Source organism: Esox lucius, chromosome 11 (assembly GCF_011004845.1).
Source record: "Esox lucius isolate fEsoLuc1 chromosome 11, fEsoLuc1.pri, whole genome shotgun sequence".
Taxonomy (NCBI): Eukaryota; Metazoa; Chordata; class Actinopteri; order Esociformes; family Esocidae; genus Esox; species Esox lucius.
This window is the reverse complement of record NC_047579.1, coordinates 28,631,661-29,658,134: the sequence shown is the minus strand read 5'-3', so window position 1 is coordinate 29,658,134 and position 1,026,474 is coordinate 28,631,661. Positions and strand designations below refer to the sequence as shown.

At 41.5% G+C, this 1,026,474-nt stretch overlaps 30 protein-coding genes, 2 long non-coding RNA genes and 1 pseudogene across 64 annotated transcripts; 10 read left to right on the top strand and 23 right to left on the bottom strand.

Moving 5' to 3' along the window:
- Positions 1 to 23,314: 23,314 nt before the first annotated feature.
- Positions 23,315 to 37,711, bottom strand: LOC105013078. Of its 2 annotated transcripts, XM_013135870.4 has the most exons (9): positions 37,617 to 37,711; positions 37,228 to 37,340; positions 36,945 to 37,076; positions 34,924 to 34,993; positions 29,019 to 29,072; positions 27,905 to 27,961; positions 27,750 to 27,807; positions 24,292 to 24,378; positions 23,315 to 24,172 (listed from the first exon to the last, which is right to left on the bottom strand). In XM_013135870.4, the coding sequence occupies exons 1-9, from the start codon at positions 37,675 to 37,677 to the stop codon at positions 24,103 to 24,105; spliced, it is 702 nt and encodes a 233-aa protein (XP_012991324.3). In that variant the 5' UTR covers positions 37,678 to 37,711; the 3' UTR covers positions 23,315 to 24,102. The 2 variants fall into 2 exon arrangements, with proteins under 2 accessions (XP_012991324.3, XP_010872658.3); XM_010874356.4 differs by lacking the exon at positions 29,019 to 29,072.
- A 2,527-nt stretch (positions 37,712 to 40,238) lies between these two features.
- On the bottom strand, positions 40,239 to 48,999 carry LOC105013095. Of its 2 annotated transcripts, none has more exons than XM_020050682.3 (11): positions 48,803 to 48,999; positions 48,391 to 48,506; positions 48,089 to 48,217; positions 47,525 to 47,564; positions 46,644 to 46,703; positions 45,695 to 45,779; positions 43,069 to 43,158; positions 42,865 to 42,939; positions 41,262 to 41,390; positions 40,879 to 41,029; positions 40,239 to 40,765 (listed from the first exon to the last, which is right to left on the bottom strand). In XM_020050682.3, the coding sequence occupies exons 1-11, from the start codon at positions 48,849 to 48,851 to the stop codon at positions 40,721 to 40,723; spliced, it is 969 nt and encodes a 322-aa protein (XP_019906241.2). In that variant the 5' UTR covers positions 48,852 to 48,999; the 3' UTR covers positions 40,239 to 40,720. The 2 variants fall into 2 exon arrangements, with proteins under 2 accessions (XP_019906241.2, XP_010872689.2); XM_010874387.5 differs by having other exon boundaries at positions 47,525 to 47,561.
- Positions 49,000 to 78,455: 29,456 nt separating this feature from the next.
- ppap2d (phosphatidic acid phosphatase type 2D) lies at positions 78,456 to 104,985 on the bottom strand. The gene is made up of 6 exons (XM_010874357.3): positions 104,157 to 104,985; positions 84,675 to 84,832; positions 83,647 to 83,933; positions 82,822 to 82,879; positions 80,459 to 80,635; positions 78,456 to 80,212 (listed from the first exon to the last, which is right to left on the bottom strand). The coding sequence occupies exons 1-6, from the start codon at positions 104,359 to 104,361 to the stop codon at positions 80,111 to 80,113; spliced, it is 987 nt and encodes a 328-aa protein (XP_010872659.1). The 5' UTR covers positions 104,362 to 104,985; the 3' UTR covers positions 78,456 to 80,110.
- Positions 104,986 to 114,065: 9,080 nt separating this feature from the next.
- Positions 114,066 to 117,666, top strand: tnfsf18 (TNF superfamily member 18). The gene is made up of 3 exons (XM_034295433.1): positions 114,066 to 114,580; positions 116,682 to 116,727; positions 116,836 to 117,666. Exons 1-3 carry the CDS (start codon positions 114,425 to 114,427, stop codon positions 117,204 to 117,206), a joined length of 573 nt encoding a protein of 190 aa, XP_034151324.1. The 5' UTR covers positions 114,066 to 114,424; the 3' UTR covers positions 117,207 to 117,666.
- An 11,098-nt stretch (positions 117,667 to 128,764) lies between these two features.
- tnfsf14 (TNF superfamily member 14) lies at positions 128,765 to 133,494 on the bottom strand. Its single transcript, XM_010874359.3, has 4 exons — positions 132,786 to 133,494; positions 131,290 to 131,323; positions 130,816 to 130,902; positions 128,765 to 129,695 (listed from the first exon to the last, which is right to left on the bottom strand). The coding sequence occupies exons 1-4, from the start codon at positions 132,987 to 132,989 to the stop codon at positions 129,298 to 129,300; spliced, it is 723 nt and encodes a 240-aa protein (XP_010872661.1). The 5' UTR covers positions 132,990 to 133,494; the 3' UTR covers positions 128,765 to 129,297.
- Positions 133,495 to 136,525: 3,031 nt separating this feature from the next.
- Positions 136,526 to 141,971, top strand: tmed1a (transmembrane p24 trafficking protein 1a). 4 transcript variants are annotated; one of them, XM_020050951.3, is made up of 5 exons: positions 136,526 to 136,563; positions 137,018 to 137,075; positions 139,350 to 139,447; positions 139,552 to 139,726; positions 139,879 to 141,971. In XM_020050951.3, exons 1-5 carry the CDS (start codon positions 136,541 to 136,543, stop codon positions 140,098 to 140,100), a joined length of 576 nt encoding a protein of 191 aa, XP_019906510.2. In that variant the 5' UTR covers positions 136,526 to 136,540; the 3' UTR covers positions 140,101 to 141,971. The 4 variants fall into 4 exon arrangements, with proteins under 4 accessions (XP_019906510.2, XP_010872663.2, XP_010872664.2 ...); XM_010874361.5 differs by lacking the exon at positions 136,526 to 136,563 and adding an exon at positions 136,643 to 136,930; XM_010874362.5 differs by lacking the exon at positions 136,526 to 136,563 and adding an exon at positions 136,644 to 136,910.
- A 653-nt stretch (positions 141,972 to 142,624) lies between these two features.
- Positions 142,625 to 181,758, bottom strand: dnm2a (dynamin 2a). Of its 7 annotated transcripts, none has more exons than XM_029123312.2 (21): positions 181,285 to 181,758; positions 167,773 to 167,846; positions 166,959 to 167,108; positions 166,513 to 166,716; positions 165,850 to 165,948; positions 165,598 to 165,758; positions 165,275 to 165,417; positions 164,936 to 165,071; positions 164,183 to 164,250; positions 163,476 to 163,614; positions 161,156 to 161,242; positions 160,749 to 160,819; positions 158,409 to 158,457; positions 156,325 to 156,351; positions 153,977 to 154,087; positions 151,802 to 151,911; positions 151,527 to 151,641; positions 150,973 to 151,137; positions 148,536 to 148,759; positions 148,036 to 148,278; positions 142,625 to 143,172 (listed from the first exon to the last, which is right to left on the bottom strand). In XM_029123312.2, the coding sequence occupies exons 1-21, from the start codon at positions 181,443 to 181,445 to the stop codon at positions 143,142 to 143,144; spliced, it is 2,568 nt and encodes an 855-aa protein (XP_028979145.1). In that variant the 5' UTR covers positions 181,446 to 181,758; the 3' UTR covers positions 142,625 to 143,141. The 7 variants fall into 7 exon arrangements, with proteins under 7 accessions (XP_028979145.1, XP_028979139.1, XP_028979141.1 ...); XM_029123306.2 differs by lacking the exon at positions 142,625 to 143,172 and adding an exon at positions 143,973 to 146,737; XM_029123308.2 differs by lacking the exons at positions 142,625 to 143,172; positions 156,325 to 156,351 and adding exons at positions 143,973 to 146,737; positions 156,574 to 156,585 and having other exon boundaries at positions 181,285 to 181,757.
- A 147-nt stretch (positions 181,759 to 181,905) lies between these two features.
- Positions 181,906 to 188,954, top strand: qtrt1 (queuine tRNA-ribosyltransferase 1). The gene is made up of 9 exons (XM_010874368.4): positions 181,906 to 182,379; positions 182,502 to 182,570; positions 182,668 to 182,806; positions 182,906 to 183,100; positions 183,327 to 183,465; positions 183,592 to 183,667; positions 187,962 to 188,071; positions 188,265 to 188,349; positions 188,428 to 188,954. Exons 1-9 carry the CDS (start codon positions 182,101 to 182,103, stop codon positions 188,578 to 188,580), a joined length of 1,245 nt encoding a protein of 414 aa, XP_010872670.2. The 5' UTR covers positions 181,906 to 182,100; the 3' UTR covers positions 188,581 to 188,954.
- A 1,339-nt stretch (positions 188,955 to 190,293) lies between these two features.
- LOC105013096 (potassium channel subfamily T member 2) lies at positions 190,294 to 264,159 on the top strand. Of its 3 annotated transcripts, none has more exons than XM_020050606.2 (30): positions 190,294 to 190,750; positions 214,845 to 214,924; positions 219,838 to 219,940; positions 220,759 to 220,815; positions 222,279 to 222,327; positions 222,635 to 222,694; positions 226,824 to 226,898; positions 227,256 to 227,339; positions 227,769 to 227,863; positions 229,127 to 229,307; positions 230,615 to 230,779; positions 231,083 to 231,219; positions 235,367 to 235,430; positions 235,900 to 236,008; positions 245,626 to 245,734; positions 247,824 to 247,880; positions 250,613 to 250,765; positions 250,856 to 251,112; positions 251,840 to 252,137; positions 252,287 to 252,392; positions 252,865 to 253,037; positions 255,105 to 255,176; positions 255,637 to 255,771; positions 256,183 to 256,294; positions 256,940 to 257,038; positions 259,699 to 259,782; positions 259,985 to 260,113; positions 260,252 to 260,597; positions 261,706 to 261,790; positions 261,955 to 264,159. In XM_020050606.2, exons 1-30 carry the CDS (start codon positions 190,662 to 190,664, stop codon positions 262,070 to 262,072), a joined length of 3,681 nt encoding a protein of 1,226 aa, XP_019906165.1. In that variant the 5' UTR covers positions 190,294 to 190,661; the 3' UTR covers positions 262,073 to 264,159. The 3 variants fall into 3 exon arrangements, with proteins under 3 accessions (XP_019906165.1, XP_019906166.1, XP_019906164.1); XM_020050605.2 differs by having other exon boundaries at positions 190,295 to 190,750; positions 256,937 to 257,038; XM_020050607.2 differs by lacking the exon at positions 255,105 to 255,176 and having other exon boundaries at positions 256,937 to 257,038.
- A 1,709-nt stretch (positions 264,160 to 265,868) lies between these two features.
- On the bottom strand, positions 265,869 to 270,594 carry trim35-12 (tripartite motif containing 35-12). Its single transcript, XM_010874369.5, has 6 exons — positions 269,510 to 270,594; positions 269,022 to 269,117; positions 268,453 to 268,683; positions 268,342 to 268,364; positions 268,141 to 268,259; positions 265,869 to 266,679 (listed from the first exon to the last, which is right to left on the bottom strand). The coding sequence occupies exons 1-6, from the start codon at positions 270,041 to 270,043 to the stop codon at positions 266,120 to 266,122; spliced, it is 1,563 nt and encodes a 520-aa protein (XP_010872671.4). The 5' UTR covers positions 270,044 to 270,594; the 3' UTR covers positions 265,869 to 266,119.
- Positions 270,595 to 273,161: 2,567 nt separating this feature from the next.
- Positions 273,162 to 278,058, bottom strand: gipc1 (GIPC PDZ domain containing family, member 1). Of its 2 annotated transcripts, none has more exons than XM_010874370.3 (8): positions 277,809 to 278,058; positions 277,301 to 277,425; positions 276,889 to 277,206; positions 276,603 to 276,788; positions 275,795 to 275,975; positions 275,504 to 275,616; positions 274,691 to 274,772; positions 273,162 to 274,580 (listed from the first exon to the last, which is right to left on the bottom strand). In XM_010874370.3, exons 3-8 carry the CDS (start codon positions 277,186 to 277,188, stop codon positions 274,429 to 274,431), a joined length of 1,014 nt encoding a protein of 337 aa, XP_010872672.1. In that variant the 5' UTR covers positions 277,189 to 277,206; positions 277,301 to 277,425; positions 277,809 to 278,058; the 3' UTR covers positions 273,162 to 274,428. The 2 variants fall into 2 exon arrangements, with proteins under 2 accessions (XP_010872672.1, XP_010872673.1); XM_010874371.3 differs by having other exon boundaries at positions 277,308 to 277,425.
- A 3,983-nt stretch (positions 278,059 to 282,041) lies between these two features.
- Positions 282,042 to 286,278, bottom strand: dnajb1a (DnaJ heat shock protein family (Hsp40) member B1a). The gene is made up of 3 exons (XM_010874373.4): positions 285,616 to 286,278; positions 284,460 to 285,064; positions 282,042 to 284,285 (listed from the first exon to the last, which is right to left on the bottom strand). The coding sequence occupies exons 1-3, from the start codon at positions 285,824 to 285,826 to the stop codon at positions 284,055 to 284,057; spliced, it is 1,047 nt and encodes a 348-aa protein (XP_010872675.1). The 5' UTR covers positions 285,827 to 286,278; the 3' UTR covers positions 282,042 to 284,054.
- A 2,477-nt stretch (positions 286,279 to 288,755) lies between these two features.
- tecra (trans-2,3-enoyl-CoA reductase a) lies at positions 288,756 to 294,410 on the top strand. Its single transcript, XM_010874374.5, has 11 exons — positions 288,756 to 289,431; positions 290,088 to 290,139; positions 290,478 to 290,522; positions 290,664 to 290,767; positions 291,980 to 292,095; positions 292,372 to 292,477; positions 292,598 to 292,670; positions 293,077 to 293,120; positions 293,424 to 293,481; positions 293,607 to 293,695; positions 293,917 to 294,410. The coding sequence occupies exons 1-11, from the start codon at positions 289,270 to 289,272 to the stop codon at positions 294,088 to 294,090; spliced, it is 1,023 nt and encodes a 340-aa protein (XP_010872676.1). The 5' UTR covers positions 288,756 to 289,269; the 3' UTR covers positions 294,091 to 294,410.
- Positions 294,411 to 294,615: 205 nt separating this feature from the next.
- On the bottom strand, positions 294,616 to 303,017 carry samd1a (sterile alpha motif domain containing 1a). Of its 4 annotated transcripts, none has more exons than XM_010874376.3 (6): positions 302,952 to 303,017; positions 299,852 to 300,176; positions 298,326 to 298,520; positions 298,113 to 298,194; positions 297,781 to 297,895; positions 294,616 to 296,068 (listed from the first exon to the last, which is right to left on the bottom strand). In XM_010874376.3, exons 1-6 carry the CDS (start codon positions 302,979 to 302,981, stop codon positions 295,919 to 295,921), a joined length of 897 nt encoding a protein of 298 aa, XP_010872678.2. In that variant the 5' UTR covers positions 302,982 to 303,017; the 3' UTR covers positions 294,616 to 295,918. The 4 variants fall into 4 exon arrangements, with proteins under 4 accessions (XP_010872678.2, XP_010872677.2, XP_010872680.2 ...); XM_010874375.3 differs by lacking the exon at positions 302,952 to 303,017 and adding an exon at positions 302,252 to 302,708; XM_010874378.3 differs by lacking the exon at positions 302,952 to 303,017 and adding an exon at positions 302,014 to 302,245.
- A 778-nt stretch (positions 303,018 to 303,795) lies between these two features.
- On the bottom strand, positions 303,796 to 332,258 carry prkacaa (protein kinase, cAMP-dependent, catalytic, alpha, genome duplicate a). Of its 2 annotated transcripts, none has more exons than XM_010874380.3 (10): positions 331,575 to 332,258; positions 325,474 to 325,535; positions 324,735 to 324,863; positions 323,337 to 323,435; positions 322,968 to 323,050; positions 319,774 to 319,900; positions 319,544 to 319,639; positions 319,194 to 319,316; positions 312,119 to 312,283; positions 303,796 to 306,707 (listed from the first exon to the last, which is right to left on the bottom strand). In XM_010874380.3, exons 1-10 carry the CDS (start codon positions 331,618 to 331,620, stop codon positions 306,582 to 306,584), a joined length of 1,056 nt encoding a protein of 351 aa, XP_010872682.1. In that variant the 5' UTR covers positions 331,621 to 332,258; the 3' UTR covers positions 303,796 to 306,581. The 2 variants fall into 2 exon arrangements, with proteins under 2 accessions (XP_010872682.1, XP_010872681.1); XM_010874379.5 differs by lacking the exon at positions 331,575 to 332,258 and adding an exon at positions 326,897 to 327,302.
- A 989-nt stretch (positions 332,259 to 333,247) lies between these two features.
- On the bottom strand, positions 333,248 to 346,103 carry LOC105013091 (histone chaperone asf1b-A). The gene is made up of 4 exons (XM_010874383.4): positions 345,602 to 346,103; positions 344,871 to 344,986; positions 336,921 to 337,097; positions 333,248 to 334,098 (listed from the first exon to the last, which is right to left on the bottom strand). Exons 1-4 carry the CDS (start codon positions 345,708 to 345,710, stop codon positions 333,910 to 333,912), a joined length of 591 nt encoding a protein of 196 aa, XP_010872685.1. The 5' UTR covers positions 345,711 to 346,103; the 3' UTR covers positions 333,248 to 333,909.
- Positions 346,104 to 361,951: 15,848 nt separating this feature from the next.
- Positions 361,952 to 364,733, bottom strand: LOC106024525 (tubulin beta-4B chain). The gene is made up of 4 exons (XM_013135887.4): positions 364,586 to 364,733; positions 363,856 to 363,964; positions 363,348 to 363,458; positions 361,952 to 363,243 (listed from the first exon to the last, which is right to left on the bottom strand). Exons 1-4 carry the CDS (start codon positions 364,640 to 364,642, stop codon positions 362,186 to 362,188), a joined length of 1,335 nt encoding a protein of 444 aa, XP_012991341.3. The 5' UTR covers positions 364,643 to 364,733; the 3' UTR covers positions 361,952 to 362,185.
- A 1,285-nt stretch (positions 364,734 to 366,018) lies between these two features.
- Positions 366,019 to 369,633, bottom strand: LOC105013098 (tubulin beta-4B chain). Its single transcript, XM_029123277.2, has 4 exons — positions 369,462 to 369,633; positions 368,689 to 368,797; positions 367,737 to 367,847; positions 366,019 to 367,631 (listed from the first exon to the last, which is right to left on the bottom strand). Exons 1-4 carry the CDS (start codon positions 369,516 to 369,518, stop codon positions 366,574 to 366,576), a joined length of 1,335 nt encoding a protein of 444 aa, XP_028979110.1. The 5' UTR covers positions 369,519 to 369,633; the 3' UTR covers positions 366,019 to 366,573.
- A 99-nt stretch (positions 369,634 to 369,732) lies between these two features.
- On the top strand, positions 369,733 to 376,206 carry LOC105013093. 2 transcript variants are annotated; one of them, XR_004576416.1, is made up of 4 exons: positions 369,733 to 369,978; positions 373,487 to 373,867; positions 375,120 to 375,215; positions 375,293 to 375,905. It is a non-coding gene; the product is annotated as an uncharacterized LOC105013093 (long non-coding RNA). The 2 variants fall into 2 exon arrangements; XR_828218.5 differs by lacking the exon at positions 369,733 to 369,978 and adding an exon at positions 376,122 to 376,206 and having other exon boundaries at positions 373,231 to 373,867; positions 375,293 to 375,521.
- Positions 376,207 to 377,196: 990 nt separating this feature from the next.
- On the bottom strand, positions 377,197 to 387,636 carry rrn3 (RRN3 homolog, RNA polymerase I transcription factor). Its single transcript, XM_010874386.4, has 18 exons — positions 387,536 to 387,636; positions 387,169 to 387,280; positions 387,009 to 387,065; positions 386,827 to 386,916; positions 385,008 to 385,137; positions 384,869 to 384,928; positions 383,569 to 383,632; positions 381,976 to 382,045; positions 381,796 to 381,894; positions 381,617 to 381,709; positions 381,394 to 381,523; positions 381,166 to 381,296; positions 379,313 to 379,443; positions 378,990 to 379,174; positions 378,777 to 378,885; positions 378,518 to 378,670; positions 378,307 to 378,397; positions 377,197 to 378,205 (listed from the first exon to the last, which is right to left on the bottom strand). The coding sequence occupies exons 2-18, from the start codon at positions 387,262 to 387,264 to the stop codon at positions 378,053 to 378,055; spliced, it is 1,842 nt and encodes a 613-aa protein (XP_010872688.2). The 5' UTR covers positions 387,265 to 387,280; positions 387,536 to 387,636; the 3' UTR covers positions 377,197 to 378,052.
- LOC117595240 lies at positions 383,639 to 384,817 on the bottom strand. Its single transcript, XM_034295187.1, has 2 exons — positions 384,783 to 384,817; positions 383,639 to 384,743 (listed from the first exon to the last, which is right to left on the bottom strand). Exons 1-2 carry the CDS (start codon positions 384,805 to 384,807, stop codon positions 383,773 to 383,775), a joined length of 996 nt encoding a protein of 331 aa, XP_034151078.1. The 5' UTR covers positions 384,808 to 384,817; the 3' UTR covers positions 383,639 to 383,772.
- A 7,730-nt stretch (positions 387,637 to 395,366) lies between the features above and the next one.
- Positions 395,367 to 874,987, bottom strand: asic2 (acid-sensing (proton-gated) ion channel 2). Of its 2 annotated transcripts, XM_013135891.4 has the most exons (11): positions 874,759 to 874,987; positions 873,424 to 874,060; positions 444,275 to 444,425; positions 421,610 to 421,737; positions 415,455 to 415,605; positions 414,813 to 414,869; positions 405,796 to 405,949; positions 401,755 to 401,846; positions 401,595 to 401,674; positions 398,810 to 398,878; positions 395,367 to 398,538 (listed from the first exon to the last, which is right to left on the bottom strand). In XM_013135891.4, exons 2-11 carry the CDS (start codon positions 873,997 to 873,999, stop codon positions 398,437 to 398,439), a joined length of 1,560 nt encoding a protein of 519 aa, XP_012991345.2. In that variant the 5' UTR covers positions 874,000 to 874,060; positions 874,759 to 874,987; the 3' UTR covers positions 395,367 to 398,436. The 2 variants fall into 2 exon arrangements, with proteins under 2 accessions (XP_012991345.2, XP_012991344.1); XM_013135890.3 differs by lacking the exons at positions 873,424 to 874,060; positions 874,759 to 874,987 and adding an exon at positions 575,370 to 577,703.
- An 8,101-nt stretch (positions 874,988 to 883,088) lies between these two features.
- On the bottom strand, positions 883,089 to 891,613 carry hrob (homologous recombination factor with OB-fold). 2 transcript variants are annotated; one of them, XM_029123091.2, is made up of 11 exons: positions 891,381 to 891,613; positions 891,112 to 891,162; positions 890,299 to 890,918; positions 889,881 to 890,184; positions 889,549 to 889,632; positions 889,273 to 889,407; positions 888,650 to 888,758; positions 885,965 to 886,050; positions 885,717 to 885,824; positions 885,412 to 885,604; positions 883,089 to 885,334 (listed from the first exon to the last, which is right to left on the bottom strand). In XM_029123091.2, the coding sequence occupies exons 1-11, from the start codon at positions 891,390 to 891,392 to the stop codon at positions 885,282 to 885,284; spliced, it is 1,755 nt and encodes a 584-aa protein (XP_028978924.2). In that variant the 5' UTR covers positions 891,393 to 891,613; the 3' UTR covers positions 883,089 to 885,281. The 2 variants fall into 2 exon arrangements, with proteins under 2 accessions (XP_028978924.2, XP_028978923.2); XM_029123090.2 differs by having other exon boundaries at positions 889,881 to 890,918; positions 891,381 to 891,612.
- A 42-nt stretch (positions 891,614 to 891,655) lies between these two features.
- asb16 (ankyrin repeat and SOCS box containing 16) lies at positions 891,656 to 896,272 on the top strand. 2 transcript variants are annotated; one of them, XM_010874209.4, is made up of 7 exons: positions 891,656 to 891,914; positions 892,249 to 892,556; positions 894,527 to 894,794; positions 894,937 to 895,345; positions 895,494 to 895,577; positions 895,758 to 895,871; positions 895,971 to 896,272. In XM_010874209.4, the coding sequence occupies exons 2-7, from the start codon at positions 892,325 to 892,327 to the stop codon at positions 896,154 to 896,156; spliced, it is 1,293 nt and encodes a 430-aa protein (XP_010872511.1). In that variant the 5' UTR covers positions 891,656 to 891,914; positions 892,249 to 892,324; the 3' UTR covers positions 896,157 to 896,272. The 2 variants fall into 2 exon arrangements, with proteins under 2 accessions (XP_010872511.1, XP_010872510.1); XM_010874208.4 differs by having other exon boundaries at positions 892,190 to 892,556.
- A 99-nt stretch (positions 896,273 to 896,371) lies between these two features.
- tmub2 (transmembrane and ubiquitin-like domain containing 2) lies at positions 896,372 to 899,207 on the top strand. Its single transcript, XM_010874207.3, has 3 exons — positions 896,372 to 896,688; positions 897,196 to 897,773; positions 897,881 to 899,207. The coding sequence occupies exons 2-3, from the start codon at positions 897,211 to 897,213 to the stop codon at positions 898,242 to 898,244; spliced, it is 927 nt and encodes a 308-aa protein (XP_010872509.1). The 5' UTR covers positions 896,372 to 896,688; positions 897,196 to 897,210; the 3' UTR covers positions 898,245 to 899,207.
- Positions 899,208 to 899,263: 56 nt separating this feature from the next.
- Positions 899,264 to 912,336, bottom strand: atxn7l3 (ataxin 7-like 3). Of its 5 annotated transcripts, none has more exons than XM_010874203.5 (14): positions 911,912 to 912,335; positions 911,506 to 911,597; positions 911,283 to 911,395; positions 910,912 to 911,044; positions 910,610 to 910,781; positions 910,399 to 910,499; positions 910,290 to 910,312; positions 909,969 to 910,014; positions 906,655 to 906,692; positions 906,496 to 906,564; positions 903,316 to 903,359; positions 901,843 to 901,914; positions 901,363 to 901,499; positions 899,264 to 901,275 (listed from the first exon to the last, which is right to left on the bottom strand). In XM_010874203.5, exons 3-14 carry the CDS (start codon positions 911,331 to 911,333, stop codon positions 901,082 to 901,084), a joined length of 1,080 nt encoding a protein of 359 aa, XP_010872505.1. In that variant the 5' UTR covers positions 911,334 to 911,395; positions 911,506 to 911,597; positions 911,912 to 912,335; the 3' UTR covers positions 899,264 to 901,081. The 5 variants fall into 5 exon arrangements, with proteins under 5 accessions (XP_010872505.1, XP_019906588.1, XP_010872506.1 ...); XM_020051029.3 differs by having other exon boundaries at positions 911,519 to 911,597; XM_010874204.5 differs by having other exon boundaries at positions 912,146 to 912,335.
- Positions 912,337 to 918,657: 6,321 nt separating this feature from the next.
- On the bottom strand, positions 918,658 to 929,762 carry ubtf (upstream binding transcription factor). Of its 5 annotated transcripts, none has more exons than XM_010874199.5 (23): positions 929,165 to 929,761; positions 928,778 to 928,838; positions 928,218 to 928,327; positions 926,295 to 926,389; positions 925,958 to 926,130; positions 925,743 to 925,826; positions 925,397 to 925,552; positions 925,191 to 925,255; positions 924,956 to 925,082; positions 923,987 to 924,097; positions 923,757 to 923,881; positions 923,518 to 923,659; positions 923,387 to 923,428; positions 923,186 to 923,284; positions 922,840 to 922,995; positions 922,581 to 922,727; positions 922,298 to 922,408; positions 922,124 to 922,212; positions 921,834 to 922,023; positions 921,611 to 921,658; positions 921,380 to 921,448; positions 921,163 to 921,291; positions 918,658 to 921,070 (listed from the first exon to the last, which is right to left on the bottom strand). In XM_010874199.5, exons 4-23 carry the CDS (start codon positions 926,374 to 926,376, stop codon positions 920,960 to 920,962), a joined length of 2,256 nt encoding a protein of 751 aa, XP_010872501.1. In that variant the 5' UTR covers positions 926,377 to 926,389; positions 928,218 to 928,327; positions 928,778 to 928,838; positions 929,165 to 929,761; the 3' UTR covers positions 918,658 to 920,959. The 5 variants fall into 5 exon arrangements, with proteins under 5 accessions (XP_010872501.1, XP_034150990.1, XP_034150989.1 ...); XM_010874201.4 differs by having other exon boundaries at positions 920,960 to 921,070; positions 926,337 to 926,389; positions 929,165 to 929,762; XM_034295099.1 differs by lacking the exon at positions 928,778 to 928,838.
- Positions 929,763 to 930,456: 694 nt separating this feature from the next.
- slc4a1a (solute carrier family 4 member 1a (Diego blood group)) lies at positions 930,457 to 938,434 on the bottom strand. The gene is given in 21 exon segments (XM_034295101.1): positions 930,457 to 931,211; positions 931,450 to 931,623; positions 931,841 to 932,027; positions 932,170 to 932,204; positions 932,206 to 932,398; positions 932,489 to 932,655; positions 932,799 to 932,888; positions 933,202 to 933,447; positions 933,633 to 933,827; positions 933,979 to 934,127; positions 934,227 to 934,430; positions 934,631 to 934,838; positions 934,995 to 935,179; positions 935,307 to 935,349; positions 935,450 to 935,658; positions 935,812 to 935,977; positions 936,090 to 936,136; positions 936,248 to 936,351; positions 936,898 to 936,947; positions 937,069 to 937,155; positions 938,325 to 938,434. Coding segments are annotated over 20 exon segments (2,757 nt in total). The 5' UTR covers positions 937,096 to 937,155; positions 938,325 to 938,434; the 3' UTR covers positions 930,457 to 931,133.
- A 4,954-nt stretch (positions 938,435 to 943,388) lies between these two features.
- On the bottom strand, positions 943,389 to 945,847 carry LOC105012989 (annotated as a pseudogene). The gene is made up of 4 exons (XR_828212.4): positions 945,708 to 945,847; positions 945,427 to 945,524; positions 945,199 to 945,275; positions 943,389 to 945,090 (listed from the first exon to the last, which is right to left on the bottom strand). The product of XR_828212.4 is annotated as a migration and invasion enhancer 1-like (transcript).
- A 1,026-nt stretch (positions 945,848 to 946,873) lies between these two features.
- selenow2a (selenoprotein W, 2a) lies at positions 946,874 to 950,342 on the bottom strand. The gene is made up of 4 exons (XM_010874196.4): positions 950,063 to 950,342; positions 949,730 to 949,827; positions 948,043 to 948,119; positions 946,874 to 947,958 (listed from the first exon to the last, which is right to left on the bottom strand). Exons 1-4 carry the CDS (start codon positions 950,089 to 950,091, stop codon positions 947,875 to 947,877), a joined length of 288 nt encoding a protein of 95 aa, XP_010872498.3. The 5' UTR covers positions 950,092 to 950,342; the 3' UTR covers positions 946,874 to 947,874.
- A 7,969-nt stretch (positions 950,343 to 958,311) lies between these two features.
- si:ch211-214j24.15 (GTPase IMAP family member 8) lies at positions 958,312 to 963,380 on the top strand. 2 transcript variants are annotated; one of them, XM_010874195.3, is made up of 5 exons: positions 958,312 to 958,436; positions 959,000 to 959,674; positions 959,795 to 960,499; positions 960,787 to 961,467; positions 961,612 to 963,380. In XM_010874195.3, the coding sequence occupies exons 1-5, from the start codon at positions 958,409 to 958,411 to the stop codon at positions 962,460 to 962,462; spliced, it is 2,940 nt and encodes a 979-aa protein (XP_010872497.2). In that variant the 5' UTR covers positions 958,312 to 958,408; the 3' UTR covers positions 962,463 to 963,380. The 2 variants fall into 2 exon arrangements, with proteins under 2 accessions (XP_010872497.2, XP_010872496.2); XM_010874194.3 differs by having other exon boundaries at positions 961,594 to 963,380.
- Positions 963,381 to 974,525: 11,145 nt separating this feature from the next.
- Positions 974,526 to 979,118, bottom strand: LOC109616316. Its single transcript, XR_002197425.1, has 3 exons — positions 979,036 to 979,118; positions 974,917 to 975,026; positions 974,526 to 974,766 (listed from the first exon to the last, which is right to left on the bottom strand). It is a non-coding gene; the product is annotated as an uncharacterized LOC109616316 (long non-coding RNA).
- A 4,823-nt stretch (positions 979,119 to 983,941) lies between these two features.
- ngfra (nerve growth factor receptor a (TNFR superfamily, member 16)) lies at positions 983,942 to 1,025,700 on the top strand. Its single transcript, XM_010874191.3, has 6 exons — positions 983,942 to 984,319; positions 987,100 to 987,256; positions 998,788 to 999,150; positions 1,012,241 to 1,012,481; positions 1,014,464 to 1,014,678; positions 1,021,253 to 1,025,700. Exons 1-6 carry the CDS (start codon positions 984,284 to 984,286, stop codon positions 1,021,297 to 1,021,299), a joined length of 1,059 nt encoding a protein of 352 aa, XP_010872493.1. The 5' UTR covers positions 983,942 to 984,283; the 3' UTR covers positions 1,021,300 to 1,025,700.
- The last annotated feature ends 774 nt before the right edge of the window (positions 1,025,701 to 1,026,474 follow it).

Sequence of the window (1,026,474 nt, the reverse complement as noted above, 5' to 3'; positions counted from 1 at the left end):
GAGGATTGAACTGCATCACTTCTCGGATGCGAGTAGCTATGGGTACGGTCAGTGTTCATATATACGAGTGGTGGCAGAAGACAAATTGCTCCTTAGTCATAGGTAAAGTTAGGGTTGCACCCACCAAAGTTGTAACCATACATAGACTGGAGTTAACACCCGCAGTGGCCTTCTCAGCAGTTAGCAGAATGTTAAAGGAGAAACCGGAGCTCAAGATCGACCAAGAATACTTTAGGACAGACTCACAGGTAGTCTTAGGCTACATTAACAACGAGGCACGCAGGTTTCATGTTTTCGTTGCTAATCGAGTCCAACGAATCAGAGAAACAACAGACCCAGCCCAGTGGTGCTACATTGACCCTGACCAAAACCCGCTAGACCACGCTTCCAGAGGGCTCAAGGTGGCAGAGTTGATGAATTCACTGTGGCTCACTGGACCAAAATTCCTGTGGGAAAGAGAGATTGTCACCCAAAAGTAATCTCCACAGCTTATGGTTGGAGATCCAGAAGTTAAAGTGACACAAGCACTACAGACAAAAGTAGTCGAAGAGGACAATTTTCTGGAAAGGCGTTTCTCAAAATGGCATACAACATTGAATGTTGTTGCTCGAATCCAGAAACAAAGAGAGCGAAAAAAGCAGAACCCATAAGTGTAGAGGTCAGAAGAAAAGCCAATCTTGTACTTGTGAAGTTAGCTCAAAAGAATGCCTTCAAAGAGGAAATACACATGTTGAATCATGGTAAACTACCATAAAACCATAAGTTGTTCCAGGTTGATCCAGTAATGCAAGAAAATGTTCTCAGAGTGGGAGGGCGATTAAAGAAAGCCTCCTAACCTCATGACTTGAAGCATCCGGTAATCTTATCAAGAGATAGGGTGATTAATTCTCTGATCATAGGTTACTGCCATGAAAAAAGTCAGCATCAAGGCAGAGGACAGACTCTCAATAGGCTCAGAGCACATGGTTACTGGGTAGTGGGTGGCAGCAAATTGTGGCAAGTTACATCAAACAACGTGTTGCATGCAGGAGAGCTTGCAGACCAACAGAAACAGACAAGATGGCAGATTTACCTGCTAACCGTGTTGATCCCTCACCACCCTTCTCCTTCTGTGGGATGGATTGTTTTTGGCCCTTTCTTACACAGCACATTGATATATTGGAAGATCTAACAACTGATGCGTTCATAAACGCACTGCAGTGTTTTAAAGCTATTCGTGGAGCTGTAAGACAAATCAGGTCGAGGTACACATTTAGTTGGCATTTAGTCACACATTGTGACTTTATCATGAATGTACCTGATGCCAGTCACATGGGAGGGGTTTGGGAACGGCAGATAAGGACAGTTAGGAGCGTCCTCAGCTGTGTCCTTTCCAAGAGTGCTGGAAGATTAGATGATGCTTCTTTAAGAAAAATGTTCTATGAATCGATGTCAATAGTTAACAGTCGCCCCCTCATTACTGACAGCATCAATGATCCCAAAAGTCTAGAACCACTTACTCCAAAACATTTGCTGACCATGAAAAGCTCTGTCCCGCTTCCTCCTCCAGGAAAATTTGTGGCAGAAGATGTGTCTGCAAAGAAAAGGTGACGCAGGGTACAGTACCTGACAGAACAATTCTGGAGTAGATAGAGGAAAGAGTATCTAGCAAAAATTATCCACAGACAGCGCTGGCACTCTGCAAGGCGTAATGTGAAGGTTGGATATATAGTAATTGTCAAAGAAGATGAGGTGCCCCGTAATGAGTGGAGAATTGGCTGGGTACTAGATGTTTGTAAAGATGAAGATGGGTTGGTGTGGAAAGTTACAGTACAAATGGGAAACAGAAAGCTCAGGAAAGAGGGTCAAAGACTTACTAGTTCATCCATTCTTGAACGACCTATTCATAAGTTAGTTGTACTTGTAGAAAACAACTAAAATGTGTTGTAATGGAACTAATCTCTAAGAACCTACAAGAAAGGAGAGTTTAAAGTGGCAGTTGTTTATTTCTGGAAATTACTAGATTTATTCAAATGTTCCCATAAATGTGTCATAAATCATAGTAATCTGATGGGAGTGTAACTGTCTGAGGGACAGTGCTACTGAGATGTTTGAAAAAGGGATGTTTGATCTAAAATTGTACTAAAATATTTAACCTTAAAAATATTTTTGTTTAAATGTTCTCGTTCTTTATTACAAATGCCACTTTTCAAATGACCAGAGTTTAGCGAAGGCCACACCTGTTGCATTGCGGGTAACAGGAATACAGAGAGAGCCAATGTGGCTGCAGAGGAAAAATGTACAGCCTCAAACAAAGATGTTGCACAGTCCAAGAGGCACACACGGTAATTGTGCTTTTGTATTTCAGCCTTATCATATGTGTTTAATATTTGTTGTAATTTCTTTGCATTTAATGCACTTTCTGTACTGTTGTGACGCTAACATTGTGGGGAATGTCTAGTTAAGGAATGTGCTTAAGAAACTGTAAAATGACTGAAAGAATAATATTTGACTCATTGTATTTCATGTATTGTATTTTATGTATTGTATTTTACGACGAAAATTTGGAAATAAATGATCAAAGGACATCTGTATGATGTGTGGCCTTATTTAATTTGACCAGTGTAATTACACTCATTTACATGCTTCTAGGCCATTACCTGCGTATTACTAGGTAATGCTCGTATTACTCCAAGGTCACACATTTTCATTACACAGAACTAAAACATAGTACAGCAAAACCTTTTATGTTAAAAACACTGGTTAAAGGAAATAATCTCAAATGACACACATATACTGACAGTATGGGATATGTAGCATCGACACGTGGGTGTGTAAACACCTATCACTGAATACATCCTTCAATTTGTTGCCGGTACAAAGTCCTCTCATGCCAATTGCTCGATTCACTGAAAAGTCCTCTCGTGGTTCCAATAAGACGTCCTTCCAAAGTCATTGCAAATGTTCTGCTCCTCCACACGTCAGACAGTCTGTTATGAACCATTTCTTGGCAGACCCATGTAAAAGTCAGATGTATATTCCAAGGTGTTGTCCTTCATAGTTCAAATGCAGGTTACCATGACACAGCTCTAGTTGTCTCCATTCTAGCTGCTTTATCAGCCAGGTCAGGAGAATCTGTGTGCTCTCCTTTGTGCTATCAGGCCGGGTCGAAGCCCTCCTGTAGCGTGTGTCGTTGACCCCAGGTTCCTCTCTCAGCTACCTGGACAGCAGATGAGATGTACCTGGTATGGACCCAGTCAGCGTGGCATTATGTTGTGCGGTTGGTCTTCCGCGCCCCAGTAAACATTGTCCAAAACCTGAACCTTCCATAGCTCCCCCCATTGGTTGGAGGTTGCCTTTTTCATCTCGAGGTAGAATCATCAGCACTAGAATTAGTCCAACTGTCAGGAACCAGGCATTATTGGACATTCGCTGCATCCCAGGGAGTAGAATCCGCTTGTAGCTGTGGGACAGTCCGTGTGTGGGAGAGATCCATCTTATCTCAGCCCACCTCACAATGTCCTTTAAGACAAACTCAGTCTCTCTGGGTCCAGCCAGTCTTATTGCTGAATCGCTTGGAACTACAATCAAATTCACTTTTATTTAACACAAATTATTACAAACTTTATTGCCAATCAAAACATTTAATTCCATCTTGAAGCTCAAATAACTTTATTTGAGCATTATTTAACCAAATTTCTTTACAAGATGAAACTCAGTGTGAATTTCTCCAAGTCTCTTTTTATTTATCCTAGCATATCAAAGACACTCCCTTTATGCCCTATCTCCCCAGAGCTCACCATGGAGTAGTGGGGGATGGTTTACTGACCTAAGGATGACAGACCCTAGTCTTGAAGAATAGATCCATTATCAATTAGGGACATATTCCAATGATTGCCTACTAGGACAGAAATGTTGGTATAAATGTCAATATAAAAAGTGAAGAGTCATTAAATATGTAAATACATATGGAATTTACATTTCCGGTTCCTTCAAGTTAAAACCAGAATAATGAACACAAAGTATGCAATCTAGCCGAATTAGAATACCAATTTTGATAATGTCAAAGTAGCCTAGTACTAAGGGTTAAATTTGAGTGTTCTGGCTGGTCTCACCTGTGGTAATTTCCCCAACATGAGTATGTTCAGTTTTGGGTTAATCAAACATTAAGTGAAAGCTAACTATGTTTTCTCCTCATCCATCCATCCATCATCTTCCGCTTATCCGGGGCCGGGTCGCGGGGGCAGCAGTCTAAGCAGGAATGCCCAGACTTCCCTTTCCCTAGACACTTCCTCTAGCTCTTCCGGGGGGACACCGAGGCGTTCCCAGGCCAGGTGGGAGACATAGTCCCTCCAGCGTGTCCTAGGTCTTCCCTGGGGTCTCCTCCCGGTGGGACGGGACCGGAACACCTTCCCAGGAAGGCGTTCCGGAGGCATCCGAAACAGATGCCCAAGCCACCTCAGCTGACCCCTCTCGATGTGGAGGAGCAGCGGCTCTACTCTGAGCTCCTCCCGGGTGACCGAGCTTCTCACCCTATCTCTAAGGGATCGCCCGGCCACCCTGCGGAGAAAGCTCATTTCGGCCGCCTGTATCCGGGATCTTGTCCTTTCAGTCATGACCCAAAGCTCATGAGAGTAGGAACGTAGATTGACTGGTAAATCGAGAGCTTCACCTTGCGGCTCAGCTCTTTCTTCACCACGACAGACCGATACATCGACTGTATTACTGCAGAAGCTGCACTGATCCGTCTGTCAATCTCCCGTTCCATCCTTCCCTCACTTGTGAACAAGACCCCTAGATACTTAAACTCCTCCACTTGAGGCAGGCACTCTCCACCAACCTGAAGTGGGCAAGCCACCCTTTTCCGACTGAGGACCATGGCCTCGGATTTGGAGGTACTGATTTTCAGCCCCACCGCTTCACACTCGGCTGCAAACCGTCCCAGTGCATGCTGAAGGTCCTGGTTTGAAGGGGCCAACACGACAACATCATCCGCAAAGAGCAGAGACAAAATCGTGTGGTCCCCAAACCTGACACCCTCCGGCCCATGGCTGTGCCTAGAAATTCTGTCCATAGAAATTACGAACAGAACCGGCGACAAAGGGCAGCCCTGCCGGAGTCCAACATGCACTGGGAACATGTCTGACTTACTGCCGGCCAAGCTCCTGCTTCGATCGTACAGGGACCTGACAGCCCTTAGCAAAGGACCCAGGACCCCATATTCCCAAAGCACTCTCCACAGGATGCCGCAAGGGACACAGACGAATGTCTTCTCCAAATCCACAAAACACATGTGGATTGGTTGGGCAAACTCCCATGAATCCTCCAACACCCCATAGAGGGTATAGAGCGGGTCCAGTGTTCCACGGCCCGGACGAAAATCACACTGTTCCTCCTGAATCCGAGGTTCTACTATCGGCCGTATTCTCCTCTCCAGAACCCTGGCATAGACTTTCCCGGGGAGGCTGAGAAGTGTGATCCCCCTATAGTTGGAACACACCCTCCGGTCCCCCTTCTTAAAAGGGACCACCACCCCGGTCTGCCATCCCAGAGGCACTGTCCCCGACCGCCACGCCGTTCCTCCCAATCACGCCCCTCCAGGTGTCACTGTGGTTGCCCACATGTGCGTTGAAGTCCCCCAGTAGAACAATAGAGTCCCCAGTCGGAGCACTTTCCAGCACCCCTCCCAGAGACTCCAAGAAGGTCGGGTACTCTGCACTGCCGTTCGGCCCGTAGGCACAATCAACAGTGAGAGACCTATCCCCGACCCGTAGGCGCAGGGAAACGACCCTCTCGTTCACCGGGGTAAACTCCAACACATGGCGGCAGAGCTGGGGAGCTATAAGCAAACCCACACCAGCCCGCCGCCTCTCACCATGGGCAACTCCAGAGTGGTGAAGAGTCCATCCTCTCTCAAGGAGTGTGGTTCCAGAGCCCAAGCCGTGCGTAGAGGTGATCCCGACTACCTCTAATCGGAACCTCTCAACCTCACGCACTAACTCAGGCTCCTTCCCCGCCAGCGAGGTGACATTCCACGTCCCTAGAGCCAGTTTCCGTGTCCAGAGATCGGGTTGTCTAGGCCCCTGCCTTCGACTGCTGCCCGATCCTCTTCGCACCGGCCCCTTATGGTCCCTCCTGTGGGTGGTGAGCCCACGGGAAGGCGGCCCCACGTCGCCCGTTCGGGCTGAGCCACCAGGCGCTCGCATACGAGCCCCAACCCCGGGCCTGGCTCCAGGGTGGGGCCCCGGCTGCGCCATACCGGGCGACGTCACGGTACTCAAAATCCTATACATCATTAAGGGGGTTTTGAACCGCTCTTAGTCTGACCCATCGCCTAAGACCTGTTTGCCTTGGGAGACCCTACCAGGGGCATATAGCCCCAGACAACATAGCTCCTAGGGTCACTCGGGTACTCAAACCCCTCCACCACGTTAAGGTGGCAGTTCTTGGAGGGGTTTTCTCCTCAATAGTTTTCATTTCTTTTCTAAAGAGTTCCAACTAGTCAACCCCCCCCCCCCTACTTTCTCAGTTTCAATTAAAACATATCAAAACTTAGTACCCATGTAAGGAACAACAAAATGTGCTCCCTGCACGTTTTTACCCACTTATTCCATAATGCATGAGATTAATATGATTACTTAAAATCATATATCAAACAAACAAACTGAACAGTAACATTCTCATAGTCACTATTCATACCAACAAATCTGTTCTTTCTTAGGAAAACCAAATCAAAATGGTAAGATGTATTCTACTCAACCATAACCATGTTAGATTTTACATGAAACAAACTATTTCCAAAAACCCAAATTAGACAAACACAGTGAATGGACACTAAGGAATGCACATTTTAACATATAGTGGGGAGATTTTTAGGCCAAGTTAACAGAAAACAGATGCACGATGTCACTAAAATCAAGGTACAAACGATCTCAAGGACACTCAATCTAGAGTTCTAAACACAGTCACATCAGTCTACCCTATTTGTCAGTTTACCAGGTTAGAATTTAAACTCCAGTAATGAGTATCAGGCGTTGGTCTTAAAACACAAGTATTATCCAAGTTATCATTGTAAATACAAACAAAGTGAAACTACATTATTTAACCAAACCCAATTCAACATTTAAAATAGGACGTCTAATTTTACGGGCTTTGGCTATTTGGGGAATAAACGGGCCATGGCTATTTTACGCTCTGTTACAGGCCATGACTATATAGGATGCAAATCCAGTCTACACGGAAAACAGCGTGTGTTCTTAACGTAAAAGACTATGGCCATTTGGTTCTTCATTGTACTCCATACAAGGAGAGAGAAACACAATATTTGAACCTTTCGAATGCAACCACAAGACCATATTTTACCAAATTAGGAAAGCATCATTGTACAATTTTCCAATTTATCACTTGGATGAAATTTAGGAAATTAGTCTTGCATTGAATCCTAAGTTATCAGGACAACACTAGAAGGCCAGTTTCAAGGACAGTTTGAATCTTGAGGTGGCAACATTTTCTATTGCGGGCCGACTGAACTAGGCTTGCCTGGTTTCTTGTTTTTATTTGTGTTTGTATGTTTTCCTGTGTTTCTCCCCACCACACTTCATCTTAAATCCCCTCCCTCGCTTTTTTCCAGTTGATTTCGAGGTAAACGCTGATTGGCTGATTTAGTTGTCCGTATTTACCATCCTTTATAGGAGTCAATCCGTACTACCCTGAAAAAATTTACCTTCAGTTTATTTTTGTGGTAGTGTCCGTATTTGACCACTTTAGTGACAAAAGTAATGTTCTGTCAGCCAGATATACATTTTAAATTGCTTCATAATAAAGACAGGTATATCCTGCCATTGATCAGCTCAAGACGCCTCACATCTGTATTTAGTCTAGTGATGGGACGCTTCAAAATGTTAACCTAGTTTGCTCCAAGCTACGCAAGGCTTGCATCGGAGCAACAATACCACGTGACTGATGACGTTTGAAGATCCAGCCATCAGGCAACCATCTGATAGGGTTTTGAAAGACATGGTGCATTCCAAAAGCGCTTTTATACATTTGAAATTAGATTAGTCTCAGGGGTGTAGAATTAGGGGGGGATGGGTCAATGTGACACCACTGGAAAATAATGAAAATCCTGGGATCCATTGACCCTGACCCGCCCAATAAACTATACTAAACTATACCGTTCTACAGCCTAAAAATCAAGTCTTGAACTAATAAACAACTAAACAGATGAATGTCAGTAAATTTTTGCTGTGCATCATGCATTATCAATAACAAGCGGTTATCAAAATACTGTAGACTATTGTTAGAATTGTTACAAGTTTGTCAAAGACACCAATAGCTCAACGTTTAGGTCTAGTACTGTGGACAGTGTTAAGGAATTTCTTGAACTAATGTCATCATCATCTTCCGCTTATCCAGGGCAGGGTCACAGGGGCAGCAGTCTAAGCAGAGATGCCCAGACTTCGCTCTCCCTAGACACTTCCTCCAGCTCTTCCGGGGGGACACAGAGGCGTTCCCAGGCCACCCGGGAGACATAGTCCCTCCAGCGTGTCCTAGGTCTTCCCCGAGGTCTCCTCCCGAAACAGATGCCCAAGCCACCTCAGCTGACCCCTCTCGATGTGGAGGAGCAGCGGCTTTACTCTGAGCTCCTCCCGGGTGACCGAGCTTCTCACCCTATCTCTAAGGGATCGCCCAGCCACCCTGCGGAGAAAGCTCATTTCGGCCGCCTGTATCCGGGATCTTGTCCTTTCTTGTCCTTTTCCATAGGTGAGAGTAGGAACGTAGATTGACCAGTAAATCAAAAGCTTCGCCTTGCGGCTCAGCTCTTTCTTCACCACGACAGGCCGATACATCGACCGCATTACTGCAGAAGCTGCACCGATCCGTCTGTCAATCTCCCGTTCCATCCTTCCCTCACTTGTGAACAAGACCGCTAGATACTTAAACTCCTCCACTTGAGGCAGGCACTCTCCACCAACCTGAAGTGGGCAAGCCACCCTTTTCCGATTGAGGACCATGGCCTCGGATTTGGAGGTACTGATTTTCAGCCCCACTGCTTCACACTCGGCTGCAAACCGTCCCAGTGCATGCTGAAGGTCCTGGTTTGAAGGGGCCAACACGACAACATCATCCGCAAAGAGCAGAGACAAAATCGTGTGGTCCCCAAACCTGACACCCTCCGGCCCATGGCTGTGCCTAGAAATTCTGTCCATAGAAATTACGAACAGAACCGGTGACAAAGGTCAGCCCTGCCGGAGTCCAACATGCACTGGGAACAAGTCTGACTTACTGCCGGCAATGCGGACCAAGCTCCTGCTTCGGTCGTACAGGGACCTAACATCCCTTAGCAAAGGACCCAGGACCCCATATTCCCGAAGCACTCTCCACAGGATGCCGCGAGGGACACAGTCGAATGCCTTCTCCAAATCCACAAAACACATGTGGATTGGTTGGGCAAACTCCCATGAACCCTCCAACACCCCGTAGAGGGTATAGAGCTGGTCCAGTGTTCCACGGCCCGGACGAAAACCACACTGTTCCTCCTGAATCCGAGGTTCTACTATTGGCCGTATTCTCCTCTCCAGAACCCTGGCATTCCCGGGGAGGCTGAGAAGTGTGATCCCCCTGTAGTTGGAACACACCCTCCGGTCCCCCTTCCTAAAAAGAGGGACCACCACCCCGGTCTGCCATCCCAAAGGCACTGTCCCCGACCGCCAGGCGATGTTGCACAGGCATGTCAACCAAGACAGCCCCACAACATCCAGAGACTTGAGGTACTCAGGGCGGATCGTATCCACCCCCGGTGCCTTGCCACCGAGGAGTTTCTTGACCACCTCAGTGACTTCAGCCCGGGTGATGGACGAGTCCACCTCTGAGCCCTCATCCTCTGCTTCCTCAATGGAAGACGTGACGGCGGGATTGAGGAGATCCTCGAAGTACTCCTTCCACCGCCGGACGACATCCCCAGTTGAGGTCAACAGTTGCCCACCTCTACTGTAAACAGCGTTGGTAGGGCATTGTTCTCCTGAAGCGCCGGACGGTTTGCCAGAATCTCTTCGAGGCCAGCCGATAGTCCTTCTCCATGGCCTCACCGAACTCCTCACAGGCCCGAGTTTTTGCCTCCACAACCACCCGGGCTGCAGTCCGCTTGGCCTGCCAGTACCCATCACCTGCCTCAGGAGTCCCACAATGCTTGCCGGCATCCCTTACTTCCGGTGTGCACCACAGGGTTCGGGTATTGCCGCCTCAACAGGCACCGGAGACCTTACGGCCACAGCTCCGAGCGGCCGCTTCGACAATGGCGGTGGAGAACATGGTCCACTCGGACACAATATCTCCAGCCTCCCTCGGGATCCAGTCAAAGCTTTGCCGGAGGTGGGAGTTAAAGATCTCTCTGACAGGAGACTTGGCTAGACGTTGTAGATGTAGTGATTGTATAAGTTAGTGAACTGTTATAAGCTGTTGTAACCAATGTAGATGTATTGATTATATAAGTTAGTGAACTGTTATAAGCTGTTGTAACCAATGAAACAAAATATTAAATGTCTGTGATATGAACCGAAACTGAAGGAGCAAGTAGGAGAATAGGAAACCCTGGTTAAGCAGTTGCCAGGGAGAGAAAGATTTAGTATGTCTGTTTTGTGAGAAACAGGACACAGGTTAGAGACACACACACACATAGTCTGACAGGCCAGACAGATACCAGGAGGAGACAAGAAGATACTTGCAGTTATCCTATAAGGAATAAAACTGGGATTGGGCCAATGGCACACACTTTGTAAGTTAACGCCTCTATCTTTTTGGGCGTAGTAGAAGTATAAAAATGATGTTTTGAATGTTGATCCTTAGACATTGTGCGGCGACACGTGTCTCCAGAAGCTTCTGTAATAAATGGACGTATAACTACGGTAATTGCCCTGACTCCCTGTGTTTTATTCTCCTTTCCAACAAACCAACTCGGGGAAGTGTTAGACTTCAACAATTTGGGGACTCGTCCGGGATTGGAAAAAGGGAGAAGGAATTGGACACGGTCCAGTTGAACTACACGGGACTCACAGGTTCCAGCACCGGTGCATCATAAAAAAGGTAAGCAGAGCCTGTTATATCTAAATCTGCATATTGGCTATGAACTAAATTTTGAACCTGTGGAAAACGTATTGGGAGACTGGTTTAAATTCAGGGGGTCAGGGGAACGGTCTGTGAGTTAGAGTCTCACTATAAGTCGGGTTAGAGGCCCGTTACCGGTGTGTGAGTTAGAGTCTCACTGTAAGTCGGGTTAGAGGCCCGCTACCGGTGTGTGAGTTAGAGTCTCACTGTAAGTCGGGTTAGAGGCCCGTTAATCGTTCTAGGGTTGACTACCCTACGCCACTTCCCGACGGGGACGGTGGAGAGTTGCGAGTTAGAGTCTCGGCAACCAGTCGGGTTAGAGGCCCGAGGACTTAGGGGCACCTCGAAGTACTTATTGTGTGTAAAGGTTCATCTGGGTTAGAGTCCCGGGGAGTTTTGGAACTCCCCAAATTCTGTATCTGGGTTAGAGTCCCGGGGAGTTTTGGAACTCCCCAAATTCTGTATCTGGGTTAGAGTCCCGGGGAGTTTTAGAACTCCCCAAATTCTGTATCTGGGTTAGAGTCCCGGGGAGTTTTGGAACTCCCCAAAGTCTGTATCTGGGTTAGAGTCCCGGGGAGTTTTGGAACTCCCCAAATTCTGTATCTGGGTTAGAGTCCCGGGGAGTTTTGGAACTCCCCAAATTCTGTATCTGGGTTAGAGTCCCGGGGAGTTTTAGAACTCCCCAAATTCTGTATCTGGGTTAGAGTCCCGGGGAGTTTTAGAACTCCCCAAATTCTGTATCTGGGTTAGAGTCCCGGGGAGTTTTGGAACTCCCCAAATTCTGTATCTGGGTTAGAGTCCCGGGGAGTTTTGGAACTCCCCAAATTCTGTATCTGGGTTAGAGTCCTGGGGAGTTTTAGAACTCCCCAAATTCTGTATCTGGGTTAGAGTCCCGGGGAGTTTTAGAACTCCCCAAATTCTGTATCTGGGTTGGAGTCCCGGGGAGTTTTGGAACTCCCCAAATTCTGTATCGGGGTTGGAGTCCCGGGGAGTTTTGGAACTCCCCAAATTCTGTATCTGGGTTGGAGGCCCGGGGAGTTTTGGAACTCCCCAAATTCTGTATAAGAGAACTGGGTTCAAGTCCCAAAAAGTGTTGGGTCAGGGACCCGTTCAGCTGGGTTAGAGGCCCGGGGAGTTTTGGAACTCCCCAAATTCTTTATAAGAAAACTGGGTTTGAGTCCCAAAAGTGTTGGGTCAGGTACCCGTTAATCATTTGTTAATTATTCTGAGTCTGGGACTCACAGTAACGTAAGTCAGGTTGAAATGGACGGGGAGTGTGAGAGAGAAGTTGATGACGATGGGCGGTGTCCAGGCACGGGAAAGTGGAAACAATTGGGGATACAGGTGGCAAATGTAATGACTGTTGTAGGCAGGATGGACCCAATTCAGAAAGAAAAAGAAGGGATAGAAGAGAAATTGCGACAAGTGGTGAGTGAGGCAGGATTAAGGATGGAGGAAAGGAGACCATTACATGTTATTTTGTGGAATAAGGAGAAGGAGTGTTCCAAAAATCGAGATAGAGTTAGAGACAAGAAGGAAACAGCCAATTTGGTCAAGAGAGGGAGATATAGAGAAAAGGAGAAGGAATGGGAAAAGCACAGAAAAGAATGGTATAAATTAGCAGTGTGGTGTCAGGGCGTAGACCATTTGAACAAAGAGAAAAAGGGACAGAAAATTAAGGAGAAAAAGGGAGGAGAGATAGAACCCCTAGCATATGAAGATGACCTGGTGGTGCATGGTACCGTGTACCATTATATCCAGCGTTATGTTTAGAGAGTGGGATATTGTCTTTAGACACACAGAACAGCAAGCCCATAACTCAATTCACAGGAAAGCAAGATAAGAGAAAATTAAGTAGGAAGGCGGAGTCAGAGAGCGAGACAGACACTGAGGGGGAGGTGAAACCGTTCAAGGCAAGGGCAGAGAAAGAGGAGCGAGAAGGGGAGACGACTAGGAAAGAATAAACAAGAGGAGATTACTGGGGCCATAAAGAAAAGATCAGGCCGTACTAAAGGCAGGTTAGGTGAGGACTCAAGGTCAGGGTCGGACGATAGTGACACAGTGAGAAGGACCAGAACTAGGCAGAAAAAAGGGAATTCACATAGAGGACGGGTGGTACTCACGGGCAATGCAGTAGGGAGATGGACTGACTCAGACAAAGACCCCGACACAGACAGTAGTGGAGACGGGAGTGAGGGAGACGTGGACGTATACCCTCTGCCGCGTACGCCCCCACCAGAACATAAACTACACCATGACACAGTAGAATCACTTCAAAAGACTCAAAATAAAATGTATACACGGTCATAAGCAGGGGAAGCTGGTTGTGCTGGGTTTCAGCTGCCTCTCTTTAGAGTGGGAGGCGGCGAACCGCGATATAAACCATTGGGGCTGGGAGACGTACAGGCACTGGTAGATAAATTACCCCCGATGGGAGAGGGAGGTGGACTATGGTTGTCACAATTTCACAGCTGGTCAAATGTTGGCACTGGGGGACTGGAGGGCAGTAGTCGCCCGAGCCATGTCCGCCCAGGCTATGACTGAGATAGAAAAAGGGGCCGCCACTAGGCGGAGCCCTGACGACACTCCTTTCAGTCAGGTGGTCGGGCGCATAGCCACGGCCCTGAGGGAACGATTTCCCTTGCCCGCTGGGGCCCCGATGCCCAAGTTACCTTGGGAAAAAGAGCAACACCCTAGACAGTATCTAGAAGCATGTAAGGACACATGGGCCAAACACACAGGGCACCACCCGGGGAAGGGGGGTCTGCAGCAGGAGTGGTTTAGAAGGGTGGTCTTAGAGGGACCTCCAGAGAAAATAAAAGAGGCAATGATGGCAAATCCTGACTTGCTGGGTAGTGAATCACACGTATGGGAAAGACACATAGTACATCATTTACAGAGGGCAAAAGATGAGGAGACAGAGAAAGACAAACAGATACAGGGACTGAAAGAGAACCTGTTGCGCTTACAGCTGGGTGAAGCCAAAGGGAGGCTCAATGAAGGGAAAAAGAAACACAGACAGATGGCAGCTCTAGGCTCAGGAGAACCTGACACACCCGATTTATACCCTGTTCCCACATGGGCACCCCAACCTCACGGTGGCCGGGGGGCATTCACCGCGCCCTACCAATCAGGGAGGGGAGGTTATGGTAGGGGGAGGGGGCGGGGTAGAGGTAGAGGGGCTCCAGGAGCCCAAGTCCAGTACGGAGTCTGCTTTACGTGTGGTGACCCGAACCACTGGTCCAGAAACTGCCCACAGAACACTGCAGGGGGCAGAGGATACCCAAACCAAGGGGCAGCTCCAGTTCCCAACCCACACGCCGTCCCACCACCTAGTGCACCTGGCCAATACCCACTCTCTTATGAGGGAGGGTGGGACCAGGAATGACGGTCTACAGGGAGGGGAGGGGACAGCGGGGGAAAGGCAGACCCTATGCTGTCCCTGAATGTCGACGGGAAGGACTTCTCCTTTCTGGTTGACACAGGGGCCACTTTTTCCACCATCACCGCCCCTCCCGTCACAGGACTACTATCCTCCAAGACAGTGGAAGTTGTGGGGTTTGAAGGAGTGGGACAGACTTTGCCAGTGACATTTCCTCTTAAAACGATACTGGGTAAACAGGCCCTCAGCCATCCGTATGTGGTGTCAGCAAACACACCAGTGAACTTATTGGGGAGAGACTTGTTGATAAAACTGGGGGCTAATATCTTGTGTTCTCCAGATGGACTAACTGTCACGTTACCAGACGGGACATCGACTTCAAGTGGAGGCCGTGGGTCTCCCTCCTCGAGCCGTACTTTCCTCCGCCAGACCCCCACATGTAACCCTATTTTATGATCGGCAGGGCGATGAGGTGTATAGAGAGGGGTTTGGGGATGTAGTGTGTGGGGACACGTGGCAGGTCGGGTCTAAATTCATATATGTAGGCCCTGAAGGGGTAGCGGCAGATGTACAGTTGACAGAGGAGCAGGATCAGTGGTACATGATGGCGGAGGAGTCCTTCCCACATGTGTCACTGGCACTGCATCCTAAACACCAAGCAAAAGACCTGGGGCCCATGGTTAAAAGGGCGGTCGAATGCACTGATTGGACACTCCCTCAGGCGCCAAACGTATGGTACTCACACAGCTGTAAGATGTAAAAATGGTTCACCTGCATTGACCTGGCTAATGTTTTTTCTGTCTCCCACTAGCAGAGGAACTTCGTGATATTTTTTCTTTCACACATAGGGGTCGGCAATGGAGGTACACGAGACTACCACAGGGGTTCGCGCTTTCCCCTGTCATATTCAACCAGGTACTGAGAGAAGCGCTGCAGTGATGCTGCCTGCCGACAGGGGTAACTTTGGTCCAGTACGTAAACGACCTGCTGCTGACGGCCCCGACGGTGGCCGCCTGCATCCAAGCTACAATGACGGTCCTCACCAGACTGGCTGAGAAAGGGTTCAAGGTGTCAAAAGAAAAGCTACAGCTGGTAAGGACGCAGGTCTCCTTTCTGGGCAGAGTAATCTCGCAGAAGGGAGCGGGGCTTTCCCCAGCTCACCGCACAACCATCCTCCACCATCCTAAACCCACTACGGTTCACGAAATGCTATCATTCCTGGGGCTCACGGGGTACAGCCGCAATTACATCCCAAACTATTCAGGGCTCACAGAGCCACTTAGAGCGCTAGTTAAGGAGCAGGGAATGCGTAAACCTAAAGCCACTCTCGATTGGACTTGCCCGGCCGACCAGGCCTTCATTTTGCTGAAACAACAACTAGCCACCGCAGCTGATCTGGCCATACCTGATTACGCAAAGCCCTTTTTTCTAGATGTTTCTGAAACAGGACAAGTCATGAACGGGGTCCTGTTTCAGAAAAAAGGGGGAGATAGGAACATCCTTATGTACATAAGCGTAGGATTCGACAAAACCGAAAAAAGGCACCCCACCTGCACACAGCATGCAGCGGGAGTAGCGAGACTCATTCAAAAATGCGCACACATAGTGACGGGCATCACCTTCAGATACTCACAACACACAGTGTAGTGGCGTATGTAAATTCACAGATGTTCACTATGACTTCCCTCAGGCAACAACACCTAAGCAAAATTCTCGGGGCTCCAAATTTGATTTTCACACATGAAGGGATAAATATTGCAGACCGAATGGGGACGGGGCTACCACATGAGTGCGCGCAAGAGGTAGTGAGGGAGAGTAAGACACGAACCGATCTGGAGGCAGAACCCCTCCCAGGGGCAGAGGACCTCTTCACTGATGGGTGCTGTTTCAGACACGAACAAGACGGCCTGAGGGCGGCTTTTGCGGTAGTGAAACTAACACCAGAGGGTTTAGTCACGCTGAAAGCAGAGAGGCTCCAGGGGATGCAGTCAGCCCAGAGAGCAGAAGTTAGAGCACTAATAGAGGCCCTCAGACTGGCCCAGGGAACAACAGTAAACATTTACACTGATTCGGCATACGCAGTAGGCGCAGCACACGTGGAGCTAGGACAGTGGTTAAAAGCTGGGTTTAGAACAGCAGGAGACAAACCGATTAAACACGAGGCAGAGATGAGAGAACTAGCTGAGGCCCTAGACCTGCCCGAAAAGGTAGCCATCATAAAATGCAAAGGACACGATAATTCAAATAGTGTAGTAGCTCAGGGAAACCAAGCGGCAGACACAGCAGCAAAACAGGCAGCAGGGTACACTCCCCGAGTGATGGTGGTAAGAGCAGAAGAGGAAGTGGTGTGGGGAGAAGGCCCTGAGAGATACGGGCTAGTGAGACATCAAAAGGGGGCTTCCCCACAAGAGAAAACAATTTGGCAACAGAGAGGAGCAACAGAGACGAGCGGGCTCTGGAGAGGGCCAGACGGTAAAGTAATACTTCCACCAGCCATGCGGGGAGATAAATTTGCAGAAGCCCACGGGTTGGGCCATGTAGGGCCAGCACAGATGTTGAGGAACTTGTGCCATTGGTGGCACCCGTTTATGGTAGACATGGTACGTAACTACACTAGGACATGCACCATCTGCACACACCACAATCCAAAACCGACGATCAAACCTGAGATGGGGGCGTTCCCCATGACGACGAGACCTGGACAAGAGATAGTGATAGACTTTACGGACATGGGGGAAACTGTACGGGGGTGCCGTTACATGTTAGTGTGTGTGGACATGTTCACAGGGTGGCCAGAAGCCTGGCCGGCAAGAAGGGAGGACAGTCAGACAGTGATCAAGTGTTTAGTGAACCAGTACATTCCCAGATACGGCTTCCCAGAGAAAATTAGGTCAGATAATGGGACTCACTTTAAGAACAGTGATTTACAGAAGGTAGAGAGATTATTGGGCCTAAAACATGTGTACCATCCACAGTCCCAGGGAAAGGTAGAAAGGATGAACCAAAACTTAAAAAACAAGTTGGCTAAGATATGTGCACAGACTAAATTGAACTGGGTGGATGCACTGCCACTGGCACTCATGACGATTCGATGCTCGTTAAATCAGACCACTGGGTTCACCCCATACGAGCTGCTGACGGGGAGACAGTTTCCAGGACCAGCCGCGGGGCCTGCGGTCCCGGAAGGGGAAAAGTGGCCCAAAGACCATAAAGTGTATTTTGATGAATTGCGAGCACTCGTTTCAGAATTCACCAACAGAGTCGGAGAACGGAGGGACCTGCAACCGCTGGACCAGAACCTGCCCCAGGCGGAGTGGGTGTTGCTGAAGGTCATCAAGCGGAAGTGGTCGGAGCCAAGGTGGACGGGTCCTCATCAGGTGGTGGAGAGAACGAGTCATGCGGTCCGCCTGAGGGACAAAGGAGAGACGTGGTACCATTGGAGTCAATGTACACCAGCGCAGGAGCCAGGAAGGTCGTTAACGGACCTCATCAAAACCGGGAAGGAGGAGCTTTCCCCAGTGTGGACTGAAGGAGGACCAGCACCAGCCGGACCGGTGCCAGGAGCGGACCCCAGGACACGGCAGGACTACGAGCGAGTGAAGGAGACAAAGGACGGCGTCAGGGGAATAGACTCTTAAGGGGAAAGAACTGAAGAATACTTTAACAAAAGGGGGTATAAGACACCGAGTGGCTACCACTCGTACCAAGATGATAGGGTTACAGAGAAAGGTCTGGGGAGATGATAGTAGAATGAAATGGTATATGGGAATTGGTGGAGTAATGATGTGTGTTGTTACAGGTTTCCCAGGTTGGCATTGGGTCTGCATTCCCCCAGCAAAGAGGTTCGCCACCCCACCTGAGGACACCTGTTTGAGGAAATTTGGGGGATTGAATTGGACTATGTCAAGGGGTCGCATACGAGTATTCTGGGATAGATAATCCGCTGGAGGAATGGATGATCTCGATGTTCGGCCAGTGGAAAGGTTTGATAATGTCTGTTCTTTTATCGCTTTCTACATTTGGTGCTATAATGGTTACTTGTGGGTGTTGTTGTATCCCATGCATAAGAGGGCTTGCCATGAGAGTGATTTCTACAGCCATTGAGAAGGCTCCAGGATCGACACCAGGGATGCTGATGCCTCTACTGGAGCAGCATGACCCGGGAGAACTGGAGCTTGGCGAATAGGGGTGATCTCTCTGGGGAGAGATCAAAAGGGGGAATTGTAGATGTAGTGATTGTATAAGTTAGTGAACTGTTATAAGCTGTTGTAACCAATGTAGATGTATTGATTATATAAGTTAGTGAACTGTTATAAGCTGTTGTAACCAATGAAACAAAATATTAAATGTCTGTGATATGAACCGAAACTGAAGGAGCAAGTAGGAGAATAGGAAACCCTGGTTAAGCAGTTGCCGGGGAGAGAAAGATTTAGTATGTCTGTTTTGTGAGAAACAGGACACAGGTTAGAGACACACACACACATAGTCTGACAGGCCAGACAGATACCAGGAGGAGACAAGAAGATACTTGCAGTTATCCTATAAGGAATAAAACTGGGATTGGGCCAATGGCACACACTTTGTAAGTTAACGCCTCTATCTTTTTGGGCGTAGTAGAAGTATAAAAATGATGTTTTGAATGTTGATCCTTAGACATTATGCGGCGACACGTGTCTCCAGAAGCTTCTGTAATAAATGGACGTATAACTACGGTAATTGCCCTGACTCCCTGTGTTTTATTCTCCTTTCCAACAAACCAACTCGGGGGAAGTGTTAGACTTCAACAACGTTCCCAGCAGAACGTTGGGTACTCTGCACTGCCGTTCGGCCCGTAGGCACAAACAACAGTGAGGGACCTATCCCCGACCTGTAGGCGCAAGGAAACGACCCTCTTGTTCACCGGGGTAAACTCCAACACATGGCGACAGAGCTGGGGAGCTATAAGCAAACCCACACCAGCCCGCCGCCTCTCACCATGGGCAACTCCAGAGAGTCCATCCTCTCTCAAGGAGTGTGGTTCCAGAGCGTAGAGGTGATCCCGACTACCTCTAGTTGGAACCTCTCAACCTCACGCACGATCTCAGGCTCCTTCCTCGCCAGCGAGGTGACGTTCCACGTCCCTAGAGCTAGTTTCCGTGTCCAGGGATCGGGTTGTCCAGGCCCCCGCCTTCGACTGCCGCCCGATCCTCTCCGCACCGGCCCCTTATGGTCCCTCCTGTGGGTGGTGAGCCTACAGGAAGGCGGCCCCACATCGCTCCTTCGGGCTGAGCCCGGCCGGGCCCCATGGGGAATGGCCCGGCCACCAGGCGCTCACGTACGAGCCCCAACCCCGGGCCTGGCTCCAGGGTGGGGCCCCGGCTGCGCCATACCAGGCGACGTCACGGACCTCAAAACTCTTTATTTAACTCTTTGCTTGGTATTTAACTCTTTGCTTGTTACATGTCTGAATGATATCAGTGGATCATTGGGTCCTCTGACCATCTGTTAAGCCTAACCCAATAAGGGCATCTGTCCTTTGTTCTTTAGGAATGTGGATGACTGTCTTTTACGATGATCCACTAGACCTCTTAAGGGGGAAGTAGAGGTAATTTGGGTAAACACCCAGGAAAGGCTAAGGGAACTGTTGTCTTTAGGGAATGAATGAGCACCCCACACCCCTTTTAACTGTTTAAATACTGTTACTGTTTTGGGGTTTCTTTAGAGATTCCTCACAGGTTTTTATTGTAGGCTTTTGACGCTTCTCTCTTTGCATGTAAATATAGAATTTTTGCTCGTCAGTTTTTTATATCACATTTAAATCAAGTACTGGATCCGCCATATGAATGTTGAACTCTAACATTTCTGTCGTAGAGATTTATCATTCAGATGTATGATCAACACGTGATGAATGTTCCTACACACTTTGCCCCAAATTCATGGAAGAGCTGGTGGAGCTGGGTCTCAAAGTTGGACTATCAGAATTAATGTCGAAATAATTGGAGCAACCAATCAACCACTACACCATTCTTTGCATATCTGCTGGTGTTCTGGGTCCCCATATGCTGCAGTATTTAGCTAGCTAGTTACATATCCCAAAGGACATACGAAGGATTTGTCTGTGAAAACTTTTCTCCATAAGAGACATGATACGCGCTGTGACTGCCAGCAGAGACGATGGTCAGGACATTAAGACAGCCAAAGGAGAATTCAGCATTGTGTTCGGGCTCACCGAGATGTTTGTTGGCAACAATCATACGAATACATTCATTGGTAAAACTAATGAAAGGTGGTGATTTGCCCATTCACATAGGTTGTCAAGTTCCTTCCAAAGTATTACTTCCTTTTGGAGCCACGCCCCACAGTGTTATTAGCCGTTAAAATTAAATGTTAACAAAAACAGTAGGTTTGCCCAACAAGGAAAAAGAGTGTTGTCCTAGTAGAGCACTAACACAACAACGAATGGAAACTGTACCAGACTCATCTGTGCTTTGAGCAACAGCTCTGGGCCAAGGTCAACACCTAGCTGACATTTCGACAACCGGCATGACTAAGTAGTGATGGGAAATCAACGTTTTCTGTAGCAAATTGGACCGAAACACAGTTAATTTTCCTGAGGCTTTTGAACTCACTGCACAGCGGTGTCACCAGTTAAATGTTTATATAGACCCCTTTTCCCATAATATTATTCAAGACTTCCATGGCAATGGCTAGGCATGCAAATGGTCATTGCGGATGTAAATAAAAAGAATTTCTGGATTTTTTGTTTTTTGTTATTCTGTCTCTGACTGTTCAAATATACCTACCATTAAAATTATAGACTGATAATTTCTTTGTCAGTGGGCAAACGTAAAAACTCAGCAGGGGATCAAATATATTTTTCCCTCACTGTATACGGGGATAATTTGCCAAACTAATTTGGCATGGACAAAAGCCACGATGCCAGTCATTGGAGTTTTACATCTGCAGTCTGCTTCAAAAGGGGCATGTGATCAAACAAAACTATAATCAACTTTTTTTAAGCATGTTGCTGGCATCAAATTCAAAATGTGCATTTATTTTTCCAAAATAATATGTCTCAGTTTCAACATTAGATACGTGGGAAAAGTAGCTAGAGTGTTGAAGTACTTGATGACGACTTATTAGATTAATGTGCATTGGTCGTCTTCATAAAACAAGTCTATAATGTACATATTATAGAGGGGAGCTGTATTATCCTGCACCTCTCATACCAGCTTTGCTCTGCCTCCATTGCCTCCATTCATATAACGCCATTGAAAATGTATGGGAGGTGACCAAATTTAGTCTGTGAAATGTCTAGTGAAGAGGGCCCATGAGATGCGGGACCATTTGATAGTAGCGAAACCGTTGGAGGCTGATTCGGAAATTGTGTACACTAGATTTTTATATAATATTTTTTTATTATAATTAAGTCAATAATGTAATATTTGATACAGCAAAAAGTATAAATAGAGAAGTGGTTTCTGACTTGGAGCATGATGTGTTTGGTGTTGTTTAGTAATAAAAAAGATTGGACTCCAACAGTTGGGCTGGTCTGATGTGGAAGTTTTTTTTTATACAGAGTTTAGCAAACATATAACTGTCAGCTCTCAAGCCACGTGGACCTTCTCTTCAGAAGCACAACTGAAAGAGCGCAATATTGTGGTTTACACTTACCATGTACCTAGAACACCTACACTCACCTAAAGGATTTTTAGGAACACCATACTAATACTGTGTTTGACCCCCTTCCGCCTTCAGAACTGCCTTAATTCTACGTGGCATTGATTCAACAAGGTGCTGAAAGCATTCTTTAGAAATGTTGGCCCATATTGATAGGATAGCATCTTGCAGTTGATGGAGATTTGTGGGATGCACATCCAGGGCACGAAGCTCTCGTTCCACCACATCCCAAAGATGCTCTATTGGGTTGAGATCTGGTGACTGTGGGGGCCATTTCACTACAGTGAACTCATTGTCATGTTCAAGAAACCAATTTGAAATGATTCGAGCTTTGTGACATGGTGCATTATCCTGCTGGAAGTAGCCATCAGAGGATGGGTACATGGTGGTCATAAAGGGATGGACATGGTCAGAAACAATGCTCAGGTAGGCCGTGGCATTTAAACGATGCCCAATTGGCACTTAGCGGCCAAAAGTGTGCCAATAAAACATCCCCCACACCATTACACCACCCCCACCAGCCTGCACAGTGGAAACAAGGCATGATGGATCCATGTTCTCATTCTGTTTATGCCAAATTCTGACTCTACCATCTGAATGTCTCAACAGAAATCAATACTCATCAGACCAGGCAACATTCTTCCAGTCTTCAACTGTCCAATTTTGGTGAGATCGTGCAAATTGTAGCCTCTTTTTCCTATTTGTAGTGGAGATGAGTGGTACTTCTGGGGTCTTCTGCTGTTGTAGCCCATCCGCCTCAAGGTTGTGCGTGTTGTGGCTTCACAAATGCTTTGCTGCATACCTCGGTTGTAACGAGTGGTTATTTCAGTCAAAGTTGCTCTTCTATCAGCTTGAATCAGTCGGTCCATTCTCCTCTGACCTCTAGCATCAACAAGGCATTTTTGCCCACAGGACTGCCGCATACTGGATGTTTTTCCCTTTTCACACCATTCTTTGTAAACCCTAGAAATGGTTGTGCGTGAAAATCCCAGTAACTGAGCAGATTGTGAAATACTCAGACCGGCCCGTCTGGCACCAACAAGCATGCCACGCTCAAAATTGCTTAAATCACCTTTCTTTCGCATTCTGACATTCAGTTTGGAGTTCAGGAGATTGACTTGACCAGGACCACACCTCTAAATGCATTGAAGCAACTGCCATGTGATTGGTTGATTAGATAATTGCATTAATGAGAAATTTAACAGGTGTTCCTAATAATCCTTTAGGTGAGTGTATATACACATAAAATTAAAAAATTATAACTTGACAATTATCTTTATCAAATAACATAACTGCAGTGTTCTGCAAACACACATATAACTGAGGATATATTGTTAAGAAGTTAAACTTGAAAGTCTGAATGATAGTTTGGTAATAATAATCAGTATTGGCATTGAAAAATCATGATCAGTTGATCTCAAAATGATACAATGCAAGCAAAACAATCAAAGTACAAATCAAAGTAAACTACAAAAACTAAATTAAAAAACATATTGAAATGATTAACAAAGGTTTGATAATCAAACAACATTCTAGAATTGAAATACAGAGTTATGAAACATTTGCCATGCTGTTACATTTTCCAAACCATTAGAAAACAACACTAAACTAACAATAAACTATGTATTCAAATCAAAGTATAGGTTATTTGTAGAACTTGGACCCTGAACAGTAGTAACCATAGCTGGAGGCGACCCCGCAACTACAGCTACTACTATTTTGACTATCCTTCTGCAGTACACAGTTTAGTATTGAATGGCTTATACATTAAGACCTTATACACTGAGTTACTGCATTCTTAAAATGTATAACACACCAAGAAGCGACTTCAAGGGAAGTGTTATGTTATTATATAATAGCCTACTATACTGTATTATTACAGTGTTTATCATATTATATTTAAATATGTTTACATTTGTTTCATGTTATGTGTTATAATCTATACGTGTGTATTATATATTTCGATCTGGCTTAACACATTAAATCGGTCCTGGTCCTGCTTGTTCTCCAGAGCAGTTTACTTCCTCAGCTGATGAACAGGGTCCATCCCTGGAGACAGAACACAAGACACTGACTGGATCAGAGAACATGGCCTCCAACATGGTTGCTATGCCATGCAGTGGAGCAATAGCTTAGACCTTTTGCTTTAGAAATAGTTACAACATCACCTGTGAGACAGCAGTGCTCCTGCTTCATTCATTGTGGGACGTTCTGAACTCTGTGCATCAGAAGTCAGTTCCTTGGTCACGTCAACCCTGTTGGAGAAAATAGACATCATCAGGATTTGTCCTGACAACCCCCTATGGTGCTCTTTCCTCTGTTGATGCTTCGTTTATAGCCATAGTATTTATACCCATGCTCTCTGTTTTTATGCATATTAACAACTATTTTAAGATGGTTACAAAGGCCATCAATGTTCTGATTTACTGATCAGCGCATGCGAAGTCTTCAGATTCCACAGTTATGTCACATGGAGACCTGTTTGCCTGCCTCAGATCACTAGGGAGTATAAAACAGAACTTTGAGATTTAGTCATTAAATAGAGAACACCTCTCAGATCATCTTAATGAGAGAAGGTTTACTTGGCATCACAAAGCCTATTCGGCAGCATAGGAGAATTTCCTCATTTCCTTGGTTGTGTTTTACAATTTGTGCTCGTTTACTAATAAAATAGATAAACAAATGTTTTAGGGTGTTTTATGGAGATACATGACAAAATGGCTGACAAGTAAAAATTCTACAATTGACTTGCGAAATGACCTAAAATGTCAGGGTTTTTCTCATGCTGTTTTTCACCTAGAGTTATGGAGCTCAGTTAATCAGACTGACAGCTAGAACTAGTTTAACAATTGTCATGAATGGTCGGCCATCATGGTATTCCTAACAGAAGCAGTTCTCCACTGAAATTATTGGAATTAGACAGCATTTCAAATAAATATTTTAAGGGCAGAAACCTCACATATGTCTTAATTGAAAATGTTTATGTAAAATATAGTATATGTTAGCAACCATGCACAAGGTGGCATGGTATATTACCAATATACCACGGCTAAGAGCAGTTCTATGGGACAAACCATCATGGAGTGCCTGGACACAGCGCTAAGCTTGCAATGTTGAGAGAAATTATATTTGTTTGTCTGATCATAAACCTGTTGTTTTAAATGTCACCCTTCCATGCCTACTCCCTAAATGCAAACTGCCAGGCAATTTCTCACACTCTTTTAATCCTTCCACTGCCAAACTCTTCTCAGATGCTTACAAGGCCTCTCCCCTCATCAGCAGTATTGAGGCACCCTCGAGCCTGAGCACAGAGGGCTTAGTCACTATGTTTAATTCCACTTGCTCTAACATCCTGGATTCTGTTGCTCCTTTAAAAAAGAGGGGAGCGAAAGCTAGAACTCAGCCCTGGCTAAATAATGTTACCCATACTCTCAGACAAGAGTGCAGAAAAGCAGAGAGGAAATGGAAAAAGGACAAGTTGCAAGTGTCATATGAAATTCTGAGAGATTGTTTAATTCAGTATCAACTCTCTGTTAAAACAGTAAAAGCCAAATATTTCTCAGATACTATCTCTAACAACTCTAATAATCAAAATCTTGTTTATTGTGATAAACAAGGCTTTACAACCGGTTGCTACTGCTTTTCCAGAAGCGACTTCTGGGACTTGTGAAGACTTCCTGTCTTTCTTCACTGGCAAGATAGATGCCATAAGATCTTGCATCTTACCTCCAGATCACGACACCTCTGATTTAGTCATATGTTCTACTCTTTTTAACCAGTTTGAACCTGTATCTCTTTCACATGTGATGGACATAGTCTCACACATGAAGCCTACTACCTGCCCCCGGGACCCAGTTCCCTCACGCCTTTTTAAAGAAGTGCTGGACACTATTGGTCCCAGTATATTGTCCATAATAAATAGCTTGCCTCATCAATGGCACTGTCCCGTCATGTTTTAAACATGCAGTGGTCCAACCCCTTATTAAAAAACCTGATCTTGATTTAACTGTCATTAATAATTTCTGTCCAATTTCTAAATTGCCATTCCTATCAAAGGTTCTAGAGAAAGTAATTTTTTCCCAGCTTTTCTTCTTTTTAAATGAAAATCATATTCTGGATAAATTCCAGTCAGGTTTTAGGGCACGCCATAGCACTGAACCAGCTCTTCTTAAGGTGTTAAATGATTTATTGTTGTTTAGGGACAATGGAAACTGTGCTACTTTAATTATTCTTGATCTTAGTGCTGCTTTTGACACGATTGATCATGCCATCCTTCTAGACCATCTTAAACAAGAAGTTGGCATTCGGGGTACTGCTCTAAAGCTATTTACTTCAAATTTGAGAGACAGGACATTTTCTGTAAATATTGGGAAATTATTCTCCTCTTCTGCATCAATCATCTGTGGGGCACTTCAAGGCTCTGTCCTAGGCCCTATCTTATTCTCGTTATATACGCTTCCCTTGGGCGCCATCTTTCAGAAATATAACATATCTTACCATTGCTATGCTGATGACACTCAGTTGTACCTTCCCCTGAAAATTTATGAAAAGAAATCCCTGAAATCACTCTCTAATTGTCTTAGAGATGTTAAATACTGGGTAGCTAAAAACTTTATTCAATTAAATAATACAAAACAGCAGTTATTGTATTTGGCCCCACAGATTCCACAAAGGTTATTGTTAATCACTTCAGGGCCCCTATCCAACAATGTACATAGCTATGCAAAAAATCTCTGGATAATTTTTGATTCAGATCTCAATTTTGATAAACAAGTAAATGCTGTTGTCAGAGGCAGCTTTTTCAACTCTGGCCAATTGCCAAATTGAAACCCATTCTTTCCTTTAAGGATTTAGAGACAGTTATTCATGTGTTCATTTCCTCCCGTCTGGACTATTGTAAATCTTTGTATATGGGAATCTGTCAGTCTACCTTGTCCCGCCTTCAGCTTGTTCAAAATGCAGCTGCTAGGTTTTTAACTAGTACAAAAAAGAGAGAAAGCATCACTCCTGTACTGGCCTCTCTCCACTGGCTACCTGTTAAATATAGGATCGATTTTAGGGTTCTTTTATTTGTTTTAATGCCCTACATGGATCAGCACCCTCCTATATTTCAAAGGAGATCGTGCCTTTTCTGTTGCTGCTCCAAAGTTGTGGAACAGCCTACCTTTATATATTAGGTCCTCTACTAGTAGCAACATTTTTAAATCCTACCTTAAGATCTTTTTTCTTTAGCAAATGGGTAGGGAGTTCTGTTTATGTTTGTCAGGTCCTATAAATATGTTTAGTTGGCTATATGTTTTGACTGTACAGCACTGGTCGACAAAAGTTGTTTTTAAATGCTCTTTAAATAAATGTGACTTTGACTAAGCCCGGGTATATTGGTAATATATCACAAACCCCAGAGATGCCTTACTGCCCTTATGAACCGGTTACCAATGTAATTAGAGCAGTAAAAATGGAGGTTTCCAAGTAATCTGTTTATGTTTAGATCTTCCATTACCATACTTATTCTGGGCAGCTGAGTGTTAATATTCTATAGTGAGTAGCTTATTTTATGTCAGCAAGTAATGCATTTTATAGGGGATCTAAGTATAAGAAGTTTCAGGATAAGATATATAAGACTTACCGCTCTTTGTCTCTCCGACATAAGTACACTAAAAAGAAAACCAATAAAACCACCAACACTGAAAAACAAAATAAAGTAATGTTGTTGAATAGTATATTCACAAGGTTTAAACAATAAATAAGAAATCATAATAATAGCTTTGTGTTAACACTCACCAGGGACTATCCATTTTAAATTGGTGTAACCAGTGTTTGTATCAGGATTGTCTCTGTCTGTAATTCATAATTGGAGAAAGAAATACAGGGGGAAAGTATTGACCATGTATTTGTTAAAAGTTATACAATGTTGGGCTAGTTCCATCTTTCTCTCTCACTGCCTTGACTAGTTCCATCTTGCTGTCTCATCTTGCTCTCTCACTTCCTCTATTAATTGGAAGTGAAAGCAATGGTTAGTCATTCAGATTTATACATCCAATGGGTCATCAGGTTTATAGTTCAATGTGTGGTATGGGTGTTGGCAACTTGCCTTGTGCCTTCCACTAATTGGAAAACCTTTGCAAAAATAATAGTTCTCTGAGTAAAGAATATGCAGTAGATTTAGAGGACTCAATGTATTTTGAGAGGTGAGACTTTGAGGATCATGAATACTTTTTGCTGTCATGAACGCATTTCAAACACCCATGATTAAAGTCATAACCCAATGTCTAAAATGAATGAATTTGCACCATATTTCATGAAAATCATGCCAAATACTGTAGTCAACTTTTATGATGTGTTTGATGTGCGGTTACAAGATATCATGGTGTGGTACCCTGGTTGTTTTGAACAGATTGAGTCAACTGTATACTGTATGTGAAGAAAATGTGTTGACAAATACGTCCCTCAGTATACTATGCCCACCAACATTTGGATTTGCTTCTCCAATGTTCTTGTTATGCAATGTCCAAAGTCTAAGTCAGGTGTTCCCAAAGTTTTTTTGGTCAATGGCCCCATATCGATATCCATGGTTTTGTCAACCCCACCAAGCCAAACATTAAAATACTGTTAAAATACTGTTAGGTGTAGGGGAGGTAAACATCCTCCAATACGCCTAATCCAAATGTTAAATTTATGTTACTGAATGTATCCAGAGTATTGTCAAATTGTGTTATGTTGCAACTAAAATGACTGTAAATGGTGAATACACATGAACAAAACTGTGTAATGTTTGGATTCAGTCTTATCAGATGAGCTGTTGTGTTCTCATCTTTAATGTTTTTTTCCACAACGCTGGATCCTTTTAATAGCTACTATAAGGGCACTTTTGGATATTAGCCATCTCATCACTCACCTTGGATCTCAGTGAAATTAAAAGGTGCTGATGTTCCAACCTCTTTCCTAATATCTACAAAGTACAGACAGAGTGTTAAGGTTTGTATTTGATAGGGTTGATGTCTTCATACCCTACATGTCATCATAAAAGTGCTGCCTCTGATCGGTGCCTACTCAGTAATTTACCCAGACTTGCTGAGATCAGAAAATGTATCCATACCCAAAGAAGAAGGTCAAGTGGAGAACTGTGTAGGTTGCCAGCTTTCCTTTGGTTTTTAGCATGATTTGCTAAAATGTTTAACAGTTCATGTTACGTTTTAGTGTTCGTTTTAGTAGCCTAGGCTAAATCCTTTACCAATTTTATGTAATGTTCTAGCTAAAAATAGCTTGCTACTTTCAGCCTATGTTAAGTTTTCATCAGTTTTGCATGAAAGAATTATAAAGCGTTTCAGTGTACAAAATTACATTATAATGCCACGATATGGTGTAACTTGTGCCTTATTGTCATTAACAAAGTTGTGCTGCAATGCCATTAAAGGGCAGGTTGTCAACCCATCCACCACTTGTGTTTGTTGTAGCACACATCATCTCGTTATGTCTAAGTGTGGAATGGGGGAGGTTTTGTGTTTTGAGAGAATTGTTCCCGAAAATGTCTAGTATTGAATAAGACTGTGAGGGCACTATACATGAAAATGCCTGTCTTAAATTCGTTCTCCCTCTTTTGCTTGTCAGAATGAGCACCGTGGTCTCAGGACACTACGCAGACTATTTTACGAAAATCCATGGCCCCCGATTTCATATGATATGTGATATTACGTTAAGTTACATTACAATGCGCCAACAAAACGTATGATACATTACGAAATGCCTAAAACTTAACATATCTTACGAATGAATAAAATGTTACGAGCACTATTAAAATGTAAAATAACATACGAATGCCAGACAAACGTGTGGTGTGCCTTGCCACCGAGGAGTTTCTTGACTACCTCTGTGACTTCAGCCCGGTTGATGGACGAGTCCACCTCTGAGCCCTCATCCTCTGCTTCCTCAATGGAAGACGTGATGACGGGATTGAGGAGATCCTCGAAGTACTCCTTCCACCGCCCGACGACATCCCCAGTTGAGGTCAACAGCTGCCCACCTCTACTGTAAACAGCGTTGGTAGGGCATTGTTTCCCTCTCCTGAGGCGCCGGACGGTTTGCCAGAATCTCTTCGAGGCCAGCCGATAGTCCTTCTCCATGGCCTCACCGAACTCCTCCCAGGCCCGAGTTTTTGCCTCCACAACCACCCGGGCTGCAGCCCGCTTGGCCTGCCGGTACCCGTCACTTGCCTCAGGAGTCCCACAAGCCAACCAGGTCTGATAGGACTCCTTCTTCAGCTTGACGGCATCCCTTACTTCCGGTGTCCACCACCGGGTTCGGGGATTGCCGCCTCGACAGGCACCGGAGACCGTACGGCCACAGCTCCGAGTGGCCGCTTCGACAATGGCAGTGGAGAACATGGTCCACTCGGACTCAATATCTCCAGCCTCCCTCGGGATCCAGTCGAAGCTTTGCCGGAGGTGGGAGTTAAAGATCTCTCTGACAGGAGACTCAGCCAGACGTTCCCAGCAGACCCTTACCATACGCTTGGGCCTGCCGAGTCTGTCCAGCTTCCTCCCCCGCCATCGGATCCAACTCACCACCAGGTGGTGATCAGTTGACAGCTCCGCCCCTCTCTTCACCCGAGTGTCCAAGACATACGGCCGCAGGTCAGATGAAACGACAACAAAGTCGATCATCGACCTACAGCCTAGGGTGTCCTGGTGCCATATGCACTGATGGACACCCTTATGCTTGAACATGGTGTTCGTTATGGACAAACTCTGACTAGCACAGAAGTCCAATAACTGAACACCGCTCGGGTTCAGATCAGGGGGGCCGTTCCTCCCAATCACGCCCCTCCAGGTGTCACTGCCGTTGCCCACATGGGCGTTGAAGTCCTCCAGTTGAACGATGGAGTCCCCAGTCGGAGCACTTTCCAGCACCCCTCCCAGAGACTCCAAGAAGGTCGGGTACTCTGCACTGCCGTTCGGCCCGTAGGCACAAACAACAGTGAGAGACCTATCCCCGACCCGTAGGCGCAGGGAAACGACCCTCTCGTTCACCGGGGTAAACTCCAACACATGGCGGCAGAGCTGTGGAGCTATAAGCAAACCCATACCAGCCCGCCGCCTCTCACCATGGGCAACTCCAGAGTGGTGAAGAGTCCATCCTCTCTCAAGGAGTGTGGTTCCAGAGCCCAAGCCGTGCGTAGAGGTGATCCGGAATACCTCTAGTCGGAACCTCTCAACCTCACGCACAATCTCAGGTTCCTTCCCCGCCAGCCTAGAGCTAGTTTCCGTGTCCAGGGATCGGGTTGTCTAGGCCCCCGCCTTCGACTGCCACCCGATTCTCTCCGCACCGGCCCCTTAGGGTCCCTCCTGTGGGTGGTGAGACCACCCACAGGAGTGTTATTAAACATGAATATAGGAGTGTTATTAAACATGAATATATCTAGCTAACTGTTGAATGGGCCAATAACAAACATATTTTAAATAATTTCATGATGACATAATGCAACTACAGATTCATTATTTGGTGTCTTTCATCATAGCAAAAACAATTAAATGTTTATGTTTTTTAACATGTGCATTATTAGTTACCTTTTCATATTACATGTTTATTGACACAACCACACACAGTTAATTATTTGTAGATGCATTAATTAACTAATTGTTTACAATATGTTTCAATATATTAGTTAATGTTTTCTGATATGTGTTCCAAGAGTTAACTAATAATTCGTTAATATGTTTATTAACACATGCACACATAATCAAGGCTTTAAAGATGCATTAATAAGTCATGAATCCATGTCAAGTAATGCATTTAATAATGATTATTACTGTATCCTTATTGTAAAGTGTTACCGGAAACAAAATGGTTAGGTTAAGGTTGGGTTAGGGTTAGGTATCACAGCACTGGGGTAAAGGTTAGGGTTTAGATCTGGAGCAGTCAGTTGCTCACCCGTCCAGGAAGCTGAAGGTCTCCGGCTCGGAACATGGTTTACAGTTTTTTTTTCTCGCTTCAGACTAATGTTATTTTACTTTTAATGTAAGACATCTTACAAAATCGCCTGGCTAAAGGTACATTGTCATTGAGTCAGTTTTGCTAATGCAAAGTAGGCCCTTGATTACCAAACACCAAGTTACCAAATTAGGATACAATTATGAGTCATTAGCAAACTGTTAGATAAACATCAAACTGTTAGATTAACATCATCTGGGTGATCACAGGGATATGTGAATATTTGATCTGTTAACTGTTTGCATATGTCAGATTTATCGCTTGACTTGTTAGGCAAAGAAAAGCTATTGCTATCAAACATTGTCTAGTTAATCAACTGAGTCAGTGTACTGGTGAAGGGACAGATCAAATAGGCCACTAGATGGAATCAACTGAGTCAGTGTACTGGTGAAGGGACAGATCAAATAGGCCGTTAGATGGAATCAACTGAGTCAGTGTCCTGGTGAAGGGATGGATCAGATAGACTGATAGATAGAATCAACTGAGTTAGTGTCCTGGTGAAGGAATCGATCAGATAGAATCAGCTGAAGTAAGTTCATGCTCCCTTGTAAAAGTATTTTTAGTATTTTAAAAATACAAAAATACAGTAGTTTAGTTATGGTGTGCTGCTGTATTTTGTTGTTGATTTTGATACGAAATACACTAAAATTAAGGTATCTTATTTTTTTTTTCCAAAAAATTGTGTCTTTGCCCATCTCTGGCAAATATGAAACATATTTTATTCTTCAAAACATTTATTTTGTTAGCGCCCTATGACAGATGTTTAATATTAATGTACAATGTATGCATAGGCATCAATTGAGTATGGCAAGGTATGGCAGCTGCCATACTTCGGAATCAGTTTTTTTTTTAATATATATATATATATATATATATATATATATAAAGTGGGGAGAACAAGTATTTGATACACTGCCGATTTTGCAGGTTTTCCCACTTACAAAGCATGTAGAAGTCTGTCATTTTTATCATAGGTACTTTTCAACTGTGAGTGATGGAATCCCAAAAATCCAGAAAATCACATTGTATGATTTTTAAGTAATTAATTTGCATTTTATTGCATGACATAAGTATTTCATACTTCAGAAAAGCAGAACTTAATATTTGGTACAGAAACCTTTGTTTGCAATTACAGAGATCATACGTTTCCTGTAGTTCTTGACCAGGTTTGCACACACTGCAGCAAGGATTTTGGCCCACTCCTCCATACAGACCTTCTCCAGATCCTTCAGGTTTTGGGGCTGTCGCTGGGCAATACGGACTTTCAGCTCCCTCCAAAGATTTTCTATTGGGTTCAGGTCTGGAGACTGGCTAGGCCACTCCAGGACCTTGAGATGCTTCTTACGGAGCCACTCCTTAGTTGCCCTTGGCAGTGTGTTTTGGGTCGTTGTCATGCTGGAAGACCCAGCCACGACCCATCTTCAATGCTCTTATTGCGGGAAGGAGGTTGTTGGCCAAGATCTCAGGATACATGGCCCCATCCATCCTCCCTTCAATACGCTGCAGTCGTCCTGTCCCCTTTGCAGAAAAGCATCCCCAAAGAATTATGTTTCCACCTCCATGCTTCACGGTTGGGATGGTGTTCTTGGGGTTGTACTCATCCTTTTTCTTCCTCCAAACACTGCGAATGGAGTTTAGACCAAAAAGCTATATTTTTGTCTCATCAGACCACATGACCTTCTCCCATTCCTCCTCTGGCAAACTTCAGACGGGCTTGGACATGCGCTGGCTTGAGCAGGGGGACCTTGCGTGCACTGCAGGATTTTAATCCATGACGGCGTAGTGTGTTATTAATGGTTTTCTTTGAGACTGTGGTCCCAACTCTCTTCAGGTCACGCATGATCTCAGTGGACCAGGTCCTGCCGTGTAGTTCTGGGGATCCCTCACCTTCCTCGTGATCATTGATGCCCCACGAGGTGAGATCTTGCATGGAGCCCCAGACCGAGGGAGATTGACCGTCATCTTGAACTTCTTCCATTTTCTAATAATTGCACCAACAGTTGTTGCCTTCTCACCAAGCTGCTTGCCTATTGTCCTGTAGCCCATCCCAGCCTTGTGCAGGTCTACAATATTATCCCTGATGTCCTCACACAGCTCTCTATGTAGTTCATTAATACTGCACGTTTGGAGTGTTTGCATGGGTGTTTTTCTGACCCCGTCAATGTAGCTAAACTGATCAACATAATTTGCGTTGGGAAGAAAAATGAAAGATTGCCCGTTAATTGCAAACAAGCATCGATCAAGAGATGAAATGAATGCTTTGGACCGGTGAACTCTGTGACCACGGGTGCGGTGCCCCATAGAAAAGATAGACCTTTTTGAAAGGTATCTTTGACTTTAGGGAGCACTTATTGAAATTGAAAGTGTTGCACTGTATGCTCATTTTATGCCTATATTATTACATTCTACTGTATGCACAACATCCACTCATTCAGGCCTATTTATCTATAAGAATAAAATAGACCGCTGATTCATAACAAACCCGTCAGTGAAAATGATTGTCAGTTAGTGAACTTGTTCTTTCCTCCATGATTTTCGACGGTGTGTAATTGGTTATGGAAGCATTTTGCCCAGCTGCTACTCGGGTATGTATACATACAAAGTTATACAATTTATGGTGCGGTTTATACATGGTGCGGGAATTACGGTACTATCATCATTGTAAATGTACATTCTGATGCCATATTCAAACATGCTAAACAATTTTCACTGTCTAGAGGCATTATGATTTTGTATTATAGTTATGATGGTGGTAAGCAATGGTTTTATTCTTTGCTTTAAGTGAAGTTTTGCCATCATGTTAAATTCTTTACCTGTGACAACATAATGAAAACAGATCTCCTTAATTTTGGTGGGTCTTGTAATTGCAACAATTCCAGGCTTCTGTTAAGAGAGAATACATTCAAAGAGATTTGAGCTGAGCAGTGGTTTCTGCCAAGAGGTAAATTGGGACAAACATTCAACCCACTGTCTGTTGATAAGCATCTACTTGGTACGGCTAGGGTTGAAGTAAGTTAAGAAGAAGGTATATGGTTAGGGTTAGAAAAAGGTTACAGTACAGTTGGAGTAAGGGTAGATGGTTAGTTAAACTGTTACATTCAGTATATAATGTGTAGAGCATCTACCTCTCAAAATAAAGTGTTAGCCTGTATTGATATTGATTAATCAACTGAGTAAAAATGCTAAACCAAACCTAAAGTTGTGCTCATAGGTTTGCATACCCTGGCAGAAATTGTGAAATTTTGGCATTGATTTAAAAAATATGACTGATCATGCATCCTTTTATTTAAGGATAGTGATCATATGAAGCCATTTATTATCATTTAGTTGTTTGGCTCCATTTTAAATCATAATGATAACAGAAATCACCCAAATGGCCCTGATCAAAGGTTTACATACCCTTGAATGTTTGTCCACACAAGGTGACACACACAGGTGAACATTTTAATTAAAGGTGAATTTTCCACACCTGTGGCTTTTTAAATTGCAATTAGTGTCTGTGTATAAAAGCGTCAACACGTTTGTTAGCTCTCATGTGGATGTACTGAGAAGGCTAGATACTGAGGCATGGGGAGCAGAAAATAACTGTCAAAAGACCTGCGTAACAAGGGAATGGAATGTTATAAAGATGGAAAAGGATATAAAAATAATTTCAAAGGCTTGCAAATGCCAGGCAGTACTGTTCAATCACTTATTAAGAAGTAGACAATTCTGGGATTTCTTGATACAGTACCAAGCCAAGGTCAGGTATAACAAAAAATATTTTAGCCAAAACTGCCAGAAGAATTGTTTGGGATACAAAGAAAAACCCACAGGTAACCTCAGGAGAAATACAGGCTGCTCTGGAAAAAGACGGTGTGGTTGTTTCTAGGAGAACAATATGACGATACTTGAACAGAAATGAGCTGCATGGTCGAGTTGCCAGAAAGAAGCCTTTACTGCGCCAATGCCACAGAAATCTTGGTTACAATATGCCGACAACACCTTGACACGCTTCACAGCTTCTGGCACACTGTAATTTGGAGTGATGAGACCAAAATAGAGCTTTATGGGCACAACCATAAAGCTGTTGAGGGGTCAACAAGGCCTATAGTGAACAGAATACCATCCCCACTGTGAAGCATGGTGGTGGCTCACTGATTTGGGGGGGTGTGAGCACAGGGAATCTTGTGAAAATTGATGTCAAGATGAATGCTGCATGTTATCAGAAAATACTTGCAGACAATTTGCATTCTTCTGCACAAAAGCTGCGCATGGGACGCTCATTGTGACAATGAGCCTAGGCACAAGGCCAAGTTGACCCTACAGTGGTTACAGCAAAAAAAGGTGAAGGTTCTGGAGTGGTCATCCAAGGGTCCTGTCCTTAATATCATCGTGCCACTCTGGGGAGATCTCAAACGTGCGGTTCATGCAAGACAACTAAAGACTTTGCATGACCTGGAGGTAGTTTGCCAAGACGAATGGGCAGCTTAACCACCTGCATGAATTTGGTGCCTTATAGACAGCTATTACAAAACACTACACGCTGTCATTGATGCTAAAGGGTATGCAGACTTTTGAACAGGGGTCAGTTAATTTTTTTCTTTGTTGCCAATTTTTTGTTTTATGATTGTGTCATTCTGTTATGACCTACAGATTATTTTTAATTCCATAAGAAATGAAAGACATGTTTTGCCTGCTCACTCATGTTTTTTTTACAAATGGTATTTATTACCAATTCTCCAAGGGTATGCAAACTTTTGAGCACAACTGTATTTCATATTTTTCTCTGCTAAAGTTACAATATAGTATTCAACCATCTATACCTCTTAAATTGAGAAATGACAATGCACACCTTTGTAGCAGAAATTATGAATTTGATGATCAGAGATTGGCAGTTGCTCAGCAAAATTGAAGATGTATTCATTCCAATCACTTCCCTGCTGTACTCAATCAGCTTGTCTCTTTCCACAATGGCAATTAGAGCCTGTTGAAAAAAAAAAAACATTAACAGGTTTTTTAATGTGTAAATAAGGCAAAATATTATTTTTTATTATTCAAGCAATTCTGTGTATCGATCACAAACATCTCTTTCTTGCATTAACTACTTTCTGTTTAACAAAAACAGAGATTCTTGCCTGGGTATTGTTGTACACTTCAATTTCAAGTGCGCGCGACATGTTGAATTGATACATGTATTCGCCATCCTTGTTCTTCAATGTGTTACAGGAAATGTTGACCACAGTACATGCTAAAAATATAAAAAAACAGCATTGTATGCATCATTACTTTAGTTACAAATTCCTTTTGACAGAAACAAAACGAAATGTGAAGATTGACTAGGATTAAGCTCTTGATATACTAAGAACAAAAGATACAAGTAAAAAGTGTTTTGGCATGCTAGGCTCTGATGCCTTTTAGTTGGTAGAAGTATCTCTTAAGAGATAAATTGTGAAACTAAAAAATGACTATACTACTATAATTTACTAACGACTATACTACTATAATACTATAATTTGGTCTTTACCTTGATATGTTTGATATAGTTGCAAAACAGAAGTTAATAAAGCCACTTGAAACAAAAACATGTTCGTTACTTAGAGCACACACCATACCACGGAAGTGAACTCATTTCCTGGTTGATTCTGTAGAAAAACATTCCCTGCTGGTGAAAGTATGCAATGACAAAGAACATCATACACACACTCATATTGTCCTGGTCATATAGATTAGGCCTAGTCCAAGACAAAAAAAAAATATTCCCATGGATCTGTGACCAGGAAAATATGTGTACATGATTTTAATTATAAAAGTTGTGGCAGAAATCACATGGCTCCTTCACTGTGCGTTGCCACTTTAAGAGAGCTCTAATAGGGGTGACAATAAAAGAAGTGAGACACCATTTTGTGAAGAGGGATGTTTAAAGATAAGGATGGTTGATGTTTTCTGGGTGGTAGTCAGTGGGTTTTGGATGTTTCTAGATATTTTCTCCAAGGAAAGACTGGAGGGTGGAGTTTTACAGCACGCTTATTTTTAATCATTCTAAGATTGTGGCTGTTTCCACCAGTCTGGTTAGGAGTAGAAGCTGAAGCAGAGTAAAGGATGGGTTAAGCGGACATTTGTCTACCAAGGAAAGTCATCTTCAAGGCCGGGAGTAGGCCTCCCAGCCAGATAAGACTTCATCTGGCCAACAGGGTACACTCTAGGCAGTCCCATCTACTGACATGTGTTTTCCTGGCAGAGGTAGTCTTTTACTCTTTGGCCATTTTACGAATGGCCTGGCGCCCGAACAAAAGCAGTCTTGCCCCTTTCAAATAAACAACACCGCTACAAAGTAAAATTCTTTAAATCAGAAACTATATCTATCACATTGAGTAAATGTTTTCTGATCCAGTCTGTGGGTTTTCTGATCCAGGCCAGTATTAGTCCACACAAAAACAAGCCAACATTGTGAAATAATGTTTTACAAATAATAGGAATGAAACACCTTTTATAAACACTTTTATTTAGTAGTTGAAATTTGAACAGGTATATAATGAAAAGTTATTTTCTATCGGTTAATTATAAGCATTGCATCAGCAGTAAATATGCATGGTAATATAATTAGTGATGAAATAAAATGAAATGTACGATAACCTTATCAACCATAAATGCATCAGGTGAAAGCATACAGTATGTCAAATAGATAACTGAAGCAAAAAATTATCATAAGATGACAAAATATAACCTTCTCTGGTGGGTACACTAACTTGGGTTGTAAGGCCTTAAAATCTATAAGTCATTTGACATCAGTCACTGATTAGAGCAAACGTAGCTGCAGGTGAACAATGACTGTACTTGAGTATATTTTCACTAGTGGGTGAGGATCTGGGTTATAGTTCTTTCCACAAGAACGGGAGGTGACACCTCCTTTAGAGTGCACCATAAGTATGTAACATTATAAGAGCATAACTCTTAAAATATACACAATAGTATGTATGAGACTGGCACTAATGCTAATAAATGGTGAAATGTTATAAGCCATTAAAGGCAACATTTCTATGGTTGTTGTAACTGCTTTCTCTGTAGACCGTTTATCTTGGTCAAATACAAATGTGGTTATAATGTTCCATGTGGTTCTAGATGGTCTCATAGAAGTAGTTCTTATCCTATGTTGAGCATAATAATTAATTATGTACACAATAGTTATTCTAAAACACTTTTAATTGTCTCAGCAAAACCCCTGAAGGTGTCCTGTGGTATCTGGTACCAAGACATTAGCAGCAGAACATTAAAGTTGCGAGGTAGAGCCGCTGTGGATCGGACTTGTTAGTCCAGCACATCCCACAGATGCTGAATCAGATTGTGATCTGGGGAATTTGGAGGGCAGGGCAACACCTTGAACTCTTCATCATGTTCCTCAAGCAATTCCTGAATGTGTGCAGTGTGGCAGGTGCATTATCCTGGTGAAAGAGGCCACTGCCATGATGGAATACCATTGCCATGAAAGGGTTGTTCCTGGTCTGCAACAATGTTTAGGTAGGTGTAACGTCAAACTTGACGTCCACATGAATTACCGGACCCATGGTTTCCCAGCAGAACATTGCCTAGAGCATCACACTTATTATTTGCTTCACCTGTGATTGGTCATAATATTTTGGCTCCCCAGTGTATGTTTTAATCTTTTCATACATTTGTTTATTTGACCTTGTGTGAGGTATACAATACGAAGGTAAGTATAGTCTTACCAATATTTTATATAAATATAAATTAATAAATACATATGTGCTGCTCAAAAACATTAAGGGAACTCGTAATCATCACACTGTAACTCCAAGTCAATGAAACTTCAGGGATATCAATCTGTCCAGTTAGGAAGCATAAGTGATTGTGAATCAATGTCACCGGTTTTGGTGCAAATTAAAGTGACAACAGGTGCACTGGAGAGCAAGACAACCCCCAAAACGACAATGGTTTTGTAGGTGGTGGCAACAGACAATTGCACTCTCCTTACCATAACACTGGGTTCCTCCTGGTGCAGGACAATGCCCGACCCCATGTGGCCAGAGTGTGTAGACAGTTCCTGGACGACGAAGGAATTTATGCCATTGACTGGCCCTCACGTTCCCCAGACCTGAATCCAGTTGAGGACCTCTGGGACATTATGTATCAGTGCATCTGACACTGCTAAGTAGCACCACAGAACTGTCCAGGAGCTCACTGATGCCTTGATCCAGGTCTGGGAGTTGATCCCCCAGGACACTGTCTGCCCTCTCATCAAGAACATTCTCCAGACATTGTCGGGAGTGCATACAGGCACGTGGGGGACATACACACTACTGAGTCACATTATGAGTTGCCGGGATGAAATTCACGCAAGTTGGAACAGCCTGTGATTTCAATTGTTTACTTTCATTTTTGGTGTAAATGTGAAATCAGCCCTCAATCGGTTGGTGATTTTGGTTTCCGTTGCATCATTTTGTTCTCTAAGCAAATTGCAATCCATAGTAAAGATTTTTATCTTTAATATATTTTTTTCATTGACACCTGGTGTGTGATTTTTGTTTTCCCTTAATTATTTTGAGCAGTGTGTTATATTTATCCGAACCAGTTCATCTATTTTTGTGGATGTATTCAAGCGTCCACCACTTGTTACAGTCCTCCTCCTCTTGACTTAATGTAATTAGGTCCTTTGTCCTTTGGGAAAACACAAAAGGTACAAATTGTCATGTACATAATGACAAGGGCTAGTTCAAGTTCACTGGTCAGCGGGGACCAGCAGAATGATCTGATTGAGGACATGAACCTACTCTTAACATCAGATGGCTGGTGACTTGGTCCTGGTCCAGTAGATTGGTGGTCTCCTCTGGTGTCCCATTAGACATGTGAGGACCTCCATGAGTCATAGGATGTCCTCGACTCTGTGCATCAGGCGTTGGTTCCTTGGTCTGGTTGTTAATGCTGTTAGAGTGTTGGACATCATTAAGAATCAAATGTACAATCCTCCTCAAACACTGTCCCCAAATGCAACAAAAGTTTGAAGAGAAGAAACCATGTGACCTCGCTTACTATTGCCACATTTGCATTTTTTCCAGAAACAATTTTATATTGAAGGATTGAATTAGTTTGATGACCAACATAATTCTGATGATAATAACAATCAATCAAGTAATTCCCTATGTGGAGAGCTTACCTGAAAATCTTGGGTACAGTGGGTATAGGGGAATCCTCATGTGTCTTCTCAAAGGATTCTCTCTCTGTTCCATTATTATCTGCTGGCTTTTCATCTTCATCTCCTAGCAAGTCTTTCACTCCTTTGCCGCTAGGGGTGACAACACAGCATTGATATGCATGTTTTTATTTTTAATGTATCATATACTTATAGTATCTGGTGATGGTCTTGCTTAGGTAAATCAGTGTCAGCCATGGCCTGAGAGGGAATTCCTGCTTGTTTTATCTGTCTGTTAGATGTTGGATACTCCCATGGGAGATCTGGGTTCAGATTTGCCTGCGACATTCACACAAAACACTGTGAAAACCAGGAACTTGGGGTCAGATCGATATTCAATTGTCTTATGGTCGCCCTCCCTGTTGTAACATTTTCTTTTCATTTACGGAGGGCTTTAGAGGGCACAGGGGAGGGAACTGAGGTTTTCTTTTAGTAAGCCACTATTCCCCTCTGTCCCAGCCTGGAATGAGCATTATTAGCTTCATGAATTTAAATTGTTCATTAATTTCCAGTTGCAATGCAACACAGGCTGAATTGCAAGTGTAAACTAACAAAAAAAAACTGCATACTGATGAAACAGCTAGTGGAATTTGGTGACTTCAAACTGGGACTATGCAAACTATTTTCTGTAGCCACTACACACAGCCTCTGTTATTCGGCAATGATGTCATCGGTAGCTAGCAAATGCTAAGTGGTTGTTCCAGGTTGTTAACTGTTATGTCGAAACTTGGAAAAAACCCAGATTGATACCATTGTGCGCAAAACTGACACGACTGGAAAACAACTCCATGGACCTTCAAGAACAACTTAAGGTAAGTCTTTTTTCACCCTAAAATGAATCTAGGATGAACAATCGCTTTAAAGCAGGCTTTTTATCTTATTGAATGCGATGAGGCTTTCCCAAATAATTCACACAGAAATGTGTGTCGTTGAACTTCCTACTGAGAAGTCTTGTGTGGTCTCTATGACCAGTATTGTTTGTTTTGGATTGGCATGCCTGTGAATGGGAGGTAGAGGACAACCTGCCCAGATAATTCATTTGCTTATGAGAGCCAAAATGCATAATATTTGTTGACCAAGGTTCTAACAAAATGTTCTTTTAGGAGCTTTGTCACTGGAATTGAATGAACCTTAACTGGGCCTCTGCATATAGACAGTTCTACAAGTTCACAGTTCATAAAGTGAGAATTTCCATTCTACCAAAAATGAAGACTATTCACAGAAATGTACTGAACTCTGCACCTGATATTAGCTTGTTCTGTCTTACATCTAAATGGACTGTAAGAGAATCAAAGCAGGCCTAGGCAAGTTAGTCATATGAAAAACATTTGAACACCACACATGCAACCACAATCATGCATTTATAGGCTAATAACAAAGCACTGATGAATGCAAATATTTTCATTTCTTATGTGGCCACAAGTTTTGTTTAGGGGGGTAGGACATTTGAAGGGGAAGGTCAAATGATAATACCTTTTTACGTTAGTGAGGCTGGTGCACTTTTCTTTACTGGCACCGAGAATTTTACTTTCCCTACCTCCCCAATCAATTGCAATCTTCCCCTTACCTGTCACACAGCGCATTTCCGTTTCTCAGATGTTGATCCAGAACAACAACCAGGTCTTCATTACATTCATAAGTGCTAAAGGAAAAAGACATACGGTAATCAGAAATGTCTGCAATAGTGTATAAAAGGACTCATGGGATAAGTTCTTACAGTTCCAAAGTCCAGAAATGGAGAGTGTTTTTTGAATATAATAAAAAGGATTACCTGGAATTAACTGTTTGCCCATTCAGCCTGGTGGCTGTTCCCCTATCGTTCATCTCAATATTATCCTGATCTGCATCCCCATTGGTCTGCCTTTGAATATTCCCAGGGCATATTAGGAAGATTTAGTGCACACATCTCAAATTTAGGATATGTAGCTAGAAAACATGAAAATCACTTATAAACAGTAAATAAAGAAATAATATTTGTATAAATAATATACTTGGATTTTTCATATATTCTTCATTCCCTGAGTTTGCCTCAATATGGAACACACATGCATCAATCATATCCATGAAAACAAATAAAAGCAGGGCCATAAACAAATTATTTGGTCGATCAGCCACTTCATTCTCTACGACTCTGCTGTATGGTTCTACTGAAAACTACTGTAAAACGTATCTTTAATCATAAAAGTTTATATAAAGATAACATTTAATTTTTATTCATATAATTTTTATTAATATTAGTGTGGAGAATGACCCTGAAGCACAAGGGGGATAAATCAGCTAGAGAACCCAAGTTGGTATTGGCACAGCGATGCATCAGCTGACGTTGGGATGCCTTATACCACAGTCTCAAGATGTCCTAATCTAATATGGTGGCCTATATAAATTGGTCAGGGTACTCAATCTGTCAGCTGCTGTGCAGGTCATCTTAACATGCAGTTGCTAAATCCACCCACTAACCCAGCCTCTACACACCCCTGTTAAAATGCCAGGTTCTTCTGATGTAAAAGAATGAGACAAAGATTAATCATGTCAGAACTTTTTCCACCTTTAATGACGTGAATTGAAAAACAATTGAAAAACAAACCGAAATCTTTAAGGGGGAAAAATTTGAAACTCACAATATCCCAGTTGCATAAGTGTGCACACCCTTAAACTAATACTTTGTTGAAGCACCTTTTGATTTTGTTAGTCTTTTTGGGTAGGAGTCTATTAGCATGGCACATCTTGACGTGAAAATATTTGCCCACTCTTCTTTGCAAAAGCGCTCCTAATCTGTCAGATTGCTAGGACATCTCCTGTGCACAGCCCTCTTCAGATCATCCCACAGATGTTCAATTGGATTCAGGTCTGGGCTCTGGCTGGGCCATTCCAAAATGTTAATCCTTCCTCTGGTGAAGCTATGATTTTGTGGATTTGGATGTGTGCTTTGGGTCGTTGTCGTGCTGAAAGGTGAACTTTATCTTCAGCTTTCTAACAGACACCTGAAGGTTTTGTGCCAAAATTGCCTGGTGTTTGGAACTGTTCATAATTCCCTCCACCCTGACTAAGGCCCCGGTTCCAGCTGAAGAAAAACAGCTCCAAAGCATGATGCTGCCACCACCATGCTTCACTGTGGGTATGTTGTTCTTTGGGTGATGTGCAGTGTTGGTTTTGCCAAACATACGTTTTTGAATGATGGCCAAAAAGTTCAACCTTGGTTTCATCAGACCATAACACATTTTCCCATGTGCTTTTGGGGGACCTGATGTTTTTTTTTTTTTACTTTAGCTGGGCTTGGATGTTTTTCATTGTAAGAAATGGCTTTCATCTTGCCACCCTACACCACAGCCCATTCATATAAAGAATACGGAATATTGTTGTCACATGTATCACACAGACACTACTTGCCAGAAATTCCTGCAGTTTCCTTTAATGTTGCTGTAGACCTCTTGGAAGCCTCCCAGACCTGTTTTCTTCTCGCCTTTCATACATTTTGGAGGGATGTCCAGTTCTTGGTAATGTCTCTTTTGTGCCATATTTTCTCCATTTGATGATGACTGTCTTCACTGTGTTCCATGATATATATAATGCTTTGGAAATTATTTTGTACCCTTCTTCTGACTGATATCTTTCAACAATGAGATCCCTCTGATGCTTTGGAAGCTCCTTGCGGACCATGGCTTTTGCTCTGAGATGCAACTAAGAAAATGTCAGAAAAATCCTACTAGATCAGCTGATTATTCTGAGTCACTTTAAATGTTGGCAGGTGTGTAATAACTATTTAACATAAGTTTGAATGGGATTGGTTAATTCTGAACACAGCCACATCCCCAGTTATAGGAGGGTGTGCACACTTTCATTTTCCCCCTCGATGATTTCAGTTTGTTTTTCAGTTGAATTGTTCACATTATAGGTCACATTAAAAGTGGAAAAAGGTCTGACATGATTTATCTTTGTCTCATTCTTTTACATCACAAAAACCTGCCATTTTAACAGGGGTGTGTGGACTTTTTATATCCACTGTATCTTGCTTATTATCATAGGTATTGCTATTATAATATTGCATTGTTAAAGTTTTTATTAATAATATTGTGAAGTAGTATAATACCCCAAAGGAAGTCAAATAAAAGTGAGAAAAACTAGAACAACACTTGCACAAGCAAATGTGAGATTTGCAGAATACTGATCTATACATAAAGAGTGGTATCTCAGTGAATGCAGATGTGTGTTAGGTATTTATAGCATGGGAGGTGGGTCTACTGCCTGCTACACACCTGCAGGGCCTTAAAAACCATGACAGTATGTCGATATGCTTGGAGCATGTGAGTTCCCCATAGTGGCACCAAAGTGACCAACCAAGCAACATTGTGTAACATAGAGGCAAAAATACTGTTGAGGGAACCTGAACTGACGCTTACCTCTTCTGCTTTCTGACTATGACTATGACTCCGACCCCAACCCCGACCACAACCCCAACCCCGATGACAATGGAAACAATAACATCTGTAAAAGACAAAGGGGTTTACATTAAAAGCAATTATCCATTATTTGTTTTCTCATTCACAAAGGCTATTACATTGTTCCCACTTTTCCATTTAGGGGAGATTGGGGTAAGTTGAGCACATTTTTACTTCAGTATTTAAATTATTTAGAAGAAAAAGGAAACCAATCCTATCAGCTATTTTGGCCAAGATCCAAATGTTAGAAAATCATCAAGGGTAACCACTCTTTGGGTAAAATGTGTTATACATTAGAAATAATCGAATTAATGTCTCACAACATCTAAGATTTTACATTATGCAATGACAGATACACCACACAAACAGTTATGGCATGAAAGCTTTTCTACAATAATAAAAATAATAAAGATATTGTCAGGTATGCAGTTTTATATTGATATAATATTTGATACACCAGAAACATAACATATTTTATGGTGTGACAAAGTGAACCATTGGTTCAACTTATCCCAGAATTAGTGGCTCATTTTGCCACACAGCCGCCATTTTAGGGGGAAAAAGTGCCTAGCTCAGCAATTGAGGGCTAATATTTTGCATACATTTGCTTTGATTTAATAGTCATTATACCTGATGTTAAAAATTTCTTAGACAATCAAAAAAAACATACCACTATTCACTTGCACCTTTCTTCATCACTGCTAGTTAGAAATGATGGGTTCATCCTGAATAGTGTACTGTATATAGTCACATGGTAAGATTTGTGTACAGTTGTCAAGCTAGTAACATGGGGTGGTTCAACTTACCTACTGTCTTTTACCCCTGTATATTGGCTCATTTTACTCCTGTCTCCCCTACTTTAATAAGATTGAGTTACTGTACTTGATTGAGGTAACAGGAAACTACTCACCAATTCTTACAGCTCTTTTGCTAGTGTCTTCATGATTGTGTTTTTTCTCACCATCTCTAGCTGCATAACAAAATAAGAGACATAGTTCAAATTCTGTACAAAGAGGTGTACAAACCAACAATTTATTACACTTAAACAGAATGAGATCTCTCAAAATCAGAATGATTATGATAAGGCTTTACCAGGTATGTTGACAGAATATCTCCGCATTTACAACAATGACTTTGGAGCAATTAGGTAGATCATGCTACTGTACCACAGTAAGATTACAGGTAACCACTCACCAGTGATAAAATAACTTTTGCTAGTGCCAAGACAAACCTTTGAATTCAATAACAGAGCAGTATTTTGTTGACTACTGTACCCAACAGACTGTACCCAGCTTGTAGAAACCAAAAATGTACTGAACTAAAACTTTTACAGAAAATATTAAATTTTACAACAATGACCTGTGAGCAAATAGATTGTACTACCTTGCTCTTGCTCAGGGAAAGACATATGGGACAGAAATACTGAATTTTCTTGACTGGTCTGATTTGATCTAGCAACCTATTTGATCTAGCAAGTGATGTGCTAACTGCTGGGCAACCTGTCACCCCACATTTATTCGTCATGGGTGAACGTAGCTGAATACGTTTTACTGAGGAATATAAAGCACAAACGGCGGCAATGGTAAACACACAAAATGACCAACAAGAAACACTGGGAGAGGAGGAACTTAAATAGTAGGGGCAAATAAGGCACAAATGTAAACAATAAGAATAAAAGAAAAAAAAGGAACATTGGCTACGCTCAAAACCAAAATCTTGAACAAGACAAGAAGAATATATAAAAATAAAAGGAACAACGAAGATGTTAGACTTGAAAAGCAGTATATCTACCTGACGCACCAGATACAATGATATGGGTCCACGTCTCCTGCTTTAGAAATGAGACAACATCAGTACTCTATATACTGTTTGTACTTTCTAGAATAAAATTGTGTAGTTTTAATATTGTTTGTTCCCTAATGTTTTTCTTTACTACATGCTTCTAAAAAGTTACTACATGCTACAATTTGTTCTGGTATTGAAGTGTACACTACAAGGTAACTAGGTAAGGCCAAGCCAAACTGATTTGCATTTTCTAAAGTTAGGCAAGCAAACTTAAACAAAAGGAAATGTGAGTTCAAAAGTTCAAAGGCTACTTCAAGTACTATAGTTATCTTAGTAATACTTCTGGGAACCTTGTCGAGACCCAATTGTGTCAAATTTGAGATAGTGTCATTAAGCGTTTGTACAATAATTCCAGTCTAATTAACAGTTTTTAGTTCAGTATTTTCAAGAAGAAACTACTTATCACATTATCTGTGGCTTGAGGACATTATTTTTGCTATTCTTTAATGATTTTCATGTAGACTTTGAATGACCTAACCCTAAATTTCAGTGACAAAAAGTTATACTCACAGTAGTACTTTGGCCAATGTGGGTGACATTCAAACACACCAAGATTATAATGCAGGAGAAATTGGCATAATTTACACTGGATGCTAGTTTACTGCTTTTGTTTATGCAAAGTTCAGCAAGCCACAAAGACTGAAAAAAAAAAACACATCTGCCATTAATAAAGTCTACAAGTTTTAAAACAATTTCGAATAATGCACATACTTCTCGCTACAGTATTGAAGTGTGAATGACATTAGTCATGAAAATAGATACTTGCTCAATCTAGTTTGCACATTTCTGTATTATCTAAAGTTATATCTTACCTCTGATTCCCAGAACACACATGTATATTGCTCCTTTACATCTATGCAGTATTTGTAGGCGTTTTGTATTTTCAGTGTCTCACAGTCAACATGTCTTGTTACTTCTCCCCAACAGCCTAAAGAGAAAACACTTGCTACTAATTAGTAAGGACATTTACAGTGCAAGTACATTTTCATATATTTCTCCTGAAGAGAAAACACAGGTCTGAATGTTTGCTGTATGAATTTATAGTAAGTAATTAATTAAGGAGATGCTGTTATCAAAATGAACTTAAAGTAGTTTTTCATTCTTCTTTAAAAGAAGATAAAGAAACACATAAGACCAGTTCCTGTTTAAAGCATGGCTCTGCGCATCACCATAAGAATGTGAACAGTATAAAGAATTACTCAAAAGACTAAATAATCGTCTTACCCTGGGAGAACAGGAGGACTGTAAACCAAAGCACATGATGAACAGACATAGCTGCATCATAAACCAGCTGCTCTGAAATCAAGAAATTACCAATTCTTTCTTCTTAAAGGATTTCAATACCAAGGCGGGAATGAGTCATAAGGAAGTTACGTCACTTAATGTGGCAACATTTGTTTATGACCGGAATAAACTTGTTGAAACCTGTTCTGGACTGTACATTGAGCTATTAAAAAAGTATGAAATTGTCACAGTCATTTTAATGTTCCTTTAACCATGTTAATATTATAGGAAGAAGGCAAATTGATCTGATTCCAAAAAGTGACAAATTCAGATAACTTGTGTTCAGTTGTTACAGGTGTTACATCAGTCCACTAGATGGGGCTGTTGTCAAATAGATGAATCAAGTTTTATTTGACAAATGAACAGGATACACAAGGTGACCCTTCAGCTAAATATTTACTTGCTGATTCCTTTACTACAGTGCAGCAGCAATGTAAATAATAGAGTAAGAAAGTGCTAAATATATTTAAAAAAATACACAATACTAGTAGAGATAGTAGTATGAATAAAAGATGCAAACCGGACAAAGGAACGAGTTTGTATTTCCAGTATTTTTATGTGTATCAGGTAGGAGAGTGTGGATGTACACATCATGCAATAGTAAATAGTAACAGTGTCTGAGCATTAACAAACTGTTAAAAGGCATTTGTTAGAAGCATTTATGAAGTATGTGGTAAGTACGTAGGTGTATGTGTGGGTGACTGTGTGCGTTCAGTCAGTCCATTTCGAATGTTGAGCAATGTAATAGCTTGTAAATAGAAGCTGTCTCTGTCAATGCTGGCATGGGATCATATGCTTTTATACAGACCCTGTCTGACTGTTGGTAAGCAGATGAACAGCGAGTTGCTAAGCTGTTTTTGTTCATTGATAATACTGCAGCCCCTCATCAAGCACCAGTTCAGAAAGCTGGTCTGGTGATGTACTGGACAGTCTTGGTACGGTGATGTACTGGGTAATCTTGGTCTGGTGACATACTGGGCAATCTTGGTCCGGTGATGTACTGGGCAGGGTTGGTACGGTGATGTACTGGGCAGTCTTGGTCCGGTGATGTAGTGGGCAGTCTTGGTACGGTGATGTACTGGGCAGTCTTGGTATGGTGATGTACTGGGCAGTCTTGGTACGGTGATGTACTGGGCAGTCTTGGTACGGTGATGTACTGGGCAGTCTTGGTCCGGTGATATGCTGGGCAGTCTTGAGTACACTTTTCAGTGCTGTGTTGTCATGTGGTGTCGTCTAACGTGACAATGGTGCTAGTGTTGTGAAGTGCCATGCAGTTATAGGTGAATGGGGAGTCAAGAAGAGGGCTGTGGACACGCCCCAGGGAGGGGCAGTAGGGAAAGTCAGTGAGGAGTAGTTGTTGTTGCAATCCTCACAGCCTGAGGTCCACATGTCAGAAAGTCCAATATTCAGTTTCACAGGATGGCTTCCAGACATAATGCTATTGAGCTTGGTGACGTGTTTTGAGGGAAAAACAGACTATTGAACAAGATGGTGAACAGTGTTATCACATGTTCCTCTACAAGTGATCAAAATGGCATCCTCCGTAGATCTTTTGTGGAAAAAGACTAAATGGAATTGGTTTAGTGATCCTGGCAATAGTACTTAACATCCTGGCAATAGTACTTAAATTTCCTGACTCTGATGAATGTCTTTGTGACTCTGATAAAGATCTTCCTGACTCTGACGGTAAACCAAGGCTTTCCTGACTCTGACGAATGTCTTTGTGACTCTGATAGAGATCTTCCTGACTCTGACGGTTAACCAAGCCTTTCCTGACTCTGACGAATGTCTTCGTGACTCTGATAGAGATCTTCCTGACTCTGACGGTTAACCAAGCCTTTCCTGACTCTGACGAATGTCTTTGTGACTCTGATAGAGATCTTCCTGACTCTGACGGTTAACCAAGCCTTTCGTGACTCTGACGAATGTCTTTGTGACTCTGATAGAGATCTTCCTGACTCTGGCGGTTAACCAAGACTTTCGTGACTCTGACAAATGTCTTTGTGACTCTGATAGAGATCTTCCTGAATCTGACGGTTAACCAAGGCTTTCCTGACGGATGACAAAGAATTTTCTGACTATGACAGATGTCCTTTTGACTCCTAGAGATTTTCCTGACTCTGGTATACATCCTAAAATGGACACCGCAGGGGTGATAGTCATTACGACATGTTGCTTTGGTCTTTTGGGCACTGGGATGATGTTGTTTTTCTTGAAGCAAACCCCTGCCAGCTGTTTGGCACATACTCTGAAGACTGGGGTTGCCATTTGGGGCCTCCAAGAATGAAACCACCTGACACTCTAGAGCCTGGCTGTAGAATTTTCCCTCAAGCCAGTGTGTGAATGATTCTACAGGTTCTTGTAACAATCAGTAACAAGCTATAGCCTGCATCACATGTTTGAAGACACCTCTGCAGACTATATCTGTGACATCTGACCCTCCGTGGCTATTGAAAATTATATTCTTATTGTGGTCTGGTTTGGTAAAATTCCTTTTCTGCTGTATTAACCAACATCACAGTCTACATTAGCAATAATGTGGCACATTTGGTCACTGTGTGAATGTGTGTTGTTGTTTTACCATAGTTGAGAGGCCAAAAATTCCCACAAAAATTATAAAATAAGACAATACGCTTCTGCATGAGGAAAATAGCTATTTATTGGTTAATAACATTACAAATGGCACGTTTTGTTTTAGGTATAGGTGTATGAGTGGTGGGAAAATAGGGTTTTGTATGTGAATATTTTTAGGGTCCCCACAAGGACAGTAAAACATGCATGCGTGTGTTTCTGTGACATGACAGGACATTCTCCTGTTGTCTTTGGGAGCTGGTCCGTGGAGGGAGCATGGCAAACCTCCAATCAGATTCTGTCCCCTGCCTCTAGGCTCTGAAAGAGCCCTCTGTCATCTGCTTCTTCACATACATACACACACACACACACACACAGATGCACACAGAGATAAATCAATGGCCGCCAGGAGCAGCATGCTTCATTTGCAGATTCACTGCATCTTCTATGGTCCAACAAGAAAACACAGACAGGAGCATGTGTCAGTCAGCCTGGGCCCCTCTCTCTCATTCGGTCTTCCCTTCCACTTCTTTTACCCCTCAACTTTTCATAATCTATTCCTATTCATTCATCCTCTAACAAACTCCCTCTTTTCTCTGTCTCTCACTGTGTATCAGGCATGTTCAATACAAATTCCCATCCATAGATGCTGGAGAATTACATTCTGAGTGTATAATGTTGAGTTACATTCTGACTGTGTAATGCTGAATTACATCTGAGTGTGTAATGTTGAATTACATTCTGACTGTGTAATGCTGAATTACATTCTGAGTGTGTAATGTTGAATTACATTCTGACTGTGTAATGCTGAATTACATTCTGAGTGTGTAATGCTGAATTACATTCTGAGTGTGTAATGTTGAATTACATTCTGAGTGTGTAATGTTGAATTACATTCTGACTGTGTAATGCTGAATTACATTCTGAGTGTGTAATGTTGAATTACATTCTGACTGTGTAATGCTGAATTACATTCTGAGTGTGTAATGTTGAATTACATTCTGACTGTGTAATGTTGAATTACATTCTGACTGTGTAATGTTGAATTACATTCTGACTGTGTAATGCTGAATTACATTTTGACTGTGTAGTGTTGAATTATGTTCTGACTGTGTAATGGTGAATTATGTTCTGAGTGTGTCATTTTAAATTACATTCTAAATATGACATGGTTTAAAAGGCACAATTCTTTTATCTAGTTATTTGCTGTTGATGTGCCCTAGATAGTTGCAAGTTATTTGTTTTGACCTGTGCTGGTTCTTTAACCTCCTTTGCGGTCCCTTTCTCATAATAGGGTGGGCATTCATTTATTTTACCTTTTAGTGGGGAAAATTAAGTGGGTATTCAGAATATTACAGACTATTTATTAGTTGCAAGTCAACATTAAAGACAGGCACGACTCTTAGTGAAAATCACTGCATGGGCTCAGGAACACTCCTGAAATCCATTGTCTGTAAACAAACTGTCACTGCATTCACAAATGCAAGTTAAAACTCTACCATGCAAAGAAGAAACCAGATATAAACAAATTCCAGAACCTACGTCACCTTCTCTGGCCCAAGCTCATTTAAGATGGACTAAGGCGAAGTGCAAAACTGTCCTGTGGTCTGACAAATCAAAATATGAATTTTTTTTGGGATCATGGATAACGCGTCCTCTGGGCTAAAGAGGAGAGGGACCATCTGGCTTGTTATTGGCACAAAGTAAAAAAGCCAGCATCCATGATGTTATAGGGGTGCATTAGTGGACATTTCATGGGTGAATTGCACATCCGTTGAAGGCACCATTAATGCTGAACAATAAATACCGTACAGGTTTTGGAGCAACAACCATCTAGACAATGTCTTTTTCAGGGAAGGCCTTGCTTATTTCAGCAAGACAATACCAAACCACATTCTGCACGTATTACAACAGCATGACTCTGTAGTAAAAGAGTCCGGGTGCTAAAGTGACCTACCTGCAGTCCAGACACCGAACAGTTGAGCAGCTGAAATCCTATATCAAGCAAGAATGGGAATACATTTCACTTTCAATACTAAAACAATTGGTCTTCTCGCTTCCCAAACGCTTACAGAGTGTTGTTTAAAGAAGAGATGATGCAACACAGTGGTAAACACGCCCCTGTCCCACTTTTTTTGAAGTTTGTTTCTGGCATCGAATTCAAAATGGGTATGTCTTTTTCCAAAAACAATAAAATGTCTCAGTTTCAACATTTAATATGTTGTCTTTGTACTATTATCAATAAAATACAAGCAGAATTGATTTGCACCTCATTGCATCCTATTTTCATTAGCGTTTTACGCAGTGTCCTTTTTTGGAAACAGGGTTGTATAATATGACTAATACTTGATAATGAATAATCATTCATAATGCACATTTGGAACAGGACAACTCAATGTAGCTGAATTAAATAAAAGCACTGGGATTTTGCTCAATTGAATCTAACGTCATTTCCAAAAGGGAAGGGGAGGAGGAATTGGAAATGGGAAAGGGGCTTAATTCAATCATATACATTCTCCTTAGATATCAAATGTCAGTGGGAGATATTCACATCACTTTCATGGAGAGAGAAACACTTTGAGAAACCTGCTGTTGAGGCTCTGTCTACAAACATAAACCGATAGACCCCACAGAGCTCCAGGACAGGAACACCGTAAGACCCAACCAAATCATCAGAACAGAAGAAGAGAGACATTTCAGACACAGGAGACTTGGAATGCTACCTTTCTCAAAGAGACAGAAAATACCTAACCACTGTGACTGACTGAAAAATCTTGACCATGTACAGACTCTAAGATATCAAGGCAGGCTGCCATAGGTAGTACTTTCTCCCTGAAGAAATTGGCTATGTGCACATTGCTGCCCAAAATGAGGTTTAAACGATTCAGAACTTTCTAAACTCCTGCCAAATGTATTAAAGCCACACACTTTCTACAGATCACATCAACCCAAAAACTATTTAAAATCAAAATAAAAGCATTGATAAATATCCCTTCTAGCCAATTTACCACAATGTGCAAAGGCAGCAGCATAACTTGTGATAAGTTGCCATGAGAAAAGGGCAAAAGCGGTGTTTAGGAAAAGGCCATACAGTATTATTAACTCAAAAAGTATATGGGTAAACATTTTGTAATTTGGCCAACGCGTAACAGTAGGCAATTTTTTTATTGTCTTGAAAGAATGTTAATGATTGGTCCATAGGCTGTGCTGTAGCAAACTGTTGGTAAATAAATCCTTATCATCCAGTTTAAGCATGTTTGGTTAATTAATTGGACAGCACTGAAAGAGCTGCCAGAATATTGAACTACCGTTGAACTAAATCTGTTTTATAAAATGTTGATCTGCCTGAAAAATGGAGAAACTTACGGAGTGGGGCCAGGCTTGGCTGAACCTTTCTCTGGTCAGGTACGTGCTGTGTATATCTACCCGTATGTCCTTTTTCACTGACTGGTTCCACTGTTGTTCATAGGCTATTGGTGGAGGGGGCCATGTATGTAGGAAACAGGTTCATCACTGGACCGCAGCTAGTTATGTCCTGCTTTTATTTGTTGAGGAGAAAATGTGCATTCGGCTAGGAGACAGTAGACTTTAACATATTAAGTGCTAGCCTGTCATTATAGAAGCGACAACACTTCCCCTTTGTCACATACAAGAGCCCTGCACATTTCTTTTCTGATTTGTTGATCATTTCTTTGGTGTATACAATTTGCCGTCTTGTTCTCCTCAGTTAATATCGTTGCCTAAACATGTTCGCTTTGGCAACATTGGGAACCATCAGGTTGAGACAGGGGGACAGATAGCAGAAGGAGACAAATAGAGACAGAGGGAGACTGATAGATGCAGATAGATTGCTTTAAAGACCTTTGATCTGCGTGAAGAATGTGAAGAAAGGCCTAAAGGTGTTACAGGACTTCATTCAACAAAAACAGTGCTCAGCATTTCCCCAGCCTCACAGTGTGGGATCAAAGCCTGAACTCAGAAGGAAGGCCAGTCAGCTGCAGACCCACCACAGCCCTCTGAAGTGCTTTGCTCTCTGGCTGGACCAGGGGTGGACTCTGCAGGGGGCTGGAGGAGGTTATAGTGTATGTGTGTGTGTGTGTGTGGCCGTGACTCTGCCAGGACATCTGAAGGGCCACCTCCACACCATGGTGTTCCTGTGTTGTGGTGCTCCAACCAGGTCTGTACTGTGGCTGAAGCCAACCACAACACGCTACACTCACTGTAATCACAACCGTCTGGGCCTCTGCACGGAAACATGCCAACATGCTCTGCTCTCTTTCTCCCTCTTTTTCTGTCTCCATTTCTCTCTCTCTTTCTCTCTCTCTCTCTCTCTCACACACACACACACACACACACGTCATGTAGTTAGTATTTTGAATTCTTTACAGATGCACTGAGCAGAGGTGGCAAAGGAACATGCTAACCCACAAATCTCCATTCCTGGTCCTCCCTTCGCTTCCATATCTCAGCCTTTTCTAGACCCAGCCATCTGCCAAACCCGCTCCTTTTTCCAAACACCACATCTCCTTGTTTTCCGCAGTCATTATTAAGCAGAGCAACCTGAGCTTGCTGAGAAAGCTCTTATAAAAGTGAACAAATAAAAGCAATCACATCAAGCTCATTGCACATTTTTCCTTCACAGTGCAACACAGCCAAAGCCTTTTTTCTCACTCATTTCTCTCTTTACTTACCTTTCTCTCTCGCCTTCTTCTTTCTCTCCCTCAACCCTGTCTCACTCTCTTCTTGTCTGTTGATGATTTGTGTGTACCCCAAGGTAAAATGTGTCTTGTTGCACCAATGCTGGTCCTTCTGATAAAGCCTGGGATTGTTCAGGATAATCCTTACAGTCAGGATTACACACACATCAGCGTGCACTACTGTTATCCCTAAACACAAATGTACACCAAAGGCATTTACATGCATTCCGTCACTCAAGCAAACATATGTTCAGCATCAGTCACATCATTTACTGTATCATAAACAGCCTGTCAGGTGTTACTGTGAACTCATATGTCAGTTACCTTCGGGGCAAAACTCTAAAGGCCTATACACAGGGTTCCAGAAGCGTTCTTCAGGCGTAGGATAACCCTTCTCTGAGAAACCATTTTAGGTTATAGTAAACTTTTTGGCTTCATGTAAAGTCCTCTGTATAAAGGATCTATATTCTGCCAAATAAAGTTAAACCGAAATCGTTTTAATGGTTCTCCAAATAACCTTTTTTGGAACCCTTTTTATCGAAGATTGTTTGTATGCTCCAGTGTGGCTTGCTTGGTGAAGTATGATGCTTGGAAAGGGTTGTATATTACATTTCCGGTATGAAAACATAAGAAAATTGTATACACTCATTACTGTAAATTGATCTGGAAAACAGTGTCTGCTAAATTACCGAACTGTTTTCCTTTCCTTTTTCCTCTACAATACAGTGCTGAAGCCAGCTAGCAGCCTCACCACTGATGACTGATGGACACCAGGGTTTGGGGGAGGTGAGCAGTAACTGGTCACCTGCAATACTCTTGTTTACGTAAGGTACCCTGCTCGTTAGCTGCCCACACTTGTGTGAGCCATGTTGTTAAATAAACTTGGTCTTTGTCATGCTAAATCACAGTCTATCCCCTACTGTCCCGCAGCATGAGAGAGGTGCTCTTACTCACCTGAATGCGGTGAGGACAGGTGAGCACACGCCAGGGGAAGTTGCAACCCTAGGCCCTGAGAGAGGAGGAGGGCGGAGGGTTCTGTCCGGACAGGCAAACTCCTCCTGGGGCCAGGAATGCCTCCATACTGACATTCTGTCTCTATTCCTAATCACGGGTCTTCATTCCTGGTGGTTTTAGGATTCCTGAAGAAAGCTAAATCGTTGTCTGCCATCTGTCCCAGGTCACCTGAAGGAAGAGGAAGAATAATAACAGGAGACGCCATCATAACTCAGCGCTCCTGGTCACATTAATAACCACTGTGTGAAAAGGCTGATTGATCACTGTCACCCCTGGTTGTTCACAATAAGAAAATGTCCAGCCTGGTGGACTTTGGCCTGGTGTACCTGTACATCTGTTTTGATCTACTTTAAATAGGATCTGTTATAAGCAGCCTGGATAATTTCAAGTAGAGTGTAGAAACTGCTTGAGTTGAGGGACGTTTTTGCAGCTGATCTTATAAATACAGGGATAATAAAGTGGCTCACGCGTGTGGGTGTCACCCCATTTTAAAACAGATTATTGGGTTTGTCTGCAGCCAGAGTAGCTGCACACAAATTAAACTGCACCATGTGTATCTAGTTGCCAAGATAAACACACACGCCCGCACTCTCACTCTCACTCTCCCACATACGAATACACACACGCATGCACACATATACAGACCTGTACGGCATTTGAAAGAAGGACCGTTTTGGGCAGTAACATCTATTTTTATGAAATGTCTATTTTCCCTCACACCTAACCATGATCTTAACCTTAACCCTAAATTCTAACCTCAGCTCTAAGACGTCCTCCTAATCCAAAAGTAGTCACTCTAGAAGTGAAGACTAGACAAAAGTTATCGCTGCTATGTATATTCTTCGGTTCACTGTACGTATGAGGAATGCTATTCCTCATTGCTAATGCAATACAAGAACACACGCTCATTGGCACAGCAGTGTTTCATCTGTAATAAGTGTGCAGGATGCCCATTGCTCCTTGTTATTTCAGCTGTGAATACAGGACAGGACTGTAATTACTGCTACTAACACTGTGCTGTTGCCACCTTCCTCCCCCATCACACACAAGCGCGCACACACACACACACACACATGCTGTTCAAACACACATGCACACAACTAACACTGCGCTGATGTCACCTTCCTTCCCATCACACACAAACACACACATATTGTACAAACACATATGAAGACAGATACATGCACATTGTTATGTACATTCACTGTGCCTCTATATGACCCCAAATACATCGAAGTGTAGCACACAATAACCTGCACTGGTACGCCATTATGTCATGGTGAAATACATGACTGTTTACAGGCCCTGTGATTAAAGGACACTTACATTCTATTATATGGACTCTGGTGTAATCCCATCCCTGGGAGTCGTCATAAGAGTTAGCACCTCAGACTGTGGTAACTGGCCCCAGATGAATGGGCTAGCATATTTGTGTAAGGTCATACCGAGTTATGACGTTTGCAGAGCATAGCAATATGTAATTCTATGTACTGTAGCTTGTCTGCTTCTATAAATAAACTCTGCCTGGCTCCCAAAGCTTTTCCCTCAGGACCTGGGTCAAAGGTATTGTGTTAAAAATGAGGTGCCATTGGGATGCAGACCCTGAGTGTCATTAATAACTTAATAATTAATGATTATACCCCGCTTACAAAATAACTTATAGTAAAATGCTATACTATATTGAACGTTCCTTTTTGGGCTGATGTCCAACCGAGAATTCCTCAATGGGAGCTAATGAAGATTTGGTCTATGTGCATTACTACGGCTTAATAACATGAGAAACTACAGTATATAGTGTATTATAAAATAAGTGTAGTAGAATAATGTGGACACTATAGTATATAGTGTATTATAAAAGAGGTGCGGTAATATACTGTGGAAACTATAGTATATACTGTATTATAAAGGAGGTGCGCTAATATACTGTGGAAACTATAGATATAGAGTGTATTACAAAGGAGGTGTGGTAGTATACTGTGGAAACTATAGTATATTGTGTATTATAAAGGAGGTGCAGTAATATACTGTGGAAACTATAGTATATAGTGTATTATAAAGGAGGTGTGGTAATATACTATAGAAACTATAGTACAGTACATAGTGTATTACAAAGGTGGGACCATTGCAAAATTAAGAGACGACTGCAAAATTATCAGTTTCTCTTATTTTACTAGTCATAGGTATTTGTTTGAGTAAAATTAACAGTTTTGTTTTATTCTAAAAACTACTGACTACATTACTCCCAAATTCCAAATAAAAATATTATTTAGTTGTAGAAAATAACGGTTCAAAATAACCCAAAAAGATGCATTGTTTTCAGACCTTCAATAATGCAAAGAAAACAAATTCATATTCATTTTTCAACAACAAAATACTAATGTTTTAACTTAGGAAGATTTCAGAAATCAATATTTGGTGGAATAACCCTGATATTTAATTACAGCTTTCACCAGTCTGTCACATTGCTTTTGGGTGACTTTATACCACTTTATAGCACAGAATTCAAGTAGCACAGATTTGTTTGATGGCTTGTGACCATCCATCTTCCTATTTATCAAATTCCAGAGGTTTTACGATTCCTGCCTTGCTGAAGCATCCCCAGATCATCACCAATTCTCCACCAAATTTCAAGTGTGAGACACACTTGGTGTGTAGGCCTCTCCAGGTCTCCGTTTAACCAGTAGACAACCAGGTGATGGGCAAAGCTGAAAATTTTACTCGTCAGAGAAGATGACCTAACTCCATTCATCTACAGTCCAATCCTTATGGTCTTTTGCAAACTTCAGCCTGGCTCTTCTTTGCTTCTCATTGATGAAGGGCTTTTTTCCAGCTTTGCATGACTTCAGCCGTGCTCCTTGGAACCTGTTTCAAACCGTCCTCACCGTGCACTTCACCACAGCTGCTGTTTGCCATTCTTTTTGTAGGTCACTTGATGTCTTCCTACAGTTGTTGAGTGACATTTGAATGAGTTGACGGTCATCTCGGTCAATGGACAGTCGTTTTCAACCTCACTGTATCCCTCTGTCAGTAAAGCCAGAATTGAACCCTTCTTTTCCTCACTCAGAGCTTTTCTTTTAAACTTTTTTGTCATGCTGAATAGTAATTTTTGTATTCAAATTACTTTTGAGGTACTACTTGCACTGTTTTTGCCATCCAACTGGTCCTATTGCAAGAGGATAATGATGACCACAGCAGGGGTTTTTATACTTTCCCTTGTTAAATTAGATTTGGTTCAGGTAATCACCTAATCAGTACTTTAACCGGGGGCAGGGCCCTCATTTTACTCCTTAAGTATAATGAGGTATGCCTGTGTTGGAATTTAACAGACACTGGAATGGAATTGCTGCCCTACATGTAGAGATGCTGATTTAAGAAAAATTAGGAGTGGTCATTTCTTTCAGAGCTGTATACGCATTTGGTATTGCCATTTGTACTGCATTTGCCTTCATTTCACATCTACACATTCCACTTGTAATATACATATACTTAATACTTGTAGCTTTTCTGCCCTATTCAGTTTGCACTTCTGGTTAGATACTAACTGCCTTTCATTGTATTTGTACTTGTTCAGTGACAATAAAGTTGAATCTAATCTAATCCATACTGTATATCTCAGGAGTTAGAGGTTTACTGTGAGAATTCCAACGCTAACTCCAAAATGTGTTGTCTCTAAAAACAACTCTTGAGTTCTCTGGCTGTTATCAAGGCCGAGAACTCAGCTCACCTGCGAGGATCAAGCACCAGGCGGAATATACACTACATTGAGCATGCACAGCCAGGGTCGGGGCCAGAAATTAGATAGAGTTTGCAAGTCTGACACTGACGCTCAGTCATCAATGAACACCCTCCTTGGTCTTGCATTTGCTCGTTTACGGCTCCACTATTTGCAAAAATAAACTGAGGAATTGAAAATCCTAGAGGGTGCAGGAGCAAATTAGTCTAGCTAATTATAAATCTAGCTAATCAAAAAATAGCTAGATTTAATCATAAAATACCAAGTTATATTAATTTGTAATAAAAAAATAAAATAAAATCTGATTAATTGACATGCAATGTACATAGCACATTAAAACTAAGACTAAAATCACAGTTTTTCCCTACAAAGCCAGGCCGAAGTGAGCTTAAGAAAATTATTCCATTGTTTTTGGACAAGAAGCGATGGTGAGATAGTGAGAGACATACACACACAACCCTTTTACTTGCTTTAATTATTAGCAAGCGGTGTCAAAAATGAGCATATGTTTGCAGTAACTGTTTAATGGAAACTGTACCATAGATTACAGTTTGTCTAGGCCCATATTCTACCTTTAAGGAAAGTAACCATCTTACATGACATTTTAAATAAGTAATTTAATCCAAAAGTTATGAATTTGCCAGAGATGGGGACAAGTCACACATGGTCAAGTCCAAGCAAGTCTCAAGTCTTAACCATCAAGTCTCGTGTAAAGTCTCAAGTCACAGTTCAGATAAATCAAGCAAGTCAAGTCAAGTCAAGGGTTCACCCTAAGCAAGTCAAGTCGAGTCCTTATAAGTTTCAAGTCAAGTCAAGTTACAGTACTAAAGAGATGAACACACCCAAGCATGCCGCACAAGCCCTGAAAAGTGAAGCCAAAACGTCTCGATCACCCCCTGGTGAATGGTCCCAGTATAGGTCATAAACCCCGCCCTCCCCATGTTATTCAATGGGACGCAAGACCAACTAAACAATTAAATTACCCTTCAAATATATTTTTTCCGAAGCTGGTTTCTGTCATTTACTGTAGTTTGTATCACGCTAATGTAAATTCAAGAGTTTGTTTTTAAAATAAGTTTGTTTTTAGTTAGTTATTTAATGCTCTAAAAACGGTGGTGTGACGTCGTGATTCACAGCTGTGATTGACAGCTATCTGAGCCGAGGAGCCACTGAATCTTCGGAGGACTGAAGAGATTGGAATTTTACATTTAATCTCTAAATTTCTATAATTGATATAATTTCACACGGACATAATGGGTTGTTCTGCAGTACATTGTGCTAACCGATCTGGCATTTCCAATCGATCTTTGAATTTTTTTCGGTAAGTTAAATTTATAAGCTATTTAATTAGTAAATAAATGTAATGGGCTAGCTAACGTTAGCTAAAAGACAACAAGCCTCGTTAATAGCCATGTTAATAGCTAGCAGGTGATCGTTAGCTAGAAGTTACCAATTATTTTTGTATTAGGCCTATTCTAAATTAAGGTTAAACATGATGCAAGTTAGGCTATAACATATCGTCTAGGTTTAACAAGCAAAGGTTGTACTGTACTTGGACTTGCGATTGATTACGGTATGCGCATTCTGCGAGGGAGAGTGAGTGCGGGGCACAGGGGTGGGTCCGTTGATTTCGCGGCTTTAGGGCTTTACTTCCTTCTCGCTACTGCGCATAACTACTGCGCAGAACTGGTCCCAAGATCGCTATCTGCGCAGACGCAAGTCCAAGATGTCAGCTCTGTATCAGGACACTGGTGGCTTCATTTTTCACCAATGGAAAAGAGCGAAAGGGCGTCGTCCATTATTTATACAGTCTATGGAACACACACACACACACACACACACACACACACTGTCCTCTGTTTCTGACGTGCGCTCGATGCGAAGCTCGATTTCAAAATCAAATATTTTTCTCCTCCGCGGTACAATTTTTTGGGGGGACGAAGCGGAGGGATCTTGGATCAGCCTGAAGGGGTTGTATTCGCTATAACAACCGCCTCGCTATACCTTATCCCGCTTATTACATGGCTACCTACCAAATAAATCTATAATTTGACACAAAATATTGATTTCAAAAGGAATTTATTGATTTAAAAACGATTGTATTGCTTCCTCTAAAGAAAATAGTCCGTTCCGTCTCTGGTTAGAATCCTGCTGCGTCCATAGCAACGCGCTGTTTTTCATGGCAACGGTCTGTTATCAAGAAATAACACGCATTCTGCACTGGAATTCAGCCAATCCATGTAATAAGGGCTAATAATAACAACCTTATAAACTAATTATTGTGACTGAAAAACTGCCTAATATGTAATTACGCTGTAATTATTCATGTCTGTATGAGTAAAAAAAAAACTTCGAAATGTTTAGGTGCTAGTAATCACATCGGCGCCTCCATGTTAGCCTTTCATGCAGTAAAGTTAACTGTTATGGAGTAAGCACAATGCTTTTTAGTTTCCACACGCAGTCCACAAACACTTGAAAATGCCCACATTTAATACAGACATTATAGCCTACGTGTAATAAAATACATGCCCGCTCATTTTAAGATGCCCATCAACAATAAAATGCAGGCTATGCCACGTTTATAGTCAAATTCCCTTACATCTATTTACCAGACGTATTCAGTAATGATAATGGTCACATTTCTAACAAGAAAAATATATATATATAATATGCAACCAAGGCCAAATTATGACAAACAAAAGATTAATTATAGATCTTAGTGAAACTGAATATAAATAGATTACTTTCTTACCTTTCCTTGTGGTTCTTAAAATAACGAATGAAATTTGACGTTGCTGCATATTTTGCATCTGGCAAATCTTTTTTTATTCACACGGTCCAGTTCAAAGTCCTTGTATCCAAACGATACTATTTGTGGAGCTCGACTAACGTTACTGTCTGCCATGTTTGGCGCGGTTTGAATTGTGCAGCGTTAAAGGCACATAAGCTAATTAGTGGTGCTGATGTCACAATATATAAAATAATTTTATTGCTGTTTGTTTATTAAGTTCAAGTCATTGTCGAGTCTTCCACTTCAAGTCAAGCCAAGTCTCAAGTAACTTGTTCTCAAGTCAAAGTCAAGTCAAGTCATTTTCATACTTTAATCAAGCAAGTCACAAGTCCTGAAAATTGTGACTCGAGTCAGACTCGAGTCAAGTCATGTGACTGGAGTCCCCCACCTCTGGAATTTGCTGTAGGACACTGACACTGTAGGCATGTTTTTGGTTATACTTTGATATCTCCCTCATTTCACTACTTCAGGTCTTTCAAAAGTAGTGATAGTCTGATCATGATATGTTTTTTAGATCTTTAAACCAATGTTTAAAAATACATTTCATGATAATATCAGCCCCAGCCATTGTCTTTGACTAGGGGGTAGATCAAACTGAAGAGACATCCCTAGTTTTATATGCTGCTGACGTATACAGTATATGCTATATAGTCTAGACTTACAGCATACAGGGGATGAACTACAAATATCATTGGGTCTTGAACTACAAATATCATTGGGTCTTTTAAACATGATGTGGATCATACTACTTTCTCTCAATTATTTCTCCTTAGTGATTGTTATGTATGGCTGTCCTTAAATTACTAAATGTATCATATCAAACTCCTTAATGGAAATTGTAACCTGAAAAGCCTGTCAATCATTATTTAGTGCAACCCAGAGACACTTGAAAGAGACACTTGCTTCAACAACATGTCAAATTTTAACCCATATGAAACATACACATTTGAGCTACCTTGCTGTCAAAGACAGAGTGGGTCTTTTATTGCTCAATCTAATTTGTGCTGATAACATTTTTTTGTCTCACATGCCTTAACGACAGATCATGAATAGACTTGTACACTTTCAACAGTCAAACACGTGTTGATATGAAAGTGTTACCAACAAAAACATTGCAATATTGCAAATGCAGCATTTTATATTAATTTGTCATATCCAAATAGCCCTATTTAGTACTGCAAAACTTTTGTCATTCCATAAATGTTTTGTAGCAAAAAAAAATCTAAGTCAACTTCTTGAAGATTACAGCATATTTATGCTACTGGAATGACTGGAAATCAGACAATGTAAAGACATACTGTATAACACAAGTTGTTTTTGTAATCCATTACTCACCAACCCTTTGTATACCTGCCAAATTCTGTTGTGAAATATGATAAATATGATCAAATGTACCTTGGATGGGAAGATATTTGGGTTAACTGCTCAAGGGGAGATAAACAGATTTCATTTTTCACCTTGGCAGATTAGGGATTCAATTTAGCAATGTTTTGGTTACCAGCTCAATATTCCCACTGCAGAACTGTCGCTGTCAGTATAACCAATTCGTAATTTGCCTGAAGATAACATTACCTACCCTTTTACTTTCATATACATTTGACCTAAAACTGGATAGATTTGTGAAATATATATTTTGATCATGCCGTTCTTGAAATGTTACCCTATGCTCTCTGAAAATGCACTCAATCTGGCCTAAACCTACTGTTATCATGGTTACTCCATCAATTCTGAAACATGTGGCCTGAGAGTGCTTATTTTTCAAACATACCAGTTGTCCATCCTATTTGTCCTTTGGCTCATAGGAAAGCAGAGATTAAATGTCCCAAACAGAGTGGAAGCAGCCTGACCTTCTGGGGCGCCACTCTGCATATTGCTGTTTCTGCTTTTCTGTATTTCTGCTTTATATTTTCAAACTCTTGGCGTGATGCACAGTATCTAAGCAATTTTATTAAATACAGCCAACAAAGTAAGCTCTCTACCAAACAAATGGGAAGTATCTGAGATTTGACATTGTTTTGAAAAACCACAAACAGAAACAGCTGAACAATGATTTTTTCTTTTGTGGGTACAGTGTCATAAAAAGGTATTTCCCCCCATCCTGATTTCCTATTATTGCCCATTTGTCACATTGAATGGTATCATGTCTTCATACAAAATTTTATGATGAAAAGAACTTGAGTAAACACAAAATTCAGTGTTAAAATTATAATTTTATTTGTTTAAGGAAAAACATTACCCAACACCAACCGTGTTAAAAAGTGATTCACTGTGACAAATATGCAATAATAGAGGAAATCAGCAAGGGGGCAAATTTTTTTCACAGCACTGAATTTTGTCTCAGATTAAGTACAAAATTTACAGAAAACATGGAAGAGTATGCATGGTATGCCATCCATAGGGTTTGGAATGGCATTGGAAAATGGAATGATAGCTTTCTTTCTTAAAGATCCCTTTAATCCTGTACAAATCTCCTAATTTACCACCACCAAAGCACCCCCAGACCAACAAATTGCCTCCACCATGTTTGACAGATGGCCTCCAGCATCTATTTATTTGGTCGGCATCTCACGAATGTTCTTCTTTGAGAACCAAACACCCCCAACTTAGATTTGTCTGTCCATAACAATTTTTTCCAATCTTCCTCTGTCCAATGTCTGTGTTATTTCAGTGTCTGGCCCATTTTAATCTTTTATTGGCCAGTCTGAGATATGGCTTTATCTTTGTAACTCTGCCTAGAAGGCCAGCATCCCAGAGTCATCACTTCACTGTTGACATTGAGACTGGTGATTTGTGGGTAATATTTAATGAAACTGTCAGTTGAGGACCTGTGAGGCATCTGTTTCTCAAACAAGAAACTAACATATTTGTCCTCTTGCTCAGTTTTGCACCAGAGCCTCCCACTCCTCTTTCTATTCTGGTTCGAGACTGTTTGTGCTGTTCTGTGAAAGGAGTAGTACACAGCATTGTATTAGCTCTTAGACTAATGAGTTTCAGAAGAATTTTCTTTGTTTCTGGCCATTTTGAGCCTGTAGTCAAACCCACATTTGCTAATGCTCCAGATACTCAACTAGTCTAAAGATTGACAATTTTATTTTCTGCTGTGCTAACATAATTGTAAAAGGTTTTCATAGATTAGCATTTTAAAATGATAAACTTGGATTAGCAAACACAACGTGCCATTGAAACACAAGACTGATAATGTGCCAAACCATATAAACTTGAATAATTTTCAGGTGATATGTATTTGTGTAATGAAGGAGGGTGTGGCAACAGTGAATAACACCTTATATCAAAGTATGCATAATTATTAGGCAGCTTCATGACCTCAAGTAAAATGGGCCAAAAATGTATTTAACTGACACTGAAAAGTAATAAATTGTAAAATGCCTTTCAGACAGATGTAGCACACTTGAAATAGCTAAACTATTGGGGCGTGACAACCGGACACTCAAACACTTTGTTGGGAATGGTCAACTGGGGTGCAGAAAATGCATGTAAAAGATGCAAATTAACTGCAAAAGACTTGAGAAGAATTAAACGTTAAGCAACCAGGAACCCATTATCCTGCAGTGCCACCATATTCCAGAACTGCAACCTACCTGGAGTGTCCAGAAGTACAAGGTCTCAAGTGCTCAGAGACATGGCCAAGGTCAAGAAGGCTGAAAGAAGACCACCACTGAATAAGAGTCACATGTTAAAGCATATAGATTTGGCAAAGAAATACCTGAAGACAGCTTTTTCCAAGGTTTTATGGACAGATGAAATGGGAGTGACTCTTGATGGACCAGATGGATGTGCCTGTGGCTGGATCACTAATGGACCCAGGGCACCACTTCGAAACAGGCGCCAGCAAGGTGGAGGAGGGGTACTGGTATGGACTGCTATCATTAAGGATGCAGTAGTTGGACCTTTTCAGGTTGAAGATGGACTGAAACTCAACTCCCATACCTACTGCCAGTTTCTGAAAGATACTTTCTTCAAGCAGTGGTACAGGAACAAGTCCTCAGCATTCAAGAAGGCCATGTTCTTTACGCAGGACAATGCTGCATCCCATGCATCGAAGTACTCCGTTGCTTGGCTAGCAAGCAAAGGCCTCAAAGATGCTTGAATAATGACCTGGCTCCCTTCCTTACCTGAACTTGTGGACCCTCCTCAAATGTGAGATTTACAGTCAGGGAAGACAATACACCTCTTTGAACAGCATTTGGGAGGCTGTGGTTCCTGCTTCAGCGAAAGTTGATTGTGAACCAATCAAGAAACTGACAGACTGCATGAATGGAAGGCTCATGGCAGTTATTGAAAAGAAGGGTGGTTATATCGGTCACTGAATATTTTTGAAAGACCAGAAATGTTATTTAATTTTCATTTTGTATTACTTGTTTGTTGCACTTACTCAAAAAATGTAGTTGGAGAAATAATTTTAGTAATTTAGTTGCCTAATAATTGTGCACACTAATTGTTGCCTAATAATTGTGCACACTTATGTATTCCCCTGAGAAAGATCAAAACTCATTTTTCCTTTGTAAAACATTCATGTTTGAGGTTCAATGATATTTTGGATTGACAGAGAGCATTGCATTTGTTCAACAATAAAATAAATCTTGAGGAATACAATTTGCCTAATAATTGTGCACGCAGTGTATTTTTGACAAATGTTATTTTAATGGACAAAAATGTGCTTTCCTTTTGAAAACAAGGACATTTCTAAGTGCCCCCAACTTTTAACAGTAGTGTGTATTATTATTATGTAGCATTATAATACCCTACATAGGACACTCAGCTGAGGATGAAGTTTTGCCTAAAACATAAATCCAAGAAAAGTACAGGTAAGTACAGCATTCTTTTTGCAATGTTTTTCTTTTATTGCAACGTAACTGCAATAGTCTTCTTCTGGCTGTGCTGGGTCAAGATTATAAGAGTTCATAACCTTTATGGGTCAAGTCAATGTTTTTGCATAATCAGATGACTAATAGGTCAATAAATGCAAGTGTGCTGTAATAATATTAATAATATTAATACATTAAACTTATATAGCGCTTTTCTGCTCCAATCCCAAGCCCAGAGTTCCCAGTGCCGATCCCCAGCCTGGAACCTCCAGTGCCACCCGCAGAGGGGTGGGACGTCGAGCTGCTACCACTTCTGCCTCCAGAGTGGTTCGGAGAGGGGTCCCTGCTGCGCCACCTCCTCCCTCTGCTCCAGTGCCCCATCCAGCCTGGGAAACGAGCCTCCACCTGCTCCATCACCCCGTCCTGCCTCGGGGGCGGAGCCCCCACCTGTCCACCGGTGCCCCACTCTGCCCCCCTTGGCTGTTCCAGGTCTTGCATTCAGGAGCCTGCGCCTTGGGAGGTGGGTACTGTCAGGTCCTGGCTGGGGCCCTCTAGGCATCTCTATTCACTTCGGGGTCACAGCCAGGACCTGACCGCAGAGGTGCCTCTAGGTATCTCTGCGCTGCCATTTTTGTTCTCCCCAGTTAGAGGCAGCTGCACCTTGCTGTCTCCAATCTCTATTTAAATGTCCCTTTTGGTAATGTTTTGTGGTTCGTTGTTTAAGCCAGTTGAATTTCAGGTTTCGGTGTGCCTCTCCTTTTGTGGTATTTGAACGAATAAAAGGAATAACTTCCCACTCCTGTTCTGCACCTCATGTCCTGCTTACCCCTGACTGTGACAATAACTTTCATGACCAAAACATCAAAAGAAAGAAACCCAGTAATTTGGGAATTGATATTTGCTATCATAAATATTAGCAACACCTCACTCTTTGCGGAATACACAAGGGATATAATCACAGGTGTAGCCAGGAGGAGAAGCAGTAAATTAATCAGGCTGTAGCCAGGTTTCACACAGGCCTTTAATATCCTATTTATTATTAGTGATTATTTAATTAACTCATTTTTACTTGACCGGAATGGAAAAGGCTTTATTCTAATAAGATTGTTATGGTAAACACCACCTTATTTACCTTTAGCACAACCAAAGTCGAATCACAGTCTTAATAGAGAAAACTGTGCTAGCTACTCTAGCTATGCTATTGACAGACTCCACTATGCTAGTAGGCTAGCTAACAGTCTGTCTGCACTCATGGCGAGGCTACAGGAGTGAGACTCCTATCCATGTTCCTAGATAAGAGAAAAGCTTCACTCTGACTTGGATGGAGTCCATCGCTCTTAAGCAAGTCAGGCTTCTCCCTTGTTATGGTCAAGTCCCAAAAAGAGGGACAGTTTTCTATAAACTCTACTTCCTGGGATAGGCGGAATTCTGCTTTCAGCCAGCGATTGAGTTGTGCAAGTCTGCTGTAGATCTCATCACTACCCCTAACTGGGAGGGGGCCAGAGACAATTACTCGATGTCGACACATCTTTCTGGCTAATTTACACACTGAAGCTATGTTCTGCTTCATAACCGGTTTCATAACCTTATCCTGATGTCATTGGTGCCAACATAAATGGCAATATCTCTATACTCTTGTTTACCAGTTTAAGACTTGGACAGCACCAACCCCAGATTAGCTGCTACATCGGTGTCCCTACCCCGGTAAACAATGTGTGATTGCCGGTTGTATTATTGAAAAAAAAAGTTGTCTAATTTCTAAGTTTGCGGGTAAAAGAATTGCCATGACTAGGATTTTCAGTTTGTAAGTGCATCTTGTAGCAACTGCCTGCCGCTCAAACCTCTAAGGGTTGGGCCTTGATTCTGACTCTAACAGGGAAATGCGGTTGAACTTCTCTGTCGACTTAAAGAGTGGCACGTGTTTAGCAGGTCGGCAGCGTTCGTCATGTTTACAAACCTGAGAAACAGCCATCGGAGGTTTTACTTCATCCATTTCCAACTTAACATTCATTCAAAAAAAATTGCATTTTAAACAACCAAGTCCATAAACTCTGAGAAAAATGCAATATTAAAGAGGACATTGTACAAAATCAACAAAATGTCCACTGTAATTCATGCACAACCCACGTGCCAGCTTGCATACACTTGCATACTTAAACACACATGCATGCAATCCACTGGTACACAAACAACCCCACAAACATGGCAGACATACAGACCCTCAACCTTCAGACCGTACAGTGTAAACACCTTGGTTGATATCTCTGTCAACACTCTTGTCTCCGTCCTGCAGATAACACTGTTTTTTAGCTTCATGTTTAGTCGTAGGCTAACACTCATTCAGATCCTTTAGACGTACTACACAATAATCTAGCCGGGTGTGCCATGTTCATTTTCTTTGGCGGGGTTGAAGTAGTCCCTGACAACTTTTACGTAGACAGTGAAGGTCATAGTAACAGATCATCGTCAGGTTAATCTACCCTGAGACGTTCTGTTTCACCACGTCAGACATGGTAAAATACACAGACACACTGAGGCGCCTGTTCTTATCAGGACACTTGTTTTAGTGTTATAATCCCATTTCACCTCATTACACTTGCATATACAACAAACAATAGGACTTCCGGATGAGTAAATAGAGCCTACGGTGTTATTCACTTTCCTAACTTAGAATGGGTTTAGGAGTCATTATACGGTAGAAACCAAGAGCCACAACTGCTGCTATGCAACAAAATTAGAAACACAGGTTGTTTACATAAATGGCTCGGGGGACATACAGTGCCTTCTGTAAGCATTCAGACTCTACCACTTTCTCCACATTTTGATTTGTTTATGGACTTCATTTGTAAATGATTAAATATAAATATATACATAACTATTGAAACCCTTTGCTATGACACTCCAAACTGGGCTCAGATGCATTCTGTATCTTTTAATATTATGTCTCCAGAATTTGTGGACAATTCTATTGATTGCACATGATTTAGGTCCCACACCTGTCTGTGCAAGGTCCCATACTTCACATTGTTTGTCAGAGAAAAAAACAGCCATGATGTCCAAGGAACTCTCTGTAGACCTTTGAGAATTGTGTCAAGGCACATCATCTGGCTAATACAATACCCGTGGTGAAACATGGTGTTGGCAGCATCATGCTATGTTGATTCTTCTCAGCGGCAGGGACTAGGAGACTGGGCAGGATGAACAGAGCAAAATATTTCAAGATGACAACCACCTGCAGGACCCAGCCAACACAATGCTGGAGTGGTTCCGTACATGTCTATGAATATCCGTCAGTGGCCCAGACAGACTTGAATCCAGTAGAACATCTGTCTGGAGACCTGTCATCATGGCCAAAGGAAGGAATGGTCTTAATACTAATGTATATGATTTTCAGTCGTTTTATTTTCAAAAATATTTCTAAAACCGTGTATTCGTTTATAGGGTATTTTTGTTAAGATGGATTTTTTTTTAAATGTCCATAACAAAATGTGGAGATGGTGCCAAAGGCACTGGGTAAATTACTGATACTGCTAGATAAAGGTATGTTCAGTCTTTAATTCAAAGGCTTGGAAGATAACAGGAAAGGCAATACTAGAAGAGTTTCTGCTGCACCCTTTTGTAATGTTTTTTTGTTGAGGATTTTACTTTGAACAGCCTTTCACGTTAACAAATCACAAAACACTTTGATGTAAATATGAGGAAATACTTGAACATATTGATATGGAAAAACTAGAAAAGAACCTCTTCCACCCCGCAACACTCCCTTCCTGCTATCTTGAAGGTGTTAAGGCTGTGGCTAAAATGCCCACGCCGTAACGCTATCACTATCACACAGATCCCAGGTGTGGACTAGGAGGTATGTGCTTCTCCATTGGTTTGAGCTGGCAGGTGGGTTGTGTGTTGTTACGTGTCTGAGAGGACACACACACCATCAAGGGTTTCCACTGATTGCGATCCCAACGCATGAAGAGCATGATTGGAAGTGTACAGGTCGGGTCAAATTCCCTCTGGGAAGTTTCCGGAAGGCAAATGCACCTTCTGCTGTGTTGCTGGGGCATACAGAAATGGATATGTTTCACAGGCCTTTATCTTGATTCAGGAAAGAGGATGCCCACTCAGCTCTATGAGTCTCAGGTCTCAAAAGCCAATACTTTTACAAACAGTCATTACTGGGATAGTTGAACTGTATGGAGTAGTAAGCCGTCCAGATGAGCTGGGGGGGGGGGGGGGGGGGGGGGGTGTAGGGTATGTGTGTGTGTGTGTGGGGGGTGTGTGTGTGTGTGTGTTGGGGGGGGGGGGGGGTTGGTCAGAGCAGCAGCATGTCTCTACCCAAGCATACTAAAGAGCCCTTAATCCCTTCTAATTCTGTTAGGAATTGAGCTGCAGAGGAATAAGAACCCCACTAAGTTCCAATCCAGAGACTACGTCTGTAATGCCATGGAGACTGACCTGAACAAAAAAACTCAACAGAAGCAGCTTACTTTCCCAACAATAAAATAATATGCAAAGAAGACATATCTCCTTCTCCAAAGTTAATTTGATTTTAGTAATGTCTGCTTTGTAATGTTAATGAAAAAAAATATTATCATGATACCGCTGTCTCCTCCACCTCTGTTAGACAGGTATGATACAGCTGTCTCCTCCACCTCCATTAGACAGGTATGATCAGCTGTCTCCTCCACCTCTGTTAGACAGGTATGATACAGCTGTCTCCTCCACCTCTGTTAGACAGGTATGATACAGCTGTCTCCTCCACCTCCATTAGACAGGTATGATCAGCTGTCTCCTCCACCTCCATTAGCCAGGTATGATACAGCTGTCTCCTCCACCTCCATTAGACAGGTATGATACAGCTGTCTCCTCCACCTCCATTAGACAGGTATGATACAGCTGTCTCCTCCACCTCCATTAGACAGGTATGATACAGCTGTCTCCTCCACCTCCATTAGACAGGTATGATACAGCTGTCTCCTCCACCTCTGTTAGACAGGTATGATACAGCTGTCTCCTCCACCTCCATTAGCCAGGTATGATACAGCTGTCTCCTCCACCTCCGTTAGCCAGGTATGATACAGCTGTCTCCTCCACCTCCATTAGACAGGTATGATACAGCTGTCTCCTCCACCTCCATTAGACAGGTATGATACAGCTGTCTCCTCCACCTCCGTTAGACAGGTATGATACAGCTGTCTCCTCCACCTCCATTAGACAGGTATGATACAGCTGTCTCCTCCACCTCTGTTAGACAGGTATGATACAGCTGTCTCCTCCACCTCCGTTAGACAGGTATGATACAGCTGTCTCCTCCACCTTCGTTAGACAGGTATGATACAGCTGTCTCCTCCACCTCCATTAGACAGGTATGATACAGCTGTCTCCTCCACCTCTGTTAGACAGGTATGATACAGCTGTCTCCTCCACCTCCATTAGACAGGTATGATCAGCTGTCTCCTCCACCTCTGTTAGACAGGTATGATACAGCTGTCTCCTCCACCTCCATTAGCCAGGTATGATACAGCTGTCTCCTCCACCTCCATTAGACAGGTATGATACAGCTGTCTCCTCCACCTCCGTTAGACAGGTATGATACAGCTGTCTCCTCCACCTTCGTTAGACAGGTATGATCAGCTGTCTCCTCCACCTCTGTTAGACAGGTATGATACAGCTGTCTCCTCCACCTCCGTTAGCCAGGTATGCAGCTGGGTTACGTGTCTGTCTGTGTGTCTGCCAGCCAACCTGGGGAAGAGATACTTATCTCAGAGTTCCTACTTCCAGACGACTGATTTACATCTTCCGCCTTAACATGCGCCCATGAAACCGTTCTAATTTTACACAAATTCTTTATCATTTATCAGGGAAAAAAATACTTATCCCCGGATCTAAGTATGTAGTGGAAGGAGAAAGTGTGCTTTATTATCTTTAACAATGGAGCGTGGAGACTAATGTGTTTTACCGACTGAAATTCGGCTCAATCAGGCCCATCTAAATGACCAGAGGCCTACTGTTCTCATGTATACTGAATTATTGCCACCACTCCCTCACTGGAGGCCGGCAGCTGACCGACAGGACGCACGCCTCTGTTTGTCTGGGCCTCTCTGCGCTATGGACCGCCGAGTCAATCCGCCTCTGCTTGTCAATCCCATTCATTTGAACCAGGGCCAAAGGTTAATGAGGTAGAAGGCATCTGCAGAGCAAACAAGGTCATGTTTGACAAGTTGTGTCATAAGCTGAGTAAAACACCCACATTTCCTGCTCACTCACGTGCACAGAAAACATAAACAAAGATGAACTAGACAAAAAAAGGCGAGTGACAAAAACAAGTACACAAGCACAGGCATATACATTGTTCAGGAATTAAATGTGTCTCTTAGCAACCGTATTATGAAAGAAAACAGGCCTGAAAACCACTGTCACATTCCTTCCCAACCCGGAGCCCCGCACACATATGCCTCCCTCCTCCCTCCCCCTTCCCTGTGTGTCACCCCTTACCCACTGCCAACTGCTCCATTACTTCTTCCCTTCATTACTGAGCCCCAGCTTCTCCCTTCATCACCATTTTCCTGCTGCACGCCAGCCCCACCCATCCCCTTTCCTCACCTCCATACGCACCCATGACTGCAGCCTTCCTCGTCTGATCTTGGCTGCCTTTTATTCTTCTCACTCAGCCTGGAAGTGAATCGGAAAGAAAGAAAAGAAGTAAAAGTCCTCCACCTCCCCAGCCCTCTATCTAGCCAGGCATCGCCATGGCAGCGTGACCCCCGAAACAGTCCAGCACGCTCTGTTGCACTCCAAAAGGCTGGTGGGGGGGGGGGGGGGGGGGGGGGATGGGAGGCCGATGGTGGAGAAACCAGGCCTGTTCTAACAGAAGTTTTCTAGTCCGAAATTCCGTCTGGGGGAATTTGATCTTTTTTCATCTGATCTAACCTCAACCTCCTCACAGACCAAGATGTGTGAGTGCTCAACAATGAACTCTTTACTCTGTTGAGCATATAAACAGATACAAAAAATGTTGTTTAGGTTTGTACAGGTCCATTTAAATGCACATCTTACCAGGGCTGTAGCCTGGTAAGTTGTCTGGGGGCCCCAGTAATATTGCCCTCCAGAAATATTGGCACCCCACACATACAGCTCTGGAAAAAATTAAGAGACCACTCCTAATTTTTCTTAAATCAGCATCTGTACATGTATGGCCGTGTCTGTTGGCAGTGTCTGTTGAGTTCCAAGACAGGCACACCTCATTTTACTTAATGTGGTAATGATTACGTGATTACCTGAACCAAATCTATTTTAATGAGGAAAAGTATAAAAAACACTGGTCATCACTATCCTCTTGCCATAGGACCAGGTGGATTGCCATCACAAAGTAGTACCTCAAAGGTAATTTGAAAAAAAAAAATACTATTCTGCATGACAAAAAAGTTAAAAGGAAAAGCTTTGAGTGAGGAAAAGAAGGGTTCAATTCTGGCTTTATTGGCAGTGAGCGTCAGGTTGCTTCCATCCTGAAAATGTTAAAGATGGCGGTTCATAAGAACAAGGTCAAGCAACAGACATTGAGGACAACAAAGCTACAGACGGGCAGAGGGTGAAAACGACTGTCAACTCATTCGAAAGTCACTCAAAATCCGTAGGATGACATCAAGTGACCTACAAAAAGAATGGCAAACAGCAGCTGGGATGAAGTACACGACAAGGACGGTTCAAAACAGGCTCTTAGGAGCACGGCTGAAGTCATGCAAAGCTGGAAAAAAGCCCTTCATCAATGAGAAGCAAAGAAGAGCCAGGCTGAAGTTTGCAAAAGACCATAAGGATTGGACTGTAGGTCATTTATTCTGACTAGACACATTTTCAGCTTTGCCCAACATTGTCTAATAGTTAGATGGAGACCTGGAGAGACCTACAAGCCACAGCATTTCGCGCCCACTGTGAAATTTGCTGGAGGATCAGTGATGATCTGGGGATGCTTCAGCTAGGCTGGAATCAGGCAGATATATATACAGTATCTCACAAAAGTGAGTACAGCCCTCATATTTCTGTAAATATTTGATTATATCTTTTCATGTGACAACACTGAAGAAATGACACTATGCCACAATGTAAAGTAGTGAGTAGTGAGCTTGTATAACAGTGTAAATTGCTGTCTCCTCAAAATTACACAACACACAGCCATTAATGTTTAAACCGCTGGCAACAAAAGTGAGTACACCCCTAAGTGAACATTTCCAAATTGGGCCCAAAGTGTCAACATTTTGTGTGTCCACCATTATTTTCCAACACTGCCTTTCCAACACTCTAGGGCATGGAGTTCACTTAGGGGTGTACTCACTTTTGTTGCCTGCGGTTTAGACATTAATGGCTGTCTATTGAGGTATTTTGAGGGGACAGCAAATTTACAGTTATAAAAGCTTTACACTCACTACTTTACATTGTAGCAAAGTGTCATTTCTTCAGTGTTGTCACATGAAAAGATATAATCAAATATTTGCAAGAATGTGAGGGTTGTACTCACTTTTGTGAAACAAAATGTAGAATGAAACAAAATGGTTAATAGAATGAAACAAAATGGTTCATTTTACTGAAACATACCTATGAATAGTAAAACCAGAGAAACTAATAATTTTGCAGTGGTCTCTTAGTTTTTTCCAGAGCTGTATTAGCTCCAGATATATTGGCAAAAGGCTGTGAATTTTTTTTTGTGGTTCATTAGTTAAATCATATAAAAAAAATCATAAGAATGTAACCATTAATTGTTCAAGCAAACACAAATTCTTAAAAACGTATTTTGTATAAAATAAAATCTGTAACACAATTATTGGCACCCCTGTATTTTGTAATTTGTGCACCAACCCTTTCCCAAGACTCCATCAGGTACCAGAAGATTTTACTCCAAAACCTGTCTGCCTTTGCCAGGAGGCTAACATTGGGTTATCAGTGGATCTTGTAGCAGGCCTACAATCCTAAACACTCAATTACAGGATTAATATTTTCAATGGCCACCTGACAGTCCCCTGACATAAATCCCATGGAAAACCTGTGGGGATGAGTTGACAAGGTTAGTCCAAAAGTGAGGACCAAGGATTATGTAGGACCCAAGAGCATTTATGTATGGAAGAACAGTCACATATTCCTTCCTGTGTTCTACCGCCTCATCCAACAAGTCACATTCACTTAGCCTATTAGCCTATATACCCGTCTGAAATAATATAAGACAGCGGGGTCCAAAACGAAAAACACAAAGGCTAACAGAGTTTTTAGACCCAAGATGTTTAAAAGAAAAAAGCTTAAGCTAGAGGCATATTTCCGTAAACCGTAATCTCCCAGTGAAAATCAGCATCTGACTGTGGGTAAAACATCTAAAACCACTGGCGATGGTGAACTAGCAGCAGCTGGGCAAGCTGCTTGGATCATGTGGACCAACTTGTCGTCATGACGCCAGCAGCTGACGTTGCACAACAGAACTAGGATGAGCCAGCTGGTCAGGCAACTCTTTCAATGAACATGACTGTTGCCGCACCTGTGGAGGAGGTTCGGGTCCTGGAAAACCACACCATGCCGTTAGCAGCACACTCCACTGATGGCTTGAATATAGAGTCAGTATTGGAATTTAGAGTTGAAAAAGTTGGTCACTATTAAGCTTCTCTCCGAGCATGGATTGCCTTTCAAGAATCAAAAGTGAAACATTTGAGCTTCCTGACAATTTAAAATACTAGATTTTCTTAAAATCACACAAAGGGAAATGGAAATGCCGGTGAAACGAATCCCTGTATATCTCTCTGCAGGGATATGCGAGGAATGTATTCAACTGATAGGATAGAAGGTGCTTACAGAAATCAGCCAATGATTTGCCAGTTAAAGGCCTGTAGACCAGGGGTCCCTGGGTGTGTCAAGGTGAATTCATGTGTGAACTCTTCAAATATAACTAACTTTAAAATGTGACATCTTCAGGAACATCAGTGACAGGAAGAAAGGTTCAACATTCATTTTATTGGTTTGGTTTTTTGAGTACAGTGGTTATTTTCAGCCATATTGGCATTCACAGAGAACAAAACAAAAAACACAAAACAAGTAAAAGTGGATACAAGAAATCTAGCTTTATGATAATATATCTGGCTCAGTCTAGTCGTTATAACAATAACAACAACAACAACAACTATGCGTACCTGATCAACAACAGACATATGATGCACAAACACGTAAAAACAGTTATGAAATGGCACTAATAATACTTTTGAAATTCTGTGTGTTTTATAAAAGGACATAGCTATTTACATTCAATTTGAATAATTACCATTTGGAGAAAAAAAAAACAACAACACAAAAATACTATGAGACTGACAACGAGAAATAAAACACTGATTATTCAAAATCTGGAGATAAAATATATATATATATATATAATATCAATTATACTATACGAGTAGGTTCCATTATGTAGTTCAAGTGCTAATTAATAGAAATATGCAGGGGATATCTTCCATGGGCCACACTAGGCTCCCCTGTGAGTGGCATAACTCAAGGTGCAGCTCAGAGGTCAGAGGTTAGGGAAATGGGTCAAAGGTTAGAGGGTTCAGTCATGGCTCTGCCTCTGAGACACAGTAATAAGTGGTTAGTACAGACATAGAGAACAAAGGACGTGAAGGGGAGGGGACATAACCTGGGCTAAGCAGATTTCCACCCCATCACATTTGAAATACCTGTTTTTAACGACATGTTCTCTTTCATATATCTCTCCATGACATGCTCTACTAATTGTTCTGTGAGAGCAGTGTGAAGAATTGATGAAGTGGTTGATGAAGGATGGACTGGCTACTGGTAGGAGGGTCTATGAGGCCAGTACTTGTTCCTTATTGGTGGCCACGGTTGTCACATGGTGCAGGGCGGTTTCCGTGTAAAGGTCTGCAATCCCAGTTCAGACGGATCACTTGGATGATGTCTCAGAAAGTCCACAGGGTCCAACCGATGACGAGCAATGACTGGTTGGCTAACAAAGCTCTTTTAGTGACTTTGGTCATGTTGCCTACACAGATCTTGCTAATGGGTGCTAGATCTTACCACGGCCTGGATAGAGTTTCATAACGCATAAGCTACCCACATCATTCAGTATCTTATATCAAATCAACCTAGTGCCCAAGTCGATGAAGTAGCACACAAACATTGATATAAACATGACTCACTGTCCACTAGCCACCATCACATTCACAACGTATTTACTTAGAAAAGGGAAATGTGACCATCATCATTAGCAGCTCTATTCACGACTCCCATTTAAAAATAGAAATACAAAAAAAAACATCTGTAATATTGCTAGGTATGTGGCCTATATGGACGGGTTGTATTCTACAGTCAGGTTTGCTGAGTTTGTCTGGGTGTGTGTTAGATGGTAGTGTGTGTGTTATTGGGTGAGAGAGAGGCGTCACTACGTGTCTGTGTGAAAGCATTAGTGCTCTTGCTATAACGCTCTACCAACCCCCCCCATCACCGATTCCCCCTAGCGCTTCCTCTCTTTTCATAAACATCTCTCCATTTCTGTCGGACTGTCTCTCTCTCTCTCTCTCTCTGTCTGTCTGTCTTTTGCCCAGTCCCGTCGGTCTGGGTCCTGGTGTGTTGGTGTAGGCGGTGCTAGCAGACAGTCTGCTGGCTGGACAGGGGGCTCTCCAGGCACACGCTGGCAGGAGAAATCTCTGGACGGTTGTTCTTAAACATGGAGGAAATATAGAAGGCCTGGAGAGACACGGATAAACAGAGACACAACACTTGTCATTTAGACGCCACCACGAGGATCCCTCGACAATCCCAGACAGGTATCACAACTGCCGGAGAGACTGGTTATACAGCCCGGTGAGGTCACGCCAGACAGGGACTGGATAAGACACCTGACGTACAGATAGTTTAGGCAGATGGAATGTGTTGGGGCAGTCCTGGTTTGGTCCTGTGTGCCTGACCCAGAGCCGTGGCACCAACACTTACCACCCAGTAGGCGGTGAGGCCTCCCTGGACGAAACCGGTGATCACGTCGGTGGGGTGGTGGCGGTAGTCCGAGATCCGGCTCAGCCCAGTGTACACGGCTATCATCACCAGGAGGAACTGCAGCAGCGGGCGCAACAGGCGAGCCCCTCGCCACGACAACCGCGCCTGCAGGTAGAACTGAGAGAGGAGGCGCGGGGGGGTCACGTGACCAGTCCTGAAACAGTATGTGCCTGCCTGGAAGTGTGTTCACTGTGCACGTATTAACAATGATACAGTGATCACACACACACACACACGTCCCAAGGGAAGGGAAAAGACCCTGGCATTAATCCATCCCCACTGCCCTGGCGGAGGGAAGCAGGTGTCATTCTTCCCCTGTACTCCGAGGCCAGCCGCTTGGCCCACGGCCCTGGTAGCGTGTTGCGGCAGTTCCGACACATTCTTGAGGACACAGTCAGTCTGCAGTAGTAACACTATCTACACGCCAGGAAGCCACAGATGGAATGGAGGGAGGAAAGAGGGAGGGGAGAGCGCTGAAAAATGGGAGGAGATTGGAAAGAGGGAGGAGCGAGGGAGGAGGGAGGAAAGTATTGGGAACAAAGATTGAGGCTCCCTGTTTTTCTCAGGCCACTCAACTGCTCTCCCACTCTGTCTCTTTGTTTCTCTCCGTCTTTCTCCCTCCCTCTTTCCCTTTCTGATCGGTGGTAGATGTGGGGTTTCTTTCTTCCGGAAATCAATAGTTTGGGAGTGAGAACAACCAGAGAAATCTGTTAATGTGTTTTTACATGGTGATTTCTTTCAGTTTCTTCTACTGAAATGTCATCCTCCTCATATCTTTTCCCATAATTAGTTTGCTGATTATTCCAGTCATATTCCAGGCCATTGGAGACTTAATGAAGAGGAGGAATTCAATTTGGAATGTGAATGAATACATTATGGGAACGCAAGCTCGAGCCATGATGGGCTTTTGTCTTCCAACGGTCATTTATTCCCTCACATTGTGCCCCCAACCAATGGTCCAGTACAGAGAGCCAGACAGATGAAGAGATGGAAAGAGGAGGAGGAGGGAGGAAGGTCTCTTGTTGAAAGAAGCCTGTCGATCTCTCAGCAGGCTCGGCCACCCCTCCGTCCAGACTCAAAACAAGGACTCCTCTGTCTGCACTCTCTCATTCCCTTCATCTATTCATGTTCCCTGTGGAAAACTCTCTCAGACTCTCTCTTTTGCCCTATCTCTCTCCCTCTCTCTTTCTCTCCTTCCATTTGAGGCAGGATGCCTTTACAAAAGTTGCTTTTCTTTTAGTTTACATGTATATTGTGTGTGTGTGTGTTTGTGTGTGCAAGGGCAATGTGTGTGTATACATTCTTTTTATTATCATAATGGGGACTAAAAATCCCAGCAAGGATTGCAAAAACAAGAAACCAAACTTTCCCATGAGTTAAAATGCTAAGGGTTAGGATTTTAAGTATAAGTTACAATTTGAGTTAGAATTAGCGTTACAATTAGCATTAGGTTTAGACTTAGGGTTAGACTTAGGTTTACAGTTTCCCACAAGTATAGTAAAACATAAATTCAGTGTGTGTGTGTGTTCGTGTGATCTAGGCCTGTGTGTTATGATTTGGTTTACTTTAGGTTGTGGCATTACTGGATTAGAGTTAGGGTTTGGGAAAGGGAACATGGATTCTGGGTCACGGTTAGTTCTCGACAAGAACCTAAGGCAAAACATGTGTTTGTCTGCTCTGTAATAAAGCTTCCCAGTGTTATTGTTTTGCTTGAAGTGAAAACAGTAATAAGTAAACATTTAACTACATATTTTCCAGTAATTACAGCTCAAGCGTGTAACTTCAGGTGTGTACATGTTACTTTGGGGGTGTGCTGATCTTTCTATTGCCACAGGTTTGTGTCTGTGTGTGTGCCTGTATGTGTGTGATCCAGGGCAAATATCACATGAAGGGATCAGACATCCACATAAAGATAGCAATAATTGGTCACCAAAATGTTTTTTAACTATAATGACAACCGAAAATGACATTTCTGGCTTCTGGGTTCAGTTTAGGGCAAAAATGTACAGTTGGGGGTAGTTTTGGAATTATTGTTACTTTTAGGTTCAGGCATTATGGGTTAGATGTTAGCAATAGGTTAGGTTTAAATATAAAGGTTTGGTTATTGAATGATTGTTACTTTTAGGTTCAGGCATTATGTGTTAGGTGTTAGCAATAGGTTATGTTTAAATATAAAGGTTTGGTTATTGAGATTAGTTTATGTTATTGTCAGGTTTAGTGTAAGGGTCAGGAAACATTGTTCTCTGGTCCCCACAAAGATAGAAAAACAAAATGGTGTGTATTGGATTGCCAGTGACACTTACCGCTAGGTAGAGCATGGTGTACATAGCAAAAGAGGAATGGCCAGAGAAAAAGGACTTTCTGAAAGAAAGACATGGCATGAATGTTAATCATTAACAAACTTATCTAGTGTAATGTTTCTGTTCACAATCATTGTTAAAAAGAGAATATTCTGAGTTATGGTTGTTAATCACTACAAAACACATTTTAAGTTAAATTGAACTGATCTTAACTTCAGCTGCTAACCATCAAGAAAAATACAAAGTTGGAAGCTACTGCTATATACATATACATATACACATACACATACACATATATATATATATCTATCCAACCACTCATCCATCTACTTAGTGATCCAACCATATTTATATATATATGTGCCATCAGATTTTTATTTCTAATATATTTGCACACATTTCTAAAACCCTGTTTCTGTTCATGGGGTATTGTGTTAAAAATTAGAAAGTGAGAAATTACGTATATAACACAACAAAATCTGAAGAAAATGAAAGGGTCTGCATACTTCTGTAGATACATTCATTTTTTACATCATCACTACAGGATAGCAAAGTTTATGACATCAATACTACAGGATAGCAAAGTCTACAGTATGACATCAACACTACAAAATAGCAAGGTCTATGACATCATCACTACAGGATAGCAGAGTTTGGATCAATGACATCAACATTTCAGTCAGTCCAGCACTGGTTTGCACTCAAACCGACTGGAACTGAGCTGGAATTGAGCGCAACTCTGATATTAAACAGATTCACACCCGCACTTGGTTAGGTCAGTACGGTTTGACCCTCTAGTCTGGGGCATAATTATGTCTCTGTACTGACCTGGCCTCCTCCACCATCTTGTGGTTCTGCTGCCTGCAGTTGACCTGGGCCATATAGGAGCCAGGGGAGCAGTTTAGAGAGGCATAGGTCACATTGCACACCGACAGGAAGTTTGGTCGCAGGCGCCCCACACTCAGCTTGGCCATATTGGTGAGTGATTGACCCACGCAGCAGCCGAACAAGAAGCTACCCAGCTCCTTGTAGAGACAGGACACGTAGAGGTTCCGTACAAATGCCCGCGAGTGCACGCCACGGAATCGCACTCTGTAACACTCTCCAAGTGCAATCTGAATAGGAAGAGAATCCATCTTGTTAGAGATACACCCACTCATCCATCCATCTATGTAGTGATCTACTCACTCATCCATCCATTTACTTAGTGATCCAACCAAATCTCCATCCATCTACTTAGTGATCCAACCACTCACCCATCCATTAGTTATCCAAACGCTCATCCATCCATCTACTTAGTGATCCAACCACTCATCCATCCATCTACTTCGTGATCCGACAACTCATCCATCCATCTACTTAGTGATCCAACCACTCACCCATCCATTAGTTATCCAACCACTCATCCATCCATCTACTTAGTGATCCAACCACTCATCCATCCATTTACTTAGTGATCCAACTACTCATCCATCCATTTTCTTAGTGATCCAACCACTCATCCATCCATCTACTTAGTGATCCAACCACTCATCCATCCATCTACTTAGTGATCCAACCACTCATTCATCCATCTACCTAGTGATCCAACCACACATCCATCTACTTAGTGATCCAACCACACATCCATCTACTTAGTGATCCAACCACTCATCCATCCATCTGCTTAGTGATTCAACCCCTCATTTATCCCTCTACTTAGTAATCTGCTCACTGCATAAATCCCTTAAATGATTCAAGGCCTCATCTACCCGTCCACCATGTGAATGATCCACTCATCTACTTGACTTGCTGAATGGCTGTGTCTCCTCCCAGTGAGTGGCGTGTGTCACGACGTCAGTGTGTGTCAGTCTTACCGTGAGCCCTGTGATGACGATGCCCCCGGCGATGAGAACCCCGTCAGGTATGGCCTCACTTTCCAGGTAGGGGTACGTGATGCTGGTGTCGCCGCAGAAGAAACCCCTCCGGTACGGAGTCACCGCCTTCAGTTCACACGCAAAGAACGGGATGGAGGCTGAAGAGACAGAGCAGGACAAGGAGGGCTTATATACAAGTTGTGTGTCTGCATGTGTGTGTGTTTGTCTCAAGGAAAAGAGAGTAAGTTAACAACAATGTTGTATCACATGATAAACCCATACACATAGGCCTGGATGCAATCTGGTGAGGGGGCAGGTCTCAGGCCTGTCACTCATCAACTGACAGGATCCAAGATCTCCCAAAGGATCTGGCATTCCTCACATACTGGAAAGCTCCAGCAGAGGGGCTGGGAAAGGGGGGAAAGACACAAACGGGAGAGAGAGAGATGAAGAGAGACAGAGGGAAAGCGTTGAAGGGAGAAATGGACAGATTCAGGGATGACAGTGCAGAATGAATAACAATTCAGGAGAGGACAACAGAGGAGAGCCATTGCACAGAAAATCGCAAAGTGGTGAAAGCCAAAGGGTTTTCCAGGAAACTAATATCCAGGCGACTGTTTAGGCTACAAATACACCTCCAACACAATGGGAATAAAGCTGTATAATGTCCATGTGTTTTATTGGTTGGATTCATTTCATTTATAAATTAATTGTGATGATTTACAGCATATATAACACATCTACTTTTAAAACAGAAAAAAATAAGTTTTACCTATTTACAACCATTTCATGTATTTTTCAACAATTAACTAAAAATGTTAATGTTCTAACTGGAGCTTTGCTGTAGAAATGAAGGGGATGACTGGCAACAGTCATGTTGTTTAGACTGTCCATCTATGTTAAAAAAAATCATGCTAAATTGGATGCAGTTATAAACATATCACAGTCTACTCCAGAAACTCTAAAAGCCTTAACAATGTAAGTGACCTAGCGTGTCAACAATATTTTCGAAACACTAACCTTGGGATGACTCCACAGGATTAATCATTAATACTACATTTTTATATTGTGAGTTTCAATAGGACTGTATTAAGGACATTTCCTGGTTGGTTAACCAATTAAAGGTATGTGTGCAGTCAGAGCGGGTGTCATGGATTAGGGTCAAAGTCTGTCTTTCTTATGCAAACAAACCTTGCTGCTGCAGGCTGCCTGCGCGCTCGGCTGGTGAAAGTTCACTGGGTCAGGATTTGGTAACCTCGTTAAGACAGAGGCGGCACGGTATGGATGGATGAAATTCAAAGCCATAGCTGACATAAAATCTAGTCCACTGTACTCCACTGAGAACTTCTAGCCGGTGTTAATTTCTGGCCCTCTTCAGCTCTCCCTTTGCCCCTGAACCAGGGAAAGCAAACTAATGATTAATCTTGCTCTCATACCACAGAGCCTGGAAATGAAACAGTCCCCAGGCAAACAATGCTGCTGCCAGGGAATATCAGAGACTACGTGACAGACGAGGACAACACGCGCGCCATTAGAGGCAGTAGATCAATACAAGCAAACAGTGAGTTGGACCTGACAGACTTCCCGTCCACCAGAGTTCAACAGCTTTAAGCCCACCTATGCAAGATATAACCGTCAATACTCTGTGCAAATTTCAAAAACAAGAAAACAGATCCATACACCTGCCCTTTCACCACAAGAAAATCGGTTATAGCTATTAGTGCAAACTAAATATATGTCAATTCACATAGACTGCGTAGCGTAGGCCAACTTAGTCATGAAAATTCTTATTAACCCGCCCTGTTGCTATGTAGGCATAATTCAGAGGTTGTAGTCTTTCAGTATTGCAATACCTCAGATGTTGTAGTGCTTGGGTATTTTGGTACTTTCCTCATCCCTTGTCATCCAGTCCTATGGGAGCTAAACCTGGGCTAAACAATTAAAGGGGCAATCCAACACAAAACCTCTGTCACATCTGCGTAAAAAAACTGTTTCAGTGAGTAAAATAACACATTTTTAGTGGCTATTTAAATGTGAATTGTCGATCTGGAAAAGAGCAAATAACATAACATTTAATTTATTAACAAAAAGCAAAACAAACATATATGTTGGGTTCTGATGGGGTACGGTAGTTCGTATAGTTGCTACGTTATTCTTCAAGAATCAATGGGCCTCATTCACCAATACTTGAAATTTGTTCTTGAGAAAGGTCCTAAGAAAAGTCTATGTCAGATTCATGACATGTTCTTAAACCGCAGAATTGTTCACACCTATGTTCTTATAATGATGATCCCCATTGTCCTTCTAAATTGAAAGTGACGGCCAGTTGTTCCTAGTTAGCATAGGTGAATGCCATGCCAATGCCACACAGAAATTCAAAATAAAAATTGAGAGGTCAAGAATACCCAAACCAAAATCTAAAAATGGTGGAGCTCCAAATGTAAAAGAAACTTAAAACCTCAGTACCTCCACCTCAGTAGTTCAGAAGTGAAGGTACTGCTACAGGAAGGGAACAGAAAATGAGCTGTCACATTCAGTAGCGTCAGTAATGGATATGAAATAACAAAAAAAGATGCATGGGATGCTATTACTTGTTCAGTGAGCGCTGTATCTGGAGAATAATGCACAACTGAGGAAGTAATGAAACAAATTGTACCATCTCAAATTTGATGCCCAAAAAATATTGCCAAACAGAGAGGAATCATGTAAATTATTATTAACAAAAACAAAAATGTTATTAAATATTATAAATGATGAAATATTATTTCAATCCTATATATTATAAAACTGTGGAATTGAAGAAAACACAATAACTAATTATTTGGCACAAACATGTCTGCACTCAGATATGCATAAGCATGCTCTTGAGTGTATGTGGATTCTGTTCTTACTTAAGAACAAATCCCAAACAGAAAACAATCAATCAATCAATAAAATGTATTTATAAAGCCCTTTTTACAACAGCGGTTGTCACAAAGTGCTTTACAGAGACACCCGGCCTTAAACCCCAAGGAGCAAACAACAGTAGTGTTGAATTTCATTGGTGAATGTCAGAATGTTTGTGGAAACTGCATAAGTGGGTTTTAAATAGGGTTGGTGAAAGAGGCCCAATGTGCACATTTAACTAATTCAGAAGTTGTAAGTGACAGACTTAAAATGGAACTGTAGAATAACATTGTATTATGCAACTTGAATCAAAATAGGTACACCCTAATCCAAGGACTTTCATTTTCATTTTTATTGGGCTCCAGAATATAATTTATTTTCTACTGTAATATTTGTTTTCAAGGACTTTCATTTTCATTTTTATTGGGCTCCAGAATATTATTTCTTTTCTACTGTAATATTCGTTTTCAAGGACTTTCATTTTCATTTTTATTGGGCTCCAGAATATTATTTATTTTCTACTGTAATATTTGTTTTCATGGTCGAAGTGCTGCAAACAAACAACTAATAAAGGAGAGCAATAAGAAGAGACATGTTTAAGCCAAGACACATGAGAAATGGATATTAGACAGGTGGACATCTGTCCTTTGTTTTGACAAATCCAAATTTGAGATTTCTGATTCCAACAGCTGTGTCTTTGTGAGATGCAGAGAGGGTGAACGGATGATCTCCGCATATGTGGCTCCCACTGTCAAATATGGAGGTGTGATGGTGTGGGGGTGCTTTGCTGGTGACACCGTGATTTATTTAGAGTTCTAGACAAACTTATGACTGATACTGTACATATAAATAAAGTGACTCTCTGCTCATGACATCTGCCTTTACTAGAATCAGAGAGAAAGACCCAACACAGATAAAGATATGTGCTCTGGTTTACAAGAAAGCACTGGAGAGGAATGGAAAACAAGAGAGGGAGGGAAGGAAAGCAGAGAGGGAAACATGTTGCAGGCAGATTGCGAATGCTCTGATGAAAATGAAGAGACAGATCCAGAGAGAACGACAAAGACAGAGCGACAGAGAGATATTTTTCATCTGACCCTGATCTCTTCCTTGTCTAGGCTACTCCTCCTGCTTCTTTTGCCAAAATCACATGCTCTGCTTTTTAGCCAAAACAACAAACACACACACAAACACGCATGACATATACATAAACACACAGTGCAAATCAGGGCCTGTAACTCTAAACTGCAGCACTCTACACACCAAATCTAGCCTTTAACATCACACAAGGGCCTTACACCACTATAAATAAGCTGCATTTTCTACATAATAAAATGGTGACTGTACTTGGGAAGGACCAGAGTTTGAGGTAAATAGTTTGATCTTCAATCCGAGGGTCTCACAGTTACTTTGAAGATCTCCCAGCTTTCTTTGTTGAACTGTTGCCCTCACTGCTCGGACCCACAGCACTGGAGTAGCCCATAGAAATCATCACAATGCATCACTTATTGTATTCGATTACAAAAAGAAAAGCATAGGAGAACACAGAATTCCTGGTCCCAAACCTGTTTCAGACAAAATCCCTCTCTAACCTTAATCCAGTTATCTGTGTAGGTGTATCACACGCGGGCTGAAAGGGGAAGCTGGCTCAACACACAGATATACTAAAGCCCTGGGTTCAAACCCTGTCACAGACCTGGACAATGAACCAATCACTGTTCCACAAACAGGTTGGTGTGATCACATGGTCCATAGGCCCAAACTGTGACAGGAAGTCACCTACGACCCAGACGTTAATACCACTTGGTGTGACAGACAATGTGGCAGGGCCAACCAACCCGGGCCACATGCACATCAGGTCAAAGACTAGTTACTTATCCTAACTAATACATTTCAATACAGTCTACCTAAATAGAGACATATTTGTGGTTTTCACTTCATTGGCTTGACACAGACGTCTCCTAGAAGGGAGATGTAGTTCTCTTGACCCAACCACACACTCAGGTCAAGAGTGTTGAAACACAATATGGGACTTACAGCTCCACTCTGAAAACACATGTCAACATCATGTCTATGCTCCATCCATCTAATGCAATGAATTCTCACTTGGTCTCTCTCTCTGTATCTTGCAGTAGAGTTATGGTTATAGTTGGTCTTCTGAGAATAATCAATTTTATTCTGGGTTGTCAGGCTGCTAATGGACAGTGTCTCCATTACCGTCATAATGTAAGTGTAGAGCTGGCCGCGAGCATCAGATTCGGTCCAGGGTCATTTTCAATAGTTTCTCACAGTAATGGGAGCCATCAACCACTCAGTAACCAAATGTAATGGTTTATGACTGCGACCCTGTCAATTATGTATTGGCTGCTCTGGAAATATATGTGTTGTTTCCACATTTGTAGCCATGAAGAACATAAACAGTAAAGGTAATCACAAAGCTCTTGAAAATGCTCCCATTATGCAACAGTCTACAAAATAGTGTCTGTCAGGTTGCCAGATACAAACCTCAATCCACAAATTGTATACACTCCAGTCCCTCCAACACGATTAGAATAGGAGGGCAAGTCTCAAATAAAGCATTTCAGTCAATCATATTTCCTGGCTTTTTAGAAAGGAATCAGAGTGCTTTTTTCCATAATCACAGGTGAGATGTTAAGGAAGCAATGCAGACTAAAAGTAAGGCGCTCTTGAGTTTTGTTTGCGTCTCATGTACTGTAGTGTATTGAAATGCTTGGGGGCATGTCAGACAGGTGCCTAACTAAGAATAATCTTCAAAATGCATAGTTAAAGCCAAATGTACTCAAGGTTTCACATTATCTATACTATTCTCATTTTCATGGTCAGTGAGATATCTGTAACATGTGTAATGGTTGCAGATGTCATGAATAACAATGTGTCATAGTGGGTCATCACGATGTTTCACATCCTACTGTTCCATTGGCTTGTAAATGTACCACATTTAGTGTGCTTGTTTTTGGATGGTGTATTTACTAAAGTGAATGTTGATATCTTGAAAGGTCTGCGTTCTTATTAAGATTCCATTGGAAAACATGGGCTATCAGACTTTTTCTAACATGTTTAGTCTCTCCACAAAGCACCCATAACGCTTTCAATTTAGTTAATTTGCTTTCAACAAGCAAATATTTTGTGGTCCACTTGTTTGGGTATACACTCCCCAGAGAGATACTACACAAACGGAAATGAAAAGTTTCACTGGTATTTTGTTTGTCTATTCTGTGAGACATCACACTTGTGATTGCGTGCAAACGTCACATCAGTAATGCTGGAATCGTCCATATGTTACTGCAGCCGAGCACACACAGTAAACCGAGCCAGCACCTTGCCTGGCTACCCAACCTCATAGATGTCAAAGAGGCCTGAGCCAGTCACAGTAAAGTTCCAGTCTTTACACTGGAGTTTACACCCGCTCGAAACACTTTCACAACAAGACGCAAAGACACGCCGGAGCCCCTGAACTCATTTGTCAGGCAGCTGTGAGCAAACCTCTGCACCTGGCCAAGAGCAGATTGGGGGAACACAGCGGCCAAGCAGAGCGGAGACAAGAGGGAGGGAGACAGAACTATGTCGAAAGTGCTGTTGGACGACAATCTCAAAATGGGAATCATTTTAAACAGTCAAAGGGGAGAGAGCAAGAGGACAAGGCAAGAGAGAGAGACGGAACGAAAGGGGTAGGAGGGGGAATGAGAGCAAAGGGGATAAGAGGACAGGGAATAAAAGGAGGACTGAAAAGAGAGGAATAAGAGGACAGGGAATAAAAGGAGGACTGAGAAGAGAGGAATAAGAGGACAGGGAATAAAAGCAGTACTAAGAAGAGAGGAATAAGAGGACAGATAAGAGCAGAGGGAATGAGAGCAGAGAGAACGAGGGAATGGAGGAGAGGATATATGTGCCTCACACAAGAAACTGCTCTGGTTCTAATTTACACTTCTATGACCACAGCCCAGAATGAGCTCACTGTGAGAAGAGAACAACACAGAAAAAAACCAAACAGGGCAGCCATGAAGAAAGTGAATGACAGCAGAAAAACAGAGTCAAGAAGAGGAGGGGCTGATGTTATATGTTTGTTATTATGTTCATCACTAATGGGGATGCTTTGTGGCCATATTGCTCATAATGTGTACCAGTCCATAAAAAAGAGAGAAAAACATGGCTGGATGCAGTACATAAATTGACAAACACAGGCAGTGATAGAGGGGGATAAACAAGGATGAACAGAGAGGGGGAGAGAGGGGTTGGATAAGGGGTGGAGGGTCCACTAAAGAGAGCGGGAGAGAAAGATTGAGAAAGAAGAGATGTGGTGAAGTGTTTCACAGACGGAGACGATTAGCGGTGGTTCTGGAATGTGAGGGTCAGAGATCTGGGCTCTGCTGGGACCCACTCTGTAAACAGAACCCCGCCTCGCCCAGCAGAATTCCCTCAGAACACACACGCACACACATACACAACCATACAAACCACACTAACACACACAAACAAACCCCAAAACACCACACAAACCAACACGCAACCAAACAAACCAACAACACCAAACCAAAAGCAACCCACAAAGGCTTTCATAAATCCTAGCTAACACAAAGAACCCCCATGAAAGCAGCAAAACCACAGTAAATCAGACAACCTATAGACAGGCACTAAACCAACACACAGACCCAAACTAACCTTGGTTACATCATTAAAGTCTATCACATTTTGACAGCTAAAGTCTATCATCCTTTTCATTCAAACAAAACATTTCATGCATGTTTGTCCATGGTTAATATTGTTCAGCGACTTTTTGAACCTGAATGCTAAAACGTAGAGGAGATAAAGTTGACCACTGAACACAATTACAAATCCAGGTCTTCATCACTTGAAACTGTGGAATGGTTGAGTTGACAATTCTTTTAAGTGTTTTACAGAATGTTGGTGAATGTAGGATGGTGAATAATTGTACTTGTTTTGACAGTGTACGCCAGAGGTTTTGACATAAAATCAAGCAATGATAATGAACTTAAAGTATAGATTGTCTAATCTTATTTGAGGGTATTAACGTACAAAGGGATGGACAGTATTTATGATACATGTATTTGAAATACATATTTGAAATACAAAATAGTATTTTGTCATTTGTATTTGATAAGGTTGATGAAAATGGCATTGTATTCTTTATCAAAATACTTTAGTGTTTTGTAATTTGTAGTTTAAAAATACTGTAAAATACTTTGTGAGAAGTGTACATGATGACATAATAAAATTGCTGCCTCTGATACTTAGTAATTTGCCCAGACTTGTTGAGATCTGAAAAGAAAATGTATCCATACCCGAAGAAGGTCGAGATGAGAAACGTGTAGGTTGCCAGCTTTTCATAGGTTTTTAGCATAAATTGCTAGTTTTAGTAGCCTAGGCTAAATTCGTTTACCAATTTACATATTGTTCTAGCTAACTATTTGACCCAGGTAGCAGCCCTCACAGTTAACATTAGCTTGTTACTTACAGACTATGTTAAGTTTTTGTCGGTTGTGCACGAAAACAATTATAATAAAGCATTTCAGTGTTGCACAACTTCTGAACTGTTTTGGAATATCTGGTCAGTAGTTTTCTCTATTGTAGTATTCTCTATTTGAGTTTAAGTAAATCTTATTATTACACAATTAATGTGTTTGTGTCCTCTATACCTATATCCCGAGGCTCTCAATAGATTCATTGGTTGGATTTGGGTTAATATTCCTTGACAAGTTGCTACCTTCTGATTATGTTTCTGGCTATATTTAAAATAAAATTAAATCATAATGGTTGAAAAAGTGCTAAAATGTTTGTTTTCAACATCCAAATAGGTGTCCAATGATTCATAAATAAATAATTGATTGCTAAATTATTGTATCCTAATTGCAGGCCCGGTTCCACAGGGGGGCAAAAGTTGGCATTGCCATCTCAGGTGGAAAGTCGTGGCCCCTCCGTTTTGTTTCCCCATTTACACAGCCGATCTTATATGATTTCAACCCCTTCCAATCGTCATAGGCAACACCATACGATCATCACAGATCAACACTTATCGATCGGCTTTACATGCGCATATATACGTTTCTACATTTTTCGTCTTGGGGAGGGGGGGTTGCGCAGTGATTAGACAGGTACACTGGAGAGGCAACAGCGAAACAACCCCCAAAAAGGGAATAGTTTTGCAGGTGGTGGCCACAGACAATTGCTCTATCCTTATCCTTCCTGACTGATTCTTCTCTAGTTCTGCATTTTTCTAGTGTCCTTACTGTGTCACTACTGGTAGCATGAGGCGGTACCTGCAGCCCAATCAGGTTGCACAGGTTGTCCAGCTCCTCCAGATTGGCACATCCATACGTACCATCACAAGAAGGTTTGCTGTGTCTACCAGTAAAGTCTCAAGAGGATAGTGGAGACACCAGGAAAAAAGTCATCAATCCAGCAGCAGGACCGTTATCTGCTCCTTTGTGCGAGGAGGAAAAGGAGGAGCACTGCCAGAGCCCTACAAAATGACCTCCAGCAGGCTACTGGTGTGTGTTTTTCTGACCAAATTGTCAGAAACAGACTCCATGAGGGTGGCATGAGGGCCTGACATCCTCTAGTGGGACCTGTGCTAACAGCCCAGCACTGTGCAGTTTGACTGGCATTCGCCAAAGAACCCCAGAATTAGCAGGTCCACCATTGGCACCACGTTTTCTTCACAGATGAGAGCAGGTTCACACTAAGCACATATGAAAGACGTGAAAGAGTCTGGAGACTCCATGGTGAACGTTATGCTGCCTGCAACATGATCTAGCATGACCGGTTTGGCGATGGGTCAGTCTGGAGAAGCATATCCTTGGAGGGTTGAACAGACCTCCATGTGCTAGCCAACGGTTAGCTAGTCAACTGCTGTTAGGTACCGGGATGAAATCCTCAGACACATCGTCAGACCTTACGCTGGTGTAGTGGGCCCAGGGTTCCTCCTCTTGCAGGATAATGCCCGGCCTCATGTGGCCAGAGTAGTTCCTGGATGACGAAGGCATTGATACCAATGACTGGCCCTCACGTTCCCCAGACCTGAATCCAATTGAGAACCTCTGGGTCATTATGTATCGGTGCATCCATCTCCGCCAAGCAGCGCCACAGACTATCCAGGAGCTCACTGACGCCATGATCCGGGTCTGGGAGGAGATCCCCCAGGCCACCATCAACCGTCTCATCAGGGGCATACCTAGATGTTGTCGGGAGTGCATACAGGCACGTGGGGGCCATACACACTACTGAGTCACAATGTGATGAAATTCATGCAAGTTGGATCAGCCTGTGATTTCAATTGTTTAATTTGATCTTTGGTTCGAAACCAGCCCTCAATTGGTTGGACATTTTGGTTTACACTGACCGTCGTTACGTTCAAGTCAAGTTCAAGTTCAGTTCACTTTGTTCTCAACGAATTACACAATGTACAGTAAAGATTTTGATCTTTAATAGATTTCATTTATCGAGACTTGATGTGTGATTTCCTTAATTTTTTTGAGCAGTGTATTTATGATTAACAATCAAATTATTAATTCCTTATAAACTAGTTGCAATTAATAAAGGTGCCATCAGTTCTTATTCTTATTAATGACTAGTTTGTCACTGAGTCAGTGTTGCTGATGCAAAGTAGGCCCTTCATTACCAAACACCAAGTAACTACATTAGGACACAATTATTTGTCTTTAGCAAACTGTAAGTTAAACATTAAAGTGTTGGTTACTTTAAAATTAACCTTCATCTGGGTGATCACAGGGAAATGTGAATATTTGATCTGTTAACTCATTGTTAGAATTATCGCATGACTCGTTAGGCAGAGAAAAGCTGTTGCTATCAAACATTGTCTAGTTAATCAATTGAGTCAGTGTACTGGTGAAGGGACAGATCAAATAGGCTGATATATGGAAGCTTTGCGAAGTAATTTCATGCTCCCTTGTAAATTTATTTTAGTATTTTAAAATACAAAATTACAGTAGTTTATTTTGATACATTTAAAATTAAGGTATTTGGTATTTGAATTTAAAATAAATTTTGATGTGTCTTTGCCAATATCTGAGTATACATATTGCTTCTGCACTAAAAGTATTTTTGTAAATGAAGCAATTATGTTCAGTATTTGGTTGCATACCTTTTGCATGCTATAAATGCCTGAAGTCTGTAAACCATTGAGAACCATTGACCTGCCCAGACACAGGTTATCTTCTATGATAAGGCTTGGTCAGGCCACATTTGTTTGTTTTGAGCGTTTTTGCATTCATTTGAATTTTTCTACAAAGAAATCCATATTCAACAGGATTTCCTTATCTCAAGATTGTCTTGACCAGGAAAGAAACTTCCCAGATTTGTCTATTATTATTTTCCTGCTACTGTCAGGAGTTACATCATCAATGAAGCCATTTCCAGGGAGTAAATACTTATCTAATCTAGGTATATTAGTGTTTACAGTACCAGTGAAAAGTTTGGGCACATTATGAATACTGTGCACGTAACTATTATATAATAAATAGTTATATAATACACATAAAATACACATAAAATATAATGTATACACTATATATATGATTATCAGGAACCATTAGTCCTGTGTTCCAATGGCATGTTGTGTTTGCTAATCCAAGTTAATAATTTTTAAATTACAGGCTCAAAATGGCCAGAAACTAAGTTACGTTCTTCTAAAACTCGTCAGTCTTTTCTTGCTCTGAGAAATGAAGGCAATTCCATGCAAGAAACTACCAAGAAATCTCATACAATGTTGAGTACTACTACCTTCACAGAACAGCGCAAACTGGCACTAACTAGAATAGAATAGGACAGATTTTGACATTTGAGTGTCTAGTTTGAGAAAAGGTTTGCGCTGTTCTGTTCTGAGTCTAATTGTACCCGCAAAACACCAGTCTCAACGTCAACAGTGAAGAGACGACTCTGGGATGCTGTCCTTGTCGGCAGAGTTCTTTCCCTGTCCAGTGTCTGTGTTCTTTTCCCCATCTTTATCTGCCTCTTCACTGTTGACGTTGAGAGTTAAATATCAACAGAATTACCCTAATACCTTTACTATACAATATGCCTACTTGTATTCTAACACATTTGTATCAGTGTTAGACATCTGTGTAACATTCTGCAGCACTATGCATTTAACATCCTTTTAGGTAACACAGTCACTATATAGGCTGGTCCAAATCTCTCCATGGATGCTGAATGACCTCTCAAGGGGAGACTTTGGCCAACCACCCACCTGGCTGTCCGGTTGTCCTGGTTAGGGCCAGGGCATGGGAAAGCCCTTATGGACAGAAGAAGAACATTAACCCCTATCCTCCAGAGGTGGTCCGTCTCTCTCTAGGTCCAGAACTAGTGTCTGGTTCCCAACCTCAGATCTAAGCTGCATGTTAATTCATAAAGTCAATCTTGCAGAAAAAATTCTATTGTGGTCTGTTGTAGGGAATCATTACAAGAATAGGTGCTGCTATTCTAATCTTCATAACACCCTGCTGTAATCCCTAATTATAGTAATGCGCCTATGACAGGGTCTTTCTCTGGACTGGAATTGTAAAATACTCCTCCTATACAGAGCTGGACTTGTATACCCTGAAGACTGTCTGTTATCTACCTCTGTTGAGTCAGTGAAAGTCATAGGGTAGGCTCAGGTATTGTGTTGCACCTGACATTTAAAGACAAGGCGTCTTTGTATAAAGTAGTAGCTGGGTGTGCAAGCCTCACGCCCAATGCTCACCTCTTCCCTTCCTCCAGAGGTGAGCCAGATAAGCCTGAAACCGGAGATAAAGTTGTTGGCACTAGGGGCTGTGATTATGATTAATACCTCCTTCCTAATTAAAGGTACTGTGCGTGAAATGCTTACGGGAGAGCTCTACTGTTTTCTCTCCCAAGGTCGGTTGATCCAGGTGGTACAGGATAAGGAGTGCGCGGTGGTGGGGACTTTTGTGGGACCCTGTTTTGTCTGCCCCGGCGGATGCACAAAGACTCATCAAAGAGGAACAAAGAGAGAGTGAGACAGAGGAACAAAAACCTCCCTGCAGCTTTTCACTGACAGCACCATCTCCTGCAGCTGGACTCCACACACAAACACACACCGACCAGTACACAGGGAATAAAGTCAAAACAAGTGATGGGGGGGGATAAAAGAGGTGCCATAGGTGCCACCCCCCCAAACAACCCCCCCCCCCCCCACCACCACCACCACACCGCAGCCAGTGCTGTCTGTAGTCTCCAGGCTGTGTTGCTGTTACCGTAACCAGGTCCAGACACGCTTCCCTCCAGCTTCTCTATTCTCTCCACACTCCACTGACCTTTTTTGTACTCTTGGGCTAAATGGGTGTGTGGGGTTCTGGCTGACGGGAGAGTTGGGAAAGGCCTGCCAACCCGCCCGCCGTGTCTGTGGCATGTACGTACTGTATGAAGGGTGTTAAATTGGTTTATATGGTCTTTGGCGTGAACGTAAAGGGTGTATTTGGTTCAGGCCGAGCAACTGGGGAAGGGGGGGTGCGTCATCCGCATGTGACAGAGTATGGGGTTCTGAGGAATTTATGACTCGGGTGTGTGTAAGTTGGGGGAGTGAAGGTGAGATATATGTGGTGAGGAATGAGCTGTCAGACTGTTTGGTTTGTGGTTTGTCTATGACTGGAAGAGCTTAAGACAGCCAGACAGACGAGAGTTGGGGCTGAGGCAGATCAGGGGGGATCCGCCAGGTGAGATGTGTCAGGAGGCCAGGATGATGGAGAAGATAGGGGACATGCTGGAAGCAGGGTGGCGCCAGGAGCTGGACTGCCTGAGAACTAACTTGGAGGAGTGAGGGGGAGGGATTAGACAAAGGCTTTGTCTACAGACACATTTGGCCAGAGATTGCAAAACTGAAACCCAACATCCCTAGGCCTTACAATTACAAAAACTTTGCTAAAAGAATACCTAAAGTTTTGAGCAATTTACCAAGTAATCGGTCAGTGCCACTTCCGCTCTACCAAATCAAAGACAGACCCCTGTGGGAGCAGTGATATGTGGTGAGGTCAATGGCTGGGTAATCACTGGCTATTATGAAAGCCAGATCACAAAAAAACTGTAATGAAGCCCAAGACCTCAATACAACATACAGCTCCAACAAACACAGTAAGGAAGCCTATTACCTAGGCCAAATTTAGGAACTATTTTCACCCCCTAAAAACACCCTGAGAGAAACCGAAGGCTACATTGGCCTTATCATCCAATGAAATCACATAACACATGGCTCAACTCTAAAAGCCGTAGCAACCTATCAGCCATTAGTGGTGGTACTAAAGAACAACCTAGACAATCTAAGAAGCTATTAAGTTGCTAGCACACACACCTTAACAAAACTGTCAAATGAGTTGCTAACAAGGGACCTACCAGCTGTCTGTCCTAAACTACACCGACACAGGCAATGTAATTTCCTTCCAACATGTTTATGGCAATGCGAAAGTTCCAACTACAGTATGAATCCAGTAAAAAAAAAAAAAAATTAAGATATGCAAAACAAAGGAGCCTTATGTTTATCCTTTCCAACAATGCCGACAATGGTCTTTGAAGCTAGCTTCAACTGCAACCAAAGTAGCTACATATTAGATCATCTCTGGTGCTAAATGTTACATAGGTTTAAAGCAGTGTTTCCCAATCCTGATCCCGGGGACCCAAAGGGGTGCACATTCTTTTTTGCCTTAGCACTCGCACACCTGATTCAAATTAAAGGCATGATGATAGGTTGATTACGTCAATCAAGTGTGTGAGTGGTAGGGCAACGTCTGAATGAAACAAAAACATGCACCCCTTTGGGTCCCGAGGACCAGGATTAACAAACACTGTTTTAAAGAAAGGCTAATCGCAAAATTGTTAGGGCTTTTCACCTTGCCCGCTCGCAGAATCGATCTAACAACTTTCTTAAGTATAATGTACATGGGAAAGGAGTCAGCATGCTTGAAGCTGGACCACCAGTTATGCCCCCCCCCCTGCCTCTGGAAGTAAGGGGCATAACCGGTGGTCCAGCTTCAAGCATGCCGACTCTTTTCCCACACCCATCACACACTAGCCTGTCTCAGGCGCTGGGTTAATGGATGTGGTATGACAGAGTGAGAGAGAGCGTGGCATTTGAGGGGCATCGAGGTACAGTATCTGGGCTAATGCCATCTACCCGGGAGGGAGCTGGATTTAATGGAACCCTGAACTAACACTTACTGTCATAAATAAAGGCTTGGTACAGAAAATGGCTGGCAGCATCACTTTTCACTTTAACTAATCATTGATTGAGTTTCTTTTATTGAGTGCTGCATCTGTCAGTGCCAGTTACTGGCAATTCCACGCAAACGTCAACCTGAGCATGCAGAAATTAAATCTATAATTTATGATTTTTTTGTGGACAACATAGAGTAACTGGCCAAGTTTTAAAGCATTTCAACCAGTCATCCTCCAACTTTTTTTTCTTGTCATTCCATAAACAGCTGTCTCCCAGTTAGTTATGAGATGTTGAGAAAGCAATACAGCCCAAAGTGTTTGGAGTTGTTTGTGTTCTACAGTCTTGTAAATATTTTAAGAATATGCAACTTTCATTGGATCGTCTGGGAAACTTCTCCAAGTGTTCCAGTTCCTGTGATTGGTCTACCCTTTCGTTGTCATGACGTCTGTAACTTCCTGAATGGTAGTGGATGTGATGGATAATAACGTTCTGGTTGAGCCAACAGGGAGGACATTTGCTGATATTTGACTGTCCCATGCCTGGTGGAAACCTCCATGAATAACATGTTGCTCCACTTTTTTTGTTCATGTGATGGTGTTGTTCCTGGCTGTATGATATTAAGGATGTCTTCATTCAATCCTAAGGTACTATGCCTTCTGCTGAATTATTTGCAGAAGGCATAGTACCTTACCTCTTCTGTAAGACATCAAATGTGTCATTTAAATGTAATGTAAAATGTAATGTACATCAACACACAATGTAATCACCCCTTATATCCATGTAATAACATCATAATGTAGGCCTTAGATTAGGGCTAAAGACATTGAATGAAAAGTGAACCGGTTCATTTGTAAACAGAGGCACTAGCATGCAACTCTGCATAACACTGCCCACACAAACACAGTATAGAAAGACAGCCAGACATGGTGACAGACAGACACCCACACAGACACAGACAGACACACATACACATACACACACACATACAATCCCACAGAAAGACCAAGAGGGAGCAGACTGCTCCAGTGACATGCTGGAACATGCCGCCTCTCTCACCATCTTTTCCTGAAACACAAACCCACTAACACCAACGCACTGCATCAGTAAGACAACACACACATCAACACACACTCGCACACGCTTCAACCCTCCCCTAATTCGGAACGCCTTCCGTCCCGAAATGGTTGGGTTTAAGTAAGGAAAGAAGAAGAGGGAAAGAGGACAGGGATTAGCAGGAAAGAGGTGACCCTTTGAGCTTTCTGATTACTACAAGAGATACAGACACACCTCTCTTCCTCTCTGGTGAACTGCCTCATTTCTTCTTACCCCCCCCCCCCCCCCCACACACACACACACACACACACACCAACTTTCCTAAGTAACACACTCACACAAAGAGAGTAATCTGCATTGTGGTGTCTACCTGTCACTCTTTGTGGTGTCTAGAAACTGTCTACTACAGACTCAAGTCACTTCCAATTTACAATATAACCTGGAATTAGGCTGTCTTTCAGGGAGATCTAAAGTGCCAGTCCTATACATTTGACTGAGCCTAGTCCAGACAATTCAACTCAAATCCATACACTTAATTATGCTATTCATTTGGGTCAGACTGTTATGTAGACATTTCTGTCACTAGCAAAGATTAATGGACTGTGAGGTCACTGATGACAGTTTTCACCAACCACTAAAGGCTATTAAGGGCCCACATTTCCAAGCTTTATTGGGTTTATGACTGAGTGAGGACCACCTGTGCTGCTGGAAAGAGAGAGGGGGAGGAAGGAGGCAGGCAGGTAGACATGTCTCCGCCTGCCCACAGGTATGTCCGCGACTGACCTCTCAGCTCTGACCCTGCCCATGCTACTTGAGGCCGTGTCTCCACCACAGAATGGCCACGGGGTGTGGATTCTCTTCAGACCTGATTCAACCTGAACCCTTTTAATAGTGCAACAATTGTAGTAGAAATGCCCACAAAACAAACACATACAAGCACGCAGACACACACATACACACAAAAGATTGCGACATCCGCATGCTTGAGAAATACAAACACAGAGTTGAAGCAGCAAATCAAATCTATGTGAAATTGTCATGAAGTGTCAGAGTGCCCCCCCCCCCACACACACACACACACACAAACACAAACACCCAAAGCCCCAGTGAAAGCCTTCGTTACGATGTTATCCTTGCTTTAGGCTGTGATTAACAGTAATTCATAATGCCATACCACATGTTTACTTCATTTTACCACAGTGAAGACTTAAAAGAAAAGTACAGTCGGAGACAGAGGGGATCGCAGACAGCAGAGAGGTGGATTCACTCTGATAAGGATTAGAATGCCATGCCTTAGGGAAAGTCCCAAATTGCTGTAATGAATTAGTCCCTCGACTGGGTGGATAACGATGGGTCAACAGCCTGAGGAATCTACTGCTGACATTTAGGGAAAATTTGCTTTGAACTCCCTCATACAAGGCACACTGTTGGAGACTGAAAGCTTCTGTTGATAATGGCATTTACATCTACCAAGAAAGAACCGTCTGTAAATGTCCCCTGATGCTAGGAAACATGGCGGCGAACAGAAAGGAATGATGACATAGTTAACCAGGCTGTTGTCAGAGGTGAGGGAGGTGAATACGAGATGATGATGATGATGATACAGTTAACCAGTTTGTTGTCAGAGGTGAGGGAGGTGAATACGAGATGATGATGATGATGATACCGTTAACCAGTTTGTTGTCTGAGGTGAGGGAGGTGAATACGAGATGATGATGATGATGATACAGTTAACCAGTTTGTTGTCAGAGGTGAGGGAGGTGAATACGAGATGATGATGATGATGATACCGTTAACCAGTTTGTTGTCTGAGGTGAGGGAGGTGAATACGAGATGATGATACAGTTAACCAGGCTGATGTCAGAGATGAGGGAGGTGAATACGAGATGATGTTATGGTTAATCAGGCTGATATCAGATGTGATGGAGGTCTACAGGATATGACAATGATCATCATCATCCGGATTGTCACAACCAGAGGAAGTGCTGGTTTGACTGAATGTGGTAGCTATGGAACAGGAACTCATTGTCACACAGCCCCGGCCTGAGGAAGCATGCTAAGCAGGCAATGTCTCGTTGTCAATAGACTTTCTAAAGTCACTTTCAAAGTCTTCTCACGCATGTTCTGTCCAATACGCAACATGGTGAGCGGGGTCTATCAAAGTTTTGCAATGCAACAAGCAGGCTGGGACAAAGGGGGTCCACCAAGACCACAGTCTACCAAAGGAGGTAATAGAAGACCTGCAGGCATGCATGAGAACAACAGGCAGCATGAGAGTTAACCTGTCTGCCAGTGTATCTGTCAATGCACCAACAAGCACCTCATAACCGCCAACGGTGTGCTAGCAGACCTGTCAGTCTGCCTGGACGGGTTCCGCCTTATACTTTCTACTGTTGGTGTAATGACCCGTCAGGACTATTGACGTCTCAAAAACAAATCCTTTTTTCTGTTTTTACCAGGCTGTGTCAGATCTAGGGGTATCATTAAGCCTGCAACGTGTTTCACTCATATTAGTTGAGGAGTAATTAACTGATAACAATGAATTTCCTAATTTCTGCCAGATTGTCAGATTGCCTCCACATTATGACTTTAAAGCTGCCAACCCTATCTGAAATTATCCTGTAGGCCCATTAGCTGATTCTTTATTGAATTATGCTGGCTAATCTGGCAGTAATTTTGCTGTGCGCATAAGGGATAATGCTGCAGGGAATGTAATTTGACATTGGAACACTGGTAGAGTAGCAACTGGTTTGTTCTATTCCCATGCTCTTTTCTTGAGAACCTACTGTAGGTTGGGAACCCAATGGAGGTTGTCATGGGAACTCAAGAATTCCCAGGATGACTACCCTGAAAGCTGGTCGTCGGTGCTTAGAATACCGACTCACCACGTGCAGGGGCCATGAAATTACTTTTGCCCTTTTGCAAATTGCTGAATTAACCTTTGAAGGAATGTATTATTGTATTGTGACCTGTTGAACTTGTAGACCTGTTTAACCTTTCCGTTCGTTCTTAACGTCTGGTGTTGCGACAATGTTTCGCACGAATGTGTTTGATGGACGTCTACTATCTGTGAAAAGTAAGTATTGATTTGTGTGCAGTAATTGCCCATCCTGTGCTATGCATACTAAAAGCGATAGTCAAGTGAATTATATTAAATGACCTTTTCCTAAAATGTGTAAATACTGAGATAAGGTCCTAAGGAAATGTATGCAAAGCTAGCAATAACGCCATGCTGCTGTTTTGCATAAATGCTTTTAATTAATAAAAAAAGTAGAAGTGGGTACATGCGCGAAGAGAGGGTTATTCCGACAAACAGAAGTATATAACATTATTCTTACCTACGAACAGACACAAAATATCCAAGCCAACCAGCATCTTTCTCTTGGTGCAAAACGAACTGTCAGCAGGTTCTGCGAGGATGTGATTCTTCCCAGCGCCGTTTTCCTTCATCGTTTCCCCGGCTCCCCCGTTGTCGGCTAACTGCTGCTGAAGTTCAGCGTCCCGTGGGAGAGTAATGGTGTGTGTCGAGTTGAACTTTTGCATAGTTTCTTGTTTTGAAAACAAAAATGTTAACGTTGTCTCGTTGCTGATTAATGACAATATCTCGAAAAGTTGGACATTCAATTCCGTCCGAAATGTTTAAAATAAGAATGACTGATTATTGAAAACCAAGAAAAACAACCACGCACAAGTAAAGACAGGTATCAAACCTTAAGCATCCTCTAAGCGAAATGAAGACAACTTCACAGACATATAAATGAAATGAACTGAAAGAGAAAAGTCTAGCAAAGTTTGCATTTCACTGGACCCAGTGACTGGTTCTGCACTGATGCTGCTCGAACTTAAGCGCTAGCTAAGTGAGCTAACTTTCTGAAGGAAACTGTAGTGTTTCCTCTGCTCAGTTCAAAGTCACTTCAGCCAGCTTGCTGGTTTGCCTCGACAAATCATCAGGCACGTTAACCTGAAAGCAACAACAAAATGTAAAGGGTACCCAAAAGACGTGTTGCTAAATCCGTGTGTCAAACTTGCCCTTACAATATTTCCATTCAACTATTCCAAATGCCCTCTCCAGGGCCACTCTCCATGTGTAGGGTGTGTTTTCCATTCGGCCCTCATGTTCCTCACAATTGTCCCACCCCAACTAGGAAGAGTGGTGTTTGTTGGTTAAATTGTAAAACCATGCACCGACAACCCCACCCACTTGTCTGTTTCTGATGTGGTTCGTTTTGAAAATATCTTCCTTTTTAATATTAAGTAAATATATAAATAAAATATTATACAAATATTATATCGTTGTATTTACTTGTGTTTTTATCAACGGTGGCATGCTTATTATATTAGGTAACGTAAGGAGCGATTCCATTACAATTCTAATGTAATCAATTTGCCCTAACCTTCGAATTACCAAATTAATCTGAATCAGCTTTTGACTATAGGCTAATGGAAGTTCATGCATTTAGACCCTGTGTCCGTCTACTTTAAACTTCTTTCATTTAAAAAATCTCTGCCATTTTTAGTCATGCCACCCCCTCCGTCCTTTACCTAACTACATGTAATTTAAGACAGGGGTTATTGTCGTTTCTGGCCTGGAACTGCACGGCAGATACTAAGATGATCGAGAAGCAAGACCGAGCTCTCGAAGTCACACGGTATTTGCGCATGGGCACGGTAAAAACAGAGAAGTTGCTCAACGCGTTTTAAATCTCGTAGTTGCTGAGGAATTTCTTTCAGTGGAATCCCGTAGATGCTATCCACAAATTCAGATTCCACAGCCACAGTGAAATTTGAAATGAAAAAGTGGAATTTTTTTTGTTTTAATTTAGGATTATGGATAGACATGATGTTATAGTGTGGTTAATAGGTTGGGTTATGTTTAGGCTTTCGGCTTAAAATCTGATTTAAAAATACAAGTCAGTCAACAAATAGTCATGTTTATCTCTGCGTGTCTACAGGTGTTTATAGGTGTTCGTCATTTCGTACAATTTACAGGTATGTTGTGTTATAAGCTGGTTGTCACAATGTCATAATGTTCCTGAACATTTACCATCACCAAACAACTCAAAACATGTAAATGAACATGGCAATAATAGCAATTATATTTTAAAGATATAGTAATTTGAAACCAGTGTAAACAACATTTACTGTGTGTGTGTGTGTGTGTGTTATGCATACAGTACCAGTCAGGTTTAGCACACGTATGCATTCCAGGGTATTTCTTGATTCTTACTATTTTCCACATTGTAAAGTAATATTTCAAACATCAAAATTATTAAATAACAGAAGGAATCATGTAGTAACCAAAAAAGTATTGTTACAGTCGGCGACGGCCTGTGTCATGCCGGTCATTCCATTTCTATGTTCTGTGTGTTGTAGTTCTAGTTTTCCTGTTTCTATGTTCTCGGTAACCCCTTGTTTAGTCCTTGATGACAGCTTTGCACACTCCTGGCATTCTCTCAGCAAGCTCATTGAGGTCACCTAGAATGCTTTTCCAACAGGAGTTCCCACATTTTGAGCTCTTGTTTCCTTCACTCTTCCCAAATCATCTCAACTAGGTTGAGTTTGGGTGATTGTGGTCAGGGTCATCTGATGCAGCACCAACACTCTCCTTGGTCAAAAAGACTGGAAGTGTGTTTTGGGTCATTGTCGCGTTGAAAAACATATGATAGTTACACTAAGCGTAAACCACATGCTGCAGAATGCGCACGTAGCCATGCTGATTCAGTGTGCCATGAATTCTAATTAAATCTCAGAGTCTCCAGCAAAGGAGCCCAACATCATCACACCTTCTCCTCCATGCTTCCCAGTGGGAACCACACATGCAGAGATCAGGTCCTTTTCTCTTGTGTCTTGGCCCAAGCAAATCTCTTCTTATTATTGGTGTCTTTCAGTAGTGGTTTCTTCACGCAGCTTCCTGTGAACAGTTGTTAAGATGTGTTACTTGACTGACTGTGAAGCACATACAGTTCCAGAAAAAATTAAGAGACCACTGCACCTTTTTCTTTCCTTTCCAAAAGGAGTTGAAAAGGAAAGTTTTGAGTAAGGAACTGAAGCGTTCAATTTGCAGTGGTCTCTTAATTTTAACCCTTCTGTCCCTCACTCAAAACCACCCTTTTGGACCTTTTTGGAAAGAAAAAGTTGCAGTGGTCGCTTAATTTTTTCCAGAGCTGTATTTGGGCGGCAATTTGAGGAGCAGTTTGTTGCCCAATTCTCAGGCTGGCAACTTTAACTTATCCTCTTCAGCAAAGGTAAATCTGGGTCCTCCATTTCTATGGCGGACCTCGTGAGATCCAGTCTCATCATAAACTTTGATGATTTGGGCGACTGCACTTGAAGAAACTTTCAAAGTTCCTCAAATGTTCCATATGGTCTAATTTTCAAGTCTTTAAGTAATGAGGGACTTCCATTTTTCTTTGCACATTTGAGCTCTTGTTGACATAATATGGACTACTACGTTACAGAAACAACGATGATCTTCTGTATGCCAACCTGACCTTGTCACAACACAACTGATTGCCTCAAATGCATTAAGAAATTCCAAAAATTAACTTTTAACACACCTGTTAATTGAAATGCATTACAGGTGACTACCAAATGAAGCTGGTTGAGCGAATGCAAAGTGTGCAAAGCTGTATTCAAAGCAAAGGGTTTGTAACTTTGAAGAATATGCAATATGACAATTTATTTGGATCTGTTCAACACTTTTTTGATTACAGAATTCCACGTGTTATTTCATGGTTTTGATGTCTTCACTATTATTCTACAATGTGAAACAATCCAAATAAAAAAAGTTTGAATGAGTTAGTGTGTCCAATCAGTATATATGGTAATTATATTATGAACATTCCTTATAATACTTGCTGATCAGAGAGTGAATAGACAGATTTTTCCTTACATAGGATAGTGGAATGGTGGGTACAATAGAGGGGAGACAGTGCCCCCTCTTGGTGAAAACACCATAATATTCTGACCCGTTTTCCGTTAGGACTCAGGAACAAATGTCTTGGGTTTCCCATTTTTTTGTTGTTTATTTAAGTTATTTACACAGGTAAGTCAGTGAGGAACCAACTGTCATTTACAATGATGACCACACCAAAAGTTTTCAGTTGCAAGATGACATGTCCAACATCCACACATGCATCCCTCAACGCTGATTCATTTTGCGCTTCACCACGCTGACTTCACTTATGAGCCAACAAGCTAAATTCTTTGTCTCATCTGACTATACAACTCATTTGCAATTTTCTCATAGCATCTATTGCACACCATTGCTAAGGCTTCCAAAAAAACTGGAATAGCACTGAATATGTATCACATCGTATGTGATCAATTATTGGGACAATTTGGTTGTCCCCAATTAGGGGCAGCTGTCTCTAATTGGGGACAACCAAAACGGAAGTGCAGAGATGTCAAGAAGCAGCCCATAGTCAGGACCTGACACAGTGTCACAACAGGTGGTGTAGTGCAGTGTTGCAAGAGCAAGGAACCAGGTGCAGGCAGGTGTAGTCGGTGTAGTCTTTAATTTATATGAAATAAACACCGAGCACAAAACACACAAAAGCAAAGGGCTGACTAAAGCAGCAAAACGACTATAAGAAATGATACAAGTACTTACACTAAACGGCAACACACAACATCCAAACATGACAAGCACAATGAGCCACAATGTGGGGAGCAGAGGGGAAACATATATACACATACAAACGATTCAAATTGGGACCTGGTGTGAAGGATTGAAAACATGTGACAGTCCGGGATGTGTTCGTGAGAATATGGAAACTTGTGAAAATATGGCACGGTGGCGCTGCTGCTCACCGCACCATGACACACAGATTATTTCGCTAACAACAGATAGCACATCGCAACTACCTGAATGATCAGCAGCGTACGCCACACCATAAACAGGAAGCAAATAGATGGAGAAAACTGTAGTTGATAAACAATTCAGTTATGACCACAACCCACCAAATTAATAGTTATTTATTTCATGCTGCATTTAATGATAGTAAAGCTTTCAAACAGCAACCAAAATATCACAATTATTCATCAATGATCAAACTGTTAACAAACTGATCTAAAAAAAAACATTTTGGTTACTCTGCACTAATTTTTGTAGAGAGCAATATGTTGTTGTCTAGGATCACACCAAGCTGCTTTGCACACAACTGGTAGTTTATTCCAGTTGTGTGCAGCAAAATTGCTAAATGCAGTTTGACCATGTTTAGTTTGGAATCTGGGCTGTATTACCTGACCTGTGTTCATGGATCTAAGAGCCCTGTTCGGTTTATATTCTTCAAACCCATCAGAAATGTTGGTATCAATCTAATAAAATGTATCCTAAAACAACTAGACTACAACAGTCAAACTACTTTTTATGTAGCACAGCATTAACACACATCAGTTTGTCCTAGAATGTAATTAAGTTGCAACATATATTTTACACCAGTTCCCACTTTTTCATGGCCACCAAAGCTGTCAGTGCAGTTCATTCAATTCCTTATACGCTCATTCTTCTGTCTACTTTAGTTGGTTCCCTCGTGCCCTTCTTTGTTCAGGATGTGATTTTGCTGTCTAATGAGCATAGGCAGAATTGTAGCAAGGTCTTTTGTGGCTCCAGCAACAGCTGGCAGGGAAACAAAGAAAGGGCTATATGTCATGACAATAGGGCAAAACTCACTCAAGAGGCAGAGAAATAAAATGTCCCCTCCTGAGGTGTTATGGTGCCAGGTACAAGTGCCTGGCAAGGTTGTCTGGTCCACGGGTTGACCTTCAGAGGCTTGTTCTTTGATATACTCCATGTCAGGCATGCCATGACCTGAGCCTAGGGTGGTATCCGTTGGTCCCCCTTTGTCTATGATCATAAAATACAGGAAATAAGCGTGATTCTTTTCAGAATCAGAATCAATTGTAGTTCCACCAACTTCAAGGAAAGTATTGAGGGCTTGTAAAAGGTATTTTCCTTCAGGAACTGGTGGGAATTTCCCTGTATGCCTGGTTCAGTCTGGTGTCTTGATATTCAGTTGGCAACTCTCACTTTGTGTTCCTTCCCTCCTGTTTTCAACTGTTTGGGGTGTGTGAGTACAGGTGGTGGATGGAAATTGTCATCATATTCCATCCCAATTAATAGATTACATCATCACATGCAAAAAAAATCACCACAACATACTTCAGGTTATATCACAAATCACTTAAAAAAAATTAAAAGGCACACCATATATAAAATAAATGTAAAAAATGCAATTGTATTATATTAAAACATGCTGATCATAGAATATAAAATACTTTGTTGGGCTTGAGCAAAACATAAGTCATGTCATTTGTGGCACATGTACCTAATGAAATAAAGTAGTACAAAGTATTTTTGCTTAGTTAATTCACAGTGCTGATATTTATGGCCACTAGATGGCAGCAGATACTACTTAATTGCATAATAGACGTACCAGAAGACAGAGTTAAACATTGAAGTTTAAACTAACTCGAAAGTTTGCCATGTTTTCATCCAGTGACACAGCCCCTCCCATATAATGAATACCACTATATTCCTACGCCTACCAAAGGTCACGTTTGATCTCAAGATCAATAAAAAAAAAATTACCTTTCCTTGAATCTGCTCACCATGTTCCTGAAGCTCATTCAGTGGATTACTAATAAGAGACAAGGATGCAAAATTAATACCACAAAGCATAGTGTGAATGTCAGATAAAAACCTCTTATAAGATGCGTATCAGGAAATGGAAAAAAAAACGGCCATATTGTAACATTAATGTGCATTCAGCTTAGGAACTTTGAAAGCTGATTAGATTATATTATGTTCCGAGTCCTAAAGTCATTTATTTTTCATATATTGAGGGGAGATAACGAGAATTTACAGTCATCAACTGACTCCAGAATAGCTTTTATTTTTTTAGGTTACAACATGAGCAAATGTCTTTGCGTTGCATATCGACAATAATTACAGAACTTTAGTATGATTAATCAGTGAAACTGCTCTTAAGCCTATCCCTACATTTAGATAGATCCATATACTATATATTATGACTCTCAAAAGTATTGACCCTACTTAGACTTTTTCACATTTCATTATTTATTTTATTAAACTCAAATTTGATTTAATTAGGGTGTTTTTGCCACTCATCAACACAAAAAAAGGTGAATAATATAGTAAAGTGAAATGTAAGATCTAAAATTGTTCTAAAAAATTATAGATTGCAAAGGTATTCCCCCATTTAGTAAATATTTGGTAGAGGCACTCACAGCATTGCACTTTTGGACACAGCACTTTTTGCACATTCTTCTTTGAAAAATTGCTCAAGCTCCATCAAGTTGGATGGGGACCTTTGGTGAACAGCCATTTTCAACTCTTTCTATATATTCTCAATTGGAGTTAGTTCCAGGGTTTGACTGGGCCATAACAGGACATTTTTGGTTTTTAGCCACTCCATCAAATCTTCATAAGCTTTTCAGGCCCTGACGCAGAGAAACATCCCCATAACATGATGCTGCCACCACCATGCTTCACAGTAGGGATGGCGTTCTCAGGATGATGTGCAGTGTTAGGCTTGTGGCAAACATAACACTTAGCTTGAACACGAAAAATGCTGGCTCATATTCTTAATATTCTCTTTTCAATTACAGTTGAACCATTTGGATATTTGGATATTCATTGCCTAGGAAATCATCTAGAATCCTACCCCTGATTTGTGCTTTTGAAGGAACTTATTCCGGAATTGAATTTGTATGTTCCTTTAAGATATAGTTTTTTTTGTGGAATTGTACTAACCGTCTGTATTACCTTCCAGAAACAAGTGTATTTGACCTGAAATCATGTAAAAACACCTTAATTCCACAAGTAAAATCAATTCAACTACCTACCTGACTTCTACAAGACATTTGGTTGAACCACAAAGTCATTCAGGTGTGTCATGGCAAAGGGGTGGATACTTAAGCAGTTATTTATTTTGTATCTTACAATTGTAGTTAATCTAGAACAATTTAAAGATTTTATTTTCCACATTCCACTGATTGTTCTCTTAGAGTTATTTGTGTTGATCAGTGGCAAAACAAATGAAATGTATTTCAGTAAGTTAATGTTGTAACACAATAAAATGTGGAAAAGTCCTATGGGGGGAAATACCATTGAGAGCCACTTTACATTCAATATTAAAGGGATAGTTCGAAGATGGGAAAAAATGCAAATAATCAGCTAGTCTTGTTTAACAGACTTGTTTAGCAGATAACTTGGTGGTAGAAGCTGTGCAGGGTACACTCAGTAAAGACTTGAAGTCCATGCCTTGAATGTGGTAGTATAAAGAATTATCTGTGGATTGGGGATCTAGGGTTTTTGAATATGTTCAGGGCCTTCTTAGGTCTTGGATGACAAGGAGTCCTCTGTGATGAATTTGGTCATTCCCACCACCCTCTGAAGGCAATTGATTGCAGGGCGTTCTCAGTGGCATAGCTGTCAACCTTTACAATATCTGAGGGCCAACAACGCATTCCTCTATTCATATGACTGTGTTTACAGATTGAAGTTGACTGAGAATTCAGTGTGTGTTTTGGACTAGGTTAAGCCATTATCGGGAAATATGTATGTTTCTGACTAGGTTAAGCCTTAAGGGGAAAGATATATGATTTGGACTAGGTTAAGCCAGTAAGGGGAAATATGTATATTTTGGACTAGGTTAAGCCAGTAAGGGGAAATATGTATATTTTGGACTAGGTTAAGCCAGTAAGGGGAAATATGTATATTTTGGACTAGGTTAAGCCAGTAAGGGGAAATATGTATATTTTGGACTAGGTTAGGCCACTAAGGGGAAATATGTATAGTTTGACAAGGTTAGGCCATTCAGGAAAGATATGTATTTTTTTTTTGTCATCACCCATCCACTGTAGGTCTCTGACCTTTTATAGGCAGTGTCATGTTATTATTGTAGTGTCGTCTAAAACTTAATTATGGTGTTGCGGTACAGAAGGGTCTAAGCATGCATCCCTGAGTTCCCCTCATGTTGCGGGACCCTCGTGTTCTCTCAAGTTCCTGGGGCCAATGTGCACTCAATTCCCTGGGCCCCATTGTTCTCTCAGGTTCATGGGGTCTATGTTCCTGACACTTAGAGATAAGGGAACATAAAAACTCTCTCAGCTGAAGCCTTGCACCACCCAAGCCATTCCAGGCAAGTGTCTTTATGGCAATAAAAAAATATATAATAAATATATATAAAATGTTTAATTTAATTAAATAATTTAATTTACAATAAAAATAAATACACACATATCTCTGCTTACTAGGTCTATTTTGACCCAGGACCCCAGGCCAGTAGTTGGTGGTGGCAGTAAATATAAATAGATTTAAGAAAAGATAGATGTACAGTATGCACTGTTAATATTATTGTGTTAAACATTTTCTAATATTTATATACTTATAAGCCTAAAACAAGGGGCTTATGATTTCTTAACACTTTTTGAACAGAAAGAGTTGAAAGTCAGAGGGGAGACTCAAACCTAAACTGCAGTGTATACTGTATATGTGTGTGGGAGGCAGCTGCTGGACTGCTGGCCAACCTAACATACTACCTCTCCTATTTGATGTCTAAACAAAGGTCAGTTATTTCCATTACAAATGAAACAGGGGTTTTAGAAACTGGTAACAGTGTCCTACTCCCACTTAATGTACTTGTTCCCTAATCATCTTCTATTATTTATCTATGTAGGTGTTGCTTTGGCCTTTCAATCTATATTTGGCCTTTCAGTCCATCAAAGACCAAGAATGGAACCTTAAACATTTGTTTTTGTTTGGAAAGTTCCCCCCGACTTCGACCACAAATAACCATAGATAAACCATAAAAGATGAGCAGCAAGGCCTGGCGGGGAGATTTCAGAGATAATAATAAAAATGGGCTTACATAACACCATATGACACACTGGAGTGTGTGGAGATGTCTATAAAATATCTTTACTCAACCTGTAACGTTTTACAATAAGAAAGACAAACAGGAAGAGAACATAAAAAGGAAAAAAGGAAACGCATACTGACACAATCAGAAGAGTGAATGGACAGAACACTTGTTTACCGAACCGTTCAACATCAAGAAGCTGGTTTGACTTATAGCGGTAGGTGGCAAACATTGACATTGTAAAATCCGTGCAGGGAAAGTATGTGAATGACTCATTTTTCACGCATTTGATATCGTTTGAGAACATTTATCACCACCTCCCTTTGTCCCTGGAGCAGGATTCGTATTTGTTCATGAGAGCAGTGACAACAGTAGGAGGATCGTTCCCCTTCACGAAGAGTGTCTTATCAAGTCTAAGTATTTTCCTCCAGTCTCTCAGGGGAAGTACCAGCCGACCTGTCCTGGACATCTGCACAGGAACTTAGAGCAGAGTACAGACAAACAAGTCTCACTGACTTCTCGAGTAAACATACACACCGCAGTGTTCTGAGGTTTCACAGAAGAGAAACAGAGGACGTCAGGAGGACAAACCAACACATTAGCTCAAGCTATCACCTGTCACTCTTCCTGTACGCCCTCTACTGCATCTCAGGGGGTGCTGAACCTGCTCTGTCCTGGGTGTATAGCTCATCTCCGTGGACAGGCGTCCCAGACTGAGGATGAAGCAGTGTGAGGTTTCGGACAGCTGTCACGGCACTAGGCCTCAGAGGAATCAGACGAAGCTGGTCTGTGGACTTCTGTTCTGGGTCTGTCTCCTCACCGTCAGTCAAGTGATGTCCATCACCCTCCTCTTCATCGGTAAATCAGACAAACTGGTAAGACTGTTCACTTGCATGGACTAGTGAATGCTCTGGTGAAGTATTCACCTGCGCCTTTGTTGAAAGTCGTTAATTACCTGAGCGTAGGATGAGAGACGTTTGTCATGGGAAGTTAGTTGAAGATTTTCTATACCCCGTTTTGATTGAAAGAGAGTCCTGGAATATTGTGGGGCATTAGTGGAATAAATTCTGTCTCTGAAATGTATTGTGAGTCTCTGGAAAATCTAAGCTTTGGATGTGATCTGGCTGTTGCGTCAATATTTGTACAGCTGTGTACTGTAGTTGCGGTAACATCTGCCTGTCGCAGCTGTCATGAGAACGATCTTAGTGGTTTCAGTAGCATCAGAGACCTCTGAGCTCCTCCGTTCTTCAACATAAAATGCTGAATTATATTGTGTGTGTCACAGGCAGAGTTTACTCAGATTGAGATTTTTGTCTTCATCCATTTTTACAAACCAAATTAATTGTTTTGACATTAGATTGTTTTCACTCCTGGGCTGATTGGTCAATATTAGTGAAGAAATGTGGGCTGCCAGTGTAACAATCCATATTCATACTGTTTGAAATAGCTTACATTAGAGCTAAATATTAATTCACCGCTGAGGTGTAATCTGTTGCTACTTACAGAATAGTTACTGACTGGAAATATCAATGTAAAATATCAACATGATGTTTCTCCCTCCCGCTACCAGGAAAATCTAAGAGCTCCAAAATTGGACCTTTCCCTGATAAGATAACCACAAGATATTTTGATCTCAAAACAAGTTTTAAAGGAACTGTACAAAGTTTCCTGATTTCAATATAATATTACTCATAAATAATTAAATTAGGAGTGAGAAAAGAATCATCTTAAGAACTGTCAGGGCACACCTTGGAAAGAGCAAACTTGTTTACAAGCTTGAGGTGGGGTGGTTTTGAAAAAAGTTATTTGGGGATGATAGTAAAATAGATTGAAACAAGTCCTACACAAATGTTTAGTACATTTTTTCCTCCTTCAATTTCAGATACCAGTAGTGTTTTCATGTTGCCGTTTTGATTCAGTACTTCACAATAATAATAGCAGATACATAGATTATTTTAAGTAGAATCCAGACATTTGAATGCAGCTCAGTAGGGACCAGTCCCTTGCAACTCTGTCATCAGTCCCACTTCCTCTCTATCTGACTCATCAACCCCCCAGCTTTCAGGCAGTAGAGGACCCAACCACCAACCTAACCTCATCACAGGGAAAAGTGACATGCTATGACATCATACCCAGATGTAGGGAAATGCCATTGTGCCTTTTGTAACTCTCGTCTTTCTCCTTTTCATTATATTCTTTCTCAGAAACAAAGATTTTAATCTCAGATTTTCTTACTTAAAGTCATGGTATATTCCAACAGCAATAGATGATACTAATAAATAATAATAAAACATTTAATTTGTAAAGCATTTTCTAACACTCAAGGCACTGACATTCCAAAATAAAATAGTAAAAAAAATAAACACAAATACAATACCAACAAAGAACATTGTAGGTAGATGACAATCAAAGCTACTGTATATGCAGGTGACCAGATCAGGTACACATGAGAAAAATTTTAACACAGGTTGTTGAAACATTTTCTTAACAACTCAGTAACAGTTAGATTTGCCTGAAACAATGCTGGAGACCTAGACCATGATGGCAGGCATGTTGAACAGCCAAAAAGCCTCACAACAGATTTTTTGTCTGCTGTGGGCCTGCTCAAGAGACCTATTGATATGTGCAGCAAGTTAATATTTATTCCCAAATGTACCAATGTAAAACAGGTAAGATTGAAGATCATTTGGACATTCCAACAAATGACTGCCTTTCGGGAAGTATTACTAACTAACAAAGAAAAAAAAAAGTTTCCTTACCGAAAGAGGTGAATCTAATGTAAGCACTTAAGGTTGAGGCTGACAATTTCATCCTGAGCCATACATCCTTGTGATAGAGGGAATTTTTGGCAAGCTTCACAAAATGTTGAAACTGTTGAACTATTTCTAGCCGTTCTGTCAGTACTGGTGTGTATTGAACCATAACCTGACACAGACAGACCCTGTGACTAATAAGTAATGTTGTCCCTCTTCACAGAGAGCAAGCCCAACCGTCGGTCCAATAGTCACATTTGAACCCAAAGGTATGTCTGGAAGAATGGCCCCACTGAGTTTTTCTGCGTGGTCTCAATTGATTCATGTTCATATCCAATCCACATTGCTAATGCCAGTTTTCGACCTATCATCCGCAGAGGTGAATGAGTCCGGGGTAATCCACTGGAAGACACAGCCCATCAAGATCCCACTCCTCGATCTGAACAATAACGGAAGTCTAACTATACTATATGATGGTACTTACTTTTTGTACCTCCAGGTGACTCAAACCAGTGCACTGTTTTCATCATGTGATGTCAAATTGAAAACGACTAATAAGGGAGTCCTGCTGGAGGGAAGGATGACAAACACCTCCCTCAGCACAGGATTCCTGGGCAGGGCTGTGAAGCTAACAACGCCAGACATACTGGAAGTCACCATCTCCCCTGTTTCCAAAATCAACACAGGAAACACTGCCACATACCTGGGCGTTCTCATGCTAAAAAACGATACAGACAATGAAGGCTAGATCTAGGAGTACTTTTCTTGGTGATGATTAAATGCATCCCTCTAACCCTCCCCTGGGATTCAGAGGTCAATTGGGAGTCAATGGATCATCCCACCACAAGAAAATGCTTTAATGGTGAAAGACACAATTGCAAGATACAGATAAATTCCATTCTCCAGATTATCCAGGTCATTCGTTAAGCCCAAACAGTTTTAAACTATGACAATTAATTCATAATTCTACTAATGTGTTTGGTGACTTTGGATTGTTTCCATTTTCTGTCAGAGAATGAATGAATGTGTTTAAAGTAGTCGTTCATATGAGTCCTGGGCTACAGTGTTACTTTATCGTCTTGTCTGGCTTGTAGCTGATAGGGTTTTATTATTTACAGTGAACAAAAATCCTACAAGTGACAGAAGATACTTGCATGTATTCATGTACACAGGTTTGAAAAGCAAATGCACTGACTTAACATATTTGTGTTGGATTTTCTCTATACTGTATTGCTTTATGTTATATATTTCAACTTATTTATGCCTTTTATAATATAATATTATTATTATGTTATTTATTTTGTATATCTATACTGAAGGACATTTTGAGTATGTATATAACCAATGAATGTACATTATGCCAATGTGTGACTGACTTTATAGTGCCAATAAATTAGGAAGAAATCAACGTTCTTTTAGGAATACGACAACCGAATGTTCTTCTGTTAAGAAAACACTGGAACTTATTCTTTTTTTTTTTATTAATAAATGAAGTACCATATCTGATTTCCTTGTTTGGCATTTACTTAATCTCCAAATTAGATGTTTAGCAACCTAATTACAGAGGACTAATTCATGTTGTGAAACTAAACCACATCAAGAAATATAACGTTGTCATCCAAAGCTGTGGGGGGCGAGACAAACCACCAGTTTAAATCATTACCAAGCAAAGTGAAATAAGGCTTGTGACAAGGTGTAATGAAAAGCTGTGACTCACTGAACCATGAGACCCCAGAGAGTTAGCGAAAGTGAGCTGTCATGACAAATGTCCCACTGTGCTTCTTGGTTGAAAAATACACCGCAGCCCCTAACCCCCCCCACCCCCCACCTTAACTATACTGTCGAGGAACAGACCCTCCAGAATATGAGAGAACGCAACACCACCCCTGATGGTGGAGACTGTCAAACCGTTATAAAACAGCCTATCATATCGGTGATATTGTTTGTCATGTCTATGTGTGAGATATGTGGGAGCACTGCATCAGTCATCATCATAAGCCAGCCACAACACAGTTTCCAGTCGTCAGATCATTCACTTTTCCCCACTACAGTGATAAATTGACATCTTTCCAACCGTTCTGCATTAGCTGTTACAACCACAGGTTCCGATTTTGCTGATGAGTTTTGTCCCGGATGCTGTCCCACGTACACAGCGATCAGGGAAATGTCTGTGTTTCTGCACGGACGCTGTCCGCTTCATCTCTAATTTCCCTGCACTGAGACGTCATCCTGACAGTTTCATCTGATTATTTCTCTCTCTTTCACTCTCTCTCTCACTCTCTGTTTCTCTCTTTTAAATCACGTTTAATCGTATTTTGGTTTGCGTAGGTGTTTACTGTGATGGGGAGGTCTCTGACCCAATAAACTCTGACTCTCTCTTCCTTTTTTTACTCATCTATCTTTCTCTTTTTCTGTATCTCCCTCACTTTTCTCTCTTTCGGTTTATCTCTGTTTCTTTTTCCCTTTATTCTCCTTTTCTCTCTCTCTCTCTCTCTCTCTCTCTCTCTCTCTCTCTCTCTCTCTCTCTCTCTCTATATATATATATATATATATATATATATATATATATATATATATATATATATATATATATACATAAAAATATACACTACTGTTGAAAAGTTAGGGGTCACTTACTGTAGACATATCTTGTTTTCCATGAAAATATAGATGAAATTATTTAGAATTGGAAATCTCACAAAATGTATAGGAAAAATAGTAACTGACAAGGTTAGAAAATAATGATATTTAAATCATTTAAATTGTGACCTTCATTCCTTGCTTTCATTCCTTGCTTTTCATCATAGTTCTTGCATATTTTGGAGCTGTGCTTTGAGTCATTGTCCTGTTGTAGGAGGATATTGGCTCCAATCAAACGCCATCCACAGGGAATGATAGCCTCCCTTGTTCAAGATCCCTTTTAATGTATCCTGTACAAATCTCCCACTTTACCAGCACCAAAACATCCCCAGAACATCAGATTGCCTCCACCATGCTTGACACATGGCGTTATGCACTCCTGTGGTATCTTTTCATTTGGTCTGCATCTTCTTTGTGATCCGAACAATTCAAACTTAGGTTTGTCTGTCCATATCACTTTTTTTCCGATCTTTCTCTGTCCAGTGTCTTTGTCCTTTTATCCATCTTAATCTGACATTTTAATGGCCTGCCAGAGATTCCTTTTTTTTGCAACTCTGCCTAGAAGATCAGCATCCTGGCGTCACCTCTTCACTGTTGATGCTGATAGTAGTGTTTTTCAGGTACTGTTTAATGAAGCTGCCAGTTGAAGAACTGTGATGCGTCTGTGTCTCAAACTAGACACTAATGTATTTATCCTCTTTCTATTCTAGTTAGGGACAGGTTGCGCTGTTCATTGTAGGGAGTAGAACATAGTGTTGTACGAGATCTTCAGTTTCTTGACAATTTCACATTTGGAATAGCCTTCATTTCTCAGAATAGACTACAGAGTTTCAGAATAAGGTTCTTTATTTCTGGTCATTTTGAGCCTGTATTCGAACCCATAGTTGTTGATTCTCCAGATACTCAAATGTATATAAAAATTATATAAAAAATAGTCATTTACAAAATATGGTTACACTTTATTTTGAAAGTTCCAAAAATTTGCCTTTAGAGACTCTACTGATTGTCTACACACAATCTGTAAAATGTTAACTATCTATTAACCCTAACATCTATCTATAACCTAATTCTAACCTTAACACACCTTAAATCCTATTCTAAACCTAAACCTAACCTTAACTTTAGGAAGCAGTTGTTTATCAACTGATAGTTTGTCGAATGTTTTTTGATAATATTATTACCTATAGAACAACTACAGATGGAATTTGGGACTCTCAAAAGAAAGTGTAACCCAAATTATTTCTGATCAATATATGTTATTTTAATGCACAAAAAATTAGCTTTTCTTAAAACAAGGACATATATAAGTGTTTTTAACGGTAGTGTATATCTATATATATATCTGTATATCTACATAAATATATAACTATCGTCATTAATTTGCAGTCTCTTTCTCTTTATTTCCATCTCTCGATTTTTCAATAACGCAATAACTCCGTCTCCCACTCAAAGACAAATTACATTGAAACACACAAATGAGATCAACCTGATTTCAGGACAATGTTTGCCATGACAATGTTTATGGAGAGAGCATATAAAATCATATAACCAACATACTGAATGTTACACAAGACATCTCACATTGCGGAACACATTCATAACAGCATGTCCTTTTAAGTCACATTTTCATAGTCACAGAGCATACACCTTTTTCACATTCTAAAAAATGTTCTGTTTTACTGTAAACAGTAGCTCAAATGGAATATGTACAGACAAGAAATAGGATACAATGACGTGTGCTCTGTTTTGTTCCATGAAATGCTGTTTTATTAGGAGACACCGGGGGGCAGTATTTAGCTTAAATTGGGACAGAAATGTCATTGCTTCCTTACATTTGTTTTACAACAAGCTACAAGACTGATATCTGGAGTTGGTGTTCCCAAACATTTTTAGTGTTTGGGACTGCTTTTGTGATAGCAAAAACACCAGGGACCTCACAGAATCAGGCCTTAATAAAATCTGACTGACTGATTGAAAAAGAACAGTATCAACATTAACATGTTTAAATGTGTATATTTAAATGGGTTTGTTTGTAGGGGTGAGTGCATATGCGCCCAGTTGAGTGAAATTAGTGTAGATTGTCAGACAACTCGTGTCTAGCAATCTGATGGCTTGCATATAGAAGTGAACCTGGCAATCTGTCTTTGATCTGGGCCATGACAAGCATCTCTAAGCACTCAACGATGGGTAAATGTCATGTGGCGACATAACCAGAGGAAGCTTGTCATGCCCTAACCCCAACCATTTGCCCTAAGCTTAACCATACCCTAACCATTTGGTGTCACTTTGGTCAGCCTCAGAGTCGGACAGCAAGAGCATCTGGCCTTCTGGAGCAGCAACAGTTTTCTGCCTTGATGTCAGCGTAGAATGGGTTTAGGTTGTCTGGGTGGAGACATCGGTTAGCGCCATGAAACTCTGAACATGTTCTAGTTTGTATTCTTGAAGCAGATTTGCAGTGTCCTCCTACATTACATTCCTAAAGAAGATGGCTCCCACTGAGGTACTTGCCTGAAGGGCAGGGAGGAGGAACAAGGATATGGAGCCTACATTGACAAATGGGGGACAGTGGGCGACTTTGTTCTGCAGCTGAGAATTGTCTTCCTGCATTTCTGGCACAATTTTCCTGGTGTTAGGAAATGAACTAATTATTTCAAATCATACTAATCTGAAGCATTGGTAAAGCTTAAATGTTGTGAAAGTTATATAATTGGCTTTTAATTTAATATGTTAAATAAAAAACATTTAGCAAATGAGTGAGGCTGAGAACAAACATAACTACTACAACTACAACACCTACAAAATAACTACAAAGAAATTAACGGAACACTAAAATCACACATTGGGTCTCATTGAACGAAATATATTAAAGATCAAAATCTTGACCGTACATTGTGTAATTCATGGAGAACAAAGTTAACAACGGTCTATGAAAATCTAAATCACCAACCGATTGAGGGCTGGATTCAAACTTCCTGGTATCTCCTCCATGCTTTTGAGACTGTACAGCGAGACACAGCAAACCTTCTAGTGACGGCATGTATGGGTGTGCCATCCTGGAGGAGCTGGACTGCCTGTGCAACTTGAATGGGCTGTAGGTACCGCCTCATGTTACCAGTAAAGACAAGGACACTATCAAAATGCCAAACTAGAGAAGAATCAGTCAGGAAGGATAAGGAGAGAGTAATTGTCTGTGGCTCCCACCTGCAAAACCATTTCCTTTTTGGGGGTTGTCTTGCTCCTGCCTGTTGTCCCTTTCATTGGCACTAAATTAATTGACATTGATTCACAATTGTTTATTCTTCCTATCTGGACAGATTGATATCCCTGAAGTTTTATTGACTTGTTGTTATACTGTGATGATTACATGTTCCCTTAATTTTTTGGAGCAGTGTATTTAGACCAATAATAATAATCAATATGCACATTCTTGGAAATACAGTATCTCATACAATTATACTGTATACAATAAACAATATAAAATACATGATATTAAATATATCAAATATGTGAATATCTAATCAATATCTAATATCACGCTGGTGGTTGGCAACCCTGCTGTTGGATGAGGCAGGACCCTGGTATGGCTTGTACAGGAGGGGCCTTAATATGTTTTGAGGGGGAGCCGGGGGGCCTTATAGTCTGAGATGTCTAATGGTCAGAGGTCCCTGGGCCCAGGCCCCTTTTTCCTGGGCAATAATCTTCTCTTTGAGTGAGCCCGATCAGCATCTCGACCAGATTAAGGCTTAATTTTTGCACCTTTTTAATGCTTTTTAAATTGTTTTCTAGATGCATAATATCCTCGGAACCAACATATGGATTCTGATTAAATATAATAAAGATTTAATGGTGAACACTAAGGGCTGGTTTCGCAGACACGGATTAAGCCTAGTCTAGGACAAAAAAATCAAGTTCAATAGAAAACTCCATAGATCTTGTTTCTTAGTCCGAGACTACGCTTAATCTGTGTCTGTGAAACTGATTTGAAGGGGTTCAAATACTTTCAAGCAGCACTGTATATGCAAATATATACACACACATCAATTTACAAATAGTACCCCATAATGACAAAGCAAAAACCAGAGTTTAGAAATATGTGTAAATCCTTCGAAAATATATGTCATGTAGATAAGGAGCATCACAATGATAGAGCCCACTGTGCTCCTGTGACCTTATGAAGCTTAAGCAATGTATTTATAACCATCCCAAATCTATGCCTTGACATGATTCTATCATAAAGCTCAATGGACAGTTCCTTCAACTGGGTCTTTGCTCTGAAATGCATTGTGCAAAGTACGAGTGAGGCACCTTATATAGACAGATGTGTGCCTTTCTAAATAATGTCCAGTCAGTTCCATTTGCCACAGATGGAAACGAGTCAAGTTACAGAAACATCAGAAAGACCATCTAAGGACACAGGATGCATCTTGTTAAAAACTGTTGCAGCAGGAATTAATTACTGTAATCTGTTGTTTTTTTTTTAAACATGGTTACTTGCTGGCAACAAACTGTAGTGTCCTTCTTAGAATCACTAGATTAAGTGAAAAGTTGAGTCAGCGTGAATTTTTATTTATACTGGTAAACGTGTGTTCAGATTTTCGCCAAGTAACCCATGAATTTATACAGCAGAAAACTGTCAAAAGAAAATAATGAACAGAAACAATCAGTTGTACTGGCAAATGTCGTGTGTTGATGTTATTGTTTGTTGGTATGGAAATCAAGTGAGGTATACACAAAGGTGCTGTTTACCAGTGAGATGTTGCGGTTACATGAAAGAGCGCTTTTCTTCGTTTGCTTGTAATTAGTACAGCCAGGCACAGAACATCAGGTGGGCATGATCAACTTTGGTCTTCCAAAAATAACAATGGTTTTAAAGATGTCATTTTTTTCTATCACTGTTGCAGCTACTAGCACTGATTAGTACATTCAGTTGATGGTGTTCTCTGGACCCTGTTAGCAGGCTGTGCAAAGGTAACCTACATCATACAGAGTTGCAACCGGTGAAATTGTTTCCATAAGCTACATTTATGTAAAAAGGCCAGGCCACAGACCACCTGTGCTCCCTTAGGGGTCTGCAGACACCAGTTTGACACTTGGTCTAAAAGAGTCAAACCTGTCATCTCGTACAGTCATCTAATTAGAACCCCACCATCCTGGTTTTTTATGTCAACTTATCTCCAGTTCATTGGTTGGAAACTTCCAAAAGGCTGTGAGTCAGCGAAACAGACATAGTGAGACACCTGCCTAATTTCCTGCCGTTTGCATATCCCCCAGCCACCAAGCAAACCCCCCCCCACCCCCCCCACCCCCCACCCCACATTCACTTCCTCTTCAGTTTACTAATACATCACACACAATGCGCTGGCACCGTGGGTGGCCTCAAAGAGCTGCTTCTTAGAAGAAGATGCAGCTGAGAGGAAAGAGCACGACAGTGACAGAAAGATGTACTTGGGAGGCCAAAATAACTTGCATTACAGTTGGTGTCTGCAGGCATGTTTTTTTTTTTTTTTTATGAATATACAGTTTTGTATGTTCTGGGTGTCAATGCACATGATTGCATGAATATGCATTCACATCAGGCCAGGAAACAGATTAGAAATGCACTTTATCATGTTTTAAATCCCGAGGTCATGCTTTTGGTGAGGAAGGGAGTTGCCATTGTATACAATTCTTTTAAATAGTCAATTGCAGAGGCAGTAGCAAACTGAAGTGAATACTGAACAACAGGTTACAGAAGACCACAGGTGACAGAGGGACATATCTACTGAACCACAGGTTACAGAGGACCACAGGTTACAGAGGGACATATCTACTGGACCACAGGTTACAGAGGACCACAGCTGACAGAGGACCACAGCTGAGAGAGGGACATATCTACTGGACCACAGGTTAGAGAGGGACATCTACTGAACCACAGGCTACAGAGGACCACATGTTACAGAGGGACATATCTACTGGACCACAGGCTACAGAGGAACACAGGTTAGAGAGGACCACATGTTAGAGAGGGACATATCTACTGAACCACAGGTTACAGAAGACCACATGTTACAGAGGGACATATCTACTGGACCACAGGCTACAGAGGAACACAGGTTAGAGAGGACCACATGTTAGAGAGGGACATATCTACTGAACCACAGGTTACAGAGGACCACATGTTACAGAGGGACATATCTACTGGACCACAGGCTGCAGAGGACCACAGGTTAGTGAGGGACATATCTACTGGACCACAGGTTATAGAGTGAGATATCTACTGGACCGAAGTTTACAGAGTGAGATATCTACTGGACCACAGGTTATTGAGTAAGATCTCTAGTGGACCACAGGTTATAGATTGAAATATCTACTGGACTACAGGTTATAGAGTGTGATATCTACTGGACCACAGATAACAAAGGGACATATCAACTGGACCACAGGTTACAGAGTGAGATATCTACTGGACCACAGGTTATAGAGTGAGATATCTACTGGATCACAGGTTATAGAGTGTGATATCTACTGGACCACAAGTTATAGATTGAGAAATCTACTGGACTACAGGTTATAGAGTGTGATATCTACTGGACCACAGATTACAGAGGGACATATCAACTGGACCACAGGTTACAGAGTGAGATATCTACTGGACCACAGGTTATAGAGTGAGATATCTACTGGATCACAGACTACAGTGTGAGATATATACTGGACCACAGGTTATAGAGTGAGATATCTACTGGACCACAGGTTATATACTGAGATATCTACTGGACCACAAGTTATAGATTGAGATATCTACTGGACTACAGATTATGGAGTGTGATATCAACTGGACCACAGGTTACAGAGGGACATATCTACTGGACCACAGGTTATAGAGTGAGATATCTACTGGACCACAGGTTATAGAGTGAGATATCTACTGGACCACAGGTTATAGAGTGAGATATCTACTGGACCACAGGTTATATAGTGAGATATCTACTGGACCACAAGTTATAGATTGAGATATCTACTGGACTACAGATTATAGAGTGTGATATTTACTGGACCACAGGTTACAGAGGGACATATCTACGGGACCACAGGTTATATAGTGAGATATTTACTGGACCACAGACTACAGAGTGAGATATCTACTGGACCACAGGTTATAGAGTGAGATATCTACTGGACCACAGGTTATATAGTGAGATATCTACTGGACCACAGGTTACAGAATGAGATATTTACTGGACCACAGGTTATAGAGTGAGATATCTACTGGATCGCAGGTTTTAGAGTGAGATATCTACTGGACCACAGGTTACAGAGTGCGATATCTACTGGACCACAGGTTACAGAATGAGACATCTATAGTGACCAGAGGTTATTGTTAGAGTTTCAGGAGTGGGTATTTACCTAAAATATTTTTAAGTTGGTACAACTCTTTTATTTAGAGTTTGTGGCGAGTGCAAGTAAATCAGATTATGATCTTCACAGCATTGAGTGTTGAAGGCCGCACTGGTGACAAAATGGATGGCTTTGTGGTAATATATTGAGGATGTTTGTAGAAGCACTTACTCAACTTTTGTTAAACCCAATAAATCAGTTGAAACCAACAATCATTGATGACCTTGCAAAATGCCTTCAAATGACATTTTGACAAGACAATACACGGAACAACTTAATTTCTGTAAAAAAGGTTAAGCAAATGAATAAATGAACCACTATAGGAATATAAAATAAACGTTAATTTACATTAAATAGAGTAAGACACATACAGATTCAGCGCCACTCGATCAGATAGTAGCTTTTTTTGTTTTGTTTGAAGTGCAATGAACAAGTGAGGTTTCAAGGTCATCCCTCATCAGTAAATCTGTTCTATATGTTCAAACAGGTTACATATAATCATACTTATGCAACAAAGGTCACATAGCCTTGCATTGAGGTTGCGTACTAAACCAAAATCTGTCACTGTCAATTGGAGTCCACTGACGTATTCCCATTCGCATACTAAATGTGAGTAATTTAGCATGCTGTCATATCTGCATGTGTCCTGCGTGTCAATCAAGCGGAACAGAAATGCAAAAACTCTCCACAGAGAGGGGAATAATGTCGGGGGGGGGGGGTGTTGGTGATGGGACGGAGGACGTGAAGAGAAACACATTTTTCACCTCATTGTGGTTGCCGGCTGAATGTCTAACAGTCAAATGAGTGGGTGCAGCATTCGTTGCTATTGAAGCCACATTCAGTCTTCAGTCAAGAGCCAAAGGTGTATCACAGAAGCCCCACACTTCCCAAATGACTATGGTTGTGTTTATGTCTGTCTGTCTGTGTATTACTATACTCTACTTGTGAGAAGCAGACATTATCCCATAGCAAATCAAGTGAAGATCCTCTGCCGGTTTCAATGGTAAAAAGTATAGGCCTTAGGCTTTGGGTTAAGGCTTGAGATGGGCTTAGGGTTTTTCCAAATGTTAGGGGATAGGGAAAATATTTTGTTTGCCCCCCCCCCCCCCCACACACACACACACAGTGGCCAACATGCTTTTTTTAAATGTATGAACTAACTGTATATTGCTATGGAAAAGAGCATCTGCCTAAAGGCGAAAATCTAAATGTTTCTGTTGGTGTGTGATTATTTGCATATGTTCTTTTCTCTCATGTGGGTTAATAAAGTTACCAAACATTTCAAAGTACCAATTAGGATTATACAAAATCAGTTGTGACAAAGGTAACGATATTTGTATTTACTTCAAATAAACACAATACACATTATATGTTACGGCAACATAATTCACGTACGGCACAGAACAGGAAAGATAATTCTAAATGACATAGTGACATAGTTCATTGTTTTATGGAGTGGGTGCAGTACAAAAAGGGAACATGTTATTCCAACAACGACCTTGATAGCATGTTCACGATGCTGTGTTTACCAGAATGTCAAGGGTGACAAAACTAATTTTATAATGTCTAATATATTTCTAGAACTATATATCTATGTAAAATGCATTCTTTACTCACTGTATTAAATCAGCAGAATATCACAACAGAGATAATATAAAAGCCTCAAACATTAGTGAATATACAACATTACAGGAAATACTGCATTGCTCCCCCCAACAATAACTGTATCCATCAGAGCAAAAGAAAATGTTAATATAAATATTTTTTTCTCATTATCAAACATTGTATTTTTGCCGGACCGCGTAAAATGGAGCCGGCCTAGAAGAGTGAATGTCTCTTACTGAGTGAGTGACTGACTGACTGACGAAAAGTCAGTTATTATCACCTATATTGATAGATCTTGTATCAATCTCATTCACGAATGGCTAATTAGCTGTTAAAACGCCCAGTGGCAAAAGAGGATTTGTTCTGGATAGACAAAAACTTTGCTGCCTTCTACCTTCAGTAGCTACGTTATCAGAAGCCTACAAATAAAATGGTTTACTGTTATATTGCGATTATTTCTGGTGGATTTTCAAATTACATATTAGGATTTGTTCAGCATAGACAAAAACTTCACTGGCTACACGATTCTCTTGTCTTTTCACTTGACAAAAAGTAAGTTGTTGTCACCTATATTGATAGTTACTGTATCAATGTCATTCACGAATGGCTAATAAGCTGTTAAAACGCCCAGTGGCAAAAGCCATACAGTTCATAGATGTCATTTGTGGTGGAGGTAAACTTAATAAGAAACGTTACTCAGTTTAACACAATGCTTAATGGTGTCTTGCAAAATATTGACACCCTGCGTGATGTTAATGATCTTATGTTGAAACACAATAAATGTATTGCTCTGTGGCGCAGTGGTAAAAGACAGTCTCGTACATGGGAGACCAGGGTTTGAACCCAGGGAGGGCATCAACGATCACCACTCCTTATTGCGGGCCGGTACAACTAGGCTGGCCTGGTTTCTTGTTCTTAAAAGACTCTCATGAATTTATAGATATTAAATATATATCTTAAGCATTTTTATGCTTTATTAGACAGGCAGGTGCGAAAATATGGAGGAGTGAGTTCTGGCAGCGGGTAAAATTCTCACCCCTGCTGCAGCAGAACATCCAAGACACTAGTTTTGACCACTACACAACCACAGGAATTAGAGATTTTTTAAAATCTGAATTCATGATTTACTATATTACAGTTACAGACGCCTACAGTATTTGTTTAGCTTTAATCCAGTGATAAATCATAACAATAATTTGGGGTAATCTGTCCAAGGCTTATATCATGAAAACACCAAAGAAATTCTCTGTGGACTCTGATATGCGAACTTGAGTTATATTTATCACCTTGACAAAGATGGAGTCATCCTGAAAGAAGTGGAACACCCCTCCTAGGTAACTATTTGAGGTGGGATTATAATGCCCAGACTTGGGATGATATCTTCTAGACTGAAGCAGGTTAATGTCTTTATCTTCAGAGTATCGTGGCGTCCTTTTACAGACAAAATGTGTGAAAACATTGGTGACCTCACTGAAGAAGACCTTGGAGTAAACATAGTAGTACCCTTCCTTCTCGATGATGAGCTTCCCATCCCTGTACGTCATTCCATGGAGGAGTGGCGGTTCCTCAATGTTCCAAACAATGACACCATCTCCACTGCCTTTTTGCGGTCCAGCTTGAAAGGAAAAACAGTACAATATGTGGCAATATTGTTGCTTTCTGTTATGAGAAGTGCTTAACTTGGACTGAAATACAGTAGGTTCAGGGACTCATCTGGGTTGCTGATATTATTTAGGTGCAGGAGATCCAAAAGACTTTTAAGCTAACACTCTTAAAGAGGGTCCAGAGCTGAAGCACAAGAGTTTGTTTTTATTCATTTTGAAATTAAAGGGTCAATATGTAAGATTTTTATTGTACTTACTAGCATATACAGCTCTGGAAAAAATTAAGAGACCACTGCACTTTTACTTTCCTTTCCAAAAAGGTTGAAAAGGAAAGTTTTGAGCGAGGATTCAATTTGCTGCGGTCTCTTAATTTTAAACCCTTCTGTTTGTCACTCAAAACCTTCCTTTTCAACTTTTTTGGATAGGAAAGAAAAAGGTGAAATAGTTTCTTATTTTTTTCCGGAGTATATAACAAGCAAGCATGTACCTGCAGTTAATGCTTTAAGTTAATGTTTCAAATAAAAAAATTCTACAAAATTATTCAGAGTGACTGACATATTTCCCGTTTAAACTTTCTCGCCGGTCCGTCAATCTATACAGTACTATTCATACCACCCTAAACTACCCTGGAGTAGCTACAGAAGTACTATGTCAGTTTCATTTGGTAAGGGAACAAGTTAAAGTTACTTTATGGTGTTTAATGTTACTTTATGGTGCATCATGAAATTGTTTTAAATGAATGGTTTCTAACAGAAAAATTGTTTAGATTAGCTATAGCAGGCTATCATTTTATTTTAACCTATGGTTGTATTTCATAAATGTTTATGTTGTAATGGAGACAAATCAATGATGTACAGTAGTAGGAAATTTGATTCTGTCAGTTCCTTTAACGTTTGATCAAGGGAGAGTACACAGTGGGTTTTCAGTCAATTTATATATAAATTCTACAGGGCTTATTTGCAGGACAGGAACAATTCTCTGCTACAATAGAGCTCAAATTAAGATACTACAATTTTCTACAAAATACCATTTCATATACATAGTTGTAATTCACTCTATTTTGGTCAGTGATTTGTAAATATTAATGTGAAAGTGGTTGTAGTTGAAATGGCCTGGTGGTCAGGACCTTACCTGTCAGATGTGCAACAGGTTTTGATGGCAGCACAACCGGGTTTGGTCTTTGAGTTGAAGGAATATCATTTGAAATGTCTTGCTGATCTGTTTTTTGGAGGAAGTTCATGTGATTTGTATTTTAGAAGGTTTATGAGTGGGAAAGTCTATTAAATGAATTACACAGTGTTGGGATACAATATACAAAATACAGTTACAGAAAAAAAATTGACCACTCTACCTTTTTCTTTCCTTTCCAAAAAAGTTGAAAAGGAACGTTTTGAGTGAGGAACAGAAGCGTTCAATTTGCAGTGGTCTCTTAATTTTAACCCCTCTGTTCCTCACTCAAAACCTTCCTTTTCGACTTTTTTGAACAGGACAGAAAAAGGTGCAGTGGTCTCTTAGTTTTTTCCAGAGCTGTATTCTGCCAGAAGAATGTCTTATGTCATTTTGTCATTGTGTTTGAACAAGAGATGAAGATGGTTAGGGACATACCTTGAACGCGCTGAGCAAATGACCCTGACTCCTCCTTCATTAGAGACAATAGACAGACATCATTATGGTAGTGAAAACTAAGGTGTCTGGTAATACAGGGCAGATGTGAGACTTTACACATACACACTTAAGCAATTATTTAGGCCACATGTACTGTGAACATTACATTGCCGGAAAGAGAAAAACACAACAGCATGTGGTTTCTGGCAATCGGACAAAGTAGATCAGTGCCCGACCACTCGATGCACCCCTGTCCCCACCCCCTGAAAACGTGTAGCGTGAGACCAGGCTAGCACTGTCTTCATCCAATAGACACTTGATGCACTACACCCCTGTCCCAGTGAACACATGAACGTGTAGCGTGAGACCAGGCTAGCTCTGTCTTCATCCAATAGACACTTGATGCACTTCACCCCTGTCCCAGTGAACACATGAACGTGTAGCGTGAGACCAGGCTAGCTCTGTCTTCATCCAATAGACACTTGATGCACTTCACCCCTGTCCCAGTGAACACATGAACGTGTAGCGTGAGACCAGGCTAGCTCTGTCTTCATCTTATAGACAACTGCACAGTGACATCTGGACTGGGTTAGGGGAATTGGTGTCATGTGAGGTCGACGTCACCCTACCAACCTCACCAACCGACCAGCTGCTCCGGCCAGGCACGTCATAGAACATTCATGTTCCCCAAAATGAAGCCAAATTCTGAGAAACTTCTCCATCTGAACTTTTGTTACGTTTGAATGAAACTGTGTGATACATTTTTCCTGGGGAATGCCAAAAGCGTTTCTGGGACAGAAACTGGTGACCACGTAAGAACTTGAAGTGGCGTGAACATCATGAGGACGGTTTGTATGTAAAGGGCGACTGACTATAGAAAACACTATTGGTTGGAAGAATCCACAGGGAAATCTGGAGTTAATATTTGTTTCTGTTCCTTGTACAGATGATTATTTCACAATCAATCTAACAAAACTGTCATAGTACCACAAGTTAAATTTTAAACTGAGATACCAAATCAGTTGTTACCTCACTAAACCTTTTTATAATAAATGATATAATGTATGTTGAACCAGGATAATGCCATGAAAATGAAAATTGACAAAGGACTTAAACATCTACATAATAGAAAATACAGTGGGATTTGGATATCCATTTCCCAATTTAGAATGAAATGTAAAAAATATTTTGCAACAGTTTTGGACTATATTAAACATCTGAGAACAATGTATAAATGAAGATTGTGGGGGAAAAGAGTGAGGCCGATGACTTAAAAGATCTCAGAGATTTGAATCAAATGGTGGTATGTTACCGACAACATGATATGAAAGAAAGCAGAAACCGGTGAGGAGAGTGACACAGAAAGAGAGAGACAGCTGAGACTTGTTACATGAAGAGCAGGACACAGAAATATGGGCAAAAGCAGCCAGAGAGCACTGAGAGAGATGAGAGTAGACAGACAGAAAGACAGACAGTAAACAGTAAACAGTACTCACATATCCCTTTTCGGAGTAGAGGTGATAGATGAAACAGGCCTCTATGGCCAAGCCACAGAGAGCCAGACCAACCAGCAGGAACAGAAGGTTCTGGGCAACACTTCCACGGCGATTGGGTGGCCTCAGTTTGGGAGGAAGCGGAGGGTAGGGTGCATGGGTGTCCACCATGAATACAGAGGGGTATGGGATACCACCCTCAGCCATAATGTTCACAAAGGTATCTTCCTCTCAGGAACAGTAAGAACTGACTATGGACCCTTAAGATGAGGGTTAAGTAGTACCTGAGCAAGGTCTGTGCAGCAGGGGTCCCAGGTCAGCACACAGCAAGGGAGAGAGTGAGGCAGTACCAGAGGGAGGCCTAACACCAACCTGGGCTGAATAGTACGACCCCTCAAATAATTCAGTCCCAGAGATTGGCCTAGATCTAGTGTGGGTGGTATTGTATCTATGAGTCCTCAGTTCGTTTTGTAAGCAGACAAGACACACTGCGGTTGAAAAACAAAACAACCAACCACCTGAAATTTTTTATCCCAAAAAACTGTCAGAGAACAATCACCTCCACAGAGACCAGTCAGACACTTCAATCCAGTATCAGCAAAAAGTCTAAAACCTTTTATCATATCCAAAATCTGAGAAATAGGTTTCAGGCAGCCAGATAGAACAGAGCAAATGCAAATGAGCATCTTATAGAAAGTGACCATGAAAGACACCTCCCCACGACGCTAACCTACCCTACACACTCCACTCACAAACCACTCACACTTGCCTCACACCACATGCATGGAGTGTTGCAATCATCTATCTCTCCGATTACACTTCCTCTCTCTGTCTCAAACTCAGAAATCATCAGATATAGACCAGTAGACTACTTCGTCACCTAAAATCAAAAGAAAAACAAGATTAAATGATAAGACCAAAATATTCATTTTCCTGAGCAGTTGTATTGCAAAGCTAGTATGCACACCGAATTGTTGCCCTGTTGTTTTTTTACTCTGTTCATGTCTATTCTTATCACATTCTTGGCCATAAGTACATTGCAGGGCGGGGGTCCATATTTAACCTCAGCATGTAGTGCTTCTGTATCTACAGTATCACACGCTCAAAAGTAAAAGCGACACTCTGAGGTGTGTTCAGTGTGTTCTAAAACTCAACAGTCTTTTCAATCTGCCTTAGCTATCAGGCTGGGGTAGTAAAAATCTGATTACAGTTTCTCAAAATCGCTGACGCTCTAAAACCATTTCTATGGACAATACACACAAAACCATTTTGTGAAGTTCTAGAAGGAGAACCATTCACACGTCTACTCACTTTGTAAAGATCACATTACACCATGTTGTCATATAGAAAACATTCCCATTCAATATACTAAATATACTCAAATAAGGGCAATTCTGTCACTCTCAGTGCATGGTTGTCAAAGTCTAAACACTGGCAAGCATACTGTAAGAAAGCAATCAATCAGGACGTTGACATGAATAAAAAGGGCCACATGTAAGCTCATCTGTGGTTTAGAAACAATGGATGACAACGTCAGTGGCAGATATAGTGGAATGAGAGGGGGGGGGGGCGGAAGAAGAACATATACCTCAAATGACATTTGTGACACTGTACCCTGGCTTAGAGTATATGCAAATCTAAGCCACTTCACTGTTGCATAGGAAATCAAAATCTATATCTTGCTGATAAATAATCTGACTACTGTTCTAACTACACTTTTTTCTGTACTCTGAATCTGTGTTTTGTAGCACAAGCAGGACAGTAAAATCCATTGCATGAACTTGAGACCTGTATGTTTTATCAGATATTGCATAAATTATATTGACAGTGCCCACCACTAAAATTCGGCAACCCTCCCAAACAACGTGTGGTTATGTAGGTGGATTTTGATCATAGTTTTAGTGTCACGTTCAGTAGTAGGACACGGGCACAGAGGTTCAGGAACAAACTTACTTTAATAGTGTGATTCAGGAACATAACACAAAACATAGAACATATGACATCCAAAAAATAACAGACAAGAAATGCTAGGGCAGGAGGAACTTAAATAGGGACTTAACAAAGAGTTACAGGGAAACTAGAACATTACTTCTTAGGACATTTAATGAAGACCTAACTAATGGCTGTAATTCTTCCGTTGTGATCCCTTGGAGATTCTTTGGCACTCAAACCATCTTCCTCACTGTGTGTATGGTCAATACAGACATACGTCATCTTCCAGTTCATTAGTTTGTGCAGTTCAACAACCTATTGTATATCATTACGTTTCACCTCATTTTCTTAACCCCTGTGAAAGAGGAAGTCATTGCTAACTACTACTTCTGAGGACCAAGTACAAGGTTGTCAGAAACAACCTTATATGTTTTGAGAAATCCATTCAAGAATTCCAGACAATAGCATTTTGTAAGTTATTCATACAGTCAAAAAGTATAGCCTGTGAAAATGTCGGGCCCAGGTCAGAGAACGCTGACGCTGATTCAAAATAAACTTGATTGACATAATTGTGACCCGATACCTTAGTGAAAACAGTTTTTCATATTTGGTTTAACCCCCTCCCCCCATTCGCCCGAGTATTACTTTAATAAAGGTAACCAATGCAGAATATCACTGAAGAGCATGAATATCCAGAAACAAAAACCTTTACAGTATTTTTCCTCTTTCCATTTTGTCATTTACTAATGTTGTATATTATACAACAAAAGCCAAAACTTCAACACAAAACAAAGCAATTTCAGAATATATTTTACCTGTATATTTTACTCTTTACAATGTGGAACAGCACTGTAACTCACCTGTTGTTATTCTTGAATGTTCTTACTATAGAAGCAACAGCTGCTCCGCTGAAATTGATCTGGACCTGCTGCATTGCCTTTCTCATGAAAAGGCCATGATGACAACATGGTCAATAATTGTGGTATGAATGTTGAGCTGAGCTGTGTTAAGTTAAAATGGAGTTCACTTTGACCCCAGTTTCAATATAAGTATCTAAGCAAATTAGAAAAACTGTAATTGAGGGCAGCATATCAAACAAACGTTTAAAAGGAATAAGCCAATCTCGAAGTCATTCAAAAATAATCAATTATTTGCAAACTGTGAGTTGTTGTTTTAGTGAACAAGCACTGGAATCTTCGTGGATTTCTGTTATATCCTGAAATTAGTTTGGAGTTGATAAATGTGCAAACTGCAAGGGACTGTTTTTGAGATGAAGTGTTAGCACTAGCCTATCCAAGATGACATTATTTTCTCCTATGGTTTGTATTTGATATGAGGAGAAATAACAAAATAATATTTCTGAAATGTACAGCAAGTAGGCTACACACTGGCAGAATCTCCTATAGTCTACATGCAGACTGTATGAGTATGAAATGCAATACATAACAGAAATCATCTTATTAGAACAACTCTGAATAAACATTTACATTTCCTTTCCTGTCAGTTTTTCTTTCAAGGTCTTCAGCATTGCTGTAAATTAGAATGTGTTCTCTGCCAACTGACAAACAAAGGCAAGATCTATTTGGTAGATATGTGTTAAAGCAAAGTAGAACACATCACTCATACCAGACCACCTCCCCCTGTTCCTTGGTGAACATAACCATAACACTGGGTTCGTAGGTGTTTCGTTTCCGTTAAGAGCTAGGAACTTATTTTCCTGCAGAGTACAATGTCTATTGGAATTCCAAGGGGCTTTCCTCCTGTGTGATTATGCCTTCACAAAAATATTTTGGTATCTCTAATAGTTTTCCTTATTTTTTTGCAGCATGGTACCACAACTGTTTGTGAGGTATGCAGGATTTCATTATGTTGGCATCTCATCGGATTCCGGACTTTTATTTTGAAGCCGAAGCGCAAATGTCTGCTGCTTCTAATCATTATTTTAGCTATACAAATTATTTCCTCAGACGTAGCAACAATCGAATCCGCCCAATGACTTACTTTTTACTTAGAGAAAGTTTGATCACAAACATCAATCTCGCGTGGTCGCTGATCGCTGAGTCTACGGTAGGAGTAAAACAAAATAGACAAGCCTAGGTATGATGAGGCAACCCAACAGCCCATGGCAACCGAGCAGTCAACCGGAATAGGCTATTGAAGTCCAAAGTCGCTTCTACGATGGGTTATGTGTTTGAAGTGAGCGCTGCTGTAAGACTGTATGTACTCGCTATATCTGTGGATTTCACTTTAGGTTTAGGACAAAGCCAAGATACTGAATTCACTTTTCTACTCCTTGCCGGCAGAACAGAATGTTTCTACCAAACAGTTGCGAAGAATGGAAGCCTTGAGGTAGAATACCAGGTACAGTAGCAGATCTGAACAGTTTAGTACTATTTTGTTCTGAGGAAGACCTATTGAAAATACAGCTCACATTATCAGTGCCATTATGTGTGTGCGTGTTGTGCAATAAATGATAAATGTCTCTATGTTTGGCCTCTTTGCTAATAGTCTGCAGCCAGAATGTAACTGCAAGTGACATCCTAAACTAAATATCCATGCGACACATACGCTATTAGAACATAATACATTCAGTGAGAGTAATAACCTTCAGATATGAATTGCGCGATTGTTGAGGGATTCTTTCTGACAATTATTCGGTAATATTTATATTTTCACCTTTTTAAAATATTCATATTTCCTCCTATGTTTGACCACCCAGGCCCGCCCGTATATGCTCCACCCCTGGTGTTACCTTTGGACCGTCATTGGCTTAGTTTTATTACTTTCTACTGCCAGGGTCAGAAGCAATGACTGAAATGAGAAGGTACTAATTGAAATTGCACATGGGCAGCCTGTTCCCGATTTGTTCTTCCTTTATGGTGACTACAGTAATACCAACATGAAGGGTCAGGGAGTTTTTTTCTCCAAAGGGTCCATTCCGTATAGGCCTTCAGTTAAGCCCAGATCAGGTTTGGGGTCAATAAAAAAAGAAAATGTGGAGTTGAATTGACTGGAATTCAAACAGAATATACCCAGTCATGGGCCAGATACTAACTGCTGTGATAGAGGCTTCCAGCTATAGCATGGCACAGGTTTTACTAACCTGTTTTAATGAGCACGCATATGGCGATTTTATGATTCAACTTATTATCGTTTCTGAACTACAGACATATCTGTATTGTACAGTGTAGTCTTTGAACACTTGGGCAATTGTGAATACTTCTTTAGATGATCTGATCTTAATATTATCAGTCAGTATTTAACATACCTTTTGGTCTCTGTAGATTGCCCTTACCATTATATATTTATTTATATTGGTCACGACACATGAAAGATGGAGAATGCTTTAGCTGGAGTTATTCTCTTGATACTCGCATGTATAGTACACAGCTGAGAAAGAAAGAAAACATAGTCAAATGGCTCAGGCTATAGTTTCCGTAAAAGTGCCCAAAGTACAAGAAATTAGTATTTTAGATAAACTCCTTTGTTCATCGGAAAGTGCAGAAATTAAGGGCCTTATTCACAAAAGTAGCTCCTAACTTGACGATTTAGTAAAACATTTGTCAGTACTAACTTTAGGACTCCTACGTTTTTGGCCTAAGAGTATTTCACAAAGCATTTTAGCACCAAAATCAGCTCCTAAATCTAGGGGAAGTTAGGATTAGTCAAGAGGACTCCTAAGTCACTAAGACCAAGTCACAAACAATCCTAAAAGACCCCAAATCATTCGGTTTCCTCATTCGCCAACTGCAAAGAAACAAAGCCAACTTCATGGCCATAGCTGGACCACCCGTGTAGTTGGTGCTATATATGGGACATGTAATTGAACAAATTGTTGCACCATCAAAAGATGAATGCGCATTTCTTTATAAGCTGCCAGACATGTAAGAGGCTGACAATTAGCTGAACATATCTGGACTATTCAGTATATCATTATTTGTTTCATGTTAAATCAGTGACACTTGGCCTAAATTTTTTATTTGAATATCTTTATTTCAATATGGCAACGACACATCGTTCTACTGTATTGCTATGATGAGTTCACGGACAGAGACCATCCCCTATCAGCCAGTCACTGTGGGCATAGTTAAGTAAGCTTGTTCGTGGAACACAACATCATCCATAGCAACGGGGTCAATACCGCCCTTTCTCTAAGCTTAAGACTTCTCCCAAATCCTTAGTAAAAGTTGGTATTTGCAGCATTGTGAATAGGCTTTAAGATAAATGTTTTGTGAATACGTCCCCAAGTGTGCTAAAGTAATTTTAAAAAATCCAATATGGCCATGAATGGGTTAAGGCCTTCATGGATGTAGGGGGTCTTGATGGCATATCAGGGTACAATACCAATGGCTTTTTTCATACCTGAGGAATGGCGAGGTGTGTAATGGCTAGCCTGCCCTTGCTGTGTTTTGCTCCCTGCGTACTGGTTTTAACATAGAGTTTGAATATGGAAATCATGGCGGCTGATAAACACAGAATTAAGGGTGTTATTGTATTCTGTATCATTTTCATAAGTGGAGGTGTGTCTGTGTGTGGATATGATGGCTTTGTATTAGCATCTGTCTTTATAATCCAATTTAGAGTCAGGTTTTGAATGTCATGGCCTTTCATATGAACAATTCTCCACTATCCCAGGTGATTGCAGGTGCTGGCCTAGATGTGGGCTTCACCCTGATCTCCCCCAGTGGATACAGGCTGGTCTCTGAGTTCAGGACATCAGATGGCATCCACACGTCAGTGGATTAACTTTATCCATTAACCCTTGCAATCCTTTCTGTAATAGTCTGTATAGCTGCTGGCTGAGCACTCTGATATCATGTTCTCCTGCTACTCTCAGGGTGGAGCCCACAGAGGATGGAGACTACCGGCTGTGTTTTGACAACAGCTTCAGTAAGCTTTCTGAAAAGATGGTGTTCTTCGAGGTGATCGTGGAAGGCCAAGCTGGGGATGAAGAGTGGGCAGACATGGCCGAGCAGGAGAGTATGATGGAATACAAACTGGAAGACATCAGGGTGAGATGGAAAAGAGCCAACTATCAGCTGTTGTGATCCGTTCCTATCCGTACTATTTTCACATGTCACTTTCAATAACACCAGGAATAACCTCCTCCATTTACACTGTGTTTTGAGTCTGATCCCAGTCTCACTCTTACCGATCCCCGTAGGAGGCCATGGACTCAGTGCACAAGCATCTGGAGCGGAGCCGGCAGTTTCAGACCCTGCTGAGGGGATTCGAGGCCCGAGACCGCTACCTGCTGGAGGACAACTTGTGGAGGGTTTCCTTCTGGTCCTCAGTGAGCCTCCTGATTATCATGACCGTGGCTGCCACACAGGTCTACACCCTACGATGCTTCTTTGACGACAAGAAAGGGTCCTTCAAACCCTAGTGTCCATTGGTACCTTCCAACAGAACCACAGCCAAACCGTTTAATGTTGTGGAACGTTAAATTCAACGAAAATGGTGCTGTACTGAACATCCAGTTAGAAAATGAGAGGAGTTGGGTTGTGGAATGCTGTCAGCCTGAACACAGCCTGTCTAATACCTCACTCATTATCTCAAGCCACACCTTCCCACACTTTGCAAAATAGAGCGAACTAACCAAAAGTCTGTTGAACCTGGGCCTAAAGAAACGAAATAAGCCTAAAGAAACTGCCCTTACAAGGACACAGTTAACTTACCATTGATCTGTACCTGTGAACCATTAAAGTTTCTGTCATATTTTATAGATAAAAGGTCCACGGTTAAAGGATCATTGACTAGGCTGTGAATCTGAAGTAAAGTAATACAAATATATAGATTATAAGAAAGTGTATAAAATATCTCAGTGAGCAGAGTTCAATAATCAGGAAGTGGAAGCTGGATCACATCACCCAGGATCTACCAAGCAAAAACGCTGTCCTGTAAACTCAGCACTCAAACGAAAAGGACTTGTGAGAAAAGCCAACAATCACTGTTAAGGAAATACAAAGTTCAGTAAATGGGATTGGAGTAATGGTGGTCAATCATATCAAAACTACATTTCCGAAAGAATGAGAGTGGGAAATGTTTTTGTGGTCAGATGAGATGCATTCAGTTTTTTAGATAAAATCATCTTGGTAACTTTAATAGCGTATGGTTTCTTGCACCACCCCCACCCAGTGGTATCTTCCACTATCTCCACCCACTCCACCCCCCCCCCTTCCCCCCACTGCTCAGTGGTATCTTCCATTGGGACCACCCACACCAACCCCCCACTCCCTTTCCCCCCACTGCTCAGTGGTATCTTCCCCTAGCCCCGGGGTGTCTTCTAACATCCCCACCCGGGCCCAGAGGTGTCTTCTAACATCCCCACCCTGACCCAGAGGTGTCTTCTAACATCCCCACCCTGACCCAGAGGTGTCTTCTAACATCCCCACCCTGACCCAGAGGTGTCTTCTAACATCCCCACCCTGACCCAGAGGTGTCTTCTAACATCCCCACCCGGGCCCAGAGGTGTCTTCTAACATCCCCGCCCGGGCCCAGAGGTGTCTTCTAACATCCCCACCCTGACCCAGAGGTGTCTTCTAACATCCCCACCCGGGCCCAGAGGTGTCTTCTAACATCCCCGCCCGGGCCCAGAGGTGTCTTCTAACATCCCCACCCGGGCCCAGAGGTGTCTTCTAACATCCCCACCCGGGCCCAGAGGTGTCTTCTAACATCCCTACCCGGGCCCAGAGGTGTCTTCTAACATCCCCACCCTGACCCAGAGGTGTCTTCTAACATCCCCACCTGGGGCCAGAGGTGTATTCTAACATCCCCACCTGGGGCCAGAGGTGTCTTCTAACATCCCCACCTGGGGCCAGAGGTGTCTTCCAACATCCCCATCCAGGCACAGAGGTGTCTTCTAACATCCCCACCTGGGGCCAGAGGTATCTTCATAGAAGCCCTGATCATGCCTAGAGGCACCTTCCACCTCAATTACTTTTTTTGTTTTGTTTAGTATAATCTTCCACGACTGTAATGTAATCGTCTCAGATTGAAGACTGAGGGAAAACAGTGATGTGTGGCAAAGATTGTGTTATGTTTGTATGTTGGTTTTTGGCAGTTTTTCAGGTCGAATGGTTGGTGTACGAGTAATCAACAGTCTTTAATTATGTTTTGACAGTTTTGTGTGAACTTACCAAACAACAAGCCTCCAATGGAACGGGATGTGGATGTATGTGTTTCAAAAGTGACATTTGAATTAATAGTTAATTACTTTGTTATAACACTAAACTAAAATAAACAGTAAAAAAGTTATACTGTGAGATATTTTCATTCTAGAGATATTAAACATTGGGCTGGTGGGATGGTTTTATTATATTTTTTATTTAGATTTAAAGTATATGACAGAAATCCAGTGAAAAGAAGCAAGAGTTACAATCCTGTCAGGAGGATTTCTGCACATTATCATGTTGGTCTATTATCATGTAAACTTCTGCCTCAGTACCTGAATGTAGACCTTTATTTAATTATATACTATGATAAATATATACTATAGGCAGCAACTAAGACTACTGGTACACCCTAAGCCATTAAGGATTTTTATAAAGGGTTCACAATCTAATGCTCTGGTTTACTAATTAAAGTTCTCATTAGCTAGTTCCTCAAATGTTATGTCAAAATAGATTTGCTCTAGTCATTACTGCTTTTTCCATGGTATGTGCTTGGGAAAAAAAGCTACCAATTAACAAGCCCCGTCAGCTACACTTCAAGTTGACAGTAATGCTGTACGAAAGTCCATTATTTAGGGACTTAAGCTAATTGGAACTTTAATTGGAGAACCAGCAACAAAAATCCTCTTCTCTGACATTGAGAATTGCCCATATTTTGAAACAACTATGTACTGTAAAACCAAGGAGACATACCCCAGATGACAGTGAATGCAGCATATTTCACTAATATGACACATGAGCAGTCAACCATTTTATCAGTACAAATATAACTACATTTTCACAATGTCTTTTCACTTACAAAATGGTAAAAATAAGTTCAACCTATCCTGGGAGGTGACAGAATAGTTGTTGTAAATTGCGTAGAATATAACCCATACTTGTCTGGGTGTTTAGAGGTTAATGAAAACTGTCCTTTTTATGACCAACTGTTTTCCCATATATTTTAACGGCTTACGCATTAGCTTAAAATTTACTTGAGTAAAACATTTATTTTATTAAAAAGCAGATATTTCTGAAATGCTTAATTATAAAGTGTATGTTTGACACTTGCCATAGTGGAAAACAATCTTGTATTCCATGCGGTCTACTGCTGCATATTGTTTGGCTTTTTAATGTTACATTTGCTCTGAATTCTATTCTTTGGAGCAGATTGATATACAATTTAAGATATATTTCAGTTTGAGATCCTTTGCAGGTCCACTTCTCATTCCGGTATGTGGACAGGGCATCTCCATCTTGTGTTGGGGCAAGGTCATCAGGGATTGTGACGAGCAGGAGCAGGCCGCCTGTTTATGGACAGTTGTAATGAAAGACCAACATTAATGACACTCTACTTACGTCCTTTTTGCCTAATGTTGGCCCATAGATAATTGCAGTGTTTGCAAAGGACTGTACCAAGGCCAAATAACCAGCAAATATCATGATTTCATCGGGTGATCTCTTATACCCCTCATTTCACTACTAGTCTAAGCCTTACATGGGGCCTATAAGATAATTTACTATGAGAGACGCATTGTATATATTGGAAGTTGAACTTCTTCCTGCTTTTTGTCTCCAAACCGCCTGTTTTCAGACACTATAGTGAATAATGCGTGGCATGTTCAAACTGGAAAATACCTCTACGTCTTCCTAGATATAGATAAATTATCCTAGCAGGACTGATCTTCTTTCACAATTGTCATCCCACCTATAACTAGTCAAAAGGCTGGCTGCCTGAGGGCACAGGGCGACTCTCAATGGCATACGGATAATGTCCTTCTCCATGCTTATTCAAAAACCATAGGAGGACAGACGAGAGGAACTTCAGGCTCTCTCATTCAATGGACTGAGAAGTAAGCAAGGTGAGAACATGTTCTGTATTGGAGTACTGTGGGATTCAAACCACCAATCCTGGCTTGGCCATGAACATGCTCTAGTAATTGAGCCAGATAGGTAAGAAAAGACAAGCAGTTAAGAGTTCCCACAGTAACATCAAAAGACTAATGTATTTGCAGAAAAGCAGAGAGGGGCATGCTAGAAGAGATTCACCCAGGACTGAGAAGGAAGGAGAGCCAGACATGACACAAGGAGACACCAACCACCAAAGTCCCTTTATTGTACACACCACCTCTTTATTTAGCACTCATGTTCCACATCGCTTCATTTGTTTATTCAAATCCATTAAATTGCTACAGAGGCACTTGACAAGGCTTTGCAAAAACAAAAGAAATATGGATGCATGTCAGCCCCCCCCCCGAACCCACAAGAAAAGAGCCACTAGGTCAGGGAGGAGTGGGGCACATTCACTGAGGAGGAAGACAGTCATCTATATCTTACAACTTACAGGAAAGGTGGGGTAAAAGGCCAGGCTACAGTGACAGTTTCAGAAGAATGGGATATAGTTTACTCCCCTAACACTTCCCATAATATCTAGTGAAAGCATAAACGTAAGGCCAATCTCTTCTTAGCTGGAGTTTGAAACATTTGAGTGTGGGTAGACTCCATTTCCCAGAGGCTACCAGGAGTCAGCTAGTAAGTCAGACCCCTGCTAGCAGTCACGTCACTGTAGCCAGACCTGATGGGAAATATGGGGGAGGACCAATACATTCTGCCCAGAGAGCCTGTAGAGTTACAGTTCCTATCAGTTCAACTCTCTGCCAGATCCATTATCCATTACATTATAATGGACTGTAATTAGTCAAACTTACTGGGTTTAAGTCCACTACTCACATTGGAAAGGTTCTCCAGGCAGGATGTGCCAGTACATCCAAAAGAGCAACATAGTTTCAGTCCCCACCACCCTCAATAATTATAATCATAAAAATAAAACATCAAAGTTGTTTATTAGTTATCACTCTCCAGACTCCTCCCATTTTACCCCCAATTCTCACACCGTCAAACCAATGATTACATTTCCCTCACAGGTCATTCAAATGATATTCATCAATACAAATCACAGCTGCGGAAACAGAACATCTTCATTCCTACAACTATTAAACCCTCTGAGTTACAGTTATTCCAACTAAAAACCCTGTAGTCTAACTCACTACTAGAGAGAGCTCATGTCTCCCTTTCCAGCAGGCTGAAGGTTCTGTATACAGCAGACATCAAACCAAACATGACAAATGCCCAGGGTTATAAATAATGAATGAATGCGATCAGGAGATTACAAATCTCAATGTTTCCCTACACCCCAAGCAAAGTCAATGTAACGGCTGTGTGTTAGTGCTTCAATTAGTATAAGGGTTCCTACACAGTCACATGTTTGGTATTCAATAATAATCCCCATTAAACATCATTCTCCATCCCTATGCTGGAGTCTGTCTTTCCAGCCTCCGGCTACCGACAACGCTGTTCCCAACACACCGGGAGGGTCTCTCAACCATAAAGATCAGAGCCTTGAGGTATGACGGGGAATGAAGGCCCCTAAACTGCCCCGCTCAGCTCTACCTACATAGCTCCCCCTACCCTGCCCTGGTAGAACATCCTGTACTCTACACCTGTCCTTGTCCCCAATGGGACTTCGAATGGATGCCCATGCCAGGACTTTCTAAGGTTTTGGGATAGCTCTAACCAACTAGCTGGGATGAATAACCAACTCATTAAGACGAATGCATTAACACATTTGGACGCAGGCACCAACTCATTTGGACGCAGGCACCAACTCATTTGGATGCAGGCACCAACTAATAAGGACGAGTGCATTAACTGTAGGCAACACTGAATCTGCTAAATGACTAAAATGTCAACTGTAAAATTTGGAGGTATTAGTTCTCAAAGTGCAGACAACTCTCCTGTTTACTGTGCAGTCTTAAATGAATGCCAACCATGACACTGCCAGTGGATGATAAGGATGTACACAGAAGTGCTCCATGATAACATTCTCAATTGTGGCGGGGTACTCCAATAGCGACGCACATTTTAAGAGACTACTTTCGATCTCAAGTGTAGGCCTGCTCTGCTAAATTATATTTGTCTGTGATAGGAGACTCATTTTAAAGCTCCCTGCCGGGGACATTAACAGACATTCAAATAAAATAACAAGTGATAATCAACATCAACACCACCATAGTCCTAATAATTATTATTATTATAATAATAAAGTCTTTCAGGATGAAATCAAGTTAGAAAACCCCAGAACAAATTAACAGGATGGGTGTATATTCCACAGAGGTCTGGAGTCTAGCAGGGTGCGGTCAGGGCACTTCGAAAGAGGGAGGGAGGGATGCTTTTTAGGCTTTTTGTTTGTTGTTGAACTAAGCAATTGTCCGCCTTTTCAGATGGGAAGTCAACAATTCCCACAGAAAATTGGTTGCATAGATGGAGACATACCAATTCCATGTAACCATCCACATCAGGTGCAGTGAGCGCACCCTGCTGGTCATAACCAGAGCTAACACTCTTTTCAGCCAGTTGGGTCTTTTACTCATATGGTATAATATCCAGAACAGTGCAATTATTCCAATATTTCAAAAATCCTAATAATATTCAAATGTTTAGGGGATTCTTTGCTTCTTTAGAATGTGACGACCAGAGAGCGACCACATGTTGGAGACTGAGGAGGAAGTTAGCAGCTTATATCAGAACAGTTTGAGTGGACTACATTATATAACGGCTGGATGATATAGTATATCAATGTGCACTGAGACTGTATAGAAACCCGCCTTCCACTCCTCTCTAACCCTTCCCCTCTGGCCCCGGCACACACACACACACACACACACACACACACAGACACACACACACATACACAGACACACAATCATACAAAGAGTCAGGCCTGGCTGAGTCTACTGGGTAGTCTAGTCTAGCAGGGAGGGCTCGGCAGGGCGGATTATGGTGGGCCGGTGAGGAGCGCCAGGGGGTCTTCGGCTGCAGGAGGAGAGTAAGAACAAGGTGTGAGATATGCTGATTAGGAGACAGTAGACAGAAGGACTAATGACAGAAGCCAGTGAGTTGAGAGTTAGAGAGGTTAAACGGACCAGGAGGAACTAAACCACGGTTTCGCTTTCTTCTAACAGCCATTCAAAACTACAGCTAACTTCAAATAATCTTCAAGTAACATCAAACCAAATAAGGGCATGATTACAGGTAATCAAGATATCTTTTTTTAACATGCGCATATGCCCCATCACTCCTGTAAATGTTTAACTAGCGGTAGCTGATCAGCTTTAATGTAGCTCTAAAAAAAGTATTTTAATGAATCATAGGTTACGGTCTCTCCTGTTCCATGGACTACCTTCAGGGGGAAAAGCTGTCTAACAACAAGTTGAAAAAAAATGTGATGAAAGTGATAATAAACACCAAGTCCTGGAGAAGCAAGAGAGATGAAACCGTGGTGGTGAAAGGTGAAATGACAGTGCTAAAGTGAAAGGATGAAACAGCAGTGAAAAGAGAAAGGTTAAACAGCAATGTAAAGTGAAAGGTGAAAAGAAAATGTTAAAATGAAATGGTGGAACAGCAAAATATTTAAGTTTAACTGCGTTGCTACGGTGAAACGGCGTTGTTACGGTGAAACAGCGGTGTTATGGTGAAATGCAAAACAGTGGCATTAAGGTGAAATAGTGGTATTAAAGTGAAATGGTGGTGTTAAAGTGAAACGGCGGTGTTAAAATCAACAGCGGTGTTAAAACAAAACAGCTGTGTTAAAATGAAACCGTGATGTTAAACAGAAACGGCATTGTTAAGGTGAAACGCAAAACGGCGGTGTTAAAGTTAAACGGCGGTGTTAAAGTGATACGTGAAACTGCGGTGTTAAAGAGAAACTGCAGTGTTAAAGAGAAACTGCAGTGTTAAAGAGAAACTGCAGTGTTAAAGAGAAACTGCAGTGTTAAAGAGAAACTGCAGTGTTAAAGAGAAACTGCAGTGTTAAAGAGAAACTGCAGTGTTAAAGAGAAACTTGAAACTACGGAGTTAAAGTGAAACGGTGGCGTTAAGTGAAACGGTGGCGTTAAGTGAAACGGTGGCGTTAAGTGAAACGGTGGCATCAAAATAAAAGATAACTAGGAGGAAACTTAAATCCTTCTATTGACAGGTAGGTATTCATTGATAACCTGGTATTTTAACAATGAATAAAGGACTTCACCAGGTTAGAACAGTGTTCATGATTAGACTCTCCCTCTGTACGTATGAGAAGATTCTGCTGCCTCCGGAGGAGCACGTCTTCTTACCTGGGCACGCCAGGGGGGATGCGGGCTGGCCGAGAGGGGATCAGTGGGGGGGCACTGAAGGGATCCTGCTGACTGTTGCTACCAAAGGCATTCATAGGTGGCGGGCCTGGGCGGGAGGGGATAGGGGGCACCCCGAACGCTGGGGAGGGGTTGAGGGGCGGTCCCGGCGTCGGGCCCCTCACTGCGGGTGGTCGGCTGGGGGCTGTGGCAGCTGCAGCCGCGGGTCGGCGCTGGGGGGTGGGACTGGAGGGGGACGAGAGGAGAACACACAGATAGTTCATCATACGAACGTGCAACTACCCCCAGCGTGGTCCATAATGTGCAGCCTCTTACCCTACAGGGAATGAATGAACACCAACCCGTACATGAATTCAGTAAGGTTTCAAGCATGTCCCCTTCACTCCAATGAAATGTCCTAGTGAACACATTTCCTACTGTGTATTCCAATGCCAATCTATTGCCCAGCACCCTGTGGCCAAAGACACCCCGCCGCTCCTCACCTGGCCTCCTGCATCCAGCTGTCGTTGACGGGCGGGGGCACGGGAACCGACACGGTGGTGGTGGTGATGTCACCGATGATGTGCAGCGCCTCCTTCAGAGCGTGGTACATGCGGAGCAGCTCGTCGCGCCGCTGCGCCTGGTCAGCAGACTCCTCCATCAGGCTGTTTTGGTCCCCGGATGAATACAGGTAAGCCAGCAGCTCAGAGTGGATGAAGTCCTTAGCCTGCGAAGCACAGAGGGGGAGGGAAGCTGAAGAGAGTACCCACATCTGGTCACTGACAGACGCCGATGGCTGATTGGTGGCGGAGGCGGTCGGAAGCATAGGGTTGCCCGGGCAATCAATTGTATTAAATACACTCATGGCCAAAAGTGTTGGCACCCCTGAAATTTGTCCAGAAAATCTAGTATTTCTCACAGAAAAGTATTGCATTAACACATGTTTTGCTATACACGTGTTTATTCCCTTTGTGTGTATTGGAACAAAACAAAAAAAAAGCAAAAAAGCAAATTGGACATAATTGCACACAAAACCCTAAAAATGGGCTGGATGAAATTCTTGGCACCCTTTCAAAATTGTGGATAAATAAGATTGTTTCAAGCATGTGATGTTCCTTTAAACACACCTGGGGCAAGTAAGAAGTGTGGGCAATATAAAAATCACACCTGAAAGCAGATAAAAAGGAGAGAAGTTGACTTAGTCTGTGCATTGTGTGTACCACACTAAGCAAGAGAACTGTCTGAGGACTTGAGAACCAAAATTGTGGAAAAACATCAACAATCTCAAGTTTACAAGTCCATCTCCAGAGATCTAGCTGTTCCTTTGTCCACAGTGCGCAGCATAATCAAGACGTTTGCAACCCATGGCACTGTAGCTACTCTCCCTGGACGTGGACGGAAGAGAAAAATGGAGGAAAGGTTGCAACGCAGGATAGTCTGGATGGTGGATAAGCAGCCCCAAACAAGTTCCAAAGAAAATCAAGCTGTCCTGCAGGCTCAGGGTGCATCAGTGTCAGCACGAACTATCCGTCGACATTTGAATGAAATGAAACGCTATGGCAGGAGAACCAGGAGGACAACACTGCTGACAGAGAAAAAGCAAGACTACGGTTTGCCAAAATGTACTTGAGTAAGCCAAAATCCTTCTGGGAAAACGTCTTGCGGACAGATGAGACTAAGATAGAGCTTTTTGGTAAAGCACATCATTCTACTGTTTACCGAAAACGGAATGAGGCCTACAAAGAAAAGAACAGTACCTACAATCAAATATGGTGGAGGTTCAAATATGTTTTGGGGTTGTTTTGCTGCCTCTGGCCATAGGTGCCTTGACTGTGTGCAAGGCATCATGAAATCTGAGGATTACCCAAGGATTTTGGGTCGCAATGTAGGGCCCAGTGCCAAAAAGCTGGGTTTGCGTCCGAGATCATGGGTCTTCCAGCAGGACAATGACCCCAAACATACTTCAAAAAGCACACAGAAATGGATGGCAACAAAGCGCTGGAGAGTTCTGAAGTGGCCATCAATGAGTCCAGATCTAAATCCCATTGAACACCTGTGGAGAGATCTTAAAATTGCTGTTGGGAAAAGGCGCCCTTCCAATATGAGAGACCTGGAGGAGTTTGCAAAGGAAGAGTGGTCCAAAATTCTGGGTGAGAGGTGTAAGAAGATTATTGATGGTTATAGGAAGCGACTGATTTCAGTTATTTCTTTCAAAGGGTGTGCAATCAAATATTAAGTTAAGGGTGCCAAGAATTTCGTCCAGGCCATTTTTGGGGTTTTATGTGCAATTATGTCCCAATATTTGTTTTGTTCCAATACACACAAAGGGAATAAACATGTGTATAGCAAAACGTGATAATGCAATACTTTTCTGTGAGAAATACTTGATTTTCTGGAAAAATGTCAGGGGTGCCAACACTTTTGGCCATGACTAAGTCTTTAAACTTAAACTAATGAGTACAATACATAGTCAGCAGTAAAAATACAATTTTCATTCACTTAAAAACTGAACCAAGGACTGTTACAATGTCAGCGTCATCACTAGAAAATTCCAGAACCCCAAACAATAACTTTATCATAAAACGAGTAGTTTTGTAGGGAGTTATTGACCACAGTCCCCACCTTCCCAAGGTAATGTGTGCTACGTTCCACTGGATTTACGTTCTCCCCAAGCTACTAGCCCAGTATGTGGTTTAGGAACAGTTGGAGTAAAGACTGTGCAGTGGGCCTCTCGGACATGTACCTCACCCACACTGTCAAACATAAATACATACAACGGAGCTGGAATGGACAATCTGGCTCTGTGGATTATCTAATCTTGAAAACTATTATTTGACTACCCTAGACTTTATAGTTTTCTTGGTGGCAACAATTAATTACGCAGCATCCTGTTTGCTACTGAAGAAAAAAGAAAAAGCTGATCCACTTGTTCTCACTCACGCTGTTGATCATGAGGTGCATGATGGTCTTGGGCATGAGGTCTCTGATGGACTTGTTGACGATGCCTATGTAGGAGTCCACCAGGTTACGGATGGTCTCCACCTGCCTCTCCAGCTGAGGGTCCATGGAGAAGGTTTCTGAGGGGGCTGTATCCTCCGTGTCCACCTGGAAAACACCCATGTTAAGGAGACATGGCCGCTCCTGTGAAGCCACACCCAGTATAACCAATATGACTGTCTGCTGTTGGGAACCATGCATTGAATCCCCTTTAAGAGACCATGTACCTCATCTCCCTTGGATCAACAGTTGGCGTGCATGGGGGGGGAGAAGCAGTATGACAATCACCAGTGATGCCGTCAAAAAACATGTCTTTCTTCCACCCTTGACGTGTCTGGTTTTTAACCTCTGCTCTTGCTAAATTGAACTTTGGGGCCAGTTACGCAGACACGGATTCAGACTAGTCCGGGACTACAGCTTTATGGAGAATCCGCGTCCTAGGCAAAATCTGTGTCCTTGAGAGACACTCGAAGGCTAACCGAGTTTGCATTCAATACCTGGTCCTTCTCAGGGTAGACTCCAGCCCTCAGGAAGGAAGCCTTCCAACTGTCCACGTCCTCTTGGGTGTCACATGCCAGCTCAATCTGACGCAGGTCCTTATACACATTCCTGCTTGATGGACGGCAACACATACAGAGGACCAGGGAGGGGTTTCAATCACACGTTCATCACTGTCCCTCAATGCTTTTCCATCAACATGTTCATTCGCTGACTGAAACGTAGGGATCACTGTGGATTGGGTCCAAACCCGACACCCATACATTTCCCTGACCTGGATTCTGTGTTGAAGATCCCAAAAATGTGCTTGGTTGACATGAAGCCTTTCTCCACATCTCGCAGCTTCAGGTTATCTAGGGGCAGCATGTACTTCTTCTCCTTCTCCTGAACACCAAATGAGATGGAGAGAAACAAAAACAGAAGGAGGGAAAGAGAATAAGACAAAGAGAGGATAGGATGCATTAGTACACATTATGACGGAGTGTATATAAAGACAACCTTTAAATAGATACTTCAAGATTATGGCAACGAGGACCTTGGTCTGCTGCCCCACAATCCGAAAACTTATTGGATACCATTTTGTCTCTGTGTACTGTTGGAAGTTGAAAACAAGCTCTCGTGCAATATCTAAGTTGGCGCAATGAACAGAAGTAGAAGACTTCGGCTCACATACGCTATTGGACCTAAAGACATTAAAATTGCATCCATTCGTTTATCTGATTCTGGGAAAGGTTGATATAACACCTGATTGCCGATAAGTATTCCAAGAAACCACTCGTTCAGACAACACTTAATACCAACACAATACAGCACTGGACCTTCTGCAGCAATGAGCAGACAGACTGGAATGCATTTCCTCTGTTTGAGACCACCAGGCTGGTGAAAGGAGACAGAGACAGGGAGGATGAGGGAGAAGCTTGAGGAGGAGCATGGGGAAGGGGAGGAGACAGAAAGGGGGAGGAGAGACTGACAGGGAGGATGAGGGAAGAGAGGAGTAACACGGGGAAGGGGAGGAGAGAGACACAGATAGGGGGAGGAGCGGGAGAAAGGGAGGATGAGAGGAGGAGCATGAAGGAGGGGGTGCCAGCTTTGCACTGTTGAGGAGAAGCATCTGGAAGCGTTTGTCTGTACTAATACAGAGAACCGCTCAGTTCCAAAAGTTACATCACTCAGACGCCCTACCCCCGTTTTAAACACACACACACGAATGTGGTGAACAACCACACACACATACATGCTGCCCCCCCCAACCCACACACACACACACACACACACACACAATGCCCCCCCCCCCCACACACACACACACACACACACTCATACACTGGCCACACCACCCCACCCCCCAGTAACTCAGTACGATTTCCTGCAAATTCCGTAGTTAGGTCCCGGCTGGAACATTTGAGCCCGCCTGCCACGTCAGTTTGCTTCCACCATCATCCCTCCCTCCCTCGCGGTCTCTCCTACAACATCTTCTTCTGCTCCTTTTTCGCCATAGAGAACTGGTAGAAACTGAACGGCACCAGTAGTTGTTTTTCGCTGGTCAAAGTTACAGGTTAATGTTTTGTCTTTAGCTCTGGTCAGTTGGCGGTATTCTTTGAATCTCTTCATTTTTCAGGGAGAGAGGGGACATCTTTGCAAAGGTCAGGACTGCTCTAAGCAAACTAATGGTAAGTATATAAAGCAAGACTACATTTTTTTTATGCAACTGATTGTGATTTCGGTTTATTCCTATGTTGAGTACATTTTGTTCAAAGACTTTCCATTCACTTTACCACATGAAAGATGTATCAGCGATTTCCATTTGCATGAACGTTAAGGTCTTTGAAATGGCCAAAAATGTATTTGAAATCTGACTTGCACTGTGCAGAGCAGGGCAGTGACAAAGTGTGGAAACGCTTTGCTGTTTAACTGCAAAAAGTATTCAAAGTGAATGCGGTAATGGAGGTCTGAACTTAACGCAAAGAAATTAAAAAGTTCTAAACGGAATACTTCTCCACTACGTCATCCCACTACGCATGTCAATACAGCTATATTTGGAATGGTGGCTTTCTTTATCAGAGGAATGTTTACTCTCCCCCCCCCCCACCCCCATGTCCTGTCTCTAGGGCACTGACCTGTAGCCAGAGATACCCAATGGGCCTTCGCCCCGCCTTCCTTCGCTCCTCACCCCCCCGCCTGCCCAGTGTTCAGACTACCTGTTCATCAGGCTGCAGCTGAACAGTAGTCTGCACATTGGTTAGGCTGGGCTGGGACACACACACACACACACGGGGGACCCGTCCAGCAGCCGCCCGGCCCGGCCCGGCCCTCTCACCCCCACACCCACCCGCCGTGACAACCGCGCCGAGGGAGCTGTCGCGGAGCTGTGGCTCGGACTGGCTTTTTAATTCCATGTGGTTGTAGTGGTATTCTGTCCGCCCCAGGGCTGCCCTACACCCAGTCTCACCTCCTCGTCCTTGTACCAGGACAGGGACTCCGCGGTCAGGACGAACCAGTACTCCTTGGAGCCGCCCTTCATGATGCTGATGTTCAGGGTGAGCCAACCTTTGCGGATCACCTGTTAGGGGAGGGGTGGAGGGAGAAGGGAGGAGACGGGGGTGGAGGGAGAAGGGAGGAGACGGGGGTGGAGGGAGAAGGGAGGAGACGGGGGTGGAGGGAGAAGGTGCACCAGGAGGATAGAGGGAAAAACAGGTTTATCATGAAGGCCTCTTGAAAGGGTTATAATAAATTGGTCTCCTGGAGCACTTGTGACATGACTAACTTCACTGAGTAATAAAAACCTTACCTGGTACTCACTGTCAATTTTGCCTTCTTTATGTCCATGCAATATAAACACCAAGGTGCTGTATTTACTGTAAATGTATTGACCACTGATAACCATGAGCCTGCAGGCCATTGCTGATAGAGCGATACACATAGTGCGCATCCAAAGACAAGCGTCAACTGAAGGGGCCGGCGTTCCCCTCATTTGAAAACACGAGACCTTGAACAACCTCTAACACACCAACATCTGGCATGCAGATGGCTTCGGGGACCAAACGGGCCCCACGCGGGTCGGGAACAGACGGCGGCCGTGGTTTGTTAGGGGCAGCGGGTCAGTAAAAGCCTGCCAATACTGGGTTAGCCAAAACAGACTGGGGTTAGTGGGGTTAAACGAGCAGCGGACACACCGGTGGTACAAGCTAACAGCTATTTAACAATCTGACAACAACGGAGGGGAGGGGCCGGCTGGGGGTGGCGGCTGGGAGGGAGACCGGGAAGCCTCAGATCACAGCACGGACAGATACAGAGAGAGAGACAGATGAAAGAGTGAATTAAGGAAAGGCAAATGAGGTTTGGTTAAGAGGTCCTCTGGGTAGATGAGGGCTGCGTGAGGGAGTAACGCGGTCTTTTCAGCAGCATATCGGGAAAGCGTCGGGAGGCTCAGATACCAGGCTTTGATGAGAATGGTGGTAAGTTATGCCAATAAAACTGAACATGTCAACCTCCCTCGCTCTGGAATGAGTTTAGGAGGGTCAAAAGAAAACAAGGAGACAGCTATAACATGGAAGGTAGCTAAATGCTCAGTTTGCCTTGGCGAGGAATGGCCTTAAAGCCCTCTGAAATGAGGAAAAGCCTAGAGCTCTTAGTCAGGGGGAAGTGTTGTTAATGTCCCAGATGAGAGACAGAAACAATAGGATAAAAACGTGCTTCTAACGTCATGACACTAGCTGCCATACCATCTAAAAACAAGCCCTGACACGCAGGATCAGACCGTAATGACTATTTCCCAGAGTAAAGTGTCTTTACAATTTGCCTGTTCAATATCTCTGCTTTCAAGGTTATTGTGGGGTGCAACATTCCTGTCACAAACTTCCTTATATTATAATCAGTAATTATCCAGAAAGCTTTTCTAAAGCTCAAAAATCCTTGGAGGTAGGCTCAAACAGCTTTTTGATTTACCAGTTGTTCAATCACACATGGATTCATAAGAGATGTATATATTCATACACATTTCCAAATAATCATCAAACCCGATATTCTAAATCATGTGGACCCACTACAGACACACATTTGACACTGATTCCGGTTGTTAATAATGTCAATATGAGACTTAAATAAAGTTTGGTTAAATCATGTAATTTCCCCTATGCCCTTTGCCCTCTTCTACCACCTGTTGGTCCCTGATTGGAATTACAACATCCACCGAGCATTTGCTAGTGGGCCCCGCACCATAAACAGTCCAGACAAAACAAATGTCACGATTAGAATGTTGATTAGGGACAATATTGACTGGAAAGTGTACATGCAACGCTAAGTAAGAGAGAGAGAAAACGTCGAGAGATTTCATTGACAATCAGTTGGTGGGAGTCTATTTCCTCCCCGCCCCATGTTCATGTGATGTTCAGGATTCTCCACATCAAGGCAAACTGTGGCCCGGGCCAGGGCAGCATGGGGAAGGACCAAAAGGCAGGAGAACTGACGCCTGCCACTTCCACCTCCTCACAACTCCTCCAAAGTCTTTCATGAAGACCACAAACATCACACTTCATAGTGACACTATAACGTGATTTTAACACATTATAACAGGTTTTTATATATATATATGTATAAAATGTTAGTCATGTTCTTCTTATCCAATTACAGACAATTACTGTCTAAATAAAACCAATAATTATTAAGCATAACCCGGATGTTATTGAGAAAGCAGTTACCGATTACTGGTAACAAACAGACGATTACATTTAGATTTCTCCAAATGGATTCAAATGCATCTCAGGTTTGCCATTCAGTTTGGGACTTCATGACTACTACCTTCTCCTGTTCGCCCTCTCTGAGTCCCTGTGGAGTAGAGAAGATACGGCGAGAGAAAACGCTCGTCATTTTCAACAGGAGTTGGGTAAAAAGGAATAGCCTGGAATAAGCTGTGAAAACTCCCATTCCCATAACCCACGATCCTTCCTTAAGTGTCTGTTGTCTGACCTGTGATGGCCTCAGTTCTCCTGCTCTGGTGACCCCTGCTGACCTCTAACAGGGCGTGGCTTGAATCTGTGGGGTACTTACCAGAATCTCACCCTGGAGGTGCGGGAGGGGTGGGTGGAGGGTTAGGGATTGCAGGATAAATCATAGCCAGGAGAAAAAAAAAGGGAGAAACAAGCAAGCATGGGAGGGAGGGTGGGGGTGGGGGGGGGGGGTTCAGGTGGGGGAGAGAAATGGAGGAATGTGCCAGGAACCATTTGAATTGGTAGAACGGAAAGGTTTGAAGATGACAGAAGAGGAAGGAACAATGACAGGAGAGATGAACGTGGTTGGAGAGGGAGACAGAGGAAAGGAGAAAAAGCAGAGGAGAGGAGAGACCACGAGAGATGGAGAGAAGGGGAGCAAGAGAACAAGAGTTACATGCAATTAGATTTCTTTCAAGTCGCACAAATTGGTTCCTACATATTGATTGGTTCCATTAACTGAGGCCTGAGCGCCATGCACGTTCCGAATGACAATACTGCCTGGGTTAATTGAAAACGTACACAACCATCGTGATAAATTGCTGCTTTGCAGAGTGGTGTCATGCCTTTGTTGGTTGTGTTACAGGGCCATGCAAACAGTGATAATGCAGTAATAGTAGAAACATAGCTGCTCATTTCCCATGCAGGGAAGTGGAGTGGGGGTGGGGTGGGGTAGGGTTCAAGTTGGGGCAACTCTAGTCTAGGGCAACCCTACCAGCTAAACACAGGGCTATAAGGTATTCAACAGGATATCATGTACATTATACACCCCTGAATGCTGACTGGCTGAAAGCTGTGGTATAAACAGAGTGTAATCCGCAGGTATGACAAAACTTAAGTTGTTACTGTTGTAATTGTGCTGATAACCGGTTTATAATAGAAACATGGCACCTTTGGGATGTCTGGTAAATGGCCAATATGACGACTAAGAGCTGAACCCAGGCACCCCACATTGTGTTGGGCATTACAACAGTTCTAACCCGTAGTATAATGGCCATATACCACACCCCGTCTGACCTCAATGCCCATGTATGCCGCAGCTGATTAAATATGCCCCCTCACAGGGTTACTGTAGGGAACCTGAGCACTGGACTCCAAATGTTGATCACGTCACATTATCACACGACTTTAGGATTCAGAGGCAGACCGGAGGGGAGGTGCAAGGTTCACAGAATGCAGAACGAGTAGGCGTGTCCACACTTTCGACCCGTGCTTTATGCGTGTGTGACTGTTTGATCCGTGTCTATATGCACATGAGGTGAACTGATATCCCCACGAACAAAGAAAACCAAAAGTGATTTTGAATGTAGGAATAAAAGCTGTTACTGAGGTTAATATTAATGTCAGGGAATAGGGATCATGGACGTCAGGTTTAGCTCTCAGATACACGCAGGCATATAAAGAATAAAAGGTGAGTGTGTGTGTGTGTGTGTGTGAGTGAGGGTGTGTGTGTGGGTGCGTGCACGCATGCACTCCTCTAGATGAGGAATTGACTCCTGCCACCCATAAATTCCCCCCCGGTGAATTATGATAAAGAAATAATGTATCTTTAGGGTGCAATAAAACAACAGAGTAATAAATATTTAACGTCATTCATTTACAGGGTTCCTATAACATGCGGCTCACTGCAAGTGAATGAACACTGTTCGGTGTAATAAAGGCATGGGGCCAGAAGGTGAGTCTAACTGGTGGCAATGGGGTCAGGTGTGTTACAACTAGAACAACATGGTAAAGGCATAAGGGTCAGCCAATGGATGTCAGGTGTGTTACAACTAGAACAACATGGTAAAGGCATAAGGGTCAGCCAATGGATGTCAGGTGTGCTACAACTAGAACAACATGGTAAAGGCATAAGGGTCAGCCCATGGAAGCTGAATCTGGGACAGCGAGGTGTACCTGGTTAGGAATGGCCCTCTTCTTGTTCTGTGGATTTCTCTGCTGGGCGCTGTTAGAACAGGAGCGACGACAGAAATGAGAGCAAAACCAACACTTTCAAAATCAGCATTTAATAATGAATGAGTAGTACACCCGCTCTCCAACGGGTGTCCTATAATTAAAGTTATAAGGGGTTTACACAAACAGATAGAGAATGGGGGGAGGGGGGGTGACACCCCCATGTGATTGGTGACCGCCCACCTGTTGTTGCTGTAGCCTGGCGGGCTACCATCATCGTGCCTTCTGAAGTCAAGACTGAAAGTGATGTCACGAGAGACGTTACACGGGCTTCCTGACCTCACAACACTAAGTATCAATCCATTCGCCATGCGGACCACACCGGAAACCAACACAGCACACAGGAACACAAGGGGCCGTGCTGTTACGTAACCAGACGTCAGCCGGGGGGGGGGGGGGGCACAGCCAGCATAGAAATACACAGGATTTTGTTTCTATGAAAGAGACCTCCACCAGCTACATGCTGGTATTCAGCAGTAACCAATACGCATGACACAGCGTAAAGGGCAGAGGTCAACATGTCTCCCAGGACATCCACATGAGTGGTAAAGGACGGCCAAACAGCACGATGCAGGAACTCAGGATTCCACAACACTGTTATTGTTAAAGTCAACAACCAAAAACAGCAGTCAAACGCGATCCCTAATCACACAACGAGGAAGGGCTGTTAAAACAAACCAAGTTCAGTGAGTGAAGGTCAGAGAGGGGGGACCACCCAGGTCCAAACACGCAGCAGGACAGATTCAGCACTTGACTGACCTTGTCCGAGCCCTAGCCGTGCTCGGTGGGAGATACTATGTCATCATTTGTACACAATAAACTGACTACAACTAAGACCCAATAACAACAGACAATGCAATAACTTGCAACACAATAGCATATGCAAGGAGAAACCCGAGACAATTTGGAACAGCGCATCCTAATCTAAGCCTACAGGAATGTCAGATTCCCAGACTAACCAATGGCTGTACCAGAACACTCACTTTCCCACCAGGTCCCGTGCCTTAATGCGGCTTCGACCAACCCTTTTCTGACGCCATCTGTGAATTTGGCCGGTCGATAGGCTAGGCGAACGGTTTCGTAGTGAAGCCCGTGGCGTAGGCATCACAAAGTACAGACCTCCGGAAAGCTTCGGCTCAAATCAAACAGTTCCCAGTCCAGCGCTGAAGTGCACTACAGTTCCAACTTCCTGTTTGTGGAGCCATCTGTTGTGTACTGATTGGTTGGTTGGCAACCTGCCAGTCATTCTGTGCACCACTAATTAATGAAGGAAACACTGGTGACATGTGGATGATGGAGGGAAGCTGCAGCGTTTCCATTGGGCAGCAGTTGTCCAAGATCAGTCTGTGTTCACACACACACACACACACACACACACACACACACACACGTATAACCAGGCAACAGTTCATTTGGTGCCATTGGTCTTAGTAAAAGCTGATTGGAACCTTGGTGAAGTGTAGCTCACATCAACGCCATGCGTCACTTTTCAGGTCTGTCAGAGAAATCATGCCTCTTACTAATCAGTCCGTTTATTGTTGCCCTTATTTCTATTGTGTCCGTAGTTCTGACTTAAACATTTCAGCAACATCTTTACTCTCAGGTTTACACACTCCAAAAAGACAAGACACAGTGGCTTGTGTCCAGCATGTTTAAGGACCTACGCGTTGCCTATAGCATATCGTGGATCTACTTTCATCCAGTAGAATAGATATCAAGGCTAAAAAAAAAAAATCCTCCAGGATGTTTTCAGATACAAGTATTGTCTTGGACCTCAACCAAGGACTTTCATAAGAATTGCAACAACCCAATCCTCTTCCCGACTCCCTCCACCTACTCAGGATGTCTGAGTAGAAAACATTAATAATTACAGCCACCAAACCGAGGGCCTGAACTTAACCATGCTTGAATAATACCCGGAGGCAATCACACCACTAAAAACCACACAAACGTGTGACATCAAACTAGCCACCAGGTATACAGAAAATACTGCACAAATACTGCAGCAGACCTACAGAAACCATCATCCTCAAGCTTTACCTCTTTACTGAAGACTGATCTCTTCAGTAGGTTATATGGGGGGTTAAAAGAACCTGCACATGGGCTAGACAGAAGATGACTGGCCACCCGTCTTTACCATGGTGGCTAACTTTGTCTTATCTTATTGCATGCTCCTCCGGGTTTTAGGCTGGGCATCTAGCAGTGGATGAGATGAAAGGGGGGTTTGGATGAAGGGCAGGGTACATTAGGTGAGCAGTACTAGAGGGTAGCGGGGATTCATACTTGGCAAAGCCTATGAAGTCCTCATGGTTTGTGTTGATGTAGGACAGCTCAATGTCAATCAGCAGCATCACCTAGAATTAAGACACAGAATCACCACCACAACGTTCCTTTACATCTCATTTAGCCACAAACACTCTGATCAAGGGAAATTCACAGTCAGTTTGCGGTTTATTAAAGACAACCTGGCATTTTGGACTGTATAATCTATAAATCTAATCATTATAACACCAGTCAGCCACGAAATCCCAAATTCAAAAGCGAGTGGTTGTGATAACCTGGGCCACTGATCGCCACATGCATGACATAACATTACAGCCTCGACAGCACCACTTCACAACCTGCGGTCAGGAATAGCAGATGGCATCTTTAACAGTGCCCCTGAACACACGGCCCCTGAACACACTGACCTGATCCTTGGTCTTGCCCTCCCTCTCTCGGACGTAGGTGGTGACGATCCTCTCCGTCTCCTCCCTCAGACGGGGGTAGGAACCCAGCTGCAAGGCACCAACACACAACACTACTGCACTGCTGGCTGGGTACTGTACAGACAGACACGCAGCAGCGCACACTGGCTGCATACTGTACATACAGACACAGAGCAACACACACTGCTATGACATCAGAGGTCCACTTACCTCCAACGCCCACACAGAAAAGGCAGGAGAGAGAAAGCCAATAGAAGAGATAGAGGAGGGAGGCGGGAGTTCAGCAGTGACTACAGTTAGCATGTTGGCTAGCACTTATCGTTCAACAGGCACGTACAGTGGTTGAATGTCTTCGGGCCATGCTTCGGCATAAGGGCATTCAACCGCGGTTAGAAATGATCATGCTGAACAAGGAGTAATGATATTATCATTAGCTCAAGTTTGGTAAAGTCAAACTTCAAACAAGATAGCGAAAATAAAAACGTCCTGGGTCCGTTTGTAAGAGCATGGCCTTTACAATGCTAGGGTCGCGGGTTTGATTCCCGCATGGGGCCAGAAGGAGAAATGTATGCAGTCACTACAAAGAGTTGCACTTGAAAATAATATCTGCAAAATTACGAGAATGTAAATGTCAAAATTGGAAAGGATATAAGGTTTATCTTTTCACCAAGATGATTTAAACAGATAAGCTCATGCTCACGCACAAATACAGTGACACTACGATTAAAACAGTAAGCAATGATTCATTGCCGATGGTGGGTTCTTGATAGTACTCCACAGTCCGAGAAGAACAGCCGGGCAGAACCGAGACGACAGGAGTGGGAATGACAGACGGATCGTTTCACGGCGAGGTGGAGCAGGACACCGCGGCGGGGAACGGGATGTACGGTCAGGCTTAGAGGTGCAACCCCCCCCCACATCCACAAGATGGCAGACTTGTTGACGGCTGTTGCTATGGCAACATTCCAAGGCACGGAGCATTGTAGAGAACCCCTCCGGCACGTTGCAACATCTCCCCCACGCTGTCGTTTAACATGGCGGACGACAGAACCGTGTCAGTAGAGCAATGATGGGTCCGTGAGGGAGCACAGCCCATGGGGCTCAACACTGATCTGGGACGGTTTTAACAGACATAGGCCTGGGTCTTGGGGGGGGGGGGGGGGGGGGGGGGGGGGGCGGAGACTGAGTGGTGGGGAGGTGGTGTTAATGCACTAATCACACGGTGGCTGGGGTGAGGGGGGGGTTCTTAAAGGGTCATATTCAGAGGACATACCAGGAGTGCAAGGTGGAGGACATACCAGGAGTGCAAGGTGGAGGACATACCAGGAGTGCAAGGTGGAGGACATACCAGGAGTGCAAGGTGGAGGACATACCAGGAGTGCAAGCATGAGCTTTCAATCACACATGGATGCTCTATTTTACAGAATACACTAATGTCCCTTTTCTCATTCTATGAGGGGTGAGTTTGTGTGTGTGTGTGTGTGTGTGTGTGTGTCAGGGGTCCACACATTTCAGACTGGGCTCTTCAGTTTGAGGATGTGTCTGTGTGTCTGTGCGCGCGCATGTTCTGGGCTCTTAAAGCCAGGTCAGAGGTGAATAAGCCGTCTCTGAGGGGGCGGTGTGGGTGGCGTTGAGAGAGAGAAAGCAAGGGAAAGAGATAGAGGGACAGACAGAGAAATAACAAAAGAGAGGAAGGAAGACAGGAAAGAGAAAGATAAAAACAAAAAGGTTCTTAGTTAAGTTAGCCATCTCGCTAACGAGAAATCTCGTCTTTAGAAACACGAGCAACTGGAAAAGGTCAAGCTGTAGGCTTCCATCCTCTTCTACGCATTGGTTCCTGTCAATCTAGATCTAGAACAAGCCTGTGTAGGCAGACACAAGACCACAGATGACTACAAAGTGTTAATCACACTTGATGATGAAACCTGCAGCTTGTCCTTGTGAGACATGATGCTCTGGGAATAGCCATCCCCAACCATCCAGTCTCCAGAGAAGACCACACCACCACCACAACCCAAAGACACGACGGAGGCCGGTTGCGTCGGGCTGAGAGGGGGGCAAACTGAACCCTGATCTAAATACCGTCCAACCATGTGCCCTCATGCCCAACCGCCCGGATGGTCACTAGAAGTTACGTGTGTACGGTGTAGGTGTTCCAATTAGAGCCTGGAGGTTTTTCCTGAATACCTGAACAGGAAAAACTCTGGGCCCTAGTTGGCAAACTGTACTAAAGGTCAGTGTGCCCTTCTCAGCGTCGCAAGCCCCCCCCCCCCCCCCCCCCCCCCCCCTCCCCGGTCAGTACCTTGCAGGTGCACTGTCTGACTGTGTTGATGAGCTCCTGAATGACAAGGTCGATACATTTGATACAGGGCTCTTTCAGCTTAATGATCTGCTTCTTCACGATGGCTTCAAACGCCAGGTCAGGAGTAAAAAGACCCGTTCTGAGGACGCACAGAAAAATCCAGTCGGTGAGACAGTTTAAGACTAGTAGACAGACAGAAGCAGACAGACAGGTTAAAAACGAGACAGAAAAAACAGATTAAGATAAGTAGAAAAGGTTTCGGAAAGGGAACTAAAACAGACAACCAAAGAAAGAAACAAAACAAAAGATTATAACACGAGAGCGACAGCAAAACCACACGACGACCAGGCTAAGATGTTATCAGCAAACTAACACATAATAATAATAATGTCTGTAAAGGAAAGAAGCAGGGAAGACGTTACAGAGGAGGTGCTGGGAAAAACAAAGCGGTTTTACAACAGCCGTGTGTAGGACAGCTGTGTGGGAGAGGACTCTGTAGTCAATGCAGACATCTTAGTGGTCTATGGCTGATGGCTAAGCACACTGTGTGGGTTTTAAATTAAAGGAGGAAACAGACGGCAGACAATGAAGCAGTAAGTGATTGCATGATTAACATATTGCTGAGGGGGTAGGAGAACGGTACAACACAGTGGTGTGTGTGTGTGTGTGTGGGCGCCTGCGTGCGTGAGTTGACGGCCTCCACTTGCCTGACACCATGGACGTTCTTGATGGCGTGACTTATTTCCCTCCGTAACTCCTTCTCATCAAACACAATCTGGGGGCGACGGACGAGTGAGAGAAGGTGAGAGGGGGAGTGTTCATTTCACAGCTTGACCTTTACCCTGTTCTACACATTTTCATGACATTCTGATTTGGGATGAAGGCTCGGCCTCGTGCAGCCACACCCGGGAACCTCGGGACAGTTAATGTCGAGGTAGCTCCACCCAAGGACATCCGATGCAGTTCTGGCTGTTACCTCCGCAGCCTACCCCCCCCCCCCCCCCCCGCATGCACTGGCACACGTGCGCTAGCCAAACACACCGGCAACATCTGTCCACGCACCCCACAGCACATAGAAAACCTAGACTTAACGTTTTGAATACCTACATTACATAAACATCATTTCCTTGACATTTGCTGCTAAATAGAGCCATTATAATTCGGAACAGGTTTCCTAAGTTCGGAACATTCTCCCCACGTCGGTCTTCGGTGAGCTGTTCCACATAGCAACCAGCTGTTTAAGATCTGCACTCTCCCTCTCCGGCTGATGGTTTATAGCTACAGGCTATGAGTGCAGATTGCATCGATAAATAATCTATGCAACAAACAGCTTTAGGAATTCAATGATTTAAAACAAAAAATTGCAAAAGCCTTAAAAGGTGCCTTATTCCAGTATTTTATTATCAGCCCGGGCCGTCAAGCCCAGTTAGTTCCACACATGTTGGATCAGTGAGGCTCACCTTCACCAGCTCGAAGGGGAAGCGCTCGTGGAAGATGCGGTTGATCTTGGCACCACCCGACAGCTCTGCTGTGTCCACCTGGTCTCCAGAGCCCTCGATGCGCTTCTCAAAGTCCACCCCAAACTGCTGCACCATTCTGGGGAGAAAGACGGAGGCAAGGGGACACAACCTTCAGGTGAATACTGGCCAATAGCTTTGACTATGGAAGCACTCATTGAAGAAGGGTGTGTGTGTCAGACTGTGCGTGTGTGTGTGTGCCTATGAATGTCTGTGTCTATGTGTGTGTGTGTGTGTGTGTCTAGGGCCAGGTGAGTGACTGTGCAGTTGTCCTCCACTCACTGCAGCAGGGCCTTGGTCTTGCGAGTGGGGTCATCGGGACGGAAGTTCTTGTACTCCTCCACCTCTTTCTCCAGGGAAAGGAGCTGGCTCTGCAGCTTACTGCGCAACCCAGGCAGCGTGTCCCGGATGTGGTTGGTCAGTTGCTGCGGACAGGAAGAAGAGGGCAGAGGGACAGTGTGAGGACAGTGATGAGAGAGAATAAAGTGGGAGAGAAGGCGAGGTTTGATGTGGAATTCTAGCATATGGAGATGTCAGCCGGTCAACTGTCGGCCTTCGGTCTAAAACATGAAGAACAGAAAGGCCAACAGAAAGCCAAGCGTCACCTGGTTGAGTTGTTTCTGCAGGTGGGGCGTGCCCATACGCTCAGCCATGTGTCTGTAGGCCGGGTGAGACAGGAAGAACTTCCTCTCAGCAGCCAGGGCAGCACGGATGTCCTTCTTACCATCAATGTCTTTCTGACTGCGGTTTACTACACCAATGTAGCCTGCAGAGACAAAAGTGAGTTTATTACTGACAGACAAGAGCGACAGACAGACAAGAGCGACAGACAGACAAGAGCGACTAAGCATCCTCACCTCTTCTCAGTGGCAGTAGTTTGTTCTCCAGGATGTCTTTAGCGTCTGTGCCTTCATCCATCAGGTCCAACTTTGTGATCACTCCAATGGTACGCAGACCTGAACGGCATCAGAACACATTTAACTCACGGTTGCTTTTAAAACAGTCTACATCAGAACAGGACCCAGAGGGGCCACCTCCGATCGCCCGGGATAATGAGGATCATTGAGATTCCTTGGTGATAAACGGATGTGGTTTGAAAAGCCTTCGGTGTGTACCGGAGTAAGACGGAAAACCAGTCCTGGGAAGACCTCTAGTAGTCCATGGGTAAAAACAAACAAATCCACATCGCTGTAGGAATGTGCAGTAAATCAGTGACATCTCGCAACATGAACCCAACACGGTGCCATGCTCGGGCAAAGCTCCATCGACTAGATCATTCTAACAGTGCAAGAAGAAAGAACCAATCAACACCTAATCAATATGTTGAAGTATGCCGAGGCGAAGGCAGAACACAATGTGTTTTCCTTCAGGTTGTTATATTTTCCGCAGCACTTCTCAGATTCACGTGTCCTAACCGCCCGCAACACGACGACGATGACAAGGAGGATTCTTTACTCCCAAGGACAACCAACCAGCACTACTCTTCAGGTTTAATACAGCGTGACTAACTAGTCCCTCACCCTGGGGGTCCACCTCCTTGGCGATTTTCAGGGCATCTGAGTTGGCCAGGTCCTGGTTGGCCGGGGTGACGGCCAGGATCAGGCAGCTCTCCTTAGTGATGAACTGCAGCAGCATATCCCTGATCTGGTGCTCAATGTCCAGGGGCTGGTCCCCCACCGCCACCTTGGTCATCCCCGGTAGGTCGATCAGAGTCAGGTTTAAAACTAAGAGACAAGAGACAGGCAGGAAGAGAGACAGGCAGGAAGAGACAAAGACAGGAAGAGGCAAAGACAGGAAGAGGCAAAGACAGGAAGAGACAAAGACAGGAAGAGACAAAGACAGGAAGAGGCATAGAGGGTAAGGCATAGAGAGACACAGGAAGAGAGTCCTTATCAGATGAAATGTGTTTTTGTGTGTGTGTGTGTGTGTGTGTGTGTGTGTGTGTGTGTGTGTGTGCGCACATTACCATGAGGGGAGTAGACCCGGAGGTTGATGGGGATGGGGGAGATCCCCTTGTTTGAACCTGTTATCCTATCTGTCTCCGCCTCAATCTCTGCCCGGACCTCTTCAAAGTCCACAAACTTCTTCCCTTTACAGTGCAGGAACTCAGCATACTCTACAGGCCACAGAGGAACACAGATGGAGGGAGACAGAAAGCAAAATAAATATTGACACATAGCGAGCAAGACAGACCAACAGTAACAATGAGAAGTGAGAGAGGGATCAGAGATGAGAGTCAGGGCAGAGAGAGAGAGAGAGAGAGAGGGATCAGAGATGAGTCGGAGCAGAGAGAGAGGGATCAGAGATGAGAGTCTGGGCAGAGAGAGAGAGAGAGAGGGATCAGAGATGAGAGTCTGGGCAGAGAGAGAGAGGGATCAGAGATGAGAGTCTGGGCAGAGAGAGAGAGAGGGATCAGAGATGAGAGTCTGGGCAGAGAGAGAGAGAGGGATCAGAGATGAGAGTCTGGGCAGAGAGAGAGAGAGGGATCAGAGATGAGAGTCTGGGCAGAGAGAGAGAGAGAGGGATCAGAGATGAGAGTCTGGGCAGAGAGAGAGAGAGAGGGATCAGAGATGAGAGTCTGGGCAGAGAGAGAGAGAGAGAGGGATCAGAGATGAGAGTCTGGGCAGAGAGAGAGAGAGAGAGAGAGAGAGGGATCAGAGATGAGTGTCTGGGCAGAGAGAGAGAGAGAGAGGGATCAGAGATGAGTCGGAGCAGAGAGAGAGGGATCAGAGATCAGAGTCTGAGAAGCGAGAGGCCAAGGCCAGGGTTGAATGACTCACCTGCTTTATTAAAACACAGCTGCAGAATGAGAGGTCTACGGGTCACAATGCCTGATCCCCGAGGAAGAAAATCTCTGAGAGACAGGAGATAAAAATCACAAAATAAAAGATAAAAATACATTCAAGTACCAAGGGAGAAACAGAAGAAAATAAAAGTAATCGGTGAAGTAATCAATCCCAGACATTAAAAAAAGTGAAATGATTAGTAATTCCACTCAAGGTCTCTCTTCACGCCGTAGCCTCCGGAATCAATGAGCACGGGGGACTTTCACACATCTCACAACAAATCAATGGTGACAAAGTCATTTGGTCTCATCATGATGTCCAGGCAGATCAATTCATTTGCGCACCCCACTGATTGATTTCATTATGGTGATGTGGCTGTTTGCCACTCTGTCTTATGCAACAGTCCTCACAACAAAGCGAGGCAAGTATCATGAGCGATGGTGTGTATTGCAAGCCGACTGCGTCAATACGTGAGACTACATTTAGAAAGTAGTCAGACCACTTCGCGACGAAGCGCTGCGTTCGAGCACATTCGCTTACACTTCAAGTCATTCGAATCCCCAGTGTTATGCACACTGAACACAGGCCTACAGTACAGAGGCTTCTCTACCACTGTATGATGCCAATTTTCCGGGTGACTGACCACCAAGCACCCGTCAGGACCATTCCAAACCCCGGAGACCGGCTGAGTCAGCTCTCTCCGTGGGAGCCCCGAGACCTGCCTGCCTGCTGAAACCTCTAGCCTGGCTGACCAACAGAAAAGCAAACACATCTGGCAGTGATCAACTGCGGTCCCGGCGCAGCACGACCAGTCAAACGCAGCTCACAGTCACATCATGGTCATTAAACACAGGGAGAACCCTCACAGGGGAGAACCCGGAGGGGACGGATATGGAGTCGGCACGCTGTAGACTGGAATCAGGGTGTAACAGCCAGAAGAGGACAGTACGGTCGGAGGAGACCTGTTGTTCAACATTACAGAGGCACTCCCACTATAGAGTGGCCCTGCTGAACACTGGGAACATTCCGGACGGCCTGAGTTCAGCACTAGCGTTGTGTTCTGACATAATGTAGAGCCTGTGTCAGAGCCAGGGAGAGGGCTGCTTGTATAGTGGCAGTATAGAAAAGTTAGGGACAGAGGGGAGAGAGGTGTGGGAACGGCAGAGGGGGAAAGGGAAGAGTTACAGGTGGACGAGCCTGAAGAGGTGTCGAGGGAGGCAGGAAAGGACTGACCTCGCATTCAAATACCAAGGCCTTTCTGTTGTTACACATTTCCCTAATATCACAGACAGACAGCACCCCGTCGGACGGACAGACAGCATCCCCTCAGATAGCATCTCATCAGAAAGACAGACTATCCCATCAGACAGCATCTCATCAGACAGACAGGATTGCATCAGAGAGGGAAACATCATCCCATCAGACCCACACTATGAGTATGTGCCACATGCTCTTGGTAAATACATCACCAAAAAGCTCCACTTAAAGATAAAAAACACAAAGACAGCCATAAAAGCCCACACTGAAGGAAAGAGAGGACAGGTTGGTGCAGGTCCATTATTGATGTGCTGTAAATGATAGAGGAGGCTGAGCAGATTGTGTTCATTCCATGCATTATGGATCAGTCAAGCTAAGACCAGCAGTCTCTGAGCCTCCTTTTCCTTCAACGCCACAGAGAAACACAGAGCCAACATTGAACACTCCTCTGTCACACTCCCTGTCTCTCACTACCAGGGATTCTACCATTAACCGGGTTCAAGATCATTCACTGTTAAAGTAGGATTCCTATGGAAGAAACCAGTAGACATGAACCCAACTAGAACCCTGAGGTGGGGTTTAAGGTCGACTGTTAGTAAACTGGAGGACCGCAGTAAACTAACTGGGCTAGGTATTAGAGTGTATGGATGACTGCAGTAAACTAACTGGGCTAGGTATTAGAGTGTATGGATGACTGCAGTAAACTAACTGGGCTAGGTATCAGAGTGTATGGATGACTGCAGTAAACTAACTGGGCTAGGTATTAGAGTGTATGGATGACTGCAGTAAACTAACTGGGTAATGTATTAGACCTGGGGTATTCAAATCTTACCCTATGTGGCCCGGAGCCTGCTGGTTTTCTGTTCTACCTAACAATTAACTGCTCCCACCTGGTATCCAAGGTAAAAACAAGTGCCTGATTGGAAGGTTGAATGGAGTGGAACTGGCTTTGAGGTCCAGATTTTAATCCTACTGTATTAGACTGTATGATTAACAATAAACAAAACCAGAACCTGAAAATCATTACTGGTAATGCTCTGCCAGATATGTACTGCAGCCATCTTCAGTTCCTGTCAGTTTCAGGGCACTTTTGCACTCAGTCTTTCCTTCAGCAAGTGAAATGCAAGCTAAATTGGATTCAGGTCAGGTGATTCAGAAACATTCCGCTTGTTGGCCCTGAAAAACAACTTTGCTGCTTTAGCAGTATGTTTGGGGCCATTGTCCTGCTGCAAAGTGATGTCTTTCTAATGAGTTGAGGCATTTTGTTCCATCTGACAAGACAATGCTTCTGAACACTTCAGAATTCATCATCAACGAAGATAAGCAAGTCAGCTCTAGTGGCAGCCAAAACATAACACCACCATACTTCGCAGATAGGTTTGTTTGCCAGTTGTTTGTTTGCCCATATGGTTTTAAGGTTCTTTGTTTAAATGCCCTACATGGATCAGCACCCTCCTATATTGCAGACCTCCTTAGCCAGCACTCTTCCTCACGGACCCTTAGGTCATCCAACAAACTGCTTTTGTGCGTTCCACTGTCACGTTTGAAGTTTAAAGGAGCCTTTTCTGTTGCTGCTCCAAACAGCCTACCTTTATATATTAGGTCCTCTACTAGTAGCAACGGTTTTAAATCCCACCTTAAGACCCATCTTTTTTCTTTAGCATTTGAGTCTGCAAATGGGTAGAAAGTTCTGTTAATGTTTGCCACATCCTATGAATGTTTAGTTGGCTCTATGTTTTGACTGTACAGCACTTTGGTCGACATACGTTGTTTTTGAATGTGCTTTATGAATACATTTGTTCATCTGTTCACAATATTTTTTTTTACACAGCTCTGCAGGCCTTTTCAGGTATTTTTTAGCGATCATGTTTTAGGCCAACTAGTATTTTTGCACCTAGCAGTACAGACTTTGTAGTTTGGCTGGTTTTAAGCTTTCAGGAAATATTAGTGGTTGACATGCTAGAGTATGTTTCCGCACCTTTCGTCAGTTTGTGGATTATTTTCTTCATGGTGAGCATTCTTTGCTCATTCACTGTAGCAGCCTTCCTTGGTCTAGCAGACGTTTCTTAAGCAGTGGTTTAAAGTTAACCAGTGTTTTCTATCTTCTAAAATGTACCAAACAGTGGATTTTGGCACACCTAATGTTTTGGATGCCTCTTGATTTAAAAGGATTTATATTCATCCTGGGGGATAGCTTTTAGTCGTTAGACACCAGCAAGTATTAATTCAAAATGCTAAGCCTAGAATCAAGACGATACTGACAGCTCTTTTGTGCATGTACAATCAATGCAAGGAAACGAAACTGTATGATAAAGAGACAGCTTTTTTCCAAACAGAAGTACATCTTTCTAATAGTTTTGGTACCTTTAAATGGGAAATTGTGTATAAAGCATGCTGTTATTTCTAAATATATTTTCTACCCGATATGGATGGAAAGTGGTACTGTAATGCCTTTGTAATATTTCAAGTGAGTACACAGCTAAAACAACAAACCTTGTAACACAGTCATATTACTTAAGGACTTTACTGTATGCAATAGACCAGTGGTACTCAACTCTTACCTTACAAAATCTGCAGTACACTTGTTTTATGTCCTACCTCATCATTAATTGCCCCTAGCTGGTGCCAAGTCTAAATCAGGGTTGCAAATTTTTAGAAATCTAGTGGAACTGGCCTCAAGGCCCAGAGTTAAGCTGGAGGGAAATAGACTATGGATATGGATTACTTAAGTAGACTAATGTAGCAATGAATTAACCTCAGCTGTGCAGTAGACTGTCCCAAGACAGTGTGGTGGATTCTGTAAAAAGCTGGCGTCACTGTATGGTTTACCAGGACGTGTGAAACACAAATGAGTCTGAGGTTTGGTGAGAGCTGTAGGACATTGATCATAATGGTTCACATACAGTCTCAAGACTCGTTTCACTCCAGACATACAGAACCAGTCAAATGTTTGGACACATACATATTCAAGAGTATTTCTTTATTTTCTTTAAATATTTTTCACATGTAGCATAATAATGAAGACATCAAAACAATGAAATAATAAATATGAAATCATGCAGTAACAAAGTGTTAAACAAATCAAAATGCATTTGTATTTTAGATTCTTCAAAGTAGCAGCCCTTTGCCTTGACAACAGCTGTGCACACTTTTGACATTCTCTCAATCACCTACATAAGGAAGTCACCTGGAAAGCTTTTCCAGCAATCTTGAAGGAAATTCCGCATTTGCAGTGAACTTGCTGACTGCTTTTCTTTCACTTGGCAGTCCAACTCATTCCAAACCATCTCAATTGGGTTGAGGTAAGGTGATTGTGAAAGCCAGGTCATCTGACGTAGCACTCCATCTCTCTCCTTCTTGGTCATATAGCCCTTACACAACCTGGAGGTCTGTTTTGGGTCACTGTCCTGTTGAAAAACGAATTACAGCCCCACTAAGCACAAACGAGATGATGTATCACTGCAGAATGTTGTGGTAGCCATGCTGGTTGACTGTGCCATGAATTCTAAAGAAATCCCCAAAAGTGTCATCAGCAAAGCACCCCCACACCATCACACCTCCTCCTCCATGCTCCACGGAGGGAACCACACATGCAGAGACCATCACTTCCCCCACTCTGCGTCTTACAAAGACACAGCGTCTTTTCAGAACAAGGGACGGATTTCCACCGATCTAATGTGCAATTGGTCATGTCTTGCAAGTCACTTTTTATTGGAGTCCTTCAGTAATTTGAAGGATTTATTTGCAGTAATTCAACTATGAAACCCTGATTCACCTAGCCTCCTCTGAAGAGTTGAAGTTGAGATGTGTATGTGAAGCTTTTATTTGGGCAGCAAAAAGTTAATTGACAATTTCTAAGGACGCACTATTTGAGCTGTTCTTTCCATAACATGGACTACTACAGTACAGGCAAAAGGTTTGGTATACCAACCAGTGTCTCAACGCAACTACAAAAGCTGAATAGACAGTATGGGTGCGGCAATGATCTAAGCCTATTAGGCCTGATGTACAAAGACCGATATCAGAGGGTCAACATTCTTATTTTTTGCTTCAAGGGCTTTGCAGCATATCACAGCAATGTCACTATTTAGGCTATACTTAAAAATGTCAAAATGTTCTGAGTACTGAGGTCCTTCTTAAAGGTGATAAACTCTTCATGCTCTGAAATAGACCTTATACAACATTGTGTCGATCTGTTTGCCTGAATTGTGTACCGGTCTTCAGTCACTTCGGTTGACAGTTCACTACTCTACCCCACCTCCAGCACTGGCACAACAAATCAGATAAAAGCCCAGAGCCCCACCCCAACCAGCTTGCAGAGCTAGATAATGTGACCTCCATACTCCTGACCCCAGGGACAATGACATCACACAACACCAGCCACACAAAGAGCCAGAGTGGACACCTACATATTGTCAATGATTCATGGTATACACACCCATACACAACCCCTCTTTCCACCACATACACATACTGCCACCCACACACACATCCACACCCAGTAACCAAAACAGCCACAACCAAGTGCACACAGAACAATACACCATGCTAAGAGTGAAATTCAGCACAGACGAAACCATTCTATAGAAAGCCATAGCAGAATATCGCAGTAATGTCGATGTGGTCATCGCCGGGACGTTCATATTAGCCTTCTAAGAAGAGTAACAATTCTAGTGCTCCTATATTACCTATTCAAAGAGAGTTCTGGATTAAAACATCCAGATGGGTTTAGTAAGGTCGGACTTAAGTTTTCAACCTGTTACCTCAAATTGTCAATTCAAAAATGTAGTGCACAAATTCTTTGCTTAGTGCTATTATTTAGTTAGATAGTCCACTGAAGAGTTTTATTTTTCAGCATAGTTTCTCAATAAAAACTGGTATTGACATCTCTAAAATGAAATTATAGTCAACATTACCATCTACAGATGCTCTACAGATATTCCTACTATTAACAAACTACCAAAAAAATAAGGAAACGCTTGCTAAGGATAAGGTTAGGTTTAGAATAAATGTTAGGGTCAGGTTTAGGGAAAAGGTTAAGGCTAGAGATAGGATGAGGTTTAGAGTTAGGCTAAGTAGAATTGAAACTTTATTTATATTCTGTTGATATTCTGTAAAGCATCTACAGATTGCACATCCAAAGTGTTACCTGAAATCCGAACGATCTATCAACAAAATATAAAAATGGCTTACGTTTAACAAAATAATATATTTTTAAAACACACACCTCAAATATGACATAGGCTAACTTACTATAAAAAATGTATCAATCATTATTGATTCTGTCAGACATAAATTATTCTTCAGGTTCTACCTGTGAGCATCAATACTGCATCTGGGTAGGTGGATCCAATGGTCTATACGTTTCAGTTTTACATTTTTAGTAATGTCATGAAAGAACTGAGACATTGCAGGCCATTAACTTCAAGCAATTGTATACAGATCCTTAAACATGGGGCTAAATTCTCTAAAACAAGATTGCAATGTAGTTGGTAGGCAGGCCTATCAAAATTGCAATAAAAAATAGCAGGAGCTATCGCCATTGACTCAATGTCAAGAGATGTCAAAGGAGGCAGTAGAGGACTTCTCTCGCATTCAAATATGAACGCTTTTCTATTGTTGCCCAAATATCCCAGACAGACAGGATCCTATTGACTTCAAGTATAACGTAATACATGAACTTCTTGATTTTATGATCATCAATACATTATTAAAACAAATTAAAGGTGATTTGCCCATTCACATTGTCTGTCAACTCCCTGACAAAGTACTGCCTCCTTTTGGAGCCACAGCCTGCACTGTAATTATTCACTAAAATTAAATGATGCCAAAAACAATAGGTTGTCCCAATGTGGCCACCATTGAAGGAAGCTGTACCAGGTCAATCAGCACTGCCCCCAATAGCCTGGGGTAGAGGTTGCCCGTGTTCTGTAACAAAACTGTATTATAGATTGGCCTTTTATTTACTCCAGCAAAGTGCACCTGTAATGATAATGCTGTTTAACCAGCTTCTTGATAAGCCACACCTGTCCAAAGTAGGAAATATATATTAATAAATGTACACAGAACAATAGATCATAGATTTTCGCTGAGTTAGTATGTCATTAGATCAGATTTAGAAGCCCAACTTCTCCCCTAAAAACCAAACTTCTCGGTTTAGTTCTCCAGGGCACAACAAGCAAACTGGATCAGGTCACACAAGCAAACTTAATCCCACCTGACTAGCAGGCAGTTTTATCAAAAAAGTAGTGACAAGGCACCTGGACATGGTCCACATTGAATTAGACAGCTTTATGAAACGCCTACTTTCATTCCTGCAACTTTTCACCGCTCACTGCAAAATATTGCCGCCGTACATTTCTAAATCCAACAACAGAGTACAACTTGTGAAAGACCCTTCATAACATACACTTCCAAGACTGATCCAACCGGAATATCCAGTTGGTCACATGCTGGTCAATCCTGATTACCCAGTCCAACCAGATCATCATGAGAGATTCGCCAACTCATTAAACTACAATGTGCTATTGACACAGATATGGCCTCAATGATTGTGCCGAACAGGAACAGACTATAACGGCACGGACACACAGATCTTTCAGTCTCTGTGAGCTGGCACAATTTCCGGTGTGTATTCCCACCCCCACTGCTAGACTTTTTGCTGCTGTTAGACAGAGTAGATCATTTGATGGCCTAAGGCTCCAGTCCCTAAACAAACCAGCAAAGACACACCCATCTTAAATTGAGAGAAGCCACTGGTCTCGTTGTCATCATATTTCTCTCAGATCACTTGTGTCTGTTATGGTATGACACATCATTTCAGATGGAAACTACTACTTCAAGGGATAAGAATGAGTCAAACACTCTCAGCAGGTTTCTCTGCCACCCACATGCCACATTGGTTTGCCATTTCCATCATGCAACATTCTTTTACAGTAAACCCAAAACAAGAACTAGAACATTTCAAATAAGAACCTCCTAACGCATCAACACATTTGTGTCAAAAGGTATGCTAACCGCACAAACATCAAAACAGCAGAAAACATATCTAACAGCAGTCCAATAGATCTCCGGCTAAAACCCATGGTGTACATGAATCACACCCGGGCGCTTGCAAGCACAACGGTCACCTCCCAAATCCTTCCGTGTTATGACTGGACTTGACCTTGGAGCAAGCAGTGAGTGTGCTGGCCAACAGTTCCTGCTCACTGACCCCAGAGGCTACTTCCATTCGAAATGTGGCCCTTACAATATCGTGCCACTGGCACAATGAGTCACAGATTGTTGTTTTGTGTAGAAAGCTTAAGGATTTGCGTATGCAAATACAACACTATTATTCTCCCTAGTACCGACACATCCATATGAGTGTAATAAGGCCCATATGGGTGTGCCTGTGTGTGAGTACGGGAATATGGATGTGTGTTTAGCCTACTTCTTTAAGGGCTGTCTGAGGAATGTGGGAGGTCTGTTCTGTCAGAAAATTGAGGTCAGTAGAAAATGGCTCAAGTTAATTGCAGCAGAGATGTTTCAAGTGCTTTTTGAGTGTTCCCCATCTCATCTGAAACTACATGTGTCAAGTGGCAAACTATTATACTTCCATTTGACAATGGAAAGGTTCCCTGTGTGTGCGTGCGTGCGTGTGGATGTGTGTGGGTGTGATATCTGAGTGAGACTTTGAATTGGCAAACCTGCTTAGCAAGTTGCTTTCAAGCATGCTTGTTTTGTGTCTTTATCTGAAGGGTGATCTCACACACTGTTGATGTGGGAGACAGAAACAGGACCAGCCTGTTAAAGAGGGCCGACTAACCATTTCACACAGACTGACTGGCAAGTAGCATTGTGAATTTCTTCTGCTTAAACTTGAAAATTGAATGGGTGGAAAAAGGGAAGCACTAAAGGGGAACTTCTTATTTCTGCAATAAGCTGTCTGCCCGTGAGTCAACAATGCTGCGGTAGTTAAATTGTATTTCTTACTGATTACATGGACTATTTTGTGTGAATGTGAATTAGAGCACTGCCCTCACCAATTACAGTATAATGATTTATTTTCAGGATTATTTGTCAAAGCGTATCGCAAAGGGCAGTTTATAAATATTATTTGTACACTGGACATTTTAGGCCAAAAATTGATTTTCTTTAAAAAGACAATAGAATTCCATACCTTCATTACATTACAACAAAGTCACAATGCATCTTAGTTTATTCATGCGAATACTTGGGAAGTGATTTCCTAAAGACTATTTTGGGTGATTAACAACTTATTTTAAAAGGAGTTGTACAATAAAAACTGCATTAATTTCTGCATTGCACTCACATTTAAAAAAAGTCAGATCACACCTATTATTATTGTTCTTCATTGACCTTAAGCCAATCATGTGACAAGCCTTAATCACTCAGATTCATTTTTACTAAGCAAGGATGATGTCAGCTTAGCTACTTATTAATGGCACAAATAATATGCTTTGTTTATACTTCCTCATTTGCCTTCTTTTGAATGTGTACCATACATTTCCCATCATGTGTTCATAACAGTGTATACGTCAATAAAATTGTCAAAAACAGAGTTTGATGTCTGTACCTTCCAAAGTAAAAAGCCAAATCTACGGTAGGTACCGCAGTAACACAGCATGGCAACACGGTGGTAGAAGGATGTTTTGAGAAGGCCTTGTTATTTCAGGATCTGGAAGACTTCCCATCATTGAAGAACCATGAATGAACACTGCTCGGTATCAGAGAATTCTACAGGAGAACGCCTGGATGGCCGTCAGAGAGCTGATTTGCACCTGGTTCATACAGAAAGACCACGATGTAAAACAAAGAAAATGTAGCGGAGTTAAGTCAGCTTGCATGGAAGAGTGGTCCAAAATTCTCACACAGCAATGTGAGAGAATGATCAAATAGCTAAAGATAGAACTGCTGATTATTAGGCGCAAGTGGACAATCAAGTGTGCACAAATGACTCCAACATGATGGCTGCCAATGCCATTATGGATCCCCCACTATGTTCAACAGTTGGCAGCCTACACTGCGGGCTGAGGGCCTCTTTGGTTTTCTCCAAACATAAAACCATGCGATGTAGGAAATAAAGCATAACATCACACGTCCAACCGTATGACGTTGTTCCATTGCTCCTTACACCAAGTTATCCGTCTTCGTGCGTTGGCCTTGGATTCATGCGGTTTCCCTTTTTGTTGAGACAGGGTCACAGAGATGTCGAAACAATTCTGTGGTCGTTTTCAAGACTGTGCTTTTGGCCATCGAGCATGTATCCTTTTAAGTGTCTGTCAATCTCTATGTTGGTCAGCTTCTACTTGCTACCACTGTTCCTCTTTGCTGATGTAATTTGTCCATGTTTGGCATATACAGGCATGATTCATGACACTGTTCCCCCTTGAAACAAGTCATTTAGAGGTTTTTGTGACCGACTATCCGGCCTCTTTGGAACTCAGTTGCCTTATGACGCTTTGAAAATGCAAATATCAAAGTGCTACTGTAACTGTCAGACCTCTTTTAACGCGGACACATACTCGATTCAACTTTGTCAGTGGACAAGTACAAGTACAAAGAAATGCAGTTAGCATCTAACCAGAAGTGCAAATAGAAGATGACAGAAAATGTACAAGTATATGTACAGTATCTCACAAAAGTGAGTATACCACTCACATTTTTGTAAATATTTGAGTATATCTTTTCATGTAACACTGAAGAAACTTTGCTACAATGGAAATTAATGAGTGTACAGCTTGTATCACAGTGCAAATTAGTTTTTCCCTTAAAAATAACACAACACACAGCCATTAATGTCTAAACCGCTGGCAACAAAAGTGAGTACACCCCTAAGTGAAAATGTCCAAATTGGGCCCAATTAGACATTTTCCCTCTCCGGTGTCATGTGACTCGTTAGTGTTACAAGGTCTCAGGTGTGAATGGGGAGCAGTTGTGTTTTTAATCGCTCTCACACTTCCTCATACTGGTCACTGGATGTTCAACATGGCACCTCATGGCAAATAACTCTCTGGGCATCTGAAAATAATAACTTTTGCTCTACATAAAGATGGCCTAGGCTATAAGAAGATTGCCAATACCCTGAAACTGAGCTGCAGCACGGTGGCCAAGACCATACAGCGGTTTAACAGGACAGATTCCACTCAGAACAGGTATCGCCATGGTCAACCAAAGAAGTTGAGTGCTCGTGCTCAGCATCATATCCAGAGGTTGTCTAATTGGGCCCATTTTGGACATTTTCATGGGTGTACCCACTTTTGTTGCCAGCAGTTTAGACATTAATGGCTGTGTGTTGAGTTATTTTGGGGGGGACAGCAAATGTACACTGTTATATAAGCTGTACACTCACTACTTTACATTGTAGCAAAGTGTCATTTCCTTTGTGTTGTCACATGAAAATATATAATCAAATATTTGCATAAATGTGAGGGGTGAACTCACTTTTGTGAGATACTGTATATTACAAGTGGAATGTATAGATATGTAATGAAGGCAAATGCAGTACAAAAAGCAATACTAAATGTGCAATTAAGGCATATAGAGGAGGGCCGAACATTTTGTATACTGTAGGTTACAAGTGGGAAAAATTGTTGTGCAGGTACCAATGGCAATTATTAATGGCATTTTAGATGTGCAATCAGGGCGATTTGAAGGAGTAAGGTACCATGTGCAACCGGGATACAGAGATAGCAGCAATGAGGTCCCTGAGGTAGACATGTATGTGTAACAACTGTAAAAAGTACAATATGTACTGCTAATTGACAATCAACCGATTGTGATCTTTGTAGCTGTGTTTGTAATTGTGATTTAGTAACAGTTGTGTTGTTTCTGATATTTTGTCCACCACCTGTACTCCAGAATAATAGACTGCCATATAGTGTAGGTTGTGCAAGGTGTCCAGTCCCCTCACTATCTTTTTCCAGGTGTGGTACCAAAGTTATAAATAGACCAGAGGGAGACTAGCCTACACCTGCACTTCTATTTGCAATAACAACAGATCACCAGAATTCCATGCATTTCTGTCACCACCCCTGTCTCTTTGAAATAATACTTGCAACTCTATTTGCCCATTATAAAAATACTTTATATAGTAATAAAGTACTTTATGGCCATAATGGCAAAATATTCAAGAGATCAAAATGGTTAATGTTGACCTATTTTGCATACCCAGTAAGCCATTAGACATCCACGCTTTTAACACTGGAATAGAAATGGTTGAAATGTATACAATTTAAAAGTACAGTACTGTAAAAAGTACTGTAAATACAGGATTGTCAAACTGATAGAAAATGAATTAGAAACACTACATTAGATTCCCATTCTCCCTTGTCCCCTAAAAACCCATGTGATATTTACACAAGATACATTGTCTCTATAATTATCACACAATTATCAGCTAGTTTCATGCAAACCCCACTGGGAAACCAAGGTCTCACTACAGTTTAGTCATACTATAACATAGTTAAGTGGAACACCATCTAAACAAACAGCAGCAAGTGCATAAGAAATTGTGTTTAACAATGGGGTTATTTGTTTTTCACTTACCAAAATTATACTGACTAGCTACAACACTGCATATAGTTTACAGTATGTTCAAAAATAGACTGTCAGACTTAGACAAGTAGATAGCTAGTTGTGGAGTTGTATCTAATGCCTTCATGTTACCTAGCTATGAAGACAGTTACTCAAAGATACATAAGAATCCGTGTAACTGAAATAATGACTGATCAAGCCAATCTACAGAAGTGGACTGGTTCAATTTCCGTGTTTGCTATTACTGCATAGTACTGACTGCTTCAGTTTTTAAACTTGTGATTATACTAGCGAAACCACAATACCTACACTGACTACACTACGCTACTTGGCAAGTTATTTTTTTAAATACTCATTAGAACGGTTTGAAAAAAACTATTTCGAATGGACTGTTTCATGCCTTCCTTTGCTTTCGCTTTGTCTCATTTGTTATTCGTTCTATCATGCCACGCAAACATCGCATCTAACGTCAACATTCAGATCCTCTGCTCAGTCTCATTCTGTTATGCTTCCTTAACTACGCCAAATGCGTAAATGCTGTTTCCAAACACCGTCCAGAGTACGGATAATCTCAAAACTTATTTTTAACTGCCTTCCTTAAAGCGGGCTGAAGGAAGAATATTCAAAATGTATATATTGACTTAAACCAAAAACATGTAGCTAATGAAGAAAAGTAGATCATGTTAGCTTAGTGTGCACAACCAACCATACCTGCCAACGAAATTTTCCAATACCGAGCTTTTTCCAGCACTTTGTCCTCCGACCACAGCAATTTGCGGTAAATCCAAATTACAACTCTGCCCAATGGAACTGAAAGCGTCCTGAAGTTTGTTGATAAGGGGGATCAAATCTTCCATCCCCCGGTTCCCCATGGTTTCGTTGGATCGGCTTCCTTACAGAAGCATAAACTAACGTTAGCCTGCTGCTAGCTAGTAAGGTCCTCGGGTTACTATGAAGTGTTAAGTTCCACCCTTCAAGCCGCCCTGTCTTGACTCTTTGAAAGGAAAATGTACTGTCAACAATTATTTAGTTCTCACTTCTGAATAATTAAAATAGCGTGTTGTTGCAAACACGAAAAATTGCCAAAGTCAACCAAACGGGTAAGAAAACTCACAATACAAAACTTCCACCATCGGGTCAGGAGAGCCGACATCCGACCTAACCGGACCTAGCCCGGTGATTATGCTACCGCCTGCTGATAAGAAAATCATTGGTCAACCTCACCGCTTGTCTTCAAACGCTCTCCTGCCATTGGCTAGTCATTTGTGTAAGGAGGCGTGTTCAGACTTGGGCATCGTTTCAATGGGTAACTACAGGGTCAATCAAATATATATACGCCCAATAAGAATATATCATATTATCATAAACGTTAGATGACAATACTCGAAAGGATATCTTCTAAAAACGTTGCTGTCAACGTGAATATTGGAATGCGGACATATTTGATGCAAGTCATTGCAAATATTGGACTACTGTAGTTAATTTCGATACTGAGTCACGTGGTTATCGTCGTCTGCGTTCGACAACATGGCTGCGCCCATACTCAGAGAAGCCGAGCTTGACATAGGCATGTCTTTAAAAAAGGCTGTTTCAACCGTTTCACCTCTTGCTCTCCGAATCCTAGCAGAATGTCCAGTAACCAAAGCACGGGCTTGTGATCTCACACTTCCTCACTGTACGGTCAACACACCGGTGTTCATGCCTGTGGGTACACAAGGCACCATGAAGGGAATCACTGTAGATCAGCTTGATGAACTTGGGTGTCAGATTTGTCTTGGTAACACATACCATTTGGGAATGAGGCCGGTAAGTGATGCTCTGCTATTCATTTTGCGATATAAATTGTCAATAGACAGCTAGATAGCTTTCTGTTATCAATGTCAGTTGTACTTCAAACAATCAGGATGACCTGGTCTGTCTCATTACAGGGGCCAGAGCTGATTGAGAAAGCAAATGGCCTGCATGGCTTCATGAACTGGAAGAGAAACCTTTTGACTGTGAGTATCAGTTAATTGAATGTGGGGAGGAGCAAGACAAGACTGCAATATTCACCCGAATCTCACATACTGAATATTTATCCACTTTTCTTCACAGGATAGTGGGGGCTTTCAAATGGTTTCTCTTGTTGAACTTTCTGAAGTTACTGAAGAGGGGGTCAAGTTCAAGTCTCCATATGATGGCAAGGAAATCCTGCTGAGTCCTGAGCAGTCCATTGCCATACAAAACAGTCTGGGTAAGAAGGATCCAATCAGTCAAATTCATGTAGTATCTACTGCCCATTTATCTGTGAGGTAAAGTCACTACATTTCAGGTATTACTTTGTTTTGTACAGGATCTGACATCATGATGCAGTTGGATGACGTGGTCAGCAGTACAGTGTCAGGGCCACGGGTGGAGGAAGCTATGTGGCGATCGATTCGCTGGCTGGACCGCTGCATTGGAGCCAATAAGAATCCAGACAGACAGAACCTATTTGCCATCATCCAGGGTGGGCTGAGCGCAGAGCTACGCAAGACATGTTTAGACGGTAAGATGTTCATCCCTAATTTATCCGTTTTGTTCCATGACTGATCTGCCTCAGAGCAATTCGGCACAGCAAATTACTAGTTAATTTGTTTAACATCTTATTTTAGAAACACTGTGGAAAGAGAATTTAAAGAGATAATCTGAGCAGATGTTGCTTGATTTCCTCATATTGCCATAAATTTATTAGGGATAAAAACATTTTCTCGCTATGTTCTGGTCCTTTAAAGAAATGACAAAACGGGATGTTCCTGGCTTTGCTATTGGTGGGCTGAGCGGAGGTGAGGAAAAGGATGATTTCTGGAGGATGGTGACACTCAGCACAGACCATTTGCCTCGCCAGAAGCCTCGCTACCTCATGGGGGTTGGGTAAGGATGCTGCCTAACAAAATATTTACACACACAAGTTATAAGAAAAGCAAAAGTTTTGTTCTACTAACTATACAGTACTAATATGTATATGTATGGGATTCATGTGTTGTTGCTTTGTTATAGTTATGCAGTGGACTTGGTGGTGTGTGTTGCACTGGGTTGTGACATGTTTGACTGTGTCTTCCCCACTCGCACTGCAGTAAGTGTTAAGTTAATTACATATTATGATTCACATACTCTGTTAATTTACTACATGAATAATTATATTTTTACTTAAGCATTTGATTTTGATCATTTGTATACACAAACATAAAAAATTATAGCATTTTACACAATTATTTGACAGTACTTAAAAAAAATAATACATTGTATTTCTGTTTGTCTGACTGTTTTTCACTCAAATCTTTTGCAAATGAAGTTGACTACAGTGACTTAGCGAAGGATGTTATATACTACCATTCAAAAGTTTGGGGTCACAGAAAATGTCCTTGTTCTCCATGAACATACATTAAATTATTTAAATTGTTGTTTTATAAAATAGGAAATATAGCAAAATGAATAGGAAATATAGTCATTGATAAGGTTAGAAATAATTATTTTTAATTGAAATAATAATTGTGTCCTTCAAACTTTGCTATTATCAGAGAATCCTCCATTTGCAGAAATTACAGCTTTGTGCACACCTTTGGCATTTTGTCAGTTTAGGGAAATCTGAAGAGATTTCACCCCATGCTTCCTGAAGCACCTCCCACAAGATGGATTGGCATGATGGGCACTTGTTACATACCATACATTTAAGCTGCTTCCACAACAGTTCAATAGTGTTGAGATCCGGTGACTGCTGATCACTCCATTATAGACAGAATACCAGCTGACTGCTTCTTCCCTAAATAGTTGTTACATAGTTTAGAGCTGTGCTTTGGGTCATTGTCCTATTGTAGGAGGAAATTGGCTCCATTCAAGTTCCATCCACAGGCTATGGCATGGTGTTGCCAAATGGAGTCATAGCCTTCCTTCTTCAAGATTCCTTTTACCCTGTATTAATCACCCACTTTACCACCAGTAAAGCACCCCCAGGCCATCACATTGTCACCACCATGCGTGACAGATGGCGTCAAGCACTCCTGCAGCATCTTTTCATTTGGTCTGGGTCTGACAAATGTTGTTCTTCGTGATCCGAACACCTCAAACTTAGATTTGTCTGTCCATAACCCTTTTCATCAGTCTTCGTCTGTCCAGTGTCTGTGTTCTTTTGCCTGTCTGAGATATGGCTTTTTCTTCTTAACTCTGCAAAGAGAACCAGCAGAGTCCCTCATCTTCACTGTTAACATTGAGACAAGTGTTTTGGGGGTACTTTTTAGTGAAGCTGCCAGTCAAGGACCTGTGAAATATCTGTTTCCCAAACTAGACACTAATGTATTTGTCCTCTTGCTCAGTTGTGCACCAGGGCCTCCCCCTTCTCTTACTATTCTGGTTAGAGACAGTTTAAGGGAGTAGTACACAGCGCTTTACACAATCTTCACGTTTTTGGCAATGTCTCACATGGAATAGCCTTAATTTCTCAGAGCAGGAATGGACAAGTTTCAGAAAGTTCTTTGTTTTGAGCTTGCAGTCAAACACATTTGCTGATGCTCCAAATACTCAACTAGTCTAAAGAAGGCCAGTTTTATTTCTTCTTTAATCAGCTCAACAGTTTTGCTGTGCTAACATAATTGCAAAAGGGTTTTCTAATTATCAATTAGCCTATTAAAATTCTAAACTTGGATTAGCAAACAACGTGACATTGGAAAACAGGCATGATGGTTGCTGGTAATGGGCCTCTGTACCCCTATGTAGATATTCCATTAAAAATCTGCCGTTTCCAGCTACAGTTATTTACAGCATTAACAATGTTTAGACTTCATTTTTGATAAATGTAATTGTTATTTAAATGGAAAAAAAATGTCTTTCAGAAACAAGGACATTTCTGTGACCCCATACATTTTAACGGTAGTGAATATATTCACCAAAACATTTGCTCTACCTTAACATTTACAAGTTCTGAATAACGTTGAACAACACCAACTGCAATGTCCAACGCAGGACATTCTCCTCAACATTCAGGTTTGAACCTGTCCAACATTGCTTGGAATGGTGTATAAATCCTTGCTAATGTTAGGGTCCTATACAGCGAATGTCTTGGCTAATGATTTCCTAATAATTACAAAATAATAATAATAATAGTCCCTTATTTTCAATAGGGGCCAAAGTGGCATCATTAGCTGAGTTATTGGTGTTGAAAACTGCTGTAGATATAAACAAATCATGTGGCACTAAGCTCAGCCATTTTTTTTTTTAGTAAAAAGGCCCATTTAAAACTTTAATTTAACCTCCTAAGACCTGAGCTCTGGTGCAGGAAGCCTACAATGGCCTCATATGGACACCGGGTCTCAGGAGGTTAAGGTACCGCCTACAAATTAAACAACCAATCAGTCACAGGAGGTAAGGACCACCTGTCTTTATTAATGTGCTTTTTGTGATTATTGGGAAAACCGTCATGAAAGTATGTGTAAAATGGCTTTTGGAAATGTAGCCTATTGTTATGAAATAAAATTGCTTTTTATTAAAATAAACAATCAGAAATGTGCGAAATGGTCAAATGTTTTTGCACGATCAAATTATGGAAACGATTTTCAAAATAATGTTCCTATTCATACTTAATTTAAAAATGATATATATATATATATATATATATATATATATATATATATATATATATATATATATATATATATATATATATATATATATATACACTGAACAAAATTATAAATGCAACACTTTTGTTTTTGCCCCCGTTTATCATGAGCTAAACTCAAAGATATAAGACTTTCTCTATGTACACAAAAGGCCTATTTCTCTCATTGTTTACAAATCTGTCTAAATCTGTGTTAGTGAGCACTTCTCCTTTGCCGAGATAATCCATCCACCTCACAGGTGTCATATCAAGATGCTGATTAGACAGCATGATTATTGCACAGGTGTGCCTTAGGCTGGCCACAATAAAGGCCACTCTAAAATTTGCAGTTCCATCACACAGCACAATGCTACAGATGTCGCATGTTTTGAGGGAGCATGCAATTGGCATGCTGACTGCAGGAATGTCCACTAGAGCTGTTGCCTGTGAATTTAATGTTAATTTCTCTACCATTAGCCGTCTCCAAAGGCGTTTCAGAGAATTTGGCAGTACATCCAACCAGCCTCATAACTGCAGACCACATGTAACCACAACAGCCCAGGACCTCCACATCCAGCATCTTTACCTCCAAGATCGTCTGAGACCAGCTACCCAGACAGCTGCTGCAACAATCAGTTTGCATAACCCAATAATTTCTGCACTTACTGTCAGAAACCGTCTCAGGGAAGCTCATATGCATGCTCATCGTCCTCATCGGGATCTTGACCTGACTGCAGTTCATCATCGTAACCGACTTGAGTGGGCAAATGCTCACATTCGATGTTGTCTGGCACTTTGGAGATGTGTTCTCTTCACGGATGAATCCTGGTTTTCACTGTACAGGGCAGATGGCAGACAGCGTGTATGGCGTTGTGTGGGTGAGCGGTTTGCTGATGTCAATGTTGTGGATCAAGTGGCCCATGATGGCGATGGGGTTATGGTATAAGCAGGCGTGTGTTATGGACAACAAACACCGGTGCATTTTATTGATGGCATTTTGAATGCACAGAGATACCGTGACATTGTTGTGCCATTCATCCACGACCATCACCTCATGTTGCAGCATGATAATGCACGGCCCCATGTTGCAAGGATCTGTACACAATTCCTGGAAGCTGAAACATCCCAGTTCTTGCATGGCCAGCATACTCTCCAGACATGTCACCCATTGAGCATGTTTGGGATGCTTTGGATCGGCGTATATGACAGCGTGTTCCAGGTCCTGCCAATATCCAGTAACTTCGCACAGCCATTGAAGAGGAGTGGACCAACATTCCACAGGCCACAATCAACAACCTGATCAACTCTATGCGAAGGAGATGTGTTGAACTGCGTGAGGCAAATGGTGGTCACACCAGATATTGACAGGTTTTGGGACCCCCCCCAGAACCCCCCAATACAGTGAAACGGCACATTTTAGCCTGGCCTTTTATTCTCTACCTGTGAGGTGGATGGATTATCTCTGCAAAGGAGAAGTGCTCACTAACACAGATTTAGACAGATTTGTGAACAATATTTGAGAGAAATAGGCCTTTTGTGTATATAGAGAAAGTCTTAGATCTTTGAGTTCAGCTCATGATAAATGGGAGCGAAAACAAAAGTGTTGCGTTTATAATTTAGTTCTGTATATATATAGTTGTTTGGCCCTTTGTGTTAATAATCCAAGTAGCTTATTTTGTCTGTTAGTTTATAGCAGTGCTTGTTTCTGATTATGGTATTGATGATTCTAATAGTTGTGAGGAGGATGATTATGGTAGTGATGAGTCACTTATTCCAGAGGTTTGGCTCGGCCCTGGTCCCGTGGGGATCTCTGACGATTACCAAGAAGCAGTTTGCCAAGGACCCACAGCCAATTGACCCAGACTGCCAATGCCCCACCTGCTTGAGGTAAAGGTATTTGAACCCTGGTACACTGAGGGTCACAATACAGACAGCTTTGGGATGGAAAAATGCATTGGGTGGGTTAACCATATAAAGTGGGCTTCCCATCTTCAAAGGATGTTTTGGTGGTAGGAAGCATTATGCCGAGAACTGCTCTGTCACATACAGTATTGATTACATTTTTCCCCAATGTCTCCAGGCACAGTCGGGCCTATCTGCATGCTCTGTTCAAGAGTGACACTGCAGCCATGCATCACATCACCATCCACAACATATCCTACCAGGTCTGTATTTCTGTAATGTGTGATAGTTGCCCTTAGATGTATTCAGCATGGATTAAAACCTTATCTGATTGCATCCAGCTCACTCTGATGAGGTCGGTGAGACAGAGCATCATAGATGGCTGCTTCCCAGACTTTGTGAGGACATTCATGAAGAGAATGTTCCCTTCACCTGAGCAGTACCCCAGCTGGGCGGTGGATGCTCTGGCAACGGTCAGCATCACGCTGGAATAAACTGTTCAAATCCCTGCCTTACACAGACTTGGACTTCCTTTGCAATGAACAATGAGACCTTTTATATGAGAAAATTGACCATTTGTTAGAATTTATTATAGCTTTTTGACATTTATTCCTCAAATGGTCAATTGTCCCTTCCTATATATTCTGTCAGCCTACTTACTGAACAGTTTAATAATGTTTATGTGCTTGAATATTTCTTACTGTTTTAATATTTAGTTCAGTTGTTTTTTACATTAGTTATTTAAAAGAAAAGCATTTATAAAATGTAATGTTGTTAAGGTACAATGTAGGGTATGTACTCCGTATACTTTGTTGACATCCAGTGTTCACTGCTGACCATTTCGGTATACAAATATAGAAGTGTATGAGCAACTGTCTTTTCATATCCAACACGTTTTGTTGTTACCATGGCTACAGACCTGCAGTCCACCCTCTTTAATGCCATGCATGACTTCTAACACAGAATTATGGTCATAAACCCACAATTAGAGCTCATTTTGGAACATTTCCTAGGGCTTATTATCGACCTTTACCAGCAGGAGGAAACCAATACATTTCTATACTGTAGTGCTGTTTTCTTCTGGTGAGGAGAAACCGAAACTTGTGTGCGTGATATGGATTTTGAGCCACTAGAGGGCAAAGATTTACTAAACCTGACAATAAGCATGGGAGTTAAATTACACTCTCTACTCTACTAATTTTACATGCTGGAGAAGTATATGGGAAATAGCGACCCCATCTGGTTCAAAAGCAGAGAAGTAGAGCATGTAGGATTTAGTCAGATTTGCATGCAATGGGTAAGAGGAGTAGTGGCAAGCCAATCCCCTTGGAAGTACCTTCAGGGGGATCACAATTTCCTGTCTTCTAAGTGTTACCTCAAACACAAGATGAGACCAAACATGAGTTTCAGCTGGCAAGACAGTCCAAGGACCAAATAATATGTTGCCTATGAAACAAATCAGGACTTCTTGTTAGACATATTGGCATGGGTAATTTACTGATCCAATGTTTAGGTTTTTGTTCCAGAATTAGTGTTGTTTGATAGGTACCTGTATTCAGATCTATTTTTAGTAATTGATATTAAACATATATATTATGGTATCTGGTAAGATTTCTCTACATCTGGTGAAGGTATCTATAAATTTCGGGTTTAATAGCATCTGTTGCCATTGGCTGTGCCTGAGAGATAAGATAGGCTACTGAAAAAACACAATTTAAAGCTAGAAGTTTATTAATTGGTTAAATATTTACCTCATAATGATTAACATATAGGGCTTATAATAAACGTGTTAATAAACATTGTATTTAGTTAATCAATAATTGTGTGCATCACTTGAATTAGATTTTTTTTTTGGAATATGTTTTTTGGATAAATATGAAAGGGTGTAAAGACAATTGGAGCATAGACAAACCATGCAAAATCGTAAAACGTATGTAAAAAAAAAAAAATGTAACATTAAGGTTTATTGGAACGGCGCGAGTAAATAGGGGTTATTTCAACATCCCGGAAAAATTACATTTTTAAATGGATTAACATAATCTTACATGACCATGACTCATAAATAATTCCACAAGAATTAGTGCATGACCTGAATTATTGATGAGAAAATAACCAGGCATCTTCAATAAAGTGACAACGATTAATGTATATATGACGAGCTTGTTCAATATTTCAAATGTTCCATGCACGGATTTTGGCTTGTAGGCTAACCTCGAAGAGAATGTAATTGTTCGAGCAAATGGCTTTGCTGTCGCTGCGTCCGTAAGGAGCCTGCGGATGTTCAAAGAGACAACCAGTTGCTCGCAAACCTGTCACGCTCAAATCTGCCTACTCACGCGCCTGACATCGCGGAGCGTCCACTACCTGTTGCTTTGGAAGAAGAAAAGTAGCGTATTATATCGTGGGAGTAACCAAATAGTTTCATTTAACAATACTCATTCAGTAATGTGCTATTTGGAATTTAAATAACAAGGAATAGTTAGGCTATTTTTGGGAAGCCCCTCCAGGCGTCTTGTTCGTAGCATCTTCATCTCTGGCATTGTGCGCCTGTGTTTTCGGTGCTGAGGTGGGGACGATGGTAGAGCTGGAGAAGGAGGTGCTCCCGCTGCCTCCACGGTACCGGTTCCGAGACCTGTTGCTGGGTGACTGGCAGGCTGATGACAGGTAGGAAACATCTAAACTTGTGTTTTCAGGCGAAACTTGTGTTGGCAGTCAGGTATATCTCAAGTTGCTTAACAACTTAGGTTTACCTGGGTATCAGTCAATATAGTGTAGGTATTTTGCAGAGCCATCGCAACTAAAAAAAATCGAGCATATATTGTAATTATTTGTTTTATTCGTTATTTTGATGGTGCTGTCAGAGAGGATAGGGTATACGTACCACTGCCGCAGCAACAGGTTTTTATAACGGAAAGACTGAACTAAGTGTATTAAATGTAGCCTATGTATGTGTAGCTTTATGTACGTGCGTGCTTGCGAATATGTTTTATTGATTAATGCTTAAAGCACAGGCTTTCCAAATCCTTAAATGTCATAATTGCGACAGTACAGTAAGGAAAATGTCATTAAGTTATAATTTGAGCCCAGACATTTTACCGAGTACCTATTATCAAGCCAAAGATGAATGGACCCAGTGAGCACGGACAGGGAGGGCTGTTGTGATAGTTAAAAAGTAGATGTGTCTCTACCAAGAGCTTCTATTGACCTGTACTTTATTTCACATGTTCAGGAAAATATTTTGCTTATGGTTTACAAATGCATACACATTTATTGGTGTATGCATGCAACACTTGGTGTATATATTTATACGTCATAGAGACTAGTGGAATATTGCACCTAAATTTCAAGCCTGGACCCCCGTTGCTAGGTGAGAAATTAGGACCAAAGCTATTGCTTCTGGTCTTCCTCCTGAGTGGGTGTTTCAAATCAGATAATTGGAGAAGGCTCATTATGAAAAGGGTCGATGGGAGGCAAGTTCCATTTAAACGTTATTCAATACTACAGATGCAGTAATACTGCAATTGAATGGCCCTGATCTCAACAATAAACCGTAATGGAAGGACATATCTGAAACAACATCCACAATGCAGTACGTAATAAATAGGTGTACTAATTGTATTTGTTTCTTCGAGCTTGCTGAAATGTACTCCAGCATATCTTACGTCACCATTATTTCCCATTAACTCCCAAATGGCATATTTCTGTGTGAAGTAAAATCCTCGTAGTCTGTGCATGGTCATCCTCTCACCAGTGGCCTCCTCTAATGTGTTAGCTATTGCCCAGGGACTATTGTTATGAGGACAGAGTACAGTGGGGCCTTACTCAGATGGTGGGAAACCACGATTAAATCGTGGTTACAGTTCAGTGGTGAAAGCTAAAGGTTGTCTTCTGTACACTGAGTCACATTCCCTATCTTTTGAGCTAACCTCTAGAAAGCAGACTAAAACACACTGGCCAAATGTCTGAGCTGAGGATGGGAAAATGCATGTGAGAGAAACCAAGTGGGCGTTTAGTGGGGAACAAGGGGGCCATAAACATTGTGACTGTCCTCATTGTTTGCATGGCTGAGAGCTTCCAGAAACATTCAGTGCACATGCACATTGCTGTACTGCTCCTGTGCAGTATAACACGTTCATAATGCACCTGTCTCTCCTCAGTATCTACCAGGTCAAAAAGGAGGTCACATTTGGTGATAAACAAGTTCTTAGATGTATATGACCAGTAACCTTTAATAACGTGTAACCTTCCTTACTATAAACTGTTGGTATGTCATTAATAATACAGATCATGGTAGCACAGAGCCATGTTGTACTTAGTTGTATAACCTATAACTACACCTCAACGGTAAATTTAAGAAGGTCCTCACAAAAACACATTCTGATGGAGTGGTCAGCACAGTCCACAGCAAATAGTATTTCCTGTAGCCTGAAGCCAGTACCGTGTTGCTGTAGCTGATGAAGGGGATTGAAGAAGATTTACCAAAAGCCTCTATGACCCCACACACACACACACACGCTTGGTTTCTAAATTTGTTGAGACTGGCAATCCATGTCCCCTCTCCCCTTATGTTAACCTTAACATAAACTTACAGTTCCTATGGGGTTGCAACCCCACGTGGCATCACCTGATATGAAAATGGAGTCGGGGGAGAATGTTTTACAATTGACTTATAGCCACAAATAAGGAAAATAACCTGGTTAGATATTGAAATTGGGTCGTCGGCCAAAAAGCTTTGGGAACCCCTGCCTTAACCTCAGTGCAGAGGCAGAGCTTTAATGAGTGTGTGGCACCCATGGCAACCAATCACAGGGGCCCCCAAGAAGTTTATTACGGTTGAAAAAAAATGTAATTATATTATGATTCATTTGCTACATACTGTTTAGTTGACATTGAAGTGACAAACATATATATTTTTTATGATAAAATAATGCATTTGTATGATGACCAATCTGTGACCATGGGAGTGTAGCCAGCGTTGCCAGATGGGACAGTTTCCCCCATAATTGGGCTATTTTTAATGACAGTGTGTGGTTTTTGTGGAGTCCACAGGTGATTTGGTCTATATTGTCATTGAATCTGGAAAACCTGGGTATAACGTTGGATTTTGGCTCGTTTGCAAAGTATCTGAACAGTGGAAAATCAACAAAACATAAATGGAATGTACACTCACCTAAAGGATTATTAGGAACACCTTACTAATAGTACAGAACTGCCTTAATTCTACGTGGCATTGATTCAACAAGGTGCTGAAAGCATTCTTTAGAAATGTTGGCCCATATTGATAGGATAGCATCTTGCAGTTGATGGAGATTTGTGCGATGCACATCCATGGCACGAAGCTCCCGTTCCACCACATCCCAAAGATGCTCTATTGGGTTGAGATCTGGTGACTGTGGGGGCCATTTCAGTACAGTGAACTCATTGTCATGTTCAAGAAACCAATTTGAAATGATTCGAGCTTTGTGACATGGTGCATTATCCTGCTGGAAGTAGCCATCAGAGGATGGGTACATGGTGGTCATAAAGGGATGGACATGGTCAGAAACAATGCTCAGGTAGGCCGTGGCATTTAAACGATGCCCAATTGGCACTAAAGGGCCTAAAGTGTGCCAAGGAAACATCCCCCACACCATTACACCACCAGCCTGCACAGTGGTAACAAAGCATGATGGATCCATGTTCTCATTCTGTTTACGCCAAATTCTGACTCTACCATCTGAATGTCTCAACAGAAATCGATACTCATCAGACCAGGCAACATTCTTCCAGTCTTCAACTGTCCAATTTTGGTGAGCTCGTGCAAATTGTAGCCTCTTTTTCCTATTTGTAGTGGAGATGAGTGGTACCCGGTGGGGTGTTCTGCTATTGTTGCACATCCGCCTCAAGGTTGTGCGTGTTGTGGCTTCACAAAGGCTTTGCTGCATACCTCGGTTGTAACGAGTGGCTAAATCAGCAGTGTATCAAATACTTGTTCTCCCCGCTGTATGTCTACCACTCAGAGGGAAGAAAAGCAATACTTTATAAATATGTAATATAATCATATGTGCCCTTGAGGATCGACTTTAGTGAAGTTGTTGTGCAGCAGAAGCAAGAGAAATAGATTTGACGTTACAATGACAGGAGCAGCATCGGAGATTATATTTATGATCCAGGTCCAAAAGCAGCTAGGCAGCGAAGTTTTGTAACTGCAGGTAGGCCTACGTTTTGTTGTAGCCTGATTTGTTGTAGCCAGTTTATCTTTGGAAGAAAAAAAAAAAAGTCAAAAGGTAGACTAACAACTGATTTCCCGGATTTACATCAGCGTTAGGGGCAGAAGATTACCAGACGTTTCTAAAAAGAATAGTATTCTAAGAACCATAGTGCCTGTGTGGTTGCGATGACGCTAGCACGTGGTTCTGTTTTCCCCACATCTGCTGTTCTCAACTGCTGACTCTGTTTTCAAGGGTTGGCTACGCTGATTTGAATTACCTGCCAACAGCGATCCAAATTTGTTCAGAATGATAGGTGAATGTATTTTGCCTTCAAATTAAGTTTGCTAATTATTTTTCATCTATCTTCTGCAAAAGTTGGTTAATCTACTCCTTGATTGTGTAGGCTATCTGGATTCATACTTTTTGTTTAGGTTTTGTTTGGTCAATCAGACAAGCTACTATTTCGCGGGTTGTTATGTAAACGGCCACATGATGCATAGCATACCCATGGGAAGTAGGATCCTCTGACGAAATTCTGGAGAAAATGGGAGTTCAACCTGACTATTGAGAAGACAATGAGATTTCTGTGTATTTCTCGTTGCCTTCCCTGACTTAAGCCTCACAGCACGCCCCGGCCTTGCATGTACACCAACGTAGCCTAACCCTAATGCCTCACCACCGTGTGTTTCTGTGGTAGATTTTGAACATTTCGTTCAACTGTCACTCCACAATGACAAAACAAATACAAAATACGTTTTTTGAGGACAAGGTAGTTCTAGAAGATGAGGTGGCATGCAATGGTGCAGGTTTTGACCGTGTGACCTGCTAACATTTTACATGGTTTACTCATTTAATCTAAGACTGTTTACATTTATTAATTTTTTTGACAGCTGGCGAAGAAGATAATCCCATATGCTGTTTAAAGCACATTAAAGCTAGGCATGAGTTTCAGTGGAAGCAGTCCACATAATTATTTTGCAAAATAGCTTCTATTGCTTGGGAAACAGTAACTACAACGAGTTCTGTCACAAAAGTGCATTTAAAAAAACGTTTGTTTATCAGTTGGTAACACTTTAGTTTGTTTCTCTCTGAAAGTGCTAATTAAATAGGTATTAACTCTCTGTCAGTGAGCAGGGTTATACAGTGCACTCCAGAATTCTTGGCATCCTAGGAAAATATGAACAAAAAAAGGTTTCCAAAAATATAATTGTTTATCAGCTTGATCTTACATTAAAATATCATGTAAATCTGACCATTAATTGAGTGATAGTTGCTTTAAGATAAATTAAATCAAAAACATGTCTCAGTTATTGGCACACCTAAAAAATATTATGAAGCCAATCTAATTGATGCATATATCAATCATGATTTAACAAAATAACCTAATCCCCACTGTGGAGTATGGTGGTGGATTTGCGATGCTGTCGGGCTGTTTTACTTGTCAAGGCCCTGTGGGGTATACCAGAAAGATGGCTTAGCCAATGTAGGGTTCCATAAACATATCTGGCTTCCTCTAATCAGATGGGGAGTTCCAGAGTTTTTGGTACCAAAACATTTGATTTTCATGTACATGATTAGGCTAATTAAAGCATGGACTGGTTGATCCAACAACTTGCGCATGCATGCAATTTTAAAAAACGTCCTTATGACAGAAAACATGATGGACCTTATAATCAAAATATGGAGCACAATGTTTTAGTAGTTTATAGAACTTGTTGCCACTCTCTACAACCTTCATGTAAATGTTTTCTCCAAAATGATTTTCATAATATTCTTATATTTCATTTTTGCCAGGCTCTTTTTGCTCCAATGGGCCTGCAACTGCAAATAGAATGTGTTGTCATGAAAAGCACTTCATGCATTACATTAAACACACTTCCTATATTGGCTATGCAGTTAGCCTACCATTGCAATTGACATACTGTAGACTACAGAAATTCAACTAAGCTATTATTAGTATTTCAATAAAAGTCCATTATTAAAAATGCATAAGTCTGTAGGTCCGTTTGATAATGAAATCATGCCACTTCACTTATTCATTTACTTTGTCAGTTATTTACAGCCAGGCTTCCAATCAGGCTTTTGCAGCAGCTGTGTTAGGAAAAATAGCAAAAATAGTTTGTATAGGGTGACTGACGGATAAGGGTTGAGTTACAGTTTATTCATTTAGCAGATGCTGTTATCCACTGTGACTTACAGTTTATTAAGTTGGCCAGAGACATGGTTGACTATGTGGTAAAATTATAATGTTAAAAAATAAATTATTCTGAATGAGCTTAAGGTTCTAATGGAAGTTCAATACTTTTTTCCCTTTGTAATGCATGGCGCACAATGCTGGCTGCGAGATCAATTGGATTTTCTGCAAATGAACAGGCCATAGTGATGGAATAGAGTCTGGTTGGTTGATAAGCTATGTGTTTTATTCACTTGGATAGGATAAGATACATTTAACCTAGTAGGGTGCAGTTTTAATTCAGAGAATTTGTTGCTATGGTTTCTGATCTGGCTCTCTTTCGGGGTCTCTCTTTGTTGAAGTTCTGATTTGATAGACCTTGCTAAGTTACTAATCCAGCTTTCTGAAATACACTTGTGGAAACATTATGATATTTCATAACATGAACTCCATCTAGTTTGCCTCTGTCAGGAGGCTGAAACTGGGTTGTTGTTGGATCTTCCAGCAGGTATACTTCCAAATCCACACAGAAATGGTGCACAGACCATAGCTTCAAGCTTGCAATGCCATCACAGTTCCCTGACCTAAATCCCATTGTAAACCTGTGGAATGATCTGATGAGGAAATTCCACAAACGAGGATGAAGGACACCTGAAGGATCTGAAGAGTTTCTGTTTGTAGAATTGGTCTCAAATACCTTCCTTTGTGATCTCCCATTTCATTAAATATTAAAGGAGATGACTCAGAGCTGCTATCTTAGCAAAGCATGTCTGCACAAATTACTAAATGTAGGGCTTTCAATAATTGTTAGATGTTTTTCAAAATAAATAATTCATATGATATTTTGATCAAGCAGACGAACAACAATTATATTTTTTCATTACTTTACATCTAAGTGCCAATCATTTTGAAGCGCACTGTATGGTTTTTCATTTCAAATGTGTTAACATGCTACAGTGTATAAAAGGTGTCTTTGCCGTTGCAGTACCATAATCCTATAAAACAATTTTACATATGCAGACGCACATTAGGCATGCTACAAAATCTCGGTACATTTTTAAAAACACATTTGTGATGCCACAGTGTTTTCCAGCATTGTCAACATTGTCAAATAGCAGCATTTGGTGTGGATTTGGTTAAACATTTTATGTTTGAAATATCAAGTGTAAAAGGGAGAGAGACAAAGCAAAATAGGGAAAATGAAAGAGAGAAGGTGGAATGCAGGCCATTTCATTCTGTCCTTGTTCGTAGTGTGATCACCTCCGGTGTTGGCGCATTACCAGGTATAAAATGGACTTGGTGCAGATTGAGTGGACTCGGTCATGGTGACAAACACCTTAATACACAGGCTGACAGGCACAAGACAGTTTGATACATGTCACCATTTTCGCTTCATTAATCCACACTTTAGTCATTTACAATCCAGGCTTCAACACTCCCACACAATTCCGCACACGTACACATTCACACAAGCACGAACGCGTGTAGTCACACATGCCCGCACCGACATCACCACGAACACACACATACCTTCATTTCATACATAGCGTACATAGACGCAGACACAGCCCGAGGCTGTTCACACATCTGAGTACATAGTCCCACAGGTTCACACAACGAGACACACGCACATACACACTTCTTGCATGCGCGTGCATACATTATCTCCCTGGTGCATTCAAAGCATACTGTGAAAGCACACATTACTGAGCCCTTTAATCTCTATCTTCCCCCATGAACCCCACCCCCACACACTAGTTCCTCAACACATAGTAGCATGGCCCAATTACCCTATTTCTCCCCTGTCCATGTTTGTTCTGATATAACTGCTGCTTCACACACCATAAATACTCTGCCCAAACCTCTTCTAAAGGGCTCTCATCTGAAACACTGGGGAATATGCTGTGGAATTGTCTTTAAGACAGTTGATTTGCTTATTCCGTTCATCATTTCTGAACATGGTTTTCAATGTTGAACTCTCATACCTCTTCTCAGTAGATATGTATTTTAATAGTTCATCTACAAGTTTAAATGCAATGATTAGAACATGACTAAAGGGTTTTCCGGTTTGAATTACATCTGAAACATTTTTTTTTTTATGGTGCTCATTGCTTATTAGCTCAGAGTGAACTATTATTTTTGGTCTTTGACCTATCCTCATTGTAGAGCTCAGGTAAAAGAAACTCCGCTGGACATTTTAAAGACTGGTCTCAGGGGTTGTTCCACAAGAGCGTTTAAGCAGTTTACTCTTTATAGTTTAGCAGTGATTGTGTTGTGTCGCACACTGATGGACCACTTTTACAGAACCCCCGAACAAAGTACTTCATTAAGTGTTTGTTGGGTGTTGGTCTTTACACAAAACAGCAACAACACTCGGTTGTCACACTTGGTTGCGATGCCATAGCAATCTACTCAAGTGCCAATGTTTCACTCCACCACCCTCCTGTCAGTCTTCGGTTGGATGACCTTCGACTATAAAGAAGCCCATTTCATGGAACCGAAAAAAAGCTTTCTGGTACTATATCTCAGTGGCTCCTGTACTGAGTGGGGTATTTTTAAAATCTCAGCTGCAGACCAATATGAAGTAAGCACTATGCATCCCATGCCATTTCCACATGTTAGTAGCATTTGATTTATACCATACAGCAGGCTGTTATGAATCTTATTCTTTAGAACCAGTCATTGCTTTAAAATCCAGGAGTCCGTTTAGAGGGTGGCTGTGAATGCTGCTTGTGTAACAGCAACCGCTGGCACTGTTTCTGCTCTCTGGCAGGCCTGGAGATGCAAAATGAAAATGTGAAAGCCCGATCTGTTGCGGGTTAATAATACGCTTTTTTGCTCACTGAAAGGAGCGATCTTTGTCTCAAATGGGATTGTTATAAATCCCCTTGCTCACAGCTGGAAGGATTGATCTTGTTGATACCAAACTAGCAAACCTGATCCCTGATTTGCTCAGGAACTGGTTGACACTGACTACAGAGGGAAACAGCTCAATCATTTATATTTTGACACAATCTGAACTGCCTTATCTGAAAATACATCAACACTCTCTTTTGCTTTGAGTATATTACATAACTGTTCATACACACACTCACACTTTCTGACACACACAGGGAGAGGAGTCCCTACAGCATGCCATGTTTGTCTAAAACGTTTAGAGTGTAATTAGACAGTCTCATCCATCTGATCACCAAAGCCAGTCTCAGCAGGCTGGGATTATCATACAAATGAAAGCCTTTTATCTTTAAGACAAATTCTCTTATGCACTGTCACCACTGCAGCATACCTCATTCAACTTCACCCACTGCTCAGCTGTTTCTCTTCCAGTGTTGCATCTTCCCTTTGGCCCTATCTCAAAGGCTGAATTCAGAACCCAAGTATGATTAGTAATCATTATAACTGCTTATATTCACTGTTTGATTCCCTCAAAGTGATCTAATGCAATGTTCAAAATCAAGATCCATCAATTCTTGTCAGTGACCTCTTCTAATGGTTGTCAGCAATACAGGAATATAGATGGCGTCCTATAAAAAAGAGATCTGAGGCACGGAGTGAGGCGGTGGCGGTGTGAGGGCCATCGTGGGAGTTGTAGTCTAGTCCACAGATAATGAGCTTTCTGGATGATGCGAAATGTGTTACCCTCCAACATGTGCAGTTGGTAAATACAAATAAACAGAATTTTTTTTTTTCAGTTAAGGTTATTGTGATGAATTTATCTGTTTTTAAATTGGTAGGCAGAAGCATCCACAATGTAGCTCGTTGAAGCTCAGACAAGGTTGGCAGAAAGTGACAGCATCTTGGCTGTGCCCACTTATCGATGCCTAATTTACCTGACTTTTGAAGTATGCAGGCCAAATAATAAGAGTAAAGAGGTTTCAGGGAGACTGTTGCCTGGGATAAATGGAGGAAACATGCCTTCTTTTTAAAACAAAAATTGTCAGAAAGAGTGAAAGGAGACAGCTTGTCCCTGTGTCTGTTTCACGTTTTTCTTTTTAGAGTAGCTTGTTCTGTACCCCACCTATATTGGGTTCATTAAATGTGTGGCATGCCGAATCTTGAAACAGAGTCTCGTCCTCGTCAAGTGAGAGGGCCCTTCCAAAAGAGGTTCTGAACCATGGAGAGTCAGCACAGAGAAAATAGCAGATGTCAGGACATTCTAGGGGTAGCGGACTGCGTCAGCTCCTTCCCTGCTCTGTGGCCTATCACCAGCCTGGATTGGGACAGGAGCACAACCTGCCTGAAATCACCATATAGACTTCTCTATAGACTAATGACCTATCTGTCTGTCACCTTATAGCAGAGATGTGGAATCAAGTCACATGACTTGGACTCGAGTGACATATTTTGCGACTTGAGACTTGCTAAAAAGAGAAAACAATTGCAACTTGACTTGGACTTGATGCCTGAGACTTAACTTGGACATGAGCTGTATGACTCAAAGGACTTCCTCTGCACCCTGTTTCATCTCTGCTCACGCTGCCCAACGCTCAAAGACCTAGTGTTCAATGTTCTCTACACGCATCGATTGGATGAGCAGAATAACACAACCATATTTCAGTCTCGTTTAACCTTTCTCAATGTCATGCAAACTAGGTCTGAATCTCAAATTGCACACTTGCATACTATATAGTATGCCAGATTAATATGTGAGAAGATAAGTATGTCCCAAACCATAGTACGCTGAAAATAGCATAGGCAGCAGAGCGAAATGTCACAATGCGTAGCGAAATGTTATTGTCATTGCTTTGCGTTTGCGTTGTGAACAGCAATTGTTAACAACATTGATTTAGTGGTAGTTCCAAAGCAGAATTTAAAGAGGAGGCAAATTGCCAAACTTACTCCAACAATTTTTGAGGAGGCAAATTGCCAAACTTAATCCAGAAAGGTGGCGCTCAAAAGCACAAACACAACAAATCTGAAGAATCATCTCTGGATCCACCACGTGTATTTTTACAATATTATTAGGCTACACTATAATAGTGGCATAACATTTACAATATAAACAATAACATTGTTCATGGCAATTATTTGTGCAACAAATAATTGTCAACTAAATAATCGTGTCAGCCCTATTTATTCGAACACTGTGCACTTCACCTATGGAATTTGGAATGCATAATTCCTGCTTTTGTGTCCCACTTCAATCAATCAATCAAATGTAATTTATATAGCCCTTTTTACATCAGCAGTTGTCACAAAGTGCTTTTACAGAACACCCAGCCTGAAACCCCAAGGAGCAAGCAACAAGTGTTGAAAGCACAATGGCTAGGAAAAACTAGAAGGGTTGAACTTTAGGAAGAAACCTAGAGAGGAACCAGGCTTGGAGGTGTGACCAGTCCTCTTCTGGCTGTGCTTGGTGAACATTTTAAGAATACAAGTTGTAATAATTAATAAACCCTTTTGGACTGTGTCCAGAGTCAAGCATCAACCAAAGGGACACCAAGCAAACGCAACCACCCTGAAATGAGGGCCAAGTATTGCCAGCAGAGTTCACCCCAATTGCACAATAGGCACAACGGAGAGACAACAATAAGCCAGTGACTCTGCTCCAGAATGGCATTTGAGAGAGGGCATCCCAGTGCAATAGGGCAATGGTCAGTAATATTTCATTTAAATACATCAATCACTATATATTTATTGGGGAGATCTGTCATCAACATAGACTTTGTAGGCTCCTTTAGATAAGGCTGTGTTGGTGTAATGATTAGCTGTGTCAGATACAGCTCAGGATATGCTATCTGAATCCTGTTCCCAGCCCAACTTAAAATCTATATATTTATATGTGGTTAATGCCGTATGTTAGTTAGCTGGTTTAGCTTACATTTCTTAGCAGATGGTGGACAATATACATCTACAGTTCCAACATAGTTGTTTCTTCATTTAAAGCTTAATGCTTGCAGTTCAAAATGTCTTCTGAAGGGAGATATAATAGTATTTTTGGTAAAGTCTTTCTGTAAAAATAGTAACCATCACATTTAGCCACCTGATTTTCTTGATCATCAGGTTCCTCCAGGGCTTCATCTTCCCATCATGCAGCAGTTTTTGAAAGGCTTAGCACAAGAGAGCTGGAAGGAGGATTGACCAGAGAATATTGAGCAGACCCTGAATGGTCATCTCATTCTTAGACCCTGAGTGGTCATCTCATTCTTAGACCCTGAGTGGTCATCTCATTCTTAGACCCTGAGTGGTCATTACATTCTTAGACCCTGAGTGGTCATCTCATTCTTAGACCCTGAGTGGTCATCTCATTCTCAGACCCTGAGTGGTCATTTCATTCTCCGACCCTGAGTGGTCACTTCATTCTCAGGCAGGGAAACATACATCCACTGAGAGAAAGTCAGTATTAAATCCACTGTACTGATTTAACGAATGCTTGATTCCCAAAACAACAATATGTGTCAATGAGCCTACTGACTATTAGCTGGAAGTCACTTTCTAGAAGGATGAGAACTGTGAACACACAGTAGCTTGATTCTGGGGAAAGCACTCAGCTAAAGCATTGGCTAGCATCCACCCAAGTGTGCTTTCTTTGCTGCCTCTGAAGAACCTGTGTTGTGTGCGTCAGATAGGCAAGACCTTGTGACATCAGAGTGGGGGTTGGGAAGATGTGCGTGGGACTGTGTGTTTCTGTGTGTGTGTGTGTGTGGGGGGGGGGGGGGATCACATACACACAAGTCCATCTGATTGCTTTCCCCTAGGTCCCAAATCATGTTAGCATAATACGCTGCAGGAATTGTGTTCCTGCAGTCCACGAGACACAGAGAAGAGGGCTGAGAGATGATTTGCTGACGTTATATTATGTACCATATTTCATCAATTTTCATTTGATTGTATCCCTTCAATGGTATTATGAGATGGACTTCATAAAATATAATAAAATTAATTATCTTTGGATGAAATGTTAAATGCCTGTACAAATCTGAGGAGTTTGGTAGATGGAAGATTTATATTTTTACATTCTACGTTTTTAAATGCTATTGTCCAGTGTGGTTTACAGTTAGTGCTTTCATCTTAAGATAGCTATGTTAAACAGCTAGGCAACTCCATAGTAGTAAGTACACCAGTCACTGAATTAGCTATCAGCAGCAGTGTTTGGAAGGAGCGAGAGGGAGCTACCACCCCATATTGGAGGGGAACGCCTAAAGCAGTGGTTCCCAACCAGGGGTACAGGGACCCCAGGGGGCCCTTGGCCTCTCCACAGGGGGTACTTGAAAACACTCATGACACCACAGTCTTACTAGTCAAATTAACATGAGGGGGTACTCCAGGGGTGCTCCAAGCAGAGCAAAATTCTGTCTGTGGTACAGTAACTGAACAAGGTTGGGAACCACTAGACTCTAGAGCAGACCTGGACAAGATAAGGCCCCCGGGTCGGATCCGGCCCGTTGAGTCATTCTGTCCGGCCCGCGATATATATCCAAAACGTTAAAAATAATATAAAATAAAAATACTTGACAAGCTCTGCAGATTACTTAAATTCATTTACTGCTGCTATTTATTTTATTTCAAATTAAAAGTCCTGTGGCACTTCCAGTAATAAGTACAATAGTATCATACTGTCTATTTTAAATACTTTTAAGTTGAAACAAGCTATTTGCGTTGCTATGATACGTAGCTATGGACAAGCACCACAATCCACATGCGTAAGTTATTATTTGTTCATATACGCAATTGATAGCAATCTCTGAAAATGAGCCTGTCTAAGAAAAGTTGATAACGAAAGCAGGGTATTTAAAAAGAATGGACAGAAAAATATTTATTTGCAGATGTGGCAGTTAAAGCAACTTGCTTAATATGTAAAAGCTAACGTTGCAGTTTTTAAACAGTACAAACTGCGGAGGCACTTCCAGGGCAAGCATGCAGCCAAATCCAAAAAACTGTCACCTGATGCTAAAATTCAACAAGTCCAAGCACTGATCTAGCCTCCCTGACAAACATCTTGCAGCAGTACCGCACACATCTTCAACAGAAATGACACCTGACCTCACTTGTCAACAACCATACGAGGCTCTCCTGTTCATATTGAGTGAGTGGCCCAAAACATTTATTTCTGTTAACAGCTCTTAACAGAGTATAATACAAAAAACATTGTTAAAGTAAATTAAGTTAGATTATGAAAATGGTGTAGCATGGAAAAGAAATATATTGAATATGCAAGTTAACAGAGTTAGCTATGCTGTGTGTTTTTTAAGCATGTTGGTTAAAAAAGTAATCTGGCCTGCGATGCTCTCTGGCATTTTCAATGTGGCCCCCCAGTGAAAAATATTGCCCACCCCTGGTCTAGAGATTACCGATGGCAGAGCAGAGAGCTTGAGTAGGAATTTAGGGTTTCATCATTGCCTGAAGGTAGTGAGGGACGTTTCCTTTGCTGCTCTGTAGCCAAGCACCATGGTCTTGTAGTGGAAATGGGAGAACTTGGGAAGGTTGAACACCATGCAGGCCACCGCATTCTGGATGAGTTGCAGGGGGTGGAGAAGAGGACTGGTCACACCTCCCAGTCTGGTGGAGAATGACAGGTTGTCTGTGGTCACACAAAGGTTCCTTGCACTCTAGGAGAGGGATGCTGTGGAGTTGTCAAATGCTTTCAATAGCTTGGATGTTGGCCCACAACTTATTAATTGGAAAAAACAAGGCCATTATTAGCAGTGGCTTTTCTATTGATATTTGTAGTGTTGGAGTTATTTTTCACTTAATAGAAAAATAGTTTGTATCAGATCTTGGCTGTAGGACTCAATCACTCCAAATGAATCATAGCTAGTCCTTTTAACTCGTATTCACGTAAAGAGAGAAGAGCTGAGTCGGGGGAAGGGACTGATGGGAGGAACAAGTGATGAAGAGGGATCCAGAGAAGGAGGAATGGATTATAGTTGCGCTGATGACCTAGGGCATGTTTTAATTCATGTAGAGCAGGTCTGGACACGGGTTTGAGTAAATGGAACACTAACATGCCGTCATTGTGGCCTGTACCATGTACAGCCCTGTCAGGTGATTGCCTTCATTTGTGTGCCGTTGTGTGCAAGGATCGCGTGGGCAGGGAAAGGGCGAGCATCAAGGGGCTCAAAGGAGGATACGCATTCACATCAGACCCAGTGCAGGAGATGACTGATGCTATTTTTCTCCATGCCATCCTAGCCATACACAGAGGCATCCGTTAGAGACAAAAGACAGAAAAAGAGCAAGAAGAAGAGAGAGAATACTGAAGTGCTATAACAGAGCCTTCAGACTCTGATGAAGAAGGAAAAAAAAAACACTAACCGTATTATCAGCCTATAGCCTCTTGAGGAAGAGGAGGCGGTTTTTCCTGTTGCATGAAGCTTTTTTCTTTTGCTGTTCGTGAGCTTTCCTTTATCAGTACCCAGTGTGTATCTGGGTCAGGGTCGTGCTGCTCCTGCCTCACTCCTTCAATGGAGGAAGCAGAAGCAGAACACAACTAACACCGTGAGGCTTGGCGGCCATGGAGCTTCGCAATTTCTCTGCCTCCTGTCGTCCCATTGAATTCACCTCTCCTCGTTTGTAGACAGCAATAGGCATTGTTGCCAGGCTCTTTGTCTGCCTGTCCTGTGTCTCCCAAGTCATCTCTGACTGCTCTTCAACTTCCTCCTCATTACTCACTCCATCTCAGAACGTCACACATTAATCCTTCAACCATCACATTTTTTCTTCTAAATAAATGCATTGTGGGTCTTGAATAACCCAGGCACAATTCACCTCACAGACTGTTTGTTTAGACAGAGGAAAATTTGTCTTTCAATAGTTATATTACATTTTTCATATAAACATCAATGTTAAGGCACATAATCTGTGGGATTTTAGGATAATAAAGCCATTCTCTTTTTACTCAGACGTTTCTTTCAACCCCTTTTCTTTTGTATGTTCTTTTGAAACAGCACACCATGAAAGAAGGCCTTGAATATTTCAACATGAGGTACAAAATTAAAGGATGGACACAAGGTTAGGAAATTAAATATAACTTATTAATTTATTTCTACCCACAAATACTGCAAAACAATTGTAGTGGGACAGTAATGCAGTTATGCAGATGTTTAGGGTCAGATTGTCAGGGTCAAATGGTCAGAGACAGAAGGTCAGGGTCAGATGGTCAGGGTCAGATTGTCAGGGTCAGATGGTCAGTGTTAGATGGTCAGAGTTAGATGATCAGGGTCACATGGTCAGGGTCTGACAGTCAGGGTCTCATGGTCGGTAGGGTCAGATGGTCAGGGTCAGATGGTCAGGTTTAGATGATCAGGGTTACATGGTCAGAGTCACATGGTCATGTATATTATCATTCTGGTGCTTACTTGCTGCCAATAATGTGTCAGTGCTGTGACATTGAGTAGACACAGACTGGGAAATCAGCAGGAGCCTGAGGTCTCACAGATCTCCCTCTCGCTTGCTCTCTTACATTAACATATATTCTCCTATTCCCTCACATTTTCACTCATACTGTGATTAAGGGAAATTCTGAAATGCAAATGTCCCCCCTTAAGCCAAATTCTGCATGGCTCCCTATGAGATGTGGCCTGGCCTTTGCTCCCTGATGTCTATTTTCTATCCCGTTACAATTTTGAAATGACAGAAAAAGTGCAGTAATTGAAATCCACTGTGGTAACTTGTGCAGTAAAAAAACATTTATTAACATTTTTACCAGGGATGCAACGGTACAGTGGGTCCACGTTCTGTATGTACCGCAGTTTGTAGGTCATGGTAACGGTACGTTTTCGCTGAGTGACATCATCATGTTAGAAGTGTTTTCACTCATGTAGCCAACAGTGGCAAAGCAATGCTTGCAGACTGTACTTTGTTTACCTTATCTTCTTACCCTCATCATCATATTAAACGCTGACTCCAAAATGTTCCCAAAAAGCAGATTTGAAAGACGGCAGTGCCTCTCCAAATTGGCTTCTCTCTGTCTCGCTGGCACTTGCCATTGGCATGTTGGAGAATATTTAGCCGCATTTCCATCAAAAGTACCCAGAATTTTTTGTCTCAGGAACTAAAAGGTTCCTTCAGCTCATTGTTGTGTAAGTTTCCAGCGCACTCTAAAGACCTGCGAAGATTAGGTAAATTAGTCCGCTGATGTATGTTCTTACTCTGACGCCATCCAAGCGACACTGCAACAGCACAGTAACCATGGAGGAGATTCAAGTTGTGCTGCTGTTAATCGTGATTTAGTGGATTTTGCAAATTATTGCAGAGATTGACCGTGTGATGACTGAGACAGATTCACAGCATCACGCATAAAAAAGGTTTTGTCCCTTATCTGTTGTGATTTAATAAATATTTCAGCAGTAAGCAAGACAGTGTGAGAGTTCTACTGTTTTCAGGTTTAAACAAACAGCCACTTTACATTTGGTTCCACAACTATTTATTTATCTCCAAAACGTAAGCATAAATAACAACTAACAACTTGTTTAAATTTTTTAAGCTTCTCCCTGCATTGTTTCCTGGTGTGAATAGTGTCCAGCCCACTTAACTGGCAGGATATTTTCACGTATACCTATGGATTGCCTTTTCCAATTCTGAATGGATTTTGATCCTCAGCATAAACATGCAATAAGACCTGGGTTTTGTCTTTGGTGGTGTTAATGTGAATGGATAATGAATGCTGGTTCTCATCGCTTTGGAGTTTATCAAATGCACTTTAGGTTGCTGTCTGAATGGAAGTCGGTGTCCGTCTGCTACATACGAGAAACGAGGGCACAATAAGCTCCCAGGTAACTTAAATGATCCACCCAGCTTTTGTATCACATCTCTAAATACAACACAAACAATACGGTTTGGAGACCAATCACGTGCTGAAATTTGTATGGAGAGAAATTAAATTAGGAGCTTCAAGGAAATGCTGCTTTTAACTACCTGCACCAAATCTAGAAATTCTTCAGAAGGCTATATCTGGGTAATCACAGTTGGCTGAGTTAGTAGCTTTTTTAATTCCACGTTAGCGTAAAACTCATTTTACATGAATAATGAATTGTTGGAGACAGGAGTAGAGGCCACATATATTGTGTAAGTGCGTATGATTGATAATGGCTGTTTGAATAGTTTAAATGTATGCATGTTCAGCCTAAGGAAAAAAGCCTAAGAATTTACTATTAAAAACAGAAACACATTTGAAACAGGTTTTTCATGTGAATTTAATCTGTGGAATCCCATATGAAGTGTGAGAAACACAAAAGCAACAAAAACATAGCTAAAATGCCCAGGATTTCTCAGCTTCGTATCTTCAATGACATTCCCACGAAGTTCAGCTTGTGGAATTGATCTTAAATTGAATTCGTAGTGGTATTAAAAAAGTCTTAAAAAGTCTTAAATCCCACAGAGTTGTCATTGCAAATCGTCCATTGGTTGTTAAAAGGGGAAGGGGTTGCGGTCACCCTGACTGCCACATTTGGAGACATTGCTGTGGAGTGTTTGTCAGCCCTCAGGAGCCCCCTACCTGCACCTACCTGTCCAACCTTTACATGACATTCTACCCCAGGGAAGGGGAGACAGGACTGAATGTCCAGCGTTAACACAACAGGACAAACAGGATGAATACTTCCACCATAGCTAATGACATCAGGCTTTTTAACAACCAAATGTGACTTTTTAAACTGACATTTCTTTTGTTTTGTCTTTTTCAGTGAATGTCATTGATGTCTGCAAGTGTAAATGAAAATAAATCTGTTCAGGCTTATTCCAATTGATTGTATAGCCAGAGAACATATCAAACTCTGTCAATGCACTGTCTGCATATTCAAGCCCATTGTATTTGACACTTTCCTAATGGTCCTTGTGTAGCATTTTCAGTAGCCTCTTCAACCAGGCCTAGAATGTTGCTAGGCCTGGGGAATACCTATTTTTGTTGTTAATGGGTGGGATAAAGTTTTTGTCAGTAACATCTCAAAGCATCTTAACCCTATCAAATTCATTGCTTGGGCTAACGCCTCAAAACACTAACCCTGTCAAATGCATTTCTTGGAAGGGGCTTATACAGGTGCTCACAAGAATAATGCCTTCAGTGCAACAGTAGCTAGCTAAATGAAGATCTCTAAATCAGGGGTGTCCAAATAGTTCCTCGGAAGACCAAGTTTCTGCATGTTTCTGGTTTTTCCTATAAATTGATTCCCAGTTCACACCTAAACAACCAGGTGAGGGTAGAAACTAACTAATTAGTAACCTAATTAATCAATCAAGTACAAGGTGAGAGCGAAAACCTGCAGACACTCGTCCTCCGTGGACCTGTTTTGACACCCCTGATCTAAATGAATCCCCATAGAAATCTGTGGATGTATGTCGCGTTTGTGGGGAACCATATCAGTCTTTTAGAAACAACCAAAACCTTTTCCTAGGTAAATCATCGTTATTGCCACAAGACTACACACTTGTGTTAGCAGATATAATAGGACTGGTAACGTTGAATGGTGGGTTTTCTAAAGCATATGTATGTGGCTCCTGTTGCAATCTTCTGCTTTAATATAAGTGTGGATGAGGTAGAAAGAATCAGCGCTTTTGTGAGGGGAAAAGGCTAATTCGAAACTGAGCGAAAAGAGGTGGTGCAGCTGTCTCACCCCCCAGATGTACCAAAAGATTTTTCCCTATTACTTTTCTCATCCTCATTTAGACCTGCTTATGGTGCTGCGATTCCTTTTTCATTAAGAACACAAACCTGATCCTCGTTTATTGAAATCAGAGGAGTAACCACTAGTATCTTTGACTTGTTTGTTTTCAGTTTCAATAAATCGCAGACTGTCGGCAATGCTTGATAAATTAAACTTTTACCATAGCCTGAAGGAAGGCATGCCAAAAAGTCTCTTTTTTTCAGAAGCGCATTTAAGCAGAGAAGTTGTGATGGCTTTATTGCCTTCTTTCTTATGAATAGAGCACAATTCTTCCAAAACAGAATAAAGTTTCTACTCCATCTTTGTTTCTTTTCTGATATGTTGTAACCTAGGTAGGAACTAAAAACTTTCAAGAAAAGTGTTCTATCCATGTTGAAGAAATAGTGAAACCACGGTGAGCCCGCCTTCAACAAGCCTGTGAGTGGAGGTTTATTTGAAAGCCTACATCCAATACAAACCTTTTTTTAATAGGCAAGGTTCCAGACGTCCAAGGAGGCCAGACATGATTGGAGGTGTGGCCTCGCGAGACTACATTTCCAATAATATGGGATCAAGCTATGGAGACCTAAACAATCGAGCTGTTGACTATAGTTCTCCTCAATACATAAGCTGTAAATCCATCTAAATTGTAAGATATCTACCTAGCTAGTATGACCATAATATCTCCGTCCAACGCCAATAGCTTATGACATGTATACACAAAGTGCTTATATGTTTGTCTATAGCTATACCCCAGGCAGGTTAGGATAAACAAATCGTAATTCCGAACTGCATGTTGTTTAACTTTAGCTAGAATTCCAAGTTGGTGAGTTATCTTGGTAGCTGCTAAGGCTATCCAGTGTCATAAATACATTGTTTCTGCTTTTCTCCTTGTAGACGCTAGAGGGCTACACATACATGTTTGTCCGTTAACACAGTAGGTGGTCAGAATATTAGATGGAGCGAGAGTACATCCTATACATTAATTTACAGTATATGCATCAAGAGCTATACTATAGACTGAAGCAGTTGGGACACATTATGCACACCCTTTATACTGAACTAATAATGAAGTCTGACTTCATTCAGTGAAAGGTTTGTTGGTTGTAACTTTCTATGACATTCAGGGATGAGCTGTAGTTTATATCACCTTGCATTTATTTCATTCAGGACATATTTGTTAAATTGCGCCTGAACATATAGTACAGCATTTAACGGTTTGTCCTCGAATTAGCCTAGAAGACCCATGAAGGGTGATCCAATTTGTTTGGGGGGGTTAGTAATTGAATATGGTTGACTTGCTTCACTGTGCTCTACCTCTGAGCTCAATTAAATTAGAAGGCCAGAGTGTGCGTTCCTTCCGGCGTATTAGGATTCTGGTGTAGACATCCTGGTCGACCAAGCAATCTGATAAGAACCAGAACAGAGTGTGTTAAGAACCAGTGCTTCTGAGCACAAAATAGTTTGTCTTTAAAATAGAAAGTTTGGAAATAGTTTGTCTTTAAAATAGAAAGAAAATGTATCTGACACATTTCCTAGTTAGTGATACATAATTATTTCTACTATGCATATTATAAACCAATGTATCTGCTAACTAATGATCTACTGTTGCGTCATAAAGCATGAAGCTGTTTGTGAAAAGTGAAACCTTTCAGGGTCAATTTGCAGAGTTGGTAAGAGGGGGCTGCGTTACTGTGTGTTTGTGCTTCTTTGAAATAATGCTCTTTATGACTTTTTAATGTGCCTGCCTCGTTTCCATCCATTTTAGGTAACAAATCAGTACAATAATCTAACCCACAGCTCACTGCTCGTTTATGGGGCTATATTTCCACTTAAAGTATCCTATTTTGTGGCTTTTTGATGTTTAAAAGCTCTTTCTTAGAAGCATGTCATGTTCATAGATGTTTCTCAAATAAATTGCTTGTTGCTGTGGAAAGTTGCCATGGCTGCTCTCAGAGTTTGTGGGACATTGGAGACTCATAAATAGAGATAAAAATACATGCATGGATCATGGCTGAAATTTTGTAGAGGAAGGACATAACAATAGTGAGAAGAGGAAGGAAGTTGGAATGCAGGGCATATGGATAATCTGGTAAAAGATTGCCATGGTGCACTTGATAGGGTTTAGTCATGTGTGGAAAACAAAAGCAGATGCCAGAAAGAACAGTGCTCTGCAGTTTAATTCTAAAGCTGATGCTGTACAGAAAGTTAGGGTTACAGATTGTCAAGTACATATTGTGTTTTATAGTCATATCCATTAAAAGGTGGTTAATGGACTTATCACTCCTAACTTATCGATATGGGCCAGTTTAAAGTGAACTGCCACAGTGGCATACCATCTAAACCTGCAGCCTGCTTAATGTACTGTGACTACCATAGCTAGCTATTGCTAATGCTGGTAATAATGAGACTCAGTCAATCATTCTAAGTACAGCATGTGCTATTCCCCGATCAGCCGTATTCTTATGCTATTATGATCCCAGTACCATATGTATTTACATACACTATTATAGAAGGCAATTAGGTGCACTTTAAGACCAGCTGATAATAGTAGAGCGTATTGCTTTAGTTGTACATGGGTGCTTCCAGGTAATGACTGTTTCTAGATTGCGCGAGTAATCAATCTTGTTAGCCTTTCTTCCATTTAACCGGAAGAATGTTGCATTCACTTTGCATCTGGCTGCAAATTAGTGCTGCATGTCATGTATATAAAGGTTTGTTTGAAACTGTAGATACAACATGCTTTCTGTGAAAGGAGCCTTCAACTATGTTTGCAATGACAGAAATGTGTGTGTGTGTTTAAGTGTGTGTGTGTGAGTGAGAGTGCGAGAGAGAGATAGTGTGTGTGTGTGTTAGAGTGCACAAGAGAGAGAAAAAGAGAGATGCTGCATCATCACCATAGCAACCAAGAGCAACGTTTCCCAGGGTGCTGCTAGGAGTATTTGGTTGTTTTTGTGTCACTGTTTGTGTCTGTATATGTATGTGTGACTGTGTACATGTATCTGTGTGTGTGTGTGTGTGTGTGATTGTGTAAGTGTATCTTTGTGTGTGTGTGTGTGTTTGTGTCAGTGTTGAATTACATTGGGTTCTGTCAGTGCGGAGTTATATAGTGTTTTGTCAGTCTGTCAGTTTTGAATTACATTGTGTTTTGTCAGTCTGTCAGTGTTGAGTTACATTGTGTTTTGTCACTGTTGAATTACATTGTGTTTTGTCAGTGTTGAGTTACATTGTGTTCTGTCAGTGTTGAATTATATTGTGTTCTGTCAGTGTTGAGTTACATTGTGTTCTGTCAGTGTTGAATTACATTGTGGTCTGTCAGTGTTGAGTTACATTGTGTTCTGTCAGTGTTGAGTTACATTGTGTTCTGTCAGTGTTGAATTACATTGTGTTCTGTCAGTGTTGAGTTACATTGTGTTCTGTCAGTGTTGAGTTACATTGTGTTCTGTCAGTGTTGAATTACATTGGGTTCTGTCAGTGTTGAGTTACATTGGGTTCTGTCAGTGTTGAGTTACATTGTGTTCTGTCAGTGTTGAGTTACATTGTGTTCTGTCAGTGTTGAATTACTTTGTGTTCTGTCAGTGTTGAGTTACATTGTGTTTTGTCTGTGTTGAGTTACATTGTGTTCTGTCGGTGTTGAATTACATTGTGTTCTGTCGGTGTTGAATTACATTCTGTTCTGTCAGTGTTGAGTTACATTGTGTTTTGTCAGTGTTGAGTTACATTGTGTTCTGTCAGTGTTGAGTTACATTGTGTTCTGTCAGTGTTGAATTACATTGTGTTCTGTCAGTGTTGAATTACATTGTGTTCTGTCAGTGTTGAATTACATTGTGTTCTGTCAGTGTTGAGTTACATTGTGTTCTGTCAGTGTTGAATAACATTGTGTTCTGTCAGTGTTGAGTTACATTGTGTTCTGTCAGTGTTGAATTACATTGTGTTCTGTCAGTGTTGAGTTACATTGTGTTCTGTCAGTGTTGAGTTACATTGTGTTCTGTCAGTGTTGAGTTACATTGTGTTCTGTCAGTGTTGAGTTACATTGTGTTCTGTCAGTGTTATCTGGGTTCATGCGGCAGAGCAACCACCTGCATGTTTCTAGGGCCTCTGTTTCCCCGCCACGTCACTCCCTGTCGTATGATGGGACTAAAAAAGTGGTCAGACTCTCAGTAGGGGGTCGTGCAGGAAATGAGACCCCTGGAGGACATGGCGCGTGGAGTACACTCACACGAAAGTACCTGTGTTCATCAGTGGTGTGCACCTACTACTCTTATGATTGTTCTGTGTTTTTTTCTCACGTCTTTTGTCACCGAGGTGTGTGTTCTAGGCAATGGCCAGGAGTGTAATGTCTAGGTCTATGTGGAGGGGTGTCTGACGGAGGGCTGATGGGGTTAGGGAGGAGATGGCAATAATTACGCACTCTGGTGTTCAGCAGGACATCAGAGGGAAGTCATTTGTTGTTCTATATTCCAATTAGCTTGGATAATGAGGCTGACTGCCGCCGTGTGTCTGCTCCCACTATAGCATGCTGTCTGCGTTGGGGAAGACATGCAGCGACATCATTTCCTGCAAAAGCCATTAGTCTTTAGTATAACTGCACTGTTATGTATTTCCTAACTTATAACCATTCTCACCTCTTTATCTTTCTAAATCTCTCTCTTCATTTTCTGCTCTTATCTGCTTATATTTACTGTCTCTCAAACTCCACCACTTCCTCTCTCTACTTTTTAATTCTACCTTTACCATCTTCGTTTTCATTGTGCCCCTTTTCTCTCCCTCCCTTTCTTTCTCCATCCCCCATCCCCCACCCCTCCCTTTCTCAGGGTGCAGGTAGAATTCTATGTGAATGAAAATACTTTCAAGGAACGTCTCAAGCTGTTCTTCATCAAAAACCAAAGATCCAGTGAGTTGTCTCTGTTCGGAAAAGGAGTTTCTACTCGTTGTGTAATTGGTTGGCTGTCATTCCATTTTCATTTCTGTTTGGGTTTTCTTATTGCTTTAGTGCTCTGTCTAATCAGTGTTCTGGCTCTGTGATAGATTTTTGCTGTGTGTGACATATTCTTTCCTCGCTCTAGATTTTGTCCTTTATGTCTGTGGGCTGTATTTTTTTTTAACGCACGATAATTGGCATATTTGTCATATAAAAACAAAATGTGCTTTTTGTGCTGTGGATCTTGTCTTAAAAAAACAATTATCCCCCCCCCCACATTTTTGTTCATTATTGTTAAAATCCAAGCGTTGTCTCTTGTACCCTCCGTTTGATCAATGCTGGGTTAGCAGCTTGGCATAGGGGATTATTTCTATGATGGCCATGCATTAGTAGTCCAGAGAAATTGTTTAGGTTAATTTGGTTATTTAAAAAATATTACTAATTTACTGTTTCAGTGGTATTATTCTTTTTTACATAAAATGAATTATGAAAGATGTTTCTAAAAAGATGTAAAGGTTGTGCCCATAACTGCAGTGCCAATTAACCATAATTTATTCATAATACTTTTATAAATGTTTCAGAATTGTATTTTGTTTTCTAACTTCAACACAGTATTTCACCCAATTTAATCACCAACTTTGTTCACATCCAGACAGATCCAGACAAGCATGTAATGTTATCTCTCCTCTAAAATGTTAATGTCACCAATAATCACAAAACATTGACAACTTGATCAGTTGATAACACTGAAACATTTACTAGGCTGTATTTCAAAACCACTGTTGCAGATAATAGGGGGTTCCACACTAGTCAAGGGCATAATAATTAGTTGAGAGTTGAATCAGGTGTGCTAGCTCTGGAACACATGTAATGTATGGAACGACTGGGGGTCCCCATGTGAGATTTGAGAACCATTCCTCTGGGTGAAGATAAGCAACAAAAAAAAATGCCAGCTTCATCTTACCATCAACATTTCTGAGGAATCTAAGTTTTAATAAAAAATATTAACCAAAACAAATCTTCTAAGTCTAAGTCTAAAAGAGTGTTCCTCACTCAAAACCTTCCTTTTTGACTTTTTTGGAAAGGAAAGATAAAGGTGTAGTGGTCTAAAAAAAAAATTCAGAGCTGTATATAAATATATTATTTATTCATTTAGCAACATAATTACAGCATAAAGGAGTGATGTGTTGTCATAGCCGTGATATATGGTTTCACAGACCACAGCTATCTGCCAATCAGCATTCAGGATTAAATACTGTATATCCCTGAAGTATTTGCCGGCACATTAAAATAGATTTTCTCTCTAGAGCAACAGTGTGTCGAGTTCAAAGAGTCAAATAACTATAATGGAATTCAACTAATTCAACTGACATTGGTTCAATATAACAAATGGTTCAATTATTCATTTATCTATCTGGACATTTTTTCTTTATATAACTGTTCAGTAGTATGTGTTAATTTAACAGTGTGCCGAGATTTTTTTTTTTTTTAATGCTTTTTCCTGATTCAGAATTAAAATACACTCAGTTTCTAGTTTACTAACAATTGCACTGATGAGCCAAAACATTAGAACCACCTGCCTGTTGGTCCTCTGTGTGTCGCCAAACCAGCGCAGACCCTCCGAGGCATGGACTCTACAAGGCCCCTGAAGGTGTCCTGTGGTATCTGGCACCAAGACATTAGCAGTAGATCCTTCAAGTCCTGTACGTTGTGAGGTGGAGATGCCTTATGGACTTCTTGGTCCAGCACATCCCACAGATGCTGAATCAAATTGTGATCTGGGGAATTTGGAGGCCAGGACAACACCTTGAACTCTTCATCATTTTCCTCAAACCATTCCTGAATGTGTGCAGTGTGGCATGGCCACTGCCATCGGGGAATACCATTGGCATGAAGGCGGTGTACCTGGTCTGCAACAATGTTTACAGTGAGGGATTTGTTTTTGTTGATCCCCTGCTGATTATGTACGTTTGCCCACTGACAAAGAAATCATCAGTCTATATTTTTAATGGTAGTTTTATTTGAACAGTGAGAGACAACAAAAAAATCAAGAAAAACGCACATTTTGCATTTTAATGAGTGAAATAAGTATTTGATCCCCTCTTAGTCAGAAAGATTTCTGTCTCCCAGGTGTCTTTTATACAGGTAATGAGCTGAGATTAGGAGTACACTCTTAAAGGGAGTGCTCCTAATCTCAGCTTGTTACCTGTATAAAAGACACCTGTCCACAGAAGCAATAAATCAATCAGATTCCAAACTCTCCACCATGGCCAAGACCAAAGTGCTGTCCAAGGATGTCAGGGACAAGATTGTAGACCTACACAAGGCTGGTATGGGCTACAAGACCATCGCCAAGCAGCTTGGTGAGAAGTCGACAACAGTTGGTGCGATTATTCCCAAATGGAAGAAACACAAAAGAACTGTCAATCTCCCTTGTTCTGGGGCTCCACGCAAATTCTCACCTCATGGAGTTGCAATGATCAATCAATCAATCAAATGTATTTATAAAGCCCTTTTTACAACAGCAGTTGTCACAAAGTGCTTTACAGAGACACCCAGCCTTAAACCCCAAGGAGCAAACAACAGTAGTGTTGGATTTCAGTGGCTAGGAAAAACTCCCTAAGAAGGCCGAATTTTAGGAAGAAACCTAGAGAGTACCCAGGCTCAGAGGGGTGACCAGTCCTCTTCTGGCTGTGCCGGGTGAGATATTAAGAGTCCAATTGGAATAATGTATACATTTCTCTGGGCTAAATCCAGAGTCTATATGATTTTAGACTAGGTCAAAAGTATAACCAGGTGGACAAGGACAGGGAAAGCAACGGGCCCCCCAAACCAGGTAATCCGCAGGTGTGGACCAGGACCTCATCTCCTCCTAAAATGTAAAACTGGAGGAGACTGAGAAAAGTTAGTAGTGCATTCCTGATATCCCCCAGCACAATAATATAGCAGCGTAACACCTTGGAACTGAGACGGGGGGGTCCGGTGACACTGTGGCCCTACCCGGGGGAGGCCCCGGACAGGGCCCAACAGGCAGGAAATCAATCCACCCACAGTGCCAGGCATCAACCAAAGGGACACCCACCAACCACAGCCCCCCAAATCATAAGAACAGTGAGGAATCAGCCCAGAATTACATGGGAGGATCTTGTCAATGATCTGCATCAAGAACATACTGAACATACTGAATACTTTGGAGCAGCAATTCTGGATGTCGGTCTATGCTTTCGCGATTGGCGTTACGCAGTTTGAACTGTGACTCAAGTGTGATCTCATCCAACAGTCTGGGGACTGCGCAGGCTACTCAAGTTTCTGGAACCTTAAGCACCTGGTTACCAACAATTTACAAATGCATTTTGTTCAAGTGTTGATCAGTTGGTATCAAGTTACCTAATGTAGCAAAACGTTCCACGCACCGCTTTCAGCCTGTACCATTGACACCAGGCCGGATGGTGGACTGCCATCAGCGTGACGACAGGAATTGTGCAGTGTTGGTGATGGTGTCCCCAGTGGATCTGCTTCTTTAGTTTTTTGGCAGATAGGAGTGGAACACAGTGTGGGTTCCTGCCGTGATACCCAATTCATGACAAGAACAGAGGAGTTGTGCCGTTTGTGCCACTGTGCCGTTTATGCCTATTTGTGGCTCAGCTGTTAGCCTCTCCCTCTAATTAGCTCTTTTGGTACTCAGGAACTCCACTAAATGACAGTTTTTATTAGCCACACCATTTTCAAAAAAAACATAGACACTCTTGTGTGAAAAGCCCAGATCAATCCCTCATGGCCGTTCTTATGTTCATTCGTAACTAAAGGTAGCGATCAGCGATGGCTGTGTGTCAGATTTGTGCAGCAAGCCACACCCGGGATCCGTTTTTCTTAAACTCAGGTGGTGTACCTAATAAACTGACCCCTGAGTAAATGTAACTAAATACTGTTCTTAATTTTGCTTGTTTGAGTAAGCCATCCAACTACTTTTTTCAAATAACACCCTTGTAATATTACCAAAGACGTTTCAAGTCTGGTTTCAAATATATTTTAGACCAGTTCATATACAAGCTAATGTGTTTGTACACGGAACACAGATGGAAGACCGAGGTGACCAACTGTGCCAATTAACTATCTAGCGCCCTCCAAAAACGTGTGTAAACTAACTGGGGAGGAAGTGTAGTTCCTCAGCTGGAGGGACATAGCAAATGGATCTGTACAAATGTGCTGCAGTGAGTATTTTTTTTTATTTAAATTCTTAATTCCTTCTGTTATATTATATCATTATTTTTACCAAGACATTTTACCCCAAATATTGTTCTTCATATACACTATCTTCTCTATTGTTTCTCTAACATGTTAAAATATCAAAGAATTCACAAAAAAAGTCAGATTTTGTAACCTAGTAAATCTGATAATAAGCACTGAGTTCTGTTGACAGAGTTCTTATTATATATAAAAGGAAATCTGACATATGAACCCAAAGCCCTACCGCCATTCATTAGGTTTTTTCAAATAGAGCCCTGAATGTTCTGTATGTCTAAATGTTCAGTATGACCTATTTGTGTTCTCTATTGATTGATCTATTTAGTTTAAAGTAACTGCCCAGTAAAAATCTTACTTTGAAAACTGGCCAATCAGCACTCTATGAATGGATGAGCTGGCCTATCAGCAGCCTACTCACATTGATGTTTTAGGACCATTCTGTTGTTGGGAAACGGTCATACCATTCCTACACAGAGAATTGCTTTTTTACATATTACATTTCAGTTCTTTGGAAGGAAAACACATTTTCTCATTTTTATTCTGACTAATATTTCATTTTCAGTCTGGAAACCTTGGGCAGTTACTTTAACTGATGAATTGATTCTGCCGTTGACTTGCTGTTCTTGATTTCTGTGCTGCAGGTCTGAGGGTGAGGCTGTTCAACTTCTCTCTGAAGGTCCTCAGCTGTCTTCTCTACATTGTCAGAGTCCTACTGGATGACCCACAGGAGGACAGACGGGACTGGTGAGGAAGAAGGGGACTTTAGAAATGATGAGAGGAGGTCGAATAGTGGAGTAGAGAGTGTTGGTTAAGAAGGGCATCAACGCTTGCCATGGAGAAAGGGTGATAGGTAAAGGCAAGAGATGGATGGGTGGGGATGTAAAGGTCAGGGTCCAGTAACCTTCCTTGGCCAGTGGCTGGAACATTTCCAGGCACAGCTGTAGGGAAGGGCTGGGCAATACTGACAACCCTGGGGCCGTAGTGCTGGAGCTTACATGTGTAGAGGGGTGTGGAGGGTGGAGTTGAGGAGCACAGGACATGACTCTCTGACTGCCTAGACGTCCTGTAAATCCCAAAGGAATCCCTCTGTCCTCCACTCCGCCCGCTGCCCTCCGTTGGCAGGTACACGCTATCAAGTAGCTAGCCAAGTGACATCCCATCGGTCACTGGGTTCTTTTTGAGCTTGCACAATATCACCCCGAAAGAAGGGATGGGCGTGTCCGACGAAATGACGTGCGTTTGTTTACATTTGGAGACGCGACGCAAGCCAAAAGGTTTGTCCCAAATGAATTGTTCAGTTGTCGACGATGTTCATTTCTTCTTCAAAGATAGGAGGGATGTGTGATTTAGAATTTCATCCTTGTTTTACTAAGTAACAGTGGACCATTCATTTCATCATTCAAATCAAGAGTTTATCAAACCCCTAGCCACTGCCTGGATGTAACCCTCAGAGTTTCGTCATCGACGCGTGACCATGGATGGCGCTCCAAGTGTGTAATGGACAGGGTTTGGTTTGAGATTCGTGGATTAACTCTTCTGTCTGTGCATGTCTCCCTCTGCAGTCTGGACTGTCCTAAACAGAACGCATCGGTCCACCCTAGCAGAACCCAGTTTGACTGGTAAGTATACAGCTCTGTCTCTGTCTCATCCATCACTAATGGATTCAGGACTGGCCTAGTCTAGTGCAGAGGGTCACAAAGGACTAATGAAATGAGTCCTTGTAAAACAGTCAACCAATTATATTGAAAGAAATATATATGTTGTAGAGGTTGGAATAAAGCCAGAGAACACATGGTGTATTGCTAATAGACCATAGCTAAGGACTGGTCTACACACGAGGCATTTGCTGATTGGCAGACAGCTTGGGTATTTCAAATACTGCTGTAATTGCAAACAATGTTTCATCCTTATAAAAAACATTGTGACAGACTAACATGCTTCTGTAATGCTCCAATTACACAATAAAGCACCCTAGTGGTTTGTGGTGTATGTGATCATATACAACGGGTAACCGGTTTATATTAGCAATAAGGAATCTCATGGGTCTGTGCTATATTGCCAATATACCATGGCTGAGGACTGTATCCAGCACGTAGCTGCGATGCGTCGTACCTAAAACCAGCCCTTAGCTATAATATATAGGCCATAAACCACAACCTCCTATTGCCTTTTTGCTTCATTTATAGCATTTCAGAAGCATGTTAGTTTGGCTCAATGTTGTTTGTATGGATTGCATGCCAGCATAATATAGTGCAATATAACCAATTCAGCAACAGATGCATGTAAACCTATCAAAATACTTAAATTGGAAATGTCTTCTGGCTGTTGTGAGCGTAAGCACTAGACAAGAGCCTGGATGAGCACACCGAACATATTTGAGTCAGTAGTCTTGGGTAAAATAAATAGCTTGCACTTTTCTGAAGTGTACCTCGTAGTAAACTGTCCAGTAGTTTGGACTGAGAGTCAGAGGCACCAACTAGGAACCAAGGCAGGGAGGGTGAGCCCATGGGCAGACGGGCCAACTGGGCTGGCTGGGTCGGGCCCAGAAGTGACGGACGCTTCCGGCCCGCCTGCTGCTCAGGGACATTGATTTGATTGCCAGCTGGTGACACTGTGTAAGCTCTGGCTCCAAATGAATAAGGAGCATGACAGAGTGTGCTCAATAATGACATTGGGTGGCTGCTGCTTCAGGCAACACACTCAGAGGACACACACACACACACTAACACACTCTCCAGGCAGCCGACTCAGAAGGCAGTAAGCGCTCAGACTCAGATAATAAGCCCCGAGCGGCCTCTGGATAGAACCCTTTTCTGGCAACAAAGCTGTACATTTGCATTTATGTAATCTGCAAATATTTCGAGGGGGATCTACTTTCACAAAACATGTCTAATAGTGGCTGTAGTTCCGAACCAGTCGCTTGAAAACCAGAATTGCAGGAGTTGTTATGTCAATGAATGGATCATATTTGAATGCATCTGTGTTGTTGTCACAGTAAGGGGTCTTCAATATTCTGCCCCGTCATCTCCTTCATCTTTTCCTCTCACTCTTTCTCTCTTTTTTCCACTCCTTTGTCTTGCAGGTCCCTAATCATCTGGGTGAACAGACCTCTGCCCTTGTGGTCTCTGCAGGTCAGATATTTTTGAACCCTCATATTACCAATATTACACGCGCGCACACAAACACACACACACACACACACACACACACACACACACACACACACACACACTGGCTTATTGCTTCACTGTAACTTCTTACAGCTGGAGTTCAATCAAACAACCCACTGAATCCACCCACTCCACCGTCTCTCTCTTACACTCTCTGTCTTTCTCTCTCTCTATTTCTGTTAATACTCCAATCTTTCTCTCTCACTCTCTCTTTATTCTAGTTAATACTCCAATCTTTCTTTCTCGCTCTCCCTTCATCTCTCTCCAGGTGCTTGTGGCATTCATCAGCTTTTTCGAGACGATGTTGCTGGTGTACCTTAGCTACAAGGTGAGTAGTACAACCCCAGAGTCTAAATCAACACCTCTCTTTGTCATCTCACAGACACTGTTGGATGTTAACGGTTCATTTGGTGCCCCTTTTATTTAATTCACAATAGAATATATATAACATATCGAATGTTGAAAGTGAGACATTTTGCCAAATATTGGCTCATTTTGGATTTCATGAGAGCTACACATTCCAAAAAAGTTGGGACAGGTAGCAATAAGAGGTTGGAAAAGTTAAATGTACAGATAAGGAACACCTGGAGGACCAATTTGCAACTTATTATGTCAGTTGACCACATGATTGGGTATAAAAAGAGCCTCTAAGAGTGGCAGTGTCTCTCAGAAGTCAAGATGGGCAGAGGGTCACCAATTCCCCCAATGCTGCGGCGAAGAATAGTGGAGCAATATCAGAAAGGAGTTTCTCAGAGAAAAATTGCAAAGAGTTTGAAGTTATCATCATCTACAGTGCATAATATCATCCAAAGATTCAGAGAATCTGGAACAGTCTCTGTGCGTAAGGGTCAAAGCCGGAAAACCATACTGGATGCCCGTGATCTTCGGGCCCTCAGACGGCACTGCATCACATACAGGAATGAAACTGTAATGGAAATCACAACATGGGCTCAGGAATACTTCCAGAAAACATTGTCGGTGAACACAATCCACCGTGCCATTCGCCGTTGCCGGCTAAAACTCTATAGGTCAAAAAAGAAGCCGTATCTAAACAGGATCCAGAAGCGCAGGCGTTTTCTCTGGGCCAAGGATCATTTAAAATGGACTGTGGCAAAGTGGAAAAGTGTTCTGTGGTCAGACAAAAACAAATCTGAAGTTCATTTTGGAAAACTGGGACGCCATGTCATCCGGACTAAAGAGAACAAGGACAACCCAAGTTGTTATCAGCGCTCAGTTCAGAAGTCTGCATCTCTGATGGTATGGGGTTGCATGAGTGCGTGTGGCATGGGCAGCCTACACATCTGGAAAGGCACCATCAATGCTGACAGTTATATCCAAGTCCTAGAACAACATATGCTCCCATCCAGACATTGTCTCTTTCAGGGAAGACCTTGCATTTTCCAACATGACAATGCCAGACCACATACTGCATCAATTACAATGTCATGGCTGCATAGAAGAAGGATCCGGGTACTGAAATGGCCAGCCTGCAGTCCAGATCTTTCACCCATAGAAAACATTTGGCGCATCATAAAGAGGAAGGTGCGACAAAGGAGAGCTAAGACAGTTGAGCAACTAGAAGCCTGTATTAGACAAGAATGGGACAAAATTCCTATTCATAAACTTGAGCAGCTTGTCTCCTCAGTCCCCAGACGTTTGCAGTCTGTTATAAAAAGAAGAGGGGATCCCACACAGTGTTAAACATGGCCTTGTCCCAACTTTTTTGAGATGTGTTGATGCCATAAAATTTAAAATCAACTTTTTTCACTCAAAGTGATACATTTTCTCAGTTTAAACATTTGATATGTCATCTATGTTGTATTCTGAATGAAATATTGAAATTTGAAACTTCCACATGATTGCATTCTGTTTTTATTCACAATTGTACAGTGTCCCAACTTTTTTGGAATCGGGTTTGTAGTAGCATGTGATCAAAGGTTTAACAGATTAAAACGATTGTTGTTGGACGTGATCCAATACCTAAGAATATAATAATCAAAGCAAATAGATTACATTTGCTTTACTGACTTATCTTACAGCTCACTGTAGTGCACCAGGCTACCTATAAATTACAGGCTGTGGCCAGGATTAAATTCCTACATTAGTCCAGTGGTTCCCAACCAGGGGTACTAGGACCCCTGGGGGTATGTAGCCTCTCCACATAATAATAATAATAATTTATTGCGTGGGTAAAGTGCTTTTCATTATAGAGGAATAATCTGCATGAAATAATAAGTGAGAAAATAAGAAAATAAGAAATAAGAAAATAATAATACAAAATAAATAAAAGAACTATACCAGATAAAAATATATATATACAGAATATATACATTAAACTATAATGATAATAAATATTATTATATAATAATGTACAGTATCATTTGGTTAAAGGGAAGCGTAGGCCAACTGATAAAGGCCTGCTTTACTACCTCCACAGGGGGAACCTGAGAACACTCATGACACCATAGGCTTACTAGTCAAATTAACATTACGGGGTACTTCAGGGGTGCTCCAAACCGAGCAAATTTGTTTGTGGTATTTGATGAGAAGGTACAGTGAGGACGAACGGTAAGAAAATAATAGGATTAAAGGTGCTACAAATGAGTTTTGACACCTTTGTGGAAGTTGGGTTATTTACATTACGCTCCATTCAAGACAAGTCTTCCCTCTTCTTGTATATTTCTGCTGTACATTTTTCACCCATTTTAAGGAACAGTTAACTTGATTTTTCTGTCATGAAATATATTTTTTTAGTAATCATCAGTTTCACATTTTCTGAGGTAAAAACTGAGATTATATTGTGCACTAACTATGTAAAGGGAAAAAAATAGGAGATCCACAGCATTATGCATATACTATGTTAGCTGTAATATGTATTAATGTCAGTTATCTTTTGCAGGGTTGCCTACTTTGGGTACCTGGCTGTAGTGAGATTTTGATGCCATGGCCTTAATCACATGAATGAGCAATTGCGGACTTAATCACATGCACATATTTGGACTCAATTCGGGGTCCCCTCATTTCCTTCCCTTTGTTTCGCCTTCTTAAAATACCTCAAACAGGAATAATAGAGTTGATCAATCTTTCTTGAGAACATACATAGCATTAGTAGCTAGCGAACTAGTTGCATAGAAAAAACGAATGCCATTGTTTAGCGTCACTTTCATTCTTCCCTTGTGCCAATCACTTAATATAGCTGCTTAAAGCTCTGTAACTTAAATATATATTTAGTTTATAGCAAACACCCTGGGTTACCTAATTCATTCCTGATTGTTAGCTGACCTAGGGACATACCTTGTTTCATGCCATATCATTTCGACGTTGGTGTGTGGCTGGATTGCTTGATCCCGGCCGGCTGTGAACTTGAGCAGCGATCCAGTCAACACAGAGGCGCATCGCACACCAGTCATTTCAGATGCAGTTCCATGGAAACACCCCACCAGATGTTTTCAACTCCTGATTACATTGTTATATTGCGCCGATTGGTTTTTATTTGAAAATGTTTATAGATGTACATATTTTTTTATAATTACCTCGGTGAGCTCATAGCTGTCTACGGTCCTGGTTGCATAAAATGAACATTTTGTGAGCTACATTGTAAATATCTAATATTTAGAATATATTCTACTACCTTAACAATTGAATGGTATCAACCAATTTTTTTTAAATCTAAAACATTTCAACTTTTTGTAATGTTTGCAATTATGTACCATGTATTTCTATGAAGCTACAGGTGGTATATTCTAGTACGCCTAGATATGGCTACAAGTGGAATGGACTTGTCATCTTTAGAGCATATGAAAAACCTTAGCTATACAGTCTAGATGAAGCATAAATCCGAGAGGTATTAGGCATATATTGAGAATTGCTCAGCAGGCTCTCCCTACTGAATAATTCACAAGAGTGACTGGTGAAAGAAGTCCCCGCTCAGGGAGAGGCAGCCTGTGATCCCTTTCCCTCGAGGGTTACCCAGCATCACTGCTCTTTGATGTCTGCAACAACAAACTGTTGCTGTGACTATTGGTCTGTGGCCCCATCACATCCTGGCTCACACCTCCTAGTCTGCTACAATGTCAGCCAGGGGGCTGGAAGAGGAGGTGGAGGTATTTATGCTTAAACCTCCATTGATTTCTCTGTGGACATAGACAAGGCCCGGCTTTTGCTGTCCACCCACACTAACCAGTCTCCTGTCAGCATTAAGCAGGCTGTGGCTGCAATGTTAAAAAAAAATACAAAATAAAGGGACAAGATTTTCTATATCTTGTTGTGCACAAACAAGAAGAGCAGTTTCTCAGGTTTTTAAATGGGAGCGAGCAACGAGCAAAGAAGTGCCATATTTCTCCATTTCCATGTTTGTCAGGGAACGTGGCCAGTTCATTCACAAACTTAACAGTGGTCACCAGAGGTCACCATGAAAAGGGGATTTTCCTGACATCCGTGTGTGGTTGTGTTTCCAGGGCAACGTTTGGGAGCAAGTGTTGCGTGTTCCCTTCATCCTGGAGATGATCAGTGCAGTTCCCTTTGTGATCACTGTGAGTTTAATCAAACGCATGCCTTACAGAACACAGAGACCATCAAATTTTCTGCCGGGGAAATGCTTCTGTGGCCATGTTGTACTGGATTTCCCTAAATATCACACAGCTGTGTAGGATGTTGGAGGTCTCTTACTGAATAGACTGAAGATGTGGACATTTGATGAGTCATGATGGTGGATTTGTGCCATTAGCACTCGCCAAAACACTGACTAAGTCTTTCTAAATCACTTGCCAAAACACTGACTAAGTCTTTCTAAATCACTTGCCAAAACACTGACTAAGTCTTCCTAAATCACTGGCAAAAACATTGACGAAATCTGTTTCAATCACTGACTAAATCTTTCTCTCCCTCAGGTGATTTTGCCCTCCCTCAGAAATCTGTTCATCCCTGTATTTCTCAACTGCTGGCTGGCCAAACATGCCTTGGAGAACATGATAGTGAGGAAAGACATTTATCGCTCTCTTTATATCGCTCTGTTTCCTTATTTCACCATCATTCTCTCTTTATGTTCTCCAGGTGTCCTTTTGTGTCATAACGTTCATCCCTTTAGTTTGTTTTCATTACACTATGGGTGCCTATCTCTGCATTTCTTAGTAGCATTGTGTTGCTCTCTATCTTTGTTTTTTTCTCTTGCCAACTTTTACCAAATGGTTGGACTCCCACTCGTTGTTACAGACTTACATGTATTGTATTACTTTTTTCTTCATTCTCTCCATCAAATTGGTTTTGTCCTTTTTTTGTCCACTGTCAGCTTCTCTGTTTTTTGTGGCACTTCAGGGATGCAGTGGCGTTTATAGTTTCTCTGTCTTTCCTTTTGTCTTTCTTTTCTCCCAAATGTCCTCTCTTCATCGCTGTTTGTGTTTCAGAATGATCTGCACCGAGCCATCCAGCGTACCCACTCAGCCATGTTCAACCAGGTCCTTATCCTCATCTGCACACTGGTCTGCCTCATGTTCACCTGGTGGGTCTCTGCTATTACAGGTGGCAGTGAGGCAAGAGGGATGGAGGGGGAGGGTGGGAGGGATGGAGGGAGGGAGGGGGGAGGGAGGGAGTGGCTGTGGCAGAGCTTAGCCATGAGGAACAGCCCAGGCTGATGCTTTAACATTAGATCACGGAGGGCTGAAAAGCCTCCTTGAGGAGATTGCCTGACCTACTGACATTATAATGTTGACTCAACCCACCCTTCAGCTCTGGGTAAATACACTGGACATATACACACAGTGCACTTACACTGTACACACAACCCTTCCGCAGGCAAGCATACAGGTGTACACACACACACACACACAACTATCAGACCTGCAGATACATGCAACCTCTGTCATGTTACACTTGAATCTTTTCTCACTGAAAGCGTACTTGACACACTTGGGTAGTTTCCTCTGGTTTCCTATCATGTTGACTTGCTCCTCCCTGTCCATCTCTCTGTTCCTCTCCTCCCTCCTCCCTGTCCATCTCTCTGTTCCTCTCCTCCCTCCTCCCTGTCCATCTCTCTGTTCCTCTCCTCCCTCCTCCCTGTCCATCTCTCTGTTCCTCTCCTCCCTCCTCCCTGTCCATCTCTCTGTTCCTCTCCTCCCTCCTCCCTGTCCATCTCTCTGTTCCTCTCCTCCCTCCTCCCTGTCCATCTCTCTGTTCCTCTCCTCCCTCTTCCCTGTCCATCTCTCTGTTCCTCTCCTCCCTCTTCCCTGTCCATCTCTCTGTTCCTCTCCTCCCTCCTCCCTGTCCATCTCTCTGTTCCTCTCCTCCCTCTTCCCTGTCCATCTCTCTGTTCCTCTCCTCCCTCCTCCCTGTCCATCTCTCTGTTCCTCTCCTCCCTCTTCCCTGTCCATTTCTCTGTTCCTCTCCTCCCTCCTCCCTGTCCATTTCTCTGTTCCTCTCCTCCCCCCTCCCTGTCCATCTCTCTGTTCCTCTCCTCCCTCCTCCCTGTCCATCTCTCTGTTCCTCTCCTCCCTCCTCCCTGTCCATTTCTCTGTTCCTCTCCTCCCTCTTCCCTGTCCATCTCCCTGTTCCTCTCCTCCCCCCTCCCTGTCCATTTCTCTGTTCCTCTCCTCCCCCCTGCCTGTCCATCTCCCTGTTCCTCACCCACTCAACCCCTCACCTCTCAATCGCCACCATCATGTTCTCTCTTCCACCTCGCCATGACCTCTATCCTCTTATTCTCCTTTCATCATCAATCTTTTTCATCCTTTCCCAATGCCCTCTTCCTCCCCCTCCTCCTCCACAGCATCTGTGGGATCCAGCACCTGGAGCGAGCGGGGAACAACCTGACTCTGTTTGACTCACTCTACTTCTGCGTGGTGACCTTCTCCACGGTGGGCTTTGGCGATGTCACCCCCCAGATCTGGCCCTCTCAGCTGCTGGTGGTCATCATGATCTGTGTGGCGCTCATTGTGCTTCCCATACAGGTAGGAAGGAACCAGATCACGTTGTTGTTGATATAGTCTCTGATCGTGTTGTTGTTGATGTAGTCCCTGATCATGTTGTTGATATAGTCCCTGGTGTACAGTATCCCCTGAGGGGGATTCTATTCAACAATAATGTCCTGCATCCGAAGGCCTCAGCGTGTTGGTGAATATTATAACTATAGATCTGTCATATCCTGTCCATAGCAGTTTCACTGACATCTCACCAAATCCCTCTGCTGTCATTTTCCTGGTACCACAGAGGGGCAGCGGACCTATCACAGACAGAACACACCCTCTGTTATTCCGGGGTTATTTGTGGGTCCCCAATTCCCAGTGTTGGCATGGGGCCTCTGTTGCTCAGAGGAGATGTGAAGGGGTGATAATAGGAACCTGTGTGTGTGTTTGGGAGGTGGTTGGTCTGAGTCGCTGTACTCTGGGAGGCTTGCTTGAGCAGGGCAGGAAATGGCACCCACAGCCATGTGGTCCTCCCACTCTCTCTTGCTTTCATCCATAAATACCCCTTGACATTTACTGCCCCCACCACCACCCCTTTTCCCCATTTCCCCCTCAAACTGTCTAAGCGTGTCAGTCTCAGCCTTGTTTGCTGACAGTGAGAGGAGACCCTCCAGTCCTCCTGCTTGCCTCCCTCCCAGTCTGTCTACTGCACATGGCAGCCCCACAGAGCGCACTAACATGCAGCCAGCTTCCTGGTTGCATTTTAACCTCTATTTATCATTGTTATCGCTGCTGTATATCTAGCACCACCTCCACCGTACTGTTAATATATTTCCACTTCAACCTTTACATCACTACTTCAACTCCACTGTTGATCTGTCACTACCTCAACTCCACTTTTGATCTGTCACTACCTCAACTCCACTGTTGATCTGTCACTACCTCAACACTAAGAGAAGAGGTACCTAAATAGGGGCCATAATTGAATTGTGACAGTGCTGTGGTAAATCTGCCATACACTACGAAGCTTGAGATGCTTTTCTGTTATTATAAACCAGTTGTCAACACAGAGAAACATTATAAAGTGTGTGATTTACAGGCTGAATTGCGTTGGTAACCAGTTTATAAAAGCAATTAGGCATCTCAAGGGTTTCTGAAATTTTCCCAATATTCCACGGCTGAGCGCTGTGTCCAGGCACTCTGTGATGTGCAGTGCCTAAGAACAGTTCTTAGTCGTGGTGTATTAGCTATAAAGCCTTTATTTCCTCAACCCTACACTCTATCTATTACTGTTACCGTGCTGTTTACCCATCACCACCTCAATGCTACTGTCTGTCTTTACTTCTGTCTAGTTTGAACAGCTGGCGTTCCTGTGGATGGAGCGGCAGAAATCGGGGGGGAACTACAGTCGCTACCGAGCCCAGACAGAGAAGCACGTGGTGCTGTGTGTCAGCTGTCTCAAGATAGACCTCCTCATGGACTTCCTCAATGAGTTCTTTGCTCACCCCAGACTGCAGGTCTCACCAAAAAAAAAACATTATTAGAGAAACGCAGATATGCTATGAATGTACTGTACAGGTGAGGTGGTATATGTGAATGACAGTGTGTGTGTGTGTGTGTATTTTCTTCTTAAGCAGCTGAGGTTATGTGATTAAATCATCATCAGTATTGTTAAAACAACATAGCTCATACACAACATTTAAGACAGTGTGTGTGTGTGTGCGTGTGTGTGTGTGTCTTAAAATGTGACCATATCTCTGAGTGGTCTGTGTGTCCCTGCCTGCCCTTCCAGTAACCCCAGTGTGTGTTTGTCCCTGTAGGACTATTATGTGGTGATCCTGTGTCCAGCAGAGATGGATGTGCAGGTGCGGAGGGTGCTCCACGTACCTCTGTGGGCCCAGAGGGTCATCTACTTGCAGGGCTCCGCTCTCAAAGACCAGGACCTGATGAGGGCCAAGTGAGTCTCGGACCTGCCCACGGGCCTCAGTCCAAGGAAAAAAAACACCATCTCGTTGGACAGGATTTAGAGTAATCAGTAATAGATTTTCCACACTGCCCTTTCTGTGTTTGTTTTGAAATCCTACATTTGATTTAATTGACTACTGTAATTTAAATGTCATAGCACTGTATGAGTCATTCTCTGGGTTTCTCATATGGAGTTGTGGCATGTTGTGTAGCTCAGAATAATTTAACACTCCATGAAGTAGAGGAAAAACATCCGGTCCATGTATAGAACAAACACCCAGTCAATAAAGTAGAGCACAAACATCCAGTCAATAAAAAAAGAGTACAAACATCCTGTCCATAAAGTCCAACAGAAAATCCAGTCCATAAAGTCGAGCACAAGCATACAGTCAATAAAAAAAGAGTACAAACATCCTGTCCATAAAGTTCAGCTGAAAATCCCATCCATAAATTAGAGCACAAACATTCTGTCCAGAGGGCACAAACATCCAGTCCACAAAATAGAGCACATACAGTGGAGCAAAAAAGTATTTAGTCAGCCACCAATTGTGCAAGTTCTCCCACTTAAAAAGATGAGAGAGGCCTGTAATTTTCATCATAGGTACAATTCAACTATGAGAGACAAAATTATTTATTTGGTAAATAAATTCCTCTTATTTATTGGTAAATTCCTCTGTAAAATAAGGATTTGGTCACCTACAAACAAGCAAGATTTCTGGCTCTCACAGACCTGTAACTTCTTCTTTAAGAGGCTCCTCTGTCCTCCACTTGTTACCTGTATTAATGTCACCTGTTTGAACTTGTTATCAGTATAAAAGACACCTGTCCACAACCTCAAACGGTCAAACTCGAAACTCCACTATGGCCAAGACCAAAGAGCTGTCAAAGGACACCAGAAACAAAATTGTAGACCTGCACCAGGCTGGGAAGACTGAACCTATAATAGGTAAGCAGCTTGGTGTGAAGAAATCAACTGTGGGAGCAATTCTAAGAAAATAGAAGACATACAAGACCACTGATAATCTCCCTCGATCCGGGGCTCCACGCCGGATCTCACCCCATACCATACCATACCATACCATCTTCTTCCGCTTATCCGGGGCCGGGTCGCGGGGGCAGCAGTCTAAGCAGGGATGCCCAGACTTCCCTCTCCCCAGACACTTCCTCTAGCTCTTCCGGGGGGACACCGAGGCGTTCCCAGGCCAGCCGGGAGACATAGTCCCTCCAGCGTGTCCTAGGTCTTCCCCGGGGTCTCCTCCCGGTGGGACGGGACCGGAACACCTTCCCAGGAAGGCGTTCCGGAGGCATCCGAAAAAGATGCCCAAGCCACCTCAGCTGACCCCTCTCGATGTGGAGGAGCAGCGGCTCTACTCTGAGCTCCTCCCGGGTGACCGAGCTTCTCACCCTATCTCTAAGGGATCGCCCGGCCACCCTGCGGAGAAAGCTCATTTCGGCCGCCTGTATCCGGGATCTTGTCCTTTCGGTCATGACCCAAAGCTCATGACCATAGGTGAGAGTAGGAACGTAGATTGACTGGTAAATCGAGAGCTTCGCCTTGCGGCTCAGCTCTTTCTTCACCACGACAGACCGATACATCGACGGCATTACTGCAGAAGCTGCACCGATCCGTCTGTCAATCTCCCGTTCCATCCTTCCCTCACTCGTGAACAAGACCCCTAGATACTTAAACTCCTCCACTTGAGGCAGGCACTCTCCACCAACCTGAAGTGGGCAAGCCACCCTTTTCCGACTGAGGACCATGGCCTCGGATTTGGAGGTACTGGATCTCACCCCATGGTGTCAAAATGATCACAAGAACGGTGAATGATCCCAGAACCACACGGGGGGACCTAGTGAATGACCTGCAGAGAGCTGGGACCAAAGTAACAAAGGCTACCATCAGTAACACACTATGCCGTCAGGGACTCAAATCCTGCAGTGCCAGACGTGTCCCCCTGCTTAAGCCAGTACATGTCCAGGCCTGTCTGAGGTTTGCTAGAGAGCATTTGGATGGTCCACAAGAGGATTGGGAGAATGTCATAGTTTTTGGTAAAAACTCAACTCGTCATGTTTGGAGGAGAAAGAACACCATACCTACTGTGAAGCAGGGGGGTGGAAACATCATGCTTTGGGGTGGTTTTTCTGCAAAGGGACCAGGATGACTGGTCCGTGTAAAGGAAAGAATGAATGGGGCCATGTATCGTGAGATTTTGAGTGAAAACCTCCTTCCATCAGCAAGGGCATTGAAGATGAAACGTGGCTGGGTCTTTCAGCATGACAATGATCCCAAACACACCGCCCGGGCAACAAAGGAGTGGCTTCGTAAGAAGCATTTCAAGGTCCTGGAGTGGCCTAGCCAGTCACCAGATTTCATCCCCATAGAAAATCTTTGGAGGGAGTTGAAAATCTGTGTTGCCCAGTGACAGCCCCAAAACATCACTGTTCTAGAGGAGATCTGCATGGAGGAATGGGCCAAAATACCAGCAACAGTGTGTGAAAACCTTGTGAAGACTTACAGAACATTTTTGACCTCTGTCATTGCCAACAAAGGGTATATAACAAAGTATTGAGATGAACTTTTGTTATTGACCAAATACTTATTTTCCACCATTTTTTACCAATACATTCATTAAAAATCCTACTATGTGATTTTCTGGAACTTTTTCCCTCATTTTGTCTCTCATAGTTGAAGTGTACCTATGATGAAAATTATAGGCCTCTCTAATTTTTTTGAGTTGGAGAACTTGCACAATTGGTGGCTGACTTGAACCTTGAACCTTGACTAAATACTTTTTTTGCCCCACTGTAAATCAGGTCTATAAATTAAAGCACAAACGTCCAGTCCATAGTGTTGTGCTCAAACATCCAGTCTATAAAGTAAAGCACCATCTTCCAGTACATAAAGTAGAACAGAAACATCCTGTCCATAACGTAGAGCCTCAAACATCCTGTCCACTGAGCACAAACATCCAGTCTATACAGTAGAGTACTAACTCTATAATAAGAAATACGACCGGATCTGACCGTCCCCATCTTACCCTCATACCAACCCCATCCTGCCCTCATCTTGCACTTGCCCTCATCTGGCCCCATCTGTTCTCTGTACTGCCCCATCCTTGGAATGCCTGTTTCACATCTGGGCAGCAGAACTAGCCCATGTGCAGAAGGTATATTTGGTTAGCTATCCAGGAGAGAGAACCCAGTTACCCAGCCACACTCATTCACCATTCGCCACACTATTTAAATAAAAACGAGAGAAATATATGCAGTGCCCTCCAGAATTATTGGACATTTCGTTAAGGATAGAACAAATGCTATGGAAAGATTGCGTTGTTGTTTACCAAGTTGATCTTATACTCAAAACATGAGAGAAATCTAAACTTTGTTTCAGGGAATATTGTTCAATGAAAGACACATTCTTAATCAACCAAAAAACGCTTTTCTCAAAAATATTTCACAATTATTGAGCCCACTGCATTTAATAATTTATAATTTTTTTGCCAAAAAAGCACTTTTATTATAATGTTTGATGGGATGGGAGAACGCAAAGCAAGGTTTATGAGAGTTTTTGTCTATTTAGTATCCTTCCATATCCTTGAGAATCTTTAGTCCTCATTTGTGGACTCAAATCTTCAACAAAAAAAACCTCTTCAACTAAAAAGTATGCAGCCCCACAGCATCACATGTATCCAACACCATAGTGAGGAGTAGGTTTATTGGGCGGGAATCTTTCTTTTTAAGTAAAACACACTTTATTTGCGGCACAGAAGCTTTATTTTTGTCACATCTGATCATAGAACCGGTTCCAAAATAAGTTCCAATGACAAAAACATTTTTCATAGCCTTTTTGCTAATTTTACTAAGGGGTCCATATGTTCTAGAGGGAACTGTTCATTGATTGGCCGGATATTCACTGCCAGTGAGATAGTGTGGGGTAGAAGACTCATACTTCTATTATCCTGCTACTTCCTTGTTCTCCCTCAATAACGTGACAACAACATCCGCCCCCTTTCTCTCTGCTCCAATCCTTTCATCCCTGTTCCTTCCTCCCTCCTCCTTCCCCTCCTCCTCCTCCTCCTCCATCTGACCTGTGTCCTGGCTTGTCCTGGCCCTGTTGCTGCTCTACGTGCTGGCTGTAGGATGGACGATGCTGAGGCCTGTTTTATCCTCAGTAACCGATTTGAGGTGGACCGCTTCGCTGCTGTACGTTCCTCAGTCTCCTAATCCTTTAACGTCTACAATACCGCCATCCATTCGCCTGTCTTCCCCACTTCTTTCCCTACTTTCTAGCTTTTTATCCTCTACCTTCTTTGTACTGAAATGTCAATGATGTTCTAACAAACAAATTGACACATTTATTTGTATTTTTCTCTGGCTTGTCATTATTTGTATTTGCCATTCTCGGCACACTATTTCACACCTCCCAGGGCAATGTGACATAGTTGCTTACATATTGTGGGAACTTTTTCAGTCTGGCTACAGGCATGTCAGTTCTGTTGAAAGCTTTGTGTATTATTTGAAGAGGATTTTTAGGGAACTAGAGAGAGGGAATTAAGGATGTGACTGTGATGGAGCTAGCTATATGCTGCTAATGATGTCTTCTCTCCCTCTTTGACTCTCTCTCTCTCTCTTCCACCTCATTCTCTCTCAACTCTCTCTTGTTTTCAACCAGGATCACCAGACCATTCTCAGAGCCTGGGCAGTAAAGGATTTTGCCCCAAACTGCCCCCTGTATGTCCAGATCCTCAAACCCGAGAACAAGTTCCATGTCAAGTTTGCAGGTCTGAGGAAGGTTACCTGTGTATGTGTGTGTGTGTGTGTGTGTGTGTGGTGAATGAGTTATATGCTTTGCCTGAGTTGTGTTCATGCATGCATGAGCATTTGTACATGCATATATGTCTCGGTTTCAGCATACTGACAACTATTCCCCATGAGTTTGTGCTCTGCTTGATTAACGTTGGTCTGAGTTGCTGTCTAATTTTCCACCTGAACGCCTCGTGTGATTTGTGAGACTGTTCACAGATGTTTTAAATGCATTCCCTGTCAGATTAGATAGTACAAAGAAGCGTTGCTTTTTTCCTTCTCTCCGGCAATGCTACAATGAACAGATTGTGCTGGCAGTGTGTCTCGGAAGAGGGATGGACACTATGTCTCCTGAGAAACAAAATTGTCAGAATGTTGCAATCAACTGGTAAGGAAGAGGAGACGAAAAGATGAGCAGGCAAAAATCTCTCTTGCATCTCTGTGTTTTTCTGTCTCTGTCTCCTTTTTATCTATTTCTCTGATTGCTCAAACTTGCAAAACAGTCACATATGACTTAACTGTAGCCATGCAAAGATTGCAGAAGTAGCTCTCTGGCTCAAGAGACAAGCTCAAAGTCAGTACTAGCTATATGCCTTCATCCCAGCTCAAATCCAGTTTGGCTGATTCTGTTACTACTACAGAGTATCTGACTACTGAACATATTTCTTATAGGCAGGTAATTGTGTTTTCGTCCTGGTTTACCATTCCATCTTAATTATAAATGGTTTTGTTATCAGTTTCAGGCCCAGTGATCTGCAGGAAAATGGGCTAGCAATAAGCATGGCGTCTCTGTTGACCTACCTGTTTATTCTGCAGCTTGTTCTGTCCCATATCAATTGTCGCGGCTGAAAAGGCTTCGGTGCTGAGGGGATTGTTGGTCTGTGCTGTAAGGGACAGTGTTGAATGTTATGGTATCAGCTTCTGAACATTTCAGGATCTCAGGCCAATGCTGGTGTTTGAGGGACACTTGCAATTATTCATTTGCATGTCTGTGATGTGATACAGTATTAGTAGCTATGCCTATGCAGTACTGTAGGCACTACATCAGACGTCTCTCTGCAAGATGAATTCCTTTCATCGTGTTTGATCCTGTTCGGCTTTTCATAGAATTCACTGCACTTAAGTGGTCTATTCCTTGAAAACGAATGTTGACTGATATCCAGTTAAGTGGTGGAATAGGAACATCTACCGTTAGAATAGGGGATGAAAGCACTATGAATAGAGTTGTAATCTAAACTGTTGGCAGAAATCTAAATGAAGGTCAATGGTTTTGCAACTGTTATTCGTTATTAACATAATTCACTTCAAAGAGCCATACATCATTGTGTGGGAGAGTAGGTTCACCTGACACAGACAATCCATTTTTATTAGGCGACTCCGTAATACTGTGTCCTCCGTTCAGTGATCAAGTAACCAGTGCGAATCAAACTGGATAACCAATCCGGGGGCAGCCGTCACACGGAGCTTTCAGTCAGACATTTCGTGGAAGGCCACTGGATCCTCTGGTTAAGTGCCAGTGTGGGTGGCATTAATGAGATGCAGTATAGACTTGATTTGATCCCTGCAAATTGTGTAACAGCTGAATAATGTCAATTAGAATAGATGATATCGGTTCAGATGCCTCTATGCAGAGAGAGAAAGAGAGCAGACAGACACTTGTGCACTCTGTGGGAAAGATAAGAGGAGGTTTAAATGATTCCTAATGGGCTTGTGGATTAAATGGGTTGCATGGAGCTAATTGATTTTCCCAGACCAAACGTTGACTAACGGTGACTCGTGTTCCTCTAGCCTGGTCAATGACTGCTCACTCACACACCGTCACACACAATGCCTGCATGCTCATTTAATCAGAGTTGCTGTTTTGGCAGACCTGCAATAATCATCCATCGCCGGGGGGATTCAACTCACGCAGAGATTCACAGATTGAACACAGACATACTGTATCTGATTCACACAGAGACACACACATTGAACACACACAGACATACTGGATCTGATTCATGCAGAGACACACACATTGAACACAGACATACTGTATCTGATTCACACAGAGACACACACATTGAACACACAGACACACTGGATCTGATTCATGCAGAGACACACACATTGAACACAGACATACTGTATCTGATTCACACAGAGACACACACATTGAACACACAGACACACTGGATCTGATTCATGCAGAGACACACACATTGAACACAGACATACTGTATCTGATTCACACAGAGACACACACATTGAACACACACAGACATACTGTATCTGATTCACACAGAGACACACACATTGAACACAGACATACTGTATCTGATTCATGCAGAGACACACACATTGAACACAGACACACTGTATCTGATTCACACAGAGACACACACATTGAACACAGACATACTGTATCTGATTCACACAGAGACACACACATTGAACACAGACACACTGTATCTGATTCATGCAGAGACACACACATTGAACACAGACACACTGTATCTGATTCACACAGAGACACACACATTGAACACACACAGACATACTGTATCTGATTCACACAGAGATACACACATTGAACACAGACACACTGTATCTGATTCACACAGAGACACACACATTGAACACAGACACACTGTATCTGATTCACGCAGAGACACACACATTGAACACACAGACACACTGTATCTGATTCACACAGAGACACACACATTGAACACAGACACACTGTATCTGATTCACACAGAGACACACACATTGAACACAGACATACTGTATCTGATTCACACAGAGACACACACATTGAACACACACAGACATACTGTATCTGATTCACACAGAGACACACACATTGAACACACACAGACATGGAATAGTTCATCTTCTGTCTCGCTAGAAATTGCACAATTATTTTGATTATTCCTAGGAAGTTAGTAGATACTAGTAAGCCTATTTAACAAAATCCTCAATGGAGTCTGGCGACTGCTGAAACTTGTAATTCCGTGGCGTAGTGGTTTATGACAGTGTCTCTCACATGGAAGGCCTACATTCGAATCTATTGAGAGCAACAACATTAATTAATAATTTCTGGTAGATTCCACGATTCTCTCATCTTTTCACTTGATGAAAAAGTTAGTTATCGTCGCCTTTATTGATAGTTATTCTATAAATGTCATTCATGAATGCCCAAAATGTTTTGCCATGAAAGAAAATATGTTCCTATGCCATGAAATTAAATAGCTTTGGCAGACTCGCTAGCAATTGCTCAATTCTTATAACTATTCTAGTAAGTTAGTAGATACCGGTAAAACTTAATACTGCTAATACGCTGTTAAAACGGCCAGTGGTAAACGCAATACATAGCTGCTATTTGTGGTAGAGGTACTTAGTAAAAAACGTTAGTAAGTTTAACTATATCAATTTCATTCATGAATGGCCAAATAAATGTTAAAACGGCCAATGGCAAAAGAGGATTTGTTCAGGATACAGACAGAGGCTATGCTGACACCTCACAGAAATACAGCTCCGTGGTGTGGTGGTTGACGACACAGCCTTTCATGTGGGTGACCTGGGTTCAAATCTCGGGATGGCAAAACTTTCTATTGCGAGCCGGCTGAACTAGGCTTGCCTGGTTTCTTGTTACTTCAATATGATCGGGCTACATCTCTACATTACACGCTAAAGGTCTGTCAGATATTCAGTCATTCCAATAAACCTTGATCTTCCAGAATCTAACTTTTTATCTGAACATAACCCAAAATCTAATGACGCTTAAGCCTGTTCTGTTATGTGTTTTATTCATGTTTTTAATTGCTTCAAAACATTCTTGAAAAATAAATGGCAATTACTCGAAAAGGGTATTGACATTGTTGTATATAAAAATTAAGATATCCGTAGCTTTTCGTGCGTAAACTAAATCAGCAGTATTCTGATGATTTTCTCCACAACCAACATTTGCAAGCGTGAACACCTGCATGAAAATAAGATTTACCTGCGCGAATGTAATCTGCGATTATTATGGCCACCAGTGATGGATTTTCAAAACGCAAATGAAAGAAATAAACAGTGATTATAAACCTGCACTCTTAGCTTAAAGTAAATGACGTCAGCAGCCAATGATGACCAATTAACACATTTTTCAGAGACGCAAAGCAAGTAGAATAACATGGCCTACCTGTATGGACGGAGTTGATGTGGCCACGTCAAATGCAAATAGTCATCCTTTGTGCTTCCCAACACACCTTTTGTCCTCAAATGTCTTCAAGATAATGTTTTATCTTGAAGGCAGCGCCATGTTACAGCTACAGTGGATATAAAAACTCTACACACCCCTGTTAAAATGCCAGGTTTTTGTGATGTAAAAAAAATAGGTCACATCAAAGGTTGAAAAAGTTCTGACATGATTTATCTTTGTTTCATTCTTTTACATCACAAGAACCTGGCATTTTAACAGGGGTGTGTAGACTTTTTATATCCATTGTATCTAACAAATCCCTAATCTATTAAACAATTCCTGTAAAAGTTATTCGGTGCATTTGACAAATAAACCTTGAAACTTGAAAAATATATAACACCTGGTAGGCCTAGTACCTATCATTGTTCTGAGAATTATGCGTTGAGTAGATAACTAAATAAAATTGTATATGACTCGGCTAATATTATCAAAGATATATTTTGTTTTTACAAGCCATCCAACCAACCAAAAACAGATACATTTACAGTGGGTATAGGAAAGAATTTAAAATAATCAAATTTTGTTGCTTTGCAGCCTGAAATGAAGACAGACAGTTTTTATTTCATTCAACTGTATTTACTCAGTGCAACTTATAACATCCAAGTGAAAGATATAACACCAACATGTCAGAACAAAATAAACAAATAAAAAAACAAAATCACTGAGTTGGAAAAAGGATCACCCCCTTGTGTCAGTATTTTGTTGAACCACCTTTTGCTTTAATTACAGCCTTTAGTCTGTTGGGATATGTCTCTACTAACTTTGCACTTCTAGACATTGTAATATTTGACCACTCTACTTTGCAGAACTGCTCAAGTTCAGTTAAATTTGATGGTGACCGTGCAGTTGCACTGCCAAGGACTGAAATGCTTCAGGAAAAGCTTGTTTCATGCTGAGCTAATGACCACAGCTGATCACAGTTGAAAGTCAATTGGCTTTGTGTACTATTGAGAAGGTGATTAACTACACTTGGTTGGGTTTACAAGTAATTTTTAGGAGGGGGGTGATTCTTTTTCCAACTCAGTGATTCTGTTTTTTTATTTGTATTTTTTTTCTGACAAGTTGGTATTATATCTTTCACTTGTTATAAGTTGTAAATACGGCTGAATAAAACAAAAATAGTTTTTGTCCATTTTCATTTCAGGCTGCAAAGCAACAAAATGTGATTATTTTAAAGGGGGGTGATTCTTTTCTATACCCCCTGTAAACTTGCTGTCACTAATCTGGTTATGCGCATCCACATTTGCAATTAATATTTTGGTTAAAATAACAATGTTTTTATAACATTAAATAAAAAATCAAAACTCATAATTATTTCACGCACCTATTATTTTTCAATTGACGTAATCCAAAAGTAATTATACATTTTTTCTAAAGTATATGTAATTACAATATTTATGTTGGTAACGTAATGGATTACATTTACTCTTTTTTTTTGTAATCCGTTACACCCCAGCTCTGGATATACTTTATTTGATTCACGCAGAGACTTCACGCAGACACACACACACACAGACATACTGGGTCTGACTCACACAGAGACACACAAACAAATGCAGTACACACAATGGCCGAAATTTGTTTACTGGAGGACACAGAAATGGAATGCTGTGTTGAGGAGTAAAAATAAGCCTTCCCGCTCGGTCATTTAATTGTATGAATGGACTTGAGACCAGAATGACAGAGGGATGCATGAATGCTGATCCAAAGCTACTGGAACAAAGTGCTAGTTGATGATGTGTCTTTGTGTATGTCTGTGTAGACCCTTGTTTCTTAATAAGTATGGTCTTGGGGAAAATAATGTGTGGCCTCATGCTTCTTTCATAGATTGTCTTCACATAAAGAATGCTTTGTTTGTTTTTCTTTCTGATTTAATCCTGATTGCGCTTCTATTCACGTTGATGTGTACAAGCTGCTTCAGTGAAATTGTGTGATAATGTCTGCTGTTTATTTTGTGGAGACTTTTTATGCAAAGCAATTTACATTCATAGGTGTAAGCTTTCTTTTGGTTAGCCTGGGCATTGAGCCCACCATCCTGGCATTGCAAGCACCATGCTGTAATAATGTTTTCTACAAATGGAAAACAAGGCTAGCAGGATACTGATGAAGGCCATAAAGGCTGCTTGACGCAAACCGAAACATAAATCTGCATCCCTTTGCTTTTAAAGTTTAACAACTGCTAATCTCATTTGCAGACACTTCTGCCCAGATACACAGAAAGTGTGATGGAACACTTCGTTAGGCCTTCATTAGCCGATAAAAAAGCAGTGAAGAAATCCTGTGGCATTAGGCATTCTACCAACCAATCATCAACCGCAACAAGTTAGCCCACTTGAATTGTGCACTCAGGCACCAATGGCTAAGATCTATCACTTGCTGTGGAACAGCTGAACTCTCTCGCTAGCACTGACTGGCTGCATAACAAGACAGTTCTAGCTTCATTAAAAGTTGTTCATTATGATAAAAATGTGTTGTAGGCTAATAGCTGGTAGTATGCTGTGGCTGGCTCAGGCCAGATTGGATATAACAGAGTTGTTTATTTATATGATGAAAAGTCAGAAATGCCACTCCATTTCATTTGGTGCCACACTTTGAAGGATTTTTGTTTACTAAATTCAAAAGATTTGGAATACTTTATACAACAGTAGTATGATATGGTTCCACTCTAACGGCCAACATTGAATGAGTCCAACTACTAACGTTTCTGTCCACAATCCCAATACAAAGCACAGCTGACCAAAATCCTATTAGTACTGAACACTACCCACATAATGTAATCAACAATTACACAGCAGGGAAAATGGCATCTCCGTGAGCCTCATTCAGTAGGCCATAAAACACTAATAGCTCTGTTGGTTTTTCCTCATAAAAAGATGACAAAAGCAGAAGAACAAAGGAGAAAGGCTCAGCGTTGGTAGGAGTGATGTGTGCTATCTGTGTTTGTTCAGTTGGGTTCTATTTGCTTCCAGGCCTGTGTGTGAGTGTGACAGTGTGAAAGGTCCCTTAATAAGACATGGCACTACAGGAGTGTTGCAAGGTTTCCACAACCCCACCAAAATACAGCGCAAAAAACAACTCCAAAACAACCCAAAATAGACACCAAAGGTGTAAAAACTGACAGCGGCCTGAGGAGGTGAAGAGAATCTGACGGGGGATCGGTTGTCCATTTGATAAATTCATGTTTATTTATTTATGCTATAATTACTTTTCTGTTTTGTTGTAACATGATTTAGCAGGCGTAAAAGAAACACCTGAGCAGAGCTTCCAGTAGACAGAAGCATCTGGTTTTCAAGCTTCGCCTCTGGATCCTCTCTTATTTCTTGAAACCAGATGGTCTTGGTTTCTGCCAGCGTGTTGGAAAGTGCTCTTGAGTTATAATAATAAAAATAATAATAAGGTGCCAGATTGAATAATCATGTACAGTGTATTCACCCAAAGGAGACAACTTGATGGAGCCAGGGAGAGTCTGGGATGGTTTTGTTGAGATTAATTAACATTTATTAATTCCATCAGAGTTAATTAATGTTCATCTTAACTGTTGTGTTTACTGGCCTGACTTAATGAAGGAAGGGAGACCCTAAGATGGATTTGTTGAGATGAATAAAGATGTTTTAATTCAATTAGTGTTCATCTTAAAGATGCATTCTGGGTCCTTTTTTTAACTTACCCATTTCAGGCTGGATGTCAAACCTTTTTAAATCTCCCATTTCAGGCTGGATGTCAAACCTTTTTTAAACCTCCCATTTCAGGCTAGAAGTTGAAGCTCTATAGTACCTCAGTTAGGCACAAAATGATACGTTTGAAAGTGACTGGTTTTGATGACACTGAGCATAAATACATTATATCGTACACAAATTCTCTGGGTCTTTTTTTGGCTCAACAGCTCTTTCAACCATTGGACAAAATTACAGACTACATATTTAACCCCTAAACTAGGACTTGACTTTATATCCGCCTTTGATTGATTCCTAAAGCATTTAAGATTTACCTGTGCTCATTAAAAAAAGAGAACTAGAGGATGGTAGAAATATTTCCAAGACGGACGCGTGCTTGTTCACTTACACACTAACACTCAGAGGGACACACGCTAACACACTCAAACACTCAGAGAGACACACGCTAACACACTCAAACACTCAGAGAGACACATGCTAACACACACAAACACTCAGAGGGACACATGCTAACACACTCAAACACTCAGAGAGACACATGCTAACACACTCAAACACTCAGAGAGACACATGCTAACACACTCAAACACTCAGAGAGACACATGCTAACACACTCAAACACTCAGAGACACATGCTAACACACACAAACACTCAGAGAGACACATGCTAACACACTCAAACACTCAGAGACACATGCTAACACACTCAAACACTCAAAGGGACATACTCTTACACACTCAAACATACAGTACACAGGCCCAACATACAGTATACAGAAACACAGTATGCAATAGACACAGACACAACGTTCAGTACACGCTGACACAACGTTCAGTACATGCTGACACAACGTTCAGTACACGCACACAACATACTGTACACACAGACAAAACATACAGTACACACAACATACAGTACACACATCATACAATAGACAGAGACACAACCTACAATAGATAGAGACAAAAAATACAGTACACACAGGGCACAACATACAGTAGACAGAAACACAACATACAGTACACACAGACACAACATACAGTAGACAGAGACACAACATACAGTTCACACAGACACAACATACAGTACACACAGACACAACATACAGTAGACAGAGACACAACATACAGTACACACAGACACAACATACAGTTCACACAGACACAACATACAGTACACACAGACACAACATACAGTAGACAGAGACACAACATACAGTTCACACAGACACAACATACAGTACACACAGACACAACATACAGTACACACAGACACAACATACAGTACACACAGACACAACATACAGTAGACAGAGACACAACATACAGTAGACAGAGACACAACATACAGTACACACAGACACAACATACAGTACACACAGACACAACATACAGTACACACAGACACAACATACTGATCCTACAAAACATAGTGTATACTTCAGTCATCAAGGGCATGAGGGGCTTCCTGGATCATTTCATACTGATTGAGGCTAGGAGGCTAGGAGTCTGTCTGTCTGTCTGTGAATCATCTATAGACCAATATAATGACTTGTACTGCGGTGTCTCTGTCTGTCTGTGAAGACATCTACAGACCACTATAATGACTTATACTGTTGTGTCTCTGTCTGTCTGTGAAGCATCTACAGACCATTATAATGACCTGTACCACTCTATCTCTGCCTGTCTACAGACCATGTGGTGTGTGAAGAGGAGTTTAAGTTTGCCATGCTGGCCCTGAACTGTGTGTGTCCTGCAACCTCCACCCTTATCACCTTATTGATCCACTCTTCAAGAGGACAGTGAGTGCACACCCACTTGCATGGTTCTGCATGGTCGCTTCCCAAATGATTCAGCAGAAAAGTCCGAATAAAAAAAATATAATAGAAAATAAAAGAAAACAATACTGGTTGCTTTTCTTTAACAGTTTTTTTTTTCATTTCAAAATATTTTTTGGTCTCAAAAGGGTGGAACAAAAGATTATAAAATGCCTCTCCACAGCAGGTATGAGATGGTTGAAGATCTCAACATGCTTCCTCCAGACATATCTCGCCAAGCCATTCAGATTCCTGTCACACTGCTCACTGATCCCGCTTTCCCCAACTACACATCCACTCTTGAGTGTGCAGAGACCTGACCTTTACAGGAACACTCGCTAAATTACTATGTGACAAGGCAGTGTCATTGATAGCGTTGCCACGAGAAACCCCTAACAACATTCCAAAATTCACTTTTACTTTGCGTCCACCACGAGGCGTACGCGTAGTCTGTTGGTCGGTGAGACATGCGTCTTCATCAAGGCTGATGTGCTCCATTGCCACCACTCCATTTGATATCTGTTTAATACAACCACATGCTCAACCATCAAAATCTCTCATGGCCATGCTCTCTACGCACAGTAACCAAGCTCTCAAAGAATTAAAAAAGAATCCAATGGCCACAATTGGAGAGTTACTGAACTTGGTTGCATCTTCAAGTTTCCAAATGTACAATTTGACACTAGGCCCATAACCTATTTTGCCAGAAATAAGTCGTCACTGACAGCAACCAACAAATGTAAGCCTGAAGTTGAAATAGTATTGGCACTGGGTTGGCAGTGGGTTTAGCTTTGAAGAATGTATGTTCTGAAAATATACACTTAGGTCTCGAAATATTTGGACACTGTTTTGTTATTTTGGCTTGAAGGAAAATGACCCAGATGGACAATGACCCAAAACACTGCGAAAGCAACCCAGGAGTCATTTAAGGTTAAGAAGTGGAATATTCTGCAATGCCCGAATCAATCACCTGATCTCAACCCGATCTAGCATGCATTTCACTTGCTGAAGACCAAACTTTAGGCAGATGGATCCATGAACAAACAACAACTGAAGACAGCCGCAGTAAAGGCCTGGCAAACATCACAAAGGAGGAAACCCAGTGTCTGGTGATGTCCATGCGTTCCAGACTTCAAGCAGTCATTGCTTACAAAGGACTCTTGACAAAGTATTAAAAAATGAACATTTTATTTATGATTATGTTAATTTGTCCAATTTCATTTGAGCCCCTGAAATAAGGGGACCTCAACCCCATCCCTAGGACGACACAGATCCCTGGAATAGCTTTCTAACATTCTTTGATCCTGGCATGCCGTGTTTATGATTTAGCTTATCCTAGTCTGTATTATTGCTATATTTTCTGCTCTATTTTTACTTTATGTATGTCTTAATTCGTACTATGTAGATGTCGTGTGTGATGTCACAAGAATTTCATTGGGCAGGATGACGCTGTGTTATTCGATAAATACATTTTGAACTTCTGGATTTCCTTTGGATCAACTTCTACATTTTCACAACTTGACCACGCTGTTTGCCTGCTCCCAGGGTTTTTTCTCAGTCTCTAGACTTGAAACCCGTTTTTTATTGAAGATGTCAGTCCATTAGTGCAGACTGAAGGATCTAGAAAGATCTAAGATCCCTTCCAAGATCTCTTATCTGATAATACATTCTAGTTAAAGGCTTGTGGCGCACAAAGTACTGAAGGCACAGGTGCCAATCATTTTGACGTTTAATTTTCATGAATTGAGACGTGTCATTTTGGCTGATTCCCTTCAATTATTAATGAAGTACAATAATTTCCATATGTTAAAACATTACAGTGTAGCTCATAACTTATGTTTATATAATACCGCCTTGTTTATCAAGAGTGCAGTCGGTTAAGAGGTGTATGTAAACGCATGCATATAAACCAGCATGTACATGCAGGCACACACATACACACACATCCTTCCATGGCAATAGGTGCTAGATAACACTGTCAGTAAAGAATGGCCTTTGGCTTGACAATTGAATTGTGCACAGCAGGTTAATCATGGCCTAAAGGTAAATCTGACACAGCCCACTTTCCTTTCAGAACAGCATCTCCAGAGGCCTTCAGGCCACGTGCAGGAGGCTTCCAGACCCTCAACAGGTCAGTGTATGTCTGTCCTCCTAAACCCACGGCCAGTCCTCACCCCAACCTCCTGTACACACTGCAACTCCCCACCCTGACCTCCTAAACACACTAACAGTTCTGCATCCCAACCTCCTAAACCCACAGCTTTGTCCCTCCTGCTAAGGTAGTACACTTCCTCCCCAGTTACTTTACACACGGGTGTTTGGAGGGCACTAGATAGCTAGTGGTCACCTCAGTCATCTGAAAACAAGCACACTAACATGGGCATCCATTCTAGCCGTGTGGATACACAAACCCTAAAGCTATAGGGACATCATCAAACCCTAAAGCTATAAGGACATCATCAAACCCTAAAGCTATAGGGACATCTTCATGTCATCTTTTTTTTACTTGAATTTTAGCAGGCAGGTCAGTTAAGAACAACATCTCATTTCCATTGACGACTTGGCAGGAAGCACAAGGCCTCCTGATGGTCACACTGCCCTGTCCATCCTTCCATGTTTCACCTCCACCCACTCAAGGCCTCCTGATGGTCACACTGCCCTGTCCATCCTTCCATGTTTCACCTCCACCCACTCAAGGCCTCCTGATGGTCACACTGCCCTGTCCATCCTTCCATGTTTCACCTCCACCCACTCAAGGCCTCCTGATGGTCACACTGCCCTGTCCATCCTTCCATGTTTCACCTCCACCCACTCAAGGCCTCCTGATGGTCACACTGCCCTGTCCATCCTTCCATGTTTCACCTCCACCCACTCAAGGCCTCCTGATGGTCACACTGCCCTGTCCATCCTTCCATGTTTCACCTCCACCCACTCAAGGCCTCCTGATGGTCACACTGCCCTGTCCATCCTTCCATGTTTCACCTCCACCCACTCAAGGCCTCCTGATGGTCACACTGCCCTGTCCATCCTTCCATGTTTCACCTCCACCCACTCAAGGCCTCCTGATGGTCACACTGCCCTGTCCATCCTTCCATGTTTCACCTCCACCCACTTAAGGCCTCCTGATGGTCACACTGCCCTGTCCATCCTTCCATGTTTCACCTCCACCCACTTAAGGCCTCCTGATGGTCACACTGCCCTGTCCATCCTTCCATGTTTCACCTCCACCCACTTAAGGCCTCCTGATGGTCACACTGCCCAATCCATCCTTCCATGTTTCACCTCCACCCACTTAAGGCCTCCTGATGGTCACACTGCCCTGTCCATCCTTCCATGTTTCACCTCCACCCACTTAAGGCCTCCTGATGGTCACACTGCCCAATCCATCCTTCCATGTTTCACCTCCACCCACTCAAGGCCTCCTGATGGTCACACTGCCCTGTCCATCCTTCCATGTTTCACCTCCACCCACTCAAGGCCTCCTGATGGTCAAACTGCACAATCCATCCTTCCATTTTTCACCTCCACCCACTCAAGGCCTCCTGATGGTCACACTGCCCTGTCCATCCTTCCATGTTTCACCTCCACCCACTTAAGGCCTCCTGATGGTCACACTGCCCTGTCCATCCTTCCATGTTTCACCTCCACCCACTTAAGGCCTCCTGATGGTCACACTGCCCAATCCATCCTTCCATTTTTCACCTCCACCCACTCAAGGCCTCCTGATGGTCACACTGCCCAATCCATCCTTCTATTTTTCACCTCCACCCACTCAAGGCCTCCTGATGGTCAAACTGCACAATCCATCCTTCCATTTTTCACCTCCACCCACTCAAGGCCTTCTGATGGTCACACTGCCCTGTCCATCCTTCCATGTTTCACCTCCACCCACTTAAGGTCTCCTGATGGTCACACTGCCCAATCCATCCTTCCATTTTTCGCCTCCACCCACTCAAGGCCTCCTGATGGTCACACTGCCCAATCCATCCTTCCATTTTTCACCTCCACCCACTCAAGGCCTCCTGATGGTCACACTGCCCAATCCATCCTTCCATTTTTCACCTCCACCCACTCAAGGCCTCCTGATGGTCAAACTGCACAATCCATCCTTCCATTTTTCACCTCCACCCACTCAAGGCCTTCTGATGGTCACACTGCCCTGTCCATCCTTCCATGTTTCACCTCCACCCACTTAAGGCCTCCTGATGGTCACACTGCCCAATCCATCCTTCCATTTTTCGCCTCCACCCACTCAAGGCCTCCTGATGGTCACACTGCCCTGTCCATCCTTCCATGTTTCACCTCCACCCACTTAAGGCCTCCTGATGGTCACACTGCCCAATCCATCCTTCCATTTTTCACCTCCACCCACTCAAGGCCTCCTGATGGTCACACTGCCCAATCCATCCTTCCATTTTTCACCTCCACCCACTCAAGGCCTCCTGATGGTCACACTACCCAATCCATCCTTCCATGTTTCACCTCCACCCACTCAAGGCCTCCTGATGGTCACACTGCCCAATCCATCCTTCCATGTTTCACCTCCACCCACTCAAGGCCTCCTGATGGTCACACTGCCCAATCCATCCTTCCATTTTTCGCCTCCACCCACTCAAGGCCTCCTTTCTAAAGGCTGTCAGTGAACACTTACTCACTGTGGTTTCCTGCTGTATCCCTCCGATAGTAACTCTGTGTTTGTGTGTGTGCTGATTGAGTTATTGATTGGTTTCTGACAGCATAAAGCGTTAACACATATTTTGAGATGACGTGTCTTTGAAGTGATGACTGTGCTGACTGGTCAAATATCTAAAAGGTCAGCTCATGTCCCACCATGACTAATCAATCCCCTGAAATCTGTCTCAGGGAGGGCGGGGCCTGCTCAGCAGACCAGTGGCAGCGAACCTATCGCCGCTGCTCAGCCAATGAGGTGCATCACATTCGTCTGGAGGAGAGCAAGTTCTTTGGCGAGTACCAGGGGAAGAGCTTCACCTTTGCTTCCTTCCACGCACATAAGAAGTGAGTGGAAAGGCAAGATGCACACAAACATCAGCTGACACAAACAAGAGCACATACTTCCTTTATCTCCCCGTGTCCTTTGTTTTGAAGGTATGGCGTGTGCCTGATCGGAGTGCGGAGGCTGGACACCGCCAACATCCTGCTGAACCCAGGTCCCTGTCACATCATGGGTGGTTCTGACACCTGTTTCTACATCAACATCTCCAAGGAGGAGAACTCAGCGTTTGTCAGGGGCCACAGGGAGCCCACCCGCGGGGGGGCCAGGGGCGGCGACAGGGGAGTGGGGCCCCAGACCATCTACCATGGACTCACCAGACTTCCAGTCCACAGCATCATCGCCAGCATGGGTTTGTCCCTCGCTGACACAGCTACACTCAGATCAATGCACCTTGTCATCAGACCAGTCAGCTACACTCAGATCAATGCACCTTGTCATCAGACCAGTCAGCTACACTCAGATCAATGCACCTTGTCATCAGACCAGTCAGCTACACTCAGATCAATGCACTGACGTTTCTCGTCAGACCAGTCGGACTCACTATCTGGTATCATACCTGGAATCTTATCCATCCACGTCAAAGGTAGCCTGGCACAGCCAACTGATCCCTGAGCTTACGGTTAAACGCTTCCTGGATAAGCCTGCAGAAGGAATTGGCAGAGCCATGCTATGTAAACCGCACCGTTCATTACATTTTTACATTAAGAGGCCTTACAGTTGTAAGAGAAATCAAACCATCTGACAGTAAGTCTGTCGATAAAATCCTCTGACAACTGAGGGAAATGTCAAGTGTAAATGTATCTAGCGTGTAAATTCCCCTTTGTTTTAGGGACATTACTCAACTGAACCCCCTGGTGGAGAGCGCCAGGACTTCGGCTTCTCAAAGTTTTATCACAAAGCCAACTAGGACTGATTCCAGATCATTCATTGCCCTGTGAGGCTTAAACTGCATATGTGTAAATTTTTCTCTAGGGCACACATTTAACTCTGGACACATGTCTAGGTCACATACTGCTATGGCTGTGGCCTGGTCACTGACAGTCAGTGTGGTTGTGTATGTTCTCCGTCCCCTGTAGGCACCGTGGCCATTGACCTGCAGGACTCTGGCGACAGCAGCCCAAAAGGCCATGGTCATGGAGGTGGGGGCAGGAGCAGCCGGTCAGAGGGGGGGTCGGCAGGGGCCAACACCCTGGCGCTTCCAGCCACGACAGACTCGGCCGAGGAGAGACGCCACAGCATCGCCCCGGTGTTGGAGCTGGTGGACGGGGTGAACTCGCCAACGTTTGATCTGCTGGGGGACCAATCAGAGGACGAGGGCGGGGACGAGGGGAAGGAGGAGGACGAGAAGGGCCAATGGTGGGGCGGACACTGCGAGTCAGTATTTGGAAGTTGTCTGGGGTTCATTGTTGTTTTGAATGAGTATATTTCTGTCCTGCCGTGTTGTGCCCTAATACGTAAGTGTTAACGTGCATGTGTGTGTGTGCGTGCGTGCGTGTGTGTACGTGTGTGTGCATGTGTGGCAGGTGGGTAAAGGGGTACCCGCTGAACTCTCCATATATTGGCAGTTCTCCTGCCTTGTGTCACCTGCTGCAGGAAAAAATGCCCTTCTGCTGCCTGCGTCTGGACAAGGTGAGTGTCAGTCAACCTGCATCCCTGCCTGCCCCATCTTCAATTACAGCCCCATCTTCAATTACAGCCCCATCTTCAATTACAGCCCCATCTTCAATTACAGCCCCATCTTCAATTACAGTCCCATCTTCAATTACAGCCCCATCTTCAATTACTGCCCCATCTTCAATTACTGCCCCATCTTCAATTACAGCCCCATCTTCAATTACTGCCCCATCTTTAATTACTGCCCCATCTTCAATTACTGCCCCATCTTCAATTACTGCCCCATCTTCAATAACTGCCCTGTTTTCAATTACTGCCCCGTCTTTAATTACTGCCCCATATTCAACTACTGCCCCATCTTTATTACTGCCCATCTTTAATTACTGCCCCATCTTTAATTACCCCTTTGATATTATTGATGATGATAGTCTTGAACTATTTTTAATCCACTCCAAAGCATTTCCTGTTTTAATTCCGTCTCCTACAGGTCTGTGAACACGTTCCATTTGAAGACGCTCGGTCCTATGGTTTTAAGAATAAGCTGATCATCGTGTCAGCAGAGAGCGCAGGGAACGGCCTTTACAACTTCATCGCACCCCTGAGGGCCTACTATCGCCCCAGGAAGGAGCTCAACCCCATTGTGCTGCTACTGGAGACCATGTGAGTGGAAACAGATAGACCACAGGAAACCACAGAACATAGATTATTGTATCTTGACTGTGGAAACGCTGGAGGCGAGCACCCTTCAGACTGCAGGTGAAACAGAGAGATTATGTCACATTAGACTACCAATATAAAAGTAGTCATGTTATATTCAGAATTTGCAAAATGTATGTAAAAAAAAAAGGAAGTGTGTGCCTGATGTGGCTCTAATGCAATGCTTTTTTGATGACATCATAAATGAATCAAATAGGCCAGAGTATCTGAGTGTAGTGGAGCTGGGGAGGAGCGAGCAACTGAGTGCCTGTAATTGGTTAGACATGGAGCCGTTTAAAAAACGTTTGAGTGGCAGCCATCTGTCCCACTCTCCCACAGTTTGGTTCCAGGTACGGCTCAGCTATGAGCCCTGGTCACATTCTGACCGCATTTCTCATTTCCTTAATCTCCCTTTAGATTTAGGCATAGCTGTTCCACATGCTGTTGAAATGTTGATTGCTTCTTCTCACCTACTTCAAAAGCAAGGTTCTGTGGCAGGTCTAAACACTCAACTCAAATGCTCACTTACTGTGGCCTGTGCTTCGGGCGGACATTTTCAGAGAGTAGGCTACTGATCCAATAGCCTACTCTCTATGGCCGACAGCAACACCATCCAAATTCATCACTATTTGTTCCTATTGTAAACATATTTGATCAAGTTTAGTTCACTAGTGTTCCAAAGTTTAAATTCAATGCTGTCACCCAGTCGCATAAGGTCACTGAAATATACTGATGACTGGTGTAGCCTTATAAGGTCATGTACTCGACCTGGCCAAGCCAGAGTTGCCTCACCTCAGAGTCTGTCTCCTTTTTAGGTTTCTTCCTAGTTTGGAACTCTACTAGGTTGTTTTTCCTGGCCACTGTGCTTTCATTTCTCATTGTTGTTTGCTCTTTGTGTGTCCATTTAAGGACTTTGTGAAACATGCTAATGTTAAAAGGGCTTTGGAAAATACATTTGATGGCTTGATTGATTGACATATTCTTTTCATAGCCAGCTAATAGCAATCAAGCTGAAATACACAGTGTTGAGTGCTAGGTAACAATAACTTGCAAAAATAACCTAATTTTGAACAGTCAAATGTTAACAATTGTAAGTGGGCTCCAAAGTCAGTGGCCTCCAAAGTCAATGGCCTCCAAAGTCAGTGGCCTCCAAAGTCATTGGCCTCCAAAGTCAGGGGCCTCCAAAGTCAATGGCCACCAAAGTCATTGGCCTCCAAAGTCAGTGGCCTCCAAAGTCATTGGCCTCCAAAGTCAATGGCCTCCAAAGTCAGTGGCCTCCAAAGTCAGTGGCCTCCAAAGTCAGTGGCCTCCAAAGTCATTGGCCTCCAAAGTCAGTGGCCTCCAAAGTCATTGGCCTCCACAGTCAGTGAGCTCAAAAGTGTGTTCAAAAATAGGATACAGCTTGCAAGCACCACCCTGATTACCATCCCTTTTCCGTGTAAAAAAACGTGTTGGATACTACTCTCATTCCAAAATACTAGTCTAATGAAGTGGAATTCTCTTGTATACTAAATGTGTAGTTAATGAGTTCACCATTGCCTCTTGTAGTTAGTGTCCCATATATAAGTGTACCGTGCTTTTACTGGTCTAAAACACCAGGCTGACTTCACACAATCTAAAAATACACCCGTTGTTTACACCCCTTACACAAACCTAGTAGGCCAACATTATAGTGGAATCCAATAAAACGACAATAAAACGCTGAGTCATGGACTTGAAGTGCTTTGTTATCCCACTTTTCTGTGCACACAGCAGCAAGACACTATATGTTCTCAAGTAGCCCGAGTTCAAGATCTGTTTGTGCCGTCTTTCCAACTCCCACGGTGATTGGTCATGTAACCATAGTAATAATAGAATGAAAGGTGTAGTACAAGGAACATAGTCGGAGATATAGGAGTTGGCATTACATCACAACAGATGTGGGACTCAGGCGCTGCAGGGGGCCTAGCCTGTATGTTTCTTGTGTTGCACTAGTTATTTTCTGCCGCTGTTTTGGGGCTCCTTGTAATCCAAGTGTTGTGATTGATTCAGACCTGAGCCAGACTTCCTGGAGGCTATCTGCTGGTTCCCCATGGTGTTCTACACAGTGGGCTCCATCGACAAGTAAGATAGTCCTCCTCAATACCCATCGCTCTGCTCTGTGTTCTACTCCTACACTACATCTTTTCTTCGCCTAATTTATACTGACTCTGTAGATGGACTTTATTTTAGTCAGTGTATTGCATCAGTCTATCAGTCCCTCTGTTCACTGTATTCTTAGATGTTTCTCTGTATTTCAACAGCTGCGTATGTCAGTTCTTTTAATGTCAATACTTGATGAGCTGCATTAGTAGTTCTATGATTCCAATCGTCTTCATGTCTTTCTCTGTCTCTTTGTCTCCGTATCTGTCTCTATCTATATATCTGTTTCTATTGTTTTCTCTCTATCTCTCTCCGTATCTGTCTCTATCTATAAATCGGTTTCTATTGTTTTCTCTCTATCCCTTTCTCTCCGTATCTGTCTCTATCTATCTGTCTCTATTGTTTTCTCTGTGTATCTTCCTCTATCACCCTCACTCTCAAGCCTGGACAGTCTGCTGCGTTGCGGGGTCACGTTTGCTGACACCATGGTGGTGGTTGACAAGGAGAGCTCCATGATTGCGGAGGAGGATTACATGGCAGACGCTAAGACCATTGTGAATGTCCAGACCCTTTTTAGGTGTGCTGATCAACCATTACACAACCCTATCTGAACAAGGACAACCATGTCTAACTCCACATTACAAATACATAATCATCTCTAATTACGCACCACAACCATTACCCAACTTTGTCCAAGCACGGGCAACCATGTCTAACTCCACATGACAAATACATAATGGTCTCTAATTACGCACAACCATTACAAAACCATCAGTAAGGTCCGATGACCATTACACCAACATGTCTAAACGCGCACAACCATTACACAACCATATGTAAAGACAAACAACTATTATACAACTATACCTGCATTGCAACATAAAAAATTGCAGTTTGATTTTTGGCGTACATCCAATGATATTGAATTCTGCATTCTGTGTGCATTTTGAGTACATATCCAGTCTCTTTGTCTTTTTTATCTGCTCAGACTGTTTCCAGCTCTCAGCATCATCACTGAGCTCACCCACCCAGCCAACATGCGCTTCATGCAGTTTAAAGTCAAAGACCACTACTCCCTGACTCTCTCCAAGCTGGAGAAGGTAACATTGTGTTTTCCTACTCTATGGTGAGTCAGACCATCTCTGTCAGACAATTTAATGAGGGCTCTTTTAGAACAGTCAATACGAGGTGGCACTCCATTACTGTAATGCTTTTTCCTTTTCCCCTCTCTCTCTCTGTCTCTATCCCTGTTTATTACATTGTCTCTCTCTCTCACGCTGCCTGTCTCTCTCTCTCACTGTGTCTCTCTCTCAATGTGTCTCTCTCTCACTGTGTCTCTCTCTCTCACTGTGTCTCTCTCTCACGCTGCCTGTCTCTCTCTCACTGTTTCTCTCTCTCACACTGCCTGTCTCTCTCTCTCACTGTGTCTCTCTCTCACACTGCCTCTCTCTCTTTCTCTCTCTCACTGTGTCTCTCTCTCACACTGCCTCTCTCTCTTTCTCTCTCACTGTGTTTCTCTCTCACGCTGCCTCTCTCTCTTTCTCTCTCTCACTGTGTCTCTCTCTCACTGTTTCTCTCTCACGCTGCCTCTCTCTCTTTTTCTCTCTCACTGTGTCTCTCTTTCATGCTGCCTCTCTCTCTCTCACTGTGTCTCTCTTTCACGCTGCCTCTCTCTCTCTCACTGTGTCTCTCTCTCACGCTGTCTCTCTCTCCACGTCTTCCTGTGTGTGGTTATCTGGTAGAAGGAGAAAGAGAAGGGCTCCAACCTGGTGTTCATGTTCCGCCTGCCCTTCGCTGCTGGTAAGGTGTTCAGCGTCAGCATGCTGGACACTCTACTCTACCAGGTTTGTCTGAACAGTCAACTCACCGTATTTTCCCTATTTGAACAGATCTAATTTTCACTCTGATGCCAGAGGAAAAGGGTTAGAGCCACTGTTATCTTTTCCACATGTGCAGATTACTGCTGTACTTGCCGAGGTCAGGCCACTTAGGTAGTATCATTTGTAACAGCCTACACCTGACACCCATGCAGGTGCTGATGACAACAGTAATAGGAGTTTATTTCCAACAATGAGACTGCCTGCAGAGAGGACCCTCATGAACCTCTACAGATACATCACACAGTCTCCAGCTGCATTGCCGTCTGGCACTGCAACTTTTTATCCTGCAAATCATATGGCTCCTCAGATCCATGGTGGTGTCACCCAAGCACACCAAACACACCACCATCAGACTGTTGTCAGCTATCTGCCCTGCCCCAGATTAGAAGGAATCTGTACCTTAAAAGCCTTTTGCACACACACTCCAACAAAACATACTACATCATGGGAGTCAAACTCATTTTGCCTCAGGTTCCTCACTCGGTCAGAAATTAGGTCTGGGGGGAAGGCATGTTGGGCAGTTCTTATAGCCTGTCTAGTGTCTAGAAAACTGTTAATGGACTGGTTAATAAACTGGACATGGTAGGAACGTACACCGATCAGCCATGGTGACCCTTGTCCACTGCTAAAAGAGCCTACAATAGGCATGTGAGCATCAGAACTGGACCACAAGGCAATGGAAGAAGGTGACCTGGTCTAATGAATCATGTTTTCTTTTTCATCACGTAGATAGCCGGGTGCGTGTGTGTTGCTTACCTGGAGAACACATGGCACCAGGATGCACTATGGGAAGGAGGCAAGACGGTGGAGGCAGTGTGATGCTTTGGGCAATGTTCTGCTGGGAAACCTTGGGTCCTGCCATTCATGTGGATGTTATTTTGACACGTACCACCTACCTGAGCATTGTTGCAGACCATGTACACCCTTTCATGGCAATGGTATTCCCTGATGGCTTTGGCCTCTTTCAGCAGGATAATGTGCACTGCCACCAAGCAAAAATGGTTCTGGAATGGTTTGAGGAACACAACAACGAGTTTAAGGTGTTGACTTGGCCTCCAAATTCCCCAGATCTCAATCCTATCGAGCTTCTGTGGGATGTGTTGGACAAACAAGTCCGATTCATGGAGGCCTCATCTCGCAACTTACAGGACTTAAAGGATCTGCTGCTAACGTCTTGGTGCCAGATACCACAGCACACCTTCAGAGGTATAGTGGAGTCCATGCCTCGACGGGTCAGGTCTGTTTTGGCGGCAGAAGGGGGAACTACACAATATTAGGCAGGTGGTCATAATGTTATGGCTGATCAGTGTATGCCCATTACCATTCCTAAACAGATTTTATTTGTTTTGTCAATTTAAAGTATTCCTTTTTTTCTGCCTCACTGTGACTGTGGAAAGGTTCAGAATTAATAAAAAACATCAGAGCCAAGTTAAAAAATAAACGGGAGACCAAGAACGGTCTCTCTGTTGAGCTTAGATGTATATTATGCTACGAATAGTTTAGGGCTGAGATGAATGGTCAGTATGTTGGGATACATGTAGGACCTTGTATTATGTGGAACGATATTAGTGTGGTTGTATATACTGAATACCAGTGTTCCACATTTTCCATCAAGGCCACTTTGGTGGATGAGATAATAAATTCAAGGCCACACTAAAGGCCACCAGGGGTCACCAAAGGCCCACAGGCCTTGCAATGAAAAACAGCGCTGTACTGTATATACAATACTAATACAGTTTAGGAATATATGTTGAACAAAGTCATTTAAAACATTTTGAACAAAGATACATTCCAAAGTTTGGGATGGGCCAAAAATAAATACATAAATATTATAATAAATTTTATTAGGGATGACTTTTACATTCTGGAGCCAGTTTATGTTAGTGTCTGTCGTGTCCCAAATGCCTTCCTGTTATGTAGTGCTCTGCTTTTTGAAAGAGTATGCACTGCTTTTGACCATAGTTTATATTTGGAAGAAAATGTGAAAGGTCTGTATTTATTAGATAGACCATAACCATCAGGAAAATCAGTGAGACACATGGCCATGGCGGGCAGACAGGCATCGAGGCATTCAGTTACTGTGTGGTTGAACGTCGGAACGGGCCTGTGACCTAAGCAACATCAGCAAGTCAGTGGTGTGAAGAACAACACCTCGGAGTTCGCTGGCTCTTGGAACAGATGGGCCCACCGGGTTCTACTCCAGTCAGCTAAGAACAACAACAGTATCTCCACAGGGTTCTAGATCACCAATACCAGAAAAATTAGGGGAGGAAAAATGGTCTAATGCACTCCGCTTCCTGTTGTGTTCTGTTGATGGCAGAGTCAGGGTTTAGTGTCAGCAACATGAGCCTACTGACCCATCCTGTCTGAGGTCAACGGTACTGGCTGGACGGTGGTGGTGTCACGTTGTGGGGAATGATATCCTGGCACATATTAGCTCCCTTGATACTAATTGAGCAGCATTTGACCCCCACTGCATATCTGGACATTGTTGCTGACCAGGTGCATCCCTTCACAACTAAAGTCTATCCTTCATCAACTGTGGAACAATATATCATATCTTTACGGCCCCTTTGTACATACAATATTTAACCATGTTTTGTTGGTTTGTGTGTTATGCCCAGTCTTTTGTGAAGGACTACATGATATCCATCACCAGACTGTTGTTGGGTCTAGACTCCATGCCTGGCTCAGGATTCCTCTGTGCTGTGAGTACCTCATCATCCACTCGTGTCCTCAGTTGTTACTGTCGAAACGTTGTACAATGTAATGGCTGTTATATTACATGATATGTGTAGCATTCAGTCCAGCCTTGTACTGAGGTGGAAGGGACGTCAGTGTAGATGCCTGGCACTGAGGATGATGACGTTAATGAAGGATAATGAAGGTAGAGTCTTTGGGGTCTCGTAGATGAAGATAACTGAGGAGGACCTGTGGATCCGGACCTATGGTCGTCTTTACCAGAAACTATGCTCCTCTACTGGGGACATCCCCATCGGCATCTATCGCACTGAAGCCCACAAGCTACCGGTCTCTGAGGTAACTGTATGGACAGAAATGTCGTACTTCACAGTAGTTAATGAGTCCGCCATCGCGAAGAGAGAGTGCAGTCATAATAATATTCATTCCTAGTAACTAACTGCTGCTGGTTATTGGTCTAAGCTGAGTGTGTTCCAGTCCCAGGTGTCCATCACGGTGGAGGACTACGAGGACACCAGAGAACCCAGGGAGCCCCTGCTGTCCCGGACAGGCCCCCACCGCAACTCCACCTCCTCCGAGCCTCCGTCCTCATCCTCCCACTCCTCGGACCACCCCCTCCTCAGGCGGAAGAGCATGCAGTGGGCCAGGAGACTGAGCAGGAAGGGGTGTCGCGGGACGTCTGGGTCGAAGGGAGGGACGGGGAGCGCTGCGGAGAGAATCAGCCAGCAGAGACTGACCCTGTTCAGGCGCTCTGAAAGACAGGAGCTGAATGCCCTGGTCCGCATGCGCATGAAACACCTTGGCCTTTCACCCAGCGGGTTCAGTGAGTACCTTGATGTTTTAAAAGGGTTTTAAAAAGCCTGTTAGTATGGCTTAACTGTTTGACATACTGTTATGGAATGTTTTTGAATAACGGACAGTTCCTGGAAATGAATTCAGTACCAATACAAGGTTTAGACACATCTTCTATTCAAGGATATTTCTTTATTTTTCCTTTGCCTTGATGAAAGCTTTGACTACTTTTGACATTGTCTCAGCCGGCTTCATGAGATAGTCACCCAGAATGCTTTTCCAACAGTCTTGAAGACGTTCCCACGTATGCTGAGTACTTGTTGGCTGCTCTTCCTTCACTCTTCAGTCCAACTCGTCCAGAACCTCTATCTCAGTTGTTTTGAGGTCAGCTAATTGTGGAGGCCAGATCATCGGATACAGCACTCCATCACTTTCTTACTTGGTCAAATAGCCCTTACGCTGACTGGATGTTTGTTTTGGGTCATTGTCCCGTTGAAGTGAGTCCTCCAAAGAGCAAACAAGATGGGGGGGCATAACACTACTGGATGCTGGTTGGGTCTACCTTGAATTCTAAATAAATAAAAGACAGTGTTGCCAGCAAAGCACCCCCACACCACACCTTGTCCTTCATATGCTTCACGGTGGAAACCACACATGCAGAGATCATACGTTCACCCAGTCTGCATCTAACAAACACATGGTTGGAACCAAAATTCTCAAATTTGGACAAACCACACCAAAGGACCGATTTCCACCATTTTAATGTCCATTTGTTGTTTCTGCTTTGACCCAAGCACGTTTCTTATCCTTATGTTTGTCCTTCAGTCGTGGATTCTTTGCCGCTATTTGACCATGGCTGCTATTTGATGGCCTGATTCACACAGTCTCCTCTGTACAGTTGATGTTGAGATGTGTCAGTTACTTGAACTCTGTGAAGCATTAATTTTGTCCGAATCTGAGGTGCAGTTAATTGCCGATTTATGAAGCTGATAACTGTACTTAACTTATCCTAATAAACAGAAGTAACTCTGGGTCTTCTCAGTCGACCTACCCTATGAAATAACAGTTAAATATGTCCACAAAATAAACCCAAAACGTATTAAACATTTATTTCTTGTCTTGTGTACTTCCTGCCTCAGACGGAATGACAGACCAGGGCAACCGGTTGTCTTACATCCTCATCAATCCCTCTCCTGATACCAGGCTGGAACTGTATGATGTGGTGTGAGTACGCAACGTCCTGATGACTCAGTCATATCACTCACTCAGCAGTCAACATAAGCCTGTATATATGCTGGTTTAGAATGGTATGACTAGACAACAGCATTTATCAGCAGTACATGTATTCTTGATCTAAATGTGTCTTGGTGTGTATGACCCACCTCCAGGTACCTGATCAGGCCAGACCCCCTGTCTCTGGTGCCCAACCAGGGGGCTGGTAGGAAGGCCAGCAACTGCCGCTCCGAGGGTCACAGGTTCGACACACAGGACAGTACCCATTTGTGAGCGTAGCCGACAGAACTCACCAGCATAGCGGGAAAGGGGAGGAAAAAAATATATATGAATATTGGAGAGAGACTATTGGGGAAGGTCATGTGGTCCAGATCTTCAGCTATCCCTTCTTTTTTTATTCTCAAATGCATGGACCTTTTCTACAAGCTCATTTGATTTCTTTATGCACGGTTTCATTAGCGATGTGGATAACTGTGGACACAGAAGTGCATTAAAAAGAACTTGTATTTGTGTATGTGCCTGTATTATACGTATGTATGTTGAAAGACAGACACTGCAAATGTATGGACAGCCAAAGGAACATATCTCCAGATGGATTTGGTGGGATAACTGATATTCTTCTGTCTGTGTCGTTGCCGTGTGTTGAGTCACACTCGAGATCATTCAAGGTGATTTTAGCAGAGTCAACCATGATCTATGGTTTCATTAATATATTTTGTACCTTTTTATCTGATTATACCATTGCTTCAGCTCTGTCAGTTCCCATGATCATCTTTCAGCCCACCAGCATCAGAGGAAGCCAAAGAGACAATGTGGATTGCCTACCATTTAGCACATTTAGAGAGCTACCAGGCATGTGTCAATGCTTGGTAATCTGCAACACCGTTTACTGTCCTCAACCAGAAAGGGAGGCCTTGAAGAAGTGAACCTGTCCTTGTCTTCTTCCGTGAGAATCCCTCGAAAAAAGCTAATATTTGTTTTCCTATACTTGTTTCTTTATGGAAAGTTCTACGTAGCCAAGAACAGTCTGTCTCTGTTAAGTGTTTCCCTATTACCCACATCTCCTCAACAAGCTTGCTGTTCTTTTGTCATGCATGTTGGAGAATCATGCATGTGGAGACCAAGGACTTGCAAGCCTCATATATATTTGTTTAGCAGAGATGGCGGTGCCACAGTGTGGTCAGAATTCTGCTCAGCATCCCTGTACTTCAGTACTTCTTTCTGTGCCATTCCAAAAGATATGAAATGTGTATATATTAAAGTCAATATACATCTACTCTTTCAATGGCTCGATTTGATTTTCAAAGATTTTTTGTTTTCTATTTTGAGTATCTTCATATCCAATTTATTGTTAACCCTTCGGGCACAGCAGTCAAGAGATCTGGAAATGCTTGTCCCGTGACATGTTCCATCAAACAGCCATTCTTCTCATCACACTGCTTGCTTAATCAGGAAGTCCGGGGAACCAAGGTGTCAAACGGAGAAGCCTATCAACCTCAAACAGCTTAAAGGTGCCCAAGCCACCACAAAACACGACCATCAGCCATGTGTAGCACAGCCTTGGCTTGCGTCGCTTGGGAGGCCCCCCCTCCAATTAGTTTTCAAAGTTATTATTATACTCACACAGTAGCTGGGCTTTGCTGTTATGACAGTGTACCTGATTCCACCAGTTGTGGCTTGCAATGAACATATTCTGGGTTTGATACATGACTGTTCTGAAAATAATGCATATAAATAGAGGTACCAACCTACCCCGTGTTAGTCATCCCATTGTCTGACACCGCAGTGCTTTCAACTGGTTTCACCCATCTCATCTCACAGGGCAATCTATTGTCCAGACTCATCTTTCATTTTTCACTGTTAGAGTATGAGTCATACTCTAATATTGTCACCATCAAAAAAGCCCTTAATGGTGTCCTATGCCCTCATGTTAACCTCCCCCTCCCGTGTGTGTGTGAGTGCATGCATGCATGCGTTTCTGACTTCCCCAAACCGTGCTTGACAAGGTTTCCTAGAAAATGTTGGCTAATGGGGACATTTTCCAGTCCCCATTTTGAAAAATGGTGTTTAGGTTGAGGGTGAAAGTTGTAATTTGGGGTTAATGCTAGAATTAGTGTTAGGCATTACCAGTTAGTTTAAGGGTTATGGTTAGGCATTAAGGGTAAGTTAAGTTTAGTTATACGTTCATTTATTAAATTTAGGTAGAGGTTAGGGTTAGAATTACCATGGTTAAAATTAGTAAGACTTGTTTTAAGGGCAATCTGCTTTGGTGTCCCATTTAGATTGTGTGTGTGTGTGCGTATGTGTGCGTGCGTGCGTGTGTGGTTGTGTGATGTCTGTTCCCTAAAGCACTGTGTACTGATGATTGCTGTGACTCATTTTGCTATATATATTATATTCTGTAGGATAAAAACTCTTGAGATGCACCATTTGTTTTGAAGTGTCCATTATATAAATAATGATCGTCTTGACATCAGAGGCCAGATTGATTGGTATGTAGGGGGAAACAGTCTGAACCCGCCCCTTCTAGAATGTTCTAATACATGCACAAACTATTCATGTGACGAAAAACATCGTTGTCATTATGACTTATTAGAATGACTTACAGATGATCCCTTGTTGTATGTAAGGAAGCATACTACAAACACACCACCCTATCACACAACACAGCTATGTCCTTGTGGACAGCTGCAGGGTCAGTGAGAGGTCAATCAACCATATCACATGACATGCAGTGTCATGGTGAATCTATCACCCTTCTTTCAGGGTTCAGAAAAACCGAGCTGGAAAATTCCATCTCTGTCCTTACGTGTCAGTTGTATACTGATGGCATCCACACACCTATGAGCACTCACACTTTTTCTTTACCATCATTTTACTGGGTGAGTTGATTGACAACACAATCTCATTTACAGTAACAACTAGGGTGAAATTAGGGGTTAACTTCCCCGGACAGGCACATATTGGTAGACTATCCACCTTATCAATGATTTCATCTAACAACCTTTTGGTTAGTTGTCAGACAATCCCTTGATAGCCACATGAACAATTGTACTACCTTCTATACATAATAGAATGTGGACTTCGTATGGAGGCTATAGAAGAAACCGAGGATGTTCGACATCAGTGGCCCATGAACGTCACAGGTGAGAGCAACAGAATCTCACATGAACACGATTTGTGATTAAGGACCGGCTTCATGACAGCAATTCCTAGCGGACTCGGTGGAGTCGATGTTGAGATATGAGTCTTCTGAAGCATTCAGGTGTCGTTCTGATTATCACAAAGCTTGGTCAACCAGGAAGTTAATATCAGAATCCTTACAGGCCATTTATCGAGCTCACAGTCGCAAAAAGGAGCCACTAGAGCGCAGTTAGTCAACCATAATTGGCACTTCACTTTACACAGACACTGATGGCCAAATACTCTAGCTTCCTTGACAATCATCAAGAATATGCACACCTTCCCAGCCATGTTGATTCTTTATGTTATACACTTAGTTTAAATGCAGTTATGTTTTTACTCCACACTTGTATATTACTGTTTTGCTCTATTTTGTTTGGACTTCGTGTAGAGTAGATGTTGCGAAGAGTAGAAATCTCCAACCACTTCAGCAAAGTAAACTGTCCTCTGTTAACCTGCCTATTATTACAGATCCTCTCCCATCATCTAATTTTCCTTGAGGGTTAGCCCAGGCATGCCAGTGGAGGCTGGTGTCACATTAAATCAAAGGACAGGCTTATTGTAATAGCTTATGTGTACTTAAAGGGGAATAAAAGTCACACTTCCTTAATCGCTGTAGTGCTGTAAGGACTTTCAAATCAAACCATGACTAGCGACAGGATTACAACACATATTTTATAACAAAATTCTTCGCTGTTCAGACTTCTTATTTAACACTTTAATACGCCTTGAAATTTGCTTTATCACCTGCACCATAACAGAACTGCAGCTTGCCAGCTTCTTGCATATGTATCAAAGTGTATCTCTTTGCCACATATTCAGAACAGAGCACCATTCTAAAAACCTAAATATACTGTACATCCAATAAACATAAATAAAACCAAGCAGCATTCCATTTCATTTTATTCAATGGCAAACTGTGGAACATGTTTCGGATTGTATGGAATATCTTTATTCCTCTTGCACATGCTATGTGATGAACGCAGTATTATTTCTTCTGATTAGATCATAAATATGTTTTAAACACACTGTGCCAAGAGGTTAACTAGACTTATATGTATTGTGACTCGGATGCGTGTGTGTGTGTGTACTGAATGTTCAAGTAGCACAGTCTTTGAATGATGCTGTAAGAACGCATCACCAGGTGGCGCTGTTCCACACTGCCACTTTTACAGGACAAATCTTCAGAGGGCCGGGGTTGTTGCCGTTGATGTTGGCCCCAGGGCAGAAGAAGGGGAACATCCTCTCACTGAAGAAGTCGTTGAAGGTGTAGATGGACGTCATGTTAACAGGGTTGGAGAAATCTACCCGCCCACAGTCATAGTCCAGCTGCACCCGGACCCTCTCCATCTTCCCTGGCAGCTTTAGTGGGGTGTGTGGCCGGGTCATGGCCATGTACTTGCCCTCACTGTGGGAGATCATCCAGAAGCCGACCTCGGGGCAACCTGAGATCTGGCCCTTCCTGTTGACGGACTCCTTGACCACGCCCAGCATCCAGTCATCCTTATCCCCAACCTCCACCTCCCAGGCGTGGCGGCCAGACGTGAAGCCCTCAGAGCCCAGGAGAAACACAAAGTGGTCGAAACGCTCGGGGTTGTCTGGGAGCTCCTGCACATGACCGCTGTTGCTCACACTGGTCAGGTGCTTGTTCAGAGAGAGCCAGGAGTAGGCTGTGTTGGGGTCCAGAGTCACAGGAGCTAGGTAGGAAACAGAAATACTACTTATAAGTCGGTATGCAGAGTTTGTAACGGATACATGTAACAGATTACATAAAACATTAACAGTAATCCGTTAGGTTACCAGCTAAAATATTGTAATCGGATTACAGATACTTTTGAAAAAATGTATGACTACTTCTTGGATAACTTCAACTGAAAATGAATAAGTGCGCAAAAATAAGTTTGACACGTTGCATGTTTGATTTTTGAACAAAACAATTGAACACCTCAGGTGTGCGTGTGATCATCAGGAGAGTAAAGATATAGCATAACCATGTTAGTGACCGATGAAGCGCTAGTTTAATTTTCTCCGTTTTTGGCTGGTAAAAACAGTATGTCTACAATAATATTTTGTCTACAATAATATTAGCCGACCCATATTAAATGTGATTTAGTAATCTAATATCGACGCGTCTTTCCCAGAACAATGATAGGCGATCTCTGGTGTTTTTGCCGGACCGCGTAAACGGAGCCGGCCAGGAAGAGTGAATATCTCCGACCGACCGACCGAAAAAGCAAATTATGCATTAATGGAAATTAAGCATTTGGCTTTGTTTCAGATAGATAAAAACTTCGCTGGCTACAACATTCAGTAGCTGCGTTATAGTAAGCCTAAAAGAAACATGTTCACGGGTATGTTGCGACTATTTCTGGTGGATTTTTGTTGGCTTTCTGGTCCAGGATTAACAAAAACTTCGCTGGCTACAACCTTCAGTAGCTACTTTATAGTAAGCCTAAAATAAAACTTTATATTGCGACTATTTCTGGCGGATGTTCATTGTACGCATCCGTATATGATTTTGTGGGTAATATATGTTAAATATATATTGGACAGTAAAAGAGTAGGGGTTTCCATGAGTCGCTCATCTGATGAAAAAGTAAGTTATCGTCACCTATATTTATTGTTGTTGAATGTCATTCACGAATGAAAGGAAAACGAAAGTTTTTGCGCCATGAAATAGCTTTGGCTGTGTTAAGTTCAAGTAGTAAGTTAGACACTAGTAATATTACTGGCTAATAAGCTGTTAAAACGGTCGTGGTGTAGTGTGTGGTTAAAGACACCACCGCTCAGGTGGGAGACGCGGGTGTGAAAATAGTCTAATGTGCGACTTGTCCGTTCCTGCACTTATTTTATCCCAAGTCAAGCGCTGGTTCAGTTGGTTATATTCCTACTTGTCTTCAAAAGCCTTTTAATATATAAGTAATCCGATTACGTTACTGAGTTGAGTAATCGTTACTGATTACAAACGTGGACAGGTAACTTGTAACTGATTACATTTAAACTACCCAACCATGTGGGTATGTACTAATACATCAACAAGCAGGCCTACTTCTATCAAAGTTAGCAGATTACCAGTTAATTCACTAACAGCAAGCTACGTTGTGCATTTGATGTATCCAAACAAACCACGGGTAACATAGGTGTAACAGAGTACGTACTGTACTCCACCATCCCCATCATCTTCTCCCAGACCTTGTACTTGAGGGAGCCCAGATGCTTGGCCACATTTATCAGAGCACCTGAGATCTTCTCTGGACTCTTCTGAGGTATCTGAGCTCTGAAATAGCATAATGGTTAGTCACTTCTAGTTTCAGTTTGGTACATTTTATTAGTTTATTTCAGCTACTCTAAAAACTTACCTTTTCTTGGTGGTGCTGTAGTTCTGCAATGAGGGAAAGAACACTTTACTTTTTTTCCTGTTTCATACTTCATACAGGTTTATCTAATGCTTTTTAAAAGTTTCTTGTCACCTGAAGGAAAAGAGCATCACTTGATTCTATCTCATTGTCAATTGCGATGATGACGTGAGAGAGGGTGAGGATATCTCTGGTTATGGCCTCAGTATTCTTCTTCACTAGATGTCTTTTCTGCTCATCTTCCTCGTGTAGGACAGCTATCCTGGATTCCTCCTCCTTGTGCAGAAACTGCCTGAGCTCTTCAAACTCCTCTCTGATCCTTTTTTCTGTCTGCTGCGTCTGGTTCTGGGAAAACAGGAGAAATGGTAAATAGAGAGAGCAATGTTTTCACAACACTAGTACCCGGGGAACAGAATGGCAGACCCGTTTTGTCAGAGTGTTGTTTTGGTATGCAGTCACTGAGAGTCTCTTACAACCTACATACTGGAGGTCCCATTTCTGATTTGTGCAATAAATTCACTCCAAAATAACCTAATTGTCCCTCAAGGTGAAATTAATTTTTCAATGACCAGGCAGTACTGCTTGCTTTTATATACTTGAGCCCTAACAGTGTGTCAACTAAACATCAGTCGGTGTTGCTATCTGCTGACGTCCCAAGGGGTTTCAGACTCCTCTGTTGATACCTTGATGTGCACAGTTGTGTCATCACACTTTTGCTTGGCTTCATAGAGGCCACGGAGGCTCTTCTTTAGAGGGATCAATTCTTTCTTTATTTCTTCCTATGGGAAAGAGATGAACAGAGAGAAACAGAGAGATTGAGAACTATTGAGAGTCACTGCTGGGCAGGGTATAAGAGCTTAGCTTAAGAAAAGCCAAGAAGCAAAAATCAATGACTCCATCTGGCTTTATCTTTAACGGCTGTTGTAAAATGTGGCACATGAATCACGTTTCACAACTTATGAATGATCGTACTACTTTCAAGTTTCCTACTTTTCCTAATACAAGCTGGATTAAGAATAAATGTTAAACGTATGGCCAATAATAAAGTAGTATATCCAAATAGAAATATGTGAATTAAAAACACTTTATTAAAGAACAACACTTAGGACAATATTAAAGCTAAGTCACTCAACCACCCCCAACTGAACGTTAAGAGAAAAGCCGTAGTAACCTTGAGTTCCTGGGCCCCTTCCTCCAGTGGTATGACTCTGTGGCCCTGGTGCCTCCTGGACGTGTGACACACACAGCACAGCACCTCGGCATCGTCCTGGCAGAACAGCTTCAGGACCTCCGCGTGGCTGGGGCATTTGGCCACCACAGTCACCGGGACGGGCTCCCAGACCGCCGCCCCGCTCGACTCATCCTGGATCCTCTGCTTCCTCAAGAAGGTGTCGGACACATTCTTCAGAGCCAGGCTCACCGTGGGCTCCGCCAGGGAGCACTTCACACGACACACCGGGCACTCACGCCTCGCCTTCTTCTGGTTCCAGAACTGCTGCAGACAGGCCCGGCAGAAGCTGTGGCTACACTTGAGCACCACGGGGTACCGGAAGATCTCGCAGCAAACAGGGCAGGTTAGTTCATCCTCCAGAACGGAAGCAGAGTGTGAGGTCACGGCCCGGGGCCGCAGACCGTTCTCTGCCTTGGGGCTCTGGAGGAAGGAGGGTTTCCCAGGCTGGGAGGATGCCCGCGGGCGCAGCGCCATGGCCGGCACCTGGACTACAGTTAGAGGGCTGCTGTGGCGAATTCCAGAGGAGGAAATGTCTTTCAGGAGTGCTGCAGCATCTAGTCTTTCCTGAGCAAAGTTTTTCGTCAGCTTTCTCTAATCTAGGAAAACACTGGACTGACTGCTAAGGACACAACACGGACAGAGTAAATGAGGGCCATAAGATCCATAGGCGCCTTGAACCTGTAGAACCGGTACTGCTCCGCCCCCCTTTAATGGCTGTATCTGCCCATAACAGGGTTCTTAGAAACCAGTGATCAGCTAATTTCAGCCCAGCTGACCTCCATCAGTCAGACCGCTTGTTTCAGAGAAAGCTTGAGAGGTGGAAGTGTCATGGGTAGATAAAGTCTGGAGCACCAAGTGCTATACTGGGAGTAGGCGACCTGTTTGCAGTAAACAAACATGGCTGTTTTGGGGATGCAGGCAGTTTAAGGTTGACCATGTAATAAACTATGAGAATGTGGGATTGTCAGAAGATATCTCACATCACAAGTATATAGTTAGGTCTGGAAATATTTGGACAACGACAATTTTCATAATTTTTACTCTGTGGGCCACCATAATGGATTTGAAATGAAACAACCGAGATGCAATTGAAGTGCAGACTTTCAGCTTTATTTCAAGGGGTTGAACAAAATATTGTATGAAACGTTAAGGAATTGCAACCATATTTCAGGGACTCAAATGTAATTGGATTGTAATAAACACAGTCATAAATAAAATGTTTATTTTTAATACTTTGTCGAGAATCCTTTGCATGCAATGACTCGTTGAAGTCTGGAATGCATGGACATCACCAAAGGCTGGGTTTCCTCCTTTGTGATGCTTTGCCAGGCCTTTACTGCAGCTGTGTTCAGTTGCTGTTTGTTTGTGGGTCTTTCTCTACTTTAAGTTGTCTTCAGCAAGTGAAATGCATGCTTGATCGGGTTGAGATCAGGAAAATGACTTGGCCATTGCAAAATATTCTACTTCTTTGCCTTAAAAAACTCCTGGGTTGCTTTTGCAGTATGTTTTCAGTCATTGTCCATCTGTAAAGTGAAGTCCAATCAACTTCGCTGAATCTGAGCAGACTGTCCCTACACACTTCAGAATTCATCTGACTGCTTCTATCACATCATCTATAAACACTAATGACCCAGTGCCATTGGAAGCCATGCATGCCCATGCCATCACACTGCCTCCACTGTATTTTACAGATGATGTGGTATGCTTTGGATCATGAGCCGTTCCAAGCCTTCTCCATACTTTTTCTTCTCATCCTGGTACAGGTTGATCTTAGTTTCATCTGTCCAAAGCATGCTGTTCCAGAACTGGGCTGGCTTCTTTTTAAAATGTTTTTGGCAAAATCTAATCTGCCTTTCTATTCTTGAGGCTTATGAATAGTTTGCACCTTGTGCTGAACCCTCTGTATTTGCTGTATTTATGAAGTCTTCTCTATATGGTAGACTTGGATAATGATATGCCTTCTTACTGGAGAATGTTCTTCACTTGGCTGGATGTTGTGAAGGGGTTGTTCTTTAACATGGAAAGGATCCTACAATCATCGTCCAGGCCTTTTTGTGTTGCAGAGCTCACCAGTGAGTTCTTTTTTTCTCAGAATGTACCAAACGGTTGATTTGGCCACTCCTAATGTTCCTGCTATCTCTCTGATGGATTTGGTTTTTGTAGCCTAATGATGGCCTGTTTCACTTGCATTGACAACTCCTTTGACCACATGTTGTGGGTTCCCCTGCAACAGCCTCCAAATGCAAATGCCAAACCTGGAATCAACTCCAGACCTTTTACCTGCTTAATTGATGAGGAAATAATGAAGGAATAGCCCACCCCAGTCCATGAAACAGCTTTTGAGTCAATTGTCCAATTACTTTTGTTCCCATGAAAAGAGGGGGCTACATATTGAAGAGCTGTAATTCCTAAATCCTTCCTCCAATTTGGATGTGACCCATGGTATATTACCGAACTGTCCTGGCGTTGAGGTTTGTAATTGAGCGATTTGCTGCATGCATTTTTTAAGAGGTGTGAATGGGAAATGAGAGCTCACCTGCACCATAACAAATATACACATCAACCTAGTAACCAACACTCCCCCACAGCGCGCACACACACAAACCTCCTGGGTCCTCCTCACAAAACATCCTCAAGGATCTATACATATCTATTTAATACATATTGACATTATGAAAGTCCAAAAATCTATTTACATTTGTATTTTGTTTTTCAATGCAGGGGTTGTCAAACCTGTCCAGGGGACCTAATGTTGTCGCACACCTTTGTTTTCCCTTTAACTAGTTTACTCAAATCAATCAGATAAGTGCTTGACGATTAGCTGACAAGTTGATTCAGGTGGGCTACGTAAAAAGTATTTGACAAACACCCTCCTTTTCCACTAAAAACAACTCTAAAATATATCCACAGATTGTTTTACTTTCTGCGTGCTAAAAATAATTATCAATAGATACAGTTAGAAAAATGACATGCAGGGTAGTATTTTGTGGAAGAGTCAAAAGCAAGACTTAGCGGAAAGGGACAGACACGAACGACAGCTTATTTCATAATAGTTGTCATTATTATTGCCATTATAAAGTTACATTGAAACAGTGTAATAGAGAGCTATCCAAACAATGTGTTCTCAGTGTTATTGTGTAGTATCAGTCTCATGACAGTAACCAGCTAGATATACTCCAACAGCATTGAAGAATGACAGAAAACCAATCATTCACTACAAAAAGTTGATCATATACAAACCCTAATACTATGGAAATGATAACACCAAAACATGATGAAAAAAATACTGAGTAGTTATTTGTACATCTTAGAACGTTTTTATAAAGAGATGATAGTTCTGCCACTAGGATGCAGTCCAGATTCTTTCCTAAAGTAACAGTCTTGCTCCTTCATTTCATTGCACAGTTGCATAATGGTGCATTTTTCTTTCATTACTTCACAGGTCCATGATTTAAGCATGTAAATATTTGGTTCCTTCATGTTAAGACTGTCCGGTCCCTAAAGAATGCAGTCTACGCCAAGATGTCAGTTAAAATAATAAATTCCTCACAAACCTATTCTTATATTTAAAACAGCACATCCTTCACAACACTGCTTAAAAAAAAAAATCCTACAAAAAGGTATTCAAAAAAAGTCAAGACTTGCACAGTCCACCAATTAATAAACAGTAAATGTTGCCCTACCCTAAAATCTGGGGTAGGCTTCTATACTGGAACATAACACTGCTTTTATTTAACACTGGAGATTCCCTGACATCTGGTAAAGAAGGGGACCATTTAGGTGTTACAGTCAGACAATGTGACCTGACTGGGATGTATAGAAAGTGCAGCTTCTTTGTAAAGAACATTAACTGCACAAGTTTGTAGTTTGTGCACCACATTAAAAAAAGAAATCGGAGCAAATTCTGTAGTGATAGCCTACTATACATATGTAAACCTTCAGTAGCCAAAACACTGTCACTAGTGACACTCCCAACGGTACGTAAAAACAAAATAAGTCACAGATAATTTAAAAAAAAAGTACACCACATGCCAATAAGACTCAACAAGGGCCATGGGTTTTCCTGACCATGTGACCAGACCAAAGGCCTGGTCCTGAGTAAAGGCTGTGAGTGGTCAGGTCTGATGGTGGGGAATACCTCCTGGCTTTAAGGTAACAACACCGTACAGGGCCTGGAGTATTTTGTCTTAATACACCTCAATGCAAATACAGCACAGTACACACTGACTGCAGTCTAGTGCTTTGCACCAGTGTTACACAGAGAATAAGGGGCGGCCCAGAGAAGTAGTGCTCTTTTCCACATTGCAGTGCAAAGTAAAAATAACAAAGAATCACAGTTTGTTTTAAGTCAAACATCAAAAGGTAGATGAATGTACGCCCGGGTCCCTCGTTACTCCCTCTGGTTGTGCTCTGGTTGGGTCTTCAGAGGAACGAGGACATTTAACATGTCCAGTGGTCGCGGCCACGTGTCAGCGCAACCACAAGGCCCGGAAGACAAAGAATAGCACTTGCAGTCTGAACGCAACCACCTCCACGTTTTGCATTCAACAGTCTACGCCAAGGCCTGACGAGAGCCTTTTCAGCCAAATATTGTGAATACAGGTGGGGTCACAGAGCTACTGATCACAGGGTCCTCTTTCCTCATCTCCATGTAAAGGTCGGAAGTAGTGGAACAGTAAATCATATGACGGTGACTCCATGTAATACTAGTAGTGTTTCCTAGTAGTGCTGTTTGTTGTGGGTTGGTGCCACAGCGTTTGTAACTACACATGCACGCACACACACACACACACACAGGCAGACACACACACACACACACACACACAATTTGTTTCTCCCGGTGCCACTGGTTGCTGTGGTTACAGTCGGCCCACCTTGGCGTCGCCGATGGCGCCCCAGACATCAAACACAAACTCATCTGGGAAGGCAAAGTCTCCGAGGGTCTCATCCAAGGCCTCAGCAAACTCATCTGGGTTCTTCTTGTCCTTCCCCAGCTCCACCATTGTAGCGGCTGACGGTGAGAAGTCAGACAGGCTCGTCACAGCCCAGCAAGTGGTAACATTCAACACCAATAAAACATTCTCACGCATAGACACACACAAACACACACATACACCTTACCTAGCTCACTGTCTCTAATTCCCATGTAGCATTCCAGGAGGTCATCCACTTTCTCTATGGCCTTCTCCTCGAATGCAGAGGGCTATAAAGCAAAAAGCAATAACATCGTCAGGACCTATCAGCGTTATCACACAAGAGAAGCTTGATCTACTCAGAGGCGTCTACAGCTGCACAGCATCAGTGAGCTTCACATTCCTGGTTGGACTTACTACAGTGGATATCGCAAGTTCAAAAGCCAAACCCTTCATTGAGAACATGCAGCATCATCCATCCATGGCCAAGTCAGTGCAAATATACATTTCGGCCAAAATCAACATGAAAGAAAAGTAATTTCACATGTTCAGCAGGCCTTGTTATAGAAGGCCATTCGAAGCACCATCTTTCTTTTGTTGCATTGTTTTGAGGACGCTTGACGTGCTAATCAATGGACAAACACCTTGCGGTTTATTGCTACGGACAGCATAATTGTATGAAGTATTTCAAATTCTACTGTCCTGTTATTACTAAACGTGTAACGTGAAAGACACTTGAATATACAAAAGATTAACAAAAAAGGATTATCATGCAATATTTGCGAGAGAGATGGAGTTTGACTTCTTTTGTCCTCAATCAGGTAGTTAGTCATAGTTAACTGAAGTTAACGGCGAGATAACCCACCCCAAAGCGGGTCAGTTCTGAAGGATTAGCACCTGGCTAAAAGTTGAATGTCACAGTGAAAAAAATGCTAAATCCTCATACCCGCTTTATAGCATAGAGTTTTGTAAACACTTGAACTTTCTTAATGATAACAGAAGAATGAACACAAACACTCACCAGATCCTCCACAGTGGCGGGGCCTTTGGAACGGAGACGCAGGGTGCCCCTCCCTGTCCCCAGCTGGGTCCCTGAGCCAGCCCTGGCCCCTCCTGACCTCTGGCTGATCATGTCTACAGAGGAGGCCCAGCACAATATTAATGTATCAATATATTCTATATCTAGCCGTGGATACCAATTGGTAAAATGCAATTAGTAGAAAAGTTAGATAACCGCTTACTCATTTCTACATAACAAATCTTTCATCCCAGGAGTCGTAATTGTTTTCATTTTACCAACACACAAACCTACCGAAGGCTTTCAAGGGCTCCACCATCTTGAGAACAAAGTTCTTCCCTTTGGGCAGCTCCTTGAGCATCTTTGCCACCTCGTAGTGTCGACAACCAATGAGACTGTGACCATTGATAGACTCAATCATGTCTCCCACGTTGATGACCTGAATCTGATGGACAATGCTGCCATCTCTTATTCTCTGAAAAGAACAAGATGAGACAGTTACAGTACAATTAGGGCATAGTTTCCATGCCATAAGAAAGCTGTTATTTTGTCAACAGAAAAGTTGTGAAAGATTATGTTCTGTGGTCCTCCCACTAGGACTTGGGAAGTCATATAGTTCTCTCTCATATACATAATAATCTTATCATGTAGTCTCCAGCACTGCGCATCTGTCAACCAGAGCTCAGGTGTCAGGGACAGAGTTGAAAACATGATGGAAACACTGAACTTTAGATTTTTACTCAATACATAAAAACACAAGCCAAAAAAGTTGATTTTACGTCCACTACTTCACTACATCACACACTGCTTTCTATCCACAAAGTCAGTTGGGTGGACAAACACTATTGGTCCGAAAACCTGTGCATGCTTTCTTTATGCAGGTTATAGAACACTGTGGTGAAATATTGATAGTAACAAAAATTCACAAACAATTGGCCTATACGAAGTGAGCAAAATAAACAACTCTAAAAGGTGAAAAGGTAACACCACTAATGAGGTCTTTCAAATGCTACTATTTTTAGTTCTTTGTCTGTGTGCATGTGATGCCGCTTCCAGCCCTATTCAGCGGGGACAAATTAATCATGCCTGTAATCATTCCCACCTTGATGAAGGCATAGCCAGCTCCATTATCAGTGATGGTCAACCCAAGGGCATCCTCCCCCTTGAACACCTCCACCTCCTTCCTTTGTCCTTTAATATGGGCAAAAATGAAGTCCTCCAACCCAATCTGACCTCCCAGTAACTTGTCCATGTCCACCTTGTGAGTGTTCAATGTACAGAACATCACCTGCGGAGAGAGGAAGAAAACAGAACTCAGAAAGGGACAAACTCACGCACGAATTGTCATACACAATTGAAACACACAAATCTGTGTTCCTGTTGTTCACCTCTGGGGGTGGGATGCCAAAGGCCTCTCCGATCTTGGCATAGAGCTCTCGCACATTGCTGAAGCCCTCGATGCGTCCTGTCGGGCTACCGTGTGCCAGCTGGGTATGGAAGATCAGACGTGGTCTCAGGTTGGTGGGTGGGGGTGGCAGGCCCTCCTGTGTGGCACTATCTCTAAGACCTAGGCCGCCTCCATCCAGGTCGTCCATTCCTGGAACGTTAAGGCCCGCTCGAATCGGCTCAGCTTCCTCGTTCTCCACTAGTGGAGATGCCTTCTTTCTTCTACCCAACCCAAGAGGCATTTTTATCCTTCTTCCTGTCTGGGGAAGTGAACAGAGGCAGGTTTGGTAGATATCCAAAAGATCTTTCTAGCATAAAATTCTTATGTATTCTTCAACTTGCTAGAATACCAACCAATTACAGTGATTATTCACCACCCTGGCAGCTGAACCCAAGCCGTTTTTTGTTAGTTGTTGCGGTTGAGAGACACTAACTTGATTCCAACAGCTTCTCGTGTATGGCAATTACACAGAGTTAATCTGTGAACATTTTGTGAGAGATTAGTTAAACATTCATCACAATAATGCGATAAAATGCGAATGGAAGTTCTGGTTAACACTACAGCTTTTAAACGGGTGACAAAATGCCCAGGAGCTAACTATCAAGGAAGCTACTGTAGCTATCTGGTTCAGTTTACTTCACCATTCATCCTACTTGGCTTGCTATTAAGTAACAAGGAATTAGATAAAAAGATAAACAATTTGAAGTAGAGATTGCAATTTAATTTAACACGCCTATTTTAAAAAACTGTCAGCAACGTTAGTTAGCTAACTTATTAGCTAGTTGGCTAACAACAACATACTACTTCCTACTGTAGCTAGTTAGCTGAGAATGAAGGAACATGGCAGTCCAAGCATCTTACCAGGGCTTAGCTATCAGGCTAATAGCTAACTGGTTGCGCGAAGTGATTGATTCAAACCAGACGTGGTAAATTAGGGCCTTTCTTCATCCAAGGGTTTTGAAAACAAAGTTAAACCTCATTTACATTGCTAGTCATGTGAAATAACTCTAACAAGCTATTGAGGAATGAGAGGAAAGGATGATCTGATGGTATGTTCAGCAGGGGTGGGACTTCAGGGCTGTGTACCAATGTTCCTTCCTCTCTTCATCGCCAGCGCTTTGCTTCCCCCTACTGAAGATTTTCTGCACCCTACTCAAGATTCTTTTGTTAACCTTCCTGGCTTCCTTGTATAATTCCGTCGAACGAAACCATGCTCAATATCTATAGTCGAAAGCAATCACAACTAACAAAATTAAAACAAGCTATTAATGACAACCAAGAACCCGCTGGATTCTCTAATTACATTGAATGAGAAACAACACAAAACCAACACTCCATCACCAAAAAGTCCGGTGGTGTTGAGGACCTACCTGCCATAATTTGAATTAAAAAATAAAAATGCAAATAAATAAATGTACATTAAATTGCATAGGTTAATGCAAAGCTAAATTAATAAATAAGTCGCCATATACAGTAAATTATAAATACATAAATTAATTAATGTATTAAAGATGCATTCTGGCACTTTTGCAATCAACAAAATAGTTTTATAACCTCCTATTAGGGTTGGATGTGTACTATGTTTGTTTTTTTACCTGCTTAATATTTAATACAAGTATGGAGATCAACTTAAGTCATCTTGAACAGCATCCAGCTGCAGTCATCTATCTCTGGGAAGTCCTTTCTCAGACCACAATGTTGTCAACTACTGGATAAAACTCCAAGAAAGAAGCTGAACATTAATTTCAGAAACATTCAAGATAGAGGAACCAAACCAACGTTCACATAATTTGAATATCCAAACTTCAATTTCCATAAAATGTTATCAACTGTGACACATTTGCAACAATGTACATAAAATAGCTGAGAGTAAAGTTTTAACAGTTCAAGCCAGAGGAACCAAACCAACATTCACATGTTCAGTATATCCAAACTTCAAATTCCTTAAGATTTTTACAAATTTTTAAACTGCTGTGTTGAATCTGAAAATGGCAACAAGAGTACTGGAAATCTTCCATAAGTTTGCTTTACACCAGACAATGGGAAAGGAATTCACTTTAATCAGGACAAAAACCACTAACGCAATTGTTAAACTGTCATATAGTGTGTGCATTTGGACAGTAAAAACTGTTATTTTTGCTCTACACTCAAGGCATATGAAAATACCACCTTCAATAACTGGCTATTTTGACATGTATATGCTTTACCAACTGAAAATAACTGCAGTTTCAAGAAATAACTGCAGTGTCTACAACCCATTGACATGACTAAACCCAAGCCTTTACTGCAGCCATTTTCAGCTGTTGATTGTTTTGGGGAGTTGCAATACAGATTTAATCCGGAGATTGGCTTGGCCAGTCTAAAACCTTTCACTCTTGTTGATTTCATTTACACTCATTTAAGGATTGTTTTCACAGCTCTGGTCCTTTTTCTGTCATCAACTGTTGTTGTTTACCTTGGCCAACCTGGTTTTTGCCGATTGCATTCTGAACTGTTGATTTGTCTGTGCACAACTGTTGTGCTATGGTTTTAATTGAGTGCCACTTATCTTTTAGCATCCAAATCACTTGCTTTTTTTCATAGATAGCTACCCAGTTTTAATGTTGTATTAAGCCCACAGACAACTAAGGTAGACTCCAAAGGCAGAACCAAAGGGAGGGGGGGTATTTCTCTCTGAGCATATCCTTATTTTCAATTCCTTCAAACATTTATCAGCCATACATATAACAAGCTGTTCAGTGTGATTCTGCCCACGGTAGTATCAAGGGTGGACTTAGTGCGAATGTTGTAAACTAAATCTGGAGCCACTGTAAACGTTGGTTTGGTTCTTAACTAACTAACCAGATTATTCAGCATCACAACATTGTACAGTTCATTTCCAGTGGTAATTTCTGGCAAAATATTGCAACGTAATTTATTTTTTATAGCAGTCAGAAAAAAGGTGTTGGGTGGCACTGGCCATGTATGGATTGAGTAAGTTATGTGACTGAAGGCCAGATATGTGTTTGACTGCACCAAACAGAAAATAAAAGGATCTATGAGGTTTATTAACATTGCCTTTGTAATGCAAGGTGCACAATGCGTGGATGTAAACTGGTTTTCCACTATGGGATTTTTTTTAAAACACCTCCCATTTTAGGCTGGATGAGTAAAAACAAAATGTAAAAGTGGTTAACTACACTGCACAAAGGAATTAAGGGAACTTTTAATCATCATAGTATAACACCAAGTCAATTTAATTTCAGGGATAACAATCTGTGAAGTTAGGAAGCACAAGTGATTGTGAATCAATGTCACCTGTTTTGGTGCAAATGAAAATTACAACAGGTGCACTGGAGAGGCAACATTAAGACAACCCCCAAAAAGGGAGTGGTTTTGCAGGTGGTAGCCACAGACAATTTCTTTCTCCTTATACTTCCTGACTGATTTTTCTGCAGTTTTGCTTGTGTCCTTGTCACTACTGGGAGTACGAGGTGGTTCCTGCAGCCCATTCCGGTTGCATAGGTAGTCCAGCTCTTCCAGGATGGCACATCCATACATGCCATCACAAGGTTTGCTGTGTCTCCCAGTACAGTCTCAAGAGCATGGAGGAGTTACCAGGAGACGGGCCATTAAACGAGGAGAGCTGGACAGAGCCATAGAAGGGCATCAACCCAGCAGTAGGACTGGTATCTGCTCCTTTGTACAAGGAACAGGAGGAGCACTGCCAGAGCCTTACAAAATGACCTCAACCCTGATGACCTTTAGTGGGACCTGTGCTCACAGCCCAGCACTGTGCAGCTTGATTGGCATTCGCAAGAGAACACCAGAATTGACAGGTCCACCATTGTCTCCTCATTCTCACAGATCGAGAGCAGGTTCATACTGAGCATGTTACAGATGTGAGTTTGGAGATGCCATGGTGAATGTTATGCTGCCTGCAACATATCCAGCATGACCGGTTTGGTGGTGAGCCAGTGATGGTCTGGGGAGGCACATCCGTGGAGGGTCACTTACTGCTGTTATGTACTGTGATTGAATCCTCAGACACATCGTCAGACCTTACGCTGGTGCTGTGGGCCCTGGGTTCTTACTGGTGCAGGACAATGCCCGGCCTCATGTGTCGTGTGTGTAGGCAGTTCCTGGATGCCATTGACTGGCCCTCACATTCCCCAGACCTGAATACAATTGAGAACCTCTGGGACGTTATGTATCGGTGCATCTGAGACCGCCAAGTAGCGCCACAGACCAGAAGCTCACTGATGTCCTGATCCAGGTCTGAGAGATCTCCCAGGACACCATCCGCAATCTCATCAGGAGCATTTCCAGACGAGTGCATACAGGCACATGTGGGCCATACACACTACTGAGGCACATTGAGTTGCTATGATGAAATTCATGCAAGTTGGAACAGCCTGTGATTTCAACTGTTTACTTTGATTTTTGGTGCGAATTTGAATCCAGCCCTCAATTGGTTGGTGATTTTGGTTTCCATTGACCATTATTACATCATTTTGTTCTCAACAAATTACACAATGTACAGTAAAGATTTTGTGCTTTAATATATTTCATTAATCGAGACTGTGTGATTAAAGTGTTCCCTTAATTTTTTAGCAGTGTATTTATGAATTGCTATATTACATCAAATGGCAATAAAATTTGCTTTTGAATCTGTGGTTTTGATGACATTTGTTACATCCATAAAATAGTATGCAATCTTTCACTGCCACTTTCACAACCAGTGGCCAGAAATCTCAGAATATATCTTTAACAGTGTTGATTTTACCTGCTTTGGTTCTTATCAGGTCATACATTGAGCTATCTTTCTGGAACCAGGTTAATTCAGTTTGCATCAATTCTGGTTTGACAGACCATGCAGACTCACAAATCCAGCATTTGGTAATACCTGCCAGTGGCAGGGATATCACCTACTACAGATTGTTTTTTCTAAGTTGCATGTGTTGTTGAGCAGGTCACTGGTTCTGAAAATAATCTGGTAAAACATAGGTTTGACTTGTAGGTCAGTTGGAAAGGAACTCCCCATGATACATCACATGTTGATGCTCCCAAAAGCAGTCAATACATCCAAACATAGGACAAATAATTAATATAAAATTATGTTCACTTTCATATTTATTCAAAGCTGAGTACTTGCAACTATATGGACTGTCAAAAAGAAGTCTGGATGCCTAATAAATCAATGTCTGTGCAAATTGAATAAAAAAATATTCAATAGGTAAAAACAAACATTTAAGTTTCCATACAAAGAAAAAAATATCAAAATAGCCATTTTTATTTAACTGAGATTACACATCTCTACTTTCATGTTAAACTACATATTTATCCATCAAAATTAAATAGTTTTAGTCCAATTCCACCTAGAGTAGAATGATAAATGGGCAAGTGTTGACTGAAATACAAATGATAATCAGACCTGGTTAAAATAAGTAACTCAGACATATTTCAACCACATCTAATAGTAATCTACAGTTCATCAGCCACATGTACAACTGACTCACTGCTTGGCAATTTGGTTTGTAAACAGTCATTTTTGGAATGATTTACATATTATTTCCTACATCTGATTCTTAGGTTTGCTTTACCTCAGAAGACGACACTTGAAATATCAGTTCACCTGCTGTACATATTAGACCAGTCAGTGTTGGCTCACAGTAGTGTGTAAGCAGTATAGGAAGTCTAAGTAAAAAATGTTGATTATCTTCATGAAAATGGTTGCATAGAGCTTTCAGAATTAGTCGCGAGTAGTTTCACAGCTTAGACAGACCTAAAAAGATAATTAGAAAAGCTTAAATGAGCTGCCACCACTGAACAGCAGAGTAAACAACTTTCACTAGTGAATGGATGTACAACTTAATTGCAACAGTGATCCACAAGTTCAATGTAAATATTCCTAAAGACAGATCCAAACATATCACACCACAATAAAATTCTTTACACACACACAAATCTCACATGCTTGACATAACCCTATGCAGAGGTAATTTGGCACAAAATAGGCAGCACAACTTTTGATAACTAATTTACACAACTATCACATTTGTGGAATCAGCGGGACTAGCCTGGAGTGAATTCCTACATTATTTTTGCATTAGTTTGAACATTAGAATTTTCAGCATTGTTTTCCCATTTAAGCGGAAATAAAATTCTCAGATTTCAACATATTTGCCCTAAGGTCCATGACATCCATTTTAGAATCTCTCAAGAGTTTTCATTTAACTTAATATGCATACATTCAGTCATGTCACTGCTACTCGGAGTTATAGCCTGGTTTTGTAAGCCACGTGCACCAAATATTCTATACTCCAAACAGCTGGATACCCGATCAGTTCTATTCCACTGTCATCCCTACAGGATCAGACAAACCACTACTCCATGTTCAAACAAAGGGGTTTGCCAATGCTTTTTAATGTTAATAATACAATATTAAACATCTCAAAGAAAGACCCTCTGATAAAAAAAACATGTTTTGCAAGCTTGCAATTAGAGTCACAAGCAGCTTGTGAAATCTAAAATGACTACTAGCTGTAATTCTGCTACTCAACACATTCTGCCATGAGGATGAGGCAAAATCCCTAAGCTAATGACCTATTAAAAAACAAATGCCTTATGCAATGTTAATAGACTACCTGTGCAAAACCAGATCTAGCCTTTTTTGGGCCCCTTAACATGTTTTGGTTGGGGGCCTGCATCATATTATAAATGGGGGCCCCACCACGTGCCACCACTGGTGTGCACAGTTAAGCAGGCAAGCGCAAAAACAATTTGCAAATCGATGGGGGAAAATAAAAACTCATTATCACTGAGGATGAATAGAAAATGCACTAAGATTGATCAATACTTCGTCAAATCCATTTTGTGTAGGTATAAGAAATGAAATATTAAATTTTGTAATATCGTAGACTCGTTTGAAAAACACTGTTCTAGCATCTTATTAGCCAATGTCTATCCATGGTTCCCCCAGAAGTTTCTTTACCTTCCCTTTCAGTGGGAAATGTTATACTGTGAATAACACATGTAAGGAATAAAAGGGAATATGTTTTAATATTAATTGGGTAATGAGGAAGACGACTGGCTGCCTTAGTGTTGGTTAGGTGCCACTTAAGTTGCTCAAGGGGGAAGAATATTAGTCAGCGCATCGCGGGCACTCGGCCCCAATTTCTCTGGGAATTTCACTACAAACTCAAGCACCATGTCCCCCCTCTTCTCAGGGCACTTGGACAGGGGCAGTCCTTCACCAACAATACGCTTCTTCATCCCAGGTTTGACAATGTCTCGAGAGGTCACAGTCACAGTCCTGCCATCTAGAGTGGGAGCACTGACCGTACACCCACACAATGCCTGATGGGAGAAAGACAACAATTAGATGTGGTATTGCTATGTGAAGTTAAACAGTACAAGGCCTTGGAGGAGCAAAGGATACAGTATATGTACCACCATTACAGTAAAAGGGAAAGAAATGTGCTTGTTATGTTTGGGGTTGACACAATGTTTGAGAAATCATCAAGCCCTCACATCTCTGAGGGACACTCTTGCAGGGAAGACAATATCGGAGCCCTCCCGGCGAAACACTGGATGGGGTTTGTCTTTAACCACAAACACCACGTCAGCAGGAATGTTAGTGGGAGTTTCATCTCCCTCCCTAGGGAAGGTGATTTTGGTCCCTTCCTTCCAGCCTCGCTTGATGTCCACTGTCAAGATCTTGTCCTCGCTGCGCATGCTGCAGCCATCTGGGTTCAGCCGCTTACGGGAGATCTTCATCTTCTTGGTGCAGCCAGAGAACACCTCCTCCAGGCTCACCTTCAGCTCGTGCACCACCGGAGAATCTTTCTTCTTCTCTCGGGCCCCGTGCGGACCCCCTGGACGGGACTTGAAGGACCTCTGATGTTGCTGAAATCCTCCCATCCCAGGCATGCCCCCCATCCCTCCCATGCCGAATGCAGCAAATGGGTCATCAATGTCCATGTCATCATCCCCGTTGCGCGCAAAGAACTGGTCAAATGGGTTGCGGCCTCCGAAGAACTCAGTAAACATGGCATGGGGATCTCCATGGAAGGTGTAGTTAAAGTTGTTGTGGTCATTGGGACCACCACCGCCGCCGCCTGTGGGCCCTTTTAGTCCTGGTAAGAGTTAACACAAAAGCAAACAACACTCATTTTAAATCACTTTCAGCATTTTCTTTTTTACAACACATCTAACAAATGCCATAAATAATGGTTGAGGCCGAATTTCCACCAGTAACTTCAAGGGTAACGGTTACCTAACTGGGTTGCTCTAAAAAAAAAAGTTCTGCAATGTGTCACAGATCAACAGCGGACGTGACAGGATGATACGTCGTCGTTGTGATATGATCAAGTTAGCCCCACACCGACAAGCAGGAAAGTTCCAGCAAGTTCTCGACAGCACTGTGATGTCAGAGTGACCTCTATTTCTGGCGTTCAGTTGTTAACATAACTACAGAAGTTTCTACGGCCAGGATAAAACAAAGACAGACACTTAATTTAAAAGGAAATGACTGATCCTGCTGAGTTAGCGACCCATAACATCACTGTATAGCTAACACTCGGCAAATGGGACCGCGTTTATTGCGCAAGACAGGCTAGTTAAACGTTACGTACCGTACAAATATTTGAAATAATGCACGTGTGGAAACAAAAACTTTATACGGTACCTTCTTCTCCATATCGGTCATATATGTCCTTTTTCTTTGCGTCGCTGAGGACATCATAGGCCTCCGCGACCTCTTTGAATTTATCCTCAGCTCCAACGGACTTGTTTTTATCTGGGTGATATCGCAGGGCCTGTTTTCGATACGCCTTCTTTATTTCGTCCTCGGATGCGCCTTTCTGTATACCCAGCACTTTATAATAGTCTTTACCCATTGTAAGTATTACAATCAACGCTTCATATTCACCAAATCATCGTAAATTCACCAGAGTTTACCTTTTATCAAAGGCCCATCCACCAACCACACTGACAGTCGGTTTTTGAAGCTGTCTAGGTTTCTATATGTAAAAAATGTTGCGGTAGTTAGCTAGCTAGCAAACTGCAGTAACGTTACTAACTTTGTTAGCTAAATAAATAATCTAGCTAGCTACAGTAATACTAGCTACCAACGTAAAATGATGACCTTTTAAGATAGTTGTCCTATCAAACTACAAGTAAAAATACCTCATTGACTATAAGAAGTTCCGAGCCGAAATATCGTTGCAAAATTAGTATATATATATAATTTTTTTGAACCAAGTCTCTAGGTGCCAATGCGCAAGAAACTTCCAGAAGTCGACTAGTGGTGCAGCTGTGTTTGTACCGGACCCGTGTTTGTACGCCGTGAAACATCTACATTTCCGACCGAAATCTCCGCCCCTTCCTACGTCATGATAAAAAATGTTTTTTGTTTTTTACGAAATACCCCACTAGCCGGTGTAACACCAACCTTAAGTTCAGGGGTTCTTAAACTTTAGAGGACGGGAGACAGCTTTTGCGATGAAACGGAGACCCATTTTAATTACGGAACCTTGCTAAAGCAATTCTCAGCAATTCTCTTAATTTAATGAATTGCAAATTGTACATTGATATTTTATTATTTATAAAACATAAAGTTTTATTAATTTTACAATTATTGTAAATGACATTGCTTTTATGTTGGACAATATTTGTAAGATTTTTTTTGAATATGTTTCTTGCAGAAGTATTCAACACCCACACATTCATTTTTAGTAGAGCCACCGTTTCGCTGTATCAATAGTATGCAACCTCACACAACCGGTTGGAGTTATTTTGGCACATTCTTGGAAGATTTGCTTTAGGTTGGTCAGGTTGTTTGAATGAAATAGTGCAACAGATTTTTGAATGGGATTGAGACCAGCACTTTGACTGGGCCAGGACCTTTGGAAGATGAAGGACATTTGGAAGATAAAGAAAATAACTTGATCATTGTTCCCAGACACCTTTTACAAAATCCACAAAGCTGTATGCAATAGCCTGAGTGCCTGTTTGTGAATGTAGTGAAGAAAGAATGATGGTGACTACCACAGAGGGGCAGCATTGCATCTTGTGTGGTTTTACTGATACTAACATTATACCCTGGCATCACAGAAACGCCCCATAGTATGATAACCTCATCTGCTCCAGGATCAGTTAAGATTCCAGGCTAATAATATGAGCCCACTCTGCCATAAAATCTGTTGCTAGTCAAAACCTCCAACAAACCAAACTTGAATAGGTTGAATTGAGTTGAGAGAGACATCTGGTGAACTTAATTAGCAACATCTGAAAGGTCCAGGTTTCCCACCCAAGTCCACTACGACACAGATACTTCACTGTTACCATGAAAGCAGGTAACAGATTATTAAGGTCACAACATCTTCATTCATGTGGAGACAAACCTGACCTTGTTCTTGTGTGCTTGTCCGTATGCGCTACTGGCTTGTTTATCCTATTGTAAATACATACAGTCACCTCCAAGATTATCTACACCCTTGACAAGGATTAGCAATAAAAAAAAGTATTATAGAATGAATTAACACAGGTAACGCTGCAATATTGTCATTTTCCATTATGTGGAATTGTAATACATTTCTTATTCAAGAGAATTTTCCATTTTCACATTTCAAATGATTTATCCCAGAAAACAAAGTGTCTAAATAATTGTCAGCCTTGTTTTTGGTAATTTGTGCACCCTCCTCTTGTAGGTTTTAACAGCATGGAGCCTTTCTCTAAAACCTTTTTTAGATTGGGGTACACTCAGACTGAGATGACCTTTACAAATTGTTGATTCACACAATTTCTTTGTGGATTTCGATGTCTACTTGGGGTCATTGACTGGAAGTAAGTCTGGCAGAGGCAACAAGGTTTTTGGCCAAAATATCCTATTACTGGGTTAGGTTCGTAATGTTGTTGACCTTAATAAGGGCCCCAAGACCAGTGGAAGCCAAATAGACCCATGACACCAAAGACCCACCTCTGAGTATTTTAAAGTAGGTCTGGGGTTGTTTTCCGCTTATTCATTTTGATGTGAAAACAACTGCTGGCCAAAAAGCTCTGTTTTCAAGTAATCTGACCTTAGCAATTCAAGTGCCAAAGAGTTTAGATTTCTTGGATAAAATGAAAATCAAGCTCTTTGGCAATGCACACTATTGTTTATTTTGGAGTAGAACCAAAACTCATAGCTAACGTTATTTAATGTTATTTAATAAGTCAACAGCCTCAAAATAGTTAATTATCATTTTGCAATGGCCATCTCGGTGCCTAGACTTGAATCCCATTGATGCTCTTTAGAATCTTGAAAGATATTCTAAAATATAGGAAAAGGCTTAGCTACTTTCAAGGGGTGCCACAACATTTTTCAGATGACTTTGTCTGCTGTCGGTATGCGTTGACATGCTCTGCTTTGTCAGAAATGAAGGACTTAAGTCCCAACGTCTGAAGGATATCCAACTCCCCAACTCACTATCAGCACCTTGCAGCTCCAAGACCAGAACAGCTGAGAGCTCACCCACCATTGGAAAATAAAACAGCGGTTTTAGGACTTGATGTGTGTTCAGTGGAGATGTGGAGAATACACACACTAGAATAAACATGTGTTTGTCATTCAGTCTCTGCTGGCTCTCGAGGTCAGAGAGGCAGAAAAAACTCCAAATGGCACAGGTGGTCTGGGGGAGGGGTAAGCGTTGGCATGCATGCATGGGGCCTGGCAATGTTGGACAGTGTGACCGAGTGCTGTGCAGCACTCAGCAGAGATGTGCCTGGCTCTTCTGAGGGCAGAGAAGGATCTGTTTCAGGGTAGGGTTTTGTGTGGCCGATCAACTTCACTGAGCTACTGCACAGCAGAGCAAATCGGGCAACTTATATTTAGCCTTGCGAGTGGTGCGCTCCGGATTATGTCTGGGCCTCTCAGGTTTCGTCTTCAGTACGTTTACGGGTTCGGAGGGGGTCTGGTGACGGGTGGCAGGCCTCTCTTCAGGTGAGGGGATTGGTTTACTAACGTTTAACCCCCTCTCGTTCTACAAATATCTCACAGGCATGTTATTCCTCCTCTTTCTCTCTCTCAAGTCTCTCTCTCACAATCTCTTACTTTATCTCTTTCTCAAACCCCTCACACACGAAAATGCTTCTTATGGTGTAACAGTCATTTCTCATTCTGCTTTGACAAGTGAAAGGCTATTTGTAAACAAAAGAATTGTCACGGAAGACGTTGGACTACAAAAGGGGCATTGAGAATGTGTTCTAATTAAATGTGATTTGAGAACAATAACTAGGTTTCTGCAAACCACTGGGAGGACCTCATTTTAGTGCACATTGAGGTCATAGTTCAAAAGTTGTTATGGATGCACTGGCTTTAGAGGCAAAGTCAAATGGGGAAGAAAAGAAACCTTCAGCCCCAAGACCAAGACCAAAACCACCCAAAAAAGCTAAACGGATTGTTTACTTTGAGGTGGAAATCGTGGATGCAAAGACAAAGGAGAAGCTACTACTTTTGGACAAAGTAAGTGTTGTGTGTGTGTGTGTTTGCTTTACTGTCAGTCACGGCATGTTGAATACAATATTTGATTAATTGAGCAAAATTACATTTAAAAGTAAGAAGTCATCAGTTGTGGTCTAATTATAGTGAAAGCAATAACATTGGCTGAAGGAGTCAGAGGACACTTGTTTCCTTTAGCTCATGCAATTACTGACTCATCACTTTGACCGGTCGGGCTGGCTAATTTACAGTTCACACTGGGTTTTGCTAACCGTGGAAAATATCAACATGTTTCTACAAAGGTTGTGTTGCAGTAAGTGGGTGAAAATCGCCCCAGATAATTTTGTCATTTTCTGGGCAAGTTATGGTTGCCCAGCCGCAAACAGCAAGCACCATGAGTTTAGAGGCTTGTATAAATGTGAGAATTTGCATTTGTAATTATAAGGAACTTCTGTTGCAGAGTTCCACAATTTCTTCAAGATTTTCTATAAATGTAGGATAATTTGCTTTGTTTGTCTGGTTGTCTTAGCAGTGCTAATGAATTTGTTTTTATGTGATTATGGTACTTATTTCACAACATGAAAACAAATACCAAATGTTTGTAAAAATCTGGGATAGATTGATTTATTAGACAGAAATTGTATGTTTGGCAATGGGTGATTGACAGGCTTTCTGAACAGGTGGAGCCAACTTCTACTATTTTGGATATTAAGGCTTTGTTCCACAAATCAAGTGAGTATTAAAAAAGTGATTGTGTGCTCCACAAGCATTGCAGTCATTTAGCAGACACTCCTATTCAGAGCAATTTACTGTCAATTATGTAACTTTATGAAATTTAATTCAGACAAAAATAATTGTAACATGATCTACAGATATATATGTGTGTGCTGTGTTTGTATATATATATATATATACACATACACACGGAATGTATGATCCATAAAGAATATGTCTCGATAATTACGAGGTTTGCCTCGCAATGTCATCTTCTGAATTTTCGTTAATCACTTGGCTACAGGAAGAACCCTGAAAAGGGAGGTTATTATAATTAATTCCTGTCTTTTTGTCAGATCCCCAGTGGTACCCAGCCAGACAGTGCTTACGCCTGGATCCCAGTAAGCCCTGTCAAACCTCTTAAGCATGGTGCCTCAGCTGCGTACAAAGACTCAAATTAGTGCTAGAAATCACTATACCAAAACAATCTGGTCCATACTGTCATGGCTGACCATAGCACTGCGCTCTGTCGTTCTCCACAGAGGGTAAGGGTCTAAAGGATGAGGACGTCTTGCAGACACTCCCTGTCGGAACCACGGCCAGCTTCTATTTCTCAGACATGGGGGCCCAGATCGCCTGGGGCACTGTGAGGACATGCGAACACTCATGTGCATGAACGCGCTCGCAGAGAGACACACGTACACATGCCCAAACACACACACTCAATCCCACAAGCACACGCACCCAACACACCAACCCACACGCTTGCACTCACAAGTACATAGAAACATATGCACGTTTCAGTGTAAACAGCAACACTCCTTCAATGAATCAACGGACAGATAGATGCACTATGCTGTGGATTGGTTCTCTCTCACCTCCTAGGTCCCCTATCCTCTGTCCTAGGACACATAATCTCATGGCCCCTCAGGTGTTTATCCCCCATTCACCCTCCACGGCCATAGAAGCCCCACGGATTCTCCAGTTAGCCACATAAGCATGTGCTTCACCTTTAGCCCTTATCCACCCATCTCTGAACCCTTAGTGGAATGGGGTGATGCCACTGTGTGTGTGTGCATGTGTGTGTGTGTGTGTGTGTGTGTGTGTGTGTGGGGCGGGAGGGAGCAGAGTACAGTGTCCTCTATCCAGCCTAGCACTGTGCTGAGCCAGGGCCTGCCAAAAATGCTGATTCAGACATTGGTTTCATCACAAACTGACTGTGACCTAAGCTGTTTGGCTGTAACACTGCTCATGATCATGGTCACTGACTATGACTACAAGTCTACTTGAATAGTAGTGTTACAAGGCCGCTGGTTTAATACTGAATCATGAATCATCCCCAGTCCTCCCCCCAGAATGCGGAAGTAGCTTTTTGGTTCGAGTGATGTCTCCTCTCAAGCAACATCTGTAACTATTAAATGATAGGTTAGGTACAAGCAATTTGGTAATTTTGCCCGGCCTCAGAATGCAAGGTGAAACATGTACCACGTATACCAAAGCAATCACCACCTGTATCTTCATGTCTCAGCTAGCTATGTGTCTCACCTAGCAACTGTACATGTCTCACCTGGCTGCATGTCTCACCTAGCTACTGTACATGTCTAAGCTAGCTGCATGTCTCACCAAGCTACTGTACATGTCTTAGCTAGCTACCATACATGTCTCACCTAGCTACTGTACACGTCTCACCTAGCTGCATGTCTTACCTAGCTACAGTACATGTCTAAGCTAGCTACATGTCTCACCTAGCTACTCTACATGTCTCTCCTAGCTACTCTACATTTCTCACATGTCTCTTTTAGCTGCATATCTCACCTAGTTAATGTAGCTGTTTGTCACATTTGTCTTTTCCCCTCAGGTCTTCCTATCAGAGTGTTATGGACCACTCCTCATTTACTTAATGTTCTACTTCCGCCTGCCTTTCATCTACGCCCCAAAGTATGACTTTACCAGCAGCAAGCATTGGGTTGTACAGTGAGTGTCATATTTCAAGGCTCTGTTCTATCTCTGTCACTGTACCTCACACTTTCATTTATTTCAGGCTCTCCAAGTGATGATTACAGTGACATAATTAGGTCAGGATGACGATGATGGCGTTGACAGTAAATGTAATGTGTGTGTAGACACAGAGCAGCATGACAGTCATCTCAGAATGTTATAGAGACTAGTGAGTGAATGATGTACTAATCGAATCAAAATATGTGATGATAATAAGTACATACTATCATCACTTTCCCCCTTCGGCTGCAGTCTGGCCTGCATGTGTCACTCTTTCCACTATGTGAAGAGAATTCTTGAGACGCTGTTCATCCACCGAATCTCCCACGGTACAATGCCTCTGAGAAACATCTTCAAGGTGAAAGGAGATATTCAATCAATTGACCTGTGATTATGACTTTATTTCTGTTAAATTGATTGTCTCATTGCGTAATTATTCTGATGAGTTGGGAAAATGGGTCTCACTGGTCTTTTGCAGAACTGCAGTTATTACTGGTGTTTCGCAGCATGGATGGCTTACTACATTAACCACCCTCTCTATACACCACCCTGTAAGTCCTATACACCACCCTGTAAGTCCTATACACCACCCTGTAAGTTCTATACCCCACCCTGTAAGTCCTATACACCACCCTGGAAGTTCTATACACCACCCTGTAAGTTCTATACACCACCCTGTAAGTCCTATACACCACCCTGTAAGTTCTATACCCCACCCTGTAAGTCCTATACACCACCCTGTAAGTTCTATACCCCACCCTGTAAGTTCTATACACCACCCTGTAAGTCCTGGCTATTCAGAGGTTATATTGTACATTGCAACCTTGATGAACCCTCGCCTCAACTCTGGCTGGTGCTTGCCAAGATGGAACTGAATACAGATGGATCTTTTCATAATCCCTAATGACTTTCAATGTTCTTTCCCATGATACATTACATCTGTACGTGTGTCAACAGATTATGGGCAACAGCAAGTGAAGACAGCACTCATTATCTTCTTAGTAAGTATGCTATTGCCATTTGTAACACCCTTACGTTGTAAACCTGTAATTTACTCATTTCTTTTATCATGGAGCCGATGTCTGTATTCTACTTGTGTAATATCAAAAACGGATCAATTACATTTCAATGCAATTGTCAATGACATTATCGTAGCCTAGCTGTTATAATAGAGTTGTTACATTTTTAATACACTGATATAAGAGCTACATTATGTAAAGTGTCACTAGGAATTTTTCTTCATTGTGTTTGGTTGAAGCAACTGAGCTCTTATTCAAGTTATTGTGTTTTCCTCATCCTGACAGTTCTGCCAGGTCGGCAACTTCTCCATCAATGTTGCTCTACGCAACCTCAAATGTCCAGGTGAGCTTCTGTAATTTTGTTTTGTTGTTTTTTACAGTCCAGTCAGTTATCTGATATGTACTTTGAAAGTTAGCACACAGACACTGCTTTAGTGGATTCTTCCTGATTCTCTCATATTTTCCCAGGTTCTAAGGTCAAGAAGATCCCACACCCGACTAAAAATCCATTCACCTGGATTTTCATGTTGGTTTCTTGTCCAAACTATACATATGAGGTGAGTCTTTCCAGTAAAGAATGGTGGGTTCATGAAAATATCAGTTTTTGCATGTTTTCTGTGCTGGAAACAGAAAAACAACAATCAAGTTCAATTTCTCTTACCCAGCCAGAGTTTGGAGATGTAGTGCTGCTGCCACCTTCTGGCCAAAACTGCACTTGATATTGTACTGCTCTTATAATAGTGTGTAGGAGTTTAACAGTGTATCTGGTCTTCTTCAGCTGGGGTCATGGGTGGGCTTTACAGTGATGACCCAGTGCTTGCCAGTGGCTTTCTTCACCATCGTGGGCTTCATCCTGATGACCGTGTGGGCCAGGGGGAAGCACCGAAACTACCGCAAGGAGTTCCGGGACTACCCCACCCTGCGCTCTCCAATACTGCCCTTCATCCTGTAAACAGGAGGGGGGGGGGGGGGGGGGGGGGCTGGTCCCACACTTAACTTGACACCCCTTCAGCCTCACTGCAGCTGGATACTCGGGGGCCTGTTCCTGGTGTTTCTGACTGGGTAGGTTGGAAGGAGACGTTTCAAATAGCTCAACTAAACTGTGACTGGTTTTTGGAGTTTGAAAACCCTTTAGTGACTTAAAAGGCAGATGAGTCTTAACCTAATGCAATGTGTCCTAGTGATACCTGCTGTACACAACAATGGTGTGGATGCACAAATAAAGGGAAAAGACACTTGTTTTGCCACAGCAGTGACTTTAACTGTCAACTACACTGTTTTGCTTTCTTATTTGTTGCGTGTTAGTTTGTGTTGTTTGCGTTAAGATTTTTCGTGTCATTGTTTGAACCAAGTTTCATCTACCCACTGAGTGTTCTAATTGTATGATGGTTGGGTGTCAGGCAGTAACACCAACTCCTTGAAGAATTTCACTTGCCGCTAACTATAGACAAGTAATACATATCACACCACCAGAGAATGGAAAAGACAATAGCTTTATTTTTGACCCTGGAAACGGGGCCAAAACAACAATTAACAGAATAACATCAGACAATACAGACGGACATATGGAATGTCATGTTTCGAGTGGCTGTATATTCATCACTAAACAGCAGAGGCAAAAAGTTTGAGTTAATTGTATAACAACATTGTATTTTATGAAGATGTTCACCAAATTGTGAGGAATTTAATATAGACTGTAAAAGAAATGTTTTACAACGCTACAATAAAAATAATTAAGTTGGTTACTAATAACTCCTATATTGGTTTTATTCAGTCATTTCAACGCATCCTGTCGCAAGCAGGAACTTGGGCATTTGACCCACGTTTGTTTTGGTCTCCCATCCCATTTCAACTTGAATTCAGCTTAATAACTGGACACTTTTTATTTAGATAAAATCCAGACTAATTGAAAGTAACAAATAATAGAACAAATAAATGTAAATTAAGAAAATAATAAATTCAAAGGTATGGCATACTAATCTACATGCCAGATTATGGTGCCTTAGTTTAGCAGGTAAAACATTGCTTATTTCTAAATATGATTGAAACGGTTAATCTAGTAGAATCTAGATTGTCAGTAATGGGGGAAAAAGACATTAGAAAGTCTTGACAGCACACCTCATTTCCTTCTCTGTTATAAATGACACTGACAATCATTAACCTCCGATGCATCACTCAATGTATACATACATTCTCAAATTAAACCAGTTCACATCTCGTTTCTAGTTTAACTCTGAGTATACCAAATTACATCTGATTTGATTTTAAAAATAAAACATCTGAGTAACAATGAAGAAATGTCAGTAAACCTTTTTTTAAGAGATAATGTTATTTTTCTTATGTCAGACTGACTCGAAATGCACAGACTGTAGTCTTTTAAGAAAGGGAGTAGTGATAGCCAGGAACAGTCTCTCACACTGGCTGCACTCTACACCTGTACAGAACAGGCAGACCTTCATTTGAACTTCCACAGGCTCCTTACATTCATATGTGTGTTCAGATAGGGATCCTATAAAAGCCATACTTCCAGAAACGGTCAGGTGAGCACAGTCCTTATTTCCTGTGCCACGGAGTGGTGTTGTGGATGCCCGTATACACTGTTATATTGATAATTGCTGCATAGCCCCCAGTCACCACCACCCTGTCCTTTTTCCACACACCTCCTTGAACCGCTACACAAGGTTCCAGAGATGCTGTGAACAAGACACGTGTGAATACTGTGTGAAAGCAGGCCTCTGCGCCTTAGATGAGTGTGTTGTTCCGTTTCCCCTTTGCCACAGTCAGAGATCGTCCTCTTCATCCAGGAAGTGGGTCCTCTGCAGCACCTTCACATGACGCTCGTAGATCTTTAGGGCAGGCCCAAGTCTGATGGACAGGCCAGTCAAAACGTCGCTGCGCTGCATCAGAAGGAGGGACTTGCCATCAATTTCCTGTTAGGGGGAGAACATATAATGTGATGAAACTAAGTAAGAACATGCTAATTCATAAAAACAAGACCACCATTAGAAGGAATGAATGTTATTGCCCAGGCTGGATTCAATCCACGGTTTACTATGTGACAGACTTCGTCTTTAACCACTACAATATTTAAACAGCAGGTGTGGGTGCACATGATACGTGTGTAGAGATGTGCTGTCTGTTTATTTACGCATTGTCAAACTAATTAGTCGAAACTCTACATTTCTTCAAACTATTTATAACAGGTATAACAGGATCACAACACTACATTCAACATATTCAATTAGAATCTGATTACTGTAGATGGCTAGTTAAAAGCTATACAGTACCTATAATGAATACAATGACCCCAATCACGCCACTGCTGGTTCATTTCTTTAGTAAACAATGACAATTGAATACCTAACCACTAAGTAAATTGTGAACTACGCTAAGTAAATTCAAATTGAGAGGAATATTCTTGTCAGCGCAGTTTGTCCATCGCAATATAACCATCAATAGTTTTACTTTAGGCTTACTATAATGTAGCTACTGAAGCTTGTAGCCAGTAAAGTTCTAGTCTACCTTGAACAAATCCTAATGCCTAATTTAATTGGTCCGTGGCGAGAATTGAACCCTGGTTGCCTACGTCAAAGCCCGTGTATCTAACCACTATTTATCAATTGGTAGTCAGTCAATTAGTCAGCCTCTTATCTGGAGAGCAGAGGGGTTGCAGGCATTTTCAAGGTATTGTCCTTTGACGTTTAGGCAAAAATTTTGTTAAAATTAGATTAGAGAAATTCACAGACTAGTGGCAAGTAAACAGGAATCACGGTATGAATTTTTTTTTAAAGTAAAGTTGATGCTTTCTGGACAACTCCAGCAGAAGTCAAGCACCAATAAAGTAATCGGTACGCTGCTGCAAAAAACAATAATTGCCGGTACCACACTCCAGACAGCTACTGCTCAAGTCAAGCACTGAGTATGGATGGTTCTGAGGCTCAGAAAATAACTGTTAACAGCGTAAAAAAAAATTTTTAAGCTATGAAGCATTTTAAATTAATCACATGCGTTAATCCTTGACAGCCCTGTCTTTTACGAGTGGACACTATCCTTACAGTTATTGTTTTTTATAAGTTTTATTGAAAGTGTGAATAACAAGGAGACTGCTGAAGAGCAGGCACAGAGGTGAAGGTTGGAGACAGGTATTGAACCCCGGTCTCCAGCGGGGAGCTGCATGTTCATGGATCAGGGAGCGTTACTACTGGACCAATTAACATCTATATAAATAACACCTAAAGCCGGATCACCCCTCCCACAACCCGATAAAATAAACTGTCCCTAACCATTCCATAACCCAAGGGAACTTCAAAAAGGTGGTTCAACCAGGGGCTGTGGCCACACCGTTACTTCCTTCGGCGTTAGGTGACAGCAGTCTGGCCAAGCCATTGATCCAGGAAAAGAACCATCCACCAGCCCGGGGATATTCAAATGGCCGCCATTACAATGTCACTCCACTAGCCCTAAGGCACATGCATATCACTAAATAATGGATAGACACTGCAATGCATTAGGGGGAATATTGACCGATTAAAACACAACCAGTGTTTTAAGATCACTGAAAGTGGCTGAGCCAATGGGTTTTTCTGGACAGGGACGAGGTCTGACACTTAACAGCTACACGTGGCTGAACATTTTCACCAACCTGTGTTCTGAAAGCCACAGCCTGCTCCGGAAAGCCCGCGGCGGTGATGTAACTAGCCACGTCTGCTACGCTCCACAACAATAAGTTCTGCCTCCTAGTCTCCATCTTTGCAGAGCTGTGGGGTGAGAGACCGAGGAAGGAGTGAGAGACACTTCAGAAGGAAAGAAAAAAAGATCCTTGATGAAAGGGCATAGGTGTAGCCGATTATGTCGTGGCGGTAAGCTAACAGCGTTATGACTAACATATAATAGGTTAATGTAGCAATTCATCAATGGTGCATGGGGTTCTGTCCCCTGAGTAGAAACAAGAGTCAATAACATTAAAACACTTACACCTCTCCGTTTTTCAGGCCGTTCTTTACGTTGTCTTGGGCCATCACGTAAGAGGCAACGTCCATCTCCATGTATTTAGAACCTAAAACAGATACAACGACAGGCAAACTTAACGTGTCTCATATTGGAAACATTCACACTGGGAACACATAAGAAACAGACACACAAATATGACCAGGAGATAGAGATGGGTGTAGATAAAAACAAACTCACACTCAGAGGGAAGAGACAATGTCTGTGGCCTTCTCTCAGAACCCCTCCTGGACTCATCCACACAGTCAGGAACCAGCTGGTCAGAAGCGAGGCCACGGTGTTCCGTCCTCACCCCATCCTCTATTGCTTTCTTCACCACGCTCTTCTGGACCCACAGACAGGTCCCAGAGGGCTGTGCTATTGTCTTTATATTCCCTTGAGGAAAGAAAGAGAGAGATATACATGGATCGAAACACACATCAGTTTGAATGTGTTGCTGTAGGCAAACCTAGTGAAAAACATACACACTGGCTTGCATTATGACTCCACAGCAAGAATAATAACATTTGATTATTTCTCCAAAATGTGTAACAAAGGATTCTGTCCATCTCTCACAGGGCTTGAGACAGCAATCTTCTGTAGCCAATTACAACACTCCCAAAGCAGTGTTACCCATTTCTTCAGACACCATAGCCCATGTCCCGGAAGTCAAGAGAGGACAAAAAAAAAAAAAGAAGGTCCCACCCAATTATATCAAGATCACAACATATTTAGCTCAATGTCACAACGTAACAAAAGCAGGATTCTGTTGAGACCACAAGATTCCCTAAATAGAAAAGGCCTATTTTTACACAATCTGTTTGGTGAACAGGGCTAAAATGGCAACAGGTTATTACTAAACTCCAATACTGTTCTGAACTTGAACGGGACATTTTACTGCTAAACTACTTTATGGAGTGCTCCACTGTAGCTGCACATACACTACTTCCTGTGTGTGCGCAAATGTTCATTTAATTTTTTTGCATATTAATACCTTGTAAAAACTGGGGGAAAGTCTTGATCCATGTACAACATTTACTAAGGTCTCCACAACGAATGAGAGTTGTCTGATGAATGAGCACTGCAACCCAATTTACTAGCCGTAATATCCACTTCTACGTATATAGTATATTTTATAGGCATACGGGTACAGACATGGCAAATGTTAGAGGTCCCTTTGATGTCCACTGAATTAGGTAGAGTTGCCTTAAGTTTCCCACACCTTCCATGTGAAAAATCTCCAAAACACCATATGGCTTGTCAGAAATATATTTGGGGACCATAATACTGATGAACATATTGTTTTTCCATGGTGGCATTGGACAGGATTGTTTTGAGAGCGTGGCTGTGGGTGTTCAATGCATCTTTTTGTGAACATATGAACTGACGGCTTTAATTAACTTGTACACAGGGCTCATCAGCCAACCACAGCCTCAGAGTGGCTTCTCGTTTAAACGAATTACCATAAATATTGTGATCACAAGAAAACGACCATCTGTCAACAACTTTCAATAATCATCAGATAAGGGGTAGTCTCGACATAATGAGGGAATCACACGTCTATATTTTAAGTCTTGACTTCCAAACCGTAGAGCAGAGCAAAAGAACCAACAAATCCTGGGTCTCACCGCAGGTTTCACCAATAGACGGTACCAGTGCAAACACCGCTAACCGGCTGGCCATTTCACACCGACACAAGGACTGCTCTGTTGATACGACATACTAACCAGTTCCTGTGTTTCTGTGCATCCCTGGGTGTCCGTGCTCGGCAGGGCAGAAGGCAGTGTCAGATGGGGACTCATTCTGCCTAAGGGCCAGGGGACTAGAGGGGGGCAGAGAGCTGGACCTCCTGCTAGTCTTGAAGGCAGGGGGACAGTCAGAGGCTGAGCAGCTAGGGGAGCAGGGGGCAGACTGGTGGAGGGCGGCACCTGAAACCCCCTGCACAGCATCCACGCCCCCAGGAGAGGAGCCCTGGTGGCCATCTTCATCCGCCCCCTCGACTTCCTCCTCCTCAATGGGGCTGTCGGTCTCCATTGACACTGGAACCTCATCCTAAAATCAAAAGCATTGCAACACAATATTTGGGAATAGACTGCAACCATTCTATGCATTTAGCATTCTAAATTGCACATGTCGCAAAATGATCAACGCACTTTGTAATGAAAGTGGTTACTAGGTCAGTGATGTTAATCACGTTGCTCATACAAAATACCCAGCTTGGTAGTAACAGAAGGACAACGGATCCTCGAAATACTTGCAGGGAATATTAACTAGGACCATTTTTCAAATCACCAATAACAAAAATGTCTTTGTCTAATTAATAGCACAACAGACATTGCATAGGCTAGTCTACATTCACCCACGGCTGGATATTACCTGTACCGTTTCGATAAAAAGGACAACGGATGTAGGATCTGCTAGTGCAGATAAAGGTACAGTGGGGAAAGCCAGCAGGCCGGCAAAGAAGAAGGGACAATGTTAGTCTACTGGAGGGGGAGGAGACTATTGGGGAGAGTGGGCCCCTTTTCGCCCTGTACTGTAAGTTAATGATTGAATTGAAGTGTATGCTGGCATTCTTTGCTTAACTTAAACAATCAAAGAATCTAATTTAAACTACATTTCACGTGATTTTTTCCCCCCTGTTCACTGTGTTAAGAGAAATTAGACAAACACGAACCTGGTGAATTCTGCTCAAACCATTAACGTGTTAACCCATGTTTAAAGCGGAGACGTGTAAATAACCGAACGGTGATACAGATGTCGCAATAGCCAATCTTCCTTTGACCGCTGTCGATAATAATTGCCTTTAGAGGCCTTGTCCCCGTAATGCAATGCACATTGCTCACAGGATGTTCACTCCGTTCGGAACTACAGCTGCGCTATGTTGTGTTCCGTATTCAACAAGACAAAATTCAATATAGCTTAATATGGGACACAAGTTGTTCAGTGTTATGAACATATGTGCACGGTTCATAAACTAGGTTGGTTGTCTTTCAGTGACTGTATATTCGCAGAAATTAGGTTATTGAGCTTGTGTGCGTGTCCAAAGCCACAACTAGCGGAGGCGCGAGTGCGAGCGCTCAACTCTTCAGAGCCCGCCCCGCACATCGAGAGGCGCTTGAGACAGACATAAAACAACTTTCATTGCGAATGTAACTACAATAAAATCTTTCGACTGTTAACCATAAACTCAAGATGATTATGTAGATATGCAAAGTATATGATTTGTCTGTCAAGTATCGTTAACATATCTACATGCCCAAAAATAAGATTTTTGACGCATTCTGCTACTTTTCAGGAGGATATATGACAATATTAACAGAGCACACATTACGTCGTCACTGGTTTCTCCCATTTTAATGGAAAGTGTGCAATGGAGTCGCGCGAAATACTCCACAACAGTCTGACAGAACGCTTCAAAATCTACCGATGTGGCCGATTTTAGCAATACGAACCTCCCTATAGCAGCAATAGCTTGTGTAGCGTTAGTTTGACTTTGCTGTTGTTGGTCATTCTTTCCTGCGACAGACGCTCATGAAACCCATTAAACTACGGCTTCATATCTAGCTGCGTGTCACTTATGAATACCCTCGACCGTCAACCTCGTTCTTCGTCAAATACCCGAAGCACACGGTCCTCCATTCGGGCACGCACATCCGAGGTGCTTGTATGACTTTCTTTTTGGCCCCCCTTTCACTGCAAAACCGAGTTTGGGCTTGAAAAGAGCCTTCGGCTTGAATTGGGATGATTGTTGCTAACATCCTGACAATCGTTCAAGTTTTTTGTAGATTAAAGCTTTAGAGCAAACAATGTCTGAACAAACTCACACAACCTATTTTAAATTGCGAGCGCAGTTGAGCTTCCATTGTTGTTGGTAGCTATTTTTCACCTCGGTCGCGCGAGGTAGCTAGAAAGCCGCTCCCCGTCTGCGGCAGTTTGTTTCGGTGCACTTGCATTCACCACGGCACCCCTCCCTGAATAAAGAAAACCGCTTTTTAAAACACTATTCCCATAACTACACCGTGGTCATTAGCTATAACAGTAAAGACGTGTGATGTTATCTTCGCTGGGGGATATCCATGGTGTGTCAGCGCACGGAGTCACTGAAACAGGCTGCCTAGCGTTACCTCCAAATCATCCGTCTCATCCTGGTCAATGGGACCGAGTGCGCTGTCCCCGTTGCTCAAATCCGAATGGTTAGCTTCTTCGACCGTAGTTCTTTTGGTCGCGTGATCATCCCTTTTCCTGCTTCTTCTGTGTACTTTGGCTGCATTTCGATAAGAAATCGAGCCCTTGTAGTTAACTTTCAAGACAGTTTGCTCTTGGATCAGTTTCTCGAGTTCAGCGCAGGTTCGTTCTGGCTCCGAACCATGTCGTCTCCGGACCATTCGACAAATTCTTTCAAGGTCTGGTCTGGCTTTTCGCGACCGCAGTGAGTCTATAGTCTCCAGAATCCATTCACGGTACATTGGTTCGGACATTTTCTTCTAGTTGGGCTCATTCGGTTTTGCCTCAGTGCGTCAACCTTGTTGCGATCAGAGCCCGGCTTGAGAGAAACGGAAACCTCGCCGTACGCTTGCGTTGTGCGCTTTTAAGGAGGTCCACCGGAGATAGTTAAACTCTATACAGGACATTTTAAGGTGGCATTTCGAAATATATTACGTAGCGCATTGTGCGCATCTTAATCGTGATCTCCCAGCACCTCAAACATTCAACAGTTTATTTTTATTGGGAAAAGATGGTGATGTATTTTGTGCATTATAAAATTGAAGTAACCCAGTATGGTGAGATTAATTGTGATAGGGACTGGATGAGGGTGACTCTTACCATGGTGGTGGGTGGTTCAAGTCCCCACATAACCAGGAGCAATTATATCAGTGAAGTTATTCTCCATCATCCCATTCTCACACATCAGACCTTTCCTGGACTCATCGACAGGTGGCCTGAGGCTGCACATTCATCTGTAAAAACCCCTGTGAAATAGATGGACAGATTGATAGGCTTACATTTGTTTATGGATTTAGGCCCACACACACACACAGGTTGAAATCAGACCCTTATATTGGGCATTATGGCCACCTGTGAACACAAAACCAATACCCCAACCCCTCACCATCCAAGATGTTCTTAAAAACAACTAAATGTGTTGTAAAAACATGAATAAATCCTCTGCCAAAACACACGAGCGCACACACACACACACTTCCTGTTAACAAAATACAGCGGGGTGGATCTAGGAAATCCACTCATACAATTTTAATTTTAACAAGTAAAACTTTATTGGAATGATACATGTTGCAAAATATTACTTTCTGTATTGTTATTTTTTTTAAACATACTCATTGTGTCCTAAGGGTATCTGTCAAGTTTTCCAGAAGGTAAGATAATTAAGACTGTCAAAAGGCAGAGATATACAGTATTGTTTCCCAAGGGGTACTATATACTACACCATCACCTTACCCAGATTGGAAAGGAAAATAATCAACTTTTTGTTGAAAATACACTTAGAAAATATGAAAAGTAACGTTTTCTCCATGATGTAAAAAGTGGAAACGTTCAATATGAGAGTATGGAAAACCAGAATTGAAAAAAAGGCAATCAAACAGATTGAAAAGATGAGCACAGAAAAGCAGATGAATAGATAGGATTATTATAATAAGTGGTAGAGTTGGTTAGTAGAAACTAGAAAAAAAAAATATAGACAAGAGGGCAAGGGTCAGGAAAGGAAAATTAAATTAAAATGTCATGTCTTCGGTGTCATAAGTGGATCATGGAGCTCATCCCTCGACCCTAATCTCGGAGTTACACTTTTCCAGCACAAAACCTGAACTGTTTGCAGGACCTGAAGGGTAAAAACATAGCTCAGACTATTAACCAATTTCGTAGCCAGATCTTAGGCTTACATTCTCATCAAATTCGGTACATATCTTCTTTTTAGGTACACATGATTCGAGAAGTGAGGTATGCTTCAAAGAATGTTAGCAGGTCAGTGGTTACTGAATCCAGCTGTTGTAGCTGGCGCTGGCCCTATTTCTATGAAGCTTAAAAAGACTAGTGGATGCATAACAATGACACAAGCAAAATATCATTACATTGTGAAAAATTAATGGTAGCAAATCTTTGTCATTATAACATTTCAGAGGTCTGGGATATCTTCCATTTTAGTTGTTCTGACACATGCAAAAAAAGGAAACTATTCAGACAACTGATTTTGAAAGCACATTACATTTCTCCTTGAAAGAGCACAAGTTTGGAAGCATAGAATTAATAATTAGAATACTACTAATAGTAATTTAATAAAACCTCTATGTTTGGAAGTTTCTCTCTACTTGATAAACTGTAAAGTAGCCTTCTCACCAGACCTGCTCCAAACATTCAAATGCAAACTCACTTAAGACTGCCAAAAAATAAATGTCAGGTGTGACCATTTGGTAAAATAAGCCATTCTACAATAAACTTGATGACCAAATAGACTGATGCACAGATACTGCATATTATCAAATTGAAGCAATGATTATTAAGGAGATGCACAGAGTGTGCCTTTTGAAGACTGGTGCGGAGCCGAATCACCATAGGAAATTAATATTTTCTTATCACCAAAATAAAAACTTTGGGGGAAACCAAAGCTCTGCTGAAAATTTCAATGTGTTGCGTTATCACATCTGTCTACAAACCAGCCATTGGTCAGATTAGGGCTGCGATTGTCTTGCATCCAAAAGCATAACATTCAAATAAATACAAAAAGGAAACCATAGGATATCTTTTATCCATCAGTCAGATACATGGACACATATCTCAGATATTATCTATAGCTCAAATAGTTAAGCATTATATCTCAATGGGGGGTATTTTCACAATTTCACATACTGGAAGTCCTAACAGTCACACATTCAGATCGAGTATCCATTTGATTGTGTGATTATGAGTAAAAATGTCAGTTGCGGACTGAACAGAGCTGCTGAATTAACATGACTAAATCAGCATTAACCATTCACATCTCACTGAACACAATGAAATTACAACATGGATCCTGGCAGGTGAAAAGTGGGCCTTGATCAGCTGAGAGTCAATCTGAAGAATCACCACAGTACCCACAACCTTAGGTACTGCAGCACCCCTACAGCTTTACATCCTTTCACATCTTTCTTTTAAAAGTGATATTGTACAGAAATAACATGCACCATTTTGCTGAAACGTTTTGCTACTTTTTTCCTGCGCATTAAAAAACCACCACCACCATTTAACTGACAAACATGTTTGCGTAAAACAATGTGCCGACTTATGCAAGTTTGGCAGAATTCATACTTGTTTATTTCTGAAATCTTCATCTCAGTTTCACAGCTAAGAGACAATGTTGGGAAAATATGGATATTTACTTTTTTGTATCATATATCAACATACATGTATAAATGTGTTATGAACTAAATAAACCAGTCAGAGGAGTGTGATCATTCTGTTAGTCGCTGCCAAATCACTGCTTTATAACCCACCCTTAAACACTAAATAACACACAAGCACAGAGATTGACTTGAGAGGACACAATGATCATCAAAAGGGTTTTAAAATGCTCTAATAAATTCAGCTGAAGAGGAAGAGACAGACGTAATTAACATTAGAAATGCTGAGAGCTCATATACACAATTTTTCACAGGTCCCAAAAAAGTAGTAAGACCTAGATGAAATTTGTAGAGAAATCACTGATTCTCTGATCAAAAGTGGTAGCGCTGCCTGAACTGCAAGCGGTGAGAGAATCCTCTGTACCCAATAATCATGCCACAACGAGCGGACAAAAGGCGTGTGCAAAGAGTGTCAAGCTTCCAACTAGAAAGGGCACAAGGGCTGATGCCACCAATAGCCAAAGCTCTGCACCAATGCTTTCGACACGGTTTTGCAACCAGTTGGCATTATGATAGGCACGTCTGTTGGACTTGATATTGCTTGGACAGATTCAGGGACGGAGAGACAGAAGGGGGAAACTGGGGTAACAAGATAGGAGTGGGTGGACAATTACAAAACAAGGATGAGATGCCCCCGTTCATTGAGAAGATTGTAGAGGGCCCACTCAGCAGGAGCCTAGATTCAGTACCAGGGCAGACCATCAATGCCTCAACCTGCCCGCAAAAATGTGTCCCTACGCCTCTGCCAAGATACAAAACTGGAGAGAGGAGCATAGCACCAGCCCCTTCAACCCCTGTCACAAACACAAGAGGGAAACCAGAAAATGAATAAGTAAAAAGGTGAGAAACAATCAGAAAAGGCAACACTGCTGGCTCTTTCGGGGCTTTTCTCTCATTCTTTTCACACCATCTTCATTTGGGGGAAGGGGGATTACATTGTTGATGTCGTCATTACAAAATGCAAGTTAGCAGTCCAACTTATCACATCTCCCATTTCCTTTCCCTCTGTTCCCCCCGTTCTCTCTGCAGCCCTGTCTCTTTCCACTACTCCTGGTTGGGCCTAGAACTCTGCAAACTCCTTGCCACATTTCTCTGTGAAGGAGACTCGGATTTCCTCTTCTTCGTAGTCGTCAAAGTTGCTGGTGTCACCAGGGCCTTTGCACTTGGGAATAAATGGTGCCTCCACCTGAAACAAACAGAATATTCTCAGATACTTGCTTTTCAGGCCGCTGGTGAAATTAGGTGAACTTCCCCTTTATGGTGTGAATCAGCAGTTAAAACAAGAACAAGCAAAAAATGTAACCATGTTGAAATATTTTACATTGATGAATGCAAGATGATGAATACAGCAACCATGCATGTATGGTCCAAATATAGTTAAAGCAATGTCATTTTTAAAACAGAGAACCTCTTTAAAAGAACATGGGCAAGATGGGCAACAAAATAATTATAATTTCTTGGATTATTGCTAAGATAAATAGATTTTGGCCCAGACAAAATGTAAAACATTAGATGTCAACCTTAGTCATATGTCTTCATCTATTTTAAATGAATGGAGACTACTTACAGAAAAAGCTACTTTCTATGATGTTCCTACTGTGTCACAGAAGTGACAATCAGTATCACTGCAATTTATTTTGTATTGTTTTAGGAAATGTTTTTTAAGGTGATTATCCCAATTATATGTTTTATTACATAACTAATTTAACTGATGTTGGTTAATTAGGTTCAATTAGGGCTCTATGCTTGCATTTTTATTTTTACTAGGCGCAAATAAATAGATATAGGAGCAGAGGCAGAGTTTTAATGGGTTGTAGGCCAAGATCTTGCGATACATGGCCCCATCCACCCTCCCCTCAATACGGTGCAGTCGTCCTGTCCCCTTTGCAGTAAAGCATCCCCAAATAATGATGTTTCTCCATGCTTCACGGTTGGGATGGTGTTCTTGGGGTTGTACTCATCCTTCTTCCTCCAAACACGGCGAGTGGAGTTTAGACCAAAAAGTTATATTTTTGTTTCATCAGAACACATGACCTTCTCCCATTCCTCCTCTGGATCATCCAGATGGTCATTGGCAAACATCAGCTAGCTTGAGCAGGGGGACCTTGTGTGTGCTGCAGGATTTTAATCCATGAAGGCATAATGTGTTACTAATGGTTTTCTTTGAAACAGTGTTCCCAGCTCTCGTCAGGTCATTAACCAGGTCCTGCCGTGTAGCTCTGGGCTGATCCCTCACCTTCCTCATGATCATTGATGCCCCACGAGGTGAGACCTTGCATGGAGCCCCAGACCGAGGGAGATTGACCGTCATCTTGAACTTCTTCCATTTTCTAATAATTGCGCCAACAGTTGTTGCCTTCTCACCAAGCTGCTTGGCTATTGTCCTGTAGCCTACAATTTTATCCCTGATGTCCTTACACAGCTCTCTGGTCTTGGCCATTGTGGAGAGGTTGGAGTCTGAGTGTGTGGACAGGTGTCTTTTATACAGGTAACAAGTTCAAACAGGTGCAGTTAATACAGGTAATGAGTGGAGAATAGGAGGGCTTCTTAAAGAAAACCTAACATGTCCGTGAGAGACTAAATTTTTACTGGTTGGTAGGTGATCAAATACTTATGTCATGCAATAAAATGCAAATTAATTATTTAAAAATCATACAATGTGATTTTCTGGATTTTCATCTCTCACAGTTGAAGTGTACCTATGATAAAAATTTCAGACCTCTACATGCTTTGTAAGTAGGAAAACCTGCAACATTTTCAGTGTATCAAATACTTGTTCTCCCCACTGTATATATTTTCTATGATTACATAATGCATTTGTATGATCGACCAATCTGTGACAGTGGAAGTGTAGCCAGTGTTGCCAGATGGGAAAGTTTCCTGCATAATTAGGCTATTTTTAATGACAGTGTGCAGTTTTTACGTGGAGTCCACGGGTGATTGGGCCTATACTGTCAGTGAATCTGGCAACTCTGGGTATAACGTCAGATTTTGTCGGCTCGTTTGCTAGGATTTGAACAGTGGAAAATGTATTAACAAAACATAAAAATGGAACGTAGAAATGTCTGCCACTCAGAGGAAAGAAAAAACATTATAAAAGTGAAATATAATGTGCCCTTCAGAAACGTCTTTACTAAAAGTTGTTGAGTAGCAGAAGCAAGAGAAAATGGATAGATCTGACGTTACAATGACAGGTGCAACATCTCAGCTTATAGAGAAAGAGATTACAGTTATGATTCACATCCAAAAGCGGCTAGCAGCAAAGTTTTATATGTGCAGGTACACTTGGTTGTAACCCAATAACAAGCTTCTGTTCATCATGGTAAGAGACATTTTTGGGAGAATCGTTTTAAATTTATATTATCTGACTCTCTTAATTGGGAAGTCAATCAGGTAGCAAGACTTTTGCAATGGGGGAGTGGTGGGGTGGGGGCCTCTGCGGCTAAGGTTTGCACCCATGGCTAAGCTCCGCCACTGTGTAGGAACAAATTAACTTGTTGAGGAAGGGTTTAAATTGTCTCTATGGCAGAAAAATACCCACAAAAATGATGGACAATAACATACAATATTGCATGCTCCCTTGCACTAAACTTAACTCTAAACCAAACCTAACACTAACCTAAACCTCAGTAACATTTGTCTAAATGTTACCTAGATGTAACGCCTAACATTAACCCTGAAACTTAACCAACAACCCCTGGACCTTAAAGAAACCCCAATTCTAACTCTAAAATGAATTGGTAGTTTCACCCTAAACCTTAACCCTGAGCCAGAAATTGACTTTTGCCTCATGGGGACCGGCAAAAGGTCCCCATGAGTCAAAGCTTTTCTGGTTTTACTATACTCATGAGTATAGTTAGACCTAAAACACACACACAGTTGTGCTCATAAGTTTGCATACCCTGGAAATTGTCAAATTTTGGCATTGATTTTGAATATATGACTGATGCAAAAAAACTTTTATTTAAGGACAGTTATCATATGAAGCCATTTATTATCACATCGTTGTTTGGCTCCTTTTTAAATCATAATGATAACAGAAATCGCCCAAATGGCCCTGATCAATAGTTTACATACCCTTGAATGTTTGGCCTTGTTACAGACACACAAGGTGACACACACAGGTGAAAATGGCAATGAAATTATTAGTGTCAGTGTATAAATAGTCAAAGTGTTTGTTAGCTCTCACGTGGATGCACTGAACAGGCTAGATACTGAGCCATGGGGAGCAGAAAAGAACTGTCAAAAACACCTGTGTAACAAGGTAACGGAACTTTATAAAGATGAAAGAGGATACAAAAATTCATCCAAAGCCTTGCAAATGCCAGTCATTACTGTTCAATCACTTACTAAGAAGTGGAAAATTCAGGGATCTCTTTATACCAAGCAAAGGTCAGGTAGACAGAGAAAGATTTCAGCCAAAATTTACAGAAGAATTGTTCGGGATACAAGGAAAACCCCCCAGGTAACCTCAGGAGAAATACAGGCTGCTCTGGAAAAAGACAGTGTTTGTTTCAATGAGAACAATATATGACGATACTTGAACAAAGATTAGCTGCATGGTCGAGATGCCAGAAAGACGACAATACTGTGCTAATGCCACAAAGAAAGCCTGTTTACTACATGCCCGACAACACCTTGACACGTCTCACAGCTTCTGCCACACTGTAATTTGGAGTGAAGAGATCGAAATAGAGCTTTATGGTCACAACCATAAGCGCTATGTTTGGAGAAGGAACAAGGCCTGTAGTGAACAAAATACCACCCCCACTGTGAAGCATGGTGGTGGCTCACTGATGTTTAGGGGGGGTGTGAGCTCTAAAGGCATGGGGAATCTTGTAAAAATTGATGGCAAGATGAATGCAGCATGTTGTTATCAGAAAATACTGGCAGGCAATTTGCATTTTTCTGCATGAAAGCTGCGCATGGGATGCTCTTGGACTTTCCAGCACGACAATGACCCTAAGCACAAAGCCAAGTTCAACCTCCAGTGGTTACAGCACAAAAAGGTGAAGGTTCTTGAGTGGCCATCAGTCTCCTGACCTTAATATCATCGAGCCCCTTTATGGAGATCTCAAACGTGCGGTTCATTCAAGATGACCAAAGACTTTGCACGACCTGGAGGCATTTTACCAAGACGAATGGGCAGCTATACCACCTGCAAGAATTCAGGGCCTCATAGACAACTATTACAAAATACTGCATGCTGTCATTGATGTTAAAGGGGGCAATAAACAGTAAAAAAAACAAAGGGAATACAGACTTTTGAACAGGGGTCAGTTAATTTTTTTCTTTGTGGCAATTTTTTTAATGTGAATCCCTAAGGAAATAGGACACGTGTTTCGCCTATTCACTCATGTTTTCGTTACAAATGGTATATGCAATACCAATTCTCCAAGGGTATGCAAACTTGTGAGCAGAACTGTATTTTATATATCTATAGCAAGCTACTTCTTAATTGCCTTTATATTAGGCACATTCTTCTCTTCCCTGCATCTTTTCCCTAGATCCTTATTGTACCAGAGAAAGTATTGCACTACGTTTCTGTCAATAAGTGTCAAATAAGGGTTAACTAAAAGAGCAACAAAGATGTTAGAGTGGTCATTTTGTTATAAGCAGGGCAGATACTGCAAAGAGCCCTCAAACTCTGGACCTTGAAACCAGTTCCACCTTGTTTTTTCATTCCAACCTTTTAATCAGGGACTTATTTAGACCTGAGACACCAGGTGAGTTCATTTAATGATGAACTAGAATAGAAAACAAGACATCGTAGTGTAAGAGTTGAATTCCCCTGGCATCACAGCCTGAAGTAACCAAAAATGTCTGAACCTCTACAGTATTACTAGAGAATTAATTGTGGCATATGAATAATTGTAAGAGCAAAAACATTTGCGGTATGATTAAGGAAATTACCATATTCAAGAACATTTGGGAAAATCTACTTTTAAAAGTATTTTTTTTCTGTGACTGTATTATGCTTGGTGCACTGACGGATGAATACATTTCACTCTATGGCTCTTGCAACTTGAATGCGCCTTGACAGGAATATAGGCATAGACCGCACATGCTGAACAGGTTAATAAGAAAATATCACTACTATGTTTAATGGAAATTCACATCCTAAGAAGGAAGATATAGACTTTCAATGACTTGGCCAGCAGCTACTAAACAACCATTTGATGACACATTATGGACTTCAATACCTTTCATCTTACCACTGGACCGTTAGCAATAATTGTGCTTGTCAGTTCAGTGAAAACAAACACTATTGGATTACAGTTTTTGGGGAAAATATTTAATAGAGTAGACAAGCTGCTGTATTCAGCCATGCCGTCTGATCAGAGATTTTATTACAGACCTGTAATTATCTAAAAGAAGCAACCTGTCCAGAAGCCACCTGATGGATATCCCTCAGTGACAATGTCATTGGTCAACAAGACCACTGGTTACAGACACGTCATTGGTCAACAAGACCACATTCCAGTTTTGAGAAAGACTGAGTAATGCATGTGTCAATCTGGCAGCCTCATCAGGTTTTCAAACCAGAAGCCGCCGAATGGTGTCAACTCTTAACCGCACCCCCACCACCCTTCTCACCTTTCTCTGGTAAATGGCAATCCAGTCGGTGGTGGCAAACCACCTGTGGCCCTTGATGTCATTGACTCCATTCCGTAGGTTGCCAAAGCGCTTGGTCAGGTCCACCTGCAGCAAGTTCCTCAGCAGATCCTTTAGGTCGGAGCTGAAGTGGGAGGGGAAGCGCACCTGGAGACAGAGACACACAGTTGTGTTCAGCGATTACAAAACCGAGGAAACACTGCAGTTTGGTTTTTACTTTCCCCTAATAAACTTTCCATTTAGCAGAATCTTATTCGTAAAGAACACAGTAACTTGATCTTAGGTAGGTGCGTCAAAAACAGAAACCAGAAATTGTGAGTGCATTTTACTGAATGGATTAGCCATCAAAGTCATTACTAGAAGGAAAACCATTCTGTAGGCTATATACACACACTACTGTTCAAAAGTTGGGGGTCACTTAGAAATGTCCTTGTTTTCCCTGAAAACATACATGAAATGAGTTTGCAAAATAGCAAAATAAATAGGAAATAGTAATTGACAAGGTTAAAAATTATTTTTAATTTAGTGTCATTCAAATGTTTTTGTCAAACAATCCTCCATTTGCAGTAATTACAGCCTTGCATACCTTTGGCGTGCTAGTTGTCTATGTTGAGGTAATCTGAAGAGATTTCACCCCATGCTTCCTGAAGCACGTACCACAAGTTGGACTGGCTTGATGGGCACTTCTTACATACCAGAGTCAAGCTGCTCCCACAAAAGCTCAAAATGGTTGAGGCCCGGTGACTGTGTTGGCCACTCCATTATAGACAGAATACCAGCCGACTACTTCCTACCTAAATAGTTCTTGAATAGTGTGGAGCTGTGCTTTGGGTCATTGTCCTGCTGTAGGAGGAAATTGTCTCCAATAAATTGGCCATCTACAGGGTATGGCATTGGGGTTGCAAAATGGAGTAATAGCCTGCCTTTTACTCTGTACAAATCTCCCACTTCACAATCACCAAAGCACCCCGAGAGCATTATATTTCCTCCCCCATGCTTGACAGATGGCACCAAGCACTTCTCCAGCATCTTTTTATTTTGTCTGCATCTCACAAATGTTCTTCTTTGTGATCATAACACCTCAAACTTAGATTAGTCTGTCCACAACACATTTTACCCCTAATCGTCCTGTCCAGTGTCTGTGTTCTTCTGCCCATATTAACCTTTTCTTTATATTGGCCAGTCCGAGATATGGCTTTTTCATTGCAACTCTGCCTAGGAGGCCAGCATCCCAAAGTCACCCCTTCACTGTTGATTTTGAGACTGGTGTTTTGTATGTACAATTTAATGAAGCTGCCAGTTGAGGACCTGTGAGGCTGTTTTAGAATTAGACAATGTATTTGTCTTCTTGCTCAGTTGGCAACGGCCCCCCCGCCCCCCGCTTTTCTTTTAAAAACAGTGACCCCAAACTTTGGAATAGTTGTCTAAAATAAAAAGGGTAAAGGCCAGGAATTAGTACATTAGTCTTATTTCAGGTTGAGTTTGAGAAGACTTCTGAAAATGGCCAAAACTGCTTTAAGGGAAAGCTGGGGGCAATTTTCGGAGAACCTGGACAGAGCTGTCCTACAGTAGGGGTGGGACAGCGAATAAAACAGTGGTGGTAATACAACACATTAGGGTATGGATGTCAGCACTGCCTAAAGGTAGAGAGAGCAAGTTCCTCCACGGTCTGGTAGTGAATGTAAGCATTAACTATGTTCGAAATCTAAAAAAGGTTTAAAATATATTTAATCTACACAAATAGGACACCCAGGTGGGGCAGTGGTCTATGACAGTTGGTCAAAGCACCATTGTGTGTGTGTGTGTGTGTGTGTGTGTGTGTGTGTGTGTGTGTGTGTGATAGATATATATAAGTGATTTACATGGTTACATGATTCCCTAAACTTCGTTGTAGGTTGCTTTACATGAAAGATTTTGCAAACGGTGTAGATATTTTAAAACAAGGAAATTACAATTGAGACAAATGTTTGTTCCAGTCACAAAATCAAACCATTGACAATAATGCCAGGCCAGGGAGAAATCAATAGGCAAATATTACACAACCGGTCAAAAGTTTTAGAACACCTTGAAGTTCACACAGTTTATTGTATTAATGGAAATCAAATATCGTTTGAAAATATCGTTTGAGAAGTTTACACAAATGTGTTGCACTTGTAGGTTGATTTGCTTTCACCCTTCTGCCCAGTTAATCCCAAACCAGCTTGTCTGGAGACTGCTGGCCATTCCATGATTTGAAGCCATCCATCTTGCCCTTTTTTTTCCTCAGGTAGTTCTGACATAACCTGGAGGTATGTATTGAGCAATTATCTTGCTCTAGGATGAACCCCTGACCAAATTGGCGTACACCAGAGGTTATCGCATGGTGCGTGTGGTAGCTGTTTTGGTAGCTGTTTTGGTTCAGGGTACCATTCTGTTCAAGTAGCTGACTCAGAATCTAGCAGAAGAGCCCCAGACCATCATGCCTCTTTCTCAATGTTTGATAGCTGATGTCACACACTCCCTTTGCCTCTGAATAACCATCCTTTTGCCTCTGACAGTGTACAAAAAAAACTCTGTGAGAAACCAAAGATCTCAGTGGGTTCTTACTTCAAGCTACAGCTTGAAGTCTTCTCTTCCCAGTTGAAACTAAGACTTACTTCAACCAGTGCTAAGCGGTTGTTGTCCTGTAAGCCGCCCATCACGCAACCTGTCCAAATAATGCTTTAGAGGGTGTAGTAACAGTCTATTTTTATACAGACAGAATGTTAGTAATTAATCAACAAACATTGGGACACCTGTAGGAATAGTTAGCGTCAAGTTTCAAGACTTAATTTACTTCCATTGCAGCATAGCAGCTATAAGTTGTTAACCCATAACTTGTTCCCTGAAAAAGGACTTTATAACTCTGAAAGGTACATAATGTTTCCAGGTAACCAACCCTTATTAAAAAATCTGTCAGTTTACTGCTTACCTTTGCACCATTTCAGGTTATAACACTGGACATGAACTGCATATACTTCACAAAAAAACAACATTTGATCAGTACTGTAAAACAAACATTTTCTGCAATTACAATGTAAAGGAAAAAATAAATCCCAGCATCCTTGTATTGCTGGACCTCAGAGCAGCCTTTGAAACAATCAGCCATGAGATGCATGTCGAGCAACTACTTGGCCTGTCAGACAACGTTCTGGATTGGTTCAGCTTTTACTGATCTCGTCCAACGTAGACATTGGCCCCAGTTAGTCAAACCTCAGTGGTGTCTACATAAAGGCAAGGCCATAATTGTGAAGTGAAAAATCAGTAAGGACAATTTTTAAAAGATTGGGCCAAAAAGGGCCCCAAATATTTATAAATTTTTTTGTGACTTCTTACATGTGCCAATTTGTGCAATGTCAGAAAAACCTCTTGCTTTTAAACTTGGAATTTCATAGCTAACTGAGGTACGATAGTGATTCTGTTTATAGACAATGCACATAACATATTAAACTGTACATCCGGCCTGAAATGGGAGGTCTAGAACTTATTTTTTTTTATTGAAAAGCCCCAGACTGAACCTATAACATTCAAACTTAATTTAATTTTTAGAATGTTACTTGCCATAATCAATTCCTAAATATATATTTTTTTAAAAGCAACATGAACAAGGCAATTCAATTCTAATTATAGACTCAATTGTTAATGAAATGGAAAGAGGGCTGAGGCATTGCTCTGCTTTTGTGACATTTCAGTCAAACAAGTTCTATTCGAAAAAGTTGTTGCACCTGGACAACTGCCCAGTTATAGGGTCTGGTAGGAAAAGGAAAAGTGCACTTTTAGAACATAACAGCAGATTTTGCACTTGGGTTATTATAGAGGTAAAATGTCAATGGCATTCAAGTTAGTCTCTCTTCGCTCAAAGGTGTGGCCTTTGCGGATATTGGCCTTTGCGGATATGTTGAAGAAAACAGTATGACTAGATGAGGAATGTAAAGTGTATATGTTTTGAGTATTGTATTTCTATTGTGAACTTGTGTGATGTGATTATTACAACTATGATACATATGTGATGTTTGGTTGTCTTACCATGGTTGTGTTGTTAAGAATATAACCAAAAGGCATTTAAAAAAACAAACTATTTTGGATAGGTTGCTAGCAACTTCTGTAGGTTACAAATTGTGTTTTCTGGAATCTAAAATAACAGTCACAAAACTGTGCAGACAGTGAATCTTCACCACACTTAGAAAAACATTATTTAGTTTTTCTGGCATAACATGTGTTTGTCTTGAAGGGAAAAAAACTATTTCCTTGAATAAGAGGCAGTTTTTCACATCACTCTTGATCCTGACAAACTACCCAGACCATGCTAATTACAACTATATACAATAACATGATGCTGCCACCATAGTACTGGAAGACAGAGGGATTTACGCTGTGTTGTGTGATATTAGACTGAGTCACACACAGCAATATCTCCAAAATAACACCGTTGTCATGCCTCCCTTGGAGGAGTAGAGAATTGTGCATTTGCCAAAATGTTTTGAATGGAGCACTTTGCATCCACCGGGGCAAGGTTTTAATTGGATGTTACATTTGAAAAATCCTTCTCCACATGCCCGTTGATGCTACTTATGCTGCCAATGTTCAAACGAGATAAAAGACATGGTAAGCCTCATGACACTTCCTTTTCTTCACCGCTTCAGACCTACTGTCAGCACACAGGTTGGTGATTGACATTAAGATGTATCCAATACCAACAATAAAATATTGAGTTCAGTGGTAAATGATGAGGGACCCTAAAGTACCCTCCAGGAACATTTGCTTTATAAGAACGTAGTAATACTGAATACATTGGGGTGTTGGTGAAAAAATGAAGATGAGCTTTCCTTGGATCGTTTTTCCTGAAACTATTAAAAAGTCCTTGTTTTTCCAAATCCAGTTACATCAGCGGTCTGGGTGGCTCCAGCAAGACTATCCTTTTTCCACCAACAGCATCTTAAACGAGCACATTAGCTCTATTCACATTAGATCTTAAAGCTTTTTTCAATAAAACAATTCATATTTAAATTAAGGAAATAAGTAGACATGGAGGCTTTTATTCAAGAAAACTTTGCGCTAGAGACAGAGGTTTGTTCTTAAAGCAGTATGGATGAACAGTAATGCCAAATGTATGACAAAAAGAGGTACTACTTACATCGATAATAAATATTACAGTTCTACAAAGAGAATGGGACTATATGGGACGAGCAGAATCAGCAGGCTCCAAAAAAGTGGAGATCCATTTCATGCTTTTAATACAAATACACTTTAGCCAATACAACCAAAGACCTTTTCCTTGTTGTGTTGCTGAACGTTGACTGTCCACTTGTGATGACCTGGTCAATGAGTCTCTTGTTGTCATTGTCCAAAATGTAATGAAACTGGCGCTAGACTATCACAGGATCTCTGTGGCAAATTAGGAGGTATCGGGCAAACTGAATTAAATTGACCAAACTACAAAAATTACCAAACAACAACCAAACTAAGTTAAAACGAGAAAGATGGGCTAAAGCACCAAACAGGTAGGTTTGCTAGCTAGTAATCAAAACATATTTGGTAGGGGAAATGTGAAAAGTTGTGTATTCTCTATTAGCCTAGCATTGGATAGCTTCGCTTAGTTTGATGCAGTCAAACAGCTACATTGTAACCAGAAGAGATAACAAGTAATACGTTTGTTTACAAGGCTACCGTGAGTCGACGTGGTTGCTCTCTCCTGTGCCCATATCCTCTCACAAAGAATGATCCAATTTCCCTGCTGCTTTACTTCTCTGCATTACTTCTAGCTGCTAAAACATTGTTTTTCTCCCCTACTACTACTACTATTACAGCAGTGTTTGATGCCTGTTAGTGGTAGTTCTGTGATAAACATGCTGCAATTTCTCATTTGTCAAGTACCAAAAAAAACATTGGTTCTTGATTAGGAATTGTTTTCAAAACATTAAAGGGGAACCCTTCCCCCACCTTGTGGAAAGTAGCCAAATTACAAAATCAAGTTTTCACTCAAAGTTTCACATTTGGTTGACCAACTTACAAAAGCTGTAAAAACAATATTTAACAAACATGATATACATAAAAAGCTATTTAGACTATACAGACACTAATGGAGACGGAGCGGTCTTGATATACTTTAAGATGATTTATCATCGTTGTATTCAAAGCAGATTCTATATACAATATCACAGGATCACACATAAATATCTTTCTTGTAGAGGACCAGCAAAGGTAAGCTTCTAAGAACTTCTAAAAATCATATTTCAAAACATCAATGGTGACTAGATGTTGTTGCTAGCTAAAAAGGATGATTACTCAACTAGAGATGCAATTGAGAAACAAATAATTTGTCAGCTGGCTGGTTAACTACAACGGCTAACTGGGCTACAGTACATTTTAGGTAATGTTATAGCAAACAAAGCTAACTAAACTTGGATATCTCCACTTACAGTAAAGTTGCATTAATACAAGCAAGCCCTGTTACGACAATTTCATGACACTGTACTGTAACTACAACACTTCTGTAAAAAGACAGCTGATCTTGTTAGCTAGATAGCAAAACAACTTACTTGTTGAGTAATTTACCCTCCGGTCCTGGTCCATCTGGTCTAATCTAATGGGCTGCCACATGCAAGTGGATCTCATGTCTTGCAATTCTGTTTCTGTCTCAACTTCTCCAATTCCAGTTATTCCAATTCAAACAAATACGGCTGTATGAATGCATGTTATATAAAATGTTTTGCCGTCCAGCCCTTGCCCATTACCCATCTTTAGAACACTGCCCTTGATTTGAAAGGCATTTCTATGAGGGCAAAAATCTTTTGAAAGGAAAATAGGGCTCCCACGTGACCAGTTTTTTCAAAGCCAGAGAAAATTATTTTACCTAGATATCCATCGTTCAGACAAATGTAATGGCACTCCTGCACAAGGAAACCACATTTACTTTTTGGCTGAACTTCACCAGAGCAAAAACTACAAAATAATGCTCAATGGACATTTTAAACACCTTCTCAGTCAATGTTACTGAAAGCACTGCGCGAGTAATCTGGCAGACGTGCCACACACTCACCTTCCCTGATACAATCTTCTCATAGATCTGAATGGGCTGGTCTGCAAAGAAGGGAGGATAGCCAGCAGCCATCTCATAAATCAGCACACCCAGGGCCCACCAGTCCACTGCCTTATTGTAACCCTGACAGAAAGAGGAGGGGGGGGGGGTGTAAGAGATAAAGGAGCAGAGAAGAAGACAGGGACAGAATATTCTAATTCATCCAAAGGCATAACAAAACACAAAGAATGTGTCACAGTTGTATTCATGGTCTGAAGTCACGGTTTGCTCGAGAGACACGCCGCAGCCTTTGTTGTGCTAAAGATGGCGTTATGGTTAAGAGGTGTGATGAGAGGGATGTGACCACTCACTTTGCTAAGGATGATTTCAGGGGCCAGGTACTCCGGAGTGCCACACAGCGTCCAGGTCCGGCCCTTCACTCGCTTCGCAAAGCCAAAATCTGTTACCTGAGAGGAGCAGAGATACGATGACGTCTGACGAGCATTTAGCAAATCAAAGCATGCAGAATATGTTCAGGACGCCCAGGCAGTTTGCCCACTAGTCCAATAGTTACCTAGCCTCTAATAATGGCCTGTCTCACCTGTATGTATCCCTGGTTGTCGATGAGCAGGTTCTCAGGCTTCAGGTCTCGGTAAATGAGGTCAAGTGAGTGAAGGTATTCAAAGGTCAGTACAATCTGGGCGGCATAGAAACGGGCGTGGGGCTCACTGGGGAGAAAGAGGGGACAGGATGTCCATGACAGAAATCTGTTGCAGTGACAAAAACCTTAAACACCTGTGGACACCACAATATACATGTATTTACTATCAGTCCATTGTGGAGTGGTGGTGGAAACCTGGGCAGGTAGTTGTATGTATTGAAGGACACTGGCTGTGTTTTAGAGGTTATTATGTAGTGTAATAAGGTGATGTCTTTTGAGGAGGAGTGGAAGTGTTTTTGACAGAGGAGCGTCTGGCCCCACCAAGTCTCCAACAGACCCTTGGTGATGTTAATCAGTGTCCTGGGTAACATTTGCTTCTCTAAAGATCTGGACCACCAGGTGTGGGCCGTCAGCCCCACCTTCCTGAGCTCAACTGAAGCAAATTGAAATGTTACTAAATGGATGATAATGCGGAATTTTTTCTGTAGTGTTTGGATTTACCTTGTTCCCCATAAAAGGGCTGAATAGTCTGATATGCTTTATTGGATTATATAGGTAATGCATGAAACTTTACAAGAACATTGCAGAAAGGTTTGTCCTTGTTGTTTGTCTGACAACAACTGCCGGCAACTCCCCGTCCATTTGATCATTTTGCATTGATTAAGTGGGACAGTGCCTGTCCTTTGTGTTCATTGTGTTTGCCAAGGAAAAGTAAGGCTAATTACTATTTGGGGGAGTGTTTTAGATACAGTTATACTCATAAGCTGTTTCATGGACAGGTGTGGGCTATTCTTTCGTCATTTCTTTGTCAATTAAGCAGGTAAAAGGACTGGAGTTGATTTCTGGCATGGCATTAGCATTTGGAAACTGTTGCTGTAAACCCACAACACGCGGTCAAAGGAGCTCTCAATGCAAATGAAACAGGCAGCAGAAAATTTAAAAAAAGAATAATCAGAGATATAGCAGGAACATTAGGAGTGGCCAAATCAACAGTTTGGTACATTCTGAGAAAAAAAAAAGAAGGCACTGGAAAAAAAGGCGGCTCTGAAACACAAAGAGGCCTGGACGCCACGGAAGAGAACAGTGGTGGATGGTCTTAGGATCCTAAGAAAAACCCTTTCACAACATCCAGCCAAGTGAAGAACACACTCTAGGAGGTAGGCATATCATTATCCAAGCCTACCATAAAGACTTCACAAGGAATAAATACAGATGGTTCAGTACAAGGTGCGAACCATTCATAAGCCTGAAGAATAGAAAGATCAGACTTCGTCAAAAAACAGCCTAGTTCTGGAACAGCATTCTCTGGACAGATGAAACTAAGATCAACCTGTACCAGAATGATGAGAAGAAAAAGTATGGCGAAGGATTGAAATGGCTCATGATCCAAAGCATACCACATTATCCGTAAAACACGGTGGAGACAGTGTGATGGCATGGGCATGTATGGCTTCCAATCGCACTGGGTCACTAGTGTTTATTGATGATGTGACAGAAGACAGAAGCACTCAGATGAATTCTGAAGTGTATAGGGATATATAGTCTGCTCAGATTCAGCCAAATTCAGCAACGCTGATTGGACGGCACTTCACTTTACAGATGGACAATGACCCAAAACATTTTGCGAAAGCAACAGAGTTTTTTTAAGGCCAACAGTGGAATATTATGCAATCACCTGATCTCAACGCGATCAAGCACGCATTTCACTTGCTGAAGACAAAACTTAAAGCAGAATGACTCATGAACAAACAACTGAAGACAGCTGCAGTACAGGCCTGGAAAAGCATCACAAAGGAGGAAAACCAGCATTTGATGATGTCTAAAAGCGTTCCAGACTTAAAGCAGTCATTGCCAACAAATGATTCTTGAAAAAGTTTTAGAAATGAACATTTTATATAGGATTGTGTTAATTTGTCCAATTACATTTGAGCCCCTAAAATAAGGGGACAGTGTATGAAAATGGTTGCAATTCCTAAACATTTCATACAATATTTTTGTTCAACCTCTTGAATTAAAGCTGAAAGTCTGCACATCCATTGCATCTGTTGTTTCATTTCAAATCCATTGTGGTGGCCTACAGAGCCAAAATTATGAAAGTTGTCAGTGTCCAAATATTTCCAGACCTAACTGTATGTCTGATTTTAGGATAAATAGCCATGTCTCCAAAACTTTATTTGAGTTTGTCATCGTTAAAGACACCCCCAACACATTGTGTTGTCATATTTAGGAGTTTGTCATCGTTAAAGAGACCTCCCAACACGTTGTGTTGTCATATTTAGGAGTTTGTCATCGTTAAAGACACCTCCCAACACGTTGTGTTGTCATATTTAGGAGTTTGTCATCGTTAAAGAGACCTCCCAACACGTTGTGTTGTCATATTTAGGAGTTTGTCATCGTTAAAGAGACCTCCCAACACGTTGTGTTGTCATATTTAGGAGTTTGTCATCGTTGACGAGACGTTCCAACACGTTGTGTTGTAGCTTGCTCTTACCCAAAGACTTGTAACTATGTTCTGTATTATAAATGTATTACTGGATTGGAATAAACTGTATTACTTTAACATAGATTACGAGGGCATTATTCTTTCATCTTTACTCAGGTTTGTAGAGCTACTGATAATACACACAGATGTCTAAGCAACCACACTTGGTATCCCTGAGTCCTGGCTTTCAAAGCAGACTGGGAAGGCCCAGGAACATATACCATTTTAATTGCACGGTTTGTGTTAAACGACCTACATCTTATTGCCGTTCATGATAACTGATATAGGCACGCACACACACGTAAATCGAAATGACCAGACTTGACATCCCTGAGTTCTGGGTCCCTGGGTAGGCCCAGGAACACACCCAGAACTCTCGGATGCCCACAGTGGTATCTGACCGGTCTGGGTGGACCCAGAAACACGTCAATTTAATGTTATGCCCGTGACAAAAGGAGTAGCTAACCTTTACAAAGGACTTCCTACATATGGTCATTTAAGATAACTTTTATTTCCTAACAATATGGAGTCAGATAATATATTTATTTACCACTAAGGTTACGTTCCCCTGCACTCATTCCCTCGCTGTCCCCCAGTAACTTGGTAAACCATTTCAAACCACTCTCTCATCCCTCACTACAATTACACTCACCTGAACCTGCCAATTCTCCTTAAATGTGAGAACATCTCTCCACCAGGGACATATTCCATCACCATGTACAGGTTGGTGTTGTCCTACAGAAACAGTGCGGCAAAAGTGAGATTAACATTTTCTCTTCATTTATTTTCCCTTGCAAATTGTTACAACACCATACATAGCCAATAAAACAAATGCCTGCCATTTTTTGCAAACTTGTACATTTTCACTTTATCTTCCATTTTTGTTTGCAAATTAAACATTTTCCATGCCAACAAAGCCCTTTGAATGTAAAGTGAATTGACAGAATAAGTAGTGAGTTCCTCACCTTTTTGCCCCCTTCACACAGAGAAGTAGAAACTATGTGCAAGCACGTATAAGTACCTTGAAAGAGTGCTCCAACCTCACCAGGAAGGGAAAGCTGACGGCCTGCAAGATGCGTTTCTCATTCAGTGTGTGTTCTATCTGCTTCAGCTTCACCACCTGAAGGGACAAAAAAAATAAAAAATAAAAAGACCAAAATGTTAAGCTACAGACGACTGAATGTCTCATTAATGGGCCGAGAGACCACTGGACAAATGGATGATGATAAAAATATATACTAATACAGATTCATGCCCCATATAGTCAAATACAGTACCTTCGAAAAGTTCAGACGCTTCACTTTCTCCACATTATCCATTCCCTGTTTCTATGTCAACACAATTCTGTCTCACAGGTTTATAGCAAGTTCCTTGCTCTGACAATCACTGTAAAGTGTAGGACATTATATAGACGTGTGTGTGCGTTTTTCTAAATCATGTCTAATCAACTGATTCGACACAGGTAGACTCCAATCAAGACCTGCAGCCCTTTTCAGGAGTCTGAATACTTATGTACACAAGATACATCGGTTTTTCCCATTTGCAATGAATTGGTATACATTAATAAAAAAGTTTTTCCTTTGTCTTCAGGACATTGTGAGCCATTTGCTGGCACACTTATTTCTAGCAATTATAAATATGATATATCAAACAAAATGTGGAGAAAACAGAGGGTCTGAGTACGTACTGCAGCCCCTATATATTCAAACCTACTAAGAGAAAAATATGTTTAACAAAAAATAAAATAAAGATGTGATCTTAGACTATTTTCTTATACACAATTTTCAAGAGCTTTTATATCCAGTCTGCTCTTCTAGTTTTTATTAAGTCCACACACCCTTCCTGAAAATGCATCTTTTGTTTATGTAAAACTCTGAGATAAAAATCACCCAGCGGCAGCAACAGCAGAACATTTTTCAACTTTATGCAACTTCCCAGCGAGCGTGGTGTGATGGAGTTCAGCAACTTCCAATGGCAGGGTAGATATTCTCTGCAACTCTAGAAGTCCCTTCGCTTTTCTACTCGCTAGATTAAAATTTGCTGAGAAACGGATTATTGCGGTGTCCGGTTTCCCCATTATTTATGATGCCTCTCTAGCAGAGATAGGAACTGTGCACACCAGAGGGCTTAGCGGCAGCTCCCTAGAGCTCCCTACGTGTGCACGTAGGGTAAGTAGTTTGCGCTAATCTTAAATCTGCATCAGTGTATTTAGTTATTTTTGCATTCATGTACTTTACTAGTCAGCTAAGTTACTAAGAACTAGCAACTAGCAGCTAGAAAAATAAAATATCCCTTTTCTTTTGGCATAAAATATACAATAGGACAATACTTGGATTATTCATTTTTGAAGGGATGCGTCAAGCCACAAACTGAATTTGAATCAGATGCACAACTGACACCCCATGCCACATTACAGTACCTTCTGTTTGTCAAGAATCTTCATGGCAAAATGCTGGCCCGACTCTTTGTGCTTGACCAGCATGACTCGACCAAAAGAGCCTGTGCCCAGTGTCTTCAGACGGTCAAAGCCGTCCAGGGCTGCCGTGTTCTGGAGGGAAGGAGCGCAGGGTCAGTTAGAGTGACTATAGGTCTTAAGAGGGGGCTGTGCTATGGGCCACAAATTTGGTACAACTGGACTTAACAGTTAACCCGCTCCCTAAAAAAACAAAAAAGGAATATTCAAGACAGATGCTATGACATTCAAAAATGCAGACATCTGTTGTTAGTTCAGTCTTTACTGTGCCCCATGTAATAAGTAAGGACGCCATTCTATGTAAACCAAGGTAATTTCTTTGTGGATGCCTCAATGCATTACAGAAAGGGAAAGTTCCAACATGGGTGATTAAAACCAGCAGAGGGCACACATTCCCTCTCTCAGCTGGGTATGTCTCACTGACACTGGGCTGTCTGAGCATGTGCAGAGGGCCCATATTCCCTCTCTCAGCTGGGCATGTCTGACTGACACTGGGCTGTCTGAGCATGTGCAGAGGGCCCATATTCCCTCTCTCAGCTGGGTATGTCTGACTGACACTGGGCTGTCTGAGCATGTGCAGAGGGCCCACATTCCCTCTCTCAGCTGGGTATGTCTGACTGACACTGGGCTGTCTGAGCATGTGAGGCAGGCCTGCCATTCATTCTCACACACTTTCCCAACACACCTGTGCTGGATTCTCCCATTTCTTGAGGAAATCTTCTTTGGCTTTGGCGAGAAACTCCTTCACTGTAAGAGAACACAAGAGATGCTTTAGCAACTAGCATTTTAATTACACTGATTCGACGAAACACATGCGGGAGTCTGAGTTTTTAGCAGTCATCTTTATGACCAGCAATACAGTATAAATTGTTTTCTGTAAGACATTTTACAGAAGCGTGTGTCAGTTGGAATGGCTCAGGAGGCCAGAGGCCCCAAGGCAGTCCATCTTTCCATCTCCCTCACTTTGTCAATAAACAGACAGGGCTGTGCATTTCCACTGATGTTCAGGCCAAATTGACTGAGTTCACGTTATTTAATGCATCCTCCTCTAGCCATGTCAGAACGGGAGCAGAGAGCCAATCAATACGGGCGGTCGGTGCGAATGTATTGTGATTGAATGCATTAGTATGCGTGCCAGGGAATGTTCATGGGATTTTATCCACTCCAAAATGACTTCTAACCACCTTGATATAGTTGGACGTTCTCACTCTAAACGAACAACGACATCACATTCAGAGGTGCAGAGGATTTCACCATCCTATCTTAATTGGATTCACAAAAAAGTGATTTCCTGCGTGCATTCAGACACCACGTCCCTTCTCCCGCCCTGCACCCATCCATCAGTGCACTCAACACTGAGGGCTCACATCTGTCGTCTGGCAGAAGCTGAAAGATTCAGGGAAGTTTCAATGCATTTTCCGGCTTCCAGAAACCCTGATTCTCTTACCAGTACATCAGAAGATAAACAAGGAATATTTTAAGTTCCAGGCTTGTGGAACCCCACGGGGGATCCTGGTTGGCTACAGCCTGCAGGGGGGGTGAAGGACAATATGTACCCTACATAGGCAGGTGGAAAGCAGAAAAAACGCACTTCTATCACGCTGGCAATAAAACCCGTACGCAATGCACAGAATTGGAATTACCAGCCTGAACCCTAAAGCCACAGAGACTTGATGATGAACTAATAAATCCTCTCTCATATTTGTCTATGTCCATGCAAAAGGCTGCGCATACACAAACGCACAAAAAAGGGAAGTCCAGACAGCAGGACTGAACAAAGTTCATTACAGCCATGTTGTTCCCATGCCAGAGTCATTGAGAAGGAAACCAGCCTGGTCTCCTGGGAATGACATTTGTCAGTACATTCCCCTATTCCCAGCTAAGTCAACCAACACAGCCTCCCACAGAACACCCAGGCTCCAAACAACAGGTCTGCATCCAGAACTAAGAAGCCACGCAGCAGCTCAACCGTTAAATCAATGGACATGTAGCAGAGCTCATGTCTTACTTATTAAGGTTCTGGCTGCCTTGACTAGCGTGGAGGGTGGACAGGGAATCCTCTTCTTCCCAGCCCGCCTCGCCACTTCCACACCCCCCCCCCCCCTTACCGTCAGGGATGACCACGGACAGCTCCGGTGCTGCAGCCGGCGCGTCTGCAGTCCCGGAGCCGGACCCTGACTCCCGCTTCCTGCTACCATGCCTCCTGGAGCTCTTCCTGTGGCTGTCAGAGCTTGACATCAGCCCTGTTGGCTACTGTGTCTCCACCTGCCCCTTTGCCCTCGTCCTCACTGCGGTCGACTCATCGCTCCGACGCGTCTTCGCCGGTCGCCTCTTGACCAAGTCATCCACAGACGGCCTCGATCCCGTGCACTCCTTCTGCATTCACTCTCCAGTTACGCCGCCTGGTTGTCCCAGCCAGGCACAGAGCAGAGCACCCCAGAGCCCCTGCAGTCCAGAGCCAAAGGAACAGAGCTGTGCTCTCGTTACAACCACTCACACAGATCAATTGGGCCTGGGCTCTGTTTGTATCAATATTTATTCAGCAAAGAGTTCTCCCTCCCCCTGGCCTGTAAACCCACACAAACACACACGGGGGGGGGGGGGGTTGGGTGCTGGTCACAAAGGGGAGGGGCATCACCACTCACTATTGATGAAGCCCATAGAGGAAAGGTCATGACCTATGACAAGTCCTCTGCTCTCTCAAAGCAGGAGATCATCCAAATTTCCTGGTACCATCAATTTCACCCACATCACCACAGCAGAAGGGCAAGAGTTATCCCCTCATCAAATCATGCCCAAACTGAAAGATTCATTCTGAAACTACATGAAAATAAACTTGTTACCATGAGGAAACATCAGCCCAATGCAAGAACCCATGTGAGATGAAAGATCAGGGTCAAATGAAACCAGGAGGAACTGGCAGAGACTGTACAAAATATTAATGACATCACCCAAAATACCATTAAAGAATGTTGTCATCTTGCTAGAAGGAGCATTTAGAAATGCTACAATCGTAGTATGAACAACTCCAGGAAGTGACATTGCAGCCTAGCTCAGTGCTGCCCCAACTTTATCAAGTTCAAGATAATGGAAGTTTGCATGAACAAAAATGCCCTAACTTTGTGCAATTATAATGGAAATAAGTTTGAAGGCATTGATTTTGTAAAAGAGAAGCGATGGGTACTAGTAAAAAAAAAAAAAAAAAAAAAGATAAACAGATTTTGACCTGACAGAGATCACCATACTATCATTGACAATAACGGTCAACCTTGCACCTTAAAACAGACAATTCATTCCTCCCTGGAATAATGTGCTGTTATCCAGAGTGGAAATTTTAAACCCCAATTCAAACCCATTCCCTCTACTGCCCAATGACGCCCCCCCCGTTGTGTGGTACCACCGATGACCAGGGTCGATATGCCAATCAATCTCTTCTCTCCCCTGGGCTTGGATGAGACCCTGTGACGCAAGAACGGGGGGTTAGGTTGGGCCTCGCTGACCGAGATTTAATTTCAGAGCCCGCCAAACCACATCCAGTCCACATCAGACCTCATTTAGAGAGCACAGAGCTCATCCTGCAGTGGCCCCCAGGCAACGCATTACCACAGAGGACGAGGGAAGCTGCACATACACCCAGACAGGCGGGGGAGAGATGATCCAGACACCCACACTGTTGGGGGGGGGGGTTGTGGATCACTGAGAAGTCCACGTCCCAGCCACTTCAGGCAGGCAGACCTTCCAGTCCACACGCTTTGTCTTTAGGCTGGGCTCGTCAGCGTTCCGCCACACCATAGGTGAGTGTCCGGCCCTAGGACACGCTGGTGATCATCTGAGCATGCCAAGGAGAACAAAGCCCCTTTAAAAAGAGGAGTCAGGAAGTGCTGAGCGTTGCCAACATAAACCTGGCCCTGTTATGTAAGGCGCGGCGGACCACGCCGCCTGCCCCCAAATATTTATAGGCAGAGTGAAAAGTCAAACCTAGGCGGCGTCATATCACGGGGCTAAATGCAAGTCACGGCACATGTGGTCGGACGGCCTGAGCAGCACGCGTGCCGATAGCGGAATGGTATGTAATCGCCAACACAGACACACACTGGAGGACGCCGGGATTCAGAGTTCAGGTCTCCTGGGCAGAAACACACCTGGAGCAGGGTCCATACAGAGGGAGAGCTGCCGGACGGACAGACACGAGGAAAGGTTTCCCGGGAGACAGACAAACAGCCTCACCGGAACGTCGGACGTGACGCAGCCGACACTAGGCAACAGAGCAAACACGAGGTGGTCAATCAAAAGTGCTAGCCACACCACACCAGGCCAAACAACTCAAGCCAAAACCAAAGCTAATCAAAAGTTTTAGCAGAACCCAGATCAAAAGCGTAGCAGCCCTACAGAGCACGCACGCACACACCTAGAAAAACTTCCATTTCTTTTTAATTCAACATACTGGGACGACAACTCGACTCTGGCCCATCCAATAACTGCCCTCCCACCCCTTGTGACTGAGGACACAGACTCCGCCCCCAGCAGAGTATCTCAGTAAATCAGTAACTCACTCCAGCAGTAGGCCCCTGGCTCATCCTGTGGCTGGCAGTGTCTGCCCTCCCCGTTGCTGTCTCCCAGGCAGGGCCCTACTCGTTGGAGCAGCCTCTCTGTCAGCCTGTGCAGAACCGACATGGCAGCTGGGCAGAGGCGGGGACGGGCCGAGGAACAAGTCACCTCCGGAGGGGAGCCCTAAACTTCGGGCCGAGGGCGGACGCTGGATAAGAGGCAGGTATATCTACAGTCCCCGTAGTGCTGACGAGAGCCTGTGCTGTCCTGCCCCTGGCTTGTTATTCGGACAGAGATGAAGCCTGACACTGTGCAACAGTGATTGCAGAGGCTGGACCCCACTTCCTGCCTGGGCTCACACACTGTCCACCCTGCTCCTTCCTGTGGGCCCCGGTTCAGCTCTCCACGGCAACACCTCCGTTATATCTGTCCGAAGCAGCAAAGAGGAGGGCATGCTGGTCTGGGAGACCCGGGGTGCCTGCCCACCTGACCCGGACCTTAACCCTCCCTGTCCTCTGCAGTCTGGTCCCAGAGAGTCTGCTGCCTTGTCCTTCCCCCCTGGCTGTCTGCTGGATAATGGCTGTTCTGCTGTGGCAGGCGGGACCCTCAGGACACCAGCCCCCCCCCCCCCCCCCCCCCCCCCCCCCGGTCTGCACCTGTCTCTGGGGATCAGGGCGGGCCCACAGCCAGGCGATCAAGGCTGATAAGGATGTCAGTCGTGGCATGCGAATAAGCCTCACCACATCCCCAGGACCCACCCCCCCCCCACCCCGTCCCTGCCCAGGGGTAGTCTCTTAGCACTGTGCAGTTCTCGGCTGGTCCGTCCCCCACTCGCCTCCATTTATAGAGCATCGACACCATTCAAAAACAAAGCTATGCGCTTTGATGACAGAGAAGCTGCTGAGCTGGGATGACCGGGCAGCCTGGTTCCAGTGGGGCACAGTGACATGGGGCTTAAGGCTGCCCCACTCTTCACATGTAGATTCCAGAGTCAACAAGTACCTGAGGCTCATTTCACAGATACCCATTCAAACCGAGCACACTCCAGTGTCACTGCTCGTGCTATAGATACGACACCGTTTTCCCAGACCTGTTCCAGGACCGTCACCACTCTAACTTGTACCCAAAATAAGCGTCTAATGGAGTTGGGATAGGACGCTTCTTTGCTTTCACACTCCATTGAAAGGCTCTCCGGGAATACAAGGTTCATTTCCATGGCAGAAGTGCATATTTCAGTGGTGGAGCAGAGACGGCGGACCAGGTAAGAGCCCAGGGAGGAAAGAGGAAGTGGTGGGGAGAGTAGGAACAATAGATGGCATTGACTTAAAGACTCAGAGCGACCCAGAGACAGGCAGGACAGAGAAACACACACACACACACACACACACACACATCTTGCTTATCACATGATGTTCAAGAGACTCTCAGCATCACCGTTCAGCCTGGAGAGGATCACACTGCCAGCATCATATGACCCCGCCCCTGTGCCTTTGGGAGCCCACCCGGTCTAAAAAATAAAACACCCCACTACCCTACCCTCCTCTCGCTTAAAGTCAAGTACAGTGTGGGACTCAAGGCTGATGACCACTACTTTCTATTTACATTTGGGTTCCCACGAGTAACATCCATTATATAACAGTCAGACATCCAGCTAAATCTTTGGCTTCTAAAGTTGTATAGAGCATAATAACATGGACTATTCTGACCCAGGTTCCAGGAAAAGATACATCTATTTCCCACATCAGAAATTGACATGTTTTGCATAGAAAGGTTCTACATTAATATGCCATATTACCTAACAAGTCTGACTAATGTTCCTACAGACATCCAAAGGGCACCGACAGCATGTAAAAGTCCTATGCACAGCTATTTACAATTAGTAAAGATGACATCTCCTCTGCTATCCAACAGGTGTGCCTCTGGAGAGGTCCAATCACCAGAGTTGTGTTGATAGGCTTAGATAAAGACAATTACCAAACATAGGTGAAAGGGCATACAATTAACCATGCAAGTGTACTGTACACGGGTAGGAAATATTAAAGTATACAGAAATGCATAATTGACTCCACAACAGAATAGTCTGAAAATGTGTTACGGTATTTCCTTTACCGAGATCGTTCTATTCTTTCTATGTAATACTGGGATTTGTGTCTGCTCTGCAAGTGAAAAACCTTAGTTGTAACTGTTAACTAGCAGTCAGGCGTTAACGTTAATATCCAGTAAGCAAAGTAGACTCACCACTCTCCATCTCGTTGCCCTTCTTGGCGGTGGGCGCGTTGCCCATGATTGCAGGCAAATAACGATCCCTTGGATCTGGATTACGATAGTTTGTCTTTACAAGGCTTTGGACTTTTGGATTTGAAGGAGCTAACTACTAGGTGGCTGCTATCATAACTAGCCAACAATGAGGCTTCAACTGTATTCCTCCACTAAAGTACTTTTCCTTTATCCGGGGTTGGGGGAACTCCGAGGGTGAAACTAGCTAGCTGGCCAGCTTGCGAACAAGCGCTGGCTAGCCAACGACGTAGCTAGTTAGCTTAGCCGGTGTTCCTCTATTTCCGTAGCGAATCTTGCTCAGGTCTCCCTGGTCCAGTCCAGACCGTCGAACCGGTTCGGAGCGCCTGATTGGTTGGTTAGCGTTAGCTAGCAAGCTAGCTATCGTCGCCTTCCTACTACTAGCTAGCTATCTCTAGCAGATACCAGTAAAGGCCCTTGACTTTGTAATGTATTCCGACACAAAAACCTTAACTATCGACTTATGTAAGTGTTAATTATTGCAAATCGATGTCAGCCCCTCCCTTTACTTGAGCTCAGGTCCGATGATTCCCCAAGTTTCGGAACCGATCAGCTGTGGCTTAATAGCCAAAATCAACAGTCCCCTCCATTAATCCTCAGACTACAGCGAGAGGAACTCCTGCTTCAGAGATCCACCCCCTGAATATACCTCATTGGCTAATACATATATGACAGGAGGTACGAGACAACTGTTGATTGGATATGCTTTCGGACATCCAATCGCTGTGATGTTGTGATTTGTCTATTGGTATCCCTTAAATTGTCTTCAACCCGCCTTCTCGGACCAGCTGATAACGTCATTATATTTTCTTATAGTTTACACATTGCTTGGTTTTCCTTAACATATTTGGTTAAGCTCTATAGACGAGAAATATAGGCATGATTAACCCGTTACAAAAGTTTGTCTTGTAAGTGCATAATAGCGTTTTCGACATGCAAGGCCTCCAGCAAATTGGCGGTACCGACCCCTCCCACCCGACTAATCCGTGATTGGCTGTGTGACGTCAAGACTGGCTATTTTTAGAAAGTTGGTCAGAATTTAAGGCACATTGGAGACCCTACGTTTTTAGAATATAAAAATAAATCTTTGAGCAAACATCCATGTTTTCTGACATGATCCTAGTTACAAGTGTTAATGAAGATAATGTAATTCAGTAATTTAGGTCAGATTTAAAAATTGCACAAATGGTCTTTTACCTCTATTTTTACTACCAGACAACCCGAGAATCACCAAAACTAAGCCCTTTTGCAGTATCTCTACTCCACAAAATGCTATGAAGTGAAACTGTTGATAAATGCAACACTGCTTAGATTATGATATTCAGAGAACTCTAGTCAATTCACAAAATTAGATTTAATAAGGAGTATATTTACAATAACATTTCACCATTTTGTCTTGAATACAAGTTGCCTGGCAACAAGCAAGCCTGTCACTTTCTAAATGGGCACCATGAGGTGAGCATACTACACTACACTGCAGATATGAATGGAACAAAACTCAAAAAAGCCCCACCCATAATTTTAAATGCACAACCAAAACCCATTCAGAAATTGAGGTGATACTTCTTTCACTGAATAATCAGATGTACTCTCAAAGCAACCAACCACATCACAAAAATGTTTCATTTATTTTAATGTCAAAGGCCACAGAGCAAAAGTAACAGTATGTATATAGCAATTAGACCCCCAACCATTTCTCCACAGGTGGAAAACTGTGACCCAAAGGCAATAAGGACCCATTACAGAATAAAATGCTCAAAAAAGGCAGAACACCATTAGAAGTCATCAGGAGACTGATTATTTTCCTCTTTGCAACTTGTGAACATTTCCTCACATTCTGCTTCACAAGTGTCATGAAATAATTTGTTGGTATTCACCTCACATAACAAACACATGACTGGCTTGTTGGTTGGGCTGTGTGAATATGTATTTCTGCATATTAGCTACTAAATCATTTTCTGGACACTTATCTATTTGCTCTTCCTGTTGATGGTATTAAAAATGAAACAATGAATTAGGTAACAAATATTTTTGCCAGCATATTATGTACACATAAAAAAACCTCCAATACATTTTGAAGATTACTCAGGAAAGATTGTCTTGGTTGCAAGACACTGTAGTCCTCTGAAGTCCGAGCTGAAATTGTATTGCTGACAGTAAGTTTCAAAAAATAAGGGCAGCTATAAGGCAAAGCTGCTGTACATCCAAGTCAGAATGTCCATTCTTCTGCTTATAGTACCCAGGTTGATCAAAGATTATGGGTACTGTAAGCGCAAATCTAAATTAAGTCCATAGACTTTTCAAGGAACCAAGTTTCCATGGGTACGCTCTTGAGGCAGGATGGCGAAGGAATAAAGTTAGGATCCGGATCCAGATTCTCAGAGTCATCCATTCGATCTGCACATCCTTCCCAGTTGATATGGAATCTTGTCACACGTGGATTTGAAGCCAAAATATTTCTCTGGAGCTGGAAGTCAGACAAAAATGATTAAGGGAATTTTCTAGCAACCCTCCTAACACTCATATTTGACATGCTTTCTAATTAAACAGACAAATGCATGGTCTACTCAGTGCTCTAGAATGCAGGACAATAAGCCTATAGGGTGTCATAGGGTGGGTGCTACATGAATGGTTTATTTAATTAATTTAGAGCTACAACAACGAATCAAAAACTTCCATAATTACTTGGAATTTGAATCCACCAGTTGAACCTATGCAATGCAGTAAAAAGAGAGGCTGTGGCTACACCAGGGGAAAGACATGTTTTGCATAGATTCTCAAATCTTCTGCACTTTACATTGAAGATGTCATTAAAAAACAAAAAAATCACAGCGGAAAATGTACCAGCATGACAATGATGCTTCACGCTGGAGACAGAAAACACATTGGAGACAGAGGTTGAAGAGGGTTTAGAATGATATGTTAACCTGAAACAAGTGTGCCATTGTCTGCTTTTCAGTTTTAAGAAACATGCAATAAGAGCCAACAAGTGCCTTGTATGACATTCCAGCAGATCACCCAGGTGCTGAAAGATTTTTTCTCTTCCAAATCTGATTAATCGAAGTAGTATTAATCAACAGATTCATTGATTATCAAAATAGTTGTTAGTTGGAGACTTACATTACTTTAGATCACAGATTCCCAATCCTGATCCCGGGGACCCAAAGGGGTGCACATTCTTTTTTTGCCTTAGCACTCACACACCTGATTCAAATTAAAGACCTGATGATAGGTTGATTACGTCAATAAAGTGTGTGAGTGGTAGGGCAACATGTAAAACAGGTGTGTGAGTGGTAGGGCAACATGTAAAACAGGTGTGTGAGTGGTAGGACAACATGTAAAACAGGTGTGTGAGTGGTAGGACAACATGTAAAACAGGTGTGTGAGTGGTAGGACAACATGTAAAACAGGTGTGTGAGTGGTAGGACAACATGTAAAACAGGTGTGTGAGTGGTAGGGCAACATGTAAAACAGGTGTGTGAGTGGTAGGGCAACATGTAAAACAGATGTGTGAGTGGTAGGGCAACATGTAAAACAGGTGTGTGAGTGGTAGGGCAACATGTAAAACAGGTGTGTGAGTGGTAGGGCAACATGTAAAACAGATGTGTGAGTGGTAGGACAACATGTAAAACAGGTGTGTGAGTGGTAGGGCAACATGTAAAACAGGTGTGTGAGTGGTAGGGCAACATGTAAAACAGGTGTGTGAGTGGTAGGGCAACATGTAAAACAGGTGTGTGAGTGGTAGGGCAACATGTAAAACAGGTGTGTGAGTGGTAGGACAACATGTAAAACAGGTGTGTGAGTGGTAGGGCAACATGTAAAACAGGTGTGTGAGTGGTAGGGCAACATGTAAAACAGGTGTGTGAGTGGTAGGGCAACATGTAAAACAGGTGTGTGAGTGGTAGGGCAACATGTAAAACAGGTGTGTGAGTGGTAGGGCAACATGTAAAACAGGTGTGTGAGTGGTAGGGCAACATGTAAAACAGGTGTGTGAGTGGTAGGGCAACATGTAAAACAGGTGTGTGAGTGGTAGGGCAACATGTAAAACCGGTGTGTGAGTGGTAGGGCAACATGTAAAACAGGTGTGTGAGTGGTAGGGCAACATGTAAAACAGGTGTGTGAGTGGTAGGGCAACATGTAAAACAGGTGTGTGAGTGGTAGGGCAACATGTAAAACAGGTGTGTGAGTGGTAGGACAACATGTAAAACAGGTGTGTGAGTGGTAGGGCAACATGTAAAACAGGTGTGTGAGTGGTAGGGCAACATGTAAAACAGGTGTGTGAGTGGTAGGGCAACATGTAAAACAGGTGTGTGAGTGGTAGGGCAACATGTAAAACAGGTGTGTGAGTGGTAGGACAACATGTAAAACAGGTGTGTGAGTGCTAGAGCAAAAACAAAAACGTGCAACCCTTTGGGTCCCCAGGACCTGGTTTAGCTCCTCCATTGTAAGCACATTATCACATAATTGAACAGTGGTTGAAACTTGTGTAAAGAAACTAGTTCAAAAATTGCTTCCCACTATTCCCTGAATTTAGTGGGAACATTTGACCCAGGGAGGAGTGTGCAGTAGGGAGGAGTGTGCAGTAGTGAGGAGTGTGCAGTAGTGAGGAGTGTGCAGTAGGGACACGTCCTCAAGCTGTTAATCGTAGTAATGCTGCTGTACCAGCTGTGGGTCTGTTTCCATGCAGTTGATAATATCAAAATGTAATACCTCACCTGTACATGTTTGCTTCAATTACCAATATTTTTTAACAGCTGGGCAAACTACCAGTTGATACAGCATGTAGTTTGGAGGACATTTCAGATGATCACAGCAATTTGGAATACAACTAATTCTAAGCAATAATGCTGAGCCTAAGCCAGTGAGTCACTTTCAAACCAATGGAACAAAAAGGGATGTTAAGGGAAACAACAAGCCAGAGAAAGTAGGATATGTTGCAAGAGGCAGATGTTCATCCAAAAGTTGGAGAGGTTAAAGACATTTTGTGAGATTGAGCACATAATCTCTGCACTGTCTACAATCTAAAAATATATAGATTTACAGGCCCTTTCAGACCAATGTGATATTTCATATTCTGATGACAGTTTGCTCTGCCTCCACACAAATGTTTCAATTACAAAAAGTCTTCCTCTCTCTGCCCTAATCCACAGCCCTTTGTCTGCTAAAACATGGTAGTCATAAGCAATAGGATCACAATAATTCATTTAATATGGGGGAGATGGCACAGGACATCTTCCATAAAGGAAACAGTCAAGGTAAATCAAGCACATCCATTGAATAGTCCTTCACCTGTCCATAGTCTGGTTTGATTGGGGGGTTCTCCCGCAGCTCAGGGTCAGTATATTCATTGTTAACATAGTACCCAATGCGAATGAACTCCTGCCCGCGGTATGTACAGGTGATTAGTGCCACAGTCACACCGACGGCATCACTCTCTGGAATCAGGCCGGTGTTTGGGGCATCCGCCTGTTGAGAGACAACATCCTTTATGAGGCTGAGGAAGGCAGGAGGAGTGAAGGACAAGGGGGAAGGGGTGGAGTCTGTCGATCAGTTTGATTACATTACAGCATCAGTGTGTTGCCAGTGATTATGCTATTAACTCAGTGTTATTGTTGGGGGAAGTGGGTTTCAATAGCTGACACAGAGGACTTTAAGAGCAGAATGAACAACCACTGCACTAACAAGACAGCTGCTTTGTGAGTTGATAACCCTTGATCAGTTAGACATGATTGTTATACATATGCCATTTAAAAAGTACAACTGGCCTGGCCTTTGCTTAAGTCAGAACAGCTCTACCTTTTTAACCTTCAGTTTACTAGGCTGGTCAGTTAAGAACAAATTCTTATGGCTGCCTTGCCAGAAGTGGGGCAGAGATTAAAATAATGTGTAAAACACTTGGCAACAGCACAGATAAATCAGCATAAAGACAATGAAACAAAGCACTCCAGGACCCAAGCGATTCTACCTGGCTACATAAAGGGCAGAATCCTCCATCAGTTCAGTTTGCAGCAGGGTGAACCACAAATTAATCCCTCATTGGGTGGAATAAAAACATGATTTCAGCCCACGGGTCGGCTCGCATTGAGTCTGAAACGTTTGACATAAAGATAAAAATACATTTTAATCAGTGAGTGGAGACAGAATAAGCAGCTACACTCAAATGAAAGTGGAGCAGGAACTGTCCCTTCCCCCACACGGGGATAACATACGTTGCCAGGTAGGATAACAAGCAACACTATTTCTTTTTTATGCCTATGTTTCAACTCATGCAAAAAATTACTGGATAATGGAATAAAAATGGGGAAACATTTATTGAAGACTATAATGAGCTAATAAACCACTGGGCACATAGCAAAGCACTGGGGATTTGTATTTTTTGTGAAAACCATGACCTGGTAGATTATGTATACAAACAGGGGAAACCGTTAGGTCCGTGCCATTTGTTTACTAGTATGAAAACAATCACAATTTAATAATCACACTGTACATAGCATGGATGAAAGTGTCTTTTTTAATAACTTAACCTTGAGCCGTCTGTGATTGTAACATAAAATAGTTCCAAGAAACAGGAACTCCAATGGGATTAATGCAATTAAGTAAAGTAAAGAATATGATAGCTTGTGTCCAGAGTCATGAATAAATGTACATTTTCGCAGGTAACGTTTCAGGTCTCTGAACTAAGACTATGCAGGTGGGTTGGGTTGCAGGGGAAGAATCTGTCCTCCTGTCCAGTGTCAGGTGGTTCTCAGAACAGACTGGTCAGGGAACAGCTCTTAAAAACTGACTGGGGCAAGACAGGGAGACCCATGACAACACAAGGTACTTAAGCATTAATAAGGGAAAACCACAGCACATGAGACAAAGAACCTCACACAACAATAGGGTGGATGGATTTTAAAATACTTGTTTTTCCTATACAGACAAACACTGTTTTAATACAATCTAATATATACATGCACTGAATGAGGAATATCAAATATGAATCAAGGAGTAATATTAAATAGATACATTTCCAAAAAAGTTGGGACGCTGTTTAAAATGCAAATAAAAAAAGAATGCAATGAGGCGAAAAATTATTTACCCATATATTTATATTGAATATATATATATATATATATATATTAAAAATTGTACAAAGAAAACATATTATATGTTGAAACAGAAATAATAGTAAAAATACATGCCCATTTTGAATGAGGCCATTTCAAAAAAGTTGGGACAGGGCCATATTTACCACTGTGTTGCGTCACTTCTTTTACCAATACACTGAGTGTTTGGGAACTGAGGAGACCTACTGCTGTACTATTGAAAGTGAAATGTATTCCCAAATCTTGCTTGATATAGGATGTCAGCTGCTCAACAGCTCGGGGTCCCTTTCTTTGTTGTATTTTTCGTGTCATAATGTGCCAAATGTTTTCAATGGGTGACAGATCTGGACTGCAGGCAAGCCAGTTTAGCACATGGACTCTTTTACTACAAAGACATGCTGTTATAATACATGCAGAATGTGGTTTGGCATTGTCTTGCTGAAATAAGCAAGGCCTTCCCTGATCTGGATAGCAGCATATGTTGCTCCAAAACCTGTATATACTGTTCAGCATTAATGATGCCTTCACAGATGTGCAAGTCACCCGTGCCACGTGCACCAATGCACCCCCTACCAACACGGATGACGGCTTTTTAACTGTGTGCTGATAACTGGCCGGATGGTCCCTCTCTTCTTTAGCCCGGGGGATGCGGAGTCCATGATTCCCAAACATAATTTCAAATTTTGATTTGTAAAACCACTGGACAGTTTTCCACTTTGCCACAGTCCGTCTTAAATGAGCTCAGCCAAGAGAGGGCGCAATGTTTCTGGATCTTGTGTATTTATGGTGACATAGACCTAGAGTTTTAACTTGCATTTGTGGGTGCAGCAACATACTGTGTTCACAGACAATGGTTTTCGGAAGTATTCCTGAGCCCATGCAGTGATGTCCACTACAGAATCGTCTGTTTTTAATACAGTGCTGCCTGTGGGCCCGAAGATCACGGCCATACATTATTGGTTTTCGGCCTTGTCCCTTGCATGCAGAAATGTCTCCAGATACTCTGAATCAGTAAATGATATTACGGACCGCAGATGATGAGATTCCCAAACTCATTGAGAAACTTTATTCTTGAATTGTTGCACTATTTGCCTGTGCAGTCTTTCAGTGGTGAACCTCTCCCTATCTTTACTTCTGAAAGACTCATCCTTTCTAGAATGCTCTTTTTATATCCAAACATGTTACTGACCAGTTGCCAATGAACCTAATTAGTTGTGAGATGTTCCACCAGGTATTTTTTTTTTAGCATTACACAACTTTTCCAGACTTTTTTTGCCCCTCTCCCAACTTTTTTCAAAAGTGTTTCTGGCATCAGATTCAAGTGGGCATATATTTTTCAAGAAACAATAACACATCTCAGTTTCAACCTTTGAGGTGTTGTTTTCATACTATTTTCTATTAATTACACGGTTTAAATGATTTCAACATTAACGCATTCTGTTTTTATTTACATTTTACACAGCATCCCCAACTTTTTTGCAAACAATTTGCTTTCTGTCCACATAATTAGGGCTGTTGCAATTATTACATAATCGCCTGATTGCGATTATTTACCCAGATCGCAATTTATTTTATGGCAATGATTTTTGCATAATCTTTAGATTCCAAAATCATATAATGCGAAATGTCACAACGCACTGGGAAATGTAATTGACTTTGTTTTGTGGTTGCTTTTTGTGAAGAGCAGTCATTAAAAACATGGATTTATCCCTAGTTCCAAAACCGAACACAACGGCACCGCTCTGGTGCATTTTGTTTTTAAGCCAAATGAAAGAGGTTTGGAGAAGACAAATTGCCAGATTTGCTCCAGAAAGGTGGCAGTCAAATGTGGGAACACCGCAAAACCTGAAGAACCATCTACGGATCCACCATCCCATACAATTCTCCCAACTTGGACAGAGAACTGCAGCCGCAGCTCCTTCCCAGCAGTTGGTTATTGTGGAGGCTTTCGGGCGAGTGACTACATACAAATGTGACAGTGCCAGATGGCGCACGTTAACAGACTGTGTAACACGATATATAGCCGAAAGAATTATGCCGTTCAATACGTTTGAAAAAACAACACTTTTTGCGTGCAAAAGTTTGACGTTAAGTTATTATTTATGTAATACTTGCCCCTGTGCAATTTTGTTTACAAAGATGAAAAGGAACACAGAAATTATATTTATTCATAAATACAGTTCTAATGTTCATTGTCAATAAATTACTTCTTCATAAGGCTTATGTGTATTATTACAATATTATTAGGCTTAAGACACTAATAGTGTCATAAAATTAACAATATAGACAAATAAATCATTAATCGCAATCATTTGTGTGACAATTAATCATCAACTAAAATGTGGTAATTGTGACAGCCCTAAATATAACAGTATAACGGAAAATGAAAATATACAACATTGAGACCCAATTTGAGATCATTCCAGTAGCTAGCTGCAGCCAACCAAAAAGATAATTAACCTAAGGATGTGTTAGCATAGGGGAACTTAAGTAGAATATGACAGGCCAATAAGGATTGATGAGACTTGGAAAAAAGACATGGCCAGTTTAGAGAGGAATGCAAAGTTATTTATGTTTTGTAAGGAGCAATGGTGGCCAATCAGACATTTACTATACAATGGTCATCCCCCTCCAAGAACTGCCACCTTAACGTGGTGGAGGGGTTTGAGTACCCGAGTGACCCTAGGAGCTATGTTGTCTGGGGCTATATGCCCCTGGTAGGGTCTCCCAAGGCAAACAGGTCTTAGGCGACGGGTCAGACTAAGAGCGGTTCAAAACCCCTTAATGAAGAATAAAATTTTGAGTACCGTGACGTCGCCCGGTATGGCGCAGCCGGGGCCCCACCCCGGAGCCAGGCCCGGGGTTGGGGCTCAAATGCGAGCGCCTGGTGGCCGGGCCTTCCCCCATGGGGCCCGGCCGGGCTCAGCCCGAACGGGTGACGTGGGGCCGCCCTCCCGTGGGCTCACCACCCACAGGAGGGACCATAAGGGGCCGGTGCAAAGAGGATCGGGCGGCAGTCGAAGGCAGGGGCCTAGACAACCCGATCTCTGGACACAGAAACTGGCTCTAGGGACGTGGAATGTCACCTCGCTGGCGGGGAAGGAGCCTGAGTTAGTGCGTGAGGTTGAGAGGTTCCGATTAGAGGTAGTCGGGATCACCTCTACGCACGGCTTGGGCTCTGGAACCACACTCCTTGAGAGAGGATGGACTCTTCACCACTCTGGAGTTGCCCATGGTGAGAGGCGGCGGGCTGGTGTGGGTTTGCTCATAGCTCCCCAGCTCTGCCGCCATGTGTTGGAGTTTACCCCGGTGAACGAGAGGGTCGTTTCCCTGCGCCTACGGGTCGGGGATAGGTCTCTCACTGTTGTTTGTGCCTACGGGCCGAACCGCAGTGCAGAGTACCCGACCTTCTTGGAGTCTCTGGGAGGGGTGCTGGAAAGTGCTCCGACTGGGGACTCTATTGTTCTACTGGGGGACTTCAACGCCCACGTGGGCAACGACAGTGACACCTGGAGGGGCGTGATTGGGAGGAACGGCCCCCCTGATCTGAACCCGAGTGGTGTTCAGTTATTGGACTTCTGTGCTAGTCACAGTTTGTCCATAACGAACACCATGTTCAAGCATAAGGGTGTCCATCAGTGCACGTGGCACCAGGACACCCTAGGCCGCAGGTCGATGATCGACTTTGTTGTCGTCTCATCTGACCTGCGGCCGTATGTCTTGGACACTCGGGTGAAGAGAGGGGCGGAGCTGTCAACTGATCACCACCTGGTGGTGAGTTGGATCCGATGGTGGGGGAGGAAGCTGGACAGACTCGGCAGGCCCAAGCGTACTGTAAGGGTCTGCTGGGAACGTCTGGCCGAGTCTCCTGTCAGAGAGATCTTTAACTCCCACCTCCGGCAGAGCTTCGACTGGATCCCGAGGGAGGTTGGAGATATTGAGTCCGAGTGGACCATGTTCTCCACCGCCATTGTCGAAGCGGCCGCTCGGAGCTGTGGCCGTAAGGTCTCCGGTGCCTGTCGAGGCGGCAATCCCCGAACCCGGTGGTGGACACCGGAAGTAAGGGATGCCGTCAAGCTGAAGAAGGAGTCCTATCAGGCCTGGTTGGCTTGTGGGACTCCTGAGGCAGCTGACGGGTACCGACAGGCCAAGCGGGCTGCAGCCCGGGTGGTTGTGGAGGCAAAAACTCGGGCCTGGGAGGAGTTCGGTGAGGCCATGGAGAAGGACTATCGGCTGGCCTCGAAGAGATTCTGGCAAACCATCCGGCGCCTCAGGAGAGGGAAACAGTGCCCTACCAACGCTGTTTACAGTAGAGGTGGGCAGCTGTTGACCTCAACTGAGGATGTCGTCGGGCGGTGGAAGGAGTACTTCGAGGATCTCCTCAATCCCGCTGACATGTCTTCCATTGAGGAAGCAGAGGATGAGGGCTCAGTGGTGGACTCGTCCATCACCCGGGCTGAAGTCACAGAGGTGGTCAAGAAACTCCTCGGTGGCAAGGCACCGGGGGTGGATGAGATCCGCCCTGAGTACCTCAAGTCTCTGGATGTTGTGGGGCTGTCTTGGTTGACACGCCTGTGCAACATCGCGTGGCGGTCGGGGACAGTGCCTCTGGGATGGCAGACCGGGGTGGTGGTCCCTCTTTTTAAGAAGGGGGACCGGAGGGTGTGTTCCAACTATAGGGGGATCACACTTCTCAGCCTCCCCGGGAAAGTCTATGCCAGGGTTCTGGAGAGGAGAATACGGCCGATAGTAGAACCTCGGATTCAGGAGGAACAGTGTGGTTTTCGTCCGGGCCGTGGAACACTGGACCAGCTCTATACCCTCTACGGGGTGTTGGAGGGTTCATGGGAGTTTGCCCAACCAATCCACATGTGTTTTGTGGATTTGGAGAAGGCATTCGACTGTGTCCCTCGCGGCATCTTGTGGAGGGTGCTTGGGGAATATGGGGTCCTGGGTCCTTTGCTAAGGGCTGTCAGGTCCCTATACAACCGAAGCAGGAGCTTGGTCCGCATTGCCGGCAGTAAGTCAGACTTGTTCCCAGTGCATGTTGGACTCCGGCAGGGCTGCCCTTTGTCACCGGTTCTGTTTGTAATTTTTATGGACAGAATTTCTAGGCGCAGCCAGGGGCCGGAGGGTGTCAGGTTTGGGGACCACACGATTTCGTCTCTGCTCTTTGCAGATGATGTTGTCGTGTTGGCCCCTTCTAACCAGGACCTTCAGCATGCACTGGGACGGTTTGCAGCCGAGTGTGAAGCGGTGGGGATGAAAATCAGTACCTCCAAATCCGAGGCCATGGTCCTCAGTCGGAAAAGGGTGGCTTGCCCACTTCAGGTTGGTGGAGAGTGCCTGCCTCAAGTGGAGGAGTTTAAGTATCTAGGGGTCTTGTTCACGAGTGAGGGAAGGATGGAACGGGAGATTGACAGACGGATCGGTGCAGCTTCTGCAGTAATGCAGTCGATGTATCGGTCTGTCGTGGTGAAGAAAGAGCTGAGCCGCAAGGCGAAGCTCTCGATTTACCAGTCAATCTACGTTCCTACTCTCACCTATGGTCATGAGCTTTGGGTCATGACCGAAAGGACAAGATCCCGGATACAGGCGGCCGAAATGAGTTTTCTCCGCAGGGTGGCTGGGCGATCCCTTAGAGATAGGGTGAGAAGCTCGGTCACCCGGGAGGAGCTCAGAGTAGAGCCGTTGCTCCTCCACATCGAGAGGGGTCAGCTGAGGTGGCTTGGGCATCTTTTTCGGATGCCTCCGGAACGCCTTCCTGGGAAGGTGTTCCGGTCCCATCCCACCGGGAGGAGACCCCGGGGAAGACCTAGGACACGCTGGAGGGACTATGTCTCCCGGCTGGCCTGGGAACGCCTCGGTGTCCCCCCGGAAGAGCTAGAGGAAGTGTCTGGGGAGAGGGAAGTCTGGGCATCCCTGCTTAGACTGCTGCCCCCGCGACCCGGCCCCGGATAAGCGGTAGAAGATGGATGGATGGATGGATGGTCATCTGAATGTTAGTCTGAAACACTTGAGACGGGTGAAAACACCTAACCCTGTTTAGTTAAAACACCAAAGTTACGCTACTTTGGGCAGGGGAATGAAGAGCTAGAAAAGCCAGACCTCAGCTGAAATAACACTGAACTAGCATGTCTCTAAAACTCACCTGGAACACAAACATGTGCCTCCCGGCTGGTACTGGGCCAACCAGAACAGAGTCAAGAGTCTGGTCGTACTCTTCACTCTCTGCTGAGCCAACATAGATTATCTTCCACTCTAGATCTACAACACAAACAAAATATAGGAAATTAATTGTGCCCTGGACCCATAAACTCAGTTTGAACTTGAGAGGAAGAAAGGAAACAGCTGAACTGTCAAAGCAGCATTCTGTAAACAATGGCATATACAAACACGTCACATCAGGGACTCTAGCAATAGTCTCTACTAAAATCTATGACATTCTACAGCAATAAGTTTATTGCTTAGGTAGCAAACTCCGAAAGCGAAAAGTGGACCACTACAAAATGTCAATCAACGTCAGGAGTCCCGTAGAAGTTGCATAAACATTACCGCCCGATTTCCCTGCCGGCTCCAAACAGAACCAAATACAAAACAAAGTTGGACACAATTCTAGGTTTGCTAATTAAATAACCTACATATCAACCTACATAATCATAAAAAATAATATCACAAAATACTATGTAAATATATTTGGCTTACTTGCACTGTACAAATCAATGCTTACTTTTCTACGGAGCTATTTTAGTTAGCTAGCTATAGATACAGTCCAAGCGAGATTAGCAGCTTTGCTAGTTTATGTTGAAACAGAATTGACAAATAGGTAGTTAGCCATGCATTTCGTTACGCATAAGCATTTACTCAAATAATATCACTTACCTTCTGGTAGATCTTCCATGCACTCAAATGTTATTTCGAACTGAAACGGGTTTCCAAATCGACTTGGGTTATCAAGTACAGCGACATTTAGCACTTGAACCTTCGCCATTGCGGTTCCTGGTGCGAATGACAGACGCACTCTTAAAAGTAAAAATTATTGGGAGGCAGATCATGTATTAACAATTTAACAACCAGATTTGGCAAGCAATTTTCTTATGCAGCGCAAGAGACAATTAATCTAATCATGCAAGAAAGTCGGATGTTGCATAATCAAAATGCATCTGATTTCAGGTTGATAGCTATACTTGGTGTAATTTTGAAATGTTTATAGCTATTTGTATATCTATAAATATGTTTATAGATATTTCTAGTTATTACATCCTGCTATATAAGCCAATGTTCCACAGGAATGTTATCATTTTAACACATTTCCTTTATTTCGTTGGGTACACTATTTATCTGAAAAGCTGTACTTATATAATAACATAGAATAAATTTTCAGCTAATTTCAAAGGCACCAAAATGTCGAATTGAAAGAGGAGGGTTGTTTTTACTTATTGAAACAACCATTCGCTGGCTATAAAATAGGTAAAAGCTATGATTGGCGGGATTCCTTTAACAGCGCACAAGTGCCTTAGTTCAAGGGTCGTCACTAAAGCCCGCCTACCCAATGAGGGAGTCAGAAGCTGTCAGAAGACCCATTCTCGTAAAGGAATGGGTCTTCAATTTGTTTTAAGTTTATAAATCTCTTATTTTTGGACTGTCTCTGTCTCTACTTCTATACACGTAACATTTTCACCCATTGACAGCAGGATCGAGCTAGCGCGAGGGTATTTTCCTTTCCCCTCACTAATGCTATACAACTCCGTGAAATAAAGATTATTTACGTGAGAAACTAATGTTTTGTCACAGCATGAACACAATATACCCCAATCGATTGTGGGGCATGCCATATACATCTTATGTGAAAAATGTAGGCACAGATTTTAAAGTTTTCCCCTTTTAATTTTCACAGCCTTATTCTGAGAGCTGGTTAAGTCACTACCATTTTCAAGTAGGTAAAGAAACATGGTCCTGTCATCCATCAAGGAAGACCAACAACATCCAGACACTTCCACCATGGCGATGCAACAGGCCCTGCGCCAGGACGAAGTGACTGAGGGGGCAGACAATTCAACTGGGGGGGCTAAGCCCACTCTTGCCCTCTTGTGGCGCTGGGCCTGCGATGCAAGTCCATATATCTCCACCGTGGCTGGCAATGAAGATCTGGATTTGGGAGACTGCTGTCTGCAAAGATACAGGATGTTGTCAAGGTGCATCTTAAGGAAACATTGGTGCAGTTGAATGTTCTATCGAAGGAATTGCTATCTACCCATAACATATACTTATCATAGCTCTATAATATTGTCACTTTGTCTAATGTATTTGTTATAATTAAACATAACACCACAGACCATATATCTGTTTTCCAGTCTGACACAGGTACATCCCTCAGTCATCCAAGCATGAGTATCCCGTTTCAGACAATACAACAGATCAAGAGGATGAGGAGGACAGGCAGACTTTTACCATTTTACCATGTTATTTTTATGATAGGACTGGAACTTTTTCCAGTCTCAGCTCAACAAGGCTATTAGCTAGCCCCAACCTAACATTGCTATTAGTTAGCCCAATCCTAACAGGGCTGTTAACTATTCTCAGCTTAGCAGCACTGTTTAGCTAAACATATCACAACAGATCTATTAGCAAGTCCAAGATCAACAGTGTTATTAGCTATATCCAGTTAAACAGGGCTATTAGCAAGGACAAGCTCAATAGGGCCAAAACACAGAGCATGAGAGGATGGTGGCCAAGAAGGCTAGGAAAATTGCAGACTGGGAGTCACAGGATGTGGAGAGGGAGGAGGGTCTAAAAGGCAAAATCAAAAGAAAAGGGAGGGGGATATTGCATATAAGCAAGATGATTGGATAGAAGAGGAGAGAGTAATCTCCTAATAGACAGTATCCAACATTTATTTGAACAAGAAACCGGGCAAGCCTAGTTCAACCGGACTGCGATCGAAAGTATTGCCCTCTTGAGATTCAAATCGGGGTTGTCCACGTGATAGACTATGTCGCTAACCACTACACCACAGAGCTGTCTACATCGCGTGTCAGTATAGCCTTTATCCTGAACAAATCCTTGTTTGCCACTGGCCGTTTTAACAGCTTATTAGCCAGTAATAGGCTTTACCAGTATCTACTAACTTACTGGAATAGTTATAGGAATTGAGCAATTGCTAGCGAGTCTGCCAAAGCTATTTTATTTCAGGGCATAAGAACATGTTTTTTTTTTCATTCGTGAATGCCATTGATACAGTAACTATCAAGAAAGGTGACGATAATACAAACTTTTATCAAGTGGAATGACGAGAGAATCGTGGAAATAAAATAAATACATGTCATTGTTCACAATAGATTTGAACTTGAGCTTTCCACGCGAGAGGCACTGTCTTTAACCATAACGACACGGCATTAGGCATTTCACCAGTCGCTAAACACTATTGAGCATTGTGTTAAACTGACTAACGTTTCTTATTAAGTTTACCTTCACCAGAAATAGCATCTATGAAATGTTAGCTTTTGCCACTGGCCGTTTGAACAGCTTAAGGGGCAGTCAGTCAGTAAGTAAGAGACATTAGGTCTCAACTTACGCGGTCCGGCAAAAACAATATCAAGCTGACGATAATGAATCATGGAAAAAAACACTAACAGAATGATATTACATTTCAAATGTGTTTACATTGTTGCTTAAAAAAGCCATACTGCATACAGTACAAGATAGTACTTAAAGATGCATTCTATAATTGTTTTGCCAATGGTGGTCAAAGTTGTGCTGTCATGCTGAAATGGGTCCTTGAAAAATGTATCCTATGTCTTTGTGGTGAACTGAGACATTATAGTAATTCCATTCATGCACATATAAGCAACACATTACACATACACAGATCAGCCATAACATTATGACCACCTGCCTAATATTGAATAGGTCCCCCTTTTGCCACCAAAACTGCCCTGACCCGTTAAGGCATGGACCCCACTCTGAAGGTGTGCTGCGGTATCTGGCAAATCGGGAGGTCCCGGAACACATTGGGGCGCGTGAGAGACATGAATCCAGTTGGCAAATCGATGCAAATAGGCTGAAGCACATTGGTAGCACAAATACCGGAAAACAAAAAGCTACAACTTTCACAATCTTGTCAGGCAGTGCTAGGGCTACAATATACTGCAGGAATAGTCAACTTTATGAACTTTTACGATTGCTTTTAGTAGAATGTTTCCAGTGCAAAATGAACACAGAGACGGAAAAAGACAAGTCATGTGCAGCAGACCGGATCTGTGAAAAGTAGATGCCGGAACAAACTGAGGAAAATCTGAGAGGTGCTGGATCATGTTCCAGCAGGATCCAGCTCAAATTAACCACTGATGAACATTCACATCAAGCAGCTGGAGTAGCTTCTTCTGCAGTTATCCCTCTCTTCGTCAAAGGCCAGAAAGTTGAGGGCCTGAAGTTCAGCATAGACTTACACTTTTTTCCTTTCTGGAATAACTTTGCAGAATAACTTGTTTTTGTTTTGTTTTGGCCGATAACACCTCCATTTAAAAAGAATGACACAACTGCAGCTAAAAATGTTTAGTACTTACACTAATTGATGACTGCGTACCACAGGTAAAACCACTACCCCTTACAAAACAGGCACTGATTTGAAGGGCATCACCAAACTGCTGTTTTCATCTATACACAGGTTTACAATAGGATTTACATCTGCACCCATTTCTGGACTATTGAACCATTCCTGGGTCATTGTCCTGCCGGAAGACCCATGCAATACATACGGCTTTCTAACAATGCAACATTGCACTTCAACATGCCAAAATGCTCCTGAAAATCATGATGCAATGCACACATTCAAAGCACCCAGTGCCAGAGGCAGCAAAGCAACCCCCAAACATCACTGGACCCCCTCCATGTTTGACTGTGGGGAAGGTGTTTTTTGTTTTGAAGGTTTCAATTAATTTTAGTTAGTGACCGGTGATGCGAGTTCAAACTTATCTTGTGTATCTTGTGTCTGAAGGTCAGCTTTGTGTGCCTGTTTATTGAAGTGCTTTCTCCACCATTCAAACAATCCAATGTGGCGATCTTCCATCTAGTTACCTCGACACGACCGCTTTGAGGGATGTTGGCCACAGGTTTCTGATTCCAAACTAAAGCCAGCTCTTGCAAATTCAAATATTTCTGGCTTTCATAGGATTCAACTGGTGAGATAAGTGATTTCACTATAATGATTTCAAGATTGCTAGCTTGCCTCTAAAGCTTCTTTACTACAACCAATTGGCGTATTGCTGCCACCTACTGTACTGTGTTGTGAATCTACAAAAGTTTGGGGTCACTTAGAAATGGGCTTGTTTTCCATGAAAACATACATGAAATTAGTTTGAATAGGAAATATAGTAAAATGAATACGAAGTATAGTCATTGACAAGGTTAGAAATAATGATTTTTAGTTAAAATTGTGTCTTTTGCTTTCGTCAAAAAATCCTTCATTTGCAGCACTTAGTCTTGCAGAACTTTAGTATTGTAGTTGTCAGTTTGTTGAAGTAATCTGAAGAGATTCCTACCCAATGCTTCCTGAAGCACCTCCCACAAGTTGGATTGGCTTGACAGGCACTTCTTACAAACTATACAGTCAAGCTGCTCACACAGCTCAACAGGGTTAAGATCGAGTGACTCTGCTGGCCGCTCGATTATAGACAGAATACCAGCTGACTGCTTCTTCCCTAAATAGTTATTGCATGGTTTGTAGCTGTGTATTGGGTCCTGTTGTAGGAGGAAACTGACTCCAGTCAAGCGCCATCCACAGGGTCTGCCATGACATTACAAAATGGAGTGATAGCCGTCCTTACGGCGTATGGTCTGAGCACTGACAGGCTGACCCCCCCACCCCTTCAACCTCTGCAGTAATGCTGGCAGCACTCATACGTCTATTTCCCAAAAACAACCTCTGGATATGACGCTGAGCACATGCACTCAACTTCATTGGTCGACCATGGCGAGGCCTGTTCTGAGTGGAACCTGTCCTGTTAAACCACTGTATAGTCTTGGCCACCGTGCTGCAGCTGAGTTTCAAGGTCTTGGCAATCTTCTTATATCCTAGGCCATCTTTATGTAGAGCAACAATTATTATTTTCAGATCCCCAAAGAGTTCATTGCCATGAGGTGTGTTGAACCTCCAGTGACCAGTATGAGGGAGTCGGAGAGCGATGACACCAAATTTAACACACCTGCTCCCCATTCACACCTGAGACCTTGTAACACTAACGAGTCACATGACACCGGGGAGGGAAAATGGCTTATTGGGCCCATTTTGGACATTTTAGCTTAGGGGTGTACTCAATTTTGTTGCCAGAGGTTTAGACATTAATGGCTGTGTGTTGAGTTATTTTGAGGGTACAGCAAATGTACACTGTTATACAAGCTGTACACTCACTACTTTACATTGTACCAAAGTGTCATTTCTTCAGTGTAATATAATCAAATATTTGCTAAAATGTGAGGGGTGTACTCACTTTTGTGAGATACTGTTCATGTATTTCTGATGTAAATGACTAATGTACTTTTTCAAACACAAAGACATTTCTAAGTGACCCCAAACTTTTGAACAGTAGTGTATCAAATAGCATAAATAAATATGGTTCCACTAATTAATAATAAATAAATCCAACTTATACCACTCCTAGAGACACTATTAAAATCAGATCCTTACACATCTAAATCCAGGCCCAATTTTCAGGACTTGACAATCTGAGCCAATGATGCCTCGGTCTTGGGCTCGGACATGGACCTGGTGGGGAATGTGGGCAGGCAGGCAGTCTCCTCTCTTGCTCCTCTGGTCATACACATTGTGAAAATGTCTGTCCTTCTTTCCCCTGCATCAGGTCCAAACTGGTAGTGGGCAGTATTTATAAAAGTTTATTATCTACTGATAAATTGATACAACTCTCCATTACATAGCTTTGCACACCGTATCATTAAACAATAAGGCATGGGGTGTTGTATATGACCAATATAACACGACTAAGTGCTTTTCTTAGGCCCGGCGCATTGCAGAAGGCCTTGGCTTCTGGTATAAACTTGCAGATCCAGCCTAACAAAAGAAAATTCAAAAAGGGTAGCTAAATACTGCTCAGTGTCAGTGTCATGGGACAGTGTATAAGGTGTGTGTGTATTTTACTATTGTGTGTGTATTATACTATTATTTTACTATGCATAATTCAAGTTTGGGTTGTGTACATAAATACAATACAATATAATGTGACTTTACAGTACTTTTTGCAGACTTTAGATTGGTAGATTTGCGAGAAGACCACACAATCCTAACACAATCCTAATATTTCTATGCTAGTCCTCACATTCAGTGTCATAATTTTAATGATATAACACATAACCAGACAATTAGCTGTACTCATTGTATATCAGGAGTTCATTTATACAGCGTTGAGAATAGGGTCAGCTAGAAAAATATCATTGCTTACCACTAGAGGTCATAAAGTTGCAAAAAAATATATACCAGGAACATAAGGAAACTTCTGTCCCAAAAAATACAGCATTAATAATACACCATTAAAAAACATGCATATTGCATAGCCAATTCTCTAAATGGAGATGTTCAATGCATCAGACAGCTAATTGGCTAAAAGCTGTGGTGTATCAGCCATCATACACTAGGTTGTTTAAGCTCTGAGTCTTGATTGGCTAAAATATCTGATATTGGTCATCATTGACACAAACATACTGTCTGAATTGTGTTCATGCGCTGATAAAACAGATGCCAAAATGTTATTTCTGAAAATATTTTGTATGCATATTTTTAACGAAGTAAGCAGTTTTTCATTATGAGTGTTTAATGTACCTGTACCGGGATAAGAAAGTAAAAATTCCTGTAAATCTACCCTTGTAAAATGTTGTTTATTCTCTTAAATTAAAATGCCATGACTGCGATTTTGTATTAGCTAAGAATGTTGTTTGCAGTGTTACTTCATACCACTTAAACATGTCATGTAAGGTTTTTATTTTTTATTTTTCCCCCTCAAAGATTTCGGTTTGTCTTTCAATTTATTTGTTCACATTTTAGGTCATATTAAAAGTGGAAAAGTTTCTGACATGAATTATCTTTGTCTCATTCTTTTACATCACAAAAACCTGGCATTTTCACAGGGGTGTGTAGACTTTTTATATCCACTGTATATATATAACATTATACATATACAGCTCTGGAAAAAAGTAAGAGACCACTGCAAAATGTTCAGTTTCTCTGTTTTATTCTATAAACTACTGACAACATTACTCCCAAATTTCAAATAAAAATTTAGAGTATTTATTTTTTAGAAAACTAGTCAAAATAACCAAAAAAAGATGCGTTGTTTTCAGCCCTGAAATAATGCAAAGAAAACAAATTCATATTCATTTTTCAACAAAAAAATACAAATGTTTTAACTTAGTAAGAGTTCAGAAATCAATATTTGGCGGAATAACCCTTATTTTTAATCACAGCTTTCATGCGTCTGGGCATGCTTTCCACCAGTCTGTCACATTGCTGTTGGGTGACTTTATGCAACTCCTGGCACAAAAATTCAAGTCGCTCGGCTTTGTTTGATGGCTTGTGACCATCCATCTTCTTCTTGATCAAATTCCAGAGGTTTTCAATGGGGTTCAGGTCTGGAGATTGGGCTGGCCATGACAGGGTCTTGATCTGGTGGTCCTCCATCCACACCTTGATTGACCTGGCTCTGTGGCATGGAGCATTGTCCTGCTGGAAAAAACAATTCTCAGAGTTGGGGAACAATGTCAGAGCAGGTGTTCTTCCAGGATAACCTTGTATTTGGCTTGATTCATGTGTCCTTCACAAAGACCAATCTGCCCGATTCCAGCCTTGCTGAAGCATCCCCAGATCATCACCGATCCTCCACCAAATTTCACATTGGGTGTGAGACACTGTGGCTTGTAGGCCTCTCCAGGTCTCCATCTAACCATTAGACGACCAGGTGTTGGGCAAAGCTGAAAATTTGACTTGTCAGAGAAGTTGACCTTACTCCATTCCTCTACGGTCCAATCCTTATGGTCTTTTGCAAACTTCAGCCTGGCTCTTCTTGGCTTCTCATAGATGAAAGGCTTTTTTCTAGCTTTGCACAACTTCAGCCCTGCCCTTAGAAGCCTGTTTTGTGTAACCTGAGTAAGAAGCAGAGAAACCATCCTTTTGCCTCCTTGATGGTGTACATAAAACCCTACGTGATGATCCAAACATTCTAATTTAAATTAATCGGTCTAAAAGATCTTCTTCCAGTCTGTAGTAGTCTACTGGCAAAGGATCCTGGCACAGGCAAACCTCTTTTTCTTATTTTGACATCTTAGCAATGGCTTTCTTACTGACACTTGACCTGTCAAACCTGCAGCTCGACGTCTTCTCTTCACAGTTGAAACTGAGACTTTGACCAGTGTAAAGCTGTACTTGGAGCTGTTGTCCTGTGAGCTGCCTATTACGTAAGCTGTTGACTATCAGGAAGTTGTCTTCTGATTCTGTAGTTGCTTTGGGTCTGCCAGGCCTCTTCCTGTAAGAGTTTCCTCCAGTTTCCAGGTGCCTTTTGCTGTTGTAGGAAGCTGTACTCACTGACACTTTGGCTTTCTTTGCAATTTCTCTAAAGGAAAGACCTATACTTTTAAGAGTTAGAACAGTCTGTCTGTCTTTCTTAGTTAATTGCTTTTTACTCGCCATGATAGTAATATACTACTTCCTGCAATACAATATTGTCCAAATAATGCTTACGAGAGTGTAATAATATAACGTTGCTTTAATGCAGACAAAGGTATTGTATTTATCCACCAAATACTTTGGAATTGGGACACATTGGAATTGTTAGCATCAACTGTCAAGGCTTAATTTACTTCCATCGCTGCAGAACAGCCATAAGTTGATCACCCGTTACTTGTTCCCTGAAAATACTTATTTTAAACACTGAAATGTACATTCTTTTTCAGTTTTTGTTAACCAATTATTTTTAAAATCTCTAGCAGTTCACCACTTACTTTTGTAACCTTTAACTGCTTAAATTGAAATTAAATATGACAAAATAGGGATGTTCAAAAACCTTCTGACCAGTAGTGTACAAAAGATATTTCAATATTTCAAAATTGCCACCAATTTTTAAAGAACATGTTTTTGCATTTTCATAATGGGGTATTGTGTGTAGACTGACTGCAAAATAGTTTTAATCAATGATAAATTCAGCATATAACACAACAAAATGTGGAGAAAGGTGTGAATACTTTCCCATTGTAGCCATTGTATATACTATTAAGGTCCCCTCGAAAATTAAAATGTGTTTAAATTTGACTGGCTAATGTCTGTATGGACCGTGGGGAGAACAAGTATTTGATACACTGCCGATTTTGCAGGTTTTCCTACTTACAAAGCATGTAGAGGTCTGTCTTTTTTTTTTATCGTAGGTACGCTTCAACTGTGAGAGACGGAATCTAAAACTTTTTTTTTTGATTCCGTCACTCACAGTTGAAGAGTACCTATGATAAAAATTACAGACTTCTACATGCTTTGTAAGTAGGAAAACCTGCAAAATCGGCAGTGTATCAAATACTTGTTCTCCCCACTGTATATGGGCCTAAGTCATATTTCAGGGCTATACACGTACACAGTACAGCTTATAATGTGGGTAAAAAACATTTCTTGGCCTGAGACTAAATATATTTGCAAGTCTTTGACATTAAAAGTTTAAAAATCCCTGCGCTATGGTGTCTCAACAAACAAAGGCATATCTGTCTCCTGTGCCACAGGTTGATATGGGCTCAGGTATTGTAACTTGAGACTGGAGTGAACCATGTGACTATTAGGGGCGACCTGTGAAGAGGGAATGAAAAGAAAACTGTTTAAACATAGTTAAAATACCGGTGACAAAATGAACCTACTTAGCCACTAAAATGACCGTGTGGGGTGATCGAATAAAATATTATGATACTTTTCGGTCGATATAAGCAGGTTAATCATAAACGCTTTCCGACATTTCATGCGCTTTTGGTTCACCCAGTCTCTTTCGGTTAAGTGAGGCTGAAGCGAGAAGTTGTTCTTTTCTCGCAAGGAATTGGATTCCGGGTTGCCTTAAACGAATAACAACATTACCTGATGAAAAGGTGTGTATTATGTTCTGTACAGCTCTGTCTTTATTTAGGTCCTATCATTATTGTATAATTAGATCGTCTATATTTTTGAGCATGCATTAGCGCGATATCTATTTAGGCAACTATTGGCTTATATACTGAACTATTGGGGGGAAAAAATATTGTGGCTCTGAATCCTTTAACCACAAATGTATTAAAGGATACTATATACGTATTTTTTCGGTTATTTCGACATGCGACTTTCACAACGTTTCCTAATAATATGAATGGCAATTGCTTCAATGCCCACTTCCCTGAACAGGTGCAATCGTTAATAGGCCTTTCCCATTTGTCGTTTTACTACTCTACTCGTGGGCACACGTTTTAAACTATTAATTAGAAAAATATATGTCTCAAACAAATGCTCCTGAATAGTCTGAAAACGTCAATGTGCTTTTTGGGAGGTGTTCTGTTTCAACTTGGTGCTGAATGAATCAGCATTACTGTTTTCTTTGTGGTCTACTTCAGGTTAGACCGCTTCTGACACTGGCATTTTAATTCTAAAGACATTTTATATCGTTTTGTGGGAAAGGAATTTCTCCTAGGAATTATATTTCTCCTGTGCGAAAGATAGCTGTAATAATTTCATATTCTTTTAAATGTAATGTAATTTCATATACTAGTCTAGGTTAGGTTCGAATTTTCAAATTGTAACACTATTTTTCGTGTTTAGAGGGGTCCAGAAAGACTTGACTCCTGTATAAATGGCCCTGACCTGATGTCCAGGGGTCGTGTTGCTGATGATCTACCCTCTCTAGGCCTTCTCGGTTTGGGAAGAGATGGCGCTGCTCCCCGGCGTAGGGGCCTGGCCTGGGCTACTGGCTGGGGGTGTGCTACTGCTTGCCCTGGGGAGTAATCCTGTCCGGGTTGTGGGTGAGTCATGCCACCATCTCTACAATGACCCCTTCTTCTAGTAATACCAAAAACACCACCACAGCAGAGATTTTCTTTGACCACACTCAAACAATCTTACTTGTATGACTGCCTGGAATGATGTGTTGTACAAAAAGTAGGTTGAACTCCGTTCGAGGCATTACGCAACTGAAACGAGCGTGCATGAACATGCCGGTTGTACCAATTGAGAACTTTGGGTAGGAACTGTTTGTATGAAATGTTTTAGCACAGGGTTATAACAGGGTTGTTTGCGCTTATAGAAAGATCTTACTATGTAGATTACCAAACAAGACACAATGATTCAACCTGCCTTTATTGCTTCAGGTTTTCTGGTAATGGGACAGAACTGAAAAATGACAGATATACATTTTTCTGCAGTACCCCTATCTGACAAGTCGCTGCTTAATTAAGGCTTTAATAGTGTCTGACTTTGAGCAAATGTGCACACCTCCCCCAAACAACCTACCCCTATTCTCTGTTATCAAGGTGTACTTTTGACCTTGGTGTAGTTTCCTATTTGTTTTAGCCAATGATCGACTTTTCTTAAATCCTTAAATGGGCTTTGATATGTTTTAAGCAAGTTATCAGTCTTTAATTGATGGTCAGTTAGACATTTAACAAGGCACTGCCAGCGTTGATTGGGTTTTTGGTATATTTGAACTACTATAACCGTTTAATGGCTGAGGTCCAGTGACCACAGGCAAAGGCTGCATTCCAAGTCCTCTCCTCCCCCTCTCCTGCATTCAAGTAGTTACCGTGTGATGTCACATAGTAATCACATGCCTAGTAATGGAAAATTTGCTTGGGGAAAAAAAACACTGAACTCAGTGATCCTGTTGCATTGCAATTGAGTATTAAGTTGTCAATCTATCAATCGGAAGATAAAATATAAACTTGCACCTTTCTTTTGTGTTTTCTCAGTCACCTGTAAATGCGTACCTATTAACATTAAGTAACTTGTGGTATATGACCGTGTGTGGACCTGTTAAGGGGTTGTTGCGTAAACTTTAGACCACCATAAATGTAATTTTTTTTAATCAATTGCACTTGGTGCAATGTGTAATTTGAATAGTTATGTTTTTCCCCATTGTTCAAACCTATGTTGAGTAAAATATATGAGGAAGTATTTTAGCTAAACTATTACAATGACCTGAGTGGAAATCTTTAATACTTTCTTCAGGGCAGAACACAGATCACAATGGAACCTCTACAAATCCCCCACCTACCCCAGTGAGTAAATGGATGCTCTCCCTTTCTGGATGATCTCATTTTATTCTAAGAGGAAATAAAATGTATACAAATATGTATTTATGCTAATTACTTTTCTCCCGGTGTTATTCTTTCTCTAGGGACCCAATATTACACTTATTGTGGTCCCAATTGTTGTAGTAGGTCTACTGGTCATAGCGTCTGCTGTGCTAACTTGGCTTTTCTGCGTTGTGCGGAAGAAGAGGCAGACTGAGGGGACGTATCGACCCAGTGCTGAGGAGCAGACGGGGGCTCGCAGTGTTGAGACACCAGATGCCCTCAAACTGCCCAAGGAGGAGAGACTCATCTGACCTAAGAATCTCAGAAGTCTCTGAATACCGGATCTGTTCCCCCAAGCTACTGCCCAATCCTGATGATGGAGGAAGCTCCATTTTAACAGCCAATTATTATCTTAGCCCGGACCCCTATATTATCCCCGATATTAGATATTAAGGGGTCATATATCAACGTTGAATTGATGGGTTTAGAGGTACAAAGTATCTGTTATATTTAGTCCAAGCGCATGGGGTAACTTTGCCTGTGGGAGGCAGGACACCGTAGCAGGGAGAGCGAAGGAGTTCTAATAAAAAGCACTAAGACATAACTGAACGAAGACAAGAAGAGAACAGCATTACGAGAGGAACGGGATCCAAACGATGTGCAACACGATACGCTAGGGAAGGAGGAACTTAAATAGGGACGCTGATAAAGAAATAGCCAACAGGTATTCCAAACACAGTAGATTTGATCTCACTGTCACGGCAGGCCTGTTGTGCTGGGATGTGACACATGGGCTATTAGCGCTTGTGCAGGATGATTGCATGGATGTTGGTTTAGCTACCACAAACACCACAACACTCAACTAGAACTAAAAACTAGTGTATGATGCTTCGACTGCTTTCTGTGTTGTGTGTCATTTACAGGGATAGTTTGGGATTTGTGCAATGAAACACTTTATTTACATCCCCAGAGACTGATTACATTTTTGATTAGATTTGTAGGTCTCTTTATTTTAAACAAAGGAAGTTATTTTGTTGTTGTATGAAGGAAAAGCTAGAATGCTAGTTGTTTCCATAGACTTTCAGCCATTGCACTAATGCTAGTTAGCAATTTTGCTAATACTAGAATGCAACTTTCTTCTGAAACCAGAGACAAAATGCTATCCACAATTAAATGTTGCCTCTGGGGAAGTAGAAAAAGGGCATCTAGATCCTGAACTGTCTTTTTAATAGCACTGGGATATTTGAATAGACATGCACATAAGTATTCAAATTCATACTGGAAGAGGAACAAGGCAATACCCCTGCACTGGGTTGAAGAAAAGTATTCACTCTCTGCTGATAGTCATCAATGGAAATACAGGGGCTTGACAAAATTACAGAAACACTTATAAATATAATGATATCAAGGATCTAATAAGGAGTTGGGCCAACCCTTGTATTCAGAACAGATCCCACCCTTGAAATGCTGTCTTAAAAGTCCTGAACAACTCACATATATTGCACCATTCTTAAACAAGAAATGCCTCCAGTTCTTTGAGTAATGAAGAAGATGGAAATGTACTTTGTTCTCTGCGTTTCAGAATGTTGCTATTTTTGTGACATGCACCTGCAATTTAGGCACCGACTATTTGGCCTCTTTGGAACTCTCTTTGCCTCATGTTGCTTTGAATACTCAAATATCAAAGTGCTAATTGTCAGACCTCTTTTATAGCTGACTCTTAGGTACTGAACATTTTTCTGCATTTTGATCAACACCTGTATCTTTTTCACTTTGAGTATTTAAGTCCTCTGTACTAAATACAGTCTAACTGCTGTAATCTCAAGTATACTCAAGCTGGTTTTACCTGTGCTTGCTTGACACATGAAAGAATAATATCTGAATGGAATGTAACTGCTTGTATAAACTCATAAACGTATAGATTTAATGAATGTATAGCAAGCAAAAGGCTTTGTTTATGAGGCTATTAATTACCACTATTGTCAGAAAAGCATTTCATTGAATTTTACACAGATCACTTACAAAACATTTCTTGCTACTGAATATGTCCTACACTGTGCAACCAGCTTTATAGTTAATTACTCTGGAACTGAATATTACTTCTACCTTAAAACATTGGTGTATTTACTTTTAGCTGATACTGTGTGCAGAACAAATTATTATATAATAATTACTCTTATTTAAGCACAGACTTCCTGATTGTTTACACTAGAATAATTGTACAGTAGCATCTCAATTATTACATGAATTTAATTATTACATTTTATATTTTCTTTTTACTTAGATCATTATGAGTGAGTTCTATGTGTGTTCTTACCAGTACAATGTTTGTATGTTACGAAGCCTGTGATGGTATTCAATTCCCATCATGTGGAGGTGTTTTATAATGTGATGACATATTTATCGATTGTGCTTTTTAAATAAATACTAATGGATTTTTTTTTTACTTTACTTTATGTCTCAAATATGAATAGTTACCAGAGGAAATATTAAATCCAGGAGTATACACACAGTATTAAAAATCCCTTAAATGGAAAGAGGGAGGTTTGTTGGTAAAAAAGGCAATATTACTTTGTTTTCTGTAACTTACTTATTGTCGATTTCGGCATGATATAAATGTTGCTGTAATGCTTAGATGACATTTTCATGCCATAAGTTGTCATGCACCTTTTTTTTTGAGGTCCTGATAAACAACATTTGCCTGGGGGAACCGATCACTACATTTCAAAGTAATTATGCTCATACATCTTGGTAGCATTGTTTATGTTCCTGGAAAAATCGCTTTTAAAGTTACATGCAACAGTAGAACTCAAAACGAACATAATAAATGCTTTCTTCCAATAAGAAAAGCTAACAAGCTAATTAATAATCAACACCAAACTGTGTAGTCAGGGCCATTACCAGGAATTCTGGGCCACCTCCCTCACAGATGAAATTGACATTACAATCAGTGGGCCCTCCCAAGCCATGGGCCCTGTGAATCATATCCACCTTTCCTTGCTATAGCAATGGCTCTGTATGTAGTAAGGTGTTCTCATCAAGCCCAGAACCACCACACCTGTTAGAGCTAGCCAATATTAACCAGTAGCTAGCTAGAAATGTTTCAAGCCAAAGATGCTGTAACTTGATGTTAAATAGTGTGCTGTGCGGGCAGATCATGCATCACGGTTAAAGACTTACTGTATGTGGTTCTTCAAGATGCATTCTGGGATTTGTGGCCTCGGTTTGTAAAAGTGGTCCTCTCGGACCAAAACAACACCCCAAAAATGGTGTACTATGTAATGCATATACTGATATGTTCCCAATGTTATAACTTTACTTACTGGCTTACTGATGTGATTCTACATATATAAAACATTACACATCCAACCAAAAGTTTTGTTTTTGGAAGTTACCCCGCTGGTTTTCATTTTAGGTGACACAAGGTTAATGTAATTAACTACCAGGTAGAATAGCCAACCAGCAGTATTCACAGTCCCCAGGGCTGGAGTTAAGAACCACTGCTTTAATTGTGCTTTCTGCCATCTATACGAAGATGAGACAGTTGAATATCATTTCAGTTAACTATTAAGAGAATTCAGCTATTTTGTTTCCATATTTTCACTCTTTCTGGGCTCATATTTGATTGCACAAATGACTGATATTTGATTTTCTTACAGAGAAAATGGAGTGTCCATTTTATTTGACTCATCACTTGGGTGCACATTTCCAATTTCATACTTTAGTTTTATTTACTTAATTCATAATCCTATGTGTAGCCCATGTGCATGCAGTAAATAAATTGCAGTGCCAGCCTTCTACCTCACAACCCATCCCATATTAGTATCTTAGGTTTGTTATCTGACCCCTATTCATTTATCGGAAGTTATATTGTAATACCTATTTATCAGACCACATTAATAATGTATAATATGGATAAAACTAAACAGTAGAAGCACAGAGGAATTAGATTGAAACTTTATTCCTTTTCCGATTTGGTTCAATTAAAATCCTTTCCTTTTAATGCCACATAGCAGTGATGACATGACCATTATTAAAATGCATGAAAATTAATCAGGAGATTCACAACATACAAAAACACAATCATTTCAACTCTGAAGTACTCTCTTTTAACAGGACGAGGAGATAATGTTTTAGGGGGGAGTGAAAGACTGTTGGGCAGCGGAGTGACTGGATGGTTTAGGCAGCTTCCTCTTCTCCCTCCTCTTCAAACTCGCCCTCTTCAGCCGTGGCATCCTGGTATTGTTGGTACTCAGATACCAGGTCGTTCATGTTGCTCTCCGCCTCGGTGAACTCCATCTCATCCATACCCTCTCCGGTGTACCAGTGGAGGAAGGCCTTACGGCGAAACATGGCGGTGAACTGCTCAGAGATGCGCTTGAACAGCTCCTGGATAGCTGTGCTGTTGCCGATGAAGGTGGCAGCCATCTTGAGGCCGCGGGGTGGGATGTCGCAGACTGCTGTCTTCACGTTGTTTGGGATCCATTCAACGAAGTAGCTGCTGTTCTTGTTCTGGACATTGAGCATCTGCTCGTCCACCTCCTTCATGGACATGCGACCACGGAAGACGGCGGCAACGGTGAGGTACCGCCCGTGGCGAGGGTCGCAGGCTGCCATCATGTTCTTGGAGTCGAACATCTGCTGGGTGAGCTCGGGCACGGACAGGGCACGGTACTGTTGGCTTCCCCTGCTGGTGAGGGGGGCAAAGCCGGGCATGAAGAAGTGCAGGCGGGGGAAGGGCACCATGTTGACGGCCAGTTTGCGGAGGTCAGCGTTGAGCTGGCCGGGGAAACGAAGGCAGGTGGTGACCCCGCTCATGGTGGCCGACACCAGGTGGTTGAGGTCTCCGTAGGTGGGCGTGGTCAGTTTGAGCGTGCGGAAGCAGATGTCATAGAGGGCCTCATTGTCGATACAGAAGGTCTCATCTGTGTTTTCTACCAGCTGGTGGACGGAGAGGGTGGCGTTGTAAGGCTCTACCACCGTGTCGGACACTTTAGGAGAGGGAACCACACTGAAGGTGTTCATGATGCGGTCGGGGTACTCCTCTCTTATCTTACTGATCAGAAGAGTGCCCATGCCAGAGCCCGTTCCCCCACCCAGGGAGTGAGTGAGCTGGAAGCCCTGCAGGCAGTCACAGCTCTCAGCCTCCTTCCTCACAACATCCATGACTGAGTCTACCAGCTCGGCCCCCTCAGTGTAGTGGCCCTTGGCCCAGTTGTTTCCAGCTCCACTCTGGCCTGCAGACAGGAATGTCATAAACAATTACTTCACTGGACAAAATTATAGTAGTAGCCTAGCAGCAAATATCTTATGTCCTCTGACTACGAAACTAACCACTCACCAAAGACAAAGTTGTCTGGCCTGAAGATCTGTCCGAAGGGGCCTGACCTGACAGAGTCCATTGTGCCCGGCTCCAGATCCACCAGAATGGCACGAGGGACATATTTCCCACCTGCATGTAAAGAGAAATACTGGGCATACTAAAAGTATAGTTGCCGTGGATGTGTTATGTGTTCTGTATTGTAGTATGTAATCAGTTATAAAAAAAAACAGAAATTAATGGAGCATGATTCTTTAAAAATATGTTTTTTGGGCATGTTATGCTTCATTGGACAGAAAAGTAGTGGAAGATAGAACAGTTTATTCTGGAAAATCTGTGGACCAGAATCAAACCCACGCTAAAGCAATGAATGTACCCCTATGGTAGTGGCTTAGACCAGTGAATCAACCTAGGCATGTTTTAATAATGATAGACTTTTGCTTATGTGATTAATTAATATGCTTATATACGCTATATAATGTTCTATATAATGTTCTATATAATGTTCTATATAATGTTTATACTGTACCTGAGGCCTCATTATAATATACATTGATCCTGTCTAGCTGCAGGTCACTGTCTCCATGGTAGGTGCCAGTTGGATCGATGCCATGTTCATCACTGATCACCTCCCAGAACTGGTAGTGACAAAATGAGGGACAGAGGGAGAGACAACAATGGGAGGCAGGAGCAATAAACAGAAGGATGTTTTTAGATATTAAAATTAGACCATAAAATACACATTAATTGTTGCATGGGCATTTACCTTTTCATTAGCAACACATATCATGACTTACATCTGCCTTTAACACAATTATCTAGGCTTAATGAAGCATTACAATGGCATTTGATTCGACATAATCAACAAGTTAGATATGTCAACAGGGAGTAATGACCCCATATAACCGTAAGGAATGACTCCGTGTCTGGACCAATAAATACATAACTTGAAATTAGACCATTTCGTATGAATGGATTTAAAGAGATCTATCAAATAATTGTTAGACATTTTCACGTATATGTTGTTGTTCAAGTGCACAAAAAGATCATGCTCTTATCTGAGCATGTGGTATTATGTAGCTATATTGTAGCTGCACATCTCCACCGTTATTCTAGAAACATCAAAAAAATGGTTTAGGCTAATAGCGGTATTTCTTCATTTTTCTACAAAGGATGAAATGTTAAGCTTGCATGAAACAATTTGCATAAAGTATTTTATTTTCTTGGTTAATAGTCTACAAAGGAGAGAAACTTGATACCTTGGCTCCGATCTGATTACCGCACTGGCCAGCTTGCACATGCACTATTTCGCGCATTTTGGATAGATGTACGGGCGTTGCCGGTGAGGAATTAAACGGTAACTTGGAACTAGACCCGTGTCGAGATTCACCAAGCAGGACCGCTCCCACTCTCCCCCGCGCTCGCTCCCAGCAGACTGTCTGGTGGACACGCCTCTCCTTCTGCTGAACGACTGGACCGCATCCGTGGTGCAACTTGACGTCATGTCCATGGCAACCACAGACCGGAGAAGAGGTTGAAGGATACATTCTAGGATCATCGAAAGAGCGGATAGGATGCTGTGATTTGGAACTCTATCCTTAATGAGGACTAGAGATGTGCAGTTACCTGAAAATTACCAGAGTGGTCAAGTTAAATAGTAGCCTGCATACATCTTTCCTACACTGGCTAAAAATAGAATCTTGTGACCTAAAGGTGTAATTGTAATCAACCCACTAATGAATGTGGCTTGAATTCACCCATTCTCCACTATCCTAAAGTAGAATCTTGTGAGCTAAAGGTGTAATAGTAATCAGTGTTTAATGGAATTTCCCCAAGACCAGACCACAGTCATGAGTGGTGAAACACAAGTTAAACATCACAATCAAAGCAGTGATATATTAACATCAAGATAAAAACACACATTTAAAATGTCATACTGTAGATCACTGGTTCTCTAACTAAGGTACATGTACTACTGGTGGTACGCCGTGCTCCATTTAGTGGGTATATATTCAGTGAAATATTTCCTGAGGTGGTATGTGGTATAAAACATTTGAGAACCGCTGCATGTATGTGGATGGAACCAACAGGGTTCAAAAGAAACCCCCTGCCAGAGTGGTCAAGAGTTGGCCATGTTGTGAATCCTCCCCACTCCAGTTTTGTCCCAGATGTTCTAGAAATATAAAAATGTATCAATCTATCTTATTTACATTACACCTCTGTCACTTAATAGTGTTTTGATTTGCCTGATGCAAGCTGGAACAGCCCTTATAAACAGGAGCATATCTATCATTTTTGTGGACAAGGCAGCTTGATTTGCAAATACACCCCCTGGACAGGATGCTAGGATATTGCAGGGCTTTACCCTTAATCTCATTCATTTGGGGTACCAAGCGGTGACGCATTAGGTCCCTTTTTTTGTCCTCGGTATGACTCGGCCAGGCCAGTCTCAAAATCCTAATCTGCCAACCTCAGGGCGGTCACTCGCCGCGGAGTTGATCCATTTCAGAGTGGGTGTTGGTTATCTCAGTCCACACACTTGTATTGTTATGTTGTTATTGAAAACATTCAACAGGTTGTAGGCTGAACCAGTTTTTAATTCTTCCACATGGAGACCATTAAAAAAAAGAACTAGAATTGCTCACCGGTTGAGGAAGCAGCAAAAGGAAAGAAAAACACTGTAGTACGTCGATTCGCTGACTTGGTAAAGTTGATTTTATAGTGTTCACTGCCATTTCACCACAGAAATAAAGCTGAGAAATGCACAATACCGTGTAGTGTGATTTAGGCATTAGAATGGGCTAGTGTTTAAACTACTGGTTGTACATGTAGTGTTGATGGATGTAAGTGCATTTACAGAGAAAAACGTATTGAAATATTTCACATTGTCTTAGTTATTAAAAGGGTTATTTTAGTAACTCAACACACCTGGCATGGAACATAATGTTAATTTATTAACATAATTATACCTAATAGTTACAGACTGCTGTTTTCATAAGAAACGTCATGTTAGAATACCCTCTGACTTCTAAGATGAACTTGATGCAGCACTAAAGACCTTACAGGATACACTGGACTTCCTCATTAGGCTGAAGGGGACGTCTGAAGAGATGCTGAGCACATTACAATAATTTTCCTAGATCTGAGTTTCCTTCTCATTAAAATGAACTCAAATCCATCAAGTTGTGCTTTGGGGACAGGACGGCGGGGAGTGAAAGACTGTTGGGCAGCGGAGTGACTGGATGGTTTAGGCAGCTTCCTCTTCTCCCTCCTCTTCAAACTCGCCCTCTTCAGCCGTGGCATCCTGGTATTGTTGGTACTCAGATACCAGGTCGTTCATGTTGCTCTCCGCCTCGGTGAACTCCATCTCATCCATACCCTCTCCGGTGTACCAGTGGAGGAAGGCCTTACGGCGAAACATGGCGGTGAACTGCTCAGAGATGCGCTTGAACAGCTCCTGGATAGCTGTGCTGTTGCCGATGAAGGTGGCGGACATCTTGAGGCCGCGGGGTGGGATGTCGCAGACTGCTGTCTTCACGTTGTTTGGGATCCATTCAACGAAGTAGCTGCTGTTCTTGTTCTGGACATTGAGCATCTGCTCGTCCACCTCCTTCATGGACATGCGACCACGGAAGATGGCGGCAACGGTGAGGTACCGCCCGTGACGAGGGTCGCAGGCTGCCATCATGTTCTTGGAGTCGAACATCTGCTGGGTGAGCTCGGGCACGGACAGGGCACGGTACTGTTGGCTTCCCCTGCTGGTGAGGGGGGCAAAGCCAGGCATGAAGAAGTGCAGACGGGGGAAGGGCACCATGTTGACAGCCAGTTTGCGGAGGTCGGCGTTGAGCTGGCCGGGGAAACGAAGGCAGGTGGTGACCCCGCTCATGGTGGCCGACACCAGGTGGTTGAGGTCTCCGTAGGTGGGCGTGGTCAGTTTGAGCGTGCGGAAGCAGATGTCATAGAGGGCCTCATTGTCGATACAGAAGGTCTCGTCTGTGTTTTCTACCAGCTGGTGGACAGAGAGGGTGGCGTTGTAAGGCTCTACCACCGTGTCGGACACTTTAGGAGAGGGAACCACACTGAAGGTGTTCATGATGCGGTCGGGGTACTCCTCTCTTATCTTACTGATCAGAAGAGTGCCCATGCCAGAGCCCGTTCCCCCACCCAGGGAGTGAGTGAGCTGGAAGCCCTGCAGGCAGTCACAGCTCTCAGCCTCCTTCCTCACAACATCCATGACTGAGTCTACCAGCTCGGCCCCCTCAGTGTAGTGGCCCTTGGCCCAGTTGTTTCCAGCTCCACTCTGGCCTGCAGACAGGAATGTCATAAATAATTACTTCACTGGACAAATATTATAGTATTTGCCTAGCACCAAATATTTCATGTCCTGTGACTACGAAACTAACCACTCACCAAAGACAAAGTTGTCTGGCCTGAAGATCTGTCCGAACGGGCCTGACCTGACAGAGTCCATGGTGCCTGGCTCCAGATCCACCAGAATGGCACGAGGGACATATTTCCCACCTAAAAAGATTGGAATTGTTGGGCATACTAAGGAGGTGACCGAAAACACTTGCAATTGATACCTGGAGAAAACTTTAGGAGGTTCATCCTTTCTTTAAAATATCAGTAGGGGTGGGGATTAGTATTTTTACAAGGTGCCTATTATATATTGTTGTATGCCCAATGCTAACACTCATCCCTGAATCCCTGATGCATGCAATACAAAGAGTGCTTCTACATTGCTATTTTAATGGCCTATATAGGCTTTTCTAGGACTCTACAGGAACAATAGTAAACTTCAATAGCTTATTACTGCTATAATTGACTTAAATCTATTGATCATTTGTTGACTTCACAATAAGAAAGATAAGTAATTTATTGCCAAAAGATTCATGAAAAGGCAGCCAGGGGACTATCAATCAGAGATGGCTACATAATTCAGTTAAGGACTATGCTATCATGGCACAGTAGCCCTACCTGTTTGACAGATGAAAATAAAGTCTACTATAGAAAACCGTCATCATGCACTATATCTGTCAGAAAATGTAAATATATGTAAATATGTATATATATTTTGGGTATAGGCAAAGGATTTTTTTTCATTAAGTGAAAATATATTTTGCAGAAGGGAGTGCCATCCATTTCATTTTTGAGCGATCCGACATTCCCTGGTTACATACACCCCTATAACTACTGGCGCTGTACGTGTTTGATGTATTTGGTATTTATTTGTATGTACATGGGTAACCTGTCATTTAATTCTTCCTAATTAAAGCAGCAGTTAATAGGGCATGTTTAAATAATGGGAGACATACGCCCATGTCGTCAATCTATTCAATGCTATATAATGTAAATACTGTACCGGAGGCTTCATTATAATATACATTGATCCTGTCTAGCTGCAGGTCGCTGTCTCCATGGTAGGTGCCAGTTGGGTCGATGCCATGTTCATCACTGATCACCTCCCAGAACTGAGACAAAGAGAGAGAGAATGAGACAGACACGAACGGGAGAAAGGGGGAGGGGGAGAGGGGGAGGGTACATGGGTTGGATGCAAGTCCATAGCAATATACTAGACTGTCTTAAAAATGCAATTATAACGTAAAATCGAACATAATAGATAGTCCAGCCTTCTCATAAGAAATACATAGAGCATGGCGTATCGGCAGTGGATCCGCCCTATACCTATCAGTTATCTATAATGTTCAAATCAAGCAATAAAATGCCATTTAGAAAGAAATAATAATCACGGCAAATATGACCTGTCAAAACAGGGAAGTGGGGTATTAATTCCAGGCTAACGTTATCTCGCTCTTCCACGCCCATTTTACAAGGACCCCAATTCACCATTGAAAATGAATCAGCGCAAACAATGAACAACCTCGCGACATTTAATATATCACGCAACAAGGATTTAAACTTCGTACATTTTGCGCAAAGAATGATCATACATTTACTGTGCATGTTGCAGGCAATTTATAGCTTATAATCAAGGATATCCAAAGAGGATTAACAGCGGCCTTTCCTCGTTTTGCTACGCACTACGCAGATAAACCGAAAGGCTTATCTATGTCGCATGTATGCAATCGCTCAAATTAAACAACGTGGTTTCTTGATAAAAGAGAAAAGTCATACCTTCGCTCCGATCTGGTTTCCGCATTGTCCGGCTTGCAGATGCACTATTTCGCGCATTTTGGATGGATTGTTGGGCGTTGGCTGTAAGGATTCAACGGTGGAACGATCCGGCTACGAGGACGCTTCTATACTCTTCTTCACCAGCTGACTGTCTGACGGAACCGCCTTACCTCCGACTACAGGGCCGAATCGGTGGTGCAACCTGACGTCATCCCCATGGTAACCAAAGACCGGAGGAGAGGAGGATCTTCGGCTCGTGGAGAGAGCGGATAGGATGCTGTGATTTGGGATTCATCGATGAGGGTTCAACAAATGTGCAGCTACTCGACCCTACTGGTGGTGTGGTGATATAGCTGCCATGAATCAATCCACACTACAACAAAAAAGGACTAGTCATCAACCCATTAATGAATGTTCAAGACCTTTTTCTAAAGTAGCCACAGTGATTCAGCACACCCTATGAACCAGAGATTGGGGAAAAATGAAATTCTGACACCAAGCAAAACAATACCATGCTGTAAGTGGAGGCGAATAATATAGGGTACTGTACATTACATTTTCTGGTATCAACGGTGGATGACAAAAAAAACCTTTTGGATATGATATGAAAGTAACCATCCTTCACTGAGAGAGGGAATAAGGTGTCAATCTATAGGAAAGACACATTGTGTAATCGTCTCAATCATAAACAGTAACAACATATACGATCCCACATGATAAGGCCCAGCAGGTGGAAACCATTCGGGAGCCTCCTCCTGTGCTCCTCCTGTCCTCCTCCTCCTGTGCTATAACTACCCAGCAAACACCTACACTCACACTGTATGGGGCCCAAAAAGAGATGTGCCTGAAAATAACTGCTTTGCCCCCCTCCCATACTGGCCTGTGTCATGCAGAGCTCCGTTTAAGTGTTGACTGGCGCATCATTACTCCATTCCCAGCCACTGAACTCTGTAACTCCAAAATTATTCTTGACCTATGTGGCTTCTCTCATGAATCTCCATGTTTGAGCACTTAGTATTGAGGGACAGGCAAACACTTGGAAATAATTTGGTGCTTTTTTTAATCTATGGATTTGTGTTATTTTATCTCAACCTTCTGGAGAATTCTCTTAATTTTCCTTCAGATTCACAGCCTGAGTGGGAGCGTCGGGAGCACAGGGGTTGAATACGAAGCCACTCCAGGGCTGTCGTGCTGACAGTAATCACCCCAGTCTGAGGTCCTGTGCGCTCTGAATAATCTTTTTTTCAATGACCTCTATATTTTGCTTCGTTCATTCCATCCCTTAATCCTAACCAGTCCGTTAGCTCCTGCCCTGCAGAAACATCCCCATAGAATGATTGTCCCAGCAACATGCTTTGTTGTAAGGATGATAATAGCCACGTGATGAGTGGTACCTTGTTTTCGCCAGACGTAGCACTTTGCAATCAGCCCTATTAGTTGAATTCTGGTTTCATCACACTAGAGAATCTTTTTCCTCATGCTCTTAGAATCCTTCAGGCAACATGTCATATGCCTTTCACCTAAGAAGTGGCTTCTGTCCAGCCACTCTGCCATAAAGTCTTGATTAATGGAGTACTGCAGAGATGGTTGTCCTTCTGGCAAGTTTTCCAATGATGGTGCCCGCTGTGATCCTGGAACTTTCATTACTTTATCAAAAAAGTCCAGTCTACGGAGAGTTCCTCTGACTTTATGGCTTTATTTTCACTCTGAAATTAACTGTGAAGTTTGGGACCTTATATACACACCTGTGCGCCTTTCTAAATGTCCAATCAGTTAAATTTGCTACAGGAAGACTCCAATCCAGTTCTAGAGACATCTCATGGATGGTCAAAGGACACAGGATGCATCTAAGCTCAACCTGGATGGTCATGGCAAAGGGTCTGAATTGTCATTATGGGGCAGTGTGTAGATTAATGGCACATAAATAATAAATATTTAATCAATTACAGTTACTAACTGTTGTGTCTTTATCACAACAAAATGTGGAGAAAGTGAAGGGGTCTGAATACTTTCCGAAGGCACTCTTTACACTGTATACACTCACCTAAAGGATTATTAGGAACACCATACTAATACTGTGTTCGACCCCCTTTCGCCTTCAGAACTGCCTTAATTCTACTTGGCATTGATTCAACAAGGTGCTGAAAGCATTCTTTATAAATGTTGGCCCATATTGATAGGATAGCATCTTGCAGTTGATGGAGATTTGTGGGATGCACATCCAGGGCACAAAGCTCTCGTTCCACCACATCCCAAAGATGCTCTATTGGGTTGAGATCTGGTGACTGTGGGGGCCATTTCAGTACAGTGAACTCATTGTCATGTTCAAGAAACCAATTTGAAATGATTCGAGCTATGTGACATGGTGCATTATCCTGCTGGAAGTAGCCATCAGAGGATGGGTACATGGTGGTCATAAAGGGATGGACATGGTCAGAAACAATGCTCAGGTAGGCCGTGGCATTTAAACGATGCCCAATTGGCACTAAGGGGCCAAAAGTGTGCCAAGAAAACATCCCCACACCAATACACCACCAGCCTGCACAGTGGTAACAAGGCATGATGGATCCATGTTCTCATTCTGTTTACGCCAAATTCTGACTCTACCATCTGAATGTCTCAACGGAAATCGAGACTCATCAGACCAGGCAACATTCTTCCAGTCATCAACTGTCCAATTTTGGTGAGCTCGTGCAAATTGTAGCCTTTTTTTCCTATTTGTAGTGGAGATGAGTGGTACCCGGTGGGGTCTTCTGCTGTTGTAGCCCATCCGCCTCAAGGTTGTGCGTGTTGTGGCTTCACAAATGCTTTGCTGCATACCTCGGTTGTAACGAGTGGTTATTTCAGTCAAAGTTGCTCTTCTATCAGCTTGAATCAGTCGGCCCATTCTCCTCTGACCTCTAGCATCAACAAGGCATTTTCGCCCACAGGACTGCCGCATACTGGATGTTTTTCCCTTTTCACACCATTCTTTGTAAACCCTAGAAATGGTTGTGCGTGAAAATCCCAGTAACTGAGCAGATTGTGAAATACTCAGACCGGCCCGTCTGGCACCAACAACCATGCCACGCTCAAAATTGCTTAAATCACCTTTCTTTCCCATTCTGACATTCAGTTTGGAGTTCAGGAGATTGTCTTGACCTGGACCACACCCCTAAATGCATTGAAGCAACTGCCATGTGATTAGTTGATTAGATAATTGCATTAATGAGAAATTGAACAGGTGTTCCTAATAATCCTTTAGGTGAGTTTCCTCTGAATCTCCTCTGTATGAGACAGATGTCATACGGCAGAGGGCGCATTACTCCACTGCTTTAGCCTGTACTCTAACAACCATGTCTATTGGTCTGGAACATTCCTCTGAGAATGTCTAGACCCAGACCCTCACTCTTACAAGGAATTTCTGCAATAAGGCATGACCATAAGTGTGAACTGAACATTACAAAATTGGAAGGGATGATATATTTATATATATTTGAATTCTAATTACCCATTAGTTATGAAAAACCTATTAATATCATCACTACTAATACCACTAGTATTACTATTTCACAACAGTCAACATGCAAGCTCACACATTCTTTCCAAAATGTGCTGTCAAAATGGTCATTACACAGATTAAAAAAATATCTTAGATAGCTGACACTTAGTTTTGGGGAGTTTGGCATTATCTGTAGCTACTTTATTAGCTTTTTTTGCACTTGGTCTAAACTGGCCTGCTGCCACACGCAACCAATAGAAATTGACTTCCTGTTGCTTACAGTGCTATTGTCTTACTTGCAGTGCGTTGTCAGAGTCACACAACTCAACAGACAGGAAAACACATGAAAGACAAGGGATTAGAGAAAGACCAAAAAAATTGCAGACACAAAGTACTGGAAGGAGATCTTTAATTGGAATACTGTTGGTTGCATGGTTCTAAATGTAAATGTGGAATCACTGAATTCGGAGGATAACGTCTTCATTGAGTTGCTGTATACCTGGTCTGCTGAAGACAGACATGTCATCCACTGTGTCTCTTCCAGATGAGGATCTCTACTGTCCTGTGTGCTGTGACATCTTCAGGGACCCTGTCCTACTAGAATGTAGCCACAGCTTTTGTAAGAACTGCCTTCAGCGCTACTGGGACACATCAGCCTGCAGAGAGTGCCCTGTATGCAGGAGAAGAGCCTCAGAGCGCACCCCTCCCCCCAACCGGGGCCCTGAAGAACCTCTGTCAGGCTTTTCCACAGGGCACTGGTCAGAGCTCAATTAAGGAAAAGAAGCTGCTCTGTAACCTGCATAGAGAGAGACTCAAAGTCTTCTGCCTGGCAGACAACCAGCTCATTTGTGTGATGTGCAAAGCATCGAGAATACACAAGAACCATGACTGCTCACGCGTAGAGGAGGCAGCACATGATTGCAAGGTGAGAAAGACTTATAATACTTCAAATGATAGTATGTACATTCAGTGACACGAGGACTAGGCAATCTATTTTAATTAATACATTGTATTATGTTCCCCTGGTAGTAGAAATATGTTTATCAGGTCTAACCTGATAGTACTGAACAGGAAAACAGCTGAGAAATTCTAAAGTATGAAATGTAGTATACCAGAATACCTGTATTCCTATGGGATAACTGAGCAGCTAATTGTAAATCAATACTTTAAAAGAATAACTGTAACAACACATTGTGCCATAAAATCAACAGGAATGCTTTAGTCACACTTGACACATTCCTATGTTTGCATCCTCATCTTTATTTGCATTACTATCAGGATTGGAATTTCGTCATTTTAGTGGCAAGGCCATTTGGCCTCCGGTGTCACAAAAATGTTTAGGGCACAAAGGCCATTGAGTGAAATAAGAGGATTTGGAGCTTACAAATAAACAAATTGAATTGCTGATAATATATATTTTTTAAACATTTACATGATGAACTTTTTTAATAGCATATTTTGAATAATAACTTATTATAACTGATGTTTTTTTCCCCACATAATAGTTAAATTATCAAGTTTTAGAAATTACATCTACTCCTCCCTCGAATGTTTTTTTTATTTTATTTTTAGAAGTTCTAGTTGAGAGCGTTCACATGACGACAACAAACAGGCTACGGTATTGAGTAACGTTAAGGCTAGCTAGCCAGAAGGATAACATTACCTCAGTTATCCAAAAGTAGGCCGCTAAGTATCCTTTTACATCGCACTCAGCTGCGCTAATGAGTACGACCTAAATAAACAAATGTGCGCGGAGCAAGTATTTTTAGTTTTTTTTCATCATTCACCACAAACGGTGTCACCTCGCGTGATGTCCAAAAAAAAACAAAAAAACGTTACATAACTCCTGAGCTTTCAAAAACAGGTCAGGTGTATTCTCACACACACAGTGGTTTAATTCAGGTATGCACAAAATTAGTCATCTATTGATAACACCCTATTAAGACAATACTGTCTATATCAGGACATCATTTGGGTGTGATTCATCATGCCATGAGAACCTGGCAATTACAAAATAACCCGTGGACTATGCTGCATGGCTTTTGCTTGGTTTTCTAAAGCAAGAGAGCTGGCATAGAACATATTTCTTTGTTAACATACAGTTCATAATGTACACACATGAACCAGATTGCGGTTTTCATAAGAAACCTCATGTTAGAATCCCCTTTGACTTCTAGAATGAACTCCAAGCAACGCTAAAGAACTTACAGGATACACAGGACTCCCTCATTAAGCAGAAGGGGACCTCTGAAAAGATGCTTGAGCACATTAAGGTAATTATCACAGATCTAGTTTCTTTCTCATTAAAATAAACTCAAGATAATCAAATTGTGCACTATATTCTCCTCAGAATCAGTCCCTGGCAACAGAGAAGCAGATATCTGATGAGTTTTTAAAAACTCCACGAGTTCCTGAGTGAAGAAGAGGCAGTGCGGTTAGTTGCTTTGAAGGAGGAAGAGGAGAAGATTGGAAAGATGAAGCGTATGATGGCGAAGGCAGCAGCAGGGGTGCTGTCCCTTATAGAGACAATTACAGTCCTGACACAGATGACTGCTGCTGCAGACATTACAATTCTCCAGGTTTGTGCTAGCACAATTTACACATCACAAACTAAATGAAGCCAAAATAAATCACTTTGGAGCATAACAAAGCGACTCTGCGCTTAGGCTGATCTCTGACCCGCTAGTACCTCCCCTGGTCCAAGGGGAATGACACAACTTCATATTTAAACACATGGGTACTTTACTGCCATACTTATGCACAACTCACAGAGAATATATAAAGGCCCTGACACACAACAGCACTCGGTGTCAGACGTTGCCAGTAACCAATGAGAAAGCCTTCTTTGAAATCGAAGAAGGCTGCCATTTTGCCTGTGGCAACTCATCCAATGGCACCGGCTTAGCACAAGAATCCCCATGTTCTAAAAAGGCTCTCTGTATGACAGGAATGTAGAAAATCACACTGACACAATGCTGATAGTAAGGTAAGCCATTTAGTAGAGCTGAAGTGTGTGGGTGTGGTTTTCTGCGCATGCCCGCACAGTCAGAACAGCTGATTTACAACACTTTCAGATAGTTGTGGGGGACAGGGAGTGGTGTCCATCTTAAAACGTTTGTGAGGTAACAACAGCAGAAACAGGCAGGGGAGTCGGTAACAACGATTTCTTTGTTTTTCAGAACTTCAAAGCCAGTATGGAGAGGCATGTTTAAATCCTCCACCTCCCTTCAACACTTTCTTTCCCATCATTCTTTATGCTTTGAATCCTCAACAATTACAAAGTAATCTTTTGACACGCAGAGCCCAGAGTGGGGTCAGGAGAGGGTTTCTGGGGCACTGATTGATGTGGTAAGGCACCTCTGTAATCTCAACTACAGAGTCTGGGAGAAAATGCTCCTGCACGTTCAATACAGTAACTAGACGTCAACAGTTAATGGAGTTGAGCGGTAACAGATATACCTCCCACACCATTTTAAACTAAGAGATGAAAACAGGAATGAGTGGCCCAGACCCTTTCCTGTTCCTTAACCCCATCGTTTCCCTTCTCTCCAGCACCCGTGACCTTGGGTCCAAATACAGCTCACCCGTGCCTATTCCTGTCACATGACATCGTTCCAGTACACCGGCCAACCCAATCGCTTGCCTGATAATCCTGAGCGCTTTCAAATGAGTCCTGAAGTCCTGGGCAGCGCCGGGGTCAACTCAGGCCGTCACTCCTGGATGGTGGAAACTGGAAGTAATGACGAGAGGATATTTGGTGTCGCGTGTACATCTGTCACCAAGCACGAGGAGGTCCAGGCCACAAAATGGGTTTTGGACAATATGGTCTGTACAAAGCAATGAGCTCCCCTCCTAAAGCCCTGGCAGTCATGGGGACACTGGAGAGGGTCAGGGTGCAGCCAGACTGGGACATGGGGCAAGTGTCTTTCTATGATCCTGCCGAAGACAACAACTCTTGTATTCTTTCTCACACAGCTTTGCGAAACATGTTTCCGTATTGTTATACAAAAAGTAGATGCCCTCTGAGAATAACGCCTGAGAGAGTGTGTTTAACAGTGCAACACAGCAGGGCGGGGTTTCCTTGTGCAGTGCCCGACTGATCTTTTTTTTTTTTTTTGCCAATTCTACAGATAGTTTATTGACAGGGTATCTCGTGGGACTACATAACCTGTTGAATCAGTCCTTCAGAAATACAAGCACAGGTTTAAATCACGTTTTCTTGTCTGGTAAAGATGTGCTTTAGTCAGGCACCTGTTCTGGTTAAGAAGTATTTCAAGAATTTAATCTCTTACATTTGTAAAGGATAAACATTTCTTGTTCAGATCTTATACTTGTCTATATACAATTGAAAGTGTCATAATTTCTCTGTGGCTAAGGAAACAAAATCTTCACTCTGGATATAACAAAAAAATACAATAGTTTAGTTAAAGTGTTATGCATTACTAACCAATTACAACATGTTAACTACAATAATGTGTCTCTGATGGCACCATTAATAAAATCAAGATCTCTCTACGTGGGTTGTCAAATTTTTTGTCCATGTTTAAGTAGTTGCTAGAAGGTGTCCAAATGAATCATATTGATACTGCTCTTCAGTGATGAAAGGGAATTCAGGGAATTAAAGTAAGAGTGTTATTTCAAAAAGGGATGGGTCAAGAGAAGCCTCCATATGAAGACGACCCACCTGTTATTAAACACAATCCAACAAATCCATTTAAATTATCACAATAGTCCATCTGAAAACATTAAAGCGGATTGTCGGAAAGTCAGAGGCAGTAAAGGAAAATTATATCAATGGCTCGTTTTTTCCTGAAGCAGGTAGAAAACAACAAGCAGACCCGAACCAGCTGTTCCCTCTTAGGCATGCTAAGAAAATGTGACATTCCCTGGTAATGCCCACCACTCATGTTATGCTCATGAGAGGGAACACCCACTTAGACAGCAACCAATGAAATGTTCAACTATCTACAATCATCCACCACCTTCCTGAAAACATTCCGGGTTGTGGATTAGTTCAGTGTTGTGGGTCAGTCCATGCAAAATCCATGGGTTTCTGAAGAGTCAGTGTTGTGGATTAGTCCATTTGAAATCCGAGGGTGGGGGAGGGGGGTCAGAAGGGTTTCTGCAGGAAGGCAATGGGCGGGGAGCCCACACTACTGGGGCTGCGGAGGTGAGAGTCATAGGAGCCGGGGGTCATGCCAACCACCTCTTTAGACTCAGGTGTCTCCCCTCGCAGAAAATCATCCTCATCCGCGTCGGAGCACTGAGGCCAAGAGAAAACAGACTAATCAAAAACGAGGAGACACAAGCAGTTAAGGAGACAGCAGCCAATCAAGTCAGAATACCAAATTGCCGATGTTTTACCTGTCTGACTCTCTTGGTGGTAACAGGGTCCATCTCAGCGTCTGCTGGCTCCTCCCATACCTGGTATAGGGGCTCGATAAGTTTACCGGACCTAAAGAAATAACACAGACAAAAATACATGCTCTTCATGGACACGTTGAGGTCGTACATCTGCGGCTATCAACCAATCTCTCTAGTTCAATGCTGACTGATGAGAAGGGTTGACGGTTACCTCTTGAGCAGGTAGGGGTCAAAGGGGAAGAAGCTGTCCAGGGGGTTGGTGTTGGTGGACACACAGTCGCCTCCCACAGAGGTGCGGACCACGGGGAGAACATGTCGGTTGTTCCTCTCAATGATGGTGTAGCAGAACACCAACTGGTACTTCCTGCGGACGGACACAAACACATCATGCTCGCGGAAGCCGAACTACGTGCTCGCAGAAGGTGACAGGAAATACAGCGGTTAACCGACTGAGCGCTGGGCCAGTGTACCTGGTAATGGCAGCAAACATGTTGGTGACGGCCGGCAGGCAGACCTTCAGAGGGTTGAGCTGACACATGACGATCCTCTCCAGGTTCAGGCCCTGCAGGTACGCCAGTCCTGCAGGAAGACAGTCTGTCACTGGACCACCCTAAAGGCACCGCTCGGGCCAGCAGGCCTCTCACACCCGCTGGAATGCTTTCCGCACGCGCGGGATCCCATACCTTTACCCATGTCGCCCTTCAGGAGGTCCCCGTGACGGAAGATCAGCGTGTAGAAGACGGCCTGACAGGCGCTGTAGAAGGGTCCGTGCAGCGCGATGTCACAGTAGGCCCGGGATCTGGAGTCCTGGCTGTCGATGTAGAGATGGAGCCAGGGGACCAGCAGGTCCAGACAGGCTCGCACCGTGCTGAGGGACAGAACACAGGGAACGTGGGAGCGACCAAGCGTGTGGCATAGAACCAAGCGCTTTTTTGACTGTATTCGGGAAAAGCAAAAATCCACTTTGCAATATTGAGGGAAGCTGGGCGGTGGGGCCAGGACTCACGCGACGGGCAGGAAGTTGGCACGGGCCAGGAAGCTACCCATGTAGCCGGCCGATGCCTGCCGAATGACTGCAGAGTGAGACGGGCTCTGAAGTAACCTCCACAGGTGTTCCAGGAAGGCCTCAGCCAGGGCCTGGCACACAGACACGGGTCAGTCAGCCGGGACACACACACAGACACGGGTCAGTCAGCCGACACACACACAGACACGGGTCAGTCAGCCGGGACACACACACAGACACGGGTCAGTCAGCCGGGACACACACACAGACACGGGTCAGTCAGCCGGGACACACACACAGACACGGGTCAGTCAGCCGGGACACACACACAGACACGGGTCAGTCAGCCGGGACACACACACAGACACGGGTCAGTCAGCCGGGACACACACACAGACACGGGTCAGTCAGCCGGGACACACACACAGACACGGGTCAGTCAGCCGGGACACACACACAGACACGGGTCAGTCAGCCGGGACACACACAGACACGGGTCAGTCAGCCGGGACACACACAGACACGGGTCAGTCAGCCGGGACACACACACAGACACGGGTCAGTCAGCCGGGACACACACACAGACACGGGTCAGTCAGCCGGGACACACACAGACACGGGTCAGTCAGCCGGGACACACACACAGACACGGGTCAGTCAGCCGGGACACACACACAGACACGGGTCAGTCAGCCGGGACACACACACAGACACGGGTCAGTCAGCCGGGACACACACACAGACACGGGTCAGTCAGCCGGGACACACACACAGACACGGGTCAGTCAGCCGGGACACACACACAGACACGGGTCAGTCAGCCGGGACACACACACAGACACGGGTCAGTCAGCCGGGACACACACACAGACACGGGTCAGTCAGCCGGGACACACACACAGACACGGGTCAGTCAGCCGGGACACACACACAGACACGGGTCAGTCAGCCGGGACACACACACAGACACGGGTCAGTCAGCCGGGACACACACACAGACACGGGTCAGTCAGCCGGGACACACACACACACACGGGTCAGTCAGCCGGGACACACACACAGACACGGGTCAGTCAGCCGGGACACACACACAGACACGGGTCAGTCAGCCGGGACACACACACAGACACGGGTCAGTCAGCCGGGATACACACAGACACGGGTCAGTCAGCCGGGACACACACACAGACACGGGTCAGTCAGCCGGGATACACACAGACACGGGTCAGTCAGCCGACACACACACAGACACGGGTCAGTCAGGGGGCCACACAGACTAGCGTCAGTCAAACACACAAACACGGGTCAGTCGGACACAGGCCAGTCAGACACACAGACCCGTGTACAGTCAGACACACAGACCCGTGTACAGTCAGACACACAGACCCGTGTACAGTCAGACACACAGACCCGTGTACAGTCAGACACACAGACACAGGCCAGTCAGACACACAGACCCGTGTACAGTCAGACACACAGACCCGTGTACAGTCAGACACACAGACCCGTGTACAGTCAGACACACAGACCCGTGTACAGTCAGACACACAGACCCGTGTACAGTCAGACACACAGACACAGGCCAGTCAGACACACAGACCCGTGTACAGTCAGACACACAGACCTGTGTACAGTCAGACACACAGACCCGTGTACAGTCAGACACACAGACCCGTGTACAGTCAGACACACAGACATGGGCCAGTCAGACACACAGACACGGGCCAGTCAGACACACAGACCCGTGTACAGTCAGACACACAGACATGGGCCAGTCAGACACACAGACCCGTGTCCAGCCCCCCCCCCCCCCCCCCCCCAGCACAGTGTCTCATCCTGCTGTGTGTACTGACCAGTCGGAAGCTGCAGAGATAGAAGACGGAGTACTGGATGTGGCAGGAACCGTGTGTAGGCAGGATCAGTTTGTCAAACACACAGATCAGATCCCGATACAGATCCTTAGTCCGCTCCACATCTAGACAGCCTGTAGGACACAGAGGGGGAGCAGAGTAGGCATTGTCTTCTCAACTCCGTCCGCGTGCGTGCGTGCGTGCGTACGTGCGTTTGGCATCAGTGCTCACCATTGACGTGGCACACATCCTTGATGAAGGCCAGCAGCACAGCCATCAGCGTGTCCAGTCTCTCTGCCACAGGGTGGCACATCCTGTCGGATCCTTCCGGACCGGACTTCACTGAACACACGTCCTCGTCCTGAGACAGAGCGGGCAGAACTTCACGTCACTCTGCAACGGGTCAGCTTCCAAATGCACCGGTACATGTTGTGTGGAAACCCTGCCAAGTTACCATGTCAAAGAGGCCCTCCTCTTGCTCTCCCTTCACCTCTTTCTGCACAGCGTTCTCCTCCACCTCCTCTATCTCTCCCCGGGGAGCACTCACCTTGGAATACAACACAGTGTTTGCACACAACACACACACACACACACACACACATTTAATCAGTGAATAGCCAGCAACACCCTTACGTCCAGTTTGAGCATCCTATTAACGATGAGTTCCAGGATGTCTCGTCGTAGAGTGGGAATGTACACCGCCACTCGCAGAAGGTTGTGGACATAACACTCCTGCGGAGAGAAGAACACACCATTGTGTTCAGCTGCGCAGAAAAAGTGGGATCAGCACAAGACTACAAAGTCTGCACTTACCAGGGTTCTGGAGGACTTCTGCACAAAAGGAAAGTTGTCTGTCAGAATCGGCATCATGAACCGGCTTGTGCTGTAAGGAAAAAAAAAAGAAACACGGTTATCAGTCATTTTTACCGGTCAACTGACAAGAAAAACAGACAAGGATGCAACAGAATCAGCCGCAGCTTTATTCCCTGAAGTGCATTTACGTATCAAGAATTGTACTTGGTGTATTGTAGGGAGCTATTCAGTTAACTGTTTGGAGGTGGGTTGATGAGGGGAGCATAGTCTTAGTTAGTCTGTTGGACAAATGGTTGTTGCTAAGGGACATGGCTCAGGCATTGGGAGGTTATTTGGTCATTACATACCTGTACTGCCCACCTGCCCTCAGGCCCTATTTGGAACAGAGGGTGACTGGGGTTGAAGAAGTCAGCAATAATTATGCTGGCAAGCTTCTTTGCCATGTAGTCATGTAAGACAGGGCTAGATGGGAGTCGAAGAACCTTTCTGTGGACAACGCGTTGCCAAGTATTTGATAACCTGAAAAATCGGTAGTGTATCAAATACTTGTTCTCCCCACTGTACCCGTTTATATACCTGTACTGCCTCTCCTGAAGCCGACCATCACCTCCACAGTTTATATACCTGTACTGCCTCTCCTGAAGCCGACCTCCACCTCCACAGTTTATATACCTGTACTGCCTCTCCTGAAGCCGACCTCCACCTCCACAGTTTATATACCTGTACTGCCTCTCCTGAAGCCGACCTCCACCTCCACAGTTTATATACCTGTACTGCCTCTCCTGAAGCCGACCTCCACCTCCACAGTTTATATACCTGTACTGCCTCTCCTGAAGCCGACCTCCACCTCCACAGTTTATATACCTGTACTGCCTCTCCTGAAGCCGACCATCACCTCCACAGTTTATATACCTGTACTGCCTCTCCTGAAGCCGACCATCACCTCCACAGTTTATACTGTGTTAATTACTAGGTTTATTTGACTGGACCAGACCATCACCCTCTCGACCACAAGTGAAAAGACAGAACAGAGTGGCGTCATCTGCAATCGTGATGAGTAGCTTGGTCGGTGCATTGTTGGAGGTACAGTCGCTGGTGTTATGTAAGTTGAGAGCATGTATTAATCCAGCACTCCAGCGGGGCATGATCAAAAGACATATGCCAGTCCATATTTCCAGGTTGCTCCCTGTTGGTCAGGAAGTCAATCGACAGATGGAGCTGGACACATTTGACTGTGAGAGTGTACTGGTGTTAGGCGTAGAGTCCACCAACTGCACTGTTAAGTACGTATTTGGGTGGTCAAATTGCTGGAGGATGTAGTGGAGGCCCATGTTGATAGCTCTGGTCACAGAACCCGTCTGAGGAAATCCTGTGGCGGGTCTAGGGAGGTGACTGTGATAGTGATGAGACAAGACCAGGCTATCCAACACTTCCTGGGTGACTAAGGTGTATGCTACAGGTCTGTTGTTATTCAGGCAGGACATGTTTTTTTTTGCCTGCTGATGGAGGATTTACAGCAGGCAGGGACAGTGCATTGCTCTGGTAATGTACTGAATGTCTTGTAGGATGGTAAGGATTGTAATGGCTACTTACGATGGGACGTATCTGGCAATCAACTGCAGGGCCTGATGACACTGGTCAAAATTACCCGGAAGGTCTACAAAGTTCAACAACAAATAAAATGGTGAAGACAAAAATATCTGACGTTTTTAAGTGACATCACCTCTGAACAATTTGGATCTGTGAACTGGGTGTTATTGTACACCGATATATTCTGATAATTACAAGACATCAACCTCATCTAAGAGTTATTAACATGTCAGCTGGAGAGACATAAGTAACAACATTATGGGTGAGACTCCTGCAATCATCGGTGCTAGAGTCTCCATCTATCAACATAACCCTCTCACCTCCCTGCATATCCCCACTCTTCAACATAACCCTCTCACCTCCCTCCATATCCCCGCTCTTCAACATAACCCTCTCACCTCCCTGCATATCCCCACTCTTCAACATAACCCTCTCACCTCCCTGCATATCCCCACTCTTCAACATAACCCTCTCACCTCCCTGCATATCCCCACTCTTCAACATAACCCTCTCACCTCCCTGCATATCCCCACTCTTCAACATAACCCTCTCACCTCCCTGCATATCCCCACTCTTCAACATAACCCTCTCACCTCCCTGCATATCCCCACTCTTCAACATAACCCTCTCACCTCCCTGCATATCCCCACTCTTCAACATAACCCTCTCACCTCCCTGCATATCCCCACTCTTCAACATAACCCTCTCACCTCCCTGCATATCCCCACTCTTCAACATAACCCTCTCACCTCCCTGCATATCCCCACTCTTCAACATAACCCTCTCACCTCCCTGCATATCCCCACTCTTCAACATAACCCTCTCACCTCCCTGCATATCCCCACTCTTCAACATAACCCTCTCACCTCCCTGCATATCCCCACTCTTCAACATAACCCTCTCACCTCCCTGCATATCCCCGCTCTTCAACATAACCCTCTCACCTCCCTGCATATCCCCACTCTTCAACATAACCCTCTCACCTCCCTGCATACCCCCACTCTTCAACATAACCCTCTCACCTCCCTGCATATCCCCGCTCTTCAACATAACCCTCTCACCTCCCTGCATATCCCCGCTCTTCAACATAACCCTCTCACCTCCCTGCATATCCCCACTCTTCAACATAACCCTCTCACCTCCCTGCATATCCCCACTCTTCAACATAACCCTCTCACCTCCCTGCATATCCCCACTCTTCAACATAACCCTCTCACCTCCCTGCATATCCATTGTATGCATATTTGCCCGCTGAACAGACTTTGTTGTCCATTGGGAACAGTAACGGACGAGTGACACCTACTTTCATCGTCATCATCCGAATCTGAGATGTCCACTCCTCCCTCACAGACCTTCACTCTCTCTGGAAAGAAATGAAAACCGTCAGATACTAAATGACTCTTGTCGAATCCAATTGTTTGGGCAGTCAGACGGGCACTAACTGGGCGTGAAGTTGGAGACCACCATCTTGAGGCAGGACCGCAGGTAGACAGTCTGAGCTGAAACTAGGTTACTGAGGAAGGCCAGATACTCCTCCACTACCGCAGGGCTCCGACCCAACCAAGGCAGCCTCTGATACACGGAGAAAGACAAGGGGGAGATGACTGCATTAGCCAACGGTCAACGCAGGTCTGGTCAACTCAGGTCTACAGTCTGCTGTCCTGTATACCAACAACAGAAGCTGTGGATATGTAAACCCTGATGCTCAATCTTAGCACACAACAGTGGAGAAGAGGTTGAGTCCAAGATAAATTATTCGATGTTTAGGCGCCTCTATCCAACATTGAAAGTCACATCAGGCAGATTGTTCCGATTAGTGAGTCCTTGTTTGGGTTCTTGAGCAGGATCATAGGAAGAATATCTAACTGGTTGATGCAACCCCTCTGCTCAAAATTTTAAAAATGAAGTTAAGCACTATGCAACATTAAACTCCTAGCAGTGCAATGGTATCTTTTGGATAACTGGCTAGGCCAAACAAGAGTAGAAACACTGCCAGGTGGGCATGCAGCCACACCAGAACACAACAGGGAATCCATGTTTGGTTAGGTTTTATTCAGGGGGTGTTGTAGTGTCTAACAGTTAGAATGAATTACCTATTGGCCTCTGCTTGTCAATGCAATTGCGGACCTCCTTATCAGAACCATGTACTGATTATGGATATAGACTTGGACATGGCAATAGGGCTGTCACGATCATGACATTTTAGTTGACCATTGTCATAAAAACAGTAGTGATTAACTATTGAATTGTCTATTTTGTTCATGTCTTGCCACCAGTTTATAAGCTGGAAGTCACAGAATTTATAAGCGGTCCGGAATTAAAAGTGTGTTGTTCCCTCACTGGATTCGAATCCGGGTCTCCCGCGTGAGTGGCTGTGTCTTTAAACACTATACCACGTTGCTATACATTTGCCCAGTGTCGGTATAGCATCTCGACCTTAGATAATGTTTTCACGCTTTACCATTACGGCAAGTTTGAATATTTCGCTAGACACCATTAAGCATTGTGTTAAATTGACTAACGTTTCGTATTAAGTTTACCTCCACCACAAATACCATCTATGAAATTATGTTTTTAGCCACTGGGAATTGTAATAGGCTTACTTATATCTAACTTAGTACTTTGAATAGTCATAAGATTTGAGCAATTTCTAGAGAGACTGAATATGAACTTTACACTGCCAAACTTTTTCCTTTCATTTGGGAATGACATTCATACAATTTGCTTTGACTGTGATGAAATTCTAACGTGGGATCCACATCTCTAACCACTATGCTATTTAACAAGGGTCAGTCAGTCAGTAAGAGACATTCGTTCTTGACCCAGCAATAATTGAACAGAGGAGGTGTTTACAAAAGTATCTGCGGCACACCTTTCCCTAGAGCTGACTAAAACAATACTGCACCCGTAGGGAGACTCACCTAATTTCCAACCATGGGAGACTCACCTAATTTGCATTCTATTTGTTGTTCTAAAATATGGGTGAACTTCACTTGTTTGAATTAAAACCTAATTCTGGAATGTAAACATTGTTCAAAATGATCGAGGACAGCTCAAACAATTGCAAGCAGGCGTTTATGTAGTAATTGTGAAAGGTCTACTTGGAAAAAGTACGGTCAAATCGCCACAGCCATGGGTTAGTCAAGAATTTGCAAGCTGGGTATTTACAATAACAATATTAAATAGGTTATAAAAATTACAGAATCTGGGCAAGACACTGCAGAACAGAGCAAACTCTTCAATCAAATATTCCATCCTCACCAGAACCACATAGATCAGCTGTTCATGGTCTTTGCTCAGTTGTGTAACACAGTTTCGGAACTCCTGCAGCCAGTTAAGGATTTGGGCATCCTGACACAAGAAGGAAGAAATTAAATTCACGGCAATACAGGTTCCTTGTAACACTGTACATGTAGCCCGAACTAATAGTCATGTTTGTTTACCTTGATATCTGGATCTGCCAGCTGATGTTTCAATAACTCATAGTCACTGGTGTCTCCCTTGAAAGTTTAACAGATTTAACAACAAGCATTGAATACTTCACAGTTGTAGTGTCATTGTTTCAGCCAAGCTTGCTTGGTATCTATGGATTTGAAAACTCACCTGTTTGAATTTATGTAACGTGGAAACAACACTGCCCCCAAACCGCACCGTCTTCATGGGGGGAGAGTTAAGGAAATCTCTCCCCTCAGTCTCCATGATGTACACCCAGAAGCTTGGAAATAATAATGACAACAATGAAACTCAATCAGTACATATTCACTAACTTACTAACTTACTTAATCTACAAAAACGACCTACTCAAGAAGCGAACGAACTAATAACAACACAATTAGCATACGCTTCTTAGATACCTAGTTATCTAGCTAGCTTGTGGAGTATAAACATAAATACTTTAATTTGCAATCCACGTAGTTCAATGACAATGCATTTATACGGAAAGCAATGCATCTGAAAGATTCGTTCTTACCAATTCAATATAATATTGTTTAGGTTAGATTTTCGTAGAACATGTCTTTGCCATGCCGATAATTTGACAACAGGAAACAAAACTAGAGATCAGCCGCTACAAAAAAACTTCCGGGTAACGAAAATGAGGACAATTTCAAAATAAAAGAGGCCAACGAACTACTTAAAATCTGACATAAATTAGGGGTGTTGCTAATATTTATAACAGAAAATATAAGTTTACACATCACTGGTTTTCATTCTTTGAAGTTTTACTCATGAAAGCTAACCATGCTGATAAATCGTTTTTCATAACTACTATTTTTTCGGCCCCCTGGGCCATACACAATATGTTCCTCAATAAGTTTCCTGAATTCTTGTTTAACCTTGTAGTCATGGTAAACACTATTTCAATATTCAAAAGTATTTGAAGCCATAATTGACTCAATGGGTTTTGTCCAACATGTCTCAGGTCCAACGCCCTGCCAAAATCTTACCTTAGACTTATCACGAGAAATATATATCCTAGATCTAATAATTATTCCCTATAATCCTGGAATATCGGATCATAGTCTTATTGCATTTACCATTGAAACAAGAAACCCACTTGCACACCAAACAATGACATAAATTCTCAGACTACAAATATATGTATTGATATTCTTCCAGGCTCGCTAATTGATAACAGAGTAAATAAATCTGCAAACGATCTAATCGAGGATCTAAACTCAACACTGCGAATTTCTTTAGATATGGTTACACCACTAAAAACAAAAGAAATATGCAACAAGAAATTTGCTCCTTGATACGCACTTAAGCAAACCTCCCGAAAATTAGAGCGAAAGTGGCCAATGGAATGGGCGGAGTAAAACCAGAATCAGCTTTATTTGCCAGGTATGTGTACACATACGAGGAATCTGACTCTATAATTTGAATTATACAGGCTCATGATGTGCTTACTCATAAAAAAACTTAAAGAAAGGACACTCAACAAGGGTCAGCAACTGCAATATACAGTACACATAAATACACATAATAAACCAAAACAATAACATAGTAAGACTGATGAGAAAATGAGGAGGGTATAAAGGGTGCTGGAAATAAATATTTTTGTACAGGTATTATTATATTTATTATATATATCTAGTGTAATGGAGCAGAGTGCAAAAGTAATTTTTGTGCAGGTGTAATTTACATGAGGTAGGTGGATATGATAAATACAGTATATAATACAGTATGAACAGCACTGAATTACAAAAAAAAAGACAGGTGGATGTTAGGGTCAGATTTACTGGGTTGTTATACAAGGATTGTGCCTGGCACTAAGTGTCTGAAGTTGACTATTCATCAGAGTGATCTCCTGTGGGTAGAAACTGTTCCTGTCTGTCCGTTTTGGCCTACTGTGCCCTGTAGCGCCTACCAGAGGGGAGGGACTGGAATAGGTTTGCCAGCAACAATTGCAAATACACAGCGCCCCTTGATTTTCCAGCATCCTTTGAATCTACAGGCTACTGAACATTTCCTTCAATACATTCACTGCCGCGTATAGAATAGTTTTTGCTCTATGATGCAATATGTATCCCGTGTATTATAATGTGTTGCAATGGGGGAGGAGGTGGAAAGTAGTGTTGCTGGATTTAGCGCAAAGAGCCCATATATAATAATGGACACCAGCAAATTCACAATAATTACATCATCAAGGATGAATCTACTCATTTTTTAAATATTAAATGTTTACAACAGTAGTTTACTCCATCACCATTTCTCAATGTGCTCCATCTTAGAATACTATTCATCCTTTTTTACTACTTTTTAAACAGCATTTGTCTTTACCTTATATTTTGTTATATGAAGATACTCCTTTTATTCTCTATATCTTTACAATAAACACCAAGCAAAGCAGCAAAATTGAATAATGTAATATTATTAATTTCGCGTTTTACCGCTGCCTTTCAAAATCCGAAACCAGAAGTCTTATTATTGCTACCGAATCACTAATGTTGCCACATAACGCAAAAAAACTGGAGACCGATTTCAACTAGTTCGGAAATGAATAGTATATCTGCTTCAAATGAGGTCAGTGCTTGTGCAATGCTTCCACCTACCGTGTTAACATAAAATAAATTGGCTGATTGGGAGCGTTCAGTCAACGGAATGTAATGTAAGGACTACAGCCAAAGTATACATAAAGACTCCTCTGACCATAGGCACATGTTCAGTTTCACCAAGTTCTGCATGACAGATTTTGTGGCCAGATTTTTTATTCCTGTCAGATTTTCATCGGGTGAGTAATGCTCTCAGCTGCTATATATGCTTGGGTTTATGCCACCTGGGATCCCGGAACCTTACCCACATTGGAAAAACTTTGTCAAGATTTTTTAATTCAGAAATAAAGGTTTTCAAGTTGATCAGTACATGTGATACATATGCAGGGTTAGGTAGGTTACATGTAATCCGTTAAAGTTACAAGTTACTAATCTGGTTATGTTACAACATCCGTCACTAATCTGGTTATGCCAGCCCACCTTTGCGCATGATAATCACACACAACGGAGGCAGACAATTCTTATTTTGGTTCAAATAACGATGTTTTTTAAACATTAAATAATAAACTCAAACATGCAACGTGTAATAATTGTTTCGATCACCTTTTATTTTTTTACTTGAAGTAATCGTACCATTTTCCAAAAGTTTCTGTTATGCGATTACAATATTTTTGTTGGTAAGGTAATTGATTACAGTTACTATTTTGTAACCCTTTACTTGTAATCAGTACTCTGTACATATGGCCACAATCCACACACATAACCCTAACCCTTCTCACTGCTCTCCTAGATCACTCTGCATTGTGGTCGGATGACGCTATGCAGAATTTATCAATCATAGATGGTTCAGAACAGACATCACTACATCACTCCTTTTATGTTTGAAATCAACAGTAACATGCTCCCTGGCTGCCTTTAATGTTATCCCTATGGGCTGCTCAACATGAACAGTTTGTATTTCAAAATAACGTTTTAAATTTCCCATTTGATGTAACCATCAGAAAACATTGAACTTTTGACATTGGGTAGACCACCTTTTTTCCACAGCAACATAGGGATTATTCTGCCCTGAACCAGTAACTGTTCCTAGAATCTTTCCTTTGTATAACATTTAATAGTCTATGTTTTGAACAAAGGTATTTCAGGGTCCTTTTCTTTTCTCTCAAGTCCCACACCTCAGTGGTGGTTTTACCTCTCAACCACTTGCAGTCAATTTCACCAGCTGCAGTGATGTTGTTTGACTTGATCTGAATGAGGAGTAGGACATGGCTGATTCAAAGGAAGACCCTGTGTACTGTCCCCTATGGTATCCTGGGTGACTCTTTCATTTTGATGTTGATTCTCTGGAGAGGGGGGCCTTAGAACTGCTTGAAGGTGTCGCCTGTTTCTTCTGGCAGCGCTACCATGTTCGGTTTTTACAACATAGGATCTTGGCTCTGGAGGCTTGCCAATGACCCCTGCTAGTGTTTGCTATCCTTTCTCTCCAATTTCACCCTCACACTCTGCCCAGGTTGAAGTTTAGGTAAGGGGCCCACTGAATGCCTCCTGTTGTTGAAGAACTAGTCAACTTTTTCACGACTGTTGTGCTAATGTCTTAGGTTTTTATCCAGCGTAGAGACTGGCGTCCGGATCGGATGTCCTTACATGAGTTGTGCTGGACTTGGTCCTGTTGAGTTAATTGATGTGACTCAAAAGAATGCACCTTGCACAAACTTTAACCCCATCTCTAAAAGCTGTAACTACAGTTTTTGTGAAATCCAGCTTTCATGTGAACAAATGTTTTCCAAGGCAGAGGAAATTGAACAGAGAAGAGAAACCGTCTCAGCTGAACTGTGGTGTTTTGGGTGCGTTAAATTATTGTTACCAGCAGGTGTCACTGTTGTACACTGTGTTGCATGAGACATCAAGTAACGTGCAATACGATTGGCTGGAAAGCCCCAGCGCTTCACAAAGCCATTGCTATCTGACTCCATGTCACCATTGAGAAGATACGAGTACTCTGTGTTCAAGATTTAATTCATTTTCAAGTTGATCATTGCATATGATACATACGGCCACAATCTGCACACATAACCCTATCCCTTCTCACTCTTCTCCTAGATCACTCTGCATTATGGCAAGATGATGCTATGCAGATCAGTCATAGATGGTTCTGAACTGACCTTCTACCACTTCATTATAGTTATAGAAGTCTGGTTTAGTACATTATGTGATTAAATAGTTAATTAATTATGTTAAAATAGGTTACAAAATAGAATTACGAAAACAATAGTTTTTACTATTTTGTAAATTGTCCCATAATTCAAAGAAAGCGCATTGCACGTGGACTTTAAAGGTTATTACACATAACTTGCAGGACTTTCTTTTGAAAGGGATTGGTGCAAAGATCAGGAAAATTCCTTTTAAATTGTGCATTGTCCTTTTTAACACCAATGCTTTAATTTAAGGCTTCCGTTAAAACAGAGACAGTAAAAAAGTTGGGGCATGTAATTCTTCACAAAAAAGCACTTGTATCTAGAGTAACAGGGGTTGTTGTTATAGATGTCATTGATTATTATTACCCAAACGAAACCCTTAAACCTATATTTCTTTGGAGTCATATTTGACAATATTCCTATTTCCATGTTTTTTCTTTTTCAGTTAATGTACCTCATGATGCTGATGGGCAACTCAACTCAACTAAGTGATAAGATATGTGATCCTATGGAGATATTTCCATTAATTTAAAAGTAACATACACTCCCCTAAAGGATTATTAGGAACACCATACTAATACTGTTTGACCCCCTTTCACCTTCAGAACTGCCTTAATTCTACGTGGCATTGATTCAACAAGGTGCTGAAAGCATTCTTTAGAAATGTTGGCCCATATTGATAGGATAGCATCTTGCAGTCGATGGAGATTTGTGGGATGCACATCCAGGGCACGAAGCTCCCGTTCCACCACATCCCAAAGATGCTCTATTGGGTTGAGATCTGGTGACTGTGGGGGCCATTTCAGTACAGTGAACTCATTGTCATGTTCAAGAAACCAATTTGAAATGATTCAAGCTTTGTGACATTGTGCATTATTCTGCTGGAAGTAGCCATCAGAGGATGGGTACATGGTGGTCATAAAGGGATGGACATGGTCAGAAACAATGCTCAGCTAGGCCGTGGCATTTAAATGATGCCCAATTGGCACTAAGGGGCCTAAAGTGTGCCAAGAAAACATCCCCCACACCATTACACCACCACCACCAGCCTGCACAGTGGTAACAAGGCATGATGGATCCATGTTCTCATTCGGTTTACGCCAAATTCTGACTCTACCATCTGAATGTCTCAACAGAAATCGAGACTCATCAGACCAGGCAACATTCTTCCAGTCTTCAACTGTCCAATTTTGGTGAGCTTGTGCAAATTGTAGCCTCTTTTTCCTATTTGTAGTGGAGATGAGTGGTACCCGGTGGGGTCTTCTGCTGTTGTAGCCCATCCGCCTTTGCTGCATACCTCGGTTGTAACGAGTGGTTATTTCAGTCAAAGTTGCTCTTCTATCAGCTTGAATCAGTCAGCCCATTCTCCTCTGACCTCTAGCATCAACAAGGCATTTTCGCCCACAGGACTGCCGTATACTGGATGTTTTTCCCTTTTCACACCATTCTTTGTAAACCCTAGAAATAGTTGTGTGTGAAAATCCCAGTAACTGAGAAGATAGTGAAATACTCAGACCGGCCCGTCTGGCACCAACAACCATGCCACGCTCAAAATTGCTTAAATCACCTTACTTTCCCATTCTGACATTCAGTTTGGAGTTCAGGAGATTGTCTTGACCTGGACCACACCCCTAAATGCATTGAAGCAACTGCCATGTGATTGGTTGATTAGATAATTGCGTTAATGAGAAATTGAACAGGTGTTCCTAATAATCCTTTAGGTGAGTGTATTATCTAACTCAAATCATTTTCATTTGTTGGCCGAGAAGGCACTAGTACGGTACAGTGTCTTTCATTAGTATTCCACCTTGGAATTGCATGACCTCCAGTGAGGTACAGTATGTCTGAAGCCCCAAACAATAACCACTGAACTTAGGATGAACCCAGGATGTTGTAGCATGGAGATCAGCTTGATGTCATATTTTGCCATATTTGTATTGTTAAATCATCGTGCGGTGTCTCCTTGTGAGCCTCTTTCTCAGATAGAAGAATAAGCACAGATTACTTTTTCAAAACAGGGGTATTGGCAGGAAAATGGTCCGTAACAGAAGGGAAATGAAACATGAACATAATAAACAAAGAATGAAGAACTGACGACGACAGCTCAGCGTAGGAATAACACGTACAGCAAAGGAAATGTAAACAAAGACACGTGACTTGTAAATGTAACTCGATAGTAACACTACAGTTAATAACAACAGTTACTACTATTAACAGTTACACAACAGCCAAAAACCATGTATTTTACCTCCACTGTGCATGAACGTTTGATCCTGCTGTAAACCAACCATGGATCTTCACTCTAAGGCACCAGCAGGGTGGACAAGGTAATTGATGTGTAGGTAGGTGGGTGCATGCCTTGTGCCTGACTACCCATAGCAGGGCCGGCTAGATGCCTGTCAGCGGCAGCATGATCATCACATGCCAAAGGTGAGTGTAAGTGGCCAGCAGCTGATTGGATGTCTCGTTAGGTGCGGATAGCTTAACTCAACAGAGCAAAATATAAATGTAATGCACACATAGGCAACTCGGTGAATTAAATAGTGTCTGGAATAGCCCTCAGTAGGGGAGACTGAAATAGTGTCCCGAGAAGCCCTCAGTAGGGGACACTGAAATAGTGTCCTGAAAATCCCTCAGTAGGGGAGACTGAAATAGTGTCCTGAAAATCCCTCAGTGGGGGAGACTGAAATAGTGTCTTGAAAATCCCTCAGTTGGGGAGACTGAAATAGTGTCTTGAAAATCCCTCAGTTGGGGAGACTGAAATAGGGTCCTAAGAAGCCCTCAGAAGGGAGACTGAAAGTGTTCTGAGAAGCCCTCAGTAGGGGAGACTGAAATAGTGTTCTGAGAAGCCCTCAGTAGGGAGAATTCTGAAAGCATGTCCTATTGCACCCTCAGCAGGGGATTCTGGAACAAAATTCAGAATTAAATGACAACCACTGTTGTACAAATCAAGTGCACACAATTCATGTGATTAGCAGTGGGAGTTCAATAAACTGCATTTAATGTCACTTTTGTAGGACATCGCAATCCCATAATATAAGTTGTAGATCCTGGGGTTAATGCTAATATTTTTTGTTGATGACAGATCATGCACGTAGCCCGAGAGAAGATGCAGACGCAGCTTTTGGTTCCAGACAGAGAAAACAGCAGGCAGGAGTTATTGAGAGTGAGCTGATGCTAAATAGAACCTGACCAGCAGGACAGCATGGCCTTCCTTCAGCGCTGGCTGCCTGTCTACAGCTCAGACTCCTGTGTTCTGACCACTCTGACCGCTGGGTGCTGAGTGGGAGGACACTTCAGTGCACATTAAGACTGTGTAGTAGAAATGTCAGATTGAGACAGAGTCTGGCCTTTACGTTTTCGATCATCACATAACGTAGGCCTCCTGCAGGAGTTGTCGAAGCCTAAGGCACTCTGCTTTCCCCCAAACTTCCACCACTACTGTCAAACCACAAGTACCGCTCGACGACACAGTGTTATGCTTGCGTCTCTCGAACGTATGGAGTGAAGAGGGGTGTCTGTACATAGATAGGCCAGACGACACACCGGACAGGACAACGCTGCTGAAAATCTTTTTTTTTTTTATTGTTTCACATTAAAACACAATGTTCGCTGCATCACAAAAAAAAAAAATAAACAGTTCTGCAATTACAATAAAAAAGAAAAAAAGAAGAAAAAGAACAGTTGTGTTTTCACTGAGACCCAGCGTGTCATGGAAGTCATTTTCCTCTCTCCATGGACAGATCTACAGGTGAAGTCATTGCCAGGAGGACACGTACTAAACCATACATGAGATCCGATTTTACACAGCAGGTCAACAACAGACTGAAAATTATAGTTCAAACAGTCTCACAAATCACTTGAAAGTTAATTCCCACCTGTACTGTACATTATCACGTAGTAGACCACTTGTTAATAACCATGGCATAATTGATATGCTACTCTGGATGGATGTGTTTAGTGATGCAACATGATCCATTTTTGTGTAATGACACTAGATCAGTGGGCAGTTAAAGAAACAAAGTACAAACCAAATACTTATTCAGACAAGTCAACGTCTCATGTAAGGGCTTCTGTTGTTCTTACATCATCCATATGGGCTTCTGTTGTTCTTACATCATCCATATGGGCTTCTGTTGATCTTACATCATCCATATCGGCTTCTGATTGGGGCAATGGCCATTCTCTGGATAAGATCATCTGCAATTTGACTACTGCTTTTGTGCAGACTACTGTTCTCGCTGATTGAGCGACCATTTTGGCCTTGACTAGTTTAATGAGTTGTGTTCATGTTATCTGGCTCTGTTACCAAATCCATTTGTACTTCAAATCAAAATGTTAAACAGTCCTAAGTTGGGTCATGTACATTATGTTATCATCAGTAACATGTACACAGGAAAAGGTCTTAACTGTTTTTGGTTTTTGTACCACAACACCAATATTTACACCACAATACAGTATGCTCCAATTCACTAGAACAATAACTGTCCCTGTAACTTCATACACTACATCTGTGCATCATGGACATTCTTTTTGAATTAGTCTCTAGCTGCTATCTGGGTAATTGCCAGGCCTGTTATCTAACCTTTGGTGAGGCTTGAGCAGAGATTTCTGTTAAATGTATTTACATTACATATTTTAATTACTTTTTAGAGTTTTGTAATATGTATTTTATCCAATTTATGTATATTTGCAACAAGAACATTGATACCTGTAATTACAATTTTTTTGTGTGTAAAATACAAACTACTGTTCTATACAATTTTTTAAATAATGTTTCACAATTTTGTGGCATTGTTATCAGAAATCTGATGGCACTATGGTGTGATAATAGTGTCTGGTAAAGGAACTAAATATAAATGCATATGGAATAATGTATAATTGCAAAACATGCTAAATATTGTTCTTATAAGCTCAATACAAAACAACTGTGCTTTGTGTGGAGCTTAAAACAACTGTGCTTTGCAGTTCATTTTGGTATTCTTATTTTCACATATACATTTTGGTCATGTGGCACATCGGTTACTGTACCATCAAATAGATTTTGCTCCACCTGAAGTATCCCTGAAGAACCACCTCCTGTGCCTTTTACCAGTAAGCCTAAGGTCTAATTTGTCTTCTCAAGTACAATCTGTGGATAGTACTCCCGGGATTCCTACTGCTCTTGGTTGGGAACCATTCATCTAGCAGGCCCTCTTATCCAAAGTCACTTATAGCCAGTGCGTTAAACTTAGGTAGATGAACAACAACATTTCAAAGTCATAGTAAAGAAAACATTTCTGTAACCATAATTGAGACTGTTATGGTTGTTTGGGCTGGCTACTTGCAAATTATAAGTTGAAAATACACAATACCTAACAATAACGGTATTTAATGAAGTACATCACTTTGTAAAAGTACTGTGTATTTTCTTTGGCCTTTAGAATATTCTGTAATTGTATTTTTGTCCATCTCTGGGTGGGAGTTCTCAGAAATCATGCTTACATCATGCAGCAGAAATTAAACTAAATAAATCCCCCTCAACATTTTAATGTATGGGCAACATTGAACTCTACTTGTATTCTGCCAGGAAAACAATGTCACACTTCACCTCTCTGGTTTTGACTCTGTCTCAGTCGTCAAAACATCAACAAGCGCGTTTCCTGCACTGAGGCGCTGCCACCAGGAGAAAGCTCTTAATAATTTACATGACATGATACGGCACCTGTTAAATATGTTGGTAGGCAACAGCTAGGCATCCTGCATTCCCTCGGAATACTAACCTGGTGTTAAATGTATAGGAGTGGAATGGACAGAACGATACATTAAACAAAATAAATAACGGAATCCAAAACAGTAATTTTAGAATTGATTCATCAGGATGTTAATGTTTTTCTTTTTCCCCAATATGAATGGAAAAGTCCAACATCACTTCCCCCAAGTATACAACTTGCCCCCTTAGAAAACAGACCTGCCGAGATGGATGGGTCCTATGAAATATGTTACAGAGACCCATGTTCAATCTTTACATTCCATTTCAATAGCTAGTCTTGTCTCGTAGCCCAGTTCACAGAGATAGAGATAGTGCGAGAGAGACACAGCAAATGGCACACATGTACAGTATAAAGCAACACTGCAGTCCAGCGTCAGCCAATCAGCAACGAGAGAAACCCTGTCAGAGAGGAGGCGGTGCATGCAACTTGGACGGTTCACGGTAACTGTTATGGTACGATATCTGGCAGTTGACTAACCGATGGACGACGAACAAGTAGACATGTCCTGTACAGTCTCTTCCTGTTAGCGTAACAGTGCAGTCTGTGGAAGTGTGATCTGTAGGAGACCTATGGACAGGCCGCAGGTCAGGTAGATGAGCACAGTATGGAGGGGAGGTGGCAGCCCGCCCCCTGCAGGACGTTAACAAGAGCAGTTCCAGTAGGGGAGGGCGCCGGTAAGTCCAGCCGACGGCTCTGTATTCCCCGTTTGTGCTGCTGTACAGGGTGGTTTGACAGTGTGGAGGTGAGACCCAGTCCAGTCCAGCTCCTGTGATCAGTCAACCAGTCACCCATGCCACCCTTGGTCCGTACGGGGTCCCCTTGGTTCTGTTCCGCCAGCCGGTTGAAGAGGCCGCTACTCGCTGGCGACCCCATGTGGTGGTGGCTTGCAGTGGCCTGGCCTGGGTGTGTGTGCCGAGCTGGGCGCGGAGCTCAGCAGGCGATCTCCTCCAGTGTCCCCAGGGTGGTCTGCATAGGGACACTCACCGTGTGACTAATGGCTTCTGAGTGGTTGGCCACCGGGTCGCAGGAACTCTGGGGTAGGTAGAGACGCACGCACGCACGCGCACACACACACACACACACGTGTGTAGTACACTTACAGTAGTTGTGAAGGTGTCAACAATGAGCAGGAGTTTTGGTAACATTTAGTAGGAGAGATGTTATCTATCCATTAGAATTACATTAGAACAGATGTCAGCGCATCATCAACACAGGTTTAGCTGGATGCTAGGCCATAGATCTAATCATGGTATTTATTAGAACAGTTGGAAAGACCAGTCTGTGATTAAACTGATGACCATACCACGTCCTCTCCATGACTCTCCTCTTCCTCGTCTCTGCTCAGTATGTCCAGCAGCTTGTCCTTCACCACCTGACACACATATTTAACACACTAAGTTATGGTCAGGGGACTGAAGATTTAATAGCGGCAAAACAGAGCCTGTGCTTATTGGCTCACACAACAAGGAAAGCATTTAGTCTCTTCAGGATGATTACTAGCAGGGGATATAAAACGTCTACACACCCCTGTTAAAAGGCCAGGTTCTTGTGATGTAAAAGAATGAGACAAAGATAAATCATGTCAGAACATTTCAATTGAAGTGTTCACATTATAGGTCACATTAAAAGTGGAAAAAGTTCTGACATGATTTATCTTTGTCTCATTCTTTTACATCACAAGAACCTGGCATTTTCACAGGAGTGTGTAGACTTTTTATACCCATTGTATATACATTTTATAATGGATTTAACTCGTATTCTACCATGTGCATATGGCAGCATGGGAAATGCACTCAACAAATGTATTATTATTATTATTATAATAATGTTAGCATGGACACTATATATATAATATAGATATATAAGAAGTGTTATTCTCAGCAGAAACCGGACACTAGCGGGAGTTCTAAGTGTATTCCTAGTTAAATAGAGTTGCTGTTTGCTAGGGTGTTGTGGTCCAGGATGGTGGGCAGGCATTTCCGCCACTGACTTTCAGTCCAAGGGTTGCGGCTTCAATTCCAGCGAGATGCGAGGCATTTTCTGTCGGTTTTTTGTAATCTTACCATTCACCTTCATCCTAACCCTAACTTCAGTTCTGTGATGCCTAACCTTAACAGTAACCTAACTTTACTCCAAACCTTAAAGCCAGTACTGTGATGCATAACCATAACCCCAAATTAACCTTAACCCTAAGGTAAACATAACCGTTAAGAACAAATGTTATTAGTAACAAGGCTTTTTCATTTTAAATCAATACATTTTTAGGGCCAACATAATAGTTAAACGTTAAGCAGCAACGTAACAGCGAGTCAATAAAGGACAACTAGAACTGGGGATGTGTTGATAGCAAATCTAATTGTACTGATTTCTGTTCATATTTAATGTAATTATGGTTTACAAGATAGTTTCATACAAACAGAATTCCTGAACTATACAATTGGAAAATAAAGTGTAAAAATATATAAGTCACTCTAAATTTTGTCTGCTAAATTATGTAAATTAAGAATGGGAACGTTAGAGAAGGACTAGTTGTGTACAGGAATAAAGGGAAGCAGTAGATGACACTGAGGTGTACTATACTGCATTACACAGCAATGGAAAAAAGGAAGACACCACTCATAATTATTCATAATTCATCATCTCTACATATATGGCAGCCATTCCATTCCAGTGTCTGTTAAATTCCAACACAGAAACACCTCAATTTGCTTAATAAGGTACTGATTTGGTGATTACCTGAACCAAATCTTATTTAACGAGGAAAAGTATAAAAAAACACTGCTGTGGTCATCACTATCCTCTTGCAATAGGACCAGCTGGATGGCAAAAACAGTCCAAGTAGTACCTCAAAGGTAATTTGAATAAATTGTCATGCTGACTAAAAAATTGTCAGCATGACAATAGAGTTGAAAATAAATTATTTGACCGTCAACTCATTCAAATGTCACTCAACAACTGTAAGATGACATCAAGTGACCTACAAAAAGAATGGCAAACAGCAGCTGTGGTGAAGTGCACGGTGAGGACGGTTCGAAACAGGCTCCTAAGGGCAGGACTGAAGTAGTGCAAAGCAAGGAAAAAGCCCTTTATCAATGATAAGCAAAGAAAAACCAGGCTGAAGTTTGCAAAAGACCATAGAGGAATGGAGTAAAGTCATCTTCTCTGATGAGTACAATTCTCAGCTTTTCCCAACGCCTGGTTGTCTAATGGTTAAACAGAGACCTGGAGAGGCCCACAAACCACATTGTCTCGAATCCACTGTGGAATTTGGTGTAGGATCGGTGATGATCTGGGGAAGCTTCAGCAAGGCTGGACGCATGAATCAAAAAGTATTTTTCTGGTTATTTTGACCAGTTCTTTTCTACAAATAAATAATCTAAATGATAATAAATGTACATTACAGTAAGTGTTGCGACAATAACAAGCAAGTGGATCCTTATATTACAGTAAGTGTTGCGACAATAACAGGCAAGTGGATCCTTATATTACAGTAAGTGTTGCGACAATAACAGGCAAGTGGATTGTAAGATCTCATAATAATGTGAGCTAGCAGCTATAACTTATCAACAGTAGCCAAACTAGTGTAATATAATTAACTTTGTTTTAATAAATACTTTATTTGTGAATTTGTATGAGAGTGGAGAAAGTACAAAAATGGATGCTATACTGCATTAAAAGATATGTATAAACTCACAATGACAGCAGGTCTCAAAAACTTAAAAGACAGGCCCCCTACATTTTAGCATTCTGTATTTTCAAATGTACATTTACTTTTATGTGACTTTAAACACTTTGTTTGTAATTGATCTCCATACTATGTCCACAATATAGGATATTCATACTGTGGTAACTGAGTTGATGTTATATTTAAGTATGTTATAATTGCCACCATAAATGTCGACTTGACTGTTATTTTAGTTGTGGTCATTAAATCTACAGCCAAAGCAGAAGTTTGCTGTTTTAAATCATGCACTTTTTGTCTTACAAGTACTACAAACTGCTTTTAAGATTAGTAGAAACTTGGGTTTTAAGGAATCCGTTTAGATTTTCCTGTTAAGAGTTAGATGTGTGAGTGTTTTATGTCTGACCTCATAGGCATAGTCAAAAAGCTCCAGGATGGTGAGGATGCTGGCTCCAATGAACAGACCCATTTGGCCACCTATGTCGCCTGAAAGACCAACAACAGAGTTAGATAGACGAAAATGACAATGAAAGAGAAAGCATGGATAGCGTGATATTTGACTATACCCAGTAATCCTGCAACCACGTATGCTTTCTTCTGCTCGATGGTCTCATAGTTCAAGGCCTCAAAGAAGACGTCCAGGACCAGGATGTTATCCCTGACGGAAAGAGACATCGTTAAGATTCGATAACCCTCAAAGAAGAGTTGGGGTCAATTCGGAATTTCTGAACAGAAAATAATCTGAATTGAATTGAATTTGTCAACCTGAATAGGAATATAATTTGAAAGTATAATTACATTATATTATATTGTATTAATTGTATTATACAAGTATATTACATTAAAACCTATTCAAAAAAAATTATTTAAACATGAATGTAAATCATTTGACAAATATTTAATCCAAAGGACAGGTTTCTTCATTGAAGTGTAATTAACTGACACTTTTTAAAAGTTCTGTCAAGAAACCTTTATACACAGGGCAGACAATTAATATACAGTGGGGAGAACAAGTGTTTGATACACTGCCGATTTTGCAGGTTTTCCTACTTACAAAGCATGTAGAGGTCTGTCATTTTTATCATAGGTACACTTCAACTGTGAGAAACAGAATCTAAAACAAAAATCCAGAAAATCACATTGTATGATTTTCTTTTATAATTAATTTGCATTTTATTGCATGACATAAGTATATGATCACCTAAAACCAGTAAGAATTCCGGCTCTCACAGACCTGTTAGTTTTTCTTTAAGAAGCCCTCCTGTTCTCCACTCATTACCTGTATTAACTGCACCTGTTTGAACTAGTTACCTGCATAAAAGACACCTGTCCACACACTCAATCAACCAGACTCCAGCCTCTCCACAATGGCCAAGACCAGAGAGCTGTGTAAGGACATCAGGGATAAAATTGTAGACCTGTTGGCGCAATTATTAGAAAATGGTAGAAGTTCAAGATGACGGTCAATCTCCTTCGGTCTGGGGCTCCATGCAAGATCTCACCTCGTGGGGCATCAATGATCATGAGGAAGGTGAGGGATCAGCCCAGAGCTACACGGCAGGACCCGGTCAATGACCTGAAGAGAGCTGGGACCACAGCCTCAAAGAAAACCATTAGTAACACACTACGCCGTCATGGATTAAAATCCTGCAGCGCACGCAAGGTCACCCTGCTCAAGCCAGCGTATGTCCAGGCCCGTCTGAAGTTTGCCAATGACCATCTGGATGATCCAGAGGAGGAATGGGAGAAGGTCATGTGGTCTGATGAGACAAAAAATTTGCTTTTTGGTCTAAACTCCACTCGCCGTGTTTGGAGGAAGAAGAAGGATGAGTACAACCCCAAGAACACCATCCCAACCGTGAAGCATGGAGGTGGAAACCTCATTCTTTGGGGATGCTTTTCTGCAAAGGGGTCAGGACGACTGCACTGTATTGAGGGGAGGATGGATGAGGCCATGTATCGTGATATCTTGGCCAACAACCTCCTTCCCTCAGTAAGAGCACTGAAGATGGGTCGTGGCTGGGTCATCCAGCATGACAACGACCCGAAACACACAGCCAGGGCAACTAAGGAGTGGCTCCGTAAGAAGCATCTCAAGGTCCTGGAGTGGCCTAGCCAGTCTCCAAACCTGAACCCAATAGAAAATCTTTGGAGGGAGCTGAAAGTCCATATTGCCCAGCGACAGCCCCGAAACCTGAAGGATTTGGAGAAGGTCTGTATGGAGGAGTGGGCCAAAATCCCTGCTGCAGTGTGTGCAAACCTGGTCAACAACTACAGGAAACGTATGATATCTGTAATTGCAAACAGGTTTCTGTACCAAATATTAAGTTCTGCTTTTCTGATGTATCAAATACTTATGTCATGCAATAAAATGCAAATTAATTACTTAAAAATCTTACAATTTTGTTTTAGATTCTGTCACTCACAGTTGAAGAGTACCTATGATTAAAAATGACAGACTTCTACATGCTTTGTAAGTGGGAAAACCTGCAAAATCGGCAGTGTATCAAATACTTGTTCTCCGCACTGTATATACATACACTGAACAAAATTATAAATGCAACACTTTTGTTTTTCGCCCCCATGTATCATGAGCTGAACTCAAAGATCTATTTCTCTCAAATATTGTTCACAAATCTGTCTAAATCTGTGTTAGTGAGCAATTCTCCTTTGCCGAGATAATCCATCCTCCTCACAGGTGTGGCATATCAAGATGCTGATTAGACAGCATGAATCTTGCACAGGTGAGGTGGATGGATTATCTCGGCAAAGGAGAAGTGCTCACTAACAGAGATTTAGACAGATTTGTGAAAAATATTTGAGAGAAATAGGCCTTCTGTGTACATAGATCTTTTAGTTCAGCTCATGATAAATGGGGGAAAAAACAAAAGTGTTGCGTTTAGAATTTTGTTCAGTGTATGTAGCACATGGTATGTTAAAGGGATAGTTTGTCCCAGATTCATAATTGGGTGAAAAAACACATACCCTGCATTTGTCTTGAAGGCCAATGGAGCTGTTTTTACAATAAGCCATTATTCAGAATAAATTGTCTCCTTAATGCTGAGAAGTAGAGGCAGATACTTAGCCATGCAAAACCATCAGGAAGTGTTAGGGTTAGGCCCCAAATTAATTTTGCCGCATGAAAATGACCCCTAAACATACAGCGAAAGTCCCTAAGAACTATCTACAGAGTAGATAGAGCTGGAAGGAGTGCCCTGATCTCAACATCGAGTCTTTCTGGGATTACATGAAGAGAGAGAAGCGACTGAGGCTGACTAAATCCACAAAAGAACTGTGGTTAGATCTCCATGATGTTTGGGCCAACCTACTTGCTGAGTTTCTTCAGAAACTGTGTGCAAGTGGACCTAGAAGAATTGACGCTGTTTTGAAGGCAAAGGATGGTCAAACCAAAGATAGATTTCGATTTTACTTCTGTTTACTCACTTTGCATTCTGTTAATTGAAAAATATGAAGTATTCTTACTTTACTTTATTTTTTTTTACACCTGCCCAAAAACTTTGGCACAGTACTGCATGAACCTCATTTTCAACTGAAATGATACTTCCTGTTTACGGTCAGATTTGTTCACAATGGTATCAATCCTGGTTTTTCAAGTTAAAACGTATTTTTGACAACCAGGAACAACCACTCAACATTTGCTAGCTACCGATGACATCATTGCCAAATAAAAGAAGGCTGTATCTGGTGGCTACAGAAATTAACTTGCGTAGTGCCAGTTTGAAGTCATTACATACTGCCAGCTGTTTTGACAGTATGAAGTTGAATGAAATTGAAGCTAGAGCAGTCGATTACTGAATTTAGCTTGAAATGTTTTTTTTGTGATTGTTTCTGCTAGCCATGCAGCTTTTTTTGCTCGGGATGCACAGTTTCACTTCATGAATTTGGACAATGTTCATAATGCTAATTCCAGGCTGGGACAGAGGTGATTAATGGCTTGTCATGCAAAATTACTCCATGGGCCTTCAAGAACAACTCAAGGTGTCATTTCACCCAAACATGAATCTAGGACGAATGCTCCCCTTAATCCTACTCCTTCAGTATCCACATTAACAACACACATTAGCCAGGTCTAGAGAGGCACAACTGTTAAGATGCTCATGGAGTTTGAGTGTAGCTAAGCAGAGCTCCACTACCATCCACACACAACAAGCTCTACCACAGTCCACTGCTTGGAGCTCTGTGTGAGGCGGTTGACCAATATAGGTACTCGATAAGCAGCAGAGGTCCTTTACACATAATCAATAGCTACTAGTTACATCAATGCTCTTATTATTGAATGTCATAAGTAGGGATAATTATCATTGTGCACTAAAGATCTTATACAGTATTTTTAGTAGAGTAGCATCACAATGATCGCATCACTGCATTATAATAAGAATCCCATTACATGATAACATGATCAATCTCTTCAATTTCAGGCTTCCAGTTTCCTTTTCCATTAGTTTGAGTGTCAAGAATGTCTCTGTAATATTTTCACTTTCCACCCACATATGTCTCACTATTCCTACATATGACAGCCTGATGTATATTGGATTTTTCATCCTCTGCCACTGTTTGCCTGGAGCATTCTATTGGCAGATTCTTACGTGATGTACTTCTCTGAGCGGTTAAACTTCTTCTCCAAGTAGCGTGCTGAAGTTTTACTGGGGATCTTGACCATGGATAGCTCCTTGTTATAGCGAGTCATGTTGCATGGTGTCCTACAGATGCAGTTACCACTCTCCAGCACGGACAACTTGGCTGCAGTAGAGAAGAAATGGAGGTGACATTGAAGCAGACGGAAAAGTGGTATTGGGTGAAAGAAGAGAGGGAACGGGGGGTTACAGAGCACAATGCAAATGGTTTGTCAGCTGTTGGATGTTGAGTAACATTGTTTGGCAAGGAGGAAGTACAGAGAGTTCTTTACCCGTGTTAAGCTCTTATTGTTTGTAACAGTTGATGGATATTTTTTCTTTCCTGAGGTCGAACACAAACATACACACAGGCCCACACGTAGCCTAGAACAGCAGTTGACAAATTCTGGCCTTTGGGCAAAAATATATCCACAAGCAGTTGGTTTGGCCCTCCAATTGTAAAAGAAAACCCTACAATTTAGATGACATTTTTTTGGGTCAGAAAATACTTTTTATATTACAATAAATTCAATGAATTTAAAGTAGTGAATCCTTAATAAAAAGACAACCATTATTTGGCTGTGTGTGACTGACATTGTGTCAAAACAATCAAGCTATACAATGATTGTTATAAAAGAGTACAAACTCTTTTTGGTAGTTGTATAGAAAGCCGCTCCAACCAAAATACACCCGTGGCTAAATCTAACTGCCTACCCTTGGCCTTGACAATCCACATCTCCTTCCTGAGCTCTGTACCAGCAGACATTCAGTCCTGAGAAGCTATTCTAGTCAATGTCAATATCACAGAGAACAGAGATAAAACACAACCCACTAAACCACACATCACAGAAGCATTCCTTAACCTATGTAGTTCAGACTGACGTAGGCCTGGGAGAACTGTCAGGGCCTGGACAAAATACATGTTGATCCCACCGCCTCGAGGATTGTCTGTTTGTATTGTATGTGGTGAATTACGTTTAGTCTAATTGCAACTGACATTTCAACTATTACCTATAACAACTGTAGACAGAAGTCCCCTCAGGTTACTGTATGCAGGAACTTCAATTAATTCATTTGGGAAAATATTAACATGCTCCGGCAATAACCAGCCTCACTCACATTCTCAACACATTCTGGCCTGCTCCTGTTTTCTGAATGCATGAAAATAAAGGAAATCTGATCTTTAAACCCTAATCTCTCAGGATGACAATAGTAAGTCTGCCGCCCCAGCTCTTTCTCCAGAGGCCAAAGTCTCCTTTGGTTTGCTAACAGCCTACAGGGCCAAGTGGTCACGTAATTGCAGAAGGAAATTCAATATGGCATCTCAGTCGCATTTCATTCTCATTTAAATAAGGGGTTATTGGATCCGGGTAGCCGTGTGCATTCATATGACTGATTTACCTGTCCTCCCTTCCTTACTCTCCCACATCTCACTGTCTTTTTTGTCTCCTTCCTAAGCTCTCTTTATTTTATGTCTTCCTTTTTTCGTATATCTCTCTGTTTTCCTTTATCTGTTTAAAGGGCAGCATGTAGCCAGGCGGTTAGGAGCACTGGCCCAGGATCTAAAAGTAGATTAAATCCCAATCCTGAAACAGTGATTTAAAAAGAGCCGGCAAGGGATGGCCAAGGGAGTGCCCTGGCCACCCTGACACAATCGCAACCCCCCCCCCCCCCCCCCCCCGGGACATTAACTCAACTGTCCAGGCAGCATATTTATCTGCACAGTTGAATGAGATACTATTGTGGAGAATAGGTGCTGGTGATTCAGCTAATTTAAAGCAGAATGGTTCGCATTGTAGAGTAGTTTGATACAATGTTAGCTGTTGTTGTTTGCCATCTACTTAATGTTATTAAGTTGGTTTGGTACTGTAGCCACTTCATTTTAATTTGATTATCAAATTTAGCTTGACCCATGTAGATTCGACATTGTAAATAATATAACATTTGATAAACCTGCTGTTTATTTGGATTCGTTGGCTATGGTCATGCTATGTGCCACTCGGTGCCATGTACTCCTCTGATGGGGAACTTGATGATCCATCGTACCACCGCAACATTAAAACCAGGCACGAGTTGAAAATATTGAACGCACGAGTTACACCAAACGCAACGCAATACAGCATTGCATTGGAAACGTATCTTTTCGGGTTGCTTCATTGACAATGAATGACTATCGGCGCATCTGCAGTGACATCTATGCTCATTTCGACCAGGTGATACAGTTTCATGAATCACACTTGGAAATCATCTTAAGTCTCTCCCAAAATTTGAATCTGAGATCTTTTCTGAGAAGGTTTCATGAATGAGGATCATAAACTGTAAAATAAGTAACCAAGGAATATCATTATGCGCTTCTTTAACTCTCATACTGACATTGTTGTCAACGAGCCTGCATAATAGAATCCCTGAAATTCAGTTATGGCTTTTGGTTTTGGTGTGGTACCCAAGATTTTCAGTGGCCATATCTGGCCACCCCTATGAAAAATGTCTGGGTGTGCCACTGTCGTAATGTCCATGAGCAAGGCATTCAACTTTAGCTCATTGGGCACCTATTGTGGGAGCCCCATGCACCTTTCCAATTTGAAGGGGAAGAGTTACAAGTGGCAAGTTAGATTTTTGGACCTTATGTGCATTTGGAAACAGAAATCATTGAATGGGTACTGTCTCTTCTCTTTAAATAAAAAGCATTAGACCAAATCTTCTGATTTAAGTTATTTTTGTAAGCTTATTAAAAAATACATACATTTCAATAAATTGCTAAATTGCTATTTATTGTCCTTTGTTTAATGTTACAGATGTTCTGTCCAGAGGCCAGCTAATCCTTTTTGATTGTTGAACATTTGGTAAAACCATTCTATGAGATGAGAGGATTTCTCTCATTCATCCTGCAAAGAAACGATTACATTTACATTTCAGCTTACTCTAGTAAGGTGGTTGTATGATCACATATTACAACCTTAGTTCCAAAAAAGTTGGGATGCTGTGTAAAATGCAAAGAAATACAGAATGCAATGATGTGCAAATTATTGAAACCCTATATTCTATAGAGAATGGTACAAAGACAACATCAATGATGTTGAAACTGAGACATTTAAGTGTTTGGATGGCGGTGATCTTTGGGCCCTCAGGCGGCACTCGACTAAAAAGACACGATTCTGTAGTGGACATCACTGCACGGACTCAGGAACATTTCCGAAAACCATTGTCTGTGAACACAGTATGTCGCTGCATCCACAAATGCAAGTACAGATAGAAAACACAATGTACGAGTTTAACCATTCATTTGAGAACTTACATACAGCCCTGTACATGCAAGTCTTGGCATTAGGTTCTGCTCCTTTAGGGTAACTCACTGCCATCACATGACCGTGTATACCGTACTACAACAATAACATACCTTTGTTATTATTTATGCAATTCCCATGGCAATAAGCAAGAAACACAGAATCGAACAGGTGGAGGCAGGGTTGGTGGGTGTTTGTGCACCCGCATGCTAGTACAAGCGCAACAACAGACTGAGTAAGACAACAAAGGAGAATGGTTGAGCGGCTGAAATCCTATTTTAAGTTGGAATCAGACAACATTCCACTTTCAAAACTACAGCAACTGGTCTAATTGCCAAACACTTACAGAGTATTGTTTAAAGAAGAGGTGATGCAACACAGTGGTAAACATGCCCCTGTCCCAACTTTTTGAAACGTGTTACTGGCATCAAATTCAAAATGGGCATGCATTTTTCCAAAAACAATAACATTTCTTAGTTTCAACATTTAATATGTTGTCTTTGTACTATTTTCAATTAAATACAGGGATACATTACTTGCACATCATTGAAATCTGTTTTTATTTGCATTTTACGCAGCGCCCCAATTGTTTGGGAAACTGGGTTATACCTTTGGCAATGCTATTCATGTAGCCATTTCATAGGACAACCAACGTCTATGGTTTTCACTGTGTTTTAGGCGGTTAGGCAGAGATAAAGATTCCTGTGTTTTTCCTTTGTAATCTTGTCACAAGTTCCATCCATTGGAACAGATGCAGACGTCTTCCATTAAAACCGCAGCCAGTTCCACATTGATGAGCTGTTTCACAAACTTCGTGATTGACACATTAGTAAAAAAACTTCAGACATTACTAAGTGAAGATTTGACTAGTGTGCTGGGTATATCAAATTGGATATCAATCTGACTAAGAATCAATTTGCATAAAATGATTGGACTTGTGTGATTGGATAGCATAAGGAATGACCATTGCAAATGTAACCCATTTAGGAGGCGCGAGCACAAGAGTCGGTAGCTTGCCACAGTCCCAATGTGGCATACTTTGGCTTCACATCCTCCTAAATAGGAGCCTCACACAGCCGGCTACCGTTTAACCGGGCCAATCAGCACACGTTCAATGAATTATGTGTGTGGTCTAGGTGATGATGTGTGTTGTTGTAAATGATGGCCCTTTGGTGCTATGTCACATGCGTTTTTGCTTTGATAAGTTGAAGGTTGATCCAATCACATTCAAATGAACTTTTCTCAACACCCACTGGAAATGCACCATGCCCAATCAGTTTGAGCCCGACGAGACTGGTATTTGTGTAGCGTTTAAATGAAAGATTGCAAGATCAGGCGGCTGTGCGAGGCTACCTTAATAGAGCCACGTTGGATAATTGCAGCAGGGGACCCTGAGCCAAAGCGCCATAATTACCAGTGTTTGTGTGTCTGTCGCACGTATGTTAAAGAGAATGCCTCTTCTGACTCAATACTGTCAGCAGAGTAGATGGAAACCACAGGTACACAAAACACATTATCTCTTTTCAATGAAGATAGTTTATTTTAATAGGGGAGACAGTAACACTCATAGGATTTTGCTAATTATGAAAAGATTACTGATGCCGCATTTCCATTGGTGCTTTACCCAAGTACCAGGGCTACACCGGTGATTTATGTTGGCTCTAGAGTTTCCTGTTTCGACTACACATTTGTTACCAAGGACTTAAGGAGGGGTTCACGTGGGGAGGGAGGGGTAAACTATCAACGCAATTTGGTTTTCCGCTTTAAAAAAAAAACATAAGGGGATATATTTATGGTAGTAAAATAAACAATAACACCATGCGCAGTTTGTATATAATACAGCTTTTAAACTTGAGTAAGAAAACGACTAATTTCTTCCTCAAACTCCTGCGACCGGCTCCTTCTCCACCTACACTCTTGACACTGCAACTGTAAGCCTGTGTATTCATTATTTAGTTTAATATGTATTTTGTCAAAACTGAGTATGTTTAATAGAAGGATTTGGCAGAATTCTGAGGAAGTGCTGTTATAGGTTCTGCAGGCTACGTGTCGGTCTCAGCGCTCCGTTTTTCTATTGTGTCAATGGCATCATACTACCTTCGGTCACATTCGAATAGCCCTATGTGGCGTTTTCGCAGAAGGTCACGCGTCAACCTGCAAACCCCGCCATAAATCTTGAAAAAATAAGGGAACATATAATCATTACAGTGTAACACCAAGTCAATGAAGCGATTTTGAATCAATGTCACCTGTTTTGTGCAAATGAAAGTGACAACAGGTGCACTGGGGAGTAGGGGTGCAACGGATCAAAAAACTCACGGTTCGAATCGTTTCTCGGATCAGAGTCACGGATCGGATCATTTTTCGGATCAGCAAAAAAAAAGACAAGACAAGTAAACAAAAGTTTTGTCTTTTTGTTTATTAACACTTAAATTATTAAATTAAAATATATAAAATCAACTTAAAGTGCACAAAGGCATAACATCTTTTTAACAACAGTAGGCAGCTTTAGCATTTCTTGCTTTGTCTTAAGCACATGAGCAGCTGTTGTGCTTCGGAGGAAGTAGGAAACCACCTTCCTGATCCTCCCAAGGAGGCGGTCCATCCTGTTGACTGATTCCCTTCTGTGATGCCAAATTCACTACATGTGCAAAGCACCCTATCTGTGGGCCATTCACTGCATTTATTTGATTTTTGGCTATACTAGTATATTCCATTCCTCCACTGCTTGTGTCAGTACCTGCCCAAGATGAGTGCTTGTGTGACTCTCGTAGAGGGTCTGCAGCACCGGACTTCTCATCTCCCAGTCTGCTGTGATGAAGTGAACGGTTATCGTCACATAGCTCTCCGTTCCCCTGGACGTCCACCCGTCTGTCGTGAGCGCAACAGAGGATGCTCGGGATAGTTCATCCACAACTTTTTTCTTCTCCTGCTCATAAAGATCTGGCACAATCTTTTCGCTGAAGTGGGTGCACAGACCAGGAGCTCACTGATGCCCTGACCCAGGTCTGGGAGGAGATCCCCAGGGACATCATCCGCCATCTCATCAGGAGCATGCCCAGACGTTGTCAGGAGTGCATACAGGCACATGGGGGCCATACACACTACTGAGTCACATTTATGAGTTGTTATTCAAATTCATGCAAGGTGGAACAGCCTGTGATTTCAATTGTTTAGTTTGATTTTCAGTGTAAGTTTGAATCCAGCCCTCAATCGGTTGGTGATTTTGGTTTCCATTGACTGTTGTTCCATCATTTTGTTCTCAATGATATACACAATTGACACAGTATGGAATGTAATCTTTAAAGTGCCCATATTATGACTGTTAAGTTAACATAGGTCTATAAGTTCCATAAAACATGTTTCTGAAGTTGTTTGCTGGAAATAGCTTGTAGGAAAAGATTCTTACCTCCCTCTATTACCCTCTGTTTCAGTCCCTTTCAAGTTTTCTGTTTTCTGCTGCTCATTGCATATTCATTAGCTGCTGCTTCTTTGCCCACGCCCACTCTAACTGTTACCATGGTAGCGGGGAGAGCGTAGCAGTTTGCCAAAACACTACTTGGTTAGTTCGTGTAGAATTGCAAAATAAAGACAGCTAATTGTATAGAACTACTTGCATGTCCCTCGTCTGCAGGTATTCCACGCAAAGTTGGAATTGCGCACTCTTTTAGCAAAGGTTTCTTGGCTAATCCTGCCTTGTACTGACCGAAGTTGGAGAAACAGACCATCTCAAAGTGGTTAGCACAAACCGACAATTTTTTGACAACTGTAGCAGGGACATTGCCTTCAAAAATGAATTCAAGCCATGCCGCTCTTCTGTCCTCTGCGGCTGGACGCGATGGAGTGTTTTGTGCTCCTCTTTACAGACAACAACAGCACAGTTCAAGTGGTGCTTCGACATGGTGCTTCTGAATCAGTAACAACATGGAGGATATCAGAGAAGTTACTACTGTACCTGTTGGGTGGAGCCTATAGGCGGTGGAGACATTAGGTATGCTCTGTTGGGAGGGGGTGGAGGGTGGGAATATTCAAATTGTGACGTCACAGTCCGAGGAGTTTTCTAACAGCTCACCCAGAGACTGAAGACAGAGGACATTCAGAAACCCATATCTCACTCAAAACAGCATGGGTGTTTTTTTTTTTCAAAGTTTGTATGCGTGTGGAAGCACCAGAGACACAAAAGAACACCCCAAAACCCAGAAAAAACTATGAGTCTGGACCTATACACTAGCATTTGAATTAACGCCTTTTTGTAGCCTATTCACTTTTTTTTTTTTCAATAGCTCCTCTCGGTGTTAGGCCTTGTGGATCTTTTGTTTATCAGTTCAGCTGGTTGCCTTTTCACTATTCATTAAGTACAGTTGTTCTTTTTGTAAAATGTAAAAAAAATAATGTGTACAGTTATGGTTACAGGCTCTCCACATCTATACACCCATATTTTGAGTGTAATTAATTTGCTAAAAAAGATTACACAAAGCTGAAGATGAATTTGACAGATAGCATTTTTTTCTTCATGTTTTCTATATATACCACTATAACATCGTTAGACAATCATCAAAATAGACTCATGGTTCTAATTGCTGCCAGAGTTGCCTGTATCACATTCTGACAAAACCGATGAACACCGATGCAATCGTTTTCTTTTTTCATACTTGCAAATTAAATATAGAAAAATTTGTAGATTTAATCTTTCTCTTTGAAATCTGTTTTTACCTCTTACAGGGATTTAAAAATTCAATAATAATGAAATGAAGGATAAAGATTCCTCAGGATTTATGGGCGATCAGTAGAAAAATATATCTGAGAGCATGTGAGAAGTGTTCATGGTAAATAATTTGTTACCACCAAACTCTGTATATAGATAATGTGCTTAGGCACACATTCATACTTGTGAATTCACGGAGAAGCATAGGGACAAACCCACCTTCATGCAAAGATAACACACATATATAAATTGTGAAAGTAAAATAAATTGACTCCCTCAATAACTAGAGGAATAACATAGATGAATACCAGTGTCAACCAGCACACAGGCAAAAACTCTCTGCATTCTCAGTGAGTTTGTCAATAAGACATGCTTACGTGTGTAGCTAACTAATATACGGTTTGTAAACTTCATTCAGAATTAATGAGGCTTCTGTAGACATAAGATGCCTTTCCATTATGCTAGCTTTATGTCCACTAGCCCGATGTTACCCTCTCCTCAGGGACACCCAGACTTTTAAAAATGTTAGTTCTAGCTTCTTCCTTAGTCAAAGGCTTGATTATAAGTTGAGAAGTTGAATCAGGTCGTCTATCTTTGGAATAGATGAAATAACATGGAGAGCCTGGGACGGGGGTCCCCAAAGGAAGGTTTATGAACCACTGCTCTTGCCCATGTGAAGGAAAGCTATAATGTTAATATATTTCCAATCAGACCAAACAGCAACAACAAGAGGAGGGAGGAGTGAGAGTGAGAAGATCTTACATTGCATGTAAGTATATTAATCAAAAATGTTTATCTTCCATGAAGCACAGCTTGAGTGGAGCCTCCTTGAGCTTGAAATTCTCTGTTCTGATCTGCTCGCCTGGTGACAAGTTTTTTTAATTTTGCATTTCTTTCTAAACATGATAATTTATACTTATGCTAGTCCTTCATTCACGTCATCTGCCTGACATTTACATTCTGTATGCATGTGTTGGTGTGCGTGCCTCCTGAGGACTTACCAAGGGCAGGCTCTGCACAGTCTTTATACTGTTCAGGGGTGCAGAATGGAGAATCACCTAGAAGGACAGAAGGAGCGCAAACGGAAGGAAAGGAGAGGATTTTGGTTTTAAAAATGCAGTACTTCTGAATTACTTATGAGCTTAAAAAAAAACTACCTGCAAACAGCTTCGATTATTTTGGAAGCAGTCAAGGAAAATTCACACTTCACTCAGCAACATGCGCAACCAACTAAGATGTTACTGACAGAGAGAGAGAGAGGGAGAGAGACAAAGACAAACGGCAAAGCAGAGATAGATTCGGAATGTGGAGAACCAGATAAACAACAGCTAGGTGATAGACAAGCCTTGAAGCAGAAAACTTTCATACGCTAACACAAAGCTTGACCCCAAACCTTATAGTGCATTGACTTTTTCAAACCCACTCCAGACTTTAGATTACCTTTTATTATTAACCACAAAACAAACTGGAACTCCCTTTCTCAAAGTTCCTCACCTTGTTTAATATTGTCCTTCGAAAAAACCCATGGCCCAACGATGGTGTGAGCCCAGATGAACTATTTCAGATGATACACACACACACACACACACACACACACACACCGTTCGTTTTGTGTTATCAGTGGAAGGAAACAGAGTTCTTACCGGGCATGTGCACCATCCTACAGTTACAGTTCTCCACGATGTAGCGTGTCTCACAGTCAATCCTGCAGGCTGTCACACTGTAGACCTTGAAAAACCCAGAGTCCAGGGCCTTGGACTCACACTCTCCCCATGGAGGTGGCAGGTAGGTCAACTACAACACAAGGGACACAAAGGACAGGCGGATGAGCTCAGAGACGAGGAAAAACAGGCACAGATGAAGTCTGAAATTCCCACTGACACGTGGGAGAGGTCCTGCTGCTATTCTGACTCAGAAGCATCAAAGCAGGGTTCCACAAGACCAGCTCGATCCCAGCAGGTACAGATCTTGCCAACAGACTAAGCCACATTCACAGATACAGTCTCTTGCTGTGAAAACACACCGATAGGCTCCAATAATACAAAACTCCAAATGTTCCCTCAATAGCCTGTGGCTCTAGAGACAGGAACAGCAGACGAGGAGAGCAGGAGACCAGGAAGGGCTGTATGAGCGCGCGTCTGCTCTGAACACAGGCAACCTTCTTCAGCTGCTCTATAACTCTCCGTTCAGCCAGCCTCCATCACCCACCACCCCCCTGCACTCTGTCCCCATTCACTTTTTGTCACAGTGCATTCTGGGATGCACTGTTTTCCCAGCCAATTCCTGGACCAAATGAATCCTTCCCCTGCCAGGTCAGATCTGGCTTGCGGAACGCTTGGTAGCACAGACAATGTTGGAGAAGAATCCAAAAATAGAGATGGATACTGTGTCCATGCCTCCAGATTTGTTTGCGTACACAATTCACTGGACTGCAGCAATCAGAATGTCGATTGCATGACAAGCAATGAAGCCAACAAATCAGAACATCTCAACTTAGTTCCAAAGCCACTGACCTCAGCTGGGCACATGCCATGTACACTTCTCAATTTGCCAATTCAAACCTCTGTCCTACAGGTTGGCGTCTCACTCTGTTATAATTTCAATAAGATGTGACTTGTGCTCCTTAGCAACAGTGACTCCATAACCTTTTCTAGCGCCTTCACACCTCTGCTAATCTTACCTCCTGTCCTAATATGACTGGGATCTGGCTAATGTAGAACAAATCATCAGAGTGGATAGGATAAGCTCCCATTATGCCGAGATCAGCTGACCTGAAATACTCAGGGCCTGCCTGCCCCTCCCCACACATTACTGTTCATCACTGACCACACAGCACACCCACGCTGGCAATAATTAACAACGGATCAACACCTTAAACAACAAGGGACTTCACTGAGTTGTTGCATCTAAATTTGGAATTCATCTTAAGAAAATCAACATGGAGTTATGAAAACTGGAGCTGTGAGTTGGAAGATATACTAACCCGTGTAATATACACTCAAAATCAAGTTAATCCTCCTCTTGAACATTAGCTTGTGACCAAAAACACATTACTGAAACGAATCGAGTTGACACAAGAGGGATAGCGGCTTTGTGTCTTTAATGAGAACATTTCATTCCCAGCATCTGAGAACTGTAATTTACATGCATAGGAAAACTCTGAGTTCTGCGTAAAGTGTACCGTAGGACACTAATGTGTGGCAATCCAGTCTGTGGGTGAGTGTTAGAATGCTTAATTGTATGTCTGTAGCTGCATACGAGTGCTAGTTCCTTATGAAGTACCTACCGTCGCTAAGTATTTTGGCTTCTATAAACTTATTTCATTTGATGAAATTCCTTTTATCTGGAAGTACTGCTCAAACTAAGAATCTTAGTTAACGAGCGCATGACTCGTTATGCCCTTGTTAGCTGATTTGATCTGATTACAATCATACACTAATGACCCCAGACAGCCAGAGTACTTTCACAAGTCCCTACCCTGCTACTTGTTCATTATGACGTATAAGACATACAAGCAGATCATAAGCATGATCATCTCAGGGCGTATCACTAGATGTCCTCACCGAGCCTCGGAGCAGTGCTGCAAACAAGTGCAGGAAAACAAGGGCCGTACCACAGTTAGAAGTCTGGGGAATTTTTGAATTTGAAGTGCAAAAGCCGAGTTAATTAGCTGCTGTCTAAATGGATGGTTTCCCCACCGCGCTGGTGAGAGGAGGCGGTTATAGTCTCTCGAGCCGGGCGGTGTACTTCCACCATTTTGAATGCAGGTCTGGCTATGCCACACTAATAATAATGAGGCTTTGCCAGTCGGAGCTGGTCACAGACATATCTGGAACAGGACGTGTAGCTGAGGAAAGGGACTGAGATGGCTTTAAGCACTCTGGCCCACGGGGTCTGCCTGGACAAACTGGGACTGGAGGTGTCCAGAGTCATCTGGCTGCCTTCCGTTCTACAGTAGAGCTTCTCTGTACCCTTATTGCCAACACACCTTTATTTTTCATGGTGAGGGAACATTTTTAATCTTCTGGTAATTAATGATGTTTTTGATATTCCCTTGTAATGATATTGTTTCCCTTTTGACTTATTATACAGTTGTACTGTTTCATTTATGGTTTTTATATAAGCACATTTTGTTGAAAGGAAAAAAAGACTCATTTACAATATACACTCACCTAAAGGATTATTAGGAACACCTGTTCAATTTCTCATGAATGCAATTATCTAATCAACCAATCACATGGCAGTTGCTTCAATGCATTTAGGGGTGTGGTCCTGGTCAAGACAATCTCCTGAACTCCAAACTGAATGTCAAAATGGGAAAGAAAGGTGATTTAAGTTGGTGCCAGACGGGCCGGTCTGAGTATTTCACAATCTGCTCAGTTACTGGGATTTTCACACACAACCATTTCTAGGGTTTACAAAGAATGGTGTGAAAAGGGAAAAACATCCAGTATGCGGCAGTCCTGTGGGCGAAAATGCCTTGTTGATGCTAGAGGTCAGAGGAGAATGGGTCGACTGATTCAAGCTGATAGAAGAGCAACTTTGACTGAAATAACCACTCGTTACAACCGAGGTATGCAGCAAAGCATTTATGAAGCCACAACACGGGTGTTGGGCTACAACAGCAGAAGACCCCACCGGCTACCACTTATCTCCACTACAAATAGGAAAAAGAGGCTACAATTTGCACAAGCTCACCAAAATTGGACAGTTGAAGACTGGAAGAATGTTACCTGGTCTGATGAGTCTCGATTTCTGTTGAGACATTCAGATGGTAGAGTCAGAATTTGGCGTAAACCGAATGAGAACATGGATCCATCATGCCTTGTTACCACTGTGCAGGCTGCTGGTGGTGGTGTAATGGTGTGGGGGATGTTTTCTTGGCACACTTTAGGCCCCTTAGTGCCAATTGTGTCAGAAACACAGGGTTAGAACAAGTGTGAGAACTGGAACAGATCAAAACGGTGAACCCAAATGCAGAAAACCAGATGACAGTTGCAATGTCTTCAAAATCTTTTGCAATGTCTTCAAATATTTTATTGGATGAAAAGGAATGTCCAAACTGTCATAGGAAATATCCAAAATGTAAACTCCAAAAATGTTTCAAAAATGTCAAAGCGCAAAAGTCAATAAAAAACAAAAGAACCATACCAGTTTCACAAGGTAGCTATAGACTCCACATGGGGCACAGCAAGGGATAGACCTAGACTTGGTCATGGCACTGGAAACACTGAGCAAATTACTCAGGAGAAGGGTGACTTACATACACAAACATGCAACAAGGCACAGGTGACAACAATAGGACAAGAGATACAATGGGGCCTCTAGTGGCCAAAGATATGTCCAAAACCCTGACAAATTGGGCATCGTTTAAATGCCACGGCCTACATGAGCATTGTTTCTGACCATGTCCATCCCTTTATGACCACCATGTACCCATCCTCTGATGGCTACTTCCAGCAGGATAATGCACCATGTCACAAAGCTCGAATCATTTCAAATTGGTTTCACCAGATCTCAACCCAATAGAGCATCTTTGGGATGTGGTGGAACAGGAGCTTCGTGCCCTGGAAGTGCATCCCACAAATCTCCATCAACTGCAAGATGCTATCCTATCAATATGGGCCAACATTTCTGAAGAATGCTTTCAGCACCTTGTTGAATCAATGCCACGTAGAATTAAGGCAGTTCTTAAGGCGAAAGGGGATCCAACACAGTATTAGTATGGTGTTCCTAATAATCCTTTAGGTGAGTGTATGTTGAAAAGAATTCATGAAAAAAAAATCTAGGAAAAACTTTTTCATATTGACTGGAATCTGTCAGCTAAGACAAGGGCAAGGCAACAAATTCCCTGCGGCCACCTAGAGATAAAACATTCACAGGGTCAGATAGAGACAGAAAGACAGGAAAAGAGAGAGGGAGGTGGGGGAAAGGAGGAGCCGGGGGAGAGACTGACAACAGGACAGTACTGTATTTTTCCTCGAAGCTAGAAATACTCCCAGTCAGTGAGTGGGCGAAGATAAGAGGCCAGACCTTTCCACCCCTTTATCTAACATGCCTCTGTCAGATAACACCCTGGGCAGTGATGCGAATGGCCATCTGCCCACTGAATGATGGTCACAGAGAAATACTGCCTATTGCTAGTTTGACACACACGCATCAACCTCTATTGACACAGACAGACACAAGAGGGTGCCAAATCAGAGCCCATGATACATTCTTTTGTGTATTTAAAAGCAGGGAGTCATTATTTGAGCAGGGAGTCATTTCAGACGTTAAGCCTTTTTCTAAATGAACCATATGGAGTGAGATTAGTGGCAAATGTCTTGCCTACACAGAATGTCTTGTATGAGCAACGTAATATTGTGGCTATCAATCGCGGCTTGCGCTCTGCACAGAAACATGATGCTGTTCCTACAGAATTGCAAAACTCCAGGGGGGCTCTATTGAAAATGTGACGAACGATACCTTGGAATGTGGAGTCTCACGCAATCGATATCTGCAAGCTTAAACAACAAAATAATCTAGCATCTCAAGTCTTCCTTGATATGTCTTGGAAAATGTAGCACAAATTAAACAAGCCCTGAGGCTCCAGCCTGTGGTTGCTTAAGTAAGATAGAGACAAGACAGTCATTAGTAAAAACAGGTGTATCATTTGATCTCTATCCTACTCACCCCTCAGGCTGGGTTCTCTGGGTCCTAGAGCTCCCTGGGTCTCTTAAATTACATTAAAACAAACAGCATTTATAAAAATAGTAAAAGGACTGTAGGGCTGCACGATTAACCAAATTATAATAAAAATTGCGATATTGACACATGCAATATCCAAATGACCAACTTATACGATTTTCAGCTCCAAAAAAAAGTTTATGAGATGCGCTTCACGCAAAGCATTCCTGGACTAATTTCAATGAAATACTTGGTTTGTCAATGTTAGTTCGAGTTAACGCTACAACTGCTAGCGAAGTCTGCTTCAAGCTACTGAGTGACACCAAGATACTGTCCCACGTACACAATAGCATGGTAATTAAGTTTCGGCTTCAATGTCAGTGCCAACAAACATAGGCTACTTGATATGGGAGAAAATATACATCAAGGGTTGAGAAATGTTGCATAACTAGCTATGGCAAAGACACAAATATAGCAAATGCCTTTGTAATAAATGAGCAGTTAAACGAATACTTTGACACCAGCTGCACCTTCAAATTGGATAGAAGTGTAAAATAAAACACAATGAACATAACTAAATTTTTTATTCAATTTAATTGCTCATTATGTAGGCTATGATCTCTTTTTAAGTGATACAATCTACGCTGTTTACACTCATGTTTGAAGATTATAACCGTAATTACAATATTTTTCTTAGAAATCACAATTGTGCAGCCCTAAAGGACAGGTACCAATATCAAACTCTACCAAGTGGGAGATTATAAAAGGTCAAGGTGTGAGGTTATCAAGATCCCAGACACAGCCAGAGTGGGAGATTATCAATTATCTGCCAGAACTCATCCACACAGACTAGAGGGGAGGGGCTGAAGGAGGAGAGAAAGGGATTAACGCATACACCGCACACACACACACACACACACATACCGCACACACACACACGAGTAGAAAGCTCTTTATCAGTTGTGCACGTATTCATCTCAGGGAGATGTGAATTGAAACTGAAATTGTAACATTAAAATTGGGAGGTAAGATAGCATCAAATCTTTAGTGTGTACCGTAATGACTGATGTCAACGGGCATTTACCCAATTTAGTGTGTACCGTAATGACTGATGTCAACGGGCACCTACCCTCTGCTCCTGAGTGGCGACAAAGGTCTGGAAGCCCGGGGCGACGCCAAAGCCCAGCTCATGGATAAATGGCGGTTCTGCCTGGCTGTGGATCTGCACTCGCACCCCTGCCTCAAACGCTGTCTCCTCTGTGGAGGAAACACACAGAACATACTTGTAAGTACACCATTAACACAGAACAGTATGAATAAAGTAGATTGCTGGTGCCTGCCTTTTCCTTCACACATTCATTGGAAAAAGGGCTTTAACCCAGCACACAAACACACGCACCGACAGATAAACTGACTGACAGACAGGAAGCATAGGGCCCTTTTCTGATATCAAACTTTCTGCTATTAATTGTCCTGTAGTAAAATGCCACCTTGACATTTACCTCGCAAGAAAGAGGTAAAAGATAAAAAGTTTGATTTAAATCTTTACATATTACATGTGAAGTAAGATCAATGTATGAAAACAACAAGATATTACTGATATTATGTCTGTACCTGCAATATGAAGATGTAGTACCATCCGGTTAATGTTAGCTAAAGTAGCTAGCCCGCCTCTAGACTGATTTTGTAACACACGAAATGTCAATGGAGAGTTAAAAATGTGTACTATTTAAACTTTTTTTAATACATTTGCCCAGTAATTGACTGTAAAAAACACCAGCAAACTGTACTATAAAACATTATTTACAGAATAACATGGTGGCTCTTGTTGTTAGTCATCCTCATTATCATAACTGTCATGTTCTCAGTCTCTTTTCTGCTCACCCAAAAGGACAGACATTTTTGTTTTTAGCTTAGCACCACGCGTCTCATTCAAATAAAAGCAAAATGATGAGTTGATTATTTGAATCAGCAGTGTAATACTAAGGAAAAAACAAAAACCTTGAGTACCACTGGACTTGAGTATCACTGGTCTACAATACAGTATCCTAAACCTAAACTGCCACAGCTCATTAGTCAAGGACTGGATAATTAGTGGACAATTTGAATCATAACAAGTGGGCCAGGGTCTGAATTTGCCCAATAGAAACTGTATGACTAAACCTTTTTGTTTGGTGAATTGATTAGATCGATTACACCCCAGATGAAAAGCATTCTGGAAACTGCGGCCAACATTCAGCCCACACAACATCCATATACATTTTTGTTCAGGCCAACCTAACCAGTAAATTTTTTTGTTTTAACCCTAAACTGGCAAATACAACTCAAAGGCTTGATGAGTAGTTAACTAATTGAATCAATGTACCGGTTAACTCTTCAATATCACTTCACCTAGAATAATCACCATCTGTTAAAACATATTTTGAATTATGTAAGTAACATAAGCATACTGCTGTAGTGATTCAAGAGACTTTTCAGTCAACATTTCCATGACAAAGGCTTCTTCTAGGAGATACTGTTATTTGCATGGTGACTGAGATTCAACACAGACAAATAAAGTACTACAACTTTAAGTCTATATCAATGGCTACTGTTCTGTCAAGAATGTCCATGGCCCAGCACTGTACCTCATGTATCTCATATTAGCCTGTTATGTTAGGTAACCTGACGCTCAGAGAAGGAGAGTGTTGAGGAATTGACTGGCAAGGAGGTTGGTGACGTGAGTGGAATGACACCTCTAATGTCAGGTATAGAACGTTCAGCATTCTTCCTTAGCTGAAGGAGGATGGCCAATATCCAATTATATAGGGTAAGGGACATATCCATGGGAAGATGCTTTGACCGGTGGGTGCTGATAATGGCAGAACCCAGGATGGGTAGACAATGCATGCCCATCATTAACGACAGGGGGCTGCAGCACCCCTACTTCCCGTAGCTATGGCCAGGGATAATGGGGCACTACACATTAGCTGAAACAACATATACAGAGAACATCATTGAGTGATGCAGAATCTGTGTGTGAATGCTCTGACAGTAACGGAAACTAAATTCAGTTAGTACCCTTTGAAATGGCTCCCTTTGAAAATGACAAATGGCTCCTCAAAGGAAACAGGCATACCCACTACTACACGTGACTCTGAAAAAAACAAGGATACCGGAGCAAAAGGGGAGATTTATTCAAATTAAGAACAATATTTTAACTGCCTTTGCGTCCAGCCAACCACATTCCTGCTTGTACAATCAAGCAGCATGTCCTCCTATGCAACCCCATATGTAGCAGCATCAATCAAGCTACTGGACCGGAGCGGAGAAAAGAGTCAGCAGAACATTTCTGTTGTTTTCTACACCACAAAAATTTCCCCCTGTGGAAATACGATTTTCGATTAGATAATACTGCATATCAGGGAAAAGTAGAGAGCGACAGCTGAAAAACATACAGATTAACTGGTTAAGGGAATATTCAAGGAGGTCATCTTTGTTTAAAAATAAGTCATGCTTCTCCTTACAACTCCAGGAAGCAGATTGTACAGTGAACCTTCCAGACAGTTCTAGACTGAGAAAGCGTTTATTAGAATGCAGCACCAACTACTTAAACACGCAGTTTACCCTATCTATATTCCATACAGTACCAGAGGACTTCATTTTTGGAAGGTATTTTAGGATACTAGTCCACTGATTCGTCTGTAGTGTGTTTCGTGATGGGAACTTTAATTGAATTTGATCTAGATGGATTTTAATAATTCAGCTTCCCTGTAACCACTATTTTCATAGTCTTACACATGTCACATTTGAGACTTCGATACACTTGATACACACCGATACAGCTTAACTAAGTACCAAGCTTCTCCAAGCTACTTCATTCAAGACAGGCACTGCTATAAGATTGGAGGCTACCATCCACTGGCTCCCATGTCAAACCATCCACGCTGCTTAAGTTATGAAAGAAAGAGAACAGCACCAGCTTTTAGTTGTCTCTATAAGTTACGTTATAAGTGATCGCTGGGGGACACAGGTTACGGTGATCATCAACAAACATAGCGAAGGGATATATCTGGGTGGGAATTAGAGGTCATTCATTTACCTTCCTCTCAGGTTGCATCAGCTGAGAATTCATCTCAAGCTAAATGGGAGCACAGGAATGTGAGAATTAGTTTGTGAGAGAGAAATAAATTGTGTGAGTGTGACCACATGTGTATGAAATCAAGTCGGCACAGTTCCTAATCTTGTTTCCTTCTGCTGCCCAGGGTTAACATCTTGTACAAAGCCTGAGGCCAACCTAGTCTCAGCTTCACCCTCTTGGACACTATATTCAACCTCCGTTCCACCCTTCGCACACCTCCTACACAACCAGGGGATTGGCTAATTGCCATCCACCGTCTCAACAGCCTCGGACTGATCCACCTTAAAGTTAGGTGAAAGAATAAATGGAAACAATTTGGACTTTGATAACGGTCTTGATGTTTAAAATAGGTTTAGAGCTGACAGAAAGGGTAGAGTAGCTACCTTTGTCAAAACACATGTGTCAGTTTCTGTGTTGAAACCAACTTCCAATGCCGAACAATTTGAAGTATTGGCTTTAAACATTTGTCTGGGAAATAACTCCATTAAAGAAGTCTATAACATCCACTCTGTAGATCTATGTGCACTGTAGGAGCTAACAAGCTATTTGTTAGAAGAAGAGTGCCGAGGCCGAACCCCTTGACTGAGCAACCTCACTTTCAATTATTATTTTTCATTTTTTACCAGAACTTTTTTTTCGAGGACCCAACCACATACTGTGTCTGTTCCCTGTGTTTTCCTCATGGCAGTCCTTTTTAGTTTATTCTGTTTTTGCAGCTAACTAGTGTTTTTGCACCTTGGAGTCTAGCATCTGTAGTTCTGCTGGTGAACTTGTATGAAGATTGTAGTAGGTGACACATTCTCGAACAAAGAGCATGTATTAACAAACCTTGAGTAAAACAGCTAAAGTGAGAGACTTATGTTGTACACTGATCTATAGTTATTGTGTCTCATTCAGGCCTAAATTTCTCCCAGTGTGATTCTGAGAAGCCGACTCTAGTATGTCTATGTACCCCCTCTGGAAATGTCAGTTGTGCTGCAGATATGATAACAGAGTGTGTTTACAGCATTGAGTTTGTCTCTCCAGATTCCCCTGTTTTAATCCTCTGAGACTTCAAATGCAGTAGATTGAATAAGTCACTTCCAGTATATCATCAGTACATTTTCTGCACAACCAGAGGAAATAAGACTATTGATCTTTGTTATGGCAGTGTAAAATGAAATGCATACAAGGCTATTTAAAATCTCTTAGTACCTCATCTCTTAATACAATACATCAAATCCCAATCCATCACACTGAACTACAATGAGAAGGTGTGGGTAAGAAGTTAGTCAGAAAAAGGGACAATAGCACCTGTGAAATCTTACATGGCTGCTTTGATTGAACAGACTTGAGTGTTTGCAGAGGAAACAAGTAATGAGGCAACTCAAGCTATCAATGACTACATACAATTTTGTGAGGAGATGATAGTACCCCCTCAAAACATTTTTTTTTTTAACAACACACCCTGGATCACAAAGGATCTAAAATAATCTAAATGGAAATAAAATAGTATTAACCACCAGCAAAAAGGCTAAGAGAAAACTAATTCTATCCAAATTAAATAAGCTGATGAGGCAGGCCAAGAGACTTCACGAGGAAAATAAGAAAAGGATGTTTCAGGTGGGTAAACCCAGAGATGCTTGGAGGAGTGTGAAAACACAAGCACGCCATGACAACACCCAATTTGTCCTCTGCTCAAAAGAATAATTGTGCTAACTTCACAGAGAATATCCAAATTTCTATGCCTGACAATGAGTGCATCTGGTGTATTAAAATAAAAGTTTATCCTTAGTAATTGTCACATTTTAACTCTCTGGCAGAGCATTCCAAACCCAAAGCTTACCCCAAAAAACTAAAAAAAACTTAGGTTTTAGAAGTTTGTTTCACTATGGGGTGCCAGGAGAGAGAAGACCTTTGACTGGGCTGAGCAGGAGCGGGCCTCTCAAAGGAGTCGGATGGCCAAAAGAACAAAGGTGGAGGAATGAAAAGCTTTGTGAGAAATTTAAGGTTTGAGGATTGCCTGAAGGTAGGTTTCCCTTCATGTTCCATAGGCAAGTACCATGGCTTTGAAGTAGATTCAAGCTTCAACTGGAAACCAGTGGAGTGTGCGGAGGGTTGGTTGACATGGCAGAGCTTCGGAAATACCAGACATGCTGCAGAATTCTGGATAAGTTGCAAGAAGCGAAAGCAGGGAGTCCTACCGACTGTGGAAGAAGTGCCCAGTTTAGTACATGCACCTCTTCCTGTGGGAGTTAAAGTCATACTCTATAAATGTTGTAGAGCCTAAACCTACCAAAGCAAGTCACCAAGAGTCTCTGGGAAGGGGACACCATGGAGTTCTAAACTGTGATGGAGCCTGCATCCAGCAACTGCTCTTAGTCCCTGTGGCAACTGCTAAATTGGGTTAGATTTGAATATATTGACATGGCCATTCATAAAGGTCACCGTATGCTTTTCTGACATTAGCCTGCTTGTGTATTTTGGATTGTTGTCTTGCTGTATGACCAAGGTACATTTAATCTTCATCTTATGGACAGAAACAAACCCAAAACACAGATGTTTAGAGGCATCCCTGCTGTTAGGCCCTGACTATTACCCCCAGACCAACATAGAGATGGCTAGGGGCACCCGATAGTCAGGACCTGACACTTTCTGATAGCCTTTTTGCTTATCTAAATTGCATCTAAATTTATTGCATTTGTAAATCACCATTTTCATTATAGAGAAATAATCTCTAAGTGCATGAAAAAGAAAATAAGAATATAATAATATTAAATAAATAAAATAACTATCAGATAAAAATGAAAAAAAATATATATACAGAATATATACACTAAACTATAATGATAATAGAGCAAACTAAAATTATAATACATATTATTATATAATAATGTACAGTATAATTTGATTAAATGGAAGAGAGGGCCAACTGATAGAGGTGTGTCTTAAGGCCTGCTTTAAAAGCCATGACTGTCTGTGCAGCTCTGATAGTAACATCTTAAAATAATGACAGGTTAACTAAGTGCAAATTGCCAATTAAGAGATAAAGAAGGCCATGGAATAAAGAACTAGACACGTTTCTCAACCGTGCCTGTAGATTTTTCACCATTGACAACTCTAGGACCCATAATTATGTTTTATATCAGACTGAGAGCTGCATTTTCATTTGTTTAGCAATATAACACTTTGCAAAGACGTCCAACATTTTGTATCTGAAATCCCGTTTTAGCATTGAATGCCATACTATATAACATATTAACAAATGGCTGGATATTATTAGACACTGCATACCTAAAGTGGCCTCTGAGCTAGGATGGAATGCTTTCAGTGTTCATGCTCTGTAGAAACAACAAAAATATTTGCTCAGGTCCGGTACACTTTCCCCTCTAACCAATGCAGGGAATCCATTTCTGGGATTTTTCTAGATGGGATCAAAACATGCAGAAGGGGTGACAGCTTCAAATTTGTTCATTCATCCCCTCTCCTCCCCATGTAACTATTTCCCAGGTTGCTTCTGTAAATAAGAATGTGTTCTTGGTCAACTCGCATGGTAAAATAATGGTAAATAAAATACAGAATGTTAAGGACATCTTTAGAGTGAGCCACCTTAAACACTAAAAGCTAACTATTAAACCTTTTAAAGTTAATTTAAAGGGGAACTATTCTGGTCTTGTTCGGTAAGGTAATGAGGAGTGAGGAGGAGACAATCTATTTTTTTTCAGTCCAGTAAGCTAGTCCAAGGTTTAGGGTGGGGTGGGGGTTAGTACTGCGAGTGTGTGTCTAAAGCGAGTATGAGAAGACTACAAGTCAATGTAAACAGACAGACGAACCGGCGAGAAAGTGAATATCTCAGGCACTCTCAAGCACAATTTTGCAGGAAAAAAAATCTTGCATATGTTATCTAGTCATTTATGCTAGTTGCACAGTAAACATCATACACATGGCCCCTTTAAGTACATTTTATTTTATTTTTTCGAATTTTGACTTTGTGGTTGTGGCATCTGCCTATGTCAGTAGAATCTGAGCTTCTACTTATATAATCAAGTGGAAACCTGTCTCCATACTAACAGCATCTGCCATGCTGTATAGGCTACAGTACCGGACTCTTCCTGTGTTTCCTGTGACAAGTAACACTGACAGTTGTATTGGGTCAGTACTGCATGTGTACATACACAAATTGGGATCAAAGGAAAATGGTACACTCCAGTGCGGATTATATTGGCTGTTTAACCTGTTGTTGAAAAAACAACCTAATGTTTTCAGGAAGCCTAACAGTCTCGTCTGAGTTCAGAAGCACGATAATGTTGAAGTAATAAGACAAAACAGACAGAAAATAGAGAATGAATAAGTCTTTATGCTGCAGCAAAATATTTGTTCTGTTTGAAGCGTCACTCCCCTCGGATTACCTAACATGGTAGTGCTGATTGCCTGTTTTTAGAGAGTGAGATAGAGAGAGAGAGAGGAGAGAGAGAAAGAGTGAGAGAGAGAGAGAGGTGACAATGTGTAATATTACTAGCGAGGATCCCACAGGCACAAAGGTAATGGCCCACATTCATTAGCTGTGAATCCAATATAGCGTAGCAGTGTGGAGAAGAGAAAATATAAACACCTTAATAAAGAATCAGAGAGAGACAGAGAAAGAGGAGCAGCGAAGGGAGGGCTGGATAATGTCAAGGTTATAGAAAGGAGAGAAAGAACATGAAGTGAGACAAGACAGGGAGAGTTCTGGAAGAATATGATTTTCCTCCTGGCTTGGTGCTGAGAGATGAGAGAAAAAAATGTTTCTCTCTTTCATGGTTGCAAATATATGCGGGACCACAGAATTCATGTGAATTCAAGCTAACAAGAAAGGTTCCCAGAACTTTAAAGGGCAGTATAAGTATTGAGGACCTAATCTGATTTATTCAAAATCTATAAATACCATGTTATAGAGGTAAACACACTTGAAAAAATCGATAGATTTTGAATAATTTAATAATAATGATAATAATAATAATAATACATTAAATTTATATAGCGCTTTTGAAAGACCCAAAGACGCTTTACAATACATACATAACAACCAACTATGAAAAGAGCAATGAGACAAATGGTAGCTAACAAAACAAAAAGGGGGGTGGGTCAAGCAACATAGGGCTTGGGCTAGGGATAGGCTTGTTTGAACAGATGAGACTTAAGGTGGATGAAGATGGCAACAGATTTGGAGTCACAGATGAATTATGGAAGGGCATTCCAAAATCTAGGAGAAGCCTGTGAAAAAGCCCTGTCTCCAAAGCTCTGCAGCTTGGACTGAGCGATGATAAGAAGGCCAGCAGTGGCAGAGCGGAGTGACCTGGAGGAATGGTACTGGGGAATGAAGTCCGAGAGATAGGGTGGAGCATGTTGGTGTAGGGTTTTATAAGTGAGAAGAAGAATTTTGAAGTCAATGCGTTTAGAGATTGGGAGCCAGTGGAGTTCTTGTAGGGTGGGGGTGATGTGCTGCCAGGATTTGGTGTGCGTGAGAAGTCGTGCAGCTGAATTTTTAACTAGTTGTAGTTTATGGAGAGATTTAGTGTTAATGCCAGATAGGAGAGAATTGGAATTGTCATGTATTAGGGTTACAGCAGCAGAGTGGGACAGGGAAGACTGTAATTTGTCAATATTGCGAAGGTGGAAGAATGAGGATTTGACGGTCTGTTTTATGTGTTGTTGGAAGCTGAGTGAGGAGTCCAGTATGACACGAGGTTGCATGCATGAGGGGATGGAGATACAACAGAGTCATCAATAGTGAGGGGGACGGTGCCGGCTTTGGTTAGTGTGGATTTTGTACCAAGCAGTAGAAGTTCAGTTTTGTCACCGTTAGGCTTGAGGAAATTCTGCTGTAGCCAGGTTTTTATTGTTGCCAGGCAAGTTTCAATATGAGACAGAGGAGAGTTGGTGAGGGATTTAGTGCTGAGGTTGATCTGAGTGTCATCGGCGTAGCAGTGGAAGTCCAGTTTAAGGTGACGGAGGATCTGACCAAGGATGTGGATGTGGGCCCAGGAAGGGGCCCAAGAACGGAACCCTGGGGGACACCCGGTGTGACTACAGAATTATGACCATGGACGGAAATGTTGTGAGTACGGTTGGTGAGATATGAGCATAGCCAGGAAAATGCGGCTCCCTCAACACCCAAGGCTTTGAGCCTGGTGAGGAGGATCTGGTGATTGACTGTGTCAAAGGCACCACTCAGGTCAAGCCGGATAAGGATGTTGAGGGCGCCAGCATCACCAGAGACTAGAAGGTTATTAACAACTTTGAGGAGGGCAGTTTCAGTACTGTGAAGTGGTCAGAAGCCAGATTGAAAAGGCTCAAACAGACAGTTATTGAGGAGGTGGCATTGAAGTTAGATAGCAACAGTCCTTTCCAGAGTTTTCGCAAGGAAGGAGAGGTTGGAGATGGGGCGGAAGTTATTGAAATTGGTAGGGTCCAGTCCAGGTTTCTGTAGGATGGGTGTGACAACAGCATGTTTAAAGCTGGAGGGATACGATGCCACGGTAGAGAGAAAGATTGACTATTTGAGTGATGTGAGGACAGAGAGCAGGAAGGCAGGCCTTAATGAGAGTGTCAGGAAGGGGATCCAGGGAGCAGGTTGTCGTTTTTGAAGATAAAATACGTTTTGTGATAAATTGTGAGTCGACTAGGTTGAAGGTGCTCAGGAGGGTTTGTATAACAGGAGAGGTTATGTGGTTGAGAGTGGAAGAAGGATGTGGGGGAGATGGGTTAGCCAAGGAAGCATTCATGTGAGTAATCTTGTCCTTAAAGAACTAAAGAAAAGGGTTTGCGAGCACAGTGGATGGTGTGGAGGGCTCACTTCGTTAATAGGAGGAGTTTGTTGATAGTGGAGAACAAAGTCTGGGAGTTTGTGTTGGAGGTTTTGATGGTATCGGAGATGAAAGAGGTTCTGGCAGCATGAAGAGCATCTCTGTACAAGGAGAGGTTAATCTGATAGGCTTCAGCATGTACAGTTAAGCCAGTTCTGGTTCGACGTTCAAGACGGCGGCCCTCCTGCTTCATGCTACGGAGCTCAGGTGTAAACCAGGGTGAGGAGGATGGGAAGGTGACATTTTCTGTTTGAAGTGGGGCCATGGAGTTGAGGGCAGCAGATATTGAACTGGTTGGTGAGGTCTTCGGGCGTGCGATGTGCAGGGTCCAGAGGAAGGGCAGAACAGATTGCATCCGAGAGTGTCTGGGGGTCGACAGCTTTTATGTAGCGGACGGAAATGAGTCGTTTCACAGCATTGTGTGGTATGTTTGAGGAAAGAGAGAAATTCGGGGTCTTATGGTCAGATAAGGGTGCAGGAGCCATATCATGTATTGTATAGCCTAGTTGTTTTGAGATGTCACTCTTCCAGGGCACTAGGTGGCAGTCACGTTTATGTCACAAGGTGTTTTTTTTTGGTGATAAATGGCCAGGTGTGGGAAGTTTGACTTGTTCTTAGTTATGGGAGCTTATGGTTTCTTACCGCTATCACCATGATACTTTACAGCTAACACTACAGGATTATTTTCTCTCTGAACCATCACTCAGCACTACGGTAACAATATCAAAGTCATTTGTTAAAACTTTATGAAATTATATTAAATGGTACATCAAACTAAATCACGGCTTGAATTGATTTAATGCTCGTAATGAGACAAGCATCACCATAAGCCATTAACGAAGTGGCTAATGGACATTTAGGCTATAATAGTCACTACAAAGGGAAACAGTGAAGGGGAGATTTGAGTGATGTTGAGGGCAACAATGCAAATTAGGTCAAGAATGTGGCCCTTGATGTGGGTTGGGAAATTGACATGTTGTGTGATATAAAAGCAGTCCAGGACAGCAGTGAAATCAGAGGTGAATTTAGAACTTGAGGAGTCAATGTGAATGTTCATGTCGCCAAGCAGCAGAAGGCGGGAGGAAAGTGATACCGCTATGGTGAGTAGTTCTGCTAGGTCTAAAAGAAATTAATCGTTGTTTTTTGGAGGTCGATAAAGTAGAATAGTGGTCAGGGAACAGGCTGATTTGTAAGGAATGTATTCAAATGAGAGAAATTAGGGAAGAGACAGCTGAGTTACTTTATAAATGGATTTGTGCAAAACAGAAAGGCCACACACCTGGCAGTGAGGAGGGGTTTGCACAAATAGCTATAACCAGTGGGAGTAGCTAGATTATTAAGGGAGAAATAATCGTCAGGTGTTTGCCAGGTTTCAGTAAGTAAGAGGAAGTCCAGGTCATTGTCCAATATGAGTTCATGAAGGAGGAGTGAATTATTGTTCATAGAACGGGTGTTTAAAAGAGCAAGATTGGTAGTGTAACAGGGCACGGAGGACGCTAAAATTAACGGAGCGAGGGGAAGGGTAGAACTGGATACGGGAGTTAGACCAGATAGATTTTATGTTGGTGCTGGTGTTAACATTGCCCCACCATCGGTTCCAAAGAGAAGCTGCAATCCAATGCGACCTAAGCAGCTACTCTCCGTGGAGAAAACAAAGTCAACATAGACGCCCGAAAAGTGGAGTGCAAGAGAGTGCCATTTACCTTGTCCTTTTGAGGATAGAACTAGATTCAGGGCATTTCAAAAAAGGTCAGACGTAATGTAAGCATACATAGATTGAAAAGGTTAAGTATAACATGCAGTACATTATAGTGAAATGTGTCCCAAATGTATGCATTCGTGCACCTCACACACGCAGCAGATAGAAAGTTTTGAATTACATAATTTTGTGTCTACAAGATATACACACCTGCACTGTGATACTTAAAGTTTAAAAGCTAAAGGGACATATTTGGGTGTTTTGTGGGTTAGGAGAATGTTTGCTATATACACCAGAATATTCACTGACACAATTTTCTGGGATTAGAAACTTAATAACATCTAATATTTTAACGGCATAGCTTCACACCGATAAAACCCCTGGAACTACAGTAGTTTCAAGTCAAGTCGAGCAGTAATATTTGAACTGGTTCTTAGTAAATAACGTTAGCTAGCTAGTCAGAGATATTCACTAGAGGGCACTATATATACTTTGCCAATATCCTACTGCACATTGATGACAGAGATATTCCCTACACAGTTCTTGTGAGTTTGGAGATCCATACAGTTGGAGTTGGAGAATTGGTAATATTCAGCTCCGGATTATTATTTTTTAGACCACTGCAAAATTATCAGTTTCTCTAGTTTTACTATTCATATGTACGTGTTTGAGTGAAATGAAGAGTTTTTTGTTTTATTCTATTAACTACTGACAACATTACTCCTAAATTTAAAAAAAAATATATATTGTCATTTAGAGTATTTATTTGTAGAAAATAATCACAGCTTTCATGCATCTTTGCATGCTCTCCACCAGCCTGTCACATTTCTGTTGGGTGACTTTATGTCACTCCCGGCACAAAAATGTAAGTAACTTGTGACCATCCATCTCCCTCTTGATCAAATTCCAGAGGTTTTCAATGGGCTTCAGGTCTGGAGATTGGGCTGGCTATGACAGGGTCTTGATCTTGTGGTCCTCCATCCACACCTTGACTGACCTGGCTGTGTGGCATGGAGCATTGTCCTGCTGGAAAAAACAATTGATGAACATTTTCAGAGCAGAAGGAATCAGGTGTTCTTCCAGGATAACCTTGTACTTGGCTTGATTCATGCGTCCTTCACAAAGATAAATCTGGCCGATTCCAGCCTTGCTGAAGCATCCCCAGATCATCACCGATACTCCACAAAATTTCACAGTGGCTGCGAGACACTGTGGCTTGTAGGCCTCTCCAGGTCTCCATCTAACCATTAGATGACAAGGTGTCAGGCAAAGCTGAATTTTACTCACAGAATGGCAACAAAGATAACATTTTTAAATCAAAAGTCTGCCTACCCTTAGTTCTTAATACTGTGTATTGCCCACTTTAGCATCAATGACAGCTTGCAGTCTTTTGAAATAGTTGTGTATGAGTCCCCGAATTCTTGCAGGTGGTATTGCTGCCCATTTGTCTTGACAAAATGTCTCAAGCTCATTCAATGACTTTGGTTGTCTTGCATGAACCGCACGTTTGAGATCTCCCCAGAGATATTAAGGTCAAGAGACTGTGATGGCCACTCTAGAACCTTCACCTTTTTCTGCTGTAACCACTGGAGGGTCAACTTGGCTTTGGGCTTAGGGTCATTGTTGTGCTGGAAAGTCCAAGAGCATGCCATGCGCAGCTTTTATGCAGAAGAATGCAAATTGTCTGCCAGTATTTTCTGATAACATGCTGCATTCATCTTGCCTTCAATTTTCACAAGACTCCCGGTGCCTTTAGAGCTCACACACCCCGAAAACATCAGTGAGCTATGCTTCATAGTGGGGATGGTATTCTTTTCACTATAGGCCTTGTTGACCCCTCCCCAAACATAGCGCTTATGGTTGTGACCATAAAGCTCTGTTTTGATCTAGTCAGTCCAAATTACAGTGTGGCAGAAGCTGTGAGGCGTGTCAAGGTGCTGTCGGGCATATTGTAACCAAGCTTTTTTGTGGCATTGGCGCAGTAAAGGCTTCTTTCTGGCAACTCAACCATGCAGCTCATTTTTGTTGAAGTATTGTTGTATTGTGCTCCTTGAAACAACCATGCCGTCTTTTTCCAGAGCAGCCTTTATTTCTCCTGTGTGTTACCTGTGGGATTTTATTTGCATCCCGAACAATTCTTCTGGCAGTTTTGGCTGAAATCTTTCTTGGTCTACCTGACCTTGGCATCAAGAGAGACCTGATTTACCACTTTTTAATAAGTGATTTAACAGTACTGACTGACATTTGCAAGGCTTTGGATATCTTTTTATATCCTTTTCCATCTTTATATAGTTACATTATTTACATTAAATTGTTACACAGATCTTTTGACAGTTATTTTCTTCTCCCCATGGCTCAGTATCTAGCCTGCTCAGTGCTTCCACGTGAGAGCTAACAAACTCATTGACTATTTATACACAGACATTAATTGCAATTTAAAAAGCCACAGGTGTGGGAAATTAACATTTAATTGCCATTCTAACCTGGGTGTGTCAACTTGTGTGTCTGTAATAAGGCCAAACATTCAACAGTATGTGAACTTTTGATCTGGGCCATTTGGGTGATTTCTGTTACCATTATGATTTAAAAAGGAGCCAAACAACTATGTGATAATAAATGTCTTCATACGATCACAATCCTTAAATAAAATAGTTTGTTTTACATGATCAGTCATTTTCAAAATCAATGCCAAAAGTTCAGAATTTCTGCCAGGGTTTGTAAGATGTACAGATTCAATACCTTGCTTGAGAGAGTGTATCCAAGTACTCGACTAGAAACCAATTAAGATCCTCTCAAAAGTTCATGATGGTTAATTAAAATGGTGGGACTATGTACAAAATATTTTGTAGTTTATAAATGAGTAATCCATTATGGATTTAAATACCCTCAGATTAAGTGTCATTTTGTATTTTAACCCTATATGCATAGGATTATTTCAAATCAAGTGCTGGAAATAACATCTGGGCATCTAATACTGACACTAGTTTTGGAGCCTTTTAAGACTAAGCAAATTAACTGGATCTTCACTGGGGTGGGTTTGTGGTGGAGGCGGTGGAGTGAAGCTGGAAATAGACAATAGAAATTGGTGAGACGAAAGAAGTGAACATTTCATTGTTTTAAAGGTGAGATAATGAGCTGCCAAGGGAAATTATCCAATATCTCTCAGAACAATTTTTACATAGTCTTAATAATAATAATGTAAACAAATTATTATTATTATACAAAAGCTAGGATTGACAAATTCTAGTGTTTTTCTTTGTTCCGAAAATATAATGAATCCATCATAATGTCTTGATGCTAGCCTAGCCCAAAAGATAGCATTTAAATTAGTGTCTGTCAAATGGAATCTAATAACCTAACAGCGTCATGTGAAATGGTAAGTTTTACCTCCCCCTCCTGTTTACATTCGGCGACCCCGCAAAGTATGGGTCAGAATGTGTCAAGACTCAGCTTATTTTAAGCATTTGTATCAGATCAAACTGCCATAGAAAACCTCAGTCCACACTTAGGAACATGAATGTGTTGAAATTGAGTAGGAGCCATTTGAATGCATACAAGACCGGTGGTTTTTCAATGCCAGTGTGCCATTACTGATAGAGCAAGAAAATGGAAACACGGTCAATGGGTCTAGACTCTAGCAAGCAAGCAAGTTTATTTATATAGAAGCTCAGTTCATACATAGAAGCAATTCAATGTAATTTACAAAGAAAAGGAATGATACATATAGAATAAAAACAAATTTTCGAATAAAACCATCAAATAGGCAATTCAATGTGCTTTACATAAGAAAACAGTGAAAACAAGTAGATTCCACGAGGAAGCTATAAAAGCTGTAAGGCTAAGTGTGGTTAAGTTTAAGCGCTTAGTCATAGGATGAGTGTTTTTAACCTGGATTTAAAAATGTATATGTTTGAGGCACTTAGGTGTTCTGGTAGTTTATTCCAGATGTATGCAGCTTCTGGCTCTACTAGCTGACCTGAATTCACGGATCTAAGAGCCCTGCTTGGTTTATAATCTACAAACATATCAGAAATGTATTTGGGACCTAAACCATTCAGTGATTCATAGACTAAAAGCACCACTTTAACATCTATTCTGTAACTGACTGGAAGCCAGTGCAAAGATTTAAGAACCAAAGGGATGTGCTCTGTTCTCTATATCCTGGTTAACATTCTAGCAGCAGCATTCTGAATGAGCTGGAGCTGTTTTACAGTCTTTTTGGGGAGTCCAGTTAATAGGCCATTACAGTACTAGAGATAGATGCGTGGATGAGTCTCTATTGGTCTTTTTGGGGCACCAAGACCTTGATTCTGTCTATATATTTAAGATGTTAGAATTCTATTTTTGTAACCACTTATGCTCAGATCTCATATCAATCAGAACACCAAGATTACGCACTTGATCCCTGGTTTTTAGGGCCCAAGAATCCAGCTCTTTACTCATACTAGGTCTCTTATTTTTGTTGCCAAACACAATAATCTCTGTTTTATCTCTGTTTAATTGTGGACAATTTTGGTTCATCCAGGAATTTATGTGCTCTACACAATGACACAGTGAGTCTATTGAGCTGTAGTCATACAGTTCGTAGTCAAATGGAGACATATATATTAGAGATTAATCTGCATAGCTGTGGTAGTTAATGTTATTGTTCTGTAGAAAATTGTCCCAGAGGTAGCATATAGAGATTGAACAGAAGCGGTCTGAGAACTCTAGAGAGTAATTTTTCACCTCCCTGGTATATTGTTTATACCTCTCAGACAGAAGAGAGACACTTCAGCACCTTATTATTTTCCTTTGCTGTACTGCAGTGCAATATCATTGAAATGGTTAGCTTTTTGTTATTCTGTAAAGGGCAAAAAGGTAATTACAGTACATCAGCAAGCTAGGAGTTCTAAGCAAACTTTGAAGTTGCCCACCGGAGTCTGTGGTAAGTACCAAAAAATCAAGAGGGAAGGGATTCCAATCTAAGAAGTTGTACATGCAAGTCAATGTCCCTAATCACTTTGCTACTGAACAGTGAAGTTACTGGGCAGAATTTCTGATTTCTGAAAGACATTCATGCAGAGTACTCTGTAGAACTGGACACATTTTATTCAACTAGCTAACCTGAAGATCCAGCATTTTCTGTCTGGTACTTAAACCTTGAAGCCTTTCTGTTAATCAATAATGCAGTCTGGGCAGACTGGAACATAAATCTATTTAACCCTGTTGCCCTGAAGCTACCTAGCTAACATCGATAGCAGCTATAACTTGTGCATTAGTTGAATGGGCATGGTCCAAACACGCGCAACAACGAAAACGGTATTCAAAGTTTGAAGTAGCTATCTAAATCAAACCGATTATGTTTGGATGTTTTTTGTTGTTTTTGTTTGTTTCCATCCAACATCAGCAAGCTTTTTTGTGGCAGTTAAAACATGATTTTATATTGGTGGCTATATGTTTGCTGGGGGGGTAAATTTACATCTGTCAGTTAGCTAGTAAACTTTTGACCTTGACAAAGGGAATTCGAGTTCTGTCCCTTCTAGCCACAAGCCCTTCTAGCCACAATAAGTACTGTAGGCTGGCTTTCTTGCAACATGATTTGTTTTAATTTCTTTTGTACAAAATTCCTGCACTAACGGACCAGAACAAATTCTTAGTTTATTGTGAAACTTACTTGGCCATAAAAACTCTCTGATTCTGAACATGTGTGCAACACAACTGTCCGGTCATCATTACATACATACCTATGAATCACTGTGACAAATGCATTATGAATTATAGTGAAATCCCCACCTGTTTAAAAACTATGAGCATGTAAAAAATTAAGTCACGATAGTTCATATTTAAGGGGTGATCAGTCAATAGGCTCATTTAAAAACATTACTTTTGTGACGCAAAGACTCATGGCATTCTATACTAGTGGATTTTAGCTCTGCATTTCAAAGGCCTGTAAACATGATTCAGGACAGTCAGTAACCCAGTCAGTCACTGTCAGACAGACAGTCACTCAGAGACATTCGCTCTTAGTCAGACCACGTAAGCAGAGCCGACCATCTTTTATATTTGATACTTGCACAGGTCCTAAAACTCCAAATCAAAATGATGATTGTAGAATAATTGTAAATCCCTTTTAATTTAAACAAGCTGCTCTTAATGTTCTTTTCTCATTACCCTTGCTAAAGGATTTTTTAATTATTATTGGCTAGAGGTAGACAGAATAGGCCTTGCAAAATAAACTCATCAACTGTCAAACTCTGGTTACTGCTGGCTGAAGATATCGAACACTGGCAAATTTCAGTTCTGTTGTCTATCAAAATTAGTGCTATGTTGTGTGATCATTGTAAACATTGGCAAAGCAGCTGGCAGACAGGCATTTGATATTGATATTTTTCAGCAATTAAGCCATGATATTGCAGCAAAACTATAAATATTACATCATCTCAAATGTACCTATTAAAACACAACTTGTTTTGCCCCAATGCAATGTGTGTAGACTGCATCCTGCTTTTGCTACTACAATATCTTTATTTAAAACAGAGAAAGGTGTGGTCTACATAATGAATCAACCTATAAACATACAAAAGTGTATATATATACAGCTCTGGAGACCACTATACCGTTTTATTTCCTTTCCAAAAAAGTTGAAAAGGAAAGTTTGTGTGTATATATATACTGAACAAAATTATAAACGCCTATTATTGTGGCCAGCCTAAGGCACACCTGTGCAATAATCATGCTGTCTAATCAGCATCTTGATATGACACCTGTGAGGTGGATGGATTATCTCGGCAAAGGAGAAGTGCTCATTAACACAGATTTAGACACATTTGAGAACAATATTTGAGAGAAATAGGCCTTTTGTGTACATAGAGAAAGTCTTAGATCTTTGAGTTCAGCTCATGATAAATACGTGTACATAAATGTTTTGCAGCCTAGTTTTGGATGTGAGTGACAACCTTCACTATTTAAACTAAGGGTATTGTAGCAGCAAATCATGTCTGATCTAGCTGTAGAATTGTTATTTCTCTTGTTTAGAAATATGATTCCGAGACATACTCTAATTAATACTGAGCCAAGTCGGGCGAGTTAAGTACCATTAAGTACCATTGCTTCTATGTGAATTGAAGTCCGAGCACGTTGGGACAGCATTGGTAATAATCATCCCTGCGATACTGATGCGTCTCATCCCGTCTAATTGGTTCAACTCCAAGTAACACAAACAAAGCACAAGCAAATCAATGGTGTGACCATGAAACAAATAGTCCCATGTGGGTATATACTGCTCCAGGAAATAATTGAAGGTTTTGAGTGAGGGATAGCAAATTGAACGCTTCTGTTCCTCACTACAAACTTTCCTTTTCAACTGAAGTAAAGAAAAAGCTGCAGTGGTCTCTTAATTTATTCCAGAACTGTATTTTGCAAAATGCAGGTAGTGGGGAAAACTCTGTTCTAATATGCAACCAAACATACCTGCACTTCTATGCATGACAGAGAGGACATTAAATATTGTACAAAATCTAGATACAAATGTGTTATTGGGCTGTATATTATATCACCAAACAAGAGCTGTAGGCTACTACAGGACAGACCTAAAAGACAAACCAAAATAATGTCAAGAGTTTAAGTATTTAAGTATTTGAGTAAAACTGTAAACCTTCATGGACATAGGTTGTGTGTTTCTATTTTGGTTTTCTTTGTGGATTTCATTTCCATCTCATGCAGTCACTCACTCTCCCCCATTTCATCATTTCAAAAAAATACTCTCCTACTGACACGACAGGCAATGCTCATTTAGTGTATGATACAAATAGTTCATCGAGGCTTACACATTTTCATGTGCCCATCCTAGGTTATGGCCATCTTGGTCCTGGTTAACATTCTAGCAGCAGCATTCTGAATGAGCTGGAGCTTTTTTACAGTCTTTTTAGGGGGTCCAGTTAAGAGCCTACTCAACTCTACTAGAGATAAAAGCATTGATGAGCATCTCTTGGTCTTTTTGGGACACCAACGCCCTTGATTCTGGCTGTATTTTTATGATGGCATGCTGTTTTTGTGCTTTGATATGACTAGTGAACTTGAGATCTGAGTCTATCCAAAATCCAAAGGTTGCCTGCCTGTATCCAGGGCCTTAATTAAGGTCCCAGGATACAGTCAGCCACCAGTGTGATCATGGAGATGATGCCAAAAAAAAAAAGAACCCGCTGTGACTGAATGCTGGCCCTTGGGGGTTTGTATGAGTCCTGTTCCGTAACGGGGGTTTCCAGTGTGCCAGCTCAGGAGCCAGGGGCAAATGCACTGAAGACCTGCTGCCCTATGTTGAGAAAAGGATGTTAGTTAGAGTAAGCTGGTTTTGTGCCAATGAATCCATACAGAGGGTTACACATTTTATACAGCAGGGCCCTCTACTCCACTAGGACACTGTACAAAGAGCTTTACACGCTCTCTGCTGCTGGATGCCCCTCTCTGCCTGATCACTACAGACTCGAACATGCCAGTGACGGGGGAAAGGAGGGCTGAGGACGAGCCCATGAGTCCCACCGCGAATCCGAGAGGGGCTTGAGGAGAATCGATCAGGGGGAAATAAACAGTATTATACACATGCTAGGGAGAGAAAAAGAGTGGATCTTTGGGGGCGGCCTGAGTCTTGACTCGTGCTGCTCATCCTGCTTGCCCTTCAAAACTGGCTGAGACGTGAGCAAGGCCTTCAATGAGGTTAATGGTGAAGCCAACCAGTCAAACAGTGAGATCCCACCAGACAAGCTTATTTAAACAAACCAAAAGGGTTTGCAACATGATGCACAACAAATCGGGAAATAGAATGGCATCGGTTCAAAATCTAAAACGGGGAAAGAAAACTTGCCTGAGCTGTTACTTGACAGCATGTCAATACATTCTGAGCTGAAGCTGGTTTATATAAGAGAGTGGTTGAGGATCTGGATTTTCTCAGATCTTTCCTTCTACAGATTATAAACCCTGAAGGTTCTGTTCCATGTTTATAGGTTGTTGCACGCAGATGCTGCTCACTGTGCTGCCGCTGTAACTCCTTCCTTCCTGGACCCCAAGGCCTCGACCAAACGTCTTTATCTGGTACTCCCTTTGACATGTACAATAAACGTGTCTGTTTTAACTTCTACCCATTGGCTATTACAAACATGAACAGGACATAAACAGCCAGTCTATTTAGGCAGTGTGTCAGACACAAACAGGCAGTCTACTGTAAACACTGATGCAACATTCCGTATTCATCATCTTTGCAAACATTTGCTAAAGTGGAAGACAGACGAGGCCATGCGAAATTAACTCATACACTGTCAAATGTTGGTTACTGGGCCCTAGATGCCTGAAAGTCTGGTGAATTTGCATGATGTGTTGTGTATCAAGCCATGTACTACTTGCATGATCACTGGAAACAGGGGAAGACAGATACAAACATTATATCACAAATATACCTCATAAAAACAAAAACTGGTTTATGTCAATTCAATGTGTGTGGAGAATGCGTCCTCTCAGCTACAGTACTACAAAACAAACAGACAAGGTTGCAGTCAACATCCATTTGACATGGTTTAACCAATATGAACTTGATGGAAATAAACCCTGACAATACTTTAATCTCATAGCAACTGTTTTATTCCAAATCCGAACCATTGAGTATAGAGCCGACAATAAAAAATAAATGCTTGTGTCCCGATCATTTTGTCGCTGTCTACTGTATACAGTGCCTTACAAAAGTACTCCAACCCCTGACCAGTTCTCTAATTTTGCTGAATTACAAATGGTACATTGTCATTTCATTCGGCATGATAGTTCATTCTAAAACAATGACACTTAAAATGAATTATAGTATGGTGACTCTGGTTTTATGTTGGGAAATATTTGTAATTAAACTACAGTTAAATTGAAATATATTGCTTGCAACCCTTTGCTGTGAAAGCTCCCAGTCTGCACTGTTGAAAGAACCCTTGATCAGGCTGTGAAGGAAAATTATGACAAAAGAGCTTCCTACAGAAGTTAGGGCTAACGTAATAGAAATTCATAGATTAGAAAGTGCATAAAATGATAAAATCCATGTTTGGATATCCCAGTGAGCGATAATCAAGAAGTGGAAGCTGAATCACACCACCCAGGCACTGCCTAGAAAGTGTCTCTCTCAAAACGTCCCGCTCAAATAAGCTAAACATTTGTTAGGGAAGTGGAGTAGAGTATAATGTGCTGATCAATCATATAAAGCTCCCTGCATAAAACTATCATGCATTATATAGAGGCAAGAAAGCACTATAATTTCAACCATCTGAAAATATGAGTGACCCATGTGCGATATGAAAAAAGGTTTTGTGGTCAGATGAGAGAAAGATAGAGCTTTTTCACCAATAAGTGTTGCGCCAACCTAGAAAAGCCTGTGCCTCAACACACACCATCCCAACAGTGAAGTATGGTGATGGCAGCATCATGCGTATGGGAGGCTCAAAAGCAGGAATCCGGCATCTTGCTCAAATAAAAAAAAAAAAAGGAATGGAGCAAATTACACAGACATACTGCAAGAGAACCTACTTCAGTCTACTAGAAAAATTAAGCTTCGGAGGAAATTCACATTTCTGCAGGACAATGATCCCAAGCATGAGGCCAAAGCAGCTGGAGTTGCTCCATGTCCAGCTGGAGTTGCTCCACGTCCAGATCTCGATCCCATTGAGATGCTGTGGAACTGTTTGAAAATTGCAGTTGACAAGCTGGAGCAAATCTATCATGACTGGGCCAAAATATGCAACGCTTATTAGATAATTAGTTAAAACATTCACAAGGCATTGAATACATTGTTTATTTAATTGTTCTCAAATAGCTGGAGGCCTTTCATTCCTGCTGTTCAGGAATATGAGACAGGGATTTAAAGTGCAACATGTTAGCATAGACATGTTATAGTAGCATGCATACAAGTGCAGAACTTGATTTGTGCGTAAAAACTTCACTGAAAAGAGAGACCCACAGCCGCAACGTTTTGTATAAATGATAAAACTCCAAGGACACAATTGAACTGTGTTGGAAACCAGTTCACAGCTCCGCGAACTGTGGTCATTTAACACCACCAACCAGAATGCCCTGTTGATGGGATGAAGGTGGGTAGGTGGGTAGATAGACAAGGGGTTACGGGTTACATGGTGCAGTCATCCCTACCTGTGTCACCCCACACGGGCAGGTACTCGTCCTGTTGAATATCCAGCATGATCTCGAGGCCATTCCCCGTCCCGCCCTTCATGGTGGTTCGCAACGTCTTCCCCTCCTCTGCTGCATTAAACATGTAGCACTTCCCATATCTGGTGAACACCTGCACAGAAAGACAGAGAGTTACACCGCTGTTAAACCATTAGTGAGGCTCAAGCACTCGGCGTGCAGGTTAGGGTTTGTTGGAAGAGCCTGTAGAGTTGTAGAACAAAGCGTTCTGGATGTATGCAACATTGATTAACCTGTACCAGACGGATGACTAATGAAACAAAGGAACTGCCAGTGATCTAATCTATACCACCTTTTCAGTGACTTGAGCATGTACGGCTGCAACTGGAAGGCTTGTCTTCGTTGATGATGTGACCGCTGCTACAACCAAATGCCACTAAAACTTTAGGACAGTGCCTAAGCATGCAGCAAGACAATGACCCCAAAAGCACACGGCAATAGCTTCCAATGTATTTTTCTGGGCCAAAAATTGGGATGGCTGCAGTGCAGGCCTGGGTGAACATTGCCGTGGAAGATATCCAGTGTCTGGTGATGTCTATAGGTTGCAGGCAATCATTGCATGCAAGGTACACTCACCTAAAGGATTATTAGGAACACCTGTTCAATTTCTCATTAATGCAATTATCTAATCAACCAATCACATGCCAGTTGCTTCAATGCATTTAGGGGATGTGGTCCTGGTCAAGACACTCTCCTGAACTCCAAACTGAATGTCAGAATGGGAAAGAAAGGTGAGTCAAGCTTTTTTTGAGCGTGGCATGGTTGTTGGTGCCAGACGGGCCGGTCTGAGTATTTCACAATCTGGTCAGTTACTGGGATTTTCACGCACAACCATTTCTAGGGTTTACACAGAATGCTGTGAAAAGGGAAAAACATGCAGTATGCGGCAATCCTGTGGGCGAAAATGCCTTGTTGATGCTAGAGATCAGAGGAGAATGGGCCGACTGATTCAAGCTGATAGAAGAGCAACTTTGACTGAAATAACCATTTGTTACAACCGAGGTATGCAGCAAAGCATTTGTGAAGCCACAACACGCATGTGCATCCCACAAATCTCCATCAACTGCATGATGCTATCCTATCAATATGGGCCAACATTTCTAAAGAATGCTTTCAGGACCTTGTTGAATCAATGCCACGTAGAATTAAGGCAGTTCTGAAGGCGAAAGGGGGTCAAACACAGTATTAGCATGGTGTTCCTAATAATCCTTTAGGTGAGTATATATGCCCAACTACAGACATTACCTTAAAATGTGTGTACTGTGTAGAAAACATGTTTCATCCAATATGGTTGAGAATGACAGTCTGCACTTTAGCGCCAGAGTCATTGTAACATTCCAAATCCATCACCTGGCGCGCTGTACCGTGGAATTGTGGTCCCATTTGGGAGCCCATTTTCCTTTATACTAAATGTAAGCCCAAACATGAAACACTTTTATTAGACTATCAGAGACAAAATAATCAGTTTTGACTTGAGGGGCGTTCCGTTGGTGCTTCCCTTTTAAAGTTTTAATGCTTACATTAATGCATGCTTAAACATTTTTGTAAACGGTTTGCATATCCAATAAGTGCCCTCTTGCTCTGCTTTCCATGCTTTAATTTGGACTATTGCTCCCACCCCAATGTGCTTGGAATACTTTGGTATACATACTGAGAAACATGCCATGACTTCCCCAGAGGCAGTTAAGTGAAGATCCTCCCATATAGCTTTTTGCATGCATTAATAAATAAACAAGCTTAGCTGAATATAATAATGATCATAAAACCATACAGGCAAATTCAAACAACAATTTTGTCTTGTTTTGTTGGGGTTATCCAACCCAAAAAACATATCATGAACCTTCTAACAATTTGGTGTAAGCCTATTCATCTGCTTAATTACTTCAATAATTTGAAATTATTTCATTTCTAAGTTATCTGTCTGTGAAATCAGGAAAAAGTTTAATGTGTTCAGAGCATTATTATTCTGATCACTGGAAAAGTTGAAACTCAATATTTACCAAGTTAAACAATTTATTCTCACACACTGGTGCAGTTCGTTTAAGCGATTGTACAACAAAATCTGGCAATTCCGAGCACAAGCAGCTTGTCAGGGAGAAAGCACTGGATTATGGGTTTTGTTTGTCAGCATGTGTCAATAGATTTCCTCAACAGATTTCGCATGTTGCAGGCAAATTTATTATAACTATGGGATCCATTAAACAGTCGCAGAATATTGTTTCAATATATGTGCATTATTTTTGGATGGTTTTGGATAGATTATTCCTTTAAGGATTCATGTAGTGACTAAGAACACAGTGTTGATGTGTCCCTTGGTTGCCCTTGATAGAAATCCATGCTCAAGCCCAATGACATAAAACAACCTATTACATTACCGACATTTTAAAGAGGTACCTTTTTTATTTGTTTACAAGCATACACTTTACGACACAATGGCGGGCCACGTCTAAGACAAATCCTATCGTTTCAGTGTAATGGAGCATGTGGAAGTTGTGCCCATTTCTCTCCCTCCACCTCTCATTCCCCAGTTCCTCCCTCCTACGGCGGCTGGATTTTGGAGTCCTGGCCCTGATAAGGACAGCTAATAAACAGGCTGCCTGCCGCTCTTCTCAGGCTTTATGGCTTTTATATTGGGTAAAGTAGGGCAAGATTAGGACCTAAAGTAAAGTAGTGGCAGAGAAAAGCATAGGCACTTTCCCCTGTAATCACTTAAAAGCTGTGCTCACTCTTCCATTAGTGGCATGGAGTTTAAAGGAGAATTCAACATTCGCCATTTTCAATATTTTGTTAGCAGTTCAAGGAAACCTATTGAGATTATCAGTGTGAAAAGTAAAACAGTGACAGATTAGATTTTTCCAGGTAATGACTTTAAAGTTTTGCAACCCATTTAATGAAATAAAGGAGGTCAGATATAATACAACAGCGTTCTATGAAACATGTTTTAGGTTTGTATGAATAATTGATTCAAAAAAGGAGTCAGCACCTTTATTAGGTGTGTGTAAAACATACCAACATAAATGAGATGGGTGTTTAGAGGTCCCTGCTCATGAATAATAATCGTCTTTAACCACCATCAGCATACCTTTCAGAGAAGGACTGAGGGATAGAATGATGTATACTCTAGGGGTCGTCCGATATGTTTTTTTCAGGGCCGATGCCGATTATTAGTGATCAAGTAGACCAATGACCGATATTTGGGTCTGATATACATTTCTGGATTTTTGTAAAATTTTACTGTCAAACTTAAGTAGCAACAAACACCAAGACTTTCTTTACACACATTTAAAAATATTTTTAATTAAATACAAGAAAACAGGACATTTAAACACTGTATTTTGATTAACAATGTGCAGGGAGCTCCTAGCAGAATTTATTTTGCACTGACATTTTATATAGACAAAAATAACTAAACATCTCCCCAAATCAGGTACATTTTACTGTTTACAATCTGTCAGGTTTGTTTCCAACTGAGGTGAAAGCTTTAACCTTAGCAAAGTTGACCTTACTTCTGCTAAACCTAGCTACCATCATGTAGAAAAAAATAAACGAGTTCACTATCTTTTACTTCAGCAAAGCTCATATAGACAGGGACTTTGGCAGAAAAGGTGTGCCTCATTTAAAAGCCTTTGCTATTTTAAAAAGCCATTGAATGAAATCCCTTATCATGTTTGCCCTATCAAACGGGGGCCCTGAAAAATAGCTATCAAATGTCCAGATAGTCCAGAAAAAATGTAAACTGGGTATTGACATCATAGAAAAAGATCATAATCATTGTAATGTTTGTTACAACTTCAGTTTAGATTACTGTTTTGTTTATTGCAACTTCAGCAAGGTCAGCATTCAGCCTCTCGCTGCGATCCTCTCCCACGTCTCTCTCACACATTTGACATACAGTGTTGATTGGCTATATACCTGTGATGTGTAACCAATCTGATAATTCTGAGGGCGGGACACTGAGCCATATACAGAAACCTTTCAGAGAGATGCGGCTGCCAGGGAAGCGCATTTAAAACTATTTTATCAGCAATCATATCAGACAAATTAACGATTCTGATTATTGTAAAAAGTATGACTATCGGATCCAATTACCTGCCAGGCTGATTATTGGTCAACCCCCAATTTTTACTAAGATAAAGTTCATATCAGGAAATCAGTCAAAGGAAATGAATTCATAATGTCCTAACCTATGGATTTTACATGCCTGGGAACACAGAATACAGATATGTATCAGTCTCCTGAGTAGAGCAGCTGCCTCCTTCACAGATATGAATCTGAATCACTCTACATGATAAATCAGGGGCTAAGAGCTTTCAGAGCAACTGCGCAGAGATGGGATAAATATTCATGAAGCTACCCCACTTGGTTTGCAGATCCCTGTGTCTGGGAAACTGCGCCTGACTTTGCTAAATTATGTAGGGGATGGCTCTGGTAGCTAGCAGTGACACACATCCATGTGTTTACAAACTAATATGGCCTTGCCCACACAGACAGAGGTCACCAGCAGAAAATTAAGTGGGGATTTAACAACACAGTAAACAGGCCTTTTTGGTTGTCAGCATTATGTTGGTTCACTTTACTGAAAGTGACTCTCTGTTTGCTAATTGTGGTTTACCATTAAACACTTAAACGCTCCCTTTGAATTCTCTTAGGCTAATTGGACAGTTAACATTATGTTTAATTACCCAGAGCCCATTTGAATGTTGATGATATGTCTGTGAAATTCTCTGAGTGGGCATGTGTTATAGTGCAGGTATATTGTGGCTATACTTGCAGGGAGCAGAAATGTCAGCAAGGATAGTAAAATAAAATAAAGACAATTCAACTTGGTTGGGAAAATATGCGATTCCCCATGAGATAAAAGTACATTTCAGGCTTAGGGGCTGGATTGAGAGTAAAAGTTCCAATTGGGGCTAGAATTTGGTTTGGGTTAAATTTAGAGTTAAAGATAGGTGTATGGGGTTAAAGTTAACTATAAGGGTCTAGTTCAGGTTAAGGTTAGCTGTTTGGCAAAATAGGTTTTTGAATAGGAATAGTCCCCAAAGATAGTACAACGTCTGTGTGTGTGTGTAAGAGAATGTGTGTTTGTGTGTCACACAATGCTTCCCTGCTTTACACAGCACTGCCGAGGCACTGTAGTAGTGGTGCTCTGATGTCTCGTACTCTGAAGTTGTTGGTGGACTATTAGGGACCACCATCATCATCCTATCCTCCAGAGCTCCTTATCTGAGCCCCTCTGCCACTCTCTCCAGACACTGTAATGATGAATGGGTGACAAGGTGAGTTAGGACCAGGCCAATGTCCTGTTAGGCCCTCATCACGGCTCCTAAGCCACACTACAGTGGAAGTGTTTTTCAGTCCCTCTGTTATTCTCAGTCTTTCTGCTCGGGTCATTTTTTCAGAGGTGATGTGAGACTAATGACTCCTCATACCACAACAAGAAAATATAGATAATATCTCTGGTACCTGGCCAAGAGGCAGGTAGAGGCAATTACTTTCCTGAAAAACAAAATGCCAGCAACCTAGCTGCTATTAGTTAATTAAAACGTTGTTTACAATTCAAAATGCAGTCTTGTATGACTATTTCATCCTCACCCGTGTCAGCGTATGCAAGCCATGCAGAGTTACAAGCATGGATTGTTGACCCGATCTTCATGTAGCCTCTCTTTTCTGTTTCATTCAATCTGAGACTTTAAATGTCATAACAGTCAAATTCTGTCGTGTTAACTTCACATTAGCTTACACTGTCAATAGGGCAGACTGAGCTGGAAGCAGGAGCACAGAGTTGAGCTGCCAATTAGACGTTTGCATTCAGTCATCCACCCAACACAATCCATTAGCATTCACAGGTCACAGTCTGAGAACGCCATGCGACTTGAAGGCATGTTGTGACCCAGACTATGTGCCTACCCGCCTTTCCCAGGGTTGAGTCAAATATCACACAGCCATTATTATCATGATGAAAGGTGAGATGCTAGTTAGTGCTAGACAGAAGGCTGACATCTTACCACCATGTTTAACGAGATAACTGGCTAATGCACTTGTACACATGAACATGTACATGTGTTTCTATTGACTCCCCTGTTGCTGCCAGTCAGAAACGATATATTCAGGAAGCCTGCGTCCATTGTTACTTATGGTATAACAGTATTACACAAAACTGGATCCTCCAGTATTTCTCCGCAATAGAATAAGCAGGTAATAAGACAATTATCTCACTAACCCTATTTATTTTAGCTGGCAGGCAGAGGAAGGAAACTGTGGAAAGGGATGATGAGCAAATTGAAATTTAAACCGTTAAGAGCCAACCAACCAGTTTTATCAGTTCTTCTCACTCAGCGAGTGGGACAGGACTCAAGCTTACGGTCCATTTGCATAATCGTTCTACGTTGTGTTATTGTTTGCCAAATCGATTTCCATTATGGGTGAATACAGCAGGCTTTTCACTGTATTCCCAAGCAGGGTGAGAGATTGACGAAAGGAGAGGGAGAAGGATTGAGAGGAATGAGGTTTAGGAAAAACCGCTTTTGAGTTGCAAGGTGTGCACTTTCCCGCCGGTTGACGCCGGCGCAGTTTAAGTGGCTGTGGTGTGAACATGAATAATTCAGAGAGAGGTGGCTGCTGTATGCGTTAGGAAAGGCTACGTAGCTACCTGGCACCGAACAGAGCTTCAGTCAGCCCGATACACCTGTAGGCTAGGTACACACGCATGGCATCTCCCTCCACTTAATGTCAGAGCCCCGTGAAACAACCCAGCCTACCCATGTCCAAACATACATCACGTCATAATAAACAAAACGTCACCTTATAATGTAACACGTTGTGAATTTTATGGAATGGGATGCATCTACACATCAGACCCGCAAACAATTCACAATTCCGGGTCGAAATTGGTTTTATTTCATTTTACCAGACAGCACGTTTAGCGGGGGAGGTTGGGGATAGGACACACAGGATAGCTGTGCTGCTGCCAGCCTGATATATGGAAAGAGAAAGCCTAACAGAGAACATAAAGACAGAGCGATGAAAAGAGAGATAAAGAGAAGAAAGGAGGGAGAAATGAACCCAGCCAGATCAGGTAGGGAATTAAATCTAGACAGTGATTAGTTGCAGGTCCCTGCTGACCCCTGATCATAGTCATTGTCCTCAGTGGGGACAGCAGGGCTGCCCCCCCTGGCTTAAAGGGCTGTACACAGGGGAGACCAAGCACAGTGCTCTGGCCTCACCTCTGCTGAAGGAGCTCATTGATTAACCTTCTGCCGGTAGATGGTTTGCTGCTGCCACTAACTCAATGATCTCACCTATTTTAAATCCCTATTGAACACTCACATCATCCTCTCTGTCTTATCTTTGACACACTCACTGTATATCTATATACATATACACTGATGAGCCAAAACATTGTTTTATAGTTTCTGAACACAGCACATATGCATTTATTAATTACTACAATTTGCACACTTAAACGTCTGATGTCAATCAAATCTTGGGAAATCTTCTAACTTCTTATGTTTTTGCAGTTTAATTTTGTATGACACAATTTATAGAGCTAAGTTGTGAGTTGTCACAGGCTAATGCAAGGATACGAACATGAAGTAATTAGACAGCACATTACACAAATAGGACAAGACTGCAAAACCAAGTAGTCCTATCCATGACTGCCTAGCAGGATAACCTAGCAACCGAGGTTGCCGATGTCAGATCAATCAAATCCCAGAAATTGCAAGTTGAAAAATCTCCATGAGCAAGATAGTTAACCCTAATCTCTTTCAGGTTGTTGATGAAAATGAGAAAGTTTTCTCTGTAATATTTTCCAGCTCAACCTGGCCAACAACCATCTGATCGAACTTTCTGATACTTCTGTATAAGTATATATTTGTTTGGGTTTAAGATTAAGTACTTTTTACTCCTCTGAAGCATGTATTCAGTGAAGTCACTAAGAGCAGCCATATACTATATATAAATATATGTCTGACAGCCATTAACAAAAGGAGAAACTTGCCTTCAGGTCAAAAAATGATTCTCTTGCTGACTACTATTTAATTGCTTTACCCTCTCTGTCTTTACTCATCTCTCAACCCCTCTATTTCTTGCTTTCTTGCCAGGAGAACATAGAATGCGATGTCTGGCCCTCCCTCTGTCATACAATGGTCTGTTTCACTCAGGAACATTTCTGTTCTTGCTGTCATTCTTGAGTAGAGCGGAGCGGACATGTGAGGGAAGCGACCACATCCGCTGCCCCAAGCCCATCAATCACATCTGGTCACATTCACGCTCATTATTTTTAATAACTCTGGGTCCCCTGCGGCTCAGAGAAGCTCTTCCTTACCTGTCATGGCTGCCTGTCTCCGCAAGGCTAATGGGAGGACATGTGGCAGGTCCTAATCACGGACAGGAGGGAGAGGTAGGAATAGCCCTGCCTCGCACAGACTGTCCATCTACAGTGTGTACGCTGCATGAGATGACACCTGCGCACTGGTAGAGACGTTGAGAGGTTTTTTTTAGCTACATTGACACTGGGAAAAGGATACGTATCAATCAATTATTTTACTGTAACTCTTCATGGGGGAGCCAGCATCCACCTTCAGGGAGGTTAAAACAGAATGGACATGTGCTCACCCTTAGAAGGTAAGGGTGGATGGTTGGTTTAAAATGAGTCATCCCTGAGTGACCGTCTTGTTTTGGTAAAGGAAATCACTTGAGTCATGTCTTGTCCATAACCATTTACAGAAATGTACCGTACCCCTGGCTCCAGTGACCTTTTAGAAATCCAAACGTAGCTCTTATCTCCTTGCTAAGCGTATCAGTAAGTTAAAGCTACATGGAGGCGCTTCCTAAAACAGTAATAATCTGTCAACCCATTCAGTTACCTCTAAATATTTAATGAGGGGAGATAAAGCAGTAAATGTCTCACAGGCAAATTCCTAAATAATCCAAAATTCCTTTAACTATAAAACAATGATCTCCATTGACTAGCAGATTAGTAACGTAAAGGCTGTGTTGTCAGTTAGATGTCCTTGATTCTGGTCATGTGTTTCTTGCTTTTGTCTTTTTTTCCCTTGCTTTATCTATTCAGATTTTACAAACATTCAAGTTTGTAAATGAAATGTAGTCTTGTCAATAAATGGTGTATGCATTTTATGTTTTGCAAATTAATAGTGTCTTTATTTTGTTTAATTACTTTTGTCACTGATGGTTGAATTTAGCTTGTGCTTTTGCAATTGACCATTTATAACACTTTAACTATGTCAGTTATAACAATGTAACTATTAGGCTAGTTTAATTCAACACATTACTCTAATAATTACAAATTAACTGACATGCTGATATGTCATCAGATATCACAGCCTCCTGATAAACGTTGCATGGATGGGGCACTGAGGAAAAAAAAGGCCATTCATTTATTTTTCAGAAAATAGGATTTACACATTTTGAAAATATATTTTCCACTTCAACCAGTCAAGATTTCCGAAGTGGATCCCTTATTCCATCCCTTACCACCGTGCGTACACCAAGTCATGGCTGTGTGTAAACTTCCTGATAAATCCCACACTTCCCAAACGGAAATAATTGCAACCATGGTTTAGGAACAGATTTGTGCGTACACACACCTGATAAATTATTCTAAATTCTCTGCTGCTACTGTGGGATTGACATTCCTGTCCCACCCTCTAATGACAACAAATACACCAGACATCCAGAGCCATTCCTATTGACTTAAAACAGCAAGCTTTCCTGCATCAAATGCCCCTCTTTAAAGTTTAATCCATCACTGGTAGGGAGGCCCCACATCTTTTCACAAGTAGCTTCCGCTGGGTGTGAAAGGCCTAACAAAGAAGGGGATGTGAGTATGAATTAAACGAGACCACTGAGGGATAGGGACAGACATATTGAAACGCCTCAGTGTGATATAAAGCCTGCTTGGATGGCGTATTCAGCTGTGAAGATCTGTCTGTTGTGAGTCAGTGTCCTAGAACAGGATAAATAACCAACTATTGACCACTCAGCAAAAGGCATTATTTGATTGTTGGCCTGGTTAAGAGTGTAGCCCAAACATCATAACGGAGAAATACAGACCTGACAAAATGGACACAGTAACTACATTTTATATCTACAAGGCAGCGAGTGCATCGAGCTGTGAAATAACACCTACGAAATTAAATAACTGTTGAACACGCAGATAGCTAACAACTTTTTAAGGTACATTTTTAAAAGGTTGCTTGCACGCATGCCCTCTGCATTTGGGCTTTGATTCGTTTATTGCCAGCGTTAATCTGTGGATGTGTACTCTCTAGTGCAGAGACATGTTGATAATGAGAATGAGACCAAAAAAACATGACAAACCCACCTGCTGGTAACAGAGAACTAATTTGAGCAACTGTACTCCAATGACTTCGCTTAGAGGCTTCATGTCACAGGTAAAACCCTTTTTTAGTAGATAATACAAATTAGGAAGCAAGTGAGAATGAAAAATGAGGATGATCTAAACAGTGGAGAGGGGATGGGAGGGAGTGTGCTAGCACTCAGAGTGTTCCCGGCAGTGAGACAGATCACACATTTAAAGCCAAACTATTTTACAGAGCTGTAATCAAGACAGCATTGAGGAAAATTATAATGAAATGGAGATGCATAATTATAAATAAACCAAAGTTATGATACGGCAGAGCTCCCTATCGGAGTCTGTACTGTATATACGGACATTTGAATTGACATGCTAATGAAGCTATCGTCTTCATCGACATCAATGCTTCAAAGTGGGGATCTATACTTGAAAGCTCGATCTCCCACTGTTTACCGTTTCTTTTTTAGTACTGCCAGATCAGAACAACCCATATATGAGAGACACTACAAACAGTCCAGCTAACAAAACTTGGTTCCAACTTTTCTGAGAATGTTTTTGGGGGTTTATATGAATATAACCTGAAGGTAACACAGTTTTGGAAGAGTACAACATTGTAGAAATGTGTGAAGTAGCAATACATGTAATACATGTCACCTTGTTTAATAACAAGTGGAAAATAATGTATACATTTGTGTCAATATGAAATGGGCAGAAAGCTTAACTTTACTGAAACCAGACAATGACCACTCCAAAATATTATAGTAACATCCTATGGTGTTACATCTCTCTGTCTGTCTTCCTTGGGCATCTCATCCCATTATCTAAAGCAATCAAAAACAACTGTATGGTGGCTTATAGTTATGGCATAACACTCCGTAACAAAGATAATGATGCAGTAACAGTGATGTAACAGTGATATGAATTAATTACACCATTATAATGCTGTAATTATGAAGCACTACGTTGCTGTTCATTATAAATTATTATGATTATACTTATAATAAAATAAGAGTATTAGTGTACGGAATTATGAGTCTTTTGTGAGCCTTTTGAGTATCTATAACTATGCTTAACCATACATTATGGGCTGGTTTCTGCAGACATGAATTAAGCCAAGTCTAAGACAAAAAAATCAAAGTCAATAAAAAACTCTGTTTGTTTTTTTTGCCCTAGACTAGGCTTAATCTGTGTCTGCAAAACCGTCCCTAAATTGTTCATCTATAAGCTACAGTTAATCTATAATACTATATAATGCATTAGGCACGTGGTCATTAAATAAAGTATTACCAAATATTCTAACACAACACATAAGAAATGGCTGTACTACACTCTAACCTTCATATAAATATGTATTGTAGTTTAAGTATAGTTCTGTAAAATTGTATAAGCAATTAGCTAAACTGCCTGGCACCAATATCCAGTTATACAGTGATATACCGATATAAACCGATCAGCCATAACATTATGACCACTGACAGGTGAAGTGAATAACATAAATAATCTCGTTATCATGGCACCTGTCAGTGGATGGGATATATGAGGCAGCGAGTGAACATTCTGTCCTCAAAGTTGATGTGTTAGAAGCAGGAAAAATGGGCCAGCATAAGGATCTGAACGACTTTGACAAGGGCCAAATTGTGATGGCTAGACGACTGGGTCAGAGCATCTCCAAAACTGCAACACTTGTGGGGTGTTCCCAGTCTGCAGTGGTCAGAACCAATCAAAAGTGGTCCAAGGAAGTTAAAGCAGTAAACTGGCGAAAGGGTCATGGCTCACTGATGCACGTAGGGAGCGGAGTGAAGGCTGGCCCGTGTGGTCCGATCTAACAGATGGGCTACCGTTGCTCAAATTGCTGAAAAAGTGAAAGCTGGTACATCGCAGTTTGTTGCGTATGGGGCTGCGTAGCCGCAGACCAGTCAGGGTGCCCATGCTGACCCCTGTCCACTGCCAAAAGAGCCTACAATGGGCATGTGAGCATCAGAACTGGACCACAAGGCAATGGAAGAAGGTGACCTGGTCTGATGAATCACGTTTTCTTTTATATCACGTAGATAGCTGGGTGTGTGTGTGTCACTTACCTGGAGAACATATGGAACCAGGATGCACTATGGGAAGGAGGCAAGACGGCGGAGGTAGTGTGACGCTTTGGGCAATGTTCTGCTGGGAAACCCTTGTGTCCTGCCAATCATGTGGATGTTACTTTGACACGTACCACTTACCTAAGCATTGTTGCAGACCATGTACACCCTTTCATGGCAACGGTATTCACTGATGGCATTGGCCTCTTTCAGCAGAATAACGTGCTCTGCCACAAAGCAGAAATTATTTAGGAATGGTTTGAGAAACACAGCAATGAGTTCAAGGTGTTGACTTGGCCTCCAAATTCCCCAAATCTCAATCCAATCGAGCATCTGTGAGATGTGCTGGACAAACAAATCTGATTAATGGAGGCCCCACCTTGCAACTTACAGTACTTAAAGAATCTGCTACTAACGTCTTGGTGCCAGATACCATAACACACCTTCAGAAGTTTAGTGGAGTCCATTCCTCAATAGGTCAGGGCTGTTTTGGCAGCAAAATGGGGACCTACACAATATTAGGCAGGTGGTCATAATGTTATGGCTGATCGGTGTACAGTGAACTGTTTCTATAGTGACCGAGTTGTCACTTGACTCTTAATAGTTAGCATAAGGAAATGTGTTGCATCTACCTCTAAATACAGCAATTTACTTAGCAATGTACTCCCTTTTTGAGGAATTTACTGACATTAATGGACATAACACTCCTAGAATGTTCCCTTAAAGTTAATTTGTTATAATTCCTGGGGAAATGTCACATAAGCTCTCATATTTTGCTAAAAATAAATATTATTTCAGCAAGCTATTCTACCTTAACAAAACAGCAACGTTCCCAAATGTTCCACTCTGTGTTAGGTGTGACATAATAATGCAGTGCCGAGTGTTTCATTATTACGTCGGTTTCTGCCGGCTGTCAAAGTCTAGGTTTCTGTCTCTCTCTTGTACGGCTTACGCCAGCTAGGCCTATGTATCACTGCTTTAATCCATAGAGAGAAGATGTATCTCTTGCAAGGCGTACAACTTCTCTGGGCACACCCCCGACAAGGAGAATCTCTCCAAATTCTCTGATTCATACAAAGTCAGGGAACCCACGGCCAAACTCCCCCTGCTATGTACAGCTTCCTTCTGTTCCTCAAAGCTTCCGCAGTAATGAACATGTACTCAACCAGCTCTCTGCTACCCAAACAGCAATGGAGCCAGCCTACAGTGTCCAAACATTTATACGGAACAGGATGACTTTGAACTGAGGCGATCCTTTAGTGGAAGATGGTGCCAGTCTTAGAGTTCTGTAATAGATCATCATTTAATGCCTTCTTTTGCATTATTTATTTCAAAAAATAATAAAAAAAATGAAATGTCCTTATCCAGGCAGACTGAGAGAGGCATTTCATATTCATCTGGAAGTTCAAAGGAGAGAACATGAATTCAACCCCTGCAGTTTTACAGTGTGAGTGTGGATATGTGTGGTGGCTATGTCACCTACTGTCATTCTCAATAGTGCTGAAAGCCCATAACTAGCTAGCAGTGAGTAAAATGTGTCAGCAACCTGCAGAGATAGAATATTGTAGTATACTGTAGCACCAGACTGACAGGCCACACAAATACAGAAGAACGGAGACTCATCTGCAGAATAGCACAATAGCAAAATCCGCATCTCCAAAATGACAAAACTGGCCAATCCATAAGGGAGGAGATCTGGTGATCAATTTCAAATGTGTCCAAATAGATATGATAGATAATTCCCACTTTCACTGAAAGTAGAACAGTGAAATTAGCCCAACTGTAAGAAATGCATGATCAGACACATTTTCTTCCTGCACGACTGCATTCCTGTAAACAGCTCCAACACCATCATCAGGTTTACAGATGACACCATGGTGGTAGGCCTGATCAGTGACAATGACGAGTCAGCCTACAGGGAGGAGGTCAAGTGCCTGGCGGCGTGGTGCGCTGACAACAACATGGCCCTAAATGCAAAGAAATCCTAAGAGCTCATTGTGGATTACAGGAAGTCTAAAGGCTGCAGTCATGCCCCAGTTCGTATCATTGGCGCTAAGGTGGAGCGTGTGTCCAGCTTCAAATTCCTGGGTGTCCACATCTCCAAGGACCTCTCCTGGTCCCTCAACACCTCAGCCCTGGTCAAAACAGCGCGGCAGCACCTGTACTTCTTGAGGAGGCTGAAGAGGCCCATCGGTCTTCCAGGATGCTTGTGAACTTTTATCGCTGCACAATCAAGAGCATTCTGACTAACTGTGTGGTTTGGTGGTTGCTCCGTAGCCGGCCCTGCAATGGGTGGTGAAAACCGGCCAGCACACCACAGGTACCCAGTTCCCAGCCACTGTAGACCTCCAGCACAAGCGGTGTCTGCATAGGGCACACAGGATCACCAGGGATCCTTCACACCCATGCCACAAACTGTTTGCTCTCATCCCATAAGGCAGCCGGTACAGGTCTCTCCATTCCCGCACCAGCAGGCTCAGGGACAGTTTCTATCTACTGTAACCCTGCTGAACTCTGTAAACCATCTCTGTAAACCTGTAAACCATCACTAACCATACCCCCCTACTGTTACTGCCTTACAAAAGTCTGATAAGGACGTTTTCAGTTGTCTACAGTGTCATTTGCACATGCTGACGTGGACCTTAACCTTGCCTTCATTGCACATTTAGAACCGGCACTGAACTTGCATTTCCAATTGTTACATACACATGTCTACCTCTGGAACCTTATTGCTGCATTCTCAGAATGCCATTGAGAATTGCAACTCATACCTGCACAACTATTTATCCCACTTGTACATACATTATACTTAATACTACATTTTCTGCCCTCCTCTGTTTGCTTCCACTGGACATTTAGAATTGCCATATGTAAATGCATTTGCATTAATTGCACATCTATACATTCCACTGCATACTGTACATATACTTAATACTTGTAAATGTTCTGCTCTCCTCTATTTGCACTTCTGGTTAAGTACAATCTGCTTTTCATTGAACTATATTTGTACTTGTTCAATGACAATAAAGTTGAGTCTAATCAAATCTAACCTAAACAGAAAGGGCTGTGTTGGAAATCAGTGAATCAGTGGTCTCTGTTAGCCATATGGTTCACCTACACATGCATGCAAACAGAAACACAGCAGAAGGCCTTGCAGTGTCTTTTTTGGTTAATCCGTGGCAAAAATGACTGATTAAATACATTATTATTTCATTTTGTAACACAATAAATTATGGAAAAGTCTTGCCTTTGAGTGCCATTATATGTGAAATATTAGTTATATGTTAGTCCTTGCTTCTGCTGGGTCAACAGGAGCAAGTGGAGAAGTCAGACTGGACCGGCAGTAATGGCCTTTAAATATCCCCAATCCTATCAACATAGTATGTACTTGCTTGCTGTCATTCTGTAGGATTCTGTGTGATTGTGTTTGTTGGCGGGGACCCCTAAAACACCTCTAAAGGCACCCAATAAACTTCCAATGACGAGATGATTGATGTGGTTAAGAGCAAGCTTTTAGTTCCTATCACACCGTTCGCCGAGTCCCAAAATGTCCACTACAACCTATCTCACAAAATATAGTGCACGTCTGACTGGAGACCAGGGCTCTGGTAAGAAAAAAAATAGGCTTTTCTCAAAATTAGTACACGATCTGGGGAATGGGGTTTAATTTGGGAAGCAGCCGCCTCTCCCTGCCCTCCTTCATTCCGTATAGGGAGATCCAGAGGCTGCTGTGGAGTGAGGTGGGTGCCGAGGATGAGGACAGGCAGAGCGGTGACTATGCCGGCAGGGCAAATCTCCAATGTCTTCACTGATAGCGATGTTGTGTTTGCACAAGCGGATCAACTGTTCTAATTAATTAGCATGTACAGCACATATGACAATGCCCATATTCACCTCTTCCAATTCATATGAGCTAGAAGGTTTTTTACAATGACAACCGCTTGTTTGTTTTATGTGGCTACAGGGTCAACTACGAAATGCAAAAATAGAGACCCGCTCAAACTGAGCGAGGTGTCAGAGCAGGCAGCCCTGCTAGTCTGACTTTGGTTGGGTCATTATAATCAAAATCAATGCATTGTAAAAACCTTGTATGCCTTGCAAGGTGACTTACATGAATTTAGGCATTTGTACAGTAGCTACCATGCAATTCCTAACTACAACCCTGTTTCCAAAACCTTTGGGGCAACAACAGACCGGAAATGTTGTGTAATTTGGTTAATTGGCAACAGGTCAGTAAAATGACTGGGTATAAAAAGAACATCCCAGAGAGGATGAGTCTTTCAGAAATAAATATGGGAAGGGGTTCACCACTCTGCGAAAGACTGCATGGGCAAATAATGCAACAATTTAAGAATAAGGTTTCTCAATGTAAAATTGCAAAGGGTTTGGTGATCTCATCATCTACGGTACATAATATCATTAAAAGATTCAGAGAATCCAGAGAATTCTCTGTACGCAAGGGACATGGCCGAAAACCATAATTGGATGTCCGTCATCTTCAGACACTGTATTAAAAATATAGACACAATTCTGTAGTGGAAATCACGGCATGGGCTGAAGAACACTTCTGAAAACCACTGTCCCTTGCAAACACAGTATGTTGCTGCACCCACAAATGCAACTTAAAACTCTACCGTGCAAAGAAGAAACCATATACACACAACATCCAGAAACGCTGCCGCCGTCTCTGGGCCCGAGGTCATTTATGATGGACTGAGGTGAAGTGGAAAACTGTCTTGTGGTCTGACGAATCAAAATTGTTTTTGGAATCATGGATGCCGCGTCTTCTGGGCTAAAGAGGAGAGGGACCAACCGGCTTGTTAACAGTCTACAGTTTAAAAGCCAGCATCCGTGATGGTATGGGGGTGCATTAGTGCACCACTGATGCTCAACAATATAAACAGGTTTCTGAGCAACATATGCTGCCATCTAGATGACATCTTGTTCAGGGAAGGCCTTGTTTATTTCAGCAAGACAATGCCAAACCACATTCTGTACATATTGCAACAACATGGCTCCATAGTAAAAGAGTCTGGGTGCTAAACTGGCATGCCTGCAGTCCAGACCTGTCACTCATTGAAAACATTTGGCGCATTATGAAATGCAAAATATGACAAAGGAGACCCCAAACTTGTGAGCAGTTGAAATCCTACAGTATATCAAGCAAGAATGGGAATATATTTCACTTTCAATACTACAGCAATTGGGTCTCTTCAGTTCCCAAATGCTGACAGAGTGGTGTTAAAAGATGAGGTGATGCAACACCAACATAGTGGTAAACATCCCCCTGTCCCAATTTTTTTGAAATGTGTTGCTGGTATCAAAATCAAAATGGGTTATATACTTTTCCAAAAACTATAACATTTCTCAGTTTCAGCATTTTACATGTTGTCTTTGTACTATTTTCCGTTACATATATGGATACATTATTTGCACATCATTGCGTTCTGTTGTTTTTTTGCATTTTACGCTGTAAAATGGAGGAAGTTCAGCAGACTAGTTCACTATACCCAGAGAGGACTGCCAAACGTCACACCTTCCATCACTGGGCATTGTGAAAAAACAGGATATACAGGCTATACAGACCAGAAGTGGCAAACAACAATTATAAACCCCAAACACATATTCCACACTGCACTGTTTCCCTGAAGGATTACTCAAGGACTTCCTTCTAAACAGGTTCACAAACTATAAGTGTTTTATTTATGTATACATGTTGTAAGCACGCATGCACAACATCCTCACACAAACAATCACGTCAGTAGCATGAGTGCCGGTTTCTAGAAGTCCTTACCAACTGACATCGGGAATTACTCCATATCATCAGTAGTACTCATGATATTCTCAATAAAGGGATTGCATTGGCAACAGATGGAGAGCAGTAAATACAAACATATCCATCTGTTCCTCAATTTCATCTCTCCTTTCACTATCCCCGTCTTCTCTTCTAATCGAAAATTAAATCAGGCAACACAAAATAAGGTACTGTACAGGCTCACGCTTCAGCAAAACTAATCAAATTCACTTGTATGCAAGTAAATCCTATCAGTTTTTCCCCCATAAATTAATTGTAGGTAAAATGCTATTAAACGTGACATGCAAAGGTTGCCCTGTTTACTTTTTTTAAATGTTGAAATGACAGTGGAAATGCCTATAATATTTAATATGGACAAATATGGATAGAATAACCTGAATGGAATAATCTTCACGTTAAAGTAAACCTGGAGTCAGAGAATGATCCTTTGCTGGTTGTTATGATCTACAGTCTTCCCATCAGGACAGGCAGCTCATTAGACAACAGATGAAATCAGCTGTGAAGAACTTCACAGTGTGGTGAAAGTCCACAGCATGAGAATGATGCTCCTTTCATATAATTATTAAGGGTCTCATTCTGGCGACATGATGATGGATGCTTGGCTGCTGTTTGACTAATACAGATAATCTTTCTCATATACATAATAATCTTATCGTGTAGCAGGGGGTAGTCCCCAGCACTGCGTATCTGTCAGCTAGCACTCCGATGTCAGGGACAGAATGGCACAGGGACTATATTAAATGCAACAGTATGTGTTTGAAAACTATCACAAAAATTTGAAATGTAATTGAATTGTATGCAAAAAAGGCTATGTATGTGTACTAAGTTAAAACAGCATCAGACCAATCAATTCTTAGAACTAACCTAACCACATTTCTCCGGCCAAATGCCATGTCAAACCCAAGGGTCCGTCTTCTCCACAATGAAGTATGTAGCGAACGACAGAACAGCAGATGATATCAGTTTGAGTCATCAGCCAATCTCTCAGGGGGAAATAACAAGAAATTGGTATGACTGAAACTAATATTCTAAAAGGCCATAATCAATCAATGCTGCCAGGCACACACAATTACTTTCCGAATTAGAATGGAACCATTATGACAAACAACATACTGTACAAAAAAACCAGAGAAGACATTTTTATTTTCTCTGATTTTAGGGTCTAACCAAGTGTTATTACAGGGTAACGTCTTTATATGGTTGTATAAAAGTTACATGTTGTTTTAGGCTAGGAAAGCAAATGAAACAAACAAAACAAATTGATTCTGTTTCTGCTCAAGTCATTTGTCGGTGATGTGTAAGATGCATAGTTCAGACAGAATACACCAAGTCATTTGTTTAACCATTAGAACATGATTGGATACTGGTATTATATTATGTTCCTATAGAATAGATCAATGCCAGAGCAAGGGTCACCAATACAGTTTAGAAAGCATATTAGGCATTCACAGTCCCTTTAGTAAAATGGAAAACCAAACCTGAACCAAAATTTGCTATGAAGTATCAAAAAATATGATTGGTGCTGTCTCTCTAATCACAGTTGTGGTGCACACTGACTACATTTTATTTACAAAACTTCCCAAATATAGTTTGTTTTGGGGTAGTGGGGATAAATGCAGATGTAATAGCTCATTGGAGTTACAGACCACTGACCTTCTGTGTGTGTATGTGTGTGTGCGTGTGTGTGTGTGTGTGCGTGTGTGTGCGTGTTCGTGTGCGTCTGCATGTCCACATGGTTCTTCAGATTGAGTGGGCTGTGTAATATGCATGCGTCAGCATATGTGTGTGTTTCATTGGGGTTTGGACATTGATGTGATATATGTCTGTCTTTTATATATGGCCTTGGTTTATTACAGTCTGAAATATTAACAGGAAAGAGAAACTGATTTGGGGTGAAAGAGATCTAAGTGCAGTTCCTCATTCATAATTCAACACATTTCCTGTCTCTGAAAATGTCTTTGACTAACTATCATCCTTATGACAGGGAACAGAACAGAATAACTTAGTAATGCAGTGCAATGCATTACTTTCAGCTGTTTTGTATGGTCGTCCGTCCATATCAACACTGGGGTAATACTTCTGCGGGAGAGTGTGGATGATGTTTAATTACCAGCTGCTTCAGAACGTAATATGTCTCATGAAAAACCCTCTTTCTGTCATAGCTTTTTTTTCTTCTTCCCTCACTTTCTGCTCTGACTCTTTCCGCTGCCTGAAAAACAACTATCACCTGTATTAATAGCATTGCGCCTGGCCGCTAAGCAGGCATCAGACCCTGCAAACATCTTGCCTGTGCTTCACAAGAAAAAGCGGGCTGCTTGATTGTTGACTATCTCCCATTCTCAGCATCACAGCATTAAAAATATTTTCACACGATTGAACTTTCAATCATTTGTCCCCTACGGGTCGTGGTTGAGAAGGGTTGTGAACCAATGTCACCTATGCAAGTGTAGCCTAAACAGCCTGGTACTCGAGACCTGTGGATAACCAGTGAAAAAAGCACCCTTGCAACAGCAAGAATTTGCAAGATATAGGTAGTAGTCTTCTCTCTAAACAGAGTGCAAAAATAATTCCAGTTTCAGAAGATCCGGGGAGGTGCCTTTTGTGGTTCAACATGCTGATATTATTTTCCACATGTTTAAACCGACACAGGACAATCAGCTGAAACACCCCAGCTATATTTTCTGAAATTACAGCACAGTGCATCAGTTCCCCCAAATCCCATGTGTAGCAACTTACACATGTTTGTAATGCAAACATGCTCATTGTGAAATGACGTTATTTCATGCGTTTAACAACGATTTTGTAGCATTTCTTGACCGAAAATATGTCGAGTGCTTGCATAACTTTTTTCTGGTGTTCTTCTCAGGAGGTCATTGCCTTCACCAGCTGTCTCAGGTCTTAATCAGTCCCTGTGTAGTGGGCTAGAATGAAAACCAGCAGCACTGAATTCCTAAGGCTTGTTGTTGATAACCACAGCGTTTGAGAACCACCAGAATGATCATATTATACTGTACTGGATGAGATGCCATAATTGTAACCCCTGACAATGCAGTTGGGACCTACATTTTCATCAAATGCTTGTAGATATATAATTAATACATCTTAGATGCGTAGTCAGGACGAGTATTTTCCATTCCCTTTAATTATTATCATTATTATAAAACATTAACTTAGCAATGCTACGAGTAAACAGCACTATTGGTAACAATTCTGTAACAACTGAAATGATTTAAGTGCAAGGCTATATTTTGCTGTTTTGTCCTGTGGTTACTATGTTGTAGCAGGGTGGAGGGAACTTGTTCACATCTGTGCCATCTGTGTGACTGGGTAAGAGTGCAAACAAACACGCACACACACACACACACACACACACAGAAACACACACACAAAGACATACACGTTTACCTAACTATATAAATAAATTGGGACGCCAAAGTTGATTGCCCTTATTTTTACTAATCCTAAACTTAATTCTAAACCTTATCCCAAACCTAATCCTAACCATTAGCCTAAATTTAACCTCAATAAAATAACTTTAGGCCCAAACCTAACCATAAATTAACTCTGAACACTTAACTCTAAATGACTAACCTTAATCCCAATTGTAACTTTTGCCCACTGTGTATTTCTTTTCACAGTGGAGACAGGAATTATATCCTTTATGAGTAAGGTGTGTCCTGATTTAAAAACAGTTAGGGCTGCTTTTTGTGTCAGTTGTATAGTTGAGTCAGAAACACACACACACACACTCTCAACACCACATACAAGGATGTACAAACATCAACCAGAGCCACTAAGAATGTAGCAGGCCAAATAATGAGGGAGAGAGAGCAAAGGGAAGGGATAACAGACAAGATGTTAAAAAAACTAAAGATGCTAACCTCTACTCAGCTGTTCCAGTTTATTCCCTGAACCCTGCCAGATGTTGTCAAAAAAAGTCCTAACCTGAGCTTGATGAGGGCCACCCCATACCGTCCACAATGTCCTCCGGCTTGGTCTTATTCTAGACTAGGGCTGTGGGATTCAAACCACTCTAAATCAGCCACTCTTGTTCACACAGGCTGCTACAATTGCCCACAGAAAAGACCAGCACCACCCACTGAGACTGCACTATATGTGTAGCACTTTAAAAGCATATTAGCCAGCTTTTCACTCATTTATTACAAGGGTGGTAAGGCAGAAGAGGCTTTTTGCTCTAACTCCAGACATCACATAATATGGCACAGGTCCATTGGGCTACGCCTGATCAGTTGATTGATTTTATTTGGAGGAAAACCAGATGAGTCGTGCTGTGATGAGAAACCTTCCTCTAAGGAAAAAAATGCATTTTGGCTTATAAGCTGAGGAACCGAAAACCAAACACATCAACAAAATAAAAGTCTCCCTGTTTAACTTATTATAACAGCACTGTTGTTTGGACCATCTGAAAAACAGATCATTCAACCAACTGTTCACTGTCTGTGAAAGTGAGACTCCTGGCAAAGATAACCTGCTTTCAGGGTACAGGTCTGAACTCATTAAATTACAGAAAGATCTACAAGAAGACTTAATGCTTCCCACTTCCATCAATGAGGTAGAGAGAGCTAGAAAGAGAAATGGAGGAAAAATAAAGTAAGAAAAGAGATAGAGAACAAGAGAATGAGAGGTTAAATAAGAGAGTTTTCTGAATTCAAACTACCACATCGACCCAACTAGAACAGCAAAGTTTTGAACCGGGAGCTAGAGAAACATCATTGTTTTTTCCCCCCTAGAACAAAGCAGAAGTAGAAGAACAAATTGCATGAGGGAGAGCAAATCCACAAGCAGAGAGGGTATCTGTAATGGTATTAAAAAAAAATAAAATGAAATAAAACACGGTGTGACTGCCCTCAAGCACCCCTCGCTGCTTTTGAGCCTGTATGCAACTTGTAGATGGGTGGTATATTGTCTTCTTTAGACATGGCTAGAGAGAACATCGCCTTGAGGTTATCAGAAATATTCTCAACATGGTCAAACTTGGTGAAGGTCAGCAGCCCATGGCAGTTTGCGTATTGTCTGTTTGGTGCAATATTTTCAGACAGAGAGACCCAGAGAAAATATGCATTTAAAAATTGAAAGAGCAGTCCATAGCCATTTTGGGTCTTTTACACATATGGGAGAAAGAGAAGGTTAAGGAAGAGGAAAAGCTGATTTGCGCAAAAATGAATTTACATGATGTTTCAATTAACATTGGCATGTGCCAAAAGCACAGCTAAGGGAAATGTGCAGCAAATTGAATACCTGGTGATTCATGTCCACTCTTCAAATGTCTTTTCATAGGCTATAAGGTAGTCAATACAAAATATCACAAAGCTAACTAATAGATTTTCTTCTTCCTCCAATACATTTCCTTGATATTATTAGAGCAGGTATAAATGTAGCCTCTGAATGTGCATTTCACAAATTGTCAGAATAGACTACAGGGATTTAACATTGGAGATTTTAGGTTTTTTAATGGTTTTGTCATGCAAATATTGTGAATAGAACCACAAGAGCCAGCTAATTGAAAATATCCATCACTTTTCTCTCATGTGGAGACATGGAGGTGTGTCATGTTTCCAGAAACTGATCAAGGTCCCGGGCAATGGACTACCACTCAGTCCATTCGTGTCCCAGTGCTGGCAATAATGTCACAGTTCTAAGCTACTTCATCTTTAATGTTTGTTTTTTTACAAAACAAACATTATGGACTCAACATTATTGAGATTTCAAGACACTCTCAGTTTTCTATATATAGTCTCTGTAATTGGTGGCCTGTCCACGACTAGAGCTGTCACTGCAAAATGTACCTCGTTAGCCCTGAGATTAAAAAAAGCATAAACTGTTGCTGATATTTAAAGAACATTGCAGAGGAGTAGCATTAATAAAGTAGGTTAGTCATTGGTGTGGAAGTTGTCAGTTCCTTATCAGATCTGAATCACTGCGTGTTTGGTAACTAAAGACCTCATTGGGGGCCATTTTATAAAATGTCTATGTATGTATATGTATTATTATCTGGCATGGCACCAGAACACAACTAGATTATTTTCATCATTACATGAATATACAGAATTGCCAACTTGATCACCTTTAGCTTAAAATGTTAACAAAATGTATTTCCTAGACACTACTGTGGCCTTCGATATACACCAATCTTTATGTAAAAACCTACTGACAAGAATAGTGTATTGCACAGTGTCTAGCTACCATCCAGCCTCACTAAAGCAAGGCATGCCGTACAGTCAGTTCTCATGTATCAGGTATACAGTTGTGCTCAAAAGTTTGCATACCCTTGGAGAATTGGTAATATATGTACCATTTGTAAAGAAAACATGAGGGAGCAGGCAAATCACATGTCTTATTTCTTATGGGATTCACATTCAACTGTAGGTCAAACAAAATGGCACAATCATAAAACAAAACATGGCAACAAAGAAAATAATTAACTGACCTCTGTTCAAAAGTCTGCATAGTGCATACCCTTAGTTTTTAATACTGTGTATTTCCCCCTTCAGCATCAATGACAGTGTGCAGTCTTTTGTAATAGTTGTCTATGAAGCCACAAATTCTTGCAGGTGGTATAGCTGCCCATTCGTCTTGGCAAAAGGCCTCCAGGTCATGCAAAGTCTTTGGTCGTCTTGCATGAACCGCACGTTTGAGATCTCCATAAAGTGTCTTGATGATATTGAGGTCAGGAGAATGTGACGGCCACTCCAGAACCTTCACCTTTTTCTGCTGTAACCACTGGAGGGTCGACTTGGTCTTGTGCTCAGGGTCATTGTCGTGCTGGGAAGTCCAAGAGCATCCAATGCGCAGCTTTGGTGCAGAAGAGTGCAAATTTACTCCCAGTATTTTCTGATAACAGGCTGCATTCATCTTGCCATAAATTTTCACAAGATTCCCCATGCCTTTAGAGCTCACACACACCCAAAACATCAATGAGCCACCACCATGCTTCATAGTGGGGATGGTATTCTTTTCACAATAGGCCTTGTTGACCCCTCCCCAAACATAGCACTTATAGTTGTGACCATAAAGCTCTATTTTGGTCTCATCACTCCAAATTAGTGTGCCAGAAGCTGTGAGGCATGTCAAGGTGTTGTTGGATATATTGTAACCCAGCTTTTTTGTGGCATTGGCGCAGTAAAGGCTTCTTTCTGGCAACTTGAACATGCAGCTCATTTTTGTTAAAGTAACAATCACACTTTTTCCAGAGCAGCCTGTATTTCTCCTGAGGTTACCTGTGGGAGTTTCTTAGTATCCCGAACAATTCTGTCATGTTTGATTGAAATCTTTCTTGGTCTACCTGACCTTGGCTTGGTATCAAAAGATCCCCGAATTTTCCACTTCTTAATAAGTGATTGAACAGTATTGACAGGCATTTGCTAGACTTTGGATATCTTTTTATATCCTTTTCCATCTTTGTAAAGTTCCATTACCTTGTTACACAGGTCTTTTGACAGTTATTTTCTGCTCTCCATGGCTCAGTATCTAGCCTGCTCAGTGCATCCACGTGAGAGCTAACAAACTCATTGAAATTTCACCATTTCTGCCAGGATATGCAAACTTCTGAGCGCAACTGTATTTGCAATGAGGATTTTATTGTTGAATGTAATAAACTGTATTCCAACTTCCTCAACAGAGGTTGCTCCAAAGAGTGTTTAGACTCTGAAAAAGGTGAACGCTATCAATAGAGGCATTTTACTTCAAAGCCTTAACAATAACAAAAAAAGGATAAAGATTTTTCGGTGGTCTGTTTTATGACATACATGCCACACAGCTTTGACATTAAGAATATCATTAGCAAACACTGGCATGTACTGAACACTGTGGCCTCCGAGTTATTCTTCATCCCTCCACTATTTACCCATTCCAGGGCTCCTAGCCTTAGAGACATTTTGGTACATGCTGATACTTTAGATACATCCATATCCCCTTAGGAATGTCTGGATAATGCCCATGGATTTTTCCCTTGTTGACCACTGCGCAACCTGTACAGGGATACAAAAAAATCGTACACATTTAAATCCTCGAACAAAAATTAGGAATACATTAATTAACTGATTTATTACTTGTGGGTCCAATAATGTGTTTTTTCTTCTTACATGACCTTGTGGTTTGCGTTTAGGCATCAACAAACGTTGCAGTGCAATTCACAGGAATGACCCTAAATTGACAGTCGCGCAGCATTTTCAAGAAGCCAGTCATCGTATTGGAGACATTCATAATGGTGCTATTGACCAGGTCTTTCCTATCCGTAGATGCCACATCCCTGAAGATCACCTTCTCCTAAATGAAGCTAGGTGGATTTTTTATCTTAAGACCCCACATCTCCAGAGTCTCAATGAAGAACTTGACCTTGCAAGTTTTCTCTAATCTGTGTTCTATTATTGCTATTTCATTGTTGTTGCAGTTGGCATCTATGTTCTATACCTTCGGAATTATTATTGCTGTATGCATTATGTTTGGTATATAGTATCTTATATAGTATCTTTCTCTTCAGTGTGATATCTTTGATGTCTTCTGATATTTATTTCACCACACTCTGCTGTCAAATGCAGCCTTGTGGTTTCACATGTTGATTGTATAGTACTTAATTGCTTTCCACTTTTGTGGTAATCAACCATCTCCCTACAAATGGTGTGTGTCTCACAGTTATGTACAGCTCTGATCAAGGCATAAAGTGGAAAAATTTGCTTTATATTATAAATTTTTTCTTTTTACGCACTTTGCACCTTTTTGTTTAGTTTTCAGCAAGGATTAAATTATTATTTGCTATATCTCAGCTTCCTTAGATTTTTTTTTTCCTTTTCAACACCATGAATGAGAGTATTTTGTTGATCTTTCATTAATTGTTTTGCTCATGTCCCTGATGCCTTTTTATTTTAGCTCTGAGCGTAAACCCTGTCTCAGCTGTACTACCTGGAAACTAAAGACAGCATGAAAGGAAGATGGAAGAGAAAGATACAACAGAGAGACAGAGAGAGTGATTGGAAGAGAAAAGAAAGTGAGTGAAAGATAGAAACGGAGAGAATGAGAGAGAGAAAAGGCTACTACTCAAAGCTTCTTTAAGTGACATCTGTTGGGGACTCCAAGATGGGGTCGCTGGGTGTAAAGTCAGAGACTGGGTTGAGGGGAATATATAAATACTGAGAGAATAAATGTGAATACACAGTCAGGATTAGGGAAACAAATGAGAGAAAGTGTGAAAGAGAGAGAATTGTCACTGCATGATGTCACTGGTTAGCCTTTACGACATTATGAGAATAAAAAGGATAAATTCTAGCTTAAATTTTTATTCGCACACGACAAGCATTTTAACAGTAGGTTAGTAATGTAATTAGTCCCAAAGGAATAACTACCGCTGTCATTCTTCCCATCCCTGACCCCATAAATTCACAGTTTTGACAGAAGACTACTTTTTTATGCTATTGGTGCACATTTAATTATTTTATGGCAAAAACAAAGTACAAAGATAACTTGAGAATGGCAACCAAATTTATATTATTTTGAATTGGAAAAATGTGTTTATTGTAACTTCACTCTATATGTCCTAAATGCTCTTACTTTGCTGATGTGAGCAGCATGCTTGAATAGCATTTTTAGGCTGTTGGTGAGGAAGTTGTCTGTTCCATGTTCGTTCATTTGTTTTATTGGAACCATTGCAATCAACACTGCTCAAAAAAATTAAGGGAACACATAATCATCACAGTATAATACCAAGTCAATTAAACTTCAGGGATATCAATCTGTCCAGTTAGGGAGCATAAGTGATTATGAATCAATGTCAACTGTTTTGGTGCAAGTGACAACAATTGCACGGGAGAGGCAATAGCAAGTAACCCACAAAAAGGTGGTGGCAGGTTTTGCAGGTGGTGGCCACAGACAGTTGCTCTCTCCTTACCCTTCCTGACTAATTCTTCAAAATTGTTGTGTTTTGCTTGTGTCCTTGTCACTACTGGTAGCATGAGGTGGTACCTGCAGCCCATTCAGGTAGCACAGTTTGTCCAGCTCCTCCAGGATGGAACATCCATATGTGCCGTCGCAAGACGGTTTGCTTTGTCTCCCAGTACAGTCCCAAGAACATGGAGGAGATTCCAGAAGACGGGCCTTTACACGAGGAGAGCTGGACAGGGATGTAGAAGGGCATCAACCCAGCAGCAGGACCAGTATCTGCTCCTCTGTGCAAGGAAGAACAGGAGAAGCACTGCCAGAGCCCTACAAAATGACCTCCAATCGGGCTACTGGTGTGCATGTTTCTGACCAAACAGTCAGAAACAGACTCCATGATGGTGGCATAAGGGCCTGACGTCCTCTAGTGGGACCTGTGCTCACAGCCCAGCACGGTGCAGCTCGATTGTCATTCGCCAGAGAACACCAGAATTGCCAGGTCCACCATTGGCACCCCATTCTCTCACAGATGAGAGCAGGTTCACACTGAGCATGTGACAGACGTGAGAGTCTGGATACACCGTGGTGAATGTTATGCTGCCTGCAACATCATCCAGCATAACTGGTTTGGCATGGGTCAATGATGGTCTGGGGAGGCATATCCTTGGAGGGTCGCACAAACCTCCACGTGCTAGCCAACGGTACCCTGACTGCTGTTAGGTTCCGGGATGAAATCCTCAGACTCTTCGTCAGACCTTATGCTGGTGCAGTGGGCCCTGGGTTCCTCCTGGTGCAGGACAATTCCTAGTCTCATGTGGCCAGAGTGTGTAGGCAGTTCCTGGTTGACGAAAGTATTGATGCCATTGACTGGCCCTCATGTTTCCCAGATCTGAATCCAATTGAGAACCTCTGGGATGTTATGTATCGGTGCATCTGACGCTGCCAAGTCAAGCCACAGACTGTCCAGGAGCTCACTGATGCCCTGACCCAGGTCTAGGAGGAGATCCCCCAGGACACTTTCCGCTGTCTCATCAGGAGCAGACGTTGTCAGGAGTGCATACAGGCACATGTGGGCCATACACACTACTGAGTCACATTATGAGTTGGTGTGATGAAATTCACGCAAGTTGGATCAGCCTGTGATTTCAGTTGTTTATTTACATTTTTGGTGTGATTTTGAATCCAGCCCTCAATCGGTTGGTGATTTTGGTTTCCATTGACTGTTCTTACGTCATTTTGTTCTCAACGAATTACACAATGTACAGTAAAGATTTTAATCTTTAATATATTTCCTTCAATCGAGACCTGATGTGATTTAAGTGTTCCCTTAATTCTCTTGAGCAGTGTATTATTTAACAGCAAGTGTCCACTAGGCATACTGTAGTGATTTTTACTGACATATCATGTTTAATTAATTGGCACCAATTGTAGGCTATAAAAAGCATTCATCTAACTTTTACTTTGTTTGAAGCATTTATTTTTCATACAAGGTTGTATTCTTGCTTACACCAAGACAACATCTGACTTCGTCTCTTAACACTGCAAAATCCCTGTGGGGGCACCATCAAAAAAGTGAAATATGCTACCTTGAAAAGTAAATGCTCAGGAAAGCTACAAAAAACGGTATCTAGCAGAGCTTGAGTATTCTTTAGTACCTTTTAGAAGATGTATAAATCATGTTAAAAGTCCTTGGAGGGGTCATTCAGCCACTGTGCAGCAGGTTAATAGACTTGTAATTAGCATCTGATGTCCCCCTGTGATGTATGTGTTTCTGTGTGTTAATACCACATGCTTCTGTTATTTCTGCAGCAAAGCTAAGAGACTGGCTAATTAAAAGCAACTGCTACCTACCTGTCCTTCAAGGGAGGTGGCTGGAATACTAATAACTTGTTTGACAGGGTTCTGTTACTGTAAGACTGCCTTCGCCAGTTGTTTACCTACTCCCAGACTACATTTTGGTTGGTTTATTCCCCGATGACACTCCATTTTTCCACTATACCAGGGGAGGAATGTAACTTATATAGTTGTGTGTGTCAGAATTGTTGCTTCTGCATTAATGAGAGTTTGGTAACCAAAGACAACATACATGGAAGGAGGAAGAACAAGAAAAAGCAGAGAAAAAGAGAGAGAGTGATCGTGAAATGAAATAAAGAGAGAGTGAAAGATAAAGAATGAGAGAGAGAGAATAGGCTACTACTCAAAGCGTCTTTAAGTGACATCTGTTGAACCCCATGAAACCCTCTGCCACAACCTTATTGGGGAGTTTAAAGAATAGCAGAAGGCATTTGATGCTCCTTTATGAAAGCCAAGATATGCCCCCATTATAATCATGCCCAAAAGACAGAGAAACATAACACTACTATGGCCTGTGGCACACAAGTCTAACCCACTAAGCAGAGAGTAACGAAGGGAGAGGATGGGTAAACATTACAAGCAGAAGCAGGCAGAGTGGAAGTCAGATAAGAGCGAGAAACTGGATAGGGTGGGAAAGAGGACTATATGTCTTTTCCATTTGATGCCACACCCTCCTGTATTTCGCTTCACTACATTCAAAAGATGACAAATACTTTAAACTCAGACAGAATGATATGGCGTCCCTAAAGGCCAACTTTAAATGGAAGGTGTTTCAGTCTCATACGGTCTGTGCAATAGCCTGGGGGCGAGGTTAGGGAGCCATGAAACATTTCACTCAATAAATTGAATTTATTCAGGGCAAAAGACAGGGGAGGTGTAAAACTGGATTTTGTTTCAGTATGGCTGATGATTTTATTTAGTTCACAGACACTGTTATATTTTTTATGTGGGTGGAGGTGAAGACACTATATCATTTTGATAAGCTTTGATGCTGCCATCCCCTGTGGTGAATGCCAATGATGTTTTTCCCCAATCGTGTTTCAAGTGGTCACCTTCAGACCAGCCATTATTGACATTTAACTCTGATAGGGTTGAAAACCGCCCCGCTCAACGATTGATGATGCCAGGTCAGCCCTGATGACTCAACCAATGCTCCGTTATAACGATGGATTGGACGTAAGGAGGGAAAAATCAAGCAAGTAATTCTATACTGATTGAAGGATACTGGGATGAGTGGGATCATTGTGTACCAGTCACACTCATTGACATAGATTGAAGGACGCTAGTTGGAATTGCTAATGTGAAACAGCATGTTAACATATATTCCATATCTTCAATCGTCTATCCCTCTAACTGCATGCACTGTAGTTACGATGAAAGAAGGTCAAATGAGTCACCCTCTTTCTAATGTCTTGTCTCTTAGATTAGCATCCAGGGTGGAATGTTTCCAACTGCCACATCTGGGACAATCTGCCTCTAAATGTCTAGGATTATTCTACCACATCTGTGTCAGTCTGCCTCTGTACATGTCTGGGATTATTCCACCACATCTGTGTCAGTCTGCCTCTGTACATGTCTGGGATTATTCCACTACATCTGTGTCAGTCTGCCTCTGTACGTGTCTGGGATTATTCCACCACATCTGTGTCAGTCTGCCTCTGTACGTCTGGGATTATTCCACCACATCTGTGTCAGTCTGCCTCTGTAAACGCTAGTCTTGGCAAATACATGATGACATTATGCATATTTGATTGTCAAGAGTCTCTGCTCTATTTGTCGTGATGCCCTCTGATGTGTGACATTAAACCCAGAATCCGAGGAGAGAAAGAAAGACCATGGGAGAGAACCTTTGTGTGTGTGTGTTTGCGTATTTGCTTTACTATAGTTTACTATAGTATATACACTCACCTAAAGGATTATTAGGAACACCATACTAATACTGTGTTTGAACCCCTTTCGCCCTCAGAACTGCCTTAATTCTACTTGGCATTGATACAACAAGGTGCTGAAAGCATTCTTTAGAAATGTTGGCCCATATTGATAGGATGGCATCCTGCAGTTGATGGAGATTTGTGGGATGCACATCCAGGGCACGAAGCTCCCGTTCCACCACATCCCAAAGATGCTCTATTGGGTTGAGATCTGGTGACGGTGGGGGCCATTTCAGTACAGTGAACTCATTGTCATGTTCAAGAAACCAATTTGAAATGATTTGAGCTTTGTGACATGGTGCATTATCCTGCTGGAAGTAGCCATCAGAGGATGGGTACATGGCAAGCGTGCCGCACAAGCCCTGAAAAGTGAAGCCAAAACGTCTCGATCGCCCCCTGGTGAGTGGTCCCAGTATAGGTCATAAACCCCGCCCTCCCCATGTTATTCAATGGGACGCGAGATCAACTAAACAATTAAATTACCCTTCAAATATATTTTTTCCGAAGCTGGTTTCTGTCATTTACTGTAGTTTGTATCACGCTAATGTAAATTCAAGAGTTTGTTTTTAAAATAAGTTTGTTTTTAGTTAGTTATTTAATGCTCTAAAAACGGTGGTGTGACGTCGTGATTCACAGCTGTGATTGACAGCTATCTGAGCCGAGGAGCCACTGAATCTTCGGAAGACTGAGGAGATTGGAACTTTACATTTAATCTCTAAATTTCTATAATTAATATAATTTCACACGGACATAATGGGTTGTTCTGCAGTACATTGTGCTAACCGATCTGGCATTTCCAATCGATCTTTGAATTTTTTTCGGTAAGTTACATTTATAAGCTATTTAATTAGTAAATAAATGTAATGGGCTAGCTAACGTTAGCTAAAAGACAACAAGCCTCGTTAATAGCCATGTTAATAGCTAGCAGGTGATCGTTAGCTAGAAGTTACAAATTATTTTTGTATTAGGCCTATTCTAAATTAAGGTTAAACATGATGTAAGTTAGGCTATAACATATCATCTAGGTTTAACAAGCAAAGGTTGTACTGTACTTGGACTTGCGATTGATTACGGTATGCGCATTCTGCGAGGGAGAGTGAGGGCGGGGCACAGGGGTGGCGCCGTTGATTTCGCGGATTTACGGCTTTACTTCCTTCTCGCTGCTGCGCATAACTACTGCGCAGAACTGGTCCCAAGATCGCTATCTGCGCAGACGCAAGTCCAAGATGTCCGCGCCGTATCAGGACACTGGTGGCTTCATTTTTCACCAATGGAAAAGAGCGAAAGGGCGTCGTCCATTATATATACAGTCTATGGTACATGGTGGTCATAAAGGGATGGACATGGTCAGAAACTATGCTCAGGTAGGCCGTGGCATTTAAACGATGCCCAATTGGCACTAAGGGGCCTAAAGTGTGCCAAGAAAACATCCCCCACACCATTACAACACCACCACCAGCCTGCACAGTGGTAACAAGGCATGATGGATCCATGTTCAAATTCCATGCCAAATTCTGACTCTACCATCTGAATGTCTCAACAGAAATCGAGACTCATCAGACCAGGCAACATTTTTCCAGTCTTCAATTGTCCAATTTTGGTGAGCTCGTGCAAATTGTAGCCCTTTTTCCTATTTGTAGTGGAGATGAGTGGTACCCGGTGGGGTCATCTGCTGTTGTAGCCCATCCGCCTCAAGGATGTGCGTGTTGTGGCTTCACAAATGCTTTGCTGCATACCTCGGTTGTAAAGAGTGGTTATTTCAGTCAAAGTTGCTCTTCTATCAGCTTGAATGAGTCGGCCCATTCTCCTCTGACCTCTAGCATCAAGGCATTTTCGCCCACAGGACTGCCGCATACTGGATGTTTTTCCCTTTTCATACCATTCTTTGTAAACCCTAGAAATGGTTGTGCGTGAAAATCCCAGTAACTGAGCAGATTGTGAAATACTCAGAACGGCCCGTCTGGCACCAACAATCATGCCACGCTCAAAATTGCTTAAATCACCTTTCTTTCCCATTCTGACATTCAGTTTGGAGTTCAGGAGATTGTCATGACCAGGACCACACCCCTAAATGCATTGAAGCAACTGCCATGTCATTGGTTGATTAGATAATTGCATTCATGAGAAATTGAACAGGTGTTCCTAATAATCCTTTAGGTGAGTGTATGTAGTCCCAACATATATAGTAAAAGAGAGAAATGTGACCTTGTCAGGATATATATGTCTGTCCTAATGTGGCAAAAAAGCTATTTCAGGCATAGCAGTGTAGTGAATCTAGTAGAAGGTACACATTTTTGCATTGCTTTTTCTATGTAAAAAGCCAAAACCTCATCAATTGCTAGCATGCAGTTTGATCTGCAAGACAGTTTTTTCCCCTCTCTTTTGAATAAGTAAGTTGATTGTAAAAACAAATTAACTGATCGTTTGTTCTTCTCTAGAGCTGCAGCAAAAATACTGTAAATAACACAGGCTTGAGTAATTTGGAATGAAGGTGCCTAAAAATTCACTAGGAATCCATCATTACCAGGAGATTTCCCACATATAACCTCATTTGATGAAATGTTTTTATTCATATTTGTTTTCTATAGTTCTATAGTTCATTAACAATTGGCCTTATTAAGAAAAGTCTCTAAACTGCCATTGCATCTTTGCTCTTCCGAATGATAGAAAAGGTGCATTTTCTTTTAAGACTGAATTAATTTCAGAAGAAGAATCCATTGTTATGTTAACATTTTAGGGTTCTAATGCTATGGATGGTAAATTCAAATTTCACTTTTTGATTTACCAAGCAAGCATTCATCCCAAACTTTGACTCCTCACATATGGTTGTTTGGATTCACGGACACAATTTGTTCCGTGTAAATATTTATTGTGTTAAATTCAAGCCTCAAGGTGTTCATGTTGTCCACACATTAATGTACAATGTACTTTCAAAATCGTACTTTTTTATGTGTTATTTCTACTTGTAGTTTTTATTGGTTTCTGTTATGTGAAGAGAAAGACATGATACAATCTTGCAAATGCTTTCAGTGTTTCTCAGACTAAAGTTGAGTACTTTTAATTATCTACTCATTAGATATTTATTTCCAGAAGCATGTCTAGTATGTGCAAATTGTGATATGAGATAAAGTCCTTTCAGAATTAAGTTGTATTGAATCACCCTGTCTTTGGAATTGGCATAAAAGTTTGTGCCTATTATACATGACAATGGGCTATGGTTGGACGGTATTTATTTTCATAGAAACAGTATTCTTGAATATGAGTTTTGTACAAGAGAAGTTGTCCTGCGTTTTTTTGCTGAAAGCCAATGTCACATCAGTGGTTCAAATTAAACTTTTCCCCATCTTTTTACTTTTTAAGTGATCAATCTGTGAAATCAGGAATTTGTGTATCAATGAGCCATTAATACAGCATATAATTTATTTAAATTTCAATTCACTTTTAAAACTATTCCTTGCCCTCCAGATCACCAAATCAGCCAACAGATTTTATAGTATATTGTTGTAAAACATTATGGTTTGTTTGGTAATGACAAAGTACCCACTCCACTCCAAAATGATTGCCACCCCAGATGAACATTAGCAAAAAGCTACAGTATCTCCCAAAAGTGAGTACACCCCTCACATTTTTGTAAATATTTGATTATATCTTTTCATGTGGCAACACTGAAGAAATGACACTTTGCTACAATGTAAAGTAGTGAGGGTACAGCTTGTATAACAGTGTCATTTTTCTGTCCCCTCAAAATAACAACACGCAGCCATTAATGTCTAAACCACTGGCAACAAAAGTGAGTACACCCCTGAGTGAAAATGTCCAAATTGGGCCCAAAGTGTCAATATCACTGACAGGTTGACCCCCCCACCCCTTTAATCTCTGCAGCAATGCTGGCAGCACTCATACGTCTATTTCCCAAAGACAACCTCTGGATATGACGCTGAGCATGTGCACTCAACTTCTTTGGTTGACCATGGCGATGCCTGTTCTGAGTTGAACCTTTCCTGTTAAACCGCTGTATGTTCTTGGCCACCGTGTTGCAGCTCAGTTTCAGGGTCTTGGCAATCTTCTTATAGCCTAGGTCATCTTTATGTCGAGCAACAATAATTTTTTTCAGATCCTCAGAGAGTTCTTTGCCATGAGGGGCCATGTTGAACATCCAGTGACCAGTATGAGGAAGTGTGAGAGCGATGACACCAAATTTACACACCTGCTCCCCATTTACACCCGTGACCTTGTAACACTAATTGAGCCCAATTTGGACATTTTCACATAGGGGTGTACTCACTTTTGTTGCCAGCGGTTTAGACATTAATGGCTGTGTGTTGAATTATTTTGAGGGGACAGAAAATGTACACTGTTATACAAGCTGTACACTCACTACTTTACATTGTAGCAAAGTGTAATTTCTTCAGTGTTGTCACATGAAAAGATATAATCAAATATTTTCAAAAATGTGAGGGGTGTACTCACTTTTGTGAGATACTGTATATGCAATAAACAACAGAGATAATATATATTTTGTTGACAGTAGACAGTGCTCTGTTAGAATTATTCTGTTTCTTCCTTCAACTGCCAGAACGCATCTCTGTTTTCTTGCTTGCAGACCGCATTGCACGTTGCCATAGCAACTTGTTTCACACATCTTTTAGCTAGAAATGTTGAAATAAGGCATTATATACCATATTTCCAATAAGTGAAATAAGTAGAAAGTCAGATATCGCTGAAATGAAAATGGATGACCCTACCTTCAGCTTTATACATTTTCACATGACCCTTCCTGAACACTTGATAAGAAGGTGACACCATAAATAATAACAAGAGCTTCATTTATAAATCGGTGCGAGTGAAACCGCTTTAATTTTCATTTCTAATAAAAAGCTTCTGTCATGGTCGAGGGTAGGCAGGACACGAGGTGCAGCGCAAGAGTTGGGAAACCTCCTTTTATTTGTTCTTTAAAAGCAACAAAAACAACAAAAGGCGCAGCAAACCACAAACAGAACCACTACAGGCATAAACAATGAACCACAAACTACAATACTAGAAGGGCAACCTAAATAGGGTCCCCGATTAGAGGCAACGCGGATCAGCTGCCTCTATTTGGGGACAATCAAATGCTGAGCACAGAGATGCCTAAAGGCACCTCCGCCAGGACCTGACAGCTTCAGTCAAGTTTTGGTCATGACTAAAATGACTAAAACATTTTAGTCAGCAAAAGGCCCAAATATTTAAAATATTAGAAAATGTTTGCATTGTCCCATAACCTATAGTGAACATATACCACTGACTCATGATAATTATCACTTGTCACCCACCAAATGCAGGGTAAATTTAGCTATTAGTCAGTAAATCTGTCAATCTTACCAGACATTTTGACAGATCGCCAATGAACATATAAGGTCATACTTTTTGTTTTATTATTATTCTGTGAAATTGACTATGATAAACCAACAATGCAATGCCATTTAAATACTATTTTAAAAGTTAAACTTATCTCCATATCAGACTTGATTTGATTGTGCAAGAATGTGACAGTAGAGAAATTGTTGAAGTCAACACTTCCCCGAGTTGGTTTGTTGGAAAGGAGAATAAAACACCAGGAATCAGGTCAATTACCGTACCGCATATTCCGTTTATTACAAAAGCTTTTGGAGACAAATGTCGCTGCACAATGTCTAAGGATCAACAGTCAAAACATAATTTTATACTTCAACTACGCCCAAAAGATAGAGGCGTCAAGTTAGCAAAGCAAGTGTGCCATTGGTTCAATTCCAGTTCTATACCTTATAAGGATAAATGCAAACATCTTCTTGCCCCCTTGTGGTTTCTGTCTTGTCCGTCAGACTATGTGTGTGTGTCTCTAATCTGTTTCCTGTTTCTCAAAAGACAGACATGCTAAATTTTTCTCTCCCCGGCAACCACTTGAACAGGGTTTCCTGTTCTCCTACTCGCACCTTCAGTTTTATCTCATGTTACAAACACTTAATATTTTGCTTCATTGCTTACAACAGTTCACTAACTTATACAATCAATATATCTACAAAATGCTTGCTGAACCAAGAGTAGTCTACATTTACCTTGTAACATGAGCACATTCCAGCAGTTTAGGCTTCGCTCTTATGCAGCTTCTAATTGCCACAGAGGATAAATAGCACAGCCTCACTCAAAACCATGTATGTAGTCAAGGCATGCATCTAAATCTATGGATTTGCATGCTTTATATGTAATTACATAATAACAAATTAGATGATCGAAATGAAAATCTCTCTCGCTCTTTACAAAGTCCATGTTAGTCAAGACTTTAGTCACATTTTGTTTCCTCATCTCGTTAAATATATATTGTTCAGTGGCAAATATCAGTGATTTTAAACAAACTACATAATGTGGATATTGACTCTGGTATTATTGTATAAATAAACCTTCCAGCTACATACAGTCACTGAGGTAAAAATACATGTCAAGAGAAAACCCTGCATGTTGGGTTTTGTAATCTGTTTCAGTCTCAACAGATTTCAACAGGGTATGTTCTATATTGCTTTCTAAATTATAATTACTACAAAATTAGAATGAAATCACAATCAATTCAATACAAAATACATTTTTCCCTTTACCTGTGTTATGGGGAGAGACACAGGGAACAAACACAGGGTGTGTGTTCAGGGCCCTAGATGGCATTTCCTGTTTTTATGCCTGTTAGTAGCATAACGCAACTCTCCTGCTATCTGCCTTTCTTTCTTTTCTTACTTTTTAATTTTCTTCTAATCTTCAAATCTTTTACCTTTATTTCATTTTTGTCCTATATTTGTTTTAATCATATTTTTAAAATGTTATGTACATTTTAAAAGAGGACCTCTTTTGTATTTTCTGAGTAATTTTTATGATAGGGGAGCTAAGACAGTTGTTGGAGGAACGGATCAACTGCTTAGAAGATTTAGTCACCAGAGCGCTCCTCCGGTCGGACTGTGGGTCCTGTTCGGTAGGTGAATCAACAAATGCTAATGCTGACATAATGAGACGATGAGACGATAACACAGCTTGAAAAATGTGAGAGTGAAAAATTCATTGACTCTGTAGCAGCTACTCTAGTGGTTGAGCTACCAGATGTTAACGGACAGATTGATATACAAGGGATTACTTCAAATCTAGAACACTCTGTCACAGACCTGGCTGATTCTCTCCCCTGGACATGTGCTAATGCCACTGGATTAACCGCAGAGGCTTTCAAACCTGCCTTCTCCAATGACACATCTTACTGGCACAGCACCGGGGTTAGACCGAAGTCCTCCAGAGGGGACTTGGTCTGACATCGTGCGCCACAGAGGCAAATCCAGCAAGAAATCAAATAAGAGAGCACCACCCAGTGAGCAATCGATGGTGGCCCGCCGTTAGCTAACTTGTCTCAAATCGTGTTTCTTAGTGTATCAACAAGTTAGAATGTTTTTTTTTGTTATACATTTTTATTGTCTTAACATCGTTTAAACATGACATAAATGACGAAGACAAACAATTAGCAATTACCCCAGTAAGAAATAAAAATTAATAAATCAATAATTAAGAAAATAAAAATATATAGGGTACTATATCAGTGGGATGACAAAGATACAGGAAAATAATATATAATGGATAAATAATAAACAAACATGCAGAATACTCATCAAAATATACACAAATATATTTAAGTACTACAGATTATTAGAATTGTTAGAAAAAATCCATAAAATGTAAAAAATGTAAAATACAAAAAATTCAAAAAAAAAAAATGTAAACCAGTAGAGTAGAGCTGAAAGAAATCTACGACAGTTGCAATATGATTCATAATGAGAAAAACATAAATTAACCAGTTGAAAGAGAACAATAACAAATAAAATAAAATGACCATAAAACCAGAGAAAGGGGGGTATTAATTCAACTCAGTAAACCCTTGAGTTTTTCAAATGTTTGGGCCCAGAGTCTAATGGTTTCCTCCCTTGCACCATTAATGTGTGCAGTGGACAATTTGAGATACACCACATCTATAAATGTGAGAACCCAATACTGATTATTAAGAGAATGTGGAGTTTTCCATCTTGTTGCTACTATTTTCTTAGCGGCTGTCAAACCAGCTAAAAACACTTGTTTGTGAGTTTTGTTAAGTTGGATATCAGAGAGATCATCTAAAATAAAAACAGATGGGGACAAAGGGGCCGAAACATTTAATAAAGTGGATAAACTTTCTTTAACCATATTCCAAAAATAAGCAACCCCAGGGCATTCCCAAATCATGTGAAAAAATGTACCAATTTCCCCTGTATGGCACAGCGTGCAATTAGGATCAGGTTTAAGCTTCATACTATAGAGTTTACGTGGAGTCATATAAGTCCTATGAATAAAATTTTAATGGATTTGTTGATGATCCGGATTCCTTGAGGCGTGCATTACCAATACCCAAACACAGTCCCAATTAAAACTGGGGGAAAGGTCCGGAATATCTGCCCGCCATGAAGAGTCTATTGTCAGAGGAGGATGCATTTCTTCAAGAAATAAATTATATAATTTAGAAACCAAACTTCTTGTTTCTCACGTAACACTTTAAGTAAAGGGTGGTCTTTAAGAGGAGCCAACCAAGGGACCCCATAATCCTTCATGGCTGCCCTCAACTGTAAGTAAAAAAAAAAAAGTAGAGCTCTGAAGGTTAAATTGAATGGAAAGTTCTTCAAAGGAGTGAAGGCCTTTATCACCCATTTTAATCACCCAAGAAGTGAATTCCTTTGTCGAACCACTGTCGACACTGGCCAATCTTTATTGGGCGCTTACCAATTAGCAAACCATCATTATTAAAGATAGGAGAGTAGGGATTCCAATTAGAACGGATATTACAAGCTTTTTCTGCTGCTCTCCAGACCGACAGAGCGTGTGACACTAAAGGACCGAAACAGAGCCTACACTTTTTTAGAGGAATAAAACTTCATCTAACTTCAGAGGAAGAACTAAATTTCCCTCCAAGGAATGCCACGAAACACCCATTTTGTCATTATACCAGCTAAGCAGGGGACGTAGTGTAAAGCCCAGTGATATAGCTTAAAATTCAGAAGTGCAAGTCCACCAGCAAATCTATCTCGTTGCATTGTGGAAAGTTTAAGACGTGGACGTTTGCCATTCCATACAAATTTGGTAATTATGCTCTGTAGCCTATCCCAAAAACGAGAAGGGGGAGGCAAGGGCAGCATAATTCGAGGGAGTACATTCATTTTAATAATCGAGATTCGCGATCTAAGAGAATATGGAAGTGATGACCAATTATCCAAGTTACAGGATGCCCTCATAGTTGGTCTTAATTATATACTGCAGTGAAGCACCAATCATAATGCCCAAATACTTAAATTGTCTAACCACCGGTATACGGGAGGGTAGTGCTAAATTTCTCATTGCGTCATTTAGTGGAAGAACAAGTTAGAATGTTATATGTGCTTATTCCTTGTAACTGTAATCAACTGATACGTAACATTAACTAAATTGTGTTTCTTTGTGTAACATTATGTGGATAACGTTACTCTTGGCAGTAAATGTAGCTAGACAAGCTAAACCTGCACTTGTTACAATTCCGTTACTGAGGTGTCTTTGTGTAGCCACATTGTTCTTAGCTAGCCTGTGTGTTTCTTATGCTGCCGGTTTTTTAAAAATCTTTTCTAAACATTGCTTTCAGGTGATGATGTTTTCTGTAGTTTTGTTCCCGGAGGAGGATGAATGTGTGGCCGTAGTTCCACGCCTTGTGGCTCAAAGGAGGACTTTGCTACTGGCCACCACACAGCATCACCAGCAGGAAGTCCTTCATCCCAGACAAGTTTGCCAGAACTTGTTCACCACCTGAAGACACCTGTGAGGCTGTCCCTTATAAGCTCATCAAGCATGCAGGTGAATTTGAAAATGTAATAATTTGAAACTTGGAATGAAACTATGTTTTGCAGGGTAAATGCTTACAAAACCGTAACTTTTCCTAGACACGTGAGAGACCGGACGTGTGTATCGCCAGAGGAGTGAAAATCGTTCCAGTGTGGGCCCCTACCACCCCAAGGATGCACATCTACACCACAACACCTTGTGGATTGCAGCCCTGGAGGTATGTGAATTACATGTTGATCTCGTAATTGCTGCAATGTTTACTTGGTTTCACCATATTTACCTGTTCACCAACTTTTATGTTTATTTTTAGAATGGAGCAAGCACAGTACTCCAAGGCACCAGAGAGGTACTCCACGCCACCATGTAGAGGATTGCTATATAGGTGAGTGTGGGTTCAATCACTTAACCCAGATGCTTAACTTATTATTAAAGCATGTTGCTTCCAATTATATTTGTCAATTTCAATAGATTTTTAAGGGCAAGAAGGCAGAGGCAGGGGGGCGTTTTAACTCAGCAATTTTTTTAAACTGCTGCTATGTACAGTGTTATATATATTTGATTGCATTATCCTCTTAATATATTTATAGCTCTGTGTGAATGTTCTTAATTCTGACTGTAGTTGTAGTGTTATGCCACCATTCATAAGCTTATTGCACTGATGTTTCTATGATTCAATAACTATTGATAATTTTTGTATGTATTTCGATTCATTTGCACATGTTTATTTTGTATGCTTGCTGTATAATGCATGTTTTTTTGTATGCATCTTGCACTATTTGAAATAAATTGTTTAGATTGAATTAAGTTAATTGTGGTATGACCAAAATTATTATAAAGGATTGTTATAAATAAAACCTAATATTGGGGCATGAAGCATCCCGCTGGGTTTAGTGCATAAAAGCGGCTAGCCGCCGTCGGGCCGCTGGTGAGCCGCTGATCAGGTTATTGTTAGAAGACATTTTAATGAAAGTGGCCCACCGGTAGCCCGACTGCGACACGCGCAGAAACACTTGGCGGCCACAGCTGCAGAAAGCTAAAGGGCCGCCGGTGGGCCACTGGCGTGTTGCTTGCTGGGCAACCCTCAATCCACCACTTGAACTCACACTGCAAAACAGGTACGATCCACTGACTCGGAACGAAATGTGTGTAAATGAACCTAGGGAAGCTAGCATTAGGGCTAACCAAAATCCAAGAAATAACCCTAAAACCACTGATGGGATGAGGGAAAGAAGAAACTTTGCTAACTCCACATCTGATAAGCCAGATACTTCCTTGATTGGGGACGACATAACCAAGCATATCAGAATGCCAAAGACTGAAATCCTAACCATGGCTGACACATCGGTCAGAGAGCTAGGGTCTTTTGACATTCTACAAAGGAAAACTGTCTCTGAGATCCTGAAAAAGGATCTATGCTGCTGGAGAAAATAAACTACTTTCATCTCAGGCCCCATTCCAACCTTGGGGAAAGGAATTGAATCTTTTAGCAGACTCCTTGGGCTGAATACATGGCTGACATGCCACAACCATGGGATAAGGTTTATTGACAATTTCAATATTTTTTGGAACTTTAAAGTCCGCTTTAGACCTGATGGGGTTCATCAGAACACCATGGGATGTCGGCTGCTTTGTGCCAACATATGTCACGCTCATGGAATGCCATTCCCAAACAAGATAAGCATGAAGGACAGTACTCATAGGCAAAGTATCCACCCCCCTCTCCTGACCCTCTAAAATAACCCAATGCTTCCAGAAGTTGTCCTTTACCAAACTCCCACCCCCCCTCCACCACACTCACCCTCCCCCCTCCACCACACTCACCAATCAGGGAGCTATTTCAAACCAAAGAGAGCAGAGCTCATCTCTCCCTATGTCCCCCCCCGTCTTTCACCCCCCCCCCCCCCCCCCCCCGTTTAAAAAGATTGCTTAGAGAACTGCCACATCGTCAACAACCTTGTTCTTTATTTCCACAGAGCACTGTGGAATATTGCCCTATTCAAAGAAAATACACTAGGTAATTTTATTTCTTTTGAATACCTAGGTTTTACATTGAAGGGTACCCCCAACATACAATTGATAAAAAATCCCTAGAAGAAACGATTCAATATCTTAAACCTTCCACTTGCTGTCTGGACACACTGCCATCAGACCTTTTTTAAACAATTTTGAACTCTATAACAATGGACCTACAGCAAATAGTTAAAAGCTCTCTGCAATCAGGCATTTTCCCAACTTTTCTAAAAACAGCTGCCGTTAAGCCCTTATTGAAAAAGAGAACACTGGATGACATGCAGAGTTACACATGGATCAGTACTCGGACCGCTTCTGTTCAATCTATATATGCTACCTCTTGGCCAAATTCTACAGAACAACAACATTAACTACCACAGCTATGCAGATGATCCTTAAATATATATGTCTCTCGAACCATATGACAACAGCTCAATAGACTCTCTGTGTCACTGTACAGAGCACATAAATACCTGGATGAACCAAAATTCTCTACAATTAAACCAAGATAATGAGATTGTTGTGTTTGACAACAAACACAAAAGAACAAGTATTAGAAAAGAGCTGGATTCTCGGGCCCTGAAAACCAGGGCTCAAGTGCGTAATCTTGGTGTTCTGATAGACTCAGACCTCATTTAACAGTCATATCAAAGCGGTCACCAAAACAGCATTCTATCATCTAAAAAATATAGCCAGAATCAAAGGCTTGGTGTCCCAAAAAGACCAAGAGAAGCTCATCCATGCTTTTATATCTAGTAGGGTTGACTACTGTAATGGCCTCTTAACTGGACTCCGGAAAAAGACTGTAAAAAAGCTGCAGCTCATTCAGAATGCTGCTGCTAGAATGTTAACCAGGATCAAGAGAACTGAGCACATCACTCCGGTTCTTAAATCTTTGCATTGGCTTCCAGTCAGTTACAGAATATATTTTAAAGTGGTGGTTTTAGTTAATGAATCTCTGAATGGTTTAGGACCCAAATACATTTCTGATATGTTTGAAGAATATAAACCGAGTAGGGCTCTTAGATTCATGAACACAGGTCAGCTAGTAGAGCCCAGAGTCCAAACTAAACATGGAGAAGCTGCGTTTAGAAGTTATGCTGTACACAACTGGAATGAACTACCAGAAGATCTTAGACGTGCCCCAAACATTTTAATCTTCAAATCCAGGTTAAAAACACTTCTCTTTTCACGTGCCTATGACTGAGCACTTAAACTTAACCACACTGTTTAGCCTTAAAGCTTTATATGTTTTCTTCTTGTATTGTTTTGATGTTTTCATTTGAGTATTTGGTTTTATGTTATTGTATTTTTATACCCTTTTCTTTGTAAAGCACATTGAATTGCTTCGATGTATGAATTGTGTTATATAAATAAACTTGCTTGCTTTATTAACTAACAGGGAAGCGCAAGGGAAGGAGATGAGGGGGAAATGAAACTGAAGTTGGTTAAGTCGCTGGGGTAGTCTCCTGGTGGGAAGAATGGGTGCTGGTGATCGTATGATCTGTGGCCTCTGCACTCTCCTCTTCCTGCCCATCCTCCTCCAACTCCTTTCTTTGCCTGGGTCCACATTGGCTCATTTGTGCCATATTCCCTGCCCCCAAGCGCTGGATGCCCCTTTAAGAGCGCCGGCTACTCTTGGGATGAGACTGGTGCTCTGGCCTGCTTTACAGGCAGCGATTGGGAGCTGAACGACTCAACGAGCGCTGCCGGGGCGCTGGGAGGCTTGCCTGGCTCTGCTGGGATGTTGGGAGGCTCGTCTGGCTCTGCTCCAGAAGTCGGGCATTGTCCTCCCACAAGCCCAAAAGAAGGTCCTCATGCCCTGTCAGCGGGAGAAGGGAGACGCCACCAGAGACGGGAGTTCCCTGTGTCTCTAGCCCGGGGGTTTGCCAGCATCCTCCACCAGTGTGAGACACACCAGAGAGACACAGGGAACAGACACACAGAGGGTGTGTTCAGGGCCGTGGTGGGCGTTTGGTTAGCTAACACAGAAGTGCTAGGGGAGGAGATGAATGGAGAAATCAAAACCAAAAGTCTAAACCCTTTTCAGTGGAGGCTGCTTCAGCTCTGGGGCAGCCTCCTGGTGGGGATTTGGGTGGATTGGGTGCTGGCGTTCGCGCCACCACCCCTTTTACCCTCCCCTTTGATGCTTCCTGCAGGAACTTGTCCTGTACTATTTCACAGGTGGCAGAGCGATGTAAGTGGTGCCTCCATAATGCAAATCCCCTTTAACGCAGGTTACTGATCAGCGACCAAGTAAGATTTAAAATGGGATTATCCTCAGGGACAGGATAGTGTGGGTACGTGTCTGTGTCACCATGAGCAGGACAGGTGTCTGAGCTTTGTTGCCCCCAGTGTGGAGGACAATGTGTAAACAGAGACACTGCAATTCCCCGCATCGTTGATCCCCCAACTGCAGAGACAGGACAGGGGGATGGTGATGAGCTCCCCTACATGAGCGAGCAGCGGGGATATGCGAGTGTCGGTTAACGTACAAAGTGGTTTACAACATGCAGAGAGAAGCACAAAAGGGAGGGACAGCGCGGACGAGGGAGACCGATAGCGCTACATGCTTATTTCTCTTTAAGGGGATGTGGGGACTTGTGTGGCGTGCAGGGGTGGGCTCCGTGTCTGTGCTTTACAGAGTGTCAGTTTTGGCGTCCAATTATTATTTTTTTTGTTGGCTGTGCGCGGCACAGATAGAAGCTGAGAGCAGTTCTTTTAAAAGGCCTCTAAATCATTAAAATGGCCTCCTATTCAGGCACCCGCCAGCACATGGTTTTCCTTACCCGCTCTAGAAGGCTCTAATGAAATACAGAAAACAGGGGTTTAGGGGGATAGAAAACCATTCTCAAGACGCTTCTTAAACATATTGAAAAATGCCCATGTATGCTTAAAGATCGCTTCAAAAGAAAGCCCCGTCTCATACTACAGTATAGCTGGCACCGTGGAGAGTTCCTGGGAACTCATTGATATCTCTAGATCAGTGTTTTCTAAACCTGGGGACGCAAAGGGGTGCACATTTTAGTGTTTGCATAAGCTCTCTCTCTCCGATTTAAATTAAATTACAGGTTGATTGCGTCAATTAAGTGTGTAATTGGTAGGGCAACATTTGATTCAGGTGAGTGCTAGGGCGAAAACAAAAATGTGCACACCTTTGGGTCCCCAGGACCAGGATTGGGAAACACTGCTCTACATCATGGAGTTGTTTGTATTCTCTCGTTAGCAGCTATTGTCTTACGCATAGGTGTAGTCAACTCATAAGTGAGCTGGACACAGCCCACAATACTCCATAAGGCTAATTTGTTTTCAAATGTCCTTTATGTATCACGTCTTCACATTCTCCTCCCCGTGTCTGCCCTGGCTTGCCTAGAGCCTACCACTTGTTTGAACTTCTTTGTTTACTTTGCACTCAACTCCTCCCTCTCCCATGACTGCTTCAAAATAACCTGCTCTCCATCAGCCCAGTCTTACTTTAATCTCTTTCACCAGCCATCAGGCCATAATAGTGTGTATAGATGCATAACTTTTAAGTATTCAATGTCAAACCAACATTGAACAGAGTGAAATGTTGACAACATTTTATTTTGTAAAGACATGATGCACCCTCCACATTTGGTGGACAGTTAGCTAGTTAGCAGCCTATTTAGCAGTATGGTTAGCACCCTAGTCAGCACCCTAGTCAGCAGCCTAGTCAGCTGCCTAAGTTAGCTGCCTAAGTCCCACATGGACATTTTTGATAACTGTTTATTTTTTGTCGAGCAGTACTGACTATGAGTAGAAATACTCCCTATGAGACAAAGATTTACTTCAGAATCCGAATGTGTTGCCTCCTAAATGCATATGTGCAGAACTAGACTTCATGACGTGTGCATCTCAAGGGAAGTTATTGAACCAGGCTAGCCAATTAGTGTGATTAGACAGTAGAGCAATGGTGTATTTTAATTGATATGTTTCTGAATATGAAGGAACAGGCAACTCAAGGTTTTATTTGCATGTTTATTTGCTGGAGTTACTCATCTTCAGATCTTAAGCGCCAACAAAGACGATTAAAGTGCTAGATCTAAAAATCTATATCAATGACTACTGTACTGTCAAGGATGTCCTTGGCCCAGTACACTTCAGATACAGGAAGGGAAGAGGTACGGGTGTGTTCAAAATGGACTACTGTCTCAGGATGCACCTGATTTACCCAGCATGGCCTTACATGATTACACTACCAATGAAAACACTCACTCATGTTTTTATATTTGCTGTCACTGAAACTATTTATTCAAAATAATGATAGGACGATAGGACATATTTATTTGAAATATTACAGGACAATTACCAGCTGGTTATAAATCTTTCGTCAAGCATGATTGACTATTAATAGTCAAAGCATTTACCCAATTTGCCTGGGTGTAACAAAAGCGCCCAATTACAGGAATAATTAAATTGTTGTCGTGTTTTGTATTTTGTTTTGTATAAGTGTGAAATAGACTAATACGTTGCTATTAAATATGTGCTGATGATAGAGAACTGAAATAATTATATTGTGATGTTTCTTTTTGACCATTTTGGTGTAAATGTTGCAGTAAGAATTACGGATTCAACAAACAACTCTGTTGTGAAACGGATTAGGGTGGATCAAATCAACAATGAAAAGGAGGCTGAACCACTACAGTACAGCAGATACATTGTCAACAATAAAAATATTACAATGTAAAATTTTTAAATATACATTATTTGATTAAACAAAAAAAATTGAGTCAATACGTTCACTAAAAAACAAAAACAAATTGTAAGGGAGAATCCACCCCAATGTTCAAAAACTGACTATGCCACTGGTGTCCCCTGCTACAGTAGGTTCACTAGATAACTACTGATTTGACACTGCATGACACACTGCGCTGTTCAAAGGTACTTGGTAGCAGCTTGATGAGTAGAGCTAACCACGATAAGCTAGCAGGGATCAATTTTCCTGTCAGGCAAAGCCCTAGTGGTAACCCTGAGGCAGACAGAGAACTTGGACTGGTGTGGCCAAGTCAGTCGGTTCAATAATTTCACCGACTAATGTGCTGCTTTGATACCCAGCAGCAAAGAGCCACTGTCAATTTTGTATCTTTCCCCCAGCTAAAAATCATTCCCCTCTCCATAGGAATGTTGCATGTTGCAAAACTATCATCCTCTCATTCCCTCTTCAATCTCTCCCACGCCTTTTCTTTCTCTCCCCCTTTTCTCTCTCATACCCTCTCATCCTCTCCTCTTCTGTTTGGGTCTTTCTCCTCAGTTCAGAGCCCGGCCTTAAGGTGGAACTGCCGGCATTCTAAACCGTTTGCAGCTACAAAACTAACAGACAATAATAACAGATGTAAAGTATATTCAATTCAATTTTTATGCTCTTTACATGAGGTTTTAAAAATAGGTTACATTTGACTCAACATGTCATGATGTAGATCAGGGCACTGGTGGCAGAATTGATGCAGTTACATTAATGATTCATATCATTCACCAATACATCTTGGTACTGTAGTCAAATTAATATGTATTAGCTGTAAATAGAAAACATATTGTTTTGTTGCCTCCATCCATTTGGTATTATGCACACAAAAAAACAAGAGAATACCAGTAGGAATGTCAACAGAGCTAAATGACTGAGGGCAGCAATTATCATAAATCAGTAATAATGTGTCTAACTAATCTATGTTCAGCGAGTGAGATGCCAGTTGGCTAATTTGCATATTGGCCTACCATAGCTCTGGGCATGGTACTCAGGTCAGAGAAGGGATCAAAACTGACATGTTTTTATTTATTTTTTATTCACTATAGCGTTATTTGTCCCGGTGCTATAGAATTTTCCCAAATGCCTTACCATACATCATTTTACTTTACTGTATGTCACTCAAACATTATATGAATTTCTGTAACTATTAAAATGACCAGGTCTGTCTGTTTGTTTATCCAAAACATATTTTTGTGGATTTCAAGATTTCACGTTGTTAAAATAAAAAAAACTCTAAAGCCAGTGACACACTTGATCCATGGGTCATAACTATCTCTTTAGGAGAAAAAAAAGTATTCTTTGTTCAGAGCGTAGCGTCTAGATTTGGAATATTTCAGATCCAGGTGCATCTTCTCTGTGTGGGACAGAGTGACGTGTCATTTATGATCTGTCAGCCTCCCTGCTGGAGCCCATGGAGCTGCTGGTTCTGAGGAATGATGGAGAGGTCCTGCTAATGGTTTTATCGAGAGGTTATTAAGAGAGCCCTTGGAGGGAGTGGGGCTAAATGTAGAAGAGAGAGACATTGTCTGCGTGTGCGTGTGCGTGCGTGCGTGTGTGTGTGTGCGTGTGTGAGGGAGGGAGAGAAAAAGCTACAGAGTGAGTGAGAGAAGTAATAGACAGATGGAGAGAAAGTACACATATAAAAGGATTGCTCTTAACAGTGAAAAAGCCTTGGGCTATTCAGACCCTCATTTGGTTTATAATTGATTTTCTTTGAAACACAAAGACATGGGCCAACCCATTCAATTACTACAGAGAACCATCTTAACCCCAGTAATCTGTTTGGGGTTTAAATATTAAGGCCGTTGAGTCAATCCGCAACGCGCTCAATACCCTGAAGAGATGGATACAAAGGCCTGGAGTTTGTCTGCATACCAGGTATGGAATGGACGGATGGGCAGTAGTGTTGTGTATGGCCCTAGCAGCCTTGCATCAACACACACCTGTTGTATTTTTAATGGATTTCGTTATGCCTTCTATTATCCATGCTAAAACTGAGTACTTGAGACAAAGTTGCATCCTTTATAAAAGCCCCCCCCCCCCTTCTCTACCCATCTCTCTTACTCTGAAGTTTGTCAGAGTTATCCTGCTTTGCCATTCATTTTTACTAATTGGTACTAAGCTAACATGCGAAATTGTTTTAGGATGGATGGATGATTTTTGTCCAGCAGACAGAGAGGCTGCCTCCAGTGCTCCTCTACTACAGCAGTATGGTTTCAAATCCTACCCATTGCTTTTTCAAAACCAAAGGTATACCTTTCCCCACTGTTTCAATCAATAGAGCATAAATACCTGAAAATGTATTTTAAAAGTCGCAGCCTTTCAAAGAATGTAACTTAGTGATGTTTACCAAGAAAATGCTAAGAAACTACAAAAAATATTTGTCACTTCTGTCTTCTGGTAATATGAAAAAATATGAAATTATACCACAAGAACACAGAGACTGGGATTGAAATGGGGGTTAAATAGTACCAGGATATGCGAACACCAGCAACAATCTGATAAATAGAATCATCATTGCTGCGTTGCAGACTAGGCCTTCTCAATACTTAGAAATACAACTACAGGAAAATATCATAAAAAGACATGCCAGGCAATTACACCATTATTTAACATTACTGCATGTCAACAGCTGGCAGCAGGCTATACCACAAAATGTCCTTGTGGTCACCTCCATTAAATATAAGCATTTTTATCCTTCATTAGACTGAAGAGATTAATTGTTTTTTCTATGAGAGCTGCTGGACCGGTTATAAACAGCCGAGCGGCTGTACACAAAAGGCACAGACAGCTGGACAACCATAGACCATCTCCCTCCATCAATTTCAATTTTTTCCTTCTCATAATGCTGTCTTGATCTGTTCAATGAGATTAGAATATTTCTCGTGCCCCCTTCTATCTTGGCCAGCACAGATCAATTGTCCGTAGATCATGGCCGCGGGATGTTGGGGTGCTGGGAGTGTGCCAATCCCCGCTGTTCTTGTCTCAGCGACCCCTGGCGAGATTGTGACGGTCACTTTTTGATTTGCATTCTCCGGTACTAGCACTGGCGATTCCTTTGCGAGTCACGCGGAAGAAACAGGTGCACTGCTTTGCTGAAACAACAGTATCGGGCGACCCCCCCCCCCACCACCCCGCTCAGCCATCAGCCACCCCTGATGAAAACATCTTCCCGCGTCCATAGCAGATGTCAACTGCATATTGTGGAAGCCGCACTATGAGCCCTGTGAAAGAAAAAAACACTGCCTCCACTGAAGCTTAAACACATCCCACATGCCCTTCTAAACTCTTGTACCACCATACAGGCTTAATCTCTTTGTTGCATTGTTCTTTTCATGGATCAGAACCACCTTGAGACAGAGATGACAGATGGACAAGGTTTTGAGCTAAGTTGCCAGTGCCTGAGGCTTGTTATTTGAATAATTAGCAATTACCTGATCATATGCAACACTACACTGCAGTAATAAGCATCGTTTTCATTTTAATTCTCTGCCTTACCAGCATAGTAGGAAAATAATAAGAGACACTAAAGCTACAACACTTAATCATCAAGCTTTGTGCTTCAAAGCACATGAAAAGTGAATAATAAAACAACATTATTTAAAAAACGTCATGAGATCAAGGTCAATATTCTATAAAATTGTGCACAAATTGTTTCTCTCTAACTTCTCCTGCAAGGCAATCAGCTTGGAGGTATGTCATCCATTACTTCATTACCCAGAGCAAAAAAGACTACACAAGGCAATTGACCACACTGCAGAAAACATTTGTCATAATGACAAAGAGATTGTGAATGACAGTGATATAGAAGGAATGTATTTCATTGGCAGACTCCTGTCTGATTTGTGTTGTGTGATCTGATTTACATCAATCAGATTCATGGGATGGAGGAATTCCTCAGATTGTTCGGCAGTTGCATGTCTCTCAGGTCACTATGAGGAAGCAGGGTGCCTAAGTATTTAATCTACTAATTAATCAGGGTTTCCATTCATCCTATAACATAAAGACGTGCATAAACACACACACATACACAGCCCCAAGCTGCATTACAACCACGTGAAAACCCTCTACCTGGAACATTCTCCTACAGAATCATTCTAATTATGACAGTCCCTGGAGACATGTAGCACTGTAGCACTGGGTAATCCAACCTACGTTTGTTGAAGAAATCTTTTAAAGCTTGAGTCGACTTACAATCAATGCTGCCTCTTCACAGGCTGGCTAGGTTTATTCATTCCTTAGTGTGGCTAGGTAGCTAGAAAATAGACATACACTGAACAAAATTCTAAACGCAACACTTTTGTTTTTGCCCCCATTTATCATGAGCTGAACTCAAAGATCTAAGACTTTCTTTATGTACTGACTGGTTTTCAGACCCCCCTGGACCCCCCAATACAGTGAAACTGCACATTTTAGAATGGCCTTTTATTGTGGCCAGCCTAAGGCACACCTGTGCAATAATCATGCTGTCTAATCAGCATCTTGATATGCCACACCTGTGATGGATTATCTTGGCAAAGGAGAAGTGCTCACTAACACAGATTTAGACAGATTTGTGAACAATATTTGAGAGAAATAATAATTTTTACGCAATACTTTTACTACATACTGTATACTAAAACTGCTTGAATCTTCACTTTCAAATAAGGAGTTAATAACTTTAGCAGAGGAAGGAGAGGAGACAACTACCATGAGTTTCACAGAGAAACCACTTAACCGTTAATCATTGTAAAACAATTTTTTTTTTACCCAGAATAGCTTTCACCAAATTGTCAGGAGTTTCATGAGTTCTGTTTCTGCTAGTGGATTACCCCTTTGTGTTTTAGAAAGTTAGCAAATTATTAGATACATTTTACTTCATACGTCAGTAGACCCCTACAGCTAAAATGCAATGAACACCTCTTCAATATGCAAATTAGCAGCAGTGGACATCAACAAATGCAAATTTAAATGATTTCTTTTATGAAGTAATTTGTGATTATAGTTCAAGACTACTCAGTTCAGTTAAGTAAATACCTACTTCAATTCATAATTGATAATACTGTCTTTTCCCTCTGCGTTTTTGAACCAAGCACTGAACCAAGGAAACTTCAAGGAACGTAGCTCAGACCAGTTACAAATACAGTCAGTGGCATCAGCAGGCACCGGCTAACCCTGGAGGGGATAGCTATTAGCCCGGCTGGATTAGCATCTGACACCCAGCAGCCGGCACTCAGATCCGCCTTCAAATGATGGGCCTGGAGCACCCCTGCAAATGGCTGTGACTCACCGTCCCCTTATGCCCCATCTACATCCAGCAGCACAGAGAGAGTGAGAAAGGGAAGTGGAATAGAGCTACTGTTAGCAGAGAGACATGTCCACTGCCACAAAGGAAAGCCATTTGCAGCCATCCCCAGCTAAACACTAATACACAGAAGTGAAAGCGGATCTAGGTATGTTGCCATGTAACAGCTGGAGGAGGAAATGTCGGCTTTAGCAGAAGTGGCCCCGATGAGGACTAAGGATTTCACACATTTGTCAGTGGGTCTCAAAAGTCGGGAAATAGAGCTACTCCCCTACTCCAAAGCTGGCTGGTTGCTAGGTCATTACATAGATAAACATACACTTAGTCATCAATATTTGATACATTTGTAATGTTAATATTACTGATAATCAAATAATTGTATCACACTTCCTCAATCAATCACAGTGCTGTATAGAGATTTTGTAGAGAATACAGTCTTGTATTTATCCCTTTATGGAAGCTGTGCGAATGGGCACTGCCATTGAAAAAGGTACATAAGTTGAGTTCCCTGCAGAGCTCTTTGCACCAACTGGAGAGTAGGAGGATGTGGAAGCCCGATCTCGTTTCTTTGGTTATTAATTATACATTTATGAAATATTGATTACTATAGACTTTTTACACTATCATTGATCAACCACCCAACTGGAGTACATAGAAACTTGATTTCCTTGTTTTTTAGGGAAGCTGGATATTTCTTAACAAAGAATTTCTGATTTTGACCTGCATTGTGACCTAACTATATGCCAGATTTAAACTGCCTACAGAGAAATGGACTGAATGTAGTTACGTCAGAAATGATAAAAACATAATAATTATCCCAAATTACCCTTCAATTAAAAATAGTTTAGTTGTTCAGCCTGTCAATGCTGCCAAGCTGTACCATTATAAAGCAAAACAGTTTACTTAAGGACCGCTGTCCTTTCTGACTAGCACATCTCTATCTCTGCAGGCAAAGAGAAAGGAGACATTTAAATTCCGTGGACTCGACATCTCTGTTCACCACCTGTCTCTAGCGCCCTTCAAATCAAGACCAAAAGGAATGTCACTATGTCGGCTTGAGCGTTCATTCCCAGAAAATACTTCAAAACCTTTAAGTTTAAATGTGTTTTCAATTGTAAATATTGATGCAGGGAATTTTCATTATGCATGGCACTGCTATACAAGAGAAGCATTTAAAAGAAAACTTGGTTTTATTTATAGAAAAAAACATGTTTTAGCTGATATTGCTTCATGAATATTAATTATAAAAAGTGTGTTCTGTCTATACATTTGAATAAATGTAATATATTAGGAGCTTTGCTGGTTAATCCATCTAAAATATCCAGTGTGAATATTAAATGCATTTCTAAACTCTGTCATACTATGTTATACATTTATACTGTATCGTACTACTTTTTTGGTGGATGAATGCACCAGGTTGATTCTGAAAATACATATCCAGCGATGAAGATCAGTGAGGACATATTGGCCTGACAATTACAATGATTTACAGGAAACTGAGATAAACAATGTTATTATCATGGAAGAAGTTGACCTGGTTTTGGAATCAGTTTAATTATAAATGTGGAATGAGTCTAAAATAAAACACGTATTGCATTTAACCATGTTGTGGAAGTCTACATAACTGCATTTGAGATATGTATGATGTTGTCATTTAAATGTATATCATACTTCTTATTAGCCATATAACTTTAGGCAAACCATCAGTAGACAAACCATTTCTTCAATTTCTATAGTTAGCTAACTGCTGTATGAGTTAAATGAATGGATAATTGTTCACCTGGCTATTCAGCTATCAGTACCTAGCTAATGTTGTCTGGTCAGATAGACTTGCATGAGCTATGATCTATGTATACAAGCTAACAAGCCATAACATTATACCTACAATACCTATAAGGTATTGCATGGTGGCTAACTTACTGTTGGTAAGACATTCCAGTTGTACAAATGCCTTTGAAAGTCAAATCTTTCCTTTAAGGCAATGTTTCTCAACCCTGCTCCTGGACATCCCCATGCCCTGCATGTTTTAGATCTCTCCCATCTCTAACATACCATAGGTAGCTCAGGAAGGACTTGATAATGAGCTTGATAATGAGCATTTGAATCAGGTGTGACAGAGCAGGGAGAGATCTAAATCATGCAGGACAGGGGCCCCCCAGGAGCAGGGTTGAGAAACACTGCTTTAAGGACTTCATTTTAGTGTTGTCATAAGAACATATCCTCCAATACAAAACCTCCAAACCATGGAAAAGAAAATCGTGAAGCATATTTTGACTCTGATTGCCTGTCTGCTGTGAAGGGCGGTCATCAAATACTTTCACAGCTTCAGAGTTTAGAAAAAAGACTCAAATATGCTTCTATTTTGATATTTAGCCAAGATCCACAGCATGGAAGTGCATTTTAAACAGTCACACACAAAAAAGTTCCATGGAAGAAAAAACACAGCTATAAATAAAATGGATAAACGTAAATTATTTTTTACATGAAACACAAATACATAATTCATTAAAGGCCAAGATAAAAGACTGGTTTACAAATGGGACTTTAACACCTCAAGCAGTTTAACTGTCCTCTATAATAAAAAAATCATTTTACTTCAACATCTCAAGACAAAAACAGTAGCTTTGTACTAAAATGCCTATTTTCAGTTCACCCATAACTTTAGTCTCATGTAATTGGACAGATGCCGGATTAAATTCTGGGTACATGTGTGACAAAAGATGAGGTTAGGACTGGAATGAAGAACTCCACTTTCTCTCATTCAAAATTACCCACAACTTTATAGGCCAAAACTCCCCTCCCCTCCCGAAATTCAGAAGATGCAAACACGTGAATTTGGGATTTGTCCAAGGCACCAGAACTCATTATCACGCAAACTCATAACTGGCCTATGGTACCGTTTATGTAGTCTGTCCAATAGAGACTAATGCCCAATGGCAGCCAATTGATTTATCATAGTTACACATCCAAGAGGCATAATGATTAAAAAGCATTTCCTTCCATGTATTAACGCTTATCTTTGCTGTCCCCGATAAAAAATTATGATTAGGGTCCAGCAGAGCCATGTTTATAGGCATGAAACATAGCAACTTCAAGCTCAGAGAACCTGGACCCAATATCAGTGTAGTTTAATGTGAATTTCATTCTGGCATTACAGTACACATTAGTGGCTACGGGTGAAAAAGCATGTACTTTTGATTTCAACACCTGCAGGAATTCATCTAGCTGATGGTGTTTCATGAAGGTGTTTCATAAAATCAAAGTATCCAATGCATGGGCATTTGCCAACATCAATCACGCTTGGCCACAGTTAAGACTTTGTCAGCAAAGTTATGGCTGGTAGCAACACCGCAGTCTGTATGGTCCACAGATATGTACAAGGTAAATACAACTTTCATTGCACTAAATACAGTAAACTTAGAAATTAATTTATGTTACAGCTGTCTGCAAGGTTTTTCAGTTTTCTTTCGACTTTCCATGACATCACCAAGAGGACTCCGGATCAGGTTTTCAGCTTCAAAGCTGCCGACCTTCCTCCTAAAAATGGTCTGGGTGTATTTAAGCAGCACCTATTTAAGCAGCAGTTCCTAGTTCCCTGGAATACCTGCAATGGTTGTATGTACATTCACATTACCTAGCTAACATTTACACACCTACACATATACACACACGGTTTCTCTCTCACAGACAGACACACACACACACACACACACACTGCTTCTATTCATTATTTATCCCGCAGCTCACATGCTTTAGCCCTGATCACATATGAACACCTCGTCTTACACCAGTTTCACCACTATTGTTATTGATATTGTTTCTGTATGGTGCACTGTGTGAATCATTAGCTTTTCTGTCACTGCATACTGCTAAAGTTTGGATTTGAATCAAATTCAAGTATAGATTTTAATATTTCATTTCAGGCTATTTGTGTACATACTCGTTTTACCATTTAGAGACAACAAAAGTATTGGGACAGTGTAATATCCAAATGCATTAAATGTTTAGTAAAATTCTCTAGCATTTCATTTGCATGCAATAGCTGACTCATTGCAATTTGAAACCAATTTCTGGCAATTCTATGCATTTGCCATTGGATGAAAAGGCAATGTTCATGTTTTGGTATTAAAAGTGTCACACCCTCACCCTGATTCTGTTCACCTGTGTTGTCTTGTCTCACCCCCACCAGGTGTCTACCATCCCCTCGTTATCCCTGCCTACTTAACCTGTCTTCTCTGTTTGTTCCAGTTGCCAGTTTGTGTTGTATGTTTCTTCCAAGTCAATCCCACAGTCTCTGTTCTTTGTATTCTCGCTGTTCCGTGTCCAGTTATCCCTGGTCTTCCCGGGGGAGGCCCCGGACAGGGCCCAACAGGCAGGAAATCAATCCACCCACATTGCCAGGGATCAACCAAAGGGACACCCACCAACCACAGCCACCCTGAATGAGGGCTGAGTATTGCCAGCAGAGCACAGCCCAATTGCAAAAGTTTGCAACAGACAGACAAAAACAAGCCAGTGACTCTTCCCCCGAAAGGCATTGGAGGGAGGGCATCCCAGTGGCGACGAGAGCCCACCTGGCAAGACAGCAAGGGTGGACAGTATCAAGCCTTCTGGTCACCTTCAAGCCCCCGGGCCAGGCTAAACTTAATCATAAACCGTGCTGTAGAGATGATCCATTTTAACCCTTCTGTTCCTCACTCAAAATCTTCCTTCAACTTTTTTGGGAAGGAAATAAAAAGGGGCAGTGTTCTCTTAATGTTTTCCAGAGTTGTATAAGGTGCTAAAGCTAGACTAATTTCAACATGTAAAAATACAAGTTAACATGGTCTAATTGAGTGAGTGTCAGTTAAATACTGAAAAACTAAGAGCATTACGAAACGTGCATTTTATTACTGAAACCAAAAATATTTTTTTACATTGAATGGGGGCTAACTATAGCACATTTCTGACAAAATTTTCTTAAAAACTAGTATTGCTAGGTTAAACTAATAGGTATGAAAACATTTAAAAGTCTTACTATTATTGAAGCAAAGTTTATAAAACTAAGCATTCATTTTAAAGTGACTATGGGAGCGTTTAGCTGGAGTTAATGAAACTAGTGATTTCTAGGTCGGAATGAAGAGTGAAACAAGAGCCAGAGAACCAGAAGAGACATCTCTGCTGGGATAAAAAGATTACACTGGAAAAGAGTGGATGGAGGGAAGTAGACAAAGGGACTATATTTAGCCATATTTAAGGTTGGGAAGGGTAGAAGTGGGAGAAGAGCTAAGGAGAATCTCCTGACACAGATGAAGCCGTGCGAAATTCTCAAATCCTTGATTAGGAAGGACTGTCTCTCCCTCTTAGAAGAGATTAAAGAGGAACATTATACAGAGATGCTGAAAATTATGAAAGGCTTAAGAATGCTTTACCTTGAAAACTGAAAACTTTTTAAAGCTTAGGCAAGGATCATAATGGCGACGGTTAGAAAGCTGTTGCTGGGGGGTTTAAGTGCTTTGTTCGGTGAAATATACAATAAATATAGTAGATTCTGTACATTTCTGAGGCTACAATAACATACCTCTCATGGAGTGTCACTATGAAAAATATGAACAGGACATGGCACCTCTTTAATTTCACAATTACCACATAAAACTAAATTACCCCTAATAAACATTGAACAATGTTCTATGCATAAATTGGTAGAAATAATGTCTCACATCATTTGTATTCACTGGCCAGTAGAACTGAGAAACATAATGAGGCTGATCTGGCATATAAACTCTTAGAATACTTTGGGGGATTGGTTTCTTCACGTATTCACCATGCGACTAGCATGGTCAAATTAGCTCTAGTAATCACCAACTTATCATGCTGATAGAAGCTGACAACCCCAATTGTCTATCTTATTTGATAACATACCTAATATTTTCCAGTTGGAAGAGTCAGTGAAAAGAAGCGTATGGGGAATAGACAGCTGCAAACTAGACCTCCCTTGATGTTGGACCTGAGTGCATTTCTATTTGCATAATCCCAGCAAGGTGGGAATTTGACAATATTTATTGGCCATGTGTCTTTGCTGGCCACGTGGCAGTTAGTCAGCAGTCAGTAGCTACCTCCCTCGGGACTAGGTCTATAAACGTGGTTCAACATTAAAGCTCAAAACAGGAAAGATAGTCAGTTCTGCACGCACAGACGATGAAACAGAGAGACAGGAGAAACAACAAAATGGTGAGTCAAAGTGCATCATTAAAGAGTGGCAAGGAAGGCCGTTCTGTTCCCAGACTACTGATTTCTCAGAGTGCCTGGGCTTCGCCCCTGTTCCCTTTGGTCTCACTTATGTTCTGCCGACACAAACACAACTCTGCTCATATACAGAGGACTGATAGGAACTTTTAAGCAGATTAAATCGGAAAAATAAAAAGTATAGGGCACTTTTTGGTAGTGCCAAGTGCTCCATCACAGGCTGTGTTCATGTGGGAGGGAGCTCTATGGGTTAATGCATATTGGCCAAGCTTTCTCCGGGGTTAGGGGGTGGGATTGTGGGAAGGGATTTCCTTGTCTCACTGTGTGCAAATTATTTTCTCAGGCTGTTCAGGCACCTGCAAAAAGCAAAGGTCATCAGAACTAATCTGACTGACTTCTGAGTTGGTCATGCAGTGTAGAAAAAGCAAAATGGCTTAGCGCGATTGCTTAGAAGGAAGACATGCAACGATTGTTAACTCTTTAAAGCCTGTTGGGAGTTGCTGCTACAAGACGCGGTCGGCTTATAGGTTTCAAAGACATTACAGTTCACACAATTCCTCTCTCCATGGCAGCCTGACTGTAAAATGCGGGGTACAGCCTATCTGAGCATTTCCAAAACCTGCTTCCTGTAGTTATTGATCAGACTCTCAGTGTAAGAATTGTGGCCCACTCTTCCATGCAGAACTGCTTTCACTCTGCGACATTTCTGGGTTTTAGTTGCATTAACTGCTCGTTTCAGGACCACGACATCACAATGGGGTTTATGTCTGGACTTTCACTAGGCCATTCTGAAACTGAAAATGTTCAACCATTTTGATCTAGACAGGTTTGTGGGTTTTGTACCGATATCTTTCTGCATGATCCAGATGGGCTTCAGCTCACCGATGGATGGCCTGACATTCTCCTTCAGAATTCTCTGGTACAAAGCAGAATTCATGGTTCCTTCAGTGATGACAAGTTGAGCAAATCCTGATGCAGCAAAGGCACTCCAAACCATCACACTGCCAACACCACACCAGAATGTTGGTATTAGGTTCTTAATGTGGAATGTAGAATTTCTTTTGTAACTCTTTCAAAAAGGCTATGCATGAACAACTGTTTTCCCGAGGTGTCAGCAGTTTCTTTTGATCATGGCACGATGCGGCTTTGGAATTTGTGTGTGGCCAACTTCAATCTTATGTAAAGGGCAAAAGGGCAGATTGATACTGGGCAATGCTGGCACAAATCATGTGTGTTTACCAAAATATTCAAACACCTGAACCTAATACTATGTTTCTTTGGGTTGAATTATCCAGGGGGGCAATATGAACACCAGACAAATAAAACAACTAACTTTGGTTTCATTTGGTGTCCCAGACTCCCTGTCTTTCCTACATTTTCCTACACTATTTGCAAATAGTTGAGTAAGCATTTTAAGGAAAAACAAAGAAATTGGTAAACTGGTACTGGTACTGGTTAGGTACAGTATATAATGATGTTCCATTGTATCTCTGTGTCCAAGGTCTCTCTCTATGAACACTGCGTAATTATGATCACTCCACTGAAATTGCTAAGCTCCAAAAAAATACTGATTTAAAAAAAGGTCTTATCTTGTGTAAAAGTGACCTTGCCCTTTTTCAGAAATCTTCCGACCAATCTCAATCAAAATGAGGTTCATGTGTGCAGCAGGTCATTTGGGTAGGGGAGTGCACCATTCTCTCAGTGGGGTGTCTAGAATCAGTTGTCATTCTTATTTTGTATTCTAAACCAATGAGTTGTTGGCAAGGTGGGACTGTTCAGCTGGAAATAGATTTTAGTTGGATGATTACGTGATCTTTAATTGGAGTGCTCCTTTAATTATACGGAATATGATTTCAGTTCTATTTAAAGAGCTATTTTGACATGGAAAAAATTTTGATTACATTGCCACAACAGATGGACAATGAGAAAGCTATAATGGATTGCATTTCAAATATTGTATCGTAAAATATGTACCGTGTTGTAAAGATTTGCAAATAGTTATGACTAAGAATGACAAGGGAGAATAAAGTGATTAATATTATATATGTTCACAATGTTGTTTGTGCTTCACTGCTTGCACTTTTTCGAATGGAAATGGGTCAACATCTTGCTGCTGTAATTGCACATTGCATTATTTTGCTTATCAGATAAAGAGTTTATCAATGTTTGATTTGTTTTTAATATAGAAGGCATTTGCCTGTAATATAAAAGGGATAATGTGTCTCAAATGTGATCATTCATATGGCAGGTTAGGATGTGTGGCTTAATTTCCACCTTATTTTGTGGACAGTTTGCACATGTTGTATCTTCTCTTTGAAGCCAGGATTGCCTATGGTGTCCTCTCCAGATAGCAAGGCAATGCTCTTAATGCATTTGTGTCTCTGTGCACTCTCTTTTTAGGGCAATGGTAGAATTTCAATTAGCTTTGTTTTTTTGTTGTTGTTTTTTCCTCTAGTGTGTCAAATTGTTTAATCTCATGACTAGGTTGGGTCTACCTAAGGTTGCTCTGTTGGGTCTCTGTCGCTCTCTGTCTCCCTTTATTGCTCTCTCTGTATCACTCTCTCTCTCTCTCTCTTAGTTGTGAAATTCCTCTCTGTCCAGGACAAGTGTACCTGCTGAATTTCCTGTCCTCCATAGTCAAGTCACAAAGGGAACACTTAAGTAAACATGGTGGGGGATAATAAACATGGTTTCTGCACCTTGCTGGAACCTACTACACACATAAATACACACACATTAACTAACACACATGCACACAAACATACATGCACACAAACACACATGCACAACCTCGGATGCATGCGTACACGCATACACACAAACAAATAAACAAAGTCACATTTACAGACAAAAACACACACACACACGCACACGCATGCACACACTTACTGTAGATACAAGCAATGAAGAAGAATGGCCAGCAAAGTCTATGTATTCCACTCACATCTCCTCTGATTGATCTGTCCTCCCTGTCTCAGTGGGATGTCAGTCTATGCAATAGGGATGTGCTGGGTGTTTGAACCAAACGAGTAACGTTACAGATTTGAGGAATTCGCTGGATACGATTATTGACACAAATATTTCATTCTCTGTGACTGGAGGAAGTTACTGAAAACCAAACATTCTCATGTCACTCACAGTGCAGAATGCTGAGCGCTCAGCTGATACTGCTGTCAGTAAAGACACTGGCAGGCTGTTCGTTGAGCCAGCTGCTACGATTGGATTCAAATTCAGAAGTGCAGTCTCTCATCGTTTCCCCTGGAAAGTGCTCACACACGCTCATAATGTCCCCTGCATTCAATGTCAGCCATTCTTCGCAGTGCTAAACTCTTTCCGTTTCTTTCTCCAAATGGTGTGTGTTAATCAGAGTCAGAAGGTAGCCAGCAAGAGGGTCATTATTAGTTATTAAACTCGTTGTATTAATAATACTACTCATTCTGAATCAGCGGAAATGTACATTACTTTCTCACTATCAAACACAGGGTTAAAGCCACTCTCCCTCCACTCAACTGCCTGGACCAGCGGCTCCCAATTCTTCACTCTCTTCAGGGTTCACACTTTCTCTGCAGTCCAAACATAAACAATGTGCAGTTAGTTGGCTAACCATAGTATGGTTTCTGCATCTAGTTTGGCCCCTCTTAAAAGTGAAACGGCCGAGGGTTATTTTTGTTGCAAGTTCTGATAAAATGAGAAATCAGAAAAAGGAAGTAGATCAACAACCAAAGAAGACAATAATGTGAAGCAGCTACACACGTGTTCATGGGAAAGCAACAACCGCAGTTTGAATACATCTAAACATTGATTGGCCGATTTTATTCATATTCAACGTTTAGCCAGTTATGAAAAATTATTTGTAAATTGTATGCTGGCTAAATCACTGAAACATTATCATTATTCTACAGGCGGACGTAAAGGAAGCTGAAACATTGAGCGTCTGACTGCTTGTGTGTGACAATTTTTTTTCCAAAATCACGGTAAACATCTGTACGAGTCACATCATAGATAAAATCGCGATTCACAAAAACTTCGTTTGCGATGATTTCGTAACACGTACCGTGTGGAAACGTATCGACGCGGCGAACACAGCCAACCAGCATTCAAAACCTAAAGCGCACTTCCGTTTTATTTTCTTCGCAAGTACACCCAAATAAAAGCTGTGACAATACAGCTACGACAGATCAGCACGCCCCTTGCTACGGTCATTTAGTGTGTGTCTGCTGCAGAGTTATGCTACCGTTTCACTGGGTGGTATACTGCTGTGGCAGCTGGACATGTGACTCTACGGGTTAACCGCCCCTCCCCTATTTCCAGACTGCAGTTCTGTCTTTGATTCATCTGGGTCTGGAGATCGGAGGAGCGGGGAGGTAACACCGTGTCGATGATTGGATGTTCCTAGAAAATCCGCAGATGTGCTTTTTCTTGCTCCTCTCATCAATTGGCACGCAGTAACCCCAGAGAAATGTCTTCTTTCAAAAGCATACCTCAGGATGAGGCCGGGAGAACTGGGTTGTGGGTGACATGGAGAGATAGATAAAGAAGTGCTTGGAGAAAACGGATCGACCAAATTACACGGACAGGCAGGGACATTAATAAACAGTCACAATCATATTCCTCTAGTTTTAGTTCCCCGTCCACCTGCTCGCTCTATCTTACTGACACAGACGCACACAGAAACACCTGCCACTCCCATACTGATATAGAGCAACACACGAGTGTTAAACAATGAGAGTACATCCACGGAGCCATTTGTGTATTCCACACACACAAACACAATCACCACTGCAGTTGATGAACAATGACATCCCTGTCCTCCATGTATCTTCCTGAATGAGAATGCATGACCTGTATGACCTTTGTGCACTGTCATTGCTCTGACAAATGCGTCAGGATTTTGACGTGTGTGCGTGCGTGTGTGTGTGCGTGCGTGTGTGTTCAGCGCCTAGTCAGGAGTTATGCTCTCTACTTTGCAATTTTTCTTGACATCAAAAGCTGTGGATGGGATGACAAGCAGTGTCAGGGCATATGCACAGCTTCATTCAAAGCTACTTTCCTCCCATGCAAACCCTTCTGTCTGGTTCTGCTTTCCTTGTTCACTTTGAGCACATGTTCTTCCTGAAGTGCTATAGAAATGTATTGCGCTGATGTGTTAATGTATTCTACAAATGTACCAGGGAATAGAGAATTACTAGTTTAGTATTGGGCTCACAGGAAGAATACAAGGTATATTAATGGTGTCGTAATAAGGAGAGGGACAAGACATGGGTGGACAACTGAAGTCAAGAGGTATTTGTAAAATGCAGGTGGGCAATCTGCATTTGGGTGAAACATTGGGTAGAGATTGAAACCGATAAAATAAATAAGCCTAACTGGTTAAGACCAGATAAACATTTATTGATGAAATGTCAGTTGTTTTGTGAGGTGTTATCACACCTTCTTGCCTATACAATTTTTTTTTTTAAACTATACCTTAGACCGACTTTCCCTGATCTTGTGTTAGTGTCTATTTGCAGATAGATTACTACATTTCTAATAATAAGCACTGTCTTACTAATTTCTACCACAGAAGCCAAGATAGCAGCAGGAAAATCAGTCTTTCTCCCTCAATGCTACTTAAGATTAACTGTGCTGAACAATGACACATATTAGAATACCAAAGTGGAGGTGTGTGTATGTCACCAATCCAGTGTGTTTAGATACAGTTGTGCTCAAACGTTTGCATACCCTTGGAGAATAGATAATATATGTACCATTTGTAAAGAAAACATGAGTGAACAGGCAAAACATGTCTTTTATTTCTTATGGGATTCATATTCAACTGTAGGTCATAACAGAATGGCACAATCATAAAACAGAACATGGCAACAAAGATTTTTTTTACTGACCCCTGTTCAAAAGTCTGCATACCCTTAGTTCTTAATACTGTGTATTGCCCCCTTTAGCATCAATGACAGTCTTTTGTAATAGTTGTCTATGAGGCCCCGAATTCTTGCAGATGGTATAGCTGCCCATTCGTGTTGGCGAAATCCCTCCAGGTCATGCAAAGTCTTTGGTTGTCTTGCATGAACCGCACATTTGAGATCTCCCCAGAATGGCTCAATGATATTAAGGTCAGGAGACTGTGATGGCCACTCTAGAATCTTCACCTTTTTCTGCTGTAACCACTGGAAGATCAACTTGGCCTTGTGCTTAGGGTCATTGCCGTGCTGGAAAGTCCAAGAGTGTCCCATGCGCAGCTTTTGTGCAGAAGAATGCAAATTATCTGCCAGTATTTTCTGATAACAGGCTGCATTCATCTTGCCATACATTTTCACAAGATTCCCCATGCCTTTAGAACTCACACACCACCAAACATCAGTGAGCCACCACCATGCTTCACAGTGGGGATGGTATTCTGTTCATTATAGGCCTTGTTGACCCTTCTCCAAAGATAGCACTTATGGTTGTGACCATAAACCTATATTTTGGTTGCGTCTCTCCAAATTACAGTGTGCCAGAAGCTGTGAGGCATGTCAAGGTTTTATCTGGCATATTGTAACCAGGCTTTTTTGTGGTATTGGCGTAGCAAAGGCTTCTTTCTGGCACCTCGACCATGCAGCTCATTTCTGTTCAAGTATCGTCATATTGTGTTCCTTGAAACAACCACACCATCTTTTTCCAGAGCAGCCTGTATTTCTCCTGAGGTTACCTGTGTGTGTTTCTTTGTATCCTGAACAATTCTTCTGGCAGTTTTGGCTGAAATCTTTCTCGGTCTACCTGACCTTGGCTTGGTATCAAGAGATCCCCAAATTGGTATCAAGAGATCCCCAAATTTTAAAATGCCAAGTTATTGTAAGGTTTTAATTTTTCATTTGACATGATTTATCTTTTTCTCATTCTTTTACATCACAAAAATCTGGCATTCTAACATGGGTGTGTAGACTTTTTATATCCACTGTATGTGATGATAAATGGCTTCATACGATCAATATCCTTCAATAAAATACATATTTTTTGCATGATTAGTCAATGCCAAAATGTTACATTTTCTGCCAGGGTATGCAAACGTATGTATGTTATGGACTATTTATAATTGCTTATGTACATTTGTTTTGATATTAATTTACACACAATACTCTATAATGACAAAGCAAAATCAAGTTTTTTTCCAAATGTGTGCCAATTCACTGAATATAATAAACTGAAATATCACATTTACATAAATATACAGACCTGTTATGCAATACTTTGTGGAAGTGCCTTTGGCAGCAATCACAGCTTTGATTCTTTTTGGGTGTGCTTCTACCAGCTTTGGACACTTAGCTTTGAGCAGTTTCTCCCATTGTTACTTGTAGATCATTTCAAGTTCTATGAGAATGAATGGGAGCATCCAGCTGTGACCTTCAGGTCTCCCCATATATATTCAATGAGGTTAAAGTCCGGGTTTTGTCTGGACCACTCAGGGACATGCACAATCCCGACCCACTCCAGCATTGTCTTGGCTGTGTGTATTTGGTCATTGTCATACTGAAAGATGAGTCTTTGCCTGAGGTCTGAAACAGGGTATCTTAAAGGAAATCTCTGTATTTTGCTCTATTCATCCTTCCCTAATCCTGAAACTTATCCCAGTTCCTGCTGCTGAGAAGCATCCTAATAGCATGATGCTCCTACATAGGGATGTTAACAGCCAGGTAATGAGCTTTTCCTTGTTTTCAGAACATATTACCATTTTCATCATGCTCTCATGGACCTTTAAGTGCCATTTGACAATCTCCAGGAAACATGTTATATGCCTTTTACTCAGGAGGTGCCTCCATCTAGCCACTACTATAAAGGCCTGATTGATAGAGTGCTGAAAAGACAGGTTAGCCTTCTGGCAGGTTCTTCCATCTCTGCAGACAAACTTTGAAGCTTTGTTTCAGTTAGGTTCTTGGTATTCGTCATCTCACTAACCAAGTCGATTCCAGCCCAGTTATTACATTTTCTTTACAGTTTCAATAAAAAAAAACCTAACCCAAAAAAAAAAATTGTATTATGCCTTTGACACTATTGATCACTCACTTCTCTTAGAGAGACTGGAAACCCATATTGGGCTGCATGGACACATTCTTATTTATAGATATCAGTTCGTATGTATGGATGGCACATCCTCCGACAAATCAAAGGTATATTTTGGTGTTCCTCAAGTCTTGGTGTTGGGCCCATTATTGTTTTCACAATATATGCTGCCTCTGGGTGATATCATCTGGAATCGCAATGTCAATTTTCACTGTTATGCTGATGACACACAGTTATATTTTTAGATGAAACATGGAGAATCCCCCAAATTAACTACTTTGGAAGCATGCGTTTCAGTTATTAGGAAGTGGATGATGGAGAACTTCTTGCTTTTAAAGAGTTTTTTTGGCAGATCTCAGTGAACCTTGACAGTTGTATGGTCGTATTCCAAAAAACTGTGAGAAATCTCAGTGTTACCCTCGACCCTGACCTCTCCTTTGATGAACATATAAAATATATCTCAAGCTGCTTTTTTTCCATCTTCAGAACGTTGCAAAGTGTGAAACATTTTATCAAAAACCCATGCAGAAAAACAAATCCATGCTTTGGTTGCTTCAAGATTAGATTACTGCAATGGTCTTCTCTCCGGTTACCCTGATGAATCAATAAATAAACTTCAATTAGTGCTGAAGACGCCAGCTAGAATCCTAATTAGAACAAAAAAAAATTGACACATTACTCCAGTGTTAGTCTCTTTACCCTGGCTGCCTGTCAGGGCTAGGGCGGATTTTAAGGTTTTATTGTTAACCTATAAAGAAATACATGGACTTGCTCCTACTTACCTTGCTGAATGATCCAGCTATACATACCTACATGTAACCTAAGATCGCAAGATACAGGCCTTTTAATTGTACCTAGAATTTCTAAACAAACAACCAGAGGCACAGCTTTCTCTCATAGAGCTCCACTACTGTGGAATGATCTGCCAATTAAGGTTAGTGTCTACTAAAGACTCATCTCTTCGAAATGGTCTATGATAAAGTACAGTCTAGCCTAGGGGTGTGAAGGGGAGCAGAAAGGCTTGATACTGTCCGCCTTTGCTGTCTTGCCAGGTGGGCTCTCATCGCCACTGGGATGCCCTCTGTCCAATGCCAATGCTATTTAAATAGCGACGTGTAGGTTTCTCGTAATAGTTTTCACCCGCTCTAACAGACAGATCTCTGATAGAATAAAGAAAATAGAGCAACAGTACAGAGAAGCAAAGACTCACTGTCAAGTGTATTTACAACTGAAAGAGTAGGAACGACCAAAGTTGATACAATGCCCATTGACTCAATAGAAAAACTGAGCGCTGAGACCAAGACGTAGCCTGCAGAACCTAAAAGAAGTCCTTGTATTAAAGGTAGATAGTTTTGATAAAATGCTTTAAATCAGGGGTCTCCAAACTATTCCACGGAGGGCCGAGTGTTTGCAGGTTTTCACTCTCTCCTTGTATTTGATTGACTAATTAGGTTACTAATTGGTTCGTTTCTACCCTCACCTGGTTTCTTAGGTGTGAACTGGAGAACCAATTTATAGGAAAAACCAAAAACCAGCAGACACATGGCCGTCCGTGGAATGGTTTGGAGACCCCTGCTTTAAATAATGAGTACAATGGCTTACAGTTGCAGTGTCACGAGTGTAGGTGGAGAAGGAGCCGGTCACAGGAGTTTGAGGAAGAAATTAGTTTTATTACTCAAGTTCAAACACCATATTATAAACACACTGAGCATGACGTTATTGTTTATTTTACTACCGGAAAAATATCGCCTTTTATTTTTCGTAACCGAAAAACCAAATCGCATTGATAGTTTACTCCTCCCTCCCCACTCGAGCCCCTCCTTAAGTCCTTGGTACCAAATGTGTAGTTGAAACAGGAGTCTAGAGCCAATTTTACCATAAATCACCAATGTAGCCCTGGTACTGGAGCACCTGTGGAAATGCGGCATTAGGGACTTTTTCCTAGCCACTGTGCTTCAAAACTGTTGTTGCTTGCTCCTTAGGTTTTCAGGCTGGGTGTTTTGTAAAATAACTGCATGTTTACAGGTTGACTCTAAGCATTTTAGTACGATGTGTTGACACATGGCGAAATGGTAGAAAATGGCAGCAGACTTGAAGGAAAGTGTAAACACATACTATATTATTTGTGGTTGATGGCCCTGATGGGCTTGCAGGCACAATGTTTTGAAATAAACTGGGAAGGAAAAACTTTAATATACACCGAACTGTCATCGGTGTTGCGGGAGCTAGGAACCAGGCGCAGGCGGAATGCGATAAATTTTCAGCTTTAAATAAACAATTAACAAGCACGACCAAACAACAAAAGGGCTGACTGAAGCAGCAAAACGACGGTACACAATAGCTCTAAAACTTACATTCAGCAGCCACACACAACAACAATGATCCACAAATGCAGGGAGCAGAAGGAAATATTTAAACACAAATGGTGTGATAGGGACCTGGTGTGCATGATTAAAGACAAAAAACAAGTCCGGGATGTGTTCATAAGTGATGGGAAGTGAGAGTGCACGGAACAATGGCGCTGCTGCTCACCGTACTGTGACATGAACAAAATTATAAATGCAACACGTTTTGCCCCCATTTATCATGAGCTGAACTCAAAGATCTAAGACTTTCTCTATGTACACAAAAGGCCTATTTCTCTAATACTGTTCACAAATCAGTCAAAATCTGTGTTAGTGAGCACTTCTCCATTGCCAAGATAATCCATCCATATCAAGATGCATGATTAGACAGCATGATTATTGCACAGGTGTGGCTTATGCTGGCCACAATAAAAGGCCACTCTAACGTGTGCCGTTCCATCACACAGCACAATGCCACAGATGTCGCAAGTTTTGAAGGAGCATGCTATTGGCATGCTGACTGCAGGAATGTCCACCAGAGCTGTTGCCTGTGAATTGAATGTTAATTTCTGTACCATATGCCGTCTCCAAAAGACGTTCAGAGAATTTGGCAGTACATCACAACCACAGACCACGTGTAACCACACCAGCCCAGGACCTCCAAATCCAGCATCTTCACCTCCAAGATCGTCTGAGACCAGCTGCTGCAACAAATCGGTTTGCATAACCAAAGCATTTCTGCACTAACTGTCAGAAACCATCTCAGGGTCTCGACCTGACTGCAGTTCGTTGTCATAACTGACTTGAGTGGGCAAATGCTCACATTCCATGGCGTCTGGCACTTTGGAGAGGTGCTTTCTTCATGGATGAATCCCGGTTTTCTCTGTACAGGTCAGATGACAGACAGCCTGTATGGCATCATGTGGGTGAGTGGTTTGCTGATGTCAATGTTGTGGATCGAGTGGCCCATGGTGGCAGTGGGGTTGTTGTATGGGCAGGCGTGTGTTATGGACAACGAACACAGGTGCATTTAATTGAAGGCATTTTGAATGGACAGAGATACCGTGACAAGATCAAGAGGCCCATTGTGGTTCCATTCATCCACGACCATCACCTCATGTTGCAGCATGATAATGCACAGCCCCATGTTGCAAGGATCTGTACACAATTCCTGGAAGTTGAAAACATCCCAGTTCTTGCATGTCCAGCAAACTCACCGGACATGTCACCCATTGAGCATGTTTGGGATGCTCTGGATCGGCGTATAGGACAGCGTATTCCAGGTCCTGCTAATATCCAGCAACTTCGCACAGCCATTGAATAGGAGTGGACCAACATTCCACAGGCCACAATCAACAACCTGATCAACTCTATACGAAGGAGATGTGTTGCACTGTGTGAGGCAAATGATGGTCACACCAGATACTGACTGGTTTTCAGAGCCCCCCGGACTCCACCGACCCCCCCAATAGAGTGAAACTGCACATTTTAGAGTGGCCTTTTATTGTGGCCAGCCTAAGGCACACCAGTGCAATAATCATACTGTCTAATCACCATCTGTATATGCCACACCTGTGAGGTGGATGGATTAAGTAGTGCTCACTAACACAGATTTAGACAGATTTGTGAACAATATTTGAGAGGAATAGGCCTTTTGTGTACATAGAGAAAGTTCAGAGTTCCGCTCAAGATAAATGGGGGCAAAACCAAAAGTGTTGCATTTATAATTTTGTTCAGTGTATGATGGCACAGACCTAGTCAAAATTCTCCCTTCTGGTGGAGGTCAAACATGAGCTAATCCGTTTTGACAAGAGCCTATGCCCCTGGACCTGCTCTTCCTGTGTCCTGACAGGGTCCCGGCCCAGAGCAAGCGTTATCCCCAGACACCCTGCAGTCTCTCAAAACCTCCAACAATTGACCTCAGGGTCCCCACCAGGAAGGTGTGAGGCAAGCTCAGCCAATAGCTCACTGGCAGTGACAAACCAGATCATAGAAAACAAACATGACAAAATAAATGAATTCATACTACAGGTATGTCATCCTGTTTTTTACATTGATGAGAATTAAGTGATAAGTAACATGAGTTTTTAGACAGCAAATTAGTTTTGAAATTTTATGACTGGGTTTTTATGGTTTTTAGGGTATTTTAGTGTGTTCGGAATTAACGTCTTAACCCACTGAGCTAATCACTAGTCTAGCGGGCATGATCTGTCACATGCTATCAACTTGCAATGGTATGTGCTGTTTTGTGATCCCTTCCACATGCATGCAGCCTTTGCCTCTTGAAAATGTACCTACTTGGGATAGTTTAGACATACCTACAGTGAGGCAAAAAAGTCCTCTTTGCAGATATTCTCCAAGTCATTAAGTTTGGACAGGTGTCTTTTATACAATAACAAGCTGATATTAGGAGCACTCACTTTAAGAGTTTGCTCCTAATCTCAGCACGTTACCTGTATAAAAGACACCTGGGAGTCAAAAATCTTTCTGATTGAGAGGGGATCAAATATTTATTTCACTCATTAAAATGCAAATCAATTTATAACATTTTTGACATGAGTTTTTCTGGATTATTTAGTTGTTATCCTGTCTCTCACTGTTCAAATAAACCTACCATTAAAATTATAGACAGATCATTTCTTTGTTAGTGGGCAAATGTACAAAATCAGCAGGGGATCAAATACTTTTTTCCCTCATTGTATATATATATCTGGAAAAAATTAAGAGACTATAAAAAGTTTCCATAAAAGTAGAAAAGGAAGGTTTTGAGTGAGGAACAGAAGGGTAAAAATTAAGAGACCACTGCAAATTTAACACTTCTCTTCCTCACTCAAAACTTTCCTTTTCAACTTTTTTGGAAAAGTAAGAATAAAAAGATGCAGTGGTCTCTTAATTTTTCGCAGAGGTGTATATACAGCTCTGAAAAAAAATTAAGAGACCACTATTATTTTTTCTTAAATCAGCATCTCTATGGCAGCCATGTATGGCAGCCATTCCATTTTAGCGTCTGTTAAATTCCAACACAGACACACCTAATTTTACTTAATAAGGAACTGATTAGGTGATTACCTGAACCAAATCTAATTTAACGAGGTAATCACTATCCACTTGCAATAGGACATAGTGCAAGTAGTACCTCAAAGGTAATTTTAATTAAAAAAATACTGTTCAGCATGAAAAAATTGTTGAAAAGAAAAGCTTTGAATGAGGAAAGAAGGGTTCAATTCTGGCTTTACTGGCAGAGCGATACAGTGAACATCAGGTTGCTTCCATCCTGAAAATTTCAAAAACGGTGGTTCATAAGAACAAGGTCAAGCAACAGACATTGGGGACAACAAAGCTACAGACAGGCACAGGGTGAAAACGACTGTCCACTGACAGAGATGACCATTAACTCATTCAAATGTCACTCAACAACCATAGGATGACATCAATTGACCTACAAAAAGAATGGCAAACAGCAGCTGGGGTGAAGTGCACAGTGAGGACGGTTCAAAACAGGCTCCTAGGGGCAGGGCTGAAGTCATGCAAAGCAAGGAAAAAGCCCTTCAACAATGAGAAGCAAAGAAGAGCCAGGCTGACATTTGCAAAAGACCATAAGGATTGGACTGTAGAGGAATGGAATAAAATAATCTTCTCTGATGAGTCAAATTTTCGGCTTTGCCCAACAGCTGGATGTCTAATGGTTAGACAAAGAGAGGCCTACAAGCCACAGTGTCTCGCATCCACTGTGAAATTTGGTGGAGGATTGGTGATGATGTGGGGAAGCTTCAGTAAGGCTGGAATCGAGCAGATTTGTCTTTATGAAGGACGCATGAATCAAGCCAAGTACAAGGTTTTCCTGGAAGAACACTTGCTTCCTTCTGCTCAGACAATGTTCCCCAACTCTGAGAATTTTTATTTTTCCAGCAAGACAATGCTCCATGCCACACAGCCAGGTCAATCAAGGTGTGGATGGAGGACCACCAGATCAAGACCCTGTCATGGCCAGCCCAATCTCCAGACCCAAACCCCATTGAAAGCCTCTGGAATTCGATCAAGAGGGAGATGGATGGTCGCAAGCCATCAAACAAACTGCTTACATTTTTGTTGCCAGGAGTGGCATAAAGTCAACCAACAGCAATGTGACAGACTGGTGGAGAGCATGCCAAGATGAATGAAAGCTGTGATTAAAGATCTGGGTTATTCCACCAAATATTGGTGGAAATATTAAACAATAAAACATTAAAACAAAATACATAAGTATTTTGTTATTGAAAAAAGAATATGAAATTATTTTTTTGGCATTACTTGAGGTCTGAATACAGACCAGTTGTTTTCTACAAATAAATACTCTGACAATATTTTTATTTGGAATTTGGGAGTAATGTTATCAGTAGTTTGAATAAAACAAAACTGTTCATGTTACTCAAACACATACCTATGAATAGTAAAACCAGAGAAACTGATAATTCTGCAGTGGTCTCTTATATTTTCCAGACCTGTATATACACTCACCTAAATGATTATTAGGAACACCTGTTCAATTTCTCATGAATGCAATTATCTAATCAACCAATCACATGGCAGTTGCTTCAATGCATTCAGGGGTGTGGTCCTGGTCAAGAGAATCTCCTGAACTCCAAACTAAATGTCAGAATGGGAAAAAAAGGTGATTTAAGCAATTTTGAGCGTGGCATTGTTGTTAGTGCCTGACGGGCGGGTCTGAGTATTTCACAATCTGCTCAGATTTTCACGCACAACCATTTCTAGGGTTTACAAAGAATGGTGTGAAAAGGGAAAAACATCCAGTACGCGCAGTCCTGTGGGCGAAAATGCCTTGTTGATGCTAGAGGTCAGAGGAGAATGGGCCGACTGATTCAAGCAGATAGAAGAGCAACTTTGACTGAAATAACCACTTGTTACAACCGAGGTATGCAGCAAAGCATTTGTGAAGCCACAACACGCACAACCTTGAGGCGGATGGGCTACAACAGCAGAAGACCCCACCGGGTACCACTCATCTCCACTACAAATAGGAAAAAAGAGGCTACAATTTGCACGAGCTCACCAAAATTGGACAGTTGAAGACTGGAAGAATGTTGCCTGGTCTGATGAGTCTCGATTTCTGTTGGTTGAGTCAGATGGTTCATTCAGATGGTAGAGTCAGAATTTGGCGTAAACAGAATGAGAACATGGATCCATCAGGCCTTGTTACCACTGTGCAGGCTGCTGGTGGTGGTGTAATGGTGTGGGGGATGTTTTCTTGGCACACTTTAGGCCCCTTAGTGCCAATTGGGCATCGTTTAAATGCCACAGCCTACCTGAGCATTGTTTCTGACCATGTCCATCCCTTTATGACCACCATGTACCCATCCTCTGATGGCTACTTCCAGCAGGATAATGCACCATGTGACAAAGCTTGAATCATTTCAAATTGGTTTCTTGAACATGACAATTCACTGTACTGAAATGGCCCCCACAGTCACCAGACCTCAACCCAATAGAGCATCTTTGGGATGTGGTGGAATGGGAGCTTCGTGCCCTGGGTGTGCATCCCACAAATTTCCATCAACTGCAAGATGCCATCCTGTCAATATGGACCAACATTTCTAAAGAATGCTTTCAGCACCTTGTTGAATCAATGCCACGTAGAATTAAGGCAGTTCTGAAGGCGAAAGGGGGTCACAGTATTAGTATGGTGTTCCTAATAGTCCTTTAGGTGAGTGTATACACACACACATACACACACACACATATAATATATATATATATATATATATATAAATAATATATCCGCACACAAGGCTGATCCAACAAGTTTGTGCAGTCAAATGCTTTATGTAGTCCTTATCATGTCAAGTACATTTGTTATAGTATTTTTGTGCTCTGAATTCTTATGTCCCAAGATTGCTGTCATTTCTAAATGTAAAAAAAAATAACTCTACTTAAAGTTGACAGAATTCACTTGAAAAACACAGTCATTGTTTAATTTTCATGAAAATGGCTCAACTCCGATTTTCCAAGGGGACAAGTCTACGTCACATGCAAAATTCACTCTAGAGAATCTCCAAAAATCCAAGTGAATCAACTATGAAGTCTATTCCTATTTTTGTAGACGAGAAGTGAAAAGTATTTCTAGGGTTGCCATGTCAATACGTCCATCAAATTACAAGCTGGGGGAACCGTGGCAAGTCAGTTCCATTTCTTACAAATAGTTAACTTGACTTCAGTCAAAGATTCACTTGAATTACAATGTCCATCAAATCCGTCCCACTGAGCAAAGGAAGTCAAAAAGACTCAGAAAATATGTCTTTCAAATATTTTTTCTCATTGGGGTATCTGTAAATAAAATGAGGAATAGGTTGTATTGTTTTTCGCATTTTAAATAAATCTGTAAATAATGTATATGTAATTATAGCTTTTCAGTTTGGAAAGATGTGGACATTTTTCGGTTAATACTTCATTTGGAAACTATTTTCAATAATTTCACATTAGTTTGACAATATTTGTTTATCATTATACAATAATGCATTGAATTTACAAACATCTATTTTCATAGGAATGAAAATATATTTCAAAATAATGATTGACAATAATAATTCACATTGGACATTTTCATTTTAAGGCAGTTTTCACAGATGACATGTCAATCAGTGTAGGTGGGCATTGTCAAATCTTATTATTGTTTCCTGGCATTAGCAGAGTAATCAATCACAGAAATAGTGATATGCTAATGTGCTAATGTTCTGAGGCAGGTTTTTACCTTACCTACACAATGTATGTGTTGTTAACTAGACCATTCAGGCGTAATTAACAACACCCATGCCAGGCAAAATAGACCAGAGAAAATATTAGCCTGCAAAACAGTCTGGGAAGAGCAAATATCATCTGGGGCTCCAGCACCAAAAGCCCAGGACTGGTGATGTGCTCTACTTCAATATGAAGAATTTGGTTATGTTGGAGTATGTTGTAAAATGATGAGCCATACAAAAAGGAAAACAATTCAGTCGTGTAAAGTGTACCCAGCATTGTCTTGACCCATCATCCAAACCCATTTCTCACCCACTTCTCATCCTCTCCATTTATCTCTCCCTCTGCTCATCTGAATCCCTCTTTCCTTGTTGTCTCTCTGATCCAGTCAAACTCTCATGTTAGGTGATTGTGACATCTTTATCAAAGCCTTCTTAAGCTAAATGGCTAGTCTGATGGTGGAGCAGTACAGGCAGCGCATGGAGAATCAAAGCTTAGTATTGTCAGCTGCTGTGCATCACCATAGCAGGAAAGATGTATACTGCACACAAACAACAACCCTGCACACACACAGGAAAACACACACATCCCTATTCATACCCCTCCACCCACATAATTAGACAAGTTGTTAGGATGGGCTTTAACACAGTGGGGAGATGATGCCTGTTTAAGAGCTAATAAATCACATAGATCAATCTCATTAGAGATGAATTAACGTGTTAATTGTTGAGTACAGCACTTCTCCACCAGGCTTTTGTGGACGTTTATGGCAGTCATCTATTTCCCGCGGTACACTATCCTTCACCTTTTTTCATAATGGGCCATTGATTTGGCAGTAGGGGGCTGTGTTATTTGTAAGGTTTTCCTCCCAGATGCCAGGGGGAAAGTTTAACATTGCATTTGAAAGGCATTTGGGAAAGGTTTAATTCATTGCACCTTTATCTGTATTCCATTGTACTTAGAGAAACTCTTCTTGTTTAAGTGCACATTGCTGTTTATACTCTCTTTAAATGCCCTCTTTGGATTGCTTTAATATTACATTATACCCAATTTGCCAAACGTTGAACTTCGAGCATAAGGTGCCTGCACACAGGCATGACAACTGACAACTGAACCGCGAGAAAAATCTGCCTACCATGTGTACATTCATGCGGGGTTGTACACACGACAGCTACAGTGGCTGAGTTGGTGTTGGTTACCATAGTGACAACAATGCTCTGGCGAATGTAAGTTTTGGTATGCCATCTAGAAGTTCGCCTTTGTTTTTGTAAATTAAATAAAAATGAAAGCGTAACTAACACCACCCATGCCAGGCAAAATAGACCAGAGAAAATATTAGCCTGCAAAACAGTCTGGGAAGAGCTACGGAGTAACAGGTTTTCATAAAATCGTAGCATACAAACAATAACTCACAATGAAACTGACAAAACAAACTGAATAAATAGGGTGCTAACAAGACACAGGTGTAAGCAATAACACAGGAAAAGCTACATTCAAGACAAAAACAAACAGACAGACAGACTATATTCAAGAACGACAGCAAAAACTAAATGGAACAAAACAGAACCTCACACCTTGTTGTTCATCAGCTTGATCCAAACGTTATCAAGAAATAATTGTTACATAAAAAAAACATGCATGCCACAGTCATTGGTATCACTACATTTAGTACTTCGTGCTCTCTTTACTAAGAAAATGTTTGCATGATTTCTGATGGAGTACTGCTTTTATTTGTAAAGCTTCAATTTGTCAATTCTCTTATTTGCTGGTTGGAAAAAAGTGTATATGGCAGAAAAAAAACGGATTAGTGGAGATCAGTATTTTCAACTGTCTAGCTATCATTTTATAGCCATTGTCTGCTTTGTGACGGTCAAAAACACTGTCTCATTTAATTTGTATTTTGTGGCCTTTCCCATGTTAATGGATGACTAAGGGAGTTTAGCCTGTGTGTCACATCATATTTATACCCCAGTGAAAGAGGATGTCATGGATGACCACTTTAGAGTTTCACTTAAGAGTAAATAAAATAAATATATTCAAAACACTCATTTTGGCCAGTTCTTGCATCCATAGTCCTCACCATTAAATAAATTGTCTCCCTCTTCGTTACTGTGTCCAGTCATGATGTTACTGGAAATCGGTGTCTTGATTTAATTTAAATGTTTCACTTTGAATGGCAAATATGTTATGCTACAGTTGACTACATGACAATTTAGTTTCACATTTCAAATATGGACTGTTCACTCCAGATCTTAATAAGTACTTACCAGGCTTGGGGGGAGGGAGTGTATCATGGGCAGGGATTTTCTTTAGTATTTACATTCTAGATACATGTAGGTGTGTGTGCGTGCTACTGAGGTTATTAGCTGACCAAGTGTGAGCGAAATATTTAAAGTGCGTTGTACATAGTAGATTGTGTCAATGAAGAAAGTATGTAATATAAATATAAACTACAGTTCTATCCTAGGGATGTCAGATATCAGTTACTTAACTTTCATAGCCATGAATGATGACTGATGTGCAAATTAGTTGATAACCCAGTCTTGGTTAAATCTGCAGGGAAGGCAGCTTTAGGGTAATTAAATCGTCTAGATGAAGGCAGGGTGGGTTTCAAAGACAGGATATTTTACTTTTCCGGGTGTGGTTTCATAGGCTACTTCTGTCCAATATATCCGTTGTAATATAAAAGAGAATGGAGTTGAGTAGTCCTCGGCTGTGTATTATAGGCCCATATAACATATTGCAGCTTGTTGTTATGCCGTGGGCTAAGTGTTGGCAATAGATCATTAAAAGATAACAAGACAAATATAAGTAGTTCATTTTTGGTAATGCAAAAGTTGAGGCATAGCCTGCGTGCTGGAAGAGAAAGGTTTTGGTCCTCTATTTGCACCTATACAAATGTGGGTGAGTTATTAGAGATTGTGGGCGGGTGTGGGGGAACAAAAAGCTGACCCACACACCACTATCATATGTTGTTGAGTTATCAGCATACGTAGACAAACAGGCTTTATTCAAGGTCAGTGGAAGGTGATGAGTAAAAAGAGAAAGCAATAATGTGCTAAGCCGGCAGCACTGTTACACCATACCGAACTGGAAAGAGGCTTTCATTAAAGAAAACCCTCTGATGTCTATTAGAAAGGTTACTCTGAATCCAGGGTATGGAAGAACTTCAATCCATTACACCAACGTTTTTTCAGATATGGGCTATGATCAATGTTATCAACAGCCGCACCGAAGTCTAACTACACAGCTTCAGGACAATCTTCTTATAATACATTTCTTTAAAGCAATTACCACTTGTATAAATCAGTGCAGAGATTGTTGAGTTTCCTTCTTTATAAGCATGGTGAAAATCTGATGTCAATTGAATTGAATTTGTTTGGATGCAAAGTATTTTGTACATTTAAGTGTTTGAATTAAAAGATGCTGTGTTTTTTTAGGGAGTGGAATGATTTCCTTTGCCCTCAAGGCCCTCCAATCGTATAGTGACAGTGGCAACTGTCGCAGCGATTTACAGTTGTGCTCAAAGGTTTGCAGACCCTTGGAGAATTGGTAATATATGCAATTTTTTTTATGAAAACATGAGTGAGCGGGCAAAACATGTCTTGTATTTCTTATGGGATTCACATTCAACTGTAGGTCAAAACAGAATGGTACAAAACAAAACATGGCAACAAAGAAAAAAATGTACGGACCCCTGTTCAAAAGATTGCATGGTTCTTAATACTTACCCCCTTTAGCATCAATGACAGTGTGCCTATGAGGGCCTCAATTCTTGCAGGGTGTTATAGCTGCCCATTCGTCTTGGCAAAATCCCTCCAGGTCATGCAAAGTCTTTGGTCGTCTTGCATGAACCACACATTTAAGATCTTCCCTGAGGCTTGATGATTTTAAGGTCAGGAGACTGTAATGGCCACTCCAGAACCTTCACCTTTTTCTGCTGTAACCAACTGGAGGGTCAACTTGGCCTTGTGCTTAGGGTCATCGTCATGCTGGAAAGTCCAAGTGCAATCCCATGCACACATTTGTGCAGAAGAATGCAATTGTCCTGCCAGTATTTTCTGAAAAACATGCTGCATTCATCTGCCCATCAATTTTCACAAGATTCCTGTTGCCTTTCCCGTTGATACTCAATGGAGTATCTACAAAGGTCTAGAATGTTAGTGCCCAAAAGTCCATATATCTTCTATATATAAAATACACAAATCGATTACACATTAAGAACCTCATCACATACATTCAAACATGGTGGTGGCAGTGTCATGGTATGGGGATGCTTTGCTGAAGCAGGAACCTGCGTCATTAATCCTTTTTATATCAGATAATTCACATGAGAATATCAGGCCACCATCGTGAGCTGAATCTGATGTTCAGCTGGATCATGCAGCAGGATAATGATCCAAAACACATAAACACATCTCTAACGAAATGGTTTAAGTAATTCAAAGATTTGGAATTACCCAGTAAAATTCCAGACCTAAAATGCATTAAAAATGCTGTAGGACGATTTGAAACAAGCATGCTTTGAAGACCCACAATGTCACTAAGTTAAAGCAGTTCTGCATGGAGGAGTGGGCCAAATGATCAAAAGTGACAAGAAGTGTTTGTTCGCAGTAATTGCTGCTGAAGGTGGCATAAACAGTTTAAGTCTCTTTATGGTTTATATAACCAATTTTGTGTCATGCCTGTAGCTAAGTAGTGGCATGCAGAATATTTCAGTCCTTTCATATTTGAGTAACTTACTCTTCCTATGTATGGATGCAATGTGTTTATTGAGCTATACTTTGATACAGTCTGTTTACGGTATGTCCATAGGCATTTGTCAGCTGCCTGTTAAGTAAACATTATTTTCCATCCCTATTTACAGTGTTGTATGTAGCTTACGTCATCCATTTCTACCAGCGAAATTCTGTTTTATCAACAGAGATTAGCCATATTATTTTCTGCAGCATCTGTTCATTCCCTTCTGGAGGATGACATTAGGATTGTAAACAGCTTTGCATTGCTTAATTTAGAAAAGAGGGCTTGGTTTTGGTTTGGTTTCAATCTGCATAGCAACATTATTACATATAACATATTATAATTTCATTCAATGATTATATGGGCTTCTATTATTAGCCAGCTGAGAAAAAAAATACAATGTTTTGATGTCAGTGTAATTTTGGTATTATTGAGGCTTGGAATGAGCGGTTTAAAAAAAGCACACTTAAGAGCTTTGTATAAGCGTTACAGAGAGAGACTAAGATTGATAGACATACTGTAAATACAGTACAGAGGGGTAGAGATTGATAGACATACTGTAAATACACTACGGAGAGAGTCAGAGACTGACAGACATAATGTAAATACAATATGGAGGGGCAGATATTGATAGACATACTATAAAGACAGTACAGAGAGACAGAGATTGATAGACATACTGTAAATACAGTACAGATGGGCAGAGATTGACATGATGTAAATACAGTACAAAGAGACACACATATTGATAGACATAATGTAAATACAGTACAGAGAGAGGCAGACACTGATAGACATGCAGTAGACACTGTTCAGAAAGAGAAACGGTCTTGTAGGCAGATCACGTACTACCAGTGTATCTTGGCCAGTGGTAGCATCATTTTGAGCCAAAGGCTTCTGTGCACTGGTTGAGACTTAAATTGCTCACGAGTATTACACTTCAGAACCCTCACAGCAACCCGGTGCAAAATCACCCCAAAGTTATTTCCCCCGGGGGAAAATATAGTATCTCCTTCTCACAGGATCAATGGAGAGGCTATGAGTCCAATCATAATTATCTCTAGTCAATCTCTCTAACTTTCACTTTCTACTCCTTAAAGCCAAAATAATGATTCAGGTGGACAATTGTTTTAAACCACTTCAAGGTGCATTCCAGGATCTTAAGCACATAAGCAATGTGTACAAAGCTGTGCTTAGGCACTACACATAGTTGAGTTCCCTGACACAACACATAGCCTGGTATATTGACAATAATTTGTAACACAGTTTCCAAAAAGTTTGGGTTGCAGTGTAAAATGCAAATAAAAACAGAATGCAATGATGTGCAAATAATTTAATCCCTATATTTAATTGAAAATAGTACAAAGAAAACATCAAATGTTTCACCAGAGAAAAGTTATGGGTTTTGGAAAATGTATGCCCATTTTGAATTTAATACCAGCAACATGTTTCAAAAAAGTTGAGGCAGGGGCATTTTTATTAATGTGTTGCATCTCCTCTTCTTTTAATAACACAAAGCGTTTGGGAACTGAAGAGACCAATTGCTGTAATTTTGAAAGTATTCCAATTATTGCTTGATATAGGATTTCAGCTACTCAACAGCTTGGGTTCTCCTTTGTCGTATTTTCGTTTCATAATCTGCCAGACATTTTCAATGGGTGACAGATCTGGACTGCAGGCAGGCCAGTTTACCACCCAGACTCTTTTACTACGGAGCCATGCTGTTGTAATATGTGCAGAATGCAGTTTGGGATTGTCTTGCTGAAATAAGCAAGGCCTTCCCTGAAAAAAACATTGTCTGGATGGCAGCATATGTTACACCAAAACCTGTATATATTGTTCAGCATTAAAGGTGCCTTCACAGATGTGCAAGTCACCCATGCCATGTGCACTATTGCACCCCCACACCATCACGGATGTTGGCTTTTGAACTGTGAACTGATAACAGGCTAGATGGTCCCTTTCCTTTTAGCCCAGAGGAAGCGGCGTCCATGATTCCCAAAAATAATTAAACATTTTGATTTATCAGACCACAGCACAGTTTTCCACTTAGCCTCAGTCCATCTCAACTGGGCGCGAAGATCACAGCCATCCAACATAGGTTTACAGCCTTGTCCCTTGAATACAGATTCTCTGGATTCTCAGAATTTTTTTATGACATTATGTACTGTAGATTATTCCAAAGACATTGCAATTTTACGCTGAGAATGTAATTTTTTTTTTCTTGCAATATTTGCCTGCGCTGTCTTTCAGAATGGGGAACCCCTTCCCATCTTTCTGAAAGACTCATCCTCTCTGGGATGCTCTTTTAATACCCAATCATGTTACTGACATGTTGCCAATTAACCTAATTAGTTGTGAGATGTTCCACCTGGTATTCTTTTTTATATTACACAAGTTTTCCAGTCTTTGGTAACCCCTGTCCCAGCTTTTTTGAAACGTATTGCTGGCATCAAATTCAAAGTGGGCATATATTTTTTAAGAAACATAACATTTCTCAGTTTCAGCATTTGATATGTTGTCTTTGTACTATTTTCTATTTAATATAGGGTTTTAATGATTTGCACATCATTGCATTGTGGTTTTATTTGAATTGTATACATTATTTTTTTGGAAATGGGGTTGTACAAACATCTGAGAGGTCTTATTGCTCTTTTGAACGAATTACCAAAACCATTAGAGCAGGAACAAGTGTTTTGATGTCATATACAAGGTATATGGTGTCATACAGTGGAGAGAACATGGCACAACTGTAAATCTGTTTAAACTAGGCCGTCCTCAAAAATAAAGTATCATTGAGAAGGGCACTAGTCAGAGTGGTTAACAAGATGTTCATGGCAAATGAGTTACCCCAAACATAAAGCCAAAGCCACAAATAAATAGGTTAGGACCAAAACGGTCAATGTTGTGGAATGTCACTGTCAAATGGACCGAGATCTACTTTGGTCATTGGATAAAGCCAGGAACACATCAGTTACATTAACAAAAAACATTAATGGAAGAAGGGGGAAGAAAAATCCTTGGACATAACCAGTAGCTCCTCATAGCTTCAGGGCATAGGAAACAAGCTCTCTCATTCATATTTAAGAGAGAAGCTTTTAGTTTTGTGTTAAAATCCATAAAACTCTTGAAGTAATAAGCCAGGAATTTATGTATGCACTATTTACTTGTATAGTATAGTATCAGTTTATATTCCTGCATTCTGTAACCTACCTGTTTTTTCAGGTGTCTTGTATACCATTAGTCACACATGAAGGTTCCTCCCAGGAAGTATAAGTTATTTGAATTCAATATAAGAAATAACATGAGTCTTGACAATATGTGGAAAGATGTGTTCACCAAAAGTTCCCATCCAATTTGATGTAACTTGCGTACCACTCCCTTCACAGAACAGTGCAACCTGTCTCTAACCAGAATAGAATGAGGAATGGGAGGCTCCGGTGCACGACTGAGCAAACAAAGGACAAATATATTTGTGTCTGGTTTGAGAAACAGACACCCAACAAGTCCTCATTAAATTGTACCTGCGAAACACCAGTCTCAACGTCAACAGTGAAGAGGCAACTCCAGGATGCTGGCATTTTTCTCCCCAATCTTCCTCTGTCCAGTGTCTTAATCTTTTCTTTTTACTGGCCAGTCTGAGATATTGCTTTTTCCTTGCAGCTTTGCTTAGAAGGCCAGCTTCCCGAAAGGAGTCTCTTCACTGGTGACTTGAAGGAAGTAGCATATACAGTGGGGAGAACAAGTATTTGATACACTGCCGATTTTGCAGGTTTTCCTACATGCAAAGCATGTAGAGGTCTGTAATTATTAATCATAGGTACACTTCAACTGTGAGAGATGGAATCTAAAACAAAAATCCAGAAAATCACATTGTAAATAATTAATTAGCATTTTATTGTATGACATAAGTATTTGATCACCTACCAACCAGTTAGAAATCCGGCTCTCACAGACCTTTTAGTTTTTCATTAAGAAGCCCTCCTGTTCTCCACTCATTACCTGTATTAACTGCACCTGTTTGAACTTGTTACCTGTATAAAAGACACCTGGCCACACACTCAATCAAACAGACTCCAAACTCTCCACAATGGCCAAAACCAGAGAGCTGTGTAAGGACATCAGGGATAAAATTGTAGACCTGCACAAGGCTGGGATGGGCTACAGGACAATAGGCAAGCAGCTTGGTGAGAAGGCAACAACTGATGGCGCAATTATTAGAAAATCGAAGAAGTTCAAGATGACAAACAATCTCCCTTGGTCTGGGGCTCCATGGAAGATCTCACCTCGTGGGCCATCAATGATCATGAAGAAAGTGAGGGATCAGCCCAGAACTACATGGCTGGACCTGGTCAATGACCTGAAGAGAGCTGGGACCACAGTCTCAAAGAAAACCATTAATAACACACTACACCATCATGGATTAAAGTCCTGCAACGCACACAAGGTCCACCTGCTCAAGCCAGCCCATGTCCAGGCCCGTCTGAAGTTTGCCAATGACCATCTGGATGATCCAGAGGAGGAATGGGAGAAGGTCATGTGGTCTGATGAGACAAAAATAGAGCTTTTTGGTCTAAATTCCACTCGCCGTGTTTGGAGGAAGAAGAAGGATGTGTACAACCCCAAGAACACCATCCCAACCATGAAGCATGGAGGTGGAAACATCATTCTTTGGGGATGCTTTCCTGCAAAGGGGACAGGACGACTGCACCGTATTGAGGGGAGGATGGATGGGGCCATGTATCGCCAGATCTTGGCCAACAACCTCCTTCCCTCAGTAAGAGCACTGAACCCAATAGAAAATCTTTGGATGGAGCTGAAAGTCCGTATTGCCCAGCGACAGCCCTGAAACCTGAAGGATCTGGAGAAGGTCTGTATGGAGGAGTGGGCCAAAATCCCTTCTGCAGTGTGTGCAAACCTGGTCAAGAACTACAGGAAACGTATGATCTCTGTTATTGCAAACAAAGGTTTCTGTACCAAATATTAAGTTCTGCTTTTCTGATGTATCAAATACTTATGTCATGCAATAAAATGCAAATGAATTACTTAAAAATCATACAATGTGATTTTCTGGATTTTTTATTAAAAATGCTTTGTAAGTGGGAAAACCTGCAAAATCGTCAGTGTATCAAATACTTGTTCTCCCCACTGTATCTACTCTTCAGTTTACTTGGCAATTCCTCGCATGGAATAACATTCATTTCTCAGAAATTACCCAAAACTTTTGAACAGTAGTGTATGTGTGTATGTATACATGTTGTGAAGGCTACCAGGATCAGCGTGGGTCTAGGGGCCAAACTAAAAGGAGTATCAGGCCCAAAGACAGCGTCCCTGTGGTACCACAGGTTAGCAGCGGGCGGCTGGCCAAGAGAAGATGTGGCAACATCAGTGCCATGGACAAGTCTCCTTACACATGGCTGGCAAGCAATAAGGAGACACACCTGCGTGGGATTAGAGCTCGTCAGGCAGGCTACAGTAGAGGAGAAAGGACCAAACAAAGGTTTGTTTTTGTTTTTTTCCCCCTGAGTGAGCCAGTACAACACTAATGTGTGGGTTGCTCTTTTCTCCTACAGACACAGCGGACGGCACAGAGCCGGCTCTCTCATCGCACCAAAAGTAAGCAAGCCCCAAGTACCGCCACCTTAGAGCACGGTTGATTCTTTCCCTATGCCAGAAATACGTTTGGTGAAGTGACAGTTTTTTTCCTCCTTTTGTTAAGCAGCAGACTGTGCTGGGCCTAGGAGCCCTGTTAATCCTATTTCGGACCAGCTTCGCCTTGACTGACCTATAGTGATTTTTCCCCATGTGTTGGATGTGGACTGTGATGGTATTTTTGTTTTGTACATTAAAACTCATCAACCTACTCTACTGTTGCTGTCTCTTCTCTTTGCCACAATATGCAGTATATATATATATATATATATATATATATATATATATATATATATATATATATGTATGTGTATGTGTATGTGTGTGTATGTATGTATGTGTGTGTATATATATATACACTCACCTAAAGGATTATTAGGAACACCTGTTCAATTTCTCATGAATACAATTATCTAACCAACAATCACATGGCAGTTGCTTCAGTGCATTTAGGGGTGTGGTCCTGGTCAAGACAATCTCCTGAACTCCAAACTGAATGTCAGAATGGGAAAGAAAGGTGATTTAAGCAATTTTGAGCGTGGCATGGTTGTTGGTGCCAGACGGGCCGTTCTGAGTATTTCACAATCTGCTCAGTTACTGGGATTTTCACGCACAACCATTTCTAGGGTTTACAAAGAATTGTGAGAAAAAGGAAAAACATCCAGTATGCGGCAGTCCTGTGGGCGAAAATGCCTTGTTGATGCTAGAGGTCAGAGGAGAATGGGCCGACTGATTCAAGCTGATAGAAGAGCAACTTTGACTGAAATAACCACTTGTTACAACCGAGGTATGCAGCAAAGCATTTGTTGGGCTACAACAGCAGAAGACCCCACCGGGTACCACTCATCTCCACTACAAATAGGAAAAAGAGGCTACAATTTGCACGAGCTCACCAAAATTGGACAGTTGAAGACTGGAAGAATGTTGCCTGGTCTGATGAGTCTTGATTTCTGTTGAGACATTCAGATGGTAGAGTCAGAATTTGGCGTAAACAGAATGAGAACATGGATCCATCATGCCTTGTTACCACTGTGCAGGCTGGTGGTGGTGGTGTAATGTTGTGGGGGATGTTTTCTTGGCACACTTTAGGCCCCTTAGTGCCAATTGGGCATCGTTAAATGCCACAGCCTACCTGAGCATTGTTTCTGACCATGTCCAACCCTTTATGACCACCATGTACCCATCCTCTGAAGGCTACTTCCAGCAGGATAATGGACCATGTCACAAAGCTCGAATCATTTCAAATTGGTTTCTTGAACATGACAATGAGTTCACTGTACTGAAATGGCCCCCATAGTCACCAGATCTCAACCCAATAGAGCATCTTTGGGATGTGGTGGAACGGGAGCTTCGTGCCCTGGATGTGCATCCCACAAATCTCCATCAACTGCAAGATGCTATCCTATCAATATGGGCCAACATTTCTAAAGAATGCTTTCAGCACCTTGTTGAATCAATGCCAGGTAGAATTAAGGCAGTTCTGAAAGCGAAAGGGGGTCAAACACAGTATTAGTATGGTGTTTCTAATAATCCTTTAGGTAAGTGTATGTGTGTGTATATATATATATATATATATATATATATATATATATATATATATATATATATATATATATATATATATATAGAGTATCTCACAAAACTGAGTGCACCCCTCACATTTTGTAAATATTTGATTACATCTGTTCATGTGACAACACTGAAGAAATGACACTTTGCTGCAATGTAAAGTAGTGAGTGTACAGCTTGTTAAACAGTGTAAATTTGCTTTCCACTCAAAATACTTCAACACACAGCCATTATAGTCTAAACCGCTGCCAACAAAAGTGAGTACACCCCTAAGGGAAAATGTCCAAATTGGGCCCAAAGTGTCAATATTTTGTGTGGCCACCATCATTTTCCAGCACTGCCTTAATCCTTTTGGGCATGGAGTTCACCAGAGCTTCACAGGTTGCCACTAGAGTCCTCTTCCACTCCTCCATGACGACATCACAGAGCTGGTGAATGTTAGAGACCTTGCACTCCTCCACCTTCTGTTTGAGGTTGCCCCACAGATGCTCAATAGGGTGTGAGATGGCAGCAGGGGTGTGGTCTAGGGTTCCCCAGGCCATAGCCTATATAAAGTGGGGTTCTGGTGGGCATCTGCCTCATTTGGCTCCACTCCTGTGTGTGACAGAGAACTGTGTACCTGTTGAGCTAGCTGCCGTTCTTAGAGGGAGCTTGCTCAGTGTTAAGGTGTGTTTGCTGTTAGGGTTGGGGTGTAAACAATGGCCAACATTATATGTTAGGGCCCTCATAGTATATATATATACTATGAGGGCCCTAAAATATAATACAAAATGTATGACACTTTTATTATAGAGTACCCAATATGATGTAGGCCTATTGCATGAAAAAAAAAAATCTGAAATTATTATTAAGTCTGGATAGTGCCTTTAGGTAAGCTATTTCCATTTCCGTTTATTTTTTTTTTATGTTCTTGGATTTTCTGATTTAACTGCAGTTGTTACAGACATTCTTCATAAGACCCAATAATAGACAGTGCTAGCAGCACAGCAACTTCAAATGTCAGTTGGCTCCACCAGCCAGTCAATAGTCCAGCACAGCATTGTGTCTGTGTCAGCAATCTCAGAGCCTTTACTATGACATGGTCGTTTTGGTCATTTGTTGATTTACAAAGAGCAAACTACATCAACATAAACCCAGTGACTCAGACTTACCTATCTTTCCCTGTCTATGGCAGTACATAAGAAACGGGGTCTTACCTACACCATACAAATAGAAAAGTAGGGCCAGAAGGAAGAAAATGAGAAGAATTAATGACTTTATAGTGTGGATTTGGCAGTTTAAGATTAAGTTGGAGATACGACTAAACCAACAACCATTACTACTACTACCAGTTACAAAGGTTTATATACACAAATAGATCTACACAGTAGTTCACCCTCCAATCACCCCATTACCTAGTCCCATTCCCTCTGTGGTACTGTACATATTACTGTAGGTAATATGGGATGAGAATTAAAGTAAATAAGAGCAACCCACTGATGAGCCATACTGATGATTTCTTAGTGTAACACCGCGGCCAGCCATTGATGCAGACCAACTGAGCAGTGCTTTGCAGGACTTTGTTCCCTGGGTGTATTTCTACATTCAATATGAGGTGGGTTTCCACAAGTCATTTTTCAGATACACGTCTTGTAGTTTTCTTCACCCAAATTGGCCATGCATTTTGCACTTCGGCCATGCATTTTGACTGCTTTCTGAGAACAATTTTGCTGTACTCAGAAAGCAGTGCAGTCAAGAGTATGAAGTAAATCATACTCTTGACAGTTTACTAGCTAGCTAACTAGCTGGTAAGGTAGCTACTTAAAAAGAGCTACTGCATTTGGCTAACTACTGTAGGTGGCTAGCCAACTAACTGAAACATCAGAAACTACAGTATTTAATTTACCATATTATAACTAATTATCTAAGAGCCTGGGTTTTTAATCGGTGGAGGTGAAGATAAGGAAGTTGCAGGAGTTAATGAACGTTTAAAAACATTTCATACGTCTGTCATCTCTGTCTGCCGCCAGTGCTAGCTTGTTCTGGTTTTTTATTTAAAATATTTACAGAATACAAGAATCAGGAAATAGATTAACAATAAGAACAATGTAAGGCATGTAAGAAACATACATCTAATACAGGGTTACACAACGACTAATTAAACTTAACTAGAATAAAAATACTGTTATGACAGTAAAAAAATAAATAATGTATATAGAAAACAGTGTTGGATACATTACAGGAAAATGAATGGAATAAAACAATCATTGGGGATACATACATAAGATGTAAGGTATAAGAACATTTAGTTCTCCAAAGATATTACTGGCTTGTTTTAGTTTGGAGTATTTTGGAGTTGTTTTCCGCTTGCAATACAGCTTTGCTGTAGTGGGACAAACAGTTTCCATTCATGAATTTTGGACGATGCTAAGAATGATAATTACAGGACAGAGCTGAATAATGGATGGTTGGGAAAAATGAATCTATGTCCATTCCAGACTAAACTTTGATAAGTGAATTTTTGGATAAATATGATTTTTAGACAAACTATCCCTTAAGAACTACACAGTGTTGGTTTTACAAGTAATGGTGGTGTTGGTCACCCATCTGTATGTGCCTGCTTGTTTTTACAAGTAATGTTTGAACCATGTTTAAGTTCAGGTTTGTGTGTCTGCTATAATAGACCTAAGATTATTTATTTATACATCTTTTTGTATGAAGCTTACTCTGTTATTTGCTTTTACTCTATGTGATCCCTGTGGGCAAGTGTCATTTATTTTGGCCTTACAGGTAGAGTGAAGGTGGATGCCAACCCAAAGCAAGGTCACTACTCATTACCTTTCCTACACAGAAACACAGAGACAGAGTGAGCACCCTAGGGCACAGAGCATCCAACCATCTGAAAACACAACCTGATTGTTCAGACTGCTCCCAATGACATGTAGCTGTGTTACTGATTTGTCATCCACGGAGGTGGTGAGTAAGCCGACAAAAAAGTAATGCGGTGTTTATGTCTGGGTTATACTTAAATGGGGAACTTTTCAGGTCACTCTGCGAAATTAGGTAGAAAAAAAAAATACTTAAAACATTAACCTTAAACAGTAAATGCAGATTTCTACTTAAAATAACCAGTAGATGTCTATCTGTATTATTGTGAAAATCTTACATTTGGCCACTTCAGTGTTCATTTATCTTTTCTTGGCATATACAGTGGGGCAAAAAAGTATTTAGTCAGCCACCAATTGTGCAAGTTCTCCCACTTAAAAAGATGAGAGAGGCCTGTAATTTTCATCATAGGTACACTTCAACTATGAGAGTCAAGATGAGAAAAAGAAATCCAGAAAATCTGTGTGTGAAAACCTTGTGAAGACTTACAGAAAACGTTTGATCTCTGTCATTGCCAACAAAGGGTATATAACAAAGTATTGAGATTAACTTTTGTTATTGACCAAATACTTATTTTCCAACATCATTTTCCAATAAATTCATAAAAAATCCTACAATGTGATTTTGTCTCTCATAGTTGAAGTGTACCGATGATGAAAATTACAGGCCTCTCATCTTTTTGAGTGCCCCAATGTACCTGAAACCAAGTATATGTGCAAATCCTTGTGAAAAACACCACAACAGATTAACTTACAAGAATGTACATGAGTTATTTTGTGTGCGACTCATCATCCATTTCCTTATAACTTGGCAAATGGATATGCTTTTATGCAAATGCAAAGGTGGGTGATTGGCAGGAATGTAAATGTGCTGCACCTCTTAATATAATTCACCAATTAATCAATCATGTCTAAGGGGACAGGTTATGTCCCCGCATGTCCATATCACCAATTTGATCTGTCCAGTGTCAACCAAGCCACAAATTTTCTCACTCAGTGCGTGCATCCTAAAAGGCACATAATCACCACATTAATTTTGGAAAGATTTAGTAGACATAACAGGCTGTATGGTAAACTGTCTCGGACGTTCTACACTTGCCAGACCAAATAGGTGAAGTACGTAGGCATATGCTACTCACAGGAAATCAAACACATCAAATGGCCTGTTTCAGCGGACGCCATAAATAACTCAACCCTGCACTACCAAAATATCACCAATCAATCCATCAAATGTATTTATAAAGCCCTTTTTACAACAGCAGTTGTCACAAAGTGCTTTACAGAGACACCCGGCCTTAAACCCCAAGGAGCAAACAACAGTAGTGTTGAATTTCAGTGGCTAGGAGAAACTCCTTAAGAAGGCCGAATTTTAGGAAGAAACTTAGAGAGGACCCAGGCTCAGAGGGGTGACCAGTCCTCTTCTGGCTATGCCGGGTGAGATATTAAGAGTCCAATTGGAATAATTAATACATTTCTCTGGGCTAAATCCAGAGGTTATTTGATTTTAGACTAGGTCAGAAGTATGACCAGGTGGACAAGGACAGGGACAGCAACGGGCCCCCCAAACCAGGTAATCCGCAGGTGTGGACCAGGACCTCATCTCCTCCTAAAATTTAAAACTGGAGGAAACTGAGAAAAGTTAGAAGTGCATCAATCCACCCACCAGGCATAACTATCAGGAAACGTGAAGTGTACATTTGAGATTTTCTTAGACGGAGATGGAAATATCAGTTTAAAATGTTAGAAAAAGGGGAAAACAGGAGTTGAAACAACTATCATGGATTGCTAGTATGGCACCTGTAGCATAATTAATTCCTGTTGGTCAATTCTGATGTGGTTTTAAACATTTTTTTTCCACAGATTTTCAAACTGCCTCTAAAAGCAACATCATCACAAGAATTGTGTGTCGCGAGCTTCACAAAATGGTTTTCCATGACTGAGCAGCTGTACGCAATCAACATGCGCAATAACAAGAGTTGGCAGGAGTGGTATAAAGCACGCTGCAACTGGACTCAGATGCAGTAAAAACTTGTTCTCTGGAGTGATGACTCATGCTTCACTAATTGGCAGTCTGATGGATGAATCTGGGTGTGGCGGATGCCGGGAGAAATCTACCTACCGGAATAGTGCCTACTGTAATGTTTGGTGGAGGAGGGATAATGGTCTGGGGCTGTTTAAGTGTTTGGGCTAGTCCCCTTAGTTCCATTAAAGTGTCATCTTAATGTTACAGGACACAGACATTTTAAACAATCGGGTGCTTCCAAATTTCTGGCAACAGTTTCAGGAAGGCCCTTTCCTGTTTCAGCATGACTGTGCCCCTGTTCAAAGTGGGGTCCATGAAGACATGGTTCGATGAGGTTGGTATGGAGGAACTTGAGTGGCCTGCACACTGCCCTGACTTCAACCCCACTGAACTCCTTTGGCATGAATTGGAACTGCAATTGCGAGCCAGGCCTTATTGTCCAACATCAGTAGATGATGTCAAAAATGCTCTTTTGGCTGAATGGGCACAAATTCCCACAGAGACACACTATGGAGGGGGGCAAGTCTATATAAATGCCCATGGTTTTGGAATGGGATTTCCAAAAAGCTCATATAAGTGAGAAAGGACATTGATCAACTGGCACACAGATTCAACCTGACCTTCAGACACAAGGTTGTTTCAAGTTTCAAGTTCATATCCAGTCAATATTCTTAGACTCATTACGGTATTACCCCAAACTTCCTACGAAGATAAACAATCCACTGCTGTTTTCATGTCAAGTTGCAACAAAACTGCATAAGAGGTTCCCCATCAATGGACAATCCCTCTCTTTGTGCCCAGAATGGAATAACCTCTTGTTTTCTACAGGTGGAAAGACTTCAGCTTATGGCACCTGGCAACCCCAATCATAATTCAAGGGGGCAAGGTGGTAGGGGAGGGAGATATTATACCTTTCTAAGAGTTGATATCAGAGTTTGGATTGAAAGACACAGCATTTCTACCCTATTTGCTACTCCAATCCAGTCTGAATAGTATTTCCTCACAGAGAAATAAGGTGGGATCTAAAAGGATTTAAACAAATAAATTGAGGGATGATGCAGTTGGAAAAATAATGGTTTTAGCTTTATACAGGCTGGTCTTCCCTCCCATTATAGCTGGGACATTGGTTTATCCCTTACATAATGGAATGCAATATGGGAAAATACATAATTGATATCTAAGTGTGTAACAATACAAATTATTTTTGAACTTGCACAGGGCTTACATCACACCACATAAGTTAAAAAGATGGTTCAGTGTGTTTTAGATTTCTCTTGCTATGGCTGTGTTGCAGTAATTCATCTGTTTTGGGATTGTCCAGCAGTTAAATCTTTTGACTTTATTTTTAGATTTTGGACTGAGGTAATTGATTTGTTGTCTTGATGATTTGTATCCCACTTCTGTTGTGTGCCTACTGGGGAGTAGGATGGTTAATATCCAAACAGAAAATATACAGCGCACCATTGCCTTTGCACACTTATTAGTTCAATGGAGAATACTTATAGGAAAGTGAGCGAACCTCAGTGTTCTAGTATGAACAATTGGTTAGGGGAATTCTTGGAATCCCTTCCGCTTGTTTGTTGTTATTGTATTGTCTTTGAATAAATGAATCAATAAAATAAACTTGCACCACCCGTTGCCAACTCAGTGAAAGGGCTTAGTATTGTAAGAGGTCCACTGCTGAGAGAGAGACGTAAGAAAGCCCAACTGCAATTTTCCAAAACACACCTGAACATGCCATAATCGGGGCACAATCACCTGTGGACACATGAGACCAAGCTTTATTGTAAATCACACCATCTCTCTTTGCACAGAAAACAATGCCTTCAAAGAAAAGAACACCTTTCCCAGAGTCAAAAATTATGGAAATAGATGTTTTAGGGTTGCGTTGTTACCTGTTGCAATGTGTCTTTGGGTCAGGAGAATACCAAGGCATTTTAGAGCAGTGTCAAACCCAGGGTCTGAAATCTGGGTCTATGTCAATGTCTAGCAGGGCATTTACCAAAACAAACTTCAAAAAGTACTCAGGGATGGTTCAAGACAAAATGCTGGACTGTTCTGTGACCAGAAATTAGTGCAGATCTAAATCCTATTGAAAACTTGCGGAGATATATAAAAACACCAGCTTGGAGGAACCTGCTAAATCTGGGAGAACTGGTAGTGGACCAACTGCCAGCGCAGTTGGTGCATGAAGATCTTCTATGAAGCATTTAACTGCAGTTATTTTAGAGACAAAAATAATATGCTCAAAATAAAAAATTCTGATTTAAAAACAAAGGTTATGTAATATTCACAAAGGTTATGTACAACCCTGTTTCAAAAAAAGTTGGGACACTTCGTAAAATGCAAATAAAAACAGAATGCAATGATGTGAAAATAATTTCTGTAAATGTAATAGAAAATAATAAAAAACAACATATCAAATGTTGAAACTGAGATATTGTATTATAAAAAATAAATCAAGGCCCATTATGAATTTGTAACACTTTCAGAAAATTGGGACAGAGGCATGTTCACCACTGTGTTGCATCACTTCTTCTTTTAACAACACTCTATAAGCGTTTGGGAATTGAGGACACCAATTGCTGAAGTTTGGAAAGTGAAATGTATTCCCAATTCTTGCTTTATATAGGATTTCAGCCACTCATCAATTTCGGGTCTCCTTTGTTGTATTTTTTGTTTCATAATGCACCAAATGTTTTCAATGGGTAACAGACCTGGACTGAAGGCAGGCCAGTTTAGCACTTGGACTCTTTTATTACAGAGCCATGCTGTTGTAATAAGTGCAGAATGTGGTTCCGCATTAACTTGCTAAAATAAGCAAGGCCTACCCTGAAAAAGATGTCGGCAGCATATGTTGCTCCAAAAGCTATATATATTGTTCAGCATTAATGGTGCCTTCACAGATGCAGTCATACACCCCCATACCATCATGGATGCTGGCTTTTGAACTGTGTTCTATTGACAAGCTGGATGGTCTCTCTCCTCTTTAGTCCGGAGGACGTGGCTTCCATGATTTCCAAACATAATTCAAAAATGTTATTTGGTAGACCACAGGACAGTTTGCCACTTCGGTTCAGGCCGTCTTAAATGAGGTCAGGCCCTGAGAAGGGTAGAGTTGCATGGTATAGTTTTAACTTGCATTTGTGGATGCAACGATGTACTGTGTTCACTGACAATGGTTTTCGGAGCCCATGCAGTTATTTCCACTACAGAATTGTCTGTTTTTCTAAATGCAGATCACGGCCATCCATTCTCTGGATTCTCTGAATTAGATTATGTACCATAGATTTTGAGATCCCAAAAAACTATTTTTCCCTTGGGAAACGTTACTCTTAAACTGTTGCACTATTTGCCTGCGCAGTCTTTCACAGTGTGGTGAACATCTCCTTATCTTTATTTCTGAAAGACTCATTCTCTGGCATGCTCTCTTTATACCTAATCATATAACTGACCTTTTGCCAATGAACCTAATTAGTTGAGATATTCCACCAGGGATTTTTTTAGCATTACACTTTTCCAGTCTGATGTTGCCCATGTTCCAGCCTTTTCATGATATGTTGCTAGCATCAAATTCAAAGTGGGCATATATTTTTCAAGAAACAATATATCATCTCAGTTTCAACATTTGTTATATTGTCGTTGTACTATTTTCTATTGAATAGAGGGTTTCAATTATGTGCCCATCATTGCATTCTGTTTTACTTTACATTTTACACACCATCCAAACATTTTTGGAAACAGAGTTGTAATATTAACAGTTAAATTAAAAAAAAAAAGAGTGGAGAACAATTACTTTGGTAAATGTCAACATATTCTTAGAGACAATGTGAGTTATTTGAAGAAAATACTAGGTAGACAATACCTTTGGCTATGACTGTACAGAGTCCTCCCCGTTGCAGGGGTCCAAATGTAATTGAAAAAAAAAATCACAACATTTGTATGTACATTTTAACATAATCACAATGTCACCCACTATCTACTGTAGCTCCCCACATGCATGTCTCTTTGTTCTCTGCCAATAGGATTAGTAGCTTTTCTTTATTTTTTACAGACGTAATTTACTAATTATATTTAAATGTATGTGCAGATCTCTAGTGCATGGGTCACGCATATTTTCCTCTACAGGTTTGCCTGTGTCTCTACCATTCTAAATTGCAAGGCTCGCCGAGTCTGTTTTTCTAACGTTTTGATCAATAATCATGGTCAGCTGCCCAGGGTGGTCCGCTGGTCTAAGCTGCTCCCTAAGATACCTGCGATTAAACGCTGCATTTTGCTTTGTGTTTTGTTTTCCAGTAATTCATATAGTTTTCTTGTGGACTCATTGTAAAATGTGTTTATTCCTTGTTACCACAGAGTGCAATTATTTCAATGTCACATACAGATTTAGATATTGTAATAGGTACTTCAATTAAAATACATTTAATAATTGCATAGGATGCATTACGAGCTCTCTCTAGTTTGTTCACTGACTCATTTAGGGCTCCAATCTCTCCCTATACCTAAAAATGAACAGCCTCCCAGCAACACAAACACACTCGTACAGCATACAGCACAGTAGAGGAGAAAGATGGTAAAGTCTTACAATGTGTCTAACAACTGGGTACCTTCCTAATATCAAATGTTCTCTTCAACCGGGCTGCCCTGCCCCCCTAATCAAAAGGCATGCTGTTTAGATGTAGGGTGCCCTGCTGAGGTGGATGCCACATGGAAGAGGGTTGCCGCAGAGTTTGGACATGACTTAAACAAAATAAGCAAACCAAAGGGGACGCCTGTCAACCCTTCTTACACACCCAGAGTGTGATTAAACTCAACACACGCACACACACACACACACACACACACACACAGGGGGAAAAACGTGTTGACTGCCTGTGATATGAACTCCTTCTGGCATAGAGAGAAAGAGATAGATAGATGGGGAAGAGAGTGGGGAGGGCAGGCAGGATGGGAGCCATAACTGTGATTGTGAAGAGGAACAGGAGAATCAGTTGCAAGGGTAAAGCCATGCCAACCTGAAAATTTCCCTTTTTTGCCATAATTTAGCAGGATTTTAAGAAGTGGATAATCTATTCATCAACTATTTGTCAAATACCATCTGATTCCAAAATATAATCTGACTATATTAATATCATTACTTAAGCAAACCATCTTTCTCATGTCATGTTTCCTTTTCTACTTTATTGTCACTTATTTACCCTATTGAGAAATACATAGGCCCCCCGCTAATATTGTCTCTCTTTGTGAATTTGAGTGCAAAATCCTGTGGACTTATTTTTTTGCTGTTTATCCTCTTTGCCTTTCATTCAACATATTGAGTAAAATTGTTGAAAAAAACAAATGTGAAATAAATTAAATACATTTTCTTTCTCCAAAACATGAGTGCCACAATGTATATTCCTCTAAGTATATATCCATATATATTTTACTTTTTTATATTCACCTGAGTGATTAGGAACAGTTAAGTGGTGTTAAGTGAACACCCTGATGGTGGAAATTGTCAGGAATGGTGTAGTGGTTGAAAGGAAGGAACCAGGCACAGGCAGAGTGGCAGTCGATGTTGAATATTTACTTGAAAATAACACAGAGCACTTAAACCCACGAAACGAAAACAAAAGGGTTGGCTATGCAGCAAAACTCACCACAGATGAACGCACGCACGCACGCACGCACGCACGCACGCACGCACGCACGCACGCACGCACGCACGCACGCACGCACGCACGCACGCCCGGAGAGATGGAACAATGACCGACAAATGAGGAGAGCAGAGGAACAACATTTAAACACATACTGATGACTTAATTGGGACCTGGTGTGAGAGACAATTGGAGTTAAGACCAATGAAGTAGTCCCGGGTGAGTTCATGAACCATGGGAAACTGGGAAAAGTGGGAGATGACGGAGCTGTCCGTCACCTCACCATCACAGAAATGCCCATTTCCATCAGGACAATAATTAAGAAATTAAAAGCAACTGGAAATGTTAATCGGCCTGGAGCGGGACGTCTGTTGATATTGACCACATACACTGTGAGAAGGATGGTTCGAATGGCCAAAGAATCTCCAAGCATCACAGATGGAGAAGTGTAAAAGTTAGATGAGTCTTGGGGTCAGAAAGTCTCCAAAATTACAATAAGACGCCACCTACATAACAACACGTTGTTTTGGAGGGTTGCCAGTAAAAATAATTTGCGGTCCTCAAACAACAAACTCAAGCACCTACAGTTTGCTAAATGTTAACGGAACTTTGGGGCCAGGTTCTTTGGTACAATGAGACCAACATAGAGCTTTACGGAAACAAACACTACAGGTGGGTTTGGAATAGACAGAAAGATAGCCATGCAAAAAAGTACCTCATTCCATGTGAAGAATGCTGGTGGATCTTTGATGTTGTGGGGCAGTTTTTCTTCCAAATGCTTTTCTTTGAATGAAACACCACGACGGTGAAATTTTTTTTCACAACCCGGTTTGCTCATATTACCAAGAGTGTGTGGGGTGTGCTATTTTGGGGGGTGCTATTTCGGTAAAGAACATTTCCATGTTGTGTTCAATATTCTACATGACATTAATCATGAATAAGTAATGGCACTGGTAACGAGGGAATGTGAGCAGTTACCAATTATGTTTGGGACAATATCTAAACCCAAGACCTTATTAGAGAGTTAATACATGCTACTTTCAAATTATGCTTATATGCACATATAATTGAGGGGTCATTTTTTAAGGCAACCATTTTTGATTAGCGTTTTTGGTGTTCCATCAAAATGTTTGCAGGCAAAATAGAGCTGTCAATGTCTAATCTAGGCGTTGCATTCGCCTTTAGAGTCTGCTATTTGTGTCTGGAAACATGACAATGAAAGAGGTGTCAATCAAAGCGGATGAAAACATTACGAGGTTGAAACATATTGAAAAACAAAAACAAACACCTGTCAGATATCAGGATCAGGAGTAAGGGGGTGGTTGTGTCAGCCATTACCATTGACAGAAGACTTCACAAGTAGAACAACAGAGGCTACAGTGAAAGGTGCAAACCCGTAGTTCACAAGTTACAGGTGGCTAAAAAAAGCATGGCGTTCTGGAAAAAGTTATTGTGAACATTTACCAGAGTGAATGCAATGTGTGCAGGAAAAAGGAACCGACACTTCATCAGTGAAAAATTTTGGAGGGGTAGTTATGTTTTGGCACATATAGCTTCCACTGGAACTGTTTCAGTTGTCTTCATTGATGATGTAACTGACTGCAGCAGCAGGCTGAATTCTGAAGTGTACAGAAACAACAAGTCTAAAGCACAAGCAGTTGCCTCTACACTCATTGGATGGCGCGTCCTTATATTGCAAGATAATGAATCAGACTTCAGGCATTCAAATATTAGTTAGTTTGCATGTCATTTTAATCTTTCCCAACATTTGTGGCGCCGTTAAATAAGGTGACTACAGTAAGTAAAAATAAATAAATAAATCACAAAGGCAAAACCTTAAACATACATCTAATACTCGAAAATACAAGATTAGAATACTTTGACTGCACATCATTTGTTGGATTTCAAGGCAGGTTGATAAGAAAACCCTGGATGGAGCAGAACTGTATAAAGAATTTTAAAAGGTGATAGAGAGCACAGCCAGTTACAAGGGAGACAGACATCCACAAGCACACCACACTCACATTATTGGCTTACAGACCCAAAACCTTTCCATATAGACCTACACACAAACCACTGCTGACACTGTCAATCAAACAAATATCTCACATAACAAACATGCGTTCAACAACTTGCATTACGGCCACACAAACCCCCTATAGCACTAAAACATATAGAGCCCCATAAAGAGCATTACCACAGGCTCTACCCACAAGAGCTACACAGGAGGAGCTGCAGACCATGGAAAACATCATCATCCTCTGTGACTTCAACTGGAAAATACCATTAGATGGAAAATATTTGTTCCCAATGAGAAGAGTGAGGAAGATCTGGGGCGCAACAACTCAATCTGCCCTTAGATTCCTGGCTAGAACAGAGACTCAGAGGACCCTCCCACATAATCATCCATACAGATAAAAAAAAAAGAAGACATTGTTATTATTTACTCTTGTCTAGTGCAGACATAATAAAGATACAGTACATGGTAGACATTTGTAACTTGCAACAGAAAATAGATTCACTCAGATTACGGGTAGAATCTCAAATGCCATAATATAAACTTCTTCAGAGGGAAAGTCCCGGGTGCATATTATAGCATTGATAGGTCAAATAGAAGTGGGAGAGTAGCAACCTATTTTACCTCAGATTTTTACATTAGAAGTTGAAGGTTTATTTCTTAAAACTCTTTATTGATAGTTGCTAACATTTACAGACCAAACTACGCACCAGTAGACTATTGAGATGTACTTGAAAATCTGTATAAAAATAAAAAAAAGATGGAATGAGGTATGAAAAACTATGGGGTACACACCCTTTGGCATCAACCCCAGAAGACACACTTCAATCACTTCAAACCCCGCCACTTACAAGCATTGAGCCTCTTGTAGAGGATGCCATGGCCGACTAAACAGTATCAATGACATTTAAGGGCAAGTCAATCACCTCCAGAATGGATCTCTAGAGGGCCAAGCCACGTATGTTCCAATCCTCTGGGCGTGGATGCCAAACCTAGGCCTGCCCATGTGCCTGGGACAGTGAGTCCTAATTAAAGGGCAGCTCCCACAGATCCCCAGCTTCCAGAAAGGACAACTGTAAGCTGGGATAATGGGGAGCAGCGAGAATCAGCAACAGGCCCTCTGCGTGAACCCTTTACAATATGTATGTGCAGCACATCTTTGAACTGTTTGTTTTATCAACCCAGAGAATGTAATGTCTAAGTCAGAAGTTTCTCAGCAATTGTGTATCTCACTTGGTAGAGCATGGCACATCAATAGAGTTGGGGGTTTCCTTCCCACAGAGGGCCAGTATGAGAAAAAAAATGAAAAAATGTATACAGTCACCACTCAAAGTCAGAATGTCAATGGGATTGTAAAATAGAAGACAGTTAATAACAGCAACTCAACTAAACTATTCTTGCTGGGAAATTCTATGCTATAAAAGCATGCCCATTTTATTTTCCCATGCCTTTTATCATGGTGGTATCTAAGTTTCATTTCTTGTTTTTCTCTGCAGACAGCTGAAGTCACGGCTAGCCATCTCTTAGCAGTTCAGTGAAAAGAACACATTACAACAAGCCCAGATCATTCTTTTTATGAGAAAAACTTAACTATCTCAGATAGGTGGAAATAGACCAACAAAGAATAAATATTAACTTCCTTAAATCTTAATTTACAGTAGAGTATATTGCTCCAAGAAAGTAGCCACAGATAAGATTGGCAGCCTTAAATGAAAAGTATTTTATATCCAAAATGGATTTGAAAGAAAAAAGAAAAATACAAACATGAAATGTGTTGCTTTAGAAAAATCCCTGTAGTTATCATGCTACAGTATGGTATTCCACCCTTGGTTTGAGTATTAATTGGAGCTGCAGATTTTACATTGACAGAAATGAGAGGACAGCCAGAAGCAGTTGTCTTCCTCCCTCTCTTACAGAGGGTGTGAGCTGTGAAAGCCAGTCTTTCGCTCCAGTGTCTGTCAGTGCGTTTTATCACCTCAGTGTTAGCATGTACACAGGTGACCCTTTTAATCCCACCATCACTGGATTGGAAGAGAAGGTGTGAAGAGAGGGTGTTTATAAATTATCTGAGCTTTGCTGCGTCTTTGATTTTTTTTTTCCTTTTAGCACATGATGAATCACCTATCTTCACCATTACCGTGGTGATTCTCATCACACTCCGCACTATTCATTATGTTTTCAGCGTAGATTAATAACCCATCACTAACTGGCATGTGGCAGTGGAGGACATGTAGTACAGACTGTAGGGGGAGAATGAAACAGGTTCTGAGAAGTGCACTCAGACAGAAATAGCACTGGGAGCCACAGGCAGGTACGTATGACTCAGGCTCACTGAGAGACAGAGACACAGACTGATTCACCCCAAAGCAAATCTCAAGGTCCTACAGCAGAAGAGAGTGGATGTAACGGAAACTTTAATTTAGCTGCTTGGCTTTTACAAAATAACTGAACCATTTTCCCTCTAGCCACTATTGATTGGGTCCCTCTGCCTATTTTCCCTGTTGACCAAAGCAGCAATAATCTCCATCATTTCCATTGGGCAGTCATCCTGCGGCCTTTCCTTTAACCTTTAAGGAAAACAGGGACATGTTTTTTTCTTCTTAATGGAACATTTCACTGAATGAGTACTCATTGCTGAAATATTTCTGAGTAGGCTGAATCAGCTACTGGATCCAGAACACGGAAAGGAAAGCACCACTAGGATTGATGTGACATTGATCACCAACAGCCTGAACCCATGAAAAAAAATCTGACCAGGAGTGATATAGGCCCATCTGACCAGGAGTGATATAGCCCCATCTGACCTGGAGTGATATAGCCCCATCTGACGAGGAGTGATTTAGGCCCATCTGACCAGGAGTGATATAGCCCCATTTGATCAGGACTGATATAGCCCCATCTGACCAGGAGTGATATTGGCCCATCTGATCAGGAGTGATATAGGCCCATCTGATCAGGAGTGATATAGCGCCATCTGATCAGGAGGGATATACACTCACCTAAAGGATTATTGGGAACACCATACTAATACTGGGTTTGACCCCCTTTCGCTTAAAAACTAGCCATTCTTATTCACTGAAAACATTTTGTTTTCAACAGTACACTTTGTTGTCTTTGCAATGTATAGCCAATGCTTCGTTCACATCTAAAGTCATCACATCAAATGTCTTGTTCCGCTACTGGTTACACCAGTGCAGTCTGCAGTGCAAGGAGACAACGAGGTCTCAGGGAATACGTAATATATAATACACAAATCTGTGACACTTGATTTCGTATCATGTTATGTTAGGTAACATTACAATGTGCTACCAAAATGTATGATATGTTACCAACGCTGCTAAGACGTATTATATATTATGAACGCAATTAAAACATACCTCCTCCATGAACTGCCACCTTAACGTGGTGGAGGGGTATGAGTACCCGAGTGACCCTAGCAGCTATGTTGTCTGGGGCTATATGCCCCTGGTAGGGTCTCCCAAGGCAAACAGGTCCTAGGCGACGGGTGAGACTAAGAGCGGTTCAAAACACCCCTTAATGATGAAAAATTATTTGATTTCCGTGATGTCGCCCGGTATGGCGCAGCTGGGGCCCCACCCTGGAGCCAGTCCCGGGGTTGGGGCTCGCACGCGAGCGCCTGGTGGCCGGGCCTTTCCCCATGGGGCCCGGGCGGGCATAGCCCGAAGGAGCGACGTGGGGCCGCCTTCCCGTGGGCTCACCACCCACAGGAGGGACCATAAGGGGTCGGTGCGTAGAGGATCGGGCGGCAGTCGAAGGCAGGGGCCTAGGCAACCCGATCCCTGGACACGGAAACTAGCTCTAGGGACGTGGAACGTCACCTCGCTGGCGGGGAAGGAGCCTGAGATAGTGCGTGAGGTTGAGAGGTTCCGACTGGAGGTAGTCGGGATCACCTCTACGCACGGCTTGGGCTCTGGAACCACACTCCTTGAGAGAGGATGGACTCTTCACCACTCTGGAGTTGCCCATGGTGAGAGGCGGCGGGCTGGTGTGGGTTTGCTCATAGCTCCCCAGCTCTGCCGCCATGTGTTGGAGTTTACCCCGGTGAACGAGAGGGCCGTTTCCCTGCGCCTTCGGGTCGGGGATAGGTCTCTCACTGTTGTTTGTGCCTATGGGCCGAACGGCAGTGCAGAGTACCCGACCTTCTTGGAGTCTCTGGGAGGGGTGCTGGAAAGTGCTCCAACTGGGGACTTTATCGTTCTACTGGGGGACTTCAACGCCCACGTGGGCAACGACAGTGACACCTGGAGGGGTGTGATTGGGAGGAACGGCCCCCCTGATCTGAATCCGAGTGGTGTTCAGTTATTGGACTTCTGTGCTAGTCACAGTTTGTCCATAACGAACACCATGTTCAAGCATAAGGGTGTCCATCAGTGCACATGGCACCAGGACACCCTAGGCCGCAGGCCGATGATCGACTTTGTTGTCGTTTCATCTGACCTGCGGCCGTATGTCTTGGACACTCAGGTGAAGAGAGGGGCGGAGCTGTCAACTGATCACCACCTGGTGGTGAGTTGGATCCGATGGCGGGGGAGGAAGCTGGACAGACTCGGCAGGCCCATGCGTACTGTAAGGGTCTGCTGGGAACGTCTGGCCGAGTCTCCTGTCAGAGTGATCTTTAACTCCCACCTCCGACAGAGCTTCGACTGGATCCCGAGGGAGGCTGGAGATATTGAGTCCGAGTGGACCATGTTCTCCACCGCCATGGTCGAAGCGGCCGTTCGGAGCTGTGGTCGTAAGGTCTCCGGTGCCTGTCGAGGCGGAAATCCCCGAACCCGGTGGTGGACACCGGAAGTAAGGGATGCCGTCAAGGTGAAGAAGGAGTCCTATCAGGCCTGGTTGGCTTGTGGGACTTCTGAGGCAGCTGACGGGTACCGACAGGCCAAGCGGACTGCAGCCCGGGTGGTTGTGGAGGCAAAAACTCGGGCCTGGGAGGAGTTCGGTGAGGCCATGGAGAAGGACTATCGGCTGGCCTCGAAGAGATTCTGGCAAACCGTCCGGCGTCTCAGGAGAGGGAAACAGTGCCCTACCAACGCTGTTTACAGTAGAGGTGGGCAGCTGTTGACCTCAACTGGGGATGTCGTCGGGCGGTGGAAGGAGTACTTCGAGGATCTCCACAATCCCGCCGTCACATCTTCCATTGAGGAAGCAGAGGATGAGGGCTCAGAGGTGGACTCGTCCATCACCCGGGCTGAAGTCACTGAGGTGGTCAAGAAACTCCTCGGTGGCAAGGCACCGGGGGTGGATACGATCCGCCCTGAGTACCTCAAGTCTCTGGATGTTGTGGGGCTGTCTTGGTTGACATGCCTGTGCAACATCGCCTGGCGGTCGGGGACAGCGCCTTTGGGATGGCAGACCGGGGTGGTGGTCCCTCTTTTTAGGAAGGGGGACCGGAGGGTGTGTTCCAACTACAGGGGGATCACACTTCTCAGCCTCCCCGGGAATGCCAGGGTTCTGGAGAGGAGAATACGGCCAATAGTAGAACCTCGGATTCAGGAGGAACAGTGTGGTTTTCGTCCGGGCCGTGGAACACTGGACCAGCTCTATACCCTCTACGGGGTGTTGGAGGGTTCATGGGAGTTTGCCCAACCAATCCACATGTGTTTTGTGGATTTGGAGAAGGCATTCGACTGTGTCCCTCGCGGCATCCTGTGGAGAGTGCTTCGGGAATATGGGGTCCTGGGTCCTTTGCTAAGGGATGTTAGGTCCCTGTACGACCGAAGCAGGAGCTTGGTCCGCATTGCCGGCAGTAAGTCAGACTTGTTCCCAGTGCATGTTGGACTCCGGCAGGGCTGACCTTTGTCACCGGTTCTGTTCATAATTTTTATGGACAGAATTTCTAGGCGCAGCCAGGGGCCGGAGGGTGTCAGGTTTGGGGACCACACGATCTCGTCTCTGCTCTTTGCGGATGATGTTGTCGTGTTGGCCTCTTCAAGCCAGGACCTTCAGCATGCGCTGGGACGGTTTGCAGCCGAGTGTGAAGCGGTGGGGATGAGAATCAGTACCTCCAAATCCGAGACCATGGTCCTCAGTCGGAAAAGGGTGGCTTGCTCACTTCAGGTTGGTGGAGAGTGCCTGCCTCAAGTGGAGGAGTTTAAGTATCTAGGGGTCTTGTTCACGAGTGAGGGAAGGATGGAACGGGAGATTGACAGACGGATCGGTGCAGCTTCTGCAGTAATGCGGTCGATGTATCGGTCTGTCGTGGTGAAGAAAGAGCTGAGCCGCAAGGCGAAGCTCTCGATTTACCAGTCAATCTACGTTCCTACTCTCACCTATGGTCATGAGCTTTGGGTCATGACCGAAAGGACAAGATCCCGGATACAGGCGGCCGAAATGAGTTTTCTCCGCAGGGTGGCCGGGCGATCCCTTAGAGATAGGGTGAGAAGCTCGGTCACCCGGGAGGAGCTCAGAGTAGAGCCGCTGCTCCTCCACATCGAGAGGGGTCAGCTGAGGTGGATTGGGCATCTGTTTCGGATGCCTCCGGAACGCCTTCCTGGGAAGGTGTTCCGACCCGTCCCACCGGGAGAAGACCCCGGGGAAGACCTAGGACACGCTGGAGGGACTATGTCTCCCGGCTGGCCTGGGAACGCCTCGGTGTCCCCCCGGAAGAGCTGGAGGAAGTGTCTGGGGAGAGGGAAGTCTGGGCATCTCTGCTTAGACTGCTGCCCCCGCGACCCGGCCCCGGATGAAGCGGAAGAAGATGTATGTATGTATGTAATTAAAACATACACTCACCTAAAGGATTATTAGGAACACCATACTAATACTGTGTTTGACCCCCTTTCACCATCAGAACTGCCTTAATTCTACGTGGATTCAACAAGGTGCTGAAAGCATTCTTTAGAAATGTTGGCCCATATTGATAGGATAGCATCTTGCAGTTGATGGAGATTTGTGGGATGCACATCCAGGGCACGAAGCTCCCGGTCCACCACATCCCAAAGATGCTCTATTGGGTTGAGATCTGGTGACTATGGGGGCCATTTCAGTACAGTGAACACATTGTCATGTTCAAGAAACCAATTTGAAATGATTCAAGCTTTGTGACATGGTGCATTATCCTGCTGGAAGTACCCATCAGAGGATGGGTACATGGTGGTCATAAAGGGATGGACATTGTCAAAAACAATGCTCAGGTAGGCCGTGGCATTTAAACAATGCCCAATTGGCACTAAGGGGCCAAAAGTGTGCCAAGAAAACATACCCCACACCATTAACCACCACCAGCAGCCTGCACAGTTGTAACAAGGCATGATGGATCCATGTTCTCATTCTGTTCACGCCAAATTCTGACTCTACCATCTGAATGTCTCAACAGAAATCGAGACTCATCAGACCAGGCAACATTCTTCCAGTCTTCAACTGTCCAATTTTGGTGAGCTCGTGCAAATTGTAGCCTCTTTTTTCCTATTTGTAGTGGAGATGAGTGGTACCCGGTGGGGTCTTCTGCTGTTGTAGCCCATCTGCCTCAAGGTTGTGCGTGTTGTGGCTTCACAAATGCTTTGCTGCATACCTCGGTTGTAACGAGTGGTTATTTCAGTCAAAGTTGCTCTTCTATCAGCTTGAATCAGTCGGCCCATTCTCCTCTGACCTCTAGCATCAACAAGGCATTTTCGCCCACAGGACTGCCGCATACTGGATGTTTTTCCCTTTTCACACCATTCTTTGTAAACCTTAGAAATGGTTGTGCATGAAAATCCCAGTAACTGAGCAGATTGTGAAATACTCAGACCGGCCCGTCTGGCACCAACAACCATGCCTCGCTCAAAATTGCTTAAATCACCTTTCTTTCCCATTCTGACATTCAGTTTGGAGTTCAGGAGATTGTCTTGACCAGGACCACACCCCTAAATGCATTGAAGCAACTGATATAGCTGTGATATAGCTGAAACAGATGAAATCAATAAATACAGGGGATTCAAACAGAACGTAGAAACACTGACTAGGACTAAAGTACATCGATCATAGACATGTACAGTAACACGGCACCAGCCATTACAGGTATGCTCTGTAATGTAATTACATCTATTTGCATGAGCACAAGACCCCACATCTGTAAGTTAAGTTGTCTCTGCTACCTTTTTTCATTTTTACTCCCCAAACTAGAGCTTTCCAAGACCTCTGACAATTGTTGTCCCATGTTTTGATGGACCATAGGAGCACACTGATGCTATGCTATGCATAGAGCCTACAGATGACTCATCTGTTCTGATATAGTATCTAGCAGTCTTTCCCATTTCCACTTGAATTTCTCTTGCCGTATCTTCCTGCTGGACCTTTGTTTAATGTCTCCTCTCAGACTGCCTCCTACTGTGGTTCCAGGACTATTCCTTGAACGTGACACACTGCAGAAACCCCCTCACATTGTGTTAAGTCTTCTGATTCTTTATTTATATATCATTTTGAATAGCAGTGTGTGACCGGGTCGGTAGGTGTGAAAGGGACAGCTGATAACCTTTCTTTAGACCGTACAATGTGGTGCAGTTTACCCCTGCACAGTCAGACCCAAACCAAACAGTGAAGGATGGACAGTGAGGATTTATTCTATGACTTGTTCTCAGTGCCAGATCAGGATTGACTGGGAGAATTTTTGTTCACTATTCTTCCAGGGATTTTTGGTCCCCACCAGGACAGTAGAACCTGTACACACACACACACACACACATACACACACACACAAACACCCTCTCTCTAATTTACACACATGCACACATTTGTACAGAGCATAGCAGGAGCGGGGCTAATCGTATTTCCTCCATGACAGATTGCCCTCAGGAGGGTGGGTAAAGGGGCAGTGCCACCTGTGCCCGCCATTGCCAGGGGACGAGGGCCATAATTGAGACGAGTGCCTGAGGACCGATGTGCCAGTCTATTACGCTATTCCACCCATTCGTCCCACATCCCCCACTCTAAGGCTTCTTTATGCACCTTCACCGTGTGGCTCCCAATTAATTTCTTTTTAAAAAAAAAAAGAACATTCCAGTCACCATGAAATTCAGCTTGTTTATGTGAATAGGAGTCTTGGGCCTAGTCGTGGGACGAGGGAGTTGTTCACGCGTCATTAACTTTAATACTAATGTGTGTTTGTTGAGAACTGGTCACGTACTCCAGAACACCAGAAGCCCATCCAATCCCATTTGCATAATTGCACTAGCACTACATGGAAGGATAACTTAACCCAGGGTTCTCCAACCTTTTCTAGCATACGTAAATCAAAAACGTTATCGTAATGTTCCAATAGGCCCATTCATGTCTACTTCACCTCCCCAAGTCTTTACATCCTCTACTTTTAATTTCAGGGTGTTTGTGAACATACTGGATTTGCCATTTAAAAATGACAACTCAGTAAATGAGAAAATGCATTGGTTTGCTTTTGGTATCTGCTATTGCTATGTGAGCCTTGTAGGATTACATATAAAAGTGTGGTGAACAGAATTCGTCATAATCAGTTTTAAGAAGGCATGTAATTGCTATACACACTCAGCTACCACTTTATTAGGCACGCCAAACAGAAAATCAAATTTCTGCAATTCATTATACAAAGCATGCAGATTTGGTCAAGAGGTTGAACTGTTGTTCAACCAAACATAAGAACAGGGCAGAAGTGTGATCTAAGTGACTCTGACCGTGGTACGATTGTTGATGCCAGACGGTTCCACCATTTCGAAAACACCTGAACTTGGCTACAGTAAGACGTGCCTGACAGACGGTTGACATGCTCATTTGCCGTACACACATCTGGCTGGAGGATCAAGGTTCAAGTTTCAAATGTGGATGGGTGGACTAGCAGATGGACGGAAAACAAGCGCCCACACCGGTTGTGACCACACAGGTTACATTCATCCGTTCCGGCGGATGGGTTGCTGAGGCCAGTACGAGGGGAGCTGCAGCGCAGCAAAACGTCTCCTTCAGAATCTCATAGAGGGAGGCTGGAGATAGGCACCCCTACTTCCCACAGTTATGGTCCTATCCTGTACTACATAGGCGCACCTAATAAAGTGGCTGGTGAGTGTACACTGTTAGTGTTAATAGAGCATCTGTTCGTTGAAATAGGTATCTAACATGAAAACTTTGTGAAGGTAAACTGATGCTTCTGCGACTGCTGTTGTTCACTCCCATCAGCAAAATAACAAATACGGTAAAAGAAAAAAGACTGTCGTTATTACCCTTGCTACATACAGAGTGAAAAACACACGCACCACACACAGACCGGGTTGCTAGTTAGTGTTAGGTTTGTCTTAACAAGAAAATATTGCCTTAAAAAGGGTGTGATAATGTCAATGTTGTGTTGATTAGCTGGGAGCATTCGGTTTGTTTATGAAAGTTTGACAAGGAACATGGGAAAATTGCATGTAGTTCATAAATGATATGGCAAGCTACACATACATTACATGGGCTCCAATGTAATGGTATTGAACTGTTGGTGACCCCTGACTTAAAGTAACAAACTAAGCAGGGTGAGACCTAGCTGGGTTGACAGACTCACTACGTCCATCCATCCATCTTCTTCCGCTTATCCGGGGCCGGGTCGCGGGGGCAGCAGTCTAAGCAGAGATGCCCAGACTTCCCTCTCCCTAGACACTTCCTCCAGCTCTTCCGGGGGGACACCAAGGCGTTCCCAGGCCAGCCGCGAGACATAGTCTCTCCAGCGTGTCCTAGGTCTTCCCCGGGGTCTCCTCCCGGTGAGACGGGCCCGGAACACCTTCCCGGGAATGTGTTCAGGAGGCATCCGGAATAGATGCCCAAGCCACCTCAGCTAACCCCTCTCGATGTGGAGGAGCAGCGGCTCTACTCTGAGCTCCTCCTGGGTGACCGAGCTTCTCACCCTAAGGGATCGCCTGGCCACCCTGCGGAGAAAGCTCATTTCGGCCGCATGTATCCGGGATCTTGTCCTTTCAGTCATGACCCAAAGCTCATGACCATTGGTGAGAGTAGGAACGTAGATTGACCGGTAAATCGAGAGCTTCGCCTTGCGGCTCAGCTCTTTCTTCACCACGACAGACCGATACATCGACCGCATTACCGCAGAAGCTGCACCGATCCGTCTGTCAATCTCCCGTTCCATCCTTCCCTCACTCGTGAACAAGACCCCTAGATACTTAAACTCCTCCACTTGAGGCAAGAACTCTCCACCAACCTGAAGTGGGCAAGCCACCCTTTTCCGACTGAGGACAATGGCCTCGGATTTGGAGGTACTGATTTTCATCCCAACCGCTTCACACTCGGCTGCAAACCGTCCCACTACTCACTATGTCATTTTTGTTGAAATGTCTCATGCACAAATCCTCTGTCAATATGTATATATCATTATTTCCTCCTAATAAAACATGCTTAAAAAACAGAATAGGTAATGTGTCTGTATTCTTGTTTGATTAGATGAATAAGTATTTGGCAAACATTTTGAAATGTGTAATTACTATTCTGAGGGATGCATAAATTACTTTCGGGGATTGGGGTGCAAATAATAATTTCAGCAAAGTAAACACAACAATACACACCCTGACAGTTAGGTAGAGGCAAAAAACACACTCAGTCACCAAACGTTATGATTTATCCTTTACACGGACACACACCTACACACACAAACACATTCACACACCCATACACACACACACACACACACACACATTCCCATACAGAAACATTTCACAACACAGTGAAAGCAGTCGATGATAAAGTTCCCCCGAAAAAATAACAAAGGCTGCATTCATTTTTAGCCCCTCCCATCTAAGGAACTGGGGTAACTTTCATTTCACACTCGGCTGATCCCTGATCAGTCTGAAGCTAATCAAATACACTGTGCTTCCCTCTGCCCATCCCAGGGCATGTTCCTGGGTTATGTCCTGCAGCAAAATCTATTCTTACTGCAGACCTAAGTCCCATCCCCGCCCACCATGCCTAGTTAACAGAGCATGCGGTATGACTTGGACTGGTTCTGAAGCTACTTCGGGTACATTTAGTCATATATTTCTGACGATGCCATTTAACCCTAGTAACACACACACAGTCATATACTGTATGACAAGTACAAGTTATTTAACCCTATTATTTTTGTTTAATCAAGGTTAATGTTTGCTTTTGGTGCTTGCTGCCAAGTTGTGAAACACAAATTTCAGGTTTTGGTCACTGATAGGGCCAGTATTGTTCCCAAAAATGTGAACGTACACTTCAAATCAGGTGTAATGTTTTTCTTCAAAAGACCAGTTTTGGTTAAGCCCTTTCAATAAAAACCCTTTTAATTAAATTTGGAATATAATAATGATTACAGCTGATGTCATCCACTTAAATAGGGCCTCTTTTGTGATACTGTGACTGAATACTATTCACTAGATTTAGCGGAAGAACATGACAGGAGGATGTCTTTCCACCAAAAGGCAGTTGTTTTTACATAATTCAGGAGGAAATTCATGAAAGAAGGAGGAACACAAAACAACATTCTGAATGATGAATTATTGACAACCACACAATCTCAGGGAGGTCTCTTTTTCAGGTTCATCCTCCTGAGTCTCTTGCTTCCTTTTGTACACTATCGTCCCATTTCCTTCATCACGCTCTCCTCCATTTCCTTCATAATGCCCCCTCTCCCTCCCTCCATTTCTTTCTTCATATCCTCCATTTCCACCTGCTTCCAAATCTCTATATTTCCTAATTTGCAGGGAAAGAGATTCAGCTGTGCATCTGAAGGTGATAAAAAGGAGAACTCCGCACCTAAATACAAATGCAGCCAGATACAGACACCCTTTGCACATTAAATATATATTGAAACCAATTTTGCTCTCCCCAACTGATTATGGATTTTCCACATTGCAGAACCAATTTTAGTTTTGAAATTAGAGAAATAGCATAGCTAGTAATCAAAGCCTTTGGCCAAAACAAATAGTAAGAAATGCTTATTGTAGCCCCAAATTAGACACACAATTCTACTAAATGTTTTGCCCACTCTTTTGAAGCAAACTGCTCAAATTATTTAATTTTTAAGTGATTTAACTGCTGTTTCCCACTCTCACCATAAGTTCTGGATGTGATTCATACTGAAAGTTTAATTGGCCACTTCAAGGCTGTTCAGCGTTTCGTTGATGTGTTTTATGTGTGGTCGGGGGTTGTAGTCCTGCTGGTAGACCAGCATTCTTCAACTGTTCTTGGATGCTGGGTTGAACATTGCACTCGAAAACCATATACCTGAACATTTCAGAATATCCAGGACACGTTCTTAGCGTGGAGTCATTTTCCAAGCCACTTCATTTGGTTGTTTGTAAGCTTAGGAAGATCCCGCCACCCGAGACAACAGAAAAAAGCACACCCAAAAAAAAGACCAGATCTTGTTCTTTTGACATCAGGGCTCTATGACAATGCCGATGTTGAGTTGGCAGACTATCAAATGAAGCATTCAATTACAGAACCACCACTGCAACAGAAGATGGGTGTGTTTCAGGATGCTATAAAGCTGTTTCCTTGTCTGTGTCATTCAGGGTCTTGAACAAGATGCATACGATGCTCATTAATGTAAAAAATACTAGTCTGCTAGAGAAGAGTGAGCCATTTTGCCTGTCTAAAGGTGTAGCAAGCTCATTGATTACAACAAGTGATTGTCTGCAGTCACCTTATCTGAAAGCTGTGCAACAAAGTACTAGATCCGGTTGGTCTATTATTTTGTTGTGTTGTTATGTTTTGTTATGTTATTTGTCTTTATAACTAAAATGGTAAACTTATAAATAATGGACAGGGACTCTGCTGTTTAGCTTTAAGAGGAAGCTGGTTCCATTACTGGGGTGTCTGGACACAGAAGAGTCCTGCTGTGGGATGGAGTGGTAGGGAGCCCAAGGAAGGCAGAGATAAAGCTGCGGTAGTACATATACTGTAGGTTTTGAGCATTGCTTGAAGGTAAGGAAGAGAAGCTTCCCTTGATGCTCCTTAGGCAAGCAACATGATCATATAGTGGCTGTGAGCTTTGACTGGAAGACAGAAGAGAGACCAGAGAACAAGGGATTTGAAGACACATGCCGGGAGTCGCAGTACTCACTGATTTGATGTTTGCAGAACATGAAATGGTGTTGTCTAGGGTCACGGTTGTTTGCACCCTGGGAGCTGGACACTGTGGATTTCTCAGCTGTGATTGACATGTCTTGAAACATACAACGTACAATCAATTCCAATTGATTAAACTGAAGAAAAACATTTTTGTTTAGTTTATAATTTATGTTTTATTTTGGTAAAACTGTGACTAAAGTTAATGACGTTTTTGGAAAGAGAGACCTTTTCAGTGTTTCTTTGTGCATTCAGCTTCTTTGTTATTGTCTAATTGCATGAAATGAGTGCAAATATGTGGCATTGGGTGCAGAACTTGACTACAGACAAGGTTTTAAGTGAAGCCATGCTATTTATTCTCTGTGGCAATTAGAAGCTTCAAAACAGCAGAGCCAACAACGCATGCCTGTGCTCATGGTTCTATGAGGTAAATTTAAATAATACACTCTCATTCAGTAAGCAGCTCTCCTCTGTCGAATCTTGCACAAGCAAACTGACCCTGGTCTGGGAATGAAAAAATTTTTGGTTTATCTTGGTAGATTGTTTGCTCTCCTGCATACTACTGTAGTTGGCTACCCACTCACCAACTTAAGATTCATAAGACTGGCATATTTACCAGCCAAAAGCAAACTTAAATCTGATTAGCTAGACTTGAGGAGATCAATCTGAGAAAGCATGCTGTTTTGGAAAGGAAAGACACTGGTCAGTTGTTGTTGTTTTTTTACATCAGAGGGATCAGGTTTTGGTTTATTGAGTAGGGGCACAACTCAGAGTGGACATTGGTCAGGGATGATATGATGAAGGAGGTAAGGAATGGAAGAAGGTCTCTGAAGATCGGTCTGAAGAAGGATTTCCTTTGGCGAGAGCAAGGAAAAAGTAGTTAATTTATGGTCAATATGGTGTGTGAGTCACAACCCTGAGTGAATGGGTCGCAGATATCATCAATGTTCCTCACAAAGTGGTTGATTAATCCTCAGAGAGGGACGATGAAGGGCAAAGTGCTAGAGGGTTGAGAAGAGAGGAGTTTCCAGGGGTTAAAGGAAAAAGCTTAAACATTGGTGTGATAGAAGGTGGCTTAAACAGCAGATAGAGAGAAGAGTGAGGAGAGTGAAAGGATGATAGGTCACTTAGAAACTGTTTTTCCTCCATTTCTGCGGGTTGAATTGGAAGAGAGAGAGAGAGAGTAGGATTTGATTTGATTAGAGACCTGGAGTGGGGTTACAGCAAGATTAGTTAAAAGACAGAATCTGGTAATGGTGAGGTCAAGTGCATTGTTTTCCTTGGTGTGAGGGAGAGGACTGGGGAAGGGTTAGGGCAAAAGAGACAGGTGGAAAACAGTGAGGTGAAAATAAATGAATCAAAAGCAGATGTCGGGAGGTTAAAGTAACCTAGTGTTATTGGGCGATGAGCTATCGTCTGGAAAATGAAGGTATCAGCCCGTCAAGCCCATTGATAGAAGTCTCCTAGGGCACCAGTTAAGAGTGAATTGGAAAGTGGCATTGACAGCCTGGAATTAAAAAGTGGAAACACACAGAGTGGTGACAAAGGGGTGTAAACCTTTTCCACAAACACGACAAGATGCCCTCAGACTATAGAAAAGGTTTGTAGTCAGATTAAGGTAGAACAGTTAAGGTAGCAGTATTTTCTTGGGTAATCCATGTTTCTTCCAGGGCTAGAATGTAAATGGCTTGAATGGCAGTTTAGACACAGGCAAACTGAAATGCTCTGTCATCTTGAGGCACCTTGCAAAGGTGCACAGGCTGTGGCCGGCTGTAACAGTGACAAGCCCGCAACTTAATCTAGCTAAATTTATTGTTATATTCGTTTTGGCACCCTACAAAGACTGTCAACACAAATGTCCTTTATACTAACATTAGATGGATACAGAAAAGATAGCATAGTCACAAGAAAGGCTGACAGGGACATCTGTGAAGCTCTTTCTGTGCTACTGAGGGTGTGGGAAAGAGACAGGGAACGAGTCACACATGACCAGGGCACATGCCACCAGTAGCCCCTGGAAACAGAGTGGAACAGCACAGCTGAGCTTCACTGAGGGCCACAAAGAGAGTGAAAAAGAAATCACCTGAACACGTACCCTTTAAATAAATCGCTGAAAGTGTAGTGTCTAAATACACTACTGTTCAAAAGTTTGGGGTCATAGAAATGTCCTTGTTTCTCCATGAAAACATACATGAAATAAGTTTGAATTGCAAATATAGTAAAATGAATAGGAAATATAGTCGTTGAACAGGTTAGAAATACAAACCCGATTCCAAAAAAGTTGGGACACTGTACAAATTGTGAGTAAAAAAGGAATAGAATAATTTACAAATCTCATAAACTTTTATTTAATTCACAATATAATCTAGATAACACATCATATGTTGAAAGTGAGACATTTTGTAATGTCATGCCAAATATTGGCTCATTTTGGATTTCATGAGAGCTACACATTCCAAAAAAGTTGGGACAGGTAGCAATAAGAGGCCGGAAAAGTTAAATGTACAGATGAGGAACAGCTGGAGGACCAATTTGCAACTTATTATGTGAGTTGGCAACATGATTGGGTATAAAAAGAGCCTCTCAGAGTGGCAGTGTCTCTCAGAAGTCAAGATGGGCAGAGGATCACCAATTCCCCCAATGCTGCGCTGAAAAATAGTGGAGCAATATCAGGAGGTTTCTCAGAGAAAAATTGCAAAGAGTTTGAAGTTATCATCATCTACAGTGCATAATATCATCCAAAGAATCAGAGAATCTGGAACAATCTCTGTGTGTAAGGGTCAAGGCCGGAAAACCATACTGGATGCCCGTGATCTTCGGGCCCTCAGACGGCACTGCATCACATACAGGAATGATACTGTAATGGAAATCACAACATGGGCTCAGGAATACTTCCAGAAAACATTGTCGGTGAACACAATCCACCGTGCCATTCGCCGTTGCCTGCTAAAACTCTATAGGTCAAAAAAGAAGCCGTATCTAAACAGGATCCAGAAGTGGAGGTGTTTTCTCTGGGCCAAGGATAATTTAAAATGGACTGTGGCAAAGTGGAAAAGTGTTCTGTGGTCAGACAAATCAAAATTTGAAGTTCATTTTGGAAAACTGGGACGCCATGTCATCCGAACTAAAGAGGACAAGGACAACCCAAGTTGCTATCAGCGCTCAGTTCAGAAGCCTGCATCTCTGATGGTATGGGGTTGCATGAGTGCATGTGGCATGGGCAGCCTACACATCTGGAAAGGCACCGTCAATGCTGACAGTTATATCCAAGTTCTAGAACAACATATGCTCCTATCCAGACGTCGTCTCTTTCAGGGAAGACCTTGCATTTTCCAACATGACAATGCCAGACCACATACTGCATCAATTACAATGTCATGGCTACATAGAAGAAGGATCCGGGTACTGAAATGGCCAGCCTGCAGTTCAGATCTTTCACCCATAGAAAACATTTGGGGCATCATAAAGAGGAAGGTGCGACAAAGAAGACCTAAGACAGTTGAGCAACTAGAAGCCTGTATTAGTCAAGAATGGGACAACATTCCTATTCATAAACTTGAGCAATTTGTCTCCTCAGTCCCCAGACGTTTGCAGTCTGTTATAAAAAGAAGAGGGGATGCCACACAGTGGTAAACATGGCCTTGTCCCAACTTTTTTGAGATGTGTTGATGCCATGAAATTTAAAATCAACTTTTTTCCCTTAAAGTGATACATTTTCTCAGTTTAAACATATGTCATCTATGTTGTATTCTGAATAAAATATAGAAATTTGAAACTTCCACATCATTGCATTCTGTTTTTATTCACAATTGTACAGTGTCCCAACTTTTTTGGAATCGGGTTTGTAATACATAGTTTTTAATTGAAATGATAATTGCGTCCTTCAATTCGTTGCTTTTGTCAAAGAATCCTCCAGAACTTTGACATTATATTTATCAATTTATTGAAATTATTGAGTCTGAAGAGATTTCACCCCATGCTTACCTCCCACAAGTTGGATTGGCTTGATGGGCACTTCTTACGTACCATACGGTCAAGCTGCTCCCACAACAGCTCAATAGGTTTGAGATACGGTGACTTCCTTCTATCTCCATCAAATCACACCCAGACCATCACATTGCCTCCATCATGCTTGACAGATGACGCCAAGCACTCCTCCATCATTGTGTCTTTTCGGCTGCATCTGACTAATGTTCCTCTTTGTGATCTGAACACCACAGACTTACATTTGTCTGTATATAACACTTCTGTCCAGTGTCTGTATTCTTTTGCCCATCTAAATCTTTTTTTTCTGAGATATGTTTTTTTCTTTGCAACTGAATGTGTGCAGGGCGCTTCATCCTGCTGAAAGAGGCCACTGCCATCAGGGAATACCATTGCCACAAAGGGGTGTTCCTGGTCTGCAACAATGTTTAGGTAGGTGTGTAATGTCAAATCGACGTCCACCTGAATGCCTGGACCCAGGATTTCCCAGCAGAACATTGGCCAGAGCAACACATTCCCTCCACTGGCTTGTGGTCTTCCCACAGTACAGCAGGCGTAAATGGCTGTCCATGTGGTGTAAAAGAGAACGGGACTTATCGGACCAGGCAACCTTCCTCCACTGCTCCAAAGTCCAGTTGCGATGCATGCATGCCTTTTGTAGGCACTCTAGATGGTGGACAGGGGTGATCAGGGGAAATCTGACCGGTTTGCGTCTAAGCAGCCCCATATGCAGCAGGGTGTGATGCACTGTGTGTTGTGACACATTCCTCCTGTAACCATCATTAAAATTCTCTGTGACTTGTTCCACACTGGACCTTCTGTCGGCTCAGATCAGATGGGATAGCCTTTGTTGCCCTCGAACATCAATTAGCCTCGGGCTCCCAAAACTCTGTCGCCAGTTTGTGGTTTGTCCCTCCTCGGACCACTGTCGGTAGGTACCACTGCTGACAACAAGCCTTGCTGTTTCAGAGATACTCTGACCCAGTCGTCTGGCCATAACAGTTTGGCCCTTGACAAAGTCACTCAGGTCTTCACTCCTGCCTTTTTTTCCTGCATCCAACACGTTGACTAGGAGAACTGATTGTTCGCTTACCATCTAATCTACCCAGACCTTGACATGTGCCCTTGTTAGGAGATGATCAACAATATTCGCTTCACCTTTGATTGGTCACAATGTTTTGACTGATCAGTGTATGTATATATGTATGTATTAAATTACTATTTATTAAATGTATTACTTCTTTGTTTTTTTTCTATTTGCCAGTCCTTGATTTACAGTCTCAGCATTACCCTACTGTGACTCAAATGGGGAGCGTAAAAGAGAGCTGTGTAGATTCATGCAAAAGTAATAAAATATGGATTAGGGAGACCAACCAGTATAGAAAGGTCAGAGGAAAAGTCCTTGGCTATCGTTTAAACTTGAAGCTGATGAAAGTGTGTGCGTGTTTGTGAGTGTGCATGAGTGCTTATGCCGGAATTGGAATCAATAAAACCAGATTTTATGGAAAGATACAGAAAGATGGTATATCATTGTGTTTGTGCTCCCTCACAGTACCATCATCTGAGAATCAGGTGGCAAGAAACAACCTGCCATCACCTCCTTTTGCCGTGGCACTGGGCAACACGACTTCTTATGGGTTGGAACAGAGAGCTAGAGTACTGGTGCATTAAACACATCAATCCTTTTTAGACAGACAAAGACACAAAATGCAGTGATTATGCATATTCTTGAAGTCAAAATGTATGCATATCATGAGCAGAAATCTCACATAAAGAAACACAGGCCTCATTTCACTGTGATTTGGCTGCGGCGGCTGACAAAAGGGCCCATAATGATTTAGTACTATATGATCACGTCTGAGGGTGTTGTAATGCATTTTAGGGATGCGTGTTAGAGAGCACTGAGTTATGGAGAATGTACTGAGGTGAGTTTCAAACAGCATACATAATATCCATCACATTAACGCGTTTGTGTTTCAGCTCAAGGCCATCAGGCTTTCTGACTAACATCTGACGCTGAGCAACCCTGCTAACTGCCCTTATGTTCCACTATGTTCACAACATGCAGGCCAGTTTCTCAGGGCTATCTATGGCCAACACACACACACACACTACCATAACAACACCAAGTAAACATCTTATCTGACGGATCTTCAATGTTTAGTGTACTAAGGTTCAAGACAGATAGGTTTCAGATCTGAAATGTTCTAACTTGTTTTAAAATATAGCCACTGTAACATGCTGGTAAGACCTGAGGGTTGTAGCTTTAACTTTAGGCTTACGCCTACCTGAGGAGAGTGAGCATGGCAGCTTACAGTAGGTGTGACAGCTGTAGGTCCCTGTAAGGGCCTGGTTAGGTCTCTGGACACGTGGGCTGTCATCTGCTCCGGCTGGCTGGCAAGCTGAATGTCTGTGGTTTGGATTGGCAGCAGGGCTGAATGAGGGCAGTCATCAGAACAGTCAGACACAGCTAGGAGGCATTAGGCCCCGGGCTCCCTACCTTAGAGCACGTGCTTTTCCTGCATCTCGACTGATATGCCCACAACAATAAAGCGTGAGTTTCATATGGCTGGAGGGACGCTGCGGATATATGCTGAATGATCCTGAGTGGGCATTTGTGTCTGTGATTGGTGTCCACGTTAATGCAGCATGGTGGAGAGTGTGCGTTGTGCGTGTGTGATGGCACGCGTCTGCTATATCCGTAGGCGGAGCGATGGGCACGGGACGGGGAGTTGGTGTGGGAGAAAACAGACCGTAGGTCGTCTCTGTGTAGTTCACTCAACAGCTTGCTTCGATATCGGGTCTTGAAAGCTTAACCTCAGCTCAACGTTCAAGCATGTCATCTTTCAGAAAGTAGCGTGCATGAACATGTGAAGCCGGTCAAGCATGACTCTTGCTAGGGGTTCTGCAACAGAGATTACTGCAACTATGCTCACCACACCAAGCCGCCCCCACCATACTGCACTAAAGTGCTTTCAAAATGTCCATCTTCCTGCATCTGGATATGCTATACTGGTATTGTGTACATGAGGTAATAGTAATGCCTGTATATTAAATATTCATATCATCTAATTTTATGTTGTATGCTAACCAAGCCTTTGTATAGAATTGCATGTCAACTTTGGGCACATCACATTTAATCTGTCTTCATATGTTGTCTACCCAGCAATCTAAACTGAATAGCCAGATTGGGCATATATCCCTGTTCCACGCAAATCAGGAATGAATCCATCCAACGTCAATTCTATTCAATGATATTTAATGAGAAACCATTGGAATTTTAATTGGAGTTTCTTTCATCTTTTGAATTAACGGGAATTGAAATATAATTGGCCCAAACCCTGTTTAGTTAGTTGCAGTCAGTTTGTTCATTTGGATCCTACTGCTCCTGCCTGAGTGAAAGCTACTCTTCCTGGGTTCCACAGAAAATATAACCAATAACAAAACCATGATACACTGTAAGCCCACATAAGTATTATATAACAAAAATAGTTATAATAATCATAGCCAAACACCAACTAGGCAGGCATTGCCTATGCCCAGGGTCCCTTAACTCCAGGGTTCCTTACCCCTAGGATCCTAACCTCCAGGGTCCCTAAACTCCAGGGTCCCTTACCTCCTGGGCCCTTTACCTCCAGGGCCCTTTACCTCCAGGGTCCCTAGCCTCCAGTGTCCTTTACCTCCAGGGTCCTTTACCTCCAGTGTCCCCCACTGGTTTTGATTATCATTCTTCCTCAGAGGTCATATAAAAATAGCTAATTATAGGAAATTAGGAAATTATGCAACTGTAAAACATCACTTGTTTTCGAAAAAGTAAAACTATACTGCCTGGGAAGGTGCAGTCAAGACTGCCTGGGAAGGTGCATTGAGTGTTGCATGACAAAATTAATGAAATGTAATAACTATGTACTGTAAGTATTCGTTTACCTAAGTTCCATTTATATAATATGAATTAATAAATATATGACAGTCATTGTAACATACATGCAAACATCGATAAAATGTAAATGGAGGCAAATCATTTTTCAAGACACTGTGCAGGGAGCAGGGAGGTGGACCCCGTGATATCAGAGGACCGGATTTGAGCCTGGGCACGGCAGACAAAGGCCCTGCTCTGTTAATGAGATAGCTGTGAACGGGGGCTGAAGAGGCTCTTCCCCCCTTATTTATTCCAGACCAGATCAATAGTTTATGTTGTGCTGTACAGCTCCCCACTGAAAGGTCAATAACAAATGAGAGATGGAAAGCTGTGCTTTATTAACCACGTGGGTTTAAACTGCCATCGTTGGCTTTTGCTGGCCCCACAGTAATTGTACTGGATTTGAAGGCTGCTGAGTGTAGAGAGCTTAGTCCAAACAGGGTCAACTCAGTCACCTCAAACTGACATTACTGTATTTTCAAACTGAGGAATGAAAAACAGGCGTGGGAACCAACTATTGGAGGGAGATTTTTGGCCTATGAATAAACAGCATTGACAATAGGCTACATCAAATCAAAGGAAACCAACATTTACACAAAACAATATAAAACAATACAATTAATTTGAGCTTTGTGACATGGTGCATTATCCTGCTGGAAGTAACCATCAGAGGATGGGTACATGGTGGTCATAAAGGGATGGACATGGTCAGAAACAATGCTCAGGTAGGCCGTGGCATTTAAACAATGCCCAATTGGCACTAAGGGGCCTAAAGTGTGCCAAGAAAACATCCCACACACCATTACACCATTACAGCCACCTGCACAGTGGTAACAAGGCATGATGGATCCATGTTCTCATTCTGTTTACGCCAAATTCTGACTCTACCATCTGAATGTCTCAACAGAAATCGAGACTCATCAGACCAGGCCACATTCTTCCAATTTTGGTGAGCTTGTGCAAATTGTAGCCTCTTTTTCCTATTTGTAGTGGAGATGAGTGGTACCCGGTGGGGTCTTCTGCTGTTGTAGCCCATCCGCCTCAAGGTTATGCGTGTTGTGGCCCAACAAATGCTTTGCTGCATACCTCGGTTGTAACGAGTGGTTATTTCAGTCAAAGTTGCTCTTCTATCAGCTTGAATCTGTCGGCCCATTCTCCTCTGACCTCTAGCATCAACAAGGCATTTTCGCCCACAGGACTGCTGCATACTGGATGTTTTTTCCTTTTCACACCATTCTTTGTAAACCCTAGAAATGGTTGTGCGTGAAAATCCCAGTAACTGAGCAGATTGTGAAATACTCAGACCCGCCCGTCAGGCACTAACAACAATGCCACGCTCAAAATTGCTTAAATCACCTTTCTTTCCCATTCTGACATTCAGTTTGGAGTTCAGGAGATTGTCTTGACCAGGACCACACCCCTAAATGCATTGAAGCAACTGCCATGTGATTGGTTGATTAGATAATTGCATTCATGAGAAATTGAACAGGTGTTCCTAATAATCCTTTAGGTGAGTGTACACTCTACTATGTAAAAATAATTTCAAGTGGTTTGATTGAGGTTATACTTAGGGTTGCAATGCACAGTAAGCTTATTCAAGGTACTGTGAGAAAGAAAATGAGATTCAAAGGGTTTTGTGAATGCGGTTACTTTCTGATAATCCACTTAGTGAATGTGGGATTTCCTTTCACCCCCTCCAACACAGACCATTTTGAGGCACTGTGAGTAAACAATTTCCATAAGCTTATACAGCATACATTCAAGAAAAACTAAAGATGAATGGCATGCACTGAGAATAAAAGGAATTCACTATACTAATATCTCTAACTCAAACATCTAGACATTAGCACCTTCGCGTTGGGTTTAGACCGAAGGCCCCCTTTGGCAGGTGACCTCAGACCATCAGCCAATAAAACAAAAGGTAATTATGGGCCCTGGTTAACAAAAAGGAAAATAGAATTATGTGACTTGCCAGTGGCTGACTGACAGTTGTCCACATTTGGAATTGTAATAAGTGATTGTATCAGGCTCAATGGGTTGGCTGAGTTTAATATTCATAATTTGGCTAGGCATTCATATTCAAAGCCATGTGACAACACTGTTTGCAGTAATTGTAATTATAGGAATGACCAGTTTGTTGATGAGCATAAAGGATGAGAAAACCATAGAAAATCCAGGCTCGCCTATAATACACAGACTGTGGAGAAGTGTATATCCCAAGGTTAAAATCTCAAAGGGGTTATTTTCAAATCTTTCTCTGGTAAAATGTGCTTAAAAAAATACAGTGCCATCCAGAATCATTGTCCGCCTTGGTAATGAGTTAAATATAATTATTAACCTGATAATACTCACAATTATGAGCAAAATACAACCACCATTAAGTTAATTTAAAATGTAATTTAAAAAGTGCTGTCAAACTATTACAATCATTATTTTTTATAATCTTCCACATTTAATCACAATGAATTGCAATTTTAGAATGTGTTCAGAATGTGTTAGGAGAACACATACAGGAGATCTGATCCAACGCAGTATCTCTCCAGATGGCATTGTTTATTCACGGTAATAGATGGTGATACCCAGCGCTTGACATGGCCTGAAGTAAGTGCAGGAACTGCCAAACCGCACATAAGACTACGTTCATCAAAATGCATGTGTTAATAAGGCTTGTTCCAATAAGGCTTGGTTTTTTGCCTAAAAATCGAACTAGATTAGAAGTACCGGAACACCATTCTGAACCGTTACGGCCGCAGTCAAGCACTGGTTATACAGAGGGCATTCCTTATCTGCTATTTAAACTCGCCTTCGTCTAAAGAGCAAATAAACTTGAATTCAAGACACCACATCAACTTGATATTTTAACAGATTAATAACAGATTAATAAAACATGTTTACTTGCCAACAGATGACATTTGAAATGATACACCAACTCCCTTGTATTGTTGGCTTTAGCGGAAATATTATAGATTTTTTATTCCAAAGATATTTAATGAATATCACAATAAATTGATCCAGAAGCTGAATTCAATGCGTTAACATCTGACATCAGACAATCTGATTTGACTGGTTGAAAGACAAATGAGTGGAAAATTAAAAGAACTGGGCTGACTGTAAAATGTGTCACATCAATATGCTTGTAAAAATATGCATTATTAATACTCATTATCAAACGCCACTATATAGTACATAAACTCGTACAAGTCGGCGACTCTGACCTTAGCATTTCAATCGGTTGCTTCACTTGCTCTGAGACACTGAAGAAGTGTTTTCTTTTGCTCTGTTAGAGTTTCAGCCTTTGTGGGGCAATGGTACCAGTCCTTCAGGGGTGACAGTGGTCATTGCGAACAGAGAATCTTTAGGTCGAGCTGGGGTTCGGTTGGGGCGGTCGGAGCAAAGCTGCTACACTGGTGCCTGTTGGGCTCTGCCCAGTTGCTGAGGTTGCTGCAGAAGGGGAGGTCAAACAGGGGTGTGCGTAACGACTGTGAAATGGCTAGTCCGTTAGCATTGCGGACAGCGGAGGTAGCATTTCAATCGATTACATCACTTGCTCTGAAACACTCAAGCAGTTGTTTCCCCTGCTCAACAGGCTTTCGTGTGATATTGGTAAAGGCGCTCCGTGGGTGACGGCAGTCGTTGTGTTTAGAGGATCACTGGTTCCAATGCATTGTGGGGCAGCAGGAGGCAAAATGTTGCTCTGGCAATATTTGTACCACAGTGAAAATGTTAGCAACATTTTAAAAATAAATGATGGAGGATATTGTAGGTAGGGGTTCTTCTTCAAATGCAAACTGGGAACCAGAGCCCACCAACATATTGAAGGATCCTCCCAGAACCTCTGTAAGAGTGGTTCATTTTACATTCATGCAATAAAAAGTGGAATGTGTGAGATAATACGCTGCAGAATCATCCAGAAGTGAAATTTCTACTGTCCCAAATGACAGAGTATTCATCCTAAATTACAATGGCAGTTTTTTTTGTATGTTAACAGCTTGATGCAGGGGGATGAACTGCAATTCCCCTTAATTATATTATTATTCCACTTCAAAATGTTGCTAATGGATTAATTACATATGTATGAATATGAGGTGCAAAACAACAATCTGCCCTGCTTAAATAATTATAATTTCATATAACAGCAATATGTTTACTGTCAAAGTGTAATATTAGATGTAAAAAATACGAATGACTAATACTTAAGTATGGCTAGAGACTTCTTTACTCTTATTTCAATTGTTTACTAAAGCGCAGTTACATGGGGGGTTATTTTCACCCCTTTTGTGCTTACCGTTCATCCCCCAAAGTTGTCCTGTTGTTTAAATGTTTTGTAAGAGAGTAATTGGTTGTTAGCTTTTGCATAGCGATTACTTCCCGGTCCCTAAGAATGTTATATAATTCTCCAAAACACTCCAAAACAACGCATACAATGTTAGAATCCCATTCTGTCTTTACACCCATTAAAAGCTACCAATTATTTAAACAAAGCAGGTCCATTCAACCCGAAGACATAAGCTGAATTGGTTGAAATAGTCTTTGTCTGTGACTATACAAGATATACAAGAAAAACAAATAAAACAATTTTGGGTAAAAAAAAAGAAAAAGTTCAAAAACAGGGAAAAGTAAATTCCTTACAGCACTACTTTTACTTGAGTAAATGACAAGACTAGCAACAATGCTTTCACTCAAGTACAGATTTGCATAACTCTACCCACCAATGCACTTGTTTGTTTTTACATTTTGCGTCACCACTAGCCAAACTAATGCATATAAACGCTTATGAGGAAATTGCACTATATAATGAAACAAAAAGAAATGTTCCCTGTGTGAAGATACTGTATCCCTAAACAAAGATGCTTCCGGTTTCTTGTTTCCTGTTAAGAATGCTTGATTGTACAGCCATCTCCATCTCTAAATTCATCATCTGAGGTGATTCACCCAGAGGCTTAATATAGATATGTTATATACAGTAGATAATCGTTTAGCTCCTATGTCTGCAGGCAATTCTTTTATAGGGCATGATAAATAATAATATGGACAAGTGTTGCATTAATTGGGCCATAGGTCTGAGATGATTGTGGCTCAGTAAACCATGTCTGTTTAAATAGACAATGGTGTGGTTCCATTCAGTATAGATCTCTATCGGTGACATAATAGGTCTGAGAGTGAAATGGACCTCCATAAACTAGGGCAAACAGCTATGGATTTATTGATCAAGGAGCCATCCCGTATTTCCTATTCGCTGTGATAGATTTGACACAGGGGAGTCTGCCGCGGGAGGTTGAGCAGAAATATGGCCCCACCTTAAAACTCCCTACCATAATAACCCTTTTGCCTTTTTCTGCCCGTGTCCTCCTTGCTCTAATCCGTAAACTCAGTTCGTGTCCTGCTCTCCCTGTTTCCTCTCTCACTTTGCTTTGCAGTTCAAATGACTATTTGCACTGTTAATCCTGTCATAACCAACCTCCGTGTGAAGACAACCGCACGCATCTACAAATGCATGAACACGTACACACGCACACACACGCACGCATGAGCCATACATGCACACGCCGCACGCACACCACGCACGCTGTGCACACAGCACTTCAAACAATGCACGTTGACTGATCCTGTGGAGGCTAACTGCTTTTCACTGTTAATCAATGCCTTCCGTCTTTCTGTAGGGTCCTATGGTGGCAGTGCTGTAAATACAACGGTAATGAGTTAGCCTTCAGTTGTGATGCCGCGACAGGCTAATGAGAGGAGCACCGCGGACGGAGGAGAGATGGAGGAAGGCCTCACTCGGATCCAGCTGTCTGGGTGAGAATGCGACCAATCACGATACGACACACACAACCAATTGAGAAACACACAAGAAACACACGAGCGTCAGTACAGTACATGTCAACCACGCGTCATTGTAAAACACCGTCTATACAAACAAACAGGACCCCGATACAATCAACTTTACACACATCCAGCCACTGCGCAAAACAGAGAAAGGCTGAAGTACAGTAGAAACTTAACAATGCCTGCTGATTCATATCCACAGTAACTCATTGCACACATAGAAACCCAAGACAAACACTGACATCCAGAGAAAATTGGTTTGGGCACACCTATGTCCATTACTATGGCTGCAGTCCACACTGTGTACATTACCACTCAGCCACTGAACTTGAGAAGGACCCGTGGGGAGAATGTTAAATGAGGTGACGCGTGATCCAGTCAGGTTGAGTACCTCGCTTCAGATTGAGGTTAGCCTAAAACGTTATCACAGGGACTCGACCTGAGGGCATGTTTCTGATTAATTACTACATTTGTGTAACTGAGTGCTTCTTCGGTCCTCATCATCGATAGTGAAGGCTGATACCCTGGACAATTATAGCACTGGTGTTGCTTAATCAAACTCTGTGTTTAAAATGAAAAAAAGCCATCCATTTCTATCAGACCAAGGACATAGAAGTCTGACCATTGTAATAGTGGTGTACCATGCATGAATGAGTATGAGCAGTGTAAAATTGAAAATTTGAAATGGAAAATGTGTTTAAAAAACAACATGCAAATTGGGGTGAGTCGGCAGTTAAGAGCCTTAAGACGGCAAAAGCGGCAGTGTTCTAATAATTGAACAGTATTGCTGTAGACTCAATTACAGACAGACACAAATTTTCTCGCTTCATAAACACAGTAGTGCCACATTCATTTGACATTCCCTTTCTGTTCTTCAGTGAGTTTTATAGGCTCTGGGGCCAATGGAGGCAGATAAGAAGAAGAAAAAAAAGTTTCAAAGAGTGTTTGAGTCTTTGTGCCACCACACAGAAAACGCATGACACTGTCACAGCATCATGGGAAGGCCAGGCACACAAAGGCAGGGGGCGAGAGAGACAGTGGGAGGGAGAGAGACAAAAAGAGAGCATCAAAATGCAGATATAGTACAAATATTAGGCTGGAAACTGTGAAGAGATATTGTGCGCTCTGATACGAAGAGGCTTCGAGGCCAAAGGCTTCACAGGGCAAAACAACACGTCCCTACAGAGCTTTAACCCACAGAACGATCCACAGGCAATAAAAAGGCTGGGGGAAACTACAACAAACAAAGCTAATACTGGATACAGTTAGTAAATTCAAAGAAATTCTGGGTACGGTTTTTTGAAAATATTGAAGAAAGTTAGACAGTTAGGTTTTAGACAAAAATATATTAACTCAAAAGATAGGAGTTAAACTAAATATTGATCAACAAATAATAGCCTGCTGTGGTTCTGTACATCAATAACACAGCTAAATAAACTACTCAATGTTAGAAATGTATTTCAGGATAAACCACAGGAGAAGAGGAGGGCCAACAGGCAAAGTCAGGACAACAACCTGGGATGTTAAGCCCCCACACTGAAAATCACAAGTGTGTGAAAACGGGTTTAAAATGTGACGGAACTTACAGATGTGAAGTTCTGCGGACCGCACGGTTCTCCTCGGTACTTGCAGGAGAGAAGCATGTCATCGAGCTGATGGCTCAGCCTGTCCATAAACTCCATGTTGGTGCCTTCAAAATTCCTGGGGGGCAGGAACAGTCTAAAGTCTGACAGCTTGCTGAACCAGGCCTGACTGTCCTCCTGAAGAAGGTCCAGCACAATGGGCCTCACTGTCCGGTTGGCCAGCAGCAGGCCCAGCCAGTGACCGGCGAAATACAGGTCACTCTTGGTGAGTTTGTAAAGCCGGACAGGGTTGTTGTTGCAGATAGTGAGAGTGGGGAAGGGCAGCTCCTTGGCCCACTCTGTGTGGACCCGCGTGTACGTGGGGAAGGAGAGCCAGTGGAGCAGGCGGTTGGAGGACCAGGACAGAAGCAGGCCCAGTGAGGTGCACAAGGCCAGCAGCCAGAAGGCCCGATGGCCCAGGGAGCCACCGGGGACACACACATGCCTGAGGCCGTGCAGACGTGTCCTGGCCAGCAGAGTAGATGTGATTGAGGACGGGCCTGGCCTCGCAGGACGACGCGGGCGACCTCTCCTTACCACGACTGGGGATCCCCGCTGGAGACAGCGCCCCTCTAGAGCCATGGCTGCCCACAGCGCTCCTAGTGCCGCGGGAAAGGCTTCATCTCCCGGCCAGGCCTCAGGGGCCGGGGCCCACATGGAGCTCCAGGGCACCGATATACCCACTGATGTAACCTACACCTGAATGTGTGCTTATCTGGCCCGATGGCTTTGGCAGACTCTTTGCACACACTCCTCTCACTCTCACTCTCACACACACACACAAAACTCACAACCACTCCACTGCAGTGTCTTATTTGCTGTTGCTGGCGTCCTGTTTTACTCCTCCGCAACTTGTTACTCTACTTGTCCCTTAGTCCGTCTGCTTTCCTTGACCTGGGAGGGACCAACTCATGCAACCCGGCAGAAAAAAGACCTTCAACCATGCAAGTGTGCGCCGAGCTATGCAGCTTCTACATGAGCGAATTCAGCATCCGCCACAGTTTGTGTGATACAGAGCAAAAGCAAGAGCCCAGAACGAGAGAGATAGAGAGGGAAAGGGGTAAGACAAGGGAAAGAGAGGGGGAGGAGTGTCTTTGAGAAAAAGCGGCAAGATGAGCTTAGCGGAACAGACAGAATCAAAGAAAAGAGGATGAAGGAAGTGATGACAAGAGAGCAGTGAGTCTGGAGGCTGTTGTGGTTCTATCTGGTGCAGTCTGTCAAAGAAAGGCTCGTCCTGCCGGTTCGCTCTGCTCCTCCGGTGGTCGTCTCTCTGTCAACCGGCTGCTGACTGTTCGGACTTTGCCGTCACTCCACTCCACTCAGTGACGCTCAGCCCGGTTCAACCTGCTTCACGCTCCACCATCCCCTAGAGAAGAGGCTGCAAGTGTCTCCGTTCCACCGCTAACGCAAGCGGCCACGCATCTCTAATTGCCTTGGTTATTCTCTCGTGCTATTTTCTTCCTCCATCTCTCTCTCACATGTACCCTGTCGGCTCCTAGCCCTCCCCTTTTCCCATCTGTCACACTTGAACTCTGTCTTTTTCTCTCTTTTCCTCCTCTCTCTCTCTCTCTCGGGTGAAGGAGCATGTGTTGTGTCCTGCAGGTGACTACGCACGGCCAGCTCTCCCGTGTAGACACGCCACTCACTCCCAGACGCACACAAATACACTCGCAGAGTGAGAGGAGCACATGAATACACAAGCACACACGCACACACACACACAAACACTGCGTATCCCTGTGTGAGACCTGACCAGAGTGGATAGAAAATCTGTTCGGTCACGCTCAGTTCCCAGAATTTTCCCAGTCCCGGTCCTCTTGCTTTTCTTCCTTTTCTAAAAATACTTGTCTCTCCAAATCAAATTCATCAACTTGCCCTCATGCTCCTCCTCCTCTCTCAAGTCCAAAGCCTTCTCAGCTCCACCCCCAAATGGGTTTTCCTTCCTCCTCTTCTTCTTCGTTCCTCCACGCACACGTTCACTCTCTTCTCTCCGCTTGAAGGAGAGCGCTGGGGCTATGCACTTTTTGTCTCTCTCTCTTTCCTTCCTGTTTGCTCCCTTGATTCTATCACATCCTCATGCAGATACTGCCCTGTTCTCCTCAATATTCCTGTCTTTCTCCTGGTCAGGCAGGCTGTTCTTCTCAAACCATTTGTCCTTTCAGTGCTCCTTTTCTCTCTTCCTGCGCCACAGCTCTGTCCACCCAAACAGTGAGAGAGTGAGCGATAAGAGTATTTCAGTCTGAGAGCGTGAGCTCTCTCTCGCTCTCTTCCTCTCTCTCTTTCTTTCTCTCTCTATCTATTTTTCTTTCACTCTACATCCTTCGTTTATCTCTGTTTGTCTGCTTCTGCCACGACTTACTGCAACAGGAGCAGCGAAAGTGTGTGTTTAGGTGTGTTTAAGTGTTTGTGGGTGCATGCACATGTGCATGTGTGTGTGCCTGCACTCAGAGGGAAAAAAGCAAAATGCACCCTGCTGAATTATTGCTTTGCCTTTCCCTCTTTCAATCTCGTCTTCTCTATTTCTCTCTGTATTCTCTGACTTCCTGAAATACACACAGAAACAACCAGCCAGAATGTGAAATGGGACTGGCCCTTTAAATGAATATTCAGTGTGTTTTAGTAACTTGGATTATGTTGTCAACATTATGGGGAGGACACAAAGACACTGTCAAAATTATGCAGATAAAGAAAAAGGATGAATGTCGGATTGAATTAGAGTCGCTACTCATGATGAAGAAAATTGTCGAGACAAACAAGGAACTGAAGTACAGAATACAAAAGCTCTGTTTGACACCCAAGATACCAAGCCAATGCACATACCAAACCAAACATTGCACATGAAGCTTGTCATTGCCAACTAACGCTCTTGAGCTAAACCCATTACCACCACAGCAGATTGACAAAAAATGGACTTGTCTTCTAGAAGGGTGAGCTCAGATGTGCTCTCTGGTGAGATCCCTGGGGGGAATCTGTTCCCTTGACATTTATAAGCCATTTGCACCCACACATTTTCACACCATATAGTGGATGGTTTTAACAACTAATACAGCACACACGTAATGTGTGCCATTCAACTAAATTTAGGAACGCATGGAGAGCGTGGATAATGACAGGTTTTTGCAGTTGTCATGTCATGTCATTCTGAGGAAAGCATGTGACATGAGTTTAGTAGAAAATAGGAGATATCAGCATAATAAGTCAACAGCATTTGCTCACTCAGTGATTTGATTGGTCATCTAGGATAGTTTCAGCAACAGTACATTTAACAATCCATTCACACAAACTCATGTCTCATGCTCATGTCTCGTGCAGTTATAATGTCATAACAATTTAGTGAAAAAGCAAATGGGTTGTAGGGATCATTTACCCAATTACATGACATAATGACATAATGGTTCGTTGCCCTGTCGGCTGTCTATGTTCAATGCTTGAAACTGATCCATGCCTTGGTTCCCAGGCAGTATTCAAATTCTAGTGATTTACAATATCCGTGAAATCCTCTTATCTCTGAAACAAAGGCTTTTTGGAAAAAAACTAAATTATGTTCTGATTGACAAATAAACAATTATGAAACTTTGGAAGCAATTTGGGAAAAAAAATACATATCAACTAATGACATAGGCAAGAAGATTCCATCCAGTTTTTGCACATCATATCATCCAGAAGTATCTAAAACAGATTTTGAAGCTCAACAAAGGTACTTCTAAATAAAAATAAATAAAAAATGATTTGAAAATGTTTAAACAATGCTAATATCAGTATCAAAATAAATTTTACTTTTTGGAAACAGTGCCAAACACAAACAAGGCATGAATTGCTGTTAAACCTTGTTTGTGCACTTTTTACAGAATTAGAATGTGGAATCGTTTTTAAAAAGGTTTTTAACAGAGCACCCACTAGTCTTCTGCTAATGGCAAAGTCAAGCTTTTTTCCCCTTGTCTATGTGAAGGGACAATTTTTCTCTTTTTGCTTCTAGCAGTTCACAGCTTGGAGCCCAGCTCGGTAAACAGCAGTATTTCTGCGTCTCAAATGGCACCCAAATTTCTTTGGGGCCTTGGTCCAATGTGGCACTCTATATGAGGACTAGGGTGCAGTTTGGGATAAGCAGTACAGTACAGTAGGATCAGCCCTTTGTGTTGGCACTATGACTGATTTAAATCATTATCCAGCTGACCAAGAACTGGTAGGCCTATCTATCCTACACTTTTATGACTCACTGGGGTATAGTGAATAGTGTGTCTGTTATGGAAACACAAACAACTACAGAGAGAAAAAAATAGTCTAATTTGCAGCATTTCAACTTTGCGGGGGCTTGACTCACTTCGACCGGCTTGCAGTTGTGTCATTTTGCTTTGCTGTATGTGCTGTAATGCTAATGCTTTGTGACAGCTCCATGTGATTTGATTGCTAGAGACGTTGATAAAAAATAAAAATAAATAACACTGAGGGGTCACACGGATTCAGCCCACACACGCTTACAGACATCCTGCACACAGAGGACCTCACACTTATAAAATTCCAAATAACAATAATGTAAATTAAATTGTTAACATGAATAAGTAAAATACTGTAATGTTTAATGCATTTTTAACCTACCCCATAGAAACCAAAATGTTGCAAACATGCAAATGCACCCGTTTATTCTAATGCACAACCATGAAGCCTATGGCACAGAGCATAGCAAACCATTTCTAGCCTGAATTTGTCAGCATTATAATTAGCCAGAAGTGATGTTTAGTCCAGTGGTAGCCTAGCTAGCATCAGTACAGATGAAAACAGCTCAAGGGCTCATCATAAATATCCAATTAGTCAGCCTACACATCATCAGGGGAATCTGAGTCTAATCAGTGACATATCATTGAAACACCAGATTCAATCAAATTGAATCTATGAACAATGCTGTGAGCATCTACTGTAAATTAACCAGTCCATTAAGAAACTCTGCCCAACACTAAAAGACAGGACAATACTACAGTAATAATGACAAATATATGCATTAAAGTACAAACCACAATTATAATATTCCTAGACTCAATGTAGGCTCAGGAAAGTGAGACAAACATCAAAAACACACTTCCACACGTGTACAAACAGAGACACAAAATCAGACATCACAGATCCCTTCAATCAAGTACCACCACAGACAGCCAATTCAATGGATGATGCATTTTTTACAAAAACAATTTGCATCTCAAAATATGGCTTGATCGCTAATGCTTTGCTCCTTCTTAGACAGAGAAGCAAAGACACGGGAATCAGATGAAAGATGAGTTGATGCAGTACAGTAGGCTATATTCCCTGCAGTGTTGCCATCAATCAAATTGACAGTGAGAATTAAAGGGTAGGTAGCGTTCGTTTTTACTCGACTAAGCGACACCACGGTGTAATCAAACACTGATTTAGTTGTAATCACAATCTCATTCCCTATAACAAAAGTATTTGGGTATTTTTTGTATTTATTTTTATTTAGAATGCATTGTTGTTTCTTTCAGTCACATGGTCGCTCTGACAGTCTGGCGGGCAAAACATTGTTGAAACATGGCGTCCCACAGTGGGAATTCTATGGAGAAAGTGCACAAGCCGGTCAAATGTTCTGCTTTTACAGCCCATGAGTGTTTAGATCACCTCACAAATCATGAAAAATAAAGGGATGTAAACACACTGCAAGTCTTTGGCACCTGTCACCAAGATACATCCCTGCTCTAGCTGAACTTCGGGGAACGTGTACATACTGTATATACCTGCTGGATAAGGTTGCCACCTTCAGTGTGGAAAAATAAGGGACACCTTGCCAGCAGCCCCAAAAAGCGGTGGTCTGGTGGTCCTCCCTGATGAGATTTTGAGTGTCAGACACTTCATTTCCTGCATTCTGGTGAATTTTTATGCACCGATTTGTGCTTTTTATGCATCAGTTATGCATCCTCTGCTACTCTCAAAATTAGATTAGATTGGATTAGATTCAACTTTGTCATTGAACAGTATGGGTACAGTACAATGAAATGCAGTTAGCATCTAACCAGAAGTGCAAATAGAAGAGGGCAGGAAATGTACAAGTATTAAGTATAGAGATGGAAATAGAGTCAATAAGAGTAAAGAACCGTTGCATCAATTATATTAAGGATTAAAACATCAGATCATAGACATGGGCAAGAGGTTTGATCTTTCAAAACAAACTTTTTGGTATATTTGGAAGAAGCAAGAACCCACGCTCCTGTAAGGATGGGGTAGCCCTAGCCTTTTCTGTCACTGCTCCCATGCCATGGAATAGTCTCCCATCCCACATTCATCCCTGTTCCACCATTCACAAATTTAAAGACTTTTTTGTTTTAATCAGTTGTTGGTTTTATCCATTTCTCTTAAGTTCTTAATGTATTACTTTGATCTTGATTTGATAATTTTAGTTGTCTTAAGTGTTTTTCATTTTAGCCTTTCCCTCTAGGTATTATATGTACTATTAACGTTTGAACAGCGCCTTAAAATGACGTCTTAAATTAACACAGTTCATCAATAGAGACGCGTTTTTCTTACAGACTACATGTCCACAACACCCACATGACATCAACACGAAACGTCAACGTTAAGATGACACGTAAATGGCCTATAGATGACACGAACACGTCACGTGACAGTTTTACGAGTGAACTGATAATTTAAAATCTTAACATGAACGCGTCTCTACAATGCATCTCTATTACGCGTCTCTATAACATGTCTCTATAACGCTTCTCTACAACGTGTCTCTATAACCTGTTACGTGTCGTTTAAACAACATAGGTATTGTGCAGCTGTTGAATAAATTAATTGACACATTAAAAAATATATATATTACGCTCGATTACTCTATTTTCTGGCATAAAACCTTCTAGGAAAGACATGCTCTCATGGGACTGAGCAGGGCCTTTTTCAGTTTGGAATTTACAAATGGAAATAGTTGCGGAATCTTTTCTTTTTGTGTGTTTAATTTTCATTATTTCTATTGACAAATGATCTGTATCGGTTGCTACACTGTCAAATGATCTTGACGGCTTTATTTGTGTTGGGACTTGAATTGAGTCAATAGGATACTGCTGTAATCATTTCGACATCCATTAATACAACAACGTTCTGCTGTTGAGTGCAGATATTAGAAACCTATTCACCAATCACATAAAAAAACTGTGAGGTTGCGGGGTCACAGGTAGGTCACCTAAAGTTTATCCAGGGTTATGATGGTGTTAAAGTCTTCCTTGGGTTTTCGCACCTGTAAAGAAATAGTTGCTATTATAAATATATTCAAGTATGTGTGAAATGTTATTTTTATTGCCTTGTGCCAAGATGCCTGCATAACCACAGTGAATAGTTTGGGATTGCAATAGTTAACTTAAGGTCCATGGACTTAGACTGCAAGAAATATATTAGAACCCCGACATTCAGACCTTTATACAGTGGGGAGAACAAGTATTTGATACACTGCAGATATTGCAGGTTTTCCTACTTACAAAGCATGTAGAGGTCTGTAATTCTTATCATAGGTACACTTCAACTGTGAGAGACGGAATCTAAAAATTTTTAGACCTGCACAAGGCTGGGAAGGGCTACAGGACAATAGGCAAGCAGCTTGGTGAAAATGCAACAACTGTTGGTGCAAATATTAGAAAATGGAAGAAGTTGAAGATGATGGTCAATCTCCCTCGGTATTGGGGCTCCATGCATGATCTCACCTCGTGGGGCATCAACGATCATGAGTGTTACAAATCGGTGGTTTTATATAGTGGTCAAATAATGTAGAACACCAGATACTGACTGGTTTTCAGCCCCCTCCAGACCCCCCAAATACAGTGAAACTGCACATTTTAGGGTGGCTTTTTATTGTGGCCAGCCTAAGGCACACCTGTGCAATAATCATGCTGTCTAATCAGCATCTTGATAGGCCTTTTGTGTTCAACTAATGATAAATGGGGGCAAAAACAAAAGTGTTGCGTTTATAATTCTGTTCAGTTTATACATATATACACTTGCCTAAATAATTATTAGGAACACCTGTTCAGTTTCTCATTAATGCAATTATCTAATCAACCAATCACATGGCAGTTGCTTCAATGCATTTAGGGGTGTGGTCCTGGTCAAGACAATCTCCTGAACTCCAAACTGAATGTCAGAATGGGAAAAAAAGGTGATTTAAGCAATTTTGAGCATGGCATGGTTGTTGGTGCCAGATGGGCTGGTCGGAGTATTTCACAATCTGCTCAGTTACTGGGATTTTCACGCACAACCATTTCTAGGGTTTACAAAGAATGGTGTGAAAAGGAAAAAACATCCAGTATGCAGCAGTCCTGTGGGCGAAAATGCCTTGTTGATGCTAGAGGTCAGAGGAGAATGGGCCGACAGATTCAAGCTGATAGAAGAGCAACTTTGACTGAAATAACCACTCGTTACAACCGAGGTATGCAGCAAAGCATTTGTACAATTTGCACAAGCTCACCAAAATTGGATAGTTGAAGACTGGAAGAATGTTGCCTGGTCTGATGAGTCTCGATTTCTGTTGAGACATTCAGATGGTAGAGTCAGAATTTGGTGTAAACAGAATGAGAACATGGATCCATCATGCCTTGTTACCACTGTGCAGGCTGGTGGTGGTGGTGTAATGGTGTGGGGGATGTTTTCTTGGCACACTTTTGGCCCCTTAGTGCCAATTGGGCATTGTTTAAATGCCTAGGCCTACCTGAGCATTGTTTCTGACCATGTCCATTCCTTTATGACCACCATGTACCCATCCTCTGATGGCTACTTCCAGCAGGATAATGCACCATGTCACAAAACTCGAATCATTTCAAATTGGTTTCTTGAACATGACAATCAGTTCACTGTACTGAAATGGCCCCCACAGTCACCAGATCTCAACCCAATAGAGCATCTTTGGGATGTGGTGGAACGGGAGCTTCGTGCCCTGGATGTGCATCCCACAAATCTCCATCAACTACAAGATGCTATCCTATCAATATGGGCCAACATTTCTAAAGAATGCTTTCAGCACCTTGTTGAATCAATGCCAAGTAGAATTAAGGCAGTTCTGAAGGCGAAAGGGGGTCAAACACAGTATTAGTATGGTGTTCCTAATAATCCTTTAGGTGAGTGTATACACATTATAATGGTAGTAGTTGTATTATCTGTTAGCTATAATATTATTGAAAAACTACACTATAAGAGAATGTTTCCACTCGTTACACGCGGTACTTTTAATATAAACATCTTGTCTGTCCCAGTTGCTGTTTTTGATTGTAGATTTACAGCCGAGGGGGTGATTAAGGGATGATCAGGTGCGTAACCAGTTTAGAGATAAACGCGACGGTTCCTACTTTACACAGCTGCAGCGGTACACTTTCTATAAGTGTTTTCCAAGTTACTATAAACAGACAATTAGCAAAATTAGTCAATTTTAGATTTCCGTTTTTACAGCCAATATACGCAATTTATACGCTATAGTTAAATGCTGAGTGCTTAATATTTGAAAGCATGTGATTTGCAATTTCATAGCCCTTTATAGTAGAATATATTTTCTGTTTCTTTATTGGCTGTGTGTTGAAAGCCTACGTCCTTTGTTGTTCAAAGCAAGTAAATGTACTATTTTATTTTATATATTTTATAGGCTAAATGTTGTTTAAAATGCTGAGCATCTGATTTTCTTGGCAGCCGATAGTGTATCGAAAATGCTTTACTATCCTATTTCGTTGTCATATAAAATGATTGACTCCACCCACAAAAGTTTGACTCCACCTACATTGATCCTCACCCCGAATTGCACACTGCGGTAAGGGGTACTTGGGCTACTTTGAGATGGCAAATGTTAGCCATTAGCCATAAACTGCTGTTTGCAACTGTGTTCACCTAGTCTTCTGGATTATCTATTTTGGACTTCCCTACAACATGGAGAAGTTTTCACCAAATGTGGTGAATCCCCACACATTTGTGAAGCAGGTGTGACGCTGCCAACCTATATTGGGTATACAATATCTGTATCTGGAAATTGATGTCTTCATAAATACAAAAAAATACATTTTCAAAAAGACCCTTCTGGAGTCATCAAAACAGGGATGTTTTACCGTAATACATAGAGAAGGGGGAAAAAGGAGAGTTGGCTACACCTACAGGTGGGCTGTTCTAACAACCAACTTATTTATTAGATGAATCTTTCAGCTTGCTGTATTACCTGAGATCTCACTGAAACCTTTTCAGTGATGTTCTGAGAATGTAATTATTTGTGTAATCTGTGTGCTCTGTGTCATGTTCATCATCAACAGAGCAACATAGTAAACCCCTGATGTTTCTCACACTGGCTCTGGTAGCTTACTGAGCTCAACTCTTGATCATCGGATGAGCCCACTCTGTCAATCGGTAAGTCAATCTTCTTCTTAGCTCTCTGAAGGCAGATCTGTTGTTTTAATAGTAGTATTTGACTGTAAGTTGTAGGGAATAGGCTGTCCAGGTCACCTATATGATGTCATACTGCTTGTCAATCATTTCTGTCATGACTTTTGCAATCTTCCGAAATCTGATTGGGACTTTTGATGGGCATATTACTGCAAATCCATGTGTAACATATGGATAATGTTAAATATTACCTAGCCTTCAAGATCCAGTATAACTGAGTTGGAAAAGCATAATTTTTCCTACAAGCCAGGATGAAAGTATAAAAAAATATTTTCAATCACTACTTGCTCTGAATAAGAGTGTCTGCTTAATGACTTATATTTTAAATGTAAAGATGACAATAACTGCAATCCAGAGCTATCTTTTATTTTAAGGGAGGGTAAAACATTTATTTAGGTGTGTGTAGTAGAGCCTCCCATCCTCTGGCTTCAAACAGGGCTGATCTTATGCTGCCTATTATAATATATTGGCTGTTCCCTTGGTCAGTGAGCTCAGAGAGATCACTGCTGTCGTTATCACTACTAGTCGTTGTTTGGCGTTTTGGAATAATCAGCAGTTGGCTAGGTGATATTAGAGAAGATGGGTATTGGGTACTTTTTCAAATCACAGTCATAACCCTACTCAGTAGTTTGTACTCTCTGATTGGATTTTGTACTGCAGCCATCCTCATCACATATGCCATGGAGCGAGATCAGTATAATGACGAAGCTGTCAGGTATTGATCATACTCAACCTAGCCAAACCTTTCCTTGTGTGTTTGTTTCTCCTCTGGGAACATGGTGGTTTACTCTGGTGCAGAAATTATAGCTGTTACCAAATAAAACCATGAAACTACTTGTTTAGTGACATGTTTTCTGTTGTTGGGGTTCAATACTTCAGCAATTTAGGGGACCAAAACTGACTAAAAACAACTTATTAAAAAAGGAACCGGGTAAGGCCTTGTCAAGACACACCAATACTACTGGAAGAATATTCTATGGAAATAATAACAGAGGTCCTATTATATCTGGTGAAAATCAAACTCTTTATTCCACAGTAAGAAACTTATTCCACTGATCCACTAGCATGGTGGTAGTTGTTTGAATTTTTGCAGATGCTTTTTTGCCATCATTGAAGGATCCACAAATTCTGTTCTGTATTGAATAATTCTTAATGACAATGGAAGGCTATCCGTCAGTTAATTGAAGCTGAAATGCATTAGGGACATGCCTCTTCCAAAATGCATAAACCATTCTACATCAGTGTGGCTGAAAAGGAACAAATGTAACGATTTGGAATGGCCTAGTCAAAGCTTAACCCAATTTGAAATGTTGTAGCGAGACCTAAAAACAAGCAGTTTATTCATGAATCCACACCAGTTAAAAAGCTATTTTGCATGGAAGTGGGCTATAATTCCCTGATAGGGGCTGTATGAAACTAGTCAGCAACTGCAGAAAGCATTTGGTTGCAGTCAAAAAGTAGGTCAAGCAGTCATTGACTTTAAGCGGGCAATTACCTTTTCTCACAAGGGTGTTGGGTGTTCCATACCCTTTATTACTATAGCTGCGATAGCTGTTTATATACTGTTTGAGGAAGTTTGAATCCTGAGCTGACCGCCTCCAAATTGCTTGATTCAAATTTAACCAACATAAAAAAGCAACTGTAGTAAATATGGGGCTGCTGAGTGGAAAAGTGGTCTGTTGCCTCTAAGCAGAATTTTGTTCATGCAGCCTGTTTCTATGCTACCAAGGATGGACGGTTAGATGTTGCATAGGATTGTCTTGACATGTTTTGTGGGTCCTTGCTGTTGGTGTGGCACCTGCAATCCCAATCTTGGTTGTTGACCATGGAATGCAGTCACCGTGGATCGGTGAGCAGTTTTAAGTGGTAATAGTTTACACCGGCACCCATTTTGTTTATTAATATATTGATCTATTAGATAAATTGCTGTTATGCAGCATTTTAGTTACGGCACAAATACACAATGCTTGATTATTGTTGTGTAGCTTCTAGGTGATATTTCACAGGCCAACAGCAACTGTAAGCTTGTAGAAGCAAACAACTACCGAACAAAAATGTCATGACCTGCACTAAAGACAGCATTACAGCATTTTTAACTTAAGCTTCTCAGTAGTTATATGATGCCTTAATCTATTTAACATATTACTATGTTGAATACAAAGGCTTTTGAGGACAACCATTCACAGTCGCAACATGATTTTGCATAAAATATCTTGCTGCTACAACATTTATCATACATTTGGGAAAGTTATACATACAGGACTTTAAGAAAATAAAAGGATGAACCAAGCTAACCACTGGTGAAAAGAAGAAGATTTGAGCCGGGAGTGTGCCACTAGTTTAACAAAAGGAGAGACTTTATCAACAAGGATTTACTGGTCTCATTGCAAACTGTTGAGACAAAAACATGCCCCAAAAGTTACTGTTGCTACCATGTCATGTCAAAACCACTCGCTTTCAAATTCAAGATGTCATGGTAAACTGGGTATTATAGTGATTATACATTTAGATTATATACATATAAATGACATCACACATCCAGTCAAAAATGGGAGGTTTAAACAATAATAATTAAAAAAGTTGTAGACAATCCTTTGACGCGTACGATCACACCAGTGTGATCAGTCTAGAGTGGTCCCTGAACCGGTGTGATTAGAACGTATTGTTTAGAACGCACCATTAGCACGCCTAGCTACAAGTAACAATGGCTGGTCAGACCGCGCTGTTATTTACTCTCATTTAGCTCAAACAGTGTTTATAACTTTATTTCCTGATTGTAATTGTTTCAAGACCACACTATGAAATTAACCAGGTAGAAAGCATGTGTTTCTTACGTACCAACAGACAGCCAACACTAATACACAAAAAATAATTATATTAGCGACTACTATAGAGCATCTTAACATTTCCTGGAAAAGCTGACAAAACCATTGTTAAAACCTTCTAGAAGTTATGTTACCTGTTGTATGCTTTTTATATAGTTTATTCATTTTCACTGCACTGAATTACACAGGTCACGCTTTGTTAGGTAGCAGTTAGCTGACGCTTGCTAGCGGTTAGCTGACGTTTTCTAGCTAGCTACAGTTATACATCAACCAACTTTTCCAGCTCTTAGAATTCGAGTCAACGAGAGAAGCTTGCATTGCAATGTACAGGTGCTGGTCATAAAATTAGAATATAATAAAAAAGTTGATTTATATCAGTTATTCCATTCAAAAAGTGAAACTTTTTATATATTATATTATGTATATTATATTCATTCATTACACACAGACTGATATATTTCAAATGTTTATTTATTTTAATTGTGATGATTATAACTGACAACTAATGAAAATCCCAAATTCAGTATCTCAGAAAATCGAATATTAGTTAATAGAATATTAATTAAGACCAATACAAAAATACATATTTTTAGAAATGTTGGCCAACTGAAAAGTATGAACATGAAAAGTATGAGCATGTACAGCACTCAATACTTAGTTGGGGCTCCTTTTGCCTGAATTACTGCAGCAATGCGGCGTGGCATGGAGTCCATCAGTCTGTGGCACTGCTCTGGTGTAATGAGAGCCCAGGTTGCACTGATAGTGACCTTCAGCTCTTCTGTATTGTTGGGTCTGGCGTATCGCATCTTCCTCTTCACAATACCCCATAGAATTTCTATATGGTTAAGGTCAGGCGAGTTTGCTGGCCAATTAACAACAGGGATACCATGGTCCCTAAACCAGGTAGTGGTAGCTTTGGCACTGTGTGCAGGTGCCAAGTCCTGTTGGAAAATGAAATCCGCATCTCCATAAAGTTGGTCAGCAGCAGGAAGCATGAAGTCCTCTAAAACTTCCTGGATGGCTACGTTGACCTTGGACCTCAGAAAACACAGTGACCAACACCAGCAGATGACATGGCACCCCAAACCATCACTGACTAAGGAAATTTTACACTGGACTTCAAGCAACCTGTATGTAGTGTTCTCTCCTCTCCTCTCTTCCTCCAGACTCTGGGACCTTGATTTCCAAAGGAAAGGCAAAATGTACTTTCATCAGAGAACATAACTCAGCAGCAGTCCAGTCCTTTTTGTCTTTAGCCCAGGCGAGACGCTTCTGACGCTGTGTCTTGTTCAAGAGTGGCTTGACACAAGGAATGCGACAGCTGAAACCCATGTCTTGCATACATCTGTGCGTGGTGGTTCTTGAAGCTCTGACTCCAGCTGCAGTCCACTCTTTGTGAATCTCCCCCACATTTTTGAATGGGTTTTGTTTCACAATCCTCTCCAGGGTGCGGTTATCCCTATTGCTTGTACACTTTTTTCTACCACATCTTTTCCTTCCCTTCGCTTCTCTGTTAATGTGCTTGGACACATTAGCTATGACCTTTTGTGTCTTGCCCTCCTTGTGCAAGGTGTCAATGGTTGTCTTTTGGACAGCTGTCAAGTCAGCAGTCTTCCCTATTATTGTATTGCCTACAGAACTAGACTGAGAGACCATTTAAAGGCCTTTGCAGGTGTTTTGGGTTAATTAGCTGATTAGAGTGTGGCAGCAGGTGTCTTCAATATTGAATCTTTTCACAATATTCTAATTTTCTGAGATACTGAATTTGGGGTTTTCATTAGTTGTCAGTTATAATCATAAAAATTAAAAGAAATAAACACTTGAAATATATCAGTCTGTGTGGAATGAATGTATACATTATACAAGTTTCACTTTTTAAATGGAATTACTGAAATGAATCAACTTTCTGATGATATTAAAATTTTATGACCAGCACCTGTATGTAGTGTTCCATATCTGGCAAGGTGACTATTCAAATGCTGGCGTGAGTTCAAATGCTGTAGTGAGTACTGAAGCCACGCGCAAAAAAACTCACGCTGGGGCGTTGGTAATGAATATTTGAAACTCACGCATGAAAAGGTTAAATCCTGAGTTATCATCCAGCGTGTCACTGGGTCTTTTTTGGAAGTTACGTTATTTACACTCACCTAAAGGATTATTAGGAACACGATACTAATACTGTGTTTGACCCCCTTTCGCCTTCAGAACTGCCTTAATTCTAGGTGCTTAATTCTAGATGCAAGGTGCTGAAAGCATTCTTTAGAAATGTTGGCCCATATTGATAGGATAGCATCTTGCAGTTGATGGAGATTTGTGGGATGTACATCCAGGGCACGAAGCTCCCGTTCCACCACATCCCAAAGATGCTCTATTGGGTTGAGATCTGGTGACTGTGGGGGCCATTTCAGTACAGTGAACTCATTGTCATGTTCAAGAAACCAATTTGAAATGATTGCATAGCTAGTTGCTTATCACCTGCTTAAATAATGCTTAATGTTATGGTTATTTTTTAGCTTACACATTTTATATTTGAGTTGATGATGCAGGAGAACAGGAGGAGTTGCTCAGACATTCACCTGTGAGGCAGCGGTGCTTCCCAGGAGCATTAAGGGCACCCCTGTCAAGTGCTATTGTACCACATGGCAGACTAAGGTAGAAAGGAGGCTGGCTGGCTTCCTGCATGCATCACACAATCCTGATGCAGAGAGAACAGGGAACTCTCCCTGTGTGGGGCACTGCTGTTTCCCTCTGATAAAAAAAAGCTAGCATATTGTTCTCTGTCCGGGTTAAGTCTTTCATGGTAAATCAGTTGCAGCCAGAAATCAAACAGGAGCCTATGGCCGATTGACTAATCTGCTCTCTGTGGACAGAGTGGTCATGTTGTACCTGTTTCTTAGTGTAGGATGATTCTCTACGGGTTTAAGAAGCGTTTCCCCATGTGTGAGAAGATTTCACCTGGTGGCTAGCTCTGACACATTAGCTAAGCATCTGATTGTTTTGGCTAGTCTACACTAAAACCCACACCGTTCTAATGTCTAGTGTGTCATTTGTGTTTCCTGGTATCCATGTCATATAAAGAAGAGAGACCAGACACCAAAATTGTCAGAATGTGTATATGTGGTTTGTGCTTGTATCTAAGTGTGTCTTCCATGTATGAGTTAAAAGGCTGTAACAGGTAAGATGGGTGAATGACTCGTCTTTCTTCAGTGCAGAACCTTTTCAGCAGCTGACAATACTTCCAACACAACCCATTATGAAATCAACAGTGGTTATAGTAAGAATTATCTCCAGCTGACATTACGCAAACACTTTGCAATACTTTAACTGCATACCAGACAACACTTCAGCCACACCCCCTATCTATTCCAGTACCCTTTAGCCTTTCAATCAGTTTGAAGAGTCTAAGCACGTTCCAGTTGATTCGCTCCAGCCACCTTTCAAAATCAGTCCAGCACATCCTGGACTTGGCTAGGTGTTATTAAAGGGCCAGGGGAGATGGTAGACAACAAAAACCACAGCATTTCAACAATGGATCAGACGTTCTGACAGCCCATTTTTAATTGGGAGGCTCCGAGTCCATCGGTGCAGTTGGTTAGAAGCAGTTGGCCTCACTTCCCTCTGGTAAGGAAGGGAAGGTTTAAAGTTCAAAGATCTAGACTTAATTTCCTAAAACACTTTCTCATGAAGCATTTGTTTATTGTGTGTTTATGTGAGCATCACTACAGTATGTACTGGATCAGAAAGTAAGTGAATGAAATTGCAAATGTTTTCATCACTCACTTGTGATGAGATGGCGATGGTCTATGCATCATGCTGTAGCTGTGGGCGATAACGTGACATGTCTGGCAAGGTCGCTTTGCAGCGTCAAGCAATGCAGGAGCTGACGTGACCCGAAACCCAGAGACACGCCTATTCATTCTCCTCGACTTACTTGGCCATGACCAATCTCTCCAATGTCAAGTTCAATCTAGGCTGTAACTACAATTCCTACAGGACCACACAGCGCTAAGTTAACAAACCATACATCTCTGATTACTGGCAACAGCATCCATGGCTTTAATATCCAACATTCAAAGCATTACATGTAAATTATGGTATTCACCATAACTAATAACAGCTATCAATTCTAAGTCCCTTGTTAAAGCAGGTTTACAATCTAGTGGGCATATATCTAGGGCAGGTAGTTAGCCAATGTGATCTAATATATTCATTGGATAGGGGATAAGGAAATATCATTAAAGAAATTAGCGCCATGCTTTAAAGTAATCACAAGGGTCAGAGTGGGTATTGATTATTCCTGACATCATTAATAAGAGTGCATCTCTAAATCTCACAATACGGACTAACTTATAAACTTGACTGGACATGTTGTGTGCAGAAGCACTGCAAAATAAATGTATATCTGTTGTCAATAGTTTCATCAAAACCGCTTGTGTTCATCAATCAGCATGTGCATAGCCAGGCACTTAAATAATATGTGTTAAGAAACCGACAACCCAATGTTTTTCTCCAGATCAAATGAACTAGGAACTCTCAATGTCTCTGAATGGCTCATGCATTAATATAAATTAATATAGTTGGTTCACATATTTATGTACATTATTATGTGATGTGTCTGGTGGGGAAAGACATTATAAATTGGTGCACAACGGGCACCGATGCACATGCGTCCACTTTTGTCAAGCCTACAAGAGTAGGAACACATACAGTGGGGAGAACAAGAATTTGATACATTGCCGATTTTGCAGGTTTTCCCATTTACAAAGCATGTAGAAGTCTGTCATTTTTATCATAGGTACACTTCAACTGTGAGTGACGGAATCGGATACTGATACTCCTTTTAGTTTGGCCCCTGCTGATCCTGGTAGCCTTCACAATATATATACATACACACATACATATACACTACTGTTCAAATGTTTGGGGTCATTTCTGAGAAATGAAGGTAATTCCATGCGAGAAATTGCCAAGTATACTGAAGAGTAGATACAGTGGGGAGAACAAGTATTTGATACACTGACGATTTTGCAGGTTTTTTAAGTATTTAATTTGCATTTTATTGCATGACATAAGTATTTGAAACATTAGAAAAGCAGAACTTAATATTTGGTACAGAAACCCTTGTTTGCAATTACAGACATCATACGTTTCCTGTTGTTCTTGACGAGGTTTGCACACACTGCAGCAGGGATTTTGGCCCACTCCTCCATACAGACCTTCTCCAGATCATTCAGGTTTCGGGGCTGTCGCTGGGCACTACAGACTTTCAGCTCCTTCCAAAGATTTTCTTTTGGGTTCAGATCTGGAGACTGGCTAGGCCACTCCAAGACCTTGAGATGCTTCTTATGGAGCCACTCCTTAGTTGCCTGGCTGTGTGTTTCAGGTCATTGTCATGCTGGAAGACCCAGCCACGATCCATCTTCAATGCTCTTACTGAGGGAAGGAGGTTGTTGGCCAAGATATCGCCATACATGGCCCCATCCATCCTCCCCTCAATACGGTGCAGTCGTCCTGTCCCCTGTGCAGAAAAGCATCCCCAAAGAATTATATTTCCACCTCCATCTTCACGGTTGGGATGGTGTTCATGGGGCTCTATTTTTGTCCCAACCGACCACATGACCTTCTCCCATTCCTCCTCTGGATCATCCAGATGGTCATTGGCAAACTTCAGACGGGCCTGGACATGTGCTGTCTTGAGCAGGGGGACCTTGCGTGTGCTGCAGGATATTAATCCATGACGGCATAGTGTGTTACTAATGGTTTTCTTTGAGACTGTGGTCCCAGCTCTATTCAGGTCATTAACCAGGTCTTGCCGTGTAGTTCTGGACTGATCCCTCACCTTCTTCATGATCAATGATGCCCCACGAGGTGAGATCTTGCATGGAGCCCCAGACCGAGGGAGATTAACCGTCATCTTGCATGGAGCCCCAGACCGTGGGAGATTAATCGTCATCTTGAACTTCTTCCATTTTCAATTATTTGTGCCAACAGTTGTTGCCTTCTCACCAAACTGCGTGCCTGTTGTCCTGTAGCCCATCCCAGCCTTGTGCAGGTCTACAATTTTATCCCTGATGTCCTTACACAGCTCTCTGGTCTTGGCCATTGTGGACAGGTAATGTGTTCAAACTGGTGCAGTTAATACAAGTAATGAGTGGAGAACAGGAGGGCTTCTTAAAGAAGGTCTGTGAGAGCCGGAATTCTTACTGGTTGGTAGGTGATCTCATGACTTATGTCATGCAATAAAATGCAAATTAATTATAAAAAAATCATACAATGTGATTTTCTGGATTTTTGTTTTAGATTCCATCTCTCACAGTTGAAGTGTACCTATGATAGACGTTACATGCTTTGTAAGTAGGAAAACCTGCAAAATCCACAGTGTATCAAATACTTGTTTTCCCCACTGTACATATTATATTATTAATTCCAGTTTAGACAAATTATTTTTTCTTTTGGTTAGTGACAGTGATAAATAATCAGGTTTTTTGAGACTGAGGCATAAAAGTATGAGTACTGAGAAAAATATCTCCAAATCTTTACTACTGTGGAAAATAGAATACTACAATCATATGCCCCACCGTACAGCCTTCAGTACGATCATCAGGCTGAAACAGCTTAGTTACACCAGCAACAACAAAGCGCATCATCAGGGAAAGGGCCTTCAGGTGGATCGTGAATTCTTGAAGACTTTCTGAAGCGTTAAAGTTAAAAGACTCAACTGGTTTATCTGGTTGGCCTATATGGACTTTTCTATACTTGAACAAGTCTAACAGAAGGATTACGAAAATAATCTGCATACCATGATAGCAGTCCAATTGGATAGGTTTGGAGAGTTTGGATTAAATTATTAGACCAATGTCAGGAGCACACAAAATGTACCTTAGACAAGACCGAATGCAAACATTACACAGTACATTTTATGTTAATTTGGGTAGGTGCCATTCAGCTAGAACAAAAGTGAGGATGAAAAAGTAATTAAAAGAACATGGTTTAATTAAAATGTTATGACCACATTGAATTTTAAGTGTTATATCCAACATAATAAATCATTTCATGCATTTACGCCTAGAATCTGTCCTCTAGTGTGACATATTAAAGAATATGAATGTAAAGGCTCCCTCTCAGTGGGTCTCCTTTGTGTCACTATGGGTATGCATGCATGCATGCAAAAAGAGGTTCTGCCTTGCTTTGAATGTCACACACTGGGGTGTGTTCGGCTTAGAATGTGTTTCTGCTACTGCTGTTCGCTGCTTGCAGTGGCTACCGCTTGTTTGCATTTGGTTGTTTCCAGGGTGGATCAGCTTCTGCTGATGTCATCTCGTTCTCCTGTGGGGCACTGCAGCTCTCAAAGAATGAAGGCGGTCATTGTTTTGTGGTGTTTTTGGTTGTCCAGTCGCATCTCCTTGAGCCTGACAAACGCTGTAATGGCCCTTAGATGTGTGGCCCTCTTGAGCCTGTGTCAGTCCTGTACTATTTAGTTCAGGGCATCGCAGACGCGCCTGACTACCACCGCGTGGTGAGTGGGGTTTTGATGCCCCCTTTCTAGTCTCTCCACAGGGTACTGTCTTAAGATAGCATGGGCGTCTCCTCCCAGGGTGTGTGTACGCGTCATCCACTAGGGGGACGGTGGCCTCTGGGTGCTCTTTGTAGGTCTGCCTTTGGCTGAAGTTTACATGGTGGCCATGTAGTTATTTCCACGTGCCTTTTTTTGTTTCTGCTGCCTTTACATTGCCGGCCCGCTAGCCTGGCATCACTGGGAATGGATGGCCTGGGAGTTTCGTCTGTCAAGTTCTTATTTCCTACGGTGCCTCTTATTTTGGGGAAGTTGCCTCTTCAGCTTGACGGCACTGTGTATGTCCCCATATTGGTATCGAAGGGACCAACAGAATGGGAACCTAGGATTGTGTGTGTAACCTTCGATCCCTCAGGGAGGGAATGATGTGCCATTCTTCTTGGGCCCCACGCCAGTCGCGGTGAAGAGTGGTTCTGGCATTGGGGCTACAAACAAATTACCACATTAATTACACAGTGGATTCATTTTTATTTTCTCTGTGATGCACACAAGCTTCGGGGAGCCGCTTAGTGTACTGTTATCTTTCAATAAGCGGTACAGTTACTGATAAAAGGCATGAAAATGTCTCTCTGGGGCCAGTGAGAAATCTGAGTTCTGTACCTTTCCAGGGGGAAGAGAGAGATCCAGAGTTACCCAGAGGAATGGTCACAAATGTGAGATGTATGTGTGGTAGAATAAGTACAGTGGGGAGAACAAGTATTTGATACCCTGCCGATTTTGCAGGTTTTCCCACTTACAAAGCATGTAGAAGTCTGTAATTTTAATATAGGTACTCTTCAACTGTGAGTGACAGAATCTAAAACAAAAATCCAGAAAATCACATTGTATTATTTTCAAGTAATCAATTTGCATTTTATTGCTTGACATAAGTATTTGATACATCAGAAAAGCAGAACTTAATATTTGGTACAGAAACCTTTTTTGCAATTACAGAGATCATACGTTTCCTGTTGTTCTTGACCAGGTGTGCACACACTGCAGGAGGGATTTTGGTCCACTCCTCCATACAGACTTTCTGCAGATCCTTAAGGTTTCGGGGCTGTCGCTGGGAAATACGGAGTTTCAGCTCCCTCCTAAGATTTTCTATTGGGTTCAGGTCTGGAGACTGGCTAGGCCACTCCAGGACCTTGAGATGCTCCAAACACGGTGAGTGGAGTAAACCAAAAAGCTCTATTTTTGTCTCATCAGACCACATGACCTTCTCCCATTCCTCCTCTGGATCATCCAGATGGTCATTGGCAAACTTCAGATGGGCCTGGACATGCTCTGGCTTGAGCAGGGGGACCTTGCGTGCGCTGCAGGATTTTAATCCATGACGGCGTAGTGTGTTACTAATGGTTTTCTTTGAGATTGTGGTCCCAGCTCTCGTCAGGTCATTGACCAGGTCTTGCCGTGTAGTTCTGGGCTGATCCCTCACCTTCCTCATGATCATTGATGCCCCACAAGGTGAGATCTTGCATGGAGCCCCAGACCAAGGGAGATTGACCGTCATCTTGAACTTCTTCCATTTTCTAATAATTGTGCCAACAGTTGTTGCCTTCTCACCAAGCTGCTTGCCTATTGTCCTGTAACCCATCCTTATGCAGGTGTGGACAGGTCTTTTATACAGGTTATACAGTTGCAGTTCAAACAGTTGCAGTTGATACAGGTAATGAGTGGTGAACAGGAGGGCTTCTTAAAGAAAAACTAATAGGTCTGTGAGAGCCGGAATTCTTACTGGTTGGTAGGTGATCAAATACTTATGTCATGCAATAAAATGCAAATTAATTATTTAAAAATCATAAAATGTGATTTTCTCGATTTTTGTTTTAGATTCTGTCTCTCACAGTTGAAGTGTACCTATGATGAAAATTACAGACCTCTACATGCTTTGTAAGTAGGAAAACCTGCAAAATTGGCAGTATATCAAATACTTGTTCTCCCCACTGTATATATTACCTTAAAACAGTTTAGAATGATCACAATTGTTACACTATACAAATAGGAATAAAAAAACAAACATGTTATTCCTTGAAAAATAAGTCTTACAAAGTATTTTTTTTATTAGGTTATTACACCCAGAGTGACAGCTATTCTATCCTGTGGAAGATCACAGGGTTTGTAATCTATTTTGTGCCTTATTATTAACAACAAAACTTCCATTTGATTTGACCAGACCTTCTTTGAGGGATTTTCATACATTTTCAGAACAGTATATTAAAAAGGTGTAACAATAAAGGACTGGAAGACTGATCCATGCTATGACAATGGCTGTTATCTAAAATATTTTAATAAAAAGTTAGGACAAAACATTATATTGTTTAAGGCATTGTGCTGCAGCTCATTTTCTATACTTCCTTAATCCAAGAAAACCCTCCCCAGCACAATGGTGGCCAGTTGCTTTCCTGGGCATGGGTCGTTCCTTTAATAGTCAGAGGTTAAATGCGTACTTTCCCAAACAAAAAATGTTTCACTTATGTTTTAATATTCTGTTGGTAGTGTTTGTATTCATTTCTATAGTGGTTTCATTTAGTATGCTGTGACCTAATCGCATACGTTCAACTCAAGAAGGATTACTCTGTGCCTGAGAAACAAATGTACCAGAGCAGACTGCAGTGACACAAAATGTATTGTGGTTATTAACAAAAAGAAGTTTATGTCAGTCCTATTCAAACCATTATTTCCTGCAGTATGTTTTCTAGTTATTTTGGGTAAGGATCCCTCAAGATGTTTCAAGACAGAGTATAGTTATTTATTTGTACATCTTTTCCTAACTCCTAGACATCAGGAGATCTGTGATGGTGAAAGAGAAACAATGTGGCTTTCAAATCAATATCTAATTAATATGTTTGTTTAGGATTTTCTAATTGAAATGTTTTCTAAATGTTATTTGCCATTTTTTTCTCAAGACCAGCTGGAGGTTTCAGATTAAAAGGATGTGGGAGATGCAATGGTAACCATCCTCTCGGTTGCCAGTGACAACAAACCAACTCCAGTCTGCATCTAACCCATCAAGACATTGTGATGAACCAACTTCTTAAGTCTTTGAGAGATTATTTAAATTCCATAAAACAAGTATTTAGGGTTTAGATCTAGGATTGATCTGACAAGATCCTACCCAAGCCCTAATTCTAATGTTAACAACTAAACCAAAAATAGTATTTTTTGATTTGTGTTGTCCAGCCAAATGTCTTCCAAATCATAAAATGTTCCACAGTTCAATTTATTTTTGAAGACTACTCACAAGGTACTCACAAGTATACTGTAGTTAGTCCATGTACTCAAACACACACACACGTACTGCACAATTGCTTTAGATACCACCATTTTTTTCCATTAACCTGTAAAAGTCTGCCCCAAAGTTGTGTTGGTTTTGTTGTGCATGGCGTTCCATGCTTTATGTTTACTCCCAATTCTGGCAAAGAATTCCATATTTACAATGCCTAGGGAAACTATTGGAAAGGTTTTTTTCAATTAACCAATAGAAGATGGACAGACACAGGGGAGGGACCGACACAAGGGGCGAGACACAGCACCAGTGTTCTGGACCTTTGAGTGCATTACCTTTTATCCTCCCCCTGATGAGGCCAGATTCAGGGCAGGTGTGCATCATCGAGGCGTGACAGCCAAGCTGCGTTCAAGGCTAGTAGCTGGGTTATGTTCAAGTGCTCTATTTTGCAGCCCTCGGCCACTTGGTATTCAGTTGTTCTGAAAATATTTTTGGGCCAGTGCCCCACTAACCATTATCCGGGTCCACCATCAAATAAGATGTAGGCAAATTGCCCTCAATATTAATGATGATGTTTATTATTATTATTGATTGTTATGATTATTATTGTTGTTATTATTATTGCTGTTACTATAATCATCAAAAAAGCACATCACTGAATGACAAACAACAGATTTATTAGTTTCCCAGGTAAACAAACAGCAGCCAATCAGAAAGAGCTAGCAATTTAACATTCACATCTTAATTAAACAACAGACAATCAGAAATGTCAAACAATAATCATTCTTATGAATTGTTCCAACGGAAAACAAGCTGGCACTTATCGAGGGCTAAAAGCAAAGGGGTTACTTTCAAAGGAAATTTGAAAAAAAAAACAAAAAAAAACGTAAAAAGCCTCTTGTATTGAATAGTGTTTGAATGTGCGTCTGGATGCTGGACGCTAAGTTGCTTACAGAGGAATATCCCTCTTGTAAATGTGTAACCACTGTAATAACAAGGTGTTCACAGTAGATGCCCCAGAGAAATGAACGCTTTAAGAGAAACAAATGATTCCACGGGTAATACTAAGAAAGACAGCATCCATTTTCCAGAGTTTACACAGTAAACGCCAAGTGGGTAAAATTGTGTAGATGATACTCTGACGTCCCGTTCCTGTGAAGGCAGCACGGAGCTGCGCCACAAGAAGCTGACAGAAACACTGAAGAAGAGTCATGATACACCATCTCGTCCAGTCACAGTGGTGTAAATTGTCAGGTTTTAATGCTGCAGTTTTTTGCAAGCAGTTGAAACTTTAAACTCGTAATTGTTGTGAATCTTCAGTGTAAAGTCGCCTTAAAACAAACACCCCACAAGGCCACCTCAACCCCCCTTTCCAAAATATTGCTTCCAGTTCCCCCCATCGTCCTCTGAACTCCCCCTGGAGGATGGTACCTCCCCTATTGAGAAACACTGTTATAGATGCTCAAGCTATTTTTGGAAATATTCTCGATATTACAACACGGAATACATAGTCCCCTTTTTTAAGGGCACTAAAGGTATTAAGCTAAATGTATGCAATGTAGAAATCTAGCACATATTTAGGATTCAGTCGCATATTCTTTACATGGAATAACCATCTGAAGTCTGTGAATCACTGATCCCACCAGATGCTTGGTATATTTTTTCTGGTGATGCTCAGACAGGCCTGTACTGCAGCCATCTTCAGTTATTGCTGGTTTTGAATACCTTATTTTCCATTAAATATAATATTCAGCAAATGAAAGGCTTGAAAGCAACTTTCCACATTTTGGCTTTGAAAAACTCCCTTGTTGGGGGTCTTTGTCTTGCTGTATGCTGAAGCACTGCACAATGAATTAGGAAGTAATTGCTTGACAAGATGTTTCTGCAAACAACAAAATGAATTTGGCTGCTACCGTCAGCAGTTACATATTAATGAAGACAGCTGAGAATGTTCCAGTGGCAATGTCTTGGTCATAACATCCATATTTCACAGATGTGGTGGTAAACTGAAAACCATTTTTCTTCACCACTTTCCTCTTGCCATCACTCTAGTAGTATGTTTCTTTCTTCCTTGGCTTATCAGATTGTTTGCAATTGCTGAGATCATTAGTGATTTGTTATTAATGATGTTTCAACCTGTGGTTTTTGATATGACTTTGGTTTTGCTTGATTCTGACACCTCTTTGAAGCTCTTGTAGATCCCAAAAGCAGACTCCAAAGGCAAATGCAAAGCCAACAATCAAGGCAAGACATTAAATCAAGACATAAACCAGCAAAAATTACGGAAAACACTAACCAGAAACACCTGTCAAGCTAATAATATCCTAATACTTTTTCCGCCCAATGAAAAGATAATTATGTATACATTTTTTGTTATTTGTAAATGGTGAAACTGAATGCACAATATGTTCTCATATCGCTTACATCAAAAGCAAATATTAGGTAAGTTAAATGATATTTTTACACAGGAAAAGCATTAAGTGAATATGGAGCAGAAAGGGAGGGATTTTTTGTGGATGTTGAGCGCCCGGAGTGGTGAACATGGACCTCTTGGTGGGCGAGTGGGAGTTCAGAACACTCAACTCTGCTCACATATTCTGGCTGAGCTTTAGGCAGCCATTTGCAGAGAATTACACATTAGACATTACACATTACAGAATATAACGGGACCTGCAGCTGCACCATATTTCTCACACTCCAACCTATGGATGTGACTGCTAGGGTCCCCCAACGACATTGACAGTAGACACAGAAGTAGAAATAGACCACTAGTAAGAACTAAGGATAATTACTTTTTTTTTTTAACCAAGCTTAGCACACAATGATTTAGAATTGAAATACTGTCTTTGGTGTTAACCCTTCTCTTGCCAAAATTGAACACGTGAACAAGTGAATTCCAATAATTATTTGTATGAATCTGTAGGTCGTTTTGAAGGCCTAGAAGCTCTGATGGTTTCCAACTGTGTTAAAGTAATGGTTAAATTGTAGTTTGTAAGTAATAGGGACCTTGAAAGTTTTATTACTTTCAAATAAATACTATTCATTTAATTTTCAAAGAATGTGTTCACTACACCTTACTGATTAATAAAAAAAAAAAGTTAACCTGTCACAAAAACTGAACAATCGTTTTCTATTTACAATTTGAAGGTAGTACTGTTGCACTTCATCTATTTAATTTTATTTGCATAATTATTTTGAGGAAATTAATTAAAAAAATATAGGCAGACCCGGATCTACAGAGAAAGTGCTGTAAAGTGCAGAGCATGAGCTCTGATATCATATGATAAAGCATATCACTGGACAGCCACTGTTTGGTACATTTTAAACCCAAACACAAGTGAGTTTGAAAAGTTATTTAAAGCTGAAATATGTATAGTTTTTGTAATAAACATCGCTATTATATTAATCTGGATTGTATATGATTTCCTACCATATCAGATGGTCCCAGGCCCACATTTGAGACACCAATGTTTACCGTGTACTGCCCCTAATGAAAACAATGGCCGGCGCGCACAGTGGCGGGAAACATTTTCCTGCGCACAGGAAGTGTTGCCTTTGACGTATCAAACAATGAGCTGAGGCTGAAAAAACAAGTAAGTGACTACTCTCATGTTTTGGTTTAAGCAGCAAGACACGCCAGCAAGACTTTTTATAACAATGGAAGAAGATTTCAGCGAGACACCAGCGACAGCTGCGATTTCTGGGAAAACAATGCAATTACATATTTCAGCTTAAACACAAAAGGTTGCTTAACTTGCATAGAGTCTATTATTTCGTCATAATAGGTAATGTTTTGAAAGAAGATGCTAGAAGGGATGTCCACGATGCAGCTCCCAGCTGCCCTTCATGCCACATGCCACACTGCCCTAGCAAGGCAGCATCCTACAGAGACAGCCAGGGGAGGGAGGGTGCGGAGGCCCTCTGAGCATCGACCACCAATACTCCTCCCAAACTGCTACCATGAGGCCGACCCAGAAATGACACAGCTGCCCCCCGGGAGAGCAATTTGTCTGTCAGTTTAAATTTTCCTCTCAGCTCATCTGTGTATGTTAATAAAACACCTACCATGGCTCTGCAAACTTGAGATGTGTCAATCCCTCGTCTCTCCCTGTCACAAAATGCAGTATTGTGAACCGTTTCAAATTCTTCACATATATATTGATGCTGTCTTTTGCTTTGCTTTAGTTTTCTACTTTATGTGCATTAGGTGTGTGAAATGTGCTCTACAAATTGCTGTTATTATTATTATAGGGAACAGTCATTGTGGGTTGCCATTTATATAAGCTTTAGTCCTTTAGCAAGTAAAATATCACTAGGTTGTAACCTGGCTGATGCAGTGAGTATATTATGTGAGCTCTGACTCAGCATGAAGTCAGTAATGCCTGAAATAACAACTCATTTCAATTTGTCAAATGGAAATTCCCATTATAAACATTTTAAATTATTTTGTTACATGTCTTTTTATTACGGGCGTTGACAGTGACAGGAGGTACTCAAAATCCACCATCATTTACATTTCTGGTTCTCTCGGTCTTGTGTAAGGTTGTCCTGGAAACAGAAGGACCAAAGGACCAGAGAGATGTGAGTGGGCAGGGCCATTAGCAAGAGGAAACCTTTCCTTTATGACAGAGGTGTTGCAAAAATGTTTGCTTTACCTGAGGAATCAAAGATACAAATTGATGTCCAAAGTGACGCTGTCTGATCCTGTGCAGGAAAAGAAAACAAACTCCTTTTGGGAACAGGAGCACAAGGAGCTGAGACCACTACAACATTTTTAATTAAGCTATTAGTGCTTTTGCGGAGGACAATTAATCAGTCTATCTTGATTAGAGTTGGGTATTTAGGGCCCTCTGTAGATGTCTGAAACACAGTCAGTAATACGTTGGTGAACGTGTATGTTAAACATGGCCACCTGGTCCTATACTCAATTGAGTTAGATGTAGAAATGTATTTGTCTTTTACTCTAAGATCACCCTATGCAACAAGTCTAATAGATTTTGAAAGACATGCAAGTAGGGCTGGGCAACATGGACGTCTAAGACTTTGCTAATTTGCTTTCCTAGAATCATTGCAAATACGTATATATTGGAATGCATGCCTGTCATCAGCGTATGTCAGTGCTTGATTATATATATTTTTTTTTTGTGTGTATACAGGGATGGAATTTTGTGATTAAGCGGCAACTTGGCCTTTAAGGTGTGCCTAGTTTACCAGGGTACTAAGGCTAATCAACCAAAATAGCCAATTACACTGCTCCAAAACAAAGAAAACAATTTCTGTAAAAAAAACAAACAAGTAATTACTCGAGAAAAGTGATAATAACAAAGAAAAGCATTTCGATATCTAAAAAATATTGCGACCCAAACGTGAAGAAAAATTATATAATCATTCTTTTTTTATTTGCGGACAGAGGCGTTGCTAGGATCACAATACATTCTGGGCTTAGCCCCCTCCGCGACAGAAAGTAGAGTGTTTTGAATGTACATGTGGAAAATGTCAATGTACACGCTAGCGACATCTACACTGTCATAATGTGCGATCGGAATTACAGATTAATAGATCAAGTGCTATTATGAGATCCGGGGCTATTCATAAAAGGTCCGGGGCTATAGCCCCGGACACCCAGGGCTAACGACGCCAATGTTTGCGGCTATGAGAGTCAATTGTAAAACATTCTCCCCCGACCCCATTTTCATATCAGGTGACCCCACATGAGGTCGCGATCTCTAGTTTGGGAACCTCTGGTCTAGATAATGTATGTATGCATGTATGTATCTATGACTGTACACACACACACACACAAGCTATTGTATTTGTGCATTTGATAATACCATTTTCTGTACAGTAAAATAGTAGGCCCTACTTTGTTGTTTGTAGGTGGTGGGTGTGTGAGGGGGGCATAGTCTGACTGTTCCATATTTCACCCTATTGAATCTGATCACCCTATTTAGTGACTTGGAAATGATGGACCTCAAACAATCCAGTCACTGTTGTAGGTCGTTAATGCATGAGTATGCTATGTAATGAATGTATTACCTGATAGTAAGAAGTTATTAGGTAGCCTATATTGCTTAATTGAGACACATATGTTACCAAAGTAATAGAGCTACAGTACTTGTTTTGATGTCTTAGGAAATCTTTCAAGACATGAAAGCTTCAATCTGTTGTATTTACTAGCTTGTAGCTTAGAGTCAAACTAACATTGAAAAACCAAGGACACTATTTAAACAATATAAATAGCCAGCAAACATGAAAATTGTGCTGGGTTTCAGTAAAGGATATTTTGAGGCGCAATGATTTCCCTTCTGGGCTTCTAAAAATGAATGTCAATGTTCAATGTAACTGTTGGCCAGTGAGGGCCACTGTCACGACCATGCCTCCTCCGGCTCCACCTCCGCCTCTTATTAGGTGTTCGGAGTCGCCGGTCCACTACTGTAGCTACCACCGTCCACGGCCATCATCCATCACCAGGACAACTACACACACCTGGGGGGTATTCCATCAAGGAGGACAAAGGAAAACCCAGGCTTGTTTTGGTAAGTCTGGCTAATTTAAGTGAGAGTTCCGTTCCATTATTGTGGCTTAAGAGTCCCTGCTCAGTAACCAAGGTAACTTATACCTCTGAAGTGGCCTGCTCTTTCGCAGGCTAACTGTCAAGCTTAATTTAGCTGTGTTTCAAAGAATGTGCCCAACAGGCGGAAACAGAATCCCAAAAGACCATTCCGTGTATTTCCGCTTTCACTTTTGTCATGTCAGTGTTCAGAAACATAAGTTCAGACTTTTTTTCTGTCATTGTGACCAAGCATGAATTGACGTGTTTAATTTACTTCCAAAGAACATATCAATAAAAATAAAGTAAATTAAGAAAAAGTTGTCTTACCACTTTCAAAGCCAATAGTTAATTGACATAGGCCTAGACTATGGCCTCTCAAACTATGGTTAATTCTCAAATTGCATAGTAAGTATTACAAGCACTTCGCGGATGATGGTAAAGTACGTACTGCTTAGTATATAAACTAGTATGCCTGTATTGAGACTGATTAGGACCTACAATGTCATAAAATTATGTCTCAACATTTTGTCGTGCATTAACATTTTAATATTTTGCTAGACACTATTAAGCATTGTGTTAAACTGACTTATTCCACCACAAATATCATCTATGAACTGTATGGCCTTTGCCACTGGCCATTTTAAAAAGCTTAGCCAGTAATACTAGTACCTTACTACTTGGAATAGTCATAAGAATTGAGTCATTTCTAGCGAGACTGAAGACAAACTTTACAATGCCAAAGCTATTTCATTTCAGGGCACAACAACGTTCCACATTGATGCTAAGGATGGGCGGATCAATACCAAAGTATCCATACTTTCGATTCTCAATTATCTTTTGGAGAATCATACTTCACATAAACATATCGATACCAAGTGCTTTCTTTAACCAGTTATTATTATTATTTATTTTATCAATGTGTTTTCGGTGCTGACATTTTTTTATAGGAACTAGTTCTATTGTCTCCTTCCGCTCTTAATATAACCTATTCACAGGCACGCTCTAACACGCAGTCACAGTTAAAGAACTAGGAGTTGACTAGGTTACCTGTATGTTCATGGCAGAATGGAAACTAAGGATTGTTTGGGGTTATTTCACTCCAATAATCAAACGTGAAGCAACATGTGATCTTCGTAAAATGTCTGTACGATATTTTGGCAATACTACAAACTTGTTAAAACAAAAGAATCAACCACATTACATGTAAACTAATATTCTGATACACAGACTAAGGTTAATATTCCCAACTATGTAAAAGTTGGCCATATTTTCAAACACTATCTGAATTCATTGTATCAATTTTGAGGAAAAAACTCAGGATTTCTAAAGCAGAGAAAATATCTTATAAAATGTTCTCAAAGTAAAGATCACACTTGATGGAGTGTACAATTGCAGACCTGTATAAAGACTGTCAAGACATAGTAAGGGCAGCTATACAATGTGCAGACAGTGTTGTTCTCACAACAGAACTTTCTATGGTCATCTTGAAACACAAAGAATCTTAAGAGGCGTTTTATTCAATTACAGGAATGTGAGAGTTAAAATAAATGTAAAGTAGCCTACAGGTTGACAAGCCTCTGTATTAATGTAATCCTCTTTTTCAGGCTTTCCCAATGGTATAGGCGCAATAGACCTGTGTGCCTGCCAGTCCTCATCTGGGCCTGCGGAGGCAGACTATGTCAATCGGAAATCTTTCCATAGCCTAAACGTACAGGCATCTACTGGGGGCATCTGTCCATACACTGTCAGGCAGAATAGGAGTAATTGGATTTGGATGAAATGTGCACATCTGTGAAAATAGATCAAATAAGTTTGGATGTCAACACTTCTTTGGATTTAATTCCCGTTTCCCTGGCAGTTGTTCATAGAAATGTCAATTTCAGTGTCTGCCTCCCACGAAGTGCACTGAACAAAATTATAAACGCAACACTTTTGTTTTTGCCCCCATTTATCATGAGCTGAACTAAAAAATCTAAGACTTTCTCTATGTACACAAAAGGCCTATTTCTCTCAAATATTTTTCAAATCTAAATCTGTGTTAATGAGCACTTCTCCTTTGCCGAGATAATCCATCCACTTCACAGGTGTAGCATATCAAGATGCTGATTAGACAGCATGATTATTGCACAGGTGTGCCTTAAGATGTCGCAAGTTTTGAGGGAGCGTGCAATTGGCATGCTGACTGCAGGAATGTCCACCAGAGCTGTTGCCCATGAATTGAATGTTAATTTCTCTACCATAAGACGTCTCCATAGGCGTTTCAGAGAATTTGGCAGTACATCCAACCGGCCAAACTAACTAATCGAATGTGAGTTACCTAGTAAAATATTGTATTACTCACTCATGTGACTGACCACATTTCTTATTAAGACTTGACAGTTACTGCCACTGTATCAATTAATAAACCGGGTCAAAAACACAATCATCACAGTATAAAACCAAGTCAGTTAAACTTCAGGGATATCAATCTGTCCAGTTAGGAAGTATAAGCGATTGTGAATGGAATTGAAAGTAACAACAGCTGCACTGGAGAGGTAACTGCAAGACAACCCCGAAGAAGGGAATGGTTTTGCAGGTGGTGGCCACAGACAATTGCTCTCTCCTTATCCTTTTTGATAGATTCTTCTCTAGTATAGCATTTTGCCAGTGTGCTTGTCACTACTGATAGCATGAGGTGGTACCTGCAGCCCATCCAGGTTGTACAGGTAGTGCATGTGTACTGTGAAATACATGCTACTGGTGTGCATGTTTCTGGCCAAACTGTTAGAAACAGATTCCATGAGGGTGACATGATGGCCCGACGTCCTCTATTGGGACCTGTGCTCACAGGCCAGCACCGAGCAGTTCGATTGGCATTCGCCAGAGAATGTCAGAACTAGCAAGTCCGCCATTGGCGGCCTGTTCTCTTCACAGATGAGAGCAGGTTCACACTGAGCACGTGACTGATGTGAAAGAGTCTAGAGACGGCGTGGTTAACTTTATGCTGCCTCATCCAACATCATCCATGACTGGTTAGGTGGTGGGTCAGTGATGGGTTTGGGAGGCATATCCTTGGAGGGTCGCACAGACCTCCACATGCAAGCCAACGGTACCCTGACTTCTGTTAGGTACTGGGATGAAGTCCTCAGACCCATTTTCAGACTTTACACTGATGCAGTGGGCCCTGGGTTCCTCCTGGTGCAGGACAATGCCTGGCGTCATGTGGCCAGAGTATGTAGTCAGTTCCTGGATGATGAATGCATTGATGCCACTGACTGGCCCTCAGGTTCCCCAGACCTGAATCCAACTGAGAAGCTCTGGCACGTTATGTATCGTTGCATCTGACGCCGCCAAGTAGCGCCACTGGAGCTCACTGATGCCCTGATCCAGGTCTGGGAGGAGATCTAGGGCACAATTCGCCGTCTCATCAGGAGCATGCCCAGATTTTATTGGGAGTGCATACAGGCACATGGGGGCCATACATATTACTGAGTCACATTAGTTGCCATGATGAAATTCTGGTAAGTTGGAACAGCCTGTGATTTCAATTGTTTACTTTGAGTTTGAATCCAGCCCTTAATTGGTTGGTGATTTTAAGTTCCATTGACCGTTATTGCATCATTTTGTTCTCAACTAATTACATAACTACAGATTTTGAACTGTCATTTTTTTTCCGTTCATCAAGACCCGATGTGTGATTTATAAGTGTTCCCTTAATTTTTTTAAGCAGTCTATTTTAAGGGATAGACAGAGGGCCAGCTCTCGGCATAATCAACATAGGTGTTCGCTTAGTGCCCCTGACCGCTAGGGGGCCCCGGAAAGCTAGTGAGCACAAGACCACTAGGGGAAAGGGAGCCCCAAAATCACATTTTGCTTAGGGCCCCCAAAAGGCTAGAACCGGCACTGGATACACAGTGAAGCTATAAAACCAAACTACAGAGATAATCGGAAACAGGATGGATTATAATCAAACTTTTTGAAGCCAAAAATGGAATGAAGCGCCTACACTATACAGAGCACTGCATCAGTGTGATTGGCAGTCTGGAGAATTAAGATTTTGACATCCAGCGCAAGGGCATAACACCACTTTGAATGGAAGGAATACTTTATTAGGGAGGGCATTACGTCAACTCAAGTGGGCATCGACGGCTATGACCAACCGTGTTGCTGTGAATTTCGATCCCTGATGCCTGTATCAACGTCAGTATAGAAACCTCTGGGTGCAGTCTCACGCAGCACTGCATTTTAATACTAATGCAAACATTGGCACACTTCATTTTCTTTGTTACACTTTAGTTGACTGGGAGTACTTTACTTCCAAACCTGACTTTCAAACTTCCATGGCTAATGTTTGTCTCTAAAGTGCTACTATCTTACCTCACAAAGAAACTGGAAAACCTGCAATTATCAAGCACACAGAAGACTGGTTAGTCCTAAAGAAACCATTATGATAAACTGCAGTTATCAAGCACACTGAAGACTAGTTAGTCCTAAAGAAACCATTATGATAAACAGCCATTGACTACTAAGCTCCCCACTCATGGATGGAGAAAGTAATTTTAAGCCATATGTTCTGGTGCCCTTAAGGCAATTTAAATGTTTGACAAACGACCATTCCATTGTTCATTGTGATTCCTTTACTTAATGTGTGTGTATTTGTGTGTGTCTTTGTATTGTTTGTTTTAATTCTGTAATACAAGCCTGACCTAGGTATCAGCTGAATAAAGTTAAAATATGCTTTTTGATTCAAGAGCTCACCTGCAAGAGACTTGTTGAATTTGTGAAATAAGTCATGACTGGATTGATCTAGATTGTTAATGATATATAGTTCTGAAAACAATTAAGAGACCACTCCAAATTTTTCTTAAATCATGTATGGCAGCCTTTCCATTCCAGTGTCTGTTAAATTCCAACACAGGCACACCTCGTTTTACTTAATGAGGTACTGATTAGGTGATGACCTGAACAAAATCTCATTTAAGAAGGAAAGGTATAAAAACCACTGCTGTGGTCATCACTATCCTCTTGCAACAGGACCAACTGGATGGCAAAAACAGTGCAAGTAGTACCTCAAAGGTAATTGGAATAAAAAAGGCTTTACTGGCAGAGGGATACATTGTGGAGTAAGGTCATCTTCTCTGACTAGTCAAACTTTCAGCTTTGCAAAACACCTGGTCGTCTAATGGTTACACGGAGACCTGGAGAGGCCCACAAGCCACAGTTTCTCGCACCCACTGTGAAATTTGGATAGGTGATGATGTGGGGAAGCTTCAGCAAGGCCGGAATCGAGCAGATTTGTCTTTGTGAAGGACGCAAGAATCGAGCCAAGTACAAGGTTATCCTGGAAGAACACCTGCTTCCTTCTGCTCTGACAATGTTCCCCAACTCTGAGAATTGGTTTTTCCAGCAGGACAATGCTCCATGCCACACAGCCAGGTCAATCAAGGTGTGGATAGAGGACCACCAGATCAAGACCCTGTCATGGCCAGCCCAATATCCAGACCTGAACCCCATTGAAAACCTCTGAAATTTGATCAAGAGGAAGATGGATGGTCACAAGCCATCAAACAAAGTTGAGCTACTTGAATTTTGGTGCCAGGAGTGGCATAAAGTCACCCAACAGCAATGTAACAGACTGGTGGAGAGCATGCCAAGTGGCATGAAAGCTGTGATTAAAAATCAGGGTTATTCCACCAATTATTGATTTCTGAACTCTTCCTAATTTCAAACATGAGTAATTTCAAAATATGATTTTTTTTCTTTGCATTATATGAGGTCTGAAAACAATGCATCTTTTTTTGGTTATTTAGACCAGTTGTTGTTCTCTACAAATAAATACTCTGAATGACAATTTGGAATTTGGCAGTGATGTTGTCAGTAGTTTATATAATAAAACAAAAAATTTCATTTTACTCAAACACATACCTATGAATAGTAAAACCAGAGAAACTGATAATTTTGTAGTGGTCCCTTAATTTTTTTCAGAGATGTATATTCTGCCAGGTAGAAATAGGTTGCTTTGTCATCAATACATAATTGAGAAGGCTTTTGAGAAAGCCTTTTTATCTACCAAAAGATGATTATCACATTAGCATAATTGCTAACAGCTACACAAAATGGTAATGATGGACAAACAATCACACACACACACAGACTAGGCTCCCTAGGCACTAGTTGCCTCTGAAAATGTTCTAATGATAAATTTGCCTAGGGCAGGGGTATTAAACTCTGGACCTCAAAGCCAGTTCCACGTTTTTCAATGCAGCTCACTAATCAGGGACTTATTAATTAATAATTATTCATTAATGTTCTACCAATTAATAATAAGGTAGAACAGAAAACCAGAAGGCTTCAGGACTCATAGTGTAAGAGTAGAATTCCCCTGGCCTTGGGTCATGTTTATGTGATTACACTGACATGGGCATTCCTACATAGTCTTTTTAAAAAGTTGAAGGACAATATGAAACAGTTTCATGCTTTTTGTTCATGTGTTATGATTAAGCATTTAGTTCAGTTGTTAATAATTTGAATATTATTTGCCATTGCAGAATTACAATAACCAGAAAAATGAAAGATTGTAGTGTATTTTGCTTCAGAACCTTTTAGATGGGACATAAATGGAAAATAAACTATATTCAGTCTTTTTGTTTGCAATTTATTTTTAGACTCCTGATTTATATCTGTATATACTGATGAACCAAAACATTATGACCACCTGCCTAATATGCTGTTGGTCCTCCATGTACCACCAAAACAGCGCTGACCCACTGTGTCCTGTGGTATCTGACATTAGAAGCAGACCCTTAAAGTTAAGTTGCAAGGTGGAGCCGCTGTGGATCGGACTAGTTGGTCCAGCACATCCCACAGACTCTAAATCAGATTGAGATCTGGGGAATTTGGAGGCCAAGTCAACACCTTGAACTCTTCATCATGTTCCTCAAACTATTCCTGAACAATTTATGTAGTGTGACAGGGCACATTATCCTGCTGAAAGAGGCCACTGCCATCAGGGAATAGCATTGCCATGAAGTGGTGTATCTGGTCTGCAACAATGTTTATGTAGGTGACAGGTGTCAAATTGACATCCACATGAATGCCCATACCCAGGGTTTCCCGGCAGAACATTGCCCAGAGCATCACACTCCCTCCACCGGCTTGTCATTTTCCCACAGTGCATGCTGGTGCCATCGCTACTCTAGTTAAACGGCACAAACATACACGGCCGCCCATGCGATGTAAAAGAAAATGAGACTCATCTGACCAGGCGACGTTCTACTGCTCCAAGGTCCGGTTCCAGCATCTGGACTCCCGTGGAACCTACGCCTGAATCCTGCTTGTGGACTTCAGTTCCGCATTCAACACCATCATTCCCGCTTTGCTCCAAGACAAGCTATCCCAACTGGGAATGCCCGAGTCCACATGCAGGTTGATCACAGATGCTTATTTGCTTTTATTTCTTTTGTACAAAATTGCTTCACCAGTGTTCCAGAACATTTGTTGTTTGTTGTGAATCAACACAACAAGGGGACACATACACACACACACACACACACAAAAGAATGAAAATCAGTAATGTGTTTGAGAGTGAATTTATATTTACCTTTTCGGGATGCACGAGGGGTATGATCACTAGTATAACCAGGAGGAGAGGCCTCATTTAGGGCAGTGAATTCAACAGGCTTTAGCCACGTTCCTCATAAACCAATAACATCTAGTTTATGATCAGAGATTAATTCATTTACGGCAACTGCCTTTGGAGCAAGGGATCTAACATATATGAGTCCCATTTTGAGATGCGAGGTGATACAGTCATTTTTATTCGCGAAAGAGGTGGAGGAAGGCTTTATCTTAATAAGGTTGTTTTTGTTAACACTACCTTGTTTAACTTTTCTCAGCCTGGAACGAGTCACAGTGGCAATAGGTAAAGCTGTACTAACTACTCTGGCTATGCTATCGACAGACTCCACTATGCTAACAGCCTACAGCCAGACATGCACCCTATCTCATGGTGAGGCTTAAAGGAGTGAGACTCTTGTCAATGTTCCTAGATAAAAGAAGAGCACCACTCCAGCTAGAATGGAGTCTGTCGCTCCTCTGCAGCAGATCAGGCCTGGCCCAATTTCTGTGAGAGTCCCAAAAAGAGAGCCAGTTATCTACAAACTCTGCTGAAGAGCTCGTCACTACACCTATCTGGGAGGGGGCCACAGACATTTACTCGATGCCGAAACACATCTTTCTAGCTAGTTTACACGCTGATGCTATATTCTGATTCGTAACCTCTGACTGTTTCATCCTAACGTCGTTGGTGCCAACGTGAATAACAATATCTCTGTACTCTCTATTCTTGTCAGTTTTAGACTTCGCTAGCACCAGCCCCAGATTTGCGGCTATGTCGGTGGCTCTGCCCCGGTAAAAAGTGTACGATCGCCGGCTGATTCTTTAGTCTAATACTGCGGGTAATGGAATCGCCAATGATTTAAGTTTTCAGTTTTTCAAGGCCACCGGTAGAACATGTCTGCCAATCATTTGCCTCAGAAGACGACAAGGGCCTTGACTCCTACTCCAGTGGGGAAATCCTGTTGATAGTCTCAGTTGGATTTAGCAACGACTCAGATTTAACTGGTCGACGGCATTTCTTCCAAGCAACCATGAGAAAGTTCTTGCCCGGCTGCAGGAGCTGTGCCGGGTGGCTAACAACACTGTTGTTTCTTCCTGGTGGCACAGACACGTTTTTTTTCTATTTCTAAACTAACATAATCCTTGCCTGACATTTGCGTCAGAAGCTGAGCCTCTAACTCTGCTATCTTTAACTGAAGACGAACGTTCTCCTCCGTGTTGTAGCTACAACAGTTACAGTGATAAGGCATTTTAATGATACTTAGCGTTGGGTGTTCAGGGGTGAGTAGTTCTGTTAATTATGTCCAAAAAGAGTCCCTGTGTAGTAAAGTTGGGTAAGAGGTCAACAGATGGAAAAATATGGCGTTGGTAAACTCTTAAAGTAGAATTTGACCAATTAGTTTATATAGAGTAAATTCTAAAAAAGTTTGACAGGTAGGTATACAGCAGCGTACAACACTTCAACGATCCCAGCAAACCAGTGAAATCTGCTGCTGAAAATATGGTTGAGTTACTGGGCTCAAACTTCAAATAATTAGCAATTAGCTAAATGGGACAGCTAAATGACTTTTTTGCTGTTCATTTAACTAACTGCTCTAGTAATTGAATGACAGGTGGAATTACTAGCGTTTCAGTCCAACATTGAAATTGGCTCAGCGCATACTGCCTATCAAGTGAATGCCCCTGCAGCGTTATGGTAGATCGAGAAAGATAGGATATTCTTCTGACAACAATCTGTGTTCTTTGTCAAGACAACATAGAAGGATGGATACCATCTATTGGCTGATTGTGCAATATGGATTGCAGGTCATTGTTTTAAAAGGGTTAGGAATTCAGATAGTGTTATCCCCTATCTCCGGTTACACAAATATATAGCTATGAGGCATTACACTCAATTTCAAACACCATTTCACAGACTGACCACTTAGAAGAAAAAGGGCTTAACATTTTTATAGGAGTTAACATTTTACATTATTTGTTAACAGGTTAACAGGTTTCTTGTGGGCGGAATACCTCCCAACAATGCAAGGCATTACAACAACAGTCAATTCTTCACTAAACAATGTCACTAAACCAAACAGCCAGATGCACCATTAATAGGGCTAAGACAAACAGTTGAGATCTGGAGAGAACAGACAGTTGTTCATGGTAATGGTAAGAGAGAGAGGCTCAGAACAGCTTTCTATACAGTGTATGGCCAAATACTTTGATCTGAATATTGGTTGGAATTAATTATTTGACCCTGATAATTCCTAGTTGCTGTGAATAATGGATAAATGCGTGCATAGTTACTAGCCAGTGACTTCACTAAAAGTAATGTCTTATTATTAGCGAAGAAGAAAGGTTTCACAGAGAAAGAGAGACAAACACTGAGAGACACATGAAGGAAAAGGTAGAAGGAAATTGTAGAGGAAGGGAGAATTGTGAAAACTACAGTACCTGTACAGAAAATGATAATTGAGTGCTAGAGATATCCAATTGATGCTGCTAAAGAAAAAAAAGATAAAATGGTGCTAAGAGATGAAGAGGACTATCTATGCCTGTCACAGACACAAGTATCAGTGACAGTCATGCTGTATAATTTGAGTGCTACAAGTGAACAGCAAGCACCCGTGTTGTGCCATTCTAACACATTCTACATGACCCCTCCCAATTTCACATTCAATGCTTTATTTCTTTCATGAGGTGTGCTTTGCACTGTCAGTCAAGCTTGGTAGGATTCCTAACCTATTCCAATCGCTCTGTGTGCATCTCTCAGCCATACAATATTGCCTAATACTGTTGGATAATATTCTGAAGGGGTGAGAAAAAGCTTGATTAAGGTCCAGATATAAAAAGGAAAAAGTGAGATGTCAAGTCTCCATTGTGTCTGCCAGTTCAGTGTAGGTGACCAGTGGTTTAGAGTAGCCCATCTCTTTGCCCTGTCGATGACTGAGCTTGATAAGCTTGTTTTCATGCTCCTACAGAAAAGAATACCAGTTGGCCCTGAGTTAATTTGAATGACACCGTGGATCATTAGGGTGGAAAGAAAAACATCCTGATTAGTTTGTTTTATTTCTTAATATCTTCCAGCTTAGAGGCTACAGACTGGCATTGGGTGAATACATACAGCGTCCTCTCCATTTGTAATGGACATCTGTCATGACCCTGCTAAGGCTGCATCCTAAATTCTGGGCTGTGAAGCAGCTATCATTACATCTCCATGTGTTTGGTTGTGAAAGGATTCTGCCGGGGAGGAGTCTGGGGATAGAGGCAGGAGGGAAGGGTGAAGCGGAAAAGACTTGTTGGGAGGTTTGTGTCCAGCTGTTTCTCCCACGAAGTGTTGACCCTTTTGGGGATGGGCTCTTAGAATGGTGGAGAGAGTCGTTTGGGCCTGCTGCAGAGCTGTAAGCACCCCCATGAATTAAAGATGAGCTAAAATTATTCTTTGAGCTAGAACTGACTGAAACAGATTTCCAATTTGCATTTTATTGAAAGGCCATAACTGTCACATCAAGAATTGGCAGGACGATAGGCTACTTTTTAAACACAATTCAGGTCTGGATTCAAACAACTTCTGAACAAAGGGGAGGCCCTTTTGAATACTAACTATAAGTTAACTTCACCATCCAGTATGCTTTATTCACTGGAACCAGGCCATATTCCATTAAAGAACGCTATTTTTTTCTAGACCTGGGTCTGGTTCAGGTCCTGTGTGCGTGGGTGGGTGGGTGGAAGACCACTGGCAATCCACAGAGACTAGACTAGATCAGGATGTGTACATTTCAGGTATACCAAACCATATCTCAGAGAAGAGATCAAACAGAGGGCTACACTTTTCATCTTGATGTCCAAATTTTCAGACCTTGTGCCCTAAATTGCAATCTACCTTTCCAAACGTTCTATTGCTGAATTTGCCAAGGTCTGCAAAATAGATTCACAAAATCAATGTGTAGGCATGTATCTCTTGCAAAACAAAATGTTTTCCATACCAACATTCAAATGACCATCTGGTCAACAGTCTGGTAAGTTGCATATATAAGATCCAAGGTGTGTATATGTTTAATGTATCCTAAGAGACCCACTGTCACAAGGACTGTGGTTTGGATGGCTGCCATTGTAAAGGTAAATTGCTGGTAATTATCTTCTCAGAGCGAGACTCAAGTCCGTAAAACATGTGAACAGCATAATTCTCTTAGACAATGGCTGATGAATCACTGCAATCCAGCTGCCACAGACAGGATAGGTGGGAATGTGGAGTCATGTGAGGAGTTTTCTTGGGAATTTGATGTTGTCTTGGGATGATTTTTCGTGGGAGATGCCCATGAAGAGGAGTTCCGTCTATGCTTATCTGACTGACGCTTCTTCCTCCCTGTACCTTTGACTCTTCCTCCGCACATACTGATTCAACACTCAGCTATGATCACTATCAGTTTTGTAAGACCATCGGGTCAAAGTCTCAATTCACTGCCAGGAGCGCTTTTCATTATACAGTATTCATAATGAAAAGCACCATACAAAATGTATTATTGTAATTATTATTTATGTGCCTCTTGTGGGGACTTATTTGTACTTTTCTTCGCTTTCTTATCAGGTGGAGGAGTTGTCCCTTGGAGGCGTAGGTAGTTTCCTAAAGGTCATGTGTTCAGGCTCAGCAGTAATGAGGCATCATCCAAAAGTCAAGCAAAGGTCATCGTCCAAACAGCTGTCTCACCTTCTCCAGACAGGATGGACGGGTGTGTGTAAATATAAACATATCCAAAACTTCTCATCTTTGCCTTTCCTCTCGTAAACGTACGTTTAAATCTCAAGTGGAACATTTTGGACATTCTGGACATTCAATGGATGTGCTAAACATGGGCTGAAAACAAATTGTTGATTTAAACAGCCCCCTGCACATCCAGCTCTTCCACTTACACCTGATACAGTCTACCAGGTTCTTTAGGAAAACCTATAACCTCTGATTCCTTCAATTGTGTAAGCTATTGTGCCTGAGTCACCGAAACATCCCTTCTGAGTAAACTAATTACGGAGAAGTGAATTATAATCCAGGAAAACAGGATGAAAGCTGTGCTTAAACATGCTACATGAATGAGTTAACAGCACCATGCCGGCCTCTTCACTATCCTCATCCGTTCTCCCTATGCTGGGGGGCAGATACTTGCCACACAGAGATGGATAGTGTGGGTGTATTTGCTGTCTGCCCAAAAGGGCCTCCCTACAAATACAGGCACAAAAATCTAACTAAATAGCTCAAATCCCTGATCAAAGCAGGCACATAAAACTCCTCTTTATTACTTTTACCATCCTGTCTGATTGTTGTTGTATGTTTGCAAGAAAATGTCCGATTTTGAAAAGCGAAAGGGCAATCACCTAAGTTTCACAACCATTAACTCTTGATTATGGCACACTTCTCTCCAACACCTTGGTCATTTTGAATTATCTCTTGCTTGTGAATGTGTGGTTGTAAATATGGTAAAATAGCACAAAGAAATCTATCAAGAAAGCCAAATTACCATGAATGGAATCCTTTTTTCCATTTGATAGTGTTTGATTTCTGCTTTAAGGTTTATCCTATTGGCGAACTGCAGTCTCCTAGCGTGCTCAGGCATGAAGGTACTAGGTTAATGGCTTTGTAGGTTGTATTTCAGAGCACATCGACTGCTCCTTCGGTTGGCATCACTGAGAATGCTTGATAGCAGGAGTGTGGTCCATAGCCTGAGTACGGATCATAGCCGTTATTGGGTTGAAGTTAATAACCCTTTACAGTGCTCTGTACAGCCAGTGGCCAGTTCCATTCATTTAAGAAAAGCTAAATAATTACTCAAAAATGGAAAAACCCTTATTGGATTGTCGCAATTTGCAGCCTCACAATTCAATCTAAATTATCTTGGATTTTCTTTCTGCAGACCAACACAACCGACGATTCAAAGTAAAATGATAGTTGTAGACAACTTTCCAGATTTGTAAGATATAAAAATTATTGATGGCATTTTGTCATACCCAAGAGTTATTCTAAGCACCCCTGACAGATATTACTGCTTTGAACTATATTCACATGTATAGACTATTCAATAAACTTTGCACAACTTATACAATATATATATATATATATATATATATATATATATATATATATATATATATATATATATATATATTGTAAAGTGCTCAAGCATAGCAATATTGAAAGCTTAGTTTTTTTTCAGAAAACACCATGGAAATCTATTCTGGTTTATCTTTGTTAATACTATTTGTCCAATGGTTGTGCTGAAATTTTGTTTTGTATCCCAAGAATATACTTTCATAAGACTAAGGAAGGTTTTCCTTCATCTTTTCAAAATCTAAGGTAAGATTGTCCTCAAGCAAGACAGTTAAAATAGACATATGTTCAGTTTTTAAGAGTTTTCCAAAGTTTTTGTAATATTATTCCAAATCATTTATAGCAGTAATGCCTGCCAAAGTTTCTTCCATCAAATATGTCTGTGGTGTGAAGACTAACATCAAGACACATTTATTTTTTGTTTTGTTTTATTAATTAATTAGGATTTATTTTAACATTATTTGTCTTTGAACAATATAATCCATGTCTAGATTTTAAGGCAGCAGTAGGTGAGGGACAAGATGTGTCTTGATGTAACACTATACAGTGAGAGAAGTGAGGGAACAAGGAATCTACAAAGTTATATTTATCTACCAGAGCCTTTCAGAAGAAGAACATTTTCTACAAAATCTTTATGCCTACTGTTGTTGTTTTGGCTTAGATCAAATGATCTCACAGTTGCAAAGCATTTTATTCAGATGAAGTTTAATACGAAACACTTTGCTGAGTACCAACTGTTAAATCACAATTCAGTATGTTATAAAACTCAAAGAAATGTGAAAAAAATATAATGTTACCCTCAGTGTAAAAGAAGCTATTACAAACCATGCACTAAATGTGATCTAAAATAGCATCCAAAGTAATAGCATTCAGACTTAATGCGATCACATTGACATAGAAGCTATTATTTTAGTGTCTGATTGTAGTTTCCGTCACTGAGGGAGTCCATAATGTTTTTAACTGCAATTTGGAAACACATTTACAGAAAATGTCAAGGCACTTTGTGGAGCATTTCCAACTGACTAGCCTTGACTACATCATTGAGGGTTAAGGAATACGTGTAGCTACGATATTATCATTTGGCAAATACCCTAGAGTTCTAAGTCTAACTAAACTCTCAACTGGGAGTATTACAGTTAAAGCACTTAAACATTTTCAAACCGACAAGGAAAACAGCCATGAATTACACAGTGGGTGAATAAGTTATGTACTTCCACTGATATAACTCCCATAGCTATTCCTAAAGTCATCAGATAGAGTAATGATTTTATAAAATCAAATATTACATTGCCAGAAATTACCAATCTGACATTGTCCCTACATAATCCCTTCCAGGAAACCCACCTAAGTTCATTCAGAGTGGTCTGACAAATAACCTCAAATCAACCCCAACCAGGTACCTGGAAGAATCAAAAAGAACCCCAAATAATAGGCACCCAAAACCACATTGAAGAACCACAAAATACTGCAAACACATACCCCAAACAATTGCCTCAAGCAAGTACTGCACCACAGTTTCCTCAAATAACCCAGGGTATCTATTTGTTGTTTCTAGTTGTTTTGAGGGACACAGATTTACAAGATTATTCAGTTCACATTTAATGATTTAAATTAATTAAAGTAACTTCCCAGTTACAATCTCACCTTTAATAATGTTTATTCTGTTAACGTATACAAAAATTGTATGGTAATTTAATGTACACTCATGCCATTCATACACAGAAAATCATAACAACATAAAACATACAAATACTAATATTGTAAGTAATTCTAGGTTTCTTTTATAGAAACCTGAATAAAATTGGCTTTTAAAAGAACTTTCTGGCCAATCCCCTCTTTGGACATCCATATCCCCTCCATGTCAAAATTCAGATGTAATTTAATTCTAGTTCACTTTCTTCCAGCATTTTTCTTCTTCTCCAGCAACACATGAGAATATATGGGTCCTCTACAAAATCTGTCTGTAGTGAAGAGTGTGGATAAAAGAGCCAGCCCACCCGTGTGAATGTGGGACTGAAAGCCACTGTATCCCTCTACTGGTCCTCATTAACTAGCTTTTGGTTGTCCACACAGTTTTTACAAGCTGCCAGCTCTGCTATGCCTTGTGGAAAGCACACTTTATGCCTAATGACTTTATCATTTGGAGAAAGTACTTGGTTCAGCTACAAGGGAGAACATGCAGTATTAGACATGGAGTACAGAATAGATTAGAAATCAAGAACGTAGACAGATCAGCCCTGGTTCTCTGCGCATGCTGAGTGGTTATTTTAGTTGTTTGTTTTTCAACTGTGTGGAATGTTATCTGCGGTGGCCAGAAATGACTGAAGTTAGGGGATAGGAGAGAGCATGTTGAGCTCTACAGACGTTTGAAGTAAATAACACATTGCTTTCTGAGGCACGTCACTAAGCAAAAACGACTACCCGTTGATTTCATGTTTATCTCGCAACTCGCCGATATCTGCCGCCCTTACTTTTCAACTAGGGAAAATCGTGTAATAACGTAATGGGTTTTTATATGGGAGGATGATATTCAGTCCATTCATTTATGTTTGATGACATAAACCACTCATTAAAGTTATCTTGCTCATTATTGGTCAGTAGGGTTTTATTCATGCAATCAAGCAAAAATTATCCAAAACAGCTGTAATTTCCTGATCAACAAATGCTGTACAAATCTGCTCAGCAGTTGCTATGACTACTAGGTTTTATTCATTGTTACAGAAATCTGTATTCTGCATATCTAAATCAAATCAAATCAGCATATATGTGCATATACAGAATTATTAAAGCCATGTCAGCGATACCCCATAATGTACATTATATATCAACTTTGCACATTCGCTTTTGTGCTGCTTCTTCCATGAAACTTCCATGAAACTCCATCAAATTGGATGGGTAGAATCAGTGAACTGCGATATTCAGGTCTCCGCACTGGTCTATGGAGAGTTTCTGGGACATCATGGCTTGTTTTGTGATGTGACATGCACTGTAAAGAGTGGGACATTATAAATATGTTTGTGCCTTTCTAAATCATGTTCAATCAACAGAAAATGGACCCCAATCAAGTTCTAGAAACATCTCAAGGATGTTCAAAGGACAGAGGATGCATCCGAGCACCAAGTATAAATAAAGTCTGTAACAGATTAAATTGTGGAGGAATGTGGAGGGTCTGAATACTTTCTAAAGGCACTGTGTATGTAAGAATTTTTTGTGGTGCGAAATCAGTGTCTCACCAATGCCCCCACAGAAGGTTATTATTCATGTACCTCTTGTGGCGACATCATTTTCTTTGCTTTCTTATCGGATGGAGGTGTTGTCCCTTGGATGCATAGGTAGTCTGTTGTGGAGATGTGAGAAAACTAGGCAAGTAATAATAGCCTGGTTTAGTCACAAAATAACATATTGTGAACTTTTACATTTAGACTGGAGAAAATTAAATTCTGGTTAAGGAAAATATACTATAATATTAGGCTCATTCTTGACCATTATCAACATTATTTGTTTAGTGTTAACACAATTGTTCTCATTCTCCTTTGTTTCTGGGCTCCTTAGGCTTAATATCTTGCCTGTAATAAATGACTGCTTGGACTATCAAATTGTAATTGAAGTAGCTATACAGCTACTGCGACTAACTTGTATCATCTACTTATGTAAGTGGATAGCTTTCTACGTTACCATCACAGTAAAGATATTTAGCATGGCTGAAGCTGGTTTAGTCATAAAAGATTGGTAAGTTACACATTTAGAACTTTGGACTGGAGGAGGTAGAAATATTACTAGTATGGAAAATGGACTGTAACATTGTTGTATCTTGTGGTCCGAGATCAGTCTTGACAATTATCGGAACCTTTTTCTTGGTTTTCAAATGGCTGTGTGACAAAGCTTCGAACATCATCATTCATGTGTTACCTTGAAACAAGCCTCTGTAAAATTGTGTTCAAACAGTGATGGATTGAGAACAGAACAGTGTGTCAGAGCTCCTGTTTCAAATATCCCATCACTACTGTGAGGCGTGATGCAGCGTTCACTTCCTGATTATTGATCCAACTGTGATAAACTGGATATCCAAACAGTTGGATATTATTTTGTGCCCTTTTCCTAATTCATGCATTTGTAATACATAATCTTAAATACTTGAAACTTAATCTTCATTTTCCTTCAGATTTATAGCATAACCAATGATTATGTGACTGCAGCTTTAATGGTTCACAGGTGGAAGCCAATGGTGAAGTAACTGTGTCTTCATTAGGACAGTAAACCAGGCCCGACACCAGGATAAAGTGACTGAGGGGGCAGGTAAAAATTGCTTTTTTTGGGCTATTATTCTATAGCGTATTTAGAGCTCAAACTGGAGGGGGGTCAGAAAATATAACTGTGAGGGCTAAGCCCCCTCTTGCCCCCTTGTGGCGCCTGGCCTGCTTATTTTTTTATTTCTTTAAATATTTCCCAACACGAGAGAATGTAATCTTGCAATAATGTATTCTGAGTGTTAGTGTTGTACATGTTTGTGTGAGCGGTTGTGTGGGGGAATATGTGGAGCAAGTCTCTAAGATGCTGGGCAAAGTACTGGCAGGGAGTCGGCTAGTGAAGGCTGATAAACAATCTGATGGCCTGGAGATAAAAGCTGTTTTTCTGTTTCTTTGTCCTGCCTCTGAACCTGTACCGTTAACGCCTGCTACAGACAACAAGGCTTTGAAACATTGTTCTTGCAGCTCCAGCTACCTGTGAACTTTATCTCGCTCCGCCAGCATTAGAAGGTATTGCGTGCCTCTTTAGTAAGAAGGTAATCTCTCCCTAGCAAGATGTTACAGACAAACATAGCTACTACTGAGCGAAATTACCATGTTATCTATCGGTGTTAAGTTACTATTAGTAGGTGTTGTTTTATATGGAGTAGCTAGGACTGAGTTGCTGGCTTAATTATGCACTGATCATGGATGATTTTGTATTTTATTTAGACCTACGTCATCACGTCATTGGCTGAAAGAAACGGATGCAAAATGGAAATAAACATGAAAGGCTAAAAAGTTCAATGAAGGCCTTTATTTCCAGCTTGGTAATATTAGAAACACTGAAAACATAAAATTAAGATGAAATATGAACGCAAAATGATATTATATTGCACTTATTGAGTCTCATTGAGAATTAATTTGACAATAAGTGTCTGTAAATGTCCTGAGGGGCAAACAGCATTCTTCCTGGTGATACACCACCCTCTGTTGTGCATTCTGGTGCACAGCACACCTGGCGGTGATGCAGCCCACATAATGCTGTCAATGGGGCATTTGTGGATGTCTTCAGGGCATGCTACATTTCTGAAGTTGCCTGTCATGTGGTGGAACCATCACAGTTCCTCAGTGATCCGCAAAGAACATGAAGCAAGATGAGACTGAGCGAAGGTGTTGTTACCTACAGTCACAAGAAATGGTAGGCCCATCATAAAGTGTGTAACCAGCTGCAGGGAGGAGTGCAGACCTAGAGCTCTGAACTTAGTGATGGACTTGGAAAGCCCAATGGTGTTCAAAACACTGCTATAATTGATTCTCATAATTTAGTCAACAATACTACAACAAAAATACACTATGACTAACACTATGATATGGTATATATATATATATAAAGTGCAGATAACATTTGCAAACATTTGCATAATACATAATTGAAGCCCTGAAGTAGTGCGTGGGTAAAATCAGTAGGGAAGACAAGCCAGGAAAAACCCAAATTACAAGACGTTATTCTTAATGACTATATGGCAGAGACAAAAAGAAGACTACAATCGCAAGTGCAGAATATATTCACATGTTCATATTATCATGAAGCTAGATAGTAAATCTGTCTGGTGAAGTCCATGAAGCACACGGTTTCATGCAATGGTTTTGACTACTAAGAAAATAGGTGTATATTCAAACCACATAGAATGACCACAAATCTGAGAAAGAACAAAAGACCTACTCTGTTCCAGCACCAATGTGATTGTAGCAGCCTAAAAGTAACTTAAGCCTTCATACAGAACCATCTAATATAAGGTTACTGACAGAGAAAGGAAGCCTAGCTGGGGGAAGCTGGAGTGGTTAAGAATAATATACAAATGTATTTGGAAAATTATACAAATACTTGTTTTCACATTGAGTTTAAAAATATTTGCTATATTGTATATTGTCATCACACCAATTGGGCAGCACACACAGGAAATATCAAACAGATGGTCGCTAAGTTGTGGCTGCCACCGTGACTCTCAATGAACAGCTCTGTCTTAAAATACAATACAATTAAAGAAAATACTGTTTTGATGAGCTATGTCCTCTGTAATTATGTGCACTATAACTTTCAATAGGTTAATTGGTTTTATTGTTCTCAAACGTGTATTTTGCTGGTGAATACTCCTGTGGGGAAGAAATACCAGCTTTCTGAAAAATGTGTCATGATCTAGCGACTCCTTGGGGTAGCTTGAATGCCTGTGAGCTAAACATAGGTTGAAGGCTGGAGAGTGCTTTCCTTCCGGTGTATAAAGATACTGCTCTAAACTTCCTGGTTGAGCGAGCAGCGTATTAAGAAACAGGAAGTTATCAGATATGCTTTGTGAAGACACCATCTCAATACTGACCGTCCCGAGTCTGCTGGGAGATGCCTCTCTGAAAATGGGCCTTTGTCGCAAACTGGATATAACAACAGTGGAGAGGAAAAACAATAGCCTGCATGTTCAATAATGTTTACTAGGCATAGGGAAGATGTTGTATGGGGAATTTCAAAAAAAAATTCTACAAACACCCACTAAATCTCTTATCTCATTTGACCAGAGATGCGTGCATGGATGTAAGGGAAGTCAACTTGGTTTCTAAAATAGCCATCTCCAGTATCTGGGCCATAAATAAGAAGAGGAAATCATCCAGGGAGGTTCATCACATCCCATCACAACTGGAACTCTGATGAACCTGCCTGGAATATGACCTATTGCAAGTGCATTTTGCCTCTTACGCACATGTAACCCTTGGGATTTTGTTGCTGTAAGGCATTACAGTTTTATAGTGAGCCTGTATCCTTCCGGCCTGCCTCTGAACATAACAGGTAGTGACGCACTCATATAGGTTGTGTAAATTACCTGCACACCTGTACTACGCATGCTGCATAGATACGGTCACGTTCCTGCTCCTCACTGATATGCATAGCCAACTTTCTAAACTTAACATAGGTAAGCTATACTTATGCGTGTTATTTTATAGAGCTTTGTATGCATTCTGAATAACATACTTTCACTACTAATGATGTATTGATTACAAATATGTTACAGTTTTATCTTGTCAGATATGCTAACTACTGTTGTGAGGAATTTCTTTTAGAGCCTTTGTAGAATTAACGAAAAGTCTGTGTTTCAATTGCCTTTTATACCAAGTGTTTAGTTTCAGAGAACGTTAGACAGTCATGTTTTCTCCACATTAAACTAATTAATGTGTACTACTTTACAAATGTATTCTACTGCATACTATTGGCTGTGGAATGTACCTGCGCACGTGTACTAAGCATGCTGCGTTGACAGTCACAACATCCTGGCATTTTAACAGGGGTGTGTAGACTTTTTATATCCACTGTACGTGCTTTTGTATTGCATACTTACGTTGATGCAAATAACATTCAAAGTGCTCTCTTGTTTATTGAGTTGAGGAACATGCAGCCTGATTTCAAGAACTCTTTAAAAACATAAATTTAATATTATTTAAGGGTTTCACACATTTTGCAGAATAGCTTGAAAAGTAAAAAATTCTCCATGGATCACAGTTGTTGATTTGCAAAAGGTGGACTGAGTCAGTAAGTCTTCAAATATACAATTAAAAGCCTCCTACATGCAGACAAAATATGTATCTTGTTAGATATGTCTCTGAATATGTAACGTAATGCAAACAGAATGTTAATTTTGAGATTAGCACACATGCAGGATTACAGAATCCAGAAGATTCTTTGGTCAGCTATAAAAGAACATCTAGATTAGCACACATGCAGGATTACAGAATCCAGAAGATTCTTTGGTCAGCTATAAAGGAACATATAGATTGTCTGAATAACAAAGGAGAGTATTCACAGTAATCAAGTAATCAAAACTGGCAGCTTGTGTAAAATTCCTGACAAGTAACATTGCCATATGCCCCAGCTGAATCGAGTCTTAAATAGTTCTTGGACATTACATTCAATACTGATGATTCATCTTTATAGAAACGTAGAGTATTGTTAACTTGTTTTGAGCAGCCCTATACATACAGCCCTCTCCTTGTATTAGGGCACATGGATGGGAGTGTGAAGGCAGTTTGAATGGAACCAAAGTGTAGTGAAGCTTCATGTGTCCAGATAGATTTGTACCAAGACACATGGAGAGATGTTTTGTTATTGTTTACAAGCCTTGCTTTAAGGCTTCTTAAAGATACTTTATTGCTCTCCACGATAACACTTCATTTTGAGAGTCCCAAAAGGGTTTCTCTAGATGCTCTACTGATTTTCTATTTACTTTTGGTAACATTTTAACTAAATATCTACTAACCTAACCTTTAACCTAACCCATAACTTATCCAGCCCTTAACCTTATTTTAAACCTAACCCTAACTTTAGCAAGTGGTTGCTTATCAATAGATTGTTGGTAGTATTACTATCTATAGAACATCTACAGATGCTAATAGTCCAAATTGGGGCTCTCAAAATGAAGTGCAACTAAAAGAAAATATAGGGAAAAAAAGATGTCCCATTACTGGGCAAGTACTCATTAAATCTTGGTGATGTCAAAACAAGGAATGCACATCACTAAAGTGGAAATAGTCAGCTATTAAACTACACATGTTGTGAGTGCCCATAATGAATGCCTTCCAAAGTAAGCTTCCCCTTGGAAAACAACGAAATTGGCAAAAGGACAGTCAGCCCTAAAAGCACCTGTGAAATCACAACCTATTATACTGGCACACAAACAGTGCTTCCATAGTCTGTTCTGTGTTTGCACACACAATCCTGTGAAATTAAATGTGGAGAAAACCATTAGTCGTTTAGACAAGCTGGCCTGATTTTAGAGTCTAGTCTGCAGTGCAGAAACTGCATATTTTTCTGAACAACGTACCTGTTGCTTTCATTTTGTCACAGCAGACAGACAAATGAACATTTGATAAGTTTGGGCAAAGAAGGGAACAAAATAATGTGCATTGAATTAAATTGGCCTCTGTGTGGGTGTGTGTGTGTATGTGTAGAAAGTTTCTCCTTAGGTTTCAAGATGGTTAAAAAAGCGACTGTACTGTGCCAAGATTTATGACCTTAACGATCCAGCGACTGTCCAGCATGGAATTGGAGGCAAACAGTAACAAGATTAAAAGGTAGATAATTTATTGTGGAGTATAAACGGTGGGGTAGATGAAGCAAAGATTAAATGGATCACGACAATCCTTGTACTCCCTGGGAGAGACTGCTGGAGAGACCACAAAGAGCAGGCTACTGTAAATTATTGGAAATTCACTAGAGATTCAGCGACTGATGCAAGCGGGAGTCACCATCTCTTTTAATATTCTTTGTTCAAAAAGAGGGAGATGGAAAGATAGAGGTACTCGGACAATGTAAAATGAAGAAATGACGATATAATATAGAAGAAAGAAGGGAGGCAAGAGAAAAGAAAGGCACTAGGAAAAAGAGAAATGCATGCATTCAAGTAATGCTTCTGTATATAGAACATGAAAACATGTCAAATATCAAACCTGAGGGCATACATCTTTGGATGTACACTTTCTTTCAAACCAGTAAAGGAATAAGGCAAGCCTAGCTCAGCCGGCCTGCGATTAGAAAGGATGAATGTTGTTATCACTGGCTGGTTTCAATCTGTGGTTTCCTATGTGGCAGACTTTGTCTTTAACCATTACACTATTTAAACAGCGGAAATGCAACTTTTACCTCAGCCATTAAATTTTTGCTGAAATTATGGGGACTACAGAACATTTATTGACGGAACTAAAGTGTACTCTTGTAAAAAAAATTACTGTAGATGGTTAGCTAAGAGTACCCATAATAGTCACAATATAACCGTAAGCTGTTTTATTTTATGCTTACTATAATATAGATACTGGAGGTTGTAGCCAAAAAGTTTTTGTCTGTCCTGAACAAATCCTAATGTAATTATTATCATAGGTACACTTCAACTGTGAGAGACGGAATCTAAAACAAAAATCCAGAAAATCACATTTTATGATTTTTAAATAATTAATTTGCATTTTATTGCATGACATAAATATTTGATCACCTACCAACCAATAAGAATTCCGGCTCTCACAGACCTGTTAGTTTTTCTTTAAGAAGCCCTCCTCTTCTCCACTAATTACCTGTATTAACTGCACCTGTTTGAACTCGTTACCTGTATAAAAGACACCTGTCCACACACTCAATCAATCAGACTCCAACCTCTACACAATGGCCAAGACCAGAGAGCTGTGTAAGGACATCAGGGATAAAATTGTAGACCTACACAAGGATGGGATGGGCTACAGGACAATAGGCAAGCAGCTTGGTGAGAAGGCAACAACTGTTGGCACAATTATTAGAAAATGGAAGAGGTTCAAGATTATGGTCAATCTCCCTCGGTCTGGGGCTCCATGCCAGATCTCACGTCGTGGTGCATCAATGATCATGAGGAAGGTGAGGGATCAGCCCAGAACTACACAGCAGGACCTGGTCAATGACCTGAAGAGAGCTGGGACCACAGTCTCAAAGAAAACCATTAGTAACACACTACGACGTCATGGATTAAAATCCTGCAGCGCACGCAAGGTCCCCCTGCTCAAGCCAGCGCATGTCCAGGCCTGTCTGAAGTTTGCCAATGACCATCTGGATGATCCAGAGGAGGAATGGGAGAAGGTCATGTGGTCTGATGAGCTTTTTGGTCTAAACTCCACTTGCCGTGTTTGGAGGAAGAAGAAGGATGAGTACAACGCCAAGAACACCATCCCAACCGTGAAGCATGGAGGTGGAAACATCATTCTTTGGGGATGCTTTTCTGCAAAGGGGACAGGACAACTGCACCGTATTGAGAGGAGGATGGATGGGGCCATATATCGCGAGATCTTGGCCAACAACCTCCTTCCCTCAGTAAGAGCATTGAAGATGGGTCGTGGCTGGGTCTTCCAGCATGACAACGACCCGAAACACACAGCCAGGGCAACTAAGGAGTGGCTCCGTAAGAAGCATCTCAAGGTCCCGGAATGGCCTAGCCAGTCTCCAGACCTGAACCCAATAGAAAATCTTTGGAGGGAGCTGAAATTCTGTATTGCCAAGCCCCGAAACCTGAAGGATCTGGAGAAGGTCTGTATGGAAGAGTGGGACAAAATCCCTGCTGTAGTGTGTGCAAACCTGGTCAAGAACTACAGGAAACGTATGATCTCTGTTATTGCAAACAAAGGTTTCTGTACCAAATATTAAGTTCTGCTTTTCTAATGTATCAAATACTTATGTCATGCAATAAAATGCAAATTAATTACTTAAAAATCATACAATGTGATTTTCTGGAGAAAAAAAATATTCATTCAGACTTCTACATGCTTTGTGGGAAAACATGCAACATCGGCACTGTATCAAATACTTGTTCTCCCCACTGTATACAGCTCTGGAAAAAAAATTGAGACCACTGCACCTTTTTCTTTCCTTTCCAAAAAAGTCAAAAAGGAAGGTTTTGAGTGAGGAACAGAAGGGTTCAAATTAAGAGACCACTGCAAATTAAACGCTTCTGTTCCTCACTCAAAACTTTCCTTTTCAACTTTTTTGGAAAGGAAAGATAAGGTGCAGTGGTCTCTTAATTTTTTCCGGAGCTATATATATATAATATGCAAATTCTTGACTTGCCCTCTCAATGTTTTGATTTATGGGAAAACTAGAAACTATATAATAAATTCTAAATCTCACTATCATTGTTCAATGTGAAGTTTAATACAGGGAACTGAAAAAAAGGCAGCTGCTGCAAATTCGGCATTTTGCCAATCTTCTTTGGAACCAAAGCTCCAAAACCCTCTGCACATAAGACTCACATTCTATGCACCATCTCACAGGGTCAGTGGAAGAAGGAAAAGTATTGTGGCCAGAAGATAGGCAAAAAAAAACTTTTGAGTGACAGATCCTCCAAGTACGGAGGAGGAAAGAAATAGAAATGCTGGATTCACAGTAATTTTGTAAAAATAATGCTTAAGCCCTCCCCCCTTGTGAATGTAGTTTTCATGAAGTTTGGTCAGACAGGAATTAGTGCAAATTAGTGCCTGTCTCATAGTTATTCACAATCAATTAACATAAACACATTTAGCATTTCCAGCTTTCCATGACAGGCAAACAACCCAGATAGTAAAACATTTCTTCACACAGTCTCAAAAGCTTCAGTGATGTACTTGTACCACTGGCAGGGGAGTGGAGTTTGTCACCTAAGGGTTGATTTCAGGCAAGAACACCCCTTCCAAATGCATCCCCTCCCCAAGGAGGCCATCTATGGCAAAATCAACATTTCAATCACCAACGATATGCCCTCAGAAATAATCCCATCCCACAAAATATTCGACAAGGATGGAGAAATGCAGACTACAAACCATTGGTGTTAGGCGCTAAATCATTAACCCCCAAAAAGCCAGAAGACAGGCCTGCAAGAGTAGGGTTTGCGGAAGCCTTTGCATAACTTTACACAGACAAGTATTTGGTATGTTAAAAACGCATTGTGAGATACCTTGCATTGACGTGGGGGCAACGAGTGGTGTGATTAAAATTGTAACTGAAATGTTGTGACAGTGTTAACACGGAATAAATAGCCCTGGTTGACAATGGGCAACTGCTTCGTTGCTTCTACCAATTATTTTCAAGAATTTTCTATGAAAATGTTGCTGTCCAGTTTTAAGGAGTGTGTACTTGAGCTGGTGAGAAATTACCCTGCAAATCTTCAATCCTACTTTGCATTTGAATTCATACAAAAGGTGAACAGCTGGAGAGAAATAGAAGAACAATATGGAATCCAATGCTAATAATATAAAACATTGAGAAAGGGTTTTTGCTAATCACATTACTGTTAACTTGTAATAGTTGTAATAATAGTAGATTTTTTTTCAATAAAACATTTAATGTGGTGTGGGGCATCTGCTGGTGTGTGTGCTCTGCTGATTGTGCGGTAGGTGGATTGGCTTTGTGACTTGGTGAGACATCAATGTGCCAGACGGTATGTACTCTACGGTACGTAATCTATTTATGCAGCAGGTTCTTTTTGTAGTGTGTTTGTTTAGCAGACTTAGCTATGTGAAATCAGTTATTTTCTGGTGGTAGGGTACAGTACTGTTTGTTTGTATACATATATATATATATATATATATATATATATACACACTCACCTAAAGGATTATTAGTAACACCTGTTCAATTTCTCATTCATGCAATTATCTAATCAACCAATCACATGGCAGTTGCTTCAAAGCATTTAGGGGTGTGGTCCTGGTCAAGACAATCTCCTGAACTCCAAACTAAATGTCAGAATGGGAAAGAAAGGTGATTTAAGCAATTTTAAGCGTGGCATGGTTGTTGGTGCCAGACGGGCCGGTCTGAGTATTTCACAATCTGCTCAGTTACTGGGATTTTCACGCACAACCATTTCTAGGGTTTACAAAGAATGGTGTGAAAAGGGAAAAACATCCAGTATACGTAAGTCCTGTGGGCGAAAATGCCTTGTTGATGCTAGAGGTCAGAGGAGAATGGACCGACTGATTCAAGCTGATAGAAGAGCAACTTTGACTGAAATAACCACTCGTTACAACCGAGGTATGCAGCAAAGCATTTGTGAAGCCACAACATGCACACATTTGAGGCGGATGGGCTACAACAGCAGAAGACCCCACCGGGTACCACTAATCTCCACTACAAATAGGAAAAAGAGGCTACAATTGCACGAGCTCACCAAAATTGGACAGTTGAAGACAGGAAGAATGTTGCCTGGTCTGATGAGTCTCGATTTCTGTTGAGACATTCAGATGGTAGAGTCAGAATTTGGTGTAAACAGAATGAGAACATGGATCCATCATGCCTTGTTACCACTGTGCAGGCTGCTGGTGGTGGTGTAATGGTGTGGGGGATGTTTTCTTGGCACACTTTAGGCCACTGTTTAAATGCCACAGCCTACCTGAGCATTGTTTCTGACCATGTCCATCCCTTTATGACCACCATGTACCCATCCTCTGATGGCTACTTCCAGCAGGATAATGCACCATGTCACAAAACTCGAATCATTTCAAATTGGTTTCTTGAACATGACAATCAGTTCACTGTACTGAAATGGCCCCCACAGTCACCAGATCTCAACCCAATAGAGCATCTTTTGGATGTGGTGGAACAGGAGCTTCGTGCCCTAGATGTGCATCCCACAAATCTCCATCAACTGCAAGATGCTATCCTATCAATATGGGCCAACATTTCTAAAGAATTCTTTCAGCACCTTGTTGAATCAATGCCACGTAGAATTAAGGCAGTTCTGAAGGCGAAAGGGGGTCAAACACAGTATAAGTATGGTGCTCCTAATAATCCTTTAGGTGAGTGTATGTATACATACAGTGGATATTAAAAGTCTACACACCCCTGTTTAAATGCCAGGTTGTGATGTAAAAGAAAGAGACAAAGATAAATCATGTCAGAACCTTTTCCACTTTTAATGTGACCTATAATGTGAACAATTCAATTGAAAAACACACTGACATCTTAGAGGGGAAAAAACTAAAACTAAAAACCTTACAATAACCTGGTTGCATAAGTGTGCACACCCTCTTATAACTGGGGATGTGACTTTGCTCAGAATTAACCAATCACATTCAAACTCATGTTAAATAGAAGTCATTACACACCTGCCATCATTTAAAGTGACTCTGATTATTCACAAATATAGTTCAGCTGTTCTAGTAGGATTTTCCTGACATTTTCTAAGTTGCATCTCAGAGCAAAAGCCATGGTCCGCAGAGAACTTCCAAAGCATCAGAGGGATCTCATTGTTGAAAGATATCAGTCAGGAGAAGGGTACAAAATAATTTCCAAAGCATTAGATATACCATGGAACACAATGAAGACAGTTATCATCAAGAGGAGAAAATATGGCACAACAGAGACATTACCAAGAACTGGACGTCCCTCCAAAATGTATGATAAGACGAGAAGAAAATTGATCAGGGAGGCAACAGCAACATTAAAGGATCTGCAGGAATTTCTGGCAGGTACTGGCTGTGTGCTACATGTGACAACAATCTCCCGTATTCTTCATGTGAATGGGCTATGGGGTATCGTGGCAAGCCTTTTTTTTACAAAGAAAAACATGCAAACCCGGCTGAAGTTTGCAAAAACAAACATCAAGTCTCTCAAAAGGACGTGGGAAAATGTGTTATGATCTGATGAATCCAATGTTGAACTTTTTGGCCATAATTCCAAAAGGTATGTTAGGCGCAAAAACAAAACTGCACATTACTCAAAGAACACCATACCCACAGTGAAGCATGGTGGTGGCAGCATCATGCTTTGGGCCTATTTTTCTTCAGCTGGAACCGGGCCTTAGTCATGGTGAAGGGAATTATGAACAGTTCCAAATACCAGGCAATTTTGGCACAAAACCTTCAGGCGTCCATTAGAAAGCTGTAGATGAAAAGAAAGTTCACCTTTCAGCATGAAAATGACCCAAAGCCCAGAAGAAGATTAACGTTTTGGAATGGCTCAGCCAGAGCCCAGACCTAAATCTAATTGAAAATCTGTGGGGTGATCTGAAGAGGGCTGTGCACAGGAGATGTTCTCGCAATCTGACAGATTTGGAGTGCTTTTGCGAAGAAGAATGGGCAAATATTGCTAAGTCAAGATGTGCCATGATAATAGACTCCTACCCAAAAAGACTGAGTGCTACAATAAAATCTATATGTGCTTCAACAAAGTATCAGTTTAAGGGTGTGCACACTTATGCAACCTGGTTATTGTGAATTTAAATGTTTTCCCCTTTAAGATTTCAGTTTGTTTTTCAATTGAATTGTTCGCGTTATAGGTCACATTAAAGGTGGACCAAGTTCTGACATGATTTATCTTTGTCTCATTCTTTTACATCACAAGAACCTGGCATTTTAACAGGGGTGTGTAGACTTTTTATATCCACTGTATATATATATATGGAACAGTGCACAAGTCTTAGTCCACTTTAAAAACAAATTAAAGCTATTTCTCTAAACAGTAACTATTTTTCTTAGAATATGCAATGCATAACATTGCAGTGAACACAAAGAAACATGAATGCAATGAAAACTAGCAAAATCAAATCAGTATTTTTTGTGGCCTTTTTTCGAAGTCAGAGCTGATGCAATTTTGTTTGCTATATTTTACTGTCATTTTTTTCATGTAGTCCTGTGGTAATTTCTTCTTGCTGTATTTTGACATTCACTGTGTTTTCTGTCTTCAACTTGCCCACTACGCTCAAATGACATTATGACATTTCTTTTAACATCTCATACGATATCAATTACCTCATAAGACATTATTGTTAATTTGCTTCATGTATTTTAGCTTTTCTTTGTATTTATTCTAATGCCATATAGTGTTTTGCAAGCAAATAAACAGTTAATATTCAGATTAATTGCTTTTCACAAATGTATTGTGTGGCTTAGGCTTTTGTACAGTACTGCATATTGTTGTCATGACAATCATTATGACTAGTTCTAACAGCTGAAAAAAGACACTGGTGGGTGAGCAGTTTTATTCAATGCATCCTCAATAATTTGGCATCTGTGTAAATAAATATGATGAAATGGTTATGATGGCAAATGTGTTTTCTACTAAACTTTTGCCTACTTAATTTAATCATAATTTAATCATGTTTTCAAGTCCCTTGTGAAATCCAGACAAAAGAGTAATTAACCCCCATTTAGCCTCTGACCATCAATATGTCTGCAGCATCTGTAGAATGTTGATAACAATAGCAAAGACATGATGGTGTGAGGGACATTTAATCAGTGGTTGCAGTATGTGTCTGATAAGCCTGTAAGATATGCTTAGACTGAACTTTTTAATTTTACCCTTTGACATTTGTGTTATGATGTACCGCTCCGGAAGGAATTAAGAGACCATTGCACCTTTTTCTTTCAAAAAAGTCAAAAAGGAAGGTTTTGAGTGAGGAACAGAAGGGTTAGAATTAAGAGACCACTGCAAATTCAACGCTTCTGTTTCTCACTCAAAACTCTCCTTTTCAACATTTTTGGATAAGAAAAAAAGGTGCAGTGTTAAAAAAAAAAAAAATCCGGAGCTGTATTTGCCATTTGCTTTTAGGTGCTGGAGGAAGATTACAGCTCAATGGCAGAGCTGAGTCCAGAGGCCCCATCTACAGGTTTGTCACCTGAAGATGACCCCTCTCCCCATCACCCAGGCCCCTTCTCCAAAGTCCTGTCTTACCAACACCGGAGTGCATTTCACAATGTACCTTGTGTTATTTGTAATATCTTAAATTAATTAAGTTAGCAAATCTCTTTCTATAGATATGCTGTCTCATGTCATCTCATCTTGATCCGCTTATCCGGTATCGGGTCGCGGGGGCAGCAGCTTCAGCAGGGGACCCCAAACTTCCTTTTCCCGAGCCACATTTGCCAGCTCTGACTGGGGGATCCCGAGGCGTTCCCAGGCCAGTGTCGAAATATAATCTCTCCACCTAGTCCTGGGCCTACCCCGAGGTCTCCTCCCAGCTGGACGTGCCTGGAACACCTCCCTAGATATGCTGTATCTATATATATAATTTTTTTCTCCTGGCCGAACAAACACTCTCTGGTCACTTTATCTGGTATACCAATCTAGAATGGGGAAGGACTGAGTTTTGTCTCCATCTGCTTCAAGATGAGATGTGTTGTACATTCAGAGATGCTGTTCTGTACACCAATATTGCAGAGTGGTTATTTATGCACTGATGTATTTGCATCTGCCAGTTTCACTCGAACGACCATACCATGGTCAAAGTAGCTTAGACCCTGAGTATTCCTCATTGTAATGTTTGGTCAACATCTAATGCAGATGTGTGTAAAACAGTGGCCAGTGGGTGTATTACTATTTTAAATCAGTCAGTGAGTATACACACTCCTTTATATATGAGCTATCTATTCAGCTCTTTAACTATTGTACCAAATTACTTGTACTTCTCCTCCTGGTATGTTATGGTATGTTTACCAAGGCACGAGCGGTTGTGGTACATGGCCAATAGGGGTCTATTTGGGTTTGGGCCTGGAATAACTGTATTCTTTGGACCATGTCACCCATGAGGCATATGACTCTCAACTGATGTAATTTTCACATTATGTGGGTAGTCAATTTAGGCATTTAGCATATCTTATCCGGATATGGTCGCAACACGTTTACTCTGAGTGAATACCTAATTTCCCACAAACACAGATTTAGTCCTATATTTCCACAACTAAATCCTTAATTAGTGCAAGGCAGAGAGCCTTGCACATTTGAGTGAAGATTGCACAAACTTTTGGGAGTTCTAGCTTTGTGCTAGCTTTGCTGCTTTCTGCAGCACTTACAGAAAAGCTTTAAGTTCTCTCGTGAAGCAAGTCTACAAAATCTCGCAACCAACATTCAAAATATATTAACAAATGTCTTTCTTCTCATAGGCTGGAGGAGACAAAGGTCCCATTGGTTTTCTGCTTCTGCTGCTAAATTGAATGAAAGAATCAAAGAGCACACTCTCCAGATATATATTGTAGCAACCAGGATAGTTAATTAACAAGGTTGTAAACACTGCATCGGAAGTTTAGAGGGCATCGTCTCAGTCAAAGAGTGCCTTGGACCCATTTTCTTGTAGCTTCCAGAGAAGGTGACTGGCATGCCTGGTGGATATGAGCTACACAAGGTGAACTTCCTCTCTGTGTGGAACGCAACAAAAAGGGACCCGCTTTCTCAGAAATCTGAGACCATCTCTGTCCGGCCAATGCACATCATATATTCAAATCAACTCGGTTGACCATGCAGAGGTTTTTAAAACAAACATTTGAATGGTCTGGGGATGTCCCGTGAGAGTTTTGAGAACGAGAAATGTAAAATACATTTGTTGTTATTATGAATTCTGCTCCACAATTGTCCATTACAGTCAATGGTGGGTCTATTAGCATTTGGGTGAGAATGGCTGGGAAACAAATTAAAGCATTTCTGAGCAGGCACCAGAAACTGCCCATTTGCAAAATAAATAAATACATAATCTGTGCTTTCTTCAGCTATTCCACATTAAGTCTCTGTAATTCTGATCAGACACTACATCAGACAGATGATTTGAGGGGAAAAGGTCATGCCCTCTGATATGCAAATTTGATCAGTGTACACTCCAGTATGGTAATTGAAGAAACTACTCAAAACTCTATACCCTAAGGACAGCTTATCTACTATGACAAAGCAATCTTCTAGATGTCTCTATGTATTCCTCCATGACGCACTCCCATTTACATCCTGATGTGGGCTTTTTCAGTAGCCATGTTATGGGTGTCTACCAAATGTTGATAGTGTAAGGATGATTAAACAAGTGGATGAATAAGAAGGGGGAAGAGAGAGGCCATAAACATTGCATTTGAAAAGCCTGGTTTGAAAAGAAGCCATATTCAGCTGGGGGAAAAAAGCACTTAGTGATCTGACACAACTCTTCTCTCATGGTCACCTGGTTGTATAAAGCCTACAGTATAGTTTACTACCTGAAGCTATTGAAATATTAAATTTAAAATGAGAATGATTAAAAAGCTGGGATACATGTAAGCATTTGACAAATAATTGTATTATTTAAGTTGTTAAGGCACTAAGTTATTTAAATTAACTTTGCCAGCAAATAATAAGCACAGAAATGAAAACTCTCAAGCAGATGAAGTAGGATGTTATGACAGACAGGGCTGGTGTGTGTGGTTGGACCAGGTATCATTGGGACATGTGTGTTTATTAGGGATACATTCAGCTTTTAAAATGAGTGGTACATTAACAAATCAAGCCAATGCAGTATACAGAGTGGTAGGCTTTGTGTATAGGTTCCCTAGGAGTGAAGGTGACACAGGGATGTTGAGGCCAAGGATCTTTGGTAGCTTGAACATTACCTAAACCAATTGATTGAGTCATAGCTTGGAAGTAATTGGCTGTTTGATTTTTAACACTCACTACTTTACATTTCTTCAGTGTTGTCACATGAAAAGATATACTCAAATATTTACATAAATGTGAGGGGGTTCTCACTTTTGTGAGATACTGTATATTATATACAGTGGGGAGAACAAGTATTTGATACACTGCTGATTTTGCAGGTTTTCCCACTTACAAAGCATGTAGAAGTCTGTAATTTTTATCATAGGTACTCTTCAACTGTGAGTGACAGAATCTAAAACAAAAATCCAGAAAATCACATTATATGATTTTTAAGTAATTCATTTTCATTTTATTGCAATACATACAATGTTCACAGTTGAAGTGTACCTATGTTAAAAATTACAGACCTCTACATGCTTTGGAAGTAGGAAAACCTACAAAATCGGCAGTGTATCAAATACTTGTTCTCCACACTGTATATATATATTATATATGTGTATATATGTGTATATATGTGTGTATGTATATATATATACACGCACACACAGTTAAGCATCCACCATGTTTTACAGATGATGTGGTATGGTTAGGATCATGAGCAGTTCCAAGCCTTCTCCATAGTTTTTACTTCCCATCAGTACAGGATGCAGTTTGGCACCAGTGGAAACGTGGCATTACAGCTCTTCGAAACTGTAAAACTAGGAACAATGAATTGGACTGCTAGCCCAGTACCATAGCGATTCCTGATTTCATGTTCAAAATGAAAGTCCATAGCTGGTTTTTAAGACTGCATAACGACATTACACCAGACAAAATGTCTATTCGATATGTAGTTCTATGTGTTTTGATAGGACTAAAGTGTTCAGTGTGAATATATTATCAGTTTGACTTCAAGACAGTAGCGATTTCTGAACAAAAGTCCTAACTAGCATTGGTAAATTATACCTTGTGTGATTTTTTTTGCATGATGGTCAGCTGGAAAGGCATTTCAGATAGACAATAATGTAACCAGAGTGCATTTTTAAAATGACTAATACTACAATGATGTTGGTAACATCTCAGTCAGGCATGTTAGTCCAATCTGCTCATATAGACCGCCTTGAATTAATACTTCTCTCTATCTTACCTGTTGGTTGGTGGCCTCTGTCTCCCATGCTCTTCCTGCCTTTTTGACCAGTGTTATTGTTATGACAGTCTCTATCCTGCATAATGTAAACACATATAATATACCCTTATATTCAGATGGTGTCCTTTTATCAAAGATCATATTCAATGACTCTGATTGATTTACATGATGACGGATCAACAGTCTATTTTAGCATGGCACTTATCAATTATTTACCTGTTGGCTTGTGGCCTCTTTCTCTCCTTCCTTGGCTGTTTGTAAATTATTATCACTTGCCTGCCATGATTATAAGGCTGGATGTTTTGTAAAAGCACTTTGCGACAACTGCAGATGTAAAAAGGGCTTTATAAATACATTTGATTGATTGATTGATCATGAACCAAATAATATAATAATAATACAAATATTAAAATATTGAACACAATTTTAGGACCCATGGCTATATACTGATGTTTCAAAACATCTAAACTGATTAAATAAAATTGCCAGCTGTGGTGGCGATATTGTTACCAAGAACCTTAGCTACTTACACTCCATTCTTGACTGGTGGTGGCTCGTCCATTACTTAGTTAGCTTCAGACCCTCTGGTAAAGACTAAGACATGTCCCCTCCAATTTACACATGGATATTCTTACTATCCCAACAATACATACATTTAAACTTTTGGCAGATATCTAACTCCATACAAGACGCAGCAGCAAATACTCCGCCAATAATATAATGTTGTTTGGAATGACAGGCACCCTGTAATCAAGTTAACACATTATGTTCATCAAATTGGAACCAACTTAAACACAAAGGCTTTCCACTGATGTTGTGCTGTAATAAGTGAAGCAATTTTGTACACTAATAATTTGGGGAATATTAGTTTTTTGCCCCTCTTAACTTTCTCTTGAAACCCCTTTTTTGCAGATGTTTTAATTTATTCTTACATTTTTCCTGTAACGGAGCTTGAGAAAGATTGTAAATAGTAAAATGTACCTGATTTGATATTCCAGAGGATATGCTGCTAGGAGTTTCTGCACTTTATTCTTCAAAATGTGATGTTTACATGTTTACAAAATCCAGAAAATCTCATTCTATGATTTGTAAATAATTAATTTTCATTAATTTGTTCAGAGATAAACGGATTGCTTTTAATCTGTTACTACCCAACTCTGTGGACTAGTATAAATAAGGACAGTTTTATTGCTTCTTTAATCAGCACAATAGTTTTCAGTGGTGCTAGCATAATTGCAAAAGGGTTTTCTAATGATCAGCTGTTTGCAGCTACAATAGACATTAACAACATTCACAATGACTACTCTGTATCTCTGATCAATTTTATGTTATTTCAATGAACAAAAAATTAGCTTTTCTTTCAAAAACAAGACCATTTCTATGTGACCCGAAGCTTTTGAACAGTAGTGTATGTATTTAGAATGATTGAGAAGGCCATGAAATTATTATCTAGTTCAGGAAGAAAAACATATTGATGCTATTGTTGATGCTATGGTTGTCATGCCTTTCAGAGGCGAATAACAGCTAATATTGAAAATATGTCAAAGTTGATAATTCCCTTTGAGTCACCGTTAGACTGGCTTTGAGCGTGTTTGAGCAAATGTGAGCTAGATCACTGGGTCAAATTTCTACCGTCTTATTGAATTACTAGATTGAATTACTAGAATTTTTCTGGAATAAAGAAAAAAATATGGGCAACACTAATGTCAGTCACAGTGAAAAAACAACTGGGAAACTCAGTCATAATCATATATCTACGCCAAGATTACAGTAATTGCAATTCCCACACACAAGTCCATGTGTTGCATTAGTTCATTCAAAACACCCAAATGTATCACAACAGAATGATTTTGTGGACACTGACAGAACTGTTGAGTTTAGGCAACAGTGTAAAATCGAAACATTCAACTGAGAGAAGATTTTACAATGGTGGAACTAAAAGGTGTTGGTTGACATATTGTATACAGTGAAGGAAAAAATAATTTGATCCCCTACTGATTTTGTAGGTGTGCCCACTGACAAAGAAATTATCAGTCTGTAATTTTAATGGTAGGTTTATTTGAACAGTGAGAGACAGAACAATGCATGTCAAAAATGTCATAAATGTATTAGCATTTTAATGAGTGAAATAAGTATTCAACCCCTCTGCAAAACATGACTTAGTACTTGGTGACAAAACCCTTGTTGGCAATCACAGAGGTCAGACGTTTCTTGTAATTGGCCACCAGGTTTGCACACATCTCAGGAGGGATTTTGTCCCACTCATCTTTGCAGATCTTCTCCAAGTCATTAAGGTTTTGAGGCTGACGTTTGGCAACTCGAACCTTCAGCTCCCTCCACAGATTTTCTATGGGATTAGGCCACTCCAGGACCTTAATGTGCTTTTTCTTGAGCCACTCCTTTGTTGCCTTAGCTGTGTGTTTTGGGTCACTGTCATGCAGGAATACTCATCCACTACCCATTTTCAATGACCTGGCTGAAGGGAAGGAAGTTCTCACCCAAGATTTGACAGTACATGGCCCTGTCCATCGTCCCTTTGATGCGGTGAAGTTGTCCTGTCCACTTAGCAGAAAAACACCCCCAAAGCATAATGTTTCCACCTCCATGTTTGACGGTGGGGATGGTGTTCTTGGGGTCATAGGCAGCATTCCTCCTCCAAACAGTGAGTTGAGTTGATGCCAAAGATGATTTTGATTTCATCTGACCACAACACTTTCACACAGTTCTCCTCTGAATCATTCAGCTGTTCATTGGCAAACTTCAGATGGGCCTGCACATGTGTAGGGGGACATTGTGGGCACTGCAGGATTTCAGTCCTTCACAGCGTAGTTTGTTACTAATTGTTTTCTTGGTGACTATGGTCCCAGCTGCCTTGAGATCATTGACAAGATCCTCCTGTGTAGTTCTTGGCTGATTCCTCGCCCAGACCAAGGGAGATTGACAGTTCTTTTGTGTTTCTTCCATTTGCGAATAATCGCACCAACTGTTGTCACCTTCTCACCAAGCTGGTCTTGGCCATGGTGGAGAGTTTGGAATCTGATTGATTACTTCTGTGGACAGGTGTCTTTTATAAAGGTAATAAGCTGAGATTAGGAGCACTCCCTTTAAGAGTGTGCTCCTAATCTCCGCTTGTTACCTATATAAATGACACTTGGGAGCCAGAAATCATTCTGATTGAGAGGGGATTAAATACTTATTTCACTCATTAAAATGCAAATCAATTCATAAAATGCGTTTTTCTTGTCTCTTGCTATTCAAATAAACCTACCATAAAAATATATATACTGAGCATTTCTTTGTCTTTGGGCAAATGTACAAAATCAGCAGAGGAACAAATAATTTTTCCCTCAGTGTAGGGACAGGATATCGGTGGTCATAATGGGCTAAAGGGGATAGGTACCAGGGGTCTGGTTCTCACTGAGGCAGATTTTGTTACATTGGGGAATGCAGGGGCTAGGAGTAATTTACTGCAAATAAAGAAGTAGAAGAGAAGCATACTGAAAAGTAGAGCTACAGTATGTTTTTCTATGCATCTGTTTGGGCAGTTAATTTGCATGTTTATGTTTTTCACAGTGAGTTACGTAGGCAAGAACAAAGGGAAAATGTGACAAAAATGAAACAAATCAAACTCACTGGGAATTTTCATCTCAGCAGTGTGTGGCGCAGTAGCAGCGGTCGACGACTTCCTCTGACTAATCCTGTTCAATCTGCAAAAGTTTAATTACATACCATGAGTGTCCCCCTTTTATAATTAATATCTTGAAATTCATTGCGTGTGCCCCTGTAGAGATTTTCTTTCAACTGACCTAAGCAAGCTAGTTAAAGTGCCTCTTAAACATATGACTGACATTGGGAAGGTGAAATACTGTGACCGATCAGCTGATCATGGAAGTGGATGAATAAATCAGGTGCTTTGAATGCTGGTTACATGACAGTATACCCTGGGTTTTACATCACATCACTTTTTACTGCTCTAATTGCATTGGTAACTGGTTTCTAAAAGCAATGAGGCATCTCAGGCCTCTGTGGGATATGGCCAAAATACTTATATATATATTTGTTGATGCCTTTCGGTACACATGCCTGACTATAATCTTCTCTGGTAATTGTAGGTTTCGACTGAAATAGTAAAAGCTTTTGGGATTTCTGTCTTTTGGTCGAGTACTCACCACTCACCCCCCCCCCCCCCCCCCCCCCCCCCCCCAATATATATATATTTTTAAACTGTATACATTTCAAATAGGTTTATATCAGATTCCACAAGCAAGAATGTAGAGCTCAGTGGAGATGTTATTTTCTTCTAGATTCAAGGATTAACAATGTTTTAATTTTACACAAATGTTTAACAAAAAGTGCAGTTGTTGGGTTTGACATTCCAGTATTGTATGTGTGGCAGTAGTCAATTCAAACTCCATAAAGCCTCAGTTCTCAAGGGGATTATTTGTAAAGGCTGCATTCATTCTTTAATTGGCTAGATGAAAAAGGGAAACAATTCCCTACCGATGGCACTGTGGGCTGATTTGTGACCTTTCATTTGTCTGATTCACAGGCATGTTGTTGGTAATTAGAAAAGGGGCTTTAGAGCCCGCTTCCCTAGTCTGCCAAGTTGAGTTGACACAAGGTTTAACTCTGTAATCGAGCATCTTCTTGCTGTCTGTGTTTGTGTGTTTGTTTGAAAGTGTTATGTAGTGTGACAAAAAACTTTCTGAAGACAGGCTTGTAGGGTTTTGGGTTTTAGTATACATTTTTCCTAATGCACAACAAAACAAAAAAAGCAAATGAGACCTCATGAAAAATACTGCTGTAGGCCTGAGGTGATTAAAACTTTCACCAATGGCTTAAGATGTGTTGATTCAGGATCAATACGGTAGACCTCTAAGCACACACTCATTTCAAAGAGGCAGAGACAGGCAAAGGTTAAGATGCTCGGAGGTGATTTATATGAAAAACAATAACAGAAAGAAAGAGCAAACATACTCTGATGGCTGTACTCTCTTACGATCTACAGGCTCATTAGCATTAATGTTCAAATACGATTTTTGGGCAGCGAAAGCAACTAAAAATCTAAATCTAACTATCAATTACATTGCCTGTTTTAGTAAATAAATCATGAAGGATATGACTAATATTGGCATACAGTACTTCGTTAGATGACAGTGTCATTCTACTATTCCCCGCAGTCTGCATTCCATGGCATTTGTCATAGTTACGAGACTCCTAAAATTGTTTGTCAACAATTGATGACGTTGAGTAACAATATGTGAGGGAGTGACAGCAGAAGCATTTTGGGCTATGAAATCGAATATGACCATTCAGACACTTATCACATGGTCAGATATCAGATTTGTATCCAATTTAGTACCACATTTATATTTGGTATGGAATGTGCCTTGAAAATTTGGTTTTCTTGAAGTTTAAGTCTTTTCAAACTGCAGAAAACAAATTTAATTGCAAATGGATACAGGGGAAGAATCATATCTGAGTCAAGACGTGCCTTTTCTTTTGCAGTCTGCATGAGTTAAAACATGAGCAGGCTAACCCCACGACCACTCATGTTCTCCTCTTTATGGCCGCCCTAATCAGTCTTCATGAGAGACACAGTTGGAGGTGTGGGGCTAACCCTGTCAACTGCCTCCAGAATGTTCCGGAATCTTCTCACATTCTCCCAGTGTACCCACTCTATTTTGGAACATTTCTGTACCTCATGATGCACACTCTCCATGGTCCTGAACTTCTGCTGGCACTGTGCTCTCATCCAGAAGGAGCAAGCTGATAGGACAGGCGCACAACAACAGATATATTCACAAACATTATGTATGGATGCACAACATGCGCAGACAGACATCCAAAATAAACATCTGACAAAGAAATGGAGTTCATGCAGTCGGTTCATTTGATGTTGCTCTTTCTATTTTGCCATCTTATCCCAAAGATCTGTATTTATTTTACACTGTCTCACATCAGTGTTAATGCAAACCTATTTCACTGCTCACCCTAATAAACAAGAACAGGCACACAAGAAAAGACACTGAGGGCTCTCTTGAGTGCTGTTATTTAATGTTGCTGCACAACTGGAAATAATTTCTTTCCTATTCAATCTTGAGCAACAGAAAGGAAAAACCCTAGAGATTACCCAGTCATCATCAGCATATAGAAAGGCAAAATTGAATGGATCACTCTCAAACCATCAAAAAAATCTATACATTTCCTGAATGGGATCTCAATGGGAATGGGTTCCAGCGTTAAATAACATTTGCAAATACTCTCCAGCTGCTTAAATATCTGCATTTATGCATGATTGCAAGTTCGGCAAACCCTACTGCCTGGATCCAGCTTGGCTGAGCTGCTCTCCTGTTTTATCCTATAAAATATTAACATTGTCCTGCATGGTTACAGTTGTGTAAAAAGAAAGGCCTGTGAACTAATTATACACACTATATTTCAAACATTTAATCACTCAAATAGATAGTTAAGCTACTACAGACCTGTTGAAAACACGAAGACACCCTGATGGATGTTGGACAAGGCTGTCTTCCCACCCCACACTTGGTTAGAGTATCTGCTAAAAGTCATGGTAGTTGTCCAGAGGAAGCGTTCAACTTTATTCTCTGTTCGCTGCCATAAACTACATGGTAAAGTGTGTAGTGTGATAACAAGCAGAACCGCTTTTCGAAGAATCGGAGCATGTACAGTATGTTTTTGACTCAATCCTCCTGCTGAAATAGTTTCAGGCGAAGGTCAGAACAAACGAAAACGTTATATCACTAAATTAGGAGGGAGAATCCTTTTGTAATAAAAAAAAAGCTATTGAAATAATTATGATAAATATGACATGTATGCAAGTATTGTCAACTATAATGTTAATCAATCTGACGTGGTTCAGTCTCCCAAGCTTCCGCACCCATTAAAGTATACCTTTATTTTGTAATTGTTTGAAATTGTATCCCTTTGTCACACCAATGCCCACACAGTTAGAGAGAGCGGGAGCATAGAAGTTGTTGGATTTGTCAACAATAGAAATATATTGAAACATTTTCGTGCACTTTCAGTCAAATGTTCATTGCTTTAATAGTTGAGCTTTCATTCAAATGGCCTTCGTCTGAACATGACTATTGATTGAACATAATCATTAGTGGGAATGATAAAAATTTGCAGACACTTTTCTTGGCCTGGTTGAATTATGGTGACATGCTGTACTTTATATATGAATATGAGTAATTGAATGCCTCAGAATCCCGACCACATATACTAGACACTCCATATTATTGTGCTGCTCTTTATATTTGTAACACAATACTTTTTATACATGACTGTTCCTTATAATAATCCGCAGAAAGGACATTCTATACTGTAAGGTGACAAAGACACTGGAATATAAATAACGTTTCTATAAAGCTAGCTTAGGGTAACCAATATACTACTCTGGAAAAAAATAAGAGACCACTGCTCCTTTTTCTTTCCTTTCCAAAAAAGTTGAAAAGGAAAGTTTTGAGAGAGGAACGGAAGCATTAACTTTGCAAGGGTCTGTTCCTCACTCAAAACCTTCCTTTTCAACTTTTTTGGAAAGGAAAGGAAAAGGTGCAGTGGTCTCTTAATTTGTTCCGGAGCTGTAATGTCCAAATTATGAACTTTTATTTAATATTTGGTCACATATGCTTTGCATGCATTAGCTGTATGAAGTCTGTGACTGATGGACTCTTGGTATCATCTCTGGTGAGGCTTTGTCAAGCTGTACTGCAGCCATCTTAAGCTGTTGTGTGTTTTCAGGTATTTTGGGATTAAGAATTATATTGAAAGTTATGTTAAAATATATATGAAAGTCATGTTAAATTGGATTTAAATCTAAAACAACTTTCACATTTTTGGAAAGCGCTGACCAATGAGTTTGAAAGAATTCACCTCAATTTTTACAGACAATTTGTTTCTGTATGCTTCTAAAATGTATTCTACTGCTTCTGTCAGCAGTTCCATCACAATAAAGCCAACCTGCCAGTTCCAGTGGCAGCCATACATACCCAAGCGATAACACCCCCTGCACCAGATTTCACAGATGACCTAGTATGCTGTAAATCTTAGACGGTTCCCTTTTTTAAACCTCTTCTGGGTACCTTTTGGCCATCTGTAATGGGGCCAACTTGTTATTTAAGCTAACTACTGGCTTGCCACTTGCAGTGTCGCCCCTGCTGGCGAAGTCTTCCGTGGATGGTAGTGTCTGAAACAACGTGTTCAGTCTAACAGCTGTTAGGACTTTTATCTACTTCATGGTGAGCATAAGTTTTCGACTGTAGAGCTCTCCCTTGGCAACATTGTTTGTATTTGCTGGTGTCACTGCTGATTTCTTTCCACAGATTTTCCACACTCTATTTGGTAAGCCTATGTTTTGGGCATGTTCCAGCTATATCTCTCTCAGCTTCATCATGGCTTCATTGACTCTGATATCACTTCAGTCCTCGTGTTGATAGACATCAATAGCAGACTCAAAATACAAAATGTAAAGCCTAGAATCAGACTGGACATTTACAGCTCTTATGCTTGCACAAATGATGTGATGAAATACAACTGACTATCGAGAAATACCTGTCAAACTAATTGCCCCAATTCATCTATGTAAAAAGTGTTGTCAATTTGAAATGGTGAAATTAATATGTTCACAGATATATTAAAATAAAAGCTAGGAATACATTAACCTCATAATAACTGTTTAATTTGAAATCCATACATTTGGATTATGCAACCAAATGAAGAAAATGAACTGCATACGTCTTGAGCCGGCCATCTCAAAATAGATCTTCCATCTTGACATAATGATTGGTGGACATGTCAAACCAATGAAACGTCATTCTCTGGTTGGAACTTACTACACAGAAACTACCGTAATTCCCTGTGTATAACCCGCACCATACATTTTACAGCTTTGTGTGTATACGAACCCAAGTATTAACCGCAACTGTATATACACCCCATTTGCCTAGAGAATTATTACTCATATGTACATTGCATATTCATATTAAAATATCTGTCTTAGGGTGCTTTCAAAATAAATAAAAACATTTTTGAAAACCCTGTAACCCCAGTTGTATCATATTTCCTGAGACATATGAGTTTCTGAGACATCTACGTCATCAAGTAATCATCTGTGAAAGAGTTTGCCAGTGGAAACCATTTAAAAATGCCAAACTTGTGTATTAGCCACACCCATGTTTTACAGTTTTTCTCAGTTTCTAAAACATAATTTCTGAAACCTTGCTCCATTTTATGAAAACATTAAACACAAAACCTCATCGTCAACCTCTGACTCGTCTCACAAAATGAATCTTTCGCCTCAAAACAGTTTTACCTGTGTTCAAAATCAAACACTGCTCTCAAATAAACAAAGTGATCAAAATGATATAAACTATCAAGCAGTCAGTAAACAATACGCACAAAAAAAGAGTACAAGTTTAATCTCAAAAAAATTTCATATTTTTCCGTCATTGTCTTTTGTTGAAGAAAAACATGTTCTATCATAGTAGCTCAAAATTGATCAGAAATAACTACTCTGCTTTGCTCTTGGCATTTTCTTTTGTTCTTCCTCCTCCTTTTACCCCTATTTTTACAGTACTGTACCCTGTATCTCACAAACTTGTCCTTTGTCTCTGTGATACAGTAATTCTTGTTCTTTGTTGATAAGAACCTGCAACCAGTCAATATTTATTGAGCAGTCAGTACTGTTAACAAATGGAAAGCACAATGCTCAGGGCCATACAATTTGTTAATTGTACAGTATACAGCCTATAATGCACTGTACTACAGTATACAATAATAAAAGGGACAAAAACTTAAGGAGTAAACATGTGATCCATGGACAAGAACATGGTCTATGACTGTTGCTCGAATTTCATCAGATATTTCCACTCTTTGTCTACCTCTTCCTCATTCTTGTCCTCCTCCACCTCTTCCTCCTTGTCGCCCACCTCGCATACGCACTCATCCTCGTCCTCTCACATTGTTTCTTCTATCCATTCTCAGACTTTCTCCTTCCCACCTTCAACAACCTGTTTGCTCTCTGAACTAGCTTATATTGGTTGTGTCACATCATTTGAAACAGGTTCAATCAATTTTGAGTGGTTGTGTTCAATCAATGACATGTGTTCTCTATTGGTATTTTATTGTTGCCACTTGAGTTTACCAGTATGGATGACATGTGCATTAGAGTGCAGAATGTGTTTTGAGAATGAGAATGTGTTTAGAGTTTTGCTGATCTGCAAATTGTGTTTTACCATGCAAAATGGTTTATGGTATTGACAACAGACTGCAAAATGTGTTAATTAGTTAAGGCAACTGAGAACTTTGTTCAGCCAATGGGTTTTAGTGTTTTAGCAATTGACAAAAACTGTAACTGTTGTGGTTGAAAATGTTTTCAAAATCTGTGTATAAGCCGGTTTCTAAATGGGAAATGATGGTATAAGCAAACATTTGCTCTAAATAAATAACTACATTCTGCATGGCATTAGAAGATAGTACTGACATTAAGACATTATTCATCCAGACATTATCAGAGACTCAGCCAACAGCCACAATAGATCAACCATGAATGCCATTTCCATCACTATTTACACAGTCACAAAACACCTGGAGCAGAGGATCACCTACAAGAATGCTGTTCAGTTATTACAATTTATTAGTCAACACTTTTGTTCCCTCCAAACCCAACACAACGCTCAGAATACTGGGTTTAGACACCACACTGCGCAACTGGATATTGGACTTTCTGAAGAGCAAACCTCAGGCTGTGAGAATTGGCACTGACTCTTAACACTAGGACTCCCTAGGGGTGTGTCACCAGGCTTTCTTGCGTTTCACCCAAATGACTCTGTGGCTGTGCACAACCCCAACTTCCTCATCAAGTTTCTCAACTACCGCAGGCCTTATAACAAACAATGGGTCAGCCTACAAGGAGGTAAACAAACCAGCTTCACGGTGCCATGACAACAACCTTTTCCTCAACTTCAGCAAAACAGAGGAGATGACTGTTGACTTTTGGATGTAGAAGGGCAAACAAGCCCTTATCCGCACCAACGGATCAACAGTATAGGGAGTCAGATGTTTTAAGTTCCTCATCATTCACATAGAAGAGGACTTGTCCTGGACTGTCAACACCACCGATGTTGTCAAGAGGGCGCAATGGCCTGTCAACACCACCGATGTTGTCAAGAGGGCGCAACAGACTGTCAACACTACTAACGTTGCCAAAAAGGTGCTACAGCAGCTCTATTGCCTAAAGCAACTAAAAAGCTTTGATATGCAAACCTTGGTCCTCTAGAAACATTGCCCACAATACCACTGAACACCAGCGAATGCATTGACCGGCTGCAGCACAGCCTGGAATGTTATCAAAAGCACTGCCAGCCACACTGCATTCCCTAGGTTTATCGGCTAACCATCGGGCACATTATCAGAACATTAAATCCCATACCAGAACAGGATGAGACGGCCTTTATTTATAAGACCTTAGACTACTCAACATTTGAACCAGACTTGAACCTGCCTCACACACACACACAAATCCATACATAAGTTACTGCACTTCATAAATGCTGCTCTGAATCCTTTTCACTATTCATTAATGCTCAAACATCCTCACTTCCCCAGCCAATACACGTGTAAATACTTAATGTTCTCATGCCCAGCTCATTTTTTACATATTCACATAAATCATAGCCTGGAAGTGGTACTTTCCCAGAATAGAAAAACAAAAGAGAAAAAGAGAATGAAATGGAGATATTTTGTAACCTCTTAACTTCTAACAACAAACCAGAAAGCAGCCCCCCTGCTTCAAAGGGTGTGATGGAATAGGGGTCGGAGAGAGCCACATCATTCTTGAGATATCAAGAAAGGAATCATTTTGAATGCAGTGTTAAGAGTCACCCAGAGAGCTGGGAAGGCACTAGATGTCGAAAATGTGACATCCATTAGAAATGTAACTACTGTATTCCAGTAGACCATTTAACTCTTTCACCTAATACAATATACAACAACTGAAAGAAGGCATTACAACATTTTCTATTCCAAACTACCTGTGGTCTGACCATGGCTGATTCAATATCACTTTGCTGGTTGATCTGAAGGACAGGCACGTCTCAGTGACCTGACCAAAGCTATCTCTCTTTGGCCACTGCCCCTGGGAATGAGGTGTGATGAGAGCATCATTGCCCCGATAGTCAGGGTAATCAATCATTCCTTTGTCCTTTCCTATCCTGTGCTGACAGGTGAATGTGTCTCTTAAACTGAATATCAGAAAATGAGTCTGCCTTCGCCAGCCCCTTTCCTATAAACGGTCCTAAGGGATTATCACACACCTGAAAGACAGACTGAACACACACAGGCTAAAATGATCCCCTGCCCTGTCCTGTCCTTTGCTGACAGGTAAGTGAATCTCTCTGAGTCTGAAAATAAGTGAATGATCACATGCTTGTCCTGAGGGTCTTGCACAAAGACACTGACTGGACCTTAGCGGCCATCATACACATAACTTCACATAAATTCACTTAACCTCACATAACCTAACATAACTTCACATGACTTCACATAACCTCACATGACTTCACATGACCTCACATAACTTCACATGACCTCACATAACTTCACATTACCTCACATAACTTCACATTACCTCATATGACATCACATAACCTCACATGACTTCACATAACCTCACATAACTTCACATAACCTCACATGACTTCACATAACCTCACATGACTTCACATAACCTCACATAACTTCCCATAACTACACATGACCTCATCATTTCTATTTTTTTATGAAGCTAAGAGCTAGCATCTACTACATTTCTATTGTCATAGTACCTCGGCCATCCTCATCTCTAGACATATATCATCATTATTGTCAAAACATCATCATCATGGTCATCATCAACCTCCTGTTACCACCCAGTATACAATCAAGTAGTAACTAACTGCGTTAAATTCACTCACTTCTAAATCTCCGGGGTCAAGTTTGATATCTGTCAGGTCAAGGAAAATCAATGGCAGTCTATAGTAGTATATGTTTGTGAGACAAAGTATCCCTACTCCAGCGCTTTTTGGGGGTGGAGAGAGAAAAGGCCAACTGAGAATAGGATTTGATCATTGATTTTTGCTGGAGGATTTTTGGTCTCACCATTGTTGGAGGTTTTTAAGGTTGAAATTTGAGGGAGAAACAGAGAGTGTGTGCGTGTGAGAGAGAGAGGGAGAGAGAGAGAGGAGCGAGAGAGAAACAGAGAGAGGAAGAATACACAGCAGCAGAGAAATACCATACCAAAATAATTGGTAAAATTTCAATAAAAAGTGTTGTATTTGTTGTATCTGAGTTTGACACCATTGGGATTGACCACCTGTGGTGAAACAATTAAGTGTTATTTGAATTAGTTTTGGATGGAATAAACACTGCTGTTGTTGTTATTCCTTGGCTTTGTTATTTTCCACTGGAAGGGCCTAATTAGCATATTTCCCAAAATGTTTTATTTTTTACCCCCAGGTACAGTTTTAGAATAATTTGTTTGCACATGGATTGATTCATTGATCTTTTACTATTCAAAGATAAATAACTTATATGTTTTTTTTTTTAATCAAATCCAATCTGTAAGGGTTCCTTACCCAATCTGCAACCTCTACTGAAATCAGTATTTCAGTGTTTCTTATTATTACTATTTAGGCTTGTCAAATCCCTCACCAGCAGTTACTGTGAATGCAGGATGTGGGTTACACAACATTCAAATTGTTAAGGATTTCCTCCCTCTGTCTTGATTTTCATTGGAATTACTAATAACTTGACAACTGACTTATTTTACGACATTCATGTCTAATGTCACGCATAAGCCAAGATATCTGCAAAGTTGAGGATACCTTTGCTCTAACAAATGGCCTTTTCAAATATACATACTGTAACGTTTCAGGACACAGGCATAGGGAGATGTAACAAAACTTGATCAAGACATGAAGAGAACAATGTTACAAAAAGGAACAGAATCCAAGAAAAATTATTGACAAGATACAAGATAAATTACAGTTTTTCTCAATTGCTAAAACAATTTCTGAAACCTTGCTCCATTTTATGAAAACATTAAACACAAAACCTCATCGTCAAGCACTATTTACAAAACCTCTGACTCCTCTCGCAAAATGAAACTTTCGCCTCAAAACAGTTTTACCAGTGTTCAAAATCAAACACTGCTCTCAAATCATAGTGATCAAAATTATCAAACTGACTTTCAAACATTCAGTAAGCAATACACCAAAAAATAGAAAACACATTGTTCAAAACATATAGTTCTCAGGGAGAAGTACATATCATATTTTTCCGTCATTGTCTTTTGATGAAGGAAAACATGTTCTATCATAGTAGCTCAAAATTTATCAGAAATTACTACTCTGCTTTGCTCTTTGCATTTTTTTTTGTTCTTCCTCTTCCTTGTACCCCTATTTGTACAGTACTGTACCCTGCATCTCACAAACTTGTCCTTAGTCTATGTGATACTGTAATTCTTGTTCTTTGTTGATATGAACAGGCAACCAGTCAAAATCTACTGGCTTATATTGGTTGTGTCACATCTTTTGAAACAGGTTAAATACATTTTGAGTGGTTGTGTTTAATCAATGACTTGTGTTCTCTATTTGTATTTGATTGTTGCCACTTGTATTTAGGAGTGTGGATGACATGTGCATTAGAGTGCAGAATGTGTTTTGAAAATGAGAATGTGTTTTGAGTTTTGCTGAAAAGTCTAAGTGAGATCTACAAATTGGGTTTTACCATGTGAAATGAATGGGTGAAGAGAGGGGTGGAGCTGTCGACTGTTCACCACCTGGTGGTGAGTTGGATCCGATGGCGGGGGAGGAAGCTGGACAGACTCGGCAGGCCCAAGCGTACTGTAAGTGTCAGCTGGGAACATCTGGCTGAGTCTCCTGTCAGAAAGATCTTTAACTCCCAACTCCGGCAGAGCCTCGACTGGATCCCGAGGGAGGCTGGCGATATTGAGCCCGGGTATTTGTGGAGGCAAAAACTCGGGCCTGGGAGGAGTTTGGTGAGGCCATGGAGAAGGACTATCGGCTGGCCTCGAAGAGATTCTGGCAAACTGTCCGGCGCCTCAGGAGAGGGAAACAGTGCCCTACCAACGCTGTTTACAGTAGAGGTGGGCAGCTGTTGACCTCAACTGTCGTCGGGCGGTGGAAGGAATACTTCGAGGATCTCCACAATCCCGCCGTCACGTCTTCCATTGAGGAAGCAGAGGATGAGGGCTCAGAGGTGGACTCGTCCATCACCCGGGCTGAAGTCACAGAGGTAGTCAAGAAACTCCTCGGTGGCAAGGCACCGGGGGTGGATGAGATCCGCCCGGAGTACCTCAAGTCTCTGGATGTTGTGGGGCTGTCTTGGCTGACACGCCTGTGCAACATCGCCTGGCGGTCGGGGACAGTGCCTCTGGGATGGCAGACCGGGGTGGTGGTCCCTCTTTTTAAGAAGGGGGACCGGAGGGTGTGTTCCAACTATAGGGGGATCACACTTCTCAGCCTCCCCGGGAAAGTCTATGCCAGGGTACTGGAGAGGAGAATACGGCCGATAGTAGAACCTCGGATTCAGGAGGAACAACGTGGTTTTCGTCCGGGCCGTGGAACTCTGGACCAGCTCTATACCCTCTACAGGGTGTTGGAGGGTTCATGGGAGTTTGCCCAACCAATCCACATGTGTTTTGTGGATTTGGAGAAGGCATTCGACTATCTCCCTCGCGGCATCCTGTGGAGAGTGCTTCGAGAATATGGGGTCCTGGGTCCTTTGCTAAGGGCTGTCAGGTCCCTGTACGACCGAAGCAGGAGCTTGGTTCGCATTGCCGGCAGTAAGTCAGACTTGTTCCCAGTGCATGTTGGACTCCGGCAGGGCTGCCCTTTGTCGCCGGTTCTGTTCGTAATTTTTATGGACAGAATTTCTAGGCACAGCCAGGGGCCGGAGGGTATCAGGTTTGGGGACCACACGATTTCATCTCTGCTCTTTGCGGATGATGTTGTCGTGTTGGCCCCTTCAAACCAGGACCTTCAGCATGCACTGGGACGGTTTGCAGCCAAGTGTGAAGCAGTGGGGATGAGAATCAGTACCTCCAAATCCGAGGCCATGGTCCTCAGTCGGAAAAGGGTGGCTTGCCCACTTCAGGTTGGTGGAGAGTGCCTGCCTTAAGTGGAGGAGTTTAAGTATCTAGGGGTCTTGTTCACAAGTGAGGGAAGGATGGAACGGGAGATTGACAGACGGATCGGTGCAGCTTCTGCAGTAATGCGGTCGATGTATCGGTCTGTCGTGGTGAAGAAAGAGCTGAGCCGCAAGGCGAAGCTCTCGATTTACCGGTCAATCTAAGTTCCTACTCTCACCTATGGTCATGAGCTTTGGGTCATGACCGAAAGGCCAAATCCCGGATAAAGGCGGCCGAAATGAGCTTTCTCCACAGGGTGGCTGGGCGATCCCTTAGAGATAGGGTGAGAAGCTCGGTCACCCGGGAGGAGCTCAGAGTAGAGCCGCTGCTCCTCCACATCGAGAGGGGTCAGCTGAGGTGGCTTGGGCATCTGTTTCGGATGCCTCCGGAACGCCTACCTGGGAGGGTGTTCCGGTCCCGTCCCACCGGGAGGAGACCCCGGGGAAGACCTAGGACACGATGGAGGGACTATGTCTCCCGGCTGGCCTGGGAATGCCTCGGTGTCCCCCCGGAAGAGCTAGAGGAAGTGTCTAGGGAGAGGGATGTCTGGGCATCTCTGCTTAGACTGCTGCCCCCGCGACCCGGCCCCGGATAAGCTGAAGATGATGAGCCATGAGCCATGTGAAATGGTACGTCCGCGATATACATCAGAATAAATATTACAAGCGTGTACCTCACTATATATGATGTTTTGAACCATAAAACATTGTTTGTATTATATATAAGATATAAAAATAAATATTTAGTCAAAATAGTATGGGGATGTTCTTGAGTTTTTGGGAAGAAGTTGGTAATTTTTCGGAGTTTATAAAATATATAAGTCCAAACGTAACTAGCGATCTAGTGCTGCCACCTGCTGGCCGTTTTGTGTCATTACACATAAAGGAACCGTTTAATTGCTGTATAATCTTTCATGTTATAGTGTTTCATTTCTAGGTTGAAGAACCAAATTTTTTGGGGGTGCCTATATTTTTTACCTTCTATTATATAATTATTTCATTATTTTCAACCCAATTACAGTGTAATTTGATAGTAAAGGCATGAAAGTATGAGGAAATACCATTGACACAAAATCTCATAATGCTTTAAAAAAAAATATCTTGATGCTGAATGGCAGAAATGTTTTCCGAAAACAATTTTTTTGCCTTTCAAACAGATGAGTTTTATAAATAGTGACCCAGAAGTCTGTTTTTATGTGTTTTTATTGTAGCCAGAGGGGTTGCTATTACCAGGATACATCATAATAGGTTGTATCTGTTACAGAAATGAATCTAGGACCCAAAATGTCCCAGTAGTGAAATCCGGCCGAAAGTCCCATAGGCTACCAAGGGTTAAGGTATTGACAACAGACTGCACAATTAGCTAAATGAGTTCAGGCAACTGAGAACTTTGTTCAGACAATGGGTTTTAGTGTTTTAGCAATTGAGAAAAACTGTAAATGGAGACAGGGATCAGGAACACAGGTGTGGGCAATAGCAACAAACAGGTGCCTGCGTTTAAATCAGACACTGATTCTCACTGGCAAGGATGTGACATGTAAACAATAGCACAGACAAAAAATGGCACATATTAGTTCAACCATTTATTAGGAAAAAAATGCCAAAAAATATATCATCAAGCCTTTTTGCTCCTCTGGGGAACTTGCGGCCATCACATGATTGTGTACTTTACATACTACTAGCAGAGATATTAACACTATAAAATCATTACGGGCAGTCCCCATAGGCAATGTGCAAGGTACGCAGCACTGTCCCCTATAGGAAGTGTCCCCCACTTACAGTAGTCTTATCCTCAGCAACTCAGAGTAAGTGCTTCCAAATAGGTGTAGGCAGGGCACCCTACGAACTGAGACCAGTACACATCAGAACTGAATAACTTCACAAATAAATAGTAAGTATGAATCAGATATTGTGATTGGAGTGATCTTGATGTCAGGTGACGTGCCACTGGGTCAGTGACCATTCTTGTTTCCTGTATGACATGACACGATTAATGTGTCAGCTAAGAGCATAAATCAGGAAGATGTAGTGTGGAGAGGGTTCAACAATTGGCAAAAAAGTCACATACATATATATGTCAGGGATTGCATTTGGCCTTCAGCTGCTGTTTATATGATCTGTGTAAAAGTTTTGTGCTTCCCAGCCGCTCTTCAAACGTAATTTAATAAATCTACAGACAACATTTATAGACCTTTATTTGAGGTTGGGTCACTCAGAAATAATGTTACACAGCCCAATCTCCATTTACAGTGTTAAATTACAGTTCATTTTCCATAGTAATAGTTCAACATTCTCCAGTCCAAAGTGTATTATAAATGTGTATCTTGCTGTTCTATTTTGAATGAAAGAACTTTATCTTAACTACAGTATAGCTATCAATAGCGTAGTCCATGAGGTGACTGACATAACATAGCTACACGGTTAACTCAGTAGTTAACTCACGTTATTCAGAATTGACAAAAACAATACAGTTGTTCAAATTAAGAAATTTACAATTTCATAGTGTAAACATGTACACTAAGAAAAAAACAAAATACAAAACAGCTTTTGCAGTACAGTATGTCAATTAGATATAAGATAACCAGCTAATTAACTAAAATCCAAGCAAATTTTCAGTTGAAATGGTTTTGTGCAACAGTTCTAGGTAGGCTGCAGAAGTGGGAGAGCAATGTTGACAAACAACAACTAAAACGTAGTCCCTCATTCCATTTAACTTCGCTTCACTTGGGCTAGTTGATGCTCTTGATGTGCACAACTGGGTGAAAGATTTGATCAGGACTGGTTTGTTCCAAAATGTAAGCTTGCTGTGGAATTTACATACTTGCATTAAAACGTCCAGAAACAAGTCCCTAGATAATTAGATACAAACATCCCATAAATCAACATTGTAAAGTATTCCGTTTTTTTCTGATAAGAATATGAATATCCAGTAACACGTTACAATAAGGGTACATTAATTGACATTAGTTAATGATGTAGTAAATAATAACCATGAATTATAGGTCTTAACAAACATGTAATATTTTTTGTTAATATTAACTAAAGCAGTTATACATATACGTAATAATGTTAGGTAATGTATTAGTGAAAATGTATAAACATTTACTACATTCATTTAAAAAGTGAATGTTCTGTTGAAATAAACTGTACATACATTTATTAGTGCCTTTGTTCCTCTTGAGAACAGGTTGAGAACAGTGGACCAACTCGAATGTACTCATCTTTGAGTTACGAATATACATTATAAATGCTTGAGTGCACATAAGGTAAAATTACCACTAATCGATAAAAATTAATAACGTTGACAACAGAAATTGTTGGCAACAAATGTCATTACCGATTGGTTGGGTCTACATGAGACGCAGGAAATACATTTGATGGCGGAGACTACACCGGAGGGAAGTCGCGTACGACCAAAAACTTCAAAAGAAGAAGATATAATAGAAATTCGTCATTCCTTTTAATGTGCATTCATGGAGTTATATTCAAGTTCATCTTAAATGCATGCCTGAGTTCATGTTAATGTCTAGTTTTTCACCAACAAACCGGTGATCTACTTGAGCTTGTGTATATTGAGCAGCGCCGGCTATCTAAGCATTCATGAAGTTGAATTAACCCATTAGTGTCAAATTTGGTGAGTAAAATATTTCTCGACACAGATAACTTGAGGCATTTAAATGCATTACCATGTACATTAACATTTACATTATCAGTCAAAAGTCTCTCAACTCGCTTCATGATATTATTCTGCAACGCTTTTCCAACAGTTTTTGCACATTTGTATTTGTTTTACAACTTCTCCCTATAGTAGTAAGTATCCTTTTACAATGAAAGCAATGTGAAAGGATAAGAAAAGTACTGAAAACTTTATTTTAAATAAAACACTTTCATAGTTCCCCAACATAGCGTAGTGGTTCAAGAAATATGCTGACTGTCAAGTTGGCCAATGGGGTTCAATCCGCACCGCAGAACTAACAGATTAGGCATTAGAATTTATTTATATTGCTCTTATTTTCGATTTACATAGCGTAGTTCACATGGCGTAGTGGTTAGCCATTCAAAGTCTATTTCTTTTCTAAAGAAACAAACCAGCCATGGAGTGATTCAAGTCATTGTATTCATTATATGTACTGTTATTAGGTAGCCAACCCAAACATATTAGGCATTAGGATTTGTTTCCGGATAGACTATAAGTTCGCGTTTATATTGCAATGACCGAACTGCACCGGCGTCATAGCGTAGTTACATAACGTAGTTCAAATGGCATAGTGGTTATCTTTTCCACTGTCTATATGTTTTCTAAAGAAATAAACCAGCCATGGAGTGATGTTATGTAACCATGGAGTCTTTGTTTTCATTATAGGTACTGTATATCTATTAGCTAGGACATGATATTTTCAACAGCTGGACACTCACAACTGACAAAGCTATGTTGCTGAAAACGTATTATCATAGGTATGAGGAATACGTGATTCCCAAGGCTACTTTTTGCTAGGTACAAGCTTCATGAGAAGAAGCAACTTGAGGGCGAGTCTTTTGAACATTTTGTAACAGAGCTGAAGTTACTTGATACTGTTATCGGTTATGAAATGGTCCAGGATAGAATTGTTGTTGCAACCAGCTCACCAAATGTGTGTGAAAAGCTGCTTACACACAGATCAGATTTGACTTTTGAGAAAGCCATTGAAATTTCTAGATCGCATAAATTAGCACAGGAGCAGATCAAAATGATGGTTAGGAGCCGCACCAGTAAAATCTTTGCAGTACATGCTATAAATAAGAAGCCCAGCAAGAATGAATTGGCAAGCCACAGATGGGCGATATGTCAAGGGACACAATGACTACAAAAAATGCAGTCAAAAGACGTGTGGATATTGTGCAGTTAAAACTGGACACAGGGTGCCGACATAAATACATTTCCCCACCTGTCCTAGACCTGCAAGCCTGCCTAGATATGGGCTTAGTCAAACTGTAATAACGGAAACCTACAGAATGTTTAAATGTTTTGGTGGTCGTTGAAAAACCCAGCACTGGCAAATTAAGAGTACGCAATGATCCCAAGCACCTAAATATGGCAATACAAAGACCACATTACCTAATGCCTACACAGGATGACGTTACACCAAAGCTGGCTGGAGCAAAGTGTTCTTGATGCATGGTCACAATCAAACTAACACAATCAAACTAACAGAAGGGTCTTCCATGTTGACAACCTTTAAGACTGTGGTTGGCAGTTGTAGATCTCTCCGCCTTTCTTTTGGTGTATCGATGAGACCTATGAGGGCCTCAGTGGCATTGCAGCCATAGCCGATGACATTCTCGTGCGCGGCAGCACAGAAGAGGAACACGACGCAAAATTACGTGCTATGCTGCAGAGAACGAAATAAATGGAGTTGAGCTGAACCCAGACAAATGTGTCATCTGGGTTCCAGATTTGCTCCCATCTGAGGGACAAGAGTATGTAGTAATTGTAGATTACTACAGTAGATACTTTGAGATGTAAAGATTACATCACGGTGTCTGCAGTCATTTACAAAATTAAAGACACATTTGCTTGACAGGAGATACCTGAGAAAGTTATCAGTGATAATGGTCTTTATTACAGCTCCAAGAAGTTCAAAACCTTTGCAGATGCATGGGAGTTTAACCACATCACTTCTTTTAAATGGTCTTGCAGAAAGAACAGTCCAGACAGTCAAGAAGATACTGGACAAAGCCAAAGCAGCAAGGAAAGATCCATACTGTAGCTTGCTGGAGTACCGCAACACCCCAGTTGACTGTCTGAAATCACCGTAATCAAGTAAGCAACTACAGCCACAGGTTGTTTGTCAAAAGGCTGTGCCTACCAGGAGAGTACAGTGCAAGCTTAGACAGAAGCAATATTATGAGCTCAGTGCAAGACCACTGTCAACACTGCAGTGTGGTGCTGCAGTCAAAATAAAAAACATAAATGGATGTTGGAACATTCGCACTGATGAGGGTCAAACTTATCGTCGCCATCGTCATCACCTGCTACAGACAAAAGACAACACTACACACACAAGCTGTGAAGTACAGCCAGAACCAATCAATACAGATCCAGAGACATCAATGCCAAACACTACACCTTCACACACGTACACTACCAGGTTTGGACAATTAACTCAAAGAAGGTTCTTGACCTGTAAATGTAAAGCGTGTAGGCGGATCGCTGCCCCATTGGACATTCATCAACACTAGAACCACCAGGCCTTTCAGACCCCCAGTATCCGCCAGAGCCGAACGCCATTTCACACCATTAGCATACAAGTCGTCCCTATTAGCATCCACATTCCGCAGCATCACCATCAAGCCAGAGCTCTTGCATGGTTCTACAAAGGCATAGGCTCGGGTATAGGGCAACAGCTTTCTCTTCAAGTCAAAACATTGCAGTGTATTATTCAATAAATGTTATTTGTAAGTTTGATTATCAGAGTAAAAGGATGATCAAAGACTGATTTACAGTAGCCTACATGAATAACAAAATAGACTATTTGATCAAATATAGAAAAGTTGATTTGTCGATTGTTTTGAACAATGTGGGCTATAAATACCCAAACATTTGTCCTTCTGCCCCACTGTCAGCACCAGTGTTTACCTGGGCCATAATCAGGTATAGGAGGAAAAAGAATGTTAACGTCACATTTGATCAATTGCACTGAACATACTGAATGTAAGATCCAAAGTTATCAAGATACTTACCTGTTCATCTACTTACTTACTTCAAGTTATTATTTTGTTTTCACATGCTCAAAGAGATGGCATTATATGTTGATGTTACTGCCTTAACAGCCACAACCGAGCCTCTGTATAATTTTTTTCCCCCACTCCTGGAACTCCGTTAAAAAAAATATAAGAAAAAGAAATAACCAAAGACTAAATTATTTGAAAGACTGTTGCTAAAACCTGTTATATTCCCCCTTCCTCTGTACACTGCTGCCTTTGGATTCGCCCTGACTGTTTTCCTTGTTTAGCTTTCGGGGCGGGGGGTGTACTGTCACGTCCCGGCACAGTTAATCCAACGCCCTCACTTCTTCACGGACACCTGTTTTTGTTGATTATTGCCTGTTTCCCTGATCACTGACCCTATTTTAGTTCCAGCTTCCCCATTGTGTCCAGTTGGTCTTTGTTTTGGGTTACCCCATATGTAATGTTGTTTTGTTGCTTCCTGTTCTGTCTCCTAGTGTTGGTTTCGCAATATTTTTGTTTCTTTCTTAAATGTCCTCCGTTCTCCCTGTGCCTGTGTCCTTCATCATCCTACATCGTTACATAGGCTATACCAAATATATCCCAATTCAACTTTAGCATCCCATTCTGCTGTTTTCATATGAAAAGGGATACTTATATTCTGTTCCTGGTTACTGGTCCGAGGACAGCTACAGCCTGCACTCAAGCCATTACAACCAACATATCTGTTACAACAATACACAAATATAGAAATGTGCTGTCTGTTCTGAGAAGGTGCAACGGAAAGACACAGGCCTGAAAAAGAAGAGGCAGATGAAGTAGTGCTGGAAGTGTCCCAGACTGTTGATCTCATTTAGAAGGGTCTGGATATACTCTAGATGATGCCTTTTCCTTTGTTGATGTTGATCTTTGACCACACAGACACTTCAGAAAGACAGTCACTTCTATGTTTGTCACAATGTAGTTTATTTCTAAGGGTCTGATGTAATGCAAAATGTTATTATGCATCATACATTAGAATGTCCTTTTCCCCCTTAAATGCATGTATATATAAATGAATACCACTGTCTTATGAAATGTTTATTCAAAAAGTAATACCACTGTCAACCAAGAAGCAGACAGGCAGTCAAAAGAGCTTCAATATAATTTTTGTCTCATGGGTTTCAATTTGACTAGTGAAAAGTAATTTACAGCAAGGGAGTCAAACTCACTCCACTAAGAGCCTAGTGCCAGGGTGGACAATCCAATCAATTTCATATTAAGACCTAGACAACCAAATACCTTAATCAATTACAAGTCAAATTAAGTACAAGGAAGGGTCAAAAAGCAACTTTGGACCTCCAGAATGTTTTTGACACTGAAATTAGTTCATAGCTTTTATGTGCCACATGAATTATTGTGGTGGTGAAAGGTTCAAGGGAAAATGACTTTAATTGGAGTGAATACCATAATGTGATATTTAAGGGATTACAATCACAGTACACAGTTGTAGCTATGTAAACACTTCATGATTTGTAAATATGAATTAGGACCTAAACAACTGGGTGCCCTTCGTCTACTGCAAGGCCAATCATTTTGTATACGTACATTGTTGGCTTTCAGATTTTCCTCTGCATGCTCCATGCTACATAGCAGAGGTGGGGGACTCGAGTCACATGACTTGACTCGAGTCTGACTCGAGTCACAATTTTCAGGACTTGTGACTTGCTTGATTAAAGTATGAAAATGACTTGACTTGACTTTGACTTGAGAACAAGTTGCTTGAGACTTGACTTGAAGTGGAAGACTCGACAATGACTTGAACTTATAATAAACAAACAGCAATAAAATAATTCTATATGTTGTGACATCAGCACTACTAATCAGCGTATGTGCCTTTAACGCTGCACAATTCAAACCGCGCCAAACATGGCAGAGAGTAACGTTAGTCGAGCTCCACAAATAGTATCGTTTGGATACAAGGACTTTGAACTTGGCCTTGTGAATAAAAAAAGATTTGCCAGATGCAAAATATGCAACAACGTCAAATTTCATTCGTCATTTTAAGAACCACAAGGAAAGGTAAGAAAGTAATCTCTTTATATTCAGTTTCACTAAGATCTATAACGATTAAGTTACTAATGTAATTAATTAATCTTTTGTTTGTCATAATTTGGCCTTGGTTGCATTTTATGTTTGTTTTTTTTTCTTGTTAGAAATGTGACCATTATCATTACTGAATACGTCTGGTAAATAGATGTAAGGGAATTTGACTATAACAGTGGCATAGCCTGAATTTTAATGTAGATGTGCATCTTAAAACGAGCGGGCATGTATATTATTACACGTAGGCTATAATGTCTGTATTAAATGTGCGCATTTTCAAGTGTTTGTGGACTGCGTGTGGAAACTTAAAAGCATTGTGCTTACACCATAACAGTTAACTTTACTGCATGAAAGGCTAACATGGAGGCGCCGATGTGATACTAGCACCTAAACATTTCGAATAGTTTTTTTTTTTTACTCATACAGACAAGAATAATTACAGCGTAATTACATATTAGGCAGTTTTTCAATCACAATAATTAGTTTATAAGGTTGTTATTATTAGCCCTTATTACATGGATTGGCTGAATTCCAGTGCAGAATGCGTGTTATTTCTTGATAACAGACCGTTGCCATGAAAAACAGCGCGTTGCTATGGACGCAGCAGGATTCTAATATTTTGTGCTAATTATTGATTTATTTGGTAGGTAGCCATGTAATAAGCGGGATAAGGTATAGCGAGGTGGTTGTTATAGCGAATACAACCCCTTCAGGCTGATTCAAGATCCCTCCGCTTCGTCCCCCCAAAAAATTGTACCGCGGAAGAGAAAAATATTTGATTTTGAAATCGAGGTTCGCACCGAGCGCACGTCAGAAACAGAGGACAGTGTGTGTGTATGTGTGTGTGTTCATCTCTTTAGTACTGTGACTTGACTTGACTGGAAACTTATAAGGACTCGACTTGACTTGCTTAGGGTGAACCCTTGACTTGACTTGACTTGCTTGATTTATCTGGACTGTGACTTGAGACTTGACTCGAGACTTGATGGTTAAGACTTGAGACTTGCTTGGACTTGACCATGTGTGACTTGTCCCCATCTCTGCTACATAGTGTCCTCTGACTAAGCTTTCTTCTGATAGTGGTCAAGCATGATCTGCCTTATACTCAAAGGCTATCATTCTTATTTATAATATATTCCATCAGAACACAGTAGGTCCACGAAGGGGAGGAGCGGTCTGCTATTGTCCTGCCCCTTCTCTGTCTATGCTCTGATTTACCTCAGTAAATGTATTGGTGATCACAACTTCTAATCCAATGAAAACACATGCTCTGGCTCAGAGCTATTGTCTCAAAACGCCTGTTAAACTTGTCATTACAAACCTCTCAAAGTTGGAACGTTTCTGTTATAGGCCAATCTAAATCGCTGCCTAAAGTTAACAGTTAACCCACCATCTTGAGTCCTACAGTGTTCTTCATAGCTGGCCATGGGTGTATCCTTAATGATGTATCTAGACAAGAAGCAATTTTGAGCCGCTGCCCTTACAAACATTGTCACCCTCAATGGGTCAGAGTTAAAGTATGTAAGCATCTACAAAGACCTTGGTACATGGCTGGACTTCAGACTCGTATTCAGTACTAATATCAGCATTCACTGCATCCTGATTCGTTCAACCAATGTCAAAAACCCAAACCAGGAACTACTGCACCTTGTATTGACAATACTCTGTGAGCCAGATTATTGCCTTTTAGACAATATCTCAGTTAAAGATAAAGAAATATACAGTTGTGTATTAAATAACAGCAACATCTCAACACCTGAAGTGCAAACCCTTTAGCGCAATCCCCTAGTCCTGTTGGTTGTGTTTTAATGTTCTGGAGGTTGACAGCTTGTCAGGACTTCTTTCCTCATACAGGTTATTTCTAATCCCACACAGAATTAACATTACACATTTCCACCACTTTGTATGTGTGTTTGTCACAGTCAGCCAGCTATAATAACATTGTCCCAATCACCCCCACTTACTTTAAACATTACGCTGTTTCTTCCCCAAAGCAGATATGCTAATTATTTTTTGTTTTCTTTGTTAGAAGATAACATCTCTATTTTAATCACAACCCATACTGAGCTCTGCTGAACAGCCACAGAGTCCATGGGTTCTAATTAAGACCAGACATTTTGTTTGATAGTCATAAAACTGTATTAATTACACAACAAGCTGTAGCTATTTGATTAAAACAAAATGTGTTTTTTTTCTGTGTACACTTGGCTGTGACGCTTATTACTAGGGTGGGAGAGCAGGGAAGAAGCCATGCAGGCTAGAGCGGGGGTAGATGAATTGGGAGAACTTTAAATGTTAAATGAGGGCCGACTTTATTAGCGTCCTCCGCGGTGCAGGAAGCAGTGGTCCGTGTCATGCTAAGGAGATGGCCTGGCCTGCCTGTCTGCTATTCAGGAGAGACAGCCTGCCTGTGACATGCACACAAACACACAGAGCAATGACTCTTCAAAGTCAATGTAAAAATACCTGCTTGACATACAAAGTCTCCCTCAATGTCAGTTACATTATTCTCTGATGCATCTCTTTCATCTGTGCTCAGTCTACCTTCTGTGACTTCGAGTTTAGTCCTGTGAAAATCTTCATCAGACCTGTCACCTCTGCTGTCCGTAGAGGGAGGCACGTTTGTATTCAGCTCACAGGTAATTAATATTGTGTGGCACTAAGCCAGACACAAAGCATTACTAACAGAGTTATATACAGTTTTACACCCCAACCAGCTAAACTTTGAAAATGTCTGCAGGCAGCCCGCTGATCTGTGTCAGGACAATCGAGAAGGAAGTCTCAGAACAACGAGGATCGTCAAAGATTAAGAGTTATAGGCCCTTTCTCACAAATAATCAGGAGTAGAAACATTACGTGGTCTGGGGTGGTTCTGTGTTCAACACTGTCACCAGTTATACAGGTACTGCAAAACGGGCCCAAATCTGGCCCAATTATACTTTCTTACTTTGCTGTCAAATGTTGATTAAAAATGGCTAAAATATATATACAGTTGTTTTTGAAAGATATCAGTCAGGAGAAGGGTACAAAATAATTTCCAAAGCATTAGATATACCATGGAACACAGTGAAGACAGTCATCATCAAGTGGAGAAAATATGGCACAACAGAGACATTACCAAAAACTGGACGTCCCTCCAAAATGTATGAAAAGACGAGAAGAAAACTGGTCAGGAAGGCTTCCAAGAGGCCTACAGCAACATTAAGGGAACTACAGCAATTTATGGCAAGTACTGGTTGTGTGCTAGATGTGACAACAATCTCCCGTATTCTTCATAAGAATGGGCTATGGGGTAGGGTGCCAAGACAGAAGCCTTTTCTTACAAAAAAAAAACATCCAAGCCTGGCTGAAGTTTGATGAAACCAAGGTTGAACTTTTTGGTAAAAATTCCAAAAGGTATGTTTGGCACAAAAACAACACTGCACAACACCCAAAGAACATCATACCCACAGAAAATTATATACTGTAATATGATCATGTCTTGTTTACATCTTGACATCACTGACATCAACTGCAATCTGCCCAAAAATAACGGAAAATGGAAAGGGATGTATTTTAAAATATAGTTACAGTTGACAAAGAAAAGCTAGCAGCAGCGTAACACCCTGCATTCTGCTGGATTGCCTCCCATTTTTATTAGCATATCAAAATATGAGAAATCTAAGCTTTAATCTTTTGCTTGTTCAAAGAGAAAACACATTCTTTATCAAGAAATCAATTGAGGGACAGTACATGTCCAGGCCCGTCTGAGGTTTGCTAGAGAGCATTTGGATGGTCCAGAAGAGGATTGGGAGAATTTCATATGGTCAGATGAAACCAAAATATAACTTTTTGGTAAAAACTCAACTTGTCGTGTTTGGAGGAGAAAGAATGCTGAGTTGCATCCAAAGAACACCATACCTACTGTGAAGTATGGGGGTGGAAACATCATGCTTTGGAGCTGTTTTTCTGCAAAGGGACCAGGACGACTGATCCGTGTAAAGGAAAGAATGAATGGGGCCATGTACCGTGAGATTTTGAGTGAAAACCTCTTTCCATCAACAAGGGCATTGAAGATGAAATGTGGCTGGGTCTTTCAGCATGACAATGATCCCAAACACACCGCCCGGGCAACGAAGGCATGGCTTCGTAAGAAGTATTTCAAGGTCTGGAGTGGCCTAGCCAGTCACCAGATCTCAACCCCATAGAAAATCTTTGGAGAGAGTTGAAAGTCCGTGTTGCCCAGCGACAGCCCCAAAACATCACTGCTCTAGAGGAGATCTGCATGGAGGAATGGGCCAAAATACCAGCAACAGTGTGTGAAAACCTTGTGAAGATTTACAGAAAACATTTGACCTCTGTCATTGCCAACAAAGGGTATATAACGCAGGATTGAGATGAACTTTTGTTATTAACCAAATACTTATTTTCCACCATAATTTACCATAATAAATCCTACAATGTGATCTTCTGGATTTTCTTTTCTCATTTTGTCTCTCATAGTTGAAGTGTACCTATGATGAAAATTACAGGCCTCTCTCATCTTTTTAAGTGGGAGAACTTGCACAATTGGTGGCTGACTAAATACTTTTTTGCACCACTGTATATCTTGCCCCTATACACATTTGAAAGATACAAAACATCTCTATGGATCACAAGTGGATAATTACATTTGCTTGAAACTTGGTTTCTCCAAAACTGCAATTACAGTCACCTCCATGAGATCGACTTATTTGGATCTTTCCATAAAAAGCCTATTCTCGTTAAGACATAAATATCAAAGCCAAAATAGGGGCGCTTCTGTGCTCATCTGATTTAAACAAAGCTAATTTTGGACAAATGTTCAGCATTCATTTATTAATTTGTTTAGTATATACAAAACAGTTACGCAACTCTAATCAATGTATTATGTGAACACTATGGCTTTTCAATACAAAATGCAGGTTAATTATCATGTCCTGGCACGGGAGCCAGTCGTGCCAATTAATCCAACGCCCTCTCTCCCTCACTTCATCACGAGCACCTGTTTTCCTTGATTATTGCCCGCACCTGTTTTCCCACATCATGGACCTGCTTCCAAATTGTGTCCTGTCGGTCTTTGTTTTGGTTCCTCCCTTACGTACAGTAGCGTTGTTGTGTTCTCTGTGTTTTATTTTGTTCCTGTCTCGTTTTCTGTTTTTGATTTGGTTCATTTATTAAATGTCCTCCATTTTCCCTGCGTTTGTGTCCCGCCTCTCCATCCCATACGTGGGTGGTCTCCATCACACTCAGGACACAGCAGGTGAACGGAGGACCCGAGAGAGAGGGTACATGACTGGTGGATAGTTCCCCATTAAATATTTTTTGAGGGGGAGCTATGACAGTGGGTGCAGCGACTGGTTGGGCCAGGTGTGAGGGGTGCCTGTGGTCTAGGAAGCAACGGTGTGTCGGATCTGTCCTGCAACTACCTGAGAGCGAGAGGAGAAGGGCGCTCGGGCCCCAGCAGCTGCAAGAGGAGCACCAGCGACCGGGTTTGTTGTTCATGAGGGGTCCTCGCAGACTTCAGGAGTGCTACGGTCTACTGGTTCCGGCGCGGGACCCCACGGAGGCGGATCCGGGAGCATGAGGAAGACCATCGGCTTCAACAGTTTCTGAAGAGGAGAGCGCCCCGGAAGGTCCTGCACTGTTCCCACTGCCCAGTTGTTTGTCCTGGCGCGAAGCCTCCGCTGACCCCTTTTGGTTTTTGTTTATGGAGCCGGCTGTTCTGGTTGCTCATGGAGGCCGTCTACTATGGTGGCTCTGTGGGCTTTGGCGATGCACCGGGCCGGTTCTCCTTGTCCTGCGGCTGGAGCCGTGCCTTTGGGCAGGGTACTGTCACGTTCTGGCATGGCAGCCAGTCGTGCCAATGAATCCAACTCTCCCTCACTTCATCACGGACACCTGTTTTCTTTGATTATTGCCTGCACATGTTTTCCCAGATCACGGACCCTATTTAAGTTCCTGCTTCCCCATTGTATCCTGTTAGTCTTTGTTTTGGTTCATCCTTTACAGTGTTGTTCTTTCCTGTTTTATTTTGTTCCTGTCTCTCCCAGTTGGTTATCCCGTTCTCTGTTTTTGATTTTGTTCATTTATTAAATGTCTTCCGTTCGCCCTGCCCTTGTGTCCACCTCCAGGTTTCAATGTTACATTAATGGCTTTTCTGGTCTGCCAGATTCATGAAACCTAGTATAACTCCACAAAGTACTGTACTGAATGTCACAACGTAAGTCTCATCAGTATATCCTCGTCAGCTCTTAGGCACTGTTGTTTAGAATCCAGTTCGATGATTTAAAGTACATGCTTTCCCCCCCGTTTTCAGCTGGTTTGTAACTTCAGGGAGCCCGTGCTCTCTTCATAAGGCACCATATATATGCCTTTGCTGTGTGTTGAGGGTCTGTGTGCTGTGTGAGCGTGCTGCACTAAGCCAAGCAGAGAAAGCGTGAAGCCACACACACAGTTATGGGGAGGAGTAGCACCTGTTCCTGGGTGTCTACCAGATAGTGCTCACCCTTAAAGCAGCCTGAAATACACTGGTTGTCAAGCCTGCATCAAATCAGTCGTTTTATACTACAACAACCCACCCAGAACCACCTAGGCAGAAAACTGACGGTCTACCTGCACGCATCGATGACTACAACTCTGTCTGTCTGCCATGTCCTGCCACCTGCCTGCAGTGTTCTCTGCATCTCATCTGTCTGTTTGCCTGCCTGCTTCCTTGAATATAGTGTTTTCCCTAAATACATGCTAGCCCAATACACAAAGAATTCAATCTCCCCGATTGGTCAAATAAGATGTGGCATTTTGAAAAAAAAATTATAGTGAAGTGAGGCCTCATTTGATTGTAAAGGCCTTATTAGGCATTTACAATCAGTATTATTATTTTTTATATATGCAGCACTTTTTAATTTAAACTCATGAAGTAAAAACAAACAGTTAGGTCTGAAAATAATTGGACACTGACAAAGGTTTTGTTATTTCTGTTTAAGTTACTGTTGAATAATGAATATGGACTTAAAGTGCAGACATCTTTAATTGAGGGTATTTACAAATTGGATAAAGGGTTTAGGAAATACAGCTCTTTATTATGTAGCCCATCGTTTTCAAGGGACCAAAACTAATTGGACAATTGCCACAAAAGCTGTTTCATGGACAGATGTGGGCTATTCCTTCTTTAATTCTTCATCAATTAAGCAGGTAAAATGTCTGGAGTTGATTCCAGGTGTGGCATTCTCATTTGGATGCTGTTGCTGTGAACACACAACATGTGGTCAAAGGAGCTCTCAACGCAAGTGAAACAGGCCATCCTTAGGCTGCAAAAAAATTTAATCAGAGAGATTGCAGGAACATTAGGAATGGCCACATCAACAGTTTGATACATTCTGAGAAAAAAAGAACACACTAGTAGGCTCTGCATCACAAAAAGCCCTGGACGTTCATGGAAGACAACAGTGGTGGATAATCATAGGATCCTTTCCATGGTAAATTAAACCCCCTTCACAACATCCAGCCAAGTGAGGAACACTCTCCAAGAGGTAGGCATATCATTATCCTAGTCTAACATAAAGAGAAGACTTCATGAGAACAAATACAGAGGGTTCACCACAAGGTGAATAGAATGGCCAGAATTTGCCAAAAAACATAATCAAGCCCAATTCTGGAACAGCATTCTTTGGACAGATGAAACTGAGATCAACCTGTACATGAATGAATGGAAGGAAAAACTATGGAGAAGGCTTGGAACGGCTCATGATTACAAAGCATAGCACATCATCCATAAAACACGGTGGAGGCAGCGTGATGGCATGGCCACGCATGGCTTCCAATGGCACTGGGTCACTAGTATGTCAGAAGCAGATGGATTCTTTCTGAAGTGTTTAGGGATATATTGTCTGCTCAGATTCAGACAAATTAAGCGAAGTTGATTGGACGGTGCTTCACTTTACAGATGGACAATGACCCGAAACATACTTCCAAAGCAACCCTGGAGTTTTTTAAGGCATAGAAGTGGAATATTCTGCAATGGCAGTGTCAATCACCTGATCTCTACCTGATCAAGCATGCATTTCACTTGCAGAAGACAAAACTTAAGGTAGAAATAACCCACGAACCAACAACAGAAGGCAGCTGCAGTAAAGGCCTTTTAAAGCATCACAAAGGAGGAAACCCAGCGTTCCAGACTTCAAGCAGTAATTTTTTACAATAGTATTTAAAATGAACATTTTATTTATGATTGTGTTAATTTGTCCAATTACATAGAGAGCCCCTGAAATAAGGGGACAGTTTATGAAAATGGTTGCAATTCCTAAATGATTCATACGATATTCATACCTCTGGAATTAAAGCTGAAAGTCTGCACTTCAATTGCATCTTGGTTTGTTTTATTTCAAATCTATTGTGGTGATGTACAGAACCAAACTTATGTGTCAGTGTCCAAATATTTGTTTTCAGTTTTAATAAAAAGCCTCAATGAAATAAATTAACTAATAGCCCACAATATTGGTACATAAATATTATATAACATAAACATATTATATATATATACACACAGTATCTCACAGAAGTGAGTACACCTCTCACATTCTTGTAAATATTTGATTCTTTGATCTTTTCATGTGACAACACTGAAGAAATGACACTTTGCTAAAATGTAGTAAATGTAAAGCTTGTATAACAGTGTAAATCTGCTGTCCCCTCAAAATAACACAACACACAGTCATTAGTGTCTAAACCGCTGGCAACAAAAGTGAGTACACCCCTAAGTGAAAATGTCCAAATTGGGCCCCAAGTGTCAATATTTTGTGTGGCCACCATCATTTTCCAACACTGCCTTAACCCTATTGGGCATGGAGTTCACCAGAGCTTCACAGGTTGCCACTGGAGTCCTCTTCCACTCCTCCATGACGACATCTTGGAGCTGGTGGATGTTAGAGACCTTGCGCTCCTCCACCTTCAGTTTTAGGATGCCCCACAGATGTTCAATAGGGTTTAGGTCTGGAGACATTCTTGGCCAGTCCATCACCTTTACCCTCAGCTTCTTTAGCAAGGCAGTGGTCATCTTGGAGGTGTGTTTGGGGTCGTTATCATGTTGGAATACTGCCCTGCGGCCCAGTCTCCGAAGGGAGGGCATCATGCTTTGCTTCAGTATGTCACAGTACATGTTGGCATTCATGGTTCCCTCAATGAACTGTAGCTCCCCAGTGCCGGCAGCACTCATGCAGCCCCAGACCATGACACTCCCACCACCATGCTTGACTGTAGGCAAGACACCCCTGGTTGCCACCATACATGCTTGACACCATCTGAACCAAATAAGTTCATCTTGGTCTCATCAGACCACAGGACATGGTTCCAGTAATCCATGTCCTTAGTGTGCTTGTCTTCAGCAAACTGTTTGCAGGCTTTTTTAATCTTTAGAAGAGGCTTCCTTTTGGGACAACAGCCATGCAGACAAATTGATGCAGTGTGCGGCGTATGGTCTGAGCACTGACAGGCTGACACCCCACCCCTTCAACCTCTGTAGCAATGCTGGCAGCACTCATATGTCTACTTCCCAAAGACAACCTCTGGATACAGTGTGCGGCGTATGGTCTGAGCACTGACAGGCTGACACCCCACCCCTTCAACCTCTGTAGCAATGCTGGCAGCACTCATATGTCTATTTCCCAAAGACAACCTCTGGATATGACGCTTCTTTGGTCGACCATGGGCGAGTGGAACATGTCTTGTTAAACCGCTGTATGGTCTTGGTGCTGCAGCTCAGTTTCAGGGACTTAGCAATTTTCTTATAGCCTAGGCCATCTTTATGTAGAGCAGAAATTCTTCTTTTCAGATCCTCAGACAGTTCTTTGCCATGAGGTGCCATGTTGAACTTCCAGTGACTAGTATGAGGGAGTGTGAGAGCGATGACACCAAATGTACACACCTGCTCCCCATTTACACCCGTGACCTTGTAACACTAACGAGGCACATGACACCGGGGAGGGAAAATGTCTAATTGAGCCCAATTTGGACATTTTCACTTGGGGGGTACTCACTTTTGTTGCCAGCGGTTCAGACATTAATGGCTGTGTTTTGAGTTATTTTGAGGGGACAGCAAATGTACACTCAAATACAAGCTTTACACTCACTACATAACATTGTAGCAAAGTGTAATTTCTTCAGTGTTGTCACATGAAAAGATATAATCAAAAAAATATGTAATATTAAATACAGAGTTCAGAAATCAATATTTGGTGGAATAACTCTGATTTTAATCACAGCTTTTTTGCGTCTTGACATGCTCTCCACCAGTCTGTCACATTGCTGTTGGGTGTCTTTATGCCACTCCTGGCAACAAAATTCAGTTTTTGATGTTTGATGGCATATGATCATCCATCTTCCTCTTAATGAAATTCCAGACGTTTTCAATGAGGTTCAGGTCTGGAGGTTGGGCTGGCCATGACAGGGTCTTGATCTGGTGGTCCTCCATCCACACCTTGATTGACCTGGCTGTGTGGCATGGAGCATTGTCTTGTTGGAAAAAAAATAATCAGAGTTGGGGAACATTGTCAGAGCAGAAGGTAGCAGGTGTTCTTCCAGGATAACCTTGTACCTGGTTTGATTCTGGTTTGATTCATGTGTCCTTCACAAAGACAAATCTGCCTGATTCCAGCCTTGCTGAAACATCCAAATTTCACAGTGGGTGCGAGACACTGTGGCTTGTAGGCCTCTCCGTGTAACCATTAGACGACAAGGTGTTGGGCAAAGCTGAAAATTTGACTCGTCAGAGAAGATGACCTCACTCCATTCCTCTATGGTCTTTTGAAACTTCAGACTGGCTCTTCTTTGCTTCTCATTGATGAAGGGCTTTTTTTTAGCATTGCACGACTTCAGCCCTGCCCCTAGGAGCCTGTTTTGAACCGTCCTCGCCATGCACTTCACCCCAGCTGCTGTTTGCGATTCTTTTTGTAGGTCACTTGATGTCATACTACCGTTGTTGAGTGACATTCGAATGAGTTGACGGTCATCTCGGTCAGTGGACAGTCGTTTTCTGCCAGTCTGTAGCTTTGTTGTCCCCAATGTCTGTTGCTTGACCTTGTTCTTATGAACCGCCGACTTTGAAATTTTCAGGATGTAAGCAACCTGATGCTCACTGTATCCCTCTGCCAGTAAAGCCAGAATTGAACCCTTCTTTTCCTCACTCAAAGCTTTTCTTTTCAACTCTATTGTCCTGTGGAATAGTTATTTTCTCAGTCAAATTAGCTTTGAGGTACTACTTGCAATGTTTTGCCATCCAGCTGGTCCTATTGCAAGAGGATAGTGATGATCACAGCATTGTTTTTTATACTTTTCCTCATTAAATTAGATTTGGTTCAAGTAATCACCTAATCAGTACCTCATTAAGTAAAATGAGTTGCGCCTGTGATAGAATTTAACAGACACTGGAATGGAATGGCTGCCTATTAGGAGTTCAAAAGATTGGGGTCGCTTCGAAATCTCCTTGTTTTTGAATGAAATGCTTTTTTGTCTATTAAGCATTATATCTTTCATGTTTTACCAAAAGGAAGTGTGAGTGGCCACTTATATCAGTGACAATTTTGAAATACACAGAAAATGTTCAGGTGGACAGATCAGGAGGTTAGAGTGTTCCTACTTGATTCACCAACAAGATGTAATAACGATATTGGACTTTTTGAGGGACTTGTGCTAGCTGACCAAGCATCAGGGGTAGGCTACTGGGTGAAGTGTGTGGACAACATTTATTTTAGTTAAAATCCACAAAGGAAACACTCAACAATTCCTATATTTTATTTGACAATATGCAGAGAATGCATGAAACAAACTGCTTTAGCAGGAAATGATGCCCACATGTTCACACCTTCACAGACTTAGTTTGCTACAAGACAGTTTCACAACGCACACTGGCTTGTGAAACATGCATATAATGTTCATGCATACTTTAGAATGTGTGTAAAAACATGTTTGAAAAGTGAATGGAAACATAGCTAGTGGCTGGAATGGACAGGCCATTATGGAAGCACATCCCAGACCTTTTGACAAGTTGAATCCAACCAGAGGTAATTGTTTTTCTAACCATAACCCAAACCTTGACCCAAGTACTGTAATTCCAAACGTTCACCAAACCTATCCTTTTTCATTTTATAAAGTTAACCCAAACCAAAACCCTAAACTTAAACCCGGTGCTGTGATACCTAATGTTAACTGTAACCTTATAATTCATTCGTAACATATGATATGTTTCAGTAGCATTCGTAACACACGTTTTAGTAGTGTTCATGACATATGATACATGTTAAGTCATTAATAATGTATTATATGTTTTGGCATAGCATTGTAACGTAACCTAATGTAACATAACATATATACGACATCAGGTTTCATATTCCCCAGAGACCATGTTGGGGTCGGTTGGAGCGATGCTGAAGCCACACAAGTCAGGAAATGTGGAATCCTGCTCAGAGCCCTTCGTTGGTGTGTCCCAGTTTTCACTCATATCTGCCACAGGGTGAACTGCTCTGCTCACTGGGAACAGAGGAAAGCGCAAACGTTGCCGTGAAAACTAACAGCAAAAATGACCCAAGGGGATATAACACCAGGTGGGCAGTTAAATAACTGCTGTAGCGGATAGCAGAGGTACATCGCTAAAAAGGAATGAAAGAAATCTCTAACAAATCTTACATTTCTTCTTGGGATAAGAAATTGAAAACAGAAGAACACTGTTCAAACATACAGACCAAAAGGGGAGGTGACTGACCAAGAGTAGGATCTGTATAATTTTATATCAGTCGTTGCCAGTCTGATTTAGAAATTGAGGTTGTGAGAAATATTGTTATGTTCTAATCTGTTTCTCTATAATATTTAGGAAAATATATGTGTCTTCATTTCTACTACAATACTTACAAAAGACACGTTACAAAAGAGTGGAAAAAAACACACGCTAAATCAGACTATAACAATCAATAACTATGTTTTTTCTACACAGAAGACCATACACAATTGTTGTTTCAAAACCTACAAATAAATAAATATTGCTGAAAGACTTGTAACTCCAATTAAAATGTCAACATTGGCTGTTGATTGCATCCCTTTTATTTTTACTTTTTGCCCATATCTATTTATATAAAACATATTAACTGAATTCAGTTTTCTTTGATCATATTTGTGGCTATCTCTCCGGAACTAACTCTTCCTAATAGGAGGATTTAACATCTTCATTGCCTGTTTTCATCATTTCTAGCAGCAGATAATTGCCAAAAAGCCTACCAGTATGCAAATCAGTTAGCTAAATGTCACGCTGTCTAGCAGATACCAATACAGGCTTAAAATCCTAGGAAAATGCAGAGGATATTTTCTGAACTTGGCACAATTCTATACAATGGACAAGAAATACTGGGTAACACTTTACAATAAGGATACAGTAATAATCATTATTAAATGCATTGATTGACATGGATTAATGACTTATTAATGCAACTATAAAGCCTTGATTATGTGTGCGTGTGTTAATAAACATATTACCTAAGTATTAGGTAACTGTTGGAATACATATCAATAAACATTAACTAATACATTAAAACATAGTGTAAACTAATAGTTAATTAATGCATCTACAAATAATGAAATGTGTGTGATTGTGTCAATAAACATGTAAAGATCTTACATTTTATTAATCTTTAATTAAAATCAAACAAATTATTATTGTCTGCAAGTGCTTTTAAGCTATGAAAACGTAGTTATGACTTTACAGTTTACAAGGATCACAAAGCTACTTAACTAATACTTAATTATAAGAACTTAATAGTTTGCAAGGTATATTCAGCAATTAATAAACAAATGAATAGTCGTGACTTTACAATAAGGATAACACATTAACTTAACTAATTATTAATTATCAGTATGTAACAGTTCATAATCATCTAAAAGCATTAATAAACTAGAAAATACTGCTTTACAGTCATTAGCATGAATACATTTGATCTGCATTTTTGCACAAAAGACTATAAAAAGCATCAGACATTTGGGTAATATTACTTTGGAGTTAATGAAATGCTGTTTTTTGTGAGAACATTCAAACATGTTTAAAGTATATATATATATATATATATAACATATTCTTGAAACAGCAGAATTATATATGTGATAATTAAGCAATACATTTGGAGTGTAACACATGAGTTGTTGAACATTATGACATATCAACAAGAAATAATACACAGGATTGAAAACAGTATTCAGCAACAAATGACAGTAGTCAGGGGAAAGGTGTTGTTTGTTAAAGGAATTAGGGTTATTTTCTACATGTTTCCTTCTAAGAAATGACTTCATTTGAACTGATTATGTTCAATAATAAACGTTGAATTGTTTTTGCTATGATGAAAGACACCAAATCATGGATCTGTAGTTGCATTATGTCATCATGAAATAATTTATATTAATGTATGAATTCATGTTTGTTATTGGGCCATTCAACCGTTACCTAGACATATTCATGTGTATTAACACATGCACACCAATGATAATTTGCATCAATTAAGATTTGGATTGCAATATATGAATGTATTGATTGATGTTTTTAACACGTCCTTTATTAGTTACCTATTCATTTGGTAACATGTTTATTGACACAACCACACACAGTTCATTATTTGTAGATGCATTAATTAACTATTAGTTTACACTATGTTTTAATGTATTAGTTAATGTTTATTGATATGTGTTCTAACAGTTAACTAATAATTAGTTAATATGTTTACCAACACATGCACACATAATCAAGGCTTTATAGAAGCATTAATAATGCTATTTGAAACAAAATGTTAAACATAAGATAGGCATGAACGTTCTGGAAACCAATAAATAAGCTAAGTTGCATTTAGCTCAAAGGATCATCAGAACCCTACAGTGCCTGGAAAATGTCCACTGCGACCCAACACAGACAGCAACAGCAGTGATTCTCCCGCATTGCCTGCTACAGAATGTGACTGACAGACACCAATGAATCGCTATAAGATGCATATCGTTCATTCTAGCAAGGAAAAAAGTAGCAGTCAGAAAATGTAGCAGACAGCTGGTGCTTGTGCTTCGAGAAATGACTTCAGAGCTGCATGTCAGTCTGTTTCACAGTAAATGTACTTGCTACCTGTCTGTCTGACCATCTATGTGCCTTTCTGTCTGACTGTCTGCGTACCTGCATCTTCCTTCTTTAATCCTTTTTGGACTACTATACACGTATATCTCTCTGTCTCATCCAGTTCCCTTCCCTGTGTGGCTGATTCACTCACCGCTCACGTACCTGACTTCATTATTTAAAGCACTTTGCTGTTTGCCATTGTAATCATGACGCACCGCATGGCCCCCGGCACTGGAACAAACAAATAAACATTGCTATGGCTGCTCAATGTACGACTGACTCCCCTTGTCCGGAACCTGACTGGTTTGGGAGCAAGACAGGTGGAATGGAGGGGAAGAGTAGTGAGAGGTTAGGGCAGGATATTGTGGAGGCCAAACCTCCCCTTTCCCCAGGGCCCCCTAGGGGCTCCAGGCAGCTGAACACCAGGTAGGACCGTGCAAAAACCAGGTCCAATTTCATTACACACGTCATTGACCTCCTGCTGAAGAAGCACTGAATGAGGAATAACCATGACAACACAAGGGAACTTGGTTGACAACAGAGCTGTGTCCTTTTCAGCTAACATAAAGTGCTTTTGGGAAGAGCAATACTGTAATGTAATACTTTGTTAATGTGGAGACTATTGAAACACAACAATCTACAATTTCCACTGGGCGCTGGCAAAAGATTATCTGAATTCCCTATGCTAAAGAAATTTGTCAAAACATCCGGTGTGTGGTTTTGGTAATCAGATCATGTCAAGAAGTAAGTATGTTGGTTTGCAACGTTTCCAAAGATATTGATTTTGTATTGCCTTTGGGCTTCAACCAAAAAACTTGTTTATTTGTTTGCCATACAAGTACAGTAACAGATTGATGGATGTCTGCTTGTCTGTCTTTGGGAACCGGGGGCACACAGAAGGATATAAAACAAGCCATCAGGGCCATCAAAGTTTTGAATGAAATGTTCTCCGGGCAAACCACTAGATAACCTAAGATGATGCATGATTGTGTGTGTGCGCTTCAGGTGCAGTGGAATTGGCAGTGCTTTTTAGCTCTTCCTTCAAGGTGCAATCGTATTCCCTAATGCGTGGGTTAGTACAGTTAAAAGGTCCATGCAGTTAAGTGGGGTTGGCAGAACGCCAATGCACCAAAGATTGTGCTCACTGACTCAAATCGCAGAAGGACCGACAGGGAGACACTTTAACTACATTTCAGTGGATGTGTACTCACAGCCTGTCTGGTCACTAAGATGGATCATCTTTTGCCTCACAATAAACCTGCGTTCATTCCCTTCTGAACACCATTCTCCGACAATGCATTTCATACCAATAGCTTTAAGTGTGTTTGCTTATTATCACTCTAGACAGCATCAAATCTCAATTGACTTTACATGAAATGTAATTCTAATATATTTAATGACACCTATTACTTATACTTACAGTGCATTCAAGCAGACAATTCAATATTTGTCATCAAATGCTTTTTGACTGTCGTGGTGACAGGGGTATTTCCAGAGCATTGGACTAGTAAACAAAAAACACCACATTAGGCTTCTTACACAGTAAGCAACCCTAAGAGTGTCTGGTCTAATCAAAAAGACATATAGAATACAAATGTAGTATTTTATTGTGTGTGTGTGTGTGTGTGTGTGTACGTGCGAGAGATCCAGAGTGTATGTGCGTGCATGCTTCAGTGTGTGTGCTTGACAAGTGTGTGTGTGCCTGACAAGCATTTGATGACAACACCTATTCTGCCAGATTACAGCGTAATTGTTGCAGTTTGTATTTAAGTACTAAGGCATTGTTATAATCCCAATACACCAGTTTAAATACACTCAAATCCCCCATACTTATTACTCCTCGTCTTCTTTTGGACTGAAGTAGACAGTCTGAATGTGGAATCGGGTTGTTCTTTCTGTGAGGGTGACATTATTAATGAATTCCCAGTCAAAACACAACATCGTCAGCAGGGATTTTGTTGACTCATCGTGCTCTAGCAAATCCTTTAGATGGGTCTGATGCCTGCAAGCTAACTGAGGTCGTTTGTCAAGTGGGCATGACCTCACTCAAGCTTACTTTCTGGTTGCGTGAGAATTGTGAAAAGGCATTAATTAAAGCATAGTGTTTAGAACATCTGACCAGCAAACACTTTGCTGGATCCAATTGGTCCTTCTTTCTTTAAAGGGATAGTTCTTGCTTTCTAGTTTGAATGCTAACTTTTGTTATGCTTCAAACTTTCTCTTCCCTAAAGAACCTGTGGATTGATACATCTGTGAACAAAACTGACCGGTAAACACAGGAAGTATGTAAGTACCTTTTGAGGAATACAACATTGTCAGGTTCTTTGAGGTAAATAACACCACTAGTCTTGGTTTGGAGTGTTTTGGAGTATATATGCAGCTTATATAATGCGGGACACACTGTTTCCATAAATGAATTTGGACAATGCTAACAATGCTAATTACAGACTGGGACAGAGCTCAATAATGGATTGTTTTGAAAAATCACTCTGGACTTTTACCCAAATATGAATCTGGGCCGAACTATCCCAGTAAGCAATGCAGTTAACCTTAATTGCTCCTGTAAGTCGCTCTTGACAAGAGTGTATGGTAAACTACTACATTACTTCAAAACACCTGAGACTGTTGGCAGTTGCTGCAATGAAAAAAGGTCGAAATTACAATTATCCCTTCAGGGATTAGGCATTCTTTTCCATTAGTTGCTTTTGGTTTTCCCCCGTCCCTTACAGTCAGGGGGAATTGCATTTGCATTCTACATACAGACACACATAGGTACACACCTGCATGCCTGTGCACACACACAGATCCCAGTTTATTTATTCCACAAACCGACTGTTTGTGGAAGCTGCAAGTATGCAGTGATACCTCTGGGACAGTCACCTGTGATACAGCTCAAACTGATGGGATAAGGGGAGAGGCCTTGTACTGCAGTGTCATTACCATGCACAGCCTGCTCACAGTAGACCATCGGTCAGTAGAACAACATGTTCACATGTTCCACCAAAAATGTTCACCCCATAACCTTCTAAAAACTGAAAGGTTACCTGAACAGAAGTGCATTATGTGTACTAAATAATTCTTTAATCCATTATTGGTGGACTCCTATATTAGATACCGTTTCAGTAATGTATTTTTTTCCCCCACTTCTCTTGTGTTTTTGTTAACAAATGCCCTCCAGGACCCTAAACAACTAACCTGTGTTCATTCTGGGTCTCTCCCTGTTGCTGTATATTATTATTGGAAAATGTTCCCATGAAAAGATCAGCAGCAGCAGCAGCAGAGAACCAATTGGGCATGTCTAGTTATTTATAGTTATTTTTTGTATTTTAGTATTTCTTATCCATGGACACCATCGCAGGGCCCTTACTCCGAGTTGTTTAGTAAGCTCTATCTTGCCAGATAAATTGACAGAATATGTAGTGCCAAACAGGAGTTGCAGAGTGAGAACCTCAGGCAGTTGAAGAGAAGAGAAGAATGTGCATATTAAAAAGCTGAGTTGCTAGCCATATGTTCTTATGCTCTTATGCTAGAAAAGGTTGGAGACCCCTGAAAAAATATTCTGTTTTTAGCTCCTTAAATCATATGCTAAAAATTCCTTATTGAGAAACCAACACAGAATACAAAACATAATAAGCCACACAAACAGGCAGACACACATTCATGCATGTCTATAATATGCACACAAAACAAACACACACAGTATATTTTTTTCAAGATTTCACCTTTGGCTCCAATGGTGCACTGTAAATGCTGGGAATTTACCTTTTTTACATATCTCAAGCTATTCTAAGGTCTTAATAAGTTAGGGCTTGAGGTTACATATAACAATATAACTTTTTTTTGCAATACTACAGCCTTGACCTCCATGTATTAGCAAGGGAAATCATGGTGTCAAATACTGTGTGATAAACTGGTGATTCATGGAAACCTCAGCTGAGACAACATCACTAGCCAGGGCTTTGGTGGTAGTAGATGACTACAGCATTGACCTCCATGTAATAGCAAGCAAAATCATGGTGTAAAACACTGTGTGATAAACAGGTCATTCATGGAAACCTCAGCTGAGACAACATCACTAGCCAGGGCTTTGGTGGTAGTAGGGTAAAAGGAGAGCCGAGGCCCAGTACAATACAGAGCAGAGAAGAGGATGAGATGGAGAGGAGGATGGAAGGAGTTATGGAGGCAGTTTTTCTTCTCCCTGTGACTGTGGACAAACACTGCCAGCAAACAAACGCTCATTCACAACCCACACTCAATCTCACCTCCAATAATCTTTAATTAATTAAAGGATAGATTTAATTGAAAAAAATCACTGATCCGCTTAGCTCTAAATGCATGCATCGGGATGGCACAAACAATCTTTTTTTATTTATTTACAAAATGTCAAAGCAAATTGTTTAACTAGGTTTCAGTCTAAATAAAATGGATTCCATTTTGTTTAAATGAGAGACATTAAGTAAAAAGACAAATGTCTGAAAAGCTCAACAAGAATATTGTAAACAATATTCGGGATGCTAGTTAGTTTATATAAGCATTAGTCACCTTACATCACATGACTTGCCTTCACAAGCATACGGTCATTCATATAGCTGTTCATACAGCATAGGCCTAGCGTTAGGGTTTTCCTTCTTTTTTGTACCCTGCATTTTGTAAAAGACAATTAAATAAGCCATTCACTGTTACTACAAAACTAGACCAGAGCTTTTTAAATGTTGAAAGAGCATGCTGTTATACAGTGGGGAGAACAAGTATTTGATACACTGCCGATTTTGCAGGTTTTCCTACTTACAAAGCATGTAGAGGTCTGTAATTTTTTATCATAGGTACACTTCAACTGTGTGAGATGAAAAAAATCCAGAAAATCACATTGTATGATTTTTTTATAATTAATTTGCATTTTATTGCATGACATAGGTATTTCATCACCTAACAACCAATAAGAATTCCGGCTCTAACAGACCTGTTAGTTTTTCTTTAAGAAGCCCTCCTGTTCACCACTCATTACCTGTATTAACTGCACCTGTTTGAACTTGTTACCTGTATAAAAGATACCTATCCACACATTCAATCAAACAGACTCCAACCTCTCCACAATGGCCAAGACCAGAGAGCTGTGTAAGGACATCAGGGATAGAATTGTTGACTTGCACAAGGCTGGGATGGGCTACAGGACAATAGGCAAGCAGCTTGGTGAGAAGGCAACAACTGTTGGCGCAATTATTAGAAAATGGAAAATGGAAGATCATCCTCATGATCATCGTGGGGCATCAATGATCATGAGGAAGGTGAGGGATCAACCCAGAACTACACGGCAGGACCTGGTCAATGACCTGAAGAGAGATGGGACCACAGTCTCAAAGAAAATCATTAGTAACACACTACGCCATCATGGATAAAAATCCTGCAGCGCACGCAAGGTCCCCCTGCTCAAGCCAGCGCATGTCCAGGCCCGTCTGAAGTTTGCCAATGACTATTTGGATGATCCAGAGGAGGAATGGGAGAAGGTAATTTGGTCTGATGAGACAAAAATAGAGCTTTTTGGTCTAAACTCCACTCGCCGTGTTTGGAGGAAGAAGAAGGATGAGTAAAACGCCAAGAACATCTTCCCAACCGTGAAGCATGGAGGTGGAAACATCATTCTTTGGGGATGCTTTTCTGCAAAGGGGACAGGACGACTGCACCGTATTGAGCGGAGGATGGAAGGGGCCATGTATCGCGAGATTTTGGCCAACAACGTCCTTCCCTCAGTAAGAGCATTGAAGATGGGTCGTGGCTGGGTCTTCCAGCATGACAACGACCTGAAACACACAGCCAGGGCAACTAAGGAGTAGCTCCGTAAGAAGCATCTCAAGGTCCTGGAGTGGCCTAGCCAGTCTCCAGACCTGAACCCAATAGAAAATCTTTGGAGGCAGCTGAAAGTCTGTAGTGCCCAGCGACAGCCCCGAAACCTGAAGGATCTGGAGAAGGTCTGTATGGAGGAGTTTGCCAAAATCTCTACTGCAATGTGTGCAAACCTGGTCAAGAACTACAGGAAACGTAGATCTATGTAATTGCAAAGCAAGGTTTCTGTACCAAATATAAGTCAGTAAAACCGGTCAAACTGATGTCTTTAAAACTTTATTCCACCATTCCTAACCTTGATTCCTAACCTTGAAATATTTTGAGGTGAGCAAGTAAACATAAAAGGAAATCATACTATGGCAATCAACTTATAATAACAAACCATTCAATCTATGCTGTGTGAATTTTAAAATGTTTCAGTGAAGTTTCATGATTATTAAGAATGTTTAGGAATGCATGATAGATTACAAAGATATTTTGGTGGATAGGTCTCATCTCAGTGACGCTTGTGCTGACAAGACAAAGAGACTAAAAGTGAAATGGACATTGAATGCACACCTAGATTTGGCTATAATTGAACATGCATCTTTATAGCACTGTTCAAGCTCAGTCAAGTGAAGCTATGCCTCTTTGATTGGATATAGGTTTAGATTTGGCAACCCAAGGACATGGACCATATATTCCTAAGCCACTCCATTGCAGCTTTGGCTGTGTGCTTAAGGTCTTTGTCGTGCTGAAAGGTACATTTTCATCCCAGTTTCAGTTTTCTTGCAAAGGGCAGCAAGTTTTTCTCAATAACTTTTCTGTGCATTGCTCCATTCATTTTCCCTATATGGTGCCCCTTGTCATTGACAATGACAAACATCCCCATAACACGATGCTGTTACCACCATCCTTCACAGTCATGTTTATTTGCTCATTATATAACACTTTGTATTTAGGCCAAAATGTACAATTTACTTTTGTCAAATGTTTTGCCACATGGCTACAGAAGAAAGATGGGATTTAAAGATGGCATTCTAGAGTAATGGCTTTCATCTTGACAGCCTCTCAAACAGGGGAGCTTGGCAAAGCACACTTTGACAAGTCTTGCCATAAATGCTTTAGTTCTGTCTAAGTAACCATTGGCCTTCTGGTAGCCTCTCTGATCAGTCTCCTGCTTACTTGGTTATCCAGTTTGGAGGGACGGCCTGATCTGGTCACATTTTAATAATTGTCTTGAACGTGTTCCATATGATGTGCTATATGGCCAGAAGTATGGGGACACCCCAACTACTTATTGAGCTCAGGTGTTTCTGCCACACCCAATGCTCACAGGTGCATGATGTCCAGCACATAGCCATGAAATCTCCATTGACAAACACTGGCAAAATGACAAACATTTTCGCAATGGCAAGCGTTGGCTGGGGTGGTGTAACGCACTCCACCACTGGCCTCTGGAGAAGTTGAAACGTGTTCTCTGGAGTGATGAATCACACTTCACTATCTGGCAATCTGGTGGTTGAATCTGTATATGGCGGATGCCAGTAGAACGATTGTCTGGGGCTGCGTTTAAGGATTTGTGCTGGGCACCTTAGTTCCAGTGAAGGGTCACCTTAATGCTACCGGACACACAGACATTTTAGACAACTGGATGCTTCCAACATTGTGACAACAGTTTGGGGAAGGCCCTTTCCTGTACCAGCATGACTGTGCCCCTGTGCAAAAAGTGGGGTCCATAAAATCATAGTTTAATGTGGTTAGTGTAGAGGAACTCGAGTGGCCTGCACAGAGCCCTGACCTCAACCTCACTGAACACCTTTGAGGTGAATTGAAACAGCAACTGCAAACCAGGCCCTCTTGTCCAATATCAGTGTCTGACATCACAAATGCTCTTTAGGCTGAATGGCCACAAATTCCCACAGATACATCTTGTGGAAAGGCATCCCAGAAGAGTGGCGGGGGCACTCCATATTAATGCCAATGGTTCTAGAATCGGATGTCCAACATGCTCATATAGGTATGATGGTTGTGTGTCCACATACTTTTATATTTTATCTATGTAAAGCACTACAATTTCACACAAGGGGAGGTCAATTAAAAATAGTTGTGTGGTATGAAGGTGATTGGTTTCGCTTGATCTAATTTATAATTTATATTACGGGTGTCTTATGGAGACTTATCTGCACTGTACTTTTACTTCAAAATGGCCATACTTTTCATTGAAGCCAATATTTTTGGTGCATGCAGCATTACAACAGTGGATGGTACAAATTATCTCCATCCGAGGTGGATGGAAGTGAATGGGAGATTGGGTGCATAAAGTGTTCATCGTTGGTATGGAGTAGGGTTGTTAACCCCATTGTCCTGGCTAAAGATTACCAAGGCACATAATCATCCTACTGCGCATTTTCCTCAATCCATCCCTTGTCATCTCCATAAAAAAAAAGTACTACAGGCACTAAATGTATGTGATCATTGGTAAGTTGCTCTGGATAAGAGTAAGGTGAAAAAATAAATAATAATAATAATAATAATTATATATATATATATATATATATATATATATATATATATATATATATATATATATGTATGTATGTATGTATGTATGTATTAATTGCCAGAAAATACAGACAGGAAAGCAAATTATTCCTAACATTTTATTAATTCATAACAGATTAATAAAATGTTTCAGCAGCTTCCAAATAGGCATATTGAGAGACCGAAAGCCTATTTTAGGTACAAAGAAAAATGATTGAGTAATGTTTTGACACAAGCACATTGGCCATCACTGGGTGACTGAGCTGCGCAGTGCAACATGAAATTGGAAAGCTTTTTTGGACTACATTTGTCTACTCATATTATAGAACACAATAGTCTCCCCATAGCAAGGCCAACACTGTTAATAGATTCAAGGTCATCCCATTGATCTCAGATTCTCAGTATATCAGTGTCAAAGTAGCTTTGCATTTTGATAATTTGTGCAGTATCTAATAGATTCTAATAGGTGTCCAGTTATGTAAAAATACAAGGTGTGTTTCTGACCAGGCAGTACGTCATAGTGTGTTTCCGACCATGTGGAACCTCATGGTGTGTTTTTGACCATGTGGAACTTAATGGTGTGTTTCTGACCACATGGAACCTCATGGTGTGTTTCATGCCATGGTCAGAAGCACACCATGTGTGTTTACCATGTGTGCAACTTCTGCAAGCTAATCTATGCTTCAATGCACTATGAAAAGCAATGACAAGCATACAATACTTACAATTGATGTTAATATACATTGATGAGCCAAAACTTTACGACCACTCACAAGTGAAGTGATAATCTTCAAACAAGGGAACATGTCAAGGTCTGGGTTGATTAGATGGTAAGCGAACAATCAGTTCTCGTAATCAACATGTTGGACGCAGGAGAAATGGGCCGGAGTAAAGACCTGAGCAACATTGATATGGGCCAAACTGTTATGGCCAGATGACTGGGTCAGAGCATCTCTGAAACAGCAAGGCTTGTTGTCAGCAGTAGTACCTACCGACAGTGGTCTGAGGAGGGACAAACCATAAACTGGTGATTGAGTTTTGGGAGCCCAAGGCTCATCAATGTGCGGGGGTAATGGAGTCCATCCCATCTGGTACAAACCGACAGAAGGTCCAGTATGGCACAAGTCACAAATAATTTTAATGACGGTTATGGGAGGGTTTATGTCACAACACACAGTGCAACACACCCTGCTGCGTATGGGGCTGTGTAGGCGCAGACATGTCGGAGTGCCTCTGTACACCGCCAAGGGCGCCTACAATGGGCACGTGAGCGTTGGACCTTGAAGCAGTGGAAGAAGGCCGTCTGGTCCGAGGAGTCCTGTTTTCTTTAACATCACGTGAACAGCAGTGTAAATGGGGACGCACTGTGGGAAGACGATAAGCCGATGGAGGGAGAGTGATGATCTAGGCAATATACTGCTGGGAAACCCTGCGTTCGGGAATTCATCTGGATATCAATTTGACATGAGCCACCTACCAAAACATTGTTGCAGACCAGGAACACCCCTTCAAGGCAATGGTACTCCCTGATGGCAGTGGCCTCTTTCAGCAGGATAATGTGCCCTGTCACACTGCACACAATGTTTGCACATGATGAAGAGTTCAAGGTGCTGCCCTGGCCTCCAAATTCCCCAGATCACAATCCGATTAAGCATCTGTGGGATGTGCTGGAACAACAACTCCAATCAATGGCGGCTCCACCTCTCAACTTACAGGACTTGAAGGATCTGCTTCTAATGTTATATTAGGCAGATGGTCATAATGTTTCTGTCATCAGGGTGTGTTGGTGCTGTCTGAACAGAACAGATGACTTAGCTAAAGCAACTCACACTTATTATAGAGTTGCTGTAGATTCTAATAATTCAGCGTTGATACTTTCATTTGGGGGACTGGTTACGTTTATTCGACAGAACACCGAGGCAGACGCCAGGCAGGAACACACTGATCCCCACGGGTAACTTTTATCATCCAGTCTGCTGGTTCCAGCAAGCCGCTGTCAGAGCAAATGGTAAAGCACACTGTTTAATCTCTCCCCAAGACATCTTATAAATGCTACGTTGGCTTTAGAGTTGCAAGGAATCTGGTAACATTCAAAAAATTCTATGGAAGGGAATAAAAAAATGGAGACCTCCAACCAGCATGTCTGTAAAAACAGGGATTATTGTATTTCAAAGAAACCTCTTGAATTACACATTAGGTTAAGCCAGAGTGTAACGGCAGGCCATGGCCTGTCCCGTGCCGCTCGTTACATTTCTATGTTCTGTTTTAATTTCTCAGTTTCTTTGTTCAGTTTAATCTCGTTGGTGTATTACTTTCACCTGGATCTAGTTTGCCCCCTCGTTATGTCCCTATTAAAATGTTTCCTGCCCTAGTGTTTCTTGTCTCTGTTGTTGTTGTTGTTTGTTTCATGCGACGTTTGTTGCTCATGTTCTTGGATATACATCGATTCAACAAACGTCATTTGAAGAACCTCTGTGCCTTAGTCCTCCACACTTAGAACGTGACAATTCCTCCCCAGGGACGCAGCGTTCCCAGCAGGCTTTAATTCCAACCCAGCGATTACAGAACATAACCGATTCAGCTAATCTAGTTCTAGTTGAGCCACATTGCTCGGGTGTTCTGATGATATATAACTTACCACCTCTCTTGCCGTCACACTTCCCATTCAATTACCACTTTCCAATTTAATGGCAAGCAAGCATTTGCTAAACACTGCACACCGCAATTAAATATACTGGAGTGTAATCCAAATATTCAAGTTTGTCTGTTACATTTCTGTCAAAAATGAGTCTAAATCATATGGCACTATGTGTGAGCCTGACATGGGTGTGTGTATGTGTGTGTGTGTGTGTGTGTGTACCGCATGTGTTTGTGGGTCTTTTATGCGTCCGCGGTTTACTGTATTGACATAGTGGGAAAAGTGGGCCAGCCTGGCTGCCTAGGAATATCGACTGCTGAAATGGGACAGGTGTTAAGGACACAACCCGTTTCATCCACCGCCGAGCTTGAAACCGTCTTCAGTGGAATTCATCACAAAGTATGGAGACACAAGGCCATCAAAGGAATGTAGCCCCGGGACAGTCAATAAACCGGCCGGCCTGGCGGAGAGGGGAGATTCAATCCTGGGTCTATGCTCATACTATATCCCCCCAATACCCACTGTTGATCGTATTTCCCAACAAATGTTCCCAAAAAGATGGAACATTTGTGGAAGAACGTCAACCTCCTTCAAAATAAAATTATACTATCATCACCTCATTCTCCTGAAATGTACACTTCATCTCACCCACTGCCTATAGAGGTAGAGCATGATACTCTCCCAAACATTGGGAGCCTTGAAACAGGTCAGTGTAAACAGAACTGTCCTTATTCAGTTAAGACGTGTGCAGAATAAATAACAGCAGAGCAATGTTTTTTAAACAGCTGAAATCTATACACATGTTCCTAATAATGGAAACTTTTGAAAAATACATATTGCCGTTATATTCTGACTGTTATATTTCAAAGTGATCCCCTTGACGGTTACTTGTTAATCTGGTATGCTAATCTGTTATCCTAATCTAACTCCAGAATTTAGTTGTGTGGTGTAGCATAGGTTTACATCAGCAGTAAATGAAAATTATATAAGGGCTGTAAAGGCACCAGATTAAATTTTTGAACAGGTTATATGTTTTAAAGAAAATATATAATAATTTATTATGGGAAGGTTAAGCAAAACATATATTTGTGATAGGCTCATGTTAGTTATATATATAAATATAAAATACAAACCTACGCTGGTAGGTAGCCATCCCCAGAAAAGAGGACAACTGTGACTATAGGGCTGTCGCATAAATTGCCTGATCGCGATTATTTGAGCCAGATCACAATTATTTTCATGACAACGATCTTTTTGCACAGTATTTTAATTCCAAAATCGTGTTTCCAATCTGAGTAAGGGATTTTTACGCCAATATTACAAACGTCTCCATCAGTTAGGATGTCTAGCAAATGGGTGCAGAAGAGCATTTGACAGCGTAAAGCTGCAGGCGCAGATCATTTACAGAAACAGGACTTGATAAAGGATTGTGGTAATGGTGGGTCTAAATAGACAAGGGGTGATCATAAATTGTGAATACGTGTGCTCAATAAAGAGGGGACATGGAACTGGGAAGGCTAGAAACTCACACAGTGGATGTTGTTTATGGAAGCCTGTGTATATGAAAATTAAAATGCAATCATGTGATGCAGATTCAATGTCACCATGATGGCACAAAGAAGTTGTTAGCTTCTTTGAAATTTGTCAACACTAGCGGGTTAAGTTAGAAAAACAACGTTAGAGCCTGGAAATTAAATTGCAAAGGGTGGCACAGATTCTCACTTTTCACATTTGAATTCTGTCAACCACAAAGCGGGGCATGACGTAGAAAATGAAATGCCAAATGGCTTTTCATTAACATTTTAATATTGACAGCAAATATGCACACAGTATCCAGTACATTAAAATTAAAAAGTAAATCACAAGATTGCATTTTAATTTTTATATTGACTGAAATAATGCAGGCAAAAGTGGAAAATGAAAATGTAAGGTGGAATTGCATTAACATTTGAATTAAGTGAACTATTCACTTACATAGAAGTGGGTGTCACATGTAAGCTATTTCAAATAACTAGGCTATAATATTTGCATCAGAGCGAGAGGTGAAACGTCACGATGCACAGGAAAATGTAATTGTCATTGCTTTGCGGTTGAGTTCTGTGAAGAGCAATCGTTGACAACATTGATTAAGTGGTAGTTCCAAAGCCAAACACAACTGCACCACCCAGGGCTCATTGTTGGTTTTAAGCTAAATGAAAGAGGTGAGCCCAATAACTTTGAGGAAGTGAATTGCCAGATTTGCACCAGAAAGGTGGCACTAAAAAGCGTAAACACCACAAATCTGAAGAACCATCACCGGATCCATCACGTGTATTTTTAGGCATACAGTATTAAAGGCTACACTATAATAGTGACATACAGTTCGTGACAGCCCTAACTGGGACGGCAACTGTGTAATGGGGAAGGTCAATATAGCATTCACAAAGGACAATACGGATGTGATGATGCCAAGTGAGAGCCTAAAACCTAGGAATTCCCCCCCCCCCCCCGAAAAGGCCCTTCTCTGTGATTTTAGTGAGCTCATACTGCGTGAACGTCTGAAACACCTGTTGTAGGCATTCATCATGCGGTGCCACAGAGTCTCCGTCTGCCACCACATGCCAGCGAGCATGAGGTTCATGATTTTCTAAAAGCAACTCTAGTGAAAGGACAGATCAGAAGGCGTCATTTGTATCTGGAAAAACCTCAGCCAAATCCCCATAGGCTGGTGCTAAGGGAACCTGCTGATAGCCCTGGCATAAATCCATCTTCCTGAAACATGTAGAGCTGTGAAAATGGCTGGTGAGCTCCTCTACTCTGGGGAGGGTGTACTGGCTGGGTGTGACAGCTTTATTTACGTCCGTGAGGACCAGGCACAGCCGCATCCCCCCTCTGACATTTTAACAAAAAGAACAAGCCGGGTAAAACTTTGGCAGGTTAAGTAACTAGGCGTTGTGTCTCCATGGATGCGGCTTCCAGGAAGCCTATGGAATCCGTCGGAGACTAGATGCTGGTGGGTACTACAGTGTCAACTGTAGGCTGGTGCCCAAACCCGGAGGTGCAACCCAAGCCCTCACAAGGGTTAAAGCTGCTGCTCCGCAGGACAAACAGGCCACAAGTGTCCAGCATCTCTGCCTGTCCCCTCCGTAACTGTAACTGTAACTGCACTAATCGTTGTCAGGATCGTGATCCCCAGTACGGAGATCGAAGTGCGGCCGCGGCTTGAGAACTTGGCAAAAAGAAATGCTTGTATGATTAACATTGTTCAGGAGGGACACCTTTAACCACTACCTGAGACCTTGAAACACTAACGAGTAACCCTGCGTCAACAAGTAGTGGGATTGTCAACTTATAGTTACCGATGCATTTCAATCTTAAGTGAACATATTGTAGACCCGATGGGGTTTATCAAACTCTAGCGTAGCCTACCTGTGTGTTATGCACAATTTTACTTGATACATATATGCGCGGAAGCTTCCAGAAGAGACGGAGAGTGAGTTAATGGACCACTAATTCTGGAAAAGTTTAGAAATGCCATGAATAATTATCAGCAGTGCATTTTGGCGAGGACCGGTTTATGCCCACACCATTCCAACAAAGAAAAGCAGATTTTTACAAAATTACAAAAAAGGTTTGTAAATATAGATAATATTTCATAGAATTCTGGAAACACAGTTACTTAACAAACCACTGAGAAACTATCAGTCCATGAACTCCTTTTCAAAAACACCCAGAAGAGGCTTTGCATAAATACTTAATGATGAATAAATTAACAATATAAATGTATCCGTAATGAAAGATGCATCAATATTCATATGTTTTCCTTCTGCATTTGACCAGATGCAGTATTATGCAGAAGTATGAGGTCACCTGAAAAAATCTAGTGTTTAAAAATATATGTATTGAAATAAACACACAGAAAGATTAATACAATAGAAAGTAACAAATTTCTGGAATTATTATGTGCCGTCCCACTTAGAATGCATAACTGAAGCAACGTGCTTTGGTAGATGGTTGTGTAATTGGAGGGTAAGAATTGTGAAACTGGGACATTTAGCAAAATGGGCCAGTTAAGTTTTGTAATGCAGGTGTACAGCAACATTACAAAACATCTATATGCGTGTATTTATCAGTATGATGGGACGTGCGAAGCCGACGCTTCAAGGCTTGCTATGGTGGTTCAGTGCCTGAGATTTTCAAACACCAACCTGTACTGGTCACCTTATTTACTCATTTATTATAAGCCCATCAATGGCACAGCCGGTGGCATCATCGAATCTAAATCAGTAAATTTTTTGTGTGCAAATTACAGTTTATTGTTGTTTAAATAATTGCTTTGATTTAGTGTAACTTATAGCACTTGCCTTAATAATACAAAACATTAGAACGGATGCACAGTTATAAAATGATAGCTGGAAAGGCAAGAATAATGTGTGTTAATTCCCCTTTGCAAAGCACATGTCAACCACTGCTCCATAAAGTCTTGTGGGACATTATGAAAAACTTGTCTTAATAAACAATAAACACGTGATATTTATTCTTGACCAGTCGGTGACACAACTGTGCAGTGAATTCAAAAGCCTTGAGAAAATGAACCGTTTTTCGGCACAATTTGACGGAAGCCTCAAATACTTCAGAAAGCCTTGATTTCCCATCACTATTTATCTCACAGAAGTGAGTACACCCCTCACATTTTTGCAAATATCTGATTATATCTTTTCATGTGACAACACTGAAGAAATGACACTTTGCTACAATGTAAAGTAGTGAATGTACAGCTTGCATAACAGTGTAGATTTTCTGTCCCCTCAAAATAACTGAACACACAGCCATTAATGTCTATACCGCTGGCAACAAAAGTGAGTACACCCCTGAGTGAAAATGTCCAAATTGGCCCCAGTTAGCAATTTTCCCTCCTCTGTGTCATGTGACTCGGCCTCAGGTGTGAATGGGGAGCAGGTGTTTTAAATTTGGTGTTATCGCTCTTACACTTCCTCATACTGGTCACTGGAAGTTCAACATGGCACCTCATGGCAAAGAACTCTCTGGGGATCTGAAAAAAAGTATTGTTGCTCTACATAAAGATGGCCTAGGTTATAAGAAGATATATATGACAGTAAACAACGGGTTCAACGGATTTGACATCATCATTTTGGACATGGGATTTTGTGTAACGACACCAGTCATTACACTTGTCACAGTATAGAGGCAGGACAAGAGGCGCAGAGCTGTAGTAAATTACACATTATTTGAATCACTGAACTCAAAACAACAAAACAAAGGCGAGGCAGCAACCCATGACTGCCAGGCAACAAGCACAAACAATGACCCACACATTGGTGTGGAAAAGGGTAACTAAAACAGGATCCCCAATTAGAGACAACGCTTGGCAGCTGCCTCTAATTGGGAACCAACAAAATTAAACAAAGAGATGCCTAGAGGGCATATATATATATATATATATATATATATATATATAGAGAGAGAGAGAGAGAGAGAGAGAGAGAGAGAGAGAGAGAGAGAGAGAGAGAGAGAGAGAGAGAGAGAGAGAGAGAGAGAGAGAGAGAGAGAGAGAGAGAGAGAGAGAGAGAGAGAGAGAGAGAGAGAGAGAGAGAGAGAGAGAGATATTCACATACAAAAAACCTAAATAAATAGGTAACTACCCCATGTTGAATGGCTTCTGAGATAAAAAGACTCCAGAAATGTTCAATAAGCACAAATGTGTTTACATCCCTGTTACTGATATTTTTTTAGTTTAGAGGGAGCTTGCAATTGGCATGCTGGCAGCAGGAATGTCTATATTATCAGTTGAAGTGAATGGCATTCAGACGCAAATAACTTGACTGGAAAGAGAAAAGCGATATTATGAGAACACTTTAGTCTACTAGAATGAAAGAGATAACAAGCTAGGCTACTTTAAAGGCACCTATAATGTCATATATGTCATACTATATTACTATCTTATTTGAAACACTGAGAACAATTTAATTTCCACGTATACAAACTGTTTGGTGGGGCTTCCCAAGATCTTAACTATATTGGGTAACACTATTCAAAGGCTTGCAGTTGTAGCTTGCATTACTAGAAGACCATGGTGCTTTTCTACAGAGTATCAATAATTGGTGAGTTTCAGGTGACAAGAGTATTGTGGAGCTATAGACCTCAATGTCAAAACTGTCTAAATCTCAGAGTTCGTACTATGTACATGTTTTCAACAGCTTTCTTACATATTGCACAACAATTCTTTTTATTTTTGTGTATTCTGTCCCTAAATATTGTCTATCCCTAGCAAAATCATTACACCAAGTAGTATTTTGAGATATGAACGGATTGAAGCTGGTTCTGTTTAGATGGATTAGGAAGTTTCAATATGTATATGCACCACACATCTTTTGTTGGTGACACACTATTCATATATTTACAAAATATTGATTGAAATCTATCTTCATATTTATCCCCATCATTTTAGGAATGGCTGAGATGTGCAGAATCACTGAGACTTCATCAACCAGACTTTCAGCCCCCAACAAATTCCCCCCTAGCCCCAGTCAATCACACTACTGTACAGATTACAATGTAGATTACAGATTCCAATTTAGTGCAGAATGAGGAGGGCATCTCGTAGAGGGAGCTGTCTTATTTAATGCTCTAAGGTAATCTGATAAACCAGGTATCATTACACATTGAGGGAAATTTACCCAGTGACAAAGAAATGAACAGTCTATTATTTTAATGGTAGGTTTATTTGAACAGTGAGAGACAGAATAACAAACAAAAAAATGTATTAGCATTTTAAAGAGTGAAATAAGTATTTGATCCCCTCTCAATCAAAAACATTTCTGGCTCCCAGGTGTCTTTTATACAGGTAACAAGCTGAGATTAGGAGCACACTCTTAAAGGGAGTGCTTCTAATCTCAGCTTGTTACCTGTATAAAAGACACCTGTCCACAGAAGCAAACAATCAATCAGATTCTAAACTCTCCACCATGGCCAAGACCAAAGAGCTTTCCAAGGCCAAGACCTACACAAGGCTGGAAATGGGCTACAAGACCATCGCCAAGCAGCTTGGTGAGAAGGTGACAACAGTTGGTGACAACAGATCTCACCTCATTGAGTTGCAATGATCATGAGAATGGTGAGGAATCAGAGAAGGTCTGGAGAAAATCTGCAAAGAGGAGGGGGACAAAATTCCTCCTGAGATGTGTGCAAACCTGGTGGCCAACTACAAGAAACGTCTGACCTCTGTGATTGCCAAAAAGGGTTTTGCCACCAAGTACTAAGTCATGTTTTGCAGAGGGGTGAAATACTTATTTCACTCATTCAAATGCAAATCAATTGCTAACATTTTTTACATGCGTTTTTCTGGATTTTTTTTTTATTATTCTGTCTCTCACTGTTCAAATAAACCTACCATTAAAAGTATAGACTGATCATTGCTTTGTCCGTGGGCAAACGTACAAAATCAGCAGGGGATCAAATACTTTTTCCCCCTCACTGTATAACCATTGGTAATCCAGTCACATGCAAAACACATACAGTACCAACATATTTCTACAATATATTTGTTTACACTAGATTACCAATTAGGAGGTGGTGCGCAAGATGGCGGTCACTGTACATGTGATTTCTTCACCTACAAATTACTATTTGGAAAGTCATCTACATCATCATTAATTTACCGCCCCCCACCACCCCTGGAAAAAAGCAGGAGACAAAAGAGATGATACAGTATGTAAGGTCTTAAGATTCTACAAAAATATTGTGACACTTCTAAGGCTGTGAGCACTGAGGCCATGAAGAAATCTTTTGACTTAGTCTCTAAGTCAAAAGATCACCAAGGTGACATTATTTGTGTGAGAGTCAGCTGCATGTAAACTGGAGAATTGAGTAAGAAGGTCACCAGCACATAGGGAAACTGAAGCTCCATGGGATTCAAAAGCAGGTCGCCCAAATCCAATCAAATGTTATATGCTGCATGCTTTGTTAACAACAGCTGTGGACCTAAAGGTGACAGTCTTAATTAGCTTTTTTTTTCTTAAAATGGAGAAAGAAGTAAATTAATCATGTAAAGATAATTTACAGTGACACGTATCATAAAATGATATGAATAACAATAATTTGGCTATTTACACTGAGGTCCAGTACTGATTAATTGTGTGTGGGGGGGGGAGAGAAGGCAATTTAAGTTTATGTGCATACAGATAGGACATGCAGCAGATAATAAACTGTAGCAGCCACAGCAGGTCGTGATGAAGTGTTTGTGTGTGTGTGTGTGTGTGTCAGTATGCAGTACGTGTTCTTTGACTTTTTGGAAAAATATCAGGTAATAATACTCCAAATCAAATTGGTTGATAATCATGAAACAATTCCATATGTTTAGTTAATATATAAGCAGTGTGACAGTGTTGTCTTTTAATTTCAGGCGTGGTGGGAAGGTGTAAGAGTCTGAAAGCAGCCTGACAGATGTGTATTTTGGGTATGATCGGGCAAATGCCAGGCATTTGAAAATGGCGTAGTGGATTTCCAGAATATTCAGACTACATAACATTGACATAGTAATTTTGCTTTTGTACCTAATTTTTCACATTGATTTCATAGTTGACTGAGTCTGTGAGTCTGGCATTCATGCAAGCATAATATATAATAGGTAATGGCCTAGGTATACTTTGAATATCTGGTTAAATGGGATGCAGAATATGTCACTACAATAAAGATTGTGTAAAAAGTCCAGGTTATATAAATATTTAAAATTCCTGTTATTTAGGAAAGAAGGTTTAGTTTTAAAAGACACAATTGAGCAGTGATCTACAAAATCCAATGAAAATGCATTTGTTAATACAGAATAAAATGATAAATTATTGTCAAGATGACATTTCACCCTCTCTGTGTACATTGTAACCCTCAAATGCAATTTCTGAGTCCAGCATTTAACATAACAGGTTTTAAATACCTGGTGGTGTATCACTACATACTGTACTGGTTCTCTATACACCAGAACACAATTGTCTACCGGAGAGCACAGAGGCAGGGGTCAGACTGTCATCAATAGCCCTGTTTGGTCAATGGAGACCCCTTATCTGCACACAAACAGAACCTACTGCAATTCTTGTGATAACCCTATCATCATTAAAGACTTGGCTTAAAAGATGGGGCTGTGAATAAATATATTTCTTACCTGGCGTAAACAGTTTGTTTTTCTGCGCTGCCTTGGTATAAGATCCACAGTCCCAAATTATTCCTCCATATGAAAAAAATGTGCTTCCGGAAGGTGCTAAAATGATCAACAAAAGTTACACCAATTTGAATTGCAGGACTTGGAGTGCTAAAAGCCTGCAAAAAACGTACAAAGCCGGATATTTTATGTCAGCTAGCAGATTTAAAAAATCCCTTTTTAGAAGTTTTGATCAACTGTTTCTAAAGTAACTTAACCTCACTTGGGACTACAACATAATCAATATCTGAGTGCTACATAGGACAGTGGGGAGTTGCTTGGTGCTGTAATACCTTGTCCTCTCACCACAGGGTCATACTGTGTTTTAGCCCCAGGATCCAAAACGTACCATTAAACTGCCTGAAACAATTGCCAGAGCTATGGGTGAGAAAAGCCTTCCATTTCCATGCCTTGAGTGACTCTGGTGAACAGTTAGGACTTGTCTGACAGGAGTTCCTGGCAGTTTACTCTTTAAAAGGAGTTTGTAGGACCCTACAGTGAGTGTTGTTGGATACTCTTCAAAGAGATCTGGCAAACTGGACATAAAGACATGTCGCCACTGGCCGTGGAAGTAAAAGGACGTTGCTGTTTCCTTTCCAAGTCTCGACAATTAAATATATATATGTAAAAATATGGAACCATTATGTAACCGTTTTTATATATGTAAATGGTTTACGATTCCGCTGACCTTAACAGCAGAAGCCCCTTAGCATAAAAGATACAACATCATGTTTTACAGTGACTTTCTTTTTTACTCATGACGTTATCTTCTGCTCACTGGTGTCGTGGCCAAAGATTTTTATTTATCATTCGCCATGTAATGTAAATGGCTGGAATTTACTAAACAGCATTGGCACTTGTATGACTCCCAGCAGAGGGTTTGACACCAATTGAAAAGAGAGCAATCCATTAACAGTACGGATGATAGATATAAAGAATGAAGGAGGATTATGTACTGCGAAATCGCTTAGGATTACTGTCAGTGAGTTCACCTACTGAATGGGTTTTCCACTGCCAGGTCGGGTCTAGTTGAAGGGCTACTGACTTTTGACCACACATTGACCCCAGTTATATATACAGCTCCAGAAGAAATGAAGAGACCACTGCACCTTTCCAAAGCTGTAGTTTCACACTATCTGCATTTTGTACCTATTGCCCTCTATCGTACTGTGTCCCCCTTTTTCTCAATAATGAGAAAAACAGAAACATCTTCCGTATTATGACCAATCAATCAATCAATCAAAATGTATTTATAAAGCGCTTTTTACAACAGCAGTTGTCACAAAGTGCTTTACAGAGACACCCGGCCTTAAACCCCAAGGAGCAAACAACAGTAGTGTTGAATTTCAGTGGCTAGGAAAAACTCCCTAAGAAGGTCGAATTTTAGGAAGAAACCTAGAGAGGACCCAGGCTCAGAGGGGTGACCAGTCCTCTTCTGCCTGTGCCGGGTGAGATATTAAGAGTCCAATTGGAATAATAAATACATTTCTCTGGGCTAATGACATTACTATGTAGTTCAATGTTTTAACAATTTTGCACAATTTGTGTAGGGTGTTCTTGTTTCAGACTTTGTAGATGTAAATCCACCTACAGCTGTGTTGGCCCACCTGTTGCTCCTGAGTTGGATGCCAAAAGGAGGGAAGAAAAGGATGGAAGGAAGGAGAGAACAAAGTTCAGGTTTCAAGCAGAATTCTGGGAAGCTAAAAACCTCTGTGTGATGTGGGATTGTGACACAGCCAAGGGCCTGCCAGTTTGACCCAAGCAGAGTAGAGACAGAAAACTCTGCCCTGCAGTATGAAGACTTCTGGGAAGTTCAATGGTAGATCTCATCTGATCTCTGTTGTTGTTGAGCTCCACTACTTATTACAAAACACTGATTTAAACCACACAACATTCATTCAACAATTCATAATTTTTTCATAGGGCATAGGCCACCTGCATCTGAATTTCAGTCCTGTGTTCAAATATTGTACTTGGCAGAGGTTCTTTATCTGTGTTAAGGATAAAGGTACATGGGAGTGTGGTGTATGGTTCTGAGGGTCTTTGTGAAGGACAGGACTTTGGCCTGAAGGTGTGTGGAGGCGGGCTCACTCTTCTGTCGGGGTCAGATAGCTCTCGCTGACTGGGCCCAGTAATGAGGTTGGAACAAGAACTCTACACAAAAACACAAGTATTCACTCGAAAACAAATCTCTTTCCCAGGCAATTCAGCACAGTGTATATTGGCACAGTAATCATCTGAAGTTGGTTTCAATGGGAGTGACCATATCTTTTCGTGAAAGTGACTGTGCTGTATTCGTGTGTACAAATGTTTGACTGGTATTGTATGTGTGCTTTCACTAAAGGTGTGTTGATATTTTGTACACCGATCAGCCATAACATTATGACCACTGACAGGTGAAGTGAATAACACTGATAATCTTGTTATCATGGCACCTGTCAGTGGGTGGGATATATTAGGCAGCAAGTGAACATTTTGTCCTGGGCAAGCGTAAGGATCTGAGCGGCTTTAACAAGGGCCAAATTGTGATGGCTAGATGACTGGGTCAGAGGATCTCCAAAACTGTAGTCCTTATGGGGTGTTCCCAGGTTGCAGTGGTCAGTACCTATCAAAAGTGGTCCAAGGAACTAAAAGCGGTGAACAGGCGACAGGACTCATTGATACCTGTGTGGCCCGAACCAACAGACAAGCTACTGTACCTCAAGTTGCTGAAAAGGTTCATGCTGGTACTTATAGAAAGGTGTCAGAACACAGTGCATCGCAGTTTGTGGCATATGGGGCTGCGTAGCCACAGACCAGTCAAGTTGCCCATGCTGTCCCTTGTCCACTGCCGAAAGTGCTTACAATGGGCATGTGAGCATCAGAACTAGACCACGGTGCAATGGAAGAAGGTGGCCTAGTCTGATGATGGTCGGGACGTGTGTATGCGTCGCTTACCTGGAGAACACATGACACCAAGATGCACTATGGGAAGGAGGCAAGCCGGCACAGGCAGTGTGATGCTTTGGGCAATGTTCTGCTGGGAAACCTTGGGTCCTGCCATTCATGCGGATGTTATTTTGTACTACCAACCTAAGCATTGTCGCAGACCATGTGCACCCTTTTATGGCAACAGTTTTCCTTGATGGCGTTGGTCTCTTTCAGCAGGATAATGCGCACTGCCACAAAACAAAAATGGTTCAGGAATGGTTTGAGGAACACAACAACAAGTTCAAGGTGTTGACTTGGCCTCCAAATTTCCCAGATCTCAATCCAATCAATGTCACGGTGCGGTGAGGATCAGTGCCAGCGTCCCGTACACCTCCAGTTCCCATCACTCCACAAACACATCCCGGACTTGTCTTCGTGTCACATGTCTTCAACTATTCACACCAGGTCCCAATCATCTCGTTAGTATGTGTTTAAATGTTTCCCCTCTGCTCCCCACATGTGTTGATCATTGTTGTTTGCTGTCAGTGTGCTTGGTGTAACTGGTGAGTGTTTCCGGTTTGCTGTTCACAGATTCAAGCCCTTTTGTTTATCCTTAAGTTTGACTTGTGTGCTCGGTGTTTGTTTTTCATTAAACACAACTACCTGGAGTATATTTGCCTGCGCCTGGTTTCTCCACAACCGCCCCACCGTTACAATCAAGCATCTGTGGGATGTGCTGGACAAACAAGTCTGACCCATGGAGGCCCCACCTCACAAAAGGATCTGCTGCTAATGTTTCGGTGCCAGACACCACAGCACACCTTCAGAGGTCTAGTGGAGTCCATGCCTCGATGGGTCAGGACTGTTTTGGTGGCAAAAGGGGGACCTACACAATATTAGGCAGGTGGTCATAATGTTATGGCTGATCAGTGTGTGTGTTTGTGTGCTGATATGAGTGAATGTGTGTTTTAAGTGTAGGTATGTATGAGTGTGTGTTTGGGCAGAACACCAGGCAAGTCTCAAATGCCTGGCAGTTGCCCGATCATACCCAAATACACATCTGTCAGGCTGCTTTCAGCCTCTTACACCTTCCCACCACGCCTGAAATTAAATGACAACATTATCACTTAGCTCATATGTTTTAAACAAACTGTGCAGGTTGATGCTGTGTTGTTCGGTACATTTAAGAAATTAACCTTGAAACTTTAACTTCTTGAGGCCGGACAATTCTTGAGACAGGGAAGGCAGACTCGATGAGGAGTGCCTCCTGCTAAGGCAAGAACAAATATTATGAGGGAACTCATTATCTAACCCAGCCTTCCCGCTTACTTTTGAATTAAACTGTAAAGCTGAAGCTGCTGACCGACCCACTGTCCCTACGTGGACCTACTGTAGGTCACTGGATTTCAAGTCTACTCTTGTTAATCTCACTAGAATGGATGAACTTCCTTTGTCCAGACCACAACGTATTGATAATAACTGGAGGGCAACATTTCTCTTGCATCGAAACACACGGAAGGACAGACAATCACACATAGACAGACAGGCAGATGGACTGACAGACAGACAGACAGACAGATGGACTGACAGACAGACAGACAGACAGGCAGATGGACTGACAGACAGACAGACAGGCAGATGGACTGACTGACAGACAGGCCAGTGAAAGCCACAAAGTTGCCGCACCATCCTCTGCGTGTGTTAAAAACAGGCCACAACCTGAGCTACATATCTTCCTGCTATATCGCTGATAGTGCTCGATCATTATACGTGTATACCATTTGAGATGTCCTTTGCATTTCCTAGTGTCCTTTTGCATTAGATGAGCCAGCCTTTCTGGAAAACCTTCTCTCCTTTAAAAAAAAAAGAACTTTCTAAACCCTGCACTGCGTCCAATCATGCAGCCAATGGGTGATTTGTGTTTGTACTTACTGCAGGGCCCTTTAACCTGATGACATTCACAGAGCACACACCAAGGGAAAAACGGGCGGACGGGCGATCTGTCAGAGCCGTGGCGGTGCGTGGATGCCTGGCTGTGCCCTCTCCCAATGCTCCCGGATCTGATAACAGTGCTCTAATGTCGCCGCAGCCACTCTATGATTACCAGCTTAGGGAGACAAACCCAGGCACTGATTGACAATCACCGCCAGACAAAGGGGGAATATAATGATCCTGCTACGCGGCACACCGATTCATTTCCCATTGAAACAGCTGTCTGAACACAGAAAATGGGAATATTATTGTGTAATGGAGGTTTTCGTTCTCACAGTTTGGGTTCGAGCCTGGACTGCGCCGCTAGCCAGCCACTGGCGGGGAGGAGTCACGTGTCGCGCCCCGTCAGGACACTGAGCTAAGTTTTAATGGGCTGCTGTGTGGATGTTGGTGCTGAGCCAACGCTCAGACTGGGAAGGGGTTGACTGAGAAGCCCTGGGATGTTTAACAAGACATGATGAGGATGCACGCCTGCTAAGGACTCAGTCTCGGACACTGAGCTCCGCTGGATGGTTACAGCTGCCCATCACTCAGGACGGATTGGTTTGTGTAATAAACACCTGATAAGCAGAAAGGCTTCAATTTGAAAAATGGCGACGTTTGCTGCAGGCAGAAACACAAACAAACAAAAATACCCCAAGAGCAGTTAAACAACACAAACAGATATACTGCAATGAATCAAGAAGTTCTGCATGCATCAGTTTGGACATGAAGGTTCCTCAATACTAAGAACCATTCAACCTGAAGGTCAACTTGAGCACAGCGATAAATTAATTTAAATGTACATTTTTAGTTTACATTTGCAGACTTCATTGTACCAATAAATGAATCTGCATATATTCTGGACATAATCAAGCAGCTGGCCAGGGATCTTGATTTCATATGTCATATTTCAGGTTTATTAGAAAGGGGCTCACTTATTTTCCCACTTAAACCTGTCCTCAAGTGTTTGTTATTAAGTTTGATGTTTAGGAAGCGATACAGATCAAGTTAAATAGTTAACATTTTGTATTCTCATTCTACACTCTTACTGGGACATTCAATGTCCCATCCATCTTACAGGTTTAATGTTATTTGGGTTTGGGGGTGTGCCTATTTGTGCTGTGATATTAGTTATGTGATTGATAATGATGTATAATATCTTAGTGTCAGATGCGTGTGTGCCTGTTCCGCATGTATTTTTCAGACTTTACAAAAGCCATCTTGTTATGTTCAAAATTGTGTAACAATTGTGATATGAGGTGTAACATCCATAATGGTCAATTAACCTCTCTATTCTAAAGTAATACAAGTAATCAAAACATGTTTCTAAAATTATGTTTTTTGTGTTCACCCAAACCTTTTATTCAAAGTGGAAATGCGTGTTTTAACGTAAGACCTACAAATTCACCCACACTTTTGCTAATATGCTCAGTCACACCTAAAATGTTACATCCATGATGTTTTAACTTAGTCATTTATTGACAGTCAAAATGTTACCACCTGGAAAGCAGTTTTTTGTACTTATTTGTACATATGAAAATTTGATCTAAATTCCAACTGCATTCATTGATGCATCATCTACAACCTTCCATTTCTTGTTTTTGATCCATTCTGGTTTAGCTTGGCTTGTAACACAATTTAACAAATCCTACAAAAAAAAAAATCATTGGTAACCATGTATGCAGTTGATAAATAAACAAAAATACTATTTCATATTACAGAAAAAGCTAATACACCCCTAGTACCAATAGTCACTACTGCCCTCTTAGGCTGAAATAACTGAATGCAGCCATTTCTTCTTACAGTATTCCAGTCCCTGATATTGACTGGGAGGAATTGTTGTCCACTCTTTATACTACTGCTTCAACTGCATCAACTGTTTGAGGGCTTTCTTGACTCCACCATCTATGACCTTCCATTTAATATAATATGGGATTCATGGTGGACTCACTGATGGCAAATTGGCCCAAACCAAAATACCACAGCCTCCATATGCTCCACGGTTGGTATGTGGATCGGTTCAAAGGCAGTGTTTTGGTTTTTGTCAAACATGGCATCTGGCATGCAGTCTCTGTAAAGCACATTGTGACAACTTGTTGTAAAAAGGGCTTTATAAATACATTTGATTGATAGATGCTTTCAAAACAACTCCACCTTTGACTCATCAGTCCAGAGCAGATTATTCCGATAGTAGGAGTTTGGGTCTTTACCCAGGTGTGGTCTGGCAACTATTAGTTGGGTCTCATAAAATGGTCTCATAAAATTATTTTATGAGAGCTTCCTTCCTGAGCGAACATTCCTAAGAGATCAGGGCTCAACAATAACGATGGCCTGATGGCCCCGGGCCAGTAAAAAAGTCAAGTTGAGACTAATAAACCAAGCAAGTCACTGTCCGGATTGGGCCATTGCAAAAAAAAATACTTCAAACTCAACATCCTCCAGTTATTTCATAATCTGGCACACACACAATCTAGCATGCGCACGCTGTTGTCCAGTCAAGAGGTGAGCAGTGACACTGTGTGGCTGTCTGATATTGTTTTTCAATAAAACATTTAAAAACTTGCGTGTGTCATTGAAGAAGATGGCTGCGAAGGATATAAGCTCAATCGAAAGCGTTTGCTATTGGCATTGCTGGAAGTTTGCGAAGTTGTAATTGTTTTTCTAAAAAGACCCACATTTGTCCACTCTATCCATGAACTTGCGACAGACGCAACAGTGCATCTGATAAATATTTTTTTGCACTGAGGTAAAAAAAATCGCTTTCGATTGAGCTTATAGTTATCCTCGCAGCCATCTTCTTCAATGACACACGCAAGTTTTTAAATGTTCTGCATGACAGCTAAGCGGGTGGCTGACAATCCGTCTTCAGGGTCCTTGATCGTACTGGTCAGGTATTTAAATGCAGATGCCCATTGGGTGATCTACATTTAAGTTATTACAACCATGTACCTAGTAACTAAGACAAACCAACTTGTTCCCTATGGATAAATGATGGCCATACGAGGCTTCATTACCGTTCGTCTTGCAGGATATTATGCTAGCAGTGCTAACTGAGAATTTCATTTCCAAATTAAAAGCCATCATTGAAATATATAAGGCAATATAGTTAGCAATCTAGTCTGTACATTTTATGTTTAATGTCTGTTCTGTTATTGTTCGTTTTTGTAATTTTTTTTACAGACTAAATCGTTAACTATATTGCCTTATAAATTTTAATTATGGCTTTATTGTGATGAGGTTGCCAGCATAATATCCTGCTGCGAAAAAACGCTAATGAAGCCTTGTTTGGCCATCACTACCTGTGGATGAATGAGCTAGTGTTTTGTTGACTGTTATCTTTTCATAAATTTTTATCATTAGAAATGTGATGAAAGAAATATGAAAATAAGTTATGTTTTATATGTTCAGAATCCATTTAATAAAGGATAAAACATTTTAAGCAACAAAAGCACTTGGTTATATGTTGTAATGATGATAAATTACAACTTTTGAAAGGAGGGACTGTAAATGATTTTGGGGGCCAGTAAGTTTCAATTCCACTGGCCTCACTAGCCCCACTGGCAAAAATTGTAGATGTTCAGCCCCGGTACTTACTTTTTCACATGACTCTTGTTTAATTTCTCAAACATGACAATATTTGTAAGTCAACATTTTTGGGTGCACACTCCTGACGAGGGGTACTGTAGACACTAGCAGATGGGGAGGACACAGATGCAGTACAGAGAGAAGGAGTTGCTCCAGGGCTTCACTGCACAGACAGCGGAAAGAACACAGAAACTAAATCAACCTGGCTGGCTGGTTCTTTTCCTTTCCCTCGGCTCTCTTCGTGGTTGGGGCTGGTGTCTCTCCATTACCGTTTCTTAGGTATTGTTATCAGCAGTCAACACACACGGCGGCACAGGAGATTCTCCTGGATGTCTCTCCTCCAGGTGGGTCCTGAACCACCTCCTGCTCATCTGAGGCAGCCAAGCGAGACTGACTTTGGCAGGTGCACCCATGCCACAACAAAGCTCAAAAGAATATATTTTGTGTTTGTCTGTTGTTTGGAAGACTAAAGTTTGGTTTTTTCTTGCAAAATGCAATGTCCATAACACTGGAATAGGGTTAGGTTTAGCCAAACCCAATTCCAAAAGGTAGAAAAAAGTAGAACATTAAAAAAAATTTACTGGAATGGATCAAAGAAAAAGTAAACAGCCAAGGCTGACTAGATTAATAGCATATTAAGGGAAAATATGCACATGGCTTTGGTGTGCTTTTGTTGCAGTGTGAAAGTAATACTGATCACCTGGTAAAGCTGCAGGCTCATGTGGGTGAAAGGATTCAAATGACTGAATATGCATCATAATCACACGCCTTCCCCAGTTCTCAAAGCCTTCAGTCATGTAATAATGAGACCTTTGTGGAATACGCTGTGGGGCTGATTACAGAGGAGGGTAATGAGAGTCTCTACACACAACTCCGGTGAATGTCTCAGGACCATTGCGCGGACGGCCGGTCAAGTATGAGCAGCTTATAAATGACCAACTAATGACCTATTTCAGGTACAGTAATAAAAGGTAATATGGGATAATGACTGGCATGACGGCCTATAGGTGTTTGGCTCCATAAGAACTATGTATATATACTGGAGATGTGTGTATATATACATACACACACACACACACACACACATGCCCTACACTAGAGTATGTGATTCTGTTACGAGTATAGTGTGTGATAAAAAGCATACTAACTTCAGGACAACTACAGCTATGGACTTCTCATTGTCTCTTTGGTTCCACCTTTACCAGGGAAAATAGATGAGCCAATTTAAAAAAGTGAGATTCCACAGCAGATAATTTCTTCCCCCAATTTTCACCCACCACCAAATTATTTAAAGATTACTGGGAATTACAGCCTTTGATGGCTGTCTCGTTGTATGTATCTGACTGACACATTTCTAACACACCCATTTTAAACTGACCTATTTACAGGCAAACGCCTCGAGTGACTTTCCTATACATCTCAGGGTAGCGTCTGTCTCTCCCATGCCCTACCTCTTTCTATGCAAATTTCATCATGATGTCCTCAGCCGAAGTAGAAAAAGACCATATGTGACAAGCAAGGCAGCACCGCAGGGGAGGAACAAACAGAGCCCCAAGTGCCTTGGAAAATAAGGAGGCTGCAGGACTGTTGGAGAGGCACAACCAACAGCCGTGAAACACCCATGACCAGTTTTTACTTACAAACCAACTACACTCTTCTGTCTTTCAATCAGTACTCAAACCAAACAAACAATCTCACTATTATGGGACAATCACATCATGTATCCTTGTTATGGCTTTGTTTTTGGAATGACTCTTCAATGCATCATCAGTCTACGTTCTGAACATAGCAGCATTTGAACTCATTCATCAAAATAAAAGTAATGCATGAACAACACCCACTGCATAAAAAGTGATATGCTTGCATTAATCATACTAAGGTGTTCTTAGTCGGAACACTATGCGAGTAGAAAAGAAAAGGGGCAAGGGTAATGGAAATAAATGATTAGAAAGCAGGAAGGAATGCGAAAAGCCAGTGGAACACAGAAAGCATTGGATTGGCAGAGATGTGGATATTAAAATGATGCATATTCAAACAAAAAAGAAAGCCATTCTCTAAACAGTGAAAGCCATGGTAAGGCAGGGAAGGGCGATCTGTACTAGATAGTACCGGGAAGCCTTGCGAGACTTCATTGTTACATCTAATTGGACACACTAGCGGATTACTGCAGCTTTGCTCAAAGTATCTGGCTGGTGCCATTGTGTCACAATGGAAGTATCTAGAACAAGCTGGCCTGCTTAGCTTGTTGTGCTTAATAATTGTCTGCTTTTTAGACTATGCCGATATAAGTGATATAAGGAGAGACAGTGAAGAGAAGGTGAGGGGAAAGGAGGAGGTTGTAGACAGTTGACGCAGTCATGATGAGCTGTTAGCAAAATAGAAGAATCGGTAATCGGTGATGTACACTTGCAGATGTTTTTTTAAGAATAGGTGAGTTCTATGAAATGTAAATAAAATATGTTAGATCTCTAGAAATAACTTATCGTCATAAACATCTATCTTACTTCATAGAGTAATATTTCCAGTCATAGATAGTCATCTAAAGAAAACCAAAATACTGTAAGGTATGACTATCCAGGCTCTGATTTATATCTGAAAGCAGACATAATAGACTGGCTTAATCTCTGCTCTGAAAGAGAACACAGAACACAAAAGCTTATATCTTGTCTCCTGTTTACATCTCAGTCTTTGTTGTTCTCCGTCTGTTCAGAAGGTGATTACTTTAATCTTCTACATCGCTCCCTGCAATCTCCTCACTGTTCTCTTGCTTTTACAAAGGCCAACTTTTGGGCACGGAGAGTTGATGAGTGGATTGTGAATTATAGAGGTTCAGTCAAGGTGTGTGAGTTGTGAAAAGCAGATAGTTATTACTATCTACAGGCTGAAGCTCTGACTGATCAAACTCATTACAGACTACTGAAAGTGAAATTACAGCAGAACTTTGGAGCTTCTTTATTATACATCGCCTGGCCTGTTTGTGAGTGAAGAGTTTGGTTGCTTAACTGTCCATTAAAAAAATTATAATGATGAAAACAGCGCAGGAGGAATATGCTTTGGCGTCAATACAATAAACTGTGTTTTCAGGACTTCAATTTATAACATATTAACACACGCATCTGCTTTCAAACAAGCTAAATGGAGTGGACAAAAAATAACGCAACCCTGTTATACATGCACTGAACTGACAATGCAACTCTGGTAAAATACCATTACATATACATTATAAATTATCATGGTGTCATGACAAATAACCCAATACTATATTTTAAACTGGTGATGACAACCTGCCTAAGGATGGGGTACAGCGTGCACTGTTTGTTCTTCTCACATGTGCACGCTCAAGTTGTGCTCCCCTAAAACGCCTCAGATACGATTCCATCTCTCGACTGAGAACACCAACAGCAAGTTACACGATTGCTGGGGTATTACACCCAAAGGAAGAGTATGTGCCAGGTCTGTGCTTTATCACTCCGCACTCCTGTAATCCTCTCCTTCAGCTGGAAAGGAGGGGGGAGGGGGGGGGGGTGACTGGAAGGATGGAGAAAATATGGTCATGTAATCAGTAGCGTTTAAAAAAAAAATGGTGGGGCACACACCATTTCAAAATATAGGATACATACCAGTAAAGCTACTGGTGTGTTTATTTAACACATAAACAAAGGGAGAGAGAGAGACCTTCTTGTGTAATTGCTCTCCTTCTCTCTCACACACATGTACAATTCCCACTGTCACATTTACAAACCTAAATTAGGAATGCAACCAAGCTCAGAACCAATGTGCCTACAGGTCCATACGCGAACAGCAATGAGCTCAACACCATTGAAGGCCACAAGGGGCCGGAAAGACAACGTTTTAGGGATACAGATCCATTCTATGACAACAACCTTAATAGATAAGCATGGACACACTGACACTCATCACCATCTATATCAATCGATCCAGCACAAAAATATGACCAATGTCCGGACCAGCACCACAAAGGCAGGATGATAAAATATGCTTTCACTACCAAGGCTGAGGGCTCACTTGAAGAGAAAGGTGGCATGGCGGTTCTTCCTCTGGGCAAACCTTTCGATGACTTTGGGAATGAAGTCATGTAGCTGCTGAATCAGCTGGCTTTCGATGGACAACATGGCCAATGCGTTGAGTCATGGCTGTTCCATGTGAAGGTTTTTACCCTCTTCAAGGTGGAAAAGTTCCTCTCTTACTCGGATGTCTGTTCCATCGTATACGGTGGCAGCCCATTCATCAGTTTGCTTCCGCATATTCTGGACACGGGTGAGCGCACTGCTAATCCCAGATGCATCAATGCTCCGTTTTTGCAGAGTGTTGCATAAAACATCAACTTCTGGAAGAAAAAAATTCCAGCAGCTGGAGAAAGGCTCGTCCTGGAGTTTTTTTGACAGGCCGTATATCTCACTTATGGTGGCCTCATCCCATCCTGGTTGTGTGCGTATGTCCTCCATACACAGGAGCAGCGCAGCACAGTTTTCCCAAACTGCATTGACAGTTCTACTTTTATAGTTCCATCGTACAGCGGGTGGCCTTGGAATGCGTCTCTGTGTTGCCTCAACAAGTGCAGCAACACGTTTTGGAGCAAAAGCAATTAAATCTGCAAAAAACACCTTCAGGATGCTCATCCTTGCTGAACAAAGTTGCTGCAAGGTCAGGTTCAGCTGGTGAGCATAGCAGTGAACAAACTGGGCATGTGGGTATGTCTCTTTCATTAGCGTCTGTACCCCTCGGACATTTCCACTCATTAAAGCCGCACCATCATAAGTATGAGTGATCAGCTTTTCTCCCAGCTTCAGTGGTTCCAGCACACCCTTGATGCTATTAGAGAGGCCGAGTCCAGTTTTATCTTTGACTTCCACAAACTCCAAAAACCTCTCTTGTCACCTTATTGCCAGGCAACATGTATTGCAACACAACCACATCAGTTGTCTCATCTGCCTGTATGGCAACAAATTATGTCTCGTCCACTTGCTTGGCTCTCTCCTCCCTGTACACTTCATACATACAGTCTAACAGTTCGTTTTGTACAGTGCTAGATGTCCCTTTGACGATGGGCTGAGCGTCATAGTACCTCTGAAGTCTCTAATAGCCCTCACACATAGTCTCGAAAATGCATCTGAATATTCCAGGATTCAGGGAGTCCACCCGACTCGTCGTGCCCCTGCAGTGCGGTTTCACATTTTCCATACAGTTTAATACATGTTATGATCTGACTGAGAACGAACCTGTTTTCCTCTACCTGTTTCTTATGCTGCTCAATGGAGCTCCTGTATGCACTGTCAACTTGGGCTTACCCATCCAAGTAAGCCGAATTTCACAGCATTGTCCAGATGATTCCTGCTGCTCTCATGTTTTGCAATCCTCTCAGAAAGATGTTTCAAATCTTTGTAACCTGTCCTCGACCAAGTACCATCTCCACCAAATGGCAGACATGGAAAACAGTAAGGTGCCTGCTTTTGTATACTAACCTTTTTCTTCAAAAACAACTCCATGTTAAACCTGTGGTTACTTTTACCAGCGGTTTGAGTGATGACAATATCCCATGGCTGATGGGCACCAAGTCGCTTTACTTCAAGTTTCTCCTCCAAATAAAGGGTTTCAAACTGGTGCTCGAGTATGAAATCCACTTCATTCATTTTCTTAAGTTATCTGGCGTTTGTGAAGCTAACAAGCTAGCTAAGACAATCTACCCTCCTCGCTCTTCTTGCTGACTAATGTTGGAGAACACATGGTAAGGGGTCTGAGACCATTCCTTCAAACAGAATGTCTCCAGAACCTTCAGATTCAGAGGTTTATCTTTGTGGACTCTCCTCTTCAGCTCATCCCATAGGTCTTCCACAGGGTTTAGATCTATGGGATGGCCATGGCAAAACCTAGATTCTGTGGTCAGTGAACAATTTTTGTGTTGATTTTGAGCTTGGGATCATTGTCCTGTAAGAAGATCCAACCACAGCCCAGTTTAAGCCTCCTGGCAGAACCAGACAGGTTTTGAATGAATATCTGCCGTCACCTTATGGTACATGATACCATGTATCCTAACAAGGCGACCAGGGCCTTTGGAAGAAAAACAGCCCCACAGCTTTAACGATCCACCACCATACTTCACAGGAATGTGGCACTTTTCTGCATGGCTATCATTCTGTCTATGCCAGTCCTGTGCAGCTCAGTTGGTAGAGCATGGCACTTGCAACGCCAAGGGTTGGGGGACAAGGTCCAAAATGTATGCCCTCCCTACGGTAGGTTGCCCTGGATAAGGGTGTCGGCTAAATAATGAAAATGTAAATGCAAAAACCCACCTCGGGTGTTTGTTTCCAAAAAGCTCATATTGGTCTTTTCTGACCATAGAACCTGGTCCCATTGAATCTTCCCATAACGTTTGGGAAACTGTAGGCGCTTGAGTTTGTTGATTGATTAATTTCATGGTGTCGGATTGTAGTTTTGGAGAACTGACCCCAAGACCCAACTAAAGTCTACAATTCTCCATCTGCGATCCTTTGAGATTGTTTGGCCGCTTAAATCATCCCCTTTACTTTGATTGGGGTCAATATGTCGAAACATGTCATCCTCCTGGCAGATTGTTACCATCTCCAGTTGCTCTGAAGAATGTTTTGAATCTCCTTTCACTTCTGCACAGGCATATATAACGATATGAGATGAGGACTTGAGATCTCTATGAGACATACTTCTCTCACTACACCAATTATCTGCACAAAGAATGAGAGGCTCTTCACGATAATGATGTCCTCACTAGCAAAACCGCTCCTTCCTCAAGGTCAGCAGATTAATTGTAAATTACTGTTCGTGACTCCTGTTCTCAGTCTCTGTCATAAGTTTGCTCAGTGGGTTTCCACAACCCTTCACAATGCTTCAGAAGTAACTATCCTAAAAAGAACCATTTGGCACCCACAGGCAGAACTGTTACGACAGCGGAGAGAAGGAAAACCCAGGGGGTTGGGGACAGTCTCAAAGTGACGACTCTTTTACCATTTAGTTCAAACACCATGTTAAACTACTCTTGGTGAAACTGGATGGAACTGGCTGATGTTTTTTTGCCTCTCTTTTTCTACTCCTTCCTTCACTCCCCAGTGGTTCTCTTAATCTAGTAGATGGATGGAGTTGGGGAGCCTGCCAAGAACCTCATGCTAATGTATGGAAAGAGAGAAGAGAGATGGAATGAAAGAGAAGACAAGACAGGAAACATGGGATGGGAGAGAGAGAAAGAAATTGACATGTTAGGTCTCTCAGAGGAAGTGGACAATGAATGGCTGTAATTCCAATGCACATTCCCTCATTAGAGAGATTTGGGGGAAGTAGATGAACTGGAATTGAACCGTTTTAAACTCCTCCTGGGGAGCGGGGTTTAGATACAACATTCCCCCTAATCACTAAAACTGCTTCTGACTGACTTAAACACCCCCTCTAGCTGAATATTGCATTAACCATTTGTCATCTCCCCTCCTTGTGGCATTGTGTTCTTCATTCTTTCCTCTGCTGTCACATCTACAGTAGTTACTGGCAACAGTACCAAACAGATGCGGTGTCCTATAAATCACTGGTTGTGGTTGATTGCTGATATGTTGTCTGTATGAATATGATGCTCCCGACAGATAGGAGCAGGCAATATTTTTATTCATACATTTTGAAATGCAATTTGTCCACATCTTAGTGTAAGGTTAGGACACGGGAATCACGCTTTTAACAGTGACCCCTGCATTTGCCTCGAGGATAAAGCTCGGCTGGTTTTGCCGTCTACAGAAACTCAACCCCTGAAGTTAACAGCTTGAGCTTCTGAGTGAGTTGTCACGACCGAGTGGTCATGTTTGATGTGGGGTTTATTTTCAGCTGCGTTTGTTTGCTTTAAACATAAAACACGAAAAACACACTTGCCTCCCCTGCTGTTAGAAAGGTTTTAATATGAGCGTCGACACCAATGGCACTGCTTCCATCCACACAGTTTCTGAGGCGTCTTCATAGAGACCGCTTTCAGTGTACTGAGGAGACTGAATCGGATATTGCAACTCAATAAACCAACAGACGCTCATCTTGACCCGGTGTGCTGTCTCACATTCCCGAAATGTTGCCCTTTTCTTGTCAGAGTCATGAAACTGCGGATCTGAATTCTTGGTTGCTGCCGGAATGAAAATGTTACCAGTTGATCAGTCAGATCCCAACATCCAATTTGGCATATGTTGGTTGTGACAAATAAGACAGACGTGTAGAAAGAAATAATTTAATATAACCGAGGGAGACTGGAATTTAAGCACATATTTGAAGTTACGTTTCTATGGGTTTGCAGTGTCACGTATATAAATCATGATTCTGTACCATGCTTCTGTATCAGGCTTTTACATATTGTTTATGCTTTTGTGGCTTCTGCCAGTGACTGTGAAAATGGATTTCCTTGTGTGAGAGAAAATAAATCTGACTGTGAATCTCAATCTGAAAACTATTATGTCTCACAGTACCATCTTATCAGTATGATAAGTGGGTGAAAACAACAACTCACAATCCAAACGCAAAAACGTAAAAAATACTCATTATGATATCATTAGCCTCTGGCATGAAGCAAACTTAGTGCCAACAATTCTGAAATATACACTACTGACAAGGTTAGAAAAAAATATTTTTAATTGAAATAATAACTGTGTCCTTCAAACTTTGCTTTCCTCAAATTCTCCTATTTGCAGCAATTAGCCTTGCAGACCTTTGGCATTCTAGTTGTCAATTTGTTGAGGCAATCTGAAGAGATTTCACCCCATGCTTCCTGGAGCACCTCCCATAAGTTGGATTGGCTTTATGGGCACTTTTTAAGTACCATAAGGTCAAGCTGCTCCCACAACAGCTCAATAGGGTTGAGATCCGGTGACTGGCCACTCCAATATAGACAGTATACCACCAGTATACTATTTCCCTAAATAGTTCTCGCATGGTTTGGAGCTGTGCTTTGGGTCATTGTCCTGTTGAAGGAGGAAATTGGCTCCAATCAAGCGCTGTCCACAGGGTATGGCATGGCATTGCAAAATGGAGTGATAGCCTTCCTTCTTCAAGACTGCTTTGACTCTGTACAAATCTCCCACTTCACCACCATCAAAAGAGAGATATGTCTTTTTCTTCACAACTCTGCCTAAAAGGCCAGCATCTGGGAGTCACTGTTGATGTTGTGACTGGTATTTTTCTGGTACTATTTAAGGAAGGTGCCAGTTGAGGACCTGTGAGGCGTCTGTGTTTCAAACTTGACACTAATGTATTTGTCCTCTTGCTCATTTGTTCACTGGGGCCTCCCACTCTTCTTTCCATTCTGGTTAGAGCCACTTTGCGCTGTTCTGTTAAGGGAGAGGTACACAGCATTCTCCAAGATCTTCAGTTTCTTGGCAATTTCTCGCATGGAGTAGCCTTCAGTTTTCAGAACAAGAATAGTCTGGGGAGTTTCACAAGAAATGTCTTAGATTTTTGCCATTTTGTGCCTGGTATCAAACCCACAATTGCTGGTGTAGAAATTCCATTGAAAATCTGTAGTTTCCAGCTACAATAGCCATTTACAACATTAACACATGTCTACAATGTGTTTCTGATCATTTTGATGTTATTTCAATGGACAATAATATGCTTTTCTTTCGAAAACAAGGACATTTCTAAGTGACATTAGGGGGAAATAATCGGCTTTAGACATCTTTTACTTTGGAAATAAATAATATATACATATATTCATATCCCACCAGAATGACCAATGTCACTCACCTATATTCAATGCATAACCTGCTTCAATGGCCAGCAGATTTAAAGAAAGAGGTGAGATTATATTTTGTTATCTCTACAGCTAAAATATTGTATAATTGTCATATGGAATTCGATATTAACATTGTTGTGATATAGCCAATATTCTACTTTGAACAGTCCTCATATTGATCTGCTAGAATACAGCCCTATGAACTGACCTCAAGAGAGATAATACCAGGAATGTTTCATTGATGGATGTGTGGGGTAGGTTGGAAATGGCATTGTGGTATTTTCAATCTATAACACAAGGTCATGAGGAGAAAGAGACTATAGCAGATTATAATGTCTATCTCCACCACCAGATAAGGTCAAACATACATTCAGTCGTTTCAATAAACACTTACCAAACAACAAGCCCCTGATATTCCAATGCCCGTTTAGTTGGGACTTGCAGCTGGCTATGTTAGCATGTAGCAAGCTACATAGATTTCAATACATCCTCCAAAACGGTCGCTTTCCTACATAACAAGATCGTCCTTTTCACTTATTTCAAGAGAGAATCTGTAACTGAGTATCGTCTTGCACTGGTTACGTTTTTATAAATAACAATTGGTTCTCATTTGGCTTACCTGGTTAAAGTTTGACATTAAAAAACATATTAAAAAAAATATTTAGCACTGTTTTGTTCTGGTCTGGAGTTTACAGTGATAAACAGCCTCAACCAGAGAACCGGACACACAGACACACAGACAGACAGACAGATAGACAGGTGGTTGGAAGTGTTGAAAATATATAGTGAGGTGGAACATTAACAAAAGTGTTGGTCAACTAAATTACTGAGGGGCTGCAATCTAGTTACTTTTGATATACCTGCAATTTGATAGACCTGCCGTTTCAAGGGCTACTGAAAGTCAGGAAGATATTGGCCGCCTTAATACATGGGGTAATAAAGATAGGAAAGAAGCATGAAATATAAAGAACATTGTTCTAACATCTCCATCTAATATAGTTTTGACCATCCATCGAACTGATATTAACTGTTAAAACAAACTACTGGTCAGCCAGATTTGGACCTCTTCATTTGGAATGACAAGGATTATTCATTTAGAGAGGCATATGCAGGAGCTGGTAAATAAGCTACAATGTAAAAAGTGAGCTTTTGTTTTACATACCATACACAGACTCTCTCTTAGAAACAGGAAGCAAATTATACAGTCAACTTTCCAGCCTGTTCTTCACAATAGTGAAACTATTTAACAAAGTGCCGGTGACACTACTCGTAAACATGTACATTCTATCTACCAAAACACCCTTAGTTTTTTAAAGGCAACAGTTTTAATGCTCTGTGTGTATCCAATATCAAAATGTTGGCTAGACAGACATTTAAAGACTTTAGTTTGAATCATTACCCTACTACATAAGCTTCCAAATTACATAAGGATGCTGATGAAGCATACAAACCTGAGTTGCCCAAGCCATGTTGATTAACTGTTCACTGTAAACTTTAAAGCACCACAGTTTCTGGAACCAATCATAAAATATTCTATGTAACTGATTTGTTTTGGGTAAAATCACATATTGTTGCATTGTATTTATGTGTTATTATGCAGAACTAATTATGAAAAGAGATGTTGGTCTCAACTGACTCCCTGAGTAAATAAAGTTCAATAAAAAAAAGATTCAAATGATCTTTAAGACGGCCAATAATACAAGCATTGAAATGACCACAAAATGGATGAAAACCCAGAATTATTATATCTGTCTTCATCTGTCATGCTGAAGATGCATGTGTAGAACACTTTGCAATAACAACATACTCTTAAAGAAAAGATATGCTATGGTCAGACATGAATTTAATCAGCCTGTAACAGCCTGTAACAACAGCAGAGTTATGACCTATCTACATGCTGCTGTAGGGTCCAGCTCAAAATACGATGTGTTATATTCTTTACAAAAATATATTGCATATTTAAAAATACATTCCAGGTTTTCTGGTCGCTGGTTGTTAAGTTAAAACAGGGTCCCCCAAAAAAGTGTTCTATGTCATCTATGCGCCAATTAGAGCCCCATGACATCAAAACCATTCGCTTTAAAAACATGGAATTTCTTGGCTAACTGAGGTAGAATAATTATTTTACTTAAACATTATGCAAATATCTATAGCATATTACACAACCAGACAAAAAGTTTGAAAAATCTATTTATTAATTTATTAATTAAGTCCCAGTCCCAGTCTTTAATTAACGTGTGCAAGGCTGAAAAGTGCGTCATTACACTATTGTTAAAAATGTTAGGGTTACTTAGAAATGTCCTTGTTTTCCATGAAGAATTGGAGCTGTGCTTTGGGTTGTTATCCTGTTGTAGGAGAAAATTGGCCCCAATCAAGCCCCATCCACGGGGTATAGCATTGCGTTGCAAAATAGAGTGATACACTGCCTTTTTCAAGATCCCTTTTACTCTGGAAAATATCCCAAATTTACAAGCACTAAAGCACCCATAGACCATCACATTGCCTCCACCATGCTTGACAGATGGCGTCAAACACTCCTCCAACATCTTTTCATTTGGCCTCACAAATTTCATCTCCCGAAGCTCTTCTATGTGATCCGAACATTTCAACCTTTCAATTTGTCTGTCCATAACACTTTTCACCAATCTTCCTCTGTCCAGTGTCTGTGTTCTTTTGCCCATCTTAATCATTTCTTTTTCTTGTCCAGTCTCAGATATGGCTTTTTCTTTGCAACTCTGATTAGAAGGCCAGCATCCTGGAGTCGTCTCTTCTTGTTGACGTTCAGACTGGTGTTAATGTTGATGAAACTGCCAGTTGAGGAATTTTGAGGCGTCTGTTTCTCAAACTTGACACTCTAATGTATTTGTCCTCTTACTTAATTGTGCACCGGGGCCTCCCACTCCTCTTTCTGTTCTGGTTAGAGACAGTTTGCACTGTTCTGTGAAGGGAGTAGTACAAAGAGATCTTCAGTTTCTTGGCAATTTCTTGCATGGAATAGGCTTCACTTATCAGCACAAGAATAGTCTAACAAGCCTACGTAGATATTCAATAAAAATCAGCCATTTCCAGATACAATAGTCATTTAGAACATTAACAATGTCTACACTGTATTTCTGATCAATTAGAAGTTATTCATTAAAAAAACAAGGACATATTTCTAAGTGACCCCAAACTTTTGAACGGTAGTGTCTCTCTCTCACATTCCCTCTCAATTCCTCCGTTATATTCAGGCAGAACTCCTGTGTGTGTCTGGCTAAACAAATCCCATAGATATGAGGCATTCAATCCAGCCAGAAGCGATTGTACGATTGATGAAAACTAAAAATAAAACTGCTTCCAATGTGTGGACAAAGTAAGAGGAATCAATTCCTTTCTGCCTTTCTTTCCCTTTGGTCACAGGGTGGCTTTGAAAATCAATGTTTCTGCACAATGGATTACTCACATTTTAATGCGCTTAGCCAATTCTTGAAGGCCCACAGCTACAGTCTTCCGTACCTCATCCCTGACGCTCACACAATGCCCCGGCGCAGGATACCATAGTAACAGTGTGGCTGTGTGACAAACATTGGGTTGTACGACGCGTGTCATGACAAACGACAGACACTAATGGTGTCAGTCAAATCAGTGGGCCACCTGGCAGGTGTTCCGCGATGGCACAGAGCCAAAATCTCTCCCTCACCTCTCAGATGTGAAACTGCAGGAGCATCACACGGGCTTGGGACGAGGATAAATGTTGTCTTCCATCCTGTTTGACTAAAGGACACACACGGCAATCTGATGAAATGCAGAGACATCAGGAAATTGGCAACAGCTCTACAATTGACATTCAGGGCTGTTCTCCCACTCCTGGCTATCCTGCACCATCTACTGGAGGAGTGTGGAAGAGCATGTGATGTTGTTGTGTCTGTCTATCCGTCTGTTATCGTAGCTGGCTGTCTGTCATTGTGTCTGCCTGTCTGTCATCGTCTCTGCCTGTCTTTCATTGTGTCTGGCGGTCATTGACTTTGTTCGTAAGTGTGACTGTCCGCCGTGTCTACCTGTTTGTCGTTGCGTCTGTCGTTCATTGTGTCTCTGTCTGTCATTGTGTTAATCTGTCCGTCTTCATGCCTGTCTGTCTGCCTTGATGTTTGTCTGTTTGCTTGTCTTTGTTTCTGTCTGTCATATCTGTAGGCCTGTTTGCCTTTGAGTCCTTTTTAATGTTTGTTCAGAGATATGAAATAAACAATGATATCATGTTAATGGCAAATGAACGCAATAAATAATCAGTGAGATTTAAAACATATGGTCCACATACCAGAAAAAAAAATGACTGGATGGCCAACACCCGTTTCAATATCAGATTTCCAATCCCCATCTTGATAAACAACCTCACGTGCGCTTGTCTAAACAGTCCAAAATCCTGCTGCTGCTCTTGTACTGGACGATCATGAGTTCATTTGTAATTCACTCCGTGTACTTCTCGTATAAATTCAAATGTAATTCAGATGACAGAAAACACTGCAGCTACCAGGCAGACATGACACAGTGGTATACACTTCACTCTCCAAAGAACAATACCATTTTAGCCTGTGTTTTCAGGGCTTATGCATGCGTGAACTGGAGACACTCTCAGAGGGTAGGGTCACGGCCAGGGCAATCATTGTCCACTGCCCTCGAGCAATTAGGGTTAAATGCCTAGCTCAGGGGGAAATCAGTTCCTGCTGCCCTGTATACATTAAGTACAATACAGCATCAGTAACACTTCTAGCACGGTGGGTCCCCAGATGTCCAAGATAATGAAGTGCAGTGCAGATGCATCATTGTGATCCTGGTTATGTCCTGGTCATGATATACTGATCATGTCCATGAGAGAAATATGCTCAGCACCAACTGGGTTAGAAACACGGGTTAGAAACACTGTTTAAAACTAAAAACAATCCCTGTTGCCTTTGACAGTGATCCCAACCCCATCCTTGGGTGTCAAGACCCATAAGCCCCATGGTTTAGCCTGGGTCAAACCTCCCCATTCCACTCAGCTATAAATCACTGCCCCCCCCACCCCCCCATACACACACACACCCACCTGTCCCTTCAGGGCATTGGGAAAACTCCTCATAGCTGAGCCAAGCTGACTGTGAGTAATGCTTTAAAACACAGAGCACTTACCTGGGTCAGTCAGCACAGCCAGAACAGATATGAGGCAGCCCGGAGTAGAGCCAGTAGGACAGGCCACGGATCCAGAGGCGAAACCCGTACATGGAGGGAGAGGAGGGAGAGAAGGATGGTTTAGTCATTACACCGTGGTGAAGTATGTGCTGTTAATGTACCGGCTTGTGATTGTGTGGCGCTCAGTAACATCACAGTCAACAGTTTTATTATATTCTGACAGGTTCTGGGTCTGTTATTGATGTAAAGGAAGAGCATCCTCTTCTAGGCTAACCCTGCTGTGAAAGAGCAAGCCCATTTATTCAGGGTCCAGCTGGACGTGTAGACCGGGGAGAAGGGGTATTGGTGCTCAGACAGATTATTATTTGAAAGGCTTTGTGGACCCAGAAGACTCACAAATAGCGTCATTCATAATATACTGCAGCTTTGATACACACAGCAAGTCACTAACAGATGCAGAGCTGGTTCATATTTCAGCCACCTATTGACAGGGTTAGGGGCGCCGTATAGGGGGGAATGTTAGGACAATTCCAAGGGCCCATGACTGACGGGGCCCCAAAATATAGGTAACAGCTGCGCAGAGGGGGCCCAGTTAGATTTTTTGTCATGGGGCCCATAATTCCTGGCGGAGCCCCTGGACATGGTCACAAAAGTCATAGTTAAGGTGTGCATTCACACATTCACACATACCCGCATAAACACACACCCGGGTCCACTTGTAAGCACACATCTGTATAAAACATACGGGGAGTCATTTCTACGCAAAGGGTGAATACAGTTGTCAGAATAGTAATTAAATTATTGTTTAATTTCATTGGGAAATCAATATTTCTTAACAGGCTATATCATGTTCAATCATATGCATATGTAAATCCAGTGTTTAAATACTATTATTACAGACCTATATAATGGCAAATCAAACGGGATGTTTTTGGTATTGGCAGACACTGCATTTCCCAAAGGCACTTTTAGGGACAAACTGAACATTTTACAGGAAGTACAGATACATTTTACTCAGCAGAAATATTTTCCCAGAAGCCATTAGATGGGATTTTTGCATGTTTTTTTTTTTTTTTACATATCTCAGAAAGGCAAGCAAAATTAATCAAATTCCAGTGACATTCCAAGTGCCTTTTTAAGTGGACCTCACCATTTGTCTGCCATCTCAACCAGCATTATCCAGGCTAATAATGTTTGACATTGTCAGTGAAATTATCAAGCATAATCATCAGCAAAACTAACAGTTACCATCGCATAACAGACTGAATTCAAGAGGGGTTCTAAAACGACAGCACCCAGATAGCAAGACCACACCGTGCAGAGTGAGAGATGTTTTAACGCTACCGCCAATGTTCACACTTTCTACCTCTCTCTCCCTTAACCAGGGGTCACATTTGGAACAGGCTCACTGGCTTCATCACATCATTTGAGGGTTTTAGACTAGCCTATTTACTCCTTCTTGGCCTATGGCAGAGGTTTCCAACTGGTCACTCGCAAGCTATTGGTTGGTTCAGACCATTATGAAAAGCTAAAAAAAAAAAACATTCAGTAGGCCTAAAGATCAAACTAATGAATAAAGATCAATAAACTGCCAAGATGTGGCGATTAATCAGCATTTTAGGAATCTAAATACGTAAATACATTCACACAAATATTCAGTGAAGACTAATCCTTTACAATAATCAATGCAATAATCAATCTCATCTATCAGCAGGTTGCCAGAGTTGGTGGAGAGTGAGTTATAGGAAAGGCACCTGGATTTTAATGTGAGAACATTTTCTATAAAATGAAATCCACTGCACACATAAACTAATAGCTTTCTCGACTCCAGCTGCACAGTTTTTAGAGGCGGGCCTCTGGACAACCAGATATTCCATTATCTCATTTAGATGAGATTTATATGAATAGAATTAATCTTCAAAAGTATATTTGTCCGATACAAACAGATTTCACAAAGCGTGGCCTGTGACCATCTTTTATATTTCCTATTTTCATGTTTTTATCAGTTATTAAATCCATTCATAGGAATACAGCAAAACACGTGTCTTCAAATGACAACTCTGGAACCTATGTGCAACACAGAGAAGTTTCCCCAAAATAAATATCCACAAAGTGTCACTGAGTATGATATTAGTTTGCAGCCCAAACATTTTGTTGTTCCAATGGGTTTTGTGAGAAGAACATTTGAGGAGGACAGTATCGTGATTAAATCTAACCTCAAAAAGTGCATAAATGTCAGCTCAGAAAACCTGCAATGCCATAAGTGGCCTAGACCTTCTTGCTGTATCAAATTAAACTTTTCTATTCAATACATAAATACATTATTCAGACAGATTCTTGAGTATGGAGTCACATTAAAAAGCAACTTTATGTCTCTAAAATAAACACACAGAGCAGAGTGTACAACAGAAGAGAATGTGTCATCTTCACAGGTAAAACTGCATTTTATCATACAGAATAACTGAGTTCACAGAGAAATCAATACCCATGAATTTCCTGAGCCACGTGGACAGCAACCACTCTCCATAGTAAATTCATGCATGCAGTGTAAGTTTAGCACATCAGACAATCAAAATTAATTTTAACTTGTGATAGATTGTCCACAACAACAGTAGAGGTTAACAAACAGGACAAGACTCGCCAGTAAAGGTGAACAACCAAAAACCAAAGATAAGCAATAAAGTGAAAGATAAATTTCATTTAACAAGAAGCTGCTGAATACAATATGCCTAATCAAAGCAGGGGAGCTTGGCCGCAGCATAAACATTTTGGGGTAAGGCAATATTTGAGTGGTTATTTGGGGACAGGAACGTATCCTTAGTCCCATTTAATCGAGCAGTTTCCAATGGTCTTTAACCTTGAATGTCTATATTGGCGTCTCCTCTCTAACCCTGTCCCTGCTCTCAAGCCTCTCGTCTTTCTAGGCCCATTAATGGCTTCCCTGAAACAAAAAGACTGGAGCAACAATTTGAAAGCTTTCACTAAACTAGCATGTTGTGTGACCAAAATCTATGTAGATGACGGATGCCATTTCTTCTAACAAAATCACTTTGCTCACATCAAATGTTCTGCTCGGATGCTAAGTAAAAGGTCACCCTGAAAAGAAAATGAGAGTGTTGTAAGAAGAATGCCTAATCTTTATGTATGTCAGCAATCATCATCTCTGTAGACACAATAAAGGCCCATTCTGACATTTAGAATAGCCCTTGGGAGAACATGGGTGGTACGCTAGAAACAGCCACATTAAAGCACATTACACAGCTTCAGAAGCGGCAAGCTTTTTAAAGCATTACGATCATCTCAATACCCAGTTTTCTCACAACACCCTTATCTGTCTCCACGCTAATCAGAAACAACACGAGGGCAGGCTAATTCTAATTTACAAAAGATATGGGCCTGTCCTATTATGGAGGCTGATAAGATGGATTTTCACACCTGCTTCAGAGATTTTGACAGTGTGCAGTTGCCAGAAACAGGCAAAGTGATGATAACATTGAACATTCAGCAGTAATACATACAGTGAGGGAAAATATTATTTGATCCCCTGCTGATGTTTGAAATGATCAGTCTATAATTTTAATGATAGGTTTATTTGAACAGTGAGAGACAGACTAACAACAAAAAAATACAGAAAATGTCAAAACAATTATAAATTGATTTGCATTTAAATGAGTGAAATAAGTATTTGATCCCCTCTCAATCAAAAAGATTTCTGGCTCCCAGGTGTCTTTTATAAAGGTAATGAGCTGAGATTAGGAGCACACTCTTAAAGGGAGTACTCCTAATCTCAGCTTGTTACCTGTATAAAAGACACCTGTCCACAGAAGCAATCATTCAGATTCCAAACTCTTCACCATGGTCCAGACGAAAGAGATGTCCAAGGATGTCAGGGACAAGATTGTAGACCTACACAAGGCTGGAAATGGGCTACAAGACCATCGCCCAACAGCTTGGTGAGAAGGTGACAACAGTTGGTGCGATTATTCTCAATTATCTCCCTTGGTTTGGGGCTCCATGCAAGATCTCACCTCGTGGAGTTGCAATTATCATGAGAACGGTGAGGAATCAGCCCAGAACTACAATCTTGTCAATGATATCAAGGCAGCTGGGACCATAGTCACCAAGAAAAAAATTGGTAACACACTACGCTGTGAAGGACTAAAATCCTGCAGCGCCCACAAGGTCCCCCTGCTCAAGAAGCAAATGTACAGGCCCGTCTGCAGTTTGCCAATGAACATCTGAATGATTCAGAGGAGAACTGGGTGAAAGTGTTGTAGTCAGATGAGACCAAAATCGAGCTCTTTGGCATCAACTTGCTGTGTTTGGAAGAGGAGGAATGCTGCCTATGACTCCAAGAACACCATCCCCACCGTCAAACATGGAGGTGGAAACATTATGCTTTGGGGGTGTTTTTTTGCTAAGGGGACAGGACAACCTCACCGCATCAAAGGGATGGGCCATGTATCGTCAAATCTTTCCCATGTCAAAAGTTTGACTATGAGTTTAATCAAATCATTAGAAGTCCAGTTTGTTCTATTATGCATAACTGATTGTCCCTGTTAGTACAGTATCATTAACATTGCCTATTCAAAGGCCACTCAGAAAAATAAAACTGTCATTCAGTATCCCTCTTCATTCTCCACTCAAACTCTATTCAAAAGTATGTATTATGTGCTGCTGTCTGTATGCTTCATTGGAAAACCGAATATTTTACTCGTCTTCTGGTGTGAGAGCCAAGGCTTACACACTTCACAGTCAATTGACGTTCTGGAAACGCACAGGAACATATCTTGAACTGCATCTGCTTTTAATTTCACACCTAGGAAGCAGCCCTTTAAAACAGTCAGTCATGACCTGGGTGCTGTGCCATGTCTTTCTCAGCTGACACTGAACTGAATCAAACGAATGCTACATAGAACATCCGCTGTTTTGGTTTTAGCGCAATGCATAATGAAGATAGACACTAAAATCAGTTGCAATAAATAATGTGAAAAAATACAACAAATTGCTTTGTAGAAAATTGCACATACTGTAGATACAAAAAATGAAACACAGAGGAACAGCATTTCCCTGAGTTGTAGTATGTGCTTACAGATACAGTATCTCACAAAAGTGAGTACACCCCTCACATTTTTGCAAATATTTGATTATAGCTTTTAATGTGACAAGACTGAAGAAATGACACTTTGCTACAATGTAAGTAGTGAGTGTACAGCTTGTATAACAGTGTAAATTTGCTGTCCCCTCAAAATAACTCAACACACAGCTATTAACGTCTAAACTGCTGGCAACAAAAGTGAGTACCCCCCCAAGTGAAAATGTCAAAATATGCGAACAGAATGTAGCATTGCGTGTGTAGTGTTAGCCTAGTCGTCTAAGCTGAGTCATTAGGATGAAGCAGACTGAGCTATGGATCAGTGGAGGATCCACAGTGAGCTTAAGAGGAGCATGTCACAGTGCTGTGTTAAGGTAGATTCTTAAGAGTTTGATGTCATTGTACAACAGTATAGTAAGTGAATGTCATCAACAGAGAGGGAACTCGGTACACATCCTTTTGTTTATGTAAAGGCTGAAATCAGAAGAAATCTCTTTTTTTTTATTAGAAACGTTCCACCCAGGTACTGAGATAATGCTGTCACCTGAAGTAAATCAAAGATTTTGATTAGGCCTAAATAAAATCAGGTGTTTCCTTGTAGGTTTCTTGGTTGCATACTGCATGCATTAGATAGCCGTGGTCCACAGGAAACTAATGTTATTTCCGTTGAGACGACATTGTTTTAATCACTTTTAATGTAAGTCCATAGAGATCACTTTCAAAACGTTTTAATGTCAGCCGTTTCATACAGTATCTCTTGTCTTTAAACGAAGGAGGCTTCAGTAGCAAATCCTATTTTCATCCATTCTTCTCTCCGCAACAACTCACAAACCACTCCACTGTGGTTAATGAGGCAGTCAGCAGTTTCATCTCTACAGACTGTGTTCAGAGTTCACCTGGAACTATTACTGACTGACCTCTTACTCCCACCCTGAGGTATTAGTACATTTCTAGGCTCTTTAGGGTCAGTCGGTGGCTCTTTAGACAGAATTTATGTTAGGTCCTCTACCTGACCAATCCTCTATTTAATGTGCACATTCCCTTATTCAGATAAGATCCCAGAAACGTTAATGTGTGCTAATACTAAATACAGTGTTGAATCATGTCAGGTAAACTATTTGTCTTGGTGTAAATCTACAGCTAAGAGAAAAAATTTGACTCTCTTCAGAAGAGGACATGTGCTATATCATCATTACAGTAGATGGCACTATTTAGGAATGTGATTGTTTATTTTTTCCTTGGTCAAGGCAAAATTACATGAATACAGCTTCTTTGTTTCTGTTTATTAATAATTAACAGTCATTTTATGGACAGTACAAAGAATAAACATAGATGGTTCTTTCATGCGGTATAGTGCAGATCCATATGGGAGTTCCGTATGGGAAGAGAGGTGAAAACAATTCATGCAGTCTCTGTAATTCAATTGTACAATCCTCACTGTGTGTCTATTACATTCCCCTCAGTGTATTTTGGCCCGTAAAATGCTCAGTCAGATGAAGTTGACATTAGGAGAGGATTAGAAGATATTTACATGGCAGCTTTATTTGTCTTAGAGCTCACCCCCTTGCCCAGATGAACAGTCATTGGCGTATTGTAATCAGGTCACATTTATGACATCATAACATGTCAAACAGTGACTCAAAAGGCCTTTTCACACTGCATTGCTCTAAGCCCTGGGTTATCTTAGCCCCAGGCTTAAACTGGCCCTGGGCTAGCTTAGCTTGTTCACACAAGAGTTTGTAAATCCTGGGTTAATGTTTAACCATATGGGCTAATGGACAAATACAGCACAATACTATTTTATAATCTATTTGTGACAAGCTACAAATGTTACATTCTCTCTGGTGTGTGAATAATGTTACATTTACGTCAGTGTTACGCTCCCATGACTCAATTAACAACTTTCTGACATCAGTTGATCAAAATGTCTACCCTGTCTGCAAAAAAAACATTTTGTAAAGAAAATGTCAATTGCATGGCCCCCCAAATGTGTTGTACAGCTAAAAACTTACAAATGTTTTCCTTTTGGCGTAATTACATTCCTCAGGGCCATACTCACCAACCTTTCCTAAAATCATCGACCAAAATGAAATGAACGCTGCTAACTATTCTTATAGGCCTATATGGCAGAATATCCCTTATAACTAAATTCTTACTAGGCAATACAAGTGTCTGTGTAGTTTTACATGATCCAACCCTTTCTCACTGTATTAAATTACTAGCTACTATTTCTTTGCACACAACAACAGGTGCCAACCAGCTGATCAAAAAATTATATTGAGTAACTGTCCTATCAGACATAAAATCGACCTGGTTCAACATCAAACAACACTTTTTTTTTACTAACTGATATGGCTAGCTGCTATATTTTCTTATTGGATAGATATTGCAAGGAGTTGACCACTTGAGCAGACAATTATCTGGTAACACAATATTTTCAGACAGTTGAAATAGTGTATTCAGTAAGAGATCATTCAACACTTTCTAACTAAAGCATTCTTAACTCTGACACCTAGTCTCGAACTCAAGCTGGAAGTGCTGATTTATCATTTTGAGTTATTCTGGAGTTTGAAACTCCAGTGGAGTAATAATCTTTCCTTGAAAATGTGAGCTTATTATTGTGGTTTTGCATTGAGAAGGGAACTGCAGTCATTACCTTGGAAATAAAGATTTAAAAAATCATCAGTGGTCTAGGGTGATCCAGTGGTCTAGGGTGATCCAGTGGTCTAGGGTGATCCAGTGGTCTAGGTCCCTTCCTTAGGTGCCAAATGTTTATTTTTTATTTTTTTTTGCATCATCTTCCGCTTATCCGGGGCCGGTTCGCGGGGGCAGCAGTCTAAGCAGGGATGCCCAGACTTCCCTCTCCCCAGACACTTCCTCCAGCTCTTCCGGGGGGACACCGAGGCGTTCCCAGGCCAGCCGGGAGACATAGTCCCTCCAGCGTGTCCTAGGTCTTCCCCGGGGTCTCTTCCCGGTGGGACGGGACCGGAACACCTTCCCAGGAAGGCGTTCCGGAGGCATCCGAAACAGATGCCCAAAGCCACCTCAGCTGACCCCTCTCGATGTGGAGGAGCAGCGGCTCTACTCTGAGCTCCTCCCGGGTGACCGAGCTTCTCACCCTCTCTCTAAGGGATCGCCCAGCCACCCTGCGGAGAAAGCTCATTTCGGCCGCCTGTATCCGGGATCTTGTCCTTTCGGTCATGACCCAAAGCTCATGACCATAGGTGAGAGTAGGAACGTAGATTGACCGGTAAATCGAGAGCTTCGCCTTGCGGCTCAGCTCTTTCTTCACCACGACAGACCGATACATCGACCGCATTACTGCAGAAGCTGCACCGATCCGTCTGTCAATCTCCCGTTCCATCCTTCCCTCACTCGTGAACAGGACCCCTAGATACTTAAACTCCTCCACTTGAGGCAGGCACTCTCCACCAACCTGAAGTGGGCAAGCCACCCTTTTCCGACTGAGGACCATGGCCTCGGATTTGGAGGTACTGATTTTCATCCCCACCGCTTCACACTCGGCTGCAAACCGTCCAAGTGCATGCTGAAGGTCCTGGCTTGAAGGGGCCAACACGACAACATCATCCGCAAAGAGCAGAGACGAAATCGTGTGGTCCCCAAACCTGACACCCTCCGGCCCCTGGCTGCGCCTAGAAATTCTGTCCATAAAAATTACGAACAGAACCGGTGACAAAGGGCAGCCCTGCCGGAGTCCAACATGCACAGGGAACAAGTCTGACTTACTGCCGGCAATGCGGACCAAGCTCCTGCTTCGGTCGTACAGGGACCTGACAGCCCTTAGCAAAGGACCCAGGACCCCATATTCCCGAAGCACTCTCCACAGGATGCCGCGAGGGACACAGTCGAATGCCTTCTCCAAATCCACAAAACACATGTGGACTGGTTGGGCAAACTCCCATGAACCCTCCATCACCCTGTAGAGGGTATAGAGCTGGTCCAGTGTTCCACGGCCTGGACGAAAACCACACTGTTCCTCCTGAATCCGAGGTTCTACTATCGGCCGTATTCTCCTCTCCAGAACCCTGGCATAGACTTTCCCGGGGAGGCTGAGAAGTGTGATCCCCCTATAGTTGGAACACACCCTCCGGTCCCCCTTCTTATAAAGAGGGACCATCACCCCGGTCTGCCATCCCAGAGGCACTGTCCCCGACTGCCACGCGATGTTGCACAGGCGTGTCAGCCAAGACAGCCCCACAACATCCAGAGACTTGAGGTACTCAGGGCGGATCTCATCCACCCCCGGTGCCTTGCCACCGAGGAGTTTCTTAACCACCTCGGTGACTTCAGCCCGGGTGATGGACGAGTCCACCTCTGAGCCTTCATCCTCTGCTTCCTCAATGGAAGACGTGACGGCGGGATTGAGGAGATCCTCGAAGTACTCCTTCCACCGCCCGACGACATCCCCAGTTGAGGTCAACAGCTGCCCACCTCTACTGTAAACAGCGTTGGTAGGGCACTGTTTCCCTCTCCTGAGGCGCCGGATGGTTTGCCAGAATCTCTTCGATGCCAAATGTGTGTTGGAAAACATGGATTGGAATATACCCCAGTACACCAGCAAAAAAAATCCTGTATCTTTCCCCATTTTCTTCATCCAAAAAACAAAGACTGAAAATGAAAATATACTTTACAAAAAGGTACAGTTTCAGGAAAATTGGTAGGACTCTGCTTCCCAAACTTTAAGGGGAAGCTGGTTCCACCATTGGATTGCAAGGAGAGAGAAGTGCTTTGACTGGGCTGAGTGGCATAAGAGTGTGTCGGTCAAGAGACCAGAGATGGACGAACCAAGACTTTGGGATGGGATGCAGGGTATCTGCATGGCTGGCTGCTCCTTAGCCAAGCACTGTGGTCCTGTAGTGGAGGCAAACCAAGCACCATGGTCCTGTAGTTCAGTAGTTCTCAACTCCAGGCCTTAGGACCCAAAATACTGCTGGTTTTCATTCTAGCCCTCCAAATAAGACTTGAATCAGTAGATAAGAACCCCTGCTGTAGTGGATGCAAACCAAGCACCATGGTCCTGTAGTGGATGCAAACCAAGCACCATGGTACTGTAGTGGATGCAAACCAAGCACCATGGTACTGTAGTAGACGCAAACCTCAACTGGAAGCCAGTAGTGTGTGGGGGGATTCTATAGTGAACTCTATGTTATGTGGGAGATGCTTTGATGCTGTTGCTGCTGCTATCAACACATACTGTAGCTAGCAAAGTAAACCGGGTTGGTTTACTAATGTAACACATTACAGTGCCTGCTTGATTTGTAATTTTGTAACCGGATATAAATATCTCAGGCCCCATTTTCTCTCATTCTATCATGTTTCCATGTGAAAAAAGAGATTTTACACCAAACGTTTAAACCAATGGTTTTAGTAAAGGTTCTAAGAGTGTGAAACTCTAACCTTTTATTTTAATGCCTGATTGCTCAGGGGCAGGAGAATACAGTCCAATGTTCAATTACCTACACTCACGTTGCTCCTTCCTTGTAGGATTTTAATCTAATCCTAACGCATCCTTTTCCCTGTGCAGCCACACTGGCACTCGGGAGTCAAAGAGAGAAGCAATGAGGAGGAAAACATGACGATGACGACGACAACAACAACAACCCAGCTCATCATTTCCATATCTGCAGTCCCTGAAGCCAGTGGGTGAAGAGTCATTGGGAATGTTAAATAATAATACCGGTCTCTAATGAGGCGTGGCCAGGGAACATGAGACGCTGGCTCACAGGAGTAGTAATATTCTAATAGTGCCTTGCCTCTCTTAATGAGCTGCATAAAAGTAATCAGCCTCTTTTTACAGTTCTCTGAGCAGCACACTGGAGGCTAGAACAGACGGCAGTGCAGAGGAGTGTGTGTTTGAACTCTGAGTGGGCAGACTTGGCTGATCCAACCGTAACCTCTCTTTTCGTTTTCAATTTCACTTTCACCACCTTGTGGTTTTCTCTACTATATGAACTTAACCTGTGGCCCTCAGCACTGAATACGTGACCACAGGCTGGTATGGAAACGTTCAGGGTCAGGTCATACTAGCCAGGTCATGGTCACACTGAGTTGCAGAATGGTACATGTTGAACAGGTCTGCGCTGGGAGATATGCTTTGTAATGTAGAGACAGAAAGGGCTGGTTGATCACTGATTCTCAGCATGACCAATGCTGTTCGTGACGTGTGTGCGCAGACTATAAATGACTGGCTCTCTCCTTCTCTCCAAGTTAGAGGGTTCAGACAGAGCCTGAACAATTTTGCTTGGCAGATACTGGGTTTGTCCCAAATGGAACAGTACTGTGCATTTATAGTGCACTACACCAAAAGCAGATGAACACTGATTTACATCAATTTACTGAAAACTCAATCAACCAGTTAGTGTATTAACAATACTGAAATTCTAGTCAAATTTCAATCCTACTCCTGTACACAGACAAAAGGCAGAATGCTCACAAATACACAGACGTAACACACAGTCAGAATGCTGACATGGAAGAGGGATTTACTTAACCCTGTGGTATATAGCAGTCAGCTGTATCACATGAACACATTCATGCTGGAAAAAAGAACTTTCCTTTACTTTAGCTTGATAACAGCGGGTCATTATCAACAGGGGCTTAGGGTGTAAAAATGAGTTCCTCTGACAATTAGATTAATGTTGCAGGTGATTGATATGCTGAGATTGCCAACCCACACCTACAGTATTAAAAACAGGCCAGTGATCCTTTAATTATATGTTCATTATCTCTGAATTGCTACTCAATGTTAGTGTCTTAGTTTGGAAAGTACTTTCTGATAAATTGAACAAAGACCATTAGCTTCAGAAATAAATACATTTGAAAAAATAAATCAATACGTTTGGTGTTTCATTTTGGCTCTGAAAGACAATTAATAAAAATGTGTGAATTTTACAGAAACCAAGACAATTAAGTGTCTGCTATACTGTATACATAGTCTAATTATTATTCTGCTGCAAACAAAGTAAATGTACTTTAACAAAGTATATTAACAAACATGAACTTACCCCCAAAATGTGTCTCCAGAAGCTCATTCATTAGCCCAGAGAGCCAAGCTTGTTGGTCAGTCTGGAAGAAACACTCAGGCAAGTCTAGTTCTATTACAGACAAGGTTTTTAAAAAATCCTGTGTTTCATGGAAGTTGAGTTTCAATCCAATTTAAGCAATGTTATCCAAATAAAGAACATATGACGGTTCTGTCAGTGTGTTTTAGATTAACAAAGTTGAAATGAACAGTCTTTGAGAGGACGTCTCTTCTGCTGAGGCAACACAAGACTCTATGGTTGGGATGTAGGGTACTGTATAGTAGAGGTATTCACACATACAGCTCCAGAAAAAATTAAGAGACCACTGCACCTTTTTTTTTTCAAAAAGGAAGGTTTTGAGTGAGGAACAGAAGCGTTTAATTTGCAGTGGTCTCTTAATTTTTACCCTTCTGTTCCTCACTCAAAACCTTCCTTTTTGACTTTTTTGGAAAGGAAAGAAAAAGTTGCAGTGGTCTCTTAGTTTTTTCCGGAGCTGTATATAGAATCTGATTATCTAAAATCCGATCTGGGCTGGATACAACATTATTTGACCACTGGATCCCAATTTGGATCACGAAGGTCACATTTGGTGGATCGGTATGATAATACTGTATGTGGATAAACCATTTAATATTAAAAGAAGAAAATATTTTTATGATAATAATAATAACAGGTTATTTTAGCATTCATATCTTCTCTGCATGTCAACCTCTACTCGTCTGGTAAGACCTTAGTTTATTGCTCTGAGGCAATAAGCTCAGAACAGCTATCTGCACAAAGGAGAAGTGTTCAGGCAGCCTTATTGCAATGTCACTGGAGATATGTGATCTTTCAGCATATTATTTGCAATTGCAATGCATATAAAACAGAGCTACCTCTCTGCGTGTAAGGTGACATACCATCAATTTCTGTAGCTTTGCAGCTCTGTAGGTTGTTGTAGCTAACTATTATTTCTGACTGCAATTGTTGTTGTGCATCATTCCATAGGCTGAGATGAAACATATGCCTAATGAAAAGTATCAGGGCTCTGCAAAAACAAGTTTCTCATTAACAAAGGCATGTGTATAATCTCTACTTACTCTTTATGGGTTTTAAAGTATCCCTCTCTTTCAACAAACTGGTTTAAAAAATCTCCCAAAAACAGATTGGTTTGGGTGAACATTTCAGTATCGGATGAAGACTTCTTCTGTATAATCTAACCAGCAACAGCGTGAGCAGTGAAGTTGAGCATCTCTGACAGAGGGGGGCAGTGGTGAACAGACACCTGGACAGATCTGTATCTGACTGTAATCAATATCAGTAATATAACAAACCACAGAACATGAAAGTGCTCTCCTAGGAGACCCTTCAATTAATAACCAATGGAAACATGGCCAACGGCACACTGACACCATTCTTCACCCAACATTGGAAAACTGTGCACAACGGTACACTTTCTCTTCCACTCCATCCAAGAGAGAGGCTGGTAAGCAGGTTCCCTGTATTCAACCAGCCAACATGTCAGACATCACACTGGGGGAAAGCAAGAACACAAGTCTGTTACAGACGGCAGCAAAGGGGGGGGGGTTAGTTAAAGCTAGGCTGCTTGAATCTCTTCTACCGGCCCCATCCCACTCACCACACTGCACCCAGCCCGCCAACTAAACACTAGGATCTGCCTGCAATCTGTCAAAAGCCTTCCAGGGATCAACAGGAAGCCAATCTTTTGCTGTTCTCTGTTTTCTCTACCGAGAGCCTGACCTGTGGCCAGTCATGGGCCAACAGAACAGAGACAGACAGACATGCTTTAGCGAATATTCAAAACCTAAGATGATAATATTATCTTCTATGGTTATGCAGGATATATAAACAGTGACTCAAGCCCAACCAAAAGAGAGGGGCTCTATTTTTATTCTTCCATTGTAGTGATAATGCTACTTAAAGGGATAAATAGCCTGGATACACTTAGCCCTTATAAAATGTACTGTGAATATAAAAAGTGTACACACCCCTGTTAAAAAGCCAGGTTATTCTGATGTAAAAGAATGAGACAAAGATAAATCATGTCAGAACATTTTCCACTTTTAATGTGACCTATATAGTGAACACTTCAATTGAAAAACAAACTGAAATCTTCGTGGGCGAAAAATGAAAAATAAAAACCTTACAAAAACAACCTTAACAGGGGTGTGTAGACTTTTTATATCCACTGTATGTGTGTACACACGTGCACACAAACATGCATAAGCACAAACACACATGCTATTCTTTCAACTCACATATGAACATTTGCGTAATGCTCACATTTACATGTGCAACATAATGTATAATGGGCTTTTTTAATGCGCACTCAGAAAACACTAAGGTCTTGTTGTTACACATGCACTCACACACATATAAGCAGAAACTGAGAAATGTTATTGTTTTTTGAAAAATACATGGCAGCATATGTTGCTCCAAAACCATATATATTATTCAGCATTAAAGGTGCCTTCACAGATGTACAAGTCACCTTGCCATGTGCACTAATGCACCCCCATACCATCACGGATGCTGGCCCCTCTCCTCTTTAGCCTGGAGGATGCGGCGTGCATGATTCTTCAGACCACAGGACAGTTTTCCACATTGCCTCATTCCATCTTAAATGAGCTTGCACCTAGAGAAGGCAGTGGCGGTCCAGGATCTTGTTAAAAATATATGATTTCTTCTTGGCATGGTAGAGTTTTAATTTGCATGTGTGGATGCAACAATTAACCTTGTTCACAGACAATGGGTTTTGGAAGTGTTCCTGAGCCCATGATGTCTGTTTTTAATGCAGAGCCGCCTGAGGGCCCGAATATCCAAAATTGGTTTTCGGCCTTGTCCCTTGCATTCAGAGATTTCTCCGGAATCTCTGAATCTTTTAATGATATTGTGTACCGTAGATGATGCAATTTTACATTGACAAACATTATTCTTAAATTGTTGCACTATTTGCCCACGCAATCTTTCACAGAGTGGTGAACCCTTCCCCATCCTCACTTCTGACAGAGCCATCTTCTCTGGAATTATCGTTTAATAACCAATCATGTTACTGATCTGTTGCCAATTGACCTAATTAGTTGTGTCATTCCAGCAGATTTAGTTTTTAGTAAAAATGTTGTTGCCTCTGTTCTAACTGTTTTTAAATGTGTTGCTGGCATCAAATTCAAAGTGGGCATATATTTTTCAAGAAACAATAAAATGTCTCAGTTTCAACATTTGATTTGTTGTCTTTGCACTATTTTCTATTGATATAAGGTTTAAATGATGTGAAAAAAGTATATTGGCCAAATTTAAAGATGGGGTGAAAAAGAACAAAACAGAGTGGAGTAAATTGGGTTTCATGTTCATGTCTAACTGTCAGACTGATAATTTTCTCTGTATCACTAATATTCTCTCTATTATTTTCTTTGGACATTGACAAATGTTCACTATAACAGGTAGAGCACTGTTCTTTCTTCTCTCAATCCTGCAAAAGTGCTGCAGAAACAGTGAAAGAGACAGAGAATGAAAGCCGGGACTGAACAATGTGGGTCACAAACCAACAGAAGGGCGAGGCTGATTGTACTGACAAAAAAAAGGTTTTACAGTCCACTGCATTTTCCCCCTGTCCTCTGTATTCTACTTTTCCTTGTATGGAAATTAAACTAAATACTTTGCCATGTATTCATGAGTACACACTGATTCTCCATCCAAGCATTGCTATGACACAATTTAATGAGGACAATTTCCATAAAGACGCCTATGATAGATGACCTCTAAGAAAGTGCTGGTGAATAGCAACAGCAGTAGCTGCTAACTTCTAATCTCACCTTCATCTAATAGAACTTGTCTGTATTCGGATGCTTCTTCGATCCTACTCTCCTTCCTCTTGCCTGTATTCGGATGCTTCTTCGATCCTACTCTCTTCCCTCTTGTCTGTATTCGGATGCTCCTTCGAACCTACTCTCCTCCCTCTTGCCTGTATTCGGAAGCTTCTTCGATCCTACTCTCCTCCCTCTTGTCTGTATTCGGATGCTTCTTCGACCCTACTCTCCTCCCACTTGTCTGTATTCGGATGCTTCTTCGACCCTACTCTCCTCCCACTTCTCTGTATTCGGATGCTTCTTCGATCCTACTCTCCTTCCTCTTGCCTGTATTCGGATGCTTCTTCGACCCTACTTTCCTCCCTCTCCACATTCTATGACTCCCATTGTCCCCGCTCCTCCCAACCGCCTCAGCCCTCTCCTGCTCCACAGCTGTGAGACTTACTGTGATCTTGTAGAAGAGAGAAAATAGAGGAAACCTAAACTTTTGGGTGGCACATCATCCTTTTAGTTCCTGCTGGCTACGTGTCTGTCCTCTCTATACACTGCTAAAGCCACTTTTCATCCCTTGAAATGTCATGCTTCTGTGGTGAAAATGTGAACATGAGAACCAAAGTATGACATTTTGTTGCTATTATCACAACTCTATACCACCACGGTTTTCTTTTCTGTAGCTTTCTGTTATTGGATTCTATATTTTTACGACACACTACACTGTCAGTATTTCTGTTATTAAATGTGAAGGAATAGGAGTAAGGACTGTGAGTAGAGAATGTATGTCTTAACCATATAGGGAGTAGTTAAAGGGGCTTGTTTGTTATACTGCAGTAATACTGTGTGGCTATATTTCCAAATTCCCATGTACATGTAAAAATAAGAAGACCTTGAAAGAGCTTTGGAATCAAGACCAATAAATTCTAGGACACCCTAACTCCAGTTCACTCTTTAACTCCAGTAAACTATTTAACTCCAGTAAACTCTTTGCCCCCTTTTCCTCTGCCTAATCCTGCATCTCATCTGAATATTTTGTTAACCACCTGAAAGTGTTGATATTGACTTCTCCACCTCATTCACTCCACACCTCATTCACTCCAAACCTCATTCACTCCCACACCTCATTCACTCCCACACCTCATTCACTCCCACACCTCATTCACTCCCACACCTCAGTCATTCCCACACCTCAGTCACTGCACACCTCATTCACTGCACACCTCATTCACTGCACACCTCACTCACTCCACACCTCACTCACTCCACACCTCACTCACTCCCACACCTAAGTCCAGGGGCGTAACTTACATTATACATGAGTGGGACATTAAAATTGCACACACACTTTTGATCAACTTAACTGTTATTATAAAAAAAGCTGAAACTCTTTCGAACGTTGCAGTGGCAATACGGTAAGAAATTGCGTGATTCAAATCAGAATGGCTTTAGGACCACACACAGGCACTTTGCTTTGAGGTAATTGCTGGATAGGTCTGGTGACCGTAGTAGAGTAGACGCTACGGTTGCAAGTAGCAACCGTGATCTTTGGTTCATGAAAGTTTGATAACCTAGCTGAAATTAACTCTAGCTAATTACCTCCCGTAACATATGAATGAGGTAGAGGTGTAGTTAGGCCAACGTTTCATATTAATGATAATTGCAATATACAGGTGCAGGTCATAAAATTAGAATATCATCAAAAAGTTTATTTATTTCAGTAATTCCATTCAAAAAGTGAAACTTGTATATTATATTAATTCATTACACACAGACTGATATATTTCAAATGTATATTTGTTTTAATTGTAATGATTATAACTGACAACGAATGAAAATCCCAAATTCAGTATCTCCAAAAATTAGAATATTACTTAAGACCAATACAAAAAAAAGATTTTTAGAAATGTTGGCCAACTGAAAAGTATGAACATGAAAAGTATGAGCATGTACAGCACTTAATACTTAGTTTGGGCTCCTTTTGCCTGAGTTACTGCAGCAATGCAGCGTGGCATGGAGTCGATCAGTCTGTGGCACTGTTCAGGTGTTATGAGAGCCCAGGTTGCTCTGATAGTGGCCTTCAGCTCTTCTGCATTGTTGGGTCTGGCATATCACATCTTCCTCTTCACAATACCCCATAGAATTTCTATAGGGTTAAGGTCAGGCGAGTTTGCTGGCCAATTAAGAACAGGGATACCATGGTCCTTAAACCAGGTACTGGTAGTTTTAGCACTGTGTGCAGGTGCCAAGTCCTGTTGGAAAATGAAATCTGCATCTCCATAAAGTTGATCAGCAGCAGGAAGCATAAAGTGCTCTAAAACGTCCTGGTAGACGGCTGCGTTGACCTTGGACCTCAGAAAACACAGTGGACCAACACCAGCAGATGACTGGCACCCCAAACCATCACTGACTGTGGAAACTTTACACTGGACTTGCAACGTGGATTCTGTGCCTCTCCTCTCTTTGTCTAGACTCTGGGACCTTGATTTCCAAAAGAAAATCCAAAATGTACTTTCATCAGAGAACATAACTCAGCAGCAGTCCAGTCCTTTTTGTCTTTAGCCCAGGCGAGACGCTGTGTCTTGTTCAAGAGTGGCTTGACACAAGGAATGCGACAGCTGAAACCCATGTGCGTGGTGGTTCTTGAAGCACTGACTCCAGCAGCAGTCCACTCTTTGTGAATCTCCCCCACATTTTTGAATGGGTTTTGTTCCACAATCCTCTCCAGGGTGCGGTTATCCCTCTTGCTTGTACACTGTTTTCTACCACATATTTTCCTTCCCTTCGCCTCTCTATTAATGTGCTTGGACACAGAGCTCTGTGAACAGCCAGCCTCTTTAGCTATTACCTTTTGTGTCTTGCCCTCCTTGTGCAAGGTGTCAGTGGTCGTCTTTTGGACAGCTGTCAAGTCAGCAGTCTTCCCCATGATTGTATAGCCTACAGAACTAGACTGAGAGACCATTTAAAGGCCTTTGCAGGTATTTTGGGTTAATTAGCTGATTAGAGTGTGGGACCAGGTGTCACAATATTAAAATTTTCTGAGATACTGAATTTGGGGTTTTCATTAGTTTTCAGTTATAATCACTTTTTGAATGGAATTACTGAAATAAATCAACTTTTTGATGACATTCAAATTTTATGACCAGCACCTGTATATATTAGCTTGCTAGCTAAAGCTATTCCTTTAACTAGCAAACAGTCTACATTATACTAGGTTCATCTCACAGCTAGCACTGTATGACACCAGCCAAGAAAAGACTAAAGTTAGACATACAAGCGTTTTTTAAATGCAAAGACAAAATGAGTGCTACAGCAAGCTAGCTATGAGCCATTAGAAGATATAGCTAACCAACTTGCTTAATAGTTGATCTCTTGAAAAGTTGGCTAATGTTGTAGTTCCCTACATAAGTAGCTGCATTTGACATTCTAACCAAATGTAGGTCTTACAGATCAAACATTGCCATAAGGTTCTGCAGGCGTCAATGTAGATCAAGTTGTTCATGCCATATTATGTCCTGCATTTTAGCAGGATCAGATGGTGACCGTGAGTAGGTCCTTGTCATAGCAGGATCAGACAGCCAGGGAGAAAAAGGTGAACCGTGGAGCTGAGGTTGTTTTTAAAGGTGGATAAATTCACAAAATTGTTTTATGTTATGTGTAGCCCATATCTTGAATGTTCATATTTATTAGCAGAACCAGAAGGATGTTGAGTCAACCAGTGTAGTGATGCAAGACAGTGGTGGAGCTTGGGAGGTGAGGTTGTGAAATTCAAGTACAGTACTGGCAAAATGTACATGTAGATCACATTATATCAGCCACACACAATGAAACAGAGGTCTGTATTAGCTCTTCACTAAGAGCACACATAGACAATATGATGTGTGCTTATGTGTCTATGATATTAACATATGTGTGACAAGTAATATTAAATGAAATGGCTAAAGGCTGTATTTTTCGTGTTTATTGTAGCAGAATCAATGAGATGTTGCACTTACAGCATATGGCCAAAAGTATGTGGACACTCGACCATCACAGCTACAGTGGATATAAAAAGTCCACATACCCCTGTTAAAACGCCAGGTTGTTGTGATCATGTCAGAACGTTTTCCAACATTAATGTGACCTTTAACGTGAACAATTCATTTAAAAAAAAACTGAAATCTTTGAGGGGGGAAAATAAAAAACTCACAATAACTTGGTTGCGTAAGTGTGCACATCCTTAAACTAATACATTGTTGAAGCACCTTTTGATTTTATTACAGCACTCAGTCTTTTGGGGTAGGAGTGTATTAGCATGGCACATCTTGATGTGGCAATATTTGCCCACTCTTCTTTGCAAAAGCGCTCCAAATCTGTTAGATTGCGAGGACATCTCCTGTGTACAGCCCTGTTCAGATCACCCCACAGATGTTCAATTGGATTCAGGTTTGGGCTCTGGCTCGGCCATTCCAAAACATTAATCTTTTTCTGGTGAAGCCATGCTTTTGTGGATTTGGATGTTTGCTTTGGGTTGTTGTCGTGCTGAAAGGTGAACTTCAGCTTTCTAACAGACGCCTGAAAGTTTTGTGCCAAAATTGCAAACTGTTGAAGAAAAACAGCCCTAAAGCATGATGCTTCACTGTGGGCATGGTGTTCCTTGGGTGATGTGCAGAGTTGTTTTTGCGCCAAACATACCTTTTGGAATTATGAAAAAGTTCAACCTTGGTTTCATCAGACCATGATTTTTTTTTCACTTTTGGGGGACTTGATGTTTGTTTTTGCAAACTTCAGCCGGGCTTGGATGTTTTTTCTGTGTACGAAAAGGGTTCCGCCTTGCCACCTTACCCATAGCCCATTCATTTGAAGAATACGGGAAATTGTTGTCACATGTAGCACACAGCCAGTACTTGCCAGAAATTCCTGCAGTTCCTTTAATGTTGCTGTAGGCCTCTTGGAAGCCTCCCTGACCAGTTTCCTTCTTGTTTTTACATCCATTTTGGAGGGACGTCCAGTTCTTGGTAATGACTCTGTTGTGCCATATTTTCTCCACTTGATGATGACTGTCTTCATTGTGTTCCATGGTATATCTAATGCTTTGGAAATTCTTTTGTACCCTTCTCCTGACTGATATATTTCAACAATGAGATCCCTCTGATGGTTTGGAAGCTCTCTGCGGACCATGGCTTTTGCTCTGAGATGCAACTAAGAAAATGTCAGGAAAATGCTACTAGAAAAGCTGAACTTTTTGTGATTAATCCGAGTCACTTTAAAATGATGGCAGGTGTGTAATGACTTCTATTTAATAAGAGTTTGAATGTGATTGGTTAATTCTGAACACAGACACATCCCCAGTTATAAGAGGGTGTGCACACTTATGCAACCAGATTATAAAAGGTTTTATTTTTAATTGAGATTTCACTTTGTTTTTCAATTGAACTGTTCACATTATAGGTCACATTAAAAGTGTAAAAAGTTCTGACATGATTTATCTTTGTCTCATTCTTTTACATCACAAAAACCTGGGATTTTAACAGGGGTGCGTAGACTTTTTATATCCACTGTATATGAGCTTGTTGGCCATCCCATACTAAAACCATGTGCTTTTGCAAAAGTGTTTTTGTATTATTTTATAGTGTGATTCTATGTGCTTATCACAATCAGACATCAAAATCGGCTTTCCATGCGTATATACCGGGGGGGGGGGGGGGGGGGGGGGTTCCATGTACCATGCTACACCAGTGTTTGTTCCCCTCACATTTGAAATCAAACCTATGCCCCTGCCTTATTCGCTCCACACCTCAGTCACTCCACACCTTATTCACTCCACACCTGACTCCCACACACAGAACTAGCCTATACCTCTTTGTCCTTTGTCTATCCAGACAATAACTAGTTAATAGGGATGTATGGCCACCAAAAAAAACAACCCCATCAACCCTGTCTCTTCCTTCATTCTTATTTGAATACCTGAGCCGGCAAGTTCTTTGGATGTGCCCTTGAGCAAGGCACATAGCTCTAATTGCTCCTGTAAATCACAGTGGATAATGGTCTAAAAATATGTATTTATCAATCTACACATGCCTAAGCGGCACGTGTAGAAACCAACACTCAAACTCTGACCTCAAAAACTGCAGACCAGTCTTTTTTTGTGGTTTATTTTCTTTTCCGAAACACTTTTCCTGACTTAGTCTCTAGTTATCTCTCTCAGAACAAACTCCTTGACCTTAACCAGTCAGATTTAAGTGGGGTCACTTGACAGCAGCTGTTCTCCCCTGTGTTATGGAGTGTCTCTTCACTGCCAAAGTCAATTGTTCTAATTATCCTATATCCACCTGCTGCCTTGAGCACTATCAACCACCAGATCCTTCTCTCCATCCTATCAGGACCGAATGTCTCAGCCTCTGCATACTCTTGGATTGCATCTTACCCTACATATTCTCACATGGCCTTTCCTATCTTTCCTTATCTGCAGACATCTCTCCTTGTATGTCTGCCCACCACCTGAATAACTGCCTCTTGTTGGGCTTCCTGACTGCAATAACATGCCACCCTTATAATTTTGGAATTTTCATTGACATTTTCCAGATTTAATATTACTATTATTAGAGAAAACAACTGACGAAATTAGAAATTATTACGGATGTGTAATGAATATGTTGTTGATAGAGTATGTACTCAAAGTAAAACACCCATTTTATTTACAAAAACATTCGTAAACCTCTCTCTCTTTGAAGTTTTATTAATTTGCTAGACACCATTAAGCATTGTTTTAAACTGACTAATGTTTCTTGTTAACTTTGCCTCCAACTCAATTAGCATTTATAAACTGTATGGCTTTTGCCACTGGCGGTTTTAATAACCAGTAAAGGCTTACTTGTATCTATTAATTTACTACTTGTTATAGTCATAAGAATTGAGCAATTGCTAGTGAGACTGAAGATTACACCAAAACAATTCAATTTCATGGCACAAAAAATGTTTGGTTTTCTTTCATTCATCAATGACATTGATACAATAACTGTCAATTTAGGTGACGATAACTGACTTTTCGGTTATCGTCACAAAAGAATCATGGAAAAGACGAGAGAATCATGGAAACCCCCACTCTTTTACTGCCCAAGGGGTTTTGATAAATGCCTATATTACCCCAAAAAGTATGCACGGATGCGTACTTCGAAAATCCACCAGAAATAGTCGTAATGTTGTATAACCATAAACAAGTTTAGTTTAGGCTTACTATAACGTAGCTGCTGAAGGTTGTAGCCAGCAAAGTTTTTGTTTATCCAGAACGAATCCTAATGCATAATTTGTTTTGACTGTGACGAGATTTGAACGCGGGAAAAACAAACGTGGGTCATTTGCAGAGCTGCTTCTCTAACCACTATGCTATTTAACAAGGGTCAGACAGACAGACAGACAGAGACATTCACTCTCCTTGGCAAGCTCGGCTTACGCAGTCCGGCAAAAAGAACGCATTGGTGAGCTCTGCAACACAAAAAGGCCTGGATGTCCACGTAAGACAACAGTGGTGGATGATCGTAGGATCCTTTCCATGTTAACCTTTTCATGCGTGAGTTTCAAATATTCATTACCGACCCCCCAGCGTGAGTTTTTTTGCACGTGACTTCAGTACTCTCTCCAGCATTTGAACTCATGCCAGCATTTGAACAGTTACCTTGCTAGGTAAGGAACACTACATGCATTGCATTGCAAGCTTCTCTCGTTGACTCAAATTCTAAGAGCTGCAAAAGTTGGTTGATTTATAACTGTAGCTAGCTAGAAAACGTCAGCTAACCGCTAGCAAATGTTAGCTACCCGCTAGCTAACAAATCGTGACCAGTAATTCAGTGCAGTGAAAATGAATAAACAATATAAAATGCATACAATGGGTAACGTAACTTCTAGAAAGTTTTTGCAGTAAGTAACACTTCTTGTCCCGATTTGAATGCTTTCTACCTGGTTAATATCATATTATGGTCTTGAAACAATTACAATCAGGAAATAAAGTTATAAACACTGTTTGAGCTAAATGTGAGTAAATAATAGCGCGGTTTTACCAGCCATTGTTACGTTACTTGTAGCTAGGCATGCTAATGGTGCGTTCTAAACATGACGTTCTAATCACACCAGTGTGACCGTATGCGTAAAACGTTTAAAGAAAAACCCCTTCTCAACATCCAGCCAAGTGAAGAACACTCTCCAGGAGGTAGGCATATCATTATCCCGAGTCTATCATATAGAGAAGACTTCACGAGAAAAAATACAGAGGGTTCACCTTAATGTGCAAACCATTCATAAACCTCAAGAATAGAAAGGCCAGATAAGACTTAAAAAAAAAAGCCAGCTCAGTTCTGGAAAAGCATTCTTTGGAAAAGCATTCTTTGAAACTAAGATCAACCTGTACCAGAATGATGGGAAGAAAAGGAGAAGGCTATGGAGAAGGCTTGGAATGGCTCATGATCCAAAGCATACCACATCATCTGTAAAACATGTTAGAGGCAGTGGGATGGTATGGGCATGCAAGGCTTCCAATGGCACTAGGTTACTAGTGTTTATTGATGATGTGACAGAAGCAGACGGATACATTCTGAAATGTATAGGGATATATTGTCTGCTCAGATTCAGCCAATTCAGGGAAGTTGATTGGAGGGCACTTCACTTTACAGATGGACAATGACCCAAATCATACTGCGAAATCAACCCAGGAGTTTTTAACGTCTGCACTTCAGTTGCATCTCTGTTGTTTTATTTCAAATCCTTTGTGATGGCGTACAGAGACAAAATTATGAAAATTGTGTCAGTGTCCAAATATGTCCAGACATACAGTAACTGTAGATATATATATATATAATATCTAATCACATTGTATGATTTTTAAATAATTAATTTGCATTTTATTGCATGACATAAGTATTTGATCACCTACCAACCAGTAAGAATTCCGGCTCTCACAGACCTGTCATTATTTCTTTAAGAAGCCCTCCTGTTCTCCACTCATTACCTGTATTAACTGCACCTGTTTGAAAATGTTTCCTGTATAAAAGATACCTGTCCACACACTCAATCAAACAACTGCAACCTCTCCCCAATGGCCAAGACCAGAGAACTGTGTAAGGACATCAGGGATAAAATTGTAGACCTGCACAAGGCTGGGATGGGCTACAGGACAATAGGCAAGCATCTTGGTGAGAAGGCAACAACTGTTGGCACAATTATTAGAAAATGGAAGAGGTTCAAGATGATGGTCAATCTCCCTCGGTCTGGGGCTCCATGCCAGATCTCACGTCGTGGGGCATCAATGATCATGAGGAAAGTGAGGGATCAGCCCAGAACTACACGGTAGGTCCTGGTCAATGACCTGAAGAGAGCTGGGACCATAGTTCAAGGTTCAAGGTTCCCCTGCTCAAGCCAGCGCATGTCCAGGCCCGTCTGAAGTTTGCCAATGACCATCTGGATGATCCAGAGGAGGAATGGGAGAAGGTCATGTGGTCTGATGAGACAAAAATATAGCTTTTTGGTCTAAACTCCACTTGCCATGTTTGGAGGAAGAAGAAGGATGAGTACAACCCCAAGAACACCATCCCAACCATGAAGCATGGAGGTGGAAACATCATTCTTTGGGGATGCTTTTCTGCAAAGGGGACAGGACGACTGCACCATATTGAGGGGAGGATGGATGGGACCATGTATCGCGAGATCATGGCCAACAACCTCCTTCCCTCATTACGAGCACTGAAGATGACAACGACCCGAAACACACAGCCAGGGCAACTAAGGAGTGGCTCCGTAAGAAGCACCTCAAGGTCCTGGAGTGGCCTAGCCAGTCTCCAGACCTGAACCCAATAGAAAATCTTTGGAGGGAGCTGAATGTCCATATTGCCCAGCGACACCCCCAAAACCTGAAGGATCTGGAGAAGGTCTGTATGGAGGAGTGGGCCAAAATCCATGCTGCAGTGTGTGCAAACCTGGTCAAGAACCTGGTCAAATACTTGTTCTCCCCACTGTATATATATATACAGTGATGATACAAAGCATTATGACCACTTACAGGTGAAGTGAAAAATGCTGATCATCTCCTAACAAGGGCACATGTCTGGGTAGATTTAATGATAAGCGAACAATCAGCTTTCATAGTCAACGTATTGGATGTAGGAGAAATGGCCAGGAGTAAAGACCAGAGCGACTTTGACAAGGGACAAATTATTAAGGCCAGACGACTGGGTTAGAATATCTCTGAAACTGCAAGGCTTGTGGGGTACTCCCGGTCAGCAGTGGTGATTACCTACTGACCGTGGTCCGAGGACATGCAAACTACAAATCAGCGACAGGGAGTTGGTTGCCCAAGGCTCATCAATGTGCAAGGGCAACAAAGGCTATCCCGTCTGGTCTGAACCAACAGAAGGTCTACTGAGGCACAAGTCACAGAACATTTTAATGATGGTTACAGGAGGAATGTCACAACACATTCATCACACCCTTCTGCCTATTATTCCCCCTATGATGACCCCTGTTGACCTTTGAAAGCGCCTACAATGGGCACATGAGCGTTGGAATTAGACCTTGAAGCAGTGGAAGAAAGTCGCCTGAGCTGATGAGTCCCGTTTATTTCTTTTACATCACATGGACGGCCGTGTACGGGTGTGTTTACCTGGGGAAGCGATGGCATCAGGATGCACTGTGGGAAAAGTCTGTGGAGGGTGTGTGATGTTCTGCGCAAGTTTCTGCTTGAAAACCCTAGGTCCATGCATTCATCTGGATGTTTAATTTGACACGTGCCACCTACCTAAACATCGTTGCAAACCAGGTACACCACTTCATGGCAATGGTATTCCCTGATGGCAGTTGCCTCTTTCAGCAGGATAATGAGCCCTGCCACACTACACACATTGGAATGGTTTTAGGAATCTTCGGGATGTGCTGGACCAACAAGTCGGATCCACGGTGGCACCACCTAGCAACTTACAGGATTTGAAGGATCTGCTGCTAATGTCTTGGTGCCAGATACCACAGGACACCTTCAGGGGTCTTGTAGTGTCCATGCCTCTGCGGGTCGGTGCTGTTTTGGCGGCACGCGGACCAACAGCATATTAGGCACGTGGTCATAATGCTTTGGCTCATCAGTGTATATATATTTAGAAGTTATCATCATCATATTACATTCCGCTTATATCCTTGCCCTTGTTGAGAACTTATACGCTGGCCCTTTCTAGCACTAACAGTTACTTGATTGATCAGAGATACACTCACTATGACAAAGATGTTGCGTGTTGACCCACCTCGATATCCTAAGACAAACGCATTGACTGCAAGATCTCTAAACTAAAATGTAACTGTGTGTTTTCCCAGTGCATTCTCTGCATATTGGATCAATATCTCCGGGATCACTTACGACAACAAATGAGTCTGCTGCTGAGCCATATTTCCCTGGCTGTGCAGTGATGTGGTCTGTCAGCACTTGGCCTGATAAGTAATCCTCTCCTTCCTTAAATTCGATACTCAGCCACTGCAGCCGCATGTTACAGAGCATCTGCTGAATGCTGAGATGCCACTCAGTCAGCAAGTCATTTAAAAACCCTCAATGTTGCCATCGGGAGTAGAAGAGAATGTTTTAAATTGTACAGGTACTGAACTTTTTCTTTTTGGTAATTTAGGCTTTATTGGATAGAGACGGAGTGGAGAAAAAGTAAGGATAGTGAACGAGAAAATACATTTATGGAAGTATATATGGTTTGCCAGTTGGTTTACATTTAAGTGTTCAGGACTTTTCAGTTGGGATAGCTTAATGTGAAGTCAAGTCGGCATCGTCTCCCTAGGTTGAATGATTCACAAGATACAGTTTCAGAGTAAATGAACATATAAGGTTAATAATCATAATAGATAAAAGCTTTAACATTGTAAGTTGTGATCGTCTAATTATGTTAAATAATTGTTGGGTCTCTTGCTTGGTTCAACAGAGGGTTAATTCATGCTAATTATACAAATTAGGATAATTCATTGTCATAATCATGACTTTATGACCAAAACATGTGAAATTAAGTTTGTTTCTTTAGTTGAATGGTTCAAAAATATGTTATTGGAATCATGATTATGCACATTACGATAATTAAAAAAGTCAATTGTATCTATTTAATTTAAATCCAATTTAGCATAGCCTTAAATCTATAAATTTGGTATCATAACTGTATTGGCCAATAATGATAGCAATCTGAAAAGAAATACCAATTCCTGTGGTTTTTATTTAAAAGTAAGCATATCATCAAAAATGTTGGGCCAGCCTGGGCAGAAGATAGGCGCCACCATATCAAACACTTTCCCATGTTAGTCTATTGACCTTCATTTCCCATTAAATAAATTTAGAGATAATTTAAATATTGTTAGTATAGATCGTATTGATCAAATCAAAGTTATATTTTCTCAAAGCTAGTTCAAACAGTCTGGACATTTTCAAGTGTGTTGATCACTAAATACATTTTATGAAAGACTATGAAAGAAATATATAGCAAGGTGCCTGTTAAATATCAGCCATTCGTATAGTGATGTAATAATAGAAAAACATGTTCGAAAAGCAAGGGAAAAAATACATTTGTCTTTAAGGTGAATTGCCATACACACCCATTTATACAAGGGCCTAACTACCCAGAATTCAACAGAGAATTAAACCCATTAGCTATTTACTGTCTCAAGTTTTGACAGAACGTGACTTCCTGTGATAATCAGATGTTCCGTTGGCATCTAAACAATACAGGAATACATTCATACAACTGAACAATTGTCTCATATCACTGAATTAGAAAAGCTAAATTGAAATGTTACTTATGGCATTTGAACTAGTTTTGCAAATTGTTTTGGATCATCGTCCAGCTGAAAAGGGTATTTCCTCCCAAACGAATGTTTTTAGCAGGTTCTCTTGTTGTACAGCATTTCTCTGTATTTTGCCCCATCCAATTTGAACCAAAAGGCGTGCAGTGTTGTTGGTACTACTCGTAGCATTTTGAGTTTATGTTGTGTTAGATCCGATGAAAACCATTACGAGAAGCCTAAAGCAAACGATACACATCGCCATTCGAATAGAACAACAACGTAACGCGTCAATCCGAAAGCCCGCCCTAGGTCCTAAAGTCTGGGGCTTGGCACCAAGTGAGAGTGCGGCCTAGTAGCCGACTAGCCCTGGTCCGTGTCAGCAAAAACAGAAAGAAATCGGGACTTTAGGGTAAAACACCAGTGTTTGGCACCAGTGGAAACGCAGCATGATTATACCCTGCAACCTGTCATGCTTCACACAATACTTCCACATGCCTTATAATAATTTAACTGCACTTCTGATGATGAAAGAAAAGTTCAACTTTTGGAATGCATCCCAAATCAAGCAACCCAAAGATGAAATAAACAACCTCCCTTCTCTCTCTTTATCTTCTTCCAAAAACTAAATCTGTAGATTGCACCCCTTGATGTCTTTACTCCCTTTACGCACAATCTCGCTCAAATTGTCCTTTACATCCAGAATTTACTGATTAAATAAGGATGGAATCCATCAATGAAAGAGTCATATGATCATTTTCCTCCCTGGTTATTTGTCCATGTGTATTAACATGAGCAGAGTCTCTGCCAGAAAAGAACACAGCTCTCGGTCATTTCAACTATTTGGCACTAGAGATGACATGAACAAGCATTTCAGTTATATTGTCAACTTTGGATCTCGCCCCCTCGCAATCACATTGACCTCATCAGTAAGCAAGTATGTTTTTAATGGCAGGCTGCCCGTGTGGGTGAGTGGACATTTCTAGTTGACACCACAAATGAAAAGGTTGAAAATGAGCAAATTCGGTCCACTTGGGCCTCTGCGATGTGAAATAACAATATTGCCCAGTGAATATTTTATCCAATCAGGTTAGTTCCCTTTTTGGGAATGTTCCCCTGAGTCCTTGGCCAATAAAATCTTTCTTTCTTCCACTGTAGTTGTAGCACTGTCCAATCACATCAGCTTAACAGTCCTCTAAGTGGAAAACGAGCCTGGGAAGGATTCTGGAAAGTGTAAATGCCCCACATACCTTCTAAGTTCCACACACCCTACCAAACAAACACATGTGCACACACCAAGACGGCTGCCATTTTTATCTTACTTCTTTCAATTCCCTCTCAAAGCTGTCACATCCGAGCAGCCGGCCACAACATGGCTGCTGTGTTTCTTTGTAGGGACAGCCAGTGGACAGCCTCCATGTCCAGTATTCTGTCATGTCTGTCTCCAGTCAGTGACCCTTAACCAGGGGTGGCATCGGACTCCTTCAAGCCCTGGACTTCTCTGCCCTGCTTTCACTTTAGCCCCTTCTTCTGTATGGCTCCTAAATAATCCCAGCTTCAGTCCTGAGCGTTGATCGTCAACCCTCGAAGTAACTATGTGAATGGTCAGTTAGCATGGGTTTGATGCCATTTCCAGGTGGACAGCTGTTGGTATGGTTTGAAATTGGAATTTACCCCATACAGGCAGTACAGGTGACCGAGGGAATGGATCAATGTTTTCCTCACCGTGAAAGGAGTGGCTGGCCAACGTAAAGAGTTTGTCATTAACAGTATTGCTGGTATTATTACACAATTAAAGGAGCACATAATAATCCAGTATACCCAACAATCCTAATGTGTGTTGTGACACCTGTCATAATGCCTCTGAAATCCATAATTTTATTAATAGGATGTGGGAGTATGGTAATCCCAGAGGTGTGGAAGACTGTACAACTACCCACTGTGAGGCCCAATAATGGTCAGGCCAAATGGAATTGATACTGCTCCGGCTTACATCTGGTGAACAAAGGTGAATAGAGGGATAGAAAATGTATTGTTGATCTTTTCCTTTTACACGTTGTGATCAAAATTGGTCCAGAGAGATATTATCACTGCAAGAGTTCATTCCCACAGATAATGACACATTGATTACTTTTTTCCATGAGCAGGTGACATGATCCAAATATAGCCTTATTACATTTTCACAATCTTTGTATTACATGTTCTCATTAAGGATGTCATATTTCCTCTCTCCTTGAGTAATTCACACAGCCACTACCGAAGCAGTTCTCAACAGGGGGGCTCAGAGTTGGTAAGAGTGACTTGATGACAAAGAGAAATCCTAATCAAATACATTTCTTGACAGAACTATTTTCCTGAAATCCAAATAGTAACTAAAATAAATCATCTGCATAGTGCTTAAAATTCACTGCTTTGCAAAAGCATTCAAATAATTCACTGAATTAGAATTCACATAAAAATGTCACTTTTAGGATTTGTAAGAGTTTTCCAAATAGTTTTGGGTCATTGTCCTGCTGAAAAGGGAATTTCCTCCAAAGCTAAAGTTTTTAGCGGACCGAAGCAGGTTCTCTTGTCATGTTTCTCTGCATTTTGCTCCAGACATTTTTCCTTCAATTTGTACAAAATGCCCAGTCCCTGCTGATGAGAAGCATTCCCCCAGCATGATGTTGCCACCACCATTCCTCAGTGTGAGGAAGGTTTTCTCTTGAGACATGTGCAGGGTTGTTGGTGCTACACGAAGCATGTTGAGTTTTGTCTATCCTGCATCCCATCATGCTTTCTTGCTAACTTCAGATGTGCTTTCATTTTGACCTTTTTAAGTAACGCTTTCTTTTTTGCCGCGCTACAATACAGGCCAGTCATATGCAGAACTTTGGATTTGGTTGACTTGTGCACTCCATTCCCACTTGCTGACTTCAGTCAAGCTCCTTCGAAGTTATTGTTAGTGATGCAGCTTCTACTTCACCATTATTGATCTAACTAGTCACTGGGAGATCCAAAGACTTGGATATTATTTTGTACCCCTTACAAGTCTTTAGCGTGATTTAATTACTGACTTCTGTAAAGAGCTCTTTGGTCTTCATTTTCCTTCAGATTCATGGTGTGATCAATGACTTCATCCAGTAAATGACAGATTAGGTCAAAGGTAAGGTAACTGTATCCCATCTGTGTAATTGGTTGCATCTGTGTCAACTGGGAGCTTCCACAACATAGGGGTTGTATACTTATGTGAGCAACGTAATTATATAAATATTTTTTCCAACAAATATTTCCCAACATTAAACCAAAGTCGCCTAATAGTAATCAGTTTTAAAATAAAATATGAATATGAAACAGTGTCAATTTCACATTTGGTGTTGAGTAATATGATGGTCAGAAGTGTGAATGCTTTTGCAAGGCACTGTATTTAAAAGAACAGCTACATCTAATATTAAAAGTAGAATAATTTTGAACTTTGCCTGCTCAGAAATGCCCCAACCTAGGAAAGTCTGCCGGTTAGAACATTATCTATGACCTCACAACTCACACCCCTCCATTTTTCTGCCCAGGGTTGCATCCTAACATTTTTACAACATGAAATACTTGCTCTCGGGTAAAAGGACAGTTAAATGAATGGACAGCTGTGAAAACGAAATCTTTGAGTATGACGAGCATGTTGTCTTGTCAAAGAGCTCGTGCACTGACCAGATTATTTTCAGAAGTCAGCAGCAATTCCCACACTGTGAGAAGCTTTGGTAATGACAGTATTTATTTAACATTTTCTTTGGTGCCCTAAAATGTACCTGAGGCTTACTGCTGCCTCACAGGCTGATGTATAAGCAAGTATGCATAGGTTTATTAAGCATACTCCGCCTATTCTTCTTCTTCATCGATTTAATTTGTCATGTAAGTCAATCATCTCATTAATGACAATTCTCAGTAAAAACTGCCTTCAGCAATTATACACTGTGTAATTATTAACTTCTGATATAATGAATAGAGTAAAATCTAATATTAATATCTGGAGGCACCACTAGGGTTGACTTAAACACAACCCTAAACTAATCTAGGAGAAAAGGCAGCCAAGGACACTACCCTGACAGGGTACAGTAGGAGAAATACTACACAATTTCACCAATGATGTATGAGGACACCTACAGGTTCAACACAGTCAATCTATTCTTGAATAACCTGTTATCATTATCCACAATGATATATCAATGTACTATTTACTATGCACAGAAATGTTAGCATTTGGGGGGTAGATGGCCGGGCACTTAACAGACATTCAAGGCACTCGTATTTAGCAGGTCCAAGTTTAAACTACTCCTATCCAGTCAGAGGTTGGATGTATCTTTTTTGCAGAATCTTTTTAGCTGAACAGATGTTCTGAGGTAACGTTGTGGTGTGGACACAGTGTGTTCTACCTACCACCCCCCCCCCCACCAACCCAACTGAAATGTGTTTATCTGTGGTAGGTCGATCGACCAGCTTCCATCCCTCCTCTGTGTGGCTCGCACTGATACCCAACAGAAATGCAAATCTCTCTCCTTCCAGGGGTGCAGAAGCCATGCTCTTATCTATCCTCAACAATTCTCTATAGTCAGTTGGAGCTAGTGCTAGGCTACGCCCACATGCAGATCAGGCAGGCAGCCATGAGTCAAAGCTAACACATCCTAACCTCAGTGGACTGAGGCTCAGTCTCTCAAACTCAGTCTCTCAGAAGTGCCACTGCTAACTCATCCTACTCCAAGAGATTCTCATTTAATTACACCACCACACACTACACATCAATAAATGTCAGAAAAACAGAAGCCGATGAGCATGTGCTATGAGTCTAGTATGGTGGCAAAGTATTTCAGGCAATTAGGAGAACACCACAATTAACATGTCAATGGTGCTAATACATTAACGCACCATTTCACCGCTTCAAATCAGCATTCCATTGAAAGCTATCACTTCAGAGTAACAAAACAGACAAGAATGTGTCAACGTGTTACTTAGTGAGTTGAACAGCCACCCACCAGCCAGTCTAATGTCATTATGTGTGTGCGGGGAGCATTGCGGGCGGTGATTAATCACTGAAGTAGTGTCCTCATTCATTTCACTGGAATGGGGCAAGTGTAGAGACAAGTGTGTGAGCTAGCAATAGCATGAAAAACAGCTCTGCAGTGCTCATGGAAACCTCATGCATAATGTTATCACCGTGTCTGTACATAAGGCAGTGTGTGTAATCCAACGTCATGCAAATCACACAAAATCTTTGAAATAAGTGTTTTGTCTCTCCTTAAAAATATGTGTTTGTTTTTAGCTCATCTAAAATGAACAACATGAGGGACAATGTCTTGCTGGGAATATGTTTTAAGTACAGTGTGAAAATGCCAACATGCAATAAATTCAGACAGCAAGTTAAAAGAAAAAGGCAAGTATAGGGCATTTTGATTCCCAAAGCCCACAGTAACTCTCCTTGATTGAGCTATTAACTCCTCCTGGCTACATTATGAGCCAACCACCAGTAATGCAAACAGCCTCCACAGAACAACAAAAACTGAGAAGAGAAAATAGTAAATCTTTCACTACCTGTGTATAATACACACCATGCTGTAGTACAATCTCATCACCACAACTATGGTTTTGGAGAGAAAATACAGGGTTCAGGTTTTTGACCTGTGCTGACCATCAGAAAAGTAGGAATGGTTTACCAGATATCCCTGGAGGGAAGAGTGGACACCATGAACATGTATTACTTTATATTTTCCAGAATATACCTATATTCATACTCAAGTCATTCTATAAACAACTGGACTCAATTATCAACCCATTCATCTGGGATTATAGAACACAGTATAAGAAAAATCACCTCTGTACATTAAAGCTGGAGGGAGGACTGGCTCTCCCAATAGTGTTACTGAATATATAAGACAACATTTCAAACCTTAGGTCATCATTAAGCAATTATATCTCAAGAACATAGGCAGTTCTCAGTGACATCACCACTTGACAAAAGGTAAAAAAAGACTTCTATCAACATTATTGATATATTTCAAAACAAAGGAGTGTGATTTAGAGTGAAATGTATTAGCACGATATTCAGTGATCTTAAACATGAAAAGTTTCCAGTCAAATTCCTCATTGAGGCGATGAGGAGACATAGTTTTGAGTGTGGATCCAGATTCTCTGAAGGAGTTTTATGTCAACACCACATCCCCTATACATCTTAACACTCTCTACCCCAATATATCAGTAACGGATTAACAGGAGGCAAGACACAGGCGCAGGGAGAACAGAGGACTTTCAATACAGAACTAAAACGTAACCAAAACAGAAACTACATGAAAACAGAAGTATCACAGCAGTACGACAACCAAACAGTGACTCACAATAAACTCCAGGGAAATAGGAACATGAATAAAGAGAGAGATCGGGAACACAGATGAGGGCAATAACAACAAGCAAGTGTCCATGCTCCAAATGACTCTGAGTTGGATTCTCCTGGCATGGCAGGCTTTATGTGCCAGGGTGTCACAATATCTAAGTGAACTAAAAGTGTTCAGCTTGTGTAAATTAACAGCAAGAGGGATTTTTGTCTCACTTGTTTGTATATTGCTGCTGTGCTCATTGATACAGGTTTGAATTAATCTGCAGGTTTTCTACATACAGCTCCAGAAAAAATTTAAGAGACCACAGCACCTTTTTCTTTCCTTTCCAAAAAAGTTGACAAGGAAGGTTCTGAGTGAGGAACAGAAGTGTTCAATTTGCAGTGGTCTCTTACTTTTAACCCTTCTGTTCCTCCGGAGCTGTATGTAAGACAGACCACAAGTAAATTTACACATAGAAATTACATTGCCAGCAATACTAGTAATTAGGCCTTTGATCTTTACATTTCTGTCATGTGTGAGGGTTGGTGAATGAGTCATATACATATTAGAAACTACATTTCTAATAAAATTAAATCATTTGAGAGCTATTAGCAGTTTGTAGCATTATTCTTTGGATTTGTTCAGTTATTCTCTTTGAACTCCAGCACCTGCAGAGATTCCCTTGATGTGTGCATGTCTTGCTGTACAGCACTCTAACCTTCTGTGCATGACGGATGGCTCAAAATATGCCCCACCTCAAGCAAAGTTGTACCTTTTCCATAAGACACGTTCAGTCAACTCCAGACATTGAATTGTACAATTCAAGATCCATCATAGATTACATTCAAACTCTCCATTATTGGACAAATGTCAAAATGTATGGGTTACTCTGTTCCACTGCTTTGCCCTGTGCTCTTCATGACCACTGGTCTAAAATCATTAGGTTTCTGTCTGACATGCTGAGGACTCCGTTTTCCCAAGCTTACTCCTGATTTTCCTAGGACTACTAGAGGCTGTGATGAATGTTGAGAGCTGTTCATTCGGCTCCATGATTCCCTCACTTTTTTGCATAAATGATTATTTTCAGATGAGTTTAAAAATTATTCACCAAAGATTTTGTAGCAATAAATAGTGGTGAAAGCTGTGTTCCAGCACATTCCTCTAGGAGCATCAGGTAAAAAAAAATAGCCCATTTAAACATGCATTTCATGTTTTCATGAATTGTCATTCTAGATGACTTTTGCACTTTTACATTGGTGCTTTGCACTGGTAAAATGTTTCTTGCCCAACTAATTCCTAACAATATCATTGTAAGAAATAAGATGATCTTGTTGTTTTGATCTTATCAACTACATTCACACAAATAATTGTTGCTCCACATTTGCCTTAAACAGAGCAACACTCCCGGATTGGATAAGGCTTGCCCAGCAATCTGGTTTCTCCTCAATTCCTGGCTCTTTTAGTTTATTCGGTTGGACATCTTACAATTGGATAGGCCCCCGCAATCAATCTGGAAGTGAATCGCTTTCTTTACTCTGCCAGCAAATGATTGCTGTTTTAATTGCATAATTTGTATTCCTACTTTTTTTTTTATTTGTTAGCTCGGGGTAAACCATGGGATTTGGTAGGCTAACTAACTGGAAAAGAGAATGTTACCTGGCAGCTAGCTGTCTGAATAATTGTGTTGGCATTCCCAGCCTTACTTTTTTGATAGGGACATTTTCTTATTTACAGTAATGATTTGTTACAGCATCTGACCAGTAACGGAAAGGTTGCTGGATCAACGTCGTCAGCAAGTTGAAATATCTTTTGTTTTGTCACAGAGCAAGGCAGTTAACCATAACTGCTCCCAAATTCAGTAGTGGCTCCTTATAAACCCTAATAGAGATGGTGCCAAACAGTGACAGAATATTTATATCAACAGACATGTATATTTCTCATTTCAAGCAATCAATTATTGCTCAAATAAATAAATGTGATAGCTAGTAACCTTTTGCTCTGTAAACAAGCAGGACTAGAATAAATAATACATTGTGGCAAGCATGGGTTTAGTTGAAGCATGAAACCCAACAAACGCAGGAGGGCCGATGACACTAATTATCGGCTTGCAGATGGTCTGCCGACGGAGGTCACACCGATAAATCACTGCTGGGATGGATTAAGCTGAAACTACTTCCACTAACCACCTAATTAGAATATACAGTGTACTGTAGTTGAATCATGTGGTCAAAATTAGAAACATGGAAGTACAGTTCTTGCATTATGTCTGCAGTCCATCAATAACTTAAAATGTGCTGCAAGATATAGTATGCTTCTCAAAACTCCAAAAATCATCAGTTGAGTTTATTACTTGGCATTATGGTAAGAATACAGGCCAACAAGTGGGATTTCAATAACTACTGTTCAAGTATGTCCAAAATCCCAAAAAATACTTGGTTCTCTAATTCTTTAGTTTCTTGTCCCATAACTCAATCAAAGGTTTTCTAGCCTAGGCAAGCTGTATGCTATTCCCAAATGGAGAATCCACAACGCCATGCCTTCGTCCATTCCAGTGACGAGTATATATGTAAGTTAAGATAGACCAGTATTAAATTTAAATGTTATACCAAAATGTATTTGACTAACAAGCAACTGCATTAGTCATTGATTGATGTGGTCAGGCACTTCAAGCTTCTGTCTCCAGTACACGTGCTGCCGTTGTTTGGGTTTGAGTCTGGTCCATTGCTCTTTTAGCAAAACCTCTCTCCCTCTTCTCTCATGTCAAATAAAGCATAACAATGCTAGAATAAAATATTAAGGCATCAACCTATTTAGCAACAATGGAATTTAGAGTACAAAAATAACCTACTTTTACAACTCTACTAAAGCAAGTTCTACAGCATGACATGTTATCATCAATTATTTCAAGATTGTTTGTTTTATATCTGAAAAAAAATGATGCTGTCAATTCCACTTCAAGTAGCAGAAAAAGAAGACAGTTATTTTCAGCATTTGACATTGTGACATTTTATCAAAGGGTTGTGCAATGTTCAGGAGACAACGCCACTGAATTCATGTGAACACTATTCTTCAATACATCATGGCCTAAATGGTATGGAAAAGATCACACTGAATGACATGGATCAAAAGACATCATCATCACCTTTATGGCGTCACTGTGTGACCAACCTGATGTACTTTCAAACTGTACTTCTTATGTACAGTTAAAACAATTGATGTTATGATCAGTGTCTGATATACACTCACCTAAAGGATTATTAGGAACACCATACTAATACTGTGTTGGACCCCCTTTGGCCTTCAGAACTGCCTTAATTCTATGTGGCATTGATTCAACAAGGTGCTGAAAGCATTCTTTAGAAATGTTGGCCCATATTGATAGGATAAATCTCCATCAACTGCAAGATGCTGTGGGATGCACATCCAGGGCACGAAGCTCCCGTTCCACCACATCCCAAAGATGCTCTATTGGGTTGAGATCTGGTGACTGTGGGGCCCCTTTCAGTACAATGAACTCATTGTCATGTTCAAAAAAACCAATTTGAAATGATTCGAGCTTTGTGACATGGTGCATTATCCTGCTGGAAGTAGCCATCAGAGGATGGGTACATGGTGGTCATAAAGGGATGGACATGGTCAGAAACAATGCTCAGGTAGGCCGTGGCATTTAAACGATGCCCAATTGGCACTAAGGGGCCTAAAGTGTGCTAAGAAAACATCCCCCACACCATTACACCACCACCACCAGCCTGCACAGTGGTAACAAGGCATGATGGATCCATGTTCTCATTCTGTTTATGCCAAATTCTGACTCTACCATCTGAATGTCTCAACAGAAATCGAGACTCATCAGACCAGGCAACATTCTTCCAGTCTTCAACTGTCCAATTTTGGTGAGCTTGTGCAAATTGTAGCCTATTTTTCCTATTTGTAGTGGAGATGAGTGGTACCCGGTGGGGTCTTTTGCTGTTGTAGCCCAACCGTCTCAAGGTTGTGTGTGTTGTGGCTTCACAAATGCTTTGCTGCATACCTCGGTTGTAACGAGTGGTTATTTCAGTCAAAGTTGCTCTTCTATCAGCTTGAATCAGTCGGCCCATTCTCCTCTGACCTCTAGCATCAACAAGGCATTTTCGCCCACAGGACTGCCGCATACTGGATGTTTTTCCCTTTTCACACCATTCTTTGTAAACCCTAGAAATGGTTGTGCGTGAAAATCCCAGTAACTGAGCAGATTGTGAAATACTCAGAACGGCCTGTCTGGCACCAACAACCATGCCACGCTCAAAATTGCTTAAATCACCTTTCTTTCCCATTCTGACATTCAGTTTGGAGTTCAGGAGATTGTCTTGACCAGGACCACACCCCTAAATGCATTGAAGCAACTGCCATGTGATTGGTTGATTAGATAATTGCATTAATGAGAAATTGAACAGGTTTTCCTAATAATCCTTTAGGTGAGTGTATATGCACTCATACTCTGGATAACTTGAAATGGATGCAAGGAATTTATTGTTTCAAAATAAATAATGTTTCACGTTTTGTTTCATCAAAACAAGAATTAAGCCTAGAATTTGGAAATAATTCCCTAGGATGACAAAATAGAGATACAATTGACCATGTAAGAGTTGTTTGTACCAAAAGTGTCAGAACATTAATAATAACCATGACCGACAAGAAACACAATAGGGTTTCAGCAGTTTCACTGAGGCAACCACATAAGATTTTTTACATGTGTGCAGTAGCCCTTCATTTGTGTTGTACAGTTTTCTTCACCTTTCCAGGCAATACATTTTCTGTGCTGGGAGGTATGTCTTGGCAAAGAATCAAAGACTTTCTGCTTGGTTATTCAATGAAGGGAAGAGCGCAGGTCTCAACACCACACTTTGACCTGTATATCGTACCTTGTTTTGGCAAGTATATGTGTTCTTTCTATCTCTGCTATCCCTAACGGCTCCTCTGTCAGCAGGATTTACTCCAGTGCCAATCTCCCCAACCAGTGTGTGCAACTCTTATTTATTGTACCCTGGGCACACAACCCATAGTCTCCAGCAGTGGTCAATAAGGGTACGTTTATTGCTGGAAAAGTGTTCGCTGACTAAAATGTAAAATTTCGTATTTTTTGTCTTGTTGTCATTTACTCCAAGGAGTAAAAGGGAGTGGTTGGATTTCCAATCTGGATGAGAGAAAGAAAGAGGAAGAGTAGTCTTTTTTTGTCAATGTTGACAAATATGTTCTATGCCCATAAAGCCCATTACATTGAAAATGAACTGAGAGAGAAATAGTAAAAGCATGAGTGAAAGAGGGAGCGGGAAAAAGACAGCTTGACACTCCAGAAAGATGATACATCAGTTTGATTGACAGACTGCCTGCTTCTCCCCAATGTGCCATCACAACATGCTCCCTGCAGAAAGATGCCGCAGTTTGACTGCTAATGAACCAGCCACGCAACCACCTTCACTACAGCCACCTTCTGATATGAGAGACAGAAATGAGCTGCAGTTCTCAAGTATTCTTCACACCTAAGAGAACAGTTGAATAGGTAAGTCAAACAAAAGGATCAGAATACCATAATATCCCTGACAAGAAACAATTTGATTACCCCAAGGCAACTGTGGTGAGTGGGTAGTGGAGAGTGCAGTGTCCAGCAGTGAATGAGGGAGTACTCTGCAGGTTATTAATGAGACAGGCCTGCATACCCCTAATGCCCCTTAAAGCTCTAGAAATTACCCACATATGATCATTATTAATAGTTTGACTGTGTTTTGTTTGCAGGCACATGCATGGCTTAACATGCTAATTAGAGATGACAGTTCTCTTTTACTGGGACATTATTCACCCTAGCCTGGTAATGAGAGTGAATAGACACCAAAGTCGTGGATAACAACAAATGATCAACATGGAAATGCTCACAAAAAAACAGAAACACTGTAGTGGAGGGACAAAGATTGTTCCAAGCAAATAACCTCCTTAACAGGTTTTCAACCAGGGGCTGGAGACCACACAGAATTAATTTACGGCCCGGAATGACACCCAGTGTATTAATATCTACCCGCTATTCTTGGATCACTGCTGCCCATGATGTCAGCTTGCTAAAGAAATGAAGAATGTTTGTGGTTACGAAAGTTGTTAGACCATGGGGTATTTACTCACCTGACTTCAGTTCAAACTTCATGTGCATATCATGGTTAGTAAATGAGCGGAAATGGCTGTCAATATTGCATATCAATCATGTAAGCTTGCTAATAAAGTGTTCTATGTTCCTAACGCTGTGTGTGCATGTCAGAAGAGTGAGGGCAAGATTAGAATGTCAAAGACATGCTGGGCATTCAGTCCTTCCACACAGCACGTGTTCATTCAGGTTGTGTGATATTTATTACTGCCTAAGTCAGTTAATTTCCCTTCCTGGGTGATAGTGAAAAGGAAAAACAAGGGCTGGGAAACTGACGTGAGTCTCAACAATTCAACCTTTGTCACTACTCAGGAAGTGGTAGACAGTTTCTGAGAATTCCATAAGCTATATTATGGCCTTTCACTCTGAAGGGATCACAAACCAACACTCTCACACACTAATAAACTGACAAGCACCAAATCACACAGTTCATTGGGAGAAGGTGACCTAGTGTGGATTTGGAGTAATGCTTTGTCCGGATGAAATATCCAGGTAGGGGCAGTCAGCTTTGGCAGACAAGGATGAATAATGGTGTTTTGCAAGTCCGTGTCACCTAAGATGTATACCCCAGTTGAACAGGAAGTCATGGATGGCTACTTCATAGTTCCTTATGAGTGTAAACTTTTTTAAAGCCTTTGTTGTTCATCCTTACCAAAAGTGCCAGTAATTGTTGAGGGGACCGTATCTCACTCTGGTCACTCCTAAAGACTTAATGTCCTTTGAATGATTACTTTGGTACATAATACATTTCACTTTGCTGCTGCCAATGACCGCAAAGAATTGCAATAGCACCTTAAGCTTTAAACTCATAAAATAAAATAAACTACCTGCTCTTTGATCAATGCACCTCCTGAATCCATCAACACTATCTGTATGTGTCTCACTGTATTTAAGTATAACTGAATGTTTATTGTCTATTCCCTTGTATCTCAAAAGTATTCACCCATGGTTTGATATTTCAAGATGTCTTTGTGACTTTTGTCTTTACCAGGCACTACCTCAGCAAATAGACTGCAAAAAAAGAGATCACATTCTGGTAATGCATTTAGCTAATGGTTTATATCGGCTGATGATGCAGCAAGCAGAGTGCATTTGCACCACAGTAAATAAAGGTGGGGGTAATGTGACTAAGTAACAGATATAAAACGTTATTTAACCATTATTTAAACAGGTACGTTAATTAAGAACCATTTCTCACTTTCATTGAACACCTGGCCAATGAACCCAAATTAATCAGATGTCACTCAGGCATGATTGAATTTGGTCAAAATAAAATACCGTCAAGGGCTCTAATCATCTGAATGTGTCCGTTTCCTGTGTCTCACCCAGTTACAGTGAATAATCCTGAACTAACTCGTACCCCTACACATCAACCCCAGTACTGGCACTTTATATAGCCAGATTTATTTTGCTATCTCTTTCCCAGAACTCTGCATAGTAAGCATTTCACTGTTAGTCTACACCAGTTGTTTACAAAGTGTGTCACAAATACGATTTGAATGCAAATGGAACTGCAACGCACTGGCTTCAAATGTGGAATCAGAGCAAATGGAAATCGTTTATCAAAGAGGTGACCTTTGAGACCCACCATGTCTGACATTAACACATAAGACAACGTGTGGGAAGGTGAAATAAAAGTTTAAACACTGATCAAACATTATTAATCTGTCCTCAGGGCCAAGGGGAAAGTCAAGTAGACAGAACACCAGAGATATTTGGCACATACAGTGGGGAGAACAAGTATTTGATACACTGCCGATGTTGCAGGTTTTCCCACTTACAAAGCATGTAATGTTTATTATAGGTACTCTTCAACTGTGAGTGACGGAATCTAAAATAAAAGTCCAGAAAATCTCATTGTATGATTTTTATGTAATTAATTAGCATTTTATTGCATGACATAAGTATTTGATAAATCAGAAAAGCAGAACTTAATATTTGGTACAGAAACCTTTGTTTGCAATTACAGAGATCTTACATTTCCTGTAGTTCTTGACCAGGTTTGCACATACTGCAGCAGGGATTTTGGCCCACTCCTCCATACAGACCTTCTCTAGATCCTTCAGGTTTCGGGGCTGTCACTGGGCAATAGAGTCTTTCAGCTCCCTACAAAGATTTTATATTGGGTTCAGGTCTGGAGAATGGCTAGGCCACTCCAGGACCTTGAGATGCTTCTTATGGAGCCACTCCTTAGTTGCCCTGGCTGTGTGTTTCGGGTCATTGTCATGCTGGAAGACACAGCTATCTTCAATGCTCTTACTGAGGGAAGGAAGTTGTTGGCCAAGATCTCTTGATAGATGGTCCCAGCTCTCTTCAGGTCATTGACCAGATCCTGCCGTGTAGTTCTGGGCTGATCCCTCACTTTCCTCGTGATCATTGATGCCCCACGAGGTGAGATCTTGCATGGAGCCCCAGACCGAGGGAGATTGACCGTCATCTTGAACTTCATCCATTTTCTAATAATTGCACCAACAGTTGTTGCCTTCTCAGCCTTGTGGAGGCTGGAATTTTATCCCTGATGTCCTTACACAGCTCTCTGGTCTTGGCCATTGTGGAGAGGTGGGAGTCTGTTTGATTGAGTGTGTGGACAGGTGTGTTTTATACAGGTAACAAGTTCAAACAGGATCAGTTAATACAGGTAATGAGTGGAGAACAGGAGGGCTCCTTAAAGAAAAACTAACAGGTATGTGAGAGTCTGAATTCTTACTGGTTGGTAGGTGATCAAATACTTATGTCATGCAATAAAATGCTAAATAATTATTTAAAAATCATACAATGTGATACAATTTTAGATTCCGTCTCTCACAGTTGAAGTGTACCTATGATAAAAATTACAGACCTCTACATGCTTTGTAAGTAGGAAAACCTGCAAAATCGGCAGTGTATCAAATACTTGTTCTCCCCACTGTAGCTGAGAAAGGAAAGGCATAAGGGTGTTGGGAGATGGTAGAAGAGGACATGCCAACCGGTCTCTCAAAGCGAACGAGCCTCTCACTACCCAGGCTATGATGAATAAATCTGTACTTTTAACCGAGAAGAGGACCTACTAATTCTTGAATACCCTGAATCACTCAACAGGTTTACTGTTTGTAGGGTTGTTTGCATAGCGATTAACAGAGAAAAATCATATTCAGGGTACACCGAATACATGCCAAACTGCAAAATTTTTTGTTGTGGTTAAAAATTGCTCAGCATAATTTGGGAATATTCCTCTTAGCTGCTGACTCAATTCATCTGACACTCAGAGATACTCTCTAACACTGTGCACTCCCTCTTCACCCCTTTCATGTCAATTACTGCCTGCTTCGCCAGGGAGATATTTTAGTCGCTGCTCCCAGAACTTTCAGATGTATTTTCTAGGGCTGTCAAAGTTAACGTGTTAATATCACATTAAACGTTCACCGTTTTTTTATGCATTTTATTGCATTTCCAGTTCTTTGCCACAAGAAACCGGAAATCCACTTGAATCCATGTGGACATCGGTCCACAGGATGTGTTGAAGAGAGAATTTAGTGGGAGAAGTGTGGGATGGTGAGAGAGTGGAAGCAAATGTACACAAGAAACATGGTTACAGGGTTTTCTCAAAAGAAAAGCTCTTAGTTTTTTGCATATGAAAAAGGCTGTTGTTCCCCCACCATCTGACAGATATGAGAGGATGTCGGCCTGCCACTTCCTCTCAATAATAAGAGAATAATAGCATTAATAGCTTTATATTGCAGCACCTTTTGTGTTGTTTATTGTGTAAAACATGTTGTGCTCAGAAAACATTGGGATACAATGTATACAATTTGTTACAATGACACATTATTACTCTAACTCAATGCACCACTTTCAATAAATGCAAGGTCCTACAAAATTGTTGTTAATCAGGATTTTAGGCAGCCCTGGAATTTCTCCCATATCATTCATGGAATGCAGACATGACTCAGCTTAAAGTATCAACAGAGACAGAGAGATGTCTGAGAGTATGTACACATAGAGAGCAAAAGGTTAGTCTGAGAGTATGTACACATAGAGAGCAAAAGGTTTGTCTGAGAGTATGTACACATAAAGAGCAAAAGGTTAGTCTGAGAGTATGTACACATAGAGAGCAAAAGGTATGTCTGAGAGTATGTACACATAGAGAGCAAAAGGTATGTCTGAGAGTATGTACACATAGAGAGCAAAAGGTATGTCTGAGAGTATGTACACATAGAGAGCAAAAGGTATGTCTGAGAGTATGTACACATAGAGAGCAAAAGGTATGTCTGAGAGTATGTACACATAGAGAGCAAAAGGTATGTCTGAGAGTACACACACAAACAAAGCTCCACACTCTGCAAACACAGTTATTGAGTCGGTCCATTCTGCTGGAATTCAGAAACACCAAGTGAGCAACAGCATGACACTAATGAGACAGTGGAACATTTAAGCCTTCACATCCATTCTAAACATTCAGCTTCTAATTACATTTCTCTTTTTTTGATATTCAGGGATTACATGATTAAGCAGGGGCTGCTGAATGGCATTTTAAAAGGCTTTAGAAATAACAAGTACCTCTCACTCCCTTGTTCTCTCTCTTCTCTCGTTCTACCCCGCTCTATCTCTACATAAAATATGCCTGAGCACTATCTGCTATATAAAGTCCCCCTTTGTGTTCCAAATGGAATATTCCTGCCACAAAACCAGGATCAATCAGAACACTGGAACACCATGTGCTGTGATCCCCAAAAATCTTTATCATCCATGGCCTGTGATGTAGTTCTTTGTATGAATGTATTCAGAACAATTAGCAACGCAATCATGCCTGACACACATTTCTGTAGAAGGGCCAGGCAAGGGCAAAACAGTCAGTAAAACATTATGTGGCAACTTAGACATGGGGCTCTGGGGGTCTTCCACATGAGAATATTTGATTGCATTTTCCAGCAGGTCTACATACTTTGACTGTAACTACAATATTTTACTTATTTACCCCTGAAAAACACTATTGACATTGAAATGTGAAATGTAGAACAGCACATCCAGAAGAACTGCATCTTGGAATACGATCAAAACAATGGACTGAATTTAATATGTCTCACCGACATGACATTTACGGCCAGTCTACATAATAGACATGCAGTGTAAGGTGTTCCTTAATTAAGATTACAATTAATATTACAGTCAGATTTAGAGGGCTATTCCAAAGAATGTCTTTTATCACTCAACTCAGCATCCATCCTACCAACTCTTAAATCTCTCCAACAGTCCCTTACAGCTGGTCAGACAAACAGCGGATGTTCCTTCATCAGTTAAAGTTATATATCTAATTATGCTCCTGTAATACAGAATATTATACAGACACATGTCTGAACATGTCTGTAAATTGGATATGTATTTATATTTTGTAACAGTTTTTGCTTTGTCATTATAGGGTATTGTTTTTAGACTGATGAGGAAAAAAATCTATTTCATTAGTTTTCCAATAAGGCTGTAATGTAATAAGATGTGGAAGGAGTGAAGGGGTCTGAACACAATCCAAATGCTCAGTACTTTTTTAACATTCTGTATGAAAAGCATTGGTGGCGTTTTAGGGTAGAACAGTGGAGAAAAAGTATCTGAGATTATCTATTTATTTATTTGTTGAAGAATGTGGAAACACTCACCAGTACATTTCCATTTTGTGTTTAGGTCTACATTAATAAGCCCTGCAAACTTACTTTATTGAAGAAACTGAATAGGAAAGTAATTTATTTGCTGGAAACCATTATTGAAGGAAACAGATGCATAGTGTTTAGTTTGTTAATTATATTTCGATCGCCTAGCACACGTTGCTACAATATACAGTATGCCTATATTACTTTAATTAACAATGTGGTAATTAAAGAAAAGTTGGTCTTCAATGCCTATTTGGGCAGAAGAATAGTGGCAATGAAGGCTCAATAAATATTGCCTTAAATGTTAGTAAAAATGAAACTTACATTCACATTCCTCTGATGGCCAGTAAGCAGAAAAGGCCTACTGGTTTGATTCACAGTGTTGCTTTGATAAAGTTTAAGTCAACTAATATTAGCCAACAAATTATAAATATGATGATAATAGAAAGAAAAAGGAAGAAAAAAATGAAGAAACACATCAAGAAAGAAAGACCTGTGCAAATATTGCTTCAGCCACGTGTGAATTGGTACCTGGTATTAATGCATGACATATTAGACCATTGAAACCACATAAACAAAATGTAATACTATATCAAACAATCATAGATAACCAGTTTAATTCAAACTATATATTATATGAAATTGATTAATCTTTATTATAACATGGCAAAGATATATTAATCGTTACTATAACATAGCAAAGTCTAAGAAAATTGTAAACTTCCTTTATAGATGAAATACAGTGGATATAAAAAGTTGACACTCCCCTGTTAAAATGCCAGGTTCTTGTGATGTGAAAGAATGAGGCAAAGATAAATCATGTCAGAATTTTTTCCACCTTTAATGTAATCTATAAGGTGAACAATTCAATTGAAAAACAAACAGAAAACTTTGAAGGGAAAAAAAATGAAAACTCACAATAATCTGGTTGCATAAGTGTGCACAACCTTAAACTAATACTTTGTTGAAGCACCTTTTGATTTTATTACAGCACTCAGTCATTATGGGTAGGAGTCTATTAGCATGACAAATCTTGACGAGGCAATCTTTGCCCACTATTCTTTCCAAATCTGTCAGATTGCGAGGACATCTCCAGTGCACAGCCCTCTTCAGATCACCCCTCAAATGTTCAATTGGATTCAGGTCTGGGCTCTGGCTGGTCCATTCCAAAACATGAATCTTCTTCTGGAGAAGCCATGCTTTTGTGAATTTGGATGTGTGCTTTGTGTGGTTGTTGTGCTGAAAGGTGAACTTCATCTTCAGATTTCAAACGGACACCTGAAGGTTTTGTGCCACAACTGGTATTTGGAACTGTTCATCATTCCCTCCACCCTGACTAAGGCCCCGGTTCCAGCTAAAGAAAAACAGCCCCCAAGCATGATGCTGCCATCCCCACGCTTCACTATGGTGTTCTTTGGGTGATGTGCAGTGTTGTTTTTGCCCCAAACATACATTTTGGAATTATGGCCAAAAAGTTCAATCTTAGTTTCATTAGACCATAACACATTTTCCCACGTGCTTTTGGGGGACTTCATGTTTGTTTCTGCAAACTTCAGCTGGGCATGGATGTTTTTCTTTGTAAGAAAGGCTTCCGTTTTGCCACCCTACCCCATAGCCCATTCATATGAAGAATACGGGAAATTGTTGTCACATGTTGTACACAGCCAGTACTTGCCAGAAATTCCTGCAGTTCCTTTAATGTTGCTGTAGGCCTCTTGGAAGCCTCACTGACCAGTTTTCTTCATGTCTTTTCATCAATTTTGGAGGGACGTCCAGTTCTTGGTAATGTCTTTTTTCCATATTTTCTCCACTTGATGATGACTGTCTTCACTTTGTTCCATGGTATACTTAATGCTTTGTAAATTATTTTGTACCCTTCTCCTGACTGATATATTTCAACAATGAGATCCCTCTGATGCTTTGGAAGCTCTCTGCGGACCATGGCTTTTGCTCTGAGTTGCAACTAAGAAAATGTCAGGAAAATCCTACTAGAACAACTGAACTTTATTTGTGATTAATCAAAGTGACTGATGGCATCTGTGTAATGACTTCAATTTAACATGAGTTTGAATGTGATTGGTTAATTCTGAACACAGCCACATCCTCTGTATCTTCGTCTCATTCTTTTATAGCACAAGAACATAGCATTTTAACAGGGGTGTGTGGACATTTTATATCCACTGTACAGTACCTTGGGAAGCATTAAGAACCCTTCACTTTTTCCACAATTTTGTGTTACAGACATAATATATAATGTATTACATCTTTAGAGAAATTCCCATCATTCTACAAACAATATCCCATAATGACAAAGAAATGTGTGCCAATTTACTAAAAAAAAAGTATTCAGACCTTTATCCATTACACTCCAAATTTTGCCCAGATGGACCACGTGCCCTTTGACCATCCTTGAGTTGGAGTATGATAGTAATGCATCAGATCACCTGGTCTCCACAATAACTTGACCTCAACCCAATTGATTTGGTTTTTGTTGAGTGCACAGCATACGTGAGAGCTCCTTCAAGAAGCATTCCAGGTGACTACCCGAAGAAGCTGTTTGAGAGAATGCAAAGCTGTCATCAAGACAAAGGGTGGCATTTTTCACAAATCTAAAATATGAATGTGTTTTGATATGTTTAGCACTTTTATGGTTATTAAAGAATTCAATTTGTGTTACTTTACAGTTTTGATGTCTTTACTATTATTCAACAAGGTTGAAATTTTTTAAAATTAAGGAATGCCACAAGAGTAGGTGCATCCAAACTTTTCACTGGTACTTTATATTGTCTGTCAACCTGACAGTTTATTCTTTTCATTAATTGTGTTGAACATTTCATTTTTGCCAACTAACTCACAAAAAACATGATTTGTTGCTCTGCACGTTAACAGAGCAAATCATTTCTGTATGTTTTATGTATTTGAAAGCAATCATTGATCGCTAGAAGGGAGCAATATGCATGTCTATTGATATAAAAAGTCCCAACTACTCAGCCAATCAGGAGCTACTGCTGCTCTTATATTTCTTTGGGTAAAAAAGTTCAGTACAGTCTGGTACTGCGTATGAATGCGCGTCTATGCCTCAGCCGCAGCAATGGCAGTCCATTTCCATTTGCCTTGCTGGGATGAATAAAGCTGCATTCAACTGTGTTGTGCTGTAGACACAAACATGGCCAGCAGGTAGGAAGGAGGTAGGAGAGACTGATGACACAGGGGAATGAGGAAAGAGGAGTTCAGTAATAAAAGGAGACGTAGAGAGACGAGGGAGAATGATGGTGAGGGAGAAGAAAGACAGAGGGAAAGGAAGAAGGCTGAGTGAAGAGCAGCAGATGAAAGCATACTGAATAGAGCTGGCATGTGCTCAGGGGCGTGCTCTCTATTCTATCCCTCTGCCTTCAGATCTTCATGTCATGCTTTGTGAAGCTCTGTTACTCATTTTCCTCTAATTGATACAGGGGTGGGGGGAATTCCTGAAGCTTTAACATGACGTGTGTGTGTGACAGAGAGAGAGAGAGAAAGAGAGAGAGGTGTGGACGGGAGAAAGTGGAAGCCTATGCTTGCAAAGCCAGTTTCCAGGTTTTCAGAACATTCTTGGACAGTTGTTCTTTGTATCAAGAGGTAGTTGTTAAGATGAGAGGATGAAGGCCTACATGAACACTTGCATCATTAAAGTTGTATATACAGAAACCATTGTGTAGTTTGTGGTGGAATTTGGACGACACCATTCTGATACAGTTAATTGTGTTTCAATCCCTTACAGTCAAAGCATAATAAGACTAACTCAGTGCGCTGCTTTTTAAACACAAAATATTTCTCTGTGATTAACTGCTGAAATGAAAGTGATTAATCACTATACATTCATACACTATACACTTAAAAAAAAAAAAGCCACCCATGGTGACAGCTTTTCTCATGTATTGGCAAATCCAGATTCTTTCACAAACAGTCACATAGGCATGGACGGGTGTATCACATATGCATACAACGACCCCCCCCCCCCCCCCCCCCCCCACACACACACACACGCGTACACACAAATATGTCCCTCTACCCTGCCAGCTGTGCTCTGCTCTGTTATTTCTAAACCACACACAGGCAGGGAGGCACAGCCTTCAAAGCAGAGATGACATAGCGGTCCTCTCCACCGTAAACAGTCTTTGCCTTCCTTTGTGTGATGCTTTCTTCTGCCAGGACCAGCTGGGGAAGACGGAATAGATTGCACATTCGTGTGCGTGTGGGCGACGATGCGTATACACAACAATCAACGCCTATTGTTTTTGCTTTGTAGGGAAGATGTCGTCTGTCAGTAAGATGTGAGGATTCCACGTTTCAGCACAAAGTGAATCCGTTATAAAACATTCTGCACCCAGATACAGTGTTTTAAAGGTCATACCAATAAATGCTTGAAGTCACTTGCTCACATTGTGTCATCATTACAGCCCGATTTCATCATTCTTCTCATAACCCGTGGCCCGTTTTTTCAACATTATCTGATCGGTATACCTCAATCAGATTGGATGAGATCTTATAATAGTTTCAATCCCAAACATTTGGATTACCTTGATCCCACCGTTAGGGTGGATTCAGGGTGGATTAAGAACAAAAGGCGCTGCTACTTTAAGGTGTCCTATGGATAGAATAAGGTGTTTCTCTACTTTCCGTACATAACAACAACCTTTCTTTATCAAGTTACCCATGTTCTGCAGGTGCAGAAAACATTTCACAGCTTCTACTTATAAGGACTACATTGTGTCTAACAGTGACAACTAAAATAATATCTTTGTATTCCAAGCACAAATTCAGATCTTTCCCTAATAGGACAGGCACTTGAATCTTCAGGTTTAGAATTAATTTAAAGTAATTTAAGGACTCAAAGACTGAATTCCATTCTCTTGACCAGAATTAACCTATTTGATTTATTTCAGAAAAGACTGATCTGCATTTCAAAATAGGATTACAGAATGATCTTACCCAAAATATTTTGAACATCCAGATTCAAGAATATAAAACTGGATTTGATTTATTGTCATTGAACAGTACAAGTACAGTACAACGAAATGCAGTTAGCATCTAACCAGAATTGCAAATAGAAGAGGGCAGGAACTTTACCAGTATTAAGTAAAGTGCATGTTATAAGTGGAATGTATAAATGTGCAGGGTTACAGTAGATGGGAAGAAACTGTTCCTTAGCCTGCTGGTGCGGAAACGAAGAAACCTGTACCGCCTGACTGATGGTAGGAGGGCAAACAGTTTGTGGCATGGATGTGAAGGGTCCCTGACTTTGCTGCGTGCCCTGCGCAGACACCGCTTGCGCTTAAGGTCCACAATGGCTGGAAACTGGGCACCAATGATATGCAGGTTGGTTTTGACCCCCCGTTCTAGGGCCTTCCGGTCTGCCATGGAGCATCCGCCAAACCACACTGTGGCACAGTCCGTCAGAATGCTCTCAATTGTGCAGCGGTAGAAGTTCACGAGGATCGTGGAAGACCTTCAGCCTCCTCAAAAATTACCGGCATTCCTGCGCCTTTTATAACCAGGTTTGAGGTGTTGAGGAGTCCCCAGGAATTTGAAGCCATCGATGAGAACTGGGGCGTGAATTTATGGAAATAACTTAATAGATAGACAACTAATTAAAAGAGCTAACCAACTACCACCTAAAGCAAATGTGTGTTGCTCAAATGGACAAAAATTGTCTCATACTTTAAGGATATTGAGATGATTTTTGTGGGAGAACATCCATCTACTTGTGACCTATTTTTCTGACCAAAAGTCACAGAGCTTAAGGAAGTGAGGCCGGTTCTACCATACCTATCCATACTATATAAAGGCAGGTGCACCAAACAAAACTTAATCCACATTTAATTGCAACATGGTGTGATTAAAAGCTGATCAAATTATGTTTATGCATGCTGTGTTTGTGGTGAACCACACACTTATCTCAAGAACAAACAAAACTTTTTGAAAGGTACGTTATATCGTAATTAGTGTGACTGGAGTTCACACTAGATTTAGAGGATTTTACAGAAACTTTAAAGCTGAGTGATGGGTTTTCAAAAGCACTATGTAACTCATGTTGCAGTCTTCTACCGAAACATATGATGTCAGTAAACACAAAAATTACTATGCTTTGAATGGGTGTGTGGGAGGAGGTGTCTTGAAATATACACCGATCAGCCATAACATTATGACCACCTGCCTAATATTGTGTAGGTCCCCTTTTTGCCACCAAAACAGTCCTGACCCATCGAGGCATGGACTCCACTAGACCACTGAAGGTGTGCTGTGGTATCTGGCACCAAGACATTAGCAGCAGATCCTTTAAATCCTGTAAGTTGTGAGGTAGGGCACTCCATGGATCGGACCCTTTTGTCCAGCACATCTCACAGATGCTTGATTGGATTGAGATCAGGGGAATTTGGAGGCTAATTCAACACCTTGAACTTGTGGTTGTGTTCCTCAAACCATTCCTGAACCATTTTAACTTTGTGGCAGGGCGCATTATCCTGCTGAAAGAGGCCAATGCCATCAAGGAAAACTGATGCCATGAAAGGGTGCACATGGTCTGCAACAATGCTTAGATTGGTAATATCCACATTGGACAGAAATCAGCATGGGCACCTTAACTGGTCTGCAGCTACGCAGCCCCGTACCAACAAACTGAGATGCTCTGTGTGTTCTGACACCTTTCTATCAGTACCAGTTTGACACTTTCAGCAATTTTAGCTACAGCAGCTCGTCTGTTGGATCGGACCACACGGGCCAGCATTCACTCCCCACGTGCATCAATGAGCCTTGGCAATCCATGACCCTGTCGCCAGTTCTTCGCTTTTCCTTCCTTGGACCACTTTTGATAGGTACTGACAAATGCAGACCGGGAACAACCCACAAGGGCTGCAGTTTTAAAGATGCTCTGACCCAGTCGTCTAGCCACCAATTTGGCCCTTGCCAAAGTCACTTAGATCCTTATGCTTGCCCATTTTTCCTGCTTCTAACACATCAACTTTGCTGCCTCATATATCCCACCTACTTACAGGTGCCATGATAACAGGATTATCAGTGTAATTCACTTCATCTGTCAGTGGCCCTAATGTTATGGCTGATCGGTGTAACATCCAATAGACATCTTAGTGCTATGAGCAAGAGCTGCATTAATAAAAAAATATCTAGAAAGAACTGTTCCATAATTTTAAGTAGGCAGGACAAGACTCAGAGGTATGATGTTGCAAAACTAGTGAGGGCAAAAACTGTTCCTAATTTTGTTGTGTATTAAAAACAATTAGAGATTTTTGGTTGTGTGTTTATTCTAGGAGGCACTTTATGGTAATTAAGACTGTAATTAACTCAAGTAAAAGTAGAGAAAATGACTCAAGATAAAAAGTATCCAGAACTACACAATTACCAGTAAAATTATTTTTGCAACTTATCTTTTAACCGATGGGTAAAATATGTAAAAGAAAAAGATCATCTTCTAAGAAAACCAATGGCTCTTGCCTGGCTGTACAGCTTACTGCTCCAACAGGCTACCTATGCCACAGGCTCATTTTAAATGTATACATTTTTTCTCAGGCATTTTGGACAACAAAGTGGTGGAAGATAGAGGTCAGAGTTTGCGCTAAAACAGCAGTAAATTGCCTTTGGACCGATATTACAGCAGTGCATGTGCACTGATAGCAATTAGAACACTAGACAGAATGTCATTTATAATGCTCCAAGACATGGGACAGAAACACATAGATATTGATTTTCTAAATATCCCTGATTTGGATGAAAAAATGCTCCCTAACCCCATAGTAATTGTATTGTATTGTAAGTGCTGCGAGGAAACATTTTAAAGTTTTTGTGTTCACTGTACTTTTTCAGTTAGGGAGGTGTGTTAATGTTACGCTTCTCACTGTTGTTTAAACATTAAGGCATTTAAACTTTCATAGCACTAAATCCCATGGTAGGCTTATCAACAGACCTGGGACTAGACTGTACAGACTGGTGGTTGCAGTGACCGGTTCATATATCTGGTGGCTAAATGAGTTCCTTGGCGCACAACACACCTCTATGCAAGGGTTTATGGTGCTTAAGGTAGAGGAATAAAATAGCAAAGGAATGAAAAGATGCCTGGCCAGTGAAGACAAGGCTGGTCAAGTTGTTGCATGCACCGAGCTCTCGATTGAAGTCCACAGTCCTCTCTCAATTTGTGTTTCATTACATGCCAATGTGAACTGACACATTACGTAAAGTATTATGTAAAATAAGGCAAATGTATTCTCTCGTTTACGATCTTGTAGTCTAGACAGGCTCTCCATTGAGCCTGCTGAATACCAAATGAGTGAACCAGGATAAAATGCGGATTAAAATAACTTTAGCATATAGTGTCTAAGACAGCAGCTTCCAAAAGTAATGGGAATAAAAGCAAACTAATTTGTTGACTGCACTGTAGCCAACAAGACCACTATTATTTTTACCATTTTATAAAGGCAGTAAAGAAGAAACAAATACCCTGCACTCATCCATTACCGCTTTCATCCATTCTTGAAAACACACCAGATGACTGGAAAAGATTCTAATAGAGCTGAACCCAAGCCTGTCAGATATTGTCTGAGTTGACCGAGTGTTTCAACAGGAACTCATCGGAATGCTACACCAGTAATGATTTGCCATACAGTAACACACTGACATGCTGTGATGTGAAGTGATGGTTGCTGTGATGTATAGTAAAGAGATGGTTGGTATGATTTGGAAGGGAACATTTCTCCCCAAATAGAAGTGTAAATGGCTAAATGGTTAGAAGAGTATACTGATGTTATCAGGAAAACCTGGAGGTGAGAAACTCCTGCAAGCACACACGCACCTTTACACTGAGTAACTATCTCACATAGATTATATAATAAGGTTCTGAAACTAACTCCCGCCAGGTCTCTGTTTGCTCTATGTTCTCCACTATTTCCCTTCACTCTTTTGCTGATAACGGCTGGAGACAACTGTGTACATAGACCTACGTGTTTGAACTACCTCAACAGCAAGTAGACTCCTTGGAACTAGATAACAGAGGTGATAGACGGGAAAGTGAGATCAACAAAAAAACTCTAAACAAAATTGGGATATCCATACTTTACTACAGGCTGGTTTTCAGTTGGGTTCAAGTCCATAGACCAGGGTTCTCAAAATCAGGCCTAAGAGCATAACGTCCTGCTGGTTTTCATATTTGCCTTCCCAACACAAAACCAGCTTTACTAAAATTCCACTAACCATTTAGGGTCACCAGGATCGGAGTTAAAAACAGCTGCAGCAACGATTTCTTGAAGAAATATCATCAATATTCTGCCGTTATCTGACATTAAACCTGTCATAATTTGACATTCTTTTTTGAATTTTGTATATGTGTGCAGTGATTAAGTGGGGATGTTAAGGGTGCTGGAGCTTTTTCCAAGTCGATCCATTAAACCAGGAATCTGGGCCAGTCATAGGCCACTTGTTTTATAGAGTAACTGGTAAACATTCCCCCTAGAAACGGAGGCACGATATCAGCACTAGTCAAGCACTAAAGTGCAGGTATGGTATTCTATAGCTTGTAAACGACCTTGCTATTTCAAATAATGACCAGAGGATAACTGACAGTCTTCATTTTTACTAAGTTTTCGTTCATTGTACTATAGAAATATTTGGAAAACAATAACAAAAGACAGTCAACTGTCAGATAATACTGAAATACTGACTCTCAATAGTCGAACAGACAGTAGCTTAAAATAAGTATTGTTTTGACCACTGACACTGGTTTAAATGGTTTAACAGTTTATTGGAGAAAGGGGATTATATTGACCTATTTATGGATGAACTAAAGACAGCATTTCCTGATAACACAGGACACTGACTTGATTACAGACATGATGGGAGTTGGTAAATCGTACACGAACTGCCGCCATATTTCACCTCACTGACAAGCATTCCCTCCAATTTGTGTCAACATTAGGTTAATTGGGCCACATCGGTGGGACCAAAGGGTTTAAAATATGAAAGGAGTCAATTGAGGATACATTCCTAAATGCTTTACAAAATGCTTGGTGACGGCTCAGGATAGAGTTATGCCTGCCTCCTGAGAAGTGATGAAATTAAAAGCTATTGCATCATGTATACTTAAATGCCTTTGGTATGTCATAGAATGAGGCAAAGAAGCTGTGAAAAGAGACAATTTATTTATTATTTTACAAATATATTCTAAAATGGCCAGGACACATTTATTAGTACCCCTTAGAAAAGATAATAAATAATTGGATATCAAACTAATTTGTTTCTTTAATTCGTATCACACATATCCAATCTTGTAATCAGTCATTCAGCCAATTTAAATGGAGAAAAGTGGTCAATCTGCTGTTTGGTATTGTGGAATCTGAGCATTAACAATTACAATATGAATGTACGTTTCATTGGAAGTGCATGTGCCTAGATAATGAGAACAACAGAAACCTTTCTGTTTAGATTATCTCTCTGTAGGTTGTGCTTGAATGACCAGAGGAATGTTTAAGATGGCCATATGGCACGGGGGATTGACTTCTAAAAACATGGTCTTAGCTAGTTAGAAACGCCTTCAATGTATATATCAGTTTGTAACCAACATTACAATGAGAAGATAATGGAACGTTCACCGTATGATATCTGTGCTGCAATTTTCCAATAAACGTGTGCGAACTTCTCCCTCGATTTGATGAGGGTTCTACATTATTTAACCACTATACGAAACCGCCGATTTCTAACAGTATGCTGTTTGGTTTGTGTGCATCACACTAAACAAGGACCAGAGAAAGCAAATGAGATGGTCTGAGGAGATCAGAAAGAAAATTATACACAAGCATGGTAAAGCTAAAAGCTACAAGACCATCTTCATGCAGATTCATGTTCCTGTGTTAACAGTTGGAAATATTATTAAAAAATTTAAGGTGCATGGAATTGTAGGCAACTATAAATTTCTGTACTTCCTTGTCCTTAAGATAATCTGGGGCTGTCAATTAAATCGGCATCAGAGTGCAAAGATTGATTTTACATTGGTTGCTGTGACTTCATTAGCGCACAAATAATAGAGATTTGAGACTTGTTTCAGAGCTGATGATTAACTTTTTTGCTTTCTGACTGGTTCTGACTGACAATTTGTTCTGTTTAGATGCTGACACAGGTTGACCATTTAGTGTTCATCAATTTGGAGGAAGGGTCCATATTGTTCAATCCAATATTCAGATGACGCGGAGCAGTTAGACCAATTCTATAACCTCATTGGGCTTAACTGACTTTTGACAGTGGTTTCAAATATTAAGCAATATTTATTTCCACGGCATAGTTATGTTAGATCACATTTAGGTTGACGTTTACAGTGATAGCTAAATTATTTAGTTTGATGTCGAAAGTATTACCATAATTAGTCTCAAATCTCTGCCTTCCAATATTGTTGTTGGCCATTTCATCACAGCCTAAGAGCAAAGTCTAATGAAAAGGCATTATGTTTGCAAGATCTAACAGATTATTATCTAGTTTAAGCTATCAACCACTGGTTGCACTGAAATGTATAACTGGATGTCTTATCATGTATAGAAAAGACTGACAAGGTCACATTTATGATAAAAAAAATTAGCTGGATGAAATCTTCTTCTCAAGATAAATATTGATTGCATCTTATTCTAGACTGACGCATGGATATTATATAGCATTTATAAATGTACACTGAACAAAATTATAAACGCAACACTTTTATAACACTTTGCCCCCATTTATCATGAGCTGAACTCAAAGATCTAAGACTGTCTCTATGTACACGAAAGGCCTATTTCTCTCAAATATCGTTCACAAATCTGTCTAAATCTGTGTTAGACAGCACTTCTGATGTGCCGAGATAACCCGTCCACCTCACAGGTGTGGCATATCAAGATGCTGATTCGACAGCATGATTATTGCACAGGTGTGCCTTAGGCTGGCCACAATAAAAGGCCACTCTAAAATGTGTAGTTCCATCACACAGCACAATGCCACAGATGTCGCAAGTTTTGAGGGAGCGTACAATTGGCATGCTGACTGTAGCAATGTCCACCAGAGCTGTTGCTCGTGAATTTAATGTTTATTTCTCTACCATAAGCTGTCTCCAAAGGCAGATTTTGTAGACAGATTTGTGAACAATATTTGAGAGAAATAGGCCTTTTGTGTAAATCAATACACCGTGGCCTTCCCATTTTGGAAACCCGAATGTATCATATATGTCCGGATGCTACATCGGTAGCCTCGTTCAGTTCCATTTTAGCCTAAAGAGAGACAGCAGGAAAAATCATAACCTCTCAAACCTGTATGAATTCCAAAAAAGAATGTCTCCACAGTCCAGTATTAGGCTAGATAATCTGAAAAAACTCCCCAGGATCAAAAATAGCGAACCTTTCCTTTAAATTAAAACAATCCATAGCTTTGCTACCGGTAACGCATTGTTACATTTTCTGTCAAGACTTGTTTTAACAGGCTTGCCTAACTCAACTAGTCTGCCACTGAGACCTCTCTAGGAACATCCAAATCACACCATTTAAATCAGGGAACACTCGTTGAGGTTGTCCCTTTAGAATAAGACCAGCCCAAGTTTGCGTGGTGGATGGTTGTTATTTGAGAGTAGATACTACTTTGACCAGCGCACATGTAAGCCAGATAGCCTATATAAAAAAATATATATAAAAAAAAATTCTCCAAGTGAACAGGCTACAAAAATGGTGCGTCTTTGTGGGTCTTTCCCAAGGGTTCTGGTGGGGATAACGAGTTGATTTCAGTGCCAGTGCGTAGATACAGATCCAAAGCATAAGCATGTGTTTGGCCATAGCTGACATGAATAAGCTATTGAAAAATCAAGGAGTTTATGGAAAATAAGATCACTTAAACTACGAGTCTGGTCCTATGCACTGGCATTGAAAGTAACCAATTTACCCGACCAGAGCTCCCGGGACATACCTGCAAATACGTTTTTCCGAAAACTCCTCTGTTTCTTCGATACCTTATTCATGTCACCTATGCACAAACGATGCATGTGCATGAACTAGGAATAGTGACAGGCTGATATCCTACACACGCGCACATGGGGACACACCAAGGATCTAAAACAGGACTCACCGTCTTCACAGTCTGATTCTATCTGCCGCTCTGAGCTTGATTGCTATGTCTGGCTGTTTAACTTCCACCACCTCATTAGGAAATACATACAGAAATAAATACAGAAATAAAAGATTAAGGAACTAAATGAATTAACAGGGAAATAAATACTGAAAAGAACAGGAAGGAAAATCTATATTTTTCCATACTTTTTTCTTCCCATCATTCTGGTAAAGGTTGATCTTTGTTTCATCTGTCCAAAGAATGCTGTTCCAGCACTGGGGTGGCTTTTTTAGAGGTTTTTTGGAAAGTTTAATCTGGCCTCTCTATTCTTGAGGCTTATGAATGGTTTGCACCTTGTGGTGAACCCTCTGTATTTGCTCTATTTGTGAAGTCTTCTCTATATTGTAGACTTGAATAATGATATGCCTACCTCCTGGAGAGTGTTCTTCACTTGGCTGGATGTTGTGAAGGGGTTTTTCTTTACCATGGAAAGGATCCTATGATCATCCCCCACTGTTGTCTTCCGTAGACGTCCAGGCCGTTTGTGTTGCAGAGCTACGTCCTTTTTTTCTCAGAATGTACCAAATTGTTGATTTGGCCACTCCTAATGTTCCTGCTATCTCTCTGATTGATTTTGTTTCTTGCAGCCTAAGGATTGCCTGTTTCACTTGCATTGAGAGGTCCTTTGACCGCATGTTGTGGGTTCACGGCAACAGCTTCAAAATGTGAATGCCACATCTGGAATCAACTCCAGACTATGTACCTGCTTAATTGATGAAGACATAACAAAGGAATAGCACACACCTGTCCATGAAACAGCTTTTTGAGTTTTTGACCCTTGAAAAAGAGGGGGCTACATATTAAAGAGCTGTAATTCCTAACCCCTTCCTCCAATTTGGATGTGAATACCCTCAGATTAAATCTGAGATACTGCCCTTTAAGGTGAAATTCATTATTTAACTGTAACTTGAATATATTTTGGTTAAAAGCCAAAAAAACAAAACTTGGGTCCAACTATTTCCACACCTAACTGTATACAGTACACTTGTAACATATACTATAATTAATAGTTGTAAATATCTTGCTATCTTCTATTTGCACTTAGATGCTAACTACATTCCATTGTACTGTACTCATACTGTTCAATGACAATAAAGTTTAATCTAATCAAATTTTACAGCATAATTTATAGATGACACCAAACATATATCCGCAGTTCATTTGTTACTCACCTCAATGTCATTACCGCTTTCAAAGAGCACGGTCGTTTCCAACATCGTATCACCAAACAACACAGAAAAATAGCCTCTTCTAATGTAACTGGTAGTGGCCACGTTGGAACTAGCATTTTGAGTAAAGAAATAAATAAAACTAAAAGTGCAATGACAGCATACCCTTTTCTGGTGATTTTTTTAATGAAAGCATCCACAGGAATGCAGTTACTGTGTAGGTTTTTATCAGGTACATTTTGTGATATTTACCAAAATATTATTGTTAAAGAAACACGGTCATCCGCGGCTGCTACAGTAATTTAAAGGAAGGCCATCAGTGGCCACTATGAGTTCTAAAGGGTCATTAACAATAGCTGAAAAACTATGTACATTTCAGAGTTATAAAAAAGGCCTTTTTCAGGAAACAAGTAATGGATTAACAATTTATAACTGTCCTTCAGCAATGGAAGTAAATTAAGCATCGTACTGCAAAAAGTAATATATTGCTAACATAATGGAAAGAAAAAGGCAATTAACAAAGGAAGACAGACAAACAATTATAACCCTCAAAAATGTAGGTCTTTCCTTTAGAGGATGTAAAAAAAGTGTCAGTGAGAACAATCACATATCATCAAAATTCACTAGGAAACTGGAGGAAACTCTCAAAGCGGTCTGGCAGACCCAAAACCACAAGATAATCAAAAGACTAGTTTCTGAGAGTCAACAGCTTTCATGATAGGTGACTCGCAGGACACCAGCTTCAAGCGTAGTGTAACACTGGTCAAAGTAGACAAGTCTCCGTTTCAACTTTGAAGAGAAGACTTCGAGCTGCGATGGGTCGAGTGGCAGTAAGAAAGTAATTGCTAAGATGGCAAAATAAGAAAAAGAGGTTTGCATGGACCATGAGGCACCAGAAGTGGACAACTGAAGACTGGAGGAAGATGAATCAAAATCTTGAAATCTTTGGTTTATCACACAGGGCGAAAAGATGGTTTCTCAGTGTATGACACCAACTGTCAAACATGGAGAAAGAAGCGTGATTGTCTGGGGCTCTTTTGCTGGATCCAGAGTCGGCGACTTGGGTGGCACCCTGAACCAAAACGGCTACCACAGCATTTTGCAGCACCATGCAATACCCTCTGGTGTACGTCTAGTTGGTCAGGGGTTCATCCTACAGCAAGACAATGACCCACAACATACTTCCAATATATGTCAGAACTCTCCGAACAATAGTTTATTTCCATTGTAGAAAGAAAGCCACATGTGTGTTCATCTGTTAATATCTAGATAAGGTGGCTACTTTGATGAGTCTAATATTTTGTTAAAACTAATCCATTCTATTATATATTTTCTATCTTCAACTATTTATTTGTTCTGTGCTTGAGTTTTTGGAGAATGTCAGGGAAAAGTGGGATCTGCACCCACAGATGTATAATAGGTAAGTGATTCAGCTAAATAAGCAATCTAAAGCATTTTGAGCACAAGTACAAATAACTAAATCTCACTAAAACTATATTATCTACTGTGAAATTAATTATCCGATATTGATATGACTCTGCAATCCTCTAAAATATCCAATTGAACCCACAATGTAATATATTACAAGCAGCAGTACATTATACCTTGCAATCCTTCAGTGTGCTTTAGCCATCTGTTAATCGGAAGCAGTCACAACCATTATGACTTAAAAGAGTAAAAACATGTCTTTCACTTTAACTGCTGGAATGACACCTCTCACAGCCAAGGGGCAGAATGTGTTCCATTCTACCCAAAGTAACCTGTGATCTGGAAAGTTGTGGGGAAAACAGACAGTATGGTTGACCACACATTGTATCCTCAGCTGACAGAAATTATTCTGCATGTATAATCAACCTGAGTCCTGTTCTGAAATAGAACAGTTTGGGTAGGTACGGCATAACGTGGCTGGTTCTGTGTCCCTATTCACGTTCCCGTGGATCTAGGGAGCGTGGGGATAAAGAAATACATTTCCAGGAAAAAGCAGCAGCAGAGTAGACAGAGGCTATAAAATCTGTCCTCCCTGGCTCATTCAGACGCTCCCTAACATTTCCTGATTTTATCATTCCCTGTCTCTTTCATTATAGATCAGCAGAAGAGAGGTCCTCCACTCTAAAACTCAACAGCTGTAAATAAAATATCTCCACTAGGGCTAATGCCTGTGTGGTTGTATGAGACACAGTAAATGAATAGGTGTGTGTGTGTGTGTGTGTTTCTCTCTCTGTGTGTGAGATATGTGGCTGTAGACATTTATTTGTATTTACTTCACGATTATTTAACAAGGTAGGTCAGTTGAGAACTTTCTTATTCTCAATGAGGACCATACAAATTGCAGCATGAAGACAATAATAACACATTAATGAAAACAAATAAACAATACCAACATCATCAAGAAGACTGAGATGGAGAGAGACTGACAGAGAAAGTAAATAAAAGTAGCTAAATAACCCTGGCATTTATTTTGTGTAGGTGTGAGCTACTCAGGTAAATTACAATAAGGCATTGAAATATTTGCAAATGTTAACAGGTATATTTGTCAGCTATGATTTGGCTTCAACATTTCATCCACCTGTTAAGAATTGACAAATTAGCTCCGCACAGTCCATGGTAGATGGTTAAAATGTTTAACAATGCTGGCTTGTCTTGCTGCTCTCTAGTGACTCCTTGTGGTAAATCAGACTCCTTCACAATCATGGTTGTTAGCCAAAGAGTGCCCTCATCTACAAGCAAAAGGTCACTAGCCATAATCCCAGAGCCAACAAGGTGAAGGAACCTTGACATTCTGTCCCTGAGAAACTCACCCCATATTGCTACTAGGTATTTTTAGGGCTGCATGATTTGGATGAAATATTGAATCGTGATTACTCTGACAAATATTGCAATTTCGGTCATGATTCACGATTTTTAAAAATGGGTGTAAACAGAGTGTAATCTCACAGGGTGTAAATAATTAAAAACAGGGATCATAACCAACATTATGTGGTATTAAACTTAGTTAAACTTCAGTGTTTCCTATTTTACACGTATTACTCATTTGAAGGTGCAGCCTGCCAAACAATTTGTTTAATTGCTCATTTAACACAATGGCATTTCCAGCGATTGCTATATTTGTGCCCATGTCATAGATGGTTAGGCAAAACTCAACCCTTGAAGTATATTTTCACCCATATTAAGCATTTATGTAAGCACCAACATTCAAGCCGAAACTTAACCATGCTGTTGTGTATGTGGGACAATATCTTGGTGCCACTCGTTAGCTTGAAGCAGACGACTTCGTCAACAGTTGCAGTGTTAACTAAAACTAACACTGAAAAACCATCAAATATTTAAACAAAATTATTCCGGGTATTTAAGTAATCTACACAAATACGTACAGCAGCCGCAAGGAAAACTATGACGGATGTAAAATGCATGCTGTTGCTTCGCGTGAAGCACGTGTAGTTGGCGATTTGTATATTGCACGTGCTAAGCAATTTCAATTGAAATTCGGTAAATCATGCAGCCCTAGGTCTTTGCTGTAAATAAGAATCTGGCCTTATAGCATACTGTACTTATCTGGTAAAATAATACCAATACAAATAATAATAAAATATGGAATGTTGAGTTGGATTTCATCAAAATCATTGAAGGAAGACAAAGAAAAGGGTGAAGATAGATGCCAGTGGTGTGTTTTTTAAATTGTAATAGAGAAAGTTGAAAAGTATATTTAAAGAAGGGGGGTTAGAAGTGATGCAAGAAATATTGAATGATGTTCTATAATTGCAAACATTAAGCTAATCTAGCCTAAAAAAAAATACATTCAAGCTGGGGATCATTATAGGTGGCGCTGTTGGTATGAAGGCCAGACTTGACATGTAGAACAATGTGGTAAACATCCTCTCTCTTATAATAAAAAAAACCCATTAAGATCAAACTTTCCTGCACATACACCAGACCAGTGGAATAGTTAAATACTCTGCTACCTGCACCACTGTATATCACATAGTTTTCATCGTATTCATGTTTATATTCATTTCTGATCAGCTTGATTTCTGTACTTGATCAAGATTTATTTTTGTGTAGGGTATTTTCAATGTAACCTGTATCAGAATATGTAATAACATTTATGAAAGCAAATGTAACCAGCTAATTATAGTTGTTTATCAGTTACCTGGCTTTCTCATTAGATCCTTCATTGTAGAAAACTATAGACTGGGGCCATCTGGTATATTCTGAAGAAGAAATTGCTTCACCGTTCCTTGTCTTCCATTTTCACAGCTATTTTAAGAGGTAAGTATACTAAGAACATATTCTTATTTACAGCAATGACCTGGGAGCATTTAGGGTTAACAGTCCTGCTCAGGAACCAAACAAAATCTTTGGGTGGGGGTTCTGGGTTTAGAACCAGCAACCTTTCATTTGCTTGGTCCAATTCAGACCATTTTATTAAATTACAGCCTTATTCTGAAATTGATTAGATTAATTTTTCCATTCTCAATCTAAACAGAATACCCTAAAATGATCAAGCAAAATATGTTTTGGGGAAAAATGTCAAACTTAAAAATCATACATCATTTCTGTAAGTATTCAGATCGTATGACACTCTAAATTGAGCTCAGGTGCATCCTGTTTCCATTGATCATCATTAAGACGTTTCTACAACTTGATTGGAGTCCACCTGTGATAAATTCAATTGTTTGGACATTATTTGGAAAGGCCCACCCCTGTCGAAATTAGGCAGTCCATGTTAAACTAAGCAATCAAGGGAGAAGGGTCTTGGTCAGGGAGGTGACCAAAAACTGATGATCACTCCGACATAGTTCCAGAGTTCCTGTGTGGAGAGAGAAGGGAGAAGCTTCCAGAAGGACAACCATCTCTCACTCCACCACTTCTCAGTTAAAGTGTGCATTATCTCAAATAGGTTAAAACCTTAATTGCTACTAGTAAAGTAATTATTTTTTTCTCCAAATATCTGAGAAGAAAATTATACTGTATCAAACGTACAATAATTTCAAATGCTAATCCCAAAGAAGATTCTACATACCCTTATCAGTTCACTCCTACCTCCTTGTTTATACAATAGATTTTCCTGTGGTATTATCTAGTATTATCTATTATCTGTATTCCTACAGGAATAGGCGGAGAAAGACTGAACAAAGACTGGTTCAAAAAGTGAACAGAATAATAGATAACATTCATCCCTCTTATCTATCCTCTTTTTCTGTCTCCTCTTTTTTAGATCTCTCCCCTCCTCAGCCCACTCCTGTGTTCTTCTCCTCTCTCAAGGCCAATCTATCAGTGTGTCTGTTCAGGGGGACACAACAATGAGGCTTGGGCCAGGCCATGGTCAGGATTATTCTCTAAAGCCTCTATTACAGGCCCCAGAGCCCTTTACACAGCCTAAGCACACACACTGATCCATTACGCACACACAGATGCACACACCACTGATCCTTAATCTGCCCAACTCCACATCCTGAATCAACAATTGGCCACAGGGATAAAACAAAGAGGTACAGGGCGGATGAACTGTAAAGTAACAGGGTATAAAGAATAAGGTTTAGCAGGAGAAAAAAATGTGAGAGACAGACAGAGAGGTATGGAGAAAACCCGGAGAGAAAAGTCATAATGCCTGAACGCCTTAGAAAATCCTTGTGAAACTTTTGCTTGTGTGATCTTTACTTAGATTTTGGGATTTTTGTTCTTCTTCCACCTTTATTTATTATTTCTATTGTATCTTTCTTATTATCCGTTTGCTTTGGCAATGTTAACCATCTTGTCAATGAAGCCCTTTGAGTTTAATGTGTGTGTGAGAGTGAGAGAGACAGACATAGATATGCCGGCAGAAAGGTTCTGCGTAAGAAGAGAGTTACAGAAAAAGAGTTGTTAACATAACAGCACATGATGACGATTTGGTTTCTAAAAGCCAGTTTGAAAATGGTGGTTCCATCATGTCCCTCGACGCTGACTGTGGGAGGCCTTGATATAACCACTTCCTACTGTACAGGACCACCATACTGCTTCCTGGTATAACCACAAGACAAGCAGCAGCATCTGCTTCACCCTGCCAAGCAAAAGGTCCAAAAATAATGTCAATAACAGACATGGCATATCATTGTGTCCTGGCTCCCCCTGAGCTAAACCTGCCAAGGATCCCAATGTTGATAACTCCTCACGAGCTTGTTCCTACCCATCTGCTGTAGGCTACTGGCGGACACGAACAATGGACAACAGGAGAGTTTATTCTGAGTAGGAGGACGTTTACATGAGTAGCTCCAGCCCATGTGGACTACACACAGGGTGTTTTGCATATTTGTTTTGAGCGTATTTGTAAATGAGGTGTGGACTTGTTGTTTGATTCAGATGTATTTTATTTATTTAGAGCACAAGAGACTTGTTGTCTGATATTTGATTTGGGTACGCTCAATTGCTACTGTATGATATTTGTCCTGCATATCAGTTTATGATTATTCAGACAGTATAAACAATGTGCATGTGCTCGTTAGCATTTAAACTAGCATTCTCTAGGGATTACACATTTCTAGCAATAACCTCAGGCAGAGGCTAAGTTGGGGTTGAAAATAGCTGTGTTTAGTTCTTGTATTACAGAATATCCCAGGATTTCAAAAGGTCAGTAGGAAGATGTAACAATCTGAATTCCGCCCAAGTTTGAAATACAAATTATTGGGTCGGCTGGTTTTATGAGAAAAAACAGATTTCCACTTCACAGAGCAGGAGCAAAAAAAAGAAAGATTCAGAGTAAAACACCTGTCACCTGTGTTACAGAGTGGTCCAGCAGCAGATGCCTCCAATACACAGGTACTGCTGCAAAATGGGTTGGAATCTGGCCAACCACCCTTTCGGCAAAATGAATTACGGTCTCTGTCAATTAACCATAACAATCATAGAAAATATATTCACGTGGCATTTAAAACCTCTAAAGACGTATCCCAGGTGCCTCATTTATCAAGCTGGAACATTCCATAATGTTTGTTCATCAACGCTACCATTCGTCACTGTAGAAGGCGCAATTCCGCTTCTAGTTCGGCTCACAAAACAAGAGCGTGAAAAGCAGACACAATTATTGTAATTTCGATTATGAGGTGAGCAAAGGTTTTTGTTTAAATAGGATACAGCACATTCAACACAGCGTAGCTACCTATTGATTTAGATTTTTTTTAAACATATATTAAATTGTGTTCACGTGGGAATCGTGAAGATCGCCTGTACCATACAGTATGTTTACGAATGTGTGTGTGCCGTTGCAGATCTAAAGAATACCCTTCCATTTCCTGAATTTAAAGGTGTGATGCGTAAAATGTGCTCTTGGTGTGATGGCCAGGTGGCAGGTGGAACACATGACTCGTTCATTCTCCAGAACCACAATGACATGAACCTAGGGTACATGAGGGAGCAGCTGAGGGCGGTGGTTGAATATACTCATTTGAAGAACAGGGCCCCAGTTAACAATTTTTTCCAACGCTCAGCTAGGCTCACATACCGTGGTAATTGCTCTCTAACAACAAGTAAAATACTTTATTATTGAGCATTTAAAGGGCAAACAATACAATTCAGTCAGACAGAGGCGGAGTAGCCTAAGCACCAGGTTTCACTCTGGAAATTCTGAATAAGCCTATAAAATTTGTACCGTTTCTAATTCACAATCTAACTGATATGATTGGCCAACAAAAGTTATTCTATTTGCCAAGTGTTGACAGTTTTATCACAAATTCGAAATGAGCAGCTTACCCAAAGTTAGGGAATGTAACTTCTAACCATGACATGCAGTTTTGGAATAATAAATGCCTTTACGTCATGTCTATTATAGGCTTACTGCAGTTTGCAAACTGCTAGACCTATAGTGTGATTAAGAAATGCTAAAATACAGACTGATGGCATGTGCCAGATAGGAAAAGGCAAGAAATAAGGACAATGGATTATTCTACTTTCTATCAGGTTTGACAAAAGCCAAAAGTTTAACCTCAGATAATTGTATTGTCTCAACAGCATAAGGGAATTACAACCTGTTGAACCAGGGCAAACATTAAACACTGATGACAATTTTAGACTTTGGTAGTGTGAGTTGAGTTTGCCAAAAGCAAAAACATTATGAAACTGACATTGAAATTACAAAAAAAGAAAATGAATTACACCGCAGCTATCTAGTAAACCTATGGACCCTGGTAAACACACCCCTTAGAATCCTGTGTCCCCAATGTCTGTATAAACATTTCTTAGTATAAAAGGTGACCAGATAAAAATTACCAAATCATTTTCATAGAGTAACTGCAACAATTCCACAATATCTATCTGAAATTGAAATGTGATATGCACGGACTACCTAAACTATGCTTGTTAGCTCACACATCCAACTCCATGCTGGCAGGGTCACACAGAATGTTTAGGCACTTACACCTATGGGAGATTGTGACAGGTCATACTGAATTTTAATCGCACATTTTGCTGAGACGTGAAAGAGCAAAATGAGGAGGCGAGAGGTTTTGAGAGACGTATGAGAAGCCAGGGGATTAAGATGGTCTATAATAGAGAATGAACAGAAAAAGAGATGATTGCAGAGCTGATGTTGATTAGCAAACATCTTTGCTGCACAATAGCTAATAGAAATGAGCGTCATCAGACCAGTATTTAAAGCGTCAGTTTTTACACATTATGCCATGGAGCAAAGGGAATATATAGCCATTTTAAAGCAACATTTCTTCAGTTCTACACATTTTATATGTATCATTTGTGTTGAAATGACAACAGGAGCTGAATCCAGGCGTATTCAATTATGTGTCCGGATTCGAGCCTGGAGATCGCCTGTTGAACCTATTGCTTGAGTGAGAAGTGGATTAGATATTGCACGTCTGAAGTTAAACTAGGGGTTAACTGATTTGTTTTCTTTCAGTGCCGATACCGATTATTAGTGATCAAGAAGATCAATGACTGATATTTGGGGGGCCGATATACAAGTGTGGTAAAAAAAAATATTTTACAGTCAAAAAATCCAACACAAAACTTCCTTAAAACACATTTAAACATATGTTTAATTACATACTAGAAAACGGAACATGCCAACATTATATTTCGAAGAATAAAGTGCAGGGAACATTTCTTGCAAACTTAACAGAAATGTTATATAGTCATATAAGTGCGTGGACACACAACCATCACACCTATGTGAGCTTTTTGGACGTCCCATTCCAAAACCATGGACAGTAATATGGAGTTGCCCTTCCCCACTTTGCAGTTATAACAGCCACCACTCAAACGGGAAGGCTTTCCACAAGACTTTGGAGTGTCTCTGTGCTCATTCTGCCAAAACAGCATTCGTGAGGTCAGGCTCTGATGTTGGACAAGAAGGCCTGGTTCGCAGTTGCCATTCCAATTCATCCAGAAGGTGTTAAATGGGGATGAGGTCAGGGCTCTGTGCAGACCAAACAGTTCTAAAGGTTGTAATCTTCCTCTGTCCAGCGTCTGTGTTCTTTTTCCCATCTTGATTTTACTCTTTAATTGACATTTCTTTGCAACTCCTGGAGTTGCCTATTCACAGTTGATGTTGAGGTTGGTACTATTTAATGAAGCTGCCAGTTGAGGACTTGTGAGGCGTCTGTTTCTCAAATAAGACAATATAATATACTTGTCCACTTGCACCATTGTGCACCGGGGCCTCCCACTCTCACTATTCTGGTTAGAGCCTGGTTAGTTCGCGCTGTTCGGTACCCAGCGTTGTATGAAATCTTCCGTTGCTTGGCAATTTCTAGCATGGAATAGCCTTAATTTCTCAGAACAAAAATAGACTGATGAGTTTCAGAAGAAAGTTCTACGTTTCTGGCCATGTTGAGCCTGTAATCAAACCCACAACTGCTGATGCTGAAGATACTGAACAAGTTTTCAGTAGTGGTAACATAATCGAAAAAGGGTTTTCTAAAGATCAACTAGGCTTTTACAATGATCAAATTGGATTGGGAAACACAACGTGCCATTGAAACACAGAAACGATGGTTGCTGATAACAGGCCTCTGTTCATCTTCGTAGATACTTCATTGAAAATCATCCGTTTCCAGCTACAACAGTCATTTACAACATTAACAAGGTCTACACTGTATTTCCAATCAATAAGATGTTATTTTAATGGACGAAGAAATTGTGACCCCAAACTTTTGAATGGTAGTGCATATATATATATATATATATTAAAAATTAAAATACTTAATACCCAAATAAATGGCTTTCAGGTGCCTAAGACTTTTGCACAGTACTGTGTTATTTGTGAATGGTTCACTACAATGTATTCCAACGTACTGTCTGTTTACTAGCTGGGTCAGTTATAAATAGTAAAGGGTTCTACAAATGAGGCTGATCTCTGTAGATGTCTGTGTGCTACACAGTGGTGGAGCCACTTGGCTGAATAACACAGCCTCTGTAAGGCACCCCAGACCATAAGACTGATCACACTCACACTCTCTTTCCCATACCTAAAACAGCCTTTCCATGACTGCCTATATCCTGTTCTCATCATTTTCCTTTCCGTTGCTCTCTTTCTGTCTCTCTGTCTATCTCTCCTTACACTCTCAATCATTTCTCTCTCCATTTCACTCACTCTCTCTGCAATGCCAGATAAACGCACCTTGCTTCTTATATGTAGGGGGGGAAATAGGGTTGCTAAGCAACTTCCCCCTGCTCGGCCACTTTTCTGCGTCTTTCTTGCCTAGCAAAAACATCTCCCCCTCCTTCCTTCTCTCTCTTCTCCCCACTCAGACATATGATCTTAGAATACACAATGGCTTCATTCAAAATCATACCACTTTTTAAACCATTAACAAAACATGGTATTAAATATATTAAAGAGCAGTCCAAAACCCACTGCCATTGATTTCCTCTCTTTCACTCCATCCATCTCTCTTTCCTCATATTCTCTATTCTTCCTCTTTCTCTCATTCCTCATCTTTCTTTGTACAACAGGCAGACATCTCAGGCTTTATTGCACATACCTCATATAGATCCCTATCACTCTGCCCTCTCCACGTGGTCTTGGGCTCCATTAAAGTGGTTGTAATGCTGGCTGATTCTCAACCTGCCCTTATATGCCTTTTGCATTTGTTGCGGCCTGTCTTAAAGTGATTGTATTTTCTCTGCTTCCTTTCCCTCTGTCCTTCTCTCCTCATCTCTGAGGTTAGGGTTACAGTCCAAAGTTTCAGTCCATGGCTGTAAGAAGAGGGGAGAGACATTTTCAATACCGCCTATTAAACTCACTGGGATTTCTCTGGACCCCTTGGAGCATGAAATCCCCTACTAAAAACATAAAAAATGCATCTCTTATGTGCGTCACTCTATAGAGCAATTCACACACGTCTGCCTGGTTGAATCAGTCTATCCTTTAAACATCATTCCACAACACTCTTCAATGAGAATTATGGACAACGGGGTTTGACAATGTACTAAGGGATACAGTGAGGTTTCTATGTAAATGCATTTGTTGCAGGTGAGTACTGACATACTACAGAGAGAAAGAGATAAAGAGAGAAATAGGGAGATAGAGACAACTAAAGAGCTGGAGGTAGAGAGAGAGGGACAAGGAAAGAAAGAAAAGCGGGGCAGAGGTGCATGGAGAAAGAGATAGAGAAAGGGAAATTGAGAAAGAAAGGAAAGCAAACGCCACATTTTAAAATATTACTAAGGGAGTGAATGTCCAATTGGCTTCTTTACAAAATACCATAAACCCTGCTTCCCCAAACTGACCAAAACCAGAAAAGGAACCAGGCAAGCCTAGTTCAGCCAGCCCGTGATTATGAAGGGATGAATGTCTGCCACATAGCTAGCTAATAGCTATACAGCCTATCCAATCACTCCATGGCTGGTTTGTTTCTTTAGAAAACAATAACAGTATAAAAGGGTCACATAATACAATTATTCTCTTAAATGTAGGAGATTTATGGTATTACAGAGTGGATATATATTGTTGTGCGCCAGCTGAAAAGTATCGAGTGGATAATTATTTCTGAGAGACAAATATTTTAACGTGTGAGAGGGGAACTGAACCGGGGTCAAAATGATCAAGGTCAGGGATGTTACTCAGAGCAGCTCCGTAGTCTCCAATTTATTTTTTTCCCTCTGCCATTACATTTTTCCTCAAATAATGTGGGCAACCGAACGTTTCTTAATGGAACTAAAGCGTACTCTGGTACAAAGGTTACTGTAGATGGTCGTCCATACAATAACAGTTGAAAAGCTAACCACTATGCCATGTGAACTAAGCTATGTAAATCGAAATCAAGTTCAAGATCAAAGTTTATTCATCAAACACACAAAATAACACAGCATCATTCTGAAAAATGAAATGCTTGTGACATACAGTAACACACGACACCTACATAGTAAAAATTAAGAAATATATATATCAAAAGCAGTATGTACCATTGTCGGTGAAGTTCGTCCATCGCAATATAACCATGAATAGTTTTACTTTAGGCTTACTATAACACAGCTACTGAAGCTTGTAGCCAGCAAAGTTTCCAGTCGATCCTGAAGAAATCCTAACGCCTAATTTGTTTGGTCCATAGCAAGAACCCAACCCCAGTCGCCTGCATGGCAGTCCGCATCTCTAACCCCAACACTATTTAACAATGGGTGGTCAGTCAGTCAGTCAGGCACTCAGTAAGAGAGATTTATTCTTCTTGGCTGGCTACGATACGCAGTCCGGCAAAAAGAACAAGTATGAGGCAGGAAGGTCTGCTGTACATTTTAATACTGGGGTAAAACACAATATATTAAAAAGTCAATGTACACAAACACTAATTCTGTCCAGTTAAAATTGAGATGATACAGAAATAACCATTGTGCCCTACTCTCTTCTACATCCATATAAGTTGGAACTAGACCTCGCTGCAGAAACCAATCTCACCCTAGTGGACTCTAAAATGTTTACTGTCCACATACCAGGATCACAGAAATGTTACTCAGGCTGGGTCATTTCATACTTTTACCCATAGTTCCACTGAGTATTTGTGCTAGCCGCAACATTTTTGTTGTTGTTGTCGATGTTGTTCTCTTGTGAGTCTGTGTGAGCCAAGGCTATTCCATTGCCATAAGATAGTCCTTGGTGGTCTTTTTTGCAGATATAGAGCGCCCGGAAGAGATATATCAAATCGTGCTACAAACGAGTGGTACACATTAACTGAAAGAAAAGAGCCAGTAAAACACGCTGGTGGTAGCCCTTTGTCACAGCAGGAGCTACACACAAATTCATTGAGTCGTCAGTGGCAGTTGTCACATGAACGATTGACACAATCAAAAAAACCCATTGGTAAGTCTGTTTGAATCAGCAGTCTCTGGAATATGCGGATGTGTTTTATTTTGCTGTATGACCCCAACAAGTCATTCTATCAGTCAAAATGGAAGCTGAGCAGTAGCCGGTGAAATGGGAAATCACTGTCAACATTTCTTTTATATAAAGAAAAAAAATATCCAGTACAGTCTCTTGAACAAAGAGCTGGTTTTGCACTTTGATGCCCACAAGCTGATCTACAAAGGTAAAGGTAAGCACTGTATGCTGTTGAAAAATGGAAAATAAAGCCCAAGCTATAATTTTTTTCTTTTTGTGGATACAAAATAAGCAATGCTTAACTTACTTTTCACAACTTTTGTAAAACTTGGTAAGTCACTCAAATAATTTTCCATTACTGTTTTGGGAAAGGTACAATACATCCCCTACAACTCCATATTACATTGCAAAATAATCTATGAACTACTCTATTAAACATAAAATAAATTACTTGGCTCCTATACATTCTTTATTATGCTGAAAGCAAATGAACTGAAGAGGCATATTCCTAGAAATTAGCATTATTCTAATAGGAACACCAGGATGTTCACCTGTTCTCTTTGGAGTGCCATGACAATATTGCTATACGAGTTCAGGCAAACTGCTTGTTGCACAGAGGGCAGGTATTTTATGGTGACGTTGCCAAGAGCAAGAGCAACTCTCGTTTCTTTTCCACCATTTGCCCCACATTGGCAAACATAGCAGGATGGTGGGCTTTCAGATACTGATGGAGGGTCCAAGTCTGTGAATCCAAATGTTGCATATAGTATACTTATGAAATAAATACTGGAAAAACTAATTAGCCATATCCATTTCAAAAAGATCAGTTGATACAATAGATTTCTGATTATTTCTATGTATTACCTAGGCTATATGAGAATATATAGCCCCATCAAAGTTACCAAAATCACTATATCGGGCAACTGTAGACAAAAATAATATATAGGCCTATTGTTGTTCAGTTATTCCACATGTTTTACATAGGGGGTAGTCGATATGAATGTTCACATTCAGAGATAGTTGTACAGTCAGAGGTATTTCTGATCTGTTAACTATATATGATAATGCATTGCATTATTCCCTCAAATGTTTTACTTCATGCAAATGTGAATTTACAATTAATTAATTTATTTATAAAATAATTACATTGTCTATCAGCAATGTTTGAAGAATTATTTCCAATGATGTATAAATCCATACATCACCCAGCCCTTGTCCACTCACCAATCAATAACTCACTAAATGGGGCGAAAACAAACAATAAAGATGTTCAATTCAACAACCATCTAAAGAAAAGTGAGTCCATAACAATGTCCTAACCTACAGAGACATTAACCTTGACAAGGGCCCGCTCAGCTGGCTGGTTCTGGGGCTCTAATTTAAAAGAAATCTGTTGATTTGTGCGGTTGTATTTTACATTTGTGAGAGTATTTTGGTTTATCAGTGTATCAGAGTTTTGTTATTAGTTTGTTTGTGTGGAAGAATAGCTGCTGCTTCGGGCAGGAGCAAAAGGTGATCCAAATAAACAGAGACTGTTATCCTGACTGTGATCCAAAGAGACTGTGATCCTATAACTACATGCCCTAGGACAATAAAAAGATTACAGTCACCCAAATGATTCAAAAACAAAAAGACCATAATTTTGCATAAATACTGCTAATTGGAATGCTACCATCCTCAACAGGGATTACACTGTGGTGAAATGTGTAATCACCGTAACTGACCCAAATGTACAAGTAGGGATTACACAACGGCAAAATGTCTAATCACCGTAACTGACCCAAATTTACAAACAGCATTGATTATGCATCAGTTAGTACAAATCGCCTCGTTTTGACAGACTTGGCTCTCAAGAGAAAAGAGGCCATGTGCACATTGCCCAAAAAAGAGGTGGAAATTGAGCTGTACTTCTTTACCTCAAGCAACAATACTTGTATGACTAAATTAAGCAAACATACTTCCCAGAGATAACACAGACCCACAAAATATTGTAAATCCAATAAAACATTGATAAACACTCATGTCTCTTACACAAAACTTACTGTGTAGTCAAAGCAGTAAGATCTGTCAGCTATGACCATGAGAGAACGACCATAAGTGGAGCACAAACAACTTTATAAATGTAATGAATTTGAATCTGTTTATTTTCTATTACCACTGAAACTTTAAATAGTTGCAACAGTGAACATAGACAATAATTGTACATTAGAAATGTCTTTATCCTTTTAAAACGTGTGTGTGTGTGTGTGTGTCATATTTATGTAACCGGGTCAAACTACTACCCATTTACATTTACTTAGAATTCAAGATTGTTAATTTAACTTCTGTTTATTGCTATGTTGTAATTTTGCTTTGTCAGTGTAAACATGTTTTCTATGCCAATAAAGCCCCTTTGACTAATAAATAATAATAAATTGAGTTAGATCGAGAGAGAGAGAGAGTGGGAGGCAGAGAAAGCAGAGCACACAGCCTTGTGAAAACAGTAGATGTAATTACTTGCTATTCATACACAGTTATAGCATAGATATGGGGCTGATGTTTGTCCCCCAGGACAAGGCAATATAATGTAGAGCAGCACATTTCAAATTAGGGACCTCATTTGGCTCTGCAATAACAGGTGATTTGGAATGATTTCCCTATAATGAATTCAATTATATCTGAAATTAAAGCTGACTTGTTACTAGGTTAAAACATTAAAACCAAACTGAGATTGTTAATGTTCAGAAATAATATCTAAAACAATGTGTTATTTTTTCTTCACAAAATAACAATCACAGGGCAGACTATGCAGTTTAAACGAAACATAATTTGCCAGGTTATAGCAAAGATTTTAAAGGCCAGGGGAAAGTTTAGTTTAAATTAAACCAGTAAGTAAATACTCCAACAATGATTCCAACAGCGACTTATGATCTTAGACATGTCAGTAGCAGTTCGTCCATCGCAACATAACCATTAACTGTTTTACTGGTGGCATAGTATATGTAGCAACTGAAGCTTGTAACGAGTGAAGTATATCCTCAACTAACCCAAATTTGTTGTGTCACTGGACAGATTCGATACCCAGTCTCCAATCTGTGTGGCAGACAGCGTGTCTAAAAACTACATAACAATGGGCAGTCAGAAGTCAGTCACTCAGTCAGTCAGTCAGACAGTGGGTCAGTCAGTCAATCAGAGTAATTTACTCTTCTAGGCCGGCTCTGCTTATGTGGTCAAAATATGACTATTCGTTTTTAGATTATTTATGTTCAAACTGCTTTCCTTACAGTATATCATAAAAAAGTATAAACAAAATATTGCAGATTTCATAATTATAGTTAATTATAAATATAATCTACAATTGATCTTGTTTTATAGTTAGAAAATCCTAATTGTAAGCTTGAATTTTTTTTAAAGAAAGCATGTCTTTTCAAGAGGTTGACGAGATGGATGTCTAATGATGGCGTGACGTGCTAAATGGGTAAACATTGAATATGAATATGTATTCAGATGTAATATTTCTGTTTTCATAAATTAGCAAAATATTCTAAAAGTGTGTTTTTGCTATGTCATAGAGGTACTGTATGTAGATTGAAGAGGAAACAAATATATTTAAACCATTCCGGAATAAGGCTGTAACATATGAAAATGTGGAGAAAGTGACCCAAACTTTCAGGATGCACTTTTGGCATAGAAAATTTGTGAAAAAGGTATGCATAAGTGTGTTTAGAAAAAAGTGTGTTTAGACTACAGAAACTGTGCTTAATTTGAATAACGTATAAGTAAAATGTAAAAAAAAAAATCCTATTCACTCTATTTAATAAGAAACTTTTGCGGGGCTAGACATATGCAGTAAAGCTTAACAAATGTGCGCACAGCTCTTTGGGTAGCCTATTGTCTGAACGGCGTATAAACTCACTGACCGTGTTGTTTACCTGGTAATTAACAAGGCGCTCCTCATTAAAGAAGTGTAACTGCTAGTGCTAGTATCATTTTTGAGGTGCCAGTGTGAGACTTTAGAAGCCGTGGGGTTTATCTGTCAGGAAAGTGTACCATGTAACCCAGGGATTCTCCTGCATATGAAACTCAAAGGCGGCCGCCTTCCCAAAATCTTGCACCGCCTCTGTGTGACCCATGGAAAAACTATGCTATATAGCCCACCAGCGAAATACCACACCGAATGTGAAGGTGGGAGGAAACGTTTTTCATGTTGGCACTGTTGCTTTTGATTTTGACTTAAATAGCGCCCCCTTTTTTGATTTGTTCTTTGTTTTTTTGCTCAGGTGATTATTTCCTGTACATGGACAACATTTGTAAATATGCATGTATATTCTTTTCCCCAACGAGAGTTTTGTATGTTAAAAAAAAATTAAAAATCCATTAATGATGCTGATGGGAAATAATGCAAATTAGGCGATGACGTCATTTAGCGAGTGGCCTAGCCAGTCTCCAGACCTGAACTCAATAGAAAATCTTTGGAGGGAGCTGAAAGTCTGTATTGCCAAGCGACAGCCCCGAAACCTGAACGATCTGGAGAAAGTCTGTATGGAAGAGTGGGCCAAAATCCCTGCTGCAGTGTGTGCAAACCTGGTCAAGAACTACAGGTAACGTATGATCTCTGTAATTGCAAACAAAGGTTTCTGTACCAAATATTAAGTTCTGCTTTTCTGATGTATCAAATACTTATGTCATGCAATAAATTGCAAATTAATTACTTAAAAATCATACAATGTGATTTTCTGGATTTTTGTTTTAGATTCCGTCACTCACAGTTGAAGTGTACCTATGATAAAATTTACAGACTTCTACATGCTTTGTAAGTGGAAAAACCTGCAAAATCGGCAGTGTATCAAATACTTGTTCTCTCCACTGAATTAACAAAAAATATTGAGTCAGTTGACAGTTGCCTGCACTTGTTTGAATCCTCTCAAACATGGCCTACATTTCTCAGTAACAAGGCTGAACTCCTGTTGACCTGAAAATGCACCTCCTGTTGCCATTATTTGACTTAATTTCAGAAGTAGATAACCTAAGATAAGTGGTTCTCAAAATGTTTTGGGCCAGCGCCCCCCTATCCATTATCCAGGTCACTTACCACACCCCATCAAATAAGATGTAGACTAATTGCCCTGAATATTAATTATTATTGTCATGATTGTTATGATTATTATTATTGTTGTTATTATTACTGTTGTTACTAATGTTTTCATCAAAAATCATCAAAAAAGCACATCACTGAATGACAAACAACAGATTTATTAGTTTCCCAGGGAAACAAACAGCAGCCAATCAGTAACAGCTAGCACTTTTACATTCATATATCAGAAATGCCAAACAATAATAATTCTTATGCATTGTTGCAACGGAAAACAAGCTGGCACTTATCGAGGGGTAAAAGCAAAAGGACTAACTTTCAAAGGAAATAAGTTAAAAACCTTGGAAAGTTAGTGAGAGCCCTATGCCTGGTTGTATTTCAGTCATGTCAACAAAGCCACTTTGTTTTAATGTGTGTCTGGATGCTGGACACTAAGTTGCTTTCAGGGTAAGTCAGACAGCATAATATCCCTCTTGTAAATGTGTAACCACTGCGATAACAAGGCGCTCAGAGTGCCTCAGAGAAATGAACGCTTTTAAGAGACAGAAATGATTCTATGAGAAATACCAAGAAAGAGTTACGCCATATGGGTGACATTTTATAGATGATACTGATGTCCCGTTCCTGTGAAGGCAGCACAGAGCTGCGCCACAAGAAGCTGACAGAAACACTGAAGAGAAGAAGAGTTACGAGAAGAAGAGTTACCGTCCAGTAGCAGTAAGGTAATGTTGCAGACCACAGTTTTTTGTAAGTAGTTGAAACTTTAAACTTATATTGTTGTGAATCTTCGGTGTAAACTCGCCTTAAAAGGAACGCCCCCGCAAAGGCATCTCAACCCCACCTTTCCAAAATATTGCTTCCAGCGCCCCCCATTATCCTCTGAACGCCCCGGATGACAAAACCTCTTCTAAGTAGATGATCATGTTAATATACCATACCGCTGAAAAGTCTGAGGTCACGTAGAAATGTCCTTGTTTTCAAGAGAAAAGCAAATGATTTGTTTATGAAAATAACAAAATATCTGAAATACAGTGTAGACTAGGGATGCTACAGTATGCTGTATGTTGTCGAACCGTTCGGCACGCCCCCTACGGTTCAATACGCACACGTGAACCGCAGAGTTATGGTATGCCGGGAATATTCCTATAATTACCAAAACATGCTTATTGTGCAGCAGACTACACCCACGTTGTAGATCCAGATCCACAGAACCAGACGTGTAGCTTGTGAACAGGTAAGGCAGGCAACTGCGTGGGGGCCCCAGGCCATTAGGGGGCGCCTGGGGGCTGACAAAATGTATTCCACAGCAATGTCTCAAAATGTGGAAGTCGCAGTGACCGCAACCTTAAAAAAAGAAAACAATGGACGATTTGCAATGACATCTCAGCAGGTAACATCCCTAAAGTTGCTGCATGAGGAGAGGGGGAACTAAATACAAATATTCTCTCAGCTCCAACGTGCCAATGGTGAGCGCTAGCGAGACAGAGAGAAGCAAATTTGAAGAGGCATCGCCGTCTTCAAATTTGGGTAAGAAGGTAAGGGTAAGAAGGTAAGGGTAAGAAGACACTAAACTAACATGCATTGCTTGTTACTGCTAGTGGTAGTATCACTAGCAGTAATACTACTCGAGTGGGAACACCTCTAACATGATGATGTCGTTCATACCGAAACCGTGACCCCTTCAACTGGCAGCTTCATTAAATAGCCTCAACATTAACAGTGAATAGGCGACTTCAGGATGCTGGCCTTCTAGGCAGTGTTGGAAAGAAAAAGCCATATCTCAGACAGGCCAATAAAAAAAAAAAAGATTAACATGGGCAAAAGAACACTGGACAGAGGAAGATTGGAAATGTAAAACTATTTAGGAAAGAAGCAGTCAGCTGGTATTCTGTCTGTAATGGAGTGGCCAGCACTGTCACCGGATCTCAACCCTATTGAAATGTTGTGGGAGCAGCTTGACCGTATGATATGTAATAAGTGCCCATCAAACCAAGCCAACTTGTGGGAGGTGCTTCAGGAAGCATGGGGTGAAATCTCTTCAGATTACCTCAACAAACTGACAACTAGAATGGGTCTGCAAGGCTGTAATTGACGGAAATTAAGGATTCTTTGTCGAAGCAAAGTTTGAAGGACACAATTATTACTTCTATTAAAAATAATTATTTGCAAACTTTTAAATGACTATTTACTTTTCATTTTGCTATCTTTCATATTCAAATTCATTTAATGTATGTTTTCATGGAAAAGTGTAAATATCTAAACTACCTTTCCTTCCAGGAAATTACTGTCAGAAAAAAAGAGTGAAAGGCAGGTAATCATCTGAAATATTACATGAATAAAATAGATGGATAAAATATGGACCCATGTATGAATGAACATTTATATTTCAATGCAGAGGGGATTAAACAGACTGACAGAGCAACTACTTTTTATTGCTCTCATGAAAAACAAGGTGGCACACCTTTGGAAACAAATACATATGAAAGTTGATTTGATAATTCATGTGGGCAATCAATTCTCTGTGGGTCAGAACTTAAGAATGAGTTGCTTGGATAGAAATAATTGATTTTTTCAAATTGATTTGTTAAATTATGCCCATATTTACTGTATATGTGCATTTACAGTATTTTATAAATACCAATAAATAAATATAATGCCAAAATGTTATTTGTGGGTAAATCTTTTGGCATGTATAATTTCAAAGACAAAAGGTGTAATATTTGATGTTGCACTGACCATCTGGATTAAATAGATTTAAAAAATGTCAGGATTCCATTGACTTTCTGTGTCTGATTCAGTAATGACTGTGCTATTATGCAGTCAATATTTTATGGATATTTTTCATTTGAAAATGTGAGTATCTTATAATATTGTGCAGTTTTTGCATTCATCAGAACTATCACCTTCTTCGACCACCGTTGTAAGTTCCTTGTTTTTTTTACTCCTTCTGTGTCTGGATTATGGATACTCTAAAAAATGAGAAACAAAATATTTGTTTTCTGCAGTGACCTAGATTGAGAATTTTCCAAAGAAATTTAAGAAATCTCTAGGGCCCAGCATCCGAGTTAATTCATTCCACAGTTTCTCTAATGAATTATGTGGTTTCTCTCTAGAGAAACTACATGGAGCTCACAAAAAACAGACTGTATTGATATCAAACTAATTGAACCCACGTAATTATTTAATTATGGAAATTATCAGAAATGTATGTTAATCACTCAGTACTAATGAAGGAAGATTTACCACAGGGATAGAACGAAGTGTTATGTTTTTCCTGAAAATAAATCAAGCACCGATGTGAGGGAAAACCAACTCAATGTCAAACTAGATAAGACTGATTCCTGACTGCTGTTGTTTTCTGTCAGAAACAAGACCTGAAAACAGATACTTGATGAACTGCACCCTACAGGAATAGGAGTATTCTTGTGATCCCCACAGTGATACAGGTGGCAGGAGCTGGGAAGGAGGAGGAGACAATAGAGATCATTGTGAATAACAACCAAAACCAGGGAATCCCATAGAATATCTGCCCAGAAAGACAGGGGAGAGAGGAAGAAAACGAGTCTGATTGTGAGAGAGTGGGATCAGAAAAAGAAAGATTGCTTTCAAAGGTCTTACAGGAAGTCATGCTACCAGAAGCAGAAACCTAATTCACACATCTATAAAAATAGGTGTAGAGAGTTATGATGAATTGCTGATGGGTCTCCCAAACGCAGAAAACGGGACTGCTCTGTGTCAGAGGCTTTGGAGCTGAGATGCCTGAATCACAACAACCTGTGAAACATCACTCCAAAACACCTAATCTGACATAAGAAAAGAAACAAAACATCCAAAACCTATGCACAATTAAACATGTCATCCTCAAAAATGTATACACAGGGGAACGTGCAGTTGGTCTAAACTTGACAAAGCTCATCGATTAAAATGCTAAGAAGATGTAACTTTCACTGCCTTACTTTGCCCTGCAGGTTATGAATCACTTCTGACCTAAGCATGAACACTTTTTTTTACACTGTTTGTTGCTGACTCACCCAAAGGGTGACACATGGAGGATTTTTCTATCAAGAGCTGAGAGCATCTACAAAATTACTGTACACCGTCCCCAACAGCATGGTGTATTTTCCAAAGAGATGCCAGAGGGAGCTAACAGTTGTTATTAGGACTGGAGCACATCAACTTTAGTGGCACAAATTAGACATAGATCTTATTACTTATTAGTATACAGGGCTCAATGTTAAAGTTTTTTACCACTGGCCCATGGGTCAGCGGGTTTGAAACTTACTGGCCCCAAAAAACATTTATACTGTCCCTCCTTCTAAAAGATGTAATTAACCAGCGTTACAACATATAACCAAATACATCTGTTACTTAACATGTTTATTTCTTCATGAAGTGCATTCTGGATATATAAAACATAAAACAAATATTTTTATAATCACATTTGTAATGATAAAAGTGTATAAAAACATAATTCAACAAAACATTTGACTTTTAATCCAAACACTAACTCATTCACCCCCAGGGAACAAGTTCTGTCTTATTAGGTAAGGTAAGTTGTGCAATCACCCAATGGGCATCTGCATTTCAATTCCTGACCATTATGATCAAGGGCCCTGAAGACGGATTGTCAGCCACCCTCTTGTGTCTGTGTGACTAGAAGTTTTTTTTTCTGTAGGCGATTCTGAAACACTGTCATTTAGGCCTATAGGAGTAACTTAGGGTTGGTGGTTAAATTTAGGGTAAGTATTAGGGTTACAGTTAAGTTAGGTTTTTGGTGTTATGGTTAAGGTTGAAGAAGTTAGGTTTTTGACACAAAGACAGAAATTCTTAAAAAGTGGGTGTTTGGGAGCATGTACTTCATTCAGACTTTTTTTGCTAGCCTACTTTGTAGGACTATGGGTTAGGTTTAGAGTTTGGGGTTAGATTTAGGGTTACACATGAAGTTGTTGTTAAGGTTTGGTTTAGGGTTAGAGGTTTGGCAACATATGTATTAGAATTTTGAAACATTTAGTCAGGAAGTCATGAAAACATGGTGTGTGTGTGTGTGTGTGTGTGTGTGCATCATGAGATTGCATATTGATGGGCATGTCCGATTGCTTACATCAGTAATCAGTCACACTGGGGCTGGTGGTTTCTCAGCAACGCACAGCACTCTCCAGATGGCTCCTTAAGCAGCTGATGTATTAAGTTAACAAACAGGTATGATCTCTTATAAATCAGGAAAGGAAATAGAAAGACCAATGGAGCTAAAGAGAGAGTTAAATAATGTGTGAGGGAGAGGAATTGGGTAAAAAGGGTCTGAGGAAGTAGACAAACTTCTGATTATAATCCAAGTTGTTTCAATGCTGACTGTCATGGTACAGCAATGATATACCATGTGACACCATCAGGGTAGGTTACTTTTTAAATGTAATCCGTTTGAGTTACACGTTACCTGGCCGCATTTGTAATCAGTAATGTAGATTTTGGATTACCACACTCAGTCATATAATATGATTACTTTTAATTATTTTTAGATTACTTTCATATCAAGAGGCATTAGAAGACAAATAGGAATATTACCAAATGAATACTTTTTGCGGGATCAATCAGTGTTAGAGTTTACATAGCGGGCCAAAGATGGAACTCGCTTTACTTAATGGGTGATGTACTGTACCTTTGGAAAGGGTTTTTAAACCACTGCTTTCTACATCAACATGATTGGGCTACATCTCTAGCCTACATTACACACTAAAGGTCTGTCAGATATTCAGCCATTCCAATGAATCCAATAACTGATCTTCCAGAATCTGACTTTTATCTGAACATAACCCAAAGTCTAAGGATGTGTTATTCTGTTATTTGTGTTTTATTCCAGTTTTTATTGATTCAAAACATTGTTGAAAAATAAATGACAATGGTATCGACATTATTATATATAAAAATCAAGATATCAGTAGCTTTTCGCGCGTAAACTATATTTGCAGTAGTCTGATATTTTGCGCCAAAACCACCAACATTTTCAAAACATTGCAGAAATCCTAGCCACACGAATGTACTTTCGCAATCGCGCAAACAAATAAGTTTAACCCGTGCGAATATAACCTGTGATTATTAGGGTCACTTGGATTTTCAAAACACAAATTGCAGAAATAACCAGCGCCCTCTTGGCTTAAGTTCAAGGTCGTCAACAGCCAATGATAACCAATGATCCGACTTTTCTGATATCCAAAGCAAGCAGAATCACATGGCTTACCATGGAGTTGAAGTGGCTGCATCAAATGCAAATCATCAAATGCAGAGAGCTTCCCGACACACATCTCCTCCTCAAATATCGTGATTATTCCATATAATGTTTTATCTTGAAGGCAGCGCCACGTTACAGCTATCTGACAAATCTGAAAAAGATAAAACACCAGGTATTGCCAATCATTGTTCTAAGAAAGATGATAATAGATTACCAAATCAAATTTGATCGGCTAATATTATGGTAGACATACTCTGTTTTTACCAGCCAAAACTCTTTTTACAAGAGGAAGTTAAACTAGGGCTTCGTCGGTCACTAATCTGGAAATGCGCGCGCACCTTAGCGCACATAACGATCAGAATCACAACAGCTGAGGCACGCAACTGTTATTTGTATTCAAATAAACATGATTTTAAAACATTAATAAAAAAATAATAATTAACATGCAGCGTGCCATTATTATTTAGCGCACTTATTGTTTTTCAACTGAAGTAGCCTAATCCAAAAAGTAATATTTTTTTCAAAAGTAAGGACTATTTGTAATCAGATTACAATATTTTAGCTGGTAATTTTATGGACTACAATTAGGATAAAATGTGGCAACTTTTTCCACAAAACGATTCTGATGTAAGTTGATCAATTTATTTTAAGTATTTCAAGATTTCCAGATATGTTTCAATTAAGTTAGAGATATACATTTTTATATGTACAAATTTGGAAAGCCTTCAGATAAATAGATGAATACACCTGTTTAGAGAGAAAATTACCACTTTTTAAAAATAAAGTAGTAATATGTTGGATGAGTGGCGTCCCTCCCTTCTAAAAGGGGGCCAGTTAATAAATGCGTAAAACCCTATTGGGGTAACTAGCCCCCTTGGGCCGAGTACAAAAACTGTTTTCTAAAAACAAAATTGAATCAAATATCTAAAAAAGTATAAATTGCATCCATTTGGTTCCTTTATGGTTTATTTGCCTAAGCCTAATCATCATCCACATACCTTTTTCCCCCAGCATGTAATTTTTGGTGTCCGCAAGTAGACAGTGTTAACCCATCTTACAGTTTTTTTGTAATCCGTTACTCCCCAACTCTGGACACCACATTACTTATCAATGTTCTAATTGCATTGGTAACTGAATCAACAGTTGCATTGATAGTATGTGGTCCATTAACCAATGTCTGTATACGTTGCTTTCCAGGAGAAATCTTTAGATAAGAAAGTGTTAAATTAAACATTCAAAGGTTAATAATATTAGCTAGCTACTGTCTTTTGGTTACAGAGTAAAAGGTACACAACTAACTGTAAAGTTTTGCTGACTAACATTTTTAGCCAACAATACACAAAATGGAGACCACAATGGATGGAAATCGATACTCAGACACACATACTCTGGTAAATTTCAACACTATCTGCTTTATTAACTGTTAACCCACAACTATGTGGCTCTAGTCGACATCAACTCCAACATCAAGTTTGCCAACGACACCAAAGTTGTACACCTGCTAAACAACGACAACGAGTCAGCCCAAAGGGAAGAAGTAACTAAACTGGCATAGTGGTGACTGAACAACATCCTCTCTGTTTACATAAGCATAACAAAAGAGATGATTGCTGACTTCAGGAAGCAGAGGAAGGTTAAAGATCAGAGATGGAGATGGTGGGTTAAAGATCAGAGATGGCGATGGTGGGTCAAAGACCAGAGATGGAGGGTTAAAGATCAGAGATGGAGGGTTATAGTTCAGAGATGGAGATGGGGGTTAAAGATCACAGATGGAGGGTTAAAGTTCAGAGATGGAGATGGTGGGTTAAAGATCAGAGATGGAGATGGTGGGTTAAAGATCAGAGATGGAGATGGTGGGTTAAAAATCAGAGATGGTGGGTTAAAGATCACAGATGGAGATGGTGGGTTAAAGATCAGAGATGGAGATGGTGGGTTAAAGATCACAGATGGAGATGGTGGGTTAAAGATCACAGATGGAGATGAGAGCTAGACAGTTTTGGTCTGAGCTGCTGCCCATCCTGGACATTTATCCGACACAATACCTCACTAAAGCCTGCAGCGTTATCAAGGATCCTTCACACCCTAGCTACACGCTGTCAAACTAGTGATCAGACAGGGTCTGTTCCAAAGCATAGGGTCTACTAAGTGGCTTGGAGACAGATTCAATCTGTAAGCCATCAAACTGCTGAGTGCTCGACCTGTCTGGGCACACACACACACACACACTCAACAATACCACCAGATTATTATCACTATTAACTTTGGTATAATTTCTCTTTACATTGTTGAGCAAGAACAGCTAGACTAATTAAGGAAACATGATCCCAACAAACCACACCCTAGCAAAAACTGCACATCCTAGATTGAGATAGTGAATTTAGAGGAGAGGACCCCTGACGCAAGCTGACGATGCTGAAACACAAATGTCAACTTCCCTGTGTCTCCACTGGCAAAAAGCAAGAAGCCATCTTTCCCCATGACACATTCATTAAAACACTGCAGACACAACCACTCAGCTCAGATCCAAACTGTCTAGCTCTCCTCTCCATCTTTCACCTTTAACTCTCCATCTCCCCTCTCTGCCTCTCCTCTCCATCTCTACCTCTTTCATATCACTCCATTTATACCTCCTCTCCAGCTCTACCTCTCCTCAACTCTTTATACCTCATCTCCATCACTACATCTCAGCTCCATCTCTCCTCCTGACTCCATCTGAGCACTGCTTGGCCTTTCCTAACTGTACTCTGTCTCAGCAGTCTCAGTAGCCCAGTGCATTCTGTACCTAGTTATTTATTCAGCCACCAACTGGTCACTGTCAGTCAGACACCACTCCAGCTAAGTGACTGCACTGTCACTATCCAATTCAGTAAGTCAGCTACTGCCTGCATTCACTAAGTAGCCTATTTCCTGATGTTAGTCTTTGGCTCTACCCAGTTGTTAATTCACAGCATGCTCCTGCTTCCTCAGTTCTTCCTCCTCCTTCTTTCAAGACAAAATGAGAAATACATCTCAATCTAAACTCTCCAAGTCCCCAAGCAGCTGTTCATTCTAATGTGACACACACATTCACACTCTCCTGCGTTGGTACAGAGACATTCCTGGAAACCTCAGACAAAGACATGACACTGTAGCCACCGGCATGCTGTAACATGTTGCTGGCTTGTGGCATAAGTATGATGACAACATGGTTGATCCTAGTTCACATGCGTTGTACACTAGTGTGTGTGTGTGTGGAGGGGGAGGGGGGGTGACAAAACAAAAACAAATCTCTCTCTCTTACTTGCCAGTTCCAAGTTAGTAGTGATCCAGCACTACTCACTTCATTGTACCTTGTACCATATGCTCAGTCATTTCCCAGAACTTTGACGAAAGACAAAATTAAAGGGATCAATACGGAGTCAGATTAGTGTCTAACTTCAATCGTGGACAGAAAGTCTTGTGCCAGCACGATTTTACACGGGTGACCATGCAGAGAACTCAACTCAGAGTAGAGATCCCGTGTTGCACATGCATAAACTACAGTTAGCATAGGGAAATGACTGAGCACGTTAAATCATTAACAACTGTGCAAATCCACGCTACATGTTAGCACTCAGAGCCAGCAGGGTCGCTGAAAATTTTAAAAGTTTATCAGAATGGGTGATAAATAACGGAATGCTTGAGATGGATTTTGAGATTTAAATGGAAATATGTGTATCTGAAAAGAATTCCATGCGTAGGCAAGTGTCTGCTTGCTGTTCAATTTATTACACGTGACAGTGATTTTCAGCTTGCTCAATGTCAGACACGTCATTTCTATAGTATATTTTCCATACACAGCACTTGCTGTTCCTGTTGAATGTCATTTATGCATGCAACCCTGGCTCTATACTTGGCCGTCAAGTTTTCTTCTCGCTTGCTAATGAATAATCTTGCAACAGTTGGTACTAATCTGACGCCATAAGTGACTAAAGCTTGATGTGAAATTACTTACTCCCAAATGGCACCATATTTCCTTTTCGGTACCTTATTTCTGCCAAAGCTTGTGCACCATTAAGGGTTGTTCAGGATGTGAATAGCTCAATTCATCTGAGAGGGCTGTCTGCAGGCATAATGTTTCTACTTGGCAAGGGTCAGGGAAAGGTCATCTTTTAGCGGCGGCTGGCCGAGACAATCAGACAACTTCTCCCAGAGGATGTCACTTCCTTCTAAAGCTTGCTAGCTAGCTGCCTGAATTCTGGGGAAGACATACTGAGGTCAAAGGTCAAGGATGACCATGAGTCTGGGGTCAGTACATTTGATCAGTCAAATAGCGAAGACATTCATGATTTCTAAACTCCTGTTACACACAGATGAACACGCAGGCTCCCTTCAGCTCACTCAGTGGATATAAAAAGTCTACACACCCCTGATAAAATGCCAGGTTTTTGTGATGTAAAAGAATGAGACAAAGATAAATCATGTCAGAACTTTTTTAACTTTTAACCTTTTCACGCGTGAGTTTCAAATATTCCTTACCGACCCCCCAGCGTGAGTTTTTTTGCACGTGACTTCGGTACTCTGCAGCATTTGAACTCACGCCAGCATTTGAACAGTCACCTTGCTAGGTAAGGAACACTACATGCATTGCATTGCAAGCTTCTCTCGAATTCTAAGAGCTACAAAAGTTGGTTGATTTATTACTGTAGCTAGCTAGAAAACGTCAGCTAACCGCTAGCAAACGTCAGCTGCCCGCTAGCTAACAAATCGTGACCAGTTATTCAATGCAGTGAAAATGAATAAACTATATAAAATGCATACAACGGGGAACGTAACTTCTAGAAAGTTTTTGCAATGGTTTTGATCGGTAGTAGTCGCTAATATAATTCGTTTTTGTGCATTAGTGTTGGCTGTCTGTTGGTACGTAACTAACACTTCTTGTCCCGATTTGAATGCTTTCTACCTGGTTAATATCATAGTATGGTCTTGAAACAATTACAATCAGGAAATATAGTTATAAACACTGTTTGAGCTAAATGTGAGTAAATAATAGCACGGTTTTACCAGCCATTGTTACGTTACTTGTAGCTAGGTATGCTAATGGTGCGTTCTAAACATGACGTTCTAATCACACCGGTGTGATCGTACGCTCCAGGGACCACTCTAGATTGATCACACTGGTGTGATCGTACGCGCCAAAGGGTTAATGTGACCTATAATGTGAACAATTCAATTGAAAAACAAACTGAAATCTTCAAGAGGGAAAAATGAAAAATAAAAACCTTACAATAACCTGGTTGCATAAGTGTGCACACCCTCTGATAACTGGGGAGTGGCTGTGTTCAGAATTAACCAATCACATTCAAACTCATGTTAAATTGAAGTCATTACACAGATGCCATCATTTAAAGTGACTCGGATTAATCACGAATAATGTTCAGCTGTTCTAGTAGGATTTTCCTGACATTTTCTTTGTTGCATCTCAGGGCAAAAGCCATGGTCCGCAGAGAGCTTCCAAAGCATCAGAGGGATCTCATTGTTGAAAGATATCAGTCAGTAGAAGGGTACAAAAGAATTCCAAAGCATTAGGTATACCATGCAACACAGTAAAGACAGTCATCATCAAGTGGAGAAAATATGGCACAAAAGAGACATTAGCAAGAACTGGACATCCCTCCAAAATTGATGAAAAGACAAGAAGAAAACTGGTCAGGGAGGCTTCCAAGGGGCCTACAGCAACATTAAAGAACTGCAGGAATTTCCGCCGAGCACTGGCTGTGGGCTACATGTGACAACAATCTCCTTTATTCTTCATATGAATGGGCTATGAGGTAGGGTGGCAAGATGGAAGCCTTTTCAAAGAAAAAAAATCCAAGCCTCCCAAAAGCACTTGGGAAAATGTGTTATGGTCTGATAAAACCAAGGTTGAACTTTTTGGCCATAATTCCAAAAGATATGTTTGGTGCAAAAACATCACTGCACATCACCCAAAGAACACCATACCCACTGTGAAGCATGGTGGTGGTAGCATCATGCTTTAGGGCGTTTTTTCTTCAACTGGAACCGGGGCCTTAGTCAGGGTGGAGAGAATTATGAACAGTTCCAAATACCAGGCAATTTTGGCACCAAACCTTCAGGCGTCCATCAGAAAGCTGAAGATGAAAAGGAAGTTCACCTTTCAGCAATGACCCAAAGCACACATCCAAATTCACAAAAGCATGGCTTCACCAGAAGAAGATTAACGTTTTGGAATGGCCCAGCCAGAGCCCAGACCTGAATCCAATTGAACATCTTTGGGGTGATCTGAAGAGGGCTGTGCACAGGAAAAGTTCTCGCAAACTGACAGATTTGGAGCGCTTTTGCAAAGAAAAGTGGCCAAATATTGCCACGTAAAGATGTGCCGTGCTAATAGATTTCTACCCAAAAAGACTGAGTGCTGTAATAAAATCAAAAGGTGCTTCAACAAAGTATTAGTTATAGAGTGTGCACACTTATGCAACCAGGTTATTGTGAGTTTTTTATTTAATTCTTTTCACCCTCAAAGATTTCAGTTTTTCAATTGGATTGTTCACGTTATGGGTCACATTAAAGGTGGAAAAAGTTCTGACATGATTTATCTTTGTCTCATTCTTTTACACAAAAACCTGGCATTTTAACAAGGGTGTGTAGACTTTTTATAGCCACTGTATCTCTATGACTTTTTCTGGCAACTTCTCTCTCTCAAAAACAGACAACAATCTAATGAAAAACAAAGGTACCTTCACATTTTCCAGAAAAAAGGGTGAGCAATAGAGACCACAAAAGATTTGAATGCATCGATCATGTGTTAAACACTGACCCTAGATGTCCCTGTATATACAGTATATCTGGTGAGACTGTGAAGAGAGCCAGGATGAGAGCTGAGTCCAGTAGAGATGGTGACCCTGAGGCTACGTATTCATCTCTCTGTGCTACTGCACGTCTTGAATTAGTGATCAGATTAAGGCCCAGACATCTAATACAGAACCTGGTTAGTAAGACCAATCATCAGCCTGATCAATCATCAGCCTGGTGGACATCAGCCCGACCAATCACAAGTACGACCAATCATCAGCCCGAAGGTGCGTTAGGACAGAAGGATGTCACTCTTCCATCCATCCTCACTCATTACTTCTTCCTCCACATTTCAATTCCTTCATTTCAGATGTTGTTTTTCTTCCGGTCTTCTGTTTTTCCCTCTCTATCTCCTCTAGTCCCATCCTTCTTCTCTCATTCTTTATGGGTGAACCCCTCACTGTGGGCTTGCATGTTGGGCTGTAAGATGTGAGTTTACCTTGCCAAAGATGATGGTAAGAGAAAAACACAAACAATGATCTACAGTGTTATTTTATGTTATAGGCTTTTGTGTGCACTTGGGGGCTAACAGATAAATACAGATAATATTTACATTGGGGTTTTTTGCTCAATGGTTGGCCGTGTCTTATGGCAGCCGGTTTTAAATTCCATACAGCCAATACAGTCTCTGGGTGAAAAGTTGTTGTCAGCAGATTTCAAGCCCCTGAACCAATGGTAGCACCAAGTCCCACTGGATACAGCAGAAATGCTTGCAGTGGTCTGGCCACCGGTAGTTCTTCCACTCCAACTGACTCCAGTGCCTCAACCTTCAACCATGCTCTCTTATATCCTGTTCATGACAAGCCTGAACACCAACAATTTGACCATGCCATGAATTACATGTAGTGATTTTCAATTTTTTATTAAAGGTATATGAAAGGCCTTGGGCAACAAAGCCAAAACATTTGTTTTCAGCAGTAGACCTAATGTTGATTGCTGTAAAGTGCTGGCTCCAGCTTAGTGTTAATGAACCAACCACTACTGCGGCACTGTGCACTGTGAATTTGAGGACCTGGCAAGGGCGCTCACTTGGTTGAGTTCATCACAGCGTTTCATGGAGATTATGCACATCAGGTGAAATTGTTGACATTCCTAAATGGGGAGCGTCTAAAATAAACTCTTATACTGAAAAGATAGGCTGTGACCATTTATCCTCGTGCTTGTTGCCAAAAAGCATACAGCAGCTAGCTACATTAACACCAATCTGTAATAATAAATGTTTCATTCAAGACCAAATATGATACATACAGTGCCCTCTTGAGATATTGGACCCCTTGACAAAAATGAGCAAAAGAAATATGAAAAAATAAAATATTTGTTGATCACCTTGGATTTCACTCAAGATATGAGAAACAAAATTTCATCCATCTTTTCTCAAAAATGTGTGTCCCCATTATTCGCACCATGTTGAAGGTGTTAAGATATAAGGGATTGTGATACCCATTTATAAAGTATATTCTATAATAATAAGAAGCCATTTTGTGTGGATCTGGAGGAATGCTTTTGGTCATTGTCCTGCCAGAAGATCCAATGTCAACCCAGTTTTAGCCTCCTGACAAAGGCAGTACAACAGCCCTACAGCCCCACAACATCACATACTTACCACTTTACTTCCTAGTGTAGTTTCATCCTTTTACAATTAAATCACCTCTGGTGTTTGTGATTTTTTTTTTTCTTAACTGAGTATATAGAACCAGGTTCAAATCAAAGGTCCAATGACATTTACATAGCAAGCTCCAGCTGCTATCATTTATGTCATGTTCATGTCTTAATTTCGACTGCATAATTCATGAAGTTCAACACCTTTTGCTTCATTCATGTTAGAAATAATTTAGTAACATTCTCATATTTCCTATATAAAAGGTATTAGTGTCCAACTGCAAGATCCTCCTGAGTAGGGCAGTTCCGGATTAAGATAACATTTTTTGTCGGCTTGAGATTCAACAAAAAGATTTCTCTTCATAAATAAGTGTACAAAGTGTTTGAATTAAGCCGCTTGATTCTATAAGCCACTGTTTGAATAATGGCCTATGATTCAGAACAGCAGACAGCAACCAATATCCACCATGGGAAAATGTGCTTACTGAAGATTCAGCATGTTGGAGAACGTGTCCATATCACACCTGGCAGACCAATGGGGAATTGTGCGTTACAGAGTCAGTAATGTTTGCCATGGCCCTTGGATGACAGAACGCCATTGGATTATTTTTACCTAGACGAGTCTTAAAATTGTATATATAAGTAATAAACCTTCAGTCTCTGATTATACACCACAGGACTAAAAATAATTTACCCAGCACTGCCAAAGCATAAGCTTTGAGCACAAACAACAAGTTGCTCAAATGGGGCTATTGCGACATTTTTTAATCCTATATTCAATGAAATAAAAAGCATATGGCTGCAGCAGTTTGAAGAAAATGTACCATTAAGGACATAACAAATTTAACAATAAACTATTAAACTGTGCCTGATTAAAATAAACGGCCTAATGGACAGCAGCTGGTGTATTTCCTGTACTGCCAGGATATTTAATCAACTAACCTGGAACATTGAAAAGTAAATGTAGCCTTGCCTGAGCAACTTCAAAAGTGTGTTGCAAAATTCATGTCCAGCATGACTCCTTTAACGTTTCCCCCCATTTTCCCCTAGCTCATCTGCCAGCAGCATTGTCGTGTACCAGATGGGCACATGCATGTCCAGAGATTTTATATCTGTCAGCAACTGCTACTATAGCTAGCCAGCAACACTCTAGCATCTCCATGGGTGGGCTTACACACCTGTTAGCTCCATAAAGACAAAAGTGGAAGACAGAAGAATGGGTTCCCTCTGGTGAGTAAGGATTATAGTCAAGACTCTTTGATTGAGTAAGCAACGTGATAAGAACAAGAAAGGCATCAAACGTACTTCAAAGTACAAATAAATCCTAAATCCATAAATATTAATCATAACCTAAATCTAACCATAATTCAATAAAACAACTAACCCTAAATCTAACCAACAAAGCTTAAAACAGGAAGTAACCCTCTTTATAACATGTCCAATTGTATGTTTTTTCATAAACCTAACCCCTGTGCCAGAATTGTTGGTGGGGAACAGTCAAAAACATTTCTCTGGATCCAATTTGTAAGGTTTCATTTTGTTTTCAGGGACTTCAGGTCGCAACATGTGCTTGTGTATATGGATAACACACAATAATTAAAACTCCCATATATTCACAGCACAAAAAACAACATGCCCATATGGATTGGCACACTGTGCTGCGCATTACCTAATATGACTGCAAAGGGACAGCAACATATGTGTATGTCACACACAGTGTATAAGTGACAACAGATCAGACACTCTTGTTATTCCCTCGGTGTGGAGTCTGGGAATTTAGGTTTTGAATTTGAATGTAAGAATGGATTTCATAGTGTGCAGTGAGCTTGCGGTTGGCCATGACTGGGGCTGAGAGTGAGTGGTCAGAAAACAGCTTATCTACACCATGCCGACACACTGGGCCAAAAATGACAACAGAACACAGAGAGCTGAGAGCTGAATATACTCTGTCGACTTCTGCAACATAAGAAACTGTATGAAAGATGAATTATGCATGAACCACTGCATGTTGACAAACGAATTAAACATAATTGTAAGACCCTTCATTGTCTAAATTACTTAGCAGCACTTTTGCTGGCTGGAACGTGAAGTCTACTTCAATATTTCAGGCTGCAAGATATTAATTTCAGTTGTCGAAAAATGCATTTAGTCATTTTGTGAAGCTAATACCCCACCTGAAAAAGCTCTTTCGGCAAAGTGACAGCGAGCAAACAGCAGCCAGTGGGTAAACAACAGAAACCAGATTGCAAGGATATGAGTTGATCTGTTGATTGGAGCAGGAGGCATTACAGTCATCATTGTACAAATTAACAAGACTGATATCTTGTGTTTGCTTGTGTGGCTTTACCATTAAGCTGATTAGAAGTAAGGCTTTTGGAAACATATTTAGTCATGCCAATAATACTCTCTGGATTTGAGAGGGAATCCAAACACACTCTGCTGTTTTGCTCTGTTTCCCTCCAGCTGGGGAGAGAGGCACAGAGTAGAGCTTTGACATAGCAGATCATAGACATCAGCAGCAATGTTGTCAGGAACCCTACACACCAATACTAGATACATTGATTATAATGTAACACTAATCCATGACATCTCTAAAATGATATACTATCTGAATTAGTTCATAGGAAATATACAGTTAATGAGAGCCACATATGAGATCTTCCCCTGATCATCTGTGAAAAAAGGCTAGATGATGGGAAGTAAAGACCTGAAGTAACTGAACTCAACTGAATCTCCTAGGTCTTACTTACAGAATTGACTTTCACCTAAGAAAACTCAGCAAGAGAGTGGTGGAAAAATGAAAAAAACATTTGGGAAATGAAGAGAGATAAAAGCTTGTCTCCACTCTTAGAATCAACTACTTGTTTTTCCAATTCATGGTACATTTACCTAGGTCCATTAACATTTCACATTTGTTTTCTCAATCCTTTAAAAAAAATCTCAATCAGTTACTAGAGCGGACAGACATCCCTCGCTAGCTCATAAATGCACCACTCACTCATATTCAGCTTTCCCCATTTAAATATCACAATCCAATTCTAAGGAGTTAACAAACAGGCTCTTTTGCGGTCTCAGCGCTCTCACCCTGTCCTCATTAGTAGGCAACACCCCTGTTCTTGTTTGCACACTCCACTGTTCTGACTAAATGAGAAAATTAATGAGCTGGGTTGAGCAAAACAGAATGCCACAACCTTTTCACTCGTCCACCTTGTATCGCTTTGTCACCACTCTCCTCCATCTCAGTCTCATTCTTCCTTGCTTAATTTTACCCTATTGCCTTTAGTAAACAGAAGATGCTTTACTGCTTGACCAATTCCTCTTCTATCTCAAGAAAATATACTAGCATTCAAAAGTTTGGGGTCACTTAAAAATTTCCTCGTTTTCTATGAAAGCATACATTAAATGAGTTGGAAATAGAGCAAAATGAATAGGAAATATAGTCAATGACAAGGTAACAAATAACTATTTTTTAATGAAATATGGTTTCCTTCAAACTTTGCTTTTGTCAAAGAATCCTCCATTTGCAGCAATTACATCCCTGCAGACCTTTGGCATTCTAGTTGTCAATTCTTTGAGGTAATCTGCTTCCTGAAGCACCTCCCATAAGTTGGATTGGCTTTATGGGCACTTTTTACGTACCATACGGTCAAGCTGGTCCCACAAGAGCTCAGTAGGGTTGAGATCCGTTTACTGTGCTGGCCACTCAATTATAAGAATACCAGCTGACTGCTTCTTCCCTAAATAGTTCTTGCATAGTTTGGAGCTGTGGTTTTTGGTCATTGTCCTGTTGTAAAAGGACATTGGCTCCAATCAAGTGCCATCCAAAGGGTATGGTGTGGTTTTGCAAAATGGAGTTATAGCCTTCCTTTTTCAAGATCCTTTTTTTATGAATACATCTTCAACCACCAAAGCACCCCCAGACCGTCACATTGCCTCCACCATGCTCGACAGATGGCATCAGGCACTCCTCCAGCATCTTTTCATTTGGTCTGTGTCTCACAAATGTTCTGCTTTGTGATCCAAACACCTCAAACATTGTCTCTCCATAATACTTTTTTCCAATCTTCCTCTCTCCAGTGTCTGTGTTCTTTTGCCGATCTTAATCTTTTCTTTTGATTGGCCAGTCTGCAATATGGCTTTTGCTTTGGAACTCTGCCCAGAAGGCCAGGATCCCGGAGTCACCCCTTCACTCTTGAGACTGATGTTTTGCGGGTGCAATTTAATGGAGCTGTAAGTTGAGGACCTGTGAAGCGTTTTTTTCTCAACAAGACACTAATGTATTTGTCCTCTTGCTGAGTTGTGCACCAGAGCTTCCCACTCCTCTTTCTAATCTGCTTAGAGTTTGCTCTGTTCTGTGAAGGCAGTAGTACACAGCATTGTATGAGATCTTCCATTACTTGGCTATTTTTCATGTAGAATAGCCTTCATATCTAAGAATAACAAGTTTCAGAAAAAAGTAATTTGTTGCTGGCTACTTTGAGCATGCAATTGAATCCACAATTGCGGATTCTCCAGATAATAGTCTAAAGAATGCATGTTTTATTGCTTCTTTAATCAGCACAACAGTTTTCAGATGTGGTAACATAATTGCAAAAGGGTCTTCTAATGATCAATTAGCCTTTTTAATGATAAACTTGGATTAGAAAACACAATGTGCCATTGAAACAGAGGTCTGATGGTTGCTGATAATGGGCCTCTGTGCGTTATGTACTGTAGATATTCCATTAAAATCCAGCTACAATAGTAATTTACAACATTAACAATGTCTACACTGTATTTTTTTTTACTGAATTTCAGTACGAAGAGGTTTCTAATTCAGGATATCTAGAAATAAAGGTTCAGACAAAAGCATTACAAAGAAACCCTCTTTGTTTTGGCCCAGAGTTTAACTGAACTACCTTTTTGTTTTTTCCTTTCTCACTTGACACAACACTACTTGGTATCTGTTGTCACTAAGGAAACACAAATGGAAATACAGTATAGATTCAATGCAGAAAAGAACAGGTTTCTTTCATGTACAGCCCCAACCAGAAATAGCCACTCAACATCAAAAACCTACACAAACTTCTTCGCACTTGGAACAAATATTTTAAAATGTTTACATATGAAACCCTGGGTCACTAGGACAAACAGTTAGTCCATTCAAGTAAATCAATTCAAAAAAACATTTACAGAAGTGAAAATGGTGTGAAATTTGTTTTATACAGAAGTAAATATTTTTAAGTGAAATAAAATGTGTTTGTTCCCCAGAGCTTGAGCCGTTAAAGAGATACTATATTAGGGTAAATGTACTGTTAAAACATGGAAGCAGGACACAAGCGCAGGGAGAACAGAGGACATTTAGTAAATGAACGAAATCAAAAACAGAAAACTGGGAAAGACAGGAACAAAATTAAACACATGACAGAACAACACTATGTAAGGGACAAACCAAAACAAAGACCGACAGGATACAATGAGAGAAAACAGGTGCAGGCAATAATGAACGAAAACAGGTGTCCGTAATGAAGTGAGGGAGAGAGGGCATTGGATTAATTGGCACGACTGGCTGCCCTGCCATAATGTGACAGTAAATAAATGCAAATTAGGTATATTATGTTAATTATTATAGTCATAGTTGGCACATGTTTAAGAATATACACTGAACTAAATTATATACGCAACACTTGTTTTTGCCCCCATTTATCATTAGTTGAACTCAAAGATCTAAGATTTTCTCTATGTACACAAAAGGCTTATTTCTCACAAGTATTGTTCACAAATCTGTCAAAATCTTTGTTAGTGAGTACTTCTCCTTTGCCTAGATCATCCATCCACCTCACAGGTGTGGCATATCAAGATGCTGATTTGACAGCATGATTATTGCACAGGTGTGCCTTAGGCTGGCCACAATAAAAGGCCACTCTAAAATGTGCAGTTCCATTACACAGCACAATGCCACAGATGTCGCAAGTTTTGAGGGAGCGTGCAATTAGCTTGCTGACTGCAGGAATGTCCACCAGTGCAGGTGCCTGTGAATTGAATGTTAATTTCTCTACCATAAACCAAGGCATTTCTGAGAATTTGGCAGTACATCCAACTGGCCTCACAACCACAGACCAGAGCAGAGCTCACCTCCAAGATCATCTGAGCCCAGCCACCCGGTCAGCTGCTGCAACAATCGGTTCGTCGTAACCTACTTGAGTGGGCAAATGCTCACATTCGATGGCGTCTGGCACTTTGGAGATGTGTTCTCTTCACGGATGAATCCCGGTTTTCACTGTACAGGGCAGATGGCAGACAACGTGTATGGCGGTTGGGTGAGCGGTTTGCTGATGTCAACCTTATGGATTGAGTGGCCCATGGCGGTAGGGTTATGGTATGGGCAGACGTGTGTTATGGACAACAAACACAGGTGCATTTTATTGATGGCATTTTGAATGCAAAGAGATACCGTGATGAAATCCTGAGGCCCATTGTTGTGCCATTCATCCACGACCATCACCTCATGTTGCAACATGATAATACACGGCCCCATTTTGCAAGGATCTGTACAAAATTCCTGGAAGCTGAAAACATCCCAGTTCTTTCATGGCCAGCATACTCACCGGACATGTCACCCATTGAGAATGTTTGGGATGCTCTGGATCGGCGTATACGACAGCGTGTTCCAGGTCCTGCCAATATCCAGTAACTTCGAACAGCCATTCAAGAGGAGTGGACCAACATTCCACAGGCCACAATCAACAACCTGATCAACTCTATGTGAAGGAGATGTGTTGCACTGCGTGAGGCAATTGATGGTCACACCAGATACTGACAGACCCACCTGGACCCCCCGAACCCCCACAATACAGTGAAACTGCACATTTTAGAGTGGCCTTTTATTGTGGCCAGCCTAAGGCACACCTGTGCAATAATCATGCAGTCTAATCAGCATCTTGATATGCCACACCTGTGAGGTAGATGGATTATCTCGGCAAAGGAGAAGTGCTCACCAAAAGATTTAGACAGATTTGTGAACAATATTTTAGAGAAATAGGCCTTTCGTGTACATAGAGAAAATCTTAGTTCTTGTTTGTTCAGTGTATGTTGGGATAGCCTAAACATATGTAATATAGTCCAAGTCAGTCACAATAAATGCATAAGAATTTTACATTGGAATATCCTAAATGTGAAATTAACGTTGTATGACTTTTCAATCTTGAACAGTTTAAGAGATACTTTAGAGGGTTAATTAAGAACAATTATGTAAATTTCAATGATTAATATAGTAACCGTTGATGAAGACAGATATTATGTTTGGGATAGACAAAACACGTTAAACAAATTGGTTTGGTCTCTTTAGCACGTTAAACAAATTGGTTTGGTCTCTTGAATGTTTTAAGAGCTACTTTTTTATGGTTCATTCATGCTAATTATGCTTATTAGGAGACTTAATATAGCCATAGTCATAAAAAGCTTAAAGCTATCAGTTGGGATAGCCTAAACGTGTGAAATAAATGTAGTTGGTCACAGCAGCTTGAACTAGCTTTGGCAGGCATACCTAATTAGCAAGGTAACCTTACAAGGTAAGGATTCATTTGTTTGTAGCGTCCCCATTTTTAAGTGTCATCATAAAAGTTGACCTGGTCATTCATCATAGTTTTACCAGCTGATATGCATGGGTTCAAGTCCAATATACATTTTAGTACAAGGTCTCCCCAAAAATATTAAATGATGGAAGATTCATAGTGGCAGACTTTATATATTCTTGAGGCAACTTTCTTTAACATGACTATACTATATATATATATATACTATATATATCCAAGCCTGTACATAAAACAGGGCAGCTGGGCCACAAGTTATAAATGCCATGTTTTTTTATAGCGCCACCTATGGACTAAGCAGTACCATCATTTGGACAATTTCCAAATGACCCATAGGTATGCCCTGCCAAATTGCAAACCTTTCATCATATCCTTTTATGTTTTAGGGTGTTGTAAAGACAAGTGATGTCAGATAGTTAACCTGCAGTGTTTCTGTCTCATATACTGTCCTTCTTATAGGATGCCTCCAACATCTAATCAGGCAATTCTTTAATTAAAACACAAAAGAGGATAGATGTAAACAGAAACATGCAAGTCACACATAATTTGTAAGAGAATCACAAAAGAGACAGAGGAGGTGGTGATTATTATCGTATCCTCAAGCCTCATCTGATTGGTAACTGAAGTCTCTAGTGTCTGTGTATCTGCTGCTGATGCTTCAGTTGAACATAATCTTCTTTATTCATTTTCTGCATAGAACATACTATATAATACTCTTCATTCATTATCTGCATAGATCATAATATATAATACTCTTTATTCATTATCTGCTTAGAACATACTATATAATACTCTGTATGCATTATATCCTTAGGACATCCTATAAAAAATTCTCCTTTTTCCTTAATACACATATCAACAAACACACTGCCACAACAACACTCTTTCTGACTTATGTGATGAAAGAATAAAGACACACACACACACATGCACATAGAGACACAGAGAGACAGATATACACACAGAGATAAACACGGACAAACACAAAACACAGAGAAACACACAAACAGAGTCACATAAGTGAGGGAACACTTACTACATAATTTTTTTATCTGTATGTGTTGTAAACGACACATTTGAAGGCAGCAGCCAAACACACTTTGGCTTCAAAAATGTTCCCCCTTCTGTTCAGCAGCCATGGGACAGATCCACTCCCTTTTAAAGTGTGCAGCTCTCCTCTCACGGTGGCTAACCATAGTCTAAAAGCTCACATTAAAAACCATACAGCACCACCAAAATGCTTCCAATGCCTTTTATTTTGCTACACTTAATGACTGGATGGTTCCAGGCGGATACATTTCATGCTTGCTCGTGAACACACACAGCCTTTTTAAGGCTTTTTAATCAGTCTTCTAAAGAAAAGAAGCCATGATACCATCCCCTCATCTCTCTGCCGCTTACGGTTATTGGCTCTCCCCTACCTTCACATACAAATTACTCGAAAATGGAACAAATTGCAATCAGATCACAGATATATTGGGTCTGATAAGACACTGATGCATTAAATGCATGGGAAATAACCAGGACCAGGGGAGGGATTTCCTTTCTACAGCAGAAAACACCATATCACGTTAGTACAGGAGCTTGATTGAAGTGATTCTTGTAGACAGAGACTAAATACTTTGTAGATCAACAAAACCCAAAACTCACACTGTACAGAAGTGTAATGAAACAACATATTTAAAGGTTTTTGCATATTTAAAGCCTTTTGCATAGGAATTTATATCTACGCTCTCTCTTTTTGTGAAGAAATTGCTTGGGGCAGATATTTTGTGAATGCTCAGAGCCTATAAATTATAGATGTGGTTAAGCGAGAGGGGGGACACAGGTACTGAGTACTGTGGTGCCAAGTGAGAAAGGAGAAATTAAAAAGGTAGTTCAGTTTAACACTGAGCCAGAACAAAGAGGGTTTCTATGTAATGCTTTGTTGAACCTTCATTTCTAGATATCCTTAACTAGAAACCTCTCCGCACTGAAATTCAGAAGAAGAGACTTCAGACACACTGTAACCTCATTCTTTATTTGCTTTCAACTACTACTATTCTGAGTGTTTAATGGTGTCTGCAGACGCCTAAATCCCTGCAGCATGGATATTCCATCGGAGGAGGGAGGACGCGTAGAACTCTAAGTGATAGGACACGCTCTAAATTATCAAACTGACTGGGGCGCGACTAGGAACAGGTTGATGAGAAGAATCTGTCTCAGCCATCACTATGTGGACAGATGTCTCCACAGCCCAAGGTGAGGGTTACCCAGCGAAGAGTGCAGGGGGTGACTGTTGAAGCATGAAGTCGCCGGCGGGTGACATGGCAGTGCCCACTGCAGATGGTGATGGATGCCGGTTTCTCTCTACCACACCTCCACTTGGGCTGGCAGGATTGGATCAATACTCTTCGGGGAGCGCCCCAGGACAGGGGAGAGAGGAGGAATTAGAGGGTCAGCTGGAATTGCCTCGAATGGGGGATAAACATCCACTACCTGCTTCCTTTATCCCACAGCCTATCAAGTCCATTTGTCGCCTGTCTTACTCGTGACCTCTGCTGACCTCTGTCTCTTCGCCGCCTGTTAGTCACTCCTGCCAAGTGCATTTGTTTAGCTTCGATCACTTCAGAAAAGCTGGATGGGAAAGATCGTTAATAACCTTGAGACAAATCACCTGGAGAGCATGGATGATGGATGAGACACTAAAGGGGAAAAATAATGGACTGGACAGAGTTGTAGGACCTCCTCCAATCCTCCTCAATTTACAACTACTCATCCTAATCATCATTAAGTTCATGGTAACACTTAAGTTCATGGTAACACTACAATAAGTATAAATAAATATACATGCATTAATACATTAATGAACAAGAATTAATGACTATTTGATGCATCTATAGAGCAGGATTTAGGTGTGCATGTGTTACTAAACATATTAATAAATACATTGTTACCTGATAAAGTATACCTTATTAAACCTGAATTAATACATTTCATTTACATGAATTAAGGATTACAGCATGGGTGTACAGACGTATAATGTATGTGTGCATGGGTAATAAAGTCACAGTGAATTAATTTACATGGATGTTAGTTCATTGTTGCTTGTCAGGATGGGTGGATTTTAATCATTCATATAGCAGCACAGTTGGTTGTGCCTTGAACTGGACTGCTGCTGTAGTTTGTTTTTCTCTTGTGTGCCTTGATAAATACTATTAAATAATCACTACGGAATATCAACAGTGGAAGAATTAATAGGTGTGTATACCCTCACAGTCATCATTAATGTAAGTGAAATGTATTCATTCTAGTTTACAAAGGCATGTCATCAGTTAACTGTGGATTTATTCATATGTCAGTTAACACAATCACAAATCAATCCTGATCTTTACATGTACAAGTAGTCAGTGTTTTAATTAAGACATGCACAAATAAGTCCTGCTCTACAGATGCATCACATACTCGTTAATGCATGTTCATTAATGTTTTAGTACATGTAGATTCATTTATACTTGTAATTGTAAAATGTTACCTCATTCAGTTATTAGCTGTTCAACAGAAGACAATGTAGAAGAGTGCATCAGCACACACCATTATACACCATAACTACAGAGGTACAGACAGAAGACAATTGTAGGCTTACTTCGAGCAGACCCCCATATCTCTCACGCACTCCAACTTACCTCTGTCTTCAGTGGTGGCCAGGGACAGACCCAATGTGATTAAGAAAAATAAAAAACATGTGGTTGTTTTTTTCAAAAGTGTATGTTTTTATACATTTGTATAAAATATTTACATTACATTTGATTAATCTCTGTGTATTTTACAATTACAAATAGATATTATTCAGTGCAGTCTACTGCTCTGTCATCAGCAGCTGCAGGTGTTCAGCTTTTGGATTACATGCCAGCTAGTACCTTTGTTGTTGTTATTGACTGCAGCAGTGACATTGCAGGATTTCGTCGCATGATTTTTCAAAGCACAAAAAAAGTAAATGCATTGTCCTGATGAAATGAAATAAACGCTCAGGTGAAGTCTTATCAGGTACTGAACAGATGGCGCTAAAGGGCAAATAGTAATGAAGTTCTAAATAAACAATCTTGACAGTATTGGGAGCCTGGGACCTGAACTAGACATCCACATCTATGACCAAGTGAAGGACACTACAGTAGCTCCTTCTCACTCACTGCTTGTCAGTGTTAGGCACATTCATCAAAAAGTGTATTCTGTTACTGATTACATTTTCATGTAATCAGTAACAGAATACACTTTTCAATGTATTATTACATTTTTAATTTATAATAATAATTATTATTATTATTAGCAGTGATGTTAGCACTCGAGGAGTAACATTTCCTTCCCACAATATATAACACTGCATCAGTATTGCACCAACACACCCAAACAAAGCTGGCAGCTTCTGGAACCTTCCGGCTGCAGCCAGTAGTGCCAACCCCACCCTTACACAGCTGCCTCCTATTGGGACCTCATCAGAGAAGGAATTTAGGAGTAGTAGAAGTAGAAGATGCATCATGCCATGCAGCCCTCTATGTTGCATTGTTCCTTAAGATACAAGGGGCAGGGAAGGGAAGGAGGAAAGACAGGTGAAAGGAGGTGGATAGTCCATTTTATCAGCTGCCCACAATCAGTCCTCCAAAACCACCTCCTGGAGGCCACACAATAGTGTGTCCACATACTAATCCCTTAAGCAACCATCACTCCTGTGTTCCAATGACATTTTTTTGTTTTCTAATCCAAGTTTATCATTTTAAAAGGCTAATTGATCATTAGAAGACCCTTTTGCAATTGTTAGCACAGATAAAACTGTTTTGCTGATTAAAGAAACCATAAAACCTGATTTCTTTAGACTATTTTAGTATCCTCAGCATCAGCAATTGTGGATTTAATTACAGGCTCAAAATGGCCAAAAAACATTGAACTTCTGAAACTCATCAGTTTATTCTTGTTCTACTATTCCATGTGAGAAATACCCAAGAAACTGAAGATCTTGAACTCCATTCACAGAACAGCACAAACGGTCTCTAATCAGAATAGAAATATAAGTGGGAGGCCCCAGTGAACAAATGAGCAAGAGGACGAATACATTAGAGTGACTAGTGAGAAACAGACGCCTCACATGTCCTCAACTAGCAGCTTCATTAATAGTTCCCGCAAAACCCTAGTCACAACGTCAACAGCGAAGAGGCAACTCCTGGATGCTGGCTTTCTAGGCAGAGTTGCAAAGCCATATCTCAGACTGGCCGATAAAAAGAAAAGTTTAAGATAGGCAAAACAACACAGACATCGAACAGAGGAAGAATTCTGTCTAGAAGGCCAGCATCCCAGAGTCGCCTCTTTTTCCATATACAATAATGTTGTAGTTTACAACTACAACTTCCTTTACAACTACAACCAATGTCTACACTGTATTTCTGATAAATTATATGTTATTTCTACATGCTTTTCTTTCAAAAACAAGGAATTTCTAAGTGACTCCAAACTATTGAACAGCAGTGTATAAAAACCTATGTGCATGCCACGTAGTCCCCCGCCAAGCACAACATCCCTGCCCCGCCCAGCACAACGGCCCTGCCCCGCCCAGCACAACGGCCCTGCCCCGCCCAGCACAATGTCCCTGCCCCGCCAAGCACAACGGCTCTGCCCCGCCCAGCACAACGGCCCTGCCCCGCCCAGCAAAACGGCCCTGCCCCGCCAAGCACAATGGCCCTGCCCCGCCCAGCACAACGGCCCAGCCCCACCCAGCACAACGGCCCTGCCCCGCCCAGCACAACGGCCCTGCCCCGCCAAGCACAATGGCCCTGCCCCGCCCAGCACAATGGCCCTGCCCCGCCAAGCACAACGGCCCTGTTGCAGGTGGTATAGCTGCCCATTCATGTTGACAAAATGCATCCAGGTCATGCAAAGTCTTTGGTCTTCTTGCATGAAGCGCGCGTTTGAGATGTCCCCAGAGTGGCTCAATGATATTAAGGTCAGGAGACTGTGATGGCCACTCTAGAACCTTCACCTTTTTCTGTTGTAACCACTGGAGCGTCAACTTGGCCTTGTGCTTAGGGTCATTGTCATGCTGGAAAGTCCAAGAGCATCCCATGCACAGCATTTGTGCACAAGAATGCAAATTGTCTGCCAGTATTTTCTGATAACATGCTGCATTCATCTTGCCATCAATTTTCAGAAGATTCCCGTGCCTTTTTCCAGAGCAGTCTGTATTTCTCCTGAGGTTACCTGTGTTATTTTTTTATCCCGAACAATTCTTTTTGCAGTTTTGGCGGAACTCTTTCTTGGTCTACCTGACCTTGGCTTGGTATCAAGAGAACCCCAGAATTTTCCACTTCTTAATAAGTGACTGAACACTAATGACTGGCATTTGTAAGGCTTTGGATATCTTTTAATATCCTTTTCCATCTTTATAAAGTTTCATAACCTTGTTACTCAGGTCTTTTGACAGTTCTTTTCTGCTTCCCATGGCTCAGTATCTAGTCTGCTCAGTGCTTCCACGTGAGAGCTAACAAACTCATTGATTATTTATACACTAATTGCAATTTAAAAAGTCACAGGTAAGAACAATTCACTTTTAATTGCAATTTTCACCTGCGTGTGTCACCTTGTGTGTCTGTAGCAAGGCCAAACATTCAAGGGTATGTAAACTTTTGATCAGGGCCATTTGGGTGATTTCTGTTATCATTATGATTTAAAAAGGAGCCAAACAACTCTGTTATAATAAATGGCTTCATATGATCACTGTCCTTGAATAAAATATACGTTTTTGTTTTTGCATGATCAGTCATATTTTCAAAATCAATGCCAATATTTCACAATTTCTGCCAGGGTATGCAAACTTATGAGCACAACTGTATGTATGTACAAAATACATATAGATACTTTGATAACACATTGTAATTCGCCCAGGTCATGAGAACCAATGTAACAGTGTTAGGGGGTCATACATATCAGAGGATTTTTGACTATTTACCACATGCATGTTTTCCGAAATCCTAAACATTGATCACCCAAATGGGTCCTGTATCCTTCCAGAGAGATATTCTACCTCATTCCAAAGAGCAGTTACCAGTAATAAAAAAATAAATGTCACCTCTCTGTGGCCTTCATCAGATTTCCTTTGTTACAATGGGCCTCTGTATGTCTACGTAGATATCGTATTGAAAATCATCCATTTCCAGCTACAATAGTCATTTACAACATTAAACATTTCTCCACTGTATTTCGGATCAGTTTTATGTTATATTAATGTGCATAGTATATGCTTTCTTTTCAAAAGCAAGGACATTTCTAAGTGACCCCAAACGTATGACCGGTAGTATATATTTTATATTGGACAGAGACATTGGGAAAACAGGGGTTTAGCTGAAGGAGTAGCAGTATATATCCAGACCTCTGGACCACACAACACCAAACTATTTATCGTAATAGGAATTAGCAATGTAGTCAGATCATTACTTATTTTGTTTAACCCGTTATGTCATTGATTGAAATCTACGACAGGTAACTGCAATAGATTAAATATGGAAAGTAGACCACCCAAACCTATCGATAATACATTTTGGTATTTCACTTGTACTCGTTCTGAAAAGCCAAATAGTCAATTATCATGACACAGCTTAAATTGATTGATGATGCCTTTTCATTTTTGTTATGGCTGGTTGGCTTTGTAATTGGCTAGTAGCTACTGGCAAGTTCATCATACTTGTGACATTATGTTACTTAGCAGTCAACAGTTATGTGTTTTTACTTGTCTCATCTGTGTTTGTTGCTTTTCACAGTCCCTGTGTCACTGAGGCACTTGGCTGTGTTGCTGTTCTAAAAATGGAACAAACTGTGGCAGTGTGATGTGCAGCTGTCTGTTTGTTAACCAGGTGTATTTATTCTAGTGCTGAAATGCGCAAATCACTTCATAGTCTCCCAAGAAAACAACCAAGCGTCTGAAAATGTAACTATCATACTAATGATGTTGTGCTGCTTTTTTGACACCTGTGATACCACTTTATAATAAGAAAAAGAGTCAGCTATCAGTGCATATCATGGGAGGAGGGGGTGCAAGACAAATAAAGAAGAATGGATCATGCTATACTCTATTATTAGGTCAGAACGTTGAACGGAAGAGTGAGGAGGAGAAAGAATCACGACAACAGAAAAAGAGAGCAAGAGAAATTAAGTTTGGCAGTATTTCGCCATGCTTCAGTTGTTCCCATCAGTCCCCACAGTGCTTAGCACTGCTCGGCGGGAGTGAAGGTCAAGAGACCATCAGTGAGGAGGAAAGGCTCCATACAAACATTCCTCGCTCACTCGCTCTCATTCACTCGTCCTCTCCTTCATCTCTCCCCTTTTTGGCCCAGTGTCAGGCCTCCTGGCCAGCAGAGCTGGCTGATTAGATAAGAGAACAGCATGGATGCCTTTGAAAACCCAGGGCAAGTAGCACGCAAATAGGCACTCTGACCAACACACGGAAGAAGCAGTGGTCAGACAAACGGAGACGGATACATAATGCATAGGAGCACGCATCCATTCACACTACATACACCCAGAGAAAAAACGAAAATGGAGATCCCGAAAACAGCCAGTGTACTCGCGTTACATCTGTTGTAAAACAGAAGTGCAACAGAGATAGACTGGTTGACGAATTCAAAAGCTTTCACTTGTCTGTCTAGTCAAACAATTTCTACATCACACACTACACTTCCCTGCTCACATATAGGCTCCCGTCTCTTCGTTGGTTCTCCTACTGTCAAGATAAGACATCATATAGAGCAAGAGGATGGTGTTGGAGAACAGACATACATCGGGGAAATACTGTATTTCACATAGGAAAGGAAGACTATGAGAACTGATCAGAAAGAGAACACCTAAGTTTAATTCATTTTCAAAACGCCGTAGGCCAGATTCTTTAATCGTTAAGTCTCTTGGTGTAAAACTAAATCAGCCAATTTTCAGTAATACACTAGGCCATTTTCTGAAGTTAACCCATAGAAAAATGTATGTACAATCTAATCAGGTTTTTAAAACAGGGCACAGCTACAGTGATTCTTCAGGTGAGGGTAAGCCATGGCTCTGGTCTCTCTAACACAGGCACAGTGAAAGGTCCACAGACTGGCAGCAGTGCAGAGCTGAGGTCATGTTCAGATACATCCCATAGCTAATTACACAACACCACTTAGCCATACAGCTGAACATTATGTTTAATATGATAGCAGCACCACCTTCCACCCCAAGACACCAGGCTGCCACGAAGTGAAGGATCCCTTCCACACAAAACCTGACTGTTTCTGGATTCATTTTTCAGAGGTTTTCTCCGCAAAAACGCTCTTTAATTATATCCCACATTATCCATTATTCATGCCTGGGAACTGTTTCGCACTGTCTGTCCAAAAGTCACGCTAAACATGATTCCGCCCATTTCTCCAGCACCCCGAACAGCTAACCTCACACAAAAATATAATCCCAGAAATATAATCACCAGAATGACTCAACTGATTAAAAGTTACGGATGGATGTGCGTCCACACCCTCCAGTCTCTGGGATTCATTCTGCTTCTGATTTGGATGAGATTATTAATGTACAACTAAAAAAAGATTAACAAAAGAAGACAGAAACAGATAGTGTGTGTGTGTGTGTGTGTGTGAGAGAGAGAGATTGAATGTGGTTGGATGTAGTGAGTGGAGTGGACGACAGAAGCTCATCAACTCATCAAACTGAAATGAAAGAGCCAGTCTGAAGAGTAGCACCACTCCCTACCCCGCTCTCTGTCAGTTGATCATCCAGCTGCACCAGGCCTTGGGTTCTCAGACGGGGTGGAACTCCAAGTGCTAATTGACTAATGGTGTGATTGTATTTTTGGATCCCGTCCTAATCCTGTTCCCCTGACTGTGAGACAGTTTGTCGCCTCCATCTCCAATCAGGCTGATTTGGAGGAGATAATCGCTGTAGCAAGTCATGGAGCGCTGATCGACCCGTTTTAATGTTACGGGGCATTGTGTACGGGCCGCCTCACATTTCCTCCCAGTGCCACAGGTGAGCTGTGATTGGAAGGAGAGGAAATGTGCTGTGTGTACTGGCAGGCCCCCGGGCTGATGAGTAAGGGTAAACTTTGTACCCGGTAGTACTATCACTACCGGGTACAGTCCAGGGACATGTCAAGTGTCACGGCGGAAGAAGTCCCGATGTCTTCTTGTATGCTTGGCTTTGTTTCGAATCTGATGCCTGGAGTAAAAGGTTTGTATTTTAAATAGACACAAACAATGATCATCAGCAAAAATCTGACCAAACACAGGAGTAGCGGAGAGGGTTTGGGAGAATGAGACAGTGAAATAAAAGTATTGGATGATTGAGGATCGTCTGTGGGGAGTAGAGAAAAGTAGGTTTTGGGAAAAATGACTCTCTTAGTCTCCAACTGGGTTAAAGGTCATAGGAGGCTGTCTGAGAAATACTCTAAGGTTGTCAAAAATAGACCAGAACATTCCAGGGAAGCAGAGTACCAGGCAATGGGCTAGATGACACTGCTTCAGATTATATTATGAAAACCGGGCCAGGCCATATAGCGTAAACAGTGGTATAATGGAACCATCCTCATACCTCTCATGACCTTTTATAATACAATTAATAACAAACCCACATACATTTATGACTTTTGAAAATACCGTCTAGAACGAAACCACAACGTTATTACTTTTTACAATATGTAAAAAAAATCCACATTTGGTTATGACTTTTTACAATACCTAACTTACTAATCTACATATCCTTATTACTTTAAACAATACAGTTAAAATCAAATCCACAAAGGATTATGACATTTTACAAAGCCGTAATAATAAATCCAAATACCCTTTTAACTTTACAAAACAGTTATTAACATTAATTACATTTTACAATGCGGTTATGACTTTTAACAACACTTTATAATGAATCCGAATATGGTTATTACTTTTCATGTTACCATCTATAACAAAACCACATACATTTATGGATTTTTACTCAACCATTAAAAAAAAATCCACACACCATTCTGGTACACTGTACATGGCAATATATTGTTAAAGTGCTACATTTCAACTAATACAAATAGACCATTTTAATGTCAGGTTATTCCCAAGGTTGAGCATTAAAGCCCCAAAGCAGTAGAAACCCACTTTTCTTTTAACCTGACTTTGGCAAGAGCTTCCCAGTGATATTATTCACCGATTTACATCCATATATCATAATTTAACTCAAAGTAGAATGTATGTGGCCTCAAAGTTACCTTCATGTTTCTATGAAAAAGCAGTGTATTTTCTTGTAAGGTGGCATGCACATTAATTTCAGCCTATATATCAGTTCAGGGCCAGGATTTATTTTAAATGTTCCCACCCACCAGTATGGCAATGTTTATTAATCAGAAAAGCCTGGCTTTGTTCCTCCTCAGAGTTACGTCTCAGAGCCAGCTTTTACCTGCAGGTTACAATTGTTTAGAAAATTCAAATAAGGGTGTAAAACTATTATTATCATTATGCATCGAATTATTTGTTATCTTTCACCTATTTATTTGAGCTAATCTATATAAAGGAAAAAAAAGTGGTTGCATCTCTTCTCTGACCTTCAGAGAATCAGTATCTCTTCCACTAAAGATCCAGACTGAGCACAGGGGGGGTGGATCACATTCTGTGCATGTAATTATTCTCAATACACTCTCTACATACAGTAGACTAGTTGCAGCTCGTCCCTAACTGCTTCATATTCCTGCACAACTGAGAACACCAGCCGAAATAAAATTCCTGTGGCTATAGACAAACATTCCAAAAATAAACACAAAGCCTATGGCGTAAGGAGACAGGCAAGCTTTTCAAAGTACTGATCAGGCAATGATATGAAAAATAGAAAAGTAGGTAGTCTAAACAGTAGGCTAGTGGTATTTTTTAATGCTGGAGAATGGGAGTAATAAAACCACAGAGGTTACACACGCACAATAAAACTGTTTAGAATACCCTAAAGCTCTGGTTAAGCATTAGACCAAACCAGGGCATTGCTGCTTGCAAAACCAACTTCCCAAATGCACCAATAAAACAATGCATTGATACCGTGGATTCATAAATTATTGTTATATTCAGAAATATTTTGTTGTGTTATAAAAGTTATTACAATTAATTGTTATAAAAGTAATTCCAATGAATTGCACATGATTTAGAAAGTCATAAACCAATCCATTTAAGGTCCCTCACTTCCAGTGCATGTCATAGCAAAACCCAAGCTACTCTCTGTAGACCTCTGTAGATATTCGAATTGTGTTGAGGCATGGATCTGGGAAAGGTCATAATAAAATGCTAAAGCACTGGAGTGGGTCAGGACAAGTCTGTGAATGTCCTTGAGGGGCCCAGTCAAAGCTCAGCTTGAAGCGCATTTAGTATCTCTTGGGAGCTCTGAATATCGCAGTTCACTGATGCTCCCCATCAAATTTCACAGAGCTTGTGAGGATCTGCAAGGAAGAATGGGGAAAACTGCCTAAATGCCAAGCTGGTAGAGGCATACCCTAGAAGTCTGTAATCACTGCCAACGGCATTTCTCAAAGTACTGAATAAAAGGTTTGAATAAATTACATTTTTACATTTTATTTTCAACAAATTTGGAATGGAACCTAAAAATGGAACCTAAATGATTGTTTCTGGCCTAGGACAGGCTTATGTCTGAATAAGGGCAGGATAGGCCACTGGTGGTCACCTTAAACCATCAGAATGTGGTCACCTTAAACCATCAGAATGTGGTCACCTTAAACCATCAGAATGTGGTCACCTTAAACCATCAGAATGTGGTAACCTCAAACCATCACAATGTGGTCACCTTAAACCATCAGAATGTGGAAAGAAAATTAAAAACATTTGTTGTCATCCTAGAGTCATGCAGACCTCTGAGACTTAAAATACTGTCCGTTTTAAATGACAGCATACAATAAAAGAAAGGGAAACATTGCAATACCAATGGTCATGCCGTCTAGCCTAACCTTGTGACCTACACTGCCATGCAATAGAGAAGGAGCATTCCAATGGAATATCTCAAAAGAGCCTGGGTGTGAGTATACATGCATGCATATTGATGAAATATCTAAGAGAGAATCTAGGCAATATCTTTGTACATGACAAGCCCTGCATTGGAAACACCTTCATAGTTAATCTCCTAGTCTGTGTCAGACTTCACAGAGGACATCCCTGTGAAGCCACACATACACATACTGCATACACAGGCCAGGTCTATGATTGGATACACAAACCCCATTATCTTTAAATGTTGTTGAAATGACCTGCTGTCACTCATTTGAGATATGTTGTAATGGCAGATTAAATCTAGTTAAAAACACACACACACACACACACACAAACAAACACACACAGTGCACTCTCTATTCCTTACTCTCCCATATCTGAGTGTGTCGTATAACAGGATATAACAAATACGAGCAGCCATAGCAGGTTCATGACCCAGCTCACTAAAACCACCTGAGGGTGGTGAAAACAGCAGCAACAGCATCAGATACATGTAAACTACAGTAATCACTTATATGATGAGGAGAGCGTAAGCTGGCAACTGCTGTAATCCTTCTGATGGACATTCAGGATATCTTACATTCAGAGTAAACTGTTGGGTTTAACAACCCAGATAATGTATCCTAACAATGTTTATTATTCTCCAAGAAAACTAGTGCATTTAACAACCCAGATAATGTATCCTAACAATGTTTATTATTCTCCAAGTAAACTAGTGAATTAACAACCCAGACAATGTATCCTAACAATGTTTATTATCCTCCAAGTAAACTAGTGCATTTAACAACCCAGACAATGTAACCTAACAATGTTTATTATCCTCCAAGTAAACTAGTGCATTTAACAACCCAGACAAGGTATCTTAACAATTTTGCTATCAACATAGTAAACCATTGGATTTACAGACCCAAGTGATGTAACATGTATTTTTTTTTATCCTTAAGATAATCTAGCGGGTCTAACAACCAAGGAACTCTATAACAACAGTGTTTGCTTGTTGTCATGTCTTGGTCAGAGTGCACTGTGAAAATACCAAGTTATTGTGTTTGGATGTACACCATGGACACCAATTACAGAGCTCCTCCTGCACTGATGGACTCTGGTCTTGGCACATCCCACCAGACACTTAATTTGATTCATTAAACTTTCACTTTTCTTCCAAGAAGAACCGCCAGTTAAAAGCATTCCTATGTAGAGGTGTCCTTGAGCTGCCAGACAATGTAGCCGAAGCTCTTAACTCAACCACTCTCTCTTGTCCCCCTCCCCGTCTAACTAAACTCCACCTGGCCTCTGTGAAGGAGATGACCCAACCACTCTCCCTTGTCCCCCTCCCCGTCTAACTAAACTCCACCTGGCCTCGGTGAAGGAGATGACCCAACCACTCCCCCTTGTCCCCCTCCCCATCTAACTAAACTCCACCAGGCCTCGGTGATGACTCAACCACTCCCCCTTGTCCCCCTCCCCGTCTAACTAAACTCCACCAGGCCTCGGTGATGACTCAACCACTCCCCCTTGTCCCCCTCCCCGTCTAACTAAACTCCACCTGGCCTCGGTGAAGGAGATGACCCAACCACTCCCCCTTGTCCCCCTCCCCGTCTAACTAAACTCCACCTGGCCTCGGTGATGACCCAACCACTCCCCAAACCTGATCCCTGCTGTTGACCCTTCTTTGCACTGCTGACCAAGTCTGTCAATCTCTTTTTTTGTCTTTTATTACTTAACTGCTCTCTGTTCCCTCTCTTTATTTTGATTGACTTGATCAGCCCTGACTATATATTCCCTCACTAGTCATTATGTCCAGAATGCCCACAGTTCTTGACCTCACCTTGACCCACTGGCACTGTGACCATGGTCTATATTTTAGAATGGACCCAACTTCCAGTCAAGGCAGTGGCCTCCAAACTACTATGGTCCCTCAGCAACAAGTCTCCCAGCTCAAAGACAGGGTCTCCATTAACATCTTAATGTCCTAAAACCATGGTTGCCCTAGCAAGTAAGGAGTTAATAATATAACTATATTCATCCTTCTCTCCAATCCCCTCATCCTTTAATCTCCCCGGCTCTCCCTCACTCTCCTTTTCAGTTTTACAGAGATGGTTAAATTAGCTCCCCTGAGGGCAGAATTAACAATATATAAACAGAACTGAATGCGTGCTCACGCTTGTGCACGTACATGCACCCTCAGGATCACACATTCACAACCAAAATGACACACACAAAGGATCACACATTCACAACCAAATACACACACAGAGGATCACACATTCACAACCAAATACACACACAAAGGATCACACATTCACAACCAAATACACACACAAAGGATCACACATTCACAACCAAATACACACACAAAGGATCACACATTCACAACCAAATACACACACAAAGGATCACACATTCACAACCAAATACACACACAAAGGATCACACATTCACAACCAAAATGACACACACAAAGGATCACACAATCACAACCAAATACACATACTAAGGATCACAGATTCACAACTAAAATCAGGATCACACATTCACAACCAAAATCACACAAACACACTCTGGGTCACACGTACACAACCAAAATCACACATACTAAGGATCAAGTTTCAAGTTTTTTCTGTCAAATCCACCGAACAACAGAGCCTCATCCTGCATAATGAAATTCTTGTGACATGGTACCCAACAACTACACAGCGAGAGTTAAGAAGAAGAATATATAAGCAAAAATATAGCCAGACAAAAAAAATTATGATAATAAAGCAACAATATACAAAATTCACAGTACACCAGCAGCAGTAAAACAGAAAAGGAACCAGGCAAGCCTAGTTCAGCCGGCCCAAAATTGAAAGTGATGAATGTTGTTGCCCGCATTGGATTCAAACCGGGGTCACCTACAAGGATTTTGTCTATCCTGAACAAATTTCAATGCGTAACTCCAAAATCCCCCAGAAATAGTTGCAATATAACAGAAACAGTTTAATTTTAGGCTTCCTATAACGTAGTTACTGAAGGTTGTAGCCAGCAAAGTTTTTGTCAATCCTGAACAAATCCTCTTTTGCCACTGGCTATTTTAACAGCTTATTCGCCATTCGTGAATGACATTGATACTTTAACTATTGTCACGGTAAGGTGAGCAGCAGCGACACCGTTCCGTGGCACCTTCAGTTTCCCAACACACATGAATGCACCCCGGACTTGTTGTGTCACATGTCTTCAATTATCGTTCACACCAGGTCCCTGTGTGCTCATTTGTACGTGTTTAAATGTTTCTGCTCTGCTCCCCACAGTGTGGATCATTGATGTTGTCATGTTTGATGGTGTGTGTTGCTGTTATATGTAAGTCTTGAAAACCTTTATGTAAATGGTTTTGCTGCTGAAGTCAGCCATTTACTTTCTTTGTGGTTTTGTTATGCTCTGTGTTTTGTTTAATTAAAGATTCAACACCGACTACTCCTGCCTGCACCTGGTTCCTTGCTCTCGCAACACCACCATTCATTACAACTATCAATATAGGTGACGATAACTGACCTTTTCGTCAAGTGAAAAGACGAGAGAATCGTGCAGCTAGCAACGTTTTTGTCTATTCTGAACAAATCTTAATACATAATTCGAAAATCCCCCAGAACTGTTTTGTTTTAGGCTTCCTATAACATAGCTACTGAAGGTTGTAGTCAGCGAAGCCTTTATCTGTCCTGAACAAATCCTAATAATTTGTTTTGACTGTGATGGGAGTCAAACGCGGGACCTGTTGTTCTATAGTATCCACTACGCTATTTAACAAGGGGTAGTGAGTCAGTCAGTCTGTCACTCAGTAAGAGACAGTCCTTCTTCAGCAAAAAAAAGAGCACTGGAAACTAACAGAAATCTGGGTAGTGTTATTGAACTTTCAAGTATGGCAGTAATATAGATAACAATGTAAACTAGAAGCAATTGGTAGAGTTATTGAATATAATAGATATGAAAGTAATAAGCTAATGAAGGATGTCATAGCATGCCTCAACTAAGTAGTGAGAATTAAAAAGAAAAATATATACACAGATAAAGTAATGATGTACATAAAATAGGAGATAAATCAATATGCACATAGTAGTAGTTTAAGAGTACTGTAAACTAACAGCAATATTGGTAGTAGTATTGAATGTTATAGATATGGCAAGTATGGCAGTAGTATACATAACAAAGTAAACTAGCATAAATTTTTGAAGTAGGATGAAGTATGAACAGTATGATAGAAGTATTGAGTATTATAGATACATATGAGTGTAATATGCTTATGAATGGTACTTTCAAAGCAATATTCTAATGCTCATTAAAAGTACCTGAAAGGGCATCAGAGCATCTGGAAAGTTTGTGTGTGATCAGTATGATCATGGATCAGTGTTACTGGTTGAGGAGACTTATGGCCTGAGGGAAAAAACTGTTTTTGAGTCTGGAAGTGCGTGCCCTGATGCTCTGGTAGTGTCTACCAGGCACACATACAGTACACAACCAAAATCACACACATTCAGGATCACACATTCACAAACAAAATCACACACTCAGGATCACACATTCACAAACCAAAACAACACACTCAGGATTATACATATACAAGCAAAATCACACACACACAACTGCAAAGTATTACTAATTATCTGAGGCAAAGAGGACAGGTAAAATAATTTCATGTCTCTGAGTTTTAGTATTTATTCTCCATTCCCATGGGATGACAGACACGTTGCTGTCTGTGAAGCACCCCTGCAAAACGTTATATTTTACAGTGACAGCTGCAGCAGAAACAAATTCCTTCAGCAGTTTTTGTCAGCACCACACACATACAAGCAGGGAAATGTCTGGTGGGAGGTTGTGAGCTTTGGCTCCAGAAATGTTCATATGGCTAAAGAAACGGGCTTACGTATGTTTTAAAGATTTTCCAAATTTGCTACATATTGTGGATTGTTTGAGAAGAATTTTGGGGAAAGTTTAAATAAAAATTTTTTTTGTGTTGGTGTGAGCAGAACTGCCGGCTGGAGAACGTGTTTCTATAAGCTTATAGTCAACAAAAAGTGACACAATTACAAAAAATGTACAAAAACAAAACCCTTTTATTTAAGCAGAATATTTTGATTATTAGCATTTTAACAACTTCCTGGACTATCTGAAAATTGTTCATCCAACCTCCCTCAGTACCTGAGTCGTTGATGCTAGCATTCATATTAAATTTTTTTACTCTCCTGCTCAGAATGTTCTAAAACTGCAAATTAACCAGATTTACAAGTCAAAATATGCATTATACTCAAATCAGTATGTTTGAATTACAGATTTTCTATTGAGTTTAGTCTTAAACAAAAATACACAATATAGACAAGGTGACTGTTCACTTCACAGTCTACCCAAGTACAGGGAGACTCAACACACAGTATCTCAAACGTTACGTCACATTTGATTTTGTTCTGTGTCTGCCATCATTAGGAACAAGCATTCTTGCACAACGGTTGAGCTATAGGGCTCAACTGTGGCCAATCAAAGATGTCTAGTCACGTCAAGATCGCTGATGTAACTACTGTAGATAAAAAAAATATAATATATTATTTACCACCTCTTGATCTTAACAAGCTTCACACCACTTCACACCATGCTACTAAATAAACAGTAGCTAATCTACAGCTGTTGTTTGTTTACTAATTTAAGACTAGCTAGCTACATTTACATCATCTGTCGCAAACACCTTAAAACACCTTAGCATTATGGTGGAGACATGCGGCCCCTGATTTTGGAGGTATTGTTGAAAATCAGTCCATACTGTATTTCAACACCTCTGCAATGCTACTTTCAGTCAGTGATGACTTTAGTCGTCACTCTAGCTAGTCTACCATAATGTTACTGCAAGTGTCTTGGCAACAGAGAGGTGGCTTAGTGTAATCATATTATATCAGCTAATTATCAACAGTGGCTATCTAGCATGGCTGAAAATATAAAACATTTTATGTGCTGCATTGGTTAGCACAATCTCTCAAAGTTTTACCTGCTGGCTTAGCTAGCCTTAGCATAAAATTTTGCAAATAATGCAAGCTATCGTGATACTGTGATACTTCCTAAACACGCATCATTGGTCCACAAAACACCTTATGAACTAGTTATAACATTTCACAGTTAAGAACTGCTTATCCAAGAATGTCAACATTATCTACATGGGTATTGTTTTAGATTGTGATAATTTCGGCCAGGGTTCGGTAATGGACCTCATGATCCAAAAGATGGAGCCACAACACTGTGACGTCACTCCATTGACTTCACAGGGGGTCTATACTCAGTGAAGGACCTTCACTGGTGAGTTCTGTTTGACAAAAAGACATGTATCCCTGCTGTCTGATGTGATAATTGTGTCTCATCAGTCTGCCTGAAGAGAGGTGAGTGGGAGCAGGGAGAAGGAAGCACACGGGGGGAGGAGGGGGGATTATCACTACCCCTGAGTCACTCCGCGGGCCCCCAGGAGATACAGAAGCAAACTCTCCCAGACATCTCTCTCCCTGGAGACCCTCACACTCATACTGCATCTGATCACACTGGGGGAAAACACCCTCCTTCCTTCATCCTCTCTCCCCTTTCACTCATTTCTGTCTACTTTGATTGGCTCTCTCTTGTTTCTATGTTTCCCATTCAAGTTATCACTTTCCCCATCTATGTTTCTCTCATTTTTTTGTTGCTCTCTCTCACTCTCTCTCTCTCTCTCTCTCTCTCCCTCGCTCTCTCTCTCTGACCCTCTGTTTCTCTGGTTCAGCGCCTGTGTTAGAGACATACAACCTGGCATAATGACTGTTATCTCTCATCTCCTTCTGTCCCTAGCAACAGTGCAATCACCTCAAATATTATCTGTCATGTATCTCATGATCTCTTTTTAGGATTAAAGGGGAAACAGATAATTTAACAGATATCCTTACATTTTCCATAAAACATTTTCCATCCTGATAATTAAAGTGAAGCTGATTAATCAAACCACACAATAACAATCCAACATTACATTCACTTCTTCATTCATTTGGATGCTACCTTACAGATAAAAACATTTTGAATAATGAGGGGTTAGAAGGTTACAGAGACAACCCCCACACCACCACCACCCTTGTTATTGGCAATGGTAAAAGCGTGTTGGAGTAGCAGCTTGCTTGTTTGTTTTCTTGAACCTGTGTAGCCCTTTGTAATCTTGGCATTATCAGGATTCATTTAGCAGTGTTCAGAAACATTTTATCTTTTCATGTAGAAATACAGAATCTTTCTCTTAACACTGTATCCAAAAACAGCTCATGACACAAACATATCAAAAAGACTTCCATAAATGCAAACTTGGCAATCAAAATACAAGAATAAATGCACATTTAATGAGAACCCATGAAATGAAAGCTCTCAAAATACACAAATAGAAAACACAAGCTTCCAAATAAAGCTGCCCAACGGCTACCAGTGAACATTCAAAAACATGTTTTCTTTTCAGCAAAAACATAACAACAAAAAAATAGAAATTTCACCACAGCTAGCCCGCAGCGCTGTGTTTGAATAGTATAAGCTAATCTTAATTTATATTCATGCGCACCGTTTAGTGTTGGAGGCTTTGTAAATGAATGAATTTCATTACATTCAGTGTATTAAATATGTCTGTATAACTGAGCTGCTGACTGAGTGTGGGATGGATCCATTATATTGTGTGTTATGTAGTGGGAGAAAATGATATATAGATGCCATTATGGATCAAACCTTGACAGCTGTGATGAGGCAGGGAAAAATGAATATGGCTGTTGCTCTATACATAATTACATCAACATCTAACCTCAAGCCTCTGTATCTGCAACATCTAAAGTGGGGAAGTGCATGATAGGGAAACGTACCCAATATGGAGAGAATGCAGCAAGACTGTGGACTGGGGCTTTAATGTGGGCTCCAGAGTGGCCTGGGGTCTAATATATCCTTGAAAGGAACACACACAGACACAAGAAACACATTAAAAGAATAGTTTGACGTAAAATCATATCTGGTCGAAAGTCCCCTAATTTTGGGTTATATCTGAATGCCCATGGTAATCCTTTCTTTACATCTGTCCCATTCTGGAGCTTGCCTCATCAGTTTTGTCAAAATTCCAACATGGTCTCATGGTCTCATACGTGACCCATTATATGTAAATCTGTAAACATGCAATTTTGTATGATATGTTATGTTGTTATTACAATGCACTACCAAAAGTTATAATACGATACAAATTATCTAAAACACATTATATGTTAAGAACACAAATATGATGTAAGATGTCACAAATTTTACTAAAACGTAAGATATGCTATGAACGCGACTAAAACATATCATATATTATGAATTTACACAAAACCTTTGATATTGTAACAATTGATAGGCAGTGTCACAGTTATCATCCTCATTAAGTATCTCAGCATTGGGGTTAAGGTTAGGATTAAGGTTTGGGTTAAGGTTATCAAACTAAAAAGAGGTTTGAGTTGTGGTTAAAAAAGATGTTTGGCCTCTGATTGGGTTTGAACTTGTGACCACAGGAGTGAAAGTGAGACCAGGCTGCAAAATTCATGAATTGAAATTGTGACAAAATCTAACAAACGCAGCATTTCAAGCACCCAAATAGGATTTTAGGTCAAAATATCCCTCTAAACAAAAAAATATAGTCTATACTTTTATTACATTTTTTTCTATGAAATAATTTAGCTTTTGGCAACCTCTTATTTCCATCAGGTACACAATGAAAGCACCATGTCCAAGTAGAAGCGTCACTAAAATGAATAAAAAGAGCTATTAAACTGCTGCCAAGCATTACCGAAGTTCCTGTTAGATTTTGAATTAGTGCTGACTAGAAAAAAAAGACATTATATATTCTAGATTGTTCAGATTACATATTTATTTCCAATTTAAACATGTTTCTTATATAAATATATTGATATTTGGCTGGATGGCAAGTTTTTGTTTAAAATACATGAATTAATAAAGACATTGAAAATGAAAATGAGATTGCTTTACAGAAATAGCACCTGCCAATCTTTTGATAAGAAAATAAACCTTTATGTCTGTTTTGGACTGTGCAAACAGCAGATTCTACACTTAAACAATTACATGCTGTTTTTGACTGTACCCTTTGATTTATTAAACTGCTTTTACTTTTCTTGGAGCAAAGAAGTGGAACTGCAAAATGAGTTCAGGCCAGAATGCTTTGTACTTTTGAATGAATTGAAAGCCTTGGTGTTCCAGGAGAAATGTCAGTTATCATTTTGGTAAATCATTTTTATTTTTGGGAGGATATTTATGTATGTTATTTTTTATTTTATTACTTGTGAACATCATGTGTATTGTGAATAGTCTATTATTGTAAAAAAACAAATTGGCAACTGTACACAAAACGTTTTTGCACATGCCAAGTAGGCAACTCTTGCAGTTATCCTACACCTGTTGTCAAAACACCAACATTAACACACATTTACCAGTAGAAATATCATTCTCCTTTTCATAATTTCATTTTGAAAAACAATTTCATGCTCAATTTTCCACAAAATGTACATACACACGTTTGTAATTTAGTAGAAGCTCTCATTCAGAGCACCTGGTGAAAAAAACACATGAAGTAGTATGCACATTCTAATCAATGATTTAGGTAGGTAGAAGCTCTTCTTGTTGTCTACAGATAAGAACCATAGGCTTGAAGCAGGTTTGAGCTTCAACTGGAAGCCAATGAAGTGTGAGTAGAAGCAAGGAGCTATGCGAGTCTTTGGGAAGGTTAAACACAAGGCAAGTCGCTGCATTCTGAATGGCTGCAGGGGTTTGCTTGCACACCCCAGGAGCCCTACCAAGAGTGAATTACAGTTATCCAGATGGGAGTGACTGGACAAATACCTGTGCTGCTTCATGTGTGGTAAGGTTATACTCTATAAATGTTGTAGAGCATGAACCTGGTATGAGTCACTGCCTTGAAGTCAGTAGAGTTATTTGCACTCTAGAAAGAGGACACGGTGCAGTTGTCAACCACGATGGACATGTCCTAGAGCGGACAGGCCTTCCTGCGGAAGAAGAGCAGCTCAGTCAAAGTGGAGATGCGTGTTGTCACCTGGGTGTTGGAAGGAGGGAAGGTGATGAGCATCATATGCATAGCATTGATAGGAAAGACCATGAGAGGATATGACAAAGCCAAGAGACTTGGTGTATAGAGAGCAGAGGAGTGGACCAAGAACCAAGCTTTGGGGAACACCTCCAGTAAGAAGCTAGGAGTGGCCTGCCAAGTAGGAAGCAATCCAAGAGTGAGCAGAGCCTGAGATGCCCAAATCTGAGAGAGTGGAAAGTAGGATGCAATGGTTCGCCAAGTCGAAGGCATCAGATAGATCAAGGAGGATGAGAACGAATGAGAGAAAGTTAGCTTGGATATTGCAAGAGTTTCTGTTACATAGAGAGCTGTCTAAGTAGAATGGCCTGTTTTGAATCATGATTGGTTAGGTTTGCCTTGATTTTTCTGAGGTAGGAAAAGAGTTGGTTGGAGACCGGACACTCAAGTGTCTTCGAAAGGAAAGACAGGCAGTGCGCAGCAAAGTGTTGAGAGAGGTGAGGAATGGGAGAAAGTCTCCTTAGATGTACTGAAAAAGGGAGGAGGGGATGACGTTGGGTGGCCAGCCATCACTAGCTGCTGGATATCATCTGGTAAGAGTTGGGAAAAAGCTATTAATGCGTGGCCAAGTTTGGTAAGTGGGCTCACAAGGCTGAGTGAATGAGGTTACAGATATCATCAGCCTTCTTTTGAAAGTCATCTGCAGAGAGGTAAGATAGCGGGGGAGGAGGTGGAGGGTTAGGAAGGAGGAAAAGAGGTTCCTGGGGTTAGAGGAAGAAGAATAGAATTTCGAGTGATGGAAAGTGGCTTTAGCAGCAGAAACAAAGGAAGAGAAAATATTGAGTTGGGACAGGAATGTTGATGGTCATTCGGTGTTTTGTTTTCCTCCATTTTCACTCAGCTGCCCGAAGTACTAACCTATGAGCTTGCAGTGAGACAATTAGCCTTGAACATGAGGGGATGGCCATGCCAGTTGGGAGGAAAGGGGGACAGTTAGAGTTTTGGAAAGTGAGGAGAGTAGGCTGGAAGAGGAAGATTCAGATGTAGACCAGATGCTCTTGGACTATGGGAAAAAAAAAGTCAGATAAAGAGAGCAGCTGGAATTGCAGTATTTTCTTGGGCAATCTATGTTTCTATCAGCACCAGAAATTCAAGAGCCTGCAGGGCAGCATAGGCCAAGATGAACTCACACTTGTTGACAGGAGATCGACAGTTCCAAATACCAAATATCAGGTATTCCACAGCAGTAGTCCGGGCTGGGAACACAAGATTAGAAAGGTTGTGCCCACTGGACTGGGAGTGACTGTAGAAATGGTGAAGAAACAGTCAGACAGGAATGGGAATAAAGCACTTTTCCCAAAACAGACAGTTATTTTGTTTCCACAAGACAACAGATACAGTAAAACCGATTACGTATGTTCTTTATTACCTTCTTTGAATAACCCCACAGAATAAATCGTCAGAACAGTCTTTGTTGCGGTGACAGACTTAGTTGCAGGCAACAACACTGCTGCTAGACAAGATGCTCCTTGAAGGAACTAGGAAGCCTAAATATTCACACTAATTGAGTGCAGCCAAGGAAGGGACAACCACAAAAACATCAAAGCTATTGCTACACAACTTCAAAGATTAACTGGGCTATTGACAGGAAAAACCAATTACTTGAACGCGTCTAACTAGCAATACAAAGTCAACCAATCATCAAAAAGAAAAAGCACTTACCATATTCGGAGTACATCAGCTAAGCTCCAGTGCTGCACCCTGACCAGCAGGCTAGGTTTGCAATGAATACCAAGTAGGGAGGGGCAAACTACACCCCTACTAGCCTGGCAGTGAATTAAGACAGCAAACCACAACAACAAAAGAGTTACTGCTACACAACTTCAAAGGTTAACTGGGCTATTGTCAGCAAAAAACATGCAAGATAAAGCCAAGCATTAAATAGAAAAAACACTTCACTTTTTTTTTTGTGGAGTAGATCAGAGAAGCTCCAATGAAGCGCTGAATATGGTCGTTATGGACACCACAATTTTTTTTCTACTGAATGTCATATTGCCAGAATAACTGCAACATATTATTCGTTTTCTTGAAGACAGATAAAAACACTTCTGCTCAAGTACAATATGCAGTAGTCAGGCAGACAAATCCCTATCTATCAAGCATGATTAGGACATATCCTTCTATCAAACATGGTTAGGACAGATCCTTCTATCAAACATGGTTAGGACAGATCCTTCTATCAAACATGGTTAGGACAGATCCTTCAATCAAACATGGTTAGGACAGATCCATAGCTATCAAGCATGTTAGGCAGGCAAATACTGCTTCCTCCAGGGTCGTAGTAAACCTGCCATTTTAAGGACAGTAACCATGTCTACAAACTGTATTTTACAGTAAAGATTCATTCACAGATCGCTCAGTTTACTGTAGTTTTGTAAACCTATCCAAATCAAGTAGTAAGTCAATTCCCACAGCCCATTGGTCAACCGAAAGTGCACAGTAATCTGCTTTCAAATGGAAATCTGGCACACTCCCTTCCTTCTATTGGTGTCAATATGACATATGATAATCTATTCTTAAACAGTGGCAAACAGGTAAAATCTATGGAGCAATATTAGTGTCACCAGAAATTGAATTTGAATTCAGATATTGCTCCATACAAATTCTACAATTCTAAAAAATAAAATAAACAAATAGTGTAGGAATCACTGTGCTATATAAATAGCTTTTTTAAATATTCCATAATATTGTTTTTACAGCATTTGCAAGCTTTAAAACAAAAGGAGGACTTTTCCACAGTCATTAAAAACTGATGATAATTGGGATTCATAAGCAAGATGTGGAAAAGTGTGTTTAAAGTAGCTGTGCACAACAAGGGATTGTAAACAAAACCTTTGAGTGGCAAGCTTATTTAGACAGGATGATTAAATATGTACGCTAGTATGAAAGAACAACGGCAGGAACAGAGAGAAACCAATGATCATATCATTTCAGTTCCTGTCCCTTGGGTTGTTAGCTCTCAGAAAGTAGCACCCAACACACATATTCCAACTCACCCTGAAACACAAGCTGAGGGCCAGCTCTGAAACAGACAGCGCACAACATTTCACTCTCTCTATCTCTCTCATTCTCTCTCTTCCTCCCTTTGATAGTATATTCTCCTGGGGAGACTCTCACCTGGTTTGACAGGAAATTAGTGTAAATTAGCACCTCATTATACCTTAATGAGCCCTGCTGCAGCTAGGCTAATAACCCTTGAAACAGAGGACAACACACACACACACGTGTGTGCATGCATTAAGGCATAAGCTGTGTTTGCAGAAAAGTGTGTTGAACTGCGTGCTAAAATTAATATGCAAGATTGCTCCGTGTGTGAGTGTATGCTGTCCATCTTTGAGTATTTCAAAGTTACGTAAGGAGCGATGTAATGTGAATATTTTAACACACCTGCTTCCATCCCCAGATGAGAGCTCAGACACTCACACTCCATCTCTCTCACTCTCTCTCACACGCACGAACACACACACACACACACACACCCACACGCACGCACGTTATCATTCTCGTTCGCTCTCTCCTCTACTCCTCCCCCTCTTATCAAGCAGTCAGCCAGGCGTGAGACGGCACCGCTTTGGGTGTCACAGGCCTCCTGCCAGCCGGCTGTAGCATTAACACACGTCCAAACACAGCCAATGGTGTAGTCCTGCCTGCCTGCCTGGCTAGCGTCTTACAGAACCAACACATCCTTAGTGATCCAGTACTGCCTCAGCCACCTATCAGCCAGAGCCCGGACCATCGTTAAACAAACACACTACAGAAACCCAAACTGCCCAGCCATGCCTAATATTATCCCCAGCGCTGACCGCACCATCACTGAACACATAACAGTAGCCACTCTGAATGTTTACATAGCTGCATGCGTAGCTGCTCGGCCACTACGGAAGCACTGGTCTAGCGCCCTGTTAAGTTGTGTCAGAAAGCTTTGGGAGATTCATCAGCCACAAAGCAAACGTCGATCTCATACGAAGGTTTACAGCCAGCTATATAGTGGCTTCATCCATAGCTGAAACATAGAAAACATGAAAAATGCCATGAGTAACAGCCACAGTATTAGTACCAGTACAGGGTTGGTCCTAAGAGAGGTGTATGTACATTTAGGTAGGGGTAGCAGCGGTCAGGAAGTAAACAGTAGTAGTAATAGCGTATGTGACGAGTGAAGTCTGCGTCGTGCGTGTGTGTTCATGTACATACTGGTGATGTGTGGGGATGTCTTACAACCCACAGGTCTAGAGGAGCGGTTATATCCGGGCAGGTGGGTGAAATGTGGGTGGGTTGCAGGCGGGCTGAATGTTAAATGATATTGCTAAGCCTAAAATGTTTCGTAATGATCTGTTACATCTGAGAGAACTAGTATGCCTTTCCAAGTAGGCCACATTTTGTCTGACAGCAGATGCCTTTCTGAGACTCAGAGTGAAGAGCTTCTAAAAAATGAAGCTCTTACCCTCTAAATTCCCCAAACAGACAACGATTGTTCTTACTGTATCTCTCACTTATTCCAAGGAATTGGCTAGCTCTTTCTCACTAGCCCCAGACAGTGTGATCCATAGTATTTAAGTAGTTTTTCCGAAGTAAATATTATATTGCCATAAGCTAAGCCAATACTTGCCTGAAATGTAGATAACATCACAAACACACCGATCAGCCATAACATTATGAACACTGACAGGTGAAGAGAATAACACTGTTAATCACGTTATCATGGCACTTGTCAGGTGGGTGGGATATATTATTAGGCAGTAAGTGAACATTCTGTCCTAAAATTTGATGTATTAGAAAAGTGGAAAAATGGGCGTAAGGATCTGATCTAATTTGTCCAGGGCCAAATTGCAAGACAAAGACAGCAAGACTACTGGGTCAGAGCATCTCCAAAACCACAGCCCTTGTGGGGTGTTCCCAGGTCTGCAGTGGTCAGTACCTACCAAAAGTGGTCCAAGGAAGGGAAAGCGATGAACCGGCGACAGGGTCATATGTGGCCAAGGCTCATTGATGTTGGATCGGACCTCTGTGGTCTGATCAGACAGACAAGCTACTGTAGCTCAAATTGCAGAAAAGGTTAATGCTGGTACTGATAGAAAGGCAGTTTGTTGCATATGGGACTGCGTAGCCACAGTCAGGATGCTGACCACTGTGACCACCACCTACAATAGGTTAGTGAGCATCAGACCTGGACCACGAAGCAATGGAAGAAGGTGGCTTGGTCTGATGAACATTATCAACAAGTTTAAGGAACACAGCAACAAGTTCAAGGCGTTGACTTGGCCTCCAAATTCCCCAGATCTCAATTCAATCAAGCATCTGTGGGATGTGCAGGACAAAAAAGTCTGATCCATGGAGGCCCTACCTCACAACTTACAGGACTTAAAGGATCTGCTGCTAATGTCTCGGTGCCAGATACCACAGCACACCTTCAGAGGTCTAGTGGAGTCCATGCCTCAATGGGTCAGGGCTGTTTTGGCGGCAAAAGGGGGACCTACACAATATTAGGCAGGTGGTCATAATGTTATGGCTGATCGGTATATACTGATGCCCATTTCATATCCTTTAACCAACATGTCGGCAGGGAATAGTTTTGCTTGGAAAGCAAACGTATGGGTCAATGCGGGAGTGAACTGTATGTTAGAGAAACATTTTAGAACTGTATGTGACAACTTCTCTGTATATAGTCGTGGCGGTTGTGCATGGGTTATTAGGAAATGTGGGCGGGAGCGTATTAAAAAACCAGCCGATGCACACTGCTAGTACATATGTACAATGATGAGCCAAAACATTATGACTATCTGGCAAATATGCTGTTGGTCCTCCATGTGTCGCCAAAACAGCACCAATCTGCCAAGGCATGGACTCTACAAGACCCCTTAGTCCTGGAAGTTCCGCGGTGGAGCCACTGTGGATTGAACTTGTCCAGTACATCCCACAGATGCTCATTGAGATCTGGGGAATTTGGAGGCCAGGGAAACACCTTGAACTCTTTATCATGTTCCTCAAACCATTCCAATGTGTGCAGTGTGGCAGGGTGCATTATCCTGGTGAAAGAGGCCACTGCAATCAGGGAGTACCATTGCCATAAAGGGGTGTACAATGTGTAGGTAGGAAGCACATTGTCAAATTGATGTAAACATGAATGGGGCTCCCAGCAGAACATTGTCCAGAGCATCACAATTCCTCCACCAGCTTTTATCTTCCCATAGTGCATCCTAGTGCCAACACTTCCCCAGGTTAACGGCGCACATGTACACAGCCGTCCACGTGATATAAAATAAATTCGGACTCATCGGACCAGGTGATCTTCTTCCACTGCTCCAAGGTCCACTTCCAACGTGGTACATTCCTCCCGTAAGCATCATTAAAATGTTCTGCAACTTGTGCAACATTAGACCTTCTGTCGGTTCAGACCAGACAGGATAGCCGCCATTTGTCCCTCAGACCACTGTCGCTAGGTACTTACCACTGTGGTCTGGGAGCACGACATAAGCCTCGACGTTTCAGAGATGGTCGTACTCAATCATCTGGCCATAACAATTTGGCCCTTGACAAAGTCACTCAGATGTTTACTCCTGCCCATTTCTACTGCATCGAAACGTTGACTATGTTCACCCAGCACAGCCAGAAAAGGACTGGTCACCCCTCAGAATCTTCCTACCTTTTGGCCCCTTTTAGGGAGTTTTTCCTAGTCACTGTGCATCAACACTGTTGTTGCTTGATCCTCGGGGTTTCAGGCTGGGTGTTTTGTAAAAGCACTTTGTGACAACTGCTGATTTAAAAAGGCCTTTATAAATACATTTGATTGATCACTTCACCTGTGAGTGGTAATAATGTTTTTATTCATCAGTATATTATAAGTGTGTGCAAAGTTGATGTGTCTTGATGTCATGTATGGACCAGTGAGTGAATGCATTAGAGTCAGAGTCTAGAGTGCACTTTCAGTGGGGAGAACAGTGGGGAGAACAAGTATTTGATACACTGCCGATTTTGCAGGTTTTCCCACTTTCCCACAAAGCATGTAGAAGTCTATAATTTGTATCATAGGTACTGATGGAATCAAAAATAAATCCAGAAAATCACATTGTATGATTTTTAAGTAATTAATTTGCATTTTATTGCATGACATAAGTATGACATAAGTATTTGATACATCAGAAAAGCAGAACTTAATATTTGATACAGAAACCTTTGTTTGCAATTACAGAGATCATACATTTTCGGTATTTCTTGACCAGGTTTACACACACTGCAGCAGGGATTTTGGCCCACTCCTCCATACAGACCTTCTCCAGATCCTTCAGGTTTCGGGGCTGTCGCTGGGCAATACAGACTTTTAGATCCCTCCAAAGATTTTCTATTGGGTTCAGGTCTGGAGACTGGCTAGGCCACTCCAGGACCTTGAGATGCTTCTTACAGAGCCACTCATTAGTTGCCCTGGCTGTGTGTTTCGGGTCGTTGTCATGCTGGAAGACCCAGCCAAGACCCATCTTCAATGCTCTTACTAAGGGAAGGAGGTTGTTGGCCAAGATCTCGCGATACATGGGCCCATCCATCCTCCCCTCAATATGGTGCAGTCGTCCTGTCCCCTTTGCAGAAAACCATCCCCAAAGAATGATGTTTCCACCTCCATGCTTCATGGTTGGGATGGTATTCTTGGGGTTGTACTCATCCCTCTTCTTCCAAACACGCGAGCAGAGTTTAGACCAAAAAGCTCTATTTTTGTCTCATCAGACCACATGACCATCTCCCATTCCTCCTCTGGATCATCCAGATGGTCATTGGCAAACTTCAGACGGGCCTAGACATGCGCTGGCTTGAGCAGGGGGACCTTGCGTGCACTGCAGGATTTTAATCCATGACGGCATAGTGTGTTACTAATGGTTTCTTTGAGACTGTGGTCCCAGCTCTCTTCAGGTCATTGACCAGGTCCTGCCGTATAGTTCTGGGCTGATCCCTCACCTTCCTCATGATCATTGATGCCCCACAAGGTGAGATCTTGCATGGAGTCCCAAACCAAGGGAGATTGACCGTCATCTTGAACTTCTTCCATTTTCTAATAATTGCACTAACAGTTGTTGCCTTCTCACCAAGCTGCTTGCCTATTGTCCAGTAGCCCATCCTAACCTTGTGCAGGTCTACAATTTTATCCCTGATGACCTTACACAGCTCTCTGGTCTTGGCCATTGTGGAGAGGTTGGTTTGAGGTTTGGTTGAGTGTGTGGACAGGTGTCTTTTATACAGGCAACGAGTTCAAACAGGTGCAGTTAATACAGGTAATGAGTGGAGAACAGGAGGGCTTCTTAAAGAAAAACTAACAGGTCTGTGAGAGCCAGAATTCTTACTGATTGGTAGGTGATCAAATACTTATGTTATGCAATAAAATGCAAATTAATTACTTAAAAATCATACAATGTGATTTTCTGGATTTTATTTTTAGATTACGTCTCTCACAGTTGAAATGTACCTATGATACAGACCTCTACATGCTTTGTAAGTAGGAAAACCTGCAAAATCGGCAGTGTATCAAATACTTGTTCTCCCCACTGTATATATTTAATTGTAAAGGCTATGCCAGCCATGTTAAACAGTTTTGGCATGGGGAAGATGCTGTGTATGGTCCTGATGGTTACAGAACTGAGGCATTGGTGCCACACACCCTGCCTGTCTGGATAAAGAATAGTCTGTGGCTGGGATCATTTATTACTTTTAGTGCCTTCCTCTGACACCACCTGGTGTAGAGGTCTTGGATGATGGCAGCTTGGCCCTGGTGATGAAACCTTCCGATTACACTCCCCTACCAAAGCACCTTGTCAGCCTGTCAAGATGCTCTCGATAGTACAGCTGTTGAAATGTTTGAGGATCCGAGGGTCCCTGCCAAATCTTTTCAGCCACCTAAGAGGAAGAACCTCTGTTTACAACTGTCTGAGTGTGTGTAGACCTTGTTAGTTTGTTGGTAAATGTGGACACCAAGAGTTATTTAGTTATTTACCCTCTCCTCATTAGCCCTGTCTGTGTGGATGTCCAGGACCAAGCTGCAGAGGTATGTATTCAGTCCCAGGGTCCTGAACTTAGTGATAATACTGGAGTGTATTATGGAGCTGAAGTAAATGAATAGCATCATATCATTGCTATTCCTCTTGTCCTGGTGGGAGAGCATCTGAGATGCTACAGTAGCTTGTCTGTGGATTTGTTGGGGCGGTGTGTGAATTGGAGTGGATCCAGGGCGTCCGAGATGAGGGTGTTGATGTGAACCACTGCCAGCCTTTCAAAGCATTTCATGGCTCCAGATGTACGTGCAACTGGACGGTAGTCATTTAGGCAGGTTGCCTTTGCATCTCACAATTCTGTGTGTATTGAGATTTGACCATCCCACATCTTGCCATATGTCTGCTGCAGAGAGACAAGAGAGAACCACGGGAAAAAAAATGTTTTGATCATTCATGAAAGTAAAAGTGCCGGAAACAAATTCAAATATAGGATGGATAAGAAGTTAAGAAGTAGAAATACTGGAGTATTAGCGCAAGGACAGCCAACAAACACAATACTGTCAAAATGATATAACGCGTTATATGGACTTTTCCCATCACTGACCAGTATCATGAACAACAACAAGGCCAGGGTACCCAGTAGGCTGACTATGACATGGTTGCTAGCCCTACGGTGTGGCCTGCCCTTGGGTGATTTAAGATTTCATGGATATCACAGCCGCATTGCCTTGAACAACAAATGGGAGGGAAAACAAGGCCAAGACCAATGAATGCTAAACAGAGGAGATAATGTACTGAAGGACACAAACCTGTGTGTGTGTGTGTGTGTGTGTGTTTATGTATGTGTGTTTGTACGTAGAAGTCTCCCTATGTTTTCCTGAATAGCATGCATGTACAGTACTTACTTAAGCCTGTCATCTTAGCACCCCATACATTTGGGGTAACTCCTACCATATTAGGGCTGGAGGTTGCTGGTTTTTCTTTCCTTCCTCATCATTAGTTGAACCCACCTGGTGTCCGAGGTCATAATAAGTCCCTGGGTTGCAATGAAAAAATGAAGTGCAACTGGCTTTGAATGGCGGAGTTGAATACCCCTGCCCAACATTATCTGTCAATGTGGAAACCATATATTTAGAGAAATGACAGAACCGACTAAAGGTGTTGGATTCATTAAGTAGCTCTCACTGTTGCCCCTGGTGGTTTAAGATAGTAAGAAAGTAATAACACCACATTTATCAGAAAACGTCTGAAGCAGAATAGTAGCCTATGGGTTTTTGTGCCTCCCCAATATGGTTTGTATGAAACAGGATCTTAAAGAAACACCAGTGAAGGGAACAGAGGAGGCATTACATCCCAAATTCACAGTTCCAATTCAATGCATTGCCCAAACAGCCATTTTTCATCAGACTTGAACACAGTAGTCAAGCCCTTTCAGTACAACTGACGAATGTGTTTCCCAGTGTTGTGTTGTTTAGTCCTGGTGTACCTATGGCGTCAGGCTTTGAGCTGGTTTGAGTCAGTCTGCCCTTATGATAGATGATTGGGGTGCTGTCTGCAGACATGCCCAGGGGGAGCGAGAGACAGGAGGGAAGGAACAGAGACAGAGATAGACTGGTGTTTATATATATAAACATTCCTTGATATTGTAGTTTGTTTGCCTGTCTTTCTGTCAGGTCTGGTAGAGGCTCTTGGGACTGACAGTTGTGACATCTGCCTATTTGACCGTGTCTATAAATAAGGTAAAACAACTTAAGTACACAGAGATCTCTAGGTTTGCCGGAAGACTCTTCTTTCCATTGTGGAACCCAAAGCACTGTAGTGGTTATAAATAATTGACTTTGTTTACCACTCCACTGTAACGGATTAGTTAAAACAAACTCAGTTGCTGGAAAACTGTTGTGCTACGAAATCAATAAGGTTTTTACCAGAAAGGTCTTGGATCTTCTGCTGTTGGCTGGTCATGTTACATGTGTTAACACTGAGTGGGGATGGTGTCAGACCGTAATCTGAGGCTAAGGAGCTGGTCCACCCTCACGAGCGCTACACTAAGGACGGCAGGTCCACAAGGCTCCGAGCATGCGGCCCAGGTGAGAATGAGCAGCCAGATCAGGGAGAGTGCCTGTCTTCTGTAAAGAGATTTGTAGTGTGTAGTAGCTTGTGGCATTGAGGTCCTGTAAGAGTGTGCGCGTGTTTATTATACACAGCCGGTGGTGTGTGGTCATTTCATCAGATTAAAGTAGACAGATTACCAGAGGGAAACAGACAGCAACAGTGGGAGGGATACAATTAGGGAGACGGAGGTGGAGAGGCTGAGATGATTGAAAAACAAGACAACAGTAGCACAAAGGAGATAAATGGTACACGACAACAGGCAAGTAAAGCAGAGGAAATCTACAAGTTCTGATTGAGAGGTAGCACTGTTTATAGGTTAGCATCCATCTGTGTCCATATAGCAAGAAACATCATCTAACGCTGTGAGCTAGCACAACTCAGCTAGGTGACAGGGCATCATGGGAAACAGTCGCAGCCCAAAACTCCAACACAGAAAAAGTACCGCGATCTGTCGCGCGCAACGCTTACAAACATTTCTTGATAATGTCGCATGAACCAGCACATATGCACACGCGCACACACACACACACACATACACACGCAACACGTGCACTGGAACACACACAGAATGACACAGACATACACACCCACTGTGATACACTACAGAAAAATGATCTGGTAGACTGGAACACAAACACACACACACGTTGTCCCCTCCTGCTGTGTCCATGATAAAGCATGTCTCCAGGCAGGCTGCTGTGGTAATGGGCCAAATTCATCTTCACTCCCCGCCGGCTTTAACGTCCAGTCCAGCTCCCCCTCTCCCCTGCCTTGACATCCTCTCCCTCACCACACTGACTGACTGTAGCTCCTTCTCTTTTTCCTGCACATCCCTCCATCCTCACCGACATGTCCTCCCCTCCCATCTCTCTCTTTCGAACGCTGCACCCCTTTGCAGAGACCACCATGCCTCACTGTCAGATTATGCAGACTATTACGGTGTCTTTCGAAGAAACACAGAGACATGCACATTTGAGTCCCGGGCTCTCTGCAGGCGTATTCTGCCGGACAGGTTGCTCTCCCATCAGAACAGCAGGGAGAGGGAGTTCCGAATGCAGACTGATTAGTGCCCTTTAGAGACAGTCAAATGGATTCATAATGCCACATTAACGATTAATGACTCCATTCACATGGAGGATCTAATATGATGCATTGGACTGTCAAAGTTTTAAAACTAATGAAATGTTTAGCAAGGGAACTAGAGGAGGGCGACCAGTCATGTAGGTTTTTGAGCCCCCCCCTCTCTGCACTGCTTTGACGGAAGCAGCTAAGCTAATCTATTTCAATCAGCCAGCAAAGTGATAAGGGCCACACGTTGTGTAGTACATAATTGCAGTGGCGAAAACAGCCATTGTGGTTCAAGTCGTTGGCCAGGCTGGGTCAAACGTACTGCTAATTAGCGTCTGTGTGATATAGAGCCGCCAGTCTAGCTGGCGGGATGAGAGCGTGTTGGCTGGCTCTCATTAAGGTTGAGTGTGTGATAGGGCCCGCTCTGGCCCTGCTCGAAGGACATCAATCTGAGAGGATGGACACTACTGTGTTCTGTCACACTGAGCTGCATTCAGTCTGGCAGACACTGATGTAGCCTGTCAGTGTGATCAATCAGCGTTTAATCAGGGCTGTAGTCATCACACAGAGAACCAGCATTACTTAATACACTCACAATCACACTTCCCAGTTTATGTAAATCCCTTCCATACACACACACACGACCTTCGTGGTTTACTGAACACACATATACACACGGCTCCCGCCTCACTCACATAATAGGACTTTTTCATGATTTGAATGTATACACTTAGTCTCAAGCTCACACGCACACACACACACATTTGCAATTGGCAACTCAGATGGATAAACACAGGTTTCAGAATGTACCCACACACACATTGGGACTATCACTACAGTGGAAAACACATTTGTGCAGTATTCTATTCAGAACTGTTCCCACAATTCACCCTGCAGTCATTCGTCGCCACGTCACTCAAATGCTGTTCCCTGGAGCAGGGGGGGGCTAAGTGCCTGTGCTCGCTAACAACAGTTGCCGGGACAATATTACAATTGAAAAAAAACATTGAAATAACGTTGAAATAAGCTTTTCCATTTCCACATTTACCATGGAAATGTATTGCATCCTGAGCAACTGCCCTGTGAAAATAGCATCTGTTGCTTTGGGAAACAGGGCTAGATACACTGCCCCCCAAAAATGAAGGGAGCACTAAAATCACACATTGGGTCTCGATGAAGGAAATATATTAAAGATCAAAATCTTTACTGTACACAATGTAATTCGTTGAGAACAAGGTGATGTAACAACGGTCAATGGAAACCAAAATCACCAACCGATTGAGGGCTGGATTCAAACTCACACCGGAAATTGGGTTGATGCCCTTTTACGGCCCTGTCCAGCTCTCCTTGTGTAATTTTCATCATAGGTACACTTCAACTATGAGAGACAAAATTTGAAAAAAAATCCAGAAAATCACATTGTAGGATTTTTAATTAATTCATTGGTAAATTTCTCTCTAAAATAAGTATTTGGTCACCTACAACAAGCAAGATTTCTGGCTCTCACAGACCTGTAACTTCTTCTTTAAGAGGTTCCTCTGTCCTCCACTCGTTACCTGTATTAATGGCACCTGTTTGAACTTGTTATCAGTATAAAAGACACCTGTCCACAGGCTCAAACAGTCACACTCCAAACTCCACTATGGCCATGACCAAAGAGCTGTCAAAGGACACCAGAAACAAAATTGTAGACCTGCACCAGGCTTGGAAGACTGAATCTGCAATAGGTAAGTAGCTTGGTGTGAAGAAATCAACTGTGGGAGCAATTATAAGAAAATGGAAGACATACAAGACCACTGATAATCTCCCTCGATTCGGGGCTCCACGCCGGATCTCACCCCATGGGGTCAAAATGATCACAAGAACGGTGAGCAAAAATCCCAGACCTAGTGAATGACCTGCAGAGAGCTGGGACCAAAGTAACAAAGGCTACCATCAGTAACACACTACGCCACCAGGGACTCAAATCCTGCAGTGCCAGACGTGTCCAGACCCGTCTGAGGTTTGCTAGAGAGCATTTGGATGGTCCAGAAGAGGATTGGGAGAATGTCATATGGTCAGATGAAACCAACATAGAACTTTTTGGTAAAAACTGGAGGAGAAAGAATGCTGAGTTGCATCTAAAGAACACCATACCTACTGTGAAGCATGGGGGTGGAAACATCATGCTTTAGGGCTGTTTTTCTGCAAAGGGACCAGGACGACTGATCTGTGCAAAAGAAAGAATGAATGGGGCCATGTATCGTGACATTTTGAGTGAAAACAACAAGTAATCAGCAAGGCCATTGAAGAATGAAACGTGGCTGGGTCTTTCAGCATGACAAGGATCCCAAACACACCGCCCAGACAACGAAGGAGTGGCTTTGTAAGAAGCATTTCAAGGTCCTGGAGTGGCCTAGCCAGTCACCAGATCTCAACCCCATAGAAAATCTTTGGAGGGAGTTGAAAGTCTGTGTTGCCCAGCGACAGCCCCAAAACATCACAGCTCTAGAGGAGATCTGCATGGAGGAATGGGCCAAAATACCAGCAACAGTGTGTGAAAACCTTGTGAAGACATTTGACCTTGTCATTGCCAACAAAGGGTATATAACAAAGTATTGAGATGAACTTTTGTTATTGACCAAATACTTATTTTCCACCATAATTTACCAAAAAATTCATTACAAATCCTACAATGTGATTTTTCTGGATTTTTTCCCCTCATTTTGTCTCTCATAGTTGAAGTGTACCTATGATGAAAATTACAGGCCTCTCTCATCTTTTTGAGTAGGAGAACTTGCACAATTGGTGGCTGACTAAATACTTTTTTGCCCCACTGTATGTATTATGTTAGCTTACGATGTACAGTTTCTGAGACATCCAATCAAACTTCACATTAACGAAAGGGCATAGGGTCAGCGATGATCTAACCAGTGCAATACACAGAACTTTACACAGAACCTTCCTGACTGCCTGTGTTGTTGCAGGTATGTAAACAGGAGAATTTCATGACTGCCGGCACTAATACTCCTATCAGCCATCTTTGGGGCCCAGAACTGAGTATTCCCATTGGAGTAATCCGTGATGGGTGCCTGTAGCAAAAGTACCCATTGTTATGTCCAAAGGCACTGTTGACAATTCAATTTTTTTCCCTGTTTAAGTTATTATAATTTTTATGTATAGCCCGTGCCAGATCCAATAACAAGCTATGTTAATCTAAATCAACCTACTGAAGTGTGAACAGACCCAGAGAGAGAGAGAGAGAGAGAGAGAGAGAGAGAGAGAAAGAGAGAGACAAACCCTGCTGCTCTTCGGGGGAGTGCAGAGGAAAAAAGCCTAAGTGTCTCTTTCATGCAGCGAACTAGAACACTTCTTCCACAGTCAGTATGTATATTCATATATGTTGATTGAATGCAAATAAAGCTGGTTTTGCAACCACACCCACAGCAGATCAGAATCATTGGCTGGTTGAGCAATGAACAAGGTATTTTGTGAGTAAGGGAAGGAGCAGCTTTACTCTGCACACTGAAGTATACAAGAAGGTTGGTGCTTTCAAGGCAGAGCATTAGGATATTCTCTAAATTTACAACTAGGAATTCAGAGTTGGATAGCCATGCCACATTATTTTCCCAGTCAGAGCTCAGTCAGACACAACTGTATGGAAAAGTTTGAGGTCAGTGATTTCAGAGTTCCCAGTTTAGAAATGCTTGATGTCACATGTTTGATTAATCCCAGCTTGGGCTACCTATTCATTTGAGATATTGTATTACAGAAATGCTATCCATTCATTTGAGATATTGTATTACAGAAAGGCTATCCAGTCATTTGAGATACTGTATTACAGAAAGGCTATCCAGTCATTTGAGATACATTATTACAGAAAGTCTATACAGTCATTTGAGATACGAAAAAAGTCTACCAAGAATCATGATTACCTAAAAGGTTAGGCCCTATGCAAAAGAGACACATTGAACAGGTCATACTGTAATCACCTAACCTACCTGCTGAATAGGTTTGTGCTCCTATTTTAGGTTTAATTAAATTTGTTTTTTAACTGAGATACCCCCCTCCAAGAACTGCCACCTTAACGTGGTGGAGGGGTTTGAGTACCCGAGTGACCCTAGGAGCTATGTTGTCTGGGGCTATATGCCCCTGGTAGGGTCTCCCAAGGCAAACAGGTCTTAGGCGACGGGTCAGACTAAGAGCGGTTCAAAACCCCTTAATGAAGAATAACATTTTGAGTACCGTGACGTCGCCCGGTATGGCGCAGCCGGGGCCCCACCCCGGAGCCAGGCCCGGGGTTGGGGCTCGAATGCGAGCGCCTGGTGGCCGGGCCTTCCCCCATGGGGCCCGGCCGGGCTCAGCCCGAACGGGTGACGTGGGGCCGCCCTCCCGTGGGCTCACCACCCACAGGAGGGACCATAAGGGGCCGGTGCAAAGAGGATCGGGCGGCAGTCGAAGGCAGGGGCCTAGACAACCCGATCTCTGGACACAGAAACTGGCTCTAGGGACGTGGAATGTCACCTCGCTGGCGGGGAAGGAGCCTGAGTTAGTGCGTGAGGTTGAGAGGTTCCGATTAGAGGTAGTCGGGATCACCTCTACGCACGGCTTGGGCTCTGGAACCACACTCCTTGAGAGAGGATGGACTCTTCACCACTCTGGAGTTGCCCATGGTGAGAGGCGGCGGGCTGGTGTGGGTTTGCTCATAGCTCCCCAGCTCTGCCGCCATGTGTTGGAGTTTACCCCGGTGAACGAGAGGGTCGTTTCCCTGCGCCTACGGGTCGGGGATAGGTCTCTCACTGTTGTTTGTGCCTACGGGCCGAACCGCAGTGCAGAGTACCCGACCTTCTTGGAGTCTCTGGGAGGGGTGCTGGAAAGTGCTCCGACTGGGGACTCTATTGTTCTACTGGGGGACTTCAACGCCCACGTGGGCAACGACAGTGACACCTGGAGGGGCGTGATTGGGAGGAACGGCCCCCCTGATCTGAACCCGAGTGGTGTTCAGTTATTGGACTTCTGTGCTAGTCACAGTTTGTCCATAACGAACACCATGTTCAAGCATAAGGGTGTCCATCAGTGCACGTGGCACCAGGACACCCTAGGCCGCAGGTCGATGATCGACTTTGTTGTCGTCTCATCTGACCTGCGGCCGTATGTCTTGGACACTCGGGTGAAGAGAGGGGCGGAGCTGTCAACTGATCACCACCTGGTGGTGAGTTGGATCCGATGGTGGGGGAGGAAGCTGGACAGACTCGGCAGGCCCAAGCGTACTGTAAGGGTCTGCTGGGAACGTCTGGCCGAGTCTCCTGTCAGAGAGATCTTTAACTCCCACCTCCGGCAGAGCTTCGACTGGATCCCGAGGGAGGTTGGAGATATTGAGTCCGAGTGGACCATGTTCTCCACCGCCATTGTCGAAGCGGCCGCTCGGAGCTGTGGCCGTAAGGTCTCCGGTGCCTGTCGAGGCGGCAATCCCCGAACCCGGTGGTGGACACCGGAAGTAAGGGATGCCGTCAAGCTGAAGAAGGAGTCCTATCAGGCCTGGTTGGCTTGTGGGACTCCTGAGGCAGCTGACGGGTACCGACAGGCCAAGCGGGCTGCAGCCCGGGTGGTTGTGGAGGCAAAAACTCGGGCCTGGGAGGAGTTCGGTGAGGCCATGGAGAAGGACTATCGGCTGGCCTCGAAGAGATTCTGGCAAACCATCCGGCGCCTCAGGAGAGGGAAACAGTGCCCTACCAACGCTGTTTACAGTAGAGGTGGGCAGCTGTTGACCTCAACTGAGGATGTCGTCGGGCGGTGGAAGGAGTACTTCGAGGATCTCCTCAATCCCGCTGACATGTCTTCCATTGAGGAAGCAGAGGATGAGGGCTCAGTGGTGGACTCGTCCATCACCCGGGCTGAAGTCACAGAGGTGGTCAAGAAACTCCTCGGTGGCAAGGCACCGGGGGTGGATGAGATCCGCCCTGAGTACCTCAAGTCTCTGGATGTTGTGGGGCTGTCTTGGTTGACACGCCTGTGCAACATCGCGTGGCGGTCGGGGACAGTGCCTCTGGGATGGCAGACCGGGGTGGTGGTCCCTCTTTTTAAGAAGGGGGACCGGAGGGTGTGTTCCAACTATAGGGGGATCACACTTCTCAGCCTCCCCGGGAAAGTCTATGCCAGGGTTCTGGAGAGGAGAATACGGCCGATAGTAGAACCTCGGATTCAGGAGGAACAGTGTGGTTTTCGTCCGGGCCGTGGAACACTGGACCAGCTCTATACCCTCTACGGGGTGTTGGAGGGTTCATGGGAGTTTGCCCAACCAATCCACATGTGTTTTGTGGATTTGGAGAAGGCATTCGACTGTGTCCCTCGCGGCATCTTGTGGAGGGTGCTTGGGGAATATGGGGTCCTGGGTCCTTTGCTAAGGGCTGTCAGGTCCCTATACAACCGAAGCAGGAGCTTGGTCCGCATTGCCGGCAGTAAGTCAGACTTGTTCCCAGTGCATGTTGGACTCCGGCAGGGCTGCCCTTTGTCACCGGTTCTGTTTGTAATTTTTATGGACAGAATTTCTAGGCGCAGCCAGGGGCCGGAGGGTGTCAGGTTTGGGGACCACACGATTTCGTCTCTGCTCTTTGCAGATGATGTTGTCGTGTTGGCCCCTTCTAACCAGGACCTTCAGCATGCACTGGGACGGTTTGCAGCCGAGTGTGAAGCGGTGGGGATGAAAATCAGTACCTCCAAATCCGAGGCCATGGTCCTCAGTCGGAAAAGGGTGGCTTGCCCACTTCAGGTTGGTGGAGAGTGCCTGCCTCAAGTGGAGGAGTTTAAGTATCTAGGGGTCTTGTTCACGAGTGAGGGAAGGATGGAACGGGAGATTGACAGACGGATCGGTGCAGCTTCTGCAGTAATGCAGTCGATGTATCGGTCTGTCGTGGTGAAGAAAGAGCTGAGCCGCAAGGCGAAGCTCTCGATTTACCAGTCAATCTACGTTCCTACTCTCACCTATGGTCATGAGCTTTGGGTCATGACCGAAAGGACAAGATCCCGGATACAGGCGGCCGAAATGAGTTTTCTCCGCAGGGTGGCTGGGCGATCCCTTAGAGATAGGGTGAGAAGCTCGGTCACCCGGGAGGAGCTCAGAGTAGAGCCGTTGCTCCTCCACATCGAGAGGGGTCAGCTGAGGTGGCTTGGGCATCTTTTTCGGATGCCTCCGGAACGCCTTCCTGGGAAGGTGTTCCGGTCCCATCCCACCGGGAGGAGACCCCGGGGAAGACCTAGGACACGCTGGAGGGACTATGTCTCCCGGCTGGCCTGGGAACGCCTCGGTGTCCCCCCGGAAGAGCTAGAGGAAGTGTCTGGGGAGAGGGAAGTCTGGGCATCCCTGCTTAGACTGCTGCCCCCGCGACCCGGCCCCGGATAAGCGGTAGAAGATGGATGGATGGACTGAGATACCTAGATATTGACTGTTAATGTTTGAAAAAAGAGGTGGTTGTTAAGCCTGAATTTGTCTCAAAACCAATAAGAAAGTTTGCAGTTTGTTGGGTGCATTTGTATGTCAAGTAAAGCATGTCAATAGGAGATGCTGGTATCATTTTAAGCAAGAAAGGAAGGCAGAGAATGGAAAGAAAATAAAAGAGACTAAGGCAACTGGCAGTAAACAAAGATTATGACAGTTACTTTGGTAGTCTGTCAACATGACTCACACAGAGGTCCAATGAGGGTCAAAAGAATCTCTACTGAAATTCCTCTATGGCTCTTGTTTGATATTCTTGTCTTCCAGAAAAACTAAAAAGTTTGATTGACTACTGAAGCTGTCATATTGTAAATAGACATCCCCAAAGGAAGAAAAAGTAAAGCATTTCTAGGCTCCTGGTGCACGAATGAAAAAGTTATAGATAAATCACAGAGCCAGTCAAGCCACTACTTTACACATCAATTTTGCCTTCCCAATTAGTGTTTGTGCACTGAGTGTGAAAAACCAAGATATGAATCCATCTGTGACTACAACAATCGGAGACCTGGCAGCCTTAACTGAGGCAGTCCACAGCAGCCAGTTGCTGGTTTAGAATGAAAGTACTGCCTTTGATATTTTCATTTATTGACAAGACTTCAAATGGAACCTCCATAAAGCAGATCAGAGCCTGAAGGCTGGGCCTGTGCTTCCAAAGGCTGTATGGCTAGTGGGTATAAGTCAGAAAGCACTGAGGAAAACAGATGACTAGTAACCTGTGCCCAGTGGCGGTTTCAGTGATTTGGGGGCCCTAGGCAGAGACTGGTAGAGGCTTCACCATCATCATCCTTATCAAAGCCATACTGGCAACGTTTTGAATATACCTTCTTTCTTTACTGTTGACTGGAACTGCCACTTCAAAGGGCACTTGCATCGCTGCCCCTTTCAGTAGAGTAAATCAATTAAAAAATAATAAAAATAATTATCTGAAGGGTACACACTACCTTATAAGCTATGACTACAGTGAAGCAGAAAGCATTTAGACATTTTGTTCAAGTGTGCAGTTTCTTAATCATGATCAAGTGCATTCGTATACCTTCCTTTTCTCACTATCCTGCACCTTTCCTCATCTGTCAGCTGGGAGGGCCACATATACCAGGAACAGAATTTATAGTCTGTGTCACGACACTGTCAGCATTCTTGGGGAGCCAAGAAAGTCAACATCGCAAATATGTGATCGGTAGCACTGTCGCTATCAACATCATAATCTACATTTGCCTCATTATAATCAGCATGCGCGATGTTAGAATAACAACCTGATGGAACTGAGTCAATGCGTTCTAACCTCTGTCTGGTGGCCAATCATGATGGTCCAGGTCAGGGATAGGGCCTTCTTACATGACTGTCAAACCGTAAGGAATAGCCGTTGCCGCAGAGCTTTCCACGTTGGTGTCACAAGCAGTAGCCGCAGCCGCTAAGCTACAAATGTAATGGACACTCACGCCATTTTTCTCCTTCATTCTTATTTCAGTTTTCATTTTCACAGGGCCTTCCATGAGCGTCTGGCTACCACTGCCTGTGCCTGAGCAACAGCTTCTGCATCTTGAGAACTTGTGGGCTTAAAGCTGTTTGTAGTAACTGGGCAAAAAGGCTACAGGAGCTGTAGCTGGACAACAAGAGCTGTACTTGGGGAAAAGGGAGCTATAGTTGGGCAACAAGAGCAACAGGGCAACAACTTTAACAAGCTATTATTTAGTGGCTTACAAACAAACCATTCTGCATGACATTTGTATGGGGACAAATTGAGAGACCTGTAGCATAACCAAATGATTCTGCTGCATTAATTTAGCTTTGGCAATGCGCCATGGCAAAAATCATTACCAACATGCCAAAAAGTGAGTATGGAACATGAAACAAAATTCTTCCAAAACACAGTCACACGTGATACCTCTCTGCCAACAAAACAAGGGGTAAATGGAAGAATCAGACAACCCCAGAGTAGAATAGTTTATCTATTTAGCTAGTGGACTCGTTGTGTATTCTACGCAAGATAAATATTCCTAACCTTTAAGCAGCGGCGTGAATAAGTAAAAAGTTTCAGGGACAGGGGAGCATCTGGGGAGAGTCGGGCTTAATATAACATGGGTCATTTGAAGGGTAATTTGAGCAAAAACCATCCTACCTCAAACTTATTTTGGGGATAACTTAAACAAGGAGACAGATTCAATCTTTGGTTAAGCAAAAGCAGTGTGAGCTAAGGAAGTTTATTGAAGTGTTTTACTGCCGATCAAGCAAGTAAACCTAATGAGGTAACCTATTTTCACTGTGTTTATTTAAGATTTCCGGGACATAACATTTAATGAGATGCTTACTGTGTAAAATATCACATTTGGTAAATGAAAATTATTAGCCCAATAAATGTAAGTAAATGTAGACAGGCAACCCTATGCCCAATCTATTTAGAGATATTACATTACGTTAAGTAAGGGAATGGGCAAAAACTGTCAATTTCAGCCTAAAATGATGTACCCAAATCTAAATGCTTGTAGCTCATGACTTGGATATAGTATAAACATATGTCTGATTTCATTTGAAAGGAGACCCTCTTTAGTTTGTAGGAAGTATAAATAAATGCAGGAAAGTATAACACAATAGATTTGGCAGAAGATAAAACAAACCAAAAACATGCGTTTTGCCTAAAGAAATAAATCCTCATCATGTTTGAATTGCAGTGGGGAAGGCCAAACATGGATTATGAATCTAGAGGAATTTTCCACTTGATCCACTAGATGTCAGCAGGATCTGGGTAAAGTTTCAGGCCATCTGATATTAAATTCAGTGATCTACCTACTCATTTGTAAAGCAAGGCCAAAGTGTCCTTTACAGATTGGCCACTTTGTGCCAAATTGGACACTTTGGACACATTATGAATTTTCAAGTTCATATCTACACAGAACATACAACAGTGCAAAGGTGATAAAAAATCAAAGCCTAACATAGCCTAATATGCTAACGCTAATATATTGTATGTCTTGGGTAATCTATCTTATTGTACTCACCAAGTTGCTTGACTTACAGTCCATGATTTCTTCAAAAAATCTAGTCCAAATTGGGCTCCTATGTTGCTTTTCCACTTAGGAGTAGCCATTTAATCTTTAAATGCTGAGTACAGTTTAGTGAGCAGTGATACCTGTGTGTCTTGCGCATTAGTCAAGTTTGGTTGAAGATTTGTGGGGGTGGTGCACACTGTTGGTGTGTCCTGTGTGTGAGTCTGACGGTGATTGTTCAACAATTGCTGTAAAGTGTGGCTCGTGTGCTGTCAACCTAGCTTGTTTCAAATCCATTGGTCGTCATTTGAGGAAGATACCTGCTATAAAAGACATGAGCTTGTGCATAATCAGTGCCAGAATCCATGTCTTTGCTGACCTGGTGCGAAGCATGTAGGAATGTAGAAGGATAAACTATGACTGGTTACATGCTACAGACTCTCTTCTTTTCAGAAATATCAATTATTGCTGTGTTAAACCTATTAAGGGTTTTGAATATCATGAATAGTTTTGCTCTGTGTTGGATTTCGTGCTACAACGCTGTGAAGAAAATGAATCGTTTTCGATTATAAAAATGTATTTTATCAAACCAAACAATGCTTTGCTATATCTCTGGGACCACCAAGATAAGAAATCAGAAGAAGACGGCTCATTGTAAGTACAAAATGTATCATCTGATCCAAAACTAGCAACCCTGATGCCTTAGAAAAAGTGTTGTGTGGATGTTGACTATACTCAAACACTTGCATAGGAGTTAGTCGCCGTAATAGCTACTTTAAATTGTATACTGCAGTTAGATAAATGAGATTCTAAGCTTTCTGCCCATATATAATATGGCGATAACAAAAAATTATATTTACAACACTTCGCACACTATGTCGCGAAAAAGCATGGGCGTCCCCCTACATTTCTTAATTTAATACCCTTTTCAAGTCTACAGAACATTGGTTTCTTAGTAATTGTACAAATTCTCTCACAGCACCCCTCCGCGACAACCCCCCGACAACAAATTTTTCCAGAGGAAACACAACCCCTGATGTAATCCTGTGGATTTAATACAGGAAAGAAGACACCTGCAGAGTGTGCTTGCAGTACACTCACTAAAAATAACCTGTAGATGGAAGTACAAAAATGTCAAGAGAAATACACAGCAGGGGACACACTGCACAGTAGCGTGGGAGGGAAAAGCGTCAGCGATCAACAAACATCAAATCAACTCAATGGTTAAAAAAAAACAAAAAAACTACCAAGCACTAACCACTGTCTGGAAACCTCCAGTCCCTTTGGGCAGCGGCGGGGGAGGGGGGGGATGCTCCGACCTGGGCAAGACTGACATGGACAAAAACAGGGAGAGTATGAGTGGACTTACGGTTTTGAAGTCTTCGTGGCTGCAATCCTGGCCTTGGTAGCGGCAGTAGAGCATCATCTCCTTGAGGTCGTGGCCGACTCTCTCCGTGAATTCGTGCATGCTGAAGGGCTTGGGCCTGTAGGCCGTGAAGTTGGCCCTGGTTGTGAGGAAGGACAGGACGTGGGGCTCGGCGAGCTGGGGCTCGGGGATCCTCAGGTGGACGTCCAGCAGGGCCAGCAGCTCCCCGGCGTGGTAGAGGTCGTTGCGGGTCAGCCGGCTGAAGCGGTAGGCGTTCAGGTTGCACACGGTGACGGCCGGGAAAACCAGGCTCCCCGACACCACGGCGTCCATGCTTGTCAAGTGCGGGTAGGACAGGAAGTTAGCCAGGCTCTCTGCACTCTCCAGGCCCAGGAGGACCATGCAGGCGAGCAGGGTGGTGGCCCAGAGCAGCCGTCGGGGAGTGGGCTGGCCGTACGGGAAGACGAAGCGCAGGCCGTGGAGCGTGCTGGCGTGGGTGAAAGCCTGCCAGGAGGACGGGTGCACGCTGGAGCTCTCATGGCTTCCTTCACTGCCACTGCTCTCTTTCAGGTCCATCATGACCCCTTCGGCCCTGCAGCCAAGGAGGCCTCAATACACACGCACGCACACACACACTCAACTACAGAGACACAGAGAGAGAGAGAGGAAAACACAATGAGAGCCATGAACTACCACCTAGAGCCAAACAAACAAAGCAGCACGTCATCGCATGTTCAGCTCATCGAAGAAGCACAGGAACAAGTGGAGGCTGATAGACCACCCAAAGACACCTGAAGCACAAACACTAAGAATCACGGAGAGCTGAATAAAGCAGCTCAGGGAAAGTATCCAGGCAAAGACACAGACCTAGAGACATGAGGGAGAGGTCTTTACCCCCCAAGTCAATACTCCAGATAGGAGACAGCAAGAGAGAGAGAGAGAGAGAGAGAGAGAGACCTTCCCTGGGGCATTCCTTCAACCCCCAGTCTTTCTCTGTGCCTATCACTGTGGATGCCAGCCTCTCTGTGCCTCCCACAACACTCCCCTAACCCCCCCACCCCCCACACCCCCCCGCCACCCTCTCTCCTTCTCTGAGTAACCGTTTGTTTTCCTTGACAAGATCCCAGAGGTAAGTCCACTGTGACACAGAGCAAGAGTCATTTCAGCCAAGAGCCAATCAAAACCATCTCTGCATTCAGTGTCCCCACTTTACACACCGCGGGGGCGCGCACACACACGCACATACACACCCACACACACACACACACACACACACACACAGACAAACACCCAGCTCTCTGGAGCTTCCTGTGCGACTAATGACAAGCCTATAAGCACCTCTCGTTCAGCCTAGCGAGATGACATCCAGCCTGTGTGTGAGTATGAGTGAGTCTGAGAGTGGGCGTGAGAGATAGAGAGAGAGAGCAGGGAGACGGGGGGGAGAGTCGGGGAGGAATGGAGAAAGAGCCGCTGATGATCAGAGCCGCCGGTTAATCGCGCATGCCGATCCAAACTCCTCCTGCTATCCTCTGGCCAGACACAACCGCTCTCCCTCCTCTTCCCAGCTCATCCGTGGAGCCAGTGAACAACAGTGGAACCGGGAGAGACGAGAGGCGCACACACTCGGGCAGAGAGAGAGAGAGAGAGAGAGAGAGAGAGCTGGGAGAAGGGGGGCAAAGCACGCACAAACACACTCCTCGTAGCCAAGTCTCTTATTGAATCGGCTTTTTCTTTTCCTCTTGCTTCAATTTTTCTCCTCCAAATGTCTGTTTTCGTACTCCCCATCTCACCACTAACCAAGTGATGGATGGCTGCTGGACACAGACTGTTGGGGTGCCGGCTGGTATGGGGAAAGTGGAGGGGGGAGATCATGCACGACCTGAGGTGAGGAAGGAGGGGGTCGAAGAGGGGAGAAGAGATGAGAAAGAAAGTCTCCGCTACTGATTAGAAAACACTGCATGTTGTTCCCAGCAGGCACGAGTTGTCTTTGGTGTTTGTATTTATGGTAGTCGTGATACAGATGTGTAATCCACAATGTCTGTACGAGACAATGCGTGTTGAAGTATCTTAACCCAGAGATGTTTACCAGTGTGTGTTGCTGGGGGTGAGGTGGAGTGAGCCTGTCTGCGTGTGCGAGCTAATACATGGAGACAGGGGGGGAGACAGGGGGGGGGGGGGGCAGGGGGAAGATAGAGGGGGAGCGACCAAAGAAAGGAGTGTGGCTGTGTGTGGCAAAAACAGACAACTTAGGGAGAGGAATGAGGCTAAAAATGAGTGGTAAGGGCATGTTTGTGTGGGTAGCCAACATGACAAAGAGATGGTTGAAAAAAGACAATACGAAAAAGACAAATGCATCTATATATTGTTTTGGAAATCATATTTTGCGCAGGTATATACATTTGCAGAGTTGCATCTGTGTAACTAAAAGTTATGACACATTTGTAAGTATTACAGCCTGAATTGGAGCGTTGATTAAAAATGGTCGCCATCTGCTGATATTCGTAAGATGTGCAATATGCATGTAAATGGAAGGCTGTAATTGGGTACATTGCCTATTATTCTGATGTTGTGGGATAAAATGTGCCGTAACTGCAGAACTAGCATAAATCCAACTCTGGGTCTTTGATATGCCTGTTGAGTGCATTATGTTAAGCAATATAACAAATGTAACAAATATTTAACAAATAAACAATTTACAATTATCATTCATTTATACTTTTTTTCACTAAAATACTACTAGGGCTAGCAATAGAACCTCATTTCACATCAATTGTTGCTTAGTAGCACCTATAGATCAAACATGATGGAAACTAATAGCAGGACTGGGTAAAGGCACAAATATATGGTTTCAATTATGCGAGAACTCAACATCATATTGTGTTTTTGGTCTGGTTATCATGAGAAATCCCTCATGTATGCCAGTCCTCACATAACCAGTTTAAATATATCAATTTTCCTTTTCCTACTATTATCCTTGCTGTGGACTGCCACAGATGGGATCCAACCCAGTAGATGTAATTTGCTTGGTGACCCACAAGAGAAGAACTGCTAGTGGAGAAGGAATATTATAAATGTACGTATTTGTGCTTGCTCTTTGCTGCCCTTGCATCTGTTATTTTTCCTCTTTATTCAAGGGAGTCGACGAGAGGATGAATGATCCTAGAGTTACAATTTTTATTTTGTTATTATAGGTCTTTTTTGAAAAAGGCTTACAATTTCATCAGAAGATAAACTGAATAAACTGAGCAGCTATGTAAGTTGTTATATTTGTATTGACTGTTAACCTCAGCACCATTCTATTGTTTGGTAGGCCCACATCAATCAGAAACAGAAAAGATGCCATTCTCGAAAATGCTATGATTTTGAGGGAAATATAAATACTTCACTCGTAATGTAGTTAAGACTTTATTTGGAGTATAGACACCAGATTCTACCCATAACATTTAAACTGTCTACTAATTCAGATAATCCCAGCATCTGGTGGAACAATCCCAAAAGTTGGCCTTAATTGGAAAATAAATCTCAGGGACAATAGGCATTGGTTTGCTCTGCTTAGTCCAACAATCCATTCTCTCAAACAATACCTTGCCCCTCGTGTCTCTCCCACCCAAGCGCCAAACACTTTATTGGAAGATTGATGTCATAGCAGATGAGCTGTCTCAATACTGCACTGACTCAGGGGACAACAAGGCGATTGTTGCTTCATTAAAACTTGTTAATTGTGATAAAATGTTGTTACTACAGTGGCTATCTACCTAATTTACCCTAGCTGTAACCTTAGTAAGCTGTGCTTGTTTGTTGATAGTATTAGCATAGGTCCTATTTCATAGACATCTGAATAAACTGAGCAGCTTAAGTTCTGTGTATTAGTTTAATTAGTTTCAAGTTTAATGTAGAAGTCAGTATTCTATGTTTAAAGATGTAGGCTAAGGCTAAAATGTTAAATGTATTTAGGGAGCAAAGAAAACATCCCTTGTCTGCTAAAGTGTTAAACATACACATTATCATGTAGAACTTACTTCTACTCATAATTAGAAACACAAACACCAAAAGTGCAAAGAAATATGGGCCATTCCCATCCATAGAAAAACCTCACAGGGCTGGTGTCTTGGGGCAGGTGGAGATGGATGCACCCATATACAGGAGATGCTAGTCATACTATTAAGTGGTCGATTGTGTTGTCTAGGTCTTTGTCTTTCCTTCATATAGTATTTTAGTTGAATTGTACACTCACCTAAAGGATTATTAGGAACACCTGTTCAATTTCTCATGAATGCAATTATCTAATCAACCAATCACATGGCAGTTGCTTCAATGCATTTAGGGGTGTGGTCCTGGTCAAGACAATCTCCTGAACTCCAAACTGAATGTCAGAATCGGAAAGAAAGGTGATTAAATTTTGAGCGTGGCATGGTTGTCGGTGCCAGACGGGCCGGTCTGAGTATTTCACAATCTGCTCAGTTACTGGGATTTTCACGCACAACCACTTCTAGGGTTTACAAAGAATGGTGTGAAAAGGGAAAAACATCCAGTATGTGGCAGTTCTGTGGGCGAAAATGCCTTGTTGATGCTAGAGGTCAGAGGAGAATGGGCCGACTGATTCAAGCTGATAGAAGAGCAACTTTGACTGAAATAACCACTCGTTACAACCGAGGTATGCAGCAAAGCATTTGTGAAGCCACAACATGCACAACCTTGAGGTGGATGGGCTACAACAGCAGAAGACCCAACCGGGTACCAATCATCTCCACTACAAATAGGAAAAAGAGGCTACAATTTGCACGAGCTCACCAAAATTGGACAGTTGAAGACTGGAAGAATGTTGCCTGGTCTGATGAGTCTCGATTTCTGTTGAGACATTCAGATGGTAGAGTCAGAATTTGGCGTAAACAGAATGAGAACATAGATCCATCATGCCTTGTTACCACTGTGCAGGCTGGTGGTGGTGGTGTAATGGTGTGGGGGATGTTTTCTTGGCACACTTTAGGCCCCTTAGTGCCAATTGGGCATCGTTTAAATGCCACGGCCTACCTGAGCATTGTTTCTGACCATGTCCATCCCTTTATGACCACCATGTACCCATCCTCTGATGGCTACTTCCAGCAGGATAATGCACCATGTCACATAGCTCGAATCATTTCAAATTGGTTTCTTGAACATGACAATGAGTTCACTGTACTGAAATGGCCCCCACAGTCACCAGATCTCAACCCAATAGAGCATCTTTGGGATGTGGTGGAACGGGAGCTTCGTGCCCTGGATGTGCATCCCACAAATCCCCATCAACTGCAAGATGCTATCCTATCAATATGGGCCAACATTTCTAAAGAATGCTTTCAGCACCTTGTTGAATCAATGCCACGTAGAATTAAGGCAGTTCTGAAGGCGAAAGGGGCCAAACACAGTATTAGTATGGTGTTCCTACTAATCCTTTAGGTGAGTGTCTATGTATTGTTATAATGTGTAAAACACTAACATTCTCATGGTACAATTTTCGAAAGAGATAACACACAATGTAGCCCACACACAATCCAAAACACACACATTGTTTATAGTTGTATTTTACATTTGTGGTCTCTGTTCTGCATCAGTGTCTTGTTATTCATTTAGTGTGTTTTCTGTGAAGCCCAGAAAGACTATCTGCCGCTTCACTGGAGTCAAATAAAAATATACAGCAGCCCAGTATGTGAACAATGTAGCTGGCACCTGAGCTAAATTTGACCGATGGCTACACAGATTAGGGATCCATCTGCTCTAGGCTTCATTTACATTTGTGCTTCTGAACAGAGAAAAGTTTTAGAACTTGCCAGTGGGCTGAATTAGCCAGGTGTCAAGACTTTGTGGGTAAATCCAGGATTGCGCCAGCAAAGTCTTCTAGACAGCAATATTAGAGACAGTTTGCATAGCATATACTGATTAAAGCCAAAGGCAACTCATCTCGAAATCGAGAGCTAAAGAAAATGGGTCCCTTCTCTTGCTCAGCTTTCTCCATGTGCTTAAACTTCCATGCCTCTTTTAATGCCGGTCCGTTTTATCTTACGTCCATCTTAAATGAAGGACCCCCATAGCTGAGGCATCAAACCAGCGGCCTATGTCTGACGGCTAGTGCTTGGTGGCGCTAAAGTGGTCTGACACAGGATCAGTTTACTACACTGAACCACAGTTACACAGCGGTTTATGGCAATGCCCTTAATATTTTCTGTGTAAGTGTGTAAAAAAAGTTTTTTAAACCTTTTTAAATACAAAACTACCAGGGAAAGGCACAGTGGATAGGAAAAGTCTACAAAATGCTTGCACAATCTTCGCCTTGGTTGCCATAAAATGCAATGAAAAAAGGGATTACAAAAATAACGAGATTACTGAAGATCTATGCCCACTCCCCATTTCCAATTAGAAACATATAGGACATTTTCCAAATAAAAAACAAATGAAAAGACAAGTACACTGTTAATTGCAAATGTCTTCCCAACTGTACATTGTGTAATTCGTTAAGAACAAGTTTCTGTAACAACGGTCATTGGAAGCCAAAATCACCAACTGATTGAGGACTTGATTCAAACTCACACCGAAGATCAAAGTAAACAGTTGAAATCAAAGGCTATTCCCAATAGAGAATTTCATCACGGCTACTCATAATGGCCCTCATTTATCAAAAGTGCGTACACCCAATTTCCAGCGTACACCTGGCGTACACCCAAAACCACGGTGACTTTGAGATTTATCAATATGGACGTTGGCGTACGGCACTCTTAAATCCTACGCCAGCTCAGGAGGTGGTGTACGCACGTTTTGAGTTAGTGCGGAAATGCGCAGAAAAACAAATCCTAACGCACTGACAAACTAAAATATATGATATATTATGACCCACTGTAAAATAAAAAACAGTATTTAGTTTTGTGCAACATGGACTTCAATCTTTAATTTGTGTGACTTTACCAAAGCATTTGATTTATATGTATTCCTTCAGATGCGAGCCTGTGCACTTTACATGACGTTTCAGGGTTAGGCCCGGCAGTTGCGCACGGACTGGGTTCAGTAATAAAAGTTTTTTAATGACCAAAATATAATTCAGACTGACAAAATAATAAAAATTACATTCTTCTTCTTTTAAATAATAATAATAGAAATAATAATAACGACATTCTTCTTCTAAATAACAATAAACGTCATTAATAATAAATATCATAAAATAATAAGACGAATGTTACAAATTGTCATGCAATTATTAATGTGAATGAATGGTATTCCACATCACATCATCATCTTTTATTCCGCTTTTTAAACTGCCAAATGAAACAATTTTATTTCTTTCTACCTCCCTGGTGATCGTCTCAATCTCCACGTCAGAGAAGTTTCTCTTTTTTGCCGTCTTCCGTGTGTCCATGGCTTAAAATGAGGGCGTGGGGGAAGTGGAGACTTGAATATATAGGGGCGTGTTATTCTAATGACGGTCGTTTTCAGCCGTACACCTGGATTTTAAAGGTACGCACAGCTTCATAAATCAGGCGATGAGGGGTGTAAGCAAAATCTTACGCCAACATATACACCCGTTTCTATGCAAGAATGATAAATGAGGGCCAAATGAGGGACTCAGTAGTGTGTATGGCCCCCACGTGCCTGTATGCACTCCCCACAACTTCTGGGCATGCTCCTGATGAGATGATGAATGGTGTCCTGGGGGATCTCATCCCAGACCTGGATCAGGGCTTCCGTGAGCTCTTGGACAGTCTGCAGCGCTACTTGGCAGCTTTCTGCCATCCAGCTGGTCCTATTACAAGAGGATTGTGATGACCACAGCAGTGTTTTTATACTTTTCCTCGTTAAATAAGATTTGGTTCAGGTGATCACCTAATCATTACCTCATTAAGTAAAATGAGGTGTGCCTGTGTTGGAATTTAACAGACACTGGAATGGAATGGCTGCCATACATGTAGAGATGCTGATTTAAGAAAAATTAGTGGTGGTTTCTTAATTTTTTCCAGAGGTATATCTATATATCTTTGGGAAAATGCCCATTGCTTTTGTAGTGGTCAGGAATCACTGATGGACAGAAATATTCAGAACCTTGTTTCTGATTTTCATGCACATTTTAAGTCTGACTGAATCCTTCAGGAATACATGACCCGGAAAAAAGAATTCTGATATATCTTTGGCATAACACTGAGCGTAATTGTCTCACTGAATAATTCAACTCAATTTCAGGGTAAGGATTTCAGAAGACAGAGTACGAGTTTCTCAAAATTTTTACCTGGGCTTTTCTTTTCTTTTATGAATTGGATGAAATCCCCTCCCCATGACATGCATACCCGAAACATCATGCTGCCACCACAATATCTGACAATACAGATGGTTTCACAATGTCTTGTGGTTTTCACCCAAACATGTCTTTTTTCATTTAGCACCAAACGTCAACTTACATGTATATCATTGGCATATGAAATCAAGGCATATGAAAATGTTAGACTGTAGAGACTGTCACCTTTCATGGCCGCCTGTTTCAACACGTTTTACTAACACGTTCTTCCTCCCTCCAGTTGTAATAATCTCACTCTGGGCAAAACATGTTCCATCCAGGCGCTCAGGCCAGATAACGAAACGCCATTATTTTTCAAGAAGTGTGGACATGTGTTACGAAGTGGAGAAACACTTATCTGAGCCCAGTTTGGAGGAAATGGAGAGTCGTTCGCTAAGCAGGATGGTGCCAGTAACACTTGTAACCAGTGTGAAATGGCTGGCCAGTTAGTATTTCAAGCCTAGATATCACTGGCACTGAGACCTTGAAGTTATTGTGTTCCATGCTTCCCCAAGGACCACAGATGTGATTTAAACTAGTCCACAAGGGCTGCAGCTTTGGTGGGTCTACTGTTGTTGGTGTGTTCAGTGCATAGCTGGCTGTCAACTTCCTAGCAATGCAATTTCCTTTTTTGTTTGTTATATTATCACAGTTTTGAGTCATTTTTCGGTTTGTTTTAGATAAAACCACAGAAATTGGCCTACCTGTTTCCCCATTCGGGTAACTTTCAGTGAACAGTGTAATCAGGATTTACAGACTAGATCATCTGTAATACCACCGAATATAATGTATGGGGAAAACATTTTGGGAAAGCTACCAGAATGTTTAATTAATGCCAGAACAGACAACCAACTTAAAAATTATTATTTTTTTGTCTATGCAAATGTGGAGTTTGCTATTCCGCTATGGTATTTCTTGGCACAGTCCGTCAACCTCTGACTCACATTCAGGAACTGGGAATCACAGATACTGATAAACTCGCAGGCAGCAGGCCACAACTTTATTCTAGATCAGTTCAGAATCAGCAGGCAAGTCACACCATTGTGTGTGTGAGACTGACTATAAAACTGCAGATGAATCCTTTAGCTGGCCAGCTTACATTGAATACTGTCTGCATTCAAAAACATAACACCCTAACAGACCTACCTTTCTGAATTCTGATCTATAAACTAAAGTCTAACAAGAACACACGCACACCCAGAATCAAACTTCTCCAATGTGCTGTATATCAATCAGAATATTTCTTTTAAATGCACAGTGAGCCCAGGCAGCAGCAGTGTTGCCAGCTCCTTAACGACTTAATTAAGCTAATCTTTCCTTTCCTGTTGAGTTAATGAGCACAGTTTTACATGGATTAGCAGTCTCCTGGGTGGGAGATTAGTCTTTATTATTTACCACATTTTTGGTACATAAATGCCATCCATCTTGAGTAGATGTATTATCCATTAAGCCAATGACCCGGGTTATTCTAGGGTTCAACAATTCAATCCTTATGGGAGGGTTACACCATAATAACGTTCCACTGTCGTGGGTCTAGAAAGCAAACAAGGTTAGGTTTCAACGGGAACTGGACATGATGCTGAGTTTAGATTGGTCACTCATGCCCCTAGTTCAGCATTCTCCAACTTCAGACCCACCACCTGCCAATGCTCCCTGGCTGCAGAAAGAAGCTGAAAAAACAAGAAGCAAGTGGTTCATCAAGCAGTGCCATCCCTTGTGTATCCGGGCCATCTAGTAAAAGCCAAGTCAAGTATCTTCTAGGATGCTTTTGAGTGGTAACACCTATTATATAAACAAAAAGAAAAGCGATGTGCTGTGCAGTCCTATGTTTCATCAATGAGTAGTTGTCGGCTCAGTTCCATCTCACTCCAAAGGCTTCCTGTCCCAAGGGAAGAGGAAATGAGGACCTGGCACTTCAAGATATATACATCTGCTGGGCTATCTGGCTCTTTATGATCTGTGATGAAACTATCCATGTGAATTCAAATCATGAAGTCTCCCTCGAAATTAGAAAGTGAGCTTCCCATTGTACCAGTGATGAAAAGGCCTTCTCCCTTTCAGGATTGAGTCAAAAGAAAACAACTGCAGATGGGAGTATTGCACTGACATTTCATCAAATAATAAAGAGCCCCAGATCCATTGTGAAAACTGAAGTAATTACACATTCATACCATTTCAATGGCTTATGAGAAATAATCTTGTTTTACCAGAGATGATTAGGGAGTATTAAAGGCGAAGAGCATAGCCTATGGACACAGCATCTAAGGAGAGTTGCAAGTTCATTATTACTGCAGGATGGGGCTGATCGAAGTTGAAGGGCAGACACTTTCACCCAATGACATACGGTAGATACATCAGCGGAATTCAAAGCCCAGACCCAGGCTGAACTAGAGCAGACGAAAAACCTATAAGTGGACAGTATGACTCCGGCAGCTTAAACTAATCGGTACTACATTCAAAACAACAACACCTGTAAGGCAAAACGCAGCACTGCCCTCTGGTGGTGTTCAGGTAAGGCAGATTTAGACAGGTGAGGTTCTTAAATCTGAATGTGTTGCCTCTGAAGGGCGGTTGTGCTAGAAGTTTGGGGAAGCTTGGCAAAGGCCCACCATCCTGTTGAAGGAGAAACAGCCTACAAGTGCTCAGCATATGTGGGAACTCCTTCAAGACTGTTGGAAATGCATTCCAGATGACTACCTTGTGAAGCTGGTAGAGAGAATGCCAGGAGCGTGCAAAACTGTCATCAAAGCAAAGGGTTATGTTGAACAATCTGCAATATGAAACATTTTGATTTGTATAACACTTTCAGGTTGCTACATGATTCCATACATGTTATTTCACCATTCTGACATTTTCACTATTATTCTACAATGTGTAAAACAGTAAAAATGAAGAAACATCCTGAAAGTGTGCGTGTCCAAACTTGACTGGCACTGCATATAAGCAGAGACCATGTTTAGTTATGTATTGTCTTTAACAGAGGCATTCTTTAATTATAGATATATACATATTTTACAGGATATTATGTACACATAGTCGTTGGCTAGGACTCAGAGCACTGTGAAGCAGAATCAATAGAGTTAATAGAGGCCAGCAGGTCTTGAAACAGCAATGGTTCCATGGGATGTGTACACTGTAGTAAGGCTGGTTAACATTGATTCAAAACGTAAACAACAGTCTCTGTTCCTAAAACCTCCCAGTTACAATGGTGCAAGGAATGGTCAATGAAAGCATATTAAACAAGACTAAGTATATATGAGAGGCAGTAGGACTCCAGGTGAGGGGTAGGTTGGTATGTGTGTCTGGTATCAGAGGCAGTAGGACTCCAGGTGAGGGGTAGGTTGGTATGTGTGTCTGGTATCAGAGGCAGTAGGACTCCAGGTGAGGGGTAGGTTGGTATGTGTGTCTGGTATCAGAGGCAGTAGGACTCCAGGTGAGGGGTAGGTTGGTATGTGTGTCTGGTATCAGAGGCAGTAGGACTCCAGGTGAGGGGTAGGTTGGTATGTGTGTCTGGTATCAGAGGCAGTAGGACTCCAGGTGAGGGGTAGGTTGGTATGTGTGTCTGGTATCAGAGGCAGTAGGACTCCACAGGTAACTCTCCAAGAAGCTCATCCAGATCATCTGCACAAAGCCAGATGGGGTTAACCACATAATATGTTTTCCCAACAACACATTCTTAAGGGTATCTAAATACACACCTGCGTCCCAAGACTGGTCCAGTGGTGCAGCGAGGAGCCCCTGGGGACCGCAACTGGAGCCAGCTGCAGGACCCAGTGGGGACCGAACCTCCGGCTCAGCTTCCTCATCAGCATCATCAAACAGCAACTCCATCCGAGAAACAGGGGCCCCTGGAAGCCTGGAGGACTGATCAGGTGATGCCAACAGAGGCTCCTAAATAATGCAGTGAGGAAAGAAATAGAGAACATTTACCAAGACACAAAGATTCACTCAAACGTTTGCCAAAACCAACAGAAAGTTGCTATCCTGGGTATCGGCGTGTCACCTGGCCTGGTGGGGAATGGGTGGAGCCATCAGGGGCATAGATCCTCAGCAAGTTGTTGGGTGTCACATTCAGGTAATGGTTACGATGGGATGGAGAGAACACACCCACCTTCATGAAGCAGACAGACACAAAGACTCTTTCACCATGCAAACACTACGGTATCTCAAGAATGGTTGATCAATCATATGGAAGAATACAATAAATAGTTTGCAGTCCAGCACTAGTAAAAAGAGGTTTTATGGTCCTACCTGTTTGAGCAGCAGAACCGCCCCAGTCTTGAGCTCCCCTAATCTGTCCTCTAGGAGGCGCCGGTGTACTGTGCCCTGCATCTCCCCTAGTATTAAAGCGAAGACGCCTTGTATGAACTCAATGCTTGTCATTACATAGCTAGTAGTTGTCACTGTATCAAACTGAGAGAAGCCATATGCTAGCTAGCTAATGTTAGTGTGGGCTAATTCAGAATAATTAACAGCATTTTCTAACCCTGCAACTCATTATTAGCAAAATATTGTTCTGTTTTGTGCAACCTACAGACAACAATTCTATAAAAATCGTATTTTTTACCCAACATCCTGTTTAAACGTTACACAAATCTCCCCATTTGACACGTCTCAAATTAAATCTATGTATCCTCTCACAAGAGAGAATACTTCAGGAGGGAAATCGATTGATACTAAATAGTCCCTGCTGATCCAAACAGCATGTATGAAATAGTCCTTCATTTTAATGCTGATCCAGGATGATTACACCCTCAAAGGAGAGCTTAACCATAGACTACCTACTCCAAAACATCTCACTCAAATCCTGAAGGGTTCAAGCAGTATTCTGAACCAAGGGTAAAAAAATAAAATAATAAAAACAAAGCACTACGACCAACCCAGGGCTGTCTCTCTATATTTATACAACCAAGCTGCACACACATGTTCTGAGTGCAATACCTCACATTCCACCTCCCAGTTTACTTAACCAGGACACTGCAAGCAATGACAATTCCAGTGCACAAATGGCTAGCAAACTGGTGCACAAGACCATCACATCAAGCCACCTCCAAACTGTTAATGGGGTAATCCACCCCAATAAACACAAACCAAGGAATGGTGAAATGTTCTATTAGCAAGTAAAACTGTCACCATGGTTGACTTTCTGGGGGGTCCACCGGTGAAACAGTTTTACATTACTTTACAATGCTCTGAACACCAGATTGCCAAACCAGCTAGATGATATGGGCACACTTGCCTAGAACATATCAATGTCTAAAGTCATGTAAAAAGGACATACACCACCATTCCAATCACACCCATCGACAACGGCAACCCAATTAAACAATTCAAAAATAAACTTTGAAACCATGTATGCAATTAAAACGGATCAACAGAAATTCTAATTTCTTTAGAGGGTCCAGCCTTCCATAATGACTACAAACTTGGCCTGGTTGAGTTTTTCCCCATATGGGTGTGTAGTTACACATCATGCCGAAATCAAAAGACCTATCCAAAGGTCCTCAGAAAGAAGATTGATGGTCATGAGTGTGGAAATATACACAGGAGTGTCCCATCCAATTCAGACGAAGATCTGACTGAAAGACGCTCATATAGGTCTCTAAGAACTCCAGGATAAAATCAAAGGATCTACAAGCCTCTTTTCAAAAAACAATGTCAATAGGCAACTGTGAGAAAAAGACTGCAAGAACTTTGCTTACATAGGTCAGGAAGGAAGATGCCTCGGCTGTCAACAATATCAAGAAACTGATGATTGCCAAACAACACCAGGGTAAATATCAAAACTACTAGAACAACGTTGCAAAGTATCAAATGTGGAGTTGACTGGTAGTCCAGCCAGGCACCCTGTTTGACACTGCCTATAAAGATAAGAACTACATCCCCCAACCGTAAAGCATTAAGCCAGCTGCATTATGGTTTTGGGCTGCTTTGCCGCCTCAGGGCCTGGCTAATTTGCCATCACAGAGTCAACAATGAATTTCATATTGTACCAGAGTATTATTGAGTAGTAATGGTAATGGAATGGCCGGGACAAAGCCTAGAAATCAATCTTATTGAAATTCTGGTGGAGGGGGATGATGAAGTGGGACGCACATACAAGAAAGCCTTCAAATGCAAAACACTCAAAGCAGTGCTGTAAAGAACAATAGGCAAGAATTCCTTCCAAGTGATGTAACATACCGACAATTACAAGAAATAGCTACATGAACTTAATTCAGCTGAAGGGGGGGGCTACACCATCTAATGAAGCTTGGGGAGCACTTTTTCTCCACCATGAAATGACATTTCTTTCGCTGACATGATAACAGGCTGTGTAACGCTGACATGATAACAGGCTGTGTAACGCTGACATGATAACAGGCTGTGTAACGCTGACATGATAACAGGCTGTGTAACGCTGACATGATAACAGGCTGTGTAACGCTGACATGATAACAGGCTGTGTAACGCTGACATGATAACAGACTGTGTAACGCTGACATGATAACAGACTGTGTAACGCTGACATGATAACAGGCTGTGTAACGCTGACATGATAACAGACTGTGTAACGCTGACATGATAACCGACTGTGTAACGTTATACGATCACTGACCGCCTCCTATATAATTTGGCATGTAAGACAGTTAACTTTTGATTATTTGGAGAACATGTAAGACCTAAAGAAGATCAAAACCTCGCTACTCGTGCTATTAAAGAAATTCACTCCAGTTTTACGATTTTGTTCATGGGTCAAAAGTGGACAGAATCTAACAACAAAATGCAGAAACGGGTCACTACATATTGTCATGCACTAGAATGCGGTATACCACAGGAAATGTTTGTGGCCTGAGGATAATTACCATTTTATGTTGATCTTATTAAGCAAAGAATATGGCCAATGTTAGTGTTAGTTATGGCTAGAGCTTCCAAAAAGCTTCCATTCTGCCCTACCTGTGGGATCCTTGAAAACAGCCTTGGCATCAGCATGTGTGTGGAGGATGCTCTTCAGTACCACAGCCATATTGGGGACCTTATTTTTAACCAGTTGTTTTAGAGCTGCCTGGTGGGTGGGGGGCGGGTGAAGACATAATGAGGGAGGAAGCAAAAAGGCAAGAGGAGAGAAGGTAGGAGAACATAAAGAACAGACAGAAGGGAAAACGGAGACATTTGTATTAGAGCGTTAAATCAAATAAAAGCTGCTTTTACCTGTGGCACGTTAAGGTGGGAAAAAAATATTAACCATTAAGATAACTCGTGTGATGGCATTTAGGTTAATAAACACTAACACCCCAGTCACAGGTCTGTCATTTGAAGTGCATTTACTGACAGACAGCCTCCAGAGACCAGGGCGATTAAAATACAATAGATGTTAAGTCAAGCTATGAAAACATTTGCAAGTGTTTCATTTCTTTTATACCTTAGGATATAAGCTATGTACATTTTGTAACATTAAATATGCAATATATTATGCATATTGCGGAAGGGTATGCTGTCACAGCCTATGGAAAATGCCTTGAAAGGTGACTGAAAGGGTAATGTGTATGAAAATGAATAATGTTAGATTTGGTGGTTACCTTTCGAAGGACCATGGCCACACTGTAAGAGTGCAGAAAACAGGAGGGGTTCCTTTCATCCAATCCCATCTCTGCCTTCATCGCTGCCCACGGACCTCCACTGAAATCCTCTTCCTCTGCCTGAGAGCTGGGAACCTGGCCACACAGGTTCAAACAAGCTCACACAAATCAAAAAAGCAGACTAACATTTGTAGAGAGAGTAAGCACTGAATAAAAAGCTAAATGAATATCACAACAACATTCTGTAAACCTATTGGCTACTCTGTGCGACGGTACCTGACTGGCCATTCGAGCCAAGGCACCGTGTGCAGGTGTCTGAGGAATGGCCACCACAATGTCATCCAGGCTCCGCCCATGGAGCTGCTTCCGGGAGAGAACAGAAGCCCACAGTAGACTGGTATTGCCAACAGAGTGATTAAATGAGACTAGCAATAACCAAAAAGGCAGGAAAAGGGTCCTGTCCCAAATTGACCCCGAGACCCTACACCCTTGTTCAGAACTAAACGGTTGTAATCGGGCACTGTAACATTGCATATTAGAAGGCAAGATGAAACAATGAGCACATTGGTAGTGTACAGACTGGTGGGGATTTTGGGACAGAGACTCGCCTGTTGGGGCAGCATTCCGGCAGGGCCAGGGAAGCGGCGCGTATTTGGCCGGGCGTGGTCGGAACGAGGCCGATGTGGGGGTTTGTTGGAGTTGGACACCAGCCGGACCAGGTGGTTCGTGAAGACGGGTGTGTGGAGCGAACGGGGGGTAAGACTGGGGGAAGACATGGGTTCACCAAACGTACCAAAAGAGGCTGGTGTGACAGGGTGGCTACGTCCAAGGACCAGAGGGGAAGTGCAGGGGCGCTGTGCCTGGGAATGCGGTCCTCTGACTGGCCTAGGGGTCACAGGCCTGAGGATGGGGCTGGTGAAGGGGGAGGAGGGAATAGTGAGGACAGGGAACACAGGGCCCGGGTGCGGAGCAGGAAAAAATGTAGCACTTGGATAAGAGCCAGGGGAGGAGCCAGGAAATGAAGACCTGAGGTGTCTGCGGACAGGCGGGCCAGACATTTGATTGGAGGAGACAGATCTCAGGCCTATACCGGGGGTAGTTTGAACCCCACCGCAGGCTGAAGTCCGTAGTCTTTTGGCTGGGGATACAGAGTCATCTATGGGAAGGGTGGTGTATGCAGATGGGGTGGTAGCTGGAGGCATTTCTTGGACCACAGCCTCAGTCTCCATCTGTGGATCACTTTCATCCAGGTCTGCCAGGTCAACATCCCAGTCGTCGAAGTCATCCTGAGGCAAAGCCGCACCTCGCTGTTCTCCGGTGTCTGAATTAGTCTTTTGGGAAGTTATACATGACTCCCTGCTTAGTGTAGCAATGTGAGGAGGTGGAAATGGCCGCAGTTGTTCACTTGTAGAAAGCTGTCTCAATCCCAAAGCAGCAGAACATCCTATAGTGCTTGATGTTGTGCTCTCTGGCCCTGGGCCAGCTGACAGGCTCTTACTAGTAGGTATCAATTCTGTAGATAGTTGGTGTAAGTTCTTCTGGCCATTGGGAACAACTGGTGAGGTTGTCAGGACACAGGACTGTGCTGTAGAGGTCACACTGGTTACAGACACTGATGGTGCAGACCAGTCTATCTCAAGCAGGTCCTAAAACACAATAGTAACGGATAGAATTACTGCACATAAAAAAACATTTGCGGTATCAGCATTCTACAGTTATTGTCCATCTAAGGATTTATACTTTGGGCTATGTCTTATAGCACAGGTGTTTATAATGTACTAAATTACCACAGGTGGGAGACGATAGATATTATCATGCTGCAACGAATATTATTATCACCTCATCATCGAAATCCTCCCCAACATTAAATAAGCCATTCCACTTGCAAGTCTGAAAGAAAAAAAAGCATCTTATAATTGGAAGTTTTAAGAACAACGTATTTGTTGTAAACATCAACGTGAGTTGGCATGCTAAACGCTTTTCTCATGAGAAAACTTGTGACATTCCCCTAATATCCTGGGACTATGGGACCAGAGATAACCTACTGCAGTAACTACATGTTGCTAGTTCGGCTTAGCTAGCAAACAAACAAGATACATTTATCTTACCATCGCAGTCATTGGATTTTGCGTCTATTGTCTTCTCAAGCCAACTATTTACATTCATACAATAGATCAATGGAAAATAAAAATGCCATTTCATTCAACCATATGATAAAGGTACGTTATAGAAAACGCATCGAATTGGCAAGCAAAGATAGTTAGTGTTGTTTCGCTAAACTTGAAATCTTCCGTGAGGTTGGCGCCGCCACGTTCAAGTAGAACGTAACTACGTAATCAATGTACGTTGTGTGACGTTCGAGATGTGGCCATCACTATCGCCACCACTACTGAAAATCTCAGCGAATGACGCAGTCCACATATCAGCTTTCATTCTCCGTCCATTTATAGCTGGTACCAGTCTCAACTTGTGTTGGGACAACAACATCTTGTGACAGTTATTTTCTTCACGGACATTTGGACGCAACTATTAAAAAATACATAAGAAATAGATGAAAATTCGTCTGTACAACAGAAAATTGACTTAATTTTGTACCGTGAAGGTATTTGAGTGTACATTGAAATTAAATGACCTCTTTCTTGGTGAGTAGAACGTTATATTAACAGCATTAATACTATGCAGAGTCAGTACTTTAAAAGAAAAGAAAGTGCAGACAAAGATCATTTTTACTTTCAGATTTTTTTATTTTATTAACATCTTAATTTTCCTTTAGTAATATTCAGAACTCTAGGTTTGTAGTCAGTTTGTTGAGTGGCATATGCTGCTGTGCACAAGTAATGGTCCACTCTGTATTCCACTAACCTGTTCAAGTGTTTTAAATTTGTTGCTCAAACTCCTCTCTTATTGTTCTTGGGAGGTTGCTTGAGATTCTGCCCCAGTATTGGGTGTCATGTCCAGGGACACATTTTCCTTCAGCTCAGCTGCCTTGAACTCTCTGAGGGTGGATCGGGAGCTTCAGGAGTGGGAGGACAGACAGCAGACATTGGCCCAAATGAGAGCTATGAACAGGCTACCTGTGTTCCAGCCGCCTGGCACTCCCCAGAGAAAGCAGCAGGGCCTTCAAGAGGTACGCGTCTATGAGGCCAGATGCAGAGACACCACCATCCACAACACCTTCATGTGTGGGGACATGAAGGGAGTTTACACTGTGCTGAAGGACCCCTGCATGGTCAATGCACTGATGGAGACAGTACATGAGGAGATGGTGTGGGCTCCGGAGCTGGGTAGGTAATATCAAACACAAAATATAAACTCACTTGTATTTTAATCTTCACTGTTGTCCTTGTGTTAGCTAAGCCCTACAAAGCTTAGTTAGAGAAAATGTCCTCAAAAAAATTATTTTTTCCACCCAAGCCATTTAACTCTGTCACAAAACCTTTGGTTGTATATCTGTGCTGCCAGCAGGGCAGTGGTTATTCACTTAAGACATGATTTGCATTAATGGCGGCTAGCCCCATCCAGTCACTCACTAGACCATGGTAGGCTGCGAATGACTAGCAGTGGGGTAACAAGTGTTTTATTTCTTGTCACACCGGCATTAAACTGAAAAAGAAATTACGCAGTGCTGCCACCCAGTGGTCATTGATAGAGTATGCAGTTTGAGTTCTCACTTGGGGAATACATTTTATATTTTAATCCAACAAAAATGTTTGATCTGGGAGTCTTCACTTTTTCATTTGCACCTAGTATTATGTTAACATTGACAGATTTAATTTTCTTTGTTAATGATTTGTAATTTTTATGTACGATTAACTGTTATTTGACGACCCACTAGTTGTCAAAAAAGCATAATAAAAGCACATTTGAAAATGGTTATAGTGCATCTCTAAATGTTTTTTTCTAAAGTAGTGCATTGGCTTTCTGAGAGGTATCTAAAAATTGTGAGATTACTTCTCTTGACCAATATTTGTTCATTTGGATCAGTTAAATGCAAAGCAAATGGACATGCCTTCCTTAAAAAAGCTCCTTTCTAAATTGTGTGCATAACGGAGAAGATATTCCAACACCTCTGTGTTCATAATAATTACCTGAATTTAACTTTTGTATGTATCCTAAATGTTTTGGTCATAAAATCTAGGAAGACATTATTGTGTTGTAATTGTGATTTACTCTGATTTTAAAAATAGAAGAAATACTAGCCATCTAATAAAAAAGCAATTTTCTAGCCAAGGTTCTTTGCTTTTATGTGTTGTGTTGCAGTTAATATCACGCGGTTGGTGTACAAACCATTTAAATGGATTGTCTTACCAGAGATGTTCACTCTATAAAAACACCTAAATGAGAGTCTAATAGTCACTATGCAAAACATGTCTCTATCATCAACACCAAGAGGTTTATACCTGTTGGAAGCCATCTCTTAAGTATCAGACACTACAAGCATACACATATTATAAAATCAACACAACATATCACACACTTGTATAATTATCTTTCAGGGCAGTATATCATTGTATAATTTTGTTGTTTTTCTAAAATGTTGTTTGAGAGTTGACGAATGAAAACGTATGTATTTCCTAGACTTTAATGCTAAACAAGGTCACATGCATGTTGCATTTATATTTACTGTTGTCCCAAACAACTTACAGTAAGTACATACATTTTAAATGACCTTGGTGAAACAACCACAGTTTAGTAGTGAGTGTATTCTACTCAATTAGTTATTGGTAAAGGTCAGTGCTAGAAAGAAGCCCATACAACTAAACGTAAAACATAAAAAGTAAACAAAAGATAACGGACAGAGGTGGTGGAAGTGTAACTATTTTGAGTACTCTGTGAAAAGGTGAATTAAAGTTTTATTTTTTTTAGAGACTCTGCTATCCTAGCATCCAAGGGAAGCTGGTTCCACCACTGAGGTGCCAGGACAGAGAAGAAATACAACAGAGATAATTGGGAGAACATAAAACAGAATTGTGGGCCATCTCCCCTTAATTGTTTTTGTTAACCTTTTATATATATTATATATTATATATATTTATATATTATATATATTTATATATTTTATATATTTATATATTATCTATTTTATATATTATCTATTTTATATATATATATATATATATATATATATATATATATATATAATGAGGGACATTTGAAGAGAAAAAAATGTGATCTCACTGTAGAAAAGGTTAGATGAAAATGTTTCATCTATTCCAGATTAGTTTTATGTATATACTAACTGTCACTCTAACAGGAATGTGGACCCTGAGCTCCAAGATCAAGCAGACGTCTGCATTACGACTGGCTGCCAGCAGTGGGCACTTTGGCTGTGTGGAGGAGCTACTGTTCCGTGGTGCAGAGGTGGACGCTGACCCTGGTGGAAGAACAGCCATGCATGATGCCTGTATAGGTGGCCATGACAACTGTGTCAGGCTGCTGCTAGCCCACGGGGCAGACCCTAACCTGCTGTCAGAGGATGGCAGCGCACCCCTTCACTTGTGCAACACCGCCCAGACATTCTGGTGAGTGACAGCAACCTGGAAGCCATAAAGTCACTTATTATTGGGACGTAGTAGAATGTTTCAAAGGTTATAGAGCAGGTAGGCCTGTTGTTTTGGATGCTAATGAATGATGATCTCATAAGTTTGGGTCTACTCTCTCTAGTTGTGCTGAGCTGCTTGTGAAAGGTGGGGCAGATGTTAACGTGTTAACCCGTGAAACAAAGCTAACTCCTCTCCACGTGGCGGCTCGACTGGGTCTGGAGGAGCATGTGAAGCTCTTTCTGTCCCATGGAGCCGGCGTGTCAGCCAAGAACCGTGAGGGCGAGACCCCACTCAATGCAGCTTGTGGTGGGGCTGAGAGGCCTGCTGAGGCGGGACGGTACCTCCGTGTGGTCCAGATGCTGCTGGGAGCTGGAGCAGACCCCTGCACTGCAGGCAGGAAGAACCACACACCCCTGCATAATGCCTGCAGTAACTGCAGCCCACGCATCACAGAAATCCTACTACAGCGTGGGGCCAAAGCAGATGTGCAGAACTCTGCAGGATACACACCAATGGACTGTCTGTTACAGGTGGGATTAGGGGTTCGGGCTAAAGGCAGGCAAATTTAGAGAAAATCTGTTCTGGGGTCAAATCATTTGGACCGAAGGTTGTATTTATCGTCGTTATAATCAGTAAATGGGAGATAAGACACAGTACAACGCATTGTCCTGTTTGCAGGTGGTGGAGGATTTCCCAGACCAGCATCCTGAGGTAGTAGCGCGCTGTCTCCTTAACCACGGCTCCAGGGCTGGAAACAGCTTGGTACGTCACATTTTTTTAACTGTAGTGTGTTGTGATACATTATATGCACAGCCAAATCTTACTTTTATTTTTGTTTGAATGAAAACATTTTAAAGTCTTGTTCCTGCACTTCTAGGTAGGCATGTTTTGAAGGATAAAATAAGCAATTATAGTAATAACCCACAGCTTTCCTCCATACAGATGTTTAAGCTCTGTCTCCTCTCCCCTGCCACTCTGGAAGTGTTGCTCAACTGCTATGCCGTGGTCCCTTCCTGTGAAGACTGGATGGAGTCCATCCCTCCTAAGATATATGAGGTTGGTCAATTTTTCTGCTTTCAGCTCTTTCCTACACTGTATTGGCTGAACGACCAAATGTCTTTCTTTCTGTTCACTTCATCCGGTCTCTGTTCCCAGGCACATCAATTTTTCTTTGACTCTGTGAGGAAGATGACTAGTCAACCACGCTCCCTGCAGCACCTGTGTCGCTGCACTCTACGCCAACACTTAGGGAAACATATTGACTCATCAATCAGTAGATTCGACATCCCTGTCTCTTTGAAGGAGTATTTATTACTTGGGAATGATGGGGAGATTCGGTGAATGAAGTGGAAGTGGGCAGAAGCCATGTGAGGGACTTGTAGTTACAATAACCTAAGGACCTGTTGCAATACTTTGTTTTCTGTATTAATGTATGAATAAAGCAACTTTCTATTTTGTGTATGTGAAAGGGTAATGATAATTGTATTGTTACATTTCTGACCTTGTATGAATAGTTTATGAAGCTATCAAAATAGACTGCTCCGGCTGTTTCTTGTGTACAGGTGTAAGCATCCACCCAGTACAAATACACACATGTTAAAAAATTGACCACGCAAAATACATTGATGCCTTTAATTGTTGTCTAATTCGAGCACACGTAGGAGAAAGAATGTGAGTGCACTTTCATATTATTTACTTTCCTTGGTTGTGACTCTTGCCCGTTTGCGTACCAGCTACGTAGGCGGTTGACTGACCTACGTGGTAGTCACGCAACGTCATCTTTGTTATGTAGGCCTTCTCTGGTTGTGTTGTTGGGCTTGCGGCTAGTTTAGCATGGTAGCCTGTCTTCAAATGTGATTTAAATATATAGCAGGTAAGCAAACCTCGCATTCTTCACTATTCAAATGTGCGTAGAATATCGAGCAATAGAATGCTTTCTATTTTTGAAAATGATGTAGAACTGTCAATGTGTAAAGCTAGCGAACGAAGGTCATTCTAGTTGGTCTTACTAGCACAAACAAAGCTACACAGAACTGTACTGTAGCTCGCTAACTAACCAATTTTCTGTTAAAAAACAACAAACATTGAAACGCCTTTCTGATTAGTCTGTTATTCTCCATTGAAAGGATGTCCAATGCACTAGCTGTACACTAATAGTAAAGACATTAGTGACATGTTATAACGGGTAAAAGTTGCTAACAAACGTTTCTCACAAAACAATGCAACACAGACGTTAACTATCATTGACAGTGACGCCGCTGCAGATGTAGGTCTCTGCACACGGTCTTATAATCATATTTCTCTCTCTACTTCGAAAAATAGTGGTTCAAAATCTTTAGGAATATGATGCATTGTTATACGTGTTTCCTCTTTTGAATAGACACCGAGGACAGAGATGGCGGTGTGTGCACTGACCATGGATGGGCTAGGAGACGAGGTGACTGCAGCAGGGGGTGTTTTTCTCCTGATTTTGGCCCTGGTCCTGGCTTGGCTCTCCACACATGTGGCTGATCAGGGAGACCACATCCTGGGCACTATCCTTACAGTCGGGGCCCATGCCTCTCTAATTGGGCTAGGGGGCAATGACAGTTATAATGGAGGGCCTCCCAGTGCTGACAACCCAGAGCAGCAAACCCCTACCCCCACCCAGGAGAACAAGCCAGAGGAAGGTGAACCTGGATCTGAGAGAGATGGTGAGGGGAATGGTGAGGGGACTGCTGGAGCTGGAGTAGATTTACTGTTGAACATACAGGGGAAGAAACCTCATAGATACCAGCCTGATGATGAGGATGATGATGATGATGAAGAAGAAGAGGATGACTATGAGGAGGAAGAGAAGGTTCAGGAGCTGAGCACGAAGGTCTCCTGCACCAGCATCACAGTTCGTTTAAAGTTCCTGAATGACACTGAGGAGGTAGCTGTCCTCAGGCCCCAGGATACAGTGGGTCTATTGAAGAGGTTAGTATGATACAGCAGTTCATAAAAAAAAATTGTTTAAAAGTGTTTTTGGGGAAAACGCACATCTCTCTGATTGTCTTACAGAAACCTCTCTTTGTCATCTCTAGTAAGTACTTCTCTGGGCGGGAGCGTCAGATCAAGTTGATCTACCAGGGCCAGCTGCTTCACGATCCAAAACGGACTCTGCTCTCCCTTAACATTTCTCACAACAGTGTAATCCACTGCCACGTTTCCCAGGTGCTGCAGGAGGCCAGCCCAGAGGAGGCGGCCGGGTCCGGTGGGGGAATCAGGGCTGCCGGCCTGGCAATGAGCACCGGCAGCTTGGTGGTACCTGTGTTTGTGGTGATGTTAGCGGTGGTCTGGTACTTCCGTATCAACTACCGTCAGTTCTTCACTGCCCCTGCTACCATCTCCCTGGTGGGAGTCACAGTGTTCTTCAGCTTCCTCATCTTCGGGATGCATAGCCGGTGAATGGGAGAGGAGGCATCTGAGGAGGAGAGTGAGGCTAAATGACGGCTGCATCCGGCGGGGCCCAGAGAAGGAATGGGCCAAAGTAAAGATTCCGTGGGGCCTTTGCCTCAGGCACCACAGTACTGAACTGGAGTCCCGACCATGGGTGTGCCTGTGTTTTGTGCATGTACCAGCAAATAATGTGAGATTGATTGTATGTGCTGCGATTCAAGTAATCTGGAATGTGTGTTAGTGTAAAGCAGAGAATCTAGTGAGCTGTAATTTTGCTTGGCAGAAAAAACTGAGTGATTGAGTAGGTCCATCAGCATCACAGCCAGGACCACAGGCTGCTTGGCCCGCTGAGTCACTGGTATCATCTGGCCAATTTGGCTCCACGTTGTCTATTCTGTGTTTGCTTGATCTCATTAATTAGGATAATGCGTTGATTTGCGTCAAGACAGCATTATCTCTTCGTTTCTCATAACAACATAAAGATTGTTGCTGTTCCAGAAATGTTTTGTCCTTTTGATATATTTGACAAGTACATATCCTCTTTTGCAACATAAACAATGTTATTATATTACAATTTAAGACTTGGATGTGAATTAACTATTGGCTGTATACTTTATAATGGTAGTGTGTTGGCTTTCTTTCCAGTTATTTGGGAATGAGCTTTCACCTAATTGTGGACAGCCCTATTACTAAGCAAAACATTTCATAAGGATATTTGTTTGTTGACATTATCTTAATTAGAGATCATTTAAACAATTTAAGGATTCATTGATATAAAATAAGCACCATGTCTTTGAGAAAAATATGTAATATAATGTATATACTGTAGATGAAGAATGAATCGGGTGAAACAGCATGTGGCACTTCAGGACTTGTAGGGAGAATTTCACATCTCTTTAGGAGTCCTTTTACCACTCAAGTTAGTTTGTTTCACTTCAGGGCTGTGATTCAGATTAAAGAACTTCAAACCAATTGGTGCCTGGATCAATATGATATATATTGGATAACATAACTCAACGCAAGACACCTGAATGACACTCGATTTTATTCAGACTTAAGGAAGCCTCAATACACTGAGAAACTGGGATATAAAGAAAAACTAGCTGTGCATCACATTATCATATACAACTGACATTTTCTTTGCACATGCACACACACGTGCTTGAGTATAAAAAAATAGTTTATTTTTGAAAAGTCACTTCTATTGCATCATTTGTGCACAATCAAATGTTGAGACACTGATGCACACTTACACAAATATACAGTTATGCAGCATTAACAAAATTCAGGCTGTTCTTTACCCTGTCAGTAAAAAGTGCCAAATCAAATGAGTCACACCCAAAGTAGGTGGGGTTTTTACTTGAGAAGGTTGATTACCATGATGATCCTCTATTAGTGAACATTCAGTGATGTCATACTTTGTTATCCCCTGCCTGGATGGTATACATGAACACAAAGGGTATACAAGATGCTCCCTTCCTAGTACAGTCTGTTGGGCCAGGAATGAATAACTATAAATATATATATATATATATATATATAACTTAACCCATTAGCTAGAGTAAAACCAAGAATAGCAGTGGCTGAACCATCCCATACAACAGCAATGCTACTTCTGTTGCAGGTGATGGCAGATTTGAAACTTAGAAGCACATACACACTGCAAGTAAGCAGAAACAGTTGAAGACTTTGAAAGTAAGTCATGCACATGCTTCGTTTCTCTCTGCTGTGACCTAAGTGGTGCAGAATGACCAGGTATTATTGAGCAAAAAGCAGGTTCAATATACTAAAGCATTATTCAATAAGCAGTGACAAGTGTGCTCTGATAAAAGCACCTTGGAGAGACTTCACACTGAAAATATTACACTAGAGACTGACTGGCTAAAAGCACGGTTTAGCACTGAGATCAATCAGTATGTATACAGTATCCAATTAAATCATGATTATTTCACACAGGCCATATCACATGTATAGATATACAAAAACAGAATGGCTCACTCAATGATACATGTCAGCATCTGCATTGATACTTTTCTAAGAACACTTAATTAAAAACAAATTGGCAGTCAATGTAAACCAAAAAAGTTAAATATTCAAAATGACGTACACTGACTCAATCACAATGGCACATTTAAAGATGCATAGTTATTTCAATAGAAATTAAATCACACACAGGCCCACAAGATGTAAAACAGTAAATTTTACACAACACCCATTCATACACGCACAAATACACCACTGTGCAATACAATGCTATTACTGATAACACCACCATTAGGTACCCAGATATTGCTGAAACCACAAGATGGTACTGACATCCTCCAACTAGAAAATCTACGTTCCAGGATGAAGGTGATCCTATTATAATCATTTTTTGAGTCCACTAGTCCCCTCCTAAACCCAGACATTTTCACTCACACCGTACAAAAACAAGACAGAAATTAAACGGAAAAAATCAATGTTTTCTGCAGGAGAAAACACATCAGTGCACAAAAAAGCAAAGAGTGATTGGTCCCATGTCTGAAGTCAAAATCACTGGTTTACAAAAACAGAATAGGTAAACAACCAATGACCCTAATGTTTCTTTACTGGAATTGCAAATTGTCTTCAACAACAAAGAAATGCAAATGGTGATCAAATTAAGGGTTGCTTTTTCCAGTTAATGGGTTATCATTTTATTTCCAAGGAGGAGAGGGGTCTTTGTAATTCTGTTTGTGACCATGACTTAACAGGTTGGGGGAGCTGAATGGGTCCATAGTCTATGTGTCACCCAACAGTCACCTTCCTGGGTATGGTGGAGTGGAGAGGCAGCTCTAAGACCGGTGGGAGGGCCAGCTGGGAATCCTTTAGTTGAGGTTGTCATAGATACTGGGGGCAGGGGGAACTGGAAGCTTGGGTTTCTTTCTGTTGGCTTGGCCTGCTAGGCAACCCTGTGAGCTGCTGCCCCCGACACTCCCACTCCCGCCACCGCCTCCACCTGTGCTGTTTAGAGACGTCTTCTTCTTCTTCTTCGGCTTCTTGGAGTCTGAATTGTTAGTGCCTGGGAGAGAAATGGAAAGGTGATGAGATGAGGTTGAATCCCACCATAGTAAACGCAGAACGTGGTCCTGAATTTTGGCTCTCTTACTGGCTTTGGAGGAGGCTGAATCGGAGGGGGAGATGTCCGAGGATCCATCCCACTGCAGGCGGCTCATGAGGACCTGTCCGTCAGAGGCGTCATAGCCATCACTCTCCACCGCCGTGTTCGAGTCGGGCAGGGATGTCCTGGAAGAGACATCTACCACTTTAGCTCAGACCAACTACTGGCGGCCCGCACGCACGCACAATCACTCCCCATACCACACACACTGTAGGACACACACAGGCCCTACATTTGGCCTACAGTTCTCAATTGCTAACTAACACATTCCAGCCTCATAGATAATCCCTATCCATCTAACTGACACAAAACTTCCAGAAATGATCATTCAGTACCACAGCTCACACAAACACCTGTACATTTAGGGACAGCACATTCACCAATCAAGATCAAATATATCAGTTCTAGGAATAAACCACAGTCTGAGAGCCATTGGAGGTCTGGGGGGGGGGGGGGGGGGGCACTCACGCGGACAGCCCCAGGAGGAACACCCTGACAGCCCTCCTCTGTTGGTCCGTGTGCTGGGGGCACCGCTGGGACCTGGCAGGGACACAACGTGGCATTACATATCCCCGAGGAACAGCTCCTACAGCGGCCCGCCTACCCAGGCCAGGGCCACAGCAGAGACGCAAGGGAGACACTGGAGCAAACACCACCGCTGACCAATCCGATGAATGTTCAGTTAGGCCTTCCACCAAATTAGGCAGACAGCGCCCAAATTGGGGTCTTGCATAGATAGTCCAATTTGGAAAAGATCTGTTTAGTCCCACCAAAGATTCATTTTCTGAATTTAGTATTTCATATTTAATAAGAAAATTCTAACATAAAAGCCAATAACAGACGCCAGCCAACAAATAATTTAGAGAGGAATGTTTGAATAACTGACGCCAGTCATCTAATACTTCAGAGAGAATGTTTTACTAACTGACGCCAGTCATCTAATACTTCAGAGAGAATGTTTTATTAACTGACGCCAGTCATCTAATACTTCAGAGAGAATGTTTTACTAACTGACGCCAGTCATCTAATACTTCAGAGAGAATGTTTTATTAACTGACGCCAGTCATCTAATACTTCAGAGAGAATGTTTTACTAACTGACGCCAGTCATCTAATACTTCAAAGATAATGTTTTATTAACTGACGCCAGTCATCTAATACTTCAGAGAGAATGTTTTATTAACTGACGCCAGTCATCTAATACTTCAGAGAGAATGTTTTACTAACTGACGCCAGTCATCTAATACTTCAGAGAGAATGTTTTACTAACTGACGCCAGTCATCTAATACTTCAAAGAGAATGTTTTATTAACTGACGCCAGTCATCTAATACTTCAGAGAGAATGTTTTATTAACTGACGCCAGTCATCTAATACTTCAGAAATAATCTTTTATTAACTGACGCCAGTCATCTAATACTTCAGAGAGGAATGTTTTAATGTTTGCCACTTGTGTACCCCAAAGTCAGTCCCAACTACCCAAGACCACTCATGACCACTCATCAACACAGCACTGAAGCTGATTCTATTTAAACATCTAACAGAAACAACATGCGGAACGGTAACCACGAGCGTCTGCTGGCAGCCTCCACAACCAAGCAGGACCACGAGGCATTCACAAAAGACGTTCCTGACTAGCACTGAAATCTGACAAGGTCCATACTAAGCGGCAGGCCGAGGATGGAAACAGTACCTTCTAACAAACTTCCAGAAAGTTGTCTTTCGGCACAATACAAACCTAAACGGCTCATCATAATCCGCAACATAGACTCAAACTAATATGCCAGAAAAACCAAAAAAAGTATTAATGAGCGTGTCATAAAAGTGTGTACATGTGTTATCCGACAGCATGTGAGTACGTGTGTGTAATCTGGTACTATATTCAGTGGAAAAGACCAGACTATTAGATGGCATGCTGTGCAGATAACATGGGAAAACCCTACCTGGTGCACATCTTCTTGGTGTGCTCAGAGATCACTCCACATTGCTGCAGACAGGGGGCAGTGTAGTTAAAAGACAAACCATTCATACACACACAGTTGATTAATACCAACGGATGGGGGGGTGTATATACACAGTAGCAACAATATTGATTGTTTTAGCAATATTAAAAATACAAATAATTTCCCATTTCATTCAAATTAAGTTGAAAATAAAGAACCTATTTGATTTCACACACGGACATTTCCAAATTGCAGAATGGATGTCTTACAGAAACATTAGTTTATTCTTGTAATTCAGAAGAAAAACAAACAGCATGACCAAATGTATTGGTACCCAAGACCTTTCAGCAAAGCTAACGTCAGTTGAACAGCTCTTGTAACAATCAGTAAGCATCCTGCACTTCTACTGGCTACCTTGCCCATTCTTCAGCCACAAACCATTTTAGTTCTACTACGTTTTTAAGAATACCTTCCCCTGACTGCTAATTCCAGATTTCAACATAGGTTTTCTTGGGGAATAAAAATCCAGACTCATGTCTGACCACTAGAAAAGGCCAGCATTTCTTTCTCTAGATTTCTGATGTGCATTTGGGGGACACTGACAAAGACCTACTATCTGGACACCAGGCTGAACATGGCACTCCCTAACACCATGCTCATCAACTGGTATCATGATACATTTCACACATTCAAGTGCACCAGTACCAGAGGCAGCAAAATAACCCCACAGCATCATTGAAACTGTCCGTTTTCTTTCTCTGAAACCCTGTAGAGTGAAACGCACTTGACACCTACCAAAGGTTAGATAACCCCATATTACTTGCCTCTAAACCTAATTATGAAGAATTCTTCTGAAGCCAATCATTTTGACCAGGCCATTTTTGTTTAAAATGCAAAAACGCACAATTTCAGTTTGTGAATTTTTATCTTGGTCCTGTGTAGCCGTTTTTTTTCCCACACACAAAACCACATAGGAGCACAGCTTTCAACTTTTGATGAAACAGGGAATTATTAAAATCTTGAGCAACAGAGTGAACATTACTGTCCGCAATCGTATATTAAGACAAACGATGTACATGTCAGTTACACAGACTTATAGACCTTGGGACTAGAAGGCAATATCCTTACAATACAATGTTTTGTAGTGAATTCCCCCATTTAAGACTTCTATCCAGAATCCAATCATGCAACATTAAGATGTCAAAAAAACTTTCACCACAGTGTATTTGTTGTACGAAAGGGGGTGAACACTTGCAATATATATATGTACCAGTCAATAGTTGCAGATTCTAAGTCCTTGAGAGCTACAGTATCTCACAAAAGTGAGTACACCCCTCACATTTATGCAAATATTTGATTATATCTTTTCATCAGACAACACCTAAGAAATGACACTTTGCTACAATGTAAAGTAGTGAGTGTACAGCTTGTATAACAGTGTAAATTTGCTCTCCCCACGAAATAACACAACACGCAGCCATAAATGTCTAAAACGCTGGCAACAAAAGTGAGTACACCCCTAAATGAAAATGTCCAAATTAGGCCCCAAGTGTCAAAATTGTGTGTGGCCAACATTATTTTCCAGCACCGCCTTAACCCTCTTGGGCATGGAGTTCACCAGAGCTTCACAGGTTGACACTGGAGTCCTCTTTCCCTCCTCCATGACGATATCACGGAGCTGGTGGATGTTAGAGACCTTGCGCTCCTCCACCTTTCGTTTGAGGATACCCCACTGATGCGCAATGTGGTTTAGGTCTGGAGACATGCTTGGCCAGTCCATCACCTTTACCCTCAGCTTCTTTAGCAACGCAGTGGTCGTCTTGGAGGTGTGTTTGGGGTCGTTATCATGTTGGAATACTGCCCTGTGGCCCATCTCCGAAGGGAGGGGATCAGGCTCTGCTTCAGTATGTCACAGTAAATGGTTCCCTCAATGAACTGTAGCTCCCCAGTGCCGGCAGCACTCATTCAGCCCCAGAACATGACACTCCCACCACCATGCTTGACTGTAGGCAAGACACACTTATCTTTGTACTCATCTGGTTGCCGCCACACACGCTTGACACCTTCTCAAACAGACACGTTTATTTTGGTCTCATCAGACCACAGGACATGGTTCCAGTAATCCATGTCCTTAGTCTGTTTGACCTCAGCAAACTGTTTGCAGGCTTACTTGTGCATCATGTTTAGATGAGGCTTCCTTCAGGGACGACAGCCATGCAGACCAATTTGATGCTGGCAGCACTCATATGTCCATTTCCCAAAGAAAACCTCTGGATAAGACACTGAGCATGTGCACTCTACTTCTTTGGTCGACCATGTCAAGGCCTGTTCTGCATGGAACCTGTCCTGTTAAACTGCTGTATGGTCTTGGCCTCCGTGCTGCAGCTCAGTTTCAGGGTCTTGGCAATCATCTTGGCAACAATTCTTTTTTTCAGACCCTCAAAGAGTTCTTTGCCATGAGGTGCCATGTTGAAATTCCAGTGACCAGTATGAGGGAGTGTGAGAGAGATAACACCAAATTTAACACACCTGCTCCCCATTCATACCTGAGACCTTGTAACACTAAAGAGTCACATGACACTGAGGAAGGAAAATGGCAAATTGGGCCTAATTTGGATATTTTTACTTAGGAGTGTACTCACTTTTCTTGCCAGCGATTTGGACATTTATGGCTGTGTGTTGTGTTGTTTGAGGGGACAGCAAATTTACACTGTTATACAAGCTTTACACTCACTACTTTACATTGTAGCAAAGTGTCATTTCTTCCGTGTGGTCACATGAAAAGATAATCAAATATTTGCAAAAACTTGAGGGGTGTACTCACTTTTGTGAGATACTGTACCTCTCAAGGACTTTGGCACATTGTCCAGTGTTAGAATCTGCAACTATTGACTGGTACTGAGATATATATTGCAAGTGTTCACCCCCTTTCATACAACAAATATGCTGTGGTGCAAGTTTTATTAACATCTTAAAATTGAATGACTGGATTCAGCCTACAGAAAAAATTTGAACCAATATAACATTAACCCCCCCCCCCCCCCATCTTAAATATACTTTTTGAAAGATCACCTAAAGAGCAACTTTATGTGAATAGTACATTTTTTACCATGTACGACAGAGACTTCTAGTCCCAAGGACTTGTCGTGTGGATGGGTGATAGAAATGAGAGTTACTCACTGTTGTCAAGAGAGACCTCAATTCGTCAGGGCCTAACGTTTCATAATTGATGCCAGTATTATAGTTGTACTGCAGCAAGAAAGATGAGAAGATATCAACACACGGAGATGTGTACTATAACAGCAAATGTGAACCATTACAAAAATATATTATAGTTACCTTGTATGGGTCTGTATTGACACTACTACTAAGTTCCCCTGGAAGAGAGAACAGCACATTATCCATCTGTCTAATTAGCACTGATACCGAAAGACAGGATGTGCAAAAAACCTTTGAAATACCTCTACAGATTTATACGCTGGAAAGCAACATAGGATTAAGCAAAACTCTCGCCTGCTATGGACCAGTGACAAAAGGACACCACATTTAACCATTATGCAATAGCAAGCATTAAATGTACGCACAGGCCAAGAAATAAAGAATACAAAACATGTTGTCATAGAATGTTCATCTGTTCATGATTAAAATTGAATGAAATTTGAAGGACCCAAGCTGAAAGACACAAACAACAGGTAAATCATACTGGTGTAGATTGAGTTGAGGTAATTTATTACAGCGGGACATTCTGGAACCTCCATTCATTATTAGAAGTATGAACAGAAACCAGCATCACTGAAAATGAATCATCAATAAAGAGAAAAGGTAAAAAGCATTGGGGGATGGTAGAAAATAGTTAAGTAATGGAAGTTAATTATAAAGAGGAAGGAGCTGGAAATAATGTATAACTGGCAGGGTCTGTGAGAGCCCTTGGTCCCAAGTCTGCCTGGACGCTGTGTGGCTGGCTCCTTCCCCTGCCTGGCGCCAAAGGCATCACCTAGCTTGTGGCTCGGAGTGGGAGGAAGCAATTGCACCTTTTGACCCCTCTCGTTCATGTTTCATTTGTGTGTGTAAGTATTGCTCATGAGTGGTCTATTACAGTGGGGAGAACAAGTATTTGATAACCTGCAAAATCGGCAGTGTTTCTTACTTACAAAGCATGTAGAAGTCTGTCATTTTTATCATAGGTACTCTTCAACTGTGAGAGACGGAATCTAAAACAAAAATCCAGAAAATCAAATGGTATGATTTTTAAGTAATTAATTTGCATTTTATTGCATGACATAAGTATTTGATCACCTACCAACCAGTAAGAATTCCGGCTCTCTGTTAGTTACTTTAAGAAGCCCTCTTGTTCGCCACTGTAATAACTGCACCTGTTTGAACTCGTTACCTGTATAAAAGTCACCTGTCAACACACTCAGTCAAACAGACTCCAACCTCTCCACAATGGCCAAGACCAGAGAGCTGTGTAAGGACATCAGGGATGAAATTGTAGACCTGCACAAGGCTGGGATGGGCTAAAGGACAATAGGCAAGCAGCTTGGTGAGAAGGCAACAACTGTTGGCGCAATGATTAGAAAATGGAAGAAGTTCAAGATGACAATCAATCTCCCTTGGTCTGGGGCTCCATGCAAGATCTCACCTCTTGGGGCATCAATGATCATGAGGAAGGTGAGGGATCAGCCCAGAACTATACGGCAGGACCTGGTCAATGACCTGAAGAAATCTGGGACCACAGTCTCAAAGAAAACCATTAGTAACACACTACGCCGTCATGGATTAAAATCCTGCAGCGCACGCAAGGTCCCCCTGCTCAAGCCAGCGCATGCCCAGGCCCGTCTGAAGTTTGCCAATGACCATCTGGATGATCCAGAGGAGGAATGGGAGATGGTCATGTGGTCTGATGAGACAAAAATAGAGCTTTTTGGTCTAAACTCCACTCGCCGTGTTTGGAGGAAGAAGAAGGATGAGTACAACATCCCAACCGTGAAGCATGGAGGTGGAAACACCATTCTTTGGGGATGCTTTTCTGCAAAGGGGACAGGACGACTGCACCGTATTGAGGGGAGGATGGATGGGACCATGTATTGCGAGATCTTGGCCAACAACCTCCTTCCCTCAGTAAGATCATTGAAGATGGGTCGTGGCTGGGTCTTCCAGCATGACAACGACCCGAAACACACAGCCAGGGCAACTAAGAAGTGGCTCTGTAAGAAGCATCTCAAGGTCCTGGAATGGCCTAGCCAGTCTCCAGACCTGAACCCAATAGAATATTTTTGGAGGGAGCTGAAAGTCTGTATTGCCCAGTGACAGCCCCGAAACCTGAAGGATCTCTGTAATTGCAAACAAAGGTTTCTGTACCAAATATTAAGTTCTGCTTTTCTGATGTATCAAATACTTGTCATGCAATAAAATGTAAATTAATTACTTAAAAATTATACAATGTGATTTTCTGGATTTTTTGATTCCGTCACTCACAGTTGAAGAGTACCTATGATAAAAATGACAGACTTCTACATGCATTGTAAGTGGGAAAACCTGCAAAATCAGCGGTGTATCAAATACTTGTTCTCCCCACTGTATGATTTGTCTTCTCCTGGCCCAGCCATAGGGAACAGAAAGGTTGGGGACAATGGGTGGGAAACTATGACTTTTGCTGTGTGAATTATTATTTAGAACAGTCTTGGTTACATTTATGAAAAAAGACATGATACAATGCAAAAACAATACAAATCAATGCATAAAAATACAAGCAGATCATGGATCGGATTATGCACAAAGGGAATTGCCAATCTCAACAATCAGACATGATCTTTTCACTTAAGGGCTGAAAGGTAAAAAAAAAAGAAAAAAAAAGAAAATCATATTGCATGTACAGAACACAAGACTGAAGAATAAACAGTGATTTATTGCGCACAATCTGCACTCATTTTCAATGTTTGTGTATTTGAATCCTTTTGAGTCTTTACTACTAGCTAAATCTGTGGACTAGAAATGTTGATCTGACAGATTTATGCAGAACACACCTTAAATGGCCATGAATCCTGAAGAATCCAGAAGGCCTAGATGGCTTTGGGTCTCTGCTAAGCCTTATTTTCTACTCCTTAGAAATGAACGTTTGATCTTCAGGCTTTCTTTTCATCATACTATCCCAAAAAGGGCAGGGTTATTTTCCAGGTGAATCTCAGGTTGACCTTTGACCAAACCCTGAATTGGGGCAGGGCATTATGGATTTGGCCCGTTGGCCATGAACCCCTTCAGCATACAGAGCAAATGCATCACCCTTTCAACAGCATGGATTGAGATTCCAGATCCACAATACGAACCTTGAGCACCAGTACTGCTGTACCGACCAGAGTAAAGTGTTCCCAACCATTCCACAAACTACTCTTTCACTCTCAGACACATAGTAGGGAAATGGGTGTGTTCACTAGAGGGCTTAACTCACATAACTTCACCAACACCTTTAAAGCTACAGACAGTCTAGACATGAGAAAATTCCCAACTATGATCTAGTAAACAAAAGAAAAGCCACTCTGTACATAGAACGTCATTCTAGTGTTTCAATTGTGAAATGCATTATGTAGTCAGGATTCCCGTCAGTCAATTTCCATTGACCTCCATCTACCGTGGCGTCTAGGAGATATACTCACCATTTTTATGCTTTAGAGATTTTGATCTCCTGGGTGAATTTGGATTCTAAGGAAAAACACAAAACAGAAAAATGCATGTCCCCAAACTAGTAAGGCACGTAACAGGAGAAGTCACACACATTGATTGAAAATGTCCATCATTGCCATGCATTTAAACAGGGGGAAAATGGGACAACGAGATACCAGAACTCCTTATGGTTATTTTAAGCTACTGGCTCTCATGTAATTATGTGGACAAAAATGCAGACATACAAAACATCTCCACAGCGGAGGCACTTACCAAAGGTACATGTTGTTTGAAAGAACTTTTAAAAAAAATACCTTATCTGACTTCCTCTTCTTAGCTGCAGGGGGGGAAATAGAGTGGTCAAAAAGATGCCTTAAATTGTGAGAGCATTCAGACAATGACTGGCAGTTGTTTCATCTTCACCTTTTTTTTCTGAGCCATAAGACCAGTCATTGTCATTGACGTCATCATTGTCTTCCTGGTCGCTTTCTGATTTGTTGTTGGTGTTGTTACTGCTGGCTATTCTAAAGACCGATAATTAAAAATTGTTATACAAATCAGTGCCCACTTGCTAATGAACTGAACTGGTTTGTTTTATTTTCTTTTTGTCACATTAGTGTAATCCCTCGCGGACCTGCGGTTAGCAATTCGACTGCTGTTGCGCCCCATGCCAAGGCATTTCTCTAGATGAGGAGCAAAGCGAGAGGCAGCAATGCTCCGGTTGCAGTTGGGACATACACACTCCTTGTTCTTCCACTGATTGTACACTTGCCCAAAAATGTCCACTCCTGGTTGGTCCACAATTTCTATGGAAAGACAGAACATATGACTACATGTAATATAAACAAGCAAAAGGGAGAGAGAGAGATAGATAGATAGATAGATAGATAGATAGATAGAGAGAGAAGTAGCAGAAGTGGACACAGCAGTGCTTACCAAAGTCTTTCATGCTCTCTTGATCTGTGTCATCAAGGAAGAAGTAACCTTGTTTGACAGCACGATGCACTTCAAAACACAGGCCCAAACAGGCATCCTCCACTAGGTCAGAGTAAATGTCCTGAGCCAAGGCCTGTGTAGGTCACAAAAAAGGCCATAGGCTTAATAATTCTGACAAACAAAACAGTTTAGTTGCAAAACGTTTCATCTGAATACAAACTAACAACACATTTTGTCAAACAGAAAGAAACCTGGGGGGTACCTACCTGAATATAAACTCTAAAAAAACATTTAGCAACAAATGGCACAACGAATACACCCGTGCACAACTACAAATCATGACTGAAGAAAAAGTCTAGCCCATTACTCACCTCTAGCTTGGTGTTGTCCAGGCCTGACAGAGACATATTCTCCATTTTCATTTGCAAAAATGTAAAGGGGTATCACTGTTTTCTACATGGCACATCAACGGGGAAACATCAAACTGGAAACAGAAAATACAGATTAATACATTTAAATCAAATTATAAAATTTATATTTTTTATGAACCAATCACATTATCGGCTACACAAACCCAGACTGAATCACACTTACAACAATCACTGACCGGCACTATACATCAAGACCATTTCTCCACGATTGGTTGGCAGTGATGAATGCCTGGTACTGTAATGTTTTGGTCAGAGCTGTTTGAACAAATAAACAAATATCACTAATTTACTCTAGCGACTAAAACGCACGACAGAATCAGAGCAAAAATGAAACTAAGGAACAGCTTATTATGAGACACGTAGCTAGCTAATTGTAATTAGCTACGTGTAAGCTAACGTTAGCTTAACGTAACGTTAGATATTCTGATGGAACGAAGAAACAACTAATAACTAGGTACCAAAATTATAGCTAGCAAAATAATCAAGTAAATACTCTTACTCTTAATTGGCTATACGTAACTACAATTAATTAACTATGATTTACAGTGCAGTGGTTAGCTCACACTCACCCACCACCACCATCAATCACCAGCCTATGATGGAACAGTTCGCTAACCGTTACAGTTTAGATGGACACTGGACGTTTATGTAGATTGTCTTGCTACATTGTATCTAGTTAGGATGAAACATTATGGTGTAGCTAACTATTCATTTATATGTGATCCAACATAGTAGCACAGTCAAAGGGAAATAACAAGAAAACGTAAAAAAAAAAAAAAGGCTGCCATTTTCAATAAACAGACCTCACCAAACGATCGCCGAGGTCTCCGTACCGTTTAACTGACCTACATTGGTCAAATATAATATATAGTCAAGTACTTCATTAAGTTAATATATTGAAATTCTAAGTTGATATCCAATAACCAAATACAAAAAGACAAAAACACTCGTCCGGCAAAAATAGTTGAAGAAATGATGAGCTATGAACCTCATTGGTCATTGGATGGAAAACGTATAAGTTCCGCCTAGCAGAAAGTTAACCAATCGCCCTTACGTTGCGTCACGCCGTTGCTAACATACTCATCATTAACCGTACTGTAGCGACCCTGGATCCACACTTTTGCAATGGTACTCTCAGTACCCTGACCTAAAGTCATTCAAAACTCGTGGAAAGTCCAGAAACGAGAACTCTAACGGATCTCGAGAATTCTGCATGAACAAATGGTCTCATATCCATTTCTACCTAATCAAACATTATAGAAGACTCACTGTTTTTCTTTGGCAAGGGAATTGTGCACAAAGGTACTGAATGTCCCATTATTTTAGTCGAATTATGTACCATTTAATTAAGAACGTTTTTTTTAATGAAACATTTTCTCTTATTTAAAGGTTAGATTTATGTCACATTTGGACTTTGGAATCAAGCTGATTAAAAACAAATACATATTTTCTTAGTCTTAAAAACAATTACATATTTTCTTAGTCTTTCATATTACAAAAGATGCATATTATTGGGGAGGGCACTATATTGGACCAAAAGAATCTGGCAGAGGGAACTGTAGTATTGCAAATAATATTCCTAATATATTTCTTAATATGTTAATCCTTTGAGGATGTTTTTTATTTACATTACATTATCATGCAAATGTATAGTGAATTCCATTCTGTCAGTATAATTTGTCGATTCAAGCTTAACAATGTCATTATCTATCGTCCATCAGGTGCTATCGGACATTTCCTTACCTCTTCCTTATCACTCATATGTTTGTTCCTCTAAATTACATTGTAAATTATTTTCTCTAAGTAGTTTTTGTTATTAGTTACTTTTATTATTTTAGATAGCAAGACAAGAGATAAGGATACAAACCAATGTAAGCAGCCCTGAATATTTTAATATCTTAATAACCTTTGAGTATGTATATAAACTTTGTTTCCTGAGGGAGGTAACTAGGTATCACTATGGGGAACCATGCAAACATCAAGCACATCTTTGTAAACAAATACACCGATCAGCCATAACATTATGACCACTGACAGGTGAAGTGAATAACACTGATCATCTCGTTATCATGGCACCTGTCAGTGGGTGGGATATAGAATGCAGCAAAATAACATTCTGTCCTCAAAGTTCATGTGTTAGAAGCAAGAAAAATGGGCAAGCGTAAGGATCTGAGCGACTTTGACAAGGGCCAAATTGTAATGGCTAGATGACTCGGTCAGAGCATCTCCAAAACTACAGCCCTTGTGGGGTGTTCCCGGTCTGCAGTGGTCAGTACCTGTCAAAAGTGGTCCACGGAAGGAAAAGCGGTGAACCGGCAATGAAAGAAGGTGGCCTGGTCTGAGAAATCACGTTTCCTTTTACATCACTTGGATGGTCGGGTGCGTGCACGTCGCTTACCGGGAGAACACATGGCACCAGGATGGACTACCCTTTCATGGCATTAGCCTCTTTCAGCAGGATAATGGGCACTGCCACAAAGTAAAAATGGTTCAGGAATGGTTTGAGGAACAAAACAACGAGTTCAAGGTGTTGACTTGGCCTCCAAATTCCACAGATCTCAATCAAATAAAAAATCTGTGGGATGTGCTGGACAAACTGGTCCAATCCATGGAGGTCCCACCTCGCAACTTATAGGACTTGAAGGATCTGCTGCTAACATCTTGGTGCCAGATACCACAGCACACCTTCAGAGGTCTAGTGGAGTCCATGCCTTGACCGGTCAGGGCTGTTTTGGTGGCAAAAGGGGGACCTACACAATATTAGGCAGGTGGTCATAATGTTATGACTGATCGGTATACAATCACACCTGATAAGGCCCTACTGGTGTGTAGCAGCTGGTAGCCCCACCTACCATGGTATAAATAACCAGCATACACCTACAGTATATTCACAGATTTTGGAACTGCTCTTCACTGTGACTCAAATATGGGGCCTGAAATCTGTAATAGTGTCCCTCTGCCAAAAAACGTCACAATGGGATTCTAATACTTCTAGCGTTGTTTGCTGTTGTTGAAAATAGATGCATTATCTGAACAGTATGATCAGATAATGCATATATTTTCAGAGAGCATTACAGTCAATGATGTTCTAGTCATGGGTGCTATGTAAACAAAACACATTTTCTTGACAGTGATGCCATGATAATTGCACTGCTTAAGTGATCTGTGTATAGCTAATAAAATGAAAATGCAACGTATTACACAGAGGGAGTCGTTTTTTGGCAGGGGGACACTATTTCACATGAAAGTTTCCTATTGGTGGTGCCACTATGTGGACAAAAGTGTTGACATCCTCAGCCCAAAACCAATAAGGCCCAATGTTTGACATGGTTATTAAAACCACTGGCAAAATTAGTCTGCCCAATGTTGTGAGTAAATAACTAATGGCACTTAATTTAAACCTAAATAAATAGGGCCTACAGTATCCCAATTCCTCTGACAATTGTTACATTTCTAATAATTTGGTTGAATCTAGTTTCACAGCCAATTAATGTATTAATAATGTGGTGTACATTTCTGTTTTCTTCAGCTTGCCTGTGATACGTGGCAAGTATCTTTGTCCCCATAAAAGATATTGGTTTCTGTTTTGTTACTTTCTGTTAGCATTTGTTGTACTACAGCTTAAGCTATATTAGTCTTATAATCCCATGAAAATGTATATAATTATTATCTGATAATGCAGGATTTTCACAATTAAAATTGTTTATAGAGCATGAATGATTATTTATGTTGATTAGATGAATAATAATGAAGAACAAGAAACCAGGCCAGCGTAGTTCAGCCGGGCCGCCATAGCAAGTGTTGCCGTCTCGAGATTCGACCCTGGGTCAACCACATGAAAGGCTGTGCCGTTAACCACAACACCATGGAGATATACTTTTGACGGGTGTCAGTATATCTTCTTGTCTCTATCCTGAACAAATCCTCTTTTGACACTGGCCGTTTTAATAGTTAATTGGCCATTCGTGAATGAAATTGATACAGTTAAACTGACTAACGTTTCTTACTAAGTTTACTTCTACCGCAAATAGCGGCTATGTATTGCGTTTGCCACTGGCCGTTTTAACAGCGTATTAGCCAGTAATAAGTTTTACCGGTATCTACTAACTTAATGGAATAGTCATTAGAATTGAGCAATTGTTAGCGAGTCTGCCAAAGCTATTTCATTTCATGGCTTAGGAACTTATTTTTTTCTTTCATGGCAAAACAAAATACTTTTTTCTTTCATTCGTGAAAGACATTTATACAGTAAAGGCGACGATAACTAACTTTTTCATAAAGTGAAAAGACGAGAGAATCATGGAATCTACCAGAAATAATTAATAAACGTTGTTGCTCTCAATAGATTCGAACGTAGGTCTTCCATTTGAGAGACTGATGATGACCTATTCCATGCCAGAAACAATCGCAATATAACCATATACAGTTTCAGTTAAGGCTTAATATAATCGTAAACTGTAGATACTAACAGTTTAAGCCAGCGAAGTTTTCGTCTATTTGGAAAAATTCATAATGCATACTACACATCGCCAGCAAGGAGATATGAACTTATAGAGACATTTGCTCTTAGATAATAAGATATACCACAGTAAGTGCTGGATGTTGGCTTATTTGTACCAAACAGGTTAGAAATCGAAAGCTTTGTGTCTCTGAATGTTTGAGACATGGTCATCAGTAGTGGTACACGAAATTAGGCAAATAATCATCAAAGTATTACATAGAACTATCATTATGCTCATACTTAGAGACTATATCAAATGTTAATACTCCCACAGTTTACAATAATCTCTTTTCCTCAGCCATGAAGGGGCCAAGGCAACCTGCCCAAAAGTTGCCTGGTCTTCAGTCCCCTAAGTCGAAAGTATCAAATGGGCCAAGCCAGGGGAGATGACATCAAGGTGGTAGAACCTCAAAAAGGTATGTTGGAAGACCCACCACACAAATCTCTTCTACAGACAACCTCTTAGCCCAGGGGGCAGACTAGTGGAGTGAGCACTCACCCTGAGAGATGGCTCCTGACCCTTAATCTGATAAGGCCCTGTGAATGTCCCCCATGTCCCAGCAGGACAGATGCCACTAAGACAGCACCCCGCCACTTGCCAGGGTCTCAAACAAGACAAAAATCATATCATTGGACCGAACCCCCCCCCCCCCAGTCTGGTCGATATAAACACAGAGGACATGAACAGGACATGCAGATGCTCCTTGTCAGTGGACGCAAAGGGAGGGACACAAAAGGGAAAGAAGTTGAAATTTGGTGTCAGCGTCTGCAAACGGAGTGGAGTTAGGATGGACCAACAAACAATATCCTGCTTGATGGCGATGTCCAACATGCTTGGTTGAAGCTGGGGCAAAAAGCAACACCGTCTTAAACAATAAAACCTGATCAGGCAGCACTGATATAAGGGGTTTTAATGACACTGCAGAGGTTGAGCACAAGGGACGGGTCTCAATAAGGAGTGGAGGGCCTGACAACTGGCTGAAGGCTGCACCACAGCAAAGAACTAACCCACCAGAAGGTAAGCACTAGATTGGCACCCTGAGATGGCAGACAAATGCATGTTAACAGTGGCACCGACAGGAAAGTCAGCACCTCTGCCCTGGCACAAAGAGGAGAAGACCTGACAATATATGCATAGAGAGGCCTCAGGGAGGCGAGGTAGGCCAATCAACACATAATCGTTCTACCGATCTGGTGGGTCTGACAGACGGAACTGACAAATCAACAGGGGACGGAATGGGGGTTACCCAGAAGGAAGCCCTCCAGTGCATTTCCCAGGAAGCCACCAAATTGACATCAACCTATGCTGGAGTCATCCAGACCCACGTCCAAACCAAATAACCTATGTGATGGAGAGTTGAGTAAGCACGACCAAGCCTCCTTGGTCAGGCAAGAGATTTGCAGAGCACGGAAGAACATATGGAGGCGTATGCTCGGTAATTATAGCACCGGAGGCTCCCTGGGGTAACATACCTGTAGGGCCTTATCACGGGTGATTGTATTCGTTTCAATGGATATGCTTGGCGCATGCCTGGTTCCACATAGTGTCACCAACGTGACTGACAGAAAGGGACCTGGGGCCGTATTCACAAAACATCTTAAGGCTAAAAGTAGTTCCTAACTTGCTGATTTATGAGTAAATCTTAAAGAATTGGCATGTCCGTCCTAACCTTTGGTCTCCTAAATTTTTTGCCAAAGCGAATTTCACAAAGTGTTTTAGTGCTAAAACCAGCCTTTATATCTGTGAAAAGTTAGGAGTAGTCAGGACTCCTAAGTCACTAAGACCAAATCACAAACAATCTTAAAGTGTGCTGCCGGCAATCTGCCTCGTAATCTTGCCAACATTCTAGAAACGCTTAATGACACCAAGCTTATTAAAAGGTATTGGCTTAATTGCATAGGTATTAAGAACATAGTAGAGCTAGTAATTGATGCAGGAAGTACGTTTGTTCATGGAACACATCATCCATAGCAACAGGGTCAACCCCACCCTTATTCTAAGCTTAAGACTTCTCCCTATTCCTTAGTAAAAGTTGGGCTTAGCATCTTTGTGAATAATATTTTTTCTTGTAACACTTACGATCAAAGCATGCACTTTGATGCCAGATGATTTTACCAGATGCTGGGCAAGCATTTTCTTCTTTCCCCTCAAGGAAGTGTCCATAAAGTACTATTCATCAGATGCAGACAGCTTTGGGGGTCTTGCATTTCCTTTGACCCAGTTTCTCAAAATTTCTTTTGGACATTCCTTCTAGCTACAAGTTATCCATTTCTTATTTAGGACATACTTTTTTTTTACTGTATTACTGTTTCTTTGTATTTATTCTGATTATTTTATTTCCTCAAGTGGCCCAAGACTATTGCTCAGTACTGAATATATACATACATTACACTCAAAGCAGAAACTTGGATGACGGTTTCTTAATAATGAACGTTCTAAGTGAACAACAGATGAAGTACTGTTGTACTGCTGTTGTACAAAATTCTCAGTTTAAACCCAGTGATTGACTTGGCCGGAATGGTGTTCAGATACTTCTAAATTTAGGCAAAAGCGTTCCGGTTCCTTTATTAGGACATGCCTTATTAACAAACATTTTCATGAACAAAGTCGATCTCTCCATTCCTGCACTTCTTTTAACTTGAGTCAAGCGCTGCTTAAACCACAAATGTTTATCAAAAATGCAATTTCCCACTATTTGACGAGTGGGCTAATTTTCATGTTAAGAAGGCTAATGTCTGCTGTCAACATCCATCCCTTAACTTTAAAATCCATTAGTAATAATCAGTGTAGAAATTCAAACAAGGTATATTTTTGGTAAAGACAAAGTTTATTTGCCCAAACGCTGAAATTGCAAGGACATAAGAACACCCTTAGCTATAGAAAACATCAAAACGTGTGTCAAATGATCAGCCATACAAATTCATAAAGCCTCTCTTTAAGTCATTTCTACAAAGAAACAAACATTGGGGAAAGGTGTAATAACTAAAAACAGACAAATCAAAACTTCTCCCCTGTGAGCAATGGGCTCACTGGCCTTGGAGCCACTGACAAGGCTTTGCCAAAAAAAAAAAAAAAAAAAAAAATTTAAAAGAGGAAGTACAAATCAAACTATTTCCACTCAATACAAAAAAAGCTATATTTACAAATACCATATGTAGGCAATGTCTTCCCCAAATTCCTTTTCCCAAATCCAGTATCCCACCCTTCATAATATTTCCCACATTCCCTCACCAAATCATAAATAGCCCACCATGCTGGTATTACTCAGTCAACAATTGATATATATATATATAATTTCTTTTTGAAGACAAATTAAATCCCATTTAAAATTGTAGCCATTGGTAACCAATTGTTCTTTCCTGGAAACAATTAAACATATGACATAACCTGTTCTGTGGCTCTTTAATTTGTCCTTGTGCCGGTTACCAATAGGAACACACTGAGCACAGACATGATCCTTCTTCAATCACTGAGGATAGAGCAGAAAAAACATTCTACATTCAAGGTGTTTTGTGTGTTAATGCAATGAGTGGTGCAGGCTGCCATCCAGTTCTGTAACCATCTCCCCAAAAATGCAGACCTTTTGACTGACCCCATGGATTTAAAACCATGCATTACATGTAAAAAAATAAAATAAAACCTCCATCTAGCCCATTGTCACATTAATGTTTTTATATCCTTGGGGAATCATTAAGAAAACACACTGAGGAGAGGAGTAGTCAGGCGGCAGTAATAGTCAAACACAGGACGCCGTCCCTCACACAGGGGCTGAACATATAATGTAGTTGAACAGATGAAGGATGGGACAGGGTCACGTTAAGTGTGAAGCTGTTTTGGAATAAAGCATCAGACTAAAATCATCAGGCTTGGGGTCAATTTCAACGGGACAAAACAACAACATGGATCCAATGGATTCCATCCATTCCTCATTTCACTTGGAACTAACCACAGCCCTCAACGTTATTAAAACAAATCAGTGAAATCAGCTATAGAACAAATAAGTGTAAAACAGTGGTTCAAGGAAGAAATCAAAACCAAGATTAAAATGTACAGCACAGTCTGTTTAAAACTTGGTATTTCAATCTCATTATCTCCAGTCCAGGCAAAAATAACTGTTCTGAGTGTGGCAGGCAAGCATCGATTAACACTCTGATTCCACTAAGAAACATTCATTATCTTAAACTGTTTAACAGGCCAGTGGATGAACAATCTAAACTGGAAAAATCAACAGGAGAACCAACATGAGTCAAAAAGAATTGTCTAGGACTTGCTCCACAAAGACCCTTTAAATTGTTCCAAAAAAGGTTGGACGCATTTCTATGTAGGCTAAATAAATAGACATGTCGGTCACCTTTAAACTTTTAATACCTGTCGAGGACAGGTAAAATGCATTATTCTGCATGCATCCAAAGCCTTAACTGAAACTGTGGATAAATAAATCTTCTCTAAATTTCCAGCAACAAAAGAGACATTTATAATGGCTTATGTTTTTCCCTGAAGATACCACCTCGTTAAGAACCAAATAAGAAAAGGAACATACAAACTGAGAGAAGAAAGTAGAGTCGCCGGAGAACAAGACTAAAGGAAACATTCTCAAGAGTGCAATTATTTGGTCCCCTGCACCCCCCACTCCAAAAATTATCCGCCAGAGATACACCCATGTTCTTTGGCTCTAGGAGACCTGTGCACAAAAAGTGGCTTCTTGCACCTGACACCAACTTACACTGACAAAGCAAGATGGGGCCAAATTCACTGTCACCCCAGAACAGCTCCTTAGAAACCTATTAGCCACAGCAGTTAGAAATCAAGCTAAATATTCCCCAGCCCTTTGGATTGGCCCCACCTGAAGCCAGCGCTGCATGGGCCAGGGCAGAGGAGCAGGTCAAAGTGCGGCTGGAAGATGAGGAGCATGATGTGGTAGGGTGATGCTCTCCTCCTCCTCCTCATACAGAACACCAATGAAGACACACAAAAGAGAGAAAGCGGGTGAGAAATGGACGTGGCGGTGCAGGGGCTCCTTCTGGTGGTGGGAGGAGGAGTTGACAGCGCCCCGGGACTCTTGGCTCAGCTTAGCTCAGCGCTGCTCAGTCTCTCACGGGCCACAACGGACCCGTTTCAGTCTGAATCAGAGTCCGAGGTCTCTGCCGAGCTCGACTCACTGCTGCTACTCCCCTCCGACTTGTTCTCCTTGTCCTCGGTCTCCTCGTCGTCATCCTCTTCCTCGTTCTGAAAAAGGTGTCGCACAATGAAAGGGACCTTAGTGTCACATCATGTCAGTCAAGGGCACCATTACAATTCACACTGAAGGCTGAACTAACATCATCGTCATCATCATCCTCCTCCTCCTCCTCGCTGTCCTCTGCACTGGATGAATTGTTATCAGATGAGGCAGCCTCTTTTTCTTCCTCCTCTTCCTCGTCGTCGTCCTCATCATCCTCCTCCGTGTCCTGCAGGGAGAGTGATTTTTAGAAATGGCGTTTGAGGTAACCAAACACTGTGGTAGTGATGGAGTAACTGACTAGAGCTCTGACTTACCGACTTCTTGGTCACCTTGGCCTTAACTTTGGCTGCAGTTCCTCCTGGCTTTGCTGTGCTTTTTCTTTTCTAATAAAAACAGCAGGAGATTAAGGTTAACACTTTCATCATTTATTCACATATTCCTGCCTATTCCAACCGCAGTAAATAAATGAGTGACTTCAGAGTGCCAGTCTGGACAAAAGGTCAGACGTCACCCCAGATGTGGATAGAACTGAATGAACAACTTACTTGTGAGTTGTATTCCTTGTATGTGTTCCTCTCTTGTGAGGACAAGCTCTGTGAAAGCAGGGACATTTGACTTAGGTCAGGAAGTGTTCATTTGCATGGCTTACTCTTTGGGGACTTTGTGACAGCTGAAGTAAAACAGGCTTCTTAAAATACATTTGATTGAACACATTTGCTTGGAAATTCAATGCACTTAGTAACTTCAAAATACATAAAGATGGAGTACCGCCAGCCACCGCTCCAGCTCGACTTTGTACAGCTTCTGCTTCTCTTCAGCAATCTTTTTGTAACGATCCTTCTCCTTCTGGGGCAGTCTCTGCCAGCGGCCCCCAATCTCTCCCATGCGCTCCTTCATAGGGAGGTGGTTCAGCTCCCCGTTGGACAACATCTCCTGGGAGAACTTCTGGTAGCCATTCCTAAAAGACACATTAACAACTCATATCAACAGTCCTAGATGAACACAGAGAACTAACTTTCCCAAAACAGAGACAGAAGCATAATTATAAATCCACTCACGATGGGGGTTTCTTGGGTTCACCCTCAAATTTCATCTTCTTCCCAGAGGCAATGATGGTAGCAGGGGAGCGCATCTCACTCAGCTCCCTCTGTCAGGAAAGAACCATGGTCTTGATGGGCAAAGAAATCTCTAGGAGTCCTCCCTGCATTTCAGACACATGGAATTCCACTTACCTCGTAACGTTTCTGGTCCTCAGCCGCCTTCTTGATCCACATGATCTTCTCTTTCTTCTCCATTGTGTTCCATGTGGCTTCCATGGCTTTCTGGGCTTTCGGCCGGTCGTTCTGTGAAGAACACGAGGAATGAGCAGATTGTCAGGAAAGAGGAGGATTGGACACACTTTATAGGCGGTCCCAAACTAAGGCCACTGTGAATGTTGTAAGATCTTTTAGCATCCCCTTTAACTGCTCCCAGGACCGTGGCTACTCTTCCTGGGGTCCAAAGTTGGGTCCCCACCTTGAACCTAGCCAGGTAGTCTCCTATGACGCTCTGCTGCCAGATGTCCTGTGCCGTCTTGGGTGTGTCAGGCAGCCGGTTTCGCTCTTCCTGTACCTTCTTTTCAGACTCTGACTTCAAGACCGTCTCAAGGCGCTTGTACTTCTCCTGCAGGCGCAAATATACTGCATTGAACTTTAGCTTTCCTTACAGCATGTCCTACTGCTCAGAACCATCCTCAGCTGTGCTACTGTAGTGTGGACTATACTGAGGTGTGTACCTTCTTCTTATCGGAGAGCTCGTTCCACATGCGTGCCAGGAGCCTTGTGAGCTCACTGTCAGACAGGTCTGGTCTCTCCTGCTGCAACTTGGGCCGTTTCTCCTCAGAGAAGATGAACATGGCCGAGATGGGCCTTTTGGGTTTCTCTGCGCTAGGCTGTAATTTAAGCAACGGGAGCTTCTTTAAATTCAATACAACTGCATCCCCTAAATGAAAAGTGTGTGTCTATTTTGTCTGAGATGTTATCCAACTACGGTCATCTCCATTTTGTACATCTTTATGGTTGGCATTGTGAAGTGCAGAACTGATCAGATGGTGAGTGAAACTGATGCATTTTCCAGCTAACCTTCGCTCTGCTCTTCTTTTTAGAGGCGGGGCTTCCCTTCTTAAAGCCAATCATCTTTTGCTCCCCCAGAACCCGCTGCTGCTCCTCCTCTGATATACTCTGCAGAGACAAAACCAAAGTAAATAACATACATGGTGCCTCTGTTCTCCTTTACAAGATATAAAAGACACACATACATCTCAAACAAAATGCCCAACTTACACAGAGAAACCGGTTCATCTCGACTTCGTATTCTTTCTTCCTCTGAAAAACAGAATTTTCAAAATATGACTGTTTAAGCCTTCTGATGGAACGTCAGATAAGTCGACAGTAACGTGAGGTGAAGTACAGACCTGCTCACAACGTTTCTGGTAGCCATCCTTATCGCTCTGTTTCAGCAGCTTCCACTGCTGGCTGCACATCACCATGCGCTCTGTACTGGGCACATCCTTCATACTGGACATCAACTCGGCACAGAACATGGAGTAACCGTTCCTAAAACCCAGAATATGACACGGACACAGCGCTCCTCACCATATCCAGAAGACCCAGTGCTGATATTAAGAGTGTTGTGCTAGGGATGGGTACTCACGGAGGTGGCTTGTCCGGCCGGCCATCAGACTTGTCCTTCAGCTGTCTCTCAGCTTTGGTGAGGGTGGACTTGACTATGTCCATGTTAAGCTCTGGGTGTGTCTGAATGAAGCCCTTCATCACCTCCTGCAGATCACAGACAGGTGTCACAGTATAAAGGGTCTGAGAAAATCCAGAGGACATTTATTTAAGCAATCTTCAGAGACTTCAGAGATTTAGATTTGCTCTCACCTCATATGATTTATACATCTCCAGAGACTTGGCAATCCACTTGAGTCGCTTTTTGTCAGACAACTGTGTCCACTGCTTCCCAAGACTGTCTTTAATGTCTTTGGTGGTCGCCTAATAACAGATTGGATTTAACAGCATATACACTGGAAATAATAATTTTAACAATGTGTGATTGGATTGTATTCAGGAATCTTTTTAAACAATCTTTACACGTTTTTATGTCAATGAAAAATAAAACAAATATACGTAAACAGGTATTCACTGCCCTGAGTAAATGTTCACAACACCTTTGGCAGTGAGTAAATCTGCGTCTTATTGGGTAAAACCTGAACTGTGCAATATTTTCCCATTATTCTTTCTAAAATTATTCAGAGACTCGAGCTGTTGAGGATCATGACTAGACAGCAATTTACAATAGATTTAAAAACCGTTTCAAGTAAAACTCAATTGTCTAATCAGAAATACTGGCTGTATTATTGGTAAGCAACACCAGTGTAGATTAGGATTTTGCCTGAGTTTGACCGTCTGTCCCATTTTCATTTGTAAACCCTTTACCATGCTGCAACCACCACAACAAGGAGACAGTTGTCCAGTAATGTGTTGTTTTTCCATTGGTTCCAACGTGAATGTGAATGATCCGTTTAACTCTGTGGTTTACATCATTATTGTGTACACACCACGATGTGGTTGATGCTTTCTCAGTTTGAACTTTTTATGTTTTCAAATCACCAGTGGCCCCAAGCGGTTTCTATCCATCCTGCAGCTTAGTTCAGAAGTACAACAGTAACGTTTCTCCCTTTGTCTATATAATTTAACATATGCTTAAAACTCAACATTTGACTGAGGGACCTTACAAACGTTGTATGTCCACTTCAGCTTGAGATGGACATATTTCAACTGTTTAGCATTGAGTGTGAACATTAATTTGTGTTGCAGGTGCTGAAAAGCTGTCCAAAATACTTGACTCACATCTGGGTGTGTTTTGAGAAAGGCCTTCTTCTCATGGTTGAACCATAGCTGCTGAGGCGTCCTGGGTTTCTCTGGCACATTAGAACGGTTCTTTGCCATGCTCTCGACCAGATCTGGATGGTCCTCCCTGTAGTCGTACAGAAACACACATGGTATTGTACTGTACAAGTACAAATCAAGTAAAGAAACAGAATGCACACACTTGAGAAATTCCAGTTGCAGATTTTAACCATACCTGAACTTTGACATTGTGTGAACAAACATCTCCTTTTCTTTCTGGAAGTCTTCTACATATTTTTTCTGTGGTAAGAATAGAACAAGTCCAATAATGAGCAACACCAACATATCACTCATTTGAGACCAACTGAATCTACCAATGAGGTCTTCACATTTTCCCCTTAACTCCTACTTTCCTTCCCACTCTACCACCCTGCTACTGACCTTCTTTTTGTCAGGCAGCTCCCTGTATTTCATGGAGAGGATCTTAGTGAGTTCTAGGTTGCTCATCTCGGGGTGCAACTTGGCATACTTCTCCCTCTTCTCTATGAAGAAGCGGAAATATGGTGTCAGGGGCTTTTTGGGGAAATCTGGATGCTTCTGTTCAGTGGAGAAAGAAAGAAAAGAAAAATATATTTTTTTAAAATAGACAATTAGCAAAACAACACAAAAAGACAGTCTTAATAATGCTGAATATTCAAAGACAATTCTGTTACCTGTGAAGACGAACCAATATTATATCCATTATGAGAATAGAATAAAAACAAATCATACAGTATCTGCAACAAACCTTCAGTTTCTTGCCCTTATATGGGTTCTTGATGAAGTCTTGGGCATCAAAAATCAACTCTGTTAATGTACGGAATTTACGGACCTAAAACCAAAACACAACAATATAAAGTCAAACTTATTGCACAGGCAAGCTGTGGAATGTGTATTAAATTGACAGGAGTTGGAAAAACACTTTCATTCTCAGATACACAATATAGCAAGTATGTGGCATACCTCTTTGGAGACCTCATTCCACTTCTGTTTGCACATCTCTCCTGTAAATGAGTTGAAGGCCACCTTCTCCCAGTCAAGATGGGACTCAGACGTTTTGTACTTGGTTATGTCCTTGGTGGGAAGATTCACTTTCATGGCCTCTAGCAGGTTCAAAAGGTCATCCTGCGTCCACACTAAGTCCACGAAAGGACACACACACACACAACACATTTCAGAATGTGTGCTTGTTGCCATGCAACCATTATCTGGGAGAAGTCAACAAAATCACGATCTCCAAAATGTGCACCAAATTCTGAAGGGGACGGGGAAAATGTCCCATGTTACAACTATATCTCACCTTGATTGACTATGACCTCATGTTGATTGACTATGATCTCACCTTGGTCTTTAGGAGACTCGTCCATTTCACCATTCATCATATCTTTATTTGACCTACACATAACCAAAACATCTTATTAATGAAACATTCTTTACTTAATTGCAGTGAATAATAATATGTTACTCATTGTTTCTTACCAACAACATTACGCCCACTACTGTGCCAGAAAAAAGTATTGTAGGAGCATTCATTTTTGGCTAATAATATGCTTGGAAATATTTGAGCGGGGGGAGGGCATGTACTGGTAATTGAATGGAATATCGTTAGTCTACTTAATTTTCCTCCACATCATAACACGTGGATGTCAAATAGCATACGGGAAAATCGGTGGGAAATTAACATTAAAAGCATTATTCAATTGCCTTTATTGATAATATTTAAAAACAAATGTTTTCAAGTGGTCTATCGTCGTAATACATTCAAGCCTATCCAAATACTGTAAATTAAAATAAACATCGACACGATGGTTTATGTTCATTACACCGCCCCTAAACGTTTACGCTACATCGTGAGACAGGCTATTGCTTGTGACGGTTTCACATCTCAAATAACACCGCAGAAGGCAAAGACATTGAATGGTAATGCTCTCTGTGGGGCGAATTGGCAAAAAGTACAGCGTATTCTACAACAAAGCAGCTACTCCTTTTGCTCTCTATCGACTATTTCGTCTCTCGTTCGGGTAATGGAGTATTTTCTCGGAGTGGTGGGGAGGTACCAAGGAAGGAGGAAGCGACGGTTTAGAGAGGCAGCTGTAGGCAACCAGCTGACCATGGACGGGGGATCTGCTTTCGGTCTTCGACGAGGGGGAATGGTGGCCAGGGAACCAAATGCACCACTCGACAAAGCCTCACTACCAACATGGAGCTGGAACAAAAACCTGCCTCCGCCATGAAACAAAAATCCCGACTCTTGCGACGGTCTAGGGAGAATATATACGGATTTTAATAAAATAAAATGTTGGGCATAGTACCCCCAGACCATTTTCTAGACTTTAAACGATTCAGTTTTGCTGCTGGTAATTATAATCAAACCGCCACTGTACATTTTGCGCGATACATAACCGATGTTGGAGATCTATGATGGCGACTGCACCCTGTCTGGTCGGTCGTTGTGGTGTTACGAGATTGTATTGGACGGCAATAATGTTTTAGGGAATATATTTTTTTTCAAACTGGACTTGCGTGGAAATGGTGATTAGATAAGTAGTTTTACGACAAATCAATGCGTTTCGTATGAAATGTGGAAGTGAGTGTCCAGTAAACAAACCCCAACAGCCAACGACCGCTAGCTAGCTGCAACCGCATTTAGCAGGCTGGTTCAATGGCTAATCTCACTCAGTCCCTAGTTAGACATCATCCGATTAGCTAACATTTTACGAAAATATATTTTTGAAATTAGCAAATACGATGTTTCCCTATAAAATTATAAAACAATAACAACCAACGTTAGACATGCAATAAGTGATGATAGCTACAGTAACAATTACAGATCACTTTGCATTTTAGACAAGTATTGTAAATATCAAATATGAAACCCACGAGATCGGTTTAGCTGGGCTAGCTGGCTAACGTTAAAGCTTGGTTAACTAAGTTTAGGTGGTTCACCATGGCGAATAATTTCGGATTTATTTTGATATTCATTTTCGATGGAATACATTTATTACCCCTCTTAATTACGTTTTGTGGGTTAAATGTGTGATACTTATTTTTGCTTAACCTCGTTAAAAGTCAGCTCCAAAACGTCTGCGACCCAAACACTGACATAGCTAACCAGTCGTTTCCACGCCATGGAGAGAAATCTCAAATCTGTAGAAAATAATTCTGACCTCGTCATATTAGTTACTATTTTACTAGACTAATTTTACTAAATTATGAAACTCACCGTAAAACAATGCTGTTCACCCAGACTCTCTTTTCCGTTGTCGTTGAACACGGGAGTAAACCAGGTTGTGTAGCCGTATGGCGGGGGATGGCGAGGCTGGGTCGTCAAAACTGAGGAAGCACACGAATGAAGAAAATGAAAAACATTGTAACAATCGTGGTTCATCGTCTGAACTGGAATAAGAATTCGTTCTAAAATCCATAACCACGCACAATGTTTCAATCCGCGGTAACATTGAATCAAGTTTACACCACACAGAATTAAAAAAATTACATCCGAGACTCCAAGCGGTTCACTGGCGCGAGGATGGTTCTAGAGCCGCCATGCTACGAGTCAGCTAGGAGGATACCGACCGTGACAAGCTCTTATAGCGCTTTGCATTCTAAGCAAGAAACGGGGTTTGAAATAAGACTGTCTGTGAAACCAACCTGGCTCACTCCAAGTTTATCGGAAACTATAACCGTAACAAATGCTGTTTTTTACAGGTTTGGATTGACGATTGTCAAACGAGAGGGCGAGCATACACGGTGAGATATTTAACCGAGAACCCGATGGCTTACCAGAGAAACGGCTGGTTGTTCCGCCAAACAGCCGCATGGAAGTCTCAGCGCGGAAATAGGCCTAGAGTCAAGTCATAAAATACAATTAATTGTTGAATTAAATGGCAAACATACGGTGGGTGATACTAAAGGGATATATTATCAACAAATGTAGCGCTGGCGACTTCAGGATACTCTGTAGCCTATCTTACAGCAGTCGGGGTTTCGCTAACACAACAAGGCATTTAAGATTAGGCGATTTGTTTTATTACTCAAATGAAATAAATGTGCCATATAGAGCGTAAATATTTTTTTGCGGGAAAATCGGTTGTCTAATTTATTTTTAATAGTATTATATTTTAAATATTGAGCAGTCGAATTGACGAAGGAGGTGGCTGTGAGCCTTACCTGTCTCAGCGCGAGTCGAGCTCGTTGTGGAACAAGGGGTGGGTTGAATGTTAGCCAGCACTGCGCCGCCGGTCCAGGGCACAGGCGCTCCAGTCCCCGCAGAGATGGGAACTTCCCCCCGCCTCCATCTCACTTGCTTTCTCCTTCCACTCAACGCACAGCTCTCTCGATCCAACCATTTTTCTTAGCAAAGACATTCGCATTTTCGATCTCTCCCCTGCTGCCTCACGCATCATCATCCACAGCCAATACTTTTTTAAATGTAGTTCTCCGAGTGGCTGTCGCTGGCGGAGGACAGCAGCAATCGCACATCTTTTTAGACTAACGGTACTCTAGAAAAAGTTAATTGTCAATACTGCTCTCTGTAATTAACTATTCCTTTTGTTAAATTTTATTGTTAATCAGTAAATGCATAGATTATAGCATAATAATATATGTTTAATAACATTATCTGTAGTGTTTAAGCCTACAGAACATCTTAAGAAATTGGCTAAAACATTTCCCAGTGTTCATCCCTGCCCTGCTGACAGAAAACGAAACAGAGACAACAGTCTAATTCCATGGATAGGCCTATAGGCTACTTTTGGAGTGGTACTCCAGTAGGCTATTTGACAGCTTCATTTTCCCACTCATGTAATTTCTTTCAACTCCACCTTGTCTGTTTTGTGGGCGTAACCTAGCCATCCAATCCAGACAGTCAGATCTATTGAAAACAAATGATTTTCCAATGAGCGCACAGACTCTTTAAAACGCGTTGGAGTGGCGCTCTTCTCACTGGACCAGCACTTTCAGCCCTCCTAGTGATGAATAAACTGTTGGAATGTCTCAAATTAAGGGTTCAATTCAATCAAACCCGTATTGCTGTATTTACACAACAAATGTTCCAGTTGCCATACTAAATGTCTGGTCTTGAATAATATAAAGATCTACAACCACTGTCAGAGAGATCTCCTATACAGATGTGCTTTCATTAGTCAGAATAAAAGTTTTTGGTCACAGAACAAATATTGTAAAATAAGAAACTGGAAACATTGCTATGGTGGGTTTGAATGAATACTGTCCTTGGGGCAGACATTTCTTTTCAAAGATGCAATTCCTATAAACCATTTCTGAGTCAATGAATTGGTCTCATGTCATTCATTTTAAAATGTAACTTATTTAATTGGTTGGGAAGACATAAAATAATGAACCAAATATACAGCTGTCCTTTCATGCTTCTCCCCCTAAACAATGATAAAACAGTGTAATATAGTCAAATCTTCTTGATATGATTCATTTGCCATATTTACACATTTCTCATTCACATTTTTAATATTGGTACAATTAATACAGGAAATAATATATACTAATTCCTACTTTTGCAAACCTGAAAGCATTGGGCTTACATCCTGAGGTGATATTTAATATTAAATGCTATGAATGAGACATCCAAAAATAAAACTATGTTGATTTTACTACCATACTCATACTTTTATGATTTGCTGGTGACTAAACTATGCAGCAATAACAAAAATAAAAGGTCTACATGATCATTTCATTCAATAAACAGACATAATTCATCACAATAAAGCATAAAACCAAGCTGTAATAACTAACAAAGGAGAATAATTTAACTATGGTATAAAAATACAGGAAAAAAAGGCTACAATAACAGTCCCATACAAACACTTTTGTGTTATAATATACCAGTTAATCTAGCTAAAATTAATGGGACAATCTTTGGTGTGCTCAATTAGAATATGGCTAATTAAAAATCAAATTCTTACCCTGGCACACAAAATACCTAATTGCAATGATTAAGGACAGTTGGTTACAATTGCATTTTCCTAAAGGATAGTTTTTTAAGGCACATACCGTACAAATAAATGTGTTATAAATGTGTTAGGACACTGCGTCACTGTTAAAGATTTGTTTAGGTTCACTGGATCCTCACAGCGAGTTGAGTGGTGGAAAGGTTGTCTCCAGGTGTTTATGGCAGTGGGGACTCGTTGTACATGTCTTCTCCTGGCTCTTCTTCAAATGTCACCTTGGCATCAGCAGCATCCAGCTGCAACAGGACAGTCTCATTAGAGAAACAATCAGTTTGCAGGGCTAGTGTGACTCTGATTTAGCTGAGACAGGATTTGTCCTGGACTTAAAGGATTTGAAGGATAAATTGACCAATTGAAATGAGACTGAACTAAAAATCAACAGCTAAAAGGTAATTATCTGGCACCAGGCCCGAAACCCATGGCATATTAATTAGCCTGTGTGGATCATATTACAACATGTTTTGTGTCACTTACACATTTAATTTCCATTTTAGTGAAGAGTGTTCCAGTGAGGACCATGCGCAGGGGGATGGTGAGGATGAGGACAAAGGGCAGAGCCAGGGAGAAGGGGCTCATCTTCACTATCCAGAGAACTGCCAAACACCCCACCTGGATCATTGTGTACAAGTGCATCTTCATAGTACTAACCTGTAGTAATACAGAAGAAAGGAGGTTTAAGACATGGCCTGTAAACGGGATGTGTTAAATATACAATACAAAGTTATTTGTGCGTACTCAGAGAATTACGTTGCCATTGCAACAGTGTGTTATTGTTAAGGAATTGTCTATGTTATGACTCATACTTATACCATGTTTAATGATGAAACAGAAAGCGTGGAGAGTGGGGAATACAGATATAACATACCCTTTGAGCATAGGCTTCTGGCGGATAATATTTTCTGGGTACAATAAGCAGGAGTATGCGTTCCCACATCTGAATTCCACTCAGTGAGGTTATACCCATGTAGAGGAAGATCCCAAACAGAGCTGTCATCGGAATCATCTTCAGGATGGGCTCCAAGAGAATAGAAACACCTGGGAAAAGCAGGAATCTCCAAAATGTTAAGGAGATCAACAAAGGAATGTGCTAACCTCTACTTTAAACAATCTTGACACAAAAGTCGGTAGTCATTGCGGACAGCTCTGATGTTCTCAGCTAGCCTATATGGTGGCACTTACCAACCATGACAGAACACCAGCATACCGCTGACCCTTTGCTCCAGCACCTTTCTCGATCTCAGGCTTGGGCCCCTTGGACATGACAGTAAGGGCATTGGCATGGGTGACAGAACGCACAGTGGCGGCACTCAGCCATGGTACCCCAAACAGGGAGGCCAGTCCCCCCATGGTGACCAAGATGAGCAGGTCCAGATGGAAACCAGAGCCTTTCACCATCTTCCTCTCTGGTTTGCTCACAATCAGTCCTGTAGAGGTCAAATAATGAGATGATGTTCAGGGGTTTCGAAAAGACTGTGGAGACAGATGTTAGGCTGATATGAAGATTGTTACTCACGTAGTAATCTGGGACTCAAGGAAAATTAGGATGAAGACCAGCAAGGCTGGTACGCAACATGCCCCCATCATCCAGATGGGGAAAGCCTTCTTCTCTCCCATGGGGTTGATGAACCAACCTCTAGCGCTGGGCTTGGTTACTTCAAGACCCTTGGGCACAACCAGTTTCTAGACCAAACACAAAATAAAGATTTATTTAATCTATTTCCAAATGGAACTTTTCATATGAAACAGTTGAGAAAGTGTAATATGTAATACAAAGGGATCTCCATTTAATCAAGGCAATAATACGACACCTATACATTACTAACCTGAGTGTAGGCATCCTCAATTGTGATATCCACAGCGATCATGAAGAAAATGGCGATGGGTACACCAAAATCCCCAATTATACGACGAATCTGAAGATGGGAAATATGTTAAGTGAAAGCTATCACTCACAGAACACCGTTGGAGGCCTATCCTACTCTAAATACCCTATATTGATAAATCTGTCTTCAACACTATAGAAACATATACGTTCCAGGTTGTTACATTTTGGCTTTGCTCATATAATCATTACTGTTGAAAAACAGCTATAGCGTCAGGTGTACAGTGGTACATTGATCTAAATTGCTCCCTTTGGTGCACATATATTGCTGCAGCAGGAACAAGAAAGCATAAAATGCAATGAAAGAAATCAGACATCTTCTTAATAAATATTGCTATAGTTACCGGTCCAGGTAAGAAGTGGCCGTTTTTGAACTGCCGGAGGAAGTATGCAATGAAGAAACAGCCGAACATAAGACACATAGAAAGCAGGGCTGTGTTGGGGTAGGCTCTTTCATGGATGATCTCATGCATTGTGGTGTTGCCATCATCATGGAACTCTACGTGCTCCTTGATCACCGGGTGGAAAGGGTTCTCCAGGGTGTCGTTTAGGTGCTCATAGTTCAGAATCAGGGGGTGAGTTTTGAAAATCTGAATATAAAGAGAAAAAAAGTAGTTATGTAGGTGAGTCCGCAGCAGAGGACCAGAAGAAATAACATAAAATAAATAATATATAATAATAAAATAACAACAAAAGAGGAAATAAGGTATGAAATGATTTGGATGAGAGATGAGTGGAAATGTTTAGGCGGATGTGAGGGGATTAGGTGGTATACCTTGATGAGCTTGCTGAAGGTCTCGTAGATGAAGATGAGGGAGATGAGAATGGAGAAAATCTCTTGGGTGAAGCGGGAGATGAATCTGACCAAGAAGCTGCCCTCAAGTGCCACTATGAGTATCACAATGATCACCAGCCACAGGCCCACCCAGATACGGCCCACAATGTACTCCATCCCATTGCTCTTGCAAAACTAGACAAAGGATTGTCAAAAATGCTTCATGTTAATGATGTACTGTAAATTACTATATTGTCATGTCTTATATGACATATCTAGATGATCATAAACAGTGGTGGCCTATTGTTTTCAGTGGTCAGAGCTAGGACTCTTTAAGTGTGAATACCCCATAGAAGGCCTCTTCAAACACCAGCAGTGGTCCAGAGAAGCCTATCACAAGTGTAGGCTGGGCTGCAATGAAGGCAAAGATGATGCCCTGGATGCAGGTGGATATCATCAGCTCAGACACCCCCATCATTTGATCCGTCTTATCCGCTGGGGACAAACGTCAGGGGAGAGACATTAACATCATGTTGACCTGGTGTCAGTAGTCCTGAGCACTTCATGATGCGCCTCTCCGAGTCGTAACCTCACCTAGCAGGCCTCCGAAGGTGATGGCAGGGGATAAGGCAGCGAAGTAGATGAAGATGACGGCGGCTAGGACTTGGGGGTTGAGTGCGTCTGTGAAGTCACTGAGGTAATGGCGGTACCGACGCTTAATGTCTTTAATCATCCCACCGAAGGGATAGCCTGTTCGGGCCAGGGGGTCTTCTCTGGGCTCCTCCTCAGCCACACCTGCTTGACACAAACAAACCCCCCCAAAATATACTCAAAATCAGCAGATTTGTAAAACATCAATACATTTTTTGGGAATACAATAGTTAAGAGAAATGTAGACCCTAACATACGTAAAACAAACAGAGTGGAACAAACAGTTTTATATGTATATTAGTTCTAAATACAGAGTTACAAACACAGGGTCATTGTGTGTCACTGACCTTTGTCCGCGTGACCAAACATGATTCGGGTGTCAGTGGGGCGGAGCCTGTCCTTTAGCATCTTCTTCTGGAAGTTAATGATTGGCTGGAGCATGCTCTCGTTCTGAATCTCAGTGGGCGGGATGACGATGCTGCAGTCCATGAAATCAGCGATGGCATCTGTAACCTCCTTATCATTTTTGGCCAGGAAAACCTCCAGACTAAAGACCTGTAGGACCCAAACAAGGTGAGAAGACAGACAGCTGCTATAGAACACAGAATAATTAATGTAGGCGCCATCATTCATCTTAGCCACACGTTTCCCAACCCGTTGTTCTCCCTGGCCTGTAGAAGTCTAATCCCTCTCTGCTGTCCTTTCACTCACCCAGTCAGCCATTAGGGTAGCCATCGCACGGCCACTCTCATGGTAGTCCAGCCCTCCCTGGCTGGGGCCCACCAACACAAAGACAAAACGCACTGGCACTGGGGCCTCTAGGGCCCCTTCCATCACCACTGAGTCCTCCAGCCTGACGAAGGCCACGACCGGCTTATCCAAGGACTCCACCAACCCTTGAACACACACATTTAGCTTCTGTTACTCGGTCGCCAGAGTCTTTGTCATACATTTTAAATAGCAAATCGGACAGTGTATCCAGCTGGAGCTAATTTTTATTTCTGCTTTTCACAAATTACTTACCTGAGAGGACAATGGAGGCTTCCACACGATCAGTTGTATCTCTCTGAAAAGCAACAGTTAATAAGATGATATTCAAGAAACAGGTTGAATGAACCATGGACTGTTGGATTAATATTAAGATACACAGTAGACCCCAGTGTTACCTGTTTCGTAACCGAGAAGGTCTGCATCTGGATGTCCACTCCGGTGGGTGGAGATACAGCTCCATCAGACTGACTGCGTCTCTGCAGTAAAGCCCTCAGCAGGCCTTCTCTGTCAGTGGGACGTATCTCTCCCTTGCTCTGCAATTCGTCCACTATCTTCTCCGCTACCCCAGACAGACTACTGGTCTGCAGGTCCAGGATGATGGCACCTAAACACAGACAGAGGGACTAGGATTGGGCAAACTTGGATTGTTGCTGTCTCACACTTGGTATGGAAATCACAGGGACGTATTGTCTCTGAATGACATCCTCATGTAATCGTCCAAATTATGTGCAAAAGGGACATTTTCCCAGATAGTCACCTGTGCTTATGAACCTCCGGACCTGGATAAGACTCTTGAAGGTGAGGTAGGGCACATGGGAGGGGCCCCAAACACCAGTGGCTGGGTTGAGATTCTCCTCATAGCCCACCCAGCGGCCAGTCTCCTCCCAGCTGTTGCCAATGAGCTCATTCAGTTCCACATAGGCCTAAGACACACACACACACACACACACAATGTCATGCTCAGGTTCAAAATGTCCAGTTATTGTATGTACTAAGGATCCATTTGTTCAAAGCTATAGCCCTAATGAGGCTTACCTGAGCGTCTCCTCTGGTGTTGGCGTTGGTATTTATGTTCAGACAGGCTGAAATACAGTGAGGTACTGTCAAGTCCTAGCTCTGAGACAATGTGTTTTACTACAAGGGTGCCGTACAGAGGGGTGTTGCGAGAGTGTCGGTGGGTGTTTGACGCTCACCCTCGGGGTCGGCTTGAATGTGGACGGTCTGGACAGCCTGGGTGCTCCCCTCATCCTGTCTGCTCTGCTCCAGGTCATAGCTGCCACTGTGGCCCGGGGGGGTCCTGGGGAAGAGGAGAGGGAAGTTGATGATGGGGGTTGGGGATGCGTGTGTCCACATCTTACCATGTCTAAAGGACAACAGACCTTGCTGTGCTCCTTATGTCAGCCCCCTGACAGAGAGAGTCATTAGCCATTTTGGGAGGAAAACATATCATCTATCCATACACTTGTAGGCCTTGTATTTTGTGTTCTGGACAAAAGGTGGCATCAAAAGCCTCTAGTTTTAATTTTTTCTAGAGTCAAAGCCATTCCCAAGTTGTGTTAGCAGAGATAATCACTTCAGTAAGAGGCAGAGGCGTTGCACTATCAGTCCTATTTTCTCAGATAAGAACATAATTCTGTCTTTAACCAGTGGGGGGTGGTGTTGTTTCACAACGTACAGAAGGCCTAGTGATTATTCAAAAATATTTAAGGCAATCACTTGATTGCAGCAGCATTTACGAAGTAAAAGGTAGACCATCATCCAAATCCTTTCTCGTAATAGTGTTTTCATTTGGTGGTGAAGGTAATGCCAATGTTGTTATATTTGTTTAGGAGAAAGCACTCACAACCTGATTGGAGAAGGGAAGGCACTCTCCTCCTCATAGGACATGCCATCCTAGATGAAAAATAAATATGGAGCAAGAGCAAGACGTTATTATAATAAACTGTTGTAGCAGAATATAAATACTTTGAATTAACACTTCATATTTTCCCATCTCAAAAGCTGTCTTTTATACCTCTCCAAAAGACAGATTGTTCTCCATTGGAGTGTTTCAGTGCTTGCTTAGTTTGTCCTTACACTTTCAGCAATGTTTGTACATACCCTGCAATGGAAATGCACATTGTTAAAAACACAAACACTATTTATAATTTTTTCTCTTGTACACACACACACACACACTTCACTATATTGTTTGTTGTTTTATTTTATTTCTTAATGCAGTATTAGGAAGTAGAAATACAAGCATTTTGCTACCAGTAAACCAGTCATACACATCTGGTCACCAACTGTCGACAATCATGAATAAAGACTTGCATTATTGCTATAAGGGGTTTTCCTCTGAACAATATTCCGAAATGACATTGAATAAGACCTTACTCTTTGACCTTTAACCTTCCTTATTTTGCTATTTTGTGGGAGGTGTTGATTTGGGACGTATGGCGCTGCTCCTGTATAGGAATACCACAGGCTCAATTACAGTTGCATCATACCCAAGGCCAAGTTAGTCACAATGTGTAAGAAAGCCTTATTAGTGCACACATTGCACATTTTGAGGGGCCCTTAATCAAGATACTGTCATCTTGTGTCACAGCCCCAATGAGACGTGAGCCTTAACATGAGTCAGCCGTTGTGACAGCCTTGTTGTAGTTTGAGTTGGAGACTTGGTCTTATCTCTCCGGGTTACACCCTCATGAGGCGAGACAATCTATTGCTTCTGTCGTTTAGTACAGCAATTTACAATATTACACCTCAATATTACAGCTATTTTGTACAATATTAAAACATCTGTTCCCAATACAGTAAACAGAATTTAAATGACTGGCAGTAAGATGCAGAAAGTGTTCATAATATTTAGGGCTCCAAATATACATAGAACGATGTTGATTACAAATACAAGGTAACATTTGTTTTAAATGATAACATATGCTGCTGGATAGATGAGACAATGTTCACTACCGCCTTAATCACTGAGACACTGACTCTGACATTTTCGTAAACCACTAAGTTGAGATGAGCAGGTAACAAAGCGAAATTCAATTTTCATTTGCTAAATTGATCAAGATAGGTATCATTTTGATGCTGGCTGTTATTTAAAACATAACAGCCCGCAAACAATACACAAGTTTAAGTAAAGTTACATACCATTGCATGTAACATGCTCCATTCAAATCCTTACCCTTTCTCACCTGTAACCCCTCAACCCCAATGACCTAGCCCCCTCAGTGACGGACCCCAGTAACGGACCCCTGGCCATGGAGGCCACGACCTTACCTGCACCAAGGTGATCCAGCCTGGTCTCTGGCCGTAGGAGAAGGTTGATGGCTGCGAACGTATACGTACTCAACGATAGAGTGACCTGGCGCTGGCGGAAAGTCAAAGGGAAAGAGAGGGGAACACCCATTTGAAAATACGTCGGCCCAAGAAATGTTGTATTACGCTCTGTGCCCAAAGGGATGGGGAGATAAGACCTGCGTTATAGACAAACAGCCCTATCGATGTGGCCCACCTTGGGCCGGGGATACACCAGCCCTCCCCTCCGCCCTCCCTGTTTGGACCGGGGCCAAGAGGGGAGAGAAACCAACCTGTATGGACCGACAGGCCCAGCTTCCCCCTGCCAGGGGGCTATCCAAAGGGGGCACTCTATCAGGAGGCGAGCATCTTGACCTCTGACATCATAATTTTTATGTACAGAGGATTTCCTTCTATGAATGGAGGGATTCCCCCACTATGATGCGCCTCAGATGGTTTTATCATAAAATGAAACTTTCCATTAAGAGCTGCCAATCTTGTGATAGGGCATCCTCTGACATTGCATGGGCTTTACTGTATGACATAACCCATCCAGGCCCGGCACCACAGATGTATTTAATGCCCCCCCCCCAGATTAGGTTTTAAATACCTTATAGAAAAATAGCTACAGAAAGAAAAAAAAACCCTAGCCATTTTTTACTTCCCCGTCAGTAATTTCGTCCTGGCGCTGGTTCTGAACCCATTCCACTGTGGACTGAAGTGCAGACCATCAGATCCATCGTGATTAGGGTCTTAATTGGGTCATTTGGGTCTTAATTTGGTTGTCAAACACAAGATACTCATGACAGCAACATGCATAGAAATAAATGAATAGTGAATGTATACAAATAAAGAGATAGTTGATGGTGGAGGTAAGACCTGGATGCAAGACTTAAGGGAAGAGCTGTGCTATACCTCTGGGAAACTGGAGAGGAACATCCATCCTGGTTTTGAATGAGATGAACAGTTAGAAACAATATATTTTAATTTGCTTTATTTCTACAAAAGAAAGCTTACAGTATCTGCATTTGTGTATGAATGCATGTATGAAGCATTTCTCCAGCTTTTCTTTGGGTGCTTTATGTTGTGAACCTTCCTCCTCCAGGAAAGTTCACACTACAGCAACTGCTGGCCCATGTAATAACAAAACAAATACATATCCCGGTATTAAAAGCATGAATCAATGCTTGTTGGATTTTTCATTTTATTTGTGGTAAGTGGAAATCAATAAACATCTCCTGTAAGCACACAACAACCGCTGTAACTGAACATTAAACTGTTATTAATGCACCACCACCATTCTTGTCAGGACTCAATTGAAGTTCAATCATTTGTTTTATTGTGAATTGGGCATTTAGAAGTATGACAGTGTGTTCATCCGTACCAGTGACAGAGGGCATATTAGATAAGCGATGGACAACGCCCATTGTGCTAGCTCTTACTGCAGCAGTGGGGCTGTTGCTTTGAAAACATTGTGTTTAAGCTATTGACCTTTTTAAATTATGTTAGCTAAATTATATGGTTATGCACTTGTTGTGAACATTTGATGATTTGGTGAATTTCTTACAACACCTAAAACGTGTTGTATAGAAAGATACAGTGCCTTGGGAAAGTCTTCAAACCCCTGAGCAATTATTACATATAACTGAATAACTCATAGTACACTGAAATGTTAAGAACCACTGACAACACTGCAACTCTAAACCAATTATTGCAAGGTTTTTTTACTTTTACTGAAATATGTTCACAGTGGAGTAATGGTGCACCAATCAATCATACCAAGAGCTATGCATAAAACTATCCTGTATTGGAAGGTGGCAAGAATAAAGCTGTTCCTACAAAGGTACCATTTGAAATCAGAAAAGAATGACCCATGTGATGCAATGTGGGAATTGTTTTTGTTGTCAGATGAGACCAAGATACAGCTTTTTGACTAAAACTGAAAGGGCTTTGTGTGGCTGCACATGCCTCCATACACACCATTCCTATGCTGAAGTATGGTGGTGGCAGCATCAGGGTGTGGGGATGCATGTCATCAGCAGGGACTAGACATCTTGTTACAATTAAAGGAAGTAAATCTCCCAAGAAGAATGGACCAAAATAATGAAAAGCTGGTATATACTTACTTCAAAAGACTTAAAGCCATTGCAACATAAGGTGGCTATACCAAATACAAATATGTGGGAGTTGATTACCTATGCAAGCAACATAATGAATTTTTTCCCCTAAACACAAATTCCCAACTTTATGCCGAACAAACATTTTTATGTACCACTAATTCACTAATATGACAGAATTACATAAGTATAAATACCTTCACAAAGCGTTGTATGGTAAGTCAACTAGATCTTGTGTAGTCTGTCCTTATTGTGTATAATGTCCATTTTCTAGCACTACCAGTACATTTCTGGGTGTCTGTATGCAGTGACTGTATTCAGAGATCTACATTTTGTTGTGTAATAGACGTTTTATAATTAATTAAACATATTGTTTTTGCAATCAATCTTGATCCCTTGCTATGCGTTATCTAAAATCTTAGGATATTACGTTACCAATTAGCTACCATAATGAAAGGTGAAATATTCAACGTATCTGATAAGTAATATAGTCAATATTGAAACAGTGATTGTTTGCTGATTGCTTTCTTGTAACAGTTTTCTAATTGATCAAACTACTGCAGGAATGGAATCCCCTCTAACATGACAACTCCATTGTAAACCAACAACACATCAATATTTCACCAAGATATTACAAGTTACTGGTGACTGGAATGAAGGAGGTTCAACATAGTAATCTTATCATATATGAATTACACAGAGCTCATTTTGAATGCTTAAATTCATTGGGGAATTGTGCGGCACAATATGGATGTTAGAGTAGGACACAAAGTGGAGAGATCACTGCAGAGTCCATAGACCCATACGATAGGCTCTATCAGCCCCAGGGCAAACTGGCTGTCATTAATTATCACTGCTAACCAGAGCCTATAATCCGGACCCACCTATTCACAGTGGCAGACACCAACCACTCAAGGAGCTGAAATGTAGAATAGGTCTAAGTATAAACCATACATTTAGTAAAAGGGGCAAACTAATAATACACAATGCAAAACAATCTGTAGAATCCAGTTATATATTTGAAAAAAAAAATTCTATTATCTTTCCGCAGAATTACAGTTTTTTTTTAAAGCAGTTTAAGGTCAGTTAAGCTCCATTTAAACAAGCAGACAAATTCGGTTTGCTTTTCCCCCTTCTCACTAGCCGGTCACTTGGCAAAACAAATCAGCTCTCAACATGATCTGATGGGAATAAATTTTATTTGACCGGTGACAAAACAAATGATTGAAATAATATCAGTATATCAGTTATAAATACAACTCTAACAGAAAACAATGACATTGAATATAGCACCCTCTTGTGCAGGATGCCACATTTACACAGGGAGGCCAATTCAGATATTTTTGTTAACGTAAATGTTCTTTTGACACTTCAGATTGGTTCTGGAAATGTTCTAATGTTACAAGACTTAATTTGGTCAAAATACCAATTTGTGGAAACATTTTCAGAATAGATGTCAATAAATTATTTCAAGACAAATTTAAGACGATAGACATAGGTGGTTTGTAATCTGTTACATCTGATTCCTACGGAAGCCCTGACACCCAAGGCAGAGACTAAGTTTATCTTGTTTGAGCAACTTAGTATCTCGTTTGCAAGACTTAGTATCTCGTTTGAATGACTTAGTATCTCGTTTGAACGATTTAGTATAAACATTATGGGGATTTTTTTTTTTTTGCTAAGTCGTTCAAACAAGATACTAAGTGGTTCAAACGAGATAATCATTACAATGTCTAATTACACCAAATTCATTATGCAGCAGCATTACAAGGCCATGTAATAATTGCTACAGCCCATCGTTCTTTGATTGCAATCAATGACAATGTTCACACTAAACAGAACAAATAAATTGAACACAAGAACCACCAAGATGACCGTTTTCAGGATTATAAAAAAGACATTTATTTAAAGAGAAACCTAGAACCAGCCACGTGTCATCACTATAATATACATATACATTCATCCCTTATTAGCGTGAACTAGCCTACAAAACAATCAAAGCAATCAAACATTACAAACTTATTTCTATAGGGATTTGTGTTAAGTTAATACAGTGGTTATTAATCTGCACAGACCAGCCTATTTTCTCTGGATGTACTGGTGATTATGGATGGGCTACTTTGACTACAAACATGCACACAGAAAAAATAGATTCATAGACTCCGCACACTGCAGCTCCAATTGTTATACATAATGGCTCTGGGTAAAATAACTGACCTATTTGATTCAATAATGTTTGTCCGGGTGTTTCCATATTAGCCAAGAATCTTTGATCAAGGTCCAAAAAATATTTGTTGTATAGAAAGGTGAAATGATGCAGTAGCCATATTCTAAAGACGACAGTGGACTAGTGCTCAGTTTACATAAGCACGGCAGTGCGTTCGTTTTGAATAGCAGAGGGTTTTTAGGCTGTGAATTAGTATACTAACTGCTATTGGTCACAACTATTGAGCAAGGCTTAGGTCAATAAAGGTCAATTTAAAACTTAAACAAGACTACCTGATTAAAGGTTTTGTTTTTGCAACTTTTATTGGTTGTAATGTTGCCTGGATTGAACATTTATGGGACAATCCTGTTTTGAATTACATACAATGTTTTGTAATTTGAGCTAAATGTCATGGCACACTTGATGCACCCTCACCTCATGCCATCGTGCTACCATTCAGCAAGTTGCTCACTGTTCTGACTTAATGCTTTGGAGTTCAAGGGGTTTGCTTTAGGGTTTCAAAGAACTATTAATGAATTTGGCCTAATTAGACATACTAATGATTATCTAATTTGAACGATTTAGTATCTTGTTTGAACGAATTAGCAAAAAAATTCCAACATTACATTTTTTCATCATTTTATTTTTACAAAGTCATTCAAACAAAATACTAAGTCGTTCAAATGAGTTACTAAGTCCTTCTAACCAGATAAACTTAGTCTCTATATGGTTATATGCCATGTCTTCTTGCTAACTAACTACTCTGTTCACAGTTTGCAAAGTTTACTACATTTTTTATTCTTTACAAACAAATTTGTTAGTTAGCAATTAAAACAGGTAACTAGCCTCTTTACTGTTCTAGTTTGAAGTTTAATTTTGAAATGTTTATCATCTTAACCTATGTGGGCTGGAAAGTGCAGCTAGATTATCATTTGAAACTATAATGGCAAGCACTGTTGTTGTCATTGTAACATTCAAAATAAGTCCTAACAACAATTAACCTACACCACTGCACACACACCAATTGTTGGTATGATAACTAAGAGAGCAATATCCAGAAATTATGGCTGTCTGAACACATGCAAATCTTATTTGTTAACTTTTCGCTTGTATTTGACAAAACTTATTTAAGAATTAAGGTTGTAAGTGTGAACAAATTATTAGATCTTCTTTGATCCTTAGAGGCCACTTGTAGAGGGGCTGCAACGGTACCAGCTTAGAAGCACCAAGTTATTATCTCTCTGGATTACACCCTCGTGAAGCCAAACAACCTAGTACAGTCATTTAAAATATTACAGCTCATTAGGAGGCACCATTAAATTTTTTCTTTGAGCAATTATAAACACAATAATGGATAGGCATTGCCTGATTATAAAATATGTACATTTGTTTAATTTTAAGATGATTCTACTGTTTAAAAATGCAAAATCAATTGCATCATTATAAGTGGGTACAAAAGCTGATGGCTTTGTTTAGCCCCTGGTCACTGTCTATGCCTCAGAGTTGTCTGCAACGTGACAACAAAGGGCCATCGGAGCAAGTTTGGGAAATGGGTTTGTTTGGGATTGATGGCTAGACTTTGTATAGAACATTTTTAATCAGAAAATATAAAAAAGAAAAAGAAAAATGTGAAACCCAATTACGTGACTTTAAAATGGTGGAAACTGTCAAAGGCAATGTCTATGCTAAAACTTGTAACATCCAAGTTTATACCTCTATACATTTCTATGGTTGCATGCCCTGGCTAACAGGTGGGTCAGAAAGGAAGACATATTAGGTAATTATTAACAGTACTCAGCAGTTATAATTAAACCTTGGATTATGTCTTGTTATTATAGCAGACTGGACAGTGGGAAGTGGCCTTCATTACTAGAACAAAAGAATCATCTCATCTGACCAGTTCTAGTGAACATACATTTGAAAACGTTTGTATTTTATACTTTAAAAAAAGTTTTTCAAAGGATCAGTTACAGTACTGTAGGTCAACACAGTCTGATCAAGTGCAGAATAAGACAACCAGAAACCAGCTTCAGCAGCTCCAATATACATGTTTTTCGTCTGGCAGATGACAATGCTTTAAACAAATAAGCAAGGAAGATTTGGAAGTCCCACCCACCACCAGTCTCGCCGTTGTCTTCCTTTGTCTGGTCCCATAACACAGGAGCTACCAGGACTGGGGCCATCATGCCGTAACATCTCAGTTTTAAGCTACAGTAATCATAGAAGTCCTGGAGCACTGCAATGGGAGCAGGCAGAGAGAGAAGACACCTAGCCTGACGGCAGATCTCCAGATACATGAGTCTGATGTGTAAGTGGTGACAGACAGCAGCGTAGGTCTGATCTAAAGAACGACACATGGAGGGCGGGATTTGGTCCACTTCTCCACTTGCTTGCCATCATAGGTGTTCTGGATAGCGTCCCTGACCTGAAGGGACATAAGCATTGAAAATGTTTAAATCATTTGTGTCAATTTTAGTCATGTAAACAAACAGGCAGAAGTGGACATCTTCAAGAGCCAGCCACCGAGACTCACATCTTTTTCAAAGGGGAAGCCACCTGTTTCCAGTTTGGAGAACACCAGCCTGCTGTTAATCTCCAACTCAAAACTGCCTGGAAACAGAACAGCATCAGACTTATCTTCAAAACAATTTACTTGTTCAACAACTGCAGACAAAACTAGTATTTTACTACAAGAATGAATTACTATTACATTATTTACACAAAAGATTGTTTCTCTAAGCCATTTGGGTTTCAAGCTTACCTTTTCTCCCTACAAAACCTGACACCTCCACTTCAGGAAACTCAGCAGCGATAGCCTGCTGAAGCTTCTTGTAGCGGGGCTCATACCCTCATTGGCCACTAAAAAAAATTGAAAACAAACACAGAGATGAAAATCTAAAAATATATTTTGGTTGCCAAAATACAGAATCAACCTAGGAGTTGAATGGAATGGTAGTTGCCATATTTCCTTAACAGATATTTTCTATTATCCTCTTCAGAAAAACAACACATTCTTACAAATGTAAATACATGTAAACCTACCAGTATTCCACCCTGATCTGCATGACACCCATGCTGTAGCTTTGTCTCAGATTCTACTTCTCACTCCTTTCTTCTTGATTGTGCTTTAATCAAAGTGTGAGTGTTGTTTTGCAGACGGAGTTGGGAGGGGTAAGAAAGCGCAATATGAAATGGGGATTACAGGTTTACTGAGTCATGTTGGGTTGGGCCAGTTACCATGTTGTAGTTAAATGTTTTACAGGTATCACAATAACAAAAAGATAAAACAATACAATGATCCAGCATAGGAGTCATATTTATTTCCTGTTCTTTAGAAATGGTTAAATAGCAAAGAAAGCCTTTTATGACTAGTGTGTTATATGCGTTGTGTATTACATTCCATTGCCTTGGTTGAGACAGAAACATACATATACAACATCTCCACTAAATGTGATCTTAGAAATCTATGGAAACATTACATTTTGCAGAGTATATTCCTAATTAGATGGCAAGGGTATGTTGAACAAAACACCATTGTTGGGGTTACTTTAAATACTATTTTATGTTCAAGAAGGAACATTTGGAATAGTAATTTCCATTTGACTAAACATTCAGGATATTTCAGGAGTTTTGCCCCTAAGCAGAGCTAATCTTTGAAACTTGAGATGCAGAGACATTTCTTACTACAATGGCTATTCGGGGTTGTCAGGGCTGGCTGTGTTGACATTACAGAATGTGTCTGTGGGGGGAGGAGGGGAGCTGGAGTACACAAACACCTGTCTCTCCACATAGTGAGCATTATCAAGAGAGCAATTACTGAGACCAACATGAATAACACACCTGAGCTGCTGTAGCTACCTAGGTATGGTAAAATCAGATATGAATAATGGACGTGATTAGTACCAAATTCCTTTTCCAGGCGTAAGAGCACTCACACTAAAAAGACATGGCAACATTTATACTCTAGTGATGCGCCATGTTACAATTAAGTAATTAAGCACAAGCAGGGTTGGCATATCAAAATCACAATAATGAGCAAACAGTGTACCAGAGTAACACACCATAGCGCCAAATGCAGATGGTGTTCAATACAGCACCCTCTAGTGTACAAAACGCATACTGTAAAAAGTCCTTTGACAAATTGTCTATCATGGCATTTCTGAGTGTAAGTAGAAGAATGTGTTAAATAAAGCACTTTAATGCCTTCATGGAGTTAAATAGTCACAAACTTTATTATACAAGTTCCCCCAATGTGTTACATAATTGACAGCAAACGGGTCAAAGAAACCGAAATCAGAGCTAACATTTAGTAAACAGACATGGTGACGTGGCAATAGTGACAGACCAGTAAGTGGGCTTCAGAATGACTATGGGTTAATCTAATGTGAGGTCAGCTCCACCAATAGTAAAATATCATCAAAGCCCTGGAGCCAATGGAATTGCATAACTTTGGCAGAATGCAATTGCAAATTCACAGAATGTTTGGGTTACTAGTGTTTAGCTTCCAACATTAAGAAATTTACAAACTCAAAGACAGCAATGACAGAACTTAAACTAAGGAATCAAAACAGGGATAAGCTTGAGCCTGCTTTAAATAATTAAAGTCAGCAAATTCAAGTTCATAAAACATTCAATTAACAGCCAAACAATGAATTGACGTCAACAAATATTTAGCAGCACCTTTGACATCATAGTATGGTACATGATACAGAAGTAAAAATGATGCAAAGAAGCTTTAATGATTTTTACAGAGGGTGGAAAGTTGCTAACTCCTTTTTACCACTGGTACTAAGGAAATGAGGCTTTGGGAATACAACAGGGCATTCCCTATCTTATAAACCTGTGTGCCCGACCACGTCCCTTTTTCCCTCCCTTTGTCTGGTACCATAAGACAGGTGCTACCAGGACTGGGGTCATCATACTGTAACATTTCAGTTTTGGGCTACAGTAATCATAGAAATCCTGGTACACCGCAATGGGAGCAGGCAGAGGGAGGGACAACATAACCTGATGACAGGCTGTTCTCTATGGGTGTACTATGTCTTCAGGAGTTCCAGTCTAACCTGTTAAACTTGTTTCAGCAGAAAGATGTCCTCTCATGCTTGGCTAGTGCAATAGCTGAGGCAGGGATGACAGTGGCAATGATCAGATCACACATTCCTTACATGAACAGACTGCCATCAAGAGGGGAGAGTGTGGGAGAGGAGATCTACAGGATAACACAAGGAGGCTGGCTCTTGGTGATCTTCTCAAAAGGCTTGCCGTCATGAGCTTTCTGGATGACGTCCATGATCTGCAGAGTATCACAAATATTGCGTTACTGACAGTTCAAGGTCGAAAGATAAAATGTCAGGCCTATGAGAGGTTAATAACCTACATCGTCTTCATATGGGAAACCACTTGTTTCAAGCTTTGAGAAGACAACTTGCCCATTGAGCTCAATCTCAAAGCTGCCTGCAGAAACGAAAGAAGAAGTCATGTCAGTAAGCAAAACAATGTCATGTTTGATTCTTCAGACAATGTACATAACGACAATATTAAAACGAAGCGAGCCATCTGATAGGGGAGTTTACACCTACAAGCACCAACACTGACGCCCCTATTGTTTTCAATGTGTGCACGCCAGTCACCCCCACCCTGCCAGCAGCTGCAAGAGGCAAAGCAGCCCATTTTTGGATTTGCTGCCGGCTGGTGGCCAACTCAAAAAGAGACAGGGTTTGTGTTGATTTACAAACAACTTGTTATGGTCACGATGGAAGACTTGATTATGCGGGTGTCTGAGTATCTGGAATTATGAGACCACTTTGACATCATACTCCAACAAAAAGACATCAAGAAAAAATAAAAAGCTGGCCATGGGGAATTGCGAACTTCCAGGACTTCTGGGCATTTGCACGAGACTTGGAATACTGGTAAAATGTGCCCCCACCATTTCAGAAAACAATTGCGATCAGACCGAGTGGACCATTTTCTTCTGAAATTGTGAGTAAGACAGTGTGTGGGCACATTTTACCAGGGATTCCAAGTCTGGTGCACATGTTTCCCCATCTCTTCCACTAGGTCATTTTGCAATCAACATTTAAGTAACAAGACATACACTACCGTTGGTTTAAGGTCACTTAGAAATGTCCTTGTATTCAAAATGTTGTTCATAAAATATCACATTGCTCAGAAACAGGTCAAAACATTTTTATGTTTTATATGACTATTGTAGCTGAAAACGGCATACCATTATCAAGAACCAACAGTATTTTCTTCAGAAACTCAGTCTATTCTTGTTCTGAGAAATTAAGGCTATACCATGTGAGAAATTGCCAAGACACTGAAAATCCTACACATCCCTTCACAGAACAGCACAAACTGGCTCTAACCAGAATAGAACAAGGACTGGGAGGCCCCGGTGCACTAGTGAGCCGAATACATTAGTGGGTCTAGTTTGAGAAACAGATGCCTAACAGATTCTCAACTGGCAACTTTATTAACTAGTACCCGCAAAACACCAGTCTCAACATCAGCAGTGAAGAGGCGACTGGATGCTGACCTTCTAGGTAGAGTTGTCTCAAAATGGCCAAAGAAAGAGAAATTAAGATGGCCAAAAGAACAGACAGTGGACAGCATTTGTTGCTCGGGACGCACAGTTTCAATACATAAGTATACAATGCCAATTCTAGGCTAGGAACGCTTTGAATAATGTCGTTGTGAAATATGACTCCATAGGCCATCAAATCACTCACGGTAAGTGTATTTACCCAAATATGAATCTATGCTTCTAATATCTCAGAGGCTAGGACGTGCCAACACAAGTGTTTGGCGCTTTCTAGGTTTCGCCCAATCGGCTTCACTAGTCTGCTATTGGAAATAACATCAGACATCCTTCCTACTACAGTGGCAGGGAACGTACACCACACACTCGTAACTCGTCCTCATTGTACAAGGCGGGATGAGTTAAGTTGGCAAACGCATATTGTGACAGCCCGATCTGTCCATAGTGAATAATATTACCGTCGGCGTCATTCCATTAATTATTTCAAAGCAGGTCAAATGAACGCTGGGTTACAACTTACCTTGCCTTCCTACGAAGCCTGACACCTCCGCTTCAGGGAACTCCTGGGTGACAACCCGGGCGAGTTCCCGATAGCGGGGCTCGTACCCTCACCCACCACTAAGACAAAGACAAAACATGTGATTAATAAATTCTTGAAGGTAGTTCTGGGTTCAGTGTATTTCGTTAAAATGCAGGTGCAGCCAGTCATAGCTCTGCTCTATAAAGTTGATTCAATGCTATTATCTAGAAGAGATGTCTACCGCAGTACCGCTGCAGCTAGCCATCTCGTTAGTAGTAGCACGCTTAGGGTCTAGTAAGTAATAATAATCGAGTTAATGTAAACAAAGCATACCAGTATTCCACTTTCACTTGCACAGGCATGACTTCAACGCCTGATCGTTCCAACTTGTTATCGGAAGCTGCTTAGGGCCTAGGTGCACTGTAACCGTAATGTAGCAAGCGGTCAATGTGTAACACGGATGTTAGCAAGCACTGCTAGCTAGCTAAATATGAAAAAGATAATGGTAGCAACGCAGAACTGCTTTTAATTGGTGTAGCTCAGCTGTGGGAGGAGCGAGATGAAAATCCATCCTACTAAAGATTAGTACAGGCCAATATTGTTAGCATGACGTTTGTTATGAAAATGTAGGTGTAATGGCAATATGGTTTGATTGTTTCGTGTCCAAGGGGCGTTACCTGAACAAAAGCGATTCTTGCCCGTCTATATTTTTGAGCTATTCATTGGTTGTTGCTGTGAAGGACGTCGCTTTGGAGGACACTGATATAATCAGTTGTAGTCGAATACATTTTATACAAGTCTTTACTCACTGATAGCATTGCGTATTGGCTGCGTAATAAAATGCATTCCCACACAGATTTTATAAGAACTTTTAACCCAATCTGATGGTTTCCTCATGTGAATATTGTGCAGGGCATTAAATAATAAAAACCAGGCTGAAATCATGAAGTTGAACTAGGTTGCGTAAATATATATGGACTGGACAACATAACAGTATCACAGGGCAGAGGTGATAGCAATGTCTCCCACGGATATTTTGCAAAAACCTTTACCAAGTGTAGTTAGATGGCAGAAAATGTTGCTGAAATTATCAATGCAAACTATAATAATGAGATAAATGTGCATGTTATTGTCATTTACCTATAGTAAAGCAAGGCCAATTTAGTTATTAAAGACAGTACTCAGTACACAGTTTCAGGTTGTATTTCTTAAGTCAATTATTTTACTAGTATAACATTCTTGTCTTCACAATGTCATACTCTAATATTTGAAAACACACAATCTGACTTCTCTTCAATGGAAAACTGATTGTTGTAACCATCAATCCCAGATGGTGTGACTGGAGAAAAACTAAACAGAGGAACTTAGTGATGACAACATCTTAGTCTACACACTGACCCTGTTCTGTTGGGCTCCAAAGGTGAGTTTTGAAAACAATATGTGACATTAATAACAGCAGAATCATGAATGGACTGCTTGATGCGTTGATATGGAACTTTTTGATGACTTCATTCTGGCGTGTTCTGGAAAAATGTGTTGTGTGTGAGTGTGAACATCAATATTGGCAGAAGTTTCAGAGTCTGCAGTGAGAGTCATCGTAATAATGAAGGCACACGCTGATCCCTGGGCCCTGTGAAGCCAACATGTCCATGCACAGGCACAAGTCATTATGCAAAACAATCCCAGAGTCTCCTTGACTGTAGCTGTTGTCAATTTGTCCTGTTGACTTTTATTGTTCCAAAAAGCATGGTGCCATAATTTAAATTACATGTTGCAGTATACACTCACCTAAAGAATTATTAGGAACACCATACTAATACTGTGTTTGACCCCCTTTCGCCTTCAGAACTGCCTTAATTCTAAGTGGCATTGATTAAACAAGGTGCTGAAAGCATTCTTTAGAAATGTTGGCCCATATTGATAGGATAGCATCTTGCAGTTGATGGAGATTTGTGGGATGCACATCCAGGGCATGAAACTCCCGTTCCACCACATCCCAAAGATGCTCTATTGGGTTGAGATCTGGTGACTGTGGGGGCCATTTCAGTACAGTGAACTCATTGTCATGTTCAAGAAACCAATTTGAAATGATTCGAGCTTTGTGACATGGTGCATTATCCTGCTGGAAGTAGCCATCAGAGGATGGGTACATGGTGGTCATAAAGGGATGGACATGGTCAGAAACAATGCTCAGGTAGGCCGTGGCATTTAAACAATGACCAATTGGCACTAAGGGGCCTAAAGTGTGCCAAGAAAACATCCCCCACACCATTACACCACCACCACCAGCCTGCACAGTGGTAACAAGGCATGATGGATTCATGTTCTCATTCTGTTTATGCCAAATTCTGACTCTACCATCTGAATGTCTCAACAGAAATCGAGACTCATCAGACCAGGCAACATTCTTCCAGTCTTCAACTGTCCAATTTTGGTGAGCTCGTGCAAATTGTAGCCTCTTTTTCCTATTTTTAGTGGAGATGAGTGGTACCCGGTGGGGTCTTCTGCTGTTGTAGCCCATCCGCCTCAAGGTTGTGTGTGTTGTGGCTTCACAAATGCTTTGCTGCATACCTCGGTTGTAACGAGTGGTTATTTCAGTCAAAGTTGCTCTTCTATCAGCTTGAATCAGTCGGCCCATTCTCCTCTGACCTCTAGCATCAACAAGGCATTTTCGCCCACAGGACTGCCACATACTGGATGTTTTTCCCTTTTCACACCATTCTTTATAACCCTAGAAATGGGTATGCGTGAAAATCCAAGTAACTGAGCAGATTGTGAAATACTCAGACCGGCCTGTCTGGCACCAACAACCATGCCACGCTCAAAATTGCTTAAATCACCTTTCTTTCCCATTCTGACATTCAGTTTGGAGTTCAGGAGATTGTCTTGACCAGGACCACACCCCTAAATGCATTGAAGCAACTGCCATGTGATTGGTTGATTAGATAATTGCATTAATGAGAAATTGAACAGGTGTTCCTAATAATCCTTTAGTGAGTGTAAGAGTTAATTCTATTTCACATAGCATAAGCTCAGTTACCCAGGCACCTCATTAATTTTAGTAAGACTTTGGCTGTGTATTTAAAATGTTAAAGGACACACATGATAAAACACTGCACAGTCAAATGTGGTTACAATATTTTCTATTGTATTCATCAATAAGGAAATTCCAATCCAATACAAACCAGACTCCTCTGTTCCACATACTTCTGCTTCCACTTCCTTACCTGATGTTCCACTTCCTTACCCGAGGGGTATTCCAGAAAGCTGGATTATTAAATTCTTGTCAAGCCAGATCTTAAGCAAACTCAGGATTTCCAGCTCCAGAAAGGCAGCATCAAGTAAAGCGTTAACATATTGTCTACACAGTGGGCCTACATGTGCAGATGTGACGTAATGGGGCCTGTACCTAAACCTAACCTCAGTGATACCTGTGCTTAAACTAGCCCCGATGGGGCCTGTGCCTAAACCTAAGCCCAGTTGTGCCAACATTAATTATGATGTCATAGGAACAACACCAACACAGCGATATCAGATCGATCATCAATATTTGCTCCTTTTCTCACTCACCTCCATGTCACCTGCTCTCCCTGCCCTGTCAACATCCTCATGCTCTCTCTCTCTCTCCCTCTTTACTCTGAACGCACCAGAGTGAAGATGACATAAATTTTATCAGTAAACAAGTGTTGTTTCTTGCCATGATGTTCAAGAATGGATTACTAACCATTTCTGATCTGAATGTGTGATGGAAATTCCATGTATTGACACTCGGAGTAAGGGACACAGACAAAATTCTCTTTGTACATTATAACCGTTTTATTAACTATTAGGCACATATGAGAGACACGTCAACCGCTTACACACACAAATATACCACTCGAGGAGTCTCTACCTCAAAACATGCTCAATCCGTATTTATTACAGTGAAAAGGGGTGTGGTAAGATGCTGCCATCTGTCTCATGTCAATCAAACACCTTTGTTCTATCACACAAGTCAAATGCTATCTTACCCCACCTTATCCTTCCTGCCATAAGTAACTTCTTCAATTCTAAGAGTTCCAACCAAACCCGAACAGACAATAGATGTCCTGATGAGTTACACAGATGAGGAGATAAAGAGTAACCATTTCATCAGCTGATACCAGTCAATGATACCCCCTTGGCAAATACCAGATCCCCCACATTCCTCTACCTATCTAAACAATGGGACTCAAGTCCTTTAATCAGTAAGAATGCATCAGGCTTCAGAAACTTCCCCAACAAATGGCAATGATTATTATATCAAAAAACATTGACTCACCTCTTGTGCAACTGTATACAGTATTTCTATCATCTGACTGGTACTCATTTTCTCACTGCTCTCAGCTTACTTCTCTTTTCTGAGCCAGCCCATAAAACGTATGCATGTCACTGCCACCCTTCCTCTTGCTCAAGTTCAACACTCACTGGCCCTCATTTATCAAAAGTGCATACACCAAATTTCCAGCGTACACCTGGCGTACACCCAAAACCACGGTGACTTTGAGATTTATCAATATGGACGTTGGCGTACGCCACTCTCAAATCCTACGCCAGCTCAGGAGGTGGTGTACGCACGTTCTGAGTTAGTGCGGAAATGCGCAGAAAAAAAAATCCTAACGCACTGACAAACTAAAAGATATGATATATTATGACCCACTGTAAAAAAAAAACTTCAGTGTTTAGTTTTGTGCAACATGGACTTCAATGTTTAATTTGTGTTACTTTACCAAAGCATTTGATTTATATGTTTTCCTTCAGATGCGAGCCTGTGCGCTTTACATGACGTTTCAGGGTTAGGCCCGGCAGTTGCGCACGGACTGGGTTCAGTAATAAAAGGCTTTTAATGACCAAAATATAATTCAGACTGACAAAATAATAAAAATGACATTCTTCTTCTTTTAAATAATAATAATACTAATAGAAATAATAATAATAACGAAATTCTTCTTCTAAATAACAATAAATGTCATTAATAATAAATATCATAAAATAATAAGACGAATATTACAAATTGTCATGCAATTATTAATGTGAATGAATGGTACTCCACATCACATCATCATTTTTTATTCCGCTTTTTAAACTGCCAAATGAAACAATTTTATTTCTTTCTACCTCCCTGGTGATCGTCTCAATCTCCACGTCAGAGAAGTTTCTCTTTTTTTCCGTCTTCCGTGTGTCCATGGCGTAAAATGAGGGCGTGGGGGAAGTGGAGACTTGAATATATAGGGGCGTGTTGTTCTAATGACGGTCGTTTTCAGCCGCGGCATTTATCAAGGGCAGGTATTGCGTACACCTGGATTTTAAAGGTACGCACAGCTTCATAAATCAGGCGGTGAGAGGAGTGTAAGCAAAATCTTACGCCAACATATACACCCGTTTCTACGCAAGAATGATAAATGAGGGCCACTGTGAATGAAAGCTGACTAATAAAACGACCTGCACTTTAACCATAAAGTACTTGCTAATGATGCGATTCATCATAAGTACAGCTATAGCTTACACTACAGTATACTATACGAATATGAAATCAATGAAAACCATTACTGTCTACATAAATTACACATGCAGCGCAACATAAATGATTGACACTTTAGACAGACTTCACTTGGGCTTTAACATTAACGTTAGTCGAACACGGACATGAGCACCATTGTTGGTCGCTGGGTGAATGTATGGCTAATTAACTATCCAGGTAACTTAGCTATGATAGATAACGTTTGTGATGGTTAATTGATTAGCACTCGCAAATCCCGTTTTCCCCAAAAACCTTGTTTCCTCTCCATGCAATTACGGACACTTTTTAGCAAAATATTATTTCCACAATTACAGTTCACGTCAAAAAATGACGTGTTGATGTTAAAACAATCACAATAGACAGGAAAATGGACTACGCAAGCCTACGCAACACTCAGATTACATTCTAGTTTTCCACTTTGTAATACTTCAAAGCAATGAAACAGACAATCAGTACAATGTTGGACATTGACCGTATCTACCAACCGCAATCGACCAACGGCTTCTGCTTGGGTACGGCAACACCACTTGGACATACCACACGCAGGGCTCCAGTAAACCATAAACCTAGAACCGGTAGCTGCGATTTGAACCGTTTAGAAATTATGTTTACATTTGCTAATGATTAGTTTGGACGCCTGTTTGTTGCCTTTCGTAACATGTCACATTTTTATTTTATTTATAATTTATATATACATATATTTGGTTTGTGTGTGTGTTGGTGTGGTGAACACATTTCTCTAAAGCCATGATTGGGCACATTTTTCCTTCGCTAGGATAATTGGTCCACTTGACAGGTGTGGTATATCAGGAAGGATAATACATCCATTTCACAGGTGTGGCATATCAGGAAGGATAATCCATCCATTGGACAGGTGCGGCATATCAGGAAGGATAATCCATCCATTGGACAGGTGCGGCATATCAGGAAGGATAATCCATCCATTTAACAGGTGTGGCATATCCGGAAGGATAATCCATCCATTTGACAGGTGTAGCATATCAACAAGGATGATCCATCCATTTGACAGCTGTGTCATATTAATAAGGAAAATCCATCCATTTGACAGCTGTAGCATATTAACAAGGATAATCCATCCATTTGATAGCAGTAGCATATCAACAAAGGTGATCCATCCATTTGACAGGTGTGACATAGAACTCAATACCCCATGTTTCAAGGATCTGTACAGAATTCCTGGAATCTGAGATTGTCCCAGTTCTTCCGTGGCTTGTATACTTTCCAGACCTGTTAACCACTGAACATATTTGGATGCTCTGCATCTACAGTATCTGACCAACTGATGTGGATCTGTATTCCCAGTCATGTGAAATCCATAGATTAGGGCCTAAGGATTTTTATGTGAAGTTTAATGCTGTGAAATCTTTTCTTTGTTTCCCCTTTTGATATTCTTGCAATTACATCTGTGTTCATTGTATTTCACTGGCACTTTTTTTTTGGAAGGAGGTCAAATGAAAGTTTTTGGTATTCAGGAAGATTGCTTGTTTTTAAGTCACCTTAAAAACAGTTTAATAGTTCAATAATATAGTTAACTGAATCAAACTGCTTTATCAATTCCCAAAAAAATTTAACAACAGCATATTACCCTGTTAACAAACCATAGTCATGGACAAGTCATAGGAAATTGTTTCACAAGTGTAGCCAACTAACCAAAAGTAACAGGATGGGTTGGGCACATAAAGAACTGAGAAAGATGCATTATGTAATACAGTTTATGGTTCCGGTTAAAAGATTCTTCAAATGGGATTTTTTGGTTGTTGAATTATTGCCTTCTAAATTCAGGAACCTGTCATGTAAAGTATGTGCAATAATAATGGAATTATACTTTTACTATGAATGTTGTGATTGGCTATGATACTCACTTATTTATTTCTAGCCCTTTGAAATAAAAAATACATGGACATAGTTGGTTTGATTTTATGGCTGGGGAAAGTAGCAATGTGGAAATTGTAGTCTTTCCTGGTTGCCAAACATTTACCCAGTTTGCGGTTCAACTGCTCTACAGTATGTGATAACATTTTTACAAAATATTTTAAGGAATAGTTTTACCATATAAAATATATTGTAAAAAGTCAAGCAATAGTTGTTATCAAATGGGGGAGGGATGATTTGTTTTGAATGGAGAATCATTTTCTACTACTTCAACTTTAATCCACATGGAAAACAAACAACAAACAAACACATGATTACCAACACAATGCCTTGTTTATATTACATGTATAAAGACTGATTATTGCATGATGCAGTACTAAAATCAGATCTCTCTGGTATTTTGTAACATATACATGAATGCAGTACATGATGTGATGCTATACTTACACAAGTCAAATGCTCTTGGTCATTCATAAAACTTACTGTACATAAATCCTTACAGTAATGATGTACTAACAGTTAAAGCAAATTTGTGTTGTTAATGTTGCATCTACAAAACATTTGGTAGCACTATAACTCAGAATTTTGTTGTACAGAGAATATTTTTACATATCAAATAAAATGTTACATCCTCTATATTACATACAAAACATTCTATAGTGCCATTTAATGAAAGCTTTTATTCTAAGGGAAAATGTAGCATGTTGCGCTCTTAAACTAGATTAATAAAGTATTTAATAATTGGGGCTAATGGCACTATTTATGAAGCACAGGTTTATATCATATAAGAAAAAGCAGGATGTGTCATATTTAACATGTTATTATGTCAGTTATGCTATATTCATTAAACCCTTTATGAAGCTTATCATACAGTTATCAGTGCTTTGGAATTATGAAGCATTTATTCAGAAGTTATTTTCATTTACTATCAGATCCAATTAACAGTGTGGGTGAATAAAAACCAACCTAACTCTATGTTTTCATTGTTATGATTTTTTTATTTATTGCAGTGGATAATAACACAGAGGACTGGCTTGTCTCTTTAACTGCAACTTACTAACTAATTAATTCTGACAACCTTTAGACTCATTAAGCCATAAAAGGTCATAAAAGCAAGTGTCCACTTCCTCAGTCTTTTAGAAATGTGTTGTAAGCTGGAAGGAAAAGGACTGGCCTTAGGAATTATGTTTATACATTTATTTTCTTGGTGAGAAACTAAGCACTGAGAGAGAGCGAATTCAAGAGAAATGTCAACCAGAGCAGCAACAATATGTGGTACGTTTTACCTCTCAGTCATCATACATAATAACTTGTTACAATTTTCTATATAATTGAAAACATACCCATGGCTTATAAATTATTAACTTTATCTAATTAGAATGACATTAAAATGCTATGTTAAGTCTAACAATATTACATTACAAGAGTCAAAAGAAATATGTGAAATATAAATGTGGTAAGGTTAATTACTGCTCTCCAGGATTCATGTCATGCATGTACCGATGTATATGGGCATGATGAACACTGCTTTGATGTTTTCATGATATCCCCCTGAACCGTGTGTAACAGCTACATTCTGATTGTGATAAAGCAACATGTGATAGTCAAACCAATCTAATCATGATGTCAGTATACTGTAGCTTCCATGTTATTGTCACACAGTGGGGGAATACAAACGACCATGATATCTGTGTCTGGAGGCTACCTTTGACTTTACGTGCATGTGGTTGTACAATTTTTGTTAATCATTGTGAGAACGAGTTCCTTTAAAATGGAAGCGTATAAACAAACTGCAAATGACGTGCACAATATTAAACATCTGTTTGTATCTCTTTAAGACCTCAGAGTTGTTCTTCTTGGTGGGAGAAACTCTGGGAAGAGCGCAGTGGGCAATGTACTTCTAGGCAGTGAGGAGTTTGTCACCACAGAGCGGACGACGTGCTCAAGGAGAGTGGGAGAGGTGGCTGGGAGTCGGGTCACTGTGGTGGACACACCTGGCTGGTGGTGTGACTTCAGCGTGCAGGACACACCACAGCTGGTGAAACGGGAGATTATGCGTAGCGTCTCTCTCTGCAGCCCGGGACCGCACGTTTTTCTCATTGTTGTGAAGGCCAGCTCAGTGTTCTGCGAGAAACGTCGCAGGGCTTTAGAGGAGCACCTGGCCCTCCTCGGTGAGGGGGTGTGGAGTTACTGTTTTGTCAGTTTCACTTGCAGTGCGTGGTCTGGACACACGCCTATGGAGCATGGGATTGAGAGAGGAGACAGTGCCCCCCTGTGGCTGGTTGAGAAATGCGGCCGTAGGTATCACTGTCTTGACACGACGAGTAGAACAAGTGGCAGTCAGGTCACCGAGCTGTTCAGGAAGATCCAAAGACTGGTGATAGAAAATAGTGACGGCTATTTTAAAATGGAGGGAACGCTTTTACGAGAGATTGAAGAAAAGAAAAAGACAGTGGAGCAAAAGGCGGAGCAGAGACTGATAAAGGTGCAGAAACAGAGATCTCGGCTCAAGGGTGAGTTAACGCTGAGATGGTATTTATGAGACAAACGACAAAAGACAAAAAAAATATTTCTTAAAGCATATTGTGCAGTAGATTGTTATATTTCTGTTCAACTACGATGTTTCCTGACAGGGGAGTCGCGTAGTCTCTCCAACATCAAAGTGGTGCTATGTGGAGCCAGGTGGTCCGGCAAGAGTTCAGCAGGAAACACCATCTTGGGTGGAAAAATCTTTGACGTCAAGAGAAGAACAGCCCAGTGCACCATGAGAGCAGGAGATGTTGCCGAGAGACAAGTCACTGTGGTCGACACACCAGGCTGGTGGATGAACTACTTCTCTCGGGAAAGTCCCGTCTTCGACCAGCGGGAGATTGCCCGCTGTGTTTCTCTCTGCCCCCCCGGTCCCCACGCCATCCTGCTGATGGTGCGTGTAGACAGGTCCTTCACAGAGACCAACAGGAGAGCGGTGCAGGAGCACCTGGAGCTCATCACAGACACTGCCTGGGCTCACGCCATTGTCCTGTTCAGCTACGGAGACTGGCTGGGAGACACGACCATCGAGCAGCACATCGAGAGCGAGGGGACGGCCCTCCAGTGGCTTGTGGAGAAGTGCGCCAACAGGTATCATGTCCTCAACAACAGGAGCAGTTCGGGATTTCAGGTCAGCGAGCTGGTGAAAAAGATCGAGGAGCTGGTGGCGTGCAACGGTGGCCGCGTCTGCGAGGTTGAGGAGGCCATTCTGCAGAAACTGGAAGAGAAGAGGAGGGTAGAGGAGGAGAGAGCAGCGCTGAGACAAGCAAGGAGGCTGGAACAAAGAGAGACTGACAGATCTCTGTTGGGTAGGTCATCTTTGAATATTTTGAGTTTCAGAGACTTAAATAAAAAAAAAATCTAGCTATGTTAGACTCGTTAAAATGTCAAAACATGTGAGTGATCCTCTGTACACCAGTAGTAGGCCAACCTGAGTGTATTGTTTTAAATGTCAGGGTAGTGGGTTGACTTCCAGGACTGTCTGTACATAGATTCTATGTGTTCAATTGCATTGGATAAAAGTGTCTGGTAAATGGCATTGCTGTTAATATTATTTATATTATATCCTTATAATATGTTTATTTGTCTGTGGCAGGGCAGCTCCACTGTCCTTCAGAACTGAGAATAGTGCTGTTGAGTGGCTCTAACACAGGCAGGAGCTCTGCTGGAAACTGCATCCTGGGCTGGGAGCACTTTGAAGTGGGGAACCACGCCACTGTCTGTGTGGAAGGACAAGGAGAAGTCACGGGGAGGACCGTGACGGTGTTGGACCCACCTGGCTGGCTGTCTGTGGGTCCTGATCACCTGGAGTCTCCTTCTGCCTCTGGGGCGACTGTGTTCCTGGTGGTGGTGAATGTGAGCTCCTCTTACAGCCACACTCTCTGGAGAAGAGCCGAGAAACACCTGGGGGGGCTTGGAGAGAAAACATGGAAACGAGCCATGGTCCTTTTCACCTTTGGCGACTGGTTAGGAGATAGTACCATAGAGCAGCGCATTGAGAGCGAGGGGGAGCCACTCCGGAGTCTGGTTGAGAGGTGTGGCAACAGATATCACGTGTTGGACAGCAAGAGGCTGGGCGCTGGTGCACAGGTCACAGAGCTACTGGAGAAGATAGAGGAGATGCTGGCGGTGGAGAAGCTGAAGCTTCTACAGGGAGGAGAACAGGCGGGAAAAAGTCTCACGGTAATGCAGGACCAAGAGATGGATGAAGTCATGATACAGAGAAAGGACATTGACAATCCTGGAGCAAACGATCCAGAGACCCCCGCTCGTGATGGTAAGCAGAATCGATGCACATTCAAATTGCATTTTATTCATTTGACATTTTTCATATTTGAGGCACTTTGCCGATGCTTTCATCCAGAATGACTTACACGCTGCATTAACTTTTTTGTTCTGACAGAGCTCTGTTTTATTTCAGGGAGCGAGGTTGCCAGGTCAAACGACCGTTTAAACCAATACGATCAAAGAGCCCTAGAGATTGCTGAACAGGACTTGGCATTACCAGAGGCCAGAAGAGGAGAGAAAACAAAAGAAAACCACTCCATTGTGGATATGGAGGGGTTTCTGCTCAGCATGGCCAGTGTGCTTCAGAGGAATCAGGAAGAGCTGAGGTGGAACATGGGAAGCAGACAGCCACTAGTTGTGAACCTCACAGATTGGCTCCAGACTGTATCAACACAGGGCTATCATGTGAGACAGAATGGACAGAAATCTATAAACCCTGTCAGCAATCTATTTTCAGGACACCAAGCTGTCCTCCTGCTTATACCAGTGGAGCAACCCCAAGAACCAGAAAGAATGCTGATGGAACAGGAAAGCAGCATGAATATGCAATCTATTGCACACAACAGGGACTGGGTCCTTAAGAAGATTGGACGAACAGGAGGCCTGCAGGCCCTGATTGATCAATGGGGGAACAGTAACTTGGAGGAGCTTGAATCATTCATTGACTCCTATTTTGAGATGGTGTGGAAAGAAACTATGGGGTCTTTCAAGGTAGAGGAGGACTGTGAGCTGGGTGGTGTTATGGATGATTCTGTGGATGTAGACAGCCAGGAGGTCCTGTCATCCATTGACAAGAAGCTGTCTAAGCTGGATATCCTGGAGGGCATGCAGAGAGACCTGCTAGAGCTCAGACAAAGCCTGGATCACAGCTGTAGCATCATACAGGAACTCAGTAAAAAAAGTAAAACAACACAGAAGTCTGCTGTGCCCATTGACGGAGGTCAGGCAGACAGGGAGGAAAGTTACTACAGAGATGTTCAATAATGACTTTAACTGTGAGTTATAGATTGGCTTGATATATCTTTATCCTTATTTGATAAAGATGCAGTCTGGGAACTTTGCAATTGACAAAAATACATTTTGAACTGCCGCATATTGGGCTGGATGTGTAATATGTTGTTTATATGTTTATAATCTATTAGTAGAATCCCATACTTTAGTTAGCCATACAATTCCAGAAAGTATGTGGTTTTAATGCCATTGGGCACCAATCATACGTACATATATGATATAAAATTATCTTTGGTGACCCTATTAATGCGTGCTAGTATATTCAGCCAAGTGTTTGTGACTGTAAATTATAATGTGATTCCACAAGGGGGAGCCCTCTAACAAGCAATTGTGGGGGCTTTCTCTTCTGTCTTCTGATAAATTAGTCGTCTTATTTTTAAAACTAGTGTTGGTGGATCTAGTCCTGATGTTAAACATTAAATCACTGCATTATTATGGCAGATACCTGTCATTTACATCAGTTACTGTATAACATTTTCCAGATAATTTTCATTATCTATTTTAGGCTTTTATAGAGATCATTTGAGGGTCCAAATCAAGGAGCAGATTTCATGTAATGAAAGACCCATTATTATATTCATGAAATATATCCTGAAAACAAACTAAGTATCTCTCCATCGAAAGGGAGACTTGACAGAGGGCTTGTGTCTGGTCATGGGATGCCTTGTTTGATTGAGTGAATAAAGAACTGACAGCAAAATAGAAGAGATGAATGAGAGTGCTGTCAACCTTTCAGGTGGGGAGTAAAACACTTCTCCAGTGCTGTGGTGACTAGCTGCAGGTGTGATAGCTTCAGTGCAATGGCTAATCCCTCTACAGCAGAATCACAAAATGCACAGTAATACTGGATGGAAATTATGTCTACACATTAGGAATTGACCACTCATAAGTAAGGGCTGGGAGTGTATCCTCATCAGGTTACATAATTGCTGTCCATCCTGCAACAAGCTGAGGTGTTTGAAAAGTATAAAGAAAAAGAGAGACCTCTGGAGAGAACCACAAAGCGTTGGGTATACTTTAATTTTGCCAAATATTGGCCAAACGTCTACCCACAACGGGAAGGCATCCTGTGTGACTCTTTTTGTTTTTAAACAGTGACAAGGACTTGGAATGATCTAAATGAATAAGCCACATATTGTTTTTTTGCATAAGGTCAACTTAAGCTATAATGATATGTTTGCGCACGCACACACACACACACACACACACACATATATATATATATATATATATATATATATACACTCACCTAAAGGATTATTAGGAACACCTGTTCAATTTCTCATTAATGCAATTATCTAATCAACCAATCACATGGCAGTTGCTTCAATGCATTTAGGGGTGTGGTCCTTGTCAAGTCAATCTTCTGAACTCCAAACTGAATGTCAGAATGGGAAAGAAAGGTGATTTAAGCAATTTTGAGCGTGGCATGGTTGTTGGTGCCAAACGGGCCGTTCTGAGTATTTCACAATCTGCTCAGTTACTGGGATTTTCACGCACAACCATTTCAAGGGTTTACAAAGAATGGTGAGAAAAGGGAAAAATATCCAGTATGCGGCAGTCCTGTGGGCGAAAATATTGATGTTCACACTCACACACAACACATTTTTCCAGAACACGCCAGAATTAAGTAATCAAAAAGTTCCACATCAACGCATCAAGCAGTCCATTCATGATTCTGCTGTTATTAATGTCACATATTGTTTTCAAAACTCACCTTTGGAGCCCAACAGAACAGGGTCAGTGTGTAGACTAAGATGTTGTCATCACTAAGTTCCTCGGTTTAGTTTTTCTCCAGTCACACCATCTGGGATTGATGGTTACAACAATCAGTTTTCCATTGAAGAGAAGTCAGATGGTGTGTTTTCAAATATTAGAGTATGACATTGTGAAGACAAGAATGTTATACTTGTAAAAGTATCCAGCAGGATAATGCACCATGTCACAAAGCTCGAATCATTTCAAATTGGTTTCTTGAACATGACAATGAGTTCACTGTACTGAAATTGCCCCAACAGTCACCAGATCTCAACCCAATAGAGCATCTTTGGGATGTGGTGGAACAGGAACTTCGTGCCCTGGATGTGCATCCCACAAATCTCCATCAACTGCAAAATGCTATCCTATCAATATGGGCCAACATTTCTAAAGAATGCTTTCAGCACCTTGTTGAATCAAAGCCACGTAGAATTAAGGCAGTTCTGAAGGCGAAAGGGGGTCAAACACAGTATTAGTATGGTGTTCCTAATAATCCTTTAGGTGAGTGTATTTGGTATATTCATATGTAATACTTTTTAGTTCCTAGCAATGCTTAAAGCACATTAGCAGATCTGAATTGCCTGTACATCAAATGTAAATGCATTGTTAAATTCATATTGTTTGGTTAGTGCTGTTGCTGTAGCACAAGTAACCTAGCATTATAGTTTACCAATAACCAAAAGGTTATGTGATTTGGAGAGGTTGGGTTAATTGTGGGAGCCAAATCTCGGTCAGATCCCCTTCCCTAACTCATAAGATGGAGTTGGTAAAACAAATGGCCAGTGTATTTATGCAAATAATTAATGTTTGGACAGGTAGGCATATTGTACTTTTGTAACTCTTGCGAATTTACTGAAAGCCCTATGATCTATCAGGTAAAATAACTTATTCCATGGATGAAACCTGAAAATAGTGCATTAATACATCATGGCTATGATTCTTGTGAATGTAAAATGGAGATAACACACAATCACATTTCATAACACTTTGAAAACAATTTCCTGCACTCCAGATTCAGCCAAAGAGAAGACATGCAGTCATCTTGAGGCTCAACAGATTTCCTTAATCAATTTCACATGTAGGTTGCTAAAATATAACAACAAAATAAAAGAAAGAAACGGTTGCCATCGGTTCTGTTCGTAATTTTTATGGACAGAATTTCTAGGCGCAGCCAGGGGCCGGAGGGTGTCAGGTTTGGGGACCACACGATTTCGTCTCTGCTCTTTGCGGATGATGTTGTCGTGTTGGCCCCTTCTAACCAGGACCTTCAGCATGCACTGGGACGGTTTGCAGCCGAGTGTGAAGCGGTGGGGATGAAAATCAGTACCTCCAAATCCGAGGCCATGGTCCTCAGTCGGAAAAGGGTGGCTTGCCCACTTCAGGTTGGTGGAGAGTGCCTGCCTCAAGTGGAGGAGTTTAAGTATCTAGGGGTCTTGTTCACGAGTGAGGGAAGGATGGAACGGGAGATTGACAGACGGATCGGTGCAGCTTCTGCAGTAATGCGGTCGATGTATTGGTCTGTCGTGGTGAAGAAAGAGCTGAGCCGTAAGGCGAAGCTCTCGATTTACCGGTCAATCTACGTTTCTACTCTCACCTATGGTCATGAGCTTTGGGTCATGACCGAAAGGACAAGATCCCGGATACAGGCGGCCGAAATGAGCTTTCTCTGCAGGGTGGCTGGGCGATCCCTTAGAGATAGGGTGAAAAGCTCGGTCACCCGGGAGGAGCTCAGAGTAGAGCCGCTGCTCCTCCACATTGAGAGGGGTCAGCTGAGGTGGCTTGGGCATCTGTTTCGGATGCCTCCGGAGCGCCTTCCTGGGAAGGTGTTCCGGGCATGTCCCACCGGGAGGAGACCCCGGGGAAGACCTAGGACACGCTGGAGGGACTATGTCTCCCGGCTGGCCTGGGAACGCCTCGGTGTCCCCCCGGAAGAGCTGGAGGAAGTGTCTGGGGAGAGGGAAGTCTGGGCATCTCTGCTTAGACTGCTGCCCCCGCGACCCGGCCCCGGATGAAGCGGAAGAAGATGGTATGGTTGCCATATACTTGATCACTGGCGTAGCTATCAGAGGTGCAGGGGGTGCTGCTGCCCCAGGGCCCATGGTGGGTGAGGGGACCCGTGGTGGGTGGGGGGCTCATGCTTGGCCTCTATAATAATAACTTTTTAGCTTTTTTATTTTATGTTTGTGTTGTCCTATGTGGCTATCTTAGTCAGACGTTGGCTTGCATACAATGAGGAAAAAAAATATTTGATCCCCTGCTGATTTTGTACGTTTGCCCACTGACAAAGAAATTATCAGTCTATAATTTTAATGGTATGTTTATTTGAACAGTGAAAGAAACATGTCAAAAATGTTATACATTTATTTGCATTTTAATTAGTGAAATAAGCATTTGATCATATCTCAGTCAGAAAGATTTCTGGCTCCCAGGTGTCTTTTATACAGGTAACGAGCTGAGATTAGAAACAGACTCTTAAAGGGAGTGCTCCTTATCTCAGCTTGTTACCTTTATAAAAGACACCTGTCCACAGAAGCAATCAATCAGATTCCAAACTCTCCACCATGGCCAAGACAAAAGAGCTGTCCAAGGATGTCAGGGACAAGATTGTAGACCTACACAAGGCTGGAAGGGGCTAGAAGACCATCGCCAAGCAGCATGGTTAGAAGGTGACAACAGTTGGTGCAATTATTCGCAAATGGAAGAAACAAAAAAGCTGTCAATCTCTCTTGTTCTGGGGCTCCATGTAAGATCTCACTTTGTGGAGTTGCAATGATCATGAGAACTACATGGGAGGAACTTGTCAATGATCTCAGCTGGGACCAAGAAATCAAATGGTAACACACTTTGCAGTGAAGAACTGAAATCCTGCAGTGCACGCAAGGCCCCCCTGCTCAAGAAGCACACGTACAGGCCCATCTGATGTTTGACAATGAACATCTGAATGATTCAGAGGAGAACTGGGTGAAAGTGTTGTGGTCAGATGAGACCAAAATCAAGTTCTTTGGCATCAACTCAACTCGCCATGTTTGGAGGAGGAGAAATGCTGCCTATGACCCCATGAACACCACCCCCACCGTCAAACATGGAGGTGGAAACATTATGCTTTGGGGGTGTTTTTCTGCTAAGGGGACAGGACAACTTCACCGCATCAAAGGGATGATAGATGGGGCCATGTACCATCAAATCTTGGGTGAGAACCTTCTTCCCCTTCAGCCAGGGCATTGAAAATTGGTCATGGATGGGTATTACAGCAAGACAATGACTCAAAACACACGGCCAAGGCAACAAAGGAGTGGCTCAATAAGAAGCACATTAAGGTCCTGGAGTGGCCTAGCCAGTCTTCAGACATTAATCCCATAGAAGATCTGTGGAGGGACCTGAAGGTTTGAGTTGCCAAACATCAGCCTCAAAGTTATGTTTTGCAGAGTGGTCAAATAATTATTTCACTCATTAAAATGCAAATACATTTATAACATTTCTGACCTGTTTTTCTGGATTTATTTGTTGTTATTCTGTCTCTCACTGTTCAAATAGATCTACCATTACAATTACAGACTGATCATTTCTTTGCCAGTGGGGGGGGGATCAAATACTTTTTTCCTTCACTGCATCAGTTTATTTATGTTTGAACATACTGTTATATAGAATAGAATATAGAATAATGTCAAAAAGTACACTGCCTGGAAATAATTATTTTGTCATATGGATATGAGATCTGGGATTCAACTGTTTATTGAGACATTCTATTGTAGTTTTGATTTAGTGTACTTTGGATCGCTGTCCTGATGAAAGATCCATACTTGGTTGAGCTTGAACTTTCAGTCATCTGGCCTCACATTCTCCTCAAGAATTCTCTGGTATGAGCTTATTCTTTTCAAAGGAAGTGGTTTTACCAAATATGGCATCTGGATTGTGACCAAACAAGTCCACCTTTCACTAATTTTTCGGAAGCACTTTACTGCAAAAGTTGAATTTTTAGCCAGATGATCTCTGGCAATTGTCAGCTATGTCTTTTTCCTTCCTTCCTACTCTTCCAAGCAAGAGACGTTTGTGTAGTCTCTTTCTGACAGTTGACTCATTCACTTTGACATTGATTGTGGCAAGAAAGGCCTGTAGATCCCTTGATGTTACCGTGGAATTCTAGTGACTTCTATGAGCCTCTTTTAGTTGGCTCTAGGCTGAATTTGATGGGACGACCTGTCGTACGGAGATTGCCAGTGGTATGGAATTTTCTCCATTTGAATACAGTGGAATGACGCACTTTGGATTTCTTGCAAATGTCTTTGTAACCCCTCTCAGATTCATGGGTGTCAATAGTCTTTATTCTTAGGGCCTCGGGTAGGTCTTTTGATCTTGGCATGATGTGTTACCACACACCCATATAATTAGACCAAAGCAGACCTAGTTTCTTATCTTCATGGAAGGCTCCCAAGCTACTCTCTAATGATTCTCTAATCAATTGCACCGGTTTTGTTGCAGCTGATTCTTATTTTACGTGATGGTAAATGGAAACGGTGTAACTAACTTTTTCTGCAAAAGGAGATGCATTTCTGTTTCTTTTAATTGCATAAATGGTTTCAAAATCAATTTTCATATGGTCTCAAGTTCATATTTTCATCTCTGTCCATGAAACCACTTGCATGATACCTCTCAAACGAGTGGTGCCGATTTCATTCAAATTACATTACCAAAGGTTTGTGCGAATCCCTACCACCGTGCACCGTCTGTGCACGAGTAAGAGACTGTTTGTCTCTATGGAGTCGATTGAGTGTGTGTATGGTTTAGTTGAGTGCGTCAATGAGTTACAATGTGTGTTTTCTGTGTGTCTCGGATGCTAAAAGGGCTCTGTCAGCTGGAGTTGGTGTAGCTGAACCGTTTCAGGTCCTCTGTGATGCCGAGTAACTTGAATCTTTTGACCCTTTCTACAGTGACGTGTGGAAGGCACGTTATGTCTTCTCAGGCTCAGATTCAGCTCCTTAATTCCTTTTTGAAGGAAAGGTTGTTTTACCCAGTCCTTTAGGCTTTCTCACCATTAATGGAAATCAGACCCGGTGTTGTGTCATTAGCAAACTTGATGATTCAGTTGGAACTGACCCCGTGCTACAATGCATTCGTTATTTTGCTCGGTCACCTTGGAATGTTTGAGTATTGGAATGATAGTGTACAACTTTAAGGTGGTGGAGACAGGCGACGGAGAAATAAATGTTGAATATGCCAGATGATCTGCCCACGCTCTGAGGATGAATATGTCAGTAAACACTCCTGGTACTGGATCTGCCCACGTTCTGATGATGAGTATGTCAGTAAACACTCCTGCTGGTTGATCTGCCCACGTTCTGAGGATGAGTATGTCAGTAAACACTCCTGCTGGTTGATCTGCCCACGTTCTGAGGATGAGTATGTCAGTAAACACTTCTGCTGGTTGATCTGCCCACGTTCTGAGGATGAGTATGTCAGTAAACACTCCTGCTGGTTGTTCTGCCCACATTCTGAGAATGAATATGTCAGTAAACACTCCTGCTGGTTGATCTGCCCACGTTCTGAGGATGAGTATGTCAGTAAACACTCCTGCTGGTTGATCTGTCCATGCTCTGAGGATGAATATGTCAGTAAAGCAGTGTTAATTTAGTCACATATTTTAGTTTGCTCAGTCAGAAGGCCTTGTCCAACTACAGTAGAGTTATAGTGGACTGATAAGCATGAAAAAACACCCTTAAAATAGAGTGTTGCATTTTGTAAAATTTGGCATCTCTATGCCAAGACCTCTAAGAATCATACACCCATGTCCTTTCAGTACTCAATCTGTGGTGTCTGAGTTATCGCTTGTGACTAACGTATGTTCACAGCCTACTCTCAGAGGGAGACCGATCTATAGTTGCCCTTCGATTTCATCAAATACTTTTAATCTCCCATGAATGAAAAACAAGAAGATGCTTTAGTCAGTTTAGGGATTGTGTAAATTAAGGTTACCATGAAGAAGGAAAATGAATAAAAGTTCAGAATTTGCCCAAGAGACTTGCAGATTAGTCACACTAACAGAATTCCGTCTGGGCAAATAAACACTTTGAGAAGTCTTGTGCGGTCAAGGACAATCGCTTTCTACTATAAAACCTCACATGTAAGAACCTAAAAGTAAAATGTTTTATAAGACAGTTTTAGTCTGAAAATCAGAAAACATTGAGAAAAAAAACTCTTCCCCAGAACAAAGTCACTATCTGGGGAAAGTTAAAAGGTTACCTACCTTGTCTGAGAGGCAGCAATGTACTACAAACCAGTGATATATTCTCAGAAATAAAGGACTGATGAAACACTATTTATCAACTAACCAGTTAACAGTTGTTTACTCCCAAGTGTTGTTCATGTAACTTGGACATCTTGTCAAATGACAAACCATTTTCACTTTTGTCAGCATTGGGTTATTTTTTTGGAGGAAGAAACCCATCACATCCAAAGTGATGCTCTTGGCTCTTAAAATGCACTTGTTATATTTTTACACAGAAATGCTGTCCCTTCCCTAGTGTTTTTACACCTCACTCTAGAAATGCATTTTCTTGGGGTTCATGTATTATGCACTGATCCTCCTAGTGCTTGTGAAGCGTGAAGTGTCCCACCTGGTGTGTTCAAAGTGCATCTCCTCACTTCCCACCTCACTGGCCAATGGGAGACAGATATGTGAATCTGATCCCATCACAACCTAAGCCGAAGAGAAGGAAAGGAAAATGCTCCAGTAAGGTCTCCGCATGACGTGATGAACAGAAAGCTACAAGGGAAGAAGGGATGGTTATGATAAACAGACTTGTTGACGTCCTACAGTGAGGCGTAGGTGATTTGTTTGCAATCATGATTTCTTAATCTCGGTCAGTCTCTCTGGCTCTGCATTATACCTCCATGAATATCAATCCCATTTTATCCACTTCTCTCTCTCTCTCTCACCATATCATCCATCCCACTTTATCTTCTGTCAGTCCTGCATTCACTGTTTGTCTTGTGTTCATCTCTCTAGTTCAGTCTTCCCTAATCTTTTCCACTCCCCGTCTCATCTCCCGTCACAACCTTCCCCCCACACACACCCGATCCCTCTCGTACGCCCCCTTCTCTCTCTCACTTCCTTCTTCACGCTGATCCTCAGCCTTTCCCACTCATTAAAAAAGGTCTGCAACTCGAAACAAAAGAAGCTGCAGAGAAAAGGATGTGTCAGTGCGCCAACAGTGTGCAGGGGGTGTGTTGGCCCGGGAGACAGTCCTGAACTCACATCCATCTCCATGAGTGGGACAGCCCAGTGATCAGAACACCCCACCGACACACACACGCAGGATCAAATTCCATCGTCTGGAATGTTTCTACGTGGATACAGTGGTTCTCATAAGTACTTTCATACTAAAATAGAAAAGAATTGATAGCATAGGTATTTGCTCTGATTGAGCTGTGGTGCAGCCAGTTGTCTTTAGAAATAAAGTGATTATTGGAATGGAGTCCACCTGTGTGCAATTAAGATGTTCCACATGATTAAAGGTTAAATACAACTGTCTCAGGGGGGTCCCAGAGTTGGTTGGTACAATTCCTAACCAAAACATGAACATGAAAGAACATTCAAAGGAAATGGAGAGAGAATGTCAAAACCTTAAATCTGTCTAGAACATGCCGTTCTGAAAAATTGGATGAAAGGGCACTAGCCAGGGAGGCAACCCAGAGGCCTATGGCAACTGTTTAGAAGTTACAGTCTTCCACAGATGTGCTGGGAGACACTGAGCATACTTCACGCTAAGGTGATACTTCTCATTGTTAGGGACTGGGAGACTGGTTAGGAATAAGGGAAGGATGAAGAGAGAAGAGAGAGCTTAACGAAAACCTGATCAACAGAGCACAGGACCTGAGTCTGGGATGACGATTCATCTTACGGCATGACAACGATCTACAGTATATAACCAAGACAAAGCTGTCACTGAGTGGGCCAGTCAATGCCCAGCACTCAAATAGTTGACAATAGCCCCATCCAACTTAATGGACTTTGAGCAACTTTGCAAAGACGAATGGGCAAAAAGTGTTGTGCACTTCACCAAATAGACTCGTGACTATAGTTGCTGCCAAATGTGCCTCCACAAAATGTTGACTAAAGGGGTTGAATACTTATAAAACCAATTATTTTCTCATCGTTAATTTAGATTTTATGTAGATTTTATTTCCCACTTTGACATTTGGCCCTTTTTGGTTTTTATAGGGGGCAAAAGCTCCATATTAAATCCATTCTGATTTCATCTTGTAACACAAAATGAAGTCTACCTTCCTATGCCAGTCCCCCATTAAATCCCCATTAAACCCCTCCCCTAGGAGTGCATTTTGCTGATCCAGGGAAAGTCCAGGTCCAGCAGTGTGGGATTGGGTGTTGGAGATAAATCTGGTGCTACTGGTTACCACCTGGCTTGAAAGAGAGTTCCTGTTTGACTCACCATGTTCAAGGACTGAACCCCTTCCTGCAAACATCCCTCCATGAAATCCCAGGTTGAAGGAAAATCTCAAGGGTACCGTTTCAGGAAACAATTAAGCCCCAAAACTGAGAACCATTAGTAAGAATTCTTTGAATCAGTAACTGTGTCTCAGAGACTGTTATTACCTGCTGAATAATGAACAAGTGCCTTGCTATAACATACAATGCACACTTTATAGGCTGCACTTTGATGACAGGTTTATTGCCTCAAGTCCACTTAAAAGAAGGCTATTAGAAAGCCTGTTCCTAGTCAACAAGGACTTGGGTTGCCTCTGTCAGGACCGTGAGCTCTGTTCCACCTAAAGAGATTTTACGACATTCTACTCATGGACTACTGAGCAAAATTCTCATGTAACAAACCACATATGCTTTGGTTGAAAAACTAAATAAAAATACCTTAATGATGGCATAACTCACTTGTTTTATTTCATTTAAAATGTTTATTCTACAGCCTGACCCAATTATTAACAAGGGAAATTAAATTTCAGATTTCTTATAGCATATACATCTAAAAGAAAGATTGTTCGAAATGACTGTGAAATGAAAGATCATCAGGCAATGACTGTGTTTGGAAGCATAAAGGTTAGAGCTGCATTTGTAGGTACCCAGGTGTGCGTTTGTACATATAAACATGTCTGAGTCTTTCACAAACGCATGCAGACAAACTGACACAAATATAAAACATCCTGTAGGCTATATACAGACACATAATAACACATAAACGACATGATAACACATACACAAATAAACACAAAAATGCTGTGTCTGCTTGTTAAGAATTTCCAGAACATCAGCCTGCCGCAATAATGTGCTGCTTCACTGAACCTGACCCAGCTGCACAAAGACTTTGAAACAAGCATACATATACAACACGCACACAGACCCAGTGCCTGCAGGGTTTAATGGGAGCCTGGGATCAGATCACATAGTGAAGGAAACTCTGACGAAGAAATAGAAGATCTGGTTATCACTGACGGCTATTCAATACCAGGCCACCAACCAATCGGATTCCTCTTTCTGTCTGCCTGGCTGTCAATACTGACTAAGACAATCACTTAGATCCTCAGCGTCAACACTTTGACGTGCCTCTTCATCCATTGCTTTTTTTTTTTGGTTCACTTCAGCCCTTCTTCCGTAGTGACTTACAGGAACAATCTGAGTTAACTGTCTAGCTGAAGGAGGAACAACAGATTTTTCAGCTTGGCTCTGGGATTGGATGCAGTAACCTTTCAGTAACCAGTCACACGGTTTAACCGCTTAACTAGAGTACCTGCAGCGCAAATACTCTTTCTGCATTACTGTTCTGTTATTTTTGAGCTCCCTCTTGAATACCACTGTTCCCTTTAAGTATCCTGTCTTCCCCTCTCTAGTGTGGTCCGTCTACAGTAAAAGATGAGAAGACGTCTATCCAGAGGTTGTTAAGGATCCCAGGACAGTCGTACGCAGGAGGGGAGATTTAAACCATGGTCTCCTGGCCTGGTTCCCAAACACTCTTACTGACACTAAACCCCTTTCATCATTCTACCGTTTGATAGCCTGAATAAATTACCAGGCTACGTGTGTTTGACTGCATGGAAAAAAATGTCCGGGATTTCTCAACTCTCCTCATTCAAATCCTATCTACAATATTAAATGTACTGAATGTATCTGAATATTGGATTTAAAACCATCTGCTACATATAGTGCCAGAATTTCCAGCTAACAAACATAGAGCTATTTATCCTAAACATCACGCATAACACTTTCCTCCACCCTACAGTAATTAGAGTATGCAATAGCACTACAGCTCTTTCTGCCCTCTGGAGAAGCCCCTAGGGGAGGTTTCAAGGTCCCCCGCTCCCAACATCAATATTCAAACAGAGTAGACCATCCATTTGTCTGATTAGGGCTTGTAACTCAACCAGAGTGACTGAGGTAGGATGGGAGAGCAGGTCTGATGGGAGAGCAGGTCTGAGACCGGGAAGAATCCCTCCTCACTTCTCTGTTGCCATGGACACTGCATGGTGGTGGATCAGGGGAGTGCTCTTGGCCATCCTGTATAATCAGTGGAAGACAGGAACCGGGGGGTTTTCCAGTGGAGTCAATACACACCACATAAACAATCTGGCAGCCTTCCCACAAATAGATAGCGGATGCAAGTGTTAATTAGCTGGTCTGCATGCTTAGTGATAAAATCCTTCTCACATGGGGATGGGGCGAATTGGACCTGAGTGCTGACTTCTCAGACCTCATGTGCAGAACCAACAGGGGACTCTCTCACTGCTCAGTTGTGTACGCTGTGATGTATAGTTTGGCTGCAAATACAGGGAGCATTTGTCACTCCTGTGTCGGGTCCTCCAGGTCTAACTAGTGGTCTCAGACTACCAACCGGTCACTTCCTGAAACAAGTGATTTACAACGTGGCTTCCACTGCCCTGGTGCACCTTGACACAACCCTGACCACTGACTGTGTTTGGCTTCGTGCTTCTATCTAATGATGTGACAGAAGCAGAATGGCTGTGAGATGAAGGTCGAGGGAATTTACATGGCAGGGAACCTGCTTTCTGTTAGTGCCCCGGAGCTTTGGTTTGTGTTATTGAGTGTGCTGAAGTGGGTGTGTAGGATTGTGTGTGTAGGGTTGTGTGTGTAGGGTTGTGTGTTTTTAGGGTTGGTGTGTGTAGGGTTGTGTGTGTGGGGTTGGTGTGTGTGGGGTTGTGTGTGTAGGGTTGTGTGTGTAGGGTTGTGTGTGTAGGGTTGGTGTGTGTAGGGTTGTGTGTGTGGGGTTGGTGTGTAGGGTTGGTGTGTGTAGGGTTGGTGTGTGTGGGGTTGGTTTGTGTAGGGTTGGTGTGTGGGGGGTTGGTGTGTGTAGGGTTGTGTGTGTAGGGTTGGTGTGTGTGGGGTTGGTGTGTGTAGGGTTGTGTGTGTAGGGTTGAGTGTTTGTAGGATTGGTGTGTGTAGGGTTGTGTGTGTAGGGTTGTGTGTGTAGGGTTGTGTGTGTAGGGTTGTGTGTTTGCAGGGTTGGTGTGTGTAGGGTTGAGTGTGTAGGGTTGTGTATGTATGGTTGAGTGTGTAGGGTTGTGTGTGTAGGGTTGAGTGTGTAGGGTTGAGTGTGTAGGGTTGGTGTGTGTAGGGTTGTGTGTGTGGGGTTGTGTGTGTAGGGTTGAGTGTGTAGGGTTGTGTGTGTAGGGTTGTGTGTTTGCAGGGTTGGTGTGTGTAGGGTTGAGTGTGTAGGCTTGTGTGTGTAGGGTTGAGTGTGTAGGGTTGTGTGTGTAGGGTTGAGTGTTTAGGGTTGTGTGTGTGTAGGGTTGTGTGTGTGGGGTTGGTGTGTGTGGGGTTGGTGTGTGTGGGGTTGGTGTGTGTAGAGTTGTGTATGTAGGGTTGTGTATGTAGGGTTGGTGTGTGTAGGGTTGTGTGTGTAGGGTTGTGTGTGTAGTGTTGGTGTGTGTGGGGTCGGTGTGTGTGGGGTCGGTGTGTGTAGGGTTGTGTATGTAGGGTTGGTGTGTGTGGGGTTGGTTTGTGTAGGGTTGTGTGTTTGTAGAGTTGGTGTGTGTAGGGTTGAGTGTGTAGGGTTGAGTGTTTGTAGGGTTGGTGTGTGTAGGGTTGAGTGTGTAGGGTTGTGTGTGTAGGGTTGAGTGTGTAGGGTTGTGTGTGTAGGGTTGGTGTGTGTGGGGTTGGTGTGTGTAGGGTTGTGTGGGTAGGGTTGAGTGTTTGTAGGGTTGAGTGTGTAGGGTTGTGTGTGTAGGGTTGTGTGTGTGTGGGGGGTTGGTGTGTGTGGGATTGATGTGTGTAGGGTTGGTGTGTGTAGGGTTGTGTGTGTGGGATTGGTGTGTGTGGGGGTTGATGTGTGTAGGGTTGGTGTGTGTGGGGGGTTGGTGTGTGTGGGATTGGTGTGTGTAGGGTTGGTGTGTGTAGGGTTGTGTGTGTAGGGTTGGTGTTTGTGGGGGTTGATGTGTGTAGGGTTGGTGTGTGTAGGGTTGGTGTGTGTAGGGTTGTGTGTGTGTAGGGTTGTGTGTGTGGGATTGGTGTGTGTAGGGTTGGTGTGTGTAGGGTTGTGTGTGTAGGGTTGTTTGTGTAGGGTTGATGTTTGCACCCCCAGCCACAGCACAGTTTTAAGTTATATGTGCATGAAAATATACAAAATGTAATATTGCATGTCTTTCTTGCTTTTTAATTACCACATTTACATGAAAATACACAAATGTACACCCCATATGTTATGCATTTTTGTGCAACCTAATTGTGTGAAAATGCACATCCTTAACAACAGATATTTTGTGTATATTTGTAAAGATGGAACTGGAGAATCACGACAAGCACTCTATCATGTGTTTTATGGTGAAGCTTACTCAGTTCGATCATACCGACCAAGCTGAACAGTCCAAAACTAGACCACAATGCATCCTGTCTGATAGTGATTTCAACATGTTTTTGACATAATGGAGCCTCAGGGTGAAGCAGAAAAGGTCTGTTTTCTCCCGCCCCTCTGAATTCAAAGATCCAAGACACGCTTGTTTATTTCAATCACAATGACAAAACATTAAAAAAAAAGGCCGGAAATGAAGCCTGTTTAGCAGTTATGTCAACAAAGTTTTGCAGCCTGGTTTTGAATGTGAGCTCTGTTAGGCTAAAGCACACAATCTGTAAACTCTATTCCATGTTAGATTTGGGAGGACCTAGTGAAGCTCTCTCCAAAGGAGTTTCAAGAATCGTATGCACAGAGACAGTGCTGCAGTGTAACCTGTAACACAATGTTATCCTGTGTGAGAATTTAAATTGTGTGATGCTCAGTGAAACGCTGCACACAGCTTGAATAACTGCGTGGCGTTTTCTCCACACCCTGCCCCTGATGACCCTATTAATGGTTAGTCTCTGAGCGGCCTACAAGACGCAATATGTCAAAACCACGTTGAAATAACAACTGAACAGGCGTCATTTCCTACTTTTGGAATACATTTGCTGTGACTGGACTGAGAAAGCTAGAGTCGCGTGAGTCGGCTTGTTGAATTATAAGTACCTAGAGAAGAAGCCGTCTCGAAAATGCAGCATTCCTATGTTCAGGGGCGTTGGACTGGGGGGAAAAGGGGTACTAAGTATATAGGGCCCTAATGTGTAGAGGGACCCTCAAAAATGTTTGAATCTTGAATAAAGTGGGGAGGGGCCCTCAGAGACCACCTATGTACAAGGCCCAGAATTTTGTGCTACATCCATGCCTATGTTACCTCGAGGCAGCATTATGTGAAAAACACATCTTTACTTTGAAATGCTATTCAGAGTTGTTGTTTCATCTTCATTAAATAGCATTCTGTTACTTATTACCCATAATATGCCTTTGCAATGGTTTTGCGTACTGTGGTTGTGTACTGTTTTAGGCCGACCTCATTGTTATTCAGAAACATTTTTTTTTATGGTAGGAGACATTTTCACCTGCGTGAAGTTGACCACCCAACCGACGCAAAATTCGGTAAAATAGGCTCAATCGTTTGTGCTCAGTTTGTTTGCTTAAAATGTTTGTTTGTGCTGCTATAATTTTACAGATATTAAATAATATTTTATAGGTCATTCTGAGGTCACTCAGCCCCCAAACATCCTCCAAAATCAACGAAAATGGTCTCTCGTTTGTTTGTGCTTCGTTTGTGAATTTTCTTTAATTGTGCTTCATCTGTGTTTTTAATATTAGAAATTTTATTATAGGCGATTAATTTTAGGTGTCACCAGCCCCACAATCTGCTCCTCAAAACAATCTCAATCATTTACGCTCCGTTTGTGCCGCTGAAAGGTTTGTTTGTGGTGCTACAGTTTTAGGTACATAGCTACATTCCCACTGGATAGTGCACTGGCTTTACTCTGTTTCCACTATAGCTCTGTCACTATCAGTAAGAAAGCAGTCACAAAAATAAACATTTGATACGGCACCAACCAGCACGAACGACTAAGCCTATTTTGCCGTAGTTTTGCGCTGGATGGGGGACCATCTTTACACAGGTAAAATAACTTCAATCGCTTCTGGTCCAGTTGTGCTGTTGTCATTTTATAGATGGTACACTTTTTTTTTTTATAGATAACTCCGAGGTCACTCAGCCCCCCAAATCCTCCAAATGTTCCCATAAATGTATTGTTTGATAGTGCTTTGTTTCTGCTGGTTTGTGCCTTTACGTTTCGTTTGGGCTGCTTCGGTGTTTTAAATATTAGACATTTAATTATAGGGTGTGGTGTCACCAGCCCCCCAACATGCTCAAAATTCAATCGAAATAGGCTCAATAGTTTGTGCTGGTTTGTGCATTTAACATTTTCGTTTGTGCTGATGCGGCTGCTATCATTTCTTACCCAGCTAACAATTTCCCGTTGTCACAATGTTGTTACGACGTTATCTGGCACCGAAATTAGGTAGCAGCAACGTTATCAGCTACGGAAAAGGGAAAGTTTTCTTGTTGTCGCTGCGACGTAACTAATGACGTTGTCAGTTGGTCGCAAGCATGTGGTAGCAACATGTTATTTCTAAGTTTGTCGGTTGATAATCGCTAATCCCAGGCATCCTATCCAGTTGATCATTCATTGCCCTTTTCCTCTTACATTTTCGATATTCATACATACAGCTAGACTATGTACAGCTAAGTTTATTTTTGTCCAGATAACTTCTTGACAGTTTTCTTCAACCTTGTGTTTACCTGCTCCAACTGTTACATGAAATCTTAAATGTGCACAACACATTTCAGCTGGATTCTACACCGACGTTTAGTTTTACAGTGAGGTATTATGTATAAATATGATACATTTATTTTATCGACCCCATTGTCATTAGCTAACTTTGGATATTTTTGCTAATGGGACTTTTATTGTGGGGAACTTTATTCTGAATGGCTATTTGAATGACTGGAAAAACAAAATCATAGTTAATATAAAAAGCTAGTCAAATATATATTTTTTTCATATGATAATTGGGAAATATTGGGATATTAAGGATTGAATAGGCTCATGTTATTTTTGGGAGGATAGATTTATTCTAAAAAAGTCAGTTAATTCTTTAACTCTTTATCTGAGTAATCTCCTGCCTATTCAATGTATTACATTATAGAGCTTGAGGAAACCCATCATAGCTACTATATCAGCAATTCTAATTCATGCTCCATTTTCTAGGTCTATATATTTTGTGGACAAAGAATGTTTCAAGGAACCTACGTTTATTGATTCATCAAAAAGATCGAAATTCCTGTAAGACACTCTAAAAATCTTGATCTGCACCTAGCGATCATTGCAGAGGATTTGCACTAAATTCAACAATAAACAGACGCATTCAGAGATGGAAACAGTGTCTCCAGCAGATGGTCTACCCAAACACCTTACGGGTGTCATGTTACATGACACAGTTGTTAATCAAACTGTCACCAAATCCCAACCAACAATAATTTCCAGTGGAGTTTCCCATCGTCCTAAACACTATCTGAAAAATGTATTTGCTTTAACACTGATGCTACATCACCATCCAACAGGTAACAGAACGCAGAAACCATGTCTGATATAGCAGTATACACAGACCCAGAGCTTGTATTTACTACAATGCACAAAACATGGCATGTAAATTTGTACATTTTTGCACATATCAGGTCTTAAAAAAATGCACATTAGTTGACATTACTTTTTGTATGTTTTTTCTGCTAATTGCGCGTGAGACCGTGTTACCAGGCAGCATGTGGAGGGAGAGTTTGGGAATGGATGCTTTACAACACACTAACCTCCGTTTAGGGAGAAAGTTCATTGAACCATAACTCGTGTCCTAGTGTGTTCATTATTAGAGTGGGGCTTTGGGAAGGCACAGTCCAGGAGTAGGTTGGGTCAAATCTGGGTCATAATCCAGGCCTCCTGTCAGTCCCTACCCACCTCCCTCTGACTTCCCAGATGTCTGAGCAGGACTATTCATCGAGACATGAGGTATGAGTTTACAATTTGTAAATATTACCAAACAATGCATTACGAGGACCGCTGTATCATAAATTGTATCATGTTTTCCCTTTGATGTTATACAGAGCTGTGATTTGACATACACTGTCCATGTCAGCCCAAAGAATGTGGGTTTGTTAAAAAGATTAGTTATTTATCAAGTGACCTACTGGGGTGAGTTGTGCATGAAACATACATTTAGGCATGGCATTTCAAAATGTATGTTACAGAGATACTTTTAGGCCTTTGCTGCTTTCATGTTCTGGAAGGAACTGGGAACCATGGATATCTACCTACCTGATGCCAAACCAGCTGTCTGGGACTGAATATACCAGTCACTTAATTTTTTGCTGATCTAACAGTTATTTGAAGTGTCTTCTTGCTTCCCCCTTGGACATAAAGTGTGGGGATAATTGGAAACAAATTGGACCATGTAGTAGTAATTGACATGATTTTGTCATGGTAATGTGTGTTTACCTGGCGCTAAAGTCAACACCACTTACCACTGCAATTCAAGAATTACTGTCATTTTGGACTTCCTGCTCACAGGTCCCAAAATGCAATGGATAGATTCACTCAGCCAACGAGAGGGCTATTTAACCCATACTGTGGCTTATGCATTTAGAATCACAGTTTGGTTGAGGTTCAACGTTTACAGAGCACTCTTTCAGAGAGCTGCCTTTCACATAATAACACTTCATAGTCATCTAAATCCTTACTCCTAACCTTAAGTTCTCAATGAAAACACATCACAGAACGAAGCGGAATCTTCCGGTTTCCAAGCAACACAGCAACCTGAATATGGTTCCTGTTAAAACACTTAACTCTGACGGGAGCATCTTGTGCATCCCTTTTCACTCTCTTCATTGAACCTTTGATATCTGATCTGAACACATAAAACTGAATGCATTTGTCAGTTAAATGCAATGATAAACACAACAGTGACAAATGTGACAACAGAAAGCTGACTGGTCCATAAAAAAAACCACATGCCTCTCCGTGGTGGTATTGCATTAGGTCCGCATTTGAACATTGTTTCCTGCTTACAAACTGTTTGTGCCGCTCCTCTTTCATGTAAGGTAAACCCTATTTCTTGTTTTAAAATGCTGTGCTTTCTTGTAACCATTTGCAGATGACAGTCTATTCCCTATTTGGCACCAGATACAGACATGATCTCATCTCGCTCCACTCCGAGCTGCGATGCAAACAAGACCCACACCTCCTTGGGGATGGTTCACCTCTTAAGCTCCTACCTGCCAGGTCTTGGGGGCAAAGCACAATGTGTTCTCACCCTATCTATCCTTCAGTTGGTTATCAGAGCATCACCTGCACATGTTCACCTAACTGCTCTTTAGACTGGATGAGATGAAAGTCACTGGTAGAGGGGTTTTCAGAAACATATCATGTTACTTATCCTAAAGAGGCAAATCAAGGCAAATCAGCCACCAAAAGAAAATAATTATTTTGACCGTATTTCATGAGCGATTTTGCAGAGTGGATTGACAGTGGTTTACAGTAAGCTGACTAAGGATGAGGACAGGAAGGCGATATGTAGGGAGGGAATAGTAGGTGTCCCATAGACAGCACTGTCAGGACACCAGCCGCATATCAGTAACACAAGTTCAAGAGATCCCACTCGGTGGCTATTTGCTATTTGTGGCCAATTGGATGGATTCATTTCAGCCATGAGAACCACACACCTGCATGTCTATGTGATCATCAGGATGATCAGCAACACATTAAGCGGTTAATCTATTAGCCAGTTGACATAACGATCCCCTCAACAGACCCACCGAATGCATGATAGCACAGCATATAGCCAAGTTATGTTAGACAGAGCCCCTTTAAGCTCTGCCATTTGGCTATGTGCATGCAAACAGAAACCAGCTGAGAAGGATTCCATCTGCAAGGGTCAGTTACAGAATACTTTTCTATTGATTATTTCTCATACATTCTTTTTGTATTAAGCGAGACTGCGGTGTCCTCAAAATGTGGGTCATGAGGGTGTGGAGCGTGGGGCGTGGGTTGGTCTCCTAGGAGAATGTAGGATGTGACCAGAGATCAATATGTGAGAGCATTCAGAGCTCTAGTGAAACCTAATCAGCCCTCAAAAATGAAGGGGCTTCAGCCCCCCAGGGAGGGGTAGACCCCCTCAGCTAAATGGTACAGAAAGGGTGCAGTCAGATTGGGTCGGGGGACGACAGGCTTATAGCATAGGTGAGATGTGGCAGATTCAGTATGCTGCAACCTGATTGGTGGCATCTGCTGGCCAATTTGTCCCAGATCAATAGCCATCAACACTGGTTTGCTTAAGTGTAAAGGGTAAATACCTCAATGAGCATTAAACACAATTACTGTACTCAGATGTGCATTAGTGGTCTTTGAGTGGCCCTCCCAAAGTTAGTGTATCATCAAGGACTATGCCAAAAAAAACAACATAATGGATCATGTGATCTGCTTTGATGGAGAGGTTCAGTTCAGAACATATACCAGTCTATGGGCATAATTGCTCAATAGAAAATTCACCCACACTCTTATTTGGTTTCCATTTAGTATTTTATGGCAATATAAGTGCAAGTGGGAGGTCAATGGTTGTTAGCCTTAGTATGAAATTACCAGAAATTAAATAATGTTACACAATGGATTGAAAAACAAGTGAATGATATTAAAAAAAATAACTCTTGAAAGAGCACATCCCAGAGTGAACGGGGTTCTACTTTGTAGCCAGTTTATCCACGGTAGGCATATTTCCGGGATGACCAAATAACAAGTTAAGCAGTCTCCCTCTTGTGGTGCGTCACTATATCGTGCTTGAAGAAACGTTGGTGGGGTTGGTAAATCTTGAAGGTTAAATGTACCATAAGCCAGTCAACCATGTTTCACATAATAATAATGCGCCTGTTACTATTTACTACAGAATGCTAATGTGCTTGCTACTACATAATAGAAAGATAATGTGCTTTCTACTATGTAATACAGAATCTCAATGTGCTTGATGCTCAAGCTCATTCATAAAAATGTGGACTGAGTGTTACAGACCCCATACATTAGAAATTATGACCCCATAAAAAAACTGCATGTGGCAAACATAGACAGGCACAACACCAACACCCAACACAGTCATTTCAGTGTAGATTTCAGAGGATGTTTTAAATAACTTGTAATGCAAGTCGACTGAGATAGAGACAGACAGACAGAAAGGGAGAAATGGGGAGCGAGCGAAAGACTGGATGAAGTGTCACAAAAGTGATTACATTTATCCTTGGTGCTTGGCTGTGTAGCTCTGCTGCAGATGTCACAGTGTGAATCGGGAGAGCGTGGACGTAGTTACGACGTGCCCCTCTTCAGCTGGTGAATAACTATCGACTCTGCAGTGCATTGCTGTATAGCGCTCAGTACAGTCGGTCTGCACAGGGACGAGGCATGCACGCACCAGCGACCTGCCAAAGCGACGCATCTTACTCTCAAAAGGTCCTGAAAGCAACACGCAGCAAAGAGCACGGAAATTCACCGCGGACTCATTGATACATAATTGCCAGTGGATTTACAATGAGCATTTCGTTCTTTTTCCCCCCACTTTGCAGTATCCACTTAATTTAGGCCATTTGTTTATGACACAAAAGGAAACCGACGCAAGATGGGTAGCTTATCTTTGTTGATCTTGTTTGGAGTGGTGAGTAGCCTAGTGGATTCATTAATTTTAACTGATTTCATAAACATATCTTTCAATTTGGCTTGCATGAAGTTCCTGTTTGTTAGAATTTAATTGACGTGCTTTATAACACTGGATGTCCCAGGGGATTCCTGCACTGTCCCGCGTATTTCTCTAACTAGAGGTGGCCAATTAGTAACGACAAATCTGAGGAGAGCTTGGAGGTTAGATGTTATCACAAATCCCTCTACCTGCTCTTAGCTCAGAACTGCTAATAGTACAACTTAATGGCACTAAGCGGTTTCATAAACTGTATGCTTATAATTACGCATGCTTATGGTCTACAGAACTTTCAAGACAGTTGAAGTTGAGATTGTATTTATCCTGATACATCATATGCAAGTGAATATTGGTTGTTAGGACTTATCCTGTAAGTCTCTTTTGACAATTGTCTACTAAATGACTGAACGATAAATCACATGAAATGTATTTTATAAAGTTATAAAGCAAGTTTGCAATTTCCTAAACCTAAAAAATAAGATGTTGAAAAACAGTGACAAGAAGATAATGGGAGAGCAGTGTTGAGCTACACCTTTAAAGGACAAATACATCATCAATGTAATAATGAAGAACAGTCATGATGATAATGGGGCTGACGACGAACTATTATTTTGTAAGAAGCTGTCATATGCAAATCCCCCTGATATGTTGAGACCTGCTGGTCCAACATGGGCTATTCCCCCACTGTATCACCATGTCACCATGCCTCAAGGCCAATCTGTTTTGACAGGTACTTTTCAACACTGGTGTTCTTCACCACATTCACACAATTAGATTGAAACATGATCTAATTAACTACGAAAGGAGTTCAAAGCAGGCGTGTCAAGGCTGTGTTGGTGGTGTGGCGGGTATGTGTTCTGAAAGTTGTCCACCTTTCAGTGGAAGACTCGGTCAGTCAGATCACGTTGAGGGTAGCAGGGTCATTATCTGAGGTGAGAGTAAGTTAATTGCAAGTTTATTTCTCTGACGGGGTAAACCCAAATCCAGATATACTCTGGGGCTCGGCCAGCATTTCAAGTTCAATTTCACCGAACAGCTGATTTTAATCAGACCATATAAACTGAGGTTTGGAACCAAGGTTTGAATAGATTAGGAAGGATATGATATGTTTTTTGATGTGTGGTTTGGGACTGGTTTGGGCAAAAACCAGAGAGAGGGTAACTGTGGGGGAGCAAGGAGGTAGGTTGGGAGTGGGTGAGGGGGGAAGACAGACAGCAGAGAGTGGAAGGAGAGAGGGAGAAATCCACAGACTACATTAGAGTCGATGGAGACAGAGAGAGAGCTGTGCTGGCAGCTGTTCTCAGTGCATCTGTTTTTGAATGAAAGCAGGGACTGAGGGAGGAGGTAGAGGGAGAAAGAGTCTCAGTGAAAGTGAGATCGGCAGTATTTCTTCATTAAATGTGAAGCAATAAACTTGAAAGTGTTTCAGTCTAATGATTTTGATGATTATGATTGTGAAATATGGTTTACATTATTGTTTCTGTATTCAAATTTGTTGTACCTCGGAAAACATGCTTTATTTCCTGTGCCAGTAAAGCTGTTTGCCATTAATCACAGAGAGAGAAAGAAAATTACAGAAAGGAGATGGAGTGAGAGATGGAGAGAGGAGATAGGGCAACATGAGAGAGGAGAAAGGAGAGAGGGAGATAGAGAGAGGAGAGATAAGGAGAGAGAAAAGAGGGAGGGAAAGAGAGAGGAGATCAAAGACGCATAGAGGCAGGAAACACTGAATGTATTATAAACCAGTGCATGAGTTATAAACCAGTGCATGTGTGTTTGTATGCATATGTGGTCATGTGCTTGATTATGTGATGACAAATGTACAATGACAGGTCACAATATGAATTATGGTATTGCAAATGTTGAGAGTAACCTGTCCTTTCCCATACTTAGCAATTAAAGTAACAAAAACTAAAACAAAGTTGGCTCTCTGAGTCTCTCAATGGCCAGCACTAAGGTGTGAAGATACAGATAAGGTATTAAAACACTTTAAGGTGCAGAACAGTCTCTCTTGGACTCATGCTCGCTCCAAGCTCAACAAACATTTAGACTGTAAGTGGAATAAATATGGTGGAGGGTAACTCGATTCAGCCGGCAGGTGTTTTTTCTGTACGGGAGCTGAAACATTATTATTAATAATTAGTTTAAAAATATTGTCCACGGGAAATGCTCCACAACATAGTCCCGAAAAATCGATTTTATCTTTCTGTTTCATTCAGGAATATATAGGTCACGTTTTCTTAATTGAAGTACTTTTTAGCTGACGACAAACGTTGTTTGGAGGGGTTGTAAACGCTCTTCAGACACTTAAACTGACGAGCTTATAGGGAGCGGCTGGATTTGATGGATCTGTGGATCTGGCGGAACAGGAATGGTAGGGATAAGTAATGTGTGTGTGTGCGTGTGTGTGCGTGCGTGTCTACAGGCAATGTATGGAAGCGGGGAAGAGAATGTACCCCTGGGTGACATGAGGTTGTGTAATATGTGTTATACCGTGGGTGTTACTTGAATCATGGGGATGCATCATGAGGCTTACCTTCATGTGCTGGTAAAGCCTCTGTATATGAGGTAAGGAGTTTGCGCCATTGGTGTCTGATTTGGGTGTAGAGAAAATAACTGATTTCAGATTAAGATGAGAAGTTAGAAGGAACATACTCTGTGTGTAATACACACCTGAAGTCTTCACCTTGTCTGAGCGGGAGACCCTCTAACACTGCTGTGTGTTCCTCCGTCGGTGCCAGGTGGGGGTATTGGGCGCATCGAAGACGGAGCAGGCAGTGCCCTGCAAGTCAGGTGAGTTCACCAAGAGTGGAGAGTGCTGTCAGGAGTGTCCGCCTGGAGAAGGGGTGGAGACCAAGTGTGGCGCCGCACAGACCGTCTGCTCTCAGTGCCTGGATAGTGAGTACACACACACACACAAACATATGCTCAGGTGCACACACACAAACACACGCACACACTCACTCATACACACACACATAAAGATATGCTCAGGTGCACACACACACACACACTCGGTCATACAGACACACACACACACAAACATATGCACAGGTGCACACACACACACACATAAACGTATGCTCAGGTGCACACACACACACACACACACATACACTGTCACGCACATACTCTCAAACACACACACACACATTAATATCCCACCTTCTGGAACCATCTGCCCAAGACTGAACCTAAGCCTGAACATAAATAAAATTGTCAAATTTAGTCATTACTACAATAAGCCAGCTGTGACTGCTTTTTAACAGTGTTCTTTAAAACACAGGCAGACATTCCTGTGTTTGATGGCTGTAAGTGGGGCCAAATGTGTTCATTTCCAACTCAGACTGTGAACCATTAGCATTGAGTCAGAGGGGGGACAGGAGAGGTGCCAACGTTACCCCAACCTGTACTACCTCATAACTTCATGCAGCAAACCATGTTCCAGGCATTCTTTCATTCTCCCTCACTTTTCCTTTTACTCTCTGGTGTTGTGTTCCCATACTCATTGGAATATCACATATTGTTATAAGAACAGATTCTTATTTACCACAACCTGGGAGCAATTATGGTTAAATGTATTACTTAGTGACGGAAGGACAGTGTTTCTCACCTTGTCAGCTCCGGGATTAGGACCAGAGACCATTTGTTTATGGCCAAAAATCTTGACATCTAGGCTACCACTTGGACAGTTTTGGGAAGCATATTCATAGCAGCAGGAAGATCCTTTGATCGGGGAGGCTGGCAACGTGACTCGATGGGGGGTGCTGAGGCCACTAAAGGGGGAGCTGCGGCACAGCTAAATGTCACTTTCACCATCTCATCAGGGGGTGTTGAGACTATACCGGGGGAGTTGCAGCACAGCTAAATGTCACTTTCACCATCTCATCAGGGGGTGTTGAGACTATACCGGGGGAGTTGCAGCACAGCTAAATGTCACTTTCACCATCTCATCAGGGGGTGTTGAGACTATAACGTGGAGCTGTAGCACAGCTAAATGTCCCTTTCACCATCTCATCAGGGGGTGCTGAGACTATAACAGGGGGAGCTGTAGCACAGCTAAATGTCCCTTTCACCATCTCATCTGGGGGTGCTGAGACTATAACAGGGGGAGCTGTAGCACAGCTAATTGTCACTTTCACCATCTCATCAGGGGGTGTTGAGACTATAACAGGGGGAGTTGTAGCACAGCTAAATGTCCCTTTCACCATCTCATCAGGGGGTGCTGAGACTGCAACAGGGGGAGTTGTAGCACAGCTAATTGTCACTTTCACCATCTCATCAGGGGGTGTTGAGACTATAACAGGGGGAGCTGTAGCACAGCTAAATGTAACTTTCCCCATCTCATCAGGGGTTTTTGTGAATATAGCAGGGGTGCTGTAGCACAGCTAAATGTCACTTTCACCATCTCATCAGGGGGTGTTGCGACTATAACAGGGGGGTTCCAGCACCTCCAGCACCCCTACTTCCCACTGTTATGGTTACATTAAAACCTGTTTATTATTATAGCACAGGTGGATTACTGGAATGTCAGATTGACAAGTTATTGGCAGGTCTGCTTTATACAGATCACTAACAATATGTATTTGCTTCTGGTCCAAATAATTACCAGGAACCTATAAATGTTCAGTAGTGTTAGTAACATTTTCATAATCCATGTGATTAGTAGTCACTTATTTTTCTATTGAACCATTATACTCAAATATATATGTCTCTCGAACCATATGACAACAGCTCAATAGACTCCCTGTGTCACTGTATAGAGCACATAAATACCTGGATGAACCAAAATTCTCTACAATTAAACCAAGATAAAACTTAGATTATTGTGTTTGGCAACAAAAATAAAATAACTGCTGGATTCTCGGGCCCTTAATACCAGGGATCAAGTGTGTAATCTTGGTGTTCTGATAGACTCAAAGCGGTCATCAAAACAGCATTCCCTCATCTAAAAAATATAGTCAGAATCAAAGGCTTAGTGTCCCAAAAAGACCAAGAGAAGCTCATCCATGCTTTTATATCTAGTAGGGTTTATTAGTTTAATGGCCTCACGTGCCTATGACTGAGCACTTGTTTGCATGTTTTCATTTGAGTATTTGTTTTTATGTTACTGTACTTTCATATATTTTTCTTTGTAAAGCACATTGAATTGCTTCGATGTATGAGTTGTGCTAAATAAATAAACTTGCTTGCTTGCTTGAAATTTAAAATCACGTGAGGAGCATTTCCATGTAAAATTACAATTCAACACCTTTCTGTTATTTGACCATAGTGAAAACAATAATCTGGTACTGTCTCCATTCACTGCACAAAAAGCAGCCCTATACTTCAGTCCCAACCTAACTTGGACTTCTGCTGAAAATAAATAAACAACTTGTTGGATGCATTAATAATGATATCCCTCCCACCAAAAATATGACAGTCTGTTTAATTTAAATTACTAGCAAGATGTCATGTGATCATGCTAATTCTAATTATAGTTTGAACCCAGTCTGTTCAAGCAACACACAAGTAGAGAGGCTATAACAATGTTAGCTTCAGCTTCGGGCAACCAGGGGGCAACAGGGCTAGTTGTTAAGCTTGGTTTATCAATAATCTATTCAGCAGCTCATTATCTATTATCTATTCAGCAGCTAGATGCCTCTCACTGCTTTACTCAAAGCAGCATCAATTCACAAAAGTTTATGCGGGCATCACCTGGGTATGTGTGTAACAGAATTTCATATTTCACCCATTTTTACCATACAAGCCGTTTCTGCATACAAATGGATGAATGTGATGGATAAATCCAATGCCTGCACCACACAGGACATTTTACAACTTCCTCTGCCTAGGTAACACTGTAAGGCAAGCGTGGGATTCCACTAGAAATGAATTACACTTCAGTGTCACCAAGCGCATTGATGCTGTAGGTGTGATCAAAGTGTCACTGTGACAGCTACATTCATTATATAAAAATTTTGATATAAAATGTCTACACACCCCTGTTAAAATGCCAGGTTCGTGTGATGTAAAAGAATGTGACAAAGATAAATCATGTCAGAACTTTTTCCACTTTTAATGTGACCTATAATGTGAAAAACAAACTGACATCTTCGAGGTGGAAAAATGAAAAATAAAAACCTTACAATAACCTGGTTGCATAAGTGTGCACACCTTATAACTGGGGATGTGGCTGTGTTCAGAATTAACCAATCACATTCAAACTCATGTTAAATTTAAGTAATTACACAGATGCCATCATTTAAAGTGACTCTGATTAATCACAAATAAAGTTCAGTTGTTCTAGTAGGATTTTCCTGACATTTTCTTAGTTACATCTCAGAGCAAAAGTCATGGTCCGCAGAGAGCTTCCAAAACATCTGAAGGATCTCATTGTTCAAAGATATCAGTCAGGAGAAGGGTACAAAATAATTTCCAAAGCATTATATATATCATGGAACACAGTGAAGACCGTCATCATCAAGTGGAGAAAAATATGGCACAACAGAGACATTACCAAGAGCTGGACGTCCCTCCAATATTTATGAAAATCGAGAAGAAAACTGGTCAGGGAGGCTTCCAAGAGGCCTACAGCAATATTAAAGGAACTGCAAGAATTTCTGGCAAGTACTGGCTGTGTGCTACATGTGACAACAATCTCCCGGTATTCTTCATATGAATGGAATACGGGGTAGGCTGGCAAGACGGAAGCCTTTTCATACAAAGAAAAACATTCAAGCATTTGGCTGTAGGTTGCAAAAACAAACGTGGGAAAATGTGTTATGGTCTGATGATCCAATGTTGAACTTTTTGGCTATAATTCCAAAAGGTATGTTTGGCGCAAAACCAACAGTGTACATCACCCGAAGAACACCATACCCACAGTGAAGCATGGTGGTGGCAGCAGTCAGGGTGGAGGGAATTATGAATAGTTCCAAATAACAGCCAATTTTGGCACAAAACCTTCAGGTGTCCATTAGAAAGCTGAAGATGAAGTTCACCTTTTAGCACGACAATGACCCAAAGCACACATCCAAATCCACAAAAGCATGGCTTCACCAGAAGAAGAATAACGTTTTTAAATGGCCCAGCCAGAGCCCAGACCTGAATTCAATCTGTGGGGTGATCTGAAGAGGGCTTTGCACAGGAGATGTCCTCACACTCTGATAGATTTGGAGCTCTTTTGCATAGAAGAGTGTGCAAATATTGCCATGTCAATATGTACCATGCTAATAGAGTTCTACATAAAAAGACTGAGTGCTGTAATAAAATCAAAAGGTGCTTCAAAAAAGTATTTGTTTAAGGGTGTGCACACTTTTGCAACCAGGTTATTGTGATATTGTTTTTTTTTCCATGAAAGATTTCAGTTTGTTTTTCAATTGAATTGTTCACGTTAGTGAGAAAGTAATTTATGGCGTTAGGCATTTTTAAATGCACACAATGATTAACTTTCACAGCCCTAATACAATATACTATTTGTACAGTCTACGCACAATGTATGTAAAATATATATATCAGCTTTCAGAGATTGAACCACCCTGTAATTCTGCATAATTGAATACTGCAAACACATTTAGACCTTACCATACTACAATATTTTTCTTAAGGGCTGGGTTGTCTGTAAGCTACTGGGCAACAATGTGTTTAAATCATGTTTCAAGGTTTTACTCTTAAACTTTTCTGCCAGAGGAAGGGATTTCTGACGTGCAGATTACGGACTGACCATGTGTTAACAATGCACCCATGTGTTGACGTGTGTTGACTTTTTACTTGTGTTGACTCTCTACTCATGTGTTGACGTGTGTTGACTTTTTACTTGTGTTGACTCTCTACTCATGTGTTGACGTGTGTTGACTCTCTACTCATGTGTTGACGTGTGTTGACTCTCTACTCATGTGTTGACTCTTGTGTTTATTTTCTACTTGTAGAGAACAGCCTGTTCTGGTGAATGTCATAAAGTAAGAACTAAGCTTAATTAAGATCTGCAGCATGATATAACGATTATTATACAGTATTCCAGGTTACATGTACAGGATTGAAAGGAAAAGCATAGATTAACATTACTATTATATACAAATTCCATCACATTGAATTGTGAATGCACATTTTTTAAGTTTTAACATTCATGCAGGATCGTTCAGCATATTAACCATTTGTGCTCAATCAGTTTTAGTTCATGAGAATACATTTCTGTAGATTATTATCTTTAGCTTACAGACCGCATTTTACTCAATATAACAGAATATGTTAACACATTCTAGTTAAACTGCCAAACTGCGTATATTGCCTTGTTTGTGGTGCACAATGTTTAGTGTGATCTTAGAAATATGTTTAAGTTGTTTTGACGGGCTAAAGATACTTAAAGGTTTGCCTTTCCCGCCGATGACATCATGCTAGATTGTTGTACAGTGAAGAAGGCAGTATATATAGAGACCCAAAAGAAAGGACAAGGTAGTGAATTACAAAATGTTGGAGGAGGTGGTGAAGAATGGGGACCAATTAATATTTATCAGCAAATAACACATTGATGGATTACAGCCGGAAATTGTGTCCGCTTGGCTTCTCAGCTAAAGACGCAGAGACATAATATGGACCGTGTTTCTTTTGTTAACTGATCTATATTACAGTTAAAACGACATGATTTATCAGGGTTCAGTCCTTCTTCATGAGTTGGTTTTTATAAATGAATGTATGAACGCTGTCACTTTTACTGTGATAAAGATTGGTTAATGGCAAATTATAAAGCACTGCTCAGCATTCCAATTATATGTCTGACACTGTTGGCCTTTGCCTGTTTGACAGACTGTTTCGTCGGCAGCCCATCCCCCCATCACCATCACCACCATCCACTAACCACCACCTCCCCTTCGCCCCCGCTCTCGCCTTACTCTCGTTCCTCACCAGCCTTTGTGACTAAACGTCTGTAACCAGGGACAATAATGATGTGAGCATTGGGTACCAAAGAGTGCGCTCTTTCGGACTCATTCTTCAAGCACAGTGTTACATGACTGCATTTTAAACAAACTGGTAATATAAGAGGCCAAGGCTTTATTTCCTGTACTTGGTGTGCTCCTGTACAAAACCGTTATTTTCAGCCATGATTGAGAAATGGTGTCCATGTAGTGGTGCACAAAATAGTTCTAATCTAAACACTAATTTCATTGTCATTGACAATGACCTATAAACAGTGACCTATAAACAGTGCTATAAATGCTATAAACAGTGCTATAAGTGGCTCTCAAAAGTATTCACCCCTCCCCTCTTTTCCATATTTGATTGTGTTAAAACATTAAATCCTTTGGCAGCAATTACAGCCATCACTCTATTTAGATTAGTCTCTTCCAGCTTTGCCCATCTGAACACAAATAGTTTTGCACATTCTTTCGCCCTTCTTTTCAAATTGCTCATGCTCCATCAAGATAGATGGGGACCTTTGGTGAACATCAAATTTAAATTTGATTGAGGACCAGGCATCTTGACTCCTGGCATTTCTGCTCCTGTTGAGATGCCATTGGCCTCTTGGTGGCCTCCCTGACCAGTGATCTTCTTGCTCAAATACTGAGTTTTTTGTTCTAGGCAGATTCACTTATTTTGTCTATTTAATAATATGGACTAGGGAATATTCAGTGTTCTTACATCCTACCCCTGACAGGTACTTTTGATTATCCTTATTCCATATTTGTTTGAATGTTCCTTCATCTTATTGATATTGATTTTGTTAGGAATTATACTAACCAGCTGTGGAACCTTCCAGAGATGTGTATTTTACCCAAAATCATGTAAAACACCTTCATTTCACACACCATTCAACTAATTAGATCGCTTCTAAAGAACATTGGTTCCACCACGGCTCCTTCGTGTGTGTCATAGCAAAAGGGCTGAATATGTATCCAATCAATTATTTTCGGTTTCATATACGTCATTCATTTAGAACAATTTGTGACTTTTACATCACAGACATTTTTGTGTTAAGCAGTGGCAAAACTCCTAATGAAATGCATTTTGATTTCATGTTGAATACTTTTGAGAGCCTCTGAGTACATAGATACAAGCAGCATTTCATAAAGGACCCTTTATTAATTCTTTAACAGGTGAAAAAACACGTCTTGTTTCATTAAATATTGATGCATCGGTATTCACCTTTTTGACTCAACTCTATTCTTCCTGTCCCGTTCGTCCTGCCCGTCCCCCATTGCCCTTTCCAATCCTCCAAGGTCTAGACGCCGGCCAATGTCAGCATCGCTGAAATATTAATCTGTCCCTTCCATTTCCTCTCTCTCTGTACCTGTCATGGGACACAGCACATCCCCAGCTTCCTCTTGATGGAAAAAGAGGGCTCCAGCAGACTGGGGAGGGATGGAGAAAAGGCAGAGTCCTGTCTGTCTATGAAGGGTTTAGAAAGTCAGCAGAATTGCTTAGGTATTCGACTGGGGATTTTTCGAGATAGTGAGTGTGGGCTGGAGTGAGTGACTGAGTGAGAGACTGAGAGAGAACAAGAAAAGCACCATAGATTTCATAGTCAATGAAGTGTGTAAATAGGGCCGGTCTGATTGTGAGGGGAGATTACAGTTTCAGTCCTCTGTGGCTCCGACATCAGAAACCACGACGTTGCTCCACCAACCCCCAGGGATAGAATTAGGCAAGCTAATCAAGGGTAACACATAATTATAACCAGATTTTAATTTCCCTATTTAATATCCTAAATTACAGTGTGATAAAGTTGATAATGCGCTAAACAGATGTTGCAAAACTTAGGGTCAAGTCAAGTAAACCACTAAAGCTTGACCATATACATACACACATGCTGTTTAAGAAATGTTTCGAGATCTGAAAGTACAAATACAGTTTGTCACGCGCGTTTCATAAAGTTCCTTACGCAGGCCAGCAGAGACACTGGAATCAGTGAAGTGCCTTAAGGAAAAAGGGATCAAACTTGGCAAACCAGCAAAAATTTTCATTAATTAGAATCTACTATTATAGTAGATTCTATTATAGTTCTTATGTGAAAATGGCTACAGTTGGGACAAGCATCCGTGTGTGAGCCCAAAAGAAATAACAGTCGTGTTGGCTCTGAAGTAAAACCCTCCTATAGGATAGTGGAACAGCACGTGAATGGGTAAAACAGGCCCACAGCACCCCAGGAGCATCCTGGATAGTGCTGATGATGGAGGAGATGATGGACACAGGAGAAGCTTAAGGATGTCCAGATCTGCATTATTAATGATGCTTATCTAATGGGGTCTAAAGAGGGGCAACTCATGGCTGAACTGGCGCATTCATTGGCTATCAGTCACTGGCTGCTGACACGATTATAGTGCTAAATATCTGGTGGACAGGTTGGGAGGAAACACATTTCTAAACTTTGGGTCCAGCACGGTACCTGTGGCGTTGGGTGTTGGGGCTTCTTTTCTCCCTCATGGGTCTCTGTCTTTCACTCTCGTCTGTCTCTTGTGTCCTGTCCCTGCGTTGTTGCGTAGGATTCACTGCGTAAGGTCTCGTTTAGACAATGTTCATATACTATGGCTGCAACGACTGCATTGGTGGAATGCGTTATGTATAGGCATGGGGATGCGGGAGGGAAAGGAGGAGGAAAGGTTGCACCGTCGAGTCTGATGGGAAAAGTCCGGGAGTCCTACTGCTTCGAATCGTGGTTTATCCTAAGGTCAGATGTTTATCAGCCGGGAACACAAACCCCACTCACTCAGTGAATGTCAGAGCCTAGCCCAACTCACTCAGTGAATGTCAGAGCCAAGCCCCACTCACTCAGTGAATGTCAGAGCCTGCTCTAGTTGCTCTACGTCCAATGAGAGACTCATTGCCACTCAAATGCTGAGGGACCGATAACACTGGGTCTGACTTTCTGTCAGTAGAGACCTCAACCTTGTGTCTTTTCCATTGCCTTTCTGCATGTTCACTGCTTCTTGATAATTACCCTTATTCAAATTGACTATTTCCGGCCATTTTCCCTCCTGTCCAATTACGTCCCATCTTCAGTGTTCACCTGCTTTACCTCAAATCGTTGTCGTTGGAAACTTGGTGGGAATAACGGCTGATTCTCACAGTGTGAGACAGTTTTATGGAGTCCTGTTCTGATGTTTAACTTCGGCTAATGTTTCCAAGCCGTCACTTCCCTTTCCGTTTCGACTGCGGCTAATGTATCTCTGATGATACTGTTGTTGTCAGGTAGTGAGCAGTGCCGTTGTTTACATGGTGTTTCAAGCTTTTAGGCACAGCCTGTTCTAGCTAGTATTTACATGCCAGAGCAAAGCCAAGCTCTGGGATGTCGCTGCAGGGCTTTTCACACCATCAATACACTCACGTTCTCCTGCTCAGCACAACAACTGCCACCCTGCGCTTCTAACTGCTCATCCTGATGCAGACACGCACTCTTGCACAGGGACGAACACGTTCACACCACCCCCCAACAGGTATTCCCACACTGATGCAGACTCAGAAAACGTGTATCTCTGGCCGTTGTAAAAGCATGACAAAACCACAAACCATTATACTGAAGCGACTTAACAAGGAGCCTCCTCTCTCCTTGCCCACTTACTGTCTTGCCAAAGAGATTGGCTTTTTGGCAGTCTCACCGCTCAGTATGCAACTGGATTTACTGCTAAATTGCTTATTGGTTGTTGGCAATAACATTTATATTTTTCTAATCCAAATGTGGAGCCTTGAAAATAGAATTATAAACATGTTTTTACAAAAAACTACGCAAGCTTGGTCATTTTTTTTAATTTGAGGTTCAAAATGAAAGCTTACGTGTGTGAATTAGAGTATGTATTCTAGTTTGACAATTCAAGAAAGAGTTAGCAACTTTTGCCTTGTTTCTTTAAAAAAAAACTGTTGCATAACAACTGGATACCCATGTGTTCTGTGTAGTGTGAAAAAGTATTGAATTCTAATATTTGCATAATTGCTGTGATTGAAGGAGAACTGTCTGGGTAATCCAATTAGGATAAAATCCTCTTGCACATGACATGGAATACAGGAACTGGACTTAAAGCTTAAGAAACTGGAACTCAGGCGATCTCCTCTGCCTCTCCTTTAGAGCATTACATAGAAAAGGCAGTTAGGGAACATGCAATATCCAGTAGAAATTCCAGTCTGCCATTCAGTCAGCCCAGTCTCTCCTCCGTCTCCCCAACCAGTATGTCAGCCTAGCCTCTCCTCCCTGTCCCCAACCAGTCAGCCCAGTCTCTCCTCCCTGTCCCCAACCAGTCAGTCAGCCCAGCCTCTCCTCCCTGTCCCCAACCAATCAGTCAGCTCAGCCTCCCCTCCCTGTCCCCAACCAGTCAGTCAGCCCAGCCTCTCCTCCGTCTCCCCAACCAGTATGTCAGCCTAGCCTCTCCTCCCTGTCCCCAACCAGTCAGCCCAGTCTCTCCTCCCTGTCCCCAACCAGTCAGTCAGCCCAGCCTCTCCTCCCTGTCCCCAACCAATCAGTCAGCTCAGCCTCCCCTCCCTGTCCCCAACCAGTCAGTCAGCCCAGCCTCTCCTCCCTGTCCCCAACCAGTCAGTCAGCCTAGCCTCTCCTCCCTGTCCCCAACCAGTCAGTCAGCCCAGCCTCTCCTCCCTGTCCCCAACCAGTCATTCAGCCCAGTCTCTCCTCCCTCTCCCCAACCAGTCAGCCCAGCCTCTCCTCCCTGTCCCCAACCAGTCAGTCAGCCCAGTCTCTCCTCCCTCTCCTCTCCCTCTCATCTCCTACCGCCACTAAAATAACATACTCTATAAATAATACAGCAGTGTTCCAATTATATCTGAAAATAATTCTATATGAACATGCAGTATTAATGGATGACTTTGTACTGTACTAAGACCACTCAACATGAAAAAACCCAGCTTGGGGTCAACAACTTTGTGGCTCAACTTTGGCAGGTTACACAAATTCCCTAAAGTCTACTGATGGAACTAAATAATAGGAATTATATAACTGGATCAGAGAACTGAAGAGGCCTACAACTGGCTTAACAAACAGTAATCATTGCTTATACCCCAATCGGTTTAACAATGTTTATCTCAGGCTTCATCATCCTGCACTCGAAAAATCCTCTTAAATGATGAAGAGTGAACAAGAGTCAAATTATCAGTGATCCTTTGTGCCAAACCCAGCTTGATTAACTTTGAATAGAGGCCATTTCATTGTCTGTTCAGTTAGAGCAAAGCGGTATATCATTACAGCTGGTCACATTGTGTATGATTTAGATATCTCAGTACAGTCCACACAGAGATCAATATAGTAATGAGCCCGGACGTCTTCAGATGACTTCCTCAACAAGAGCACCTGGACAAAAGCACCCAATCAATGTGATTTACTCAATCTCAGACCTCTAGTCTGTCTCCATCTTCATCATCCTCCTTATATCCTCCACATATTTCTCTCCCCCATCTCCCTGCATTCCGCTCAAGGCCTCATCTGTCTCCACGCCCTTCTCTTTGTCCTCCAGGTGAGACCTACTCGGAGAGCTACAGCCACACGGAGACCTGCCGTGCCTGCACCATGTGCACGGGCCTGATGCGCATGAAGACGCCCTGCACCGACTCCAACGATGCCATCTGCGTGTGCAACTACAACTTCTACCTCGGCGAGATATCGGGCACCTGCGAGCCCTGCACGCTGTGCCCCGCCGGCAAGGGCGTGCTGTCGCACTGCGACCACGACCGCGACACGGTGTGCGAGGAGTGCGTGGATGACACCTACTCCGACCGGGACAGCTCCCTGGACCCGTGCCTGCCCTGCACCATCTGCGACGACGGCGTTGAGGTGGAGCTGAGCGCCTGCACGCCCTTCAGCGACTCCGTCTGCCACAGTAAGACACCCGACGTTCCCGGCCACACACACCTTGTAGCCGGTGGCGATGTCTGGGAACTTATGGTAACATTTGCCCTCCGCGTTTTATTCGATTGGCGGATAAAAGGAGAGTGTGTTGCGGTCGCAATGTTTTCTTTCCCGTGTGAAGTCAGCGGGTCGGCAGGGGTGACTTCCGCATGTGTCGGTTCCAGAGGTTGGGGTCGGGGCACCCTTGCAGGTCAAATTGTCGAACAGCAGGACAAACAATCCCGCAGGTCAAGGGGTGGTGGATTGTCAACAGAGAGGCTCTGTGTTATGGCCACACGCACTAACCAGGGGGGAAATGTTCACTCTGCAGGCGTGAACATTTGGCCTCCACTGCTCTGAGCAGCAAGATGCAGGCTGCAGCCCTTGAGAACATACCCAGGAAGCTGTAAATCCAGCAGGGTGGAAATGGCATGAAATTAGCCATGTCAAGGGATAATAAGCCCAGCCTTTATGGAGGTCCACCCCTGGTATGGCTAAACTATATAGAGTTCATTCAGTAGTTTGGTTCTAGGCTAGGTTTGCGCTAACGGAGGAAGTTTGGTTTTACAGGTCAGGGTTAGGGGGGAAGTGGGGGTTCTACAGGTTAGGTTAGGGAGGAAGTGTGGTTCTACAGGCTAGGTTATGGTTAGGGAGAAAGTGTGGTTCTACAGGATAGGTTATGGTTAGGGAGAAAGTGTGGTTCTACAGGATAGGATAGGAAGGTAGGGTGGCTCTAGGGGCTAAGTTTGGGTTAGGAAGAAAGTGTGGCTGTACAGGGGCTATGGGATCAGACGTGACTGTTTGGGAAGTTATTCAGTAGGAAGGAAAGGATCAACAGGGTGATAACAAACCATTCGAATACTATGATTTGGGGGATTTCTACAAAATCAAACCTATAGCAGGATACTTAGCAGGAAGGATTCTTGACACAAAGTATATTTAACATTTGTATCCAAAAGCAATTTTGGTATTTGGATGTCAGCAATTTGTTTACCCATTTTGTAACTTAACCGAGTGAAAGTGAAAATATATTAAAGATGATTGCCCTCTGTTGGTGATATACGGAGGACTATGGAGAGGTTACTATAATATTTAAATATCTGTATGAAATGTGTGATAACTTAAGAACCAATAACTTGGGAGAGTCCAGCCTTCTGTAAATATTTGAAACATGGTCTGGTTTTATCCCATATGGGTTTGTGGTAGCACGTCATGCCTAGATCAAAGGACTATCCCAGGCCCTCAGAAGAAATGACGCCTGAGTCTGAGAGGGGTTACAAAGCCATTTCCAAGGAATTTGAAGCACATCATTCCACTGACCAATGGGTCATCTACAAATTGAGGAAATTCTAGAACAATGCCAATCTAAGTAGAATTGGTTGGCCCTCCAAATTCAGACCAGGAGCTGACCAAAAGCTGATCTTAGAAATCGCTAGGAACCCCTGAGTAACATCAAAAGATTTATAGGCCTTTCTTGCCACAATCAGTGTCGAAGTGCATGAGTAAACTGTCAGAAATAGACTGACATTTGCCAGACTTCACATGCTATCCAAGTCAAAACTACTGTAACAGTGTACTTTGGACAGATGAGTCAAACGTGCAGTTGTTTGGCCACAATCCCTAACTACATGTGTGGGAACAAAAGAACCTCATACTAAACAAAAGAACCTTTAAACAAAAGAACCTCATACTATCAATAAGGCTTGGAGGCGGTGGCATTATGGTTTGGGGCTGCTTTACTTCTTCAGGACCTGGCCAAATTGCCATCATTGATTCAACCATGAATACGTATTGTACCAGAGAATAATGAGGAGAATGTGAGGCCATCTGTCAAAAATCCATACACACATCCAGAGCTACAACAAAATGGCTAAAAAATGAATGAAGTGTTATGGAATGGCCAAATCACAATCATTTTAAAATGCTGTGGGGGGACTTGATGTGGGCCATGCATCGGAGAAAAGTATGGTGAAAAAGTATTGGGGAAACATCCTCCCAGTTAATGTAACAAAAAATACGTTAAGTTATTTCAACCAAATGGGGCAACGTCAGCTTTTAAACCTATGGGTGTGCTTGTTTTGTCTGCCCTAAGATAATGCATTTCTGTAGATTTTTTATTAATAAATGTTGGCAACGCGTAATCTTTCATGATTATTTATAAAATGAGGGGACCTTTATCTGCCACTGTTGAAGTGAAGATTGAAGTTATGTTCAAATATGTAAAAAAAAAAAAACATTCCAGGGGTTGCACATTTCAGTTGACTGTATATGTTTTTCAGTGGTCAAAAGTAATTTAAAGTAATTAAAGAAAATTATACTCATTACAGCAAGGAATAAAACTGTAAGACAACCAGGTTTTTCTTTGTAGCACCTTCATATTAAACGTCATGGAGTCATAAAAGAGACCTGAGTAAGGACACACATTTGTCAATAATCCTTCCTTCAAAGGATTACATTTTTTGTGAATCCCCAAAATCTATGTTTTTCCCGGTTTCATATGGAATTACTTTGAATCCTCCGCTAGATTACATTTGGTACAGTTTGACTTGAAGGTTCCAACTGTATGTAAACTGAGATATTCATATGGCCTGATATTTGTTTTGGAAACAATTTCCCAAAACGGGTTCAGATAATACTTTTGGAATTTGGAACGTGGACACTGACTAGCAACAGATACTGTTTGGATCGAAGACTTTGTGTGCTGAGCTTTGATGCTTCCTGGGCCAGATGTGCCACGTTGCAAACAGAAGTCAGACACCTGTTGACACTTGCTGCACTATGCTGGACATGCTTGTCAGGCAGATGGGGATGGTGAATTCCTCTTCTTTTAATGTTCTGCCATCTCCACGCCTGTCCGTCCTCTGTTAGTCCGTGAAACAGGGGAAAGATAAACCAAAAAGATCAGGAGCGGTTGAAGCAAAGGATGAGTCCATAACGCGTTTCACACTCGCTCTCTCTCTCACGGTCGTTCTCCCACGCGGCACTTTAAAGTACCACGCGGGGAGTGAGACACTACATCCTCCTGCTTCTGATCAGCGAAGACAATCTCTGCTCACAGAGAGGGAGATGGAAAGAGAGAAGAAAAAAGGGATATACACAGAGAGCAGCAAAGAGAGAGATATAGACAGAGAGACAAAGAATGGGGCAGTGAGGGAAAATAGGGAAGAGTGTTTCTCTCTTTCCTGTCTAAGGATCTGCCCCGTTCATATTGACATGAACCAGTTCAGAAGCAGCTGATGCTGAAGTTGCGTGTGTCCGTATTGTCTGCGGAAATCACATCAGAAAGAGCCATGTGTCCCTCAGACCGTGAGTGAGTGACTCTGTCAGGTCTTTTATGACGAAGGATGTGGCGCAGGCTACAAAGCAGCCTTGTGCTCTCTTATACAGAGGACCACCAGTGTAGTTAAAGACAGCACCACCAGGACCACTTTGCCCTCTGACCCCTGGGCTCTGTGTGCCTCTCTGTGACCCTGCATGGGTGGTGTGTTTCCGCTAGCCGCGGACAGTACTGTGGACAGTAGGGACAGTGTGGGCGACCTTGCCCTGTGGCGGGGTGTCGTGGGGAAGGCCACAACGCCATACAGTGATTGTTCCTGAGCCACCATGGTGGTCTATGAGTTGCATTATGTCACGTGCGGAGTCTGTGATCGTGTGTGATTTTAGATTTCAATTTGCTGACTCAGTGTGTGTTTGTGTGTGTTCTCGTCTGCATGCGTGTGTGTGTGTGTGTGTATGTTATAGCTGTGGGAGACGTTTTTATCTACTCCCTCCGTATCTAGTTTCAGCACTGAAATGGAACACTATAGCTCATTATGCACTCATCTTATGTACTATCAACAGTAAGGAACATTGAAACATTTTACTGCAATATACTGTAGATTATCTTTAGAGCTCTAAGCACCATTTGACCTCTAGTGGGTACATGATATTGTTGGACGCCCCATGACAGATTTTGAGGCATGCATTTTGAAAGGCTTTATTAGTTGCACCCAGTCGGAAAGTGTAACATGCTTCACAGTGCCGGTCCAATCAGTTCAAAATGTGTAGGGAGCCGGTTGGAGTGACAGCAACGCTTAAATATTATACCATGAAATCATTACTGTAGTACTATTCATTAATGCGCTGTGTAACGCAAACAGAAAAGAACGAGGGGTGGCTCTGCAGCAGATGTGCAGTTGCTGTTGTTCTGTATGGACTGAAGGATCGATAGGAGTGCTGGGGTTTCTCATGCTCAGGTTTCGCCTGTTGACCTCTATAAGCACTAAACACTGCAGCAGGACACAGACTTAGACGCACACACTCTTTCGCTCTATCCTTCCCTCTCTCTCTCTTATCCTTACCTCAGAGCTCACTTTTCTCTTTTCGTTGTCACATCCCTGTATTCCTCTTTTAACTCACATAGCTGTATTCCTCTCTCAGCCCACATCTCTGTATTCCTCTTTCAGCTCGCACCTCTGTCCTTCTCACAGCTCACGTCTCTGTATTCCTCTCTCAGCACACATCTCTGTATTCCTCAGCTCACATCTCTCTTTCCTTCTTTCAACTCACATCTCTGTCCTTCTCAGCTCACATCTCTCCGACCTTCTCTATCTATATTCCTCTCTCAGCTCACATCTCTGTTCTTCTCTCAGCTCACATCCCTGTATTCCTCTTTCAACCCACATCTCTGTATTCTTCTTTCAGCTCACATCTCTCTGTCCTTCTGTCAGCTCACATCTCTGTCCTTCTGTCAGCTCACATATCTGTCCTTCTCTCAGTTCACATCTCTGTCCTTCTCTCAGCTCACATCTCTGTATTCCTCTTTCAGCTCACATCTCTCTGTCCTTCTGTCAGCTCACATCTCTGTCCTTCTCTCAGCTCACATCTCTGTCCTTCTCTCAGCTCACATCTCTGTCCTTCTCTCAGCTCACATCCCTGTATTCCTCTTTCAACCCACATCTCTGTATTCCTCTTTCAGCTCACATCTCTCTGTCCTTCTCTCAGCTCACAACTCTCTGTCCTTCTCTCAGCTCACATCTCTCTGTCCTTCTCTCAGCTCACATCTCTCAGTCCTTCTCTCAGCTCACATCTCAGCTCATATCTCTGTATTCCTCTATCAGCTCACATCATTCCATCCTTCTCTCAGCTCACACCTCTGTATTCTTCTCTCAGCTCACATCTCTTTATTCCTCTCTCATTTCACATCCATCATTCAAACCAATGTTTGTCACATGCATAGAATGACTGTGAAATTACAGGTCTTTTTCCCAATAATGTGGAGTAATTTTTTTTTAAGAAACTGTCATAAATACATTGATTAGGCCAAAACATATAGAATTTAGGAATAAATCCAGTGGGATTTGAGTGGCAAGTTAAAACACAGGATATAGTTAGCTGAAAAGGAAACATTTGCAAGTTGGCTGCTGCTACAGTAAATATTAACAGGACTGTGTGTGATAAGTATTATCGTGTGTATGTGCCATGTCAGTATGCATGTGTTACGTATGGATGAGCGCAAGTGTGTTTGTGTGTGTGTTTTGGAATGTATGTGTGAGTGCATCTCGTGTGGCCACGATGAACTCAGCTACCACCCTGTGAAGTGGATGGTGCAGTGATGCAGCCAGTCAAGATGTTCTCAATGGTGCAGCTGTAGAAAATTTTGAGGATCTCGAGGGCCCATGTCAAATCCTTTCAGCCTCCTAAAGGAAGAGAGGCACTGACAGGCCTTCTGTGGGACTGTCTGGGCGTGCTTGGACCATGTTAAATCCTTAGTGAACACAGAGGAATGTTAATAGCTGTACACTTTAGCACAGACAGTGTGAATTGGGGGCATGTTCCCTCCATTTCCTATAATCCACGACCAGTTCCTGTGTCTCACTGATGTTTAAAGAGAGATTGTTGTACTGGAACCAAACTGCCAGGTCTCTGACCTTGCTCTAGGCTGTTTCATCCACATCAGTCGTCTGGCATGCTACCTTTGATTGATCCGCAAACAATTTTTCTCTCTCACCTCACATCTTTGTATTCCTCTCTCACCTCATATCTTTCTGTTTCTCTCTCACCTCATATCGTTCTGGTTTTCTCTCACCTCACATCTCTCTGTTACATTCCTACCGCACCTCTCTATCCTTCTCCCACGTGAGTGTCTTTGTGTGTGACAAGGTTATTACACAATTCCGTAAACACCAAGGCTCAGCTTTTCATGAATCTGTCTATCACTTCCAGGTCCTTCGAAGAAAAAGTGGGAGAAAGAGCTTGTCTCTCAGTCCTTATCTCTCCGTGACTTTCTCTCTGTAGCCTCTCTTCTCTTTCTCCCTGAGCAGCCCTGAGTGGTTTGGTCGAGGGAACAGTGGAGATATGGGAAGGAGGGGACGAGGAGGGGGCTGTTCAATGCCTTCACTGCTGCAGTGTAATTACTCCTGCTAATCAGAGCACTTAACAGCAGCGCTTCTGTTCATCTACTGCTACATCTGCCTGTCTGTCTCTCCCTTCACTAACCACACTCTCCCTGTCTGTCTCAAGCTTCACTAACCACACTCTGCCTGTCTGTCTCTCCCTTCACTAACCACACTCTCCCTGTCTGTCTCTCCCTTCACTAACCATACTCTGCCTGTTTGTCTCTCCCTTCACTAACCACACTCTCCCTGTCTGTCTCTCCCTTCACTAACCACACTCTGCCTGTCTGTCTCTCCCTTCACTAACCACACTCTCCCTGTCTGTCTCTCCCTTCACTAACCACACTCTCCATGTCTGTCTCTCCCTTCACTAACCACACTCTGCCTGTCTGTCTCTCCCTTCACTAACCACAATCTCCATGTCTGTCTCTCCCTTCACTTACCACACTCTGCCTGTCTGTCTCTCCCTTCGCTAACCACACTCTCCCTGTCTGTCTCTCCCTTCACTAACCACACTCTCCCTGTCTGTCTCCCTTCACTAACCACACTCTCCCTTTCTGTCTCTCCCTTCACTAACCACGCTCTGCCTGTCTGTCTCTCCCTTCACTAACCACACTCTCCCTGTCTGTCTCTCCCTTCACTAACCACACTCTCCCTGTCTGTTTCTCCCTTCACTAACCACACTCTCCCTGTCTGTCTCTCTTTTCACTAACCACACTCTCCCTGTCTGTCTCTCCCTTCACTAACCATACTCTGCCTGTCTGTCTCTCTCTATCTCCCGACTCTGCCTGTCTGTCTCTCTCTATCCCCTGACTCTGCCTGTCTGTCTGTCTCTCTCTATCCCCCAACTCTGCCTGTCTGTCTCTCTCTATCCCCTGACTCTGCCTGTCTGACTCTCTCTCTCTATCCCCCAACTCTGCCTGTCTGTCTCTCTCTATCTCCTGACTCTGCCTGTCTGTCTCTCTCTATCCCCTGACTCTGCCTGTCTGTCTCTCTCTATCCCCCGACTCTGCCTGTCTGTCTCTCTCTATCCCCCGACTCTGCCTGTCTGTCTCTCTCTATCCCCCGACTCTGCCTGTCTGTCTCTCTCTATCCCCCAACTCTGCCTGTCTGTCTCTTTCTATCCCCCAACTCTGCCTGTCTGTCTCTCTCTATTCCTCCGCTCAATTTAAATTTCAACTTAAAGGGCTTATTGGCATGGAAAACATTTGTTTACATTTCCAAAGCAAGTGGAAAATACAAATCTTTAATAAATAATAATAAAATAAACCAATATTAAATTTCCAGTAAACATTACACACAAGATTTAGAAAGGATAAAGGCATTTTGAGTGTTAAATTAAGATGTGTAGTAAAAATGTGCAAATAGTTATGAGAAAGAATGACAATAGAAAATAAATAAAGACTGAATGAATATGGGTTAGGTCAGCAATGTTATTTGTTCTCCACTAGTACCCCTTTCTTCATGTCATTGGTTAGAAATATTGCTGCTGTGGCATTGTGGTATTTTGTCTAACAAAGCACATTTGATTTTACATTTGATTTTACATTTTTCATGGGTCTGTATGATCTGAAGAAAACATGTGGGTCTAATGTGGTCATACATTTGGCAGGAGGTTAGGAAGTGCTTGTATCCCCCCAGTCTCCCTCTCTGTCTCTCTATTTCTCCAGTCGGTCCCCCTCTCTATTTATCCACTCTGTCTGTCTCTCTATTCGCCCAATCTGTCTGTCTCTCTATTCCTCCACTCTCTCTCTCTATTCCTCCACTCTCTCTCTCTCTCTCTCTCTATTCCTCCACTCTGTCAATCTCTTTCTATTCCCCCATTCTCTAGCTGACTCTTTATTCCCCGAGTCTTCCTGTCTATCTCTCTATCCCCCAAATCTGCCTGTCTCATTATTCTGCCACTTTTCCTGACTGTCTCTCTCTCCATATCTTCTCTCCCTGACTGTCTCTCTCTCCATATCTTCTCTCCCTGACTGTCTCTCTCTCCATATCTTCTCTCCCTGACTGTCTCTCTCTCCATGTCTTCTCTCCCTGACTGTCTCTCTCTCCATATCTTCTCTCCCTGACTGTCTCTCTCTCCATATCCTCCCTGACTGTCTCTCTCCATATCCTCCCTGACTGTCTCTATCCATCTCTCCACTCTCTGTCTCTCCATGTCCATCAACTCTTCCTCTTCAGCCACTCTCTGCGGAAAGCAGAACACCAGCTTGAATGAATTCATCTGGAGGGAGAGAAGGGTGTGGGTGTCTGCAGTGTTGTAGAGACGGATGCAGAGAAGCAGATAAAGATGATTAGACAAGGGGAGTTTACTTTGATAAAGAGGTCATTGTGCATGTGGCATGTCTGACTACTGTCCAACACCCGAACCTGGCATAACGAGTGGAGAAAGGAATATACCTTCAACTATTGTCGATAAGGACTAACCCCCCCCCCCCCCCGCCAGCCAAAAAAACCCTATAAAAACCTACAATTTCAAATAAAAGAATACAGAATTTCTCTCTCCTCTTATACCCCTAATAAACATTTCTTTATGGGCCTGGGCTCATAAAAACTCAGGGTACTTTTATTTGTTTCAGAGATGGTTAAAATCCACTGAAGCTGAAATAAAACAATGAAACCACGGCTGCCTTAACTCAGCTGACCGAGGCAGGCACTGGAGCCACAAGGATATTTCCAACTTAACTGTCTTACTTTTTACCTCGGCAAGACCGATAAATACACAGGATTACATTGTCAAACTGCATAAGAAAGAAAGACATGTAGAGAAAGAGGTCAAGGTCTTCAAGTTAGAAGGTGGAAGGGAGGTTGTGTGGTGACAGGAAGTGTTGAGTCACTCCAATGCACTGTGGTCAACTCAGAGAAACATCTGTAGGGTATCATAATTCATCCATCCAGTCTCCAGGAGTGTGAAAAATTGGTGTGTGTGCGCGACCACTGTAGAATTATATGGCTGACATGGTCACAGCATGTACTGTTGGACTCACACGGAGTGCCAAGATGGGAATCCATTTTCGGTGTAGTTCAGATCTCACCTTTGGGATCCTCTTGGTTGTTATCGCCATCATGCTAAACCGAGTGGAACAGATTAATCAATAGAGATGAAACGGAAACCAACTTCCTGAAAGGTCAAGCAATATGTACAGTAACACCTGCGCTGAGCCTGAGAGCCTGCAAACATGACCACCGATCCCACTGGCCACACTCCTCTGACCCGACCTTGGCCTGGAATAATTCCCTTGAATCGATACCGTGCCTTTAAATCGGGAGGCTGTTGGTGTGACCAGGCTGTGTGCAGGAAGTGTCCAGTGTGAAACTATCTAGAGTTTCAGTAAATCAATCCTTCCCTGTGGGTTAAGGAGTGCCCTGTCACCGCCAAGAAAACTGCCAGACCGTGTCTGCTTTTTAACAAGCTGCAGAACGTAACAAATGTACCGTAAGACTGCGATCATTGTTCCTTGGGAACTTTAAAGGGCGTAAATCATGTAAATGATGCATTAAATCACCGTGGTTGAAAGAAAACTGACAAAGCAGGGCGGAAATTCTTTATTGTCGCGAAGGGTGCACTTTTTAAAATTTTTGTCTGCACTGTACACCGATCAATTCCCTGACTTTAACCGCCATTTTATACTTTGCTGTGTTTTTAACGATTGGCAGGTGATGTCGTTATTACCTTCTATCTAGTTCTCAAACTTTCCCTCAACATTTTTATTTTCTTTGTTAGAATAGACTGTTTGTATTGTTCCAATTTCAGCAACATAAAAGACCCACAAAGCGCATTAAAGGATGAGTGATGAGTTTATCCCAAGCATTTGGATTTGCAGTAGTATTCCCCCTAAAACATCCCACTGCTCTTTTTTATACCATTCAGAAGGTTGCATTCCGAATAAGTCATGGCGGCAAATATTTATGAGGAATATGATTTAAAGATGACCCAGCCTGCAAGCCTATTTCCTACAATGAGGTACATTTTTGAAGGTACATATGTGTACCTTCAAATTCAAAGAACATACCAGGAGTTAACAACATTTTCATGTATTCATCTATCCCACACCACAGTTTTGTCTGACTATGTATTTGATAGATGGATTCACTACATTACTAATGTAGTCAAAAAAATTTGAGAAACCTTGGCGTTACCCTTGACCCTGACCTCTCCTTTGATGAACATATAAAATGTCTCAAGAGTTGCTTATTTTCATCTTTGAAACATTGCAAAAATCTGAAACCTTTTATCAAAAACTGATGAAGAAAAACTAATCCAGGTTTTTGTTACTTCTAGACTAGATTACTGCAATGCTCTACTTTCCGGTTACCGTGACAAATCAATAAAAAAACTTCAATTAGTTCTGCACATAACTGCTAGAATCCTAACTAGATTTTTTTTTTTGAACACATTACTCCTGTACTAGCCCCTTTACACTGGCTGCCTGTTAGGGTTATGGCTGATTTTAAGGTTTTACTCTTAACCTATAAATCAATACATGGACTTGCTCCTACTTACCTTGCTGAAATGATCCAGCCATACATACTTACACGTAATCTACGATCTACGATCAAGATACAGGCCTTTTAATTGTACCTATAATTTCTAAACAAACAGCCGGAGGCAGGGCCTTTTCTCATAGAGCTCCACTACTGTGGAATGATTTGCGGTTAGAAATGTAAGGTTAGAAATGCAAACTCAGTGCAAACTTTCAAGTGTCTATTTAAGACTCATCTCTACAGCATCGTCTATGGTTAGGTGTAGCCTGGCCCAGGGGCGTGAAGGTGACCAGAAAGGCTTGATACTGTCCACCCTTGCTGTCTTGCCAGGTGGGCTCTCATCATAACTGGGATGCCCTCCCTCCATGCCTCTCAGGGGTGGAGTCACTGGCTTGTTGTTGTCTCTCTGTTGCGCATTTGTGCAATGGGCTGTACTCTGTTGGCAATACTCGGCCCTCATTCAGGGTGGTTGTGGTTGGTGGGTGTCCCTTTAGTTGATGCTTGGCAATGTGGGTGGATTGATTTCCTGCCTGTTGGGCCCTGTCCGGGGCCTCTCCCAGATAGGGCCACAGAGTCTAGAGTCCAAATAGACTCTAGACACATGCATTTATTAATTATTACAATTGTAATCTTAATATGTTCACCTGGCACAGCCAGAAGGGGACTGGTCACCCCCCTAAGCCTGGGTCCTCTCTAGGTTTCTTCCTAAATTTTGGCATTCTTAGGGAGCTTTTCCCAGCCACTGAAATTCAACCCTACTGTTGTTTGCTCCTTGGCGTTTAAGGCCAAGTTTTTTGTAAATGCACTTTGTGACAACTGCTGATGTAAAAAAGGGCTTTTTAAATAAATGTGATTAATATCAGTGCCAACAAACAGAAAATACAGCCCCGGAACAAAATTAGAGATCACTGCACCTTTTTCTTTCCTTTCCAAAAAAGCAGAGAAGGAAGGTTTTAAGTGAGGAACAGAAGGGTTAAAAATTAAGAGACCACTGCAAATTGAATGCTTCTCTTCTTCACTCAAAACTTTCCTTTTCAACTTTTTTGGAAAGGAAAGAAAAAGGTGCAGTGATCTCTCACCACAGTGACAGAAATGTATTAAGAAACAGTCTTAATCAATGGGAAACAATCTCTTTGTGAGCCTCAGTACGTTTCTATCATATCCTCTATATCACCTTACATTTCAGATGCTGTTTGCAAATAGTGTGTTGGCTAAAGACCTTTCAGTTATGAAATGGCAATCAAAGTAACTAAAGTCTGATCTTGATGGCCTTGCCGTGATTTTAACATTTGTACATTTTTCCCAAAAAACAATATTGACAAGCATATAACTAATGTAGAATTTTGAAATGTTATTTTATAAGACACCTTATATATTTTTTGTGGGGAGGGGGTTAAAGAAACATTAGGGTTCTACATACTAACCTGGCAGTGTTGGATCCCTGGAACACTAGAAAAAAGTGTGTGATCATTAATAAAATGAAAAGAAAAAAGCCAAAGACATACGAAAAAAGGGACAATAAAAAAAAAAAATCCTCTTTAGGGAAGTGGATTGGATGAAAACCGGAACTCTCGTGTAGCAGTCTTTACACGCGCGCGCACACACACAGAGGTCTGGCTCTTACGATTCATTTAAACCTTCACTTGAAAATGGTTGCATGGTCACCATTTGTGCATGGCCTGCGTAGATTTGTTTTATTTTGGGCAGGTTGGGCTTTGACGGCAGATTTCGGCAGTTTGTGCACATCATTTATTTATTAGTCCTTTACTGCCACTGACTCGCAGCACCAGAGCCCAGAGCCATCACAATAACCACCCCCCCCCCCCTCTCTCAGCCCCTCTAAAAGCGTCCCCCTCTCCACAGATAGCATCTTTGTCACAGCCCATCTGCCACTTAGGACAAGCATCCACATGTGTGCTCAAACATCTGCTTGGAAACATTGAAGAATTTAGATCCAGTTTTTACTGTGTACAGTTATTGTTGAGGACATTCATGCCTTAGTCCCTCGCAGTGAATTCCTTTTTGCTAGACCAGTGTGCTAACTAGAGTACAGTGTGCTGATTCCTTCATTTAAACTGCTAAGAACGTTGTAATGTATTCCTAAATTGGCTCCTACTGCAGGTTGTGTTTGTCTGACCAGAAATGACCTCATCTTAGAATAACCTCTTCCTGTCTGATATGAAGCAATGTCTTCTTTTCCGTCTCTTCCTCCTCTTTCACCAGATCCTTTCCTCTCGTCCTCCATGTCTCCCACTACTCCCCTGGACCCGTCTCCTCCCTCAATCACAGACGGCCTCCTGCCAGATGGCTCCAGTAGCCCGTCCCCGGGGGCAGAGACCACCACGGCCCGGCCCGGCTACCCTCGCTTCATCGAACAGGGCTTCAACGAGAACCTCATCCCCATTTACTGCTCCATCCTGGCTGCTGTGGTAGTGGGACTGGTGGCGTACATCGTCTTCAAAAGGTGAACGGCCATGGAGTGGGGCAGACACAAAACAGGGACATGATATAAGCAGAGATATGGGCAAAAATCACATGGTCAACGTAAGATATTGCATGGATAGCAGCAGATATTACATGGATAGCAGCAGATATTACATGGATAGCAGCAGATATTACATGGATAGGAGCAGATATTACATTGATAGCAGCAGATATTACATGGATAGCAGCAGATATTACATGGATAGCAGCAGATATTACATGGATAGCGGCAGATATTACATGGATAGCGGCAGATATTACATGGATAGTGTCAGATATTACATGGATTGTGGCAGATATTACATGGATAGTGTCAGATATTACATGGATAGTGTCAGATATTACATGGATAGTGGCAAATATTACATGGATAGCGGCAGATATTACTTGGATAAGAATGGATATCATATCGACAGCAGCAGGTATCACACGGATAGGAGCAGAAACAAAGCAGGGAGGATAAGCTAGACTGAGAAGTAGTCTGTTAGGGTGAGTGACAGGCTGGCTGGTTGGTTGAGTGATGTCGCCCATGGCTAAAAAGAGGCAGGGATGCATTTAGATAAGGCTGTGTAAGGCCAGACACTGACCCAGTTACACCACATGATTACACACATATAAACAGACACAGTCTAAAACACCCTAATGCATTTCAAAGGTCAGACTATCAGAACATAATGCATGACAGAGGTCAGTCACACATCAAGCATTAGATATGAAGAGAATAAACCCATAGAAACCTGCAAAAAAAATTTAAAAATCTTGTTTACAATATAACAATATAATTATTAAAACTTGAATCACACAAACACACTGATTCAGATACACCATGTAACAAGACAAGCTTATTATCACATCCACCATTGATTCAGAAAACATGGCTTTATTGAAATGTGTCTTGTGCCTACTTTCAAATTTGACACCTTTTACAGTATGAGAAGGTACTAAACACTGTATGAGAAGGTACTAAACACTGTATGAGAAGGTACTAAACACTGTATGAGAAGGTACTAAACACTGTATGAGAAGGTACTAAACACTGTATGAGAAGGTACTAAACACTGTATGAGAAGGTACTAAAGGCTCTGAATCATTCATTTTATTGATTTTATTGATTCATTTCATTTAAAAGCTGCCCTAGCTGGAGTAAAAATTATATGCATTCAGAGATATTTGATGACAATCACTCCTCATCTTTTGCCTTTTTCACGATGACCCAATCCCCCAAAATCTGTATCTCCTGCATCACACCAATAAACCACTGCTGGGAACACATTGCAATAAAGATTGGCTGCTAGATTAATGCAAGCTGATCTTAAGATAAAACATGAATAAGTGCAAGATTTCCCAGAGCAACTTAACTGAATTGCTACCATCATTGTTCATATTAAAATATTTGAATAAATGGCAATGTCCTAAAAAGAATGCAAAGGATATGTTTCTGGAATCAAGGCTACAGAGTTTATTTAAAAAATTGTCTTCACTGCATTGCACATGGTAATTAAGTTATGTTTTTTAACTACTAGAATGTTTGATTATTTATTTTATGTATTTGGAATTGAAAGAGGGATGATGGATGTAGTGATTTTTCATGTAGTGATTTTTCATAATTTGAAAAGTGCTTGTTTTTATTAATGATACCCACAATGGGGAAATTACTAAAAAGTTGGTCTGAATTGCATTTGTGCAAGAGTAGCACTAATTTAGGAATACTTTGGCTTAGTGATTGTCTGCATTGTGCGTAAGTCATTGTAAAAGTCTTCATATCTATTCAAATTATTTATATTTATATTCATCCATTTAGGTTTTCAAATCAAGTTTAATGTACAGATTATTTTACAGCTCTCAGACCTCTGTGTAATTAAGAAACCCTCCGGTAACCTGAAGATAATACAGTTATCCAATGTCACAATACAACCATTAGAGATTCAGACATGACTCACTTCTCTATCACCGCCTTTCCAGGTGGAACAGCTGTAAGCAGAATAAACAGCCGGCTAACAACCGCCAAGCCGCAGCAGCCAACCAGACGGTGACGCCGGAGGGGGAGAAGCTCCACAGCGACAGCGGCATCTCTGTGGACAGCCAGAGTCTCCAAGAGCAGCAGCATGCAGCACAAGCCCAGGTCCAGACCCAGCCACTACAACAACCAGCCCACCCCTATGGACAGGAACAGATTGGTGAGCTACCATGAAATGTTCCATACAGTACTCGCTGTACATCTATACCTGTCTGTAATACTGGAACACATGACCTGTACATCTATACCCGTCTGTAATACTGGAATACATGACCTGTACATCTATACCCATCTGTAATACTGGAATACATGCACTGTACATCTATACCCATCTGTAATACTGAAACACATGACCTGTACATCTATATACCCATCTGTAATACTGGAACACATGCGCTGTACATCTATATACCCATCTGTAATAGTGGAACACATGACCTGTACATCTATACCCATCTATAATACTGGAACACATGCGCTGTACATCTATACCCATCTGTAATACTGGAATACATGACCTGTACATCTATACCCATCTGTAATACTGGAACACATACGCTGTACATCGATACCCGTCTGTAATACTGGAACACATACGCTGTACATCTATACCCATCTGTAATACTGGAATACATGCACTGTACCTCTATAATACCCATCTGTAATACTGGAACACATGACCTGTACATATATACCCATCTGTAATAGTGGAACACATGACCTGTACATCTATACCCATCTGTTATACTGGAACACATACGCTGTACATCTATACCCGTCTGTAATACTGGAACACATACGCTGTACATTTATACCCATCTGTAATACTGGAATACATACGCTGTACATCTATACCCATCTGTAATACTGGAACACATATGCTGTACATCTATACCCATCTGCAATAATGAAACAAATACAATTTACATCTATACCCATCAGTAATACAGGAACACATGACCTGTACATCTATACCCGTCTGTAATACTGGATCACAGACGCTGTACATCTATACCCATCTGTAATAGTGGAACACATACGCTTTACATCTATACCCATCAGTAATACTGGAATACATACGCTGTACATCTATACCCATCTGTAATACTGGAACACATACGCTGTACATCTATACCCATCTGTAATAATGAAACAAATACGCTTTACATCTATACCCATCAGTAATACAGGAACACATGACCTGTACATCTATACCCATCTGTAATACTGGAACACATGCGCTCCCGGTCTGATACGCTAACCCCTAGGCTACATGCCACCGCTACTTGCGACCTTCCATCCCCCTTACTTATTCTGTAGAGTATCATATTTGTTTACCATATAATCTGACCTATTAATGCCCCCATGTGTTTGTTGTAGGGATGTCATCTGCTTAACAGGATTGACTTCAACAAAAAATGCAGGTCTATAACAAATACAGTATCGTATGTTATGAAAACGCATTGCCGTTTTTGAGGATGTTATCTTGATTGCTGGCACCTCATGTAATAATAATAATAATAGTTTGCTCCTCTTGAGTTATTTGTGGTATTATATAATTCAGTACACCTTAATTCTATACTATTTCAGAAAAACTACCAATTATCAAATCACTAATAACTAATAACTAATTATCTAATTAGTGTGTTTTGTAAACGCTAAGTTTATTTTATTATTCTGTTAAGTATAGATACCATGAATAACTTAGAAATGTCACCAAATTACTATTAATATTCTAGGATAACAAATAATGAAGGACAGTATACACAATATACATCTGATATCTGTGGCTTACCAATATTTACCACGAGGCCAATGTAACCCAGCCTTCTATATGTTGGTGAAAGAGAGACGGAGAAAGACAGAACAGGGTGGTCCTTGGGAAAAACACCACTGCCACCCAGAAAAAAAAATGCAGGAGTGCATTGTGGGAAATTCATGGTGAATGGTCATGAATGAGGACAGAAATCTTAAAAGAACCAAACAAAAGCCAGAGCTTCAGGGATGTGAAGTGGTCTCTCTAAAGAGCTTTCTGTTCACAAATACGTGTGGCACAGACAAACACTCACACTGAGGGGAACCATCCGCTACTCACTCCTCTCACTTTCAGTTTTTCTTGATCTATTTCAACATGTCCATGTGTCTCTAGCTATCTGCCCCCCCCTGCCCCCCCTTCAGAGTGAAGACTACAGCCCCCCAGTGACCTCCTAAGTGATGAGCATGAGCCTCTGGGCCCTACAAGCCCAGTGACTCACCATGTCTCTCTATGCAGTCATAGACACATAACAGAAGTTATGAAGTCGATATAAAGTAGTTCAGGGAATAATTCAATAACTATGCTCATGAGTCTTGAGTAAACCCATGGCACCATCACTTGATATGGTGGACCCTGGATCGGACACAATGTCGCCCACGTTTGCTGTTTTGGCTAACCCAGTGCGTGTGAGATACCCATGCACATAAAGCATAAGCCACGCCTTACAAAGGCAGATGTTTCCTCAGGATAACTTGTTTCCTCAGGGATGCTTGTTCCTGGCCTGATACCTATGCCTGTTAAAAGCCAGATCCAACAACAGTGTTTAATGGTTGCTCATTAGCATTAGCGCTGCCTGCTGGTACGGAAGCCATTAAATATAATACAGAACACATACTGTAGGTGCTGCTCCTCCATTGCTAATGTGGACTTGTTAAAATTTTAAACACCCAAGGGGGTGATGACAGGTACAACTAATCCATAAAATCATAAGTGTTTCCTTTTCAAGTGAACCATATTTCACACATATGACAGAAAAGCCCATAGCCATTTTATAGTCATCACATAGCTCCCATTTCTGCGTCACTGCCTTGGTATAAGACCTCCAAAAGGAGAAAAGAATGAGATCTATATTAAGGCAGCGCTACACCAGTACAATCTGGGGAATCTTTTGAAAAGATATCTGTCTTTTTCCCTCTGAGGCCTACTTTCACCCTGGAGTAAATAAAACTATTAATAAATCTATTAAAGGGGTAATCCGCTCCTTAAACACAAATGATAAAACTAATATAAATTTTCTGTAAGCCTATGTTTTATTTGTGGTTCAAAATTACTTAATTATTGTTAAAATCGTTAAAGATCATGATTCAACTTCTAAGTGGTCTGACTATCAAATCCAGAAACAGAGTTGTAACATAATAGCTATGTATACATTTTGGTCACTCCTTTGAACTTCACACTTACTGTCTCCCTGCTTCATACTTGCGTTGCCACGACAACCTGGTAAACAGGGTGTTTACCTAGTTGAGCATAGTACAGTATACTGATAGGGCAGTTTAAGGGATTTTACAATTATATAAGTCTTTCACCTAATCATATTGACATTCCCACTACTGTGTAGATATGTTTTCTAGCTACATAGCCACTGAGATATGGATGGTTTTTGCCAGACAGCCTGTCTAGAGAGAGTTGACTACAACAACATTGTGGTGGTTATAATCAACTTGAGCCTTAAGACCACCACACTGTTGGTTTTGACGAGTAGGAGCAGTAAAACATTATCACCACAAATCAACCACAGATCCGTTTATTCTGTACAGTTTGTTTAGTTTGTATCCTCTGTAGTGGCGGAGATCCCACCAGATAGACCTCAGTGTAAATGTTGGTCCCCAGGACATCAGGAAACAATTTGGTACAACACTATGAGGTGCATGCTCTTATCGCGTCCACTTCTGAACACGCTCTCCCAACGCAGCTGCTTGTTGTGACCAATGGAGTGCACAAGCCGTTTATAGGATGAGGCAGTGACATTGGGTTACGAACCTCAATTCGTGGTGAATCCCCAATACCTTCAAAACATATATAGGTCATATTTCCCCAAAGCTGTGGCACCTGTCCTCAGAATATATTCTCTCCTATAGAAACAGGCAGCTCCAGTTGTTCCATGTCAGAGGTCCAGGAATGGCTAGTGCGGTTGGTACTTCCTGGTCCCCAAAAAGAGGCTGGACATGAGGTTCCATTCGAGACCTGCTGTTATGCTCACTCTTCAGAGTCTCTGCTTCACAGTGATTGGGTCATATTCATTGATCTGAAGGAGGCATGCTTTTCTGTGGCAATTTACCTATACTTACCTATACTACCTATTTCACTTCAAAGCTGTAGCCTAAAAGTTTTCAGTCCTTGTAACCTCACACCTTTCCAAAAAGGATCAATGAGTTACATCAATAAGGTACAATTCCTGGCTGAACTAAGTGGTTTGACTCAATAGTACATTCTATTCCTGGGTTTCAAACTGCACTGGGTGGAGAAATACTCATATGTTTCCATGTGCAGGGTGGTCAGATATTGTCCTCCGCTTACCCCAGTTTGGTTCTTGTCTATGCCTCCGCCAGATGGCGTCCATTATAGCAGTTGATCCCGTAGGGCTGTTATGGATTTGACCAGTCCTGTGCAGGGGGTATTCTCGTTTACCGAATCTCACTGGCCCTTAAGCTGGATGTTCTGTTCTGTGTCGTTAACTATTCTATACAGTTCTAAATAGTAGTAACTTAATGGAAAAACAATTTTAAATCTCCAGCCATCCGACCCCATCCTCTAGAGGAACGAGAGTCTTAGCAACTGTTAGTCTTTTTGTCCAGGGGTTAGTGGGCTACTGTTAGTGCTGTACAATGCTAGCGTGGTTAAAAATCAGCTAGTCTAGTACTTTAAAGAGTTTAAAGAGTTGCTAGTGTGGTGCAATGCTAGCTTGTTTGGAGAGTTGGTAGTATTAGAGAATGCTAGCCTAATAGTTTAAGTTGAAGAAGCAGTTAGAGAATAAGGATGAGGTAGATAGCAAGAGCTTTAGAGCTAGTGGAAGCTCTTTGTGAATGAAAAGGTCTATATAAATGCTGATCCATTATCATGAATACATTTAACATAATTTATTGATGGGCGCAACATTAAGATAATAGTGTTTAAGAAACTAAGTCTGAGAATTGACTTTGTTATAAAAAGGAAGACTGATGTACAGTGTGACCGATAAGTTGCAGAAGCATTCTACACTTTGTAGTTTAGTAGATGTTTTCTCCGAGAGTGATACAGTCAATACATTCAACTAAGGTAAGACAGTCATAAACAAAGTTCCTATACTTTATTTTAGCATCAGTGCCCAAGGTGCCAGAGGCTATGACATCACTGCCAGTTGATTGACTGTGGGTATTAGTTGTGGCAATTGATTGGGGCTGGTCAAGGCTGTACAGGAAACCCTAGGGCAGCATTAGATCCTTAGAATGTCTCCGTTTTTCACATTTGTTAGAGACATTCTTATGCAATTTAAATGTGCATAAAATGTAAATATGCAAAAACCTAATATCAAAGTTTCCATTCACATTACTTCCTCGCCGAACCCTTCGTAGTTGGCAATAAGAAATTTTTGGTTTGCAGCTCAAATTTATGGTAAATATCACAGTAGCCTCTAAACTAGCCAATATGGGTAAGCTACAAACCTTTCAGCAATGCAAGCAGTTTTTCATCTAAAACATATTACACTGATGAATAATGCAATCAAACCATGTTAAACTCTTGAATAATGCAACAATGATGCTCATCTTCTCCCTAGGTTTCCACTTCGCTTCACTAGCCTTCTATTGGGAAAAAAACACAGTGTGTGGTCTTGTGATATTGGGATAGTTCTCAAAATCTTTGGTGCAATGCAGAAGGGGTGACTCCAGAAAGCTTTGCAGTCCGGACCTCGATAATAGACCCCTGTAGAGAATGACCCCATAAATGGGTGTATTTCGTAAATGGGTGTAAGAGTAGAGCAGTTGATTGCCTGTTCACAGCTAATTTCCATCTCAGTCTGCAAGGTGTTTTAATTTGCAGTCAAGGAGGGCTGCATGAACCAACAAGATCCTGAAGAAGGGCAGAATCATGGACAGACAAAATGATGCATTCAGCAGGACTGCTTAATGTCTCTCAGCAGTGTTTGTGACACCTGTGGGACGGCTGTTTAAACAGGAAGGGAACATCACAGAGCGTGGTGGGCTCTGGAGGGAATTAATACAAATAAGGAGAGCTTAAGGAGAGCCAGCGCAAAGAAAGATTGTTTTAGCAGAGCATTTCTGGCCAGATGGGCTGTATAACTTCTTTTGTATGACTTTCTCTATGACATGCTAAATGAAAATGATCAGGCTAATATTGGCCTCAATGGAACAAATGGGCAGAGGTTTTCTGAACAAATCTGTAATGTGTGAAGGACAGAAGACGGACTGTAGCTGCCTTCCCTGCGCTCCGCCTCTGTGTACCACAAACACTCTAATAAGCCCGATGATGTCATAGAGTGGTAGATACAAAAAGCCCCTCTAGTGAACCTTTAGAATTAGAGATCTCTTGTACATTCTGGTTGGCACAGGGTTGCATTGATCAAGACAAGAAAACAACCAGTGAACTAGGAGCTCCTCTAAAATCGCCTCTGCATTCCGGAAGCGTTTCCATAGCGCCCCTCAATTGACAACTGGTTGAGTGCTTGTGGGAAAAGGGGGCATTTGTCTTCCGCTCCGACTGCAGTAATGAGTTCAGTGAAACAGTTGCTGGGGGGGGGGGGGGGGGGGGGTCTCATAGGGCCCCCGACAGGAAAGAGGGTGTAAGAGTGTGTCAGAGGGGACACGTGATCACAGATCACTGGCGACTACCAACCTGTCGCTTCATGCCATCGGAGAACAGCTGCATGCTTCGCCACTGACCATATATGAACGTTCTCTGTTTCTGTCTCTCTCTCTTGCAGTGGTGAGGGTGGATGAGGGTCCTGACTCACCTTTGCCCCAGGTCTGAGGAAGAGGAGAAGCCGCTGACAGGAAGATGGAAGGGGTGGAGGAGTGAGCTGATCATAGGGTTGACATGGAAACCTGGGGGTGGGATTGGAATTCGAGGTGTACTTGCTGAGTTAGTTGCTTGGACACGACAAGGACATGGTGGACATTATCAGCCCCTGTCACTGAGTGTGTGCACCGCTGCTGGACTCTCCTCTTGCCCCGATGACTTTTATTAAACAGACCGGCGCATCAGGGGAGGACGCCATATCCCGACACAGAACCTGACATTGCCAGTGTGTCTTTGACACGATAATCCTCCACCGTTATTAACCCTAAAGCAAACCCTCGGACTCAAGTCTTCAATGTTGCGGAAATCAACACCGCCCACAATCCATGAAATCCCTGTGTGTCCTGATCCCTGTGTCCTGTCAGCTGGTGTTGACTGATCAGTTTTATTCGGATGAAATGTGTTTTAGTTGGTTACCTCATTAGGGAATTAACTCTTCTGTCCCCATAAGTTCACTGCCAACTTTGACTTCTTGCTGAGCTTGTTATTCATCTACCACCCATCTCTCACTCATCCCTCACCGAATGTTTGTTCAAAGGCAGAAGCATTCTTGGTCCCCTCTGTTTCCATCTGCGCTCTCTCTCTCTCTTAGAATGTCCTCATGGCATCTCTCCATTGGTACCTATCGTAGTGTGGCCTCCGGACGATGCTCAGCGCCTCAGTTGCACCTCCAGAAAGTCTCCCCAGACCTCAGCAGCAGCCAGTTCCCATATTCAGGGATCCATTGTTATCCCTTCAACACTGCTCTCTGAGGGAACTGTTAATCACTCATCATTCCTGTTCCTCCTGTCCTTGTAGAACTGACCACAGACCAACGTATATAGGGACCGGGATGTTTGTGTTGTTGCTAAACTGTTGCTACCTTCTCCAGTTGTCACTGGCTGTGGAGGTGACTGAAAATCGCCGGGCTAATCATCGTTCTGTCACTGCGGCTTGATACACCATCCATCCTCCAACTTCAGATACATTTTGACCCTTTCTCTTCATCCAACATGGACATCCAGGATGCCGTTGGAAGATTGATGTTTTCAATGTAACAGTGTAGATGTTTCTCTCGTGTGCATTTGAGGTGGATCAGCATCTCCCTCAAGGCTCCGCAAAGCTTACTCAGCAGGACAGCCCCGTAGCCCAAGGAGCTGTAGTATGCAATACGAGAAGCACCCTGAGACGACTGAAAATCACTGACTCATTGAACACATCGTAAAGACGCGCAGTCTTCCGACTGCCATAAATAGAACCGTGACGTCATCAGAGAGAGACTCTGCAGTATCAGCTTTAGAGCTTGTTCCAGCGGAGCCTGCCGATAGTTTGCTAGAAATGATATCCAGAGCTCTAAATATACTGTGTGGTAGGGTATGCCCAAGGCACTCCTCAATCACACATTAACCTAATGTGAGTGGAAACATGCAACACTCCTCAGAGACTTCCGACTCACAGAAACACACACAAACTAAAGAGTGTGCAGTGGTCCTAATGCGTCGGCTGTAGTACAGTAAGCTGGAGGCACGGTGTGAACACGACCTCCATCATGGAGACTTTCCTGACAGCCAGGTAGTAATTACCTCAGGGTTTCAGCAGGCTCATTCAGCTTCACTCAGTCAGCCGGTCCCACAAGGACTCTTCCGTGGCACAGCGGAGACGTACGGAACGCTTTTAAAGTGGCAACCGCGTGACATTACCATGACCCACTCCTGATCTGTCTGCACGAGCGGCGCCGTTTGACTGTGTCGCCGCGGTGATCTAAAGCACGTGTACGCCCCTGGGCCAGCTCTCCCTGACCACATGTATACTGTATGTGATGTACTGTAAGTATGGCCTCAACTCACCAGGGACCCCTTTTTGTATCTATCTGTAATGGCACTCAGCATACTGAACATGCGGTAGGAATTAGATGTAGGGAATGCAGCTTAGGCTTACTTTTACTGTACTGCTTTGCCTCTGTGGGACATGATCATTAAGGCTCCCTCCACTGTGGGGACCTTGACGCTTGAATTTAGACGTAAGCCGATAGCAAAGGAAACATCTAGAGATACCTTTGTGTGTGCGTGTGTGTGTGCATGAGAGAAAGACAGACAGAGTGCCTGTGAGAGACTGTGACATATCAGAGATGGTTCAGTTCCTCACAAGCGTTGTGAGTTTTGGAGGCTTAAATGTGTTCCATATCACTGAATAGAAAACACCAATAAACCCGGCAGTATATTTCCCCTGGAGGCCCCCCTCTGCCTCGGTCATATCCAGTGGCGTGACACACAGCATTTCGTATTGACAGCGCTGTGATTCATACAGCTCTACCATAGTAGTCGGACCAGAAAGCAGGATAATACCACCCACTGACATGAGGTAATGTTAACAATGACAGGTGAATAACTCAACCTTTCGCTGTCACTGGCTGCCTCAATGTAACACTGTGCCGTTTCACATTCGAAATGGAGGGGTCAATAGTGAATCTATAGTTGGACTCGAACTGATGTTGTTCCTTCACATGCAGGTACAGTAAAGAAAGACAATATAAGAATGTAAAGCTGAATACATAAATATGCAAAACATTAAATGCTTGAGTTGATTTCTGCTTTTTAATTTTTGTATGTTTTATATATTGGTTTGTATTGTTTCTGTTAGGGTTATTATTCTCTTTTTTTATCAATATTCTTTGTAAAGAATTTCTTGTTTTAGCACTTACTACAAGTGATGAGCATATTCATAGAGTGTGCTATACAAGTGCCTGCACCGTAAAACCATGAAACATGAGACACATTATAAACTAAACATTAGGCATTTAGATATGCCAAATATGTGTTCACACGTTAAACACAGACTTTTATTATAATGATCTGTTTCCATTCAGTTTCCATGCAGCACACCTTTATCTCCTGAGCATTCAGATATTACACATAAGTGTTTACTTTGCCATATTCCTGTTTAGAATGCATTTAAAAAATACATGGGAGTGGCCTTATTTACATAATCCCGGCATGCTTTGTTGCAGGTTGATTTTTAGAATTTGTTTCATATATCTATGTTTCCTTATACACATGAATTAATTCAAATGAAATATGTTAATTTCATTAAAATTGAATTACATTTTATTTGTCATATGCTTCAGTGACAACAGCTGTAGACTCAAATTAAGCAAGCATTTCTCTGTTAGTCTGCTCTTGGAAGCATGTAACAAATGTGATTGGATTTGATCACATACAAAGAAAATGAAAACAAATCTTAACTTGTCCAGTTGTTAAGGGCTTGTATGGCACCTGCCACTGAAATGGATGTTCCAGTTTAAATGGTTTAAAGTAGACTTGCTTGCTAAGATCATCACAGCAGTCATGTTGAATGCAACTTATTGGTGATATCCTAACTCTGGCTAGATTAGGAAAGGAATGACTAATCACTTCAGAAACCACCATATTTGTCTGATGCTGCTCATTAGCCAGAAGCAGACCACAATGTTAATACAAGTAGGATCTCTAAAAACATTTTGACATGTGTAATATACAATCATACATATATTCCCAAATAAAATACATTCACATAGGCAGTGATTAGGTGTAGTGTTGATGAAAATAAGTTACTGAAGTATAAAACCATGTTTATCCCAAAAACACCGTGATGTGTGATCAAAAAGCATGCTGGTAAATATGCAAATATGGCAATACTCCCAGCCAGTGTTGAGTGTGTTGAACCTAAGCCTTGTTTAAAATAATTTTTAGAGGGAATATAAATGTGCTGGTGTTTACAATCTAAACACTGTGTTGCATCATTGAAATCCCAAATGCCTTGACGTGTTTAAGAAGTTGAGAAATGTGTAACGTCTTTAGATATGTGCTCAGATCAGTTTTGCAGTGTTGCAGCGTCAGGTCATGATGTTTGCCGTTGTGTTGTTTATTGTTATTGTTGTTATTGACATTATGTTCTAATCTATGTTTTTTTTTTTATCTTTGTATGGTCTCTGTTTGATCATTTGAGTGTTAATGAGGTTTTCAGGAAGTACATACTGCTAATGCAGTTGAAATAAGTATAACATCATCCAGGTACATGCCATCTGCTGTGGCTCTATTTTACCCACCAAAATGTGCTCTGTCTGCAGTGTAAAATTGGCAATATGGGGTGAGCTTGACCAGTATATTTGTACATGTTCAGTTTGTTCAGAGGTTGTGGACACATCATGTACATAGTTGGTGGATTCACTGTGATTCTCTATGGTAAAATCCTTACAGAAAGACCCAGTCTCCCCAGAAAGTTGAATGTTAACTGTACTTACCTACTAATGTAAAATGCATTGTGTAAATGTGAATTTCTTAGAGTTGTTATAAGACATACACTATAAAATTAAAATAAAGCAAAGCTAATTGAAACAAAAAACAAGTATAACTGCAACTTTGTCAATGTATTTGTCCTCAATGCTGAAATGTACATATTGTACATTTAATACTGTGAACAAAGTGTTGTTGAGTTAAGAAATGCATTGTTCTGTGTATTGTAAATTTTTCTATGCATTAATACACAGAAAAAGGCTTTTTCACATATGTCATTCTAAGTATGCCAGTGTGGATCACTCGGCTCTCACAGACATGTTTTAAGAATTGCAGTGATGGACAGCACACACTATCAACTCTCCCCAACCTCACCTGGAACTGATATTTTAAGAGCCGTTCTGAGTGTAGTCTTCTTGACTTTGTATCTCAATGACAGAGTGGCTTGTGGTTTATAAATAAAAGCCCCCAACGGGTTCCCCTAAAGTATTTATAAAAAAGGCCTCAAGCTAATTCAATTAAAATGTTAAAACCATAAAGGATGGTGCATGTGACCTTTGACACACTACGGTTGAAAGCAGGACCATGTGGGGCATCCCTATGTTCTATTTGTCATATGAACAGGATACACAAGGTTGATCCCAATTAAACCAATAATGGCAGTGAAACAAAATCGTTAGAAAATAAATAAATAAATGTAAAAAATATACCTATAAAAAACATAGGGGCCAACAGAATAGAAATGTTGGCTGTATTTCCCGAAGGTGTATCATGTGGGAGAGTGAGGATGTTTAGATTGTGCCTTAGTAAAAAGTAACAGAGCATTAGTTAATAGTGACAGAGTCTGAGCATTAGTTAATAATAACAGAGTCTGAGC

Excerpts from the sequence above, each read along its gene's own strand:
- hrob (XM_029123090.2), bottom strand. Across the intron at positions 890,919-891,111 it reads GGGAGGATTTCGATGATGAG|GACCTGCTTGAGATAGACTG; the intron begins GTGATAATAATA and ends ATTGTGTTTTAG. Across the intron at positions 886,051-888,649 it reads TGTTTTCAAGGATCCCACAG|GGGAGATGCAGGGCACAGTA; the intron begins GTAGGGCAGAAT and ends CTTTAATACTAG.
- asb16 (XM_010874208.4), top strand. The coding sequence starts at position 892,223 with ATGTCCAGGGACACATTTTCCTTCAGCTCAGCTGCCTTGAACTCTCTG. Across the intron at positions 894,795-894,936 it reads AACACCGCCCAGACATTCTG|TTGTGCTGAGCTGCTTGTGA; the intron begins GTGAGTGACAGC and ends TACTCTCTCTAG. Across the intron at positions 895,872-895,970 it reads TCCCTCCTAAGATATATGAG|GCACATCAATTTTTCTTTGA; the intron begins GTTGGTCAATTT and ends CTCTGTTCCCAG.
- tecra (XM_010874374.5), top strand. The coding sequence starts at position 289,270 with ATGGATGCACTGGCTTTAGAGGCAAAGTCAAATGGGGAAGAAAAGAAA. Across the intron at positions 292,096-292,371 it reads AGCAAGCATTGGGTTGTACA|TCTGGCCTGCATGTGTCACT; the intron begins GTGAGTGTCATA and ends CTTCGGCTGCAG. Across the intron at positions 293,482-293,606 it reads ACGCAACCTCAAATGTCCAG|GTTCTAAGGTCAAGAAGATC; the intron begins GTGAGCTTCTGT and ends ATATTTTCCCAG.
- prkacaa (XM_010874379.5), bottom strand. The coding sequence starts at position 327,026 with ATGTCAAGCTCTGACAGCCACAGGAAGAGCTCCAGGAGGCATGGTAGC. Across the intron at positions 319,901-322,967 it reads AGGAGAATTGGCAGGTTCAG|TGAGCCCCACGCCCGTTTCT; the intron begins GTGAGTGTAATT and ends CTTTCTCCCCAG. Across the intron at positions 319,640-319,773 it reads ACAACCAGGGATACATACAG|GTAACAGATTTTGGCTTTGC; the intron begins GTGAGACAGGCC and ends TGCTCCTCTCAG.
- dnm2a (XM_029123306.2), bottom strand. The coding sequence starts at position 181,445 with ATGGGGAACCGGGGGATGGAAGATTTGATCCCCCTTATCAACAAACTT. Across the intron at positions 156,352-158,408 it reads AGAGGGCCATTCCTAACCAG|GGACTCAGAGAGGGCGAACA; the intron begins GTACACCTCGCT and ends TCTACTCCACAG. Across the intron at positions 146,738-148,035 it reads ATCCCCCCTGGCGTGCCCAG|CCGAAGACCCCCTGGCGCTC; the intron begins GTAAGAAGACGT and ends CTCCTCCTGCAG.
- LOC105013098 (XM_029123277.2), bottom strand. The coding sequence starts at position 369,518 with ATGCGCGAAATAGTGCATCTGCAAGCCGGACAATGCGGAAACCAGATC. Across the intron at positions 368,798-369,461 it reads GAAACCAGATCGGAGCGAAG|TTCTGGGAGGTGATCAGTGA; the intron begins GTATGACTTTTC and ends TCTTTGTCTCAG. Across the intron at positions 367,848-368,688 it reads ATATTATAATGAAGCCTCCG|GTGGGAAATATGTCCCTCGT; the intron begins GTACAGTATTTA and ends CAATCTTTTTAG.
- LOC106024525 (XM_013135887.4), bottom strand. The coding sequence starts at position 364,642 with ATGCGCGAAATAGTGCATGTGCAAGCTGGCCAGTGCGGTAATCAGATC. Across the intron at positions 363,965-364,585 it reads GTAATCAGATCGGAGCCAAG|TTCTGGGAGGTGATCAGTGA; the intron begins GTATCAAGTTTC and ends TGTCACTACCAG. Across the intron at positions 363,459-363,855 it reads ATATTATAATGAGGCCTCAG|GTGGGAAATATGTCCCTCGT; the intron begins GTACAGTATAAA and ends CTTTACATGCAG.
- si:ch211-214j24.15 (XM_010874194.3), top strand. The coding sequence starts at position 958,409 with ATGTCAACCAGAGCAGCAACAATATGTG. Across the intron at positions 960,500-960,786 it reads GACTGACAGATCTCTGTTGG|GGCAGCTCCACTGTCCTTCA; the intron begins GTAGGTCATCTT and ends TGTCTGTGGCAG. Across the intron at positions 961,468-961,593 it reads AGAGACCCCCGCTCGTGATG|AGCTCTGTTTTATTTCAGGG; the intron begins GTAAGCAGAATC and ends TTGTTCTGACAG.
- tmub2 (XM_010874207.3), top strand. The coding sequence starts at position 897,211 with ATGGCGGTGTGTGCACTGACCATGGATGGGCTAGGAGACGAGGTGACT. Across the intron at positions 897,774-897,880 it reads ACAGTGGGTCTATTGAAGAG|TAAGTACTTCTCTGGGCGGG; the intron begins GTTAGTATGATA and ends TGTCATCTCTAG.
- atxn7l3 (XM_010874203.5), bottom strand. The coding sequence starts at position 911,333 with ATGAAAATGGAGAATATGTCTCTGTCAGGCCTGGACAACACCAAGCTA. Across the intron at positions 906,693-909,968 it reads ATCTCTAAAGCATAAAAATG|GGGAACTTAGTAGTAGTGTC; the intron begins GTGAGTATATCT and ends TCTCTCTTCCAG. Across the intron at positions 903,360-906,495 it reads TGAGGTCTCTCTTGACAACA|CAATGTGGAGTGATCTCTGA; the intron begins GTGAGTAACTCT and ends CCCTGTCTGCAG.
- ngfra (XM_010874191.3), top strand. The coding sequence starts at position 984,284 with ATGGGTAGCTTATCTTTGTTGATCTTGTTTGGAGTG. Across the intron at positions 984,320-987,099 it reads TGTTGATCTTGTTTGGAGTG|GTGGGGGTATTGGGCGCATC; the intron begins GTGAGTAGCCTA and ends CGTCGGTGCCAG. Across the intron at positions 1,014,679-1,021,252 it reads CTATGGACAGGAACAGATTG|TGGTGAGGGTGGATGAGGGT; the intron begins GTGAGCTACCAT and ends TCTCTCTTGCAG.
- dnajb1a (XM_010874373.4), bottom strand. The coding sequence starts at position 285,826 with ATGGGTAAAGACTATTATAAAGTGCTGGGTATACAGAAAGGCGCATCC. Across the intron at positions 285,065-285,615 it reads TGACCGATATGGAGAAGAAG|GACTAAAAGGGCCCACAGGC; the intron begins GTACCGTATAAA and ends AACTCTTACCAG. Across the intron at positions 284,286-284,459 it reads CAAGAGTGTCCCTCAGAGAT|GCATTGTGTGGGTGTACGGT; the intron begins GTGAGGGCTTGA and ends TTCTCCCATCAG.
- tnfsf18 (XM_034295433.1), top strand. The coding sequence starts at position 114,425 with ATGAAGCAGTGTGAGGTTTCGGACAGCTGTCACGGCACTAGGCCTCAG. Across the intron at positions 114,581-116,681 it reads TCGGTAAATCAGACAAACTG|AGAGCAAGCCCAACCGTCGG; the intron begins GTAAGACTGTTC and ends CCCTCTTCACAG. Across the intron at positions 116,728-116,835 it reads AGTCACATTTGAACCCAAAG|AGGTGAATGAGTCCGGGGTA; the intron begins GTATGTCTGGAA and ends TATCATCCGCAG.
- qtrt1 (XM_010874368.4), top strand. The coding sequence starts at position 182,101 with ATGGCTGCGCCCATACTCAGAGAAGCCGAGCTTGACATAGGCATGTCT. Across the intron at positions 182,807-182,905 it reads TGCCATACAAAACAGTCTGG|GATCTGACATCATGATGCAG; the intron begins GTAAGAAGGATC and ends TGTTTTGTACAG. Across the intron at positions 183,101-183,326 it reads ACGCAAGACATGTTTAGACG|AAATGACAAAACGGGATGTT; the intron begins GTAAGATGTTCA and ends GGTCCTTTAAAG.
- samd1a (XM_010874375.3), bottom strand. The coding sequence starts at position 302,605 with ATGTCCGAACCAATGTACCGTGAATGGATTCTGGAGACTATAGACTCA. Across the intron at positions 300,177-302,251 it reads ATGAGACGGATGATTTGGAG|GATGAGGTTCCAGTGTCAAT; the intron begins GTAACGCTAGGC and ends TTTTGATTTTAG. Across the intron at positions 298,521-299,851 it reads GCACAGAAACACAGGAACTG|GGAATATAAAGACAATAGCA; the intron begins GTTAGTATGTCG and ends TCTTTCCTCAAG.
- ppap2d (XM_010874357.3), bottom strand. The coding sequence starts at position 104,361 with ATGCAAAAGTTCAACTCGACACACACCATTACTCTCCCACGGGACGCT. Across the intron at positions 84,833-104,156 it reads TATTTTGTGTCTGTTCGTAG|CCTCCATCCCGTTCTTTGCG; the intron begins GTAAGAATAATG and ends CTGTCTCTTCAG. Across the intron at positions 80,636-82,821 it reads ACACCATGCTCTACCTAGCG|TTCTACCTGCAGGCGCGGTT; the intron begins GTAAGTGTCACT and ends CTCCTCTCTCAG.
- tmed1a (XM_010874360.5), top strand. The coding sequence starts at position 136,893 with ATGGGTTATGTGTTTGAAGTGAGCGCTGCTGTAAGACTGTATGTACTC. Across the intron at positions 139,448-139,551 it reads ACATCAGATGGCATCCACAC|GGTGGAGCCCACAGAGGATG; the intron begins GTCAGTGGATTA and ends TGCTACTCTCAG. Across the intron at positions 139,727-139,878 it reads ACAAACTGGAAGACATCAGG|GAGGCCATGGACTCAGTGCA; the intron begins GTGAGATGGAAA and ends CGATCCCCGTAG.
- LOC105013091 (XM_010874383.4), bottom strand. The coding sequence starts at position 345,710 with ATGGCGAAGGTTCAAGTGCTAAATGTCGCTGTACTTGATAACCCAAGT. Across the intron at positions 337,098-344,870 it reads GGCACATGTTTGTGTTCCAG|GCGGATGCCCCAAACACCGG; the intron begins GTGAGTTTTAGA and ends GTCTCTCAACAG. Across the intron at positions 334,099-336,920 it reads TCAAACCAGACTATGGACAG|CTCCAGAGAAATATTTTGGC; the intron begins GTGAAGGACTAT and ends TCTGACTTCCAG.
- ubtf (XM_010874199.5), bottom strand. The coding sequence starts at position 926,376 with ATGATGAATGGTGAAATGGACGAGTCTCCTAAAGACCAAGGTGAGATC. Across the intron at positions 925,553-925,742 it reads ATAAGGGCAAGAAACTGAAG|AAGCATCCAGATTTCCCCAA; the intron begins GTTTGTTGCAGA and ends TCCACTGAACAG. Across the intron at positions 922,024-922,123 it reads GAACCCAAGAAACCCCCATC|GAATGGCTACCAGAAGTTCT; the intron begins GTGAGTGGATTT and ends TGTGTCTTTTAG.
- LOC105013096 (XM_020050605.2), top strand. The coding sequence starts at position 190,662 with ATGGTAGAGCTGGAGAAGGAGGTGCTCCCGCTGCCTCCACGGTACCGG. Across the intron at positions 219,941-220,758 it reads CAGGAGGACAGACGGGACTG|TCTGGACTGTCCTAAACAGA; the intron begins GTGAGGAAGAAG and ends CTCCCTCTGCAG. Across the intron at positions 250,766-250,855 it reads TCCTTCCACGCACATAAGAA|GTATGGCGTGTGCCTGATCG; the intron begins GTGAGTGGAAAG and ends TTTGTTTTGAAG.
- trim35-12 (XM_010874369.5), bottom strand. The coding sequence starts at position 270,043 with ATGGCGCTGCGCCCGCGGGCATCCTCCCAGCCTGGGAAACCCTCCTTC. Across the intron at positions 268,684-269,021 it reads ACACAACTGTGCACATCAAG|AACCAGACGCAGCAGACAGA; the intron begins GTATCAACAGAG and ends CTGTTTTCCCAG. Across the intron at positions 266,680-268,140 it reads GATGGGGATGGTGGAGTACA|CTCCTGTGACTCTGGACCCC; the intron begins GTACGTACTCTG and ends TTTCCTACCTAG.
- asic2 (XM_013135890.3), bottom strand. The coding sequence starts at position 576,062 with ATGTGGGCCCCGGCCCCTGAGGCCTGGCCGGGAGATGAAGCCTTTCCC. Across the intron at positions 415,606-421,609 it reads TCGCCACTCAGGAGCAGAGG|TTGACCTACCTGCCACCTCC; the intron begins GTAGGTGCCCGT and ends CTTGTGTTGTAG. Across the intron at positions 414,870-415,454 it reads TAGGATGGTGCACATGCCCG|GTGATTCTCCATTCTGCACC; the intron begins GTAAGAACTCTG and ends CTGTCCTTCTAG.
- LOC117595240 (XM_034295187.1), bottom strand. The coding sequence starts at position 384,807 with ATGCATACAATGGATATGCAGGGAG. Across the intron at positions 384,744-384,782 it reads TACAATGGATATGCAGGGAG|GTGAGAGGGTTATGTTGAAG; the intron begins GTGAGAGGGTTA and ends ATATGCAGGGAG.
- gipc1 (XM_010874370.3), bottom strand. The coding sequence starts at position 277,188 with ATGCCTCTTGGGTTGGGTAGAAGAAAGAAGGCATCTCCACTAGTGGAG. Across the intron at positions 274,773-275,503 it reads CCGCCACTGTGGAGGATCTG|CCCTCTGCATTCGAGGAGAA; the intron begins GTGAGTGTTTGT and ends TTTGCTTTATAG. Across the intron at positions 274,581-274,690 it reads AATTAGAGACAGTGAGCTAG|CCGCTACAATGGTGGAGCTG; the intron begins GTAAGGTGTATG and ends TCTCACCGTCAG.
- tnfsf14 (XM_010874359.3), bottom strand. The coding sequence starts at position 132,989 with ATGGCTGAGGGTGGTATCCCATACCCCTCTGTATTCATGGTGGACACC. Across the intron at positions 131,324-132,785 it reads TCTACTCCGAAAAGGGATAT|GAGGAGTCAGGGTCATTTGC; the intron begins GTGAGTACTGTT and ends TCTCTAATGAAG. Across the intron at positions 130,903-131,289 it reads ATTTGCTCAGCGCGTTCAAG|ATCAGCAAGACATTTCAAAT; the intron begins GTATGTCCCTAA and ends TCCAAAAAACAG.
- LOC105013078 (XM_013135870.4), bottom strand. The coding sequence starts at position 37,677 with ATGTTTTTGTTTCAAGTGGCTTTATTAACTTCTGTTTTGCAACTATAT. Across the intron at positions 37,341-37,616 it reads ACTATATCAAACATATCAAG|CATGTACTGTGGTCAACATT; the intron begins GTAAAGACCAAA and ends TTATATTTTTAG. Across the intron at positions 29,073-34,923 it reads TTTTCATTATGTTGTCACAG|ATATTAGGAAAGAGGTTGGA; the intron begins GTAAAGAATTTA and ends TGTACTTTGTAG.
- rrn3 (XM_010874386.4), bottom strand. The coding sequence starts at position 387,264 with ATGGAGACTGAGGGGAGAGATTTCCTTAACTCTCCCCCCATGAAGACG. Across the intron at positions 381,524-381,616 it reads AGGAGGGCCTCTTTGACATG|GACGAGGACGTGTGTTCAGT; the intron begins GTAACTTGGCAG and ends GCTCTGTCTCAG. Across the intron at positions 379,175-379,312 it reads GCCAACTTCCTGCCCGTCGC|CACGGTGCGAGCCTGTCTGG; the intron begins GTGAGTCCTGGC and ends TCTGTCCCTCAG.
- LOC105013095 (XM_020050682.3), bottom strand. The coding sequence starts at position 48,851 with ATGTCTGTTCATCATGTGCTTTGGTTTACAGTCCTCCTGTTCTCCCAG. Across the intron at positions 47,565-48,088 it reads ACATTGGCCAAAGTACTACT|CAGGAGACGTGGACCCATAT; the intron begins GTGAGTATAACT and ends TCATTTCTAAAG. Across the intron at positions 43,159-45,694 it reads ATAGTCAGAAAGCAGAAGAG|GCAGACCAATGGGGATGCAG; the intron begins GTAAGCGTCAGT and ends GAATATTCAAAG.